The following is a 1,153,433-nucleotide window of genomic DNA, read 5'->3' on the forward strand; positions in this document are numbered from 1 at the left end:
TGGCATATAAGGGAGTCCAAAGGCACAGATAGATTGTGTGAAATCTACTCAGATTCCCCTAGAATTCTCTGCAGGAGTGGACAGTTCTTACATCAAAGCATTAAGAAATACATTATTTGGAGACTGGCATCAACACACTTAGAAATCTCCATGATACCTGTACTTTGGAGACTGTTGATGACAGTGGGGAATGCAGTCATAGAATCCAATTCTTTTCTCAGTGAGAATAATGGGACCCCAAGGTAGGAGAGGCCAGGGAAGTTATAGTCAGTGAGGACACAGTTACCATGGTGAACTTCAGAGATCTAGGCCAAAAAGCAAATTGATCATAAAGTCATAGTAATGGATTATATGAGCAATTTGACATATACAGCTGGAGGGAATATGTCTGGCACAAGGAGGCTTATCTCAAGTCATCGTAAGAGAGATCAACAACCCAAGCCACTTCCCAGATCCAAGGATGTTTCTAGCATTGTTAGGCCCTGATTGAAAGGAAGCCAAGTGCCTCTGAGAAAAAAAAATGATTCTTCAACATAGCCAAAGATTTTTTTAGTATTCCTCCCATCCACCTTCCCCAGAGGGACCAGAGGCCATTTACAGGCAACTTCTGCATTGGTGAAAAGAAATATCAAGGTAGACCGTGAACTAGATAGCAGTTCTGAATATTCCTTGATCCACAGAGACTCAAAATAGCCTCTGGTCCGTGAGACACAGCAGAAGTTTTCTGGAGGTCAAGTGAAAGGTGTATTCTCTAGCTAAAGCCATGTAACAGCTGATCTCATGGATGAGTGAATCCATCCTGTGCTGATTTCTAGAATAAGTACTGAGCTGTCAAAAAAATGTACAAACCCTTACCTCTGTTCTCTAGTAAGTCAGGAAGTTCCCCACCCTCAGACCAAGATAGTAAAACGAAAGAAATACAGTGCCCTGATTAGAATTTTAGAGATAAGTTCCAATCAATGACTTAACATTACAGAGGTGAGGTGAGAGACAAACTGTTATGCTTTGTACTAATTACCAATAAGAGAAAACCACAATTCATGGTGGTCAGTTTCTATTTTGTATGTAACATCTAACATATTGGATCAATTGTTCTGGCCCATTAGCAGGTAATTTCTTAAAGTCACAAGATTTGAGGGGCTCACATTAAGTAAATGCTCCTGAGCAGATTCATGTCACTGTGCAAACCTCCCATGAAAGAATCCAGCACAGCTGAAACCATCCAGAGTGTCTACGGCAGACAGACAATGCAGGGAGATGTTAGTGACCTTCAACAGAAGAATCACAGGGCAGTCTCAGAATGCAGGTGAAGTCCTGGCCTTCTAGTTCTGACTATGAAACTCCACTTTAAAATCTGCTCACAGGGGCTGGCAACGTGGCACAGCAAGGTAAGCTACCACCTGTGATACCAGCATCCCATATCAGAGTGCCACATTGAGTCCCATCTGCACTGCTAATAATCCACCTTTATGCTAATACACCTGGGAAGACAGCAATGAAAGGCCCAAGTGCTTAGGCCCCACCAGCTATGTGGGAGACCCATATGGGAGTTCCTGGCTCCTGGCTTCAGCCTGGCCTGGTTGTCATTTGGAGAGTCAAACAGCAGATGGAAGATTCTCTCTCTCTCTCCACTCCCCCCTCTCCCTCTCCCTCCCTCCCAACACTCTGCCTTTCAAAGAGAGAAAGGAGGGGGAGGGAGAGAGAGAGAGAGAGAAGAAGGAAGGAAGGGAGGGAGGGAAGAAATAGGGAAGGAGAGAGGGAAGAAATAGGGAGGGAGGGAGGGAAAAAACTTTAAAAAAAAAAATAACTGCTCACAGCTGGCACTTGGCCCTGGGAAGCAGGAAAGATCTGACTGGGAAATGAAGTAACCAAACCAACTGAGCTGTGCATCACAAGCCAAGTGCACTCTCTTATCCGCTGAATTTTTACATTGGACACTCACATTACCTCCTGTTCTGAAGTTGTTGCATTTGGGACACTGGGCCTGCACAAGTTGAAGACCCACAATGTGCCCCCATGGTGGCTTTGCCACCTAACCTCCTGGCTGCACATGAATGGGTGTCAAAGGTAAGACACAGCTACTAATGCAAGCCAAGGAGGACAGACTCCTCATGTGGAGTAGAAGGGCAAGTGGACTCTACAACTGGCTTTCTATGGTGTATTCAGACTCAAGATGTGTATATTCATGATCCTTATGACACTTAGGGGCTCCCGGACAAAGTGTGGGAAAAATTCCTACAGAGAGCACTGATGATGACAGCCCAGCACTCCTTGCAAAGCCACATTTACTTTCTTCAATGATGTCTTTGGCCGACACTGGGAAACATTATTTAACAAGCACTGGGCTGTTCATCTGCTGAACCTGGAGTCAGTTCAGAGGGGAGGAAGGACAAGTTTTCATTACCTCTTGATGACAAGAAGGCTAAGGGCATTTCCACCACCTCCTTTACTCAGACGTGAGCTTTCCATCTGAGAAGGAGCAGAACTGGAGAATGAGCTGAATATCTTTCCTCTTCTCCCCTACTTGCTCGCATCTTCCTCTTCCTGATCTGTTCTGGACAATATAAACACTTTCTCTTATCCTCTGGCACCTGACTGGGTCAGCCAATGGAAGGACAGAGTTGGAAATCACAGGAAGAAAAGAAATAAACATTAAGATGATTTCCATGGCATCCTCCCCTGGGAATGATGGAAGCTGGCTCCACCCTCAGCACTTGTCTGGGTTCCTCTCCCCACTATACCCTGCATCTCAAGCTCCTGGGAACTGACCCCTTTCCCGCATTCTCAGAAGGCTACAGGTGTCAACTCTCACAACTCTGGAGGGCTGAAGTACCCATGGTTAAATTCCCTTTTAGCTACCTACTTGAGCTGCCATCTGTTTCCAGAGAGAAAGGCAGTTTCAAAGACTCAGTTAATGCTTGTGATTGTTATTTAAGGTAAAACCCATCACCCCAGTGTAATGATTTACCTCCGCAATATTCAGGTGCTTGGATGCGTGGGCAGAAATGTGGATAACGACTAGTTTGTCGGTAGATTTTTAAATTTAAGAGCAGATATAGAAAGCTACACTAAGAAGGAAATGACATGGAAACTTGGAAAAAGAGGAGGGACTTGTGAATTTGAGGAGTCAGTGAGGAGACGACTTATTTTAGATGACCATCCACAGTAAGTGATTGCAAGCGTCAGAAGGATCAGAGGAAGGCATCTGAAATGAACAAACTGAAAGTGCAGCCACCTGGGATGATGCTCAGGGTGTGATACAAAGGTGGACGTACAAGGCAGGTGGAGGGAATAAATGAGACCAAAGAACTATGCAGCCTTGGTTTGAATGTCAAGAGGCTGAATGTGGGATGAGGCAGAGGGAGAAATGAGTCAGAAGCTAACAGATTTTAAAATGAGAAGGAAGGACTGCGGAACTTGGGAGAGGCAGGAAATGTTGTGATCGAGCTCGGGTATTAAAGGACAGGAGACATTAAAGGAAGAAAAGGCAGACATGAGCTGGAAGAAGCAACTGGACGAAAGGAAGACATGAATGCTGCCTCCAGGCATTCTCAGATGTGGGCAGAAGAGGAAAACAACGCCTTTTAGTGCAAGGGCTCAGGGTCGTAGAGGTATTAGGGAGGCGAGGTAAAGATGAAGAGATGGACTGGTCGGAAGCCTCTTTTCTGCACAGACAGGAGGCTCTTCCCAGCCACAAGAGCAGGTGCACATGGAGATTCATGAGATAGTGCCCAGGATCAGATTTTAAAATACAAATGGAGTTGCAGGTCGCCTTTGCTGTTGAGGAATTCAAAGATGGCTCCTGAATTCAGGTCATAATTTCATAAACTCTCCCAGCTTTTCAGGAAGGAAGCAGGTTGCCACTCTACAAACACAAACTTACCTGTACAGAGGGCACACCCTCCCTGAGGGTGCCAGTGACAAAAAGGGGATGAGAAAAGTCTCTGACATTCCAGTTCTTTGTGCCCCTAGCATATTAAACCTTTTGAAATCAGATTCTACACAAAGATCACTCGGAACACAGACCCCAGCAAACATTTCCTTCTCAAGATATCCTGCATAGACGGTGGAAAACTCCACAAGAGGTTCTTCCTCTGGGGCATAACCACAGCCTCGACGAGGCAGAGCAGACAGGATGTTAACTGAAGCACAGAACTTCCTCTGGCTCTTTGTTCTCAATATTCCGGCTTAATGTGGGGTGCTTGCAAAAGAACTGCATTTAATAAGCATTGACTGCACCACTAGAGTCCTGCCAACAGAGCAGGGCTGAATGGATTGACCACAGTTCTGTGTAATAAATGAAAATAGCATGCATCATGTTCGAAGTGGAAAATTATTACTGTAGGCTGTTAAATGCCATTTAAAGCACACTTATGATCTTCTGTAAATCAAATTATGGACTTCTAATTAATGACTGTAAAACTGCAGAGAAAAATATAAATGAATAAAATGTAATTTAATGTAATGCAAACTATTGAAAAAACAAGGAAACTAATCAATTCCAACAGCTTTACTCAAGGAACAGTTTATTTTTTTAATATATAAAATATTTCCTTACAAATGGTATACTGTTTCCTATTAAGAGTCTATCTTTGTGGGTGGGGGGCATACAGTTTGAATGCTGATTATTTTAACAGAAAAGAGATCACAAGAAGAATAATTGGATACATGTTAGCCTCAGGAAAAGGGACAATTAATGAGAACAAGCCATTTTGAGTGAAATTGTGTCTTGTCTTAACAAGAAAAGCAAGAAGTGTTTTTGATCACATTTTACTGTAAGGGAATCTTCAGCAAGTTATGTTGTATTTCCTATCTTTTGTTCTTGGGAAAAAGTCACATGAGAGGAGGTCGTGATTTGCCAGCATTCACCCGGATGAGCATAAACGCCGAGTCTACTCCACTGTGCAGCATCTCCATGGTAAGCACTTTTTCTTCTCCAGAGAGTGATCTTGGGGAGGTTTTCTGACAGGTGTTGGAGATGGATCAGGTTTCCCTTAGTCTTCAGGTGACGGATACCTATTAATTCCATCCCACCACAACGTGCGCAACGAGGAGATAGCACATCGCGACAGTGCAGGACACAATCATCATCGGGAAACCCAACCTGAAATACAGAGACACATGTGTTATGGCACCTGGTGTCTGGGGAGTATCCTGGGGTACGGACTTAGTAAAATTAGATTCCATTATTCAAAAGAACATGGCTTGAGGATCTTTGTGTATCTGCACAAAGTTCATTACCATTTATTTCTAGAAATCAGAAAGTTCATTTTAGCTTATATTATGCAGGTACATGCATCTGTTAAATGACCAACCATTATGTACAATTTTATTTGAGATCTTATTAAAGTTTTTTTTTCACATTTTTAATGAATCAGAGGCTTAGTATGTCCATCTATTACATCACAGGGTTGGTCCATTATGCCGATCATCAATGTTGTGTACTGGGCCACTATATAAAACTCTGGCTGTGTCATCCCCAACTGTACTTCTCTGGAGATTTCTCAGAGATGGCTTCTTAACACAGACTCCTAAAGTCCCTCACTCTTAAAGTTTGGGGGAGCTTGAGAGCTAGGATTGGAAATCAGGCCATCTCTTTTCTAAGGAAAGTAAGAGGAAAGAATGGGATTTTCTTGTATTTCCAGTGAGGTGTGATTTGTGTAGCTATACACAAATACAGAATAGTTATAAGGGGCAGGCAATTGACACAGTGGTTAGAACACCATCTAGAATGCTCACATCCTGTATTGGGGTACCTAGGTTCAAGTTGTGGCTTCCAAATTCATCTTCTTGCTAATGCACACCCTGGGAGATAGCAGGTATGGCTTAAGTACTTGGGTCCCTGCTGCCTACTTGGGAGCCCAAGACTGAAGTCTATGCTCTTGGCTTAAGCCTGGGCCAGCTATTGCTGCCATTTGAGGAGTGAACCAGTAGACAGAAGACCTTTCTACAACTATCTCTCTCTCTCCCTCCCCCTCTCTATATATGTCTCCTTCTATGCGTGTGTGTCTCCCTTTCAAATAAAATGAAAATAATAAAATCACAGTGATAGAGTGAAAATTTCCCTCACTGTGTGCCTCCCCCAACCTGAATTCTTATCATGACTTGTGAATACTAACATATTCCCCTTGGCATGTGGAATCCATGCTGCATAGCCTTTACTTAGTGTTGCTTTGTCAATAAGAGAAGTCCCTGAAAGGATTGCAGTTCTGGTTCCAAAGGACTTAAAAAATTCAGCAGCAACAGCCTACTGTGTGATAATTATAAGGATTATGGCATTTTTCCTTCCCTGGCCATGGATATGAGAAGTTACACAAAAACAGTCACAGCAAAGTTCTCTCTACAAAGCTATAATTAGATACCAGAACTACATTTATGAATAAAACAGCTCCATAAATTCTAGAACAGACTTAAAAATTTCAAGAAGGTAATATAGGATTCTCTGATTTCTCATCTGAACACATTTCTTGGGGCAAAAAAGAAAAAAAAAAACACAAAATGGTAAATAACAGATTCCAGAAAAACTACTTAAATTTCTTGGCATTTATCATTTTTGAAAATAGCTGAACATGTTTGCAAAATGTCAGTCCTGGTCATTGAATTTTAGAGAAACAAACCATAACGGTGTCTGGTCTACGCGAGGCATCACAGACATTACTGCAAGCCTTCACAGAAATGCAAACCTTTCATTTCACTGTGACACATGCTGTCCACCGAGTCAATGTCAGGGGAAATGCTGAGTATCTCAACACTGCCTCTGCGATACCTGGCCATGTTTCAGATGCAAACCTGCCTTTCCAAGAGCGATTCCACAAAAAACAGACCTTTCTCTGGGGGATCCCAAACCCAGAAGTTCTTTGTGGATGCCACTGCTGTCTCAGGGATACCAACCCCGAAAAGGAGCAAAGCCCAGGTATTGACATGAGCGTTCAGACTCCATCAGAATCACTCTATCACATTACTCACAATATCTGGACACTGAGAAGGTCTCCACACACATGACCCCAACAACCTGTCATACCACTTTCTGAGACGGACATTAGCATACCAACTGTGCAAGCAGGATTTGGAGAAGGAAACAGACTTTCCCAGGTTGTGTGATTAGTTTGCTGTGGTGTGAAAATCCAAATGCCTTAACTCTAACGCTATGATATTAAATTTTTAATTGCTACATATACTGCCTACTTGTGGAAGTTGGTAATGACACAGCATTAATAAATTCATTTATGGGGTGGGCATTTGATGCAGCAGTTAAGTCACTACTTGGGACACATGCATCTCATATTAGAGTGCCTGTTTCAAGTTCCAGCTCCTTTGGAACTTGAATCCAGTTTCTTGCTAGTGCACACCCTGGGAGTCAGAAGATAATTACTCAAGTACTGCCATCCGTTTGAGAAATCCAGGTTGAGTTCCTGGCACCTGGCATCAACCTGGGCCAGCCCAGCTGTTGTGGTCATTTGGAGAGTAAACCTAATGGACACAAGATCTCTCTCCATTTCTCTCTCTCTCTCTTTCTCTCTCTCTTTCTCTCTCTCTTTTTCCATTTCAATGAAAATGATTCAAAAAAACAGCAACTTACTGAACATCTGCTATATACTATGTGCCACATAGATACAGATATGGATGTTATCTATTATTGTCCAAAAACAACAAGGCAGATCATATTATCTCTGTTAAACAGATGAGAAAACTGAAGCTTGTTAAGGAGTCTGACAAAAGTTACCACCTGTAAGATACAGAGATGATGTTTTGGTATATTTTTCTGCCTTCCAAATCCATATGCATTCCCCCAACAGAGCTTCAGAAGAACTGATCAACTCAGGATAATGCCAGTGCTGACTGTAGTTTTCTCACTAAGTAACCTCACAGGATATAAACTCCAACTTACTGGGAAGAGAGAGAGAAGAATAGGGGAAGGGATCATATTAAATGCCAGCTCTAGTGTTTTAGATCCTGTCTTCATCATCTGCTGGTCTGATTATGATAATCCAACAAAGAATTAACACATTCAAAGATATTTGCATATACCATAAGATCCCTGAAAAAGCCCTTAACTCCTTAAGATACAAAGAGTAGGAGTTCCACTAATGGAAAACATGATTTTCCAGTCCAAAGTGTATTAATCCAGGCAAAATTCCCCCTTTCAGTAGACCAGGAGACAGTAAATTACAGTCCCCAGGACAAATCTAGCAGACCACTGTTTTTTGTAGATAAAGTTCTATTGGACTGAAGACACTTCTATTCATTTATTTATGCCTACAGCTGATCTAGAGCAAAGCCTGAAATATTTACTCCCACCCTTTAAGCATCAAATTCTGGGAATATGAAGGAACTTGGCTTCTCATCGGCACTTACACAAAATGTGAGTACCACCCAGCCAGTAGAAATACATTGAAAGCCACTACTACAATACTTCAAACAGGTTTTTTTTAAATTCATGCATAGGTTTTCATAATAAACATTTCATTTTTTCATAAAATTTTTGAAGACTCCTCACATGCATGGGTTTCAAACATTTTTTGCAACAAAATAAGCTAATATTTATTTCTATTTTTCCATGAACATTTGAAATACACTTATATGTAACCTTAAATTTCCAGTACTACATTTTTAAAAATATAATCAGAAACAAGTAAGAAGAAGCTTAATAATATATTTTAACCCAAAGTCATCAACATACTATTTATCACATCATAAATACAAACTTTCAGTGGAATATTTTATATATTTTTAAACTAAATCATGAAAGCCAGCATGGATTTTTTATTCACAGCACACCTTAGTTGGAGCTTTCCACATTTCAAGGCTCAGTAGCCACAGGGGCTGGAAGCTACTACATCGGACAGCAGTGCAGCTCTGGAAGCAATCGTTTTTTGCTAAAGAAAACATTTGAAAAAGCAGGTTTAGGGCTGTGAGTTGTTGCACAAAGAGCTGGCCCTGGTTGGAGTTCAGGGAGGATGCCCTGGTCAGGAAGGGCTCTGAAGAGAAAACGATGAGATACACCAGATGCACACTGGCAGCAGGGACTCAGCCGCCCCAATCCATGTCCACCAGGAAGGGGAGCTCAGTGGGATGGCCTCTCTTTCTATGTTTTGGACATCGAGAGGGGGAAAAGAAATCCATTATTAGTTAGGCTTGACCCAAGTGATAAAGTTGTTTACTGGACTATGTGACAACAGCACTGCTGACAGTGCTGCGCACATCTGAGCATTTCAAGAGTGGAGATGAGGCCAGTGGGGCGCTCTTCCCAGCAGAACTTCAAAGGCTGGCATGTTCTTCCTTGGGCCAAGTCCCCGCTGCTTTCTCCTCTGGGAGAGAAGTAGCTTGATTGGTGTTTCAATGCTTCACTCACTGCCCAGCGGGGAGCCAGCTGCAAGGAGATTTATTCAAGGGGACCAGGTAATGACTTCCTCTCACTGCCAGCAGGACTCCAAATACACCTGACATGGATGCTCCACGTTCACCAGGAGCCTTCCATTCCCCGGAAGATCCATTTGTCTTGCTCCTCCAGCCTCTCAGCGAGCAATACCTTCACCAAAAGGCTTAGCAAAGCGTGTTTGCTCAACATCCAGCATCACGCTAGGCTTTCACTTCCCTCCGGGGTTATTTTCAATCCATTTTGGCTCTAACATCACACTGTGTTACACAAGACAAAAACACCTGAATGTCAAAGCACAAACCAAGATGCAAAACGTCACATGGATGCCCAAACAGACCCTGCATTATACATATTTAGTTTTAAGCTAAAAATATGCCTGTGCTGGCATGCACTTCTCTGAGGAACTGAGCCTGCCAGATTGTTGGGAAATGGGCAGCCCCAGCACCGTGCCTGGAGCATTTCCAACAGAGCTTGGCACATGGAAGAGACTTGATTTTCAACAAGATAGGTTTGCTAATGAAGTCTCCTACTTAAGCTTTAGACTGAAATCATTCTTCCTATTTATTTTTCCTTCTTTCCCAAAAGGCTTTATTACACACCATGACTGCAGCTCTTAATCAAAAAGCCATTTCACTGCTGTCTCGCTGCAAATTTAACTTGTGTTTCTGAGGCCGGTCCAGGTACACACAGCTCAGACAGGTAGCTCTGCTCTCTGTACATTTGCATTCTCCACCCTTCCCCTACCCCAACCTGTCTTTGGGATCCTCTGGGCCTCAGGACAAGGGTCATATTCCCGTCCTCAGTCCCCACTCGCAGGCCTCATCACTTATTTCCTGGTAACAATTAGATAATCCCTGTAACGGAGAAAGACTGGAGAAGCTCCTTGCCCCCAGGAAATCTGGCCCCATCATTGTGCATTCCACAAAGGAGGAAGAAGGGTTCTGGGGAGGGCAGGGCTGAAGTGAACCTGAAGGAGGCCCACAGAGGGCAGAAGGCACATTCTGAACAGGAAGGGGTTTCTTGGGATCTGTCACCATCTGCCCCCGCCATCACTTTGCACTGTTGACCAGCTGCCAGCAGGGAACATTCCAGAATAAGGACCAGGGAAGATGACAGAGAAACAGTTATAGACATGGCAAGTAAAAGTGCATCACTGGCTGGCACCATGGCTCAGTAAGCTAATCCTCTGCCTTGCGGCACCGGCACACTGGGTTCTAGTCCCAGTCGGGGCGCCAGATTCTATCCCCGTTGCCCCTCTTCCAGACCAGCTCTCTGCTGTGACCCGGGAGTGCAGTAGAGGATGGCCCAAGTCCTTGGGCCCTGCACCCCATGGGAGACCAGGAGAAGCACCTGGCTCCTGCCATCGGATCAGCGCGATGCGCCAGCCGCGGCGGCCATTGGAGGGTGAACCAACGGCAAAAGGAAGACCTTTCTCTTTGTCTCTCTCTCTCACTGTCCACTCTGCCTGTCAAAAATAAAAAATAAAATAAAATAAAAGTGCATTACTGTGGAGAGGCAAAGCTTGGAAAGGAAAAGGTGTCAAAGGAGGAAATGCTAATATTTGCTTGTGTCCCATCTGAATACTTTCCTACCTGGGGTGGTTTCTTTTTCATGCATTCAATCTTATTAAATATATATATATATATATATGTATATTTAGACAGTAAAAGAGACAGGTTCCTGGTGCTCGGTATGAACCCAGATTTACCTCTCTCTCTTAAATAAAGCTCTCACTCTCCTATGCATCTTTCACACTAAATAAAACCTTAAGATATACCATGCAGCCTTGTTTCTTTATGCTGGTATTTAGAATTCTTCTCTAAATATTAGGCAAAAACCCTCTCAGGCTTATTAATATTGGGGATTTATTAATAAGCATATGGTGATGTTGTATGGCAACCCAAATTCTGGTAACATGTGCATCATCCCAGATGGCGCTTCTGGGGAACTTTAAGGAGCCACATGTTCGTATAGATTTTAGGGGGTCATCTCCGATATCAGTGGGATCGTGTCTTCAACAAATACATTTGAGGGGAACACAATTTAGTCCGCAGAAATGTCCAACCCCAAGGTCCCCATGTCTACCGGTAACCAGAGGCTATGTTCTGTTAGCCTCTAGGGCCTGACTTTGCTTCCAGCATTAAGTTGAATCTTCTAAGTCATCATTTGGTACTTACCCTTTGCAGTCTGTCAGTCATGAAATCCTAATATTTCTGTTTCTATAAATATTTCAAATCTTTTTCCATTTTTAAATAATCTTCCTAGTCTCTGACTGCAGGGCCCATGGTGTGCTAGGATGGGCAGTCACGTTAACTTCTTAATGGCGTCTTCATTGTCTTCTCCTTGTTTCCTCCCTTCCAAGATTAACCTCCTTTATTCCCACCTCTTTCCCGCCTTCATTCCCTATAATAATTGCTGAGATGTTTCTGTGAGTGTTCATTACCTACCCTACCACTCTATAGCGTTAGAGGCAACCTAGGACGTATCAAAGAAGGTAGACGACACAGTCCCTGCCTCCTCTAATTGGCCATCTCAGTGTTATTCCCCCACTCTGCTTTCACATGACTAAACCACACCAGCTTCCGGGGCTACTCCCTCTCCATGGAAAGCTGAGAGCAGGTGCAGACTAATGGCATCTGTCCTCTGAGAGATGCGTGTAGCTTCCATAGGGACCCCTGTGGCCTCTGCCTCCTGCCTCCCCGGGTTGACTCCTTTGAGGACACCTGCTCAGTTCGTCTCTGGGAGTGAACTCTCAGCCCCACGTACCCCTCCTTCCACTGTGGTCATAGTCCCCAGAGCACAGCTCCAGACCAAGACTATAATTGGCATTCACTTACTTTTTTTCCATAAGACAATTTGGTGCCAGAAAACTCAGGTGCACCCTCGTTGTTTAATCCATTATCACTCCACATACCTCAGGAGCCACTCTATTTTTGGTGGCAACACTGGGGCAGCTTTCTTCACCCAACAGCAGTAGGAACAGCCTCACATAAATGGAAAAGGAGTCAGAGCAGGAATGATAAAAGGGTAGTGAGAACAAAGGGGCCCTTCCTGAAATGTAGATTTTCTTAGCCTAGCTGGGAAACTAGTATGAGCTAGAAAGCAAGTGTGATGATAAGAGACATATAAAGAATTTTGTTGGTTAGTCAGGAGAAAAGCAGGCTCTGGTGCCAAGGTCACCCAGGAGGCCAGGTAGCTAGAATTGCCTGTGACCAGTCTCAGAAGTATAGTAAAGACAAATAGTTCCCTCACAGTCCTGACAGGCCCAACATAGAACTTGTTCTCTGTCCTGTAACAGTCACAACCAAATTGGAGGAATCAGCGATAAGAAGGCACGATGAGCTCACCATACAAGAAATGCTTTTCTTAAAGGACTTTGTACAAACTTTCTAACTGGCACAAAACCCCCAGGTCACTTCCCTTCAATGGCTGTTTCCTTCTGAAGAAGCCCCTCCTGGCTGCTTTTCCCGGAGCTTTCTCTCTGCTCTTTCAACCTCTCTCTGCTCTTTTCAGTAAAAGTCTTTTGCTAAAGATTGCCTTCTAGGTTTGTTCATCTGCCTCATATTTTGTTGTGGATAGAACAAGTTCCCAGGGTTCAAATCAGCTGTAACATCTTGGTGCATTGGCCAGGAATCAAACCCATCTACCAGCAGCTGTAACATGTGTGTGGCAAAGTGGGGGTGCTACTCCCCAAGAGAGCATTTCTCTCCCCCTATCCGTCAGCCTTCTGACTCTCTTCAAAGACAGCTTCATGCATCAGTGCTCAGTCTTCCTTCCTTCCACATACCCTAGAGGCTCCTGGTGGACTGAGGCTCATGGCTGGCATTGGCTCTGTTGTGGTAACTCCTGTGTACACAGCCCTAGCACCTCTCTTCAAAATGTAGTGTTCTTGATTATCACTGACTGGACTAAGCTCAGGATTCAGGAGAGACTCTGGGAAGCCAAGATGTGTCCTGCTTATTATCCTTCAAATACTGAGTATCTGATAAAAAAAGAGCCATGACCATAACAGCTAAGAGTTATAGGAATTATTTCTAAGAGGTAGAGAGAGGTAAAGAGAAACTTTCTTGATTTTGTTCCTATGTCTACATGTTCTGATTTATCATTTTACAGTGGAATACATTCATGCATTGCTTGTGAACTAGAAAAATGCAATTAAAATTAGTTATTTAAAAATCTACATGCTAAAGGCAAAAGGAAAAGGTGGGGGGGCATCAAATGTTGAAGTTTTAAGTCACCTACAATCTCATTATCCTAACAGAAATGCTGTCATGTTTTGCCATATGCACATAATTTTTGTTCATATGTATGCTTCTGCTTCAATGAAATCATAGAGTACATAATATTTTTCAACATCAGGAGCTTATCAGAATGTAGTCAAGAGGTTGGCATCGTGGCATAGCAGGTTATGCCACCTCTTGTAATGCCAGCATTCCACATGGGTGCCAGTTTGAGTCCCAGCTGTTTTACTTTTTTTTTAAATTTATTTGACAGGTAGTGTTACAGACAGTGAGAGGGAGAGACAGAGAGAAAGGTCTTCCTTTCATTGGTTCACCCCTTAAATGGCCGCTATGGCCAGAGCTACATCAATCTGAAGCCAGGAGCCAGATGCTTTTTCCTGTTCTCCCATGCAGGTGCAGGTGCCCGAGCACTTGGGCCATCCTCCACTGCCTTCCCAGGCCACAGCAGAGAGCTGGACTGGAAGAGGAGCAGCCGAGACTAGAACCCAGCGCTCATATGGGATTCTGCACCACAGGTGGAGGATTAGCCAAGTGAGCCATGGCGCCAGCCCCCCAGCTGGTCTACTTTCAACCAAGCTCCCTGCTTATGAGCCTGGGAAAGCATTAGAAAATGATCCAAGTACTTGGGCCCCATGTGGGAGACCCATAAGAAGCTCCTGGCTCCTGGCATCAACCCTGGGGCTGTTGCAGCCATTTGGGGAGTGAATCAGCAGATGGAAGATGTCTCTGTCTTTCCCCATCTCTCTGTAACTCTGCCTCACAAATAAATAAATGAATCTTAAAAAAAAAAAAAAGAATGAAGTCAAGGCTGACATTCTGACCTCACTGCCCTAGAGAACCTTTAAACCATGAACTGGCCTAAGGGTTCCCTCACCTTGCCAAGTTGTTCAGAGGACAGGGGCATGCTTATGGTAGGGGCTGCACCTGTCTGTGGAGGGGCCACTCTCTAGTGGACCACTGGAGCACCTTATTCAATAATAACTTGCTTCTAAGGAGTACAAAACCTAACCCAAAAGCATAAGGATAATCGCAGGGAATTTTGGTGGTGATGCCCATCCAGAGGGCCTTGCAATTTACTTTTCTACTTTTCATTTTCAGGGAAGAGTCCTACAGCCCTAACTGGAAGATACACAGCAGACCCTGTCACTCTTAGGGTAGAGTCCAGAATAATGAAGGCAGAGGAGCTTGCTTTAACAAGTCCATTGTGGATCATATTCGACATTATTTTAGGCCTATTAAACTGGTCTTTCAATGTAGAATATCACATTTCAGGAAGAAAACTTTAGATACAAATAATCCTTATTAAGTTGGCACTATTTCACAAATTCAGATTTGCTTTTTTAAAAAACACAGATATACCATAATTATAGTGGCATTTCAGATACATAATTTCATTAGTTTAACTTTAGTTTCTGGCATCAAATCTTTTGCTGAATCCAAAAGACTAATGTCTGCTGGGCATTTTAAAGTCCAAGTGGATTTTCTTTCCATTTTTATTGCACTACTTTCAGTCCAGTTCTTGTTAGAAACCGTAAGTTTTTTGTGTTCTAAAGAAATGTATGTGCACCAGAAGAATATGACCATTAAAAAAAAGAGGGAGGGAGGCGTATTACAAGATGGTGGAATAGGGAACGTTGTACTGTGCTAGGCTAGCAGTAGGAAGTACACTTTCAGGGGAGAATTAGAGAGAAAACCTCACTGGAAATTCTGCAAAACAAAGAAGAATGCCATGGACCTGTGTGGAAAGTGCAGACGTCCAGAATGAACACAGACACAACACATGACTACAGCAGCCAAAGGCGGGAGCAGACAGCAGCTTAGACACAGAGGGGAGACCAGACTGCAGAAATCCATGATGATACAGCTGGAGGGAGAGTGTGGCATGAGTCTGGACTGGAGGCTAGGGGCTAGTTGCTACTAGGAGCTACCTGCAGACCTAGTAGAAGTGAAAGGGGCATGTTTATCTCACCCCATCCTCCCAACAATGGCACCCACTGCCCGGCTGAGAAAGGGCAGGCACATGGGGCTTGGGCAGTAGCTGCAGAAGCCTTCGTGCAGTGCACAGCAATAGCTAAGACAGGACACCAGCCTCTCGGCTGTACTGGCAGCAGTGGCAGGTAGAGGGCAACACTCAACCAGTGGCTCTTTTATACCCTTGTGATCCAGAGATTCTAGTGAAGAAAAACATCTACAATCCCCACTGACATTGAGCCTGGCTGGGAGGATTGACAGGTGGCTGGGCACCCACGTAGGATTGTGAGGCAGCCCCAGCCTCCTGACGTACCACAGGCTATGGGCTGAAGGCGCTGAGGCAGAGCTGGCTTGGGGAATATCTGCCTCTCTGTTGACCAGAAAGGCTGGCAGGAAGGAGGGAAGTCTCTGCACCCAGTAACTGTGGGAGCTTGTGTGCTGAGACTGTGGGGACTTGGGGGCTACAAGAGAGATTGCAGGGTGTAGCTGGGTCTCTGGGCAATCACTGGTGCATCCCCACATGTTCCAAACACCTTGGTTGCCTGCAGCAAGTCATAGCAGCAGGAACTGTGCTGAGTGAGGACTGCGTAGATCATTTGTGTGGTTCATATGGAGGTGCAGATCAGTGTTGAACCCACTGGGGGCTAAAACCCGGACATAACTCAGCTTGGAGGAGAGGAGCTGAGGGGTGACCATACCAACAGAGGTGACCATTCCCCACTTCTGCTAACAAGAGGAGATCTATTACACCTAACCTGGGTGTTATCCTGGATATTTGCCCACCATGGAGCACTGACCAGAACTCCCTGGCCACACTCAGCACATACCTTTTGGTAGTCACTGAAAGTGAAGACATTCCATTAAGCCTTAGAAGCACAGTGCAAGGCTAAAAGGCATAAGAGGCAAAAACCAACAAGTAACTCCACAAATGACTAAAAATCAATGAAGAAATTCAAGAAACAAGAATAAGGAAAACATCAAGATCCTCCTAAAGGAACACAAAGTATATCAACATCAGAATGTGATGATGAAAGATCGATGAAATGTCAGTAATGGAATTTAAAAGATTAATCATAGGATTACTCAAAAGCAATCAGAAGCAAATCCATGAACTAAAGAAAACTATACATGACATGAATGAAATTTTTCACATGAAATTGAGATTTTAAAGAGAAATCAAAATGAGGCTGGCGCCGCGGCTCACTAGGCTAATCCTCCACCTTGCGGCGCTGGCACACCGGGTTCTAGTCCCAGTCGGGGCACCGGATTCTGTCCCAGTTGCCCCTCTTCCAGGCCAGCTCTCTGCTGTGGACAGGGAGTGCAGTGGAGGATGGCCCAAGTGTTTGGGCCCTGCACCCCATGGGAGACCAGGATAAGCACCTGGCTCCTGCCTTCGGATCAGCGTGGTGCACCGGCCGCAGCGCACCGGCCGCAGCGGCCATTGGAGGGTGAACCAACGGCAAAGGAAGACCTTTCTGTCTGTCTCTCTCTCTCACTGTCCACTCTGCTTGTCAAAAAAAAATAAAAATAAAAAAAAGAGAAATCAAAATGAAATATTAGAAATGAAGAATTCAATAGGTCAAATAAAAATGTGGTAGAAAGTCTTATCAACAGACTTAGTGAGGCAGAAGAAAGAATATCTGAGATAGAAGGTAAATCATTGGCAATCTTTGTCAGACCAGTGAAAAATAAAATTTTTATGAAAGAGATCTCAAGTAATTACACCATAGTAAACAGGTGCTGTAAAAGAAAAAAATGTTCAGGTATAATTATAGACAATGTGGCTTAAAGAAGTTCTCTTAAAGGGATTTAAAAGTTTTATTTAAAAAAAGGGACAGAGAGATACACAGAATGAGAGAGCTCCCATCCTCTGGTTCACACCCCAAATTCTCACAAAGCCTGATGCCAGAGCTGGGAACTGGGAACTCAGTTCAGGACTCTCACACAGGTAGCAGGATCACAATTACTTGAGGTATCATTGCTGACTTTTGGGGAACATTAGCAGGAAGCCTCAGTCAAAAGGAGAGGTGGGTATTAAACTTGGGCACTCCCTGGTATAGTACATGGGCAACCTAACCCCCAGGCCAAATACCTGCCGCTTAAAGAGATCATTTATGTGTATCTGATTTTCACATATCCAGTTATTTTAATGGAAATGTCTTCCCAAAATAACCAGGTCCCCCATGCTCTGGTAAATGGGGTAGGTGACCTCTGTGCCCTGCAAACCTCTTTGCCGACCACCTCCTGTTCCCCAGCCTGGTCTGTCCTGGACAGGTGTGATGCCCAATGTTCCTGCTGTTCTTCTCATCCCTTCCCTAGCCACCTGGGCATCCTCCCATGGATGGGGGAGCCTGGATTTCAACAAGAGTGCTCTGCTGCCCATCAAGACAGTGTGTGCTATCCAAGTGACCTGTGACTGCTTTCTCAGGTACAATTACAAGCAGACACATCAGAAAGACTCCTAGAAACACTGATTTCCTGCCCTGATACTCAACATGCATGAGTATGAGTGTCTGTGGGTGTCTCCAAGTGCTATTCAAATGAATTTCCAAGGTCTAATAAATTTAAGTAATGCTGGCTAAAGAGCAATACAGGTTACTCAAGTAATTAACTACTAGGCTCCATCAGGTCTAATAATCTATGTGCCTGTGGTCCTCCAAGGTTGGATATATTATTCAGTTTCCAAGTTGAATTTGACCTGGAAACCCTCTTTCTTGAATTACTTTAAGCAACTATTCTTTCATATATATGTGAAAGAAGAATGGGAAAAAAAATAAGATTTTAGAACAAAGAGTTGGGAAAATATCAAGAGCCAAAACCTATTTTAGCAATTGAGATGTTTAAAATAAGAAATAGAAGATGTCATAGTTCATTTTGGTGCCTCTATAAAAATACAAGGGGGGAAAAAGTGCTTAGACCCTGATCTAATCAGAATTATTCTGACATTACAGAAAAGTAACTTCTCTGTTTCAGTCTAAGCCAAATGTCTGCCTTCATAACTTCGATCAAGAAATACCAGATCCAGGCCATCACTATCATTTTATCAAGGTTCTCATCTCAAATTGGACATTTCCAGGATTAAAGAGTTTGCTGCCTCATAAGGCTTTTCACTGTAAAATCTGACTTAATCATTCCTCTCTGGGTGGAGTCAAAAGTCCCCATCGGATTCACAGATCCCACCTATGTTTCCACCAGCAAGGTGGAAACAACAAATCTATCTTCAGGTGTTTGAAGGTATCTGCCCAGCTGAGAAGTTTATGCACTGAGAAGAAACACTCAGCAAACTGAAGAGGAAATCAACAGAATGGGAGAAAATATCTGCACACTATGCAAGTGATAAAGGATTATATCCAAAATCTATAAAAAGCATAATAAACTCAAAAACAACAACATAAACAATCTGGTTAAGAAATGGGCAAAGGAATTGAACAGGTATTTTTCAAGAGAGGATATTCAAATGGCCAACAGACACTTGAAAAAATGCTCAGGATCACTAGCCATCAGGGAAATGCAAATAAAAACCAAAGTGAGGTTTCACCTCACCACAGTTAGAATGGTTATGATATAGAAATTGACAAACAACAGACGCTGGTGAGGATGTGGGGGGAAAGGTACCCTGATCCATTGTTGGTGGGAATGTAAACTGGAACAGCCACTCTGGAAGATAGAACGGAGATACCTCAGAAATCTGAATATAGACCTACCAAATGACCCAGACATTCCATTGCTGGAAATTTACCCTAACCAAAAGAAATCAGCATATGATTTATTACGTGTTTATTGCAGCTCAGTTCACAATAGCTAAGTTATAGAATCAACTCAAATGTCCCTTAACTGATGACTAAATAAAGAAATTATGGTATATATACACTATGGTATTCTATACAGTGGTAAAAAAAAATGAAATCCTGTTTTTTGGAAAAAACAAAACAGATGCAACTAGAAGCCATTATAAGCCAGTGAAATAAGCCAGTCCCCAAAAGACAAATATCATGTTTTCCCTGATCTGTAACAGAGTATCTAAAAGGTAATGTTAAATAGTGAAATTGACATTTTGAGCTTCAATGATTTTTTACAGCCCTTGTCTTGACTATTGAGGGAAAGTGTTTTCTTTTTTATACTATTTGTTGAACTCTTTACTTAGTGTAGCATCAATCTTATGATTATAAAGTTAACTGAAAATAGATCTTTGTAAATAACAAGAATGGTAATAGGAGAGGGAGGAGAAAGAAGGTTGGGAGCATGAGCTGTAGGAAGTCTAGGGTAGAAAATATCATGATTTTCCTGAATCTATGTATAAGAAGCATATATGAAATTTGTATGCCTTAAATAAATTTTTTTTAAATAATAAATTTATATTCTATGTTTAAAAATAAATATATAAATATTTTCATCCTTTCTTATATCATATTATAGAGTAAGATTATTTCAAAAACCTTAAATATAATTTACAAATTAACATAAATTTTGTAATTAAAATTCTAGAAGTTTGAAATGAGAAAGAACCTTGGCGATGATCTTATCTAAATCTTTGTTTTAGAGGAAACTAAAGCCTGAGTAGTGAAGTAGTTTGCTGCAATTGATTCCTTTCATTCATCTGTTACAACATCTATCATGTGTTGGCCCTGTTCTATGTGCTAGAGATACTACATATTGCAGTGGAAAAATCATGTAAAATTCTCTATTACTGGGGCTGATTCTCTATTTTTAACTATAACTGGTATTTGAAACCAATTCTTTCTCATGTCCTAATGTTCTCAACCCTTCACTTCTTTTTATATCATAATACTGACTGAGAATCACTTACTCAAAGATCTAAAAATCTGAAATGCTCCAAAACGTGTAACTCTTTTAAATGATGACAAGTGGAAAATTCTACAAGTAGAAAATTCATGTGAAGGAGTTACAGTCAAAGTAAAGAACTGAATAAGTTTCATAATTTAAGGTTATGTGTATCAGGTGTTTATGAGACATAAATGGATTTTGTTTGTATACTTGGTTCCTATTCCCAGATATCTCACTATGTACATGGAAATATTCCAATATCTGAATAAACTCAAATCCAAAACATTTCTGGTCCCAAGCATTTAATATAAGGGATATTCAACATATTGTCCTTTTAAATGTTAAATTTTCATGTATATTTTTCCCAATATGGACAAAAGGACATTCTTATTCAAATTAAAGCTATATTTTACAAATCTGTTCCGGGAGGAACCTAATCCCCTAAGGAGTGACTTCAACGAGATGAAACAGAAGAATAAAAAAGACAGTTTGATCTTCCAGTTTATATGTCTCTGTGACAAAATACAGCTGTCTAAGCAGGGAAAAAAATGTACAGTATTAGAATATCCTGGGGGCATTTTCTAATGAAAATTGAAGAACAGTTTTATCACGTTTCATTGTCAGGGACATCTAGAATTTTACACTTGTTGACAAAATAGAAAAACCACAGCAAAAATACCTGTCAATTCACATAAAAGGTGAAATTTCTAAGAATCATTAATTTCTTGAAGATTAGTTGCTTTCTCTATTGGGTGTCCATCCTTACATCTGAGTCATGAAGAGAGCTCTCCCTCCCAAGTTGATTTCTGTAGAACTGTATACTGTGTGGATCTTGAAAGTCCCCATAGAAAAGGGGACTGGAGAGAAACTGACCCTTGCTGCCCTTAACACACTGAATTCAGTATCTTTCTCTCCTCCAGTTTGTATTTCCAGTCCCTCTCTGCTCCCTTCATTTGGTGCCTCATTTTTGAAGCCTTGATTTTTTTGCTTATTTCATAATATATATTGAAAGCTTGCTATTTACTTAGGGACTGTAAAACAAATAAAGCAATTCTTACCTTCAGTAATTCATGAATTTATACAGGAGACAGATCCATAACAAACTTCAATAACACAATGTAATTTTATATTAATGTGTGATTATTCTTACTGGATTCTTACTAGTCCTTGTTTATTAAGTCATTTATCAGATGTTTATTGTAGTAGACTCTAGGATATATCTACGGAATTCCAGGAAAATGTATCAAGTGTTCTACGTAGTATGAAATAAAGGTTATTATGTTTCTAAATGGGGCCAGTAAGACTGCATACCCCAGTGTGATAATCTATGGCTGTTTCATTAATAGGATATCAAGCAATGATCTGGGTACCAGCACTTAGGGACAAGATGGGAAGACATCCCAGGTGAGAAGCACACGGCAAGCAGAGAACCTGTGTCTAAAGGTGAAAGTCATCCTGGAAAACACCTGTGAAGGTGAAGTACTGAAACACTAGAGAAAGAGAAGAGGATCAGGGCAGTTTGGGGAATTTCTTTCCACACACCAAACATTTTGACTTCATGAATGTCTCATAGAGGCAAACAAATTCCCATGCAGTACTCCTATCTAGAAGAAAGCTGCAAAGATCATCACTTTCAATCTTGGAACAGAATGTTCGGACAGATTACAAATTAAGCTTCGAAGGCCGGCGCCGCGACTCACTAGGCTAATCCTCCGCCTAGCGGCGCCGGCACACCGGGTTCTAGTCCCGGTTGGGGCGCCGGATTCTGTCCTGGTTGCCCCTCTTCCAGGCCAGCTCTCTGCTGTGGCCCGGGAGTGCAGTGGAGGATGGCCCAGGTGCTTGGGCCCTGCACCCCATGGGAGACCAGGAAAAGCACCTGGCTCCTGGCTCCTGCCATCGGATCAGCGCGGTGCGCTGGCCGTAGCACGCCAGCCGCGGCGGCCATTGGAGGGTGAACCAACGGCAAAGGAAGACCTTTCTCTCTGTCTCTCTCTCTCACTGTCCACTCTGCCTGTCAAAAAAAATAAAAAAATTTAAAAAAATTAAAAAAAAAAGACAAATTAAGCTTCTCATGACCTCACCATAGAACTGACATGTTGATACAACAAATGTCCTAAAATCTAAGCAAAGGCAGTCACCTTCACAGAGGAAAAGAGGCGTGTGCACCTGCCTACCTTGTATGTAAAATACTGCCAGGAAGAACCCAGCCAGAAAGCCAAAAAGCCTGCTATGGTTTGGAAATGGTTCTTTCCCCCAGACTTTCAAGTGCTTGAATCTTAGTCTTCAGTGTGGTGATGCTAACAAGCTATGGAACTTTTAAGAGATGAACCCTACTGGAAAGTAATTAGGTCATTGGGGCTGCACCTCAGGAACTGATTAACACTGTCTTGCTGGAGTGGATAAGGTCTAGTAGGAGTGGTTTGGTTTCTGCAGGAGCAGATTGTTATACAAAGAGTAATCTTGGCTCCTTCCCAGTCTCTCACTTTCTTACTCACACATGAAGCCCTTCTGCACACAACTATTTCTTTTTCTGCTTCTCTGCCCTTTGTGATGCAGCCAGGGGAATCCAATACATCAGTGCTATGGTGGTTTTTAGAAACTCCAGCCACCAGAATCATAAGTCAAATAAACCTCTATTTATAAAGTCCTTAGTCTCAGGGATTTTGGTATAGCTACAGAAAATAGACCAAGATATTGGCAAAAGCAGAACGTGAACCAAAAAGGGAATAAAGAACCCTGGAACTTCATATAAAAGAGTAATTCATACTCATTTGTACCATCTTCGCCATGGGCTTAATTGGGTACTCACAGAATAGACTAATCAGAGACTACATTCCTGAGAAGGCATCTTTGTGGTGCAGGCCTGCCAGAGGGGTCAGGATTTGCTCCCAGAGGGTATGACAGGCCCAGATCTTTCTCCACAATATCCCAATGGACCAAAGTCTAAAACTGCAGGGTGATGGGCAGACAGGCAGCAAATATGATGCAACCAGCTCAAAGATGAAAATCCACAGCAGCCAGAGGGAAGGATATGAGCAAAGCCTTAGACAGAAGGGCTGAGTGACTGTACTTAGAGGCACAAATTGGGGGATGGCGAGGGCACTAAAAGCCCACACACGCATGACCCAGGGACAGAAACCTAATGAGAATAATAAATAACACATGCACATGTACCCACCAGGCGAACTAATAGCATCTAAGAATAACTTCAGGGAGAACATAAGAGCAGGAAGAGAAGGTTTCACTGCAAATCATTGCAAAGAAAAGATCTAAAAATTAGAATGGAAAAGACATTGCTAAAAGCCCTCAGACAAACTGGTCCCCACCCTAAATACAAAGTAATAGTAGAGCAATTTAAAGCTTATGGTGCACTAAGGGTAACCATGGCAACAACAAATCACAAACCAAGTCAACCCCTGGTTAGACTGAGTCAAACCCCATCTTTAAAGGCCGAAAAGAAGAGAAACACTATACGTTTGCTGGCATAAATTAGTATTTGCTTTAGTTTTTACATCTTTTCTGCTCTGTTTCCACCTTTCCAACATCAATTGTAGTGTTCCATACCACAGGTGGTGAGTGTAGCTCACAAGAACATAACACACATTTTCTGAAGAAACAGAAGAGAGAAGCTCTTTGGTTCTAACATAAAAACTGCTAATTAACTGGTTTGAAAAGTATGTTAAAAATAAGACAATATCAGATATATAAGTAAGTTGAGGGGGGAACATTCTCAAAACTAATGTAACCAATAAAACTAGGGCTAAGGTGTGGCACCTTCAGATTAGGAATTTTAATAATGGAGATTAATATGTTTTAAGAGCCTAATGGAAAATGTGGACTACATATAAAATCAAATGGGTAACCTGAGCAGAACAATGGAAAATATAAGGAATAATCAAATGAAATGTTAGAAATAAAAATCATGTTAACAAAGTTGAAAAATGCCTTTGACAGGGTTGCTGGTAGATGACAGATTTAATAGAGTAATTAGTGAACTTGAAGAATAGATCAAAATAAATTACTCGGAGTAAAATCTGAAGACAAAAAATGAGAATAAAACAAAACAATAATAACAAAAAAAGATACATCCAGGAAACAGTGATTATGCTACAATACCAAACCATCTAGCATGTACAAGCCTGGAAGTAGGAAAAAAAGAGTAAAGTGGACAGACAAAAGAAGTCCAGAAGCTTCCAAAATGAGTGATACTACATCACACATCCAAATAGCAGAAAAATACCCAGCAAAACTTAATGCAAAAAAGCAAACAAAGCAAAACCAAACCTAAGTATATCATTTTCAATCTTCTGAAAACCAAAAGTAGAAAGTCTTAAAAGTACCCAGAGAAAACAATCAGCTTACAGAGAAACAATGATATGAGTCACAACAGACATCTTGTCAGACAACTCAAACCAGAAGACAATGGGGTGACAGAAAAACACACAACACAAAACTCTATACTTGGTAAAAAGTAACATTTCATAAATAGAGGAGGCACAGCAATTACAAACCTAAGTATGTATACAAAAGAATTGAAAATGGATAGCTACATTCATATACACACATGTTCATAGCAACACAAATCATGACAGCAAAGAGGCATAGACAGCTCAAATATCCAGTAAGGCATGAATAGACAAATAAGATTTAGTGCCTTGGTGCAATACCATGCTATTGGGTCCTTAAAAAGGGAATTGAAGTAGAATAAGATGATGGTCTAGGAAGCTCTCGCCCCCGGTCCTCCCACTGAAACACTAAATAAATAACTGGAAGCTAATTAAAATTGCTTTATAGGAACTCTGGAAATCAGTCACGTATACACAGCAGTAAAGCAAATGATCAAGAAAAAGGTCCACTCAAAGTGATAAGGAAGTTTGTGGTGCTTTTATTCAAATTTGCCCCACAACTTCCCTAGCACGGTACGGTTGGGAGAAGCCACAGCCTGGTCCCTTCCAAGAGCCAGAAAAAAAGACAAGACCAGTTTCTGCAGCACTCTAATCTATGCGGGCACTGCCAGAGGGACTGGTCTCTGTGATGCCTATTGAAGTGCAGACAGCCAAAAGTGACTCGGTTTGGATCTCAGGCAAGGAAAAGCCACAGAAAGCAGTGGGCTCAGCTCACAGAAGTCTCAAAGGGGATTACTGGCCTACAGATGTCTGAGGCAAGTGATCATTGGTAGAGGAATACAATAGAACAGCAGAGGATCTGAAGGAAAAGCGGGCTGAAACTCTGAAGGAAACTGTGGTATTTGAAAGCAGCCATATGTAAGGGAGAATTAGAGAAAGCACAAACGCAGACCCGGAAAAGCCTGGCAAGACCTTAAGCCTTGCTGCTGAACTGATTAGTGAAGGTCTTCCCATGCACAGAGCCAGTCGGCAAAGGCCAAGATATGTGGCTCCTTTTTTCAAATGCCCAACTTTCAATAAAAGGTTACAAAGCATACAATGAAGCAAAGCCCAGAAATAACTCCTCACCTCCATGGCAAAATGATTTTCTCCAAGAACATTCAATAGGGCAAGAACAGTCTTTTAAGCAAATGTTGAATTGAGGAAACCGGATATCTATGAGCAAAAGAATGAAGTTGGACTCTTATTTTGGGATGAAGAAAATACTTGGAACTAGATAGAAGTGATGCTTGGGCAACATCATGAAAGCACTTACTATCTCTGACTTGTATACTTCACAAGGGTTAGTTTAAATGTAACCTCAATTTTAAAATAATTTTATGCTAGAGGTGGACATTTGATACATTTAAGATGTAATTTGCCATACCCATATCTCATATCAAAATGCTTCATTCAAGCTGCAATTACTCTGATTCTGATCCAGCTTACTGATAATGCACACCCTGGGAAGCAGCAGAAGATGGCACAGGTACTTGGGTCCTGTCATCCACATGGGAGAGCCAGACGAGTTCCAGGCTCCTGGCTTTGACCTGGCCCAGCTCCGGCTGTCACAGGCAATTGGAGAGTGAACAAGTAGATGCAAGCTCTCTCACCTTCTTTGTCTCTGTCTTGTGTCTGTCTTTCTCTCTCTGCCTTTTAAATAAAATGGAAATAAATAATTTTATACTTAGATTCACAAGAGATGATGAAGGATAGTAATAATGATAAAGATGTCAATTCAGGAAGATAAAACAATTATAAATACATACAGCATAACATCTCCAATTGAAGGTAGAAAATGAAGGTAATAAAGTAAAAGTAGGAGATTTCAATACTCCACTCTTGATAACAGATAGATCAACAAGAAAGAAGACCAATAAGAAAACAGAAGACTTTAGCAACTTACAGTTCAATCAAACCTAAAAGACATATACAGAGCACTACACGTAACAATGGAGTACATGATAATAACCGAATGAAAGCAGATATCAACACCAAAGGAGAAACTAGGAAATTCACAAATAGATGGAAAATAACACAACCAGTAGGTCAAAGAATAAATACAAGGGAAATTAGAAAATATCTTGAGATAAATGATATTTTTAAAAAATATGATGTACCAAAACCTGTAGAATGCAGCAAAAATGTAGTAAAGATGGTTTTTAACAGTAAAAACAGACTGAGCAGTAATCTCAAATCAACAACCTAACTTTAGACCACAAGTAACCAGACAAAGAACAAGCTGAAACCAAGTTATTAGAAGGAAGATAGCAACCAAGACTAAAGAAAAATTAATGAAATGGAGAAGAAAATACACAGAGAAAAATTCAACAAAACTTAACTTTCTTGAAAATATCAACAAAATTGGCAAACTCTTAATCAGACTAAAAAGAAGACTCAAAAATGGTCATTAGCAATCAGGGAAATGCAAATCAAAACCACAATGAGGTTTCACCTCACCCCGGTTAGAATGGCTCACACGCAGAAATCTACCAACAACAGATGCTGGCGAGGATGTGGGGAAAAAGGGACACTAACCCACTGTTGGTGGGAATGCAAGCTGGTCAAGCCACTATGGAAGTCAGTGTGGAGATTCCTCAGAAACCTGAAGATAACCCTACCGTTCAACCCAGCCATCCCACTCCTTGGAATTTACCCAAAGGAATTTAAATTGGCAAACAAAAAAGCGGTCTGCACCCTAATGTTTATTGCAGCTCAATTCACAATAGCTAAGACCTGGAACCAACCTAAATGCCCATCAACGATAGACTGGATAAAGAAATTATGGGATATGTACTCTTTAGAATACTATACCGCAGTAAGAAACAACGAAATCCAGTCATTTGCAACAAAATGGAGGAATCTGGAACACATCATGCTGAGTGAAATAAGCCAGTCCCAAAGGGACAAATACCATATGTTCTCCCTGATCGGTGACGACTGACTGAACACCAAGAGGGAAACCTGTTGGAGTGAGGTGGACACTATGGGAAATGGTGGCTTGATCAGCATAGCCCTGACTGTTAATGAACAACTTAATACATTATCCCTCTTAGTAGTTTTTTTTATCTGTTCTACTTAATATGACTGGTTTAGATCTGTAATTGATGCACAGTTATTCTTAAGTGTTGAAAATTAACTGAAATGTGATCCCTGTTGAACATGGTGGTGGGAATGGGAGAGGGAAGAGATGTATAATTTGGGACATGCTCAGGCTGACTTGCCCCAAGTGGTGGAGTTGGAAGCATACCAGGGGATTCCAATTCAATCCCATAGAGGTGGCATGTACCAATGCCATCTCACTGTTCCAGGTGATCAGTTTCAGTTCACAGTTGGTCATGGTGAAGGGACTGGGAGTCAAAGGGAACACATAGACAAGTCTAGTACCTGCTAACGCTAACCGATGGAGTAAATAAAGGGGAGAGTGATCCAACATGGGAAGTGAGATACTCAGCAGACTCATAGAATGGCAGATGTCCTAAATAGCACTCTGGCCTCAGAATCAGCCCTAAAGGCATTCGGAGCTGGCTGAAAAGCTCATGAGAGTATTTCAGGCATGGAAAGCCAAGACACTCTGGCAAAAGATCTCTGCGAGTGAGATCCCAGTGGAAAGAACAGGTCATCAAAGAAGGAGGTACCTTTCTCTGAAGGGAGGAGAGAACCTCCACTTTGACTATGACCTTGTCTAAACAAGATAAGAGTCGGAGAACTCAGAGGGCTTCCATAGCCTTGGAAACTCATGACTGGAGCATAGGGAGATTACTGATGCCATAGACAGGAGTGTCAATTGGTAAAGTCAACAACAGGAGTCACTGTGCACTTACTCCTCATGTAGGATCTCTATCCTTAATGTGCTGTACATTGAGATTTAATGCTATAATGAGTACTCAAACAATATATTTCACTTTGTGTTTCTATGGGGGTGCAAACTGTTGAAATCCTTACTTAATGCATACTAAACTGATCCTCTGTAAAAAAAAAAAAAGAAAAGAAAAAAAAAAAAAAGAAATTATCAATTCCCAACTTGACTCTCACTGGGATTAAACATGACAATAGGTCTGCTCTGATTTCATCATCATTTAAAAAAATCATCTATTATTTTTCACTTTATGTTTCTGTGTGGGAGCAAACTGTTGAAATCCATACTTAATGTATACTAAGCTGATCTTCTGTATATTAAGATAATCGAAAATGAATCTTGATGTGAATGGAAGGGGAGAGGGAGTGGGAAAGGGGAGGGTTGTGGGTGGGAGGGACGGTATGGGGGGGAAGCCATTGTAATCCATAAGTCGTACTTTGGAAAATTATATGCATTAAATAAAAGTTTAAAAAAAAAAAAAAAAAGAAATCAGAAAATTCCAAGACCAGATGGCATCACTGGAAAATTCCACCTAACATTTAAACAAGATTCCCAAGCCTTCTCAAGCTCTTCCAAAAATTTGAATAGGAAGAATCTCTTTCAAACTGATATGAGCCCAACATCACGTTGATACCAAAATCAGGCAAAAATTCTACAAGAAAAGATAGACTAATATCCCTGATGAATATTGATGCAAAAATCCTCAAGAAATATTACCAAACGGAGTTGAACAACACATCACAAGGATTATACTCCATGACTAAGGGGGATTTAGTGCTAAGGATGGTTCAACATACAAAAAGTAATCAGTGTTACTATGCCATATAAATAGAAGTAAGGATAATTACAACGTAAGTATCTCAATGGATGCAGGAAAAGGATTTGGTAAAATTCATTATCCTTTCATGATTAAACATACACACACACAAGCACAGACACATGCACAAAGACTTAGAGAAAATCCCCTCAACGTAAAAAAGCCATATAATGGGGCCCGCATCATGGCGCAGCGGGTTAACCCTCTGTCTGCAGCACCAGTAGCCCATATGGATGCCAGTTCTAGTCCTGGCTTCTCCTCTTCCAATCCAGTTCTCTGCTGTGGCCTGCGAAAGCAGTAGAAGATGGCCCAAGTCCTTGGGCTCCTGCACCCACCTGAGAGACTGGGAAGAGGCACCTGGCTCCTGGCTTCGGATCGGCGCAGCTACAGCCATTGTGGCCATTTGGGGAATGAACCAATGAAAGGAAAATCTTTCTCTCTGTCTCTCCTCTCACTGTAACTCTACCTCTCAAATAAATAAATAAATAAAATCTTAAAAAAAGAAAGCCATATATGAAAAACCTCAACAAATGTTATATTCAATGGTAAAGAAACTGAAATTTCCTTCTAAGATAAGAAACAATGCATTGTCAGAGTAATTAGTCAAGAAAAATAAATAAAATTCATCTAGATTGAAAATAATAAAATTATCTCTGTTCACACATGACATGACCTTATATGCAAAATATCTACAGATTCCATATGTAGAAATGGATGCAGAGACAGATATAGATACATATGCACCCACCAAAAATAAAGAAAAAAATGGGGAAAATGTTAGAGCTAATAAATGGATTCAGCAAAATTGAAAGAAAAAACACAAAAAAATCACTTGCATGTTTATATACTAACAGTGAACAATCCCAAAACATGAAGAAAACAATTCTACTCACAATACTATCACAAAGAATTAAAAATTTCACCAAGGAAGTGAAGCTGTGTATACCAAAAACCACAAAATACTGCTGAAAGAAATTAAAGGAGATACAAATAAGTGGAAATACATTCTGTGTTTCTAGATTGGAACAGTTTATATTCTTATTATTGCCAGCACAAATTTGCTGCTAATGGCCTATATTAAAATATTTATTTTGTATCATGCTTTTTTTCAACTGCAAAATTTTCTTTTGATTCATTTTTTTTTTGGCAGGCAGAGTGGACAGTGAGAGAGAGAGACAGAGAGAAAGGTCTTCCTTTGCCGTTGGCTCACCCTCCAATGGCCGCTGCGGCCGGCGCACTGCGGCCGGCACACCGTGCTGATCCGATGGCAGGAGCCAGGTGCTTCTCCTGGTCTCCCATGGGGTGCAGGGCCCAAGCACTTGGGCCATCCTCCACTGCACTCCCTGTCCACAGCAGAGAGCTGGCCTGGAAGAGGGGCAACCGGGACAGAATCCAGTGCCCCGACTGGGACTAGAACCCGGTGTGCCGGTGCCACAAGGCAGAGGATTAGCCTACTGAGCCGCGGTGCTGGCTTGATTCATTTTTATATAGCTTGTATCTTTACTGATATTCTCCATTAGATTACTTACTATTTTCATATTTTCTGCTAGTTATTTAGATATGCTTTTCTTTAATTCTTTGAACATACTAATAAGTATGGTGTCCACTTGGAAATCTTGATGTTCTAAGTCCTACATCATGGTCCCCTTGGTGACTAACTCTATTGTTTACTAATTCTTTCCTGTTTCTTTACATATCTCTTAGTATTTTGTTGAAAATAAAACAATTTAGATAATATATTTTAGAAACTCTGGATTCTGACTGTCCTCTATGCAGCTGTTATTGTTATTTTTGTTTGTTTAGTGACTTGCCTAGACTAATTCTGTGGAGTCTATCTCCCCAACCTGGTTCAGCCACTGGTGTCTCTGCTCATTTTTTTGGTCTTTTACAAATTTATTGTGAAGTCTGACTTACAAAAGCTAACCACAGGATCAGCATAGCTTAGCAGTCAGACAACAATTAGTCAAAGGTTGTGTTAAAGCACCTGGCATTGTGTAAGCCTTCCACTAGTATGTGTGTAGGTTAGAGATTATATTTACAGTCTGGGCGGTTGACACGATTGCTCAATCTTTCATTTTCTGCAGATGTGAGGCTTTTCACATAATCAGCAGTTAGGATCTCTTGGGGATCCATGTCTGCTCTCTGAAGTCTATATTCAAGCTTGTGCAAGGTACTTAGTCTTCTATATTTTCAGATACATGGAAGCTTATCAAAGCCTACTCCAGTAGGTCACATCCACTGGATCCCTTGTTAGCTATCTGGCTAGCCTGCTTTTTCATTCCATTTTTGACAAAAGTATAAAAGCAGTCCATTTTTTAAAATAGCCTTTGGGTTAATGGTGTTATAATGATTAGCTGTCCATATGCAAACAAAAATGATTCTTCACTCATATTTCACACCTTATACAAAATTAAACTCAAATGTATCATAGACATAGAGATAAAATGTAAAATCTATTAAATAAAATCTAAGAAAAAAATCTTTGTGGTCTTGTACTAGGCATTGACTTCTTAGATATAGCACTAAGAGCATGATGTACAAAGGAACAAATTCATAAATCCAACTTCATCAGAATTGAAAATTTTAATCTGAAAAAGATAACTATTACAAAAAAGAACAGAAAAGACATTCAAATAACACACATGACAAAAGACTTGTATTTTGAAATATAAAAACCTCTCAAAACTCAATAATAACAAAATAACTCAAATTAAAAAGTACAAAATGGCTGCAGAGGTACTTAATCAAAGAAATAAACACATAAAAACATGATCAACATCATTAATCATGAGTGAAATGTACATTACCATCATGAGATTCTACTGCACACAAATTAGAATCACTAAAAATCAAATCTGAACAAATCAAGTGCCAATCAAAATGTAGAAAAACTGGAACTCTCATGAATTACCAGTAGAATTCAAAATGATATAGCCACTCCAGAAAGCTGAACATTACAAACTATCTAGCTTCACACTCTCACTGCTAGGCAATTTTGCAAAAAGAAATTAAAACATATACACACAAAGACCTCTGGGAAAACTGTGGAACATCTATGCAATGCAGAACTAAGGACCAGGCTGAAGACAGGAACTACTGGCACATGCTAAAGCATGGCTGGATCTCAACAAAGATTACACTTAAAGAAGCTAGATTCCATTTTTAGGAGATTATGGAGAAAGCAAACATAAAGAAACAAAAATCACAGGGGTTCCTTCTGTCAGCTGGGGAGAAAGGGGATAGCTTATAAAGGGGTACCATAGAACTTTGGGGAGTGATAGAAAGACTGAATGACTCAGTTGAGGTAGTTATTACATGGTTGTATATATTTGACAAAACTCATTGAGCTATGTATTCTAAAAGGGTGTGTGACATTTACTGTGTAGAATTATACCTAAGAACTCTGAATCTTAAAAAAATAAAACAGAGACAAGGTTGGGTTTTTGTTTTTGTTGTTGTTGTTGTTTTCTATATCAACTCCTCAAATTACTAAAGAATAATGAAAACACATACGTTAGTGTTGAGAGCAGGTTTATTCATACATGGATACTTCAAAGACTTCATGGAAAAAGTGGAACTAATGGAAATTTGTTTTGAAGCACAAAGAGTTTGAAATGCATGCACAGCTCTCCCATATATGCATTTCCATGCACTTTTTGAAGACCAAAAATTGCTCAAGATTTGTGAAAGGTGACTTTCAAAAGCTGAACAGATAAATAACATATTGATCAATGGAATAAAGTGATATATGAAGCAACATGGATGAATCTCAAATGATTTTTGTAAGTTAAAGAAGCAGACTAAGAAAAGCTATGATTCCATTTCTGTGACATTCTGGAACAGACAAAACTGTAGGGTGGAGAAAAATCATTAGTTTCCATGAGTCACTGGCAGAGAGGGGCTATCTTCAAAGAAGTGTAACATAATGAATTTTTTTTTTTGGTGAAAGAACTTCTGTTTGATTGTGGTGATAGAGGTGTAGTTATAGATTTTTCATTCATAGAAATGTATACCATATGATTCATTGAATGTATCTTAAAATATAAAATTTTAAATGTTTATTTCTTAATAACATGGCAAAGTAAGGGGTACAGGGAAGATTCAATGATGAGTCAAGAGGTGGCCCCACAGAGGGACTATTGGGCAGGACAGTAGGAGCTCCACATAATTGTTAAAAAAACCACAATAAAGAAAAAGTTAAGGATTCCCTTTTATGTGCATTTTCCCCAAAGGAGGAACCATTTGCAAATGTTCCCTGATGGTTTGGAGTAAACTTCTTAATTGAAAGCTTTTTGAATCCACCCAGTTTCCCTATTGCTCCATTTCTGCACGGTTTAATGGGCTCATGAGGGTGAATGACCTAAGCCCAGGTTTGTCCTCTCCACTTCTCATTGCCTTGTAGCCTGGGGTGAAAAGTACCCATGTTTACTTCATGCATTTACTCAACACACACTGACTATTCTTTATGCCATCCCAGAGCCAGATACTGGTAACAAAAGGAAGTATTATAAATATGCTTCTAAGTGCTTAAAGTTTAGGAGTGACTCGAAGAAATGTTAACAGGGAAATTATTTTTCAATCTCTTAATGGACCAAGTACTGTGACATTTCAACAAAACCCCCAAGACTCACTATCATTTCCTTGCCCAATCCAATTTTCCTTTTCCAACTTCGTCCTTTATACAGTAGTGGAAATCTAACCAGGTTTAACAGCTAAAAATCATCTAGTAGCTTGCCTTTAGGTACAGCTTCTCACCAACAGTGAATCAGAAAAACCTTTCCTGGTCGGCCTGCCCACCACTCAGCCCTATCTCTTATGTGATGCATGTCTCCACTTCCGGAACCATTCATGGGGTCTACGCCTTCCCTCAACAAATGCTCACTTCAGCCACCTCAGCCAAATTAGGATTTTTGATTTTTCCCTCTTCTGTGCACTAGTGATCCATGCACACTTCAATAGCACCACCTAGCACACTGGGTTGTAGACATGGTGTCTGTTTGTCTCTCTTCACCAGTATGTAAACTCCTATATGCCAAGGAAATAGCCTATATAATTTTGAGTCCCAAAACCCAACAAAATTGGTAATTTAGTCCTGTTGACTTGGGATGACAAGAGTTCACAATGAGGACTATTAGTGAGGCTGGAAGGGAGGGAAGAGTAGAAAAATGATGGCTGATGTGGGCCTCCAACTTTTGTCCAGAGGTCCCAGATGGGTCTTGGTCTCAGTGTGCTGGCTTCCAGCACAGTTGCCAGAGGAGGAACAGCCAGGGCACTTGGCTAGCCCAGTGCCTGCAGGTCCAGCAGTTCCCTGGGCTGTTGATAAAACTGGAAAACTCACTTTTACAGTCACTGACAATGCCAATTTATCTTGTTTACCCAACCAGCTTTGAATAAAGCAGAACTGCAATGGAACTAATGGAGTGACTAACATAGCCACAGATCAACAGGGCTCTGCTACTCAAAGCTGGCATCTTACATTTCAGAATTGGACCAGGAATTTATCACACATGCACTTCAGTTGGATTTAAAAAATATAAAACAAGTTAGCTATGTGACATCTTACAAGTGTTTGGTAAACTACTACTAAAATCTGAAAATTACAATGTTATCTACATTCTTCGGGGATATTTAGAATGCCCACCAAGTGAAAATAATGAGCTAGCTCAGCAAAAAGGAGACTGTGTGTCTTTTTCCATTTAAAAAATCATTACTGATGAATTTTAGCTATTTTCTCAAGTCAAGATGTTCAATACTTGTTTTAAAAATAAAATGGTGATTCCTCAGGTACTGAATTTCCTGCTGAAATAACTTCCATGGGATTCTTTTCAATTTTGCGTAGAGTCCTTGGTTAAATTTTCCTGTACATAGAATCAGGATTTGAGAGCAAGAAGCTACATCAAGCTCCGAGTCATTCAGCCTTCCATCAGGCCCACGTGTTTGTGCATTTATTTACTCATTCATTCCACTAGCTTTCACTGTTTAATTCACTGTTCCTCTAGTTATTGATAAGAAAAACCTAGGTGAACAGATTGAGGACCAGGATCAGGGCCAAGTGGGTATATCGAGCATCAAGACAGGCATCTCTGCCTCCACTATGTGGAAGACCCTGCCCACTTCCCCATCTCAATTCTCAGTATGCTGATTGCTGACCACAGCAGAGTCACTCTACAGGAGCCTGACAGCTGGCGTGCATCCAATTCAGCTGAACAACATTCCGACTCCAGGAAAGGAAGATCCTGATTCCCTTCTGAATAGACAGGTATTTCATTGAACTTAGGATGCTGGCTCAATGAGGGTTAAGAACAGAGATAAAAGGAACTGTAGGTTTCTGGGCTATTCTACATGGTGCTTGGGATTGACTGAGAGGTGACCTTGTGCAGATGCCATTCTTGCTGACCTTGCTGAAGGGAGCCTTGTCCTTGGTCACTGTGCTTTCTTATGTGGTGAGAGGCCTGGAGGGTTAACCTCAATGAGCTGCCAGGATAGATGTGCCACCCCACAGACACAGAGATCCTCTGGTGTACTCAGAATAGATAACCCAGGGCCATAACTCCACGGCTATCATATGCTCACTGAGTCCCTTTGCGCACCCTCCACACAGGGTGGGGACTGTGGAATAAACTGGGTACAGGGCTGGTGGCGCAGCAGGGATGAGGCTCACTGGTGACTGTGCAGCTGTGTCCCTTTTCTCTCCCATGCTCTTACAATATGTTCCTTACACAGGATTTTGCTAGGACAGCTTCCTTGAGGGCAGAGGGAGTGGAATCAGCTGAGCTGGACCTCCACTTCTCTTTTTGCCTCTTGCTTGATCTTGTGCAGCTTATCTCACCTTGAATTCTCAGCTTTTTGTCTCCACATGCCACATATGTACTTAGGAGTTTGTGTGGTCCACCCTGCATAACCAGCATCTGAGTTGAATGAGAGGGCTGTTTTCCTTCAAGGTTGTACCTCTGAGATCAGTGGAATATGTGAATCATTCAACCAGAAAGAGAAACAGAAGGCCTGAGTTAAAGTTCTCATAAATATATATAATACTGCACAGCACATATATGTTCCCAAACTCCTTCCAAATACTAAGAGGACAGATTAAAGTATCATCTGATATATGCTTCCCATGTATCATTGAATAATTTCCCAGTGCAACCTGCTGGGTTCGGGTCAGTGAGCTGGGTTGGCACCCCTGGTCCAGGCCCCCCATGTGCCTTCCAACACTTGTTGTTTTCACTGGTTTACTGTGGCTGGAGTCTTCTTATTCAAAGAACTCAGACGTGGCTGTGATAGGAAGTGAGAAGACCTGGGGATTTCACTGAAGCCAAACAAAAGACTGTGTGTATTGGAGTAGATATGAGGTTAGGATTCTGCAGGTTTCCTAGGGAAAATCTTCTCCGAGAGGAAACATCTTTGCTTAGTGAGTGAGATCCCAAAAGAGCCTACATCTAGGAAAAGGAAGAAAAGCTGTGTGCTGAAAGTCAAAAGAAATTTTATGTTCCTGGGTCCAGGAGCTCCATGTAACAGCATCTCTAAAATCACAGGGGGAGCCCAGGACTGCCTCATCTTTTAGGGGCATAGACACCGGGAGTCCTGAGACCCTAGATGGAGTGCAGGTGCCTTAGATGGGTGTGGCTTGTTGTGGATAGCCTCAGGTTGCAGATCATTCCCCCAGAGGAGAGGAAGGCAGTGGTGCACGTGTGATTTGAGAGATGGCAAGTGTGCAGGAGGTGGCTGTGAAACAAATGACACAATTCCAGAAGTAGTTCATGGAGCCGGAAATTTAGAGGCAAAGTTTATACATTGTCTTCCTCACACTGTTTAGGCAATAATTACAAATGGGTTGGAACATATCAATAATTATGGAAACACATTTCTTGGCAGTTAATTACTGCTGTTAGGCTGAAATAAATCTCTGTAGATGCTTAACAATGCAACAGCTACCTGTACAACTCAGTATATTAGATAGAAGGAATTGTGCTTTGAACCAGGAACTTAAAATGAAAAGATACAGGTTGAAATAGACATCCTTACCTCCAAATTACAGTACAGAAAATGTGTTATAATGGTATGCTCTTAAGAGTCCATTCTGGTTGAAATACCTACATCTTTCTTCAATGCCAATTTTTACCTAGAAGTTCCAAGTGGAAGGTCCTATTTTATAAGATCTATGAAAACATCAATTCATTTTTCTTCCTCAGCACAAAGATAAAACCTATTTTTGTAACTTTGTCCTTTTACTCTCTGGCCCCTTTCAGATGATATAGCTGGAAAGCTATTTTCCCCAGTAGTGGAGAAAGAAAGCAGTACAGGCATTTCCATGGCATGGGAAGCAGGTGGGAAATAACACACAGAGGGGTTGACTTTCAATTGTTAATCGCAGAGTTGTCTACTTTCATTTCATTTAGGCGGTGACCACAGTCGAACCTGACTACAAGACTGTCACCTTCCCTTAGACTACTGGTGCCTAGAGGAGAACACATTCACTCCTGGTGACATGAGTTTCAGGAGCACACGCCCAGAACTGCCGACTGCTGTGCTCCGAGCAGTGCTGAGTGCGTATTGCCCTTGAGATTTTACATGATGTACATGGATGCTCTCATTGCTCAAATTTGACTGGGCTTCTTCACCACAATCTTCATGGACAATTCTTGTGTCTTTCTTTCTGGCTAAGTTTTTAATCCATGGAAAATTGTCCCCATCCCACCTCCCTGTCAAATTTTTTGTGCCTCAGTAAATGTCACCGAGTTCCTCACCCTGCAGAGTCTCCTAGAATACTTTCTTCTGTTGCCTCTTTTGCCCAGCCTGCTCATTCCACTGCTCCCCTGTGGACTGCAGGTCAGTGTCTTCTGCACTCTCTCCCTCACTCAGTCTCAGCCATTGTCCATGCCAGACTAGCATCTTCTCTTCAGCACCATCCTTCTGCTTCTCAGTGATATTCAAGATCTCTTGAAAATATGAACCAGATAAAGTTTCCAAGACATGAAAGAAGGGTAGATTGTGGGAGCAAAGCTTGAAGGGGTGGTCCCAACTGGTAGCATTTGAGGAGATAGCAGCCCCTTATCACTACACTCTAAACACGGTTCCAAAGTCTCACCCTCTCACAGCCACCCTTGATGGGACCATCTCCACCCACAACACTGTTCCTGTGAAAGGAGGAACCCTCATGGATTGCAGGACTATATCCTGTGTGAATGTCTCACTCTTAAAATTTGTAACTTAGTAGAAAATACAGATGATCCTTGACTTAACCATGGTTCCAGTGAGTGATTCCTTTCATTTATGATGGTACAAAAGCAACACACATTCAGAAGAAAAATACTGCAGATCTTGAATTTTGATCTTTTCTTGGCCTGGTGATGCATAATACAACACTGCCTTGCAGTTCTGGGCCATAATCACAACTGGAAACAATTGATCATGCTCCACAGTGTGCCATGCTGCTAAGCTAAGATGTTCAGAGGACTAAGAGTCAAAGGGAGCACATAAACAAGTCTAGTATCTGCTAACACTAACCAATAGAATAAATAAAGGGGAGAGTGATCCAACATGGGAAGTGAGATACTCAGCAGACTCATAGAATGGCGGATGTCCTAAATAGCACTGTGGCCTCAGAATCAGCCCTAAAGGCACTCGGATCTGGCTGAAAAGCCCATGAGAGTATTTCAGGCATGGAAAGCCAAGACACTCTGGCAAAAAGATCTCTGTGAGTGAGATCCCAGTGGAAAGAACAGGTCTTCAAAGAGGGAGGTGCCTTTCTCTGAAGGGAGGAGAGAACCTCCACTTTGACTATGACCATGTCTAAACAAGATAAGAGTCGGAGAACTCAGAGGGCTTCCATAGCCTTGGAAACTCATGACTGGTGCATAGGGAGATTACTGATGCCGTAAACAGGAGTGTCAATTTGTAAAGTCAACAACAGGAGTCACTGTGCACTTACTCCTCATGTAGGATCTCTGTCCTTAATGTGCTGTACACTGAGGCTTAATGCTATAACGAGTACTCAAACAGTATATTTCACTTTGTGTTTCTATGGGGGTGCAAACGATTGAAATCTTTACTTAATGTACACTAAACTGATCTTCTTCTGTAAAAAAAAAAAAAAAAAAAAAAAGAAAAGAAAAAAAGAAAAAAAGAAATTATCAATTCCCAACTTGACTCTTGACTCTCACTGGGATTAAACATGACAAGAGGTCTGATCCGATTTCATCATCATTTAAAAAAAATCATCTATTATTTTTCACTTTATGTTTCTGTGTGGGAGCAAACTGTTGAAATCCTTACTTAAGGTATACTAAGCTGATCTTCTGTATATTAAGATAATCGAAAATGAATCTTGATGTGAATGGAAGGGGAGAGGGAGTGGGAAAGGGGAGGGTTGTGGGTGGGAGGGACAGTATGGGGGGGGGGAAGCCATTGTAACCCATGAGTCGTACTTTGGAAATTTATATTCATTAAATAAAAGATAAAAAAAAAAAAAGCTAAGATGTTCAGTAGGATATCCATTGCATTTTAAGCTCATGATGGATTTATCAGAACATAACCCATTATAATTGAGGGCATCTGTGATTAAATCACTTAAACTTACCTATATAATAAAGGATTTTCCTGTCTATTCAATAAATGGTGCTGGGAAAACTGGATTTCCATGTGCAGAAGCATGAAGGAAGACCCCTACCTTATACCTTACACAAAAATCCACTCAACATAGATTAAAGATCTAAATCTACAACCCAACACCATCAAATTATTAGAGAACATTGGAGAAACCCTGAAAAATATAGATAGGCACAGGCAAACACTTCTTGGAAAAGATCCTGGAGGCACAGGCAGTCAAAGCCAAAATTAACATTTGGAATTGCATCAAATTGAGAAGTTTCTGTATGGCAAAAGAAACAGTCAGGAAAGTGAAGAGGCAACCGACAGAATGGGAAAACATATTTGCCTACTATGAAATAGATAAAGGATTAACAACCAGAATCTACAAAGAGATCAAGAAATTCCACAACAAAACAAACAACCCACTTAAGAGATGGGCCAAGGAGCTCAACAGACATTTTTCAAAAGAGGAAATCCAAATGACCAACAGAAACATGAAAAAATGTTCAGGATCACTAGCAATCAGGGAAGTGCATCAAAACCACAATGAGGTTTCACCTCACCCCGGTTAGAATGGCTCACATTCAGAAATCTACCAACAACAGATACTGGCAAGAATGTGGGGAAAAAGGGACACTAACCCACTGTTGGTGGGAATGCAAACTGGTTAAGCTTCTATGGAAGTCAGTCTGGAGATTCCTCAGAAACCTGAATATAGCCCTACCATACAACCCAGACATCCCACTCCTTGGAATTTACCCAAAGGAAACTAAATTGGCAAATAAAAGAGCTGTCTGCACCTCAATGTTTATTGCAGCTCAATTCACAAAAGCTAAGACCTGGAATCAACCCAAATGCCCATCAACAGTAGACTGGATAAAGAAATTATGGGATATGTACTCTTTAGAATACTATACAGCAGTCAAAAACAGTGAAATCCGGTCATTTGCAACAAAATGGAGGAATCTGGAAAACATCATGCTGAGTGAAATAAGCCAGTCCCAAAGGGACAAATATCATATGTTCTCCCTGATTGGTGACAACTAACCAAACACCAAAAAGGAAACCTGTTGAAGTGAAATGGATACTACGAGAAACAGTGACTTGATCAGCCCTTCCCCTGACTGTTGATGAACAACTTAACACTTTATCCCTTTTAGTATTTTTTTTGTTCTACTTAATACCATTGGTTGAACTCTTTAATTAACACACAATTATTCTTAGGTGTTTAAATTTAACTGAAAAATGATCCCTGTTAAATATAGTGTGGGAATAAGAGACAGAGGAGATGTACAGTTTGGGAAATGCTCAGTCGGACTTGCCTCAAATGGTGGAGTCAGAAACATGCCAGGGGATTCCAATTCAATCCCATCAACGTGGCATGTACCAATGCCAACTCACTAGTCAAAGTGATCAATTTCAGTTCACAACTGATCATAATGAAAGGACTAAGAATCAAAGGGATCACAAAAACAAGACTACTGTCTGCTAATACTAACTGAAATAATTAAAAAGGAGAGAACGATTCAACATGGGAAGTGGGAAACAGAAGACTCATAGAATGGCAGATGTCCTAAACAGCACTCTGGCCTCAGAATCAGCCCTTAAGGCATTCGGATTCGGTTGAAGAGCCCATGAGAGTATTTTAGGCATGGAAAGCCAAGACACTCTGGCAAAAAAGACCTAAATGAAAGATCTCTGTGAGTGAGATCCCAGTGGAAAGAATGGGCCATCAAAGAAGGCGGTACCTTTCTCTGAAGGGAGGAGAGAACTTCCACTTTGACTATGACCTTGTCTAAATAAGATTGGAGTTGGCAAACTAAAAGGCTTCCATAGCCTTGGCAGCTCATGACAAGAGCCTCGGGTGATTACTGACGCCATAAACAAGAGTGTCAATTTGTTAAGTCAACAACAGGAGTCACTGTGCACTTACTCCCCATGTAGGATCTCTGTCCTTAATGTGTTGTTCAATGTGAATTTATGCTATAACTATTACTCACACAGTATTTTACACTTTGTGTTTCTATGTAGGTGCAAACTGTTGAAATCTTTACTTAATATATACTAAATTGATCTTCTGTATATAAAGGTATTTGAAATGAATCTTGATGAAGAATGGGATGGGAAAGGGAGCAGTAGATGGGATGGTTGCGGGTGGGAGGGAAGTTATGGGGAGGGGAAGCCACTGTAATCCAAAAGCTGTACTTTGGAAATTTATATGTATTAAATAAAAGTTAAAAAAAGAAAGGATTGTCCTAACATATAGTCTTTTTGTATTTTGAGTGATATCTTCATTGAAGTCTTTACTCTGTAGTGTTTGTCTTTTATCCCTATTCTGATTATGTGCACATAGAATGGACAGTGAAGATGCTTTGACCGTCAACATTCCCAACATGATGATGACAATATTTGCTGAGTCACACATCAGTTCTGTAGGCTCAAGGACAGGCATCACTTGTTGCAATGTTTATTGGGACACACTACCAAGTCGTGAACATTTATTTTCCATTAAGACATGTGCTTCGAAGACATCAATGAGAGAAGGTAGCATGATGGGAAAGGCTTGGGATTGGTGCAGCGAGTGCTGTGAAGGACCCAGCTCTGTCTTTTGTCTCTGGAGTGGCCACGAGCAAATTCCTGCCCACTGTGAGCACCAGTGCCTTCACTTGACAATGGGTCAACATGATATCAAGCAGCCTCATGGGAAATAGCACGTGCTGTGCATTCTGTACAGTGCCAGGTGAAGCAGGTATTCAATCAGGGACAGTTTTCCCAAACATTTGTAATAAGGCTAAAAAGAGAACCCTACCAGCAGCATTATATATCACCGTCCAGAGCGTTTCTCTTCCCAAACACTCAGATGCTCCCTGACCCCACGCTGAAAGTAACACAGTGAATGGCAAATTTTGAAAAAATCTGTTGGGAAATTGCTTCAGCAAGCAAAGGCCAGGCAGAGGTCTACCTCCCATGCTCTTCTTTTCTTATCAAAGTTTTCCCCAAGTCCCTTCTGTTTCTGACTACCTGCCCCAGACCTGACTGATATGGCGCCTTCCTGGGAACCTCCCCATGTAATTGGTTTACCTAGGACGTTACCTGAGGGTGACAGCCTGGCACCAGGACAAAGATGGGTGTGAGAACACAGAGGTGTGTGTAGGCACCAGAGGTATGGGGGTGGACTACAGGGCTACAATGTCATCATTCATTGGACAAGCATTAAAAAGTAAAACATTTGGGGTAAATCAGTGAGAAAATGAGATACCAAAGTCTTAAGATGGAAGAAATGGCTGAAGAGCGTTTTAAGGAAGACAATGGTCAAGCTGCAGCCAGCAGTTCCCTCTCAGCTTACAGTGTGCTACAGTGCAGCTTTGATGAGCTCCATGCTGATGGGTGACGTTTTCTACCGAAAAAACTCTATAGTAGGAGAGAGGTTTATTTTAATGCAATGTAATCTAATACTATTCTCAGGTTTGATTCTTATTTTTAAGTTTTCCGTATAATGACATAAAAAAACTTCACATTGCAGTGGATCATGACCCAGGGAAAAGAATTTCAGAAGATTGAATTGTCCTCAATGAAGGGGGAAAGTACTGTAAAATCACATTTCTGTCCTCCTTCTCTCTCCTTACCTGACTGTTGGGAATTTTCCCAAGTTATAAAAGTCTTTCTGAGCCTGTCTTACTGTTTTAAATAAAACTTTGTCATTAAAATAAACAGCACACAAAAGATTCCAGGCACATTCAAAATGTCCATTCCTTAATTATTACACAAAATAAGATTAAAAATTTACAAATTTTTAAATCTTCGAAACATTTAATAGTTAGGCCAGTGACTACACAGTCCCAGTGTAGCTGTATAATAGCTTGATTAAAAAAGGCTGCAGCATTAAAGAATTCTATTTAGAATATGGTTTCCTTGAGAACAACCCAGATGGGCTTTTAAATGAAGAGAGAGACCAGCTGCACACACTGCTAGATCTGCATCACAATTGGATCTTAAGAAGACCAAACAATGTTTTTCATTAAATGAGAGCACTCTTAATAAGCAGCTCTAAAAAACATGATTATTTCTCATTATTCCACCAAAGAGAAGCCATTTTCTTTGCAGTTTTCAGGCAAACTCTAGGGAGAAGAAGAGGGGTGCCAATGGCTTCTGTTTATGGGAGAAGAACCAGGTTGACCTAAATTTGGAGCAGCCCTCAGGGCCCAGAGGACATCATTCACTCAGTCTAAACACTAACTGCAGGCAGACACCATTCCAGCCCTAAGCACATGGCAATGTTCAGGGGCCTGTTACCACAGCTGGGAGAGAAAGACAACAAATGCAAACAAATGCACACACACTACAATAGTTTCACCTTATCATTGGTTTCATTTCTGAGGTTTCAGTTACCCCTAGTCAACCATAGTCTGAAAATAGTAAAAGGAAAATTTCATAAATAGCTAATTTATAATTTTAAATTGTGCACAGGTCTGAGTAGCATGAACTATGGTGCTGTCCTGCCGATTCCCACTCAGGATGTGCAGTAGCCACTCTGCAATCTTATAAGTCACCCACATGGCATCATCGTGGCTTAATGACCCTGGATCACCTAAAGCAGATGATTCTCCTCGACTTATCATCAGAAGGTCACAGCAGCCTAACACTGTGTTACAGTGCCTGCATCAGTCACCTTCCTTCATTTAATCACAGATGATTGCATTATCTGACATCATCACAAGAAGAAGGTAAATACAGTATAAGAAAACATCTTGAGAGAGATGATTCATATGACAAGCAAAAAACAAAAGAATTCATCACCGCCAGCCTGAATGTGCAAGAAATGCTTAAGGGAGTCCTGCATTAGAAGTGAAATAATAACGATCATTATGGAAACACATAAAAATACAAATCTCAACAGTAAAGCAGACATACAAAAAACAGAGAAGAAATACCTAATGATTCATAGTTTACCTTTTTTTTTCAGATTTAATTTGCTATCTGTTTAGTGAAGAATTTTTTCACCTGTATTAACAAGGACTATGCAATTGTTACAATGGGAGTCACTTTGCAGTTGCTCCCCATGTGTAGGACCTCTGTCCTTAATGAGTTGTACTATGAGAATTAATGGTAAAACTAGTCTTCAAACAGTACTTTATACTTTGTGTGTCTGTGTGGGTATAAACTATTGAAATCTTTACTTAGTATAGAGTTGATCTTCTGTATATAAAGATAATTAAAAATGAATCTTAATGAAGAATGGGATGGGAGAAGGAGTAGTAGGTGGGATGGCTTGGGGATGGGAGGGCAGGTATGGGGGAAGAACCATTAAATCCAAAAGTTGTACTTATGAAATTTATTAAATAAAAGCTTTCTATAAAAATAAATAAAAAAGTTTTACAATGAAAAAATAAATAAATATAAAAAACAAGGACTATAATTTTGTGACTTCTTTCTTGTACTCCTTGGGTTTTGGTACAGGGTTATATTAGTCACTTCTAAGTCAGAAAGTATTTAATGCTTCTCTGTCTTCTGAAAGAACATGCTATTGTGCTATTGATTCTTCATTAAGTGTTTAGTAGAATTCATCAGTAAAACTCTTCAGGACCTTAGTAATTTCCAGGGAAGATTTTCTAAATGAATTACATATCTCAAATACATTTGAAGCTATCCAAAACTGTTTTTCTGTCCATGCCAGTTTTCTGATTTTGTGTATTTGAAGAAACAAGTACATTTCATGTAAGTATGCAAAATTATCATTATATGATTGTTTGTCATTCTTTAAAAAAAATAAAAACAGAGCTACCCTATGATGCAGTAAACCTAATACTAGGTTTATGTCAGAGAAAATGAAATTAGTCTGTCAAAGATAAATCTGCACTCCCACCATTCACAATAGCCAAGACATGGAATCAGCAGATGAATGGATAAAGAATCCATATATTTACACACATTATTACACCATAAAAAGGTTTAAATCCTGTCACTTGTGACAACATGGGTAAAACTAGAGGCTGTTGGCCAGCGCCGCGGCTCACTAGGCTAATCCTCCACCTTGCGGCGCCAGCACACCGGGTTCTAGTCCTGGTTGGGGCAACGGATTCTGTCCCGGTTGCCCCTCTTCCACGCCAGCTCTCTGCTGTGGCCAGGGAGTGCAGTAGAGGATGGCCCAGGTCCTTGGGCCCTGCACCCCTTGGGAGACCAGGAGAAGTACCTGGCTCCTGCCATCGGATCAGCGTGGTGCACCGGCCGCAGTGTGCCAGCTGCGGCGGCCATTGGAGGGTGAACCAATGGCAAAGGAAGACCTTTCTCTCTGTCTTTCTCTCTCACTGTCCACTCTGCCTGTCAAAATAAATAAATAAAAATAAAAAAATTAAAAAAACTAGAGGCTGTTATGTTAGATGAAATAAGCCAGGCATAGAGAGACAAATACCATACGATCTCACTCGGCTGTGGACTCTAAAAGGTTGACTTCAGAAGTTCAGAGTAGGATAGTAGTTCCCAACAGATGGGCAGGGAAGAGGCACTGGAGTAGAGGTTAGCCTACGGACACAAACTCATGTTTAGATACGAGGACTAATTTCTTGTGTTCAATTGCACAGCGGGTGACTACAGTTAACGTAGTTAAGATATTGTATATCTCAAAATAGCTAGGAGAGGATGTTTAATGTTCTCACCACAAAGAAATGACACATATCTAAGGTGATAGATATCCAAATTGTTCTGAGTTGATTATTATCCAATGTATACAAAATATCATGTTGTACTATGAAAATACATATGTATAATTATTTATCAATCAAAAATAAACAACTTAAGATAGAAACTTTTATAAGAATGGCAAATGGTGACCCTCTCCTTCTGTCTACTATAAAGTGTTTTGAAAACTGAACATTGGTATTTTGGTCACTGCTTATGAATTTTAACTCAAACTGCACTTAAGCAACATTTATACACAAAGAAGGCAAAAGATACCACGTTTCAAATATTGGTCTCCTGTACATAAAAGGAAAAAGTTGCCCAGTTTGAGTTTGTGAAGTGGAAAGTCAGAATGGCCCAATTTCATGTGGATGAAAATAGAATCACTCCTTAGGAGTATAAGAAAGGAATTGCCCAAAGCACTTCCACATAGAAATTCTTTTTTATTTTCATTATTTACACTGCAGTTTTATTTCCTAAGGGACTTTGACAAAAATAGAATCATAAAATGCTAGTACCACAAAGGGCTTCAGAAACCATCTGGTTGCTCTTCTTTTTTGGATGAGTAAACCGAAGCCCAGACAAGATGCCTGGGGAAGAGACCACGGAGGAGGCCGGAGAGGGGTGGGGTGGGGGGGCAGCCTCCACTCCTTCCTGCATCCCTGAGCCAAGAAAGACAACAAAGCCTCTCTGCCCTTGAGACCATCAGTGTCATAGAGCTTAATGCTGCAATCAACAGTGCTAGTGTGAGGCCCCTTCCTCGAAAGAGCCATTCTTTCATTCATGCAAGCACGCATCAACCCATTCTTACATAGCACCCTGTGGGCAGAAAGGTCTGTGCTAGGGTCTCCTCCTACCCCGATTGTAAAGCAGAACCTTGCTTGAATTCTAGCAAGATGCAGAGATGTTAAGCGACTAAATGCATGGTTATTTATTTAACTGTCCCTGTTAGCACCACAGAGCCTTTGGAACTTAGATGGGCCACATAACTGCACAGTCACCCTGCCCCAGGAATTGGCCATCAGCTTGGTGATGAAGTGGAAGGGAAAAGAGAACCCATCAAAATCTGGAAGACTGCCTGTGAATGAGGCTGGGCTGGACTGGACCTCTGGGAGATGCCGTAGAGGTATGATGGAGGAGAACCCCCGACACCAGTGCGGAAGTGCTGAGTAAGCAGGAAGGTATAGTTGAGTGCTGGGTCAGAGAGAACTTGCCCCAAGAAAATGCCCTGAGTGGTATCAGCATACGGGTGAGAGTGGGAGCTCAGGAGACCCAGGCAGGGGAAACAACAGGAGAAGCAGCCCAACAAGCCCGCCTATGCAGTCCAAGTTAAAGGTTCACAAGAGAGGAGCGAGTTGCAGAATCAAGAAGATAATAAGATAATGGGGCTCTGTGCTTCTGGCTTCATCTCTCTGTCCCCACATTTCAGGTCAAATGGCTGAGCCTCCCGCCCACAGGATAATTGCAATTGAGGTTTTCTGAGGAAGAAAGGGATGCTTTTAAATGGAGAAACTAGACGTCCAGCTTTGCTTGCTGCTCTGCCACCGTGGCCCAGCTATTCACTGAGGTGAAGGCCATTGCCCACCTTGCTTTCTTTCTGGCCCTGCTCAAGCAGGAAGACAGAGCTGAGAGTTAGTTTTTAGCCTTTGTCTCCAACAGAAGTTTTATACAAACCTACACTTACATTGAAAAATGCTAGAATTTTTGAGAAAAAAAAAAGTGCTCTGTTTAAAATTTTCAAAGTTTAGGGAGTCTGATAAGAGTGTGAAGTTTACGTCATGAGTCAGAGATGTGCACAGTGCACAAGAGGTAAAATGCGGTTTTCCTACCCAAAAGGAAATGAAGTACCGTGGGGTGAGTGGGCAGAGTTCGGGAATAAAATAAGGGAATCTGAAGGTAAATGCAGAGTTGTGTCCTGGCCCCACTTCCTTGGGCTATTTTCCAAGTTAGAGAAGGGCAGGAAAGAGTTGACCTTGGAGTTGGGGAGGTCTGAGAGACTAGAAAGCCAAGGGTGTGCCTCAACAGAATTCCATTCCTTAGGTGGGCACAACCCCACCTCCTGCACTTGGCATGGCTTTCTGTCACCTGCCTGCACATCTGCTGCTGCATCACTGGACTGTCCCATTTGCTAGGGATGCCATGACAATCTGATTTACCTGGATCCACGCAAACTTCTCTGGCGAGAAGGGGTTACCTTGTGGGAAAGGCAGTGTTTTCTGCAGAAAAAAAGAGTTTCCACTTTGCACTGATGCAGACATCAGAGAGGAGTTCTGTCACCTTAGTAACAGCTGACAGATGACAACCAACCAGGTGACATCTGAGTAATCCTGGGCCTGACTGCCCTTGTTAGCAGCTGGCTGTCCCCTTGGCACCTTCACCTACACCTGGAATGACCCAGACAAGACCTGGAATCATCTTGGGCTTCTGACCACCCCTCAGCAATACTAGCAACCTATGTTGCAGGTTGTGCCCAACCTGTACCTCCTCAGTCCAAGCCATCAGTGTTCGTGACCCAGACTACTGGAATCACCTCTGATGGACCTCCAGCCATCACTCACCCACCCACAGAGCAGTCAGAAAGATGTTTTCAGGTGAGAACAGATCACACCCCACCCCACACAAACTCTTCTGATGGCTTCCTGTAAAACCATAAAAGAAAACAAAGTGAAACTTCAAACTACTGACCTAGACTCTATGAGCCTGGCTGGGCCTCCCCGACTTATGCAGTGGGACCTCTTCACCTGGACTTCCTCCACCCTGCCTCACTACCCTGGTATGTGCTGCTACCCACCCTTCTCTAAGACTAAAGAAAGTCACTCCTCAAAAGGAGCCTCAAGCCCCATGGGATCCCCGGGAGGCACTCCATGTTCTTTGAAATGACTTAGGTTCCCTCAGTGTTCATCACTTAGTGGCAATGCAATGAGTGTGTGCACACACACACACACAGACATGAAGTCACAGAGTGATAAGCACCAACAATAGAGATGTAATGGAGAATAAAAAAAAATCAGCAAGGGCTCCTCTCAGGGAGCTGTCAGTTCAGCCTTCTAGGGGCAGTGAGCACTCATCAGTCCAAGGAGAATCATGATTTATGTGTTAATCCCCAGGTTATGTAACCAGATTAAAGAAACATTTGAAAATCTTTGCTCTAGAGAGCCCTTCAGAAAGTTGGATGGCATGAATGATTTTCTGCCCTGAGTATTTCTTCTTTTTTATGGGGGAGAAGATTATTTTTAAAGTCCATTTTCTTCAGGAGAGTGAAAAAGGCCAAGCAATAAATCCACAGCTCTGCCATCTATTTCAATGTAAGTCTTCAATCCATAATTTGTTAGTGCCTCTTCAATCAAAAGAACATGTTAAGACTCTGTCTACCCAGGTAAAAAGAAGTCCAGACTGGGGAGAGGATGGAGGAGCCTCTGCTGGTGGAAGTATACAACAAGAAGGCGAAGGACATTGTCTTCTTTGAATCACTGGATAACTGTGGTTTGCTTTGCTCTGAAGACTGAGAAGCAAGGGACACAGAGACTAAACAGTCATACAGTACTTGGCTGCAGTAGACATCCCATTCTCCTCATTCCATGGGTGAGTAATTCAGTTAGGCTTCATGAGCAGAAGAGATTATAAAACAAAAGATGGTCCCTCTCTGCTCTGGCAAGCCCACATGTAATGGAGGAAATGGAAGAATTCAAGCTTGTGTGTGGATGGGCAAGGGTAAGAATGCTGGGCACAGTCCAAGGGTGCTAGTTGCAGAAGTAAAAGCTCAGGGATGAGGCCCGCACTGTGGCATAGTTGGTAAAGCCACCACTTATGGCACCAGCATCCCATATGGTACCAGTTTGAGTCCTGGATCCAGCTAGCGCACTGGAGAAACAGTGAAAGATGTCCCAAGCCCTTTGGCTCCTGCACCCATGTGGGAGACCCAGAAGAAGCTCCTGGCTCCTGGCTTCAGACGTTGCAGCTAATTGGGGAGTGAACCAGCAGATGGAGGACCTCTCTCTCTCTCTCTCCCTCTCTCCCTCCCTCCCTCTTTCTCTTTGTAACTCTTTCAAATAAGTAAATAAGTCTTAAACAAAAAAGATCAGGGATGAGGAACTGGTCATCAAGAAGCTATAACCTTCTTCCCTTTGAGCTAAAACTACTGAACTAGGACACAGAGAGGAAAAGAGCTAGAAGGGAAGTGAACCACTGGGAGGCAGAGTTCACTTCCTTATCAACAGAAACCATCCAATCATGAAACCGTCTAAAACTTGAATGAGATTTTTTTAAGAGCTGGAAGCCACATGGTAGAAAGTAGCAAACAACACATGGTGGGTGGAGGTTTGGGGAATGATATGCACATCTTATGACAGCGTGGACATACTATGATTCAGAGTCTGAATATTTAGAAACAGAAAAGGTACCTGGATGGACAGAAGGGAAGAGTGTGCCCTAAAGGAAGGGGTGAGGTGACCTGAGAATTTGACACAGTTGGCATCAGAGATCATGGATCTTAGAAAAACAGGTCTAGGGGTCAAGCAGGAAACCGAAGCTAGAATTTGAGAGAGGTAAGGGAGTGCTACAAACCCAGACTGGCCTGTTGGCTCACCACATCCCAGGACAGCAGGTGCACTACTCCTGCCCTGCCTTTTCCAGGCAATCTCCCTATTGGATTAAGGGCCTGGGACTACTGGGGAACACAGCATCATTTACATACCTCTTCACCTCAGAGTCCTTATCTCTGCTATATCTCCCATTGTGATACAGAGGGGAACCAACCAGCACCAGCCAGGACCTTTGCTTGCCCCAGGCTCAGCCCCAGCCCCAGCCCCAGGTATTTCTACCTTTGCAGCTCTTGCCTCTTCACCCTCTTTCCTACCTCAAGTGAACTCCATCTTGCCCCTGTGAGCCCTTCTTCCTATCCTCTTATTACTTAGAATTCTTCACTTTCTGTGGCAAACTACAATTTGGATAATCTTGAATCTTACAATTTGGAGACATGTCATTTACTATAGGAACATTGGATTTATTTTCCCCCTGTTCTTTCAGAACCATTTAAAAAGAACCATTCTAATTTAAAAAGTTATAAACTCCTGAAGCTTAGGAAATGCAGATCTATTGATTTATCTTTAAATTTATAAGTTAATCAAGTAAAGGAAATGGCTCAGTACTATTTCAGAGTAGTAGAAGTGCTATGACAAAAGTTTATCTTTTCTTTCTCTCTGTAGGGAAATGTGATGATTAGTGATGATTTTGTCTTGGGTTGGTTGCATCCAGATCACTTGAGCAACAAGATACTGTGCATTCACCCATCACCTTGTTTGTCATCATGACCAAGTCACAATCATTGGCCTCAGCTTCTTCACCCATAAAGCTAAGCTAAGAATAGTGGATGCTGGAGATTTATGTGACCATGGTAACCAAATAGGAAGGAGCATTGGATGCTACAACCGGTTCCTGCACTCAGGAAGCCTCCCCTGCACTGACCTCATGGCCACAGGATTTAATAGTGCTTAAATAGCTCCAGAATCACTTCATTTTTATTTCAAATTTCTCTTTGGAAATGACTTCAAAGCTTCATTTTGGCACTCTATAAATAATTTCATAAATAATTTTCATAAAAAGATATGTACTAACTGATGTCACAACTATAATGAAGCTGATGACACAATCATAAGAAAAATGTGGGCATGGAGACCCACCATCAGTCAGGTGACTTTTGGTTTGACAGTCTTCATTTATCAAAATCTACCACGACCTGCTGCCAAAATACTAAAAAAAATTTAACAAAATACAGAATGATTTCTCTAGACTTTAATGATTCAATTCTAAACTTGTGATTTTGAAAAAAGAAAAAAAGAGGTTTGAGAGAAAAATGTGCTTTTATTGAATCACCAGCTCAAAGAGGAGAACTCCATCTTTACATCTACACCTACTGTGAATGTGGGAAGATGTGCCTCTTCCCCCAGGAATCTCACTCAAGTTCCCCACACAAGAATACAACAAGGTGGTGGCCCTTTCACCTGGAGATAAGTTTCTGCTAGGTTTTATTGGTAGAAAGAGGAATAATTTTAAATCTTTCACTTAAAAAAAGACTAAGAACAATTATATGATATATTGCATTTCAAACTGAGAAATTCCATGTGTTCCATGGGACTGCTATTTTAGTTTAGTTATTCATTTTGAGTTCATAATATAAAACACTTATCTTGTCTTTCTAAGATCCCCAATAATAACTAATTCATAAAAGAAGAAAAAAATAAATACCCCTTTGCTTAAGAAAGAAACCTATGGTATAGATACTGTCTCCATGTGTACTACCCTGTTAGAAAAAATGTTTTTCTTACCACGATTTGAACCCTGATTGGTAAACTAGAAGTAAAACACTTGCACAAACAGTTTTGCCAAGGCCCTGGTTAGGACATGCTTTCAGGTCACTCTGCCCAGCCTATCTCAGGTGCTCCATGCCTCCAACCTCCCTTCTCTTTCACAAACAAACCCATTTTACCTACCTGCAGTGTCTTGTTGCTGCCCATGATTCAATATCTCTGACCCCACTTACTACAGGAGAGCAGGGTGAGATCCCAGGGGTCTAGAAGGGCCGCTATTATCAACACGACTGTGTCTCTGGACAGGTGAACAAGGAGGAAGGGGCTAATGTGGCAGGTCTCTGGAATTGGCATCTTCACAGGAGTGTGAGGGCAGAGCTCCTGCAGTTGCCAAGCCCCACATCTCCCCATGTCAGGATTGATGGAATATAAAAACAAGGATAGCAAGTAGTACTTCCTCCTGCTCGTCGTCCTCCTGAGCTCAGCAAGATGGGCTGACCCACTCTCACCCCTCCTTTACCATACCCCTGTACTTTCTTCCACAGGTAAATACACCCTAAGAGAAGATGGCCTTGGATAGACTTACAGGACTCAGAAATGCAAGAAAAATATGCCCGGTCTTCTAGGTCCCAATAAACCTTTCTCTTAAAGGCAGGAGGGGGGAAGTGAGACAAAACCATGGGGATATGAAAGGTCATTAAAGCTCATTAGAGGGAACTACTTCATCTTCATTCAAAGCGTCTCACCCAGGAGGAAATAGCTATCACATCACCGAGTTTGTAATTACAATGGTGCCCAGTGGGGCATTGAAATTCCAGATGCAGAAGAAAGAAACTTCTCTCACATATGAGCACTGCATACACAAAAAATTGGAAGCTGCAAACCTAAAACATCTTTAGAAAGCACTGTTCAAAGATTGTAAAGAAGCCTCTTAAAACTACAGTTACAACATGTTACAGCTTCTAAAACCGACACAAAAAAGATAGACAGCAGTAAATGTGGGGTTATTAAAACATAAGAGAGAATATAAGAGATATTTCATAACTAGAAAGAGAAGAATGTGATATTAAATAAGCAAGAAAAATAATGCATAAGATAGTTAACATAAATATATAAAATGTATAGCAACACACAAAAGATAAATAAGATATATTTCAGACATATGATGATGTCTACTGAAAGAAGAGGTGAAGCTTACATGGACCACTTGACATATTTATAATAACAAATCACAAGAATAGTCTTCAGTCATCCATTGAATATTCATGGAAAAGTTGAAGGCCCTGAAAGAAAATGCTAACAATATTTAAGTACTAGGTAACTTTTTTCAATCTGTCTTTGAGATCATTGTATATTTATCCTAAGTACAGGCATGTTCATATTAAAATAAAAATATGAATTTACCTTCATGGGAAAATAAGGAAATGATGTGGTCAACATCAAAGGAGCACCCTTGGCTCAGGGAAAGCTTGTAATAGAGAGGCAGGGGAGACTAAATATCAACTACAATCCAGGAAGGTAACATCAGGTAATAAAATATTCAGGAAGTCATTTTAATTAATTGAATGTGGGGAAACTTCCAATTTTCTCAAGCGTCTCTGTCCAAAATTTTCCCATGGTGACTACTCATTGACATTACAATGAATGGCACCCCCAACCCCTCTTCAAAATCCAGTGGAGGATGACTTCCCTCCCTACAAAAGCCTCATTTTGTCTGCCCATATATAGCCTCACCCATCTCTCACAAAGCCAAACCAAGCCTTCTTACTTTCATCTATTGATTTGAAAAACACACTCTCTTTGTATTTTTAATTTTTTTTTTATTTGACAGGCAGTTAGACAGTGAGAGACAGAGAGAAAGGTCTTCCCTCCATTGGTTCACACCCTAAATGGCCGATCCAAAGCCAGAAGCCAGGTGCTTCTTCCTGGTCTCCCATGCGGGTGCAGGGCCCAAGTACTTGGGCCATCCTCCACTGCCTTCCCGGGCCACAGTAGAGAGCTGGACTGGAAGAGGAGCAACTGGGACTAGAACCCGGTGCTCATATGGGATGCCGGTGCTGCAGGTGGAGGATTAACAAAGTGAGCCACAGCGCCAGCCCCTGTATTATTAATTTTTAATTTATCTTTTAAGGAATATAAATTTCATATGTACAACTTTAGGAATATAGTTATTATTGCCCTCATACCCGTCCTCCCACCCACACTCCCACCCCTCCTCCTCCTCCTCCCTCTCTTCTGTGTCAAAGTTAATTGAAGATTTACTTTATTGGGCCTGTGCTGTAGTGTAGAAGGCTGAACCTCTGCCTGCAGTGCTGGCATCCCATATGGGTGCCAGTTCATTTCCCAGCTGCCCTTCTTCTGATCCAGCTCCTTGCTTATGGCCTGGAGAAGCAGTGGCCCCATACCCATGTGAGAGACCTAGAAGAAGCTCCTGGCTCCTGGCTCCTGGCTCCTGGCTCCTGGCTCCTGGCTCCTGGCTTGGGTTGGCCCAGCTCTGGCCATTGCAGCCATTTGGGGAGTGAACCACAGATGGAAGACCTCTCTCTCTGTAACTCTACCTCTCAAATAAATGAACATAATCTCAAAAAACAATCGAAGATGTACTTTATTTATTTGAAAATGTCTGCAATTGCCAAGGGCTGGGTCAGGCCAAAGCCAGGAGCCAGGAGCCAGGAAATGCATCCAGGTATCCCATGTGAGATGCAGGGACGCAAATACTTGGGTTATCTTCCATGGCTTTCCTAGGAACATTAGCAGGCCGCTGGATAGGAAGTGGAGCAGCCAGGACTCAAACCAGTACTCTGATATGGGATGCAGTGTGATAAGTGCAGCTTAGAAGTTCTTTCTGAGCCATGGCATTGACTGTGTATGCAGTCAATTAATTTCTGTGTGTTGATTTAATATCCTACAACATTATCAAACTCTTTCATGAATTCTAGTAGTCTTTTAGTGGGGTCTTTTGGTTCCCCTCTTTATAGAAACATGTCATCTGTAAACAGGGACAGGGACAACTTGACTTCCTCCTTTTTGATTTGAATCCTTTGATTTCTTTTCCTTACCTAATGGCTCTGGCTAAAACTTTAAGAACTATATTGAATAGCAAGGGTGAAAGTGAATATCCTTGTCTGGTCCCATATCTTAGTGGGAATGCTTCCAACTTTTTCCATTTAATAAGAAGCTAGCAGTGGGTTTGTTGAGGAATGTTCCTTCTATATCTAATTTGGTTAAGGTTTTCATCTGGAAAGGATGTTGCATTTTATCAAATGCTTTCTCTGCATCTATTGAGATAATTATGTGGTTTTTACTCTTCAATTTTTTTATGTGATATATCACATTTATTGATTTCTGTATTTCAGACATTCCTGTATACCACGGATAAATCCCACTTGGTATGGGTGAATAATCTTTCTGGTAAACTGTTGGAATGTATTAGGTAGCATTATGTAGAGAACTTTTTGAATTTAAGACCTAATACCACCAAATTACTAGAGGAGAACAATGGGAAAACTCTGCAAAAACTAGAGAACACTGGGAAACTCTACCAGACAGTGGCATAGACGAAGACTTCTTGGAAAAGAGCCCAGAAGCACAGGCAATCAAAATCAAAATTGACAAATGGGATCACAGCAAGTTAAGAAGCTTCTATACTGCAAAGGAAATACTCAACAAAATGAAGAGGCAACCAACAGAATGGGAGAAAATATTTGCAAACTATGCAACTGATAGCAGGTCCAGAATATATAAAAAGCACAAGAAACTCAAAAATAACAAAACAAACAATCTAGTTAAGAAATGGGCAAAGGACTTGAACAGGAAATATTCAAGAGGAAATTCAAATGGCAGTCAGACATGCTGAAGCTGACTTACCTCAAACGGTAGAGTTAGAAACATGCCAGGGGATTCTAATTCAATCCCATCAAGGTGGCATGTACCAATGCCATCTCACTAGTCCCAGTGATCAATTTCTGCTCACAATTGATCATAATGATAGGACTAAGAACCAAAGGGATCACATAAACAAGAATAGAGTCTGCAAATACTAGCTGATAGAATAAAAAAGGGAGAGAATGATCCAACATGGGAAGTGAGATACACAGCAGACCCATAGAATGGCAGATGTCCTAAACAGTACTCTGGCCTCAGAATCAGCCCTTAAGGCATGTGGATCCGGCTGAAAAGCCCATGAGAGTATTTCAGGCATGGAAAGCCAAGACACTCTGGGAAAAAAAAAAAAAAACCTAAATGAAAAATTTCCGTGAGTGAGATCCCAGTGGAAAGAACGGGTTATCAAAGAAGGAGGTACCTTTCTCTGAAGGGAGGAGAGAACTTTCACTTTGACCATGGCCTTGTCTAAATATGATCAGAGTCGGTGAACTCAGGGGGCTTCCATAGCCTTGGCAGCTCATGACAAGAGCCTAGGGTGATTACTGATGCCATAAACAAAAGTGTCAATTTGTTAAGTCAACAACAGGAGTCACTGCGCACTTACTCCTCATGTAAGATCTCTGTCCTTACTGTGCTGTACATTGTGATTTAATGCTATAACTAGTACTCAAACAGTATTTTTCACTTTATGTTTCTGTGTGGGAGCAAACTGTTGAAATCTTTACTTAATGTATGCTAAACTGATCTTCTGTATATAAAGAGAATCAAAAATGAATCTTGACGTGAATGGAAGGGGAGAGGGAGTGGGAAAGGGGAGGGTTCCGTGTGGAAGGGACATTATGGGGGGGGGGAGCCATTGTAATCCATAAGCTGTACTTTGGAAATTTATATTCATTAAATAAAAGTTAAAATAAAAAAAAAAAGAAAAAAAAACCAAATGGCAGTCAGAAACATAAAAAATGCTCAGGATCACCAGCCATCAGGGAAATGCAAATAAAACTACAATGCAGTTTCACCTCACCCAGTTAGAATGGCTAACATACAGAAATGAATAGATAAATGCTAGAGAGGATAGGGGGAAAAGGTACCCTACTTCAATTTATAATGTTGGGAGGAATGTAAACTAGTACAACCACTATAGAAGACAGTATGGAGATTCATCAGGGATATGAAAATAGACTGATCATATGACCCAGCAATCCCACTCCTGGAATTAACTCAAATGTAATGAAACCAGCACAAGAAAGTGTTATCTGTACTACCATCTTTGTTGCAGCTCAATTCATAAGAGCTAAGATATGGAATCAACTCAGATATCCATCAACCAATGACTTGAAAAGAAAATGTGGTATACATTGCAGTGGGAACTGTGTTCACACTGAAGATTCCACAGATCATTAGTGCAGTACATACAGTGGCATGGAACACACTGGGAGCTAAGAGCCAGGCATTGAGATTTACTATACCCAACTTGGGTGTTACCTGGATGCTTACCCCACCCGGGAGCACTGACCAGAACTCACTGGCCACACTCATCATATACCTCTTGGTATTCACTGAAGGTGTAGACATTCCACTAACCCACAGAGGCATAGCTCAAAGATAAAAGCTATCAGAGGAAAACAATACACTCCAAAAATGCTTAAAGACAAACATAGAAATTCAAGAAACAAGAATACGGAAGACAATATGACTTCTCCCCCAAAGGAACACATTTCACTACTACAATATGAAGATGAATAGATTGAGAAAATGCCAGAAATGGAATTCAAAATGTTAACCATAATATTACTCAAAAGCAATCAGAAGCAAATCCATTAATGAAAGAAAATCATACATGACATGAATGAAAATTTTTCCATGAAATTGAGATTTTAAAGAGAAATCAAAATGAAATATTAGAAATGAAGAATTCAATTGATCAAATAAAAATGTGATGGAAAGTCTTAAAAGCAGACTTGAAATGGCAGAAGAAAGAATACCCAAACTAGAAAACAAATCTTTGGAAATCTTACTGTCAGACCAAAAACAAACAAACAAAAAACCAAAAATCAATCAAGAAGGAAATAAAAAAATTAACAGTGTTAGAGATTTATGGAATACTATCAAACAACCCAACATATGGATCTACAGGTCTTAGGAGTTCTTGAAGGAGTGGAAAAAGAGAATGGACTAGAAGGCCTATTTAGTATAATAATTATAGAAAACTTTCCTAATTTGGAGAAAGAAAGGGCTAATCAAGTACAGGAAGCACACAGAATTCCTGATATAGATGACCAGAAAATATCTTCACCACAACACATTGTAGTCAAACTTTCCACAAAAGAAAAGATTCTAAAATTTGCATGAGAGAAATGCCAGATTACTATCAGAGGATCTCCAATTAGACTCACAGCTGACTTTTCATTAGAAACACAACAGACCAGAAGGGAATAGCAAGACATAGTCTAAGACATAAAAGATAAAAACTGTCAACCAAGAGTATGGTACCCTGAAATTCTCTCATGTATGAATAAAGGTGAAATAAAGTCCTTCCATAACAAGCAGAAATTGAAAGAATTTTTCACCACTCATTCTGCCTTAAAAAAAGGATTAAGGATGTGCTACACACAGAAACACAGAAGGACAGCCATAATTATGAAAGAATTTTAAGGCATAAAAATCTCTTAGTAAAAGTACAAAAGAAATCCAAAGTAAACAACAGGAATATTTATGGAAAAATGGCAGGGCCAAGTTGTTACTTATGAATATTCACCTTATATGTAAATGGACTCAACTCTCTAGTTAGAGGATACATACTACTGAATGGATTAAAAAACAAGAATCATTTATATGCTACCTAAAAGAAACACATCTCACAAACAAATTACAGGCAGACTGATAGTGAAAGGATGGAAAATGATACAGACAGAAAAAAGGGCAAGTATTTCCATCCTAATAACACACAAAATAGACCTCAAAATAAAAAAACTGTTAAAAGAGATGAAGAAGGGAACAATGTAATGATTAAGGGATCAATTCAACAGGAAGATGTGACAATAATGAATGTATACACACCCAATTACAGGGTGCATAGCTACTTAAAAGAAATGTGAATGGATCTAAAGGGAGACATAGATAGACTCCAATACAATAGCTATGGGGGATATCAACACTCTAATTTCATCAATGGACAGATGAACTACACAGTGGCAGAATACACATTCTTCTCATAAGTACATGGAACTTTTTCTACAATAGACCATATGCTAGGCCATAAAGCAAGTCTCAGCAAATTCAAGAAAATCTAAATTATATCATCCACCTTCTTTGACCACAATGAAATGAAGTTGGAAATCAACAACTCAATATCTCTAGAGGGGGAGTCCTCCAAGATGGCGGAATAGTGAGGGTGTGCACTGATAGTCCAGGAAAAGATAGTTTAATAAAAGTGGAGATACTGTAGTTTCAGGGAAAAGTTAGAAAAAAAAAAACTGCAGAAGAAACTCTTCCAGAACTAGTGGGAAATGGTGGACCTATGTGGAGGGCAAGGGTGCCCACAGCTCGGGACTCCAGTCACAGATTCTACACACCAGTGCTGGAAAGGGAGGTGAGGCGAAACCGCAGTAATCCAAGACATCAGCGGGGAAATGGCAGGAAGAGCCTAGATGGAATGAGACTTGAAGCCCCGTTGGGGAAAGTTCACCAGCCTAACTAGAGGAGAGAAAAAATAAATAAATAAAAGGGACCGGTATGAACATGAGTCTCTCTCTCCACTAACCTTATGAAGGCAAACAAGACAAAGAGCATGCACCATTTTGGACATACATAAAAGCTGCACCTGCCATCAGCCAAGCAGAAAAACCTGACTCTGGTGGGGAGACATAACACGAGGTTAGGACCTAGTGAATGTGTGGAGCTAATGAACTGAGACTCTGAAAAACTGAGGGTGTGGGAGAGAACTCACGGAGTACTGGAGATGTGAGTACTCTCGGGAGAGTACACAAACGCAGCAACCTTGGCAACCTCATGGGGGACTGCAGAGGAATTTGAGCTTACACTGAGGTCTGCACAGATCCTTTGTGTGGTCCTTGGGACAGAGCAGACACATATTATACCCACAGGAGCCAGATTTCAGACACTGCCTACATTCAATTCTGCTCAGCTGTGCAGAATTACTTCCCTTCTGTATTAAAGAGAGAGAGAGAGAGAGAGAGAGAGAGAGAGAGAGAGAGAGAATATTTACCACTCCTAACCTGGGTGTTTCACCTTTGGCACACCCTTAACCCTGAAGAACCAAATAGAACTCTCTAGCAACACCCATCACAGCTTCCAAAGATTCACCAAAAGCAAACAGTCCACTTAATCTAGAGTCATAGTTTAATGAGAAAAGCCAGCACAGCGAAGAAACCAAAGATTATCTCCACAATGCCAAGAAACAAATGGAGAAACCGAGGAAACAAGAACAAGGAAGATATTATGATGCCCTCAAATGAACAAGACACATCAATTCAAGATTATGAAGATGATGAGATAGAAGAAGTGCAAGATATGGATCTCAAAAAATTTATAAGAACATTAAGAAGTACTCAAAAACAAATTCTTGAACTACAGAAATCCTTACTGGACAGGACAGAAATTCTCTCTCATGAAAATGAAATATTAAGCAGGAATCAAAATGAAATGAAACAACTAGTAGAACAGGAAACTGTGAGAGTGACAAGAAATCATAACGAAATGAAGAATTCAATAGATAAAATGACAAGTGCATTTGAGAGCCTTAAAAACAGAATGAGTGAAGCAAAAGAGAGAATATCAGACTTAGAAGACAGAGCACGGGAAAGTAGACAGTGAAACCAAAGACAAGAAGAGGAAATTAGAAATCTAAAAAATATTGTCAGGAATCTACAGGATACTATTTAAAAAACCAACATTTGGGTTCTAGGAGTTCCTGAAAGCATGGAGAGAGAGAAAGGATTAGAAGGCCTTTTTAGAGAGATACTAGCAGAAAACTTCCCAGGTTTGGAGAAGGACAGAGACATCCAAGTACAGGAAGCTCATAGAACCCCCAACAAACATAACCAAAAGAGATCCTCACCACGAACGTGGTAATTAAACTTACCACAGTGAAACATAAAGAAAAGATCCTAAAATGTGTAAGAGAGAAACATCAGATTACTCTCAGAGTATCTCCAATTAGACCCACAGCAGACTTATCAGAAACTCTACAGGATAGGAGGGGATGGCGAGATACAGCCCAGGTACTATGAGAAAAAAACTGCCAGTCCAGAATATTATATCCTGCAAAGCTCTCATTTGTGAGTGAAAGTGAAATAAAGACCTTTCATAGCAAACAGAAATTGTAAGAATTTATCACCACTCGTCTAGCCCTGCAAAAGATTCTTAAAGATGCGTTACACACAGAAACACAGAAACACAGCCATCAGTATGAAAGAAGGTAAAGGAAGAAAACCTCCCAGTAAAAGATCATAGGAAGCTCAAAGGATATACAAGAAAATATCTTTGGGAAAATGGCAGGGAAAAGTTAGTACTTATCAATAGCCAAATTGAATGTAAATGGCCTCAACTCTCCACTTAAAAGACACAGATTGGCTGAATGGATTGAAAAACAAAACCCATCTATATTCTGCTTACAAGAAACACATCTTTCAAACAAAGATGCATTAGACTGAAAGTGAAAGGTTGGAAAAAGATATTACAGGTCAACAGAAACCAAAAAAGAGCTGGTGTAAGCCATCTTAATATCAGACAAAATGAACTTTAACACAAAAACTGTTCAGAGAGAAAAAGAGAGGCACTATATAATGATTAAAGGTTCAGTTCAACAGGAAGATGTAACTATTATAAATGTATATGAACCAAATTACAGGGCACTAGTTTAGTTAAAAGATATTTTAAAGGACTTAAAGGGAGACTTAGAATCCAATACTATAGAACTGGGGCACGTCAATACTCCACTCTCAGAAATGGACAGATCAACCGGACAGAAGACCAACAAGGAAACAGCAGATTTAATCGACACTATAGACCAAATGGATCTAACAGATATCTACAGAACTTTCAAACCTACATGTAAAGAATTTACATTCTTCTCAGTAGTACATGGAACCTTCTCTAGGATTGACTACATTCTAGGCCATAAAGCAAGTCTCAGCAAATTCAAAAGAGTTAGAATGATACCATGCAGCTTCTCAGACCACAGTGGAATGAAGGTGGAAATTAGCAACTCAGGAATCCCTAGAGCATATGCAAACACATGGAGACTGAACAACATGCTCCTGAATGAACAGTGAGACCTAGAAGAAATCCAAAGAGAAATCAAAAACGTTCTGGAAGTAAATGAGGATAACAACACAACATACAAAACTTATGGGATACGACAAAAGCAGTGTTGAGAGGAAAGTTTATAGCAATAGGTGCCTACATCAAGAATTTGGAAAGGCACCAAATAGATGAGCTTTCAATTCACCTCAAGGATCTAGAAAATCTACAGCAAACCAGACACAAATCTAGTAGGAGAAGAGAAATAATTAAAATCAGAGAAGAAATCAACAGGATTGAATAAAAAAAAAAAAAACATTATAAAAAATCAGCCAAACGAGGAGCTGGTAATTTGAAAAAATAAACAAAATTGACACCCCATTGGCCCAACTAACTAAAAAAAGAAAAGACCCAAATCAATAAAATCAGAGATGAAAAAGGAAACATAACAACAGACACCACAGAAATAAAAAGAATCATCAGAAATTACTACAAGGACTTGTATGCCAGCAAACAGGGAAACCTATCAGAAATGGATAGATTCATGGACACATACAACATACCTAAATTGAACCATGTAGACATAGGAAACCTAAACAGACCCATAATTGAGAGAAACTGAAACAGTAATAAAGGCCCTCCCAACAAAGAAAAGCCCAGGACAAGATGGATTCACTGCTGAATTCTACCAGACATTTAAAGAAGAACTAACTCCAATTCTTCTCAAACTACTCAGAACAATCAAAAAAGAGGGATTCTTCCAAATTCTTTCTGTGAAGCCAGCATCACCTTAATTCCTAAGCCAGAAAAAGATGCAGCATTGAAATAAAATTACAGACCAATATCCCTGATGAACATAGACACAAAAATCCTCAATAAAATTCTCACCAATAGAATACAATAAGACATCAGAAAAATCATCCACCCAGATGAAATGGGATTTATCCCTGGTATGCAGGGATGGTTCAATTTTTGCAAATCAATCCATTTGATATACCACATTAACAAACTGAAGAAGAAAAACCATAGCATTATCTCAATAGATGCAGACAAAGCATTTAATAAAATACAACACCCTTTCATGATGAAAACTCTAAGCAAATTGGGTATAGAAGGAACATTCCTCAACACATGGCAATTTATGAAAAACCCACGGCCAGCGTCCTATTGAATGGGAAAAGTTAGAAGCATTTCCACTGAGATCTGGTACCAGACAGGGATGCCCACTCTTACCACTGCTATTCAATATAGTTCTGGAAGTTCTAGCCAGAGCCATTAGGCAAGAAAAAGAAATTAAAGGATACATTTTGGGGAGGAAGAAGTCAAACTATCCCTCTTTGCAGATGATACAATTCTTTATTTAGGGGATCAAAAGAACTCTAAGAGACTATTGGAACTCATAGAAGAGCTTGGCAAAGCAGCAGGATATATAATCAATGCACAAAAATCAACAGGCTTTGTATACACAGGAAATTCTCTGGCTGAGAAAGAACTGCTAAGATCAATCCCATTCACGATAGCTACAAAAACAGTCATATGCCTTGGAATAAACTTAAATAAGGATGTTAAAGATCCGTACGATGAGAATTACAAAAGCTTAAAGAAAGAAATAGAAGAGGATACCAAAAAATGGAAAAATCTTCCATGCTCATGGATTGAAAGAATCAACATCATCAAAATGGCCATTCTCTCAAAAGCAATTTATAGATTCAGTGTGATACCAATCAAAATACCAAAGACATTCTTCTCAGATCTGGAAAAAATGATGTTGAAATTCATATGGAGACACAGGAGACCTCGAATAGCTAAAGCAATCTTGTACAACAAAAACAAAGCCAGAAGCATCACAATACCAGATTTCAGGACATACTACAGGGCAGTTGTAATCAAAACAGCATGGTACTGGTACAGAAACAGATGTATAGACCAATGGAACAGAATTGAAACACCAGAAATCAAGCCAAACATCTACGGCCAATGTATATTTGATCAAGGCTCTAAAACCAATTCTTGGAGCAAGGACAGTCTATTCAACAAATGGTGCTGGGAAAACTGGATCTCCACATGCAGAAGCATGAAGCAAGACCCCTACCTTACACCTTTTACAAAAATCCACTCAACGTGGATTAAAGACCTAAATCTATGACCCGACACCATCAAATAATTTGAGAATATTGGAGAAACCCTGCAAGATATTGGAACCGGCAAAGACTTCTTAGAAAAGACCCGGAGTCACAGGCAGTCAAAGCCAAAATTAACATTTGGGATTGCATCAAATTGAGAAGTTTCTGTATGGCAAAAGAAACAGTAAGGAAAGTGAAGAGGCAACCGACAGAATGGGAAAACATATTTGCAAACTATGCAACAGATAAAGGATTAGTAACCAGAATCTACAAAGAGATCAAGAAATTCCACAACAAAACAAACAACCCACTTAAGAGATGGGCCAAGGACCTCAATAGACATTTTTCAAAAGAGGAAATCCAAATGGCCAACAGACACATGAAAAAAGGTTCAAGATTTCTAGTCATCAGGGAAATGCAAATCAAAACCACAATGAGGTTTCACCTCACCCCGGTTAGAATGGCTCACATTCAGAAATCTACCAACAACAGATGTTGGTGAGGATGTGGGGACAAAAGGACATTAACCACTGTTGGTGGGAATGCAAACTGGTTAAGCCACTATGGAAGCCAGTCTGGAGATTCCTCAGAAACCTGAATATAACCCTACCATACAACCCAGCCATCCCACTCCTTGGAATTTACGCAAAGGAAACTAAATTGGCAAACAAAAATGCGGTCTGCACTTAATGTTTATGCAGCTCAATTCACAATAGCTAAGACATGGAATCAACCTAAATACCCATTGACAGTAGACTGGATAAAGAAATTATGAGACATGTACTCTATAGAATACAATACAGCAGTAAAAAAAAATGAAATCCGGTCACTTGCAAAAAAATACCGGAATCTGGAAAACATCATGCTGAGTGAAATAAGCCAGTCCCAAAGGGACAAATATCATATGTCCTCCATAATCAGTGATAACTAAGTGAACACAGAAAAGGAAACCTGTTAAAGTGAAATGGACACTACAAGAAACAGTGACTTGACCAGCCCTTGTCCTGAGTGTCGATGAACAAATTAACACTTTATCCCTTTTAGTATTTTTTGTTTGTTCTACTTAATACTATTGGTTGAACTCTATAATCAATACACAATTTTTCTTAAGTGTTGAAATTTAACTGAAAAGTGATCCCTGTTAAATATAAGAGTGGGAATAAGAGAGAGAGGAGATGTACAATTTAGTACATGCTCATTCAACTTTTCCCAAATGGTAAAGTTAGAAACGTGCCAGGGGCTTCCATTTCAATCCCATCAATGTAGCATGTATCAATGCCAACTCACTAGTCAAAGTGATCAATTTCCATTCACAATTGATCATAATCATAGGACTGAGTCTAAGGGATCACATAAATAAGACTACTGTCTGCTAATACTAATTGAAATAATTAAAAAGGAGAGAACAGTCCTACATGCGAAGCAGGATACACAGCAGACTCATAGAATGACAGATGTCCTAAACAGCACTCTGGCCTCACAATCAGCACTTAAGGCATTCAGATATGGCTGAAGAGCCCGTGAGAGTATTTTAGGCATGGAAAGCCAAGACACTCTAGAAAAAAAAAGACCTAAATGAAAGATCTCTGTGAGTGAGATCCCAGTGGAAAGAATGGGCCATCAAAGAAGGAGAAGGAGGTACCTTTCTCTGAAGGGAGGAGAGAACTTCCACTTTGATTATGACCTTGTCTAAGTAAGATCAGAGTCAGTGAACTCAGGAGGCTTCCATAGCCTTGGAAACTCATGACAAGAGCCTAGGGTGATTACTGAGGCCATAAACAAGAGTGTCAATTTGTTAAGTCAACAACAGGAGTCACTGTGCACTTACTCCTCATGTAGGATCTCTGTACTTAATGTGTTGTACATTGTGAATTAATGTTATAACTAGTACTCAAACAGTATTTTTCACTTTGTGTTTCTGTTTGGGTACAACTGTTGAAATCTTTACTTAATATATGCTAAATTGATCTTCTGTATATAAAGAGAATTGAAAATGAATCTTGATGTGAATGGAAGGGGAGAAGGAAGGTTGTGGGTGGGAGGGAAGTTATGAGGGGGAAAAAACTATTGTAATCCATAAGCTCACTAAATGAAAGTTTAAAAAAAAGATCTCTAGAACATGTGCAAATACATGGAGACTAACTGAAAAACATGGTCCTGAATAAACAGTGGGTCATAGAAGAAATTAAAAGAGAAAAGTTTCTGGAAACAAATGAAGACGACATCAAAATTTAAGGGACATAGAAAAAACAGTGTTAAGAGGGAAGTTTATAGTCTGGCGCCGTGGCTCAATAGGCTAATCTTCCACCTGCAGCGCTAGCACACAGGGTTCTAGTCCTGGTCGGGGCTTCGGATTCTGTCCCAGTTGCTCCTCTTCCAGGCTAGCTCTCTGCTGTGGCCCGGGAGTGCAGTGGAGGATGGCCCACGTACTTGGGCCCTGCACCCACATGGGAGATTAGGAGAAGCACCTGGCTCCTGGCTTCAGATCAGCGTAATGTGCCGGCTGCAGTGCGCCGGCCGCAGCAGCCATTGGAGGGTGAACCAATGGCAAAAGGAACACCTTTCTCTCTGTCTTTGTCTCTCTCTCACTGTCCATTCTGCCTGTCAAAAAATAAAAAAAAATTTTTAAAAAGAGGGACGTTTATAGCAATTGGTGCCTACATGAAGAAATTGGAAAGGTACCAAGTATATGAGTTACCAATGCATCTCAAGCACCTAGAAAAACAATAACAAACCAAACCCTAAATTAGTGGGAGAAAGGAAATAATTAAAATCACAAAAGAAGTAGACAAAATTGAAAACAAAAAAAAATTAAAAAAGATCAGTGAAATTATGAGCTGTTTTTTTTTTCAAAAAATAAACAAAATTGACATATCATTGGCCCAAATAACCAAAAAAGAAGAACAAAATCAATAAAATCACAGAGATCTTTTTGCCAGAGTGTCTTGGCTTTCCATGCCTGAAATACTCTCATGGGCTTTTCAGCCAGATCCGAGTGCCTTTAGGGCTGGTGAGATCCCAGTGGAAAGAACAGGTCTTCAAAGAGGGAGGTGCCTTTCTCTGAAGGGAGGAGAGAACCTCCACTTTGACTATGACCGTGTCTAAACAAGATAAGAGTCGGAGAACTCAAGGGGCTTCCATAGCCTTGGAAACTCATGACTGGTGCATAGGGAGATTACTGATGCCATAAACAGGAGTGTCAATTTGTAAAGTCAACAACAGGAGTCACTGTGCACTTACTCCTCATGTAGGATCTCTGTCCTTAATGTGCTGTACACTGAGGCTTAATGCTATAACGAGTACTCAAACAGTATATTTCACTTTGTGTTTCTATGGGGGTGCAAACGATTGAAATCTTTACTTAATGTACACTAAACTGATCTTCTGTAAAAAAAAAAAAAAAAAAGAAAAGAAAAAAAGAAAAAAAGAAATTATCAATTCCCAACTTGACTCTCACTGGGATTAAACATGACAATAGGTCTGATCTGATTTCATCATCATTTAAAAAAATCATCTATTATTTTTCACTTTATGTTTCTGTGTGGGAACAAACTGTTGAAATCCTTACTTAAGGTATACTAAGCTGATCTTCTGTATATTAAGATAATCGAAAATGAATCTTGATGTGAATGGAAGGGGAGAGGGAGTGGGAAAGGGGAGGGTTGTGGGTGGGAGGGACGGTATGGGGGGGGAAGCCATTGTAACCCATGAGTCGTACTTTGGAAATTTATATTCATTAAATAAAAGATAAAAAAAATCAATAAAATCAGATATAAAAAAAATCTGGGATTATGGTAAAAAGTTGTATGCAAACAAATCAGGAACATAGAAGAAATGGATTCCTAGACACATACAATCTACCAAAATTGAGTCAAGAAGACGTAGAAAACCTAAACATACCAATAACTAAGAGAGAGATTGAATCAGTAATAAAGACCCTCCCAACAAAAAAAGCACAGTCGGTCAGCTACCAGTATTCCACCAGACATTTAAAGAAAAACTAATTCTGATTCCTCTCAAGCTATTCAAAACAATCAAAAAGGAAGGAATCCTCCCAAACTTCTTCTATGAAGCCTGCATCACCTTAATTCCTAAGCCAGAAAAAGATGCAACAGAGAAAGAACTATAGACCAATATCCTTGATGTTATATGTAAAAATCTTCAACAAAATATTAGTGAATCAAATCCAACATCACATCAGAAAGATCATTCATCCAGACCATGTAGGATTTATCCCTAGTATGCAGAGATGGTTCAACATTTGCAAATCAATATACATGATATATCACATTAACAAACTGAAGAATAAAAACCATATGGTTCTCTCAATAGATGCAGAGAAAGCATTTAATAAAATAAAGCAACTTTTCATAATGAAAATGTTCAGCGAATTGGGTATAGGTGGAACATTCTTCAAAACAATTAAGGCAATTTATGACAAACCCTTGGCTAGCATCCTATTGAATGGGGTAAAGCTGGAAGCATTTCCCCTAAGATCCAGAACCAGAAAATTATGCCCAGTCTCATCACTCCTATTTAAAATAGCCCTGGAAGTTTTATCCAGAAGCTATTAGGCAAGAAAAAGAAATCAAAGGAATACAAATTGGAAAGGAAGAAATCAAACTATCCCTATTTGCAGATGACAACATTCTATAAATGGGGATCCAAAAGAGTCCACTGAGAGACTGTTGGAACACATAAAAGAGTTTGTAAATGGCAAGATATTAAATCAACTGCCTTTGTATACACAGACAATGCCGTGGCTGATAAAGAACTTTTATGATCAATACAATTTACAATAGCTCCAAAAAGAATTAAATATTTTGGAATAAATTTAACCAAGTGTGTCATATCTCTATGATGAAAATTACAAAACACTAAAGAAAGAAATAGAATAAGACATTTAAAAATGGTAAAATCTTCCATGTTCATAGATTAGAAGAATCAATATTATCAAAATGTCCATACTACCAAAAACAATTTTACAGATTTAATGTGATCCCAATCAAAATACCAACAATATTCTTGGTAGATCTAGAAAAAATGAGCCAAAAATTCATGTGGAAACACAAGAGACTCTGACTATCTAAAGCAATCTAATACAATAAAAACAAAGCTGGATGATTTTAAGACATGTTACATGACAATTATAATCAAAACAGCCTAGTAATGGCACAAAAACAGACTTGTAGTCCAATAGAACAGAATAGAAACTCCAGAAATCAATCCATGCATCTACAACCAACTTATCTTTGACAAAATAGCTAAAATCAATCCCTGGAGCAAGGACAGTCTCTTTTACAAATGATATGGGAAAAACTGGATCTCCACATGCAAAAGTATGAAACTAGACCCATACCTTTCTCCTTACACAAAAATCCACTCAAAAAGGATCGAAGACCGAAATCTATGACCCAACATCATCAAATTATTAGAGAACACTGGGAAAACTCTGAAGACATTGGCATACATAAAGACATCTTGGAAAAGAAGCCAGAAGCACAGGCAATCAAAGACAAAACTGACAAATGGAATTACATCAAATTGAGAACTTTCTATACTGCAAAAGAAACACTCAACAAAGTGAAGAGGCAACCGACAGAATTGGAGAAATTATTTGCAGACTATGCAACTGATAAAGGGTTAACATCCAGAATGTATAAAGAGCTCAAGATACTCAACAACAACAAAACTGACAATTCAGGTAAGAAATGGGCAAATTACTTGAATAGTCATTTTCAAGAGAGGAAATTCAAATGGCCAACAAACACTTGAGAAAATGCTGAAGATTACTAGCCCTAGAGAAATGCAAATCAAAGCCATGGTGAGGTTTCATCTCACTCTAGTTAGAATGTCTCTCACACAGAATTTAACAAACAGTAAATGCTAGTAAGAATGTGGGGAAAATGGTAGCCTGGTCCACTGTTGGTGGGAATGTAAACTGGTGAAGCCAGTGAGGAAGACGATATAAAGGTAACTCAAAAATCTGAATATAGACTTACCATATGATCCAGCCATGCCACTTCTGGGAATTACCCAAATCAAAAGAAATCAGTATATAAAAGAGTTATCTATACTCCCATGTTCATTGCAGCACAATTTCTAGAGCGAACATGTGGAATCAACCCAGATGGCCATCAACTATTGACTGGATGAAGAAATTATGGTATATATACACTATGGAGTACTACTTATCTGTAAGAAAGAAAAACAAATAAAATCCTGTATTTTCCAACAAGATAGATGCAATTGAAAACCACTGTACTTAGTGAAAAATTAGTCCCAGAAAGACAGATACCATATGTTTTCCCTGATCCAAGATAACTGATTTAGTACCTTAAATGTATTGCAATGGAGTGAAGTAGACATTTTGAGATTTGATTATTATTACAGCCCCTGTCTCATTCATAGAGGAACAGGGTTTTTTTTTCCCCTCTTCATACTGTTTGTAGAACTCTTTTACTTAGTGTAGAGTTAACTATACTATCTTTAAATAATCTGAAAATATATCTTTGTACAAATTATGAGTGGCAATGTAAGAAAAAGGAGGAGGAAGGGTTGGAACATGGGCAGGAGGGAGAGTAGGGGAGGAAGTTTTTATTATGTTTATTTATGTTACTGTACAAATGAAATACATGAAACTTGTATAACAAATAAAATGTTTAAAAATGAAATCAAAAAAGAAATATATATATATATATATTTAAACACACACTATAGAATACTACTTAGCCATAAAAAGAATGAAATCCTCACTTTCACAATAAAATGGATGTATACTTAGTGAAATAAACCATTCCCCAAAAGATAAAAATCATGTTTTCCCTGATCTATGGTATCTAATAGAGTACAAAAAATTCAATGCATATGAGCTAAATTGACATTTTGAGAAATTATTTTGTACAGCCCTTGTGGACAGTGTTTTTTTATTCTTCTTACTATTTGTTGAATTCTTTAATTAGTGGAGGATTAATCTTATGAGTATAAAGTAAACTGAAAGTACATCATTATAAAAATAAAAAGAACAAAGAAGAAAGAAAGGAGGAAGAAGGGTGGAAGCATGGGTCTGAAGAAGGGCAGGGTGAGAAATGTCACTATGCTCACAAATCTGTACATATGAAATACATGAAATTTTTTCACCTTACACAAACTTTTAAAAATACTTAAATAATCTGTGACATTTACCTGGGCATCTATTTGCCTGGAATAAAGATTTTATTTTCATGCCTTCTTGCCTGTGTACATGGAAAAATTAAAGTGTTATCAGTAGCATACCAGAAGTTCCATTAAAACAAATGACATGAAGGACTTGCTACTTGTGACACAACAGGCAGCATGAGCATAAGCCTATCTGAGGCTGCTTTCCCAAGCCTTAATTCCCACACGTGACTCAAAGAGGGTGTGCTGACAGCTGCACATGCAGTGACTGTGTCAGGGGATGAATTCTGAACTTAAGAAATGCAAATCAATCACATAGACTCTTTTTAGAAAGACCTAGGGAGATTATACATATATTATATATATATTACAGAGAGAGATTTATATATATTGATAGACATATATAGACTAATATATGGAAAGATTTATATATACAGATTTTATATATATTATACATAGATCTATATATAATAGAGATATAAGGGAGAGAGAGACCTTCTTTTGTTGTTTCCTTTTCTCTTAATTTTGGATAGTGGACATCTCAGTTGGAGCTGAAGTGGGCATCCTTATTGAAAAAAATTGATGATTTTTGGTGAGAATAATAGAAAAAGATGAATGGAATTAGACCTCTGGAAATTTTCAGCTTTCACATCATACTTGGAAAACCTGTTTGAATTTAAATAAAAGTCCATCTTTTTATTCTTTGTACTACATAAAAAAAAGGAAAAAGAACCACAAAGTGTTTTCTCTCTCTTTCTCTCTAGCAAAGGGTCTGTATAATAAATTTGTATTTCTTAAACAGAATTCTTCTGCTGACACAATCGCTGCATGTGCAGCTGTCAGCACACCCTCTTTGAGTCACCTGTGGGAATTAAGGCTCGGGAAAGCTGCCTCAGATCGGCTTATGATCATGCTGCCTGTGTGTCATGAGTAGCAAGTCCTTCATGTCTGAATGAGGAGTCTGCTGTCTTCTTGCCAGGATCCAGGACTGTGTGCCAGGGTAATCTGTTAGCTCACATAGGCAGAAAAAATCCAGGCCTTTAATAGTTCCAAACAGAGTGCTCATTTCCTTTTAAAAATTCAGTAGGGGGGATGCAGCAGTGCTGTGGCACAGTGGGGAAAAGCCTCAGCATGCAGCGCCAGCATCCAGTGGTTTGAGTCCTGGCTGCTCCACTTCCAATCCAGTTCCCTGCTAATGCGCCTGGGAGGGCAGATTCCGGCTCCTGGCTCCTGGTTCTGGATCCACTCAGCTCCAGCCCTTGTAGCCATTTGGGGAGTGAGCCAGGGGATGGAAGACCTCTCTCTATCTCTGTATGTCAAATAAATAAAATAAATCTTGAACAAAATTCAGTGGGACACTATGCCCCTAAATCTGTATATATAAAATACATGAAAACTGTTCATCTTATATAAATTTTAAAAAAGGCAATGACACTCATTCTTTTTTTCAGCAGTACCATATGGGTAAAAGGATTTATTTTAAAGACTGCTAAGAGGACTAAATAAGAAATGTATGCACAAACTGGCAAAGCCACTATGGAAGTTAGTTTGGAGATTCCTCATAAACCTGAATATAGCCCTACCACATGACCCAGCCATCCTACTCCTTGGAACTTATCCAAAGGAAATTAAATTGGCAAATAAAAGAGCTCTCTTGACTGCACCTCAATGTTTATTGCAGCTCAATTCACCATAGCTACGACCTAGAATCAACCCAAATGTCCATCAACAGTAGACTGGATAAAGAAATTATGGGATATGTACTCTATGGAATACTACACAGCGGTAAAAAAAAATGAAATCCAGTCATTTGCAACAAAATGGAGGAATCTGGAAAACATCATGCTGAGTAAAATAAGCCAGTCCCAAAGGGACAAATATCATATGTTCTCCCTGATCAGAGACAACTAATTGAGCACCTAAAAAGAAACCTGTAGAAGTGAAACTGACACTATGAGAAACAATGACTTGATCAGCCTTTGTCCTGACTGTTGAGGAACAGCTTACTATTTTATTCTTTGTAGTATTTTCTTTTTCTACTTAATACCATTGGTTGAACTCTTTAATTAACACACAATTATTCTTAGGTGTTTAAACCCAACTGAAAATTGATGCCTGTTAAAAAATAAAAGTGGGAATAAGAGAGGGAGGAGATGTACAGTTCGGCATAAGCACCCTCAGACTTACTCTTAAGGTAAAGCTAAAAACTTGCCACGGGACTCCAAATCCCATAAAGTTGGCAGGTACTAATGCCATCTTACTAGTTAAAGTGATCAGTGCAAATTTATAACTGATCATAAAGATAGGATTAATTGCCAAAGGGATCACATAAATAAGACCAGAGTCTGCTAATAATAATTGATAGAATTAAAAAGAAGGGAATGATCCAACATGGGAAGCGGGATACACACAGACTCATAGAATGGAAGATGCCCTAAACAGCACTCTGGCACTCAGATCTGGCTAAAAAGCCCATGAGGGTTTCTCAGGCATGGAAAACCAAGATACTGTGGCAAAAAAATGACCTAAATGACAGATCTCTGTGAGTGAGATCTCGGTGGGAAGAAGGGGCCATAAAAGAAGCAGGTACCTTTTTCTGAAGGGAGGAGAGAACTTCCACTTTTGATTATGGCGTTGTCTAAATAAGGTCGGAGTTTATGAACTCAAAAGGCTTCCATAGCCTTGGCAGCTCATGACAAGAGCCTTGGGTGATCACTGACATCATAAATAAGAGTGTCAATTGTTAAATCAACAACAGGAGTCACTGTGCACTTGCTCCCCATGTAGGATCTCTGTCCTTAATGTGTTGTACTATGAGAATTAATGGTAAAAATAATCTTCAAACAGTACTTTATACTTTGTGTGTCTGTGTGGGTGCAAATTGTTGAAATCTTTACTCAGTATAGAGCTAATCTTCTGTATATAAAGATAATTGAATATAAATCTTGATGAAGAATGGGATGAGAGAGTGTGTAGGAGATGGGATGGTTTGCAGGTGGGAGGGTGGTTATGGCAGGAAGAACCATTAAAATCCAAAAGTTGTACTTTTGAAATTTATATTTATGGGGCCAGTGCTGTGGCATAATGGGTTAAAGCCCTGGCCTGTGGTGCCTGCATCCCATGTGGATGCTGGTTCTAGTCCCAGCTGCTCCTCTTCCTATCCGGCTCTCTGCTGTGGCTGGGATAGCAGTGGAGGATGGCCCAAGTCCTTGGGCCCCTGCGCTCATGTGGGAGACCCAGAAAAAGCTCCTGGCTCCTGGCTTCGGATCAGCACAGCTCTGGCCGTTGCGGCCATCTAGGGAGTGAACCAGCAGATGGAGTACCTCTCTCTGTCTCTGCCTCTCTCTGTAACTCTGTCTTTCAAATAAATAAAATAAATCTTTAAAAATTGTATTTATTAAATAAAAGTAAAAAAGAGAGAGAAATGTATGCACAGAGTCTCTCCAGGAGAATTTGCCCCATTATGATTAACTATTCATGGGGCAAGCACTGTGGCATAGCAGGTAAAGCCATCACCTGTGGCACCAGCATCACACAGGGTGCCAGTTCGAGTTTCAGCTGCTCCAATTCTAATCCAACTCCCTGGTAATATGCCTGGGAAAGTAGAAGAAGATGGCCTAAGTGCCTGTGCCCCCGTGCCTATGTGGGAGACCTGGAAGAAGCTCCTGGCTCCTGGCTTTAGATCAGCATAGCTCCGGTTATTGCAGCCATGTTGACAGTGAACCAGCCACTGAAAATATCTTTCCCTCTTCTTATCCTTCTCCCTCTCCCTTTCCCTCTCTGTGACTCTTCCTTTCAAATAAATATATCTTTTATAAAACATTCTAGCTATTCATTCATTAAATGTGTCAAAGTAGTAGGAATAGAAGTAGAAGGGGGCAGGATGAGCAGTATTTATGGTTAGAATATAGAAAATGTAAGACACACAGAAATGTGAAACAGATATCTAGGCAAATGTAGGAGTCATACATTAAATAAATATATGGTGGATAGAAAGAGTTAGGTTTCTCACTGTTATAGTGGGAGACTGCAGACAAGTAAGAGGTGGATCCTAGAATTATACAGTTGATAATGGAAGAGTTGGAGATATCAGTGTGAATTCATGTTTAGCTTAGTATAAAGACAGATGGTTGCATTAGAAATTTCTATAGTAATGTGTATATATATATATGTGTATATATATTTATATATATATATATATATTTCTGTGCTCTGTCAGCTGAAAGGACCCAGAATCAATGGCAATTAATTCCCAATAGCAATGAGCACACCTATAGCCAAAATCGCTTTCAAATAACATTCTCCAAAGGATATCAGGGCTCCTTGGAGAAATGCTTGAATCTAGGACCAGAGCAGGAAATATACAAGCTGAGCTTGTAGCACAATGCAATGCTAGAAAGTAAGCAAGAGCTCAGATATACAGAATAATATTAGGGGGGTATGCCAACGGAACATGGAGTCAAAGGAAAGAGTTCTCAATAGCCTAAGCTGGAACAACTTGAGTTAAAAATAAAATAACACTGATTAGTACACAAAGCCATATATGATGTACATCCATGAGTCCATACTGATATAAATAAAATATTGAATAAATAAATAGGATAAATAAATCTTTGTAGAAGAATTCCAAATAGATTCTGTAAATGCTCCACCCTTGAGTATTTTGAACATAGTGACTTCCTTTCAGACAGTGCAGCATAAGAAAGTACGCTTGCAGTAGAGAAGCCTGAAAAATGCTACTGCTTCAGCCCAATGATCAAGTTAATGTTAACACTGATTAGTTATGTTGATAGAGAGGACTCAAGATAATCTGATGAAAATGACACCTTAATTCTGAGGTCTCTCACCCTAAACACACAAACCTCAAAGCACAAGAATAATGTCAGACAAATCCCAGTTGAATGACATTCAATAAAATATCTGCTCAATATAATGCAAAATTATCAAGACCATCAAAAACAAGTGCAATCTTAGACATTTCACAGCACAGAAGTGACGTGGGTGATATGATGACTAAATGAAAAATGCATCTTTCCTGGGATCCTGGAACATAAGAGGATCTTAGGGAAAAACTAAATCTAAATTAGGTAGTGGCTTTAATTAACAACAATGACAATAATAATACTAATAATAAGCATTCCTATTTATATTAAAGAATGGCCCTAAGTAAGGCCCATGAATTGAAAAAAATAAATAACTTGGAAGAGTATATCACATGCAAAACAATTTCTTAGTATTCTGGTTATTCTTATGTTATAGACTTTAAATTACAATGTGTTTTTGAGATTAACTACCTCTTAAAACATTTTAAAATGCTATGACATAAATTAACAGAATGATGTGTATGTATGCAGGTTGTCCTGGAATTGATAGTTTTGGCAGTCCAAGAGAAAAACACACTGTTCTCGGAGAGGAATCATGCTCCCTTTCTCTACTAGAAAAGTAAACGATATTTTGAAACAATGTCTCAAGTGATTGGTCTTGATCTACTATAAATGATCATTTTTAAGATGCAAAATTCCTTTCAAAGGCCCTGATTTCCAAATCCCACAACAAAAACAGTTTTCATTTGTTTGTTTTTTATTGGAGAATTTTTGTGCATTCTTGAGATGGTAATTTACTGCATCCAAGATGAACAAGACTGATTAGTTTGTTTCTGGTAATGCTTCTGCTATACTTGAAAAATTAATTCAGGCAAGGAATTGCACAAGATTTAGAAATGAAGCCGATGACATTCAGGTTGGATTATACACACATGTACACATATGCACATTGGCACATACATCCACATATATTCATACACACATGAACATATATACACATGAGCAGGTACACAGAAAAAACGTGATGCATGCATGCAAGCACAATTTTCCTAGTTCAGTTACGCAGGTATACATGTGTGCGTATCAAATAATACACAGAAATTCAATTATGCCCACATAGAGACATGTGAACCATCCACAAGTGTATAAAGATATTCAAGCATATGTACACACATAAACACAGATGCACACAGAGACACTAGCCCACATGCATAAATATACTCACTGGTACATACACACAATAAATATGAGAGTACACTCACACATGCATGCATTTAACCTAATATGCATACCTGCAAATTTGCCTGTATGCATTTATGTATGTTATACATGCATTCACAGGCACACCAAGTATACATATCCAAACATGTGCTCACACACTTTTATTTATTTATTTTTTTATTTGACAGGTAGAGTTGTATACAGTGAGAGAGAGAGAGAAAGAGAGAGAGAGAGAGAGGAAGGTCTTCCTTCTGTTGGTTCACTCCCCAAATGGCTGCTATGGCCAGCACTGCGCCGATCCAAAGCCAGGAACCAAGTGCTTCTTCCTGGTCCCCCATGTGGGTGCAGGGGCCCAAGCACTTGGACCATCCTCCACTGCCCTCCCAGGCTACAACAGAGAGCTGGACTGGAAGAGGAGCAACCGGGACTAGAACCCAGTGCTCATATGGGATGCCAGCGCCACAGGCAGAGGATTAACTAAGTGAGCCATGGTGCTGGCCCCACACACTTTTATTTAATAGTACAATATCTCTTAACACAATCTTTTGGTAGGTTTTGAAGCACTGTGAATGTGGCAACTTAACTCTGTGATACCACAGATAACATAGTTCTGAATGAGCATAGCTGTGCTCCAATAAAACTGTAGTTACAAAACAATAACCATTCTTTGGGAAGCCAATATCTGGATAGAATATAAATATAACATAGCATACATGTATATCAATGGATTACTATAAACTGAGCAAGGATGTCATAAAATTTATATTATCCACACTCAAAATTCCTTCATGATTCCTATAACTCATTACACTCCCCAAGATTCATAGTTACCTTATTTTGCAACGGCTTTGTTAGTGTTTCTCTATTTGTACTCTGTATAACTGAAATCATATCATTTCATATAATATCATATGTATTCCTTTGTGTCTAACTTCTTTTGCTCAAAGTTATGCCCTAGAGAGTCCTATGAATACTGCAGTACATTTTTAATTTTTAATATAGTTGTATTTCTATCAGTGATATCCCTGTGAGTGGGACTGTGATTTCATGGTGTATGTAAATTTCATAATAGATACTGTCAAGCCACTACCAAAGACATGGTAGCAATTTATATTCCCACCAGTAAAGCACTTGCATGCCAGTTACTTCTGACCTTCACCAACATTTGCTACTTTGCATTTTTTAAATTTACTCATTCGGATGGGTGTCCCATAATATGTACTGTGATTTTAATTTGCTCCTCTCTTGTGACTGGAGAAGTTCAGTACTTTTTCATATGATTATTGGCTATTGTATAAGCTCTTCAAGTGAAATATCAATCAACTATTTTGCTCCCTTCTCTATTGAGTTTGTTGTCTGTGTTTTTTTCTTATTGATTTGTGGGAGCTTTTTATGTAGTATTAATACGAATCCTTTGTTGGGTTGTATAGTATAAAAATATTTTCCTCTGTTGTATGTTTTATCTTTGTTCTTTTTAAATTTTCAAATGTTCATTTATTTATTTAAGAGATAGACAGACACAGAAAGAGATAGAGCGCCCATCCAGTTGTTTACTCCCCAAATGTCCACAATGGCTGTACTGGGTCAGAACAAAGCCAGGAGCCAAGAACTAAATTCAGGCTTCTCAATGCATGGCAGAGACCCAACTATTTAAACCATCACCATCACCACTGCTTCCTAGGGTCCACATTAGTAGGAAGCTGAAGTCTGGAGCCAGAACTAGAACTCAAGTATTCCAATATGGAACACAGGTAAGCATCTTAATTACCAGGCAAAATATTTTGTCCTCTTTTTTATTCTCTTAATGGTATCTTTTGATGACCAATAGGTCTTTGATATAGTCTGACATATATTTTTTGTTTTTGTATGGTTAATACTTTAGAGTTAGCTCCTAGTTATACACTTTGTACTACTGAAGTTCACTAGTAAATTTTTGTACGATTTCTTTGAAAAGATTTACTTTTTGGGGCCAGCGCTGTATCTCAACGGGTTATGGGCACAAGTTCCAGTCATGGCTGCTCGACTGATCCAGCTCTGTGCTGATTTGGGATAGCACCTGAGGATGTCCCAGGTATCTGGGGCCCCTGCACCCACATGGGACACCCAGAAGAAGCTCCCGGCTCCTGGCTCCAGCCCATCCAACCACTGGTCAGTTGGAATATCTTTCTTTCTCTTTCTATCTCTCATATCTCTCTGTAATTCTGTCTATCAAATGGAGAAACCTTAAAAATTTGCATTTTATCACATTTGGAGCTCCAAGCAATATAGAAATGACTTTTTGTATGGTATGAAGTAGGATTAAATATCCCATATACCAAGGATATGTCAAAAAGTTCACTAAAAAATGGAATTAAAAGTCCATTTTGGTGCAAAAACTTACTTTTTAATTCCATTATCCCACATTTTCCCATTCTTTTGAGTTTACTCATAAATAGCCAGTTGACAATACCATCTATTAAACATAAAACTCCCTTAATTATTGAATTTCAATGTTACCCTTGTCATAAAACATAGGTTGTGTAAGCTTGGTTCCATTTCTGTGCTCTCCACACTTTTTCATTATAGAGTATTCTATCTTTGCATCAGTATCACACGTCTTAAATATAATAATTCTTGATATCTGATAGTATAAACCTTCAAATACTGTGTAACATATACGCTAATATAAGACAAAGGAATGAAGGAAATGGAAGGGAAGAAAGAAAGAAGGGAAGAAAGGGGGGAAGATCATGGATTTGCTTGAATGAGTAATATATTGATTATTGTGGCTTTTTGTTATTATAATAATAGTTATTTAATTTTCCTCTAAATAATAAATCCTTCAGAGAAAAACTCATTTAAGTCTATGTTTATCTAATGTTAAACAGCACAGGGCAAGCAGAAAATAAGAAAAAATTTTGAATTTTTTACTTTCTTAATCAGTTACTTTAGCATATTCTAAGTACCACCTGTACCATAAGCACATGATTAATAAATAGTACTAAGAAACATATGTATTTAATTTGCAAAATTAGTCCTCATTCTTCCTCCCCTTAAAAATATCTACATTCTCTAACAGTTTACAATACTGTTAATTATCTTTGAAACGTTCAAGGAATTACTTCTATAGCTACAACAACAAAAATAAAATGTAATGTTGACTTATTTCCTAATCAGAATACTCATTTAAGAGGCATTTTGAAGCAATAAAATGGATTACACTGCAATACTAGGGAGATTAACGTATATGATTTGAGTTAGGTAAGTTAATGAATCATGAATGGCTCTCGAGTATAAACAAGAATCTATGCCTTGTTCTTAAACTTTACCAGCTCAAAGGACAACAATGCTGTTCTGGTATCAAAATACACCATGAAGTCATCTTACATGATGGCTTTATTTATTTATCTTTTACTTTAAGGTATGTAAAGTATGCAAGCTTTGATATGATACACGAAATAGAGAAGCTTAAAGGCACTGAATTTAAGGCAGTAAATGAAGAACAGCTGATGTAAAGGGGGCACATATTTAAAATACAGTGGCGCATACCTAAGTGAAATCAAATTGTCAAAATATTTGCTTTCCTCAAATAAAATTTTAATACAAAAGTCAGATTGTCGGGGTCAGTGTAATGGTGTGGCAGGTAAAGCTACCACCTTTGATGCTAGCATTCCACACGGGTGTCGGTTTGTGTCCTAGCTACTCCACTCTAAACCAGCTACCTGCTAATGGCTGAGGAAAGTGGTGGAAAAGAGTCCAAGTGTTTGGGCCACTGCCACCCACGTGAAAGACCCAGGATAAAAACCCTGATTCTTGGCTTTGGCCTAGCCCAGCGCTGGCTATTATGGCCATTTGAGGAGTGAACCAGTCGATGGGACCTCTCTCTCTCTAAGTTTGACTTTAAGATTATAAGAAGTTCAGTTCTTTACAGCTGATGCTTTTAGTTTCAAAAATGGGGCAGTAGAGTATCAAATATCTAGCCAAATATCTCTCTTCGATGCCAGTAAACTGCTTCCTGACCTCAAATCAACCATACTTAGAAGAGTTTAATGTTTAAGGCAAAAGTATCACATTTAATGATACTTTAAAATGTTAGTAAAGCGCACCAATTAAGGCATGGGCATCATGATGCAGCTGATTAAGCTGATGCTTATGACACTTGCATCCCATATTGGAGTGCCATGAGTCATGGCTGCTCTGTTGCAATCCAGCTTCCTGCTAATACATCTCGGGAGAGAGTGGATTAGAGCCTAGTAGTTGGGTTCCAGGCACCCACACAGGAGACCCAGATGGAGTTCTCAGCTCCTGACTTCAACCTGGCCCAGCCTTGGATGTTGTAGGCATTTAGAGAACAAATCAGCAGATGGACTATCTCTCTTTCTCTCTCTCTCTCATGCACATTCACACTTGCTCTCGCACTTTCTCATACTCCCATTCTGCCTGTTCAAAATAGCCAAAACATGGAAGCTACCCAAGTGTTAATTCTTCTTCAAAAAGAAGAAAATTCTGACACATGCTACAGCTTGGATATAACTTGCGGACATTATGCCAAGTAAAATAAGCAAGTCCATAAAAGAACAAATATCATATGATTCCACTCATATGAGATTAAATCTACGATAGTTCAGCTCAAAGAGACAGAAAGTAGAATGGTGGTTGCCAGGAGCCAAGGAAGAAGGGAATGGGACATTTGTGTTTACTGGATACAGAATTTCAATTGAAGATGAAAGGAGTTATGAAGGACAGTGATTATGGTTGCACAATACTGTGAATACACATAATGTCCCTAACCTATATACTTTTAAAATGATTAAAATGGTAAGTTTTATATGATAGTGATGGTTAGACAACACTGTGAATGTACTTAATGGCACTGAATTGTATGCTCTAAAATTATTGAAATTATAAATGATGTGTGTGTATATATATACACACATATATAAATATCTTCCACAGTAAAAAGCAAAAAGAAATTCCAGTAAAAGGCAATCTTTGAAAATACTGCAACACAAATATTTGAGCTCAACTTATATCAAATAACAACATTAATACTACCCCCAGGTGGTCAACCAGAAGAGAGTTCTACTCACAGTTATGATTTATTACAGTGAAAAGTCATAGAGCAAAAGCAGCTAAGGGAAAAGGCATCTGGCTTAAGTCTGGGGGAGACCAAGTGCAAGCTTCCAGAGTTCTGTCCCAGAGAATTCACATAGGACACACACAGGTCCCCTAGCAACTTGGTGTGACCACACATGTAAGTTGATGTTCATCAAGGAAGCTATTGAGAGACTTGATGCTTTACGTTTTCATTGGGGGTGACCACACAGTCACCATCTGTCTGGCACATGCCATGTTCCAAACTCCAAGGAAGGCAGGTTTCAGCACAGACAGACCACATTGTTGTACAAACAGTTCAGGTACAGTGAGCCATACTTAGCAGTGACAGAATGGAGCAGCTCTCCCAAAAGGCAGATTAAGAAGCAATAGCCAAAGGACAGCATATCAGGCCTGTTCTATTGGCTCATCTCTACATGTAGCACACTCACCTAAAAAGCCTCAAAATTCTTCCAAGCCTGCTTCACACAGTCAGGTGTGCAACCACACTTAAGGTCTGCAGATAGGTGGTGCTCACCAGCTCTCTGTGGGAGATGCCCCCCACCGTGGGCTGTCCACACACATTATTTTAGGGCTGCATTATCAGTTCACCTGCATACCCTGTTAGTCATAAGTGACAGAAGCACAAAAAAACTCCATCTGTGAAGATAATGCCTTTTCCCTGCACTCATGAGTGTCCCCACTGGGAATCAATTAAGAATTTAACAGTTTTAATTAAGGCCTGATCTGTGACTTGAATAATCAGCAATCATTACATTATCATTACACGACAAAATCATTACATTAGAAAAAATTTAAAACGTACTCCAGACAATTCTCCTGATTGAGAAGTGATTGCTTGTAACACTGTTCAAGGATGGCCCACCTCCTCCAGCCACATGGCCAGCACCAAGGACAGCAACCTCTGGCAACACAAGCATCCCTGCGCCTCCTTCGCTAGAGCTGCCTCAGTCCAGAGGTCACTGATTGAGTGGGAGAGCACATATGTTAGGTGGCAGGTATAGACATGGTTTCCATCTTGAAGGGCTCCCTACCAGGAAGACAACACTTTTCTACTTTGTGCAGGCGTTACAGCAATGAAGGCACTGTCAGTTTTATAGGGAAAGGACCTGTGCTCTCTTCAAAACTCAGGGACAACACAGTAAGTGGGGAAAGCTGAGGCTGGGAGAGGGCAGCAAGGCTTTCTAGACAGCCAGGTAGCATTAATGATGGGGTCAGGAGCTGCCCCATTGGAGTTGAGGCAAGGGACAGAGCACAAAGTGGATGGACTGCAGGCTGCTGTGGGTATACACTGTGAGCAAACTAGGATGACAGCAAACTAGGCATTTCAGGGAGATGCCCTAGCTTCCACATATGTCACCCTGATCTGGTCTTGATCGCCTGTGGTGCTCTTGACCCTAACCCTGGCCACCAAAGCTCCTCTGGGACATGCCCAGTTCTAGAAGGGATTGCCTCCAGGCTGGTATCAGCCAGCTTTGTCACCCTGGCCTGTGGAAAGCTGTCAGCCAGTACCAGGGCAAATAATAAGAATCTGTTTCTACTTCAGTTTCACAATGTACTAACTGAATTTGTGCAGTAAACTCACCTTCTCATATTTAAGAAAACAAGTGATTTTCATCATCTCAATTTCAGACTACAGATTGGATATGAACACTGCAGAGAAAGCCAGACGGAACTGAATACACAAATCCACAGAATCTACAAAAACCATCATATGCAGCTTCTCTGTATAGGCCTACAAGAACTTATGCTAATGTCCACCAAAAATAGCAAAGGATTACCTGCTTTTACACAACACTGTTTTCTGGGAGACAGCCAACACTGTGCCCCAAAGAAGATAATCTTGTTAGGGAAAGTGCATTATTTTATTATGTAGTTTTCTGAGTATTCTTTCCTAAAAGAGCTCCTGCATCTCACACTTATAGCACCATGATGAGGTAGTTGATTGCAGCTTTATTTTACAAATGAAGAGCCAATGCACAGAGAGGTGGAGGAGCCTCTCCCCCACCCCCACCAACACACACATACACACAGACAATAGTAAACAATAGGATCAGAGTTCAAGCCCAGAAGCAGGATCTCAACCATGACACCACCACAGCCAGTCTAAGTAAAGAAGGGGTATAGGAGCACCACAGACCAGAGACTCAGCTGGAACAGGCTAGAACCCAGGCAGACTGGAACCATCACATCCTCTCCTCTCAACCCTCGCTGCACAACCGACTCTCCCTTTCACTGCACCTCCAACCTCAGGCCCATGTCCTCTGAGACAGGAGCCAGAATGCTCAATTCTATATTCCCAGGAAAGGAACCCAGAATTACATCAGCCCTCACCAGCCTAAGAATATTACCTTAGAATAGCAGCAGCTTAGACAGCTCCCAGCACCAAGGCTAGCAGGCAGAGATGTTCATAAAACGTCTTTGGGAAGTCCACACAGCTCAGTGTTTGCTGGAAGACTCACCAAGCACATTAGTATATTAAACATTTTGTGGTGCTTTGCACCAAGAAAAGTGTTGAGCCTTGCTTAACAGAACATTTCCCAATTGTATTTAAAGACAAAACACTCATTTGAGATTATTCCACTTACACATGCTTCTAACACAGTGCTATAGTCCTGGCATGGAGGAGCCATATCTATGTGGTTCAGCAATCTATACAGAGCCCAATCTAATGCAACATTAAGTGTTCTCTTGACAAACTCCCACTTTAGACTGCGCTCCCACAAAAATCTTAGCAGTACATTAAATTCAGCTTTATTCTCTATTGATATGAAACCTGCAATGAGACAGTAATCCAAGCACACTTGACAATTATACAAACCAATAAATTGAAATTAGTAAGCCATGCAGGAAGCACAGGATGCTATAGGAGCTGAAGAGCCAAGAATTGGGAAATCAACACCTAACTTAATTTTAAAAAATACAAGGTAATGGCAAGCAACTTTAAAATTGATTTGCAATGGTTATTATTAAGTTGAGTTTTGGAAGGAAAGCCCTGATGCATCTGGGTTTAATGCAGTCAAAGCACATTCAGGATATTACTTGCCACAAAATGTTGACAGCTGACGGAGCTGGGGAGCGCAATTAGCATGGCAGCAAAACCCAACATACAAGAAGCTATATTTTGAGTACCTTACTTATTTGTTGTAATTCTCATAAGCCATTTAAGGAAAAAATTACATTTGGTTGAAAAAATATAAATGAAAACATTAAGATACTGTGGATTTGCTCAGAATGTCCAGCTTAATGGAAGGTAGAAACATAACTATTTAAATTCTGAAGAGGAAGGATATTTCATTTTAAACCTAGTGTTTCCACTCATGAAATATTAAGATTGCAAGAGAAAACTGAATAGAGAGATATTTGAAATAAACATGATCACACTGTGCTGTTGTTTTTATTAATACTGTGGTTGCTTTAATCAGGAATAAAGTAAATCATCTGTACAAAATGCAAATTGAAAATGTGCCTAGGGAGGCAGTGGGAAAATGGCCCAAGTACTTGGGTCCCTTCCACCCACATGGGAGAACAGAGAGGAGTTCCTAGTTCTTGGCTTTGGTTTTGGCTTGGCTCAGACTTTATTATTGTGGCCATTTGAGGAATGAAACAGCATATGGATGATTGATCAACCGATCAATTGATATATCTCCCCCTATCTGTCACCTTTCTTTTCAATCAATAAATAAATCTTTCTAAAAGATAGAGATAAATAAAAGATGCTGTGAGCAAATGCAAGGAAAAAGAGCATACACCTAAGGATATGGTAGAAGTCACAACATCTCTCACCCAGAATTTGGAGCTATCCCTTTCAGCTAAAGTAAAGCACATGGGCTAGGCTTTGTCCATTAAACCACTCAACTTTCCAGAACTTTGAGAACTATACACAGAGGCTGGGTACACAGAGACCTCTTCAAGAAGCTGGCTTAAGCATTCGAGCATAAGCAACATGGGGTTTACTACCAAGAGGGAGATTTGAGCTGTGGCTCTGGTCAACCTTGATTTGTCCTTGCACCCAGATGTTCAACATCCCAGTTAAAATCAGGAAGTCAAATTCAGTGGGAGCACTTTTCACCAGCATCCCTGATCTATACATAAAAGGCACTAAAGCATTGCTTATCATATCACCACTTAACTTTCTATTGGGCCTGGTGCAGAAGACAGACAGTTCTTGGAGCAAGTAGACTATAGAATCTTAACTAGATGGTGAATTCAACTGCGGCTACTCTCCTAGATTTGATTTTCTTACTGGAAAAAGAAAGCTGATAATCGCTGGGACTATCACACAGTATTTGAGCTGGAAAATGCGTTTTTGTTTCATAAGCTGTAAAACCACAGCTCTCACAAAATCAAAACCAAAGCAAGTAAGGATCTCAGCCAGGATTTAATCCTCAGACAACTTGAGCAGTGTAACCCAACAAGACTTCCAGATTAAAAAAAAAAAAAAAACTCACAGAGCAGAAAGTGACAGGGAACATACATGCTTTGATAATATAAACATAACACAAAATGATGAAAACATTTTACAAAGGTACAGGAATTAAGTTTCTGTGGATGAAGCAGTGAACAAGGGCATACACCCTGCCAATGGCTAGACTTAGCTTCCTTGCATTCTTAAGAATAAAGTACAGGTGGTATGCCTTTCTGAGTGTTAGAAGAAATGCGCACCACTTTAGGTGAGCTAAGTTTATCTATCTGCCTAGTGACCTGAAAGTCTTTCACCTCTGAGTGAGTAGCAGAGAATTAGAAAAAATTTTTAAACAGTAATATGAGACTATTTGTACAACTGCTTGAAAATACATTTGAAAACCTAGGTTAAAATACAATTTTACAAAATTGACTAAAGAAGAGCCAGAAAGTCTAGAGAAACTAATTTCAAAAAATAGATAGAAAAGGGGCCAGCGCTGTGGTAAAGTGGGTTAAAAACCCAGTGTGTGGTTCTGGCATCCCATATGGGCACCAGTGTCGCTCCCCCTCTTCGTGGAGGAACAACACAGGACCCTGTGCTGTTCTTTTGTCTGCTCGGCCCTTCCCGGGTTTGCTGCTGGTCCTTCCCGGGTTGGCTGCCCACCCTTCCACCTCAGTGGAAGGGCGGTACCCCCTGCCACTTTCCCCACTTCCGCAGGGGAGCGGCACACCGCCGGCCAGCTCTCTTGGGGGCTGCTCAGACATTATCTGGAAGTTCCCCTTAGATGTTCCTGGTGCATGTTGTCTCTCTCCTCCTTTATAGTCCTCTTCCACCAATCCCAGCTCTGCTACCCACACGCCGAGTACGCTGCTCTCCTCCAATCAGGAGCAGGATCAGCTCCTGCAGGTTACTGGTTGAACTGGAGGCAGCTGTGTAAAAGTTGTTTTTACTCCTCTCCCAGCGCCATATTGTGGGAGAGCAGATGCATAGAATAAGTCTTAATTCCAGTAATTTAGTCTAGTCCGAGTTGCTCCCCACAGTTCCCCCTTTCTTTTTATTTTTTGGCGTTGATACGCGCCTGTCTTCGGTGCCCCGCGGCACACACTCTGCTCTGCTTGCTGGAGTTGCCCACAGGTGCTTACAAGCCCTACCAATCAGGCAAACCGAATCCGGGTCCTCTCTTCGCCATGTTGTGAGGAGGTTTTTAGGCGCTGATGTGTGCCTGTGTTCGGTGCCCTGCAGCGCATGCTCTGCTCTGCTAGAACTGCCTGCAGGTGATTACAAGCCCTACCAATCAGGCAAACCGAATCCAAGCCTTCTCACTGCCGTATTGTGGGGAGACTTATTGATGTTGATTCATGCCTATCTTCGGTGACCTGCAGCTCATACTCTGGTCGAGCTGCCTGCTGGTGCTTATCGCCTAATCAGGCAGACCGAATCCAAGCTCTCTCATTGCCATGTTGTGGGGAGGCCTTATTTTTCTCTATTTCTCTATCTCTGGGCATTCCTATTTCTCCTATTTTACTTCTATCTGCCAACATTCCTATTTCTCTCATTTTACTTCTAAACTTCTATTTCTCTTATCCCCGCGGCTTCCCGGCACCCGCCCTGAGGCTGCTTCTCAGCGCCTCGCCCCGCGGCGGCTTCCCGGCTCTGCGCTTCTCTTATCTGCGCGGCTTCCCGGCTTCGCGTGCACTCCGCGGTCTCTGCGCCCTTCGCGCCTGCACCACGGCCCCGCGCCAGCCCCGCGTTCCCTATCTACTCTCGCCCCGTGCGCTCTCCCCGCTCGTGCCTCGCACGCTCTCTCTGCGCACGGCGGCTTCCGCAAATCACACAGCCCAGCTCACGTTTCCACTTCTCGGTTTTCAGTCTAAGTTCCCCGGGCTAACGTGATGAAATGCAACCTAGCTTACGTCTCCGCTCCCGGTTTGGCTTCCCATCTTTTGCTCCCCAGGCTAATCTGACGGATTCCAACATGGCTTACGTCTCCGCCTCTGGTTTTAGTTTTTCACCTTTTGTTCCCTGGGCTGACTTGACGAATCCCAACCTAGCTTACGTCTCCGCCTCAGCCTGCCCCCGCGGCTTCATCCTCCCTAACATATTTTTCTCTACCCAGTATGTTTCCTAACTTTTTTTCAAACAATATTCCCCTCTCATTTCTCCTGGCTTCTCCCCACAGTCCGTATCCAAGTCTGTTTGTTCTAGCTTTCACTTTCACTTTTAATCTCCTAGCTTCCCCGCCATAGTCCGCATCCAAGTCTATGTTTCCTCCAGCTTTCACTTTCTCTTTCAATCCTAACTTCTTCCGGCACTTTTTCCATCCGGCTTTTCCCTAGGCTCTTTGCTAGTCTCTCTCTCCGGTATTTTCCCACTTCTTCCTGCTTCTTCCCTCCTAGGTTTCCTATCCGAGTCACGGCACCATTATGTCGCTCCCCCTCTTCGTGGAGGAACAACACAGGACCCTGCGCTGTTCTTTTGTCTGCTCGGCCCTTCCCGGGTTTGCTGCTGGTCCTTCCCGGGTTGGCTGCCCACCCTTCCACCTCCGTGGAAGGGCGGTTCCCCCTGCCACTTTCCCCACTTCCGCCGGGGAGCGGCACACTGCCAGCCAGCTCTCTGGGGGGCTGCTCAGATGTTCCTACAGATAGATGTTCCTAGTGCATGTTGTCTCTCTCCTCCTTTATAGTCCTCTTCCACCAATCCCAACTCTGCTACCCACACACCGAGTACGCTGCTCTCCTCCAATCAGGAGCGGGGTCAGCTCCTGCAGGTTACTGGTTGAACTGGAGGCAGCTGTGTAAAAGTTGTTTTTACTCCTCTCCCAGCACCATATTGTGGGAGAGCAGATGCATAGAGTAAGTCTTAATTCCAGTAACTTAGTCTAGTCTGAGTTGCTCCCCACACACCAGTTCATGTCCCGCCTACTCCACTTTTGATCCAGTTCTCTGCTATGGCCTGAGAAAGCACTAGAAGATGGCCGAAGTCCTTGGGCCCTTGCACCCATGTGGGAGACCCGGAGGAGGCTCCTGGCTCCTGGCTTTGAATCAGCACAGCTCTAGCCATTGCTGCCATTTGGGGAATGGATAGAAAACCTCTCTGTCTCTCTGTCTCTGCCTCTCTCTGTAACTCTTTCAAATAAATAAAGTAAATCTTTTAAAAATAGATAGGCCAGGGAGTGCAGTGGAGGATGGCCCAAGTGCTTGGGCCCTGCACCCCATGGGAGACCAGAAGTACCTGGCTCCTGCCATCGGATCAGTGCGGTGCGCCGGCTGCAGCGTGCCGGCCACGGTGGCCATTGGATGGTGAACCAACGGCAAAGGAAGACCTTTCTCTCTGTCTCTCTTTCTCACTGTCCACTCTGCCTGTCAAAAAAAAAATAGGTAGTAAAAATAAATTATAGGCCGGTGCTACAGCTCAATAGGCTAATCCTCCGCCTGCGGCGCTGACACCCCGAGTTCTAGTCCCGGTCGAGGTGCCGGATTTTGTCCCGGTCGCTCCTCTTCCTGTCCAGTTCTCTGCTGTGGCCCAGGAGTACAGTGGTCCTGCACCCACATGGGAGACCAAGAGAAGCACCTGGCTCCTAGCTTTGGATCAGCGCAGTGCGCTGGCCACAGCGCTGCAGTCATAGCAGCCATTGGAGGGTGAACCAATGGAAAAAGGAAGACCTTTCTCTCTGTCTCTCTCTCTCACTATCCACTCTGTCTGTCAAAAAATAAATAAATAAATAAATAAATAAATTATAAAAAAGATACCTTTCTCCAAAAATAAAAGTATCAGGTCCAGGTGATTTCATAGGTAAAATTCTACCAAATCTCTGAAAAACAAGTTAGTCCAGTGCAATTCAAATTGTACCAGAGAATTATTAAAGAAAGGAAACTTTAATTTTTTAAGATTTATTTTAATTACAAAACAGAGTTACAGAGAGAAAGAGAGAGAAGGAGAGACAGGGAGAGAAGTCTTACATTTGCTGGTTCACTCCCCAAATGGCCATGATGGCCTGAGCTGGGCCAGGCCAAAACCAGGAGCTAGGAGCTTCAGCCAGGTCTCCCTGGCTCAAGCACTTGGGCCATCCTCCACTGCTTTCACAGGTACATTAGCAGGAAGCTGGATTGGAAGTAGAGCAGCTGAGACTCAAACCAGTGCCCATGTAGGATGCTGGCATTGCACAAGACAGCTTTTACTCACTATGCCACAATGCTAGCTACCCCCAGAAACTTTAATTTTATGATGTATAACATTATGTATTGTACACATTGCAATTTTTTTTACTTTCTGGCTGTGTGAAAAAGATACACAATCGATGGAAACCTTATGTTGAGTTTTGATCTCTTCTTGGACAGGAGATGTGCAATATGATACTCTCTGTAATGCCAGGCAGTGGCAGCAACCACAGCTCCCACTGAACAACCAATGTTCTTTTTTTTTTTTTTTTTTTTTTTTTGGACAGGCAGAGTTAGATAGTGAGAGAGAGAGACAGAGAGAAAGGTCTTCCTTCCATTGGTTCACACCCCAGATGGCCGCCACGGCTGGCATGCTGCGCCAATCCAAAGCCAGGAGCCAGGTATTTATCTTGGTCTCCCATGCGGGTGCAGGGCCCAAGCACTTGGGCCATCCTCCACTGCACTCCCGGGCCACAGCAGAGAGCTGGCCTGGAAGAGGAGCGACCGGGACAGAATCCGGCGCCCCAACCGGGACTAGAACCCGGGGTGCCGGTGCCACAGGCGGAGGATTAGCCTAGTGAGCCACAGCGCTGGCCTGAACAACCAATGTTCTACAGTGAGCTGGGTTACTAAGTTTGGATATTTGGTAGGTTAGGTGTATTCAACATACTTTTGACTTACGCTATTTTTTATTTATCCTAGGTTTATTGGGAGGTAACTGTACAATATCACAAAGCATCTGGATATAAAAAAGCATCATTGTCTCCATAAGAAAAGAAAGTTTTCTTACTATGTGATACTCAGGGAGGCAGCTGGGTCAGAGTAGAGGGTTTTCCCCTGGAACAAGGCAAAGGAACTCCAATAAAGAAACTGCAATTCTCTCATTTCCAGGGAATACAAAGAGCAAAGGCATCATAATATCAGTTCCTGAGGTCTCATTTACTACAGAGCAGATAAAGGTTCCCCAAGTGCCCTCTCAATCCTATGAATGCTATAGATATCAACTGTTTTCATTCTGCCTTTCTCCTGGGAGATATTCTTGTTCTGCATGTTGGACATGTTGTCATGGTGACTGACCTAGGTGACCAGCACTGAAGACTCCCACGGATAGTCTCAGCCTGGCTCTCTAGGTTAAAATGGGTACATAGCCCAACTCAGATCAGCCAGCACTCTTCCAGAGACAGCCTGTCCCATGTCCCAGTTCATCTCTGGAACTGCAGGTTATACTACTGATTGCATGAAGGAAGCCCCATCCTGAACCAGGTAGAGTTGAGAGATGGGAAAGAAAGCAAGGCCAGGCTCTTGCTGCCTCTGTGACCTAGCTAGATACTGCCCATATTGGGCGGAAAAATCTTCTGGTCCACTTCCCTCTTTTGCCAAAGCTAATTAAGTTCTGCCATCCAGAAGCCAGAGTCCTAACAGAGTGCCCTGTATTCTTTCTTCTCTTCCTCCCCACAGTGCTCAGGGCTGATGTGACATGCCCACTCCCAGGCATGCTACGTTTGCATGACTTTGTGCCTTGGGCACTTTCAGCTTCTGTCTCTAACAGAGACTCCTCTGAGTTCCAAACTTGCATGTTCAACTGCTAATCTAACATCTTTCCGTTGGTCTCACCAAGGCTGACATGTAACATATATAAGGGAAAATTCTGTTTTTCTTCTCTCACACTGCTCCTGCACCTGGAAATGCCTTTGATTTCTTCATGTCCAAGTTACCAATAGGCACTACGGATTCTACTTCCAACCATATCTCATCTGCTCCCTTTCCCCACCTACCTTACAAAGACCTAACCATCTCCACCTTTAACTTTTTTTTTTTGACAGGCAGAGTGGACAGTGAGAGAGAGACAGAGAGAAGGGTCTTCCTTTCTTCCGTTGGTTCACCCCCCCATGGCCGCTGCGGCCGGCGCACTGCGCTGATCCGAAGCCAGGAGCCAGGTGCTTCTCCTGCTCTTCCATGCAGGTGCAGAGTCCAAGCACTTGGGCCATCCTCCACTGCCCTTCTGGGCCACAGCAGAGAGCTGGACTGGAAGAGGAGCAACCGGGACAGAATCCGGCGCCCTGACTGGGACTAGAACCCTGTGTACCGGCGCCGCAGGCAGAGGATTAGCCTATTGAACCGCAGCACTTGCCTCCACCTTTAATTTGACCTCCCTATGCCACTCCTAATTCTTCCAATCTGTTCACTTTTTTGCAGTAAAAAATTATCTAGGCCGGCGCCACAGCTCACTAGGCTAATCCTCCGCCTGCAGCTCCAGCACCCCGGGTTCTAGACCCGGTTGGGGCGCTGGATTCTGTTCCCGTTGCTCCTCTTCCAGTCCAGCTCTCTGATGTGGCCCGGGAGTGCAGTGGAGGATGGCCCAAGTGCTTGGGCCCTGCACCCCATGGGAGACCAGGAGGAAGCACCTGGCTCCTCACTTCAGATTGGCACAGCACGCCGGCCGCAACATGCCAGCTGTAGCGGCCGCTTGGGGGGTGAACCAACAGAAAAAGGAAGACCTTTCTCTCTGAGTCTCTCTCTCTCACTGCCTAACTCTGCCTGTCAAAAATTAAAAAAAAAAAATTGTCTAAACGATTACATCACATCACACTGCTTTCTTTCCAAAAGCCCTTCCATATGTTCCCATTGATATAGGCAAAGAGGAGGTGGGTTGCTCAGCCTCTCCCTGCAGTCCTACCTGTGCTGCAGCCCTGCCTGCAGCATCCAAACACCCACCTCCCCCCTGCCACCGTCACCCCTGCCACTTTCTTTGCAGTGAAAAACTTCCATAGTTTTATCACTTAGAACTTACATGGTTGTTGGCCACATTCGATATAATGACACTACCAAGTTCTCCACAAACGGGCAAAGAAATGGCTTGTAATCAATCTTCTCCTCCCAAAGCCCAGCCTCTTTTGATAACATACTAATGAAACCCTGCCTCAGGCACACCACCTACACCTCTACTTTGTAGAAAGGGATGGCCGGCCGGCACCGCGGCTCACTAGGCTAATCCTCTGCCTTGCGCTCCAGCACACCGGGTTCTAGTCCTGGTCGGGGCACCGGATTCTGTCCCAGTTGCCCCTCTTCCAGGCCAGCTCTCTGCTGTGGCCAGGGAGTGCAGTGGAGGATGGCCCAGGTGCTTGGGCCCTGCACCCCATGGGAGACCAGGAGAAGCTCCTGCCTTCAGATCAGCGCGATGCGCCGGCCGCGGCGGCCATTGGAGGGTGAACCAACGGGAAAAGGAAGACCTTTCTCTCTGTCTCTCTCTTTCTCACTGTCCACTCTGCCTGTCAAAAAAAAGGGGGGGGGGGGATGGCCCTGAGCTTTGTTGAGGCTCTTCCTTGAGTATACCCACACTCCTTCTTGAGTGTGTACTTCGTATGCAAATAAATCTTGCTTCTCTGTTAACATTTTATTTTATTTTATTTTATTTTATTTTTATTTGAGAGGTAGAGTTACAGACAGTGAGAGGGAGAGACAGAGAGAATGGTCTTCTGTCCACTGGTTCATTCCCCAAATGGCTGCAATGGCTGGAGTTATAATGAGCTGAAACCTGGAGGCAGGAGCTTCTTCCAGGTCTCCCATGTGGGTACAGGGGCCCAAGGACTTGAGCCACCTTCTACTGCTTTCCCAGGCCATAGCAGAGAGCTGGATCAGAAGTGAAGCAGCAAGGACTCAAACCGGCGTCCATATGGGATGCCAGCACCTGAGGCGGCAGCTTTACCTGCTATGCCACAGCACCGGCCTAAAAGCTATTTCTTATCTTTAACGTGTTTAGCATAGCACCGTATCCTTTGTTCCTGCTGGGGACAGTTTATGTGCTTTACATTCAGTTGCATTTGATGAGTCCTGATGTTCAAGAGGACAATATCTGACTGATGTACCTGTGTCACTTGAGCATAATTACAGTTGTTCACCAAATGCATGAACGTAAATAAACACACATTTTTAGACATTTTTATGCAATGTGTATTTATGAAATATGGTCTAATACCTGATAATTAGTTATCCATAAGTATACCACTTTATAAAGAAGGCAAACTAGTGTCAATGTAAGTGTATAAACTCATTACAACTCATTATAAAAAAATGTTTATTTCTTTTTAAAATAGCACACAGAGGAAAGGTTAGGCCAAGTTCCCATTATTCCAGAAATTTATCCAATAAATGTAGGATCATGAAAGGATACATCCAGAGCTGACCACGTTTCTGCCACCATAGTATTGAACTGCACATTGTTGATATTCTCAGGAAGTGAATAGATGTTCATTTTGTTTATAGAGATTGTTTTAGAAGATGCTTTAAGATGCCTTGTGACTAACTTGACCCTTAATTCACCTGATTCTGCTTTACCAGAGCATTGGCTCTTTAATAATTTTTCAGATTTTTAAATCTCAATAAGGACTTCTAAGTCATTTTGAATTATTTTAATTTATACATTTTTCCTGGGTACTATAATGCTTGCAATTAAGAATTTATGTCATTTAATTAAGAATATCTGGAAAACAAGTTGAACAAAAACAATCATTTAGGTTTCAAGGGCCCCAGTGGGGTTTTATTCCAGTTGTAGGAAATTTGATTAATGCAAAGACATAGGGAAATTGCCCATGAAACAATGCTGTTATTTTAAAACTTCATGTTTTAGCATAAGCACTAACAGCAAATGTCTTCCTCAACAGATTCTTGTCCCTCTTTCAATGGAGAATCTCTACTCAAAACTATACTACCATCTGTGAACACCCAGCTAACCCACCATCAAGTACAGCAGGCACATTAAATACACTTTTATCAATGGTGGCATAATAAAAAGATACTTGGTCTCTGTCCCTAGTTACTGGGATAAAACTATCAAAACCCTTGGAAATTCTTGAGTGATAAGGATGGTAGAAGTCTTGTTCCAATGAAGGAACTCTTCAGAGCCCCTATAGCTTCAGGATGAGGGCCAGTCAACAAAGAGATAAAGGCATGGTTGGAGAGTTGGAACTATCAGCCCTACCACCACCGTCCACCTCCAGGGAGAGGAAAGCAAATGAAGATTAAGTCAATGACAAATGACCAATGATTTGATTAATTGTGCTGGTATAATGAGGCCTTCATAGAATCCTCTAAGTGCTGGGGTCTGGGAGCTACAGGTTGATGAATACATTCACATGGCAAGAGTATAGTGTGCCCAACTGCACAGGGACAGAAGCTCCTGCACTTGGGATCCTTCTGCACCTCACCCTGTGTTCCTCCTCCTTTTACTGTGCATCCATATCTTTATAATAGCCTTGAAGTAAACAGTAAAGGTAAATAAACTGTTTTTTTTTTAAATTGTGTGAGCCACTCTCACAAATTCTTGCACATAAAAGAGGGTTTGTGGGAATCCTGACTTTGTAGCCAAGGTGGGCAGAAGTGTGGGTGTCTTGGCATTTGTGATTGGTATTTGAAGTGAGTGTTGTGTTTTTTTCTATGGAGTCTGACACGAACTCCTGATAAAACCTCCTCATTAAGAACTCGGGCCTTCTAGATGTAATGGGACATAGAAAGTAAGGATCAATTTGTGATCAAACACACTGATTGGGATGAGGCTAGTTACCATGAGTTCTTGAAAAATATCATGAAGTAGTGACACTTTTGGGGCCTTTGTACAAGTGGCAGAAAACCCACCCCCAAATGGTCGAAACAATAAAAGAGGTCTATAATATCATTTGAGAGCCACATCTGAGAATAAGTAAAAATGATGTGGTGGGTTCTAATTTCCAAAATTGGCTGCATTGATACATTCCATCTCACCCACATGTCTTACAGTCTTGACAATTACACTCTTCTATCAAAACGTTTCTGTCCCTGAATCTGGGAGGGCCTATGGCACAGAGTTACATAAAGAGATGGAAGAGGGGCCAGCGCCATGGCTCACTTTGTTAATCCTCTGCCTGCGGCATCCTTATTGGATTCCAGGTTCTCGTCCCAGTTGCCCCTCTTCCAGTCCAGCTCTCTGCTGTGGCCTGGGATAGCAGTAGAGGCTGGCCCAAGTGCTTGGGCCCCTGCACCCACATGCGAGACCAGGAAGAAGCTCCTGGCTCCTGGCTTCGGATCAGCATAGCTCCAGCCATAGTGGCCATTGGGGGGGGGGGGTGAACCAACGAAAGGAAGACCTTTCTCTCTGTCTGTCTGTCTGTCTCTCTCTCTCTCTCTCTCACTGTCTCTCTCTATCTGTCAAATAAAAGAGAGAAAGAGAGAGAGAGAGAGATGGAAGATACCCCGTCATTACAGGCCCCTGCTCTTTGGGTCTCAATAGCCCAGGGATCAGACACATCAGTAAGCTTTGATGATTCTGAGGCTCTAATCTTTGACCAGCCCCGGGTGATTCTAGAAGTACTGACACAAGTCAGCTCTTTCAAATGTTGTGATAATGATGGACTTAAAATTGAAACAGTTGCTATTGCTTGTAACCACTGTATTCTGAGATGACTTACTATGCAGCCACAGCAACTAGGATGTAAAAGAGGTTACCAAGATCCTTCCCTTGGCTCTGCTGGCTCAGGCCCAGGCCCTGTTCCCAGACTCCCAACAGTTGGATACAGCCGTGTCAGGTTTTCGTCATTACCATCATCACTGTAGGGGGCTTCATCCTCCAACATTTCAATAATAATAATATGCTGTGCTAACCATCCTGATTGGGGTTGTATGTCACTCCTCAATTTTTCCTTAGTGGTCTCTTATTCTGAGGTGGTAGGCATTGCTACTTGGAAAGTATACAAGTGGGTAAAGGGAGGTTACCCCCAAACCCAAATAGAGCCATGGTTTCCATAAAAAATAAAGAACAAGATCAATAAATGGTTACTAGAGCCTTAGGTGTACCACCTCCTGGGGCATCCTCCTCAAGGGTATCTAAGGCTGCCAGGGCTGTCTCAAACTGTCAAGAGCTCCTCTGCCTTCCAGCATCTCAAATAGCCCTGCAATGCTCCTGTCTTGCCTAATCCTGCCCTATTAACTGTAATCATTCTCAGGACCAGATCAGAAATACTCAGTACACATAAGTAGCATCATCACAAGCTGAGAAAATTTTTCATACCTAAGTGCAAACCAACAGGTAGCTTCCTTGTGTTTATCTCAAGGTGGGATATTTTAACTATTCCTTCAGAAACAAAGGATCTATCTGCCTGCTCTGAGAAGACTAAGGCTCATCTTTGTTCCAATGGGATGCATGAAAATTGTTCTCCCTTTACTTCTTTTTGTAAGCTAACATAATGTATGGATGAGTCTGACTCTGAAATTTACATTCCGAAAATATTGATCTCATGCCTGTGACTTAACGCTCATGAGGAAAGAAAGTATTTGACTCTGGTTCAGTGAGTTTATAGCACTGTGATCAATACAGAGATTAACCTTTAAGAAAGCATCCAACATTACATTAGCATCTGCTTTGACCTTTGAGAAAATATGAATGTCTAGGTTGATGTCCCTAAAACGAACAATAGCAGGAGGGATTTATAAATCTGCTAAGAGTTTTATATGGATTCAGTGTTAGTCAGTGGTGATCATCTCTTTGGGTCACATGAAACAAAGCAAGGACATTCTCAAATGTTGCTTTTAGGATGGCATTTTCTATTCTTTTTTTTTTTTTTTTTTTTTTTTTTTTTTTACAGGCAGAGTGGACAGTGAGAGAGAGAGACAGAGAGAAAGGTCTTCCTTTGCCGTTGGTTCACCCTCCAATGGCCGCCACGGCTGGCGCGCTGCGGCCGGCCCACTGCGCTGATCCGATGGCAGGAGCCAGGTGCTTCTCCTGGTCTTGGGCCATCCTCCACTGCCTTCCCGGGCCACAGCAGAGAGCTGGCCTGGAAGAGGGGCAACTGGGACAGAATCCGAAGCCCCGACCAGGACTAGAACCCGGTGTGCCGGCGCCGCAAGGCAGAGGATTAGCCTAGTGAGCCGCGGCGCCAGCCTAGGATGGCATTTTCTAAACAGTTTCTTCTCTGGATATGTTTTTTTCACTCTTTTATGTTATTTATCAACTTGTTAATGTTCTTAAAGCTTCACAATAATTAGTTATATTTGAATAAATCTCAAAAGGAAACAAAATGAGGTCTAAAAGCTTATGGAAGCTAAATTCCAGCAGAAAATTCAATATTTAAAGAGATAGCAAAAATCGGCCGGCGCCGCGGCTCACTAGGCTAATCCTCCGCCTAGCGGCGCCGGCACACCGGGTTCTAGTCCCGGTCGGGGCGCCGGATTCTGTCCCGGTTGCCCCTCTTCCAGGCCAGCCCTCTGCTGTGGCCAGGGAGTGCAGTGGAGGATGGCCCAGGTGCTTGGGCCCTGCACCCCATGGGAGACCAGGAAAAGCACCTGGCTCCTGGCTCCTGCCATCGGATCAGCGCGGTGCGCCGGCCACAGCGCGCCGGCCGCGGCAGCCATTGGAGGGTGAACCAACGGCAAAGGAAGACCTTTCTCTCTGTCTCTCTCTCTCACTGTCCACTCTGCCTGTCAAAAAAAAAAAAAAAAAAAAAAGAGATAGCAAAAATCTACCTTATTAGTTGATGAAAGAACCTTTAATTGACTTATGTGTAATATGTGAGTATAACTAACGGTTCTCCCTAAGGAGGGAGTTCCTGCACATTGTATTTCTGCCCAGCAATGGAATCTAGCATTAGGATAATCTCCAGTCCAAAAATAATTCTCCCCAAAGTTAGCAAAATTAAATCCTATCCTCCCCAAAAGTGAGTCAAGGAAAATCTCAAGGGAAAAGCAATGTGGAAGAAAGAACAGAGACACTGAATGTGAGTGGTGACTCCTCTTTCTTCAAAAGGAAGAGCAGGGCCTTCCAGTACCTAATGTAATGACAGCCACAAAATGTACATCTATGCACGTTGCTCACAATAAACTCCATAGTTCAGCAAGAAAACAGATTAAACCCTCACAGACCCCATGCCTTGCAACATAACTGAAGACAAAAAGAAAAAATTTCATATTACTTATGAATATTGACATAAACACCAACTCCCAGCATAGCCATCTCTCTTTCCTCAAGCCTTTGTGGAGAGCCAGTGGAGTCCAGAAAATCTTCATGAAAAACAGAATAAAACAATAAATTTCATAAAATAGAGGAAAATAACAGCCATAAATAGGAAGGCCAACCTAACTGTGAAGCTATTAGAAAACAATCCAGATCAGTTAGCATAGAGACCCAAAGAAAGCATAAACATGCATAGAAAGGTAGGTGACAGTCTAGGTAAGACTTGATAAGAAAATAGCAAAAAAAAAAAAAAAAAAAAAAAAAAAAAAGGCAGGTATTCCTAATGGGGACAGGAATGGAATGTGAAAAGCAGCAGGAGGAAGAAAAATAGACTCATAAGACAAAACGAATCATAAAATGGACAGATGTCTCAAACATGGAACAACAAACATAGAAAGTCCATTACAGAGGCCAGTGCTGTGGTGCAGCAGGTTAACGCTATCTAAGGTTCTGCTAAAAATAAAACCGAGCATGAGAATTTAAATACTGAGGCTGAAAACAATGTCTCCAAAAAGTCAAATATAAACTAAAAAAAAAAAAAAAGTGCACTATAATTCTCTAAACTGAATTACACATCCTCAAATAAGCATGTGGGAATATAAATAAACAACTTAATCAGAAATGCAAACTCTAAGAACCGAAATACACAAAAACATGAAGAAACAAATGAGAAGTCAAAAAGATCAAATGAAAATTAATTTATAAATGTTCTATAAAGTGTATAATTAAATGAAATGTAATAGGAGACATTAAAGAAAGAAAGAAAATAAGAAAATAAAAATAAGTAGTAAAACAAAAACAGAAGACAAAGAAAAAGATTAAATAATTACAGAAATTAAGAATAGATTATAAAATGTCCTAGAAAGAATATAATCAAGTGAAATGTAATGAGGCATTAAAGACACAAATAAAATAAGAGAATAAAAATAAAATAAGTCAGAGAAAAAATGGCTGATACAGAAGACAAACCCTTTAGACTCCAAATTAAAAAAAAAAACTCATAAAACAAGGAAATACAACAAATACATCTGTAATCCAAGAAGCCATTCTGAAATTATAATAATATATAATTCTACATATTAAAATGACCCATGAGTTACCTGGAATATCAATAAAACTGTTATATTTCATAGATAAAATTTAAAATCTTTCATGCATCTTGTAAAATGACCAAATAATTTAGTAAGGTCATCATCAGATGTTCCAAAAAAAATACAATTGAGACAATAATCGGGTTGTATTTTCATGAAATTGAAAGAAGGTATGTGTCAACCCAAGGTTTTCTGGGCATGAAGCCAAGCTCTCTGTCAATGGAAAGGCTATAGAAGCACACCCCTAAATCTGCAAAAACTTAGGGAGTACTGAACTAAGGAGCTGTTCTGGAGCTCTACTTAAAGATTAACCTCATCTTTCAAAAGAGTAGGGACACTTCAGCAAAAGGACTAAAGGTAAGAACTTCATAGACTTAATTATAGATCTAAGGCTAACAGGTATTGAACAGTGGTGGAAGAATAATGTGCACATGTTTTTAAATCAGAAAAAAATCAATTAGTAGGTGAGTAAACAAAGAAGGAAAAAGTAGAATAAATTGCTCAATGCTTGTAAAAGAAGTCTTCAAAAGTTTCATGAAAATATGTAATACAAAAAACATGAATTTCAAAATTTTGACACCAAAATAAACTTACTGAATTCCACAAACGTTTTGAAATACCCTCATAAAGGTAACAAGTAGAGGTCAAGGAAAATCTTGAAAGATAGACAAACTAGATATTACATTAAGAAAACAGATGTGGCCAGCATCGTGTAGTGGGTTCAACTGTCACCTGCAATGATAATATCTCATGTGGGTACCACTTCAACTCCTAGCTATTTGACTTCCAATCCAGCTTCCTACTGATGACCTGGGGAAACCAGTGAAAGATGGCCCAAGTACTTGGGCCTCTGCACCCATGTGGTAGACCCAGAAAGAGCTCCTGGCTCCTGGCTTCAGTTTGGCCCAGGCCTGGCCCTTGCAGCCATTTAGGAAACCAACTAGCCAATGGAAGATCTCTATCTCTCCCTCTCTGTAACTCTAAGGAATAAATAAATAAATGTTAAATGTTAAAAAAAGAGAGATGATGAAAGGTATTTGAAAAGGCATTGTATTCCAACCTTCTAACTCTGTATTTCAAATAAATAACTCCAAAATAATTAGTAAATTGAGAGTTCTTTAACCTGAAGATTGGAAAAAGAAGCCATTAAACATCCAATTCTTGAATGAAAGGCAAAAAATGATACTGAAATTACATAAGTTCTAAAAATAATGGTGAAGGAAGCACTACATTTCAAACTCTATGGACTACATTTGAATCAGTGATCAGTGGGAAAAATTATAGCCCTAAATATTTATGGCAAATAAATAAAGGCATACACAGAAACAAACTTAAAATTCACAAAATACTAGAACAAGAACAATTAGACAAAAAACAAGGAAGGCAATAATAAGGACAAAATAGAATGAAAAATAGAATGAAAAGCTAGGTCTAATTATTTGAAAGGCAGAGTTACAGAGAGACAGAAGGAGAGACAGAGAGAAATCTTCTGGGCCTCCCAAGTGGGTGCAGAGGCACAAGGACTTGGGGCCATCCTCTGCTGCTTTCCCAGAAACTTCAGCAGGGAGCTGGATTGGAAGTGGAGCAGCCGGGACTTGAACCAGTGCTCATATGGGATGCCAGCACTGCAGTTTGTGGCTTAACCCACTACTATACCACAGCACCAGTCCCTACATTTTATTTTTGGAAAAACTGTGGAAAAAATGAAATTACAGACAAGTCATAAACTGTTCATCAAAACTAAATCCACAAAAACAGTAGAAGATGGCCCAAGTGCTTGGACACCTGCACCCACGTGGGAGACCCGAAAGAAGCTCCTGGCTCCTGACTTCAGATCAGCTCAGCTCCAGCCATTGCAGCCATTTAGGTAGTAAACCAGCAGATGGAAGATCTCTCTTGCCGCTGCCTCTCTGTAACTCTGCCTTTCAAATAAATAAATAAATATTTAAAAAATTTAAAAAAAAGAAAACTAAATCCACAGATAAGAAATGACAAAGGGGAAATAACCATAGACAAAATTTAACAATAATTATAACATATTTCTTGTCATTTGTGGACCTCAAAACCAATTTTAAAATCTTAGTCCATGTTTTATAATATTTTTATTCTGATAAAATATTAAATCAGTATGCAGTTTTTTCAATAGTTCTATTAATAATCAAGATAGTGTGGTTCTGGGGAGGAAACACAATATAAATCATTAGAAACATAAATAAGACAGCATACACCAAAAGCAATATAAACCAACAGATCAAAATAGAGAATCCAGTATTAGATACAAAAAAATACACTGAACTTATTTTTGATGAAGTTGGAAAAGCAATTCAATGGAGGTAGCATTGCCTTTTCACTAAATGATGTTACAGTCATATATTTGAACTCCACACCATAATCAAAAATTAACACTAATGGAAAAAGAACTTAAATGGGAAATCCAAAATAATAAAACTTCTAGAAAATACAATAGGAGAAACTCTTTGAGATCTAGGGATAGATAAAGACATCACATGTTGTCATACTTTTCTTACAAAAGCATAATACATAAAAAGAAAATTTGACACTTTAAGTTTCATCAAGATTCAACACTTGCTTTGTAGAAGAACTCGTCAAGTGAAAGAAGAGACAATCGATAGACAGTGACAAAAATCCCATAGGAGCTTTATTCATAACAGCCGAAATGGAAACAACTCAAATGTTCTTCAGCCGGTGAATTCCTAAGCAAACTGCAGTACATACATACCATGGAATGCAACAAAAAGGAATGAAATATTGAAATAAGAAGGAACTTGAATGAATTGCCAGGCTATTATGCTAAGTGAAAGAAAAAGCCAATCCAAAAAGACAAATATTGCATGATTACTTTTATCAAACATCCTTAAAATGATAAATTTCAGACAGGTAGAACAAATTAGTGAAAGTGAAGCAGATACAAATATAACAGGACAGCGTGAAGGGCCCTAGTTGGGATGGAATTCTCTTATACCTTACTTTTATTAATTTCAATAGCTCAATTGTTATGGTTTTTTAAGGTCCTACTACTGAAAGTATCTGGGAAAAGGTTACATGGGGTTTCTGTGTATTATTTCTTATAACTGCATATGAATTCACAATGATCATGAAAGAATAAGTTTAATTTAAAATGTTTAATAGAATCAGAAAATGTCTGTATGAAAATAAAGGTAAAGTTCCATCTGTTTTGACTATAGAATATCTAAAAGCCCTTTTGCAAAATTTAAAATACAAAAATAAACTAGAAAATAGTTGTCACATACATACAGAACCCATTCATTTTCTAAAGATGAAAAGAGAGTTTCCAATAAATATGAAAAATTCCAATTTCTCAAGAGAAAGACATGGGCAAATGATATGAATGAAAGTTTATAAAATAAGTAATTTAAATATTCAATACTTATATGAAAAGTCTAACCTCAGAAGAATTAACAAAAAATAAAATGTGAATTCAGAGTTTGCCTGCTAGATGAGCCACGAGCATTAAAACTGGCAGTAATGGGTTCCAGGAGTGAGCTCCAATAAAACAAGTGGCAGCAACATTGCTGAGTGCCAACTTGTCAATATTTATCTGGATTCTGAAAACATGGTTCATGTTAGCCAGCTACTGCATCTCAGAAAATTTATCATCAAGAACCAGAAAAGAAACAAAGTTTTATGTGCAACGATATTTATCATACCATTGATTATCATAAAAAGAACAGGAATCAACCTCAATTCCCAACAACTGTAAAAGAAACAGGAATACATCAGTATGTTGTAGAGATAAATATATTCTTATTCAAAGAACAATTAATGGCCTGAGTATTATTATATGTACAATATTATATATTATGTATAAAATAAATAATGTAAAATGTAAGGTAGGACACACAGTGATTTTAAAACTGCTAAAAATAAATACATATATTAGGATTGCTAGAAAAAAGTTATGAAAATGCACTAAGTTATTATGATTCATGGTTACACTTGAGTAGCAAAATTACATGTTCCTATTATTTTATCCCTTTACATATTTTCTGTTAAGTATATATTTACATAATTGGAAAATCATTTTTAAAAATAAAGCCAGAAGTCAACATTTTACACTGTGTATCACAGGAAGCTACATTTTATGGAAAGAGATTTTAAAATGAGGTAGATAAAAGTCTAGTTAGTGCATCTGCTATTGCAAATTAAGTATTTCATGCAAAATATTAGATGCAATTCCCAGGGAAAACAACTGATTTCCAGGCAGAAGAACCTGACAAGCAGGATGGTCAGAGCTGGAAGAACTGGAACCCAGTAAAAACAATGCACAGCTCTTGATCACTGACAACAGATATAGTCTTTCTCCATACAACAAAATGGACATAATTTATAAAGCTGGGAGTTAGAAAGATATTGAGGAGACAGCTGACAGTGAGCTTCCCGAGGTCATCAAGTTCCTATAAGTCATCCCAGCCTTTTGTCAGTATAACTGCACATACCCACCCTCCCATACACAAATATTTTTGTTATGTACACTGCATATCAAAAGCAAAGTCTTAACGAAAAGTCCAGTGTACCCAGGCATCATGGTACCATGAGGTGGCGGGGGTGGGGGCACGGATACCAACTTTTAGGGCTACAAATGGCATGACTGTTATTCCAAAGTGATAATGAAGGAATCAGACTGGGGTATATTATACCCTGCTGCAATAACCCTCTATTTTTCCATATTAATACCAGACCTTCTGTGCCTAACTCTGAGACCAACCAGTGTCACAAAACAGCCAACAGATTTCCCTGCTGTCTGGAAGCATAAGAGCCAAATTGTCACATTCTTAGCCAACCAAAGAGAAGCATTTGAGTGACAATCTTCCAAGCTCTGCAAAATTAGGAGGTGGGCACAAATGAGGAAGTATTGGTTTGCTGGGCTTAAGTCTGTATTTCCTACTGCTGCCCCATCTAGAACATTCATCAATGAACTCCTTTCTTGGCTGTGTTGTGAGTCTGGGACTTCCTGTTACAGAGCAAAGAAGAGAAGATGGCAGTGTGAGTGGGCTATCCTGCTGAGGCCACTTCCGTATTTGCTATAATGAATGCTGTTCTCATTAAGATAACCCCTTATCGTACTCAGCAGAGTAAGCAGAATTTAATCAGGAAGAAGCTAGTCCAGCATTAAGTTTTAGACCTTGTCCCTGAGCAGCAGGGTCAGTTATGCCCAGAGCCCCATGGAGAGGTGCACATTCATTGTCCCTGTCACTTGCTCACTAGCACAGTCTCTCCTTCCAACATCCAAGTCTCCCAGGGAGTGTGTCATTCAAATTACTGTCTCAGCAAAATTGCAAGTATTACTAGTTTTTCATGAACTATGGAATTGACCAGTAATGTAAATCTGCATTTACATTAAGTAAATGTAAGTCAGCATTCTATTATATGCAGAGACCACTTTCTGTTGTTAGAATGTGTCTACCAAATTTCATGTGTAGGAAACTTAACCCACAATTCACATGTTAATGGATTTGGGAGGTGATTGTGTCTTAAGGGCTCTGTTTTTATGAATGACTAATTTATTCGTGGGTTAACAGATCATCAAGAGAGTAGCTTTGTTATAAAAGTAAGCTTTCTCTGACATGCTTGCTATCTCACCATGTGATGTATTCCACCATCTTATGATGTAGCAAGACAAAACCCAATTCTGAGCAGATGCCATCACCATACTATTAAACTTCCCAGTTTCCAGAACTGTAAGTCAAATAAACATGTGTTCTTAATAAATCACCCAGTCTCAGCTATTTTGTTATAGCAACAGGAAATGAACTAAGATGCCACTCTTGGGCCTCACCTGGGATTAAGGGCCAGCCAGGGTTCTTTCCCAAGTCTAGTCTCAGGCAAGCATCCCATTGCAGAAGAAAGACTACCCGGGTCATGGATGATTATTCCCATAAGCTTTAGATTCCTCTAACACTCAGCTAAAGCTGAAGCTACCAAGCTTTGCATGAGATTTGTTCTGAGAACCAATGTTGTGCATACATTCAGTAGTAAGTTGACAGTCAACAACCTTCCATAGAAATCCTGCTCAACATCAAATAAATGCAGTTCATTTTGACAGCACCATTTTTCAGTGCCTTCCATTTACATTCTGCCTAATCACCTCACAATGTGCAGTTCTGCCACATAAACATGACCATGCATACAATCAGCACCCCTGAGAGAGCCCAGCTACTTAGAAGCACATTCTCCTATGCTCCCCACATACTCTGGGCCTCATCTCTGTACAGTCCTCCTGAGAGCTGCCCATACATGGAACATCTACGTCCAGAATGCCCTCAGCATGACCATCCTGTCTCAGCCTGCAACATCCCTGGGTCATGGCTGGCTTTTCTGAAATGCAATCCACTAGGGGTAACTCAGACTCTCATTAGACATCATTTTCAAGGACAGTCAAAGCACAAGTCCTCATTGGAATTTTCAAGGAGACAGCAACATGAAATACCTGCAAGCCCACCACCATTTCCTGACCACTTCATTGAACCTGGATCACGCAGAATCCTAGCTAACAATCCTAATCCTACTTATAAATTTTCTATGTGCTTTTTCTCCCAGCTAACTTCACCAACACCAAAGTCTGTCTAATTGCTAAAAACATGCTTATCTTCATGTTTAACGAATGCATTGGTGCTTTTTTTTTTTAGTTAAATAAGCTTAGAACCTAGGTGTTACACAAAGACGGAAAATGTCTTTTAAAGTACCTGAAAAATTCCATGAAAGAGAATCCATATCCGTGCTGTTCGGCAATCCCTGCACAAACAACGTTTGCTGAAGCTCCAATCAGTGTCCCGTTACCTGAAATCAAAATTTAAAAAGCAAAATAAAATCCTAGTTTACCCTGTTAGTAGTTTCTGTTCTATTTTGTTCTGAAATATTTAGATCATCTCACAAGCTTTGATCTGATAACTCCACAGACACTATCAAAGTGATTGCTTCACAAATATCAGGAAACACACACCCTGGCAATCAGAACATAAATCTCACTGCTTGTAAACACAGGGATTCATCTATAGACATGTCTATGTGATGGGAAAGAGGAAGTGCTAAGGAGATGAGCATGTCACTGTAGGATCAGGTTGCACACAGTGGCACATATCTTTTAAAGGAAAATGAAAGCAATCAGAGCCAATAAACATAGGCAGGAATGTGTGTCCTTTGGAGTAGCTGAATGGAAGCTCAGATGAGGACCACCCTCCTCAGGACTCCAGACCCAGACACTTTACCAGGAAACCCTTTTGGATGAACAGGTAGGTGGAAGCAACTGGGCAAAAACACCTTAATCAGCCATGTTCACGGAAGGTCATCTTCTTAACATGAAATACCTCCTTGGGGAAGACTTTGTTGACTGCACATGAGGTAGATAAACTCACACATGAACTTAACGCAGTCTCTATGGCCTGGGTGAGGGTTATAGCTGAGGTCAGCCAATCAGATCATTATATGTAACTCAGGCACATATACCTACACAGAGAGACAGACAGGAAATTGAGCTTCTTCTCTCCCTCTGAGCCATAGAGGTCACTGTCCTGAGACAGGTGCATGACTCAGGTTCAGGAATTTTAGCTCAGTTCTCCATCTGTGCATAAACCATTAAGGATGAGTTCCCCCCACCCACCCACCCCGCCACTTCAAGGATTGGTGACTTGAGAAATAACACTTTGGAACTGTCTACAGAATGCCAGCATGAGAAGACCACTTTTCTGAGACCAGACAACACAAATATAAGCAGCAAGAAGATCAGCGTCCCCTGTGAAGAATTAAAAGCAAGGAAAGGCTGCGTAGTGCACTGCTGTATCAGGATTGTAAAGTGGGAAGCCTGGAAATGGAGCCAAGAGTTCTGACTCTGGAACCAGTCACAGCCGCGCTGGCCCAGACAGCCTCCTCTCAGCATCATCACTCAGATGTGTCCATCCTACCATCCTGCCTTCCAGTTTGCTCATGTCCTAGGCCAGGAGAACAGCCAAATGAGACTGCATACCCATGCCAAGCCACCCTGCCCAGAGATTACTATCCACAGTCAGACAAGTCTCTTCCCACAGGGAGGCCAACATTCTATGGAGATAGTGCCCAGCCTCCATAACTGAAAAAAGCACCTTGGTGCCAGGACAGCATCTGCCCTGCACCCCAAACACTCCAAATCCCAGGACTTAAAAAAGGAGAGCTCCACTTTTGCCCTAAGCAGAACTCAACATGTGATCCAGTTTCAAATGCAGTAACTGATGTGAATCTAAAAGCAAAAGGCAACACTTGTTTTTCTTATTGAAAAATATACTCCCTTTCCAGTCATAGTGAAGATTTTTCAGGCAATTGCTGCCCAGATAAGTATGGCACCATGCCTGCAGTGGGTCTGAATTCCTGATCTGCAATGAACCACAAGCCAGAAACACAGGGTCTTTCCTTTTCCTTTTCTGGGTTGCCAAGGTGAATTGGCTCCATAGAACATTTTGTTCATAAGCCCCTCCAGATTCAGGGGAAGGAGTTGGGGGCATTTTTAAGAATCTGAGGGCAGTGGTAGAAGCTGGGTCTCCTGGCTACAGGACAATTTTGAGTTGGGTGAGTACAATAGTGTAAACTGAGGAGCCCAATGCAAACTGCACTTTCCTTGGAGAGGTAGATACAGTATAGAGATGAGCAAGAGCCAGGCAGGCTTATGTCATGATCCCAGCCTTCCTACATTTGACTTCTATCAACCTCCTCAGGAATGTAGTATGGGTGACATTATAAAGACTGCAATTCCCTGAAAGTTCCCCCTGCATGCCCTTATAACTTGACCTCCATCTTCAAGTTCCCTGTGTTTTCCACCATCACTTTGCATGACGTCATTTGCCTCCTGAATGCTTCCTAACCTGAGAGGTAGAAAGTTAACTTATGGAATCTCATGGAGCCCTGTTTCTTTTTAAGATGCTTGCAGTTACAGACAGCATAAAACCTGACTACAGCAGCTTAAAAACACAAGAAACAAACTAATACCATGGGAAAAGAAGCATGGAAGCAGAGGGCTGGCAAGCCTCAGTCCAATGTGCATGACGTCAAAAGCAGGTTTCCACAACTCCACAATTCTCTTGACTGCTCTCTGGACACAAGATAGTTTCATGGCCATGTCTAAGGCAGGAAACCAAAGAGGAGAACCAACACCAATAAATTTTATCAAAAGGCAAAAGTTATGCCAAAAGGCTCACAAAATTCCATTATGTCTTACTGGTCAACAAAATGAGACAAGCAAAGCAGGTATGCTATCAAAGTGAATGAGCATAGCAGAGGGAAACAACAAAGAGAGTGGAGGCAGTGTTGGCTTCCCCCCACCCCTATTCCTGCACAGATGTATTGGAAACAGAGGACTTCATCCAATAGGATATGAGAATGCTAGATTTGTACTCAGAATCCCTCTGTGGAAGTCAAATTTTCTAAGCTTTGTAACTTGAGAAAATCACTGGTAATTTCTATTCTATTAACTAAAATATGTGGTGTATTAAGGAAAGTAAGATGCAAAATAGGCTGGTATCAGCAACAGGAAGAGTTTTTCTCCTGTGTAACAGGCAGTCAGCAAAGCAGCAAGTCCAGAAGTGTCTGCTTCAGGGCTCCATGGTGCCACTTGAACCAGTTACCTCCATCTATGTGTCCTGCTACCCAGCGATACTTGCAGAATTTGTCCCACACTCAAGATAGAAGCAGTTCTAGGCATCTCCATCACACAACAACATCCAAAGGAAGGAGCAGGACCACTATCTTTCCTGAGATTTATTCTAGGACTGGGGAACTCTACAACTAGCCCCTCTCTCCTCCCAGAAATCATCCTTTCAAGTCTTGATTCCAAATGGCTTTAGCCCACTCACTTCCATGTCAGTCACTGGCCATGGGCAGAAATTCATCTGCCTGTCCTTGACCATCATCAACAGGGGTGTTAGCTACCTCTGTGTTAAATGAGGACAGTTGCCATCTTCCCTAGGTAGCTCATGGGGTAGCTGTGTGGTTCATGTAAGATTACAAATGTGGTCATGCTGTTCAGATGTTAATGGTTCCTGCAGTACAGACGCTCCTTGAGTTATGATGAGGTCGCATCCTTTTAAAATCATTTTAATTTGAAAAATCCTAAATCCAAAAAAATGCACTGTGTACACCTAGCCTAGTGAACAGCCTACCTTAGCAACAGAGTACACCACAGAGTGCAGTTGTTTTCCCTCATGACCTTGGGGCTGACAGGGAGCTACAACTGCTACCACAGCCCAGCATCAGGAGAGAGGATCTACTACATAGTCCTAGTCTGGGAAAAGGTCAAGATCCAAAATCTGAAGTAGGTCCCACTGAATGAATGTCACTCTCACACCACTGCAAAGTCAAAATATACTAAGCCAAACAATCCTAACTTAGGGACCACCTCTAGTTTAATATGATGCTAGCAGGGTTGTAATGGCACAAAACATGGCATGGATTCTTGTAGTGGGGAGACAGAAGTCCTGTGTGTCATGATCTCAGCCCAAGCCTCCTCCCCAGTTTCCATTTACAGAGAACATGAAGGGATTAGAATGTGTGTGTGAACAGCTGATGTCTGTCTTGACACATCTGGGTTATCCTATATGGCACCATGATATATGGATCTAGATACAGAACAAGAGTAGTCCTCAAAAACCATACCCTGCCATGTTTTTTTGCAAAGACTCTCCCTCTATCAGTCAGTACAAGTTGCATTAAAAATGCCATACTCTCAGATAGTTAATAATTTTCCAATTTACAGAAAATATAGAAATCAACTCTAGTGCTAGCATTCCTTTTGGCAAGTTGAAGAGTTGTTTGCCCTTCAAGACATGAATATGACCCATGGAGAACAACAGATTTTAATTCAGCCATCTGTTCCTGGATTGGCCACTCTCTCTACTTTACCATGACATGAATGTGGTTTCCATTTCCATATGTTCCCTGCTCTCAGTTCACTCATTCTCCTTGGTCCTTCTGCCCAAGGATTGTACCCTCCAGTAAAGCCTCAGCATGTAAACTTGCCTCTGCCTCTGCTCTCTAGGAAACCTGGGCTAAGGCAGATTTTTCTTAAGACTAATTTTAATGGTTCTTAGTAGAAAAAACAACCAAAAAGTATTGGTGTTCAAAAGAGGAAATCCAAATGGCCAACAGGCACATGAAAAAATGTTCAGGATCACTAGCAATCAGGGAAATGCAAATCAAAATCACAATGAGCTTTTACCTCACCCCGGTTAGAATGGCTCACATTCAGAAATCTACCAGCAATAGATGCTGGCGAGGATGTGGGGGAAAAGAGACACTAACCCACTGTTGGTGGGAATGCAAACTCGTCAAGCCACTGTGGAAGTCAGTCTGGAGATTCCTCAGAAACCTGAAGATAACCCTACCATTCAACCCAGCCATCCCACTCCTTGGAATTTACCCAAAGGAAATGAAATTGGCAAACAAACAAGCTATCTGCACATTAATGTTTATTGCAGCTCAATTCACAATAGCTAAGACCTGGAACCAACCCAAATGCCCATCAACAGTAGACTGGATAAAGAAATTATGGGACATGTACTCTATAAAATACTATACAGCAGTCAAAAACAATGAAATCCGGTCATTTGCAACAAAATGGAGGAATCTGGAACACATCATGCTGAGTGAATTAAGCCAGTCCCAAAGGGACAAATATCATATGTTCTCCCTGATCGGTGACAACTAACTGAGCACCGAAGGGGAAACCTGTTTAAGTGAAACAGACACTATGAGAAACAGTGACTTGATCACCCCTTCCCCTGACTGTTGATGAACAACTTAATACTTTATCCCTCGTAGTATTTTTTGTTTGTTCTACTTAATACTATTGGTTGAATTCTGCAATTAATACACAGTTATTCTTAAGTGTTGATACTTAACTGAAAAAAATGACCCCTGTTAAATATAAGAGTGGGAATAAGAGAGGGAAGAGATGTACAATTTGGGACATGCTCAAGCTGACTTGCCCCAAACGGTAGAGTTAGAAACATACCAGGGGATTCTAATTCAATCCCATCGAGGTGGCATGTACCAATGCCATCTCACTAGTCCCAGTGATCAATTTCTGTTCACAATTGATCATAATGATAGGACTAAGAGCTAAAGGGATCACATAAACAACACTACTGTCTGAAAATATTAACCTATAGAATAAAAAAAGGGAGAGAACGATCCAACATGGGAAGTGGGATATACAGCAGACTCATAGAATGGCGGATGTCCTAAACAGCACTCTGGCCTCAGAATCAGCCCTTAAGGCATTCAGATCTAGCTGAAAAGCCCATGAGAGTATTTCAGGCATGGAAAGCCAAGACACTATGGGGAAAAAAATGACCTAAATGAAAGATCTCCACGAGTGAGATCCCAGTGGAAAGAACAGGTCATCAAAGAAGGAGGTACCTTTCTCTGAAGGGAGGAGAGAACTTCCACTTTGACCATGGCCTTGTCTAAATATGATCAGAGTCGGTGAACTCAGGGGGCTTCCATAGCCTTGGCAACTCATGACAAGAGCCTAGGGTGATTACTGAGGCCATAAACAGGAGTGTCAATTTGTTAAGTCAACAACAGGAGTCACTGTGCACTTACTCCTCATGTAGGATCTCTGTCCTTAATGTGCTGTACATTGTGATTTAATGCTATAACTAGTACTCAAACAGTATTTGTCACTTTGTGTTTCTATGTGGGTGCAAACTTTTCAAATATTTACTTAATGTATACTAAACTGATATTCTGTATATAAAGAGAATTGAAAATGAATATTGATGTGAATGGAATGGGAGAGGGAGAGGAAAAGGGGAGGGTTGTGGGTGGGAGGGAATTTATGGTGGGGGAAAGCCAATGTAATCCATAAGCTGTACTTTGGAAATTTATATTCATTAAATAAAAGTTTAAAAAAAAGTATTGGTGTTAAGCCAGTGATATTTTTTGCTTCAAACCATTCAGTGAATCCCCTTCCCCAATTTGTATTCCAAATGACTTTTCTAAAACTGACTGAAAATGTCTACTTAAAATCTTCTTCAAAATGCTGGGCCCTTGGGGAGATGGGAGTTACTACCTCACTGGTACAATTTCAGTTGGAGATGAAGAGTCCTGGAGATGGATGGTGGTGATGGTTGCAGAACACTGTAAAAGCAACCAATTCCATTGAGATGCACACTTAAAGATGGTTAAAATGATCAATTTTACGTTATGTGTATTCCACCACAATTAAAAGATAGGAGCCCCTGATAAAGGAGAGTTAACACTGGCACAAGTGGGTATGTGTTGTGCCAGAAACAAGTCTTTCAATCACCAGAACTACAGATTAAAAAGGGCCCAAGACTTAAAACCTGTTTTATTCACTACATTCATATTCCTATTTTCTTTTTTTTTTATTTTTTATTTTTTGACAGGCAGAGTGGACAGTGAGAAAGAGAGACAGAGAGAAAGGTCTTCCTTTGCCGTTGGTTCACCCTCCAATGGCAGCCGCGGCCAGCACGCTGCGGCTGGTGCACCGCGCTGATCCGATGGCAGGAGCCAGGAGCCAGGTGCTTTTCCTGGTCTCCCATGGGGTGCAGGGCCCAAACACCTGGGCCATCCTCCACTGCACTCCCTGGCCACAGCAGAGAGCTGGCCTGGAAGAGGGGCAACCGGGACAGCATCCGGCGCCCCAACCGGGACTAGAACCCGGTGTGCCGGCGCCGCTAGGCAGAGGATTAGCCTAGTGAGCCGCGGCGCCGGCCCCATATTTCTATTTTCAAAATGTGCTCAGTAAGAACGTGCTTAATCGTATTTTAGGTTATTAGCCTATAAATAGCCCATGTTAATGCCTCTTCTTGAGAAATTCCCTCCATACCCATACCACATGTCTTGGGGGAATCAGAACTAGCTAATGTGGCTTCTTACTCTTTAAGACCCTACTCAAAATTTGCCTTTCTAAATAATGTTCTATGGCTTTTCCCTCCAGCCTTTCCTTGGTGTCGCTCCCCCTCTTCGTGGAGGAACGACACAGGACCCTGCGCTGTTCTTTCGTCTGCTCGGCCCTCCCCGGGTTTGCTGCTGGTTCTTCCCGGGTTGGCTACTGACCCTTCCACCTCCGTGGAAGGGCAGTTCCCCCGGCCACATTCCCCACTTCCACAGGGGAGCGGCACACCGCCGGCCGGCTCTCTCGGGGGCTGCACAGGTGTTCCCCTTAGATGTTCCCCTTAGATGTTCCCCTTAGATGTTCCTGGTGCATGCCGTCTCTCTCCTCCTTTATAGTCCTCCTCTGCCAATCCCAACTCGGCTGCCCACACGCCGAGTACGCTGCTCTCCTCCAATCAGGAGCAAGTCCTACAGTTTATTGGTTGAACTGGAGGCAGCTGTGTAAAAGCTGTTTTCTTCTCTCCCAGCGCCATATTGTGGGAGAGCAGATGCATAGAATAAGTCTCAATTCCAGTAACTTAGTCTAGTCCGAATTGCTCCCCACAGATCCCCCTTTCTTTTTATTTTTGGCGTTGATACGCGCCTGTCTTCGGTGTCCCGCGGCACACACTCTGCTCTACTTGCTAGAGTTGCCACAGGTTCTTACAAGTCCTATCAATCAGGCAAACCGAATCCGGGTCCTCTCTTCGCCATGTTGTGAGGAGGTTTTTAGGCGCTGATGCGTGCCTGTGTTCGGTGCCCTGCAGCGCATGCTCTGCTCTGCCTGCAGGGGCTTACAAGCCCTAACAATCAGGCAAACCGAATCCAAGCCTTCTAATTGCTGTATTGTGGGGAGGCCTTACTGATGTTAATTCGTGCCTGTCTTCGGTGACCTGCGGCGCATAAGCTGCTAGCCGCCCGCAGGTGCTCATCGCCTCACTTAATCAGGCAGACCGAATCCAAGCTCTCACATTGCAGTGTTGTGGGGAGGCCTTATTGATGTTAATTCGTGCCTGTCTTCGGTGACCTGCGGCGCATAAGCTGCTAGCCGCCCGCAGGTGCTCACCGCCTCCCTAATCAGGCAGACCAAATCCAAGCCTTCTAATTGCAGTATTGTGGGGAGGCCTTTCTATTTCTCTATTTCTCTATCTCCGGGCATTCTTATTTCTCCCATTTTACTTCTGTCTGCCAACATTCCTATTTCTCTCATTTTACTTCTAAACTTCTGTTTCTCTTATCCCCGCGGCTTCCCGGCGCCTCGCCCTGCTGGCGCCCGCCCCGAAGCTGCTTCTCGGCACCTTTCCGGCTCTGAGCCGCTTCAGCCCGCGCCTCTCTCATCTGCGCGGCTCGGCTTTGCGCGCACACTCCGCGGTCTCGCACTTAGCCCAGCGTTCCCTATCTACTTGAGCCCTGCGCGCTCTGTAGCTGGCGTAGCTTACGTTTCCACCATTAGCATTCAATCCAAGTTCCCCGGGCTAGCCTGGCGAATTCAACCCAGCTCACGTCTCCGCCCCACGATTTGGCTTCCCGTCCTTTGCTCCCCGGGCTAATCAGACGGATCCCAATCTGGCTTACGTTTCTGCTTCTGGTTTCAACTTTTCGCCCCCTATTCCCAGGCTAACTTGAGAATCCCAAAGTGGCTTTCGTCTCCGCCTTGGCCTGCCCCCCATGGCTTCAATTTCCCTAACATTTTTCTCTACCTGGTATGTTTCCCCAAGCTTTCCTCCAACAATACTCCTCCCTCATTTCTCCTGGCCTCTCCCCACAGTCCGCATCCGAGTCTGTTTGTTCTAGCTTTCACTTTCGCTTTCGACCTTAGAGATTTCTCCCAGCTTCCCCCCGTAGTCCGTAGTCCGTATCTGAGTCTATGCCTAGGCTTTCAATAGCTTCTTCCGGCACCTTTTTCGTCCGGCTTTTCCCTAGGCTGTTTGCTAGTCTCTCTCTCCGGTATTTTCCCACTTCTTCCCGTTTCTTCCCTCCTAAGCTTCCTATCCGTCCTAGGTTTCCTATCCGAGTCACGGCACCATTATGTTGCTCCCCCTCTTCATGGAGGAACGACACTGAACCCTGCCTAGGCTTCATATCCGAGTCACGGCACCATTATGTCGCTCCCCCTCTTTGTGGAGGAACGACACAGGACCCTGCGCTGTTCTTTCGTCTGCTCGGCCCTCCCCGGGTTTGCTGCTGGTTCTTCCCGGGTTGGCTACTGACCCTTCCACCTCCGTGGAAGGGCAGTTCCCCCGGCCACATTCCCCACTTCCACAGGGGAGCGGCACACCGCCGGCCGGCTCTCTCGGGGGCTGCACAGGTGTTCCCCTTAGATGTTCCCCTTAGATGTTCCCCTTAGATGTTCCTGGTGCATGCCGTCTCTCTCCTCCTTTATAGTCCTCCTCCGCCAATCCCAACTCGGCTGCCCACACGCCGAGTACGCTGCTCTCCTCCAATCAGGAGCAAGTCCTACAGTTTATTGGTTGAACTGGAGGCAGCTGTGTAAAAGCTGTTTTCTTCTCTCCCAGCGCCATATTGTGGGAGAGCAGATGCATAGAATAAGTCTCAATTCCAGTAACTTAGTCTAGTCCGAATTGCTCCCCACACCTTGGCATTCCCTAGCAGTGAAGATGTGCCTGTTTACATTGCAATCTTATTTTAGTTGACTGCACTACCAACTAAACAGCAAGGAGGATCAGACTGCAGCAGATACTCAGTAAGTTTGAATGAACAAAATCCCACATAGGGGATGCATTTCCAGGTATCTCTGGCTTCTTGCTAATGCTAAATGTAGCTATGAATGGAATTACTTCTTTTCCTTGGAGGCTGGTTGTTACATAGCAACCATCTTAAGAGTTCAGCAGCCTGTTAAGAATGTGAAGCCTCAGTCACTGAATCAGATAAATTCACTGTCTCCAGAAATTATAGAAACTTCATTGGGTGACATTAATCCTTCTTCACAAACAAGAATATAAACTAACAAGAAAACTATTGATTTAGTAGTCATAGATCAATCAAAGAATAAAGAAAGCTGGATTACTTAATTGTGCCTGGCTATAAGGATAAAAATCTAAAATATAGCTGGTGTTCTTATCTCACATTCTTCACAATCCTCCTGTGTTCCCAGAGGTTATTAGGCTTTCTAAAGGTAAGAAGGATTCTAACTTGGAACCCTCCAGGACAACCATATCCAAAGCCCTTTTGTTTGGTCACCAGAGGTCAGTCTCTCTTGACACTGTCTCTAATTCACTTTTCAATTTCTCTAAAGTACAATCCCCTCCATAAAAAAAATAAAACTTTAATATTTCTTCCTATGGGACTGAGTATCTCTGGAATCATTTCCATTAAAGTTGAAGATGTATTTCATTTCAGAAAGTCATTAGGGCTCTCCTTAATGTACTTTCAATTTGATACACACTATCTGCTGTTTTAGACTTGACGCCAGTGTCCATACATGCTGCCTCATGCAGTCAGCACTCCTTACCTCCCAGGCAGGCACCAAGGGCCAGGGCATACATGAGTGGTGGTGCAGGCAGGCTGACCTCAGGGTCTCGGCTCAGGTTCAGAAGCACAGGAATCTGTAGAGGAAAAGGACATTGACATCACACCTCACAGAAGCTCAGAAGAGCTGCCAGATTGTGACCAACACACAAAATCCAAAGGTTTTCAGCAAACTGTAAGAACGATAAGATGTGTGGAAGGAAGCCAAATCAAACAATTTAATCCACAAAAAGTTGAAATGTAACCCTGATGTGTGACTTTGATTCCAGCAGCATGACCAACCAGTTGTCCTTGTCTTCAGCTCCTCCCAGTTGCTGCTGTAGTCTTAAATGGAATAAGTCACATAGGATCTAACACAGTGCCTGGGAGTGTGACAAGCCAACAAGCATTTATGAAACTTTGCATGTAATGTGCTAACACTATGCATGCAACATCTTACTTTATCCTCAAACATCCCATGGTGTGTGTGCTATTCCCTCAACTAACAGATGATGAAAAGAGACATGGAGAGGCATAAGAACATCAGTCTTGCAGGTGGCACCAAGAGCATGAACACAGTTCTATAATTCCAAACCACACACTGGTAAACATGCTAAGCTGTTTCTCACTACTGCTCTTGGTCAGTTCCTGGCACCTGCTGACATTCATTCTTTGAAGGATGAGAGGTAACAAATTCGACAATTATATTTACAAGTTCTAGAATCTGTTATAGGCTGATGGCTTCAAACAGTACAATTAAAAGTTGTTTTGAAATCAAGCCCTCTCTAATTTGCAATCTAGATGAAAACCAGCACCACATACTCTTTCCTGAATTCAAGGATCTTTCTTCAGCTCTTGTGGCCTGCCCTCTAGTACCCACTTTGGTCAGCCACACTCCCCACCATTTTGCCTTAAAACTACATGAATATGGTGGTATCTCAATAGCCTCACACTCATCATTTGCCCCCTTCAGTTCTGCCTTCTATACAACCAGCAGTGACCTGTCTCTCAACTCTGAGTATGTTGCTGGCTCCTCAATTCCATACCGTATAGTCTGAAGCAAACCTTCCTTCAAGAGGATATTCTCTATTTCACTCCATCACTCAACTCTTCATAGGACTGTACCTGAGCTGTGCTCACCACTCCTGTGCCTCTACCCAATGCACTTTCACTCTGGTGCTCACAACCTGTGAGAAGCTTGAACACCACTGCTCTGAGGCGGTTCCCCTGAATCCTTCAATGAGATTGCTTTTTATAATATATTAGGCTCAGAACTCATTTCTATCATCAGATTTTTTAAAGGTTTATTTATTTATTTATTTGGGAGGTAAAGTTACAGAGTTGGAGAGAGAGAGAGAGAGAGGATATCTTCCATCCGCTGATTCACTCCTCAAATGGCCGCAATGGTTGGAGCTGGGCCAGTTCGAAGCCAGCTTCCTCCAGGTCTCCCACATGGGTGCAGAGTCCCAAGCACATGGGCCATCCTCCACTGCTCTCCCAGGCCATAAGCAGAGAGCTGGATTAGAAGAGAAGTACCTGGGACACCAACCAGCACTTATATGGAATGCCAGCACTGCAGGCAGGGACTTAGACTACCATGCCATAGCACCAGCCCACCATCATCATATTTAACTCACTTCTCCTTCCCTCACCATGGTGAGATGATGTCGCCTGTCTATGCTCATTTATTTTTTAATCCACTTGATAGTTATTCAAGAATGGCCTACTTTGTGTTAAGTACTGCTCTAGATACTAAGGATACAACAGTGAATAAAAGAGACAAAAATCCTGACCCTCATTAAGTTTGCATTATGGTGAGCAGAGAGTTTTTTTTAAGTTATGAATAAGAATGGTTATTTGAGTCTGATGCTCCAAGAATCCATCCCTCTACCTGAAGAATTAGTGAAACAATAGAAAAAACATTTGAAGTAACTATCCTAATTTTCTAGGGCTGCCATAACAATATTCCACAAACTGGGTGGCTCAGAACAATAGAAATTTATTGTCTCTCAGTTCTGGAGACTGGAAATCTGAAATCAAGGTGTTGACCAGGGCACCCTCTGTCTGCTGGCTCCAGGGGAGGATCCTTTCCTTGTCCCTTCTACATTCTGTTATTACCAGCAGCACTTGGCTTTCCTTGGCTTGTAACAGCACCATCACAGGCAGGCATATGTCTGCTTCATAGTATTCTCCCTCTGAGCCTGTGTCTGTGTTCGAATTTCCCCTTTTAATAAAGATACCAGTCATACTAGGTCAGGTACCAGTCATGACCTAATTTTAGGCTTATTATCTCTGTAAAGGTGCCGTTTCCAACAAAGGTCATATTTTAGGTATTTGAAGTGGGATTCAACCTATCTTTTGGGGAAGGGGACACAGTTCAATCCAAACAAATAACTAGTTAAAAGTTTGCAGCAGCCAAGCGAGGAACTGATAAAGAAGCTGATGAATTTTGCCTTTCTCACAGGGATGATCAATCCTCATTCTGTACTCCTGTGATAGGCACCCATGAGGTTAGCAGATCACACTTTTTGTTTCAATTGTGAATACCAGAGTGGACCAAAAGACACTATGCTCCAAAACTTGGGGTTATGTGTTTTTATTGAGGATCACTGATTTTCAATTCATAAAGTTGGCCAATTCTTTGACCCCAAAAGGGTGAAGCCCCTCAAGTGGTTTAAAGAGATACTACTTGTTTTTTTTCTCCTCTTTTGGAGAAAATTTAAGAACATATAAGGACAGAGATAGTGGAAGAGAAATTTCAGTGACCATACACAAAAAGGAGAATACACTTTGCAAGAAAAATATGGAAAACTCACAAGTGGACAATTTAATATTCAAATTGTCCAGTTCTCAACCAAAAAATTACAAAATATACCAAGAAATAGAAAAATATTAGCAACTCATAAGAAAGAAAGGATTTTACAGAAATTATCCCTAAGGAAACCTAGACAATATCATTATTACTCAAAAATATTTGTCTTAAATATGTTCAACACTTGTCTTAAATATTTTCAACAGCTAAAAGAAACCATGAACATAAAACAAAATTAAATCAAGAAAATGAAATTTGTACAAAATAAAAATATTAATAAAGAGATAGAAAGCATGAAAAAGGACCCAATTAGTTTTGGAGCTGAAAAAAACAAAATCTGAAATTAAAAACTCACTGGAGTAATATAATGGCAGATTTGAGTAGGCAGAAGAAAGGATTAGCAAGCTTAAAGATAAAACATTTGAAATGATCAGGTTTGAGTAGAAGAAGGTCAAAAGAATAAAGAAAAAAACCTGAAGAATCTTTAAATTTTCCAACATATATACTATATGAGTTCCAGAATTAGAGCAGAAAGGAAGGGAGGCAGAATGGTCTTTAAAACTGTATGAATATACATATGCAAAAAGTAATGAACTTGAAGCAGTATAAACTCAAGGAAATCCACAGTTAAGATAATCCTTCAGGCTAAAATGAAGATGCTTGACAATAAATAAAAGCAATAAAAATTGATAAACACTGGTAAATATCACTACATAGATAAATATAAAAACTAACATTATTATGTGCTTTTGATATGGCTTCTAATGTCTGTGTTTCCTCTGTTACCTAGTAAGTACATAAAATAATAACTATACATCAATGATAACAGAGGTAACAGGCATGAAGACAGAATATGACAATAACAATACAAACGAGGCAAGAAAAACATGTTTCTATTACTGAAACTAAGTAGGTATTATTCACATTAGATTGTTGGAAATTTGAAATGTTAATTTTTTTAATTACAATCCCTAAGATAGCCACTAGGAAAATTACAAATACACATAAAAGTAAAGAAGAAGGAAATCAAAATTGTGCATTATAAAAAATCAACTAAAATTTTTAAAGACAGTAATGGAGAAACTGAGGAACAAAAAAATCCTCTAATGAATGCAAAAAACAACTAGGCAAATGGTAGAGTAACTCCTTTATCAGTAACCACATTAGCCGTAGATGGATTAAATTCTGTTAAGAAAACAAATGTTGGCACATTGAATTTAAAAACTGAATCCAGGGTCCAGTGCTGTAGTGTAGCAGGTAAAGCTGGGGCCTGCAGTGCCAGCATCCAATATGAGCATCAGTCAAGTCTTGGGTGCCCCACTTCTAATCTAGCTCCTTGCTAATGAACCTGGGAAAGCAACGAAAGATGGCCTAAGTGATTGAACCCCAGCACCAATGTGGACGACATAGAAGAAGCTGCTATCTCCTCACTTTGGCCTGGCCCAGCCCCAGTCTTTGCAGCCACTTGGGTGGTAAACCAGCAGATGGAAGATACTTCTCTCTGTCTCTCCCTCTCTCTCTGTAACTCTACCTTTCAAATAAATAAATCTTTTTAAAAAAGTGAACCCATTTTTCCATTTACTATTAATAAGAAACACAGATTAACTACGAAGATACAAAGTGGTTAAATTAAGCATAAAAGTATTAAAAAAAAACCTTATTCCATGTGAGTAGTAACCAAAACAACATATGTGGCTACATTACCATCAGGCAAAGCAGAATTTAAAACAAGGAGTACAAGAGACAAATAAGGACATTATATATTTATATATGGCTCAACACAAAAAGGAGATATAAAAATGTAAATATATATACTTAAAATAGAATCCCAAAATATATGCAACAAAAACTGACATAACTGAAAGAAAAAAAGACATTTCTACAATAATGGAGATTATAATATTCTGCTTCTAATAATTCACTGAACAGAATATCAATATGAAATATAGTACTTTAAAAGTACTGTAAACCAATTAGAACTAACAGATATATAGAGAACATTCTGCCCAACAATAAAAATACAGTCTTCTAAACTACATGAAAGAATATTTCCTAGATCACAAAAAGAATTTCAGTAAAATGTAAAAGATAAAAGAATAAAAACTATTCTTCCTATAAAAATGGAATGGGAGGCAGTGTGGAATCCAACATGGCAGAATAGGAAATGATGTACTAAACTAGGCTAAGGTTAAAGAGTAAAAAAAAAAAAAAGTGTAGGAAGTGCATTCTCAAGAAAGAGAGAGAAAACCCCAGTGGATATTCTGCAGATGGAAGAGGAGTGCTGTGGACCTGTGTGCAAGGTACAGACGCACAGCATGAACGTAACACTCGATTCTAGCAGCTGAGTGCAGGAGAAAGCTCCAGCTTGGAGACAGAGGTGAAAGCAGACTGCAGCAATCCGTAGTGACGTTGCCAGAAGGAGAGCTTGGTGAGTCCATCCTGGAGCCCAAGGGGCTAGAGGGTACCCAAAGACCCAGTGGAAGTAAAAGGAAAACATTTCTCTCACCCCATCCTCCCCACAGTGGAGCCCCGCACCTGGTTGAGAGGGGGCGGGGCAACCTTTGGGGCATAAGCAGCAACTGCAGGAGCCTGTGTGCATGCACAAATCAACTTGCTGAGACAGGACACCATCTTCTCAGCATTATTGGTAGCAACAGCAGGGAGAGGGCAAGATTCCACCAGTGGTTCTTATGTGCATATGTAATCCAGATATTCTAGCAGAAGAAAAATCTGAGCTCCCCCACTGAATTTGAGACTAGCTGAGATGATTGACAGGGGGCTGGGCACCCATATAAGACTGTGTGGCACCACAGCCTTCAAATACATCACAGGGTCCTGGGCTCAAGCTGCTTAGGTGGAGCATCCACCAACAGCTGGCTCGGGGAACATCTGCCTCTCTATGGATCACACAGGCTTGTGGGGTGCAGTGAGTGCTCTTCACCCAGAAACTGTAGGAGCCTTGTGTGCTGAGACTGTGGGGACTCTGTTACTGTACAAGCAGGCACAGGGTGTAGCTGGGTCTTTGGGCCATCACTGCGTGCAGCTGCACACACTCAAATCTCCCTGGTTGCCTCGGGCAGGTCATTGCAGCAGGATCCATGCTCTGAAAGAGGACTGCTCAGATCACTTCTGTGGTTCATATGGTGGTGCAGAAAAGTACTGCACCCACTAGGGGCTAACTCCTGGGCAATGACCACCTTGGAGAAGAGGAGGTGAGGGTGTGATCAGACCAACAGAGGTGACCATACCCCACTTTCTGTTAGCAATAGGATATCTAAAATTCCCACCAAGGGTGTTACCTTGGATACTCGCCCCAAACTGGGACATTGACCACAACTCCCTGGCCACACCCAGAACATACCTCTGGGTATTCACTGAAAGTGCAGTCATTCCAGTAAGCTACAGAGGAATAGTTCAAAGATAAAAGCCATTAGAGGAAAACACCAACAAATGCCAAAAATAAATGAAGAAAATCAAGAAACAAGAAGAAGGAAGACAACAGAACCCCCCAAAGAAACACAAGAGCATTCTAATATTAGAATCTGAAGGTGAAAAGAATAATGAGATGCTGGAAAAGGAATTCAAAAGATTAAAGGGGTTGAGCCACGATGGCAGAATAGGGAGGGAGCCTACTGATAGTCCGGGAGAAGACAGATTAATAAAAGTGAAGATAGTATAGTCTCAGGGAAGAAATAGGGGGAAAATGGCAGAGGAAACTCTTCCATAATTATAGGGACACGGTGGACCTACGTGGAGGGCACGGGTGCCCACAGCTAGAGACCCCAGCTGCCAAGAGCCTCTGCACCAGCACTGGAAAGAGAGGTGAGATGAAACTGCAGTAGCCTGAGACACTGGCAGAAAAGTGGCAGGAAGAGCCTAGAGGTAATGAGGCTTGAAGCCCCGAGGAAGAAAGAACACCAGCGTAACTAGGAAAGAGAAAAAATAAAAGGGACAGTACAGACACCATTCTCAATCTCCAATAACCTTACAAAAGCCTATGAGCTGATATAGCAGGCGCCATTTTGGACATACATAACAGCCGCACCAGCTCAGGGCTGCTCCCAGGAACCAGCAAAACAGAAAAACCTGACTCTGGTGGGGAGTAATAACTAAGACCTGGTGAATGTGTGGAGCTTATGAACTGGGACTGTGAGAAAAAAAAAAAACTGAGGGTGTGTGGGAGAACTCACGGTGTGGCTGAGACATGAGTAGTCTCGGTGAGAAATGCCACAAGCTCGGGCAGCCCTGGCTACACGGTGAGAGACACTGCAAGGGAATCTGAGCTTACACTGAGGACTGCACTTATCCTGTGTGTGGTCCTTGGAACAAAGCATATGTGTATTATACCCACTGGAGATAGCACTCAGGCACTGATTACCATCGAGGAGAGGAGCTCAGCTGAGCACAATTACTTCCCTTCTGATTGAAAAAGAAAGAGAGAGAGAGATTTACCATGCCAAACTTGGGTGTGTCACCTTAGGCACACCCTTAACCCTAAAGAACTGAACAGAGCTCTCTGGCCAGAACCACCACAAGTCTCTAAAGGGTCACTGAAAGCAGACAGTCCAGTTACAAATGCCAAACAACAAACACAACAACCAAAGTACCAAGAACAAATAAGACAACATGACGCTCCCAAAAGAACATGACACTTTAACACAAGATTATGACGATGATGAGACAGAAGAAATGCAAGAATGGAACTCAAAAAATTTATGATAAGAATATTTAGAAGTAATCAAAAACAAATGCACGAACTACTGAAATCAATGCAGGACATGAAAGAAAATCTCTCTCATGAAAATGAAATCTTAAGGAGGAATCAAAATGAAATGAGGAATTTAATAGAACATGAAATTGATATATTGAAGAGAAATCAAAACAAAATGAAGAATTCAATAAAACAAATGAAAAACAGAATTTAGAGCCATAAAAACATAATCAGTGAAGCAGAAGAGAGAATAACAGACTTAGAAGACAGAGCAGAGGAAAGGATATAATCAAACCAAAGAAAAGAAGAGGAAATTAGAAATCTAAAAAATATTTTTGGGAATCTACAGGATACTATTAAAAAAACCAATATTGGGGTTCTAGGAGTTCCTGAAGGCATGGAGAGATAAAGGATTAGAAGGCCTTTTTAGTGAGAAACTAGAAGAAAACTTCCCAGGTTTGGAGAAAGAAAGAGACATCCAAGTACAGGGAGCACACAGAACTCCCAATAAACATGATCAGAAGAGATCCTCACCACTACACATTGTAATCAAACTTACTACAGTGAAATATAAAAAAAGATTCTAAAATGTGTAAGAGAGAAATGCCAGATTACTCTCAGAGGATCTCCAATTAGACTCACAGCAAACTTCTCATCAAAAACCCTAGGAGGGAATGATGAGATATAGCCAAAGTACTAAGCGAAAAAAACTTCCATCCCAGAATATTATATCCTGCAAAGCTCTCATTTGTGAATGAAAGTGAAATAAAGACCTTTCATAGCAAACAGAAATTGAAAGATTTTGTCACCACTTGTCCAGACCTGCAAAAGATGCTTAAGGATATGTTACACACAGAAACACAGACACACGGCCATCAATACAAAAGAAGGTAAAGGAAGAAAATCTCTCAGTAAAAGATAACAGGAAGTTCAAAGCATATATTAGAAATATCTTTGGAAAAAGTGCAGGGAAAAGTTACTACTTATCAATAGTCACATTGAATGTAAATAGCCTCAACTCTCCACTTAAAAGACAGAGACTGGATGAATGAATTAAAAAACAAAACCCATCTATATTCTGCTTACAAGAAACACATCTTTCCAACAAAGGTGCATTAGACTGAAAGTAAAAGGTTGGAAAAAGATATTCCAGGTCAACAGAAACCAAAAAAGAGCTGGCGTAGCCATCTTAATATCAGACAAAATAAACTTTAACACACAAACTGTGAAGTGAGACAAAGAGGGGCACTATATAATGATTAAGAGATCAATTCAACAGGAAGATGTAACTATTATAAATGTATATGCACCTAATTACAGGGCACCAGTTTAGTTAAAGGATATGTTAAGGGACTTAAAGGAAGACTTAGATTCCAATACAATAGTACTGGGGGACTTCAATACTCCACTCTCAGAAATGGACAGATCAACCAGACAGAAGATCAACAAGGAAACAATAGATTTAATCGAAACTATAGCCCACATGGATCTAACAGATATCTACAGAACTTTCAATCCTACACTTGAAAAATACACATTCTTCTCAGCAGTGCATGAAACTCACTCTAGGATTGACGACATACTAGGTCATAAACCAAGTCTCAGCAAATTCAAAAGAATTAGAATCATACCATGCATCTTCACAGACAACAATGGAATAACGGTGGAAATTAGCAACTCAGGAATCTCTAGAACATATACAAACACTTGGAGACTGAACAACATGCTCCTGAATGAACAGTGGGTCATAGAAGAAATCAAAAGAAAAATCAAAAAAGCTTTCTGGAAGCAAATGAGGATAACAACACAACAATCAAAACTTATGGGATACAGCAAAAGCAGTGTTAAGAGGAAAGTTTATAATGTGCACTTACTCCTCATGTAGGCTCTCTGTCCTTAATGTGCTGTACATTGTGATTTAATGCTATAACTAGTACTCAAACAGTATTTGTCAATTTGTGTTTCTATGTGGGTACAAACTGTTCAAATCTTTACTTAATATATGGGATATATACTTAATATATGGGATTGATTCCTGGCATGCAGGGATGGTTCAATGTATGCAAATCAATCAATGTGATACACCACATAAACAAACCATATGATTATCTCAATAGATGCAGAGAAAGCATTTGATAAAACACAACACCCTTTCAAGATGAAAATTCTAAGCAGATTTGTATAGAAGGAACATTTCTTAACACACAGCAATTTATGAAAACCCCACGGCCAACATCCTATTGAATGGGGAAAAGTTGGAAGCATTTCCACTGAGATCGGATACCAGACAGGGATGCCCACTCTTACCACTGCTATTCAACATAGTACTGGAAGATTTAGACAGAGCCATTAGGCAAGAAAAGAAAAAGGATACAAATTGGGAAGGAAGAAGTCAAACTACCCCTCTTTGCAGATGATATGATTCTTTATTTAGGGGACCCAAAGAACGAGATTATTGGAACTCATAGAAGAGTTTGGCAAAGTAGCAGGATATAAAATCAATGCACAAAAATCAAGAGCCTTTGTAAACACAGGCAATTCTCTGGCTGAGAAACAGCTTCTAAGATCAATCCCATTCACAATAGCTACAAAAACAATCAAATACCTTGGAATAAAATTAACCAAGAATGTCAAAGATCTCTACGATGAGATTTACAAAATATTAAAGAAAGAAATAGAAGAGGATACCAAAAAATGGAAAAATATTCCATGCTCATGGATTGGAAAAATCAATATCATCAAAATGTCCATTCTCCCAAAAGCAATTTATAGATTCAATGTGATACCAATCAAAATACCAAAGACATTCTTCTCAGATCTGGAAAAAATGATGTTGAAATTCATATGGAGACACAGGAGACCTCAAATAGCTAAAGCAATCTTGTACAACAACAAAAAAAGCCAGAGGCATCACAATACCATGTTTAAAGACTTACTGCAGGGTAGTTATAGTTAAAACAGCATGATACTGGTACAGAAACAGATGGATAGACCAATGGAACAGAATATAAACACCAGAAATCAATTCAGACATCTACAGCCAACTTATGTTTGATCAAGGATCTAAAACCAATTCCTGGAGCAAGGAAGTCTATTCAACAAATAGTGCAGGGAAAACTGGATTTCCACATTTAGATGCATGGAGCAAGACCCCTACATTGCACCTTACACAAAAATCCACACAATGTAAATTAAAGATCTAAGCCTATGAACCGACACCAACAAATAATTAGAGAATGTCAGAGAAACCCTACAAGATATAGGCAAAGGCAAAGATGTCTTGGAAAAGACCCCAGAGGCACAGGTAGTCGAAACCAAAATTAACAATTGGGATTACATCAAATTGAGAAGTTTCTGTATGGCAAAAGAAACAGTAAGGAAAGTGAAGAGGCAACTGACAGAATTGGAAAAATATTTGCAAATTATGCAACTGATAAAGATTTAATACCAGAATCTACAAAGAGATAAAGAAACTCCACAACAACAAAACAAACAACCACTTAACAGATAGGCCAAAGACCTAAATAGATATTTTCCAAAAGAGGAAATCCAAACAGCCAACAGACACATGAAAACATGTTCAGCATCACTAGCAATCAGGGAAATGCAAATCAAAACCACAATGAGGCTGCACCTCACCCCAGTTAGAATGCCTTCCATACAGATATCATCTAACAACAGATGCTGGTGAGGATTTGGGGGAAACAGCCCACTAATCCACTGTTGGGAATGCAAACTTGTAAAGCCTTACAGAAGACAGTTTGGAGATTCCACAGAAACCTGAATATAGCCCTACCACATGACACAGCCATCCCACTCCTTGGAACTTCTCCAAAGGAAATTAAACTGGCAAATAAAGAGCTGTCTGCACCTAAATGTTTATTGCAGCTCAATTCACAATAGCTAAGACATTGAATCAACCTAACTGCCCTCAACAGTAGACTGGATAAAGAAATGATGGGATATGTACTCTATAGAATACTATACAGTAGTAAAAACAATGAAATCCAGTCATTTGCAACAAAGTGGAGGAATCTGGAAAACATCATGCTGAGCAAAATAAGCCAGTCCCAAAGGGACATATATCATATGTTCTCCCTGATCTGTACAACTAACTGAGCACCTAAAATAAACCTGTAGAAGTGAAACTGACACTATGAGAAACAATGTCTTGATCAGCCCTTGTCCTGACTGTCGAGGAACAACTATTTTATTCCTTTTAGTATTTTTTTTGTTCTACTTAGTACCATTGGTTGAACTCTTTAATTAACACACAATTATTTTTATGTGTTTAAACTTAACTGAAAAGTGATCCCTGTTTAATATAAGAGTGGAAATAAGAGAGGAACCCCATAGCCAAGAGCCTCTGCACCAGCATTGAAGAATGAAGACCAGACTGCAACAGCCCAAGCCACTGGCAATGATGCTGCAGGAAGATCCTAGAGGGAATCCAGCTTGGAACCCCGTGAGGGATAGTGTACCTGCCAACTAGGGGAGAAAAAAGAAGGGGCACATTTCTCTCTCTCTCTCTCATCACCCTTCAGCTGTGTCCTGTAAGAAGCTGATAGAGAATAGGTAACATTTTGTACATATGTAACAGCTGTGCCAGCCTGTGTTTGCATACAGCAACCAGCCAAGTGAAGACTTCTGAGTCTCATGGGGAGAGCTGACGGGGGCTGGGTGCTTATGACTATGGAGAATTGTGTGCAGGGACTGTACAAAAAACTGAGGGTGTATGGGAGGGATCATGGTGTGCCTGGGACTTTAGGCAGTCGCTGTGGGAAGCTCCACATGCTCAGGGCTCCCTGGTTACCTGGTTGGTGGCATTGCTGGGGAATGTGAGCTTACACTGAGAACTGCACAGATCTTTTAGTGATCCTTGGGGCAGAGTGGATGAATATTATACCCACTGGTTCCAGCACTCAGGCACTGGTCTCCTTTGAGGAGAGGAACTCAGCAGAGCATAATAAACCTCCTCTCTGAGGAAAAAAGATTTACCATGCCAAATCTGGGTATATCACCTTAGACACGACCTTGACCCTGGAAAAATGAACAGAGCCTCTAGATGTTCACTGAGAGCAGACACTCTACAAGGTATATTACAAAGATAAAAGACACCACAGTGGGGGCCAGCACTGTGGCGTAGTGGGTAAAGCTGCCACCTGCAGTGCTGGAAGTCCCTATGGGCACTGGTTCAAGACCCAGCTGCTCCACTTCCGATCCAGCTCTCTGCTGTGACCTGGGAAAGAAGTAGAAGATGGCCCAAGTTCTTGGGCCCCTGCACCCATGAAGGAGATTCAGAAGAAGCTCCTGGATCCTGGCTTCAGATTGGTGTAGCTCCGGCCATTGCAACTATCTGGAAAGTGAACCAGCAGAGGCAGGACCTCTATCTCTCTCCTTGTCTCTCCTTCTCTCTGTTTAACTCTGACTTTCAAAATAAGTAAATAAATCATTTTTAAAAAGCTGAGCTGCCACAGTGAAAAAACAAAGAAACAAATAGGTATCTCCACATATGCTGAATAACAAATGTACAAAATTCAACAAACAAGAATAAGGAAGACAACATGATCCCCCACAAGAGAAAACAACATTTCAATATTAGATTGTGAAGATGATGAGATTTAAGAAATGTCAGAAAAGGAATTCAAAATATTGATCAGAAGATTACATAGAAGTTATCAAAAGCAAATGCATGAACTAATTAAATCCATAAATGACATGAAAGAAAATTTCTCCCACAAAATCGAAATCTTAAAGAGAAATCAAAATGAAATCTTAGAAATGAATTATTCAGGGGCCTGCACTGTGGTGTAGCAGGTGAAGTGTTGCCTGCAGTGCCAGCATCCCATATGGATGCCAGTTCAAGACACAGCTGCTCCACGTCCAATATAGTTCTCTTCTGTGGCCTGGGAAAGCAATAGAAGATAGCTCAATCCTTGGGCCCCTGCATCCACGTGGGAGACCTGGAAGAAGCTCTTGGCTCTTGGCTTCAGATTGGCACAGCTTCAGCCATTTCAGCCAATTGGGGAGAGAACCAGCAGATGGAAGACCTCTTTCTCTGCCTCTCCCTCTCTCTGTGTGTAACTCTGACTTTCAAACAAATAAATAAAAAATGAATAATTCAATAGAACAAATAAAAATGCAATGGAAAGCCTTAAAAACAGAATTGGTGAGAAAGAAGAAAGACTATCCAACTCAGAAGACAAAGAACAGGAAATTATACAGACCAAAAACAAGAAGAAATTAGAAAACTAAAAAACACTGTTGGGAATCTACAGGATAGTAACAAATGACCAAATTTATGAGTTCTAGGAGTTCCTGAAAGCAAGAAAAGAGAGAAAGCATTAGAAGGCTTTTTAATGAAATAATAACAGAGAACTTCCCTAATTTGGAGAAAGAAAGTGACATCCAAGTACAGGAAGCATACAGAACTCCTAATAGACATGACCAGAAAGGACATTCACTACAACACATTGTAATCAAACTCTCCACAGTAATGCATTAAGAAAAGATTCTGAAATGTACATGAGAGAAATGCCTGATTACTTACAGAGGATCTCCAATTAGACTCACAGCAGACCTCTCACAGAAATCCTATAGGCTAGAAGAGAATGGCAAGATATATTCCAAGTATTAAGGAAAAGTACTGTCAACCCACAGTACTATACCCCGCAAAGCTCTCATTTATGAATGAAGGTGAAAAAAAGACCTTCCATAACAGAAATTGAAAAAATTTGTCACCACCCAACAAGCTCTGCAAAAGATGCTTAAGGATGTGCAAAACACAGAAACATGGTCATCGTTATGAAAGAAGGTAGAGGAAGAAAATCTCACAGTAAAAGTACAAAGGAAATCCAAAGTAAAAAATAGGAATATTTATGGCTAAATGGTAAGGCAAAATCATCACTTATCAATAGTGACCTTGAATGTAAATAACCTCAACTTTATAGTTAAAAGACACAGACTTGCTGAGTGGATTAAAAAGGAAACCCATCTATGTGTTGCCTATAAGAAACACATCTAACCAACAAATAAGCACGCAGACTAAAAGTGAAAGGATGGACAATGATATTCCATGCTACAGAAACCAAAGAAGAGCTAGTGTAGCCATCCTAATATCAAACAAAATAGAATTTAACACAAAAACTGTTCAAAGAGTCAAAAAAGGGCACTATGTAATGATTAAGGGATCAATTCAACAGGAAGATATAACTATTATAAACATATATGTACTTAATTATATGGCATTTAGCTATTTGAAAGACATGTTAAGGATCTAAGGCAGACATTGACTCAAATAAAATAGTAATTGGGGACTTCAATACCCCAACTCAGCAATAGAAAGATCAACCAGACAGAAATTAACAAGGAAACAGCAGAATTAATCGACACTATAGACCAAATGGACCTAATAGAAATCTATAGAACCTTCTATCCAGTTGCCTAATACACATTCTTCTCACCAGTGCATGTAACTTTCATTAGAACTAACCACAGGCTAGGCCATAAAGCACATCTCAGCAAATTCCAAAAAAAAAATCGAAATCATACCATGCATCTTCACAGACTACAAATGGCATGTAGCTGGAAATTAGCAATCTAGGGATCTCTAGAATATATGGAAACACATTCAGACTAAACAGCATGCTTCTGAATGATAAAGGGTCATAGAGCAAATTAAAAGAGAAATCAAAAAATTTCTGGAAACAAAGAAGATGACAATACAACGTATCAAAACTTATGTGATACAGCAAAAGTAGTGTTTAGAGGAAAGTTTAAAGCAACTGTGCCTACATCAGGAAACTTAAAAGGCACCAAACAAATGAGCTATAAACACATCTCAAGGATCTAGAAAAACCGCCAGCACCATGGCTCAATAGGCTAATCCTCCACCTGCAGTGCCGGCACCCCAGGTTCTAGTCCCGGTAGGGGCGCTGGATTCTGTCCCAGTTGTTCCTCTTCCAGTCCAGCTCTTTTCTGTGGCCCAGGAGTGCAGTGGAGGATGGCCCAAGTCCTTGGGCCCTGCACCCGCATGGGAGACCAGGAGAAACACCTGGCTCCTGGCTTTGGATCAGCGCAGTGTGCCGGCCACAGCACACTGGCCACAGCGGCCATTGGAGGGTGAACCAACAATAAAGGAAGACCTTTCTCTCTGTCTCTCTCCCTCTCTGTCCACTCTGCCTGTAAAAAAAGGGGGGGGGGGTCCTAGAAAAACAACAGGAGGCCAAACTCAAAACTAGCAGGAGAAAAGAAATAATTAAAATTAGAGAAGAAATCCACAAAATTGAAGCAAAAAAAAAAAAATACAAAAGATCACCAAAATGAAAACCTCTTTTTTGAAAAAATAAACAAAATCGACACATCATTGGACCAATTAACCAAAAAAAGGAGAGAGAAAACCCAAATCAATAAAATTTGAGATGAAAAAGCAAATGTAGGCCAGCACCGTGGCTCACTAGGCTAATCCTCCGCCTGTGGCACCAGCACCCCAGGTTCTAGTCCAGGAGGAAGCACCTGGCTCCTGGCTTCGGATCAGCGCGGCATGCCGGCCGTGGGGGGTGAACCAATGGAAAAAGGAAGACCTTTCTCTCTGTCTCTCTCACTGTCTAACTCTGCCTGTCAAAAATAAATAAATAAAAAATAAATAAATAAAGCAAATGTAACAACAGACACCACAGAAATAAAAAGATCATCAGAAATTACTACAAAGAACTGTATGCCAACAAACTGGGAAACCTGGAATAAATGGATAGAATCCTGGACACATACAACCTAACTAATTTGAGCCATGAACACATAGAAAACTTAAACAAACCCCAAACAAAGGCTTTCTGAATTAGTTATAAAGACACTCCCAAAAAAGTAAAGCTGAAAACCAAATGGCTTCACTGCTGAATTCTACCAGATATTTAAGAAGAGCTAACTCTAATTCTTATCAAGCTATTCAAAACAATTGAAAGAGAAGGAATACTCCCAAATTCTTTCTGTAAAGCCTGGATCACCTTAATTCCTAAACCTGAAAAAGATGCAACATAGAAACAGAACTACAAACCAATTTCCCTAATGACCATAAATGCAAAAATCCTTTACAAAATTCTAGCCAACAGAATGCAACAACACATCAGAAAGATCATCCTCCCAGACAGAGTGGGATTTAACCCGGGTATGCAGGGATGATTCAACATTTGAAAGCCAATCAATGTGATACATCACATTACAAACTGAAGAACAAAAATCATAAGATTATCTCAATAGATGCAAAAAGAATTTGATAAAATACAACACCCTTTCATGATGAAAACTCTAAATAAACTGGGTATAGAAGCAACATTCCTTAACACAAGCAAAGCAGTTCATGATAAACCCATAGCCAGTGTCCTATTAATGGGGAAAAGTTGGAATCATTCCCATTGAGATCTGGTACCAAACAAGGATGTCCACTAACATCATTGCTAGTCAATATAGTACTGGAAGTTTTAGCCAGAGCCATTAGGAAAGAAAAGTAATCAAAGGGATAAAAACTGGGAAAGAAGAAGTTAAATTATCCCTATTTGCAGATAACATGATTCTATATATAGAGATCCAAAAAACTCTACCAAGACTATTGGAACTCACAGAAGAGTCTGATAAAGTAGCAGGATATAAAATCAAGACACAAAAATCAACAGCCTCTATATACACAGACAATGCAAGCCTGAGAATGAACTTCTAAAATCAATCCCATTTACAATAGCTACCAAAAAATCAAATAATTTGGAATAGATTTAACCAAATTGTCAAAGACCTCTATGATGAGAATTACAAATCATTAAAGAAAGAAATAGAAGAAGATACCAAAAAAATGTAAATATATTCCATGTTCATGGATTTGAAGAATCAACATCATAAAAAGTCCATTCTTTCAAAAGTAATTTATAGATTCAATGCAATATGATTCAAAAACACCAGACATTTTTCTCACATATAGAAAAAATGTTGCTGAAATTTATATGGAAACACAAGAGATCTCAAACAGCTAACCAATCTTTTAAACAGAAATAAATTGGAGGCATCACAATACCAGATTTCAAGACATACTACAAGGCAGTTATAATCAAAACAGCCTGGTATTGGTACAAAAACAGACTTACTACCAATGAAACAGAATAGAAACTCCAGAAATCCATGCATCTACAGCCAACTTCTCTTTGATACAGGAGCTAAAATCAATCCGCACAGCAGGGACAGTCTCCTTAACAAAAGGTGCTGAAAAAAATTGATCTCCATATGCAGAAGAATGAAATTAGACTCCTACCTTACACCCTACACAAAGATCCACTCAAAGTGGATCAAGACACTAAATCAATGACCTGAAACTATCAAATTATTAGAGAACATGGGGGAAACTTTACAAGACATTAGCCTAGGAAAAGACTTTTTTGAAAAGACCCCAGAAGCAAAGGCAATCAAAGACAAAATTGACAAATGGGATTACAACAAGCTGAGAAGCTTCTGCACTGCAACAGAAACACTTAGCAAAATGAAGAGGCAATCAACAGAATGGTAGAAAATATTTGCAAACTGTGCAAATGATAAAGGGTTAACATCTAGAATATATAAAGAGCTCAAGAAATTCAGCAACAACAAAACAAAAAATCCAGTGAAGAAATGGGCAAAGGACTTGACCAGGAATTTTTTAGAGAGGAAATTTAAATTGTCAATAGACTCTTGCAAAATGCTCAGGATTACTAACCATCAGGTAAATGTAAATCAAAGCCACAACAATCTTTCACCTCACTCCAATTAGAATGGTTTTAATGCAGAAATCAACGAACAACGAATTCTGGTGAGGATGTGGAGGAAAGGGTACCCTAATTCACTGCTAGTGGGAATGTAAACTGGTGCAACCACTGTGGAAGACAGTATGGAGAGATCTCAGAAATCTGAATATACATCTACCATATGATCCAGCCATCCCACTCCTCGGAATTTACCCAAACCAAAAGAAATCAGTATATGAAAGAATTATCTCTACAACCATGTTCATTGTGGCACAATTAATAATAGCTAAGGTATGGAATCAACCCAGATGTCCAACAACTATTGATGGATAAAGCAATTATGCTAAATAAACACTATAGAGTAAAAAAAATGAATTCTGTCTTTTGCAACAAGATGGTCACAACTGGAAAGCGCTATACTTAGTGAAATAAGCCAATCCTACAAAGACAATACCATATGTTTTCCTTAATCTGATGCAACTAATATAATCCTTGAAATGTAATGTATCAGAGCAAAATAGATATTTTGAGAATTGATGATTGTTTAGAGCACTTATCTCTTCCATTGCAGAACAATCTTCTGTATTGTTTTGTTTTCATTTGGTTTGTTTTCCTTCTCTTCATACTATTTGATGAACTCTTTCTTAGAGGAGGATTAACTATATGATCACAAAGTATACTGACAATAGATCATTGCAAAAATTAAGAATAGGAACCCGGGTGGGGCGAAGTTTTGGACTGTGAGCAGGAGGGAGGGAAGTCCCTCCCCTAAATCTGTTCCTAAATCTGTATATATGAAATACATGAAACTTGTATAACTTAAATAAAATTTTTAAAAATGACTTAAGGGATACAGCAAATGCAGTTTTTTTCAAATATTCATTTATTTATTTGAATTACACAGAGAAAGAAGGAGAGGCAGAGAGAGAGAAAGGGAGAGAGGTCTTCCATCTACTGGTTCAGTCTGCAATTGCCTGCAATGGCCAGAGCTGTTCCATCCGAATCCAGGAGCCAGAAGCTTCTTCTGGGTCTCCCACATGGGTGCAGGGGCCCTAGGACTTGAGCCATCTTCCACTGTTTTCTCAGGCCATAGCACAGAGCTGGATTGGAAGTGGAGCAGCCAGGACTTAACTGGCACCCATATGGGATGACAGCACTGCAGGTAGTGGATTTACCCACTACACCACAGCACCAGCCCCCAGATGCAGTGTTGACAGGGAAGTTTATAGCAATTAATACGTACATCAAGAAATTGGAAAAGTACCAAATAAATGAGTTATTAATGCATCTCAAGTATCTAGAAAGACAACAACAAACCAACTCAAAATCAGCAGGAGGAAAGAAATAATTAAAATTAGAGGAGAAAGAAAAATTGAAAACAAAAAAAGAATACAGAAGATCAGTGAAATAAAAGGCTGGTTTCTTAAAAAACTAATTAAAAAAAGAGAAGACCCAAATCAATAAAATCAGAGATGAAAAAGGAAATATAAAAACAGATAACACAGAAATAAAAAGAATCATCAGGAAATACTACAAAGACCTGTATCCTAACAAATTGTGGAAACCCAGAAGAAATGAGAGATTCCTGGACACATGCAATCTACCAAAATTGAATCATGAACACATAGAAAACCTCAACAGAGCATAACCAATATGGAAATTGAATCAGTAATAAAGACCCAGAAAAGCTCAGGACCAGATAGCTTCACTGCTGAATTCCAGACATTTAAAGAACTAATTCCACTTCTTCTCAAACTATTCAAAACAATTGAAATGGAGGGAATCCTCTCAAACTCCTTCTATGAGTTTTTTTTTTTGCCTTAATTCTTAAACCTGAAAAAGAAACAACAGAGAAAGAGAACTACAGTTCAATATCCCTGATGAACATAGATGTGAAAATCCTCAACAAAATATTAGCTAATCAAATACAACAACACACCAGAAAGATCATGACCAAGTAGGATTTATCCCTGGTATGCAGGGATGATTCAACATTCGCAAATCAATGTGATACATCACATTAACAAATAGAAGAAAAACTATATGCTTATATCAATAGATGCAGAGGCAGCATTGGATAAAATACAATGTCCTTTCATGGTGGAAATCTTAAACAAATTGGGTATAGAAGGAACATACCTTAACACAATCAAGATAATTTATGACAGACTCATGGCTAACAACCCATTGACTGAGAGAAAGTTGAAAGCATTCTCCCTAGGATCCAGAACCAGACAAGGATGCCCACTCTCATCTTTGCTGTTTAATATAGTTCTGAAAGTTTTATCTAGAGCCATTAGGCAAGAAAAAGAAATCAAAGGGATACAAATTGGAATGGTGGAAGTCAAACTATCCATATTTGCAGATGACATCATTCTATATAGAAGGGACAATAAGACTTTATCAAGAGACTATTGTAACTACTCCACGAGTTTGGCAAAGTGTCAAATATAAAATAACACAAAAATCTATAGCCTTTGTATATGCAAACAATGGAGTGGCTGAGAAAGAACTTTTAAGATTAGTCCCATTCACAATAGCTACAAAAAAAACTAAATACCTTGGAATAAATTTAACTAAGGAGGTCAAAGATCTCTACAATTAAAATTAAAAAACAAAAAAGAAAGAAATAGAAGAGGATACCAAAAAATGGAAAAATCTTCCATGTTCATGGATTGGAAGAATCAACATCATCAAAATGTCAAGATTACCAAAAGCAATCTACAAATTCAATGTGAACCCAATCAAAATACCAGTGACATTTTTCTCAGATCTAGAAAAAAAACACAAGAAACCTTGAATAGAAAAAGCAATCTTAAACAATAAAAACTAAAATGGAACCATCACAATATAAGTTTCAACACATACTACAAGGCAGTATGATCAAAACAGCCTGGTACTGGCACAAAAACAGACATGTCAACCGATGAAACTGAATAGAAACTCCAGAAATTCATCTACATGTCTACAACCAACTGATATTTGACAAAAGAACTAAAATTAACCCCTGGAGCAAGGACAGTTTCTTCAACAAATGGTTCTAGGAAAACTGGATCTCCACATGCAGAAATATGAAGTTAGGCCCCTACCTTATACCTTATACAAAATTCCACTCAACATGAGTCAAAGACCTACATCTATTAACCAATATCATAAAATTATTAGAGAACATTGGGGAAACTCTGCATTACATGCGAGTAGATGATAACTTTGGAAAAGACCCCAGAAGTACAAGCAATCAAAGCCAACATTCACAAATGGGATTACATGAAGCTGAGAAGTTTCTGCATTGCAAAAAAAAAAAATGCAAAATGAAGAGGTAATCGACAGAATAGAAGAAAATATTTGCAAACCAAACAACAGATAAAGGGTTAATATCCAGAATCTATTAAAGAGCTCAAGAAATTCAACAGCAACAAAACAAACAATCCAGTTAAAAAATGGGCGAATGTCTTGAACAGACATTTTTCAAAAGAGGAAATTCAAATGGCCAAGAGACACATGAGAAAATGCTTGAGATCACTAGCCATCAGGATTATACAACTCAAAATGACAATGAGGTTTCACTTCACTCCAGTTATAGTGGCTCTCATACAGAAATCAATGAATAAGAAATGCTGGTGAGGATGTGGGGAAAAAGGTATCCTGGTCCACTGTTGGTGGGAATGTAACCTGGTCCAGCCACTGTGGAAGACTGTATGGAGATACCTCAGAAATATGAATATAGACATATTATATGACCCAGACATCCCACTGTTTGGATTTTACCCAAATGAAATGTAATCAGCATATGAAACAGTTATCTGTACCACCATGTTTATTGCAGTTCAATTCACAATAGCTAAGATGTGTAATCAACCCAGATGCTCATCAACTGAGTGAGTATATATTCACTCTGGATTACTACTTAGCTGTAAAAAGAAATGAAATCTGTCTTTTACAACAATATGGATGCAACTGGAAACCATTATACTTAGTAAAATAAGCCAGTCCCAAAAGACAGATATCCCATGCTTTCCCTAATCTGGAGTAACTAATAGAAAACCTAAACCATAATGTTTTGCAGTGAAATGGACATTTTGAAATTTGAATATTTTTTACAACCCTTGTCTCTTCTGTTGAGGAACTGTTTTTTTTTTTAATTTCAGACTATGTGTTGAACTCTTTATTTATTGTAGGGTTAACCTTATGAGTATCAAGTAAACTGAAAATAGAAATCTTTGAAAAATTAAGTGTGGGAATAGGAGATGGAGGAGGGAGAAGGGTTGGAGCATGGGCAGGAAGGAGGTTAGGATAGGAAGCATCCTATGGTCCTAAATCTGTATATGTGAAATACTTGAAACTTATATAACTTAAATAAAATTTTAAAATGGAATGAAACTAGAAATCAATACAGACAGAAGCTTCAAAAGTTTACAAATATTAAACCAATGGATCAAAGAATAAATCACAAAAGAAATTAGAAAATATCTTAGACAAATGAAAATGAAAACACAACAACAACAAAAACATGTGTGAAAAAAGTGCTGACGGGAAAACCAATAGCTGTAAATGAAATATGTTTATAAAGAAGATGCTACTTAAAATACCCACATCCCATATTGGAGCACCTGAGTTCAAGTACTGGCACCACTGAAGTGCCCTTCTGAGGCTGGTATCCCCCACCAGAGGGTGCTCTCTCTGAGTGTCCACCCCTCGGGGTAGATTTGCAACCTACATAGCCCATAAGTACCAGGATCAGCACCAGCCTGATTTGGAGAAAACAGCCCCCTTGAGCTACACAAATTTCTGGTTCTGTAGCTCTAGGGCTCCCTTAGCTCTCACAATGGCAGAGCTGCGACTTAAGTCCAGATCTACTTTCTGCAAAATCTGACCTGTTAATTCCTGTAACTGCCCATTCTATTAAACCTAATTACAATCCACTGGACCTAGTTCAACCCTCTACAATATGTTCTTCCTGACCATTTTAGGAAAGTAGGAATTAAAACAAAAATAAGATTAAGAAAAAAGCAAAGGCTAATGTGAAGTGCTGTTTTTCTTGGGGTGGGGGGGTAGTGTTGGTTTTTAACTTTTACTACCTCTAAAAAAGGGCTTCCTATGTCAGGTGCTACCTCCAAAGATGTCCACCTTAATACTTCCAGTGGTAGGGGAAAAGATTGTATAAAAGCACCTAGGGAAAGAAGATGCATGAAAGAGAAAGCATCCTTTTTCGAGGTCAAATGAATATGATAATGATGAGTATCTAAGAAGTCACTTAAAAGATACACCTGAAATTATATGTGTGCAAATTAACCATTCTTTGAATCCAACATCCAGAACAAGAATGACATTTTAATTTGAAAATTGTCTGAAAATTCTTCTTATTCAACTCATAAGGTTGAAAATATCAGGCTTAGATGGAGAAAGATTGCCAAGAAATTCTCAACCATAAGCAACGTACTTTGAGTTTCCCAAGACAGCCTTTAGAGCCAGGTAGCAGAGACCTGGAAACTCCACAGAAGCAGGTCTGGGCTATAGCGCAGCTCAGCTATTAAGGCTCTCACACATGCAACTCACCATTGTAGCAGTGAATGGGATATTGTCAATCAAGGATGATGCCAAGGCTGATACCCATATAACCAGGATGATGGCGGCAGCTAGGCGTTTATCCTCTGGGACCATCTGGAAGGAGCAGATAATAGCAGCAGTGTGTCCACAGCTGTACTGATAAACCACATATACTTAGAATCTAATCTTACAACATGTGAGACTCAGAAGGGATCAAAGGGATGTTACAATTCCAAGACCAAGGAAGGCACTGGTGTACAAACCAGGGCCACACCTACACCAGAAACCTGAGCTAGGTTACCATGAATAACTGAGGAGAGCAATTCCCAGCCAAACTCAGGCCAATTAACCTGGTAGTGAGGGATGCAGAGTAACTCATTCCTCATACAATATTGTGGCTATGCACACTGGTCTCACCAATGGTGTAGCAGAGCTCTGGGGTTAGGACATCTTCAGCATTCAGTTACTAATACTCATGTTGACTGTGCTCCAACTTAGAAAAGTTTTAACTAAAAATTAAAAACAAAATATCAGGCATCTATAATTATATATTCTTTGGAAAAAGACTTCCTTCATCCCTAGTCTGTCCAGGATAAAAGATTCCCTGCTGTGCTTTCTACATAATTAACGTGACCTATTCTTTCCAGACTCTTTTTTTTTTTTACAAAATCAAAGAACAGTGGCTAGAGCAGATTCTATTACAGCATTTAATGTACCTTTATTAGCAAAGCAGTCTGCTCTCCGACATATTCTATTAAATGGAGATGTGCCAGCGCCTAGAAGAAAGGGTGTATGGTGAGAATCAGCTGAAAACTGAAAATATATGCAATGTTCCTTTTTAAAAACCTTGTCTTTAAGATGAAAAGAATTGAACATAAGGTAGGCTCAGACTTTTGCTTCCTGTAAAAGATCTGGCTCAAATAGATAGTCTATAAATAGTTTACTATCATATATACACAATGAAGCTTCATGAAGAAAAAGTACAATAGCACAGGCAGGAATTCCTCATTGATTTGTTTTAATGCCCATGTTAAATCTAAATTCAAATGGAAAGCAATCTCTTTATTTTAAGATCTGTGTATAAGGACATTGTTCAATTGCATATAATGAAATGCCACTCCATATAGAAGGTCTTTCAAGTAAATTGCATTTCCAATTTCTTTTTAAAAGTTAAACCTCACAGTTAGAGCTTTAAAAGAATAAAAAGATAATGCACGGTTTTTATTACCTTCAAAGAAAGGAAGGAAAGGTCTATTGAACTGAAGTGTGTCACTATTTTCACAATACTAGTCAGATGTAGAAAGTTGTATTCAAGGAAATATAAAAAAGAAAATAGAAAACGGAACATGGACATGCATAAGCAATTCTGCTCTCGTTGTTACCTTGGTCCCAGCACAGGAGAGGATGTTCAGGAACCCATGATGGATATGGGAAGGGAAGGAATCAGGAAGGAACCAGACATGGAAGCAGCTTGGCTGCTCCGGACCTCACCACTATGTGGCCTTGCACTGTATTTGATCTTGCATAGCATCTAAAAATACTGAAAGCATCAATGTGGCCATGACTACATATGAGGATATTTTAAATGGAAAAACACCTAACATGAAAAAATTATGCATGGATCTCAAGACATTTTACACTAAAATAAACTTATCTTTTATTTCCAATTTCCATGAACATTTTGAAATATTCTTATATAAGTTTAAAAATTCCACTCAATAAGGTACAGTTGTTAGCTGACCTCCACTTAAAAGCTGCGTAGTCCAAATGATGGGTTTTAAATTCTCAACCACGTTCACTTTTATATCAACTAAATCATAAATATATTTAGGGCAGGGTTTCTCATCCTAAACAGTGAAGACATTTGGAGTCAGGTCATTCTGTGTTGTTGGGGCTGACCTGTGCATCAGAAGATGCTGAGTAGCATCCCTGGCCTGTAGCACCTCTCTCCACCAAGGTTTGTAGACAGAGCCAAGATTTCCTGAGGCCTAAAGTCACTCCCATTAAGAACCAGTAACTTACTGTAATCCAAATTTTATTAAAGCAAACAAAATTATAAACTTGAAAAACTCAAATGTAGCCATACCTTTATCATTATTAAATACCATTGAGAAGTCAGAAATTTAATAAAATTCAATTTTGCACCACATAGAGATAGTTCTTCATACATGAGTATATGTATATGTCCACATATGAAGAGTATATATGCACATCTTCATGTGTGCCTATAGAAACTATATATTAATATATATTTAATGACAATTAATTATCCCAAAAATGCATCTATTAAGTCTGTTCAAAATAACCGGTCTTTTGATTTTAAAAGTCAAAATATGAGGAAAAATATACCTTATTCTCTTTTAAAAATTGGTAAATCAAATGATTATGTAGCACCTTCTCCTATAAAACCTTAGGTTAAAAACATACATTTTTATACTTCAGAAAATTTGGTTTACGTACAGTTGAAGATAATAGCCATTGCTTATTTCTCCATCTACTACTAAGTTATATTTTAAGATTATTGTGCAATATCAATCAAGATATGAGACATCACTAGTCTTTTATTGCAGAAATGCTAAAATGCTGATTCAGCAATAGTCTGATAAAATTGACTCATCCATATAAGCCAATACTATGGTCATTGTCATCACTAGAAGATCCGTGGATTCCTTCTGTAGCCAAGCAAGCATTGGATAAAACACACTTTTTGGCACATTACTGAATTAGCAATATAACTTAGGGTTTTCCAAGGAATCTCTCCATAGGAAAATGTTTTCTTCAGCTGAGTGGGAATTTCAAGACTTTTGTGGCAGACAAAGACAGAGTTGCCTGGAAGCTTGAGGCTGATAATGCTCTTCAATGAGCAGAGCAGATGTGGGCTATGGTGCTCTTTACTAGAGTCCTCTGTGATGAATTTTACAGTGAAAAAATGTTCTTCACTCTTTTACATTGTGTTATATTCTGATTGATCTTCACATTTCTCAAGACAGCTGAGAATATAAAAGCTACATGACTTTCATGTTATACACTCTAGGATTACTTTTTATAAAAGTAAATCAAAAAAGTTAACTTATATGCCAGAAAAAAATAGCCAAGGAGAACTGGGAAGCCATGAAACAGCCTGATTTGTAATTTGGTATGATTTATTAACTACTAACAAGAAAGTATTACATACAACCCATAAATCAGAGCATTTTATTAACATTGTTACAACTTTTCCTATGAAAGCCTTGCTACAGCTAAAGATGTCCCACTGGAAGAGATACAAATAAATCTGGATCCATGGGAAACCTTTCTTTTTTTAAATTTATTTGACAGGTAGAATTATAGACAGTGAGAGAGAGAGAAGACAAGAGAGAAAGGTCTTCCCTCTGTTGGTTCACTCCCCAAATGGCCGCTATGGCCGGTGCTGCACCAATCCAAAGCCAGGAGCCAGGTGTTTCTTCTTGGTCTCCCATGTGGGTGCAGGGACCCAAGAACTTGTGCCATCCTCCACCGCCCTCTGGGGCCACAACAGAGAGCTGGACTGGAAGAGGAGCAACCAGGACTAGAACCCAGCGCCCATATGGGATGCTGGCACCACAGGTGGAGGATTAACCAAGTGAGCCACAGCGCCAGCCCAGGGAAACCTTTCTAAACTTCATAAATGTTTAAGGAAGGAAATGAAGACAAAATAAGAACATGCTATATAAGAGCAAAGAACATGCAAAATAAGAACCAGGAATTCACCAATGCTTCTAACACAACCAAGAGATAATAAAATTAGTTGTTCTCTTTCTTCTCACTTTAAGATTCTGATAAAAATGTCCTCATAAGAAGCCTTCTCAGTCAAACCGATCTGAAAAGCACTCTACATAGCACCAGAGAAAATTGTTCTGAATGACTATTATACCTCTGGATACCTGATTTAACTTATAAACATAAGCACTTCATAACTATTCAATCTTCATAAGCCAACCTCCCATAGTTCTCAGTTCAGTCTTATGCTTTCCTTTATTTGTTTGACAAATAGTTATTGAGTGCTTACAATATGAGGCACTGTTGGAGCACTGAGAATTCAACAATGACCAAGAAAGACAGACAAGAAATAATTTATATTTTCTACATTTGTTATATGTGTGCATGTTTGTATGTGTCTATATATAGAGAGAGACACACACATATATGTATATATATCTATATACATATATAAATATATAGACACACACAAACACGCACTCCCAAAGACACAAAATATATTAATGCATAATAGACAGTTAGTTGTTGAAAGGAAATTAAAGTAGAATAAAGAGATAGTGAATGATGGGAGAGCTTTTTGCACTGTGCTGGGGAAGACCTCCCTGCATATGCATTATTTGAGTATGAACTTAGAGGATTGTACCAGTTGCCAGTGTGCTTGGGAAGAGCACCACAGATATAGGTGACAAATCCAAATGCTCCTGGATATAGATAACAGGTCTAAATGCTCATTCACATATCCAAAAGCCATTATTACTGGGACCCAGTGAGCAAGGGAACCTACAAGTATAGTAGGACATAACGAGTGCAATAGTTTGAATGTAGTTTTTCCTGTGTGTTTCATGTGTTGGAAGCTTGGTACTCAGTGTGGTTGTGTTGAAGTGGTAGGACCTTTAAAAAGTTGATCTAATAGGAAGGAGTTAGGTCACTGGGAGTGCTACCCTCAGAAGGAATTCATGCTGATTTCAGGGAGAGTTATCTTAGGATAAAGTGGTTATGAAATGCAAGACTTGCCTCTCCATGATCTTTGGTTTCCTGCCTAACCATGTGATCTCTCCTTCTCACATGTGCTCACACCGTGATGTCATCTGCCATGAGGTGAAACATCCAGAGTCCTCAAGAGCCAGCATCATGCTGTTTGGAATCTCAGCCTCCAAAACTGAGCTAAATAAATCTTTTCTTTATACATTACCCAGCTTCAGGTGTTTTGTTATATCAATGGAAAATGGACTAATATTCAGTATGAAAGTAGCAGCTGTAACCAGGTCATTCATGGCTGTATAAGTCATGCTTTAAAGCTCTGGATTTTATTCCAAGTGCAATAAGGACAATATGCCATTGTCAAAAGCACTGAAAGCTATTGCTCTTGTCAAAGGTGCTAAAAAATTGAATGATATTTATAGGAGTACAGAAGTTTACCTGCTGTTCAAAATTCTCCAAAGAGATCCAAGTGGCACTTGAGGGCTAACTTTTCAATATCACAGAGCAGAAAAAAAAAAAAAAAAAAAAAAAACAGTGTCTCATTTAAGGGTCTCAAACTAAAAGCCTACTGGAAAATCAATAATTCTGTTTAATCTCTAATAGAACCCCAAGACAGCTGCTGGAAACCCTTGTTTTATTCTTAGGAGTTCTACATAAAGGTAGGTTTAAATATACTTTCATAAATGTTTAAGCTAACAATTAAGAGAATAAAAATATTACCTATAGCTTCAAAACATGGGAAAAGAGATAAAAAACAATTTTAACAACATACATCACTATATGGGAAAATGAAATATACCAATATATCAAACATAAGACATAACAGTGAATAATTTAAAATTAGATTCCATACATCCTTTACCAAAAACAAATGACAGAAAGGTAGCAAATGGGCAATTGCACAGTACGTTCAGTCCAGAAAAATGGCATAAACCCCTTTCTCTCTGTTCATACAACTAAGTACAACTGTAAACCCTGGAAAGATAACAAGAGGCAACCAAGAGGACAAGCGGGACAACACAGTTTTACAGTGCCTTTTGTGCTACAAATCAAGCATTTCCCAGTGACACCCTACAGCAAGAGAAGACAAGTACATGGGCTTGTTCTTCCACTGGATGAAACAATCTCAGGTGATCAAGTTCCCCAGAAAGGAATAATAGGTTCACTGCCAACAAAGACAGCCAAAAAGTAGTCCCCTCCTATGTTGAAAGATACATATGTTGAAAGATGATATAAGATAAGATATAGGAATGACTGAGAGTCCCTTAAGACAATAGATAAAATGTCCAGGATATGGTCAAAAGTCACTTGACATATAAGCAACAAAGAAAACCACAACTTGAACGAGAGAGGATAGTCAACTGATGCCAGAACTCAGGTGAATCAGATGTTGGATTACCTAAAAATTATATAAAAGTACCCACCATAAAAATACTTCAACAATCAATCAAAAAGTATTGTGATACATAAGAAAGCAAAAAACAAAGCAAGGAATAAAGTTATATAAAAAACAAATGGGGGCCAGTGCAGTGGTATAGAAGGTTAAGTCACCACCTGCAGTGCCAGCATCCTCTATGGGCACCAGTTCGAGTCCAGCAGTCAGCAGTCCTGCACTACTCCACTTCTGGTCCAGCTCCCTGCTAATGTGCCTGAGAAAGCAGCAGAAGATGGCCCAAGTACTGGGCCCTTGCACTCACATGGGAGACTTGGATGAAACTCTTGGCTCTTGGCTTCAGCCTGGCCCAGCCCCAGCCATTGCAGTCATTTGGGCAGTGAACCAACACTAACTTAGTGAATTCATTTTCCAGTTGTTGGTTTTTATACCCAGTTCCTTTATCAAGAAATTCAGTTCACTATAAAAAAGGGTATCAGATCAGAAATCACTAGTCTTACCATATGCTCTATTACACAAAAGCAGTTGACATAACAGTAGTTTCCTACTTAAGGTTCAATTGCTCTATCTGCTGCAACAAAAAACTCCACCAAGTTGGAGTGTCATCCTATGGCAAGAAATACACGCTATAAACAAATGACCAACGAATGTCACTATCTCCTAAAAAGCTCATTGGAAAGAGTGGATGTGAGAACCAAGTGGTAGAGATAAGACTGGCCCCCTTACAATTACACTAAATAACCCACTTTAGGATTTGAGTTCCCTGTTTCTGAAAGAAACAGGGAGGTTCCGATTTCTACTCACCAAGAAGCTGACCTACAACTTGGATAGGTAAAAGGAGTGTTTAATCCCATGACTCCTTCCCAGGAAGGCCATAGGTTATCGGGGAAATATCCTCCTATAATCCAGGATGGGGACCCTCACTAGAACTGCAGCTTCACATACCATCTCGCCTCTTCAGGACTAAGAAGCCGTGACCTCTGTTGTTATGTTTTCTGGAGAAATCAGCAAGCCCATTCTTTCCCCAAACTCTGACCTTTGAGCACACAATCTGTTTTTCACTGAGACTCTACCCAGTAAAGACATCAAAAAATAGTCACCCAGGGGCTAGCACTGTGGCAAACTATATGGGCAGTGGAGAGAGTCCCAGTTGCTCCACTTCTGAGCCAGTTACCTACTAATGTACCTGGGAAAGCAGCAGAAGATGGTCCAAGTACTTGAGCCCCTGTACCTACATGGGAGACCAGAGGAAGCTTCTGGCCCCTGGATTCAGATCAGCCTAGCTCTGGCCATTGTTGCAATTTGGAGACTGAACCAGTGGATGGAAGATCTCTCCCCCCACCCCCTCGCTACCTCCCTACCTACCTCCCTCTCTTCCTAACTCTGCCTTTCAAATAAATAAATAAATCTTAAAAAAAGAAAAAAAAATCACTCAATGCTCAAAAACATACTTTAGAGCTGTTCAAGAGGGAAAAGAATAGAAAATAACCTAAGTGTTGTCAGAGAGGAGAAAATGATTATGCCCTATCCATTCAACCTAATACTGCATATATATAATTATTATGTTTAAAACAGTTTCTAGTTATAAAACCATGAGCATAATATGATTCCAATTTTGTTTTAAAAAATGAACATGGCTGGCGCCACGGCTCAATAGGCTAATCCTCTACCTGTGGTGCTGGCACACCAGGTTCTAGTCCCAGTCAGGGCGCCGGATTCTGTCCCGGTTGCCCCTCTTCCAGGACAGCTCTCTGCTGTGGCCAGGGAGCGCAGTGAAGGATGGCCCAAGTGCTTGGGCCCTGCACCCACATAGGAGACCAGGAGAAGCACCTGGCTCCTGGCTTCGGATCAGCGCTGTGCGCTGGCCGCAGCACACCAGCCGCAGTGGCCATTGGAGGGTGAACCAAAGGCAAAAGGAAGACCTTTCTCTCTGTCTCTCTCTCTCTCTCACTGTACAATCTGCCTATCAAAAAAAATGAACACAAATGCTGGTGAGGATGTGGGGAAAAAGGTACCCTAATCCACTTTTCGTGGGAATGTCAACTTGTGCTAACACTATGGAAGACAGTATGGAGATACCTCAGAAATCTGAATATAGACTTACCAAATACCCAGCCATCCTACTCCTGGGAATTTATTCAAATGTATTGAAATCAGCATATGAAAGAGTAATCTGTACCCCTGTGTTCATTGCAGCTCAATTCACAATAGCTAGGATATGAAATCAACCCAGATGTCAATCAACTGAAGACTAGATAAAGAAATTATAGTACACACACACACACACACACACGTCATGAAATACTACTCAGCTGTAAAAAAAGAAATCCTGTGTTTTGCAGCAAAATGGATGCAACTGGAAAACATACTTAGTGAAATAAGCCAGTCACAAAAATACAAATACTCTACATTTTCCCCGATTTGTGGTAACTAATAAACTATCCAAAAAGTAATCTATAAGAATGAAATAAATATTTTTAGATTCAATGTTTTAGCATTTGTCTTGACTGTTGAGAAACTGTATTTTTTCCTTCATACTACTTGTTGAACTCTTCAGTTATTTTAGGGTTAATCTTATGAATATAAAGTTAACTTAAAATAGATCTTTGTAAAAATTGAGAAGCAATGGGAGAGGGAGGAGGAAGTGTAGGGGCATGGGTAGGAGGGAGGGGAGGATAGGAAGTATCACTGTGTTCCTGAATCTGTACATAGGAAATACATGAAATTTGTATACCTTCAATAAAATTTTAAAAATTCTGAAATTTAAAATTTTCCTTTAACTCCCAAGTGTTTTACATACTGAATAAAAACATTTTTAATCAAACCTTTTGTTCTCTTTCTGGAAGACAAGGCCCTGGCCGAGGTGATTCTTAGTTAGAACAAAACACAGCAGGGAAATGAAGTAATCAGAGGTCTGTCTCAGTTTGCTGTGATTGTAAAATGCAACAAGGATTTCAAAAGGCTGCACTCACACAACCGAACCAGGTATAGGGTTTGTTCAACTAGTAGTGTTGTTTTTGAGTTTCATAGTTAAACACATTAAGGACAGAGATCCTACGTGGGGAGCATGAACCCAGTGACTCCTGTTGTTGATTTAACAATTTGCACTCTTATTTATGATGTCAGCAATCACCTGAGACTCTTGCTATGAGCTGTCTAGGCTATGGAAGCCCCTTGAGTTCACCAACTCTGAATTTGTTTAGTCAAGGCCATATCAGTTGATCTTCAGTATATGAAGGTAATTGAAAATGAAACGTGATGAAGGGCGGGATGGGAGAGGGAGTGGGAGAGGGGAGGGCCACGGGAGGGAGGGAGGTTGCGGGGGGAGCCACAACAATACAAAAGTTGCATTTTATATTCTACTTAAAGCTATTGGTTGAACTCTGTAATTAATACACAATTACTCTTAGGTGTTTAATTAATGCTATAACTAGTACTCAAATAGTATTTTACACTTTGTGTTTCTGTGTGGGAGCAAAATGTGGAAATCTTTACTTAATATATGCTAAATTGATCTTCTGTATATAAAGATAATTGAAAATTAATCCTGATGTGAAGGGAAAGGGGAGAGGGAGTGGGAGAGGGGAGCGTTGTGGGTGGGAGGGAAGTTACGGGGCGGGGAGGAAGCTATTGTAATCCATAGGCTGTACTTTGGAAATTTATGCTCATTAAATTTAAAAAATGCAACAGGAATGCCACTTTGCGAGCAATGTATGCAATTGTATATAAATAAATAATGAGACAAAAAGCACACTGAACTGAAAAGCTGAATATCAAAAGAAAATCATGTAATCACTTCATGGGGCTTAAAAAATGTGTTTTTCATTTTTCCATAATGGTAACGGCAATAATCTTAAAATTAAAATGGCTCACTGTCCATTTAAGATCAAATATCTCATAATTTAGTCAGATGCAAAAGAAAAACACAGTAAGATCACAAATTCACAATCTAGGTAGCTTAATTATCTGTCAACAATATACAATACCAGATTTTCGTTACACTTAATTCTATTTGCAAATCCATAGTTAAGAATATACAAAAAGGGGCAGGGCCAAGATGGCAGTATAGCAGAAAATAGATAGTTAATAAGGAAAGGGGATACAGGCTGGTGACAGAGCCATGATTGTTATGCACATAGAAGCCCAGGAGTCCAGCAGAGACTGAGCAGGTCCACACAGAGGGAGCAAAGAGTCACAGAGACATGGCAGAGGTGTGGTGGATAAGCCAAATGGTATGACTGATGTCACGCCCTCTCTCCCCCCTGGAAAGACCAGGTGAGATGCAAGGTTGCGAGTCCATGGAGCTGCAGTTAGCAGTGGGTAGGAGAGCCAGCTGCGTTTGAAGTTCTAAGCAGGAAGAATAGAGGAATAGATGGAGAACTCAGGCATACCCCTGCCCATCTATGTCTCCCCCTCCCCCAATCTGGACCTGCAGCCGCCTGGGAGAAACCATATTGTCTGTTTACATCTCCAAATGTAAGCAGGGTGCTACCACATTTGCCTCCTGTGCACAAGACCATCAATTGTGGGGGCCATTTCACCACACCCTGCTACCCAGGAACGACAATAAAAACATTTCAGAGTAATTTTTCCCCACCAACACACATCTGTACAATGGGGAGAAGTTCTAAACACACACCAGAGCCCAGTCCAGGTAGGTGGGGGTTAGTGCACAAGAGCTCTCTTATCTGCCAACCATCACCACCCAGAAGTGAGCAGGACTTCCAGAGGTGGGGTTGTGTGTTCCCACTTGCAATGCACAGACACATAGCAGCTCATAGCAGAGGGAAATCACCACAAGCACCAAAACACATATTAAAGATAAAAGAAACCAGAAATAACAAAAAAAATGGGAAAAACTTTAATAAGAGTAAGGAAGACAGTAGGATCCCCAGAATGGAACAATATATCTCCTCTTCAATAACAAAATTGGAAGAAGAGATTGAGTATATGCCAGAAATAGAATTCAGAAAATTAATCATCAGCTTATTTAGAAGCAATCAGAAACAAATTCATGATCTAAATGAAAAGTGTTCCCAATAAGTTGAGATATTGAAGAGAAGTCAGAATGAAATTCTAGATATTAAGAATTCAATAGAGCAAATAAAAAATATAGTGGAAAGCCTCAAAAATAGGATAGATGAAACAGAAGAAAGAATATCAGAACTGGAAGACAAATTTATGGAAATAATGCAGTCAGACCAAACATAAGAAGAAATAAGGAAATTAACACGGTTGGAAATCTACAAGATTCTATCAAACAATCCAACACATGGATCTTAGGAATTCCAGAAGGCATCAAAACAGAGAAAGGATTAGAAGGCCTCCTTAATGAAATAATAGCAGAGAATTTCCCCCTACTGGAGAAAGAAAGAGACATCCAAGTTCGGGAAGTACACAGAACTCCCAATAGACATGACCAGAAAAGACCCTTGCAGACTTGAAACATAGTGGCAAAGCTCTTCACAGTAACACATAAAGAAAAGATCCTAAAATGTGCAGGAGAGAAATGACAAATCACATTCAGAGGAAACCTGATTAAACTCACCCAAGACTTCTTATCACTAACCCTATAGGCAAGGAAAGAATGGAGAGACATACTCCAAGTCCTAAGAGAAAAAAAGTCAACTCAAAATATTGTAACCTAAGAAACTCTCATTTATGAATGAAGGAGAAATAAAGATTTTCCACAACAAACAGAAATTGAAAAAGTTTGTAACTACTCACCCAGCCCTACCAGACATTCTCAAAGATGTGCTGCACAAAAAAAAAAAAGAAAAAGAAATAGAATCACTACAAAAGTAGATAATTACCCAGCAAAAGAACAAATGAAATCCAAAGTACATAAACAGACTTATTTAAAGAAACATGGTAGGGCAAAGTCAGTACTTAACAATAGCAACACTGAATGTAAATGGTCTCAACTCCCCAGTTAAAAGACACAGACTGGCTGAATGGATTAAAAAAGAAAACCCATTATTTGCTGCCTGCAAGAAACACATCTTTCCAACAAAGATGCTTGCTAGACTGAAAGTGAAAGGATGGAAAAAGATAATCCATGCTAACAGAAACCAAAAAAGAGCTGTGTGACCATCCTAATATTTGACAAAATAGACTTTAAAACAAAAACCATTAAGAGAGACAAAGAAGGACACTATATAATGATCAAAGGATCAATTCAACAGGAAGATGTGACTATTATAAATGTATATGCACCTAACTACAGAGCACCTGGCTATTTAAAAGAAATGGTAAAGGATGTAAAGAGAGATATAGACCCAAATACAATAGTATTTTCAGCAATGGACAGATCAATGAAACAGAAATTCAGCAAGAAAACAACAGAGTTAATTGACACCACAGACAAGAGACCTAGCAGAAATCTACAGAACCTTCCACCCTACAGCCAAAGAGTACACATTTTCTCTCTGGTATGTGGAATTTACTCTAGGATTGACCACATGCTAGCCCGTAAAGCAAGTCTCAGCAAATTAAAAAAAAAAAGTTAAGTCATACCATGTATCTTCTCAGACCACAATGCAATGAAGCTGGAAATCAACAACTCAAGAATGTCCATATCATATGCAAACATATGGAAAAAGAACAAAATGTTACTGAATGAACAGTGGGTCACTAAAGAAATCAAAAGAGAAATCAAAAAAATTCTGGAAACAAATGGAGATGACAATACAACATATCAAAATTTGTGGGATATAGCAAAAGCAGTGTTAAGAGGAAAGTTTATAGCAACTGGTGACTACATCAAGAAATAAGAAAGGCACCAAATAAATGAACTATCAATATACCTAAGGGATCTAGAAAAAAACGTCAAATCAAACCCAACACCGGGTTACTGGAGGAGGGCTCCAAGATGGCTGAAAGGGAGGATGCTCACTGATAGTCCAGGAAAAGATAGTTTTATTAAAGTGCAGATACTGTAGTCTCAGGGAAGAATTAGGGAAAAAACTTCAGAGGAAACACTTCCAGATTAGAGGGACACAAAAGACCTACGTGGAGGGCATGGGCGCCAACAGCTCAGGACCCCAGCTGCTGAGCCTATGCACCAGCTCTGAAAAGGGAGGTGGGGTGAAACCACAGTAGCTTGAGACACTGGCAGAAAAGAAGAGGGAGAGCCTAGAGGGAATGAGGCTTGAAGCCCCGTGGGGAAAAGTACACCAGCCTAATTAGAGGAGAGAAAAAAAATAAAAAGGACCAGTACAGACACAATTCTCTCTCTCCACTCACCTTACAAAGGTGAGCAAGACAATAGAGAAGGCGCCATTTTGGACATACATAACAGCTAAACCAGCTCGGGGCTGCACTCACCCTCAGCCAAGCAGAAAAGCCTGACTCTGGTGGGGAGAAATAACAGGAGGTTATGTCCTAGTGAATGTGTGGAACTTATGAACCGAGACTGTGAAAAAAAAAAAAACACTGAGGGTGTGTGGGAGAACTCATGGTGTGGCTGAGACGTGAGTAGTCTCAGTGGGAGATGCCACAAATTAGGGCAGCTTTGGCTATGCAGTGAGAGACATTGGAAGGAAACCTGAGCTTACACTGAGGACTGCACAGATCCTTTGTGTGGTTCTTGGGACAGAGCAGATAAATATTATATCCACTGGGGCAAGCACTCAGGCACTGATTGCCATCAAGGAGAAGAGCTCAGCAGAGCAGAATTACTTCCCTTATGAATAAAAAAGAGAGAGAGATTTACCATGCCAAACCTTGGTGTGTCACCATGGCATACCCTTAACCCTGAAGAACTGAACAGGGCTCTCTGGCCACAACCACCACAAGCCTCTAGAGAATTACCAAAAGCAGACAGTCCACTTAATCTAGAGTCATAATATAACAAAAAAAAAAGCCACCACAGCAAGAAAAAGAAAAAGAAGAAACCAAAGAATATCTCCACAATGTGAAACAACAAATGCAAAAACCGAGGAAATAAGAACAAGGAAAACATCATGATGCTCCCAAATGAACATGACATTCCAATACAAGATTATGAAGATGGTGAGATAGAAGAAATGCAAGATACAGATTTCAAAAAATTTATGATAAGAATATTTAGGAATTATCAAAAAATGCATGAACTACAGAAATCCATAAAGGACAGGACTGAAAATCTCTCTCATGAAAATGAAATATTAAGCAGGAATCAAAATGAAATGAGGAATTTAGTAGAACATGAAATTGAAATATTGAAGAGAAATCAAAATGAAATGAAGAATTCAATATAAAAAAATGAAAAACACATTTGAGAGCCTTGGAAACAGAATCAGAGAGGCAGAAGAGAGAGTATCGGACTTAGACAACAGAGCACAAGAAAAGTATACAGTCAAACCAAAGAAAAGAAGAGGAAATTAGAAATCTAAAAAATATTGTCAGGAATTTACAGGATACTACTTAAAAAACCAACATTTGGGTTCTAGGAGTTCCTGAAGGCATGGAGAGAGGGAAAGGATTAGAAGGCCTTTTTAGTGAGATACTAGCAGAGAACTTTCCGGGTTTGGAGAAGGACAGAGACAACCTAGTACAGGAAGCTCATAAAACCCCCAATAAACATGACCAAAAGAGATCTTCACCATGACACGTTATAATCAAACTCACCACAGTGAAACATAAAGAAAAGATTCTAAAATGTGCAAGAGAGAAATGTCAGATTACTCTCAGAGGATCTCCAATTAGACTCACAGCAGACTTCTCATCAGAAACCCTACAGGCTAGGAGGGAATGGAAAGATATAGCCCAAGTGCTAAGAGAAAAAAACTGTCAGCCCAGAATATTACATCCTGCCAAGCTCTCATTTGTGAATGAAGGTGAAATAAAGACCTTTCATAGCAAACAGAAACTGAATTTGTCACCACTCATCCAGCCCCGCAAAACATACTTAAAGATGTGTTACTCACATAAACACAGCCATCAAGACCAAAGAAGATAAAGGAAGAAAATCTCCCAGTAAAAGATCACAGGAAGTTCAAGGTATATATTAGAAATATCTTTGGGAAAATAGCAGGGCAAAGTTACTACTTATCAATAGCCACATTGAATGTAAATGGCCTCAACTCTCCACTTAAAAGACACAGACTGGTTGAATGGACTAAGAAACAAAACCCATCTATATTCTGCTTACAAGAAACACATCTTTCCAACAAAGATGCATTAGACTGAAAGTGAAAGGTTGGAAAAAGATATTCCATGCCAACAGAAACCAAAAAAGAACTGGTGTAGCCATCTTAATATCAGACAAAATAAACTTTAACACAAAAACTGTTAAGAGAGACAAAGAGGGGCACCATATAATGATTAAGGGTTCAATTCAACAGGAAGATGTAACTATTAAAAACATATGTGCACCTAATTAGACGGGTTATTTAAAAAATATGTTAAGGAGCTTAAAGGGAGCTTAGACTTCAATAGAACAGTATTGGGGGACTTCAATACTCTACTTTCAGCAATAGACAGATCAATCAGACAGAAGATCAACAAGGAAACAGTATTTAATTGACACTATAGCCCAAATGGATCTAACAGATATCTATAGAACTTTTAATCCTACACTTAAAGAATACACATTCTTCTCAGAAGTACATGGAACCCACTCAAGGATTGTCCATATACTAGGCCATAAAGCAAGTCTCAGCAAATTCAAAAGAATTGAAATCATACCATGCATCTTCTCAGACCACAGTGGAATAAAGCTGGAAATTAGCAACTCAGGAATCTCTAGAGCATATGCAAATACATGGAGACTGAACAACATGCTCCTGAATAAACAGTGGGTCATAGAAGAAATCAAAAGAAAAATCAAAAACTTTCTCGGCCGGCACTGCGACTCACTAAGCTAATCCTCCACCTGCGGTGCCCACACCCTGGGTTAGGGCGCCAGATTCTGTCCCGGTTGCTCCTCTTCCAGGCCAACTCTCTGCTGTGTCCCGGGAGTACAATGGAGGATGACGCAAGTCCCGGGCCCTGCACCCACATGGGAGACCAGGAGAAGCACCTGGCTCCTGGCTTCGGATCAGCACATTGCGCCTGCCACAGCGCGCTGGCCGCAGCAGCCATTGGGGGGTGAACCAACGGAAAAGGAAGACCTTTCTCTCTGTCTCTCTCTCTCACTATCAACTCTGCCTGTCCATAAAAAAAAAAACTTTATGGATGTAAATGAGGATAACAACATACAATCAAAACTTATGGGATATTGGGGCCAGCACCGTGGCTCACTTGGTTAATCATCCACCTGCAGTGCCGGCATTCCATATGGGCACCAGGTTCTGGCCCAGTTCCTCTTTTTCCAGTTCAGCTCTCTGCTGTGGCCTGGGAAAGCATTGGAGGATGGCTCGAGTGCTTGGACACCTGCACCTGCATGGGATTACAGGGAGAAGCACCTGGCCCTGACTTCAGATCGGTGCAGTGCCAGACGTAGTGGCCATTTGGGGGAAAAACCAACAGAAGGAAGACCTTTTTCTCTGTCTCTGTCTCTCACTGTCTAACTCTGTCAAATAAATTAAAAATATATAGGATACAGCAAAAGCAGTGTTTAGGGAAAGTTTATAGCAATAGGTGCCTGCATCAAGAAATTGGAAAGGCACCAAAAAAATGAGCTATCAATGCATCTCAAGGATCTAGAAAAACTGCAGCAAACCATACCCAAAACTAATAGGAGAAGAGAAGTAATTAAAATTACAGAGGAAATCAACAGAATTGAATCCAAAAAAAGAAAAACATTACAAAAGATCATCAAAAGGAAGAGCTGGTTTTTTGAAAAAATAAACAAAATTGACACCCCATTGGCCCAACTAACTAAAAGAAGAAGAAAAAAGACACAAATCAATAAAATCAGAGATGAAAAAGGAAATGTAACAACAGACACCACAGAAATAAAGAGTCATCAGAAATTACTACAAAGAGTTGTATGCCAGCAAAAAGGGAAATCTATCAGCAATGGATAGAATACTGGACATATACAACCTACCTAAATTGAACCATGATGACATAGGAAACCTAAACACACCCATTACTGAGACAGACACTGAATTCCTAAAAAAGGCCCTCCCAAGAAAGAAAATCCCAGGACCGGATGGATTCACTGCTGAATTCTACCAGACATTTAAAGAAGAACTAACTCTGATTCTCCTAAAACTATTCAGAAAAATGGAGAGAGGAAATCCTCCCAAATCCTTTTTATGGAGCCACCTCAATTCATAAACTTGAAAAGGATGCAGCAGAAAAAGAGAATTACAGACCAATTTCCCTGATGAACATAGATGCAAAAAGCCTCAGTAAAATTCTGGCTAATAGAATGCAACAACACATCAGAAAGATCATCCACCCAGACCAAGTGGGATTTACCCCTGGTATGCAGGGATGGTTCAGTGTTTGCAAATGAATGTGATACACCACATTAACAAACTGCAGAAGAAAAACCATATCATTATCTCAATAGATGCAGAGAAAGCATACAATACAATTCAACACCCTTTCATGATGAAAACTCGAAGCAAACTGGGTATGGAAGGAACATTCCTCAATACAATTAAAGCAATTTATGAAAAACCCATGGCCAGCATCCTATTGAATGGGGAAAAGTTGGAAGCATTTCCACTGAGTTCTGGTACCAGAAGGGATGCCCACTCTTACCACTGCTATTCAACATAGTACTGGAAGATTTAGCCAGAGCCATTAGGCAAGAAAAAGAAATTAAAGGGATACGAATTGGGAAGGAAGAAGTCAAACTATCCCTCTTTGCAGATGATATGATTCTTTATTTAGGGGACCCAAAGAACTTTACAAAGAGACTATTGGAACTCATAGAAGAGTTTGGCAAAGTAGCAGGATATAAAATCAGTGCACAAAAATCAGCAGCATTTGTATAAATAAGCAATTCCTCGGCTGAAAAAGAACTTCTAAGATCAACCCCATTCACAATAGCTACCAAAAAAATCTAATACCTTGGAATAAACTTACCAAGGACATCAGAGATCTCTATGATGATAATTACAAAATCTTAGAGAATGAAAAAGAAGAGGATACCAAAAAAATGGAAAAATCTTCCATGCTCATGGATTGGAAGAATCAATATCATCAAAATGCCCATTGTCCCAAAAGCAATTTATAGATTCAATGTGATACCAATCAAAATACCAAAGACCTTCTTCTCAGATCTGGAAAAAATGATGCTGAAATTCATATGGAGACACAGGAGACCTCGAATAGCTAAAGCAATCTTGTACAACACAAACAAAGCCAGAGACATCACAATACCAGATTTCAGGACATACTACAGGGCAGTTGTTATCAAAACAGCATGGTACTGGTACAGAAACAGATGGATAGACCAATGGAACAGAATTGAAACACCAGAAATCAATCCAAACATCTACAGCCAACTCATATTTGATCAAGGATACAAAACCAATCCCTGGACCCAGGATAGTCTATTCAACAAATGGTGCTGGAAAACTGGATGTCCAGATGCAGAAGCATGAAGGAAGACCCCTACCTTACACCTTACACAAAAATCCACTCAACATGGATTAAAGATCTAAATCTACGACCCAACACCATCAAATTACTAGAGAACATCGAAGAAACCTTGCAAGATATAGACACAGGCAAAGATTTCTTGGAAAAAACTCCAGAGACACAGGTAGTCAAAGCCAAAATTAACAATTGGTATTGCATCAAATTTAGAAGTTTCTGTACTGCAAAAGAAACAATCGGGAAAGTGAAGAGGCAACCAACAGAATGAGAAAAAAATATTTGTCAACTATGCAATAGATAAAGAATTAATAACCAGAATCTACAAAAAGATCAAGAAACTCCACAACAACAAAACAAACAACCCACTTGAGGATGGGCTAAGGGCCTAAATAGACATTTTTCAAAAGAGGAAATCCAAATGGCCAACAGGCACATGAAAAAATGTTCAGGATCACTAGCAATCAGGGAAATGCAAATCAAAACCACAATGAGCTTTCACCTCAATCCAGTTAGAATGGCTCACGTACAGAAATCTACCAACGACAGATGCTGGCGAGGATGTGGGGAAAAAGGTACACTAATCCACTGTTGGTGGGAATGCAAACTAGTAAAGCCACTATGGAAGTCAGTTTGGAGATTCCTCTGAAATCTGAATATAGCCCTACCACATGACCCAGCCATCCCATTCTTTGGAACTTATCCACAGGAAATTAAATAAAAGAGCTGTCTTGTCTGCACCTCAATGTTTATTTCAGCTCAATTCATATTAGCTAAGACATGGAATCAACCTAAATGCCCATCAACAGAAGACTGAATGAAAAATTATAGGATATGTACTCTATAGAAAACTATACAGCAGTAAAAAAAAAATGAAATCCAGTGTTTTGCAACATAATGGAGGAATCTGGAAAACATTATGCTGAGTGAAATAAGCCAGTCCCAAAGGGACAAATATCATATATTCTCCCTGAACGGTGACAACTAACTGAGCACATAAAAGGAAACCTGTTGAAGTGAAATGGACACTATGAGAAATGATGACTTCACCAGCCATTGTCCTGACTGTCGAGGAACAACTTACTACTTTATTACTTTTAGTATTTTTTGTTCTATTTAATACCATTGGTTGAATTCTTTAATTAACATACAGTTATTCTTAGGTGTTTAAATCTAACCGAAAATGATCCCTGTTTAATATAAGAGTGGGAATAAGAGAGGGTGGGGATATACAGTTCAGCACATGCTCACTTGGACTTACCCCTAATGGTAGAGTTAGAAACGTGCCAGGGGATTCCAATTCAATTCCATTAAGGTCGCATGCACCAATGCCATCTCACTAGTCAAAGTGATCATTTCATTTCACAACTGATCATAATGATAGGATTAATTGTCAAAGGGATCACATAAAGAAGACTAATGTCTGCTAATACTAACTGATAGAATTAAAAAGAAGAGAATGATCCAACATGGGAAGCAGGATACACAGTAGACTCATAGAATGGCAGATGTCCTAAACAGCACTCTGGCCTCAGAATCAGCCCTCAGGGCATTTGGATCTGGCTAAAAAGCCCATGAGAGTTCCTCAGACATAGAAAGCCAAGACACTGTGGCAAAAAAAATGACCTCAATGAAAGATCTGTGTGAGTGAGATCCCAGCGGAAAGAATGTGCCATCAAAGAAGGAGGTACCTTTCTCTGAAGGGAGGCGAGAACTTCCACTTTGACTATGACCTTGTCTAAATAAGATCGGGTTCGGCGAACTCTGGAAAACTTAGAGGAAATGGACAGATTCCTGAACACATACAACTTGCTTATACTGAGCCATAAGACACAGAAGCCCTAAGCAAACACATAACCAATACAGAAATTGAATCAATAATAAAAGCCCTCCCAACATAGAAAAGCACAAGACCGGATGAATTCACAGCCGAATTCCACCAGACATTTAAAGAAGAACTAACTCCAATTCTTCTCAAGCTATTCAAAATAACTGAAAGGGAGGGAATCCTCCCAAATTCCTTCTCCAAAGCCAACATCAACTTAATCCCTAAATCCGGAAAAGCTGCAACAGAGAAAAAAACCTACTGACCAATTTCCCTGATGAACATAGATGCCAAAATCCTCAATAAAATTCTGGCCATTCGAATTCAACAACACATCAGGAAGATCATTCAACCTGACCAAGTGGGATTTATCCCTCATATGTAGGGATGGTTCCACATTCACAAAACAACCAACATGATACATCACATTACCAAATTGAAGAACAAAAACCATGCATTATGTCTTTAGATTCGAAAAAAACATGATAAAATACAACACCCTTTCATGATGAAAACTCTAAGCAAAATGAGTCTAGAAGGAACATTCCTCAATATAATCAAGGCAATTTATGACAAACCCTCAGCCAGTTTCCTATTGAATGGGGAAAAGTTGGAAGTATTCCCACTGAGATCCAGAACCAGATTAGGATGCTCACTCTCACCACTGCTATTCAATATAGTCCTGGAAGTTTTAGCCAGAGCCATAAGGCAAAATAAAAAAAAAAAGAAAGAAAGAAATCAAAGAGATTCAGATTCAGAATGGCAAGGATGAAATCAAACTATCCCTCTTTCAGATGATATGATTAAATATATAGGAGACCCTAAAGACTCAAGTAGGAGACTACTGGAACTCATAGAAGAGTTTGGTAAAATAGCAGGATATAAAATGAACAGACAAAAACAACAGCCTTTGTATACACAGACAATGCCATGGCTGAGAAAGAACTACTAAGTTCAATCCCATTCACAACAGCTATGAAAAAATTAATTACCTTGGAATAAATTTAACTAAGGAGGTCAAAGAGCTCTACGTAGAGAATTATAAAACTTTAAAGAAAGAAATAGAAGAGGAAATGAAAAAATGGAAAAAACTTCCATGTTCATGGATTGGAAGAATCAATATCATCAAAATGTTCATTCTTCTGAAAGTAATTTACTGATTCGATGCAATACCAATCAAAATACCAAAGACATTCTCAGATCTAGAAAAAAATGATGCTGAAATTTATTTGGAAACACAAGAGACCTTGGGTAGCTAAAGCAACCTGATATAACAAAAACAAAGCCAGAGCCATAACAATGCCAGATTTCAAGACAGACTACAAGAGAGTTATTTTCAAAACAGCCTGGTACTAGTACAGAAACAGATGGACAGACCAATGGAACAGAATAGAAATGCCAGAAATTAATCCAAGCATCTACAACCAACTTATATTCGACCAAGGAGCAAGGACAGTCTCTTCAACAAATGGTACTGGGAAAACTGGATTTCCACATGCAGAAGTATGAAGCAGGACCCCTACCTTACACCTTACACAAAAATACATTCAAAATGGATCAAAAACCTAAATCTATGACCCAATACAATCAAATTCCTAGAGAGTATTGGAGACATGCTGCAAGACATTGGCATAGGCAAAGAGTTCCTGAAAAAGACCCCAGAGGCACAGGCAACAAAAACCCAAATTAACAAATGGGATTACAGAAAATTGAGAAGCTTCTGTACAGCAAAAGAAACAGTCAGAAAAGTAAAGAAACAACCAACAGTATGGAAGAAATTATTTGCAAACCACGCAACTGATAAAGGATTAATAGCCAGAATATATAAAGTGGTCAAAAAATCAACAACAGCAAAAAAACAACCCATTCAAGAAATGGGCAAAGGACATAAAGAGACATTTCTCAAAAGAGGAAATGCAAATGGCCAAGACACTTGAAAAAATGTTCAGGATTACTAGCCATCAGGGAAATGCAAATCAAAACCACAATGACATTTTGCCTCACTACAATTATAATGGCTTTCATACAGAAATCAACAAACAACAAATGCTGGTGAGTATGTGGGGGAAAAAAGTACCCTAATCCACTGTTGGTTTGAATGCAAACTGGTAAAACCAATATGTAAGACAGTTTGGAGATACCTCAAAAATCTGAATCTAGTCCTACCATATGACACAGCTATCTCACTCCTCAGAATACCCAAAGGAAATGAAATTAGCAATAAAAGATTCATCTGCACCTCCATGTTTATTGTAGTTCAATTCACAATAGCTAAGACATGGAATCAACCTAAATGCCCATCAACAGAAGACTGAATAAAGAAATTATGGGATATGTACTCTAAGGAACACAGCAGTTAAAAAACAAAATTCGGTCATTTGCATCTAAATGGATGAATCTGGAAAACATCATACTTAGTGAAATAAGCCAGTCCCAAAGAGACAAATACCATATGTTCTCCCTGATCTGGGATAACTAACAGAGTACCTAAAAGGTAACCTGTAGAAGTGAAACTGACGCTATGAGAAGCAACCATTTGAACAGCCCTTGTCTTGACTGTCGGGGAACAGTTTATTATTTAATTTAATTTTTTATTTATTTTTTCTACTTAATACCATTGGTTGAACTCTTTACTTAACATAGAATTAATCAGCTTTATTAAGTCAATAGAAAATAGATCGCAATTAAAAAGAAGAGTGGTAATGAGAAAGAGAGGAGCTATACACTTAGGCACACATTCCCAGGGACTTACCCATAAGGGAGAAGCTAAAAACTTGCCATGGGACTCCAAATCCCATTAAACTTGGTACTAAACCCATCTTTGTGATAAAGTGATCATATTAAGTGTATAATTGATCATATAGATAGGATTAAGTGTCAAAGGGATCACATAAATAAGACCAAGTGTCTGGTAATAATAATTTATAGATTTTAAAAGGATAGAAAATTTTTTTTATTTTTATTTTATTTTATTTTATGAACATAAATTTCCAAAGTACAGCCTATGGGTTACAATAGCTTCCCCCCCATAACAACCTCCCACCCACAACACTCCCCTCTCCTCTCCCCTTCCATTCACATCAAGATTAATTTTCAATTCTCTTTATATATACAGAAGATCAATTTAGCATATATTAAGTAAAGATTTCAACAGTTTGCACCCACACAGAAATGCAAAGTGTAAAATACTATTTGAGTACTAGTTATAGCATTAATTAAACACCTAAGAGTAATTGTGTATTAATTACAGAGTTCAACCAATAGTTTTAAGTAGAACATAAAAAATACTAAAAGGGTAAAGTATTAGTTCTTTTTTTGTTTGTTTATTATATAGTTTTTTTATTTAATAAATGTGAATTTACAAAGTGCAACTTTTGTATTGTTGTGGCTTCCCCCCCCAACCTCCCTCCCTCCCGTGGCCCTCCCCTCTCCAACTCCCTCTCCCATCCCACCCTTCATCAAGTTTCATTTTCAATTACCTTCATATACTGAAGATCAACTTAGTATATACTAAGCAAGGATTTCAACAGGCTGCACTCACACACCCGCACAAGGTATAGGGTATTGTTCGACTAGTAGTGTTGTTTTCTAAGTTTCATAGTAGAACACATTAAGGACAGAGATCCTACGTGGGGAGCATGTACCCAGTGACTCCCGTTGTTGATTTAACAATTGGCACTCTTATTTATGACGTCAGCAATCACCTGAGACTCTTGCTATGAGCTGTCTAGGCTATGGAAGCCCCTTGAGTTCACCAACTCTGAACTTGTTTAGTCAAGGCCGTATCACAGTGGAGGTTCCTTCCTCCCTTCAGAGAAAGGCGCCTCTCTCCTTGATGGCCTGTTCCTTCTACTGGGGTCTTGTTCACCAGGATCTTTCATTTAGATTGTTTTTTGCCACCATGTCATGGCTTTCCATGCCTGTGAGACTCTCATGGACCTTTTAGCCAGATCTGAATGTCCCAAGGGTTGATTCTGAGGCAGGAGTGCTGCCATTCTATGAGTCTGCTGTGTGTCCTGTTTCCCCCGCAGGATCATTCTCTCCCTTTTAATTCTAGGATAGAAAGTTTTAACACGGGAAGCAGTTCACACAGCAGATTCAGAATGGCAAACACCATAAACAGCACTATGACCTCAGAATCAGCCCTTAAGTCATTTGGATCTAGCTGAAAATCCCATGAGAGTATTTCAGGAATGTAGAGCTAAGACATAGTGGCAAAACTGTTCTGCATGAAGGATCTCTGTGAGGGAGACCCCAGTGGAAATAAGGGACCATCAAAGAAGGATGTACTTTTCTCTGAAGGGAGGAGGGAACTTCCACTTTGCATATGGCTCTGTCTAAATACCGAAGGAGTTTGTGAACTCAAAAGGCTTCCATAGCCTTGGCAGCTCATGTCAATAGCCTTGGGTGGTCACTGACACCAAAAATGATAGTGTTAACTGTTAAATCAGCAACAGGAGTCAATGTGCACTTACTCTCCATGTTGGACCTCTGTCCTTAATGAGGTGTACCATGAGAATTAACGTTAAAACTTTTCTTCAAACTGTACTTTATATTTGTGTGTGTGTGTGTGTGTGTGTAGGTACAAACAGTTGAAATCTCTACTTAGAATTGTGTTGTTTTGTATATAAAGTCAATTAAAAATGAATCTTCATGAAGAATGGAATGGGAGAGGGAGTAGGAGGTGGGATGAGAGTGGGGCTGGGAGGGCAAGAATGGGGGGAAGAACCACTATATTCCTATAAGCTGTACATATGAAATTTGTAAACATTAAACAAAAACCTTCTTAAAAAAGAATACACAAAAATCATTAGTAGAAAAAATAAAATCAATGTAAGTCTAAGTAATTAAATAAAATCAAAACTCCTGACATTTATTTGGTGAAGAGTCCCTAACAGAATAAGTTTGTAGGATTTTGACCTTCTAAGATAAGTTATTTTCATGGCTTCATCAGAATTTAGAACCAAGCTTTCGTGTCTGGGGCAATGGTAAACCCCTCTACAAGGTCTAAGAGGCTAAGGAGACGTAACATTGACCCCATCTGATGCTGCAAAGAAAGCCTGTTGCCTCAGCACCCATCTTACGAGAGGGACTCAATACTAGCATTTGACAGAAGAGGGCCCACAAGAAACAAGAAAGCAGATGGATGGGTAAGAAGCTCTGTTAACATCACAACTTCCAGACGAGAGAGCAGATCTGATTCAGGGGGTGGGAGGAAGCCACGGAACACTAAGACATGATTCCCCCACTGCAGGATTGGGGCCTCCTGGTTTAGGTAGACTTGGTTTCAGGACCAGTAGAGCCATGCTAGATCAACAGTCCCTAAGGAGAAGCTGTGGATGGTGTTGCAGGTCTCTCCTGAGCAGTCTTATGTAAGTCTCTGAGGGGCAGCTGCACAAAGCTGTTTAATCTACAAAGGTCCCACCTGCCTAGGGTGTCCAAGGCAGTCATATGGGGTGCAGGACACAAGGCTCTCAGCACATGTCTCCCAGTGAGTGGCCGCATGGTCTAGAGCTGTCTCTATTGTCTGGTGCTGTCTCTGCTGGGGTTTAAGGACTGACCCCTGAGTTTCATTCATCAAGTAAAAGTATTCTAGTAAATAACCTCTAACGTTCACTCCGTTGGAATTCTACAGCTATGTGAGACCAAGCACAGTTCCTTGCTGTGCAGGCTGCAGAACTGTGGTAGGGGAAGCATGAGAAACCCCACTGAGTTCTTCTAGGCATACAATATCAGCAAAATTTGAAGCCATGAAAGAAAAACTGTTTTTTTAATTTTTTAACAAAGAGGGACTTCTGAGGAAAATTAAAATATATGAAATGCTTTCTTTTTATGAGGCTTAGATGATTTCATAACTTTAGGATCATTAAAATGTATCAATGATTTGATTTACTCAACAATTTGCCATGCTTGGAACATTATATTTAAATATAACTTATTCAGATGATAATTATCAATTGACTAATTAAATTCATTTTGAGTGCTTTTATTTTACCCAAAATGAAGTTTAAATTACTGAATTTTAGGAAATCTTCTTAGCTGGCTTCAGTAGTTTTAAAAAAGAAATCACAGAGAAGTCTGTGAACAGAAGACATCATCAAGTTTATGGCAAATTTTGTACTGCTCAAATACTTCCTAAGCACACTTGGAGTTCTGGGTTCCAGCACCAGGGCCATCTCCTGGCATTTATCCCTGAGAGGTCACATCTCACACAAACAATAGCTACTGTGAAGTGTTGCCAAGAGAATAGAGGAACCTTGAGTTTGGTGATTTATGAAAGACTCATCTAAAGACTTGGAAGGGTGTCCCATCCGTGGGAAGAGCCAGTATCCCTTGGGTGGAGACTCAGTGAGGCAGTGAAGTATACCAGGACCCCCTGAATGGACACCAAGGAACACAGCTGGAATGTTTCTAGCTTTACTTCTTTCCAACAAGTCGAGCTGATGTACACATGTTTACTTTCTTAAAAAATTCAGGGTTCTCCCTTTGGAAGTTGACTATCCTCCCTATTTATAGGCTGTGAGGCCACCTTCTCTCACTTCAGTGGATGTGTATCCCAGATTGCCTCCCTCCCTGTAGATGGACTGGCATCTATGGGGGTGACCATGGACGTGGCTGTGGTGCTCAGAAAGATTCTTTTATCAGACACAACATCATAGGCTGGATTTCTCCATGCTATCTTTGGAACAGCATGTCTTGGAATAAACCTGAGAGCCCAGGATTTGAAGTAGGGGTGCCACCATCCTGATAACATCCTTTGTACCCTTGACCCAGTTGTACCTGGAATTAACATCTACCCATTGGAATCCCAAGGTTTCTTCCCCTTTTCATCACTTGAGTCTACTCAACATTTGTAATGTTTTCCTAATCCTGAGACATTGTGGCTTCTTTTCAAGAGTGGTTTAATTTATATAACTGTTTTTAGGGGCATTATCAGTACTTCCCACAACCTTCCTATTTTATCTCGTTATTCTTTCTCTTTGTTTCTTCTTGAAGGCAGACGTTCCAGCTGTTGCCATTTGCAAAGGCTTACAGCTTGCTCTTCCTCCGCCTTCAGAAAAGATCACAGCCTCGATGAGGATCTCTGTCTGCAGGTGGCATGTACACATCCTGACACCACCCACAGGGACCAATGCTCTGAATCCACAGAGCCAGCACAGGTGAGATAGCTGCCATGAACCTAAGAGAGTCCTTGGTATGGGGGACAGCCACCAGCAGCAGGTTGCCACTCACCTACTTGTGCCTGGAGGTCCATGACTGGAGGAGATGTACAGAGGGAGCTAGGTGGCTCACTCTCGTGCAGACTCCTATTTAGTGTCTGCTTATCCTCTCTCCCTTGTGTTGAGTAAATATTTAGTGTCCAGCCTTGGTGACAGAGCAGGCAAAGGCAACTGGTTGGGCCACCCACTCACTGTGGTGACCTACAGAACTGATATCATCTACACGGGCCTTGAACCCTTTTGGGAGTACTGAGGAGGAACCCCAGCAGTGGGGGACATTGGATACAGGGGTCTTCAGTGACTTGTTTTTTTAATATTTATTTATTTGGAAGGCAAAGCGTGGGAGGGAGGAGGGGAGGGGAAGAGAGGGGAGGGAAGGGGAGGAGAAGGGAGTAGAGGAGAGGGGAGGGGAGGAGAGTGGAGGGGAGGTGAGGAGAGGGGAAAGGAGGAGAGGAGAGGGGAGGGGAGGGGAGGAGAGGGGAGGGGAGGAGAGGGAAAGGGAGGGGAGGGGAGAAGAGGAGAGGGGAAGGGAGGAGGGGAGAGGGGAGAGGAGGGGAGGAGAGGGGAGGGGAGGAGAGGAGAGGGGAGGGGAGGAGAGGAGAGAGGAAGGGAGTAGAGAACTTCCATTGGGAAAGGATCACTCCATGCTCTTCAGAGTAACTAAAGAGAGCTCTAATGTCTCTCCCTAATTATATCTAATGTCACCAGTGTTCCCTCTATCTCCCTTTCTGTTCAGTTGCTGGGAGCATGAAGAGGGTTGAAGCAAGGCAGGGCTTGGAGCAAAGCACCCTCTTTGTGTTGCCACTATTGTTAATCCCCAAAGCTGGCAGAGGGGACCACATTGCTGTCATCATATACCATACAATCCCACACAGGAGACAGAGGTGCCTTTGTGGTACCAGGTCATCCTCCCTCTCCTGCAGCTGTCAGTCACCTTCATCTACTCCTTGAGTGAAAGACTCCAGGTTCAGGGATTCCTCCTTACTGCTTATATCCTAGTCCTACAGGAGCCCGGCTCAGAATGTATCGACTGGGAGATGGAAATGAGGATTTTCATAATTTCCAATCCTCACTTATTCATTAAGAAACACCTTCTATTACTGAATAGTTTTCCCCAAGAGTATGAAACTTCAAGTCCTAATCTTAAAACTCTGAAATAAACTATTTGCACTTATATTACTCTGACCTACTCTCTAACAATAAAGAATTAATTTTTTAATGTTTGTAGAGTATTTCTAATAGAGAAGAATGTATCTTCACATTCTAGAAGGATTTTTGGGTGAATATATCATGTGACAGTATTTGTAAATCACTTTTTTTTCCCATTAGGATAACTTGTAGCATGGAAAATCTTCTATATGCAAGATGTTGGTCACAACCTTTCACAAAGAGATTTTTTAAAATATAAATGCAGCTTGCTGGCTATTTGGCAAGAAAACATTAAATTTTGCATGATGCATTTGATATGTTTAAACTCTCATCTTTCCCTTAATTCAGCTTCAGTGTGAATCCAAGTTATAGTTCAAGTTCTGATTTTCCTTAGATCCTGGGCATTTGTGGAGCCACCATTCTGCTGCAACACCACCAAGTGATGGTGGCTCATGGAATATTGCATCAGTTCCTGCTTCACCTCTTCAATATTCTCTTGGATCAAACCTCTAAGATGTCCAAGCACAGGAACCAATGCTGCAGATTCACATGGAGAAGGCAGAGACCCTGCCCTCCAGTGGTCTTTCAGGGGAGACACCCAGGATAACAAAGACAAGAACAGGACAGGTGGTTGGAGCCATGGGTGCCGACCATGCCTGGGACATAAAAGCTCAGGAACCTGAAGAGATGTTTCAAATATTCTCTGAAAGATGGGGGAACTGCACAATGTGGAGTTCATGATACAACCCAACCCCCAGATGGGGCAATTTCAGGGAACTCTGCTGCAGAGGTCGCTGGAGGAATGAGTGAACCAAGCTGGGAGGTGCTGAGGCTGCTGCAAACTTCAGTTCTCACAGATGAAGGAGGTGAAGCTCAGTCCACCAGTGGACAACCCAGAGTGTAGGCAGGAGGAGGGCTGGGATGAGGGCCAACTCATGAAGCACTGAGCATCAACATTCAGGAAATGTGGATTTCATATCACGTCTTCTACTACCGATAGACCATCTCTCCCACGCCTGGGGATCATCCAGAACAAACCAGCAAACACTAAGCTGCAAAGTAACAGGACAAGGCCAGGAACTTGAGGCACTGGCCCCATATCCTCTGAGCCCCTATCATACCCTCTTCTCACCAACACTAACCTGCTGGAGGAGGGCTCTGTATTAAATTTCTTGGGCCTAGCTTGTGGCCACTACAACACAGTGTGTGTTACTGAGTTAAGGTAGTTCCCTTTTAGAAACTGACATGGGTAGCTGACAACAACAGTGGCATAACTGCTTCTCTCCCAAAATGGAAGAAAAACAAGAAGGGAATAGTAAAACCTACACAAAACCAGGCTGCTGTGGTTTGAATGTACCTCCCGAAGCTCATGTGCTGACAACTCAATCCCTAAGGCAGCAGTGTTGGAAGATGGGACCCCAGGGGAGTTAAGGGAGTGAGCTTGTTATGGGAGAAACTTCAGCCCATCTTGCCCTCCCTTGCATTCACTCACCACGTGTTGCCTTCTACCAGAATTGGATTCAGACACAAGCCTGCTCCATAAATTGAAGAAAGAGAACATACAGTTGAAAAGAGAAAATGCCATCAAATCCCGGCCTGCCATTGCTCAAGCTACTGTGCCACGCCTCCGGAAATGAAGCTTCAGAGAAAATACAGGCAAACAAACCCAAGGCAAGATGATGGGGTCCAGGAAGTGATCGGCAACAGCCACCAGATATGACCGAAAAGGGACTCCACCGGATACTGAGGCAGGAGCACTGAGTCTCCCTGGGGGCGGGGGAGGGGGGCAAAGAGGAAGGGGATCCCTTCTTTCAGGGACTGCACAATTAAGGGAAAAATCAGTGTCCTACACGTCAAAAGCTAAAAGGACGACACCAACACCGTGCTGACAGAAGAGGGCGCTATTAAATAGCAAGCCTGTAAAATCCCCAAGAGCATTAAAGGAACAAGAGCAAAGAGAAGTGAGAGGCACAGAGCTAGTGCATCAGGGAGGGCAATTGCACGCAAACCAACTGAGGAAATCCTCCCTCCGAAAACAACCGTGAAGCAGGAAAAAGTGCACTCCCAGACTTCAAAATGAATCAGGGCCGGTGCCGCGGCTCAATAGGCTAATCCTCTGCCTTGGGGCGCTGGCACACCGGGGTTCTAGTCCCGGTCGAGGTGCCGGATTCTGTCCTGGTTGCCCCTCTTCCAGGCCAGCTCTCTGCTGTGGCCAGGGAGTGCAGTGGAGGATGGCCCAAGTGCTTGGGCCCTGCACCCCATGGGAGACCAGGAGAAGCACCTGGCTCCTGGCTTCGGATCAGTGCTGTACACTGGCCGCAGCAGCCATTGGAGAGTGAACCAATGGCAAAGGAAGACCTTTCTCTCTGTCTCTCTCTCACTGCCCACTCTGCCTGTCAAAAAATAAATATATAAATAAATAAATAAAATAAAAAATGAATTAGATATGCTCAAGCAAGCATCCGAATAAATGAAAACCACCTCCAAGTCAGAAATTTAAAACCAGAAAACAGAAGTGGACAAACAATAGGGATAAAAAGAAAAGGTTGACGCGCAGATCTCCCCGGGAGTGTGCCCACTGCACTGCACCCCAGGTTCTGTGCTATTTATAGTCTGGGAGAAGGAATCCTCCACTTCCCCATTAAGCCAGAGGTGGGGCTCAACTGGAGCAGGTCTGGTTGAGGATGGCACTGTTTAGGCCAGTCACAAATAGAGAAGCAAGTCGACAACCTATTATGTAACGATGGCTGATACTGGGGATAAAATAGCACGGTTGCAAGTGTCTTAAAATAACTCACAATAGTGCTTTTCCTTTTTAAAAAGGATGGTCAGAGAATCTTGCTCTCTCATGTCAAGGTCCTGTCAGATGGGGGTTAGGCCACCCAGCATAGTTCTGGGAAAGTCAAGCATCTGAACTGGCTTTCTCAAGGCTGCACTTTCTGGAGATTCAGTTATCTTCAACTCCCCGCACTTTAAATCACAAAAATTGAAGAATCACTGAATTTCCTAGAAAACCACAAACATTTGTACAATACTTTAAACAAACTTTAAGGTACAATAATAAGCCCAGCATTCTGGTGATTTGCTAGCCTAATGATATGATATCAAGAAGATGTAGATAACGCTGGGGAGTATATTCTGCCAAGGACTCAAGTCAAAGTATGAGCATGGGAAGGAAGGCAAGGAAGAGGCGTCCCTTTGCCTCATTCAGAAGCCCTTCCTGTTGGCTTCTGCACCAAAGTTGTTTCTTTCAATTAAAACCCAAACCCACATCTCTCTCACAATTTTACTTAATTATTAGAAAGCAGAAACCTTGCTACCTGGCTTTATTGATACTAGTTTCAGGCACAAATGAAATCCCTACTTGCTTTTTCTAGGAAAAAAAACCTATTACATCCCTATAGTTTCCAGAAAATTTTTAAAAATCAACATGATTAAGATTTGCAAAAATATAATGATATTGAGTATATCAATGCTCCACGTATCTGCACTATTGGATACCAGGCCTAAAGGAAGCAAACTGTCCCAATTTAGGGCTTACATGCAGAAACTGCCTGATTGTGATCACTAGGATATTGCAGTATAACAACGAACGTAATGAGAAGAAACTGAGACATAACTGCCTTCCTCAGTATCAAGGTAACTAAATCAATATACCAGGTTGGCTCCCTGAATTGCCTAGATTAGTACAAATATAAGAGGAAAACCATTAAAAAGTAATTAGAGTAAGTGAAATGAGTTATAATGAAGATATACAGGAAAAAATAAGGTATTAACCAGTCCAAATTATCGACAAATAAATTAAATATCTAAGAAGGTAAATCCCATACAGCTCCTCTCAGAGAACTGTTATTACTCTCTCACAGAGAAAATAGAAGTGTGGTCCCAACAGAGCCCATCAGCTCCTGGAATGTGTGCTGAGGGCTCCACCTCCTTGGGAGTGCTCAAGGTGTTGTGATTATCACCGTGGCCTCAAAAAGGAAATACGGCAGTAAAATGAACATTAGGGCGAGTTCCCCAGCTGATGTGTATCAACACCTGCATGCTAGGAGGAAATGTTAGGGATATCATGGCATTTGTGAAGCTCAGCTTTAAAGGCTGTGTTAATTGGTTTTACTTTGCTATGGACCACTTCTTCAGAGTGAGATAAATAAACTTTTAAATACCCCTCCAAGAATACTCAGCTGCTGAGGTAATTCATATTGCTGTAGAATTATTGCTAGCTGTGGAAATAACCAATCATTAACCTCAGAAGGGAAAAATGTAAAGAAACAAATAAAGAGGAATGCAGGAAGATGGTTTTCCACAGGAACTCTGGAGGCCTACTCTATAGCGAAACAAAAATAACTGGTAAAACATCCCTATAAAAAAAATACAAGTCTCTGGAAAGTATCTTAAGGGCATACAGCAAGTAAACTGACATTTATTTAAGAAAATCTATGATATCTTGGTAAGAATAGTGAATATCAGTACCACCAGCACTACAACCCATTCCATCGTCCCTGATCACAGGCTCAGCATGATGGACTACAGTAGTATTTCCAAAATGACAGGGCTTCCCCTTCCTCAACTCACAGGCAGGGATTACAATACTTCCTTGGGACATACAGTCCACCAACATTTGTCTTATCTCTACCCCCATGCTGCACACCCTAATTCCAGGAGAGTTTGACCAAATAATACAAGGATCTCTTCCTCCACCCAGCTACCATCCACAGGACTGAAGTCCAACCTAGGGTACAGTAAGTCAAGAATACTTGTACCCTCACGGCTCTCACCCTGGCTGTCTTATAGAGCGGCAATTCCATGCCAAGAGAAGCAGGTCAAGAAGACTAAGACTACAGCTCCCATACAGTACACTGCTCATAGAGCAGAGGTGTCACACTGAAAGGCAAATCACTGTGGCCCTGCACCTGTTCTACAGCAGCACATTGGAGATTTTTGCTCAAGGGGAGAAGCACTCTTTGTTCCATATCCTATGCAAAATATACAAAGTCTTAAGGTTCAACAAGAAAGCAAGCATTTGATTTAAAAATGCCCCAAAGATCATAACAGACACTTTACTAAAGAAATATAGATGGCCAATTTGCATATGAAGACACTCTATGACATGTGTCATCAAAGAACTGCAAATTAAAACAACAATGAGGGACCAGGGCTGTGGCATAACAGGTAAAGCCTTTGTTTGCAGTGCTGGCATCCCATGTGGACTCCAGTTCAAGTCCCAGCAGCTCCACTTCCAATCCAGCTCTCAGCTATGGCCTGGGAAAGCAGTGGAAGATGGCTCAAGTCTTTGGGCCCTTGCACCCACATGGGAGACCCAGAAGAAGCTCCTGGCTCCTGGCTTGGGATTGGCCCAGCTCCGGCTGTTGCAGCCATTTGGGGACTGAACCAGCAGATGGAAGACCTCTCTGTGTGTGTGTGTCTGTCTGTCTCTCTGTCTCTGCATCTCTGTAACTCTACCTTCCAAATAAAGAAATAAATCTTACCAAAAAAAAAAAAAAACAATGAGACATCACTTCACACCTATTAGGATGGCCAAATTCCATAACACTAACTACATTAAACGTTTTATCATTTTTTAAAGATTTTATTTATTTATTTAACAGGTAGAGTTATAGATGGTGAGAGAGACAGAGAGAAAGATCTTCCTTCTGTTGGTTCACTCTCCAAATGGCCACAACGGCCGGAGCTGTGCCAACCTGAAGCCAGGAGCCAAGAGTTTCTTCCTGGTCTCCCATGTGGGTGCAGGGGCCCAAGCACTTGGGCCATCCTCTACTGCTATCCCAGGCCACAGCAGAGAGCTGGACTGGAAAAGGGGCAACCGGGACTAGAACCTGTGCCATATGGGATGCCGGCACTGCAGGCGGAGGATTAACCTACTGCGCCAAGGCGTCGGCCCCACTACATTAAATGTTTACAGGGATGTGGAACAATAAGAATTCTTATTCTCTGCTAATGGGAATGAAAAATGGTATAGACACTTTGGAAGAAAGTTTGGTGGCTTCCTACAAAACTAAACATACCCTTTACCATATGATGCATCAATCAAATTCCTTCATATTTACCCAAAGGAATTGAAACCTTCTGTCCACACAAAAACTTGCACATGGATGTTTATAACAGTTTTATTTATAACTGTCAAAACTTGGAAGCAATCAAGATGTCCTTCAGTGGGTGAATGGATAAATAAACTGTGGAGCATGCAGACAATGAGACGTTATTGAGTGTTAAAAATAAATGAGCTGTAACACCATGAAAAGACAAGAAGGAAACTGAAGTGCAGATCAGTAAGTGGAAGAAGCCAGTCTAAAATGTGTGCATGCTGTATAATTCTAATGATATGACATTCTGAAATCCTAGACCGGAAAACAAGCCTCAACAAAATTAAAAGCACTGAAATCATGCAAACTATGTCCTATGACAACTAAATTAAATTTAAAAATCAAAATCAGAAAGAAATATGGACAATCATTTAATATTTGAAACCCTAAAAATGTCTTTTTAAATAATGACTGCGTCAAAGACATTTCATACAAAATTAGAAAATTTTTTAACAATGAAAATGAAAGCATAATCCATCATAAATTTAAGATCTGCAAAAGGCAGTGCTTAGCTGGGTTTCTTTGAGGGAGAAAAAAGATCATCAAGGTATTATTGCCCTGAAAATTTGCTGTTACAAGTCATTTTGCTCCAAACTCCAAACTTAGAGAAAATTCTATATTATAGTAAACAAAATCAAGACAAGTTTACAAACCATGAGAATAATTCAAGGAAAAATGACAACCAAATAAACAACAATTTCTTCACAAATATTTAAGTGGCTGAGATAAAAACAATTTAACTTAAAATAGATTTATTACAACCTCCATCGCTTTCTACTTACTGAGCATGTGGGAAGTCTTACAGGCTTAGATTTTCTTTGCTCACTAAGTAAAATATGAGATATAAAAATTAGATAAAAGATCATATTGAAGTAGTTCTAAAGTCTTACCTCCATCAAAACAAAGAGTGATGCAAAGAATAGAAGGGTTGCCCATTCCACTCTGTGTAGAATTATCTCAAAATCATGGATATCAGCTAAAATTAACAACCAGAGGGCACCCAGAATAGCAATCCATCCTGAAAAATAAGTAAATGAATATTTAAATATACTTCGAATTTTAACTCATCCATCAATTAATCTTTATATCTTCTGATTGCCTTTTTCCTTTATTTGGGTTAACTGATCCAGTGCAAAGTATCTATGCTTAAAATGCACAATTTCTGTTTTGAATTATGTATACACTCATGAAACCAACACTATAATCAAGACCATGAACTTATCCATCACCCCAAGGGTTCATTCATACCCATGTCCTTGTACCCTGCTCTAATTTCCCTTGTAACCCTCACCACATTCCCAGTAAGCAATTCATCTCTTTTCTCACTAAGGAGGAATTATATTTTCTATAAATAACACAGTATGTTTTTCCGTATTCCTTTTCAATTTACAAATCAATATTAAGCATAATTATTTTAACTTCTTCAATGTCAGTATGTGGATCAATAATTCTTTTTTTTTCATTTCTTAGTAGTATACCACTGCATGGATATGCCAGGATGTGCACACCATTCACCTGCTGATGGACATTTGGACTAGAGGTTAGCTAGTGCACATGAATACACTATATCACGTATAATTTTTGCTTTCAGTTCCCTTGGGTAAATTCCTAGGAATGGGTTGGTAGGATTATATGATAGGTATTATGAAATTTTGTACAGAATATTTATTTTCAGGAACTGCAGAGCTGTTTTTTAAAATGGCTGTACCATTGTAAAAATCATATCAGCAGTGTGTGATAATTCAATTTTCTCATGTTTTCATAAAGACTTGGTCAGCCTTTTGATTTTAGACATACCAATGGCTGTGAAGATGGAGTTTCCTACAGTGGTTTCAAAGTGTGTTTCCCTAATGACTCATGTTACTGAGTATCTTTTAATGTACACATTTATCATCCATGTATCTTTTTTTTTTTTTTTTTACAGGCAGAGTGGACAGTGAGAGAGAGAGAGACAGAGAGAGAAAGGTCTTCCTTTGCCATTGGATCACCCTCCAATGGCCGCCGCTGCAGCCGGCGCACCGCGCTGATCCGATGGCAGGAGCCAGGATCCAGGTGCTTTTCCTGATCTCCCATGGGGTGCAGGGCCCAAGCACCTGGGCCATCCTCCACTGCACTCCCTGGCCATAGCAGAGAGCTGGCCTGGAAGAGGGGCAACCGGGACAGAATCCGGCGCCCCAACCGGGACTAGAACCCGGTGTGCCGGCGCCGCAAGGTGGAGGATTACATCCATGTATCTTGTTTCATGAAGTTTTTTGTTGAACTAGTCTGCTCAGTTTTCTTCTTATTAAGTAGAGAAAATAAAATCCAAAGTAAGAAAAATAGAAACAATAAAGATTGGAGCAGGAATCAATAAAATGGAAAATAGAAAAATAGTTCAGAAAAGAAATTATACCAAAGCCTAGTTCTTTGAGAATATCAGTAAGATTGATATACTTTTAGCCAATGTGAAGGAGGACAAAAAGTGAGAAGATGAAATTGCTAATATCAAGAATCTGATCTTTGATGACATTATATTCTATAGATTAAAAAGCATACTAGTTTCCATGAAATATTATCACAAACATAGTGACTTAAAATAACACTAGTTATTATACCATAGCTTTCATAAGTCAAAAGTAGGGTCGGCCCACATTAGGTATCTGATTAGAGTTTCATAAAGCAGATTCTGAGGTGTTGACGGGGCTACTGCCCATCCTGGAGGCTTTGGCAGAGAATCTGTTTCCTTGTTCATTCCGGATTCTGAAGTAGTTCAATTGCTATCAGCTGTCATATTGAAGTTCCTGCATCCTTGCTGGCAACCAGTCAAGAGATGCTCTCAGCTTCTAGAGGTTACCCACATCCCGTGGCTCATGACCACTTCCTCCATCTTCAAAGCAGGCAATGGTGACTTGAGTCCCTCTCACACTTCCTATCTCTGCTGCCTCTTCTTAAACACATCCAACAGAATGTTCTTTTTTCCATTTCCATCTTTGAGGGCCCATTTGATTACATTAGACCTACCTGAATAATCCAGGAAAATCTCCCTCTTAAGCTTTATAAACTTAACTCTCTATGCAAGGTCACTTTGCTACATAACAAACACAGGTGTCAACACCAGGAATCAGAATGTGGATACCTTTAGGAGTGGGGCAAAGAGTGTATATCTATATGTATAAGTATTAACACTACAGAATCTTCTGACCTGTGAACATGGTCTGTAACTTCATGCATTTATGCCTTCTTCAATTTTTTATAAGAATGCTTTGTAGAAATCTCAGAAATATTTTGTGTATAAAGTAACAAATTTATTCTCAAAAAATTTATATAAGAATGCAAAGGACCTAGAATAGCCAATACAATGTTGAGAAGAACAAAGTCAAAAAATACATTATCTCACTTTAAGACATTTTTTACAAACCTACAGTCAGCAAAACAGTGTGGTATTGCATTGAGATCATCATACTTATCAAAGTAGAGATGAGAAATAGACCCACACATTCAGGGTCAGTTGATTCAACAAAAGTTGAATGGCAGTTCAGTGAAAAAGAGAGTAGTCTTTTCTACAAATGGTGCTGAAACAACTGGACACACATATATAAAAGAGACTTTTCTTTGATCTGTTTGTTAATCATTAACATAAATGGATCACTGCCTAAAGGAAAAACTTATAACTAAATTTCTAGAATAAAATATAGGGAAAAAAATCTCTGACTTTAGTTTAAGGAAAGTTTTCTTAAAAACATCTATAAAAGCATTATCCATTAAAGGGAAATTGAACGCTAACTGGACTTTATAAAAGGATTAATTCTTGTTTTCTAAAAGGCCCTTTATGTAAAATATCAGCTTATAATTTTTTCCTATAAAAACAATAGAAAAATTATAAAAATGTACTATAATAATTTATTTGTTCACTCTCCTCCCAATCAACATATCTTATTACATTGAATGTACTCTTCTTGTGATGATGTGAGATGATATCATGTCTCTGTGATGAAAGGAAGGGAGGTGAATGATGTGGGCATTGTGATGTAGTATTAGACTGCTATGTAAGGGTTACTTGACCACAAGCACTGTGATACTGACACATTAGTCTGACAACTGAGGCAGTTACTCTGTGACTAATGGATGGGTATCCTATACAGTGTAAATAACACTGAACAAGAGGGTCATTCACATCCCAGGCATGATGGCACAGGATGGCACAGTTTTTATCACTCTACTTGGAATGTCACACAAATTAAAACATGCTTGCTTGTTTTTTGAGCTCTTCATTGATATTTTCAAACCACAATTAACTGCAGGTGAATGAAACCACAGAAAACAAAACCATGGGTAAGAGGTGACTACTATATATGAGTCAGTACTATTTGCAATTTCAGGCAATCACTATGGGTCTTAGAATGTATCCCCATGGATAAGGGAGGACTACCCTAACATAAAAAATAAGAATAAATGTTGATGAGTATGTGTATAAATTGGAGCCCTCATACATTCTGGTAGGAATGTAAAATGGTACAATTACTGTGGAAAATGGTTTTAAAGTTCGTCAAAAAGCTAAACATAAAATTTATCTATGACCCACCAAGGACTTGAAGAGTTACTTGCAAACCATTGTTTATAACTACATTATTTGCAACAACCAAAAGATGTATACAATCCATGTGTCCATCAACAAATGAATGGGTAAACAATATGTAGATATCTAATTAGGAAATTCATAGAATCAGAAGGTAGATTAAAGGTTATCAGGGCCTGGGAAGGAGGGCAGGAAGGGGGAGTTATTGTTCAATGAGTAAAGGGTTTCTGCTTAAGGTGATGAAAAACTTCAGAGACAGAGGTGAAGGTTATACAGGGTCGTGAATATAATGGAACCCACTGACTTGTACACTCAAAAGTTGTTAAAATGACAATTTTATATGATATATAAATTTATCACAATAAAAAAGAAGGAAGGTGTCATATCTGGGAAGTGTGTTGTCATCTAGCATAAAGCCTTTATAGCATGCAAAGAAAGATGCTGGGGCCTCATTCTGGAGTCAGACAGGGAAAGTCACTGAGGTTTTCTAAGCAAAGGAACTGGAGCGGCCTGATTTTGCCATGCATGTTGCTCTGCTGCCTGATCTGACTTTGTTACTTTTCTTTGCTCCAAAGCACCTGCCACGGTACAGAAGACAGGCACTTGCTTACCTGATCCATCACATCCACTCAGCTGATCCCTTGGTAACACCCCTAAAGACACATAATCTCATTTTTTTCTAAATTCTTGCTAAGAAAAAATTGCACCAAATGTACCTTTCCTGGTTAGTGCTTTTCTACAGTCAGAAATGGCATCTCATTGTTTGCTCTAAAATATGACAGTAAGAATGTCTCTCTGGGAGTCAGTAAAAACACAAGATATTTTACATGATCCTCAAAGGAATTTCAGACATGACAGGAAGCTAGACATTCTCAAGGACTCTCTTTATAGTCCTACTCTGTTGTTTCTGGAGACTTGAATTTTTGTGTAGCCAAAGCCCTGCCACAGCAATCATCAGTTTAGCATCAGAACAGCTTCTATATTCACAGGCTTTGTCTTGTCAGAACAGTCCCTGGCGGTAACCTACAACTGAATGAAGATCTACCTTGTTTCAGAAAAGGTGCGATTTCTCCCTCAATTTTAATTACCTTGCCTGCAGAGCTGGCAGCACTAATCACACTGCTGGTGCACAATTCCTGCTGGAAAACGCCTGGCAAGCCCTTCACAGAGGAGTGGAAGTGACATTTCGTAATGCAGCCCCCCCCCCCCAGGTCACTATCAGCAAAGTTCCATTCTGCTATCACTCAGGGCTGGCTCCCAGCTCCTCCATGACAGTGATAAAGGATGAAGTAGTGGGTTCTTTCATAGTGTGTCAGAAGGAACAAACCACTGATGGGAACATCACAAACCCCAGCTTGCCATTCTCCTACAAATTCTAACAATGTGCCATTGAGAAATCATCACTTACCTGAGCTGTCTTTATCCTGTGGAGCATCAAACCATTCCCCACCCTGCCTTGAGTGGGTATTAATCTCTGACGAAGAGCTGCGCCATTCCATAAAGCAGAACCTGTGATAACTGGATCCCAAGCATCAATGCAGAACAAAGAGCTAAATGATCCTCTGACCCCACCCTCCATTCTTAAAGCCTTGGACAATACAATTCAGATGAACATAGGGCAAGGGCTTCTATCAATCACTGAGAAGCCTCCTTGGTACAGGAACTCACCAATCCCCTCTCAGCAACTCAGCCCATGCGGAAACTGAGTTTCCAAAAGATGAACTGGTTTTCCTTATGCTATAGGGCTAACAGAGAGCAAAACCAGATTCAATCCCTAGCCTGAAGGATTTTCATCCATGAAACCAAGTTGGATTCCTATTATGTGCTTACTTTTTAGATGGAATGTTTTCAACTACTTCTGAAATAAATCTGCTTTATTTATCTGAAGTCTCTCCAAAAATGTGCTTTACTTAATATAGTGAGAAATTACCAGAAACTATGAAGCTTTTTTATATTTTTAATTATAATTAATTTTTAACAAATTTAATATGATTTATAGGTACAAGTCTAACATAATGATATTCCCTTCCTCCCTCCCTTACACCCTCCTTTCTTCTACCTTTCTTTCTGTCATTTTGTTATTGAGATAACATATTTTAAATTTACATTGTAGTAAAAATGCTTCATACTTCACCAAATAAGAATTTTAACAAATAAAAAGCAAAAAGACCCTAGTTTAGTGGGAATATAGAGAACAGCTATAAAAATAATTGAATAGTAAAATGACCATTTCATTCATATACATGTTTTTGTGAATTAGTTATTCATAATTTTTAGAAGGCTTTTATTCAATGAATACAAATTTTATATGTACAGCTTCTAGGAACATAGTGGTTCTCCCCCCACTCCCACCATCCCAGCCCCACTCCATCCCACCTCCTACTCCCTCACCCATTCCATTCTTCATTAAGATTCATTTTTAATTAACTTTATATACAGAAAACCAACTCTATACTGAGTAAAGATTTCAACTATTTGGGCACGCACACGTATACACACACACACACACACACACCAGGTATAAAGTACAGATTGAGAGCAAGTTTTACAGTTATTTCTCATAGTACAGCTCATTAAAGGCACAGGTCCTACATGGGGAGTAAGTGCACAGTGACTCCTGTTGTTGATGTAACAACTAACAATCTTATTTTTTGATGTCAGTGACCACCCAAGGCTCTTGATATGAGCTGCAAAGGCTATGGAAGCCTTTTGCATTCACAAACTCCACTGGTAGTTAGACTGGGCCATATGCAAAGTGGAAGTTCTCTACTCCATTTAAAGAAAAGTGCATCCTTCTTTGATCGCCCCTTTTTTCCAGTGGGGACTCAACTGACAGAGATCCTTCATGTAGAACATTTTTTGCAATAGTGTCTTGGCTTTTCATGCTTGAAATGCTCCCCTGGGCTTTTCAGCCAGACCAGGAAGCTGTAAGGACTGATTCTGAGGTCAGAGTGTTACTTAAAGTGATTGCCATTCTATGAGTCTGCTGTGTGGCAGTTCCCCTGTTGGAACTTTCTCTCCTTTTTAGTTACATCTATTGTTATTACCAGACACTTGGTCTTATTTATGTGATCCCTTTGATACTTAATCTTATCTATATGATCAATTTCACACTTAATATGATCACTTTATCACGTAAGATGGAATTAGTACCAAGTTTAATGGGATTTGGAGTCCCATGGCAAGTTTTTAGCTTCACCCTATAGTCTATGGGAATGTGTGCCAAACTGTACAGCTCTCTATCTCTTATTCCCACTCTTCTTTTTAACTGGGATCCATTTTCTATTGACTTAATACACTTATGACTAATTCTATCTTAAGTAAAGAGTTCAACTAATGGTATTAAGAAGAAAAAAATAAATAAATAAAAAATAAAATGAAATAATAAACTGTTCCTCGACAGTTAAAACAGAGCTATTCAAGTAATTGTTTCTTGTAGTGTGTTTCACTTCTACAGGTTTCCTTTTAAGTGCTCTGTTACTTATCACAGATCAGGATGAAGATGGGATTTGTCCCTTTGGGACTGGCTTATTTCACTGAGTATGATGTTTTCCAGATTCATCCATTTCGCTGCAAATGACTATATTTTGTTTTTTTAACCACTGTGTAGTATCCCATAGTGTACATATCACATAGATTCTTTATCCAGTCTTCTGTTGATGGGCATTTAGGTTGATTCCATGTCTTAGCTATTGTGAATTGAGCTACAATAAACGTGGAGGTGCAGATGAATCTTTTTATTTGCTGATTTGATTTCCTTTGGGTAAATTCTGAGACGTGGGATGGCTGGGTCATATAATAGGACTAGATTCAGATTTCTGAGGTTTCTCCAAACTGCCTTTCATAGTTTCCTAGTTTGCATTCCCACCAACAGTAGATTAGCGTAGCTTTTTCCTCACATTCTCACCAGCATTTGTTGCTTGTTGATTTCTGTATAAAAGCCATCTAATTGGAGTGAGGTGAAATGTCATTGTGATTTTGATTCGCATTTCTTTGATGGCTAGTAATCCTGAGCATTTTTTCATGTGTCTGTTGATCATTTGGATCTCCTCTTTTGAGAAATCTCTTTAAGTCAAAATGGAGGTTCACTCTCACTCTCTTATTCTCTATCTCTCTCTGCCTTTCAAATAAAATAAATGTTTTAAAGCACCATATAGAATGAACTCTTTCCTGTTCTTTTTTTCAACATTTGTGAGATTTGGTTATGTGGTAACAGTTGCAGTAATTTATTCATTTTATATCTGTATCACTGTATGATTATCCCACAAATTGTCTGTTTCAATGCTGATGGATATTTGAGTTGTTTACAGTTTGGGGCTATTGTAAATTGTGTAGCTATGAGCATTTTCAGACATGTCTTTGGCATACATATATATATATATATATACACACACACACATATTTCTGTTAGGACATAACTAAGAACAAAATTTGGTGGTAGAAGATATGCATTGTCTTTAGATTCTGCCAAGTCAGTTTCAAAAGTCACAATCCAAATGTACAATTGCAACAACAATGTATGACACTTTCTGTTGTGCTTCATAATCTCAATATGTGGGACCTCCAGTCTTTAATCTCAGTCATTTAGGTAGGTACCTAATAGCATTCCACTGTGATTTAAATTCATTTTTCACTGACAACTTAAGAGGTCAGGCAACTTTTCATATGCTTATTAATATTTTCATAAATTCAATATCTTGTTTTGTGAAGTACCCATTCAGGATTCCTATCCACTTTTTCTATTGAGTATTCTTTCCCTTATTGATATGTAGGTATTCTTTTATATTTTTGATATAATTTTCAAATATAACAATAGATATGTTTTACATATCTTTTTTTCACTCTATGATTCCATTTTCATTCATTTAATAATGTATTGAGAAACACAAGTTCTAATTTGGAGGTAGTTGATGTCATCAACCTAGTCTTTACTCTTAGTACTTTTTAAGTCCTGTGTAAGAAGTTGGAGAGGCATGGCAATGTTTTTAGTGATATAACATGTGATGAAGATACTCAGAAGGATTCCTATTTTATAGAAGAGGTCATTGAATGTGAGAGGAAGTAGGTAAACTAATCTTGAGGAATATATGGAACAATAATGGAGGGGAAGGGGGTACGCACCTGCCTACACAGATAAGGCCACTTAAGTTCTCATGAAGGTTGGAGAAGGTAATCATTAGCCTTCTCATGTAAGAGAGGAGCATCTCTAAACTTCTGCACAGAAGTGGCAGAGTCTAGACTTCAGGCCCATTTCTTGTTAAACCAGGTGACTCCCAGCTTCTCTTCAGTAAAACTAGAAAATTGATTATTTTCCTCTGTAGCAAACCTATCTTATCTCCAGTGACTCTCCCTATGATAAATAGGAAAAACACACACTCAAATTAAGAAGTGAGTGAACAAGTAACTCCTGCACATGCATTAAACAAGGGATGCACATTCTCAGAATGCATACCACTTGAGTTTCCTTAGAGAAGGCAACATTTAAGCCCCAAGACAGGATGTTTGACCTTTTGTTGTTATTGTTGCTATTGGTAGTGGTGGCAGGGTGTGTGTGTGTGTGTGTGTGTGTGTGTTGCTCCAGTAGAGCAGAAACTATTGCCTGGAACCACATGGGTCTCACATGGCATAACCATAGTAAACCACTCCCCTGTGAATGGAGACCCAGGAGTTACGCAACAAATCAACCTCACCCTGTGAAAATCATCCAGCTTCCCCTAGAGAGCACAGCCTTGCCATTGGCACTGCCCCCTCTCATTTTTCAGGTTCCTTGACATCATGTACGTTTTATGGATGCCTTCCAGGCCCACCTACATCCAGTCAGACTGTAGTCACCCTGCACTTGGCCACTGTGTAGTATTCTGCATATAATATGATATGAAGCCCTCAAAATATTTTAGAATGTTCAGGATGTGTTCTATGTAGTGGTTCACTAGCAGATTTTCACATCTTTCACTCTTCTCCCCTACTGGACACCTAGGAAGGTTTCCCAGAACCACAGAGTTAGGTAAATTCACAAGACCAACCTGACCACTGAGTTGCAAGCAAATGAGACACACCTTCCTAGCCTGGCATGTAAGGGCAGCTGTCAGCTCTATTGATTATCTCTTCCCAGCCTAGGTGACCCTGAAAATTGTATTGCTAGAGTGGAAACACAAAATTCTGATTCTTCTACCCAAAGGGGTGCCCATTAAGCAGCACTAGACATAGAGTGTCAGCATAAATAAATAAATAAACAAACAAATAAGCCCTTTGTTGTGTTAATTTCTGAAAGATGCCAGGAAATGTTTTACTCAACATAACCTGTCCTACCATGGTGTATCTGACGTAAGAAAATATCAAATTCACAGGATTGAATAACAATATTATGTGTTTGCAAGTGCTGAAAGGAAAAATAGGTCAGTTATATTTTCAGTTGTTGAGTTTTCTTCTAATTATCTATATCACTCAATTACAATGGAAAGCTTAATTTGACAAATTAGCATTTAGAAACCAGTTCTCTTATGACTAAAAACATCAAAAATGAATGGCCAGAGCATGAATCTCACAGGATCCATGTAAACCTTGTCCATGTTATTGATGAATAGGAATTAAAACGTAACCACCACAGCATGGCTTCAGAAAAGCAGTTGAAAATTTTAATGCACTTTCTCATATTATGAATCCAAAGTTAAAGATCAGAGTCCTGAAGAAATAATGTTTTGGTACTAATACTTCTGACAAACCTGTAGCAATGGGTTCTTCAGATTTGGTTTCCAATAGTAAATGTGAAGACTTCCATTATTACTAATGCCAGAGGAAAATATAATTAATGTATTAAAAATTATCAGTATCTTGAGACAATTTAGAATACCAAGATTAATGACCAATGAGAAAATTCTAAGTAGTAACCATTTGATTTGAAAATTTTAAAATTCATTTCAATGAAATGTGTGCCTAACACGTTACTTTCCCATAAGTAACCCACAAACAGTTTTGTTTAAATAAACCACTGACATTTCCAAAAATCCATGTTTTAAAGGCTGATAAAGTTCTCTCTCAAAATCCTTTACCCACTTAAAAAACCTTTGCAGCCTCACCGCTATGGGAAAATGTGAAAACCAATGTGATTCAAGCCATTTTCAATAAAAATGAAAGGAGGAACAGTTATTAAATCGTTTGTTCTATCCCAAATTCATTGACTTGTGTGTTCAATAGAGGATATCAGCTGCATTACTCAAAATATGCTGGAACTAATAAAAATATTCATGACTGGAAAATAAGAGCAAAAACATCAACTACCTCGCCTCACTAGGTTCCTGTCAAAGTTGTGGTTTTAAACAACTACAGAAGAATGGCCTTCCTCACCTTCATATCGCAATGTCTTCAAGACATTCAAGAAGTATGGCTCAATCAAAATGGTACAGGTAGATGTTCTGGAGTCAGTGGAAAATTACTTTTATCACAAAATAAGGTTATAGTTATTGTAAATCATAGTTAAAATTGCCAAGAGACAAGAAAACAGATCTGTATGCTATTCAGTAAAAAATAAATAAATAAATAAAAATAAATAAATCTTTACAGCAGATCCTTGGAGATCCAACTGTTAAAAAAAGGCACAAGATGATTTTGAAGAAGGAGGAAGATGTGTGTGTGCGTGTGCGTGTGTGTGTGTGTGTGTGCATGTGCGTGCATGTGAGGGGGTCTCACCTGCATCCACTGAGAAGCCACAGAAAGTGCTATGTACTCAGCCCTGGTAAGCACTCTGCCTCTCTAGTCCCCAGCACTCTCCCACAGAAGCCAGCTTCTCTTCTTCACTGAAAGGGAAGATTTGGACTATAAAACCATGCATTCCTTTCTTGAAATTTTCGTCCTCTCTTGGCCATTTTCCTACTAGGTTATCTGGAAGACCAATCTTCACAAGAGCCTCCAAGGAGAGATGTTGCCATGATGCTGTCATCAATGATAAATGCACAAAAATCACGTCTCAGGAAAGAAAGCAGTTTTGCTGATAAACAACAAATTTCTCCAATTACAGTCACTACAAAACTCATCCATGGAATGATGTCAACATGAACAGCAAAGTTTGGAATCAAAAAATCTACTCCTCCATAAAAGCAATGAGAACACTAGCAGAAGTTGTCAAGCTCAACTTTTTTGGAACTCTACACATTAACCAAAATCTTGCCACAGTACAAGAAAATGCAGATGAAATTATTAAGAACAACAAGTTCTAGTCTGAGAAAAAAAAAGAAAGGAAAAAGAATAAAGAAAAATGCCCTCTGAGATATTTAGGGAATCATAAAGTATATTAACATAGACATGAGAAGTCCTAAATGATAAGGAAAGGGCAAGAAGGGAAGAAAGAATATTTAAAAAAATAATAACCAAAAACATTTAAAATGTGATGAAAACATAAATATCAAAATCCAAGAAGCTCAATGTATCCTAACCAGAATAAACTCAAAGAGATCAACACCCAGGCACATCGTAATTAAGCTACCAAAAGACAAAGAGATAATCCTGAAGCAGTGAAAGAAGCAATCCATGGGGCTGGCACTGTGGTGCAGTGGGTTAATGCCCCGGCCTGAAGCACCAACATCCCATATGGGTGCCAGTTCGAGACCTGGCTGCTCCACTTCCTGCCCAGCTCTCTGCTATGGCCTAGGAAAGCAGTAGAAGATGGTCCAAGTCCTTGGGCCCCTGCACCCTCGTGGGAAACCAGGAGGAAGTTCCTGGCTCCTGGCTTCGGATCAGCGCAGCTCTGGCTGTTGCGGCCATCTGAGGAGTGAACCATCAGATGGAAGACCTCTCTCTCTCTCTCTCTCTCGCTCTCTCGCTCTCTCTTTCTCTCTCTCTCTCTCTCGCTCTCTCTGCGTTTCCTCTCTGTGTGACTCTTTCAAATAAATAAATAAATCTTTGAAAAAAAAAAGAAGCAATCCATGATGTATTACAGATCCTCAATAAAATTAACACACAGCTTCTAATCAAAACCATAGCTGCAAGTGGGATGACACACACCAAGTAGAACAAAATAAGACCATCAACCAAAAATTCTACATCCAATAAAACTATCCTCAAGAACAAAGAAAAAATGATATTTCCAAGACAAAAACTAAGAAAATTCACTGCCAACATTCCTTTCATAAAAGAAATACTTAAAGAAGTCTTTGAAGCTGAAATGAACAGACTTTGGACAGTAACTCAAATTTACATGAAGAAATACAGTGCACTGATAAAAGCATTTCTACAATAAAAGAATATAACTGTAATTTTGTTTGTAATATTCATTTGATTTAAAATGACAGCATAAAGTAATAATTACAAAACTGGATTGGTAGAAATAACTGGTATAAAAATTAAATTGTGACAATAATGGCACAAAAAGCAAGGAGAGAACAGAGCTAAGTAACAAGAAGTTCTTTTATATGCTTCAAACTAAGTTGGTATTAATCTGAACTAGGTTGTTACAAAAATAAAATGCTCATTGCAATTCTCAGGACAAGCACTAAGAAAATAACTCAAAAACTACAGCAATAGGGAATCAAAATGCATACAAAAATACCTATTTAATATAAAAAAAGGGATCAGCGGCCAGTGTTGTGGTGCAGTGGTTTAAACCATTGCCTGCAACACTGGCATCCCATATGAGCACTGGTTCAAATCCTGGCTGCTCCATTTCTGACCTAACTCCCTGCTAATGTGCTTGGGAAAGCAGCTCAAGATGGCCCAAATACTTGGGCCCCTACCACCCATGTGGGAGGCCCAGATGAAGTTTCAGGCTCCTGCCTTCAGCTTGGCATAACCCTCAGCCATTGAGGCCATTTGGGAAGGAACCAGAAGATAGAAGACCCCTCTCTGTGTGTGTATGAGTGTCTGTGTGTGTGTGTGTCTATGAAATTCTGACTTTTGAATAAATAAATTTTTAAATAAAAATGAGGGGGATCAGCACTGTGACATAATACGTAGAACTGTCACCTGCAGTACTGGCATCCCATATGGGTGCCAGATAGAGTCCCAGCTGCCCAACTTCCAATCCAGCTCACTGCTAATGTACCTGGGAAAGCAGTAGAAATTGGCCCAAGTACCTGGATAGAGTTCCAGTCTCCTCGGTAATAAAGCCAATGGGTATACATTGCCTCTTTCTCCCACTAAACCCAATAGACAGTTCTCGACAATCCAATGGAATGGAGTAACCAGTGGTCCCTAATAGTGGTCAGCACATGGATGAAGCCTTATTTTGGCTCACTGCCTTTGCTATTCTGCCTTCTAATTTCTTACCTCTCTTCCCTAGGAGAATACTCCCCATTGAATAACTCACACATCAGCTTTTACCTTGGGGTTTCCTTTCTGAAGAACCCAACCTGAGTCAACCACATATGAAATCCTCACAAAAATTAAGCTGGAATCTATAGGAGTCAATGAGAAATGTGTCCATGCATTCTGTAAGCCTATACCTTGTATGTGCAATACGTCAGGTGTCAACACAAGGCACTGAGAAGATGAGAACACACAGAACGCTCTTAAGTGTACTTGGGCATGAAGAGGTCAGGGGACTGAGGAGAAAGGATGAAAATAACATATAAGTTCTTTTTTTTTTTTTTTTTTTTGACAGGCACAGTTAGACAGTGAGAGAGAGAGAGACAGAGAGGACAGAGAGAAAGGTCTTCCTTCCATTGGTTCACCCCCCAAATGGCCACTACGGCCAGTGCGCTGCATCGATCCGAAGCCAGGAGCCAGGTGCTTCCTCCTGGTCTCTCATGCGGGTGCAGGGCCCAAGCACTTGGGCCATCCTCCACTGCCTTCCCGGGCCACAGCAGAGAGCTGGACTGGAAGAGGAGCAGCTGGGACAGAATCCAGCACCCCAACCGGAACTAGAACCCGGGGTACTGGTGCCGCAGGTGGAGGATTAGCCTAGTGAGCCGCGGTGCTGGCTGCAAATAAGTTCTATACTGAAGGTATATACAGGCTCTGTGGGGTGCAGGAGAGTGAGTCTGACTGCGCCAAGTGCTGACAACAATGTGGTGTAGTTGGGCCTCCTGTGCACTGCTGTGGCAATGTGAAGTGACAAAGTCCCTCTGGAAAATGGTGTGACAGTTTCTTTTAAAGTTAAAAATAAACCCACTATATAAGCCAGCAGTTCCTGAACTCACAATCACCAAAACCTGGAAGCAGCCCAAATGTTCTTCAATAGCAAAATGGGTCAAAGCAAACAAACACATCCATGACATGGAACGGTACTTCGCAAAAGAAGGAACAAACTGTTGGTACACACAGCAACCTGGGTGAATCTGGAAGCCATTATGCTATTAGAGAAACCAATCTCAAAAAGTTGCTACAATCATAGATATGATGTTCTCGAAGACAAAATTATGGTGATGGGGAATAACCTGTTCTTGCCAGGACTGGAAGCAGAGGGAGTGATCACAAAGGGAGAGCACAAGGAAGGGATTTTTGGTGCTCTAACTCTGTATTCTGCATTCTGATTGTAGTGGAGGTTACATATACCTACCTATGTGCTAAAATTCATAGAAATTTCATGCAAAAGAAAAGGCAATTTGGGCCCATGTTAATTTTAAAAATAAAGAGAAAAGTCAATTATGTGATTAGGTTATGAATCTTAGGGAATGTGTTAAATGATGACACATTGTGCAATATAATGCACATTTTTAAATAATATCACCTTGTGTTATATAACACTACATTATGTCTTATAATATCACATGTGTTGCATGCTATGCACTGTATTACATGATGTCATGTGATATACTGTGCTATATTATGTAACATGCTACGATATACTTCATTTGGCATGAAGCCCTGTTGTTTTACATGATGTAAATGTTCTATGTTATTACTTTGTATTTTGATATTACGTTTATACAATGTCATTTTGTATTATTTGATGCATAGTATAATATGACATCACCTGTGTCATTGGACATCCTGTTGTGGCATATGTCACACATTACATGATGTAATTTGGTCTTGTAATGTTACCTTGTAGAATCACAATATAGAAACTCATCTTACAAAGTGGGCTACATTCAAAACAGAATTTTACTAAAGACAAATGATCACATTCTCTATTGACTGAAGCCCTGGAAAGATCCTGCATCTATTTTGCTCCTGTTATCAGAAGAGTTACTGTAATTCTAAGGAAACTGTATTCTATTAAAATACATGCTAACCAAATCTCTCCTATTCAATCTAATATCATGAAAAATATGCAAATGCATGGATTATATACTCCAGAATCCCCAGATAAAACCATGGGTACACAAACTCTAACTGGAAACAGAGCAAGATTTAAAAACAGAAAAGATACAATCACAGATGCAACAAACACAAAGAAAGAAATGACACATCTTTATTAAAAGCATAAACTTCAAAGGCTAAAATGAAGCTTCACTGTAATCAAGATTTAAGTCCACATATTTAAAGACTGACATTAGGTTTTAAAATTAGTGTTCTTTATGCAAGGATTACTGCTAAGTGCTAGCAAGATTGTTCATAAAATGTCATATTTTTAGTTTTTAAAATGACTGCTCTGTTCTTTTAAAGTAGAATCTCAAATAAAATTAGAAACAAAATAATCTGTGAACATCCAAAAGAATCCTCTAATGGGACACTTCTTCTCACAAAACATTAGTTTTATTATATTTGTTAAATTACCAGTAGTTGCCATTTAACATTCTTGTGCAGATTAAAGACTTGTAATGCTAAAATTATGTTTTGTCTGAGTATAATTAAAAATAATTACACTGCAACAGCTTCTAGATATAATCCATAAAAAGCAAGGGAAGTGCATGACATTGTTGCCAGTCTAGCTTTGGCATTCTCTATTACTTCATTGAGATTCCATGTGGATCAGCTCTCAGGTGTAGCTAAAAACACCTGTCAGCTCAGAGTCAAGCCTAGGCCACCTGGCAAATTGGATTTGAGATTATTAATGGAAATGAACTCTGAGAGACTGCAAATGTGTGATAGAAAGGTGGACAACCAGTCCAAAACAGGTATATCATGTGCTGTATGTGAGAATTTGGAAATATGGTTTTATTTTATATGACAGAAAATGGAAACTGACTACTAAAGATTTCTAATGAAAGCTAGAAACCCGACAGTGATGTTATGTGAATAACTGACGCTGGCTGCAAATTCATCTGTTTTACAAGGTTCAGAGCCTTTTCTTTCTACAGCAGGTAAATTTTTTGAAAGTCGTCATAAATCAAACATTTATAAAATAAGATATAGATATTAGGAGAGTTCACTTTTGAACAAAACCATGGGTAAAGCTTTGGTTAAAGAAAAGACTTCCTGATACCTCCTCAAATTTATCTTTCTCATTAACCTGTGCTTTCATGAGGGAGGCGTTTGGAAGGGATTTTCTGTCACTTTGTTTTAAATAATGACACTATTGGAGGTAGGAAATTTCTACAGAAGATGAATAATGTTCATGAAAAGTGTGTTAGCAAGCTCAATCTGAAAGGGAGCTATGTTCTCAAGTGGGGAAGGGTCTCCATCCCCAACACAAGTCCAGGGAGAGTGTAGCGGTCTGAGAGCTGGGGTGTGGTTGAAGCCACAGAAGGGACCTATGAGAAGGTGGGAGAACGGGTTTTGCTGCACAGAGAAAATGGCTTCCCAGTCCAGTAAGGAGAGTGGGCCTGCACAGAGCACATGTAACTCTCCGGCCCTTCCAGAGTCTCTCATTTAGTCATCACCTTGAGCTGTGGATCTGCAGGGAAAGCAGAACTGGCTTTGCTAACAAACCTTCCCGTCTCCTCAAGGAACAGTTTAAAGAGATGGCTAACAAGTATAATAGAGATGACAGTCCCTGCTCTGTATCTCTCTAGGGTTAAATGCTGGAGGCACTAAGGACCTGGGCCCCAAGTTGGCAGAAACTGGAACTCTCAATCTATCTCCATTATCAAACGAAGTAGCACAAACAGGCTTTTGCCCACCAGCTGTCTCTGCCCTCTCCAACATCCTTACCTCATTGCTGCTTATAGGTACAGTGAGTGTATGGGCATCTGCTTTGAAGTCTTCCCTCCAGACTAGGATATCAATTGCAAAGCCTAACAACAAAAACTAGCAGCAAATTAGACTCACCTAGATCAAGATGAATGCCAGGGACAAATGAATTGAGGAAGAACGTGAAGATAACAAATCCCAGCACTGTCAGGCATTTGACAAGCAGAATCCGGTCTGATATCCTATGCTGTGAGAGGAAAACACATCTATTTACTCAGTGCACCGTGATTCCTGCATTGTGTTCACAATCCTACATGACTTGAATTGCTGCAGTTTTCTCCTTATAATGAAAGATAGAAGATCTTGAACTTGAAATAAGATAACCAGGTACCGTGTTAGAAAGAAAATTGTAGAGTCAGGATTGTCCCATTCAAAATTGTTTTGAAAAATAAACACAATAGACATAAAAAGCAATGGTTCTTTTATACAACATCGGATTCTCAATTTAACACAGAAAGTGTTAAGCTGTTCCAGCCCTACCCCAGTGTCTGGTGGGAGGGTGACAAATCACCTCCAAGGACCTTGCCATTCAAGCACTGGGGCCAGTGCTGTGGCATAGTGGGTAAGGCTGCTGCCTGCCAGTGCCAGCATACCATATGGGTGCTGGTTCTAGTCCCAGCTGCTCCTCTCCAGATCCAGCTCTCTGTTATGGCCTGGGAAAGCAATAGAAAATAGCCCAAGACTTTGGGCCCTGTACCCATGTAGGAGATCTGGATGAAGCTCCTGGCTCCTGGCTTTGGATCAGATTGGCTGTTGCGGCCATTTGGGGAGTGAACCAGGAGATGAAATACCTATCTCTCTCTGCCTCCGCCTCTCTGTAACTTTTTCAAATATATCTTTAAAAAAAAAAAAAGACACAAGCACTTCAACAGGTGCTTGGGTGGTTACAATCTTCCTGTTCAACTTTCCTATCAAGCAAAGCCTGTGGTCTTGAGGTTAACATGTTCTTGCAAGACCATGACCCCTGATAAGGCTCTCACCATATTCTTTCATTAACATTCATGAGGGCCTCAGAGTATGGGTGATGCCCCCTAACCACTGGGGTGACACCCTTGGGAATCTGCAATGCTTTTATTAACCTTGGAGTCACAGGGCAGGACTAGGTGTTCTTCTCAGTGAGGGTGTACCTGTGGGGCCAGGGCCAGGGAGCACAGACAAGGGCCAGCTTGGCCTACTCTACTGAGTCACCGTATGCAACCAAGCTCCACCATCTGTCCCAACCACTGCACCAGGTATTTTGTTAAATGTGTCATCCCTGGCCAGCACACCTGTCTGTCTAATCCATCTATATTTAAATAGAAATATAGCTGTCCCTCACATTTTCAGAATCACCCACAGATAACAAAATCCACAGATGATCAAGCCCCTTTTCTAAAATGTAGTAGTTGCATATAACATATACGCATTCTCCTATATAATTTAAATCATCCCTAGTTATCTTATAACACCTAAAATTATGTCATTGTTATGTAAATAGTTGCTATTCTCTTAATATGTACATATTCAATACAGACAAATTTTTTCAAATTTTTTCAGTCCCAGTGGTTGAACTGGCAGGTGCAGAACCCGTGGATACAGAGGGCTGACTGTAGACATCTGTGCTTGCTGATGTCTATAGATTTATACAGATGTATATCTAAATATAAACAGAGAGACACAGATATAATAAGTGCAGACATACAAATATATGTATGTAGAGGTAGATCATTTTTCCTCATGAATTTCTGTTCACACAGGCTGCTGCCATCAAAAATATAAGCAGCTTGCCCCCACTCACCTCTCCTTTCCCACGTCCAAGGAAGGCTGACTTTTCAACATGATTTTGTGATGAAGAATTAAGAATAAAGGAACAGAGCAGGGGGAAAAACCTGAAGTTCTCAGAGGAAATCAATATGGACTCCCACTAAGTACACAGGGAATCACGACAAACCTTCCCTAGGTCACATCAACCACAGCAAAGTCAGTATGACCATAGCCAGTTCAAAGAGTGGAGGTGGAGGATCGGGCAAGCCTAAGAAGGAGCCAGTGTCATGCAGCTGGAGCAAGTGGTGTTGCCCTTGGGTGTCTGACTGGGCATCAGATGCTTTTTGGCCATGTAGGCTTATTTCAGAAGGAATTCTTCAATGCAAGAAACAGATATTGCCAAGCCCGTTGCTTCACCTTCTATTTCATCCCAATCCTTGACCACCAGTTCACAGAGAGGTACTCAGTCTCTCTAACTTGTAGCCAAAACAGCACGGTCTAGCAAGGTACGCTGGGTTCCTATAAACTTGGGGCCCAGAATGGTATCATAGCTTCCCCTTCTCACTCAACCCTGACCATCTGCGTGGGACGAAGACTGGGAAGAGAGTTCACAAATCCAAACTCCCAAAACAACACATTGCCTACCAAGACTCCAATGTCTGAATCTCTTTTAGCCAAGAACAAAATGTGCCAAGCATAATGAGACAGTAGGTGGTCAATCTCTCTGTGGAAAAGAAACCACCTGGATTGGAAATTCCATGGAATTTCACATGAATCCTAGCAGATCTGAAGGGGAGTTCTCTGCTGAGGGGTGTGAGGCTTAGATCCCCACAGCTGGGCTGAAAAAGTGTGCAATGGCAGGAAATGAGTAGAGAAATCCAAAATGAGCTCTGAACGTGAACATTGTGGCCCAGAAATTTATATAATTTATATATAACTTAGGACACCCATGTATTATGTCCGAGTGCCTGGCCCAAGTCCCAGCTACTCCACTTCCAGTCTAGCTTTCTGCTGATACACCTGGGAGGCAGCAGATGATGGCCCAAGTATTTGGGTCCCTACCATCCATGTATGAAACTGGAATGGATTTCCTGGTTCTGGCTTTGATCTGACCCAGGCCCAGACATTGCAAGCATTTGGGGAGTAAACCACTATAGGATATGGAAGTGTGCTCTGCATGTGTGTGTGTGTGTGTGTGTGACTCTACCTTTCAAATAAATAAATCTTCAAAAATAACGAATTCTGTCCCAGAACTCAGCCTGTTATGGCATGACTCCATGCATCCTGTGTCTGTCCCTGATGCTATTCTATCACATCTCACCAGTCCCAGCTGTCTCCTCTGCACAACACAGGAACTGGAGACTGCCTTTCAGAGTCAGAAGGCTGGGGAGCCTCAGGCACCAGCACACTGGCTAGGTGGGCCTCTGGGTGTCTCTCCAGAGCACACTTTGGGGGCATCTTAAAGGGCATAAAATACGTTAATGTCTCAATTTTCTGGCAGAATATAGCTACCATGTCATGTTTTCCCCATTAACTCATAGAAACAAATTCTGTCACTTCTATAGCTACAGGAATAAAAAGAGAAATAGCTTCAGGTATTAACTTCAAAGGAGGTAAAGAAAATGAATACATTGTTCTCTTCTTCCAGAGATAAATCCTAGACATCCCAGAGAAAAGAAACCACAATACCTTTTTTTGCAGCTCCTGGATATTGGTCTCCCAATTTTTGTCTTCCTGTGAGATTTGCCTAAAAGAGAACAGGACAGACTCATTATTTCCCCAGTTGTACTGAGCAGTAAGACTGACAGGGCAGCAGTCAACAACACTCTGAGTCTGGCACAGACACATAAGCGGCACAATTGGAGACAGAAGGTGACCAGAGAGTTTGCTTTGTAAATTAGGAAATATGACCAAGCTTTACTTCCAATGAGGATTCTCACAGGAAATGATCCAAATGTTGAATAAGTGTGTGTGAATATGCATGTGTGGGATAGTTAATTCTGGGGGTCCACCTGAGTGGATTAAGGAACACCTGGAATCAAGAGACTAGGGGTGCACCTGTGAGGCTGTTTCCAGGGGACAGCAGCTTGAGACTAAGTGAACCAGAGGGGAAGGTTGACCTGCAGTGTAGATGGCCACTATTCAACTGGCTGAGGCTGGAGGGGACGAAAACACAGAAGGAGTGAATATGTCCATCTCTGAGATATGGATGCATGTTCCTCTCCTCTTCTGAGATACCAGAACTCCAGGATCTCTGGACTCTGGGCTCTGGGACTTACAACAGTAGCCCCTAGGGTTCCCAGGCCTGTGGAATTAGACTGAGTTACACCTCCATTTCCTTTCAGACACAGACTGAGCAAAGCTACCAGCATCCTAAGGTCTCTAGCTTGCAGGCAGTCCATTGTGGATCTTCTCAGTCTCCATAATCACAAGAGGTAATTTCCCTACTAAATGCCTTCGCACCTCTCTCTCTCTCTCTCTGTGCATGTGTGTGTGTGTGCCCTAATGACTCTGTCACTCACAACACTGACTACTCAGCATGACCAGTGTGAGCACAGGGACCAACATGAAGAACATTTCATTCTTTCTTGTGCCAACAGACAAGCAAGAGGAATGGCTGCAAACCACCTGTATTTTCTTCTGTATACTTCCTACTTTCTGAATTTCTTGTTTCCAAAATAAGGACCATGTACCTGTAGCAGAAATGGCTTTTGCCTTAGGAGTTAGTTGTAACCACTGAGGGTCCTAGCACCCTCCCCCGGACCCCACCCCATCCTGTACCACCCTTTTGTCTTTCCTATTCATCTTTGCAACTTAGCCAACCTTTTCTGGTTCATTTTCTCCTACACCAATCAGGGAAAAGCACTGCACAGAGGAAAATGTAGTTTTAGTCACATAGCACAAGATTAAAATCAAGCTGACCACACCATTGGGTCTATGGGAAATCACAGTAGACCCGTTTGAGTGATTCTGAGGAAAGTTTTTAGAAGGAAACCGGAAGCAAGACCTGCAGAACTAGCACTTTCCAGTCGGTGCCACGGCTCAATAGGCTAATCCTCCACCTGTGGTGCCAGCACCCCATGTTCTAGTCCCGGTTGGGGCACTGGATTCTGTCCCGGTTTCCCCTCTTCCAGTCCAGCTCTCTGCTGTGGCCCGGGAGTGCAGTGGAGGCTGGCCCAGGTCCTTGGGCCCTGCACCCGAATGGGAGACCAGGAGAAGCACCTGGCTCCTGGCTATGGATCAGCATGGTGCACCGGCCGCAGCAGCCATTAGGGGGTGAACCACCGGAAAAGGAAGACCTTTCTCTCTGTCTCTCTCTCTCACTGTCTACGCTGCCTGTAAAAAAAAAAACACTAGCACTTTCCTCGATGACCCTCATTGCCATCTGCTCCTCAGTGAATGCATGGCCTCCATGTCTTTATCTGCCACCAGCACAGGATCAGCTGATAGGAACTTGGTTACTCTCCAAGGGCACGTGTTTCTTCACAACTGTGAGCCTGAGATCACCCCGTGCAAGGATGGTTTATTTCTGCATCTTTAATTTATGAAAATTGTCTCTTTCAATATCTATGCTGGTTTTTAAAGTTGGTCAGGCTTGGATTTATGGAACACCCATGTCTCAAATCAGAGTGAATGGGATTGATACTCAATTCCAGCTCCTGACTCCAGTGTCCTGTGAGCACAGACCCTGGGAGGCAGCAGGTGATGGCTCAAATAATTGGGTTTCTGATACCCATGTGAGAATCCTGGGTTGAGTTCCTGACTCCTGGATTTGGCCCAGCCTAGTCCTGGCCATTGTGAACTGTGGGGGAGAGATGGAAGCTAGCTAGTTCTCTCTCTCTCTCTCCCACCCTCCCCCTCTCCCTCCAATAAAAAAATTTACAACAATAAAGTTGGATTCTCTGCCCCCAATCTTCAACTCAGGACCTCCTTTAGCTTGTGGATCATAGGTTCTGCTTCTCCAGCATCACTGGGTGGAGGTGGGTGCTGGGTTGGGGATGAGGCTGGTGCTGCTGAGACAGTACTTCACCCTGAGCTGCATCTCTGCACTCTGGGCTTATCTGAGGGCTTGCCTATGGCGTTTTCTTCTACTAACAGACCAGCCCTCAAGAAGCCATGCAGGCTGAGCCATCATGTGTCAGCTGTTCCCAACGACTTGCATCATGCAAGACCAGCCTCAAGCTCATTCACAAGGATACGTGTTAGACTTCTCATCTCTACCCACCCCCAGCTCAGTTGTAGGAATGCACCAACATCCCTTAGGGGCTGCTGAGTTCCTGCTTTTCCTGCCAGAGCTTCTAGATTGGTGTCAGACTAGAACTCATCACCTTACGGTAATGAGGAGAAACAACTCACCAAACTCGTGGTTACTATCTAAGCCTCAGTTTGGACTAAAAATGAATACCAGGAAATGAATTCAGAGGGTTTAGGTAATATGGTAATATTTGAGATGCCTGAAAATCAACTAGGAGGATAATATGTTGTCACATTTGTTATGTTAATTGTTTTTATTTAAAATGTGGGAGGCCCAGTAGTGTGAGTTCGGTCCCTAGCATCATTACCAAGCTATTTAACCCTGGGAAAGTTGTTCAAACTCTCCAAGTCTCTGTGTTCATGCCTTAAACTACACTAATGCCATGATACAACATGCAGAGTTAAGTGAGAGTTAAATAACCCAATGCACTATGAAAGAATTAGCACATTGTGTGACACCTAAAAACTACATGAGTAGTGTCATGATTTTATAACGCTAGGAAATGCTCTGAAGAATAATCACTGTAGCTCACTTCATTGGTGTGTTGTATAGCATTCAGACACTTTTAAGGTATCCGTGGAATAATAGGCTGTTCATGCGATTCCTTCATTAAACGTAACCACTAAAGATGAGAACCACTGCCGTAAATCAAGTGTGACCCCAGGAGTGTCCCACTTGGTACCTGTTGAAGGTGTGCAGCCTCCGTGCCAGCAAGCGCTCCAGTGCCAGCACCTTCCGCATCAACAGGCCTCGCACCGCTGTCTCCTCCCGGCTGGCTGGGCTGATGCGCTGTGCAGTCAGGCGCCAGACATGAATCTCGTGCTTCAGTTCTGCAGAGACAGGAAGGGGAGGCCTGGGTTTCTCATGGCGTCAGTCATCAGCAACACTCGGCTGCTCACCGTGCACACTGACAATGTGCAAGTAGCCCAAAGTCAACTCAAAGCAGTGATTTCTAAATATATAAATGATTGTAATGGGAACAGGTGATAAAGCTGACATAAAAATCTCCATGGAAGTGAAATAACATGATTTGAAGCCTTGGGTAAAGAACAAATTCCATTCTTGAAGAGTTACATTGTCAATGCTAGCACCAAATAACCTTGCCCTCTTCTTGCAGGAAGCAGGTCAGGTCCTGATTTTAACCCAAATCTAGACATCGCCCAAAGGGTGGGAGGGCTGGTACAGTGGGAAGGATCACTATATTGCTATTTACTAAATGCATGAAGTTTGTATACCTTAAATAAAAGGTTTCTAGGGGAAAAACAGATCTGCTGAAAATAGAAAGCACAAGTGTAATTCTCAGGAGATAATGTTAGGACCCTCCTGTAGGGCATTTAGTAAGAGGCAGGAGGTAGGAGAAGCCCTCACTCCTATCAAGGCAAAAGTCTAAGACATGGGTGAGAGAGGCAGACAATGTCAAACGAAATACTGACATTAAGAGAATGGACTGGATTTTCACCCACCACTGAATTCAGGCACCTTCTTATTTAGAGAAGTAGAGAGAAATGATTTGTCAGGGCATTGTCTCTTAAGATATTAAAATATTTCATGGACGCTTACATTTAACTTCTATTTTACCATTGAAAACACTACAAAAACTTATCAAAATTGTCATTAAAGATAAAAAAAAAGCAGGAACCACTCCGATACAATGTCTTATACTGTATATTGTAAAAATTAAAGATGGAATTAAAAGATCAAAACCCTTCAATCAAGATCGAAAGCAGCTGGCAACCAGCTCGAGGCAGAAGCAAGGCACAGCAATGACCAAAGACCTGCGAGGTAGCATGAACATGATGGTTCAATCAAAAACTAACAATGCCACCTTTTAAGCCCACTGTATTCAGCACATGCTTGCTTATCGCCTGTGATGTGGTAGACCTACTGCATTGCTGAAAAAAAACAACAGTAACAGGCCGAGAGATTCAGACTGCAAAGGAAGCCTGCCAAGATTCAGATTGAGAAGTAACTAGCAGGATGCATGAGCACTGAAACTATTGCAGTTAGCACAGAGTTTTCTAAAGCTGCAGCTTTACAAAGAGGCATTAGCATTGCAGCTTCCTAATAAAACAAACGTGGGAACAATTCAAGGGCCTCTTCAGAGACACAGAACCACAGTTTTCTTTTGAAAAGTCGTCTCACAATTCATTAAACCATCTATGAAGTTATAGTAACATAAACAGAAGACAGAAGAGAGGAAAAAGAACACAGGGAGAGGAAGAGTAGGAGCAGGAAGGGGAGGAGAGGAGTGGAAGACAGGAAGGAAAGATCAGGAGGAGGAGAACCACCAATGAACAGGCCTTCTGAAAGACAACAAAGACGCCCTGTCGGGACAGGAAAGGGGAGATGGAGTGGTAGAACAGCTTCAGTGTGAGTTCAGAGAGGGCCACTGTTTCACCCAGGGCTCTGAACATCACTATGTGAAGGCTTTCCTTGCCTTTCACCCAGAGACTCAGACCAAGTTCCCCACTCCTGGCTTCAGCATGGCCCAGCCTTGGCTGTTATGGGCATTTGGGGTGAGTGAATGTGTGTGTGTTTAAAAACCTAAAAAAATTTTACAGGATATTCGAGGCAGATATTTGGCTGCCAGTTGGGACACCCATGTCCACTATCAGAGGACTTGGGTTCAATACCCACCTCTGGTCCAGGACGTCATGTTCCTGCTAATGCAGACCCTCAAAGGCAGAAGTGACAGCTCACGTAGTGTGGTTCCAGCCACCCACGTAGGAGACCTATATTGAGTTCCTGGCTCCTGGAATTTGGAGAGTGAACTGGTGGATGGAATACATTCTCTCTCTCTCTCTCTCTCTCTCTCTCTCTCTTTCTCTTCCTCCCTCCCCCCCTCCCTCCCTCTGTGTGTGTGTGTGTGTGTGTGTCTAAGGCCCAACCATGAAACACAAGGGGCTTTCTAGCCATTTAAAGCATAATTGTAAGAGCACCTCCTTTTTTCCCAGAAACCTTTTATTTAAGGTTTACAAACTCCATGCATTTCATAAATACAACTTAAGGAACACAGTGCTTCTTCCCACCATCCCTTCCACAGAGCCAGCTTCTGGTCCAGGACGTCATGTCAGTCACTGACACTGAGCAGGGAACATCCCAACGACAGGCCCTTCTTTGATGTTTTGCATTTGATAACAACTCCTGCCTGTTTGTAAGAATTTCCCTGGGGGAAAAAATAACATTACAGCATTGAAATCTGAGGCTGGATGAGGAGGTGTTTACACTCACCAACAATCTCACTAGGTTCCTTGTTATAAAGCTTTTTGTTCCAGTAAAGGAGTCTCAGGAGTGGAATGGAAACCAGGAGAACGAGGCAAATCCCAATGAACATGTGTGCGGTGAATCCTGCGAAGTCCAGGCCCTGAAAAGAGCAAAAGGGAAATGGAATGACCAATAGGACTTTCCTCTGCACAGGCGGCAGTCAGCTCCCATGTCAGGACCAGAGAGGGATAGGTCGGGAGGAAAGGGCCATATCAGGGCTCTGGGGACCTTGGGTCAAGGGTCCTGAGCCCAGCACAAAGCCTTGCATTTGAAAATGTTGAAGTTTATCTTTTTCTCATGTATAAAAGTCAATCCTTACACAAAAGATAAGCCATCTTGAGAAATAACAAAAACAAGTTATCACATCTAATTCTAACCTTGGTTTGATCTGACTTCATCTTTGGACTGACGCATTCAATCCCCTAGGTTTGGTTGAAAACAGACTGGAGAGTACAGCCCTCATTCCACAGGGAATAGCCGCCAAAGCTAAGGCTTCCCAGAGAAGCCACAGGGTCCCTGGGGGAAGCCCTTCCTTCCCTTTCATGCCTTTACCGACTACTGTGTGATTATGTACCATGGTCACCAGCTAGTTTATTTTTTCAGGGAAACTCCAGAAGTATCATTCATTTGCTTTGTTCTTTTATTAATTTGTGCTTCTATACCTTCATCAAATATGTGAAAGCAGCCCTTAACCCCCAGTGTAACAGGCAAGGCCATTGACTCCACGAAAATGTCCATTTGGTGAGAACTTGAGGTCTTTTCTGTAGTATCCATGGACCACTTGTGTCACAAAAAAGGTCAGAGGCATGCCAACAAAGCACAACCATGGGAGGCCCCAGTGTGGGCGTGAGTACAGTAGTGGGGTGGGGTGGCTAAACGGGTCACAGGAAGTCAAGCTCTGCCTTGGGGGCCAACAAATCTACTTACACAGGCAGAAGGATAGCAGATCTCCTGGGACACTAGTGAAGCTCCCAAGACTATACCCAAGTGGAATTAGGAAAACCACCTTACAAATGCCTGGGTTGGAAGCAGTGATTTAAAATATATTAATTATTGCTTATAGAAAAGTGGTTCATTTGTGCCCTCACCTCTAGACAAAGTCATTCACCACTTACAGCATTGCTAAAATACAACACAGCTAGAATCCATTACTAATAAAGTGTGTCAAAGTCTAGAAATTATGATATTCTTAAGTTCTTAATCTTTTGTAGTTATCTGCATATCCAATGGTTGTCTTTGAAAACAGCATTATAAGTGACAGATGGAGCTATATGGGCTCATTTATGGACAGACGGCAGGGAAACCTACAGAGAGGTGAGGCTCATGGAATACTTTGAATGGCTACACAAGAATTCATCACTTTTCTTATAATTCTTCATTGAGGTATTATCTTAAATTTTGTGTTTATTTACAGAATTCATGCTCCAGATACATGACTGGGAAGTGTCCAGAATATTTTAGGAGCTCATGAAATATTTTAATTACCCTTAAAATAAGAAGCAAAAAGTGAACTTTGGGATCAGCAAAAAAATGGTTTAAAAGTAAGATAAATGCATTTGTCTTTAGGTCGAGTCATAAAATGTAATTGTTAATATTTCTCAGAGGAAGTGGCACACAAAGGCAGAAGTATCTGTATCCTGAATAATTATTGGCCCCTATGGAATACAATCACTACAAAGTTTGCCTCGTTAGAAATAGTTGAGCAATTGAATTAAAAAATGATGAGCAGATGAAAGGGAAAAAAAAGAGGAGTAAGGAGGACCTAGGAGCACATCCACTAAAAATAACACAACACCAAGTGGAAGTATTTTGTTGCTCCTCGAGTGGTAATGGATAGATTTATCAAGTAGGAACATTGCAGAACAGAAAAGCACAAGCTGATAATTTTAAGAAACAATATAGGTAGATGCAATGTACAGCGGGATGTCAAAGTATTCACTAAACTCATTAGATGCATGTATCTGGGCCTCCCTGCTGCTGTTACACAACCCTGTAATTTCTTAGAATCCTCTCTAAAATGCTCCCAATAACAAAAACACCCACGACCATACTTGCACCAGCAACAGTGTTTAAGCTCAGTTCTTTCTTCTCTTAAGATGCTGCTTCTACTTTGCTTCTATAAATGTTATTTTGCACTGTTTTATTTGGGGCTCTAGTCAGACATTTTCTTCTAAATTTTCCACATTGCCCTCATTTGTGTTGAAGAATGTAAAACAATCAAGGGAGGACCCTCCCAGAATAAGATTAGAACATTCGGGTTCGGTGCTGTGGCGCAGCAGGTTAATGCCCTGGCCTGAGGCGCCGGCATCCCATGTGGGCGCTTGTTCAAGTCCCAGCTATTCCACTTCCAATCCAGCTCTCTGCTATGGCCTGGGATAGCAGTGGAGGACGGCCCAAATCCTTGGACTCCTGCACCCATGTGGGAGACCTGGAAGAAGCTCCTGACTGCTGGCTTTGGATTGGCGCAGTTCCGGCCATTGCAGCCAACTGGGGAGTGAACCATCGGATGGAAGACCTCTCTCCCTCTCTCTGCCTCTCCTCTCTCTGTGTAACTCTGACTTCCAAGTAAAATAAATAAATCTTTAAAAAAAAAAAAAAAAACGATTAGAACATTCTTGGCTTAGTAAGCTACACACATTTATGGCATAAGTGACTGAGGAAATCCTAGCCCACCAATATCATTTTATAAGAGTGTATGGTTTCATAGGCCCATGAGAGCATTTCAGGCATGGGAAGCCAAGAAACTGCGGCAAAAAAATGTTCTACGTGAAGGATCTCTATGAGAGAGACCCCAGTGGAAAGAAGTAGCCATCAAAGAAGGATATACTTTTCTCTAAAGGGAGGAGAGAACTTCTACTTTGCTTATGGCCTTGTCATCCTCTGCTGCTTTCCCAGGCACACTAGCAGGGAGCTAGATTGGAAGTAGAGCAGCCAGGACTCAAACTGGCACCCAAATGGGATGCCAGCACTGCAAGTAGCAGCTTTACCCATGAAGCCACAGTGCCAGCCCTGGGAGCAAAAAATTCACAATAGAGATTAAGAGGTGGTCAGGGCCAGCACCGCGGCTCACTAGGCTAATCCTCTGCCTGTGGCACCGGCAGCCCAGGTTCTAGTTCCAGTTGGGGCACTGGATTCCGTCCCGGTCGCTCCTCTTCCAGTCCAGCTCTCTGCTGTGGCCCAGGAAGGCAGTGGAGGATGGCCCAAGTCCTTGGGCCCTGCACCCACATGGGAGACCAGGAGGAAGTACCTGCCTCCTGGCTTCAGATCAGCACAGCACACCGGCCGCAATGCACCAGCCTTAGCGGCCACTTGGGGGGTGAACCAAAGGAAAAAGGAATATCTTTCTCTCTGTCTCCTTCTCTCTCACTGTCTAGCTCTGCCTGTCAGAAAAAAAAAAAAAAAAAAAAAAAAGAGGTGGTCAGCAAGGCAGAGCAGGAACAAGTCGAATAACACTGTCAAAGCCATGACTCGGAGAGGAAGAACATGGTGGTAGGGAAGTAGTCAAAGAAATTTCCAGTGTGTGCAGCACACAGCAGGGTAGAAAAGCCAGGCGGAGCATTCAAGTGCGTGTAAATTCCAGAGCAGGACAGGAAAGTTGTGAAGAATGTTCCAGCATGCACAGCATATGGACACAATGGCAAAGCTGTCTTTTTCTTTTTGTTTTGTTTTGTTTTCCCCAGGTATCTTTTCTTTAAGGTACACAAACTTCATGCATTTCATAAATACAAATTTAGGAACAGAGTGATTCTTCCCTCTCTATTTGCAAGATAGCACACACGCTCCCAAAGACAGTTTTCAAGTGGTGTTTAAAAGCTGCTCGTGTAGCTTTTATTGGCACTGATGAGTGTCCCTACAATGGTCATATGGGGCAAATGTCACCATTAAAAGAGGATGGTATCCCGGCTGGCCTGTTGAGAGATGAGAGGACAGCGGTTTGTTGCACGTGGGATTCCATAGTGCTGTGACTCACATTCTTCTCAGGGGGTCTGGCGCAGGTTGGGGGAGAATAGTGGATGTCCATGTGGTGGATCCTGGACACCCCACCAACCCAGTCAGTGCTGGATGTCCCACAACAGAGTCATCACAAAAGACCTTAGAGAAGTGAGCATGGTGAGTTAATGGTAGGTGGAAAGAACGTTCCACATAACTTAGTGTCTTTCCTGCCTAATCCTCAGAAAATGTGAGTGATTTTTTCAGATGTGATTTCTTGACTGTTTCAAAGCTAGTACTTATTTATTATTACATATTAAGTATTAATTTTCCTTGTAAATATTTTAAGTTAATTTCAAAGTTAGATTTTATTTCATAATTGGTCTTCTTCACATTTGAATTCATTGGTAAATAACCAAATAATGCAACATAAATATGATCATCACATTGCAACACACAGCTGTGCTGCTGTTACTGATAATGAGTTTTTCCGAATTAATTCTCCTGAATACACTGTCCTAAGAACTGTGAGTTCACTTGTGTCTCCATATAGAGGTCCCTTATCTCCAAATCATTATAAAATAAATCTTCAATAAAACAAGGACAACCCCAAGGCCATGTCCCCAGAGGATGTTCTGTGCTACAAGGCTGTGTGATGAACCTGGGCTGAGCCTCAGTACGACCAGGGGGTGCTTTGAATATTTCTTCCAAAGCTCACCTGTGTACCCAACCATCAGATTTTAAGCATCTTGAGTATCTGGATAGCATCTGTAGTATGCCATGGAGGAAACTGGGAATGGTCTGACAGATTGTGCCTTGCCTTCAACTTCTATGTGGTAGTGACCCATAGCCTGTATTGGATGATGCCCCACCATTTAAATCAGAGCATTTAGATCTGGGGCTCTAAGGGAAGACTCAAAGTGAAGCACAGTTGATGCAATTTGTATCCAAGAAAGGCATCATGCCTAGGGTTTGACACTAATAGTAATATGATGCTCATTGGCGCAGTTCAACTGTTGCAGCACTCATTAACACATGGGCATAAATAGCAGGGAAAAAAAGAAAAATAGCAGAAATTGAAAGCCAGTCTCTAAAACCATTCTAAGCTAAAAAAAATGTTTAATTAAAATAAAAACGGCCTAAGAAAATAAAGGAGCCACATCCTCACTTGAACTATTTCTATACCATTGTACTCTAATCTATTTTTTCTACTGAAGTTTAGTTTCAGGTTTTAAACTTTTGCCTTTCATTCAGTTTGAATTAAATTTTGTAGATAGCTGGAGTCGTGTAAAACCTAATTTTTTTCTGCAAATCAATACCCATTTGTTCTAGGACTGTTTTGTGGAAAATACTATCCATTGTCTACTAGATTGGCTTAGCATCTTTGTCAAAATCAGTTTTTCATGTATGTGAGGGCCTATATTTTGGCTCCCTACTTTATTCTATATATCTATCCATCTTAATACCAATACCTGTCAGTTAAAGTGCCTTTAAAATAAATCTTGAAATAAGCTAGTACTGATCCTCCTAATTTATTTTAAGCTATTCTAGATACTTTTAATCTCTATCTGTATTTTAGGAACATCTTGTAAATTTCTACCAAAAAATGGTTTTGAGGATCATTGCATGAATCTATAGTCCATTTTGGAGAACAGTTATATATTCATTCCTCAGATCCATGAACAGAATATACCTCTTATATAGGTCTTCTTTACTATGCAATATGATATAGTTTTTAGTATACAGGCTATGTATATGTTTGATCAGATTTACCCAAAAGTATTCTATATATTTATGCTATTGTAGATTACATTTTTATTTCAATTCTAAATTATTTAGTCATAGAATTCAGAAACTTGATTTTTTGTATATTGATCTCATATCCTATAATCTTATAATTATACCAATTATAAGAGCTATTTTGTAGATTGAATCAGATTTTCCACATGGACAACTCTGCCACATGCAAATACAGACTGATTTTTGTTTTTGTTTTTGTTTTTTGACAGATAGAGTAAGACAGTGAGAGAGAGAGAGAGAGAGAGACAGAGAGAAAGGTCTTCCTTCCATTGGTTCATCCCCCAAGTGGCCGCTATGGCTGGAGCTACACCAATCCGAAGCCAGGAGCCAGGTGCCTCCTCCCAGTCTCCCATGCTGGTGCAGGGGCCAAGAACTTGGGTCATCCTCTACTGCCTTCCTGGGCCACAGCAGAGAGCTGGACCAGAAGAGGAGCACCGGGACTAGAACCCGGTGCCCATATGGGATGCTGGGGCTGCAGGCAGACGATTAACCAAGTGAGCCATGGCACTGGCCCCTAAAGACTGACTTAATTCTTTGTTTACAAAATGGATAACTTGTATTTCTTTCCTTGTGTATCCTATAAGCTGCAGCCTCCAACAAAGAATTGAACAAGGGGCATGCAATGTGGTGCAGCAGCTTAATACAGCATCCCATCCTGGACTGCCTGCAATCAAGTGCTTCCTCTGTTTCCAATGTATCTTCCTGCCAATGTGCTTGGGAGGAAAATGATGATAGTCCAAGTATTTGGATCCCTTTCATTCATGTGGAAGACTGATGGAATTCCTGGCTCCTTGCTTTGGCCTGGCCCAGAGCTGGTAGTTGCGGGCATTTATGGAGTGAAATAGTAATGGAAGGTCTCTCTCACTCTCTCCCCAAAACCACACTCATAAGAAGAAATGAAAACAGACATCCTTGTCTTGTTTAGGATCTTACAGGAAAACACTAAATTTTCCACAATTAAGTATGATGTTGCATGTAGGTTTTCCATCAAGGTTTTTAATGTTCTCTTCTTTTTCCAGCTTACTGAGATATTTTATCAGTAATGGATATTGGATTTTGCCAAGTTTTTCTACATCTATTGAGATGATCATGTGATTTTCTCATTTAGTCCGTTAGGGTAGTAAATTACATTGATTGCTATTTAAAGCTTTAAGAATTCATGGCTATTAGGTATTGATGGCTACACTGTAGGCCCACCATGTTCTAGAGAATCTGGGTATAACTTGGATGCTTTGATGAAAATATATACTCCTTGATCACCCTGGGGAACTTCTTGTTGAATTTCTTCCCTGTTATTCTGTAACTGAGGTGTTGTGTACCATTGTTACGAAATTATATTAATAAGGACTTTCAAAGATTTCTAAAAACCTTAATTTTTCTAATCCTTACAAGAAATTTTAAGTTCTTCATCACTGAACTTCTACTACAGTTGAGAAGAATCTCATTTCTGCAGTGACGGAAGACACATCACTTTTTTCTTAATATTAGAAGAAAATTCAGTTCCGATTAATACAACTGATGTATCACAACTAAATAAACCTTGTCATCAAATAGTGTGTTTAAAAATTTATCAGAACAAGCACTGAGACAATTCAGATCAGTTCAGTCTACATTAGAGGATCCCTCACCTAATATCCTACTCTTGAGATGACTAACAGCACCTACTATGAAGAGGTGATCTTCAGAATATGGATTTTCATTAACACTTAGAAAGGATTCTACCACGCTGGGAGAGTGCCAAGGGAGCATGTCCAGGACAATACTTGGTAGTTTGAAGGCAACACTACTCCCCGGTACATACCATCTTCCTCAACTCCTGGTTGGAAACAATAATGACATTGGGTGGGTCCCCAATGGCAGTGGCAGCTCCTCCAATGTTTGTGAAGATCACTTCCGCGATCAGGACTTGTCTCGGATCAAGGTTGAGCACCTCACATAATCTGTCACAAATGGAAGAAAATAAAAGTAGTGCCACTATTCACATCATGGGGGAAAAAAAGAATTGGAGTTAAACTGAACAGAAGTTCTCTTTCCCAAAGAGAACCCCACAGAGTTTTTCCAGGCTAAGCCCTGACTCTGGAGCACCCAGACAGTCCTACAATCCTCCAAGTCTCTGGATTTTCCATATTCCCACTATACACCCCTGTGAGGCCAAGCCAGGGGCTCTCACGCCCGTGTGTATAACCTGCTGAGCCAGCCCAGGTAGAAGATGCTGATAGGGGAGAACAAGAACCTGATGGTCTGGGACAAAGATCCTTCTCTGCGCATTCCCCAATGAAGCATAATCTCCAGGAAAGCAAGAACTGTGTCTTCCAGTGTCCTGCAGGCCATGCTATTGTCACAGTGCTGTCTGAGGAGTGCCCTGAAGTCACACAAAACCAATGCTCTCTGGACTGGAATGCAGTGAGTTGTTCTGCAGGAAAACGGTTGGTGCTGTCTCTGCCTTACCACATTTTCCTGCATGTAAGAACAGAGCCTCAAGCCAGAGCACACAGCTGCCCTGAGACCAGCTGCGATACCCTTGGTGGAAGTACTCTGCAAACCTTATGGTCACAGGAGTGAAGAGGAGCATCGTGGTGACGTTGTCTAAAAAGGCTGAAAGGACGGCAGCAATGAGACACAGCATGATGATCATGGTCCACACTCTTCCCCGGGACAGGCGGTAGGCCTGGGACACACACACATGCAGGAAGGAAAAAGCCAAAATCAGCAGGTTCATAGAAGAGATGCTACTTTTCACTATTGATTCTAAGAAACAGGGATCCACATCAACGTTGTATGATGGGTTAAAAGTTACACCCACAGAGCCCTAAGTCTGCTAAGATAAGATTATGCAGCCGGTGCCGCGGCTCGATAGGCTAATCCTCGACCTGCGGCACCGGCACCCCGGTTCTAGTCCCAGTCAGGACACCGGATTCTGTCCCAGTTGCCCCTCTTCCAGGCCAGCTCTCTGCTGTGGCCCGGGAGGGCAGCAGAGGATGGGCCAAGTGATTGGGCCCTGCACCTGCATGGGAGACCAGGAGGAAGCACATGGCTCCTGGCTTCAGATCAGCACAGCATGCTGGCTGTAGCAGCTATTTGCGGGTGAACCAACGGCAAAGGAAGACCTTTCTCTCTGTCTCTTTCTCTCACTGTCCACTCTGCCTGTCAAAAAAAATTTTTTTTAAAAAAAGATAAGATTATGCTGGTCAAACTAGGGACCACAGTCCCTGGACATTCTAAATCCATTTGGGCCTGCACTCTCTCTCCTTAATTCTTTTTCACAATACCCCCATGACAGGGGATTGTCACAAGGTGAGGAGCCTCAATCCCATTAATGTCATCTAGTATTTTGGTTAGACAACCTGGACTGTGTCATTTGGGCTCCATGAGACCCTAACGGCTGCTTATCTTTTGGAGATGTAAGGGTATTGGGAGGAAGATGGAAGGTATTTACCTGGAATGTGCATGATATTGATCAATGATGGCAAAAAATCATAGCTTGGTTCTATCTTTCAGAGTTTGCAAAGGGCTTTGCTGAGTAAATATTTTTTAAATAACTTTTGGCTTCAAAAAATGTCAAGCATAGAACTAGTCTTTGCACTACTAGTAATGAGATATCACATTACATTTGTTAGAATAGCTTTTTTCCAGTCATTTGCAACAAAATGGAGGAATCTGGAACACATCATGCTGAGTGAAATAAGCCAGTCCCAAAGGGACAAATACCATATGTTCTCCCTGATCGGTGACGACTGACTGAACACCAAGAGGGAAACCTGTTGGAGTGAGGTGGACACTATGGGAAATGGTGGCTTGATCAGCATAGCCCTGACTGTTAATGAACAACTTAATACATTATCCCTCTTAGTAGTTTTTTTATCTGTTCTACTTAATATGACTGGTTTAGATCTGTAATTGATGCACAGTTATTCTTAAGTGTTGAAAATTAACTGAAATGTGATCCCTGTTGAACATGGGAGTGGGAATGGGAGAGGGAAGAGATGTATAATTTGGGACATGCTCAGGCTGACTTGCCCCAAGTGGTGGAGTTGGAAGCATACCAGGGAATTCCAATTCAATCCCATCGAGGTGGCATGTACCAATGCCATCTCACTGTTCCAGGTGATCAGTTTCAGTTCACAGTTGGTCATGGTGAAGGGACTGGGAGTCAAAGGGAGCACATAGACAAGTCTAGTACCTGCTAATGCTAACTGATGGAGTAAATAAAGGGGAGAGTGATCCAACATGGGAAGTGAGATACTCAGCAGACTCATAGAATGGCAGACGTCCTAAATAGCACTCTGGCCTCAGAATCAGCCCTAAAGGCATTCGGAGCTGGCTGAAAAGCTCATGAGAGTATTTCAGGCATGGAAAGCCAAGACACTCTGGCAAAAGATCTCTGCGAGTGAGATCCCAGTGGAAAGAACAGGTCATCAAAGAAGGAGGTACCTTTCTCTGAAGGGAGGAGAGAACCTCCACTTTGACTATGACCTTGTCTAAACAAGATAAGAGTCGGAGAGCTCAGAGGGCTTCCATAGCCTTGGAAACTCATGACTGGAGCATAGGGAGACTACTGATGCCATAGACAGGAGTGTCAATTGGTAAAGTCAACAACAGGAGTCACTGTGCACTTACTCCTCATGTAGGATCTCTATCCTTAATGTGCTGTACATTGAGATTTAATGCTATAACGAGTACTCAAACAATATATTTCACTTTGTGTTTCTATGGGGGTGCAAACTGTTGAAATCCTTACTTAATGCATACTAAACTGATCCTCTGTAAAAAAAAAAAAAAAAGAGAGAAATTATCAATTCCCAACTTGACTCTCACTGGGATTAAACATGACAATAGGTCTGCTCTGATTTCATCATCATTTAAAAAAATCATCTATTATTTTTCACTTTATGTTTCTGTGTGGGAGCAAACTGTTGAAATCCATACTTAATGTATACTAAGCTGATCTTCTGTATATTAAGATAATCGAAAATGAATCTTGATGTGAATGGAAGGGGAGAGGGAGTGGGAAAGGGGAGGGTTGTGGGTGGGAGGGACGGTATGTGGGGGAAGCCATTGTAATCCATAAGTCGTACTTTGGAAAATTATATGCATTAAATAAAAGTTTAAAAAAAAAAAAGAATAGCTTTTTTCAAAACAAGAAAGATAACAAGTATTGGCAATGAGCAGAGGAAAGGGAACTTACACACTGTTGGTAGGAATGTAAATTGATACAGCCATTATGGAAAACAGTATACAGGTTCCTCAAAAAACTAGAACTAGAACTACCGTGTGAATCAGCAATCCCATCTCTCAGTATATATAGAAAGGGAATGAAATTAGCATGTCAAAAGGAAATCTGTACTCCCAAGCTCATGGTAGCACTATTCACAGTAGCCAAGACATGCAGTCAACATAAGTGCCCGTCAGCAAATGAATGGGTAAAGAAAATGTGGTATATACAGTGGAACACTATTCAGCCCTAAAGAGGAAGGAAATTCTTTCAAATGTGATATCGTGAGTAAAGCTGAAGACATTGTGTTCCATGAAATAAGCCAAGCACAGAAAAGCAAATATTGCATGCTTCATTCACTTACGGAAGTTTAACAAGTCAATCTCAGAAGTAAAGAGCAGAACGGCAGCTACCAGGGGCTGGCAGGGTCAGGAGGGAAGAGAATGAGGAGCTGCTCATGAAAGGGCACCAAGTTTCAGACAGAGGGCTAGGTTTTGAGATCCATTGTATAGAAGAGTAACTATGAAAGGTCTTCAAAAGGTTTGTGGAAATAGGGGAGGGTTGTGGGTGGGAGGGACGGTATGGGGGGGAAGCCATTGTAATCCATAAATCGTATGTTGGAAATTTATATTCATTAAATAAAAGTTAAAAAAAAAAAAGAAAAACCTGCACATGGAGTTCAAACCTTGTAAAATCGAAATAAACTTCTTTTTTGATACTACACTCCACAGACTTTGGAGGGCACCTCTGTACAGTTAACAATAATGTATTATATATTTCAAAATTACTAAAAGCACATTTCAAATGCCTTACCATAAAAAAAGAGAGGCAAACAAAATGATGCATACATAAATTAGTTTGATTTAGCCATCCCACATGTGTATATGTGAGGGTGCTTCCAAAATTTCATGGAAAATCCATAAACTTTTTGAAGCCCCTGCATGTGTTTGTGTGTATTCATCTATATTTATAAACATCGTACCATACCCCATACGTGTATATAATTATAATATGTTAATCAAATATAATATTACTAATAAACTTTTAAAATAAGACCTTTAAGGGATTTTTAAAAACAAGTATGCTTTTCTCTAACTTAAAAAAGAATGAGTCTGTGTATGATCAATATTTAGATAGTAATCATTAAAGTTCTTCATCAAAAGACAAAATAATCAGAGGCTAATGCCTTAAAATATTTAAATGCTCTAACATGCAAAATAATGTTTGATGTGTAGCTCTCATCAGCTGATTCAAATAATATTATGCAAATATTCAACCTGACTACTCTTTTCCTTGATAGCCTTCTTCATGTATTAATGCAGAAGCTGAAAGTGTCACTCAGGCCGGCGCCGCGGCTCACTAGGCTAATCCTCCGCCTTGCGGCGCCGGCACACCGGGTTCTAGTCCCGGTCGGGGCGCCGGATTCTGTCCCGGTTGCCCCTCTTCCAGGCCAGCTCTCTGCTGTGGCCAGGGAGTGCAGTAGAGTGCTTGGGCCCTGCACCCCATGGGAGACCAGGAGAAGCACCTGGCTCCTGCCATTGGATCAGCGCGGTGTGCCGGCCGCAGCACGCTGGCTGCGGCGGCCATTGGAGGATGAACCAACAGCAAAGGAAGACCTTTCTCTCTGTCTCTCTCTCTCACTGTCCACTTTGCCTGTCAAAAAAAAAAATAATAAGAATAAAAAAAATAAAAAATTGAAAGTGTCACTCAGAAACATACAACTTAGCACAGCAACTGTAACCAGCATTGCAAAAGCAATTTGGAAAAACAAGATGGAATTTTAAACATTTCTTTAAAGAATAGTTTTGATTCACTACAATTATAAAATCAGAGAAGCAAACACAGCAGCTATTAGTGCACAACAATTAAATGCAACATCACACTTACCTTTACAGCACAATAATCAAAAAATCCAGTTTCTGAAAATATGGCTACAAGGATCATCTATGAAGAAAAGAGGGAAAAAAGACCAGGAACATCTTACAGCAAGTTGACACATCAGAGGCATCAGTCACACGTTTGAACTGTGAGCTCTGGAAGCTCCTCACCCTCTTGGTTAAAAACCACTATTTCTTAGTGTAACCTACCTACTAATTCTTTGAATAGAGGCTCTTGCTAGTGGTTTTGTACCACCTGTTTTGTCCAGGAATTTTCTCCCAAGGTACATTATCATCCTATCTAATCTTCACACTAAATACCAGGTGTTATTACTCTCTGCCTTAACAACCAGGAAAAGAGGATCAAAGAGATGAAGAAGCTTGCTCACAGCCACAGAGCTGGAAGCAGGGAAGGAAATGGGCCAGTATGAGGCTTTCTGCACCTGTCTACACAAGCAATGCTTACATGTTTTAAGAGGGAGTTTAAAACTGGGTTAAATGTTGTTTCTGAAAATAAATTGATTTTTGTCACCAATTTGATTGCACATGAAAATAACAACAGTTTTGTTAGAAAGATTATTCCCTGGATTCTCAATGAAGCCAGAATGCCTACACACTAACTTGTGTTTCTTTCTACTGATGACAATGAGCTGGTGAAAGCAACCAGTCTTAATGCTAATAAAAAGTAATGTCCCATTCATTTCTGAATTTAATCAATCAGAGATTTTTAAGCAGCCTGAATTTCCTGGAAGAGTCTCTATTTCACCTCCTAAAATGGAAATTATCATATGTTAAACTGGTAATGACAAAATACAGTTTCACACTCTGTTTCTGCCACTTAGGAGCAGTTCAGCTTTAAGCAAATATATATATATATATATATTAATTAATCCTTCTTTATTTCCCTCCCCTTACCTTTTAATGTTCTGTACCTTGTAAGACTGTTATGGAAATTTGCCAAAATTCCATAAATTAAAGTAGTTCTTAAATAGTAAGCCCAATATTGGCTTTCAAATAAACTATGCAAAAAATTCCCAATGAAAGTTTTGATTCAGTACAAATACCTTCCTTGTCTAGGGTAACCACCAGTGTCCATCCTGACCAAAAAGGCCCTGTGGGGCTATTTGTAGAACATGTTACCTCACACAGCAATGAAAGGTGCACACGAGCATGAGCAAGCAGCGATGTGAGTGGATATCTGTGTGGTCTTTCCTTTGTTGTCACGGGGGTTCGCTCCACACATTTGCTGACAGAGCCACACAAGAGACACTGGGACTCAGGAACCCAGATACGGAGGAAATGGGGCAGGAACCTGGTTATGGAGACTTTCATTGTACTCCTATAGTTACTGAATCATAGAAATTACATTCTTATTAAACCTGACTTCAGTTGAGGAAAAAGAAACCATGTTTATGGGCCAAATTATGACACACACCGCTCCCCAAAACCTGTATGTTGAAGTCCTAGCTCTCAACACTTCAGCCTGTGACTGCACAGGTCTTTTCTAAGAGAGGTAATGAAGAGATAGGTAAAGACCTAATGAGGTAATAATGTTCAAATGATGTTCTATGATATACCTGACTCCAATAACTCTGGAGTCTTTATAAGAAGAGGTTAGGGCACAAACACAGGTCACATGAAGACACAGGGAGAAGACACTACCTACAAACCCAGGAGACAGGCCTCAGGGAACACTAACACTGCTGACACCTACATCTTGGACTTGTAGCCTCCATACGTGTGAGGAAATAAATTTCCAGAGGCCGGCACTGTGGTGCAGTGGGTAAAGCTGCTGCCGGTAGTGCTGGCATCCCATATGCGTGCCGGTTCGAGTCCCGGCTGTTCTACTTCCTATCCAGCTCTCTGCTATGGCCTGGGAAAGCAGTAGAAGATGGCCTGAGTCCTTGGGCCCCTGCACCCACGTGGGAGACCCAGAAGAGGCTCCTGGCTCCTGGCTTCGGATCAGCACAGCTCTAGCCATTGCAGCCAACTGGGGAGAGAACCAGTGGATGGAAGCCCTCTCTCTCTCTCTCTCTCTCTCTCTCTCTCTTTCTCTCTCTGCCTCTGCTTCTCTCTCTGTGCAACTCTGACTTCCAAATAGATAAATAAAATCTTAAAAAAAAAAAAAAAAAAGAAATTTCCACTGCTTAACTCACACAGACCAAGGTGCTTGCTATAGCAGCCTGACCAAGCTAATACACCATTGTTCACTTAATTTTCTTTCTTATAAATACTTAGACAGCTGACATGTCTCCTTACTTCCATCCAGATGCCCAAACCCTATGTACTTATCTAGACCCAATACAAATTACTTCCTCTGTTAAGCCTGGGTTCAGAGCATTGGCCGCCCCACATGCTACCCATAGAGAGCAACAGCATTACTTTGGGTCACACTAAAGCCTACAGCAGTGCTCTCTTCCTCTCTGTCTCCTGGCTACTCTGTCTCTGTCTCTCTCTCTTATGCTCTCTTTCCTCCTCTTTTCCTTCTTCGCCCCTTCCCTCCAGTCCATTGGGTTCCCCCAGTAAACTCTTTCCCTTACTCTGGTGTTTGGTGTGTTTTTGTGGCAGCCTTACGTTGGTGCTGTGACCCGGATCCAGGCTCCCCTAGTGACTTTGCTCTCCCTTCGGGGCTCTCTGAGCTGCTCTGGGGTCCTGAATTTCTGCCAGTCACAAAACACACCCCTAGAACTCCTTCCACAGCACTGAATGCTCCGTGATCTCCATCCACACACTGGCCTTTCAAATTCTAAGACAAGACACAGAATGGGAAATTCTCACAGCGACTTCTACTTCAGTTGTGGTTCTACTCTTGTCTGCTCATCTAAAAGTCCTAGCTCTTGGTGCCAACCACAACTTCCAAAGGCTTTTAGTCTCTACGGATGCTGTGTCTGGGCAACAGTGGGTGTGGGTGAAGACTCAACCTTCTGTTTCCCATCTACAGGCTAAGCCCTGGGTTCCAGTGGGCACTTGGGTGATGACCCCGCCTTCTGCTCCCATATCCTCTCATTAGTCAGATGGCCAGGATTTCAAGGATACTTGCTATCGACCAATCTGACTCTATAGGTTGCAATGGGAACCTTCTCTTCCTGTGTTCCATCTGATTCTCCTCTTGGTAGCCTCCTCAGTAATATGGTCCCTCCCAAACTGGCTCCAGCCCACAAATGTTGATGCCTCATTTTTCTCTGTAATTGAGCATGGCCCATGTATGACCCTAACAGACAATCAAAGTGGCCCCTCCATGGTATATCTGGCCCTGATAACATTCAAGATCTTTATCACTTCTGCGAGTGTTCAGGAAAATGGAAGGAGATCCCGTATGCTCCAGCTTTTTCTGTCTTCAATCTAAACCTTCTATGTGTACTTCCTGCTCTTTGGCCCAGATCCTGTTGGCATCCAAAGTTTCTACTAGAGCTCAAAGGCCTGAGCCAAAACCTCTGCCTACTACGTTTGCGGCCCCAACTCTTCACTGTCTCGGTTCATTGTACCTCCTCCTCCCACCCAGGAATTCCGACATTATCTTAGAACCAGGCTTGGTCCAAAGTCTACTCTCCCTGTTTTATCAATGACCCTCCAGCAAGTTTGGGAATGGCTGTCTCCACACTTTCACTCTCCAGCCCTTGTCCTCCAACTGGTCTTTGCCCCTCCCTTTCTTGTTCCAGTTCTACCATAAGAATAGCAAGAGAATGGTAATCCCATCCTTTTGAGCTCCCTGCTTATTGAGAAACAAATTAGGTATCCCACCCTTCTGATGGCTCTTTTGTTTTATCATGAGCAAGCCAGAAAGGAAAATCAGGTCTTTTGACCTCCACTTCTTGTCTTGTCTCTGGCCCACCATCACCTTTGGGAACTGTGTTGCAGCTGCCTGAACCTTTTTTTCAGAGGCAGTCCCAAGTGGCTGACTGACTATGATGTCATGGTCCTAAGGTGTTTTTAGTGTAAAAAAAAAAAAAAAAAGCAACTGTAACTAGACACTGAGTTTGAAGAAATTTCTCTCTTCAAATCTAGGAAGATCACTACCTTTAAAAATATTGCTTTGTAACTTGCTGGACTTATTTTGCAATTTATTTTAACAGGTTTCCAGGTAATCAGTACTCAATGAAACAGCAATGAGTAATTAGTATTTGTTTTAGATGAATACAATTTTAATTTTAATTGAATTCAGATAGAGATATAATATCAGCATCTTAAGTCATTTACGTGTAACTGCTAATTTAAATTGAGTAAAGGCAAATGAGATAAATGCATCTAAATGTAAACTTTGGTAAATTCAGCATGTTATATTCTATAGAAAAACTATTTGGGTTTAACAAATATGTTTTCATAAACTGTCCATAAAAATAGTTCAACACTGCTTAAAATAACTCAGGCTGAAATTTGACATGTTACCTTATTTAAATCTATTATGTTTTCTTGACATCTCTGCTAAATTCTAATTGTTTAAAAACAGCTGAGTTTTTTATTAAGAGCTATGGGTTATTTAAATATATGCTTATTATAAAACATTTGAATAATCACCTTGTAACAATGATCAAATTTGGTCTATATTATGTCATGATGTTAAGGGATCTTATTTCAACAAGATATTTTAAGCCTTCTAGGCATCCTGACAGGCATTCAAAAAATAAAAGTTCCAAAGAATTTAGATTTTGAAATTTCCAGTAAATTTGGACTTTGATTTTTCCAGTTTGGATGTATGTCTCTCATCTTGTAGAGACACCAACTAATCGGGCTATTTGGATTATGTTAGAAGTACTGTCAAGATGTAAAGTGGTGCTAAATTTTATATTTTTATAATATAAAATGCTACTGATATAAATGTCTGATCTTGTGTTTCTAGACATGATGGTTATCTTAATGAGAAAACCCTAGAGGCCTAAAAGGGTTAAATGCTTTCTAAAATCCTACAGGTGCTTTCAAAAATACTGTGTGAAGTAAGCAAGTGCCTCTTGTTGGGTAATGAGTTTATAATTTTAAACATGGCTATTTAAAGTCTTTTGTCATCCACAGGTTTGTATAGGTTCCAATGGACTTTTTCCAGCCACATATATTGTATTCAGTGCTTTGGGATAACTCTGTAAACAGATGAAGCCAATAATGCATTACAGGTACCAACTGAGAGAAAATATGGTTAACTGAGGTTACTAAGAGCAGAAAATAATTTGAATCAATTGGTAATTTACAAAAAGGAGTTAAATATTTTTTAAAAAACTATTATTTAAACTGCTTTATTGTTCTATCTTGTGTGTTATATGTGTATATATTGTATGTTTACATGGGAAAATTTATTAAGAGCTTTGTTTTAATTGGTTTCTAGATAAAAGATTGCTCATCAATTTAAATGGCTAAAAGTAATCAAAGAGAACATTTTGATTCATGTGACCTGAATCTCTGTATCAGATGTTTTAAATCTGTTGGTAGAAACTAAAAGCATTTTTATATGCTTGTGCTTGAATTTGCTGGTTAAACAAGCTACACCATGTTAGAAATTCAAGAGATGCTTCCAAAGACATATATTCTTAAAATTTATGGAAGGAATTGAACCTTCTGGTAAATGTTTTCCTAAGTTGTTATTCAATGATTGAAACTGCTTGCCAAGTTTTCACTTGATATTGCTATTGTCAGTGAGCAATCTGGGATTTGCTCCCTCATTTCTCTATTCCCTTTGAGGTAGGAAACTAATTCTATTCTGAAGGACTCTCCAAGATGCACAATTTGATCTTTATATCTTATAAAAGGGATGGCTAACATTTTCTGTAATAGCATAGCTAAAGTGAAAGCTTAAATTATAATTTCACAACTAGACTTACTTTCCCATGGGCACAGTAAACAGGCAAAGCCTCCTTCTCAGACCAAACAAAGGGAGAGAAAGTTTTAAACTGAGCATATAGTTTTCCTCATGGGCATTGTCTACCTCAGAAAAACCACTACCAGAACATGCCTGTGATGACAGACTTCTAATTTAGGCCACCAAAGATTAGATAGGACTTGAGCACCCCCTTGACTTGCATCCTCTGGTCTGCTTTAACAAAACCAGGAGGAAAAGAAAGCTAGGCATCAGAAGCAATGTAAAGTTAGGTGGCAGGCCTATTAAAGACTGCTCTGTACAGCGATCTGCCCTCAAAGAGACCCAACAAGCCAGTCCACTGCATTGGTTTTCGATGTGGAAAGCCAGGACTTCAGCAGAAGTCAGCTTATGAAGAGCCCTGGCAGCCCTGCCAACCAAGAGTTGGATCACTAGAAATGGAACTGCCCTGGAGTCAAAGGACGCCTAGGTCAGAGCCACAGGTCTTGCTGCCTCCAAGCTGAAAAGCTCTTCACTTGGCCCAGCTTCCAAGGTGACCATTGCTGCTGAGGGGATGGCCAAGTAGGGTCAGTGACATTGCAGGCAGAACTACAAATTTCCTATTAGAGATACCACTTGCCCTTACCTGGCCAGCTCACCTCCCAGGCCAGCTAGGTAATGGAATACAACAGGGTATCTTCCCCAAAGAGGTTCACACCTCCCTTATGATGCACCCCATGTGAAGAGATAGATAGGTCCGGGCCTCATAACTGACAAGGCCTTAAAGCCCACCAGATTATTATCAAGCCCCTTCTGTCAGTTTCTATTTGCCTCTCAATCAGAAAACTTAGTTGTGGCTTAGATAGCACCTTTCTTAGGTCTTTTAGTAATGACTCTGTCCTTTGTTCTAGACCCTGTCTAGCCCACTTGGGGCCTCATTCCTTTGTAATCATAGCCTCTACTCTTACATCAATGGCTCTACTCCCAACCTGTGTATATTAATGGTCCTTTCCCCCACTTAATGTTGTATGATTATTCAGAATTTCTCTACAGACAAACCCCTCTACCCACAAAAGTTGAGTGGACCTTTTCCCAGGCTTGGTTGAGATCAGCTTTAAAGCACATCCATCAAACTGTCCTCACAAGGGTCCAGAGAACCCCCCTCATTTCCTCTCCTCTATGAAATCTTCTCATTATCTGGTTAATGCCACTCTTAGGATCATTGGTTGCTATTCTCACCCTGTCTTTTATACTACTGTGTCTGCTTAAGTGTTTACAGGAGTTGATAATGGAATGAACCAAGGCCTTCAGCAACCCAGTGGTCAACCAAATGCTGCTACAGGGATATACTCAGCTCCCCACCCAGGAGACAGTGGCTTGAGACACCACCCCATGCCAGTGAAGGGTATCTCATCGCCTCTTGTCAGCAGGAAGTAGCTCTAAAGATATATCACCATCCCTCTACCCCTCCTGGACCTTTGGGACGAATGTAATCTCATACTACTCCTGCTTTACAAAAAACAAAAGTGGGGAATGTTAGTAAAATGGCACAGTCTTATCTATGGTGTGATCTACACCCTAAGTTCTAGCCCCCGCCGCCATTACTGGAAGCCAGGTAGCCACATGGCCCAACTACCGGTGTCAAGTTCCACCTTTGTACTAATGAAACTCACAGTTCCTACTTCCCTGCCCACCCCCTGGGCAAAGTTTTTAAATAACCTGTTCCTGACCACATGGCTCACTTGCTCTCTCTCTCTCTTCCTCTCTGTCTCTGTCTCTCTCTTACACTCTCCTTCCCCCTTTTCCTTCTTCGCCCCTTCCCTCCTGTCTGTCAAGTTTCCCCCAATAAACTCTTTCCCTTAAAAAAAAAAAAGCCTACAGCAGCAGAGCCTTCCTTCATGGTGGCCAGCCTTGAAGAGGGTGGGCAAAAAACACTAGCAAGAAAAACGATGACATATACATATACATATACATATACATATACATATACATATACATATACATATACACATACACATATGGTGACCTTGTTTTCATAAGGTGGGATCTTCCAGCCCAGGGACGATGAGACCTGCTCACTTGACAATTTTGAGTTCTCTTCAAGAATGCATAAGCCACTCCCACTGCTGTCTAGGGCCTTGCCAAATTCCATTTATTCTTGTTAAATTGGTTTATGACTCATGTCCTATACTAATCCATTTGTGCATTTAAAGTTTCTTTCCAACAAGTTGACTTACTGACATGCCTCATAGCACACAGCACAGAGTGGCCACTTCATAATATGATAAATTAACAAACACCTGAACTACAACTCAGAGGTTATTTCTCCCTTTATATAATTAAAGGTACTTTTCCAATCACTGAAACTTCTATATGGCTCATTTATTTGGAACATTCCATTTTTATTTTAATGGAAGTAACAAATAAAATGCTGACTTTTCCAAGTGGCAATATTATTTAATTGTCAGACCTTAAAATGAAATTCTCCAACTAACTAAACAAGGCTTAAATCATTCTATTCCTCCTCAAGAGGATTTAGATAGACCTACACTAACACTTTCCAATCAAGCCCTAATTGTCAAGAGGCCCGGAATCTTTAATATAATGAAGGGTTATCAGCAGCCAAGGCAAAAAAGAAGAACCCAGGTTACAGCAGACTTACAGCCATGTCCCACTGGGAGGACTATAATTACCATGCCAAACAGCAGGGCCAGGGTCTCAAAATCGATCCACTCCACCACGTGGGTCAGACTGGGTCTCTGCAATCAAAGCACAAATTTGCCAATTAATCCTGTGCATCACCCTCCCAAGGATAAGCTCTAAAAATGTGTTACCTTTTGCAAATCCACTCATTGGACTCATTGGAAACTGCATTCACTTGCCTTTGAAATTAAATCATATCATTGCTGGAAATACTCATGACCCAACGCATCTGCAACGTCAGATCTATGCACTTAGCACTACATTTTTTTTAATTCTATCCCTTGGCAACTCTAGGAAGAACTGTGGTCTGAATTACAAAATTGACCCTTAAGGTTGCATTCTCACTAGACACTACATGTATCTCTTCCTTAGTATAATAATGAAGCCAGGTGACAACTTGGATAAACATCTCTCCTAATTTCCGTGTGCCCACTTACTCCACTCCTAGGCCACAAAGAATGAGGAGTGGAGTGTTTAATGATGGCACAGAGTCTAGCTTCTAGAACAGGGAAGCATGGTGAGTGGCTCATGGGTTTTCTGCAGCATGTTCTTGCCATATTAAGTATTAGACTACTATGGCAGTACTCCTTAATCATTAATAAAAATAACAACAATTTTATATCTAAGTGTTAGGGTTCTGGGACATTTTACCTTTAGGGTTATCATTTGCTTATGCCACTTGTAGACAACAAAATGTTCAAGTTACTGCTACTTCCAAGCTAAGCCAACCTTCAAAGGATAAATCAAAAATAACTAACTCAACATTTTCAACATAACTTTTAAATTAGTTCTTATTCTTTGGCTGATTTAACGGCCTCTACTTTCAGTGTTCAGAACAGTCCTTGAATTCCATAGAGTTGTTTTCAAATCCAGTTCTGTGTGCTGTCAACTTGGATTTAGTTTGATTCCAGCACTGCCCTTCAAACAGCTCTGGGCCTTTATCTTCAGTGGGCACCTAGCCTCTCTTGCTTCCCAACATTTGTCCCCATGTTCCTGCCAGATGGGTTACAAACAGACCACAGTAGGACATCATTCCCTTCATATATACATCTCCAGGGGCCTCAACCCCACAGTCTGCTACCCTTCTGTTTCCCAAAAGCTGACAAGAGTATATCTAGCTCTAATACCACTAACCTACACAGCTCTGGGAAAATGAATAGTCATAATGAGCCTTTCCTATACCAAAATAGGGAACAGAAGCCCTGGGATGTATATGTATGTACATGTGTGTTTGTGTATGTGATAAAAGCAAAAACAAGCCAATCATTGATGCCTCTAGATCACACCTCTAGCATGGTTCTTTTGAAAAACTGTCCAAGGAGCTTGTAACATAGTGAAAAATGTCACTAAACCTAAATCCTCAGGTGTCTTCAAGTCTTACATTCTAGTAAGTGGTAAATCAAGAATTCTCAATGCTTCAACTTACATCACCAATCACAGCCAGTGCTGCCAATGCTGCAAGGGAACCCAACATGGCTGCCAAGGTTCTGTGAACAATCTGGAAAGAAATATAGAAATTACTTCACCCCAGTACACCAGGGATTTACCACACATGAAGTAGAGGCTTGTATTGGGACCAGTATTAAGGCACACAACAGGTTAAGCTGCTGCTGGCAGCTTATATGAGCACCAGTTCAAGTACTGGCTGCTCCACTTCTTATCCAGCTCCCCGCTAATGCACCTGGGAAGGCAGCAGAATATGGTCTTAGGCATGGTCCCTACTACTCACATGAACGACCCAGATGAAACTCTAAATTCCTAGCTTCGGTCTGGCTCAGCCCTGGCCATTTCAGCCATTTGGAGAGTGAACAAACAGATGGAAGGTATATGTGTGTGTGTGTCTGTGTGTGTAACTCTGTCTTTTAAATAAATGTCTTCTTTTAAAAAATCTTGTGTTGACATGAGTACCTGCTGGTGTCTGTCATTGTATAGCCTAACTATTAAAATGACAAACAAGTCACAGGTCTTAATGTTCCAGGGTCTTGTATACCCCATAAACTCATACAACCAACAACAACACATGTACCTTCTAAATAAAGCTATTTTCGTTTCCTGAATAATTAGAAATCCCTAACAAAACAGTAGAAGGCTGAACAAAGCATGTTCTGCAAGAAATCTTGCAGTAAATTGTCATTAATTATTTACTATATACTCCCTAGGCAACTGGACTATTAGTTCAACAACATAAATCAATTCTTCCCAATTACTGAGACTATTATTAAACCAAAGGTACACAGCCAAACAATTAATCTAATTGAGACTTCAGTGTTACCACTGAATCATGAAAGCATCTTTTCTATTTAATTATAGTTCAAATGGAAGTGGAATTTCTAAGATAAAATATGAGGAAAGCCAAAGATGTGGAGTAATTAGAGACACCCATACATTGCTAGTGAGAGTATAAAATAGTGTACACTGTGAGAAACATTTTGGTAGTTTCTTTAAAACTTAGACATAAATTTATCATATGACTCATTAATTCTACAAGGAATCTACCCAAAAAAAGTGAAAACATAAAGCCAGCTGAGACATGAATGTTCATAGCAACATTATTCAAAATAGATGAAAACTAGAAACATTCCCAATGTCCATTCATAGTGAGTGGATAACTAAAATATAATGCATGCTACACCATGGAACTCTGTGATGAAAAATTTTTAAAATGTGCTCATAAGACATCCCAGGTAAAAAATAACTGTATATTGTACTGTCCTGGTTACAAAATCTCTCCGGAAAAAGTAAAGTAAGGGAAACACAGAGATCAGGATCACCTATGGCTGGGAGTAACAACAAGAACTAAGAATGGGTCCTAGGGACCTTTATGGAATGATGGAATGTACTCAAACTGGATTGAGGTGATGGTTGCAAAACTCTTTAAACTTGATAAAAATTACTTAATTGCATACTTCCAAAGAAATTACGATACCTAATTTATACCTAAATAAAATTGTTAAAATATACAAAAAGAACACCACAAGACCAAGTAGAAAATTAAACATCTCTTAATAACCTAAAGTGGTTTTCATTCAATTATTTTATGCCTTCCCTTTCACAGAACACGACTCTCTATTCTAGTAATTACATGAAAGTCTAATTCTGACTAAAATCATTTCATTTCTCATTTTTACCACTGGATTCAAAGTTAGCTTTAGATAATTTTATACCAGTTTCAGATTTAAATTTTTAAGAGTTGATGTATTTGTTTCGAATAAAAATGTTTAAAATCCAATAAGTTACTACCAAATTCTAAGAATGCCTTCCATTTGTATTCTGCTTTTCAGTTTCAGTTTGACACACTTCAATACTTTCTGATTTGATGTTTCCGGTGGAACTAGCAGATAGAAAGGGCAGAAATCTGTTCCCAACATTACAACTTTGGGGACTCAAGCTGGAGTCAGGCCATAGAATGTGAGCTGGGAGCCAGAGTCAGATTTTCTATCGCAACACCCAGGGCTCCAAGTTTCCCCACCCTATACAGAGGAAGGTGAAGACACTTCCAGCTTTCATATATCTAAGTCTTTTGTATGATTTATAGCTGAACATACGGTGACAGCTTTGGAAACATGCTCCACAAGAAAAGAGGAGGTAGAATGATTTGGAAGGGTTGGAAACTTAATCCCCAAATTTGCCTGCTCATAGTATTTGGAAAAGGAGCCTTCAGGAGGTGATTAGGACCAACAAAGATCATGAGGATGGAGCCCCATGATGCTACTGGCGGTATCATCAGAAGAGGAAGAGAGATCTGAGGTAGCGCACTTGTTATACCTGACCATGCGATGTTATCCACCTTGTTACAGGACAGCACAAGACCACTTAGCAGATGAGGAGAGGGTACCAGGCCATGTTCTTGGACCTCCTAGCCCACAGAACCGTGAGCTACATAAACCTCTATCCTTCGTAGATTGCCTGCCTCAGGTATTTCATTATAGCAACAGAAAATGGACGGAGACAGGAGGAAAAGGCACTACAGAGACCGAGCAAACCGTAAATATAATATGTCCATGCGGCCCCTGCAATTTCCATCTGTGCACAATCATTTCTTCCGATTTAACTTTTTGGTTAATTTTGTCTTGACGGAAAAAGGATGTTCTATAAATAGCCAAGAGACCTTACTCCTAGTCGCTAGTCAGTTGTATTAGACAGTGGTAGAAATAATTAACTTTTATTGAACATCAACTGTGTGCCTGGCACTGGATTAAGTGCTTTACATACACATCTCAGGTACTTCTCACAATGACCCCATGAGGAAGAAACTGTGATTACCTCCACTTAACTGAATCTCCACAATACTGAGTTATTTTTCTCCATGTCATAAAGTAAAGCAGTTGCAATCAGATTCAGACAAAGCATTTCCCTCTCTCCTATGGGGCCTTGTCTGCCTGTTTATAAAATAAGAAAACTGCACTATATAACTCAAGCAGCTCTCAGCTCTGGAAAAGATCAGTGCAATCAGGTCTTTGCATATTGATACATACATGAGCAGAAAACCACAACCACAGCATTTACCCACTTACTAATATCAGTGCTCAGGAGAGCTGGAAGGTCAATTGCAGTCCCACTGACACCCCACCCCCACATAACCAAGCTCGCATGATCCACTGCCACCATTAGCTCCTTTCTACCTGTGGAGCCCCACACATCAATGTAAGACAACTCTTTTTTTTTTTTTTTTTTTTTTTTTTTTTTTTTTTGACAAGCAGAGTGGACAGTGAGAGAGAGAGAGAGAAAGGTCTTCCTTTGCCGTTGGTTCACCCTCCAATGGCCGCCACGGCTGGCGCACTGCAGCCAGCGCACCGTGCTGATCTGAAGGCAGGAGCCAGGTGCTTCTCCTGGTCTCCCATGGGGTGCAGGGCCCAAGCACTTGGGCTATCCTTCACTGCCTTCCCGGGCCACAGCAGAGAGCTGGCCTGGAAGAGGGGCAACTGGGAAAGAATCCGGTGCCCCGACTGGGACTAGAACCCGGTGTGCCGGCGCCGCTAGGTGGAGGATTAGCCTATTGAGCCGCGGCGCCAGCAAGACAACTCTTATCATTAAAAAAATGGAAAAAAATGCTGATGATCAGTCTCAGATATGTGGAATAAAATGTTTAAATTAAATGATTCTATAAGACAATGAGTTCATCACTTTATATATAATTGTGGACATTCCTAAATTTCAATGCTGAAAAAAAAAAATAACTTTTTGAATACTAGGAAGAAAGACTTCTGATAAATGGATCAAAATGCTAAGAATGATAGAAACTTATGAGTGGTGCTTCCAAAACTACACAAAGGTCCTCCTCATACATGGAGTCTAGAAAATATAACACACAAGCCACTTCCTGGGCACAGAACACAGCATGGAATGCAGCAATCAGCTCTCCGGGCACATTCTTACAGACATGGCCTGGGCAGCATTGGCAGCCATTCTCCCACACACACTCCTTGTCAGCCAAGCACATACTCTGTGCTCTTATGCTTCTTCCATGACAGTCTGGCTGGTGAGCTCCTGGAGGATGCAAACCATGATGTGCCTCTCTTGTTTTCCTCAGTGCTCCGGAGAGCAAATGATATACATTGAGTAAATGAGAAGAAAACATAATGAACAGGGCCTATAAGCAGAATGAGCAGTGTCAGCACAGCTTCTGATGAGAAGAAAGAAAGTTTTGGGAGAGTCTCCTGGGCTAGTATTCTTTGAAATTTCCTAGAATATCAATCTGCTTGCATTTATCCTCCATAGTCACAGAAGGTTTCACACACAGCCAACAATCTCATAAGTTCCAGATAGGGGGACCTACTGAGGAAACAGAAAAAGGTATTCCATATAAATGGCAACCAAAAGAGAGCACAGTTAATTGAACTTACATAAAAAAAAATAGATTTTAAGTAAAAGGTATCTCTGCATACAAAGGTCATCATGTAATGATAAAAGGGCCAATTAAACAAGATGATAGACGAACAAAATAAATATATACACATCCAACAACAGAGCACCTAAATATATAAAGCAAATATTGAAAGATATAAAGGAACAAATTGACAGCAATGCAATAATAGTAGGGGACTGCAATATTTCATTTACAATAATGAATAGAACACCAAGACAAAAAATTAATTAAGAAACAGCAGACTTGAACAACAGTAGAGATCAAGTGGCCCAAAGAGATAAGTACTTTCCACTTAACAGAACTTTCCACTTAACAGAAGAATACACATTCTTTTTTTAGTATATACAGAATATTCTCCAGGATACATCACGTTAGGTCACAAAATAAGTCTTAACAAATTTTAGAAGATGGAAATCATGTCTAATATCTCTTCCAAACACAGTAATATGAAAAACTAGAAACCAATAACATAAGAAAAATAGAAGTTACAAAAATGGAAAAGTAGCCGGCCCCACGGCTCACTTGGCTAATCCTCCACCTGCGGCACCGGCACCCCGGGTTCTAGTCCTGGTTGGGGCGCCGGATTCTGTCCCAGTTGCTCCTCTTCCAGTCCAGCTCTCTGCTGTGGCCTGGGAAGGCAGTGGAGGATGGCCCAAGTGCTTGGGCCCTGCACCCACATTGGAGACCAGGAGGAAGTACCTGGCTCCTGGCTTCAGATCAGCGCAGTGTGCCAGCCACAGCGCACTGGCCGTGGTGGCCATTTTGGGGGTGAACCAATGGAAGGAAGACCTTTCTCTCTTTCTCTCTCTCTCTCTCTCTCTCTCACTGTCTAACTCTGCCTGTCAAAAAAAAAATGGAAAAGTAAACAACACACTATTGAACAACTCATAGATGAAAAAAATCAAAAACGATCTTACAACAAACAAAAATGAAAACAAGATATACCAAAACTTACAGGATGCAGAAAAGGAGTCTGTGATGTAGGTTTATAGGGGCAAATACCTACATCAAGAAAGAATAAAGAAACCTCAGACTCCAGGCCTATTGTAGCCCAAGTCCACCCCAGCTTTGATGGGCATGCTGATTGTGTATGCCTGCCCAGAGTGCAGCTCCCCTTCCTAGTGGGCTCAGCTTTGGTGATCATCCAAAATTCTAGCCCTGCCATAGTCATAGCCTGCCCTGGCCTTGGCAGGTGGTTAGTCATGCAGACCCACCTGAGCCACATGGCTCCCTTCTGTAGCCCACCTCATATTTGAAGACCACAATGGACTCCAGTGCTGCCACATCCCAAACTTGCCCTCACTATGGAAGATGTAGTTGTTTGCACATACCTTCTTGGACTTCATAGCCCTCTCCTCTAGCCCACCACAGCTCCATTGAATTCCCCAGACATTAGCCCTATCAGAGTCCTGCCCCACTCCAGCTCTGAGGGACGTAATTTGTTGTGCACAGCTTCTATGCTGGGCAACTCCATTATCCATACAGTTCCAACTTTGACAAATGACCCAGACTCCTGCCCTGCTATGACCTGAGCTTTTGAGGGGGAGAGGGGGTAGTGGAGGTAAAACCACACACCTGCCATGGACATGAGTCTAACTCTTTCATGGCCCTGGTCACCAGCACCAATACCCACAAACCCTTGCTGGAACTAAAAGAAACTCCCTGTGCTCCTGATACTGCTTCCATTGTTAAGAGTGAAAGAAGATAGGGGGAGGTGATTCTTCAGTGTCCAAGTAGAAATCAAGCAAAGCAGCCTACCAAACACTTGAAGACACATCCTCAGGAAAAAGCATTCATTCCATGAAAGCCACCCTTTCAAAAGCAATGAAAAGAACTGATCTGTAAGATACACAAATATCAATGTAGAGACACAAGAAGTAAGAGAAATTAAGGCAATATGATGTCACAAAAGAAATCCAATAGCACATTAATATCAGATTCCACAAACATGGAGATTGATGAAAAGCGTGATAAAGAATTCAAAAGAAGGGCAATTCCAAGATGGCTGAATAAACGTGCTGCTTTAGAGAAAGTGCATTCCAAGGGGATAGCTGGAGAGAAGTTTGCAGTGGGAATTCTACAGAAAGAAGATGGACACCATGGAGCAGCACTGAACATGCAGATATATAGCAATGAGGAGAGAAACATCACATGACTCCTGCAGCCAGCAACTGGTGGAGATGCCAGCTTTGGAGAGTAAGAGACTATGGCAGTCCATGACACTGATATTATCTGAGAGAAAGATTCATAGAGCACACTGTCTTTGAGTCCAGCCTGAAGCCCTAACAAGGGGCAAAGAACTTGCCTAATCCAGCAAAAGAAAACCACATTTCTTTTTCCCCATCCCTCCACAAGGGCACCCGGTAACTGGAGGGAAGAAGGCACCATTTTGACACAAGTAGAGACTGTAGTGACCCTTTTGCATATGTGTGGTCAGGGAATTTTACCAGAGGGAATAATCCCCATTCCTCACTGACAATGAGTCTGGCTGGGAGGGATGACAGGGTGCTGGGCACTCATGTAGGACTGTGAGGAGCCCCCATCTCTCAGCATATCACAAGCTCTGGGACTCAAACTGCCAAGGTGGAGAACCCACAGGCAGCTGGCTCTGGGAATGTCTCTGATCTCTCTGTAGATGGGACAGGCTAGTGAGGAAGAGTGGATCTGCTGCATCCCGTGACTGTGGGAACCTTGCACATTGTGACTGTGGGAACTCTGTAACTACAATAGAATGCAAAGTGTAGCTGGTTCTCTGGACAATACTGTACCCTGCAAAGCTCTCATTTATGAATAAAGGTGAAATAAATATATTCCATAACAAACAAAAATAAAAAGAATTTGTCAACACTCATCCAGCTTTACAAAAGATGCTCACAGACATGCTACACGCAGAAAGATAATCATCATTATGAAAGAATGTAAAGCATAAAATCTCTCGGTAAAAGTACAAAGAAAATCCAAGGCAAACAATATGAAGATTTATAGAAAACTGGAAGAGCCAAGTCCTTACTTATCAGTTGTAACCTTGAATGTAAATGGCCTAAATTATCAAATTAAAAGATACAGACTGGCTGAATGGATTAAAAAACAATATCCATCTATTTGTTGCCAATCAGAAACACATCTCACCAACAAACATACACAGAGACTGAGAGTGAAAGTATGGAAAAAGATATCCCACGCTAACAGAAAGCAGAAAAAAAGGCATGAGTAGCCAACCTAATATCAGACAAAATAGACTTTAACAAAAAAACTGTCAAAAGAGACAAAGAAGGGCACTATGATTAAGGGGTCAAGTCAACAGGAAGATGTGACTATGATAAATGTATATGCACCAAATGCCAGAGAATCTTATTATTTAAAAGAATGTTATTTAAAAGAAATGTTTAAAAGAATACAACAACACATCAGGAAGATCATTCACCTAGTCCAAGTGGGATATATCTGTGATAGGCAGGGAGGGTTCAATATTTGCAAATTAATCAATGTGACACATCACATTAACAAACTGAAGAGCAAAAACTATATGATTATTTCAATAGATGCAGAGAAAGCATTTGATAAAATATAACACACTTTCATTATGAAAACCTTAAAAAATGGGTATAGAAGAATATTCCTCAACACAAGTCATTTTATGACAAATACATAGCCAGCATCATACTGAATAGGGAAACTGGGAATTATTTCCACTCAGAGCCAGAAGCAAATTAGGAAGCCCATTTCCACCACTACAATTCAATATACTCCTGTAAGTTTTAGCCAGAGTCATTAGGCAAGAACAAGAAATCAAAGAGATAGAAATTGGAAAGGAAGAATTCAAATTACCTTGTTTGCAGGTGACATGATTCTATGTAGAGAAGAACAAAAAGACTCCACTAAGAGACTATTGGAACTGATAGAAGAGTTTTGTAAAGTGGCAGGATATAAAATTAACATAAAAATCAATAGCCTCTGTACAAACAGACAATGCCACAGCGGAGAAAGAATTTCCAATATCAATCCCATTCACAGTAGCTATAAGAAATTTAAATTCCTTAGAATAAATTTAACCAAGGAGTGAAAGATCTCTAATTAAGATGAAAATTACAAAACATTAAGAAAGAAAAAGAAGACACAAAAAGTGGGAAAAATCTTCCATGTTTGTGGATTAGAAGAATTAATATCAAAATGTCCATAGTACAAAAGGCAATTAACAGATTCAATGCAATCCCAATCAAATTACCAATGACATTCTTCTCGGATATGTAAAAACAATGCTAAAATTGATATGGAAACACAAGAAACCCTAAATAGCTAAAGTAATATTAAACACGAAAAACAAGGCTGGAGGTATCACAATAATAATAATCAAAACAGCTTGGCACTGGCATGGAGGCTTACTTGGTTAATCCTCCACCTGCGGCACCAGTATCCCATATGGGCGCCGGTTCTAGTCCCGGTTGCTTCTCTTCCAGTCCAGCTCTCTGCTGTGGTCCAGGAAGGCAGTGGAGGATGGCCCAAGTGCTTGGGCCCTGCACCCACATGGGAGACCAGGAAGAAGCACCTGGTTCCTGGCTTCAGATCAGCATAGCAACAGCTGTGGTGGCCGTTTTTGGGGTGAACCAATGGAAGGAAGACCTTTCTCTCTCTCTCTCTCTCTCTCTCTCACTGTCTAGCTCTATCTGTCAAATAAATAAAAAATAAAAAAATAAAAAAATAGCCTGGCACTGAAACAAAAACAACATGTAGACCAATGGAACAGAACAGAAACTACAGAAATGGATCTATGCATTTACAACCAACTAATCATTGAGAAAGGAGCTAAAATCAATCCCTAGAGCAAGGACAGACTCTTAAACAAATTGTGCTGGGAAAATTGGATCTCCAAATTGAGAAGCATTAAATAAGATCCCTACCGTACACCTTATATAAAAATCAGCTCAAAATGGATCAAGGATCTAAATCCACAATCTGATACCATCAAAAAACTAGAGGAGAACATTGGAGAAATTCTGCAAGACATTGGCATAGGCAAAGGTTTCTTGGAAAAGACCACAGAAGCATAGGCAATCAAAGCCAAAACTGACAAATGGAATTACATCAAGTTGAAAACCTTTGCAGTACAAAGGAAATACTCAACGAAGTGAAGAGGCCACCAGGAGAAAACAGTTGCAAACTATGCAACTGATAAAGGATTAATATGCAGAATCTATAAAGAGATTAAGCAGTTCGGCTGGCACCGCAGCTCACCAGGCTAATCCTGCACCTGTGGTGCCAGCACCCCAGGTTCTATGCTCAGTCGGGGCATCGGATTCTGTCCCGGTTGCTTCTCTTCCAGTCCAGCTCTCTGCTGTGGTCCAGGAAGGCAGTGGAGGATGACTCAACTGCTTGGGCTCCTGCACCCGCATGGGAGACCAGGAAGAAGCACCTGGTTCCTGGCTTCAGATCAGCACAGCAACAGCTGTGGTGGCCGTTTTTGGGGTGAACCAATGGAAGGAAGACCTTTCTCTCTCTCTCTCTCTCACTGTCTAACTCTGCTTGTCAAAAGAAAAAAAAAGAGATTAAGCAGTTCAACAACAACAAAACAAACAATCTAGTTAAGAAATTGGTAAAAGACTTGAATGCACGTTTTTCAAAAGAGGAAATTCAAATGGCCAACAGACACATGAAAAATGCTTAGGATCACTAGCCATCGGGGAAATACAAATCAAAACCACAATGAGGTTTCACCTCACCCAAGTTAGAATGGCTCTCATACAGAAATCAACAAACAATGAATGCCAGAGACTTTGTGGGGAAAAAAGTACCCTAATCCACTGTTGGTGAGAATATAAGATAGAACTACCATTGTGGAAGACAGTATAGAGATACCTCAGAAAGCTGAAAATAGATATAACATATGACCCAGCCATTCCACTCCTGAGAATTTACCTAAATGAAATGAAATCAGCATATAAAAGAGTTATCTGTACCCCCATGTTCATTGTAGCTCAATTTATAATAGCTAAGATATGGAATCAACCCAGATGTCCATCAACTGACAACTGGATAAAGAAATTGTGGTGTATATATACCATTCAATACTGCTCAGCTGTAGAAAAAGAATGAAATCCTGTCTTTTGCAACAAAATGGATTCAACTGGAAACCATTATACTTTGTGAAATAAGCCAGTCCCAAAAAGCAAATACCATAAATTTTCCCTGATCTGTAATAACTAATAGAGTACCAAAAATGAAATATATAGGAGTGAAATAGACATTTAGAGATCTCTTGTCTGTATTGTTGAGGAACATTGTTTTCTCTATTATTATTTGTTAAACTCTTTACTTAGTGTAGTGTTAATCTTGTGATTATAAAATAAATTAAAAGTAAATCATCTTAAAACTTAAGAGAAGGAGTAAGAGAGGAAGGAGATAGAAGGGTGAAGTGTGGGCAGGTGGGAAGGTAGGATGGGAACTATCACTACGTCCCTAAATCTGTATATATGAAATACATGAAATTTGTTCACCTTAAAATATTTTTTAAAAAATAAAATAAGATAGGGAAAAAAAGAATTCAAAAGAATGACCATAAGGATATTCAAAGAGATACAAGAGAGTACAGATATATAATTAAATTGGAGTCAATACATGATATGAATGAGAAATTTAGTAAAGAAACAGATGTTGAAAAAGAACCAAACATATCTTGAAATAAAGAACCAAGTAAGTCAAAGGAAAAATACAATCTAAAGTGTCAACAGCAGATTACATCACCTGGAAGAAAGAAAATTTTAATTTGAAGGAAGGTTTTAAAGTATCCTAGTCTGATAAAAAAAATAAAAATAAATAGAAAAGAATGAAGACAGATTCCAAGACCATTGGGACACTATTAAATAAATAATAAATTAAATAAATAAATAAATAAAAGCTAATATTCTTTATTTTAAAAAGATTTATTTTACTTATTTGAAAGGCAGAGTTACAAAGAGAGAGAAGCAGAGACAGAGAGAGGTCTCCCATATGCTGGTTCACTCTCCAAATGACCACAATGGCCAAGGCTAAGCCAGGATGAAGCCAGGAGCCAGGAGCTTCTTCCAGATCTCTTATATAGGTGCAGAAGCTCAAGCACTTGGGCTATCTTCTGATGCTTTCCCAGGTACATTATCAGAGAGTTGGATCAGAAGAGGAGCAGCCAGGTTTGGAAACAGCAACCATATGTGATGTTGGCATCACAGCTGGTGGCTTTACCCTCTATGCCATAACGTCAGCTCCCAGGACTAATTCTGTAATCATGTGAATTCCTTAGGGAAAGAAGACAACTAAATACATCAAAAGCCTATTCAGTGAAATAATAGCTGAAAATTTATCCAATATGGATAAAGATACAGACATCTAAAGATAGAAGACTGATAGTATCCCAAATAGACATGACCAGAAAAGATCTTCACCATGCTATATTATAAGCAAATTCTCAAAAATATAGAACAGAGAAATTTTATATCACAATATAAAATCATCAAGTCACTTTTTAAGGGAAATCTTTGAAAAACAGCAGATTTTTCAATAGAAATTTTATAGAACAGGAGGGAATAGAATTATATATTCCAAATACTAAAAGAAAACAATTGCCAACCAAGAATATTTTATTCAGCAAAGCTATCTTTCATAAATGAATGTAAAATAAATGTCGCTCCCCCTCTTCGTGGAGGAGCAACACAGGACCCTGCGCTGTTCTTCTGTCTGCTCGGCCCTCCCCGGGTTTGCTGCTGGTTCTTCCCGGGTTGGCTACTATCCCTTCCACCTCCGTGGAAAGGCAGTTCCCCCTGGCTGCATTCCCCACTTCCGCAGGGGAGCGGCACACCGCCGGCCGGCTCTTCTCGGGGGCTGCACGGGTTCCCTTAGATGTTCCCCATAGATGTTCCCCATAGATGTTCCTGGTGCATGCCGTCTCTCTCCTCCTTTATAGTCCTCCTCCACCAATCCCAACTCTGCTATCCACACGCCGAGCACGCTGCTCTCCTCCAACCAGGAGCAGGTCCTACAGTTCCTTGGTTGAACTGGAGGCAGCAGTGTAGAAGCCTCTTTCTTCTCTCCCAGCGCCATATTGTGGGAGAGCAGATGCATAGAATAAGTCTTAATTCCAGTAACAATATAGTCCGAGTTGCTCCCCACAGTGGGAGAGCAGATGCATAGAATAAGTCTTAATTCCAGTAACAGTATAGTCCGAGTTGCTCCCCACAATAAATACTTTGCAAAACAAGCAAAAATTAAAGTAATTCATCACCACCAGACAAGTCTTACAAAAAATACTTAGGGGATTTGTACCTATGGAAAGAAACAAAAATAACTACCATTATGTAAAACTACAAAAATCACCAGTAAACAAAGAACAAGTGATATTCAAAACAAACAGAAGTCATTTTTTCAATGATAAGATTACTCATCATTATTAAAGGGTTAATTATTATTATTAATCAATAATAAATTTGAATGTAAATTATCTAAATTCCCCCAATAAAAGATATAGACTGAGTTGAAAAAAAGAACACAGCCCAATAATATGCAGCCTATAAGAAGCATACTTCACCAGAAAAGAAAAACAGACACAAAGTGAAAGGATGGAAAAAAATACTCGATGCAAATGGAAACCTAAAGTGAGCAAGTCCTGCTGTACTTACATCAGACAAAATAAACTTTCAGACTGATGTAAAAAAAAAAGACAAAAAGGTGACTACATAATATTCAATGGATCAATTCAGCAAGAAGATATGATGATTTCAAATGCATATGCAACTGAAGCCAGAGCATCCAACTTTATCTTTAAAAATTAATAGACCTAAAGAGAGAGATAAACTCTAGAACAATAATACTAGGGGAATTCAACAAAACACTTTCATGAATAGACAGATCATCCAGACAAAAAATCAGCAAAGAAACATCAGAGTTAAGCCACTTTATAGATCTAATAGGCCTAACAGGCCAGAACACTAACAGCTGCAGAATACACATTCTTTGTATCACCACATGGAACAATCTTTAGCAAAGACCACATATTAGATCATGAGACAAACCTCAACAGATTCTAAGAATCAAAATCATGTTACATATATTTTCTGACCACAATGGAATAAAACAAAAAATAACAAAAGAAACTCTGGACATTATACAAGCACATGGAGACAAACAAAATTCTCCTGAATGAACAATGAGTCACAGAAGAAATTCCAAGAAAAATTGTTTAACCCCTTGAAACAAATGAAAATGAAAATTATATATTCCAGAACTTATGGGCTACAGCAAAAGCTATAGTAAGAGAGAAGTTTATAGCAATTAAGTTCCTATATTCAAAAGAAAAGAAAAGAAAAATATCAAATAAATGACCAAACTATGAATCTCAAAAACCTAGGAGACAAGAACAAACCCAAAGTCAGCAGAAGGAAAGAAATAATAAACATCAGAGCAGAAATAAATGAAACTTAAAAAATATAAAAGAGCAGTAAAATGAAGTGTTGGTTCTTTGAAAACACAAACAAAACCAATAAATTGTTAGCTAGACTAAAAATAGAGTACAGAAGACTCAACTAAAAAATAAAAAAAAAAACAAAATTAGATTTTACAGTTGATAATACAGAAATACAAATGATCATTAAGGATTATTATGAACAACTACCTTGCAACAAAATGGAAAATCTGGAAGAAGTGATTACATTTCTGGATATATGTAACTTGTAATTATGTCAAGATTGAATAATGAAGATATATAAAAACCTGAACAGTTCAACACTGAGTAATGAGATTGAATCAGTAATAAAAAGACCCTCAACAAAGAAAAACCCAGGACCAGATGGCTTCAATGATGAATTCTCTGAAACTGTTAAGGAAGGGCTAACACTGAATTTTCCAAACTATTGCAAGTAATTAAAAGAGGGAATCCTTCTATTTCATTCGATGAGGCCAACATTATTTTGATTCCAAAACATGGAAGGACACACAGGTAGAAGGAAGGAAGGAAGGAAGGAAGGAAGGAAGGAAGGAAGGAAGGAAGGAAGGGAGAGAGGGAGGGAGGGAGGAAGGGAGAGAGGGAGGAAGGGAGGGGGACGGAGGGATGGGAGGGGGAAGGGAGGGGGACGGAGGGATGGGAGGGGGAAGGGAGGAAGGGGGAGGGGAGGGAAGGGGAGGGAAGAAGATAGATCAATATCCCTGATGAACACAGAAAGAGAAATTCCCCCAAAAATACTAGCAAACTAACCCAACAACACATCAAATAGATCATACATCATGATAACTGAGATTTATTCCAGGGATGAAGGGATAGTTCAATATCCAGAAATCATTAACTGTAATTCATCACATCAACAGAATGAAGAATAAAAATCATATGATCACCCCAATAGATGCAAAAAAGCACTCTATAAAATCCAATATTGGTTCATGATTTTTAAATGTTTTGAACAAAATAGGTATACAAGGAACATTCCTCAACAAACCCACCATCAACATCATAGTGAGTAGGAAAAAGCTGAAAGCATTTCCATCGGGATCTGGAACTACATCTTACTCAATATGGTACTGGAACTTTTAGCCAGAGTAATTAAGCAAGAGAACAAACAAAAAGGCGCCCAAATAGTAAAGGAAGACATAAGACTATTCTTGTTTGCAGATGACATGATTCTACGCATAGAAAGACTAAAGTCTCCAAGACACTATTATATCTGATAAGTGAGGTCAGTTAAAGTTATGTGACACAAAATCAACACACAAAATCAGTAGCATTCTTATACACCAATAATGAACCAATTGGGAAAGAAATTATAAGCAATACCATTCAAAAGAGCAAAAACAACAACAACAAAAATCTTGGAATAATTTAATGAAGGATGTGGAAGACCTTGGAAAGGCCTCCCATATTCATGGATTAGAAGAATTAATATTATTAAAATACCCATACTATACAAAGCAATTTACAGATTCAACAAAACCACTATCAAGAACAAGGAAAAAACATCCTAAAATTCAATTAGAGGTACAGAGTCCTCTGAGTAGTAAAATCAATCTTAAACAAAGAGAACAAATCTGGAGGCATCGTACCAGATCAAGACATACTACAGAGGTATTTTAACCAAAACTGGCACAAAAACAAACACATATATAAAACAGAACAGAGATTACAGAAATAAATCTGCATACCTATGGGCGTTTGATCTTTGCAAAGATACCAAACATTAGCACTGAAGAAAGGACATTCTCTTCAATAAATGTTGCTGGGGAAAGTGGATATCCATATGCAGAGGACTGAAACTTGAACTCACCCCCACTTCTCACTCTATACGAAAATCAACTCAAAATGGATCAAAGATACACATGTAAGGCCTGAAACTATTAGAATAAAACAGACCATACAGTGTCTTAAGAACTGCACCAAACTCCCACCACTTTATTTTTGAAAAGCATTATATAGGATATTTTTGCAAATGGTCAAAAGTAATTCTTAATGCACTCGACATTAAATCAGTAAAACATTCATGAAAGAATGCAAAGCATATATATATATAATTTAATGAAATCTGGCCATAAGTCTTAAATCATTAAGTCTTAAATCATTTCAGAAATAGTTTTTACAAGCTGCCATTTTCTCCTATATTTCCTCTGTTGTGTGTAGTATAGTACAGAAACCTATTAACCTCAAAATGCACATTAAAATATCATTTTTCTCAACAGTGCTCATGGAAGTGAATTTTTGGTGGTACTATAACTTTTTCATTTATCTTTACAAATAATGCAGGCAACGTTGTTTCAAAATTTTATAAACCATTTTGGGAAATTCAGGTTTCAGCAACTTTGAACGTGAGGACACCAATCACAGAGCCTCTGTTGACAAGGCAATCACTTTCATTGATGTATTATGAAGCAGATTTCAAGGGTGATAATAAATTTCTCATTAATTACAAAACTTTGTCTAGTCAAAGACTTAAAGAACTATCAGTCATTCTGTTATATAAATGAATGTTATCTATTTGTTGTGACAGGGTAGTATTACAGTAGTGCAAGAAAAAAGGAAAAGGAGAGGGAGAATGGGGAAGAAGAGGAGGAGAAAGGAAATGAACATTATCAAATGGCCCCATAGTAACCCAGGTTTTCTATTTTCTTGAGGATCCATGCTTGGAATCCAAACCTCACCCTCAACTGTGAATGAGTTTTTCTCTGGCCTTTGCCTTACCCCGTTCTCAAACTGGAATGATCACCACGTGTACATCTCCTCCTATGACCTCTGACCCTACACCGTTATTGCCTTGATAGGGATGAAACAATATTCAGCTGTTGCTGTGTAAAGTCTTAGACTACAAGGGGGTGGAAAGAATGCTAAGTAAGTATATTCCGAAGATCCTAAGTTGCTTGGAATGTTGATGATTTTAGTCTAACACAATTGCTCCCATGGCCCAGTAGCCGTGGGAGATTCTGGTTAAGCACAGACATACACATGTGTTTCAGCAGCCTTTCTTAGTGTCTCTGATATATTTACCTGTCTTGGAGTGTCATACATTATAGAGTCTGCAAAACTCTGTTATACGGGATCCCTTTTCAAGATGCATCATACAGGAATAGAGGAAGGAACGCTCACCACCAGAACAAGCTGCTTGAGCTCAGAGCAGTGCTACCCTAGGCGCTATTGGTGCTGGGCATGAATGGGACAAATTCACTGAGGGGATGCCCTGTGGCTGTGAGTAGCCCTAACAAATGCCAAACACAATCAGAGCTGCAGAGCCCCACAGAACCTCCCTGCTTCTCTACATCACTGGCCTCTGTGTGAGAACGACTGGACAAATACAGGCCCTGCTACTAGGTCCCACCACGGACGAAATTCAGAGACGCTGGGGGCTGGCCTGGCCCATAGCCTTCATTCCCCATAACCACAAGAGAGCTGGTTATAAGCCACTGAGAGGTCTGGGTGGGTTACTGAGGTCTCCAACACAGATTAACACAGATACTGGTCTGGAAGCAGGGGGCTAGAGAGGACATGGACATACACACAAATACATACACTCCTACCTGAAATATGTGGCAAGTTTCAGGATTGAGCAGAGGCCCCAAACCAGTCCATGGAAGAGGCAAGGAAGAAAATGGCAACAGGACTTACAAAAAAAAAATTTTAGGAGTGTCACCTGTGATTTCAAGAAAAATAGGAAATTAATAAGATTGGGTCTTTGGAACATATGGTGGTGCATAATGTAACACAGAGGATGTAAGCAAGGTTTTGAAACAGGGAAGATTGTGAGATGTGAGGCAGAACCCAGAACATGAGAAGTGTGAGGTCTGTAGCAGAATAAACTTGTTTTAAGAGGGGTATGCCAGCCGGCGCCGAGGCTCAATAGGCTAATCCTCCGCCTGCGGCGCCAGCACCCTGGGTTGTAGTCCCGGTCAGGGCGCCGGATTCTGTCCCGGTTGCCCCTCTTCCAGGCCAGCTCTCTGCTGTGGCCCGGGAGTGCAGTGGAGGATGGCCCAAGTGCTTGGGCCCTGCACCCCATGGGAGATCAGGAGAAGCACCTGGCTCCTGGCTTCAGATCAGTGCGGTGCGCTGGCCACAGCGGCCATTGGAGGGTGAACCAATGGCAAAAGGAAGACCTTTCTCTCTGTCTCTCTCTCTCACTGTCCACTCTGCCTGTCAAAAAAAAAAAAAAAAAAAAAGAGGGGTATGCCCTCCTCCTGTTAGGGGAGGGGGCAGCCCTGCCACTCCCAACCCCCTCTTGTTCTAAATACGTCCACCTGCTCTGCAAAGGCATCTGTTAGAAAGGAGGATGAGCTGCATTATCCTGAAGCACACCTGTCTGCCCTGTGTGCCCATCCGCACTCTGGGAAGTGCTGGGCAGTAGAGGGAAAGATATGCCAGCTGTCATCCCCAGTGTGAGACAGACACAAACACACTTATGCACACATACACCAACTTGCACACACAGACACATATTCATACACACAGTCTCACAATGCAGTCACACAGTGTTCAGTCACACATTTCAAATGTGGACATAGTCTCACATACGCACCCTCATACTCTGACACACACTCACACACAGTCTCACATACACCAAGCTTTAATATATACTTGCACAGTCTCACTGAAACAAACACAGTGCTATACACAATCGAACCCCGAATTCTGTCACTTGATGCCTTGAGCTCACAGGAGTCAGATCCTTTGATTACAAACAAGGCTCCAACCATCAAACTGGGGAACCAGGATGCAGTACCCAAACCCCACATCAGACTTCCTGGGATTGAATCCTGATTCTACCTCCTGATTCCAGCTTTCCTCCAATGCAGACCCTGGGAAACAGTGGTGAAGACTTGAGTAGATGGGTCCCTGCCACCCATGTGGGAGACCAAGATTGACTTGACTTTCTTGCCCCTGGCTTCAGCCTGGTCTATCACTTACTGTTGTGGGCATTTCAGATGGAAGATCTCTCTCTCTCTCTCACTCCCTCCCTCCCTGTCTGTCTGTAACTCCCCTTTCAAATAAATAAACAAATCTTAAATATTCATGGAAAATTGAATTAAAAGTAAGATTATTTTGATGCAAAAAAATGAAATCCATGTGGAAGAGAGGTCTTCATAATGTTCATGGAAATGCTTATTATTTTTATTTTTTATTTTTTTGTTAATTCATAGTATTTTTATAGAAAGCTTTTATTTAATAAATACAAATTTCCTTAGTACAACTTTTGGATTACAGTGGTCTTCCCCACATACCCACCCTCCTACATGCAAACCATCCCATCTCCTACTCCCTCTCCCATCCCATTCTTCATTAAGATTCATTTTTAATTATCTTTATATATACAGAAGATCAACTACATTGACACGGTTAAATTTACAGGGCCCTTAGTTCATTAAGAATGTATACTAAATAATTCGATGGAGCTTATATTGAAAAATAAAGTTTAAATTTTTAATATTATTTTCACTTTTATTTAATAAATATAAATTTACAAAGTACAGCTTTTGGATTACAGTGGATTCCCCCCATGACTTCCCACCCACCCATAACCTTCCTATCTCCTGCCCCCTCTCCTATTCCATTCTTCATCGAGATTCATTTTCAATTATCCTTATATACAGAAGATCAATTTAGTATACACTAAGCAAAGATTTCAACAGTTTGCACCCACACAGAACACAAAGTGTAAAATACTGTTTGAGTACTAGTTATAGCATTAATTCACATTGAACAACACATTAAGGACAGAGATCCTACATGGGGAGTAAGTGCACAGTGACTCCTGTTGTTGACTTAACAATTGACACTCTTGTTTATGGCGTCAGTGATCACACAAGGCTCTTGTCGTGAGTTGCCAAGGCTATGGAAGCCTTTCGAGTATGCCAACTCTGAGCTTATTTAGACAAGGTCATAGTCAAAGTGGAAGTTCTCTCCTCCCATCAGAGAAAGGTACCTCCTTCTTTTTTTTTTTTTTTTTTTTTTTTTGACAGTCAGAGTGGACAGTGAGAGAGAGAGACAGAGAGAAAGGTCTTCCTTTGCCGTTGGTTCACCCTCCAATGGCCGCCGCGGCCAGCGCGCTGCGGCCGGCGCACCGCGCTGATCCGATGGCAGGAGCCAGGAGCCAGGTGCTTTTCCTGGTCTCCCATGGGGTGCAGGGCCCAAGCACTTGGGCCATCCTCCACTGCACTCCCTGGCCACAGCAGAGAGCTGGCCTGGAAGAGGGGCAACCGGGACAGAATCTGGCGCCCCAACCGGGACTAGAACCCGGTGTGCCGGCGCTGCTAGGCGGAGGATTAGCCTAGTGAGCCGCGGCATCGGCCAGGTACCTCCTTCTTTGATGGCCGGTCTTTCTGATGGGATCTCACAGAGATCTTTCATTTAGGCTTGTTTGTTTTGTTTTTTGGTTTTTTTTGTTTTTTTTTGTTTGTTTGTTTGTTTGTTTGGCAGAATGTCTTGGCTTTCCATGCCTAAAATACTCTCATGGGCTCTTCAGCCATATCCGAATGCCGTAAGGGCTGACTCTGAGGCCAGAGTGCTATTTAGGACATCTGCCATTCTGAGTCTGCTGCGTATGCCGCTTCGCATGTAGGATTGTTCTCTCATTTTTAATTCTATCAATTAGTATTAGCAGACATTAGTCTTGTTTATGTGATTCCTTTGACTCTTAATACTATCAATATGATCAATTGTGAACTGAAACTGATCACTTTGACTAGTAAGAAGGCACCTTGATGGGACTGAATTGGAATCCCCTGGCACATTTCTAACTACCATTTGGGGTAATTCAGCTTGAGCTTGTCCCAAATTGTATATCTCCTCCCTCTCTTATTCCCACTCTTATATTTAACAGGTATCACTTTTCAGTTAAATTTAAACACCCAAGAATAATTGTGTGTTAATTACAGACTTCAACCAATAGTATTAAGTAGAACAACAAAAAATACTAAAAGGGATAAAGTATTAAGTTGTTCATCAACAGTCAAGTCAAGGGCTGATCAAGTCACTGCTTCTCATAGTGTCCATTTCACTACAATAGGTTTCCTTTTTGGTGCTCAGTTAGTTGTCACTGATCAGGGAGAACATATGATATTTGTCCCTTTGGGACTGACTTAATTCACTCAGCATGGTGTTTTCAAGATTGCTCGATTTTGTTGCAAATGACCGGATTTCATTGTTTTTTTACTGCTGCATATTGTTCTATAGTACATGTCCCATAATTTCTTTACCCAGTCTACTGTTGATGGGCATTTAGGTTGATCCCATGTCTTAGCTATTGTGAATTGAGCTGCAATAAACATTAAGGTGCGACAGCTTTTTTATTTGCCAATTTAATTTCCTTTGCTTAAATTCCAAGGAGTGGGATGGCTGGGTTGTATGGTAGGGTTATATTCAGGTTTCTGAGCAATCTCCAAACTGACTACCATAGAGGCTTTACCAGTTTGCATTCCCACCAACAGTGGGTTAGAGTCCCCTTTCCCCACATTCTCTTCAGCATCTGTTGTTGGTAGATTTTTGTATGTGAACCATTCTAACTGGGGTGAGGTAAAACCTCATTTTGGTTTTGATTTGCATTTCCCTGATTGCTAGGGATCCTGAACATTTTTTCATGTGTCTGTTGGCCATTTGGATTTCTTCTTTTGAAAAATATCTATTGAGGTCCTTGGCCCACCTCTTAAGTTGGTTGTTTGTTTTGTTCTTGTGGAGTTTCTTGATCTCTTTGTAGATTCTGGTTATTAATCCTTTGTTGCATAGTTTGCAAATATTTTTTCCCATTCTGTCGGTTGCCTTTTCAATTTCCTGACGTTTCTTTTACCGAGCAGAAACTTCTCAATTTGATGCAATTCCAATTGTTAATTTTGGCTTTGACTGCCTGTGCTTCCAGGGTCTTTTACAAGAAGTTTGCCGGTTCCTATATCTTGCAGGGTTTCTCCAACGTTCTCTAATAATTTGATGGTGTCAGTCGTAGATTTAGATCTTTAATCCATGTCAAGTGGATTTTTCTGTAAGGTGTAAGGTAGGGGTCTTGCTTCGTGCTTCTGCACATGGAAATCCAGTTTTCCCAGCACCATTTGTTGAATAGACTGTCCTTATTCCACGAATTGGTTTTAGATCCTTGATCAAATATAAGTTGGCTGTAGATGTTTGGATTGATTTCTGGTGTTTCTATTCTGTCCCATTGGTCTATCCATCTGTTTCTGTACCAGTACCATGCTGTTTTGATTACAACTGCCCTGTAGTATGTCCTGAAATCTGGTATTGTGATGCCTCTGGCTTTGTTTTGTTGTACAAGATTGCTTTAGCTATTCGAGGTCTCCTGTGCCTCCATATGAATTTCAGCACCATTTTTTCCAGATCTGAGAAGAAGGCTTTTGGTATTTTGATTAGTATTGCATTGAATCTATAAATTGCTTGTGGAAGAACTTGCATTTTGATGATATTGATTCTTCCAATCCATGAGCATGGAAGATTTTTCCATTTTTTGGTATCCTCTTCTATTTCTTTCTTTAAACTTTTGTAATTTTCATCATAGAGATCTTTAATATCCTTGGTAAGTTTATTCCAAGGTATATGATTGTTTTTGTGGCTATTGTGAATGGGATTGATCTTAGAAGTTCTTCCTCAGCCGTGGCATTGCCTGTGTATACAAAGGGTGTTGATTTTTGTGCATTGATTTTATATCCTGCTACTTTGCCAAACTCTTCTATGAGTTCTAATACTCTCTTAGTAGAGTTCTTTGGATGCCCTAAATAAAGAATCATATCATCTGCAAAGAGGGATAGTTTGAGTTCTTCCTTCCCAATTTGTATCCTTTTAATTACTTTTTCTTGCCTAATGGCTCTGGCTAAAACTTCCAGAACTATATTGAATAGCAGTGGTGAGAGTGGGCATCCCTGTCTGGTACTAGAATTCAGTAGAAATGCTTCCAACTTTTCCCCATTCAATAGGATGCTGGCTGTGGGTTTTTCATAAATCTCTTTAATTGTATTGAGGAATGTTCCTTCTATACCCGATTTGCTTAGAGTTTTCATTACAAAAGGGTGTTATATTTTATCTTATGCTTTCTCTGCATCTATTGAGATAATCATATTGCTTTTCTTCTGCAGTTTGTTAAGTGGTATATCACATTGATTGATTTGCAAACATTGAACCACCCCTGCATACCAGGGATAAATCCCACTTGGTCTGGGTGGATGATCTTTCTGATGTGTTGTTGCATTCTATTGGCCAGAATTTTATTGAGGATTTTTGTGTCTATGTTCTTCAGGGATATTGGTCTGTAATTTTCTTTCAATGCTGCATCTTTTTCAGGCTTAGGGATTAAGGTGATACTGGCTTCATAGAAAGAATTTGGGAGGATTCCCTCTTTTTTGATTGTTCTGAGTAGTTTGAGAAGACTTGGAGTTAGTTCTTCTTTAAATTTCTGGTAGAATTCAGCAGTGAATCCATCTGGTCCTGGGTTTTCCTTTATGGGGAGGGCCTTTATTACTGTTTCAATTTCTGTCCCCGTTATGGGTCTATTTAGGTTTTCTGTGTCTTCCTGGTTCAATTTAGGTAGGTTGCATGTGTCCAGGAATCTATCCATTTCTGATAGGTTTCCCTGTTTGCTGGCATACAAGTCCTTGTAGTAATTTCTAATGACTCTTTTTATTTCTGTGGTGTCTGTTGTTATGTTTCCTTTTTCTCTTCTGATTTTATTGATTTGGGTTTTTCCTTTCTTTTTTTAGTTAGTTGGGCCAATGGTGTGTCAATTTTGTTTATTTTTTCAAAAAACCAGCTCTTCGTTTGGCTGATCTTTTGTAATGTTTTTTGGATTCAATCCTGTTGATTTCTTCTCTAATTTTAATTATTTATCTTCTCCTACTAGTTTTGGGTCTTGTTTGCTGCAGTTTTTCTAGATCCTTGAGATGCATTGAAAGCTCATTTATTTGGTGCCTTTCCAGTTTCTTGATGTAGGCACCTATTGCTATAAACTTTCCTCTTAACACTGCTTTTGCATAAGTTTTGATATGTTGTGTTGTTATCCTCATTTACTTCCAGAAAGTTTTTGATTTCTCTTTTGATTTCTTCTATGACCCATTATTCATTCAGGTGCATGTTGTTCAGTCTCCATGTGTTTGCATATGCTCTAGGGATTCCTGAGTTGCTAATTTCCAACTTCATTCCTTTATGGTCTGAGAAGCTGCATGGTATGATTCTAATTCTTTTGAATTTATTGAGAATTAATGCTTATTATTTTTAAAAGTAGTATTTCACAATTGTTTGTACCAGAACAAACCTATCTTTTAACTCATTTTTCCACAACTTTTTGAAGTAACTTTGTAGAATTCTCAGAACAGCGCTAGCCCTCACCCCTATATATTTTCTTCTCCATGTACCCACATTGTCATCACTTTGTTTTAACTCAAAGCCCACAAAAGTCTCAATGTGGCCCTCCTCATGAACTAGTTTCCTTTGCTCCCCAGCAACCCATCCACCAACCCAACTCTTATTTGGTGTGTCTTCAAACAACAGGATGGCCCAGCTCACTGCCTGCATGGTCACTAACAGCAAAGGTCATGGAAAAAATTCTCTATGCCTGCTGGACATGGAAAGATTTCACTTCCTTCAAGAAAAGTCTACAAAACACTTTGTTTTTCTAAGAAAGTATGTGACTGCCCACCCTTAGAAATCTCAAAATGTTGGATTGTGAGCTTGTCAGAAGAAACCATGAGTAGCATGGCCCAGTAGTCAGAAAATCTGGTTCCCATCCTGATTCCCTCAATTGCAAAAGTGTCCTTGCAATTCAGCGTATTTGCTTGAAAAGCTAAGGGGTTGCACTGCATAACTCATCAATTTTTCTAAAGTTCTGAAGAAATTATCTTCAGAGAAGAAAGGGAAATTTCTGTCTAGAACAAGATAATGGAGAAAGTTTGCCAGATTCTCCTGGAAGTAGTATGTTCTATGAATCAGCAGTAAGAGGCACACACCAGAAAGGAACTAGGGGAACAGAAACTTTGGCCACAATTATAATTTAAATGTCAGCCTTACAAAATATACTAATAACTACATGTAGGAAAACCTAAATTGGAGGTTTACACTGAAAAATAGAATTGTGGTAGGTGCACTGCATTCTGAAATGCAGTACCTTCTCTCTGAAAATATGCTTCCCATTTCTTTTTTTTTCTTTTTTTTTTTTTTTTTTTTGGGAGGTAGCATTACAGACAGTGAGAGAGAGAGAGACAGAGAGAAAGGTCTTCCTTCCATTGGTTCACTCCCCAAATGGCCACCACAGCCGGCGCTGCACCAATCGGAAACCAGGAGCCAGGTGCTTCCTCCTGGTCTCCCATGTGGGTGCAGGGACCCAAGCACTTGGGCCATCCTCTACTGCCCTCCAGGGCCACAGCAGAAAGCTGGACTGGAAGAGGAGCTACCAGGACTAGAACCTGGTGCCCATATGGGATGCTGGCACCGCAGGCATAGGATTAACCAAGTGAGCCACGGTGCCAGCCCCTCCCATTTCTGTAAATTATAGTGGAGATTCACTGGAAGACTAAAGGTGCTCTCATTCATTTCTTGTAAATTTAATTTCACAGTTAATTTTTAAACCAAACACTATATGAATTCCTAAATTAAATATGAAAGAACCCAGAGCAATTGAAACATGATCTTACACAAAGGCTGTATCATTTTGCTTCAATTAGATAAATAGGGAGAAAGGAAAGAAAGAACCTTTTGTGTTTCTTGCAGAAAGCAGCCCATGGAAGCAATCCTTCATAAACTGTAATTCCATGGATTGGATGAAGGATACATGAGGAGAAATATTATCTCTTTTATGCTATGAAATGGTTCTCATTAAGACTGTGTCAGAACTGTTGTAATATGAATTTAAACAGTATAAAGGCATGGAAGTCTTAGCTGTGATAATGGGATTTTTAGAATGCTGCCTCAGGAAATCTCCCAAAACCCTGTTATAGCTGCAAAGTACAAGAGTGAAGAGAATTGCCCCACCTTTGCTTATTAGGGCTTTCAACTAAAGCTATTTTATAAGAATAAGAAATATAACCCCAAATTCTTAGGCAAGAAAATATCAACTGGGATTCTCTATAGGATCTGAAGTATAAACAACTCTAGGAATTTCCTGAAATGATATTAATTTCATTAAGCTAAAAAAAAAAAAAAAGGCATGGGAATCCTGGATGATTCTTTGCTCCTTCACAGCCACACATGGGACCATGGGACACAAAGTCAAGAGTAGATGGTGCCTCCCACCCCCCAGCCAGATTAGATAAGACCCCAAGAACTTCAGCTTCCACCTCAAATATCTGAAGATGTACCGAAAACATTTTGTTGAATACTTACTGAGCACTTGATCTATGCCATGGCACTGTGAGTTAACTGTTAACAATTACTTAAGTCAGAGCACTCACAGCAAAGCAGGTGAGGTGACCTGGGAAAGAGGCTGTAGGAACAACAACACATGTTGGGGGACAGTTGGAAGCAGCATATTTAAAGTGTGGGAATGCAGGCCTAGAGGCGACCCTAAGAATCACAGCCCCTGCATGAAATGGGGTATAGATGGAGTAGCACAGCCTCAGAGTATCTGCCTGCAAAGTCTAGAGATTCAGGACAATTTCCAAGTCCTCATCCAAGGCAAATTCTACCCGTAGAGTAGGCGATGACAATGTGGATACATGGAGAAGAAAATATATAGGGGTGAGGGCTAGCGCTGTTCTGAGAATTCTACAAAGTTACTTCAAAAAGTTGTGGAAAAATGAGTTAAAAGATAGGTTTGCTCTGGTACAAACAATTGTGAAATACTACTTTTAAAAATAATAAGCATTAATTCTCAGCAAATTCAAAAGAATTAGAAACATACCATGCAGCTTCTCAGACCACAGTGGAATGAAGGTGGAAATTAGCAACTCAGGAATGTTGCATTGACTCCATTTCTGGAGTGTTCAAAGTGATAATTGCATTCAACAACATACTCCTCACCCCCAAGCTCACAATGTGGACCCTCTCCAGTAGTGGCACCCATAAGGAATTCTGAAAGCACAGAAGTTACAAAAAAGCAAAGACAAATATACTATTCTCCTAATACCTCTGCAACTTTATCCATCTTCTGTATCAAATTAACATACAATGTAAGAACAGTATTGGGGTTTCATAAATGGCCACTTGACCTAATTATAAATAATTTCTATTTGCAAATTACTAATATTATAACCAGCAAAAAAAAATCATATGACTTCAAGCACACAGAGTATACACCAAGATGGATCATAACACGGGCTATTAAACAAAATTAACAAAGTTAAAGAATTGTAAAGTGTTCTTAAAGAGAGTCTAGTGGAAACCAAGATGGCAGAATAGAGAGGGAGCTTACTGCTCTAGTCTAGGGGAAGATAGTTTAAAAAATGTGGAGAGAGTGCAATCTAAAAGAAGCATTAGGGAAAAAACATCAGAGGAAACCCCACACAAATTAGAGGGGTGCTGGAGATCTATGTGGAGGGTGTGGATACACACAGCTCAGGAACCCAGCAGCCAAGAGCCTCAGCACCAGCTCTGGAGAGTGAGGTGAGACCCGACTGCAGCAACCCAAACCATTGGCAATAAAGCTGCGGGAAGAGCCTGTCATGAGTCTGGCCTGGAGCCCTGTTGGGGACAATATAGCTGACAACCTGGAGGGAAAGAAAGGGGAGCATGTTTCTCTTTCCCTAACACCTGACACCAGTATCCAGTAACTAGTTGAGAGGGGCAGGTCCCATTTTTGGACATGCATAACAACTGTGCCAGCTCATGGCTGCATACCCATCAACCAGACAATAGGAGACGCATGAATCGGGCTGGGAGAATTGACAGGAGCCTGGCTGCTTGTGACTGTGGGAGCCCAATGTGTCGCCCCCTCCCACACAGTGAAAACACTGTGGCTGTGTGTCGCTCCCCCTCTTCATGGAGGAACGACACAGGACCCTGCGCTGTTCTTTCGTCTGCTCGGCCTTCCCCGGGTTTGCTGCTGGTTCTTCCCGGGTTGGCTACTATCCCTTCCACCTCCGTGGAAGGGCAGTTCCCCCTGGCCGCATTCCCCACTTCCGCAGGGGAGCGGCACACCGCCGGCCGGCTCTCTCGGGGGCTGCACGGGTTCCCTTAGATGTTCCCCATAGATGTTCCTGGTGCATGCCGTCTCTCTCCTCCTTTATAGTCCTCCTCCGCCAATCCCAACTCGGCTGCCCACACGCCGAGTACGCCGCTCTCCAATCAGGAGCAAGTCCTACAGTTTATTAGTTGAACTGGAGGCAGCTGTGCGGAAGCTGTTTACTTCTCTCCCAGCGCCATATTGTGGGAGAGCAGATGCATAGAATAAGTCCTAATTCGAGTAACTTAGTCTAGTCCGGATTGCTCCCCACAGCTGTGTGTGAAGGTGTAGGGTGTGGCTGGGTCTTTGTGGGCAGCTCCACACACTCAGGGCTCCCTGATTCCCTGGGGAAGGTCATTGCCGTGGAATCCATGCTCACACAAAGGAATGCATGGATCCTTTGTGTGGTTCTTGGCAGCATGAATGAATATTATACCGCCTGGGGATAGCAACCAGGCATTGGCTACCTTGGAGGAGAGGAGGTGAGCATGAAACAACAGAGCAGATTAAACTTCATCTGGATAAAAAAGAGAGAGATAGAGAGAGAGATTTACCATGTTCAATTTGGGTGTCACCCTGGACACTCCTCTCACCCTGGAGTACTGAATAGAGCTCCCTGGCCACATCCAGCACATGCCTCTGCGTATTCACTGAAAGAGCTATACACTACTAAGCTACAGTGTCATAGTCCAAGGATAAAAGCCATCACAGGGGAAAAAAATCAACAAATATCTCCACAAATGCTTAAAAATAAATGCAGCAATTCAAGATAAAAGAATAAGGAAGACAACAAGATGCCTCCAAAGGAACACAAAACTTCACTATTAGGATGTGAAGATGAAGAGAGTGAAGAAAGACTGGAAAACAGAATTCAAAATATTACTTAGAAGTAATCAGAAACAAATCCATGAATTAAAGAAATCCATGCAGGACATGAATGAAAATTTCTCCCCCAAAATTAAGATTTTAAATAGAAATCAAAATGAAATACCAGAAATGGAGAATTCAATAGATCAAATAAAAAATGTGGTAGAAAGCTTTAACAACAGACTCGGTGAGGCAGAAGAAAGAATGCCTAAGTTAAAAGACAAATCACTGGAAATTTTACATTCAGACCAAAAAAAGAAGAAATTAGAAAACTAAAAAACAGCATTGGAGATTTTTAGGATGCTAATAACTCAACATACAGGCCTTAGGAGTTCCTGAAGGTGTGGGAAGAGAGAAAGGATTAGAAGGCATTTTTAGTGAAATAATTACAGAAAACTTCCCTAAATTGGAGAAAGAAAGGAACATCCAAGTACAGGAGACACATAGAACTCCTTACAGACATGACCAGAAAAGATCTTCATCATAACACATTATAGTCAAACTCCACAGTAAAACAAAAAGACTCTAAGATTTGCATGAGAGATGCTAGATGATTTTCAGAGGATCTCCAACTGGACTCACAGCTAACTTCTCATTAGAAACCCTACAGGCTAGGATAGAATGGTGCAATACATTCCAAATGTTAAGAGAATAAATAACTGTCAACCCAGGATATTGTAGCCTGCAAAGTTCTAATTTATGAATGAAGATGAAATAGAGACACTCCATAACAAACAGGAATTGAAAGAATTTGTTATCACTCATCCAGCCTTACAAAAGATGCTTAATGATGTGCTATGCACATAAACATAGAAACTTGGTCTTTAGGAGGGCCAAGATGGCAGTATATCAGAGGGATGTTCTGAGTTGCATGGGGGAAAATGGATAGTTAGTGAGCAGAGAGGATACAAGCCAGCAGCAGAACTGTGAGAAGTTCACAAAAAGTGGCCCAGGAGTCCACCAGAGACTGCTCAGGTCCATGCTGGGAAAGCAAAGAGGAGGGAGAGGTGGCAGACATGCAGCGAAGAAGCAGTGGAGGGACTGGGCGAGATTGGTGCCCCCCTCCCCTCCAGCAAACCAGGTGAGAGGTCACAAGTCCACGGAGCTGCAGGTAGCAATGGGTGGGGAAGCATGGCAAACTGTATTTGAAGCTCCAAGCAGGAAGAAGGAGAAATTGTAGGGGAATGGGTGGAGAGCTTGGGCACACTATGGTCCATCTGTGTCGCCCCCTCCCTTCAACCGGACATACAGCTTGGGTGGAGAAGACATACTGATTGTTTACATTTTTTAGTCTAAGCAGGAGGCCGCTGCATTTGCCTCATATGCACACAGCTATCAATTGCGGGGGCCACCTGACAACACACCCCACCCAGGAACAAGGATCACAACACTTCAGAGTGATTACTTCCCTACCACACAAGCTGTACAGCAAGTAATATATCTAAATAGGGAAAACCCAAGCTCAGTCCACATACCAGTGAAAAGTGAGCCCAACCCCAGTAGAGGGGTTAGTGCACCAAAGCCCTGGTAGCCACTTCCTTCAGATGTAGAAGTAAAAAGGGCTCCAGGAGGTGAGGCTGTGTGCTTCCACTTGAAATGCACAGACATACAGAAGCTCATAGCAGAGAGAAATCGATTTAAAAATAAAATCAACCAGAAATCAATTAGAAATGCCAAAGAACAAAGGAAAAATCCTGAATAAGAATAAGGAAGACTCTGTAAACTCACTCACCAAAGGAGCACTACCAGTCTTCAATAATGGAGGCTGAAGAAGAGAATGAGGATATTCCAGAAAAGGAATTCAAAAAATTAATAGTCAGATTACTTAAAAGCAATCAGAAACAAATTGACGATCTAAATGACAAGCATTCTCGAGAAATTGAGATTTTAAAGAGAAGCCAGAATGAAATACTGGAAAGGAAGAATTCAATACATCAAATAAAAAAATGCAGTGGAAAGTCTAAGCAATAGAATAGATGAGACAGAAGAAAGAATATCAGAACTAGAAGACAAACTTCTAAAAATAATACAGTCAGACCAAATACAAGAAGAAATTAGAAAACTAAAAATCATGGTTGGAGATTTACAAGATTCTATCAAACAACTCAACTTATGGATTCTAGAAATTCCAGAAGGTGTGGAGAGAAGGGATTAGAAGGCCATCTTAATGAAATAATAACAGAAAAAAACCCACAATCTGGAGAAAGAGCCATCCAAGTTCAAGAAATACACAGAACTCCCAATAGAAACAACCAGAAAAGAACTTCAAATGACACATAGTAGAAAAACTCACCTCAGTGAAAGGCAAAGAAAAGATCTTTAAATGAGCACGAAAGAAACGATAAATCACATTCAGAAGAAATCCAACTAGACTCACCCCGGACTTCTCATTACAAAACATACAGGCAAGAGAAAATGGGGAGACATAGTGCAAGTTCTTTTCTTCACGGGGAGCAATATATATATTGTTATTTAGTATATTTATTTTAAAAGATTGTTCTCTCCCTTTTATCAATTATTATTAGCAGACACTGGTCTTATTTATGTGAGCCTTTGACAATTAATCCTATATTTATGATCAATTATGAACCTAAACTGATTCACTTTAACTAGTAAGATGGCATTGGTACCTGCTAACTTAATGGGATTTGGAGTCCCATGGCATGTTTCTAGCTTTACCCTTACATGTAAGTCCAAGTGAGCATATGCTGAAATGTACATCTTCTCCCTCTCTTATTCCCAGTCTTATTCTTAACAGGGATCACTTTTCAGTTAATTTTAAATGAATAAGAATAATTGTGTGTTAATTAAAGAATTCAACCAATAGTATTAAGTAGAAAAAGAAAATACTAAGAATAAAATAGTAAGCTGTTCCTCGACAGTCAGGACAAGGGTTGATCAAGACATTGTCTCTCATAATGTCAGTTTCACTTCTACAGGTTTCCTTTTAGGTGCTCAGTTAGTTGTCACTGATCAGGGAGAAAATATGATATTTGTCCCTCTGGGACTGGCTTATTTCACTCAGCATGATGTTTTCCAGATTCCTCCAGTTTAGCTCTAAGAGAAAAAACTGTCAACCCAGAATACTGTACCCTGCAAAACTCTCATATATGAATGAAGGATAAATAAAGATCTTTCACAATAGGAAGAAATTGAAAGAATTTGTAACTACTCGCCCAACCCTACAAAAGATGCTCACAGATGTGCTACAAGAATATCACTAAAAGAGAAGATGAATGCAGAAAATGACCCAACAAAAGTACAAATGAAATCCAAAATATATAAACAAGTCTATTTAAGGAAACGTGGCAGAGCAAAGATGGTATTTAACAATAATCACACTGAATTTAATTGTCTCAACTCCCCAGTTAAATGACACAGACTGGCTGAATGGATTAAAAAAAAACATCTATTTTCTGCCTATAAGAAACACACCTTAACAACAAAATGCATGCATACTAAAAGTGAAAGAATGGGAAAAGATAACTCATGCAAACAGAAACCAAAAAAGAGCTAATGTAGCCATCCTAATATCAGACAAAATAGACTTTAACACAAAAACTGTTAAAAGAAGGAGACTATGTAATGATTAAAAGATCAATCCAACAGGAATATGTGACTATTATAAATGTAGAACCACCAAATTACAGGGCACCTGGCTATTTAAAATAATTGTTAAGGGATTTAATGGGAGATATAGACTCAAATACAAAAGTAATGGGGGACTTAGTACCCCATTTTCAGCAATGGACAGATCAAACAGACAGAAAATCAGCAAGAAAAATCTTAATCAACACCATAAACCAAAGACCTAGCAGAGATCTACAGAGCCTTACAACCTACAGTCACAGAGTATACAATTTTTCCTCCAGTGCATGGAACATTCTCTAGGATTGACCATATGCTAGGCCATAAAGTGAGTCTCAGCAAATTCAAAAAATCAAAATCATACCATGCATCTTCTCAGAACACAATGCAATGAAGCTGGAAATCAACAACTCAGGAATCTCTACATCATATGCAATCACATGGAGAATTAACAACATATTTCTGAATGAACAGTGGGTCACAGAAGAAATCAAAAGAGAAATCAAAAAATTTCTGGAAACAAATGAAGATGACAACATACCAAAATTTGTGCAATACAGCAAAAGCAATGTTAAGAGGAAAGTTTATAGCAATTGGTGCCTACATCAAGAAACTGGAAAGACACCAAATAAATGAATCATCTATGAACCTCAAGGATCTAGAAAAACAACAGCAAACTAAACTCAAAACTAGTAGAAGAAAATAATTAATTAAAATTAGAGAAGAAATCAATAAAATTGAAACAAAAAAATACAAAAGATCAGCAAAATGAATAGCTGGTTTTTTGAAAAAATAAACAAAACTTATACAACATAGGCCCAACTAGCCAAAAAAAGGAGAGAGAAGACCCAAAACAATAAAATTAGAAGTAAAAAAGGAAATGTAACAACAGACACCACTTACATAATAAGAATTATCAGAAATTACTTAAAAGAGCAGTATGCTAACAAATCAGGAAACCTAGAAGAAATGGATAGATTCCTGGACACATACAACCTACCTAAATTGAGCCATGAAGAAATAGAAAACCTAAACAGACCCATAACCAAATCAGAAATTGAATCAGTAATAAAGACCCTCACAAAAAAGAAAAGTCCTGGACCGGATGGCTTCACTACTGAATTCTATCAGACATTTAAAGAAGAACTAACTCCATTTCTTCTCAAATTATTCAAAGCAATTGAAAGGGAGGCAATCCTTTCAAATTCTTTCTATGAAGCCAGCATCATCTTATTTCCTAAATCTTGAAAAGATGCAACAGAGAAAGAAGGCCACAGACCAATTTCCCTGATGAACAAAGGTGCAAAAATCCTCAACAAAATTCTGGCCAATGGAATCCAAAAACACATCAGAAAGATCATTCACCCAAACCAAGTGGAATTTATCCCTGGAATGTAGGGATGGTTCAACAATTGCAAATCAATCTATGTGATATATTACATTAACAAACTGCTTAACAAAACTATATGATTATTTCAATAGATGCAGAGAAAGCATTTGACAAAAAACAATACATGATGAAAACCCTAAGCAAATTGGGTTTAGAAGGAACATGCCTCAACACAATAAAGGCAATTTATGACAAACCCAAGGCCTGTATCATATTATATGGGGAAAAATTGGAAGCATTCACACTGAGATATAGTACCAGACAGGGGAGCAGGAGATGGGATGGTTGCGGGTGGGAGGGAAGTTAAGGGTCGGGGGGGAGCCATTGTAATCCATAAGCTGTACTTTGGAAATTTGTATTTATTAAATAAAAGTTTAAAAAAAGAAGAAATTGGAAAAACTTCCAAAAAATGTCTTCAAAGTTGGCAGCAATTTTTTCAGGCAGGTTCAGGAGGGCAGACCCTTGCAGTAGAGACTTACAGTAGAGAATTGAAGCAGAGAAAACCAAAACATGAGAGAACAAAATGATCTGGTACTTTGGATAAAGGGTCATGTACCTCAACGGATGGGAATAAGCAGTCAGGATGGAAAAAAAAAGCAAGTCAGTGGAAAAATTTCTAGCAGTTGTATACCAAAAAACACATTACTAAGTATATGTATTGAATAAGAATCCTCAAGAGAAATAATAATGTAGGAAGAACTAAATGAAACTTAAAATACAACATATCAAAATTTGTAGAATACCCCAAAAACAGTGTTGACAAGTGAAATCATAGTAATATATACGCACATTAGAAAAGAAGGTATAACAAAACATTAATGAAAGAAATAGAAGAAGACAAGAAAATGGGAAAATCTTCCATGTTCATGGATTGGAAGAATCAATATCATCAAAAAGTACATACTACCCAGAGCAGTTAACAGATTCAATGCTATATCACTCAAAATATCAAAGACATTCTTTGCAGATCTAGAAAAAAAATATGCTAAAATTAATTTAGAAACACAAGACCCCAAATAGATAAAACAATCTTATACAATAAAAACAAAGCCAGAGATACCACAATACCAGATTTCAGACTACTATAGGGCAGTTATAATCCAAACAACTTGGCACTGCCTTAAAAACAGACATGTAGAAAAATGTAACAGAATTTAAATTTAACTAAAGAGTGACCCCTGTTAAATATAAGAGTGGGATTTGGGACCAGCGCTAAGGCTCACTTGGTTAATCCTCCACCTGCGACACCAGCATCCCATATGAGCACTGGGTTCTAGTCCCAGTTGCTCCTCTTCCAGTCTAGATCTCTGCTGTGGCCCAGGAGGGCAGTAGAGGATGGCCCAAGTGCTTGGGCCCCTACACCCACATGGGAGACCAGGAGGAAACACCTGGCTCCTGGCTTTGGATTGGTGCAGCACCGGCCATGGCAGCCATTTGGGGAGTGAACCAATGGAAGAAAGACCTTTCTCTCTGTCTCTCTCTCTCTCTCTCACTATCTATAACTCTACTTGGCAAATAAATTTATAAAAGAGTGGGAATAATAGATGGAGGAGATCAATAGTTCAGCACATGCTCACTCGGACTTACCTCTAATGGTAGAGCTAGAAATGTGCCAGGGGATTTCAATTCAATCCCATCAAGGTGGCATGTACCAATGCCATCTCACTTTTCAAAGTGATCAGTTTCAGTTCATAATTTATCATAATGATAGGATTAAGTGTCAAAGGGATCACATAAATAAGACTAGTGTCTGCTAAGAATAACTGAGAGAATTACAAAGGAGAGAATGATCCAACATGGGAAGCAGGATACACAGCAGACTCAGAATAGCAGATGTCCTAAACAGTACTCTGGCCTCAGAATCAGCCTTTAAGGCATTCAGATCTGGCTAAAAAGCCCATGAGAGTTTCTCAGGCATGGAAACCCAAGACACTGTGGCAAGAAAAATGACCTAAATGAAAGATCTCTGTGAGTGAGATCCCAGTGGAAAGAACAGGCCATCAAAAAGGAGGTACCTTTTTCTGAAGGGAGGAGAGAACTTCCACTTTGACTATGACCTTGTCTAAATAAGGTCGGAGTTTGTGAACTCAAGAGGCTTCCATAGCCTTCGCAGCTCATGACAAGAGCCTCGGGTGATTACTGACATCATAAATAAGAGTGTCAATTGTTAAATCAACAACGGGAGTCACTGTGCATTTGCTCCCCATGTAGGATCTCTGTCCTTAATGTGTTGTACTATGCAAATTAACAGTAAAACTACTACTCAAACAGTACTTTATACTTTTGTGTCTGTGTGGGTGCAGTCTGTTGAAATCTTTACTTAGTATATACTAAGTTGATCTTCTGTATATAAAGATAATTGAAAGTGAATCTTGATGAAGAATGGGATGGGAGAGGGAGTGAGAGATGGGATGGTTGTGGGTGGGAGGGAGGTTATGGGGGGAAAAGCTGCTGTAATCCAAAAGTTATGCTTTGGAAATTTACATTTATTAAATAAAAGTTGAAAAAACAGAAAAATGTAACAGAATAGAATCTTCAGAAATCAATCCATGAATTTATAACCATCTTATATTTGACAAAGGAGCTAAAATCAATCCCTTGATCAAGGACAGTCTCTTCAACAAATGGTGCTGTATCTCCAAATGCAGAAGTATGAAGAAACACCCCTTACAACTTGTACCAAAAAAATCTAATCCAAATAGATCAAAGACATAAATCTACAACTTAATACCACCAAATTACTAAGGAACATTATGGAAACCCTGCAAGATGTTGGCATAGGCCAAGACTTCTTGGAAAAGGCACCAGAAGCACAGATAATCAAAGCCAAAATTCACAAATGGGATTACAACAAGATGAGAAGCTTCTGCATTGCAAAAAGAAACACTCAGCAAAGTAAACATCAACCAACAGAATGGGAAAAAGATTTTCAAACTATGCAACTGATAAAGAGCTCTATAAAAGCACTATAAGGAGCACAATAAATTCAACAACAAAACAAACAATCCAATAATAAACGGGCAGAAGACTGAATAGGCATTTCTTAAGAGAGGAAATTCAAATGGCCAACAGACACTTAAAAAATGCTTAGGACTAGATATCAGGGAAATGTAAATCAAAACCACAACCAGGTTTCACCTCATACCAGTTAAATGGATTTCACACAGAAAGCAACAAACAATAAATGCTGGCAAGGATGTAGGGGGAAAGGCACCATAACCCACTGTTGGTGGGAATGTAAACTGATGCAGTCACCATGGAAGGCACTATGGTGATACCTCAGAAACCTGAATATATACCTATCATATGACCCAGCAATCCCACTACTCAGAATTTATCCAAACCAAAGGAAATCACCATATTAAAGAGTTATCTATACCACCATGTTTACAGCAGCTCAATTCAAAATACTTAAGATATGGAATCAACCCAGATGTTTATCAACTGATGACTAGATAAAGAAATTATAGTATATATACACTATGGAGTTCTACTCAGCAGTTAAAAAAAAGCGGAAATGCTTTCATAACAAAATTTATTCAACTGGAAACTGTTATACTTAGTGAAATAAGCTAGTCCCAAAAAGACAGAAATCATGTTTCCCTGATCTTGCGTAACTAATAGAGTACCTAAAATGTAATGCATTGGAGTGAAATGGACATTTTGTGATTCAATGATTATTACAACCTTTGTCTCTACTGTTGAGGAACAGTGGTTTTTTTTCCTCATATTATTTCTTGAACTCTTTACTTAGTGAAGCATTACCTTATGAGTATAAAGTAAACTGAAAATAAATCTTTGCAAAAATTAAGAGTAGGAATAGGAGAAGGCAGAGGAAGAAGAGTTCGAGCATGAGAGGGAGGGAGGATAAGGTAGGAAGTATCACTGTGTTCCTAAATCTGTATATATGAAATACATGACCTTGTATAAACTTAAATAAAATTTTTAAAAAAGGTATAAAAGTCTGTTATAATCTTTTTACTTTTTTAACCTAGAAACATTTTATTTAAAGTACACAAACTTCATGCATTTCATAATTACAACTTTAGGAAAACTGTGACTCATCCCACCCTCCCACCCTCCTGCCAGCACTCCCACCCTTCTTCCTCCTCTCTCTCCTATTCCCATCCTTTTTTTTACTAAGATCTATTTTCAATTAACTTTATACCAATAGGATTAAATCTATACTAAGTAAAGAGTTCAACAGATACTATGAAAAAAAACTGTTCCTCAACAGCTGAGACAAGGGCTGTTTAAAGTCACCAAATTTCAAAGTGTCTATTTCATTTCTATAAGTTACCTTTTGAGTGTTCTATTAGCTACCACAGATCAGTCCTTTGGAGACTGGCTTATTTCACTAAGTATAATGTTTTCCAGTTACATCTATTTTGTTGCAAATGGCATAATTTCTTTTTATTTTACTGCTGTGTAGTATTCTATGGTATACATATCCCATAATTTCTTTATCCAGTTCAATTAGTAGACAACTTGGTTGATTCCACATCTCAGCTATCCTGAATTGAGCTGCAATAAACATAGTAGTACAGATAACTCTTTCATATTGCTGATTTCATTTCATTTGAGTAAAATCCCAAGAGTGGGATGGCTGGTCATATGGTAGGTCTATATTCAGATTTCTGAGATATCTCCATAGTGTCTTCCACAGTGGTTGGACCAGTTTACGTTCCCAAGGTTGGATTAGGGTGCCTTTTTCCCCACATCCTTAACAGCATTTGTTCTCTGTTTCTTTCTGTATGAAAGCCATTCTAATTGGGTGAGGTGAAACATCACTGTGGTTTTGATTTGGAATTCCCTGATGGCTAGTGATCCTGAGCATTTTTTCATATATCTATAGCCCATTTGGATTTCCTCTTTGAAAAATGCCTGTTTGAGTCTTTTGCTCATTTCTTACCTTGATTGTTTGTTTTGTTGCTATTGAGTCTACTGAGCTCTTTATAGATTCTGGATATTAATCCTTTATCAGTTTCATAGTTTGAAAATATTTTCTCTCACTGTCAGTTGCCTCTTCACTTAGCTTAGTGTTTCTTTTGCAGTGAGAAGCTTCCCAATTTTGTGTAATCCCATTTGTCAATTCTGGCTTTGATTCCTTGTGCTTCTGGGGTCTTTTCCAAGAACTCTTTGCCTGTGCCTGTGTCTTGCAGGGTTTCCCCAGTGTTCTCTAATAATTTGATGATATGGAGTTGTATACTTATGTCTTTGCACCATTATGAGTGGATTTTATGTAGCATGTAAGATATGGGTCTTGCTTCATATTTCTGCACTTGGAGATCCAGTTTTCCCAGCACCATTTGTCCTTGCTCCAGGGACTGACTTTAGCTTCTTTGTCAAAGATAAGTTGGTTGTATATGCATGGATTGATTTCTGTTTCTTTGGTTTACCTATCTGTTCTCACCAGTACCAAGATGTTTTGATTATAACTGCCCTGTAGTAAGTCTTGAAATCTGGTATTGTGATCCCTCTGGCTTTGTTTTTGTTGTATAAAAAAGCTTTATCTATTCTGGGTCTTCTGTGTTTCCATATGAATTTTAGCATAATTTTTTCTAAATCTGAGAAGAATGTCTTTGGTATTTTGGTTGGTATTGCATTGAATCTGAAAATCATTTTTGGTAGTATGCACATTTTGATGATATTGATTCTTCCAATCCATGAATATAGAAGATTTTTCCTTTTTTGTTTTTTCATCTATTTTAATGTTTTGTAATTTGCATCATGGAGATCTTTGGTGTCCTTGGTTAAATTTATTCCAAAGTATTTGATACTTTTTGTAGCTATTGCAAATGGAATTGATCTTAGAAGTTTTTTCTCAGCCATGGCATTGTCTGTATATAAGAAGATTATTGATTTTTGTGTGTTGATTTTATATCTTGCCAATTTACCAAACTCTTCTTTGAGTTCCAGTAGTTTCTTTTTTTTATTTTTTTATTTTTGACAGCCAGAGTGAACAATGAGAGAGAGAAACAGAGATAAAGGTTCACCCTCCAATAGCCATTGGTTCACCCTCCAATGGCCACCATGGCCAGTGCACTGCGCTGATCCAAAGGCAGGAGCCGGGTGCTTCTCCTGGTCTCCCCTGGGGTGCAGGGCCCAAGGACCTGGGCCATCCTCCACTGCACTCCTGGGACACAGCAGAGAGCTGGCCTGGAAGAGGGGCAAGTGGGACAGAATCCGGTGCCCCAACCAGGACTAGAACCCGGTGTGCTGGCACTGCAAGGCGGAGGATTAGCCTATTGAGCCTCAGCACCGGCCCCAGTAGTTTCATAGTGGAGTCTTTTGGATACCCTATATATAGAATCATGTCTTCTGCAATAGGAATAGTTTGACTTCCTCTTTCCCAATTTGTATCCTTTGGTTTCTCTTTCTTTCCTAATAGCTCTGGCCAAAACTTCCAGGAGTATATTGAATAGCAATGGTGAAGTGGACATCTTCTCAGGTTCCAGATCTTAACGTGAATTCTTCCAACTTTTCTCCATTCAATAAGATGCTGGCCATGGGATTGTCATAAATTGCCCTGATTGCATTGAGGATTTTTTCATCTATACACAATTTGCTTAAGTTCTTCATTATGAAAGGATGCTGTATATTGTCAAATGCTTCCTCTGCATCTATTGAGATAATTGTATAGCTTTTTCTTCAGTATGTCAATGTGATATGTCACATTTATTGATTTGATGATGTTGAAGCAACCTTGCATACCAGGGATATATCCCACATGGTCCAGTGAATGATCTTCCTGATGCTTTGTTGTATTTGATTGGCTAGCATTTTGTTGAGAATTTTTGTGTCTATGTTCATAAGAGAAACTGGTCTATAGTTCTCTTTCTCTGTTGTATTATTTTTTCTGCTTTAGTAATTAAGGTGTTACAGGCTTCTTAGAAGGAGTTTGAGAGGATTCTCTCCCTTTCAATTATTTTGCACAGCTTGAGAAGAATTAGAGTTAGTTCTTTAAATGTCTGATAGAATTCAGCAGTGAAGCCATCCAGTCGTGTTTATTGGAAAGATGAGTAGTGTCAAATTCTTTCAATTTCTGTTTATCATGGAAGGTCTCTATTTCATCTTCATTCATAAATGAGAGCTTTGCAGGGTACAATATTGACAGTTTATTTCTCTTAAGGCTTGGAATTTATCTCACCATTCTCTTCTAACCTATAGGGTTTCTGATGAAAGGTTAGCTGTGAGTCCAACTAGAGATCCTCTGAAAGTAATCTGGCGTTTCTCTTGTGCACATTTTAGAATCTTTTCTTTATGTTTTACTGTGGAGTTTAACTACAGTGTGTCATGGTGAAGATCTTTTCTGGTAATGTCTGTTAGGAGTTCTATGTGCCTCCTGTACTTGGATGTCCCTTTCTTACTCCAAGTCAGGGAAGTTTTCTGTAATTATTTCACTAAAAAAGCCTTCTAATCCATTTTCTTTTTTCACACCTTCAGGAACTCCTAAGACCTATATGTTGGGTCATTTAATACTATCCCATATACCTCCAACACTGTTTTTTTCTAATTTCTTATTTTTCTCCTTTTTTTTTGGTTTGATTTTAAAATTTTAAGAGATTTGTCTTCTAACTCGAATATTCTTTCTTCTGCCTCACTGAGTCTATTGTTCAGCCATCCACCACATTTTTTATTTGATCTATTGAATTCTTCATTTCCAATATTTCATTTTGATTTTCTTTAAAATCTCAGTACCATGGAAAATGTTTCATTCATGTCCTGTATGGATTTCTTTAATTCATGAATTTGCTTCTGGTTACTTCTGAGTTACCCCACAAGTAATATTTTGAATTCTGTTTCTAGAATTTCATCAATATCTTCAAATTCACATTCTAATATTGAAGTGTTATCGCATTCCTTTGGATGTGTCATGTTATCTTCCTTACTCTTGATTTTTTGCATGTTGTCTTCCTTACTCTTGATTTTTTTGCATTTATTTTCAGACATCTGTGGAGATACTTGTTGGGTGTTTTTTCCCTGTGATGGTTTTTATCTTTGGACCATGCCCCTGTGGCTTAGTGGAGTGTCAGCTCTTTCAGTAAATAACCAGATGTGTGCTGGGTGTGTACTGGGTGTAGCCAGGGAGCCCTGCTCAGTGTTCCAGGGTTAGGGGAGTGTCCAAGGTGACACCCAAGTTGGGTATGGTAATTCTCCTATTTTTTTTTATCAGAGGGGTGTCTTGATCATCTCTGTTGGTGTAGATTCTCACTTACCTCCTCTCCTCATGGCGTCCAATGTCAGGGTGCTAGCCACAGTGGGTGCAATATTTATCTGCATTGTTACAAGAAACCACACAAAGGATCCATGCAGTCCTGAGTGTGAGCATGGATCCTGCAGCAATGACCTCCACAGGCAATCAGGGATCCCTGAGCCTACTGAGCCACCCACAATGACTGCCCAGATCTATAAAGAACACAGAATCTAAACAACAACAAAGCAAACAATTCAGTTAAGTAATGAACAAAGGACTTAAACAGGCATTTTTCAAAAGATGAAACACAAATGGCCAACAGATAAATGAAAAAATGCTCAAGATCACTAACCATCAAGGAAACGCAAATCAAAACCACAACCAGGTTTCACCTCACCCCAAGTAGAATGGCTCTCATACAGAAATCAACAAAAAAATAAATGCTGGAGAGGATGTGGAGAAACAGTATCCTATTCCACTGGTGGTGGAAATGGGACTAGTATAGTCATTATGGAATGGAATATATAGATACCTCAGAAAGCCGAAAGATCTACCATATAACCCAGCATCCCACTCCTGGGAATTTACCCAAAGGAAATGAAATCCGCATATGAAAGAGTTATCTGCATTCCCATATTTATTGTAGCTTAATTCACAGTAAGATATGGAATCAATCCAGATGGCCATCAGCTGATGGCTGGATTAAAAAAAAAAGTGGTATACATATACTATGGAATACTACTCAGCCATAAAAAAGAATAAATCTCATAATTACAACACAATAAATTCAACTGGAGACCATTATGCTTAGTGAAATAAGCCAGTCCCAAAAAGATAAATATCATATTTTCTCTGATATTTGGTAGTTAATATAGAATTCCAAAAAATTAATTAGAATGAAATGGACATCTTGTAATGTGATTGCTGTTTTTAGCCCTTGTTTATATTCCTGTGAAACTGCCATCTTTCTACGTTTTACTTGTTAAATATATGGTTTGTGGTACATTAGCTTATAGTCATAGAGTGGATTGAAATTGTTTTTGTAAAAAATCAAGAAAGAAGAAAGGAAGAAGGAGAGGGATTAAGAGAGAAAGAAATGGAGGGAGGGAAGTATGGTTATATTCTTAGAATTGTACCTGTGAAATACATGAAGTCAGTTCTCTTAAAATTAATAAAAATTTTTAAAAATCAAAGAAGACTAAAAATAAATGAAGAGACAGACCATATTCAGGATCTGTAAAGCCATTCTAAAATGTATATGTGAATAGATCAAATAATAGCCAAACAATTTTAGAAAAACTAAGAGGAATTACTCTTCCCAGTATCAAGACTTACAATATACTTGCAGTGATCAAGATAGGGCAGTCTTGAAAGAGGGCTAGACACATAAGCAATGAAACAGAATAGAGAACCTCAAATATATCCCACAAAAATGCTCAATTATAACAAAGGAATGAAAGCAATTCAATGAAGGCAAGGCAGCCTTTCAGTAAGTGGCACTGCAACAATTGAACATCGGCAAGTTTAAAAATGAGCCTGCATCTAAACCCCACACAACTAAAAAACTAGCTCAAACTAAACTTGGACTTCAATATAAGAAGCAAAAGTATGTGATTTTTGGAAAAAAGTCTTTAGTACGTAGAACTAAGCAATCACTTCTTAGACTTGATACCCATAACATGATCTATAAAAAGAAAAACTTATAAACTAAACTGAGAGAAAATACTTGGAAACCACATATCCAACAAAGCCTTTAGATCTGGACTATACAAAGAACACTCAAAACTCAACAGCACAAAACCAAACAATTCAATTAGAAATAAGCAAACATCCAGTACAGACATCTCACTAATGGTAAATAAATAATTTAAAATATGTCCACATTATCATCAGTAGAAAAATATAAATTGACATCACTATGAGAATATACTGCACACCAGTAAAATGGCTGAACATCTGTCTCATGGATGTGGCAGTTTTGACAGCAGGGCCTTGGGTGACTAATGCACAGTACAGAGCACAGTCTGAGAAAAGCTGGAGAGGAAGGATTTCCAGGAACTGGATGAGCTGCCTGGGAAAGCAGCCCTGGGAGGTCTCTGGCTGCCAAGTTTCACACAGCAGGGCCTGCCCCAACCAAGGCTGCATGCCAGTCAAGGCCTGCCCTGGGATCTGCAACCTTCTGTGTGTAGTTCATTTTGTTTTATTCTGCCATTTTGTTTCTTGTTTCTACAATAGAAGCTGTCCATGTAGGAAATCCTTACAGATTTTAAAATCTGGGGTGGCTCTTGGGAGAGAGCGACAGATTTTCTTTTCTGAATGGCTATTAAGAATGGCTACTAATTAATGAAAGATTTATAAATCTGTATAAACTTTGTAACTTTCATAGGTTATATATTTATATGAATGAGGTAAACCAACCCTAGAATAACAGAGAAGCCTTTTCAAAAATAAATTGGAATTTAATAAGTTTATGAAACAAATATTCAATATCACTAGTCATCAGGAAATGCAAATCCAAACCATAATGCAATATCTCATTCCATTTTAAATGGTTATCATCAAAAAAGCAGAAAAAAAAATGTTGGGAAGGATATAGGGAAAAGAAAACCCTTACAAACTGTTGGTAGGAATGTAATTTATTATAGATATTATAGTAAATAGTGTGGATATTCCTCAAAACAAAAATAAAATAAAAATATGTCTTGGGGCCAGCACTGTGGTGTAGCAGGTAAAGCCACCAACTGTGGTACCAGCTTCCCAAATGGGTGCCAGTTTGTATCCCGGCCACTACTCTTCAACTCAGCTTTCTGCAGTGGCCTGGGAAAGCAGTTGAAAATGGCCCAAGGATTTGGGCCCCTACGCTCACATGGGAGACCCGGAAGAAGCTCCTGGTTCCTGGCTTCGGATCAGCCCAGCTCTGGCCATTGCAGCCATTTTGGGGAGTGAATCAGCAGATTGAAGACCTCTCTGTCTCTCCCTTTTTCTGTCTATAAATTTTAAATATAAATATAAATATACCATATGACCCAGCCATCCCACTTCTGGATTTATAGCCAAAGGAAATGAAATCAGATTATCAATGATATACCTGCATTTCCATATTTATTACAACATGATTCACAATAGCCAGAAAGAGGAACCAATAGAAGAGTCTGTCAGCAGCAAATGAATGGGTAAAGACAATGTGGCATACATATATACACACAAAGAACTCTGGGCAGCCATTAAAAAAATGAAATCTTGTCATTTGTACTAAAATGAATGTGAATGGAGAGCATTATGTTGAGTGAACTAAGCTAGACACTGCAAAAAAACAATTACTACATGTTCTCACTCATGTGTGCAAGTTTAAAAAGTTGACCTGAAAGAACAAGAGAGTAGAACAGTAACTACCGGAGGCTAGGAAGGGTCGTGGGGAACAGAAATAGAGGGAAGGTGAAATAAGTTTCCAAAATTTATTTTTTCACACAAACTTTGTTATCCATCAGATGATACAACAAGTTGCTGAAGAGTTCATGCAAATGTGTATGATGAAAAACCTGCAGTTGGATTTCCAAAGTTTTTTGCACTAAAATAGACTTATCTTTTAATGCCACTTTTCCACAAACTTTTTGAAGGACCATTGTGCAGTAAGATGGGAGGAATAAGTTCTAGTATTCTACAACACAATAGGATAACTACAGTTTACAACAATCACTTATGCATTTTATGAAGAACTAAAGACAGGAGAGTTTGAAAGCCCACAAAATAAATGTTAAGGATCTATAAATACTAACTACTCTGATATGATCACTACACATTATATACATGTACTGAATTATCACATTGTGCATCACAAATGTATATAATTTCTATGTATCAATTCAAAAGAAAAATATTTTAAAAGTTGGCATGGCATTATATTTTTAACTAGAAAATATGCAATTGGTTAAAGTGGATTATAATAAATCCTTAATTTCAACATGATATTCAGGGGAAAAAAATGAAAGAGAAAATAAATAAAATAAGTAGACATCACTGAAAGTTGATAAGGCAACAACTGCCAACCATAAAATTGATAATTAAAGAAAAATAACTTTCATCATAAACAGTTTCACATTAACAAAATTAGATGGGAGAAAGTTCTTCAATACAGAATAACTCATTTACAAACACAGAAGGAATGAGTTCACTGTAAATGCTAATGAAATAAGGAGTTAAGTGACGGTTCCTGGTGGATATCAAAACCTTTAGGAGAAAAGTGACAGAGAGCTTGACAACAAACAAACTGATGGTCACCTCCTCAACTCACCGAGCATCCCCAGCAACACTAAAGTAGATGTGACGTCCAGACACATGCCCCTCGTCCTTGATGTGAGCCACACCCCTGTACACCTGCAAAGTATGTAAGCCCAAAATTGAACCTGAAGGTTTCAGATTGTAGCCTGAAGGGGATAGAGTAATAAATTATTCCCATGAAGAACCCCTTCAGGCTGTAGGATGAATACTCCACAGAACAACAGAGCAGTGGTTTTCAACTAGCTGGTGGTGCAAGGAAAAAGAAGAGAATGCCATCTTTGGAAGGGCCTGCCCTGGAAATGGCCTTTGGTTGACTTCTGGGTACTCAGCTTTAAGGATGTAACAACTGATAAGGTTGTTTTGTTGGACTGGGCCAGAGTATTCTGCTGTACTAGCAACGCCTACACTGTAAAATGTGATTTACAGAAATACCTGCTTTCTTTCTGAGAGTCTTATGACAAGCCCTAACAAAATCTCTGAGTCTCAAGAAGGAACCCCTGGGAAGAAACCCTGCACACACGTCACATCCTTTGTTGCTGGAAGGAGGGGTGTGTCCTGTATGAGACAGGAGCCCTTTCAGAAACCTGCTCCTAGATTCCTAAAGAGTCAGCAGATCTCCACTGTTGTTCACAGTAATAGTGCATAGCCCAGAGTCAGCTGTCTGTGAGTCTGAGTCTTGCTAGCTAATCACAGAGTGTCTAGGTGGTCTTGGAAGCCCAAGAATAATGATAATATTGATTAAAAAGAAATTAGATAGTGAACATAGAGAATAAAGCTGTTCTAGAATAAAAATAAACATTAACAATACAACAGCCAAACTTGTTAGATAAGTGGGGCCTGAACTTACTGGAACTAAGCACCAAGCAGACTGGACAACCACAACCAAGGTTATGGAATTTTCCTGGCCATTCCTACTGCCAGCTATTTCCTTGATAACTCCAAGTTATTTTTCATGCCTAGACCAACCTCAGTAAGAAGCACCTCTTCAGAGTCATATCCTTTCCTGACCTCCCAGGCTCAAAGTACAGAGCCAACCCTTCTGCCAACATGCTGCTGTATACTTTGGTTTCACCATTCAGTTAACAGTGGCCCTGCCTGGCCTGGGAAGTGTTTGCACTTTGCTCCACACTACTGAAGGTACATCCACACTTAAAATTTCCCAACAAGTTGACAAGGCATAAAACCATTTGTGGAAATTCTCATCAGCCAGTTGATAAATGCAAGTCGGTTCTTTCCCACTGATAGCCCAAGGGCTTCTGTGTCCCTTTCACATGCATCCTAAGAAGCGGGAAGGGAGTTATTAACATTCCCATGATAGAGAAGAAGACCTTGAGTCTCAGAGGAGTTCAAAGCTCATCTCCTTGTTGCCATCCCTGAAAGTCACACTTGGGGTGAGCAGTGGCAATAGGGTAGAAAATCACATGCCTGTTCCACTTTCTCAGGTTCAGTTTGACTGGTCTGCCCAAAACTCCTCACTGCATATGCCAACAGCCAAGATTCAGTAAAAATCCAGTACACTTCTATTTTCAGCATATAGTGATGGACCTGCCAACGTTTATTCTCAATTAAGTGGTGGACTGGACTGATCCAGAGCATCTAACAAGTTAAAATACCTTGACGATGAGCACAGATGAAAGGAAGCAGGCACGAACGTTACCTCAAATATAATCAGGCCATAGACCCCCGCGAGGATGGCTGCAGCGATGGTCACTTGTGCTTCCACGCTTGCACGGAGGTACTGATGAGCCAGCAAAAGAGGGACCACCTGGGTCTGCTGCAGGGCGGCCCGAATGTGGATGGAAACCGTCTCCCTGCAGAATGAAGCAAAGACCTTACAGCTGGCAAAGGAAACAAATCCTCGATCAACAGTTAGCGTCCCTTCTGCTCTGTCCTTTCTAGCACAAGTCAGACATGGCCATAACCCGAGTCCAGATGAATCTGTTCATTTGTTCATCAGTGCCTGATGTCATCGACAAAAGAGCACTGAGCACAGGTCAGTGGTATGGGATGCAGAATGCAGCCTGCTTGTGTCTAAGCCTGGTCCTGCAGGTGCCACTCCAATAATTAACAAAGAGCACAGTTGATTGTACCCTTTAGTCTCCTCACTTCCTCCTTACCAACATACCAGATGGCTTTACCTGCAAAGCCAACTCTTTAAACTTCAGTCCCTGATGTTGGAGAAACCATCATAAACAAGAAGCCTGAAAATCAAGAGTCTGATGCATGTTGAAACAGAAGCGCTTTATTTAAGAGATTTATTTATTTATTTTGAAAGTCAAAATCACATAGAGAGAGAGAGCTCCTCCATCCACTGATTCACTCCCCAAATTGCCACAATGGCTTGGATTAGGCCAGGTCGAAGCCAGGAGCCAGGAGCCAGAAGCCAGGGGTTTCATCTTGGTCTTCCACATGAGTGGCAGGGGCACAAATACTTCTGCCATCCTCCACTGCTTTCCCAGTCACATTAGCAAGAAGCTGGATTGGAAGGAGAGCAGCCAGGACATGAACCAGCACCCATATGGGATGCAGGTGCTGCAAGCAGTGGCTTACCCCACTACGCCACAATGCCAGCCCTGGAAGCACTTTTTTGAAAGGTCACTTCACAGTTTTCACAGACTGAATTGTGTCATCCCCCTTAACTGAAAAAAAAATTATATGTTGAAGTCCTAACCCCTAATACCTCAGAATGTGAGTACATTTGAGGTAGGGTCTTAAAGAGGTAATAAAGATTAAATGAGATCACTAGGGTGACTCCTACTCAATCCAATAGACTGACATTCTTATAAGAGATTAAGTCACAGACATACTCGAAGGAGACCAGAAGTCACAAGGAAGAGGTGGCCATCTGGAGAAACCAACACTGCCAATGCTTTGGTCGTAGACTCCCAAGTTCCAGAACTATGATAAAATGCATGTCTGATGTTTAGGTCATCCAGGTTGAGACACTTTGTTATGACAGCCTGGGATAAAATGGTAACCATGAGAACAGACTGAATATGTAAAAGTCATTAGTCTACGAAAAAGGGGTGAGAGTGTCATTGTGGTACAGAGTGTTAAGCCACTGCCTATGACACTGGTGTCCCATATGAGTGCCAGTTCGAGTCCCCACTGCTCCACTTCCCATCCAGCTCCCTGCTAATGCTATTGGGAAAGCATCAGAAAGATGGCCCAAGTACCTGAGGCCCTGTCACCTACATGAGAGACCTGAATGAAGCTCCTGGCTTTGGGCTAAACCAGCCCCAGCTCTGTTTCTCTCTCTCTCTCTCCCTCTCCCTCTCCCTCTCCCTCTCCCTCTCTCCCTCCTTCCCTCCTTCCCTCCTTCCCTCCTTCCCTCCTTCCCTCCTTCCCTCCTTCCCTCCTTCCTTCCTTCCCTGCCTCCCTGCCTCCCTCCCTCCCTCCCTCCTTCCTTCTCTCCCTCTCCCACTCTCTGTAACTCTGCCTTTCAAATAAATAATAAATCTTTTAAAAGAGGGGAGGGGAATCCTAAACTTCCTAGAATTCCCTATTGTATCATATTGTTTTGTAGTATTAAGAAAATTAGAGCATCAGCTAAAATATATCATGGGCTTCCAGCTGGATTCTGAAACAATCCTTTTCTGTCTTGGCACAGACGACCCTGCTATCCTCCCACAGGCCTTGTTTCCTCTGTCTACACAACATGAGGTTTTTGTTGTTGTTGTTTTCTTTCTTTTTTTCTTTTTTGTTTTTTGTTTTTGGTCAAGCCACATAACTGACCTGGGACTATTTGTGACAAGCTTGGTGTCCCATGAGTTAAAACGTTTTTAGGTGACTTCTAGTGTTTGAATATATCCCACAAATTTCCTGTGTTGGAAACAAGCTCCCAAATCATATAGTTAATAGTATTTGTAGGTAAAGCATTTGAAAGGGACTTAGGATTCGGTGAAATCACAAGTCTTGGTCCCCATGCTGGCATTAGTGGCTTTATAAGAAGAGAAAGGAGGCCGGTGCTGCGGCTCAATAGACTGATCCTCCGCCTGCAGCGCCGGCACACCGGGTTCTAGTCCCCGTCGGGGCGCCGGATTCTGTCCTGGTTGCCCCTCTTCCAGGCCAGCTCTCTGCTGTGGCCAGGGAAGGCAGTGGAGGATGGCCCAAGTGCTTGGGCCCTGCACCCCATGGGAGACCAGGAGAAGCACTTGGCTCCTGGATTCGGACCAGCACGGTGTGCCGGCCGCAGCGTGCCAGCCATGGCGGCCATTGGAGGGTGAACCAACGGCAAAGGAAGACCTTTCTCTCTCACTGTCCACTCTGCCTGTCAAAAATAAAAAATAAAAATAAAAAAAAAGAAGAGAAGGGAGACTTAGGCTAGCGGGCTTGCTGTCTCGCCACTTGGTGCCCCCTGCCACACTCCAGTGTAACAAGAGGGCCTTCAGAAGGCAAGCAGATGTCAGCATCACTTTTGGATTTTCCAGCCTCCAGAACAGTGATCCAAAATAAACTCAGTTCCTTATAAATCACCTAGCCTCAGGTATTCTGTTACAGCAACAGAAAACAGACTTGGACAGTGGGTTTGTCCAGAGAATCTGCCCCAGACCTAATCTGCCTGAGAACCCACCTGCTCAAAATCTCAAAGGTCTTGCTCACCACGGAGTGTTCACTTCCTGGATTTAAAAATACTGTCCAATTGTGAATGACCTGTAAAAGACAAAGTATAAAGTCAGACTTTTTGCTTGAAAAGTCAGCTGGGAGTTGTTGTCACTCAGTTTAGGTATTTTATAGAATGGACAAAGAGAAAGAGATGAACAGTGAACTTTGATATGGACATGCACAACCCCAGTATTAGGAGCAAGTACAGGTGGTATGGAACTGGAAACTTCCAAAGAGCTTTTTTTAAGTGGGGAAAAAAGAATACAAAAGTATGAATATAAAATTAGTATATAAAGTTATGAAAAGATAGAAGAAAATACAGATAAGTAGTAAATACAGATAGAAGTAAATACTCTTGGAATCTACCAGGATTGATTCCAGACCCTCCTTGTATAACAAAACCTGCAGACATGCATTCCTTATATAAAATGATGTATTAGTGAGCAGACATTTACCCTAGTTGTTAAGATTCACACATCCCACATTAGGGTTCCTGGGTTCACTTCCCAGCTGCAGTTCCTGATTCTAGCTCAGCTTCTGGCTAACGCAGACCCCGGGGAGCAAATTACTAATGGCTCGAGTAACTGGGTTCCTGTCACCCACATGTAAGACCTGGATTATGATGCTGGCTCAAGGCTCTGGCCCCAGTCCAGCCCCAGATATTGCAGGGATTCAGGAACTGAACCAGTGGGAGAGAATTCACTCTTTCTCTCTCAAATAAATATATAAATAATCTTTAAATGGCATAATATTTGCATATAGCCTATATATATCTTCCCATTTACTTTGAATCATTATTTGTAATACTTAATACAATGTAAATTCTATGTAAATCATTATTATACTGTATTGTTTAGGGAATAATAAGGAAAATGTCTATACATGCTCTGTAATTTTTTAATAATTTCTATCTGTGGCTGGTTGAATTTGTGGATGTAAAACCCATGGATACCAAAGGCCAACTGTATTGATTATGTGAAAAAAAATCAATCACTACATATTACTGGGGACTTAAAATAGCCTTCTGAGCCCACTAAGGCAACTTACAAGAAATGTTTTCTTAGAACTGCTTCCTACTTGCAATCTGGGGGAAAACAAAAGCACTCCAAGAAAATTCTCCACATCCTTGGGTCACAGAAGCTTCTTCAAGGGAGGGCCCCCAAGATGGAGCCTCATCTTCTCCTCACGTTCTTATCCCCAAGCCAGCGCAATGGAGAAGAACCAGTTGAGAGGAGCTGGAGTGAGTACAGCAGGAGTGGGAGAGGGTGACATGAGCAGAGAGCAAGCCTGGCAGACAGGAGGAGGGCACAAAGGAAATTGGAAATAAGAACCCTGAAATAGGTTGAAGCAGAGGAGGAAGACACGCATGAGAGAACAGTTCTCTTGAAACACTTCAGCGTTTCTAAAGAGTATATTCAAAACATCATTTAGTAAGGATCTCTTGTGTGCTTTGTGTTTCCGGAGATGGATTCGTATGTGGGCATTTTAGGTGTGTCGACACATTACAAAGGGCCTTCCCATCAGAGTAGAGAAGCTCGGGCCAGCTCATTTATCTGAGGTTATAAATGTATGTGCTGAGAAGGCAACTAGACAGGAGGAATGAGTTCTAGTGTCCCATAGTGAAATAGGTGGGCTATAACCAACAATTTATTATATATTTCAAAATAACTAGAAGAATCTAAGCTTCTCAACATGTAGAAATGATAAATGATTAAGGAAATGGAAATGCTAATTACTCTAATTTGCTCATTACAGGTATCTAATTAATCATACTGTACCACATAAATATGGACAATTAAAAATTTCTTTAATTATAAAATAAAGATTGAAGATTTTGTTAAGTTCCCTCCTTCTTCCACACAAGATTCACAGACACAAAGCAGACAGAAGTGTGCCCTCCTTGTTCATTACCAACTTGTCAGTGTGCTGTGCACATCACACAGAGGCACCAAGTTTACAAGCTAAGACTGTGCCAGAGCAACCAGTTTAGGACCCTGGTGTTGCATGGGCCATCGCCAAGTAAACCGCATCCTCTTTCATCATGAGACCTCTGCTCTGTGGACCATTCTCTACACAACAGGAAAATGAGCAAGATGTGTTAATTCATCAGATGCTCTACTTTAGATGACACAGCCACACACATAAGCAGGGTTTTCTTCTATTGGTTATCACTGGGAAAACCCACAGACTAGACATATAATGTCCATGTAGAAGTCACCATTATAATCTACTGGAGTCACCAAGGCCCGGATTCAGGGGATAGTTAAGCTTCATGGAGAAGGGCCACGCCTTCCCCTCTAGGCTCCAGGCTATCATGGCAATCACTGCTGGCTCTCCTTGCAGTGTGCAGGCTGCCTTCACAGGCTGTGAGCTGAGGGTTCTGGATCTCAGAGACAAGACTAAGTACAGGAGCCCACGAGCCCATCAGTATAGATGCAGAAGCTCAGGGAACCTAAGCACAGGCTTATCAAGCACCCACAAAGGGAACTGTGCTGGTGGTGTGTCTTCTATTCAATGGGGAAAGCCCAGATTTATTTTTATATATATATATATATATATATATATATATATATATAGTTTACTTATTTATTTTGAAAGCCAGAGTTACATTGAGACAGAGAGACACATAGAGAAAGAGACAGATCTTTCATCCCCTGGTTCACTCCCCAGATGGCCACAATGGCCAGCAATGGCCAGCACTGGACCAGGAAGAAGCCAGGAGCCAGGAGCTTCATCAGGGTCTCCCACATGGGTTGCAGGGCCCCAAACAATTGGGCCATCTTCCACTGCTTTCCACAGGCACATTAGCAAGGAGCTGAATCAGAAGATTCATCAAGAAAAGGACATGAACTCGTACCCCTGTGAGATGCCGGTGCTGCAGGAGGCTGCTTTACCCACTGTGCCACAACATTGGCTCCAAGGCCCAGACTTAATTGTGCCTTTTTTTTTTTTTTTTTTTTTTTACAGGCAGAGTTAGACAGTGAGAGAGAGAGAGACAGAGAGACAGATCTTCCTTTGCCGTTGGTTCACCCTCCAATGGCCGCTGCGGCCCACGCGCTGCGGCCGGCGCACCGCGCCAATCCGAAGGCAGAAGCCAGGTGCTTATCCTGGTCTCCCATGGGGTGCAGGGCCCAAGCACTTGGGCCATCCTCCACTGCACTCCCGGGCCACAGCAGAGAGCTGGCCTGGAAGAGGGGCAACCAGGACAGAATCCAGAGCCCCGACCGGGACTAGAACCCTGGGGTGCCAGCGTAGCTAGGCGGAGGATTAGCCTATTGAGCCGCGGCACGGGCTTTAATTGTGCTTTATCAGCAAAGAACAACTACTTTCAAATATATAAAGTTTACCTCAATGGCCCAGCAAAATGGTTCTGAATAAAGAATCAACAACCCTATTTCTACTGAGATATTGAGAGTTTTATAAATGACTTAGAGAAAAGGGAATAAGAAAATTTCAAAGACAAAGCAAAAGATAAGCGTCAATGGCTTGACTAATAATGGTGTCACTGCCTGATGGCTTCCCATCAAATCCATTCAAGAGGAAACTCAGTTTATAATAGATGAAATGAAATTTTACAATTCCTTTCAAATAACTTATAAGCGTAACCTGCTGTGGCCGCCGCCTCCTGGAACCTGAAGCATCCGTCTGGGTCACCTCTACCACGACATGCTCTTCTCTCCCGGGACGACTTGGCCCGCCAGCTGTCAGGGACCCTGCCAGGTCCACCTGGAGTAACGTGGAATCAGCACGGCTGCTGAGGTTCAGAGCTGGGGGTGTGTCAAGGTGAAGCACAAAGCAAAGAGCAGAATCCCAATGTCCGCCTGCCACTCACCAGATGCAGACACTCCTTGGACAACATACAAAGAAATGCACATTTGGGAATTTCTTCCAATTGCCCCAAGACCCTGACCACTTCTTATCTCTTCAACCTCTTACTCCTACACATGCAGTTGGTTTTGTGTCATTTGAATATGCTTAGCATTCTCTAGTTGAAGGTCTAACTGGTGTCTCCCCAGTCCTATTATCGTTTCTAATTCCATTTTTTTTGCACCCATCATGAAAATCCTACGCAAGTTCCTGGATCCAGGGTGAGCTGTAGGCAGTATGCTTGCATGAATGAACTGATCCACATCCCAATCCTAAGGTAGTGATGCCCTGTTTGTAAGATGAAAATATACACATCAAAGAAATTCAAAATATGAGCTCTGAAATTGGCAAAATCAGTGACATCCACCGTAGTTAAAGGGTAGCAATTCCTTCAAAGTGTGTGAAAGATTCTTGTTCAGGAAAGATCTATCAAGAAAAGAGGCTCCTCCTACGGCAGAATGCCCTTCCATGGCACTTATGCCCCTATGGCAGCTCATGCCCCTTGTCTCCTACATCCCAACATATGCATGCTGTACAAATGTAGAAGCCCAGGCTCTCTGCTCTGGGATGGCTCTCATAGCCTCCCACCTCTGCTACCAGGTCCTGGGGACAATAGTGACATGGACTCTACACAATAGCTAGGCCATTCACTTTGATCCAGAAGACAAAAGTGTTGTAAATGGAAAAATAAATGTCACAACCGTTTGTGCTTTATATCAGGTCTCAACAGTCTGCTAGCAGCAGCTCACGGGTTTGAGGATGATTCCATAACCAATTCCTTTATCTTTCCTTAAATCCCTAAAAGCAGATGGTTCATGGAGCAGACTTAGGAAGGAGATAAAACCTCACCATTGCTAGTGTTCCTAAGGGATTTTCATTGTGTGTTGGGGAGGGGTCCAAGAGTGGTTAACTCTTTTCATTGCTCTGTTCTTCCCACAAAAAAGTACAAAAACATTCTGATAAAGTGTGTGATCAGAATGTTGTCTCTCTGAGAACCCAGAATGGGCAGCCTTCCCTAGCACTCAGTCGATTAGCCCCTCCACACATCTGTGCTGCTACTCAGCCTCCAAAAAACAACAAATGGAAAATGGAAGTCACACGTGAGGCAAAACGTACTAAGAAAGGGCCCAAAGAGCCCTTATTGCTTCTGAAACACCTGCAATTATTCCTGTCCTAGTCTTTCCCCAAATCAGACTGGAGAAAAAATTTTAAACAGCTTGAGCTCCAAAGACCTTGCAGACCGGCAGGAGATAGAGCATCGCCACCTAGAGGCTACCATCAGAACAGCAGGCTTCTCCTTCCAGATCATTGGTTTCCAGACCATCTATTGCATAAACATAATGAAATATATAGAATAAGGTGTTTATTCTCAGGGGGAGACAGCCAGGTAACAATTAAAACCTCAGTGACTCACCATTCAAACAGAGTGCACCAAAAATCCAAGAGACACAGCCTGCACACACAGCCACCCTTCCTTTTTTTCTCACCATTGCAGGTACTAATTGCATGCTTAGAGTACAAAGCAGGCCCTGATATTCTGGCGTTAGAAGTGACTTCCAGACCCCAGCAAATAGGAGCCCCACTCTCTCATCCATCTTTGATACTTTCTGGTTACACTAAACTATTCACTAGGTTCCTAGCACATTTCAATACCTTCTTCTAAAATGGTGCCTGTCCCTCAAGTGCTCTTCCCCACACCTGGAGAAGCCCTCTTCTCTTCTAATATCTCATTCACACTATCCTATCCCTATGTCTTTCCTTGTCACCTGCATCTCCACTCCAGCAGACTCTATTCCATCTTCCTGTGTTCTGATGACTGTGCATATTCTCATTAAAGTGTTTACTCTCCCCAGGCTGTACTTTCGTTTAGATTTTCCTCCTCAACTGATCTAGCTCCTCAGAGAAAGGAACTATGTCATACTAATTTTCCAACTTATCACCACTGTAGACCACCTCCTCTGTTCCGCTGCAGGCTGCCCTAGTGCAGGAAGCCATCTGGGAGGCCCCATGCATGCTGAGGGGAAAGATACACCAGTGGAATAATGACCAGCAGAGAGAGTGCTGCTGCCAGGAATGGAACAAGTCTGGGAGAACCTGGGAAGGCACTTTCATTCACACCGAAGCTGTAGAGTCCTCAAACGCTTGTCCTTCAAGATGCTACAGAAACCTCAAAGACTGAGCTCAGTTAACCCCTGGCAAGGATTCCCTCATTAGAAAAACTTTTTGGAGCCCTCTTCTGTACTAGACCTTGATCTTGGTTTTATTCTTGATCTCTGAGTCAAATTTCAGCAATAAATCCCCCCATCCTTGAGAGTCATTCAAGTTCCTCTTCACCTCCTATGATAGCTAATGTTTGTGTTGATTTGACTGGACTACAGGATGCCCAGATATTTGGTGAAACATTAATTCTAAGTAAGTCTGGGAAGGTGTTTCCAAAAGAGATTAACATTTGAATTTGCAGACTGAGCACAAAAGATCTTCCTTCCCCAGCGCAGGTGATCATCATCTGATCCATGAGGGCCCAGATAGAATAAAAGGTAGAATGAAGAAGAATGTGCACTCACTCACATTCATATTCATTCTCTCTCTCTCCACTTCCCTCCACTACTGAGCTGAGGCACCCATCTCTTGCCCTAGAGATTCCTAGTTCTCAGGTCTTTGTATTTGGATGGAAATCTACACTACTGACTCTCTGACGCTCACATCTTCAAGATATGCCACTGGCTTTCCTGGATCTCCAGTTTGTAAAGAACATATTACAGACTTCTAGGCCTCTGTAATCATATGAACCAATATCTTATAATAAATCTTTCTTTTTTTTATTTGACAGATAGAGTTAGACAGTGAGAGAGAAAGACAGATAGAAAGGTCTTCCTTCCGTTGGTTCATTCCCCAAATGGCCGCTACGGCCGGAGTTATGCCAATCTGAAGCCAGGAGCCAGGTGCTTCTTCCTGGTCTCCCATGCGGGTGCAGGCGCCCAAGCACTTGGACCATCCTCCACTGCCTTCCCGGGCCACAGCAGAGAGCTGGACTGGAAGAGGAGCAACTGGGACTAGAACCCGGTGCCCGTATGGGATGTGGGCACCGCAGGCAGAGTATTAACCAAGCGAGCCATGGTGCCGGCCCCAGTAAATCTCTTTCTGTACATGTGAAGATACTTCAAACAGTTCATGGGAAACTGGAATTAAAAGTTAAGTTTGGGAACAGGCATTTGGCCTAGGAACTGAGATACAAGTTAGGACACCATAACTGACATCAGAGTACCTGGGTTCAATTCCGGGCTCTGGCTCCTCCAGTTTTCTGCTAATACAGACTCTAGGATGCAGCAGCGATGGCTCAAGTAACTGGGTTCCTTCTGCCCACAAGGGAAACCTGCACTGAGTTCCCAGCTCCTGGTTTCAGCGTGGCACAGCCCCAGCCACTGTTGACATTTCAGGAATGAACCAGGGGATGAGATTCTTCTCTGTGTGTGTGTCTAGATCTCTGTCTCTCAGATAAATACATTTTTAAAAAAAAATTTTAAAGATAAGTCTATTTGGTACAAAAACTTTTAAAGCCATATATAACTTTTTTCTTAATAGGCACTTCCATGAATTTCCTAAATACCCTGCATATGCATGGATTTCAAAAACTTTTACACCAAAATAAATACAGATTTAAATTCATTTTTCCACAAACTCTTCAAAGTACATTTATTTATATATCCTATTGGTTGTCATTCTTTGGAGAACTCTGACTAATAAGCCCTCCCCTCTGTACCTCTACATAGTTTTCCAAACCCTCCATCAATCTTTGGTGGCTATAAATCCCTACTCATCACATTGTATTCAGAGTTGGGTTCGTGCTTTCTCTTCCACGCAATAGTCTTGAGTAAAATCTTCCTTACCTGTCTGCACAGTGCAATTTTTGGCACACCCTTTGCTTGATTGAACACAGGTAAAAAAAGTGGGAGCCCATCAAATCTGTCTTCATCATAAAAGTGGGAACAACATTCTATGATGAAGTATGAAAGATAAAAAATTGATCAATTCATTAAAAATAAATCTATCTGGTACAAACATATTTTCCTCCAGCAATTAGTTCCAAATGGGCAGTCTCCCTTAATTTCTATAGCTGTGATTTCCAACAGAACAATCTGTGGTGATACAAATGTCCGATATCTTCACTATCTCATATAGTAGCCACTAATCACACATGGCTACTCAGCACTTGAAATGTGGCTGGTGTGAATGAGGAAGTAAAATTTTAGTTTTATCTACTTCATTAATGTATTTTAAATTTAAAGAACCACAGGTATCCAATAGCTACTATAGTGTACAACAAAGTTTTGGAATAATCTAAGGAGCTTAAGGTATAATTGAAGAAGAATGGGAAAGGAGAGAAACCCACCACTGCTGACAAGATTTAAAAGACGCTCCCTTAAACATGGCACCTTGCCTAGTGAATATTTTAATTTGAGGAATGGCAGGCACAGGAAGGAGCATGACTCTTCCTCCCTCCCTCCCTCCCCTGAAGTAGGTCATAAGACCCTTGTGTGAGAGATGCACTCCTGTATCTGGAAAAAGGATGCATCATTATCTTTGAAAATGGAGGGACACCAGGAAGAATCTGAGTGAGCAGGCCTTGCCAAGTTTCCCCCAATTTACTACCCTTAGCTCATAACCCTGCCTATACCCTTTTGTACCATCACATTGCTCTGTGACCCCACTCTTCATCAAACCTAGTCTGAAAACATTCAGACTTAATTATTTCCTTAGATCTTCAATTCCTTATGATGTCTCCTGGGTCAGATTAAGCTTAAATTAAATAAATTGGTGTGTTTTTCTCTTGTTAATTTGTCTTGTGTTAGTCTAATTTACAGGGTCCCAGTTGGAGAATCTAGGCAGATGGGGTAAAGACTGCCTGCATTCACTACACTAAGCATAGTGTTTCCTTTACATTCTCTGATAGCCCAGGCTGCTATCAGGGTATGATGGGAAATCAACCACATAAGAAGGAGGGAGGGAAGAAGAAAGAGAATGAAGGAGGGGAAAGAGGAAGAAAGGCTGAGCCTTAGATTCTGGTAAAGTTTTGCTGGCCTCTATTCATTTGCCTAATGACTTAGGAGCCTTTGACAGCTGCCCCATTACCACCACCACTATCACCAACAGACAAGAATACAGAGACAAAGAACTTCAGGTGCCTGCAGTTACAGGCTTCTAAAATTAACCCTGCAATTAATGAGCTAACACAGCACAACCGTTACAAGGAGATGCAGAAGTTCACAAGGGAGAGGTAGCTTCTTCCTTCCCCAGCTAAAGAGTGGTGCTTTCTGCAAAAGCCCTTCCTGTCTCAACAGGCATCTCCGGTGTCCCTCATGCAGACCCCATGCAGGGGCCCAGTCAAAGGTCAAGAAGGGAAGGCACAGGGCTCCTCAGTCAGATGACACCATGAAGACCAGCCCTGAATCTCCTTCCGCCACAGGCCTTCACTTATGGGCTGTCCCTGAGAATCATCTTCAAAGGTCTGAGCCATCTCTCTGCAGCACTTTGCTCCTGGGGCATCCAGAACTGTCCTCTGCTGCACCTTCACCCCAGGCTGGCCCAAGGCTGGCAGCTTTCACAAACCCCCCGCAGCAGGTTCTTAGCCCAGGGTCTTGGGAGAGGGTCCGTGAGCTTCCAGAGATCTGTGGGATATCCATGGGAACATTGGGCAACCTTCTGAGGGTCATGTGGGAAATCAGAATCAGCCCCCAAAGAGGATGAGGCTCCATAGACCTTATGGACCACTCTGCAGTGTCCCTGCCTGCTTGCCTGACTCTTTCCATCTCTCCCATCCAAACAGGCAGGCATTCGGGGAGCAGGACAGAGAGCTCCCTGGTCAGTCCTGCTGCTACGAAAGTGAGGCCAGCCAGCAGCCTGCTGGGATGTACTCAGGCCATTCAGTCCTAGGCAGGGCCTAGCACACTCACTGCTTGGGCAGGAACTTCACCAAATGCTTTCGACTAAAAATGACTCAGTGCAGTCTTCAGTGGGGTGGCAGAAGAGTTTCTGTGTGCTCTCGGGTGGACTTAGTGCCTGGCCCTGCCAGGCTTACTGGGCTTCCTGCTGATGGACAAGGCTGTTAGTGTTGCTCTTGGCCCAGGCTGCTCCATGAAGAGCTCTAAATGTGTCTGATCACCAGACTTACCCAGCACCTCCCCAACTCAGCCAAGTCTCATTGAAAATAATTTCTGAACAGGACCCAATCTGTCCCCTTGAGTTCTGCAATAGGTTATAAGCACCTGCCGGGAAATCAACCAAAGGGTGACTAGTGTCCATGTCCTGGGGCCACGATGAAGCCAGTGCTTGGAGAAGACCTCAGGGAGAGTTGGGTAAAAAGAGGAGGAAGAAGTCATAATTTTTCTAACCTGCGGAGAAGATACAGAGGTAGAGGCACAACAAGGAGAAACCATGAGTGTTAAAATCAGAGATCTGTGCAGTCTTCTTACAGGGAGACACCTCTTCAACCAAAGCTCAGAGACAGTTTTAGGGTGGTGCAGAAAACACAAAGACGTGGGCATGTACTCAAGTGGATATCAGAGCTACCCTGGCTCAAGGGTGGGTCTGATGGGCACTTCCACTCACTGAGACGGGAGGATGCACATGGGCTGCAATCAGCGTTCCTCACAGGCTTCCCCTGAAGGCCTTGAGACCAGAACCTTCTGGAAAGCCCACAGTGCCCTTTCTCTTGGAGATGACTCGGCTCAGGGAAAGACTGCTCTGGAAAGTCACAGAGAGACTCAGGAAAACAAGACCAGGCAACAACAGACTGAAACAGGTGATCATAAGGAAAGCCACATAAGTTCCTAAAATCTCAGTTCACCGAGACCATGAATCAAAGATACTAAAGAAAAAAATTTCCCATTTAGTTCGCTAAAAGAATGAATTCTCTTTTTAAAGACAACAAAGTAGTTGGTCCCTTCCTCCTTGAATGCTAAGGATACATTCCAAGCCTTCCGGTGGACACCTAAACCACAGACAAGACCAAATCCTCTATTATGCATTGAGAATTTTTACCTTTTAACTTGAAGGAAGCACTTTACAGCTTTGCTTGCTTTTCTGAATTGCCAGCATCCTTACTTAAGATCCCTAGAGCCATTATTTAGTAAAACTAATGACTATTTGAACATAAACACTGTGATCCTGTGACGACTTGACAGTAGATCTGATATCTGAGAAGGCTACCAAGTGACCACTGGACAGGTAATATATACAGCACGAGTAACTGTTGCTCAGATATGTTAATCTACATGTCCATATTCAGAAAGACTTAGGCTCCCAGTCTCAGCCAGGATACGCTGAAATCTTTCCACCAGAAAAGGCTAGACAAGCATTAACTAATACCTCACTCCTTATAACAGAAGGAGGTGGCTGGGAAAAATAATGAGAGCTAGAACAACAAAGCTGACTACAGGGGGAAATGGGGTCTGCTTTGCTGCCTCTCTGCTTCCACAGAAGCAGGCAAGACTAAATCACAAAGTTTTAAAACTACTCAAGGTCAAATGTGGGCTAGCATGAGAAGCCGCTGAAAGTCACAGCTACGGAAGTTCACATCTTCTTACACGCTTTTCCTCTTGGAGGCCTGGCAGGCACTCACAGGGAAGAAAAGACTGAAGAGAATTCTGAGAAAGTGCCCCCACGATGCCAGCTGGGGAGGCGGCAGCAGCCATCGCCAGACTCTACCCACACCCACCTCCTTTAACTCCTTTCCTAAGGAGCAAAAGCTGTAATTTGCCTGGGAAGTACATCAAATCCAGTAGCCTGAGGGTGCAGTGGAAATCTTGCAGCTGGGGGAGGAGAGATGGGTTGGAAGAGAGCAAGGCCTAGCAGACAGCTGGCAGGAGGCCCAGCAATTCAGAGTGTCTGGTGTACCAGAGGTTACCATGGCAACCACAAGGCTCAAGACAGCCAACTTCTGACAAGATTTTCATAAATCCCCCAACTAGCGCCTACGGAAGTTAAGATTTGCTCATCTCCAAGTTTCAAAACTACTGACCTCAGTATCTTCTATATTACACAATGTATCTGGCTTTAAATCCAAGGTATACAAATAAGCAAGAGAAAGCAGAATGAAGAAGAAAAGCAATTATCAGGAAAGAACCAGTGACTATGAGGCAGGGTCAATAGGAAACACCCAAGAGGAAATGCACAAGACAGTGGTGGGGAAAAAGGCACAGAACAGACTGTACTTTGGAGATAAGGGAAAGCCTTTTCCTAGCTAGAATGTGCCACTCTGCATGTTACCTTCCATGGGTGCTTTATTACCAACCACTCAATCGCACAATCTTCACAGAGCTCCCCTCTCCTTCTGTTTCAGAGCCCTGTATCTATCCAAACGTCCTGGAGACACAGGACAACAGGAATGGTGATGGCCTAGGCTTCAACCTTCAGCAAAGTGGTAATAGTTGTTGAGCGTCCCTTTGCTTTGCAAATCTCAACCATGGGTGGCTGACCATCTCCATGTGTATTTTGGATACAGTAGCTTTCCAGTGGTGACACAGCCAACAACTGCCAGAACTTCCCTTGATCTGGATACAGGCTGAATAAAATCTGTAACAATCAGAAACATTTAATGATATATTTGTGGTATGAGAGCAATAGGACTTAAATAATTTTTACTACAGTTAAACAGAGATGTGATGTATGATTTATGTACCCCAAACTCACCAGCTTATTCTGAATACCTTTTATTAAAATATTCTGATGCTACATTCAGCTCTAATAGGCCTTGGTTATTGATATTTGCCAATTTTAAAGATTAAATGCCTGGCCACAAAGTTAGATTGTCAAAGGTAAATCAACATGATTTTCCATATTGGAAAATAGAAGAATACAACCTCTGTTGTGGTTGTAGTATTTGTTTGCAAAAAGCTTTACACATCATCGGAAAGTAAAGTGCAGATGGATGCATCATAGATGTTCAAAGCAAACTCTTCAAACTCCATTTGGGATGTATCCACAAATTACCAAGACTCCATCTCCCATATGAAGGCTGAACACAGACATCAAGCTCAAGTCAGCTCCTGAAATCAGAGGAGGCTTGGCCCACTCTGACCTCTCCCTCAAATTTTCCAGTGCACACCCAGGCCCTACTGAGCAGTGGGGCAGGGGAGAGGGACTCAAAACCACACGCTCATGTGAGGAGGAAGTAGAAAGGATATTGGAAAATTTTGAAGTTTTCAGAGTTCAGTATACAGTCAGTCCCCTGTATCTGCAAGTTCCACACCCAAAGATTCAACCAACCATGGATTGAAAGCATAGTTAGGCCTACAAAAGTTGTCTTACTGAACATGTACAGATTTTTTATCATTAATCACTAAACAATACAGCACAACTACTATTTATATGGCATGTACGCTGTATTGGGTATTATCAATAGTCTAGAAATGATTTAAAGTGTACAAAAGGATATGCATAAGTGATATGCAAATACTACACCACTTGATAAGGACTTGAGCATCCATTAATTCTGGTATCTGGGTGGAATCTCTATGGATACCAAGGGAAGACTGTAACGGTTCTTGTTTCATGAATAGATTATGTCTCTGAACCATTGCTCTCCTCCCTCTTGGGATATTAGGAGTTGACTGTACTTGATTCAGTTCAGTCGGCACTGATGTCATACATCACCCTTGCTGTCTTCATGTCACAGCTGAGGAGAACAGACACTTGGACACACACAATCCACACACGCACATGCACAGCCCCAGTCCCTGTGACTAACGGCAGGCGTCCCTGATACCCTCCTCCAGCCGACCCCCTCCATGCCCTCAGCATCTTCATCAAAGAAAGGTCAAACAATCAGGGGAAGTGGGCCAAACAGTGGGTCTCACAGCTCAGATCCTGATGTCATCCAGCCCAACACACCCAGAGGACTGTGCCCACCCACAGAAGCCCCCAGGATATCCCCTGACCCAGCAGCAGCACTGGGGGCAGCCCTGGTACTCACAGAGCACAACACCACAAAGACGAACAAGCCTGTGATTTTCAGCCACCGCATGCAGCACCTGCAAGAGAGAAAGCAGGCCCCAAGGGGCACAGGCAGTGGTCCTGTTTGCACATGCCCAGACTGACCAAACCCAGGTACCTCTCTAAAGCCTGGAGTAATCTCCACTCCAAAGCATGTGTGTTGAATTCTTTCTTTATTAAGGGGGCACATTGCTGGCCAGTAAATCTACTTCCTTATCTAAAGAAGCTTGTGAATGTTATGGAGGGAAATAAAGTTAACCCCCAATGACTACAGATGTCTTCTTGCCATGGAAGCCAATATTCAAGATTTGGGGCTCTTTAGAGCCTTTTTAAAGGGCTCCAGTTTCCTTGAAATAAGTAAGTTGAATGCCTTATCTTGGCTTTCCAATTCATGTTTATCAATTATCTTCCACTAAGCTTTCTGGAAGGTGGGAATGTAGACTTATCATCAAATATAAAACCAAATACTGCAAGAAAGAAACTTCAATATTGTGACTAGCTGTCCTAGAATAGTCTTTGAAGAATTCCATAGGAGATGACAGATAATCAACCACACACTCAGCCTGCACTGACAACTTCTGAAGCCTCTCCAGCCCAGTCATTATTACTTTTCTTAACTATGGCCCCCAAGGTCTATGTGAACCTGGGCCTGGCCTGCCCTCTGTGGTCCCTCCAGTTACATCAGCCTCCTCCTTGCTCCCCAACTGGGCCACGGGGCCTTTGACCCACTGAGATGCTCCCAACTGCAGTCTTCCATCACACCCTTCTCCCCTCTCTCAGAAGCCAGATCCCATTGAGGTAGGGCATGCTCTCCTACTGGCTGCTCTGAGAGGGAAAGCACTGGGGTGTTTTTCTCTGTCCTCACACACAAAAGGGTGTTGGTACATCGGCCATACTAGATGCACATTTGTAGAATCAAGCAAGAAAGTCTATGTTGGCACATGTTAAGTTCTATTTAACTTGGTTAATAGAACTTCGTTAAGTTCTATTCATCTCTGAAAACCTTCTTTCTGGTCCTTTTTAAAATAGTAAAATCTTGTTTGCATTCTCTTAGATTTAATGAATTTGATGAATAATCATTTCATGCTTCCAAATTATGATTCAACAGCACCTACTTAAATAAGAATCAAAATGACATTTCTTTTTAAAGCATGAAGCATTAATTGAGATGTTCTAAATACAGATTTCTTTCTACATAACTGCCTTATACAGCAGAGATGACAACCCAAATTAAAATATTCCTTACAAGTTTCTTCACCGATCATGCATGGTACTTTCTAGATATAAAGAATGACACTGAAGTCCTTTTTAGTTCAGTGGCATGGTCAAGGCAAATATTTGATGAATAATAGAAGACAAATCACTGAATGTATAGTTTCTAAGGCACTTGATTCTATTTTCCCATATTGCAAGATAACTGGGGACATGGCATCTTCTGGGGCCGTTAACCACACACTTAGGGAAAGGCATGAGCAGTGTCGGGATTAATCACCTTGAAGACCCATGGGACTGATCTCCAGTCACATAATTTCACATAATTCCATGGAGATTCATTAGCCGATTCATCCACCCCTATGAGAGGGGCAGAGACCAGTCATGCTGAAGAAGCTACAGGTGGTAGGAAAAGGCATCTCCATGGTCAAGCAGCAATGGGGGAAACTGGGGGCAAGTTGCTGGCCCTTGGCTTAGTTCAAAAGCTGTGTATCCTTGAGCAAAATCCTATTCTCCTTAAGGTACCCCCTATCTAACTCCCAGGACAGTTAGGAGAGCAATAGGTAACTGGGTGATAGTCCCAGTACATAGCATGGCTTTGAAAGTGCATCTCTGAGCACAGGTGGATGTAGTTCCAATCAACTCTTTAGAAAAGACTGGTCCCCTAACACACTGACACAACAACACTAATCCCTCACAGGTGCACTGTGCTTTTCACCTATCTAGGGCTTTCACACATATCATGTTAACCTAAACCCATGGAAGGCCATGGATAGGAGGGCATCAGGCCACTGGAGATAGTCACATAGCCAGGCCTGGTCCTGCCAGAGTCCCTCCATTACTTCAGGGAAGATCCAGAATGGAGTCCCACTGGTCCTCTCTCCCAGGTTTGTTTTGTCCTTGGAGGCACTGCTTTCAAACATGTTGCTCCAAAAGAACCCCTCCTTTACATAAATGTGCATATGAAAGTTATCCCAGCAGGTAAAGCAAGAGCACGGGGACCACCACAATAAAGCAAAGCTCCCTGGGCCCCCTCATGCATGCTTGCCCTCTGGAGCTCATGCAGCCTACACGTTAGCCTTTGTTCCATGAATGCACAGCCTTAAACTCCAGGCTTCCACAGTGCGGGAAACCCAGGCATCCCTCAGGCTGGGCCATGCACTAAATCCAACCCTTATAGCTGCAAAGATAATTTCAAACTCTAAAATGTCACAGAGACTCCTGAAGCAAACAGATTCTATGAGTACTTGCAAATCTAATGACCGTGAAGATTCCAAGGACACACCCAGGAAGAAGAGTGTAGGTGTAAGTTTTTAGGTTTATGATCCAACTTCCTCATAGCCTCACAGGCTCCACGCCGATTTGCTGAGCCACCTTAAATGTCTTTCAAGCCTCAGGAAAAGACAGATAACCTTGAAGGAAATGTGCAACCTGGCCATATGTGAAAAACCTTCATCCTCATCTTCACTGTCATTTAAGTGTGGGTGAGACCCCGCCTCGGCCAATCCCAGGACAAGTGGAAAGCCAGGTGTGGCCATCACCACCACCACCAGCGCTGGCACTCCTGGTCCTCCTACCTCAGTCTTGAGAGGTGGAATCCAACCAGAGCGCCCTCTGGAAGCTCCCCCTTCTCCGAGGAGGCAGACGTAGACAAGCCCTCCACCTCTCTGCTCAGCAGGCATCGGCGCTCCCACTCAGCAGAGCTGCTTTCCCAGGATTCTGCAGCCGTGATGAACTCTGGATGGTAAAGGGGCCTGCAAAGCAAGAGCTTTGTGCTTATTTTTCCTGCAACAGCTTCTCCGAAATAAGATTTCCTCTCCAAGGCGACTAGTGAAGTGGCGTGGAATCAATATGGTCTTTAAAAGTATCGCTTTCCACTAGGCTAATCCTCCGCCTTGCGGCGCCGGCACACCAGGTTCTAGTCCCGGTCGGGGCGCCGGATTCTGTCCCGGTTGCCCCTCTTCCAGGCCAGCCCTCTGCTGTGGCCAGGGAGTGCAGTGGAGGATGGCCCAGGTGCTTGGGCCCTGCACCCCATGGGAGACCAGGAAAAGCACCTGGCTCCTGGCTCCTGCCATCAGATCAGCGCCGTGCGCCAGCCGCAGCGCGCCGGCCACGGCGGCCATTGGAGGGTGAACCAACAGCAAAAGCAAGACCTTTCTCTCTGTCTCTCTCTCTCACTGTCCACTCTGCCTGTCAAAAAAAAAAAAAAAAAAAAAAGTATCGCTCTTTCACACTGGCGGGAAGGGATCTTTCCTGGCAGCATAGAACAATGTGATCAAAGAAGAACTGCTGGGATCACTCACGTTTTCAAAATCAGTTGTGAACATTCAAGAAACGTCAATCTTTTCTGACTTTGGGACTTTTCAGTAAAGCCATTTCTGGCTCAGTCAAGATCCCCACTCATTTCAGTACTTGCTTTCTCTCTAAATGTGGCAGAGCCGTCAGGACACAGGGCTGTGACACTCGTCCTGGAGCGGAGTGAGTGGTGTAAGCTTTTCCTCATCTGCATAAATAGATTTCTGTAGTGGAACTCTAAGGAAGGTTCCTCGTCTGGCTTTCCTAGACAACATCCAGTGAGAATGGAGAGCATCAGTGCCTCAAGAACAGATTCTAGGTGTAGGAAATGAATCCAGGTGAATCATAAATTTTTATCAGGATTACATATGGACATACTCATGTACATTTTTCAATCCCCTGGGCGTCACAGCAATTTCTTCAGCAGAGTTGCACTTGGCTCTAGAAAGGTGGTACCAAAAGCCAGGATGTTCACGTAGTGTGTGAAATACTCACGGAATCACAATCCTGACATTAACAACAGCTGTGATCTGTGGTTGGTGCCTCGTGAACCCAGCTAGCTCAACAAGACATTATGAGACACTTTAACATTTATCACTACTTTAGAATGGTTCACCACAAAGAAAAAATAATAATCTTACTCAGAAGTAGAAGCCCAGAGACACAAACTGGGCTTCATGAAACCAATATGTAACAAGAAAACAACTGGCTTTCAAAATAGTAAATAATTTTTCTATGAATTTTGTGACTTGAAAAAGCTCAGATATATGAGAAATAATATTACTCCCCTTATAATTACTGAAAAGGCACAACTGTACAAAAATTTGAACTAAGGAAACTGCTTTCTCCCAGTAGAAAGAGGAAAGCAAGTTAATGTCATGGCTTTTTGGAGCAGACCTGTATAGAACTTTCTGTGGCCATGGAAGTGTTCTCTGCCTTGTCCACTACAGCAGCCACATGTACTGCTGACCACTTGGAATCCGGATAATGCAGCTCAAGAATGGAATTACTGAATTTCATTTTATTTTAATTTAAATTTGAATAACTGTGTGATGAAGGACCACTCTGTTCTCACAGCAGATGTAAGACATGTTCTTTTTTTTTTTTTTTTTTTTGACAGGCAGAGTGGACAGTGAGGGAGACAGAGAGAAAGGTCTTCCTTTTGCCGTTGGTTCACCTTCCAATGGCCACCACAGCCGGCGCACCGTGCTGATCTGATGGCAGGAGCCAGGTGCTTCTCCTGGTCTCCCATGCGGGTGCAGGGCCCAAGTACTTGGGCCATCCTCCACTGCACTCCCGGGCCACAGCAGAGAGCTGGCCTGGAAGAGGGGCAACCGGGACAGAATCCGGCGCCCCGACTGGGACTAGAACCCGGTGTGCCAGCACCGCAGGCGGAGGATTAGCCTATTGAGCCGCAGCGCCAGCCCAGATATGTTCTAACCCTCATACCTCATACCATTCACTCTCTTTTTTCTTTTTTTTTTTTTTCCTTTTTGACAGGCAGAGTGGACAGTGAGAGAGAGAGAGATAGAGAGAAAGGTCTTTCTTTTCCATTGGTCCACGCCCCAATGGCTGCTGCAGCTGGCGCACCACGCTGATCTGAAGCCAGGAGCCAGGTGCTTTTCCTGGTCTCCCATGCGGGTGCAGGAGCCCAAGCAATGGGCCATCCTCCACTGCACTCCCAGGGCCACAGCAGAGAGCTGGACTGGAAGAAAAGCAACCGGGACAGAATCCGTAGCCCCGACCGGGACTAGAACCCGGGGTGCCAGTGCCGCAGGCGGAGGATTAGCCTAGTGAGCTGCAGCGCCAGCCACCATTCACTTCAAAAAGCAAGTAAATCAATGGATGATACCCTAATAAGTCATTTGATCAGATTAAAACTGCATCAAAGTGGGGCAGGCATTGTGGTGCAGTGGGTTAAGCCACTGCTTGGAATTCCCATATCCTATATCCGAGTACTGGTTAGAGTTCCAGGCACTCCACACTTCTGATCCAGCTTCCTACTAAGGAGCCTCAGAGGCAGCAGATGATTGCTCAAGTGCATGGGACACTGACACATGGGAAACTAAAATGGCTTTGGCTTGGCCTAGACTTAACTGTTGCAGGCATTTGCGGAGTGAACCAGTGGGTGGAAGATTCCTCTCTCTCTCCCCTCTTCCTCCTCTCCTCCCTCATTGTCACTCTGCCTTTGAAATAAAAAAAAAATCTGGTGCCACGTTCTGCTCCTCTGAAAGGATGTTTGTGACGTAAGACCCATTTCCGCCTGCTAGGGATGTCTCTATGTCCCAATGGCTGGGACAAATGCTTATACATTATTGGTTTTACAATGAGCTTCAAGTTCTAAAGTGTCTCAGGCCTTAATATGTTACCGAGTAGTTCAACAAAAAGCATTAAGGGAATAGATGTATTAGGTGCTTATTTTCAAAGTTATTCTTTAGGAGATATAGCTAAGAACTAAGTTATCCCCACATACAGAATATTTAAGTAATGGGTTCTCAGGAGTGCTTCGGCTTGCACCCATCCCCCATCAAGTCACTGAAGGACCAGTGGCGGGTTCTATGCTTGGCATAGGACTATAGGATGAAGAAGTACAGAGCTGTAGGCATAACCATGCTTAGCACAAGACATGTTCAGAAATAAGGGCACGCCTACAATGTTTGAAAGCACAGGAAAAGCACTGACTCTTGGTGGGAGTGGAGGTTAGGATATCTAAGCTTCACAAAGAAAGTAACATTGGAGCACCCTTGAACATGAATGGGACTTCCCTGGAGATCCAGAGAGGGACACAAGTTCCTCTTCTCACAGTGCTCAGTGGAAACCTTTGTAGGGGCACAGAACTTGTTAACAGAAATCTCCCGGAGAGATCCAGAAGATCATCCCTTCAATGGAAGATGAAAAATCCAGATACCCACACCCCATTCAAATCTGGAAATCCAAGTCTTCAGAAAGCGAGACCAGGAGCCTACACAGCACACAGCAAGCGTGAAGCTCCACCTTCTGCCTCCAGCTGCAGACAGGGCCGGAAGGAGCTCTGGTGGGCAGCTCCTCGGAGGCTAAGTCAGCTGAAAGAGACACAGCAGCCTGTCTGTCAATACAGGTACCCAGGGTCAGCGGGCAGGAAAGGGAGACTCAGGACAATGTCCCAACACTTGCAGTGTGTGAAGAGCGTGCAGATACTGAGCAGGTAGCCCAGACTTCCGGATTTGCAGAAAGTAGCATAAGTGAGCTTGAAGGCCCGAGCCAAACCTTTCATTCCAGAAATGTCTGTAAATCAACTTCCACATCATCTCTGCTCAGGCAATTCCAGAACCATCAAAATTTGTCCCAAAGAAGCTTTCAGTCTTACAGAAAACAGAATTATCTTGTGGATCATATCTCAACCTGATCACTGTTAACGTCTATAATAGATAAAATTTTATGGTGGGAACTGTCCTGTACATTGCAGAGTATTGAGGAGCATCCCTGCCCTCTACCCTTAGATGCCAGTAAGCCCAGTTCAGTAACCCCAGCCCCTAGTATGACAACCAAAACTGTCTCCAAACATTTCTCAGCTCCAAGTGAAAAATCTCATTCTTTTTTCAAAAAAGATTTATTTATTTATTTATTTGCAAGTCAGAGTTAGAGAGAGAGAGGAGAGGCAGAGAGAGACAGAGAGGTCTTCTATCCGCTGGTTCACTCTCCAATTGACCGCAATGGCTTCAGCTGTGCCAATCAGAAGCCAGAAGCTAGGAGCTTCTTCCAGGTTTCCTACGTGGGTGCAGGGGCCCAAGGACTTGAGCCATCTTCTACTGCTTTCCCAGGCCATAGCAGAGAGCTGGATTGGAAGTAGAGCAGCCGAGACTCAAACCAGTGCCCATATGGGATGCCAGCACTCTAAGCCAGGGCATTAACCCACTGCGCCACAGCACTGGCCCCTTTTGTTAATAAAAAGATTTATTTAAGTGAGAAATCCCATTCTAATGAGACAGCCTGTCAGAGCTATGTACATGTATGGATGTGTATGTGTGCTATATAATCAATGTGGGGCTCTACTCAAGGCCATGTGAAATTCATAAGCCATACAACACAACCACTAGAATCTTAAATATCTACTACAATGAATTGTCAAGGATCTGACAAGGACCAACATGTCAGATAAAAATGTATCTCAGGAAGGAATTCTTTAGCATAAATGTCAAGGGTAATGCTCAGAAATGTCTTAATTTCTTAAGAGAAAAAGTCTCACCCTTTCTCTGATGAGGAATGCCTCAGCAAAGGAGTGTTTTCTGTAGAGCAGGGGTCTTTAGATCTGGAGCTGAAGAGCTGGGACAACGGAGTATGAGACCTGAAAAAGACATGAAAGGGAATGGAATCACCAACACAAAAGTAATGGGTTCCAGTAGTGCGATGCTACTTTCGAGAAGGTGCCCCAAATTCAGTGATATTTTTTCCATGGACTTTGTAAACAGCTGGAGATTTAGGAGAGATGGCTCAATACAGCTCTCTTCCCTAGTTTAAGCCAGATTGAACATGCAAAACAAAAACTCACATAGGAGACCAGAGGCAGCAGGACCCATACTTTTAGGTTCACTGTAGCATTAACAGTGAGAATCAGCATTAACAGTAGATTCTAGCCACTTTGACTATCCCATGCAGAGCTCCCATCAAGTATACATCAGTCTGATGGGGTCTTTTTATAAGGGGACTTCAAAATGCTTGTTGAGAAAGATAAGTTTATTTTGATGCAAGTTTTTGAAACCCATGCATAGTTTTTCATTTACACAATTTCCATGATTACTTTGAAAACCCTTCACATTCAAATCAGGAGCTTTCGAGAGGGAAATACTTGCACAGGCACAACAAGGTCTACACCATACCTTTATGCTCACCCTCATTAAAGGATATATGTTGTCTAAAAATAGTTTTTTTAAGAGGAATGGCAATAAAAGGCAATCTATTTGGAGTGAAACTGATACTTTGAGATGTAATGATTTTGAATAGTCCTTGTTTCAAATGATGAGGTACAGTGCTTTTTCTTCATACTATTTGTTGAACTCTTTACTTAATGTAGAGTTTATATTATGAATATAAAGTTAACTGAAAATCGATCTTTGTGAAAAATAAGAATGAGAATAGGGAGGGAGGAGGAAGAAGGGTGGAAGTGTGGGTGGGAGGAAGGGTAGGGTGGGAAGAATTACTATGTTCCTAAATTTTTATATATGAAATTTGTATTCCTTAAACAAATTTTTTAAATCAAAAAAGAGACACAACCAAAAAAAAGGAATGGCAAATTGCAGAAATAATTTCCGTTCCTACTTATCAGGAATATAGCATTTTATATGCTGGGATAAATAAGCCCAGGCCATGTTGTGATATTTCAGATGTCAACGTAGATCATAAAACACAACAAAGACAGAAAACACAACAAAGAAGAAATTTTATGAAAAATATGTCCATTTGCTTTCCCTTCCTTACGCAAGTATTCACCTGTAACATAAACAATGAGACTGTGGCCTGTGGAGGAACTAGGGCCTTGATCTGCATCTAACTACTACATGACTCAGGGAAGTCAGAAGAGAAGTTAGGGACCAGCAACTGTCCATTGGGTGCTGTCTCTAGGCAGCCTTGGGCCACTTTCTACAGAGAACACGTATGACTCAGGGGCTTTAACAGCCAGGAGAGGATAACGTGGTGTGAGCAGAGGTGTAGGGCAGATACCTTGACTTGGACAGGTGAAGGTGAGGATACAGAAGATGACTGTGTCTAGGGAATTTAATAATTAGTATGCTTTTAGTTGTTCAAACTGGCTTAAATAACTCAGCATTTTGTCCCCCATTCTCTTACAGCTGTAAATCCAGAGGGGTTTACATTTGATAAAGGTCTCAGTGAAAAACGAACATCCATGCATTTTCTGCTCCTCAGGGCAGTTTGTTATGTAGTATTGCCACTATGAGCTCCAGTTTTCTCAGCCTTGTAATATAGATGAAAAGAAAATTATACACCAAAAAAAAAAAAAAACCCTCAGTTCCATTGTGTTAAACAAGGATATCTAAGTGGAAGGCATAAAGACAGAGTCAATTATTTTCATCAGACTCTGAGTTTCTTATGAATGGCTGTCATATTGTTTTGCTTTGTTTTATGATACCATAAATGGTACCCAGTTTAATACAGGTTCTTTTTTATTTTATTTTATTTTTTTTTGACATGCAGAGTTAGTGAGAGAGAGAGAAAGACAGAGAGAAAGGTCTTCCTTTGCCATTGGTTCACCCCACAAGTGGCCGCTACAGCTGGAGCACTGCGCTGACTCGAAGCCAGGAGCCAGGTGCTTCCTCCTGGTCTCCCATGAGGGTGCAGGGCCTAAGCACTTGGGCCATCCTCCACTGCCTTCCAGGGCTACAGCAGAGAGCTGGACTGGAAGAGGAGCAACCGGGACAGAATCTGGTGCCCAACCGGGACTAGAACCCGGGGTGCCGGCGCCACAGGCGGAGGATTAGCCAAGTAAGCCGCGGCGCCGGCCAATACAGGTTCTTAATAAATACTTAATAATGAACAGTTTAAGCCCAATAATCATAACTTATTTGTATGACACTGTCTTCTTGACTCAACAGATTTCTAAATGATTATAATGTTCCATAAGAATCATCACAGGCCGGCGCCGCGGCTCATTAGGCTAATTCTCCGCCTTGCGGCGCCGGCACACAGGGTTCTAGTTCCAGTTGGGGTGCCGATTCTGTCCCAGTTGCCCCTCTTCCAGGCCAGCTCTCTGCTGTGGCCCAGGAGTGCAGTGGAGGATGGCCCAAGTCCTTGGGCTCTGCACCCCATGGGAGACCAGGAGAAGTACCTGGCTCCTGCCATCGGATCAGCGTGGTGCGCCAGCCACAGCGCACCGGCTGCGGTGATCATTGGAGGGTGAACCAACGGCAAAGGAAGACCTTTCTCTCTGTCTCTCTCTCTCTCACTGTCCACTCTGCCTATCCAAAAAAAAAAAAAATCATCATCACAGACCACCTGAATAGTGAGTCATGCTGAAAGGAATAGAGGTGCTATTGCTCCTTAGAAAGATCAAGCTACAGCCCCTCAGGACGGCTTACAGCAGCATCACAGCGCCCAGCATGGGGGTTCACCTTCTTGCCACTAAAGACCAAAATCAGAAGTGGGGAGAAGTCAGAAGTCCACGTTACCTTCTCTGTGATTGCCATATCTGGCTGATTTTGTTATTCTTTAGCATTTCAGTTGTGCTTTGTGAACATAAAATAGTTTATGGTTGTAGTTAACCATGCGGGAAATGGTTTCGAAGTTTTTAACATATTTATATTTCTAAAGTGCTGAAATTAAAATAAGTTTCACAGGGAAATTTCCCAAAGAAACTTCAGATCATTCCAAATTTCAAGTTAATTTTATACCATCCAGATACTGTTTCACATTGTTCAAACCCATTCTTCTCTGCAAAGGGAAAAGCAGAGAAGCCCTTTGGACCATGCTACTTCGCAGGATCCCTGGCCTGTGTCCTGGAAAACTCATAAACCACATGGAGAAAAGATACAAGATCACCCAGAAAACACATATGCCAGAGCCCAGAAAGGAAATGGCAGCCCATAGACCTGAGAGCCTAGCACTGAAAACTGTATCCAGTAAAGTATTTCTTAAACAGCGAGAGAAATTAAACACATTCTCAGACAAAAGCCAACAGATTTCATTATCAACAAAACTGACCTACAAAAATGCCAAATAGGGGGCCAACACTGTGCCATAGAAAGTCAAGCCACCACCTGCAGTGCTGGCACCCCATATGGGCACCAATTCAAGTCTCAGCTGCTCTACTTCCAATCCAGCTCCCTGCTACTGTACATAGGAAAGCAGCTGGAGATGGCCCAAGTGCTTGGGCTCCTGCACCCAACTGGGAGACCTGGAAGAAGCTCCTGGCTCCTGGCTTCGGCCTGGCCTAGGTCAGGCAATTGCAACTACTTGGGGAATGAACCAGCAGATGGAAGATTCTCTCTCTCTCTCTCTCTCTCTCTCTCTCTCTCTTTCTCTCTTCCTCTCGGTCTTTGTAATTGTGCCTTTCAAATAAATAAAATAAGCCTTTTTAAACAATTAAAATTAAAAATTAAAAAAATGCTAATGGGAGTCCATCATGTCTTTTTTGAAACAAAAAGACACTAGATAGGGGCCAGCACTGTGGCATAGCAGTGCCAGAATCCCATTTGAGCACAGGCATCAAGTCCCGGCTGCTCTTCTTCCAACCTAGCTCCCTGCTAATGCACCTGGGAAAGCAGTGGAAGATGGCCCAAGCCCTTGGGCCCCTGGACCCACATGGGAAACCCAGATGAAGTTCCTGGCTTCAGCTTGGCCCAGCCCTGACCCTTGAAGCCAAATTGAGGAGTGAGCCAATGGATGGAAAACCTCTCTGTCTCTCTCTCTTTCTACCTCTGCTTCTCCCTCTCTGTAACTCTTTCTAATAAAATGAATAAATCTAAAAAAAAGACACTAGATAGCAATTCAGAGATACATGAAGATATAAATATCTCTAATAAAGGTAAATTCATGGACAAGTATGAAAACTAGCATTATTATAATTTTGGTTTGTAACAGCACTTTTTACCTTCTGCAGAATATAAAAGATGAAGGCATAAAAGTAATTATAAATCTATGTTAATTGGTACACAGTGTACAAAATTGTGATTTGTGGCATCAATAGGATAAACAGCAGTACAGTAGTTTTTGTATGCATTGAAAGTTAACTTGGTCACAATTCAAATTGCATTGTTATAACTTTAAGAAGTTATATGTAGGGGCTGGCACCGTGGCACAGCCACCTGTGGTGCCAGCATCCCATATGGGCACTGGTTCTAGTCCCAGCTGCCCCTCTTCCAATCCAGCTCTCTGCTATGGCCTGGGAAAGCAGTAGAAGATGGCCCAAGTCCTTGGACAACAAGAAAATAAAATATATCAAAACTCACAGAATTCAGTGTAAGCGGTACTAAAAGGGAAACTTACAGCTGCAAATACTGACTTTAAAAAAAAAATTTCAAGGGCCGGCACCGCGGCTCACTAGGCTAATCCTCCGCCTAGCGGCGCCGGCACACCGGGTTCTAGTCCCTGTCGGGGCGCCGGATTCTGTCCCGGTTGCCCCTCTTCCAGGCCAGCTCTCTGCTGTGGCCAGGGAGTGCAGTGGAGGATGGCCCAGGTGCTTGGGCCCTGCACCCCATGGGAGACCAGGAAAAGCACCTGGCTCCTGGCTCCTGCCATCGGATCAGCGCGGTGCACCAGCCGCAGCGCGCCGGCCGCGGCGGCCATTGGAGGGTGAACCAACAGCAAAAGGAAGACTTTTCTCTCTGTCTCTCTCTCTCACTGTCCACTCTGCCTGTCAAAAAAAAAAAAAAAAAAATTTCAAGTCAACAACCTAATAGTAACCTTAAGGAATTAGGAACAAATAAACAAACAAAAGATAAGAATATCTAGTTTACCATTTCTATTTAACCTACTACGGTTCTAGCCATAACTGGTAGGCAATAAAGGGATATAAATGGCATCCAAACTGGAAAAACAGAAGTAAAATAATCTCTATTTGAAGATGATACAATCTTTTATTTTTTTACAGAAAAATATTTTTTAGATTTCTCTTTCTTACTGATTTTATTCATTCATTTGGAAGGCAGAGATGGGGGGGGCAGAGAGAGAGAGAAACTCTTACATCCATTGGTTCACTCCACAGTGGCCAGAGCTGGGCTGGTCCAAAGCCAGGAGCCAGGAGCTTCTTCTGGGTTACGTGGGTGGCAGGGGCTCAAACACTTGAGTCATCTTGCGCTGCTTTTCCAGGTGCAGTAACAGGAAGTTGGATTGGAAGTGAAACAGTCAGGACTCAAGACAGTGCCCATATGTGATGCTGACACTGCAGGAGGTAGCTTGACCCACTGCACCACAGCACCAGCCTCAGGAACACAATCTTATAAGAAGAAAACTCTAAAGACTCTATTTTGAAAACCACTGGATTTGATAAATAAATTCACCAAGCTAAAGGATACAAAATCAGCAAAAAATGGTATATTCACACAATAGAAATTTGAAATGGAGGAACTACCACTAAAAAAAGCAATAGAAATATAATTAGAAATACAATGTTGAGTGATGACAGAAATTAATACTCACATGATGTAATTTTTACAAAGCTCAAAACCAAACGCCATTGAAGAAGGGAGGAAGAAAGAGAAAATGAAAGAAAATCAATGGATGGTTAGAAAACTAGATAAAACAGACAGACAGACATATATACACACACACACACACACACAGGATTTATAAACAGAAAATTCCATAAATAATTCCCTATTTGGGGAAACAAAGAAATGGCATAAAAGGGAAGCCAATTGGTTGGAGAGCACACAGTTGTTGAAAAACAGACTCCACTAGCCAGCGCCATGGCTCACTAGGCTAATCCTCCACCTGCGGTGCCGGCACCCCAGGTTTTAGTCCCAGTTGGGGTGCCGGTCCTGTCCTGGTTGCTCCTCTTCCAGTTCAGCTCTCTGCTGTGGTCCGGGAGTACAGTAGAGGATGGCCCAGGTCCTTGGGCCCTGCACCCACAAGGGAGACCAGGAGGAAGCACCTGGCTCCTGGCTTCGGATCAGTGCAGCACGCCAGTCGCAACACGCCGGCCGTGGTGGCCACTTGGGGGGTGAACCAACGGAAAAAGGAAGACCTTTCTCTCTGTCTCTCTCTCTTACTGTCTAACTCTTCCTGTTAAAAAAAAAGAAAAAAGAAAAACAGACTTCATAATTTTTTCATATGTCACATACATTATTTTCTCCAGATCAAGTATTATACTGTTTTTGAAAGGGAACATGAACTGAACTTGAACAAAAGGGAAATTTTCACAGTAAAGAAATGCTATAGAGATAATTAGTCAGAAAATGGAAATACAAGAAATAATGAGATGGAAGACTATCCTAAAATATAGAGTAAAAATTAATTATTTATTTTTTCATTTCTAGTTAGCCTAGAAAGTGAAAAAACTTCTACTTTTAAAAAGGAATTATTGTGGGACCAGTGCTGTGGCCTAGCAGATAAAGCTACCACTTGCAGTGCTGGCATCCCATATGGGTGCCAGTTCCAGTCCCAGCTGCTCCACTTCTGATCCAGCTCTCTGCTATGGCCTAGGAAAGCAGAAGAAGATGGCCCACGTCTTTGGGTTCCTGCATCCACATGGGAGACCTGGAAGAGACCACATGGGAGACCTCCTGGCTCCTGGCTTTGGATCAGTGCAGCTCCAGCCACTGCAGCCAACTGGGAAGTGAACCAGCAGATGGAAGACCTCTCTCTTTCTCTGCCTCTCCTCTCTCTGTATAACTCTAACTTTCAAATAAATAAATAAATCTTTTTTAAAAAAGGAATTATTGTTATGTTCTTAGATTTGTTATCTATTAAATATATATCAACTCTTTTTATATTAATAATAAAAAATTTTAAGATGCTTCTTGTGAAAAAATAAATAAAAAGCTAAAAAGCTTCCTAAAAATTTAATACTCAGAATGGAAGACTCAAATAAATCTCCAAATCGATTGCCTGCTTATTACATTGAAGCAAAAAAATAAAAGTAAAGAAACATGAGTGTATTTTTTACCATGGAAAAGTCCTTTTACTGCCTCTGTTTGCCAACATAACAAAATCTCACTCATTTACATTCCACTAGTCTTGCAAGTTTTCTTAACTGAAAGATACATTGAGGTTGTTGTTAATCTTTGCTTAAACAACTAATTTTTTATGGATGATGCAAATTAATATGTTTAAAAGAATGTCTAGAGACTGTTTAGAAAGTTCCCCAGAGGATGTATAAAGCTAGTAACAAAAAATTATTAAATATGAATGGATATTACTAATTTTTAAAAGTATAATCATGTACCCCAAAACCTAGGAAGGCCTTTTCTGAGAAATAATTACAGGAACAATCTTAGGATTTACTTGACTATAAAAATATTAAGCTTTAAGCTTTAATTTTTTGTAAAGATTTATTTATTTAATGAAAGTCAGAGTTACACAGCAGGAGGAGAGGCAGAGAGAGAGGTTCTCCATCCAATGGTTCACTCCCCAATCCGCTGCAATGGCCGGAGCTGTGCCAATCCAAAGCCAGGAGCCAGGAGCTTCTTCCAGGTCTTCCACATGGGTGCAGGGGCCCAAGCACTTTTGCCATCCTCCACCACTTTCCCAGGCCACAGCAGAGAGCTGGATGGGAAGTGGAGCAGCTGGGTTTCAAACTGGCGGCCATATGAGACTCCGGAACTTCAAGCCAAGGCGTTAACCTGCTGCGCCACAGTGCTGGCCCCTAAGCTTTAATTTTAAGCTTTAAATTAAATAGTTTTTTTTCCTAAGAAAAACAGTGTAAATAGTTGATGACTTGGTAGTAGGATTTTTTTTTGAAGTTCATAATTCAGTAAAGAGAGGAAAAGATGGGTTTGGGGCAGTAGGGTACTGAGTGAGCCCAGTGGGACACAGAAGTAGACACATCAGCAATGAAGCCAAACACGTATGGTTATTCTTTTTATTTTTTTTATATTAAATTGTTTTTTTTTAATGAATATAAATTTCCAAAGTACAGCTTATGGATTACAATGGTTTCCCCCTCATAATATCCCTCCCACCCGCAACCCTCCCCTTTCCCACTCCCTCTCCCCTTCCATTCATATCAAGATTCATTTTCAATTCTCTATATACAGATCAGTTTAGCATACATTAAGTAAAGATTTCAACAGTTTGCTCCCACACAGAAACATAAAGTGAAAAATACTGTTTGAGTACTAGTTATAGCATTAAATCTCAATGTACAGCACACTAAGGACAAAGATCCTACATGAGGAGTAAGTGCACAGTGACTCCTGTTGTTGACTTAACAAATTGACACTCTTGTTTATGGCGTCAGTAATCACCCTAGGCTCTTGTCATGAGCTGCCAAGGCTATGGAAGCCCCCTGAGTTCACCGACTCTGATCATATTTAGACAAGGCCATGGTCAAAGTGGAAGTTCTCTCCTCCCTTCAGAGAAAGGTACCTCCTTCTTTGATGACCCATTCTTTCCACTGGGATCTCACTCGCAGAGATCTTTCATTTAGGTTTTTTTTCCCCCAGAGTGTCTTGGCTTTCAATGCCTGAAATATTCTCATGGGCTTTTCAGCCGGATCCGCATGCCTTAAGGGCTGATTCTGAGGCCAGAGTACTGTTTAGGACATCTGCCATTCTATGGGTCTGCTGTGTATCTCACTTCCCATGTTGGATCATTCTCTCCCTTTTTTATTCTATCAGCTAGTATTTGCAGACACTATTCTTGTTTCTGTGATCCCTTTGGTTCTTAGTCCTATCATTATGATCAATTGTGAACAGAAATTGATCACTGGGACTAGTGAGATGGCATTGGTACATGCCACCTTGATGGGATTGAATTGGAATCCCCTGGTATGTTTCTAACTCTACCGTTTGAGGTAAGTCAGCTTGAGCATGTCCCGAATTGCACATCTCTTCCCTCTCTTATTCCCACTCTTACATTTAACAGCGATCACTTTTCAGTTAAGTTTCAGAACTTAAGAAGAATTGTGTATTGATTACAGTATTCAACCAAAAGTATTAAGTAGAACAAACAAAAAATACTAAGAGGGATAACATATCAAGTTGCTCATCAACAGTCAGGGTGAGGGCGGATCAAGTCACCGTTTCTCATAGTGTTCATTTCACTTGAACAGGTTTCCTTTTTGGTGCTCAGTTAGTTGTCACCTATCAAGGAGAACAAGTGGTATTTGTCCCTTTGGGATCGGCTTATTACACTCAACATAATGTTTTCCAAATTCCTAATGGGGATCACTTTTCAGTTAAAATTTAAACACCTAAGAATAATTGTGTGTTAATTACAGAGTTCAACCAATGGTACTAGAACAAAAAAAATACTAAAATGGATAAAGTATTACATTGTACATCAACCGTCAGGACAAGAGCTGATCAAGTCACTGTTTCTCATAGTGTCCATTTCATTTCAACAAGTTTCCCCCTTGGTGCTCAGTTAGTAGTCGACGTATGGCTATTCTTAACCAGTTTGCTGCCGGAGCTGGTGATGGCACAGTAAATGTCAAAAATTCACAATAAAAAAAAAGATTTGCGACCATTTTCTCCCAGGCTTACCCACATGTAGTAAGATGGAACAGTCAGTCCTTAAGCTTAAGTAAACCCTCAGACATAAAAGATGCAACCCTTCCTTCGCCAAGCTGATGGAGAGAACAGATCACTGCCGTGTACTAAGCAAGTTTTCAAACTGCAACCAAATGAGCAATGCATTCAGCACCATAAGGTTGTTTTCAATCAGAAAAACACCTGAGGGAAAAAATCGGACCACCATTCACTCCAGTTAGCTGGAAAGTCCAAAAAAACAATCCTTAACCTTGAATGGGCTTGTGACCAGGCTGGTTATTGAAGGGATAAGTCATTTTTATTGTGCAAAAAAAAACAAAAGTATACTCCTCCCCAAAGAAACCTGATGAGCTATGTGTTTTCAAGGAACATAAGACTCTCCAAGTTCATGAAAGGTATGCAGACTTTGAATAAAAAGCTGTATCTTTTCCTGCTAGCCACGAAATCAGGAACACAATGAATACTGGAGTCCCAGGAGGGGAAGTCGTCAGCACTGTCAATAGGAAAACACAAGGGAGTGAAAGTGCCTCAATGTGCTACTGCATGAAACCTGAGATGGATGTATTTTGCACTTCACAGTCGTCATTAACAGTTTTCATACCACACAAGGAGTCTTCAAAAAGTTCTTAGAAAGTGTGTGTCATGGAAAAACTATGCACAGATCTCAAATATCCCAAACTTTTTGCACCAAAGTAAATTTATCTTTCAATTCCATTTTCCATGAACTTTTTGAATTCCTGTGTGTGAGTGTGTGTGTGTGTGTGAGTGTGTATGCTGCTTGCTCAGCAGCGACAATCCCATATAAGAAAAAGGGGGAAGGGAAGTATATTTTTCAAAAACTTATTCGAACCAATCATTAACCTGAAATTAATAAAACATTCAAGGGCATTCTCTGAAAGAGAATGACAGGTGACAAAGCATACATGAAGATAATGATAAATGTAGTCTCTATTTCATGCTCCTAAGTAGACTGTACCAGAAACACACTTTAGTCTTTATACTAAGCCTTTTTTTTTTTTTTTTGGACACTACAAACTTACCTAGAGAGAGAAGATATTTGTCTCAGTGGGCTGATGAGGACCTGACCACACTTGGACTGGGGACTTACCACAGAGAATAATGGACAGCACTAAATTTCTCTGCAGATCACAATTCTCTCTACCATGTGGTACATGCACCGGACCAAGTCAACTTAAAGGATTTTCTATCTACTTCTTCTATTAATGAAACATGGCATTGAAATCTCCAACTATAATCTCTTATGTTCTATCAGTTTTTGCTTTGTGAATTTTGAAGCCTCATAAACATTAAGAATTGCATACTTTTGATAAACTTACCCATTTATCTTTATGATATGGCCTTCTTTACCCTTAGTAATATTCTTTGTTCAAATCTACTTTTTCTGATATCAATATAAGCACTTCACTTTTCTATGTGTCAGTTTTAGCATTATATATCTTTTTTATCTTTTTACTTTTAACCAATCTATTCTATTATATTTAGTGAATTCCTGAATCATTAGCATATACTTTTTCATAAATTTTTACTTATAAAAAAGGAACAAATTTCATGTATTTCATATACACAGTTTTAACAGCATAATGATACTTCCACCCTACTGTCCCTTCCCCCCTTACCCCTTATTCACTCCCACCCTCTCTCCTTCCTTATTTTTCTTTTAGTTTTTTAAATGACATACATTCAGTTTTCATTATAATCACAAGCTTAACCTTCCACTAAATAAAAATTCAACAAGAACTAGGTTAAAAAAAAAAACAGTATTCCTCAACAGTAAAGACAAGGGCTATAAACAATAATCAAACCTCAAAAAGCCAATTTTGCTCATATATGTTGTAAATTTTAAATCGTGGTTTTTTTACCTTTCTCTGTTTCTCTGTAACTCTACCTCTCAAATAAATAGATAAACTCTTTTTTTTTTTTTTTTTTTTTTTTTTTTGGACAGGCAGAGTGGACAGTGAGAGAGAGAGACAGAGAGAAAGGTCTTCCTTTTGCTGTTGGTTCACCCTCCAATGGCCGCCGTGGCCAGTGCGCTGTGGCCGGCACACCACGCTGATCCGATAGCAGGAGCCAGGTGCTTCTCCTGGTCTCCCATGGGGTGCAGGGCCCAAGTACTTGGGCTATCCTCCACTGCACTCCCTGGCCACAGCAGAGAGCTGGCCTGGAAGAGGGGCAACCGGGACAGAATCCTGCGCCCCGACCGGGACTAGAACGCGGTGTGCCGGCGCCGCAAGGTGGAGGATTAGCCTAGTGAGCCGCGGCGCCGGCCTAGATAAACTCTTTTTAAAAAGAAAAAGGCAACACTGTGGCATAGTGGACTAAGCTTCTGCCTGCAGCACCAGCATCTCATATGGGTGCTGCTTCCTGTCCTGGCTGTTCCTCTTCCAATACAGCTTTCTGCTAATGACCTGGAAAAGCATTGGAAGATGACCCAAGTGCTTGGGCCCCTGCACCTGCTTGGGAGACCCAGAAGAAGCTCCTGGCTCCAGGCTTCAGATGGGCTTAACTCTAGCTATTGCAGCCATTCGGGGAGTGAACCAGTGGATAGAAGACCTTTCTCTCTGTCTTTCACTCCCTCTGTCTGTAACTCTACCTCTCAAGTTAATAAATAAAATCTTTAAATCTTCAGATTTTTTGTCTACTATGACAACATTTGCTTTTTAACTAGGGTATTGAGTTCACTCACATATAATATGAGTACTGATATATTTAGGTTTAAATCTGCTGTCTTGTTACTTATTTTCTATTTGTCTATCTGTTCTTTCTTCCATTTTCCTCTTTTTCTACCTTATTTTACATTAATTATTTTGTTCAATTTGATTTTATCTTTTTGTTGGCTTATTAGCTATAGTTCTTTGGGTTTTCTAATTGTTGTTTAAGGGATTACAAATCATTAACTTCTCATAGTCCAACTTAAAATATAATACCCAAGCCTATATAGTATATAATGATAAAATATACATATATATGCACACATTAATGAACAGGCAAATAGATCAATGGAATAGAACTGAGAGCTAGAAATAGAAATCATAACAATTTATTCCATATCAGAGGAACAAAGACCATTCATTGAGAGAATAAATGCTCTCTTCAAGAAAGTCATGCAACAGATTCTTAAATATGACACCAAAACCACAAGCAAAAACAGATGAAAATCGATAAACTTGACTTTACCAAAATTCAAATTCTTTGTGAACCAGACAACATTATTAAGAAAAATATATCACACAGAATGCACTAAGTTGCTTGAAAATAATACAGCTAGTAAGAATCTAATAAGCAGACTATATAAAGAACTTCTACAACTCATAAACAAAGGACAACCCAATTTTAAAATGGACAGAGGACTTAAACAGGCATCTTTCCAAAGAAAATATGCAAGTGATCAATAAGTATAGGAAAGATGTTAAAAATTATTAGTCATTAGAAAATATAAATCAAAAATACTATAAGATATCATATAATACCCAATAGGAAGACCCAATAGTAAAAGTGAAAAGGTGTTGGCAAGTATATGGAGAAATTAGAAAACTCATATATTGCTAGTGGTAATATAAAGTATACCAAACTCCGTGAAAAATAGTTTTGCAGATCCTCGAAACATTCAATACAGAATTAACCATACGACCCAGAAATTCCACTACTAAACATATACAAAAATATTTGAAAGCAAGAATTCAAAAAGGTATCTGTACACCAACATTAATTGTAACATTTTCACAAAAGCCAAACAACTCATGTATCCTTCAATAGATGAATGGATAAACAAAACGTGGCAGATACATATAAGTTATTTACCCATAAAAAGGAATGAAGTGATGATACATGATATCACATCATGAACCTTCAAAACATGCTGAGCAAATAAGCTAAAAGCAAAAGAACATGGGGCCAGCGCTATGACATAGCAGGTAAAGCCACCACCTGCAGTGCCATAATGCCATATGGGTAACGGTTCAAATTTCAGCTGCTCCACTTCCGATCCAGCTCTCTGCTATGGCCTGCGAAAGCAATAGAAGATGTCCCAAATCCTTGGGCCCCGGCATCCCTGTAGGAAGACTCAGAAGATGCTCCTGGCTCCTGGCTTCAGATCTGCACAGCTCCCGCCATTGCAGCCACTTGGGGAGTGAACTAGAAGATGGAAGACCTCTCTCTCTCTCTGTCTCTCCTTCTCTCTCTGTGTAACTCTGACTTTCAAATAAATAAACAAATCTTAAAAAAAAATAAGTACTACATGACTTCATTTATATGACACACCTATCATTGGCACATTAATAGACAGAAAACAGATTAGCGGTTCCCAGAGGTTGGGAGGAGGGGTAAGCAAGAGGGAGCTCTTGCCTTCAATCAAAAAAAAAAAATCATCCTCCAGAAGTGATAGAACAAGAGACCCTCCAGATGCACAAAAACCTATGTAGAAACATGTACAAGGAAGGCAATATGACTCCCCAAAAAGGAATGCAACAATACATTAATATTGGATTGTGAAGAAGAAGAGAATGATGAAATGCCAGAAAAAGAATTCAGATGAATAATAGAGTAATCAAAAACGCAGAGAAACAGTCAGATGACATTAAGAAATCAGGACATGACATGCACAAGAAATTCTGCAAAGGGAGATATTAAAAAAGAACAAAGCAGAAATATTAAAAATGAAGTATTCAATAAAAATACAATGTATCCAAATAAAAGTATTCAAATAAAAATTACAATGAAACAACAGACTTGATGAGGCAGAAGAAAGAATGTCTGACCTAGAAGACAGGTATTCTGAAATAGTCAGACCAAAAAATGAAAAACAAGAATAACTAAAAAGAATAAAAACAGTGATCAGGAGCTATAGAGTATCATCAAGCAACCAAATAAATAAGTCTTAGGAGTTTCTAAAAGAAGAGAAAAAAATGGCTTTTAATACCTATACATGGGGCCAGTGCTATGGTATAGCAGGTAAATCTGCCACCTTCAGTGCTGAAATCCCATATGAGTGCCAGTTCAAGTCCCAGCTGCTCCATTTCCAATCCAGCTCTCTGCTATGGCCTGGGAAAGCAGTAGAATATGGCTCAAGTGCTTGGGCCCCTGTACCCTCATGGGAGACACAGAAGAAGCTCCTGGCTCCTGGCTTCAGATAGGCCCAGCTCCTGCTGTTGCAGCCATTTGGGGAGTGAGCCAGCAGATGGAAAACTCTCACTCTCTCTCTCTCTCTCTCTAACTCTGTCTTTCAAATAAATAACAAATAGATATTTTTAAAAAGAGATAAAAAAGAATACCTATACATGTATTTGAAAGTCAGAGTTATATATAGAGAGGTTGATACATAGAGAGGGAAATTCCACCTACTGGTTCACTGCCCAGATGGCCATAATACCCAGGACTTGGCCAGGACAGAGCCAGGAGCTTCACTTGGGTCTCCCATATGAGTTGCAGAGGCCTAGACACTCGGGACATATTCTTACGCTTTTCCTAGGCCAATAGCATGGAGCTGGATTAGAAGTTGGAAGAGCAGCCAGGACTCAAACTAACACCCAAATGTTGGCATTGCTGGTGGTAGTTTACCTACTATGCCACAATATCAGCCCCTTAAGCTGTCAACAAATTGGAAAGTCTAGAGGAGATGGACAGATTTCTGGACACATACAATCTATCAAAATTGACTCATGAAAACAGAACACAAAATAGACCAATAACAAAAGATGGAGATTGAATCAGTTATAAAGATCTCAAAAAGAAAAGCCCAGGATCAGATGGCTTCACTGCTGAATTCTACCAGACAATTAAAGAAGAACTAATTCCCATTCTTCTAAAACTATTCAAAACAATTGAAAAGGAAGGAATCTCCCCAAACTCCTTCTGTGAGGCCAGCATCACCTTAATTCTAAAACCAGAAAAAGATACTACAAATACCAATATCCCTGATGAACACACATGCAAAAAATCCTCATGAAAATTCTAGCTAATAAAATCCAGCAACATATCAGAAAGAGTATTCACCTGGACCAAGTGGGATTTATCCCTGGGATGTGGGGATGGTACAACATATGCAAATTGACGTATATGATACATCACATAAAGGCAATATATGAAAAACAGGCCGGCGCCGGGGCTCACTAGGCTAATCCTCTGCCTTGCGGCGCCGGCACACTGGGTTCTAGTCCTGGTCGGGGCACCGGATTCTGTCCCAGTTGCCCCTCTTCCAGGCCAGTTCTCTGCTGTGGCCAGGAAGTGCAGTGGAGGATGGCCCAAGTGCTTGGGCCCTGCACCCCATGGGAGACCAGGAGAAGCACCTGGCTCCTGCCATCAGATCAGCGCGGTGTGCTGGCCATGGCGGCCATTGGAGGGTGAACTAACGGCAAAGGAAGACCTTTCTCTCTGTCTCTCTCTCTCTCACTGTCCACTCTGCCTGTCAAAAAAAATAAATAAATAAAGGCAATATATGAAAAACAAACAAACAACAAGCATAATATTGAATGGGGGAAAAGCTGGAAGCACTTTCACTAAGATCCAGAACCAGACAAGGATGCCCACTTTCAAGTTCTGAAAGTTTTAGCCAGAGCCATTAGGCAAGAAAAAGAAATCAAAGGGATATAAATTGGAAGGAGCAAGTCAAATTATCCCTGTTTGCAGGTGATATGATGATATATATAGGGAAACCAGGAGACTCCATAAAGAGATTATTGGACTTCATAAGAGTTTGGCAAAGTTGCAAGATATAAAATCAACACACAAAAATCAATAGCCTGGGGCCTCTGCCTGCAGCATCAGCATCTCATATGGGTGTCAGTTCATGTCCCAGATGCTCCTCTTCTGATCCTGCTCTCTGCTATGGCCTGGGAAAGCAGTGGAGGATGGCCCAAGTCCTTGGGCCCCTGCACCCATGTGGGAGACCTGGAGGAAGCTCCTGGCTCCTGGCTCAAGAACAGCGCAGCTCTGGCTGTTGCAGCCAACTGGGGAGTGAACTAGCAGATGGAGGACCTTTCTCTCTCTCTCTGCCTCTCCTTCTCTCTCTGACTTTCAAATAAACAAATAAATCTTTTTTTAAAAAAAATCAATAGCCTTTGTACACACAGACAATACCCTGGCTGATAAAGAACTTATAAAATCAGTACCACTCATAATAGCTACCAAAAAAAAGTAAATACCCTTGGATAAATTTAACCAAGCATGTGAAAGATCTCTACAATAAAAATTACAAATATTAAAGAAATAGAATACATTAAAAATTTAAAAATATTCCATGTTCATAAGCTGTAAGAATATCGTCAAAGTATCCATACTATCCAAAGCAATTTTCAAATTCAATGAGATTCCAATCAAAGTACCAAGGACATTCTTCTAAATCTGGAAGAAATGACCCTAAAATCCATATGGAATCACAGGAGACCCCAAATAGCTAAAGCAATCATAAACAATAAAAATAAAGCTGGATTTCGCCGGCGCCATGGCTCACTAGGCTAATCCTCTGCCTTGCGGCACTGGCACACCGGGTTCTAGTCCCAGTCAGGGCACCGGATTCTGTCCCGGTTGCCCCTCTTCTAGGCCAGCTCTCTGCTGTGGCCAGGGAGTGCAGTGGAGGATGGCCCAAGTTCTTGGGCCCTGCACCCCATGGGAGACCAGGATAAGTACCTGGCTCCTGCCATCGGATCAGCGTGGTGCGCCAGCCACAGCGCGCCGGCCGCGGCGGCCGTTGGAGGGTGAACCAACGGCAAAGGAAGACCTTTCTCTCTGTCTCTCTCTCTCACTGTCCACTCTGCCTGTCAAAAAATAAAAAAATTAAAAATTAAAAAGATTAGTATTCAGATTATGTAATAAGCTCAAGAAACTCATCAACAACAAAACAAACAATCCAGTTAAAAATGGGCAAATGATCCGAATAGGCATTTTTCAAAGGGTGAAAGACAAATGACCAACAGATACATGAAAAAATGTTTAGAATCACTAGCCATCAGGGAAATGAAAATAAAAACCACAATGAGGTATCCCTTCACTCCCATGACAATGGTTATTATCCAAAAATTTTTTTTTTTATTTTTTATTTTTTTTTAACTTTTATTTAATGCATATAAATTTCCAAAGTACGACTTATGGATTACAATGGCTTTCCCCCCATACCGTCCCTCCTACCCACAACCCTCCCCTTTCCCACTCCCTCTCCCCTTCCATTCACATCAAGATTCATTTTCGATTATCTTAATATACAGAAGATCAGCTTAGTATACATTAAGTATGGATTTGAACAGTTTGCTCCCACACAGAAACATAAAGTGAAAAATAATAGATGATTTTTTTAAATGATGATGAAATCAGAGCAGACCTATTGTCATGTTTAATCCCAGTGAGAGTCAAGTTGGGAGTTGATAATTTCTTTCTTTTTTTTACAGAGGATCAGTTTAGTATGCATTAAGTAAGGATTTCAACAGTTTGCACCCCCATAGAAACACAAGGTGAAATATATTGTTTGAGTACTCGTTATAGCATTAAATCTCAATGTACAGCACATTAAGGACAGAGATCCTACATGAGGAGTAAGTGCACAGTGACTCCTGTTGTTGACTTTACCAATTGACACTCCTGTCTATGGCATCAGTAATCTCCCTATGCTCCAGTCATGAGTTTCCAAGGCTATGGAAGCCCTCTGAGTTCTCCAACTCTTATCTTGTTTAGACAAGGTCATAGTCAAAGTGGAGGTTCTCTCCTCCCTTCAGAGAAAGGTACCTCCTTCTTTGAAGACCTGTTCTTTCCACTGGGATCTCACTCGCAGAGATCTTTTGCCAGAGTGTCTTGGCTTTCCATGCCTGAAATACTCTCATGAGCTTTTCAGCCAGCTCCGAATGCCTTTAGGGCTGATTCTGAGGCCAGAGTGCTATTTAGGACATCTGCCATTCTATGAGTCTGCTGAGTATCTCACTTCCCATGTTGGATCACTCTCCCCTTTATTTACTCCATCAGTTAGCGTTAGCAGGTACTAGACTTGTCTATGTGCTCCCTTTGACTCCCAGTCCCTTCACCATGACCAACTGTGAACTGAAACTGATCACCTGGAACAGTGAGATGGCATTGGTACATGCCACCTCGATGGGATTGAATTGGAATCCCCTGGTATGCTTCCAACTCCACCACTTGGGGCAAGTCAGCCTGAGCATGTCCCAAATTATACATCTCTTCCCTCTCCCATTCCCACCACCATGTTCAACAGGGATCACATTTCAGTTAATTTTCAACACTTAAGAATAACTGTGCATCAATTACAGATCTAAACCAGTCATATTAAGTAGAACAGATAAAAAAACTACTAAGAGGGATAATGTATTTAGTTGTTCATTAACAGTCAGGGCTATGCTGATCAAGCCACCATTTCCCATAGTGTCCACCTCACTCCAACAGATTTCCCTCTTGGTGTTCAGTCAGTCGTCACCGATCAGGGAGAACATATGGTATTTGTCCCTTTGGGACTGGCTTATTTCACTCAGCATGATGTGTTCCAGATTCCTCCATTTTGTTGCAAATGACTGGATTTCGTTGTTTCTTACTGCGGTATAGTATTCTAAAGAGTACATATCCCATAATTTCTTTATCCAGTCTATCGTTGATGGGCATTTAGGTTGGTTCCAGGTCTTAGCTATTGTGAATTGAGCTGCAATAAACATTAGGCTGCAGACCTCTTTTTTGTTTGCCAATTTAAATTCCTTTGGGTAAATTCCAAGGAGTGCGATGGCTGGGTCGAACGGTAGGGTTATCTTCAGGTTTCTGAGGAATCTCCAGACTGACTTCCATAGTGGCTTGACCAGTTTGCATTCCCACCAACAGTGGGTTAGTGTCCCTTTTTCCCCACATCCTCGCCAGCATCTGTTGTTGGTAGATTTCTGCATGTGAGCCATTCTAACCGGGGTGAGGTGAAACCTCATTGTGGTTTTGATTTGCATTTCCCTGATTGCCAATGACCTTGAACATTTTTTCATGTGCCTGTTGGCCATTTGGATTTCCTCTTTTGAAAAATGTCTATTGAGGTCCTTGGCCCATCTCTTAAGTGGGTTGTTGGTTTTGTTTTTGTGGAGTTTCTTGATCTGTTTGTAGATTCTGGTTATTAACCCTTTGTCTGTTGCATAGTTTGCAAATATTTTTTCCCATTCTGTCGGTTGTCTTTTCACTCTCCTGACTGTTTCTTTTGCAGTACAGAAACTTCTCAATTTGATGCAATCCCAATAGTTGATTTTGGCTTTGACTGCCTGTGCCTCCCGGGTCTTTTCCAGAAATTCTTTGCCTGTGCCAATATCTTGAAGGGTTTCTCCAATGTTCTCTAGTAACTTGATGGTGTCAGGTCGTAGATTTAGGTCTTTAATCCATGTTGAGTGGATTTTTGTGTAAGGTGTAAGGTAGGGGTCTTGCTTCATGATTCTGCACGTGGAAATCCAATTTTCCCAGCACCATTTATTGAATAGACTGTCCTTGCTCCAGGAATTAGTTTTAGATCCTTGATCAAATATAAGTTGGCTGTAGATGTTTGGGTTGATTTCTGGTGTTTCAATTCTGTTCCATTGGTCTATCCATCTGTTTCTGTACCAGTACCATGCTGTTTTAATTACAACTGCCCTGTAGTATGTCCTGAAATCTGGTATTGTGATGCCTCCGGCTTTGTTTTTGTTGTACAAGATTGCTTTAGCTATTCGAGGTCTTTTGTGCCTCCATATAAATTTCAGCACCATTTTTTCCAGATCTGAGAAGAAGGTCTTCGGTATCTTGATTGGTATTGCATTGAATCTGTAAATTGTTTTTGGGAGAATGGACATTTTGATGATATTGATTCTTCCAATCCATGAACATGGAAGATTTTTCCATTTCTTGGTATCCTCTTCTATTTCTTTCTTTAAGGTTTTGTAATTTTCATCGTAGAGATCTTTAACGTCTTTGGTTAAGTTTATTCCAAGGTATTTGATTGTTTTTGTAGCTATTGTGAATGGGATTGATCTTAGAAGTTCTTCCTCAGCCATGGCATTGTCTGTGTATACAAAGGCTGTTGATTTTTGTGCATTGATTTTATACCCTGCTACTTTGCCAAACTCTTCTATGAGTTCCAATAGTCTCTTAGTAGAGTTCTTTGGGTCCCCTAAATACAGAATCATGTCATCTGCAAAGAGGGATAGTTTGAGTTCTTCCTTCCCAATTTGTATCCCTTTAATTTCTTTTTCTTGCCTAATAGCTCTGGCTAGAACCTCCAGAACTATATTGAATAGCAGTGGTGAGAGTGGGCATCCCTGTCTGGTTCCAGATCTCAGTGGAAATGCTTCCAACTTTTCCCCATTCAATAGGATGTTGGCTGTGGGTTTTTCATAGATTGCTTTGATTGTATTGAGGAATGTTCCTTCCATACCCAGTTTGCTTAGAGTTTTCATCATGAACGGGTGTTGTATTTTATCAAATGCTTTCTCGGCATCTATTGAGATAATCATATGGTTTTTCTTCTGCAGTCTGTTAATGTGGTGTATCACATTGATTGTCTTGCGCACATTAAACCATCCCTGCATACCAGGGATAAATCCCACTTGGTCTGGGTGGATGATCTTTCTGATGTGTTGTTGCATTCTATTGGCGAGAATTTTATTGAGGATTTTTGCATCTATGTTCATCAGGGATATTGGTCTGTAATTCTCTTTCAGTGCTGCATCTTTTTCCGGCTTAGGAATTAAGGTGATGCTGGCTTCATAGAAAGAATTTGGGAGGACTCCCTCTTCTTCGATTGTTCTGAATAGTTTGAGAAGAATTGGAGTTAGTTCTTCTTTAAACGTCTGGTAGAATTCAGCAGTGAATCCATCTGGTCCTGGGCTTTTCTTTGTTGGGAGGGCCTTTATTACTGTTTCAATTTCTGTCTCAGTTATGGGTCTGTTTAGGTTTTCGATGTCTTCCTGGTTCAATTTAGGTAGGTTGCATGTGTCCAGGAATCTATCCATTTCTGATAGGTTTCCCTGTTTGCTGGCATACAAGTCCTTGTAGTAATTTCTGATGATTCTTTTTATTTCTGTGGTGTCTGTTGTTACATTTCCTTTTTCATCTCTGATTTTATTGATTTGGGTCTTTTCTCTTCTTTTTTTAGTTAGTTGGGCCAATGGGGTGTCAATTTTGTTTATTTTTTCAAAAAACCAGCTCTTCGTTTGGCTGATTTTTTGTAATGTTTTTCTTGATTCAATCCTGTTGATTTCTTCTCTGAGTTTAATTAATTCTCTTCTCCTACTAGATTTGGGTCTGATTTGCTGTAGGTTTTCTAGATCCTTGAGGTGAATTGAAAGCTCATCTATTTGGTGTCTTTCCAATTTCTTGATGTAGGCACCTATTGATATAAACTTTCCTCTTAACACTGCTTTTGCTGTGTCCCATAAGTTTTGGTATGTTGTGCTGTTATCCTCATTTACTTCCAGAAAGTTTTTGATTTCTCTTTTGATTTCTTCTATGACCCATTGTTCATTCAGGAGCATGTTGTTCAATCTCCATGTGTTTGCGTATGCTCTAGGGATTCCTGAGTTGGTAATTTCCAACTTCATTCCTTTATGGTCTGAGAAGCTGCATGGTATGATTCTAATTCTTTTGAATTTGCTGAGGCTTGCTTTATGGCCTAGTATGTGGTCAATCCTAGAGAAGCTTCCATGTACTGCTGAGAAGAATGTAAAATCTTTAGCTGTAGGATTGAAAGTTCTGTATATATCTGTTAGATACATTTGGGCTATAGTGTCGTTTAAATCTACTGTATCCTTGTTGATCTTCTGACCGGATGATCTGTCTATTTCTGAGAGTAGAGTATTGAAGTCCCCCAGTACTACTGTATTGGGGTCTAAGTCTCCCTTTAAGTCCGTTAATAAATCTTTTAGATAAACTGGTGCCCTGTAGTTAGGTGCATATACATTGATAATTGTTATATCTTCCTGTTGAATTGATCCCTTAATCATGATATAGTGTCCCTCTTTGTCTCTCTTAACAGTTTTTGTGGTAAAGTTTATGTTGTCCGATATTAAGATGGCTACGCCCGCTCTTTTTTCATTTCTGTTGGCATGGTATATCTTTTTCCAGCCTTTCACTTTCAGTCTGTATGGATCTTTGTTGGAAAGATGAGTTTCTTGTAAGCAGCAAATAGATGGGTTTTGTTCCTTAACCCAATCAGCCAATCGGTGTCTTTTAACTGGACAGTTCAGGCCATTCACGTTCAAAGTGACTAATGATAAGTGGTAACTTTGCCCTGCCATTTGCCAAAGATAAGTTCTAATATATGCTTTGAATTCCCTGTGATCTTTTGCTGTGAGGTTTCCTTCCTTGGTTTCCTTCCTTTACCTTCTTTCATACTGATGACCGTGTTTCTGTGTTTCTGTGTGTAACACATCTTTAAGCATCTTTTGCAGGGCTGGACGAGTGGCAACAAATTCTTTCAATTTCTGTTTGCAATGAAAAGTCTTTATTTCACCTTCATTCACAAATGATAGCTTTGCAGGATATAATATTCTGGGCTGGCAGTTGTTCTCTCTTAGTACCTGGGCTATATCTTGCCATTCCCTCCTAGCTTTTAGAGTTTCTGATGAGAAGTCAGCTGTGAGTCTGATTGGAGATCCTCTGAGAGTAATCTGACGTTTCTCTCTTGCACATTTTAGGATCTTTTCTTTATGTTTCACTGTGGAGAGTTTAATTACAATGTGTCATGGTGAGGATCTCTTTTGGTCGTGTTTATTAGGGGTTCTGTGGGCTTCCTGTACTAGGATTTCTCTGTCCTTCTCCAAACCTGGGAAATTTTCTGCTAATATCTCACTAAAAAGGCCTTCTAATCCTTTCTCCCTCTCCATGCCTTCAGGAACTCCTAGAACCCGAATGTTGGGTTTTTTAATAGTATCCTGAAGATTCCCGACAATATGTTTCAGATTTCTAATTTCCTCTTCTTTTCTTTGGTCTGACTGTATCCTTTCCTGTTCTCTGTCTTCTAAGTCCGATATTCTCTCTTCTGCTTCACCCATTCTGTTTGTAAGGCTCTCTATTGTGTTTTTCATTTGATCTATTGAATTCTTCACTTCAGTCACTATCACAGTTTCCTGTTGTACTAGTTGTTTCGTTTCATTTTGATTCCTCCTTAATATTTCATTTTCACGAGAGAGATTTTCTATCTTGTCCAGTAAGGATTTGTGTAGTTCCAGAATTTGTTTTTGAGAACTTCTTAATGTTCTTATCAATTTTTTGAGATCTGCTTCTTGCATTTCTTCTATGTCATCATCTTCATAATCTTGAATTGGGGTGTCTTTTTCATTTGAGGCCGTCATGGTGACTTCCTTGTTTTTATTACCTCGGTTTTTGCGTTTGTTATTTGGCATATTGGAGATATTTGGTTTCTTCACTGTGGTGCTTTTTCTTGTTATACTATGACTCTAGATTAAGTGGACTATCTGTTTTTGATGGAGCCTTAGGGCTTGAGATGGGTGTGGCCTGAGAGCTCTGTTTGGTGTGCCAAAGGTGACACTCCCAGGTTAGGCGTGGTAAATCTCTCTCTCTCTCTCTCTTTTTTTTTTTTTTTTTTGATTCAAAAGGGAAGTAATTCCGCACAGCTGAACGAAGTTGGAGGTAGTTAGCAGGCAAATGATATACCCACAGGAGCCAGAGATCGGAAGCTCTTTCCCAAGATCCCCACAGGGAATCTGTTCGGCCCTCAGAGTGGGCTCGAATTCTCCTTCAGCCTCCCACTGGGTTGCCAAAGTTACAGAATTGTAGCGTCTCTGGAGAGTGCTCACGTGAATTCCGTGAGTTCTCTCCCCCACCGTCTCTTTTTTCACAGTCTCAGTTCAGTAGCACCACAAATTTACTAGCTCCTAATCTCCTGTTAATTCGCCCCGCCCAGAGTCAGGTTTTTCTGCTAGGCTCAGGGCCGGTGCAGACCTGAGGTCGCTCTGCTTATGATGTATGTCCAAGATGGCGCCTGCTCTTTGTCTTGCTCGCCCTTGAGAGGTGAGCGGAGAGAGAGAAACCCGTGTCCGTACTAGTCACCCTTTTTTCTCTCTCTCTCTCTCTTCCAGTTAGCCTTGTGAACTTCCCCCCCTGGGGTCGTTCCCTCTAGTCTCCTCTCTCCGCTTGCCTGCCGGTGTCTCGGGCTATTGAGGTTCGGCTCACCTCGCGTTCCAGCGCTGGTGTGTTGAGTCTGCCGCTGATGTCCCGAACTGTGGGCTCCCACGCTCTCCACGCAGGTCCGCTGTGAGTCACGCGTTCCGGAAGAGTTTCTTCTGCTGTTTCCTCCCCTACTCTTCCTTGAACCTGCAGTATCTCCACTTTTATTAAACTATCTCTCCCCAGACTATCAGTGTGCTCCCTTCCTATTCCGCCATCTTGCCGGACCCCTATTATCCAAAAATTTTTAAAAATGCTGGCAAGATTGTGGAGAAAAAGGTACCCAAATACGCTATTGGTAGAAATGCAAATTGGTTCATTCATTATTTAAAACAGTATGAAGATTCCTCAGAAATTGAAAATTAGATCAACCCTATGACCCAGCTATCCCACTAGGGCAAATATAGCCAAAGAAAATGAAATCAGTATATGAAAGAGATATTTGCACTTTCATGTTTATAGCAACTCAACTCACATTAGCAAAGACATGGAATCAAATAGATGTCTATCAACATGATTAGAGACAGAATGTCTGGTATATAAAAATGATGGAATATTACTAAGCCATAAAAAAGATGAAATTCTGACATTTATAACCAAATGGATGTAACTGGAGATCATTATGCTAAATGAAATAACCCAGACCCAGAAAGATAACTATCATGTTTTATTTGTGGTAGTTAATACAGAGAGAGAGAGAGTATAAAAATTGTGTGGATGTATTATCATGTGTTAGTGATAAATATTGCTTCACTGAATCACACCATGGAAAGGACAATATATTCATATTTTCCCCCACATGAAAGAATGGGGAGGAGGAATAGTGAGGACTCTTGATATAATAATAAATTTTTGTTCTATATTCGGGTTTGGTAGGAATACTGTATTTCAATAAAACATTTAATGATATGGAGAGGATGAGAAAGCTGATCAGAGGTCCCAGAGGCAGAGGGGATAATTTGGAGCTTTGCTTAATGGATACAGTTTCTTTTTGCAGTGATGAAAGGTCTTGGAATTATTGATTGTGGCTGCACAGCCTTATGAATGTAATAATTCCTCTGAATTTTACACTTAAAAAATCACTAAAGTGAAAAAATCTTACTTTACATATATTTTATATATAATGTATAGTTTATGTATGTATCCACAATAAAAACAACTGAGAAAGTAATTTCAACTTTACAACAAAAGAGCTGCCATTTTTTTTAAGATTTATTTTATTTATTTGAAAGAGTTACAGAGAGAGGTACAGAGAGAGAGGTCTTCCATCCGCTGGTTCACTCCCCAGATGGCTGCGATGACTGGAGCTGCGCCAATCCAAAGCCAGGAGCCAGGAGCCTCCTCTGGGTCTCCCACGTGGGTGCAGGGGCCCAAGGAATTGGGCCATCTTCCTCTGCTATCCCAGGCCATAGCAGAGAGCTGGATCAGAGAAGGAGCAGCTGGGACTAGAACCGGCACCCATATGGGATGCTGGCGCTTCAGGCCAGGGCATTAACTCACTGTGCCACAGCTCTGGCCCCAAGAGCTGCCATTTTTATACCCATCTCATATTTGAGCAGAGGACAGAGAGGTTGTCACTTTGGAAAGATGGAAGAGCTAAACAGGAGTGAGGCTGGAAAATAAAGCAGGGTGGCATTTCTCAGCTGAGGTCTAAGATCCACACCTACCCCACAGGTATGCCAAACACGGGTCCAGCACAAGGCCTAGGCAGCGTTCTGTCAGCAGCAGGCCACAGGCAGCGTGCGCTCTTCTTGCTGGGCTGACTCCCTCCTGCCTGAACCCGGGCTAAGAACTGGGCTCTGCCCACCTCAGGCCGCTTGGAAGCAGACCGTGCATAGAGGCAGGCGGCATCCAGGCAGGTGTCTCTACCCCAGCACGGGTAGAGAAAGCCGTGGCACCTGCACTGGGAGACTGAGGTCGACAGGGTTCCAGCCACTATGCAGATGGTGACAGCAGCTGATCTCAGAAGGGCATCCCACCCACCGGTCTCCAGCCACATCTGACCAGTGTGCTCCACTTCCTGGGCAAGAAATGAGTGCAGTTTAAAATCTGCACACATTTGCCATATTTAAAATTTTTTCCAATGACTGATAATTAAGTCTCCACTTGGGCTCTGCTTTACTTCCGACCGAGTGAATGCGATCCAGATCTTCCCTGGAGGAAGGAAATCCAAGTCCGGCAGGAGCCCCTGAAGGAGCCAGAAGCTGGGCCTCTCCGGCCTCTGTCCACCTGGACCAGCTCCGGTGAGGGTGGGCTCGGATCGTGCCGTGACCTGGAGTTCGCTGATGTCTCCCATAGCCCTGTGCACAGGCGCGCGCACCCTAGTCGGCTGAAAGATAGGGCCGGCACGCATTCTAAGAGGAAAGCCCCATTGGGTAGCTGGGCCGTCCAAACCCAGTTCTGCCTCACTAAGCTGCAAAGGATCCCATGACCTGATCCGAGGCTGGCCGGTTGTCAACGGCTTCCTCCCAGGCCACATTTCCTGCAAAGCAGCGCCCAGCTCACCCCAGCTTCACTCTCCCTGTCTTTTCAGTAAACTCCTTTGCGCTCAAGAGCCCAAGTTTGCAACAGGCTTATAAAACCTCAGATATCAGAGATACTGTGAATTTTACACCAGATGGACCCAATTAACTCTCTGACTAACGTGATTGGGAAATGAAATAGCTCATTAGAAACGTGTAAACTAGCAACTCTCACAGCTGCGTTCTAATTACAGTACAAGCACAGATAAAAAGTCATTAGGCCTGGCTGAGGGGCGGTACCTGACCCTTCCAAACCTAGAATCACACAGCGCTCAACTTCATTCTAACTGAGCACTGTTGGCCCCAGGTCTGTCCAACCAAATGTAAACCTACAAGTTAAAGGGGAAAATTAGTTAAGAGTTGATTGGGAAGGTTGCAAGTCAACCCATAAACCCCAGAAAATGATCCCACCCCATGAGACACCCTATAAACTGAATAGATGCAAAGTAAAGAGCATTGTCATAATACTGTACTCATTTAATACACAGTATCGTATTTCTGGATTTTTCACAGCTGTCTAGTACCCCATAGTTTAATGGCATAGTCAAAACTCCAAGCTGAGAAATGTTGAATTTTGCAATTCTATATTTCATAAAAGCACTTTGCCTATTGTTCCTACATGAGCATTAACTCAAGTGCTGTTCTAGAAAGGCAATAAAGTTGGCTGGCCCATTCCCTTAATCAGGCAGATAAAATGCCAGCCCAACAAGAACTGTTAACACGAAGTTAACATTTAAGAAGCAGATGGGCCGGCAATGCGGCTCACTAGGCTGATCCTCTGCCTGCGGCGCTGGCACCCTGGGTTCTAGTCCCAGTTGGGGCACCAGATTCTGTCCCGGTTGCTCCTCTTCCAGTCCAGCTCTCTGCTGTGGCCCGGGAAGGCAGTGGAGGATGGCCCAAGTGCTTGGGTCCTGCACCTGCATGGGAGACCAGGAGGAAGCACCTGGCTCCTGGCTTCAGATCGGCACAGCTTGGGGGGTGAACCAATGGAAAAAGGAAGACCTTTCTCTCTCTCTCTCTCTCTCTCTCTCTCTCTCTCACTGTCTAACTCTGCCTATCAAAAAAAAAAAAAAAAAGCAGATGATGGGCAGGGATGGCTCACCAGAACTGCTAGAGGAGGTGTCACAGAGGGAATTGGAGGTGGACCTTCAAGATACGGTAGAATTTTAATATATAGATAGAAATGAGAATATCAAATGGGATTCTACTTTTTAAAACGAAACCCAAAGATAATTTTGATGTAGCTTAAGTCCACATGTGCATGGAAGTCTGTTGACATCATAGTAGCACCAGGATTGTTGATGTGATAGGCTGGTAGCTACAGCTGCTGCTTTTATTTTTTTAATATTCATTTATGTTATTTATATAAGGCAGAGTTAGAGAGAGGGAGAGATGGCTGCTTCTTGCAGTGACTCCCCCTTAATATCATCAGCACCATTCCTCGCACACATGTTGGGTGTCTGTCTTGGGTAAAGAGGTATCACATGGGTGAACCACAGGGCGCACACCTCCCAGGTGATGGGGGGTGGGAGACTAAGTGCAAGAAACACATGCTGACTTCCTTGGCCTGACCAGGAGGAAAGAAGTCTTCCTTCATGACAAAGGAGATGACACAACCTTCTCCCAGCCGGAGTGCGAGCAATTAGGCCCTCAAGGTGCCCATGGATATTTCCCAGTGTCTCTCAAGGTCTCACCCACACTGCCTGAGAGACAGCATGTGGCTGTGCACATCTGCTCTGTCCGTTACTGCCATGGGCGCCTCCCAGCAAGCTCCTTAGCCAAGTCTGAGCTCTCGCTGGTTAGAACTCCGGAGTCAAGACATGCTGTCCCCAGCCCACAAGCTTCTCCCCAAGGAAAGCCCACCTCAGGGGTCAGAGGTCAGGGGTCAGGGTTCCCTCTCTGGACAAGCTCACACTCATAGTTCTCACAACTCACTAAACCTGTTCTTAGCACTGTACACATCTGCATGTATCAGGAGGTTCAGGGACTGTTGTTACATCCACCTTAAAATAAAGCAACGGAGGCTGTCTGAAATCGTAGTCCATTGTTTGAGCTGGATCACCAGGCATTGATGTCTGCTTTCAGCTGCTGCTGCTCAGGTAAGCAGATGGCCAGCCCTGGAGCGCCCACTTGGGCTTGCCCTCTTACGAACTCTTGATGGCTTACCAGAGCAATCACTATGTATGTGCACACGGAAACACATGTATGTTTATGAATATGAGAGAATACTTCCAAAAGTTGCTGGGAAGTGGAATTAAAAGATTATTTTAATGCAGAAGAATTTTGAAATACATGCATATGAGGGGTCTTCCAAAAATTCATGAAAACTGTGCATTATGGGGCCAGGGTTGTGGTGCAGTGGGTTAAGCAGCCACTTGCAATGCTAGGTACCCATATTAGAGTGTCAGTTTAAGTCCCAGATGCTCCACTTAAAATCCAGATTCCTGGGAAAGCGGTGGAAGATGGCCCACGTACCTGGATTTCAGGCATCCATGTGGGAGACCAGGATGAAGTTCCTGGCTCATGGCTTCATCCTGGCCCAGGCATGGCTGTTGCAGTGATTTGGAGAGTGAACCAAAGGATGTAAGATATCTCCTTTCTCTCTCTCTCTCTCTCATTTTCCCTCTGTCTCTCCACCCTCCCTTAAGTTCAGATAAATCAATCTTAGAAAGAAAGAAAGTGATGGCCGGCACCGTGGCCTACGGTGCCAGCACCCCGGGTTCTAGTCCCAGTCGGGGCGCTGGGTACTAGTCCTAGTTGCTCCTCTTCCAGGCCAGCTTTCTGCTGTGGCCTGGGAGGGCAGCGGAGGATGGTCCAAGTGCTTGGGTCCCTGAACCCGCATGGGAGACCGGGAGGAAGTAACCTGCTCCTGGCTTCAGATCGGCGCAGCGCTGGCCATAGCGGCCATTAGGGGAGTGAACCAATGGAAGGAAGACCTTTCTCTCTGTCTCTCTCTCTCTGTCTATCTCTCTCTCTCTCTCTCTGTCTCTCTCTCACTGTCTAACTCTGCCTGGCAAAAAATAAAATAAATAAATAGAAAGAAAGGGAGAAGAGGAGGGAGGAAGGAAAGGAAAAAATGTGCTTAATGACAAACTATGTGCAGGTTCCAAAATTTTTTGCACAAGGGGCTGCTGATGCTGTTGCTGAGTGCTGGTTTGAGTCCCAGCTGCTCCACTTCAATCCAGCTTCCTACTAATGCACCTTGGAAACAGCTGCAGGTGATCCAAGTTCTTGGGCCCCTGCCACCCATGTGAGAGGCCAGGATGGAGTTTCAGGCTCCTGACTTTAGCCTGGCCCAGACCTGGCTGTTGTCAGCCATTTGAGGAGTGAGCCAGTAGACAGCAGGTGTGTGTGTGTGTGTGTGTGTGTGTCCCTCTCTCACTCTTTCAAATATATAAATACATTTCTAAAAGCTTTTATTTTTTCTTTTTTGATTTTAAAGATAACTTTTAATTTACTTATTTGAAATAATTAGAGAGAAGGGCAGAGAGAGAAATCTTCATCCACTGGTTCACTCTCCAGATGGCCACAATGCCAGCCCAAAGAGCCAGAAGCTTCATCTGGGTCTCCCACAGGTGTCTCAGAGGCCCAAGCACTTGAGCCATCTTCCACTGCTTTTCCCCAGGCTATTAGAAGGAAACAGGATTGGAGGTGGAGCAGCTGGGACTCAAATTGGCACTAATATGGTATGCTGGTGTCATAGGCAGTGACTTTACCTGCTACATCACAATGCCAGCCCCAACTTATATTTTTATATCTTTTTTTTCCAAATTATATCTTTTAACTTCAGTTTTTCATGAACTGTTTGAAATACCTTTATATGTGTATGTATATGTATGTGGATATATGTATATGTGTATACACAGGTACTAGTTCAAATGTGTGTGTATGAGTACAAATCTTTGTGTGTATGCATGTATATGCATATAAATATGCATATGTCTGTGAATGTGCATTTATAACTGTATATGTGTATATGAATATGCGTGTGTGTACGTCCAAGTGTGTGTATAGGAATATACAGGTGTACATAGATATGAACATATGTGTGCTGGCCCTCCAAATGGCTGCTACAGCACAGGACCATGTCTGGTCTGTTTTCTTATTCCCTAATAGCACCTTCCACTCCTGTCTTGACTGGCCAGGCCCCTCAGGACAGTGCTGAGGGCATGTGCCGACCCTCAGGGGAGACTCCTGCCCATGTCCTGTTGTTCACACTGACAGCTTCTCATCCTGCCACACAAGCTGCCCAGAGCCTCAGAGGAGCCACCAGCCCTGCCTCTGACCCCAGGGCTGCCCAGACAGCTGGGGGTGGGGGAGGTGCCAAGCATTAGTGAGGCATCCCCGGGAACCCCAGCCCTGCACACTGCAGGGTTAACCTGGAGTTAGCCAGCCCTGCACACTGCAGGGTTAACCTGGAGTTAGCCAGAGTCACTTTACACACGCAGCCATGCTTGGTGGAAGATGAATTGGTCCAGCTTACACAGTTGTCACTCAGCGCAGCATCTTCCTACGAAGACAGCTTCAGCCACAACGTGCCGGTCCTGTTGTGAAAGCATCTTTTGCCAGACCCGATGTGACACCTGAGCAGAGCTAGGTGTAGAGTGGCCTTGGGCATGTTGGAGAGGGGGCAGTCACATCACTCCTACTCAGGATCCCTGGGCACTGTCCCCAGGTGAAAACACTGAGGAGTGACACAGGGCTGAAGCCCACCCGCACTGCACTCTCTGCTTGCTGGTGCCTCACAGACTGTCTCGTGCCCCAGTTCTGCAGGAGCCTGCAGACCTCTAGCTCCCAGATAAAAATAAGTAGATACTGAGGGCAAAGGGAGTGTGGCCTGCCTCAGCCAGACTGCCTGTCCCATGTGCAAGAGGGATACCTCCATATCATCCCAATTCTTGGCTCCTCACTTTGCCAAATAGAACCTGAGACCAAGCTGAGCTCATGCATCCCTTCCCTTGAGAAAATGACTAACAGAAAGGCAGATCTGTCTCCCAGGACCCTCATGGGGTCTGAGACAACTGGAAGCCCAGGCAGGACCTTAGGCCTGGGACTGCTGCTCAGCAGACACTGACAAGCAAGACAAGGGCTGTATTTGCCACTCCTGGGACTGTACCTTCGAAGACTGGCTTCCTGGCCATCTGCGGATTACTAAACAGCTCCCATCAGCTGGGAGGAGTCCCTACCCCAGGGAGCAGCTCTCAACTTGGAGGACCAAGGTCACAGTAGCCCTCCCAGGCACCTTCCACACTTGTCCAGGACATGCACCCTAACTATCCCATGGAAGGGCCCTGGGAAGAACACCTGCCCAACTTGGTCACAACTCATCATTCTGCCTTGCTATAGAGACACTGCCCTCATCCCCAGCTGCAGAGGAGAGAGGTGAGGCTCACAAAATGAGTTGTGAGAGTGAGCAAGGCAGGAACAATCATAAGTGCCTATGTTCCCAGCCACCCCTTCATCCAGGGACCCTGAGTTTTCCCCATCATCAGCCCCAACCCCATACCCTCCAAACCTTACATCCACAGGGAGGTGACAGCACAGAATCTCATCAGGAAACAGCACAGAAGTTCATCAGGCACAGCAGAGAGAAGAATTTCTAACCTTGAGAACAAGACTTTTGAAATAATCCAATCAAATACGAAAAGAATTTAAAACCTAAAGAAAGTCTATATGAAATATGAGATACCATTAACTGGCCAAATATTCATATTATGGGTAATTCTGAAGGAAAAGAGAAGGGAAAAGGTATTAAGAACCTTGTCAATGAAAGAAGAGTTGAAAATTTTCCAGGAAAGAGACATGGGCATCTAGATACAGGAAACTTAAAGGACCCTATGCAGCATCAACTGAAAAAAAAATCTTCTGCAACTCATATTGTAGTCAAATTGTTAAAAAGTAAGGACAAGGAGAAAATCCTAAAGATGGTAAGAGAAACTCTTCACGTTACATATAAAGGGAAACCAATTAGACTAAAAACAGACTTCTTGGCAGAAACCCGACAAGCCAGAAGAGAGTGGGTTGATATATTCAAGGTCATAAAAGAAAAAAATCGCAACCAAGACTATTATATCCACCAAGCTATCCTTTACAAGTAAAGTAGAAGTAAGTTATTTTCCAGAAAAACAAAAACTGAGAGAATTCACTACTATCAGACCAGCCATACAATAAGTTCTGAAGTGAGTCCCATACTAGAAGTAAACGTAGGGGCCAGCACTGTGGCACAGCAGGTTAACACCCTGGCCTGAAGCGCCAGCATCCCATATGAGCGCCGGTTCGAGTCCCGGCTGCTCCACTTCTGATCCAGCTCTCTGTTATGGCCTGGGAAAGCAGTAGACGATGGCCCAAGTCCTTGGGCCCCTGCACCCATGTGGGAGACCCAAAGAAGCTCCTAGCTTCTGGCTTCTGATTGGCACAGCACCAGCCGCTACGGTCAATTGGAGAGTGAACCAGCGGATGGAAGACCTCTCTCTCTCTGCCTCTCCTTCTTTCTGTGTGTAACTCTTTCAAATAAATAAATAAATCTTAAAAAAAAAAAAAAAGGAAGTAGACATCATGAAAACACATGACACCAGGGGCTGTTGCTGTGGTGTAGTAGGTTAAGCCTCTGCCTGTGGTGCCAGCATCCCAATGGGCACCAGTTGGAGTCCCAGCTGCTCCATTTCCAACCCAGTACCATGATAATGACTGGGAAAAGCAGTGGAAGATGATCCAAGTCTTTAGTCCCCTGCACCTATGTGGGAGACCCAGAAGAAGCTCCTGGCTCTGGCTTCAGATCGGCCCAACTCCAGCCATTGCATCCATGTGGGGAGTAAAACAGCGGATAGAAGACATTTTTCACTGTCTCTCCCCCTCCCTGTCTGTAACTCTACCTCTTAAATAAATAAATCTTTCAAAAATTATTTATTTAAAAAAAGGAAAACACATGACACCAACAAATTCTCTTACAAAGCAGGTATAATCAATATCCAGTCAACAAAATGACAAATGTTGATTTTTATCAATACTAACCTTGCATTAACCGCTCTAATCAAAAGACTTAAGTTGGCTGAATAGATAAAAACTAAGACTCCACTATATGTAGCCTACAAGAAACTCACTTCACAAGCAAAGATACACAAACAAACTGAATATTAAGGGCCGGAAAAAGATATACCAGGCAAATGGAAACCAAAACTGAGCAGGAATAATTATTCTCATATCAGATAAAACAGCCTTTACATCAAAAACTGTAAAAAGAGACAAAGAAGGACATTGTATTTTGATAAAAGGCTCAATTCAGGAAGGAGACATAATATTCAAAAATATAAATGTACCCAACACAAGAACACCCAGATATATATAGCAAATGCTATTGACTTAAAGGGAAAAAATAGACCCAATACAATAATAGTGGATGACTTCAACAACCCACTCTCATAAATGGACAGATCATTCAGACATAAAATCAACAAAAATACATCAAAGTTGAGCCATACTATTGAGCAACTGGATCTAATAGACATATACAGGATATTTTACTCAAAAGCTACAGAACACACATTCCTCTCATCAGCACATGAAACATTTTCTAGGATAGGCCATATATTAGACCACCAATAAAATATCAATAAATTTTAAAAGACTGAAATCATATCAGATATGATCTCAGACCACAAAGGAATAAAACTATAAACCAAAAACAAGAACATAAGAACATTTATAAATACATGGAAATTAAATCACATGATATTGAATGATCAATGGGTCACTGAAGAAATTAAAAAGGAAATAAAAAACTTCTTGGGATAAATTATAATAAAAGCACAACATATCAAAAGCTGTGGGATACAGAAAACAACAGTATTAAGAGGGAAGTATATAGCATTAAGAGCTTATATTAAAAAAAAGTCTCAAATAAAATCAAATAAAAGACCTAATGATGTATTTCAAAGATGTAGAAAAACAAAAACAAACCAAATCCAAAATCAACAGGAGGCAAAAAATAATAAGCACCAGAGCAGAAATAAATGAACTGAAACAAAAAAATACAAAATATCAACAAAACAAAAACCAGTTTTTGATAAGATAAACAAAATATACAAACCTCTAGCCAGACTAACAAAGGGGAAAAAAAGAAAAAACTCAGATAGATAAAATTGTACATGAAAAAGGAGATATTATGAACAACACCATGGAAATACAAAGGATCATAAGAAACGACTATGAAAAACTATATGTTAATAAACTGGAAAATTTCAAAGAAGTGGATAAATCCCTGGAGACACATAACCTACCAAGATTAAATCAAGAAGATACATACAATCTAAACAGACTCGTAATAAGCAATGAGATTTGAAGCAGGAATCAAAAGCCTTCCATCAAGGAAAAGCCCAGGACCTGTTGGCTTTACTTTTGAATTCTACAAAACATTTAAAGAGCAACTACAATACTTTTCAAATTTTTCCATAATATTGAACAGGATAGAATTCTGACAAACTCTTTCTGAGGCCAGCATCACTCTGATACCAAACCAAACCAAGATAAAACACAAAAAGAAAACCACAGACCTGTATCTTTGATGAACATAGAAGCAAAGATTCTCAATGAAATATCAGCAAACCATATCAAAAGATCATACATCACGATCAAGTGGATTTATCCCAGAAATGCAAGGGTAGTTCAACATTGGCAAACCAATAAATGTCACACTAGAGGAATGTGAAATAAGCCAGATACAGAAAGACAAATACCATATGTTCTCCCTTATATGCAGAAGATAAAATTTAAAAAGAGAGGAAGAAAAAACCTATGTGCATCTGCATTGCTATAAGTATAGTTTTTTCAATCTCTGTTTTATGCCTTTGCCAAACCAAGGTTAAAAATATTATATTACTATAGTTTTAATAATATGATTACTTTAAAATTTACTATATATAAGTGAAATGGTCATTTTTCAATTCAATTATTGTTTACAGCCCCTGCCTATATTCCCACTAACATAGGGTCCCTTTTGCTTTCTACATGTTAAACATTTTATACAAGTCATTGACTGTAATGTAAATTAAAAATATGTCATCTTAAGAAATAAAAGGTGGGGCCAGCACTGTGGTGAAGCAGGTTAACATCCTGGCCTCAAGTGCCAGCATCCCATATGGGCACTGGTTCAAGACCTGGCTGCTCCACCTCTGATCCAGCTCTCTGCTATGGCCTGGAAAAGCAGTAAAAGATGGCCCAAGTCTTTAGGCCCCTGTACCTGCATGAGAGACCCAGAAGAAGTTCCTGGCTCCTGGCTTTGGATTGGTGCAGCTCCAGCCAATTGGAATGGAAGACCTCCCTCTCTCTCTCTCTCTCTCTCTCTCTCTCTCTCTCTCTCTCTGCCTCTCCTCTCTCTCTGTGTAACTCTGACTTTAAAGTAAATAAATAGGCCAGCACCATGGCTCAATAGGTTAATCCTCCGTCTTGCGGCGCCGCCGGCACACCGGGTTCTAGTTCCGGTCGGGGCGCCGGATTCTGTCCCGGTTGCCCCTCTTCCAGTCCAGCTCTGTGCTGTGGCCCGGGAGTGTAGTGGAGGATGGCCCAAGTCCTTAGACCCTGCACCCACATGGGAGACCAGGAGAAGCACCTGGCTCCCAGCTTCAGATCAGCGCGGTGCACCAGCCGCAGCGGCCATTGGAGGGTGAACCAACGGTAAAGGAAGACCTTTCTCTTTGTCTCTCTCTCTCTCTCTCATTGTTCATTCTGCCTGTCAAAATAAATAAATCAATAAAATAAAGTAAATAAATAAATCTTTTCAAGAAAGGAAGAAAGGAAGGAAGGGAGGGAGGGAGGGAGGGAAAGAAAAGGTAAATAAATCGGAAAGGTGAAAGTCAAATTTTATCCCTGTTTGCAAAGGACATGATAATATACAGAGAGAAACCAAAAGACTTCACTAAGAGACTACTGAAACTCATAAGAGCATTTGGTAAAGTTGCAGGATATAAAATCAACACACAAAAATCAATAGCCTTTGTATATACAGATAATGCCATAGCTGAGAAAGAACTTGTAAGATCAGTACCACTCAGAGTGGCTACAAAATAATTTAAATACTTTGGAATAAATTTAGCCAAGGATGTGAAGGAGCTCTACAATGAAAATTACGGAACATTAAAGAAAGAAATAGAAGAAGACAAAAAAAGGAAAAATCTTCCATGTTCATGGATTGGATAAGTCAATATCATCAAAATGCCCTTACTACCAAAAGCAATTTACAGATTCAGCACAATCCCAATCAAAATATCAAGAACAAAGTAGGGTTTTCAAGGTGGCAGAATAGCAACAAGATGGTCTGAATCACACAGCGTGAAATTAATGTTTAAAAGGGTTGAAACTACACACCTGAGATAAAGTCATGGGGAATTCACAGCGGAAAACCCAGCAAGAGTGGCAGAGACGGCCCAAGTCCACGCCAAAAAAGCGAATAAAGAAAAAAAGGGAGAAAAAAAATGGTGGAGACTCCAACCTAGAGAAAACACAGGCCCCATGGACCAGGTGAGGGAGGGAGGAGAATTCACAGATTCATGGAGCTGCAGATAGCAGCAAGAGAGAGTGCTTCTGACATTTCCTGCAGGGAACGAACAAATGAACAGATAGAGAGGCGGTGCACCTCCCTCCCCCTCCCCCATGCTGCAGGGACCAGCAGCTCCCGGAAGAAGCCTTTCTGCCTCTGTTTTGTTTTTTCCTCTAATTTTGGACCAAGCAGGTAGTAGCTGCTCCTGCCTCCCATGTACGTACCCAGCAATAGCAGAGTCGCTTCACCCTCCACCCAAACAGCAAGGAACACAATAATTCAGAAGAATACCTTCCCCCAACAAGCAAGCAGGGGTACAGCAAGGGGAAGCTTGTGCCCGCCCACCATGATTGAGAACTGAGCCCAGTAGGTGGGGGTTCTGTGCACACTCCTGCGACTCACAGACTTATAGGCACTCACAACAGAGGGAACAGTGCTCACAGGAAAATCATCTCAGAACAAAAGCGCAGTTCATTAAGCAGCCCCAACGAGTGCTGAAAACACCAGGGACTAACCCAAGGCATCCTGCAGCTGTGAGAAGGGTTGGTCACACCAACAGAGGTGAACACCCTTCTCTACAGACAATCAGAGGAGAGCTACCAGGCCCCACAGGGGCCTTACTTTGGATACTTGCTACACCCTGGAATACTGAATAGAGCTACAGGCCACACCCACCACACACCTCCTGGTACTCACTGAAAGTATGAACATCCCACTAAGCCACAAAGATGCTTAAAAACAAAGGAAAAAAACTTAAATAAGAATAAGGAGGACACTATGAGCCCCTCCAAAAGAACTCTGCAACACTTCAATAGTAGAAGGTGAAGATGAAGAGATTAAGTATATGCCAGAAATGGAATTCAGAAAATTAATCATCAAACTAGTTAGAAGCAACCAAAAGCAAATTCATGAACTAAATAGAAATTTTTCCCAGGAAATTGAGATACTAAAGAGAAATCAGAATGAAATACTAGACATGAAGAACTCTATTGATCAAATAAAAAATGCAGTGAAAAGCCTCAGCAACAGAGTAGGTGAGATAGAAGAAAGAGTATCAGAAATAGAAGATAAATTTCAGGAAATTTTACATCAGCCAAAAAAAAAAAAAAAGCAGTAGTTAGAAAAATGAAAAACACTGTTGGAAATCTACAAAATACTATCAAATGACCCAACATATGGGTGCTAGGAGTTCCTGAAAGAATGGAAAGAGAAAAAGGATTAGAAGGCCTTCTTAATGAAATATAATAGAAAACTTCCCCAATTTGGAGAAAGAAAGGAACATCTAAGTATAAGAAGTACACAAAACTCCGATTAGACACTACCAGAAAAGATTTTCACCATGACACACTGTAGTCAAACTCTCCACAGTAAAACATAAAGAAAAGATTCTAAAATGTGCACAAAAGAAAGGCCAGATCACATTGAGAGGACTCAATTAGACTCACAGCTAACTTCTCATCAGAAACACTACAGGTGAGAAGAGAATAGTGAGATATATTCCAAGTTCTTAGAGAAAAAAACTGTCAACTCAGAATACTATACCCTGCAAAGCTCTCACTTATGAATAAAGGGGAAATAAAGATCTTCCATAACAAACAGAAATTGAAAGAATTTCTAACTACTCACCCAGCCCTACAAAAAATGCTCAAGTATGTGCTACACACAGAAACACAGAAACATAGTCATCACTACAAAAGAAGGTAAAGGCAGAAAATCACCCAGTAAAAATAAAAAGGTAACCTAAAGTAAAAAATGGGACTATTAATGGAAATATGGCAGGGCAAAGTTGTTACTTAATAATAGTCACCCTGCATGTAAATGGTCTCAAGCACCAGTTAAAAATCACAGATTGGCCGAATGTATTTAAAAAGAAGACCTATCTATTGCTATCTACAAGGAACACATCTTGCGGCTGGCACTGTGGCGCTGCGGGTTAAAGCCCTGGCCTGAAGTGCTGGCATCCCATATGAGCGCCGGTTCTAGTCCCAGCTGCTCCTCTTCCAATCTAGCTCTCTGCTATGGCCTGGGATAGCAGTGGAAAATGGCCCAAGTTCTTGGGCCCCTGAACCAACGTGGGAGACCTGGAAGCTACTGGCTTCAGATTGGCACAGCTCCAACCGTTGTGGACATCTGGGGAGTGAACCAGCAGAAAAAAGACCTCTCTCTGTCTCTACCTCTCTCTGTAATTCTGTAATTCTGTAACTTTCTAATAAATCTTTTAAAAAAAGAAAAGAAACACATCTCACCAACAAAGATTTATGCAGACTGAAAGTGGAAAAAGATAATCCATTCTAACAGACACCAAAAAAGAGCTGGTATGGCCATCCTAATATCAGACAAAACAGACTTTAGCATAAAAACTATTAACTATTAAAAGAGACAAAGAAGGGCATGACATAATGATTAAGGGATCAATTCAATAGGAAGAGGTGACTATTATAAATGTATATGTACCTAATTACAGGGCCCCTGGCTATGTAAAAGAAATGTTAATGGATTTAAAGGGAGACATAGAATCAAATACAATAGTAATGGGGGACTTCAATATCCCACTTTCAGCAACGGGCAGATCAACCAGATACAAATCAGCAAGGAAACAGCAGATTTAATTGACAAGATCAAATGGACCTAACAGACATTTACAGAGCTTTCCACCCTACAGCCAAAGAATACACATTCCTCTCACCATTGCATGGAACTTTTTCTAGGATTGATCACATGCTAGGCTATAAAGAAGGTCTCAGCAAATTCAAAAAAATCAAAATCATACCATGTATATTCTCTGACCACAATGGAATAAAGTTGATAATCAACAACTCAGGAATCCCCAGAACATATGCAAGCATATGTAGACTGAACAACATGCTCCTGAATGAACAGTCGATCATAGAACAAAAGAGAAATCAAAACAATTCTGAAAACAAATGAAAATGACAATGCAACATATCAAAACTTATGGGATCAGCAAAAGCAGTGTTAAGAGGAAATTTTATAGCAATTGGAGCCTACATAACGAAACTGGAAAGATACCAAATACATGAGCTATCAATGCATCTCAAGGACCTAGAAAAAATGCAGCAAGCCAGACCCAAAACTAGTAGGAGAAGAGAAATAATTAAAATTAGAGAAGAAATCAACAGAATTGAATCCAAAAAAAATTACGAAATATCAGCAAAACAAAGTGCTGTTTTTTTGAAAAAATAAACAAAATTAACATACCATTGTCCCAAATAACCAAAAAAAAAGGGATAGAAAAGAACCAAGTTAATAAAATCAGAGATGAAAAAGGGAATGTAACAACAACCCCAGAGAAATAAAAAGAATCATAAGAAATTACTACACAGAGCTGCTCACCTACAAAATGGGAAACCTAGAAGAAATGGATAGATTTCTGAGCACATATGACCTACCTAAATTGACTCATGAAGACACAGAAAATCTAAACAGACCAACAACCAAGACAGAACTTGAATCAGTAATAAAGACCCTCACAACAAAGAATAGCCCAAGACAAGATGGATTTACTGCTGAATTCTACCAAATATATAAAGAAGAACTAACACCTATTCTTCTCAAGCTATTCAAAACAATCAAAAGGGAAGGAATCCTCCCAAATTCTTTCTATGAAGCCAGCATCACCTTAATTCCTAAACCTGAAAAAGATACAACCAAGAAAGAGAATTACAGACCAATTTCCCTGATGAACATAGATGCAAAAATCCCCCCAAAATTCTAGCCAATCAAATCCAACAACACATCAGAAAAGATCATGCACCCGGACCAAGTGGGATTTATCCCGGGTATGCAGGAATGGTTCAACATTCATAGAACAATCAATGTGATACATCATATTAACAAATTGAAGAATAAAAACAATATGATTATCTCAATAGATGCAGAGAAAGCATTTGACAAACAACACCCTTTCCTGATGAAAACTTCAAGCAAACTGGGAATAGAAAGAATATTCCTCAACACAATCAAGGCAATTAATTACAAACCCATGGCCAGTGTTCTATTGAATGGGGAAAAGTTGGAAGCATTCCCACTGAGATCTGGAACTGGACATTGATGCCCACTCTCACCATTGCTATTCAATATACTACTGGAAGTTCTAACCAGAACCATTAGACAAGAAAAAGAAATCAAAGGGGTACAAAGCAGGAAGAGGAAGTCAAACTATTCCTATTTGCATATGACATGATCCTATACATAGAGGATCCAAAAGACTCCACTTAGAGACTATTGGAACTCATAGAAGAGTTTGGAAAGGTAGCAGGATATGAAATCAACATAGAAAAATCAACAGCCTTTGTATAAGCAAACAATGCCACAGCTGAGAAAAAACTTCTAAGATCAATCCCATTCACAGCTACAAAAAAAAATCAAATACCTTGGAATAAATTTAGCCAAGGAAGTTAAAGATCTCTACAATGAGAATTACAAAACATTAAAGACAGAAATAGAGGAAGATATAAGAAAAATGGAAAAAATCTTCTATGTTCATGGATTGGAAGAATCAATATCATCAAAATGTCCATACTACCAAAAGCAAATTACAGATTCAATGCAATACCAATCAAAATACCAATGATATTCTTCTCAGGTATAGAAAAAATGATGTTGAAATTCATATGGAAACACAGGAGAGACCCGGAATAGGTAAAACAATCTTATACAACAAAAACAAAGCCAAAGGCATCACAATACCAGATTTCAAGATATACTACAGGGCAGTTGAAATCAAAATAACCTAGTATTGGTAGAAAAACAGATGGATACACCAATGGAAAAGAAAAGAAACCCCTGAAATCAATCCAAGCACCTACAACCAATTTATTTTTTGAAAAAGGAGCTAAAATCAATCTCTAGAGCAAGGACAATCTCTTCAACAAATGTACTGAGAAAACTGGATTTCCACATGCAGAAGCATGAAGCAAGACCCCTAACTTATACCTTACACCTTACACCAAAATCTACTGAAAATGGACTAAAGACCTAAATCTATGATCCAACACCATCAAATTATTAGAGAACATTGGGGAAACCCTGCAAGACATTGGCATAGACAAAGAGTTCTTGAAAAAGATCGCAGAGGCACAGGCAATCAAAGCCAAAATCGACAATTGGGATTACATCAAACTGAGAAGCTTCTGTGCTGCAAAAGAAACAATCAGCAAAGTGAAGGAACAACTGATAGAATGGGAAAAAATATTGAAAACTATACAACTGGTAAAGTTTTAACAACTAGAATATACAAGAGACCAAGAAACTCAATAACAACAAAACAATCTGGTTAAGAAATGGGCAAAGGACTTAAAAAACACTTTTCAAAAGAGAAAATCCAATGGCCAACAGACACTTGAAAAAATGTTCAGGATCACTAGCCATCAGAGAAATGCAGATCAAAACCCCAATGAGATCTCACCTCACCCCAGTTAGAATGGCTTTCCATGCAGAAATCAACAAACTACAAATGCTGGCAAGGTTGTGGAGAACAAGACACCTTAATCCACTGTTGGTGGGAATGTTAACTGGTAAAGCCATCATGGAAGACAGTGTGGAGATACCTCAGTAGTTTGAATATAGACCTTCTACATATCTCAGCCATCCCACTCCTGTTCAAATAAATAAATAAATCTTTTAAAAAAAAAGCAAAAGACAGAGTAACAAATGCTGACAAGAATGTGGAGAAAGAGCAACATTTGTACACTGTTAGTGGGAATGTAAATTAGTGCAGCCACTGTGAAAACAGTATGGAAATTTCTTTAAAAGGTAGAAATAATATGACTCAGCAATCATACTTCTGGGTTTATACCCTAAAAACATGAACACATTGTATCAAAGAGATAACTGCACCACTTTGTTCATAGCAGCACTGTTCACAAAAGCCAAAAGACTGAATCAACCAAGATGTCCATAAATGGATGAATGGTCAAAGAAAATGTGAAAATGCACACAAACACACACACACACACACGGAATATTACTCAGCTATAAAAAAGAATGAAATTCTACTATGTGCATCAAAATGAATGCAACTGGAGGACACAATGTTGAGTGAAATAAGTTGGACATAGAAAGACAAATACCACATGTTAGCCCTTATATGTGAGAATTAAAATTTAAAAAGAAAAAAAATTAAAAAACAGAAACAAAGAAAGAAATACCTGTGTGTATCAATACTTCTGTAAATATAATTTTGCCAAATTTTGATTTATATCTTTGTCAAACCAATGGTTAAGTACAATATACTACTACAGTATATAATGATCTGTGATTATTAATTTACTGTATGTGAATGAAGTGAACATCTTTAAATTTGATTATTGCTTATAGCCCTTGCCTATATTCCTACTGAACTATGATCTTTTGACTTTTTTCTTGTTGAACTCCTTATTTAGTGGAGCATTCAGCCTCTGGTTATAATGTAAATTAAAATATGTTATCTCAAAAACAAGGAAGGAAGAAAGGAAGGAGGGAAGGAGCAAGGGAGAGAAGGAAAGAGGGAGAAATACTGGAAGTAAAGTTCTCTTAGAATTGCATAGTCCTTATCTGTACCCCCATGTTTACTGAAGCTCAATTCACAATAGCTAAGATATAGAATCAACCCAAATGTCCATCAACTGAAGACTGGATAAAGAAATTATGGGATATGTACACCATGGAATACTATACAGCAGTAAAAAAATGAAATCCTGTCATTTGCAACAAAATAGATGAATCTGGAAAACATCATACTTATTGAAATAAGCCATTTCCAAAAGGACAAATACCACATGTTCTCCCTGATCTGCAGTCTATAGATATAAAATTGACACTTTGATATATGATGACTTTGAACAGTCTTTGTCTCAACTATTGTGGAACAGGGTTTTTTTTTTTAATAAGATTTTTTGAATTCTTTAATTAGTATAGAGTTAATTGTATGTGCATAAAATTAATTGAAAATAGATCTTGGTGAAAAATAATAATGAAATAGGAGAGGGAGGAGGAAGAAGGGTGGGAGTGCAGGTTGGAGGGCAGGTGTTGTCAAAAATCACAATGTTCCTAAAATTGTATTTATGAAATGCATGAAGTTTGTATACCTTAAATAAAAGATTTCTTGGGGGAAAAAAGAATTGCATAGTCTTAGAATTGTATCTATGAAATAAATGGAATATATTCTTTTTGTGTTAATATCACATTAACATGAGAAATGGTGAGAACTGTGTTGTAGTAATCATCATGCATTTGCTGTGACTCTGTGAATGTAATATATTAATAAATTCCTCCAAAAAAGGAGCAGAGATTTGATCTCATCATAGCCTCAGAGATGTGGACCTGGTGGGAGGTCTGTAGGTCACTGGGGACCTGCCTTCAGAAGGTAGTTCTAATGAGAGGGTTGGTTATGTCAGCTGAGTTTGGCCTAGCTTCTCGGCTTCCTAGCTCACAATGTGATGGTTCCTGTGCACCTGCTCCACCTCCACAGAGCCGCCTCCACCAGATGCCAGAATAACATGGCCACCGGATCCCAAACATGGTGATTCCAGGATCTCCACAAGGTGGCCACCAGAGTAGAAGTTACTTCAGACAAGAAATATCAATAGATGCTAAAACTAATGGATAAAACTGTGGAAGGGATGAGACTGACATAATCACAAAGCATGAATTACAAAGCAAAAGAGTCACTTCCAAGAGGAAAAGTCTGGTTGCTGCTCCCTAAACCAAGTGGCTGAAGCGGACACCATTAGCAATGGTATAAACTGAAATCATACATGAGCTAACAGGGGGTATCGAGCAGAGAACAGCATCATTTCTCTGACATTGCTGCCAAAGACACAGAGGCTGAATCCAATCAGGAGGACATCTCAGGCAAACTGAAATTGAGGACCTTCTGTAAAATACCTGGACTCTCATCTTCAAAGAGTTTCAGATCATGAAAGTTAAGAGGAAATTGGGCAAAAAAAGTTTCAAGCTAAAGGAAAGAGAAGCAGCATCACAACGAAATGCAGCAAGTGGTTCTGACACAGATTCTTTGCTGCAAAGACAAAGCATTATTGGAAGATCTGAAAATGTGTGACTGGTTTTCTAAATGAAGGGTCTATGGTTGTTCTTCATACTATTTTGACAACTTTTCTGTAAGTTTAAAATTATTTCAAAATAAGAAAAAATTATGCCTGGAAATAAGCCTAAAATTGGTAAAATAATAAGCTAAAAATACTGATAAATCTAAATAACACATGAGATTAAATAAATGATTTGCTACATAAAAACTATGTGGGAGGATAATTTTGAAAGCCTTCTCAATGTCTTTTGCTCCCCAGCAATAAAACCTTTTGCAGATTTTTCATTGTATTGACCCAAGGAAAGGAAGGACAAATATCCTCTTAGAAGGAGGCATGTCTGGGCAGAGTTTGAGCACCCACCATGCCAGTGTGTATGTGAGCCGTTAACTCTAGTTTTCATAATTGTCCCCTAGTGCCTGGATGAATGGAAGATGATTGTGAAGCCATTGGGAGTTACTCAGTCCCCTCATATTTAAAACCACCTCTTTTTTGCATGTGTTCAATTTTATATTCAATTCAAAGTCTAAGCCCAATCAGGACAAGTTCTCCCTTCCCAAGCAACGACACACAATTTCCCCATAAACAGGAAAGGTTATGGCAGAGAAGCACATACCCACCTGCCCCTCACTGTATGGTACTGCTTCCACCAGCCACTGGGTCTACTGTGCAAGCCTCCTCCACCTCCACCCCACATGTTGGTGCCTTATCTCTGTAACAAAGCCTCCCATTTCACCTTCCTGGTGCCTGTCAAGCACTTCAAGGAGTGCTGACCCCTGAAAACAAAACAGGTGGGAGGTGGAGGTCCCCAGCATACCTGCCCCAATAGGGGACCACCCACCTGGACACCTGCTCTCCCTAGGCGGGACAGAGCTACTGGCAATGCACCCAGTCAGCCAGCCCTGCAAAGCTACCATCCTGCAGTTACATGTCTTCTTTAAATACTACCTGAAAATAGAAAAATGAGCAGTGACTTGTATGTTCTAAGCAAAACCCAATGTTGCTGTATCCTAATGGGAGTAGAAAAACACTATCACTTAATATCTCAGAATTATTATCTTTATGCGATTTTCCTTCAAAAACAAGAGGAGGTGACAGCAGGATGGCAGGATAAGGACCTACGCAATTCTCTCCTCCACAAAAGCAACAAAAACACTGACGACAATAGTCAAAACCAGTATTTCCAGAACTTCTGGAGTCAGCCGCAAACTGTATCAATCCAAGGAGCACTTATTCAAGAGAGAGGGTTAAACCTCAGGAAGAACATTTTCAAGTGCCCTGTGTCTATATCCCTTTGCCCTGGTCTGTGGCAGACTTGAAAACCAATAGCCTTGCAATGATGGGGAAAGCCAGCAGCCTCACAGCCATTAGGGGGAGCAGAAGTAGGCTGGCAGGAGCTCTTCCAAATCTCCAGTGCCAGGAAATTGTCACTGTTTGAGCTGTCTGGCAGCTCCTTAGAAAACCCTGTATTTCAGGCATGGAAAGCCAAGACACTCTGGCAAAAAGATCTCTGTGAGTGAGATCCCAGTGGAAAGAACAGGTCTTCAAAGAGGGAGGTGCCTTTCTCTGAAGGGAGGAGAGAACCTCCACTTTGACTATGACCTTGTCTAAACAAGATAAGAGTCGGAGAACTCAAGGGGCTTCCATAGCCTTGGAAACTCATGACTGGTGCATAGGGAGATTACTGATGCCATAAACAGGAGTGTCAATTTGTAAAGTCAACAACAGGAGTCACTGTGCACTTACTCCTCATGTAGGATCTCTGTCCTTAATGTGCTGTACACTGAGGCTTAATGCTATAACGAGTACTCAAACAGTATATTTCACTTTGTGTTTCTATGGGGGTGCAAACTGTTGAAATCTTTACTTAATGTATACTAAACTGATCTTCTGTTAAAAAAAAAAAAAAAAAAAAAAGAAACTATCAATTCCCAACTTGACTCTCACTGGGATTAAACATGACAATAGGTCTGATCTGATTTCATCATCATTTAAAAAAAAATCATCTATTATTTTTCACTTTATGTTTCTGTGTGGGAACAAACTGTTGAAATCCTTACTTAAGGTATACTAAGCTGATCTTCTGTATACTAAGATAATCGAAAATGAATCTTGATGTGAATGGAAGGGGAGAGGGAGTGGGAAAGGGGAGGGTGGTGGGTGGGAGGGACGGTATGGGGGGGAAAGCCATTGTAACCCATGAGACGTACTTTGGAAATTTATATTCATTAAATAAAAGATAAAAAAAAAAATAAAAGATAATCTAATAACAAAAAAAAAAAAAAAAAAAAAAAAAAAAACAGAAAACCCTGTAATGCCTGTTGTCTGCTGTTGACCTGACTCAGAGCTCCTGCAGTGAATACTTTCTCCCTGGTGGCATTTTTCACAATCTGCAGTGATTGTTTAATATCACAGATTCCTGAGGCAGCAATATCAGTTGGGACTAACTAGAAACTGACCAAAAATAATCAATAAATTGAAAGGCTGAGGAATGAGATGTCCATCAGCAACTTGGGAAAGTTCTAACATGTTCCTAGAAATCGAGCTTGTTACAGCTGTGCATGTACCCAAAAAGGGCTGAGCAGACCCTAAGCTGTCATTTCTGGGTGACCTTGAGACTCTGCACAAGCAAAAAATGGAGAATAAAACAAGATGCCTGGCTCAGTGTCAAAGCTCCTAATCTCCACAGGTACACTCAGCCCACCTGGCAAAAGCGGAGACTTACTGGTCCCAGCCATTTAAGAATACTTCTGTCCTGTCAATAAGCCAACTGAACAGAGAATTCAGTGGCCACACAAAACAAAGAATATAGACTTTGTTGACTTGCCTGAACTAATTTTGTTAACAAACAGAAACAATGACAACAAAACTCTGGGAAGGAGGAAGAATCTGATTTCTAGAGTTCCCACATTATATTATTTTACATAGCAATCTTGACAAATGCATAGGAGACATGAAAAAAGGTGCATGGGAACCACCTCTCAGGAAAGCCAGACATTGGGCTCCCTAGACACAGCCCTTAAATCAACACTTTTAGATACATTCAAAGAACAAACAAAAACCATTCCAAAGAATTAAATGGAAATATGACAATGATGTCTCACCAAACAGAGAATAGAAAGTATTTTCAAATAACAAATAACAAATTATAGAGGTTGATTACTGATGCCATAAACAAGAGTGTCGATTTGTTAAGTCAACAACAGGAGTCACTGTGCACTTACTCCTCATGTAGGATCTTTGTTCTTAGTGTGCTGTACATTGAGATTTAATGCTATAACTAGTACTCAAACAGTATTTTTCACTTTATGTTTCTGTGTGGGAGCAAACTGTTGAAATCTTTACTTAATGTATGCTAAACTGATCTTCTGTATATAAAGAGAATCGAAAATGAATCTTGATGTGAATGGAAGGGGAGAGGGAGTGGGAAAGGGGAGGGTTGCGGGTGGGAGGGACGTTATGGGGGAGAAGCCATTGTAATCCATAAGCTGTACTTTGGAAATTTATATTCATTAAATAAAAGTTTTTTTAAAAAAAAAAAGGAAAGAAAATCTGTCAACTGAGAATTCCACAGCTAGCAAAAAGGTATTTTAGAAAGAATGGAGGGAGAAAGCAGTAACAAGGAAGTCTTCAAGCTCTAATTTGCCTAAAGAAAAAAAATCAACCAGCAGCAGTTGTCTTAACCAACTGTGTAGGAGCCCTGGAAAACAGTCAAAGGTTTACAGCAATTAAGGGAAAGTCCATACAAGAAAAAATATAGTAAGAAAGTGTTGGGCTCTTTTAGTTGGCCTTACCTTACCTCTTTCCTGGAGAAGAGGCAGACTTGACCTTGAACAGGTGATATCTCAGTTCCCAGGTCCAGAAAGAGCAGAGCAGACCTTATTTTAAAGTGATTGTGTATGTGTGTCTTGAGTTGTCTGGGGGAAGCTTTGAAGAACAGATGCATGGTGAAAAGTATTCATCTCTGGTTCACATTCCTTGGAATGAAGCCAGAAAAAGAAGTTCATAAAAGCCACAAGGGGCACTACAATCTCACTGACACAAGAAGCAAGAGATGACAGATGGAGACACACAACAGACTACCTAGGGCCAGAGTAATTGAGATGAGAGTCTTTAGGAAATGAGCTATGTACACACAGTATTTTAAAAGTCACATACAAGCCCATGAAAGACACTTGTTCAAAAAGTCCTAAGACTAATTTAAACTTATACCTTAGGCTGATTCCTAGACTCCTGGGGGGAAATCTAATTAGGTGGTAAAGTAATACCCCAACACAGAGCCAGTCCTTAAAGGTTAGCAGAGGTGGCTGTTCTCTTTTGCTCCTTGTTTTTGGTGTTTTACTTATTTGCTTCAGTTCCCAACAGTCAAAGAATCTCTCAAAATTTTAGCCAAACATCAGTTAAGGGAACAGAGACTCAGTCATCACACATAGGGAATAGTATTTCCAAAAGTAGTTTGGAAAAACTATTGTAACAATTTTTTTAAGATTCACTTATTTATTTGAAAGTGAGAGTTACAGAGAGAAGAGAGAAGACACTGAGAGAGAAACATCTTCCATCTGCTGCTTCACTGCCCAGATGACTGCAATGCCCAGGACAATTAGCCAGGCCAAAAACAGGCACCAGGAGCTTTATCTGGATCTCCCACATGGATGGCAGAGGCCCAAACACTTGGGCCATCTTCTGCTGCTTCTCTAGGCCATTATCAGGGAGCTGGATCAGAAGTGGAGCAGCCAGGACCAGAACCAGAGCCCATATGGGATGCCAGGTCACAGGCAGCAACTTTACCAGCTATGTCAACAATACCGGCCCTGCATTCAACAATTTTTAAACAATGACAAAAAATAAATAAATAAATAAATAAATAAATAACAAATGCCAGCAAACTCTGAGGAAGCAGGAGAATCTGATATCCAAAGTTACCACATTATAATGGTCAAAAGCCAAATTTTAACCAAAAAATAAATAAATAAACACATATACATACACAGACACAGACACACACACAAAGCATACAAAAGAACAGAAAAGTATGGCCAATTCAAATAATCAAAGGAACAAAATAAATTTAGCAAGTGTACCATTGAGGAAGCCCAGACATCAAGTAAATTAGACAAAGACATAACAACTATTAAATAGACTCAAACAGTTATAGAGAACATGGACAAAGAACAAAGGAGATAAGGAAAATGGATTACAAACAAAACAAGAATATCAGGGGATATAACTTATGAGATGTACAATTTGGGACATGCTCAATCTGACTTGACCCAAATGGTGGAGTTAGAAATGTGCCAGGGAATTTCAATACAATCCCGTCAAGGTGGCATGTACCAATGCCATCTCACTAGTCCAAGTGATCAATTTTAGGTCACAATTGATCACACTGATAGGTCTAAGAGTCAAAGGGATCACACAAACAAGAAAGGGAGAGAACGATCCATCATAGGAAGCAGGATATACAGCAGACTCATAGAATGGCAGATGTCCTAAATAGCATTCTGGCCTCAGAATCAGCCCTTAAGGCATTTGGATATGGCTGAAGAGCCCATGAGAGTATTTTAGGCATGGAAAGCTGTCACTCCCCCTCTTCGTGGAGGAACGACACAGGACCCTGCATTGTTCTTTTATCTGCTCGGCCCTCCCTGGGTTTGCTGCTGGTTCTTCCCAGGTTGGCTACCGTCCCTTCCACCTCCGTGGAAGGGCGGTTCCCCCTGTCACTTTCCCCACTTCCGCGGGGGAGCGGCACACCGCTGGCTGGCTCTCTCGGGTGTTCCTTCAGATAGATGTTCCTGGTGCATGTTGTCTCTCTCCTCCTTTATAGTCCTCTTCCACCAATCCCAACTCTGCTACCCACATGCCGAGTACGCTGCTCTCCTGCAATCAGGAGCAGGTCCTGCTGTTTATTGGTTGAACTGGAGGCAGCTGTGTAGAAGCTGTTTCCTCCTCTCCCAGCACCATATTGTGGGAGAGCAGATGCATAAAATAAGTCTTAATTCCAGTAACTTAGTGTAGTCCGAGTTGCTCCCCACAGAAAGCCAAGACACTCTGGAAGGAAGAAGAAGAAGAAGAAGAAGAAGAAGAAGAAGAAGAAGAAGAAGAAGAAGAAGAAGGAGAAGGAGAAGGAGAAGGAGAAGGAGAAGGAGAAGGAGAAGGAGAAGGAGAAGAAGAAGGAGAAGAAGAAGAGGAAGAAGAGGAAGAAGAGGAAGAAGAGGAAGAAGAGGAGGAAGAGGAAGAAGAGGAGGAAGAGGAAGAGGAAGAAGAAGAGGAAGAAGAAGAGGAAGAAGAGGAAGAAGAAGAGGAAGAAGAAGAGGAAGAAGAAGAGGAAGAAGAAGAGGAAGAAGAAGAGGAAGAAGAAGAGGAAGAAGAGGAAGAAGAAGAGGAAGAAGAAGAGGAAGAAGAAGAGGAAGAAGAAGAAGAAGAGGAAGAAGAAGAGGAAGAAGAAGGAGAAGAGGAAGAAGAAGAGGAAGAAGAAGAGGAAGAAGAAGAAGAAGAAGAAGAAGAAGAAGAGGAAGAGGAGGAAGAGGAGGAAGAGGAGGAAGAGGAGCAAGAGGAGGAAGAGGAAGAAGAAGAGGAAGAAGAGGAGGAAGAGGAGGAGGAAGAAGAAGAGGAAGAAGAAGAGGAAGAAGAAGAGGAAGAAGAAGAAGACCTAAATGAAAGATCTCTGCAAGTGAGATCCCAGTGGAAAGAACGGGGCCATCAAAGAAGGAGGTACCTTTCTCTGAAGGGAGGAGAGAACTTCCACTTTGACTATGACCCTGTCGGAATAAGATCAAAGTCAGCAAACTCAAAAGGCTTCCATAGCCTTGGCAACTCATGACTAGAGCCTAGGGAGATTACTGACGCCATAAACAAGAGTGTCAATTTGTTAAGTCAACAACAGGAGTCACTGTGTACTTACTTCTCATGTGGGATCTGTCCTTAGTGTGTTGTCCAATGTGAAGTAATGCTAAAACTAGTACTGAAACAGTATTTTATACTTTGTGTTCCTGTGTGGGTGCAAACTGATGAAATCTTTACTTAATATATACTAAATCAATCTTCTGTATATAAAGATAATTGAAAATGAGTCTTGATGTGAATGGAATGGGAGAAGGAGAGGGAGATGGGAGGGGTGCGAGTGGGAGGGAAATTATTGGGGGGGGGAAGCCATTGTAAATCCATAAACTGTACTTTGGAAATTTATATTTACTAAATTAAAAAAATCTGTTATTCCAAAAAAATTATGAAAATGAAACAAAAAATCACAGAGTTAAAAAGTGGAAGAACAGAATGAAACAATGGTATAAGTAAAAATGGCATGGTTTATACCATTTCAAATTAAATTGTTATCACTTTGTAACCCCAAATTCTCTGTGACACCTGCTGTAGGTTAGACACTGCTAGTGTTCCATTTCTTACCATTTCTTATTGGAACTTTTTTTTTTTTAGATTTCAGGCTTTGGTACAGCTTATACAGTTAAAAATTTCCCATTTCTAGGCATTTACCTAAGGAGATTTGAACTTGTATTCACACAAAAACCTGTATGCAAATATATATAGTGGTTTTATTCATAACAGCCAAAACTTGAAAACTGAAGTATCCTTCAACAGGAGAATGGATGATATATCCAAGTGTGATATACTCATACAACTCCAATCTGCAAGTAAAAAGAACATACAACTGGCATGCTAAGTGGAGCAAAACTCAACTGTTCCATTGATGCAACATGCTTGAATAGGCAAAGAATAAGAACAGAATATAGATCAGTTTTCAGCTGATGGTGGGGAATGGCGGAGACTGAAAGAAATTGTGCAGGGTTGTTTCACATGTTCTACATCTTTGCTGTACTGACAACTGCATGATTTTAGGCATTTTTCAAAACTGATAGATCTATACATCATGTTTGCTAAAATTATGCCTGAATTAAAAGTATATAAAATAATAGCTTTCAGCAATATTCAACAACATTAACAACATTGATGGAATTGTTAACCACACATTGCTACTCAAAAGAACCACAAAATAAAATTATATATTATGATCACAGCTAGATAAAAACATATATTGCATATGGAAAAAAAGAGAAAGGAATATGAATCAACACAATTAGTAATAATTGTGAATTAGTAATAATTGTGTTAGGATCATTTTTCCCATAAATTTCCAAATTTTCAGCAATATATTTATTTTCGTGTGGTAATAACAAAATACAGAAACCAATTCATGACAGATGTAAGAGCTGTCTTATAATAATTTATCTTAATTACTTTCAATATATTCTCTCAAGTGTGCTTTCCCATCCAACCCACAATCAAATATATTATTGCTAAATGAAAAACTGAAAGGTAATTAGCTAATTTTGAAATGGAAAATATTAAAGTCAGTTAATTCCTGATTTGTGGAAACAACAGAAAATAAATTTCATTTTCCACTGATGAGAAAGAAATCTTCCTACCTACACAATATTTACTAAGGGAAAAAAATGTGATTTGAGTTTGTCAATCTGACACCCAAATGTATTTAAATATATCTATTAGTTCTTGTACATAATTTTAAGATAAGAAAGTGACATTAATTCAAACTTTTCTGAGACTTCAGATTCAAAATCATATGGTATTTAATTAGGGAAAGAGAATGAGAGAGCGAGCAGAGAACCAGGAAGACTTTGTGCCATAACAAAATACTTTAGATAACAGGAAAAGAACAGAAATGAGTCTCTTCCAGTCCCAGAGCCTGAGACCTCCAGGACCAAGGCACTAGCACCTGGTACCTGGGAAGGGCTTCTCACTGTGCCTTCACATGGCAGAAGGTACAAACACTGGGTCTTACACAGTGGAAAGCTGAAGGGCAAAAAGACGCCTCGCTAGCTCCTCCAGCCGTTTTATAAGGTTGCTGATACCATTCATGAAGGCTTCATCCTCATGGCTTAATCACTCCCTGAGGCACCATCCCATAACAATATCTCATTGGAATTTAAACTCCAGCATGAATGTGAAAATGTCACAAACTATCCAAGCACAGCTCCTATTTTCAGTTCTTTGAGGGATACATCCAGAAGTGAAATTGCAGAATCAAAAGGCATAATAGTCCTCCCCTTATCCACAGTTTCACTTTCTACAATTTCAGTTACTTTAGTCAACAATAGTCCAGAAATATTAAATGGAAAATTCCTGAAATAAAGAATTCATAAGGTTTTTTGAAAGATTTATTTTGTTTGTTTGAAAGACGAGTTACAGAGAGAAGTAGAGCCAGAGAGAAAGAGAGAGGTCTTCCATCCATTGGTTCACTCCTCAAATGACCACAATGGCCAGAGCTGAGCTGACCCGAAGCCAGGAGCCAGGAGCTTCTTCAGGTCTCCCACGCAGGTGCAGGGGCCCAAGCACTTCGCCCATCTTCTATTGCATTCCCAGGCCATGGCAGGGAGCTGGATAAGAAGTGGAGCAGCCAGGACACAAATCGGCACCCATATGGGATGCCGGCTGTGCAGGCCAGAGCTTTAACCCACTGGGCCACAGCGCTGGCCCCCATAAGTTTTTTATAAATTTTTTTTTTTATAAATTTTTTTTTTGACAGGCAGAGTGGACAGTGAGAGAAAGAGACAGAGAGAGAAAGGTCTTCCTTTGCCGTTGGTTCACCCTCCAATGGCCGCCGCTGCAGCCGGCGCACCGCGCTGATCCGAAGGCAGGAGCCAGGAATCAGGTGCTTTTCCTGGTCTCCCATGGGGTGCAGGGCCCAAGCACCTGGGCCATCCTCCACTGCACTCCCTGGCCATAGCAGAGAGCTGGCCTGGAAGAGGGGCAACCAGGACAGAATCCGGCGCCCTGACCGGGACTAGAACCCGGTGTGCCGGCGCCGCAAGGTGGAGGATTAGCCTATTGAGCCACGGCGCCGGCCCATAAGTTTTAAATAACATATATTGTTATAGTTTCTCCATTGTTAGTTATTCATCACTTCCTGTGTCTAATTTATAAATTAAATTTTATCATAGGTATATATGTGTAGTGAATACATAGGGTTCAGTACTATCTGCAGTTTCAGGTATCCAGTGGTGGGATATTGGGGATTACTGCAATTCTATTTTCAGTTTCTTAGAAGATCTATTTACTTATTTGAAAGGCAGTTACAGAGAGACAAAGATGTCTTCTATCCACTGGTTCACTCCTCAAATGGCCACAACAGCCAGGGCTGGGCCATTCAGGTCTCCCACATGGATGGCAGGGGCCCAAGTACTTGAGCTATCTTCTGCAGTTCTCCTAGGCACATCAGCAGGGAGCTGGACCGGAAGTGAAGCAGCCAGGATGCTCCTAAATGGGATGCCAACATCGCAGGCAGCAGCTTAACCCATGACACCACAATGCCAGCTCCTATTCTCAATTTTCTGAGGAACCACTATCCTGTTTTCCACAGTGGCTACACCCTTTTACATTCCCAACAACAGTTGGTTTGCAGAGGTTAGAATTCCCCCACATTCTCACCAATGCTTGTTATATTTTCTTTTGTGATTGGTAGCCCTCCTAATGAGTGTGATACTACAAGTGACTTAGTGTAAGTACTTTCCCTGAAACATTCATTGTCTATCTGAAATTCAAATTTACCTGGGTGTCCTATATTCTATCTGGTGATTCTAACAGAGCACAGATGACCTTGGGGTCAGCTAATGGCATGTTAAAGACATGAGGTGACAGAGGCTTAGACAAGCTTGTGCCCTGGGCTTCCATTTTTTGGCAACAGTTGGGTCCTCCTGGCCTGGTTGGAGTAAGGATAAGAGGCAAGTGGATTGAGCAGAGCCATACAAAGCGACTCCTGCATCAGCCAGCAATTGTCCCAGCTTCACCCAGGCATGCATAGTCTAGCCAGGACAAGTGGAACACCCAGCCTACTACCCTCGTGGAGGGCATTGAGGTTTGTGATTGAGGTCCAGGCTCCTGGTTTCACCTTGGCATCTGGGGAGTGAACCAGTGGATGGAAGGATAGAAGATTGATTTCTCTCTCTCTCTCTCCTCTCCCCACCCCCACCACCTTTCAAATAAATAAAAAATTAAAATAAATATATTTTCAAAGTTCATGGGATAATGGAATGAAAATATAAGCCATTTTTGAAAGAGAGAGAGAGAGAAAGAAAGAGAAAGAAAGAAAGAAAGAAAGAAAGAAAGAAAGAAAGAAAGAAAGAAAGAAAGAAAGAAAGAAAGAAAGAAAGGAAGGAAGGAAGGAAGGAAGGAAGGAAGGAAGGAAGGAAGGAAGAAAGAAAGAAGGAAAGGAAGGAAGGAAGGAAGGAAGGAAGGAAGGAAGGAAGAAAGAAAGAAAGAAAGAAAGAAAGAAAGAAAGAAAGAAAGAAAGAAAGAAAGAAAGAAAGAAAGAAAGAAAGAAAGAAAGAAAGAAACTATAGACATCATCATAGAGAAATCTCCAAAACATCTTGGGCAAAAAGAGCAATCCAAAGTTTCACTGTCTGCATAAAGTGATACAGTAATGTGAACTAAGCCTGAGCACATTCTTGGGTAACCCCTCCCTGGGAGATGGTAGTGTATAGGTCCCAGCAAGGGAAGGACCTATGCTACACCGGCATGCATTCTGTGATGCTTTTTTTTTTTTTTTTTTGAATGATAGAGAGACATTCAATGCTGCATGGATCAGGATTCTGATACCCTCAGCAGAAAGTATCACCTGTACAGATGAGAGTACCCAGATCTTCGGAGTAAGCAACGTGTCCCAACACAGGCATAGACAATCCTTCAGAGGATGCTTTGTCATTACAATGACGTGTATGAACTGCAAATGGTGAATTTTGTTTGTGGGCACTGACATAAAATATATCTATTGTCATTACATCAGCAAATATTTAAAGGTTTATCAAAATATTTTATATAAATCCAGATTTTTCTGACTTGAAAACCAATATTCATTTACTTGTTGTATTTATAGAAATTAAATATGTTCTAAAAATATATGCTTTCCAAGACCACACAATACTTTGAATATCTTAAATAGTATATTTAATGCCAAGTCTTCATGCCATAAACTCCTTTTTCTTCTTTACTTTTTTATATCTTTTGAAGCTAATTTCAACATATTTTTGGAGAATCATTCTTTCAAAATAGGTTAAGAAAGTGATCAAATGCTAAAAAGATTTTAGCGAAATTTTTGGAAATACTTCACACAAAAAAATGTGGGAGAACTGTGCTCACAGGAACCCAGCATTTGTGAATTCCACATTTCTAACATAAAACTACTCTAAACTCACCTCTCCTCCATGAGGAATGAGCCAAAATCCCGGTGTGTGGGAGACCAACCGTCCTGCCCAGCAGCCCGACTGGGGTAGGAGCTGGAAGGGTCCAGCCTGCTGACCCCCTGCAGAGGTCTGTGGTTGCTGTGGGCGAGTCCTGCGGGTGCCAGCCCTGTAGGGCCTGCATAAGCCGGAGCAGATTTCTGATGCAGCTCCACCTCGAGCATGCTGGAGGCCAGCTGGCCATCTTTGTTCTCTAGATGCATAGTCCACTGCCAGTCTTCTCTCGAGGGTTAGCCAGAAATCTGGAAACCTCTGTTGACAAAAAGCACACCTTCAGCATTCAGATCCATGAGCTTGATAAACCTCGTCACTTTATAAAACACCCAGTCTCGGGTATTTGATTACAGTAATGGCAAACAGCCTAATACACCTCACTGGCAGGGGCTTGCCCTGATCCACATTAGCCAAACACTCTGTGTCCGCACTCCCTTCTTTCCTGGCTGAGATGCTGTGGTCCAGCAAACACCCTCCTCTTACTTGCCCTGACTCATTCTGCCAAACTTATCTGATCTATGAGTTTTCTGTTGTTGTATAACTGCATAACAAATTACTACAAAATGTGCGGCTTAAAGACAACACTTATTTATAGTCTCAGAGGTTCCGTGGGTCTGGGTCAGGCTCAGCTGAACCATCTCAAGGACTCATTGAGCTGTGTGTTCATTGGAGACTCAATTGGGAAAGAATCTGCTTCCAAGAACCCTAGAGTAGGCAGAGCTCACTTCCTGGTTGCCAAAGGACTGAGGGTCACAGCTTCTCACTGGCCAGCAGCTAGGGGCCACCCTGAGCTCTCAGAGGCCATCTTCAGCTCCAACAGGCTTCCTGGAGCTACTTGCCATGTGGGCTTCCCCAACACATTGGCTCACTTTATGAAGCAACAAGAATTCCTGGGCAAGTGCGCTAGCAAGGCAACATGTTCTTTAATGCAAGATGACTTGGGGAGAGAAAGCCATTGCCTTTGCCACATTCTCCTGGCTGAAAGCCATTAAGGAGTCCTGCTCACACTCGAGTGGGGTGGATCACACCAAGGAGTGGAGGTCATAGGTGCTCCCTAGAGTCTGTTTACCACCCCTGGCAAAGCCCCAACCCTGCTTTCCCACTCTGTGCCAACTCCTAAGCACCTGAACACATCCACAGAAAACCCTGTGTTCTGCAGGTAGGTGAACTTGACACCATGTGCAAGATTCCCAGGTGGGCCCGCAGAGTCCAGCCCCTGCTCTCCTCCACCTCCCCTTTCGGATCCCCATTCACTCGTCCTGCTTTTTTGTCTCAGCTGCTGACATGGCCGCCTCAACTTTTCACTGATTGAATCAGCCAGCATTCAAGAAGGAGACAGAAGCTACTTTGAATACTTCATTACAGAAAGTGGCTACATGGGAAGTGGAGGTGCTGAGATGCTAACCAGAAACTAGAGATTAGCAGCAGCAGGAAACCTCCACCACCGCGTGGCTGAGGAGCAGAGAAAGATGATACGGAAATTATAGCGGGCCTTTCCAGAAGGGGCTAGAGCCCCAAAAGGGATGCCTCGTGCAGAGTGGAATGGAGAGTATGACGGGCTTTCCCTCTTGTTCCTCCTCCAATCTCCCAGCGGATTCTCCTCCTGTTTGTCTGAACCCAGCAACAAGCCCCCGACCTGGAAGCCTGAGCTGGAGTCAGACACAAAGATTCAGAGCAGAGCAGGAGTGAGGAATGTGTGGGAGAGCAAGAAGCCCCAGGACTGACATGCTGATAAAACTAGAGGGGATGTGAACACAATACCAGCATCTCAAGGACACGCCCGCTGCAGCACTGACAGCTGCATAGCAGCTCACCTGCTCTCACCTGCTCAGATTGCATCACTGCGATTCTCCTCTCCCTCCTGAATCATTCACGCCACCAGGACAACATACTGTAATACTTGCCAGCACTCAGAAACACATCTCAGCGCTTCTGCTCCCTGGAAGATAGGACAGACCCACTTTGTCCTATTCCTCCTGCAAGGGACAACTGAAAGCCTGACATTTCATATAAAACAACACAAGACTCTGAAAGGTAGAGCGAAAGCAGGTTAATTAGGGATCCAAAGGAGCACACAGCAGTGCATTCCCTGTGTTTTCCTTCTGCTTTATATAAAGCCAGACAGGGAGCTAAAGAAGCCAGCAATCTGCAAACACCAACAGGTACAGACAAAGCCCTAAGGAAGCCTGTTTTCTAGCCAAATGACCAGGAAGGGGCAGCTGCAAGACAGAAAATGTGTGGACGATAACTATTTGACTGCAGCCAAACACTGCAGACCCACATCCACCCAGGACAGTATAGGCTGACTGAGCATAATCTAAAGCTGTAATGAGGTGCTCCAGGCCTCTGCTCCCCACTGGGGTGGCATCAGAGAAGGGAACTTAAACATTCCTCTCTGCTGGGTGCTGGAGAGTCCCACCTCTTTCCTACACATCCTGCCCCTACCATGTGTCAGTAGAGACAAACACACGGGGAGCCTGGGCTTTATTTCCATCCTGCAGCAAAAGGCACCACTCCCCTTTGTGATGTGGTTATCAGAGAAGGCCAAGTGAAAGGCCAGGGCTGCACAGATGCTCAGTGGTAATGAAGCCACGCCCTCTAATGGTGACACAGGAGTCTACACGAGGTGCCCAGCCCCATCTCAGCCAAAAATTCATCTTATGTAAATGGTCTGAGTGCACCAACTAAAAGAGTATGGCAGAGTAGTTTTTAAAATTACCCAGTTACGAGGAAGCTACAAGCAATTCACTTCAGCAATAACAATACAGATAGGCTGAAAGTAAAAAGTAGAGAAAAGATATACCATCCAAGCATTAATCCAAAGAAAGTAGAAGGGGTTATATTGATATAAGGTATAGCAGAAGTCAGAGCAAAGTAGATCAGTGAAAAAGAGAGAGAGACTATATAATGAGAAAAGGGTCAATCTACCAAAAAGACATAGAAATTCTAAATGTGTATGTACCAAACAGAGCTTCAAAATACATGATGCAAAAACTAATGAAAATAAAAGGAAAAAGAGACATTTATAGTTTTATAGTTGAAAATGTAAATATTTTTCTCTCAGTAATTTATAAAACAACTAGACAAATAAGTCATACAGAATATGTTATGTAAACACAATGGAATACTATTAGAAATCAATAACAGAAAGACCCAAGGAAATTAAAAACACTTTCTAAATAATCTAGGAGTCAAAGGGGAAATCTCAGAGGACATCAAAAATCACATTGAATGGAAATGGAAATACAACACATCAAAATTTGAAGAGCACTGCTAAAGCAGTTATGTGGGGAGCATTTACAGCACTAAGTGTTCATTTTATAAAGGAGGAAAAGTCTCAAAACAATAATCTCAGCATCCATCTCAAGAATTTAGAAAAAGAAGAGCAAAATAAAAAGTAAACAGAGGTAATAAAATAAGAGTAAAAATCAATGAAATGGAAAAATTGAGAAACAAAGAACTGGTTCTTTGAAAATACCAATAAAATTGACAAACCTCTAGCAATACTGACAAAGAAAACAAAGAGAATACAACTTATGAGCATCAGAAATGATGCAAGGAATATCACTACAGACCCTGAAGATATCAAAAGGATAATAGGGATATATTACAAATAACTTTGCACTTGAGTGGCCCTTCTCCTGGTCTTGGTTGGAATCATCTTTAAACCATGTCCATCAAACAGCCCTCACAAGGGTCCAGAGTCTCCCCCTCATTTCCTCTCCTTTATGAAGTCCTCTCATTACCTGGTTAATACCACTCTTAGGAGTGGTTGCTATTGGTTGCTATTCTCACCCTGTCTTTTATACTACAGTGTCTATATAAGTGTTTACAGCAGGTGATAATGAAACGAACCAAGGCCTTCAGCAACCAGGCGGTCAACCAAATGCAGCTACAGGGATACACTCGGCTCCCCACCCGGGAGACAGTGGCTTGAGACATCACCCCATGCCAGTGAAGAGTACCTCATCGCCCCTTGTTAGCAGGAAGTAGCTCTAAAGATATATCTTCATCCTTCTACCCGTCCTGGACTTTGGGGACTAATTTAATCCCATACAACTCCTGCTTTATAAAAAACAAAAGGGGGGAATGTTAGGAAAATGGCTCAGTTTTATCTACACCCTGACACCATCCTAAGCCCTAGCCACCTCTCCCCCATCGCCGTTGCTGGAAGCCAGGTGGCCACATGGCCCAACCACCAGTGTCAAACTCCACACCCATCCTAATGGGATTTGCTGCTCCTACTTCCCTGACTGCCCTCTGGCAAAGTTTTTAAAGGACCTGTTCCTGAACACATGGCTCTCTCTCTGCTCTCTCGTTCATCTCTGGTTCTCTCTCTTTTCTCCTCGCTAGCTCCTCTCCTTTCTCTCTTCTCTCTTCTCTCTGCTCTCTCTCCTCTCTCTTGGCTCCTCTCTCCTCTCTCTCTCTTCTCTCCTCTCTATCTCTTCTCTCCTCTCTCTTATTCTCTTTTTCCTTCCTCGCCATTAAAAAAAAGGGACCAATTCCTTAAAACACAAAAACTAGTACAACTCACCCACTGTAAAATAATTTGAATACCCCTATAACTTAATTAAATTGAATTTTTTTATTTTTTAAAAATAAACCTCCAGGCCCAGATGTTTCACTGGAGAATTCTACCAAACATTTAAAGAATAATTAACATAGATTCTATTCAATCTCTTCCAGTAATCAGAAAATGAAGTCTATACTTCCCAATTAATCTTATAAATCCATTACCCTAACACCAAAATTAGACAAAAACAGTACAGGATAAAAAAGCTACAAGTCAATATCTCACATGAATGGGATGCAAAAATTGTTGACACTACAGTGACAAAAAAAATTCAGGAATATGCAGAAGGTACTTCAAAAACTTAAGAAAATTGAATTAAAAGATAAGTCTATTTTGGTGCAAAAACTTTTTGAAATCCATGCATAGTTTTTTAATAATATGTATTTTCATGAACTTTTTGAAGACTCCTCTTATGCATGTATTTCAAAAAATGTTTGGACCAAAACCAACTCATCTTTTAAATCCATTTCCCATGAATTTTTTGAAGTGGCTTTATACAGAAAGAATTATACATTAAGATCAAGCAGGGCTTTTTCCAGGGATACCAGTCTGGTTCAGTAGTTACAAATCAAGCAATGTTAAAATAGTTACCATACACCCTAGTAATTTCACTTCTAAGTGAATACCCAAGAAATACTAAGACAAATATCCATACAAAAACATATGCATATATTAATAGAAGGATTTTTGTAACACCTCAATAGTAGAAACAACTCAAATGTCCATTATTAATGGGTAAATAAAATGTTGAATACCCAATGTAATTTTATTCAACAATAAGAGCGAATGGTGCAGATACATACTACAACAAGAATGAACTTCAAAAACATACTAAGTGAAAGAAGCCAGTCACACTAGGCTATGTATTTCCTGACTCAATTTATATATGAAAGCTTTAGAACAAGCAAATCTATAGAGACAGAAAGTAGATTAGCTGTTGCCTTGGGGTTGGGTAAGGGTCAGCTTTGGAAAGAAATGAGGAATGACTGCTAAAGTGTATGGGGTTTCATTGAGTATTTCAAAATTTCTAATACTGATTGTGGTGATGATCTCATAACTCAATGACCAAAATAAAACCACTGATGTGCGCACTTTAAATGGACAAATTTTATGGCATGCTAATCTCAGCAAAGCTGCTATAAACATCAGTGTAACATATCATATTAATTAACAGCTTAAACAAGAAAAATCTCACAGTCACACAGTTCAAGCACAAAAAGCATCTGACAAAATTCAACACTCATGCTTGATTTTTTTTGGAAACTCTCAGAAAAATAGAATAGAGTGGAATTTCCTCAACTTAATAAAGAACATCTTCAAAAACCCTACAGCCAAGATCATATGTAATGCTGAGAAATTTTAAGGTTTCCTCCTAAGATCAGGAACAAGGCAAGGATGTACTCCTCTCACCACTCCTACTCAGCATAGTACAAAAAGTTCTAGTCACTGTAATAAAAAGAAATAAAGGCACATAGGTCAGAAAGGAAATAATAAAGCTGTTCCAATTTGCAGATGGTATTATTTTCTACACAAAACAATCCAAGGATTCTAAAGAGAAAAAAAAGAACGAATATGTGAGTTCAGAAAGGTCACAGGGTATAAGATAAATATTTAAAATTTTATGTTTCTATATACGAGCAATGAACACATCAACATAAAAGTTTTAAATACAATTCAGCTTACAGTTTCCCCAAAATAATTAAATATTTGGGTGAACATCTAATAAAACATGTACATGACACATATACTGAAAGCTAACAACATTGATGAAAGACATCAAAGAATATCTGAATAAATAGAGAGAAACATTGTACTCACAGATTAGAATATTCAGTAAAGATATCAATTCTTCTAACTACAATGTAAATTAAAGATATGTTATTTTGGGGCTGGCGCTGTGGCACAGCGGGTTAACACCCTGGCCTGAAATGCCGACATCCCATATGGGCACTGGTTCAAGGCCCAGCTGCTCCACTTCCAACCCACCTCTCTGCTGTGGCCTGGAAAGGCAGTGGAGGATGGCCCAAGTCCTTGGGCCACTGCACCCGCGTCTCTCTCTCTCTCTCTCTCTCTCTCTGCCTCTCCTCTTTCTGTGTAACTCTGATTTTAAAATAAATAAATAACTCTTTAAAATAAAAGATGTGATCTCAAAAAATAAATACGTAAAAGATATCAGTTCTTCCCAACTTGAAATATAGACATAATGCAGTTGCTCTCAATATTCCAGCAAGATTTTTACAGATACAAACAAGACTATTCTAAAATGTACATGGAAAAGCAAAAGACCTAGAATAATCAAAACAATTTGAGAAAAGAATAAAATGGGATGAACCAGTCCACCAACGGCAAGACTTACTCCGGCAGTGGGTGAGGTCTCTCACTTGTGTGAGAGTGACCATAAACCAAGCGAGCCACTCACTAGGACAGTCCTGACAAAAGGGAGAATTAGGATTGGGTGTGGCGGTCAGGTGACACACACTAAGAAAGTGAAACCAAAATGTATGAAAACACAAGAAATGTATCCCACAAGCATTCAGGGCACCAACAAGAGACTGACAAGAAGTCCCAAAGCATCAGGGAACTCAACCAACAAGGGGAAAATGCCTGTGGGACTGCACCTTTATTAAGAAACATGTTATCCCTTAGGCTTTCCCGAGGGGGTGTGGATTCGCTAGTTTAAAGAGAACTGGGTTTGGGGATGAAGAACAGCAGACTCTATGTCACAAACAACCACACATGGAGAAATTTTAACTAGGTCCCAGGTGACAGAATACAAGCAGATTTTACACAACTTACGATGGGCCTAAAAATGAATACTGGTATAGAAACTATATTAAATAAATTTATGATGGTATAGATCAATGAAACAGAATAAAAGGCTCACAAACAGCACCCCCCCCCATATGCCCAGTAGATTTTGACAAAAGTACAAAAGCAATGAAGACAAGAAAGATAATCTGTTCAACAGATGACACTGGAGGAACCAGACATTCATAGCCAAAGAATAAAAAACAAAACCACCATCTTATACAACAGATCAAAATGGATCACAGACCTAGACATAAAACTATAAAACCTTAAAAAAGTAAACATAGGAAAAAAATTTCAGGACCCAGGTTTTACAGAGTCTTAAACTTACACTCAAAGCACAATCCATAGGAAAATTTACTAAGTATACTTCACCAAAATTAAGTTTTTGCTTTGCGAAAGATCTTGTTGGGAAGACAGTTTACAGGTTGGGAGAAAATATTTGCCAATCACATATCTAGCAAGGGACAAATATTCCAAATAGATTAAGAACTCTTAAAAGTCAATAGGGGGGCCAGAGCTCTGGCATAGTAGTCTAAGTCTCTGCTATAGTGCCGGCACCCCATATGGGTGCCGGTTCAAGTACTGGCTTCTCTTCTTCCAATCCAGCTCCCTGCTAATGGCTTGGGAAAGAAGCAGCAGATGACCCAGGTGTTTGGGCCCCTGCACCTGCGTGGGAGATCTGGAGGAAGCTCCTGGCTCCTGGCTTCAGATCAGCCCAGCTCCGGCCATTGTGGCTACTTGGGGAGTGAACCAGCAGAAGGAAGACCTTTCTTTCTGTCTTTAATCCTACTTCTCAAATAAATAAATAAATAAATAATATTTTTAAAAAATCATTTTAAAAAAGATCATCTACTTAGAAAAAAGTCAACAGGAAGGAAGGGAGGGAGGAGGGAGGGAAAGAGGAAATGAAAAGAGAAAAAGGCAAGAAGGGGGAGGGGAAGAGATAAAGAGGGAGAGAGAAACTGTCATAAAATGAGCAAAGAGGAGTTACTTCACTGAAGAGCATATATAGATGGTAAATAAGTACATGTGAAGATGTTTGACATCACAAACCATTAGGAACACAAAAATGAAAATGACAATAAGAAATCATTGAGCACCTATGACAATGACTGATTAAAAACAAAGACAGCACAAAATGCTGGCAAGGATGCAGACAGACTGGATCAGTCACACATGGCAGATGGGAATGCAAAATGGAACAGTCACTCTGGAAAGCAGTTTAATAGTTTCTTACAAACTAAAATTGCAACTAACAAACAACCCAGCAATTGCACTCTAGGACATTGATGAAACTTCCATCCACATGAAAATATATACATGAATGTTCATAGCCCCTCTATCCAAAACTGAAAGACACCCATCATCCCAGTCCATGGCTGTGCTTCCTTTGGACCCACAGTCTCAGCCTGGCTTTGCCCCCATTGAGGCAAAGTACTAAGACAGTGTAGCAGCCCCCACACCACCTCTCCCTGCTGCTGCCCAATTGTACCCATGTCCCTCCTTTTGAGCAAGGCGACTCACATCAAAATAGCCAAGTAGTTGACAAATTTTAGAAAAAAAAATAGATGGAGGGTTTTTTTTTTTTTTTTAAGAAAGCAATAGATGGTTCAGACTCAGTGAGATCTTCTCATCTTCCCATGAGACGCTAAGTCATCCATGTTAGCCGCTCCGCTACCCACCCTGTTCCAGCTCTGCTTTCTTCCCCACCAGCCTTGTAGCAGTGCCTCACCTCCTGTGGCTCCTGCTGTCACTCTATCTTTCCTGACACCCACTGATGCACAGCCATCGCCTGGTCTGGGTGTGTGACTGGTGTTCAGAAACCCTGTACCAGGCCATCTAGTCAACCCAGATGCTCCTTCCACAGACTCGCCCGGGGTGCATTGGAGGGGCTTTGGGGGACAGCCTGGGTGCGAGGGTAGCCAGAGGCCAAGGCACAGTGCACCAGGATACTGAGCATGGCCCTGACACTGCCCCTGCGGGGGAGCAGAGAGATTCTGACTGGGCCCTTTTCCCACTTGGTCCAGCACCAGGGTGGCTACTCTGACCCAAGGGAGCAACAATCAGGTATGGAAAGGGGGGGTCAAGGATCCCTGAGAAGTGTGCTCCCAGATGCTTAAGCCAGGCCTGGACACCCAAGTCCTTCCCAGGGATTAGACATCTCACATCTTCCCTAGGGCCTAGGTGCCCCAGCTTGTCCTGACAGCTCTGACACATCCAGAGACTTGCCTGCACATCCAGAGACTTGCCTGGGGTTTTCTGGGCACGGTGGGGTTTCCTGGTATCTTTGGATACCAGAACACAGGTTCAGTGCCAATGAACAGGGGTGCATGAAGAACGAGAAGCAGGAGACAGGTGAAGGGTTCTGAGATCCTGTCCTCCATGCCTCCGGTCCAGCAAGACCTCACCAATACGATCTTCCCCCTGGTGCCCCACATGTTTGCCCCGATGTCCTACTGCCCTGGGGATTTGGAGCCTTCCAGCCCCACCCCCGCACACAAATGCCAAAAACACAGACTGAATCATGGAATACAGCGCCAGCGTGTTGGTTTTACAGTAGCAACAGCACACATCATGTGGAAATAGTTCCTTCATACTTTTTTTTTTTGGAGAGGCAGAGTGGACAGTGAGAGAGAGAGAGAGAGAAAGGTCTTCCTTTGCCGTTGGTTTACCCTCCAATGGCCGCCGCGGCCAGCGCGCTGCAGCCAGCGCACCGCGCTGATCCGAAGCCAGGAGCCAGGTACTTATCCTGGTCTCCCATGGGGTGCAGGGCCCAAGCACCTGGGCCATCCTCCACTGCACTCCCTGGCCACAGCAGAGAGCTGGCCTGGAAGAGGGGCAACCGGGACAGAATCCGGCGCCCCAACCGGGACTAGAACCCGGTGTGCCGGCGCCGCAAGGCGGAGGATTAGCCTAGTGAGCCGCGGCACCGGCCGTCCTTCATACATCTTAAGAACACTTTGCTTCAAGTTCTTTAAATCATTTGACATAAAAATGAAAACTTTGTTGTTGGAAATCCCTCTGCAGTCCTCTCCCCCTGGAGACAAACGTCTAAAGTCCTAAGAAAACACCCCAGTTGTGGAATGTTGCTCTCCACGTACAGCACTGATCAGTCCCAAAGCTTCCCCCCTGGGGTGCAGAACTGGAGGCTGTGTCTCCATTGGCTGTGCCCAGAGGGGCGTGGCTGTCTCCGTGGGTGGGTGGAGTCTGCCAGGGCTGTCTCCATAGGTGGGTGACGTCCGCAGGGTTGCGGCTGTGTCCGCTGCTTCTGAAGCACTCTCTCTAGTTCAGAAATAGATGTGTCCCTCCCAGGGCAGCACAGCACGGGACGTACTCTCGGCGCACTGCAGTCCAGGACGCGGGTCATGGATCTAACCGCTTCGTTCTCCAGATGGATGCTGTAACTTGTGAACTTGATTTAAAGCTTCCAGGTCATTCAACCAAACAGCGTGGCTTTTAATCCCTTTCTTGTTCTTGTTTGGAAGAGTAAGCCTCCCTCGCTCCCAGAAGGAGCTGCTGGCGGCCCCTCCGGGCCTCCGGAGGTCACCCGGTAGGGGGCTTGGCTCAGGGAGCAGCCCCGGCACAGCGCCCTGGACCTGGAGGCAGTAGCCGCGCCCACCAGCGCGCAGCCAGGAGCGCAGCCCGCCGGGTTGCTCCTCCGCCCTGGGGACCGAGCCGTGCCTCTCCGCCAAGCGCCAGCCGTGATCCCCCACGCACAGAACTGGTCTCTGATGCCCGACTTTTGGGCCCTTTTGCTCGCTGCGCTGTGGCCGTGCTATCGGCTTTCCTTCTCTCATCCTGCAGTCCAGCAAGGAAACTTGCAGCTAAGTTCTTGCTCCCGGCTGCCCCACGGAATGCGCCTCCTCCCTGTGGTCCATCTGCAGCCAGGTGGCCAGGCTGAGACCGCAGTCCTGCACGCTGACTCGCACCGACTGGACGACTGACCAGACAGCCCCGCGGAATCGGGCCCCACAGAGCGCTTCGCAGGAGCCGCTGTTGCCGCCCATGTACCCGGCTCATGGGCCATGGTATGGGCCAAGCCGGCTGAAGCCGCGAGCCCTGCTAAGCAGGACAGTTGGCAGCAATGACAAAATCCGAAATCAAAGCTGGGGAAAACATAACCACCGGCAGGCGCTGTGGTGCAACCAGTCTGCGGAAGGAGGAAAGGAGATCCGGTCTGTGGCGGATAGGTCTCCTTTTCTTTCCAATATGAGTGTGTTGAATACACAGGGCATGGTCTCCTGCCCCAGCAGCCCCCTCCGCCTCCAGCTTCTAGGTTTTCCACCCACCTTTTGGATTATCTCATCTCTGTCACAGGCCACCTTCCTCTCCTGACACTAAAAGATCCTTCTCTCCCCTTCCCAAGAGGACACCTCCTCACCTGTGCACAGGTAACCTCTTGTCTCGTTGGACTCAGAGGTGCTCAAATGGCCCCAGAGTCCTAAAACCATTCTTGGCCTTTCCCTCATTCCCCTGGGACTGATCCCACCATGCACCCACCGTACACTCATCACCAGCAAGGACTGCCCCCACTCCGTACTCACCCTCGCCCTGCAGATCACCTGGCCAGGCAGCCACCCCTCCCTGAGCAGGGGCTCTCTTGCCAAAGCACACATCTGACACAGGTCCTCCAGCTTAAAACCCTTCCCCTGCCACCTGCCAATTCAGCATAGAAATGGAGACCCAGGGGGCCAACGTTGTGACACAGTGGGTTAAGCTGCCACTTGTGATGTCCACATTCCATACTGGAGTGCCAGTTTGAGTCCTGGCTCCTCTGCTTCCAATCCAGCTTCCTGATAATGCATTTGGGAAGGCAGCAGAAGATGGTCCAAGTACTTGGGACCCTGCAACCCATGTGGGAAACCAGGATGGAGTTCCTGGCTCCTGGCTTCAGCCATTTGAGAGTAAACCAGCAAATGGAAGATGTCTTACCCCACCCTACACCCTCAACTTGCTCAAATAAATAAATCTTTAAAAACAAAAATAAAAGAAGGGCCAGCACTGTGCCATAGTGGGCTAAGCCTCCACCTGCATCACCAGCATCCCATATGGGTGCTGGTTCCTGTCCCAGCTGCTCCATTTCCAATTCAGCTCTGGGCCATGGCCTTGGAAAGCAGTAGAAGATGGCCCAAGCGCTTGAGCCCCTGCACCGGCATGGGAAACCCAGAAGTCCCTGGCTCCTGGATTTGGATCATCCCAGCTCTGGCCGTTGCAGCCATTTAGGGAGTGAAGCAGCATATGGAAGACCTTTCTGTCTCTCCCTCTCTCTGTCACTCTACCTCTCAAATAAATAAATAAAATCATTTTAAAATTTTAAAAAAATAAAAGAAGAAAAAGAAATGGAGACCCAGGGTCTTCAGGGCCAGCCAGGACCTCCCTCTCCCCCAATTCCCAATGTTCTTAGACTTCAGCTAACTCCGTGGGGGCCGTGGCCTTTTCCAAGAACAAAGACAGCACTGGGCTTTGCTTTCCATCAATGTAGTAAAAATTTAGGAATGTCAGCTCCTAAACCGCTTCCACTTTATACCTTATGGGAACAACTGCACTCGAGTGTTTATAATGAAATTTGTAGTAACAGGCAGTTTCTGCACAATCCTTCACATCCCACCGGGCCCTCACCTCTGTTTTCAGGTGGAAGCCACATTAGCTCTTCTGTGAAAGTTAGTGTCACCAGATGCATTCAAGCTCCCAGGCTCTGCAGCCCTGGCAAGCAGACTCCACGCCTGTCTGCACAGCTTAAGCCACCCAGCAAGTGGCACTTCCTAGGTGGCTGAGGGAGACGGCAGTTGCCCACAACCACACGCAGCCTCCTGTTTCCTTTCTCCCAGAATCACCCTAGATCCACGCACTGTAGAACTGTCGCACGGGTCTGTCAGTGCTTCCCAGAGTGCACTGCATGCTAGACTCACCTGGCAGCTCACAAGCGAGAAGGCGCCAGCCCCAGGGGTCCAGTTCTCCTGGTGCATGGGAAGACCAGGCACTTGTCCTGAGCCCCTGGCCTTGGCCTGGCTCTGTACACACATGCACAGTGGCCACACATGTGGACACCTGTGCTTCACACCCATGCCTTGGGAAAGAGCTGGCTGCATGAAAGCCCATTTGTTTCTCTGTGTGTGACCAGGGTAAAGGAAAGCCGCTTTGAAGGATTTAATGTTTTCACTCCAGTGCATTCCATTCCAAAGGAACGCCTGACTGCCGCTCACACAGTCCTCGAGTTCAAGAAGAAGGTTCACCGTCTGACCGCTTCCACGTTCCCCTCCTCATCCCGTCCCTACCTCCCTGCTTCGCGGTCTCACAGGATTCGCACATTTTCCCGGGAGGGGCTTGCTTTGCTTCATACAGCAGCGGCCGGACCCAGGCTTGTTCAAAACCCCGCCTGCTCCCCAGAAGCCACCCGAAGAGGCTGGCTCATCACCGCCTCCCTCCCGACTCGCAAAACACTTTTCATTTTACCTGGAGATTCGTTGCTCTTTCTCCGTGAGTGAAGTTTGCGGTCCCAACCGACAGCTCTCAACGCTGAATGGAGCACGAGCCAGGGGCAGAACCCTTGCCTGGGCTTCCAGCCCTGAGGGGCGAGGCGGGCTGGCGGCGCCCTCCTCCCACCTGCCTGGCCACGCCCACAGGCGTCACCCCGGGCTAAGTGCCCTTAGCCGCCTGGCGTGGACCGGCAGGATTGGGGCGGGGTGGGGCGGGGGCGGGGCGGGGGCTTGCCCTCCCCGAGAGCTGCTGGCGAACCACCGGGGCGTGGGGGAGGCCGGCTGCAGAAAACTGGCTCTAGCAAAAGGCCAGTGCGCCTCAGCGCTTCCTGCGGGCTGGCCCCGACTCGGCACCGCTAGCAGGTTCTACCGGAGGTGGCCAAGGACGTGGAACAGGATTTTTCCGTAAGAACAAGAACTGGGGAAATCTAAACTGGCTGAATATTCTGCATTTTCGGAGTTCTGCACCAGAGTGGGTAAACTTGATCAGAGGTCTTTATTTTACTACCCTCCCGCTTCTCCCAGGACAGTAGCCAAGGTTAAGCTGGTGGAAAGTTCTCTCGTACATGCACACACCCCTACACAGAGCCCTACCAGCTGTACACACACAAACACACAGAAGCACACACATACCACAAGCCGACACCACACACAGAGACACGAATTACACACAACATACAGACACACAGAAACACATAAGCTACACACAAGGAACACAAACGGACACACACAGACTACAAGCAGACACCACATACACAGACGCGAACTACACACTGTGCACAAACACACACAGAAATAGAAATAGGCACACACAGAGACATAGGAGCTACACACAGACACGTAAATCACACAGGCACTGCTCAGGGATTGCAAGCAGTAGAAGCTCTTGGCTCTGTCCACAGTGTAACAGCAGAACCCCAAACAGTGTCCTTATCAGAGATGCCTCCATAAATCTCCCCAGGACACTCGCTTATTCAGGGAGCAACTGCCACCAGGTATTTGGAAGCCACGTCCTTGTAACAAGCACATTACAGAGCAACATGACACATCCTACCCAAAGTGGCCCAGGTCTGCCCAGCAATCGGGGACCAAGGGTACCTGCAGCACCGGGGGCACAGGGACACCACAGTCCCCGGCCATGGATCCAACCTCTGAGATTACATCCAGCACTGCATTTGCCATCTCAGTCTCTCTCAGACTGCCATGCGCATCAGGTGTGGCCACAGCTCACAAGCACATCCGGTGACCCCCTCCTTGTAGGGCAAGAGGGGCACAAGGAGCCTGCAACCACGAAGCACCAGCTCCCACCCGAGATGTCAGCTTGTCCTCACTCATCCTCTTCCAACACCTTGAGAGACTTTCACAGGGCAGATGGTGGCAAAAGGGCCATGTGGAAGCAGCCTGAGCAGACGGCATGCACCAGAGGAGAGCCTGGGTGTGCAGGTGGGTCTGTCAACAGAAGGACCGCAAAGCACCAGCAGGGCAGACATGGCCAAGCATGCTCTGTGTATAGCTGCTAAATGTTTGGAGTCCAGGCCTGGGCCCGGCATGGCCTTAATTATGGAGGAAACCCCACTTGTCTGCCAGGAACAGGCTCAAGTGAGCAGACCAGCATGTCCCAAACCCAAGAGTTGGGACCCTGGGGAGGGCACTGTGGGGCAGGACTCAGTTGCTGAGACAAAGTCCCCACCCCTCCCTTCCGTTGTCTCTAGGATTCTTAGTTGCCATCAGTCAGTCTGCTTGGTGGTTGAAGCCACATCTATATGGGGTTTCCCTTGCAGGCAACTGCGCATGAGCACTGAACGGCAACAGCATCGTCAGAAGTCTTCAGTAGCATAACTTGAACGATCTGAGTGCCTTGAGGGGCACTTCTGTGATCAGAAGTGACTGGAGTCAGTCCAGGAAAGATGTGGCTTCTCCTGAGCTGGGAAGATTTGGCTCCAAAACAAGATCTGACCACAGATTTACACCTTTCTTGGAAGATCAGGAAATTCTCAGGGGAAACTTCCAAATAAAGCCTCCCTAACACTTATTAGCCAGCAGTAGCATCACTGGAATCAGACCCAGAGGTCAGCTGTGGCTTTTTTGAAGTACGGAGCGTGGAGTGCACAAACACTGGCATATATCTGCGATAGATTTTGTTTGAGTCATATGAGTGGTGGGTGTTTGTGACAATGTGAGTGCCTATTTTGTGTGTTTGTAGGTGATCCAGTGAGGGTGCCCCTGGCCTCTCATCCTCAACAGACAGGTGTGACTCAGAGGAAGAGGGGTCCAGGAAGGGTAAGAGGGTCTCAGAGATGGGCAGGCCTGAGCAGACTCCCCGGGGAAGAGCTGCCTGCCTGACCACAGCAAGCCAGGACAAAGAAAGAGATTCCCATCCCAGCTGCCCAGCCCCCACTTTGTGGCTGCAACTTCCCTTTAGGAAGCCTTCACCCCAAGGGTCCCTGGGGCCACACACTTTGCCTGCTCAGCCCAGCCTCACCCTGATTCCCAGAGATAAGGGAGAAGAGTGCTGGGCAGGAGACAGGGATGCTACCCTCTGCCTCTGGGCCCAGGTTAAAGAGTAAACTGAGAGTTTTCCTGAGAAACAGGCAACATCAAATGCCAACTCTCATGGTTTCCCTTGTTTTATAGCTGTGTAACAAGGATACTCTAAGTTTAGTGACCAGACTGGCAAGTATTTGATCACGCTCCTAGATTCTGCAGGTCTGGAATTCAGAAAGGTACAGGGGAATGGCTCATCTGTGCCCCACAATAGCTGGGACAGTGCGAAGGCAGGAAGGGACTTTTGGAACAGTGGAACTATTTTGTATGATTCTATAGTGATAGATAGATGTCACTACACATTTTATACAGACCCATAGATTGTGCAATACCAAAAGTGAACCTTGTGGACCCTGGGTGGTGGTGATTTGTCATTGTGGGCTCATCGGCTGCACGTGTACCAGTCTGGCAGGGATGTGTGTAGTCAGGGAGGTGTGTAACTGGGGGGTGGATGTACATAGGAAATCTCTGTGTCTTCTGATCAATTTTGCTGCAAATTTGAAAGTGCTCTATTCAATAACATCTTTTTGTTATTGTTCATTAGCAACTCGAATATTCCATGTGTGTAGAGAGGAAGGAAGGGTATAGAGAGGTAGGAGGCAGTTCCAGGGAAGACCCAGGAGTCAAGACTCATAAACATCCCCCTAGGGCCAGCTCAAGTCCTAGAGGGTGCAAAGCTGAAGGTTCTACAGGGGAGGGGACAGGCCAAGGAGTCCTGAGAGCTGATGACCTCCCAGGGGAGCCCCACACAGGAACTTCTCACAGGAGTGCTCAAAGCAGCTGCTCTCAGCTAAGCAACCTAATGCCCATGCGTTGTCTCCTCACACGATACAGAAAAGTTCCCCCAAGGCCTTCCTGGGGCCAGTTGTGGCACATACAGGGAGAAGGGTGGAACTAGTGCTAGATGACTGGGAACCAGAGGCTGGGGACAAGGGCAGTGATGGTCACCTTTGCCCAGGACCCTAGTGGGTTCCTTTCCTTCCCACACTGGCTGTCCGGTGGTTGGTCTGTGTGTCTGTGTGTTTATATTTCTGGTTCAGAGCCCCTAAGAAGTGGGCTGGGCAGCAGATGGTGGAGGCCCTCTTGGAGACATGACCATCACCTCTCAGTCTTCCTCTGCTGGGGATAGTCGTCAGAACCTCATGTAGGATGAAACCCTGGGACCTGTGAAGCTGGCTGCCAGACTGCATGGAATCCTCCGCCTATAAAAAGGCAAATAGGCACAGGTTTTGGCGCAGTGTTTAAGATGCTGCTTGGTACACCCACATCCCATATCTCGGGGTGTGGTCTCCAGTCCCAGCTCCTCACCCAATTCCAGCTTTCTGCTAGTGTGCATCCTGGGAGGCAGCAAGGGAGGGCTCAAGTACTTGGGCCCTTGCCACGCACTTGGAACACCTGGGGCCTGGACTGAGTTCCCGCCTCCTGGCTTCACGCTGGATCAGCACTTGCAGTTGCAGGCATTTGGGGAGTGAACCAACAGACAGGAGACCTCTCCTTCCCTTCCCTTGCCTCCCCTCAGAAAAATAATGTTTTTTAAAAAGGAGACATGGTGAATGAGTACAGTCTGGGCAATTTCTGGGACCTCGGATCAGCTTGGACTCACTGGCCAGATGGCTGCAAGCAGACCTGGCCTGTTGGGACCGCAAGGCAGTGACCTGGGGCCCACACCTCCTGGTGTCTGGCAGGGTCCCAGTCCAGCCTTCGGGACCTTGCTGGCTCCTCTCAAGGCCCAGTGTCCTCCCGCTGCCCTGCCCACCTGCCCCAACTCCCTGCACCATGTGGTGCCCCAACTCCCTGCACCATGTGGTGCCCCACACACCCCTCCACCCTGCTGGTGATTGAGAAGGGGCCATCTCCACATCCCACATCTGCACCTGCACGCGCACCTCTGCTAGGACCTGCGTGTCAGCCACAGGTTTCTGAGCACCTGCACTGAGACCAAGGTGTCACTTCCCGGGGTACCATTGTCACTCCAAGGAGCTCAACTGCGGCAGGCGTGAGAAGAGGGGACCCCGGCACTGGAGCACACAACCAGCTTGGGGCCACAGCGGTGCCACATGAGGGAAGTTTCCTAGGGACTGTGCCAAATACCTGTGGCCACGGTGGCCAGCCAGCAAGAGGGAACACAGAAGGCTGTGGACAGCTCTGACCCTGGTGGCAGAGCTTACAGCGCTTGGCGCCCACAGCGGAACCCAGCCATTCGCAGCAAAGGGCTTTGGGGCCCGGCTCCGCAAAGGGCCAGAGCCGAGGGCCCGCCTGTGGTCCCTGGGACCAGCCCGCGCGCCTGGACCGCAGCCTCGCGCACCGTAGACAGGGAGAGCGCGCGCGCGCGCGCCGGGGTGGCCCGGTGACTCCCCCAGGCCGCTGGCCCTCGGCGCTCTCCTGACCCCCGCTCCGGCGGGCCGGGGTGGACCTGCGGCGCCCGGGACCCTTGGTGGTCGGCCCGCCGCACGGCTGTCGCAGCACCGGAGCCCACACAGCGCCCGCGCAGCCCCGGACCCTTGCCCTCCTTCGCGCCGGAACCACCTGACGCCGCATCCTGTGACAGAGCCGCCCCGGCGGAGATCCTTGCCAGGGTGCCTTTCCCCTGCACAAGCCAGTGATTAATCAGGCTTAGGTTGACGCCCAGAGCAGGACTGGAAGCATCACAAGACCCCAAGCCGCGCGGGGCGGATTGAAACCCCGAGGAATCTCACACTCACGTGCTGCCTGGGCGGCTCCACTGCCTTAATCTAACCGGCCGCGGGGCTGGCCCCTGTAGATGGCGGTGTGTGAGGCGGGCCCGTGAGGATGGCGAGGTGTGTGAGGCGGGCCGTGTGGACGGCGTGGAATGGGAGGCGGGCCCCTGTGGACGGCGAGGTGTGGGAGGCGGGTCCGTGTGAACGGCAAGGTGTGGGAGGCGGGCCCGTGTGGACGGCGAGGTGTGGGAGGCGGGCCCGTGTGGACGGCGAGGTGTGGGAGGCGGGGCCTTGCGAACTGCATGGTGTGCGAGGCGAGGCCGTGTGGACGGCGTGGAGTAAGAGGTGAGGTCACATGGACAGCGTGGTGTGAGAGGTGGGTCCCGTGTGGATGGGGTGGTGTGGGAGCTGGGTCCCTGTGGACAGCGTGGTGTGGACAGGGTGATGTGCAAGGTGGGGCCTTGTGAACGGCGAGGTGTGGAAGGCGGGGCCATATGCACGGCATGGTGTGGGAGGCAGGCCCGTGTGGATGGCGTGGAGTGGGAGGCAGCCTCATTGCTCGTTTGAATGGCGTGTAAGGAGGCTCCATTGCTGTGTGGAGGGCGTGGTGTGGGAGGCTGGCCCCTCTGCTCCGTGTCATGTGTGAGGCGCGGCCTGTGTGTGGACAGCACATGGAACCGGGGTCCAGCGAATTGCTGAGGTCAAGACGCCCTGGGGCTCAGGCAGCCCATCCGCTCCACTAACTTAATTCAGAGCTACTCAAAGGGGATTTCACAATGAACTTGGACATTTCAAAAAGGAATGTGGCACCTCACACTTCTCCCTGCTCTCCCAGAAAGGGGGTTGTCTGGGGCAAGTCAGGACAGCTGACAGCACAAAGATGCAGACAGCTCTCTCCAGTATTCCCAGATTCTAGTTAACACTGGAGGGTGGACACTGAGAAGACTGGCAGCCAGTGGTGCCCACAAGCCTGGGCAGCACTCCTTGCTGATGAAAATGAAAACCACCAGGCAGTACTATGTCTGGGTGAACTCACTGGTCAGGGGCCGCTGCCATCCTGTCACTCAAACAGCCCCTTAGGCAGGTACAGCCGGTGGTTTGTGGATGTCAAGGCGGCTTCCGGAAGTGGGCCTGCCAGATGGGCCCAGCCACAGCCACTTCTGAGGTTCCAGGATCAAACCCCAGAGCAAGGGACAGCCCACTCCCATTTCACTCCTCCACGTCGCGGGCAGCCCACACTGGCCTGGTTCCAGGGCTGGGACACACACAAACGAACCTGTGCTCATGGAGCTTGGGTTGGCCTCAGAGGAGATAAACAGCAAAGCAAACCATGGAGCCAGGAAGGGGCCACATGGGCCGTGAACAAAGATGGGAGGGGAGGCAATCTCCATGGGGACCATGGGGAGAAAACCAGAAAACAGATTCAGAGGGTAAACACAGGGTTTGGTTGGCACCATCAGCTCTTGCAACTCTAAGCTGGCTGCAGTTTCATACACACTGTTAAGTGCACTTCCACTGCTTTTATCATTAGAAAAATTAGAAAAGCAATTGCGATGATCAAACCTCACCAAGCCACAGTTCAGGGCAGGCGGAAACTGCCACATTGTTCAGGAATCTGGTGGTGTGACACGAGCTCCACTCTGAGCACAGGTGGGTTTGTCTTTCCTCCCCGCTTACCATTAGTAGGTTCTGGGGCACAAAGGTTGGTCTGCCAAAGTGACTCTAGCTTGAGGCCCAACACACTGAATCAGAGTATAAACTGATGTCAACATGTAACTGTTCCAGGGGGTCCTCTTGGGCAAAATGAAGAAACTGATATTATGAAAATCAAAACCCCTTCTTGCCCCCTCTTTTCCAGTGCAAACAGTGGTATAAGGGAAGGAAGGAAACAATACTCCAGTATTCTCAAAGCTAAAAACAGAAAGAAAAAAAAAAAAAACCTCAGAAGTTTGTCTCTGAGTTTGCTTTTTTTTTTTTTTTTTAAGATTTATTTATTTGAAAGAGTTACAGAGCGAGGTAGAGACAGAGAGAGAGCTCTTCCATCCGCTGGTTCACTCCCCAGATGACCGCAATGGGCCAAAGCCAGGAGCCAGGAGCCTCCTCCGGGTCTCCACGTAGGTGCAGGGGCCCAAAGACTTGGACCATCTTCTAGTGCTTTCCCAGGCCATAGCAGAGAGCTGGATCGGAAGAGGAGAAGCCAGGACCAGAACCGGCGCCCATATGGCAATTGCTTCTAACAGCGCCAAAAGACAGATATGCGGGTGGCATGGCAGAGGCCTAGTTATTCCGACACTCAGTGCTGCAGGCCCTCACCCCTGCTGTGGCTTTGTGTGTCCCTTCTGTGGAGCAGCAGTTTTACTCAGGACCCTTTTGTACTTCTGAAAGTTGTCTTGGGGCCGGCGCTGTGGCATAGCAGGTAAAGCTGCCGTCTGCAGTGCTAGCATCCCATATGTGTGCCGGTACAAAACCCGCTGCTCCACTTAGGATCCAGCTCTCTAGCCGGCGCCCTGACTCACTAGGCTAATCCTCCGCCTTGCGGCGCCGGCACACCAGGTTCTAGTCCCAGTCGGGGCGCCGGATTTTGTCCCGGTTGCCCCTCTTCCAGGCCAGCTCTCTGCTGTCCTGCACCCACATGAGAGATCAGGAAAAGCACCTGGCTCCTGGCTTCGGATCAGCGCGGTGCACCGGCCGCGGCGGCCATTGGAGGGTGAACCAACGGCAAAAGGAAGACCTTTCTCTCTCTCTCTCTCTCTCTCACTGTCCACTCTGCCTGTCAAAAAAAAAAAAAAAAAAAAAAAGGATCGAGCTCTCTGCTGTGGCCTGGGAAAGCAGAAGAAGATGGCCCAAGTCCTTGGGCCCCTGCACCTGCATGGGAGACCCGGAAGAAGCTCCTGGCTCCTGGTTTCAGATCAGCACAGCTACAGCCATTGCAGCCATTTGGGAGTGAACCAGTGGATGGAAGACCTCTCTCTCTCCTCTGCCTTTCTGTAACTCTGCCTTTCAAATCAATCAATCTTTAAAAAAAAAAAAAAAAGCTCCTGGTATCCTCAGTAATTCTTATCTGGGTTATTTCTGTCAATTGTTATCACATGGTAAATTAAAACAAAACAACTTTAATACATTTAAAAATAAAAACCCATTATTCATTAACATAAGTACTACTCTGAAAAATTATTTTCAAAAACAAAAATAAAATTCGATGAAAATGGCAACAGTTTTATTAGCCTTTTTTTTTTTTTGACAGGCAGAGTTAGACAGTGAGAGAGACAGAGAGAAAGGTCTTCCTTCTGTTGGTTCACCCCCCAAATGGCTGCTATGGCTGGTGCGCTGCACCAATCCGAAGCCAAGAGCCAGGTGCTTCTCCTGGTCTCCCATGCGGGTGCAGGGCCCAAGCACTTGGGCCATCCTCCACTGCACTCCCCGGGCCACAGCACAGAGCTGGACTGGAAGAGGAGCAACCAGGACAGAATCCGGCGCCCCGACCGGGACTAGAACCCGGGGTGCCGCGCTGCAGGCGGAGGATTAACCTAGTGAGCCACAGCGCCGGCCTAGTCTCTTTTTTAAAAAAAACTTATTTAACAGATAGAGTTAGAGAGAGAGACAGAGAGAAAGGTCTTCCTTCCATTGGTTCACCCCCCAAAATGGCCACTACAGCCGGAGCTACACAGATCCGAAGCCAGGGGCCAGATTCTGCTTCTTGGTCTCCCATGTGGGTGCAGGCACCCAAGCACTTGGGCCATCCTCCACTGCCTTCCTGGGCCACAGCAGAGAGCTGGACTGGAAGAGGAGCAACTGGGACTAGAACCTGGCATCCATATGGGATGCTAGTGCTGTAGGCGGAGAGGATCAACCAAGTGAGCCATGGCGCCGGCCGTTATTAGTCTCTTTACTATCTGGCTTAGCAGAAGACAGCTGGATTCTCATTTCTGCTTCTGCATTCCACACACTGTGTTGAAGAAAATCTGGTCTCATACAGAGTTGAAGAACTTGTGGACACCCTGAAGGACTTGGGAACCAGAGGGGTTCTCAGGACCTTGAGAACTGCTGCTCTAGAGGCAGAATGCATCTGCCATCCCAACTGATTTTTAGGGTTGGCCACATTCTGTTTTGGCTAACAGAATGAGGGGGGCGATGATGGTGCAGTCTAAGCCCTGTTGCACCTGTCTTGTCACCATGATGAGACACATCCAGGTCCTGAAGACAGGTGTGGGGCAGAGCTCTACCTAATCTATATTCCAGAACCATCCGCCCAATGTCACCTAAGCCAGGTGCCTGAGTGAGAAATAAATGTTGTTGCTTGTTCCTCACTGACTCTGAGGGAAATTTTGTTATGTATCAAAAGCTGATAACAAAAGGATTGATAACTTTAAAAAAAAGCACAGCTTATAAAAATTTTGAGCCACAATAAAAATAGGACTAGTTCTGGCATTCATCCATTTGGCCATGGACAAAAACCTTTCCTTTGGATCTTCTCTGCCAGTGATAAACAATCTGTCCCTGAATGAAGACACTGCCTCTCAACATGAAATACATTCCTTTGTCTCACTGTGGCACTGCTGACCTCAGGTGAGTGCACCAGCCTTGTCAGCTATGAAGAAGTCAGAGGGTACTCCAACAGCTCCTTGGCTCCCCCAGCACCAACTGTTCTCCTTGGAACTTCCCACCTTTCTAATGATCACTCCTTTATCAATGGTGTTTGGTTTTTTAGTAACCAAAAAAATCCAAGCTGGACTGGAATAGCTTAAGTACCAATGCATCAAAAACTAACTGGGGGCGGGGCGGGGGGGTGGGGTGGGTAGCACATCTACCAGTGCTAGTTTAACTGGTTAAGAAAGTTCAGCCTACAACTTTGTGACAGACATTTTATTTATAGGGAATCAAAATTTAGGCATATACATGACACAAACATTATATATAGTACACTTTCCATGATAGAAGTTATAATGCTGTTCACAGAAGGCCTCAGTTCCAATTACATGTTGCATACATTAAAATGGTACACCTGCAGAGAAGGGGCAGGACCAAATGGCCTCTTCTGGTTTTCAATTTGGTTTAAATAATCTCTGACTGCATTCAAGTAATACTGATCATTTAATGTTCAAAAAGCTTTTAATAAACAAATTCAAGGTAAAATTAATTAATTGAAATATTTATAATACGAGTTAATCGTTACACAGTATTTCCAATATACAATCAAGACGCTACACAACACTTAAAAGGAGGAAAAAGGGGAAAATATCTATTGCACCCACGAGTAAAAAGGCTTCTTTATTCATTTTTGGGATGCTGCAATTCAGTATTTATATAAACATTTACACACTTTAGTAAACACAGAGTCTTACATGTAATGCAGCATTATGGGGTAAGAAGACCCTTGTTAAGTCTCAAAAATAAACATCAAGTGTCCACATAGTGTTGCACGTGCACAGGCTGATTCCTGTCACTATTCCGACCACTGTTCCAATCGCGAGCAGTCTCCCCTCCATCTCCAGGCCTGACATCGCTCATCAGACACCAGGAGCTCTGCAGTCACGGCAGTGGCACTCTGCTTGCTCAGTCTTCCTGTTTCCCCGCGGTTTTTCCCCACTTAGTGTCCTGTTAAATAATCTTGCGTAGAATCTGAAGCAAATGAATCCACATCCTCATTATCTGAGTCATCACTGCTGTCATCGGCAGCTGGTTCTCCTGTGAGGGCTATGCGAGCGTAATCATCTGTGTCTATGGATTTGCAAAAGTGGATGGCGTACTTCAGCTTCTCCTCCAGCACCTGCTTACAGGAGTATCTGGGCAACTTCAGCAGGAAGAAACAAGTGTAGGACTCAGGAAGGAAGTGGTCAGGAGGGTTGTATTTATCCAATACCTGTTGATGAAAAACATTAAATAGTCAGATATTATGTTCAAATACGGATAAAACCAAAAACCTGTGATCCACAGACTCCTGACTCTCGTAAAAAATCACCACACTTTGTGTTAAAAACAAACTAGAAAATAGAGAATCAAGTTAACTTTAGAAATAAAAAGGAGCAAATCATTCCAAGGGTTTATATAAAAATAACATTTAGTTATCACGATGATTCCTTTTTACTACTCAATACTGGCAAGAGGATGCAATGGTTCCACACATCCCTTGTTGACACAGGTGGGAACCCCCAGCTGGCTGCTGCATGGCCCAGAGTGGAGCTGTGGGCTCAGGAAGATTCTCGTCCATATGAGGAAACTCTGTGTGAAACCATCAGCCCACTTCTGGCCACAAGATTAAGATCCTAGGAAGCAGCACAGAATTGTGGAAAGACTACAAACTACCTGACCTCAGAAGAAAAATTTATATGTGCTCTCAACAATCCCTGTGAAAGACCCTGGCCAGAACTGAGAGTCAGACTACACTTGGTAAAGAGGCATCTCTGAATTCTCCCAAGCATGTTGGGAGAGTGGCCTTCCACCTGCTGTAGTCCTCCAGGGTGGTCACTATTACTGTCTCTGGACAAAGAGGGAGCGTGAGGTCTTTTCACCTCGGTGACTTGGGCAGGTGAATCAAGCTTATGAGGTTTCATTTTTCTGAATAAGTAGCATATTAGTATTTCAGCCAATTCAACCAGAGAATTAAACAAATGCTTTTTATAACATGTGTTAAAAACCCAGAATATGCTGATATAACAGTAGCATGTTCTGATGATGGCCAGACCATTGGTTGAACTCTTTAATTAACATAGAATTATTCTTAAGTGTTTAAATCCAACTGAAAATTGATCCCTGTTAAAGTAAGAGTGAGAATAAGAGAGGGAGGAGATGTACAGTTCGGCACATGCTCCCTCGCACTTACCCCTAAGGTAAAGCTAAAAACTTGCCATGGGACTCCAAATCCCATTAAGTTGGCAGGTACCAATGCCATCTTACTAGTTAAAATGATCAGTTTAAGTTCATAACTGATCATAAAGATATGATTAAGTGTCAAAGGGATTACCTAAATAAGACCAGTATCTGCTAATAATAATTTATATAATTAAAAAGGAGAGAACGATCCAACATGGGAAGCGGGATACACAGCAGACTCATAGAATCTGGCCTCATAATCTGCCCATAAGGCATTCAGATCTGGCTAAAAAGCCCATGAGAGCATTTCAGGCATGGAAAGCCAAAAAATGTGGTCAAAAAATGACCTAAATGAAAGACCTCTGTGAGGGAGATCCTGGTGGAAAGAACCAGCCATCAAAAAGGAGGTACCTTTCTCTGAAGGGAGGAGAGAACTTCCACTTTGACTATGGCCTTGTCTAAATAAGGTCAGAGTTTGTGAACTCAAGAGGCTTCCATAGTCTTGGTAGCTCATGACAAGAGCCTTGGATGATTACTGACGTCATAAATAAGAGTGTCAATTGTTAAATCAACAACAGGAGTCACTGTGCACTTGCTCCCCATGTAGGACTTCTGTGTTGTACTATGAGAATTAATGGTAGAACTAATCTTCAAACAGTACTTTATACTTTGTGTGTCTGTGTGGGTGCAAACTGTTGAAATTTTTACTCAGTATAGAGTTGATCTTCTGTATATAAAGATAATTAAAAATGAATCCTAATGAAGAATGGGATGGGAGCAGGAGTAGGAGATGGGATGGATTGCGGGTGGGAGGGTGGTTATGGGGGGAAGAACTGCTATAATCTAAAAGTTGTACTTTTGAAATTTATATTTATTAAATAAAAGTTTTCTATTAAAAAATAGGTATTAGCATCCAAGACAATAATCACAAAATTTTGAGCTTTCACGTCAGAGAACTTGGATGTTTTCTGGTTTTGTTTCATGAAGACAAAGGAGATCCATTTTTCAACCTGCTATAGGATTCCATTTGAGGGACATTTCATCACCAGCCCAGCACCCCTACTAGCAAGGGGCTTACCTGGATGACGAAGTCTCTCCCTCGGAAGTCAGCAATGGTCCTGGGCAGCCTGGTTCGGCCCCACACAAAGCGAAGGAAGAGGGAACGCTCTGTGTTGGAGAAAGACTCCATCACCTCCCAGAACCACTGGATCAGGGATGCAGATGGTTCGATTCCTTTATATGTTGCCACTGACTTCAAAAGGTGCAGTGGGATGTCGGGGCTGCCACAAACCTGTTGGAGGGACACTCTTGTCAGGGGTGGGTTGACACTTTCAAGAATCTGTTACTCTAACAAGGACTGTGTGAAGTCAGGAAAGTTCCCAGGGGCCGCAGGAAGATAGGCATGCAACCCTGAGCCTCACCCTTGTGTGGGAGCAGGTGGCAGGAACACACACATATAATGTATTTTCACTTCATTCAACACCATAGACAGAACTTCCAGAGGCAAGGTTTTAACTAGTGACATTGATTTCACTAGGTTTCCAGATGCAAGAAATTAACTAGTGACACTGATGAACAGGTCACAAAGCTGTTCCAGACTGACACCACTGCAAGTCACATACCATTGTCTCCAGTTCGTATCCAGTGAACAGAGAAAGCAGGGGGACGGGCACAACTCGGGCCATCCCTTCCCGAACAGCGGCTACCTGCTCATCAAATTCATGGAGTCTGAAAGAAAAAGTTCACTTTAACACTTCTATCTTTGGTGAAATTAAATTTGCTCTGCTCACAGCAAGCCTTACCAAAGCACCGCACTGTGGCCACACACTTCCCAGCTGGGAAAGACCAAGAGCAGTGATGGCAGGTATAGTTGCCCACGCTGTGCACACCTGGGCCCACAGACTCCTCATCACTGAGCTCATCTAGACTGGCGGACAGGGGACACCCTAAATACTGTCTGCTGCCACTCACACTCCACAACATGTGCCTCAGCACCCACCAGATGGACACCCAGGAAAGTGCCAGAATAAGACTGTTCAACATCAAAGAGGGAGAACAGCTTGCCTGTCTGCCCCAGGCCTGAGGACCCTCAAGATCCTGGGACAGACACATATTCACGGTTCTTAGGAATACAGTCGAGGCCCTGAGGCAGACAAGACACTGCCAGACCATGCTAACTGAAGCCCACCCACTATGTTGGGCTTTATCCATGTTTCTTTTTTTCTTTTTTTTTTTTTTTTAATTTGACAGAGTTATAGACAGTGAGAGAGACAGACAGAAAGGTCTTCCTTCCATTGGTTCACTCCCCAAATGGCCGCTACGGCTGGCGCTGCACCGATCTGAAGCCAGGAGCCAGATGCTTCTTCCTGGTCTCCCATGCGGGTGCAGGGCCAAGCACTTGGGCCATCCTCCACTGCCCTCCCGGGCCATAGCAGAGAGCTGGACTGGAAGAGGAGCAACCGGGACTAGAACCGGCACCCATATGGGACACTGGCACTGCAGGCGGAGGATTAACCTAGTGAGCCACGGTGCTGGCCCCGGCCTTTATCCAGACACCTCACAGTTGGCAAATGGCAAAGTTAAGCAGTGACATTGTGGGATGTAAGTGACAGGCCACACCTCCCCTAAGCAATGGTGGCTCAAGGTCTGCATGTGGGGACCCACTGGTCATTTCTCTAACAGCACCAGACAGAGCCCTGTCCCAAGAGAGCTGACAAAGCAAGCAGAGGTGCACACACATATCTAGGATCTCTGTGGGGCTATCCTCCAAAAAAGTGGGTTTTATTTATAGTTAGAGCCAGGAACTTCAGACTAGAATAATAAATTCTCTGATCCTGATCGTAAAATAGGCTTCGTGACTGTAGATCAGCAGTAGACTGGAGCCAAACCCATTAACAATTTATTGTCCATGACATTTCTGGAAAAATGCAGACATCCAAGCAAGCATTTTCTGCTACTTTTGCTATTTATTACATCAAAGCAACTGAGATGAGATGGTAACAAACCTATAGTTTATTGCCAGTCGGACGTACTCCGCACGGTTGTCCAGGGTGATGTGTGTGTACTTGGAGCTCAGCTGAATGTCCTGGCCACTGGCGCTTGGCACCGTGAAGGGCAGGCTCATGGCCTCAAACTCCTCAGAGGTGGCTTCGTTGTCACGGATGTACATGAGCCCAGGAATAAAGTCTTTATCAACCTTACAAGAAGAAAAAGAGTCACGAGTTCAATCAGGTCTGTTCCCCACATGTGAGGGCCTTGGTCTGATGGGCGTTTCTCGAGGCTGCAAACACACTGCATGTACTGAGACAGAAAAGAAAACAGCAACAAGAAAGTACTTCACTCAAGAAGCTAAAGAAGAAAATCATAATTCAGTGGAATTCTTAACATTAAATGTGGAGAAAGCAATTGAAACTGGTGGCTCTCTCCCTAAAGCTGTGGCAGGAAGGGCTGGGCGGCCATGGGGAGAGGCTTCCTCCCAGTGAGCCTGACAAGACTGTATAGGTTGCAAAGTGTCACAAAACAGTCTAGAGTCTAGGAGCAAACCAGCCTAGTTGGTAGTCAGTAGCCAGCAGCCTCAGCTGGGAACATGCATCAGGCCAAACCCCCGAGCCTGCATGGACCCCCAGAACAGACTGCGCCCCTCACAAGACCCTGAAGCCCCCCACGGTGCTGCAGCTGAGTTACCTCACTGAGGTCTGCGATGGTGAGGCTCATTCCAGCCAGCTGCTTCCACACAGGCTCGGCGAGGTTGAGGCTCAGAGGACTCCCTGTTCGGATGGCGATGCCCAGTAACACGCCTGCTCATTCAAACACAAGTGACACCTTGACATTGGGGACCAAATGGTCTCTATTTCACTCAAACATACCATGCACTATACCGAGGCCTCAGTGCCTCCTAAATCAATAATGCCCAAAATCATAAAACTCTCCTACTCTAAATTCATGATTTCTTTTTGTTTTTTTCCTTATAAAACAAGTTGCTAACTCTTCATATGCTTTCCACATATAGCTTTAAGTCATACAAGGCCAAGTCTTGTTCCTCTGACAGCAAAGAAAGAGTGGAGGCTTTTAGAAGCAGCCAGGGAGCAGCAGCCCCACTTTGGGCTCTGTAGGCAGTGGTGAGACACCACCACCAGGCGTGCTTTGCACAGACTCTTAACGGAACAGGGGAGAGAGACTGTCCAACTGCCCAGGACCCTGCTCCACCCTTGCCTCCAGGTCCAGATCTGTTCCGGGTTTCAGATGCATTTAAATTGTAGGAGTACAGTATTTCAGATCCTCCAAGAGCCAAAAACATTGTCCAGACCTCAGCACACAGCCACAGACTGTAGTTGTGCAGATCAGCCATATACAATTTTCCGCAGCTCACCACTGCCAAGCCTGGAATGCTAGGCACAGAAGTCCACAACAGCACCTTGTTCACTTCCACAATGTTGGTGAAGCACAATAAATGCTAGACATCATTTACACTGGTAAGAGTCTCAAAGCTAAAAGCAGGCGTCTAAAATATTGACCGTCACTCCCACGACAGAGATCCAACAATTAACTTTAGGTGGCACAAACCACACCAACGCAGTGTACACGAGCAACCAAGAAAGCCCACCCAGGAAGCGGAACATGCTGCTGTGCACAGGCGCCCTGGCAGCTGGGTTGAACAGGTAGCAGTCTCGGTTGGCTCCAGACTCGTCCCTCCCATTGGGTGTCACAATCAGCAGGGGGGTGAGTCCATTCTGCAGCTCTTCACAGATCTCGGCTATGGATTCGCTGTAGCCACCCCCACAGTCATCCACAGATTCGCCTGGAGGAAAATGAGAATCAGCAACTCAGAGCCCCCGCCACCAGCTGCATGCCAGGCACCCACACAGGCTTCACTGGCTCCCTGCACCCCACACCTGTGCTCTGTCTGCTCCCTGCAGGCTCACAGTCCACCCCTTCCTGAGTCTCAGGTGCTCCCTCGCACAACCCGTTCTCACCCACGAACTTGACTTTCCAGACGCGGTGAGGGAGGAGGAGGCTGTCGGGACTGAATGAGCTCATCTTAGCACACATCTGCCCAAAGACAGACTTGGTGCCATCAGGGCCTGCTAATCCACCTTTACTCCTTGAACGTTTGACCTGGAAAGGAGAAAGAAGCATGAGCAGCGGGCGCAGCAGAGGCACACAGCCCAGGTCCTGCCTGTCCAGAAAGCCAGCCCTCCAGCCTCTCCCCGTCTTATACCCTTCCTCCCCTGCATTGTTCCCTGGGGGTGAGAATCGCTCTTGCTGAGCCTGAAATGTGCCCCACACCCACAGGTACTGTGCCTTGTTCTGTGTCTAGCCAATGCGGCTACCTCCTTCCTGAAGAGCTGGCATGAGCAGCACTCACCCCTCATGGCCACTGGGACGCTCAGTGCAAAGCAAAAGCAACACCCAGTGAAGTCCTCATGGAAACAGAAAGGGCTCTGAGGATGCACCCTGAACCTCACTCCTAAGTCCTCACCACACTGTCAGCATTGATTCATTTCCCTCAGAGGCCCTCACCCCTGCCTTCCCTGGGAGTGCACATGAGAAGGCAGCACACATGGCCTCTGCTCAGAGAGAGAGATGCCCACCACTGACAGGGCACAGACCTCTGAACACTGAGGCCACTGCCCCCATCATCCTCACTCAGTAGGGTCATCGCTGACCTGCACAGCAGCCCCCAGGATGGGTGGGGTGTGAACAAACACACCTTCAGAAATGACATGAACTACCACCTCTCAGGGCAGGGGGCAGTCGGGCTGTCAGTAACTGCGACCTGGCAACACCGCACCTACTTAGGTTATCCTTGAGTTTTACAACCTCAACAGCTGCTGACACCAGGACCTTCAGGGAACAAGATTCCAGAACTCCCAAGGCAGCCTGGCTAGCACACTAGGAGATCCCTGGGAGCACTCAAGGATTCCCATCAAGTGGCTCTGAGGACCTAAGTCAGACACACTGCACCTGGGCCAGACCATGCCCTCCCCCGCACTCTCAACTGCATCCACCCCACATCCAGCCCTCAAAATCACTGAGTCTTCTCTACACATTCAGTCACTTTCCATGCCCACAGTTCTCACCCTAAGCTAAGTTTTGCGAGGATCAGATCAAGGACTCACAAGGCCCTGACATCAGTGCGGACTTGGCTCATCCTATAATTATACCCCAGGCTGTGCTTCAGAATCATCTGGAAAGCTCAGTCTGAGATGATGGCAAAGTGAAAGTTAAAGAAAAAATAGTCACAAGAATGCATGCTTTTTTCGACTACCCCAGAGAAACCCTCATCATCTTTAACTCACTTGAGTGTGTTTGATGTTGAGCAAATTAGCCTTATAACACAAATGACCACAATCAAGATTAAAAATACAAGAATGATACAAAAATAATAATTTCCTAAGGAAATTTTTCCATGTGCCACATACCTGGTTCAACATCCACAAATGTTACTTCCCTTCACCCCCATGGCAACTCATTAAGGGATCCATTGCTCTAGAGACAGAGCCACAGAAAGAAAATGGGACGTATTCACAGTGTCGCAGCCTTCACATGAGAGGGAAGACGCAGACCCAGCTCCCCGCTGACCCACTGTGCTGCCTCTACCCACACACAGCACCAAGAAGTACAGCCTCTTTGTCCTCACTTTCTGCACAGAATCACGGCTGTGTGAGCCTGGTTTTAACTAGGAAATATACTAGGGACAGAGCATATTTTCTTGCCCAGTAGGAGCAGAGACGATTTGAATCATCTAGTCTGAATCTGCTAAATTGTCAGGAGCATCGATTCTGTAAAAAATTTATAAGTAATTAAAATGTACACTGATCTTCGAATCATGTAATAAAATCAAATCAACTTTACAACAAACAAAAAGCATCCAGGAAGCTTACTCTGAGACGGACTCTGGAACACTTTCCACTCAGAGTCCCAGCCCACTTAGGCTGTGCTGAGCAGCACTGGAGCCATGGACTGCCAAGGCAGGGGTGCCCATGCAGCCTTGCTGGCTCAGTGTGTACGCTGGATTCTTGCTTCCCTAGTCTATTTCTGGTCAGAGAAGCACTTCTATTTCCACTCTTCTGGAGAACTTCCTAGTCTTCGGGACTGGGAGGCGGGACACAATGTTCTCAAATGCAGAGCACCTGCTCTAGTGCCAGAGCAGCCCCAGATACCAGTCTACTTAGAACACTGAGCTTTAGAAAGGCCTAATGGAATTCTGTCTACCATCTGCACAGTTCACTCTTCCCAACACGGATGGAATGTTTCTGTAACACAGGGTCGGCGATACAAAGACAAGTAAAAAAGAGATATCAAGCACACAATAACTTCATGAATATTTGAGAGAAAGAAGTAAATGTGAAGCTTCACTGACATCCAAAGTGCCCATGGAGCTTGTGCAAGGTTCTGAGCACTGTATGATCAGAACTGCTCACTCATTTGTGCAGTGACGTGCGAGCCATCAGCTGTCCTCACAAACTATAGTATGCAAGACCCAACAATGCAGAGCAAACCAAAATGATTACCTAAGGTGGAGAAACAAAAGGTTTTTTTATGAACATAATTGAACAACCCATTTATTTGTGGAACTGGCTGACCTATAGCCTAGCATTAACCACTGACGTCAGTTAAGAGAACAGTTCCATCAATGTGGTCACATGTGTTGTCCAACAAAGGACAAGAGTTTGATGTCTTAATTCAAAATGCCCCCAAGTACAACTCTGAAAAAATATTCCAGTCATGTAATCAACATCAGGGTAAAAATCATGTGTTAATACAAAGGTACAGGGACAAAGAATGAGTTCTTCGTGGTTCTCTGTTTCAGATCCAAGAGGCGAGGCCAATTTCACTTGCGTATTAAATGTCAAGTGCCGCATGCTATCACATCAATGGCCAGGGTTACTTTTTTTTCCTTTTTTAACTGTAAGTTTATATATACTTGGCAGCAATGTAAATTCAGAATAGTCTCTTTCATTTCTTTGCTTACTACAGTGAGACAGTTTTAGTAATTCCAGCCCATTAAACTGGCCAAGAAAACTCCCAGTTCTAGGGAGGGTATGAGGCTGGTAGGATTATGAATTACAACCCGGACACACTGAGGATTTGACCCATTCCACTCCTCAGACCGGCACCTAGGGGGCCAGCTGAAGACAGACTGGAAACAGACCTGCCTGCATCTAAGAAAAGTAGGCACAGCCTTCTAGTCGCCACCAGAGAAACCTGACAGAGTAACTAGATAGATCCTACAGGAGAACAGTAGTAGGCAGCCACTAAACACAAGCAGGCCCACAGAACCCATGGCACAAGAGGAGCTTATGATGCATTAGGTGGAAAAAAGAACAAGTTACAAGACACTGATCCTCTTAACATACACACAAATGGAACAGCAATAATTACCACTATGTGGTGGAGATATGGCTCATTTTATTTTTCCCTTTGTTTATCTGTATTTGGGTTATCTTTTTAAAAGATTTATTCTAATTAAATTAATTATTATTATTTAAAAAAGACAGAATAAGGAAGAGAGGGATGGAGGTATGTTGAGGGGAGACAGAACAAGACACACACACCCACACACACACACACAGAGAGAGAGAGATTGATTGATTGATTGATTTTCTATCTTCTGGTTTACTCTGCAACTGCCGGGTCTGGGCCAGGCAGAAGCTACGAGGTAGGAACTCCATCCAGGCCTCCAACACGAGTGGCATGGACCCAAGTACTTGGGCCATCTCCTGCTGCCTTCTCAGGTCCATAGGCAGAAAGCCAGATCAGAAGTGGAGCAGCCAGGACCCGAACTAGCACTCTGAAATGAGATGCTTCATAAGTGGCTCTTTAATAGCCTGTTGTGCCACACGCCAATCCCATGTATTTGGATTATCAGAAATAAATCTTTCTTACTTCTATAAAAAGGAAAACATTTATACTGCTACCTAGAAACCTTAGCATCTCAAAATATCACACAGAAGAGGCACCAAGGAGGATGGCAGCACCTGCTCTTTAAAGCAGAGGCCCAGGGAAAGTCAGCTAAGAGCATTCTCTTCTGCCCTTGGGCTGGAGGACACCTCTGGCACCCATGAAAGTGTCACTACCAAGACTATCAGACTCAGAGAACAACTTCCACGTGTTACCTGGATTCGGTTCAGTTCCACCACGGGGCCATGCTGACGATCTCGCACCATAGTTGCTTGCACCACTTTTCGGAAAGCTGCCTCCTAAAATGTGCCAAACAGACAAATTCAGAATCTGATCAAGAAAGCATCATCCACAGAGAAATCATGTCACAGTTTTGTTTAAAATCTGTTCCTGAAAATAAAAATAGAAAGTGGCTACCTTTCTTGAGTTGTGAGGTCACAGGGGAGGGCCTGACACTGGGCTGGATGGCAGGCCAAGTGGTGCCGACAACTATACAGAGGAAGGGTGTCCCCCAGGAAGCAGCCACAGCCTGATAGCACCTCTGCCCAGCTGGAAGCGTTCAGCACACTCTGGACACAGAGCAATGGCTGAGGTGTGGTGGGCATCTGCTCTGACTCAGATCTCAAAGGCCAAGGTTTTCCTGGCAAACCACAAGCTCACCAGTGATGGGGACAGATGTTAAACCACAACTGTGCCACAGAGCAGCAGCAGGACAGGGAGTCCTGCAAAGCAAGCCAGACCTGGGGTGGGGAATGGGGCATTCAGACCCAAACAAAAACACAAGGTTCTAGCTGTCAGCCTGTATTGAAAGCAAGCTGGAACACCAAGGACAAAGACAGATGATACAGGGCAAAGGGCATGGACTGAGCATGCATACAAAGGTGAAGCCCTCACCCAGGAGCAAAGCAGGCTGTCAATGCCCACGTGGACAGGGCACAGGGAGCAGCAACAGGAGGGAAGGGGATTCAAAAGACACTCAAAGAAGACAGGGTCATCAGGGGTCCCAACTCTCTTTGCCAAGTGGACAATGATGTCCTCAGCAGGCTTGTGAGAGCACGTGGGGGCCCTCTGCAGAGGGTGAGTCCCTCTCCCAGGTCACAGCCAGAGAACATCAACCTCTCTAGGCAGAAGGCAAGGGCCATCAGCCGCCCAAAGGACGTGGCCTGAGGCAGAAGGAGATGAAGAGAGGGTCAGGAAGGCCTGCATCATCCCTGCATGGCCCCATCTCCACCTGCCCTCCTGAGTGCCCTGGCCAGACCGAAGGACAGCTGCTCCTCCACAGGATGGTCCCCTCCTCTGGATCACTGCCCACCAAGTTCTCCTATCCCTTCTCACTGCTCTGACTCGGAGGCAGTTTCACCTCCTCCCTCTCCCCTGTCACCCAACACCCAATCCCACAACCTCCTCAGCAGAGGCCAATCCTTTCCCACGCCCAGGACAAGAACCAAGGTCACGGCATATTCCCTGCTGCTGAGTGCCTTTCAACCATCCTCAGCACTCCCCTTTCCACTGCAGCCACTGCCACATGCTCCAGCCTTAGCCAGAGGCCCCCTCCGGGGCTCTCCACTCACGCACCCCTCTACTCAGCCCTCTACTCTACAGCTCACTCACGTGGGCCCATTGGGTGTGCCCTGGCTCCCACTTCTGTCTCCTTAGGAGGAAAAACCCTTTTGCCCCTCACTGTCTGCAGTCACCTCAGTTTTGAGGGATAAGAAAGGAAGGTAAAAGTAGTCATTTGCTATTTTTTATGATTGAAAAATCACTGAAGTTGTTTGATATCAATTTTACCTGCCCACAATTTCTTCCTGCTCTCCTCATCAGAGATGATCTTACCTATAAACACAACCCTTATCACTTAGCACTTCAGCTACATATGAAAGTAAAATCCATGCACTTGAACTGTTCAGAAATTGTTCTAGAGAAGTGGAAACAAAGCCAATCCTTAAAAAAGTAACCTGCTTATACTGGACTCTTAATTACCTCATTAAGAATGGCTCATGCGGTTGAGGAACACTTCTCTGAGTTTTTTTATTCCATTCTTTTTTTCTTCCTTTCTGTTTCTTTTTCTTTCTTGGACCAAACAGGAGAGGGAGGAGGAAGATAGGGGGTAATGGGTGGGATGGTGGGTAGAGTGGGAAGAATTACTATGTTCCTAAAGTTGTATTTATGAGATATATTAAAAAATAGGTCATGACCTTTGATGGCAAAATATGTCATAGAATCATACTCTTCAGGATTACAGGGCCTCTCAACCCGACTTCTATGCTACTTTCCCTATGTAGGTTCTCCTACCACATGAAAAGGAATCCTTTCTGGATCATCTTGTCAAGCTGCTTGCTAGAAATCTGACCACTTCCAGTAGTGGGAACTCCCAGCAGGCATTCCATTTTGAGAAAGGTCTAATTACTAAACTAGATATACTCATTCTCAATTCCATTCACCACCTATTAAGTCACCACTGGACAAAGAATTGATACCTTAGAATTCCTGGCATAGAACTTCTATCTAAACTATCTAACTCCTGACACCCTCTGCTGGACATCCTTGGAAGAAGAAATACCTAGTTTTCTGTCGTGTGTGTGTGTGTGTGTGTGTGTGCGCGCGCGCGCGCGTGTGTTGGGGGGAGGGACAGGATTCTGCCATGTCTAGAGGCCAGGTAATCAAAGAAACATCCCATGAACAAAGGATCAGTTTTGGGAATGTCTCCCTAATCTTTCTGGGGAGGTGGGAGGCAGATTATGGGGGGGGGGGGGGGGAGCAGCACCATACCATTAATTTTTAATATAATTTCTAAAGGTGATGAGATTTTTACCTGTTATTTTCATTGATATATCTAAGTACCCTGAATAGAACAAGACACAGTGGACACTCAACAATCACTGAGTGAGCTGCAGTCTATGTTGTTTACTCCCAGTATTAAGAATTTTTATTTGGGCTGGTGCCGCGGCTCACTAGGCTAATCCTCCGCCTTGCGGCGCCAGCACACCGGGTTCTAGTCCCAGTCAGGGCGCCAGATTCTGTCCCGGTTGCCCCTCTTCCAGGCCAGCTCTTTGCTGTGGCCAGGGAGTGCAGCGAAGGATGGCCCAAGTACCTGGGCCCTGCACCCCATGGGAGACCAGGATAAGTACCTGGCTCCTGCCTTCGGATCAGCACGGTGCGCCGGCCGTGGCGGCCATTGGAGGGTGAACCAACGGCAAAGGAAGACTTTTCTTTCTGTCTCTCTCTCACTGTCCACTCTGCCTGTCCAAAAAAAAAAAAATTTTTATTTGGGGCTGGTGTGGTGGCATGAGTAAAGCCACAGGGGTGCCGATTTGTGTCCTGGCTGCTCCACTTCCAATCCAACTCCCTGCTAATGGTCTGGGAAAAGCAATGGAAGATGGCCCAAGTGTTTGGGCCCCTATCACCCACATGGGAGACCCAGATGAAGCTCCTGGCTTCAGCTTGCCCATCCCTGGCTGTTGTGGCCATCTGTGCAGTAAAACAGTGGATGGAAGATCTCTCTCACTTAATCTTTCCCCCTCTGTCTGTAACTCTTTCAAACAAATAAATAAACCTTTAAAAAATATAATTTTTATTGGATCAAAGGTACTAGTTTCGCCTACAGCACAGATTGTTACTAGAGTACCTTTCCCTGAGATATCAGAATTCCTCGTAGCGTGTCAAAGCCAACAGAAGGCCCGAGTCCAGTTTCATCAAGAGAGCCCTCCAGGTCAAACATGGGGATGCATGGGCAGAAGAGCTCTGAGATGTGGTGCAGCAGCAGCAGTCGGTTCCTCAATGCAATTATAGGGATTTCTTGCAGGTGATTGTACTCCATGGGGACCTGAAACGTTGAAACTACATTAGGTCTACTTAGCTGTCAAATGCACAGAGAAGCCACAGTTTATAAATGGATTCTGAACATTTTTTTTTTTTTTCAAAAACAGAGAAACATGATTTCTGAATCTGGTTTGTAAAGCCATACCATGTTACTTTGAGAATAATATCCTAGCAAGTTGGACTCAGTCAAGTAAAGTGAATCAAAGAGAATGCAAAAAAAATTAGTCTGAAGAAATTATTTACTAAGAAACTTATCAGGCACATACTGTCAGAATAGGCTTATGTTGTTATAAGGTGGAGAAGAAAAGAAGGCAGCACACTGAAAAACAACAAATTTCGGTAACCAGGAATATTAAGATTCCTAAAAGCACTGTTTTATAACAAGAATCTGAATCATTTTTCAGTGAGATAGCTCTGTAAATACGTAAGGAAATCAAGAAGTATGTGCATAGATATATATGCAGATTCAATACACAGGAAATGCTTTGGTCACAACTTGCTCATCCCCTCACCCACCCAGCCCAGCCAGCACTGACCTGTGCAGGGAGCTTGCCAGCACTGGCGGGCTTGCTGGTGGACCAGGCGAGTGTATGTGCTGAGCCGCAGGCCACACGATTGACCTTCTTACCCTGAAGGGCAGCTACCAACCGTGGCCTCTGGATGGCGTTCGTTGTTCCATCTCCTAGCTGGCCCTCATCATTATCACCCCATGTATAAACTTCACCTAAATGAAGTAAATTCAGAATAAGAACTTGTGTACAAGACCAATGAATGTACAACAGCCACTGTCTTCTCATCAAACAACGTCCACCTCCACCACCCTCCAGCTGGGGGCTGACGATCACCTCCTGACTATCAACTGCACGTGTGGTCTGGATGTGAATTCACGCTACCACGCACCCTCGAGGCAGCGCACCCTCCACAGTCCCTGCTGGCTGCATGCCTTTTCTAGTGAGAGATACAAAACTCCAGGATCAGCAATTCAACAGTGTCATTCACAGGACTACACTCCTAACTGCAGCATTCTCAATCTGAACAAATAATATTAAAATGGACGGTAATGTCCCAGGTAGCCCAAACGGCTCTTGTATGTTAAACAGGAAAATGAACTCAGTTTTTGAATCATATAAAATCTGTATTTTTAACAACTTGCATTTATTCAAATCCTAAGCTTAACACTCCTCGTTTGTGATAATCACTATACATTTCAGTATATCACAAAGAAACCCATTATAAAATACCACCATAAAAATATTCTAAGAGGAAGATCACTCTGGTCACAAGGATGGAAATGAATTCCATGTTTTCTGGAGACCCCAGCAGTCTTGTCAAATCCAGGAAGATGTCTCAGGGTGCCGGGCAGACAGCAGGGACCCTTTGTAAAGGGAGATGCCTGCATGATGGAGGGCAGCGTGCTCGCACCTGCTTTCTCCTGCTCCTGGCAGCGCAGCCCGACAGGCCAGCATGGGTGTCAGCGCACGGGGAAGGTGAGGAGGATGCTGTGCAACAGCACGGCCAACGTGGGGAGTCAGCCCAGTGGGGGCCAATCTAGTGTGTCCACGTGTTGGGCAGCCCAGTATGAAGGCATGGCCCATGCAGGGGAGAGGGCAGACCATGATGGGACACTGGTTACACACAGAAGAGGCAGCCAACTTATTTGAGAAAAGGGGATCCAGCTTTATCACCAAGAAAACAAGTCATACGTAGGGCAAGAGAAAACTAGAAAGAATCTTCAGGACTGAAGTAAAACTGGAGGTACTGTTGTGAACTAACAGTTCCTTACATATAGGTACAGTTGGAGAAGAAAGATAAAACACAAATTTGTATAGAGTTTACATACATCTTCCCTGACTCCGTCTGCTGAGTAGTTCTGGGGAGCAGCTAAACCCCTATAGCAATGAGCACACCTGCCACGTGGGTCTTGTCTTTAATACTACTTTCCTTTAAAGACACCTGAGCTCCTTGGGAAAATGGCCAAGGCAGAGCACCAGATAAGGCTGGATTGCCTTGTGTGGGAACAAGAAAGTACTCAAGAATGACAGGGACACATCAGAAGGACCTAAAGCCACCAAAAGGGGCACATTTAGGCATCAAAGTAACTAGTAAAAGTTATTGGTTATAAATAACCAATTAGATAAATTAGGAAACTGTGAGTCCCACAGAAATATTACAAGAGAATAAAACACTGGATGAGAGAAGAAACACTTAAATAGATTCAGAATGCCCTTCCCATTTACTTATTTGTTACAAAGAATGTTCACATTGGAAAAGCTTGGCACCAACTTATTCAAATGATTAATGACATCATCAGCTATGGGATAAAGAAAAACTGCAGGTAACCTTAAAGGATGACGTTTAGCTTAAGAAAAGCCAAGATATGTAACCTAAATCTACTGAGGAAGCATAAGAAAAATACCTGAGAGACATCCTACAGAGTAACTGGCCTTCCAAAGCATCAAGCTTGACAAGGCCCTGGATGACCAAGGAAGTACTGCAGAACACCGGTGCTGAGAGCGTGAGAGCAACCTGTAATCCACATGGTGCTCGTGACTGTGAGCGAGCACCAGGAAAGGAAAGGACAGGTGTAAAGTCCCTGGCTGTACAGCAGTGTCGTGATCACACAGCCAGCCTCGTTTTGTTTTATAGGAAATACATACTCAAATGTAGAGGAAGAGGCACGGGGACAGCATCCAACTCTCACATTGATAAGGACTGAAGAAGCTCTTTGTACTGTGTTTCTAACTCTTCTCACTTGTGATTTGGTTCAAAATTTTAAAAAAATTAAAATTAAGTAAAACATGTACTGCAAGTTCCTGATCAAGAACCACGTCATTCTACCACAGGCCATAAAAGTTGCTTATTCATATGTATGAAATGTTTCCATCAATGAAATTATGAAAGGTTAGAGTTTTACAGCCATTAATAGATTTATATAGTTAAGCAGATTTAAATTATCCTTATATCCTTTGAAAGAGAGCAAAATTTGAGAGAGTGGCTGTTTTAATGCAAGATGGTACACTAGCTTTTGACTGCTGCCATTTCAAATCACAACTTTACTGCCTTAAATAACACATATGTACTGGGGCCAGTACCGTGACGCAGTAGGTTAATCCTCCACCTGCAGCGCTGGCAACCCATATGGGCGCCAGTTCTAGTCCCGGCTGCTCCTCTTCTGATCCAGCTCTCTGCTGTGGCCTAGGAAAGCAGTAAAAGATGGCCCAAGTGCTTGGACCCCTGCACCCGCATGGGAGACCATGAGGAAGCACCTAGCTCCTGGCTTTGGGTCGGCGCAGCTCCGGTCATTGCGGCCATTTGGGGAGTGAACCAATGGAAGGAAGACCTTTCTCTCTGTCTCTCCCTCTGTCTGTAACTCTACCTCTCAAATAAATAAAATCTTTTAAAAAAATAAATACACATGTATTCTCTTAGCTCTGTAGGTGAGAAGGGTAAAATGATTCTCATTGATTGTAGGCTCTAAAGAAAAGTTTCCTTCCTCTTCAGCCTGTGAGCAGAGTCCAGTTCCTTGCAGGCTGAGGTCCAGTTTCCTTGCTGACTATCAGCTGACAGTTGTTCCAGCTTCCAGAGGCCAGCATGTTCTCTGCACCCTTTCTCTGTCTTGAAAGCCAGCAGCAGTCTCTTTGCAATCTCTCCTGCTGCCTCTTTGGGCCTATCTCTTGATTCTTCTGCTTCCTTTTCTGATCTGCAGGATCTGTGTAATTATACCCACTAATCCAGAATAATTTCTGTTTCAAAATGTAGGCTAGTTAGTAGCCTTAATTCCATGTAAAGTCTCTGACCATTGTGCTAGGGTTCCCAGGCCATTGTGATTTACCAGGAGGATTAAAAAAACTCAGCAGTCATACTTAGAGCTACTGATGACAGTGAAAGGTCACAGAGCAAAATCAGCCAAGAGACTGGTCTCTCTCAGAGACCAGGTGCAAGCTTCCAGAGTCCCTTCCCAAAGAAGTCACACAGGACACACTCAGTTCCCCCTGCACCGTGGTGTGATGACACATGTGACATGCTTTCTACCAGGGAAGCTGCTCAGAGACTCAACATCCATGGTTTTTGTTGGGGCAGATCACAAAATCATCAAGTTCCAGATCCCAGAGGAAGGCAGGTTTCATCACAGACCACACTGTTGGACAAACAGCTCATGCACAGTGAGCCACATGGGAAGAATGGAAGAGACTCCTTGAAATCCAGGTTTCCAGGGCAACATCTTGGGCATGCTCTGAGCCTGTCTCTGCATGGCCATGTGCTATCATAACACATTCATAGGCAAAATAGCAGGGTTTAAAGATCTTGGGGCCGGCCAGTGCCGCAGCTCAATAGGCTAATCCTCCGCCTGCGGCGCCGGCACACCGGGTTCTAGTCCCGGTCGGTATGCCAGATTCTGTCCCGGTTGCCCCTCTTCCAGGCCAGCTCTCTGCTGTGGCCCAGGAGTGCAGTGGAGGATGGCCCAGATCCTTGGGCCCTGCACCTGCATGGGAGACCAGGAGAGGCAGCTGGCTCCTGGCTTCAGATCGGCGCAGTGCGCCGGCCACAGCAGCCATTGGAGGGTGAACCAATGGTAAAGGAAGACCTTTCTCTCTCTCTCTCTCACTGTCCATTCTGCCTGTCCAAAAAAAAAAAAAAAAAGATGATGGGGCCAAAACCCTATCACAGACAGACTCTAAAGACACAGTGAAGTCACTGGTGCCCCTCCCCTCTTTTACTTACATGTGTTATCCCTGAGCAACCCTCCTAGAATTACAGGCCTTGTTTCCACAACATAGGCTCTGCCACCTACCATCCTCAGTGCAGCACACACAATGCAGGGAGCCAGTAGCAATGGCAATGACTTTCTTCCCTTGCAGCCCTTGGACCTGCCGAGGTCTTCGAACATGGTCATCGGATCCATGGCCCAGCCTATGATAATCACCTTTGCCCCTGCACACAAAAGAAGCCAAGGGCTCAGCAGAGAAAGGTCATCTCATTACTCTTCTCCCCATCCTCCCCTGAAGTTCTGTACTTCAGGATGCAAATCACAACCTGCTATAGAGGTTATGTTCTGGGGCTGGTGTTGTGGTATAACAGGTTAAGCTGCCACCTACAATACCAGCATCCCATACAGGCAGCAGTTCACATCCCAGTTGCACTACTTCCAATCAGTTCCCTGCTAATGCACCTGGGAAAGCAGTGGAAGATGACTCAAGTGCTTGGGCCCCTGCACCCATACGGGAGACCTGGATGGAATTCCAGGCTCCTGGCTTTGGCAGGGTCCAGGCCCCAGCCACTAAGCCCACTGGAGAGTAAACCAGTGCACAGAAAATTTCTCTGTCTCTGTCACTCTGCCTTTCAAATAAATAAATCAACCTTTAAAAGGAAAAGAGAAAAAGTCACATACTCATCTACAAAAGGACGGTTAATACAACTGCAGTTAAAAATCTGGTTGTGGGGGGCTGGCATTGTGGCACAGCCGGTAAAGCTGCTACCTACGATGTGGATATCCCATATGGGCACTCGTTCATGTTCTGGCTGCTCCACTTCCAATCCAACTCACTGCTAATGGTATGGAAAAAGCAGCAGAAGATGGCCCAGGTGTTTGGGCCCCTGTCACCCATGTAGGAGACTCAGATGAAATTGCTGGCTCCTGGCTTCAGCCTGAATCAATGCTGGCTATTGTGGCCATTTGGGGAGTGAACTAGCAGATGGAAGATTTCTCTCTCTCCCTCTCTCTAACTCTGCCTTTCAAATAAATAAATATTTTTTTTTTTTTTAAATCTGGTTTCAGGAGTAAACAAACAGAATCTTACATACCAAGTATATACGGCTCCAGACTTGGTAAGGGCAACCGAAAACTGGGATCCACATTCCACTTTAACCACTCCAAGTCCTGTGAGAGAATCAATCTAGAAGGAGAAAAGGTTCAGTTACACTACATCAGGGTCATGCCAACTGCTACAACAATGAGACTTTACCAAACCAGGGAAGAATTCTGAAAATGCATACTCATATTTAGTACAATTTCAAATCATATTCTACTTAACTAAGGCACTGCCTGACACATGTGCCGATATGCTATGCATGTCACCAGAAATGGGACATTTCACAGATGTGGTCTACAGTTTTTCCGAGTTCCAACTGCACATTCTCTGGGACGGCACCACTCTCTAGCAATCCCCACACTTCTTCTCACTGGCCCCCAGTCCTCTCTCAGACCCTGAGGCTTGGAGGGAAGGAACAGCAGGCAGCAGGACAGGGATGGCCAGGGACACCCAAGTCATATGCAACTGCCCCACTGGTCTAACTGAGATGCCCTTGGTCACACAGCCCTACGACCTGCCTCCACCCGTGAACGCCCAGGGTCAGACTTCCCACATCCTGCACAGGGGCCTTGCTGGGCCTCACCTGATCATCACTTTTCCTTACCAGCAAGCTCTGCTCCTTACTACCTCTGTGAGTGTTGTCTTAATCGTGATTTTGGTTAACTGAACTTAATCCTTCCTCTTAGATGCTCTTTCCTCCTCCCATCCCTGTCACAACAGCATTAGTAGTGGCCTACTCCAGTCCCTCCCAAGGGCCCTAGTTTCCCAGCACAGCTGGCCAAGGAAGGCGACTGCAAAGGGCTGACTTGGCCTGGCTGGGGCTGTAGGGGACAAGGAGACACAGTGAGGTCTCTGGATGATGGTTTCCCCACCAGGCTTTAGCTCTTGGCAGCACTGCCAAACCACAGTAAATGTGCTACATCTGCACGGCCCAAGATGGAATCCCCCAGCCACATAGCTAATGAACACGTGAAGTGGGACCAATGTGATTGAGGGAGTCAATTTTAATTTTACTTAATCTTTTTATTTAAGTGCATAATCTTTTAATGTCTTCAAAAACTTGTTGGATCTACCTTTGTACATTTGCTATGAAAGTAAGGAAGAAAAGTCCATCTAGATTATTTCATTAGTTGATATTCCTAATGGAGATATTCCTATGTTTGCCTTAGAATAGAATCCACATTTGTAGTAATATTATAATGATAAAAAAATTCTACATATATTAAAGGTTATTCCATTTACGTTCATTAGCTTATTTTACACAACCATGTAATAAGATTATAAAGGCAATATTTGAGTGGCAAGATATTTAGTTTGATTAATATTTGGCTTTCTAAGTTCTCAAATAATTGATTAAAAGAATAACTATTCATCAATTCGTTATTCAAAAGGAACCAAAGTATCTTGAAAAAAACTTTGGTTCCATCTTGAAAATTTTACTTAATCTTAACTAATTCAAAATTAAACTTAAAATAGTTGCTTGTGGCCAACAGTTACTGTAGTGGGCAGTACAGCTCCAGGAAAAAAAGCTACACGGTTGGGCCCAGACTCTTCCCCTATCTGAGGGGCCACTGGTCAGAGTCAGCTTCACAGGCACCTGCAGTCCCAGAGGTCAGAAAAGGAGCATTCTGAGCAGAGACAAGCTAGAGTTTCCTATCACAGCAACTGCACTCCCAAGCCCACTGCACAGACTTTGCTACCTAGCACTCCAGAATTCACACGCTGCAGGCCACTGATCAATAAGTATGTGAACTATTCTAGCAACCACCTGTTTACAAGGGTAAAAATAGCATCTGACCAAGCTAAGAAACAGCCCTGAGTTATACTCAGCTGGGCTGGCGTGGCCTGTGGACTCAGGTGCTGTCTAGCTTTCTGTCTGGCTCCCTACAGGATGCCCATCTGAGGCAGCCTCTAGCTAACTCAGACATAATCCTCTGAGCAAGCTCTAGGACACCCCGCCAACACACCACTATAAACTGCAGAGTAGGAGCAATATGCTTTCCTACTCTTCAAATAGGTCTCTACACTATGGAAAACCTTGGGCTCTGGGGGCTCCACTGGATTACACCCATTCCCCAAAAGGGCACAAACAGCACTTAAATATCTTAATGTCTTTGGGCTTTTTTATCCAATTATCCAACACATTTTCTCAAAGAAAGTAGAGGAGAGGTTGAAGCACACCTGAGAAGCACACGGAGGGGCAGTAAGGAGGTACAGCAACAGGAAATACCTTCATGGGCACTTTGCAGCCGTCACTGCCCCCTCTGCCAAGCTTGCCATAATCGCCGTCCCCCCAGGACCACACGGTGTCATCATCGGTGAGGCAGAGGGTCTGGGCGTCGCCACTGCCACAGGCAATGTCTACCACACGGTGGCCCTGCAACGCTTCCACCTTCAGAGAAAAGGGATCAACACAAAAAGGTGTACCACTTCTTAACACAGGTGCCCATTTTAAGCCTTTACAAACAATAGGTAATTTTAATAATCTTGTAAGACAAAACAGAAAACCTTTCCTCTGCTTTAACTGTAGGGGGCAGATAGCAGTGTCCTGATGAGCCAATCCTGCACTACTGTGGAAACTCTTCATTCACTCCTTTGTATTACCTAATAGAGTGAACCTTCTAGAAGACAAACTTTTTAGGTAGATGCCAAATACTATTGAGCATTACAAAGAAAAGCATATTTCAAACTATCATGTTTAAATGGCTCCAGGAAGGAATACATACCAAGATCATTTTTAGTTTCAACAAAAAGAAAACCCACTGGTAATCAAGGAACTTATAATCATCAACTCTAAAAAACTAAAAAGAATCTAGAATGGGAGATACTTTTGACTTTTTAAAATTAATTTGCAGAGCAAACCACCCATCCATCCTGCTTCAGCATGTGCTGCCTTCTCACCAGCTTGGGCTTTAGTTGGTCCTCACTGTCGCTGTGCCCCAGGCGGCCATACCGGCCTTTGCCCCACGTGTACAGGTCCCCAGCTGCCGTGACACAAGCACTGTGGGCTCCACCAGCAGCAACATCAACCACTTCGATTCCTCTCAGAGACTCAATGACACGAGGACGGTCACAAGGACTGCAAAAAAAAAAAAAAAAGAAAGAAACAATGACAACTCTATTTTTATTCTAAAATATTTTTAAACTAATTGAATACTATTAATTTTTTTTTGCTGCTCATTTATTCAATGTACATCTCCCCAATCAAGAAATTGTTAAACTGCTCCACCGGCCTAGGGTTCTTTAAGTTACTTAAATCTGCGGATTTATAGCTTTCATCAGATGAGGAAGTTTTCCAGCTTTCATTTCTTCAAAACTCTTATCTTCATCTTCCCCTTCTCTGATGATTCCAATTATGCACATATTAGGCCACTTCAGGTTGTCCCATAACCCAATGGTGTTCTGTTCATTTGTATATTTTTTTTTCTGTGTTTCATTCTGTATAGTATGTCTTCCAATTTACTGATGTTTTCTTCTAATATCTAATCTGCTATGAATTCCAACCAATGTATTTTTTCATCTCTAACACTGTGAACTTTGATGTGGAAATTTAAGTCTATTTCAGGTTCTATCTAACATGTTCCACGTTTTCTTCTAGTTTCTTGAAAATGTAATATGATCAGCTTTTAATAAAATTCTTACCTAGGCAGGCACCGCGGCTCACTAGGCTAATCCTCCGCCTTGCGGCGCCGGCACACCCGGTTCTAGTCCCGATCGGGGCGTCGGATTCTGTCCTGGTTGCCCCTCTTCCAGGCCAGCTCTCTGCTGTGGCCAGGGAGTGCAGTGGAGGATGGCCCAAGTCCTTGGGCCCTGCACCCCATGGGAGACCAGGAGAAGCACCTGGCTCCTGTCTTCGGATCAGCGCAGTGCGCCGGCCGCAACACGCTGGCTGCGGTGGCCATTGGAGGGTGAACCAATGGCAAAGGAAGACCTTTCTCTCTGTCTCTCTCTCACTGTCCACTCTGCCTGTCAAAAAACAAAATTTTTATCTAGTAATTCTAATATTTGTATTATTTCTGTGTCAATTTCAACTGATTTCTTTCCTCATACAGGTTGTATTTTTCTGCTCTTTCGTTGTCTGATAATTTTTGACTGGATGGATGCAGGACATTTTGCTATCTATCTTGTTGGATGCTTGTATGTTTAGATTCATAAAAATATTCTCTGTGAATATGTCAAATTACTTATACACAGGCTAGTCCAGTCAGATCTTATTTTAAGCTTTGCTGGCGGGATCACAGCAACAACTAACTATGGCTATTTTTTCTCCATTATTCTTAGTACTCTAACCAATGATGAGGTTTTGAGGGAGCAGGTTCTATCCCTTGCCCTAGGAACAATTCCTTCTAATACTTTTGAGTAATTTGTTCTTTGGCCTCACAAGCATGACTGTCATAGTAATCTCTGCAGGCCTCTGGAGTTCTCTCTGTGTGCATCTCTCTCTTCTCTGGTACTCTGCATACTCTAGACATCTTAGCTTCCCCTGGACTTCTAGTTCTATCACCTGTACACTAAGAGAGACTGTCAGGATCTGTGTGGGTTTCTTCTCTCTAAGCCACAGCCTGAAAACTTTCTACAGGCAGAAATTTTTAAAACTCACCTTGCTTGTATCCTGTTTCTCAGAGAATACTCTACTTTGCTACCTAACATCTGATGTCTCTATGACTGTTGTTTCATTTTGTCTGGTGTTTTTAGTTATTTCTAGGATAAGGAATGCCCCTGTTATTCCAATTTGGATAGCAATCCCCATTAGTGGATTGGGTCCCTTTATTGAAAAACTGGTGTTATTTGTGTGTCCTTTCATCTTCATTCCTGCTATGTCCTCTGTATTTCCAGTTTTAGTATTGTGTGTGCTACAGAAAATGCCAAATAAAATTTAGTGAGTGACTTTGGGAAGAAGAACAAAAGGAAGTTTAGTATTTATAAATCAAAAACTCAGTATTGCCTTTTCCCTCCTAATTCATCACAACTTAGCACCTAAACCTACTTTGGCTAAATAAGAACTTAACATTATTTAATTTGGCCGACTTTTGTAAACATTATTCTGAAAAACAAAGTGCCAATACTCTTTAGCAAAAACAAAAAGCAAAAACAAAACATTGAACACGATGTTTTCACATAATACCTTCTGTTTCCATGCCCTAACTTCCCATCTTCTGCTTCACCCCAAGAGTACACTTCTCCTTCTGAAGAGAGGGCAAGGCAGTGTTTTCCTCCTGAGTTCACAGCTACTTTCTTAATAAACACGTGCTGAATGGATTCAAGTAACGTTGGAGTAGACACCGACTCTGTCCCTCCAATTCCTAGTCGGCCACCTGCACCATAACCAGTGGCATACAGCTAAGACAAGAAAAACACCAACATCAGGTTTAATGATTATCCCTATAGTTAGTAGTTAGTAAACTTAATCAGCATGCTAGACATTTTTGTCACACAGAAATGATACTTCATTTCAAATAATATTAAAAATCAAAGGAATGTTACTGTATGTCATTATACATACTCTATCAAAGCTCTACAAATGAAAGAAATTCACAAATATATTTTGAAAATAAGATCTCCCTAGAAGTTTTTCCGCTTTTGTCCAGAATAACAACTGCAATTAATACCAAGGAGAGAACTTCCCCTGAGAATTCATAATCACCAATGTTGACTCTCAAGTTGGTTTTCAGACTGAATTTAGATCACCTATGGACTGAAATTCACAGGGATAGAATTTAATTTATAATGGCTTAGCTGATATCTCAAGTTTATAAATTCTCTTTGGGTGAGTGATTTCAAACTAATTCTCAAAGAATTTCTACACAAAATTTTCCAAGGAAAATGGCCAGCTCACAGTTTTAAAAGTTCACATAATACAAAAAGAAAGAGGGTACCTGGAGTGAGAGTCAGCAGAATAGTCTAATATGATTAAACAAATAAAGTTTTGCATATTCTCAAAGAATAAGAGGGTACAAAAGAACTAAAAGCAGAACTTTCAGAGATTAGAGAAATAACTGAAATTTAAAACTCGGACATATTAAGTGGCAGATTACACAGATGAAGAGATACTAGAAAACTGGAAGATCCATCTAAAGAAATTATCTAGCATATGGCAGAGAAAGACAAATGGAAGAGGAAATAGGAAAGAAAGGTTAAATTATGTCAAGGAAGACTTTCTCATTCAACATCAACCAGATTTTCAGGTAGAGATCATACAGAGAATTCAGAAGAAGTAAGATATGAAAGAAAAAAAATAGTGTCTAGGGATTTAACAGAATTGTTGAAAGACCAATTCTCAGAGCCAGGAACATAATCTCACCGCCCCAACTCTAATCCCATCAATCTCTCACCTCCTGGCAAAAAAAAAAAAAAAACTAAAAAGCAAAAATGAATAAAAATGGGTGGCAGAAAAATAAAGAGAAATTGATATTTAAGTATATAATTAAACCATTGATTCCTAAAACAGATCTTGAAAGCAGTCACAGATGAAAGATGAACTTCCCACTTCCAGTTCATGTAAAAACCATGTAATCCCCTCTCCTTGAAGGTGGGTTTCTTGCTTCTAATGAGCAGAATATGGCAAGTGACCATCACTTCTAGGATTCAGTTACACAAGGCCATGACTTCCATCCTGCTATCACTCTTTCTCTTGCTGGTACTCTCTCCCTTGCTTGCACTGATACACCAGCGGCCATGCCATGAGAACATGGCAAAGAACTGAGTGAGGGAAGCCTTCACTAACAGTTCCTGAAGGACTTGGGCCTCAGCCTGACAAGTCTACAGGGAGCTGAACCCTTCCTTTCATAGCCTCAAGACTGTAGCCTGGTGAGAGATTCTGATGGTAGACTGAGCTATGCCATCTCAAGTCCTGACTCAGAGAAACTGAGATGATACATGTGTATTATTCTAAGTTACACAGATAACTAATTCAATACCAAAGGCAAAGAGTGTGTGAGACAGGAACACTGCATGATGGTGTCTCACTTATGATCATGGCTCTCCCAAAACTCTCAAACTAAACATTCATAAACACAAACCAAAAATACTTAGATTCTGACCAAGTTAGGTATATGCAAAGAATACAAGCTTGTTTAGCATGAGAAAACCAATTAATCCAATCCATTATTATTAATCCACTAAAGGAGAAAATATCTGTAGAAAGACATTTCCAAAAAATGCAGAAGGGTATACAACTTGAGAAAATCAATATGCACTTATGAGAAGAATCAGATGGAAACTGCCTTAATCTGATAAAGGGCTTCTATATTAAACAGACGTGTGTGAAACATCCCATCACACTGCTTTCTGCACAGTTTAGGTCAAGATAAGAACACAGCCATGACCACCACTAATCAATATTACACTGCAACTCCTAACCACCACAATTTACTCCCTTTCTCACTATCAAAAGGAAAAAAAATAATAGGAAGGCAAACTGTAACCTAGGAAACAAAAATTCATTTACAGATTATAACTCTCTGTAAGGATACAAAAATCTTGCGACACTTTAGAAAGAAAATAATGGAATAAGGTCACCAGCTACAAAGTCAAAACATAGACAATGTATTTCTACACATTAGCAATCAATTTTTTAAAGATAAAATTTATAATAAACAGGAAAAGAATATATCTAACAAAAATTGCAAACAAATACATTTTATACTTCAAAATAAAAATTTAAAGCTTTAGAACACATCTAGAGATTATACAGAAATATTTCAGAACTATAAATGCTTTTAGCATATACCAGAAGCACTATTAATCTTGAGACAGTATTTTGGTATACAAAGCATCTAACCATAAATGTCTCAGTTTTAAGGACAGCATGACACAGAAAATGCACCCTTACCTTCCCATCAGCTGTCACAGCAAAGAGTGTCTGTTCTCCTCCAATTAACTGCACTGGTCTAAGAGTTGCAAGGGCTTCACATGGAGTGGGGACTTTGACTTTTGCACCTTCAATGCCCCCAAGCTGCCCTCTATGATTATGTCCCCATCCATAAATGGTTCCACTGCCGCCAGCAGAAAGGGTCCAGTCGTCTGGTCGCCTACAGCAAACATGAAAAGAGCATTTGACATGAGAAGAACTGCACACGTAAGCTTGCTTTCACACGGAACGGCATTTCTTGTTTCTGACATAATAACCTGTTCATCCACTGCACGAGCTGCTCATCCTGCTCTCTTTTGAAAACGTCATGGCTCTCATGCAGAACATCCATGTGTTCGCTGTCCGCCATTAACTCACGGATTTTCTTAGCCACCTAGACAACATTATGATGAGACCATGAATCAAACACTCATCTCAAGAATAAAACAAATACGTATGAAGACAAGACAGGAGGAGTCCTTGCCTGGGAATATGAGGAAATGCTAATCATCAGCACTGTGATTTTATGGTTAATAAGTAAAAGCAACACGATCACATCAAGTCTAAGGGATTAAAATGTCTACACAGCATCGCTGCATCTTTCACACGAGCTTCACTGGAATTCAGCGTGCCTTCTTTCATTTTCACCTATGTGGGGTTTTCTTTCTAATATTTCTTGACAAGATAAGCTTTTGTGTCTCATAATACTGGTGTCATTTTTCTAAACTTTAAAAATGCTTTTGCATTACAATAATGATACTTAAGTAATATGCAATACCTCATCAAGAAACAGACGGGGCAATGGTGTTCTCTTGTCCAGGGCCACAGCAACACGAGAGGCCATGCAGTACCGTCGAAACCAAGCCCACTTGTGTGTCTCAGCACAGCAAGGGAGAGTATCTAGTTCCAGGTCACAGGCAAGAGCTACTAGCACCTGCAGCCACCAAAAGTTAAAAACACAGGAACACACAGAAATGCAGTTAACATTACACTTTGACAACACTATGGCTAGTGATGAGCAGACTGTCACAGGCCACCATCCCAAGGTTCCCATTCAAGATCTCCTTACTTCCATCAGCAGGGATGTGGTTATTTCTAATAGTTCCTATAGATGCGCCTCCTACACAGGATCTCAGATCCAACAACTGCTATAATATTTGTTGCCTATATCAACTAATAAGATCTGTGTATTTCAGTGAGCTGGCTCTTAGGCATGGGAGCTTAGCTCACACAATCATTTCTTCAGATTTTCACAGATTTTTCAATTTCAGCAATGCCTAGAACTGCCCTCAAAGAGGCCCAAAACACATCACATTGTATGTGACAGGTCCTGGTGACTCTCCCAAATATTTCTGGTGTCAGTTAAAGATAAATCAAATATTACCTTAAAGAATGGGCTGTGGAGCAGCTGTTTGCCCCCTCTCACAATAGGGTCTTCATATTCAAACTGCCTTTGCAAAGCTTCCGGAAGGCCTTTCACCAAAGCAGCAAGAGCACTGCCTGAAAAACTCTTAACAACAAAAGAATATTCTATTACAGGAATCCAAAATGCAGAGGGCTCCACAATTTGTTTCATTTCTGTAAGCCAAATGTTTCATTACGTAGTTACTATTTCCCTTTAAAAAGTGCTTACTGATACTCTCAAGTAGGGAAAAAGGCTTAAAGGACACGAACACTGAAACAGAAAACAGACGGTCTGAACACTCATCTCAGAATGCTCGGCCGACAGCTCAGCACAGCTCCTCCTGCGGAACCCATCCCTCTCCGGCCCACAGACCCTCCCTGACCTGGTGAGGTGAGAGCCAACCAGAACTACCTCATCAGCAAACAGAGGGCTCTGGGAATCACTGTAAAGTCCAACAGGCACCATCCCATACTCACAGCCATCGACACAGACTTTTTTTTTTTTTTTTTTTTTTTTTGATAGGCCGAGTGGACAGTGAGAGAGAGAGAGACGGAGAGAAAGGTCTTCCTTTGCCATTGGTTCACCCTCCAATGGCCACCGCAGCCGGTGCGCTGCGGCCGGTGCACCGCGCTGAGCCGATGGCAGGAGCCAGGTACTTATCCTGGTCTCCCATGGGGTGCAGGGCCCAGGGACTTGGGCCATCCTCCACTGCACTCCCTGGCCACAGCAGAGAGCTGGCCTGGAAGAGGGGCAACCGGGACAGAATCCGGCACCCCGACTGGGACTAGAACCCGGTGTGCCGGCGCCGCTAGGCGGAGGATTAGCCTAATGAGCCGCAGCGCCGGCCGACACAGACTTTTTTTAAAGAAAAATCCAAAATCCAGTTTGAACTCAAGTATATGTAGCAATATAAGGCAAAAATCAAGATGTGACAAAGCCCTCCTTATGCTCTGGTGAAATTCCACAATGCTTCTCGATGATTTAGAGGTTTAAAGGATTACAGTAGTATTTTATCCCCAAAAGGCCACAGGTCTACAAATTGTACCATAATGTTACGTACCAAAGCTCTTGTTTCCCCGTCATTTTCTCCTAGCAGTCTATTTATGTTAATCGACTGCCCAAATTCAGTTGTAAGCAGCTTCCTCAATCTTTGAAGGGCCCACATTCTGTGACTGGCAGCTGAAACAGACAGACAGAAAATATGAGAAGCTTGACCCATTTTCCAACTATAAGACAGGTGTGATTATAATGGCATCATTACCTAAGGCACTCAACTGTGCACATGCCGCCAGAGAGGCTGCAAGGCGCGGGACGATGCTTCTGTTGGAGGTGAGATTGAGTCGGAAGTCCAACAGACATGTCACCAAGTCCATGGATGGGCAGGAGAGGACGCAGCGATCGGAAAGGAGGTCCTTTGGGCCTGCGAATGAACACACGGTGCATGTGCCTGTGTCTGAGGGGAGCTGCCGTTATCAGTTGAGGAGGGGAGGGCAGTTGCTGGAGTGAGTTTCGTGGGTTCTTTTCCTCAGGTCAGTACAGAGATAAAAAGCCAGAAAACAATTTGCAAAAAAGCAGAAACTTTTATTTGATTGACAAGTGAAAGAAAAGTGTCTAGTCCAAGAGGAAACTGGACAGGACACTGGCTTTCAGGAAGCGCCCAAAGTTTTAAGGCATTACTATCTTTTCATTGGGTTATTTTATGGAGGTGCCACACTATATGTTGATTGGATTGGGGCACACGGAGATAGTAGGGGTCTCTTGGAGACAGCCAGATTCTGGTTAGGGGAGTGGACCCCTCTTTTGTTAGCTCTGGGTGGAATACTGCAACTAACTTGAATTTGTGATTTACACCCACAAGGTCACACATGCAGCATAAGAAGCCACAGTGAGGGAGATGTCGGCAGGTCTGGAAACAAGCTTTGCAGCTGCATCTGGCAGCTGCTTGTGAAGGACATTCTTCCTGTGTCTGAGGGGCCCACAGAACCCCAGCTCCACTGGATGGCCTCAGCTGCCCCACAGCAAGACACAATTGCAACTATCAAGGGTGGCCCCAGCCACCTGTAACTCAGCAGTCAAGGGTGTGCCTGTGGCGTAACACTAAATCATATGAGCCATGCTCTTTTTTGTTTGTTTTTTATTATTTTTTTGACAGGCAGAGTGGACAGTGAGAGAGAGAGAGACAGAGAGAAAGGTCTTCCTTTTGCCGTTGGTTCACCCTCCAATGGCCGCCACGGCTGGCGCACCACGCTGATCCGAAGGCAGGAGCCAGGTGCTTCTCCTGGTCTCCCATGGGGTGCAGGGCCCAAGCACTTGGGCCATCCTCCACTGCACTCCCAGGCCACAGCAGAGAGCTGGCCTGGAAGAGGGGCAACAGGGACAGAATCCGGCGCCCCGACTGGGACTAGAACCCAGTGTGCCAGCGCCACAAGGCGGAGGATTAGTTTAGTGAGCTGCGGCACCAGCCCATGAGCCATGCTCTTAACATTAACATTTTCACTGTAAAGCTAAAGCCTTAGGAACTGTGACCAGCAACACACTCATCTTCCACATCAGGAGAAGAGGGAGTGCTAGCACTCTGACAGCCACAAGCCTCAGTGGGGCCTGTGGCAGCACTCACTCCCAACACAGCAGAGGGCAGACCATGAATTACTGTTAACAGTCCCATCAGTGCCTCCATTACCTGCAGCTGGCATGATGGGGTAGACAGTGAAGCGCCAGCCCCACCCATTCACAGAACCATCACTGATGAATTTCCACTTTAACTCATCCCCCGGGATGCGGAGCTCACTGGACCAGTCAGACCACTCACGGCCTGGAGAGAAAGCACACCCTGGGGTTAGGTTCACTCCATCACTGATCAACTCACACTTCTTTAGATACAAAGCAAAATCATTCACACTGTGTCAGAAGACCACGGAGCCCTTCCAACCCATACATTCCCCAGTTCAAGTTCACAGAGACACAACACTCTCGGTGAATAGCATTTTAATACACACCCCATTCAGCAGACTCACTCAGCCCCTGTAGTAAGTACTAAGGACGCTGCATCGGAGAGACCACCACCTAACAGGGATACAACCACAGTCACAGCTAGGGTGCAGTGACAGAGGTCTGCAAGGCTGGCCCATGTCATGGCTGCAGGGATGGGAGCCAAGCAACAGGAAGAGACCTCGCTTTTCCCAAGATCTCAGTGTGCAGCTTAGCTTGGCCAAGAAAAGGACACCTTCCAGGAAGGAATGGAATCGCCTGACCAGAGCCAGGGGCCGGGGTGCTGTGGAGAGAAGCTGCAGTGTGTTATCTCATCTCAGAGGAGATGGAGATCCCTTCCACAACTAACAACACTACTAAAAGCCACATTGACAGACATCTGACAAAGTGCCCGGAAAACCTATGCTCATCAGCGTGACCACAACGCTCCACCCAAAGCTCTAGTTCAGGGAGTTAAATAAGCACACAGTGTAAGATTTACTGGGACACAGACACGCCCACTCATTGACATGTGGTATGTGAGCAGTTATGACAGAGACAAGATGTGGCCCACCAAGCCTGAAATGTTCACCACAGGGCCCTTTACAGGAAGAGTTTGCTGTCCCGTGCTTGAGATAAAGAAGAAAGAGCTATGAAAATACAACCCCCCGCCCCCATGCAACTGAAAATTCTAAAACCCCAGTAAAACAGCACTTAACAAACTCCTGGGATGCAGTAATATACACCTGCTTGACCTCATGAGTACATCAGCAGAGCAAAGCCAGGTCCAGACACAATGGCTGCTAGCTCCTCAGTGTTTTATCCACCATACATTCAGAACATTTGTTCCATGTAGCCAAGTCCCCATAGCTGGCAGTGAAAAACAAATTCTTTGAAAATGCTCTGTCCTATGCCAACCTTTACCTCCACATGCCTGGCACTTTCACCCATCTTTGCACCTTGTCTACCTGGGTGAAGCTGGGTGTGTCCTGACAAGGATCCACACTTGCTCATCACTCAGTACCCCTGCCCATCAAGTGGTATGATGTATACACCATACAGATAATTACTCATTTCAAGTGGGAAGTGGCAAATAAACCCTACTGTACCTCACGGCTAAATGGCTTCTTGTCCCTTTCTTAAAGCTGCCATAAGAATGAGGCAGCAGCGTCGGTCCCGCCATGTACACAGTTCTGTTTACAGAGGCAAGCAGACTGTCCTGCTTAACCACCCTTCCTCACCTGACCGCACAGAGACGATCCTGTTGACGCCGTCCATGACTGTGAGAGGGTCATGGCGCCTCTCTGTGGAGCACTGCCGGTCAAACTCCACCCTGAGTCCTTCTGCTCCTTGAGGACAAGCAAGCACAACACAGAGTGAGAACTTCAAAACCACTTAAACTAACCGTCTACCAAGCAGAAACAGTGGGGCCTCCAAAACGAGAAAGACCACCCTATTTCCCGTCTACCTCCCCCACCAGACCGTGACCGTCGCCTGAAAGATCAGAAAGCACTTCTGCTTGGCCAGATTGCCGTGTGCTCTCACTCTGGACAAACTTGCATGGTGCGAGCCCGATATAGCCCATTACTGAACAGGAGGGCCTTGTGGAAACCCCCAATCTAGAGTCAAGTCAGGTAGAGTTGTGAGTAACCCAGGGACCCGCACCTCAGCGACTGGCATCTGGAGTGGAGAGTCTTAGGGGACTGAGTCCTGAACAAGTGTGGCCTGTCTGGGTAGGCAGGATCAGAACTAAATTCTAAGACACCCAGTTGGTGTCCACAGAGAATAGAATTGCTTGGTATGAAAAATCCAGATTTGGTGTCAGATGTGCTGTGAGTAAAGGAGTAAGTTAGGTTGAAACATTTTCAAGGATGAGCAGAGGACAACACTGGGGTCCAGGAGTGAGGCGCAGGAGGAAGGGAGGGAAGAATGATGTCACACCCAGGGTTGTGCTGGTGGGTTTCACACAGAGGACCAGCAGGCTCTAACTGGTTTGAAGAGAATGTCTCTGGACTTTGTGTAGAAGCTGATCCTGTGAGGACCCGAGAGGTGGGAAGGGAAGCAGGAAGAGTCACCCAGTCAGAAAGGACGTTAGTGTAAAAACCAGGTGAGACCCAATGGTGGGCCATCTGAATTGTCTGGAATGCATGGGAAATGGCTGAAATTGCAATATACTGCAATAAAACACACAAGACAGGATTGGCTAGTGGAGTGAATATAAAATGAGAAATAGAAAAGAGGTGGTCATAGATTTTTGTCTCTTGCAATTGTTGAACAGAAATACCTTTCGGTTTTGCCATTTCCATCCTGAAAGAGTTATAGCTGAAAGGTAAAACAAAAAACAAACAAGAAAAAAAAAAAAGAAAAGAAAGAAACAACAACAAAACAACTTTTTTGAACTCCACATCTTTCTAAAAATTTAAGAAAACTAATTTCACTGAAAATGAACAAAATAGGGGCTGGTGTTATGGTGGGTTAATGTCACTGCCTGCAACGCCAGCATCCCATATGGGTGCCAGTTCACGTCCTGGCTGCTTTGCTTCCAACACAGCTCCCTAATGACCTGGGAAAGCAGTGGAAGATGGCCCAAGTGCTTGGGAGCCTGTTCACCACATGGGAGATCGGATGAAACTCCTGGCTCCTGGTTTACCGAAACCAGCCCTGGCTGTTGTAGCTATCTGGGAAGGGAATGGAAGATGTGATGTCTTGTCTCGTCTCGTCTCGTCTCCTCTTCTCTTCTTTACCCTCCCCTCCCCTCCCCTCTCCTCCCCACCCTTTTCTCTCTCCTACACCTCTCCCTCTGTAAATCTTTCAAATAAATAAATCTTTAAAAAAAAAAAATGAACTAAATAGAGGCAGAAAGGCCAAATCTAATACAAAGTTGTTGTCAGAAAAGAGAATAAAGAACAGAGTTACAGCCCTACTGACAACAAAAGCAGGCCAGAAATGTGCACAATATCCAGAAAACTCTCCTTTATCCTTTCAAAACAAGTGAGAAACACAATAAGGAAATGATATAATGTACAAAAGAATAACAAATTCAAGAACAGGAAAACCAAAAAAACTAAATGGTAAAACTAAGGGAAGAATTACAATTTAAAAAAAGAATTCCAAAATAAAGATTAAACTAGAAGAGGCATAAGCTCAAATAAACATAATACCAAAAGTCTTACAGCAAAAGAAAAAATCTTTTAAAATAAAGAATAGAAAAGTATTTGAGGAGTAGCCAACATTACATCTGTAAGACATCCAACACATAAAAAATTGACCAGTGTTCCAAGAAAGGAGAACTAAACAAGGCTGCAGAATGAACACCACACCCTTTATCTGAGAGTAACCTAGAATGGTCAACATTAGCACAGTTTAGTAAAACAATAGAAAAATCACATGATTCAAAAGGAGGGAAAATGCATTATCACCGTCACAGTGTACAAAGAATAAATGATCTAAGGATTTTTTTTTTTTTTTTTTTTTTTTGACAGGCAGAGTGGACAGTGAGAGAGAGAGACAGAGAGAAAGGTCTTCCTTTGCCGTTGGTTCACCCTCCAATGGCCGCCGCGGCCGGCGCGCTGCGGCCAGCGCACCGCGCTGATCCGATGGCAGGAGCCAGGAGCCAGGTGCTTTTCCTGGTCTCCCATGGGGTGCAGGGCCCAAGCACCTGGGCCATCCTCCACTGCACTCCCTGGCCACAGCAGAGGGCTGGCCTGGAAGAGGGGCAACCGGGACAGAATCCGGCGCCCCGACCGGGACTAGAACCCGGTGTGCCGGCGCCGCTAGGCGGAGGATTAGCCTAGTGAGCCGCGGCGCCGGCCCTAAGGATTTAATATTGATGTTGGGGACTGTAGAGGAATCTACTAGAATGCCCTAAAACATCACAATGACTAAACAGACAAAACGACAAACAGAAAACATTAAAATGTATTAAAACCAAGACTAAAGTTTGAAAGGAAAAAGATATAGTACATAATAACGGTGGCTTGATCAGCATAGCCCTGACTGTTAATGAACAACTTAATACATTATCCCTCTTAGTAGTTTTTTTTATCTGTTCTACTTAATATGACTAGTTTAATTCTGTAATTATCACACAGTTATTCTTAAGTGTTGAAAATTAACTGAAATGTGATCCCTGTTGAACATGGGAGTGGGAATGGGAGAGGGAAGGGATGTATAATTTGGGACATGCTCAGGCTGACTTGCCCCAAGTGGTGGAGTTGGAAGCATACCAGGGGATTCCAATTCAATCCCATCGAGGTGGCATGTACCAATGCCATCTCACTGTTCCAGGTGATCAGTTTCAGTTCACAGTTGGTCATGGTGGAGGGACTGGGAGTCAAAGGGAGCACATAGACAAGTCTAGTACCTGCTAACGCTAACCAATGGAGTAAATAAAGGGGAGAGTGATCCAACATGGGAAGTGAGATACTCAGCAGACTCATAGAATGGCAGATGTCCTAAATAGCACTCTGGCCTCAGAATCAGCCCTAAAGGCATTCGGAGCTGATGAAAAGCTCATGAGAGTATTTCAGGCATGGAAAGCCAAGACACTCTGGCAAAAGATCTCTGCGAGTGAGATCCCAGTGGAAAGAACAGGTCATCAAAGAAGGAGGTATCTTTCTCTGAAGGGAGGAGAGAACCTCCACTTTGACTATGACCTTGTCTAAACAAGATAAGAGTCGGAGAACTCAGAGGGCTTCCATAGCCTTGGAAACTCATGACTGGAGCATAGGGAGATTACTGATGCCATAGACAGGAGTGTCAATTGGTAAAGTCAACAACAGGAGTCACTGTGCACTTACTCCTCATGTAGGATCTCTATCCTTAATGTGCTGTACATTGAGATTTAATGCTATAACGAGTACTCAAACAATATATTTCACTTTGTGTTTCTATGGGGGTGCAAACTGTTGAAATCTTGAATTAATGCATACTAAACTGATCCTCTGTAAAAAAAAAAAAAAAAAAGAAATTATCAATTCCCAACTTGACTCTCATTGGGATTAAACATGACAATAGGTCTGATCTGATTTCATCATCATTAAAAAAAAAAATCATCTATTATTTTTCACTTTATGTTTCTGTGTGGGAGCAAACTGTTGAAATCCACACTTGATGTATACTAAGCTGATCTTCTGTATATTAAGATAATCGAAAATGAATCTTGATGTGAATGGAAGGGGAGAGGGAGTGGGAAAGGGGAGGGTTGTGGGTGGGAAGGACGGTATGGGGGGAAGCCATTGTAATCCATAAGTCGTACTTTGGAAATTTATATTCATTAAATAAAAGTTTAAAAAAAAATAACATTATGCTCTGGAAGATACAGTATTATTTTAAGAATTTGCAAGAATAAAGAGAGCATATGACAAAATCTTTTCAATGTTTTTCAGTAACTGTAGTGACAATGACAGTATTAGAATTATATCCTGAATCTGCTGTGTATGTAATGTGAGATAAGCAAATGAAAAATTAGATAGTATAATTATATAAATTATATTTATATAAATTATAGATAGTATAGATAGTATAGTACTCTATCAGCCTCTGTCCTGTAACTTGAATTTGGTATGGAAGAAAACAGACACTGACATAACAGAAGAAGGTTAAGCAGAAACTTTATACTTTTGAATTTGACTCAAGAATAAGCATGAACTCAAAATAAATTAGTCTGTCAGCCCAATCCATCATATTCCTGCCCAGTGAAAAGATATAGAAGCAATGATAGCCCAGTAGCAGTGAGTATCCACCCCAGCATCCAGGTTGAGAGAGAGAGAGAACATGCACTGGTTCACTCCCCAAAAGCCTGAAATGGCTGGGGCTGGTCCAGACCAGAGCGAGGAGCCTGGAACCTAACCAAATATCCCATCTGGGTGGCAGGGGCTCAAGTACTTGATGCTTCCCAGGTCTACATTAGCAGGAAGCCAGAATGCAAAATGGAGTCAGGACTCAAATCCAGGCACTCCAACATAGTTGGAGACATAATACTCTAACCAGTGTCTCAACTGCTAAGCCAGATGTCCACCCCAGGTTGTGATCTTGAAATACCATCTTCACTGAAAGAAACCACAAAAGATCCCAGGTGGAGAAGGGGCCCTACAGGATGAGCTTAGAATACCTGTCACACCATACTACGGGAAAGCTTATCAACGGATCACCAGAATCATTTCAGAGGCCAACTGAAGCAGCTACCACTCTTAGGAGCTTCAATGAGGAAAAAAATCACAGTGGATTAAAACCTCTCATGTAAGTTTCAGCCCATGAGTTCATAAGGACACAAAATATAAAAACACTAACTAAGCACCCTCAAGGATGATAGGGAACTAATTCTTTCTCTTGAAAAAACTGGTAAATAGAAAGAATCAAGCTTTTATATAATATATTTTTTTATGCAAACAGTACCCCTAGGTAACCAATGAAAGGAAAAGTGAAAATGTCTATTTATAAAAGTGTTCCAGTTAATAAATACCAAATAAATGATTCAATTAGAATAACATTTTGTAGTCCTCACGGGATCTACTAGGTATTAGGTGAGGCTGGGTCACAGGAGCTAGGTGCTTCCTGAGGCTGCGTCACAGCCACCAAAGGGACTGCCAAAGGGCTGAATTCATTGGGCCTCTGAATCAGGTGGAATTTGCAGAGAGACATGACTCAGACACAGGCTGTACTACAGCAGCAGTGACCCTGCCCTGAGGAGGTCCAGGCCCCTGGGAAGGTCATGAGTTAAAGGCCTGAGTGCCTCAACAGGTGAACGGTCAAAAGGAAAGGGAGAAAGAAGGAAAGGGGGATGGAGAAAGAGAAGGGGAAAGCTAACTGTCTGTTCTGTAAAGTTAACTTTCTCAGAAAATGCAGTAAAGGAATTCTAAAGCAATTCTGTAGCTTCTTCTCTATAGAACAGAGATGGTTGCTCCTACTGAACTAATCACAGAATGAAGTCACTGTAAAGGCAAAGATCCATGCAGCTCCTCCCCAGGGGATGGACTGAGTACCTGGAATTTTCACTGTGCCACTCGTAGAAGTGTCATCAGTATAGGGATGGCTACTCTCCACCACCACAGGCTGAGAGGAAAGACGTCCACTTTGCGAGTCCGTGGCGACATCCTCCAACTCGGTGACACAGAGTTCCAACAACATATCTGCCACCTGGGGAGGAAACAGGGACACAAATGAGGAGGTCAAGTGGTTCCATACCTGTCTCTCTGTTCACTACCACTACTCATCCTGCTCTGGGTCCTTTGAAGGGACAAGGTGGTAGAGTGCAGGACCCAAAGTTTGAGAAATGTAGATGAAATCATGGCTCAGTATACTCACCTATAAACCAAGACAGCACCAAGCTAGCAAAAAGGTCTTGAGGCTTAGAGATAGCCTACACGAAAGCAGCCAGAAGGCACCTCACAAGCACAACACAGTCAATACACGGCAACTGGCCACACCAAACACCTGTGAGGACCCACAGACACCAAGGCAGGACGACCTCCTGACCTCCTGAGAAGGAGAGGCTGCCTCAGGAAGCAAAATATCAAAAGAAGGAGACAAACATTCAGAAAGATGATCAGGTCCTAGAGAGCCACGGCACTCAAGTAGGAGGGCGCAGGAATCAACAACAATCACGCCTCAGGTCCAACAGCGGCACAGAGTATCTGCAATGAGGGGGACTACAAATATGAACACGCTTGGGGATTTCCTGATCAAGACACAATAATCCAAAATGTTCTTATTTTAAAAATGTAGTAGCCATCTATGTGGTTAATGCTGATGATTATAACTTGGATCTTTTCAAAACCAAATGAGAATGCATTATGATAGCAATAATATATTCACCTCAAAACTTTAATTCAGAAACAAATAATAAAATTATTTTTATGCTACAAATGCTGTTCTATACTTTCATGAATATTCTTCTCAGTTTTTTCCTTATAATTGTATGTCAAACAGTTTAGCTTAGAAAAATTATATTTAATAAAAAACTAATATCATTGTTCTATGGGCATGATTATTATAAATTTATGTGTGTTTAAGAGTTCCAAATGGTAGGGCAGAGCAGGATATGAGGATACCCATCTTGCCAAACTGGCAAGCGTGGTTCAAAGTCAACCTTATCCTTATTTCTGTCTCTGCTGGAGCCTGAACAGCAGACGCCAGCAACACGAAATGCCTATGGGCAGAGTCCACAAGGGTGCTCTGGCCTCCCAGATCTTCCTCTGCAAAACCTGTCACTCACCACCAAGAAGAGGGCATGGAGCTTCTCAGGAGGGGTGAGAGTGGTCAGATATGGCTCTGACATTAGGGCCTGGGGCTTCCAAACCCAACCCTCCTCTACCAGCAAAGTGAATCTCCTTGAGCCAGTAACAATGTCTCAGTTACCCCAACTGTCATAGGAAGGCAACCTCTTCCCTCGGATCTGAGGAATGCACCAGAAGTTGGCTGGCCTGGATGTGGATGGCAGATGTTAGGAGTTACCTTGAATCAAAGTTCTCTGGGGCTGGCATTGTGGCACAGTGGATTAAGTCGTTGCCTTCAATGCCAACATCCCATACGGGAGCCAGTTTAAATCCCAGCTGCTCCACCCCTGGCCCAGCACCTTGCTAATGTATCTGGGGAAGCAGCAGAAGATGGCTCAAGTGGTTAGGCCCCTGCCACTCATGTGGCAGACCCAGATGATTCCAGACTCCTGGCTTCAGCCTGGCCCAGCCCCAACAGTTGTGGCCATCTCTCTCTCTCTCTCTCTGGTCTCTCTCTCTCTTTCAAATAAATAATTTTTTCTAAAAAAAAATGTTCTCATCACATCCTTTTCTCTCATAAATGCAATAAGCATGGAAGAAAATTTTTTCCTTGTGTCAAATCACTTTGATTTAATCTCTTAGTTACAAGTAACTTGTCTTAAAAACTAGAGAAGGGGCCGGCACCATGGCTCACTTGGCTAATCCTCCACCTGTGGCGCAGGCACCCCAGGTTCTAGTCCCGGATGGGGCGCCGGTTCTGTCCCGGTTGCTCCTCTTCCAGTTCAGCTCTCTGCTGTGGCCCGGGAAGGCAGTGGAGGATGGCCCAAGTGCTTGGGCCCTGCACCCACATGGGAGACCAGGCGGAAGCGCCTGGCTCCTGGCTTCGGATCAGTGCTGCGCTGGCAGCAGCAGCCATTTAAGGGGTGAACCAACGGAAGGAAGACCTTTCTCTCTGTCTGTCTCTCTCTCACTGTCTAACTCTGCCTGTCAAAACAAAAAAATAAATAAGTAAATAAATAAAAAACACCAACAACAACTAGAGAAGGAAACCTGAAACTTTTTAGTTTTTCCTAAATAACAGATTGAGAAATATCAAGCTCCTAAATAGCCATTACTGTGTTTTCATGACCACTCAGCCACACTAAAGTACTTTATAATTTTGATGGCTGGTATAAACACAGAATAGGTTACCTGTAACCAGCATCACTGTATCAAGCTCCCTGGCATGGCCAGTCTTGAAAAGGCAGAGCAAAGCTGATAATAAACAAGCATCCTCCAGGAAGCCCCAGGACCTCAGGACTGACCTCCCTGTGTCTATCACACAGCTTAGACTCTAGATCTACAGCCCAGACCATCTGATTGGCTGCTAGCTACATGTGCCTGCATGAATTTAAATTAATCCAAGTAAATACAAACTTCAGTTTTGTATCAGGTGCACTAGCCATATTTCAAGTTCTTAAGAGCCATGCGTGGCTGGTGACTACAGCCCTGGATGGATCAAGTGCGGAACATGTCCACATGACAGAAAGTCCTATAGGAAAGAGTGTTACCAAATACTGAAACATATTTAAAATATCATGGTATTGCTGCATAAAGAGTTATATCAATGGGACAAGAGTTATATCAATGGGACAGAAAAGAGTCTGTAAATACCCCACAATACATATAAGAATTTAGAATACAATAAAAGTGATTTTCAAATCATTAGGGAAAAGATGGATTATTCAATAAATTTTGTTAAGACAAATGGTTTGCCATCTAGGAAAAATAAAGTTGGATTCCTACTTTATTTCTTATATAAAGATAACCCAAAGGGCTCAAAAATGTAAACAAAATAAACTAAAATCATAAAGATGATTAGAAGAAAGCTTGGAAGAATTTCTTTAAAACAATATCATGAAAATAAACACTTCTTTGCAGCATAAAAAACCCAGAAGGTGCAAATGAAAAAAAAAAAAAAAAAAAAAGCAGATCTTACTGAAGAAAAAATTTCTACAAAGCAAAAAATAACAAAGTAATATCAAAGGCAAATGGAGGTGGCAGGGGGACTGCAATATATTAGTTAGCAATGGAATTCAAAGAACTCTAACAATCAATTAAAAACAGAAGAACGCCAAAACCAGTTCTAAAAAGGAGAAAGGATGCTGCTGTGGAAAATAATTCACTGATTTTTTTATGGATATTTATTTATATATTTACTTATTTACTTGAGAGAAAAAGGGTTTGGGTTGGGGGTGGGAGAGTAGTGGAAGTGAAACTCCATCCACTGGTTCACTCTCAATGTACCTGAACCAGTACAGGCAGAAGCCAAGAGCCCAGAACTCCATCCAGGTCTCCCACACGGCAGGCAGGGGCTGGAGTTCCTGGGCCATCTCCCACTGCTTTCGCAGAAAGCGGAGCAGTTCAGACCCTGACACAGGATATTGGTGTCACAAGTGGTGGCCCACCCCACCACCAGCCCCCAGTGTTTTGTCTGAAAAGAGTGCTTCTAAATAGCTCTAGGCTAGGACCAAATGCAGCAGAAGGGACTGTGTGACCATCAGCAGTGTCTTCCTTCAGGCAGAGGTTAGCTCAGCATGGAAAAGAAAGATGGGGTACGCAGCCCTTAGCCCCCCGACCAACTCACCTGTGGGTAGGCAGTGCCCATGCCAGACAGCACTGCCGAGAGCACGTCCCTGCCCCTGTCCCCTGCGCGGCTGCACACTGACAGTTTAAGCAGGTCCACCACCACACGGGTATCATCTGCAATCAGCAGGCTGGTGAACTCATCCAAGGACTGAGGCTCCGGGCCTGATGCTTTATTTTGGCTTTCAACATCCTACATTAAATGACGTAAGAGATAAAGGGTTATCAGTTTACCCACAACTCAAAGAACATGTCACCACAATGAGTAAAGCCTTTGGGGTATTTAAGGCCATGAAAAACCAAATTAATGAAGAAATGGGAGTCCCCTAAAATCTCAACCAAACACTGTACTATGTTTTCAAGGCCAATTAGTTGTTTTACAAATTACCAATAGCATCCGTCAAAAAGGAATGCCTTAAACTACATAGAAATGACAATTCACTGTTATGACCACATTTGTATCATAGGTAGACATTATAGCAGAAGACCTAAAAGTCAAGTCATACCATACAAAATCTACCCCTTATCCATAAGATATATTTGGGCATTTTCTATCAAATTTGTATACTGTCACTTTGCATATTTTGTCTAGATCTTCTCCATAATTCTTTCCTAGAATTTCATTTAAAGAAACTCATTGACATGTAACACATTATTCATAATCTCTTGCTCCTTGGATTCTTCATAAAAAAATAACCTATGAAATAAAGTCTTATTATTATTACTCTCTTAGTTCCGTATCCACCATGTGAACTAGGATATATGTATCTTTGATGATTAAGCTTTCTCCTTTTTCAGTAGAGGAAATGGCTGTCAGCCATCTCCCTAGCATCACTGCTCCAAAACCCCTACCCCATGAGGGCATCCTACCCAAGACAGATGCCCCACTAGGTTTGTCTAACATACAGGAGCCCCTAGGAGATTGGCGCTGGGGCTGTTTCTGGCAAAGGAACAAGACAGCCACCAGAGCCGAGGAATCCCAGTTCCTGACCCTCAAGTAGGGATCACTGTGACCCTGTGTGAAACAGGGATGGGCCCAAGATCCCCAGGCAGAGTCTGGCTCCCGCAAGGGTGAGCAGGGCCAGAGAAGCGCTTCCTCTTTTCTCTCTAGACTTCAGAACTTTAGCAAATGCAGTGAGACACTTTCCAGAAACAGCAAAAGGTTTGGGGAAGCACAATTCATCCAGGAACCTTAAGGAGAATGTGACTCCTGTACACTAGACCTCTCTGAGACAGGAAAAGGTTCTCCTATGCTCCTGTCTGCAGGGAGGCCCCGGATGTTGCTAAGTGCAAGTCACCAGGACCGACATTCCAGAGGATGCACACTGAGGACAGCAAAAGCATTCAGTTAAATATATTGATTACATTTAATACTCTGATATTGAAACTGAAAGAACCTAACTTGTTTTTGGTGAGGGTGTTAAACATACATACACACACACAGACACAGACGCACATGCACACACACAAACAACATGTCTAGGTGAATTGCTAAAAATCACTAGCAGTCTATCTTTAAAGAAGAAAATTACTTTGCCATAATTTAAAAGTCAAACCAAAATTGAAATGGCAGAATTCAGGTGTATAACTTGGATGATGCCTGTTGTATGAATAAATTGCTAGAAAAGAAATCATACTATCCTTCTTCTACCTAAAAGCAAAAATCTTGCCACCTTCAGAATAATTTCTGCATTATACCCTCATTTCAGGAGAGTAACAAAAATCAGAACTTGATTCTAGACTCCTGTTTATAAACAGCAATCTTCTTATTACCCCAATTGGTTACAAATAATTTCCACAGGACATAATTTCTGTCTGAGTAACAGTACAATAAAACAAAGACTCCAAATGCAGTTTTGCAAGTCTGTCCTCAACAGGATAGGCTGTCAAAGGAGAGTGTGAGGGAGGGAGAGGTGGCCTGGTGTGAGGCGTGCCTCAGAAGGCTGGGAAAGGTGGCCACACCTGGGGTGCCTAGTGTGGCAGGGCCAATCCAACAAGGAGCCAGCCTAAAGGGGCTGGGAGGGCCACAGGTAAAGCAGGATGTGCACTTACAGTCTGATAGACTTAAAGTCTATCAGGAAAGATAGACTTTTAGTGCAGAGGTTGTGTAGAAGAAAAAGAGCATTCACAATAGGGTGAGTGGTAGCCAAACTGGGAGGTTCATCATTCATGGGGACTGACAGTAAGTAAACAGCCTGTCAGTGACAGGACCCCGGTTTCTTATTTTCAGAGAAGAGAATTAAAAATATGGAAAGAGTGGAAACTAGAATCAATCCTAGATGGGTTAGAATCAACTGTATTGATATGAACTAATGGTTTTCAATATATGTAGATATATAACCACATAAATCTGAGGCACATACCAATAGCATATATACACACAGTCATTTATTCCCTAGCTTTGTCATCTCGATAGCAAAGACTACATGAAGGGCGATATCTTGGCTTCTAAATACTGTTCTCCACTAAAAAAAAGAACCAAGAATTCTTGGACAAACAGTTGATTCTTCTGCTGGAGCATAAAACATTTTGTTGAGCCTAGAATTTTGTGTTATATCATAAAGAAAGGAAATGCTCAAAGAATGATGGAAGCATGTCAGTATCTGGATACTTAAAGAAGAATTAACATCAACCCTTTACAAATACTTCTAAAGAAAAGAGAAAGGAATGCTCCCCAACTCAATCTATGAAGTCCAAACAAAAACATCACAAGAAAAACTAGATCTGTCTCCCTTATGAACTAAAGATGCAAAAATTCCTAACAAAATAGTAACAAGCCAAACCCAGCAACATAGAAAAGGATTATGCACCAAAAATATGGAAAAGTAGAAGGTAAGAACAACTTTTGTGGTGTTGGACTGATGAGAAGAAAAGACTGTCGTACAGGAGAATGCCAATGATTATACTCTAAAAGATATGATAAGGTTTGAAAAATGAATACCACAGTAACAATGGATTCATCTAGAAGTATTAATGGTAGGTAAAAGTATAATGAGATACAGGGTATTTACACAGTCCCAAAGTATCTTCCCAAGAGTGTTTATGAGCATTAACACACTAACTGTCTTCTACTGGAGAAAACTGGTAGGCACCTTAACTCAACAATAAGAGTTACATCACCAGTAAGGCCATTAATAATATTTCTTGTGGTAGTCTGTCAAAGTTAAAGACTGAAGAATTGTTCCATACTGAAGAATAAAGAGACAACATACAATCCTAGGTCCAGTGCTAGACCTATAAGCATACCATTGGCATAATGGACAAAATTTAAATAGGTCAATGGATTAGAAGGAAATAAATCTTAGATCAGCGTTGACATCTGATGCACAAGAAATACACACTGAAGCATTATGGAGTGACAGGGCTTGTGTCCTCTTGCAGCTTATCTAAATAGTTCAAAAATGCTAACTGGATAATCTAGGTGAATGGTATATGGAGTATACTATATTCTATTCCTAAATACTATTTCTACAACTTTCATGTATATTTAAGATTATTTATAAAAGGTTATTTAAACAAAAAGCTAAGAAGAATGCTTCTTGACCTCTTTGGTTTTGGTCATTGTTTCTGCAATGATGCTGGCAGCCCCTGGGTCGTCCGTCACGGGGATAAATGGCCGAGAGGAGGCTGTGGGAGCAGATGGGGTCACTGCAGAGGGAGTCATCGCATCCTCAGAAGAGACAACCTAATTGGAGGCACACGGGGGGAGGATTTTAAGTGGGAAAACTCAGCAATGAGGCATGCTTCCTACCCAAGTTCCAAATGTCTTATCTGAGGCCAACTGGGGCTGTTCACAATGTTATGCATTTTTTTAACTTTTATTTAATAAATATAAATTTACAAAGTACAGTTTATGGATTACAATGGCTTCCCCCCCCCCCCATAACTTCCCTCCCACCCGCAACCATCCCATCTCCTGCTCCCTCTCCCATTTCATTCGCATCAAGATTCATTTTCAATTATCTTTATATACAGAAGATCAATTTAGTATATATTAAGTAAAGATTTCAACAGTTTGCACCCACACAGAAACATAAAGTGTAAAATACTGTTTGAGTACTAGTTATAGCATTAATTCACATTGAACTACACATTAAGGACAGAGATCCTACATGAGGAGTAAGTGCACAGTGACTCCTGTTGTTGACTTAACAAATTGACACTCTTGTTTATGGCGTCAGCAATCTCCCTAGGCTCTTGTCATAAGATGTGAAGGCTGTGGAATATCGATTTTTCAGAGGCAACACAGTGCTTACACGAGGTATCAGCTACCAGCCTGCACCGTCAAGTGCATGCACATTTCCAGGGAAAGCTCTCACTGTTCAGCGGGTCACAAGCACCACCCCAAAACAACCTCACATCTCTTCTACTTGGGTGTTTCCCCCAAACAAGTTTCAAAGACATTTTACTTTCAGAGCATTACAGTTTCAGAATTGCAGATAAAGGATTGTGAACTTGTATTTAATGGTTTTTGAAAGAATAAATCTATTTCAATTTAAACATTTTTAAAAAAATAAGCTCCTTTAAATAGAATATTTTTCTAATTCAAGCCAAAAATCAAAGTAGTAAACACAAAAACAGCCTCAAGTAAGTAACAGAGTAACTGAAACCTTCCTAGGTACTACTTTACCTTTCTAACCTAACATGGCTTTACAAGTTCCTTTTACCTCTCTTTTTTCTTGCCATGGGTTTGGACTCAGTCTGTCTTCCATATCAATAGCCAGCAAGCATTCCTCTCCATTCACGGGACTGGTCATGGCAGGCGTATCTGAGGTGGGTGCTGAGGAGGAGAATGAGGGGCACTCCACGGGTGCAATCATGCCAGCTGGCATCAGGGCCCCAACCACCGCATCTCTGTGAGAACAGAAAGCCAGGCTTCGTGAGCTACCACGGCATGACAAGAGGCAGCAAGGACAGACAAGGGCTCACTGAAGCCTTTCCTAATTCTTGTAGGACAGATGGAAAAGAGCTTTGAAAAACCACTGAACATGATGAGTATTACCAGGGATCCACCTGCTCAATGCTCGCAGGTCTTCTTTACAGTAATGTGCTGTATCACAATGCTTTTGCAATGATGGATCACACATATGACAGTGGTTGTGTAAGATTACATGGCCTAGTGCCAAGGGAGCTATCTTAGTGTCTGTAAGTAAGTACATTCTATGATGTTTGCACAACCACAAAAACAACTAACAACTCATTTCTCAGAACATGTCCTCATCATTACCTGACACATGACTATATCTGAGTAACTACAGTAATAACAAGTGAAAGACGGCCACATATGAAAACCAGACCAAAACAAGTCTCTAGCTCTTCCTGAGAAAACTTCTTGGATGGTAATTACAGCCTAAGGGACAGATAATTGAACAATTCTGTGTTCACTGAAAGCCTGTCACATCTTGGCTGCAAGGACTAAATGTCCTCTCAATAACTGATCCAAGTTTTCTTCTGAAACTACGATCCTATGTAAGTATTTTCAACAGGTCCACACCTAAGATAATAAATAGGCAGCTCATTTAGGCTATGGGAAAACAACAGTAAAATATTGCAAACAACAGCACTATCCAAACTGCCTTACTAAGTACGTGAAGGAGATAAGCATCCTGAAAATCACTGTAAATTTGTATCAACTAATTCTGCCTCTCTTTCCCCAAATATTAATGCTCAGCATTTACTGACCAAAAATAATAATGTTCTTTAACTTAATTTTCTGATTCATATTTCAATATTCATTAAAGTAAGCATAAAGATACCATCAAAGTATATGTGGCTTACAACTCACAGCAGCACTAAACGCAATAACACAACCCTCTTGGAGACATTTGACCAATCAAAATAATTATAAAAATCCAAAGCTTATGTAACTGCATGATTTCACAAATCAGTGCACAAGCCTACCTGGCATACATGATTTGCAGTGCTGTAAGGATATGTGATAAGGCCTGCTGTTTGGCCAGATTTCCATCCAGTGACAGAAGAATCTTGGCAAGGGAAGGGCGATTTGGCTTAGAATTATTCGCACCACTTATTTTATTACTGGCAGCAGAAGAATCGGCATCTGAAGGCACGCCTGAAAAAAGGAAAATAAAATCTGGATTCTGTTTTTAAGATCACAATTTGCTCTATTCTATAGAGTTTGACCTTTTTGGTTAGTCCCAAATTACACTGCAATCCATTTCACAGAGTACACATTAGGTTCACTAACAGTCTTTCAGAGTGAAAAAGAAACGTTTTAGCTTATCTATACTTCAACAGAGAAGCTATTTTAGCAAAGATTCACTAAAATTGCAGAAATACATGGACACTTAACTAAGTGCACTTACAACAATTATACACACATCAATTATGAAAAGGCTACCTGAACATTTATTCACTCTTGCAGTACAAGACAAGAAAAAGCCCAACAGAATGAGAGAAAACACTGACCAATAAACAGTCTTATCAGAGAGCTCTCCCTGCGTGGAGAAGGTGAAGCGGAAGGTCAAGGAGGACAGCAGGACCACAAGTCAGGACCAGAGAAAACTCAGAAGGCCAAAGGACCCTCAGAAATGCGCAGACGCCCTTCCTCACTCCAGCCAGGATCCAGCAGAAACTGATGGGTCCATATGAGAACAGAGACTGCCGGAAGCCAAAGAAAGGGCACCTAACACATGTATCATAGCCATAGTCTCCATGTTCAAACAGATAACTAGAGACATGAAAGATGTATAAATGCCAAACTCAGACTTCTAGAGAAAAAACTACAACGTCTGAGATGAAAAAGAATTTGGTGACATTAACGGTGCATTAAAAACTGAAGAAAAGACTAATGAAACTAAGAAAGCTATGGTAATGAAACAATTCAAACTGAAACACAGAAAAGCCTGACTCAGGAGCAGAGCATCAGTTACCTACTAGACAATTTCAGACCTAATATACGTAAAATTGGAGTTCTTAAGATACAAGAAAAAAATACTTAAAGAAATAGTGACTAAAAGTTGTTCAAATTTGTTATAAATTACAAACCAAAAGATCAAGAAGCACAACAAACACAGACACAGGAACCACAAAGTCACCAAAGCACATCATAATCAACTGCTCAAAATCAGAGACAAAGAGAAAATCTTAAAAGCATTCAGAGAAATAAGAGACACTATGCATGGAAGAACAAAGAATGACAGCAAATTATCAATGAAAATAAAGCAACTGAGAAGACAATGGAGTCTTTAAAGTACTGAGAAACTCTCAACTTGAAATTGTATACCAAGCAAAGACATCTTACAAAAACAGAACAAAATAAACAAAGTCACTAGTGCATCTAAACTACTGGATACAAACAAAAAGGAAGTACTTCAAGAAGGGAAATGAAGCCAGACAAAGAAATGAAAAACACTATGGCAATACATGAATAAACATAAAGCCATTTTCTTGTTATTTGAGAAATTATTATTTATCCAAATCTTTATTTGCAGAAATTGGACAATCAGGTCAAAAGCAAAACAAGATAAAACACTAAGGAATCATACTTTATATGAAATTAATCAGAATATATCTTAACTTATGCATAAAACCCAAAAGTGTAGATCTTTAATTTTTGAAAAAAAATTTAGTGGGTCAGTATTGTGGCCTACCTCCTGCAATGCTGATATCCTGTGTGAATGCCATTTCAAGTTCCAGCTACTCTACTTCCAATCCACCTCCCTGCTAAAGAGCCTGGGAAAGCAGCAGAAGATGACCCAAGTACATGGTCCCCTGCCACCCACATGGGAGACCTGGATGGAATTCAGGAATAGCCCTGGCTATTGCAGCTATTTGCAGAGTGAACCTGCAAATGGAAGATTGATCTTTGTCTCTCTCATCCTCTCTGTGTCTCTCCCTCTCCTCAACACTGCCTTTCAAATATTTAAAGTACTTGAAAAAAAAAATTTGTACTGAACATATATAGACCTTTTCTGTTTGTCATTACTTCCTAAACAACACAGTATAATAGCTATTTATATAGCATTTACATAGCATTAGTTATTACAAGAAATCTAGAGATGGTTTTAAAGTCTATAGAGAGGATACCCAAGACAGTAGTATAGCAACAGGATGATCTGAGCCACGTGGAGCAAAATAAATAGCTGAAAGGGAACAAAGATACATGCCAGAGATGGAGCTGTGGGAAATTCATAACGAGAAGCCCAGGAGGCCAACAAAGACTGGGCAGGTCCACGCTGAGAGAGCAAATAAGAAGGAAAGGCAGTGGAGACACAGCGGAGGCAAGGATGGGGACAGCTGGGGCCAGCCCCCAGTGAACCAGGTTAGGCAGGAAAGTGGGGGTCCATGGAGCTGTGAGTAGCAGCAGGAGGCGGACACTGGTGAACTGCTTTTGAAGTTCCTCACCGGAAAAAAAGAGAAGGTACAGAAAAGCAAACAAAGGTTGGGCACTCCCCAGTCCATCTTCCTCCGCGCACACCCATCTGGACCTGCAGTCAGCCAAGAGAAGCCATCTTGAATGTTTACACTTTTGAACATGGACCTTGGCCTCCAGAGCACACACCCATCAACTGTGGGGGCCACCCCACAAAACCACCACCCAGAGTGAGGTACACATCATTTCAGAGGAATTTCTTCTCCATCATACAAGCTGTGCAACAAGGAAAAGTCCTGAATACGGAAAACTCGAGCCCATCCCATGCACCATTTAGAAGCAAGCCGGGTCTCAGTAGGTGAGTCTAAATGCACCAGAGCTCATACCACCCCACCACAACTGACAAGTGAGCAGGGCTCCAGTAGATGGTGCTCTGAGCTTCCACGTGAAACACACACACACAGCAGCTCAGAGAAACTCCTCAGACATATGCATGTATATACTGTGTATATATACACACACAAATGCCGAACAACAAAGCAAAAACCCTAAATAAGAATAAGGAAAGGCCGACGCCGTGGCTCAACAAGCTAATCCTCCGCCTTGCGGTGCCAGCACACCGGGTTCTAGTCCCGGTCGGGGCGCCGGATTCTGTCCCGGTTGCCCCTCTTCCAGGCCAGCTCTCTGCTGTGGCCAGGGAGTGTAGTGGAGGATGGCCCAAGTGCTTGGGCCCTGCACCCCATGGGAGACCAGGAGAAGCACCTGGCTCCTGCCTTCGGATCAGCACGGTGCACCAGCCGCGGTGGCCATTGGAGGGTGAACCAATGGCAAAAAGGAAGACCTTTCTCTCTGTCTCCCTCTCTCTCACTGTCCACTCTGCCTGTCAAAATAAATAAATAAATAAATAAATAAGGAGGATACTATGAGCCTCCCAAAGGAACACTGCAATTCTTCAATAATAGAAGGTGAAGTTGAAGAGATCGAGGATGTGCCAGAAACAAAATTCAGAAAATTATTGTTAGATTACTTGGAAGCAATCAGAAGAAAATTCACAATCTAAATGAAGGGTGCTCCCAAGTAACTGAGATATTAAGGAGAAGTCAGAATAAAATACTAGAAATAAAGAATTCAATAGATCAAATAAAAACGCTGTGGAAAACCTTAACAACAGAATAGGGGAAACAGAAGAAAGGATATCAGAACTAGAAGACAAATTTCTGGAAATATTACAATCAGACCATAAAAAAAAAGTTAGAAACTAAAAGACACGGTTGGAGATCTACAAGATACTATCAAGTGACCCAACAAACAGATACTAGGAGTTCTAGAAGGCGCAGAAAGAAAAGATTAGAAGGCTTTCTTAATGAAATAACAACAGAAAGTTTCACTAATCTGGAGAAAGAAAGCAACATCCAAGTGCAGGAGGTACACAGAACTCCCAATAGACACAACCAGAAAAGATCTTTACCATGACACATTGTAGCGAAACTACCCACAGTAAAACATAAAGATCTTGAAGCGTGCACCAGAGAAATGCCAAATCACATTCAGAGGAAACCCAGACTCACTCTAGATTTCTCATCAGAAACCCTACAAGCAAGGAGAGAATAGTGAGATACATTCCAAGTCTTAAGAGGAAAAAAACTGTCCATCCAGAATACTGTGCCCTGCAAAGGTCTCATTTATGAATGAAGGAGAAATAAAGATCTTCTACAACAAACAGAAACTGAAAGAATTCCTAACTACTTGCCCAGCCCTGCAAAACGTGCTCAAGGATTTGGTAGACACAGAAACGCAGAAACGGACGCATCACAATGAAAGAAGATGAACGTAGAAAATGACCCAGTAAAAGCACAAAGGAAAACCAAAATGCGAAATTATAACTATTCACAGAAACATGGCAGCACAAAGTTGGTACTTAACAATAATCACCCTGAATGTAAATGGTCTCAAATCCCCCGTTAAAAGACACAGCCTGCTGAATGGATTAAAAAACAAAACCCATCTATCTGCTGCCTATAAGAAACACATCTTATCAACAAAGATGCACGCAGACTGAAAGTGAAAGGATGGAAAAAGAATCTCAATACAAACATCATACCATATATAAAATGTAATTCCAGATTAAGCATAGACCTAAATGTCTAAAACTATAAAGTTTCTATGAGAAGACAGGAAAAGAATCTTGACTTTGAATCAGGGAAAGGTTTTTTAGATACAATACCAAAAGCATGAGCTATCAAAAAAAAAATATCTGGACTTCATCTAAATTTTTTTTTTTTGACAGGTAGAGTGGACAGTGAGAGAGAGAGAGAGACAGAGAGAAAGGTCTTCCTTTGCCGTTGGTTCACCCTCCAATGGCCGCCGCGGCCGGCGTGCTGCAGCCAGCGCACCGCGCTGATCCGATGGCAGGAGCCAGGTGCTTCTCCTGGTCTCCCATGGGGTGCAGGGCCCAAGCACTTGGGCCATCCTCCACTGTACTCCCTGGCTACAGCAGAGAGCTGGCCTGGAAGAGGGGCAACCAGTTCAGAATCCGGCACCCCGACCAGGACTAGAACCCGGTGTGCCGGCGCCGCAAGGCAGAGAATTAGCCTTGTGAGCTGCGGCGCCGGCCACTTCATCTAAATTAAAATGTTCTGCTCTTTAAAATTAATCTAAGGGGGAGGGACTGGCACTGTGGTGTAGTGCATTAAGCCACCACCTTGTGCCAACATCCCATGTGGCCACAAGCGCAGGTCCCAAGTGCTCCACTTCCAATCCAGCTCCCTGTTAATGCACCTGAGAAGGAAGTAGAGAGCGCAAAAGTCCGTGGGCCTCTGCACCCATGTGAGAGACCCAGATAAAGCTCCTAGGTCCTAGTTTCTGCTTTGCCCAGCCCCAGCCATTGCAGCCATATGGGGAGTGAACCAGCAGATGGAAGATCAATCTCAGTCAATCAATATCTGTCTCTGTCTCTGTCTCTTTCTCTCTCTCTGTCTCTCTCTCTCTCTCTCTCACTCTGTCTTTCAAATAAATAAAATAAATCTTTTTTTTTTTTAATTAACCTGTGAAGAGAATGAAAAGATCAACACTGAGAGAAAATATCTGTAAATTATATACTGCCAAAGATTTGTATCTGGAATCTACAAGGAACTTTCAAACTCAGTAAGAAAATAATCAGCCTAATTTTAAATACAAGCAAAAGAATTTAACAGACCTTCACCAAAAAAGGTATCTGGATGGTAAGCAAGGTGCTGGACATTAGTCACTAAATGGAAATTAAAACCCCAAAAGATACCACTATATATCTATCAGAATAACTAAATCTAAAGGCTAAACATATCATGTGTTGGCAAAAAGTGTGTAAGAGTAAAATAATCACTTTGCAAAACACTGTGTAGGTATCTAAAGAAGCTAAACATAACACCGATTATATGATCTAACCATTCCTCTCCTAAGAATTTACCCAAAACAAATGTAACCAATTTTTATTTGTAAAGTCAAAATAACACAAATGTTCATCAACACATGAAGGATGAACAAACTACAGCCTATTCATAAGTGAGGTAATATTCAACAAAAAAAAGAATGAACTTTTGATAGATGCAACACAGATGAGTCTCAATGCTGAGAAAGGTAAGATAAAAAATATACTCCTAAATTTGTATATTTGAAATATATAAAATCTCTTCACCTTATGTAAATAAAAAATTATTTAAAAAGGAATATAGACTGTATAATTCCATTTCTATAAAATTCTAAAACATGCAGAACGGTCAGGGAGAGAAAGCAAGTCAGTGGTTATGGGAGGCCAGGGAAGGGGAGTTAAGAGCAGAAGGGAGGGGCTGAGAAGTGCAGAAGGAAACCTCGAGTGGTGGATGTGCTCATTCTCTTCATTGTGGTGATGCTTTCACAGCTGTGCATATACTTCAAAGTTGATCAAACTGTACACTTCAAATAGGTACAGTCTGTTTTATGCCTATTATATCAAAATAAATCTGCTAAAAAATACAAAGCTCTGCACTAGCCTATAATAAGAAACTTCTCTGCACACAGAGGCAACACTACCAGAATTAATCCAGTCATGAATGAGGGAATCTTCATTATACTTTCTTGAAAGATCTCCATTTTAGCATGTATAAGTTGCGTTGAGAGTGTACCATAATTCTACTATTCAGTGTTGTAAGCACAGCATTACACCTTCCAATCTGTTGGCATAACTAAACAAACCTAGAATGTTACAGTAACCTACAGAAAGATCTGAGAAGACACAAATCTATCTATGTTACCCAAATAGGAAGCACCCAAAGGGTCTCGTGCAGTCTGGAAGAGGACAGGCTCATGAACAGACGGCGTGGCCACATCTACCGTTGTCCATGCCACACTATGCGATGACCCACACGCCACCCGTGTGATCTTCTGGCCTTCTAAGCCTTGCACGAGTGTGGGCTTTCTATTCACTGTGGTCGTGCCGTTGCCCTGCTGACCATGGTCATTATCACCCCAAGCATACACCTGTTCAGGAAAAAAAAGAATCAACAACGATTTCAACATTTCATATCATTTTCTTTAAATTTATCCGAAAACACTTAAAGTATGTGCCATGTGGGGTGGGAATTTGGCACGGTGGCTAAGACACTGGTTAAGATGCCCACACCCCATATCGGAGTGCCTGGGTTCAAGTCCTAGCTTCCTGCTAATGCAGATGCTGGGAGGCAGCACTGCTCAGGTGGGAGCTGCCAGCTGTGTGGAAGACCTAGGCGGAGTTCACCATTCCCAGTTCCCGGCTTTGACCTGGTCTGGCCCAACCATTACAGGCATTTGGAGAATGAATCAGCAGATGAGAGAACTCTGTTTCTCTCTCTGAAATTTTATGTGTGTATATGTGTGTTTGTGTGTGTGTGTGTGTGTCAGAGAGAGAGAGAGCAAGCACATGAAAGAATCGAGCTCTTAAAAGTAGAAACAAACTATTTTACACAGTGACTACAATTCCAAGAAAAATTTAAGCAGGACAATGCTTGCCAGTGACTAATTAATGAGTGTTTACTTAATCCAATAATTCACCTATTTGGTTTTGTTATACAAGTAGGGAGGGTCTCCTCTTCAAGAGCAACAATATTTTTCCTTTATTTTGCAAATAAAAAAAACAATTTTAAAAAACCAATTTACTCATTTTACTTCTTGGCCTTATAGAATTACAGAACATACTTTATTTTTAATTCAGTTTTATTTAAAAAAAAGTTTGTAAGTTGTTTTCATAAATGAATTTTAAAATATGAGCCAGTCATTATATACACATCTCAAATCAGTAGATTGAGTAATACTTTTAAGTATTAACTTTCTGAAATGAAGTATGGAGGCAGACATTTAGGCTAGTGGTTAAGAGAGCAGTTAAGAAGTCCACATCCCACATCAGAGTAGCCAGGTTTGACACCCAGGTCCGACTTCCGATTCCTGGTTCCGGCTAATGCAGCACCTGGGAGGCAGTGGTGACGGCTCGAGTTATTGGGTCCCTGACAACCACGTGGGAGACCTGCATTGAGTTCCTGGCTCCCACAGCCATTATGGATATAAGGAAAGTGGATCACTGGAAGGGAGTTTTTCTCTCTCTTGCTCACTCTTTCTCTTTCTGCCTCAAAGATAAGAAATTCTCTCCAAAAATAAGTATGTATCTCTCCTACTAGCTATCAATTCTCTACAGTAAAATATTGCTAAAACCTTAACAGTAGGAGCACCTCCAATGACAATCTTTTCACATGGACTTTAGAGTAAGAATGACCCTTTCCCAAATGCCTCCCCTAACCTGTGCATAAGAGAGAAGATATTCCAATTAAACAAAATGGATACTGTCCCACCCCGATGGTATTTCAAATACTATGACTCATCTTATTTCATCAAGAATTACTATTTCAAGGAGACACTGTTTGGTGCGTCTGTTAAACCACCATTTGAGATGCCCAGTCCCATATAGAAATGCTGCGTTCAGGTACTGACTCTACCTCCAATTCTAGCTTCCTGCTAACAGGTACCACGGGTGGAGGCAGGTGAGAGCCCAAGCACCTAGGTCCCTGCCACCCATACGGGAGACCCAGCCTGAGTTAGGGCTCCTGGCTTTGGCCCAGCTGTTGCAGGTATTTAGGAAGTGAACAGATGACAGGAGATGTCTATATCTGTAAGTCTTTCTCTGTCTTTCAAAAAAATAAAGTATTTTTTAAATGAAGTTTCTACAAGACAAGGGCCATATCATGACCACCCTGTTAGGATACAGCTGCTGCGAGGCCACTTGCAGCCTTACCTGCCCCGAGTCCGTGACTGCCAGACAGTGCAGGGCACCAACAGCCACGTGCACAATCTTCTTCCCCCTCAGTCCTTCCACCACCTGTGGTTTCCGCACATGCACATCAGAGCCATGGCCCAGTCTGAAGTAGTCCCCTTTCCCCCTGAGAAAAGCACAACAGTGCAAGTATTACTGTAAGTTATGGTCTGGCTATGCCACAAAAAAAAAAAAAAAAAAAAAAAAAAATTCATTGCCTCACATCTTCTAGAGCCAGCTCAGTGATAACATCACACACAGCACCCAAGGTCTTGGAACTTACATTGTAAAATCATTCACCACTAATTCAGTAATGCTGCTAGCAAGCGCTTTAATTCTATAATATGTCCTTTATATTTCAGTTACTATATATGTTTTCATATAGCTACTGAAAACAAGACATACAACTACAAATGCCGCTCCAAAGTCTACCTGGTCTAGGTCCTTCACAAGCTGCCTCTGGTCAGACCGCTGGCAACGAGGCCCAACACAGCATCTAAGGTAGGTCTAGGTGCCCACGCCTTTGCACTTTAATAACAAAAGCATTCACAAGACATACACGTGAACTTTTTAAGGATCAAAGGATTCAGAAGTCTGTTTTGCTCCCATGTTCTCATTAAATTTCAGGTATGATAACAAAGTGGAAGAAACCCTTTACATAAACCTCACCCAATGTACAAGAAAAGTAAATGGACTAAAATTTCTCTAGTGTTCATTTCCAAATAAACCAGTTACAAAGGGAAACATCTTCCTGTAATACTCTCATTAAACCCAATAAATAAAAGGACAAAGATGCCTGGGTGAGTAAGAACATAACAGCTCACAATCACCCCAGGCTACGTGCAGGGTGAGCTGGGGCTTCCTGAACACCTCCGGCAAGCTGGACATCCTGGTGATAGGTGGAGGTTACGTACCATGTCCAAACCACTCCTGACTTGGTAAGAGCCAAAGAGAACTGAGCTCCACACTCAATCTGGCACACGCCTTGTCCATTTAGTCTCTCAATGTTCTGGGGAATGTTACAGCCTTCACTTCCTCCCCGGCCCAGTTTTCCAAAGTCACCATCACCCCAAGAAAATACCAAACCTAGATTTAGAAAAACATACTTTAGGCCAGCGCCTCATAACATCCCTACCCAACCCAAAACTTATCATCAGCACAGCGCCTACCTTCATCGGTCAGAGCCAGCGTCTGTGCATCTCTGCTTCCACAGGCCACCTGGATTACTCTGTGACCGAGAAGGACTTTCACCTGTTCAATTACAAATTTAAAAACAAAATCAAGCACAGGCACTGAGAAAGCAACGGAAATTTTTCCACAGACAGAAAGCCAAGAATGCACATGTCTCTATGTATTTTCCTAGCCTCAAAGCTTATCTTCTCTCGAAATCAGCGGAGAGTAAGCAACAAAAATGTGTATAATCACCATCTTGGGCTTTAGCTGTGTTGTATTATCCCCATGTCCCAATCGGCCATACTCTCCAAGGCCCCAGGTATACAGTTCTCCGCTGGATGTGAGGGCCGCGCTGTGTGAACTCCCACAGGCAATGTCCCGGATCCGCTTGGTTTTCAGGGCCTCTATCAGCCTTGGCTTGTCACAGTTCCTAAAATAAGATTAAATCCTTTTAAGAAAGGAAAAAAAATCTACATTGACCTACCTTTGGTCAACAAAAAGTCTGCAGATCAATTTATCTTTCAAACCTTAGAATACGTAAGGAAAAATTACATTCATCCATATAAAATATATACATTTTAAATTTCTTAAAAGCCCATTTCCATAAATAACCCATGCTATTTTAATTTCCTGCAAAATAACTACCAAAAAGCATTCATCATTATCATCAGTAACAGATGCTTACTGAAGAAAATATTCTTACATTCTGCTGAAGTGGCCGAGTTTTCCATCATCTCCTTCACCCCAGGAAAACACTTTCCCATCAACAGTTAAAGCTGTAGCGTGCCGGCCACCTGAAACATTCAGAAATGCATGGGTTGGCAAAGGGCACTGCACAAAAAGTTCACAGCCCATTTTGCCTGGCATGCAGCATGTACTCAAATAATATGTGTCAAATGAGTAAATGAGATCAACATTGAAGTTAAGCTTTCTGGATGACATACATGAAAAATAACTGAACTTTAAAAAAAATAAATGAACTTTAATTAAACTACAAATTTCAACTTGAGAATTCTACTTGCAAAGAACAGGGACAATAATACTCATGAGTAACAGGCTCCTATTGTGTCAAATGTGTAAAAGATCAAAATCTAGATAGACAAAGTAAAAATAAGTGCAATTGTGATCAGAAACAGTCAAATACAACAGCAATTTAAGCTTTTGAGAAAAGCACCCCAACAGTGGAACTACTAAGTACCATGATTTGCAAATAAGGCGTTAAACTCACACTTCCCAAAACAGATCAGCTGAGGTTCTTTCCCCAACATGGGATCTTCTCCCACTCTACATACCTCATGTAGGATCAAATACATGACTTCTTATACATCAGAGCCCCTGCCAGCTCCTGGGCTCTGAGATCAGTGTGGCAGACAGGGTTCTTAGTTCCCGACATTCATTCTCCCCTCTTCTGAGAAGTCACAGAAAGAAGGTTTTCGGGGGCTGGCAATGTAGTGCAGCAGACTAAGCTGCCACCTGCAATGCTAGCGCTAGCATCCCATGCGGATACCAGTTAGAGGGGCTATTCCACTTTCAATTCAGCATCCTGATAACGTGCCTCGGAAAGCAGCAGAAGACTGCCTAAGTCCTTGCCCCTGCACCCCCGTGGGAGACCATGATGGAGTTCCAGACTCCTGACCTCAGACTGGCCCAACCCCAGCCATTGCAACAATTTGGAGAGTGAACCAGCAGATGAAAGATCTCTTTCTCTCTCTCTCTCTCTCTGACTCTCACTCTGTAACTCTTTCAAATAAATAAATAAATGAAGAGGAGGGAGGAGGGAAGAGGAGAATAAATGATCAGGCTTCTGGTCTCACGATGAGCTGCATGGGTTGGAGGACAGGCTGTGTAGAGCTGCCCTCTTCCTCTTGCCCTAGGCCTTGAACTTTTCCCACAAAGATGGACAGAAAGAACCAGCAATCCTCATGGACACAGAGCTCCACATGGGCCCAGACCTCACCTCCAGAAGAGCAAATAAAACTTTATCTTGTCTGACCTAACCCTATGCAGTACAAGCATGAACTGAGTTTTATATACCTAATTCAGTTCCATTCCTCAGAGGCCTAGCACACAGCTTCAAAATAATACTCAATTAAGGTCCTCTAAATTGAAGAGTGTAGACATTTTTAAGGATATTTCTCATCGCTGGGGTTCAAAGAAACTTTTGGGAATCTGATGGAAGTTACCAACTCTTTTTCCAGAAAAATGTCACCTATTTAAATGTAGAACTTTATGACTTCATGGATGCTGTGGACCTGAGAGCCTGGTTACAAACCACAAACCCCATCCTTGAGGGTACATTCCCATGCCTGAAATGCCAACAACTTCTGGGCTCCAGAAAAATCTCATTTAGTAGCAATAATTAAGTTCTAGACCACCCAGAGTTGCACATTATCTAATTTTTATTCCTATTAAGTAAAAACCTGAAAAACAATGCATAAACACTTCAGAAAGTTATTTAAGGGTCTTAGTTATTTGTAGAGTAGAAACAACATGCTTACTACACACGAGTGTTGACACTGAACTTGTTTGTACCTGAGTGAACAGCCACCTTCTTGACAACATAGCTGCTAAGGGCTGTGATCTGCCTTGGGATAGGCACCGTCCCACTGGAAATGCCAAGCCCCAGCCGGCCATTGGTGGCTTCTCCACAGGCATAGACCTTCCCCTCCACAGTCACTGCAAAGAACAAGAGCCAGGAGAGGTCTCACTTTTAACAACATAAAGACTAATTTTTACGTGCCAAGAATAATTAAAAATTATTTTAATAATAGACTTATCATACCTGCAAATAAACTTTTAGAACCACCAGCCACCTGCACCACGTTCAGAGCAGACAGAGTCTCAGAGAATGACGGTACTTTGATCTAGAATAGGGTTTTTTTAAAAAGCAGAGAAAGAAAAAAGATCATCTTTATAGTTTTAAAATCTCAAGCAACCTTACTAGATGACACAAGGAATCTTTGGTTATATTAAACAAAGAACTTCTTATCTCTTAGAGGCACACATTGAAGTATTTTATGGATAAAACGACACATTGAAATTTTAAAATAAATCAAATTTAGGGGAGGGGTAGGTAATAAACTCACACTCAGCTGCTAGTAACTTTTTAAGCTGGTACCAGAGACATGAGTGCCCATACCTTATTTTTCTATTTGGAAATATTTAACATTTAACATTTTCTTAATGAAAAAAGAAAAAAAAAACATACACAACATAAAGATAAAAGCAAACATCTGGTAAATTATTATTCCAAATCATGTCCTGTTCTTTTGCTCTTTTTTTTTTTTTTTTTCAATTTGAGAGCTAGAGTTAGACAGAAAGAAGGAGAGACAGAGAGATCTTCCATCCTCTGGTTCACTTCCCATATGGCCACAACAGCCGGTGCTAGGCTGACTGGAAGCCAGGAGCCAGGAGCTTCTTCTGGTTCTCCCACATGGATACAGGGCCCAAGCACTTGGGCCATCTTCTACTGCTTTCCCACACCACAAGCAGAGAGCTGGATCAGAAGAGAAGCGGCTGGTACATGAACCTGCGCCCATATGGGATGCTGGCACCGCAGGTAGAGGCTTAACCACCATGCCACAGAGCTGGCCCCGTTCTGTTCATTTTATCTGATTCTGAGTCAAACATCTCTAAGAAATTAAATGCTTAAATTTCCCATCAGGTAGATGAGTGTGATTTAATTTAAAATCCTTGAGGGTGGCATTATGGCATAATGGGCTAAGCCACAGCCTGAGATGCCAGTGTCCATATAAACACTGGTTCAAGTCCTGGTTGCTTCACTTCCAATCCAGCTAATGTGCCTGAGAAAGCACTGGAAGACGGCCCAAGCATTTGAGCCCCTTTCTCCCAAAGGAGAGACCTGGATGAAATTCTGGGATCTTGACTTCATCTTGTCCCAGCCCCAGCCATCACAGCCATTTGAGGAGTGAACCAGCTAATGGAAGATATTTCTCTCTCTCTCTCTCTCTCTCTCTCTCTCTGTGTGTGTGTGTCTATTCCTCTCTCTCTAACACTGCCTTTCAAATAAAATAAAATAAATCTTTAAAAAAAATCCTTAGAACCTTTGTCTAAGAAACTTTCATGATTCTGTGTATAAGAAATTATTATATTGGCACTACTACAATGAAGAAAGGAATTTCATCACAGCTGTGCAGACTGGCACTGTCCCTTGGGAAGACTCCAAGTGTGACAGCAGGCAGGGTCCCAGCTTCCAACACAGCCAGCGCCTCAGCGCTACTGCCCTTGCCCACTCCCAAAATGGAGGTCAGAAGCCTTCAAACACAATGTAACTCAAGGTTGCTCAAATACAGACAAAAATTAGCTGTACTTTGACAGAAAAAAGTTCAAATAAATGAGCTCTAACTTTATTTCTCATTTATCAACAGTGCAGGTAAGTAGGGAACTTATGATGGAGAATACTAAAGGGAGGTAAACATGCTCATCTGAAAAGAGAAACTGTCTGCGGGTACTGAAATGTGAAAGAATCTGTCGTGGCTCCTCAGACTAGAAACACTGAGTAATGTAGGTGGCACTGAATTCAGCTCCAGATCAAATGCATCATTTGTTATAGAGACTCTTTTTAAAAATCTGATCTTTTTCTTCTACACAACTTCAAATTCTTTACAAATTAACCTTTTATCCAATTACCTATAGGATTAAGTATGTCAACAGTAGAGAAGCTATGACACAGCTTCCCATGGTTTCATGACTTATTAACATGTTAAATGAGAACATGAAGGGCTGTACCTATAACAAGTTCCTCAAAGATTATGACAAGTGTAGGCCCATGCATCTGTGTGATTTGTTTGGTTCTCTGTGCTCAAAAGGCATTCTCTCTATAGAGATTATTTCACACCAGAGTAATCTGGGGTCAGAAATCACATCTAGCTCATCTTCATACCTTTATGGCCTTTTTACACATCATTTTGTACAAAGCAAGTAAAAATTTTCACTGTATTAAAGGCAAAATAAATACAGTCTACAATTTTCACCAATGCACTTGTCACATCTTTTCAAAAGTTGATTTTTTGGGGCCGGTGCTATAGTAGTAGGCTAAGCACCTGCCTGCTGTGCCAGCATCCCATATAGGTACGGGATGGAAGTCCCAGCTGCTCCGCTTCTGATCCAGCTCCCTGCTCATGGTCTGGGTAAGCAGTAGAAGATGGTCCAAGTGCTTGGGCCCCTATACCTACGTGGGAGACTCTGAATAAGTCTGTCTCTCTGTAACTCTGCCTTTCTCTCTTAAAAAAAAAATGTTATTTTCTACCTTATAAAACAATAATATAACTTTACCTAAACACGCTATTTTTCCAAGGATAGAAAGGTTTGTTTTGTTCTGTTTTGTTTGGAGATTTATTTATTTGAAAGGCAGAGTTAGAGGCAGAGGCAGAGGCAGAGGCAGAGAGCGATCTTCCATCCACTGGTCACTCCCCAAATGGCCACAACGGCCGGAGCTGGGCCTATCAGAAGCCGGGGGCCAGGCACTTCTTCTGGGTCTCCCAGGCAGGTACAGGGACCCAAACACGTGGGCCATCTTCCGCTGCTTTCCCAGGTTATAGCAGAGTTGGATCAGAAGAAAAGCAAGTAGAACTTGAACTGGCACCCATACAGGGTGCTGACATTACAGACGGCAGCTTTACCCATTGTGACACAGTGCTGGCCCCTGGATGAAAACTTTTAAGAAATTGAATTTGATAATGTCTGTTAGTTCACATAAAGAATTATTTCATTACATCTCAAAGTTTTTTTGCCTTTTTTCATACTACCTGTTGAACTGTTAGAACAGAGCTAATAGTATGTGTATAAAATTAACTGAAAATAGATCTCAATAAAAAATAGGAATAGGAGAGGGAGGAGAAAAAGGGGTGTGAATATAAGTGGGAGGGTGGGTACAGTAGTGAGAAGAATCACTATGTTCCTAAAGTTTGAATTCCTCAAAAAAAAGATTTCTCACAAAAAAAAGTAGAAAAAAATTACTTTCAAAAGTTAATTTAAAATTCAGCATAGCAGAGGCTCAGCTCAGTCCGCGGAACTGTAGCCACCCTTTGTGCCATCCTTGCTCTTCCGGCTGACAACATGTTCCACGTCCTGCTTGGATTTAACTTTTGGCACTGTGGTTGGAATTATCTGGCTCAGCACTGTGACATACCAAAGTTAGCTAAAAAGCTTGAAGAAATTAACAAGCACTTGGATGCTAGAAAGAAATCCCCCAGTTCATGAGACTGACGCCAGCATTGCCTTCTGGATACAGTGATTCTATCTTTATCTCTCCAACTTCAGCGACTTTCTTATTTGCCTGGACCCTGTGTTGCCTCAGAAAAAATGAGGTCAGAAGTTAAGAACTACCCTTACATTTATAGCATCCTTGCGCTTTCTCTTGTCCTCCTTCCAGCTGTTTGGGAGGTCCTAAGGCTGAAATTATGGTGCTAAATTAGTAAAAATGACCTTTAATTAGTAGTCTCCCCCTTATTCTTTAGAACTTCTACTACCTTTGGTCAAAAGAAAAATTGATGACTTTTGTATAGCTGATAAGATAGATACAAATAATACTCATTTTACAGCTTAGCAGTTACAATGGGTCCTTTATAAATATCTATTGCTACACTTTGTTGTTTTGAAGTAATTAATATCTAGAAGCCACTTTTTGATGAATTATCCATTTACTTTATACTATAAGGAAGCTCCATACTTGATAATTTAGCCAGTAAATTAATTTATTATTCATTAACTGAGGAATTATATTCTAAGAATCCTGTCAGGAATATTCAAAATAATGGTCTTTGTCTCAGAGTTCAGTCTGTTTAGTACGTAAGTTTTCCCTAGTGATGTATTTGATCTCACATGTCTCTCAAAAGAATGACGGTCGGGAATACAGGTGCATTTGATATTACATGATAGATAAGTGAAAAGCTGTCTAAAGAAAATTTTATGCCTTTTCATATTAAAAAAGTATAAGTACTTTCTAATTTTATAGTATTATAACAAAAATGGGGGTCCAAATACATCATAGAATCAGCTTCTCAAGAAGAATTTCTGTTTCTCCCTACAATTTCTGGTTTATTCTGAAATCAGAAATTGCTCTGGTGATTTGTCGAATATCAAGTTATCAGTCTATTTTTTTAATTAAACAAATTTGAATAGTTGACTTTCCCCATAGGTCAAGATACGAAAGTTGTTTTGTGCAAACAGCCTCTCCCACTCCTGTTTCCTGGCTCCTCTTCCTCAGGAAGACACTGGAAGCAGTTTCCCATGTGCTTCTGAGAAACAGTCTGTGCCTAAACAGGTGGGAACAACCATAAATAAAATCTGATCCTTGCCTTTTTATTTTTTTAATGGAGATCATTCCATGTCAGTATGTAAGGAACAAGGAGTCCTTTGTTGGCTGCATTAGAGTCTGTTGAATGGATATACCACAAGTTGTTTAACATGCTCTTGGTGAATGTTTCAGCTGTTCTTTTGCTCTTACAATGACAACCTTAAACTTACAGTTAGTATACATATCAATGCAAGAGTATACCTACAAGATAAAATCCCATGCTTGTATTGAATGTAAATACCCATTTCATCGGGGCTTTGTTTCAGAGGGCTTACTGGGCAGCTTCACTGATATTTGCCATTTCTAATGTAGCGACAAGCTCGAACAATTATATAGAAACACCTGTTTTTCAGTGATGGCACTTATGCTGTATGTAATTATAAAATAAAGATTTTGCTTCTCTTTGAAAACATGGATCTTTCATACATGAAGATAAATTTTATCTTTGTCATGGCTGTCTTTGTTTGTGTGACAGATTAGGATGACATTAAAGTTTGGCTTCTTACTAACAGTGTGATAATAGTCAAGTGGCTTATTCTTTCTGAAACTATTGCATTATCTCTAAGATGTAGACATAATACCTACATACCTTATAGAGGTTGTCATGAGAAATGATTAAGGTAATATATGTGATATGTTGCTTTGCATATTATCCAATAAATAATAGATACTCATCTGAAAAGAAAATTCAACATAGGGTGTCTCCGAAAAGTTAATGGAAATGCATATTATGAAAAAAATTATGCCTGAATTACAATATTTTTGCACCAAAGTGAACTTATGTTTTAATTCCATTTTTCCATGAACTTTTTGAAGTCCCCTTGTATAGAAGATAAAATTATTACAAAACTTCAAAAGAGGTTTGGCTGCTGCTGAGCCCCTGGCAGACAAAGGCACCAGGGAACTCTTCTTCAGTCACATCGAGACAGGTGATGCAGGAACTTCAGCCTGGAGGGGAGATACCTTAGAGCCTTTCAGGCCGCCCAGCTGGTCCTTGTCATTCAGTCCCCACACAAACACTTTGGTTCTTATTGTAGCTGCTGACTCCAGCCCTCCAGCCTTCTTTCTAATAAGGCTAACCAACAGGAAAAAAAAAAAAGAGAGAGAGAGAAATAGAGATTATTTGGCATAAAATACTTTGAAACTAAAGAAGAAAGCAACCTTAAGCATTCAAACCTTGCTGGTTACTATAAGAAAGTGACTTTTATTTTCATGCAATAACCTTCCAAGTATGTACAGGAGTAAGTGGTCCAGAAGGTCAAAATTTCTAGACACCAACATGCCACCCAAGGATTTAATTTTAGCTTTTCATTTTTTGACAGATTTTTCTATGATACACTATGTATCTTCTTTTTCTTAAAAAAAAAATTTTATTTGAGAGGCAGAAAGACAAAAGAGCTACCATCTTGGATCACTCCTGAAATGCCTGAAATGACCAAGGCTGAGGTAGGCCAAAGCCAGGAGCAGGGAAGACAATGCAAGTCACCCACGTGGGGGGCACAGGCCTAACTGACTGAGCCATCACCTGGTGCCTCCCAGAGTGCACAGAGCAGGAAACTGAAATAGGGAGTAGAGATGGGACTCAAAATCAGGCATTGCATATAAGTTGTGAGCATCTTACCCAGCACTTTAACTGCGACGCCTAATTCTGCCCCCTTTCTTTTAAAACACCAAGTGGAATATAATTAGTTCAGTGATCAGAGAGATTCCCATTCATTGCCACAATGAACTAATATTCCCAAGAGTAACCATTGTGAATGGCCTTGTGGCAGTGACCCTAAACCTGGACAACCATTTGGTTCATTTTTCTCCACAGAAACAATAACACAGATGTGGCCATATGACCTTAGAGGTAGTCTAACACAGATACTTTTCCGAAGGCAAAATGCTACTTTCCTCCTTTAGTCCCTTTGACCACAACACTGGCTAAATGCCTAACTGCTGGCCAGCTAGGCTGGAGGGTCTCACCTTCTCTTTCTTTCCCAGGTAACTTGTTCTTTCCACCTCGATAGCCCCATCTGCTTACCTACCCTCAAAGGTTTAGAAGATTAACCACCAATAGTCAAAACACTCCAATTCTTGAACTCGATGAAACCATGAAGTACATGGGATGTTAGATCTTTTTTTTTTTTTTTGGTTGGTAGTATGATGCCTGGTGCTTTTGTGTTTGGGGTTCTCACCATTTTGTTTACTTTTGTTCTATCTTTATACAACAAGATGAATGACTGACAGCTCTGGATATTAGGTTCTATATAAATAAGACTGGCTTTTTTTTTAACCATGTTATATACCAATAAATATTTATCTAAGACTTTTTAAAACATGTTATAGACTTAAAGTGACCAAATTTTATGGTTTGAAAATAAAAATGTGGAAGATTCTCATCTGATACCACAAACCAGCAATTAAGCATATATATCAGATAATGAAATATCTTATAACACATTTTCAGTCAAAACTATGTGTGGGAAACCAAGAATGATATTCAAGATATTTAACAATGGGTGCCATGGAAGCATTGACCAGTTAGAACAAAGGTTAGTTTCACTGATCAATGTGAGCACATCCCACTTGGAACCAGCCCTTTGAGAGACTTCCTGGATCAGTGTTCATTAGCTGAAGTCAGTATCTAATTAATAATACAGGGAAACCAATTACATTCAAATATTAGATGGTTCTTGAATAACGTATTCAACCAAGCATTGATGACTGATAAGTTAACTTTAAAACTATTTAGGTTATTTCATATATACAGCATATGTATTGACTGTATATGCCCAATTCATTTTAGTAGCTATTGGTAAGAAAATGTTCATCTATAACCCTTTTTCTTAAAAGTCCCAATGATTTGCTAATCCAAGTGAACTTGTATTTTAGTTATCTAAGCTATTCTATGTAGGTACAATCAGTTTGAACTGTATCATTTAGCATAACATATATTCTAGAAACGGTTGCATCATACATATACTTTTTCTTTCCAAGGTTCTGAAATAAAACAGCGCAGTATCTAAACACAAGATCACAGAACCCTAGGATAATCTGTCCACTCATGGCTAAGAGATGTGCTTAACAGCAGTGCCAGCGAGCTCCTCTGTCTCCATAAGTCACTGCTCAGCAAGCACCTACAGCAAAGGCCATTTGGTCAACAACATCAGCAGACACTCGTGATTTGCTTCTTGTGCCTGTCTGCAGGGCCCTGGCCACACTAGCAACCTAACAGAGCTTTGTTTTGGGAATGCTGAAAGCAAATAGATTTATTTTATACATCCTGTGACTTAGTTGTTTTACCTGCAGTAATTTATCTAGGAAAATACAACTTAAATAAACACAGTGACTGTCTACAGTCTGCTGTTGGGACAGTTAACAGGGCTTAGAACAACAGCCCTGACACACAAGTGCCTGGAGACATATATTAGAATAAACCATGGTATTCCCACAAGAGCAGAGAACAGGGACTGGCCCACAGTGCATTTTCAACAGATATGAGGGTACTTCATAAGTCGCATGGCGGGGAGATAGTGTTGTGGCACAGCAGGTTAACCAGCTGCTGGCAATGCTGGCATCTTGTATCAGAGCATCAGTTCAAGTTGGCTGCTCCATTTCCTATCCAGCTTCCTGTTGATGTGCCAAGTGCTTGGGCCCTGCCACCCACGTGGGAGACCAGGATGGAGCTCCAGGCTCCTGGTTTGGCCTTGCCCAGCCCTGGCTGTTACAGCAATTTAGGTGAACCAGCAGATGAAACATTTCTTTCTCTCCCTCTCTCTGTAGTTCTTTGAAGTAAATATGGGATCAGTGTTGTAGAGCAGCAGGTTAAGCTGCTACTAGCAATGCCAACATCCCATGTGAGCACCAGTTAAAGTCCTGGCTGCTCCACTTCTGATCCAGTTCCCTGCTAATAAAACTGGGAAGGCAGAAGATGGTCCAAGTGGTCAGGCCACTGCACCCACATGGGAGACTCAGATGGAGTCCCAGGCTCCTGGCTTCAGCCATTTGCAGCCATTTCGGGAGTGAATAGCAGATGGAAGTTCTCTGTGTGTGTGTGTCTTTCCCTCTGTCTCTGTAACTCCGCCTGTCAAACAAATAATCTTTAAAAAAAAAAAAATTAAGTGTATAGAAAAATAGAATTAAAAGTGAGCTTATTTTTCTCAGAATATGTGGAAAACGTGTATCTGATAAGCCATGCATGAAGTTCAAAAAGTTTCACACCAAAATAAAGTCATACTTTTAATTCCATTTCTCCATAAACTTTTTAAAGTACCTTATATATGTGTCTAATGAATAAATATGGCTATGGTCACAACCATAGTGTTCATACAAAATAAGGAATTCAGGGGCCAGCGCTGTGGCATAGGGGGCAAAGCGTTTCCTGCAGTGCTGCCATCCCATAAGGGTGCTGGCTAGAGACCTGGCTGCACCACTCTCTATCCAGTTCTCTGCTATGGCCTGGGAAAGTGGCAGAGGACGGTGCAAATCCTTGGGCCCCTGCACCCACGTGGGAGACTAGGAAGAAGTTCCCGGCTCCTGGCTTCAGATCGGCACAGCTCCAGCCGTTGCAGCCATCTGGGAAGTGAACCAGCAGATGGAAGACCTCTCTGTCTCTCTGCTTCTCCTTCTCTCTCTGTGTAACTCTGACTTTCAAATAAATAAATAAATCTTTTAAAAAAATTAGGAATTCAGTCATAAGAACACAATCATAAGGCAAAATACCACACAAAAACCGTCACTACAGAAGACTAATGATGAGTGTGGGGAGCAACTCAGACTAGACTAAGTTACTGGAATTAAGACTTATTCTATGCATCTGCTCTCCCACAATATGGCGCTGGGAGAGGAGTAAACAACTTCTACACAGCTGCCTCTCGCCAATTTGACTGATGAGCTGCAGAAGCTGATCTTGCTCCTGATTGGAGGAGAGCAGCGTGCTCGGCATGTGGGTAGCAGAGTTGGGATTGGTGGAAGAGGACTATAAAGGAGGAGAGAGACAACATGCACCAGGAACATCCGGATAACATCTGAGCAGCCCCCGAAAGAGCCGGCCGCCAGTGTGCCACTCCCCCGCGGAAGTGGGGAAAGTGGCAGGGGGAGCCGCCCCTCCATGGAGGTGGAAGGGACGGCAGCCAACCCGGGAAGGACCAGCAGCAAACCCGGGGAGGGCCGAGCAGACAAAAGAACAACGCAGGGTCCTGTGTCGTTCCCCCACGAAGAGGGGAGCGACAATGAGGATATTCTGAAGATGGATGGAATGTGAATGTTCTTAATGCCACTGAACTGTATGCTTCAAAGTTGCTAAAATAATAAATTAAAGCTTATATATTTTATCATAACAAAAAAATTAAGTTTTCAAAGTTAACAAACACTTGGTTAAAAAAAAAAAGCTATGCATACAATTTCCTTAGGAAAATGCATTTAAATACAGAAAGAAAAAAGAAAGTAAAACTACAAGGGTATATTCCAAAACAGTAACTAATATTTCAGTTTGAAAAATTAAATATTTTTATTTCTTCTAAATGTATTTATCAACATTAAACATTTTCTTAAAAACAAGCTAAATCATAATTCTCTCATATTCAACAACTATTTTTTAAGATTTATTTATTTGTTCATTTATTTATTTGAAAGGCAGAGTTACAGGGCGAGAAGCAGGGAGAAAAGAGATCCTCCATCTGCTGGTTTGCTCTCCAAATGGCCACAATGGCCAGAACTGGGTCAGTCCAAAGCCAGGAGCTTCCTCCAGCTCTCCCACAGCAATGCAGGGGTCCAAGCACTTGGGCTATCCTCCAAGGAGCATTAGCAGGGATCTGGATTGGAAGTGGTACAGCCAGGACTCGAACTGCCCACACATATGGGATGCTGATGTCACAGGGGGTGGCTTTACCCATTACACCAGAACACCATCCCCTCAACTATAATTTACCAAACAGTCTTATGGGAACAAAACTACCCACATTAGGCAATGAACACTAATTAAATATTTACTTTTGAAAGCGAGGATTTGAGAATGAAGCAGAAAAAGATAAGTGAGGACTAATAAAAAATGGCTCTCACCTTCCACTGCTGGCTTTATCATCTTCTTCCTCCTCGTTGTCTGAAGCTAAGAAAGGAACCGCAGCCAAATCTTCTTCCTCAGCACGGATCCGTCCCAGCAGGATGAGACCATGGATTTTACAATCAATTCCTGAGCTCCTGCACTGCTTGATGGCAATTTCGATATACCTGTGATACTAGATGTACAAACAATGAGCTAAAAACTTTTCAGAGTCAAACACATTAGATCCTTTAACTGAAGAGTAGAATATTCAAAAATGGAATGTGTGGACAACTAGAAGCCCCTTTACTTTAGTTCCAGAAATATCAAGTAAGTGAGTCAAATTTACCAGTGTCACACTTAAGCAAAGCTTGTTTTAAAAGGAGTTAATATAACATTGAATGTATCCACTTGGGGCCTGGGACTCTCACAGGTTTTCTTGATGAAATTAAATAGGATGAGGGGCGGTGCCGTGGCTCACTTGGTTAATCCTCGCCTGCGGCACCAGCATCCCATATGGGCATCAGGTTCTAGTCCCGGTTGCTCCTCTTCCAGTCCAGCTCTCTGCTGTGGCCCAGGAAGGCAGTGGAGGATGGCCCAAGTGCTTGGGCCCTGCACCCACATGGGAGACCAGGAAGAAGCACCTGGCTCCTGGCTTCGGATCAGCACAGCGCCGACCGTAGCGGCCATTTGGGGAGTGAACCAATGGAAGGAAGACCTTTCTTTCTTTCTCTCTCTCTCTCTCTCTCTCTCACTGTCTACAACTCTACCTGTCAAATAAATATAAAAGAAAGAAAGAAATTAAATAGGATGAAAGTCTCACTGAATAAGCAGAAACTTTATGTTTTAGAGTTTTTTGGTTTTTTTTTTTTTACATTTATTTATTTTGAAAGAGCTACAGGGACAGTCAGAGGTATCTTCCATCTGCTGGCTCACTCAACAGATGGCCAGCAGCAAAGACTGAGCCAGGATAAAGCCAGGAACTTCATTCAGGACTCCTATGGGTGGCAGGGTCCCAAACACTTGAACCATCCTCCACTGCTTTTCCCAGGCCACCAGCAGGGAGCTGGATCAGAAATGGAGCAGCCAGGACACAAACCAGCACCCATATGGGATGTCAGCATGGCAGGCAGCTGCTTTACTCACTATGCCACAACACCGATCCCCAAGTTTTAGAGTTTTTTTGAACCAAGACATATTAAGTATAAAAGAGATTATATGCCAGGCAGCAGTGGAGCCTTCCTAACTTTTTAAAACATAATAAAAAATATTTGAAATGACACACTAGACAGAACAGTACAACAAGTTCACTAGCGCCACCACCTAGCTCAACGATTTCCAATACATGAATCTTGTTCACACATGCATTACGGCAAGAAAACTCCAGGTACTGTGCTGTTCAAAACTTTACTATGCGTCACTAAATTAAGGAGATTTTATTAAAATATCCACATGACTATCATCATGGCTCAAACAATATCATCTAATATGGTACAGCAATCAAACTTTTCTGATTGTCTCACAAATATCATTTTATTGCTGGCTTGCTCAAATTGAGACAGAAACAACCCAAGCTCTCTCTGTTAGCCTTTGTCATTCATTTGTTCAAGGTGTTTATTTTTCCCACAAATACCCCATTCTCTCTGTATTTGGTAGACTGTATTCCTATCATGGAACAGACACTATTCCTCCATTCCTATATTTTCCCTCTACAAAGAGTGAGGTAGTGGGAAACACACAATACAAAATATTACTTTTTACTGCCTAAACTGGATCTGACCAAATCTCAAGATCTACTATTTCATAGGTAACAAAGGTTGAACACCACTATAGGATGTGAAAGCCAAGTTGATATCAAGACTGCTAAAGAAAAAAAAAATGAATCAGTTTCTTTTTTTCTGTAGTAAGGAAAAACCAAGAGAATCAAGAAAAAATGCAGTACAAAGTGCAGACACCATTCACACAACCCAACAGCAAAAAGGCATTTATCAGATAATTAGTAAATGTGAACACTGGATACTATCTGATAGTTGTTATAATGGTATTTTTAAGTCCTTGTTAGAGAATAATATTGAAAGAATTTATTGAAACAAGTGCTTTTAAAACAATTTCATGCTTAGGAGCTGCTGCAAATGACAATGAGGTAGGAGGGGGAGAGGGCTGAAGCTGGGTGGTGAGGTAGTAGGAGTTTCAACATACTTCCTGTTTTTGGTTTCATGGTGAAAATTTCCATAACCAGTCATCTGTATAAAGCAGGAATGGGGCAACTTTCTGCCAAGAGTAACTTGTATATGTATAACATCATTCAAGCGCCAAACAAAATCATAAACTTAAAAATCAGCCTGCTACAGATTTTTTTTTTATTTGACAGGCAGAGTGGACAGTGAGAGAGAGAGACAGAGAGAAAGGTCTTCCTTTGCCGTTGGTTCACCCTCCAATGGCCGCCGCGGCCAGCGCGCTGCGGCCAGTGCACTGTGCTGATCTGAAAGCAGGAGCCAGGTGCTTTTCCTGGTCTCCCATGGGGTGCAGGGCCCAAGCACTTGGGCCATCCTCCACTGCACTCCCTGGCCACAGCAGAGAGCTGGCCTGGAAGAGGGGCAACTGGGACAGAATCCGGCGTCCCGACTGGGAAGAGAACCTGGGGTGCCGGTGCCGCAGGTGGAGGGTTAGCCTACTGAGCCGCAGCGCCAGCCAACCTGCTGTAGATTTACTGAATTTCGAGTCCTGCCTGCAGTTGCCTTGGCAAGGCCTCACCAAATGATTCCATGGGCCGGATGTTCCCCATCCCCGGAAAGGAAAGGCCATTCATAAGGAATCAAGTAGCTCCACAGGAATGGCAGAGGAGATACAGGGTGAGTCCTGAGTTCTCTCTTCATACTGACATTGCTTCAAATTTCTTATATATGTAACACACACTATTTTGTAGCTATCAATTATTACAAATTGTTTTGAATTGGAAACTTGTTGGGTTAAGGTAAATACACCTATATGAATGAAAATCTCAGTTGATTTAACTTACTCCATAGTTGCTGATTTAGTTAAAATGTAAAATTATGCAGTGCTACAATTAATATATTCTGCAAGCTGCATTAAGTTACCTAGCAATAAATTAACAGTAAAATACACTAAAATTCACAATATTATCTTACTGAAGAAAAATTCAATATTATCTTTCATTCTTATAATTTGCTAAATTACACATTTAGTAACATCACTGGTACTGATTATTAATCATTATATCACTAAGAATGAATGGTGGTAACAGTGACCATATTCCACATATTAAAATAGTGCTGACAGCCTTGTGGAAAGATTTACTGGTAGATCTGAGAGACTGACTGATCTGAAGTGTATGGGTACTATTCAAACAATCCTCCCTGATTTACTCAAAATTTCCAAGAGACACTGGAATAAGGTGTTATTACCAGTGAAAAGAGTATCACTTGATGTGAATGGGTGACATACTAAAAAAAAGCACTTTCAGTGTCTCTTAAATGGTCAGAAAAAACACCACAAAATCAAAGACATTTAATGAAAACCAAAACGGGCACTGTGAACAGTGACCTCAAATGCCAAACAGCGATTTTTGTTGGGAGCACTTACCCATGCTTATTATCAAAAATATTAAGAATGAAGTTTGTTTCCCTGTCATGCTGAACAGATGAACAGCAGATTCAAGTTTGTAAAATAAGCTTTTTGTTTAAAAATGTCAAGTTTTAAAACAACTATAATTATTTAACGAAGGAAGGAAAAAATGGGCTCAGGGCTCAATGCTAGCACAGAAATGGCCATTTCTGTGTTCATTTGTGAACACCCAAAAGGAATACAACCACGGCTACCTACCTCTGTGCAGTCATTCAGAAGGGGCACTGTGGTGTCATTTGAGTTAATATTGATTGTCTTCAGTTCAATCAGGTTATTTAGGGAATTTCCACCTAGAAAAAAGATTTAGGGAAAAAAAAAGGAGTCAAATAAAGGAGTTTTTATTACATGATAAAGAAACTTCTTTTTGAATAAACTAATTCAATTACCTGATACTACAACCAGGGAAGGCATATAGCTACTGTCAGCAGGATCTACTATCATCTTTAGTCTATGAACAAGAACATCTGGGAATATCTCCAAGCGAATCCAATGCTTTAAAAAAAAAAACAAGGAAAATATCATATTCTCAGTTAACAAAATTCAGTTGTATTTTAACTAATACATCATCACTGAAGCTTGAAGCTTTTTTAAAACACAAAACATGGCATGAAGGGATCTTCCTCTTCCCTGGGAGAAGGAGGAGTATCCTACCCTGTTACTTGTACACTAGAAGAGAGTGTCACTCTAAGCCCCAGAAACAAGGTATTACAGACTCATGACTAGCATGATACTTGCACACACATCAAGCAATGGCAGACAGAAACCACTAGAGTCAATGTGGAGAAAAGGCCCCCACTTTCCAAATCTGATCAATGCCCATACAAGCACACACCCACCTCACACACCAGTGCAATCTGGAACATATTTGTTAGGCTATACAGAGCACAATCAGAATTCACCCATTTTACGTAGGAAAGGGAAAAAAATCCCTGCTATGCACTCAATCAGTTGGTTGACTAGATAAAATCTGTTACCCATATAATTTAAAATCTCTGACACTAAAAACGGGATGGCAAATTACTCTATAACTTTAAGATAATTTATGAGCTAAAGAAAGTGAGTACAGACTGGTACCATTAATAAAACTTCAAGATAATTTATGAGCTAAACTACAAAGTGAGACCAGACCGATTTTTCACAGTTTATTCTGAAAAGCTAAACTGCAAAGCCACCTGAATAACAGTATTTCCAGATGTGCCCTTCTCACATCCTACCTTTCCTTGTGACCCAGATGACTGCCAGCAGGGCTCGCTACCATCAATCAGACGGGAAGCCTGGTTCACTGAGGATGATACATTCAGGCTCTTCACCATGCGGGACCAGCTGTCCAGCAGCATTCCTGGCTGGCTGCTGTGACAGCGCTTCAGCTGTTTTCCAGAACGGCCACAAAATACTGCAGACTGTCCTGTTTCATGTGGTCAAAGAGAAAGTTAACACTGTTGAACAGTAACAGAACCTGCATGTCCAAGAAATCAAGACTACTGCATAGTGAGGAGATTCGTACTTGAAGAAAAACAGAAAAATTCCAAATTAAAAAGAGCTAATAGGGGCCAGCGCTGTGGTGCAGCGGTTAAAGCCCTGGCCTGAAGCTCCAACATCCCATGTGCGTGCCGGTTCTAGTCCCGGCTGCTCCTCTTCCAATCCAGCTCTCTGCGATGGCCTGGGAAGGCAGTGGAAGATGGCCCAAGTCCTTGGGCCCCTGTACCCACATGGGAGACCTGGAAGAAGCTCCTGGCTCCTGGCTTCAGACTGGTGCAGCTCTAGCCATTGTGGCCAACTGGGGAGTGAACCATTGGATGGAGGACCTCTCTCTCTCTCTTTCTCTCTCTGCCTCTCTTCTCTCTGTGTGGCTTTCTGACTTTTGAATAAATAAATAAAATCTTTAAAAAAAATAAAATAAAATAAAATAAAAGGAGCTAATAAATACCAAAAGTCACTTTCAAAGAATTAGTCAAGATATTTCAGGGGCCATCGTTGTGGTGCAGCAGGATAAACTGCAGCATACAATGCCAGCATCCCATATTGTAGCACTGATTTGAGTCCTGGCTGCTCCGCTTCCAATCAGATCCCTACTAACGCTCTTAGGAAAGCAGCAAAAGATACAGCACCCATTTGGATGGAGTTTCAGGCACATGGCTTCAACTTGGCCCAGGCATGGAACTGTGGTTATTTGGGGAATGAACCAGGTGATAGAAGGTTCCTTTTTCTGTCTCTTCCTCCCTCTCCCTTCCCTCCTTTTCTCTGTCACTCTACCCTTCAGATGGATAAAGTAAATCTTTGTTAAAAAAAAAAAAAAAAGATATTTCACATCAATTTATGAGATGAAGTCCATGTAATGCTGTGATTTATCTGCCTTAAGTTTCTCAGGTAACACAGAGTAATATATTTCTAAACAAAGAGAATACAATAAGTTGTGGAACAAGTTCAGTGCTCATAGAAAACACTTATTAAAAATTCTTTCACAAATGCAAAGGTAAAAATAAATTTGCAAAGTGTTTCTGCTTCTATTAATGGCAGATCTAGAAGCTCAACAAGCCTTTCCCATTGAGGACAACTAGAAGAGTCAGATAAAACATTCAAGAACAAACATATAATCCTGAATGCATTCTAAAGAATATCCAGGGGCTGGTGTTGTGTTTAGCCACTGTGTGCAATACCAGCATCCCATACAGCCACCAGTTCGAGTTCTGGCTATTCAACTTCCAATCCAGCTCCCTGCTAATGCACTTGGAAACACTTATTATGAACAAACTATAATTGGATTTAAAAATTTTCTGTACCAAAATAAACATTTTTTCATTCCATTTTTCCATGAATTTTTTTAAGTCCCCTGGTATAGGTACCTAAGTTGGAAAGAAAGATGGAAAATTGTCTGTATGTAGATGACATGGTCTTATATGTAGAAAACCCTAAATAATCCACACAAAAAACTATTAAATCTATTAAAGTCAACAAAGTTGCTGGATAAAAATTCAACAAACAAAAATCAGTTTATTTCTATATTTTAGCAATGAACATCCCCAAAAAAATCAATTAAGAAAACAATTTCATCAAAAATAGTATTAAAAGAAATACTTAGGAAAATTGCAAAAATAATGCCGAAAGATATTAAAGGAGACTTAAGTAAATGTGAAGATATCCTGTATACATAGACAGAAAAACTGACGGGGCTGGCGCTGTGGCATAGTAGGCTAAGCTTCTACCTGTGGTGCTGGCATCTCATATGAGCGCTGACTCATGTCCCAGCTGCCCCCTTCCAATCCAGCTCTCTGCTTATGGCCTAGGAATGCAGCGGGAGATGGCCCAAGATCTTGGGCCCTTGCACCCACATGGGAGACCAGGAAGAAGCTCCTGGATCCTGGCTGCAGATTGGCCCAGCTCCAGCCACTGTGGCTATTTGGAGAATGAACCAGTGGATGTAAGACCTTTCTCTCTATTTCTCCCTCTGTAACTCTGCCTCATAAATAAATAAAAATTTTTAAAAGATAAAAACTTACTATTGTTAAAATAATTTTATCCAAAGAAACATAAAAATACAATTTCTATGAAAATCCCAATGGTCAATAGGCTAATCCTCCACCTTGCGGCGCCGGCACACCGGGTTCTAGTCCCGGTTGGGGCGCCGGATTCTGTCCCGGTTGCCCCTCTTCCAGGCCAGCTCTCTGCTATGGCCAGGGAGTGCAGTGGAGGATGGCCCAGGTGCTTGGGCCCTGCACCCCATGGGAGACCAGGAAAAGCACCTGGCTCCTGGCTCCTGCCATCGGATCAGCGCGGTGCGCCGGCTGCAGCGGCGGCCATTGGAGGGTGAACCAATGGCAAAGGAAGACCTTTCTCTCTCTGTCTCTCTCTCACTGTCCACTCTGCCTGTCAAAAAAAAAAAAAAAAAAAAAAAAAAAAAAAAAAATCCCAATGGTAAATTTTTTTAGAAGTTGAAAAATCCACCCCAAAATGTATATAGAATTTCAAGATAAACCAAATAGCCAAAATAATCCTGTCAGAAGATATTTGGAGGACTTACTCTCCTCAATTTTTAAATTAATTAGAAAACTATTATAACCTCAACATCACAGTAATATGGTACCTGACGTAAGGACAAACAATGAGACCAACTGAGCAGAATTGAGAATCTAGAATTTTCAACAAGGTCACAGAGACCATTCAGAGGGTAAAAAGTCTTTTCAATAAATGATGCCATGAAAACTGGAAGCACATGTAAAAGAATGAAGTTAGATCCTAAAGTAATACCAATTGAAAAATTAACTCAAAGTAGATTAAAGAGTGTTTTACTGTTTTCACTGTAAAGAAATGTCAAATTGTGAAGGGATAAATCTAGATTGCACATTGCATACATGTAACAAAACATCACAAAATATCCCATAAGTATGTGTAATTTATATATATATATATTTGTCACAATTTAAAAAAATACAAATAAAATACTATTTACCTAATCAATTCCACATTGTACAATAAACACCAGTGTCTTGAGATTTTCTTTACTTTCTTTATAGAAATACAAGAAAACAACCCTAGCTATTCTAATTTCTACCCTTTTCTTAAAAAATAAAAAGCGATAAGCAGCCATCAATGAGTAAGACCATCCCTTCTGTCTCCCTGTGCTCACATGTGCTATCCAGTGTTCACTAAATATGGACCTTAAAGAGCAAGCCCTAATACTTTGGGGTCCACAATAACTATCTCACTAGTGGTATTTGGTGAAAAACAGGACCATTTTGCCATACCTGGTTCATTTATTCTGCCAAATGTATGCCGAGTGTTGTGTTTTTTTGTCTTGAAACATGTTTCACAAAAGTCAAAGTCACCACAGTTTCTACATTTGAATCTGGATCCATTGATAGGAAACATCTGACAACCATCACACCTGTTTTTAAAATAGCCATTGAGTTAATAAGAAAAAAGATGGCCATTTATTAAGCTTAATTCAAAAGAAATACTTTCCTCCTAAGACAAAGCTAGCGATCATAAAAACAAAAACTCACGTAACCCCAGGATGAACACTAGGCACCAATTCCATTTCGGATAACAACCCAGTCCAGTGAGACTGCTGAGGAAAGTCGACAATGATATCTTTCCCATTGGCACTGAAAGCTAGGACAGAACAGAAATCATGTAAAATATCCTCATTATCACCAATAAAGACCTAAGAACAAAATTAAACATACCTAGCCACATGATATTACACTGCAGTCAACTGTGTTTCACAAAGAGTACATATCTTCTAGAGGGACGCATAAGGTGCTTATAAATCAGGCACCGATGTCAGGGCCCAGCCTCAGAGTAACTGAGGGCGTGATCAGCACCGTGGTGTCGCAGGCAGAGTCACTGCCTGGGACACAGCATCCCACGAGGGGTGCCAGTGTGCCCCATCTGCTCCACTTCCCATCCAGCTCCCTGCTAAGGCTGAGGGCAAGCCGACCATGACCGGCACCCATGGATGGATGTCCTGGCTCCTGGTTTTGGTCTGGCCCAGTGCTGGTCATTGCAGCCATGTGCAGAATGAAGCAGTAGGTGGAAGATCTCTGTCTCATCCTCCCTCTCTCTCGCTCTCTCTAGCTCTTTCAGACAAATAAACAGATCCTTAAAAAACAAATGGTTGAAGGAGGCGACCATGGGAAACAATTCTGGCTCTAAGTTGACAACTGCTGAAGCCAGGTAATAGGCACACAGAGGTTCATAATACTACATTCCCTACTTTTGTATATGTTTAAAATGTGGCACAGGAAGTGGGCATTTGGCATAGCAGTTAAAGTGCAGTTTGGGATGACCACATCATATATTAGAGTGCCTGGGTATGGTGGAATGAGAAGGTCATGCCAAGATGGCCACTGGCAAGCGAGCATCAGTTACTCAGGAATGGCTTAGGAACCCACCTGGCAAAGGAGCCTGCCTGGCAACAGGCAGTGATTGGTTAGGGCATAAACTACCCCTTGACCAGATTGGCTGCCCCGGCTATGTAAGCTGCTATACCAACTGAAATAAACGAGTCTGTAAGCTGCTCACCTCTAGCCCGCTTTCACCCGACTCCCGACTCCCAGTGTCTGTGTCATGACTCCGCGCCTCTTGCCCTCACTGTGCTTCTCCTCTCAGAAGGAATCCAAGCAACACCTGGGTTCCTGTCTCAGTTCTGCTTCTGATTCCAGCTTCTAACTAATAGACATTCTGGGAGGCAGAAGGTGATGGCTCGGGTACTTGAATCTCTGCTGCCACATGGAAGACCTAGGCTGTTTCCGGATCCTGTTTATGGCCTAGCCCCTTCCCCAGCTGTTGTGGGCATCTGGGGAATGTACATGTTTACAGAACACGAAATCAGACAAAGTTGATCTCTGATCACTGATATATCAGCACAGAAACAAAATCCCTCCTCAGTCATGTATGATCAAATCTAAACCAAAATATAAAAACTACCACACAGCCCCCATCCTGTCTAATCTGAATGACTGCTTCCTTACCAATCATCACTGCAGTTTGGCTATACTCTTTCCACCTTCCAGATAAGATTTATTAAGATACCCAGCCTTAGAATTACCCTAGCTTCTTTAAACCTTCCACCAAATAACCAACACAAGCCCCATGAGTCCTTGTACATAGTTCCTCTAGGGTGTGTCCGCTCCAACTGCAATGAGTTAGTCAACCTGACTTTGTTCATCTGCAGGTATCTTCTTTTGTAGCCTTTGGCTAGAGGGCAATGACAAGCAAAACAACACTATAATCACAGGCTTTCTTCATACTTGTTTTCTCTTGCCTCAAATAATAAAAATTATTGAGTTTACATTACTTAATGAAAAGTTAACATTTGGAATTTTGTTGCCTAGATAATATTACCTTTCACAACTCCCACGCTTTGATGAGTTACAGATCCCCACTTATATTTTGGTGTTGTAACGGAGGCCTTGACTCGCACTTTGTCACCAATCTTGATGTGGGAAGAAGAACTTGGTGGAGGATACCCTAGAGATTTCAGTAAGAGATGCATTTCAATCAGCTTTCACTTCTGGGAATTCTGTGTCTAAGAAAATGCAGAATAAAGAATGCACTCACCTATAAGTTCTACGTGAATATACCTCACCCAGTAAGTGCCTCCTTTCTGCTGCCAATCACACTGTACATTGAGGTCATGCAATCCATCTCTATCCAGTTTGATGACTTTGCCTACATCACCTTCGCAAACCTCTTCATATGTTCGACAGCATCTGACCATCATTCCCACCTAAAGTTAAAATAAAAGTACAGTCTGTATAACCCAGAAGAGCCCCTGCCCCTATTCTATTCTTTTTTTTTTTTTCCTATTCTATTCTTAAGATAGGGTTTTACCTAATGCTCTGAGTATTATTTTACACTAAATGAAACAAGGGCTCTTCATAAATTAGTTGGCTCTGTGTCTGGGACAAGAAATATACAAGGTGAACCTGGATCAACCTGTGCTGTAAAGCAGACAGTTACAAAAAATAACTGCGAGAGAACGATCCAACATGGGAAGCAGGATACACAGCAGACTCATAGAACGGCAGATGTCCTAAACAGCACTCTGGCCTCAGAATCAGCCCTTAAGGCATTCAGATCTAGCTGAAGAGCCCATGAGAGTATTTCAGGCATGGAAAGCCAAGAAACTCTGGCAAAAAAAAAAAAAAAAAAAAAAAAAAGTCCTAAATGAAAGATCTCTGCAAGTGAGATCCCAGTAGAAAGAACGGGCCTTCAAAGAAGGAGGTACCGTTCTCTGAAGGGAGGAGAGAACTTCCACTTTGACTATGACCTTGTATAAATAAGATTGAAGTCGGCGAACTCAAAAGGCTTCCATAGCCTTGGCAACTCATGACAAGAGCCTAGGGAGATTACTGACGCCATAAGCAAGAGTGTTAAATTGTTAAGTCAACAACAGGAGTCACTGTGCACTTACTCCTCATGTAGGATCTCTGTCCTTAATGTGTTGTTCAATGTGAATTAATGCTATAACTAGTACTCAAACAGTATTTTACACTTTATGTTCTATATGGGTGCAAACTCTTAAAATCTTTACTTAATGTATACTAAATTGATCTTCTGTATATAAAGATTATTGAAAATGAATCTTGCCAGCGCCGCGGCTCACTAGGCTAATCCTCCGCCTTGCGGCACCGGCACACCGGGTTTTAGTCCTGGTCAGGGCACCGGATTCTGTCCCGGCTGCCCCTCTTCCAGGCCAGCTCTCTGCTGCGGCCAGGGAGTGCAGTGGAGGATGGCCCAAGTACTTGGGCCCTGCACCCCATGGGAGACCAGGATAAGTACCTGGCTCCTGCCATCAGATCAGCACGGTGCGCCGGCTGCAGCGCACCGGCAATGGCGGCCATTGGAGGGTGAACCAACGGCAAAGGAAGACCTTTCTCTCTGTCTCTCTCTCTCACTGTCCACTCTGCCTGTTAAAAAAAAATGAGTCTTGATACGAATGGAATGGGAGAGGGAGCAGGAGATGGGAGGGTTGTGGGTGGAAGGGAAGTTATGGGGGGGAAAAGCCACTGTAATCCATAAGCTGTACTTTGGAAATTTATATTTATTAAATAAAAGTTAAAAAAAATTACTGCGGACACTCAAAGGATACTCTCATCATCAGCAAAAGGAATGAAAGCTGAAATACACCAAATCCTAAAGATCAATGAACAGATCATCATGAAAGTAAGAAAAACAAAACTTCTTGGTCACTGTTGTAAGAACCAGAGCAACAATGTATCATTCTGAAAATCTGATAAAGCCACATTCCTATAGAAACTATATTTTATAATAAGTAACCAGAATTGAGGACAAAATTGTTTTTGCTCCACAAACAAAAACTGCAGCTAACAAATTTAAAAGAGATGGCAAAGTTAGAATATCACTACCATGTAGGCCCTAATGATGGGCTAGTTTCGTATAGCTGATGATACTAATGGCTATTATGAGATGAACAATTAAAGAACTTCCTCACAGAAAGAGCAGGCTAGCAAGATTTAGCCCATGTGACCCTGCACATCAGTTGACATAAGGCAGGAGAGCATGAGCTGCCACTCCTTAGGCTTCCTGCCTAAGACTTACTCAGCCTGAGCCCAATCACCAACCAACCCTAACTCCTACTTTCTTGGAGAAACTAGGGCAGAGGAAGGTGTTAGCTGAGACCACAAAGCAGTCACCACCAAATCCAGAATATAAGATATTTGTAGGACATAGATTCAACCACAAATAAATGGCAAACTCATGTGTTTAAGCCCTAACCCCTAATGTGGCTGTATTAGGAGATAAGGCTTCTAAGGAAGATAATAAGCTTAAATGAAGTCATAAGAGTGGGGTCCTAACCCAACAGGGTGAGTGTCTTTATAAGTAGAGACACCAGAGCTCCCTTGCTTACTCTAGTTCTCCATCTCTCCATTTGTGGACATACACAGAAGAGTGCCCTCAACAGAAACCAGTCAAGCTAGCACCTTGTTTTTGGAATTCCAGCCTCCAGAACTGTGAAAAATAAATGTTTATCACGTAATCCACCATCCCACCTGTGGTATTTGTCATAGCAGCCCAAGCTAAGACAGGAGGGAACCAGAAACACGTCACCCAATGGGGAGATTTATGATCTCGTGGGTATCCAAATTCAAAAAATTATGAAAGCCATTTCTGAGAAAATGGCAAACTTGACCAAGTGTTGAGTGAGATGATATTAAAGATATTATCTATTCTCCCAGGTAATGTTGGGTAACAGTAATGCCGCTATGTTAAAATAACCACATTTCTCCATTAAGGGTGCATACTGACATATTTACAGGTAAAATGTGAAGATTTCCTCCGAAATATACTAAAGAGAATTAGAACAAGAAAATATTTATGTTGGATAAAGGAATACATAAAATGTAACTAGATTTTAAAAGTCAGATGGCAGTGAGAATGATATGAAAAAAGAAATATACAAAAAGTGTCACAAATGGCAAAAGTGGAGAAACACCACCTCTGTGCCACATCCACTGCAGACAGGCCACTTCTGACCGTCAGCTCTGGCCTCTCCCATCTCCTGCTCCTCTGTGCTCTGGTAACTCTGATGCAGCTACCGTGGCCAGATGCCTGCCTCTCCAGGAGGCTGCTGAGCCCCACAGCCTCTCCCACATCACACCTTCCTCACGCACCTCCCCACCACAATCCCAACAATGTAACATGAACTCACTTCCATCCCTCACTCCATTCTGCTCTTTCTCCTGTGCATGGTGTGTGTTACCTTCAAGGAGTTTATTGGTTAAATATGATTGTCTTCCACTACAAGGTGCAGGCTCCCTGAGAGCAGGGCCTCTGTCCACTGATGTGTGGCATACAGAAGATGCTAAAGTATTTGGTGACTGAAACAATGAGCTAGGCTCTAGTCTAAGACAATAACTCACCTGAATATTCTCTCTCACATATACAGCATAATCATCATTACTCAAGAAATCAGCTCGTTTTTTGTAAGTCTGGCTCTCCGTCACAACAGCACCAGAGGACTACAAAAAATAAATAACATTTTTTAAAAATGAGAGATAAATCTATTGTCTGAGAAATCTATGAGATTAAAAAAAGTGAAACACTATATTTTCCCCCATAACCTTCATCTAAAAAGACTAACAGTACTAGCATAATAGGCAGAAATAAATCTGAAAAGGTACAAATCTGGAAAACTTCAGAGGCATCTCCAAATTACTCCTATGAGACAATTTCCTCAGGTCACAAGTCAATGTGTCATATAACACACAATTTTTAAATAAAGTATCTTCTAATGGCTACCCAACATCACTAGATATGTGAACAGGTTGTATTTTAAAATAGAAAGTAATTATAACATAGGAAACCCAAAAAGCACGTTAGTAGCAAGACAGCTTTATTCTGTGCCCTGCAGAACTGTAGGTATGTCTCACGGAATCATCCACAGTAGATACACTTAGTTTCTTCAGAAAATAGAGAAAACAAAAGATATTCAGAGCCTAAGATAGAAGGCAAAGTGCAGGCAAGTCAAGTAGAAGGCACTGACCACAGGGTAGGCTGTATCATCCACATCTTCCACCACCTCCTCATCTGAATACTCATCAGATACTGTGTCTGCGTCCGAGAGTTCTGTCACCTGGACGTCTGAGTGGTCCAGCAGCCACCCAACCAAGGCCTCCACACCTAAGGGCAAGCACACAGTGTACTGTAGGCCACTGCTAAGTCAGCAACAGCATTAAAATGTGAACCTCAAAACAAATGAGCACTGACAAGAAGAAACACAGTACCAGGCAAGCCAGATGCATTCCCGGAAGCACCGGTGAGCGACTTCAGGGCAAACTCTATGTTCCTTCGAGGAAAGCCCATCTCCATGAGCTGCACCACAATGGGCAGCGCAGGCACAGGTGACGGCTTGCGCTTCTTCACTCTGGCAGGGCGGATGTGCTGCACGGAGACAGGCGTCGTAGCCTCACTGGAGCTGCAGTCTTCAAACCCCGGGCTCAAAGGGTGAGTGGACTCCACAGCCAAACATTGACACACAGCCAAAGCAGCAGCCTAGGCAAATGAGAGGGTTCTGGAAGGTTTATAAAAGTGTCCTTCCCTAACTTAAACAAGCTAAGAAAATAACAATGACCAACATCTACTAAGAACTGCAGTACAGAAAAGCTGAATTCACATGTATTTAAAAATAAAAGAGGTTTAAAAAATGACAAAGCCAAGTTTTACAGATGAACGATCTGGTTCTCAAATAACTTTCCTGACCACTCAGCACACAGAGAATCCAACAGATGTCCAGTAAGGAAAACTCCCAGCAGTCTCGAGCTCTGACGGGTGAGAGCACAGGAAGGGGCCCACTCCCTGCTGCAAGGGCACTGTGTTGCCAGCTGCAGGCACCTGCTCTTCCCTCTGTAACTGACAGCAAAAACGACATGCAACTCTCGTGGATCACCCAAACCAATCTTAACTCATCAAGAGAAACAAACACTCTGGAGGTTAAACACGGAACTTGAAATTAATGGAAACAGAGAATATTAGTGTGAAACACATTGCAATGAGTCGGTGAACATCTATACCACTGGTATCTGCAGCTGGGAACCCCCTGCAAGCAGGATCAGAAACCCTGATCAGCTGGCAACCTGTGTTCCTCACCCCCAGCTCCTCTAAGAACTGCAACTCACTACTTTGTTGAACTGAGCATGTGAGGAGGGAATTAAAAGAAACAGAACAGTGTGGAGCCTTCCAGGATTAGGTAGTGCTCTTCAAAAGCCTAGGTTTTGCAGTGAAGTCAGAGTAACATGGAAATGACAGGTTTCATCTAGAAGGCTTACAATTCAGAACCAGGCTGAGCTAGGAGGTCAGCATGTATTAACAAGGAGTTAGGATTTTCTATACTAATCCTCTACTACTTATAATCATGAATTCTGAACCAAACACTTTTAAACACTGCTGGAGGACACCAGAGAACAGCCAAAGCAGCCAAAACTGGAGCAAGTACAACCTTGACACAAGGGAAGGCAATAAACAAGATGCACATTTAACCGGAGGCAATGACAGATCAGAGAGCAGGAGAAGCTGGAATCCAGGCATGACAGGGAACTAGAAAGTGAGGGAGAAGACTCCCTGCAGAAGAACCATAGAGGGAAACGTCATACATGAGTAGGCAAATACCTCAAATTTTTTGCTGATTCCAAAACAGAGTACATATGAGACAATAAAGAGCCCAGGCTCTGCAAAGGGACTGATGGAAGGCTGGAGGGACTTCTAGAGCTGTCCAAGACCAACAGTATTTGAGGCTCAAGTCTAATCGAGTGTGGGGCTGGTGGTGGGAGGCTTCCCAAGATGTTGAGGCTTTCACTAAAACTCCAAAAGAGTCAAAATTCCTTAGAATAAGGATCAGAAACCACAACTAAAGGTCAAACCAAAATAAACCATCAGAAGGAAGCCTCTCAACAAGTCTCCTCAGGATTGGAGTGAGCTGCCAGGTACTGTGCTGCCCCTAAGAAGAAAATTCCCCCTTTCAGAGAAAGCTAACCACACCCAGAGCCAACACACTGTGGCACCCAAAGCAACTGGAACATAATCCAAAATAATTAGATACTTGAAGAACAACAGCCAATAACAGTATAATTAACAGAAAATAAAACACCAAGAGTAGCAGAAAAACAGGTGGCCAAGATGTTAGAATTAGCAAACAAGAAATCTAACATAACTACTGGAAATGGTTTTAAAAGATAAATATTTTATAAATGTTTACATTGTGAGATGTGAAAAATGGATATGAGGTGAGGATATGAGAGCTAATAGGAGAGATACAAAACTGTAAAAATGAAAACCAAATGTAAATATGGTATGTGGAACATTCAAAATAAAATACTTATTGGATGGGGGCCGATGCTGTGGCACAGCAGGTTAATGCCCTGGCCTGAAGCGCTGGCATTCCATATGGGTATTAGTTCAAGAGCTGCTTGCTCTACTTCTGATCCAGCTCTCTGCTGTGGCCTGGGAAAGCAGAAGATGGTCCAAGTCCTCAGGCCCCTGCACCCACATGGGAGCTCCTGGCTCCTGCCTCCAGATCGGCACAGCTCCAGCCATTGCAGCCAATTGGGGAATGAACCATCGGATGGAAGACCTTTCCCTCTCTCTCTTTCTCTCTCTCTCTCTCTCTGTGTGTGTAACTCTGACTTTCAAATAAATAAATAAACCTTAAAAAAGTACTTATTGGATGGACTAAACATCAAATTAGACTCCACAAAGCAGGGCATCCTAACCTTGAGAACAGATCAGTATAAATTAATCTGATTAACAAAGACAAAAAAAAAAGATCTTTAAAATAACAAATAGAAACTCACTAACATGTACAATAGTGGTCCTCAAAAAAACAAACGGAGAGGACAGGTGAAAAAAATGTTAAATAAATAAATAAGGGCCGGCACTGTGGTGCAGCAGGTTAAAAAGCCCTGGCCTGAAGCGCTGGCATCCCATTGGACGCCGGTTCTAATCCCGGCTGCTCTACTTCTGGTCCAGCTCTCTGCTATGGCCTGGGAAAGCAGTGCAGGGTGGCCCAAGTCCTTGGGCCCCTGCACCCACATGGGAGACCCAGAAGAAGCTCCTGGCTCCTGGCTTCAGATCGGCGCAGCTCTGGCTATTGTGGCCATCTGGGGAGTGAACCAGCGGATGAGAGAACTCTTTCTCTGTCTCTACCTCTCTCTGTAACTCTTTCAAATGAATAAAATACTCTTTAAAATAAATAAATAAATAAATAAAATTTTTTTAAAGAGAAATAACCAAATTTTTAAAACAATCACACCAGAAAGACAAGTAACTCAGCAAACCCAAGGACCAAACAAAACAAAACAAAACTACACTCACACACACACATAAGTACACCTTAGTCAATTGCAGAAAACTACACAAAATATTAAAAGTAGCCAAGATACAACACATTTCACATAGAAGAACAAAGGCTGGCTTTCCATCAGAATTAACAGAGACAAAACAATAGAAAATCTCTCTTTAGTACAACAGCCCTTCCCAGTTCGTAAAGGACAACTACACTTGCTTTTATGGCCTAACCCTTGGCATTCTCCTAGCATGAGTCCTACTGTGCTCCACCTGACAAGCTCTGAAACTGCTCAGTGTCCTCTTTCTATCCTTCTGGCGCAGAGCAAAAACACAGCCACTGCAGCCACTTTACAGTCAACATCCATCTCCGATTTTTCAAACCTAACAGGCAGCTGGAATTGCGGACGTTCAGAGAAGACAATGCCCCCCTCCCACTCCCTGTCGCCATATTGGCCTGTTTTCTCACTTTCTGCCTGTGAAATCCTAGTCCTTTCTAGGACAGCCTGAGGCAGCCGCTGCCTCACTCTGGATCCTTGCTCCCCAGAGGGCCAGGATCTCTGAGGACTTCTATTGGGGTCATTTCTGCCAGCCAAACATACTACAAAAGGTTTTTTTTTTTTAAACTCTCTCTTTGATAATTTACTCAGAATTTTTAATATATTATGCCACAAGAAGGATTTGTTAAAGTATCTACTCTCTGTTGCTAGCCATGAAAGTTTCCACCCCTCTTAGACCCAGATCCATGTTACCTTTCCACGGGAACATCCTACAGCCGGCCCTGCACAGCCTTACCAGCCTCCTCACAGGCTCCACGGAGCACCGCGTAGCCAACAGAGGCTTTTGCAAGAAGAAAACAAACAAATGCACCAGCCCTAGGCCTAATATGTCTCTTCCAATAACAGTTCCTGGAAAAAGATCCCACCATGAATATATGAGCGTTTAACCAACACTGCATTTAGTTAATTGTTTCAAGCAACCTACATAAATCTAAAAGAAGATTAAACTTCACCCCTCGCATTCTTTAGCTATTGTTATAATGTTCTGCAGACAATATAAAACATGATCAAAGCCTTAATTAGGCACAGAATTTAGGGGGTCTCAAGAAAATGTACATCTAGTAAAAGAAGCTGTTCACAATTGAGTACATTCTACTGAAAACTGTCAAAACTGCAAGTCTGTACCTCCAGTTCCTGTTTATCAAATATGGCCTTCACCGGCGATGGCTGGGTGGCGGAGGCCAGCAACTGCTGCAACAGGATCATTGGGGGCTGCGGCCCTTCAGGAGACATGTCCCCAAGGTCAGGGGATGCGGCTGCTCCATCATCTGCATTCAAAAACAAAACGTGTATAACATTCTAGTCTCAGCCACAGACATCTCTTTATTATTACTGAGAATACGCTGAACACGCTAAACTGCATATGATTTCTACCTCAATAAGCAACAGACAATCTAAATCTTCAAAGCTCAGATATCAAACAAAAAATATGCAACAAGGAATTTTCTCCTCCTCACCCCCTGGATTCTGTCCTCTTTTGTTCATCTGTCTCCCAAAGCCAACAACGGTTACTTCTCAGATTTCTGTTGCTGGTCCAAGTCTTCTTTTTTTTTTTTTTTTTAATATTTATTTATTTATTTGAAAGTCAGAGTTATACAGAAAGAGACAGAGAGAGAGAGAGAGAGAGAATGGTCTTCCATCTGATGGTTTACTCCCCAGTTGGTCGCAAAGGCCGGAGCTGTGCCACTTCGAAGCCAGGAGCCAGCAGCTTCTTCCAAGTCTCCCATGCAGTTGAAGGGGCCCAAGGACTTGCACCATCCTCCACTGCTTTCCCAGGCCACAGCAGAGAGCTGGATCAGAAGTAGAGCAAGCAGCTCTTGTACCAATACCCATATGGGATGCCAGCGCTTCAGGCCAGGGTGTTAACCCACTGTGCCACAGCACTGGCCCCTGGTCCAAGTCTTCTACCTTCTCTTTCGTCTTTACTCGCTATTTTACTATCCCTACCATGTACACATCCAGGTTTGTATTTCTAGCCTGATGTTTTCTTTTAAACCCTATTTAGATCATTAAAAGAAACCAATTCCCAATGTGTCATGAGATTAGGTGATGTCTTCCTGTCTGTTCTGGGGGGGTTGAAGTAAGGCCTTTAGGATTCTGTTGGCCACAACCTCATTGAATTCCAATGCCACAAGACCTGCTTCACACAATCCGTACACCAAAGGCCTCACAGCATTTATGTCTGCTGGTTTTGCTTTCAGCTAATCATCTAGAACACAGACTGGAAATCTTTCTCTTAAAAGGTAAGACAGTAAATAGTTCAGGCTTATGGGCCACATAGTCTCTGTCACAACTACTCAACTCTGCCACTACACAGCAAAAGCAGCCAGAATGATGTACAAACAAACAGATGCAACTGTGTTCCCATAAAACTTTAATTACAAAAATAGGTGTAACAGTCACTGCCCTACACAGCTCCAGCTGGAGCTCCCACTCTGTTCAAAGCAGTCACCCTAATTCAACCCTGACACATCAGCTCACTGGGGTCCAACCCAATTCCTAAGCTCCAGTTTCCTAATCTCAAAAACAGTGAGTTATCCTGAAGGTTCTTGCCAACCTTAATACTGAAAAAATCTGCATGTTTGATCAACTTTTCTCAAACTCATTCGATTTAAAATTAATTTCATAATATCAAACAGCCCAAATACTTCCATTAAATTTTTTATCCTCAGTAATTCAAACTTGAAATACCAGCCATTTTTCATTTTTTGCTGATTTCCTAAAAGGTCATCATCTCTACAAGACAACCCATCATAGTGGTACCAGACCTTTTTCCACTTCTCATATCTTCCTCTAGAAGATGCACTAGATACAAAAGCAATTCTCCATCTCTATGATTTCCAGGTTCGATACTCCTAGACCAAGGGCTGGGGCTGCGATGCAATGGGTTAAGCCACTGTCTGCAGTGCCAGCATCCCATATGAGCACTGGTTTGAGTCCTGGCTGCTCCACTTCCGATCCAGCTCCCTGCTAATGCACCTGGGAGAGCAGCAGAAGATGGTCCAAGTGCCTGGGTCTCTACATCCCAAGTGAGAGACAAAGAAGAAGCTCCTGGCTTCAGTCTGGCTCAACCCTGGCCATTGCTGCCATTTGGGGAGTGAACCAGCAGATGGAAGATCTCTGTCTCTCCCTCTCTCTGTAACTTTTTCAAATGAATAAATAAATCTTAATTTTAAAAAATACTCCTAAACCTCATGAGATTAATCACCCTGAGTATCAATCCTCATTACGAGGTCTCCTGTCCCAGGTTCCCAATCAGCCTCAAGCTTCAGCCTGCTGCTGCGGCACGGTATGACAGGACTCAGCAGAGCTCTCTGGCTTTTAGCCCCACAATTCATCATTAAACCATGAGCTGCAAGCAAAGCAGGTTACTTTCATTTGTGCTCCTACTGTCTCCCCCACCAGCATGGAGATTCTTTTTCACCTGCGCCTCTCTGCCAAACCCTTCAAGAACCCTCACCCGAGCTCTCCACTGCGCTGTCTCTAGGACACCTGTGGAAACTGCTTACAGGTCTCAGGGCACACTGGCCCCACACAATGGACAGAGACATACATCTGTGTCCCTCCTGTCTCCCGATCTCAAGTCTAAAGAGTTACGATCACCAACAAAGTCTTTTACCCCATAATATTTAGCACAAGGTCTTTCAATAGTAATCTAATAATCATAGTTTTTATTAAAATATAGTCAGGCTAAAACAGCTATCAATATTAAAACAGTGACCAAATAATATCTCATAGCTTTCTACTAAAAGTGATACAAGTTCAGGCCAGTGCTGCGGCATAGCAGGTAAAGCTACCGCCTGCAGTGCCGGCATCCAATATGGTGCCGGCAGGCAGTTCAAGTCCCAGCTGCTCCACCTCCAATACAGTGCCTTGCTAATGAGCCTGGGAAAGTAACAGATTTTGGTCCAAGTCCTTGGGCACCTGCACCCACGTAGGAGACCTGGAAGAAGCTCCTGGCTCCTGGCTTCAGATTGGCCCAGCTCTGGCCACTGTGGCCATTTGGGAAATGAATCAGTGGATGGAAAACTGATTCATCCCCTCTCCTCTCCTCCCCTTTTCTCTCCTCTCCTCCCCTCTTCTCTCCTCTCCTCCCCTCACCACCCCTCGTCTCCCCTCTCCTCCTCTCTCTCTCTCTCTCTCTCTCTGCCACTGCCTCTAACTCTGCCTTTCAAATAAAACATAAAACTTTTTTTTAAAACAAGTGATAGAAGTTAATTCTAGGAGACTGATTTAACACAGTGAAGTATAAAGACAATCAGCAAAAATCCCACCAGATTACTGCCACTAGTTGGCTAAACAAATGAAACTATGGCACATCTACAGACACACAGTAATATGCTTTTTGGTTTACTTATCACTTTCATGTTTTTTTTTATTCTTAGTGTCTTTTCCATTTTTATTAATATAAAGAGAACAGATATCATTTATTTCATAGATACAAGTCTAAGAAGGTAAGCATACTTCCCACCTTCCCTCAATTCCCACTCCTTTTTTTGCCCTTTAATTTTTGCAATAACATTTTTATCTACTTCATAATCACAGGCTTAATGCACCACTAACCATAATGTTCAACAAGTAAAAAGTAGAAATAGCACTGTTCCACAGGAATATAGACAAGGGTTATAAAGAATAATCCAATCATAAATTGTCAGTTTCATTGTTATACATTGTTTTTCATTTATACTCTGCAATAACTACCACATTTCAGAGAAAACGTATGATATTTGTCTTTTGGGGACTGGATTAATGGCCTCCAGTTACATCCATTTTATGGCTGAGTAGTATTCCATAGTGTATTTATACCACATTTTCCTTACCCAGTCATTAGTTGATGGGACATATGGGTTGATTCCATATCTTAGCTATTGTGATTTGAGCTGCTATAAACATGGGGGTACAAGTAATTCTTTCACATGCTGTTAATTTCTTTTTGGTAAATTTCCAGGAGTGCAATGCCTGAGTCATATAGTAGATTTATTTTGAGATTTCTGAGGAATCTCCATACTGTCTTCCAAAATGGTTGCAGTAGTTAACATTTCCACCAACAGTGTATTGGGTAGGGTATCTTTCTCTCCACATCCTCACCAGTATTTATTATTTTTTTGATTTTTGGATAATAATCATTCTAACTGTAGTGAAGTGAAACCTCATTGTGTTTTTGATTTGCAGTTCCCTGACGGCTAGGGATCCTAAGCATTTTTCATGTGCTTTTGGCCATTTGTATTTCATCCTTTAAAAAATACCTGTTCATGTCCTTTGCCCTTGACTCATTGTGATCTTTGTATAAGGTATAAGGTTCAAGTCTTGTTTCGTAATTCTGCATGTAGAGATCCAATTTTCCAAACACCATTTATTGAAGAGACTGTCCTTTCACCAGGGAGTGATTTCAGTTCATTTGTCAAAGATTAGTTAGGTACAGAAGTTGTGGATTAATTTCTGGGTTTCTATAACATTCCACTGATTTACATGTCTATTTTTGTACCATACTGGGCTATTTTGATTATAACAGCTCTGTAGAATATCTTAAAGTCTTCTGAGAAGAATGCCCTTGGTATTTTGACTGGGATCACATTGAACCTGTAAACTGCTTTGGGTAATATGAACATTTTGATGATATTAATTCTTCCAATCCATGAACACAGAAGATTTTTTCCATTTTTTTTGTGTGTGTCTGTTTCTATTTCTTTCCTTTTAATGTTTTGTAATTTTCATCGAGATCTTGCATATTCTCATTTAAACTTATTCTAAGCTATTTAACTTTTTGGAGCTATTGTGAATGGGAACAGTCTCACAAGTTCTTTCTTAGACATGGCATTGTTTGTAAAGACTATTGATATTTTGTGTGTTGATTTTATAACCTGCAACTCTGCCAAATTCTCTTATGAGTTAATATCCTTTTGGTTCCCCTATACATAGGATGGTGTCATCTGCAAATACGGATAATCTGATTTCCTCCTTTCCAATCTGTATCCCTTTGACTTCTTTTTCTTGTCTAATGGCTCTGGCTAAACTTCTAGAACTACATAGAATAGTAATGGTGAAAGTAGGCATTCTTGCTTGGCTCAGGATCTGAGCAGAAATGCTTCCAACTTTTCATCATTCGACAGGATACTGGTTGTGGGTTTTTCACATATTGCCTTGATTGTAACTGAGGAATGTTCCTTTTATACCCAATTTGCTAAGGTTTTTATCATGAAAGGATGTTGCATTTTATCAAATGCTTTCTCTGCATCTACTGAGATAATCGTGTAGTTTTATTGTCAATTTGTTCATGTAATATATCAGGTTTATAATGATTTGCATATGTTGAGCCATCCCTGCATCTCTGGGATAAATCCGACTTGGTCTGGATGGATGATCTTTTTGATGTGTCGTTGGATTTGATTAGCTAGTATGTTGTTAAAGATTTTTCCATCAATGCTCATCAGGAATCTTGGTCTATGGTTCTCTTTCTTTTTTGTGTCACTTTCTGGTTTTGGAATTCAGGTGATGCTGGCCTCACAGAAGTTTGGGAGGATTCCCTCCCTTTCAATTGTTTTAAATAGTTTAAGAAGAATTGAGATTAGTTCTTCTTTAAAAGTCTGGTGGATAGCGGCCAGTGCTGTGGCATAGTGGGTAAAGCCACTACCTGCAGTGCTGGCATCCCACATACACTGCTCCACTTCCGATCCAGCTCACTGCTATGGTCTGGGAAGGCAGTACAAGATGGCCCAAGTCTTTGAACCCTTGCACCCACATGGGAGACCTGGAGGAAACTCCTGGCTCCGAATCAGCGCAGCTCTGGCCATTACAGCCAATTGGGGAGTGAGCCAGTGGTTGGAAGACCCCACCCCCACCCCTGTATTTTCTTCTCTTTCTGTGTGACTCTGACTTTCAAATAAATAAATAAATATTTTTTAAAAATAAAAAGAAATAAAAGTCTGGTAAGTTCAGCAGTGAAGCCATCTGGTCCCCAGTTTTCTTTTGTTGGGAGGGTCTATATCTTGGTTATTGGTCTATTTAAGTTTTCTATGTATTTGTGCCTCAATTTGTAAGTTGTATGTGTCCAGAAATCTATTCATTTCTTCTAAATTTTCCAATTGTTGGCATATAGCTTTTTATAATAATTTCTGATGATTTTTTTAATTTCAGTGGCATCAGCAGTTAACATCTCTTATTTTATTAACTTGGGTCTTCTCACCCTGCCTTTTTATTTATTTATTTATTTTGATTGAGCAAATGGTTTACCAATTTTGTTTATTTTTATGGCAATAAACATATAGATAACATCACTTTGAATGGTACCACAGTATGAATGGTAAATTATAGATTCACCACATAATAAAGGACATTCTAGTATCTCCGGGTCTTCAACATTAAAACAGTAACAACAACAAAGTCACAATAGGAGGCTGGCATTGTGGTACAGCGAGTTAGTCACCAGCACCTGCAACACCAACATCTGATATGAACACCAGTTTAAGTCCTGGCTACTCTGCTTCCAACCCAGCTTCCTGCTAGTATAACCAGGAAAGCAGGAGAAGATGCCTGAGTACCTGGGCCCCTGACACCCATGTGGGACATCTGAGGGAGTTCCAGGCTCCTGGCTTCAGCCTGGCCCACCCTGGCCATTGAGGACTTTTGGGGAGTGAACCAGGGGATAGAAGATCTCTTTCCCATCCTCTCTGTAAGCTGCTTTTACATAAATAAAGAAATAAATCTTTAAAAAAAAATAGTCACTATAGGCATCAGCAAACTTATTCTTCATGTCTTTTATATGATATATTCCCAGAAAATGACTTACTGAGTGAAAATATATAAATATAAATAGATATTCAGAATTAAAGCCTGCAATGTTTCCTCAAAGGCCCAGGAGATATTGTACCAACTTAAATGCCTAACTAGCAACATGAGAAAGGAATGTTGTGCATGCAAAGAACCTTCTCAGAGTGTTCCTGTGTCACAGCTTCAGATCTCCTGGGTCTGGGCGCAGCATTTCCAACAACTTTCTATGTGCCGCTGATGCTGCTGGCCCAGGGCTCACACCTGAAGGAGCAGGCGTGAGAACACTTGTCTCCCTCTCCAGAAAACCACTTCCTCCATAGCTCACAGATCCCTCTTGTACGTGTAGAAGCTACCTCTATTCCCTTTCATAAAATGCTTGCTCCCATCCTTTGCCTATCTGTCTGTTGGAGTATCTATCTTTCTTACAAGCCTGGAAGAATTTTCTTTACCTGTAGGAACAGTTCCAGTCTCCTGAACAGCTGGCTGAGACAAGATCTGCCTCAGTTTATCTTGGTGGGAAAGCAGCGCTCGCCCTGCCTTCAGTATGTACAGCTTCAGCTGCTGGCTCCGCAGCAGATCCAGGTCCACTTGGCCTGCAAAAAAAAGAACTCAGTAAGACCCACTTTCCCTGGTCTCTCTTCATCACCAGTAGGGCCATCTCAGCAATACACAGGCCCTGTGCCCTTTGAGACCTAACTGACCATACATACACACTGTTAATAACCAAAGCCAGAAGAGCACTCTTAACTGTCCAGGAATGACTCCTGCCCTGCTCTCTAGGAACCTACCTCAAAGGGCTGCAGTGAGGGTTAGACCATGATCATTAGTAACAATATCATCAAATGTTTCCCAGACTGCTAAAATTCCAACCAGATACCTAGGTCACAAACAAATTACTTTCACCTTTCTTACAAGACTCTTCTGAGAAACTTTGACCAGACACAGCTCGTCTTTAACTGATGAGGATCATGGCAATTTCCCAGAGTCCTGCCTAATCCAGAGATAGGCAGACTGAGGGCTTCCTCATGCCGCAGGCTCAGTGGTAACACAGGTCTGCACCACAGCGTGGCAATAGCATTCCAAGGCAGAACATGGCTGGAGGGCTCAGAAGCAGCATAGGGAACGTATGAGGGACAGAGGAGCACAGGTGCCTCTCCAGCTCTGAGACTGACCAATTGGCAGCCAGGTTTATTAACCATGAAGGGAAATGAGGGCTACTGGAGAAGACTGACAGCGTTTTGGACCACGCACAGGACCGCCAATGAGAGATGCAACCTGGAGATTCAGAGTTGTAAGTGTAACCATCATAAATGCTGCAGCAGCAAATACAGGGATGGAGGGTGGGGAGTAGATAAGACAACTCTAGAAAAGTAGGCAGAATGAACCATAAGTCACAGGCAAAATACAAAGAAAGACATGAAAGCAGAATCATAGACTCAAAAGTTTTAAGCAAGAGTAGCTACAGTTTTAGCCCAGTATGCACAGAGCTGAAACAAGGCAGGTTCAAATACAAAGACTCCTAGAGAAGACACTTAAGATGCCTTGAGTAAAGTTCCAAAAGGGACTAGGCTGGAGGGTTAATGGGGAGGAAGAGAACACAGACTCCTCTTCAAAAAGCTTTCTCAGAATAAATGCTGGCACTAACAAGAGGGAGGTGAGCCAATCAGGTATGGTCCTGAACACTGTACTGAAGGCTGACTCAAAAAACATTCTCATCACCATGCACACAGTTACATTCCTGACCATAACTCAACAAACAGTACATGAATGTGAACCCCAAAATTTCAGCCATCTTAGGAACTCACTCTGATAAAAGAACAAACAGGGGCAGGCATCTGAAACAGCGGTTAAGATGTTGCCTGGGACACCTGCATCCCATATAGCAGCATCACATTTGAAGCCTGCCTCTACTCCCAACTCCAGCTTCCTACTGATGTTCACTCTGGGAGGGACTAGGTGATGACTCAAGTCACTGGGTCCCTGCTACCTACATGGAAGACCCAGAAGGAGTTTCTGATTGCTAGCTTCAAAGAGGACCAATCCCCAGCTGTTGCAGGCATCTGAGGTATGAACCAGTGAATAAAAGATCTCTATACATCTGTCTATCTATATATACCTGTCAAATAAGTTAAATAAATACATTTTAAAAGGATAAACACTGTCCAAACAACACTAGCTAAGACTGTGGCCATACCATCAAGAGGTACCTTGTACTGACCTGCAAAGTTCTGTTTAGGTGATTTCTTTATTTTGTGCTTTTCCAATTTGCTTCCAGCAAGGTTCACTAACTGAGCCCAGACAGAGAGCATTGGCTCCGTGAAGGGTAGGTTGGTCACGCTAAACGCCATGGCAGGGAGCTAAAGAGAAGGTACAGAAATCTTCAGAGTGCAGCCAATGAGATTAATAAATGAAATACTCTTAAGTTATTATGGCCATGAGACTTAATTTGAAAATACCATACATATACCTAATTCTTTTTAAATCTGAGAATAATTTTTAAAAGATAACATTAAGGACAAGATAAAGACTTATACAAGAGGACTTTAAAAAGTTTGTGAAAAAGTCTAATTTTAAAAACTGAATGTTCCATAAACTTTTTTTTTTTTTTTTTTTTTTTTTTTTTTGGACAGGCAGAGTGGACAGTGAGAGAGAGAGACAGAGAGAAAGGTCTTCCTTTTTGCCGTTGGTTCACCCTCCAATGGCCGCCGCGGCCGGCGCGCTGCGGCCGGTGCACCGCGCTGATCCGATGGCAGGAGCCAGGAGCCAGGTGCTTTTTCCTGGTCTCCCATGGGGTGCAGGGCCCAAGCACCTGGGCCATCCTCCACTGCACTCCCGGGCCACAGCAGAGAGCTGGCCTGGAAGAGGGGCAACCGGGACAGAATCCGGCGCCCCGACCGGGACTAGAACCCGGTGTGCCGGCGCCGCTAGGCGGAGGATTAGCCTATTGAGCCGCGGCGCCGGCCTTGTTCCATAAACTTTTTAAGTCCCCTCATATATGTAATAAATACAATCTATATTAATTTTTTCTTTAACAACTTGTCAACAGCATACATTGGAATGGTTATTTTTATCTTACATATTTTCTACATATTTCAAATTTCCTACAATATATATATATATACATTCCTGCACTGAAAAACAGTATTTTGTGGAGAAGTACAGTCAAAATGCACTTGAGTTATATCAAAACAATGTAAATCACTCACCTTCCCTAAGAATCCCTAATTCATAAGGCTAAGATGACAGTAGCTGCTATGTAAGTCATTGTCACTTAACAAAATTAACAAGCATTTTCTACACAATGGAGTTATTTTTGAAGAAATCATTTTTAAACTTTTTAAAAGCTGAACTGCTAAAATGAAATTTATAAATTCATATTTTAAAATAAATAAAATTATCTTTTTTTTTTTTTTTTTTTTTTGACAGGCAGAGTGGACAGTGAGAGAGAGAGACAGAGAGAAAGGTCTTCCTTTGCCATTGGTTCACCCTCCAATGGCAGCCGCGGCCGGCGCACCACGCTGATCCAATGGCAGGAGCCAGGAGCCAGGTGCTTTTCCTGGTCTCCCATGGGGTGCAGGGCCCAAGCACCTGGGCCATCCTCCACTGCACTCCCTGGCCACAGCAGAGAGCTGGCCTGGAAGAGGGGCAACCGGGACAGAATCCGGTGCCCCAACCGGGACTAGAACCCGGTGTGCCGGCGCCGCAAGGCGGAGGATTAGCCAATAAAATTATCTTATAGCTGCCCAGTGTCTTTTAGGTTGCTAATGCCCTTTTTCATTTCATTTCTCTGAGGTCTATGGACCCACATTTGCCTTATTACAAGGTAACAGAACATAAGTTCACCTACTGGTTTCAGCTGATTCAATGGGCAAACACGACACATCCGCATGTCAGAGAACTGCACAGTGATCTTGCCCTTGGGGGTGATGCGCGTTACAGTGCCTTCTCCAAATTCATCGTGCATGACTTGGCCTCCCAGGCGTAGGCGACCATCAATCCCTCCAATCACAGCCAGGACAGCCATGAGACCCCCTACTTCAGGGTTCTCAGAGTCAGGGAAGAAATCATCTAACACGGCCTATGGTGGAGAACAGACGGCAAACTCGAGGAGGTCCAGGAGAGCAGTCCATTCTAACAAATTTACAACTAAACTGAATTAATTTTTGTATGGATAGTACCTTGTTCAATAATTATTTCCATTTAAAAATACTTTTAAATATATGTTTGAACAAAATACATAACATTTAAGAAGATAATTTTGTTTAAATGCTAAATTAACATTCCACAAAGAGAAAAACAAGCTTATTTGAAAACAAGGAACTCACTGCTTCTGACGACTTCCCTGTGCAGCTGTGGGTGACGGAGCGGAGCTGGGAGTTGATGTACTTGTTGATGAGCCCATTCCACTGACTTAGGGAGTGCAGTGTGCGGAGCAGTGCCACCACCTCTTCTGCCAGGGTGCTGCTGTGAGTGGCAGTGAGGGAGGCCTGTGGGCGGGCCCTCCGCCTCCTCAGGGTGGATTCTGAGGAAGAAGCAGAGAGAGCTGCTGCACTGTGCACTGCTCCCTAAGAAGGACACAGGAGGGGAAGAGCCACCCACCTCTCAGTAATGGGATGTCCGACGAACATGTGGTGAGCAGACTACCCAAGAAGCCAAACAGTTTCTCCACAAGGCACTTCATGTCCCTCGCCCTTTCAGTCTTATCCCACGATGGAAGGACTGCTTGCAGCAAATGCACGGCTAAGATCTGATGAAAGACATTTAAAATGATAAGCTTTAAAGAAAGTCATTATCTGGCAGATCAGATTAAGAGTTTAAAAATGTTTATTTTTTACTTTTGTTTCTGTAACTTAATTTATCATGTGAAAATCTTGATAGTCATTGTTTCACAACTAGATAATTAAATACAGTTGAGGGGTCAGTGTGGTACAATGGGTTAAGCCACCACCTGTGATGCCAGCATCCCACATGAGCACAGGTTCAAGTCTTGGCTCCTGCTTCCAATCCAGCTCCTAGACATTGCATCTGGGAAGGCAGCAGAAGATGGCCTAAGTGCAAGGGCTCCTGCTACCCATCTGAGACCTGGATGGAGTTCCAGGTTCCTGCCTTCAGCCTGGCCCAGGATCAGCCACTAGCCATTTGGGGAGTGAACCAGCAGATGAAAGATCTCTTTCTCTGTGTCTCCCTCTCTCTGTAACTCTGCCTCTCAAATGAATAAATAAATTTTAAAAAATAATCCAGATTTATTAATGCTAAATATTAACAGGAATTCAAAACAATAAGCTATGTCACAGATGTATGTATCTGTTCATTTAATTAAAAACTAATTATTTGGGGCCAGTGCTATGGCATAGCGGGTAAAGCCACCGCTTGCAAGTGCCAGCATCCCATTTGGGTGCCGGTTCTAGTCCCGGCTGCTCCACTTCCAATCCAGCTCTCTGCTAATGGCCTGGGAAAGCCATGGAAGATGGTCCAAGTCTTCAGGCCCCTACATCCGCGTGGGAGACCCAGAAGAGGCTCCTGGCTCCTGGCTTCAAATCGGCCCAGCTCCGGCCATTGTGGCCATCTGGGGAGTAAACCAGCAGATGGAAGACCTTTCTTTCTCCCTCTCTCTCTGCCTCTGCCTCTTTGTAACTCTGCCCTTCAAATAAAATAACTAAATATTTTTTTTTAAAAACTAATTCTTTTTAGTTTAATTCTTAAGACAATTTCATTACAGCTCCTGGGAGGCAGATGAGAGCAACTGCAGGGTTTACCACTTAAAGAGAAAAGCAAGTAAACTAAAGTTCAGCAACTTACCCAATGCAATAGCCCCATGGCTCTGGAAGATCTACCTTGTGTCACTTCTAGTTCTTTTCTGCACTCATTACTCAATCAAGGCACCTAATCTCAGGGAGCGGCAGGCTGGCATGTGGATACCTCCTAGCAGGCCGGGTTTTGCCTGGCAGCACATTACCTGCCTCTGCAGGGAGGCGGCGGTGAAAGGTGCATGCCCTTCCATGACCTTCATGAGCAGAGTGATCCACTGTGGTGAGCTGAGGGCGCCACACACTTGTGGCGTGAGTGCAATGCTCCGCACGAACCCAAGCGTGCACCAGCTCCGGTGCTGCTCCCTGCACACCAGCCTGTTTGGAGAAGCTGCCAAGAAGGAAAACAAACTTATTTGGTGCCAAATCTCTAAAGACAAACCGTAAGTACAATCCTTATTTTTGGTTAACCTGCTATTCTCATGTTTGACAATAAGCTACTTTACAAATTTACAAATACAATTTGAGTAATTAAACATGATAGGAGTGGGAGAAAGCTTTTAAGTAACCTCAAAGAATATTTCACAGCATTAAAAAAATTTTTATTTGAGAGGCAGAGACAGAGAGAAAATGAAAGAGAGAGTGGAACTATCTCCCCTACTGGCTCATGCCCCAAATGCCTACTTCAATGCAGGTCTACCATGTGCAGAAGGAACCCAAATACTAAAGTCATCGCTGTTGCCTCCCAGGGTGTGCATTAGCAGGAAGCCAGAGTCAGAAGCCAAATCCAGTCACTGAACCCAGGCACACCAACACTGGACACAGGCATCCTAACTACTAAGGATAAACACCTGCCACTCACAGCAATTTTTTAAATCTTTAAAGTAGGGGTAATAACTCAGACTGATAGATTTTATCTACTTGTTGCTTCTAGGCAACAGGAAAATGACCCATAATTCCAATAGCAGCAGTTTGTGACTACGCATCTATTTTTTAAAATCTCTTATGTTTTAAATATCCCCCATGATCTTGCTTATATTCAACCTGCACCATAAATTCCCAATTCAAGTTTAAGACATCTGTACGAACAGAATGAGAACAAAAGGCTTTGTCTGTGTTTACAAATTTGATTCTGGCATCATATCTACTCCTCTTACCATCTTGGTTTCCACTCAGGTTTCTACTCTGTCCATTCTCAGAGGAGCTGAAGTGTGCAATCAGACTGTATTACTCACAGGGCCCTGCTTGGAGCCTCCTAGCCACCTTGGCCCCTGCAGCACCAGCTCCTTTTCCCCAAGTTCATAGAAAATATTATTAAAAGTTAAGTTCATTTTGATGCAAAAATAGTTTTAAGTCCATGCATATAAGGGGTCTTCACAAAGATCAGGAAAAATTTTATTAAAAAGCTATGCATCGGGGTGGCACTGTGGCATAGCGAGTAAAGCTGAAGCCTGCAGTGCCAGGATCCCATATAGGCACCAGTTCAAGTCTTGGCTGCTCCACTTCCAATCTAGCTCTCTGCTATGGCCTGAGAAAGCAGTACAAGATGGCCCAAGCCCTTGGGCCCCTGCACCAGCATGGAGACCCAGAAAAAGCTCCTGGTTCCTGGCTTTGGATTGGCACAACTCCAGCTTTTGCAACCATCTGAGAAGTGAACCAGTGGATGGAAGACACCCCTCTCTCTTTCCCTTCCTCTCTCTCACTCTCCCTCTTTCTCTCTCTCTCTGCCTCTGTTCTCTGTAACTCTGCCTTTCAAATAAATAAATAAATCTTTAAGCAAAAAAAAAAAAAAGCTATGCATGAGGGGCATAATGGTGTACTGGGTTAATCCACTGCCCCTGGAATGCTCGCAGCCCATATGGCCATCAGTTCAAGACCCAGCTGCTCTACTTCCAATCCAGAACCCTGTTAATGTGTCTGGGAGAACAGCAGAAGATGGTCCAATTGCTTGGGCCCCTGTACTCATGTAAGATACCCAAAAGATCCTGGCTCCTGCCTTCAGACCAGCCAGTCTTTCAAATTTAAAAAAAAAAAAACTATATATGAGTTTCAAAAACTTTTGCACCAAAATAAATTTATTTTTAAATTCTATATCCCATAAACTTTATGAAGTACCTTCTAGACACACACACACTCACATACACTCTTGCTTGCACTCACAAACTCATTTCCACACCAACATGACAAATTCACATCCCCCAGTACTGACTCTCTGGACCCACAACTATTCATTCCATACATGTCTTGTCCGTCGTTCCACTTTCCACTAACATTCGCAGCAGTCCACACAAAGTCTTGGTGGCTTCACCCTGCATGATTTCAGCATGAACTCCAACAGAGAGGCAGAGAGTCTGCAGTAAGTTGATGGTGCTTGTGAGCATCACTGCAGTGGGGTGCATGTTCTTTTCAATCTGTTCCGTTTCTGGAAAAAAAATCAAAGTAAGAAACTATCCTCCCAAATAAGGCTGGAAGGCAGCCCTACATATAATTGAGGGGCTTTACCATCGTATTCTTCTTCTTTTTCTATTTCTGAAGATTTTAATTTTAAGACAGTTTTAGATTCACAGAAAAAATAAGAGGAAGGTACAAAGATTCTGCTTTCTTTTTTATTTTGGAAAGGGAAGATCTTTAGAAAAGATGGGACTGAAGATACACTAAATGTAGGCATTCCAAGAAGTGTCTTAACTGATGCACCAAACATATCTCAACAGTTAATTTTTCTTAAACAAATTCAGGAAGAACTCAGAAGCACTGAAATGACTCCAGAGTTTCCTTTCTCTAGAAAGACAGCTAACCAAATGTCAAAAGCTGGTTACTGACAAGCCGATTCCAAGCTGGTTAAGGACAAAGCACCTGCTCCTACATCCAGGCTGGCTGCCGGACAAGGAAGCACAAGGAAGCAGAGGCCACCAGGCTCCACCTCCCCTGCAAGAAAATCTCCCCGGGACAGCCAGGTAGGGTTCCTATCTGGGAAGCTGGGTGGAAGGATTGGGCAGCACCTGGTGTGGAGCCACAGGTTACAGGTCAGATGCACTGACAACAACCAGCCACTCTCTGAAGGTCTCTTAACCAGATGTGAGAAGCTTCATCCATACATCCCACTCTTGGATACTCCTCAACAATGCCATGAAGCCCTACTCCCACAACCTTGGATTTCCTTGGACAGAACCTGCCTTTCTGGTACCACCCTCAAATTTCTCCTCTGCTTTCCTGGAAGCAATTAAGTACTGAACGCAGCATGTGAAGTATCCTCAACCATCACCTAGGTGAAGAAGGAGGCAGATCAGTCTGCGCTTTGTAGAACTCATGGCTGGTAGAGAAGGCAAATGGTCTGAGTAGTGGGGTTAGGGAGAACACTTAATCCACCAAGCCCAACCCACTCCCTAAGACTCAAGCTTGGTAGCAACCACACAAGACCCATCTGAGGTGAGGCTACAGCTTGCCTTCCCATCACAGTCTCAAAGGGGCAGCTGGGGGGATAGGGGGTGGGGATATGTGAGAAGGCAGTTCCACCTGGGCACCAGGTTCCCAGAGCTACTTTCAGCACCTGCATCAGAATCACTTGAGGCTTCAAAGAGCAAAATCAAACCCACAGAGTCCTGACTGCAGATAAGCTCTGACCCACCACTTTAACTTCCCCGAGAAATGGCAGCCAGCCAACACTAGGACAACTGGCTAGGCCGCCTTGAACTAAATGCCTGCAGAGTCACCCACCGGAGTCATCCTCTGTGTCCGAGTCCTCTGCCGAGGGCTGTGCAGAGACCGGCAGCTCTGCCAGCTTGAGGTCGTACTTTCCTTCTTTCCCCATTCTGTATGAATTGGTGCTGCCCGTGTCCCACTGGACTCTGATCCACCCATCTTCTCCCAGCTCACCAATCACGCGGCCTAGGCCTGGGGGAGGCCCATCCTGAGAAAGTCAAAATAAACACCAGTTAAGAGGACACCAGCTCTGCTCAGGTCCCTCCACCATTCTCCCGAGGGACCTGACACACACACTTCTACCTGCCACCCTGGCTGTGAAGAGAGCTATGTCACTACACTTCATGCCAGCAGACTGCTCCCAAACCTACCTGCACAATGTAGATCTCAAATTATTTTCAATTAAATGCCATGAAATAATGTGTTTATGCTCCTTTACCAAAGAAACAGTAGGGAAAACATCAAGGAGAATGGTCCTGGTGGGCTTTTCCTTGGCCAACTCAATCCCTCAGGGAGCTTCACAGACGCAGAAACCTAAAATAACTCAAGCTCCTCCACATTCCCTCTCTTCCGCTCTGTCTCCCATTTCCATGGGAGAAAGCTGATTACAGGAGACGGCTACCTTTCCCCAGATGACTGTGACAAAGCCATCCCTAACAGTGCAGCTGAGAACACCCAGATATGACTACAGAAAGCTGAGCACTATCCCAGCTTATGACATTCGTCTGGGGCACCTGATGGAGATCTGGGAGCAATGTGCTAGAAGGAGAAATGCAACGATGGCCACCCACTTACAGCACACCCAAAATTGCTAGAATCAGGGCTTCGTGGTCACACGGCCAACAGCGCTCACAGGCAGCACCCAGGCTTCCTGCCTCAGAGCTTTCGCGCTATCAACTCTCTGCTCACTCTCAGTCTTGTTCCAGGTAATTAACAAATTGAGCACACGGCAGTGAATTTTCTGAAATCAGCTGTCACTCTTCTCAAACTCCTGCTTGAGGTGCACCGAGAGCAGGTCGCTGCTATTCTCAACTAGCTTTGACTCTGTTGAGCAGCTCAGGAACCAATAACTTTGCCATCTATCAATCTTGCACATGTCCTGAGGTAAGGCAGCTGTCTATTCTGATTGTAATATTCTATACATCAGGATGTTAAGAAGGTGGCTAATGTAGTAAATCATATCTCTGAGTACCTGATCGCCCCATTTCCAATCCACACCTCTCATGACCCTGGTTCCAATCTTCATCATGGCAGCCAGTTCTGGCCCTGAAACAGGGAGCTGCACAGGAGCCATTTCCTTCCTTGTTTCTTCAAGGACCGTGGCAGACGCTCCTCGGGCAGAAGCATTCATGTCATCCTCAACGTTATCACAACTCGGACCTGGCAAAACACCAACAGCAACAGCTGAGTGATAAACAGCTCCACTGTCCTATTCTTAGTATACATAATAATCAGTAAGCACTGATAAAGGTAATAAGTTTTAAAGACTTCATACTGTACTTTTTATTAATATAATGAATACTGTGGAAATTTTGCTGATTAGATCTAGGGTATGAAGATAAAGGGAAAAACAAATACATAAATATGCTCCAAAAATATAAAAGATACGCTAATGCTCAGCAAAGCTATTTATTCTACTTTTAGAAACTAACCCTGCCCCTTCACACATGGCCACAACTCAGTGCTGGGGGACTTAAGCTTGCTCTGTGTGACTACACTTAGAAGCTTGCAACTGGTTTCCTCTGGACTTTGAACAGGTACAATTAATTTCCTTTTAATTTTGCTCTGTATCCACTCACTGTACTGTAATAAGCCCTGAATGTGACTACATGCTGGGTCTTGTGAATACCTCTGGCAAATCATCAGACTTGGGGTGATCTTGGAGCTCTCTGAACACAGAAGTGGCAGCAGACAACCCCAACTCCTCCTGAAACGTTGTACAAGCCTTGCTTGATGAAAGGAAGAACGGAGGAGTAGCACAGAACAATTAATTTGTGCCTTGCTACACAGTCATCCATAATATGAAGCAGAAGCTGAGCTGCTGTCAACTGAAAGAAGTAAAATTTACCAGTGGATTTGAAAATAACAGATCTGCCCCAAGAAAATGGGTTTGCTTTTGACCTTGCTGCTAAATAGAATGGGGTAAACTACAGTGCTAGTAACTCCTCTGGGTTTTGTTCTTTCCTCCAGATGGGAGGAAAAAGGATTCAAACAGGCAGGCTTAGGTGGGACAAAAATGTAAGAAGTTTTTGGTCTCGTCTCTTCCACAAAGAACCAGTTTAACCAATTCCCAGAGCTGGAACAAAGTTCTATATTAACTAGGAGTGGCAACAGCCTTTTCTTCAGCTTAGCTGCTGCCTTGGCCAAGGGCCCTCAGGAGGGCACCGTGTCACCTTCCAGCGAGAACCCTCAGGAGGGCCCCTTGTCACCTTCCAGCGAGAACCCCCAGGAGGGCACAGTGTCACCTTCCAGCGAGAACCCCCAGAGGGCACAGTGTCACCTTCCAGCGAGAACCCCCTGAGGGCACAGTGTCACCTTCCAGCGAGAACCCCCAGGAGGGCACAGTGTCACCAGTGTCACCTTCCAGCAAGATCTCCCTGGGCAGCCTTACTGTTAACTATGTGAAAGTTGAAATTACTGCTAGGAGCCTGAATAAATTTTCAACATGAAAAAGGAAGATTTTTTTTTCAGATGTTTTATATTTTGTGGCTACAGGGTCTGGATATTTAAAGTTAATATAAAATATTATATGCTTATAATTTATTAAATGATGGAGAGTTCATTCTGACCAGGGAAAGCTGCAAATACGAGACACAATTCCTTTGCTTTGCTCTTTGCAGCCAATGAGGTCAGCAGGAATTCAAACTCATAGGTAGTGTTAATACAAGTCCCCATAGCTAGCAATTTGTGCTGGAATTTTTGCTGATTGGAAAAATATAGACAACATTTAAAAAAAAAAAAAAAGTAATTTTTAGAGCAATTTCCAATTACTCTGAGGCCCTGAGGAATCAAATGTATGACTATTAGCATAAGGCATATTTCTGAATGGATCAATGTGAACTCTAAGATTGATCAGACAAAAAGAACTTAGAAGAAATTCACTTCACTTGGACCTCTGTCCCTGCAGAATCTCAAGATTTTCAGCCAACAAACAACTATAAACCAATTAGATGTAACAGACACAATCACAACACTCTACTCCAAAACAGCAGAATACAAATTCTTCTTAAGTATACACAGAAAATTCTCCAAAATAAACCATTAGGTCACAAAACAAGCCTTAAATTTAAGACTAAGACCATACAAAGTGCCTTCTCCAACCAAAATACAATGGCTAGAAATTAATAACAGAAGAAAAACCAGAAAATCCAACAAGTATATGAAAATTAAATAACACACACTTAACGAATAGCTCAAAAAAAAATCACAGGGAAATCAGAAAATACACTGAGATGAATGAAACATCATATAACACTGTGTGGTAGAGCAAAAGCAGTGCTCACAGGGACATTATACCCAGAAAACCATGCACTTAAAACAAGGTTTCAGACCAGTAACTTAACTCTATACCTGAAGGTATTAGAAAAATAAGAGCACAACAAATGCTAGTTAGCAGACAGAAGGAAATAAGAAAGAGCAAAGCAGAGAGAAATGAAAGAGAGAACAGATTGGAAATTAAAATAGAACAAAATAAATGCATAGACATCCCAAGTTCATGGAAAGGAAGTTAACATTATTAAGATGGCAATATTCTCCCAAAACAATCTACAGAATCAACGTAATCTCTAGCAAAATCCCAATGGCCTTTTTTTGCAGATATGGAAAAGTCAGTCCCAAAACAAATGTGGAAATGCAAAGGAGGTAAAATAATGAAAATAATCTTGAGAAAGAAAACAAAGTTGGAAGACTCACACTTCTCAATTCAAATCCTACTACAAAGCTATAATGTTCAAAACATGGTAGTTACTAGCATAATGACAGACATATAGAACAGTGGGATAGAACTGAAATAGGGGCCAGTGCTGTGGCTTAAAAGGCTAATAAGCCTCTGCCTCCAGTACCAGCATCTCATATGGGTGCTGGTTTGAGTCTTGGCTGCTCCACTCTCAACCCAGCTCCCTGCTAATGCACCTGGGAAACCAGTGGAAGATGGTCCAAGTGCTTGGGCTCTAGCACCCACGTGGGAGACCCAAAAGAAGCTCTAGACTACTAGCTCCAGGGTTTGGCCTGGCCCAGCCCAGGCCATTGTGGCCACTTGGGGAGTGAACCAACAGATGGAAGATCTCTTTGTATCTCCTTCTCTCTCTCTCTCTCTCTGCTTTTCAAATACATAAATAAATCTTTAAAAAAAAAAAACTGAAATAAACCTAAATATCAATGGACAACTAATAACAAGAGTGCCAAGACCTTGAGGAAAAAGATTAGTCTTTTTAACGGATGTAACAGGGAACTGGACAACAAAAAGAAACAAGTTGAACACTTAACCTCATCCTGTATAAAAAATGTGCCAAAAGGGGCCGACTCTGTGGCACAGGAGGTTAAAGCCCTGGCCTGAAGCACCAGCATCCCATATGGGCACCGGTTCTAGTCCTGGCTGCTCTTCTTCCCATCCAGCTCTCTGCTATGGCCTGGGAAAGCAGTAGAAGATGGCCCAAGTCCTTGGGCCCCTGCACCCATGTAGGAGACCTGAAGAAGGCTCCTGGCTCCTGGCTTCAGACTGGCTCAGCTCCGGCCATTGTGGCCATTTGGTGAGAGAACCAGAGATGAAAGATTTCTCTCTCTTCTCTACCTCTCTCTGTAGCTCTTTCAAATAAATAAAATAAATCCTTTAAAAAAAATGTGCCTACAAATGGGCCAAAGAGCCAAAGTAAAAACCACATAAACTTAAGAGAAGAAAACATGGAATGATTTTCATTTACCTTGGATTTGGCAATGTTTCTTGGATATGACACTGAAAAAACAAATACAAAAAACTGGATTTCAACAAAATTTAAAACATTTTAAATTTGAAAGGTACAATGACAGAAAAGAGAGAGATCCTCTATCTATTGCCTCACTCTCAAAATGCCTACAACATCCAGGGCTAGGCTAGGCCAAAGCCAAGATTCAGGATCTCCACATGGGTCTCTCAACTGAGTGGCAGGAATCCCAGCACCTGCACCATTACCTACTGCCCCTCAGGTGCACTCCCAGTAAGCCAGAACACATGCAGTGGCAATACTCAATCCCAGGTAATCCAATACAGGATGCAGGCATCCCAGGCAGCAGTGCAAACCACTGTATCACAATGCCCACTCCCAGTTAAAAATTTCTACATCTCAAATCATAAATCTGATAAAGATCAATAAATCTGTGAAGATCTAATATACAGGATATTTGTGAGTTTGAGGATTGGTGTTAATTCTTCTTTGAATGGTTGATACATTTACATGGTACATGTATTGGTGCTCATACGACTCAACAACAAATAGAAGTTAAACAACTCAATCTAAAAATGGACAAAGGACTTGATTAGATACACAAATAGCAAACAAGCACAAAGAGACTCAATGTCATTCATCATCAGTGAAATGCAACTCAGAACCACAGTGAGATACCACTTCATACTCACTAGAATGGCCCTAATCAAAATACCAAATAAAAACAAAACAAAACAAAAAGCTATAGGGTTGGAGAGGACACAGCGAAACCGGAACCCTTGTCCACTGATGATGAGAAAGTAAAACAGTGCAGCACTTGGTAGGAAAGCTTGGTAATTTCTCAGCCAAGTTAAACAGAATGGATTACCACACGTACAATCAAAAGAACTGGAGGTAAGTGCTCAAACAAAAATTTGTATACAAACATTCCTAGCAGCACTACTCACAAAAGCCGAAAGGTAAAAACAAGCCAACTATCTATCAACAAAGAGAGCAAATATATAATTAAAGTGAAATCTTTTTCAGTCATGGAAAGGAGTGAAATGCTGACATATACTAAATAAATAAGCCAGACAAAAAAGGCCACAAATTATATGATTCCATTTATATGAAATACCCAGAGTATGCCAATTCAAAGAGAGAGAGGGAGAGCAAGCGAGCAAAATCTGTGTTTGCCAAGGACTAAAGAGTGGGGAGAATCAGGAGTGACTGCTAAATTGGTACGAGGTTTGCATTTGAGCTGATGAAAAAGTCCCAGATCTGGACAGTAGTAATAGTTGCCCAAAACTGTGAATATCCTTAATTATAAACATAAAATGGCAAATTTTATATTATTTTTATCTTACAATAATTAAAAATTTTATTTTTAAGAGGGATATCAAGGCAAAATCTTGACATTTTCATGAGAGACTCAAAACTGGTGCCAACCTACCAATGAGCCGCAGTGCTGTCTGCGTGAGGGCGAGTGTCCCGGAGTTGAGCAGGAGGTCAAGGTTGTTTGCACCGTGCTGTAACGTGAGCATGCTGAACATCACCAGGAGAAAGCGAGCTTGAGGGATCGTGCCCAGGCTTGGTCCTGAGGGGTTCTCGTTGGTAATGGTTTGCAGAGGAACTGGCTGGATACCTAATGAGTATCGGCATTCACTTAAATTTAGTGTGTATGTATACAAGAAAATATATGACACAGAGAAAAATCATCAGAGCTTTTTAAAATTTTTATTTCTCAGGGGGTTTCCAAAGAGTGTACAAATCAGGCAGGCCAGTAATGTGCTGCAATGGTCCTACAACTTTTGTCAGTGAGACATAGCGTGCTCCTCTCTAAATATCCCTAGTGCCTCCTTTCATTTTAATGTAATAGCTGTATAGCTATATTTCACTTTTCTGCCATAATACCAATCAATCTTGGTATTTCTCTGTAGATATTCCAACCATCCAGAAAATAAGCATTAATACAGTACATAGACATTTTAGGGTTTATGGTGTACTATAAACAAAAATTTGAAAAATGTAAAAGCTTTCTATTAGAGTACTTCAAGATTGTATCTTTTGTCAAATTTTGAAAGTTTCATTTAGAATCAGAGAAAGCTGAATGTAGCTTATATTATAAATCTAAAGCACAAAGTTAATTAAGTTATCTCAAAAGCAAAATTTGGCATTTGCAAGTTTCCATAACATAAAATTAAGGCAAAACTAGAAATGATGCTGATGCGACCATTGACATTGCTGCAGTGTCACGTTTAATACAGTCTTTTAGGCATCAGGCTTGTTCACTCACCAAGCTCTTTAAATCTGGCACTTGCATCCATCAAAACATTTCGAATATTCTGAACAGCCCAAGCATATAGCTTGCCAAAAGTTACTTCCAGCAGCATCCGATTAAAAGGTGGGATCAAATCAACATCCTTTAAACAATCTGTAAGAGGTTCCCTTTCAAACAAAGATAAAAGTCTTAGCAATGTCTTAAGTAAATTTCTTTAAGTTTAATAGAGCAATGTTTTCTTGCCACAATTTTCCTTAAAAAAATTATAAAGTTTTACCCTATATCAATTCCCTCAGGAATAAGTCGTTGCCATCCACAAAACATAGCATACTGCACAGATGGAAGTAAGAAATTTTTGGCTGACAGTCTTAAAATTGTATCTATCCCTTCCAGGCGAACCTCGGCTCTCTCCAACTGCAAAATATCAATGCACACAATTAAATGTTGTGTATATGACTCAAGGCAGAAAAGCATGTTCATATAAAATTTTACCTGTTTCAAAAGGCACTTTCTCATTTTTTCTACATCCACTGGTTCTTCTTTCAGGGCAAATTCAGCAATTGTACTGAGGAGTGCAGACTGAGGATACAGACCTTGGACATTCTGCTTCAACCATTTGTATCTGTGAACACCTGTGACTGTACTCAAAAGTGGCTGCCACTTATCCTACCAAATGAAAACAATTTTCACCATTAGTTTAACCAAGATATTCAAATTATAAATAAATATTTTTAAAAGTAAATCAAATATAAGTGTGACATATAAATAAATATAAACATATTTTAATATAAGTAAAATAAAGATTAATAATGCTAAAATCTCAAACTGGTAAAATAATTTATCTACTAATATATAGTAAAAATTAAACTGCTATAAATAAGCTTATAAATGAATTAAAAATTTTATATACTTTGAAATAGGCTAACTTGGCATGCAAAAAGTCACATTATCTTTTATATTAATAGCTTCAGGGACAAGTATAATTTCTGGTAAAAAAGATATATTCAGGGACCGGCACTGTGGCATAGAGTAAACTGCCGTCTGTGACTCCAGCATCCCATAAGAGGGACAGTTCATGTGCTGGCTACTCTGCTTCCAATCCACTCCCTGCGTATGCCTTGGGAAAAGCAGTGGAAGATGGCCCAAGTGTTTGGGCCCTCCCGAGACCTGGATGAAGCTTCTGGCTCCTGACTTCAGCCTGGCCCAGCACTAGCTATTGTGGCCATCCAGGAAGTGAACCAGAGGATGGAAGATCTCTTGCTCTCTCTAACTCTTCCAAATAAATAAATCTTCAAGAAAACAACAACAAAGGATATGTTCAGTGACTGAGTAGTGAATGACAATAATACAACCCAGTACCAAAAATAAAAGGAAACACTTTTCCAACTACAGCTCTGACCCCAGCACCTTAAGCTCTTTAAGCAGCTCTGGACCACACCTTTGATGACAACCAACTATACTAACTGCCCTACAATTTGTCAAGTACAAAGGTACGACAGCTGTGGATTCCTTTGCTATGTGCCGTGCTGGGACTCGGCCAAGCCCAGAATCATAGAAAATACTTCACCTTGGGTGATTTAATTGTAATAGGTCTTTTGTCCACATTTATCGGACTATGAGGCAAAATGCAAGCTTCTTCTAAATCACTCTCTTCATTTCCAATTTTTTCTTCATCATCAGTAGACTCTGGCTTCTTAGGAACTATGTTTAAAAACATCATTCATTATAAAAATCATTTACTTAAGCTTTAAATTAAGAAATAGTTAAATGTACATGAAAGATGTTTTACTCAAGTAAACATGTAAACAGCCTTGTAAACTGCATTGCTCAAAATATCAAACAATCACAGTTAGTCCCAATGATATCCAGTAATAGCACTGTGCCACACCACGTCAGGGACCGAAGCACACAGAGTTAGAGTACCAGGGCGAGGAGTAGCCCTGAAGAAGGCAGAGCCCAGGGCTCAGCAAGCTTTTTCTTAAAGTGACAAACAGTGAATATGAGAGTCTCTGCAGGCCACTTGGTCCGTCACAAATACTCTATTCTTTTAGCATAAAAAGCAGCTACAGACAATACAAAAATCATTAGGTGTGCTGTGTCACAATAAAGCATTACTTATGAATACTACAATTTAAACGCCTCGTTATTTCCAAGTGTCAAAAACACTATTCTTTTTAATTCATTTTTCTTTTAACAATTTAAAACTGCAAAACACCAGTCTTGGTTCATAGGCAATACAAACCAATTAACAGACCAGATTTGGCCCATAGTCCCTGGCTTCTCCACACTGGTCTAGTATAGCAGATTCTTGCCACCAATGTGTTTCTAAATCAAATGGATGACTTTTCTGTTAAGTCTCTTTAATTAGGGAAATTTCCATTGAATTAGCGTTGTGATATGTGGTGTTTCTTCCCTGTTTCTTTTATCACTTTTAAGGTTTAAGTGACAAGATAATATATGTGTGCGGGGAAGGGCTAACTCAGGAGACCTGGTGGCCCAAACCCTGCACATTCCCAGGAAGACTGTGTCCTTTCTATACTGGCCCTTAGTTCTCAGACCTAAGCCTAAGCCCTTGGAATACCCTGCTTGTTAAGGGTGCTTTCTGGGGCCAGCACTGTGGTGCAGCAGGTTAATGCCCTGGCCTGAAGCGCGGGCATCCCATATTGGCGCCAGTTTGAGACCCAGCTGCTCTATTCCGATCCAGCTCTCTGCTATGGCCTGGGAAAGCAGTAGAAGATGGCCCAAGTCTTTGGGCCTCTGCATCTGCATGGGAGACCTGGAAGAAGCTCCTAGCTTCAGATCAGCCCAGCTCACGGATAGGACATGAAACATCTGAGGAGTGAACCATCGGATGGAAGACTTCTCTTTCTCTCTGCCTCTCCTCTGTGTAACTCTTTCAAATAAAATAAATAAATCTTTTTTTTTTTTTTTTAAATGAAAAAGGGTGTGCTTTCTATACCTGAGCCTGAGGCCTGAGGTCTTATGGCACCAGAATGCCAGGACAGTTTATGCTGGCCATGTGACTAAGGGAGATAATCTGTTTCTGCTAACTGAGGTCAGGCAGGTGGGCACTGTAACAGGATAAAAATAAAAACCCTAGACAACAAGGCTTGGCCGACTTTCCCTGATAGGCATCCCTTCACACATGTCACACATCACTGCTGACACAATTCAACACTCTTATGTGACTACAGTAAGAAGAGAAGGGGGAACGTAGGGAAAGAACAGGGCAGAGGGAGGAAAGTCAGCTTCACTCATCACGTAATGAATCTATAAACCCAAGACATGAAACTCTACAAGGTGACAATGTTGGCTCAGAACCCACGGGCAGGACATGAGACAGCGGGGTGATGGAGGGAGCTCATGCTGGCTCACACTGAGCCTGGCCTGCCTCCTGGGCCTGTGACTCAATCACCTGAGTTCAAGGACTATCAGAGGTACTTTTGCTGTGGCTTTGAAACCAAAGGATTTCTAAGACTCTGAGGGTTTAACCAAGACAATCAATTTAGGATAGTCTCCAAAACACATAAGTCTTTCACGATATTATTGTTCAAAATATCCATTAAAACTCAGTAATTAGTATTGCTGAATAAGCTGGTCTATGGACATATCAGTATAATCCATTAATAACATAATCAGAAATTTCTGTAGCTTATTTCTAATCACAAACAGATCAAATTCTAAAGTATTTTATTTACTCTACTCAAATTTTGACTATATAATGCAAAAAGTCTTTTCTGAACCCTTAACAGTTGCTTCCTTTAAATATCAGGGCAGACACTTGGCACAGTGGTTCAGATGCCACTTGGGACACATGCATCCCACATCACAGCACTTGGGTTCAAGTCTTGGCTCCACTTCTGATTCCAGCTTTCTGCTCATGAGCAGATGATGGCTGAAATACTTGAATCACTGCCACCCTTGTGGGAGACCTGGATTGAGTTCTAGGCTCCTAGCTTCAGCTTGGGCCAGCTTCAGCCATTGCAGGCATTTGGGCAGTGACCCAGGAGATGGAAGATCTCTCTGTTTGTCTCTGTCTCTTGCTCTTGCTCTCTCTGCCTTTCAAATAAATAAATAAAAATTTTAAACACATATATATCTCAACAAAATTTCTTTATAAGAATAACATGATTAAATTGTAAGATTAAACAATTCCATATATCTCATTGACAGACTAATTAAAAGAAGTTCTCCAGAGCCAGCGTTATGGTGAAAGGGATTAAGCTGCCGCCTGCAACACCAGCATCCTATATGGGGACCAGTTTGAGTCTCAGCTGCTCCATTTCCCATCCAGGTCCCTGGATGTCCTGGGAAAAGCAGCTGAAGATGGTCCAAGTACTTGGCCCTTGCTACCCACGTGGGAGACCCAGATGAAGTTCCTGGCTCCAGGCCTCAGCCAGGCTCAGTCCTCGTCATTGCATCTGGAACTCACCTAGGACTCAACCTGGCACCCATATGGGATGCCAGCACCACAGGTGGAGGCTTAACAACCTTCTATGCCACAGCACTGGCCCCAATAAATAAATCTTTAAAAAAGTGATTTAGTGGTCATCTTTTTCAGCGTTAGGTTAATAGATAATAAATCATAACACATTTAATTCTAAAATCATATCATTATCTGACCTTTTGGAAAAATATGCAAGATTTCTGTATGTAACTATAAATACATATAAATATATGCAGAAATGCCACATGGAATGAACAGCAGCAAACAGCTTTTAACTCTGAAATCACAGACTTAATTACGGGAAGGAAAGAACATATGTCACGAGCATGAGGGAACTTCAGAAAATTTATGGAAAGCAGAATTAAAAGATAAGTTTATTTTGGAGCAAAAAAAAAAAAACTTTGAAACACACAAAGTGGTCTTCAGAGAGTTCATAGAAAAAAATATGTGCTGAAAACTATGAATTTCAAAAACTTTTTGCACCAAAATGAAGTTAGCTTTAATTCTAATTTCCCACAAACTTTCTGAAGTACCCTCATATTTTCTGATCTTTTACATTCTTACTTCTCTTTTTTCTTCGTTCTCTAATTATCTTCTGAGCTATCCTCCTCCACCGGGGCAAAGAACTTAACAGTTTAAATTTAGACATTATAGACAGGTCATTGCAAACAGCAGGTCTCAATTCATTAAAGAGGAATCTCAAACGTTCGATGACAGGAGCGCAGACCTCCTTGTAAGACCGTCCCTGTTCTTGATGAGTCTGCAAAGTTAAATAGAAAAGAAAATTTAACAACAAATATTTCAGCAACTGTGCACAGCACAGAAGTGAAATAATTAAAATCTATTCACCTTAATGAGTGAGCATTTTGCTTGATACACAACTCTACAAACATCCACCACTGATTTAGGCAATGTTCTGTGCTTTACTTGCTCAATACCAAGGGTACCTGCGTGAACTAAAGATAGCGCCACATGTCCTGCAAAAAACATTTAAAAGGCAAGGTAGGAACAAATTTGTATTGCATGTCAGCCAAAAGATATATAATAGCATAGTTAAAATACCTAGAGCTGCATACCTAAATCTTCATGTTTCAGGAGGCAACACAGCAGCAAGCGGCCAACCTCTTCCACAGGATGCTCAGGAGGAAACGTGATGGGTGTGGTCAAGTGGCACTGCCTACAGTATCTTTCAATTTGACACAGAAAGTCCTGCAACAGAAACAGCTGGAGATAACTTCAGAGCCACCCTGGGAGTCTTCACAAACCCTAACAGGCCACAACTTCTGATGCACTTGCCATCAATAACGACACAGAGGTGTTGAACAGAACCAGCTTCTCAACTCAAAACCAATACTCTAAACAACACGCAAAACAAACTCTGTGCTCTGCTAACCAAAGAACATGAAATTATTCCTCAGATAAACAGAAAACAAGTCAGCAGTAGAGGGAAGGTCTGGTTCACCTTCACATTGTGATCCTGGATGTTATTGTCAGCAATGGCTTGCAGGAATGCCTGGGAATGGTCACCCAGGGCCCGTCTGTGGGAGCAGAGTCGTGATTTGCTGGCAGGTGTGCCCCCGGGAGAGCTGCAATGGTCCTCATCTTTCTCCTCATTGTAGCTATAGTGGATCTGGCTGGTCTGCAAGCCTCCAGAGAAGATGGACGACTGAAGCCACTCTAGAAAATGCATAAGCAAACAAAGAGAAACTCAAGTGTACTATTCAAAAATAAATATGACCACCACCACTATACTGAGGGTCAGTAAAGGACTTGTCATGTAAGTGACAACTGAGCTAAGATTGGGAATGAGACCAAGATGCTGAGCGGGCAGGCCAGGGAACAACATCTCAAAGAAAGAGGACACTCAACTGAGAAGGTGAAATTAGGTATTATATCTAAGTTACATCTAATACATTTACACAGAGTGGCTTATAATCCTTCTTTCTATGAGAACACAGGTAATATTTCCTGATTACTGAACAAACTTTAAGCCAATATCAGAATATAGTTCCAGGCCAACAAGCACTGGATGCCTGTGCCCTGCACGGAGCTGCCTGATTCCAGAGATGCTGAGTGCTATCATTTAGCTAAGGTTTGAGTATGTCCCCAAGCGTTCATGTGTGAGGAGCTTATTTCCCAGTAGGTGATGCTGGGAGGTGGCAGACCTTTTACCTGTGCGGTCTAGCTGGAGGTCTTTAGGAGTCCTGCCTTGGGAAGGAACCGCTCTAGATCTCGTAGGACCCTTGTTGTTTCTCTGGGAACAAGTTGTTTTAAGAGCTTGAGTCTGACCCGTGAGTCACCCTTTGCTGCCTTCTTGATGTGTAACCTCTTGGTCTCTCTCGCACATACTCCTACCCTGATGCCATCCACTACAATGTGATGCAGCCACAGGGGTTGTCATCAGAGCTGGCACTATGCTGTTTGAACTTTCAGCCTCCAGAACTGTAAGCTACATGAATCTCTTTTCATAATAAGTTACCCAACTTTCATTATTCTGTTATATTTACAGAAAGCAAACTAGAGGCCGACATTGCAGCGTAGCAGGTAAAGCCACCACCTGCAATGCCGGCATTCCATATGGGTGACAGTTTATGTCTTGGCTGCTCTACTTCCGATCCAGCTCCCTGCTAATGGCCTGAGAAAGCAGTAGAAGATGGCCCAAGTGCTTTAGCCCCTGCTACCCATGTGGGAGACTTGGAAGAATGTCCTGGATCCTGGCTTCAGCCTGGTTCAGTCCTGGACAGTTGCAGGCATCTGGGGAATAATCCAGCAGATGGAAGATCTCTTTCTCTCTTTCCCTCTCACCCACCCTGACTTTCAAATAAATAAAGAAATCTATCTTTTTCAAAAAGGAAGAAAGAAAACTAATATATCATACAAAGACTAAGATTCACATTCGAAGGCACCACTTCCATAACTACTCACTCAGTTTTGATTATGAGACTGTAAGCAGCAGAGGACTATAAGGGATACACAGAAAGACCACCACCCCTATGCTAAGGGTCAGTAAAGGAGTTGTCATGTAAGTGACAAGTGAGCTAAGATCGGGAATGAGAGCGGCAGGCTGAGCAGGCAGGCCAGGAGCAGCATGCCTGAAAGGTTTGTGCAAAGAACAAGCTTAGGGATGTTCTTAGAGCATTCTTTGGGCACATGCTCAGGGCACTACATATTACACATTCTTAGAGCACTTACGAAGTAACAAGAACGAGGGAATATGTAACAAGCAACACCAGTCTAACAAATGATAGAACCCTAGAGATGTAAGATGTAACAGACTGGAAAGGAAGTAGGTACATGGTGTCGGGACTAACAAGAGAATCCCATTCATCAGGGCAAACAGGAATGTCTTATAGCTGCTTATGATAACTGAAGGGAAATGCCCCAATCAGTGTGTACAACACTACAAATTTTTTTGACACACGGGTTTTGGAGCAATCAAATCTTAGATACACTCTGTGGCTTTACTGGACATTTAGATTCAGAGCACTCAAGAGCAGCCCCATTAGTTAATCTAAAACACAAACCTGATCCTGACCCAGCCTGATTTGCCCCATTTAGAACACAGAAGAGCTCCTCCTTATCTCCCAAAGATAAGTCTCTGATCCCTCAGTGGATCAGGCCCCACCCACTAGGCCCAAGGCACCTTCTGTTCCCTCAGCCTTGGGGCTTCCGGGTCTCTCCCTGCTACCCTGCTAAGTCATGGAGAAGACGGCTGGCAGCAGAGCACGCAGCACAGACACACAGATGTGCTCCACGGGGGCCCAGGCAGGCCCTTGCCCACTATCCTTCTCTTGATTCTCACTCTCAGGGAAAGCTGGAGATAGTTTATTTCCACAGTGTCCCCAAACTCCCAGTCATTGCCCAGCATTCCCCATACAACTGGCAGATTGCATGGCTCTGAAGCCTCTCCTCCCCAGAATGCTTCTGAACGTCTCTTTCATCAGTTACCATGCAGTCTCCTGATCTGCTTGGAAAGCTGGCTCATCCCCAAACAAGCAGCAGCGGAAAGCAGAGGCACATCCTACCCATCCCTGCGTCATGAACACCCAGCCGGGTAACCTGCACAAGCAATTGTTCAGTACGTGCTTGTTGGGTGGAGACAAACGAGAAATTTACAACTACAGGAAGAAAATTTAAATCCAACATATGAGATATGGATAAACTTCATTATTTTAGGTGGTTACAAATACTGAAATCCAAAAATTCATCTGACCTGAGTCTACAAAAAACAAAATCCTTAAACAGAATGCTATTCCCCACCTGAACAATGATATGTATTCTATAATTTCAGGGCACACAGGGAAACAACAGCCATGGTGGACCCATCTCTCAGAGGACACATTAAGTGAGACTACTCACAAGACATACCATCCGCATGCTAGTTAGGCTCCTTTGTGACCGGGGACCATGGAGCATATGAAGCCACCCACAACACTCTAACTGGCTGACTCTCACTATTCTTTGTGTTGACTAGTCTTCCTCTTCCACCCTTAACGGTACTTATGGTGCAACTAAAATAGTCGGCTAACTGGTTAGTAGGAAACAGTGTTTTTCTTACTGGCACATTCAACCTCAACAGGAGACAGCGGTGTGCTCATTGCAAGATAGGAAGCGTGTAATCCAAGAAGCAGGCCCAGATTCCTCTCTGTGTCTATCAGAGGTGAAGAGAGACTTCCCAGATCTGGTATGGTAACAACTTCCTGGTCAGGCTGGAAAAAATAATTTCACCATCAGTTTGAGAAAACAGGGTTAATTAACAACAAAAAACAAAAACAAAACAGTTTACACCCTTAAGATATTCAGCCAAGGGGAGGATAAAAGGGTGCTCTGGGCAGGCACCCTATTCTTCCCGTATCAATGTATTTATGCTGCTCTGCCCAAGAAACAGTAGATACCAGATAAACCCCACGTATCCTGGAAAGCAGGCAGCAGTTACACAGGTCTACTGGTAGAAAACCAAAACACAGAGAAAAGACTTAGCTAGGATATTCCTTAGTAAATCAAATCATGTTTCCAAAATGACTACATACAATGTTTCAGAAAAAAGAATAGATTGTTACATGCATAAAGAGCCCAATGACATATGATGTGACAAGTATTGCTACAGGTTAGTAAACCGTGACCACACATGCAGAAAAAATGTTTATCCTAACAAACGCAAGCTCATTAAAAAGGAAAACAAGAGTTCAAATGAAAACAATTTTAATTCTTTTAGTCACATCAGATCATTTGTAAGCAACGTTAATTTTCCTTCATAAAATATCTTAAGCCTTGCCCTTATGACATTTAATAAATTTTGCTACCTCTAGATATCTGGATATCTGGAAAGTGAATCCCAATATATACATGCTAATCCAATACTAATGAATATGTAGAGAACATGTTTCTAAAGAATTGTGTTTCTATATAGTTCTTCATAAAAAATAATATTTCAGGAGAGTTTGAAATTACAAATTACTATATAAGCTTATAATAAAACTGTAAGACCAAAGTTTAGCATCTTTATTTGTGGAACAGTATCTATATTTCATACAAATTAATCATATTTTAAAAAATTTTTGAAGACCAGCATATCACAAATAAATGGGAATTTATTTATGAAAAATCTTCCAAAGGATCTTTACATCATATAATGCACCACAGAAGGCCCAGATGTCAATACTTTGGGATATAAATCATCCTATCAAACCAGAAAGGGCCTCCCCAGTGTTCCCATGTTATTCACAGCAAGAAGCCTCACCTCCAAATACTGGCCAACACAGAACGCATGCATTGATTCCCGTGTGTCTTCAAACTGCAAAGCAGCTTCCAAGGCCACCACTGGATCTTCCCCTGCAAACTGAGCTGAAACAATAAGGAAAACAGAACATGACATCAAGGCGATTTGCCCAGAGAGCTACAGTAGAAATAGCAGGTAGGAAGGAAGTAGGCAGTGACTCAAAAGTGAGAATCACTCAGTACAATGAAGCTCACCTTTCCCAGGCTTTCTAGGCCAATTCAGGCCTCAGAACAAATCCTAACAAGTACTAGAACAAAAAATGCATGTCAATGATAAGTTCTTCAAATATGTCTGAATTTCTCGATAAGACAGACAAACACCTAAAAGGGTAGGAGTACAGGTGGAAGGGCAGGCAGGATGGGAAGAATTACTATGTTCCTAAAGTTGTATTTATGAAATACATGAAGTTTGCATACCTTAAATAAAAGATTTCGGGGAACAGGAGGGGAAACAGACATGTAAGCCACAGATACATTAAAATGTGTGGGGAATAGAACAAAACTAAAAGATCATTTACAAGTCAAATGTTTAGTTTAAAATGACTCACACTACAACTTGTAACCAATGAAGTAAAAAATACAGCCTCACCAAGAATACTATTTCCTGTGAGTGACTGCGTCTGGAAGTCCTTTATATCATACACTTTCCCATCAATCACAGTCCAGAAGCCTCCATCTTTATTGTGATTCTCCAAATCAGCTTTGCGTATTAGCGTCACTTCTTCATTATTTCTACAGTTTTGAGCTGTAAAAAATGATTCTGTATATACAAAAACCAAAAATCAGTCAATAAATCAATAGATAAAATGAAAAGAACAAATTATATGAAAGAACTACAAGGATAAACAGACAAACCCACAGGCACAATGAGGGAATAATACACTTCTAACTAATACCACAAACAATAGGCCAAAGAAAATCCTATCAAACACAGCATGAATTTAAAAAATACAGTGTGATTTAAAAAGTTCCAAGAAAAAGTGACTATGAGAATTAGAAAAAACATTGAAATAAAAATAGCACAGATCAAAACTTTTGGCATATAGCGAAATGTATAACTGAGGGCACTTTTATTTTTAAATGTATATACAAGGAACACATAAAGGCTAAAAAAATAGGTGAGATGATAAACATCACATTGATGAAATTCTAATGTAGTACTCAAAGGAAACTTTTTTCATAGTATGTGCAAGAAAATGAAAACTCTACACAAGAATTTCAAAAACTGCTTGGCATCAACATAAACTCATACTTTTAATTTCATTTTTCCACAATTTTAATTACCTTCATATTCTACCATAATTACAAAAAACGTCTGGGTCCTAATCCACCTCACTGTTGTTCAACAGATTCCTCACAAAGAAAACTACAAGCCAAGATGATTATAGGGCAAATTCTGCCATTCTCAAGAAGAGGAAAGAACATTTCTCCAGCTCATTCTATAATACTGACAGAACCTCAGTTACCAAAGCCTGAAGGTCCACGGTGTTTTCCTATACAATCCAATAATCGGTTTCTCCCCTGACTATTTACCAGCTCCAGGTAGGTAAACTGCAAATAGAAACTAGCAGGGGTTGCCTGAAGCTTCTCTCACCCTGAATTCAGTGAAGGGATTATGGTCATCAAGAACTTGTGAGACTAGCCGGCGCCGCGGCTCACTAGGCTAATCCTCCGCCTAGCGGCGCCGGCACACCGGGTTCTAGTCCCGGTCGGGGCGCCGGATTCTGTCCCGGTTGCCCCTCTTCCAGGCCAGCCCTCTGCTGTGGCCAGGGAGTGCAGTGGAGGATGGCCCAGGTGCTTGGGCCCTGCACCCCATGGGAGACCAGGAAAAGCACCTGGCTCCTGGCTCCTGCCATCGGATCAGCGCGGTGCGCCGGCCGCAGCGCGCTGGCCGCGGCGGCCATTGGAGGGTGAACCAACGGCAAAAGGAAGACCTTTCTCTCTGTCTCTCTCTCTCACTGTCCACTCTGCCTGTCAAAAAAAAAAAAAAAAAAAAATTAAAAAAAAAAAAAAAGAACTTGTGAGACTACACACAATGAAAATTACATGCCATAGAAAAAACTACAAGGAAAATGACAAATATAAATACAAAAAAGTTCAGGAAAATTACAAATATAGATTAAAAACAATTTTAACAAAAACAAATCAAGACCAGCAACAGGCATTAACATGACCAAAATATAATAATCAAGACGGCGTCAGGGCTGGTGTTGTAGCCTGGCAGGTAGGGCTATCGCCTGCCACACCAACAACCCATATGTGCACTGGTTTGAGTCCCAGAGGCTCCACTTCTGATTCAGCTCCCTGATGCCATGCCTAGGAAGGCAGCGGAGGATGGCCCAAGTACCTGGGCCCCTGCATCCACATGGAAGATCAGAAGGAAGCTCCTAGCTCCTGCATTTGGACTGACCCAGCAGATGGAAGATCTCTCTCTCTCTTGCCATCTCTCCCTCTCTCTCTCTAACTCTGCCTTTCAAATTAAAAAAAAAAAAATCTTTTTTTAAAAAAAGAGATAGCTTCATTGTAGAAACAGAAGGTTTTAACATTTGAAATGTCAACAACTTAAATATTAGAAAAATTATATGATCATCAAGAAAAGGAGAAAAAGCATTGTGATGAGATTTAACATTCAATCATAATTAAAAGCTCAGCACAAAGCAGAAACAGAAAGAATCTTTAATATTCAAAAATATCTACAAAGAGAAACTCACAACAAGCATCATACTTCATTTGTAAAATTTGGAAAGCTCTTTCCTCTGCTACCAGGAAATCAGCCAAGGATGCACACTGTCACCCTCTCTACTCAGCAATGCACTGGAGATCCTAACAAGTACACCAAGAAAAAAAGGGGACACGAGTTCTAAGATCACCAGCAAACACAGTCAACCTGAGTTAGACAAAGGCGATACTTTAGAAGAGTGACCATAGATGATCCTTTCATGCTAAGGTGCCGGCACAATGACCCAAAGCAAAAAATGACTATGGAAAATGCATGACTCCTACTTTGTAATATACACAATCAATTCTTTTTTTGTTGTATTTTTAAGATTTTACTTATTTATTTGAGAGGTAGAGTTACACACAGTGAGAGGGAAAAACAGAGAGAAAGGTCTTCCATCCACTGGTTCACTCTCCAAATGGCCAAAGCCAGGAACCAGGAGTTTCTTCCAGATCTCCCATATGGGCGCAGGGGCCCAACTGCCCAGGCCATCCTCTGCTGCTTTCCCAGGCCATAGCAGAGAGCTGGATCAGAAGAGGAGCAGCCAGGACCAGAACCAGCGCCTATATGGGATGCCAGCACTGCAAGTGGAGGATTAACCCACTGCGCCACAGCACCAGTCACCACAATCAATTCTAAGTGTACTGTAGCTCTAAATGTAAAATTCAGAGGGCCAGCACTATAGGCTTTTTCTTCTCCTATCTAATAAACACATTTTAAAAAATGTATTCATTTATATGAAAAGGAGAATGACACAGAGAGAAGGAGATACAGAGGGAGAGGAGAAAAGGGAGGGAGGAGAAGGGATAGAAAGAAGAGAGAGTGAGTTATTCCATTGCTGATTATCTCCCTGAATGGCTGCAACAGTCAGGTCTGAACCAGACCTAAGCCAGGGAGCTGGGAACTCCATCTGGGTCTTCCACATAGTTGGGAGAGGCTCAAGTCCTTGGGCCATCATCTGCTGCCTTCCCAGGCTCATTAGCAGGAAACGCCATCAGAAGCTTAGTTGCTGGAACTCAAACCAGCACTCTGATATGGAATGCTAGTGTTGCAAGAGGCAGCTTAACCCACTGTGCCACAAACCTAACCCTGTCTCCCATGTTAGACCATCATTGTTGTAACCCAGAATCTCTATAAACAAGAGGCAGCAACTGTCCAATGACAATAGCCTTAGGATATTAAATTTAGTTTTAATCCAGTTCATACATTCAGCAATGTTTTTCTGGTTTTACTTAGGAGTAAACTTAAATGGTCATTTGTTATTTTTCTCTCTATACCAGATATAACTGAGGGCATTTAATCTGATCAGCAATTACCTAATTACAGGGCACCAGTTTATTTAAAAGGTTTGTTAAGGGACTTAAAGGGAGACTTAGACCCCAATACAATAGTACTGGGGGACTTCAATACTCCACTCTCAGAAACAGATCAACAGGACAGAAGATCAACAAGGAGACAGTAGATTTAAATGACACTATAGCCCAAATGGATCTAACAGATATCTTCAGAACTTATCATCCTACACATAAAGCATTTACATTCTTCTCAGCAGTACATGGAACCTTCTCTAGGATTGACCACATACTAGGCCATAAAGCAAGTCTCAGCAAATTCAAAAGAATTAGAATCATACCATGCAGCTTCTCAGACCATAAAGGAATGAAGTTGGAAATTAGAAACTCAGGAATCCCTAGAACATATGCAAACACATGGAGATTGAACAACATGCTCCTGAATGAACAATGGGTCATAGAAGAAATCAAAAGAGAAACCAAAAACTTTCTGGAAGTAAATGAGGATAACAGCACAACATACCAAAACTTATGGGATACAGCAAAAGCAGTGTTAAGAGGAAAGTTCATATCAATAGGTGCCTACATCAAGAAATTGGAAAGGCACCAAATAGATGAGTTTTCAATTCATCTCAAGGATCTAGAAAATCTGCAGCAAACCAGACCCAAATCTAGTAGGAGAAGAGAAATAATTAAAATCAGAGAAGAAATCAACAGGATTGAATCCAAAAAAAAGCATTACAAAAAATCAGCCAAACGAAGAACTGGTTTTCTGAAAAAATAAGCAAAATTGACACCCCATTGGCCCAACTAACTAAAAAAGAAGAGAAAAGACCCAAATCAATAAAATCAGAGACGAAAAAGGAAACGTAACAACAGACACCACAGAAATAAAAAGAATCATCAGAAATTACTACAAGGACTTGTATGCCAGCAAACAGGGAAACCTATCAGAAATGGATAGATTCCAAGACACATGCAACCTACCCAAATTGAACCAGGAAGACATAGAAAACCTAAACAGACCCATAACTGAGACAGAAATTGAAACAGTAATAAAGGCCCTCCCAACAAAGAAACGCCCAGGACCAGATGGATTCACTGCTGAATTCTACCAGACATTTAAAGAAGAACTGACTCCAATTCTTCTCAAACTATTCAGAACAATCGAAAAAGAGGGAATCCTCCCAAATCCTTTCTATGAAGCCAGCATCACCTTAATTCCTAAGCCAGAAAAAGATGCAGCATTGAAAGAGAATTACAGACCAATATCCCTGATGAACATAGATGCAAAAATCCTCAATAAAATTCTGGCCAATAGAATGCAACAACACATCAGAAAGATCATCCACCCAGACCAAGTGGGATTTATCCCTGGTATGCAGGGGTGGTTCAATGTGTGCAAAACAATCAACGTGATACACCACATTAACAGACTGCAAAAGAAAAACCATATGATTACCTCAATAGACGCAGAGAAAGCATTTGATAAAATACAACACCCTTTCATGATGAAAACTCTAAGCAAACTGGGTATAGAAGGAACATTCCTCAATACAATCAAAGCAATTTATGAAAAACCCACAGCCAGCATCCTATTGAATGAGGAAAAGTTGGAAGCATTTCCACTGAGATCTGGTACCAGACAGGGATGCCCACTCCCACCACTGCTATTCAATATAGCTCTCAAAGTTTTAGCCAGAGCTATTAGGCAATAAAAATAAATTAAAGGGATACAAATTGGGAAGGAAGAACTCAAACTATCCCTCTTTGCAGATGATATGATTCTTTATTTAGGGGATCCAAAGAACTCTACTAAGAGACTATTGGAACTCATAGAAGAGTTTGGCAAAGTATCAGGATAGAAAATCAATGCAGAAAAATCAACAGCCTTTGTATACACAGGCAATGCCATGGCTGAGGAAGAACTTCTAAGATCAATCCCATTCACAATAGCTACAAAAACAATCAAATACCTTGGAATAAACTTAACCAAGGATGTTAAAGATCTCTACGATGAGAATTACAGAATCTTAAAGAAAGAAATAGAAGACGATACCAAAAAATGGAAAAATCTTCCATGCTCATGGATTGGAAGAATCAATATCATCAAAATGCAAATTCTCCCAAAAGCAATTTATAGATTCAATGCAATACCAATCAAAATACCGAAGACATTCTTCTCAGATCTGGAAAACATGATGCTGAAATTCATATGGAGACACAAGAGACCTCGAATAGCTAAAGCAATCTTGTACAACAAAAACAAAGCCAGAGGCATCACAATACCAGATTTCAGGACATACTACAGGGCAGTTGTAATCAAAACAGCATGGTACTGGTACAGAAACAGATGGATAGACCAATGGAACAGAATTGAAACACCAGAAATCAATCCAAACATCTACAGCCAACTTATATTTGATCAAGGATCTAAAATCAATCCCTGGAGTAAGGACAGTCTATTCAATAAATGGTGCTGGGAAAATTGGATTTCCACGTGCAGAATCATGAAGCAAGACCCCTACCTTTCACCTTACACAAAGGTTCACTCATCATGGATTAAAGACTTAAATCTATGACCCGACACCATCAAATTATTAGAGAGCACTGGAGAAACCCTACAAGATATAGGTACTGGCAAAGACTTCTTGGAAAAGACCCCAGAAGCACAGGCAGTCAAAGCCAAAATTAACATTTGGGATTGCATCAAATTGAGAAGTTTCTGTACTTCAAAAGATACAGTCAGGAAAGTGAAGAGGCAACCGACAGAATGGGAAAAAAAATATTTGCAAACTACGCAACAGATAAAGGGTTGATAACCAGAATCTACAAAGAAATCAAGAAACTCCACAACATCAAAGCAAACAACCCACTAAAGAGATGGGCCAAGGACCTCAATAGACATTTTTCAAAAGAGGAAATCCAAATGGCCAACAGACACATGAAAAAATGTTCAAGATCACTAGCAATCAGGGAAATTCAAATTAAAACCACAATGAGGTTTCACCTCACCCCGGTTAAAATGGCTCACATTCAGAAATCTACCAACAATAGATGCTGGAGAGGATGTGGGGAAAAGGGACACTAACCCACTGTTGGTGGGAATGCAAACTGGTTAAGCCACTATGGAAGTCAGTCTGGAGATTGCTCAGAAACCTGAATGCAACCCTACCATAACAACCCAGCCATCCCACTCCTTGGAATTTACCCAAAGGAAATTAAATTGGCAAACAAAAAAGCTGTCTGCACCTTAATGTTTATTGCAGCTCAATTCACAATAGCTAAGACCTGGAACCAACCCAAATGCCCATCAACAGTAGACTGGATAAAGAAATTATGGGACATGTACTATAGAACAATATGCAGCAGTCAAAAACAATGAAACCCAGTCATTTGCAACAAGATGGAGGAATCTGGAAAACATTATGCTGAGGGAATTAAGCCAGTCCCAAAGGGACAAATATCATATGTTCTCCCTGATCGGCGACAACTAACTGAGCACCAAAGGGGAAACCTGTTGAAGTGAAATGGACGCTGTGAGAAACAGTGACTTGATCAGCTCTTGTGCTGACGGTTGATATACAATGTATTACTTTATCCATTTTAGTATTTTTTTGTTTTGTTCTAGTACTATTGGTTGAACTCTGTAATTAACACACAATTATTTTTAGGTGTTTAAATTTTAACTGAAAAGTGATCCCTGTTAAATATAACAGTGGGAATAAGAGAGGGAGGAGATGTACAATTTGGGATATGCTCAATCAGACTTGCCCCAAATAGTGGAGTTAGAAACGTGCCAGGGGATTCCAATACAATCCCATCAAGCTGGCATGTACCAATGCCATCTCACTAGTCCAAGTGATCAAGTTCAGTTCACAATTGATCACACTGATAGGTCTAAGAGTCAAAGGGATCACACAAACAAGACTAGCGTCTGCTAATACTAACTGATAGACTCAAAAAGGGAGAGAACGATCCATCATGGGAAGCAGGGTACACAGCAGACTCATAGAATGGCAGATGTCCTAAATAGCACTCTGGCCTCAGAATCAGCCCTTAAGGCCTTCGGATATGGCTAAAAAGCCCATGAGAGCATTTTAGGCATGGAAAGCCAAGACACTCTGAAAAAAAAAAAAAAAAAAGAAAAGAAGACCTAAATGAAAGATCTCTGCGAGTGAGATCCCAGTGGAAAGAACGGGGCCATCAAAGAAGGAGGTACCTTTCTCTGAAGGGAGGAGAGAACTTCCACTTCGACTATGACCCTGTCGGAATAAGATCGAAGTCAGTGAACTCAAAAGGCTTCCATAGCCTTGGCAACTCATGACTAGAGCCTAGGGAGATTACTGATGCCATAAACAAGAGTGTCAAATTGTTAAGTCAACAACAGGAGTCACTGTGTACTTACTTCTCATGTGGGATCTGTCCTTAATGTGTTGTCCAATGTGAATTAATGCTATAACTAGTACTGAAACAGTATTTTACACTTTGTGTTTCTGTGTGGGTGCAAACTGATGAAATCTTTACTTAATATATACTAAATCGATCTTCTGTATATAAAGATAATTGAAAATGAATCTTGATGTGAATGGAATGGGAGGGGGAGTGGGAGATGCGAGGGGTGTGAGTGGGAGGGAAATTATGGGGGGGAAGCCATTGTAATTCATAAACTGTACTTTGGAAATTTATATTTACTAAATAAAAATAAATAAATAAATAATTTGATCAGCAATTTACTCATTTTAACATCCTTTTTTGTTGTAAAATATAACACACATACAAGATGCTCTGTGACTGATCAGAGAAAACTGTGTCACATCCATCCGGCTGGGAAGAGCCATCCAAACACTGCCTTGTCTACCTGGAAGGAGCAATATAACTGTCACCCCTTACTTCTCCTGATGATTTTATCGACTAAGTGTGTGTCCTTAAGCAACATGCTTTTAATTTTGTCTGTTCTTGGACTTTGTATTAGTGGAATTAATGCCTGACTTCTCTCCTTCAGCTGTGGGGAGCAATCCGGACTAGACTGAGTTACTGGAATTAAGACTTATTCTATGCATCTGCTCTCCCACAATATGGCGCTGGGAGAGAAGTAAACAGCTTCTGCACAGCTGCCTCCAGTTCAACCAATAAACTGTAGGACTTGCTCCTGATTGGAGGAGAGCAGCGTACTCGGGCGTGTGGGCAGCCGAGTTGGGATTGGCAGAGGAGGACTATAAAGAAGGAGAGAGACGGCATGCACCAGGAACATCTAAGGGGAACATCTGAGGGAACGCCTGTGCAGCCCCCGAGAAAGCCGGCCGGCGGTGTGCCGCTCCCCTGCGGAAGTGGGGAATGTGGCCAGGGGGAACTGCCCTTCCACGGAGGTGGAAGGGATAGTAGCCAACCCGGGAAGAACCAGCAGCAAACCCGGGGAGGGCCGAGCAGACGAAAGAACAGCGCAGGGTCCTGTGTCGTTCCTCCACGAAGAGGGGGAGCGACATTCAGCATTAGTTTTCTAAGATTCATCCTGTTTTTTTTTTAATGTAGTTTTTAACAGATTTACTTATTTTTATTTCTTTTTTTTATTTTTTTTATTTTTTAAAGGTCTTCCCTCCATTGGCTGACTCCCCAGATGACCGCTAAGGCCGGTGCTGCGCTGATCTGAAGCAAGAGTCAGGCGCTTCCTCCTGGTCTCCCACACAGGCGCAGGGGCCCAAGCACCTGGGCCATCCTCCACTGCCCTCCTGGGTCACAGCAGAGAGCTGGACTGGAAAAGGAGCAACTGGGACTAGAACCTGGCACCCATATGGGATGCCGGTGCTGCAGGCGTAGGATTAACCAAGTGAGCCACAGCACTGGCTCCGATTCATCCTGTTTTTTAATTCATTCCTTTTTATTGCTATTCATTATGTACCATTGTTTGAAAATGCTACTGTTTCCTCATTCCATTGTTGATGGAAACACAAGTTGTTTCCATGTTTAGGTTATTGTAAGTGAAGTTGGCCTAAACATTCTTAGGTCATTTCTTGGTAGAGTTACTACAGAGGATGCTTTAATACAGAGTGGTCATTTCCCACAGTTGTGCCAACAGGCAGAGTGGGAATTCAGTGTTCCACCTTCACTCTAACACTGGCCTTGTCAGTGCTTCATGGTTTATCCATTCTTCTCGCTGTGTCATTCTCCTTTTCAAATAAATGAATACATATTTTTAATGTGTTTATTAGATAGGAGAAGAAAAAGCCCACCTAGCAAGAATTTTCACATAAAGTGAAAGTATTACCACAATTTTGAGTCTGAGAGATCAGAATCATACAGTGAATGGTGACTTAAAAAAACACCAAACTCTCAAAACTTTGAGAAGACAAGTTTCATTTCAGTCTGGTATGGACTAAGACAGTGTCAAGAGGGATGTACTCAGCTAACTCCAAGAATTCCCTGTCTCACTGATATCAAATACCACACAGGGCGCTGGAAAGGCAGCCCACATCAGTTTCTACCCACCGGCCAGACCATGTCCAGGCACCTCAACTGTTACCTTCTGAAGACATCTCCCATCTTTAAAAAGTCTTCAGACTTTTTAAACAAGTTTAAAACAAGTTAAATAAACACATTTAAATAATTTCAGGATTTAGCAACAATTACTAACAGAACAACCTTCCTTAAATATAACTCAAATGTCTTCTGATTTAGATGATCTTCATTTTCCACTTAGTGAAAATAATGGCAAATAATTTGTCTTCCTTTAAAAGGTGTTCTTGGGGCTGGCACTGTGGTGTAGTTGGTCAAGCTGCTACCTACAGTCTGGCATCCCATATGGGTGCTGGTTCAAATCCTGGCGTTCCACTTCCGATGCAGCTCTCCACTATGGCCTGGAAAAGCAGTAGAGGATGGCCCAAGTCCTTGGGCCCCTGTACCTGTATGGGAGACCTGGAAGAAGCTCCTGGTTCCCGGCTTCAGATCAGCCCAGCCCTGGCCACTGTGGCCAATTGGAGAGTGAACCAGCAGATAAAGATTCTTTTTCTCTCTCTTTCTTACCCCCTCCAGCCCCCGCTTCTGCCTTTCCAATAAAGAAATAAATCTTTAAAAAAAAAAAAAGAAAGAAAAAGAAAAGAAAAAAGGCAGTGGAAAGGCAAAAACAAGTGAGACAGAGCACAACTCTCCTCACAGAAAGCCCATCAAGTTAAGATGCCATACCCATGATGCCAGGCCAGGCTAGCTCTTCGTGGTCATCCCGCTCCTTTCCCGGGGCCAGGTGGTTGAACCGATCCAGATGTTCTAATAAGCCACCCAGCAGGGGAACAGCTCCAGCCTCTTGCATAAGACCAGCATTTTTACTGAGTAGAAGCACTATAGAAACAACCAGTTCTGGAAGGAGAACACCTATATTTAAAATGGAGGAAAAAAAAAGAATTAAGATGTAATAAAAGTGTTTATCCTATAAAAGTACTTTGTAGCCTTGTTCTGTTTAAATTGTAAGTCAAAAGAATGTTTTCACTTTAGTATACTTTCACAATTTGTTTTATCTTTTATGTTAGAGAGACAGGAACAGCAATCAAAAGAGAACACTCTTCAATGCACAATCATTCTTAGGTGTTTAAAATTAACAGAAAAGTGATCTCTGTTAAACATAGGAGTGGGAATAAGAGAGGGAGTAGATATATAGGTTGGCACATGCTCACTCGGACTTACCTCCAATGGTGGAACTAGAAATGTGCCAGGGGATTTCAACTCAATCTTACCAAGGAGGCAGGTACCAATGCCAACGCACTTGGTAAAGTGATAAGTATAAATACACAACCGATCAAAAAGATAGGGTATATGTCGATGAGATTTCACAAATAAGACCAGTGTAAGCAACTAATGAAGGATAGAATTAAAAGGGAGAGAATGATCCTGCGGGGGAAACAGGACACACAGCAGACTCATAGAATGGCAGCACTCCTGCCTCAGAATCAACCCACGAGAGTCTCACAGGCATGGAAAGCCATGACACGGTGGCAAAAAACAATCTAAATGAAAGATCCTGGTGAACAAGACCCCAGTAGAAGGAACAGGCCATCAAGGAGAGAGGCACCTTTCTCTGAAGGGAGGAAGGAACCTCCACTGTGATACGGCGTTGACTAAACAAGTTCAGAGTCGGTGAACTCAAGGGGCTTCCATAGCCTAGACAGCTCATAGCAAGAGTCTCGGGTGATTGCTGACGTCATAAATAAGAGTGCCAATTGTTAAATCAACAACGGGAGTCACTGGGTACATGCTCCCCACGTAGGATCTCTGTCCTTAATGTGTTCTACTATGAAACTTAAAAACAACACTACTAGTCGAACAATACCCTATACCTTGTGCGGTTGTGTGAGTGCAGCCTGTTGAAATCCTTGCTTAGTATATACTAAGTTGATCTTCAGTATATAAAGGTAATTGAAAATGAAACTCGATGAAGGGCGGGATGGGAGAGGGAGTGGGAGAGGGGAGGGCCACTGGAGGGAGGGAGGTTGGGGGGGCCACAACAATACAAAAGTTGCACTTTGTAAATTCACATTTATTAAATAAAAAAAATAACTATATAACAAACAAAAAAAAAGAACTTAATACTTTACCCTTTTAGTATTTTTTATGTTCTACTTAAAACTATTGGTTGAACTCTGTAATTAATACACAATTACTCTTAGGTGTTTAATTAATGCTATCACTAGTACTCAAAAAGTATTTTACACTTTGTGTTTCTGTGCGGGTGCAAACTGTTGAAATCTTTACTTAATACATGCTAAATTGATCTTCTGTATATAAAGATAATTGAAAATTAATCTTGAATGGAAGGGGAGAGGGAGTGGGAGAGGGGAGTGTTGTGGGGGGGAGGGAAGTTATGGGGGGGAGGGAGCTATTGTAATCCATAAGCTGTACTTTGGAAATTTATGTTCATTAAATAAAACAAAATATAAAAAAAGAGAGAGAGAGAGAGAGAACACTCTGAGTTTACAAAATATTTTAAACAAAACTTTTTTAAACAGAAAAATTGGGGTCGGTGCTGTGGCGCAGGAGGTTAAAGCCCTGGCCTGAAGCACTGGCATCTCATATGGGCACTGGTTCTAGTCCCGGCTGCTCCTTTTCTGATCCAGCTCTCTGCTATGGCCTGGGAAAGCAGTAGAAGATGGCCCAAGTCCTTGGGCCCCTGTACCCGTGTGGGAGAAGAAGCACCTGGCTCCTGGCTTCGGATCAGCGCAGCTCTGGCCACTGTGGCCATCTGGAGAGTGAACCAGCAGATGGAAGACCTCTCTCTTTGTCTCTACCTCTCTCAGTAACTCTTTCAAATATATGAGCTAAATCTTGAGAAAAAAAATTTTTAAATAAACAGAAAAATCAATGTTTATCACTAAGTTTACCATCAGAAAAAAAATACTTAAAAACAGTGTCTTGTAGCAGTTGTTTGGTATGTTAAAACAACACTTGAGAGGCCGGTGTGGTAGCATAGAGGGTTAAGCTGCTGCCTACAGTGCCAGCATCCCATATAGGTACTGGTTCAGGTCCCAGCTGCTCCACTTCCAATCCAGCTCTCTGCTGGTACACCTGGGAAAGCAGTGAAAGATGGCCCAAATGTTTGGGCCCCTGCACCAATGTAGGAGACACAGAGGAAGCTCCTAGCTCCTGGCTCCTGAATTCAGTCTGGCCCAGCTCCAGCTGTTAGAGCCATCTGGAGAGTGAACCAGAAGAAGGAAGATCTATGTGTATGTGTGCATGCGTGCGTGTGTGTGAGTGTGTGATTCTGCCTTTCAAATAAAATAAATCTTTAAAAAAAAAAAAAAAAGACAGCACTTTGGGATGCTGGCATCACATATCAATCTGCCCAAGTTCGAATTCTGCTTTCTATTCCACTTCCTGCAAATGCACACACTGGGAAGAAGCAGGTGATGATTCGATTAGTTGGGTTCCTGCCACCCACGCAGGAGACTTAAATTACATTCCAGCTGCTGGATTTGGCTTGGCCTGGCCTGGCCTTGGCTATTGTAGGCTTTTAGAGAGTGAACCAGCATATGGGAGCTCCCTCTGTCTCTAAAACAAATAAACCAATTAAACTTTTAAATAATAATGCTATAACCTTACAAAATTAACTGTAAAAATACTAGGTAATATTGGAACCTATTAAGGCAACGAAAGGGGCAACTAATCTTTATTCTGTTGAAATAATCAAGCTGACCTCATTACGGAAGTGTTAACAGTGGTGGCATAAATCCAAACCATCAATTATATGTACTGTGATAGGACACCCACATCAGGTCGCTTACCAACAAAATTGCCAGCTACTAAAAAAGATAAAAGGGAAAAGACTAGAAAACTTAAATTGTAGAAATTTCTAGCAGGAAAGAATACACCTGAGTTTTCATCAATCTCCTAGCATAAACATGTATCCACAGACAAGAAGTAAGAATGGTACCGGTGAAGTCCCCTTCCACAATGCAGGCCACCTCTGCAAAGTGCCGCCAGCTGGTAGAAGCGATGCTAGCTGCCACAGGCAGTATATCTCCAATGTGTGTACACAGAAGGGCTGTGTACTTTTTCAGCAAGGAACCAACACCCATCAGCTCAGGACCTTGAAGAAAGATTTAGAAAATTTTGTTTTCACTATTAAAAATTTACCCTGTAAACATCCTGACTCCCCTATTAGTCCACTCTCATGTGCACATCTTTTACCTACCATAAAGTTCTCAAACAGGAAGCTGTCAACACTTAGTGCTTGGCACTTTCTATAACATGTAACCTGAGGGACATGAATTTGATTACATCAAAGGTATACTTTGCACTAGACAGTACCTTTCTCAGATTATCGATTCTCCAATTTGAATGTGAATGTTTCCATCATCAACAAGTGCCCAACTTTCTTCACAAAATAACTAAGTTATCTTAGCAAACGCTAGCTAAAAAATACTCACAGAATCAACAGACCTTTACATCCTTGGCAGAGAAAGCACAACTAAAGAGAGCCAGCCATTCCTTGGTGCTTGTACAGAGGCACCACTCTTTCCATATCATGTACAGCGCTGAACACTCACATATCACCCTACAGCAATCCTCCAGGCACCCTCAGGGATTATTCCAATGCTGCTGATGGGAAACCATTCACACCAGGAGATTTAGCCCCATAACTAACAGTTAGTAGCCACAGCTGTCACTGAAACTCAGTCTCATCCAATGACGTCTCCTCCCTCTATATCCAACTGGTTCCTGATGGGACACAGGAACAGTCTGTCCCTGTGAGTCCCCGCACTGTGTCAGGTTCCGATGTTCCATAACCAGCATGTGGAACAAATGTGACAAATCTCATGGAAAACTACAGTGAACATAAACAATGCCATGTTTGTTATATAGAGAATGTAAATGTTAGGACAAAGAAACTAAAAATAGTGAGGAGTCCAATGCAGAAATATTTGACATAAAAGGTTGCTGCCACATGAAGCCCCTCAAATCAGAACAGTTAATAGTGTACAAACCACACACCTGAACATGAAGAACAGGCACACCACAAAGCCTAAATATAAAGGCCCAAAATACCTATGAGACACTTTCCTATATTAAGTAACTTACTAGAAATATCTGAGGTCTGACCAATATTTTCTCCCGGATAAAGTTTACTAATAAGTAAACGCTGAAAACGCAGTAACAAATCCAGCGAAGCAGATCTTTCACGAGTGTGCTGCTCAAAGTCCAGACATGATGAAATCCGACGGGCAACATCTTTCAATCTGGCTACAGTCTGAGCAGCAATGTTCCTAGGCAAGGGAAAAGAGGATTGCAAATTAAACCAGTTATTTCTGCTAAAGAGGAAAAACAAGGAGGACAATCATGACAAAGTTACTAACAGAAGCAGATTCTTCATGCAGGTGACCCGCAGCTGACTTATCTCCCCAAATATACGTCAGGTGTGCGGACAATAACCAGAACCTCAGTCAAGACTGAGCACTGAGCAAAGGAGCTCCAAAGACTCAAGATAGAACGTCCTTCTGCTTTACAAATGTGCTCTTATTCAGCCCCATGAAATGGTCGAAAATCACAGATCTTGCCTTAAAAGAAATATTTCCGTAAAAACTCTTGAAAGGGAAAATAACTGGGTGACTATTTTTTATCCCAAGCTACATTTTAAATGTATACATGATACTATTCTTAAAGAGGAGACTGTCTGCAGTGCTTCACCTACCTTACAATATGCCTTCAATTACTATTCAAGGGAAGCACCAGGGTGGGCCATGTAGGGGGTACCCAGGGTTCAGAAAGTAAAGGAAGCCCAAAGCAGGTACAAACAGCCCTGGATAGGAATCAGGTCCTGAAAGAACAGGACAGCAAAGAATGAAGCAGTGGCTCCAGTCTCAGCTATATGATCTGACCTGAGCAATGAGCCATCAGCAGATGAGGAGAAATGAGAGGAAATGAGACCTACTGGAAGGTACAACTGGAATAGTGAATGTGTCTGGTTCATGAGCAAAATGTAAAGGAGTGCAGGGAAGACAAGACCAAGAAGCAGGGAGGGAACACTGGACAGAACGGACTGCCAGGCTTCCATAATGCTGAGATGAAATAACAGAGGGCACAGGGAACATGTGACAAGACCCTGCCCTTAGGAGCAGTCCCAGCCCCAGGTGAATCAGGCCTGCTCACTGGCACTGAGAACAGAAAAGAACTGAGTGTTACTGGATACAGAATCTCAGCAAGTGGGAGAAGAGCTGAGAGAACCAGCACGTGGTTCCAGAGCTACTGTCAAACCAGATCCATCCCACTGCCCCATCCTAACCAGGAATGCACAGCCAGGTGCGGAATCCTGGCACCAACGCCAAAAGGTCAACCTGCGGATCTCTGCACAATATCAAGGCCAAGGACACGCTTTTGACTGCATTTCCTTAAGTTTTAATGTCATAGCAGAGTTGCTGAGAAAAAAAATGTTATCACACCTGCTCCATGGTTCACACCAAGAAATTCCAACAGCAGGAATGAGGACAGGAGCAGGCGAGGCTGGGAGAACCACAGCAACTCAACTCGTGCCCACACACACTAAGGAGGAACAGCATGCCCTGGCACACACAACGCAGACAAGCACGCTCTATGCTCTCCACAGCCATTCAACCTCTCCTTTCAGGGGAACTACCTGACAACCTGCCCTAACAATGGGCCTAGCACCTGGCATTGATGCTACGCTGAAGAAGCAAAGACAGTAATAAAATACAATTACATTTTTAAATAATTCCCTTACTATAGAACTCAAAACTACAAAATGTATAATATGGATGGAGTTCACAGACTACAAAAAGGTTATAGTTCTTTTTTTTTCAAATATAAATGGTACTGTGGTTCCTCACCAACATAAAACCAAAGAATTACTCTCAAATCTGTTTTGCAGTTATTTTTAGAATCAACAATTTTTACAATCCAAGTTTCCCAAGGAATAAAGCACATGAAATGTCTCCAAAATCCTATTTTTGAACAACTACAGCAGCCAAGTCAACAACTCAAGTATCCTTCTACCACCAACACTTAATGTAAAAAAATAGAATGCTTAACAGAATGCCCATTTGTGCAAGCAAAGGGGGCATTTTACCTATGCTTATGGAAAGAGTCTGGATGCCAGAAAGCCTGGAAGTGATAATTGAATGAACCTTTTTCTATTTTCCAAAAATTTTTAAGGTGATATGTATTTCAATCCTGAAGTTTTTGTTTTGTTATTTTTATTTTTATTTTTTAATTTATTTATTTTTTAACAGGCAGAGTGGACAGTGAGAGAGAGAGACAGAGAGAAAGGTCTTCCTTTGCCGTTGGTTCACCCTCCAATGGCCGCTGCGGCCAGAGCACCGCGCTGATCCAATGGCAGGAGCCAGGAGCCAGGTGCTTTTCCTGGTCTCCCATGGGGTGCAGGGCCCAAGCACCTGGGCCATCCTCCACTGCACTCCCTGGCCACAGCAGAGAGCTGGCCTGGAAGAGGGGCAACCGGGACAGAATCCGGCGCCCCAACCGGGACTAGAACCCGGTGTGCCGGCGCCGCAAGGCGGAGGATTAGCCTAGTGAGCCGCGGCGCCGGCTGTTTTGTTATTTTTAAAATATGTACAACTTCATTGCAAATCTGCTGTGGAACCAATGTGCTATACGAGACTCATGGACCACACAGACCAAAGACTCTCAGTAAAGATAAAGACAGAGAAAACAACCTATGAGTTTGTCATAGAGCAGGGCTGTCCAACAGAAACATAAAATTAGTGGAGCCACAGTACTACTTTCATTTTGATCTGCTGATCTGCACTTAGAATCATAAAATGTACAGTTGAAAAAGTAGATTCAGGTGGTCAAGTTATTCCAAAAATACCTAAAAGCTTTCTAATAACTGATTTGGTATATAAGTATTTAATTAATAAAAATTAAACAGTAGGGGCAGGCATTCAGTTCAGTGATTAAGTTGCCACTTGGGACACCTGCGTCCTTATAGCTGAGTGCTCAATTCAAGTCCCAGCTACTACACTTTTATTTATTTATTTATTTATTGACAGGCAGAGTAGACACTGCGAGAGAGAGACAGAGAGAAAGGTCTTCCTTTTGCCCTCGGTTCACCCTCCAATGGCTGCCACGGCCGGCGCGCTGTGGCCAGCGCACCGCGCTGACCCGAAGGCAGGAGCCAGGTACTTATCCTGGTCTCCCATGGGGTGCAGGGCCCAAGCACTTGGGCCATCCTCCACTGCACTCCCAGGCCATAGCAGAGAGCTAGCCTGGAAGAGGGGCAACCGGGACAGAATCCGGCGCCCCGACCGGGACTAGAACCCGGTGTGCCGGCACCACAAGACGGAGGATTAGCCTGTTGAGCCGCGGCGCCGGCCTACTCCACTTTCAATCTAGCTTTCTGCTAACATCCATCCTGGGAGGCAGCAGATGCTGACTAGTAATTAGGTCCCTCTCATCCACATGGGAGACCCAAATGGAGTTCCAGGCTCCTGGCTTCTTAGCGTGGCCCAGCCCTATTATAGACATCTGGGGAGTGAACCAATGGATAGAAGATCTCTCTGTCTGCCTTGCTGTTTCTCTTTCCCCTCTCTCTGTCTTACATATAAAATTAAAACAAGTTAATTTTAAAAATTAAATAAAAAAATTCAGTGTGTCAGCTACACTGGACACATTTCAAGTTGTAATCAGCAAACCATGACAAGTGACACCCAGACCAGACACTGCAGGTCTGGACAGGCAAAGCTGGTCTCCCCAGGCCCAGCCAGAGTCTGAATACAGGTTTCTCCAAGAAGTGGCCTATGGTAGAAACTCAACACTCATTCTCTGGAAAATATTTGCTTTAAAATTTTATATAGGGGGCCGGCGCCGTGGCTCACTTGGCTAATCCTCCGCCTGCGGTGCCGTCACCCCATATGGGTGCCGGGTTCTAGTCCTGGTTGTTCCTCTTCTAGTCCAGCTCTCTGCTGTGGCCCGAGAAGCAGTGGAGGATGTCCCAAGTGCTTGGGCCCCTGCACCCGCATGGGAGACTAGGAAGAAGCACCTGGCTCCTGGCTTCGGATCGGTACAGTGCTGGCCATGATGGCCATTTGGGGAGTGAACCAACAGAAGGAAGACCTTTCTCTCTGTCTCTCTCTCTCACACTGTCTAAAACTATATCTGCCAAAAAAAAAAAAAAAAAAAAAACTTTATATAGAACTTTACTTTTCTTTAAGATTGATTTATTTATTTGAAAGGCACAGAGAGAAGGAGAGGGAGTTCTTTCATCTGCTGGTTCATTCCACAAATGGCCACAATGGCTGGAGCTGAGCTGATCCAAAGCCAGGAGCTAGGAGCTTCTTACATGGGTACAGGGACCCAAAGACTTGAGTCATCTTGTACTGCATTCCCAGGCCATAGCAGAGAGCTTGATCAAAAGTGGAGCAGCTGAGACTTGAACCTGCATCCATATGGGATCGCAAACTGTAGGCAGTGGCTTTACCCGCTATGCCACAGCGCCAGCCCCAGAACTTTATATTTTATCTGTAAATCAGTTAATGTCAATTTTCTCCTTTGATCCTTGATTAACTCTGTGAAACTAAACGTATGTCTTACTCTGACTTCCATACTCCAATGAGCAGTTCACCTGACAAATTAATACAAGTAGTCACAACCGAAATTGTTGAAGAATAAATCCCAAGCTCAATCCACTACAACTATACTGATTTCAAACTGGTAAATAAAAGGTCAGAATGCATAAAATATTAAATGAGGGCAATAACCATCAGATTAGACAAACAAAACAAAAATGAGAAAAACATTTTTCAAAAGTGTTTACCAAAATTGATAACAACTAGCTCTAAAACTTCCACATTCAAAATTTTACTGAGCACCCACTAAATTTGGACATTCTTGCTGTGGAGATTGGGCCACTGTCACCAGGCCCACTCAGCACTCCTCCACAGACAGGGCGGTAGAGCGCCTGGTCTCCTGTTCAGTTCTTACTGCCTGAGCCAGCCCACTAGGCCTTTACTTTCTCTGCATGTACAGGATATAACAAACCAGGAGCCCACACTCACATAAAGCAGTTTTGTTAAACATCAGTGCAAATGTTTCTCATTTTCTAACTTATCTCATTCACAAATCACCTTACAAACTTTTTCACCTTTTTGAAAAATCTTATTTGAGAAGCAAAAGAGAAACACGAAGTCAGTGTTCCTGACTACTGGTTCACTCCCCAAATGCCTCATCTCTCTCTAACTCTGCCCTTCAAATAAATAAAATAAATCTTAAAAAAACCTTTTTGCATATTTATTTCATTTTCCAATTTCCCTTCCAGGAAAATCTTTAAAATCTCCTCATATATTCCCAACCTCTCCTATAATATTTAAAAATCTATCTGCTCTTTACTTTAAAATCTATGCTAGGTAACTTTCTGAGTTTTTCTTCAACAGCCAAATACATTTTTGAGACATTCCCACTAGATTTCACTATGTTAATATGAAAAACAATAACTACCTATTGAAATATAATACAGCTGATATTATTTACCTAAGAAGCTGTTGTATGAGCTGAACCAGAGGCAAACACTGTTTACCAGAAGATTCATAGATTCCCGTATTAATGAGGTCTTTATCCAATGGAGTCCTACTTCTGTGAAACGTTGAAGCATTCACTTCTTGTTCATCAATTTCTTTTTCCTTCTGTGCTTCTTTTTTGGCTTCAATATCCTATAAATCATAAAACAGAAACTGGTGAGCACCAACCTCATCCCAGTCACGAAAGCATATTCGGCCACTGCCCGCTGTCCTGTTCTGCACATACCTGATAACACTGGCCCACATGCCCCCAGCTAGAAACTCCATCATTCAGAGGGTCGGTCCAGGCTGCCACTACTGGTGGTCTCCAGACTTCTGTGAAGCCCCCAAAATCTGTACCCTTGCTTCTTGGTTCTCACAAAACACCCAGTGTGACCTGCCTCAGCCATACAGTCTATCCACTCTCTAAGAACAGGCAAGAGCTGGATTCTCACACTCACTGCCCAAATATGAATGGCAAAGCTACTTTGGGAAACCAAAAACATGTATGTTCCCTAGGGCCCAGCAAATTCTACTCCAAAGCATTTATCTTAGGCAATTATCTATACGATGAACAGGGTGTCTGTCGAATTCTCTGAAACACATATTTAAATGTGTTTATTTTATTTTTATCACAGTCCAATAACATTTCAATAATGCTTCTTTAATCAGTAAGGCAGAAGAGTTTTCAATTAAAGAAAATACTTGGATGCCACTAAGTTTCAGGTTTTAGCTTCCTCAATAATTGTTGAAATAGGTCATCATTTCTTCGTAAGTGAGTACAGTGCTTTCAATCTCAGCTCACTGCCAAGTGACATGGCTCTCTCAGCTCCTTGTACTCCCAGTTGTGTACCTGGATTTCTGCAGTAATGGCTGCATTCAAGGCCGACTCTAGCCCTCCATCAGCCATCAGGCTGCCGACCAGAAGATCAATCATGAATCGACGACCTGGGCTTATGTTTACTTCATTGCCTGAAACTGGAAAGGAAGTGTTTTTTTGCCAAACTGAGTGAAGCACCATCCTCTCCTGGCACCCCACCTTCAGCCTACCCAGCTCCTCACCCAAGCCTACCTGCACAGGGCAAGAGAGCCGAGAGCGCGCGGGCCCGCTCCTCGGCAGTAGGCAGCAGCACGGACCAGCCGCTCTGCAGCACGGCCTGGGCAGCCGACTGCACGGTGCTCAGCACGCCCGCGCTGCTGGCCAGGGTTACCACAGTCTGCTTGAGGCTGTTCAGGAGGCCACTGCCCAGACCTAAACCAAGGAATTCCGGGTCAACCTGGTGACTAATGGCAGCATGCAACTGAAAAGAGAAAAACAATTTTCACTTAGAACCCCTAAAAGCAAATGGATTTCAAAATCTTATTAAAGACTGAATGAAACGCAATTTGAAGTGTTGTTTAAATAAACAAAATAACTTCTAAGCATATGCAGTTTTTACTTGACTTAAAAAGTCTAACCTACATTAGTTGAGATTATATCCTAAGGTATTTTATAAGAGAAATGTTTTAACTCAGCCATGAATATGTATATGGAAAAGCTCAAGACCAACAGCAGGGACTAAACAATGTAGAAGCAGCAACTTCCACCCCCTTTCCAGCAATCTGTACTAAACACAAAGGAATAATAGATATGATAAAACCAAAAAGCTGTTAAAAATTAAGATAGCCAAGCTGAGAGTATGCAAGAGAATCCTCAGTAACAAAATCAGAACTGATGTAGAGAACACAGCAGGAGCCACGAGGTCCCGAGCTCTGAAAGCAGTGCCAACTGGCTTCAGAACAGCCTTCGACCTGCAGTCTCCTAACTGCCCACACAACCCACTGAACCTGTGCTCCCTGCAGGAGGCTGTGGGCAATCAGGATCACCTGCCTGACAGCCAACCACAGCCAGAGGGTGATACACTGCCTGTACCAGTCTTTAGGTAGAAAAACCCCAGAAGACATCAGAGACCCAGCCTGCGCCAGTAATAGATGTGAAATCGAATACACCCCTGACCTGGGTACAGTTATGACAAGTCAGGGAATGAAAATCAGGACTGATCTAGAGCCTGCATGAAAACCCACAGAACCCCAGAGAGGCAAACACACCTGTCCTCTGGGTGTAATTCCACAGCCAAGGGTGAAGGGACACTAAAATGACCTCACAGTGAAAAGGAGCAAGACACACTCTGTCAAAAGCCACAGAGCAAGAAGAAACATAAAAGCACCAAGAAATGGTGGCAATTAAAAGCAACTGGAATGAATCCATGAAATAAGTACATGGAGAAGCAGACATTGAGCATAGCAGTTAAGATGCCTTCATTCCACAACAGAGTACTTGGTCTTGGTTCCCAGCCTCAGCTCCTAACTCCAGCTTCCAGTCAATGCACATCCTGGGAGGTAGCAGTGACGGCTCCAGTAACTGGGTTCCTTCCACTCACGTGGGAGACCCGGATTACACTCCTAGCTCCTGGTGTTGGCCCAACTCTAGCCCTGCCCCAGCCATTGCCAACATTTAGGAAGTAAATAAGTTGATGGGAGTTACTTCTCTCTCTCTCTCTCTCTCTCCAATAATATTTTTAAAAAAAACATATTCTAAAACTTTAATGCTGATCAAGGAAGGAACAGAAACCAGAACATGAGAATAAAATGAGTACAATAAAAGCCTCATGCGAAACTACATTCTAGTTATAAGAAAAACAAGAGGACAAAGCCCTCAAGATGGAGATGTGCACACCGGCCCAGGTCTCACTCCTGAGCCTCCGTGCACCCAGCAAAAGCCAGGCACGTGACTCAGCCTCTGTGTCTCCCTGTTTGGGCAACACAGATCAGGCTCCCATCTCCCAGAGCTGTTTCCTGGATTTACTTCGCCAATAGTTGTAAAGAATTCCCAGTGGTGCCTATCATTTCAGTATTTGTAAAGTAAACTCACATCTCAATCCCAGGCTACAGCAAGCTAAAGGAAGGGCTTGTGACTTGAGAGAATCAAACATAAGGAAGAACAGAAAGATAAAGATTTTTTAAAATATCAAAACTGTGATGCATGGGATGATGAAATGAGAAAATGCAACATATATCTAGTAGGCCTTCTTCAGGAGGAAAAGTAAATGAAAATGAGAAAGCAATGTCAATAGTAAATAGTGAAAATTTTTCAAAACTTAATGAAAATCTCAAAGCTCAAACTGAATGAGAATTACAACCTGAAAATATAAATAAAAAAAATCCTCATCTAGACATTAGATTGTGGCCCATTAAAATTACAAAACAAATAAAAATCTGAAAGGCAACCAAAAAGAAAAGACAAATTAGCGACAAAGAAACAATGACACTAATGAGAGATGCTGGTAATTCACATCAACTATTTAAGTGGGAAGACAGAACATCTTCTAAGAACTGATAAAATAACAAGTAACCTAAAAAGCTAAGTTCTGTCAAATTATATTAACAAAGGAGAAAGTAAAACAGCCTTTACTTTTCACAGACTCTGATGAAAAACTGAACTGAAGGAAGAACCTCAGCCAGAAAGAAACAAGCTGAACCCAGGAGGGAGGGAACATAAACAAAACTGAAGACTACTTCTCTGAGTAAACATGGTCTCTTACAAATGATTATGTTAATTAATTGGAAGGAAGTTAAAGAACCAATTCAATATCTCACCAATCCTGAGGGCCAGCGTTGTGACACAGTGGGTTAACCCACCACTTGTGATGCTGGAATCCCATATTGGAGCACCAGTTGGAGTCCCAGCTGCTCTGCTTCCAATCCAGCTTCCTGCTCATGTGCCTGGGAAAGCAGCAGAAGATGGCCCAAGTACTTAGGCCCCTGCCACCCATGTGGGAGACCCAGATGGAGTACTGGGCTCCTGGCTTCAGCCTGTCCAACCCCTAGCTACTGTGGCCATTGGCGAGAAAACCAGCAGATGGAAGATATGTCTGTCTATCCCTCTCTCTCTCTCTCACTTTGCCTTTCAAATAAATAAAATGAATCTTAAAAAAAAATTCAGCAATCCTATTGTTTTCATGTCTTAACCTCAAAAATCAAAATACATCTTACAAACTGCAAATGTGGAAAGTTCTTTCAGAGGCAAAACAGCAGTGTGCCTTAGATCCAGTGCTACATGATATACCTGACAATCACAACTCTGAAGGTGGAAGGGTGAATTTAGATGTAATGTATGCTATCAACCTTAATATTTTTCAGGAAAAGCAATATTGATTTACATAGAATTTCATGGAATTCACAATTTTTTAATTTTTTTAACAAAATTAGACAGTAAAAGTTCAGATACTGAATTCAAAATCTTGTGGCCAATTAAGGAATCTGAAAAGAAAAATTTTAAGACTTGACTCATAAAGAAGTAATAAAGAACAAAAAAATTACAACAGAAGATTAAATTCAAATACATTAGTAATCATAATTGTAAAAGAATTCATCTATTGAATAAAGACTCCCAGACAGGATTTATTTTAAGAATCAGGCTTTATAGGCCAATGGGAAAAAAAGACTAAAATAGAACCTAGAGAAACAGAATAAAGCAATGAAAGAACATATGGCAGGCACCAGACAAATATGAACCAAAAGGAATCAAGCCTGAGACACACACAAAGTCATTCTCCATCACATTATCCAGAACTGCAACATTACCACAAACCCTGAGAAGCAAACTACTGGGTAGATCCCTGGAAAGAGTACAACAAACACACTGCTAAAGAAGACTGCCCGAGGAAAGTAGGTTCCAAATTGCTACTAATTTGATGACTGCAACCAAACATGACATTCAGTTCTGTGCTTTCTAGAAACCAAGGCAAGAGGGAGAGCCATGAGGGGGTACACAGAAGTCAATGGGTAATAAAGAGAAAAATAACTTTGTCAAGAAAAATGCTGCATCTGTCATTAAGTTATAAGATTTCCTACAAAGATAAAGAAAAATATGGTAAAGACTTCAGCTATAGGTTTCCAAGGGAGGGAAGGAGGTGGGGAAGATCTTTTTACCTTACATTTGGATGCTCAACGGGAACCTTCCTGAGAGCAAGTGAGGGTACTGCTATGGGAACCAAGCTTACTGAGCAGAGCTTTCTCAGCCCAGAGGAAAGGCAGCACTGGTCTAGCAGCTGAGCTCTGCTTCCCTCTCAATCACCGAGTCACTTCTCCACATTCAACAACAGTAAATCCAGGCCTGCCTCCCCTGATGAACACCAACCAGCTGATTTTAGCAGAAAGAGCATGATCCATACACATGTTTATCTGCATGCAGAGAACGAGTCCCAGGATATATACAACATAAATGGACCAAGTTTTCTAAGCCTCTCATACATTACCCCATCATAATCTTACTTTAAAATATTCGTTAGCGGTTCACCTAACAAAAACCCCACCCTTCAATATTGGTAAACATTCTTAAAGAATTCTAAAGGTACTCATAAATAGAACAAGCAGGAAGAAGGAAATCAGTAACACCTGAAGTCGTAGAAGATTGAGCGTTGCCACAGCCATGCACTCCTTCTCCTGAGGTGGGGGCCAGTCCGCAGTGCCATCCATTCCCTCGCTCACCTGCCGCAGCAGGAGGTCCAGCTGCTCGAAAGTCATTGAGCAGATGTCCACCACAAAAGGGACACGGAGGCCAATGGACCACTCAGAACAAGACGACCAGGCAAAGCTCTGTGCAAGAAACACAAAAACCTAAATAAAACCTACCAGTTCAGCTGTTCATCTGTTCCACAGGAGTAATCCACTATGAATGACAGAGATGCTCAGGTTATTTCGCATTTATGACTCTAACCGCCCAAATGCATGCATACGTACATTCATGGTTGTCTAGCTCAGGTACTGCCAGCTTCCAATTCCTTTCCCATTTCATTAGCCCCAATTCATTTTGTCACATACAAAAATAATAAAAAATGTATTTTAAAATATTTTCCGTCTCAAAATCATTAATGCACAGCTGTAACAATCTCAATCCACTTGAAGTAGAATAGTAACTCTACATAGACAATGAAATGCTAGCTATATACACACTACCCTAGTAAGAGCAAAGTAAGTAAACAGCAAAAATCTAGAAGAAAGGAAGTATGCCAGCAATGAACCAGAGTTAACTGGCATTTATAGAACACTTCACTCCCAAAATACTAAAAATGCATGCTTTTTTGAGGCACACATAAAATGTTCACTAAAATAAAACAAATCCTGAACATAAAACAAATGTTAATACATTTAAAATAACTGAAATGATACAGAGTTTGTTCTCCAGCCACAATAGAATTAAACTATTAATCATTAACAGAAAAATCTGCAAACACTTCAAAAGTAAACAATACACTTAATAATCCATGAGTCAGAGGCAAGCACGTGGTGCACCTGATTAAGCCACCATTTGGGACACTGGCAGTCCACATTTAAGTGCTGGCTGAAGTCCTGGCTATTACCTTTCTGACCCAGCATCATGCTAATGCTAATGTGCCTGGGAAGGCAGTGGGTAATGATCCAAGTTCCTGGGTTCCTGCCACCCACGTGGGAGACCTGGATGGAGTTCCTGACTCCTAGCTTCAGCCAGACAGAGCCGCCTGGTTATCGCTGCAGGCATCTGGGGAGTGAAGCAGCAGATGGGTGATTTCTCTCTCTCTCTCTCTCTCTTTGCCTCTCGGTAACTCTTTCAAATAAATAAATAAACAAATGAACAAAAATGAAAACATATCAAAATTTGTAGGTGTAGTTAAAGCACTAATTAAAGGGACATTTTCAGCATCAAATACTTATATAATTCAAAAGATCTAAAATCAACACTGTAAACTTCGAACTTAAGAAACCAGAAAAAGAATAAAGTAACCCAAAAAAAGCTAAAGAGAAAAACAGTAATGAAGATTAGAGCCCAAATCAATGAAACTGAAGGTTAAAAAAAAAAGGAAATTAATGAAACTAAAAGATAGTTTTTTGAAAAGATAGACAAGGGGCTGGTGCTACAGAATACTGGGTAAAGCCCACAGCTGCAGTGCTGGCATTTCATATGGTAGCCAACTTCAAGTCCCAGCTGTTCTACTTCTGATCCAGCTCCCTGCTAATGCACCTGGGAAAGCAGCAGAAGATGGTCCAAGTTCTTGGGTACCTGCACCCACAAGGTAGACTGGGAAGAGGTTCCTGGCTCCTGGCTTCAGATGGACCCAGCTCTGGCTTTTGTAGCCATTTGAGGAGCGAATCAGCTGATGGAAGATCTGTCTCTCTCATTGTTTTTTTTTTTTTTTTTTTTTTTTTTTTGACAGGCAGAGTGGACAGTGAGAGAGAGAGACAGAGAGAGAAAGGTCTTCCTTTGCCGTTGGTTCACCCTCCAATGGCCGCCGCTGCAGCCGGCGCACCGTGCTGATCCGATGGCAGGAGCCAGGATCCAAGTGCTTTTCCTGGTCTCCCATGGGGTGCAGGGCCCAAGCACCTGGGCCATCCTCCACTGCACTCCCTGGCCATAGCAGAGAGCTGGCCTGGAAGAGGGGCAACCGGGACAGAATCCGGCACCCCGACCGGGACTAGAACCCGGTGTGCCGGCGCCGCAAGGTGGAGGATTAGCCTATTGAGCCACGGCGCCGGCTAGATCTGTCTCTCTCTGTCTCTGCCTCTCTGTAATTCTGCCTTTCAAATAAATAAATTAATTTAAAAAAATAGACAAAATTGACAAACTTGAGGTATGCACTGTGGTACAACAGGTTAAGTTACCACCTGAGGCGCCAGCATTGCATATGGGTGCCATTTGAGTCCTGACTGCTCTACTTTTTTTTTTTTTTTTAAGATTTTATTTATTTATTTGGGAGATAGAGTTACAGACAGTGAGAGGGAGAGACAGAAAGAAAAGGCTTCCTTCCGTTGGTTCACTCCCCAAATGGCTGCAATGGCCAGAGCTGCGCCGATCCGAAGCCAGGAGCCAGGTGCTTCTTTCTGGTCTCCCATGCGGGTGCAGGGGCCCAAACACTTGGGCCATCTTCTACTGCTTTCCCAGGCCACAGCGGAGAGCTGGATTGGAAGAGGAGCAGCCAGGACTAGAACCGGTGCCCATATAGGATGCCAGCACTGCAGGCGGAGGATTAACCTACTGTGCCACGGCGCCAGCCCCTGCTCCACATCTGACCAGCTCCCTGCTAAAGCCCCTGGGAAAGCAATGGAAGATGGTGCTTGGGCCCCTGCACCCATGTCGGTGTCCAGAAGAAGTTCCTGGTTGCTGGCTTTGGTCAGCCCAGCTGTGGCCATTGCAGCCATTTGGGGAGTAAACCAGCAGCAGATAGAAGATCTCTCTCTCTAACTCTAACTCTAACTCTAACTCTAACTCTAACTCTAACTCTAACTCTGTCTTTCAAATAAATAAATCTTTTTAAAAATCGATAAACTTGTAGGAAAACTGACAAAGAAAAAAGATACACATTTAATCAGTATCAGGAAGAAAAGCAGACCTTTCAGATTTAAAAAGGTTAGAAACAGAATACTAAGGAAAACTTCAGACACCAAAATTGGACAATTTAGACAAAATTCTTCAGGTGTCACAAACTAGGAAAACCTATGCATAAGAAGAAAGAAAATCAGAATAGTTCTTTACCTATTTCTGAAACTGAATTGTAGTTAAAAACCTTTTAAGAAATCTCCAAGTTCAGAAAGACTCACAAATACTTACAGAAGAAATAACACTAATTCCACAGACTCCATTCTAGAAGAAACAAAACACTTAACTAAAACTTTTTATGAGGTCAACTTTATGCTGATATTAAGTCACACAAAAAGTACAAAGAAAGAAAACCACAAACCAACATCTCTGATGAACAATGACACAAAAATTCTCAACTAATTATTAACAAATCAAATCCAGCAATATACAAAAATAATAATATACTATGACCCAGTGAGGTTTATCTCAGTAATCCATTTCTTGGTCAATATCAGTCAATGTATTCCACTATACTAACAGACTAAAGAAGGAAATTACTCTATGATATCATTTGAGAAAGCATTTGACAAATTTCAACAACCATTCAGGATTTTAAAAAAAAAAAGGTAGGAATTAAAAGAAACTGCCTTTTTCTGAAAAATAGCATAGCTAAAACAGCATAGCTAACAGTGAAAGACTGAATGCTTTCCTCCTATGTCAGAACAAGGCAAGGACACCCACTTTCACTTCTATTCAATATCACACTGGAAGTTCAGCCTGGGCTACGAGGGAAGAAGACACAGAAGGTATACAGATTGGAAAGGAAGAAATAGAACTGTCCCTATCTATGTACACACAGCCCAACTATCTAAGAAAAAAACCTCAAAGAAACTACAATGAAGCTCATAGCACCCTATATTGAGTTTAGTACAACTGCAAGACATAAGGAAAACACACAAAAATCAATGGTATTTCTATGTACTAGCAATGAATAACTGGAAACCAAAACTTCATAAAATAGCAAACCATACTACATACACAGTACCTGGGCAGGCCCACAAGCAATTCCAACGATGTGTTTTGTGTCCAGCCCTGGCAGTGCAGCAGGTTCTGGCTTGGTCACACGTAAGGTGTCAAAATGCTGGCACTGGTCATTGCTCCCCCAGCTGTGGACCTCGCTGTCCTCGGTCAGGGCCAGGCAGTGGGTAGAGCCTGCGGCCACATCAATCACCTTCTTTCCTATGAGAAAAGAAGGGTGTAGGTATAATGTAAAGCCTATGACTTCTGTTGCAAAAGAGATTTACACCAGGTCACTCGGGTCAGAAGATACATTATTAACTTCTTCAGGACAATTTACTTCAACATCAAACACAGTCAGCATGGCTTTGATGGCCCCTGGTGCCTGTAGATGAACATTACTCATGAGAGTGCCCAAAAGCACTCTTCTTAATGTTCCCATTCTCTCTGCCCACACTGGTGGCCATACTACAAAGACACCTGCACTCACACTTACATGCCTTTTCTTCCACCTAAGATGCAAGCTGGGCACCTCTGTAATAAGTCAAGCAGGATTCACCCACCAAGGATAAGTTCAAATCAGACCACACCAGCTGAACCCAATCCCACCTCCCACTTGTCCCTACAGCAATGCACATCTATGGTCTCAGCAGTGTCTGTAGTGGAAGGGCACGTGACCTCACCAAGCAGAAGCCGCCCACACTGAGTCCAGCTTGCTGAGTGATGGACTGATGCCTACCACAGAAAGAACTCTCCAACATCAGAAAAACTGAATAGGTTTCAAATTCAAGTTGGTGAGGATAATCCTAGGCCACTTTTTAATATTGACAAATCACTTTCCAACTGTTATCTATACCCATCAAAACATCAGCAAAAGTTTCTAGTAATGGTCCATTCATAGTCTATGTGAGAGACCTGGATTGGAGTTCCAGGCTCCTGGCTAAGACCTGGCCCAGCCTCAAGCATTATGGCCATTTGGGGAGTAAACCAGCAGATAGAAGATGTCTCTCACTCGCTCACTCTCACTCTCTAACTCCACCTTTCAAATAAACAAATCTTTAAAACTAAACAAGAAAAAAAGTAATGTCAGGTTAGAAAAACAAAAATCTGCAAACTTTAAAGATTACTGAAGTAACTACCCAAAAGGGTTCTGAAAGTTTACATCTGCACTCACCTTGTAAGCCTTCCAAGAGTTTGGGGTAACGAACATGTTCTTCTGTTCCATGTCCAAGTCTCTGATTGTCACCTTTTCCCCAAGAATAAACTTGGCCATCTTTCGTCAAAGCAATAGAAAACTGACTTCCACAGCGGACTTTGACAACATCCAAATCTTGAAGCTTTTCTATCAGCTTTGGTGTTTTGCAGCCATCGCTACCACCTCTACCCAATTTTCCATAGTCACCATCTCCCCATGACCACACTTGCCCTAAAAAAATGCAGATGTATTTATGTAAAAATAATTGTACATTTTAAAGGAAATTTTAAAGGGCTGAAAAACAACATAACCAATAATGTACACAAATATAGACCACCAATGTACACAGTTAACACCACATAAACCAAAGGAAATCTAATTTATACTTCAGGTTGCTATGGAAGCAATTAAGAAAGGGAAAGCTGAATTTTCCTTTTGTTTTAGTTCAATGAAAATACAAAGTCCTGACTCACTAGTTTGGGATCAATGGGATTGCTTCAACTAAATAATGAACATAGAGCAAAACCTCTTAAAACACTATCAGGCTGGCGCTGCGGCTCACTAGACTAATCCTCCACCTTGCGGCGCCGGCACACCGGGTTCTAGTCCCGGTCAGGGTGCCAGATTCTGTCCCGGTTGCTCCTCTTCCAGGCCAGCTCTCTGCTGTGGCCATGGAGTGCAGTGGAGGATGGCGCAAGTACTTGGGCCCTGCACCCCATGGGAGACCAGGATAAGTACCTGGCTCCTGCCATCGGATCAGCGTGGTGCGCCGGCCACAGCGCACCGGCAGTGGCGGCCATTGGAGGTTGAACCAACGGCAAAGGAAGACCTTTCTCTCTGTCTCTCTCTCTCACTGTCCACTCTGCCTGTAAAAAAAAAAAAAAAAAAAAAACACACACACACCACTATCAACCTACTGCATACTGCTGCAGCTCGCTAACCACTCTATTGTCTACCTGCAGGTTTCTCTTCCTACCATGGTGACCACAGGTCAACTGCACCACTGTATTTTTTCCCAAGTGTATCACTATAGTTATTTGATTACATAATACATAAAGGAACAAAACACAACTGCAAAAATAAATACACTTTTTTTATAACTCTGGAAACTAAGAATACTTTAGTAAACTAATAAAAAATATTGTTAAATGAGGTATATATGAATACCATAAAAGACAAAAAGCAATCAAAAGCAGGAAATCAGAAAGAAAAATCAAAAGCAAGTATTTTTAGCCTTTCTAGGCAATATATTCTCTCTCACAACTACCCAACTGTGTCACTGTCACACAAGCAGCCACACACTGAGTGAATTAACTGGCAAGGCTGCATTCTAACACATGCTACTCGCAAAAGAAGGTCAATTTTTTTCTATCCTAGAAATTGTCAGACGATACATTACTAGGTGGTCAATGAAAGGAACTCAGCAGCACCATACACAAAGATCAGAGTGTGCGTGTAGTCGTATATACTTTGGCTACAACTCTGTTATTCTTATGGCTCACTTGGTGGTTCCTCACTTCACCAATGTTTTAGTAACCCTATCACCCTAGGCCAGACTGCACAGGTTAGGATGCTTCATCTTCCAAGTACCTTTAACTCTTCTTTTTAGTTAAAAGCAAAATACCCACACAGGACATGTAGCTGCTACCAGCAGCCTGGAAAGCAAACCCAAGTCCTGTAACCTCTGGGCTGTACTCATCGAGGCCACTGAGATCGACCTCCACTTAAAGGTGGATGACACAGTGAGCAGCCTTGTGAGCTTCTGTCTACTCCAAATCACACCCATTCCAGGTAAGCAACCATCAGCATCCTCAAGAGTCTGCCAAGAGCTCTACCTACCGTTCTCAGTCACAGCCAGGGTCTGAGCATCCCCACTCCCACACGCCACATCAATGACCTTCAGTCCTTTAAGCCCAGCTACCAGCATGGGAATGGCTTCGTCTTCACTGGAGCCTTCAAACAGAAACGAGTGTCATCCATTACTCAAGACCTCCCAGAGGAGACAACCCCCTACTGCCTGCACGTACTAGTCCTTGTGCAGGGCAAACCTACCATGGCCCAGCCGACCATAGTTCCCACGGCCCCAGGTATACAGCTCCCCCTCAGCTGTGATGGCTGCGCTGTACGTGCTCCCGCACGCAATGTGCACCACGTGCTTCCCAGCCTGCTTTCCTGAGAAAGCGGAGATCACCTTAGGCTCCTCCAGGGGCCTGTGGCAAGGAAGAAAACAGATGTTAATACCCTTCTAAGCATTTATTATTAGCTTAGCACAGGAAATTCACTATCAAGTCATTTTACCTTCTGAGGTATCTTACATGATAATTAAGTAAGAGAGGCTTCAAATACCTAACATCACCATTCCAATTTGTTAAATTGGAACCCAATGCCAAGAATGGTATCCAGTAGGAATATCAAAACAGTGTCAGTAAAATACTTGTATGCTAATGTCCATCAGCAATAGAAAGAAAGAAACTACTGTGGTACATCAATGACATGGCAGGATCTCAAAACATATGCTAAGTATAAAAAGGCCAGAAACACAGTCATATATGCTATATGATTTAATTTGTATTAAATTCTTGGAAAGGCAAAATACACCAATAGCGGACAGATCAGAGGATGTCAGGAGCTGACAGAAAAGAGCACAGACCAACTGCAAAGGGCAGAGAGTGTCGCAGGAGCTGCAGAGACAGCCTGTGTCTTGCTCGTGATGCTTACCCAACTGCATGCATTAGCCAAAACCCATCCAGCTCTACACTCAAGCTAGCTGAAGTTTATAGATATTTGTCAAATAAATGTGAACAGAATAAAGCCAGTTGAGTTTACTAATGCACAACTATAATCTATGCTTCACAAATAAAAATATGAGGCAGTACAATTAAAGCAGGAACATCTTACTAAATGAGAAGTTTTGGAAATGGCAAAATATCCTATGCTTATAACCTACACTGTTTCCTATGATTGACAACATTTTCTTGGGAACAAATGCAAGCCCACTTTGCCCTCCCCAAAGACATGGTTTACCCACTTTGTGGCCTACGAGTCCACAAAATAAATACATACACACAGAGGCACAGTGGTGCACAGGCTGATCCAAGCCAAACCACTCCATTTTGCTTCAACTGCTCTCTTCTTGCTACTCCTTAAAAAGTTTCTCTCCATCTCCTGCCGAATGCACTGACCTCTTTTCCTTCCCTGAACTCCGATAGCAAGGGACAAGTTTCTTGTCCAGTACTTAATCTCAGCTAAGAATTATTTTATGGTATAATATTTTATACATAGTAAATGGTAAATAACATAAAGGTAGTAAATACTAACAGACTCACTGCCCCATCCTGTACTTCAATGCCTTTTTTTTTTTTGATGCCTTTTGAGAGCCATGTGCTCTATACCAACACCAACCCCTTCCAGTCTGAAAGTAAAAGCAATTCTAAATTCTGTGGTTATAATTCCTTTGTTTTTCACCATGTTTTACCCCACATGGCTGAATCCCTTATAACACTGTCAAGTTTGAGATGTTTCTGAACACTATATAAAAGTGCCACACAATAATGTATGCATCTCTCTGCTTTCCTTATGGTTGGATTCTTCCCCACAGATGTTGTGGGTGGTGCTATGAATGAGCCACACACCCTCCAGTCTCCTTTCGATAGATTCATGGGCAGTCGCGGATGTGGTCATTTCCAACCCTTCGTAAGTCCATTCCCACATGAAGTGAGATGGTTGGATCAGCACATTTGTGCACTTTCAATTTCAATCTAATACCATCCACCAGGCTTCACATACAATAACAAAGTATAAAAGGGCTCCTACCACTCTGAGAGCTGTCAGACCTCTCAATTTTTACAAGCTGGCACTTAAACAACAACGACTTTCTGTTTCATTTATGTTTTCTTATAATAAACAAAAGCTTCCAGCAAATGAGAAAATATTTTAAAACTCTTGATTTTTGTACTTGTGAAAATAAGATAGTGATTTAGAGAAAAGAAGATCTTTTATGCTAGAAACAAAGCTTAGTGTTTGTAAATGAAAAGACACTGAAGTAGCATGGAGTTGCTGGTCACTGCAACAGGTAGGGGAGAAGAGGAGGAAGATGATTCATAACACGTTCACTCTTGGACAAGCTCCCAAGTTGCCAACAGGGGACACATCATGGTATTCCCCCTCCACCCACCAAGCCCTATGTGTATGAACACCTGAAAAACATCCACACTCCTGTTTTTCCATCCTCTTGTGGGTAAGGTCAGATAGAAGAACGCATCATTGACAGATTGACAGGAAGGAGTGGTACATACACAGTGTCCCCATGGCCCAGCCGTCCGCCATCCCCACAGCCCCAGGAATACACTTCTCCAGTAGCTGCCAAGGCCAGGTAGTGGTGACCATCAGAATGGGCAGCAATTTTTACAATGTTTCTGGAAGCAAGGCCCTGGACCAGTTGTGGAGCCTAAAAGGGTAAAAATGAGGAAATGAGAAAACCAATCTTCAGTCCGCAGATAAGAGAGACAACACACTCTCACCAGTTGTTTACTACTGCTGAAAACTCCACTCTAACTGAAACAGCGTGAGCTGCTGGTGACTGCTAGACCCCTGCTGCAGCCTGCCCCACCCTGCACCAAATACACTGGGCAGGTAGCCTCCAAATAATCTGCAACAGGACCAGTGCCACACTGGGCAGCGCAGACCATCTCTGTGCAATGAGACACCCACCTCAGGGTGAAAACTGCCTTCCTCTAAGGCATATGTGTCCCACTGTGCCATCATGCACACAAACCCCAAATCCCTGTTACCTGCCTGGTGCTCAAGTCAAGTGAGTTTACACACAAAAAGTCAGTTTACAAATAGGAAACATCATTAGCAATGGGATTCACCGTAGAGTTCATGATTTTAGGGGCCGGAGCTGTGGCGTAGTGGGATAAGCCTCCACCTGTGACACCAAGCACCCCATATGGGCACTAGTTCTAGTACTGGCGGCTTCTCTTCTGATACAGCTCCCTGCTATGTCCTGGGAAAGCAGTAGAAGATGCACCAAGTGCTTGGGCCTCTGCCCCCACGTGGAAGATCCAGAAAAAGCTCCTGGCTTCTGGTTTCCAATCGGCCCAGCTCCAGCTGTTGTGCCCATTTAGGGAGTGAACCAGTGATGGACGAGCTTTCTCTCCGTCTCTTCTCTCTCTGTCTGTAACGCTATCTCTCAAATAAAATAAACAATAAATTAAAGAGTTCCTGGGGCCAGCACTGTGGCGTAGCAGGTAAAGCTGCCACCTGCAGTGCCAGCATCCCATATGGACACTGGTTCGAGTCCCAGTTGCTCCACTTCTGATCCAGCTCTCAGCTATGGCCTGGAAAAGTAGCAGAAGATGGCCCAAGTTCTTGGGCCCCTGCACCTGCACAGGAGACCCAGAAGAAGCTTCTGGCTTTGGATCAGTGCAGCTCCAGCCATTGAGGCCAATCAGGGAGTGAACCAGCAGATGGAAGACCTCTCTCCCTCCCTCCCTTCCTCCCTCTCTATCTCTTTCTCTCTCTCTCTGCCTCTTCTTCTCTGTCTGTGTAACTCTAACTTGCAAAAACATAAATAAATAAATCTTAAAAAGAAAAGAGTTCATGATTTTAACATCCCAAAGTCTTCACAAAATGACCCTGATTGAGATTATAGAGAGATATATAATCAATGAATAGATGTTTGGCAGTCTTCAGAAATCAAATGATTTAAAAACCAGGTCTTGTAGTAGAGACCACACCCACTGGGGAAGCATGAAGCCACGGCGCCCAGAACACCTACCAGCGTATCACTGTTGTAGGCCTGCGTGTACACACGGCCATTACGTGACAGGATCAGGAAGCGTTTCTCTGCACAGGCAATCTGTGTGACCCCCAGGTTGGCAAGGCCCTCACACTGGATAGGACCAATCACATTGGCATAGTATTTCCATCCTATTAACCCCCAACCTATGACCTCTTGCAATGATCCCTGTTAAGATAGGAAAAAAAGTAAACATTTTCTTTGTAGTAACTAGAAAATGTGAAGGAGTACCACTAAGATATTACAGGCTAAAAATAAAGCAAGTGAAGAGAAGAAAGTAGGTGATTCAAAACATCAAAATAACTCATAACTTTAGTTAACAGGAAAGATGAAGCAACAGGTTATTTTTCCATAGCATTTCATTTTAATACGAGTCCATTAAAAATAAATACAAATGGTTCTTACAAATATTTTTTAATGTTTCAACTATACCAGGCTACTATTCTGTGCCCTAACAGGCAAAAGTCTAAAGCCCAAGCACAAGGCCAGAGGACCAGTCTGTGCAGGTAAGAGCAACCTGCTGATAACCAGCCCACTCTGGATGGTCCTCTTGTGGACACTCAGGCACAGCAGCACCATTTACAAAGCAAAATTTTGGCAATAACCCACATGTATCCACCAATACGGGACCCATTCATAAAAATAATACATCCACACATGCAACACTAAGATGCTTTTAGGAAAAAAAGGAAGAAGCTCTGTGTATTGATACAGAAAGCTCTTCAGTATACACATTTATTTAAAAAGAAAAAAAAAAAACAGCTACAGAAGTAACACGTGACTACTGATCCTACAAATATATTCATTCACCAGAGCACAAAGCTTACAGAGCAGACTGCAAAAGTAAAAACAAGCAGGTCGTGAAACCGGATAGAAAAGTCAAAGTGAGGAACTATCTTTGCATTTAATTTTTATTTTTGAACCATGTGACTATGTTTTTAAAACATGGCTTTAAAACAAAATAAATACTCTTCATATTCAGAAGAAAAAGTTAGAGAAACCTGGATTCATCACTCTGTGTGACTCTTGCCAAGCTCACTCCCATTTCCAACCATAGTTTTCTCATGGATACAACGGGGAAATGCTGTGATCATGAGATACAACCCTATGTATGAAGCCTCTGGTGGGCCTGCCCTGCACAGACTCCACACAGAAATCACTGCTAGTAACATGCCTATTACATATCACATGTATTACTCATTACACAGAGAAAGTTATAAATATATAACTACACTAACACTATCAGTACAACCAGCACTATATATTGAGACTGCCTGTGTTCAGAGTATATAAAAAAAGCTCCAAAACTTCCCTGCAGATTGTGGTTTGGATAAAGATGAGCTCTCCTGTCTTCAGCCACACCACCCTGAACACGCCCAGTCTTGTCTGATCTCAGAAGCTAAGCAGAGTCAGGCCTGGTTAGTTCTTGAATGGAAGATGAGCTTTCTGGGATGGGGCCTCCAGGAACCTGGGAACCTGGTTTGGGTCCCCAGGCCCAGTGAGCGTTAGTTTGCTCATCACTTGCTTTGACAACCAGCAACACCTTAAACTGTAAACATGTATATAAACTATAAGCCAGTTCTGGCTGCTAATACCAGAGAAAAAGCCCGACACAGGCACAGAATGAGAATCTAGGAGTGGCCACTCACTATAAAACATTTGAAGAGGACTGCTGTAGCACATACCTTATGAGACGTTGGAGAGCTGCACAGAGGAGGCATACAGGGTGTAGCTAGGCGGTCTAAATGAGCCATGACAACTACCGCTGTCTGTCGTAAGTCAATGGCAAGCTCATTGTCTTGTGGAAGAGTTAGGTACCTCAGGAAACTCTCATTGGGGCTCAGAGGGCCAGATAAAAGCTGGATAAGAAGAGTAAACAAACATGTTCAGAAACGGTGGCAAAAATTAATCCAATTAGCCTTTAATCATTCCTTACAATTTGGTGTTCACAGTTATGCATTAGCTATAAATCTGCTCATTTTGACCACCAAATGACAATGTTGATGCTAGTAATACTATATAGCTATACAATTATACACTATGCATAAATGTACAGGACACTGACTAAACATATATGCATTTAGTAAGCCATATGTAACATGAATCCTATGTGTAGACTTCATGTTTTACTAATACAGCACACTGCCACTGGGAGTCCTGGAGGAGTTCAGAGCAAGCTCCCTACGGACACAGCACAGTGCCTCAAACTGCCTTTGAAAACGAAAAACAGAAACCCTTTGTTTTAATTTAAATATTGCCCGCTCTGAAAAAACTTAATTTTATTTGAAAATTAAGTCAGTTCTATTTCTTCCAGAGGCGGAATAGACTAATAATTAAAGACTGCTAAATAACAGATCAATCAGGCTAAAGCATGGTAACAGAATGGTTCTTTCCCAGAAAATATTTGCGAAATCCAAGATGTACTTGTAAAGAGCAGCAGTACTGGGACTCGGGCCCAGACCCTGGCCCAGCACCCCAGCCCTCCCCATCTCAGCAGCCCCGCCTATAAAGGATGCAGTCGGTACTAGATACAGGGACAGGTCAGGTGACCTGCCTCACCTAGCGCTCAGCCTACAGGAAGGGCCAAACAGTAAGTCAGTATTCCATTGCTCTTTTCTGGTGTTTATCTACAAGCATGTGCTTCAAACTTGGTTCTGTGCTAACGATGAAGCTGTTGCTCACTGATCAAGGTCTTCTCCATGAACAGCACAATGGAGGAGACAGAATGGACACTTACCTGGTCTTCCTAGGCAGAAGCCAACACGAACAATGAATGACTGCATGCATGGATTCTTTCAGGGTGGCCACAGTGAGAGTTTCTGTTAGACTACCATCTCTGAACGAGACCCATGGCTCCAACCTATAGTGCCTTGAGCCTCAGCCTTCAGCACCACCACTCAAGTGCCAATAAGGCCTGATTCTCACGCTCTACCCTTAAATATTGTCAGGAACTGAACCCTCTGTCTTACTCTACTGACTCACCCATTCATGGAGGTGAACATGCTTCTTTCACATCTTCCACCACACCTAACATTCATACACCTTCATGGCCAAGCACGGCACAGCACTGCTGGGAACATGAGCGCACTAAGCCACATGCATGACAGGCTCAGCAAGTCTAGCTCAGCAGAAAGAAAGCTGCATGGTCAACATGGAAATGACAGGTATCTGACAGGACAACAATCATGTCAAGACATGGGCCAGCAATGCAGCACAGGGGTTAAGCTGTCACTTGCAATGCTGGCATCTCCTATCAGAGTGCCAGTTCAAGCCTTGACTGCTCTGCTTCCAATCCATCTCATTGATAACGCACCTGAGAAAGCAGGAAGAGCAGTGGAAGATCAAGTACTTGAGCCCCTGCCACCCACATGGGAGACTCAGAGGGATTTCAGGGCTCCTGGCTTCAGCCAGGACCAACCCAATTTGGGGAGTAATCCAGAGAATGTAAGATCTCCTCCACTCTCTCCCTCTCATTCTCTGTCACCCTGCCTTTCAAATAAATAAATAAATCCTTTTATTAAAGGCATGAATTCCTCCTACTAAATACACAAAGCCCAAAGACTAGAAATCAGAGCTGGCTTTGGCCTCTCTCTCTGTCACATGGATGAAGGCTAATGGGTTCGTACGGTATTCTGCTGCACTGACATTATTTATTCTGTGACCCCTCACACCTGCCCCATCTGACTCACTACTGTTACCACAAATCCCCACACACCCAGGAAGCAACCATAACCATGCACATGGCTTGGTTATAAAGGGCCACTTCTAAAGTAACTGCACAGAGAGTTGTGTGTGACACTTACGTGTATGTCCCCCTCTGCGTGGGGCATGTCCTTGCTGCAGATGATGCTCTGGAACCTCTGCAACAGAGGCAGGAGGGGGGCACTGGTGCCCTGGGCAGAGCGCTCGTTGTCAGTCTCCTGCGCCCCACTGTCCCACAGCTGAAGCAGCAACAGGATGGCAGATAACATTTGGCTGAAAGAGAAAAGACATTTATTTCCTAGTAAAAGCAGATTACCATTTTTGCCACGGTCCATCAAAAACAAAAGCAAATAACTAATACAAAAAAAGTAAGACAATAAATACTTCATTTGTGAAAGCAAACTAAAGTAATGCCATGGAAATGATTCTTGGAAATAAAATCACTGAATCAATGCCAAGATTTTAACACAATCATAAAACCACTTAAGACATTCAAATAGTACTTTTTACAAAATTTCTAGGACCCTAAATTAATGGAATAAAAATTATGATTCAGAGTAGAAGTCTGGCACAGTGGCTGAGTTATTGCTTTGGGCACTGGCATCCCATATCAGAGTGCTTGGTTCAAGTCCCAGCTACCCTGCTTCTAATCCATCTTCCTGCACACTCTGGGAAGCAGCAGGTAATGGCTCAAGTGGCTGGGTCCCTGCCACTTACATGGGAGGCCTAGACTGATTCCAGACTCCTGGCTCAAATTGACTCAGCCCCCAGCTATTGCAAGCATTTGGGGAGTAAACCAGTAGATGGAAGATTGAATTCTCTCTTTATGTATATGTGTTTGTATCTGTCTTTCAAATAAAATAAAAATAAATACAATTTTTAAGTGATGATTTAAGGAAAACTAAGGGGAAAAGAAAAAAGACCAATTCCTAGATGACTAGAAAACTGAGCACCAGAAAAGGAAGTGAAAAGAATGCAACTAGACCAAGCCTGAGAAGAAAGGCCCCAGGACAACCCTGACTGCAGAACACCATTCATTTTGCACAGTCACAGAAGATTGAGTGAAATGCCACAAAATGCAGCAGATGTGCAGAGACAGCGGCATCTCCACCAGTGTCTCCTGGGCACTGCTCACCTCAGCGTGCCTCTCTGCACAGCCAGCTCCAGCAAGATGGCCAGGGCCAAGTGCTGGTCCTGCAGAGGGACACCTCCTGGCCCTTTGGTCCCTGGCGTCCCATGAACATCCCTGCAACGACAGCAGTGGAGACAGGCACCAAGCATTGTCAGAGTAAGCAGCACACTGAAAACCATGCCTACACGTAACCTGCATTCTCTAACCCATGGAATGATACAATTTTAGTATTTCTGAAAATTGGTTCTCAAAATTATTCAGATATTTTCAAGTATAAAATTTAGCTTTTAAAGATATGTTTTACTAAAAGTATTACTTTAGAGACTAAATCATATTTGAGGATTCCAAGTTCCTAAAGCAAAAATAATTTATATCATTATTCAAAGTATGAAAAAAAGTTTACATATTTTTCCAGTTTCAATGAAATACAAGGCTGTAAGAAGATTAACAGTTCCTTATAAAACTACAGAACCAACCTTTAAAACTATTTGAGGATCCATATGCAAAATGTCTATATTTACTTTTATCTGACCAAATCAGTATTTTTAACCTTTCTTTGTTACCCAGTAATAAAAAATAAAAATTTTTAACTAAAGATTAGAATGAGAAAATCTTGTGACATCAACATTTCCCCTGAATTTCTAAAATTAGTCCCAGGCCTATTTTTTAGGGCTCTTACTTTTAAAACATTGTGGCCATGCCTTCATCAGCACTCCCCACAGGTGCAGATACCACAAACGCCCCTGTGGGCCAAGGAAGGCACAGTGGTGACCTCTGGCAAGGAGACTGAAAAGGGGCCTCACTTTTCCTCTATATCTTTCTTGCTGAATTCTGTACTAAGCACATACACTTCCCTTAAATTTAAAAATAAGGGCCAGCATTGTGGCTCAGCGGTTAAGCTGCCACCTGTGATGCTGGCATCCCATATTAGAGCATCAGTTTAAGTCTCAGCTGCTCCACTTCCAATCCAGCTCCCTGCTAATGTGCCTGTGAGAGCAGCAGAAGATGGTCCAGTCCTTGGCCCCTGCTACCCTACCCACATGGGAGACCCAGATGGGGCTCCTTGCTCCTGGCTTCAGCCTGGTCCAGCCCAGGCTGTTTCAGCGTTCTGGAGAGTGAATCAACAGATGCGCTCTCTCTCCCTCTCTCCCTCTCTCCCTCTCTCACTCTCTCCCTTCTTCCCTCCGCCCCTCCTTCTCCCTCTCCCTCTTTCTGTCACTATGCTTTCAAATAAAATAAATAAATGTTTAAACCAGAGTTCATGCTTTTTCCTAGCAAATACACATTCAAGTTTTGTTTTCTTGGGTTTTTTGTTTGTTTGTTCTTTACATCGAAAAGAGTAGCTACAGGTTTAGGGAATAGCTGTTTATTCCCATGTTATTTATCAAGATCTAAAAGTGAGCACCATACATCACTCAGATCTGTGGTTCCTCTTAACACCAAGTGGTAAATACAATAAAAGCTTAAGCACTGCAAATAATTCATCACCAAATCTTAAAATATCTAAACATATATAAATTACAAAAGCACCTTTCATTTTCTATCCCACTCAATATGACAGCTTCCGGGTCAAACCAGGTCTTGAGAACCAAGACGTGGAGTCATGAAACTGAGGCAGTGCTGAAACCCAGACGGGAAGCCAGCCTGCTAAGTCCCTTAGCTCTCAAGGGAGGAAGGTAAGGGCGCGCAAGCACACGAGAACCATTCTCACAAGAACTCACCCCGTCACGACGGATCTGAGGAACCGGGTTGCTCTCTCCACCACCTCCAGCCACACAGAGGACACCGTGCTCTCGTCAAAGAGTGAGGCCTCGGGAAGAGCCCGTAGGGCGTCCAGAGACTCCTGCAACAGCTCACTGCAGAGGTCCGCGTCCTCCCCTGGGCGCACACAAGTACATCAGAGGAAGCCCCCGACCCACTGGTGCGAGAAGATGCCACTGTCAACTTCTCACTCCCTCACTCAACACCAAAGGCCATCAGTTGTCTCACAGTCAGTTCTCACAGCTCTGACCTGAGCAATATTGATTTCCAGAAACAAGTCAGTGCTGAGGCATTCCACAGGAGTGGTTTCCCTGAAGGGTGTGCACATACACTCTCTGCCTGCTTGGTTGGTTGGTCAAAAACAAACAAAACCAAACAGACTCTGTAGCCCTTCATTTTATAAATAAGGAAACAGCTGGGCCGGGGTTGTAGCACAGCAGGTTGAATCACACTTGTGATGCCCACATCCCATACTGGAGTATGTCAGTTTGAGTCCTGGCTACTCAGTTACTAATCCAGATTCCTACTGATGCGCCTGGGAAAGTGGCAGAAGATGGTCCCTACCATCCATGTGGCAGACCCAGATGGAGTTCTAAACTCCTCACTTCAGCCTGTCCCATCCCTGGGTCCTATGCCATTTGGAGAAAGAACCAGCAGATGGAAGATCTCTCTTACTTTGTCTGTGTCTCCCTGTTTTCTTTGTCACTCTGCCTATCAAATAAGTCAATAATTAACTAAGAAAAACGGAGGGACAGAGAGCATGTGAGATCAGCCAAATGGCATATGGGGGCAGACCTCTGCAAAACTCAACTCTCTCCAAGTTAGGAAAATAGAGTGCATGCTGGGCACACATACCTGACCTCCAGGCCCGGCGTAAAAACGCAAAGGCAAAAGATAGTGCTGCGCGGGATCCGACTCTGGCAAGTCCTTCCACGCCTCTGCCTGTGGGCCGAGAACTGCAGACACACACAGAGGGGCGGGAGTGGTCAGTCAGAGGAACATGCAATCACTAAACAAAATCAGGTCACAGCAAAGGATGTGGATCACAATGGGACTGGGGGTTTTCTTTAGATGACAGTGTTAGTTCCATTTTTTAAAACTATTATGAAATGTCCTTTGAAAGGAAAGTTTTCTCTTTAAAGTAAAAAAAGATAGTAACAAAGAAGTTTAAATGACGTGGAAAAATGCTCATGAATTGACCTGTGGGAGAGGGGAAGGAGACAATAAATAAACAAAAATACATAAATGGGATGGTTGAGGGGAAGGAGATGATAAATAAACAAAAATACATCAATGGGATGGGGAACAAATCTCACGTAGGAAACACAGGCGAGGAGGGAAGAGCATTCCAAGAACAACGCTCTGGCTGCACTGCCCCACGGCTGCTCCGCATCCTTCCTGCCTGAGACCTGCATTTGCAGTTCAGATCTACATCCTGGACCCACGTGCTCATCCCATTACTTTTCACCCCATGCTGCTGAGTTACCCTCTCCAGAATGCATTGCTTATTATCTTCATGTGTCTATTAAGCTTTGTACCACTATAATTATACAAGTTAATTTAACAAATCACGGTTTTACTCTGCATGTTGTAAAAAGCTACACCAATGTTGTAACATAAAAATCATCATGTAGGGATCAGTATAGTGTACAGCCAGTCAAGCTGCCACCTACGATGCCACCATCCCATATGGGTACTGGTTCAAGTCCCAGCTGCTCCACTTCCAATTCAGCTCCCTGCTAATGAGCCGGGGAATGCAGCAGAACATGGTCCAAGTGCTTGGGGCCCTGCCACCCACATGGGAAACCCAGATGGAGTTCCAGGCTCCTGGCTTTGGCTTGGCCCAGTCCTGGCCTTGCAGATATTTCTCTCTCTCTGCCTCTCCCTCTCTTTCTGTAACTCTGCCTTTCAAATAAACAAATCTTTTTTTAAAAAGTCATGTTATAGAAATACTAGAATACAAAAATGTATGTATAATACAAACTCAATCATGCTAGCAAGTAATTTTATTTTTGCTCTATGCTACATGGTATTTCTACTATTATCTATTTTTATATATATTTATATATAAATATATAATACTATATTTATGTATTAATATAATTAATTATAAATTAATTTTATTGATTATTTATTAATATCATTAATATAATTATTTATTAATGTGTTGTATGAAATATAGAATATTTGTATATAAATGTATATTTTATATATATTTATATATAAAACTGCACAAGTACAGTGTACTCACAGTATTTCAACTATACACCATAGTCTCCAAATTTACTATAATACGTTTTCACACTCAGAGGAAATACTATTAAAATCATGATGACCGGCCGGCGCCGCGGCTCACTAGGCTAATCCTCCGCCTTGCAGCGCCAGCACACCGGGTTCTTGTCCCAGTCAGGGCGCCAGATTCTGTCCCGGTTGCCCCTCTTCCAGGCCAGCTCTCTGCTGTGGCCAGGGAGTGCAGTAGAGGATGGCCCAAGTGCTTGGGCCCTGCACCCCACGGGAGACCAGGATAAGTACCTGGCTCCTGCCATCGGATCAGCGCGGTGCGCCAGCCGCAGCGCACTGGCTGTGGCGGCCATTGGAGGGTGAACCAACGGCAAAGGAAGACCTTTCTCTCTGTCTCTCTCTGTCTCTCTCTCTCACTGACTGACCACTCTGCCTGTCAAAAAACAAACAAACAAACAAAAAAAAAACATGATGACATGGAATGATCTCCCACAATACAGTGTCCAGTTATAAGTGAAAAATGTGTGAATGCTAATCTGTAAGTGCTTGAATTATACACATAGAGTTCTGAAGACACTAGAAATTGTAGTGACTGGCTGCCTCTGAGGCCGGCTCTGGGGACCCAGGAGACAGCATCTTTGTTTCTAAAGGAGAAACATGAATGGACACATAACAGGACACATAGTCCTTAAAACAGGTAAGGCCTAAAATGGCAAAGCAACTCTGGAATAAACCTAACACAATTTCCTACATTAGTGTTCTTTACAATTAATATGTAAACCTAAAGTAAGATTCCACTTAGCCATTTAGCCTAGATAAATAAAACCTCCATTCACACAAAAATCTATACATCAACACACATGGAAGTTGTGTTTGTAATACATAAAACAGGAAACAACGGAGACAAACTACACATACATACCATGGGCTACTGTGGAGCAATAATAATAATAATAGTAATAATAATAATAATAATATAATAAATTGGGAGAATCTCAAGGGGATTATGCTGAGTAAAAAAATAATTTAGAAATTAAGTGGTTTCCAGTTGTTAAGGTGGTGGGAGGGAAAACAGATGAGAGTGGAAGTAAAAAGAGCCCATTGACCATGCACCTTGACTTTAGCAGTGACATCACACAAATCTACACTTGGGATAACACTGCAAAAAAATCCACAAACAAAACTGAATGTATGTAAAACCAGGAAAACCCAAACAAAATGAGTAAATTATATCAAAGTCAATATTCTGATTATAATCACTGGGTTATCATTGTCCAAGGATCACCATTAGGGAAATAGGGTGTAGAGCACAAACAATCTCTGTGATTCCTTACAATGGCATATAAATCCACAAATATCGCAAATAAATTTGTTTTTTAATTCTAAGAATTCCTCTATTGACCAAAAGATTCATTCCAATGAATCCATCAACTTTTAAATCATCACAAAGGATAGAGCATACAGAAAAATCAGCTGGGCCTTGGCCACATTTGCATTTTGGGGAATTTACTTTGGTCCAACGAACATACCTGAGAGCCCAGAGAACCTCAGCACCTAATACCCACCTACGCAGAGCCCCTCTGATAGGTCAACAGCCACCACAGCCACTGCTCACCCTCACCAAGAAGCAAAGCAGGGACTGTGCCACTATCATCAAACAGGCAGGAACCCAGCCCGTCACCTGTCTTAATTTACGCTAAAACTATGACATGTAATGTGACTTCAGGTAGATTTAAAATAAAACAAACACCAAGGAAATATGCTACCATTGACATTCTTGCCACTGGATGGCAAGATGGCCATAGGGGAAGCCCCCAATTCTCTCTGCTTCCTGAACATCCCATGTGCTCTCCAGGGAGGAAAAGTCACTACCACAACCAAATAATGCAGACTAACTACATAAAATATGCAGCCCTCTGAGGACACAAGTTTGGCAAACAGCTACAGTCTGGAAATTTATACAGGTCTTAGGCATTCTCATGGCTGCTAATGAATACCACAGAGGAAATCTGCAGATGAACCAGTAGACATCATCCAACTAAAAACCCTATGTTTGAAAGCATCTCATAATAAAAGAATATCACATGAGAAAGAAAAAAAGGAATTATGTAAACTAATTCAAGGCACAAACATTATCATCTAACTGTTCCCTACTTAGTAGCAAAACAAAACAAAAAGAATGTACGTTCAGATCCCATTTTTAAATCTAGACCTGAAATGATCTAGACTCTGGCTGGCTTCTACAGTTACTGGCAGAAAAGGTCTTTAAAATACTGATGCAGACTATGCAGCATGGCCTGTTGTGCATGAGCAAATCTCAAGTCCTGTCTGCAGATTATATGAAACATACAAGGGAAAGCAATAATAAAATTCCACAAGGAGAAGAACAAACCTTTATTGCCTAAGACAAACAGCCTAAATTTTATTTTTAGCTGACAATAGAGTTTTTTTCATTTTATTATTACCTTTTTTTGTCCACAGGAGGCAGAGAAATGCTGCTGCTTTTCCACTTAACTTTGACATTCTCCTGAAAGACAGTTCTGTTCAAGGCAATGAAGTAGCGTTCCAAGATCACCAGCCTCTGCCTGAGCCTCAGGGCCGACAGGGTGGTGGTGGCTGACTGAATGGCCAGAGCCTGCTGCTCTTTCACCAGCACAGAAAGACATTCCTTCAGTTCATTCACATCTAGAAAACGAGACATGAGAACGCCCAACCTGTCAGTGCCTTGGCATGGTTTGTTATAAGCTGAGATAATGGTTTATGACAACAGCTAATACTCAAGTGTACAGCATGTGCCAAAAACACTCTTAAACACTTCTCATGTACTAGCTCAGGCAATCCTCACACCCGCTGCCACAAAGTGGCACTGTACATCCATTTTAAGGATGTGGAAACAGAGGCACAGAACAGTTTATGTAATTTGCCCAAGGTTACAGGGAAGAGTACCGCATATGACACAGACCGCTCTTAGCCATCATGATAATGCTGTCTCTCAGTATACATAGTATTACCGTTAACACAAAATCAGTACTTATCAGCACATTTCCTAGACAGAGAAAAACTTTAGCCATCATTTTCATATTATGAAACTAAATTCAAATTTCTTAAAGTTTCAATAAAATTACCCAGCATGCAAGACACATGTAAGGTAACACAATTATAGGAATATTTTAGAAGCTAAAGTAATGAGTTAGAATGTGCTATGAGGGGCAGGCATATGGCCTAGTCAGAAAGATGCTGGCTGGATGCCTGCTTCTAATATCAGACGGTCAGATTCAAGTCCCAGCTTTGCTCCGGATTCCAGCTGCCTGCTAATGTGTACCCTGGGAGGCAACAGATGATGGCTCAAGGACGTGGGTCTTTGCCACCCACACTGGAGACCTGGACTGGGTTCCCAGATCCCATCTTCAGCTTGGCCCAGCTCTGGCAATTGCAGGCATTTGGGGAGTTAAACAGCAGATGGGTGCAGATGCTCGTGTTCCTCTCTTACTAATAAATAAAAATTATTTTTAATAAAAGAAGAACATTGAGGGACAGTGTTATGTTCTTTTTTTTTTTTTTTAAGATTTATTGATTTATTTGAAAGAGTTACAGAGAGAGAAGAGAGAGAGAGTCTTCCATCCGATGGTTCACTCCCCAATTGGCCGCAATGGCAGGAGCTGCGCCGATCCAAAGCCAAGAACCAGGAGTTTCTTCTGGGTCTCCCACACGGATGAAGGGGCCTAAGGACTTGGGCCATCTTCTACTGCTTTCCCAGGCCATAGCAGAGAGCTGGATCGGAAGTAGAGCAGCTGGGTCTCAAACCGATGCCCATATGGGATGACAGTGCTTCAGGCCATGGCGTTAACCTGCCGCATCACAGCACTGGCCCCATGTTTTGTTCTTATTACTATTTGTTGAACTCTTTGCTTAGTGTAGGGTTAATCTTATGAGTATAAAGTAAACTGAAGGTAGAGAGGGAAAAAGAGAGGAAGGAGGAGGAAGGGTGGGGGCGTGGGGAGGAGGAAGGGTAGGATGGGAGGTATTACTATGTTCCTAAATCTGTATACATGAAATACATGAAACTTGTTTACCTTAAAAAATTTAAAGATAAGTTAATTTTTTTTTTAAAAAAAGACCATGTGGTAAGTGGTATTTATACTACCTCTCTATTTCTGTATGTTTGAAATTTTCCATATTAAGGAAATGTTTCTTAAGGAGCTAAAAGACAATCATATAAATAAGAACAACTGAAAGAATTCTTCAAGCCTAAATTTGCCTAAAAGTAGAAATAATTATAGTTGAATTATAAATTGTTATCTCCTATCATTCCCCTACACCAGCACTGGGGGTGGGGGTAGGGGCAACAGCAGAGCTCTCCTGAGCTTTTTCTGTCTCTGACATTTCTTTCTTTCTTTCTTTATTTTTAAAGATTTATTTATTTATTTAAAAGGCAGAGTTAGTTTAAGACAGAGAAGCAGAGACACCAAGAAAGAGATCTTCCATCTGTTGGTTCAATCCCCAAATGGCTATAACAACCTGGCTGGGCCAGGCTGAAGCCAGGAGCCAGAAACTTCTGAGTCTCCCACGCAGGTGGCAGGGGTCCAGAGGCTTGGGCCACCTTCCACTGCTTTCCCAGGCCATCAGCAGGGAGCTGGATCAGAAGTGGAGCAGCCAGGACTCTAACTGGTACACATACAGGATGCCAGTGTTGCAGGAAACAGGTTTACCAGCTGTGCCACAGCACCAGCCCGTGTCTCTGACATTTATTAGCCATAAGGCAGATAGTAATCAGTCTTGCAGCCTCGGATCCTTACACTTAACAGCAACACTCCATAGACTTCCCTTGGATAGAAGGCACCAGTTTTCTGACTATCCATCACCTGAATATGCTTCCATAGGAAGTGACAGATCCCAGAAGGCATTAGAGGGACACACCTCACTGCTCTCTGGGGCCCAGGGTGCAGCATCCCCAACCGCACAGATGCTATGGCACAGCTCATCTAGCACCAGTGGTAAAATGGGAGCCCTGGAGCTTTGGTCACAGAAACTCCAGCAGCTCAGAGCTGAGAGTTAGGGAAAACAATTTAAATTCCACTCTGAGTTTACAGATAAAATAGCAGCCCTGCCCTCACCCAAGGCATCCTGCCAAGCAGCTCTTAAGGCAAACAGCTGGCCCAGGACCATGTGAGCACCTTCATGGAGAAAGCCCTATCAAGGACATATTCTTGAGAGAACCTTCTTCCATAAATCAGTTTTAAGAAGTAAGAGCTTGATGCTTCCTGAAGACTCATTAAATTCCACCTTTAAATAATATTTTCAGGGCCAGTGCCATGGCGCAGTAGGTTAATCTTCCACCTGCAAAACCAGCATCCCATATGGGTGCTGGTTCTAGTCTTGGTTGCTCATCTTCTGATCCAGCTCTCTGCTATGGCCTAGGAAAGTAGAAAGTGGCCCAAGTCCTTGGGTCCCTGCACCCCCAAGGGAGACCAGGAAGCAGCACCTGGCTGCTGGCTTCAGATTGGCTCAGCTCCAGGCATTGTGGCCATTTGGGGAGTGAACCAGCAGATGGAAGACCTTTCTGTCTCTCTGTCTGAAACTCTGCCTCTCAAGTAAATAAATCAATAAAATATTTAAATAATAATAATAGGTTTCCCTCTGCTTGACTGCAAATCCCAGAAACCAGTCCAAAGCTTAGAGGATAGCCACCTCCTTGAGAATCCACATGCTCTTCCTGCCTTCTTTCTCCTGCTTATCCAGGCCCAGTCCTGACTGCTTAGCCCATCAATCACTGACACAGACAACTCCAATTTGAAACATCACAGAAAGCCAATTTATCAGAGGTTTAAGTACGACCATGAAAATATCCACATTTCAACACAAAGTTACTCATCACACCAAGAACTAAAAAAATCTAAAACTGAATTGTAAAAGGTAATCAGCTGATAGAAATTCCAAAATAAGAGCTATCAGAATAATCTAACAAGGATTTTAAAGTGCCCATGAATTAAAAATGCTTTTTTAAAAATAATGAACAACTATGAACATATGTGAAATAACTTGAGGGAGGGATAGGCGGCTTAAAAAGGGAAAAGAACCAATAAGAAATTATAGACTTGAAAAACGTAATAACCAAAGAAAAAGGCTCAGTAAAAGCACTCAACAGCAGAATGGAGGGGGAAAAGCAAAGAAACAGTATGCTGGAAAATAGAAGTTACCCAATTTGAGAAACAGAAAATACATCAGGGGAGGGGACAGTCCCAGGGACTGTGGAACTATAAAAAAAATCTAACATTGCCAATGAACTCCTCAAGGGAGAATAAAGAAAACAAAGTTGAAAATATATTCTAATAAATAATAGTTTCTAATAAATAATAGCTTAAATTTAGACATAAATCTACAGATCCGAAAAGGTAAGCTAATCCCAAATAGAAAGAATTCAAAGAAACCCAACTAAAACACATAATACTTCAACTGTGGAAAACCAAAGACATCTTGTCAGCAGCCCAGGAAAACAACACTTAACTATCGTGAAACATAATTCAAATGACAATGAATTTTTCATCAGAAACCATGGAAGCCAGATGAAAGTGCAAGATATTCTTCAAGAAATGAAAGAAAAAGACCATTAACCTAGAATGCTATGTCTAGCAAAAAATGTTCTCAGAATAACGAAAAAAATCAAAAACTCTCAGATAAAGGAAAATTAAAAGGATTTATTGCCAGGAGACTCACACTCAAAGAAAATAAAAGGAAGTTGTCCAAACAGAATGGAAATGATAAGGAATCTTAGACTTCAGGAATACCCTGATAAGCACACATATGGATAAATACAACAGACTTTTCTTTACCTCTTGTCTTCCCTCATTTACATTTACATTTACATAATCAAAAATTATAATGCTGTCAGATATGATTACAAATGTATACAAAGGAAATACTCAAGGTAAGTATAGTAACAACAAGAAAGCTTAAAGAGACCTAAAGGGAGGTAAAGTTTCTATACATAACTGGTAAAAACAATACCAGGAAATTATAGCCAACACTTTAGATACACCAAAATTAAACCTTAAAAATGGTCAAGTGGGGCCAGGGCTGTGACATAGCAGGTAAAGCCACCACCTGCAGTGCCAGCATCCCGTAAGGGAGCTGGTTTGAGTCTCAGCTGCTCCACTTCTGATCCAGCTCTCTGCTATTGTGCCTGGGAAAGCAGGGAAAGATGGACCAAGTCCTTGGGCCTCTGCACTCAGGTAAGAGACCCAGAAGAAACTCCTGGCTCCTGGCTTCAGATCAGCCCAGCTCCAACAATTGTGGCCATTTGAGGAGTGAACCAACAGATGGAAGGTCTCTCTCTCTCTGTCTCTCCTTCTCTCTCTCTGTAAATCTGTCTTTCAAAGAAATAAATAAATCTTTAAAAAATAAAAAAAAAATGGTCAAGTAAACCATGGGGAGGCAGGAAAAATAAAACAAAACAGAGAAATGAGAAACAGAACAAATGGAAAATGAAAAATAAAAAAGATCATGCAAACACTAATCAGAGGAAAGCAGATGTGGCTATATTAATGTGAAACATCAGGGCAAAGATGATTACCAGGAACATAGAGCAAAATCACAAAGTCCTAAAATGCATGCACCAAACAACAGAACTGTAAAATATGTGAACCAAATACTTTTACAATTGGAGACTTCAAATTCTCCTTTTCACAATAACTAATAGAACCAGACAGAAAATTAACAAGACAAAGGAGAATTCAACAACACAATCAACAGCATCCAATCAAAATTTATGGACACTCTAGTCAACAATAGAACATACAATTTTTTCAAATATCCAAACAACAAATACTGAAATATCATATCCTGAACCATAAAACAAACCTCAACAAATGTAAAAGAACTAAAATCATACAAAGTATGTTCTCCAGAACAATGAGAACAAACTGAAAATCACAGTAATAGGACAATAACATGAAAATCTCCAACCTCTTGAAAACTAAACAACATATCCCTAATACTCCATGCATCAAAGAAGAAGTCTCAAGGGGAATTTTTTTAAGACCCATTCATTTATTTGTTTTTTTTTGTTTGTTTGTTTTTATTTTTAACTTTTATTTAATGAATAATGAATATAAATTTCCAAAGTACATTCATTTATTTGAAAGTCAGAGAGAGAGGGGGAGAGACACAGAGACCTTCCATCCACTAAAAGAAACAAATGAGATGGAACACAAAACAAGCAGAAAGGAATAATAAAGATTAAAGCAGAAATCAATGAAAAAGAAACCAGAAAAAAATGAAATCAAAACTAGGTCTTTGGAAAAAGTCAACTAAATTGTTAACTTCTAGCAAGATCAAAATAAAAAGAGAGGAAATACAAGACACACTTCAGGGGCTGGTGCTGTGGCAAGTACATTAAGCCACACCTGCAGCGCTGGTGTTGCTGGGTGTCCCTCCAAGTCCTGGCTGCTCCACATCTGATCCAGCTCCCTGCTAATGCCCCTGGGAAAGCAGCAGAAGACGGCCTAAGTACTTGGGCCCCTGTAGTGATGCTGGAGACCTGGATGAAGCTCCTGGCTCCTAGCTTTGGTATGAGCTGGTCCTGGTCATTGCAGCCAGATGCAAGATCTCTCTCTCTGCCTCTGCCTCTCCCTCTCTCCCTCTCTGTAACTCTGCCTTTCAAATAAATAAATAAATACACCTTAAAAACAAAAAAGATACATTTCAGCAAATTTCTAGCTAAGCTAGTATTTAATGGTTACAAAGTTTCAGCTGAAGAAAATGAAAAAGTTCCAGAGCTAAATGGTGGTGATGATTGCACAACAATGTGAAAGCATTTAATACCAGTGAACTACATATTTAAAAATAAGTTTTAGGTTTTATATCCATATACTTTAGCATATTTAATTTATTAATTAAAAAGTCTATCTACAATACTTAGAAAAGGAGTGTAAAGGTTTTCAAAGTACCAAACCTGAGAAGATTATAATACCTGGTTGCTTGCCCCATACCCAGCTCTCCAGGATTGATTTGGCCCTATATGCAGGTGCAGGAATTTCTTCCTCATCTTTTTTCTCTTTGTCATTCAGATCTTCTTTCTTTGTTCCACTTGAAGTATCAACACCATCATCTGGAGAATTTTAAAAAAGAGTTAATTTTAAATCTATAACCGCTTTTCAAAATACAACAGGTACTGGTCAGTCTATATGCAAATTTCTCTTCCAGAAATAGAAGTTATAACGTACATCATTAACAGAGTATCTGACGATTTAACAAAAAAAAAAAACAAGAATCATAATTGTAATTTAGTAATGAATGACTGTGTTTTGAACGACTCTTTTATAAAGAAACCAGTATGTCTTTCAAATTCTTTAAAGCACATGTCTTCTAAAACTATCCTATCAATTTCCTACCAGACTTCACAGTTAAGAAATTTAGTATTTGATATTTACCTACCTAAATTTCACACTAATTATTTTCATCCAATGATTCCCAACTGCTTACCCATGGGAGAATATAGTACAGAATGAAAGTATGATTCAAAAACCATTTTTTTTAAAGTCTATACAATGCTCTACTCCACTGCCAACTGAAAACCACTAATACACAGGGCCACTATCACTGACAAGAGTATTAATTCAGGAGTGCTGGGACACAGACAAGAAAGTTGACAATAATGATGTTAGGCCTTTGACAATTTAAACTTCAATCAAGGACAACTGCCGGGCTGGCGTTGTGGCATAGTGGGCTAAGCCTCCGTCTGCGGTGCTAGCATCCCACAGGAGCACTGGTTCATGTCCTGACTGGTCCTCTTCTGATACAGCTCTCTGCTATGGCCTGGGAATGTAGTAGAAGATGGCCCAGGTGCTTGGGCCCCTGCACCCACATGGGAGACCCAGAGGAGACTACTGGTTCCTGGCTTTGGATTGGTTCAGCTACAGCCATTGCGGACATCTGAGAAATGAATCAGCAGATGGAAGACCTTTCTGTCTCTGTCCGTAACCCTACTTCTCAAGTAAATAAATAAATCTTAAAAAATAAAAATAAAACTTACATGAACCTCCTCACATAGCAAGGAAAGCTAACCCTAACCTTACAGTATGAACAGTATTACTACAGAAGGCTGTTACTAAGTAATTCTCCAAATGATATAAGTGTAAATATATAATTAACCTGTTAAAGAGATTATATGCACTCTGATTACAAACAATGGAGGATCTAAACATCCCTAAGGAAACTGTTCCTTTGCTCCTAAGACTTCTGACACCAAACCTGGATTTTCACACTATACAGCTCTCTAAATCTCCCTGACACCAGTATGAACTCAACAATTCAACTGAATTCTGACACCAACTACCTGGAATTAGCAGGTAGTAAGTAGGAAGGCTCAGTATCACAGGACTGTTCTACTTCAAAAGCAGTTGCTAGGAGTAGGTCCCCAGGTTACCAACAACTGTCCAACTTTGGCTACAAACAGGAGGTTCAATAATTTGCTTCAATGCTTCACAGAATTCGGGGAAACACTGTACTTACTACTATTAGCTTATCATAATGGATATTGTAGGGGCTGGCTTTTTTGGCATTGCAGGTTAAGCCACCACTTGTGACACCAGCATCCAATAATGAAGTATTCCAGTTACTCTGCTTCTGATCCCACTCCCTGCTAATATGCCTAGGAAAGCAGTAGCAGATACTCCAAGTACTTGGGCCCTGGTCACCCAAATGGAAGGCCAGGATGGAGTTCCTGGCTCCTGGTTTCAGCCTGGCCCAGACCCAGCTATTGCAGCCATTGGGGATAAACTATCTTTCTTTCTTTCTCTCTCTCTCTCCACCACTCCCACCCTTGGTCGTTCTCCCTTTCAATTAAGTAAACCAACCTTGGTGGGGAGTTGGGGAAGATATTGTAAAGGATACAAAGGAACAGCCAGATAAAGAGGTTATACAGGACAAGGCTCAGGAAAGTCCCAAGTGCAGAAGACAACAGTGATGTTTCAGAGGGACTCATGATTGGACCTCGGCGACAAGCCTGTGCTAGCAGTGGCCCTGCCCAGAGTTGGCGTGAGGCTTTGGTGGGCGCCACAGGACCACAGGGATTACTTCCCTCAGCTGAGTCCCAGCAGGTGCACCCAGAGTGCCACTGCAGCCATCAGATGCCTTCCCTCCCACCCCTCTTATGCTGAATCCCAAACAACTCACTGAACTGTCTCAAAGGAGAACAAGTTTTACCAAAATGAATCCTGCCTCAGTTAACTGATCAAAAGGAAGAATCCTGACCCTCACAGACGGTCTTCCCCAGTGAAGAGTGGGGATCTGGTCCGAGTGCTAACCGTTGGAGCCACTGCAGCACCCTACCCTAAAGGCAAGAGAAGAAAGGAGCCGGTTTGATTCCTGAGTCACAGCCTGGCATCTGCCGTGGGAGGCCACCCTGCTAGGAGAGAGATGGACATGGGGAACTGAAGGACAGGCTAGGGGGCCTGGGATGTGGCAGCCCAGTCTTCCAGGAGAATGAAGAGAAAGGGATTGGGGTGGGGGGGGAGTTGGTGCTAGAGTAGGGAGATTTGCAAACGCTAACACATTTCCTGTGCAAGGCCCATTACCACTTGTCAGTTATTGTGAATATGTATATTTTAAGCAATAAGATTTGTCGCTCCCCGTCTTCGTGGGGGAACGACACAGGACCCTGCGCTGTTCCTTCGTCTGCTCGGCCCTCCCCGGGTTTGCTGCTGGTTCTTCCCGGGTTGGCTACTATCCCTTCCACCTCCGTGGAAGGGCAGCTCCCCCTGGCCGCATTCCCCACCTCCGCAGGGGAGCGGCACACCGCCGGCCGGCTTTCTCGGGGGCTGCACGGGTTCCCTTAGATGTTCCCCATAGATGTTCCTGGTGCATGCCGTCTCTCTCCTCCTTTATAGTCCTCCTCCGCCAATCCCAACTCGGCTGCCCACACGCCGAGTACGCTGCTCTCCAATCAGGAGCAAGTCCTACAGTTAATTGGTTGAACTGGAGGCAGCTGTGCGGAAGCTGTTTACTTCTCTCCCAGCGCCATATTGTGGGAGAGCAGATGCATAGAATAAGTCTTAATTCCAGCAACAGTCTAGTCCGGTTTGCTCCCCACAAGATTCAGCTGGCCAAACGTTTCTGGACTGACTCAATGACACATTTCCTGTGGTGTAATTGTTCTGAGGACAAAATGGCTCTAATCCCTGTGATAAGCCCAAATAAAAATCAATCTTCCCACACCCAAAAAAAAGAGTCCCAAGTGCAGAAGTGTCTCTCCCCATGGAGATGTGGTGCACCACCCTCCCAGCACGTGCCTGCATTCACCACCCTGGAAGCTCTCCAAAGCCATGTAGAGCTTCTGTAGAGGCCTCAATATACAAGCATGATTGATTAGATCACTGGTCGCTGGTGAGTAACTCAAGCCTCTTTCGCCTCATCCACCCTGAGGTTCGGAATGGGGCTTTAAAGTCCCAACTCTAATTACCTTTTGGTCTTTTGGGGGATCAGCACCCCTACTACATTCCTGAAGCTACCTAAAACTCCAGACACTAGTCATTTCATTAGCATACAAAAGACACCCATCCAAAGGTTTTAGAATCTCTTGCGTCAAGAAAAAGGACACAATCAAATATAAGAAGCTCCTACCATTGCACTACTCAGGAAATTACAAGAGTTTCAGCAGCAATGTTTCATGAATTAGGGCCAAAGACAAATCATATATTTAGTATCTGACAATATCTACAACCAGCAAGAGATAACAAAACTCCTGTATCCCAACAGAAAAATAGTAGCCATCCAATAGAACACAGGGAAATTCACTCACTAGAAAAGAATCCCAAATGGCTACTGCTATGAAGACATATGCAAAAACATATTTAGACAGATATAAAACACTGAAATATTACCATACATTTACCAAACTGGCAAATACTAGAAACCTAGAATATAAGCTTCAAGACAGAATTTTTTATTTTCACTTTTTCTTCTGGTTTTGTTCAGATATATCCCAAGTGCCTAGAACAGTATGTGCCACATACTAGCACACAGTAATCTGCTCTATAACTAAATTATACCAAATGTTGGTAGAAATGTGGAGCTGGAGGCACGGACCTCAAGGCACTGCTGAGGGAGGGCAGGTGCAGAAGCCAGAGCAATCAAGTGCAACCAATAAAGGGAAGGTTTGCCAGTCCCTTCCAGGGTCCGCCCCCTAACCTGCACAGAGCTGTTGCACAGGCCCAGGAGGCACCCACGCAGGGCAGTCTACGGTTAAGAGGAGGATGTGGAGGACAGAAATCATGCACCAGTCTAAGGAACCACATATAACACCTAGAGCTGCAGTGCTGTATGGTAAAGGGAATGAACTCATGCTAAAGAACTGCGCATTCCAATGACATAAAGTCTCTGAACACTGGTATGTTATATAGTGGCATAAAAACAAAAAGATACACAAAAGCATTACAAAGGAAAGCATTTTGGGGCCAGCGCTGTGGCGCAGCGGGTTAATGCCCTGGCTTGAAGCGCCAGCATCCCATATGGGTGCCAGTTCGAGACCCAGCTGCTCCACTTCTAATCCAGCTCTCTGCTATGGCCTGGGAATGCAGTAGAGGATGGCCTAAGTCGTTGGGCTCCTGCACCCGCATGGAAGAAGAAGCTCCTGGCTCCTGGCTTCGGATTCACATAGCTCCAGCCATTGCAGCCAATTGGGGAGTGAACCATCAGATGGAAGACCTTTCTCTCTCTCTCTGTCCCTCCTCTCTCTGTGTAACTCTGACTTTCAAATAAATAAATAAATCTTTAAAAAAAAAAAAAAGGAAAGGAAAGCATCTTAAATGATGGACCTTGAAAATAATGACAGGATCTGAAGAACATAAATAACCTGAATCCTATCACCTGAACATGTCACACTACTTTCCACCTCTTGCCACGGCCACTCTTTTTTTTTTTTTTTTTTTTTTACAGAAGATCAGTTTAGTATGCATTAATTCAAGATTTCAACAGTTTGCACCCCCATAGAAACACAAAGTAAAAAATACTGTTTGAGTACTCGTTATAGCATTAAATATCAATGTACAGCACATTAAGGACAGAGATCCTACATGAGGAGTAAGTGCAGAGTGACTCCTGTTGTTGACTTTACCAATTGACACTCCTGTCTATGGCATCAGTAATCTCCCTATGCTCCAGTCATGAGTTTCCAAGGCTATGGAAGCCCTCTGAGTTCTCCGACTCTTATCTTGTTTAGACAAGGTCATAGTCAAAGTGGAGGTTCTCTCCTCCCTTCAGAGAAAGGTACCTCCTTCTTTGAAGACCTGTTCTTTCCACTGGGATCTCACTCACAGAGATCTTTTTGCCAGAGTGTCTTGGCTTTGCATGCCTGAAATACTCTCATGGGCTTTTCAGCCAGATCAGAATGCCTTTAGGGCTGATTCTGAGGCCAGAGTGCTGTTTAGGACATCCACCATTCTATGAGTCTGCTGAGTATCTCGCTTCCCATGTTGGATCACTCTCCCTTTTATTCTATCAGTTAGTAGTAGCAGGTACTAGACTTGTTTATGTGCTTCCTTTGACTCTTAGTCCTTTCATTATGATCAACTGTGAACTGAAATTGATCACTTGGACTGGTGAGATGGCATTGGTACATGCCACCTTGATGGGATTAAATTGGAGTCCCCTGGTATGTTTCTAACTCTACCATTTGGGGCAAGTCAGCTTGAGCATGTCCCAAATTGTACATCTTTTCCCGCTCTTATTCCTACTCTTATGTTTAACAGGGATCACATTTCAGTTAAATTTCAACACTTAAGAATAACGCCACAGCTACTCTTAACAGTTCCTCTCTTGTTTACAGAAATATGCAATAAGCTCCTGGGCCTTAAGTATGTTTTTTATAATGTGTAAATTTGTGTGTATTATGAATGTAAAATCAGATGCATCTTTAAATTAAATATTACAAACTTGCTAAAGTTATAGAAATATCAGGATTCTATTTATTTTTTTATTTGAAACAGAGAAAGAGAAAGATATACTCCATCCACTGGTTCACTCCCCAAACAGCCACAACAGCTGAGGCTGGACCAGGCCAAAGCCAGAAGCCTAGCTTCTCTCATGGGTGGCAGGGGCCCAAGCACTTAGGCCATTTTCCACTACCTTCCCAGGCACATTAGCAAGGAGCTGGATCAGAAGCACAGCAGGCAGGACTCAAACCAGTGCTCTGATACAGGATGCCAGCATCACAAACAGCAGCTTAACACGTACCACAACGCTAGACCCTAAATCAGGTTCTCAACCCTCACTGCATATCAGAAATGGGGTTGGGAGAAGCATGTATGCATGCACATATATACATACAGATTTTCAATGCCAAGACTAAGTTCTAGGCCTGAGTTTCTGATTCAGTGATCTAAGGTGTGTCTTGGCACTTGCAGGTTTAAATTCCCAGATGATTCTATCACTCAATCAAGATTAAGGGTCACTGGCCTGGAAAATAAAACATTACTAAAACAATGCAAATACAAATGACCAAACCAAAATGCTAGTTTTACATATCATAGCCATTCTTGATAATAAAGCCATGAAAAACAAAGTTTAAAAAAAATTAAGACAAGAAGATACCAATTCTCTCCAAAGTGATCTAAAGATTCAACAAAATCCTAATCAAAATTCCCAATGAGCATTTAATAGAAATTGGTAAGCTTACTCTACAGTTAAAGTCATGTCTCCACAGAAGGGAATAAATTAAACCTACACTAAGTATTGCTTTGAACATCAAAAAAAAAAAAAAAAAAAAGCAAGAACTTAGTTTCAAATTATTTTCAAGTAACTTAACTTCAACCTAAGAAAAACATTTAAGAATATTTAAGGAATACAAAATATGCAGCATCCAAACAGGCAAAATTCACACCGCTGGTAACCTACTAAGACTGCCAAGTGATCAAAAGGCAAGACAATACGACCCAAAATGAATATTATCAATCAGGAGAAGCCCACCCAGAATTAATAAAGTTGTTTCTTAAGAGGAAGGTTACTCTCAACAATGCAGTTTAAAAACAGAGCCCTATAATAATTGCTTCAATTAAACATAATCATTTAACACCTACCATGTGCCAGATACTTATTCCTAAAACCAAGATCTCAAATCTAAGTAAGATGTGGTCCTGCCTTCAATGAATTCCTTATTACAAGAGCTAAATGGTTGTATTTTGCATCTACCAAAAGAGCTAAATAGAGTGTAACAAACACAACAATGTTGGAATACTCAAAATTGCTTGAGATGGTTGTTAAAAGAAGAAAAGAAAGGATATTTAAATTTAGAGAGGCAGACACCAGGCACAGAGTGCACCAGTTTTCACTGGCACTCCATTGCTACTTGCCACACTTCCACCATCAGATCAGGGGCTCACCAATGAATGTATCATTCTATAAATTCTCCCCCTCATATTATCTGCATCTCCAAAATCTTGGAGGTTAGCTACATTTTTGGATTTACTAACTTAATTTGACTTCACCAATAACCCTGAATACTTTCTTGCCCCCCAGTATGGTAAATTCCCCCTCTGTTACTACCAAAAAGCAATATGACTACCACAGGTTGCAAACACGCATATAGTCTTGAGATGTAAGTGAATATATTAAATAAATAACTATTCCTAAACCCTGTATTTGCCAGCAGTGAGCTGCTGTAAATCCATTGCTAAGGCCTAGATGTCCAAGTGTTGTTGGATCAGTATAATTCCACTATGAAATGGATAAAGTTAGTCTATCACAGTTTAGTTTCATGTAAAACTCTCAATTCACAACCATAGTTCAAAGTATCAGTATTTAAACAATACTCTATTGATGTACCTTTTAAGCAATATAAACTTACCAAGAATAAAGAAAAATATTAAGGAAAATATGCATTTTACTCGAGATAAGAGAAGAAAATTTTTATCTTCTAAAATATGTGCTAATTTGGTTTTCAAAGAAAAAATTAGGAACATTAATAGCTAATATCTAAAAATTAAACATCAAAAATGGTTTCAGGACTAACGTTTGTTTTAGTGGTTAAAATACCAGTTAACAGACTCATATACTAGAGTATCTGTGTTCAATACCCAGCTCCTGACTCCAGCTTCTTAATGCAGATTCTAGGAGAGCAATGATGGCTCAAGTAATTGGATTCCTATCACCCAAATGGGGGACCTGGACTGAGTCCCAGCCTCAGTGCCCAGTCCAGCCATGGACCACTGCATACATCTGGGGAGTGAACTAGTAGAGAGAAGTTCATTCATTTCTTATATCTCCTCCACCCCCAACCTCTGGAATAAGTAAATAAATAATGGTTTCCAGGTGGTGGTTTCAGGTGCAATAAAGTAAGGCCATACCCCCCCTATCTGTCCCACTGAAAGCAACTATAAAATCTAGACAAAATAATATATGGATCAACTATGTGAGGGCATTAAAAGGAAGCAGCAGCCGATGTAGCTGGGAGGACCACAAAACCAGACATACTTACTGATTCTCCCTCGGATATATCCCAGCATGAATTTAATGCAGCCAGAAATCCAGATATGCGTACTGTGGGCAGAAGGGCACCAGGGAAAACTCCCTAATTTGTCTCCAATAGTGGGAAAAGGATCTCCTAGGAGACAGAAGGAGTGTGGAAATCTGCCTTGTCACTTCTCCATTCTCTTTCCCACACCCCGGGAAATTCTGTAATGGCAGGAGGCAGTGGAGGCCAGGGAATTGGTTTCTCCACTCAGGGAGGTGGGAGTCCTTCGTTACGGGTTTTGTCTTCCTCTGTACCCTCACCACTTGGGCCCACACATAATTGCTGCAAAAGATGGTTTCTGGCCAGAGAACCAAAAGCAGGAGACCCAAAGAACCAGGGTACTAGAGCCAAAGCCAGGGGGATTGCTGTGAGGACCTCAGGAACGTGACCTCATCAAGTTGTTTGTCAACCACCGGATTCTCTCCAGTGAAGACAAGCTTGGAGGAAGTCCTGATCAGTACACCAAAGAAGCCGAGGGTTGAGCTGACAGCCAGCCCCCTCTCCTGGTCAACACTAAGTGCCCTCTAGGGACCTGAGAACGGAGCTGACATCTGAGCTTCAGCCCACAGATGCTGGGTTGGAACTTGTAACATAAATATAACCAAGTCAATCACTGCTGTAGAAATCCAACAAGAGGTGGTCTCAGAATGTAAAATTTAAAATATCTAGGCCACAACAGAAAATCATCCAAATAGGAGAACAACAGAAACCTCAAATGGCAAGGTAAAGACAACAGATACAAATGAGGTAACATCAATGCTGGAATTTTCTGACAAACATTTTAAACTACCTATTATAAAATTGCTCAAATGAAAACATTCTTGAAATAAACAGAAAAGCAGAAAGTCACAACAAAGAAATAAAAGATATAAAGAGCCAAATGGAAACTTTTAGAATAGGAAAAAATAACAAATGTTTAAATAATGACTGACGGATTCTTTTTCTTTTTCTTTTCTTTTTTTTTTTTTTTTTTTTTTTTTTTTTTTTTTTTTGACAGGCAGAGTGGACAGTGAGAGAGAGAGAGACAGAGAGAAAGGTTTTCCTTTTGCCGTTGGTTCACCCTCCAATAGCCGCCACGGCTGGCGTGCCGCGCTGATCAGAAGCCAGGAGCCAGGTGCTTCTCCTGGTCTCCCATGCGGGTGCAGGGCCCAAGGAGCTGGGCCATCCTCCACTGCACTCCCTGGCCACAGCAGAGAGCTGGCCTGGAAGGGGGGCAACCGGGACAGAATCCGGCGCCCCGACCAGGACTAGAACCCGGTATGCTGGCGCCGCAAGGCAGAGGATTAGCCTATTGAGCTGCGGTGCCGGCCGACTAATGGATTCTTAACAGAGTGGAGATAACAGAGAAAAGAGCCAATGAACTGAAGAACAAAGATAAAGAGATTAAAAACTGGAAATAATCTATGGCACTGTGAAAATATAACAAAAAAAAAAAAAACCCACCTAATACTGATGTCATCAGAGTCACAGAGCACAGGAAATGTACAAGTGTGAAAAAGTGTCTGAAACAAAAAGCTCCATAAAGTTGGCAGAAGACAAAAATCTACAGATTGAAGAATCTGAGCAAATTCCAAACAAGACAAAGCCAAAGGAAGCCTGCTAAACACTACACAGAGAAAAATGTGAAAAGTGCCAGAGAAAAAATAATCATTATCTATAAGACAATGTGGTGGGTGGACTGAAATGAAGACCCAATGTTATATGTGCTTGACATCAGGCAAAATCCTGAGGGCCTGGAATGGCCTCTCCACAAGGTCTTTTCCCTGGCTTATATAAGGTTTTGAATAAGCCAAACAACCCTCCTTCTCATTGAGACCAGGCATGGACCTACCTTTCCCTGAGTGGTAAACTTCATTCCCTAATAGCCCACATGTACTCAAATAAGCCTGTCAAACACTTTTAGTTCACACGGGAACTAAGGTCACCTCAACCTCCTGCTACTACAAAGTCTGCCTCCTACAGCCCCTGGTGATTCACTCTGTTTCCAAGTGCAATGTCTACATGGTTCTGTGTGGCATGCCATGCCCCTCACCCCTCAGGTTGTAACTACCCCCTAGTATGGCTAATAAACTACTATCTCACCTGCCTGGTATCAAGGGTCACATATCCCACCACCCTCACATAACCCTAGTAAGGAATCCCCTACAGCTATGGACAGACCAAAGCTTTAACCACTTTCTCCTCGGCTATTTAACTGGTTCCATGATACAGCTTTCTCTGTGAAAATATTTGAAAAGAAACAAAATTAGCTTGGCAAACAAGCACATGAAAAGATGCTCAATGGGGCCAGCACTGCAGCATGGAGGGTTAAGCCTCTGCCATATAGGGATCCTATATGGGCCCAGTTCGTGTCCCAGCTGCTCCACTTCCGATTCAGCTCCCTGCTAACAATGCACCTGGAAGATGACCCAAGTGCCTGAGCCCCTGTGCCCACATTGACTCCCGGCTGCAGGTCAGCTCAGCTCCAGCCACTGCAACCAATTGGGGAGTAAATCAGCAGATGGAGACTGATTGATTGCTTGCTCTCTAGCTCTCTCGCTCGCTCGTGCTCTCGCTCTCTCTCTCTCTCTCTGCCCCCCCTCCTGTAACTCTGCCTATCAAATAAACAAATCTTAAAAAAAAAAAAAAGAAAGAAAGAAAGAAAAGATGCTCAACATAATTAGCCACTAAAGAAATACAAACTAAAATCACAGCAAGACATTAGAAAGGTGAAAATATAAGATATTGATACAAGCAGGCCCTTAGGTATCAGGGGTCAAGAAGCCACTTGGGATCCCTACATCCCATTTCTTTGTTAAGAGCCCCAGCTCCAGTTCCCATTCTAGCTCTCTGCTAATGTGCACCCAGAAGGCAGCAGTTAATGGCTCAAGTACTTTGGTTCCTGCCACTCACAAGGAGACCAGGACTCCATCCTGGGCTCCTGGTTTCAGCCTGAATCTGCCCCAGGTATTACAGGCGTTTGGGGAGTGTACCAGCAGACAGAAGCTCGTTCACTTGCTCTCTGCTATTCAAATAAACAAAAATAAATTTTAAAAATGCTTTATTCTAAAACAAAAAAACTTACTGATAATACTAATAATAATAATATTGACAGAATGGAAGAAAGAGAAACTGACACACCCTGTTCTTGGGAATACAAAATAATAAAGCCTCTTTAGGAAAGAGTTTAACAGTATTTTATAAAATGAAACAGACTTTTCACAAGATCCAACAGCCACACTAGTAGCTGTTTATTCTAGAGAGTGAACACTATATTTACATAAAATCTGTACAGGAACTTTTACAGTAACATTATTATAATTGCCAAAAAACTGACACCACCACAATGTCCTTCAGTAGATGAATGCGTGAGTGTACTGTGGTACATGCAAATGATGAATATTATTCATCCACAAAAATAACTATTAATACATAGAACAACATGAATGAATCTCAAAGATATAACTGATGAGTAAATTAGGCCAGTTTCAAAATGTTACATAATGTAGAATTCCAGTCACATGACATGGTCTAAAACATAAAACTACCCTGATGGACATGAGATCAGTAGTTGCCAATACTTAAAGTTCACAGAATGTGGGATACAAGAAAGTCTCACAAAGGAGTTTTGGAAATGATAAAATTATCCTGTATCATGATTATCGGGGCAATTACACAAATTCATACATGTGTTAAAATTTATTGAATTGGGGACCAGCATTGTGACATTGTGGCACAAGGGGTAAAGCTGCCACCTGCAGTGCCGGCATCCCATATGGGCGCTGGTTGGAGTCGGCTATTCCACTTACAATCCAGCTCTCTGCTATGGTCTGGGAAGGCAGTGGAGAATGGCCCAAGTCCTTGGGCCCCTGCAAACTGAGTGGGAAACACAGAAGAAGCTCCTGGCTCCTGGCTCCTGGCTCTGGATCTACCCAGCTACAGTCATTGTGGCCATTTGGGAAGTGAACCACCAAATGAAAGAACTTGCTCTCACTCTCTCTCTCTGCCTCTGCCTCTCTGTAACTGTGCCTTTCAAATAAATAAATAAATTTTAAAAAAACAAAGTCACAGAAAATGGAATAAAAGAGTAAGATTATTTTGGTGCAAAATATTTCTGCATACAAGAGGTCTTCCAAAAAAGCCCATGAAAGATGTATTATGAAAAAAAAACATCCATATCATAGTGAGATAACGTTCCAAATTAATGCAGAAGATGCATGTATTTGTGCATGAAAAGAAAGGACTAGATACATAAAAACACACATACAAATGATCTTCAAAAAGTTTGTGAAAAAATGTGTTTTATGTTCCTGTATATAGGAAAAATACATCAAATCTGTACATCTTAAATAAAACTTTCAAAAAAGTCAAAAATAAAAAATAAAATAAATGTATTAAAATGTATTTTATGAAAAGACTACTGGGGTAGACATTGTGGCCCAGGGTAGAATCACCGCTTGAGATACCTGCATCCCATATTAAAGTGCCAGTTTGGGTCCCATCTACCACACTTCTGAAGCAGCTTCCTGCTCATGCACCTGGGAAGGCAGCAGACGATGACTCAAATACTTGAGGAACTGACAGCCATATGGGAGATCCAGGAGATCCTGGCTCCCAGCTCATGGCTCCTGGTTTCAGCCTGGCCCTACCCCAACTATTGTGGCCATCTTGGAAAGTGACCTAGCCTCTCTCTGTAACTCTGACTTTCAATAAATAACTAAATCTTTTAAAAGGGGGGGGGCAGCACCATGGCTCATTTGGTTAGTCCTCTGCCTGCAGCACCAGCAACCCACATGGGTGCTGGTTCTAGTCCCGGCTGCTCCTCTTCCGTTCCAGCTCTCTGCTATGGCCTGGGATAGCAGTAGAAGATAGCCCAAGTCCCTGGGCCCCTGCAACCCACATGGGAGACCAGGAAGAAACACCTGGCTCCTGGCGTGGCTCCGGCTGTGCCGGCCATTTGGGGGGTGAGCCAACAGAAGGAAGACCTTTCTCTGTCTCTCTCTCTCACTAACTCTGTCAAATAAATTAAAAAAAAAAAAATAGAATGGGGTAGGCATTTGGCCTAGCAGTTAAGATGCCAACACTCCAGGTTCTCACTCCAGCTGCCTGTTCATGAAGACCCTGGGAGGCAGCAGGTGCTGACTCAAATGGTTGGGTGCCTCCCATCCACATGGGAGACTTGATTGAGCTGCCAGCTCAGAGCTTTGCCCATGCTCAGTCACTGTTGTTGTAGGCCTCTGGAAAATGAAACAATAGATGACAGTTTCTCTCTCTCTCAAATAAATATTTTTTAAAGAATGAAAAATTCTTAATTTTAATCTCAGTCTGCGCAGAACACAAGTTGTACCATCTCTTCTTCAAGATGAAAAGCTTTGACAGTCACCAGGAAACAGATAAGAAGCATCACCAAGTACACTTCAAGATTACTCTCAGGAGCATAAATTAGAATACTTTGCAATAGCAAAGGAGTATGAAGCCCCGGGGGTCAGGAAAACTACCAACAATAATTAGCTCCTCCAGCTCAAAGACAGCATCACCCGCATTAGCCTGAGTATTTGCCTACTCTCCTTTTCACCAGGGTACAGCTCAATGTTTACAGAGAAAAAACACAAGGATTAAGTGTGACATGACCACAGCTGTTTTGGCTGTAATTGCCATCTTGCCCTTTAGTTAACACAGTCATCCCTAACCTTATGGGACAAACAAAATAACTAAGATAACCGGCTGGGCTGGGCTTGCCTTGCCTTATGAAATAAGCCTATCTAATGCCTGGAACATTAATGTTGCAAGAAAGTACAAGTGCACTTAGGTTAGCCATGGACCACCTTTGTCTAGCTGAATATAAAATCCCTATTAGTTTGCTTTTTGTCACTATAACTGAAATACCTGAGAGAAGCTTTTAGGAAGGAAAGTTTATTTGGTCTCACAGTTCTGGAAGTTCACAATCCAAAACGTGGTGGCCCCATTAGTGTGGCATCTGCTGAGGGCACTGGATGGAATTACACATGCTGAGAAAGGATCACCAGGCAAGCTAGGCAGAAGGAAACAGGCACACACCCCTCTGTGCACTCTCCCCTTATAAAGTCATCATGATTTGATAGAGGGACCTGATAACCTTAACCAATCTAATCACCTTCAAACACCATAAGCTCGGTTAAGTTCCATTCTTAATCCATTAGCATAAGACTCTGGGGATCAAGCCCTTGACACACGGGTCTTTGGGAGATACCCAATTTATAATCCAAACCATAACAACCCCTTGCTACTGACTAGGCATTCAGGGATTTATTATCTCATGGCCACAAGAAGCCAAGATCCTGTCCCTAGGTTTCCCAATAAACTACATTTTGTGTAATCCTGCATGTATCAATCTCCTTCTTCATTCTTCACAACTGTAGCCTCTGGCAGCTGATTCATTTATATCAGGGTTTTCCTGAAACCAAAAACAGAACATACATTGCCCAAACACATGGCAAATTGTAGAATGCTGTGGAGAAGGAAAAGCCAAGATGGCTAACCTTGGAAGGCCCCAGGCAATAGCCTTAGGGACCACTGAGGATGGGAACAGGCGAGCAAATTCCAGGTACTCTAATACTCATCTTTGAAGATGGAACTAAACCTGTCCAGCTAGGATGAGCAACTTGTACAAATCAACCAAGGAAAATTCTGTTGAAAGCACTATGTCCAGGACATAGTTACCAAGGAGAGAAGCTCGAGGTGCCAGGTTAGCTGCAGCCTAGCGAGGTAGGGCCAGGAGCTCTGTGCAAGCCCCAGGGAGGTAGGCAAAGAGGCACATGAGGAGGAGCATTGCTCCACACTCATCAGAGAGACCTGCATTCCGTTGTTCAAGAAGGTCTGCCCACTCGTGTTTTTCTTTTTACTTTAATACCTTTAAAAAGATTGTGGGAGCCAACATTGTGGCACAGCAGGTTAAGCCGCTGCTGCAACACCAGCATCCCAAATCAGAGTGTAAGCTGGGAGTCCTGGCTGCCCCGCTTCCAACACAGCTTCCAGCTAATGAGGCTGGGAAGGCAGCTGATGTGGGCCCAAAGTGCTTGGGCTTCTGCCACCCAAGTGGGAGACCCAGATGGAGTTTCTGGCTCCTAGCTTCAGCCTGGCCTAGCGCTGGCTGTTGTGATCATTTGCAGTCATTTGTGGTCACTAGCAGATGGAAGATCTTAATCTGTCTCTCCCCCTCTCCCTGCTGCTCTATATTTCAAATAAATAAATATTTAAAAAATAGATTATGGGAAAACCTATGGATAACAAAGTGTATTACAGTACCCCAGAGGAACAGAACCAATAGAAATGTAAGGGGGTGGCAGGGGGAAGGGGAGGAAGCAGCGGGAATGGAAGTAGGGAAGGGGAAAGGAGTGAGAGTAGGGTGGTGAGAATGGAGGGAACAGAGAGATTAATTATGTTAATACAAGTCTAAAATCTGCAGGATAGACTCTGAGGCTGGAGCCGCAGGGAAGAATGGTTATTGTGGCATAAGTCTGAAGGTAGTCTACAGGCACAATTCTTTCTTGTTCAGGGGAATGTGTGTTTCTGTTCTAGTCAAGCCCTCAACCAGGCCTACCACATTAGGGATTTAAATGTCAACTTTATCTTAAAAGACACTTTCAGAACAATATTGGACCAAATATTTGGGAAACAAGGACAAATAAATAAAATGAACTATCATGTTAAGGTCCCAATTTATCAAATACTAGTTAAAGGGGGACATCACACAACGTATTTTTTTTATGACACTGAAAACCTTTTTTCTATTTACAAAGAACTACAAGTACAAATTTGAGACATTAGTTGTGGAAATTTAATGGTACAAAACCACAGACACAGCATTCAAATTTCCCTTGACTATTGAAATATAAAGCTGCAGTACAATACTGATTACCTACAGTTCATTTTATCAGAGGTAACACTGATAATGTAACAATATCACAAACAACACAAGAACTGCGCAGATTAAGATGTGCCTTAATGGAAAATGCACTTAATACAAAATATTGAATTCTCAAATTGAAAAAAATCCATCAAACCAATAATGGAATTCTTAAAAGATGGAGAAAATTAAGGATGAATACTTAGTAGGGAGGAATAAGAGAGCAAAGAAGTTCAAACCAATCTGAGTGACATATAAAGGGTATTCACCTTCAGTGTCTCAGGGTCCTCTGGAAATCTACAGCCCTGGTCTGGCTGGAGGCCACAGGTCAGGAGATCGGCTCACTTACTCATGCCACTAATATTCACTGTATCCCTATTGTGTGCCGAGTACTCTGCCTGTTGCTGGAGCTCTTAGGATGAAAACAATGGAGCCTGCTCCTAGGTCACAGCTAAGTACAACAACTGTCTCAACCCAGTGTGAGGGATGTACGGTAAAATTATGGGGCCCTGGCCACCTACCTATTGGAACCTACCCTGGTAGTTTCTTGCATCATCCCGTTATGTTTTTTTTATATCACTGACGCACTATCCCCAGTTAGAATGTAAACTCCCTGGGGCCAGCACTGTGGCAAAACAGGTTAAGCCAGTGCCTCAACACCAGCATTCCATATGAGTGCTGGTTCAAGTACAGGTTGCTCCACTTCTAATCCAGCTCCCTACAGATGCACCTGAGAAAGTAGCAGATCATGACCCAAGTACTTGGGCCTCTGCACCCACATGGGACACCGGGATGGAGTTTCAGGCTTTTGGCTTCAGTCTGGCCTAGCCATCATGGCCATTTGGGGAGGGAACCAGCAGACAGAAGATCTGTGTGTGTGTCTTTCTCTGTCTCTCCTTTTCTTCATGTAATTCTGCCTTTCATATAAATAATAAATCTTAAAAGAAGAATGTGAATTCCATGAAAGCAGAGACCATGCCTGGCTCGTTTGTTACCATATGCTAGTGCCTCCAGCTATCCTCACCCAGAGATGCACCCAACTCATCAAATAAGTCAGTGATCAATGAGGGAATGAGTCAACGACCCACACACCCTGCAGCATGCTGAGCATCTCATGGGTGAATACATCAGAGCAGCTCACTGGGCCCATGGTGTGGAGGAAAATATGCTATAGAGGAAGCTGTACATGGGACCACGGCCCAGGACCCAGTAGACTGTCCATAGTCTGGGATGTGCTTCTCCCCACTCACTGATCTCTTCTCCATCCATGGAACGGTCTCAGGCAGGGTAAATTCACTGATTTCAAAGAAAAAAATGAAGTCACACCAGAAACTGAGAGTTCAACCCCAAATGTTATATTACTACACTTTTTGTACAACTCTCCTAACCTTGGTTAATCCATATTTTTAAAAAATTATGTTTCTTACATGCATTTATACACTCATACATTATCTCTGAAATATATCAAAACTAATAACAAAACATCTAAGGAGAAAAAAAGGCAAGTATCTGAAGAACAGGACTAGAAAGGAATTGACTGCTGAAAACTCTAAACTTCTGGATGTCATAACCTGGGCATGAAATATAAGGTTATAAAAGAAGTTAAAATATTAAAAATGTTCTAACATGAAACTTAAAATAGGTATGTGGTATAAAAGATTTGGAGGGGTCAGCGTTGTGGCATAGTGGGTAAAGGTGCCATATGCAACACCAGCATACGATATGGGCACCAGTTCAAGTCCCAGCTACTCCACTTCCTATTCCAGCTCCCTGCTAATGACCCAAGAAATGCAGCAGAAGATAGCCCAAGTGTTTGGGCCCCAACCACCCATGTGGCAAACCCAGAAGAAGCTCCTGGCTCCTGGTTTCGGCCTGGCCTGGCCCAAGCCACTGCAGCCATCTGGGGAGTGAACCAAAGGATGGAAGATATCTCTCTCTCATTCTCTCTCTCTAAAATTATATTAAGTCTAAAATCTCTCTCTCTCTCTGTAACTCTTTCAAATAAAAAATAAAAATAAAAACAAAAACAAAAACAAAATTCCTGCTCCAAGTTCTCTAATAGGAAACAGGACTTCAGTCTCTCTGAAAGGTAAATACCTCACGGCCCAGGTGCAGTCCTAACATGGCCATCATTCCACAGAAGCACTGAGCACCTCCTAAGTGCCAGGCACTGTGCTCAGCACAGGTGACTCACAGAGACAAGAGAACTTACAAACGAGCAGACACTAACACTCTCCTGTCTGCAGCTAAAAAGCCACTCTGACAACCACAAACCTGAGAGCAATAATGAAAGCTAGACACCGTGCCAGGCCCATCACACACTTTCATCAGCTCATTCGTCAGTCCAAAAACCGTCGGAAGTAGGTGTGTTTCATCAATCCCAATATTCACCGTTGGCCAAGTTCAGCAAATCAAAGTGTTGCATCCACCAACAGCTTGTCAGATTCATGGGCAGTGTGTTCTCTCTTTGTGATAAATGACAGTGCACCTTAACACGAGGCATCTTAGGCATTAAACATGCTGTTACCACCCCTATTCCAGGACAGCCAGCCACTGCCGGCCCCAGGGAACACATCTCACCATGGCATAGCCAGCTGCAAGGCCAGGCACCAAATTACTTTTCAGGAGTTTCACAACACTGAAACATCGGATAAGTAAAAATAATTCAGAATCATTAAACAGAAAACTCATGTAGCAAGGAAAGCTTCCTTTGCAACACAAGTAAAACCGGAAATACCTTTCACTGCATCTTTATAAAATATTTTCCTACCTCTAGAAGGAATTATCAATTATTATTAACTAATTATGGAGTCTAGGCTATTTGGTAACACACCTATTCCAATTGGCTTAAAAGACTAAGGCTTATGTGATCTAATCAATTGGAAATCAAGAATTCCCAGAAAAACAAAGAAATTTCTGATTCTTTAAATAATGGTCAGCCTTTTATGAGGGAAATTTAAAAAAGAAGTCTCTCAGAAACTGCTAATTCAGAAATATATGTAATATATAATATTTATATATATATATATATATAAATAAAAAATCCAAATTCACAGAATCCAGGTGACTCTTTAGAGAAACAGACAGACTAAATTATTCTGGTTACAGATGCCTTTGTCTTCATGCACTGATGTGCTAACAGCATAGCATTTAACACAACAACATACATGTTTTGTAAGCCTGGGGTTTGTTTTCCAAGGAAGGCCTAGTTAATCCAAATTTTCTGAACTTTCTGCACAGGCTGTACTTACCAGGCAGAGAGACATGAATTTCACCCAGCAATTTAAGATTATGAAAATGGGGCCAGCCATCTGACACATCAGGTTAAGCCACCACTTGCAATGCTGGCCTCCCATGTGAGAAAGACAGTTCAAATCCTATCTGTTCTGCTTCAGATCCAGCTTCCTACTAATGTGCCTGGGAAGGCAGCAGAAGACGTCCCATCTACTTGGGCCCCTGCCAACCATGTGGGAGATCCAGATGGAGTTCCTGGTCCTGGTTTCAACCTGGCCCAGACCTGTGGTAGCCATTTAGGGAGAGAACTTCAGAGTGGAAGATTTCTCTCTCTCTCTCTGTCTCTCCTGCTCTGTCACTCTGCCTTTGAAATAAATAAATAAATTTTTAAGAAAAGTGTGAAAATGCTAACATTATAGACTTATTCTAGTGGAATAAAATTCTGACAAATGTTTTTATGTCACCAGAAACCAGGCTGTTCTATGGAGTATCAGCTTACAAGCAATGTTCAAATCTGTCTTTAACCTAAAGACATTAGCCCAATATTAAATTAAGGGAGTTGGGGTCAGGGTTATGGGACAGCAGAAGCACCAGTATGAGTCCCAACTGCTCCATTTCCAATACAGCTCTCTCATGATGCACCTGGGAGAGCAGAGGAGGATGGCCCAAGTGCTTGAGTTCTGGCCATCCACCTTGGAGACTCAGATGGAGTTCCTGGCTCCTGGCATTAGCCTTGCCCAGCCCCGGCCACTGTGGTCATTTGAGGAGAGAATCAGCAGATGGAAGATCAATATCTCTCACTCTCTCTGTCTCTCCCTCTCTCTCTCTGTAACTCTGCCTTTCAAAAAAATATGTTAAAAACAACTTTTTAAAAAATTAAGTAACTGAATTGATAGTCAATCTGTGAACAGATCCTTGAACTCTTGAACAAATCCTAAAAGAGAATAAAGAAATCATCAATCACCAACCACAGGTTAGTAAATACATGAAACATGCTTTTATCTCTTATTGCTACCAAGCAACAGGACTCACTCTTTGCACCTGTTAATGAGCACGCTTTTCTTGCTCATTAAACATGTAAAATGAAGCACTTACAGTGTGAACTCGAGCTCTCCTAAAATGCTCAAATCCATACTTCCTGTTTTTTAACCATGGTAAATACAAATATAAATGTGGTCTTTGTCCCAGGTTCCTGATACAGAGCTCCTAAAGCCTCATATATTCGGATCTATATAGCTCCTGGTCAGGGCCGGTCACCAGAAAGACCAAACATGACATGAGAGGGTGGGAACTTTTTGCCACATACCAGGGGAAGGGGGCAGCTGGAGATTGGGTTATAAAAACTTGAACACTTGGAGCTGGTGAGCTGCTGGAAGGGTAGGATGTCAGAAGAGGGGATGGCGGTTGCGACCCCTCCCACTTCCCTATTCCTTGCCGTATGCATGTCTTCCATTGGCTATTCCTGAATTGCATCCTTTAGAATAAAGCAATAAACTTATTTTCCTGCATTGTGTGAGTCATCCTAGGGAGGTCACAGGAAGCCCCAAATCTCTAGTAAACCAGCAGAAATATGAGTAGCTTTAGAATCCCATTTAGAACCCAGCTAGTGTCTAAAGTGGGACAGTCTTGAGAGACTGAGCCTTCATCCTTTTGGGTCATGCTAACACTTGCTGTGTCCAAAATGAACTGAACTGCTGGATGTCCAGTTGGTGCTGGAAAATTGTAGAACTGGTATGGAAACCACTTTCTATTTAGTATCTATCAGGAGAAAAAGCACTATATGAATTAGAAGTTACTTAATTTGGATAAAAGTTATAATCAATATGAATAGCTAAGATTAAACCAGAAAGAATGGTGGCACAAAAATGTAACATGTATGCAAGATAATGGAAGAAATACAGTAAATTTTGCCTTAGAAAAAAAAGTCTGATTAAGCCAGAACATGAAAGGTAGTAAAAGACTAGCAAGCAGATACAGTAAATTAAAGGTTTGAGGGAAAGTAAACTTCATCTGCCTTGGCTACAATACCTGCAAAAAGGAATTAGAAATGACAAAGGTGATCAATTAAAAATAAGAGTGAGCCCTCTTTACTACCAGACTGGGCATCCTCTCTGCGACCAGGGCAAGCCAGCCCCAGAGCAGTCACAGCACAGCCTCACCCCTGAGGCCCAGGTCAGCCTCCCCTGGGAGCTTTTGGATACTATCTTCCTGCAGGTGTTCTTATACCACAACGTCACAACAGTCTTACGCACTCCCAAGGTACATGGGATAACAAACGACGGCTCCCACATCACCGAACTCATGACTCCATACTCACAAGCAGGAGGAAAGATAAAAATAAAAATAATTGATTTGGGGATGCACCTTATTTCTAATAAGCTATCATTATGGTTAGAGCTGCCCAGCACTTGAGGCCCACAATGTGAGAAAAACCATCAAATGAAAAACAAGAAAATTAACCCTCCCTAGACAAACTTCGTACCACTAGGACGCTATGGAAATAAGCACACTGCAGTTCCAAGGACAAGGGTCAAGGCCTCACTGCTTCATCGAGCTCTAAACCCCAGGTGGGCACTGAACACATCTTCATAACTGCTGAAATTCCTACCCTGCTCAGATTTCATCTTGTCCATTCCAATACTGTCAGTAACTACAAACAACTAGCCAGAACCTTCAGTCTTATCAGCTGCTTCTTTACTACACTCACCCAAGAGCCTCTGGACCAAGCAAAAGTCAAAACAAACAAGGACAATTTCAGACCCTCAGAGAATTACTGATCCTGTAGGGGAGAGACTCACAGACAAGAGCAAAGATCTCAGCAAAAACCAACATCACTGCTTCCAGGTCACAACACCAACTACATCTCAGACATAATACGGGTGGGTAAGCTAACCTTTCCAGAAAGGACTCAAGAACTTGAACAATAAGAAGCAATTATTGAGGACAACTAATTATGGTTGATTTGGAATACAGTCTCTTTTTTAATGTTCAATTTTCCAGTGAATGCACAAGGAAACTCTTTTCCTTTCTTTTTGGTCTCAAAAACCCACTACAATAGACTAGGTCTGTGCAACTGAAATGACTCACTGTGAAAAGAAAATATCACCAGCATGAACTGAACATGTGCCAGAAAGGCCAACTCCAAGGACTCCCCCAAATCTACTGAATCAGAGCCTCTGGGAGTGGAGCCAGCCACAGTGTCTGGACAAGCCCTCCAGAAAATCCTGATGTGACCTGGATTTGAGAACCGTTAGGCTACAGATTAGAAAAACTTCATTCTTAGAGCTCCTACTGCTAGGGTAAGGAGGCCTGACCACATCTGCTAACATCAACGTCCCTCTGCAGCAGTGATTTTTAAACTTCAATGTACAGAATGGTGTGTGAACACTGTATCAGCATGCACCTGTCCCAGGATGCAGAACAGGCACACTCCCAGGAGCACACTCCCTCCAGCCTGGCACAAGCCCCTTCTAAGGCCCCCTACTCATGGCTACCTGCCCTGTCTGCTCTGCAACCACGGCTGGCTCTTTTCCATTATCCTCCACCTGAAGGTCCTGTGCCCACCTCTCCCTCTCACACCACCACCCTCTGAGGACAGACCCAGGCTGAGCCCCTCGCAGGAAACAGTCCTCCCTCAAACCCGTCTGATCTTACTTGTGCAGCACCACAGGGGCTGTGCTATCCTCTTGCACACCTCTGCGGAGTTTTTTAATTTTGTCCTAATAATTGTTTTAGGGGAAAGGCCAGATTTTAAGTGCCTTTTATTTTAGAAAAAAAATATAAAATCAGCAGGAAAGTTATTAATCAGCACAAGATATAATCAAACCATTAATACTCACCAAAAAAAGTTCAAAAACATAAAAACCAAAAAAAGATTCATTGAACTACAGGCAGTCAGTCATGATGTCACTGAAGGAGACTTGAAGAGTAACGGAAGTAACAAGGAAGTTTTTTAAGGACTGCCTTCAATTCCTAGCTCTGCCCCTTATCATGTACATCCTATTTCTTCCTTTACTCTCCCCTCAAGACAATCAACACAAAGAGCCCGACCAGGATGTTAGTAAGAAACAACTTGAAAAGGGGAAGACTACAGTCCAGCCCAGGCGGAGGCTTATCCCTTGCGGTGCCTGACCTGAAAGCTTACTGCCTGGGAGGGAATTTTCTTTCCTTATCTGCAGGCCCAGGAAATCCTAACTGTGATTACAAAAGAAAGTAAGGAAAGTTTATCCCAGGGGAAAGTATAAATCATTAGAAGCCACTACTTTTCAGACAAAAACTATGAAAGATTCAAGCCTCACAACACTAAGAACCCACTCAACCATGGTTGTGTGAGAAAGAAAATAATCGACCCTTTTGGGGAAAAACACTCAGCAAGCTGAAAGAAAGATATAAAGAAATTAAAACTCTGCATTTAAGGAACTTCTACTGTAATCTGTCTCAAAATTAGCTACATTACAAACAACACAAAATATACAGTCTTAAAAATGAAACGTGATATGTATAAATCTATCTATAAAATATTTTCTAATAACATAAAGCACACATCATACTAGACTAAAAATAGAAAATTATGGGGCTGATACTGTGGCTCAGCCATTTAAGCAGCCGCCTACAACGCTGGCATCCTACAGGAGCACCAGTTTGAGTCCCCAGTTGCTCTGCTTTCAATCCAGCTCCCTGCTAATGTGCCTGGGAAAGCAAGGGAAGAAGACCCAAGTGCTTGGGCCCCTGCACCCACGTGGGAGACCCAGGAGAAGCTCCAGCTACTGTGGCCATTTGGGGAGTGAACCAACGGATGGAGGACATTCTCTCTCTCATCTATCTATCTCTCTCTCTCTATCTCTCTTTCTCTCTCTCTTTCTGTTTCTGCCTCTCTGTAACTCTGCTTTCAAATAAACAAATCTTAAAAAAAAAAAAGATGTCCATGTCAGGGTGAACACTGTGGTACTATAAGATAAAGCACCACTAGGATGCCCACTTCCCACACTGGAGTTCAAGTCCCAGCTATATCCTCCAGCTCCCTGCTAAGGCGCCTGGGAAACAGCAGACAACAGCTCAACTACTTGAGTTCCTGCCATCCACATGGAGACCCAGATGGAGTTCCTTCTCCTGGCTTGAGCTGACCCAGCCCCAGCTGCTATAACCATTTGGAAAGTGAACAAGACTGCACAGCTCACTCACACGCACACGTGCTCTCTCTCTCTCTCTCTGACACTCTGCCTTTCAAGTAAATAATAAACCTTTAAAAAAAAAAAAAAAAGACATCCGAGTCCCGCATTCGGGTACCTGAGTTCAATACCCACACCCAGCTCCTGACTCCATCTTACTGCCAATGAATATCACGCAAGGCCAACAGTGATAGCTCAAGTATCTGGGCTCCTGCCATGCACACAGGAGACCTGGAATGAGTTCCCAACTCATTGGCCAGCCCAGTGTCAGCCACTGAAGGTATCTGGGAAGTAAACCAGAACATGTGAGTGCTCTCTCACCCATTTTCTCTCTCTCTGCCTCTCAAATAAGTTAATTAATAGAAACTACTATATACACATATTTACACTCTAAGTTTTTCCATGTAATTAGCTTTTCTTAAAACACCTCATAGAACTAATATTTAATGCAAAACACCTTGGAAAAGGTTTTAATTCATTAATAAATACTGCAGGGCTAGGAAGAAGTATAAAACATTTTTAAATGTACAAAATGAACTGCTGTTACATGGAAAGAAAAAAAGAGTGAAACTCAAAAACATTACGCAGAGTGAAAGATGACGACACAAAAGAGCACATGTACTACATTATTTCATCAGCATAGTGCTCTATAGCAGGCAAAATCGATACTAAAGAAGGATCGGACTAGTTCTGCCTCTAGAGAGTGAGGACAGCATTGTACCAGGAGGGTCGTGAGGGAATCTGCTGAGCTAGAGTAATGCTATAGAGCTTACATTTGCCAAAAGTTGTGGAATGGTAAACTTAAAATCTACACATTTCATTTTATATATATATATATATATATATACACATATATGTGTGTGTGTGTGTGTGTATATATATATATATTACCTGAAGACAAAAACTGAAACAAACTCAATTTAATGATATGCATCAAGTGTCCAAGGGAGCCAGGTGAAAAATATTGATAGATGAACAGAAGGCTATTGAGCCAGGAGCCCTGCAATAGACAAGTGGCACTAAACACTGGTGACAGTGTCTCGAAGATTGGTTCATAGCCACTCACTATATACATCTTTCAGTCATTGTGTGTGTACACGGAAATTTCAAATAAATGTCAGAAAAAATAGAATTTTGCTAATGTTGTAACTGAGAAGATCTACTAGTACTTTTGCCCATGTATTTTCAAGTGGACACTATTCCAATTTATTCCACAGAGAGAAACAGAAATACTTTATTTAAACAGTAAATATTAACAACCACCTACAGGCCGCAAACTAGATACCCAAGGAGACCACCACAAATGCAGGAAGGTGATTTTGCAACAAAAATGTCTTCAGTTCCCATAAAAAAAGGAAAAAGAAATCCAGGCAGCTTGTAATACTAACTATAATTTTAGACAATAATCACCAAATTAAAAACTCAGATATACATTGTGGAGTTTCTATAAAATACAATTTATAATGGTCATAGTTAAAGGCTCTTACCTTTTCTAGGAGGGAGCTCTCCATTCTGAGTTAACTCTGTTCCAGTATATACAATTTCTCCATCTTTAACCATTTCATTCCACAGACCACAGAGCCCATCTCTCGTGAACGCAAGCTGGCAATGATAAACAAGACAAACTTAGAGTGCTCCTACTCACTCTGCAATTCTTAAATATTGATATGGGAAGGAGGCATCTCAATCACCCCTATTTATTTTTTTTAAAGATTTATTTATTTACTTGAAAGTCAGAGTTACACAAAGAGAGAAGGAGAGGCAGAGAGAGAAAGAGAGAGGAAGGGAGAGAGAGAGGGAGGTCAGTCAGTCGGTCTTCCATCCACTGGTTCACTCCCCAGATGGCTGCGACAGCTGGAGCTGTGCCAATCCAAAGCCAGGAGCCTCTTTCAGGTCTCCAATGTGGGTACAGGGGCCCAAGGACCTGGGCCATCCTCCATTGCCCTCCCAGGCCATAGCAGAGAGCTGGATCAGAAGTGGAGCAGCCAAGACTCGAACTGGCGCCCATATGGGGTGCCGGCACTGCAGGCAGCAGCTCTACCAGCTATGCCACAGTGCTGGCCCCACAATCACCCTTATTTATTCAACTGTGAAGAATAAATCAACTTTAGTCAATACTTTATTCAAAAATAAGTAACATTTAATGAAAATCACCTAAGAAATATAGTTAAATGAAAAAGGCATGGGACCTATTAGTGTATATACTATGCTAACTTTTGTGTAAGATACAAAAAAAGAAAAAAAAATACATCTGCATGTAATAAGATGACAAACCAAAACTGATCACCTGTGGGGAGACAGGGAAGCAACATGGGTGAAGGCAGCAAGAGACTGGTGAAAGCATGATTGTGAGTACATCACATAGATCTTTACTTTGAAAACACAGACATGGTTTTTATCTTCAAAAATGAAAACTAAATCATAGAAACAAGCAAAATAACTAACATGTAGCAGAAAGAAAAGGATTTCAAGAAACCTTTGAATAGTATGCATCAATAGTGGAATATAAGAAAAAATCTTGACTCATTGGTCTTGTTGACAGTTACAATATTGATATTATAATTTAAAGTTATTTCATGTATGTTAAATGACAAAGCAATAGCAACATCAACTTTATGATAATATTCATGTTATTAGAAAATAAAGTTTTAAATGTAAAGGATAAAATTAAAGATATTTTTAAAGCAATCTGAGAGGCCAGCACTGTGCCGCAACCCATATGGGCAACGGTTTGTGCCCCAGCTGCTCCACTTCCGATCCAGCTCCCTGCTAATGACCTGGGAAAAGCAGCAGATGATGGCCCAAGTGTTTGGGCACCTGCCACCCACATGGGAGACCCTGATGAAGCTACTGGCTCTTGGCTTCAGCCTGACCCAGCCCAGGTTGTTGCAGCCTTCTGCAGAGTGAACAAGCAGACAGACTATCTCTCTGTCTCTCCCTCTCTCAGCAAAATGAAGAGCTGGGTTTTTTTAAAAAAATAAACAAAACTGACACACCATTGGCCCAACTAGCCAAAAAAAAAAAAAAAAAAAGACCCAAATCATTAAAATTAGAACTGAAAAAGGAAATGCAACAACAGATACCACTGAAATAAAATCGGAAATTACAACAAAGAGCTGTATGCCAACAAATCAGGAAATCTAGAAGAAATGGATAGATCCCTGGACACATACAACCTACCTAAATTAAGCCATGAAGACATAGAAAACCTAAACAGACCAATCACCAAGATGGAAAGTCAATCAGTAACAAAGAACCTCCAGCAAAAAAAAGCCCAGGACCAAGGGCTTCACTGTTGAATTCTACCAGACATTTAAAGAAGAACAAACTCCAATTCTTCTCAAGCTATTCAAAACAATTGAAGGGAAGGAATATTCCCAAACTCCTATATGAAGCCAGCATCACCTTAATTTCTAAACTTGCAAAAGAAACAACAAAGAGAACTACAGATCAATTACCCTGATGAACATAGACACAAAAAATCTCAATCAAATACTAGCCAACAATACATCAGACAGATCATTCACCTGGACCAAGTGGGATTTATCCCTGGTATACAGGGATGGTTGAACAATTGATTCGCAAATCAATGAATGTGACAGACAGAGCACATTAATAAACTGAAGAACAAAAAATGTTTGATTATCTCAATAGATCCAGAGAAAGAATTTCATAAAATACAATATCCTTTCATGATGAAAACTTTAAGCAAACTGGTATAGAGGAAACATTGCTCAACACAATCAAGGCAATTTATGACAAAGCCACAGCCAGCATCATACTGAATGGAGAAAAGTTGGAAGCATACCCACTGAGATGCAGAACCAGACAAGAATGCCCACTCTTACCACTGCTGTTCAATACAGTCCTGGAAGTTTTAGCCAAAGTCATTAGGCAAGAAAAGTAATCAAAGGTATACAAATTGGGAAGGAGGAAGTCAAAGTATCCCTAATTGCAGATGACATGATTCTATATATAGGGGATCCAAAAGAGTTGCTAAGAGGCAATCAGAATTCATAAAAAAGTTTGGTAAAGTGGCAGGATATAAAAATCAACACACAAAAATCAATAGTTTTTATATACACAGACAATGCCACTGCTGAGAAAGAACTTCTAAGAACAATTCCATTCACAATAGCTATAAAAACAATTAAATACCTTGGAATAAGTTTTACCAAGGACATCAAGGATCTCTATGATAAAAATTACAAAACACTAAAGAAAGAAATAGAAGGCGACACCAAAAAAATGGAAAAATCTTCCAAGTTCATGTATTGGAAGATTGAATATCATCAAAATGTCCTTTCTACTGAAAGCAATTTACAAATTCAATGCAATACTAATCAAAATACCAAGGACATTCTTCACAGATATAGGAAAAAAACAATGCTGAAACTCATATGGAAACACAGGAGACCTCGAATAGCTAAAGCAATCTTACACAACAAAACAAAGCCAGAGGCATCACAATTCCAGATTCCAAAACATACTACAGGGCAGTTATAATCAAAATAGCCTGGTACAAAAACAGATGGGTAGACCAATAGAACAGAATAGAAACACCAGAAATCAACCCACACATCTACAACCAACTTATCTTTGATAAAGGAGCTAAAATCAATCCCTAAAGCAAGGACAGTCTCTTTAACAAATGGTACTGGGAAAATTGGATCTCCACATGCAGACGTATGAAGCAAGACCCCTACTTCCACCTTACACAAAAATCTACTCAAAATGGATCACAGACCTAAATCTATAGCCCACTACCATCAAAATATTAGAAAAAAAATGGGTGAAACCCTGAAAGACATTGGCATAGGTAAAGAGTTTTTGGAAAAGACCACAGAGGCATAGGCAATCAAAGCCAGAATTGACAAATGGGATTACATCAAATTGAGAAGTTTATGCACTGCAAAAGAAACATTCAGCAAAGTGAATAGGCAACCGTCAGAATGGGAAAAATTATTTGCAAACTATGCAACTGGATTAATGATCAAGAAACTCAACAACAACAAAGCAAACAACTCAGTTAAGAAATGGGCAAAGGACTTAAGCAGACATTTTTCAGAAGAGGAAATCCAAATGCCCAACAAGCACATGAAAAAATGTTCAGAATCACTAGCCATCAGGGAAATGCAAATCAAAACCACAATAAGGTTTCACCTCACCCCTATTATAATAATGAACGGCTTTCATGCAGAAATCAACAAACTACAAATGCTGGAGAGGATGTGGGGAAAACGGTATCCTAATCCACTGTTGGTGGGACTGTAAATTGGTACAGACACTTTAGAAGACAGTATGTAGACATCTTAGAAATCTGAATATATATCTACCATATGACCCAGCCATCCTATTCCTGGGAATTTACCCAAGAGAAATGACATCAGCATCTGAAAGTTATCTGTACCCCCATGTTTATTGCAGCTCAATGCACAACAGCTAAGATATGGATCAACCCAAATGTCTCACAATTGAAGACTGGATAAAGATATTTTGGGATATGCACACCATGGAATACTACACGCAGTAAAACAAAAATGAAATACTATCATTTGCAACAAAATGGATGTTACTGAAAAACATTATACTCAGTGGAATAAGCCAGTCCCAAAAGAATAAATACCATATGTTCTCCTTGATCTGTGGTAACTAATAGAGTACCTAAAAGGTAATCTACAGAAGTGAAATTGACACTTTAAGATGTGATGATTTTGAACAGCCCTTGTCTCAACTTTTGAGGAACATTTTTTTTCCATACTATCTGTTGAACGCTTTACTTAGTATAGAGTTAATCTTATGTGTATAAAGTCAATTGAAAATAGATCTTAGTAAAAAAACAAGAATGGGAATAGGAGAGGGAGGAAGAAGAAGGGTGGGAGGGCAGGAAGGATGGGAAGAATCACTATGTTCTTAAAGTTGTATTTATGAAATGCATGAAGTTTGTATACCTTAAATAAAAGGTGTCAGGGGTGGGAGGGAGAACTTCCAGGAAGACAAAAAAAAAAGTAATTTATTTCATTTATTTGAAAGGCAGAATTACAGAGATCAAGGGAGGGACAGAGAGAGAGGTCTTCCATCCACTGGTTCTCTCCCGACATGACTGCAACAGCCAGGGCTGGGCCAGGCCAAAGCCAGGAGCCTGGTGTTTGCGCATCTTGTAATGGAAGACTGCTAATTCATCCTGCCATCAGTCTGGGAGACAACATCCTCATGAAGCATCTCCAACCTCAGTTTCTTTAAAACAGCAAGAACTGAAGGACACTATGCAGGCACTCAGTACAGAAGTCTTCCAGATTTTTAAGACCTTTTCTTTAACACTTACAATACTTTCCCACCTAATCTGAACAAGTTAAACTTTAGCTTCTTTCATTTACCCAAACTAAGTAGTAGGCAGAACTCACCAAAAGTCCCCAATATTCTGGCCCCTGGTATACATACACATCCTCTATAATCTCTTCATCCTGATGGGCTGTCATACTTCCCACTACAGTTTTTCTGTTCTGTGACAAAGGTGAAAGGATTCTGCATCTGTAATTAAGGTTCTAAACTGAGCCGGCGCCGTGGCTCAATAGGCTAATCCTCCACCTTGCGGCGCCGGCACACCGGGTTCTAGTCCCGGTCGGGGCGCCGGATTCTGTCCCGGTTGCCCCTCTTCCAGGCCAGCTCTCTGCTATGGCCAGGGAGTGCAGTGGAGGATGGCCCAGGTGCTTGGGCCCTGCACCCCATGGGAGACCAGGAAAAGCACCTGGATCCTGGCTCCTGCCATCGGATCAGCGCGGTGCGCCGGCTGCAGCGGCGGCCATTGGAGGGTGAACCAACGGCAAAGGAAGACCTTTCTCTCTCTGTCTCTCTCTCACTGTCCACTCTGCCTGTAAAAAAAAAAAAAAAAAAAAAAAAAAAAAAAAAAAAAAAAATTAAGGTTCTAAACAGAAAATTATCTGCATGGGCCTATGTGATGGGGTGAAGGGAAGTTCTTTAAAAACAGACTGAGCCATCCTGAACAGAAGCCCTTGCTGAGTCTTGAAGAAGCAAGCAGCCAGGTTTCCTATGAACTGTCGAAGAAAACAGGCAGCATGTAAGAGCCCAAGGCTTTAGTCCCACAACTGAAACGAACCTGGCTCTGCCAATAAGCTCCAGATGAGAGCACAGCACAGCTGACACCCTGGCTGCCACCTTGTGAGACAAGAAACAGAGGACCGAGCGAAACTGTGGCCAGACTCCTAACTCACAACACTATTAGAGCGCATATGTGTGTTATTTTAAATTGCTAAATTTGGGATAGGGACTTGTCACACAGCAACAGAAAACCAAGTCAGCACCCAATTTAGTTTTCAGAGAAAGCACAGCTTTCTTTCAGTACCATCTTATCTGTTCACATCACTAACAAGGTACCTGCCATAAACATACACGGAATCAAAACATACGAATCTCGGTAGGAGTATCAAATCAAAGGGAGAAATAAGTTCTTTCCTAAAACCCCAAGCCCTTGAGGCTTAATGAGTGAATGCAAAGGCTCTGTTCATCTGTTTATTCAGTAAAAGGAAGGTAGCTAAGATCTGCCTGTAGGGTTCATATCCAGTCCCTACCGCAGAGCACAGAAGGCCGAGAAGCAAACAAGGGCCCAACTTCACAGCCCCATGTGTGCCATGCTCCAAGAATTACTAACTACTTCTAGGCACCCAAGGAAATAAATGAACCTATGCCTTAAAGTATTATTCAGTACCAGTGCATTGGCTACAAAGAAGGAAGAAAACTAGAAACTCAAATAGACCATTACCAAGAGCTCAAAAAAAAAAAAAAAAAGAAAGAAAGAAAGAAAGAAAGCCTAAGCCAAGACAAGGCAAGTATTTATGATTATTTCACATCAAATGAGTCAGATCAGATGTCAAAGGAGAAAACACGAGACAGGGAACAGAACAGGGTTGAGAAATAGCTTAGTAACCACTGAGACTTGTACTAACCACTGACAATGAACTCAAGGGTCCACCTCCCACCTTGGCACACATGCATATGCATGCTTGTGTGCGCGCACACACACAGAGAAAATATACATTGAGATCTCAGGAGTGTTCAAGACTAGAAACTCAAATTTAGGATCCAGCAAAAAGTATATAAAGGATGGCCTCGTGAAGATTCCAACCTCCGAGGAAAGACTGTAGGCTACCATCCCCAGCTCAGACTGCATGCACTCAGGAACTTTCCCAGATTGGCTGGGCTCGCTACATATATCAGTATATAGAATGCAGTCTAGGTTGAGAAACACCAGTGTCTAGAGTCATTTTAAAAAAGAAAAAATAAAAGGGACCGGCGCGGTGACGTAGCAGGTAAGCCGCCACCTGCAGTGCCAGCATCCCATATGGGCGCCAGTTCGAGTCCCGGCTACTCTACTTCTGATCCAGCTCTCTGCTATGGCCTGGGAAAGCAGTAGAAGATGCCCCAAGTTCTTGGGCCCCTGCATCCACATGCAAGACCAGAAGAAGCTCCTGGATCCTGGCTTTGGATCGGCGCAGCTCCAGTTGTTACAGCCATCTGGGGAGTGAACCAGCAGATGGAAGACCTCTCTCTCTCTCTCTGCCTCTCCTCTCTGTGTAACTCTTTCAAGTAAATAAATCTTAAAAAAAAAAAAAAAAAAAAAGACACAGCTGTTAGGATGCCACTTGAGCCATCTACATCCCATACTGGAGAATGTGAATTCAAGACCTAGCACTACTTCTGACTGCAGCTTCCCAATAATGTGTACCCTGGGAGGCAGCAGATGATGGCTCAAGTATTTGATCTCTGCCACCCAAGTGAGAGCCTTAGATTGAGTTCCTGGGGCTGCTGGCTTCAGACTGGCCCCTAGCTGTTGTAGATTTTGGGGGAGTAAACCAAAAGTCAGAAGATCCCTGCATGTCTGTCTCTGTCTCTCTGCCTTTCAAATAAATAAAAGTAACTTTTGTAAAATGCCAAGAGATGAAATATTTAAAGACTAAACCCAAGAGGAAGTCCAGTGTACATGGAAGTAAGAATGACTACTCAGCCTACTCTTTCACCACATGGGTAGCATCGGAAGGGAAGAGGGTAAGACAGAAACTGTATAGGTGATTGGGAATCCTTTGCTTGGAAGGTGGAGACTATACATCTGGAGGAATACACAAGGCAACCTAGGAATCAAAGATCAAAAGACTGAAAAGAGGAAAGGACTCAAGTAAGAATCATCCAAGTAGAGCAGCTGGGGCATCTTAAAGGACTGCAAGGATACGGGAACGTGAGTAGGACAATAAAGCAAGCTTCACTGGAGGAAGCCAAGAATGAGCCAGACTGCAGACAGAAATGAAGCCCTGGAGGCATGTTCCAGGAGGACAGAAGGGCAGCACAAGATCCCAAGGAGAAAGAACAAATGTAAAATAATCATGGCACATAGCAAGTAAAGCTGTAGCCTACACTGCCCACATCCCATATGGCCTCCAGTTCGACACCCAGCTGCTCCACTTGTGATCCAGCTCTCTGTTGTGGACTGGGAAAGCAACACAGGATGGCCCACGTCCTTGGGCTCCTGAATCCACGTAGGAGACTCAGAAGAAGCTTCTGGCTCCTGGCTTTGGATCTGCCCAGCCCCGACCATTGCAGCCACTGGGGGTGTGAACCAGCAGATGGAAGATATCTCTGTCTGTCTGTCTGTCTCTCTCTCTCTCTCTGTAACTCTGCCTTTCAAAATAAATAAATAAATCTTTAAAAACTAATAATAATAATCATGCCGCTGGTGAGAACAGAGACTGGAGAGGAAATACAGATCGCTTAGATCTGCAAACTGAGTTCATTTTACAACTGTCTCTAACTGACTTGTCTTCATTAGTAACTAATTTACATCAAAGTGCTCAAGAGATGATAATATAGCTTTTGAAATTTTAAGGTTTTTTGTATGCAACACAGATGCTTTTAATCAGTAGTGTTTTGTCTTAGTATCCTTTTCCAACGTGCTCTCACATCTATAAAACGATATTGCAAGTAAAGAAATGTCCATCATAAAGGAACTTCAGAAGGATAGTAATAGACTCATTGTTTCTAAGTCAGGGAATTAAAGCTCAGAGGTTCAATTACTTCACCAAAGATCACACAACACCAGGTCTGCCAGAGATGAGCTTTGGGAAAAGGCCCAACTCTAAAGCTTGCCCTTTTCCCCACAACACTACAACATACAACATCTGCAGCAGGGCATACGAAAGGAAAGTCTCTGACGAGAGTGGCAGCGATGTTTAAACATTAAACAGGATTGGGCAAGCAGACTCTTAAGGCATTCACTAAAAATTAGCACTTCAGGAGCCGGCATTGTGGCACAACATGTTAAGCCACCACCTTTGACACTGGCATCCCATATAACCGCAAGTTTCAGTCCTGGCTGCTCCATTTCCAATCCAGCTCCCTCCCTGGGAAAGTAGAAGATGGTCCAAATAGTTGGGCCTCTGCCACCCACCCAGGAGCCCCAGATGGAGTCCCAAGCTCTTAGCTTAAGCCTGGCCCACCCCTAGCCATTGCAGCCATTTAGGGAGCAAACTGGTGTATGAAATCTCTCTCTATATATCCCCCTCTATCTCTGTGAGTGTGTGTGTGCCCCTCTGTCTATAGCTCTGTCTTTCAAATAAAGAAATAAATAAGTCTTTTTTAAAAACAATTCTGTGGGGGCTAACACTGCAGTGCAGCAGGTAAAGCTGCTGCCTGCAACACCAGCATCCCATATGGGCGCCTGTTGGAGACCCAGCTACTCTACTTCCAATCCAGCTCTCTGCTAATGCACCTGAGAAAAGCAACAGATGATGGCCCAAGTGCTTGGGCCCCTGCACTAATGTGGGAGATCCAAAAGACGCTCTGGACTGCTGGCTTCAGCCTGACCCAGCCCCAGCCACTGCAGCCACTGGGGAGTGAACCAGAAGATGGAAGATCTCTCTGCCTCTGTCTCTGTCTCTGTATCTCTCTCTCTCTCTCTCTGTGTGTGTAACCCTGCCTTTCAAATAAGTAAATGTCTTTTTTTTTAAAAAATTCTATTAAAAAATTATCTCTTTAGAATTTAATACATGATATCCTAATTAATTTATAGAAGATATTCTTTTTTATATATTTAAATATGTCTAAAATGTAATCTGTGCAAATATTTGCATTTGACTAAAGTTATATGGCTTTTTATCTCAGTCCTGAAGAAAAATACTAATCATCTATTGAAGACAGGAAAACATGTCAATTCCAAAAAATTTAAAGAACAGGTTTCTAGAACAATTGGAAAGGCTAAGCAAAAACATAAAGTACATAGATTTGAAGACATCAAAGAAGCACCACAGGAGTGAAGAACAAGTCCAAGACACAAGAGAAGAAGAAAGCTCAGAGAACCTAAGCAAGCAAGGCTGAGACCAAGCACTGAGCAGAGCTTCTGAGAGACTTCTAGAACTGAGACATAAGCCAGGAATTTTAGGGTCTGGGGTCCAGGGCTTTTATGCAGGAAAAAGCCTGGCAAACACTCCAAGCTGGAAGCTCAAAGAGCCACACAGCAGAAGCACAGGAGGAGTGAGGTAGACCAGCCTTCACAGGGAACCATCTTAATTCCCAAGTGAACCACAGCAACCTAGGACTGCTAGTACCTCTAGTCTAGAACACCCTCTCTGGAGGAAGATATTACCCAAAGCCTCAGATTATTACCACAAAATGTCATATACCTGTAAGGTAAACAAGACCATATGATTGACAAATGGAGGAAAAAAGAAAAACAGAAGGCAACAGAAACAAAGAGTACATCCTGAAAACAGAAAATCCTGTATAGATGTAGACTTTGTTCTGGAAAGAAGGGCCTAAAGGGTGAACTGAAGCGATAACACGTTACTTGGCAGATGCCAGCTCTGGGCAGTGAAAATAAGGGAAGGGGGGAGTAGGATCAGGAGCCACATGAACCAACAACAGAATGCAGTACTCATGTGTTACAAAAAGTAACTCATATATCACTATATGTGAAGCAATAGTACATAGTCCTCATGCTTATCATAAGTAACTCATGTGATTACCTATGGACCAACAGTAGACAGCACTCATGTGTTAACAACCAAGGTCAGCTACAATAGTTACTACATTTTCAAGGCTGAAAAATAACCATGAAAATTATATGATATTCTAATTTCATTTAGTTTTATTGTAACACAACCACACTAACTCATTTTGTGTCTCCCTAAACATGGCAATGGCCAAAATGAGTAGCTGGAAAACAGAATGTATGGCCCACAAAAAACATATGCTATCTGATACTATACAGAAAAAGGCTGCCGGGCCGGCGCTTTGGCGCAGCAGGTAAAGCCCTGGCCTGCAGTGCCAGCATCCCATATGGTCACCGGTTCTAGTCCCGGCTACTCCTCTTCCAATCCAGCTTTCTGCTATGGCCTGGGAAAACGGTAGAAGATGGCCCAAGTCCTTAGGCCCCTGCACTCACGTGGGAGACCCAGAAGAAGCTCCTGGCTCCTGGCTTCAAATCGGTGCAGCTCCAGCCATTGCGGCTATCTGGGAAGTGAACCAATGGATGGAAGACCTCTGTCTCTCTCTCTCTCTCTGTCTCTCTGTACTCTTTCAAATAAATAAATCTTTTAAAAAAAAAAAGTTGCCAACACATGATTAGTGCCTTGGCCACCACTTCCCAGTGAGCTGCAGACAGAACAGATAGTTCTGCACGCACATTCACTGGACACAGGGGGCTTTTTCAGAAAGAAGAAATGACATCATAGAACAGCCCAAGAAGAGAAGAAAAAGAAAGGAATTAAAATACTAGTTCTCTTAACTGTCCTTGCCAAGTGACTATTCACACCTGGGGAGCTAGCATCCACTCTGCCCATAGCTTGAGGCAGTGTCACTGGCTCTTTTTTAAGAGCCAGAAAGCCATTCCCCAACCCTGTCATGTGACATTACAGCCAAGACTGGGAGCCTAAGAGCAGCCCACAGGCACACTGGGGTGTCAACTGAGAGAGAAGACATGAAGTTGAGGAATCTAACAGTTGTGCAAGGTGTGTAAACACTTTTTTTTAAGTAACTATGTCTAGTAGTATAGTATATTTAAGCAATTAAAACATCACACTGTTGTCATTCCTCAGTATTCACAGGGAATTGTTTCTAAGACCAAAATCTGTGGATCCTCAAGTCTCTCATATAAAATGGCATAATGTTTGCATATAACCTATGAATACTGTAAATCATTTATAGGTGACTTACAATACCCAGTAAGTTGTAGACACTACATAAGTAGCTGTGATACTATATTGGCTAGGGAATGACAAGAAAAAATCTGTACATGTTCAGAACACAATTTTTTATTTCCAAATATTTTTGATCAGCAGTTTGTTGAATTCACAGAAATAGAACCTATGACTAAGGAGAGCAAACTCTATCAGCAATTTTAACAAATGCAAACTACTAAAAAGTGCCTAAATAGCAGCCAAACTGTCAGGACACTTCAAAGTAAACATTTTAGGTAGATGTTTTAATAAACACAATTATACCTCAATAAAGTTGTTTTTAAAAATACAAATCCTGAAAAATACAGTAGCTAAAATTAAGAAGTCAGTAAATTAAAAGCAGATTGAGAAGCCCTGTGCTTTCACCTGCTAAGGATGAACTCTTTAGGAATTACCTTCCTGCTATAATCAACCAGATAAACCAGACACAACTTACATAACAGGTGTCGCCAAACTTTGGACAAACAGCACAGAACTGTGATCCCTGAGAAAACAGAAATAAAGGAAGACTGCCCCAGCTTAGTGCCCAGAAGTAGCTTCCATGCTGCAGCACAGGCAAGGGAAACCCAAATAGAGCCCAGAGGTCTTGAGAGTTAAACTGTCACATATGCTAAGCTCTGGAGATGGGCAGAGGTAACATGGGAGTCTTTGGCTGAATACTGAAACGGGCATGGGTTGAGGAAAAATCATCTAAGGTTGTTGGGGAAGGAAGTATGAGTAGGAGCAATCCCCATGATTCACACAGTATGGGAAAAGCTTGTGTTCCCACAAATTAGAATGGAAAGACCTCCCAAGACACCAAGCTTAAGATAAGACATAAGTAGAATATTGCCTTAGTGGTGTGGATAAATTTGCCCAAGAGTAAAGGCTGTGTGGATCAACCTTAAGAAACCATAGCATCAAGCTTTGAAAAATTGGTCCCAAGTAGCTTACATGCTAACAAAACTAATATTCTTTAAAGAAATAAAACAAAATCTAGCACAGAACACAATATTCATAACATCCAGAATTCAATCAAAAATCAGCAAGCATGTAAATATGCCCATAACCAGATCAATCAACAGAATCAATCAATAGAAATGCAAAACATGCTGCCTACGCTCAGCAACAGAGTAAAATAATCTGGTAAGGAATGAAACAAAATATATGAAAAGGGCTTAAAAAGAACCTCTAAAAATAAGAATGTTAAAAGTGAAAATGCTGATGAATTTCAAAATCTGTAAAACCCTGACAAGATTAGTCCAAAATATGGAAATACAAATAATCAAAGTTATGAATAAACAAGTAAGCAACGCTACCTACCCTACAAACATAAAAATCATCACAAGATGTGATTCCAAACTATTTTACCTTAATTTGAAAACTTAGAGGTATTTGCTATACAGGCATTCTTGAATTAAGTCTTGGAAAAGTTGAAGGGGGACTCTAAATATGGAGTGTGTAAAGAGCTAATGGCAAAGCACAGAAGAAACAAAACTCCAGGAGAGAAGGGGTGGCATCATCCTCTGGACATCCCAGTATTTTGCACAGATAGAGTACCCATCTTCAGTCATTATGTTTATGTAATATCATTCTTGTCCTCTACTAACCCATGAACTAGCACCCTCTCCAGGGCAAAAGCCATTTCCTGTTCATCTCTGTAGTTCAGTCACATTCCATCTGGACTGAGGGCAAGGTATTGTTCTTCAGTTACAATTAAGATGAGAAATAGCATCAGTCATTGCAGAACTAAGGGCTCACAGTAAATAACATGCACCACCATTACATCATCCCTGCTTATCTCTCTTCAAAACTGGACTAGGAGCACCTTCTGGGAAGGATCTGTTTTTCTTTTTTTTATAAGATTATATTTATTTATTTGACAGAGTTACAGACAGTGAGAGAGAGAGACAAAGGTCTTCTTCCGTTGGTTCACTCCACAGTTGGCCAAAATGGCTGGAGCTGTGCCGATCCAAAGCCAGGTGCTTCTTCTTGGTCTCCCATGCGAGTGCAGGGCCCAAGCACTTGGGCTTCCTCCACTGCCTTCCCGGGCTACAGCAGAGAGCTGGACTGGAAGAGGGGCAGCCGGGACTAGAACCAGCACCCATGTGGGATGCCAGTGCCGCAGGCAGAGGATTAACCTACTGCGCCACAGCACCGGCCCCTGTTTTTCATTCTCATCTCGCTGGTGCTTAATAGTTTGAAGAATAAACTAATAATTTTTAAATGGTATCAGTCATAAACTCCTTTTTAAACTTCCATGTAGATGTTGTTTTCTAAAAGTCCTGACACGTAACCATGGTTAGCTATAACCATGCTAACATGAGATGGCAGGTGTGACAATTACAATTAACACCCTACCAAAAAAAAAATCTATTTAGTCCCAACTGAAGAAATGAAAACAAGGAATATGTATACATACTCACATGAAAATACCTAAAATAATCAAAGCACATATGAAGTTTTATAGGAAAAGTAGAGTTTTTAGAAAAATCATCTAGTTAGAGGACTATCAGTTATTTTGCTGTAAAACTACTAAAGTTTTACCAAAGTTGGAATCAATGTTTTACAGTAAAGTCTGCTATGGTATTTTAATAGCACTGTGATGAAATTTATACAAAACTACACATTGCTTTTCTTTCACTCCTATTCAATTTCTCCACCAAAGCAAAATCTAGCGCCGAAAATGGCTTTGGTCGAATAGACATAATAATTCCTGAAGAAAAGCATAATGAGGCATTGTGTGTTTGGGGGTACTTTTACTTAGACTGAAACAGTAAAGTTTTCAGATTTTTTAATAACAGCACAGGGACATTTAAGTTAACTATGCTGCATAATGCTTTGAATTAACCTGACAAAATGCCATCTACAAAATTACCAAATCTTTTATATTGTAGAAATTTATTTTAAAATTTATTTATTTGAAAAGTAGAATATGAGAGAGAGAGAAAACAAGATTTTCCATCCACTGATTCACACCCCAAATGTTCCCAATGGTTGGGGCTGGGCCAGGCAGAAGTTGGGAGCCTGGAACTCTACCTGGGTCTCCCACATGGATGGCAAGGGCCCAGGTACTTGGGCCATCTTCTGCTGCTTTTCCAGTTGCATTAGCAGGGAGCTAGATCCAAAGTGGAACAGCTGGGACTGAAATGGAATGGCAGCCTCCCAAGCCACAGCTTAACTTGCTGTGCCACAATGCTGGCCCTTTAGCAAGGAATTTGGTAAACAAAAATGCTTCTATTGAGGCAGCTATACTTAGATATTAGAGGTAAAGAACACCTTTTAGAATCTACTCCATGCAAAAAATGTCTGTGTGTATCACTATTGCTGCAAATACAGTTTTGTAAAACTTTTATACTTCTGCCAAACTAATGGTTAAGAATGTTATACTACTATAGTTTTAATCTGTGATTACTTTAAAATTTACTGTACATGAGTGAAACAGTCATTTTTATTTGTGTTTTAAAATTTATTTATTTACTTTTGAGAGAGATCTTTCATCTGCTGGTTCACTTGCCAAACAGCAGCAACAGCCAGATCCGGGCTGATCTGAAGCCAGGAGCTTCTTCTGAGTCTCCTACATAGGTGCATTGGACCATTTGCCACTATGTTCTTCAGCCATTAGCAGGGAGCTGGATCAGAAGTGGAGCAGCTGGGACTTGAATAGGTGCCCATATGGGATGCTGGCAGCACAGGCAAAAATGGCCATTTTTCCATTCAATTATTGTTTATAGCTGTTGTCTTTATTCCCACTAAACTGGGGTCCTTTTGCTTTTTACTCATTAAGCGTCTTATTTGGTGAAGTATTAAGCCTATTTATAGTAATATAAATTTAAAATGTTATCTCAAAAATTAAAAAAAAAAAAGACAAGGAGAAAGGAGGCTGGGAGGGAGAGAGGGAAAGAGTAGAGGGCAGAGGGAGGGAGAGAGGATGAGAATATTATAGTCTTAGAATTGTATCTACACATCATGTTGAACCTGGTAAAAACTAAATTTAAAATTTTAAAAATATGTAAAACAATAAACGAACAAAAAACAATCTACCCCTACAGGACCAACATCATGGTGTAGTGGGTTAAACCGCCATCTGCAGTGGCAATATCCCATGTGGGTGCCAGTTTGAGTCCCAGATGCTCCACTTTCAATCCAGCTTCCTTCTAATGTGCCTGGGAAAGCAGTGGAGGAGAGCCCAAGTGCTTGAGCCCCTGCAATCACGTGGGAGGCCTGGAAAAAGTTCCTGGCTCCTGGCTTCTGCTTGGCCCAGCCCCAGTCATCTTGGTCATTTGAGGAGAGAACCAGCAAATAGAAGATCTCTCTCAGTCTCTCCTCTCTAACTCTGCCTTTCAAGTGAATAAATCTTCAAAAAGAATAAAAAAATCAGCTACTAAAAACATCAATTAAGTTACCTATATCCACAAAATTCTTACAAATATCATTTGTCATCTGGATAATGAGAAAACTTGAGAATTTACCAAAACATCCAGTTTATGCTTTTTCATCATCTGCTATTTCTTTTTTTCTTTTCTTTTTTTTTTTTTTTTTCAGGAGCCAGGTGCTTCTCCTGGTCTCCCATGGGGTGCAGGGCCCAAGCACTTGGGCCATCCTCTACTGCACTCCCTGGCCACAGCAGAGAGCTGGCCTGGAAGAGGGGCAACCGGGACAGATTCCGGCACCCGACCAGGACTAGAACCCGGTGTGCCAGCGCCACAAGGCGGAGGATTAGCCTAGTGAGCCACGGCGCCGGCCCATCATCTGCTATTTCTAAGCATAAAGTGAAACATTACATTCAGTATGTTTAAATGTAATTTTAAAAGCTTACTTTTGTGCTTCATTATTTTAAATGGACATTTAGAGGAAGAGACTAATAAATGATCCTGACTTTACTGATGCTCAACAATGCTGATAGACTTAAAAGGCTGGGACAAAAGAAGCCAATCTCAAAAGGCCACCAACCATTTGATAATCTTGATAGAGGCAGAGAACTGTTCACTGGTTGCCAGGGGTTAGAGATGGTGACAAACGAGAATCAGTGACTAACAAGGGTAGCAGAGGGAGATCTTTCAGTCCTGTAACTGTGGTAGTGGTCACATGGTTAGGCACATGTGAGAGAATGACACAGAACTCTCTCTCCTGCTGTTCAAATGTCTATTACCTGGTTTCCTATTGTGCGGTTACAGAAGATGCAATCAATCACTGGGAGAGTCTGCGAAAGGGCACACAGTGTCCTCTCCACTTTGCAACTTCCTGTGAGTCTATTATTATTTCAAAATTAAAAGTTTAAAAAAATTGTTTGATGCGTATCTAATTTCATGTGCTACTTCAAAGAACCCAAAATAGAAACTGTAGGAAATTCATCTGAGTGCAGCTTATGCAAGAAAGAGCAAAGTAACTCCTATTCTGGACACAGGCTCGAAGGCACAACCTGAGTCTCACACCAAGATTAGCAAATAAACACACATGTCTCAGAATAACATGTTTTTAAGAGATCATGTTCTGTTTTTTATGGCCCCTTTGCTTAAAGGGACTTTTTTGGTTCACTCAAAAGATAGCAGAACTTTTACAGAACAAATACAATAGTGATACGCCGAACACCTCTTTGCTCTGTATTGTATTGCCTCATCAAGAAAACGGTGACGGCCGGACGGCCGGCGCCGCAGCTCACTAGGCTAATCCTCCGGCTTGCGGCGCCAGCACACAGGGTTCTAGTCCCGGTCGGGGCGCCGGATTCTGTCCCGGTTGCCCCTCTTCCAGGCCAGCTCTCTGCTGTGGCCAGGGAGTGCAGTAGAGGATGGCCCAAGTGCTTGGGCCCTGCACCCCATGGGAGACCAGGAGAAGTACTGGCTCCTGCCATCAGCGCAGTGTGCCGGCTGCAGCGCGCTGGCCGCGGCGGCCATTGGAGGGTGAACCAACGGCAAAGGAAGACCTTTCTCTCTGTCTCTCTCTCTCTCACTGTCCACTCTCCCTGTCAAAAAAAAAAAAAAAAAAAAAGAGAGAGAGAGAGAGAACGGTGAAGAAAACACAGTGATCCAAGTGATCAAGTGATTCCACACAATTATCAGAAATCCATATCAAAAAAAAAGTGTTAATGTATTAAGTGGAGGATATTCTTATGTCCCATAAGTTATAGTTATATCTAAGTAAAAGATGTATCACTCTTGGGTGCTTCTTTAAAGTTAATTAAATTTCTAAAAAAAAAAAAAAAAAAAAAAAAGTGAAATTAACTACAAGATGGAATAACTGAACAGCCCTTGTCTGGACTGTTGAGAAACAGTTTGTTTATTTTGTGTGTGTGTGTGTGTGTGCAAATTGTTGAACTCTTAGTTACTGAGTTGGTTTTCTTGTATAAAGTTAATGGAAAAATGGATCTTAGTGGAGAATGGGACTGGAAATGGGAGAGAGAGGAGGAGGCGTGGTGGAGAGTCGGTACAGTGGGAAGAATCACTATATTCCTAAAGTTGTACTTATGAAATGCAAGAAGTTTGTATTCCTTAAATAAAAGGTTTCTTAGGGAAAAAAATAAAACATAAATTAAAAAACGAGAGTGCAATTTATGTACAAATCAGATGGATGCCTAGCAGGTAACAGGCACTCTGTTAGAAGCTGCTAATGCAGGGTCCTAGGCGTAATACTCAAAGTCTGTGAACAAAAAATTGAGTCTCAGAGTTCTGTCCAATAGAAGTATTCACACTCCAGAACTCTTCCTTCTGAAGTTACTGAAAATGTCAAGAGCACTTCAAGCAGAAAATAGATTTGCTAAATCCTATGGCTAAGAAATATCTTCAACATATATATGTCTTTCACACATATTATTCATTAATCAGGTGTCAATTCTGTTTCCAAAACTAATGCTCAAAGGAAGGAATGAGGCACAGCACAAAGCTTGCATCTGAGGCATGTCTGCAGGGCGGACCCCAAGAAGTGATACTATGTCTAGCGGATCCCAAGAAGTGATACTATGTCTAATTCCTCAGGTCTGAACAACATTCATTCCTCACCACTAATAAACAATGCTGAAGAAACTAGATACAACAAGGGTCAGCAACCACTTTTTTATGCTACTTAAATAGTTGCAAGACTCATGATTCTTTTTTTCTCTTGTGCACTATCTAAAACCTAGTCTTTACACTTACTCCTGGAAGTCTGGAAGAATGTTGAGTAATGGCTGAAATGTCTAAGGGTCAACTTCTGTGTACTACAGAATAAATCGGAAGTGAAAATAACAAGTGCTCCACAACACACCTCAGGCTTCATTCTGTGTACACCTGCCTGACTCACCACAGGGACTCAAGTCAGCTCTAACTGGCTTTAGATTAAGACACTAAAATTCATATTCAATACTTATTCAACTATGATTATGAAGAGAAAAAAAATTCACTAAGTCAGGTTCTTTTCTTCCAAGTGTTTCAAAATACATAAAACACTAATATAAAAGCAATTACTCAAACAGGTGTACCTGAATCTCAAGAATTCAGAAATAAACTCAGCCAACCACAGTGGTGGCAGGGCCTAGCTGCCACAAAGAAGACATGTTTCAGACAATGTTCATGTGTATGGTCAAAAAAACTCCAAGACTGTATCTGTGACTAACTGCATAATAGGTCATTTTAATTTCTGTTCTGTGGAAAGCATAAGCATTCCAACAAAGGCTTTTAAAGTGTTTTTTTCTTTTTCTGCACCTTTGCTGTTGATTGCTGAATGTAATAGTCTGATCATGACACTGAATAAATGTGCCTTCAAAAAAAAAAAACCTCAGAAACAAGAAATTATTCATCTCTCAACTCTCCCATCCACTTAAATAAAAGAAAAGAAAAAAAAAAGTAATAGCTGAAGGGCTGGCACTGTGGCATAGCAGATAGAGCTGCCACCTGCAGTGCCAGCAACCCATATGGGTGCCAGTTCAATTCCTGGCTGCTCCACTTCCGGCCCAGCTCTCTGCTATGGCCTGGGAAAGCAGCGGAAGATGGCCCAAGTGCTTGGGCCCCTGCACCTGGGTGGGAGATCTGGAGGAATCTCCAAGCTCCTGGCTTCGGATAGGCGCAGCTCCAGCTGTTGTGGCCATCTGAGGAGTAAACCAGCAGATGGAAGACCGACCTCTCTCTCTCTCTCAGCCTTTCTGTAACTCTGCCCTTCAAATAAATAAATAAATTCAGGGGCCGGCGCTGTGGCACAGTGCGTAAACACCCTGGCCTGAAGCGCCAGCATCCCATATGGGTGCTGATTTGAGACCCAGCTGCTCCACTTCCGATCCAGCTCTCTGCTGTAGCCTGGGAAAGCAATAGAAGACGGCCCACGTCCTTGGGCTCCTGCACCTGCATGGGAGACCCAGAAAAAGCTCCTGGCTCCTGGCTTCAGATTGGCGCAGTTCCAGCCGCTGCGGCCTACTGGGAGTGAACCATCGATGGAGGACCTCTCTCTCTATCTCTCTCTCTGTGCAACTCTGACTTTCAAAATAAGTAAGTAAATCTTTAAAAAAATAAATAAATCTTTTTAAAAAGTAATAGCTGAATAAAAGAAAATATTTCAACAAAAACAAGAGTAGTTACTACATCAATTCTTGACCCAATTCATTGTGCTCTGTCTCATCTAACATTATACCATTAATAAAAATCTTTCATCCACAACATAGTGGACATATGCCTAGCTATCATATCTACTGGTACTCAACACCTGTTTAAAAAGATGGGGGAGAAAAGGGAGCAGGCATTATGGCAAAGTGGCTAAGTCATCACTTTTGATGCCCGCATCCCATACTGGATGCTGGCTAGAGTTGTGGCTACTTGTACTTCCAATCCAGCTTCCCGCTAATGCATCCTGGGAGGCAGCAGGTTATAGCTCCGGTGCCTAGGCCCAGCTACCCACAAAGGACACCAGATGGAGTTCAGGCTCCTAGCTAATGCAGACATTTGAGCAGTGAACCAGCAGATGAAAAGTGTCTCTTTCTGACTATGTTGTTTGGCCTTTCAAGTGGATGAAAAGAAACACTGTATAAAATTAAAAAGAGGCAACAATACTTCTTTACAACTATGATCAGCTACTGCTTAGGAGACACTACATGATTTCCTCATGACCAGCATTGTCCTATGTTAAGATGTTATTATAGTGGCTGGCACTGTGGTGTAGCAGGTAAAGCTGCCACCTGCAATGCCGGCATCCCATATGGGTGCTTGTTCGAGTCCCGGCTGCTCCACTTCCAATCCAGCTCTCTGCTGTGGTCTTGGAAAGCAGTGGAGAATGGCCCAAGTCCTTGGGCCCCTGCACCCATGTGGGAGACTTGGAAGAGGCCCCTGGCTCCTGGCTTTGGATTGGGTGCAGCTATAGACATTGTGGCCATTTGGGGAGTGAACCAACAGATGGAAGACCTTTCTCTCTCTTTTTCTGCCTCAACCTCTCGGTTACTCTGCCTTTCAAATACATAAATAAATCTTCTTAAAAAATGTTATTATAGGGGCCGGTGCTGTGGTGCAGTGGATTAAAGCCCTGGCCCAAAGCACCAGCATCCCATATGGGCACCAGTTCTAGTCCTGGCTGCTCCTCTTCCGATCCAGCTCTCTCTGCTGTGGCCTGGGAAAGCAGTGGAGGATGGCCCAACTCCTTGGGCCCCTGCACCCACGTGGGAGATCTGGTAGAAGCTCCTGGCTCCTGGCTTTGGATCGGCACAGCTCCAGCCATTGTGGCCATCTGGGGAGTGAACCAGCAGATGGAAGACCTCTCTCTCTGTCTCTACCTCCCTCTGTAACTCTGTCTTTCAAATAAATAAAATAAATCTTTTTAAAAGATAAAATAAAATAATTATAAAAGATTACTTGGAAAATACTTGACAATGGTTAACTTCATGGAGGAAGAAAAAAACACATACACACACCACAAAATATTTCAGATACTACTTTTTTGCTTGCGTTCCAAAAGCAGTTTCTCCAAACTGACTGCAAACAAAACTACCTTGGTGCTAAGAATTAGCCACAATTGGGTCGGCACTGCAGAGCAGTAGGTTAAGCTGCTGCCTGCAGTGCCAGCATCCCATGAGGACATAGATTTAAGTCCAGGCTGCTCCACTTCCAATCCAACTCCTTGCTAATGCACCGGGAAAGCAGCAGCAGATGACCCAAGTACCCTGGCCCCTGCCACCCATATGAGATACAGATGGAATTCCAGGCTTCTAGCTTTGTCCTGGACCAGCCCTGGCCTCTGGGGGAGTGAATCATCAGATGGAACATACACCTCTGTTTCTCTAACTCTGCAGTTCAAATAAATAAATCAGAAAAAAGAGAATCACCCACAGAAATATTACAGTTATTATTTACTTAGTAATTTCCTGACAAGCTTGCAAGTATGTTATTAAACCAAAACACTAAAGTCTAAAGCCAATGATCTGTTTCTTCATGCTCCTAATGTGAAAATCTGAGTGTTTTTCTGAATAAGATCTGCCACAGTATAAACAGAACAGTTCAGGGTCCAGCACTGTGGCGTCATGGGAAAACCGCCACCTGCAGTGCCAGCATCCCACATAGGCGCCAATTCAAGTCCCGCTGCTCCAATTCCCATCCAGCTCCCTGCTAATGTGCCTGGGAAAGCAGTAGAAGATGGTCCAAGTCCTTGGGCCCCTGCACCCATGTGGGAGACCCAGAAGAAGCTCCTTGGCTTCAGATTGGCCCAACTCTGCTGTTGCAGCCATTTGGGGAGTGAACCTGTGGATGGAAGACCTCCCTCTCTCTCTCTCTCTCTCTGTAACTCTGCCTTTCAAATAAATCTTTTTAAAAATTCACTTAAAAAACAGTTCAAAGAACTCTTATCTTTTCAGAAACACAAATAAAGATCCCTAAAATGAGTAAGATGTTGGGACAGGCCTTTTGGTGCAGTAGGTTAAGCCCCTGGCTGGGCCACCAGCAGCCTATATTGGAGTACCTGGTTCAAATTCTGGCTACTCCATGCTTCAAATCCAACGTCCTGCTAACAAGCATGGGAGGAGTAGACAACAGTCCAAGTATTTGGGTTCCCGTCACTAACATGAGAGAACCAGATGGAATTCTGGGCTCCTAACTCCTGCTTGGTCTACCCCTATCCCTGAAACAGAGTATGGAAGAGTTCTCTATTTCTCTGTCACTCTGCCTTTCAAACAAATAAATCAACCTTTAAAAACAAAAGAGTGAGTTTCTGCAAGCCATAATAAATTACTATATGTCAGTTCCCCAATTTTCCCTTCTAGTTAACTGAGCAACCCAAAAACTGTCCATAACAAACAAACAACAGCTTCCAAGTTATTGTTCAGCATGACACAGGCTTCTTAGAACAATAAAAATAAAAAGGGGAAAATGCTGCATAACTAGATCTCAAGTTTCTTGCACTTATAAATAACTGCTTACAATGCAGCCACCTGCGATCTACAAGAACAGCCATAAAAACTGTTACATTTTAATTATAGGACATAAGCCTGTTTCTGTAATCTGGAAAAATCCAACTGACAACCCTTTACATATCCTTTAAACACAGCCTTAACCGGCAATGTAAATATGGAGGCACGAGCATAACCCAGAGAAAGGCAAGTGAAACCCCACCTGTATGTCTGTTTTCAACCATTTGGAGTCGAGGCGAGCCTGGGCAGCCAAACAGAAAGACTCGGAGGGCATCTTTCCTGCAGCGTGCTCCCAGCTGGCAGGCCTGCAAGTCAGAACAGAAATGCTGAAGCCCTAAAACCTTTTTCAGCGTCTACAAGGACCCTCCCGCAAGGTCTGCTGCGGCGAAGAGAGAAAAAGCGGAGCGAGAAGAGGTGGGGGAGGGGGACTAGGGGCGGGGAGAGGGAAAGATGGCAAGGGAAGCAGGCGAAGCCCACTTCCACCTCGGGCAGGGCTCGCCCCGTTTCGGTCCTACGCAGGCAAGACCTTGAGAACGGAGGGTCACAGGAGACCAGATCTCAATGTCATGCCCCTTCCCTTCAATTCCGAAGGCAGACACACAAACCGGCGACAAGAAGCCCATGACTTCAACGAGAAATGACACCAGCGTGCATCTGCCGCTTGACCCCAGACCCGTGCGTGGTGCACGAAACACGTTAATCAAAAGTCACGTCTGCAGAGAAATCCACAACCATAATCACTCAGAAAGGGAAAGACAGGAGGAGAAGCGCGCCGCGGGCGGTCCCCGCAGGCCCAGGTCCGGCCTCCGCGCCAACGCCCTCCGACCCAGCCCCCCGTCCGCCGGCAACAGGGCCGCACCGCCCCAGCCTCCCGCACGCCCCAGGCACCGGGACCTGACGCACAGCGGCCCGGCGCCTCGCCCCACCGGTGCGCGGACACAGCCTCCAGCCGCCGCTAGCTCCGGCCGGCGCTCGCGATCCCAGCGCCTCTCGCGGCCGGAGGGGCGGACCGACGTGGGGGCTACCGCCCCTGGCGCCCAGCCAATCGCAGAGAGGCTACTGCGCGGGCACAGCCAATGGGGAAGAGGAACCCCTTCGCCGCTCCTCCCTACTCCCCTGCTTTCTTCGATCTCTCATATCTTCCTCTTTGGATCTCCGCCGCTACAGCCAGGGCCAACCGCAGGCGCCGGGGGGGCGGGACTTCCGCCGTACGCACCGGCCCGCGCACGCGCTCATGGCCGAGATTTCGCAGGGTTCTTGAGTCCAGCCTTTGATGGTCACGTACCGTGGAGGGCTCAAGGGCTGTGTGGGTCAGGCGACTGGGTCAGCAACACAGGATGAGGACACAACTCGAGAGGCCAGCGGGGCCTGCAAGAGCTTGGAGCTGTCTGTGCCACAGAATGCAACAAAAATCTTGAGGACTCCGAAAAGTAAATGGAAACAGGAATGGAAGAAAATCAGACCTCAGGGTACCCCTGAAACAACGGTGGTCCAAAAATAAAATGGAAACGTAAAACAATGGGAACCATACAGAGTGTGTTTCCTGATCATAATGGAATTAAACTGCAAATCAACGAATAATAGGACAATCTCTGAACATTTGGAGATTAACATACTTCTTAATAACCCAGGAATCAAATAAAAATAATCCATAGGCCAAAGGACTCTCAAAGGAATTAGAATGTATTTTTAATTGTATATAAATTTAGTACAACACATCAAAGTTTGTGAGATGCAACTGCAGTGAAGATTAGAGCAAGATATTTTGTATTAGCTGGTTATATTAGAAAAGAAGAAAAAGAAAACCAAGTCTAAGCTTCCATTTTAAGAAACTGGGAAGGGGGGAATGAAAATACACCCAAAGTAAGCAAAAGAAAGAAATAATGGAGTGCAAATGAGATGAAAAACACCAATGAAACTAAAGCTGGTTCTTTAAAAGATCAAAAATGTTCATCTCTAGCAAGACTGACAAAAAAGAGAAGGAATAACTTACTAGTATTAGAAATGCAAGAAGATATAACTAAAGATCACACAGACTTTAAAATTAAAGGACTGGTAGAAACAATGGTATACACATAAATTTCACAATTTATACGAACTGGACTAATTCCTTGGGAGCTACATACCACTAAAACTCAATAAGAAATAGATAATGCTGAACAGACCCCATGACTATTAAAGAATGAATTTGCTGATTAAAACCTTCCCACAAAAAATCTTAAGGCCCAAACTACTCAATGGTAGATTCTGGTTCTACTAATTATTTAACAAAGAAACAGCACCAATTGTACCAAAACTCTCCCAAACAATTAAAGTGGAGCAAAGATTTCCATTCTATAAGTTTAACATGACCCTGATAACAAAGCTAGAAAAGGGCGTTACAAGAAAATTTCAGGCCAATATCCCTCCTGAATTTACTTTGAATACAACAAGCCTACATACAGCACAAGGTCTTGGTGCCTAGGATGTATGTACTCATCTTTGACACATGAGCTGTTTTAAAGCCCTGAAAAGTAGGTCTACATTCTAGGAATTGTTTAATTCTCTCTTTTTTAAAGATTTATGTATTTTATTTGAAAGGCAGAGTTAGAGAGAGAGATCTTCCATAAAAAGATTCACTCCTCAGTAAACAGCGGAAGATGGGCCAAGTTCTTGGGCCCCTGCACCCATGTGGGAGACCCAGCTCCTGACTCCTAGCTTTGGCCAACCCAGCCCTGGCCACTGCTGCCATCTGGGGAGTAAATGGAAGATATTCTCTCTCTCTCTCTCTCTCTCTCTCTATATATATATATATATATATATATATCCCTCTCTGTAACTTTGCCTTTCAAATAAATAAATAAATCTTTATTAAAAAATTAAAATTTTTGAGAGAGAGGCAGAGAAAGGAAGAATTCCCCTCTTCTGGCTCACTCCTCAATGCTCACAAGTTGAGTCTGAGCCAGGGATGAAGCCAGGGGCTTGGAATGCAATCCATGACTTCCATATGGGTGGCTGGAACCCAATTACTTGAACCATCACTCCTACCTCCTAAAATCTGCTTTGGCAGGAAGCTGGAGTCAGGAGCCAGAGCCAGGAATCAAACCCATGAACCCCCTGTGGGATGTGGGCATCTTAATTGCCAGGCTAAAAACCCACTCCTCCATGAAATTTCTGAAGTGTCCTCATACAAATGTCTTTGCTGACCTAGGAGCGGTTTCCCATACTCAAAACCTGATGTGGGATCTAATAAGCAGAGTAGACAAGGAAAAATGGGTCATACTTAGCATCCATGAAGTTGAGGAAAAAAAGCCTTAACCTTGAAATAAGTTGTCATCCCTTGAAACCAGAGTTATGGCCCCAACAATCACGAGAAACAATCTTTTAGTATGCTGGGGTGAGATATAGTTCCCCAACGTGAATCCCATCATCTTAGCATCTAACAAAGAGGATGCATGGCCTCAAAACCCTACAAATGATGCACACACTCAGAACCTAGAGATTTGTAGGGTAACAAGCAGAAGGTGCAAGGCTTAACTGTGCTGTGAGCCATTGGCCATACTGAGAACCTAGAAATCTGGAATGTAAAGAGTAGAGTGGTCAAGGCCGTGTTGCCCTAGGAGTGTTCCATTTATTCACATCCTGGAGACCTTGAGCAGTGAAGCAATGAGGAAAAAGCTAGAGTAACCAGAAGAAGTTGTCCATTCTCAAAATATAGATATATTTGGTTTCCATCAAACAGAGTACTTAATGTCTGATATTTAGGGTGCTCACCTTCAGAACTGGGACATTGTAGATCTACCACAAAGAGACATGAGCTTTCTTGCTTGAGGAACGCTTGCCCCACATAGGATCCTAGACACCAGAGATCCGCAAGCAGAACAAAAGAGGCATTGGTATTATCACCCATATTTATAACCAAAGGAACTTGGATCCGAGAAGCAAAGGAAACAAAGGCCATGGTGCTGTGGTGTAGCGGCTCTTCCTCAGAACCTAGAAACCTGGGTCAAATGAAAATAGGAGACAGGGACTTGTTGTCCAGGGAACATTTGCCCATGGTTGGAATCAGTACATCAAAGCAATGCAGATAATATTTAGTTCTCTGGAAACAGCTACTTCAACTCTGAATCTCTAACATGGTCCTGGGAGTAACTGCCCTTACTTGAAACCTGGAGAATTGAAATAGCACAAGCAGAGGAAAAACGGTTTTCTTGCCCAGACAATAATTATCCATATTCTGAACCTAGAGATGTTTATACCAACAAACAGAGTAATTAAGGCCCTCTTGCTCCATAGTAATTGCCACTACTCAGAACTGAGAGACCTGGGGTCCAAAAAGTAGAAGAGACAGGGTTAAAGTCCCCTGAGGCCAGTTGCTCTTGGAACCTAGAAAATAGGAATCCAACAGATGAGGTCTTTAATCCCTGGGAGTAACTGCTCACGCTTGCAACCTAGAAACCTAGATGTAACAAGCTAAGGAGAAAGAGGATTGGGGCCTGTATGAAGTAAACAAGTATAATTTAGACAACCCTCTTCATTTACAAAAAGAATTTTTGCTAGGATATGAGAACATATAGATAATAAAATTCTGCCTACTGCATAAAAGTAGCAAGCAAATTATTTTAGCATTTAATAAAAACACATTTAAAATCTTCTTTTAAAATTTTTAAACGTAGAACTATATATTTTCAGGAGTCTGAAATTTACACAACTGTCATGGCCTAGAAATCTGAAAGGCAAATACATACCCTACATCAGCAGTATCTTGAGGACCCTGGTAGAACCAAACCCAGGGGCCAGCCCTGTGGCGTAGAGGGTTAAACTGCTGCCTGCAGTGCTGGCATCCCGTATGGGTGCCGGTTTGAGTCCTGGGTACTCCAACTCTGATTCAGCTCTCTGCTATGACCTGGGAAAGCAGTGGAGAATGACCCAAGTGGTTGGGCCCGTGTACCTGTATAGGAGACCTGAAAGAAGTTCCTGGCTCCTGGCTTCAGATTGGCACAGCTTTGGTCATTGCAGCCCTCTGGGGAGTGAACCAAACCTAAATCTTCTTTGGAGAAATCCATATTCTTAATTAATTATCCTCAGTATTCCCACAGGTCAAATCAGCCAATCATGCATGACTTTGTTATAAATTACAAAACACACAAAGAAACAATCTACCACACATGACTATCAATAGTCTGCTGATTCTGTCCAGCAAATACTTCAGATATTAAATTGATAAAAATGCGAAAGAAAAAGGTTTAATATATTTATTTTCAAATTATTTGAGAAAGAGAGAGAGACTGTCTATTCACTGGTTCACATTGTGAATGTTTGTAATAGCCATAGCTGGGCCAGGCAGAAGCCAGGAACCAGGACCCAAATCTGAGTGTTCCTATTGGATGTCAGAGACTCAACTACTTGAGACTTCACCCGCTGCTTTCTCCGGGTGCACACTGCCAGGAAGGTGGGTCAGAAGCAGAGTTGGGACTCAAACCACACACTGCAATAAGGAAAGCAGGCACAAAGAAGTTATCTTAACCACTTTTCTTTTCTTTCTTTTTTTTTTTTTTTTTTGACAGAGTTAGACAGTGAGAGAGAGAGACAGAGAGAAAGGTCTTCCTTTTTGCCGTTGGTTCACCCTCCAATGACTGCCATGGCTGGTGCGCTGCGGCCAGTGCATCGTGCTGATCCGAAGGCAGGAGCCAGATGCTTCTCCTGGTCTCCCATGGGGTGCAGGGCCCAAGCACTTGGGCCATCCTCCACTGCACTCCCTGGTCACAGCAGAGAGCTGGCCTGGAAGAGGGGCAACCGGGACAGAATCCGGCGCCCCGACCGGGACTAGAACCTGGTGTGCCGGCGCCGCAAGGCAGAGGATTAGCCTAGTGAGCCACGGTGCCGGCCTCTCTCACTAACTCTGCCTGTCAAAAAAAAATCAGGTTCATCTTGATGCAGAAAATGCATGGGATAAAATTCAGTACTGATTCATGATAAAATATTTGAACAATTTCTCAACATTATAATATATAATATAATATAATATAATATAATATAATATATAATAAAAAGTCTACATGTGACAAACCCAAAGCCAATATTCTACTGAAATGGCAAAAGCTGAAAAGTATTTCTGCTAGGATCTGAACCAGACAAGGATATCTACTCTCACCACTCTTGTTCAATATAGTTCTGGATGCTTTGGCCACAAACATTTGGCAAAAGAAAGAAATAAAAGGCATACAAATAGGAAATAATTATGTCAACTATCCCTGTTTGCAGATGACACAGTTCTGTATGTACACAAACCTATAGACTCCATAAAATGATTATTAGAACTGATTTTTAAAATTTGGTGAGGTTTCCGAATGCACAATCAATATGAAAAAATCAGTAGGATTTATATACACCAATAATGAACTTGCTGAGAAAGAAATTGTAAGACCAATTCCATTCACAAGAGCTACCAAAAATACCTTGGAGTAAATTTAACCAAGGATGTGAAAAAATTCTATGCTGACAATTTAAAAAGCATGAATGAAACACATTAAAAGAAGACACAAAAAATGGAAAGATCTCTCATGTTCATGGGCTGAAGAATTAATATTTTTTAAAGATTTACTTATTTGAAAGGTAGAGTTACAGAGAGAGGGGGAGAGACAGAGAGAAAGAGAGAGAGAGAGTCATATTCCATCTGCTAATTTAGTCTTCAAATTGCTACATTGACCAAGGCTGGGTCAGGCCAAAGTCAGAAGCCAGGCCCTCCACTGGGGTCTCCCATGTGGGTGACAGAACCTGAGCACTTAGGCCAATTTCTGCTGCTTTCCTAGACACATTGTCAGGGAGCTGGATCAGAAGCAGAGCAGCTGGTCGTGAACAGTTTATATAGGATGCCAGCCCCAACAGGCAGCAGCTTAATCTGATGTATCCCAATGCTGGCCCCAAGAATTAATATTATTAAAACGTCCATACTGCCCTAAATTAGTTACATATTCAATTCAGTCCTTGTGGGGAGCAACTCGGACTAGACTGTTACTGGAATTAAGACTTATTCTATGCATCTGCTCTCCCACAATATGGCGCTGAGAAGGGAGTAAACAACTTCTATGCAGCTGCCTCTCGTCAACTTGAGTGATGACCTGCAGGAGCTGATCCTGCTCCTGATTGGAGGAGAGCAGCATACTCGGCGTGTGGGTAGCAGAGTTGGGATTGGTGGAAGAGGACTATAAAGGAGGAGAGAGACAACATGCACCAGGAACATCTAAGGGGAACATCTGGATAACATCTGAGCAGCCCCCGAGAGAGCAGGCCGGCGGTGTGCCACTCCCCCGCGGAAGTGGGGAAAGTGGCAGGGGGAGCCGCCCTTCCACGGAGGTGGGAGGGACGGCAGCCAAGCCGGGAAGGACCAGCAGCAAACCCGGGGAGGGCCGAGCAGACAAAAGAACAGCACAGGGTCCTGTGTCGTTCCTCCATGAAGAGGGGGAGCGACAAGTCCTCATAAAAATACCAATGACATTATTAATAGAACTAGAAAAAAAAAATCTAAAATTCATGTGAAAACACTCACACACACAAAACAACCAAAACAACAAAGTTGGAGACATCAAAATACCTGATTTCAAGACATACTATCATGTTGATACTGCACCTATTGTAATCAAAACAGCTTGATACTCACATAAAAACAGACACATACACCAATGAAACAGAATAGAGATCCCAGGAAGGAGTCCACACATCTAGAGTCAATTGATTCTTTTTTTTTTTAAAGATTAGTTAATTTACTTGAAAGAGTTACAAAGAGAAGGAGAGGCAGAGAGAGAGAGAGAAGGAGAGAGGGAGAGAGACAGAGGTCTTATTTTTTTTAAAGATTTATTTTTATTTATTTGAAAGACAAGAGTTACAAGCTGGCGCTGTGGCTCACTAGGCTAATCCCCTGCCTGAAGCACCAGCACCCCGGGTTCTAGTCCTGGTTGGGGCGCCGGTTCTGTCCCAGTTGCTTCTCTTCCAGGCCAGCTCTCTGCTGTGGCCTGGGAAGGCAGTGGAGGATGGCCCAAGCGCTTGGGCCCTGCACCCACATGAGAGACCAGGAGGAAGCACCTGGCTGCTGGCTCAGATCTGCGCAGCACGCTGGCCATAGCAGCCATTTGTGGGGTGAGCCAATGGAAGGAAGACCTTTCTCTCTGTCTCTCTCTCTCACTGTCTAACTCTATCTGTCAAAAAAAAGAAAAGAAAAGAAAAGAAAAGAAAAAGAAAAAGAAAGACAAGAGTTACAGAGAGAGGTAGAGACAGAGAGGTTTTTCATTCAATGGTTCACTCCCCAGATGGCTGCAATGGTTGGAGCTGCACCAATCCAAAGCCAGGAGCCAGGAGCTTCTTCTGGGTCTCCCACATGGGTACAGGGACCCAAGGAGTTGGGCCATCCTCCACTGCTTTCCCAGGCCATAGCAGAGAGGTGGATCAGAAGAGGAGCAGCTAGAACTAGAACTGGTGCCCATATGGGATGCTGGCACTTCAGGCCAGGACTTTAACCTGCTGCGCCATAGCGCCGGCCCCAAGAGAGGTCTTCTAACCGCTGGTTCACTCCTCAGTTGGCCAAAATGGCTGGAGCTGCGCCAATCCGAAGCCAGGAGCCAGGAGCTTCTTCTGGGTTTACCACACGGGCACAGGAGCCCAAGAAATTGGGCCATCTTCTACTGCTTTCCCTGGCCAAGGCAGCAAGCTGGATCAGAAGTAGAGTGGCCACGACTCAAACTGGCACCCATATGGTATGCCGGTGCTCAGGCCAGGGTATTAATTGGCTGTGCCACAGCATAGGCCCTGAGTCAACTGATTCTTAACAAAATCACCAAAAACATACATGGGCAAAGTCTCTTCAACAAGTAATGCTAGGAAGATAGAAATTTTACTCCTAACTCTCACCCCTTACAAAAATCAACTCAAATGGATTAAAGATCCAAATGTAAGGCTGGAAAATATGAAATTATTGGAAGAAAACAGAAGAAACACCTCAAGATATTGGCATGAGAGGTGGCGTTTTTGAATAGGAATCCTATGGGAAGCTTTGGTCTCGAGCCTGGCACCCTCCTGGTCTTCCAGTTTCTGTGCCTTGAGGCAGTGTCTGCTCAGCTATTTGGTGTCCTGTGGCTCATGACAGTCAATGATTCTGAGATTTATTTAATAGGACTTTGTTTGAAAGCTGTATAATAGTCTTTCTGAGGCTACTGTCTCTGTGAGATAAATAGCTTATTATTCTGATTTTCTTTAATGTCTTTTATACAGGTGAATTACCACTTATCATTTTTGCTTCTGAAAAAATAAAAATATAACTTATAAAAAAATAAGAACCCAAAAGCATAGACATCAAAAGCAAAAATTAGACAATTGGGATTATATCAGACGAAGAAGCTTCTGCGCAGCAAAGAAAACAATCAACAGAGTGAAGATAACCACAGAATGGGAGAAAAATCTGATATTAAAATCTATGCATCTGGCAGGCACCGCAGCTCACTAGGCTAATCCTCCGCCTGTGGTGCCGGCACCCCAGGTTCTAGTCCCGGTTGGGGCGCCAGATTCTGTCCCGGTTGCCCCTCTTCCAGTCCAGCTCTCTGCTGTGGCCCAGGAGGGCAGTGGAGGATGGCCCAAGTGCTTGGGCCCTGCACCCGCATGGGAGACCAGGAGGAAGCACCTGGCTCCTGGCTTCAGATTGGCACAGTGCGCCAGCTGCAACACACCAGCCATAGCGGCCATTTGGGGGGTGAACCAACTGTCTAACTCTGCCTCTCAAAAAAAAAATCTATGCATCTGACAAAGTAGTAATATCTAAATCTATAAGGAACTAAAACAAAAATCTCAACAAGAGCAAAAACAAGAAATCAAGAAAAAGGATCTGAATAGACATTTCTCAAAAGAAGAAATTCAAATGACCACTAAATACATGAAAAAATGCTCAATATCACTCACTAGTAAGGAAATGCAAAACAAAACCACAGTGAGGTATCCTCTCACTGAAGATAGAATGGCAATCATCAGAAACACAGAAAGGAACATATGCTGATGAGGATGTAGAGAAAAGGGAAACCTTATATGCTATTCATATGAATGCAAACCAGTTTAGCCATTATGAAGGAAAATATGGAGATTCCTTAAAAATTAAAAATAGAACAACCATATAGTCTAGCTAGCCCACCTCTGAGTATATATTTGAAGAAAATGAAACTGGCATTTGAATGATATGCCTGCCCTGCCATGTTTATGATAGTGACCTAGGTTTCATGTTTTTGGAACCTAGGTGTCCATGGATAAAGAAAATGTGGACTATATACACAATAGAGTATTATTCAGCCACAAAAAGAGCAAAGTCCTAACACTTGCATCAAAGAGGATGGAACTAGAGGTTATGATATTAAGTGAAATAAGCCAGACACAGAAAGACAAATATTGTATTTCTCTCTCATATGTGGAAAGAAAAAAAAAGTTTTCTGAACTTTGAATAGTGATTGTTAGAGGCTAGGGACTATAGCAGGGGAGGGGAACAGAGAGATGTGTAACAGGCACCAAAATGCAGTAAGATCAAAGAAATAAGTTCTAGCTTTCTATAGGACAGTGGGTTGACTATAGTTCAAAATAAAGTGTTATATATTGTATAAGGAACTGGAGGAAAGGAGCTGGGTGCTGGATAAAACAGCAAAGACATTAACTCAAAAAAAGGCTTGTATTTTTAAAGGCAGAAGCAAGAGGGCCAGTGCTGTGGCACACAGGTAAGGCCAATGCCTGTGATGCGGGCATTCCATATGGGCACCAATGTGAGTCCTGGCTGATCCACTTCCAATCCAGCTCCCAGAGGATGCCTCAAGTACTCGGGTGCCTGCTCCCCAGTGGGAGAACTGGAAGAAGCTCTGGGCTCCTGGCTTTGGCCTGGCCCAGCCCCAGCCATTGCAGCCACCTGGGAAGTGAACCAACAGATGGAAGATATTCTCTCTCTCTCTCTCTCTCTTTCTCTCTCTTTCTCTCTCTTTCTCTCTCTCTCTCCACTCACCCCCTCTGTGTAACTCTGCCTTTCAAATAAGAAAATAAATCTTAAAATGAAGGAGGAAGAGGAGGTGGAAGGGAAAGAGGAAGAGGAGAAGGAGGGGCCAATATTTTGGCATAGTGGGTTAAACAGCCACCTGTGATGCTAAAATCCCGTGTGGGCACAGTTCAAGTCCCAGCTGCTCCACTGCCAATCCAGCTTCATACTAATGGCCTGGGAAAACAAGCTGGGGATAGGCCAAGTCCTTGGGCTCTTGCACACAGGTGGGAAACCCAGATGAAGCTCCTGGCTTTGGCCTGGCCCAGCCCTGGTCATTTTGAAGTCATTTGGGGAGTGAACCAGCAGATGGACGATCTCAGGTAGGAAGGGGAGGAAGGAGAGGAAGGAGAGGAAGAGGAAGGGGAAGGGCCGGAACTGTGGTATACTGGGCTAAGCCTCTGCATGTGGCACCAGCATCCTATATGGGCACCAGTTCTATTGCTCCTCTTCCGATCCAGCTCTCTGCTATGACCTGGGAAAGCACTAGAAGATGGACCAAGTGCTTGGACCCCTGCACCCATGTGAGAGAACTGGAAGAAGCTCCTGGCTTCAGATCTGCCCAGCTCTGCTGTTGCAGCCATTTAGGGAGTAAACCTGTGAATAGAAGACCTTTCTCTCTCTCTCCCTCTCTCTGTAACTCTCTCAAATAAATAAATAAAAAATCTTAAAAAGAAACATATCAAGTAAATAATCTAATTTTAAGAAACTAGAAAATGAATAGTCTAGGGGCCGGGGCTGTGGCTCACTTGGTTAATCCTCCACCTGCGGTACCAGCATGCCATATGGGTGCTGAATTCTAGTCCCGGTTACTCCTTTTCCAGGCCAGCTCTCTGCTGTGGCCAGGGAGGGCAGTGGAGGATGGCCCAAGTGCTTGGGCCCTGAACACGCATGGGAGACCAGGAGAAAGCACCTGGCTCCTGGCTTCGGATCAGTGCAGTTTCAGCCATAGCAGCCATTTGGGGGGTGAACCAACGGAAGGAAGACCTTTCTCTCTCTCTCTCTCTCTCTCTCATTGTCTAACTCTATCAGTCAAATAAAAAAATAAAAAAGAACAGTTTAAATCCAAATTAAATTAAAAATAAGTTGAAAGATGAATAATAATTAGAATGGAAATAAATAAAATAGAAAATCAACAGGAAAATCCAATGAAATCAAAAGCTGGGTCTTTGAAAAGACTGACAAAATTGATAGTCTTCAACAAGACTGACAACAGAAAAGAAAGAGAACTCAACTTATGAAAACCAGGAATGAAAGTGGGAACATTAGTACAAACCTTACAAAAAAGGGAGAGGGACTACAAAGAATTACTATTAACAACTATCTCAACAAATTAAGGTAAACTAAATGGGGTGGAGAAATTCCTAGAAAGGCCCAAAATGCTATTGACTCGAGAAGAAATTGAAAATCTGAATAGATTAATAAATAGTTTGCAGGTAGATTTAATCAGAAAACTTCCCCTGGGAGATCAGGATCAGATGGGTACTCTGGTGAATTCCAATTAAAACACCAGTGAACACCAATTCTTCACAAACTCTTCCAAAAGTTAGAAGTAGGAGGAAATTTTCTCAAATCATTCTGAGTCCAATATTACATTGATATCAATGTAGTCATACTCTATGACAGCCCAATGTCCCTTACAAATACAGGCACAAAAATTCTTAATGAAATTTTTTAAAGATTTATTTATTTATTTAAAAGGCAGAGTTACACAGAGAGACGAGAGAGAGAGAGGTCTTTCATCTACTGTTTCACTCCTCAATTGGCTGCAATAGCCAGTGCTGTGCTGATCCGAAGCCAGGAGTCAGGAGCTTCTTGGGGTCTCCCATGCGGGTGCAGGAGCCCAATCTCTTGGGCTGTCTTCCACTGCTTTCCCAGGCCGTAACAGAGAGCTGGATTGGAAGTGGAGCAGCAGAGACTTGAACCGCTGCCCATATGGGATGCTGAAACTGCAGGCGGTGGCTTTTACCTGCACGCCACAGCGCCGTTCTCCTCAACGAAATATTAACAAGTTTCATTTAGCTTCATTGAAAGAGGATTATGCACCCTGATCAGCGTGATTTATTTCAGCTATCAAAGTTGCTTTAATATACAAAATGTCATACACCATATTTGTAGCAAAAAGGAAAGAAACACATGATTACCTCAATAGATGCAGGACAAGACTTTGACAAACTAGTAGAAGGAAATTTCCCCAAGCTGATGAAATGCATCTACAAATATCTCTCACCCAACACCGTCATCAGTGCTGAAACACTGAAAGCTCACCCCAAAGATCAGGAACAAAACAAGGATACCTTGCTACTCCAATTCCACATACTCATCCTGAGGTCCTAGCCAGGGCAGTAAAAAAAAGAAGACATAAAACGGCAACTTGATTGGGCCGGCACTTCTGCATAGTTAGACTAAGCCTCTGCCTGTGACACCTGCATCCCATATATGGGCTGTTTCGTGTCCCAGCTGCTCCTCTTCCAATCCAGCTCTCTGCTATGGCCTGGAAAAGCAGTGGAAAATGGCCCAACTCCCTGGGCCCCTGCACCCAAGTGGGAGACCCAGAAGAAGCTCCTGGCTCCTGGCTTCAGATCGGCTCAGCTCCAGCTATTGTAGTCATTTGGGGAAGTGAACCAGTGAATTGAAGATCTCTCTCTCTCTCTCTCTCTCTCTCTCTCTTTCTCTCTCTCTCTGCCTCTCTGTAACTCTGCCTTTCAAATAAATAAATAAAATACTTTTAAAAATCCAACTCGATTGGAAAGGAAGAAATAAAGCTCTTTTGATCTGCAGATAACATTAGCTTTACATAGGAAACTTTAAGGAGTCTGCTAAAAGTTTATTAGAACTAATATGCTCAAATAAGTTTCAGTATACAGGATCAACATTAAAACTCAATTGTAGGGGCTGGCACTCTGGTGCAGGGGTTAAAGTCACAGCCTTCAGCGCTGGAATCCCAGTCTACTTCCTGGCTGTTCCACTTCCGGATCCAGCTCCTTGCTAATGTGCCTGGGAAAGCAGTAGAATATGGCCAAAGTGCTTGACAAACTCTGCACCCACAAGGGAGACCTGGAAGAAACTCCTGATTCCTGGCTTCCTATTGGCTCAGCTTCAGCCATTGCAGCCATTTGGGGAGTGAACCAGCAGATGGAAGACCTCTCTGTCTCTAGCTCTCTCTATAACTCTTTCAAATAAATAAAATAAATCTTTTAAAAAGAAAAAATGTATTTCTGATCACTAGATATCTACGATTCAAAAATGAAACTGAAAGCAAATTCTATTTATAATACCATTACTGAGCTACACAAAGGAACTCTCTGGGTAGGGTTTTCCTACACATCTGAGAGAAGTCCCCAGAGAAGTGAGCTTCCCTGATCTGGAGTGACCAGTTCTCTCAGCAGCTGGGAAGCACATGCTACACCAGGGGGCAGCAAACTCCCATTTGAGAATTACAATCACACAGGACACCAGGGGGCAGCAAATGTTTTCTGAAAAGGGTCAGATCAGATTATACTTCAGGTTCAGCAGAAGGACCAGTTGATGTAGCAACTACTCCACTCTGTAGCATTCAAGTTGCCACAGATAGTACATAAAGAAGAAAGTGTGAGGATATTAAAATGTTATTTTTGAAAAGGCTGGGTGCCAGAGTAGGTCCACAGGCTGTAATTTGCAGCCCCCTGTGCTACATTTTGGCTATAAAACTCTAAGGATAAATGGGGATGGCTGGCACCACGGCTCAATAGGCTAATCCTCCACCTAGCGGCGCCGCCACACCGGGTTCTAGTCCCTGTCAGGGCGCCGGATTCTGTCCCGGTTGCCCCTCTTCCAGGCCAGCTCTCTGCTGTGGCCCGGGAGTGCAGTGGAGGATGGCCCAAGTGCTTGGGCCCTGCACCCCATGGGAGACCAGGAGAAGCACCTGGCTCCTGGCTTCGGATCAGCGTGGTGCGCCGGCCGCAGCGCGCCAGCCGTGGCCGCCACTGGAGGGTGAACCAACGGCAAAGGAAGACCTTTCTCTCTGTCTCTCTCTCTCACTGTCCACTCTGCCTGTCAAAAAAAAAAAAAAAAAAAAAAAAAAAAAAAAAAGGTAAATGAGGAAATAATTTTTTCTAAACGATGGGAGGAGGAAGGAGTGGGCAGGTGCGGGAGCTGCCAACACTACTTTTTGGCCTGGAATGTCATTTCCTGGGAACTGACTTTGTATCAATTTCTTACCCTGTGAATTTGTTTTAGGTACTCTTCCATGTGTGTCACATTTCACGATAAACCAAATTTGAAAACAAACAAAAAAAAAGCCCTAAGTTTTGCAAAATCAAAAGCATTTAAATTTCACTCCCACAAAGGAATTTTTCTTTTCTTTTTTTTTTTTAAGATTTATTTATTCAAAAAGCAGAGAGTTGCAGAGAGAGAGAAAAAGGTCTTTCATCCGCTGATTCATTCCCCAAATGGCTGCAATAGCAGAGCTGGGCTGATCCGAAGCCAGGAGCCAAGAGTTCTTCTGGGTCTCCCTCGCAGGTGTTGGGGCCCAAGGAGATGGGCCATCTTCTACTGCATTCCCAGGCCATAGCAGAGAGCTGGATCTGAAGTGGAGCTGCCGGGTCTTGAACTGGCACCCATATGGGATGCCGGCACCGCAGGTGGTGGCTTTACCTGCTGCACTGCTGTGCCACAGCGCCGGCCCCAGATATTGTTTCTAGATAGTTCCCTCTGCAGCAATACTGGGAGATTTTTGGATGGAGGGAGGTTGCCGCCTCTCACAACCCCACAAAAACATTTAATGGATTTAGTTCTTTCCTGATCCTAAAACATTAAGGTCCACCCCCAGGGACCCTCAACAGCACTTAATGAGACCGGATCCCCTTGCTGTGGCTTCTAAGCACAGTGCCTCCAGGAAGAATTAAATGTGCATATTGACTTAGGCCATCCAGTGTACCTCCCAGGCATGTTAGCAGGAAACTGGATTGAAAATGAGGTGTAATCCAGACTCAAACCGGGTTCGCTGACATGGGATGTGGGCACCAAATCTGCTCCACAATGACTCCCCCAGTTTCATCTTTTTAGACAGCACATGTGCCTTCCTGTAGTGAGAGTCTTGGACAGAGAAGTGGGATACCATGGCCTTCAGCATGAAGTAGATTTTATTCACTATAGTGACAGATCCAGGGATTTCTATCCAGAGCCCGAGCCCCAAACAAAACACAGTGTTGTCTTATACATCCTGGCCCAAAAAAACTGTGTTTCCCTTTAACTGTTTGTTTGTGGGGAGCAACTCGGACTGGACTAAGTTACTGGAATTAAGACTTATTCTATGCATCTGCTCTCCCACAATATGGCGCTGAGAAGGGAGAAACAGCTTCTACACAGCTGCCTCCAGTTCAACCAATAAACAGCAGGACCTACTCCTGATTGGAGGAGAGCAGCATACTCGGCGTGTGGGTAGCAGAGTTGGGATTGGTGGAAGAGGACTATAAAGGAGGAGAGAGACAACATGCACCAGGAACATCTAAGGGGAACATCTATCTGAAGGAACACCTGAGCAGCCCCCGAGAGAGCCGGCCGGCGGTGTGCCGCTCCCCCGCGGAAGTGGGGAATGTGGCAGGGGGAACCACCCTTCCACGGAGGTGGAAGGGTTGGTAGCCAACCCGGGAAGAACCAGCAGCAAACCCAGGAAGGGCCGAGCAGACAAAAGAACAGCGCAGGGTCCTGTGTCGTTCCTCCACGAAGAGGGGGAGCTGTGGGGAGCAACCCGGACTGGACTGAGTTACTGGAATTAAGACTTATTCTATGCATCTGCTCTCCCACAATATGGCGCTGGGAGAGGAGAAAACAGCTTCTACGCAGCTGCCTCTTGCCAACTTGAGTGATGACCTCCAGGAGCTGATCCTGCTCCTGATTGGAGGAGAGCAGCGTACTCGGCGTGTGGGCAGCCGAGTTGGGATTGGCGGAAGAGGACTATAAAGGAGGAGAGAGACAACATGCACCAGGAACATCTAAGGGGAACATCTATCTGAAGGAACACCTGTGCAGCCCCCAAGAGAGCCTGCCGGCGGAGTGCCGCTCCCCTGCGGAAATGGGGAAAGTGGCCAGGGGGAACCGCCCTTCCACGGAGGTGGAAGGGTCGGTAGCCAACCTGGGAAGAACCAGCAGCAAACCCAGGGAGGGCCGAGCAGACAAAAGAACAGCGCAGGGTCCTGTGTCGTTCCTCCACGAAGAGGGGGAGCGACAGGGAGCGACATTTGTTTATATATATTTTGATTGGATATTTAGAGCTAAAGCACTACTTACATAATTGATACATTGCTACACAAGTGTGTACTAAAATTGTTTAGGTTGTGGTGACATGGCTTTTCTTGGAAAGTTCTCTTTGCCCCCTCATTTTTGGAAAGTCCCTACTATATCTACCCCAGCCAGTTTCTCTTTAAAGCTTAATTTTTCATTTTTTTTCACTTTGGGAGGGTCCCTGTCACATTTCCATTTGGCTAAATATGTCTGTCTATCCTTTTCACCATACATTGCCATGGAAAAATATCTGGAGTGGATTTCTTAATGGTAATAATTGTAATAATTGTAATTTTGAGGTGATGAAATTTGACATTTACTAAATTTATTTTTTGTTGGACAAGTATCCTTTAGCCAAAAGCACTGAAGTCATTTTTCTATGTTGGCAGCATTTCTAAATTAAATAGTTTTGATTATGTTGGCACCACTGTTGCTGCTGCTTTCATTTGCTTGCTTCTGCTGAGATTAACAATAAAAGTTATTGCTTATTTTAGAAAACATCATCATTTATGTTGAAAAATATATCTATAGGGCCTGCATTGTGGCGTAATGGGTTAAGCTGCCACCTTCGATGCGGGCATTCCATATGGGCACCAGTTCAGGTCTCAGCTGCTCCACTTCCAATTCAGCTCCCTGCTAAGGTGCCTGGGAAAACAGCACAGGATGGTCCAATTTTCTGGGCCTCTGTACCCATGTGGGAGACCTGGAAGAAGTTCCTGGCTCCTGGTTCCTGGCTCCAGCCTGGCCCAGCCTTGGCCATTGCAGCTGTTTGGGGGAGTGAACCAACAAATGGAAGATTTCTCTCTCTGTATATCCCCTTTCTATAACTCTGCCTTTCAACTAAATTAAAAAAAATTTCATGGAAAATGAAATTAAAAGATAAATTTATTTGGGTGCAAATTTTAAAAAGAGCATAGAAATGATATTGAATTATATGTTTAAAAAAAGTATGTCTACAAAGAATAAGCAAACACTTTATACCGACAAGGATGGTTATTAAAAAAGCAAGACAACTAGAAAATAGCATGTGTCAGTGCTAGTCAAAACATGGAGAAATTGGAACTCTCACCATTGCTGGTGGGGATGTAAAATGATGCAGCTGCTGTGGAAGTTTGGCACTTCCTCAAAAAGCTAAACATGGAATTATCATATGATTCAGCAATTCCACTTCTATGTATATACCTCAAAGAATTTAAATCAGGACTCAAATGGATACTTTCTCACCAATATTCATTACATTATTCACAGTAGCCAAAAGCTGTAAACAACTCAAGTGTCCATTAACAAATGAATGAATAAACAAAAATGTTGCATGCACAAGTGGTGGAATGTTACTCAACCATAAAAAGGAATGAAGTTTTGGCTAGCGCTGCGGCGGCCGCGGCTCACTTGGCTAGTCCTCCGCCTGTGGCGCCGGCACCCCGGGGTTCTAGTCCTGGTTGGGGCTCTGGATTCTGTCCCGGTTGCTCCTCTTCCAGTCCAGCTCTCTGCTGTGGCCCAGGAAGGCAGTGGAGGATGGCCCAAGTGCTTGGGCCCTGCACCCACATGGGAGACCAGGAGGAAGCGCCTGGCTCCTGGCTTCGGATCAGCACAGCGCACCGGCCATAGCAGCCATTTGGGGGGTGAACCAATGGAAAAGGAAGACCTTTCTCTCTGTCTCTCTCTCACTGTCTAACTCCACCTGTCAAAAAAAAAAAAAAAAAAAAATGAAGTTCTGAGACATTCCATCGCATGGAGGACCTATGCAAATATTTTGCTAAGTGAAACACACTAGTTACAGAAGATTGATTATTGTATGATTCACTTATATGTAATATCTAGAATAGGCAAATTATACAGAGAGAAAGTAGATTCTACTGCCTCTTAGGGGGAGGGGGAAATGAAGAGTGGTCAATGACTACAGATGTTCTGTTCAGGGAATGGCAAAGTTTTGCAACTAGATAGCCATTGACTTTTGTAGGTCATTGTGAATGTAACTGTAACCACTGAATCGCATGTTTGAAAAAGTTAAGCGGCAACTTTTATGTCATATATATGTTGCCATAAAAAAGCAGTACATGCATTCAGCATGAATCTTTCTTACAGAAATATTATATGATTTTTTACATTGCTTCACAAAATAATGCTGTATATATATATTGCAAAAAATACTCTTTAGTATTTTCAACACTTACAAGATGTACATTGTAACACCACTGTTGTAGCAAGAAAGTGGTAGCAACCTAACAACCAACAATAGCTGCATGGCCAAATTATGGTAATTACACTGTCACTAAAATAATCATAATTATGTAGCAACGTGGAAGCTGACTGTGATAAGTAAAAAGGAAACGTTGTGTATCGTATTTGGAAACATGTGAAAGTTAAGTATGCTTGTGGGAAAATACCCCAGACAACAATTAGGTGAGGTGGGACTGACCTCAAGATCATTGTTTTGTATTTTTTGGGCTTTCTATAATTTTGGTACAGTTGTTTAAAAATTAAAACGTGGAAACGAGACGGTGCGGTCGCCAGCTCACTGCCCCACAGACGGAAGAAGGGCGCGGGAGGGAATTCACCGCGCTCGCGGTTCCCCCGCCGACTCGGTTTAAATTTCGGGGTCCCCGTCCGCCTCCGGCTCGCGGCAGCTTCTGCAGCACCTGATCCCGGCCAGGGCTGCGTCCCGCTGCGTGCGCTCTCCCAGCTCGTAGCCACTGTTTATTTGAGATGCCAAACTTAACGGGGCATCCTGGATTTTTATTTGCTAAATCTGGAGCCCTACCTCCCCACCCACCTACCGCCCTCCTCCCTAAGCACTCGCCTCGTCCTACCCGGAGCCCCAGGCTCCATTGCTCCGCGGTCCGCTCCAGGAGCCCCCGTCCCCGTCTCCCGCCTGACCTTCGCCTTGCCCCCGGAGCAGCCCGGACCCTGCGGCGCCCGGAGCTGCCCCGCCGCATCTCACGCCACCTCGGCCCGCAGTGCGCCCGGCTGCCCAGCCCCGGGGGCCGCACCCGACCCTGCCCGCAGACGCCCCCGGCCGTCCCCCGAGGTCGCGCCTCGCCCCGCCACCCCTGCGGGCCTGGCGTCCCCCTCCCCCGCCCCGTCGGGCGCGGCGCGCAGGCGCAGGCACGGAGGGCGGGCGCGGGCGGAATGGGGACTGCAGCGGCGGCAGCGGCGGCGGCCGGGGAGGGGGCGCGCAGCCCGAGCCCCGCCGCCGTGTCGCTCGGCCTGGGCGTGGCCGTGGTGTCGAGCCTGGTGAACGGGTCCACGTTCGTGCTGCAGAAGAAGGGCATCGTACGGGCCAAGCGGCGAGGTAGGGGCTGGCCGCGGGCCGCGCTCGGGGTCGCGGGGTGTGCCGCCCGGCGCGGGTGTCTGGGAGCGGCCGCGGACTCGGGGGGCGCGTGGGTCACGGCTCGCAGCCGGGCACCGGCTCGGGGCGCACCTCGGAGGGGCGGGCTCGCGGGCCGGAGGCCGGGCGCCCACCTGACGCGCTGGTACCTGCGGGGCCCAGCACACGCCCAAGGCGCCGCGGAGCCGGCTCCGCAGCTGCAGCCGCGGCCCCGGCATCCCGGTGCGTCTAGAGCGTTCGTAGCGTGGCCGGCGCCGCCGCTTTCCCCCCTTCCCAACGGCAGAAGAGGCCTTGTTCAGTTTTTCAGTGCTTTTCCAGCCGACTTATCTGCTCATTCGCTCTCTGCAGTCCAGCGACCTGTGCTCGGGGCGGGGCCCGCGCTGGCCGGCTGCTGGGGTACCTGCCAGTTTTCAGTGTGTCGGAAGCGGTCGGGGACGGGGGCCTCCTGCTTTTACCGGGGCCCGCGGCCCTGGGTTGCGCTTGGGAGAGACAGACCTGCTGCTTGCGAGCTCCCTGCAGTGGCCAGGCAGGTGCAGCGGTGGGAACCATGCGGCGGGCCTGGGAGGCGCTGCCTCTTGGCTTGGAGCGCAGGTCTGTGCTTTGCCTTGGCTTCAGCTTTCGGGGTCCTTGATTGAGCCACCTGAACACAGTGACCCTCAATGTGCAGGACACACAAGGGAAATGAAAACCAAACCCTAAATGGAGCCCACCGAGTATTCCCGAGTGGATAGGCCACCGAACACCACTCCTTGGATGCAGTGCCAAGCTAGGGGACCTTCTTTGCTGGTGTCTGAGCTGTGCTGGGGGTCTTGGGGCAGTTTGCCCAGCTGCAGGAAACAGCACGCCTTGAAATGGGAAATAAGCGTGGCTATCGGAGGGGCCGAGAAAGTATGGGACTGGTCTTAGGAGCCCTCTGGAGAGGACCTGACCGGTAGGTAGGTCAGGGAGCCTGAGAGGAAGGAAGCTTATGGACTAGTTCAGACTCCATTGTGCAGGTAAAACTTTGAGTGCTCGGATTAGGAGTCAACACCCAATTTCACCTGAGCTGGTTCCTTCAGCTATGGCATAGCGGGCAAAGCCGCCAGCCTGCAGTGCCGGCATCCCATGTGGACAACGGTTCAAATCCCGGATGCTCCACTTCCAATCTTTCTCTCTGCCTCTCTGTAACTCTGCCTTTCAAGTAAAATATTTTTTTTTAAAAAAAGAATTCAGCCTCGAGGCAACACAGCACTGCTCTCTTCACAAAAAGTCTAAATGTAACCAGGTATGATTTCCCAAGGATGCAGAGGTGTGCATCCCTTAGCTAACAAACACTGATCTAGCAGCTACACTGTCTTCAGAAAATGCTGCTCGGTGTGACGGGCCTCAGAGATGGGAGAGGGCTTTGCTGTTACTCAGAAGTAGATGTGTGTGCCCTGGATAGGACAGTGTGACCTCTGTGGGCATCCTCCCAAATCCCACAATGCCTGGGTAACCACAAGAGAAACTTCATTCAAGCTGAATTCAGGGACATCTGAAGAACTACCTGACCGCTCTTCTGATCAAGGCCATGAAATCAAAGAAACTCATGGCAGCCAGGAGCTTAAGGACACAGGACCACCAAATGTAAGATGTCAGGGGAAAGCAAAGGAGATCTGAGTATAGGTCTTAATTAAACTAAACTAAACTAAACCTAAATGTGTTATTTCAACTCTGTCTGTGTGGATGAATGAGAAATAACAGATATCTCTCTCTTTTTTTTTTTTTTTTTTTTTTTTTTTTTGACAGGCAGAGTGGACAGTGAGAGAGAGAGACAGAGAGAGAAAGGTCTTCCTTTTGCCGTTGGTTCACCCTCCAATGGCCGCCGCTGCAGCCGGCGCACCGCGCTGATCCTGGCAGGAGCCAGGAGCCAGGTGCTTTTCCTGGTCTCCCATGGGGTGCAGGGCCCAAGCACCTGGGCCATCCTCCACTGCACTCCCTGGCCACAGCAGAGGGCTGGCCTGGAAGAGGGGCAACCGGGACAGAATCCGGCGCCCCAACCGGGACTAGAACCCGGTGTGCCGGCGCCGCAAGGTGGAGGATTAGCCTATTGAGCCACGGCGCCGGCCGTCTCTTTTTTTTTTTTTTGAACTTTATTTAAGGTATACAAATTCCATGTATTTCCTATATACAGATAGTAATACTTCCTACTCTACCCTCCCTCCCACCCATGCTCCCTCCCTTCCTCCTCCCTTTCCAATTCATTTTTTTAAAGTTTTTCTTAAAGATTTATTTATTTATTTGAAAGGCAAAGTTACAGAGAGGCAGAGGCAGAGAGAGGTCTTGCATCTGCTGGTTCACTCCCCCAAATGGCTGCAATGGCCAGAGCTGAGCCAATCTAAAGCCAAGAGCTTCTTCCAGGTCTTGCACGTGGGTGCAGGGACCCAAAGATTTGGGCCATCTTCTACTGTTTTCCCAGGCCATAGCAGAGAGCTAGATTGGAAGTGGATCAGCCAGGACTTCAACCGCTGCCCATACGTATTGCCAGCACTGCAGGTGGCAGCTTTACCCTGCTATTCCACCCATTCTTAATTTTTACACAAAGATCTATTTTAACTGTATACCCATGAGACTAATCCTATACTAAGTAAAGAGTTCAACAAATAGCATGAAGAAAAAAAGAACTGTTCCTCAACAGTTGAGACAGGGGCTGTAAACAGTCATCAAATCTCAAAATGTCAATTTCACTCCTGTAGATTACACTTTAGGTACTCTGTTAGTTACCAGAGATCAGGGGAAGCATATGGTATCTGTCTTTTTGGGATTGGCATATTTCAGTAAGTATAATGGTTTCCAGTTGCAGATCCAACTTTAAACAAACAAACATAATGGGTGCTGTTATTTATGTCTTTGCATTAATTTCATATTTTCGCAGTCCCAACCCACTGTTGCTGATTCAGCTGTGATGGGTTACTCAAGGGTAGTCTTGTTTCAAAAAGGCTACTTTTGACTTATTGAATGGATATTTATGTGACTCCTATGTCAGGCATCATTGCAGGTGTTGGGGACACAGTGACTTTAGGACCTACTCGCCTTAGAACCTTCTTCCATGCATGCTAATAAGCAGCAGAGTTGGCACCATGTAATGACTGAAAGGGAGGAGGGAAGAGAAAGGAGGTAGATAAAAACCGGAGAGTCAAGTTCTTGTGTGAAGGGAGACCTGATCCGGCTGTTTCCAGTGCTCTCACAAGCTGTGTCTTACTGAAAGTTTCAACAGTAAAAACATTGACAGGGGCAGCATTCCTAGAGCACCTCTGCGCAGGGCAGCCACATTCTGGTGAGAGTCCTCCTGTTGGGAAGTTTGGGGCATGACTTTCTCTGTGGCCAGCTTTCACTCTTCCCTTAAAGTACCTTCCCGAGGAGTCAGCAAGTGCAGCTCCTGGTAGCCCAGGAACTTCTCTGTACAACACAGTCCCAGAATGGCACTGCCTGGATTCCTCACTGTGCCTTCACATGACATGTGAGGGGAACTGGGCAAGGAGCCAGCTGGGTCCAGGTCATTCTCAGTCAGCCACCCTCCATGTCTGGGGGAAGTGGGTTCCAGGACATTCACCTGTTGAGTGCTTAAGTCCTTTATGTGAAATGACACAGTGTTTGCATAGAATCTGCACACATCCTTCGTTATGGTGTACATCATCTCGAGATGACTCCTAATACCCAATAAATGCTGTGTAAATAGCTGTTATGTCTCATATAATTTAGGGGATAATGATAAGAAAAGTACTTATATTTTCAGTACAAACACAATTTCTTTCTGAATATTTTCCATCTAAAGTTGATTGAATCGGCAGGTGCAGAGCCCAGATGTACCTCAGACTGCACTGTGTGTGTGGTGTAAAAGCTCCGTTGAAGCAGGGGTTAGAGAAGAGAAACAAGTAATCGCTGAGTGTGAAGGCATTTGTGGACAGCCAGTTAGACTAGTATTCCTGAGCCTTGGCTCCAGTGGTGCACTGGTGAGATAGGTGAGGAGTCAGGCTTCACTGGTCTAGGGGGCAGGGTGACTCTCTGGGTTAGACTTCCTGGAAACAGGATTAAGAAAGTTCTGTGGGAGGGCCGGCACTGTGGGTTAAAGCCCCAGCCTGCAGTGCTTCCATCCCATATGGGCGCAGGTTCAAGTCCCAGCTTGCCCCTGCACCTGCATGGGAGACCTGGAAGAAGCTCCTGGTGCCTGGCTTTGGATCAGCTCCGCTCTGGCCATTGTGGTCATTTGGGGAGTGAACCAGCAGAATGGAAGACCTCTCTCTCTGACTCTGTCTCTGTCTCTGTCTTTCCTTCTCTCTCTGTGTAACTCTGACTTTCAAATAAATAAAATAATTCTTTTTTTTAAAGAAAGTTCTGTGGGGGGCCATCGTGATGGCACTGGCAGGATAAGCTGCTGATTGTGATGCCAACATCCCATATCTGAGTGCCAGTGGCAGGTATGACTTCCCAGCAAGCTCTGTGCTTAGGTACCTGGGAAGGCAATGCATAATGGCCCTGGGTGTGTGGGTCCCTGTCACCATGTGGAAGACCAGGATGGAGTTCCTAGTTCTTGGCTTCGGCCAGATCCAGATTTGGCTTTTCAGTCATTTGGAGAGTAAAGCAGCATATAGAAGATATCTCTCTCTCTCTCTCTCTCTCTCTGCCTCTCTGTTCCTCTGCCTTACAAATAAATAAATAAATAACATAGATCTTTAAAAAAGGAAAGTTTTATGCTTAAGAATTTACCAGCGGTGTTTAAGAATTAGGTATTAACTTCATGTAGGATTCCCTCAATCAGGATAAACAGCTGATCTTTTTAAAAAATACTTTCATCAAAGGCACAATGAAATACCACCTCACCCTGATTAGGATGACTGTTACAAAACATGAACAAAACAGCAAGTGTTGGCTGGGATGTGGGGAAATTGGAACCCTTGTGCAGTGCTGGTGCAGCTGCTATGTAAAACAGCATGGTGGAGGGGGAGGGCTGGCATTGTGGCATAGCAGGTTAAGTCACTGCTTGTGATGCAAGCATCCAATATGGGCTCTGGTTTGAGTCTCAGCTGCTCCACTTCGATCCAGTTCCTTGTTAATGTGCCTGGGAAAGGCAGCGAAGGATGACTCAGGCCCTTGAGCCCCTGCACCCATGTGGGAGGCCCAGAGGAAGGTCCTGGCTCCTGGGTTCAGCTTGGCCCAGCCCAGGCCATCATGGTGATTTAGGTAATGAACCAGCAGATGGAAGATCTATCTCTTTCTCTCTCTCTCTGACTCTCTTTCACTCTCACTTTCCTCCTCTCTTCTTTTCTCTGTGTAACTCTGACCTTAATAATAAATAAAATAATTCCCTTTTGGAATTACTCAAGGGAAGTGAAAGCAGGGAACTGGAAGATATATACACACACACACACACACACACACACACACACACACATAGCAGTACTGCAGTAGCCAAACTATGGAAATGACCCAAATATCTATCAACTGAAGGATGGATAAGCGAATATAGTCATATGATGGAATTTTTTTTTATCTTTAAAATAAGAAGGAAATCCTGGAATGTGCTATAGCATAGGTGACCCTTGAGGACATAATACTAAGTGAAATAAGACTATCACATAAGGACAGCTGTTTGATTTTATTTTACTTATGCCAGGTAGCTAGAGTGGTCAAATTCATGGAGACAGAATTTTATAGTGGTGGTTGCCTGGAGCTGGGAGGAGCAGGAGTAGGGAGTTTATGTTTAAAGGGTACAGAATTTCAGTTTGGAATGATGACAGAGTTCTAGAATTTTATGTTTGTGATGGCTACACACCAGTGCAAATGAACATACTTCCACTGAATTGTCCTCTTAAAAATAATTTAAATGGGGGCTGGCATTGCACAGCAGGTTAAGCTGCCTCCTACAATGCTAGCATCCTCTATGGCAGCTCCAGTTGAAGTCCCAACTGCTCTGCCTCCAAGCCAGCTCCCTGATAATGTGCCTGGGAAAGCAGCAGATGATGGCCCATGTGATTGGGCCTCTGCTACCCTTGTGGGAGACCTGGATGAGTTCTGGATTCCTTGCTTTGGCCTGGCCCAGCCCTGGCTGTTGGGACCACTTGGGAAGTGAATCAGTGAATGATAGTTTCCTCCTCTCTCTCTCCCTCCCTCTCTCTCTCTCTACACACACACACACACACCCCTCTACTCCCTCTCAGCCATTATGCCTGTCAAATAAATAAATAAATAAAAATACTTAAAATAACTTGTGTGTTACATGTATTTTACCAAAATAAGAAGTCCTCTTTTTGATTTCTGTTTTTAAAACATGGTTATATAATTGCATAAAGTAAGCTTCATGGATCTTAAAGGTACATTTTGTTGTTTTTTGACAAAACATTTCTGTGTAATTAACACTCCAGTGAATAAGTTGATTATAACCGTAACCCTAGAAAGTTCTCTCATGCCTGTTTTCATTCCATCCTCCACATAGGTGCCCAACTCTTATGATATCCATCTGCATAGATTGAGTCTGTTTTGCCTGTTCTTGAACTTCACAGAAATGGAGTCATGGAGTGTATTCTATATATGTATTCTCTTCCAATTTTTTTTGTAAAGCTTGGTTTATATATCTGGAAGGCAGAGTTACAGAAAGAGGAGGAGAAACAGAGAATAGAGAGATTTTTCTCTTTCTGTCTCTCTTTTTGCAGCCAGAGTGGAGGGCTTTTTTAGCTTAGGGCCAACAGGGTCTTTGTTCTGACCCAGGAGTACTTCAACCCCTAGGGCAGTTCCGTTTCCAGTGGCCTGGCTCTTGGCAGAGCTGACGGCTGCTTGCCCAATGCCCTGACTCCTCATATGGAAAACAGGTGCCATTTGGGGGTGGACTGGCCTTGTTGGGTCTCCTTGGTGGCAGATCATCATGTAAAGCAGCCATTATCCCTACACTGCTCCTGCTGTCTCACTCTTTCTCCTGGTCTCTGTTAAAGTAGAACACAGAGGAAGGCTTTAGGAAGTCAGCCAAGGGGACGCTCAATTCCATCCCTAATCTTGGTGGCCTGAGCTAGAAATCTGTGGTCACAGGCATGACCATATTCTTCTTGTGAGATAAGATGATACCTATGAGGAAAGCTGTGTCTTTTTATGTAAGATCAAACATTAAGACCACCTTATCCAAACTGTCTTAGATAAGGTCTAAAGATCAAACTATATCCTGATGGAAAGTCGGACAGAATAGAATCAGTTCTCCATCTTGAAAAGAATAGAGGAGAGATGAGGAAACAAGTCAGGCTTCCCAGATGCCTTACTGTCAATAACTTAATATCAAGTGAAAACTTAGTAAATAATTTTAGCTGTCAAATAACTTATGAAAACATTTACCAAAAGGTCCAATGTCTCCCAATTATTTTTAAAGATTTTTTTTTTATTTGAAAGAGTTATAGAGAGAGGTAGAGACAGAGAGCGAGGTCTTCCATCTGCCTGTTCACTCTCCAAACGGATGCAACAGCTTCCCATAAATTTTTAAGAGTCAATGTAGGGGGCCGGCGCTGTGGGTTAACTCCCTGGCCTGAACCACTGGTATCCCATATGAGTGCTGGTTCTAGTCCCAGCTGCTCCACTTCCAATCCAGCTCTCTGCTATGGCCTGGGAAAGCAGTAGAAGATGGCCCAAGTCCTTGGGTCCCTGCACCTACATAGGAGACCCGGAAGAAGCTCCTGGCTCCTGGCTTCAGATCAGCACAGCTCTGGCTGTTGTAGCCAATTGGGGAGTGAACCAATGAATGGAAGACCTCTCCCTCTCTCTGCCTCTCCTCTCTCTCTGTGTAACTCTTTCAAATAAATAAATAAATCTTAAAAAAAAAAAAGTCAATGTAGTTGGAAATATTTCTTGAATATCTAACACAAGTGATAGCCATATGTATAATATATTACAGGAGAGAACAAAAAGACTCTCTCAGTTATTAGCAAAGAGATCTTGGCTGCCACTACAGAAGACAAGGGGAAAGATAGAAGGCGGCTAGTCATGGAGCACTCTTTGCAGCAAAGTGGCTCAGGACTTACCATTGTTCTGGAGTTTCTCTTTGCTAGCCCTGCCAAATATATTACTAGAGATGATTAGAACAGAGTTTTCATCCTTGTGCAAGATGTGGCTTGATTATGTTAGGTTTTAGGATTTTAGTGTTCTAGAAGAAGAGATTGTGGTTAAAGAAGACTTTATTTTAAGGAAGACAGAATGGGGGGGGATAAAGGAAGAGTGGGGGCTGAGTACCCTTCCCCCTCCCCCCACAGAGGGCAGGGCTGGGGATGGGGGTGTTGAAGTCAGGCTTCATTGCATTTGAGCAGCAGGCAGAGTCCTTTCTGGAGCTGCTTGTTGGGGGAGGTGCAGAGCACTTGCATGGACCCTGATAAAGTGGGCAGGAAGTTGTGAAAAAGGCTCTTAGTGAAGTTTACAGTGCATTGTCTTAGGAGTTTGGAATGTCCCAGGTGTGGGGCTTTCCAGATCAGTAAATATTCTGCTAGCCTTTACACTGTCTTTCTGCACCCAGGAGGAACGAGTGGCAGCACAGAGGAGGGGGAGGGGTCGGGAAGAGGAGAGAGGCGATTTTGGCTGCCAGCGAGGGGGAGTGGGGAAGAGCCAGACGTGGCAGGCAGGGTGAGTACAGGCTCCTGTTTCTGAGACGGCAGCACCCCTGAGGAAAGAGCGAGAGTGGAAGAAGGGAAAATCAGGGTTCAACAGGGGGCACCAAGCCTTTCTGCTGCGGGGGGGGGGGCTTGGGATGAGGAAAGTTGACCTTGGAAGAGGACGAAGGCTTAGATATAGGGGAGTTGGGTGGGTCTGCCAGAGAGGAGTCACCAGATGGAGGCTTGGGAGGGTCAGTGTCAGAGAGAGTGGGATGAGGGAGAGGACAGAGGGTGGAGGGCCTACAGGGAGGTTATTCTTCCTTGGGGAGAACAGGATAAAGAGAGTTTCAGGGGAGGAGAGGATGGGGGTGGCAACTGCCCATGCTGGGGAGTGAACCAGCGGATAGAAGACCTCTCTCTCTGTTTATCTCTCTTTGTAACTTTTTCAAATAAAACAAATCTTTAAAAAAAAAATAAGCCCAAGTGGGTTCTTGCCTAATATTTAGAAAAGAATTCTGAATACCGGCATAAATGAACAAGGCAGCATGGTACATTTTAAGCTTCTATTCAGTGCGAATGATGCGTAGGAGAGAGCTTTATCTATAGGAGAGAGGTAGATCTAGGTTCATACCGAGTACCAGGAACCAGCATCTAGGCCAGGAGTCATAGGGCTGGTTGGCCTGAAGGCCATGCGCCCTGAAGGCACAGGGCTTCGCATGGCCTTAACCAGCCCCCTGCTGAGAAAAGGCCAGGGCGAAGAGAAAGGAGAAAAAGGGCCGGACACACTGAGTCCCAGGCTTGTAATCCACTTTCAAAGGGAGTGGTTAATTAACCTGATTGGCCAGTGGGTGCACAGGTGTGGCCAGGTAGGGGCCTGAGGCCACACAGAGGCGTAGTGAAGGCATGGTCTTCCAGCTCACAAACCTAATCAATTTCAACCTGTATGCCTACTTCACACCCACATGGGAGACCTGGAAGAAGCTCCTGGCTCCTGGCTTCAGCCCAGCTCTGGCTGTTGTGTCCATTTGGGGAATGAACCAGCAGATGGAAGACCTCTCTCTCTCCCTCTCTGTCTCTGACTGTCTGTTACTCTGCCTTTCAAATAAATCATCTTAAACAAACAAACGAAAAATTTAAGGGAAGGTTCCAGACTTTCCTCCATGAGAACTTGGGGTGTGGAAAGTTGACCCTGGAGGAGAAAAAAGTCTTGGAATAGGGGACCTCTGGCCATTTGCCATTTCTCTGTAAAGTTATTAAAATCTTAGAGAATTTTGAGTTGAAACAGAATCATTGTCTGACTAATATCAAGGCCCAATTTTAATGTGGAAATGGATGAATCGTTTCCGCTTTGCTTCTGCATTACCTGTCTACAGGCCCAGCTTGCACGAGTCTTCTAAGAGGCAGGCCAGAGGGAAGTCGAAATTTGGAACCTATGGATTAAGCAAAATATGGTTTGAAGGAAGAGTCCTTTCACGGGGCGTCCCCCTGGGGAAAGAAAAACCCCAATGGAGAACCTAAGTTCTGAGACCTCTAAGAGGAGAGGGTGAGAATTCCCATGCTTAGACCAGTGCCCCAGTTCTAAGCTGTGGCGGATGCACGTTTCCTCCAAGTGAGGGAAACCTACTGAATACCCCAGGCCCTATGAGGTGGGGATAAACTGGCCTGACCCAGCACCCCAGGCCCTACAAGGGGGCACGAACCAGTCACAAACATTGCCCCAGCTTGCTTGAGGTGAGGAGATCTCTCTTACCACTCTGATAGGCTGAGAATTAGGTCCGATGTGGGCATGTGATGGTGAGATCTGGCAAAGGCTCTGACTGTGAATTTTTGGGGAAATGAGAAGTGCAAGTGGGAGTGAGAAAGTGTCCTGGAGAGGTGTTTCTCAGGGCCTTCTGGGTCAGAAGGGAAGAAAGAGATTGTAGGAAAGAGAAGGTAGGGGTGAGCAGAGACAGTAAAAAGTCTGGAAGGAGTTCAGAAAGAAGAAAGTTCAGAGGAAGGGTGGGGGATCACAGCTAATACCCAGAGACCAGGTCCTCCGCTCCGCTCCCCACATAGGGCCCCAAAATGTAAGGAAAAAGAACTCAGAAAAGAGAAAGGAGAGAGAATATGAACTCACAGCCAGACCAAATGTATTCAGAGAAAATACACTCGCAGAAGTCAACCAACTGCCGGTGTGTACATGGACAGAACACGCGTTAGCAGGTGGAGAGATCTTTCATCTGCTGCCCACTTCCCAAACAGCCACAATGCCCAGGGCTGGGCCAGACTGAAACCAGGAGCTGGGAGCTTCTTCCAGGTTTCCCATATGGGTGAAAGACCCCAAGCACTTGGACCATTTTTCCACTGCTTTCCCAGGCACATTAGCAGGGAGCTGGATAGGAAATGGAGCAGTCGGGACTTGAACTGGCACCTATATAGGATGACCATATTGCAGGTGGCAACTTAATCTGCTGTGCCACAACATTGGCCCTGAATTTTTGTTGTTGAACATGGTGAAAAATCATCATAATGTGTGTATTAGGTATCAGTAGGATGTTCATTTTTATTGCTGACTAGTGTTTCACTTTTTGAGCATCATACCTCTGTTCACTTATCTGTTCTCTTCTTGATGAACATTTGATTGTTCCCAAATGTTTGCTTTTAACAAAACTGAAATTAAAATTTTTATGAGGGGCCTTCAAAGAGTTTGTGAAGAAAATGAAAAGATAAAAATAGAAAATGAAAACTTTCTCAAGTTCCATCAAGTTCAAGACACTTTTGTAAGCAGTGAGACTAGCCCACCCCTAAAGAACTGAAGGTCCCAGGAATTTAACCATGTCAGCATAGTCTTTTTTACATTATTGGTTGAGCCAAAAAAGTGTGCTCTCTAAGGATTTTTTTAAGATTAGAAAACAAGAGGCCGGCGCTTAGGCGTAGCGCGTAAAGCCGCCGCCTTCAGAGCCGGGATCCCATATGGGTTCCAGATTGAGTCCCGGCTGCTCCACTTCCAGGCCAGCTCTCTGTTGTGGCCTGGGAAAGCAGTAGAAGATGGCCCAAGTCCTGGGGCCCCTACACCCGTGTGGGAGACCCGGAAGCTCCTGGCTCCTAGTTTCAGATCGGCATAGCTCCGGCTGCTGCGGCCATCTGGGGAGTGACCCAGTAGATGGAAAAACTCTCTCTCTCTGCCTCTCCTTCTCTGTGTAATTGTGAGTCTGAAGTAAAATAAATAAATCTTTAAAAAAAGATTATAAAATGAAGTCAGAAGGAGCCAGATCAAGACTGTAAGGCGGATGCCTCTCAATTTCCCATCAAAACACAACAGTGCGCTTTGATGAGAGAAATGAGCAGGAGTGTTGTGGTGGTGGAGAGGGGCTTTCTACTGAAGCTGTCCTAGCCACGGTCCTGCTAAAGCTTTGGTTAACTTTCTGAAAATGTTCTCCTAAGACTCAGATGCTGTCATTCTTTAGCACTTGAGAAGGTCAACAAGCAAAATGACGTCTGCTGGCGACCACTCCACTTTTGCGTTGACTGGACCACTTCTACCTCCTGGTAGCCATTGCTTTGATTGTGCTTTGTCTGCTAGGTCACACTGGTAAACTACATTTCATCTCCTGTTTGGAGTTTTCAAAGAAATGCTTCTAGATCTTGATTCCACTTGCTGAAAATGTCCATTGAAGGCTCTGCTCTTCTTGTCTGCCACTGGTCTGGGTACAGAAGTTTTGGCATCCAGCAAGCAGAAAGTTTTCTCCATTTGAATTTTTTGGTTAGAATTGTGTGAGCTGAACCAATTGAGATGTCTTTGGTGTTGGCTGTTCTTTCTGCTAATTGTAGGTCCTCTTCAGGTTGGACATAGATTAAATATTCCTCACAAATATGTGGATGCTCTGCTACTGTGGGCCTCATCTTCAGTCTCCTCTCATTCCTTTTTAAACAAGTGAACCATTTTTTTTTTAAAAAAAGGTTTTATTTATTTATTTGAGAGGGAGAGTTACAGACAGAGAGAGGGAGAGAGAGAAAGGTCTTCCATCCACAGGTTCACTCCCCAATGGCTGCAACAGACAAAGCTGGGCCAATCAGAAGCCAGGAGCCAAAAGCTTCTTCTGGGTCTCCCATGCAGGTGCAGGGGCCCAAGGACTTGGGCCATCTTCTACTGCTTTCCCAGGCCATAGCAGAGAGCTGGATCAGAAGACGAGCAGCTGGGACTTGAACCGGCACCCATATGGGATGGTGGCGCCTCAGGCAGAGGCTTAGCCCACTATGCCACAGCACCAGCCCCCAAGTGAACCATTTGTAAACTAATGATTTCTTTAGGGCTTTGTCCTCTAAAGTTTTACATAAAGCATCAATGATTTCACAATTCTTTCACACAAGCATCATCATCAATTTAATGTTTATTCTTGCTTCAGTTTTAGCAGAATTCATGTGGTTCAGATAGGGGCTGTTTTCAAATTGTTGTCTTACCTTCTAAGTAACTCAGACTACATCCTGTATAGACATATTAACAATTTATTTTGTGCAAGAAAAATTTGAAATCTATGTATGTTGAGGCCAGCATTGTGGCATAATGGGTTAAGCCACCACTTGTGATGCCAGCATGTCTTAGAGGCACCAGATTGAGTCCCAGCTGCTCCACTTCCAATCCAGCTCCAAGCTAATGTGCCTGGCAAGGCAGCAGAGTACAGCCTATGTGTTTGAGACCTTGTACCCATGTTGGTGACCCAGATGAGGCTCCTAGCTCTTGACTTCAACCTGGCCCAGCCCCACCTGTTGTGGCCATTTGGGGAGCGAACCAGTGAATGGAAGATCTCTCTGGGTAACTTTGACTTTCAAATAAATAGAAATAAATCTTTTAAAAGGCTATATTTTGTTTTTATAAAATGTATATGAATTTTCATGAACTTTTTAAAAATCCCTCCTCTATATTTATTTTTGGACTTCATAAATATTTTCATTTCTCTCAGGTAAATGCATTGGAGTAGCAGAGCTGGATCATGGAGTGGATGTATAATTAAATGGTTAGAAAGTGCTGACATTTTACCACTAGAGTTTTACACTCCCATGTGCAGTGTGCTTCCTATGATTCGCAGTCCCTTTTAAAGAATTCTGTACAAGCCATGTAGTGTCCTTTTTTGTAATCTGAAGTCAAGACACTCATTTACAAGGGACATAGTGATCCTCTTTTGCTTTGCTGTTAGCAGCAATTTCTACTGTTGCCGCTGGGAGCATGCATTGAGTGGGAACAGGTTTTCCATGGTTTGACCAGAAGGCAAATAAATTAGATGCCCATTTGTATTTCTATGCCAGAAAGTTATATTTTGAGGACATTTCTGATTTACATTGATAACTAAATGGAAGGTCTTAGCAGCCATAAGTCCCCTGTTAGATGACATCGCTGCCATTTGAGATTATCATCCTGACAAGTCCTTCTTGTATTTGCACAAACACTTCTTTGTTTTATAATTCAGCTGTTCTAAACAACTACGTGCTGTCAGTTAGGGTCCAAGGTTTTAATGTGAGGGCAGAAAGAAAAAAAAACAACAACCCAGACCTTAGCCACTATTAGCTCTGTAGTCCACGCCTAGGAGTTGGGGGAAGAGGCATGACTGTGGTAAAACAAGCAGAAAATCTTCAACATTCTTCAGTCCTGTGGCGCACTGTGCTTGCAGAGGCCAGAGGACCTGAAGAGGATGAGAGGATAGGCACCAGCTGGGGAGAGGAGGAGTGTGGGCAGAGGCTTGAACAGGTGCCTGCTGGGAGTGCTGGCTGAGTAACATTAGGATCCTTAGGGACATTGACATTTGGAGGTGAAACTGTGAAGAGAACTTGTGGTTTTAGGACATAACAAGAAAATATCTGTGACAGAGGCTAGGGCTCACAGAGGCTAGGCTCCCAGCAGCTCCTGGCTGAAGAAGTGGGGAGGAATCTGGGGCAGCTGGCTCAGTGAGGTAGCTGGGCACAGGTAGATGGGCACTCAGGCAGAGCTACGCACTTCCTGCAGGGCAGACCAAGGACATGTTCCTGGTCTGCAGCCCTTGGAGATCATATGCAGGAGCTTCACTTTAATCTACAGCTAAGGCTTTGGGGTAGGTGTTGGGGGATGGAAGAGGCATCCAGATAGAACTCTGACTTGCTTAGCAACCATGGAAGCAAAAGATTTTGCATAATGGTTTAAAAGGTGAGGATGATTTAAACCCAATTGGGTTTCAGCAAATGCAAGCCCCTGCTGGGGAGTAGGGAAGGGAAGGCTCGAAATACTTGGAACTGAACCAAACCCCTTGTTAGAGGGAGAACAAAAGCCTGTCACTTCCTCATTCCTAGGTACCTGGTATCCCAAGTTCCTCCCCATTTTGGTAATGTGGTCAGTTTCAAACCACCAATAAAGGTGCTGTATGATGGTCATCAGTGTTGGCAAAACCATGCAGTGGAAGGGAAGGACCCATGGGCCCAACTGCATTGGCCACTGACATCTTTGAACAAGCTTCACTGTAGAAGGGCTCAGTCCAGCTTCTGCTGTAGCAGTAATTCTGGAACTTCACAAGAACTCATAACCAAACTATGTTCATCAATAAAAGGAAACAACCTTTTTTTTTTTCTCTTCTCTGCCTTTGCCAGAGACTAAGAGGAAAAGTTGTGATCACTTCCATAATTCTTGGTCCCTACAATCTTTATTGTATTGTATATAGAATTTGAAAGTACATTGTGTAAATTACTATATAAATCTTCCCTGAAAATGAGTTTGGGACGTTATGGAATGAAATGTGTTGGTGGTCATTTGAAATAACAAATATCCTGTTTTAAACAAATGAAAGCTGGGGTGGCAAAGAACATTTAAAACAATAAATTGGTTTGTCCATCAGAACAGCATAGCAATTTAAAATACATATGCACCTAACAGTAGAGCCCCAGAATAATGAGAAGCATAAACTGACATCATAAGGATAGAGAAAACTCAACAATCATAGTTGGGAACTTTGATGTCCTACCTTTTTTTTTTTTTTTCTTTTTTTTTGACAGGCAGAGTGGTCAGTCAGTGAGAGAGAGAGACAGAGAGAGACAGAGAGAAAGGTCTTCCTTTGCCGTTGGTTCACCCTCCAATGGCCGCTGCAGCTGGTGTGCTGTGGCCAGCGCACCGCGCTGATCCCAAGGCAGGAGCCAGGTGCTTATCCTGGTCGCCCTGGGGTGCAGGGCCCAAGCACTTGGGCCATCCTCCACTGCACTCCCTGGCCACAGCAGAGAGCTGGCCTGGAAGAGGGGCAACCGGGACAGAATCCGGTGCCCCGACCGGGACTAGAACCTGGTGTGCCAGCGCCGCTAGGTGGAGGATTAGCCTAGTGAGCCGCGGCGCCGGCCCTGATATCCTACTTTCAATAAAGGATTGAAAGAACTAGGCAGATCAGCAAAGAAATTTGAAGTCTAGAACGGAAATATAAACCAACCAGATGTAAAAGGCATCTGTAAAACTACTCCAAAGCAGCAGAATGTCCTCAAGTGCTGTGAAACATTCTCTGGGATAGATCAGGGAGTAGGTCACTATACAGGCATCAGTTAATTGAATTGAAACTATACAAAGCGTATACTCCAACCACAATTGAAAGGAATTGGAAATCAGTAGCAGAGGGAAATTTACAAAATTACTAAATAAATAAGTTAACACACTTCTAAATAAACAATGAGTCGGGGGCCAGCGTTGTGACCAGTAGGTTAATCCTCCACCTGTGGTGCCAGCATACCATATGGGCACCGGTCCTGGCTGCTCCTCTTCCTATCCAGCTCTCTGCTGTGACCTGGGAAAGCAGTAGGAGATGGCCCAAGTGCTTGGGCCCCTGCAACCGCATAGGAGACCCGGAAGAAGCTCCTGGCTTCCTGGCTTCCTGGCTTTGGATCAACCCAGCTCCAGCTGTTGCAGCTGTTTGGGGAGTGAACCAGCAGATGAAAGACCTTTCTCTCTGTCTCTCCCTCTCTCTTTCTGTAATCTACCTCTCAAATAAATAAATAAATAGTTTTTTAAAAAATGAGTCAAAGAAGAAGTCATAAGAGCTATTACAAAATACTTAGAGATGAATGAAAGCAAAACATAAAATAGCAGAATGATGGGATACAGCTAACATAGCACATGATGGAAAGTTTGTAGCTGCGGGGGCAGGTGTTTAGTCCAGTGATCAAGATGCCACATACCACATTGGAGTATCTGGGTTTGATTCTGGCTTAGGTTCCTGATTCTTGCTTCCTGCTACTACAGATCCTACCCACTTGGGAGATTTGTATTGAGTTTCTAGCTCCTGGCTCCCGTTCTGGTCCAGCCCTTGCAATTGTGGGCATTTGAGGAGTGAACCACCAGATGGGAGCTTTTTCTCTCTAACTGCTTCTTTCTTTCAAATAAATAAACTTTTTAAAATTTAAAGAATTTTATAGCTGCAAATGCCTATATATAAAAAAGAAAAGGAGTGGGCAGTTAAAATGTCACTTGGGACACTACATCCCTCATTGGAGTACCTGAGTTTGAGTCTAGCTCTGCTCCCAATTCCAGCTTCCTGCTAATGTGTACCCTGGAAGCCACAGGTAATTTGACTCAAGTAGTTGGGTTCCTGTTAGCCAAGTGGAAGACCTGAGTTGGTTTCTCAGATCCTGACTGTTGCAGGCATTTGGGGAGTGAACTGGTAGATGGGAATCGTTCTCTCTGTGTTTCATATAAACAAAGAAACAAATGAAAACTTTAAAAAGAGAAGATTTGAAATCAGCAGCCTGATTTTCCACCTTAAGACACTAGGATAAAAAGAGCAAATTAAACCCAGAGAAAAGAGTACACTCTAATGTGTAAAATAAATGAGACAGAAAATGGAAAAACAGTAAAATCAGCAAAACCAAAAGTTGGTTCTTTGCAAAGAATAATGAAACCTTTAGCTAGACTGACTAAGCAAAAAAGAATTAAAGCAATCAAATTACAAAAATGAAGAATGAAAAAGGGGATATTTACTCTATGTCCTAAAGATAATTTACAGAGACTTTAATTTTTTAATACTTTAATTAATTATGGTAGCTTTGCTAAGCAGCTGGTCCATGGGGCTTCTCACACCAGTGTCTAGCCACAGACATCGTAACCTTTCACCATTAAATATTCAGCAAGCATTTTGCAGGATGCAGCAACATTTTCTTAAACAGCCTTTGTGTGATGAGCAACATTCAGGAAATTTAACACTGAGTATTTTAATAACTAGTATTTCTGCAGTATCTGCTATTAGACATAATTGGGCCTCCCTAAACTTTCCAACTTGTAGGACACTAGGCCACGTTTGTATGGCATGCATTCAGAAGGACACAAGACAGAGCCCCAGTGATGTCAGGGCCTAGAGACAGAGCTGTACAGCTTCTCTGCGAGGAAGCCCTGTGCCTGGGCAGTGCTGCAGTCACAGGCAGAGCTCCGGACCCCGTAAGGAGGCCTATGTCTCCCCAGAGGCATCGCACTCAGAGAGCCCAAACCAGGGGCTCGCGTGTCCTTTCACAGGCCTGCAGTTCAGGTGTCATTTGCCCATCAGAGGGCTTTTTATTTTTATAACCATTAGTGCTGTTGCCTGGCAGCCTGGCTGTCAGCGCTCTAGAGCCAGAAAGTGAACTATAAATCAAGTTCTTGGGCAAAAAAAGAATTTTGTTACTTTTGTCTACAGTAGTCCATATTCAAATTTTGCCAGTTACCCCACTACTTCCCTGAATAGCAACTTTTTTTTTTTTTTTTTTTTTTTTTTTGCTTAGCATTGTGTGTCCTGGTACCACGTCTCCTCTGTTTAGTTTCCTTTCATCTGCAGCAGTTCTTTGGTCTTCTGTGACTTTGTTGTTTTTGAAGAGTCAGGCCAGCTAATGCAGAGATTGTTTCGCAGTTTGGCTTTGTCTGCTGTTTCTCTATGATTAGCCTCAAGCTGTGCGTTTGGCAGGAACATCACAGAGGTTGTGTGATGTCCTTCTCAGTACATCCCTTCAGGAGTCACATGATGCCATCTGTCCCACTGCTGGTAATCTGCACTTTGACCACCCAGTGAAGCTGATGTCTGCCAGGTTCTCGACTGTGAAGAGAACTTTTTCTCGTGTAATTAGTGAAGCACACACACCCCACAAACTGGTAGGGGTGATTCCCAGGGCCTGTGTAACAATCCTGTTCCCCAGCAAACTTCTATCCACTTCACTTGTTCTTGTTTCTTTTTTTTTTGGACTGCAGCATTCCATCCACACTTATTTTCTTTTTAAATATTTATTTGAAAGGCAGAGTTACAGAGACAAAGGCAGAGAGAGAGAAGTCTTCCATTCACTGGTTCACTCCCCAGATGGTCGCAATGGCCGGAGCTGCACTGATCTGAAGCCAGGAGCCAGGAGATTCTTTCGGGTTTCCCACATGGGTGCAAGGGCCTAAGGACTTGAGCCATCTTCCACTGCTTTCCCAGGCCATAACAGAGAGCTGGATTAGAAGTGGAGCAGCTAGGCCGGCGCCGCGACTCAATAGGCTAATCCTCTGCCTTGCGGCGCCGGCATACCCAGTTCTAGTCCCGGTCAGGGCGCTGGATTCTGTCCCGGTTGCCCCTCTTCCAGGCCAGCTCTCTGCTGTGGCCCGGGAGTGCAGTGGAGGATGGCCCAAGTGCTTGGGCCCTGCACCCCATGGGAGACCAGGAGAAGCACCTGGCTCCTGGCTTCGGATCAGCGCGGTGCGCTGGCCATGGCGGCCATTGGAGAGTGAACCAATGGTAAAAAGGAAGACCTTTCTCTCTCTCTCTCTCACTCACTCACTGTCCACTCTGCCTGTCAAAAAAAAAAAAAAAAAAAAAAGAAGAAGAAGAAGAAGTGGAGCAGCTGAGACTCGAACTGGCACCCATATGGGATGCTGGCACTGCAGGCAGCGGCCTCACCTGCTACACCACAGTGCCAGCCCCCATCCACTTGTTTCAGTACCTATGATTCGTGCCTAAATTAGTTTCTGTTGTGATGTTGTGAGATGGTCATTTTTAACTTTATCATTCCACTTGTTCTGTCATTACATATTGGCCCCATTTCATTTTGTAAACAACTATTATGATACCTGTAGTTCTGCTTCCTTCATTAAGCAGTGTGGCCTCCTATATTCCTTATACCAAAATACTGTGGTTTTATTACTGAGAATTAAAGCATCCAATGTGGGCAGGCACTGTGGCACAGCAGGTTAAGTTGAGGCCTGCAGAGCCAGCATCCCATATGGGTGCCAGTTCAATTCTTGGCTGCTCTACTTCTGATTCAGCTCCTTACTAATGCTCTTGGGAAAGCAATGCAGGATGGTCCAAATGCTTGGGCCCTGAATCTACATGGAAGACCCAGAAGAAGCTTCTGGCCCCTGGCTTCAGCCTGGCACAGCCCTAGTTATTGCAGCCATCTGGGGAGTGATCTAGAGGATGGAAGATCTCTCTCTCTCTGTCTCTCCTTCTCTGTGTAATCCTGTCTTTCAAAGAAATAAATAAATCTTTTAAAAAAACCAATTTGAATTAGATACTTTTATCTGCAAGGGGAGAAAGTCAGCCTAGAAGCATTTTGACAAAGCTAAAGGACAGCTGTGTCTCACAAGATGCAAAACCTGTTTGTAAGCACCTGTCCCATGGGGCACGTGGAAAGACCAATGTGTGGGGAGGACAGGTAGTTCCTCCGATTCTGCCTGTCCTGCAGGGAAATATGTAAAGGATAGCAAGAGAATACAAGGGAAGTGCCATGTAAAACATTAAAACTTGGGCACATGTGTTGTGGCTTAGAGGATAAAGCTGCCACCTGCAGTGCCAGCTTCCTATATGGGCATTGGTTCATGTCCTGGCTGCTCCACTTCCAGTCCAGCTCTGTGATAATGACTTGGAAAAAGCAGCAGAAGATGGCCCAAGTGTTTCAGTGCCTGCACCCATGAGAGTCCCACATAAATCTCCTGGCTTTGGCTTCGGTCAGCCCTGACTGTCAGAGCCATCTGGGGAGTGGACCAGTTGGTGGATCTCTCTCTATTCTGTGACTCTGACTTCCAAATAAATATATAAATCTTTAAGAAAAATGTTAAAGCTTGTGTGACTGTAGGGATTTAGTGCTCAACTGGTTAAAAAAGGAGTCATTTCAGCCTTCTAAATTAAGAAAATTGAGTAACCTGTTTAAGCAGAAGCCATTGAACCATAGGATAGTAAAATTATCATATAAATGGCTTATAGTAAATGCATGAGAGAGTTGTACTTTAATGACTCATTCTCATTTGAGATCAACATAAAATTCCATTCCAAAGAAAATTTGCCGTATGTGTAGTGGTTTATTGGGCCAAAGAAAACCAATTTACAAAGCTTGCATTTGTTAAGTTCTGTCAGCCTGCATTGATTGCAGACATATCCACTCTGACACTTTAGTGGTTTCTCATGCTCTTTATGGACTAAGGTTTATATGGTGAGTAAATTGCATGACATTCCTTATTTTTTTCAATTTTCCTTTTCATGTAAAAATTTAAGTGCTTAGCTTATCAACCTGACATTTTTACTCATTCTTTTATAGGTACCTCCTACTTAACGGACATTGTGTGGTGGGCTGGCACAATTGCAAGTAAGTAGCCCATGAGATAGAGTCTGGTCCTTTCCTTTGTTTCCAGAGAGTGGTCGTTCCTCTGGGCAGGGCTGGAGGGGGTGGGGTGAGCTTGACTCCGTTCTTGGAAAGGTAGCCACAGAAAGTGTCAGTTGGGTACCTTGCTTCCCTCTGCAGTCAGTCTCCTCCTTCCAGCTGTCCTCTCCATTCCTGGAAGGGAAAGGATGGGAGAGTGTGGAATGATGACCGGACGAGAGATGGCAGAGGCTCCTGCTGCCCATGATTAGTGCTGAATTTTTCCAGGACAAAGTGTCCTGGACCTCAAGAAACTGAAACACCTCCTGCTTGCTCACGGGTAGTTGGTTGTTGACATTTGGTGAAATTCCATGTGTTACACTGCCTGGTTTTGCTCTGTGCAATTGATTGAATGGAGAGTTTCTTGACTCACTTAAGACCGTATCAGAGATCATGTGCCATCACATAAATACAAGTACAAATACAATATAAGAGTTCAGAACTATAAATACATACAGCACAATTGAAGTAGAAATATCACATGGTGTTTTTGTCTCATCTTTAGGCAAGTGCTGATTGTTTTCATCCGAGAGCTTCTCTCAAGCTCTGTCTGGGAAGAGTCTATGGTGTGGGCTGGTGCAGGGTGCCGTGTTTTTGTTACTGATGAAAGGGCGGCAGAGAAAAGATGACCTTGCTTCTTTGTCTCACATGGAAGAAGAATTTCCAAGAGGACAAGGCAAAGAGAAAAGCAAGATTTATTGAAAAGCAAGATTTATTTAAGTCAGAGACCTCTTGACAGAGTGGCCAGGAGGGGGGCTCCAGGAGAGGCAAAACCTGAAGGGGCTGGTGGTCCTGGGGTTTTTAAGCACAATTTTAGGGAAGAAAAAACTTGACAGTCAGGTTGATGTTCAGTTACAAGGCAAGGGCAAAGCCCACCAAAAGACCTGATCTGTAATCTTACTTGCCGAGTGGTGGGATTGGTAACTTGTTTTTACAGTAACTGTGTGCTCAGGAGGATGGAATCACTACTCCCTAGCTATTCTAGTGGTAACACTGGAAGCTCCCAAGGAGTGGGGCAGGCACTTTTGACCTTGCAAAGATAACTTTTGAAGCAGTGGGAGCAAGCATTTTGCACCCTCAGTTTCTACTAGGACCAACCTGACTGCCTGTTAACCAGTCTGACTCCTCACATTCCCTCCCCCAGAAGAATGGACCCTAACTTCTATTAGGGGTTATGGGACGGCAACTGCTCTGGTTCAGTCAAGCTGAGTAGGGGCAGAGTAGGGACTGACAGTCAATTCAGGGTTCCAGCAGGAGGTGGCCTCTCAAAGAAGACACAGTGCCAGCTTCCAGAAACTGCTTCCTTCTGAGGTTTCATGTGCATGGCCATCTAGAATTTCACTGTTTCGAGTCTGGAGAAAACGCATCTAACAAGCAGATTAAATACACAGGGTCTAAAACAAAAGACAGTCATTACTAGAGGAACTAAGAAAGGTACTGTCCAAACCATGAGAAAATTTTCCCACTGAGAGGCAAATAGACAAGAGGAATCTGATAATAATCAGGTGGGCATTAGGGCCTGGTCAGGTATGAGGCCCAGTCCTATCTATCTTTTCATATGGGGTACTGGCAGAGACATCATAAGGGAGGTGTGAACCTCCTTAGAGAAGGCACCCTGTTGACTTCCATTACCTAACCGGCCTGGGAGATCTAGCCCAAAGAGAAGGCAGGTGACCTCTCTAAAGGAAATTTACAGTTCTGCCTGCAGTGTTGTGGACCCCGCCTGGCTGTCCCCTCAACAGTGGTGGTTACTTTGGAAGCTGGGCCGAGTAAAGGGCTTTCTTCAACTTAGAGCCAACTGGGTCTGGCTTTGACCCAGGAGTCCTTTAACCTCTAGGGCAGTTCTGTTTCCAATGACCCAGTTCTTGGCTGACAGAGCTGCCAGGGTTCTTCGTACGCTGACTTCTGTGTCCATCTGAAGCCCTGGATTTCCATATTGCAAACCAATGCCATTTGTGGTGGGCTGGCCGGTTGGGTCTCCTGGATGGCAGATCACTGTGTAGAGCAGCCATTAATTGGCCTGCCACCTGTTTTTATATTGCTCCTGCTGCCTGGCTTGCTGTTCTTCCTCCTGCTATCTGTTAAAGCAGGCCACCGAGGCAGCCTTTAAGAGGGTGCAAGTCAAGGGGGTGCTCAGTCTCATCTCTGTTCTTTGGTGGTCTAAGGCAGAGATCTATAGTCACAGGCATGTTCTCATAGTGGTTTTTCTGTGAGGTAGACAGTGCCCATGAGGAAAGCTATGTCCTTATTTTAAGATCAAATATTGGCCGGCGCCATGGCTCAATAGGCTAATCCTCCGCCTGCGGTGCCAGCACACCGGGTTCTAGTCCCAGTCGGGGCACCGGATTCTGTCCCGGTTGCCCCTCTTCCAGGCCAGCTCTCTGCTGTGGCTCGGGAGTGCAGTGGAGGATGGCCCAAGTGCTTGGGCCCTGCACCCCATGGGAGACCAGGAGGAAGCACCTGGCTCCTGGCTTTGGATTGGCGCAGTGCACCGGCTGTAGCTGCCATCTCGGGGGTGAACCAGCGGAAGGAAGACCTTCCTCTCTGTCTCTCTCCCTCACTGTCTAACTCTGCCTGTCAAATAAAAAAAAAAAAAAAAGATTTACATTTTACTTGAAAATCACAGAAAGAGAGAGAGAGAGAGAGAGGTCTTCCATCTGCTGGTTCACTCCCCAGATGGCTGCAATGGCTGGAGCTGTGCCAGTCTGAAGCCAGGAGCCAGGAGCCTCCTCTGGGTCTCTCACATGGATGCAGGGGCCCAAGGACTTGGGCCATCTTCCACTGCTCTCCCAGGCCATAGCAGAGACCTGGATCAGAAGTGGAGCAGTTAGTTCTTGAACCGGCAACAATATGGGATGCTGGCACCGCAGACAGCACCTTTACTTGCTATGCCACAGTGCCGTCCCCTTCGTTTGGTTTGAAAAGTGACGTTTTGTCTGTTTACTGTGCCCATGACAAAGTAAATCTAGCTGTGAAATCTTAATGTCTTCTATATGTAGCCGGGCTATTATTACAGAAAATTGTTAGCCATTCCTTTTATAAGGTCTAAAGATCAAACTGTATATCCTGGAGAGCCCTTCAGAATAGAGTCAGTTTCCCATCTTGAAGAGCATAGAGAAATAAGGGAACAAGTCAGCCTTCCCAGATCGCTTTGTTAATAACTTAATATCAAATGAAAACTTAGCAAGCAATTCTCTCAAATAACAAATTATGAAAACATTTACCAGAAGGTCCAATGCCTTCTATAAATTTCAAGACAAGAGTACATATGTTTGGAAACATCACTTAAATATCTAACACAAGTGTAACTTGTTTGACCAGCAAACCCAAAAGTATAAACATGTCAATAACTTAAACATTTTTAGTTTCTACTAACAGATTTAAATATCTGTTACAGAGATTTATTTAGGTCACATGAACCAAAAAGGTATCATTGATTAACTTACTAGTTTAAATTTGAGCAATCTTTTACCTATAAGCCAATTAAAGCAGTCAATAAATTTTCCCATGTAGACATACAATTTGTACATGCGTATAATGTAACATACAAAGTAGAACAATAAAGCAGTTTCAGTAATAGCTTCTTAAAATTTTTACCTGTTTTTTTAACTTACCATCAATTGACTAGAATTACTTCCTGCTCTTAGTAACCTGAATTAACCGTATTTTTTCTCAGTTGGAACCTGTACTACATTATTGGCTTTGTCTGCTTACAGCACTGTCTATCTATTTTTCTAACAATAGAGGTCAGAGAAAAAAGAATTCTTTTGGAACCTATAAGAGGACATATTTAAACACAGAAGGAACAATGTTTTAACTTCCATGAGCAGTAAATCTGACTTTTAGTGTTTGGAGAACACAAAACTGTAGATGACAAAAGACTTTAAATAGTCATGATTAAAATTGTAAACCCATCAACCAATGAAAAGAGGCACTTGCTTCCTCCACACATTATTTTTGAAAGCACCTATAGGATATTACAGAACATTTATCCCTTTTAGACCTCTGGCCTTTTTCATTAAGATAACCATCATGTCTGATAACAATACAACATCATTAGGCCAGCACCATGGCTCACTTGGCTAATCATCTGCCTGCGGTGCCGGCACCCCGGGTTCTAGTCCTAGTCAGGGCGCCGGATTCTGTCCCAGTTGTTCCTCTTCCAGTCCAGCTCTCTGCTGTGGCCCGGGAAGGCAGTGGAGGATGGCCCAAGTGCTTGGGCCCTGCACCCGCAAGGGAGACCAGGAAGAAGCACCTGGCTCCTGGCTTTGGATCGGCACAGTGCTCCCAGCCGCAGCGCACCAGCCGTAGTGGCCATTTGGGGGGTGAACCAACGGAAAGGAAGACCTTTCTCTCTGTCTCTCTCTCTCACTGTCTAACTCTGCCTGTCAAAAAAAAAAAAAATCATTTAACTTTTGTAACTTTTGGACATTTGTATGATAGTAGCATTTTATATTATGATAACTTAAAATTTAGCACCACTTCACATCTTGACAGTATCTTTAATGTAATCCAAATAGTCTTATTAGTTGGCATCTCTACAAGATGAGAGATATATCCTTTGACATTGCCCAGGGCCCAACTGGAAATATCAAAATCCAAAGAATTTGGAACTTGGATTTTTTGAATGCCTGTCAAAGTTGCCAAGAAGGCTTAAAATATCTAGTAGAAACAGGATCCCTTAACTTCATGACATAATATAGACAAGATTTGATTATTGTTAGAAAGTGATCACCAAAATGTTTAGAATAACGATAATTAAACAAACCATAACTCTTAAAACTCAGCTGTTTTTAACTATTCAGAACTTAACAGAAATATTAAGAGAACACAATAGATTACTTCAACAAAACACAAAATCTGGGCCAGCGCCGCGGCTCACTAGGCTAATCCTCCACCTAGCGGCGCCGGCACACCAGGTTCTAGTCCCGGTCGGGGCGCCGGATTCTGTCCCGGTTGCCCCTCTTCCAGACCAGCCCTCTGCTGTGGCCCGGGAGTGCAGTGGAGGATGGCCCAAGTGCTTGGGCCCTGCACCCCATGGGAGACCAGGAAAAGCACCTGGCTCCTGGCTCCTGCCATCGGATCAGCGTGGTGCACCGGCCGCAGCGCGCCAGCCGCGGCGGCCATTGGAGGGTGAACCAACGGCAAAGGAAGACCTTTCTCTCTGTCTCTCTCTCTCACTGTCCACTCTGCCTGTAAAAAAAAAATAAATAAAATAAAAATAAATAAATAAATAAATAAATAAACAAACACAAAATCTGCATCTCTTTGGTCATCCCAAAAATCGGAAATAAAAACTTAAATATAGGAGTTAGCATATGGAATCATCCCATAACTTGGAACAATTTTAACAGAGTCAGAACGAAGAAAGAGAAAATAGCTTACTGGGGCTGGCTAGAAAACTGACAGAGTCCCCGATTAAACACAAACTATTACAAGGAGATGCTGCAGTTTCTAAACACATTTTTAAGACTACTTCAAAATATTTACTAACATACGTGTATTGCAGAAACCTCATTGTTTTAACAGAGGATCAAATTCTAATTATATGTCAAAGAAAAATAGATTAATAGCTTTTGTATCCAAAAATTTCTTTCTTTCATACCCTTCTGTGACTTCCTCACACCTTCAGCAACTTACTTAAACATTTCTATCTATTCCATTTCAGTCTAAAGTGAACTAGCCATCAGAATAAAGTCATTCTTACAAACCATGTCCTTTCAAAAAAAAAAAAGTCTTTCCTTCTTAACCTTCCTTGCCAAGAACACGTTAAGAACATGTTTTATTTGTAAGCTTTTTCCATCTGCTGATTTCCTTGATTTACATTTTGAAATAACCATTTAAAATCTGCAACTTAAGACAACATTTTCTTAATAAGATAATACATCAGATTTCAACTTTAGTTACTTTCAAACACTGTTAAACTATTTTTGATATAGACAGTTTATGAAAACATATGGTAACAAACCCAAATAGTTTTTCCATAGGGTGCTAAGAGTACCAGAGTTTACATTTAGACACAATTAGCTCATTTGCCTTTACCCAATTTACATTTAGCAATTACACCTAGATGACTTAAGATGCTAATATTATATCACACATTTATCTGAATTAAAGTCAAAATTACATTAACATGGCATTCTAGTCCATTTTATAAAATTCTAGCTATGAGTCAGTGATATTAAACCAGAGATTGGAAAAATCCACCTTAGGAGGCTATAATAAGTGCTGATTACCCACTGCTATTTCATCAGAAACTTGTTATTTTTTTAAAGGCAATGATCTTTCTAGATTCAGAAGAGAAAAATTCTTTTAAACCCAATGTCCAGTTACAGCTGAACCAAATTTTCATGTATGAGTTTGTTATTTACCAAAGACATCTTTTTAGATTCTAATTGAATTTGAGTCTATTTTCTTTTTACCCAATAAAACACCTTGGGCCAATGATACCTATTCAACAGTCTGCTACTTGGGACTGGCTATGAAATCAGGCAGCTGCAAGACAGATCCCAAGGGTGACTGTGGGTGAGGGGCTCATGTGCCAAGGATGCGATTAGAGATTGTTCACTGTTGTGTTAGGTTTGATGGGAGAGGGCATCCATCAGAGCAGATGGGCACCCCTCCAGAGAGATTCCTGAGGAGGAGAATCAGATAAGGGACAGAATAAAGGGCAGTGACCTGCAAGGAGGCTCCTGTAAGAGCCTGCAAAGAGCCAGAGTAGAGGGAGAGAATCTGGAGGCCCTACAAAGAGACAATAACCTTATACCCCAGACAGAAAGATAATACTAGAAGTGTCTAGTCATGCAGCTGTCAGTCAGATCAGCCCCAGGCATGAGGAGTCAGGTCGGGAGGTAACTCAAGAAGTCCAAGACTTCATCATCTGAGGCTGCTGGGCCTGGATTCTTGCCTAGAAACCCCCTGGGTAAAATTACAACAATGGGTGCAATGGTTGCTTGATAAAAACTCTCCTTAACAGTAGTCAAACAGAGGGACCCTGGTGGCTCACTAGACAGACCTAAGGACCCTGGGAATTTGTTGCATATTGGAGCACATGCGGAATAATAGAGGCAAGAGACAAGTTAGGAGACAGAGTTCTGAGATAGGGAGTCGGAGTAGAGGGGCTGGCATGTCTCAGAACTCACTTAGGCTAACTTCTCCATCCTTTCACTTGTAACCAGGCCAGGTAGTGGTACACAAAAAGATGAGGCATTTTTCTTTAAGCTCAGAAGTCAAGAAGTCTCAAAGTAGATGGTTTGCCTCCTGTCTGGAGTGAGAGGATAATAACAGAAGCGTACCTCATTTCTCATCTCTCCTGAGTTTGAGACGTCTCTTAAAGCTGTGATGTCCAGAAGTGCACTGAAGCCCACAGGGAAGGGAGGAAGGTGCACATATTCCCCACTCTTGATCAGCCTTCCCGCCTGTAGCCTAGGGTATGTATTTGTTAGAAATGAACACGCAGGGAGTGATCAGTTCCCTTACTGGTGTTGTCTTAGACTGGGCCTCTGCCTGGTCAAATATATACCTTTGCTTTGTGTGTGTGGGTTTTTTTTTTTTTTTTTTTTTTTTTTTTTTTTTTTTACAGGCAGAGTTAAACAGTGAGAGAGAGACAGAGAGAAAGGTCTTCCTTTTTCCGTTGGTTCACCTCCTCCAAGTGGCCACTATGGCCAGCATGTTGCGGCCTGCAAGCTGCGCTGATCCGAAGCCAGGAGCCAGGTGCTTCCTCCTGGTCTCCTATGTGGGTGCAGGGTCCAAGGACCTGGGCCATCCTCCACTGCCCTTCTGGGCCACAGCAGAGAGCTGGACAGGAAGAGGAGCAACTGGGACAGAATCGGGTGCCTCAACTGGGACTAGAACCTGGGGTGCCGCCGCCACAGGCAGAGGATTAGCCTAGTGAGCCACGGCGCTGGCCATGCTTTGTTCTTATACATAAGGAAAATAGTTGTTCTACTGCTCGTAACCTTGAGTCTTATCTAATATTGAGCCTGATTTCAACAATGAGCCTTCATGGCAAGAGTCTTAGCCAAGGTGTTTTTAAGCCAGGGTTTGGTGAGAGAGTGCCTGCCTGTTTACCACCCAGGCTGATGACTAGGCAGGTGGAGGAACAAAGAAGCAGAGTAGGGGAATAAAATCCTCCCCAGTAAACCTCCTCTGAGGTATGGGCTACATAGGAAGGACCTGACAGAGGGGACCCAGAAGAGGGGACTTCAGAAGGAAGGTGTGGGATACCAGAGACATGCTGATACTTGCCTACAGAAGTTCAGCTCATGTGGGGACTTAATGAGAGTCTAGGTAAAAAAAACTGCCTGTCTGAAAAAGGAATAATTAAACTTGAACCCAGAGCTAATGAACGAAACATATCTAGGAAATACCCACTAATGGGACCAGGAAATCAAATTGGTAGGAATTGAGGAGACCTGGTGAGGTACAGAAAACATTTAGAGGAGCAGAGAGAGACTGAAATTTTGTCAGGATCTGGGGTAAAGGAAAAACTCATTGAAGCATGGAGCCTAGAGCCCGTGGCCTCGCTCCAAGCTGTGCCCAGTCTCACCGACAAATTGATCTCCAAGGAAGGAAGAACAGGATGCAGTTTTCAGCCCGACACCCTAATGGGCTGTCAGAGTCTGCTTTCTGCTCAAGGAGTCCTTGACAAAAACCAGAGAGTGGCCCTGGCCTGAATTTCAAGATTACTCCAAGTCCATCTCCCAGTTTCGCATGTTGGGCCAGTCCCCCAGGAAAGGAAGCTGAGTTGGACCGGACCAACGTTCCCGAAGCTGAGATGAGAAGTGTGAAGGGTGGAGCATCTGGCTTTGTGGCTTGTGAGGACTTCAAAAGAGCAGGGGCCTCATTCCCTGCAGGAAAATGCATTTCCTGACCCAGTACCATTTCGGCTGTCGGGGTCTGGTGCCCAGCCGGGAGTGTAGCCCCAGCCAGAATCCATAAGTTGTCTCAAAGCCTTCTCCCTATCCCATGCCAAGGGCTGATCCACGCAAGAGGGAGGGGAGGTATTCTACAGCCCAACGACACACGGGCTTGTCTAGGTGTGGGGTCCAGCCAAGAGATTTTCAGAACACACTGGGGAGTGCCCCAGCCCCTTCAATCCTCTCAGTGCCTTTTCCCAGTTTCTTTATGAAGGGCCGATCCACACTGGAGAAGAGAGGGGTTAGAATGGAATCTCCACTCTAGGGGGTTACTCTAACCTAATCAGCTAGCCTAGCCCCTGAGTCTTAGGGCTGGCAGCCATGCTGACCACCTTTAACTGGCTGACAGGGACCCTGTGTTTTTGAGAAAATGAGAGAGTTTCAATGGAGGGAGAGGAAAACTCTCAAAAAAAAAAAAAAAAAAAAACCAGAAGCAAGGGCAGTCCTCCTGCTTGCCTGTCCGGCGAGATAATCCAATACTGGCTGGAACTGAAGTCCAACGGAATCTGAGTCACGTTGGAGTTGCTATCTGAGCAGCAGGGAAAAGATTGCCTTGCTTCTTTGTCTCACATAGAGGAAGAATTTCCAAGAGGACAAGGCAAAGAGAAAAGCAGGATGTGTTGAAAGCAAGATTCAGTTAAGTCAGAGACCTCCTGGCAGAGTGGCCAGCAGAGGGGCTCCAGGAGAGGCAAAACCTGGAGGGGTTGGTGGTCCTGGTTTTTCTTTTCTTTTTTTCTTTTTTTCTTTTTTTTTTTTTTTTGACTGGCAGAGTGGACAGTGAGAGAGAGAGACAGAGAGAAAGGTCTTCCTTTGCTGTTGGTTCACCCTCCAATGGCCACCGCGGCCGGTGCGCTGCGGCCGGCGCACCACGCTGATCTGATGGCAGGAGACAGGTGCTTCTCCTCGTCTCGGTCCTGGGGTTTTTAAGCACACTTTTGGGGAAGAGGCTGTCAGTCAGTATAAGGAGGGGACAAACTCATCAAAAGACCTGATTTATAATCTTTTCACCCTGTCTTGCTCGTGAGAAAACAAAAGAGCCATTAGAAGGGTGGCTAATTTGTTTTACAGTGAACTGGGAGCTCAGGAGGCATTACCACTCTGCCACTGTTCTCATGGTAAGATTGGAAATTCCCATGGAATGGGGTAGGCACTTTTAATCTTGCTAAAGGTAACTTCAGGTGAAAGCAAGCATTCCACACCCTCGGTTTCCACCAGGACCAACCTGACTGCCAGTTAACCAGTCTGACTTCTCCCATTCTCACTGGATGTGCCAGCAGCCTGTCGCTGTGGCCAGCTCCAGACAGCTGAGTAGTAGGTCGCAGGCCACTTGACAGTTCACAAGAAGCTCTGCTCCATTCACCTTAGGACAAAGATACGTGAAGAGAGTGGAAATATACTCAGCGTCGTGCCCACTGTCGATAACCGTCGGAAAGATTGAGCATTTCCATAGGAGGCTCAAACTCCTTTCCCAGCTAAGACCACCATGAACCTCCAGTAGAAATGGAACCCCAGATTTGATTCCTCACAAGGGAAAGAAGTAGTCCTTTCAGAGCCGAGCCTTGATCTGTACTAAAAGAGAGCTTTGTAATCACACTGGTGTCCTTGTGATTGTCTTGACAGTGGCTGTTGGCCAAATTGGAAACTTTCTGGCTTACACGGCAGTCCCCACAGTCCTCGTGACTCCCCTGGGTGCCCTCGGAGTGCCATTCGGGTAAGCGCTAAGGTTATGTGTTTTGGTCTTCAATGCATAGTTTAGATGTGAAGAAATTTTCATTTAAAATGTTTCTGTTAAAATAATAACAGTAAAATTATGCCTGAAGATAGATATTCAGTATTTTACTCTATGTCATTTAATTTTAACCCTTCAGGTGTAGTTTTGTGTGTTACTAATACTTCTCCTAGAAATTTGCCTTACTGTGTTTCGAGTTGTAAGTTATTCGTGGAAATCAATGTCCGATGCTGCCACTCCCCTGGGGTTTGCCCTGGAAAATTTCTTAGAGACTACGACTTTTCCCAAGAAGCAAAATGAGTTTATTGGTGTTTTATTTGGGTGCTTAGCATCCCTTGCTGAATACTGGACAGTCTCTAACTCACCCCTGGAATTACGTAATTTAGGACAAATGACACGTGAGTACCAATGGACATGAAATAAAATCCAAGGTTCTAATTCATGGAATCATTGATTTTTTTTTGCTATATTCCAGACCCTGAAATCCTTGCAAAGAAGTGTGTTTGTGATGGATGTATTTGGGTTTGCACCTTAAAGTTTCTTAAACTTTATGGTACTGTGGGCTAAAAATCACAAATACGAGGTGGGACTTTGGCACAGTTGTTAAGCTATGGCTTGGGGAAGTCTACATCCCAAGTCACAGTGCCTGGGTTAAAGTCCAGGCTCCACCTTCATTCAGTTTCTTGTGCACCCTCAGCACGGCCGCATCCTGGCTGTTGCAAGCATTTGGAGAGTGAACCAGAAGATGGTATGGGAGCACTTCCTGTTTGTGTCTCCAATAAATAAATTAATTAAATTGAAACGCATAATGTTATCACATTTTTATTTTTTTAAAAAAGATTTATTTATTTATTTAAATGAATTATAGAGAGACAGGGAGAAAATCTTCTATTAACTGGCTCATTCCCCAGATGGCCACAACAGCCAGGGCTGGGCCAGGTAGAAACCAGGAGCCAGGAGCTTCTCCTACATCTCCCACATGGGTTGAAAGGGCCCAAGCACTTGGGCCACCTTTCACTGTTTTTCCTAGGCCATTAACAGGGAGCTAGATTGGAAGTAGAGCAGCCAGGACACGACTTGGTGCCCATATGGGATGCTAGTGTTGCAGGCAGTGGCTTTGCCCACTATGCCACAATCCAAGCCCCTGATATCACATTTTTAAAGTGTCAAGTATTAGAGAAGAATAATCACCTGTTGTACTAACATACTGCATTTACTATTAGCACTTTTATTTTTTCTTCTGTTTGTGCATTTTTCACTTTTTTTTCTACAAGTTTATTTATTTATTTGTAAGGCATAGTTACAGGTGGCCAACTCTGTGGCGTAGTAGGTAAAGCCACCACTTGCAGTGCCGGCATCCCATATGGACACTGGTTCAAATCCCGGCTGCTCCACTTCTGATCCAGCTCTCTGCCATGGCCTGGGAAAGCAATAGAAGATGGCCCAAGCCCTAGGGCCCCTGCACCCATGTGGGAGACCTGGAAAGAAGCTCCTGGCTCCTGGCTTTGGATCAGCGCAGCTCCAGCCATTGTGGCCATCTGGGGAGTGAACCAGCAGATGGAAGACCTCTTTGTCTCTGTCTGTCTGTCTGTCTCTCTCTCTCTCTCTCTCTGCCTCTCCTCTCTCTGTGTAACTCTGACTTTCAAGTAAAATAAATAAATCTTTTTTTTTTTTAAAGGTAGAGTTACAGAGAGACTGAGGCAGAGAGAGAGAGAGGTCTTCTATCTGATGGTTCACCCTCCAAATGTCCATAACAGCTGGAGCTGGGCCAATCTGAAGCCAGGAGCCAGGAGCTTCTTCTGGGTCTCCCACTCTAGATGCAGGGGTCCAAAGACTTGGGCAATCTTCTTCTGCCTTCCCAGGCCATAGCAGAGAGCTGGATCAGAAGTGGAGCAGCCAGGAATCTAACTGGCACTCATGTGGGATGCAGGCAGTGGCTTTACTCACTACACCACAGCGTGGGCCCCTTCACTTATTTATTTATTTATTTATTTTGACAGGCAGAGTTAGACAGTGAGCGAGAGAGACAGAGAGAAAGGTCTTCCTTTTCTGTTGGTTCACCCCCCAAATAGCCACTACGGCTGGCGTGCTGCACCGATCCGAAGCCAGGAGCCAGGCGCTTCCTCCTGGTCTCCCATGCGGTGCAGGGCCCAAGCACTTGGCCCATCCTCCACTGCACTCCTGGGCCACAGCAGAGAGCTGGACTGGAAGAGGAGCAACTGGAACAGAACCAGCGCCCCAACCGGGACTAGAACCCGGGACTAGAACCTGAGATGACAGCGCCGCAGGCAGACGATTAGCCAAGTGAGCCGTGGCACTGGCCTTCACTTATTTTTTTAAACTTAAAGTATTTTACAAATTTTATTTGAAAGGCAGAGAGAGAGCTCCCAAAGCTGGGGGTTGGCCAGAGCCAAACCTCGGAAATGGAAACACAATCGAAGTCTCCCACCCAGGGGTAGGAATCCTATCACTTGAGCCATCACTGGTGCCTCCCAGGATCTGCATTAACAGGAAGCTGGAGTCAAGAGCTGGCACTGGAATTGAGCCCAAGTACTCTGATATGGGGTGTGGGTGTCTTAACTCCTAGGCTGAACACCTGCCCCAACTTACCATGTTTTTAAATCATGCATTACTTGTAGTTATTTTGACAGTTTTTGTTTTTTACTTTCTTACTTAGCATAGTTGTTTTGATGATTTGTTTTATAAATACAGATGCAATACTTTTATTTTTGGTCAACAGAAAATGTGTTTTTCTATTGTGATATATTTCATATCTACTGAGAAAATAATATAAAGTGTCATGAGTTAAGAATGCTGCAAACAATGTACTAGCTTTGCATGGAATTCATATGAAAATATCATTTGTATAAAAATAAATTTCAATAATTATTAATCATTTTTCTTCTTAAAAATTAAAAAATGAAAAATAAGGTATGGCTATAAAGAGAATGTGGCTTTTCTAGAGAAAGTGTATTCATTTGGTAGACACAGATCAGGTAGTTCGGTTTACATTTTAATGATTTCTTTTTTTGGTCACTGAAGGTCCATTTTAGCTTCTTACCTTCTGAAGGAAAAGCTCAACATCTTGGGCAAGTTGGGGTGTCTGCTGAGCTGTGCAGGTTCCGTGGTCCTGATTATCCACTCCCCGAAATCTGAGAGCGTGACGACGCAGGCCGAGCTGGAGGAGAAGCTGACCAATCCAGGTAACTCTTCGCTAGCAACACTGCCACGAATTCTTGTCCCGGCTCCATATCACGCCCTCTGGTGGTACGAGTGAACCGTGTGTCCACCCTGGCCTGCCTCTCAGGTCTGCCTTCTGCATGCCCACGTGTCAGTTGGCTGTGAGCTACCTGGGGACCCCCAGCTTGGTGGTGTTGGAGTCCTGTGCATTTATCCTTCCACTCTCCTGCCCATAGGGGCTTCCACCCACTGCCTTGGGTGCTCTGAACCCTGAGTGGATCCTCACGGTCACTGTCACCTCTCCCTCATCTCCATCACACTCCTCCTGACTCTCCTACTCTCAGAACTTAGCACTGCATGCACTGGTTCCCTCTGGGACCTTGTGCATCAGCGCCTTCCCTTTCCATCCCCTGTGCTCCGTGCTACCACCTCTGACCACTGCACCTACCGGGCTGCCTCCTGACCTCTGACTGCTGCCCTCTCCCCTTACCATCCTCCCTGCTGTCCCTGCTGTGGGCCATGTCCTGTGGGGTCTGTCCCTCCTCCTACCTAGAGCTCTCTGAGAGCAGAGACTAGGTTTATTTATTTTTTCTGACATAGAGCTTCTTTTATTGACAAATTCAATTAGAAACACTATGTACGTAATTATACCAGCCTTACAATACAGATTTTTTTTTCTAGATTGCTTCCAGCAGGCCATTCTGCATTGCTTGCAATGATTTTAGGCAGGTGCCAGCATGAAGCAACCTTCACACCGATGTTCAAATGCAGAGCATCTTTAGGTTGCAGAGTGACTCTTCCTTTGCAGCTCTCAATTTGCAATGGTGGGCATAGCAACAGAAACGTCTACACATCTTGAAAAGGGGTTTATAGTGTAATTAGCCGAGACTGTCTCCTTATCATGTTGTATCCCAAATGTTTAGCATTGTGATATTTATTTCTGCCCATAAATGCCCATATATTTCCAACACTGCAAGAAATGAGAATACAAAGACTTTAAAAAAAAAAAAAGACCTAAGAACTAGAGAATAGTGTCCTGATTATTTTATGGTAATTTTGTAAAAATATTTTATATATTTATTTGAGAGGTAGAGTTACAGAGAAAGGGAGAGACATAGAGAAAGATCTTCCATCCATTGGTTCATTTCTCAAATGGCCACAGTGACAAGCTGGGTCAGGCAGAAGCCAGGAGCCAAGAGCTTCTTCCAGGTTTCCCATGTGGGTGCAGAAGCCCAAGCACTGGGGCCACCTTTTACTGCTTTCCCAGGCCATAGCAGAGATGTGGATTGGAAGAGGAGCAGCCAGAACTAGATCTGGTGTCAATCCAGCCACAGGTGGAGGCTTAGCCTACTATGCCACACTGCTGACCTCTATTTTATAGTAATTTCAGGAGGGACATCTCCAAACGCTGCTTATCCATTGATAAATGTGGATGATACCAGTATATCTAGCTCCTCAGTTTTTTTACCAAACATGTTTAATTTGAATATCTCTATAAAAATTTGGTATGAAGATGTGATAGTAGCAGAAAAAATTTTCTTTCCTTTTTAAAAAAAGTTTTGGGACCTGGTGCTGTGGAGCAGTAGGGTGAGCTACTGCCTACAGTGCTGGCATCCTGAATGAGCACCAGTTCAAGTACCACCTGCCCCACTTCAGATCCAGCCCTCTGCAAATTAAAACAAAACAAAACAAAACAAAACAAACAAACAACAAATTCTATTTATTATTTTCTTGAAAGTGAGAGAGAAAGAGATACTGATCTTCTGTCAGCTAGCTTACTCCCCAGTTGCCTGCAAAGTCAGAGCTTGGCCAGGGCAGAGCCAGAAACTAGGGACTCAATCCCAGTCTCCCATGTAAGCGGCAGGAACCCATCACCACTGCCTCCTAGGTTATGTAGTAACAGGAAGCTAGATCAGAAGCAGAGGTGAGACTTGAATGCAGATACTCCAGGATGGGATGTGGGCATCCCAAGTCATTGCATGAACCAGAAATTTTCTTTTAGACATGAAAAACTTGTTTTTTCTTAAATTATTATTACTACTTTTAAATATTTATTTATGTATTTGAAAGAGTTGCAGAGAGAGAGAGAATCTTCCATCCACTGGTTCACTCTCCAAATGGTCTTGGTGGCTGGGGCTGGGCCAGGCCAAACCCAGGAGCCTCGAGCTTCATCTGGGTCTCCCATATGGGTGGCAGGGTCCCAAGCACTCTGGCCATCTTCCAGTGCTTTCCCAGGTGCATTAGTGGGAGCTGGATCAGAAGTGGAGCAGGGAGGACTCAAACCTGCAAAAATATGGGATGATGGCTCTGCAGGCTACATCATACCACTGGCCCCTAAAGGCTTGTTTTTCAACTGAAATATAAAATGGTACTATTCTGATTGCTCAATATACTAAATATTTTTCTAATTTTTTTGCTGAAGATTTAAAACACCAGAATTAATTTTTTGCCAAATAATTGCCCCAGATAAAACTTAAGTGAGTACTTGTTTATATTTTTGAAATCCCTGATATGTGATCTCTGATATTCAGAGGTGAAAGAATAGAAACACCTGGAAAATTCTCTCAAGAGAGAATGCCAGGGGCTGGCACTGTGGCACAGCAGGTAAAGCCACCGCCCACAGTGCTGGCATCCCATATGAGTGCCAGTTCAAGTCCTGGCTGCTCCACTTCTGATCCAGCTCTCTGCTACGCCCTGGGAAAGCATAGAAGATGGCCCAAGTCTGTGGGCCACTGCACCTGCCGGGGAGACTCAGAAGAAGCTCCTGGCTCCTGGCTTCGAATTGGCCCAGCTCCGGCTGTTTCAGCCATTTGGGGAGTGATGAAAGAGGTTTTCCCAGTTTTGGAGCCTGCAGGTCCAAAGGCCCCATGGCAGATGCCAGAGCGCATGCAGAGACAGGATCACATGGTGAAGGAGGAAGCAGGGGGAGAGTGGTGGAGACAGACTCAGGTTCTCATAACCACCCGCAGTGACCTACGGATCTTCCACAAGGCCCCACCCCCTAAAGGATCCAACCTTTCCTGATAGCACCACCCTGCAAACCAACCCTTTAACTCAGGCTTCGGGAGCCAATCACTGGGTCTGACCCTGCGAACCACTGGCAGGACTCAAAATTCAGTAAACCTTAAGCAGGCTAAATTTTAAAAAAGATTTATTTATCTGAGAGGCAGAGTTACAGACAGAGGGAGAAACAGGGAGAGAGGTCTTTCATCTGCTGGTTCAGTCCCCAAATGGCAACAGCTGGAAGTGGATTGATCCAAAGCCAGGAGCCAGGAGCTTTTTCTGGGTCTTCCACACAGGTGCAGGGGCCCATGTACCTGGACCATCTTCCCCTGCTTTCCCAGGCCATTAGCAGGGAGCTGGATCAGAAGTGGAGCAGCCAGGATACAAACTGGCACCTGGATGGTATGCTGGCGCCGCAGGTCAAGGCTTAACCTTGTACACCACAGTGCCAGCCCCTGGCAGGCTGATTTTTAAGTTGGTAATTTTGTATGGCTCTTGCAGAAAAATACTTCCTCAGCCCTACACGCAAGAGCCTTTGCTGGGTGTTTAACATCCAAACCACAGAAACCATAAAGCATGCATTCTCAGTGGGGTGATAGTCACCCTGGAGAGCAGAAACTAGTCCTTAGAAGCAGAAAAATATATTCTTTTAATGTATAAACATAGATATACATACAATGTAGAAACAGCTGTACAATGTGGCAGAATTAAAATTTCATGGGAGTGAGCAGTTGGGGAAAAGCTGTCTCATGTTTCCTTAGAGGGCTGATAAGACAAAAAGAACTGAGACACACTGGATGTGTTGAGAAACACTTTACATAAATAATCATAAAGCTAGGGAGATAAAAATAAGTCATGGTCAGTCACTTGGAAACAGGTTTCCTCTGATGTGGGTTTTTCTGTCTGAGTTTCTCAGTTCTCAAGGCTGACACTTGTGCACCGTGCCCCCTTACTAGCAGTGCCCACTCCTGTCTCTCTACCCGGTTGACCACTTCCCACCTTTACTTCCTGCCCTTCTTCACTGCCTGCCCTAGGACACAATCTCTCATGGCCCCAGCCCTCTCCCCTTAGGTATCTTGATGCTGAGGACCCTTCTGAAATATAGTCTGATTATGTCCCTTCCCAGTGCCAAAGCCTTTTGCAGCTCCCTTCCTGTGAGAGAAAGCCCAGACTCCTTCATGGTCTCACCCTGCTGCTTTGGTGAGCATGCACCTGCACAGCTGCATCCAAGCCACAGGTTGGCCATGTTTTGTGTTCCCATGTGCCAAGCTCTCCTCCTTCTGCTGCCACTTCCTGTGGGTCAGGCTCCCAGGCAGCTTTCAACTGCCCTGCTAGTATCCTTTCCCTAGTGGGGAACCATTTTTCTGCCAAGGACCATTTGGATATTTATAACATCATTCAAGGGCCATACAAAATTATCAGCCTAAAAAATTAGCCTCCTCTAGATTCATTGAATCTCAGATTCCTCCTCCAGTTGCCCTGGCAGGACCAGACGCAGACCCAGTGATTTCGCAGGCCTTATATGGGCTATAGGCTGGACGTTCCTCATCCCTGCTGTAGAGGCTTCCTGAGTCCTCCCCCAGAGCAGGAGGACTCCACAGTTCCTTTTTCTAACCATTGCCTGACTGCTGGTTTGCATGTTCACACTTGCTGGTTTACGTGTCTATGCTGGCTTGTTTGCATGTCTAGATGGTTCCCACCCCTGTCAGGTCCAGTGTCCCATTTATAATCTGGGAACAAAGTTCATACACTATAAGGGGACACCAAAAAGTTTCATGGAAATGAATGAAAAGATAAGCTTGGGAGCATTGTAGAGCAACAGGTTAAGCTGCACCTTGGGACACCCACATCTCAGATTGGAATGCCTAGGATCTCATCCTACCTCCTCTTCCAACCCAGCTTCCTATCAATGTGCACCCTGGGTGGTGGCAGATAATGGCTCAAGTACTTGGGTCCCTGCCACCCATGTGGGAGATTCTGATGGAGTTCCTGTCTCCTGGCTTTGGCTGGGACCAGCCCTAGCTCTTGTGTGCATTTAGAGAATAGCTAGCAGATGGAAAATTGATATTTCTCTCTTTCTTTCTCCCTCTCTCTTTTGGTGTAACTCTGCCTTTCAAATAAATAAACATAAATAAACTTTAAAGAAAAAAAGCTCATTTGGGTACAAAACAAACTTGAAATCCATGCATAATTTTTTCATAAAGCACGTTTCTCATAAACCTTTGCAGACTCTTTTATAACTTCTTCGTGCATGCAACTTCAGCACAACCAATATAATGCCCTTGCTGTAATCCAGGAGGACTAGCAGGATGTTTCTTTATAAATGGAAGTGCTCAGGTGCAACCACAGGAGAAGGGTGTTGAAGCTGGCAGGCCCATACCATGTATGGGGTCCCTGAGAATCTGGCAGCTGCAGACTGATGAGGAGGTGTCTGCAGCTGACAACACCAGGCGGTCTTGCCATCAGCAATATGATCCTTCGAAATGAGAAAGACCCTTGACCAACTTCCAATCAAAGAAAGAATAATCCTTCCTCAATTTACATGGAAGTTGCATTTCTGAAAAATTCGGTGGAAATGAGACCCATTCAAACCTTACTTTGTTTTACGCATAAAATAGGTTTGGGGTTTGATTCTGATAATCATATTTGTCACTTGCAAGTCCAAAGAAGTTGTGAGGTGAATGGATAAAGTTTAATTGCACATCCCTCTCTGCCTGCTCGTGCAGCCCCTGACTGCTGGGCCAGGCACAGGTAGACTCACCGTGTATGACTCCACGTTGCCTCCTCACACCTCCAGCACTGTCTGCCTGTGACACGCATTCACTAAGGGTTTTTGTTGAGTTGACTCCAAGAGAATGCATTTCGTGAGTGGTTTTTTTGGTTTAAGTTCAGATCATGTACGTTGATTTTACCATAACAAAAATGCTACTAAAGAGAGAGGATCATGTAATCATTCAGAAGCTATGAATGGTTTTTAAAGATTACTTATTTATTTTAAAGGTGAGAGTCACAGAGAGAGAGGGAAAGACAGAGATTTTCCATCTGCTGCTTCACTCCCCAAATGGCCGCAACAGCACACGCTGGGCCAGACACAAGCCAGGAGCTAGGAGCCCCAACCAGGTCCCCCACTTGCGTGCAAGGTCCCAGACACTTGGGCCATCTGCCTCTGCTTTTCCCCAGGCTATTAGCAGGGGACTGAATCAGAAGTGGAGTAGCCGGGACATGATTTGGCGTCCATGTGAGATGCCAGCATTGCAGGCAGTGGCTTTACCCACTGTGTCATAACACTGGCCCCACTATGAATGTTTTAATGGTGAAAATCATGAGAATACTTCTTCTGTGGTGGATCTGGTAAACTCAGAGCTCCACTCTGCCCCTCCGGGTGGTGGGCTGGCTGGGGGGCTGCATGGGTCACCATGTCCTCCTGTCTTGCAGTGTTTGTGGGCTACCTGTGCATCGTGCTGCTCATGCTGCTGCTGCTCATCTTCTGGATTGCACCGGCCCACGGGCCCACCAACATCATGGTCTACATCAGCATCTGCTCCTTGCTGGGCAGTTTCACCGTGCCTTCCACCAAGGGCATTGGGCTGGCAGCCCAAGACATCTTGCACAACAACCCGTCCAGTCAGAGAGCCCTGTGTCTGTGCCTGGTGCTCTTGGCTGTGCTGGGCTGCAGCATCATCATCCAGTTCAGGTACATCAACAAGGCGCTGGAGTGCTTCGACTCCTCTGTGTTCGGGGCCATCTACTACGTGGTGTTCACCACCCTGGTCCTGCTGGCCTCGGCCATCCTCTTTCGGGAGTGGAGCAACGTAGGTCTGGTGGACTTCCTGGGCATGGCCTGTGGATTCACGACCGTCTCTGTGGGGATTGTCCTTATACAGGTGTTCAAAGAGTTCAATTTCAACCTTGGGGAGATGAACAAATCCAATATGAAAACAGACTAGGATGCAGCGGGGTTGAGGGGCTCAAGAACAGGCCTTGGAGGTGGTTCCTGCTCCTGATTGGATGTGAAGTAGAAGAGACCCTCAATCCCTGGAGTTAGACTTGCCTGTGTACTAACGGGTGGCCTGCTGGACAGTGGGGAGCCTGGCTCTGCACCAGAGTGGGGGCCCAGCCCGAAGCTCCCCGACACTTGCCTGGGCATCATCTCTCTCTGATGAGACGAATTGCATTTTCATTTCCATTAACCTGGAAGCTTTCATGACTACTCTTCCCCTCTAAAACATTTTAACATTATTTAAACAGAAACTAAACATGGGCTCTTTCTGGTTAGTCTCTGTAAGAGAGCAGATATGCTTATGTAGAAGGTTACTTTGGAAATGGGAGAAATTGTCTTGATATCTGCCTCTGTATAGTAAGTATGCCTGTAGTTGTGTTGGTTTGCATTAAGCATGTATCACATTCAGGTACCTCATCCAAATAAGTATGTACATTGAATTGTTTTTATTCCTTTAACAAGGTGACTCTCTCCTCCCACACACCCCCAGACATTTTAATAGCAAAAAGAGAGAGAAGAGGTAGGGCATTGATGATGCAGTGTTCCATCGGCAGGATGACTTCACAATAGCTCAAATCAATTTCAGTGCCTTTATCACTTGGATTATCCACTTAATTTGACTATTACTCTGTATATTCTTTTAGATTAGAATGATGCAACTTCTTTGGTTATACCTTACTATTTCAATATTCAAATTATAAATATGTAAAGCAATTAGAAATAATAGTACATTCGTTGGAAGGTAGTCAAGACTAAAGACCCATTAGAGCAAATTGACCTGTTTAGCATGTAGTTATTGTTCTCTTAAAGACAATTGGCTAAGTAGCATGAAGTATTTTTATTTGCATTCGATCTATGTATTTGAGATCCAGTGTCAAATATGTACACCTTTCTTTTAGCAAGCATTTGTGGCCATACAGAAGAAATAAATTATTTAGCTTGAAATAAGGCTGTTTAAGTGAGAGAGTTAACAGCTCAACAGCACATATATTGAGTGCCCTGTGATATGGGAGCATGTTAAGGGACAGTTGGCTAGCTTCTACAAATTGAAACGCACAGAATTTTCCAAAGAATTTCCAGCAAAAATGAAAACATTGTTGTTTGAGAGGGCAAAGCATCCTAGAGTTCCTCACCCAGCCTCTCATTACGCTTTCCAAATGCAAAGTAGCCATTGATTATTTCAGGGTTTGCATCAAAAAAGCTCATTCTTCTGTCCATGGTAACCTTCCATATGTCTTTATGGAAGCAAAGCATGAAGTGATAAATAGTTCATTGCGATATATACTTCATGTCTAATGCTCTAATCTATGTAGGAAGTTATGCCAAATTGAAAAATGAGATTGAGTAGAGTAGGTGAAGTAGAATATGCCATTTAATAATATCCATTTAAAGTTACTCATTAAGAAAAAAGATGTTTTTTTTCCTGGCAAAAGTAACATTTCTTTTTATTATTATAATTTTTAAAAATTATTTCTAAAGTAAAGATCCAAGGAATAGTTGCCTAAAGTGTTTAATAAGAAAGGTATATAAAATAAGACTACTGCGATGTAACATAGACTATAAAACACCTCTTTGAATTAAAAGTACCATATTATGATGCTAGGTTGTAGCGATTTGTGAATTAAGAGCAGCAAGAAAATTTTTTTAAGAAAATTTTAAAACATTCTTCGTTAACTTATAGTTAATATATACTCAAAAAGTTGATTAATCTTTTTATCAGCTCTTGATGTTTTTTTTTTCATCACCAGTGTTTTTAGAAATACAGACCTTAACTTATTGAACTGAACTTTCTGATGATGTAATGTAGCAGAATCAGTATACTTGTAGGCATAAAATGGTTTTCCTGCTTAAGGAGTTTAAGGTGGTCAAAGAACCTATGTTGCTATAAAGGTATAATGAGGAAATTCATGTGTCAAATGGAAAAATCATGATTATTTTGCTACAGCTTCCATGTAACACTTAAATGCACCTATTGCTGTATTTTATTATATTTTAGTTCACAATTATACTATGGATACTCAGAGGTGATATTGTTTTTTGGGCAATACTCCCTGTGATTTTTAAACTGAAACAGAATTTCAAAGTATTATTGGCTCTTCTCCTCTTTATGACAGGCCCTAGAACAGGTAGAATTTCCAAGGTTTAGATCCATTCAGCAGATGGCTCCGGTAGGATACACAGCCTTTGTTCCAAAGGGAACGGTGCATAGCACTCATTGTTTTTCAGCTAGCCTCCAGGTGGTTGACATGATAGCTATTTAGCTGTCCAATTTTTAAGTTTAACATAGAACTTTTAAATTCTGACTTAATAGTCTTTGTTTTACAGTTCATATTTTCATAATTCATTTGGAAATGCCAAGAATATAGAATCCCCAAAGTGAGAGCTTTGGGGAAGGGCCTGGAATAGGGATACATCTCTTATTGGCCTTTCAGAAAGTAAATGCATGCAAAACATTTTCACCATGACATGATTCTTTGGGTATCATCTCTGATAAAGTGAAGAAAAAAAATACCTACTGTATACTTGTTTTCCAGCTCCTTTAAAATTGAAGGCTTTTAATCACAATTTGCAGATTTATTCTTGGTAGATATTTAAATAGGCCCTTTCTCATTTGAGTCTTTGTATCTTAAAAGACTGCCACTTGTTCTGTTTATGGATCTAGTGTAGGACTGATTCAGGATTCTGACCCAAACCCTGGACAAAGTAAGTGTTCTGCTGGTCCGCATGACCCCTGTGTCTCTGGAGAGAAAGGACAGCCTGCTCCTTGTCACATGTGGAGAAGGCCTGCCCTGGCTGGGACCTTTGGAAAGAATCTGGTTTCCTGGTGGCCTTGCTCATCGCTCAGACTGTCACTACAGTTTTGTCACATTAGGATGTTGGTGATAGATGTTGCTGCTCTCTGTTCAGCAATAAGAAATATTCTTTCTGTCCTACTTTCAAAGCCATTTTGTTACACTCAATTATATTTCCTCAGATCTACCCCAGCAGTAATGTGTGGGTTTTGTTCTTCCTTGGGTTTCATGTCTGCCATGCGATACAAGAAAGCACTATTCTAATATGTACTTGCTGCTCATCTTCCTCTGCAGCTCAGCTCACGGTAAATACTGTGCCTGACTTCTAAAGGCCAGTTCCTAGACTGCTGACGAGCACTGAGATGCAGTGTCTCCCAGATGTGGGTGCATGCTCAGCCCACAGCAAGTGCTGATGCACACAGTCCACTGCCCTGCTGCACAGTTCTTGTCGGGAGGATACCTCTTTTCCAAGCTGCTCCACTAGTCTAGAAGAGCGGAGAGAATGCTCAGATAGTTCACAGAGCCCCATCCCTCACTCCTCCCAGATGCTACTAGATCCCGTTTAGGCTTCCTGTGACTGTGTAGGAACTTAGGAAGAGTAAGGTCAGTGTAGTCACGACAGTATGCATTAGCTTCCATGGTCTGAAGGAGCTGTCCGTCTCAGTGCATCTGTTCACCCGTCGTCGAGCAGGACTGGAAGTGATCTTGGTGTTCTGTCTTCTCAGGGACCAAAAATGTATCATTTAGTCCTTAGCATTGACCTTCCTCCCAAGGACATGGCCCATGTTCGTTTTTTGTATCTTACTTGTACTCATAGGTAGATACTTCTGTTAACTTGAGTTGAAAAGAGAAGAGACCAATTTGCGCACCAGTTATTCCACAGGACAGTTTATCATATAAAATACCTCAATTTTTTGTATTTCTCATTTCCACCTCACAGTTGTACTAGTGATGAAACTTTAAAGATCTGTCCTTTACCTGATAGGCGAATTTTCACATCTGGCCATATTCTTATATCTCCACCGTATACTTGAAAAGATTCAGAATTATAGGATCAGGAATGAGAATTTGGCCAAATACCACTACTTGTTTATTTTCATAAACATTTCTCACATGCTATTAAATGTAACAAAAGAATTATATTTTAAGAAAATGTAACTTTGTACGTTAAAAATGTTGTCTAGTAAAAAGTTGATATTCAGTAGAACAGTGATCATGTAAATATCTATTTCAAATAGACCCAAAGTGATTTAAAAAAAGAAAAAAAAGAGTCTAGGGCCCAGAGCATGAGCCAAGGAGGATTGATTTCTTCTTTTTTTCTAGTTTTCCCTGAATTGTACAAATATAGGTGAGTCACTTACCTTTCTGTGCCTCAGTTTTTCTACCTCTGAAGGAGTGAGGTGGTTCTCCAATTGGGTTGTTTCTAAACCTCTAGCACATTTAGCAGTGTTCTGGTGGCCTCAGAAGAGAGCACCATGTGCAGACTGTTGGCGAAGTGACACGTGGAAACATGGACTGCACTGACTGTGGCGTCTGCTCAGGATCCTGCTGCAGAACACACAGCTTTGGGCACCACAGAAGCCGTGGAAGCACTGAATGTAAAGTGTGCATGAATCCATGAAGCTTTAATTTTCCTTTTTTTTTTAAGGAAGGGTTTTATATATTCTATTGTAAAATATGGCAATTAAACAGACTTTATAAAAGCAGCACTAACGGATCACATTTTGATGGCGTGATGAGCTCCTCCGAGGTTCTGTTTGCTCTGTGATCTGCAGGCTTAATGACCTACGTAACAAATTGATTCTGTTCCACTGAATTTCTAATGAATGTTGCTGAACTTCCTGCTTCCAAGCACAGCTCAACCTTGACTATGAACTCTGACAACAGGTGAATGTGAGGAGCTCCCAAACCACTAGTGCCAAAGGGGCCATTGAAAAATTCAGAAGTTATTTTATTTGTCAGAACCTAATAATTTTCCCCATCCTTTCATTGTTTTTGCGCCTTATGAAAACTTAAGTGTGTTGTTTTTCAGTAGCATTCCTGAGTGTGTTTGCCTTTTTAAAGGATAACTATTTTTATCTTGTAAAATGGGATATAATCATGAAAGAGAGGAAGTCTAGATCAAAACTGTCTAATGTTGATGGGTTGCATAAAAGTTTTTCATATAAATGTATCAGGGGAGCTTCCAATTAGCATACATATATACATTTATCAATGGCTAAGATGCTTATAATTTGCTTTCTAGAAGTAGTCATAGCATGTTGTTATTGCCTTATGTAAATAAAAAGGCTATTTATTAAGTTTTCCAATATTTATTAATCTGTATGTGTTTTAAAATAAAATAACTTATTTCTAGCTGAACACTTGTTGATTTTGTTCCCTTTGCTCGAAGTTTTTGTGTAGTATTAGGTCCCAGAGCATCCCAATTCTTAAGATTTTTCCTATTTCTCTGTAGAAATGAATAGCCTAGGTGTCTATAATGTTGAAAACATTTGCTTGCACATCTCCCTGAGGGAGCAGATCCTTGATGTGTAAAGGAATTCACCATCCAGGGACTACTTCCTGATCCAGTGAAATGATGGTATCACAGAAAACCAGTTTTTACTTTAATATGTCCATAACTTTGACATGTTTTTTAGTTGTATAGCATACCATTTTAGATTTTAAGCCTATAGAAAATTAGAGAATCATAACACACTTTAATCCATCAAACATCATTAGATGTCTTGTCATTAAATCTTCTTTGGTGTAATATAAGTCATCAAGTGAGGAAAATATTTTATATGAGTAAAAGATTTTCTTCTAGGCTCTGTCCAAAAGGATTCATTCATTCACAATTTGATCAAAACACATGCATACAGAAATCAGGAACAAGAAACCACCAAATGTTTATATGGCTAGCCCCTTCCAGACTGTGTTTGGAGTCTATGAAATGTATAAATGCTGGATTCTTCACCTTGGTTGGTTACTACTGTGGATCTATGAGTTCTAGCTCCTAGCCACAATGGTTGTTGAATGTGAGCTGTTCTGTCCGCCCCTCTAAGGACCTTAGGCTAGAGTTCCTCTGTTAGTTTGGTATATCCTGTCTGATGACCTGTACCGTGAAAATATCAGTATACTTGTGTTTTTTTTTTTTTTTTTTTTTTTTTTTTTTGACAGGCAGAGTTAGCGAGAGAGAGACAGAGAGAAAGGTCTTCCTTTTTCCATTGGTTCACCCCCAAATGGCCACTACAGCCAGTGTGTTGCAGCCAGCGCGCTGTGCTGATCCGAAGCCAGGAGCCAGGTGCTTCCTCCTGGTCTCCCATGCGGGTGCAGGGCCCAAGCACTTGGGCCATCCTCCACTGCCCTCCCGGGCCACAGCAGAGAGCTGGACTGCAAGAAGAGCAACCAGGACAGAATCCGGCACCCCAACCGGGACTAGAACCTGGGGTGCCGGCACCGCAGGTGGAGGATTAGCCTATTGAGCCGCGGCGCCAGCCCAATGTCAGTATACTTGTAATGTTAGTCTTACTTACACAGTTACTTTGAATCTCACATGGTAGTTTCAAAAAAGATTTTTTGTTGGACAAGTGAGGAATAGTCAACACAGATATACAATACCTAGGTATCTTTATCAACATTGTGGAGAAGAGAGAAGAATTCCAGACAAGGACATAACAAAGAGTTGGATGTGGAACTGGACAGTGGTGGGCGGGACGGGAGCAATGGCAATCAAGTAACAAACATAGTTCACATAAAATTAACTGAGATGGGAGTGGGCGCTTAGCCTAGCAGTTATGTTGCCTGTGTCCCACTTCAGAGTGTCTGAATTTGCACCCTGGCTCTGGCTCGTGACTCCATTTTCCTGCCAATGCAGACCCTCAAAGGCAGTGGTGATGGCTCAAGTAATGTGGGTCCTGCCACCCACGTGGGAGAAATGGATTGAGTTCCCAGGTTCTGGCTCCTGGCTAGGCTGGTGTTTGTGGAGTGAATCAGTAGGTGGCAGCTTTCTCTGACAAATAAAAAAAATAAAATCCCCCACAAAATAACAGATAATAGACAAGAGATAAAGGAAAGGTCAAATTAGGCTACACATTTATAAAACTGCATCTTTATTTCTGGTAAAGACATCAGGGGGGGGAATCTCAATATCTTCTTCTCTTGAACTTGGCACACTTCCTATAGTAGTTATGTACTACTGATTGTTAAGTTACCCCAAACTTTGTGGTTTACAACACACACTTATCACCTTACAGTTCTGTAGGTTGGAAGAACACAGCATTTTACTGGCTATGATCAAGGTGTCAGCAGCATTCTTCTGGAGGCTCAGGGGGAGAACTTAGTCCTTGCTTTTTAGTTTCTAGAGGTTGTTCTCATTCTTGACGCAAGGTTCCTTTCTCCATCTGCAGTGTCAACAATGTCACATCTCCCTGACCATTCTGCCGTCATCATACTCATTCTGTCACTCCTGCCTCCGTCTTGCAAAAGCCTTGGTGATTTTTGGGGGCTTGCTTAGATGATTCAGGATCATCTCCCCATCTCAAGATCCTTAACTTGATCATATCTGCATAATCCCCGTTGCCATGTAAAATAACATAGTCCTGGGGTCCATAGATTAAGACATCTTTGGGCATTACCATTCCTACCACATGCATTTAACATGAGGCAATCGTTAAAAGCTAACTCTTGGCTTTTAATGTATATCTTGGTATTCTACCTAAATTCTCTTTGAGTTACTCCTCTTACTGCAGAGTTCCCCTGCCGCCTCCAGTTTTTTGCAAATTGCCTTATTACATTCTCAGTCTTCTATGGCCTTGAGTAAACTAAATACAATTAACTGAAATACTAATGTTTTGAAATGCCAAATAATGTCACTATTCACTTTAGAAGGAAAAAGGGCAAATTTAACCAAAAACAGGCTTAAGAAAAAATTATCGTCTGCTATACTTTTCCCATGCTTCTGTGGTTAACAAAACCAAACTATATGAGAGTAATTAGGGAACAGTCTGTACATATAAGCAAACCTATTTGATTATCTAATATATGATTTTTTCAAAATGCTGTTTTAAAAGTCTTGCCTGTGCTTCTGAAAACAGTGACAGATTTTAACAGGTTTACTGAGGTCCAGTTGACATACAATAAACTGCACATATATGAAAGGTACAATTTGGTAAGTTTTGACATGTCATATAATGAAAAGAGTTGTAAATGAACATTTACATGTTCATATAATGCAAGCCTCACCACGGGTGAAACAGCAGATCTGTTTCACTGCTCTCTAACATTGTCATGTATTAAATATATATGCCAGTTTGTTTATCCACTCACCTGATATTTCAGTTGTTTACAGCTTTTTTTTTTTTAGATATATTTATTTATTTATTTGAAAGAGATACACAGAGAGAGAAGGAGAGACAGAGAGAGAGGTCTTCCATCTGCTGGTTCACTCCCCAATTGGCCGCAACGGCCAGAGCTTCGCCAATCCGAAGCCAGGAGCCAGGAGCTTCTTTCGGGTCTCCCATGTGGGTGCAGGGGCCCAAGGACTTGGGCCATCTCCCACTGCTCTCCTAGGCCATAGCAGAGAGCTGGATTGGAAGTGGAGCAGCTGGGACTTGAACCAGCGCCCATATGGGATGCCGGTGCTCAGGCCAGGGTGTTAACCCACTGTGCCACAGCGCTGGCCCCTGCTTCCAGCTTTTGATCTGTTACAAACAAAGCTGCTATGGAATGTTCATTTACAACTCTTTTCATGGATACATGTTTCCACTCTTGAGTAAATACTGAGGATTAGAACTGCTGGGTCATATTATTGTGTATGTTTAATGTTTTAAGAAACTGTTGACCTGTTTTCCGAGGGAGTTGTATCATTTTACAATTCTACCAGCAACATATGAGAAGGAATTAGAGCTTTAACATTTTTAAAATATCTCGTGATCATGGCTTGAACACTCAGAGTATACGAGATGTGCAAGATCATGGGCAAGGGAAATGATCTGGGCATTTAAGGAGCCTGCATCTTATTAGCAAAATGTATGAAGGTACTTCAAAGAGCTCACAGAAAAATGAAATTAAATGATACTTATTTTGGTGCAAAATGTTTTGAAATCCATGCATCATTTTTCATAATATACGTTTTCTGTGAAATTTTAGAAGACTACCTTGAATGCATGGATTTCAAATTTTTTTGCTCCAAAATAAACATGTTTTAATTCCACTTTCCACAAACTGTTTGGAGTTCTCTGTACACATACTTCAAGAGCAGTGCACTGTACAGTGTGGCAGTGTCAAGTAGGAGGTCCAGATAATTAATTTGGGAGTAATCTCTGAACTGTCATGATGAAAAATGATTAGATGAGCAGGACTCTAGCTGAGATTATACAGAAAAGAGCCATAAGTACATTCATTCATTAGGTTAAAGTAACATACCATCCTGTAAGTATTCCTCTTCATGTGGCTATCAATACAGCCATCTACCTTCTAGAGGTATCTGTAGGTATCTTTATTAGTTGGTTATTGCTATGTATAAATCCATCCCCAAATGAGTGGCTTAACACAACAATCATTTATTCTTTCTCTTACGTCTGTGGGTCAGTGGGGGCAGTTTTGTGGACTTGGCTGAAACCCTGGTCTCAATTATGGGGCAGCTACTCCATGCTTCTTTTCACCATGATATAGGCTGGGGACTGCCACATTTTCTTGGACAAAGTCATCTCAAGGTCAATGCAGATACACAGGGTATGGAGTTGCAAAGTCACTGCTGTCGCTCCCCGTCTTCGTGGAGGAGCAACACAGGACCCTGCGCTGTTCTTTCGTCTGCTCGGCCCTCCCCGGGTTTGCTGCTGGTTCTTCCCGGGTTGGCTACTATCCCTTCCACCTCCGTGGAAGGGCAGTTCCCCCTGGCCACATTCCCCACTTCCGCAGGGGAGCGGCACACCGCCGGCCGGCTTTCTCGGGGGCTGCACGGGTGTTCCTTCAGCTAGATGTTCCCCATAGATGTTCCCGGTGCATGCCGTTTCTCTCCTCCTTTATAGTCCTCCTCCGCCAATCCCAACTCGGCTGAGTACGCTGCTCTCCAATCAGGAGCAAGTCCTACAGTTAATTGGTTGAACTGGAGGCAGCTGTGCGGAAGCTGTTTACTTCTCTCCCAGCGCCATATTGTGGGAGAGCAGATGCATAGAATAAGTCCTAATTCGAGCAACTCAGTCTAGTCCGGATTGCTCCCCACAGATCCCCCTTTCTTTTTATTTTTTGGCGTTGATACGCGCCTGTCTTCGGTGTCCCGCAGCACACACTCTGCTGTACTTGCTAGAGTTGCCACAGGCTCTTACAAGTCCTATCAATCAGGAAAACCGAATCCGGGTCCTCTCTTCGCCATTGTGAGGAGGTTTTTAGGCGCTGATGCGTGCCTGTGTTCGGTGCCCTGCAGCGCATGCTCTACTCTGCTAGAACTGCCTGCAGGTGTTTAAAAAACCTATCAGGCAAACCGAATCCAAGCCTTCTCATTGCCGTATTGTGGGGGAGACTTATTAGTGTTGGTTCGTGCCTATCTTCGGTGACCTGCAGCTCATACTCTGGTCGAGCTTTGCTGGCGCTTACCGCCTTAAATCAGGCAGACCGAATTCAAGCCTTCTAATTGGCATGTTGAGGGGAGGCCTTATTTTTCTCTATTTCTCTATCTCCGGGCATTCCTACCTCTCCCATTTCACTTCTATCTTCCAGCATTCCCATTTCTCTTTTACTTCTAAAACTTCTGTTTCTCTTATCCCCGCAGCTTCCCGGCACCTCGCCCCGCCGGCGGGTTCCCGGCTCTGCGCGCACGCTCCGCGGTCTCCACGCACTTCGCGCCCGCACCACGGCCTCGCGCCAACGCCCCGTGCTCTCTCTGCACGCGGCGGCTTCCGCGAATGTTTCCGCCACCACCGGCATTCAGTCCAAGTTCCCCGGACTAACCTGGCGAATTCTGGCGGCCCACGTCTCTGCCTCTGGTTCCAGATCTTCGCCTCTTGCTCCCCAGGGTGACTTGAAGAATTCCAAGATGGCTTGGCCTGCACTCGCGGCTTCATCCTCCCTAACATTTTTCTCTACCCGGTGTGTTTCCCTAAGTTTTCTTCCAACAATATTCCTCCCTCATTTCTCCTGGCCTCTCCCCACAGTCCGTATCCAAGTCTAAGTTTCTTATAGGTTTCACTTTCACTTTCAACCTGCAGTCCGTATCTGAGTCTAAGTTTCTTCTTGCTTTCACTTTAAATCCTAACTTCTTTCCCACAGTCCGTATCCGAGTCCAAGCCTCCTCTAGGTTTCACTTTCGCTTTCAGTCTCCTAGCTTCCCCGCCATAGTCCGCATCCGAGTCTACGAAAGCTTTCACTTTCGCTTTCAAATCCTAACTTCTTTCCCACAATCCATATCCGAGTCTATGCCTAGGCTTTCAATAGCTTCTTCCGGCACCTAGGCTCTTTGCTAGTCTCTCTCTCCAGTATTTTCCTGCTTCTTCCCGTTTCTTCCCTCCTAAGTTTCATATCCGTCCTAAGTTTCCTATCCGAGTCACGGCACCATTATGTCGCTCCCCGTCTTCGTGGAGGAGCAACACAGGACCCTGCGCTGTTCTTTCGTCTGCTCGGCCCTCCCCGGGTTTGCTGCTGGTTCTTCCCGGGTTGGCTACTATCCCTTCCACCTCCGTGGAAGGGCAGTTCCCCCTGGCCGCATTCCCCACTTCCGCAGGGGAGCGGCACACCGCCGGCCGGCTTTCTTCGGGGGCTGCACGGGTTCCCTTAGATGTTCCCCATAGATGTTCCTGGTGCATGCCGTCTCTCTCCTCCTTTATAGTCCTTCTCTGCCAATCCCAACTCGGCTGAGTACGCTGCTCTCCAATCAGGAGCAAGTCCTACAGTTAATTGGTTGAACTGGAGGCAGCTGTGCGGAAGCTGTTTACTTCTCTCCCAGCGCCATATTGTGGGAGAGCAGATGCATAGAATAAGTCCTAATTCGAGCAACTTAGTCTAGTCCGGATTGCTCCCCACAACTGCAAAATGAGTGGGCATATGGACTGGTGGACAATCAGCCATTTGTCATCTGCCTACCATATCATTAAAGACTTCTCTGCAATACTCATAGTTCCTCAATGTCATCTACCTAGAACGTGGCTGATTCCAAACAAGTAAACAGAACAGGTTCTCCGAACCAGTTCTGAGTCACGCTTGCCATGTTCACAGTGGTTTAAAAGGCTTTTAAATTAGAAGCTGCACAGTGAGCCCTACCACACGGCAGCTGTGGGCAGAAAACAAGTCCAGCAGGCCTCCCTCTCTCATCAAGCTAGGTGCTGTCTCTCACGTTGGTCTTGTTTCCAGAAAACCATGATGGCGAGTCCTGGAGAATTTTTCCATTACACGACAGTTAGCCTCAGCGCGTCTCCTATTAGTGGGTCTCCTATGGATCGCGTGAAAATTAAATGTCTGCTCCAAGCATCCAAGCAGGCTTTTCAGCAAATCACAAACTCGCAGGCAAACTTTACCAAGCCACAACGGCATTCGGTCGGTTAGCGCCTGGGAGGACAGCGCCGCGCGGTTTCTCCGGCCCCCGGCATCTCGGTCTTCGCCCCTCGCAGCACCATGGCTGCCCCCTGGGAACTCGTGGCTTACACCAGCACCGCACGGGACTTCGTTCTGGCGACGCGACGGGCAAAGGCCACCTGGAAGGATACCGCCTATAAACCTGCCCGCTGAGCCCACGACCGGCGCCCGGCTCGCCACTTCACAGACAAGGGATTCGTCGTGAAACCGGAACCCAGCGGGAGGAGGGGCCGGGGGGGCGGGGCCTGCACGGCGCGTTCCTGCGCGTGCGCGGCCGCTGGCGTCACTCGGCCGCGCCCAGCGTTTTCTCGGCGGCGGCCGTCGGTCCCTGCAGCTGCGGGGCCGTAGGTCGTCCGGGGCAGGAACTCGTCGGCGCTCCCCATGGAGGAGGCAGCGCGCACGGCTGCAGTCCCGGATGCTCGCACTTCCCCCTGGACGGCGACGAAGGTGGTGGCCGCGCGAGCGCAGGAGGGCGAGGCCGGTGCGGCCTGTGTGGGTGTGTGAACCGCGGTGTCAGGGGCCAGGTCACCGAGGGGACCCGCGCGGCCAGCCAGGCGCCTGGTGCGAGGTCGCCACTCGTTCCTTTCAGGCGAGCGCGAAGGGGTTGGCTTGTGGGCGAGCCCGCCCTGCTTGGGTCGGGGACGAGCCTTTCGGGGGTGACTTTCCGCGCGTTCTGTGGAAGCGGTTTTCCTGGTGACGGGCAGGGCAGGCAGGAACCCGCGGTGGACCCGTCCCGCGGACACCTGGCGCGTTGGCCCTGTCGGGAGCGCGTTCGTTAAGCTCGTTCACATAGTTTCGTCTCGGTGAGTTGGAGAGGGTGGCTTATCTACCGCAGGAATGATAACTGACAGCTGGAGAAGCCGTAGAACTACTGAGGCGCCGTGAACATGGCCGTTTTCTATTCCTCTAACTTTAAAAAATCAAACTGCCATCTCCCCCCGCAAACCATTGCGCAAAACCTAGAGTACGCTTAGTCCTGTGCTTGGGCTGCTTAATTTGTCAGCGTTGTAAACTCGTTGAACACGGGCTACATTTTAAGCACTCTTTCTAGAAATCCTGTCTATACCACGTGCCCAGCTAGTTACTTTGAAAAACCATGTAATAAGCGGAAATAGAAACTGGAGATCTTTCACTTCTGTGAGCTGTTTGTCGAAGCAGTATGTCATACTCTGCATAGAGTGTGTTTTGTTTGAGTTGGTAAGTAAGATGAGTACCGAGGCTAGTAGCCATATTTTTAAAAGTACTTAGTAACCTTACTCAGTCCTTTTGTCTACTTCTGTATTTTCTTCTTTCTAGGCTGGAGCCACTCTGCCAGGGCTTAAAACTTTAAATGGGAATAAAGGGTAGCATTTACGAGGAAATGAGAGTGCATAAATCATCTCTTAACCCCTTCCAGCCCTTTTTTCATAAGAGAGAACATATTAAGCTTACGTGTAAGTTAAAAATTTTAATTTATAACTCATGTACTGCATTAGGATTGGAGACTAGGTTCTGTAGTATTTTTAAGTGGTGCTTTTAAAAAAAAAGTGAAGCAAAAGGTTGGACAGTATCAAAGCTAACAAGGTAGCACTGAAAATCCGTAAGAGGTAAAGACTAAGAATTCTAAAGTTTGAATATGTTGTGGGCAAAGTGTAGAAGCAAAGTCCACTAACTTTCTCTGTGTTCCTCTGCATGTGACTTTCCCTTTGTGAGGTGTGTTTCTGTAGCTGAAAAGTGGATATGATGATGCCTTTTGTAGACGAGAGATGATGCATGTAAATCAACTGAAAAGGTGCTCCATGAGTGGTAGCTGTTACTGAGGAATAATGAAAACAATTTCATTTGTTTTCAGGATATTTCTATTGTATAAATATTATTCACTCATTAAAACATGAATTTTTAAGTATTGTTAAAGATACAATAAGCTTCAGCAAAATCTAATATATTTGATGGGTATATTTTGTGCTGTTGAACAGAAAGATGGGTTTCTCTGTAGAGAATAAAACGTGGTTAACAGCAGGTAAGAGAGGGGGAGAAATGGAAGATACAGGTCACAGGATACAAAGTGGATATGTAGAATGAACAAGTCTAGGGTTTCTAATGTACAACATGAGTATTATAGTTAACCAAATTATATTAGGGATTTTTATTAAATTTTAGCTGCTCTTGTCACCAAAAAAATTGAGATGGTAAATATGTTAATTTGCTTCACTATAGTTATCATTTTACTATCTATCTCATAACATATTGTTAAACCTCAAATATACTCAGTAAAATTTACTTGAAAAATTTCAGGGCAGGAGTTTGGAGTGATAGTTAAGATGCTGCTTGGGATGCCCATGTTCTGTATCAGTGTTCCAGTCTGGGCTCTACCTCTGATCCAGCTTCCTGCTAATGCACATCCTGGGGAAGCAGCAGATGATGGCTCAAGTACTTGGTTCCCTACCACCCATGTGGCAGACCCAGTTTGAGTTCCTGGCCTGTGGCTTTGGTCTGGCCTGCACTGGCTGTTGCAGACATTTGGGTAGTGAACTGGCAAATGGAATATCTCTCTCTCCACCTCTTCCACTTCCTCCTTCTTTTAAATAAAATGAAAGTAAATTTTAAAAAGTCCCTATTTGACAAGCTAAAAGAAATAAAATAGAAAAGGGGGGAGATGTCTTGTGTTGTAGAACTCAGGCTAGAACAGGCTCAGCGTTAAATAACTTTAAACGTTTCTTCAAATCTTTTTTTTTTCCCCTTCAAGAAACCTTTTATTTAAGGAATACAAACTTCATGCATTTCATAATTACAACTTTAGGAACATGGTGATTCTTCCCACCGTACCCACCCTCCCACCCACTCTCCCATCCCTCTTCCTCCTCCCTCTCCTATTCCCACTTTTATTTTTTACTAGGATCTATTTTTTAATTAACTTTATACACATTTGATTAACTTGAATCTGTTATGTAAACAAACTTGAAATAGAACAACTATACAAGATGAAAGCAAATTATGATCTGGCAAAATAAATGAATTGCAAGTCTGTTTCATGTCTTTTGGATGTGTGTATAGCCCTTAGGGCCTCCATGTGATCTGACACTCCCCTTAATCTGTTACCCACGATGTCCCACCTACTTTCACTCAGGGTCAACCATTTTGTCTCTCTGCCTGGAAAACAGCGTACCTGCTCGTACTACAGAGCCTCTGTACTTCTCTCTCTGCTGTATCTTCTCATCTTTTTCAAGCTTTTGCTCAAGTTAGTTCCTAACTCAACTCCCAGTCCTCATGATGTGCTTTGTTTTTTACCTTAGCATTTACCACTTTCCAATATAATGTCATTTATTTTTTTGCCCTCCCTCCAACATAAGGTAAACTCCATGAGGGGAGTGTTTTGATCTGTTGTATTCCATGCTGTACCCCAGTTCCTAGAATATAGTGAGGACTCAGTACATCTTTCTTGAGTGAGTAAATGAGATAAGCATGCCAACTGTTCACAGGAAGCCAAGGTGAAGGTGATAAGAATCATGATATAGGTAAACATAGGCTAGAAAGTAAGTGTCCAGAGGTGCAGGTTAAAGGCTAGGGAATTCAGAAATGATTGTGATCACTATGGATTATGGAATTCATGCAGGGCTTCCTTGCTAGAGTGCTTTTGGAACAGCACATTGCAATGTGAAAGGCGTAGTATAAACAAAGATAGGAGGAAATGTTGGGGTTGATTAGAATGGCAGCACCGTGCTGACCCTGAATAGAAAACAATGTGTGTGAAGTATAGTACTACTAGGAAATAATATTTCAAAAGTAGGTTTGGGACAAATGGAAAGTCTTAGTGGGTTACAACATTTGAACTTTTTATTGTAAACAGTGGGTGGTAACTAAGTTTTTAGGCAGAATGAGATGGCAGAGAAGTGTTTGATAGAGCACTATGATAGCAAGGTGTTTTTTAAGCTGAGTAGCATTGGGAGAGACATGGAGAGACTCAGAGCAGATGGCAAAGCCATATTTCAAAGGTAGAATCCATCTTTCGTGTTGGTTCTGAGATCCACTTTGGGTGATAAAGGTGGTGATGCCATTGTCACAAGCAAAAGGAGAAGCAGTTTGGGCAGAGAAGACAATGACCTACACTGAAGGTCTGTCGAATTTGAACTGCTTCTTGTTTATATTCTACTTCTGGGACTAGAAAGGGACTCCAGTGGGAAAAACAAAAGACTAAGGATTAGGAGACCTGAGTTGTAGTTCCTGTTCTGGTACTCACAAGCTCTGTATCAATCAAGTTACTTAACTTTTTTTTTTTCATAATAAATTTTCCATTTATTTATATACTATATATATACACACATTTAAATTTGAGGGTTTCCCCCCCAAAAGAAACCTTTTATTGAAGGAATACAAACTTCATGCATTTCATAAATACAACATTAGGAATACAGTGATGCTTCCCACCATACCTGCCCTCCCACCCACACTCCCATCCCATCTCCTCCTCTCTCTCCCATTCCCAGTCCCAATCTCCACTAAGATCCATTTTCAGTTATCTTTATACAAAGAAGCCCAACTCTGTACTAAGTAAAGAGTTCAACAATTTGCAGTGGAAAAAACAACTGTTCCTCAACAGTCAAGACAAGGGCTGTTCAAAGTCATTGCATCTTGAAGTTAATTTCACTTCTGTCTCTCTCTTTTTTTAGAAACTTAATTAACTTTAAAAAGGCATCCAAGAATGACACATCTTTTGTGAGCACAACTCTTTGAGGACAGAGGTCCTGGATGGGAAGTTAGTGCAGTGACTCCTTTTTTTTTTTTTTTTTTTTTTTAAAGATTTGTTTACTTATTTGAAAGAGTTACACAGAGAGAGGAGAGGCAGAGAGAGAGAAGAGAGAGAGGTCTTCCATCCACTGGTTCACTCTCCAGTTGGCCACAACGGCTGGAGCTGTGCTGATCCGAAGCCAGGAGCTTCTTTCAGGTCTCCCACACAGATTCAGGGGCCCAAGGACTTGGGCCATCTTCCACTGCTTTCCCAGGCCACAGCAGAAAGCTGGATTGGAAGTGGAGCAGCTGGGACTCAAACCGGTGCTCATTATGGGTTATTGGCACCGCAGGCAGCTGCTTACCAGCCATGCCACAGTGCCGGCCCCAACTGACTCTTGTTAACAATTAACACTCTTATGTGTGATGCCAGTGATTACCCAAGGCTCTTGACATGAGCTGCCTAGGCAATGGAAGCCTTTTGAATTTACAAACTCCATCAGTATTTAGATAAGACCATAAACAAAGTGAAAGTTCCTGTTCTCTTCAGAGAAAAGTACATCCTTCTTTGATGACCACTTCTTTCCACTTAGGTCCCACCCACTGAGGTCCTTAATGTGGGACATTTTTTACCACAGTGTCTTGGCATTCCATGCCTGAAGTGCTCTCATGGGCTTTTCAGCCATAACAGAATGTCTTAAGGGTGGATTCTGAGGTTAGAGTGCTACTTAAAGCTATTGCATCCTGAGTTGGCTGTGTAGACTGCTTCCCATGTTGGAGCATTCCCTCCTTTTTAATTCTATTTATTATTTCCAGATACTTAATCCATATGATCAGTTTGATACTTAAGGTGGTATTTTTAACACCCAGCTTAAGGGGATTTGGGGCCCCTTGGCAAGTTTTTAAACTGTGCCCTTGCCGGCACCACGGCTCAATAGGCTAATCCTCTGCCTGTGGCGCCAGCACCCCAGGTTCTAGTGCCGGTCTGGGCGCCGGATTCTGTCCAGGTTGCTCCTCTTCTTGTCCAGTTCTCTGCTGTGGCCCGGGAGTGCAGTGGAGGATGGCCCAAGTCCTTGGGCCCTGCACCCGCATGGGAGAGCAGGAGAAGCACCTGGCTCCTGGCTTCGGATCAGCACGGTGTGCTGGCCGCAGCGGCCATTGAGGGGTGAACCAACAGAAAAGGGAGACCTTTCTCTCTGTCTCTCTCTCACTGTCCACTCTGCCTGTCAAAAAAAAAACAAAAACAAAAACAAAAAAAAACAAAAACAAACAAAAAAAAAAAACAAAAAACTGTGCTCTTAAAAGTAACTCTGTAGAGAGTGTATGCAGAACTATACAGCTTTATGGTTACCAACTTCATACACTTCATTTTTACAACTTTAGGAACATGGTGATTCTTCCTACCTTGCCCTCCCTCCCACTCATCCTCCCATCCCCTTCCTCCTCCCTCTCTTATTCCCACTTTTATTTTTTACTGAGATCTGTTTTCAGTTGACTTTATACACATATGAATAACTGTCAGTAGAGAGTTCAACATAGTGAAAAACAAAACAAAACTGTTCCTCAACAGTCAGGACAAGAGCTGTTCAAGTCATTGCTTGTCCAAGTGTCAATTTCACTTCTACAGATTACCTTTTAGGTATTCTATTAGTTATCACAGGTCAGGGAGAACATATGATATTTGTCCTGTGGGACTAGCTTATTTCACTAAGTATGATGTTTTCCATATTTATCATTTTGTTGCAAGTGACCAGATTTCTTTTTTTTTTTTTTTACCACTGTGTAATATTCCATGGTGTACATTTCCCATAATTTCTTTATCTAGTCTTCAGTTAAAACAGGCATTTAGGTTAATTCCATGTCTTAGCCATTGTGAATTGAGCTGCAATAAACTTGGGGGTGCAGATAACTCTTTCATAGGCTAATTTCATTTCCCCTGGGTAAATTCCCAGGAGTGGGATGGCTGGGTCATATGGTAGGTTTATATTCAGATATTTGAGGTATCTCCATACTGTCTTCCATAGTAACTTTACCAGTTTACATTCCCACCAATAGTGGATTAGGATACCTTTTTCCCCACATCCTCATCAGCATTTGTTTGTTGATTTCTGTATGAAAGCTATTCTAACCAGGGGTTAGGTGAAACCTCATTGTGGTTTTGATTTGCATTTCCCTGATGTCAAGTGATCCTGAACATTTTTTTTTTTTTTTATTTGACAGAGTTAGACAGTGAGAGAGAGAGACAGAAAGGTCTTCCTTCCGTTGGTTCACCCCCCAATGGCCACCATGGCTGGATTTCCTCTTCTGAAAAATGTCTAAATCGTTTGCCCATTTCTTAACTGGGTTGTTTGTTTTGTCGTTGAGTTTCTTGATCTCTTTATATATTCTGGTTATTAATCCTTTATCAGTTCTATAGTTTGCAAATAATTTCTCCCATTCCATTGGTTGCCTCTTCACTTTCCTGAGTGTTTATTTTGAAGTACAGAAGCTTCTCAATGTGATGTGATCCCATTTATCAATTTTGGCTTTGATTGCTTGTGCCTCTGGAGTCTTTTCCAAGAACTCTGCCTGTGCAAATGTCTTGCAGGGTTTCCCCAATGTTCTCTAATAATTTAATAGTATGAGGTCATAGATTTAATAAGTCTTTAATCCATTTTGAGTAGATTTTTGTGTAAGGTGTAAGGTAGAGGTTCTGCTAAATACTTCTGCATGTGGAAATCATGTTTTCCCAGCACCTTTGTTGACGAAAATGTGCTCCAAGGATTGGTTTTAGCTGCTTTGTCAAATATAAGTTGGTTGTAGATGCTTAGATTGATTTCTGGCGTTTCTTTTCTGTTCCATTGGTTTATCTATCTGTTTTTGTACCAGTACCAGGCTGTTTTTATTATAACTGTCATGTAGTATGTCTTGAAATCTGGTATTGCAATGCCTCCGTTTTGTTGTATAAGATTGCTTTAGCTATTTGGGGTCTCCTTTGTTTCCATATGAATTTCAGCATCATTTTTTCTTTATCTGAGAAAATGTCTCGGTATTTTGATTGGTATTACATTTAATCTGTAAATTGCTTTCAGAAATATGGACATTTTCATGATACTCATTTTTCCAATGCATGAACGTGAAAGATTTTACCTTTTTTTTTGTATCTTCTATTTCTTTAATGTTTTTTAATTTTCATCATAGAGAGTCTTAGTTAAATTTATTCCAAGGTATTTGTGTTTTTTTTTTTTTTTTTGTAGCAATTGTGAATAGGATTGATCTTAGAAGTTCTTTCTCAGCTGTGACATTGTGTATACAAAGGGTGTTGATTTTTTGTGTATTTATTTTATATCCTACTACTTTACCAAACTCTTCTATGAGTTCCAGTAGTCTCTTAGTGGAGTCTTGTGGATCCCCTATATTTAGAATCATGTCATCTGCAAATAAGGATAGCTTGACTTACTCCTTCTGAATCATTATCCCTTTGATTTCTTTTTCTTGCCTAATGGCTCTGGCTAAAACTTCCAGGACTGTATCGGATAGCAGTGGTGAGAGTGGGCATCCTTGTTTGGTTCCAGATCTCAGTGAGAATGCTTCTAGCTTTTCTCCATTCAATAGGACACTGGCCAAGGGTTGGTCATAAATTACCTTGATTGTGTTAAGGATTACTCCTTCTATACTCAATTTGCATAGAGTTTTTGTCATGAAAGGGTGTTGTATTTTATCAAATGCTTCCTCTGCATATGAGATAATCATATGGTTTTTGTTCTTCAGTTTGTTAATATGGTGTATCACACTGATTTGCAAATGCTGAACCATCCCTGCATACCAGGGATAAATCCCACTTGGTTGGGGTGAATGATCTTTCTGATGTGTAATTGGATTTGATTGGCAAGAATTTTATTTGAAGACTTTTGCATCTATGTTTATCAGGGAAATTGGTCTGTAGTTCTCTTTCTCTGTTGTATCTTTTTCAGGTTTAGGAATTATGGTGATACTGGCGTCAAAAAAGAATTTCCTTTCAGTTGAATAGCTTGAGAAGAATTGGAGTTAGTTCTTTAAATGTCTGGTAGGATTCAGCAGTTAAGCCATCTGGTCCTCGGCTTCTCTTTTTTGGGAATGTCTTTATTACTGCTTCAGTTTCCATCTTGGTAATGGGACTGTTTAGGTTTTCTGTGTCTTCATGGCTCAATTTAGGTAGGTTGTATCTGTTCAGGAATCTATCCATTTCTTCTAGGTTTCCTGATTTGTTGGCATACAGCTCTTTGATGATTCTTTTTATTTCTGTGGTGTCTGTTACATTTCCTTTTTCATTTCTAATTTTAGTAATTTGGGTCTTTTTTTTTTTTTTTTTTTGGTTAGTTGAGCCGATGGTGTATCAATTTTATTTATTTTTTCCAAAAAGCTCTTTGTTTTGCATGTCTTTTTTATTCTTTTTTTTTTCTTTTGACAGAGTTAGACAGTGAGAGAGAGAAAGGTCTTCCTTTTGCCGTTGGTTCACCCTCCAATGGCCCCCATGGCTGGTGCACTGCAGCCGGCGCACCACGCTGATCCTAAGCCAGGAGCCAGGTGCTTCTCCTGGTCTCCCATGTGGGTGCAGGGCCCAAGCACTTGGGCCATCCTCCACTGCCCTCCTGGGCCACAGCAGAGAGCTGGCCTGGAAGAGGGGCAACCGGGACAGAATCCGGTGCCCCAACCGGGACTAGAACCTGGGGTGATGGCGCCACAGGCAGAGGATTAGCCTATTGAGCCACGGCGCCGGCCTTTTTTATTGTTCTTTTGGTTTCAATTTTGTTTATTTATTTCTTTTCTCCTACTAGTTTTGGGTTTGGTTTGCTGCTGTTTTTCTAGATCCTTGAGATGCATTGATAACTCATTTATTTGGTGCCTTTCCAATATCTTGACTTAGGCACCAGTTGCTATAAACTTTCCTGTTAATACTGCTTTTGCTTTATCCCATAAGTTTTGATATATTGTATTATATTCATTTGTTTCCAGATTTTTTTTTTTTATTTCTCTTTTGATTTCTTCATTGACCCACTGTTCATTCAGGAGCATGTTATTCAGTCTCCATGTGTTTGCATATGTTCTAGAGATTCCTGAGTTGCTGATTTCCAGCTTCATTTCATTGTGGTCTGAGAAAATGCATGGTATGATTTCAAATTTTTTGAATTTGCTGAGACTTGCTTTATGGCCTAGCATGTGGTCAATCTTAGAGAAAGTTTCATGTACTGGTGAAAAGAATGTGTATTCTGTGGCTGTAGGATGAAAAATTCTGTATATATTTGTTAGATCTGTTTGGTCTATAGTGTCGATTATCTCAGTTGTTTCCTTGCTAATTTTCTGTCTGGTTGATCTGTCCATTGCTGACAGGTATTGAAGTCCCCCATACTATTGTATGTCTCCTAAAAGTGTGTGTCTCCTTTTAGATCCCTTAACAATTCTTTTAAATAGCCAGGTGACTAGAATTAGGTGCATATACATTTATAATAGTTACATTGAATTGATCCCTTAATCATTACATAGTATCTTTCTTTGGCCCTTTTAACAGTTTTTGTGTTAAAAATCTGTTCCATCAGAGATTAGGATGGCTATACCAACTCTTTTTTTAGTGTGTCTGTTAGCCTGGAATATCTTTTTCCATCATTTCACTTTTGGTATGCATGCTTCTTTGTTGGTGAGATGTGTTACTTGTAGGCAGTGGATAGACAGGTTTTGTTTTTTAATCCATTCAGTCAGTCTGTGTCTTTTAACTGGAGAGTTGAGACCATTTGCATTCAAGGTGACTGTTGATAAGTGATGACTTTGCCCTGCATTTTTCTAAAAATATTCCTATTTTTACTTTGGATTTCCTTTGTACTTCTACTGGGCGATTTTCTTCCTTTACCTTTTGTAGTGATGACCGTGTTTCTGTGTACAAGCACATCCTTAAGCATCTTTTGCAAGGCTGGGCTAGTGGTGACAGATTCTTTACATACATTTCTGTTTGATATGGAAGGTCTTTTTTCACCTTCATTCGTAAATGAGAGCTTTGCAGGGTACAGTATTCTTGGTTAACAGTAGACTTAAAATATATCTCGCCATTCTCTCCTAGCCTGTAGGGTTTCTGATGAGAAGTCCCCTGTGAGTCTAATTGGAGATCTTCTGAAAGTAATCTGGCATTTCTCTTGTGCACATTTATGTTTTACTCTGGTGAGTTTCACTACAATGTGTTATGGTGAAGATCTTTTCTGGTCATGTCTGTTAGGAGTTCTGTGTGCTTCATATACTTGGATGTCTCTTTCTCCAAATTAGGGAAGTTTTCTGTTGTTATTTCACTAAAAGGCCTTCTAATCCTTTCTGTCTTCCACGTCTTCAGGAATTCCTAGAACCTGAATGTTGTGTCATTGATAGTATCCTGTAGATTCCCAGCAGTGTTTTTTAGTTACCTAATTTCTTCTTGTATTTGGCCTGACTGTATAAATGCTTTGTCTTCTAAGTCAGATATTCTTTCTTCTGTTTCACTGGTTCTGTTGTTAAGGCTTTCCACCACAGTTTTTATTCTATTGAATTCTTCATTTCCAAGATTTCATGTCCAAAATGGTGCCTGCTCTCTATCGGCTTGTTGCAGGACACCGTTGCAGGGTATTTGGGGAGAGAAAAATGTGCCCCCTCCTTTTTTTTCTCCTGTAGCTTGGCATGCACACTATCCCCTATAGAGCTCCAAGCTGGATTCCCTCCAGGCTCTTCCTGCAGCTTTATCTCCAGTGGTTTGGGCTACTGAAGTCTGGTCTCACGTCACCCTCCAAAGCTGGTGCAGAGGCTTTCGGCTGGTGGGGTTCTGAGTTGTCTGCATGCACACCCTCCACGTAGGTCCACTGTGTCCCTCTAATTTGCTTGGAGTTTCCTCTGCCGTTTTCTCCTTCAATCTTCCCTGAGACTGCACTCTATCCACTTTTTTAAAACTATCTTCTCCTAGACGAGAAAAGTAAGCTCCCTCCCTACTACGCCTTCTTAATCCAATCTACTTAACATTTCTGCTTGTTTCCTTGTCATAGGCCCTTGCCAAGTATCATTTCAAGCCTTTGTGAAATGGAGATATCAAAAGTATTGTAACAGGTTTAAAGCTGTATATGTACTTTATTTTATATGAATTTTTTAAGTTTCATATCTGGCGATTATGTTACCTACTGTTCTGTTGGCAAAACAAGTATTAATAATAGACTTTCCACATAGATGTTGGAATACTTGTCCTTTTCTCCCTGTTCTTTAAATTCTGTGCTTTCTACATTACAGAAGAGGGTAGACCAAGTTCATAATGTTACTTTCTTTGAGGTGTATTTCATTTAGGACATGCTTGCATTAAATGAAAATTTACATTGTAAGTATAAATCCATATTGGAAAAATCAGTTGTGGAAATTTTAAGTTGTTTTAAATTTAGATAAAATAAGCTGGAAATTTTAAGAATCTTTAAAGGTGTGCTTAACATTTGAGTAGGTTATTTTTAGATTGTTTGTTAGTTGTGGAGTACTAGAGGACAAGGATCTTTGATCATCTTTATCTCTCTCAATGCCTAGCATGTAATAACTGCTTGGTATGTTCATTGAAGAAATGATCACATGTAAGTAACAGCAACAAGGGCTACTTTTTTTTTCCTTTTTTTAAAAGATTTATGTATTTATTTGAAAGTCAGAGTTACAGAGACAAGAGGGAGAGACAGAGAGAGAGAGAGAGAGAGAGAGAGAGATCTTCTGTCTGCTGGTTCATTCCCCAAGTGTTGCAACAGACAGGGCTGGGACAGACCAAAACCAGGAGTCAGGAGCTTCTTCCAGGTCTCCCACAAGGATGCAGGGGCCCAAGGACTTGGGCCATCCTCTGCTACTTCCCCAGGTTTATTAGCAGGGAGCTGGATCAGAAATAGAGCAGCCAGGACTCAAACTGGCACCCAGATGGGATGGTGGCACTGCAGACGGTGTCTTAACCTGCTGTGCCACAGTGCTGTCTCCTGGGGTTACTTTTTATTAGTCACCGAGAAGTGGAGTGGGCAGGTTACCAATTGGGGCTTATCATTTCTGGTTTGGGAACTGGTTGAAGTGAAATTTAGCACATTTTCTTGTTAAACTGTCTTTATGCCTGGCCTTGCCTCATAGCTAATCCTTATGAATAAAAAACATCTCCTTAGCAGGCTCTCCTGGCTGTGATTGACCTTCAGTTACAGAGATTGGGAGCAGAGTGTTAACAGGTGTGAGGATAGCAAAGCCGCGCAATCCTTTCAGGCCATTCCTACTGATGTCTTCTTTTCAAACTGTAAGTCAAAATGAGATAAATTTATTTCCTTAGCTTAGTGGCTGAAAGCTTGTAAATTTTGTTTCCCTTCTTTCCCCCTCCCACCACATATGTACGGTGGAAAAATTCCATACGTGAGTAGGCAAAACAAATCACCTGAATTCTAGGAGACTTTATAAATCAAGTTTGCCTTTTGTGGTGAAACCAACACAAAGAACTAAAGTAATTATCTTTAAGGAACTTAATAAGTTTATCTTGCAAGATAGAAAAGTAATTGATGAGGCTGGCACTGTGGCCTAGTGGGTAAAAGCCACTGCCTGCAGTGCCAGCATCCCACATGGGCGCTGGTTCAAGTCCTGGCTGCTCCACTTCCAATCCAGCTCTCTGCTATGGCCTAGGAAAGCAGTGGAAGATGGCCCAAGTCCTCAGGTCCCTGCACCAGCGTGGGAGACCTAGAAGAAACTCCTGGCTGCTGGCTTCAAATCAGCCCAATTCCAGCCATCGCGGCCATGTGGGGGAGTGAACCAGCGAAAGACTCTTTTTTCCCTCCCCCCCCCCCCCGCCTCTCTGTAACTCTTTCAAATAAAATAAATAAATCTTAAAAGAAAAAAAAGTAATTGGGAGTAAAATTTGATGAGCTTGACTATATATAAAATAAATGAAAAGGAAAGAAAATCCCTGTGGTCTGGAGTTGTTGTGGAAGTCTGTATACCTCAGCTTCTAGTGTGGCCAGGGTTTCAGTGACAGAGAGAAGAGGGGAACAACAACCTGTCACAGGAATGGAGGAGAGGGCCATGGTGTATGTGGACAGTGATGATTCCTGCTTGATGGGCATTGAGATTCTTTGTTGGGAAATGAAGTGGACAGGAGAGGGGTGGCCCGGCTATTGGGATTCTCAAGCCATACACACATGATTGACCCAACAAGTCAGGAAGGAATTCTTTCTACTTTGAGTATGTTTGAAATTTTTTATGATAAATGGAAGGAGAAAATAGATTTTATATAGCATCATGAAACTTAACTGTAGAGAAAATTCATATTATGAGTCATGGAAAAGTTAGGAACAACTAACTATTTTTTTTATTAAAGGTTTTTATTCATTTATTTGAAAGGCAGAGTTATAGAGGGAGAGGGAAAGTGGGAGAGAGATCTTCCATCCTCTGGTTCACTCCCCTGTGGCTGCAACAGCCAGGGGTAGGCCAGGCCAAAGCCAGGAGCCTGGAACTCCAACCAGGTCTCCCACATGAGTGCAGGGGCCCAAGGACATGGGTCATCCTTCTCTGATTTACCAGGCACATTAGCAGGGAGCTGAATTGGAAGTGGAGTAGCCAGGACTCAAACCTGCACTCATATGGGGTGCTGGTGCCACCAGCTGAAGCTTTATCCACTATACCACAGCACTGGTCCCTAGAATTTCTTTATGGTCAGTTCCTAGATAGAAAGGTGAAAGAAAATTAGTGTTTTTCTGACCCACCTTGGGCAAGAGAAGCTCTAGTTTCTTTGGGTTGCCTTGAGGAATGAGTTAGGAGCCAAGAGTTGTAGATTAAAACCAAAATAAAATATCACACCTGCCAAGAGGGCTGAGTGTTTGGATAGCTGGATTGTTTTACTCCTGTTTTCCCAGACCTACCACCATTATCCTTGCATTTTTACTTCATCTGGTACTACTAATTTCCTAGTGTATTTTGATCATTTTTGAGTTTTCATGTTCAGAAAGTAAAACATTGGTTACATTTTAGGATACTGACCTAAATGATGAGGTAGTTTTATGGTTTAATGGCTACTTAAGAATAGGTACCTTTATTTTTTAGGGCCAGTTATGAAGCATTTCATTCATCTATAAACATGTAACATCTAAATATATATTTAAACATGTTTTGAAAGTGTCATATCTAGGCGTACAAGCTAAAGAGGTAAGTATTGTTCAGGAGCCCAGGAATTTATAGTCCGATGAGTAAGACTGGTTCATAAACACAGATGGACTTGTCATACAGGGAGTGGTAGGAACAATGTAGACATTTTTATTTGTTTTAACTTCTAATGTGTAGAAATAATGATTGTCCCTAACCATCTTCTTCCCAAATTTTCTTACCTCTTTTGTTCCTGCTTGTGTTTTCATCTCTGTAACTGGTTGTTACAGTCAAGAAGACTCTTCTTGTCTAGAATTTTTCCAGAAGCATGCTAGAGTTTGAGACTTGAGATGACTATAAAGAAGGCAGTACTTTAGATTGATTAGCTTCTTTTCTTATATGTATCTGTTAAAGTTGTGACTCATCTAACACCTAGCTAGAGGCAGGATGGCCAAACTCCTCACCTAGAAGTGTTCTGTTTTGTTTTTTTAAAGATTTATTTATTTATTTGAAAGGCTGAGTTAGAAGGAGAGAGAGAGATGTCCCGTCCACTGGTTCACTCTTCAAATGGCGGCAATGGCCAGGGCTGGTCCATGCTGAAGCCAGGAGCTTCATCTGGGTCTCCCACATGGATGAAGGGGTCCAAGGACTCTTTCCCATCCTTCGCCTTCCCAGGTGCATTAGCAAGGAGCTGGATGGGAAATGGAGCAACCAGGACTTGAATCAACAGCCATATGGGATGCTAGCTTCTCAGGCAGCCACTTAACCTACTGTACTGTTGCAGTTGATTTCTCAACAATGTTGCAGTGGGTTAAGAGGCCCGGAGTCACCACACTGACCCCGGGAGTCAGGTGAAAGCAGGCTTGAGGCAAGCGGCCTGCAGACTCATTTGTTTCAGTTAGTACAACAGCTTACATAGCCAAGACCAGCTAATCCGGTCAAGGGGCGGTCTATGCCCCAACCAATCACAGCCTGTTGCCAGGCAGGCTCCTTTTACCATGTGGGTTTTTTTTGTTTGTTTGTTTGTTTGTTTGTTTTTTTGACAGGCAGAGTGGACAGTGAGAGAGAGAGACAGAGAGAAAGGTCTTCCTTTGCCGTTGGTTCACCCTCCAATGGCCGCTGCGGCCAGCGCACCGCGCTGATCCGATGGCAGGAGCCAGGTACTTATCCTGGTCTCCCATGGGGTGCAGGGCCCAAGTGCTTGGGCCATCCTCCACTGCACTCCCTGGCCACAGTAGAGAGCTGGCCTGGAAGAGGGGCAACCGGGACTAGAACCCGGTGTGCCCGTGCCGCAAGGCGGAGGATTAGCCTAGTGAGCCGCGGCGCCGGCCGCCATGTGGGTTTCAAAGCCATCCAATCACAGCCTGTTGCCAGGCAGGCTCCGCTGCCAGGTGGGTTTCAAAGCCATTCCTGAGTAACTGACGTTCGCTTGCCAGTGGCCATCTTGGGATGGCCTTCTTATTCCACCACACTGTACCACAGCACCGGACCCCCCAGAAGTTTTCTCGCTGGGATTATCTTCCCTAAAGAGGGACACAGGGAGGACTAAAGATACATTTTCCATATTACTTATGAGAGAGGTCAGTTCTAGAAAGGTTTCAAGTAGACGTACCACCACATTTTATATGACTGAAACTTAGAAAACTCAGCACTGGGGTTGGCATTGTGGTACAGTGGGATAAGCTGCTGCTTGCAATGCTGGCATCCCACCTTATTGGCAAGCTGGATCAAGTCCCAGCTGCTCTGCTTCTGACCCAGCTCCTTGCTAATGTGCCTGGGAAAGCAGCGGAGGATGGCCCAAGTGTTTGGGCCCTGTGACCTCCATGGGAGACCTAGATGGAGCTAAAGAGGTGTGGCTTTGGCCTTCACCAGCTCTAGCCAGTTGGGGAGGAATTTGTGGATAGAAGATATCTCTCTCCCTCTCTGTCACTCTTGCTTTGAAATAAATACATCTTTAAAAAAAGAAAACTCAGCCGGCGCCATGGTTCACTTGGTTAATCCTCTGCCTGCGGCGCCAGCATCTCATATGGGTGCCGGTTCTAGTTCCGGTTGCTCCTTTTCCAGTCCAGCTCTCTGCTATGGCCCGGGAAGGCAGTGGAGGATGGCCCAAGTGCTTGGGCCCTGCACCCGCATGGGAGACCAGGAAGAAGCTCCTGGCTCCTGGCTTCAGATCAACGCAGCACCGGCTGTGGCCGCCATTGAGGGGGTGAACCAACGGAAGGAAGACCTTTCTCTTTGTCTCTCTCTCTCTCTCTTGCTGTCTCTCTACCTGTCAAATAATAATAATAAAAAAGAGTAAATAAATAAAAAAAGAAAACTCGGTACCTTTCTGATTTGAGTATCTGATCTTTTATCCAAGTTTCAGTATTTTGCCCTAGATTGTAGGGTGACCTTTATTTTGGGAATTTGATAATGGTTTATGTATTGGCATCCCTGCATCTCTTAAGCACTGAAGTATGTGTTATAGAACCTTAATATGGAAATGTTCAGACATGCACAGAAGTAGCAAGAATAATACAGTGAACCCCTCTGTGCTCATCACCCAGCTTTAACTGTGATTCCTATTTTCTACAGTTTTTCCCCAAAAATTTTGATGGAAATTTTTATTACTATAGTAAGCCTTTTGATGTGTATAAGTTAGCGATTTCAGTGTCATATAGGAATAAGCATTTATGATCATGCTCACCAGTTTGTGGAACAGTAGGGATAATTCTGTTCTGTGTCTTTCTCCATATTGTGATCAGTGAGCTACCCAGGGCATTCGGGGACAAAGGGACTAGAGAATACAAGGTGCCTCTTAGGTCTAGACTCAGAACTGGCCCTCTTTCCTAGCACCCCAACTCCCACTGGCCAGAGCCAGCTTGATGGCCAAATCTAAATCAGTGGAATAGAAAATCTTCTCATTGAAGTGTATAGGAATCATAATGTACCTCAATAGGCAGTTCAAAACATTGGTGTTTTGTGTGGAGTAATAGTAATACTATTTACTATTATTATAGTACTTTGTTACTTCTTATTTACCTGTTTCTTATTTGTCACACTAATGAAGACTAAAAGCTATCACCATTTTATTCAGAGTGCTTAGCATATGCTTACTATATGCAGAATGTATCAGACAAATACCTTTGTTAGTAAACACATTAAACTAATAAGGGGGCTAGGTAGATAGAAAGTTGTTTCTTTGGTTAAAGGCCAAAGAATGAAAAACTTGGCTACTTAATGAGGATATTGAGTGAACTGAATTGCAGGTTATTTCTAGAACTCAGTAGTTAAATTGTGGGACTAATAATTCTGAGACATACTAGAATGTTGGGCTGGCAGTTAGTTGTAACCAGTTGTATACCTTGTTGCTAAATACTGTTTGTTTTTTCCTCCTTTGATTTCTGTATTTACCTTTAGTTCAGTTATCAGCAGAATTTAGGAGTTGGACATTTGAAAAAATATTTTGTAGTCTTTGGTAAGCTTCTATTATCCATCTTTTCTTGTGGACTGAGTCCTCTAGGTGCCATGGTCCTCATGTTCTCTAAAGTCTACTGTACTGTACCCTGACAGACATTTTCCTCCTAGGATTGTCCTCCTCTGCTAACAAAATAACATGAAATCTGCCATCTCTCAACCCATCACTAAATAGGCTAAATAAATCCCCATATATTTCTGTCCAGATGTATTTATTTATGTATATATATTTAAAAAGATTTATTTTATTTGAAAGAGTTCACTCCATGAATGGACACAGTAGGCCAGGCCTAACCCAAGAGCCAAGAACTCCATCTGGGTCTCCCATGTGGGTGCAGGGGCCCAGGGACTTGGGGGCCATCTTCCATTGCTTTCCCAAACACATCAGCAGGGAGCTGGATCAGAAGTGTACCAGCCAGGACTTGAACCTGCACCAATCTGGGATGCCATTTTTGCAGGCACTGGTTTATCCCACTACATCACAATGCTGGCCCCCATATTTATTTTTAAGAAGAAAACCTGTGGGAAAATTTTGAGTTTTATAAATTATTCAAAAAAGACATATTTATAAAACTTAAATATATTTGTTAGAGGGGCTGGTGCTGTGGGGCAGTGGATGAAAGCTCCAGCTTGTAGCACTGGCATCCCATATGGGCACCAGTTCAGGTCCTGGCTGCTCCACTTCCAATCCAGCTCCCTGCTGTGGCTTAGGAAAGCAATGGAAGATGGCCCAAGTCCTTGGGTCCCTGCACCAACATTGGAGACCTGGAAGAAGCTCCTGGCTCCTGGCTTTTGATTGGCTCAACTCCAGCCGTTTTGGCCATTTAGGGAGTGAACCAGCAGATAGAAGATCTCTTTCTGTCTCTACCTCTGTAACTCTTTCAAATAAATATATATTTCTAAAAATTATTTGTTGGATATATTTTCATATCAGTTAAGTTTTTGTCCTTTGATGTATTGGCTCAGATTGGATTTTTTTTAATTTAAACCAGAATTAATTACATTTATTTAAACGGTTTTAGATCATGATCCCTTCTCTTAAAAAGAAATATTAGGTTGGTGTTAAATTTCAGTTATAATAGATACATTGCTAATAAGCAGTAATAAAATATTTTTCCTGCAAATACAAACCTTAATGAGGTTTCACCTCACCCCAATTAGAATGACTATAATCCACAAATCCAAAAACAATAAATGCTGGTGAGGAGCATTTTTTTGTTTGTTTTTAAAGATTTATTTATTTGACAGGGCCGGTTATGTGGCGAAGTGGGTAAAGCCGCCGCCTGCAGTGCTGACATTCCATATGGGTGCCACTTTGGGTCCTGGCTTGCTCCACTTTCGATCCAGCTCTCTGCTATGGCCTGGGAAAGCAGTAGAAGATGGCCCAAATCTTTGGGCCCCTGTACCTGCGTGGGAGGACCTGGAGGAAGCTCCTGGCTCCTGACTTCGGGTCGGTGCAGCTTGGGCCATTGTGGCAGCCAATTGGGGAATGAACCAGCAGATAGAAGACCTCTATCCCTCTATGTTTCCTTCTTTCTCTGTGTAATATTTGAAAGGCAGAGTTACGGAGCAGCAAAGAGAGAGAGAGAGAGAGAGAGAGAGAGATGTCTTCCATCTATTGGTGCACTCTCTAAATGGGCATTACGGCCAGAGCTGAACTGATCTGAAGCTGGTTCACTCCCCAAAATGGCCACAGCAGTCAGAGCTGGGCTGATGCAAAGTCAGAAGCCGGGAACTTCTTTCAGATCTTCCATGCAGGTGTAGGGGCCCAAGGACTTGGGCCATCTTCTTCTGCCAGGCCATAGCAGAGAGCTGGATCAAAAGTGGAACAGTTGGGACTCAAACCGGTACCCATATGGGATGCTGGCACCTCAGGTGGCAGCTCTATCCGTTATGCCACAGCACTGACTCCCTAATCCTTGGTAGGCATGTAAACTAGTATAACCATTATAGAAGACACTATGGAGACTCTTCAGAGATATGAAAATAGATCTACCATGTGACTGAGCCACTGTACTCCTGGGAATTTATTCACAGGAAATGAAATCAGCATATGAAAGTGTTATTTGTACCCCCATGTTTATTGCAGCTCAATTCACAATAGCTGAGATAAAGAATCAACCCAGATGTCTATCAGCTGACGACCAGATAAAGAAAATGTAGCATAAATACACAATGGAATACTACTCAGCCATGAAAAAGAATGAAATACTGTCTATTAGAATAAAATGGATGCAACTGGAAACCAGTATACTTCATGAAATAAGCCAGTCTCAGATACCATGTTTTCTGTGATATGAGATGGTCAATAGGGAATACCAAAAAAAAAAAAAAAATACAGGGATGAAATGTTCACTTTGGCATATGATTATCATTTTTAGCCCTTGTTTATACTTCTGTGGAAGAATTGTGGTCTTCCTACTTTTTACTTGTTGAATATTATGATTAGTGGCAAATTAAGCCTGTTAATATAGGGTGGATTAAAATTATGTGTTTGCAAAAACTGATGAAGAGAGGGAACAGGAAGGGGTTTGGGAAGGGAGCTGGAGGGTGAAGGAAATGTCTTCTTGGAACTGTACTTAAGGAATGCATAAAATCTGTTCTCTTTATATTAATAAAAATTTCAAAAATATTTTTCCTTTTTGAGAATAGAAATGAAGTAAAGTTTTGAATCGTATGAGTGATTATAATCATTTCATGAAAATCTCAATTCCTTTTTTTTTTTTTTTTTTTGTTTAGATTTGAAAACTGCATCATCCTGCCTCCAGCACCAGCAGTTTCTCCCTTCTGTGATCAATGTAATTCACAGGAATTTCTTAAGTAACAAACGAAATGAGCCCAGGGCGTGGAAAATATGACTTTTATATTGGTCTGGGATTGGCTATGAGCTCCAGTATTTTCATTGGAGGGAGTTTCATTTTGAAAAAAAAAGGACTTCTGCGACTTGCCAGAAAAGGTTCCATGAGAGCAGGTGGGTTGTGTCCTGTGAGACTTTGAAATGATATCAGGGTGTACTTACTTACTTATGTTCTTGTGCCATAGAAGGTCATGCCTTTATTCCTACTGAGTATATCAAATCTGTGAACTGTTCAGTAGTTCTAAATGTGGATAGAGAATCAAGTATCAATTTTGTAATAAGGAAAAAAAAAAAAGTGAAGTGTCTAAATTAGTTAACTGCCCATCCTGCAGTTATTTTCAGAGTTGTAGCAAGAACTGATGCCAAATTTGCATCCAGGAGCTGGTGCTGTGGCGCAGTGGGTTGATCCTCCACCTGGGGTGCCAGCATCCCATATGGGCGCTGGTTCTAGTCCTGGCTGCTCTTCCCATCCAGCTCTCTGCTATGGCCTGGGAATGCGGTGGAAGGTGGCCTAAGTCCTTGGGCCCCTGCACCCGCGTGGAAGACCTTTCTTTCTGTCTCTCCCTTTTATTGTCTGTAACTCTGCCTCTCAAATAAATAAAAACTCTTTAAGAAAAATTTGCATCCAGCCTTTTTTTTTTTTAAAGGTTTATTTTATTTGTTTGAAAGAGTTATATAGAGAAAGGTATAGACACAAAGAGAGAGGTCTTTTGTCTGCTGGTTCACTCCCCAAATGGCTGTAACAGCTGGAACTGAGCCTGTCTGAAGCCAGGAACTTCTTCCAGGTCTCCCATGTGAATACAAGGGTCCACATACCCTGGCCATCCTCTGCTGCCTTCCTAAGATCATTAGCAGAGAGCTGGATTGGAAGTGGAGCAGCCAGGCTCATATGCCGATGCTACAGGCTAGAGCTTTAACCCGTTGTGCCACAGCATTAGCCCCTCAGCCTTTACTTTACATTTCTATATATCTCCAGAGAAGAAAATAAAGATTCATGAATCAGAATCTTACTGAAGACTGAGGTCCTTTGTCAATGATAGTGCAAGTTTTGACTTTTACCATAGACATTTTTTCTAATGTCAAATTGGCAAGAAAGAAAGGAGGGCTTCTGTGGCTTGAAGAATACTCATTTTAAATAAATTTCTAATGCAGGTTTCCTTGAAAACTGCCAACAGGTCACAAAATCTGGGGGATCCTTTGTGTGATTGAACCCCATTTTGAGATTTATTTATTTGAAAGAGTTACAGACAGACAGGTCTTCCATCTTTGGGCTAATAGATGACTGCAAAGGCTGGAGCTGAGCCAATCTGAAGCCAGGAGCCTGGACTCCTCTCTGGGTCTCCCATGAGTGTGCAGGAGCCCAGGTATTTGGGCCATCTTCCACTGTTTTCCCAGGTACTAGCAGGGAGCTGGATTGGAAGTGGAGCAGTTGGGACTTGTACTGGCACCCATATGAGATGCTGGTGCCACACATAGAGGCTTAACCTACTATACCATAGTGCTACCCCCTGAACTTCACCTTGACGCCTCAATCTGAGGATGTTAATGATAGCTTCCAGCATTATTGGTCCCATGTCATATTCGTATCTTTCTATCTTTGCTGCAGTTCTAGACTTGAATTGGACCTCAAGTAGACCTGCTTTGGCAATAAAAAAAAAATCACCTCTATCTTTCTTGTGCCAACTTTATAGCCAAACCTAATCAACAATCTTCAAAACATAAAACAATAGCCTCTATTGGGATTTAATGGACAAAGAAGAAAGTGCTGAATCTCCTGTTTGCTATCAGTCCCTTATCCTTGGTCCTAAGGCAGATAATGTTGTTACTTGTGATGGACACAGTTGTAAAGGATTCATTCACTTCAGCTTTTTCTTTTGGGCGGTGGTTAAGTACTGATTGTTTCCTGACCTTGGTTAAGTACTGACCAGTGGTTAAGTACTGATTGTTTCCTGACCTTGTTAGTTTATCCAAAGGAAAGCCAAGGCAAAAGGGTTTGTGTTCTGGCAGTGCTGGTCAGCATAGTGTCTGGTCAGAATAGGACCGCAATCTCCACAGTTACTATACCATAAGTGGGGTCATTCACACCTAAATGGCCTATCCAGTTTCCGATTAGTTCATTTAAGCTGAGTCCACAAAACTAAAGAAGGAAGTATGAGTTGAATATAAGGATTGATTTAGTTCCTCAATCAGGAGTATAGGATAGACATGAACATTTTTTTAACATTCTCATGGTCTTAACATCCCCTTTTCTAAGGTAATCATAAAAATATTATCTCAACATTCCCATTTATAATTATCCAGAAACCTTTATTTAAACCTTTATTAAAAGTACTTTGGCCTGGCACAATCCTAGCTATTGTAGAGTGAATAAAACAGATGGATATCTCTCTTTTTCTCTCTTTCTGACTGTGCCTTTCCAATAAATGTATTTTTTAAAAAATGTTGGGGCCGGTGCTGTGGCATAGCAAGTAAAGTCGCTTCCTGCAGTGCCAGCATCCCATATGGGTGCTGGTTTGAGTCCTAGCTGCTGCATTTTTGATCCAGCTCTCTGCTATGGCCTGGGAAAGCAGTAGAAGATGGCGGCCCAAGTCCTTGGATCGCTGCACCCACATGGGAGGCAGGGAAGAGGCTCCTGGCTTCGGATCAGCGCAGCTCAGGCCATTGTGTCCAATTGGGGAGTGATCCAGTGGATGGAAGACCTCTCTGCCTCTGCCTCTGCCTCTCCTTCTCTCTTTGTGTAACTCTGACTTTCAAATAAATAAATAAATCTTTTTTTTTAAAGCAGTAGTAATTAGATATTTTTAAGTCTGCTATTACTAATAGTGTTCATACTAGTGTTTAAACAAAAGCATGGTAATATTTCAAATAAATAAGCATTTTTTTATTCACAGGTCAAGGTGGCCATGCATATCTTAAAGAATGGTTGTGGTGGGCTGGACTGCTGTCAAGTATGTATAGAAAACATTTTAAGAAAATATTACAAATACAAAAATACTTGCATATACTATTACTCATATTACTTGGAAATTTTAAAACTTTGAATCTTGTTTTTTAAAGATCAAAATTCAAAATATATAATAGCCTATATAACTCATTTTGCAATTTAATAGCTTATTTTATTTGAATGATAAGATTTTTTTACCCATCTGATTAAAACATGTTTGGTTTACCTGTGTATTGTTAAAAATTCTGAATTTTAGAAAGTAATTTTGAAAGTGAAAGTTCATAAGAAATGCTGTTTGTAGTTTTCCCCTTCCATTGGTTGTCATTCCAAATTGAAAAGAAGGTATGTACTTTGTAAGACTACTGCCCACGCTTATTTAATTGGTTTTCTTTAACAAAATACATGAAAAATATTATCCTTAAGATATTGATTCTTGACTGTTCATTCAACAAGTATTTGTTGATCTCTTTCATATGCTAGGCATCATTCTAGGTGCTGGAGACACTAGATTGAGGAAAATATGAAAAATTTCTACCCACATGAAGCTTATATTCTTGATGGGAGACAAACAATAAACAAGATAAATGTGTGTGTGAGTAGTACCAAATGCTAAGAAGGAGGAGTAAAAATGAGAAGGGAAATGTAAAATTGGAAGAGATTGGTTTAAAATTTTAGAATGGGGGCCAGGGCAAGCCTCACTGAAAAGAATATTTGAGTACGAGATGTGAGGAAGGCAGTCATCTGAGTGTGTCACCTCGGATTGGAGTCCTCCAGCTCCAGTCCAGCTTTCCCATACCTGCAGCCTCAACTGAAATCTTGACTGCTGTCTTAAAAGATCCTGAATGAAAAGTACTTGCTGACTCCTAAAGTCTTGACTAACAGGACCAAGAGAAACCATGAGAGTAAACAGTTACTGTTCTTTTAAACTGCCAATTTTGGGGTGCTTTGTTAATAGCACTAGGTTATTGAAATCCCAAGCATTAAAAACAAATATAGCAGTAAGGGAATGAAGATGGGGAAGAAGTATCAGGCAGCAAGTTCAGAGAAATAATATTGAAACTTATAAAACTTGAATATCAGAAAGTAATATTGGGGATCATTATAATGGTAGATGAGGTGATTGAATCGACATTCTTACTGAAAACAAGTTAAAAATCTGTACAAGGAGTGGGTGTTTGGCTCAGCAGTTAATATACTGCTTGAGATGTATGCATCCCACATTGAGTTCCTGGTTTGAGTCCTGCTCCAGTTCTGATCCAGCTTCCTGATACTGTGCATCTTGGGAGAATGCACAATATCAGGTGCCTCCCAAGTGGGATAGACATACTGAGTTCTTGCTCCTGGCTTTAACCTGGCCCAGTCCTGGTAAAAGCAGCTATTTGGGGATTGAATCAACAGATGGAAGAGCTCTTTCCGTCTTTCCAAAAAAACAAAAAAAAGTATGTAAACTTTACTTTTTTTTTTTTTTTTGACAGGCAGAGTGGACAGAGAGAAAAGTCTTCCTTTGCCGTTGGTTCACCCTCCAATGGCCGCCGCGGCGGCGCATCGTGCTGATCCGCAGCCAGGAGCCAGGTGCTTCTCCTGGTCTCCCATGGGGTGCAGGGCCCAAGCACTTGGGCCATCTTCCACTGCACTCCCTGGCCACAGCAGAGACCTGGCCTGGAAGAGGGGCAACTGGGACAGAATCTGGCGCCCTGACCGGGACTAGAAACTGGTGTGCCGGCGCCGCAAGGCGGAGGATTAGCCTAGTGAGCCTCGGCACCGGCCAAACTTTACTATTTTTTAACAGTTTATTTATCTGAAAGAGTGACAGAGCCGGAGAAACAGAATGAGAGATCTTCTCTCCGATAGTTCACTATCCAAATGACTGTGATGGTTAAGGCTGAGCCAAGAACTCTGTCCAGGTCTCACGTGAGTGGCAGGAGTGCAAGTATTTTTGCCATCTCCTACTGCCTTCCCAGTTGCATTAGCTGGATTAGATATGGGGGCAGATAGGACTCAAAGCAGCACTCAGATATGGAGTGCTGCAGTTGTAGGCAGTGGCTTAACCTGCTGTACCACAACACCAGCCTCCAAAACATAAATTTTTAAAAACTGAACAAGGAATTGGCATTGTGGCATAGCAGGCAAAGCCACAGCCTGCAACACTGGCATCCCATATGGGTCCTGGGTTGTCTTGTCCAGCTCCCTGTGAATGGCCTGGGAAAAGCAGTGGCAGATGGCCCAAGTGCTTAGGCCCCTGCCACTCAGGTGTGCGACTCTGCTGAAGCCCCTGGCTTCAGTCTGGCCCAGTAGTTGCTATTGCATCTGGGGCGTGAACCAGTGGCTGGAAGGCCTTTTCTTTATCTCTGTAACTCTGGCTTTCAAAATAAATTTTTTAAATTCATAAATTAAAAAACTGAACAAAATTTAGAAATCATCCTCTTAAAGCATCAAAGAGCTAACATGACCATGAAGAATTACCTGGTCAAGATGAGGGATGCTGGAGTTACTTCTGCCCTAGTGGTAATTGCAGATGCTAGAGTAGGCGGTGGGAAGATAGTGAACCTTTGGTTTAACAAGGGTCAAAGTCTGATGCTGCCAAGAATCAGAAATACCATCTGCTCTGAGGACTCTGGAAAGGCTGTACTTTGGAGTGAGTTAGGGACCATGACTAACTGGTCATTTGTATGCACTGGGTAACCTCTAGCCTTGGTCCTATGCTGCTAATGCTCTCTGGCACCTTGCAGACCAAAGTAAAAATTATGTCAATAAGTAATTTTTAAAATTCCCCCCAAAAAGGAGGTATATGAGATAAAGGGAATTTAGCAAAAACAAAACACAGAAACCTGAAGATTCTCTAGATACTGGAAGTATCATGACCATTGAACAACTGTGCTTACTAAAAAGAATTGTGGTTATTGCAATCTGCTGTACTCTAGTGATATTTCAGATTTATAAAAGAATTAGGAAGAAATTATAGAATTTTAAAAATGCAATAATGAAAAGTAAATTAATTGCTTAACAGTAGGTTGTGTGTGGTTGAAGAGAAACTTAGTGAACTGGATATAGTTTGGAAGAAATTATTTAAAATTAAGCAATCAAATATAAAAGGATAGATATGGATTAGAAGGTTATGGAACTTAGGCTGGCACTGCAGCTCACTTGGCTAATCTTCCGCCTGCGGCACCGGCACCCTGAATTCTAGTCCCAGTTGGGGCGCCAGATTCTGTCCCAGTTGCTCCTCTTCCAGTCCAGCTCTCTGCTGTGGCCTGGGAAGGCAGTGGAGTATGGTCCAAGTGCTTGGGCCCTGCACCCGCATGGGAGACCAGGAGGAAGCCCCTGGCTCCTGGCTTTGGATTGGCAGCGTGCTGTCTGCAGCGCGCCAGCCATAGTGGCCATTTGAGGGGAGAACCAACAGAAAAGGAAGACCTTTCTCTCTGTCTCTCTCTCTCACTGTCTAACTCTGCCTGTCAAAAAAAAAAAAAAAAAAAAAGTTATGGAACTTAAAGAATTCAGTGAATAATTGGAGTCTGAGAATATAGGACAAAGAATGGAGAAGAAATGTTTGAAGAGAAAATGGCTGAGAATTGTCCCATGATCAAAGTTATCAAGACTTACATTCAAGAAGCCCAACAAGACCTATACAAAATCTGAAAACTGGACCTAAACACATCATAGTAAAACTTAGGAAAACCAGGGGCTGGCATTGTGGTGTAGCAGGTTAATCTGCTACCTGCAACACTGGCATCCCTTATGGACCCCGGTTTGTGCTCCACTTCTGGTCCAACTCCTTGCTAATGGCCTGGGAAAAGCAACAAAAGATGACCAAGTCTTTGGACCTCTGACACCCACATCAGAAATCTGGTAGAAGCTCCTTGCTTCAGCCTGGCCATTGAAGAGAAAATGGCTGAGAATTTTCCCATGATATGGCCATTGTGGCCATATGGGGAATGAACCAATGGATGGAAAATCATTCTCTGACTCTGACTTTCAAATAAATAAATATTAAACAAAAAACTTAAGAAAACCGAAAGACAGAGTATCTGTTTTATATTTTATTTTATTAAAGATTTATTTATTTGAAAGGCAGAGTTACAGACAGCCAGAGGCAGAGAGAGGTCTTCCATCGGCTGGTTCACTCTCCCAGTGGGTGCAATGGCTGGAACTGAGCTGATCTGAAGCCGGGAGCTTCCTCTGGGACTCCCACATGGATGCAGGGGCCCAAGTACTTGGGCCATCTCCCACTGCCTTCCCAGACCACAGCAGAGAGCCGAATTGGAAGTGGAGCAGCCGGGGCTCAAACCAGCTTCCATATGGATGCTGTTACTGCAGGTGGAGGCTTAACCTTCTACACCAGAGCACTGGCCCCTATTTATTCTTTTTTTTTTTTTTAAGATTTTATAAATTTGTTTGAAAGGCCGAGGTAGAAGGAGAGAAAGATCAATCTTGCATCTGCTGGTTCACTCCCTAAATGGCCTGAAGAGCTGGGGCTGGGCTAGGCCGAAGCCAGGAGCCAGAAGCTGCTTCCAGGTCTGCTACCTGGGTGCAGGGGCCCAAGCACTTGGGCCATCATCTGCTGCTTTTCTAGGTGTATTAACAGGAAGCTGGATTGGAAATGGAGTAGCTGGGACTCGAACCAGCACCCATATGGGATGCTGGCACTGCAGGTGGAGACTTAACCTTTGCCACAGCACCAGCTCCAATAGTGTTATCTTGAAAACGGTCATAGAAAAAGGAGTAGGCATTTGGCATAGCAGTTAAGATACACTTGGGACACCCTCACCCCAATATTGGGGTGCCAGGGTTCGAGTTCTGGCTCTGCTCCTGGCTCTAGCTTCTTACTGATTTGTACCCTGTGAGGCAGCAAGTGATGGCTCAAGTAATCTGATCCCTGCCAACCATGTGAGAACCACTGAGTTCCCAACTCCTGAATTTGGCCTGGCCCAGTCCCAGCTGTTGCAGGCTTTTGGGATGTGAATCAGTGGCTGGGAGTATTATCTGTCTCTGTTTCTTTCTGCCTCTCAAATTAAATTTTTTGTGAAACAGTACTTCAGAAGGTAGCAAATTGACAGCTTGAGTTTTTCGACAACATTGGAAGTAGAAAAGAGTTGGAAATAGAGCTTCAAAGTATTGGAAAAGTAACTGCCGTAGAGTTTTCTACTCAATGAAAATATGCAGTAAGAATAAAATTAAATCAACATGTTTGGACAATTTAAAACTGATAATTACTATACTTTGCAAAGCAGAAAGAGATTAGTCTACATGGAAGTTCAGAGGTAGAGGACGTGAGAGTGGTGAGTATACAAATGCATCTGAGTAGATGCCAGCCAATAAAAATACTAAAAATAGCTCATGGACTCAGAGTATCCATACATATAAGTGAAAATACACAACAGTAACATAAATTGGAAGGGGGAAATGGGTTAAAGGGTTCTAAGGTTCTGAGATTGTCTGGAAGAGTAAAGGTAAACATTAATCTTAAACTTGACAAGGAAGCGTAATTTCTAGAGCGTTCAGAAAACTGTGTAACTTCCTAATTAATTGAGCAAAGAATAACAGATTTTTTAAGATGGGAAGAACCTAACATAGATTGCACAGATTATACATAAGAAAATAGAAGTCATCAGATAAAGTCCAGACATTTGAGAATTTCTTCAAGCCTTTTTTGCCTCCTTTTTGTTCAGTTTGTATTATGGATAAATAGGAATGGTAGATTATCCTAGATAAGGAGGAATTGGAGACACTGCAGCCTAATTCCTTAATTTTGTTAAAAAAATTATTTGAAAGAAAGACTTCCATCTGCTGATTCTCTCCCCAGGTGCCAGCTACGGCCTGGGAATGGAATGTGGTGGGTTTGGGGGTTGTCTATGCTAGGAGCCAGTAATTCAATCTAGGTTTCATATGAGTGGCAAGAACCCAACCACTTGAACCTCACTGCTGCCTCCCAGGGTCAGGATTGGCAGATGGCAAATTCCTTGATTGAATTCTAGTTGGAACAAAACATCCAGAGAAGACATTTTAGGAATTAAAGAAGGGTTCTGAATATGAATTATTAAATGATATTAGAGATTTATTGGCATTTTTGTTAGATGTGATGTAGTTTTGTGGTTAAGTAAGAGTATTCTTATTTCAAGTCTGCATATTTTTACAAATAGGAGTCAGATGTCATATGCTTGAAATTTCATAAAAATAATTAGCAGAAATCACATTTAAAAGAAAATCAAAAAACAGGAGAAAATGTTAAGTCTGGGAAGTAGATATACTTCCTGTAACAATCCACAGGAAAGAATAAAATCAATTCCTACTTCATTTCGTAAATAAATGTCAACTTAAGGTCATTAGGCCTAAATGGGAAAGGCAAAACACTAAAGAATTTAGAAGATAAAGAGCTTAAAAGATTTCTCAAATAAGTTTTGAAGCAGTAATTATAAAGGAAAATACTTCATTTGACATTTAAATTAAGAATTTACTTTGATGAAAAGAGGTTATTAAGAGAATGAAAGGACAATGCAGAGTGTGAAAAAAAATAATTGGAATGGGCTTAATCAAAATCTCATGCCCAAGATATATGGAGAATTGCCTTAATAAGAGAAAAAGCTTATATATAGGAGTTAAACTTGAGTAGCTCCTCCCCCGAAAGATTTCACTTAGCCAGTAAACAAATAAAAATATGAATGCAAATTTAAAGCATAGTAGGATGACCTAACAGATGAGTAGATTTTTAAGTCTGGTGATACCAGGTATCATAAAGAATGAGACCAGGGGCACCGTTGTATACTGCTAAGTGAAATCTGGTATAACTATTTTGAAAATACAGTGGCCCAGATGGATCCTTCTATGAGATCATGCCCTTCCCTCTGCATGGGATTCCCCAGTGGTTTTTCAACTCAGATAAAACCCCTAGTGAGATTCACCAGGGCCTTCTGTGATGTGGCCCTGGCTTCTTCCAACTCACTGACCACCCTCCCCTTGTTACCTTGCTGGAACCACACTGGCTTTGGTTGTCAGACATGCCAAACATTTTCTTCAGTCAGGGGTTTTTATACTTGCTGTTCCCTTGTTTGGAATGTGTTATCCTCTGATAGAGATGTGATATAAACTTTATTTCAGACTGTTCAAAGTTTCTCTTATCAGAGAGCCACAACACAACAGAAAGTAAAACTCCATTTTTCCCTAGCTGTTTTCTTCATAGAAAAATGAGCCATTTGACACATGTATTGTTTGTCTCTCACTAAAATGTAAGTTTTATGGAGCAAGATCTTTGTTTTGCTCCTTGCTATACAAGGAGTCTTCCAAAAGTTCATAGAAAATATGTATTATGAAATATCTGCAAGGATTTCAAAAATTATTGCATCACAATTTTTATTTTTCCACAAACTTTTTGAATTATTCTCATATTTCCTGATCCTAGCTTCAGATTTAGTATACTGTATGAATTGGATTTTTAAAAAGAGGAGTCAGTGACAGAGGCTTAGGAGAAATACCTTTATATCAGTATTGGCTGCTTTTAATTGATTTATGCTTGTTGTAGGATACAAATATTTAAAGTTTGTATTGAAACATTTTTATGTAATGAACTAGAATTCTTCCATTAAAATTATAGATTTGTTTCTAATTTAATTGGACTCTATTCTAATGTTGGTAATTTACAGAACAATAACATTAATAGGTGGGAGAAAATATGAAAGTTACGGGATACAGTTGAAGTAATAAATAGATGTTGCATATTTATGTTATACCATTATTTATATCATGGTAAAATACAGACATTTCCAAATTGAGTACATATATTCCTATCTGAGTTTTTCTTTTGTTCATCTCTTTTAAGTGGGAGCTGGGGAGGTGGCCAACTTTGCTGCTTATGCATTTGCACCAGCCACGCTAGTGACTCCGCTAGGAGCTCTCAGCGTCCTCGTAAGGTAAGGACACTGCATTTTACATGCAGAACCAGTAGTCAGTGTTTTAGTCTGTAAAATACTCAGTGATATCTAATTACATGAGTTTGGCATACCTATAGTGGCAACCTTAAGGAATTTTTTTTTAAGATTTATTTATTTATTTATTTATTTGAAAGCCAAAGTTACACAGAGAAGGAGAGGCAGAGAGCGAGAGAAGTCTTCCATGTGCTGGTTCACTCTTCAACTGGCCGCAATAGCGGGAGCTGTGCCAATCCGAAGCCAGGAGCTTCTTCTGAGTCTCCCACGTGGGTGCAGGGGCCCAAGGACTTGGGCCATCTTGTACTGCTTTCCCAGGCCATAGCAGAGAGCTGGATTGTAAGAGGAGCAGCCAGGACTCAAACTGGCACCCATATGGGATGCCAGCACTGCAGGCAGTGGCTTTACCCACTACACCACAGTGCTGGACCCTTCAGGACATTTTTTATACTTTGTAGTGGTTCTAAAAAGGTGATTTGTGGAATAAAGTTAATTTTATACTTTATCTTGCTATTCAGGGATGCGCTGGTTCTACTTTGATTTCAGTGTTTTAAATTTCCAGTTGTATTTGTCCCAGCATATACCTTTTAACACATGTATACTTTGATAGGTCATGGTAAAGATGAGTAAGTTTCTATGTCTGCTACAGGAAGTCATCAACTGAATCAGGACTATATGCTTCTGAAGACTGGCCTAAGGATCTTGTTTTACATGAGCAGTCTAAAACGGGGATTTCTCTTATTTTAATGATTAGCCTAAACAACTAAGTCCATGTTGAATCTCGGTTTTGGGTTCTATTCCCAGAGTTGATTAAATAATATGTGTTTTTATCTTTTTTTTCCAAGAAGTTTTTTTTTTTTTTTAAAGATTTATTTATTTGAAAGGCAGAGTTACAGAGAGGGAGAGAGAAAGAGAGATCTTCTATCTGCTGGTTCACTCCTCAAATGGCTATAATAGCTGGAGCTGGGCCAGTGCAAAGCCAGGAACTTCTTCCAGGTCTCCCATGTTGGTGCAGGGACCCAAGCACTTGGACCATCTTCTGCTGCCTTCCCAGATGCATTAGTGGGGAGCTGGGTCAGAAGCAAAGCAGCCAGGTCTTGAACCAGTGTCCATATTAGATGCTATCACTGCAGCAGCAGCTCTACCCACTATACCACAGCACCGGCCCCAGTTTGTTTGTTTGTTTATTTATTTATTTATTTGACAGGCAGAGTTAGTGAGAGAGACACACAGAGAAAGTTCTTCTTTTCCGTTGGTTCTCTCCCCAAATGGCTGCTACGGCTGGCACGCTGCACAGATCCAAAGCCAGGAGTCAGGTGTTTATTCCTGGTCTCCCATGCGGGTGCAGGGCCCAAGCACTTGGGCCATCCTCCACTGCCTTCCCGGGCCACAGCAGAGAGCTGGACTGGAAGAGGAGCAACCAGGACAGAACCCGGCGCCTCAACCAGGGCTAGAACCCGGTGTGCCAGCGCCGCAGGCGGAGGATTAGCCTAGTGAGCCAAAGTGCCAGCCAAGTTTTTTTTTTATATTATACCATTATTTATACTAGCTTTTCTTTTTAGGTTTTAATAAACTATCCATACATTATTAAAACCTGATTATTTAATTGGCAAACTCATATAATTTTGAACATTTAAGAGGGATAGATTAATCAGTAGGAATACATTAAATCTGAGCAAACTTTAAACATCATTTTGAATATAGTTTTTATTTTTTTTTTTTATTAATTTGAGTGGCAGAGAAAAAGCACATTAGCTTTTTCTCTGCCCATTGGTTTACTTCCCAAATGCCTACAGTGGTGGGGCTGGGTCTAGGCCAAAGCTAAGAACTAGGAATTCAGTGCAGGCCTTGGTGGCAGCAGCCCAAATAAGCCATCACTGCTGCCTCCCAGGAGCTGGAGCTGGGAATCAACCCTGTTCTCTGATGTGGGATGCAAGCCTCTTAATTGTTGTGTATTTTTTGCTGAGCTAAATGCCCACATCTATGCATATGATTAATTAGGATATAAATTTGTACACACTATAGCTTTTTTCCATTGTAAATTTAGGTTTAGTAAATGAGTGAAGCAGGTAATTTTTTTAAGATTGAATGTTACTTTTTTTTACTTTGGTCGAAAATCAGAATTCTCATAAGCTCACAGTGTAAGTTCAATAATGTAAATTGTGAGTTTTGATATTTAAAAATAAGAAAAATAGCTGGTTATTTTAAAGTTCCCAACCTTGTTTCTTCCCATTTTAGTGCCATTCTTTCTTCATACTTTCTAAATGAAAGACTTAATCTTCATGGGAAAATTGGATGTTTGCTAAGTATTCTAGGATCTACAGTTATGGTCATTCATGCTCCAAAAGAGGAGGAGATTGAGACTTTAAATGAAATGTCTCACAAACTAGGTGATCCAGGTAAGAATAAAAAAGCGTTATTGGTATTAACTGTATTTTACTTTTTATTTTTATGTTTAATCAAAATTTTGATTAAATTTTTCTACATAGCTTATGATGAGCACATGTTCCTCATCCCCCAACCTCTAGCTCTGTATTTCTAAATAACATGCTTGCATTGCTAACTACTTCAGGTACTGTCTACCTTTGGAGCCTGAAATTTCCCAGTGACATGTCTAGATAAGAGTCGATTTTTATCTATTGTGCTAGGTATTGGTGAGTCTTTTTAAGTTGTGTATTCATGTCTTTTTTCAGGGGAACTGAATTGAATTACTCCTTTGATATTCTTTCCCTTATTCTTTGTGAAATTCTTACACATTGTTGATTGCACCTCTTGAGGTAGATCATTGATTTTTCTGGATTTTTTTTTCCTTTTTGCTCTGCCTTCTGGTTTTCCTAAGGTGTATCTTGCATTTTTTTCTCTTAAAAGGATTTTTTTATTTGAAAGGCAAAGCGACAGAGTGAGGGAAAGAGAAAAAGATCTTCCATATGCTGGTTCACTCCCCAAACAGCTGGCACTTCCGGGTCTCCCACATGGGTGGCAGGGACTCAAGTACTTGGCCTGTCTTCTGCTGCTTTCCCAGGTATAGTAGCATAGTGCTGGATCAGAAGCAGAGCAGCAGGGCTTTAAACCATTGCTGTGACAGGGGATGCTGATGTAAATTGCAGCTTCACCCACTACACCACGATGCTGGCTTTTTGAGTTTCTATTTCTGCTATTGTACTTTTAATTTCTAAGCATTTGCTTTTGTTCTTTGATTTTTTTTTTTAAAAGACTTATTTGAGAGGCAGAGTTAGAGAGAGGTCTTCCATCTGCTGGTTAACTCTCCAAATGGCCACAACAGCCAGAGCTGTGCCTATCTAAAGCCAGAATCCAGAAGTTTCTTTCAGGTCTCCCACATGGGTGCTGGATCAGAAGTGGAACAGCCGGGATTCAAACTGGCATCTATATGGGGTGTCAGCGCTGCAGGCAGAGGCTTAACCTACTACACCACAGCACTGGTCCCTGTTCTTTGGTTTTTGTTAAAGTCTTTGCTAGCTTCAATATAAGATAAGATTATTTGAAGACCTGTTTTTGTGGTCTTGTTCTTTTTGGTTTTGGGGCATTTAGTTTTTTGTCCTTTAATGTTTTTTGAATGCTGAACATAGGATATTGAGAGAGAAATTTCTTCTGGCAGGCAAACAAGTGCAGCAGATCTCTTTCAGCTGTAGGTGTGAATTAAAGTTTTGCTGAGTCTGGTTTCTTTCCAATTAGCTATTATTCATACCTCTGTGGCTGCCAGCTGGTAGCTGGGGATGTTGATGTGGGTCCCTCTACCTGGGGGAGCTGTGAACTTGGTTACTAAGTACCACAGGTCCACTGAAGTTCCTGCAAAGCCCACAGCCCTCTGGGCAGTCTTTCCATTTGGTTCCTCTAACATGGGCTGAATAGCTTAAGGGCCCACAAGTGCCATCAAGGGAACAGGACACAGAAACTGGGACCCTCTGTTCTGTAGTTCTCTCATTTCTGGATCTTACTCCATTAAGTCCTAGCTCCTTAAGTAACCCCAAATTCTAAGATGCCATCACATTTCCACAGTTTTCACTGGCTTTTACATCCACAGTCACCTTGGCGTTGTCAGTTACCTTGGAAAATGCAAATGAGTGTTGGGCAGTTTTCCCCTTTTCTCACAATTTTGGTCCCTTTCCTCTCAATTTTGGCTGTTCTTTCATGCCCTCAAGTAAATGTTTGCTGTTTGTCTTGGGTTTTGTTTTATGTTCACCTGTTATTTACAATTGTTGTGGGCATCAAGTTAGAATGATGTTTCATGACATGTTTCTGAGGCTATTAGTGGCAGTTTTTCTTATTCTTTTAGGGGATAGTTTTTGGAAGTTTTTTCTGTGTGGAGGAAGCAAAGGCTTTATTTTTTTGTTTGCTTTAGTCGTTCTCCTGGTGATCTTTTGCTGCTTGCTTTTCTTTAAAAGGCTGGTCACATCCCCAGCAAAGCTGGTACTTTCCTGGGAGTTAAGAGGAGAGGAGGTTTTAATGTCTGGATCCACACCTTTACCGCATTCCCTATTTTAGTGTGGCACGCACATGCTCAGCTGGCCTGGGACCCTTTAGTGCAAAGGGAAGACAGTTGGAAGGGATTTGGTGCTTCGTGAATGCACTTTCAGCCAGGCCTTGCTTTCAGTCTTGTCTGCCCCCCTACTGCAGAGAGACTTTGTACCTTTTGAGCATCTTGTGCTGTGAACTAAGTTGCTATCTTGTCTGATCATTGCTGTAGCATTCAGCTCTCTTGGATCTGCTGTATCAGTAATGAGTTGTCCTCTGCTTTCTGATTTACAAAATATTGTTGCTGTCATCCCCTTACTGTATTTGCTTTTTGTGTATTTACTTTTTTAAAAAATAACTATTACTGTTTATTAGTGAAGTTTGAGGAAATAATAGTAAATTTTTGTCACTTCTCTGTGCCTGTTTCTTTTTTTTTATTTTTAAAGGCACAGTGATAGATGGGAGACAGAGAGCTTCCATCTGCCGGTTTACTCCCCAGATGGCTGCAACACCTGGTTTTGGGCCAGGCTGAGTGAAACTATGAGCTAAGAACTCCCTCTGGGTCCCCCAAATGGGTATCAGAGGTCCAAGTACTTGGGGGCCGTCTTCTGCCATCCCAGGCACATCAAGAAGCAGCTGGATCAGAAGCAGAATAACTGGAACTCAAATCAGTGTTCTAATATGGGATGCTGGCATCACAGGCAGCCCTTTTCCTCATCTCAAAATGCAGATGGTAGTATCTATATAGTAGTTGAGTACAAATTACTGAGAAAAGTGCCTGGCACACAGTGCTACACATATCTTAGCTGTTGTCATGCTTGTTTCAATTTTCCATATTCATTCAGAACCCTGACAGTACATTTCATGTTCTTAATTGATTTGCTGTTTATTCTAGCCATTTTCTCTAAATATTAAAATTTTCTTCTCTGAGGGAAAATGCGATTTGAAACCCCTCTGTTCATTTTGGCATCTGTATATTTGTTGAACAAATTCAAGGGCAGCTTGATTTTTCCTTTACTACTTTCTATCACTTCTGATCATACTTACTCTCTTTTCCTTATGACATAAAGCACTTAAGTAGGTCTGAGATGCTAGTTGAAAGATGTTAGTGGTCTAACATTTTGTGAAAAAGGTCTAGTTTAGTCTTCTACTGTGTTCATTCTAAGTATTTGTGGATGTGCTTTTGCTGGGTTAGCAAAAGACCAACTTCTATTTTCAGCCCCTAACTTTTCTCCCTCCTGTTTAGTATATTTTACTGTGGATTCTGTGTTTAAAGAGGACATTGACTAAATGTAAATTTTCTTTGCCTTTTCCAGGTTTTGTGGTGTTTGCAACACTTGTGGTCATTGTGTCCTTGATATTCATCTTTGTGGTAGGACCTCGCCATGGACAGACAAACATTCTCGTGTATATAACAATCTGTTCCGTCATTGGAGCATTTTCAGTGTCCTGTGTGAAGGGCCTGGGCATTGCTATCAAAGAGCTGTTTGCAGGAAAGCCCGTGCTGCGGCATCCTCTGGCCTGGATCCTTCTGCTGAGCCTGGTTGTCTGTGTGAGCACACAGATTAATTACCTGAACAGGGCCCTGGACATATTCAACACTTCCATCGTGACTCCAATATATTATGTATTCTTTACAACCTCCGTCTTAACGTGTTCAGCTATTCTTTTTAAGGAGTGGCAAGATATGCCTGTTGATGATGTCATTGGTACTCTGAGTGGCTTCTTTACAATCATTGTGGGGATCTTCCTTTTGCATGCCTTTAAAGATGTCAGCTTTAGTCTATCAAGTTTGCCCGTGTCTTTTCGGAAAGATGAAAAAGCAGTAAATGGCAATCTCTCTAGTATGTATGAAGTTCTTAATAGTAATGAAGAAAGCGTAACCTGTGGAATTGAACAACACACTGGTGAAAATATCTCCCGAAGAAATGGAAACCTGACAGCATTTTAAGATGTAATTAAAAGGCTAATCTATAATTCTGTTGTAAAGTGAATTTGAACATCAGAATGTGTCTTGAAAACGCATTGTCCTCAAGTAAGGTTATCTAAAGACAATCTTTTTTAAGGTTTCACTAATTTGGACCAAGAAATCACTTTTCTTAAGTGATGGTAGCTCACTATAATGACCTCAGAACATGACCGATTTATATTAACATTGTATTATTGTAGAAATATTTTACCTTTTGATTCCTTCTCCAAAATCTAAATGCACTAATGACAGTTTTAAGTGTATAAAATGCTTTATTTTTTCATTGGTGATGAAAATCTGAGTACATTTGTCATCTAAACCCATCAATCCCTAACCATATACATCTTCTTGATTTTTAAAAAGAACAAAATTATCCCAGTACATTATCTTGTGACATGTTACCTGTACAAATGACTCCTGTTTGATGAGTTATTTTAATTATGAAATGTGTTATAGTTTCAGGAATCCTAACTTTCTACATGAAGAAGCTCATTTATAAAACAAAATAAAGGTAGTAAACTGCCCCCAAAGAAATAATTCTTAGACTGTGACATTTAACTATGAATCCAACTTCCTGTGTGCATTTGGTGGCCTTAGTCCCTGGTTAAACCAGGGCATTTCCCATCTATGCGGCGGGTAAGCTCTACTTTGCAGACTGGCTGGGTTTACTCTTCAGTTTTTCTAATCCCATGATACCTAAAACCTTAACTATCATTTTATGTCAGCTCCTGTACTTTTCAATATACTTTTAAAATGAGTTATGTTGTTACAGAGACTTTTCAACAAACAACTCTGGGGAAACAGAAAATAAGCTATTTCTTAAATTTAGCTCATGTTATAATAAAAAAGTAAGCTGAAACAAAGTTCTAAGTCTGAATGCTTAGAAAAAAAGTTTGTAAAAATGGTCTCTTTGTACCAAGTATTTTACTTTCTTAAGAGTTCATTTGGTTCACTGTATAGTTTTAGAAATAATGGAAGTGTGAAAAAGGTAGAACAGTATAATTAACCCCATCCAGCTTCAAAACCTAGCTACTCATGGCCACTGATTGGCCTTTTTAAAGTTTTGAGTTTTCCCTTGGTGCTGAGAGTGTGAATGTGGGCCTGCCCCGATGTGCTCCTCCCATCTGAGGTTTGGGACAAGTCTATTCTGAGCCACACTGAGCACCATGAGAGCCTCATGTAATGGTGCTGACAGCTCTCTACTGTCCTCAAGTTTTAGGAAATAATTTGCCCTTTCAACAACCTTGTTTTAGGAGCATTTTGAGAAATTTTTGCCTAACTGCATCTCCCCATTTAATTCCACAGATATGCTGTATATTTGTGTTTTGTACCTAAGAGAACAATGTTTTACCCACTTGGGAGTGACAGTTCATTCATTGAGAATGAGTTAATTATTGCTAATTCTTACTTAAAATCTTATTACACTTGAAATTATATATAAGTATTACTACATGTTATTTGGTTTAAGCCTTATAAAACTTAGTAATATAAGACATTTAGTGATTAATTTCTCATTGTATTTTATAGGGTGAGCACAAACATCACCTCTTAATCTGTAGCAGAATCCTGGCCCCAGGCTATTAATTCACATTACCAAAGGCAACATTTTCAGGTAACTTTTAATAGTTTTGTTAAACTTTGCTTAGCTCCAGATTTCCCAAGACTTGTGGAAGTATTCCTACTTTTTTGTGTGAAAATGTCAAACATAAGAAATCTTTGTTTGTGACACTCCAACTGTGAAATAACTGCCACGTTAAGATAGAATTTGGCGTTTTGTACTGTGCACTTAATGATAGGTACAAATATTTTTTCCATTCCGTCAGCATTTCCAACAACATGTTGCCCTAATACTTTAAAATTTTGTGTTTCTCAATTTTTGTGCATGTCCATGGCATCACTCCTGATGACAGATTATAGGGACCGACTCCAGCTACATGAAAGGAGGTTGAGGGCTATTAGGGACAGGACCCACGTTTTTCTCAGTCCCTTATGTGCAGCACCTGCTATCACCAGGCCAATTTCCTTTTCCCAAACTGCTGCCCTCTTCCAGGTCATAGAAACACACAGCAAGAGGCACTTACATGTCTGTCCCTTCTCTATATACAGAAGGGAGCTGCCAAGACACAGCCATTGTCTTGCTTCTCTGGCTAGCCTGGTTTGTATTTCACCCCTGTGGAAAACTAAATAGAAAGTTCAACATGTGTGCTGGTGAGAAGGGTTGCATTCTGAATAGTTTGAGTATTTTGTCCCACTTCGTAATCCTGGAAGTGATGCAGGCTCTGACTTGGGCCCAGTCCTTTCATTCAGATAATTAGAGGACTCTGTCTAAGCCAACTAACACAGGGTTGTAGAAAATGAAAGAACACAAATAGGTTTCATTAGTTTTATTTCTATAACCTTTAAATCATATCCCCACAAATTGGATTTTGTCACAATGAGATTTGAATTGAAGTACACTGGCGCAAGACAGGAAAGGGAACAGTGACTTAAAAAAAAAAAGATCATCAGAAAAAAATCCCTCAACAAAGCTAAACTGTTAATCATTAAGTTTAATGGTAAGGGATTTTAATACAGTTAGCTGGCATTAAGTAACTTAAGGGATAAATGAATGAACTCAGCAACATTTTGACATAGCTAGCTGCTGGAACATTCCATAGAAAAACTGGAAATATCTTGTAAGAATATGATGGGAACCTTCAGCAGCCAATATTCTCAGACTTCATAATTACCAAAAGCATATACAATTTTAGTCTAGAAAAATAAGTCAATTTTATAAAATTAAGCCTTTAGATCAAAAAGCACCCTCTTTAACAAGAACAGATACTGAAAAATAGTCCCTAAAAATCTCACTAAATAGTTTATGGAAAGAAAAACATGCCTTAGAGTTATTAATTGCTGTGGGCAGCAGAGCCTAGTGTGCCCTCAGCTGCTGGCTAGAGACTGGTGGATGGGCGGCTGGAAGCAGCGCACATGCTCCACGGGCGTGCTCTCTCCATCACCAGACTTCAAGTACTTGTCCAGGATAGTGATGATCTCATCATTAAGAATCTGGAACTTGCGAATTCTTTCCACCATCTTCTTCAAAGGCTACAACAATGAGGATGTTTTACTGTTACCACTTGTAAATTTATTATGTTTCAAAGTGTTAGGATTTTCATATTTTCTCATAAAAATTGTAGCAAACCGTATTGACATAGTTTCATCTTTAATGCAACTACTGGAACAACTAGAAGATAGTCCAGTGCCCATTTGCATAATTTAAAGACCTATTCATTCAACAGCTATTAAGAACTTATTGTGTGCTAGAAGATGAAGATGGTATAATCAGTGGGGAAAGACTAGTAAACTAATAAAATGCACTATTGGGGGCAGGCTCCTTTAGTAGATCCTCCTGTTAAAATAGACACACAAGAAACTCTAAAAGCACTGCTGCTGTGGGAGGTAAAGTCAGGGGCAGATGCCAATAGCAGCAGGAAGTGACAGCCTGGGCCATAAGCAAGCTGGATTCCCCCAGGAAGTTACGCCATAGTAGTCCCAAAGAGTAACACTGTGGTGCTGAGCAGAAGCAAATGCAAACCTTGGGAGGAAAGCTATATAAATCAGTTTAATAAAATAGAAGCTCGTAAATAAATAACTTGTTTCCTTATGTACTGGTATTTTTAAGCTTCCTAAGGCCTTCAGAATTAAATTTGACAGATGTCTTTTTTGTCAAATTTATCACCAAAATTTGAACAAAAATCATTTTTAAAAGTAAAAACTAACCAGACTTGGCACAGCTTAAGTGAGTTAACTACAGACATATCTGAAGAAAGTACTAGAGATGTAGCCCAGACAGTCAAGGAAATGAAGGCATGGGCACTATAACAGTCTCTCCAAGACCTGGTACCTGTGAGTATATTACCTTTCATGGTGAAAAAGACTTGGCAGATATGGCTAAGGTTGGAAACTCTTAAGACACAGGACTAGACTGGTTCTACCTAGAGATGTGACAGAAGGGTATGTCAGAAGATTAGAAGAGAGCTCAACCCAGTGTTGGAAGTGGGGGAGCAAGTGACAAGAATGAAGAGAAATGTGAGCTAACAGCCTGCAAGAAATGACTGCAGGGAACTGACTACAGCCAACTACCTGAATGAGCCTGAAAGCAGATGCATCCCCAGAGCCTCCTGAAGGAACACAGCACCACTGACACAGGGATTTTGGCTTTGTGAGACTGTAAGCAGAGGAGTCAGCTAAGCCATGCAATACCCAGACTCCTGATCAGAAGAACTGTTGCTAAGCCTGTGGTGATTTGTTTGTTTGCAATGGAAAAGGGTCATGGAAAATAGAATACACAGGTCTAACAAAAGTCTTTAGAAAAGGGCTAAAATATTTGAGAAGATAATGGCTGGGTTTTCTAGAATTCAAGGAATTCTTAACACAGAAAAGAGCTTAAAAACAGCTGGAAAAGCACTTTGATTTCTGGGAAGCCAGAAGACTGGTATAATATGCCAATAAATTGAAAATGTGGATTCTGCAAGGTAAGAAATGAAGTAGATCTAAGTACCTTGAAAAGAGAAGGAATTTGAAACAGTTTGTATTTTATCTGCTGTACTGCTTTACATTTTAATTCATTTGGGGAAAGAAAGGTTCAGCTAGTGGTACTTTACTAGGATGCAGAACTTTCCCAGAAAAAGTTTTCTTAAGTAGGAAGTACGTTTCTGCAAAACATCCAAATGACAGAAGATTTTCATTCACATACCACGTTTTTGATGATCTCATCTTTGCCATCATGTTTCTGGACTTTAAGTAGATGATAGCAAAAATCCAGCACAGCAAAGCGCCGCTGTTGCCCGAGAAGTACAATGATCATACAACCAGCCCAGTGGAGTCCATCACCAAAACACTGCCTGGGAGAAGCAATAAACAGTGGGAAAGACTTCATAAATTTTTTATCTGAGTCTGTTTCCACACATCCATGACCAAACCACCAGAATCATCAAGAGCATGGGGTGATTTTCCATTTCTGGTAAACACCTCTTCTGGGTTCCTCTGGCATGCTGTAGTTTCCCTACAAACTGTTCCATTCCAGAGCATCAGATGTTAACACATACTTACTCAACAGTAAACTCATGCGTCCCCACTGGAATGCAGTAGACAAACTGCATGGCACTCCACAGCCTGTGAAACTCCACACACTCATCCACGTGCATGACTCCATTGCTAGGCAAAGGCCCACGCCAGATAGGGTCATCTAGAAAGGTTCGAATCCGTGTCAGGATGACCTCAAACATAGACAGGCCGCAGCAGAGCCGTTCCTTGGTCAGCAGGTCACCCTCTCTTGCGATTGCAATTTGCTGCAGAAAGCAAAAGCAGAGGGATATTATTGGGCCCTCAACAGAATGTTAGTGCTGAGACCAAACTACTATAGTTTTGTTCATGGAATCTTAGCTTAGAGAGAGGATTTTTAGGAACAAAAGTCAAATACATCAGCAATTACCTATCTGGCTTATGATATACTACTACACAAAGGGAATGATGCACAGCTGTTCTGATTAGAACATCTGGCAATGTCCAGAGACATGTTTTGGCTGTCAGAATGTGGGCTGGGTTTACTGACACCCAGCAGGTGGGGGACACAGCTAAATATTCTACAGTGCATAGGACTGCCCCCACTACAAAGAGGTCTGAAATGGCAGCAGTGGCAGGCTTGAGTATTCCTGATCCTGGTGTAAATTGATACAGAACTTTACCCTGATACCCTGCTTCCTGTCCTAATTTATTGTTCTTAAAAACCTATGAAAAAGCTTCATTGTCCATCATGAAGGATGGATAATGGCCAACAACTAGTGAAATTTACTGAGCATGTCTTAGGTCCAAATGCTGTACTAAATCTTTTCTATCATTAGCTCATTTAAACTCCACACCCACTCTGAGACATAGAGGCCCAAGTGGCTGAGTATCAGCCCCAATCCCATCACGTGGCCTAGTATGGACACCCAGCCTGCAATCCCCGGCAGCCACAGCACATTACCTGAGGAGTCCCTAGCCTTTCAATCAGTGGGACAAGATGCAGTGGGGCATACTTGGATTCCAGTCTTTTCATCTTGGCATCAAGTCTCTCCCCCTCTGCAGTAGAAAAAAAAAAATTAGTTATATTCTCCTTTGTTAAGAAAATGAAAGATTTTTAAGTTAACAAGTATAGAGATTCTTTTTAAAAATTCTTTCATAGAACTAATCTGATGCTTTAAATCAAATGGAGAAAACTGATCTTCTGTTCAGTATTCATTATTCAAAAAACTTACTGAAAATTCGAACTATACAGGGAACCTCTTTACCCATAATCTACTAAGACAGTGCCTCCTGGTCACTTCTGCTCCCATGCTGTTGTAAAGATTACATATAATTTCAGCCATAAATACCTGAGCTATAGAGCATCCATTTAATTTGGCTGTGAGTACTCTTCGGTTATTCCCAGTTGTGACTATCCAGGCATCAAGCTCAGTCCAGCACTGGCCTTTAGTTCTTGGTTGCACAGAGCAATACCACACTGCAATAGGCATTCTGAACTCCTGGTCCACACTGGACACACAGCTTACCTTTCACATGGACACGTGGTAAGATGTTCTGGAAAGGGGCTGCATGTAACAGGTCACATACTTCTTCTAAAGACTAGGGTAGAGAAAGAAGGTCATGTCAGCGTGTGTCTCACAGCAAGATGGACAGAGAAACCTGTTTCTGGAAACAAGGCATGTCTGCCAGTGAGGCCAAGCCCTCCAAGTGGTGTGGCAACAGAACTCTGGGATGATGGAAATGTTGTCTGTCTGTGCTGTCCATGCCATGGCTACCCCACCACATGTGGCTACTGAGTGCTGGGAATGTAGTTGTTGTACCCAAAGAACTGAATTTTCAATTATTTTTAATTCATTAAAAAAATGTACATATGAGTATGTATTGGGACTGAGTGTGGTAGTCTGCTGTCCAGGATTCACTGGTTTGGCAACCCTTCCCCCACCCCTACTAGCCTCAACCACACTTTATAGCGAGACCTCACTGTACACCCAGGCAGAAGGAAGGATGCTTCCCCAGTGAATAAGGCAGGAGAAGCAGAAGGAACCAGGAACATAACTGTGGAATCCAGCTCATTCACAAAGCCTGGAACAAAGTTCTGCACTATTAACTCTGGGCTGTTGTGAGACCACAAACTCCTTTCCAGTGGCAAGAAGCCTACACAAGGAACATTCTTCAGAATTCACACATTGAGAAAAAGTGTACCTCCAGTATTACAGAGCTTTCAGAACCTCTAAAAACCCACCATGAACCTAAACATGGCAAGAATAGGACAACCAGGTTCTTAGACCATGGGAAAGGGTCCTTGCAGATGGAAGTGATTCTTCTCCACAGGGCAAGTGGAAGATGTAAGAGGGCCTCCTACTCATACCTTTCCTGCACTGTTAGCATCCATCAAGACAGAATAAAAGATTAAACAAAGAATCAGCCATCACAAAGTCAAGACAACTGATTTTACCTCCTGAGGACCTCCCCAAAAATGGTGATAGTACAACTAAGACCAGAAGAAGATGAGAAGACTAGTCTATAATCATCAAGCCAGTCAAACCTAGTGCCAGCAGCCAGAAGGCTACTGTGTGCTCCCCTGGGGACACTAAAGAAGCCTGACAACTTCAGACCCCACTTTCTACTCCTAAGGCAGGCAAAGGAGCGGCAATCTTAAGTGCTTCATTAGATATACAGAATAGCAGCTAACTCAGGACCAGTGTCCACAGTGGAGCCTGCTGCCATGGGGCTTGTATTCTAGAAATGGAAGCACACAGTAGGAGAGAGGAACAAGCGAAAACAAAAAGGGAAAAGGCCAGAGGTGAATGTACATTGCGCAAATGCACATCAGTAGTGATGTCGGGTGTGCCATGCAGCTACAAAGACGACCATCACCACATCCTAGGGTGATGTCATCTCACAAGACACATGCTTACTGTCAAGTGCAAAAAGCAAAGCAGAGAGGGCAGTGGGCCCATCTGGACTAACAGGATAGGATGGTGATTGGCCTTACCAGATGAGGAAGCTGAATGACCCCTGGATGGTCAATGGGACTACAGGTGGAAGAGTCCCAGCAGGAGGGCATGAATGGACTCTGTAGGCCATGCAGGGGCCCCACTGGGCAGTCTGTGCTTCTTAGGTATCACTGCCAATGAGCTTAAATTTTTGCTCCCAAACCAAACTAGAAAAAGATGAGAATTGGTATAAAAACCAGCATTAATAAAAACAAAGGAAGGGCATGCATTTGGCCTGTAGTTAAGACATCCATTAAGATGTTTGCATTCCACATCAGCATTGATTCCAGGCTTTCAGCTTGTTAATGTAGATGCTAGGAGGTAGCAGTGATAGTTCAAGTTGTTGAGTCCTTGCGACCAACATGACAGACCTGGATTGAATTCCTGGCTCCCAGTTTCAGTCCCAGTCTCTGTTGGGGACATTTGGAAAGTGAACCAATGGATAGGCGTACACACTCTCTCTGCCTCTCAAAAAACAGACTTAAAAAAAAAATCTTTATTTCTAAAACAGCTTAACACAACCACAGCTAAATAACTATATTACAAGAATTTTTAGGTTGGGTTTCTGGAGCAGGATTTAAAAAACAAAAATGCTACTTTCCAAAAGCTGTAAGATGAATCTGTTCAACACACAGATTTGGAGTAAGATTAACAATTTTGGTTCTACAATAAAATCCTGGTGGCAGCCCTGGCCACTACAGCATGGTCTCAGTGTCAGATAACTACAAGGGATGTGCTTGTCTCAAGACACAACAGCTATGTTTTAAGGATCTGAGCAGAGTTCTCTTACCCTTAAGCATCACACTCCTTCCAGAAGTCAACAGCTATCCAGTCAGTGCCATGACAATGGGTGGAGATTGTTCCTTTGAATAGTCTAAGTTTTCCTTCAAATTCATGCGGTTCTGTAATTATGTCCATGCAAGCACTCCTTGACATCTTCTATTTTGCAGGTAAAGCAAAACCTTTGAGTTTATTTCCTAAAAAGGCAGCTGGACAGAAGAGATAGCAGCCTTTCATGGGCTTCCTGCTACCACCTGACCCAATTCCTCAGGCTGTCCCCTCAGGAAGTCTCACTGCCTTACTGGAGGCCAGTGGGAGAAAACACCATGGATAGGACCACTGAGGAGAAGTCTGTGTGTTCAGGAAAAGCTGCCCATGAAGGTACTTTTCCTGTAGTATAGAATTTTCCTGGGGCCGGCACTGTGACGCAGTGGGTTAACGCCCTGGCCTGAAGCGCTGGCATCCCCTATGGGCAAGGGTTCTAGTCCCGGCTGCTCCACTTCCTATCCATCTCCCTGCTTATGCACCTGGGAAAGCAGTAGAAGATGGCCCAAGTCCTTGGGCTCCTGCACTCATGTGGGAGACCTGGAAGAAGCTCCTGGCTCCTGGCTTTGGATCGGTATAGCTCCAGCCGTTGTGGCCATCTGGGGAGTGAACCAGCAAAATGGAGGTCCTCTCTCTCTGCCTCTACTCTCTGTGTAACTCTGACTTTCAAATAAATAAATAAATTTTGCTATATTAAAATTCATGATGAGAGATTACTTTAAATTTAAAGGAATTTGTTGTAACTTACCTGGTTTTCTAAAATTCACATTTATTTGGTGAACACTAATTTCTTAGAGTAAGGCTGCCCTAGACATGGGCTACCTGCTGGCCAAGACTGGCAGGTTCTCCGTCTCATGCGCAACACTCTTAGTATGGAAGGTTCCCTGGCAGGGATTGCTCAAAAATGTCCCCACTGAGCTCACATGTAGTGGGGACAATGAGGTCTTAGGGCTGCTGCAGTCCCTCTGCCTTGGAGTGCAGGAATAGGAGAAGCTGAAAGACACAGGTCTTCACAAAGGCTGTTGGCCTTTGGATGTGTCCACACCTGACCCTGGACCAACAGACGTGAGCCAACTCATATGTTACTGTAAGGTGGCCAGTGCTAGAGCTCAGTCCCTGGGGGCCTGGTAGTCTACCACACCCTGACCTTTGACTCCTTTTCTGAAAAGCCACTATGTACGTACAAGAAAGCTTTGAAAAGCAACCTAGCTGCGTCCAGCATTGTGGCATAGCAGGTAAAGCTGCTGCCTGCAATGCCAGCACCCCATGTAGGCGCCAGTTTGTGTCCCAGCTGTTTCACTTCTGATCTACCTCCCTGTTAAAGGCCTGGGAAAAGCAGAAGATGGTCCAAGTGTTTGGGCCCCTGCCACCCCCTTGGGAGACCTCCTGGCTTCAGCCTGGTCGTTGCAGCCATCCAGGAGTGAACCAGCAGATGCAAGATCTCTCTCTCTCTCCCTGTCTAACTCTGATATTCAAAATAAACATTAAAAAAAAAGTGACAAAAAATCCCTAGAGCTTTAATGCAATACCTATCTACATGCCAAAATGGTTTTTTAATACATTTGGCAAGCTAGTTCTAAAACTTATAGGGCAGAGCAAATATCCCCAAAGACGACATACTTGTGCAAGAGAACAAGGTAAAGGAAAGTACTATCATGTAATAAGAATGATGAGAGCTGTAATGAGCATGACTTGTTATGCCTGGGACAGACACATGGACCAAGGGAATATGTCAAAAGCCAGTGTGTCGAAAGATATGTCAAAAGACCAGTGCACCCAGAAAGCGGACAGGTGACAGGGAAGGACATCACTGATCAGCCAGGGAAGGAGGAACAACTGGTCAGCCCATGAAGATAAGAAACTTCATCTACACTACACTCCAAACTAACTCCAGAAGTGTTGCAAACTTCAGTGCAAAAAGCAAAACCTAAACCCATTAGATGATGATATGAATGTCTTGATAACTCCTATGTAAGAAAAAACTTTAAAAGGTTACAAAAGTGACAATCCTTAAAAAAATGACTATGTTGAAATTAAGATCATTTGATCAAAAGTCACCATTATCAGCATGAAAAGATGAGGTACAAGAGAAATATTTGTGATTTGTATAATGCACACAAAGAATTCCTTCCCCTACATCATCTGTACAGAAATACACAAAGGAACCAAATGGTGCCAATTGACAGAAAACGAGAGCTAATGACCAAATGTCTTCCTTGTTAGTCATGAGGTAAAGGCAAACTAGAGTTGCATAGGGCTCTAACAGTCACTTGGTTTGCAGTTCAAGAAGTTGTAAACTGTTAGTTGATGAGATGTACAGGGGACAGAGCATCAGGTTAAAAGACTAGGAGGAGGCAGTCAAGAAAGTAAGGTATCCCACTGTGATTAAGTGTGCCTGTACTCTTAGGTATTCATATTATACTGTTGTCTTCAGTAGCTAGGGGGGAAATACAGCTATTGAAATTCAATGAATCAGTTTCTCTGTGACATTGAGCCACACTTCAGGTGCTCAGCAGCCTCAGAGAAATTCCCTCACTGCAGAGACTTCTGGGCAGTAATCCCATCTGCATATCTTACAGGCACATCAAATATGTAATTTAGCTGTTGGAAATACCACAGGACATTTTCACAATGTTCACAAAACAAAATATTCTCAAAATAAATCTATATCACATTTTTTTCAGTTGTAAGTAATCATTCAAAAATCAAAGTCTAAGTTGCCATGAAAAAAAGAATGGTGCTTTACAACACGCCCATACTCCCTACTAAATAAGGCTGCTTGTACTACTGGCAGAGTGTGACCTGGGCATGCTTGGGGCAGGCTGGGTCAAGCACTCACCAGGCTCTGTTCAATGAGCAGGCAGAAGAGGACAGCATTGCCCACCTCCCGCAGATTCTGGAAGCACACAGTCTTCAGTTCTGCGTACTCCACAATGTCCTTCAGCTGGTGGTGGAAAAACTCCAGGATGCCTGTGAAAGCAAGCAGCAGTGTTAGGAGAGGCTGCAGAAGCAGAGTCCTAGCAGCCAGGAGCACCTGCTACTCTAACCTTGCCAGCATGCCCTGTTATGGGAATGGCCTCGATGTCCTGTCCCCAACATCTTCCCTCAATGGTGGATGTCCACCATCTGGGAACATCCTCTCTAGACCACATGAACCTGTTTTCAGTCAACCCTGTATCTTCAGAGAAGGCTACAATAGGAAATGTCACCACATCCCAAGAAAAAAGAAGGACCTTACTGCCATCTCCAGTGGTGACAAAGTATGTGATAAAACCCAACGTCCCTTCACACGATGGAAAGGAATGTAACCTGATAATCTACAAAACCAGACAGCTACAATGGGGAAAGCTGCACCCTTACTGCCTCCCGGGAGTTTCAGAGCAAGCCATGCATTCTCACCCAGGTCCTGTACAAGGGAACAGGTCCACAGACATGGAAAACATAAAGATCTGAAAGAAAATCAGTATTCCCTAATTTGATCTATAGATAAAATGCTAATCCAGTCAAGAATCAAGAAGTGGATTCCCACGTTCATGGTCATGCAGAAGACAGAATGGCCAAAACTACCCAGGGGAGGACAGAGCTAGACACTCTACAGACTTGAACCACCTATCCCAGTGGGTCACACCAGAGTACCACCTCCAGGATTCACATGCCTGCCTCCCTGCAAGCCCCTTCCTCAGTGCAGCCCATGCCCCCAGGGTCCCTACCACTGCCATCTCACAGTTCCTGGCTTCACTGTCTAATCCCCTGTGGAACCTCCTGGTGGAGAGAATGCTCCTGCACCTGTGTCATCCCGACACACTCCCACCAGGGAAGCTCTATAAGCCACTAATGTATACATGGTGGTACCCATACTGAGCTTGGTCTAAAAGGTTCCCTCTTCAGCATTTAAAATTCCTTCTCAGGCCAGTGCTGTGGTGTAGCAGGTAAAGCCACTGGCAGCGATGACAGACCCCATATGGACGCTGGTTTGAGTCCCAACTGCCCCACTTCTGACCCAGCTCCCTGTTCATGGCCTGGGAAAAGCAGTGGAAGATGGACCAAGCTGTTTGGGTCCCTGCCACCCTGGCCCCTGGCTTTGGCCTGGCTCTGCCCTGGCTGTTGTGGTCATCTGTGGGGTGAACCAGGGGATGGCAGATTCTTTCTCTGTAACTCAGCCTTTCAAATAAATTTTTTTTAACTTTTATTTAGTAAATATAAATTTCCAAAGTACAGTTTATGGATTACAATGGCTTCCCCCCCCCATAACTTCCCTCCCACCTGCAACCCTCCCATCTCCTGCTCCCTCTCCCATTCCATTCACATCAAGATTCATTTTTGATTATCTTTATATACAGAAGATAAATTTAGTATATATTAAGTAAAGATTTCATTAGTTTGCCCCCACACAGAACACAAAATGCCAAATACTGTTTGAGCACTAGTCATATCATTAATTCACATTGAACTACACATTAAGAACAGAGATCCTACATGGGGAGTAAGTGCACAGTGACTCCTGTTGTTGACTTAACAAACTGACACTCTTGTTTAAGGTGTCAGCAATCTCCCCAGGTTCTAGTCATGAGTTGCCAAGGCCGTGGAAGCCCCCTGAGCTCGCTGACTTTGATCTTATTTCGACAAGGCCATGTCAAAGTGGAAGTTCTCTCCTCCCTTCAGAGAAAGGTACCTCCTTCTTTGATGGCCCGTTCTTTCCACTGGGATCTCACTCGCAGAGATCCTTTCCTTCCCCTTCCCCTTCCCTTCCCCTTCCCTTTCCTTCTTTCTTTCCTCCTTCCTTCCTTTCTTCCTTCCTTCCTTCCTTCCTTTCTTTCTTTTCTTTCTTTCTTTCTTTCTTTCTTTCTTTCTTTCTTTCTTTCTCTCTCTCTCTCTCTCTCTCTCTCTCTCTCTCTTTCTCTCTCTCTCTCTCTTTCTCTCTCTCTTTCTCTCTCTCTTTCTCTCTTTCTTTCTTTCTTTCTTTCTTTCTTTCTTTTTTTTTTTTTTTTTTTTCGCCAGAGTGTCTTGGCTTTCCATACCTGAAATACTCTCCTGGGCTCTTCAGCCAGATCTGAATGCCTTAAGGGCTGATTCCGAGGCCACAGTGCTGTTTAGGACAACTGCCATTCTATGAGTCTGCTGTGTATCCTGCTTCCCATGTTGGATTGTTCTCTCCCTTTTTTATTCTATCAGTTAGTATTAGCAGACACTAGTCTTGTTTATGTGATCCCTTTGAATCTTTTTTAAAAAATTAATATTTCCTTCTCTAGTCAGAATACATGCTTTGTATTATCCCAACATAGAAAATGAATGTATCTATTTATGACAATGAATCGAACTTAAGATTCTCCTTTTGAAATTAGCAGAGCTATTTATTTGGACAGCCTCAGATCGACTGTCTACAAGTCACACGGGCCTACAGAGCATATCTGTGGTAGGCTCCACAGCCTGGGAGCAGGACAGGCTTGAGGCAGAGGGGATGTCTCCTAAACAGAGGGGACTACAGGGAGGGACAGGAGGTGAGGACCAGTGTCCCCCTTCCATGGAGCTGTCCCTGGGGCTTATTAACTCCCGAAGCCCAGCAGGGCAGCAGGACCCAGTAGTGGAGCTCCTTGCCCACCCTAGTGGGCCTTTTCTTTTTTCTTTTTGGTGGGGGATCTGGGGCAGTGCACAGGATTCAGGGCCCACCACTTCTCAGTGCCTGATACTTTCTAACTGACTTCAGAGGGCCCTTCGGCTTTTACAGTGGCAAATAGGGACTCCACACATCTGCTTCCTGGTTGTAAGATTCAGTTGTTTCTTCTACCAGAAACAATCAGGATCTGGTTTGGGCGTCCTTACCTTCTTCCACTGGGGGGAGGCAAATCAGTACTTCTCAAGAAGTTCTCCTTGATTTCCTTCACTAAAAGCTGACCTTTCCCTCTTCTCCATGGACATCAGATGCTCCCTGTGTCGCAGAGGAACACATTCATGACTGTCCTGCAAAGTCCCTGCACTTACCAGGAGAGCCGTATTCATGCCGGGGCAGGCGGCAGATCTTGGGCATCACCTCCATCAGTGTCTTCACGTACTGCAGGATCGTGCCTTGAAGCTGCAGGAGACACACGCTGCATCAGCCACCAGTCTGCCCTCTCCCTGAGGGCTGTGGCTGGCACACGTTCTGAAGATGAGTCTTTGAGCCAACTGCACAGAAATGACCAGGACTGCACAACTGCTTTGGCCGGGGAGTGAAAGCCCACTCATGGAAGGAGAAAGCAACCCTCATCAGGTGTCATCACACCATGGATGACGTTTACAGGCTAAAACACAACTCTCCTCTCAGGACCCAAGTGGCCTTGAGGTGAACAGGGAGACAGACGGGAGACCCTGGACCACCACGTGACTCCCACGAAGAAGCACCACCAACATGAGGAGCGCTGGCAGCTCCAGGGAATGGCAGTTCTCCCAGGATGACTTCCCTGTTCTCTGCTGGGTCTCGTGCAGCTCCCAGGCTGGACTGTGTTGCCATCATACTCGGCCATGATGAGGCCAGGAATCCTAACCAAGTTACCAAGTGTCTGGGGGCAGAGCCCTTAGTTGGGGTTCCTCGCAGGGCCTGCGTGGGTCATAGGGTCATGTCTTTACCAAATAGTGAGAGTGGTCTAAGTTCTAATTTTTTATTTTTGACCTACATGGTTGTAGATTTATCAACTTGAAAAGCCTTTGCTTTGCGTTAAGTTCATGACCATCTTCTTGATGAACTGCTGCTGTACCCAGGGGACCATAAATTCTATTTTGAGTTTTCTCTTGCCGAGTGTGAGAATCATGGAAGACAAGAAAATCAATACTTGACCATAAAGAAAGTCATAATGGGCTCAGTCACAGAAAGATTGTTGAGATGAGAAGAGATTAAAGATTTTCTTTAAAAACTTCTCTCTCAATGAGTGACAGGAATAAATTACGGATGACAAACGACATCATCCTCTCCATCTTTCCCTTTGGAAGGACCTGAGGATGATCAAGCTTCTGCACACAGTGGCATGTGCACACCTCCTGACGCCAGTCTGCAGTCAGGACACATGTGCATCTGAGTCCTTACTTGTTACAAAACCCCTGGCATCCAGGAAAGCGGGCCCGTGCAAATCATCTGCACCAAGCTCACTCTGAAGCAACAAGAACCTTCTCATAGCAGCAGCCCACAGAGGCACTTAGGGACCACGACCACACTGTTGAGCCTCCCCTGGTCACTGCAGCCCCTGCGGTCCATGAACACATCGGAGCTCCACAGGCCGATACTTTACTTCATTTCTACGGCCACAGATCTTTTAAGAAAATTCATATTTCACAAATGAATAGGAGTCCTTCCAGAATTGCCCATACTCAGGCACATGCCAACCCAAACACAAAGAACTGGGAGAAGGCTGAGGCAAGCATCTCTATTTTGACCTCCTGCCTTGTTTTGTCTTCCACCTCCACAGCAGTTTCCCCACGTGGGGCTTGGGCAACAGTGGTGATTCCTTCCATGGGGCCAGGGGGAGTGCACAGTCTACTTCTGCATACAAAGAGCAGTACTCCCTTATAAGGTGGGCAGTATGTGGGTGATTAAAACACCTTCTCTAGGTCAGTTAGTACAATACAGATCCATTCTCTTGAATTAGGAAAGAGGGGATAAATCAAGGTACATACGGTTAAAAGCTACATCAAGCTACATATGATCTGAAGCTAAACTGAATCCATTCATGTGTTACAGAATCACAGGCCGGACAACAGAGAGAAGAGCTCCTTGCTTGTTGGGCCCTGATGCCTTCAGGCCCCGTGAAGGAGGCTCATCCAGTGGAAACTCACCAGGCTCTTGACAACCTTCAGCAGCTCCTCCATGACCACAGCGATGCCTTGGTAGCCGAGCAGCCGGCAGATGACCTGAAAGTGTGGAGGCCCCACGAAGTTCCTGTAGCTGCCATAAATGCTGGAGTAGGCCAGGTTCAAAGCCTAGGAACAGGGGATGGAGTGTTTCAACACACATGCGGGTGACGAAGTCTGCTGGCGGATGGAGTCAATACACACAACACCCTTGGGTGAAGGGGCCCAGTGAATTCACTTGTGAAATACAAGGATACTTCAAAAAGTTCATGGAAACTGGAAGCAAAAAGTGATGTAATTTTTTTTTTTTGAAATCTAGGCATGTGAGGAGTCTTCAAAAAGTGTGTGGAAAATGAATATTATGAAACAGTTCTTCATGGATTTTAGTAAGGATATACTGCCCTTACTGGAATATAGGTCTTCAATCTGTTATGAAAAGCAAACTTGTTAAAATGGAAAAAAGGAAACAAAACCATTTGGTGTTCCAGCATTTACCGAGCTGCCAATTTGACAGAAGCTGTTATGAGATCGAGAATGAGAAGTAATTACATCTTAAGCCTCATGCCTGCCTCCACAGAGCGGCTCCCACAGCCTTCCAGGAGAAATGTTCGAGGACACACAGTTGGAGAACACAGGGTTCCCAGGAGGCGATGAGGGCAGTGCCCCTAAGGCAGGAGGGTGGGAAAGGCGGTCAGCTCATTTCCTGTAGGGGAGACCTCGCTAAGACTGCCGAAGAACACGGCACAGACGGCAGGGAGGGCCCTTCACACAAGCAATTCACCCAGGGCTGTCAGTTTCCCTCTCAGTACTTCTAGTGCATCTCCCCAAATTTTCTTACATTTGCAATTTCATTCAACTCAATGTATTTTTAAAAATTTTCCTTGAGACTTTCTCTTTGATCCATGGGTTATGTTATGTTAAATTCCAAGTATCTGAAGATGTTATGTTACATTCCAAGTATTTGAAGATGTTATGTTACATTCCAAGTATTTGAAGATGCTCTTATCTTTTCATTACTGATTTCTAGTTGGCGTTTACTGTGGTCCACTCTGTATGATTTCAACTCTTTTAATTCTGTTGAGCTTTTAGAGCCCAAGATAAGGCCTATCTTGGTGAATCCTTCATGGGCACTAACATATCATGTGTCATTATATTAAAGATAAGTGGTTAAAAACAGTTAAAAGAGCAATTGGCAGAATGGATCAAAAATAGGACTTATTTATATGCTACAAGAAACTCAACTTCATATTGATGATAAAGGTAAGTCAAAAATAAAAGAATGGAAAAATAATCATATAAACATTAATCAGAAGAAAACCAGAATGGCTATATTAAGATAAAGTAGACTTCAGAGCACAAAGAGGGACTGTATCACATAATGATAAAAAGAGCAGACTATCAAAATGTTTATGCACTGAACAGTATCTTCAAAATATTTGATGCAAAACAGATAGGAGAGATGAACCAATCCACAGTTATAGCTGGAGACTTCAACTTCTCTCTCAAATCAGTAGCTGACAGAATAGACAGAAAGTCAGTAACAACAGAGAGCGAACAACGCCATCAACAAACAGAATTTGATGGGCATGTATAGAATACTCTGCCCCACAGTAAGAGAACACTCTCGTTTCTTTCAAGTGCTGTGAAACAAGGCATGCTGGGGGTGGGCTCAGATGTGATGCTGCCTCACAGCCTTATGCTGGAATAAACTGCAGCCATGAGTATCACGGTCCTGTGAGTCCTTCTGAGCCAACCACCAGATGTGTGGGTGGTCATGGGAGTCCACATCTGACCTGACTGTAAATACCACATTAGCCAAGTCATAGCCGACGTGCCTATCCTGTGACCAACCCCTGAAACCACTCTCATGCTTGAAAGAACCGTATTTGATCATGAGCTCAGACACACACCTCTCCTCCCATACCCTCCTCAAAGCCCTGCCACTGTGCTTTAAATGCTGGAATTCTGTGTAAGGTCTTTGCTTGACAGGAGGTTCACATGCTTGAAATGGAAACCAACAAAGAACTCTAATGACCTCATTTAACAAGAGGAAACACGCCCAGAGTACCCTGTTAGAGAAGTCACTGCTCAAGACACATTTGGTCCCCAGCCTCCTCCCCCTACCCAGTGTCTGGCTTCCCTGTGGGCACATTCCAGAGAACCCAAGAAGAGTCAAACAGCAGACAGGACTGCAGTGCTGCGGTGGGGGGCACTACTTGTAAGGGCAGCAAACTTCCAAACACTGTATTATCCAATATTTAGAGGAGGGCAGCCGGTGCCATCCAGCCTCAGCTCGGTTCCAGGAAGACTCACAGCCCCTGGCTGATGCAGACTCCAGCCTCCCCCAACAAGCAGAGGTGGGTGCCCCCTCATAGCACCTTGACCTTGTGACTTGGGTTCTTCTCACATTCAGGACACTCTCTCTTCATCTGTGAACCAAGCGCAATCTTACCAGTAATGTGCTCAAGAGAGTGTGTTTTACTCAGAACACGCATATTTCCTAAGTGGCAACATTACCAAGAGCCAACATGCGATCATAAATGGATCACTCACCTAAGTCAATTTTATTCTAAGAATATATTAGTCCTAGTTCATTCATAAAAAAAGAACATCGAAGGCCGGCGCCGCGGCTCACTAGGCTAATCCTCCGCCTAGCGGCGCCGGCACACCGGGTTCTAGTCCCGGTCGGGGCGCCGGATTCTGTCCCGGTTGCCCCTCTTCCAGGCCAGCCCTCTGCTGTGGCCAGGGAGTGCAGTGGAGGATGGCCCAGGTGCTTGGGCCCTGCACCCCATGGGAGACCAGGAAAAGCACCTGGCTCCTGGCTCCTGCCATCGGATCAGCGCGGTGCGCCGGCCGCAGTGCGCCTGCCGCGGCGGCCATTGGAGGGTGAACCAACGGCAAAAGGAAGACCTTTCTCTCTCTCTCTCTCTCACTGTCCACTCTGCCTGTCACAAAAAAAAAAAAAAAAAAAAAGAACATCGAGTTTTTGAATTAGATTCTTCTATATTTCCTAATTGCATAGATAAAAGCACTATAATTTATACTGCAACAAAATCAAGTGCATCTGACACACACAAGAGTTCTCAAGTAAAAAAGGCTGTCGTGGGGCCAGCATTGTGGCACAGTCGGTAAAGCTGCTGCCTGCAATGCCAGGATCCCATATGGGCACTGGTTTGTGTCCTGGATGCTCTACCTCCAATCCAGCTCCCTGCTAATAGCCTAGGAAAAGCAATGGAGGATGGCCCGAGTGTTTAGGTCCCTGCCACCCATGTAGGAGACCCAGATGAAGTTACAGACCCTCTCTGTAACTCTTTCAAATATATAAATTAATTTTAAAAATAGGCTGTTTTTGAGCATGCTTATTCCACTCTGACATCATGTTTTGGCATTTAGCCACCGTTGGGGTGGGGGTCCCCAAGAAAGCCTTGTACGATATGTATAGGATGAGCAGTCAGCATCAACATCACTTGCATGAGTTCAAGCAATCCAGCCAAAAAAACCCCTGACTTAGGTTGTAAGAATAAAAACTGCACAAATATTAACTTCTCAAACTGAGGGCTGAAACCTGTTTCCGTGAGGTTCAAGTTCAGTTCCCTGAAGGGGTGCTCTCTGATGAGGTGAGGCCCCTCACACCTTACTGGGAACAGACACACTCCTGCTACCCTGTGCTCCTGGAGGAAAATCCTGGAGAATCAAAATGCTTCTCTTGAGCCTTTCACACCACAAAGAAGGCACAGATGCGTTTGGGCTGCCAGGATGGACACAGCCCTGTAGTCTTGGGATCTTCTTACAAACCATGTCCGCAAGCCTTCTCCCTAGGGATGCTCCACCCGGAACCACAGGCCACCCATATGTGATGCTGACCATGCAGCTGGCCTCAGAGGCCCAGCTTCCCTGCCTTCTACACTTGGCCCCGGCACCCTTGGGCTTGAGGAGGAAGTGCAGCATGGACCAGGGAAGAACAGACTTACCACACTGGTCCCTCTCACAAACAGCAACTTATGTTGCGGGCATGCCTAAGAGGATGAAACATTTCAGAGTCAAGCTGTGATACCCGATGTTGGATTCCATCCAGGCTTCCTGGTTTGAACTCCCTCTCCAAGTTGGGTCATCTTGCCCTGCCTTTAGCTGTGCACAAAGAAAGTCTGAATGGCCTTTGTCCAGCTGTCAGAAGAGCTTCCCCACTCCAAAGGGGCCAAGAAGGATCTGAACACATGGCCTTGCTGGGTTTCCCCAGTCTATTCGCATCTGATCACACCTTCTCTGTCCAACCACACTTCTACAAAATTGTTCATCTGAATCATGTTTATACAATGAAGTCTCCATAAAAACCCAAAAGACAGGGTTCAGAGAGTCTCCTGTCTCTTCTCCCATACCTCGCCCTCCAGCCAGTGTAATAAACCTACTAAGTCAATTAAGTGAGCTGCTGTAGCAAATTAATTGAACCGGAGGTGGGAGTAGTGGGAATCCTGACTTACACAGCTGACTGTCCGGAAGCACAGATACAACCACCTGGGGCTTGGGACTGGGCTCTAACGTGATGGGGTGGGGGCGGATCTGGGGGCTGAGCCCCCGGCTGCTGGGATCCGACTCCATCTGCCAAAGACAATGCCAGAACTGGACTGTAAACTAGAGGAGCCCCAACAGGGGCTCGCTTGCGGGTGGAGAGAAATCCCCCTGCATTTCGAGGTCAGGGAAATGTGTGTTTGCTATGGTATGAGAGCAGACGGGAAAACGGCGTGCTTCCCCAACAGACAAACCGAGTGCAGAGGAAGTCTATCAGTTCTGAGATACAAGAATTTTAAAAATCTAACTCATCAGGTGTTCTGTCTTCTAAAATAACACAAAACTTCATTTGGTTCTAAGGAGTTAAAACACTACAGGTTAATTTCAGAAAGTGGGCATCTGAGTATTTATTCTAATCCCTTCTTAAAGATATCCTTTAAGTACATAACTGATTATTGCATAAAAGTCTTTTTTAAACCCTCCTGGGGGAGAGCACTTGAGTTAACTCAACCACCACAGCTTCAGAAGAGAGGAGTAGCCTCCAGACCTCGCCCCCTGCCCAGGCACACGTGCTCTGAGCTGCCCCCTGGAGGACGCGCCTGGTCACTGCATTCCTGGCACCTGGCTACTTGTCCACTTCCTGGGGGTGCTGAAGATGCCTTAAGCCCAGAACCTCCCCAGGGTGACCCCAGGCCCTTTATGAAGACCTGTGTCTCCACTCACAGCTCCATGGCCACTGGGTGGTGCTAAGGACAGCAACAGAACACAGGGTTGTTTCAGACATTGTACCCACAGCCAGTGCCCCCCACTCCCCGTGTGTCAGCAAGGCTCCTAGCAAGGTCACTTTTTTGTCCCACTTCCTGCTGTGAGAGGCAAAATCCCTCCCTAGCTTTTAACCACATCAGCATCTGTTATGAAATTGCCAAACTGTATTATTCTATGAACTATCAGAGTTGCTAAAAATTAAACTATCCTCTAAAAACCAGAAAGATCATTGTTTTTGGGGGTCACATTCTTTACAGCATCACCCCATTTTCAGAAGAGGATTCTCACACCCCCTTCATCACACCCCTGCCTCTCAGGGACACCCCTGTTGTGATGGAAAGCCCACTGTTCTCAGAGGGGTGGAGAAGACAATAATGCGTGCTGATGGACTTGCTGTCCGGAAAACAAAAGCCCATTCCACGGGGCAAATCGGCCTCCAACGTCAAGGTCACGTCGCTGACGAGGAGAAGAATGAAGGCAACCAAGAGGGCCAAAATGAGAGGACCCTGCACTAAAGAACAGGGTACAAAGCAATGGTTACAACCATCCTTTCTGCTTCTTGAGACCCGGCTGCCCAGGTGCAGGCCGTGTGGTGTGGCCGTCCCAGGGCCCTGGGCAGCAGGCCGCGTGGTGTGGCCATCCCAGGGCCCTGGTCAGCAGGCTGCGTGGTGTGGCCGTCCCAGGGCCCAGGTGCAGGCCGCGTGGTGTGGCCGTCCCAGGGCCCTCGCTGTCTGTGGGATTCTAGCTTGCTGGTCCTGGCCTCCACACCGCCACCATCACCAGCTGGGCTCAGGTCTATCCCTGCAGGCAGCTTCACTCCACCAGTGCAAAAGAGTACAAGCCATGGCCTCTACAGGGGTCCACGGAGACAGGCTGGGGTCCACTCAAGATGGCCGGGAGGGCCTCCACTACCAGGGCGTCTCCGGAGCAGCCACAGGCGCTTCCCTTTCTCCTGGCTCTTCTCTGAGACCCTGCAAGTGAGAAGTCAGAGGCTGACTGCCCCTCAACCCCAAGGGCATGAGGGAGGAAGGGCGGGGGCAGGGGCTTGAATTCCCGGTCTCCTGGGAACACCGCCCACCCCTGCGTCTGACCAGCCTTCCTGTTGGGCCCTCCCTGCCACTCTGGCCACCCTGGCCTGCTGACCAAACCTACAGCCCTCTCAGGTGTGGGGCCCAAGTGGCTGCTCTGGGGAACCTGAGTCTTCCCAAGAACTCTGCTGCTGGATGGAGACCAAGGACACTGAGGGACACAGCAGACGCTCAACAGATGCAGGCTGAATGCGCCAGCAAACTGACTACAGACTGACAATCTGTACAAAATTACAACCAGCCTCACTGAATGTTTACCAAAATAGACAGAGAGACTCGGGTTAGGAACAACACGCAGGGCAAGGTCTGCCCTCTTCAACCCTGGCTGTCATCTGAGGCTTAAAGCAGCTGCCCAAACCCCAACAGATGGCTGCCACTCAGCCTCCAGTCCTGCCCCACTGCAGCCTCGGCCCTGATGCCCACGGGGGCGGGAGCCTGGGGCAGGGCAGTGGGCCAGCCTCACACCTGCACAGCTCATGACGCTCCATGCCATCTGCTCACGTCCGAACACACGCGGACGGGACCGTGACAACCCTGAGATGCCCAGCTCCCGACAACCAGCACACGGGACAGACAGTGTCCTCGGATCACTCCCGTGAGACCTCATTTTGTATTTCTTGTTGATTTCCTTGAGGACTTGGCTTCTCACAAGGGAGAATGCTTAAACATTCATGAATGCAGGCCGTGTGCCCCAGCGGCAGAGCCCAGGGACACCCCTGCCAGCAGCATGGGAGACAACAGCACCCTTCACAGAAGGAGCTGAGGCCTTTAACCTTTCCCCATCTCGTGGGCAAAATCCCTACCGCTGGCCTATCTCTGCAGTCACTGGTATGGCTGGACGCCTGCTTCTATTGTATTTATTATTATTTCTGGAGAGTCTGCTCCTCTCATGCTCTGTCTCTCTCTTTACTGTCGAGTATTACTCTTTTTCTTATGAATCAAGAGTGTTTTAAATGCAGTCATCCCTTGGTATCCACGAAGGATTGGTTCCAGGACTCCTTCGAATACCAAAATGTGCAGATTCTCAAGTCCCTTATGTAAAACGGCAGAGTTTGTGTATGATCATGCACATCCTAAATACTTTCATCATCTCCAGCTGCCTTACAATACCCAACACTGTCTACGTGATGTGTGAACAGTAGTTACGGTGGGTTGCTGAGAGAAAAATGACGAGAAAAAGGCCTGCACCTGTTCAGTGAACACAACTGCTTTTTTCCTGAATATTTCTGATCCACAATTAGTTGAACCCACAGATGCAAAACCAACAGACGGGAGGGGCTGAGCTGAGACCACCGCCCGTTCCCACACACCGCTGTACGCCGGTGCCTGTGCACGGGCTGTGCCTTCTCTCACGAGATGAGGGTGTTCGGGGTTTCCTCCAGCTCGCCACACGCAGGCTGCCTTGGCTGCTTCTGGAAGTCAGGCCCGTTCCACGCCCACCTTCCCACCTCACCTCCGCCTCTGCATGGCAGCCCCGGCCCCCGCCTCTTGCACAAGCTGTCCTAGCTCCACGTTTTCAAACCTTGAAGTGTCCCAGCAATCTCACTACTTTAGTCCAGGAGCGAAGCCAGACACACCCTGACGCCCACGTGTCATATTAATCCCAAGTCAGAGGATTTGGGGGGTTAGTTGGTTAGCTCCTGTTAACCAATAACAGTAACAAATGTTGCTATTTTTCAAGAAGCTAATGGAATGGAAGGAAAAAACATTTTATACATGACATGATAAATTTAAGTCATTGCAACTCAAGAGATCTAAATTAAGCTTAAAAATGTGTTTGGTTAGAAACTGAAAAATCCCACACAAGAGCCTACCTTGGACCCATGCAAATACTGGGGTTGTGCATTTGGCTGTTTGTCTCTTTGAAACTCCTGAGAAAATGGTAATACTGTCCGAACAAACCTAGACAAGAAAGATTAAGAAAAAAAGAAAAGAACCAAATTTAATGATAGTTCTTTAAAATTCAGAACTTTTGTATTAACAGTCTATTCAGTCTTCCTCCCAGTTAACTGACATGAGTATCAAACAGGAAAAATCTAGGCAATGAAAAATTACAGAATGAATTAGATGCAAAGATTCTGAAGTACAATAAATACATAGGAAGTTCAGGAGCCAAGGTGACACATCCAGTATCCTTTTACCTGTAAACACAGCTTCCAAACTGGGACAGAGTTTGGTCCACCTGGGAACAGAATCCTCCTAACCCTAACCCAATCCTCTGATGCCAGGGAGTGAAGGAGCTCACAGCTCCGCGTACTCGTCTGCTGTACACACAGCAGCGACAGCAGCTCGGAGCACAGCAGTGATGCCGCGTGCTCAGATCACCCGTTACGGGTCTACAAGGGACGAACATGCAAACTCAGGCATTCATGGCCATACTCAGTGACAGGACTGTGTCCTGAAGACAGGTCAGGGGCCGTTTACAATCAGATAATTAAATTCTCAAGCAGCTACAGCAACCCTGGCTAATGCCTTCAAATCAGAAGGCATTAACTTTTACGAAAGTGTAATAAAGATATATGGATTAATATTCTAAGAACTAGATGGATTCATATTATACTTCAGTAAATAAAACATGATGTGACTGCCGCAGCACCAATGGGTCACAAAGTGTGTGCGCCTGGGGGAGAGGCCAGCAGTCTGCAGGGTTGAGTGTGAGTGGATCCCTGCAGATGGGGTGCAGGGGGTGGGAGAGCAGCCGCCAGGCCAGCTTCCCACCAACTGCAGTCGGATCCTGACAACCACAGGCCTACAAATCACCTAAATTCACACCAGGAGAAAACCACACATTTTCCCTTTTGAGTGTTTTTTCAAGGATCTTGGGTTACTGTGCTGTCAGTATGTCAACGTCCCAGGTGTATCACAACACTCCACACTGTATGTGTGTCTGTGTCTATGCATCTGTGTTTCTGTTTGCCAGTCATCCATCTGCTTACCTGTGTCTGCACACTGTGTGCATATCTGTGTACAGGGTTGTGTGATCTGTGTCTGCGTGTGTATGGCTGTGTGTGCATGTCTGCATGTCCATGTGCTGTGTCCCTACACCTGTTCCAGGCAGAACACTCCGTCAGGAGGCACCAATGCTAGAGTAATGTTTGGAGGAGGGAACCCTGTTCCCCAGAGAGTCTAGGTCCTGCTCACACTGGGGATGGCTACCTGCTGGCATCACACCTGTAATGCTGCTGCACATGCCATCAGCCTCCGGCACCTCTGATGGGGACAGGAGAGGACAGCAGAGAGAAAATCATAGCACAAATCACCCGAAGGGAGCTAAACCCCAAAATGAGACGTGGTACTGAGGTTGCAGAAGCCTTGTCTGTGTCTGCCTAACTCCCTGTGATGCTAGTGTCCTTAACCCAATTTGACTCTTGTCTTTACAAGAACAGAAGAGACACAGAGACACAAGGAGGAAGTCATGTGATAGAGACAGAGATGAGAGTGACAGAGTTGTACGCCCAGGCAACCAGGGAATGACAGTTATGACCACAGGCCAGGAAAAGCTAAATCCAGACGCTCTGCAGAGTCTCAGAGGGAACTGGGCTCCGCTGACACCTTGGGTTCTGACTTCCGGCCTCTACAACTGTGAGGGGAATAGATTTCTGTTGTTTGAAGCCACCCAGTGCGTGACACTTCGTTACAGCAGCCATAGGAAGCTAACATGGTGCACGTGCAAGTATTTCCTAGCTTGGACCACCACTAGGGTCTAGAAACAGGGGCATCCTGGGAGCGAGGAGCATACATGGCACCCACAGGCTGTCCCACCATTACCCTTCTGCACTGCAATGACAGCCTCCAAGAGCTGCGTGGGAAAAGTGTAGGTGTGGCCTGGAACATGTCACGTGCAGAAAATCAGGCGGGACTTGAAGAATGACAGAGACACAGACACCAGCCACAGGCACCCAGTGCTCCGAACGGGGCCAGTCTGAGCCACAAAACTCAACTAATGGAAACCACAAAGTATACCCCTGGGCTGGAATCCCGAGTCCCCACAGAAAACAAACATGAGCAGCAGAACGCCAGCCAACACCTGGAGGTGGAATGCAGGAGTCAGACTCACAGCTGCTCCACCATGGTGAAAATAACGGGTCAAAATTCATCAACAGATACTCAAGCTACCTCCCACAATGATGCACTTAAACAGGAAAGTGGTAAGGGGCCAGGGAGAGCCTGGCAGCCAGCACCTGCCCTGGGGAAGGGAGCTCACGGGCCCAGGCATGGGCTGGTGTTGCCCCAGACCCATCACTCTGACAACACTCCCTCTGGTGGGTGGTCTCCTGGCCACAAGCCCGACTCTGGTCCTCAGCAAAGTCTGCTGGCCTCTTTCCAAGAGCTGTCACCTGCTACGCTTCTCAGCTGCACAGGTTAAATTCCAGGCAGGGTGCCCACCCTGAGCCATCTCCCAGAGCCACCGGGCATAACCCTTTAACTGGAAATAAGGGCCAAGCAACAAGAAAAGTTCCTTCCTGCCCGACTCCTCAGGGATGGTACTGAGAGTCCAGGCAGCAGGGTTTTGTGTCTCCTCTGGTTTTAGTGAACAGAGCCCTGGTTTAAAACGCCTGTTATAGGAAGGAAATGGGAAACTTCAATGATCTCACTGGGAATATGTTTTTTTCTCCTCTACTTTTTTAAAAAAAATATTTGACAGGTAGAGCTACAGAGAGAAAGGTCTTCCTTTCGTTGGTTCACCCCTCAAATGGTCGCTATGGCCAGCATTGCGCTGATCTGAAGCCAGGAGCCAGGTGCTTCCTCCTGGTCTCCCATGCGGGTGCAGGGCCCAAGCACTTGGGCCATCCTCCACTGCCTTCCCAGGCCACAGCAGAGAGCTGGACTGGAAGAGAAGCAACTGGGAGTAGAACCTGGTGCCCATATGGGATGCTAGCGCTACAGGTGGAGGATTAACCAAGTGAGCCAGGGCGCCAAGCCCTGGGAACTTGTTTAAAAAAAAAACAGGGGTAATGGAGGTGGAGGTGGGCTCAGGTGAAGCAGAGCTGCTCTGGGGAGGGGACTGCCCCTGTGACGAGCAAGGGTTCCCTGGGAATTGTGTCTCAGGTGTCCTTGGGCTCCGGGCTCCCAGGAGCCTCAGGGCACCGCATGCTGCCTCCTGCCCAACAGGTATGTCCTGAGACATCAACACTTGGATCTCACAGAGAAAGTAGGTGACACACGTCAAACCGGGCTCCGGGTCAGAGCAAACCTGCTTGCCTGTGGGGAGCACCCAATGTGTCCAGGGGCCCAGGCCGGGCAGGAGGCTCAGTGTGTGGCACTGATCTGCCAGCAGGAATGACCAACACCACAAGGGGTCACGGAGGGTTGAGGCAGAAATGTGTGGTCAAATAAAAGCACCCAGCCACCCCTTCCTGCTGCTGTCAGCTCTGTGCAGACTCGGAGGGTGGGCACAGGACCTGGCCAGCCCATGTACTGAGCACAGTGAGCAGCAGGAGGGGCAGCCGTGGGCTCGGGCAGAGCGGCCCAGCTGGGAGGACAGGGCAGCAGCCTCCACCACGCCTCAGCGCACCATGCTCCCTCACTAGCCTGGGCTAGACTCCTAACCTGGGGCGGCCCTGGTGCTGTGTGGAGGCAGTCTGGCTGATAACGGGGGATGGGGACCCTGGGGGAGGCCATGACTGCTGCTCAGTCCTGGGACCCAGGGGGCAGCCCCCACCAGGAACAGCCCAGCCCCACAGCTGGGCAGTAGTACAAGGACTGAGGGGAGGGAGGTGGTGAACACCACTCAGTGCAGGTACGTCTGAACCCGACAGGCAGCTTAGTCTCCAGGAATGCCCGCAGTCACACACTGGGCCACCCGCACACCATCCGCGGGAAACAGGAGTCACAGCACGCGAGGCTGTGCTTCTGCCGTGGGGATGCAGGCAGGTCCCAGCCCCCAGATTAGGACCGGACACAGCTCCCGGCACCAGGCCAGCTGGACGTCCTCACTGCCACGCGGTGCTCAGGCAGCAGGACGCAGCATAGCAGCAAACATGACTGCATGGGGATGGGATGGGGGCAGGGCCGTCTCACAGTCACAAGGTGGGCACCCCCACTCCTGCACACGTGTGAGTGTTGCTGCAGGGAGAGGCACGTGTAGCACTGACACGGACGGGCTGGACTCTGTCCCCCACTACATGGTAACTGACACTACATAACAGCACTACATGATAACCTGACAACCCCAGGAACACCTGGAGAGTGGGACCCACGCAGCAGCCACCAACCCACGAAGTGGCCCCCAGTAACACTCCATGTGACCGTGGACTCCCTGATGACCCATGGGAGCGGTCCCAGGAAGCTCAGGGAAGGGCACCGCTGGGGAAAGGCCTTTGGACTGCAGAGAGAGAATGAAGAACGTCTGAGCACTCTCCTGGGAGGATCACTGACGTCAGGACGTCACGCAGGTGCGGCTGAGCCCACGGCGGGGGTGGGGGACAACCACAGCCACCCACCACGACAGAGGAGGCGCTGCGAGCCCCAGCCGGGACACAAACGAGTTTTCAGAGCAGCAAGTTGCTGCATCGTCACCATCGCGAAGAGCATGCTGGAGGACAGACACGCTCTACAGGAAACCTCCGGGGATCGATTTCATTCCCCTTCCCTAACACATCTATGGTTTCTGAGTCTTCTACAATTACGATGTATTATTTAACACGAGTATTTTTTCCATCAACTTTTACAAAATACATTTAGGAAGTATCTTAAAAGTGAGTTAGGAGTGGGTGTTTAGCTTAGCAGTAAAGACACCTGCACCCCACATAGGAGTCCCTGGGTTCAGCTCCTGGCTCTGGTTCCTGACTCCAGCTTCCTGAAATGCAGACCCTGGGAGGCAGTGCTAATGGCTTAAGTAATTGGGTTCCTGCCTCCTATATAGGAGACCTGGATTGAATTATCAGCTTCTGACTCCAGCTTAGCTTGGGCCATTGTGGGCACAGTGGATGGGAGTCCTCTCGCTCTGGTTCTACCTCTATGCCTGTTAAACAAATAAAAATCATTTTAAAAATTTTAACTGAGTTAAAAAGAAGTGAGTAGTCTTTAAGTCTTTAAAGACTGGTTTCTGTGGAGCACACCCAGCCAGGCCTACAAGGCCTCCTGTGGGTCTGGAGCCACTGGCTCTGGCTGAGACTGGGTGTCAGCTGTGGGGATACTCAGAAGGGCTGCATGGCATAAAAAACTTCAAGACAGGAGCTGCTAGGTGCCAAACACTTAGAAAAAAAATAAGGAAACGGAAAAGCTGGTTGCCTGATTTGATCACTTTATGCTGTATATATGTGTTGAAATATTACATTGTTCCCTATAAAAATGCCTAGTTATTAACTTTTCTTAAAGATGTATTTTATTTATTTGAAAGGCAGAGTTACAGAGAGAGAGAGAGAGAGAGATGGAAGAGGCAGAGAGAGAACTTCCATCTGCTGGCTCACTCCCCAAATGGCTGCAACGGCCAGGGCTGCGCCAGGCTGAAGCCCAGAGCCCAGAGCTGCTTCTGGGTCTCCTACATGGGTACAGGGGCCCAGAAACTTGGGCCACCCTCTGCTGCTTTCCCAGGAACATTAGCAGGGAGCTGGATCAGAAGTGGAGCAGCCGGGTCTCAAACTGGAACTCATACAGGGTGCTGGAGTCGCAGGTGGCAGCTCAATTGGCTACGCCACAACACCAGCCCCAAGTATTATGTGCTAATAAAAATTTTTAAATAACAGTTAAAAAAAAGAAGTTGCCTGGCAAATGCATCTAGGGCCCAAGCTGTACCCGCAACCCTGACACGCAGGTGTCCTGAAGTGACAGCAGCTGCAGCAGGCACGACTAGACCATAGGACGACCCCTCCCTGCTCAGCCACGGAGCTCAGCCCCCTCGTCTCTTAAGGCAGAAAACCCTCAGTCGAAACATCGGTAGCAATCCAGCCAATACTCTGGGGGGATGTTAAGATTCAGCAGCATGGTAAGGCACTTACTCTTCCAAGTGCTCATTGCACACGTGTGCATGCACACTCATGCACACACAAATGCAGACACAGACTTTTGGAGTGGGGCCAGGTATCTTACGTGGTGCTCCCATTTTCCCATTGCCTCCTGGACTGTTGGTATCTGTGGTGAAGGCTGGTATGTAACACACATACACATACACACACACACACACACACACACACGTCATAGCACACACACAGACACAGTAGAGCCAGGCCCAGCCCCACAGACCTTTGCACAGTGCATGGAGGCCAGGCCAGAGCCATCCCAGGCCTCAGGCCATATTATGAGACTAAGCCTCATGGTACACCACTGGTATCAACTCTGCCACCCACCAAGCTGGCCACTCAATGTTGTTCAACAGAGCAGTAAAATGGTGGGTGGGTAGGAGGGTGTGTAACTGACCAATCATTCAAACAGCCCGACATTCCAGGGCAGAAACATCAGAGTCACTCGCCACATTCCAACATCAGGCAGACTGAGAACAGGTGCATGCAGCCCTAGCAGCCACTCCCCACGTGCACGGACACTGCACTCTGGGCCACAAGCAAGAGCCCTGGATGGATTGACCTCCAGGCTGTGGCCCTGTCATTCAGTCTCCAGTTTCTACATGCACAACCATGACGACCTGCCCAAGGCTAGCCCAGGGCTATGTACTTGCAAATAAATGGAAGAGACCAGGAGGGCTGGAGGGTCCTGGACATGAGAAATGCAGGGGTCAGAGAGAGATGGGGGAGGGTTCCCCAGATCATCCTTTGCAAGGGCTCTTTGGGGGCGGTGCCGAGACGGCTGTAGGGCTGCTCACCGGTTGGTGGAGCCGTTGTAGCAGTAGTTGGGCAGGAAGTCGTAGTTGAGTTCCCAGAAGACGTGGAGGGTGATTCTCCCATAGGGAGCAGACACGTTGTGGTTGGCCTCCCGGAACATAGCGTCAAAACTGTCCAGTGTCAGGTACCTGCTCAGCAGCTTGTGGGTCATGCGGTTGATTTCCAAGAGGCCATCCAACTCCTAGAGGATCAGAGACAGTGGTGTGAGGACAGAACCGGGACGCGCAGGAAGAGTCACCCACGCCGCTAGGGCCTCCACTCCCCACGCAGGCCTGGGCGTCCCCGGGGGGACCACTGCACAGCGGGGAATTAGACAGCGAGAGACCTGCCAGGTGGCTGCCAGCACGCATAAGCCAAGAACTCGTTATATCGGGCAGCAGCGTCTGGAAGGCGTGAGCCTGCTTCTCAGGACGCCCTCTACGGCCCTCTGTAGCGGCCCCCACACTGCCCACTGCTGCCCTCCAGTCACCCCACAGGCAGTCCACGTGGCGGCGCCACCTCGTCCTACCACCCCTCCCTGCCACGCAGCACCGCCCCAGCCCCGTCCCCACCCCTGCGACACCACAGAGCTGGCAGCTGCTTTTCCGCGGGTGTCTGACTCCGCTTTTTTTCCAAGGCCTGGAGCTACTCAAGAGCAAGCAGGTCACACGTGGCCTCGCACACGCTCATGGTTTTTGCTCAGGAAACTCGCCTAGGTTCACCCAGCGTGGCTCCCAGGGCTAGAACGCGGCTGGGCCCAACTGAGAGGCGCACCAGCTTCCAAAGTCTCCATAGGAAGAACAGCAACACCCATCTCAGTAATGCTGCCTTGTGGCTCGCATGTCAGATAATTTGGGAATATAATCGGGTCACATAAAAGGTCTTTTTTTTCTCTCTCTCTCTCTTTTTTTTTTTTTTTTTGACAGGCAGAGTGGACAGTGAGAGAGACAGACAGAGAGAAAGGTCTTCCTTTGCCGTTGGTTCACCCTCCAATGGCCGCCGCAGCCGGTGCGCTGCGGCCGGTGCACCGCACTGATCCGATGGCAGGAGCCAGGTACTTCTGCTGGTCTCCCATGGGGTGCAAGGCCCAAGCACCTGGGCCATCCTCCACTGCGTTCCCTGGCCACAGCAGAGAGCTGGCCTGGAAGAGGGGCAACCGGGACAGAATCCGGTGCCCCGACCCAGGACTAGAACCCGGTGTGCCGGCGCCGCAAGGCGGAGGATTAGCCTAGTGAGTCGCGGTGCCAGCCGAAAATGTCTTATTGAAATAATTTTTACTTTCCTAGTGTTATTAGTGAATTTAAAATTGCATATTTAAAACATGCTCCTTTGCTCTGCCTTTTAAAATAAACAAATCAGTCTTTAAAAAATAAAATTCTTTTTTATATAAATGATTTATGTATTTTTTTTGAGAGAGAGAGAGGCAGTTACAGAGAGGGAAGGTGAGGGTGGGGTGGGGGGGTGGAGACCTTCTGTCCACTGGTTCACTCCTCAAATGGCCACAACAGCCTACACTGCAACAGACCCAAGCCAGGAGCTGGAACTCCATTCCACATGGGCTCCCAGGTGGGTGGCAGGGCCTAAGTACAGAGACACAGAGAGAACTTCCATCTGCTGTTTACGCCCCAAATGGCCCTAATGGTCAGGGCTGGGCCAGGCCAAAGCCAGGAAGCCAGGAGCTTCATCTGGATCTCCCACCCGGGTGGCAGGGCCCGAGTATTTAGGTCTTTTCTGTTGCTTGGCCAGGTGCAATAAAAGGGAGGTGGATCGGAAATGGAGCAGCCGGGACTTGAACCCGTGCGTACTATGCCACAATGCTGATCCTAAGATCAAATTCTTAAAAAAAATTTTAAAATGTCTATATGTCTATTAGACAGCTCCGGCCTGAGTCAAAAGCCTTGATCAAAATCATTGCTCATCAGTGACAATGTAAGTATCAGGGCCCTGCACCAGTGTCTGCTTTGAAGAAAGGTGGCCACAGTCTCAGCCTGTTTGACCCTGGAGAAGAACACAGAAATGCCTACATGGGCACGGGCTGTGCCCGACGGTGCCGAAAGGCCACCTGCTGAGGCCTCCCCTGCTCCCCAGGCTGAAGCCTGTTCCCCAGCCCCGCGCCATCCTCCTGGAGTCCCTGCTGTGTGCTACCATCTGTCTGCGCCTGTGCTCTGGGAAGAGCAATCTGGCCGGGTACAAAATCCTTGCTTCACACCCTCTACAGGCTGCTGGCCAGCACTGAAGACAGTCGGATTTCTCTCCCTGACTGCTCCATTTAGACAGGCCAAGGCTTTTTCCTTCCTTCAAGTCCATCACTTCAACTGCATCACTTCGCAGTGTGGGCCACTGTGGGGCAGTTTTCTCAGGGATGCAATGCTGCTGTTAATATACACAGACGCTCCTCCACTTACGATCCATTTACATCCCAATAACCTTGTCACGAGCTGAAAATACTCTACGCATAAATACATTGAATACACCTAACCTAACACCCATCACGGCTTAGCCTAGCTGTCCTTAAATGTGCTCAGAACACTTCTATCAGCCCACAGTTGGGCAAAGTCATCCCACACGCAGCCTATTTCATAACAACATGTGGAGTTCCTTTTGTACTTCTCTGAACAGTGAGAAACAGAATGGGGTATGGACATGCTCTCGCACCACCGGAAAGTCAGAAAATTGTTGTGGGTCCACCGTAGGTTGGGGACCACCTGTACTTTCGTGTTGTCTTCTATTTTATGAACGTTTTCTTAAAATACAAGTTTTGACCTTTGTTCCACTCGGTTGCTTTGGTTTTCTTTTCCAGGGACCTCTATGATATGTTATGTTCGCTCTTCCTTGTTTGTCTTCTACATCACTTTCTCTCAAATCCTTTTTGATATTTCTTTTTCCTGTGAAATGTTTTTTATTTATTTGAAAAGCAGAGAGACCAAAAAAGAGATTTTCCATCTGCTGGTTCACTCCCCAAATGCCCACAACAGCTACGGTTGGACTAGGCTAAAGCTAGGAACCAAGAACTCAGGTCAGTGGCAGGGACCCAGGTACCTAAGCCATCATCTGTTGCTTCCCAGAGTATACACTAGCAGTAATCTGGCTCTGAAGAGGAGTAGCCAGGACTCAAACCAGACACTCTGTTGTGGGATGTGGGTGCCCCAAGCAGCAACTGTGCCACAAAGCCCACCCTCTGCTTTTTTTTATTTTTCTAAAGTCATCCATTACCTTCCCATGTTGACTTCACCTATGAAATTATGTTTTTAATTTTTTCATGAGTTTCAGCATCTGTCTTTTTAAAATTATCTTTTCTCCAATGACTATATTTTTAGGTTTTAAAAACTTCCGACTTATGCTTTTCTTTCTTCGCAACCACTGCTTTCGCTCCTTGTTTGACCTTGTGATCATGTTATGGCTTCCTGGGTTTCATGGGCTCCTTTCTGACCTGCTTTTGCTGTCTGCAGGGGTGCCGTTGTTGCACTTACATTCTTTTTTTATTATAACGCAGTTAAACAGGATTGAACCATGACCTTTACGGGTGTCTCAACCATTTAATGAAAGGAGCTCTTCCATGCTTCTGAGGCCAAGGCAGCTATTTCCACCTCTGTGACTCAGGTCGTCACGTCTTGTGCTTTGTGCGATGCCTCCTGGGCTCTCCTCCCCTAATCCGGTCTGGACTTTCCTTCAGCCCATCCTCCCCAACCGTATCAGGTGTTCCTGTGTGGTGTTCCCAGCGGTGCCTCCGGTGCACTTCCTTGTCTTGGAAGGGAATTTTGATTTTTTGGATTCCGGATTTGCAGGGCTGACAGTTCCAGCACCAGGAAGCCGTCCCTCACCTCCAGAAGTGACTCTCTGTGGGCTACGAACAACAACTGGGATCGACACCACCAGACCAGGCTCCCTGAATCCAATGGGGCCAAGGAGGGCGCAGCAAAGTGTCTCCCCAAATGGTTTGACCCAGAGAGATGGGTGTTGGCTCACGGATCCTGGTGCCCATGCAGCCAGAATGGACAGTCAGCTTTCAAAAGTCTTAACCGATCTTCACCAGTAGGAAGGCTCTAGGTCCTCCAGACGAAGTCTGGCCAGAATCAGGAAACACTGCTGTTCCCATCAAGGACCCAGAGCTCCTTGACGGGAGGGGAGGCAGAACCATGTGACATTAAGAAAGCACACAATGTAAATCCTTCACCCAGGCTGCCCTGCTCTGACGGGCACAAGGCCATCTATCGCAGTGAGAACCAGGGAGACAACCAGACCACTCTGGATTGCTGGACGCTGGCTCTGAACTGACGTTAACGCTTGAAGATCTAAAGCTACCAAGGTGCGATACTCAGGTGGCTGACGGGGCTCTGGCTGGTCCACCTTACAGAGCCCGCGCTGGGGCGACATCCCTAGTTCCAGAATCTACAGCTGCCAACATTCTTGCATGGCAGGCAGGCATCTTCTACGCGCACTGAAGCGTCTCTGTCATTGTATCTTCAGACAAGGCCTCTGTGGCACCTTCTCTCTCGTCTCCTGTAACTCCCATCCCACGTCAGATCTTCTTACTGTTTTCCACGTTCCTTATGCTGGTTCTGTATCATCCATTCTTAATTTTCTCTGTTCCCTAGTTTAGACATTTTTCCAATGTCCTGTTTTTCTGTTCCTGAATCCTGTCCTCTCCATAATTTAAATTCCCATAAACTCATCAAGAACATGACGTTCTTTAATTCTAGAATATCTAAATGATTCTGTTACAGTTTCTGATTCTCTGCAGAAACTCTCCTCCTCTTCATCTCTTTTTGCCACCTGTTCCTCCAACTTCCGTAAGTACCAACCTCACTGGGGGTGAAGCATCTGTTTCCAGAGAGAGCACCCCTGCTTTCTCCTACGAGAAACATAACTGGAGCCTGAGCCCAGCAGGTGTCTGACCCTCAGCACAAAGAGATAGTGGGAAATTCTGCTCGGCTTTTGGAGGTTTTACTGCCTAGATGCCAGAATCCAGTAGATTCCCCCAAGGGGACCCAGCCATGTGTTGCGGTCCTATCCAGTTTGTAGCCTCACCATTAGAGGCCTCACAACTGCCTAAGCTCTGTTCTCATTCTGTTCCCCGAGTAGCTTCTGATGCCTGAGCCGAGGTCAGATTCCCACCAGCTGGCCCACGCCAAGAGTCGGCAGACACCCCATGGAAAAGCAGCTTTAAACCCTGCACTCTTGGCTGGGAGGTCTGCCCTCTCTGGAACTGTAGTTTCTGAATCCTCGTGGACTGATGTGGGCGAGTGTTCCCACTGTATTACTGTTCGTTATTCAGCCTGTCTGGTTGACTTCAACAGGACTGCTGGCCTGCTGGGGGCCACTGTACCCTTTCCTGAGTCAGTCTGTAAAGTCCCACGGGGGCACCTTCCGCCCTTCTTCTCCGTAACGAAGTTCACCTCAACAGCAAGATTACTTTCCCTTCTTCTCCAGTTTAAACATGCTCGTCTCTTCTGTTCCCATGGACTTTCCTCTTTTTATTTTTCTCTTTCTTGCTTTTGAAAAAATCCCACGCAGTTCTGTTTAGTACTGACCTGGAGCACTTTTGGCATCCTGACAGGGTTAGTCCTCCCTCAGTACCTTTCCAAAATCAGAGTGGCACTTGATCATCTTGACAGGTTATTAAGAAGAAAAACTTTAGGATTATTTTACCAAATTCTATATATAGTACATAGAATCTAGCAGAAACTGCATCAGCTCTACAGACCAGTTGGGAACCTAATCTTTACTACTAGTCCTTCCAGCCAAGAAAATGCTTTTTTTCAATGTATTCAAACTATCCTGTATTGGAGCCTGTGAATTTCACTGTATAAATTCTATCACATAAGGCTCACTTCCAAAAATATACATCTTTTTTGTGATTATCATCATAGTTAAATTTTTTTTCCCTTTTAGCTCATGACTACTAAAATATGAGAATGTTATTGAATTAAGCAGTATGCTACTTTAGGTATCATTTTTAGGTATAATTTAGTCAAGGACTTCCTTGAAGTCCATTTAGAATTGTGATTACTCAGAGAAGATACTTGGAAATATGCCAAGCACAATCAGTACTTATGTTTTACAGTCTACACAAGAGCCGGACATACTGATATTTTTCAGTAAGGACAACAGTGTATCAGCGCCAGCACTTACAACTATTGATGTTAAGTCTTCACTTTCAAATCGCCCAATTGCCAGCTCCAGAGACTTATACATGGCTGCTGAGACTCGCTGAGTAATCAGACGATTGAGGTCTATGGACCGGCCCAGGAGCTGGGGGAGAGAAGGAGACGGGCATCAGGACCAGTAAACATGAAAACCTTAGGAGCAGCAAACAGCAAACAAACAAGCAGAAAAGAAAAAAATCTCCCTGCAACTATTTCAAACAATAAGCAAAGTTTACTCATAGAAGGCTATGGTAGAAATTTTAACATTTTAGCCAAAATTAAAAATTTAAGTACCAAGAGCAAACGTATGAACTTTCCTGGAGTGAAACTTAAAAAGTTTTATTTATTATTTGAAAGGCAGGGGAGGGAGTGAGGGAGAGGGAAGGAGAAAGAACTCTTCCATCTATTCATTCACTCCCCACAGCCAGTGCTCGGCCAGGCCGAAGGCAGAATCCGGGAACTCCATCCAGGTCTCCCATGTGGGTGGCAGGAAGCCAAGTATCTGAACCATCATTGCTGCATTCCAGGGGTGTGCATTAGCAGGAAGCAGGGTAAGAAGTGGAGTGAGACTTAAACTACACACGGTGATAGGGATATGGGCGTCCCAGGAAGTGGCTTAACTGCTGTACCGTGTGATGTCTGCCCTTGCAGGTGAAACTCCTACAGGTCTTTGCTTGCACCTTTTGCATTGAATTGACTCCTAAATCACGGGCAGAAACCCCTAGTCTCACCAGAGACCCTGGAGAACCCGGAGACCCTGGAGAACCCGGATCTGCCTGCTGACACCGCTCATGATGGAGTTCATGAGCATCTCTCGTCACACGGCGCGGCCTGCGTATGTCTGACTTTTTACAGGTGTCACAGTGACAAATAAGAGAAACTCACTTCACCTTTATTTCAGAGTCCCAAGAACTTACCTGCTCCTCAATAACATCAACATGTGGCAAAGCGTCAGGGAGATATGTCCCAAAATGTAACGGAGGTGATCTGTAGATAGACTAGAATTTCCCTGTATTTTCCACATTTTCTTTCTGGTATATGTGTGTAGAATGTGTAAATTTGAAAAAAAAAAAAAAAAAAAACAACAAAAATTTGGGGTTGGTGCTGTGGCATAGAGGGTAAAGCCCCCACCTGAAGCACTGGCATCCTATATGGGCACCAGTTCGAGCCCCGGCTGATCCATTTCTGATCCAGCTCCCTGCTAATGTACCTGGGAAAGCAGTGAAAGATGGTTCAAATATGTGGGCCCCTGCACCCATGTGGGAGACCCGTAAGAAGCTATAGGCTCCTGGATTTGGATTGGCTCAGCTCCAGCCATTGTGGCCATTTGGGGAGTGAACTAGCAGATAGAAGACCTCTCTCTCTCTCTCTCTCTCTAACTCTATGTTTCAAATAAAATAAATAAATCTTTAAAAAATTTATCTATTTCTTATTATTGAAAAAATTTTAAAATTAGAGGGGCAGAGACAGAGATAGAGAGAGTTTCCATCTGCTGGTTCACACCCAAGTGCCTGTAACAGCCAGGGGACCGACGCTGGAGCCAGGAACTTAATCCAGGTCTCCCACGTGGGTGGTAGGAACTCAATTACTTGAGCCATCAACACTGCCTTCCAGGATCTGCATTAGCAGGAAGCTCGAATCAGGAATCAGAGCTGGGAACGGAACCCAGGCATTCTGATGTGGAATACTGGCATCTTAACACTAAGCTAAATGCCCGCCTCAGCACTACGGGTCCTCAGATTCTTCCTACCGATCACGAGGAAGCTTCTCAGTGACATTCTAACCTGATAGGCGTGTCTCACCTTCATTCTCTCAGAGCTCTGGCTTGGACTCCCACAGAGGGCCTGACCTCTCTGGGCCACACCTGCCCCTGGGAACCAGCGTGGCGACAGGTTGTAGAGAGCTGCAAGTCTTCCCTTGTTTGAGGTTATCCAACAGAAATTGCCTTTGGAAGCTTTTCACCGTGTAGAAGTGTTCACACAAATAACATACTGATACCCACTGCAGGCAGTCGTCACAGAGAGCCCCACTGTTCCCCACGCACGCCGGAGGTTTCCACAGAGGCTGCTGCCTCACCTGCACATGCCTCTGTTTCAGCAGTGTCTCATAGCGGTTGGATGGCGGGAGGTGGATCGTGGCACCCTGGTTCTTGCATTCCGATCGTAATCGTTTATCGAGAAGTAAACTAGAAGACAGGCCATTTCCACTCATTGTAAAATTCAATAGAAATGTCAGATCAAACGATCCAAGATTTCGTATCAGAATCACAAACCAGATACTCACCTTCCTGCCATAACCTTATAATATGCAAATATCTGGTCAGCCAGCTTGTAAACAAATTGGTCAAAACATAGATTCACCTGAAGAAAAAAAAGTATGCATTAGATTTCAATTCCCTAAACCAAGATCAAATAATGCAATTTTAAAAAATGCAGTTTTTGAAAATTTTAATTAATTTAATTTTTTATTTGAAAGACAGAGACAAACGGAGCTAGATCTTCTATCCACTGGTTCTCTCCAAATGCCTGCACCAGGCTAAAGCCAGGAGTCTGGAACTCAGTCTGGGTCTCCCACATGGGTGGCAGGGACCCAAGTACTTGAGTCAGCATCTGATGCTTCCCAGGGGAGTGGATCAGAAGCAGAGTAGCTGGGACTTGAACGGGCACTCGGAGATGGGCTGTGCTTAACCCTGCTGCGCCAAATACTCACCCCCACCCCAACAAAAGTCTCCTAGGTAATAAACTGAGGCTCTTCTTAAAAATAAACTAGAAATAACCTCACTGTCCAACAAGAGCTCCTTAATTCAGTTACGGTGTGATCACCACACAGCCACTGAAAATTACATCAGGGCCGTTCTTACTGAGAAAAACAAACTCCCCTAAATGCACAAGAGTATGGAAAAGTCTCTCCTTCACCACACGCTCTCACGGGTTCATGTGCATCTGGGATCCCCAGACGGGCAGCTCCTGCCTGCAGCCATGCTTCCTGGGAGCCACGGCCTGAGGGAGGGAGCTGGGTGACACTGGGTGTGACCTTGGTCAGGAGATATCCCCAGACCTGAACTCTCAAGTGCAGATGAGCCTGGCTCCACCCACTGAACCACCCTGAAAATGTGCTCAGAGGCAAGGAGACCGGGAAGCAGGGGGCCCATGCGCAGAGCCTGGAGGGACATGCCTGCCCTTTGTCCGCCCCCACCTCCAGGGCACTGGGCCACGTTCCCGAGGAAGTACTTCTAGGTTTTCATGAGGACGCGGAGCAGTCCTAGTTGCACTCAGCAATTTTTTTGAGGTTTAAATTCTCTTGTATCTTAAACCAGAGAATACGGCTCATCTCTGCAGCTGTGTGGATGCTGACCAGGCAATTTCCACCACTTGTGGGAATTTGTCCTCAACAATTCAGCGCAAATCAAAAATTACGTTCCTAGAATTTTGTCAAAGTACTATTAGGGAACCAAAAAAGCAAAGACATAAAATCGGGGTTGGTTCAGCGCAAAGATCACGTTCCTCAGAAAGCAGGGGACCCAGAAACTGCCAAGTGTCCAGTGGGGACGCACATCCTACCTTCACCACGTGTGCAGACAGAGGAACTCGCACAAAACGCCTGTTCCACTGTTGAAACTGCTTTGTGGTTGTGGGTGTTCAGTTACTAAGCTTGCATCCCACACCACACTGCCTGGGTTCGATTCCCGGCTCCAGCTCCCGACTCCCCTGGCAGGTAGCAGTGAGGGCTCAAGTCACTGAGTTCCTACTGTCCACAGGAGAGACCTGGACTGAGTTCCTAGTTCCCTGTCCTTTAGTAGGAATCTGGGGAGTCAATCAGAGGTTGGGAGCCCTCTGTCTTGTCTCTTTCTCAAATAAATAAAAAACAAATTTTTTTAAAAAAAAACTGCTTTCTGTTTTAAAGTTTAACTCCATTAAAACTCAGAGAAAGCCGGCGCCGCGGCTCATTTAGCTAATCCTCCACCTGCGGCGCCGGCACACTGGGTTCTAGTCCCAGTCAGGGCGCCGGATTCTGTCCCGGTTGCCCCTCTTCCAGGCCAGCTCTCTGCTGTGGCCAGGGAGTGCAGTGGAGGATGGCCCAAGTGCTTGGGCCCTGCACCCCATGGGAGACCAGGAGAAGCACCTGGCTCCTGCCTTCGGATCAGCGTGGTGCGCCGGCCGCAACACGCTGGCCACGGCGGCCATTGGAGGGTGAACCATCGGCAAAGAAAGACCTTTCTCCCTGTCTCTCTCTCACTGTCCACTCTGCCTGTCAAAAAAAAAAAAACAAAAAAAACTCAGAGAAAAAGGAAATTTAATTAAAGGAAGTTAACAGGATTGGCAGTGTCTGGGCTTTTACCTCTGCCTCGATTTCGTCGTAGAGAAACTGCTTGTTGAACCTGGTGAGCGCGTAGTGGGCACTGTCGTTGTACAGGTCCAGGGAGTAGAGGACGTACCTGCGGAGGGTGGTGGGTGGCGGTCACTCCCCAGCTACCCCCCGATGGACACGGAGCCCTCAGCCTCCTACTCCACAGGAAATGTCACTGGCGTTTTCTCCCTCCCACGAGAGAAACACAAGTTTTGGCTCCAGACACCAAAGCGTGTTCCTGCTAGGAGTCCCTGGGGGCCGCACCTGCAGAGACCAGCACATCCACCTAGGCCTGGGAACGCAGGAGGAGGGCCTGGCCGCCGTGCCCGAGGGAGGGGCACGCTCACTAAGGCCACGCCCACACAAGGCATCGCTAGTCACGCTTCAAACTTCTCACCACAGCCTTCACGTTTCTCTTCAATGACGAAATCAAGTTTTCTTATTTTAAGAATGAACTATATGACTTAAGAGCAAAGACAAAGGAGGATCCCACATCTCCCGCTGACCACAAGTACAGCACTGGGCCTGTGGCCAGAAGAAGGCTCACCTCCCAGGAGCGGCCGGAGGCCTTGGGTGGCCGCCAGTGCAGGGAGAAGCCGTGTGGGCAGGTGAGTCCAGGCGGTAAAGAGGCCCCAGCCTTGGGGAAGGCCCTGCCCTGCAGTTCTGGCTCCTTGTGCTGCCCCTAACACTGGAACAAGCTGCTGGCCAGTCTGCGCACACAGAAGCTGTGGCCACCCCACTGTGGAAGGCGACTATTCTGTGACTGTCACCCAGGCACTAGGAGGGACTTGTGACGGGGACACACAAGTGTCCCTGGGCTGGTCCCCACTGTTCACCACAAGGCACTTCCCGTTTGATGGCTTTCCCTCCCTTGGACGTCACACTTCATCCTGGCCCACAGTCCCCCGAAACAGCTCTTCAACCTGCACCTCCTCTGCCAGTTTACTGTGGGTCAGAGGCTGTGGCCTCTGGCTGTGGTGGAAGGGCGAGACTAAGCCAGGATGCCCACCCTGCAGCCCTCGGTGCGCCTGGCATGGCCACACACCAACGGCCCATGTGCAAGGCCCAGGCCCATCTTATCTCCCTGATCCGGGCTGTGTGCCCAGGATCTTGCCCGGCACTCAGGTGAGACAGCAACTCAACCTGTTCTGCCTGAGCTTGAGATTCCAGTCTGAAGCCAGGAAACCGGCTACCTGTGTTACCAGGAAACACGACTGCAGATGACATGTGAGAAAGCAGTCCAGCGTCCCTCATCTACTTCCCGGGTCCCAACTGCCTCGCAGGACCCCCAGGGACCACGAACAAACGCCCAAGACAGGCCCCGCGGGAATGCTCACTCCATCATGGACGCCTCCTTGGTCTCCAGGATGTGGTCGGTGAGGATCCAAGGCATGGACATCTCAATGGGGAACTGGATCCTCCTGCCCATGGTCAGCTCCAGGAAGAACTCTCGGAACCACAGCTGTGAGAGGTCACAGCACTGCTGCAGTGTTTCTTGAGGGGTTCAAAGGACACCACGTCATCTTCCACACACAGGCAGAGATTTAGCAGAGAACACATGGGGAGGGCTCTGAGCCGGGCGACGGCTCTGCTGCGCTCAGCCTGGAGCCATGCAGCATGGACAGGAGCGGGGAGGGGACGCCGAGTACCTCCCAGCAGGGACAGGACCAGCACGCGTGTGGCCGCAGGGGCCGCCACATGGACCCTGTGCGATCTGAGCAGTCAGTGTCCACCCACCAGCAGGGACCTCACCAAACCTGTAAGGCCCCTGGCGGGATCAGGGGAAAACATCCTTTTTAAAAGGAGAAATGAAAACAAGCTGACAGGTTGAGCATTCCTTATCCGAAACTCTGAAATCCTGAATGCCCCCCAACTGAAACTTTTCTGAGTGTCGTTGACCCTACTCCTCAGGTGGAAAATTCCACACCTGATCTCACGTGACGGGTTGAAGTAAAAATGCAGGGCACTGAAAATATGGAAAATTCTGAGAAATGCATTGCTAGGCAACCCTGTCACAGTGCAAAAAAATCGAAGTGTGCACTTACTCAGACGGACAGGCACAGTGTCACGAGGTGACAGAGTTGTCTGGGACCACTGTTCTATACGTGGTCAGCCACGGCCTGCAGCACCACATGGCACATGTCTGGACAGAGTCACCCTTCGGCTCTCTGTACGAGGTATACGTGATACATAAGTGAATTTTGTACTTAGACTTGGGCCTCATTCCCAAGCTATCTCATTATGCCTATGCAAATATTCCAAAGTCCAAAGTGGGGGAAAAAACCTGAAACACTTCCGGGCCCAAGCATTTGGATAAGGGATACTCAACCTGTACTTCATTTTCACTTGGAATAAAACCAATGGCTGGGCAGCTGGGATATAGCACTACATGCACACTCTGAGGGGGTCCGGCTAATGCAAAAACAGAGGCACATTTGCAAAAAAAAAAAAATTCCACCCTTTCATAGAGTTAACAGCCAAAGCATTACTGTTTACCCAATACTGCAGCACCCCCAGCCAAGACGGACAGGCCTCCTGCTCTGAGCAAGAGGCGGTGGCAAGGGAGTGGACATGGACGTCTCGATGAGGACATAGGCAGACACACGGAGGGTGGGGGGCACAGCCACTAGTGCCTGGTTAAGGTGGCTGGGCATCGCCTGCAGGGGACACCTGTCACCTTTCCAAACATCAATGCCCACAGAAGCCATTTCTGACAGGTATCAATGCCTGGGTTGTGATCAAGAGGTTGGATTCCATTTACCTGTTTTTCTGACCCCCAGGTAGCAAAAAGACTTTGTGTTCATCTTGCAAGGCCAGTCACGGCCGTGAGCTCTCACCCGTCTAAAGGCCACACCTCATGGAGGCCAAGGTCAAGGCCAGGGCTGGTGAGGGAGTAGGGGGGAGCCTCAGGACACAGGGCCATCGCCACGAATGTTAGGACGCGTCACCACCTGGGGGCACGACAGGACCGGAGCAGGGAGCGGTCAGGCAGGCGGAAGCATTCTAGGGTGTTAGCGGTGTTAGAACATGCCAGGCCGGACGCCGCTCGGCAGTGTCTCTTACCACTGAAATTTATCAAGTGAGTGTAGAAGAAGGACTCGCGATGAAATTTTTCTATGTCCAATATGGTGGGCCCCTCAAGGCTACTTCTCAGGGTTTTCTTGGAACCACTTTTGTCTGCAATGAGGGACTCTAGCATGGTTCTCACCATGTAAAGCTGCATTATCCAAGGAAACGTTTGTAGGGGAGAAAATACACACGGTACATTAGTGATGCCCAACGCGGAGAACCCGCCAGAGAAGCCTGCTCCGCCGCGCGCCAGCAGGAGCCGGGCCCTGAGCCGCACACCCGAGCCGGGCCCCGGCTCCTCCGAGGGGGTCTGGGTGCCCATCTACGCGGCTGAGTTGCTGCTGCTTTGGGGGAAAGAACCACTTGGAGTGGAGCAGTCCAGCTCCGAGCCACAAACATCAACGAGAAAAACAAACGTTGTCTTACCACCAAAGGTTAAGAGAGGCGGATAGGTGTACGACTGCCTCAGAAACGCGTTTACCACATGCAAGAGCCTTTCCATGCCCAGAGACTTGAGCTGCCTGAGCAGCTCGGCAGAGCTCAAGGACTCGGCCATGGTGCGCACCAGGTAGAGCTAGACACGGACAGACAAGGAGGGAGAGGCGGAGAGAGCCGTTAGTCACACGACACACAGGCCCCGGGCAGGGGACACGCGGACAGACGCGCAGGACGCGGGCCAGGAGGCTTCCTACGGCGCCAGCAACATGCTTAGCTGGTCACTTTCTAAAGGACGGAGGACGGGAGATTTAAAAGCCTCCAAGGCAGAGGCCGGGGAGAAGTACCAGGCCCCGGCACGGGAGGAGAGAAGCAGAGAGCAAATTAGAGCAGGTGGGAGAGGAGGGAGAGGTGCATCAGGGCCCGCCCATGTCAGGGGCAGCCTGCACACACCGGGCTAGAAGGCAGGGCTTAGGATTTCCCAGCATCTCTGATCCTTGGGAGTGCTCATTTGTCGACTCAATGCAAAAATTACTGTCACACAGACACCCAGGAAGAAAGACAGAGTAAGTGGGTACACATAGATGACCCCAGTATTTTGGGGACAACGGCTGAAGTGGAGTCAGATTTGCTCCTGAGTGCAAAGGAACACATCAGAATGGCAGAGCTGTCTCAGGCAATGTTCAGGTCCACGTGGAGGGGGACAGAGGAGTGGCAGACAAGACACACGCAGGACTGGATTCGCCCCAGCAGAAGATGGCAATGCCCTTGTCGTTTTACCCCTGGCTCTGTCTGCCCTGTCCACCCCCAGCTCAGGACAGCCCGCCCCTAACCCCCGCGCCCGGCACAGGGGACAAGAACCTGCGTGCTGGAGGGTCCCACGGCGCGCCGTGGCACTTTGATGTCAAAGCCACTCTTGGGGTCCTTCTCGCCCCGCAGAGCCGGGTCGTTGAAGGGCTCATGCCCTGTCTCCCAGTCACACACCGTCTTCCTGATGGCCTGCAGGACACTGAACAGCCCTGGCCAGTTACCACCAAAGCACCAAGTGCTGAGACCCCTGAGGACAATCACAGCCTCTCCTCCCCTCACAAACAGGCTCTGGGAACAGTCAACGCAGACACAAATCCCCTGCGGCAGGTAAGAGTAGAGCGGAGCACGAAATTTTAAACAGAGATTATTTCTTGGGACTGCTGCTATTCCCAGAAGTCTCAGTTTAGCTCAGCTTGCAGCCATTAGCCCAAAAGCGATGTTTGATTTCACTGCAGCAAGGCGCCCGAGTCACGCCCAGGGAGAGGAAAGGAAACGACACATGGGCCGCTCCCTCAAAGCTCAAAGATGAGTTCACCCTCCCGACAGGTGGACACTGTGCCTGAGTCCCCATCGCCAACAAGGCTCCAATGTGCGGAGACACAGGGAGCCCACAGGCACCGTGAGCAGGCCCTGGTCACCTTGTGGGGAAAGTTCTGGCTAAAACCCGAGTTCCTACGAAAGCTTTGCAATTCGGGTCCTTTCCTTGTCAAATGCTGGCCACTATGGCCGGGGCTGGGCTGGGCCGGAGCCGGGAGCCGGGAGCCGGGAGCCGGGAGCCAGGAGCCAGGAGCAGGGAACTACATCCCTGTCTCCCACATGGTGAGCAGGGTAGGAAGGAAAGCAGCAAGCACTTGGGCCATCTTCCGTTGCTTTCCCATGTGTATTAACAGGGACTGCGATCAGTATCGCAGGTGGCAGCTTATCCTGGCCCCAAGCACTTCCTGTTATCTTGTGCACTTCTTTTATTTTTATTTATTTATTTTTTGACAGGCAGAGTGGACAGTGAGAGAGAGAGACAGAGAGAAAGGTCTTCCTTTGCCGTTGGTTCACCCTCCAATGGCCGCCGCGGCCAGCGCGCTGTGGCCGGCGCACCGCGCTGATCCGATGGCAGGAGCCAGGTACTTACCCTGGTCTCCCATGGGGTGCAGGGCCCAAGTACTTGGGCCATCCTACACTGCATTTCCCTGGCCACAGCAGAGAGCTGGCCTGGAAGAGGGGCAACCAGGACAGAATCCGGCACCCCGACCGGGACTAGAACCCAGTGTGCCGGCGCCGCAAGGCAGAGGATTAGCCTAGTGAGCCGCGGTGCCGGCTTATCTTGTGCACTTCTAATAACTGGAAAGAGTTAGGCAAGGCCTGCAGGGACACGTGTCTGAACATGGTTCCGAACACACAGTGGGCCTCCCATCAGCACAGGCACGTGCAGGCAGTAGGCCGCACTGCAGACCGAGCCCTCAGGGCATGGAAAACAAACCTTCTCCAAAACACCTGGGATCAGAAGTGCTTCAGATTTCTGATTTATTTAGCATTTTAGAATAGCTGCATATATGCAGGTACTTCAAAAAGTTTTGGAAAAACGGAATTAATAGAGATATTTGGTCCCATGTGTTTTTAAAGCCATGTATTTTCCACCAATTTTTTGAAGACTCCTAGTACATAAAGAGAAATCTTAGGGGTGGGATGCAAGTCTAAACATCAAATCTATTTCACATACACCTTATACACATGAAGGAAAGTTTATACTATACCTATTAAATTTTATTTATTTGAAAGGTAGAGAGATAGAGAGACAGAGATCTCCCATTTGCTGATTCATGCCCCAAATGCCTAAAATGGCTGGGGTGGGGCTGGGCAAGGCCAAAGCCAGGAGCTAGAAATTCTTATTTTTTCTTTTTAATAAAGATCTACTCATTTATTTGAAGGCAGAGTTACAGAGAGGCAAAGGCAGAGAGAGGTCTTCCATCTGCTGGTTCATTCCCCAAATGGCCGCAACAGCCAGAGCTGGGCCCATTTGAAGCCAGGAGCCAATAGCTTCTTCCAGGTCTCCAATGCAGGTGCAGGGGCCCAAGGAATTGGGTCATCTTCCACTGTTTTCCCAGGCCATAGAAGTGCTGGATCAGAAGTGAGCAGCCGGGGCTAGAACCAGTGCCCATATGGGATGCCAGCACCAAAGGCGGCGGCTTTACACACTATGCCACAGCATCAGCCCCAGGGACTAGGAATTCAATCCAAGTCACCCAAGTGGGTGGCCGAGACTCAAGTATCGGAGCCATCATCTGCTGCCTCCCAAGGTCTGCATGGGTAGGAAGCTGGAATCAGAAGCAGAGCTGAGACTTGAGCCCAGGCACTGGACATGGGATGCAATTGTCCCAAAGGCATCTTCTTTTTTTATTTAGGATTTCATTATTCATTCAAAAGGCAGAGTTAGAGAGACAGATAGACCTCAGGGATCGTGCATCTGCTGGTTCACTTCCTAAATGGCTGTAAGGGTTAGGGCTGGACCAGGCCAAAGCCAGGAGCCGAGAACTCCATCTGGGTCTCCCACATGGGTGGCAGGGGCCCAAGCACTTAGGCCATCTTCTGCTGCTTTCCCAGGTGCATTAGCAAAGAACTAGATTAGAAGTGGAGCAGCTGGGACTTAAACCAGCGCCCATATGGGATGCAGGTGTTGCAGGTGATGGCTTTACCTGCTATGCCATAATGCTGGCCCTCCAAGGGTATCTTAACCACTGTGCCAAATGCCTGCCTTAATATTCTTAAAAATTTTGTATAGGAAATAAGGTTTCCTGGTGTAAAATGTTCCACTTATTTGCATTCAAAATACTTTGGATTTTGGAGTATTATAGATTTTTGGAGTATAAAAGAATTTTTGGATTAGGGATTCTCAAGCTACACAAAATTTTATTTATGCTATAAATCACAGCATGCCAAGTTATAAACGTATCCACAATAAACAAGAAAATGAGTCCCGAAATTTCGTGAACCCCTACAAGCCAAATTTTACAGAGATGCCCACTGAGAGTCTGCTTTACCTACAAGGCTCACATTAGAGAGAAAATAAGCCTGGACCTGGCGCTGGGGTGCAGCAGCCTAAGCCTCTGCCTGTGATGCGGCATCCCATGCAGGATCAGTTCATGCTCCAAATGATCCATTTCCAATCTGGCTCCCTGTTAATGAGCCGGAGAAAGCAATGGAAGATGGCTCAGGAGCTCAGGCCCCTGCCACCCACATGGGAGAGCTTGAAGAAGCTCCTGCTTCCTGGCTTCAGCCTGGCCCAGCCCTGGCCATTCAGGTCATCTGTGGAGTGAACCGATGAATGGAAGATCTGTCTCTCCATCTCTCCTTTTTCTGACTCCATCTTTCAAATAAATAAATAATTTAAAAAAGGGGGGGGGGGGCAGGTGTGCTGTGCCACAGTCCCATATGCGCACCGGTTTGGGTCCTGGCTGCTCCACTTCTGATCCAGTTCCCTGATAATGCGCCTAGGAAGGCAGCAGAAGATGGCCCAAGTCTTTGGGCCCCTGCATCCACGTGGGACACCCAGAAGAAGATCCTGGCTCTTGGTTTCAGATCAGCTCAGCTCTGGCCGTTGCCACCATTTGGAGAGTGAACCATCAGATGGAAAAACCTCTCTGTCTATGTGTCTTTCAAATAAATACGACAAATCTTTAAAAAAGAGAGAGAGAGAGAGAACAAGCTCCACATCATGACTAGATTTCCATGCGAGTTTTGGCAGATGTATAAGACAGGCCAGGGAAAACACACGCAAGATTACTAAAGATGACACACTTGGCAAGGGGGACAGAGTTGTGTGGGGCCATGGGTCCCCACCAGCCTTGGGGTCCTTGTCGCTGGACTCCTAGACGCTCTGCAGTGGACCTGTAGCTCAGATTAGTGTCTGATCCCACTGAATTAGGCTTAGAGACGCTTTGAGGAAAGTGTATCTGGAGATCTGGGGCTCAATGAAAACTCCCCTCCCATTTGCAGCGAAGCTCCTCCTGCAGTGGGGTGGGGTGGGGGGCTGACCTCTGGATGACATTCTTCTTCTTCTTGATGGCCTGCCGCAGCGGCTCCCGCAGTGTCACCTGGGAGAAGTCCTGCAGCGCTGCGTAGACTGTGTGCCGGATGGCATGGTTGAACACGCTCTCCATCCTGCCCATCAGCACCTGCAGGCCCTTGATCATGGCGATCACCTGCGGATGACAGGGCCAGCAGCTGCCTCCCCTCAGCCACCCCGGAGTGGCTGTGTCCCGCCACTGACCACTCGACACTGTCTGCACCCACTGCCCATTTGGGCACCATGAAGGCAGAGATGCACTGGACTCAAAACACATCCCTTTCACTTTTGAAAGGGAAGACAGCGTGAGGCCAGAGCCCTACGAGGAAGAGACAGTGGAGAGACGTCCTCACCTCCACCAGGGCAAACTTTTCCTCGCTGGTGTAGTTGTAGCGCGTGGCACGCTCATACTCCTCAGCGTTGTCTGGACAGTCCTTGTTGGAGTACTTGTCGGTTGGGTGCACAAGTTTCCACGAGTACTGGTGTGGTCAGCGAGAGAGGAGAGACATTCCGTGCTGAATGCAAGACGCTGGACTTTCAGCCTGAGTCGTATGACCACGGCCAAACCACCAAGAGATCAGCCCTCTGATGGCTGCTGCGTTCTGAGAGTCACATGTGCACACACAAACACACGTTCCCTCTCCACAACAAGGCAAAACACTCTGGCCACGTTACTTCAAGTTCAGAAACATACCAGGCAAAATGACCTGGATGTTCTGTGTTAAGTATTTAAAATGCCAGGCTTTTTCATCACCATTTAAAAGAATTTGCCTTTCAAAGGATCATGTACGCTTTCAAACTGGTTATTTTTAGCTGCTCAAAATAAATCTCCAAAGCAAAAATCTTTTCCGACGTACGGGTATCCAAATCTCTGTATGGCACCAGAAACAACTTTAATTTGTATATATTTGAGAAGCAGACACACACACACACACACACAAAGAGATAAAGAGCAAGAGCTTCCATGTGCTGTTTAGTTTCCCCCAGAATGGCTGCAATGGCTCAGCTGGAACCAAGGTCAGGAGCGAGGGTCTTAATCCAGGTGGTTGGGAACCCAATTACCTGAGCCATCACTGCTGCCTCCCAGGGTCTGCATTAGCAGGAAGCTGGAGTCAGGAGCCAGAGCTGGGTATCAAACCCAGTCACTCCCATGTGGGATGTGGGTGTCTTTAACTGTTAAGCCAAACACCCCCCCCCCAAAGACAACTTTACTTAAGTTCAACAGAAGATGCATCTAAAGCTCCCAAAAGAAAAAGTTGTTTAAAAAATGAGAATTAAAGGCCATGATAATGGTACAAATTTAATTCTATAACACACATACATGAAATACACTTTGAGCCACCTTAGAAGCATTGCTATTTCTAGGGCTAAAGATAAAAAGCCAATTCATCCTTGACCCAAAAAACCAAAGTGAATGCAGAAAAAAATATTAGTTACTGTCTCAATGAGCTCAGGAAGAAAAGCACTTCTGACTAACCAGAGGGTGGCTATGCTTTCAGCTCCTTGAATTTCCAAACGCACGCGAGAGCCGCACCTACCACTTCCATCACGTGTGCACTCCACTGCGACAGCAGCTGCAGGCCTTGCAGAGCCAGGTCGAAGAGCTTCCGGTACTCGGCGTCTGTCTTCTGGGCCTCCTGACGGCCTGACCCTGTGACTACCTAGGGCACGGCAAGCAGGGGCGGCAAGAGAAAAACCATAGGCACATTTACCCTCTGACCGTCATCCTCGCTCTGGGAGTCAGTGCATCCCGAAGCCACACACGGTAAATACAAAAAGATGTGGGCACAAGAACCCTCCACCACCACCAAAGGTGGCAACCATGGAGCCCAAACAATAGGCACCCCCACCCCCGGGCTAGACAGGTGCCGACTGCCTGCTGGGATCTCCAGGACACGGACAAGGCGAGCCATGTGCACAGGACGCTCCCACTTAACTAACAGAGGAGAACTCACATAGCATGTCCACGTGCTTACATCAAATAATGAGGACTAAAATTTAAAAATGGCTACCTGTATGGGAGAAAGGGATGGGGAGAAGGGAAACCAAACGTCTGCATACAGTTCTTTTTGCAGTTATGACATTGGAACATCAATATCAATCATGACACATGATTAAATTAGAAGGAAAAGAGCAATCTCTTTAACACAAAAGAGAAATCAAGCAATAATGGAGCAGTGTTTGGAGCTGTTATCATGACCACTCAGATGGAAAGCACTCAGGCAACTTTGAAACAGCACGATCTGATGTAGCATCCCTAAAGGAGACACTCCAGAGAGAAAACTGCCTGCTAAGGAAATCGTAAAACAATTCTTAGCCACCACAATTAGCTGTGCGGGTATTGCTTTTTAAAGACAAACTCGACACAAATGAAATCGGATTACGCTGCAGTCTAAGAGCCAGGGCTTTCAGCATGGGAGGAAAAAGAATCACAGCAAACCAGACGTGGACTGACTTCAGAATAGTATTTAAACACTTCATACGTTAGATGATGCTGGGAAACCTGATATTTGATAAACTGACAGATAAAGTAGAGAAGACCAAGATATTCCATTTCTTCCATGGGAATCATTGTTGAGGGCAAGGCACCACTGCTGTCAGTTAGGAAGGACGGAGCTGGAATGCAATCATCTGGCAACCTATTGAGTTCATGAGTTAGGCATTGGACACTGCCATCGGTTTGTGTCTTGCAAGACACGGTCCTTATGGGGCCAGCATTGCGGTGGAGTAAGTTAAACGTCTGGCTGTGGTGCAGGCATCCCATATGGGTGCCAGTTCAAATCCCAGCAACTCCACTTCCAATACAGCTCCCTGCTAATGGCCTGGGAAAGTAGTAGAAGATGGCCCAAGTGCTTGGGCCCCTGCACCCATGTGGGAGACCTGGGAAAAGCTGCTGGCTCCCTGCTCCGGCTGCTGTAGCCATCTGGGGAGTGAACCAGCAGAAGGACGACCCCTCTATCTCTCCTTCTGTCTGTAACTCTGTCTCTCAAATAAATAAATAAATCTTTTTTTTTTTTTTAATTTTTTGACAGGCAGAGTGGACAGTGAGAGAGAGAGAGACAGAGAGAAAGGTCTTCCTTTGCCGTTGGTTCACCCTCCAATGGCCGCTGCGGCCGGTGCACTGCGGCCAGCGCACCGCGCTGATCTGATGGCAGGAGCCAGACTTATCCTGGTCTCCCACGGGGTGCAGGGCCCAAGTACTTGGGCCATCCTCCACTGCACTCCCTGGCCACAGCAGAGAGCTGGCCTGGAAAAGGGGCAACCGGGACAGAATCCAGTGCCCCGACTTGGACTAGAACCCGGTGTGCCGGCGCCGCAAGGCAGAGGATTAGCCTAGTGAGCCACAGCGCCGGCCAAAAATAAATAAATCTTAAAAAAAAAAAAAAAAAAAAAAGGTACAGTGTCTTTCTCTTTCTCTCGGTAAGGATTTAATTTGGATCCTGGGGCAAATGTGTAAAAATAAACCAAATGAGCTGAATGGGGAAATTTAAGCAATGGCCAGCTATCCAATATTATGGTACACCTGTTGACATTTTTAGGTGTCACAATCATATTATGATTTAGTTTTTAAAAAGCCATACAGAGAAGCATAGGAGATGTTTCCAGAGGGAATGTGTTGCTGCCTGAGATTTTTTTCAAATTAATCGAGATGGAGGCACAGTGCTGGGGGCAGTCCCTGAAAGGGCCCAGGCCAAGAAGCCCCGGTGCTGGGACCTGATATTTACCAGGCCACAACCGTCCCCTCTCCCCTTCTATGAGTGAATACTTACATAATGGGAAGCTGAAAACAAAAAAACTTCCCAGAGCATGGTACTCGCCACTGTCAGGAAGTGACCAGATCTGATGTGTTTGGGGACGCTTAGTGACCCATGCGCACTGTACCACTGACACCCAGTGCACGACTCAGAGCTGGCCCAGCCCCAGCTCAACACAGAACCCCACCTCCTCGTCAAAAAACTGAGCAACTCTCCTGAAAGCGAGGTTAATAGCTCCATTTATAACAGCATCAAGAAGAATAAAATGCTTCAGAGCAAATTTAACGAAAGAAGCATAAAACTTGTCTTCTTAAAAATGCTAAAACACTGCTATAAGAAATTAAAGAAGGTTTAAATAAATGGAAAGATATCCTATGTTCAAGGATTAGGACATTTATTATTAAGATGACAATACTTCCCAGACTGATCTACAGACTCAACTCAATCCCTATCAAGATTCTAGCTGCCTTTTTTGGTAGAAATTTAACAACCTGATCCTAAAATCAATATGAAAATTCAGCACATCAACAGTGTTGGCAAATGTTGGAATTCTCAAACTTTCCAATTTCAGTCTTACCCTAAAGTTAAGACAACATAGTGATCAGCATAGGATTTACATTCTGATAAATAGAAACAGAAATGAGTCCAGAAACAGATCCATATTATTACAATTGATTTCTAATGAGAGTGTTTTTTATGAGGAAAAGAAGTCTTTTCAACCACAGTGCTGTAAAAACTTACTATCCCCATACAAAATCATGACACTAAACCCCTGTCTCATATCATATGCAAAACTTAACTCAAAACGTGTTATAGACATAAATCTAAGAGCCAAAAATGGCAAAACTATTACAGAAAAATGAGGGGTAAATCTTCTTCAATATGACACCAAATGCATAAGTGACTGAAGAAAAATATATAAAATTGGACACCAAAAATTAAAAACTGTGCTTCAAAGGACAGCATCATGAAAGTGAAAAGACAGCTCACAGAATGGGGAAATAAGTGAAAATAATCTACCAGGTAAAGGACCGACATCTAGAATACATAAGGAACTCATACACTCGATAGCAAAAACGGCAAATAACCCAACTGAAAATGGACAAAAGATCTGAACAGACATTCTGCAAATGAAAAAGTATTCAACATCATTAGTCATTAGAGAAACACAAACCTCCCACCAGATACTATTTCACATTCACCAGAATAGCCAAGATCAAAAATTCAGACAATGCAAAATGTCCGTTGACTGATAAATGGATAAGCAAAATGTAGTATATCCATATAACAGAATATTCTTCAGAGATGAAAGAACATGAAGTATTGACACACACTACCACACAGATGAACCCTGAAAACATACTAAGTAAAAGAAGATAGTCTCAAGAGGATCATAGACTGTATGATTCCATTAGTATGAAATGTCCAGAATAGGCAAATGTATACATTGCTGGGAGTGGGGGAGAAGGAGCTAGTGGGACAGAGTTTCTTTTAGGAGTAATTAAAACGCTCCAAGATGAATTGTGGCCATGTCTGCCCAACTCAGTGAATACATCAAAAATCTTCCAGTTGTACAGTTTCAATATGCGAATTCTTTAGTATGTGAATTATTTCTTTATAAATCTGCTAAAAATTCATTAAGCAAAGTATTCAATGTTACAGTTTTTCCTCATCAAAACCATCATCTCAGAAGACAGAAAATGCACGCTGTAAAACAGACTTATTTGGAAGAGCACAGAAGTCAGTGTTTCCTGATTGAAGGGCTTCCCATCAAGCTGGTTTATAGTCACACCCTGATGGTACTGATTTCTACCCTGCAGGCTGTGGCAGCCCCTGCAGTGAGATGGCGCCTCCTACTGGGAAGCTGGCCAACGGCAGGCACACCCAGCCCCTCACCAGGGGTCTGCACAGGGGTGGTAGATGCGGAGGCACTGGGACTGCCAGGCCCTCCTCCAGGCTATCTGGTTCCACAGTGACTAGCGTGGTTGATAGGTGGGGCACAGGGAAGCTCATAGTCCTGCACCGGGTAGGGCCAACGTCCACCACATTGTTCTCCCCGGAAGCCAGGGACCTGAGAATCTTGAGGAATCAGCCAGTCCCCAACACCAGATCTGCGTCCCCCTGAACTACTCAGGGCACACAAACCAGGCTGTCACTGCCCTTGGCCCTGACCTCACTGCCTGGCCCACTAAGATGTGACAAGTGACATGCTGCTGCCCCTCCGGTTAGATGGCCTGGCGGCTCTCGCCTCACTTCTGGCACCTCACATACCAGGCAGTCAGGCTGCAGGCATGGACAGAGGTGCACGGCCAAGATGGGGCACAGCAAAGCTGGAGGGAAGTAAAAGCAAACCCTGCCTCCTGGACCCCTGGACTCGCTGCCCGACGGTGCCCCTTGCTGCGGCCCCAGAACCTCTGGCTCAGCTCTGGCCTTGGCACTTCCTTCCCCTTTAGACACGAAAGGGGTCGGGGGTCAGAACTACTACTTCCTTCTTCATCCCTCTTCTAGCTGCTAAGAATTAGGGTACTACCATAGACTAGGAAGTGCCTTTAACGCTCTCTGCTCAGTCTTGCCTTTTGGCATTTCCATTTACTTTCTCTGATAAAAAGATGCTTTTCACACAGCTGTACAGACACTGGTAATAGTAATTTTGCCACCTTCTCAACTGTAAGGGTGCTTTTTAAGTGTTCGACACTAAACGTTTTTCAAAGCCACTAAAGCTATTATTTGGGTGCAAAAGGAACACAAAGGACAGGCAGGTGCACACATGGCCCTCGGGTGCCCCGTGGGTGGCGTGGGGGTGCACGCACCTCGCTGTTGCTGTAGCGCGCCAGCTCCGAGATGAAGCGCATGTGGTCCTCGCGGATCTGGATCATCTGCTCGCAGATGTTGTACTGCGGGCTGCTGCTGGAAGACGTGCAGGTCCACCTGGCGGGGGAGGGAAGGCCCTGCGTCACCAGAAGAGGCCGCGGCACGGCACTGATGCAACAGCTGGGGCCCCTCTGTGTGGCGCCAGACCCGTTCTTAAAAGGTCATTGAACAAACAAAACAAAGACGATGCGGCAGAGACCCCTGTGTCCCACAGAGCCTCGGTCATGGCCGTGGGACCTTGGCAGAAAAATCCGCTGAGCCCTGAGCCTGAGATGCAGCTTTCACTGGTCTAAGTCACGGCTGAATGGGGACCACAGGTCGGCTGCGGGCGCCAGCACTCAGCAGAGGTCAGTTCCAATGTCCCAGGAGAGTCAACTGGCTGTGTGGGATCTGTGAGGAAGGGGACCGTGCGTCGTCATCGGTCATCATGCGCTGAAGACCAGTTACAGCAGAGGCCAGAAAACTGTCTCTGCACAGAGCCAACAGTAAACATTGCGGATGTTTCTGGCCACACTGTCCATCACACAGTCATCCTGTTCTTCTAACACAACCTTTCAAGAACAAGGACCTTACAAAAATGGGCCTGGCTTGGTTTGGCCCCGGTGATAGTTCTCCTGTAGCCTCTGTAACACACATGTGAGCCTCCTGCCCCCCACAGGAGCTGGTTGCTAAGCATCCACTAGCACATCACTGGAGTGAGAAGGCTTTTACACCCTTGTGTTCCCCACCAGCTCCGTGCAACCAAAATCCTCGGCACAATGAAATGTTCCACATCTACTTGGTCCAATGCAGTAGGCTATGAACATTTCAAATGTGGCTGTGCTTCTAAGGAAATGAAATTAATTGTATTTTTCAATGAACTTGAATGTAAATGGCCACACGAGGCAAGGGCTGCCCGTCGGACCTTCAGGGCCAGGCTGTGAGAACGTCAAGTGCTCTTTCTAGGTATTTAACAGGGGGCCGCAGAACCGGGCAGCTCTGCTCTCCTCCTACCGGGATTTGTTCTCCTCATAGTGGGCGCTGGTCTTGATGTATCTTGCCAGTTCTATCTGCATATCCCCGAACAGCGGAACCACCTGGAGCTGCTGTACTCAAAGGACAAAAACCAGGGCCATTATGTATGTTTAGTCACCAAATACATAAGCTCCCGGAAAATGACTGAGGCTAATAATTACTGTGGGTTGAATGCTGCCTCTGCAAGTCACTTATTACCATAAAATAAATAATTACCATAAAAGAAATAAATACTTTGCAGTAAATAACCTGCAAATTCACTTTGAAAAGAACAAAACAATTTTAAGTACCAATTTAAGTAGCAAAGTATGATTTTAAGTATCAATTTAAGTACCAATCTACATTTAAAAACTATGCCGATGTTTAAATTAACCTATCTTGTTGCTGGATCTACAGTCATTTTAAAAAGCTATATTTCCATATATTATCAATAGAATAAAAATTTAATGAGAAATACATAAAAAATTTAAAAATAAGCATAAAAAACGAAAAGATGTGTAAGACCCCCTAAATAAAAATACTGTCCCCACATTTGAGTATCAGGAGGCTTGGCATTTTTCTTAATTTTCATTTTAGCTGAAAGGCAGAGTCAGAGAGAGCTATTCTACCCACTGGTTCACTCCTCAAATGCCTACCACAGCCACAGCTGGGCCACGCTGCAGCCAGGAACCTGGAACTCACTCTGGGTCTCCGTGTGGGCGGCAGGGACCGAGGTACTAAAGCCTGCATCTGCTGCCTCCCTGGGCAAGCACGAGCAGGAAGCTGTGTTTAATATGGTAGCAGGGACTCAAACCAGGCACTCTGACATAGGACTTAACTGCTGGGCCAAAAAGCCCATCGGGCTTGACATTTTTTAAATGTCCATTCTTCCTAAGCTACTCTACATATTCAATGGAATCTCAATCAATATTCCAGGATGGAAAACGGCTTTATTTGGAAATTGTGGATGTACATCAGCAAATCAATTCTAAAAAGTATTTCAAAAGAAGGAAGGATGATATCCAAGGCAATCTTAAAACACAAAACTGTAAGCCTTGTACTTCAAGATAATTCAGGCATCATGGCCATGGAGCAGGGATAGACAACTTAGAGCAGGAAAAAAAACCAAAAACCAAGAATGCAAATTCCTACCTCACACCATACACTGAAGTTAGTTCCTGGATGACTGCTGTAGATCAAGACAAAAAAAGGAAGCAATGCTTCTAGAAACTAACACAGGGGACTGGCATTGTGGTGTAATGGGTTAAACTGTCACCTGCAATGCCGACATGCTATACAGGCACTGGTTTCAGTCCCGGCTGCTCCCCTTCCTATCCAGCACCTTGCTAACGCAGCTGGGAGGGCAGGCAGTCCAAGTACTTGGACCCCTGCACCCATGGAGGAGACCCCGATGAAGGTACTACATCCTGGCTTTTGCCTGGCCCAGCCCCTGCCATTGCAGCCATTTGGGGGAGTAAACCAGTGGATGGGAAGATCTCTCCCTCCCTCCTTCTCTCTCTCAACTCTGCCTTTCAAATAAATAAAATAAACCTTAAAAAAAAAAAAAGATAAGCCTCGAAGGTCCTTAGGCTACTGACACTGAAAAGACATGTGCCCCAGGACCCCTGTCACTTCTCCTCAGTATGTATCCAATGGCAGCCACACCAAATCAGCTGCATTGTCTGCACCAGGAGGAACCAAGAAACAGAGTGGACAAGTAAGCTCGTTTGATGGTGAAGTAGAAGACCACGGCACACTGAACACGTAACAGCCACAGCCTCAGACTCCCACAACTGTTTCTGTCTCACCAACAAAAGTTGGGGGAAATGCAGGGAGAGGCAATAAGATGACAAACAGCCTGACTCCATTTGTACAAGTTCAATCCAGGTAAAAACAATGCAGGAAGAAGCCTTTGCAGACTGGAGGAGAAACGCCAAGACGCCCTCCCTGCCTCCTCAATATTCTGTGATCTGGATCATGGTCGCACAGGGATTCATTCTGCAAAAGTTTAAACTGTACAATATGTCAATAAAAACATTTATATTAAAAAAAAAAAAAAACCTTACCTTGAAGTACTTGTCAATTTTGGACAAGTTAATTCTTTTCTTGGCATCTAGTTTATAGATGTTACTGACACTTCCATCCATCAAGTACAGACCAAATCCCATGACCTGAAAAGCCACAAATGGTGCAAAAACACTCAGACCGAAAATGTAATTACCCATACGATGTATATCACAATTCACTCTCGCTTTTCCTAAAAGCTCCTAGGAAATGAATAGCTCTCCCCTCACACGAAGCTATCACTTTATGTGGACCCTTTCTGGTTATTTCAGCTTCCTCCCAAGGCACACATCCCAGAGCCAACCCTCTTCAAGCTCAGGGCAGTGCTAGACTTGGACAGTTTAAGCTGACATTTATGAGACAGCTCGCAACTACTGTCATCATTTGTGGTCTTTCAATAGTAATTTCACTCCCACTATGAGTGTGTTAATAAGCAGTGGCAGGTGCACAGGTTAGAACACTGGACAAGCACCATGTCTCAACATCACTCAGTGCTAACTCGGCTCACACTGAAGGTGGAACAGGGGTGTGTGTGGCGGGGGGGAGAGGGAGGGAGGGAGGGAGGGAGGGGAGAGAGGGAGACCGACCGCACTGAATATTCTATATCCTCAGACAGTTCCCCAAAGCAGTCTCACAAAGATGTATTTTTAGGCTGCTTCTCTGGTGCTTCGAATGCATTGCCCCTCCATGATTTCATGTTACAAACATTTGTTGAGGTTCCAAGCCAGCTGCTAAAAGCTGAAAAAGCAAATCCTCTACTAGACTAACCTGTACAGCAGGATATTCTAGAACTATCGGGTCCAAAAGGTGGCTACATGTAAGTAAGTTTCAATGCATAGGTATGGAAAATGGTTAATGTGGCACCAGCCAATGCCCATCTCAGTTGCTCCTTAGGGGCTCATGGCTAGGGCTCCTGCATCAGCTGGCACAGATACAACACCTCTGCCATCCCTGCGAACTCCAATGGGTGGCGCTGTTGCAGCCCTGACCACTTCCCGGGGCTTCCTGCACCAGGAAAAGGTGGGAGGCTGGATGGGTGGGACTCGCAGCAGCAGGTTTCCCAGGGTCATCCTGTGCAGAGGGACAGCTTGGAGCAGAGGAAACAGCAGAGCAGACTTCTCATTTTTCCAATGAGAAATGCAACTGAAAACCCCAATTTGAAACGTAACAAAAGTAAATAGGGTGAACCAGGCAAAGTCCACTGTAATTAAGGTGAAACAATATACAGCTAGCTAGCTAGGGCCACAGCGTCTACATCCAAGAATTCAACCAACCATGGCTTAAAAATATTAAAAAACAAATGAATCTCTGCTAAACAGCTACACGCCTTCTTTTCTTGTCATTTTTCCCTGAAGAACACAGTATAGTAACTATTCACACTGTATTTAAAGTATATGGGAGGCTGGTGCTGTGGCACAGCGGTTGAAGCCACCACCTACAGAGCCAGCATTCCACGTGGACACTGATTCAAGTCCCAGCTGCTACACTTCTGCTCCAGCCTCCTGCTAATGTTGCCTGGGAAGGCAGCAGAGGACGACCCTGCATCCATGTGGGAGACCCTGATGAAGCTCCTGGCTTCAGCCTGGCTCAGCTCTGGCTTTTGTGGCCATTTGGGGAGTGAACCAGCAGATTATCTTCCTCTCTCTTTGTAACTCTGCTGTTCACATAAATAAATAAATCTTTAAAATAAAATAAAGTATATGGGAGGATGTATATAGGTTCTTGGAAAATACTATGTCATTTTATATAAGGGACTTGTGGCCCACGAATTTTGTTATCAATGGTGAGAAGATGCGGAAACTTCAGGGTGGAGGCTCCTAGAACCAATCCCTCGAGGACACCAAGGCACAAGTAGAAGAACCTGTGACCCAGGACCGCCTGGCCCGTGACAACCCTTTCCTAATGTCAGCGTGTAGTTCATTGGGACACGCTCACGGGACGTGCCAAGAGCCTGCAGGGGGACCAGGATGCTGCCCGTGTCCACAACAGCATGAGAAAGGACTCCGGAGGAAGCGTAGTCTTTGTGGAAGCTGGTGCCTCGGCGCTGCTGGGGGCTGCCAGCCCCACACACGTACTTTGAGAAGCATGTGTTTCTCGCTGGGCGTCAAGTACATCCTGTTCTCGTAGTAATCCACGCACAGATTCACGATGTCTGCCAAGAGCTCTTCGTAGCCAGAAATGACTTCGAGCTGCTGCTGCAGAGACTGAAACACAGAGCGGGAGAGCCGTGCCATCAGCTGCTCCCAGCCCTGCCGGGGACAGCTCACGCGCAGTGCGGTGGGAAGGCAGGCCTTACTTGCGTGATCTTGTTGTGGTTTGCCAGGAACATGGACAGATTCTGAGACTCCTGGATGGACTGTGGATCTGCCATTTTACGTAAAAACTGAGCAGCCCTTTGAAAATAAGAAAGAATTAATCCCAACGTGCACCGATGTACTGATTTTCCAAAATGCCTGGGAAAATGAGGATTCCTGCCCTCCCCGCCCCTTGCAGTTATCTGCAGAAATGTGGATCTTGCAAGCTGGTTATGAGTTCACCTCCTTAAGCAACTCCTGACCTGGACTCTAGGTCACTCTTTTGCCAACACAGATGCGATATATACAACTCTGGAGGACTTACCACCCTGCTGTCCACAGCTGAGGGACCTCCCCACCAGGCCCCTGCACTTTCTCCCTGTGGCTGCCCGAAGCCCAAAGGGCTGCTCTGCTCAGTGATGTCCCAAAGCCATGCAACGAGGCCACAGGGCACCCTGGGGTTCTTTGCTGGGAAAACTCTGGGCCACCATGCCTCCCGACAAGAACACCTGTCTCTGGCGTGTCACCCTAGGGACCAGTGAGGCCCCAAGTCACCAGTCGTGGCTCTGCTACCAATCTGCAGTAATCTACCCTGACACCCACCCAAGGACCCTACAGTGAGGTCCAAGAATACCGCAAGGCATATGCTGAGTCTGTGAGGTCCCCGCAGGATAGAGTGAGGGTTCTGCACACCCAGGGCTGTCTCCCAAGGAAGGGTACAGGAAACTGCCCCATAAAGATATGACCGCACAGCCTCGAGGCCTGGTGTATTAACTGAAGCAGAGTGCCCACGGCCAGGTCTGATAACCTACCCAACGCTCACTTCACCCCCTTCCTCCTTAGCAACAAGTCCCGAATTCCTGTAGAGCAACAACACACCTCATCTCCCGTGCAGCATAAGCTGCGACCACATGACCAGCGGCAGGCCCAGGAGATACAATGCAAAACCCTGAAAAGCACTTTAAAATGTACTTATAAGGAAGAGCAGGGGCTGGCTTCACTCCTTCTTCCCTGGTGACTGGAGTGCAGAAGTAACAGCTGGAGCTCAAACACTCGTCTTGGACCACGAAGCGGGGCAGGATGACAGTAAAGCAGCAGGAGTCCTGGGTCCCGCCCCCCATGGCCCCATCGTGAGCTGCAGATGATCTAACTGGGGACTTTTCAGGGAAGGGAAACACAAACCGCACCTTCTCCAAACCACTGTCCTTCCCGTGAGCTCTTAAAAATTACATGTAGTTATACCTAATAGTAACTGATATAGTGACACTCGTTGCCTCTTTAAACACGTTCAGTTTACTGACTGAAGTCGCTGCTGGGGCAGGCAGTAAGTCGAAGGAAGAGATCCACAATGCCATTTTCTCTTCCCTCACCGTCATCAAATGGCTTACCTGGCATCCATGCCCAGAAGCCATGGTACTGGTAGCTCCTAGCTGGGTGCCAAAGGGAGAGATGCACTTGCGGGTGTGGGGGCAAGGGAGGAGTGGGGGTTGCTGTCTGGGCAAGTGACCGTCAGAGGCCACAGGAAGAAGTAGCTGGAAGGTGGCTGGTGCCGCAGCTCAACAGGCTAATCCTCCACCTGCAGCGCTGGCACCCTGGGTTCTAGTCCCATTGGGGCGCCAGATTCTGTCCCGGTTGCCCCTCTTTCAGGCCAGCTCTCTGTTGTGGCCCGGGAGGGCAGTGGAGGATGGCCCAAGTGCTTGGGCCCTGCACCCGCATGGGAGACCAGGAGAAGCACCTGGCTCCTGGCTGCGGATCAGTGTGATGCACCGGCCGCAACAGCCATTGGGGGGTGAACCAACGGCAAAGGAAGACCTTTCTCTCTGTCTCTCTCTCTCTCACTGTCCACTCTGCCTACCCAAAAATAAATAAATAAATAAAAAGAAGTAGCTGGAAGGGCCACGGAGGTGCCCAGGCCCACTCTGCTGGGCTCAGGGGAGTCTGGGGTGGTGAAGGCACCACGGAGCTGATGCAGGAAACAACCCCTTCTCCCAGCATTCCACAGAGCAGCCGCATCCTAAATCTGCTTTACAGACTGGACTTTAGAACAAAGGTGCTGCTGCTAAGAGAGAGAAAGTAAATATCAAAAACCACGGATGCCATCCACGTCCCCCACTTCCTCAACAAAGCCCAAGAGAAAGTTGTGCAAAATCACTTAGCGAGTGACTCGCGCTGCGGGGAGCAGGAGCTGCTCTCCAGGGCTGGGTTGCTTCTGCCCCAAGAATTTCACCTTGCTCCAACCAGCGAGTCACACGTTTAGCATCCCACAAACTCTGTCACCAAACAGGGACAGCTCCAGAATGTCCCACCCGACAGGGGCTGACAGGGCAACCCCAGATCTCTCCCTACTTCTGACAGTCTAGGCTTCCGTGCACGGCTGACCGCACAGAATGGGACACTGTGCAATCTCCCAGAGAAAGGCCGAGAACTGCAGGTGATTCTGCCTGCTCCCCCTCCCGCCTCGTCCTCACATCCCAGTGGGTGCCCGGTTCCTAGTCAGTTTTATGATGAAGACACAGCAATAGTTGTACGATCTAAGACACAACATAAGTACAGCACATTCTGACACGAAGGAAAGTTTCTTCCAATTTAATTTTGGAACTAAGATTTCCTCCACTATTGCTTAGAAACAGAAGCTAGCATCTCACGCCAGCCAAACGCGTCTTCGACAGCACTTAGCCCAGACGTGCTGAACAAAGTCCATGAGAAGACAGCACGCTGTGTCCGCCCGCTTGTGCCTGCTGCCCCCGCCCCAGCCTTCCAGAAACACAAGCCAAGACACTTACCCAACTTCTCAGAAGTTTGCTACGTTTAAAAAAAAAAAATCTCCAAGCATGAGAGGTGTCTGGAGGACCTGGAAGCCCTATGTGGCCCCAAGACATCCCAGGGCAAGACACAAGCCATGTCTGCCTACCACTGCAGTGGGGCAAAGGCGGTAGCATCTGATGCCCGAGTCCCCCCTCGCGCTGCAGAGCCCACCTGGCCCCTGGTCAAGACACTCGCGTAGCCAAATGCCCGTGTTCCAGGAGCAGGAACTGCATCCTGTGCCTGTCTCCCCGAGGGCCCCAAGCACCGAGAGGTCAGCCTTGGACAATGGAGCATGACCAGGACATCCAGGGCCCATTCCAGCCGTAACTCAAGCCCATGACATCGCAGCACGTGGCACCGTGGCCCTGCATCGGCCAGCAACCCCTGCACCCAGCTGGAGACTGGAAAGCAGTCGCCGCCACCCCGGAGGCAGGTGCGCGGCGCACAGGGGATGCACGCGAGCTCACCTCTTGTAGGCCGAGTGGTCGTTCTTCACGCTGCACTTCATGTTCTTCAGCTCGTCCAGCACGGCGAACATGTTGATGAACTTGCCCAGCGTGATCAGGTAGGCTTCGGACACGAAGTCCTTCCTCCTCTCGGCGTGGCACAGGCGCCGCACCTCCCCGCAGAAACGCTCGATGGCGTTTCTCTGAGAGGAGCAAGGGAAGGCAAAGGAGCCGCAGTCAGCGGTGCGTGGATGCCACGTCCCAGCTTCCTGCACAGCCGCGGCACTCGCTGTCACTTGCTGGCAAAATCCCCAGCCCCTGAGGCTGCAGTCTCTCCAACTCAGCAAAGCAATCCCCACCCGCCTTTGCTCTGTCACAGTGGCTACTCCTTTTGCACTTTACCAACTACGTCCCCAAAGTAAAAGAACAGCAAATGTTCCATCAAAACATCTATAACACAGAGGTAACTTTCAGAGGTCAAGGGGGCAGGGGTGGGGTTTTTTCCTCTTGGCAGCTTTATTATAAAACGAAAAGTGATCTCCTAGTCAGTTCCATCTCCTCCCTCTGCCAAACGCATCTGCAATTTAAATATCTTTTCAGGGCCCACAAGTGCCACAGTGGGCTAAGCCATCGTCTGCAACACCAGCCTCCCCAAAGAGGACCAGGTGCCAGACCTGGCTGCTCCACTTCTGACATGGCTACCTGCTAACGTGCCTGGGAAAGCAGCAGAAGACGGCCCACGTGTGCAGGCCCCTGCAGCCACATGGGAGACCCAGTGGAGTTCCAGGCTTCTGACTTTGGCCTGGCCCAGCCCCCAGCCTCCAGCTGCTATAGGCATTTGGGGAGTGAACTGGCAGATGGAAGCTTGCGCGCGCGCGCTCTCTCTCCCTCTCTATTAACTCTGACTTTCAAATAAACAGATAAATATTTTAAAAACTTTTTCCAAAAGGACTACTTTAAACAGCCAGAGGTCCCTGCAGCCACTTTCTGCCTAAGGGCGGGAAGGGGACCAGGCCAGGGCTGGGATCCCCAGGGACTGGTGTCAGGGTGAGGCTGAAAGATGGAAAACCCGGCTCGACTGCAAGTACAAACTGGCAGAAAGTTAAAAAAAAAAAAAAAGAAATAGAACTGGAACCGACAGCAAGGAGGCCTCATGAAGGAAACACATGCACTCTGAGGCAGAGGGAAGTGAAACAGGACGGGAACCCTGGCGCTGGGCAGGGCCCTGCTTCCCCTGTCTTGGAGACCGCGCGCTGCTCTCCCCCCGGGGCCCGTGTGCGCCAGGCTCTGCATCAGGCTCCTGCTAGCACCTGGCCGCCTTACCTGGAAGTACATGAAATTCATCAGTTTCGTGACCTCAGGCTCCAGGACCTCCACGGTTTTCTCATAGATTTCCACTCTGTTAGGCTGCTCATTACATTTCACCTGGAAATGAAGAAACCAGTGTGACCCACAGGGCCTTCCACCAGCCGAGGGCCTGCCACAGGTGGCCTCCCTGCCCCTACCCCTGCCCTTACCCCTGGCCCTGCTCTGCAGGACCAGGGTGGAGGTTGGGGAGTGGCTTGGCAGGGACTGGGGTGGAACCTGGCAGGGATGGGCGAGGCCAGGGAAGGGTGGGGCAGGGCCGGCAGGGCCTGATGGGGCAGGGCTGGGCAAGGACAGCAGGGGGATGGGACAGGGCCCTGCAGGAGGGTGTGGCCAGCAGAGACGGGGCGGGGCCTGGAGAAACTCGAGGGTGTGGATGGGGAAGGCAGTGGGGCACCTGGGGGATGGCCCGGGAGCAGCTTCTCCAGGTGTACAGCATGACGGCGTACTCTTGGCCTTCCTCCAGCATCTCATTCTGCAAGGGCACACGGAACAAGCATGAGAAGAAGAGACGCGGTGCCAGGAACTGTTCTGACTCTCCCTTGCACAGACTGCTGAGCTGCTGCTGAGGCTCTGTCAGGTACCACCACACTCCCACGGCTTCTCCGGGCTGGAGAGGGTGTGAACGACCAGCAGGTGCCTCCAAACAGGGACAGCCCAGCCCGGAGAGGCCGCAACAGGCGCTACAACTCCGCTGCACTCCATCCTGAACGACCTGCTGGCAATGCAGACCTGAAGCTGGGGACATCAGGGGAAGGACTGCTGGCAGGGACCGGCCCCCAGAGAGGCGTCCTCACAACTCCCCTCCCCGGCTCACACCAGCCCCCTGGTTCAGAGAGGACCCAGAGCCAGGGCTCCCTGCCCTGGGCGTGCGAGGGACAGGCTGAAGTGTTCCCACAGCACTTACAATCTAGGCAGAGTGTCCATGGAAAGGGGGGTTCTACTTTATGTTTTAAGTCTTTGCAATCTGACAATGTATCTAAGATGCTTCAAAATGGTCATGATCTTTGACCCTGTAACTTCACTTCTACAAATTCAGCCAATTCTTGGAAAGACGCTCATCACAGACAAAAGCGGAAACTAAGGAATGGTGCAAAAATGTTAAAATTGTGTACATTTACAAGATGAATCACACATTAAAGGTTACTATCCCTGGCACATTTTCATGACATATAAGAATGTTCATGAAATTATTCACATGCATAATGCTAATGACAAACCCATCTAACTCCCCTGTGAGTGCACTCCTGGGATGGGTGAGCGCACAGAGGGAGAATGGGCACTAACGGGAAGAGGTGACCTCAAAACACTGACAAAGGTGGGTTTTTTTTTTTTTTTTGGCCTACAGATGCTATATTTTCACAAAGAACATGTGCTGTTTTTGTAATAAGAAAAAGCAATGACTATTTAAAATATACGGCATGGGGCCAGCATTGTGATGCAGGAGGTTAAGCTACTGCCTGTGATGCCAGCATCCTGTACGGGCGCTGGTTCCAGTCCTGGCTGCTCCACTTCCAATGCAGTTCCCTGCTAATGTGCCTGCGGGCTGGGAAGGCAGCAGAAGACGGCCCAAGTACTTGGGCACCTGCCATCCATGCGGGAGACCTGGATGGAGTTCCAGGCTCCTGGCTTCGGCCAGGCCCAGCCTCAGCTGTTACGGTCATTTAGGGCAGATGGAAGATCCATCAATCTCTGTTAACTCTGCCTTTCAAATAAATGAATCATTAAAAAAATATATAAGGCATTTCATTCATTCTCTTTTCCCTCACTAAATAGCCTATGGTGAAAAAACCAGAAATGTGCATTTTCCACTCTGTGTGCCGTCCCCCGGAAACAAAGACACGCAGCCAGCATTACCATGCTAGAGTGGACAGTGGCTTGTTCAATGTATCTTGCGATGCCGGTGACAAAGGCATTCCTGTCTTCAAAGTTAGTGTTGAAATTCGGCTGCAAGGAAGAGAGAAGACATCGTGTTGACACCGGAGCCACCAGCCAGCGGGCCCACAGCTCCTCAGGCACCCACCTGGTAGAGCAGTGAGGATGGCGGGGGCTCGATGCAGGGCTGCTGGTCGGGCAGAGGCAGCTCCTCCAGGAGGTCCACATTGGACAGCGCATCCTCCAGCGTCACCTGGGCCGCCATCCTGCGCTGGAACCAAACACAAAGCCACCTGTTCTGTGAGGATGGGGCACCCGGCATGGGCACTGACCCCCTTCTCTCTCTCCTGAGGGCACTGGGGGTGGCTGACAAGGTCACAGCTGGTGCCCCCGAGTCGGGTGTCTCTCTGAGGACAGTGCAACTCTCCCTCCTCCATGCTCACTGGGGCAGGCTCTCCTGGCCTTCTGTCATGGTGCAGCGGACACAGGGAGTCACACGGGCCATCATGTCCTGCCACCCTTCCCACGCTGGGGACACTTCCCTAGCTGCCAGTGCTGAGGGCTCCCTGGGAGGATCACAGAGGAGGGGCAGCACCTCTCCAACACCACGCACGCCCAGCACGGCACTGGAGAGGCACAGCAATGCTTTCCTGAACGCAGACCTGTCTGGTTGCACAGGCAGGCTAGGGGTGCAGGAACTACAGCATCACAGAGGGAGCCTGGAGAGGCTCGGCAAACCAAGGCGGTAGTCATTAGGAGGGGACGGAGCACGGACTCGGTGGCTAGTGGAGAGAGGCACCAAAGGAAGGGGGCGTCTTCTAAACACCTCTCCACACCTACTCCCCAGGTGGAGTCAGCAAGGTGCGGCCAGCTTTCAGCTGAGTCTGCTCCTGCCCTCATGGGACCTGGGAGGCAGCTCAGGCCCTGGATGGGACACGGGGGCAGCTCTGAGGTTCTGCGAGGAAAGAGCAGTAGGCGGGCTGGACAAGATGCAGAATACAAGGAGCCTTGGATTTGCTACTCCCAGCACGGGGCGCCAGACGCAAGCTCATGTGACCAGGTGACTGGAGAACCGAAACGGAAAGCCCCAAGGACACAGAAAGTCCCAGGGCCGTGTGGCAAGCAGGAAACTCAGAAGAGTGAGCTCACAAAGCCTCTCACGAGCTCCCAGGCCATCCTCAAGTGGCAGAGGCCTGGATCTGATCCTCTCCACACCCCAAGCCCTGAGACCACAGCTGTGGGTGGCACACAGGGGACAATGGCACTGCAGAGGCTGTGAAAATGGAATTGGGGCTGGCATTGTGGTGTAGCGTGTAAAGCTGCCGCCCACAACGCCGGGATCCCATATGGGCAATGGTTTGTGTCCTGGCTGCTCCCGAAAAGCAGTGGAAGATGACCCAAGTGTTTGGGTCCCTGCATCCACGTGGGAGACCTGGAAGAAGCTCCTGGCTTTGGCCTGGCCCAGTCCTGGCCATTGGGACCATCTAGGGAGTGAACCAGTGGACAGAAGATCTCTTTGTCTTTCTGTCTCTCCCTATCTCTCTGTAACTCTGACTTTCAAAGAGATAAATAAATCTGAAAAGAAAGAAAAGAGAGAAAGTGAGGAAGGGAGGAAGGGAGGAAATGGAATTGACACTGAGCTACAACTTGTGAAAGGCAAATCAGTCCTAAATCTAACCATGTGGCTAAAATGAAAATACTAACGTCCTCTTAGTATTTAAACAAGTCCCAGAGTGTCATATCACAATATCCAAATATGCAGCTGCAATCCAAATTACTCAGCACAGTAAGAATGAAGAATAATTCCACTCCTGTGGGAAGACAATCCTCAGACAGCAAGGGCGAAGCAACGTGAACTGCAATGATCTGCTGGCCCTGAGAGCACTGGCTGTGAAAACGCTGACCGTCACGACACCCCCAAATTTAGTGATGAACTCGAAAATCAGGAGAGCAAACCAAGCAAGACGTAAAGAGGAACCTCATGGCAATTTTGAACTAGAACATACAACACTGAAAATGTTAAAGCTCCCTACATGAGCCTCAGAGCAGAGGAAAAGATCCCATGAGCTTAAAGATGCAGCAATTCAAATCATTCCCTCTAAATACCAGAGAGGAAGAAAGACTGAAAATAAATAGAGAGAGCCTCAGGCACCTCTGAACAGGAGAAAAGGTCAATGCCAGTGGCGTCCGAGTGCAAGGAGAGGAAAAAGCCAGCACTGCTGAAAAACAGCTGAAAAAAATGACCACAAACTTCCCACACTGGAGACTTCAGCCCGCAGTCAAGAAGCTTTGCGGGGACAGGCATCTGGCACAGGGGTTAAGACGCCTACAGCCCACATCAGGGTGCCGGCTTCGCGTCCCAGCTCCCTTTCCAATTCCAGCTTCCTGCTAACGCACATCCTGGAAGGCAGCAGGTAATGGCTCAAGAACTTGGGTCCCTGCCACCACATGAGACCAAGATTGAGCTCCTGGCTCCTGGCTTTGGCCTTGCACAGTTCTGGCTGTTGCAGTTATTTGGGGAGTGGACTTGTAGATGGAAGATCTCTGTCTCTCCAAAAAAAAAAAAAAAAAACAAAAAAAAAAAAAAAAAAAAAAACACCAAACTCTGGACCCCAAACAAAATTACCTAAAGAAATCCGTACTAGACACATCATAGTCAAACTACTGAAAACTAAAGACAAAGAAAAAATATCTTTCAATAGGCCAGAGAAAGCGAGGGATATGCCTGTGGCCTCCACCTCTGGAGGTAGCCTGCACGCCGAGGCAGACTTGTTAAGCTGCACAGAGAAGAATCATCAGCCCAGAGTCCCACAGCAAAGTATGGACTCATTTCTCAGGAGTGAGAGTGAGGGTAAAACGAGGACATTCTCAGATGGAGGAAATCAGAATTTTTTTTTTTTTTTTTGACAGGCAGAGTGGACAGTGAGAGAGAGAGAAACAGAAAGGTCTTCCTTTGCCGTTGGTTCACCCTCCAATGGCCAGCGCACCGCGCTGATCCGATGGCAGGAGCCAGGTACTTCTCCTGGTCTCCCATGCGGGTGCAGGGCCCAAGCACTTGGGCCATCCTCTACTGCACTCCCGGGCCACAGCAGAGAGCTGGCCTGGAAGAGGAGCAACCGGGACAGAATCCAGCACCCCGACCGGGACTAGAACCCGGTGTGCCGGCGCCGCAAGGCGAAGGATTAGCCTAGTGAGCCACAGCGCCGGCCTAGGAAATCAGAATTCTCAGACCACAGCCTACATGAAGGGAAGTGATCCAGAAGGAAGGCTCGGACAAGTGACAGAAAGGAGAGACGGCTGAGAAACAGGACAGATCTTTTCCTCTACAACTCCTTAAAGATGTTTGGTGACTTCCTTGTAGTATGCTGATTAGATCACCACTTGTCACGCCAGCATCCAAGATCGGAGTGCTGGTTTGAATCCTAGCTGCTCTGCCTCTGATCCAGATCCCTGCTAATGCACCTGGGAAGACAGTGAAAGATGGTCCAAGTCCTTGGATTCCTGTCACCCACGTGGAAACCAGGAGGGAGCTCCTGACTCCTGGCTTCGGCCTGGCCCAGCCCTGGCTGCTGTGGCCATTTCGAGAGTGAATCAACAGACAAAAGATCGGCCAATTCTTTCTCTTCTGTCTTATTGCCTTTCAAATAAATTATTTTATTTTTTAAAAAAGGTGTTTGGTATAGGGCTGGCGCTGTGGCATAGCAGGTTAAAGCTCTGGCCTGAAGCACCAGTATCCCATATGGGCACCGGTTCTAGTCCGGGCTGCTCCACTTCCAATCCACCTCTCTGCTGTGGCCTGGGAAAGCAGTAGAAGATGGCCCAAGTCCTTGGGCCCCTGCACCCACGTGGGAGACCCGGAAGAAGCTCCTGGCTCCTGGCTTTGGATTGGCGCAGCTCCGGCCGTTGAGGCCATCTGGGGAGTGAACCAGAGGATGGAAGACCTCTCTGTTTCGACCTCTCTCTGTAATTCTGTCTTTCAAATAAATAAAATAAATCTTGAAAAAAAAAATGTTTGGTGGTCAAAAACAATAATTAAAACATTATCTGGGGGCCAGCACTGTGTTACAGTGGGTTAAAGCCCTGGCCTGCAGCATTGGCATACCATATAAGCCCCAGTTCAAGTCTCAGCTGCTCTACTTCCAATCCAGCACCCTGCTAATGCACCTGGGAAAGCAGTAGAAGATGGCCCAATAGCTTGGGTCCCTGCACCTGGGAGACCTGGAAGAAACTCCTGGCTCTGGATCAGCTCAGCTCTGGCCGTTGTGGTCATTTGGGGAGTGAACCAGCGGGTGGAAGACCTCCCTTTCTCTCTCTGGCTCTACCTCTCTCTACAACTCTCTTTCAAATAAATAAAATAGATCTTTTTAAAAAAGTAAAAAATTATCTGATGCGGTTTTCTGTGTACATAAATGTAAAATATATTCATAAGTATAAACTATATACATATATAATTATGAGATAAACAAAAGGCAACTCCAACACCGAGCTGTGGGATCCGATGCCGTCCTGGCAGGCAGCGTCAGGACTGAGCTGAACTGGAGGACCCCGGCTGGGTCTGCGGCAGACCTGGCGGCCTGCTTGCTGCAGGGGAGAAATCCCAGTGCCTTTGAGGTTACAGAAGTGTTCTGTGCTGGGCGTGACTGTGCAGCAGGAGGAAGTGAGTCTAAGCATGAGTTCATTTTTCCCAACACTCAGAGGGAGGTTACCTAAGGAGAACAAGCGTCAATTCCCCAAGAAGACAGAACAAATCGAAGGCAGTATGCACTTGCAGGAAGAGCTTCAAGCTACACCGAGCAAAGACGGACAGCACTGGCAGGAGGAACGGGGGACTCCAGCCTGCACGTGAGACTTCGACATCCCCCTCAGTGACTGACAGGAAAGCAGCAGAACGCAGGGCGCCTCAGCACCACCCACTGGGTCTCCCCGAGAGTCCTAGACAGGCCCCCACCCCACCACAGCAGAGGATCTGTTCTGCTGGTTTCCAACTTCAAATTTAAAACCTACAGAAACTTCTACAACGAGGCAGAGGCCTTTCTCCCTCTCTCATCACTGCATCCTATGCCACGCAGTCAAGAAAGCTGCAGGACAGCACAAAGCAGCTCTGGCTGGGTGCTGGTGTTAGGGGAACTGCTGGGGTTCTTTTTGTTTTGTTTTGTATTAAAAAAAAAAAAAAGATGAATAGATTGATCAATGTATAAGACACAGAGACAGAGATCTTCCATCTGCTGGCTCATTCCCCAAATGCCCACAGCAAAGCCGAGGGCCAGGAAGTCAATCCGGGTCTCCCACGTGGGAGGCAGGGACCCAGCCACTGCTTCCCCGATGCACCAGTAGGAAGCTGGATGGGAAGAGGTGGGGGTGGACTCGACCCAAGTACTCTGGGAGGGGATGCAGGCATCAAACCCGTGGCACCCACCCCGGAGCACTGCCTGCTCCGGAACTGCCGTTTCAACAAGCCATCGGTTCACTTACTTTGCAAACTGAAGGACTTTTAAAAAGAAAGATTTCAAAAGAAGACCAATCCTTGCTGTTCTTGCACGTCCCCAGGTGGATCACAGAGTCTCCAGAGCAGCCGTAACCATCGGTCAGTGAGAGAGCAGCCAGCAGTCTGAGCGTGGTGAGTGATTCCCACCACGGTGCACACCTCACTTGGCCACTCGATCCTGGGACCCCACGTGGGGTCAGGGGCTGCCAGTGGGATCATGGTAGCCCGGGTGGACTTCAGAGGAGCCAGGATGCATCAGGGGGCCACAGGCAGACACCAGGAGACTGCAGGTGGGCTTCAGCTAATGCCAGGTAGGCATCAAGGGAAGCCAGTGGGCTCATGGGACCCCAGGTGGATTTCAGAGGACGCCAGGAGAGCATCTGGGGATGCGAGGTGGGAATGTCAGGTAAGCATCAGGGGGTGGAGATTAACCTCAGGGGGCTGCAGGTAGGCATTAGGGGACCCCAGGTGAGCATCAAGGAATGACAGGTAGGCTCATGGGACCCCAGGGAGTACGGAGATCCTAGGCGGGCAGGAGGCCAAGGTTTAACACACTCCCTCATGCACACTCACGGGCTCAGCTGTGTGCATCGCCCTTCACTGCCACCGGGGGAACCCCTACCACCCAGAGGGGCCCTTCACCCCATTTTCCTGCACAGTGAGGATCCAAAGAAAGGGTAAGATGGCTTCTGTAAAACCTGTCACCACATGCTTCAAAACAAAGAATAATGAATAATAGAACTCTTTAAAAATAATAAATAGGATTTGATCATTTTCACTGCCCCCAGGCAGCGTGGGGGCAGGTGGGTGGGAAGAACGAGAAGTCTCTTGTGTCCTGCTGTTCCGTCAGGAGGGAGGAACAGGAACAGGGGCGCAGCGGTTCAGACGCCTGCGTCTCACATTAGAGTACCAACGTTCAATTCCCGCCTGCAGCTCCTGCGATGTAGCAGGTGATAGCCCCAGTAACTGGATTCCCGACACCCACACAGGAGACCCAGATTGAGTTCCTGGCTCCTGGCTTCAACCTAGCCCTTGCTGGGGCAAGTATGTGGGCAGTGAACCAGCAGGCGGAAGTTCTCTCTGTCTGCCTTTCAAATAAAATAAAATTAAAAAATAATTAAAAAAAAAAAAAAAGCAGTAACAGACCATTGGTCCTTGGGTAGCTCAACCAGGTCTCATAGACGAGAATGCAGGCTGCAAAAGCAACCTGCAGAACATAGAGCCGTGAGACTGACCTTCAACCTGGCAGTGAGGGCAGTGGCAGTAAATTAAAATGGAAAGGGGGAAAATGCAAGAGAGGAGAGTGTAAGGTGAGTGTGCGTGTGTGAGCGTACATGTGTTTCATAAGCCAGCGTCCCTGGGAGGACGGAGGCTTTCTCATCAGAGAACCAGCCACAGTCGTACAACAAAACAAAGGGGCAAAAGGAGGCAGGTGTCTGCAGCAAGGGGCGTCCCAGATGAGACTCAACGGAGGCTCAAGGGCAGGTTGCTGGGGAGGGGGCACCCATAGTCCACACCACCCAGATGGCCCCACACAGTCCCATGTCAGAGCAGTGTGGACACATCCACTCCCACTGGGCCTGCACATGATTTAGAATCTGAGGCATCTCTATCTCTCTCTTTCAAGTAAATAAAATAAATCTTAAAAAAAGTAAGTAAAAGAATAGGGCCAGTGCTATAGTGCAGCAGGTTAAGCTATGCCTGCGATGCCTCCATCAGATCAGAGGACCTGTTTGAGTCCTGGCTGCTCTGCTTCCAATCCAGCTGCTTGCTAGTGCATTTTGGAAAGCAATAAAAGATGGGCCAAGTACTTGGGCCCCTGCCACCCATGTGGGAGACCCAGATGGTGTTCCTGGCTCCTGGCTTTGGCCTGACCCAACCCAGGCCATTGCAGCCATTTGGGAAGTGAACCAGTAGATGGAAAACCTCTCTCAATCCCTCTGTTGTTCCCTCTCTCTGTCACTCTGCCTTTCCAATAAATCTTTAAAAATAGAAAAAGCAACTGAAGGCAGCCAGGGACTACAGGCCCCTGTGATGTCAGGCCCACAAAGCATGATGGGTGGTGTCCCGGAGCTGCTGCTGATGGGAGACACACAGGGCCACCTCCTCGCCACGACAGCCTCAGCCTGCACTGTCCACTAAGGCCACCCATAGGAGGATGCAGGCCACAGAGGGCCTTGTGCTTACAAGATTAAAGGAAAAATATCTTAACATGTATCTATTTTCTATCACCTTTTCTCTAGTCCTGGAAACAAACACAATCTAAGAACTTTCTGTTGGAGTAATTTCCCTGTAACTGGAGTAAGGACATTCGTCTACCACTAAGGATCACAAGTGAAGAGCAAGAGGAAGTGAGTACTAATTAAGGTCGGAACCCAGGACTGCACCAGCTGCAGGAGGGAGATCCACGTGGAGGCCCAGGTGTGAAAATCCAAAGTGGAACAGCTCAGAACAGGGACACTTTCTGGTTACTTCTGATTCCACAGCAGCCTCTAACTTTAAACCTTTTAATGTATCAAACATCTAAACCCATTGGTCTCATCCACCCATAACTATGAGCTCAGCACACAGTTTCAGACTCTATCGTCTGTACCAAGTTAAGGTCTTAACAAATCACTGTCCATGAAAACAGAAGTCAGATGGTTTTAACAGTCACGTGCTGCTCAACGGTGTTTCAGCCAACAACAGACTGTGTTTACAACAGAGGTCCCGGGGGCTTGTGCTGTGGCACAGTGGGTTAACGCCCTGGCCCAAAGTGCTGGCATCCCATATGGGCGCTGGTTCAAGTCCCAGCTGCTCCATTTCCCATCCAGCTCTCTGCTGTGGCCTGGGAAAGCAGAATATGGCCCAAGTCCTTGGGCCCCTGCACCCGCATGGGGGACCCATCGGAAGGTCCTGGCTCCTGGCTTCGGATCGGCCCAATTCCAGCCATTGCGGCCATGTGGGGAGTGAACCATCGGGTGGAAGACCGACCGACAGACAGACCTCCCTCCCTCCCTCCCTCCCCCCTCCATGTAATTCTGACTTTCGAATAAATAAATAAATCTTTATTAAAAAAAAAAAAACACAGAGGTCCCATAAGGAGGTTATGATAGAGCTGAAAGACCCCTATGGCAGGTGACGTCACAACTGTCGTAATGCCACAGCCCACTGCTTACATGTCTGCAGAGCTGCAGGCGTAAACAAGCCTACTGCACTGCCAGTCATGTCAAAGTGTAGCCCTGGCAATTACTTACAGTATACAATACTCGAGTAATAACCAATGACCACACTTTAATCCTCATTGTAGAATGTACCCCTACTTATCAAAAAAAAAAAAAAAGTTCACTGTGAAACAGTGTGCTGAGTGACAGCAGCAGCCTCAGACATGTTTATCACACCTCTTGATGGCCTCAAGAGGCCACGCTGAGTGACGGACTTCTGCCAGCCAGCTCTGGGAAGGACGTGCTATGACAGTCCCACGATGAAAACACGGCCCAACAGTGCATTTCTCAGAACACAGCCTCCATCATTAGGTGAAGCTTGGCTGTAGTATCACGCCGGGTGCACGCCTGTTAATAAATAATAAGCTTCCAAGGGCCAAGAACCAAACACAAGACAAAAGATGTGAGCGAGAAGGGGTGGCAGCCAACTCAGCTCATAAATGCGACCACAGCCCTGGCGGGGCAGGCGAGTACACGCAGCAGCAGCTGGCCTGCATCAAGAGGCTCCCTGGGCTCAGCAGCCCCTGCTCTGAGGAAGGCTGAGGTGTGGGAACACCACTCAAGCAAAGAGAACGGACAGGGTGACGCAGCTGGGGACTCAGGGGCCTGCTGGCCCAGCCCACACTGACCAGACGCAGGAGGCAGCACCACCATGCCTGCCCTGCACTGCCCAGGTAGCGGCGATGTCTGGAAACACAAACCAAGTGAGGGTCTTGTCTTTCCACAGGGACTAAAAGGAGTCATCTTTGCATCTGATAAACTAGAAACTGGCAGGCACTCAACATCAAAGTTAGCAAATGTGGCGAACCCACAATCCAGAAAATGCAGAACTGAGGGTGTCTCGCGCAGTTCCGACGCCCGTGCCAGCGGCGCACACGGCTGGCCTGGATGTCGGAAGCCAACCTGCATACCAAAATGGCCCGCACCATGAGGGGTGTTTGGCGAGAAACAGGGTCTTCCAAGCACGCCCACGCTGGTCATTTTTAAATTTTATACCTTGAACGTATTTTTTCTTGGTTGGTTACACAGCATAACAAAGACAAACTATGAAATGTTCCTGTTAATGATTGTTGAGACATGAGCTGATTTTCTTCGACTTCTACACGCAAATCATGGCACTTCCCAGAAAAGTGGAAACTTCCAATATTTTGTGCAATCTGTTCCCATGTAAGTTAAGTCATCTGAGGAAGAAGAGCATATTTTATTGAATTGTTCCTTCCCCTCCCACATGCTAAAAGACTGTGTTCTCCTGTATGGCCAAGCACCAAGCAGCGCCAGCATGGACTCCAGCTGGCTCCCCCGGATTAGGCAGGCGCTGATGGCTCCCACGTGGCAACAAGCCGCTGGGACCAGCCAGGCAGAGAGTCCACCGTTAAGACCCAAATCGCTGGGGCTGCTGTTGCGGTACAGCAAGTCAAGCCGCTGGTCGGGATGCCCACCTCCACTATTCAGAGCGCCTGGTTTAGTCCTGGCTCCTCTGCTTCTGGGCCAACTTCCTGCTGATGCACCTGGGAGGCAGCAGATGATGACCCAGGTACCTGGATTCCTGCCACTCACATGGGAGACACAAAGTTCCTGTTGCCTGCCTCTGGCCGGATCTGGCCCTGGCTATTGTAGGCTTTTGTAGAATGAACCAGCAGACAGAAGCTATCCCACTCTCTGCCTCTCTCTCTCTCCTTTGTCTCTCTGCTTTTTGAATAAATCCATAGATATTAGGAAAGAAGTCACCATCTTCAAGTCCAGCTTTACTACTGCGAAATTGTTTCTAATGCACAGAAGTTTCCAATTCTATTACTAAAAGCAGTAAGTCAAGACCAGCTCCAAAGACTGCCTCACAAAGAAACAAACGTCAGCTTAGCTTGAAAATCACAATAGCGAGAAGCTCAAGTCTGAAACGGAGTGCGTCAAGCAATCCTGAGTCTCTGAGAAGGAACTGCCTGGTCCCCATCTCAGTCTGCGGCTCCTATGGCCAGGCCAGGCTGCCTATGGTTCAGCTTCTCAAGACACAGCGGTCTCTCTACCTCCTGCAAGTCCCCTGCCTGGGCTTCCTGTCGCTGACCCCATGCAGCCTGACTGTCCCTGTCCAACCTGGATCTCTCCAAACCTTCCTTTTAATTCTTTATATATTTAAAATTTTATTTGAGAGATTACTCACAACAGCCAAGGCTGGATCAAGCTAAAACCAGAAGCTGGGAACGTGTCTAGGTTTCCCATGCAGGTGGCAGGATCCCAACCACTTGAGTCATCACCTGCAGCCTCCAAGTGTCTGCATGAACAGTAAACTGGAGTCTGGAGTGGAACCGGGACTCGAACCCAGGGACTCCGATACAGGACACAGGCATCTTAGGCAGCCCCTTAACCACTGGGCCAAACGCCGGCCCAACTGCACAAAGCACAACTCTGATCATCTCTGCTCCTGCTTACATTTCACTGACTTCCTCTACCTGCACCTATGGTTTCCAAACTAAGTCCTGTGGAAGCCAGGGTACCTCACGACGGCAAGGCAAAGCGGCTCTGCCTTTATTTTATACACTGAGATGCTCCCAAGGATTTGCGTGAAAAAGCTATTCTGATGCTAAAAAAAAAAAAAAAAAAAAGGCGACAATGAAGAAAAGGCAGAGAAAGGTCCAGCATTCCACAGGATAAAATCTCAATCACTCATTTAATAGCTAAGGGCCTTTCTAGCCCACCTCCGGCCACCCTCTTTCAACCGCTCTCCGCCTTCACACTCCCCCCACCACAACAAGCCCAGTGCTCTCACTGCCCCAGGCGGGGTCCTCTTTCAGGAAAATAAAAATTCGAAACATCTCCCACGGCCAAGCTCCTGGACCAGGTAAGACTCTTGCTGGTGCGAGGGGTTATTTTGCTCTGTGGTCTATGCAAAGAAACAACACGATTTTCTAATTCCAGAAGGCTTCCGGTGGTGCTGGCATTCTTTCATCTTTCACACAGAGTCCAATGCCTGATTAAGAGACACAAAGGGAAGACAACGGTATTTGCAGCTCAGCTAATTTTTTTCTGCTAGAACAGACCCTACTACAGTCTTGGGGGCCTGGGAGAGTGGTTACACCATAGAGGGGGGTGCTACAAGCTCCAGACTAGACAAGGGATCCCCATTCACAGACAGGGCAGCTGACTGTGGAGGGGCCCAAGGGGTCTGCCATGTGCGGCCACCCTGAGCCAGCATGGGCTGGTGCCCACCTGGGTGAGCCAATAGCGCCAGTGCTCTGCTCAGGCGGCCAAGCATGCAGTGGTGTGCCAGGCACCACCCCGGGCCCTGGCAAAGTAACTCGACTGTTGGTCCTTGTGGCTGGGATTCTCAGCCTTCTCTGATCCCTGACGCTGGAAAGGGAGGCAGCTGCCTGTCACCCACCTGAGCATGTCTCGGCGTCTTGACAGACCACGGATCTGCTGGATTTTAGCTAGAGGGTGAGAAACGAGTCTTGCAGACGATCAAGCACCTTCATGGGCACCAAGGGTCCTGCTGTCAGGCTGCTTAGGCCAGAAACAGCACCAGCCTCCGTGTCTTCCTCCCCGTGGGCCAAGGAATCCAATGGCTGCCACAGAGTCAGGCAGCCCAGGCCCTCAGGCACCCCACCTTGGCTGGCCCATGCCTGCAGCGTCCCTGGCACCTCTCAGAAGAGCATCCCTGGGCTGTGCAGCAGGCCGGAGGGACTTAGAGGAGAAGTGCTTCCCAAGTGAGCTAGAATCCCGCTTCCCGCATCCCACCGCATCGCTAGTTCTTGAGAACCGCGGGACAGGGTGTCAGGTCGCTAAGCCGTCCTTTCACTGAGCCCACGCAAACATTCCTCGTTAGAGTAACGCCTGTGCAGTCGGAGCCACTGAAGAAGGAAGCAAAACCAGAGAGGCCCACGCATGACAACAGCCCGACGTCACCATTCCTGGGCAGCACAGGTCAGTGCAGGTCTTCAGGTGATGTTATCCTGCTGGCGCATCCCAAGCGGGGTTCTCAGGTTGTACTACTGTCTTTAAAGCTGCAGGTGGATCCAGGCCATGTGCCCTCCCCACGGGGTCCCACTGACACGCAAGGGTCTTTCCCCAGCACCACGCCTCACCACAGTCTCCAGGCATCACTCTCATGTTCACAGCGTAGTGAGCGAAAGAGGACCTAAATGTTCACTGAATTTGCAGTCCTTTTATTGTCACGGAGGTTAAATGCTTTTCGCACAGTAGCCAGCTCATGTTGCTTCCTGGGTAACTTGGCAGCTCAGGTAGTCTGCCTGTTAAATCCTTCGGAATCCTGGAATCTTCTTCATCCATTTACGAGGCACTTGCTACAGCTATGATGCTGCGGAACGTTTCCCAGGTCAAGTTCCTGGTTTTCATGTTGCTCAGTGTTTCTCTCCTGGAAACCTAGGCTTTGGCTTTACTATATACGACACTTTTCAGCCTTTTATTGGAATTTCCTCTTTCACTTCTAAATTTACCAAGTAGGAAGAGCTCTGGCTGCCCAGGCCCAGGGAAGGAAGCTGTTTCTAATCAAAGCCCCAGTCTCAGCGAACTGCTGTCTCCACCATCAGAAAGCAAGCAATCGCCTATGCGATAAATAGCTAAGGCAACGGGCCCTCTCGGAGAACTACTTTCAAAGTAATACGGGGGCCGGCACTGCGGCGTAGCCTGCTGTGCCAGCATCCCATGTGGGCACAGGTTTGAGTCCCGGCTGCTCTACTTCCGATCCAGCTCTCTGCTATGGCCTGGGAAAGCAGTGGAAGATGGTCCAAGTGCTTGGGCCCCTGCACCTGCGCAGGAGACCTGGAAGAAGCTTCTGGCTCTTGGCTTTGGATCAGCGCAGCTCCAGCTGCTGCAGCCATCTAGAGAGTGAACCAGTAGATGGAAGACCTCTCCCTCTCTCTCTGCCTCTGCCTCTCTGTAACTATGGCTTTCAAATAAATATATCTTAAAAAATGATAATACTTGAGATTCATAAAAAGGTCATGAACTCAGTGGTATACCTTTTACGAGATCTCAGATATATAATAACTCTTACACCTCATTCACTCTCAACTTAAAGAATTGTATTTAATAATACTAAAGACATGAGAATCATATGACAACTACATTTTCTTTGGGACTAACAGCCAAAAGAAATGCAAGTTGCATACAAAAGAGATACCTGCACTCGCACAATGGTTGCAGCATTATTCACAACAGTCAATACAGGAAATCAACCCAGGTTCCCATCAACAGACAAATGGATAAAGAAGATGTGGTATATATACACAAGGGACTATTATTCAGCCATAAAAAAGAATGAAATCCTAACACTTACATCATGTTGAACGGAACTGAAGATCATTACAGTAAGTGAAATATGTGAGCTACAGGACAAATACTGCATGACCTCTTACAAGTGGAAGTTACAAAAATACATTTGGGACCGCCATTGTGGTACAGCCAGTAAAGCCGTCACCCGCAATGCCGGCATCCCATAAGGGTGCTGGTTCTTGTCCGAGCTGCTCCGCTTCTGATCCAGCTCCCTGCTTGTGGCCTGGGAAAAGCAGTGGACAATGGCCCAAATGTCTAGACCTCTGCCACTCGTGTGAGAGACATGGATGAAGCTCCTGTCTCCTGGCTTCAGCCTGGCCCAGCACCAGCCAATGCAATCTGGAGATTGAACTAGCAGAAGGAAGATCTCTCCTCTGTCTCTCCAAACTTTCAAAATAAATAAATAAATCTTTTAAAAATATACATTTACTTGATCTGTATCTATATGTTCAGTCTGAATTTAAATTAGGGGTTACTAGAAGCTTGTAAATGTGAGGTTTGGGAGGATGCAAGAGGTTGGATAGTGGGTTCCAAAACACAGTGCAGGGCCGGCGCTGCGGCTCACTAGGCTAATCCTCCGCCTAGCGGCGCCGGCACACCGGGTTCTAGTCCCGGTTGGGGCGCCGGATTCTGTCCTGGTTGCCCCTCTTCCAGGCCAGCCCTCTGCTGTGACCAGGGAGTGCAGTGGAGGATGGCCCAGGTGCTTGGGCCCTGCACCCCATGGGAGACCAGGAGAAGTACCTGGCTCCTGCCATCGGATCAGCGCGGTGCGCCGGCCGCGGCGGCCATTGGAGGGTGAACCAACGGCAAAAGGAAGACCTTTCTCTCTGTCTCTCTCACTGTCCACTCTGCCTGTCAAAAAACAAACAAACAAAAAAAAAAAAAAACAAAAACAAAAAAAACCACAGTGTAGTGAATGTCACAGGCTCTGGGTTTTGTAGCAGTGTGACAACTACAGTACAGTGTTATATTCTAGATAAAGAAATAGGATGAGCAGAGGAGCTGGTAGGCTTCAAACACAATGAAAACACAAGGGAATGGAAAGGCTAGTTACCTGGAGTGATAGGTTTATGCAGTGTATTTGTGTTGAAATACTGTATTGTGCTCCTGAAAAAATGTACAAGTATTGGGACCAGCACTGTGGTGCAGAGGGTTAAACCACCAGCAGTGCTGGCATCCCATATGAATAGCAGTTCAAGTCCCAGCTGCTCCACTTCTGACCCAGCTCTCTGCTAATGTGTCTGGGAAAGCAATGGAAGATGGCCCAAGCATTTGGGCCCCTGCCACCCACGTGTAAGACCCAGATGGAGTTCCAGGTTCCTGGCTTTGGCTTCTCTCAGGCATGAGCTTGCAGCCATCTGGGGAGTGCACCAGTGGGTGGAAGATCAATCAATCAATCTCTCTCTCTCTCTCTTTATACATAACTCTGCCTTTCAAATAAAATAAATCATTTAAAAAATAAGCATTAAGAAAATTAAAAAAAAAAAAAAAGAGAACCCACTATTGCCATGACATGGCTGAATCCTGCTTGTGATCCACCGCATGCCTCACACCCAGCCCTGTCCCCTTTGGGCATCGATACCCTGCTTTCTTTATACAGGCTGTATCTCATCTATACAGATTCTTTAAAGCCTAGGATTTATAAAAGGGGCATTGTGGTATAGTAAACATAGTCATCTGACTTGTTCACTGCTCTTTTACTGCTAATACGCATCTATACTGTCCCAAGGTGCTCCACAAGTGCCGTTTTGATGGGTGTCCACTATTCCACTGAACACACAGGCCTCAGTCTACAGGCCCAGTCCCTGTCAATCAGCAGTCACTGAGGCTACTGACAGAGACTTGGCTAGCACGAGCTGTGTGGGACCTTCTTGTACTTTCATACATATGCAATACATTCTCTAGGCAGCGGTCAGAAAGCTTTTTCTATAAAGGGCCATAGGCAGTAACTGTATGGCGGGTATACTGAGTATCTCTTATCTGAAATGCTTGAGATCACAAGCGTTTCATATTTTGGATTTTCTTCAAATTCTCAAATATCTGCATTTACATAATTTGGGGATGGGACCCAAGTCTCATTTATGTTTCATATTGTGTATACTTCCAAAAGTTCATAGAAAGCAAAACTAAAAGATGAGTATTTTGCTGCAAAGAAAATTTTTAAAATAATTTATTAATACATTAGATTCTCATTGTCAGAACAAATGTATGAAAATTACAACACAATTTTTATCAAATCTCATGTCAGTGTGATATTAACACAAAGAGAACAGAGCCAATGTAGTTCATAGATACAATTCTAAGAACATAATGATACTTCCTTTTTCTCTTTTATTAAAAAAATCTTCTCTATAGATATTAACTATCACAAAAAAGAGAAAATGTCTTTTTGTGTCTGGCTTATCCTATTTGGCATAATGATCTCAAATTTCATCTATCTTGTTGGTACAAATTTTAAAATCCATCTTTTCATAAGTCAAATTTTCTATAAACCTTTTTAAACGTTTTAATTATTAAGAACTGAGAGACAGAGACACATGAATAGAGATTTTCTATCTGCTGGTTCACTACCCCACAGCTTACAACAGCCAGGGTTGGGCCTGACTGAAACAGGATCCCTGAACCCAATCTGGGTCTCTTAATTGGTGGCAGGGACCCAGGTGCATAAGCTACCACCTGCTGCTCTCCAGGGTGCACATCCGCAGGCAGCTGCAGCCCGAGGCAGAGCTAGGACTTGAACCCTGGCACTCTGGTATAGGATGCAGGCATCATAATCACTGTGCCAAACCTTTTGAAGACCCTTCCATACACCTTTTACCACAGCTTGAAGGTAATTTTATACAGTATTTTTTTTTAGTGTGCTTGAGTTTTGACTTCAGTCCACCACATGAGGTCAGTCACGATTGCTGCTCAAAATAATTTCAATTTTCGAATATTTCAGACATTCAGATTAGAGATGCTCAACTTGTATGGAAAAAACATCCTTATTCTTAGGAAACATACATGGAAATGTTTAGGGATAAAGGGTTTCAAACTGATGAAGGGAAGTTGTGTTTTTTGTATTATTTCTATTTTTGCAATGGTTTATAAGTTTGAAATTATTTCAAAAGAGAAGAAATGAAAAATCCTTTTGAAACTTTTTGTGGCCATAGGAAAAAAGGAATTTAAAATGTTCAAAACAGACTAGCAAACCTCCTTGAAGTGTGTTTTAATTGTTCTTCATTACTACAAAACATGGTTAAATCAGACACCGGCATCCACTGCAGTGAAACACATCTTTCCAACCAGAGCCCTGGAAATGTACGTATCTGCCCAGAGGAAGGCTTTGCCTAGAGTCCCACACACTACAGTTTATGAGTTAGAAGTGCGGTCCTCACTGTGGGGATATAAAGGGGTGGTAGAACCTTGAAGAGGAGGGGCTACAGAGGGATAATTAGGGAGCTTTACCCTTGGAAGCAATGATCAGTTCTCATGGGACCCTGGTTAGGTTCCCTGAGAGCAGATTGTTCTAAAGGCCCCAGCAGGGCCCCCTCCCGCTCTTCGGTTTCCTGTCTCACCACGGTGCCATCATCATGAGGTCCTTATCAGTGCCAAGCAGCAGCTGGCGCTCCAGGACTGTGAGCTAATCAATCTCTTTTCTGTACAAATTACCTAGCCTAAGAATGCTTCTAACAGATGTCAGTGATAATGACGGGGCCAAGTTCCACCTAACAAACTGTTACCGCGGCATCGTGTCCCCTTCCCACCAAGTTCACGTGTGGAAGCCAAACCCCCAGCTTCTCAGAATGCATGGTATCTGGGGACAGGGTTTTTACAGAGGTGACTGTTAAAATGAGGCTGTTAGGGTAGGCCTAGATATGACGTAAGAAGAAAAATCCGGACACAGCATGCAGAGAAACCCGCCCTGCCCAGACCCTGTTCCCGGACTTCCAGCCTCCAGCGGTGTGAGAAAACAAATGTCACTTGCTAAGCCACCCAGTCTCTGCCTGGGAATGGCTGCCCTAGCAAACCAATATGCAAACCATTAGGAAAGTTTGTTCCTATGGGGACCGAAGAGGAAACAGGTATGGAGACAGCCCAGCCGACCACAGGGAAGACGACGCCACGCTGAGGGTTCTGAGCTAACAACCCGCACCCACTGCACTCATCAGGAACGGCCCTGCAGGAGACAGACACCCTAGGGACGGGGCACACAGTCAGAAATGACCCGGATATGAAAACTTTCCCCCAAATCACTTCCGCTTCTTCCCCTCTCCATTGGGGGGTGAGGGAGCAAACAGCAACAAATCTGATAAAAGGTTAAAGGAGAACTACGAGTAATTATGCATAATTCAGACTTTTCCAAGCAATCTGAAACCTGGGGGAAAAACCCGGCTCTGACACGCAGCTCAGGGACAGCGCTGGGCACAGAGCACTGTGGCCCCTTCCCAGGAGCGGCCGGACTGCAATCAGCGGGTCACCACCTGTGCCTAAAGCTTGGCGAGTCCTGCCTGAGAGTAAGGACGGCTTGGAGAGACCCCGGCTGCGCCCTGCTGGCCGAGGAGCTTAGGATGGGTGTCTTGGTTCGAGTCTGTGGCTCCCGCAGCTCAGGCATGGGTGACAGGAGTAGCGCTGTCCCGCCAGCAGCCAGCTCCGATCTTCCTAAAGGAAGTCACGAAGCGCACAGAGTGGGATATGCACTCTTGGCTCACTTTGGAGTAATACACCTGCTACGGGTACAAAGCTAGAATACATGGGCACCTAAGCCATTCACGCCAAAGCGAATGGAAAGCCGGGCACCAGGCTACACGCTGCTGAGACCTGCTGAGGCCCTCAGGCCTGCCCACCACCCCTGGCTGTGCGTGCCAAGCTGAACCACAGCCAACAGGTGACCGACCACACACGTCTGCCTTCCTACCTGAACCTGGGCAGAAGGAGGCAATTCAGAGTGTCAGAGGCTTGACATTGTTCATAGGACCAATTGCACACACTCAGGAGGTAAGCCCAAAACAGGTGACTAAAGTCCAAAGTGACAGACGGCAGACGCTCCCGGCATAACCATCTGCCAGGGAGGCACAGAAGTACAGGGTAGAAAGTCCTGTCTCTGGCCGGCGCTGCGGCTCACTAGGCTAATCCTCCGCCTTGCGGCACCGGCACACCGGGTTCTAGTCCCGGTCAGGGCGCCGGATTCTGTCCGGGTTGCCCCTCTTCCAGGCCAGCTCTCTGCTGTGGCCCGGGAGGGCAGTGGAGGATGGCCCAAGTGCTTGGGCTCTGCACCCCATGGGAGACCAGGAGAAGCACCTGGCTCCTGGCTTCGGATCAGCACGATGCGCCAGCTGCAGCGCGCCGGCTGCGGCGGCCATTGGAGGGTGAACCAACGGCAAAGGAAGACCTTTCTCTCTGTCTCTCTGACTGTCCACTCTGCCTGTCAAAAAATAAAAAAAAAATAAAAAATAAAAAAAAAGTCTGTACCCCACACAGTAAGCACAGGAGGCAGTACTCTAAAGTACAAATTGCTAAGAGAGAAAACAACAATTAATTACCCCTTGTGATGGCTACTTTTACATGTCAATTTGACTAAGCTGTGGTACCCAGTTTTGGGTCAAACTCCAGTCCAGATGTTGCTGTGAAGGAATTTTTCAGATAAGCTTAAAGTTTAAGTCTGTAGACTCTAAGTATAGCAGATACTATACCCAGCATAATATCTAATTGAAGGCCTTAAGAATAAAAACAGGGCTGGATGTGGCACAACAGGTTAAGCCACTGCCTGTGATGCTGGCATCCCATATGAGTACCAGTTCAAGTCCTGGCTGCTCCACTTCTGATCCAGCTCCCTGCTAATGGGCCTGGGAAAACACTGGAAGATGGCCCAAGTGCTTAGACCCCTGCTACCCATGTAGGAGACCTGGATGGAGCTCTGGCCACTTAGGGAATGAACTAGCAGTTAGAAGACCTCCATAGCTCTCTCTCCCTCTCTATAACTTTGCCTTTCAAATACATACATACATACATACATAGAACCAGCTTGAGCAAGTCAAGGTTTGGACAAGGATTCAAACACAAAGTTGATCCTCACACCACTTGTCAGTTGGATCTGTATGGTTCTTCAGAGCAAAGCGTGCCCCTTCCTGTGACTATCTTAAAGGACAACACTCATTCCCACTGTCCCGGTCAGGACAACATGAGCAGAAGAAGCAATCTCAAAGACTCTGCACTTAAAATTCTGGCTACAAAATCAAGTTCCAAGATAGAACCCACTGTTTTCGCATTGGTTTTTTTCTCCTGTAGACCAAAGTATCTCCATGTGTTGAGGAGACAGCAAGGAACAGGGCATGGCCTTTGCTATTTAAGTACCTAAGACATAAATAAAAATCACAGGGACCAGTGTTGTGCAGGTAAAGCCACCGCCTACAACACACGAGTACCAGCTCAAGTCCCTGCTCCTCCACTTCTGATCCAGCTTCCTGCTAATGTGCCTGGGAAAGCAGCAGCAGATGGTCCAAGTGCTTGGGCCCCGGTCCCCATATGGGAGACCAGGATGGAGTTAGACTCCTGGCTTTGGCCTGGCCCAGCTCTAGCCATTGCAGCCATTTGGGGAGTGAATCAGTAGATGGAAGATTTCTTTCTTTCTGTATTTCCCTTTCTCTCTGTAAATCTGTCTTTCAAATGAATAAGTCTTTTAAAAAAATAAAATAAAAATCACCAATATGCTGGTTTCAAGGTCACAGTAGCTATCACTATAAATCTGTCTCATCTACAATTGAAAAATCTGGTGAAGTTCAAGGCCCATCATTTCTGTACCCCACAGCCATGCATACAAGACAGCAGTCATGAAGAAGTTGGATAGGAGAACAAGGTAAATGAATGCTCAATGAACTTCTACTGAACACAAATGCACACCAGGCTTAAAACCAATAAAGACAAAATAAGAACATGTTCCGAGAGGCCTTAAATGCAAAAAATTCATGCAAATGCAAATCTTCTACCTGGAATTCTCCTATTAGGTAACTTGAAGTCAGGCCAGAGCTGCCATGTTTAAGCCCCTACTTGTAGCCATAAGATCTACAGATACAAGAGAACAAATGTAAAAACAGTAGGTTTAAATCCTACCATATAAAATTGCATTAAATGTAAATAGACACAAATCAGAAGGCAGAGATGGGTAAAAAAATGAACCAACTACAAGTCATCTGAGAATCAAATAGGAAGACACTAAAAGAATAGAAAAAGATAAAGCATGCAGAGAAACCAAGAGAGAGCAGGCAGAAGTGGCTATACAAGTAAGACAAAATTAGACATGAAGACATAATGAATTCTAGAAACATTATGATAAAACGATCAATCCATCAATAAGGCAACAATTTTTTTTTAACTTTTATTTAATGAATATAAATTTCCAAAGTACAACTTATGGATTACAATGGCTTCCCCCCCATACCGTCCCTCCCACCCACAACCCTCCCCTTTCCCACTCCCTCTCCCCTTCCATTCACATCAGGATTCATTTTCGATTATCTTAATATACAGAAGATCAGCTTAGTATACATTAAGTAAGGATTTCAACAGTTTGCTCCCACACAGAAACATAAAGTGAAAAATAATAGATGATTTTTTTTAAATGATGATGAAATCAGATCAGACCTATTGTCATGTTTAATCCCAGTGAGAGTCAAGTTGGGAATTGATAATTTTTTTTTTTTTTTTACAGAAGATCAGTTTAGTATACATTAAGATTTCAACAGTTTGCACCCCCATAGAAACACAAAGTGAAATATATTGTTTGAGTACTCATTATAGCATTAAATCTCAATGCACAGCACATTAAGGACAGAGATCCTACATGAGGAGTAAGTGCACAGTGACTCCTGTTGTTGACTTTACCAATTGACACTCCTGTCTATGGCATCAGTAATCTCCCTATGCTCCAGTCATGAGTTTCCAAGGCTATGGAAGCCCCTTGAGTTCTCCGACTCTTATCTTGTTTAGACAAGGTCATAGTCAAAGTGGAGGTTCTCTCCTCCCTTCAGAGAAAGGTACCTCCTTCTTTGAAGACCTGTTCTTTCCACTGGGATCTCACTCACAGAGATCTTTTTGCCAGAGTGTCTTGGCTTTCCATGCCTGAAATACTCTCATGGGCTTTTCAGCCAGATCTGAATGCCTTTAGGGCTGATTCTGAGGCCAGAGTGCTATTTAGGACATCTGCCATTCTATGAGTCTGCTGAGTATCTCACTTCCCATGTTGGATCACTCTCCCCTTTATTTATTCTATCGGTTAGTGTTAGCAGGTACTAGACTTGTTTATGTGCTCCCTTTGACTCTTAGTCCTTTCATTATGATCAATTGTGAACTGAAATTGATCACTTGGAATAGTGAGATGGCATTGGCACATGCCACCTTGATGGGATTGAATTGGAGTCCCCTGGTATGTTTCTAACTCTACCATTTGGGGAAAGTCAGCTTGAGCATGTCCCAAATTATACATCTCTTCCCTCTCTTATTCCCACTCTTATGTTTAACAGGGATCACATTTCAGTTAATTTTCAACACTTAAGAATAACTGTGTGATAATTACAGAATTAAACCAGTCATATTAAGTAGAACAGACAAAAAAATTACTAAGAGGGATAATGTATTAAGTTGTTCATTAACAGTCAGGGCTATGCTGATCAAGTCACCGTTTCTCATAGTGTCCATTTCACTTCAGGAGGTTTCCTTTTTGGTGTTCAGTTGTCACCGATCAGGGAGAACATATGGTATTTGTCCCTTTGGGACTGGCTTACTTCACTCAGCATGATGTGTTCCAGATTCCTCCATTTTGTTGCAAATGACTGGATTTCGTTGTTTCTTACTGCGGTATAGTATTCTAAAGAATACATATCCCATAATTTCTTTATCCAGTCTACTGTTGATGGGCATTTAGGTTGGTTCCAGGTCTTGGCTATTGTGAATTGTGCTGCGATAAACATCAGGATGCAGACCGCTTTTTTGTTTGCCAATTTAAATTCCTTTGGGTAAATTCCAAGGAGTGGGATGACTGGGTCGAACGGTAGGGTTATATTCAGGTTTCTGAGGAATCTCCAGACTGACTTCCATAGTGGCTTGACCAGTTTGCATTCCCACCAACAGTGGGTTAGTGTCCCTTTTTCCCCACATCCTCGCCAGCATCTGTTGTTGGTAGATTTCTGTATGTGAGCCATTCTAACCGGGGTGAGGTGAAAACTCATTGTGGTTTTGATTTGCATTTCCCTGATTGCTAGTGACCTTGAACATTTTTTCATGTGCCTGGTGGCCATTTGGATTTCCTCTTTTGAAAAATGTCTATTGAGGTCCTTGGCCCATCTCTTAAGTGGGTTGTTGGTTTTGTTTTTGTGGAGTTTCTTGATCTCTTTGTAGATTCTGGTTATTAACCCTTTATCTGTTGCATAGTTTGCAAATATTTTTTCCCATTCTGTTGGTTGTCTCTTCACTCTCCTGACAGAAACTTCTCAATTTGATGCAATGTCGCTCCCCCTCTTCGTGGAGGAGCAACACTGAACCCTGCGCTGTTCTTTTTGTCTGCTCGGCCCTCCCCGGGTTTGCTGCTGGTTCTTCCCGGGTTGGCTACTATCCCTTCCACCTCCGTGGAAGGGCAGTTCCCCCTGGCCACATTCCCCACTTCCGCAGGGGAGCGGCACACCGCCGACCGGCTCTTCTCGGGGGCTGCACAGGTGTTCCTTCAGCTAGATGTTCCCCATAGATGTTCCTGGTGCATGCCGTCTCTCTCCTCCTTTATAGTCCTCCTCCGCCAATCCTAACTCGGCTGCCCACACGCCGAGCACGCTGCTCTCCTCCAATCAGGAGCAAGTCCTACAGTTTATTAGCTGAACTCGAGGCAGCTGTGCGGAAGCTGTTCACCTCTCTCCCATCGCCATATTGTGGGAGAGCAGATGCATAGAATAAGTCTTAATTCCAGTAACTCAGTCTAGTCCGGTTTGCTCCCCACAATGCAATCCCAATAGTTGATTTTGGCTTTGACTGCCTGTGCCTCCCGGGTCTTTTCCAGAAATTCTTTGCCTGTGCCAATATCTTGAAGGGTTTCTCCAATGTTCTCTAATAACTTGATGGTGTCAGGATGTAGATTTAGGTCTTTAATCCACGTTGAGTGGATTTTTGTGTAAGGTGTAAGGTAGGGGTCTTGCTTCATGCTTCTGCACCAGTTTTCCCAGCACCATTTATTGAATAGACTGTCCTTGCTCCAGGAATTGGTTTTAGATCCTTGGTCAAATATAAGATGGCTGTAGATGTTTGGGTTGATTTCTGGTGTTTCAATTCTGTTCCATTGGTCTATCCATCTGTTTCTGTACCAGTACCATGCTGTTTTGATTACAACTGCCCTGTAGTATGTCCTGAAATCTGGTATTGTGATGCCTCCGGCTTTGTTTTTGTTGTACAAGATTGCTTTAGCTATTCGAGGTCTCTTGTGCCTCCATATGAATTTCAGCATCATTTTTTCTAGATCTGAGAAGAATGTCTTTGGTATCTTGATTGGCATTGCATTGAATGTATAAATTGCTTTTGGGAGAATGGACATTTTGATGATGTTGATTCTTCCAATCCATGAGCATGGAAGATTTTTCCATTTTTTGGTATCCTCTTCTATTTCTTTCTTTAAGATTTTGTAATTCTCATCGTAGAGATCTTTAACATCCTTGGTTAAGTTTATTCCAAGGTATTTGATTGTTTTTGTAGCTATTGTGAATGGGATTGATCTTAGCACTTCTTTCTCAGTCATGGCATTGCTTGTGTATACAAAGGCTGTTGATTTTTGTGCATTGATTTTATATCCTGCCACTTTGAATAAGGCAACAATTATAGACATATTTGACTAACCACACAGCCTCACAGTATGAAATTGCAGATGACAATGATCTTCTATACAGAAAATGTTAATAATTCCACAAAAACACTTGTTAGAGGTAATAAATGAATTTAATAAAGTTGCAGGATAGAAAAGCAACACATAAAAATCAGCTGCATTTCTATACTTTAGCAAAAACCCACCAAAAAGAAAATAAACTATTTCATTTATGATAGCATCAAAATAGCCTATTTTAATAATAAAATTAGGGGCAGACATTGAAGTGTTGTGGGTTAAGCCAGCACCTGCAATGCCAGCATCCCATATGAGCACTGGTTGAAGTCCTAACTGCTCCACTTCTGATCCAGCTCCCTGCTGATGCACCTGGGAACGCATGGAGGCTGGTCCAAGTGCTTAGGCCCCCTGCCACTCACATGGGAGACCCAGATGGAGTTCCAAGCTCCTGGCTTCAGCCCGGCACAACCCTCTGGCCCAGCCCTGGACACTGCTGCCATCTAGTAAGTGAACCAGTGGTTGGAAGATCTCTCTGTGTTTCTGCCTCTAACTCTGTAATTCTGCCTTTCAGGTAAATACACAAACCTTAAAAAAAAAAAAAAAAGAGTAAGTTTAACCAAAGAAGTGAAAGATTTGTATATTAAAATTATAAAACAGACACAAATAAAATGCTATCTTATGTTCATGGATTGGAAGACATGATATTGTTAAGATGACAATACAACCCTCTATAGTCAATGCACTCCTTTTCAAAATTCTAATGGCATTTTTTTTTTTTTGCACAAATGGAAAAATCTATCCCAAAACTTGTATTCAAATCTCAAGGGACCTGCAACAGGGGGGGGAAAAAAAAACTGAAAAGGAGTAAAATGTTGGAGGTCCTATAATTCCTGACTTCAAATCTTTCTATAAACCACAGTAATCAAAACAGTACAGTACTGACATAAAACCAAACATGCTGACTGATAAAATAAAGAGTCCAGAATTAAACATCACACAGTAAAATAAACCCTCACATACACAGTCAAATGATTTCCAACAAGGATGTCAAAACAATTCAATGGAGAAAGAACAGTCTTTTCAACAAATAGTATTGGGAAAACTGAGTGACAACACACAAGAGAATTAAGTTAGACCCATTACCTTGTAACATACGAAAGTCAACTCAGAAAAGATACAAAGCCTAAATATAAGAGCTAATGCTGTAAAATTCTTAGAAAAGCTTCATGATTTTGTATTGGCAATGATTTCTTGACTACCCCAAGCTTAATGGCAACAGAAGAGAAAAATACATATGTCTGACTGTATTAAAAAAAAAAAAGTGTGTATATTCAAGGACTCTTATCAACAGGGAATAGATAACCTATAAAATAGAAAAAAATTTGTATATCATCCATCAGATAAAGGACTGACATCCAGAACATAAACTAAAAAATAAAGAAAATAAACAACTAAACAACAAAAATAAACTAAACAACCTGGTGGAAGCGCCTGACTCCTGACTTCAGATTGGCGCAGCTCTGCTGTTGTGACCAGTTGGGGAGTGAACCAGTGGATGGAAGATCAACCTCCCTCCCTCTCTCCCTCTCTCCCTCTCTCCCTCTCGCCCTCTCGCCCTCTTGCTCTCTCTCTGCCTCTCCTTCTCTCTCTGTGTAACTCTTTCAAATAAATCAATAAATCTTTAGGGAAAAAAAAAAAGATCAGTTTGGAGAGGACAGCTTTCCTATGTTGACTGTTTCAGACTATGACTGTGGAATCCCCGTTTCTTTAAGTGATCTTTCATTTCATCTTTTTCAGATACAGATCTTGTTTTATTCAATTTATACCTAAGTATTTTATTTTTTCTGAAGTTACTGAAATGGCATCTTTTTGAAGTACGAATGTTCTTTAAAGATTTATTTGAACAGCAGAGTGGCATGGATTTTTTTCATTTGCTGGTATACTTCCCAAATGTCTGTAATGGCTATAGCAGCTCTAAGTTAAAGCCAGGAGCTCAATACTCCCTCTGGGTGGCAAGGGCCCAGACACTTGGGCCGTCCATCGCTGCTTTCCCAGGCACACTAGCAAGGAGCTGGATCCAAAGCCGAGCAGCCAGGACTCGAACTGGTGCTTGGATGTGAGATGCTGGCATCATAGGTGGCCCAAGCTACTGCACCACAAATGCCAGCCCCTGAAAAAATATTTAAAAATTTTTTTACTTCTGAAAATGCTGCTATGGAGATTCTTACGCAAGCCTTTATGTGGGCATGTTTTATCTAGAAAAATCTACATAAGTGTTATTTCTGGGTCATAAGGTAAACTTAATTTTTTGTTGAAGAAATCTCAGTAGGGTAGAATCTAGAAGTGTTATTTCTGGGTCATAAGATAAACATCTTAAGTCCTTTACCCATTTTTTAAGCTAGGACTTAGGCTATCTTCTACTGCTTTCCCAGGCCATAGCAGAGAACTCGATCAGCGGAGCAGCCAGGACTCGAGCTGGCGCCCATATGGGATGCTGGCACTGTAGGTGGCAGCTTTACCTACTACGCCACAGCACCAGCCCCTCCAAATTGATCTGTCGAGCTAACACAATCTCAATGGAAAATCTCAGCAGGATTTGAAAACAAAAATTTCAAGCAACTTTATTGAGTTACAATGTACCTGCTTTACAACATCCACCTACTTTAAGTGCACAGTGACTTTTCGTCATAACCCCAGTAAGATGCCTCCTGACCATGAACAGTTAGTTAACCCCCATTCCTAAGCCCTGTCCCAGGTAATCATAATTTACTTTGTCTCCGCTTACAGAGCTGCCTTATCTGTATATTTAACATCAACCAAAATATACAAGTATGTGATTTTTTTGTGTGGCTTCTTCCACTTTTTAAAAGGTCATTGGTGTTGCAGCCTAGATCAGGGCTTCATTCCTTTTTGTGCTGAGTTATATTACACTGTGTGGATACATCACATTTGTTGGTCTACTCACCAGTTTTTTAAAAAAGGATTTATTTATTTGAGGGGACCCACGTCGTGGTGCGAGGAGTAAAGTCTCAGCCTGCCATGTTGACATCCCATATGATCAGCTGGTCCCAGTTGATCCAGCTCCCTGATAATGTGCCTGGGAGGGCAGAGGAGGAAGGCCCAGGGACTTGGGGCCGCTGCTTTCCTCTCCATATAGGAAACCAGGATGAAGCTCCTGGCTCCTAGCTACTGGCTTTGGCCTGGTCCTGTCCTGGCCGTTGAGGCCATTTGAGGAGTGAGCCAGTGGATGGAGGGTCTGTCTCACCCTCTCTCTAACTCTGCCTTGCAAATAAATAAATATTTTTTCTAGAAAAAGATAAAGAGAATCTGAGACAGAGAGAGAGAGAGAGAGCGATCCCACTAGTTCACTCCCCAAATGCCCACGGCAGCCAGAGTTAGGCCAAGCCAAAATCAGGAGCCAGAAACTCCTTCTAGGACTCAAGTTCTTGAGCCATCACCCGCCTCCTACCGGGGTGTACACTGGCAGGAAGCTGGATCAGAAGTGCAGGCAGAACTCCATCCCAGGCCCTCTGCTATGGGGTGCGGGCATCCCAAGCAGTAGCTTAACCCACTGCACCACAATCCCTGCCCCAGAGCTGGCTAAATTTTGGAGGCAAAAGCAGCAAGTGTAACTGTAACATGTTAGTTAAAACCTCCCACTATAAAATACACTTTTCAAATAGAAAAGCTTTAGAAAACAGTACAAATAGTAACCATCCCTTACTGTGGGTTTCCTGTATTATCTCCTTTGACATTCATCACAATCTCCTAAATTTTATATTACTCAAGGAAAATGGGCTGTGGCAGGCCAAGCAGTGCACCCACCCGGGCTTGGGAGCAGACACCAACAACGTCAAAGCAGCCGACTTGCCGGGGAAGTCTCTGTCCTCCCTCCCACCGGCCAGCTGGGAGGCCCCAGGCACTGACTGAGCTGACCTTTCTACCAGCTGGTGCTGGTGCAACACAGATCCAGACCCGGCATCCAGACGGGCTCGGTGAGAACAGAGAACACCCGGGCAGTGGTGAAGGTGCTGTGGGGCGGTCGCTGAGCAAGGCCACTCTCCCAGCAGCAGCACCAGCGGGTGATTCAGTGGGCACCTGAGGGTTACCTTACAGGTTCTGACACTGGGGGACGAGGGAGGGAGGTCTCTGGCAGCTTCCTTCTAATTTTTAAACCTGTGCAAGTTTGAAATCTGCGAGTGTGCTAGTCGGATGGTTGAATTCAGAGTCTGAACTCCGTAACTTACAAGACTTGTAACCTAAGACCAGTACTTCTCTCCTTGTCAGTTTTCCTCATCCATAAAATGGGAATATTTGCACCTACCTTTGAGGGTAGTTATATAACTACATAGAATGAGACCCCGAATGACGGCCTACTGCCTCTTTTCAGTAACTAAGTTTTTTTTTTTTTGTTTTTGTTTTTGTTTTTTGACAGGCAGAGTGGACAGTGAGAGAGAGAGACAGAAAGGTCTTCCTTTGCCGTTGGTTCACCCTCCAATGGCCGCCGCGGCCGGCGCACTGCGCTGATCCGATGGCAGGAGCCAGGTGCTTCTCCTGGTCTCCCATGGGGTGCAGGGCCCAAGCACTTGGGCCATCCTCCACTGCACTCCCGGGCCACAGCAGAGAGCTGGCCTAGAAGGGGGGCAACTGGGACAGAATCCGGCACCCCGACCTGGACTAGAACCCGGTGTGCCGGCGCCGCAAGGTGGAAGATTAGCCTAGTGAGCCGCGGTGCCGGCCAGTAACTAAGTTTTGATGGCACAAAGCCATATCCATTCATCACCTATTGTGCTGCTCTGGTGCTACACAGAGAATCCAAATGTCCCACTGGGCAGGCATTCAACCTAGCACTTAAAACACCAGTTAAGGGGCCAGCGTCGTGGCGTAGTGGGTAAAGCCACTGCCTTCAATGCCGGCATCCCATACGGGCTCTGGTTCAAGTGCCTGCTACTCCACTTCTGATCCAGCTCCCTGCTAATGCACCTGGGAAAGCATGGAGGATGGCCCAGGTGCTCGGCCCCTGCACCCATGTGGGAGACCTGGAGGAAGCTCCTGGCTCCAGTCTGGCCCAGCCCTGGCTGTTTGAGGTCATTTGAAGAGTGAACCAGCAGATGGGTCTCTCTGTCTCTCTTCCTCTCTCTACTTCTGCCTCTCCTTCTCTGTAATATATATCTCATCTAGCTTAAAAAACACAAACAAACAAAAAAAGAACACTAGTTAAGATGTCTATATTCCACATCTAGCCTGCCTGGGTTTGATGCCTGGCTTGGCTCCCAATTCCAACTTCTCATTAATGCAAACACTGGAAGACAGTGGTGCAGGCCCAAGTAATTAGGTCCTTGCCACCCATATGAGAGACCTTGATTGAGTTCCCAGCTCCTGGCCTCAGCCCCAGCCAAGCCCTGGTCATTGTGGGCATTTAGGGAAAACAAACAAACAAATACAGAAAATGAGAGCTCTGTCTTAATCTCTCTCATTGCCTCTCCGATAAATAATTTTTAAGTGTCCCACAAAGCCTTAAAACAGCCACTACCTGGACCTTTATAGGAAAAGTAGACCTGGTTTAGAATGATGCCCACAACATCAACACCTAAGAAATGTTAGCTGTTGTTTAAACCCCAAATTTGCCTTCAGTATGACAAATTTAGTATTACACAAAAATAGATACAAAGCATAGACTGTGGTGATGAATAATGCCAATAGCAGCTGATTCAATAAAATATGATCCTATGGAATACTTTAGCCATAAAAAAATGGGGAAAATTTGTGTACACCAAGATATGAAGATTTACAAGATCTTAGAAAAAAACAGGAAAAAGATTTCCAAGATCTTCAAGTAATTTAACATCGTTAAGTGAAAATGTATGACAACACACACAATACAATCTCAGCATGTTACAAAAGAAAAAAAACCCCGAACACACAGAGAAATTCTAAGGGAATTTCACTTTCAGTATACATAGTTCTGTGTGGTTTTAATCTTTTTAATGAGTTAGAGTTTTGTAAGTTTTCTCACCACTTCAAAAATGCAATTCTAGTCTCTTTCACATTGTATCCCAGACAGAGCTCCACTCTCCAACCTCCCTTCTTCAGTCCTCAGGGACAAAGTTTTAGCTGCTAACTATGTGAAACAAGCCAGACCCCTGGACCACATACAACACTCTGGGAAGAGTGGAGAACGACAGGGAGCAAGGCGCACTGCCCGGGCAGCATGGGGGATCCTGCAGCTGGCCCATTTCCTAACTGCGGTTGCCCTCACACGATTCTATATCAGCCGGTCAAAGGGAACTGCACAGCAAAACCCAAGTTTGACAGCATGCAAATTTTAAAATAAATTTAAATACAGAGAGAGAGAGAGACACGTAGGGGCTCTATTCTCTATGAGCAGCCTATCGGCACACAAACACATGTAGGACACAGGAAATGTTCTCGGCCACAACACTGCGCATTTTGCCTCCGTCCCAGTGAGGAAGCTGCTGGAGGAAGAGGCAGCAACGAACCCCACATCATCAGCTGGATTCCTACACCTGCACACCTGGCGCGGCCCACGTGGATTCAGCACGGGATTGCTCCTTTCAGGCTCCGCGTCTGCAGGTGTAGGCTGTGCATAGAAAACCATCAGCGATGTGCAGGGCTCGGGACCCGCACGGGTCCAGGCACCAGCGCAGGCAGCGGTAGCGGCCGCGTCCCAGGCACCTGACTGATCCGAGCACAGCGACCTGACACCAGCGCCAGGTATCACTGCCGCTTCACTCACGGCGGCCAGGAACCACCACTGGGCTCACGAAGCCGCAGAGGAGGTCCGACGGGGCGCACGGCTCCCGAAGTCGCAGTGGCCCCCGGGGGCGGACGCGGGCGTGGACAGCAATGGCTATCCGGGCCGTTCAGACTCAGCGGCGCAGCTGACACTCTCCAGACGCCTCCCTAGCTCCAACAGCGCTCCTCCAACCCCATTTCCAAACACTCGCACCTTCTTCTCACACCCACCATGTGCTGCAAATGAAGCATCTGAGGCTTAAAATACACAATCCAGAACGGCTGTGCCGAGCGGCGCTACCCACGTAGCCATCCCGTCTCCCGAACAAAGCCCAAAACTCCTCTCCCCACTAAGCCGCAGAGCGGTTTCGCCCGACCACAAAAGCGGGGTCAGGTCTCGTCGCACGACCCTAGCGCAAGATGAACACGCTGCTCTCCTCACTTCCCAACAATGCCACGCCAAGGGCCGGTGTGTCCCTTCCTCACGGGGGCTCCGCCACGTGCCGGGGGGCGCCGGTACCGGACCCGGGGAGCGCCGGGCCGGAGGTTCCGGGACGGAGGGGTCTGGGGGCCGCAGTTCCGGGAGCGCAGGAGCCGGCGGGCAGGGGCCCCGGGTGCAGGAGAGAGGGATCTGCGGGCTGGGGCTGGGGCTGGGGGTGTGGGAGTGCGGGATCCGGCGCACCGAGGCCAAGGGTTCGGGCGATCCCGGGAAGGCCTCGCCACCGGGGAGGCCGCGCCACTGAGGGCAAGTCCCGGCCGCCTGCGGGGCCCCGGCCCAGCCCCGCCGCCGCCCTGGCCGGCTCGGGTCCCCAGGGCAGCCCCGAACCCCACGGGAGGCTGCAGGGCGGGCGCGGGAGTGGGAGCGGCGACGCTCGTTACCTGCGTCCGCGGCGGCGGCTCGGGGGTCCCGGGCGGGCGCTGGGAGTTTCCTGCCTCAGTGAGTCACTCGGGCGGGCCGGGAATGCGCCAGGAAACACCCGGCCTCCTCCCCTTCCTCCCGGGGCGGGTGTTCTCCCGGCTCGGCCCCTTCCTCCTGGCGCTCCTCCCTCCGCGCTCGGGCCGCGCGGCCCAGTCCGCTCCCTCCTGCCGGCCGGGCGTCCCCCCTGCCCCGCCGGCCCCCGAAGGCGCTCTCGCCCCCGCGGCCGGCTGAGATCGGGCGTGGGGCCGCCCGCTCAAGAATCAAAGGGAGCAGGGCTCCTCAGACCCCAGGGTCTGCGCGGCGGGCGGGATGAGCTACCGAAGGGCCTTGGGTTGGGGGGGACCCCTGGGGCGCCCCACCGCCGGGGAGGAGGCCCGCGGAGCGTGAGCCCTCAGCTTTCCACACGCATCGCAGCCCCACCACCCTCCGAGTCCGTGCGCAGACTTGTTGGGAATGGCTGGCCGGAGGAACCCCCGCTGGAACTATCCCCCCCACGCACACACACCCCCAAATCCTGGAGGCAGGTTGAGCACATCCCGTGGAGCTGCTGACGGTGCGAGCTTGTCACGAGAACGGGCCCCGAGCTCCCTGCTCCCCCTCACCCAGGCGTCAAGTGTTCTAGCCCGGCCGCTGGGTTTTGAAAACCACCAGAGGGTGGGTGACCCACGGGTTGTGCTCTGGATCAGGCAAAACGTAACAGCGAATGAATTCTGGCCGGAGAATCTCTCAGTTGCCTCGATCTGCAGAGACTGCTGCTGCCGGCGGCTCCGGAGGTCCCTCAGGCTCCTGGAACACAGGGCCTTTGAGTAGCACTGAGGTTCCTAACCCACGCATTTTCAATGAACAGATGGCTACTTTTCTCTCTGCCCCAGGGCCGAATGTCAAAGTTAGATTCCAAAGGGTTATGACACTGTAGGTGAAATGACAGGACATAAATCGATCACTTAAAAATATAATTCCTAGAGCAATTAATAAAAGAAGAAGAGGTACAGCTAATAGGCAGATAAAGTGCAAACCCAATCAAAAGCAGATAGAAGGGCCCCAATGCGACACAGTGGGTAAAGCCGCTGCCTGCCATCCGGCATCCCATAAGAGCACTGTTGGGTGTTCCAGCTGCTCTACTTCTGATCCAGCTCCCTGCTAAATGCACCTGGGAAGGCAATGGAAGACTACCCAGGAGCTCGGGCCCTGCACCCACGTGGGTGAAGACCCAGGTGAAGCTCCTGGCTTCAGCCAGGATTGCCAGCATGTTGGTAGTAAATCAGCAGATGGAAGATTTTCTCTCTCTGTAAATGGACTAAACACTATGAGTAGAAGACAAAAACTGTCCCAATGGATAGAAATAAGATCCAAATATACATGTTAAAAGAGATGTAATTTGAGAAAATTAAAGAGGCTGAAATTCCAAAGACATATAAGGGTATATACCACGTGCATACTAAGAATAAGAAAGTGTTTCTATCAATATCAAAGTAAACTTCAAGTCAAGGAGCACCACAGAGATAAAAAAAAAAAAGACAAAGACATTTGGTAAAAATAAATGAGTTGAATCATTAAGAAAAATCACTGCAGGGCCTACGTTGTGGTGCCTGTGTCCCACGTGGGAGTGCCAATTCTAGTCCTGGCTCCTCTATTTCCAATCCAACTCCCTGCTATTGGACTTGGAAAGGCAGTGGAAGCTGGCCTAAGTACTTGGGCCCGTGCCACCTATGAGGGAGACCAGCAAGGAGTTCCTGGCTCCTGGCTTTGGACTGGCCCAGACCTAGCTGTTTTGGCTATTTGGAGAATGAGTGAATCAGTAGATGGAAGATCTCACTCTTTTTGTCTCTCCCTCTCTCTCCATTACTCTGTTTCAAATAAGAAAAAAAAATCTCTTAGTATAATGTACACCACATAAGGTGTTTTTTTTTTTTTTTTTTTTTTTTTTGGACAGGCAGAGTTAGAGAGACAGAAAGAAAGGTCTTCCTTCCGTTGGTTCACCCCCAAAATGGCTGCTACGGCCAGCACGCTGCGCTGATCCGAAGCCAGGAGCCAGGTGCTTCCTCCTGGTTTCCCATGCGGGTGCAGGGCCCAAGCACTTGGGCCATCCTCCACTGCACTCCCGGGCCACAGCAGAGAGCTGGACTGGAAGAGGAGCTACCAGGACAGAATCTGGCACCCCAACCAGGACTAGCACCCAGGGTGCCAGCACTGCAGGCAGAGGATTAGCCTAGTGAGCTGCAGCGCCGGCCTACCACATAAGTTTTTAAATGCTTGATAGAATCAAAGGAAGAAGGGGATGGGTGTTACGGTGCAGTGAGTTAAGCTGCCACTTAAGACAGCCACAATCCCATATGGCAGTACCTGGGATCAAGTCTCACCTCTGCTTCCAATGCAGCTTCCTGCTAATATTCCTGGGATGCAACAGATGATGCCCAAGTACTCGGGTTCTTCCCACCCACGTGGGGGACCCAGATGGAGTTCTGGACTCCTGGCTTTTGCAAGCATTTGGAGAATAAATCAGGAGATGGAAGAGTCTCTCTCTCTCTCTCTCTGTGTCTCTCTTTCTCTTTCTTATGTGTATATAGATGTCTCCTCCTCTCTGTGTCACTTTGACTTTCAAAAAAAACCAAAAAAAATATAAATAAATAAATACAACTACACCTCCATAATTAGAGATTTTTAACACCTCTCTATTAGTAATTGACAGGCAAACACAAAAATAAAAAACACATAAAAATTTTAAAAGCAAATAGCCTATTTGACCTAAACAGTACCCTACAAAATATAACACAGAATAGATTAGATGTATTGGAAACTGTTCAAATCCTTTATCCTGAAGTCCTCAAGCAATTATTGAGAAGAACTAAAGTTTACAAATATGCGTGTAACGTCTACAAAATATCCCATATTGAAGTAAAACAAGTTTCAATAGATTTCAGAGATTGAATGTGTTCTATTTACAGAATCTTCTCATTGCCACAAAATTAAGCCAGAAAGCAGTAACATAAAATGATAATTTTGGGGGGCAGATGTTTGGGTTGCACTTGAGTCACCATTTGGGAAGTCCACATGCCATGTGCCTGGTTCAAGTCCTGGCTCCTCCACATCTGATCAAGCTTCCTATTAACAGGCATCCTTGGCGGCATCAGGCGTATCTTAGGGCCACCATGTGGGAGACCTGGATTGAGTTGCAGGCTCCTGGCTTCAGGCTGACCCCACTCTGGCTGTTGTAGGCATATAGGGAGTGAATCAGCAGATGGAAGATAGTGAGATAGCGTGTGCTCTCTCTCTCTTTCTACTTTTCAAATAAAATGAAAACAAATATTTTAAAATAAATTAAATGTCCAAATATTTGAGAATTAAACAATACACTTCTAAATATTCCCTCATCAAAAAAGAAACCACAATGGAAGCTGAAAAATACATTGGACAACACAATGAGTTGGCCATTGTCCTAGCAATTAAGGGCCCAGTTTGGACATTCTCATCCACTTTGGAGTACCTGGTTGGTAAACCCAGCTCTGCCTCCTGAATCCCTCTTCTTGCCAATGCTCACCCTGCAAAGCAGTGGTGATTGTGGGGAGCAACTCGGACTAGACTAAGTTACTCGAATTAAGACTTATTCTATGCATCTGCTCTCCCACAATATGGCGCTGGGAGAGGAGAAAACAGCTTCTACACAGCTGCCTCCAGTTCAACCAATAAACTGTAGGACCTGCTCCTGATTGGAGGAGAGCAGCGTACTCGGCGTGTGGGTAGCAGAGTTGGGATTGGTGGAAGAGGACTATAAAGGAGGAGAGAGACAACATGCACCAGGAACATCTAAGGGGAACATCTAAGGAACACCTGTGCAGCCCCCGAGAGAGCCGGCCGGCGGTGTGCCGCTCCCCTGCGGAAGTGGGGAATGTGGCAGGGGGAACCGCCCTTCCACGGAGGTGGAAGGGACAGTAGCCAACCCGGGAAGAACCAGCAGCAAACCCGGGGAGGGCCGAGCAGACGAAAGAACAGCGCAGGGTCCTGTGTCGTTCCTCCACGAAGACGGGGAGCGACATAATGGTGCCGTGACTCGGATATGAAGCCTAGGCAGGGTTTAGTGTCGCTCCTCCACGAAGAAGGGGAGCGACAGGTGATGGCTCAAGTAGTTGAGCTCCTGCCACCCACATAGGACACTTGTATTGAGCTCCAGCTTCTGCCTCCCAGCCACAGCTGGCACATGAAGACCCATTATCTATCATCTTTCAATCTATCTATCATTTATCTACCTATACCTGCCTCTCAAATAGATAAATAAGGAAGGATAAGCATAAATACTTATTTTTAAACAATGAAAAGCACAATACTCAAATTATGAGTGCAGCTAAGGAATTCTCAGGGGAAAAATTTTAAATAGGAAATGCACATATTAGAAAATAAGAAAGATTTAAAATAAATTGTCTGAACTTTTACTTCAAAAAGTTAGGAAAACAAGAACAAATGAAATCCAAAGAGAATAGAAGTGAATAAATAATAAAGGTAAAGGCCGGCGCTGCGGCTCACTAGGCTAATCCTCCGCCTTGCGGCGCCGGCACACCCGGTTCTAGTCCTGGTCGGGGCGCCGGATTCTGTCCCGGTTGCCCCTCTTCCAGGCCAGCTCTCTGCTGTGGCCAGGGAGTGCAGTGGAGGATGGCCCAAGTGCTCGGGCCCTGCACCTGCATGTGAGACCATGAGAAGCACCTGGCTCCTGCCATCGGATAAGTGCAGTGCGCCGGCCGCAGCGCACCAGCCGTGGCGGCCATTGGAGGGTGAACCAACGCCAAAAGGAAGACCTTTCTCTCTGTCTCTCTCTCACACTATCCACTCTGCCTGTCAAAAAAAAAAAAAAAAAAAAAAGAACGTAGGTCAATGAAATAGAGTCAATGAAATAGAAAACAGATAATCAAACTGAAAAAAAATCCCCAAATGCTGGCTTTTTAAAAAGTAATAAAATTGTTATACCCTAGCAAAACTGGCTTTTAAAAAATTAATAACATCAGGCAAAAAACAGAGAAAATAAAATAGATTGATTTACAAAATAAAGCAAGATTAAAGAAATTTTATGGAAAAAATTATGGCAATAAATCCAATGATTTAGAGGAAATAAATTTGTCAAAAAAAATGACGCCCCAAAGCTGACACTTGAAAAATCTGAACAGTCTCATATTGGTAAGAGGAAGAAAAAATTGAGGTCGGCACTGCGGTGTAGCAGGCTGAGCCTCAGTGTGCAGCACCAGCATCCCACATGGCTGCCGGTTCGAGGCCCAGCAGTTTTGCTTTTGATTGAGCAGCAGCAGAAGATGGCCCAAGTGCTTGGGCCCCAGCACCCACATGGGAGACCCAGACAAAGCTCCTAAGTCCTGGCTTTGGCCTGGCCATTGTGGCCATTTGGGGAGTGAACCACAGATGAAAGATATTCTCCTCTCTCCCTCCCTCCCTCCCTCTCTAGCTCTGTAATTCTGACTTGCAAATAAATAAATCTAAAACAATTTTTTTTAAAAAAATCAGAAAAAAAATTTAAAGAGAAAAAAAAATTGAATCTGTAGTGAAAAATCTCCCTACAAATAAAAACTGCAGACCTGTATAATTTCTTATTTTTTTTTTAAGGGAAAGGGTTTATTGGGGAAAACCCATCAGACCAGGAGGGAAGGGACGAAGAAGGAAAGAGAGACGCAGAGTGTAAAAGAGAGAGAGAGAGAGACAGCGAGGAGAGGAGCTAACGAGGAGAGAAGAGAGAGAGCAGAGAGAAGAGGGAGCGAGAAGGAGATAGAAGAGAAAGGAGCAGAGACAAGAGAGGAGAGAGAGACCAGAGGAAGAGGCTCCATACCTGTATAATTTCATTGGTAAATTCTAGCAAGCACTTAAGGAAGAAGCAAGAGCAATTTTACAAAGCCATATTGATTAAAATAGGTGGCCTTGGCAGGGGAATACACAACTAGATCAATGGGACAGAAGTGAGAAATAAGTACACACTGTTTGTCAGTTGAATTTCAACAAGGAAGTCAACAGAATTCCTGAAAGAAGGTAAAGTCTCTGTGTGTGTTAACAGCACTGGAATAGCTGCACAACCATGGGAAAAAGTGAACCTCAACTCCCTCCCTCACACCGTAAACCAAAATCAACTTGATATTGATCATAGACCTAAAGGTAAACACTAAGGTACAAAGCATCTAGAAGAAAATATGAGAAAATAATTTCACAATCTTGTAGTAGAAGTAGGCAAAGATTTCTTAGAACAGGAAAAGTAAATAGAAAAAAAAAAACACAACTTGATCAAATTTTAAAACTTCCATAAAGGGGCCGGCACTGTGGCATTGTGGGTGCCGGCATCCCATGTGGGCACCAGTTAGAGTCCTGGCAGCTCTATTTCCAAACCAACTCTCTGCGAATGCAGTTGTGGCCATTTGGGGTGTGAACCAGTGGATGGAAGATCTCGCTCTATTTCTCTCTGTCTCTTCCTGTAACTCTGCCTTTCAAATAAACAAATAAAACTTAAAAAAAAAAATAAAAAACTTCCATCAAAAGAAAGTGCTGGAGTGGGTGTTTGGGGTAGCTGTTAAGACACAGGCAAGGCTTCCACGTTCCACATCCCAGGTTTGGCTTCCAGCTCCAGGGTGTCTGAGTCTACCTTTCTGCTAACCCAGCCTTGGGATGCAGCAGTGACGGCTGGAGTTACTGGGTTCCCTCCGCCCACGCAGAGACCTGGGTTGAGTGCCTGGCTCCTAGCTCCAGCCATGTGGCATCGGAGGAGAGAACAAGTGAATAGCATCTTTTGTCTTCTCTCTCTATTAAACATTACAAAAACAAAACTAAACAAAAAAACAACACAGGCAATGGGGCTGGCGTTGCGGTGTGATGGATTAAGCCACCGTTTATACCCCAGCATCCCATATGGGTTGTAGTTCGAGTTCTGGCTGCTTCACTTCCTTTTTTTTTTTTTTGACAGGCAGAGTGGACAGTGAGCGAGAGAGAAACAGACAGAGAAAGGTCTTCTTTCTGTTGGTTCACTCCCCAAGTGGCTGCCACAGCCAGTGCTTCGCCGATCCGAAGCCAGGAGCCAGGTGCTTCTCCTGGTCTCCCATGCGGGTGCAGGGCCCAAGCACCTGGGCCATCTTCCACTGTCCTCCCGGGCCACAGCAGAGAGCTGGCCTGGAAGAGGAGCAACCGGGACAGAATCCGGCGCCCTGACCAGACTAGAAACCGATGGGCCAGCGCCGCAGGCAGAGGATTAGCCTAGTGAGCCGCGGCGCCGGCCCTGGCTGCTTCACTTCCAATCCAACTCCCTGCTAATGCACCTGGGAAAGTGGAGGAAGATGGCCCAAATGCTTGTGCCCCTGCCCTCACACAGGAGACTTGAAAGAACTGCTGGCTCCTGGCTTCAGCCTGGCTACTCCCCATTGTGGCCATTTGGGGGATTAACCAGGGGATGGAAGACCTCTCTCCCCCTCTCTAACTCTGCCTTTCAAATAAATAAAATAAATCTTTGTTTTTGAAGGCAATGTTATGGGAGTGAAAAGTCAAGCCACAAACAAAATTACAAGACAATATAACAATACATAGAGCTGACAAAGAGGTTGTATCCAGAATAAAGAACCCCAACAAATCAACAATAAGTCAATAAAAATAAGGCAAAAAGCTAACCAGCACTTCAGAAAGAAATTCCTGGGTCTCTTCTAAGTTAAACATACATACAATACAGTAATTCCATCCCTAGGTATTTACCCATTAGAAATGAAAATTAACCTCTGTACAAAGACTTGCAGTGAACATTCTTATTACTTCACTCATAATAACAAAAAATCCACAAATTTATGTTACAGTTCAGAAGGTCAATGTGAGTCTCACTGGGCTAAAATCGACATGTCAGCAGGACTGCATTCCCTCCCAGAGGCTCCCAGACAGCATCTGCTTCCCCAGCTTCCTGACGGTGTTCACATTCTTCCACATCTGCCCTCTTTCTCTGTCTCCAAGGCCAGCAGTATAACTTCTCCCTCTTGTTGCATCTGTCATCAGATATTCTCTCCAACTCCAATTTCTGCCTTCCCTTCCACCTTTTGCAACCCTTGTGACAATACCCCCTCTTGCAGATAATCCAGGGTAACCCCTTAGTCCTCTTTGCGCTGCTAAAACAGAATGCCCAAGACTGGGTAATTCATAAAAAAACAGAGATTGGGTTTATTTTTAATTATTTTATATTTATTTTCATCTTAATTGTAGGGTAAACAGAGAGAAAGACAGACAGACAGACAGACAGACACACACACACACAGATCTTCCATCTGCTAGTTCACTCCACATGCCTCTGACAGCCAAGGCTGGACTAGGCTGAAGCCAGGAGCCTCGAACTCCATCTGTTTCCCACATGCCTGGCAGGAACTTATGTACTTGAGCTTTCATCTGCTGCCTGCCAGGATGTGCAAAAGCAGGAAGCTGGTTGGAAGCAGAGCAGCCAGGACTTGAACCAGGTACACCGAAATGGGATACAGGTGTCCCAAGAGGCAATTGCCTGCCCTTAGAACTTGCAGTTCTGGAGGCCGGGAAGTCCAAGGTCAAGGGGTCTACCCTTGCTTCCTTCCCTTGCTTCCTTATCCCATGGGGGAAGGCAGAAGAGCAAGAGAGTGTGATAAGGGGAGAAGGAAAGGGGGCCATATCCTCTGCTTAGGGGCCCACCCCCAAGACAGAGTCCTCGTGATCTATTCGTCTCTTACAGGTCCCACCTGTCAACACTGTCGCACTGGGGGTTGAGTGTCTAACACAAGACATCTGGGAACACATTCAAACCACAGCCCCTATCTAGCTTATTTTTTTCTAAATGCTTATTTATTTGTTTTATTAGCAATGTAGAGCAACAGTAGGGAGAGTGGGGTGGAGAGAAAAAGAGAGAGAAAGAGAGATCTTCTATCTGCTCTTTCACTTCCCAAATACCCACAAGAACCAGGACTGGGTCAGACCAAAGCCAGGAGCCTACGACTCCATCTGGGTCTCCTACACAGGTGGCAGGGGCCCAAGAACTTCAGCCACCATCTGCTGCCTCCAAGCATGCAGTAGCAGGAAGCTGAATTAGAAATAGAAGAGCGGGGCCGGCACTGTGGCATAGTGGGTAAAGCTGCCGCCCGCAGTGCAGGCATCCCATATGGGTGCTGGTTTGAGTCCCAGCTGCTCCACTTCTGATCCAGCTCCTTGCTATGGTCTGGGAGAGCAGTACGAGATGGCCCAAGTCCTTGGGCCCTTGCACCCATGTGGGAGACACAGAAGAAGCTCCTGGCTTCTGGCTTCTGAACGGCACAGCTCCGGCTGTTGTGGGCCAGTTGGGCAGTGAACCAGCAGATGGAAGACTCTCTCTGCCTCTCCTTCTCTCTCTGTGTAACTCTGCCTTTCAAATAAATAAATAAATCTTAAAAAAGAGACAGGACTCGAACCAGGCACTCTAACACAGGTTTTGGGCATCCCAAGCAGTAGGTTAACCTGCTGCTCCACAAAGTGCTTGCTCCTCTAGTTTAGAGTCAGCTGATTAGCAACTTAATTCCATCTGCAATTTCAATCCTCTTGCCATGTAACCTAATGCAGTCACATAGTGCAGGGATTAGGAAGTGGGCGTCTTTGGGGTCCTTATTCTACTCACCACATGCCTTCAGGTGGAATTTCTTCTTCTCTCAGGAGCCTGAGTCCTACTTTTAAGGCTCTTCGCCTGTTTGGGTCAAGCCCACCAGATTATCTAGGATCATCACCCTTACTTAAAGTCAACCAATTATAGCCGCATCCACAAAACACCTGCACAGCTACACAAGCTGTGTTTTTGATAGAATCACCAGGTCAATAGTCTCACCACATTGATACATCCAAAAGACCACTACGATACACTCTTTCTCCACTTGACACTCACACACTTCTTCTTAAATCACACTTAATCCCCACATAAAGACAATAACAAAGTCATCCCCCCGCTTAACATGACATAACAAAACCATGCACAACCATAGACAATGGATACTTTTCCCCAGCAGAGGAGGCAAAGTGTTTGAGGTTTATTCTCCTCTCATCTCCTGTAACTCAAACACAGTGATATAAAGCTATTGTCAACATATTTTGTGCTAGATGATGAGGAGATAATAAAGAAAAAAAATTACTAGCAAATATTCAGGAGTGACATCAGCAAAGATGGCAGAGGGCCTTTTCCTCCAGAGAAATGCTCCCCCAAAATGAGCAAAAATTGTTGGAGCCAACTTTTCTGGAACTCCAGAAACTAGCCCAAGGCTTACAGTGTCAAAGTGAACACTGAACCAAGAAAAGCCGAACTGAAAACACTGGAAGAGATCAGGACTTCCCCTACGGCAGTGTGAGGTGCTCTGCAGATCAGTTCCCTGGCGGCACTGGTAAAACTTAGGGGAAAAGAAACCAACCATGTAAGGACTCTGGAAATGAGTCTAAGGGCATACAGCCAAAGACGAAACATCTTTTTAGGAAAATCTAAAACTGATGCAAGAAAGGTAAGGAAGAGTCCATGATGTCTGAACCAACATCATTCCCTCCCCACTCTCGGCTCAGGGGCAAACGCCTCTGCACAGTGCTGCAGTCTTTCGGCTCAGGCCGCAGTCTGAGGGTGTTCTTTCCTGCAGGAGTAGAACTTCATCCCGCCTCCATGACCCTTGCCAAGGCCCAGGCAAGTCAGGTGGGCTCCCTTCTTGCACCCGGACTCCACACACGGAGTGGAGGCTGAGCCCGGATTGTTTCACCCCAGCTCTTGGGAGAATGGCTCACATCTTAGAAAATGTCAGGCTGACAGCCACCTCCTTGGGGCGCTCACCAGTGAGAGCGGGGACCTCTGCCTCGGCCCTGCGAGATACTGCAACTGAGTCTTCCCAAGGTCGTTCCACTGCTGCATGGTGGTGGGGAACGGGGTACGACCGGGGGGTTTCAGGAACAGGAGCCCACTGCCACACTTCTGCTGTGAAGTGAGTTCCCTGATTGGGAGAAGAGCTGTGTGCGGACTGCGGTGGAGGACAAGGCATTCTGTTGCATCCACAGAGGGTGGTTTCCGCAGAAGCGCTGCATGCAGGGAAGGCAAGCATGTGTCCAGAGTATCTGTTCCAGTAAGAGCCAAACACTGACTGTTCCACAGTGGAAGCAGCCCAGAGTAATCAATCTACCACCATGTAGCTGGATGATCGTCTCAAGGAACGGCTTTTATAAAAGGATTTATTTATTTGAAAGGCTGAGCAGCAGGGAGAAAAAGAGATAGAGAGGTATCTTCCAAATCTGTTGGTTCACTCCCCAAATGGCTGCAACAGCGAGGCCAGGGCCAGGAACTCCATCCAGGTCTCTTACTCGGTGGCAGGGGCCCAAGCACTTGGGTCATCCTCTGCTGTCTTCCCAGGCACATCAGCAGGAAGCTGGATCGGAAGCAGAGCATGCAGGACTCAAACTGGCACTCTGATATGGGATGGGGCATTGCAAGTGGCAGCTCAACCCACTGCGTCACGATGCCTGGCCCTCGAGGAATGCTTGCTTGCCAGTGGCTCATTTCTTATCAGTAGCTCCTCAGAGCATTACACTACAATCGGTGCAGTTCTCTGATGCTGGCAGATTGGGTACTCGGCCCTAAGTCCAGGGTGGCCTTTGTGAGTGGAAGTCCATGTTGCTGCACTCATACGTGACCTCCATCCCTGCCATCATGGCCGCTGTGTTCCTGAGCCCGTTGGATGATGACTAAGGTAGTTGGGAGAAGAAGTTAATTATATCCACAGACCAGGTCCCTCTGTGTACTTGATTATTAACATCCTTTTCTGATGAGGTCACACTCCAGTGAACACTGACACGGAGATGTATGACTTTGCTCAAGCAACAAAACCATACCTGGTACAGCTGCTGGAGATGAAGCCAAGCGTACAGCAATCCACTGTTGTTCTCCATCTGTCCTCTACACAAACAGGAGAATCGAAGGGGGTGCGGTGGAGTCACCATCCCTGTAACTTTCAAGTCCTTGGTGGTGGTGCTCAGCTCTGCACTCCCTTCAAGAATGTGGTACTGCTTTTGGTTAAATATTTTTGAGGGTAGAAGCAGCTCTAGTGGCTTCCACTTGTCCATTCCCACCATAATCTCTCATTGCACTGTTCATTTTGTGAGCTGCTAAGTTTGTCTGTGCCAATTATACATCCTGGAACTGGGGAAATAGTACAAGGTAATTTACGGGAACCCACTGGGCCCCCTGGGAATGGGACCTGAGCTACGTTTCCTCCAGAAACAGGCAGAACCTCTGGGCTGGCCTCCACCAGCGAGTGGCATGGCTTCTTCAGCATGACTGCCACCAACCCCGAGGCTATGAGCAAGCAGGGCCACGAGCAGCACCGCGTGGTGAGCGGGCGGGAGTGCGCCCACCCTCAGGGCTTCCCCAACGCCTTCCAGCTGTTAGGCAACATCCTCAACAAGCACTGGCAGGTGGAAATGCTGTGCTGCCTCCCCCGGCCAAAGCCGTCGGCTTGGAGATCAAGCAGTGTGCGCTGGCAAAGCGGGACAGACTGCCTCAGCTGAAACAGAGGAGGGAGACAAGGCTGCCAGGACTAGTTTTCCTGCCTGACCCCCTTGTTGTAGGCACCAGCAACCTCCAGCATGCACTGATGTCCTTGTATGTTCAACATGTTGAAATCTGTCAGGTCGGGGCCAGCGCTGTGGAGTAGCGGGTAAAGCTGCCGCCTGCAGTGCCAGCATCCCATAGGGGCACTGGTTCAAGTCCCTTCTGCTCCACTTCTGATCCAGCTCTCTGTTATGGCCTGGGGAAGCAGTGGAAGATGGCCCAAGTCCTTGGGCTCCTGCACCTGTGTGGGAGACCCAGAAGAAGCTCCTGGCTCCTGGCTTTCGATCAGCACAGCTCTGGCTATTGCTGCCACTCGGGGAGTGAATCAGTGGATGGAAGATCTCTCTCTCTCTCTCTCTCTGCCTGCCTCTCTGTAACTCTGCCTTTCAAATAAATAAATCAATCTTTAAAAAAAGGAAAAAAAAAAGGAAGAAATCTGTCAGGTCAAATGTACTGTCCACAGTGTCTGTGGCCCTGGCTGACGTGGCGCTCTTGTGTGAGGTTTGCTTATCAACTAATGACTTAATGGCCACACTGTGTAGTCCTTTGTGCATTCTGGATTTTAGAAGTGTTTTATTGTAACTGTATCAAATTACAAGTGGAAATTTAAGACTTTATATAGTTTTTATATGTTGTAATATTTCTTTAAATAAATAAATCTCTCCTATAAATTAGAGAAGCTCAGGTTGATCACCTGAACTCCATAAGCCCCTACTCTGGAAGCCACAGTCTATATCCTGGGTCTCTGGCAGTTAGTTCCAGCTCCAAGTTCGCTTTCTTACCTTCTAGTCACTCCTCCATCATGGACTTCTGCTCTGCCCACTCATCCACTGCAATTCCTTATGGAATTCCAATTCCAATGGCAGAGTCAGCAGGGGTCTCCTCACCAACAGGGCAGCCAGGCTGGTGAGGCTGAGACCATCTCCCTTGTCCTAGTGCACACTCACTCTGGTGAAGAGAACCTGGCATCCTGGAGTGATGAATTCTTCCTCTTTGCTAGGCTGTAACTTAAATCCTCAAAGTACTCAGATATGAAGTTAATTGTTGGTAATGCATCATAAGAAAACAAATAGCAAAATGGTGGACATAAATCCTTCTCAGTGATTATACAATAATAAATGTAATTATATTACTTGTGATGGGTTGAACTCACCAGTTGATAGGTGTGGATTCACATGATTTTCAGATTAGATTTGAAAAAATCCAGCAATCTGCTCTCTACAAGAGACAAATTCCACATTTAAAGACATATTGAAACAAAAAGGATGGAAAAAGCTATTCCACATAAAGAGACTACAAAGGAAAGCAGGAGTGGCTATACTATTATTAGACAAAACAAAGACAAATATTGTTACTAGAAACAAAGAAGGCCATGCTGTGATAACAAAATCACCAATCCATCAACAAGGTATAACAATCGTAAACAAATATGTACCTAACACACAGCCCAAATACATGAAACACACTGACAAATTAAAGGGAGAAACAGATAATTTGGTAAGTAGTCAATAGTTGGAGACTTAAATATGACAATTTCAGAAATAGATAGAACTAGAAGAAAAGACTTGAATGACTCCTCAAGCCAACCAGATGTAACATAAATCTACACACAACAGAACACACATTCTTCTCACATACAATAGAGCATCCTCTTGGACAGAGCATATTCTGATAAGCCAAAGATATCACAATACTATTGTGAAACAATATACCTGATTGTTATAGGTGCAAAAGTCATCGATGAAATGCTAGCAGGCTGATTCCAACAGCACATAAAATAGATTATACAGCATAACCTGCTTGAGTGTATTCCAGGATTGCAAGGTTGGTTCAACAAATAAAAGCCAGTTAATGTAATAAGCCACAGTAATAAAATGAAGGGAGAAAAACCCACGTGGTCTTCTGTAGAATTGCTGCATAAGTGCTTCTCGGGGGCACAACCCCCTGAAATTAAAGGCACAGCCATAGTTTCTGCTCACGCTAAAACAGGCCTGCGATGGGCACACTTGCCCCAAAAAGAATGTAGCAGCTGGAGCAGCAGGGGGCTAATGGACATGAATATGTACCTACAGTATTTTCAGGAATTTGTATATTTGCATGAACATCTAAATGGGCCTGTCTCTGAAGATTTACAACACAGCTCTAATCCCTATCTTAGCCCACCAGACCGAATTCCTTCTCCCAAATCCTTAGGTTGATGTATAACCTTGCCTACATGCCTGCTGGCTTGTAGACTTGATGGTACCCTCTAAATAAAAGTGGGAGCGCATAGCTATCCCGCGGCATGCTCATAGAATGGACACTCCCATGTCCTGTCTCCTCAGTAGATGCACAAAAATACTTCACAAAATCAACAATTTTGTGATAAAAATACTCAAATATATAGAAGTAGAAAAGAGCTTCCTCAAATCAGTAAAAACATTTATAGCTAATACTGTAAAGTTGAGAGTGAAAGCTTTCCCATTAGGTCAAGAACACAAGGACGTTCTCTCTTTAGTTTCACTCACCGATGTACTAGAGTATCCGGCTAGGCAAGAAAATAAAATCAGTCATTAAGATTAAAGAAGTAAAATCTTCTCTATTTGTAGATGACATTATTTTATATACATAAAATTCTGTTTTTAATATTTATTTATATATTTGAAAGAGTTATGGGAGGGAGACTACACACACACACACATTTTCCATCCACTGGTTCATTCCTCAGATAGCCACAATAGCCAGAGCTGAGCCGAAGCCAGGAGCCAGGAGCTTTAGTTGGGTCTTCCACATGGGTGGCAGGGGCCCAAGCACTTTGGCCATCCTCTGCTGCTTTTCCCAGGCCATTAAGCAGGGAGCTGAATAGGAAGTGGAGCAGCAGGGACACCAACTGGCACCCATTTGGGATGCCGAAATTGTAGGCACAGTTTTACCCATTATGCAATAATGCTGGCCCCTCTGTATGTAAAATTCTGAGCAACACATACATACACATTAGGGCTAATAAGTTCAGCAAAAATCATACAAGATCAACATATAAGTCAGTAACATTTCTATGTACTAGCAATTACCAGTGTGAAAATAAAATGAAGAAAACAAATCCATTATAATAGCATCATATATAATAAAATACTTAGGGATAAATTCAACAAAAGTACAAGATTTATGCTCTGAAAAGACGTTGTTGAAAAAAATTACAGACCTAAATAAAGAACAAAGACATCTCATAAATATTGTAAAGATGGCAATACTCTCCAAATTGCTCTACAGTCACTATCAAAATTCCAATTGCCATTTTCAGCTAGACAAATTAATCCTAAAATTCATATGGAAATGCAAAAGAATCAGAATAGCCAAAATAATCTTGAATCATGAATGCAGTTAGAGGACTCATATGTCTTGATTTCAAAACTTACCACAAAACCATAATCAAGACTATGTGGTAGTGGCATATGTATAGACACACAGATTAATAGAATAGAACTGACAGGGTAGAAATAAGCCCACACATATATAATCAATTGATTTTTAACAAGGATGCCAAAATAATTCAACAGGGGTAAGAACAGTCATTTCAACAAATCATGCTGGGATAACAAGACGTCTACATGCAAGTGAACGGTGTCAGACCCTACTTCACACTTCTACCATAAGGACTAAAATTGTTTTTCATGTGCTTCCTGAACATCTGTGTTTCCCAGGGACCTAGAAATATCTGTTGAGTTCCCTTGCTCTCCCCACACATCCCTTTATCCCACAACCTGGCTGGTTCCCCGATCTGCCAGAACAGCTGTGCCGTACCTGGTCCTCAGTCTAATGGGTTTCACACTTCTACCAGCCACAAAATTATCTAAGCCAACCACATCCTCTCTCCTGCCTGATCTAAGACTCACCCTACCTTCTAGTTACTATGCCTGCTTCCTACAGCCCTTGCTTGTTCATTCTCTGCATTGCGGTCTGACAGCAGACTGCACAGTTTCTACTTTTAAAAATTTAAGGTGTGTTTGATGGCCAAAAATTGTGGTTTAGTGAACAGAAAGTTTTGTGTAAGCAGGTGGTGCACTCTACTGCTGTTGGGTGAGTGTCATCAATGACAGTAAGCAGCAATGTGATCCAGCTGACTCTGATGCTCAGTACTACCCTGTCCTTGCCGAGTTTCCAGCTCTGCGTCTATTATCCATGGGCTGTTGCATGGTATCCCAGTTTTTCCATTAGAACTCAGCATTTCTGTCAAGTTCTCATACATTCCCAGTCTGATGAACCAAACATTTCTACCACACCTGAGTTGGGTTCTGATTCCTGCGCTGTCTCATCAAACTGTTGTCATCCAGAATGCTGTGTAAATTTCTATTGAAAGTCAGACGTGATGCACTGGGCAAATGGAGCTGAGGTATAGGCCATTAGTGTGGGTTTCTGTTTTATCTGGCCAGGAGATAGACTGTCATTTGCTGTAGCTGTGTCAAAGGTTAAAATTTCCTCTGGTGTTCTTGCTTTTGTCTCCTTAAGTAAGTTTTTAGCCTGCATTGTTTTCAGTTATAATCCCAAGATTTTACAGGAGCCCCGTTGATGGAGATAGAGGAAGTACTCTGTTGGCCCAGGTTTAGGTTGTGGTTGTTCTATGGGCCAGTGTTCCTGGGCGCTTCTGTTCTCACTCCACATGCCCCTGCAGAGGTGAGGTAAGGCAGCGGGTGGGGGCTGGAGTTTAGAACTCCCCCTACCTCAGGTGGGATTAAACTCCAACCCACTGAGCACTGGCAGATGTGCCTTGACCCAGGCCTTGTTTTTTTTTTTTTTTTTTTTTTTTTTTTTTTTTTTTTTTTATAGGCAGAGTGGACAGTGAGAGAGAGAGACAGAGAGAGAAAGGTCTTCCTTTTGCCGCTGGTTCACCCTCCAATGGCCGCCGCTGCAGCCGGCGCACCGCGCTGATCCTGGCAGGAGCCAGGAGCCAGGTGCTTTTCCTGGTCTCCCATGGGGTGCAGGGCCCAAGCACCTGGGCCATCCTCCACTGCACTCCCTGGCCATAGCAGAGAGCTGGCCTGGAAGAGGGGCAACCGGGACAGAATCCGGCGCCCCGACCGGGACTAGAACCCGGTGTGCCGGCGCCGCAAGGTGGAGGATTAGCCTATTGAGCCACGGCGCCGGCTTAACCCAGGCCTTGTTAAGAACAGACTTCTCTGAGCACATTGTAGAGTGGTCACTTTTCCCTTCCACCTGCTGGAAACACGAAGATTTTTTCTGATCTTTCCCATGAAAACCTGGTAGGCCTTCTGGAAGTAAAACTCACCAAAGTCCCCAAGACTGGGCCCCGTGGAGTTTTTGACTCTCAAGCTTGTCCACACTGAGCCTCCAGCAATTTGTTACCCATGGCTTAAGTCCCCTGGTTTCGTATTTCCTCCTAGGGGTTTCTGCTCCTGCTTGGGTATGATGTGACTCTGCCTCTCTGTGATCTACCTCTCCCACTGCTTCTGTTTATCTGAAGAATGCTAATATATGTGCCAAGAAGCATACAAAGGAATGTGGAAAACTGAATAAAAAGCATAATTTTATTTAAGATGTAACTGGCAAGCTCATAAGAATTGCTCAGGAATGCCAAACAAGTACATGTATCAACAGTTGGCTCAAAGTGAGGTTGGTTTTTTACACTTATTATATTGATTTGAAGCTATTTTCCATTTTTGAACTTCCTAGGCACATGAAAATATACATATTTCCTCATCAGACAAATCTAAGACAATTGTTAGGTAAGATGACATGTGAAACTATATAAAAAACTTCTGTGACCAAGTGAAAGAACAATTAAATAATTTAAAGTGCTTTAACTTACTTTTAATATCAATAATTACATGTTCAAAAAAGATTATATAATTTATATTTAAGCATATCAATACCATAAAACTTCAGCTTACAGTAGGAAATACAAGAGTAAACAGCCTATATATATATATATATATATGTATATATATACATTATTTACACAGTTTTTAAAAAAGATTTACTTTATTTGAAAGGCACAGTTACAGAGAGAAAGATCATCCACAGGTTCACTCTCCAATGGCCACAATAGCCAGGGGGCTGGGCCAGACTGGAGCCAGGAGCATCTTCCCGGTCTCCTGTGAGGGTGCAGGGGCCCAAGGACTTGGGCCATCCTACACTGCTTTCTCAAGAGCATTAGTGGGGAGCTCAATCAGTAGTGGAGCAGCCAGAACATGAACTAATGCCTATAAGGGACGCCAGCGTCTCAGGTGGTGGCTTTACTAGCTATACCACAATGCCAGCCGCTTAAGATTTATTCATGTATTTACCTGAAAGGAGAGATGGAGAGAGATCGTCCACCCATTGGTTCACTCCCAAAATGGCCACAACAGCTGGGGCTGGGCCAGGCTGAAGTCCGGAGCAAGGAGTCTCATCCAGATCTCTCACATGGGGTCAAGGCCCAAGGACTTGGGCCATCTACCTCTGCCTTCCCAGGATCATTATCAGGGAGCTGGATGGGAAATGGAGCACCCAGAACTCGAACTGGTGTCCATATGGGATACTGACATTGCAGGTGGGCAGTTTAACTCATTAAGCCACAATGCTGGCCCTATTTACACAATTTTATGTACATGACTATACATTATCTAACAATCTCCAGAGAAAACACCTACAATCCAGGTGAACACACTGTGGACAGCAGTTTTCTAAAAGAGTCCCCCTTTTCAGCTGCACGTGGTAGAAATGTACAGGCTATGAAGGTGAAGTCCGAGGTGTTCATCGCACTGAAGGTATTTAACTTTGCTCCATGCCTGCCATGAGGGAAAGCGCTAGAGACTCCACTGTGGGAAGGACAAAAACAAGGTTAAGAACAACAAGTTTTAAATGTTTTTAAATGTTCAAAGCTTTAATGAATTAAAAATGGGAAGGTATGCAAAGATGTTTTCTATTTTTAATTAAAACACTGATTAATTTTAATGTATAGCAAAGATGTTTATCTTCATTTATTACATGCAAATGGAAAAAACCACTATGCTATATTTCTATTTTAGATAATTTAAAATTTGAAAAAAAATAACAAGCAGGTCTTTTCACTACACATGTGTCCCATATGTCATAACATCTGGAGTCTGTTCACAACACAGTGCTAACCTATGGATGAAATCTACTTGCGTAACATTCACTCAATGTAAAAATAGATAAATTCATCAATATTTGCTCCAACAGTATATTTTTTTAATGTTTAGCTACTCTTAAAAAGTATACCACAATTTGAAAACACCATAATTAGAAATGGGGATGAGATTAACCTTATATACATTCTTCAGAGGTACTGCTGTTTCTACAGGTTAAACTGTTTTCTCCTCCCCCTCATACCTCTGTCTAGTTCCCAGCCTGCGTTCTGAACTGCCAAGTCCATATTTCCTTGTGATAAGAGGCAGAACTGGGAATTTAAAAGTTGCTAAAAGAATCCTAGTCCATGTTTTGAAAAGGAATAGTTACAAAGGCTACACGTAGTGGTAAAATGCAATAGAAATCTATTCTGCCACCTGCCTTGTTTTATAATAAATGATGATTTAGAAAGCAACATAAGCAAGAGCTTTAATCTTTGTGCTTCACATTTGATATTCACTCACTCTGAAACGACCCAAAGCATGGGACAACTGCTACAGGACTGCTCAGCTTTGAAAAGGGCGAGGAATTCCAGTTCTTCAAGTGATCAAAATAAAACAATGACATAAGACTTAGATATAATCTGAAAATATTACATGATATACTCACAATGGGGAAAAGATCCTCTACAGACGGCTTTGTTTAAAATGGTTACAAGAAACATGTGGCAATTTTTAAAATCAGACTCCATTTTCTCTATAGATTCCATTCTAGGAAAGAGTAAATTTCAATTCAAGTAAGTACAGAGAGGACTAACAGGTAGGCTATGAAATATCTTTTGAGTAATTTTAAATGCACTGTAATTCTTTGACATTCCAATTCTAAAGAGTACAAAATAAAATGTCCTTTCTTAAAATAAAAATTTTCCAAGTATTGTAGAGAAAGATCATTAGACTATAAAACTGTGTAATTTTGGACAGTATTTAGTTCTGGAGCTAGGATAAGGGGATACCCCTTTTCCTGCATATGGTTCTGTATTTTTATTTTTGTAAGCATATTCTCTTTGAGAAAATACATTAAAGATACCACACCCTAAGAAATGAAATGATTTTTGAAGTCATCTTCCTACTGGAAATACCAAATATGCACAGGAGAACTGCACAATGGGCTTAATGTGCTCCCCCCAGCCTCAGCAGGCGTCCCCCCAGGCAGCCCTGCTTACACCATGAGCCCCACAACAGATCTGGGAGCAAATGTGAGACATCACATTTCAGCTGTAAATGTTTTATAAAGATAACCATATACTTTAACAGCAAACATTACTTTCTTTTTTTTTTATTTGACAGGTAGAGTTATAGACAGTGAGAGGTGCACCAACAGGGAGTTGAATAGCAAGAGGAGCAGTTGGGACTAGAACCGGTGCCCATATGTGCTGCAGCGTAGGCCCCATTAAATGTCTTTAAGCAGATGGTATTGTGGCTGTTGAAAGTCATGCTTGCGGCGGCGCCGTGGCTCACTTGGTTAATCCTCCGCCTGCAGCACCGGCATCCCATATGGGCACCAGATTCTGTCCCGGTTGCTCCTCTTCCAGTCCAGCTCTCTGCTGTGGCCCAGGAGGGCGGTGGAGGATGGCCCAAGTGCTTGGACCCCTGCACCCACGTGGGAGACCAGGAAGAAGCACCTGGCTCCTGGCTTAGGATCAGCACAGCGCCGGCCGTAGCGGCCATTTGGGGGGTGAACCAACGGAAGGAAGACCTTTCTCTGTGTCTCTCCCTCTCACTGCCTGTAACTCTACCTCTCAAATAAAATAAATAAAATCTTTAAGAAAAAAAAAGACATTTAATGATGCTTTAATATAATGTCAGTGGTCAAGCAAGTTTCAAATAGCTTCCACAATTTTTCCCATGTTTTTGCTTTAAACTTCAATCAGTGTCAGTGAACTCCCATGAACCATGATGACTGATAATGCTTCTTCAGTCTTCCTCACTCTGCTTTTCTCTTACAATTTGTCTGTTGAAGAAACGGAAACAGCTCCGTTTCAGCAAAGTGCAGGCAGCAGTGCTAGTTCCCCCTCCACTGCCATTTAAAATCTGCCTTGCACACTTGGAGACAGCAATAGGAACAAATACGTTTTGCACTTTGAGACAGAATCTGCATCTACTGTCTTAGTCTCTTCATTCAGACTACAGTACAGGTTAAGGCTCGTTCCACTGCTCACTGGACTCTCCTCACGTTGCGTGGGTGGGGCACAACAATCCAGTCTCCCAGGCAAGTGCTTTCGTTCCAGGGAAGCAGCAGAGGGTCAGCACACGGAGCTGCACATCCCGGCTGGCAACAGGATGGCACTGCCAGTAAGGAAGGGGTTCCCAGTCCTCGAGGGCGCCCCGACTTCAGGGCATTTGCTACTGTCTGTGACACATGTGAGTAACACACACGCAAAGGAAAATACACGCTATCTCTGAGAGCTCATCTGAAATGCAACTTTGGGCCAGAATCTGCCATGATGTCCAGAATTTGCTTTAAAATAACTCAGGAAGTGCAAGTGGAAGGTAGGAGGCAGACACGACACAGAACTGGTCCACAGTGGTAACTGCGGAAGTGGGGTCATGGGTATATAGGTTTATTATGCTGTCTTCTCTACTTTGTATATATCTGAAAATATCCATAATAAGAATTTAACAAGACATGTTTGTAATCTAAGAATGCTTACTTGTCCTAATTAAGACTTTTCTTGTTCTACCTTTCAGTAAAAAAAAAAAGAAAAGAAAACTGCACCATTTGTGACACTGCCTAGTTTGGGAGAACAAATTCAACTCCTTGACTGTAAAATACAGTGGTGTGCAGTGTGTTGCCAAGATGAAGAAAGGCTTCCTGGACAAAGCCTGTTAGCAGGGAAGCGGAAATGGTCACGACACTGCCTCACGAGGCACATACTTACTGCCAAGCCCCCAGGCCCGCCTGCCAACCTTCTGCAAACATGAGAGCCAAGTTCAATACCTTCATGATGGCTTCTTTCACAAAGCTGACCTGGAGACCAAAGTCGGGCAGAAGAAAATGGGCTCTGTAACTCGGTTTCAACATTGACACCAACACTCTCATCCAGTTTAGATGTCCCAGGAAAAGCTCAGCAGTCCGGCAACTGCCTTCTATGTGTAAGGTGGGCACCAGGCCTGGAATCAAGGCCACCTATGATCAGCCCATCCACTTACTGAGTGCACAATGCAGATACTATTAGCACTGAAGTTGAACCAACAGAACAGGTTCCCACTTCCTGGGATGACCAGTTAAATCCGACAATGAAAACAGGCAAGCAATTCCAATGGCTGTAATACTATTCAAATATGCGTTCACACTAAGCTGCATGCACTAAGACTCCAGTTTTCCAACTGAATCCAAGTGTAGTGTGGCACTTACTCTTGTTTCTCTTAGATAGAATTTCCAGTAGTAGGGCACACATACCTAACCTCATGTGACCTGGTCCTTCCTTAAAGGACTTGCTGCGGGACAGAAGCATCGCAATGGTAGAATTCCAAGGCAGACATACAGACAGACAGACAGACATGCATACAGACAGACATACATGCAGACATACAGACAAGCAGACATACAGATAGACATACAGACATGCGGACAGACATACAGACATACAGACAGACATGCACTTGCTCAGCTTCCCTCTGTGGCAGTGGCCATGCTTGCAGGGACAACTCACGTACCTTTTCTCTCAGCAGACATCGATCGTGGATAGTTGACAGATATCTATAGTGAATTTTAATCAACTGATCTAAATCCTTGGCTTCCTCAACTTGATGTTGAAACTCCAGCCCTGTGCTATGAAGAATCTTGGAAGAGAAAAGATGAAAAGGTTAATCAGCAAACTTCTTCAAAGACTTGTGTGATATACACCAACTTTTATTTTTTTTTTCTTTTTAAGATTTATTTCAAAGGCAGAGTTAGAGAGAGAGAGAGACAGAGAAAGAGACAGATCTTCCATTTGCTGGGCTGGTTAACTCCCCAAATAGCCACAACAGCCAACACTGGGCCAGGCCTAAGCCAGGAACTTCTTCCAGATCACCCACATGGGAGCAGAGACCCATGCACATGGGCCATCCTGTGCTCTTTCCCAGGCAGATTAGCAGGGAGCTGGCTTCAAAGTAGGGCAGCCAAGTCTTGAACCGGCACCCATATGGGATGCTGGCATTGCAGGCGGTAGCTTTACCTGGTACACAATGCTAGCCCCTTTACCAGTCTTCGTCACTCTTCTCAAATTCCTCCTTCAGTAATACCACACCTAAGGTGGGTGTTGTGGTATACTGGGTTCAGCCACCACTTGGGACACCTGCATCACATATTGGAGTGCCCGGTTTGAGTTCCAGCTACTCTGCACTTTTTTTTTTTTTTTTTTTTTAAGATTTTCATTTTATTTACTTGGAAGGCAGTTACAGAGAGAAATCTTCCACCTTCTGGTTCATTCCCCAAATGGCTGAAATGACCAGGGCTTGGTCAGATCAAAGCCACGAGCCAGCAGCTTCATCCAGATCTCCCATGCGGGTGCAGGGGCACAAGGACTTGGGCCATCTTCTGCTGCTAAGGGAAACCGGCAGGGCGTTTGATAGGAAGTGGAGCAGCTGGGACTTGAACTGGCACTAATATACGGTATACAGGCGGTAGCTTACCTCACTATGCCTAGGCCGCAACGGTGTCCCTATTTTGCACTTGTGACCCAGTTTCTGGCTAGTGTACCTGGGAGCCAGCAGACGATGGCCCAAGTACTTGGGTTCCCATCACCTACATGGGAGAGCCAGACTGAGTTTCTGGCTCCTGGATTTGGCCTGATGTAGACTTGGCTGTTGTAGGCATTTGGGGAATGAACCGGCAGATGGATGATACCTCTCTCTCTCTCTCTTTCAAATAAATAAATAAAACCTAAAAAAAAAAAAAGCATCGTATTTGTAAAGTTTCATAAAGTACCCTTCTTTAAAGGCTGATTGGACACCTTGGCATTTTGATGCTAAGACAATGACAGGTAAGTCTTGTGGGTAACCCCTTCCACAGTGAATAAACATCAAACTTTTGACTAACAGACTTCCTGGCAGCAGGGGCAAGTTCGTCAAACTTCACAGAAAACGTACTGCTCTAAAGAATCATCAGGCAGACTTGTATCTGCACCAGCATCCTATCTGGGAGTGCTGAATCGAGCCCCAGCTGCTGCTTTCAATCCAGCTTCCTGCTAATGCACCTAGGAAGACAGTGGAGGATGGCTCAAGAACTTGGACCCCTGCCACCCACACGGGAGACCAGGATGAAGTTCCTGGCCCCTGGCTTCAGCCTGGCTCAGACACGGTTGTTGCAGCCATCTAGGAAGTGAACTTGTAGATGGACGATCTCTGTCTCTCTTTCAAATAAATAAATAAATCTTTTTTTTTAAGTTCATGGAAAAAAAATATCAGGTAAATTTGTTGTAAATGGAAATGTTACTTTTATAATGAATTTATATGTTGTAGTAAACTCCACTTTTACACAGAATATTGGTCTTTAAGAGCATAGATATACTTCACATTGAAAATAAACTAGGAAAAAAGTTAAACTCCCACCATTTACTTTTAATAATTAGGGGCGTAAGGCCAGCCCCCAGAAGCCAGCAACGTAATTACTGAGAGCACACAATCCCTTTCCCACATCCCTCACAGCCACACCACGGCTCCCAAGGGTCACTTCATTTTAACGATAGGATTTAAAATTTAAAGCTCTGGGGCCGGCGCTGCGTTGCTGCTGGTTAACACATCTCATATGGGCGCTGGTTCTAGTCCCGGCTGCTCCACTTCCTATCCAGCTCTCTGCCACAGCCTGGGAAAACAGTACAAGATGACCCAAGTCCTTGGGCCCCTGCTCCTGTGTGGGAGACCTGGAAGAAGCCCCTGGTTCCTGGTTTCAGACTGGTGCAGCTCTGACCATTGCGGCCAATTAGGGAGCGAACCAGCAGATGGAAGACTCACTCTCTCTCTGTGTAACTCCTTCAAATAAATAAATAAAGCTTTAAAAAATAATTTAAAGCCAGAATGGGGTTGTATCTATGAAATAATGAAATCTATTCTCTTAATAAAAATTTAAAAATAAATAAATAAAACCAGAATGGGAATAGATGAAGTTTTTTAAAAGTAATTTTAAAGCCAAATGAGAGCTTTCCTGTAACAGCACTTCTGTTTTTCCTCCCCGAGAACTTCCTCTGGAAACGGTTGTTAAGATGTGTAAGACCAGCAGTTTCATTTACTTCACAGTAAGTTACTTCTTGTTTTTTAAGGGAAAAAAAAAAAAAGGACACATCTGGCTGCATCTTCCTCCTTACACACCCACTAGCCTGAGGGTTTTGGCTGTGACTAAACACGGAGGCCATTTTCCAGGGACAGCAGGCTCTAGGAGGAAATTGAGGATCATGGATGTTTCAAAAGAGAGCTCAGGGTGTGCCTGTCCCAGTGGGTTGTGGACAGCAGGGACCCCAGGTTCTGAACACACATGCTCTGGGATGTTGAAGACATTTCTCAGAGTGGGTGTCGTGGCATCTGCATCCCGTATCAGAATGCTGGTTCAAGTCTTAGCACCTCGGCTTTAATCCAGCTTCCTGCTAATGCATCCTGGGAGGCAGCGGATAACGGCCTATGCTCTCAAGTCCCTGCCACTCACGTGTAGACCCAGATGGAAGGCCTGGCTTCTGGTTTCAGCCTGGCCCAGGCCTGGCTGTTGCAGGCATTTGGAGAACGAACCAGTGCACAGAAGCTCTTTCTCCTTTTCCCCCTTGGCCTGTTGCTCTGCCTTTCAATCATTTCTCCCCCTGATAGAATGTTTTATGATTAAAAAAACAAACAACAAAAAACTTTTAAACATTCTCATCTTGGGGCCAGCATTGTGGCACAGTGGGTAAAGGCACTGCCTGCAATGCAGGCATTCCTTACGGGCACCAATTTGTGTCCTGGCTACTCTACTTCCAATCTAACTTCCCTTTTTTTTTTTTATTTTTTTTTTATTTTTGACAGGCAGAGTGGACAGTGAGAGAGAGAGACAGAGAGAGAAAGGTCTTCCTTTGCCGTTGGTTCACCCTCCAATGGCCGCCGCTGCAGCCGGCGCACCGCGCTGATCCGATGGCAGGAGCCAGGATCCAGGTGCTTTTCCTGGTCTCCCATGGGGTGCAGGGCCCAAGCACCTGGGCCATCCTCCACTGCACTCCCTGGCCATAGCAGAGAGCTGGCCTGGAAGAGGGGCAACCGGGACAGAATCCGGCGCCCCGACCGGGACTAGAACCCGGTGTGCCGGCGCCGCAAGGTGGAGATTAGCCTATTGAGCCACGGCGCTGGCTTAACTTCCCTTTTATGGCCTGAGAAAGCAGCAGAAGATAACCCAAGTACTTGGGCCCCTGTGGCCATATGGGGAGTAAACCACTGTTACTATTTCAAATAAATACACAAATCTTAAAAAAAAAAAAAAGTTCTCATCTTGAGCATTCTTTTTTTTTTTTAAAAAAGATTTTATTTATTTATTTGAGAGGTAGAATTATAAACAGTGAGAGGGAGAGACAGAGAGAAAGGTCTTCCCTCTGTTGGTTTACTCCCCAGATGGTTGCAACAGCCAGAGCTGAGCCAATCTGAAGCCAGGAGCCAGGTGCTTCCTCCAGGTCTCCCATGCAGGTGCAGGGGCCCAAGGACTTGGGCCATCCTCTACTGTCTTCCCAGGCCATAGCAGAGAGCTGGATCAGAAGAGGGGCAACCGGGACTAGAACCTGCGCCCAAATGGGATGCTGGCGCCACAAGTGGAGGATTAACCTACTGTGCCATGGCGCTAGCCCCTTGAGCATTCTTGTTAAAAAACCATATGTATATATTTGGAAGGCAGCCGAGAGACAGAGAGAGAGAAAAAGACAAAACACAGAAAGATCTTCCTTTTGCTGGTTCACCCCCAAGTGCCTGTACTTGCTGGAGTCAGGCAGGCCACAGTCAAGAGCATGGGGCTCAATGCGGGTCTCCCACACTGAGGGCAGAGACTCAAGCACTCGAGTCATTACCTGCTGGCTCCCTGGAACACACGTGTTAGCAGGAAGCTGGAACTGGGAGTGGAGTCGGACTCAAATCCAGGCACTCTGATATGGGATGAGGGCATCCCAAGTAGCGTCTTAATCTCTGTGCCAAATACCAGATCTTCTACGTCCCATCTCCACCATCTACATGAATCTGTGGGTTCCTGTGCACTTTTTTTTTTTTTCTTTTTTTCTTTTTCTTTTTTGACAGGCAGAGTGGACAGTGAGAGAGAGAGACAGAGAGAAAGGTCTTCCTTTGCCGTTGGTTCACCCTCCAATGGCTGCCACGGCCGGCGCACCACGCTAATTCGATGGCAGGAGCAAAGTGCTTCTCCTGTCTCCCATGGGGTGCAGGGCCCAAGGACTTGGGCCATCCTCCACTGCACTCCCTGGCCACAGCAGAGAGCTGGCCTGGAAGAGGGGCAACCGGGACAGAATCCGGCGCCCCGACCGGGACTAGAACCCGGTGTGCCAGTGCCGCAAGGCAGAGGATTAGCCTAGTGAGCCACGGCGCCAGCCCCTGTGCACTTCTATAAATGCAAAAAGTACTTTGCTATGAACAACTGTTGGATACAGAACTGAGGTAGAGGCAGACACAAACCCTGGTCATGATGTAGTTGTGTAAGCTGTTCACAAAATGCATAAGCTTCACTCTCAGGAGGAACATGCGGTGGATCTGCTGCCTCACTGGCGGCTCCTTCTGCGGTCCAAACGGCGCAGCTGTGTCTTGTTCACCCAGAAGGCCTTCCTGGAGCGGCGGTTTTTGAGCAGCACTAGCCAACTCTGTAGGAGATTGAAAAGAGAAAAGTGGTAGAGAGAGCACGGCCTCGAGCCCGGCTGCCTGCTGCACGTGGTGGGAATTCCGGGGGCCAGGCTTTGGCACTACGTCAAGGACTGACCTCAGCGCCTTGGGAAAAGGGAGCATGAAGGACCCATGTCACATTTGGAATCACTCTCGTGAAAAATATGAGTCAGGAGTTCTATACACTTACTATATTTTTTGAATAAACTAAGTGTTTATTCTGGCTGAATTCTCACTCAAAGCACTGTATTTCAGATTATCCATAAAACATTCCAATATTCCATTCAGATATCAGATGTTTGCTATAAATTTTGGTATTTGTGTACACATAAAAAATGGTCAAAGACCACCAATCTCTTTTTTTCAGGGCTAAGATTAAATTGCAATTTATCTGTTGAAAACAAATCTTACCACCAAATAGTAAAACATCCAGACTATATTTTGCCCACTTTATTTGCAATAGGAGCAGGAACACCTGATTATAAATTTTTTGACATTCCAAACTTATAACAATGTCCACAGGCCAAGGAACCTATGAAAACAAAACCAGAAAATTAGAAGAGAAAGTAATCTACCATTGTCTGCTTTAGAATAGAAAACAGCATCTGTAAAAGAATTTCAGCACACACCTTGTAGCTCAGGGTCAAACCATCTAAGATATGAACAGGGAGCTTCTTCTTCGTGGTGTCAATGTTTTCAAAAGATATAGACAGACTAAATAAAGAAATTTCAATTTTAGTTTATGATGGCACTATGCTTATATAAAACAGCCTTTTAAAAACAATTAGCTTTTTAACATTTATTTACATAATATTCCAAAAGTATTCTGGATTTCAAAGAATGCTAATTTGTTAACTAAGGTTATGTTTTCTAGCATCTATTTCAGAACAGACATTTGACTTTCAAAATAAGGAAAAATGGCAAAAATTTTAGACAATGGGTTTAGCTATAGAAGACATACTAACAAAGGCAATTCTTAATTAAAAAAAAAAAGGCAAAGACAGAGAAGAAATAGCAGTAATAGGCTGGGAGCTTAATTCTGATAAAATCAAAGAGGCTCAGCAGACAGAGCCTTCTGCTCGCGTTTGAGGAGGCAGGAGGGAGCCATGCATGTGGTATGTGCAGCAGCTGCCAGAGTCTGACCAAGGTGAGAACAGGGTGTGTGTGTGGGGTGCCGCATCTGTGGCACAAGTGGCACACTTTGCTTTCCCCCATGCATTCCTGAAGCAAGTCTGAATATGATTCTCAAAAGGAGAGTACCTAACACAGCACATGGGGTGTCCATGCACCAGGCACTACTGAGGCACTACTCACGTAATCCTCAAAGAAGCCTCATGGGTGTTAACAAGGGGATTGACTCCCATGGTCATAGAGGTATTAAGAGATGGTGCTGGGGAGCATTCTCTAGGGAGACTTAGCACCAAAGATGTGTGGGAGCTGAGAGAGAAGCACAGACTCCAAGCACACGGTGGGTCCTATAGACCCCAAGAGGCTGGGTGGTTCCATCTGATGGTCTTTTGTTTTGTAGGTGAGGCGCTTGGGTACTCATTGTCTCAACTTTCTAATATATAAAATAATATTAGCAGACCTCAGAGGGCTATTGTGTAGGTTAAGAAGGATAATAAATGTAAAGATTCAGATATTTCCTGGCACATGGTTAATTTTATACTGTTTTAATAAAAAGGCATCTCCTTAATTTTACCGTGAACTATCTTCAGGATAACGTTGTCCTACTGCTTCCTGGAGCTGAACATTAAGAAAAGACACGTTCTGCCAGGTTTCCTTTTCTCGTATTTTATCAAAAATCGACGTGTAAAAGTCATACATGGTATCTCCACCTTCCATTAAGAAAAAATTTCTCATAGCCTGTAGGTATTCCACCAGCCTGGATGGAGAGAAGTGACAAAGATGTTTTCAATTCATAAGGCAGGATTCTGCATCAACACCAGGTTTTGTACACTGTCAGTTTTAGTGAAACAAGTGTCTATTCTATATTTATTTATTTATTTTTGACAGGCCGAGTTAGACAGTGAGACAGAGAGAAAGGTCTTCCTTTTCCATTGGTTCACCCCCCAGATGGCTGCCACGGCCGGCATGCTGCGCCGATCCAAAGCCAGGAGCCAGGTGCTTCTGCCTGGTCTCCCACGCGGGTGCAGGGCCCAAGCAATTGGGCCATCCTCCACTGCCTTCCCGGGCCACAGCAGAGAGCTGAACTGGAAGAGGAGCAACCAGGACAGAATCCGGTGCCCCAACCAGACTAGAACCCGGGGTGCTGGAGCCACAGGTGGAGGATTAGCCAAGTGAGCCGTGGCACCGGCCATATATTTATTAAAATTAGAAATACTAACATCTCTTAAAGATCTCTTTAAATAATAATATGCTATTCTTTAATAAACACAAATGTTATCTTTCCAAAATATAAAAATTTGACCAAGTCACAAAAACATAACAAAAAAATCAATTCAAATCTCACCATCCACAGTGGATTTCAATTATTAAATATCTGAGTGGCCGGCGCTGTGGTGCAGTGGGCTAAAGCCCTGGCCTGAAGCGCCAGCATCCCACATGGGCACTGTTCTAGTCCTGGCTGCTCCACTTCTGATCCAGCTCTCTGCTATGGCCTGGGAATGCAGAAGATGGCCTAAGTGTTTGGGCCCCTGCAGCCACATGGGAGACCCGAAGAAGCTCCTGGCTCCTGGCTTTGGATCGGCTCAGCTCCAGCTGTTGTGGCCATGTGGGGAGTGAACCAGGGGATGGAGGACCTCTCTCTGTGACTCTTTCAAATAAATAAAAATAAATCTTTAAAAACATTTTTTTGAGTTTTTCTTTTCCAGAATATTTTTCTAGGTATGTAAAAAAATCCATTTCTTATCACATATTATATCCTACCTAAGTTTTAAGGACTTTTTTTAAGGACTTAAAATTCTATACAAACATAATTTTTGTGAATTTTATAAAGCTCCTGCATAGCATACATATGCCATCCTGTAAAGAACGAGTCTCTTAGTAACTGCAAAGTTTTCAGTCTCACAGCAAACTCTGTGATGGATTTCTCTCTTTTTTTTTTTAAGATTTATTTATTTATTTGAAAGAGTTACACAGAGAGAAGGAGAGGCAGAGAGAAAGAGAGAGAGAGAGAGAAAGTCTTCCATCTGTTGGTTCATTCCCCAGTTGGCTGCTTCTTCTGGGTCTCCCACGTGGGTGCAGGAGCCCAAGCACTTGGGCCATCTTCTACTGCTTTCCCAGGTCATAGCAGAGAGCTGGATCAGAAGTGAAGCAGCCTAGACTTGAACCGGAGCCCATATGCGATGCCAGCACTGCAGGCGGTGGCTTTACTCGCTACGCCACAGCAACAGCCCCAGTGGATTTCTTTTTAAAAGAATTATTTATTTATTTGAAAGGCAGAGTTACACAAAGAGACAGAAAGAAAGATTTTTCCATCTGCTGGTTCTCTTCTTAAATAGCTGCAACAGCTAGGGCTAGGCCAGACTGAAGCCAGGGGCCAGGAGCTTCTTGCAGGTCTCACACATGGCTGGCAGGGGCCCAAACACCTGGGCCATCTTCCACTGCTTTTGCAGGCAATTAGCAGTAAGCTAGATGAGAAGTGGAACAGCTGGGACAGGAACTGTTGCCTATATGGGATGCCAGTGTCACAGGAGGTAGCTTAAACCACTATGCCACAACACCAGTCCTAAAACTAAACAAATAATTACATTTTTAAACACACCTAAGATATTGGTGGGGCCAGTGTTGTGGTGTAGTGAGTAAAGCTGCTGCCTGCAACACCAGCATCCCAGGAGTGACGGTCCCTGTCTGGCTGCTCCACTTCCAATCCAGCTCCCTGCAAGTGGCCTGGGAAAAGCAGCAGAGAATGGCCCATGTACTTGGGGCCCTGCCATCCTCATGGGAGACCCAGATGAAGTTCCTGGCTTTGGCCTGGACTACCCAGCTATTGTAGCCATCTCAGGGAGTGAACCAGATCTCTCTCTCTCTCTCTCTTTCTGTAACTCTGACATTCAAATAAACAAATAAATCTTGAAAAAAAAAAAAAAAAAAAAAAAGACAATATTGGTGGTTAATTAATCCTTCTGAAAGAACACTGTTGAGGCCAGCATTGTGGCGTAATTGCTTAAGCCACCCGCCTGCAAAGCGGACATCCCAAATGGGTGTTGGCTCAAGTCCTGGCTTCTCCACTCCTGGTGCACATTCCTGCTAATGGCCTGGGAAGGCATCAGAAGAAGCAGCTGCTTTAAAATAAATAAAATAAATCTTAAAAAAAATTGTTTACTTTAGATCTGTTTCTGACTAATAAAAATTAACTTGAAACATAGTTTTTAAAATAATTTCAACTGGCCGGCACCGCAGCTCAACAGGCTAATCCTCCACCTAGCGGCGCCAGCACACCGGGTTCTAGTCCCGGTCGGGGCGCTGGATTCTGTCCCGGTTGCCCCTCTTCCAGGCCAGCTCTCTGCTGTGGCCCAGGAGCGCAGTGGAGGATGGCCCAAGTGCTTGGGCCCTGCACCCCATGGGAGACCAGGATAAGCACCTGGCTCCTGCCTTTGGATCAGCGCGGTGCACCGGCCACAGCGCACCGGCCGCAGCAGCCATTGGAGGGTGAACCAACGGCAAAGGAAGACCTCTTTCTCTCTCTCTCTCACTGTTCACTCTGCCTGTCAAAAAAAAAAAAAAAAAAAAAAATCAACTGTTCTTTAAGTATAATCAACGATGAGTACTTCTAAGACTCAGTTACTTCTTTTCACCTGTAATCTTTTTTAAGAGTTTGCATGAGAGTCCCACAGCAGTCCAGATACTGCTTATCAATGTGAGGATAGAGGCACGATCTCAGTGTCAACTCGAAGGTCTGGCAGGTCACAGATTCCGATGATCTATCGACACATACGTCACCACCAGAAAACTTCTCATGAAAGTCGCTCTGCTCCAAATACAACCTTCAAGATAAAAATGTGAGTTATTTTTGATGAGCTGTTATCAACGGAATTCTCTTAAAACATCAGCATTCCATTTTTCCAATTAATTTTAAAATGAACAATTTAAAGAGAAAATCTTCCTCTCCAAAACAGCCTATCAGAGAACCGCTCTCAGAGTTGCTGATGCCTTTAGGATCTGCTAGCTGTTAGGGTGGTCTGCACATCGTGAATGCTGGCTGCGGGATATTACGGCACTGCATGGGCAGTAACAGCTTATCACTGGGCTAAGTGCAGGAAACCTCCCAAGCCCATGTCCCGACTCTTGGATGTCTGATGCCTGCCCATGACCCAGACTTCAGGATTTCTGGGTGAGCCTGGGGGCACAGAGATGACAGCAGAGCCAAGTTTGAGGACTACTACAGATAATCAGGAGGCCAAATTATGCATCCGAAATAAGTGAGCACAACTTGTATTCAATTCATTAGAAATTACAGCCACAATTTTTTTTTGAGATTTTTTTAAGGTTGGGCAGCCCTACCTGGCAGAAATTAACAGTTACCAGACAGTGCACAGATTCTGCCATTTCAATCACTGAAAATCTTGCAGGTGATCACCTTGCAAAGTTAATGGCCAGGAGTGGATCATGAGCATCGTCCAGTTCAAGATGCCTTTCCGCAATGGACTGCATCTTAATGAGGTTCTCTTTGGTGGCCTGTTGCTCAGTGAGCACCTGTGCAGTGGAATCTTCTCCGTGCCGAAGGCGTGACTGCACTGACTCCAGGAAGAGGGTGTACAAGCTTTTCCTTTCTGCATCTGGACATAAAGAAACATGTAAGGTGAATGACGCTCAGTGAATACTACCAGGGCATAGTAAGTAATGCTATCTGAATACAGCCTGGTATTTTATTTTTGGTCTATGAAGGTCTATTCCTGTTTCTTTAGTTTTTACCTTATGTTACAGCAAAATTCAACCTTTTTATATCCTCTATTAGACAATTGCAAAGTTCCTGTTAAAAATCACAACGCATAAGCTAATTTTTGTCTAAATAGAGTTAACACCTCAAGCAGAACACCTGAAGTTACCACCTCACTACAGAACACTACGTTAGCACTACTCAGAGCCACATTTTACTAGAAACAGCATTTTAGCACTGAAGATGCTGGGCTCATTACAGTTCATAATTCAGTCAAAAAAGAACTATTCCACAGAATGAGAATATTTAAAGCAGATGTAATAATATGGAACAATTACTACCTATAGCCAAGCAAATAAGGTCACATCTACAGCATTTAGGGGTTTTGAGTTAATGAAACTTTAAATATATTACTTAAATTACATAAAAAAGAAATTACACTAAGATTTTCCCAGAATCTGTGATCAAGTCTGAACTGCATGTAGGCAAATTCCTGTCCGCCAGAGTTCATGGTCAAGAGCCAGACTCCGCACGCAGTAAGAATGGCAGAGAACGTTTCTATAAAGGAGCAGTCCGAAGGGATCAAAGTGAGGAACATGCATGTGGGGCTCCCTGCCACTGCCTTTCCAAACAGGACAGTAAGTGTCAAATGAAACAGGCTTCTTGTCCCAGCCAGAAGCAACGTGATCACTAATTCAATCATGGTAACAATTTTCATTAAAACAAAAGCTTGATGATTTTCCAATTACAGAATAATTAGGTTTCATGGGTTGACAGAAGTGAATTGGAAGCAGCTAGTCCCACTCTAAAGGAGACACAAGAAGGGACTGGTGGGATGAGCACCTGGACTACTGGTGAAGCTGCCGGTTCTGGTGTCAGTTAAAACACTCACATCCCACAGTGGAGTATACAGGTTCAATTCCCCACTCTGGCTCCAGTAACTGGCATTCTGCCACCCACACGGGACACTTCGATTTGGAGACCCTGACTAGTTCACAGCTCCTGGCTTCAGCCTGGCCAGCCCAGTTGTTATGATCACCTGGGTAGCGAACCAGCAGAGGGGAGCCCTGTCTGTCTCTGTCTCTGAAACAATAAGATAAATATACAAACGCAATGTTTAGGGAAGGAAGGAACGGGCTACCTCTGGCCGCTGCCTGGCCTGGGGTGCTCTGCACGCACCTCAGGTTCTTCAGCAGCTGCATGGACTTGCCGGCCATTATGATCTGCTTCAGCACGGGCTTGAGGAAGGACACCATGGTGTGCTGCCTGCTGGACGGCCCCTGATCGCTGCCGGAACTGGCACTGGCATTGTCACTCATTTTCTCTTCATTTTCTGTCTTTTCCGACACGCTATATAGCGTGTACGTTGCATACCAGAAGTCTCTGTGATTTACTGGAACGTTTTTGTTTCTGTAGATTCAGAAGAATTTTAAACTTTCAACTTGTCTTTCTAAAATAACAATATAATCTTATAGCTTGTGCATGTTGACTATACATCCCAAAACACAGTAATAGCACCTTTTAGTAAAATGAAACAATCTTTAGGCAGAGTCCAGCAGGTTTCATCTGACCCCAGTTTAACGAAGTGAAGCAGGGGCCGGTGCTGTGGTATAGCAGGTAGAGCCGCCACTGGCAGTGCTGGCATCCCATATGCACCATATGCACTGGTTCGAGTCCCAGCTGCTCCACTTCTGATCCAGCTCTCTGCTTTGGCCTGGGAAAGCTGTAGAAGATGGCCCAAGTCATTGGGCCGCTGCACCTCCGTGGGAGACCTAGAGGAGGCTCCTGGCTCCTGGTTTCAGATTGGTGCAGCTCTGGCTGTTGCAGTCAACTGGGGAGTAAACCAGTAGATGGAAGACCTCTCTCTCTCTCTGCCTCTCTGTAACTATGCATTTCAAATAAATAAATAAATCTTTAAAAAAAAAAGTGAAGCAAATGAACACTCTGAAAGGTATAGGTAAAATTAAGTAGATATAGCTTCCTGAATTGGAATTAAACAAAATATGATGAATTTGGTCCTTTGAATGAATTAAATGAATTAAAATTAAAGTTTGTCCATTTTATCATTTCCTGTGAAAGTAATTTCGTGACTTTTCTACCCCAACACAAGTTCTTGACTGCTTTTTTTTTTGAAGATTTTATTTATTTATTTGAGAGGTAGAGTTACAGACAATGAGAGAGAGAGAGACAAAGAGAAAGGTCTTCTGTCTGCTAGTTCACTCCCCAAATGGCCGCAATGACTGAAGCTGCACCCATCCGAAGCCAGGAGCCAGGAGCTTCTTCTGGTCTCCCACGCGGATGCAGGGGCCCAAGGACTTGAGCCATCTTCCATTGCTTTCCCAGGCCATAGCAGAGAGCTGGATTGGAAGTGAAGCGGCCGGGACTCGAACCATTGCCCATATGGGATACAGGTGCCACAGGTGGAGGATTAACCTTCTGTGCCACAGCGCTGGCCCCAGTTGGACTGCTTTTAATGGTGAGGTGACGGTCATTCATTGCCCTAGAACAGGTGTGGGGAAGGTCAGGCCTATGGGCTGACGAAACCGTTTGGTCTGGCCCTGCCAAGGCCACCACAGGTGGGATTTAAAATCTGATGAATCTAGAGCAGACTAATTTTTAAGCAGATAAATTTATACTGCCTGCAAATGGTGTGGTAAATATCCAAATGGCCCTTAGCAGAAAAAAGTTCCCCACCCTTGCCCTAGAACAGTCGGAGCACCCTTCTCACACGAGACGAATGAAGCAGGCCCGAGAGAAGGATGTGAGCACTGGGTAAAGAGCAGGACCTTTCCTGTGCCCTGGGGATTAAGGTCTGCTTCCTCAAGAGCTCAGTGGGTTGCTAGCAACAGAAACCACACAGCTGAACGGACTGCATAACTTAGCACTGGGTTAGAACTGGACTAGTCGTTGTACTTCGCAGTTTATGATCCTGCTCAGAGAAATCCATTAATGGAAAGGGAATGATCATAAATGGATCAATGTTTTTCTTAGTTGTTTTATTAAATATTATACTGAAAGTAGACAATCAGTAGCTTATTCTGAGAAATACGTGTTTTAGAGGATTTTCTGTAATACTTTCATACCTTTTACTTTATTGATAAATTATAATGGGAATGGGTGAAACAGTTTGATATCACCTAAATTCATTTATGGGAACAGTGTACATTTAACATGCTAGTTACTCATAAACACACTACCATTCAAAAAACACAGTTTATTAACAAAAGCTGTGAACTGACATGAAATTCAGATATTTTTAATAGGCTACAGTTTCTGACATTTTCTATGGAAATGCAGTAGCCCACGCTATAGCAGCAGAACAGCTCTGCCACTGAAACTGCACTCTCTTAGTAATGCCTGGAGCTAATGCATGCATCTGAATTCTCACGTGCAAGCAAAACAGTGAAGCCAGCACTCAGTGTCCATCATGCCCGAGCCACAGCCTCACCTCTGGATGATGAATTCTCTGGCGCCATCCCACAGGTGCCCGTGAACGATCCACTCATCTACCGTCTGTAGGTAGGGCCTCACAGTTTCCACCCAGAGAGAGAACAAGAGTGAGACCTAAGAATGAGAAGGTGTAGTTAGTGCTCATAGCTCATGGTAGAATGAAGCTCAAATACTGCCAAAAAGTGGTAGGATTTCTATGCTTTTCTGAAACAATGTAAGATTAAAAACACAAAATATACACTACAAAATCTTTATGAAAAACTTACCTAAATATGGGATGATCCTATCGTTTTTCATCTGCACCAGGACCTTCCCGAGAGTGAAAATTAGGCAGGTGTAACCTGGGACAGCCCAGACAAAAGGGTACGAGTGCCCTAGTGAAACAGCACTACCAACATGTCTACTAAGAATGACCACACTGATTTCATTCTCCTACGGTATCCAGTAGGAAAAAAAACTGTATGGCTAAAAGAAACCAACAACCTTTATACTGAATTGCATTACCAAAATGGTGCAAAACAGAAAGCTACCCCAACAAATGGTAGCACACATAAAATATGCACCTAGACAAACCTTTACAGATTATTTAATATTATTCTTATATTTTTTAAAAAACTGTAGTAAAAAAATATATATAACATAAGGTTTACCATTTTAACCATTTTAAAAGTTTAAAATTGTGACAGATTTCCAGAACTTTCCATCATGTAAAACCAAAACTTTATACCCATTAAAGAACTTCTCATTTCTTTTCTCTCCAGCTCCTGGTAATTATCATTCTACCTTCTGTTTCTATAAATGTGACTTATTTATTTGCAAGACAGGGACAGAGAGAGAGCTCCCATCCACTGGCTAACTCCCCGAATGTTCACAATGGCACCCAGTCCTGACACTGAGAGCCTGGAATTCAATCCAGTTTCCTCAAGTGGGTGGCAGAAACCCAATTTCTTGAACCATTACTGCTGCATTAACAGAAAAGTGGAATAAAGAGCTAGAGTCAGGAATTGAACCCAGGTATTTTGATGTGGGATGTGAGCATTCTAACCACTAGGCTAAACATTCACCTCAATTTAAGCATCATTTAGCGTGGAACTATGACAGGCTATCCACCACTCCTTTGCTGTGTAGAATGGAGACACATACATTAGATTAGGCAGAGGTCCCACATACCGTTTGCTCAGAAGCTTCTCCAACGTTGTCATATTCAAGAATGGCCTTGTACAGCGTGTTGAGCAGGTGAGATGCCCGGACAACATTTCGAGTGTCAGGTGGAACTTCAGCTACTCCAGTGCTAAACACTTTGTGTAGAACCTTGAGTTGAGCCAATCGAGGTGACAACTTGTCCACCACTATTGCAAGAGTTATTGTAGTGTCTGTAAGTATCGACAAACCAAATTCAACATCAGGGGGAAACATCTACATCCAAAATGTACTATAAATGCTAGGCCACTTATCTGGCTAATAGAAAGGCATGGCAAAATGGAGGGTGGTGGGTTTTAATCTCACAACACAAGGAACTAATTTCCCCAAGGAAGAAAGAACTTCTACAAGTCAACGAGAGAAACATAACACATAAAGGAAATGACAGTTCACAGGCAAGGAAAGAGAAGAGATTTTTATACAGATAAAGACACACTCAGCCTGACTTATAAAAAGAAACAATGTAAAGTAAAACTACACCAGGTAAAACAAAATTTCCCCACAATGGGCCACCAGTTTAGTGAGCGGTGGCGGAGGCTGTGACTACAAAGGGGTGACACAAGCAAGTTACTGTGTGGTGACAGTACAGTTTGGGTCAGAACCACTCACAAAGATGTATGTGCCCCTCATTCCAGCCGTGAAGCCCGTGTGCGGTCTGCAGACTGCCTCTGTGCTCTGTCAGTGTCAGCCTCCCAGTTTTGAACATGCACTACTTTTATGTAAAGTTTCAATACTGGGGGTAGCAGGGTGATGGAGATCTCTCTGTACTACTGTTTACAATGGTTTAAAATAAAAGTTAAAGGCAGGGGCAAACTACATTTGCTTCCAATTTCACATCTGTCATACTGGCAAAGCCTGAAAAGCTTGACAATGCAGCACTGGCAAGAACGTGAGGAAACGTGTATTCATAGACCTGCAGGCCAGAGTGTACATTTACTTATCTTTACCTCCTAGAGACAAATCTAGGGAAACCACACATGCCATCACATACCCTTGACCCAGTAATTCCATTTTTAAGAAACTACTCTACAGATAACCTGCTTCATGTGTATGATTATGGACACGGTTAAGTGGTTATAACTACTAGCAAAAACTCAGGACTATAGCAAAAAATCAGGGGACTAGGCTATGACACAGCCAAATACAAAACAGTTTATAAAAAGGCAAGAGGAGGCTCTCATCTACTCATGTGGCATAATTCTCAAAATTTACATGAGAAAGCATGGGAGAGAGCAGTGCAATGACTCACAGGTGTGTGTGCCTGGTGTACACACTGTTTCTGTATGTCTAAGTTGTATCTGGAAGAATACACAAGAAGCTGAGTTCCTCTGCTCTCAAACTGGTGCCTCTGGGGAGAGGAACTCACTGGCTGGGGAAGTAAAGTAGCTGGCTGAATTTTCATTGTACATCATCTGTACTTTTTGAATTTTTAAATATATGAATCGATTAAAAATATAAACTTAAGATAATTTAAAATGTGAGTGTTTTCACGAGAATTACTTATTTGCCATCTAACCTTCAAAATGTATCAATGAATAACTTCAGTGGCATTCAAAATGAGTTATCTGTCTTATGAATAAAAGCAAAAAGCATTTAAATACCATTGTTGATGATGCACTTCTCAATTTCTGCAAGTTCCTCTTTGAAGCTAATGAAGTATTTATATAGTGCCCACATGAACGCCTGGTAGGTTCTAAAGGGTGCCTCCGTCGACTTCTTAGGAATGGACCCATTCCCAGGTAAGATGCTCTCGGAACTGTGTCCCATGACTTCATCGATGAACTCTTGGAGTCGAAACACAACCTGGCCGTATGCTGCTATTTGCTCCAGTACAGATCGTAAACAGCTCTAAGACACAGGCAAACCACAATCACTTAATTTCAGTCTTCAGTAAACATTCAAAGTCATTTCATTCTCACTGTAAAGTATTTCTTTTGTGACAGTTTTAAACACTATGTTCAGTAGAAGACAAAGTAATAAGGAAGGAATAGCTTTATATTCCAAGAAAACACAGTAAGCATTAATTTCTACAGAGTGTAGAATTGTGGTTTATATTTTTAACAATTATCTATTTTCATTTTATTTGAAAGGCAGAGATAGACACAGAAAGAGAGAGATTTTCCACTTGCTGGTTTACTCCCCAAATGCCTGCAACAGCTAGGGCTGCGCCAGGCCAAGGCTAGAGCCTGGAACTCAGCCTGGTTCTCCCACATGAGTGGCAAGGACCCATTTACTTGAGCCATCAACTGCTGTCTCTCAGGGTGTGCATTAGCAGGAAGCTAGAACTGAAGTGGAGCCAGGACTTGAATACAGGCCTCCTGGTATGGGATGAAATGGAGCAAGGACCTGAATACAGGCCCTCTGATATGGGATGTGGGCATCTTAAGCAGTGTCTTAATTGCTGCATCGAATGTTCACCCCATGGCTTATATGATTTAAAAATAAATATTAAGTAAAAAAAAATTCATAGTATATAATTTCTCAATACAGAAACAGAAATGAAAAGCAGAAAGTACAAATCAAAATTAAATAAGTTGCAAATATAATTTAAGAATTACTGAGGGGCCGGCGCTGTGGTGTAGCAAGTAAAGCCACTGCCTGCAGTGCTGGCATCCCATATGGGCATCGGTTCGAGTCCTGGCTGCTGCTCCACCTTCTATCCAGCTCTCTGCTATGGCCTGGGAAAGCAGCAGAGGATGGCCCAAGTCCTTGGGCTCCTGCAACCACGTGGGAGACCCGGAAGGGGTTCCTGGCTTCAGATCAGCACAGCTCCGGCCATTGTAGCCAATTGGGGAGTGAACCAGTGGATGGAGGACCTCTCTCTCTCTCTCTCCCTCTCTCTGCCTCTCCTTCTTTCTCTGTGTATCTCTGCCTTTCAAATAAATAAATAAATCTTTAAAAAAAAAAAAAAAGAATTACTGAAACAACTTACTTTTGCTGTTTGGATCTTAAATATGTTTAACAAGCTTAATTTTAATATCATAAAATGTTCTAAAGTTGAATTACCACAGATTACACAGAACTCATTATTTAAGTTAAATCTTAAATTACAGTAAATACAAATAACTTACTTGTGTCAAATGAGTTACTATAATATTGTTTCTCACAGTTACTTTTCCATCTATCAACTGAAATATAAAGAGCTTTTTAACCCCTGAAAGTAACCTGAAATAAAATAAAAAAGATGAATGTATTTTAAGCCTAGAAAAATATCCAACACATTACTGCCTAATTTTTTTTTATTAAAAGTTAAGAATTAGGGGAGCGAATAAGGTCAGATAATAAGAAAAGGGAACATCTTTTAATGTGATTACCTTAAGACTCAAGATTTTTCAACACTGTCTTAGAGGAAAATCTAAACCAGTGTTGTCAAAGCATCTCCCCTACGTACTTGATGAACTGGAGAGACCATCCAATGCTAAGACTGTCAGAATGTCAGAACCACACTTCATGGTGAGAGCACAGGGGCCTGCAGGTGCAGCAGGAACAATTCTACCTGCTGCCTCAGACCCTGGCCTCCAGGGGCACACACAGGCAACTGTCACTGATGTTCTCTTCTCTGCCTGGTCAGAGCTTTGAATGCAGATGCTAAAAAAGTGAAAGTCTAATCCCTAAAACCATATACTAAATTATTTCAAATGGGAAATACATCAAAATCTCTCAATCCTCATGGTCAAATCTCAAGTCTGAACTACCCAACAGGCTGTTTCTAATTTGCATTTGAAAAAATCCTGAATTCATCCCTTTAAAAACATAGTTTCTCATCTTACTGATAACGTCTTTCAAATGATTAATTTGGTTAACAGATCTTACCATAGGGTTTCTCGAATAACTTGTGTCTCTGTAACAAAAACCCTGTCATCTGGAATATACAATGGATCACTGCTATACAAGTGCTGGTCCCTGTAAGACAGCAAATATCAAATGTCAACAGAAAAGCTTCTAAGTGTAACTATTTGTCTAAAAGAATATATGCAATTTAATTCTAACTTTTTTTCTTTTTTAATTTATTTGACAGATAGAATTAGATAGTGAGAGAGAGAGAGAGACAAAGGTCTTCCTTCCATTGGTTCACCCCCCAAATGGCCACTACGGCCGGAGCCACGCTGATCTAAAGACAGGAGCCAGGTGTTTTTCCTGGTCTCCCATGTGGGTGTAGGCACTCAAGCACTTGGGCCATCCTCCACTGCCTTCCCGGGCCACAGCAGAGAGCTGGACTGGAAAAGGAGCAACCGGGACTAGAACCGGTGCCCATATGGGATGCCGGCGCCGCAGGTGGAGGATTAACCAAGTGAGCCATGGCGCTGGCCCCAATTTAATGCTAACTTAACACATAATCAATCAAAAATCAGTGTAATAAAAGCCTGAAATGCCCTCCATATTCATGTTCACACTTAAATCAAAATATCCTCAGGGAAACATTTTCACAGAAATTCCAATTGCTATGTTATTACTGATTTCTTTCTTTAAAAAAATATTTATTTATTTGAAAGTCAGAGTTACACAGAGAGGAGGAGAGGCAGAGAGAGAGAGAGAAAATCTTCCATCCATTGGTTCACTCCCCAATTGGCCGCAATGGCCGGAGCTGCACCGATCCGAAGCCAGGAGCCAGGAGCCAGGAGCCAGGAGCTTCTTCCTCGGTCTCCCACCTTGGGCCATCTTCTACTGCTTTCCCAGGCCATAGCAGAGAGCTGGATCAGAAGTAGAGCAGCCAGGACTCAAACCAGCGCCCCTAGGGGTGCTGACATTGCAGGTGCCACAGTGCCGACTCCACTGATTTCAGCAAATGTTTAAAGTTATGCAATGTTATTTTTTGAAAAACAGTAGGGGCCAGTGCTATGGCGTGGTGGGTAAAGCTGCTGCCTACAGGGCCGGCATCCCATATGGGCACTGGCTTGTGTCCAGGCTGCTCTGCTTCCAATCCAGCTCTCTGCTATGGCCTGGTAAAGCAGTAGAATATGGCCAAAGTCCTTGGGCCCCTGCACCCACATGGGAGACCTGGAGGAAGCTCCTGGCTTCGGATCAGCACAGCTCTGGCCATTGCAGCCATCTAGGGAATGAACCAGCAAATGGAAGACCTCTCTCTCTCTTTCTATGCCTCTCTGTAACTCTGCCTTCAAATAAATAAATAAATTTAAAAACAGAAAACCAAAAAGAGTAACTGGAGGCTGGCACTGTGGCACAGCAAGTAAGGCCGCTGCCTGCAATGCTGGTGTCCTATATAGGAGCGGGTTTGAGTCCTGGCTGTTCCACTTCTGATCCAGCTCCCTGCTAATGCGCCTGAGAAAGCAGCACAAGGTGGCCCAAGTGCCTGGGCCCTGGCATCAATGTGGGAGACCTGGAAGAAGCTCCTGGTTCCCGGCTTTGGCCTGGCCCTGCCTCCACTGTTACAGCCATTTGGGGGAGTGAACCAGTGAATGAACAATCTCTCTGTATAACTCTGAGTTTCAAATAAATAATAAATTAAAAAAGAAGTGTATTTTTGTAATAAATGCGCTAAAACAGAAATTACATAATAAAGTAATATATACCAATTCATTCACATTGAAATAACAAAAGTTAAACAGTTCAATTAAATTTCATTATTTAAAAAAAAAAAACTAAAAGTTGTTCAGTTAGAATTATAAAGAAAAAGATTAAAGGCTGGCACTGTGGCACAGTAGGCTAAGCCTCTGCCTGCAGTGCCGGCACTCCATAGGGATGCCGGTTCAAGTCTTGGCTGCTCCATTTCCTATCTAGCTCCTTCTTAATGGCCTGGGGAAGCAGTAGAAGACAGCCCAAGAGCTTGGGTCCCTGCATCCACATGGGAGACCTAGAAGAAGCCTCTGGCTCCTGGCTTCAGATTGGCCCAGCTCCGGCTGTTGCAACCATTTGGGGGGTGAACCAGAGGATGAAAGACATCTGTCTCTCTTTGCAACTCCGCCTCTCAAATAAATAAATCTTTAAAAAACAAAAAACAAAAAAGGCTAACAAAGTTTAAATTTCAAGGAAGTACTTGATTTAAACCAGAAATTAAAGTCAAATATTTGAACATCAGAGTTTCTGCTATGATTTAAATAAAAAGTTTGGCTTCTTTACCAGACAGCAGCTAAATTGGAGTGTAAATGCAGACTATGAGGAAACCGTGAAGGCCTGGCTGTCCAGTACTGATGGACCACATGCTGCTCCAGCCAGCTTCGGCCATCTGGTTCATCTTCTGGAAGAAGATGTAATAAATTTGAGTTAAAATAGTTAATTAAGAAAAATCCTGGCCACAGTATCTGGACTTATGACTTCATACAAATACATATACATACCCGACAGTGCTCTTTCACAGTTACCAGACAACAAACATACAGCTGAGTATGTGTGTGTGTGAATACATATGCATATAATCATATATTTTAAATTACAGATGCACACTCAAAATTTAATTGTCATTGAATGGAATAAAATTTTAAATACTCAAATTTAAAATGACCTCGTGAATGAAAAGATACAGACAGTATATTGAATAATCCAACAAACACTAAAGATATTGAAATAAAAGACCTCCCACCCATCCCCAAAGCCTCAGGACTGGGAATGTCGAAGAGTTAGATACTGCCTTTTTATACAGGATGTTTCAGAAAACAGGAAAAGAGAAAGCTGTCTTTCATTTTTACAAGACTAACATAACCACGATGCTAAAATCAAACCAGACAAAGACATGATAAGAAAAGTTATTCATCAAAGATCAAAGATGAAAAGTACTATAGTAAAAAATAGTGGAATTAATCTAATAATGTACAAAAAATAGAATGATCAAGGAAATTTAACTCAGAAATTCAAGAATGATTTAACATCAGAAAATTTATCAATACAGTAATAAAACAGGCAATATTTGCAACAAAAAATGATAACATATATAGAAATTAATGAACAAATACCTTTACAAATTAAATGAATATCTCTAAAAATAAAATTTTCAAATTTCTAAAGTGTTTATAGATTAAAGGCTCACAAACAGCTACACCAAGTTTGAAGAGGAGCAGAGGAGACTTACCTATATGTTTAAAATACAGTATTAAAAAGTCTGTCTGGTGCTGGCACTGTGGCTTAGTGGGCTAAGTGCCAGCATCCCAAATGGGCACTGGTTCTAATCCTAGTTGCCCCTCTTCCGATCCAGCTCTCTGCTATGGCCTGGGAAAGCAGTAGAAGATGGTTCAAGTGCTTGGGCTCCTGAATTCATGTGGGAGACATGAAAGAAGCTCCTGGCTCTTGGCTTCGGAATGACACAGTTCTGGCCATTGTGGCCGTTTCGGAGTGAACTAGTGAATGAAGATCTCTCTCTGTCTTTCCCTTTCTGTCTATAACTCTACCTCTCGAATAAATAAATAAATCTTAAAAAAAAAAAAAAATTCTGCTCCTGGGCCAGACTCATATTAAAGGGACAGAATAGAACAGGAAGTCTAGAATAAATACAGCATCAACAGGGGAATCTGATGCATGATAAAGGTGAAATCACAGAGCAATGTGGAAAGAATAAATTGTTTCCTTGAATACTGCTGGGAAATTTGGTTCATGACATGGGAGAACAGTAAGCTGGACTCTTTAACTTCACTTCTTGTACAACAGCATATCTAATGTCACTAAAGACCCAAACACAACTGATAAAAAAGCATGCAGAATAAAAGTACAGAGGAATTAAAAAAATTTTTAAATATATATTTGAAATGCAGAAGAACAGAGAAAGATAAAATGCATATATGCACTCCCATCTGCTGATGCACTGCCCCAAATGCCAGGCTAGGGGCTGAAGCCAGTAGCCAGGAACTCAGTCCAGATCTCCCAAATGGGTGGCAGGAATCCACCCACTTGCTGCCGCCCAGGATCTCCATTAGCAGGAAATGGAGAATGGAGAGCTGGAGCTGGGATTACAATCCAGGTACTCCGATATAGGACCTGGACATTTTTTTTTAAAACAGGCAGAGTTAGACAGTGAGAGAGAGAGACAGAGAGAAAGATCTTCCTTCCGTTGGTTCACTCCCCAAATGGCCGCCATTGCGCCAATCTGAAGCCGGGAGCCAGGTGCTTCCTCCTGGTCTCCCATGCAGGTGCAGGGCCCAAGCACTTGGGCCATCCTCCACTGCACTCCCAGGCCGCAGAAGAGAGCTGGACTGGAAGAGGAGCAACCGGGACAGAACCAGCGCCCCAACCGGGACTAGAACCTGGGGTGCCGGCACCGCAAGTGGAGGATTAGCCAAGTGAGCCGCGGTGCCGGCCCCTCTACTTTTTAAAATTTATTTATTTGACAGGTAGAGCTACAGACAGAGAGAGAGACCCAAAGAATAACAACATGAAAAAATCAGAGGTTTGAATAGTTCTTTACCCAAATGCTGCAACAGCTAGGGTTGGTCCAGGCCAAACCCAGGAGCCCAAAATTCAATTTATATATATAAACACTCAAAGATTTTACTTGAAGGATATCAGACAAAAATGTTAACAGTCATGTGACTGACTAGAATATGTTTCCAGATCTGTAAAGATCTCTCAGGGGTAAGAGTGGGTAGGAATGATATGAAACACAAAAGGAAATGGTATCAGCAGGCAAGCAATTCACAGAAGGGGTAATTCTGAGAGACCAACAAGTACATGAAGAAACCCCTAAACCATTTGTTGTCAGACAAATGCAATGGAAACAGTGGTGCCAATCAAAAGGGAGGATCTTATCAAGCACTGATGAGACGGTAGGGGCAGGAATTTGCATTGCAGTAAAATTCTCCCACAGGTCCACAGTGGGCAGAGTTGTAGCGGTGGCAGAGAGGGTAAGGGCAACTCAGGCGACAGAGAATAGGTTATGGAAAAATGTTGGCTGCAAACTGCAGAATCCTACACAGCAGTTAGGAACAAAGGAAGCAATGTCCACATGGCAGCAGAGACACATTGCAAAATAAAGCTGAGGGCAAATAGCAACAAGAAAATTTACACACAGTATAATATCAGTTACTTACTTTAAAAAATGAAACACACCAACAAACACAATGTTGTTTTATAAGAATTCAGGACACATAAGAATACAGCAATGAAAGCACTTCAGAAAGTCCAGGGAAAAATGGAATTTAAAGTATGAGTTTATTCTGGTACAAAAACATGTTTTGAAATCCATGTAGTTTTTCATAATATCCATTGTGCATATTATAAAAATTTTTTGCACCAAAATGAAGCCGTATTTTAACTTCCATTTTCCCATGAGCGTTTAAAAGATTCATGGTATATCAGAACAGTTGCCTATGACACAGCTGGCAGAAAAAAGGAAACAGGAGTAGCAAACAGAAATAGCACAAGGGAAGAAATAAATTAAGAGGCTTAGACAGAGATGATGATGTACTTGAACTGAGTTGCACAGGTAACACAATTTACCCTGGAGGTTCAACTCAAGAATGAAGAAAGGAAAGAAAAAGAAAACCAGAAAATCATCAGGATGTTAAGTCACAGCTACAGTCTGAATACAATATGGCCCCTTACTCATACAGGAGTTTAAACTCCAAAGTTGGGACTGGCACTTGGCATAGCAGGAAGCCTGGACTGGAGTCCTGGCTCCACTCCCAATTCCAACTTCTTATATGTGCACACTGGAAGGCAGGAGGTAACGCCTCAAATGCTGGGTCCCTGCACCTATGATAGAGACCTGAATTGACTTTGGGGCTCCTGGGTTTGGCCTGGACCAACGCTAGCTGTTGTAGGCATTTGGGAAAAGAACTAGCATCTGAAGACTCTCCCTGTTTCTGACTCTCTGACATTTGTGTGCTCCTGCCACTGTCTAGTGTGGTCAAGCAGAATGCTCATCAAAGCTACCACGCACTCTTTGGACTTCGAATCTCCAGAACTGTGAGCCAAAGTAAGGCATTCGTCTCTATGAGTTAGCTGCCATTGTTACAGTAATGAAGAGGTGATCAATAGAGTCAGCTGTAACTACTATGTGTCCATCTGGCAAAGCTACTTCTTAGATGCATGAATGGTTTAAAAAGATCTGCTTTACAAAGACAGCTCAGCTTAGCACTATCCGGATCACAAGGAACCATCTTAAAGCCTGCCCTTCCTCCCAGAGAATTCCTGCTAGAAAGCACCAGCATTTGACAACACATACTACACTACCTTTCCAGCTGACACGAGACCCCAGTTTCCTGTTTTGATCTTGTTCTTCTAACGGTGTCCTGTCCACCTGAATCCCAGAGTCCTCTCTGCTTAAGGGCTGTTGGTCATCTTCATCTTCACTATCTTCAGACCAATTCTGATGTAAAAAGGAAACAGACCGCACCCTTAGGGAGTATTACCACCAGAGCTATTTAGGTTAAAAGATGAAGAAAATTTTGTAAGAAAAGTAAAAACTCTCAACATGGACATAAAAGCAAAAACAAATTTTTTTAATAAATATCTTAAAATTGTCAATTACAGGAATGAAATTATTTGGAGCAGCAAAAATCCCAGGGTCACAGCCCCTTAACTGTGAGTTGTATTCACTCAGTCACCTTTCCTGTACTAATAATTTACAAGCTCTAAGGAACTCCTCCATAACAAGCTATTCTGGCTCTGTGAAGAGTGTTCCCATTTTAGCTAAGTTGCTCTATGGCAGGTAGATCCACTAAACTCATCTATATCACTTGGCAAGTGTAACAGGACTATGGCCACTTACTGGTGTATCCTCGTTCGGACCAAGGTCAATTTCTTCACCTTCCATTAAGTATTTTCCCCAGTCAAAATCATCTTTCTTTTCTAAAATGTAACAAGAACCTCATCAGCTTTATCATAAATGTTTCTAAAACAAACTCCAAAACTAAATGAAAAAAGTCTAACAAAACTCAAGACACACTCGGGTAATGAAAAGTTCCAAAATAAAGAAATACAATAAATTGATGTTTTAATACATTTGCACAGTTTAATTAACTCACATTCAAATGTATTTTCTCATTCTTATAATTGAAGGTAGTTTAACTTACAAAGTCAGAACTCAAATTTTAAATGAAATTTTGCAATTGCAATCACATTCAAAGAAACATACATTTTACTTTTGTACAGTTTTACAACTTTTAATAAAACCTCAATGTCTACTAATTAAGTAATAAAATCAATTTCTTGAATATTTCTTATATGATAAACTATCTGGTAACATACCCACTTCTTTATCTCTTGGTGTTTCCACATAATTGCTGTTTGAAGGAGAATCAGACAGACACAGAAGGAGTGAGAGAAGGGAATAATGCGCATCTGTCTTTAAAAGAAAAGATGAAGATGATGAGTCACTCAGGGGAGTGCTTTCTGAACCAGAGCCAAGAAAACCCCATGACAGTCATCTCCCAATTTTTCCCTGGTTTGAGATAACATGAATTATACCTAATTAAATCCTAATCTCTAAACTCTTTTCATAGCTCAAATGTGAACACCTAAGGAAGCGCAAAGTCGTCAGAAATTTCAGTTCTCTGTTTCTAACAAGCGTAAAACATCTGGGTGATGAGAGTGTTTATTTCTAGAACAAGTGAAATGCTTTTAGGGTACTGATTATTCTCTCACGGCAATATGCAAGATGAAGCTTAAACATGTCCAACAGTTTAACACAGATGTACCATTTTTTTATTTAACCATTCCCCTGTTAGTAAAATTGAAACTTTTCCCCAATCATTTCTTTAAGACTTTTAAAATTTGTTTATTTGATAGGCAGAGTTGGAGAGAGGTCTTTCTTCCACTGGTTTACTCTCCAAATAGCTGCAATGGCCAGAGCTGGGCTGATCCAAAGCCAGGAGCCAGGAACTTCTTCTGTGTTTCCCACATGGTTGCAGGGGCCCAGGCATTTTGGTCATCTTCTACCACTTTCCTAGGCCATTAGCAGGGAGCTGGATTGGAAGTGGAGCAGCTGGGACTCGAACTGGTGCCCATATGGGATGCTGACATTACAGGCAAAGGCTTAACTTACTACGCCACAGCATGGCTCCTCCCTCAATCTTTTGTAATCACAAACTTACTGCTTCATAATTATAAGAGTTCACCTATATAATAAATTCCTAAAATGTGAAAAGCTAAGTCAAATAATATTTACATTTGGAATTTCAAGAAATAATGTCAAAATACCCTCCATAAAAATTATACTATACACACACACAGACATGTATACGTAGCTACAAACAGTATGGTGGTAAGGATAGGCATAGAACAATGAAACAATACAGACTCCAGAAATCTATCCTTACATTTACTAAGATAGATTTGTTTTTGGCAAAGCTGCCAAGATAATCTAACAGGTAAAGGACAGCCTTTCTCAGTAAGTGGTATTAGGACAATAGGATATTCCTGTGTAAAATAAATTAAGCTCTTTCCTCACAGCACATGCAACAACGGAGCACAGACATAGACATGAGTGCTATTACTATAAAAAGACTCACAATGCAATTATGTCTCAATAAACCCATTGTTAAGTTGAAAATGCTTTTAATACACCAAACCTAACCAACATCAGAGCCTAGCCAAGCCTAGATTAAATGTGCTCAAAAGCACTTACATTAGCCCAGAGCTGGCTAAACCATCTAATTTGTTTTAAATATGTTGAATACACAGTACAACTTGTTAAATAAGAGGGATCTCCAAAAAGTTCATGGAAAATACATATTATGAAAAACTATGCATGGATTTCAATTTTTTTTTTTTTGCATCAGAATAAACTTATACTAATATGTTTCAACTTGTCTGAATGGATCTAGTTCGAGGCAAAGGGTAGGCTAAGAAGTCAATTTGAAAAGAGCCCCCAGTCAGAGCAATATGAATTCTACTAAAATTGAAGTAAGAACAAACATTACATCTGTGGTGAAGCTTGGGTGGAAGAATGTTGAGATTTTTCCATCTGCTTGTTCATTCCCCAGATCGCTGCAAAAGCCAGGGCTGGGCCAACCTGGATCCAGGAGCTTCATCTGGGTCTCCCACATGGGTGCAAGGGGTCAAATATTTGGGCCATCTTCCACTGCTTTTCCCAGGCCATTAGCAGGGAGCTGGACTGGAAATGGAGCAGTCGGGACATGATTCGGCGCACATATAGGACGCCAACATTACAGGTGGCAGCTTTACCAGCTATGTCACAATGCCAGCCCCAAAAGCCAAATTTTAAGTGGAAATTTTATTTTACTTTTCAATGGTGATTTGCTTTTTATTTTTTCTTTTTTTTAAAACTTCTGAAGCAATTTCAATTTTTTTAAAACAAAGTTTGACAAAAATAAGTTTGCAGCAATACTGATACACACAGACATTTCTTTTATATTTTTGTTTTTTGATATAAGGGAGAACATGCAATATGTCTTTCTGTGTCCAGCTTATTTCACTCAACACGATGTTCTCCAGTTGCAACCATTTTGATGCAAATGGAATTTCAGTCTTCTTTATAGCTGAATAATATTTGTGTATACATAAGAAACACATTTTCTTTGTCCATTCATGTGGTAACGACACGTTGGTTGATTGCATGGTGGTTCAAAAATCTCTTTGATAGTCTCTTTGATATAATGTGGTCACATCTTTGGGGCATATACCCACTACTGGGATTGCTGGATCATATGGCAAATCTATTTCAAGTTTTTTAAGAAACCGTGTTGTGGTGCCGTGCGTTAAAGCCCTAGCCTGAAGCACTGGCATCCCAATGGGCACTGGTTCTAGTCCCGGCTGCACCTCTTCCGATCCAGCTCTCTGCTATGGCCTGGGAAAGCAGTAGAAGATGGCCAAAGTCCTTGAGCCCCTGCACCCACGTGGGAGACCTGGAAGAAGCTCCTGGCTCCTGACTTTGGATCGGTGCAGCTCCAGCCACTGCGGCCATCTGGGGAGTGAACAAGCGAAGTGAATCTCTCTCTCTGTCACTACCTCTCTCTGTAATTCTGTCTTTCAAATAAAATAAATCTTAAAAAAAAAAAAAAAAAAAAAAAGAAACCATGTTGCTTTTTCCGGTAGCTATGCTAATTTACATTCCCATTCTGTGTATTAGTGTTCCCCTTTTAAGTTGAAAAATTTTTTTTAAAGATTTATTTTGTTTATTTGAAAGACAGAGTTACAGAGAGGTAGAGACAGAAGTCTTTCATCCGCTGGTTCACTCCCCAGATGGCTGTAACAGCTGGAACTGTGCCAATCTGAAGCCAATCATAGCAGAGAGCTGGATCGGAAGAGGAACAGCTGGGACTAGAAATGGCGCCCACATGGGATGCCAGTGCTTCAGGCCAGGGCTTTAATCCGCTGCGCCACAACGCCGACCCCGTAAGTGGAAATTTTAAATAAGTGGCATCAAGATCCTGAAGCCTTTCTTTGAAGAATTACAGCAGGAGTTGAAACATGGTGTTACCAGTGTGATCCTGAAGACAAAGCACAATCAAGACAATGGCTACCAAGAGGCAAAAGTCATGGCAACAGGCTTTCGGGATGACAAAGGATTTTGCTTGTTGACTTTCTAAAAGGCCAAAGAATGATAACATCTGTTTAGCATGAGAGGTTCTGAGAAAGTTAGCCCAGAACTTTAGGAGAAAAACACCTGGAAAAAATTCACCAGGATCCTTCTCCACCGAGACGATGCTCCTGTTCATTCCTCCTGTCAAACAAGGGCAGTTCTGTGAGTTTTGATGGGAAGTCACTAGGCACCTATTTTACAGAACTAGTTTGACACCTTCTGGCTTCCTTTGGCTTCTTAAAAAAATTCTGTTAAAAAGTACCCATTTTTTTCTTCAGTTAATAATGTAAAAAAGGACTGTGTTGATGTGGATAAATTCCCAGGACACTTAGTTCTTCAGGCATGGACAAAATGACTGGTGGCATCATTTATCAAAGTGTCATGGGGGCCAGCACTGTGGCATGTTAGGCTAAGTCTCCACCTGCAGTGCCAGCATCCTATATGGGTACCAGTTCAAGTCCTGGCTGCTCCTCTTCTGATCCAGCTCCCTGCTGATGTCCTGGGAAAGCAGTGGAAAATGGCCCAAGCACTCACACCCTTGTGGGAGACCGGGAACAAGTTCCTGGCTACTGACTTTTCAGCAGCTCAGCTCCAGCCACTGTGGCCATTTTGGAAGTGACCAGTGGAAGGAAGACCTTTCTGTGTCTCCCTCTCTTTCTCTGTATCTTTACCTCTCAAATAAATAAGTCTTAAAAACAAAACAAAACAAAACAAACAAACAAAAAAAACACAGTGTTATTAACTTGGTGAAGTGTATGCTGAAAAACAAGCGGGCCGGCGCCGTGGCTCACTAGGCTAATCCTCCGCCTGCAGCGCTGGTACTCCGGGTTCTAGTCCCAGTTGCTCCTCTTCCAGTCCAGCTCTCTGCTGTGGCCCGGGAAGGCAGTGGAGGATGGCCCAAGTGCTTGGGCCCTGCACCCGCATGGGAGACCAGGAGGAAGTGCCTGGCTCCTGGCTCGCCGGCCGTGGTGGCCATTTGTGGGGTGAACCAACAGATGGAGGACCTTTCTCTCTGTCTCTCTCAACAAAAGAAAGAAAGAAAAAAAAGTGTATATATTTTATCTTTTAATTCCATTTTCCATGGACTTCTTCCAGTCCCCTTATACAGTATACTGTAGAGTATCAGTTGTGTACGTTCATGATTGTGAGTCTGATAGGGGCCTGTTGCTCACTGATGCTGCCCAGCATCACAGACTATTGTGTCATAACACATGTACTAGGTGCAGAAAAGATAAAATTGAAGTAGGGCTTCTACTGAATGCATATTGCTTTTGCATTATTTCAAAGTTGAAAAACGGCTAAGTGAAATTTTTTTTTTTTTTTTTTTTTTTGACAGGCAGAGTTAGACAGTGAGAGAGAGAGACAGAGAGAAAGGTCTTCCTTTTCTGCTGGTTCACCCTCCAATGGCCACTGCTACCGGCGTACCGCGCTGATCCGAAGGCAGGAGCCAGGTGCTTCTCCTGGTTTCCCATGCGGGTGCAGGGCCCAAGCACTTGGGCCATCCTCCACTGCACTCCTGGGACACAGCAGAGAGCTGGACTGGAAGAGGAGCAACCGGGGCAGAATCCGGTGCCCTGACCAGGACTAGAACCCAGGGTGCCAGCCACAGGTGGAGGATTAGCCTATTGAGCCGTGGCGCCGGCCAAGCAAAATAATTATATCTTGGGGATCTCAAAAGAAAACAGAGACTACAGTCCATCTCTTTGCTATGTCTTGGGAAAGCAGTGGAAGATGGCCTAAGTGCTTGGGCCCCTGCACTAGCATGGGAGACCTGGAAGAAGCTTCTGGCTCCTGGCTTCAGATCGGTGCAGTTCCAGCCGTTGCAGCTAACTGGGGAGTGAAGCAGTGGATGGAAGACCTCTCTCTGTCTCTCCTCTCTCTGTGTAACTCTGACTTTCAAATAAATAAATAAATCTTAAACAAAAATCACTTTTCTGATAAGGAAACTGGTAACTCAGTAAGATAAGCCAATTTAAAAATGAGTAAACGACTTGAGTGGATACTAAGAAAACAAACGAATGGCCAAAAACATATACATGAAAAGAGGCTCTCGTTTTGGTTTAGTGGGTAAAAGCTGCCACCTGTGATACTGGCATCCCATATGGGCACTGGTTCACATCCTGGCTGCTATAGTTCTGATCTAGCTCCCTCTTAATGGCCTGGGAAATGCAGAAGAAGATGGCCAAAGTGGCTCCACGAGGGAGACTGAGATGAAACCAGGCTCTTGCATTAGTGCTGGCCATTGCGGCTATCTGAGGCACGAGCCAGCAAATGAAGATCTTTGTCTGTTTTTCTCTCTCTGTAACTCTTTCAAAATAAATGAAGTAAATCTTCAAAAAAAAAAAAAAAAAAAATAGATGAAGAGGTGCTCAATATCATGAGGTGTTAGAGAAAAGTAAACTCTAACACAGTGAAATATTACTGCATACCCTTTACGATGTCTTCAATCAAAAGGACAGACAATAATAAGAGCTGACCAGGATATGGAGAGAGTAGAACCCTTATACTTTGCTAGTAGAAATATAAGCCTCTTTGGGAAACAATTTAGCAGCTTCTTAAAAGGCTAAGTGAAATACACAGTACCCACTAAGACAGTACTTGAGTTTAACAAAGGGTGAGAGTCCCCAGTCAGGAGAAAGAAGAGCAGCAAGGCAGGTAAGGTACAGGATGTGTCACAGCAGAGGAGGGGACATGGTCCCATTGTGTCCAGGGTGCCCATAGTGGAGAGAACACAGAAAAATGGTTGGAGATGCTAATGAAAGGCCAAAATGGGAATTAGAGGTAGGCTCTGCCTGCCTATGTGGCTGATCCTCTGCCCCCCCAAAAACCTCTGGGTACCAATTTTCAAATCCTGTCACACACTATTACAAGAGAATTAAGTGCACTCCTTTTGTGTCTCCCCACGGCGAGGGACATCGGAAGCTCCTGCCCGGTTTCTCCCAGCCTTTGCTCCGTGCACCTTTGCCCACGTGGATCACATCTGCACCCTTCCACTGTAACAAGCACTAACAGTGAAGATGACAGCTTAAGTCTGTGAATCCTTCTAGTGAGTCACTGTGCCCACGGGTGGTTTTGGTGACGCATGACCTCGTATGAAAGTGCACCTGATACGTAACAAGCACAGGCAGTTATCACCACGTGCTCGGACTGTAACAAGTGTAGGCAGTTATTGTTACCAAGTGCTGGGAAGTCATTTGGAAGTTTTAAGGTATCCAGCCTGTGCTACTATTTGAGCCAATCTCTGGCGTCTAGTTCCATAGCAGGTTTGGGGTTAGGCAATGGAGATGAGAACATGCTCTTCCTTTCATCCCAAGCTGAGGCACACCTGGTTGATGGCAATGTTAAAGTCAGTTTTCAGGAGATCCTGTTTTAGCCACTTGACAATACTAAAATTGAATAAACATAACACGTATCCTTATTATGTTATATTAATTAATATATACCCTTATTATATTAGCAGAAACAAGCTGACAATAATCAGATTGGAAATAGTAAAATACCCAACAGAGATCTTGTAAGTGAACCATACCTTTGTTTCATTTACGTTGGGAAGTGATGAATTTAGAAATTCCTCAGTTAATCTCTTCCAGCTAGCAGCCTTGCTGAGATCAGAATGAATTATGAATTTCTCATGAATTCTGAAATATTTAAAACATCAACTGTTATAGAGCTATATTAACAGAAAGGTCCATAAAAATACATATATTTCTGAATGTGCACATATTTACATGAAAACCCAACTTACCCTTCTATTGTCTTTTCTATTTTGTGGCTATTGACATCCAAAAAACGATGAAACCTAACAAAAATAAAATGCAATGTTTTGGTCAGTTCTGTCACCTGGCTAAGTAGCCCTGCCTCACAGCTCTGAATATCCCTCCATAGACTCTATACTTAAACATTTCCAGGGTGCACCTCTCCCCCTTACCTCCACCATCAGACAGGCAAACAGCCCCTGTGTTCTGAGAAAGCATCCCTGCCCTGTCTGCTAGCTCCTGTGTCTTCCAACAAAGCCCTAAGTTCAGCACAGCCTATCTATATCAGGTGCTCCTAATCTTTGTTACAATTGAAGGGCCCCTGAATGATGCTTTGAAATGCAAAAATAAAGAAAATGGAAATAAAGCCGTCAAGTAATTTTAAATATTGGTGATGGAGTTAAGAGATACATTTCTTTATTAAACATTTAAATATAGCATCTAGCAGTGGGCCTAAGGATATGGACTGCCATTAAAGTCAGAGTAAACAATGTTCAGTAATACCTGCACAACAACTCTAATATGACATGTGGTTTTTACTGCTGACAAATCATAGGTAGGCTAACATTGCTGTGGTTTGTTGCTTTCATTCATAATTGATGAAAATGCTACTTTTCAGTTAGTGGATGGTGTAAAAATTTTTTCTCAACCAAATTCACAAGCCCCTGAATGCCAGCTTTGGACCCTCAGGTTAGAACCCTATTCTGCATCTTCCTGCAACTGACTTTGGTGTTCCTCCTTCTTAAGAACAGAGGACAGCTCTTACTTGTCTTCGAATTTTCAAGGCCTAAAATGTGGCCACAATTTTCAAAAATGTAACCATGAATCATTCATTTTTCTGATGAATTAAAGTATAACTTTATAGCATAGCTCTCTCAACTTTTCCAGCTTTTTTATTTTTTATACTTATTTATTTATTTTTTTGACAGGCAGAGTTAGACAGTGAGAGAGAGAGAGAGGGACAGAGAGAAAGGTCTTCCTTTTCCGATGGCTCACCCCCCAAATGGCCACTACGGCTGGTGCACTGCGCTGATCCGAAGCCAGGAGCCAGGTGCTTCCTCCTGGTCTCCCATGCGGGTGCAGGGCCCAAGCACTTGGGCCATCCTCCCGGGACACAGCAGAGAGCTGCACTGGAAGAGGAGCAACCGGGACAGAATCCGGCGCCCCAACCGGGACTAGCACTCGGGGTGCCAGCACTGCAGGCAGAGGATTAGCCTAGAGAGCCGCGGCCCCAGCCTTCCAGCTTTTTTATTAACAACCCCACCAATGTGTGCTATAAAGAAACAAATTACACTGTTTAGTAACACATTTAATTCTACCCTAGTAAATGGCTGCCTGGAACACCATTTTACCTATCACAATTTAGTCTCTCAATTTTCATAAGGAAACAATTTCAACTGTTCTTTCCACATCTAAAATAATGATCATCTACCTACTGCCAATAAGAAATACTAACAGAAAAATTAATTGGGATATACCACTTAAGTTTCTGTGTCATATGAGCTATTTCAGGCATTTATTTTTGTTTATTATTATTATTTTTAAAGATTTATTTATTTGAAAGGTAGAGTTACAGCGAAGGAGAGGCAGAGACAGAGCCTGAAATCTCCCGACTGCTGGTTCACTCCTGAAACGGCCACAATGGTCAGGGCTGCACCAGGTAAAAGCCGGAGCCAGGAGCTTCATCCAGGTCTCCCATGTGGGTGCAGGGGTCCAATGACTCGGCCCACCTTCTGCTGCTTTTCCTGGTGCATTGGCAGGGAGCTGGATCAGGAGTGGAGCAAATGGAGGCTGGTGCTGTGGTGTAGCAGGGAAAAGCAGCATCCCACATGGGCACTGGTTCAAGTCCTGGCTGCTGCACTTCTGAGCCAGCCCTCTGCTATGGCCTGGGGAAGCAGTAGAAGATGGCCCAAATTCATGGGGCCCTGCACCCACACGGGAGACCTGGAAGAAACTCCTGGCTTTGGATCAGCTCAGCTTTGGCTAATGTGGCCATCTGGGGAGTGAACTAGCAGGTGGAAGATTTCTCTCACTCCCCTCCCCCAGCTTCTTCTCTGTAACTCTGCCTTTCAAATAAATAAATCTTAAAAAGAAGGAAGTGGAGCAAATGGAACTAGAATGGGTGTGCATATGGGATGCTGGCACTGCAGGAGGTGGCTTTACCTGCTACCCCACAGAGCCGGCCCACAGACACTGTTATTTTTATAAATTACATTTAAGAATGGAGTTGAAGGGATGGGCACTTGGCACAGAGGTTGAGACACCATTTGGGACACCCACATTCCACATCAGAGTGCCTTGGTTCAAGTTCTTGCTCAGCTTCCACTCCAGCTTCCTGCTAATGCAGGTGATGGTTTTAGGCCTGGTCCCTGCCATTGGTGTGGGAGGCGGGGACTGAGTTCTGGACTCACGGCTTTGGCCTAACCCAGCCCTGGTGGCTGTGGGCATCTGGGGAATGAACCAGCAGTTGGACGATCTGTCTCATGCTGTCTATCTCTTGGGTTCTCTCTCTGTCTCCTGCTGTGCCTTTCAAACAAAAATAAGCAAAAAAAGTGGGTTTCCTAAAAAAGGAACTGTTTATTATTTCAGAAATCTGGCACACTTTCACTGAATGTGAAAGACCTCTATTCTTATAAACCAAGTAGGCAGATTATATCCATGATCACTAAGCAATCAAGATTAAAAGATCCTGAAAAACTTCATTATTCAAGATTTGTATGGAACTTAGAATATTAACAATGAACGACACTCTTTCAGTGATAATTCCATTATGGGTAATACTCATAAAAGTACTGTCTAATTTACATTTCCCAGAAACAAAAAATCGATCATCTGACTCCAGCCAAATACCTGGCCCAGCTCTTCCAAAATTAATCACCCGAGAAAGTGCATGAGAACCGGGCGAGGAGCCTTAGCGTACTCTGTGCCAGCAGCCCTTCCAGGCGCTGGGGTGCGGCGGTCGGGGCGACCGCAGTCACTTTCCTACACTCCCCAGTGCGTCGAAGTAAGAATGGAAGGGGGCCTGGAACACAGTTCCAGAGGGTGTCGGTGTGCGCCGCACACGACTCCCGATGGGCAGCGAGTTCAGCAGGACACACAAGCAGAGAAGGCTAGGTGGGAGGCCGGCGCCCCACGGTGCACAGCCCCCGGGGGCACCGCGCGGCGGCTCACCGGGGCACCGCGCAGCTCACCGGGGCACCAGCTCATCGGGGGCACCGCACAACTCACCAGGGCACCGCGCGGCTCACCGGGGGCACCAGGCAGCAGCTCACCGGGGCACCGCGCGCCTCACCGGGGGCACCGCACAACTCACCGGGGCACCGCGCGGCTCACCGTGGGCACCAGCTCACCGGGGCACCGAGCGGCTCACCGTGGGCACCAGCTCACCGGGGCACCAGGGAGCGGCTCACCGTGGGCACCAGGCAGCGGCTCACCGGGGCACCGCGCGGCTTACCGTGGGCACCAGCTCACCGGGGCACCGAGCGGCTCACCGTGGGCACCAGCTCACCGGGGCACCAGGGAGCGGCTCACCGGGGCACCAGGCAGCGGCTCACCGGGCGCACCGAGCGGCTCACCGGGGCACCGCGCAGCTCACCGGGGCACCAGCTCACCGGGGGCACCGCGCAGCTCACCGGGGCACCAGGCAGCGGCTCACCGGGGCACCGCGCAGCTCACCGGGGCACCAGGCAGCGGCTCACCGGGGCACCAGGCAGCGGCTCACCGCGGCACCACGTAGCTCACCGGGGCACCGCGCGGCTCACCGGGGCACCAGGCAGCAGCTCACGGGGCACCAAGCAGCAGCTCACCGGAGCACCACGCAGCTCACCGGGGCACCACGTAGCTCACCGGGGCACCGCGGCCTGCGCGCCCGCCCCAGCCTCCCCGGCTCCCCGCTCCCCACGGACCTGAAGTTGGACCAGGCGAAGTTCAGCGCGAGCTGGAAGTTGGGGTCCGCCTCGTCCTGCAGGCCGGTGACATGTCGCACGAGTTCGCGCACGTCGCGCTCCTGCTGCCGCTCCTGCCGGCTCCAGGACGGCCCCGGCCGGGCCATAGCTCCGCGCTCCGCCGCGCCGCCTCTCCGTGATCATGCAGCCGTTCTCGCGAGAGTTCTGGCTCCCGCGGCGCAGCGCCTTCTGTTCTCGCGAGAGTTCCTACTGGTCTGGGTGGCTTTGGCGGCAATCTGAATGTGTTTTGTAGTCGCGCGCGGTGTCTTCAGAGCGAACTGTTATTATCATTAATCAGATTAATAAGCGTCCGGCCAGCGTTGGTGGGTGGTTTAAGTTAGGATGGCTTTAGGATGACAGCGCCGCCAGTGAGTTCTCCAGGACGTTGATTGCCCCAGCATTCCCACGTACCACGGTGTGGTTGGTTGGTTATTCTTCAAGCTTTAGCTTCTCAAATCCTTGGCCTGGCAGTCTTTCTTGCTCCAGCTTCAAGCATCATGCTTGTAACTCTCAAATCTGGATGCACAGCCCACATATTCTTGGCACCCCAAACGCATTGTTTAGTTGCTGATTATCTCCCAAATAAAAATGTGTGTATAAATGGGTGTATAGAGTATATTCATTTCCTCATTGTGTTTTACCCGCTAAATGTCAACTGCATGCGAGTTCTGCTCACAACTAACCACTAGCACTTAGAATAAGGATACCTGGACCATCCTGAGACTCATTAAAGAAGGAAACAATGCTTCCCTGGAAGGCTCAAACACCACTCAGCTAAATGCACTCTCTCCCTTCCCGATCAGCCTGTGTTCTCATTTGAGATATGAACCAGTACCAGCGTTCCCCACTGCACCTAGCCAGAGGCTCCCTGCCTATGCCGGTCTCTTTCTTCTCAGTAATGCAGAACAATTAGTTGATTTCTGAATTCTCTCTGAAGTCTGCTTTTCTTCCCCGTTGCCTCAGGCTAGACCCCAGACTCCTGGAAGGTCCCCTCACTCATCTCTGACTCTGATCCCATCACAGATCTGATAACCCCACTCCCCACGGTCTGCAGCAGGATTTCTAGACCTCAGCTTTAGAGGACAATTCTTTCTTGTGGAGAGTTGTCTTGCACACTGAACTTGAAGCAGTTTCCTTGGCTTCTCCTCACTAGATTCCAATAGTAACTCTCCTCACTCCTGCTGTGACAACCAAAAGGTCTCCAAACGTTGCAAATGCATTCTGGGGGCAAAATCACCCCTCGGTAGGAACTGCTGGCCTACAGGATAAACTCCGAACTTCTGAGCAATAGGACTCAGGGGTTTTTCTAACCTTGGCTTATCTGACCTGCTTCATCCGCCTCTATTATGGAGAGGTCATTTCCACGGGCAGGAAGAATGAATATTGTAAAAGATGGCAGCTGTCGTTAATCAATCCGGGCAGTTTCCTTCGACCTGCAGAACAGGCCCTGTATGATCCAGCTCTTTAGCTGCGTGTCCTGCTGTGTTCTAGCTCAGGCAGAGAGTCAGAGCAACTCTGCAAGGAGAAAGAAATGCCTGGAAAAAGAACAGTGTCGCTGGGACAAGCTGTGGCCTGAGTCCTTGCTCCCAAGGTCACCCATCCAGACTGCTGCTGAGTGCCCAGTGTCGGATGAAAGCCAGGGAAGGGGACAACTCCCCGGAGCCTCTGAATCTGGCTGTGAAGGAGGTTGCTGGAAGAAGCAGGGCGTGTGGTTATGTCAGCTTCTAAATGGCCACACAGTGACGAAATTTCAACCCACTTCCATCTTGTTTAGAATTATTTATTTGAAAGACAGTTACAGAGGAGGTAAAGCCAGAGAGAAAGAGAGGTCTTCCATTCCACTGGTTCACTCCCCAAATGACCACAATGGCAAGAGCTGAGCTGATCCGAAGCCAGAAGCTTCTTCTGGGTCTCCCACGCGGGTGCAGGGGCCCAAGGACTTGGGCCATCTTCCACTGCTTTCCCAGGCCATAACAGAGAGCTGGATTGGAAGAGGAGCAGCTCGAACTGGTGCCCATATGGGATGCTGACGCTGCAGGATGCGGCTTTAACCCGCTGTGCCACAGTGCCAGCCACATTCATTCCCATCTTCTTATGGCTTTCAGCATATATATTCCTGAGCTTTAATTCGTCACATACATCATCAGTATGCTCTTAGACTGTTTGAATTTTTCTTTTATATTTTAGGAGATGTGTGTCTGTGTATCTCTGTGTGCTTAAACACACTCCAGGCACAAATTATTTGCCAATTATATACAGTATGAATAGCATCACCCGTCTCTGATTTATTTTTAAACTACTTATGGTATTTTCATTATCCCAGAGTTTTAATTTCCATTGTATAAAACTGTTAAATCCTTAAAAATGGATAATCAAAATTCTGAGGGATAGAAAAAGTATATCCAGGGCTGGCACTGTGACGTAGCAGGTAAAAGCCAGCATATGGGTGCCAGTTCGAGTCCCAGCTGCTCCTCTTCTGATCCAGCTTCCTGCCATGGTTTGGGAAAGCAGTAGAAGATGGCCCAAGTTCTTGGGTGCCTAAACTCATGTGGGAGACCCGGAAGACACTCCTGGCCCCTGGCTTCAGTGCAGCTCTGGCCGTTCTGGCCATTTGGAGAGTGAACCAGCAGATGGAAGACCTCTCCCTCTCTCTCTTTCTCCCCTGCCTCTCTGTAACTCTGCCTTTCAAATAATAAATAAATAAATCTTTTTAAAAAATATATCCATTAAATAGGAAGAGATGTCTATATCATAGTATTGGAAGTTATGGCTGAAACCTGTCTGAAGCAGGCCAGAAAAAAAAATAGTGAGAAAACATGAGAAAAGCAGATAACATGAACAATCCAGAAGATCCAGAAATAGAAATCAGAGGAAACCATCTAAGAAACAGAGCAAGAACTCCCAAGGATGAACACCTGTTCCCAGATTTTTTTTTTTAAAGCAACCTCCCCAGGCCTCATAGCTTTCCCCAGAATGGGACCTAAAGCAATTGATGGAAGGTGCATCCTAAATCCTGTCCCCAGGTGGGAATGCAAGCAGGTGTGGCCTTCCCTGCCCTCCCCTCTGGGTCTGGCCTCTGCCGGGCCCTGCAGGTGGACTTTGAAACTTTCTGTATGGGGTCTGGGGAAGTTCAGAAAGTCTGTAGAAAACAGAATGAAAAAATAAGTTCATGCATATTTTCATAATGCATATGTTCCATAAAGCTTTCGGAGACCCCTTATACGCGTGGATTTCCAATTTTTCCTTTTTGCACCAAAACAAACTTAGTTTTTTGTTTTCTCCTAGCGCCTCCGATGCCAGGACCCTACCCAGAACAGCAGCTGGCCAACCATCCTCCCACGATGTTTCTAGATAGTGGGGCCGGTGCTGCTCTGACAGGGTGGAAGTTCGTGGACCAGCCGGGGGGTGACGTAGGATCCTACTGCCTCCTCCCTGGTCCTTCGTGGTCAGCCGGCTCCCCTAAGTAAGGAGAAAAGTTGGGGGGTGGAATGCGCCTCGGGCAATTGGGTGCCTGGTTGACCACATCTGAGTCAAGGCACCTGTGGCGCCTTCTATCACCTGCCCACCAGTGCCACATCTCCCGGAGAGGGGCGGGAACGTTCCAGTGGGTGTCTCCTACCACCCTCCTCCAGCCCCCGCCTCTGGGGAGAGACTCAAAAATCTTTCAGGGATAACTCCCCAAATGACTGAGCGCCCCCAGGGCACCCTCCATGCCCTCTGTGGCTGTTTTGGGGTGGTGTTCCCTTCCTGGGAGTTGTAAAATTTTTTCCAGCGGTGTCGCCAATATGTGAAGTGCATTCAAGCCACCACTGGCCCCCAGACATCCTCTGTGGGTCTCCATGGCTGGCTCTAGCCGCTCATCCTCTCTGTAGGGTGTACACACTTTTTTTGGAATTGCATAGGGAGACTGAGCCAGGTGTGCTCCATGCTAGGCATCCTTCCCTGGCCTGGGCCAGTGCAGTCTTCCAGGCATGCAAAGACTGGGCCCTGTGCAAGGCTGCCTCCCCAGGCAGCCAGTCCTGCTGCTCAGCTAGGAGGGCCTCTGAGAGATGTATCACACACAGGACTGTGGCCAGCTTGGGGCTGCCTGCTATAGACCCACATGTCTGCCTAAGTCTGTCCTGGCTTTGGAAGGGGACTTGCAAAAATATTTGGGAGTTGCAATGTCCTTGTGCTCCCCCACAGCTGAGCTTTGCTGATGCCCACCTCAGTAGGGGCAGACAGGAGATTGGAAATGTTTTTTGGGAGAAGCAACCAATGAGCAGTACTTTCATGGAATTACAGCCAGCTCACAATGCCCTCCCCTAGGTTTGTCTGTACTAGCAGGGCTGGCTTTGGAGGGGGCTTAGAATCTTTTCAGGAAGAACAGCAAATCATGTGTAGGATAGAGAGCCATCCTAGCCTCCTCTCCAGGCCTCCTTGGCCTGCCTGGCCTTTCCATGCTAGAAGACACTGAGAAATCTCCAACAGGCTGCAGAAGAACCATAGCCAGAGCCAAGGTGCCATTCCCAGAGCCCCAGATGGCTGCCATCTTTGGAGGGAAACTTAAGATAGTTTCCTTGTGTGGATTCCTCGTCTCTGCTTCCAGCGTTCTGAGGCTGGAATTGCTGTCTCTCGATTCTCCCTGATGATAAATAATGGATCAGTAATGCACTTCCAAGTAGAATGGCAACAAAATGGTTCTGGGTGCCCTGGGAGAGCCCTAGACCCACCAAGGTTTCTTGTGGGGCTGGTTCCTGCACATGGACCTAGAAAACTTAAAAGCGTCGCTCTGGCAGAAGGTGCCTTCTCTGGCTGGGACTCTGAAGAGGGGCATTTAAAAACTGTTCAAGTTGCTCATCCATACCCAGGCCCAGGCAGTTCCTGCCCTCCAGAGAATACTTGGAAAGTGTTTTCAGGAGGTGCTACGATGACCAGGCCCCAGAAGGCATTGCATCTAGCAGGCTAAGTTAGCCCATGCTGGTCCTACCCACAGTGGTGGCAGGAATGTGTTAGGGAGCATGGCCAAGGGCACCTCCAAGTCAGTGCCCAGCCTGGCAGTCACAGCCCTCATCTGACCCTGCTATGGAGGGTGGGGATGGGAGGAGGTGCCTGTTGCATAGCTGGTTTCTCTATTTCTATACGTTGTACATACACTCTGTGCCACTTGGTGATAACACCTCACTCTTACGTTATGCATTATCTTTCCAATGAAGTTTTTTATTGAGAGGAGGGGGAGAGTTGGAGAGCTGGAGGGAGAAAGAGAAGGAGATATTCATCCACAGGCTCATCCCCTAAATGTCCACCAGGGGCCAGGCTAAAACCAGGAGCCAGAACTACCTCCGGGTCTTCCACATGAGTGTCAGAACTCAGCACATGAGCCATCAGCTGCTGCCTCCCAGGTGCGTTAGCAGGAAGCTGGATCAGAAGCGGATCTGGAGATGGGAGTGGTGATCCCAGGCCCTCCACTGTGGGATGCAAGTGGCAGCTTAACCCACAATGCCACAACACCGTCCCCATAACTTCATTTTATTAGAGTCGATAACTAGCCCAAATAAGGAAAAACAAATTTGAATTCTTAGTACAAGCAAAAACCACCTGTCCACATAATAAAGGGTATTCTTAATGCAATAAGGGCATAATACTCTCCACAGCCTGGCATTTTATTGTACTTCTCTGTAGTTCTTCCTTCCACTTAGAAACTGACAACCATCTTTTAATTAAGTTGCTATTTCTTCCTCTTTCCCCAGCTTGGGGATAGGCTGCACAAGTCTTACTTTATACAAATTAAGACATTAAATTTTCATTTATATATTTTAAGTGTTTATGAAGCATTCAAAAACCTCCAACACTGTCGCTCCCCCTCTTCGTGGAGGAACGACACTAAACCCTGCCTAGGCTTCATATCCGAGTCACGGCACCATTATGTCGCTCCCCCTCTTCGTGGAGGAACGACACAGGACCCTGCGTTGTTCTTTTGTCTGCTCGGCCCTCCCCGGGTTTGCTGCTGGTTCTTCCCGGGTTGGCTACCGACCCTTCCACCTCCGTGGAAGGGCGGTTCCCCCTGCCACATTCCCCACTTCCGCGGGGGAGCGGCACACCGCCGGCTGGCTCTCTCGGGGGCTGCACAGGTGTTCCCCTTAGATGTTCCTGGTGCATGCCGTCTCTCTCCTCCTTTATAGTCCTCCTCTGCCAATCCCAACTCGGCTGCCCACACGCCGAGTACGCTGCTTTCCTCCAATCAGGAGCAAGTCCTACAGTTTATTGGCTGAACTGGAGGCAGCTGTGTAGAAGCTGTTTTCTCCTCTCCCAGCGCCATATTGTGGGAGAGCAGATGCATAGAATAAGTCTTAATTCCAGTAACTTAGTCTAGTCCGGGTTGCTCCCCACAGATCCCCCTTTCTTTTTATTTTTTGGCGTTGATACGCGCCTGTCTTCGGTGTCCCGCGGCACACACTCTGCTCTGCTTGCTAGAGTTGCCCGCACGTTCTTACAAGTCCTATCAATCAGGCAAACCGAATCCGGGTCCTCTCTTCGCCATGTTGTGAGGAGGTTTCTAGGCGCTGATGCGTGCCTGTGTTCGGTGCCCTGCAGTGCATGCTCTGCTCTGCCTGCAGGTGCTTACAAGCCCTATTAGGCAAACCGAATCCAAGCCTTCTCATTGCCATATTGTGGGGAGGCTTATTGGTGTTGATTCGTGCCTATCTTCGGTGACCTGCAGCTCATACTCTGGTCGAGCCGCCTATTGGTGCTTACCGCCTTACTAATCAGGCAGACCGAATCCAAGCCTTCTCATTGCGGTATTGTGGGGAGGCCTTATTGATGTTAATTCGTGCCTGTCTTCGGTGACCTGCGGTGCATAAACTGCTAGCCGCCCGCAGGTGCTCATCGCCTCACTAATCAGGCAGACCGAATCCAAGCTTTCTCATTGCCATGTTGTGGGGAGGCCTTTCTATTTCTCTATTTCTCTATCTCCGGGCATTCCTATTTCTCCCATTTTACTTCTGTCTGCCAACATTCCTATTTCTCTCATTTTACTTCTAAACTTCTGTTTCTCTTATCCTTGCGGCTTCCCGGCGCCCGCCCCGAGGCTGCGTCTCGGCGGCTTCCCGGCTCTGAGCCGCTTCAGCCCGCACTTCTCCGATCTGTGCGGCTTCCCGGCTTTGCGCGGCTTGGCTTCGCGCGTGCACTCCGCGGTCTCGCACTAGCCCAGCGTTCCCTATCTACTTGTGCCCTGCACGCTCTCTCTGCGCGCGGCAGCCTCCGCGAGTCACACAGCGTAGCTTACGTCTCCGCCACTAGCATTCAATCCAAGTTCCCCGGACTAACCTGACGAATTCCAACCTGGCGGCCCACATCTCTGCGTCTGGTTCCAGATCTTCGCCTCTTGCTCCCCGGGGTGACTTGAAGAATTCCAAGGTGGCTTACGTCTCCGCCTCGGCCTGCACTCGCGGCTTCATCCTCCCTAACATTTTTCTCTACCCGGTATGTTTCCCTAAGTTTTCTTCCAACAATATTCCTCCCTCATTTCTCCTGGCCTCTCCCCACAGTCCGTATCCAAGTCTAAGTTTCTTATAGGTTTCACTTTCACTTTCAACCTGCAGTCCGTATCTGAGTCTAAGTTTCTTCTTGCTTTCACTTTAAATCCTAACTTCTTTCCCACAGTCCGTATCCAAGTCTATGCCTAGGCTTTCGATAGCTTCCTCCGGCACCTTTTCCGTCCGGCTTTCCCCTAGGCTCTTTGCTAGTCTCTCTCTCCGGTAATTTCCACTTCTTCCCGTTTCTTCCCTCCTAAGTTTCGTATCCGTCCTAGGTTTCCTATCCGAGTCACGGCACCATTATGTCGCTCCCCCTCTTCGTGGAGGAACGACAGAGGACCCTGCCTAGGCTTCATATCCGAGTCACGGCACTATTATGTCGCTCCCCCTCTTCGTGGAGGAATGACACAGGACCCTGCCTAGGCTTCATATCAGAGTCACGGCACTATTATGTCGCTCCCCCTCTTCGTGGAGGAACGACACAGGACCCTGCCTAGGCTTCATATCCGAGTCACGGCACTATTATGTCGCTCCCCCTCTTCGTGGAGGAATGACACAGGACCCTGCCTAGGCTTCATATCAGAGTCACGGCACTATTATGTCGCTCCCCCTCTTCGTGGAGGAACGACACTAAACCCTGCCTAGGCTTCATATCCGAGTCACGGCACCATTATGTCGCTCCCCCTCTTCGTGGAGGAACGACACAGGACCCTGCGTTGTTCTTTTGTCTGCTCGGCCCTCCCCGGGTTTGCTGCTGGTTCTTCCCGGGTTGGCTACCGACCCTTCCACCTCCGTGGAAGGGCGGTTCCCCCTGCCACATTCCCCACTTCCGCGGGGGAGCGGCACACCGCCGGCCGCCTCTCTCGGGGGCTGCACAGGTGTTCCCCTTAGATGTTCCTGGTGCATGCCGTCTCTCTCCTCCTTTATAGTCCTCCTCTGCCAATCCCAACTCGGCTGCCCACATGCCGAGTACGCTGCTCTCCTCCAATCAGGAGCAAGTCCTACAGTTTATTGGCTGAACTGGAGGCAGCTGTGTAGAAGCTGTTTTCTCCTCTCCCAGCGCCATATTGTGGGAGAGCAGATGCATAGAATAAGTCTTAATTCCAGTAACTTAGTCTAGTCCGGGTTGCTCCCCACACAACACAGTTTTTCTGTCCTGAAAAGCATAGTGCATACATTCATATGAACAAAACAATCTTTGTGCTTGGGAAATTTACTATGCAAATAAAGTTAAAAAAAAAAACTAGCAATATTTCCAACATTAAGGTGACTGGGTGCCACCTAGTGTTCAACTTCTGAAACTACTAAATTTACAAATTAATAAAATTGCTATTGAAACTCAGGTTCTTGGACAAAGGATTCATATTCAGATAATAAATATTATTTTTTAAAAGATTTAGTTATTTGAAAGACAGAGTTACAGACAAAGAAGGAGAAACACTCCTCACTCCCCAAATGACTGCAACGTCCAAGGCTGTGCCAGGCAGAGGCCAGGAGCCAGGAGTTTCATCTGGGTCTCCCACATAGGTGCAGGGGCCCAAGGACATGGACCATCTTCCACTGCTTTCCCGGGTGCATTATCAGGGAGCTGGATTGGAAATGGAACAACTGGGACTTGATATGGCACCATATGAGATGCTGGCATTACAGGTGGCAGCTTAACCCATTATACCACAGTGCCGGCCACATTAACTCTTTTTTTTTTATTTAATAATTTTGATAGGTGGAGGCGCAGACACAGACACACACAAATAAACACACAAACACATAAATATGGAGAAAAGGGGGGCACTATTTGTTAGTTCACTCCCCAAATGATGCCTGGGCTTAAAGTCAGAGCCAGGAGTCAGTAACTTCCAAGTGGCAGGAACCCAATTACCTGAGCCATCATCTGCTGCCTCCCAGGATCTTCACTGGCAGGAAGCTGGAGCCAGGCATCAAACCAGGAACTCAGATATGGGATGTGGATGTCTTAACTGGCGTCTTAACCGCTGGGTCCATGCCGCTGCCCAACATCGCTCAGCATCACTTCCCACCTCCACTCCCTTGCCCTATCCCATACACCTTTAGATAATCAAAATCTGTTTGTTTGTTTGTGTCTATGAAGGTTTGACTTCTGGGAACTCTGGATATTTCTTTTTTTTAATTTTTTAAAATTTTTATTATTTTTTGTGACAGGCAGAGTGGACAGTGTGAGAGAGAGAGACAGAGAGAAAGGTCTTCCTTTGCCGTTGGTTCACCCTCCAATGGCCGCCGTGGCTGGCGCGCTGCAGCTGGCAGGAGCCAGGTACTTCTCCTGGTCTCCCATGGGGTGCAGGGCCCAAGCACTTGGGCCATCCTCCACTGCACTTCCTGGCCATGGCAGAGGGGCAACGGGACAGAATCCGGCGCCCCGACGGGGACTAGAACCCGGTGTGCCGGCGCCGCAAGGTGGAGGATTAGCCTAGTGAGCTGCAGCGCCAGCCTTGGATATTTCTTTTAATTAAGTAATTTACTTTTCATCTTTTATGTCTGGATTATGTAACCTTGACATTCATCTATGTTGTAGCTTGTATCAGTATTTCATTTCTTTTTGGTACAAAAACAGTTTGAAATACATACACAGGAAGATTCTTCAAAAAGTTTGTGGAAAGTGTATAGTATGAAAAGTATGCATGGATTTCAAAAATTATTTTGCACCAAAGCGAACTTTTATTTTTTAAAAGATTTATTTATTTATTTGAAAGGCAGAGTTACAGAGAGGCAGAGGCAGAGGCAGAGAGAGAGAAAGAGAGAGCACGCGCACGAGAGAGACAGGACTTCCATCTGCTGGTTCACTCCCCAAATGGCTTTAATGGCCAGAGCTGTGCCGATCCAAAACCAGGACCCAGGAGCTTCTTCTGGATCTCCTACATGGATTCAGGGGCTGAAGCACTTGGGCCATCCTCTACTGCTTTCTTAGGCCATAGCGGAGAGATGGATCAGAAGTGGAGCAGCTTGGTCTTGAACCAGTGCCCATGTGGGGTGCCCTCCAATAAATGGCTAACTTATACATGAAAAGGTGCTAAACATCAATAATTATTAGGGATGTGCAAATTGAATTCACAATGAGATAACACTTCACTCTAATTAACATGATTATCATTGAAATGCAAAAAATAACAAATGTTGGTGAAGATGTGGAGAATTTGCAACCCTTGTGCACTGCTAAAAGGGATTTAAAATGGTGCAGCTGCTATGGAAAACAGTATGGCAGTTCCTCAGAAAATGAAACAGAGTTGCTGGCCGGCGCCGCGGCTCAATAGGCTAATCCTCAGCCTGCGGTGCCAGCATCCCAGGTTCTAGTCCCGGTCGGGGCGCCGGATTCTGTCCTGGTTGCCCCTCTTCCAGTCCAGCTCTCTGCTGTGTCCCGGGAGTGCAGTGGAGGATGGCCCAAATCTTTGGGCTCTGTATCCGCAGAAAGGCACCTGGCTCCTGGCTTCAGATCAGCACGGTTCACCGGCTGTGGTGGCCATTGGAGGGTGAACCAGCAGTAAAAAGGAAGACCTTTTTCTCTCTCTCTCTCACTGTCCACTCTGCCTGTCAAAACAAACAAACAAACAAACAAACAAAAGAAACACAGAGTTGCCATAAGTTGTGACAATTATGCTTAGGGGTGTGTACACCAAAAGAACTGAAAACAGGGACATGAGCAGTTCTCAGTACACCAATATTCATTACAGCACTGTTCAAAATAATCAGAAGGTAGAAAACAGCCTAAGTGATATTCATGGTTGACGTGGTAAACAGAATATTTCATATAAAGTTGGTGAACACATACTACAACATGGATGAAACTGGAGGATGTCATGCTAAGTGAAATACGCTAATCGTGAATACTGTGTGGTTATTAACTTCATAGAGACAGAAGGTGTGGGGGGACTGAGGAGTGGAGAAGGGTAATTGATGGGTACAGAGTTTCAGTGTCTGGAGGAAGGATTGCAGAACAGTGGGAATGTATCCAATGCCAGTGACCTGTACATCAAGAAAGTGGTTAAAATGGGGAAATTTATATCACACATATTTTACCACAACAAAAAAGGGAATTATCAGTGGGTGCTAAAATTATTAAGTAGAACTTGAGAAGTAACAGAGTATGTGTCCTTTACCCCCTCATGAACTACAGACTCATTACAAAATAGAAGAGAACATTAGAACGGAGAAGCCTGCAGATGTCATCTTTCGTCCCCTTGTATTTCCAAAAGCTTAAATGAACAAATCGTAGACGAATGCAGACTCCACCCTAATTACACATCAAGTTACCATCAGTAATAGAGCACTCACACATCACGATACCACTGACCTGATACGAGCATGGAAGAACATAGCACCCTTTTGGTGGTTTTCCTGCCAGACATACAATCCTAAAGGCAACTATGAAGAAGCATCAGACAAAGCCACACTAAGGCACATTCTTCCCAGTATCCGATCCTGTCAGTCAGGGAAAGACCAAGGTAAAATACAATGGGAGATGGTGACCCAGATCCTTCCATTGTACGGCACGTATCAGGGACAGCTGGTGAAATTCAAAGGAGCCTGCAGACTCAGCGCAGTGATGCGTTGGTGCTGGGTTTTTAGCTTTGATGACTGAATAATGCAAGAGGGAGACACACTAGCGTGTTTTGAGACTGTGGGGCACCAGTTTGGTACTCCACACTTTGCGATCTGCACCCTGGCACCTCCCCTTAACCTGTGGTCTTGTAGCACACACCAATCCAGTGGGAGGTCTGTAAGGTAGAGAAGGGCTGCAAAGACCCTCGCTGTCAACCTGAGCCCAGGCAGGAAATCAGACTATCACAAAGACCCCACCTCCAATGCTCCCCAAGTTCCCAGTGTGGGTTCCAATCCCTGGTCTGATCCTGCTGGCCCTGGCACCCATTTCTCAGAGGCTGCTGCACCCACCAGTCTCCTGCCCATTTAGGGGGTTGGTGCTTGATTTGAGCAGTGGGCACACGTTTCTCCAAAGCTCGCTTTTAGGACAGTTCTGATTCTGCAGTGACCAACCACTCCCCGGAGCCCCCAGGTGTTCCGTGCCAGCCCTAGCCTCCCACTGTTCTAGACCCCTGGCCAGGCCAGAGCCAAAGCAGGAGCAGTGGAGATGTTCCCTCACTAGGGCCCTGAGGTGGAGGCAGAGCCCATTGTATAGGCTCCAGGCACCTCGGCCAGTGGCAAGGATGAGCCGCAGGTCCATAGTCCTGGGCAGGATGCTGGGGTCCATAGTCTTGGGCAGGATGCTTTCTCCTGGCAACGCAGAGTGGGGACATGGCAGCCTTGGGGTGAGAGACAGCAGCCTATGGCTGCTTAGCCAACGGGCACTCTGGCTGATGGGAAACCGTGGGTGGCTGTTACTTAGAAATGGACATCTGATTGACGCACAACTGAGATGGAGCTGTTCAGAACAAGATGTTTTCTGTACACCAGATGTTCACGGTTTGTCTTTCAAATCCCACCAGGTTTTCATTATAGTGCATACTCTGCCGCAGGTACCCCCATCAGACATCAGGATCCCGACCAACAGGTGCCCATGTCAAGCCTTATCATGGCAGGGGATGATGGGGAGCCCCTTGCGCTCAGGATACGCTCCAAGAACTTCATGCTCTGTTCGTTTATTTCTCCTTTACTTCTAATCTTTTTTTTAACTTCTACTTTTAGGACAAGGGGGCTTCAAAAAGTTTGTGGAAAATGGAATTGCAACATAAGATTACTTGGCTGCCAAAAGTTCTGAAATTCTGGCATGGTTTCTGCACCAGCGTATTGGAAACCCCTCGTCATTTTCCTAGGAATGACTGCCCCGTTCTCATGGAGTAGAACTTAGAAGTTGGGCCGTGGGCTCTGTAACAGGGAGGTGAGTGGTGCTGTGATTGCGATGTGGTTTTGAGTGTGCTCCCCAGAGGTCCATGTGCTTGGACACCTGGTGCCCAGTGGTGCTGGGAGGTGCTGGAACTTTTAAGAGGTAGAGCCCAGTGGAAGTGGACAGGTCCTTGGGGACCCCACAATTGGGAGGGATTATTGATTCTAGTTTCTGCCAGAGAGAGTTATAAAAAGAGCAATGCTGGCTCCCGGATCTCTCTGGCATCCTGTCTTGCCCTGTGATGTCTTCTGCGTGCCTAGCCACCCCGTGATTCCATTTGCCACGAGGCACTTATCAGGCCTTTATCAAAGTGCAGGTGTCTTTCTGGTTATCTTGCCTGGATAATTGATATATATATATATCAAAAGTTCATTGAAAAATGGAGTTAAAAAGGTAAGCATTTGGCCTAGCAGTTAGATGCCTGCGTCCCATATTGAAGTGTCCCAGCTCCACTCCTGATTCCACCTTCCTGCTAATCTGTACCCTGGGATGCAGCAGGTATTGGCTCAGGTATTTGAAGTCCCTGCCATCCACATGAGAGATCTGGATGGAGTTCCTGGCTTCTGACTTCTACCCCACCCAGCCCCAGTCATTTTGAGTACTTAGGGGATGAATTAGAGGATGAGAACTCTATCAGTCTCTGTCTCTTTGCTTCTCAAATAAATATTTTATAATGGAATTAAAATATAACTATTTTGGTGCAAAGTTTTTTGAAATTATATATACAAGTATATATATGAGAATGCTTTATAATGTTCATGGAAAATTCTTACTTTCAACTAAAAATTATTGATTTGAGAGAGAGACAGCTTCCTTCCACTGGTTCACTTCCCAGATGCATGCATCAGCTGGGACTGGACTGAGTGAAGCAGGAAGCTGGGACTCAATCAGGTTTCTCACATGGGTGGCAAGAAAGAACCCAATTACCTGCGCCATCACCACTGCCCTTCAGGGTCTGCATTAGCTGGAAACTGGAATCAGGAGCCAGAACTGGGATTCAAATTCAGATACGCTGGTGTGGATGCTGGGCATCTTAACTATTAAATGCTATCCCTGGGAGGCGCTGCGGCTCACTAGGCTAATCCTCCGCCTGTGGCACCGGCACCCTGGGTTCTAGTCCCGGTTGGGGTGCTGGATTCTTTTCTGGTTGCTCCTCTTCCAGTCCAGCTCTCTGCTGTGGCCCGGGAGTGCAGTGGAGGATGGCCCAAGTGCTTGGGCCCTGCAGCTGCATGGGAGACCAGGAGGAAGCACCTGGCTCCTGGCTTTGGATTGGCCCGGCCCGCCGGCCACAGCGCAACAGCCATAGAGGCCATTTGGGGGGTGAACCAACAGAAAGAAGACCTTTCTCTCTGTTTCTCTCTCTCTCTCTCATTGCCTAACTCTGCCTGTCAAAAAAAAAAAAAAAATGCCTATCCCTGAATTAGATGTGTGTGTGTGTTTGTGTATTTGTTTGTTTAATTGAAAGACAGACTTACAGAAAGAGATGGATCTTCCATCCACGTGTTCACTCCCTATGTGGCTGCAACAGCTGGAATTGGGCTGGGCCAAGCCAGAGCCGCAAGCTACTTCCAGGCCTCCCACATGTGTAGCAAGGACCCAAGCACCTGGGCCAGCCTCTGCTGCTTTCCCAGGTGAATTAGGAGGGAGCAAGATCATAAGTGGAGCAGCTGGGACTTGAACTGGGGCCCATATGGGACAACAGCATCACAGGTGCTGGTTTAACCCGCTATCCCACAGTGCTGGACCCACCCTGCATTACATTTTTAAAATTTTTTTTTTGACAGGCAGAGTGGACAGTGAGAGAGAGAGACAGAGAGAAAGGTCTTCCTTTGCCGTTGGTTCACCCTCCTATGGCCGCCGTGGCTGGCACGCTGTGGCCGACGCACCGCGCTGATCTGATGGCAGGAGCCAGGTGCTTCTCCTGGTCTCCCATGGGGTGCAGGGCTCAAGCACTTGGGCCATCCTCCACTGCACTCCCTGGCCACAGCAGAGAGCTGGCCTGGAAGAGGGGCAACCGGGACAGAATCCGGCGCCCTAACCGGGACTAGAACCCGGTGTGCCAGTGCCGTGGAGGATTAGCCTAGTGAGCCGCGGCGCCGGCCCCTGTATTACATTTTTAAAGAATTGAAGTATTTATTTTGAGAGATAGAAGTGGGGGGGAGGGGAGGAGAGGGAGGAAGCAAGAGTGTCTATCTGCTGGCTCACTTCTTGAGTGTCTGCCAATGGCTGGAGCAGGAACTCGTGGGTAAGAACCCAATTACTTGAGTCATCTAGGGTCTGTATTCACAGGGAGCTGGAATCAAGATTTGGAGCTGGAACTCGAACCCAGGTACTCTGATATGGGCTGCAGACATCTTAACCAGCATCTAACCACTAGACTAAACACCCCCCCCCCCTGCAATATCTTTTATTTACACTTTTCCATAAACTTTTGAAGTCCCCTCATATAAATGAATCATACATTTTAATCTACAAAGCTAATTCTGTATTCTCATTTTTTTCTTTTATTTGACAAGCAGAGTTAGACAGTGAGAGAGAGAGAGAGACAGAGAGAAAGGTCTTTCTTCCATTGGTTCACCCCCCAAATGGCCGCCACGGCTGGCGTGCTGCACCAATCTGAAGCCAGGAGCCAGGTGCTTCCTCTTGGTCTCCCATGCGGGTGCAGGGCCCAAGCACCTGGGCCATCCTCCACTGCCCTCCCTGGCCACAGCAGAGAGCTGGACTGGAAGAGGAGCAACTGGGACTAGAACCGGTGCCCATATGGAATGCCGGTGCCACAGGTGGAAGATTAACCAAGTGAGCCATGGCACCGGCCCCCTGTATTCTCAGTTTTTAAATGCAATTTCAAAAAGCATGTGTTGAAAGCGTCAGTGAGGATCAACAACAGTTAAGTTGGAAGTGTTGGCTTAGTATTCAAGGTGTTCCAGAGCCAGGATCCCTTGACAGTTGTGTGTATAAAGGGCATGGAGAGGCATCCAGCAATAAGAACACCAATCAAATCACAGAGGATAGAGGGTATTAGAAGAAACCCAGCCACAGGGCAGGAATCAGGTTTGGACAGTTTGAGAGAGAGAGGTCTGGGTCATTCCCTGTAGGGTCACGCCTTCCCTTGTCTGTCCTGGTGTCTGACCATGCCTCTCCTCTACCCAGGAACAGGTGCCACTCTCCTTCCACCTCTCTCATTCTCATACATCCACTGTTGCCCCTTCCTGCCACATCAACCAGCTCTATCCCAAAAACTTTTTCAGTGTCAGCTCTATAGGGCTTAGTGCTGGGAAGAGTTGAGCCCCCATCCCTGGCAGATGCTAGTTTGGAGAAGTTAGTGGAGTAGTAAGGCTGAGCAGACTCCACATTCACATACCACAAGAGCTACCCTACCCTAGCACATTTGAGAACATTACAAACATGGGGTAAAAATCATAGGAAACAGGTTTCTAACATGAAAAACATTTGTGTGAAATATTCATGAACCTGGAAAAGTTCTTCGGTTTAGAAGAAAATAACTTTGGCCCTTGTCTGAAATGTTCTTCCCTTGGGAAAGCAGCCCAAATCTCCTGAACAGGAGCAATCAAGTTGATCCACTCACCAACTCAAGACCCTTTTAAAGCAGCCATGCCAAGCCCCTGAGAAGCATATGGGCAGATTTGTCTACCCAACCTCAACTCCAGTGAGCAATTGGGTAGCCTACCCAGTGGAGGCACCTGCACATTAGAGTGCTCATTGCTATAACTTTCACCAAACCCCAAGGCAGCAGCTCTCAGCTAGTGTGTTCATCAAACAGAAAAAGGAAAAGCAAGGACAGAGAGATGAAGGGAGGGAAGAAAGGAGGGAATGAGAGAGAGACGGAGAGAGGGAGAGAGGAAGAGGGAGAGAGGGAAGGAGGGAAGGAGGGAGAGAGGGAAGGAGGGAAGGAGAAAGAGAGAGAGAGAGAGAGGGAGAAAGTAAGTAAGTAAGTGAGCAAGCGAGCATTCCAAGTGTTGAGTTCCTTCCCGGTGCTGGGCAGAAGTCAGAGCTGAACTCACAAGAGACCATTACTACAAATGGGGCCCTGGAGCCCTTCAGAGGACTTCAGAGGACTGTCAATGCCAGGGAAGTACCCACATGATACCACCTGCCTTTAGGGGACTTCCTTCTTTTCCAGAGGTACCCTCTCCATCAGGAGATCTCCACTTTTGCCTCCTTGCAGTGGTGGGCAGAAGGTGGGATGAGGTGTGCACCCAGGGGTGGTGTCCTGGTCAGGATAGGTGATGTAGAGTTTTCTGGGAAGGGTGGCAGGTCTTAGCTGGTGCCTCCTGAGTTGCTGATGGGTGTGGAAAGGTGTGGTCTTGCTGAGGGCCAGGGGGGACCTGAGTGGGGCTGCCGCCAGAACAAGGAGATACCAGAGACCACCAAGACCCCATGGTACTTGAGGCGTTTTACTGCAGAGGGAGAGCATGGAAGTGATAGGGCTGATTTAACTCTGGCCTTCCCAGAGCTGTGCCACCTGCAGGCTGGCACTGCCAACAGAAGGCAATGGGAGATAGTGGAAAGATGTGAGGCAGAAGAAAGGCACCACCATGGGGCTCTTGGGTGGAGTATGTACTCACCCCATTCCATGGAGTGGCTTAAGACAGGACAGCATTGGCATGGGGCAGCAGCGGTGGCACTTGGAGCCAGGACTAGCAGAGCCATTCAGCAGGCTCTTGGGACCCCAACCTCACTTCCATGCTTCTGTCAACACTTCCTTGAGCATTTTAAATCTCATTTGTTCTCAGAAGCTAAGCAGGTAGGGTCGGTTTTAGATCTGAGATGGAATGGCTACTGAGTGTAAAACATCTTCAGATGAGATCAGCCTGTAAATTGGCACTTCTACTACTTGGATGGGAGACCACCTTTGAAGAGTGGATGCTGTGGCTGTTTGCCCATCACTGTCTACCTCTCCTTTACAGCAGCAAAGAAAGCCTAGAAACAGTTTTCCCTCTCTTGCCCCTTTGCCCTTCCCTCCATTCACAGCCATTCCTACCTTTAAATTTACCATCTTCCAGTGGCCATCTCCACTCCACCATGGACACAGAAGCATTCTAGCCATTCAATCCCTGGGTATGGCCCCATCCATGCCCAGGCCCAACCTGCTGCACATGGCATCACAGGCAGGCTGCATTTAGAGACATGGTGGTCTACATTGCCATAGGTGCAGTTACAGCTGGTAGTTTGGATTTTTGGCATTCACTAGTGAATGTTGGACTCTCACAGTGCCTGCCAAAGGTTGAGGACATTCGGAACTTTTTTCTTTTCCTTTGGGAGGGAGACAAAACAAGACTTGGGGTCCAGCCTCCTTGGGCCATTCTGGAATATATGCACGATTCACTAGAACTCACAGTTGGGATACTGCTGCCTATCTCAGTAATGCCAGGTACCTAGCCACTGAAGGTGACATGGACAGTGGTATGCAATGGTGAGGTAGAGGGTGTTTGGAAGGGGTTCTGGCTGTTGATGAGAGGAGAGAGAAGTACCTTGCTGTCTTTGGATGGGTAGGTGGGAGTGGCAAAACCTATGAGACCTTATATTTTCAGGTGGGTCCATTTAATTTCTATTTGGTCTATACCTGCCTGAGCTCTGCAGAATGGAGGAGATGAAGCTCTTCTATATGGATGTGGCCACAGATATCCACATTCCTGCAATTTACAGATTCAACATAAACCTAATCAAAATACCAAGAACATTCTTCTCAGATCTAGAAAAAGCAATTGTAAAATTCATATGGAAACATAAAAACCCACAAATAGCTAAAGCAATCATAAACAACACAAGCAAAGCTAGAAGTATCACAACACCAGATTTTAATACATACCATACGGCAGTTAAAATCAAAACGGCTTATACTGGTACAAAAATAGACATGTAGATTAATGGAACAAAATAGAAATCTCAGAAATTAATCCACACATCTACAACTAGCCTTTGACAAATGAACTAAAATCAATTCCTAGAGAAAGGACAGTCTCTTCAACAAATGGTGTTGGGAAAATTGGATCTACACATGCAGAAGTATGAAACAAGACTCCTACCTTATACCCTTTATAAAAATCAACTCACAATGGATCAAAGATCATTTACAATATGATACCATCAAATCGCTAGAGAAAAACATCAAGGAAACTCTGCAGGACACTGGCATAGGCAAAGAATTCTTGGAAAAAAATCCCCAGAAGTACAGGTGCTAAAAGGAAGGGGAACACTTATACACTGTTGGTGGGAATGTAAATTAGTGTTGCCACTGTGGAAAACAGTATGGAGATTTCTTAAAAAACTAGAAATAGACTTGCCATATGATCCAGCAATCCACTACTGGGTAGATACCACAACGACATGAACACTTGTATCAAAGAGGTATTTACACCGTTATGTTTATAGCAATGCTTTTTTTTTTTTTTTTTTGACAGACAGAGTGGACAGTGAGAGAGAGACAGAGAGAAAGGTCTTCCTTTGCTGTTGGTTCACCCTCCAATGGCCACTGTGGCCGGCGAACCGCGCTGATCCGATGGCAGGAGCCAGGTGCTTATCCTGGTCTTCCTGGGGTGCAGGGCCCAAGCACTTGGGCCATCCTCCACTGCACTCCCTGGCCACAGCAGAGAGCTGGCCTGGAAGAGGGGCAACCGGGACAGAATCTGGCGCCCCAACTGGGACTAGAACCCGGTGTGCTGGCGCCACAGGTGGAGGATTAGCCTATTGAGCCGCAGCGCCGGCCTGTTTATAGCAATATTATTTACAATAGCCAAATTTTGGGATCAAGCAAGGTGTCTATCATCAGATAAATGGATAAAGAAAATGTGGTGTATATATACACAATGAAGTATTATTCAACTATGAAACGAATGAAATTCAACCATATGCATCAAAATGGATAGAACTAGAGGACATCATGTTGCATGAAATAAGCAAGACACAGAAAGATAAATACTGCATTGTCTCCCTTTTATGTGACAGCTAAAACAAAAAAAAAATCACAAAACAAAAGACAAACAACAAAGAAGAAAGAAATGCCTGTGAGTATATTAGTATTTTTGTAAATACAGTTTTATGAGACTTTGTTTTATATCTTTGACAAACCGACAGTGAAGAATGTATACTACTATAGTTTTAATGGTCTGTGATTATTTTAAAATTTACTGTATATTGGTGAAATGGTCATTTTTCCATTCAATTATTTTGTATGGCTGTTGCCTATATTCTTTCAGCTTTTTAGTTGTTAAAATCTTATTTGGTGAAGTAGTAAGCCTTTGTACCATAATGTAAATTTAAAATGTGTTATCTAAAAAACTAAAGAAAGAAAGAAAGAAATAAGGGGGGAGGAAGGGAATATCATTATATTATCAGAATTGTATTCGTGAATTATATTAATCTGTTAAAACTAATTAAAAATTAAATAGATGAAGGATAATTTTTTTTTTAAAAAAGTAGATAAAAGAATCAGGCTTCCTCAACCTGTCCTGGGCTTCCTTCTTGACCCTACTTTACCCCTGTGAAACCTGAGAGCGAAGGTCAATGACACAAATGTGCCGACGATGCTCATACTGTTGCCGACGATGCTCATACTGTTGGCTACACTGTGTCAGCATAACAAAGTTCATTCTCTGACCCAGGAATCTCACATCTTTTGCCAGCATTCCTAAAGCTGATGGATGGCCAACTCATTAGATTTCAAGTAGAGTAAAACTGCAGACCCTTCACAGATCTTGACACTATTTTTATTTATTTATTTATTTTTTTTTTTGCTTTAGCTTCGATCCTCTGGTGAAATTTACAATGACAGCTGAAGAAGTAGGTGACTTGACTAAGGTTACAGAGCTGGGTCTGGAATCCTGGACTCATGCTTTCAGCACTTTGTGCTTTTTTTAGGCATTTGCTAAACATCCCAGGCCAGGAATATGCACAATAATGTGATTTTTTATAAGGAGAATTAGATATTCTATGAAGGAAAAAGAATGTTCACTACTAACCCACTGGGAGTTGAACAAAGTCATCCTTAGGCTAATTCCTTTGCTAGCTTTTCCATTAAGCAACTGATGGAGTGTGATCCTTCAGTGGTACTGCAAATTTACTAATTGTAAATTTATTATTTTATTTTAAATCAAAATACTTTTAGAGAAAACTTTTAAAATTTATGTTATTTGAGCACTATTGAGAGAGACAGAGACAGAGATAGAGATAGAGAAACCTTCCATCTGTGGGTTCACTTTCCAAACGCCCAGAAACCTACAGGTCAGTCTGGTCTCCCACGTGGGTGACAAGGAATCAACTACTTGAGCCAACGCCTGATGCCTCCTGCAGTGCACATTAGCAGGAAACTGGAATCGGGAGCAGGGCCAGACGTGAATCCAGGCACTCCGGCAGGGGACGTGGATGCCCCAAGTGTTGTCTTAACTGCTATGCCAAATGCCTGCCCCTTTGGTTCTCTCAGAAAACTCAATTTGGTATCTTCTCCAGTGATATTTAGTATCAAAAATGTATGTTAGGAAGTATCGCTTCTCGGCCTTTTGGCCAAGATCAAGTGTAGAAAGTAAAAACCACAGTACCAACAAGGCTTAGGGTTATGAGTGTGCTGAGATAGCACGTAAGAAATGAATTCTGGGATAGATTTGAAGCTAAGGTGATAAAATGCACAGATACTAACGGATGGGCTGTGTGAGAGAGGCTAGGTTACATTTGTGGTAGATGGTGGCAAAGGTGTACAATGGGGAGATAAATATAAAAAATAATTCTAACCAAAATGCAATTTCCTTATAAGCCACTCAGTACATTTAGGGCAGTGAAATAAAAGCTAAAATCTTGGAAGTGATGGTTGCTGGAGGTGAGGGGTCAGGGGATGGGGAAAGGTGGAAAGGGGAAAGGTTGATTAACGAGCACTGGGTTATGGTTGTATAGGAGTAAGGTGTTCTGGGGATATCCTGCATGGTAGGATCCCTATTGATAAGGTTAATATATTGTACCATTCTCAATTAAGAACACAAGAAGAGAGGATTCTGAATGCTTTCTCTACAAAGAATTGTCAAATGTTTGAGGAGATAGACGCATTTACCCTGGCTGGACATTATACAATGTATACATTTGCAGAAACATCACATGGTACCCCATAAATATACATAAGTTTTTATCGATAGCTTTTTTTTTTTTCAAAAAAAGGTTTACTTGTTTATTTTTTTATATTTGTTTATTTGAAAGATAGAGTGATAGAGAGTAATGGGCACACACACACACACACTGGGGGCAGGGAGAGAGAGGAGAGAGGAGAGAGAGAGAGAGAAAGAGAGAGGTCTTCCATTTGTTGATTCATTTCTCCCAAATGCCTGCAATAGCCAGGGCTGGGCCAGGCCAAAGACAGGGGCCAGGAACTTCATCCAGACCTCCCATGTGGGTGGCAGAGACCCAAGCACTTGGGCCATCATTTGCTGCCTCCCAGGTGTGAAAGCTGGATCAAAATCAGATGGCTTCCCAGGCATTCTGATACAGAATGTCAGAATCTCAAGTGATGGCTTAACTTCTTGTACCACAATGCTCACCCCAAATGTGTAAAATTTTTATATACCTGTTAAGGAGTTTTTTTTAAAAATAAAAAATCTTGGCCGGCACCGTAGCTCACTAGGCTAATCCTCCGCCTTGCGGCGCCGGCACACCGGGTTCTAGTCCCGGTTGGGGCGCGGATTCTGTCCCGGTTGCCCCTCTTCCAGGCCAGCTCTCTGCTATGGCTCGGGAGTGCAGTGGAGGATGGCCCAAGTACTTGGGCCCTGCACCTCATGGGAGACCAGGATAAGTACCTGGCTCCTGCCATCGGATCAGCGCGGTGTGCCGGCCGCAGCGCGCTGGCGGCGCAGGCCATTGGAGGGTGAACCAACGGCAAAGGAAGACCTTCCTCTCTGTCTCTCTCTCTCACTGTCCACTCTGCCTGTCAAAAAAAATAAATAAATAAAAAATCTTGGAAGCAAAAATAGCGGGAGAGAAGACAATCACCAGGGGTTAGCAGATCAAGGCAGTGAGAGATTGTGAGAGTCTTGAGAGCAGAGAATGCTTGATTTAAGGTCCTGTCAGGAAAGTTTATTTATGTCTCAGAGTTGCAGTCAATAAAATACATGCATATTCTTCCTTTAGCTAGCGTGTATTTTATTGCCAGTAATGAGACAGGACAAGGATAGTACCTCTTTACTTGAAAATAATTAGTGCATTGGGCAGCCATAGGAACAAGCTTGAGCAGACACGGAGAGTACAACAGGTGCAAAGTGTTTGTGCACTTTACAGTCCAGTAGGAGAAACAGATACATAAGGAAATAATTACAGCAAAGTGAGATAAGTGCAGTAATATGTATAAGGTGCACAAGTAGATCATAAGGTGCATTAATTCCACCTTGAGGTAGAGTGTAAAGAGAACTTCCCAGAAGAGGTGACATCTGTGTAGGTTTTAGAGTTGTCCCCTTGTACAGGAGTCACTATAGGGGCCAGTGCTGTGGCATAGTAGGTAAAGCCACCACCTGCACTGCTGGCATTCCATGTGGGAGCCGGTGCAAATACCAGCTACTCCACTCATGATCCAGCTCTCTGCTATGGCCTGGGAAAGCAGTAGAGGATGGCCCAAGTACTTCGGCCCCTGCACCCATGTAGTAGATCTGGAAGAAGCTCCTGGCTCCTGGCTTCTGATCAGCTCAGCTCCTGCCACTGTGGCCATTTAGAGAGTGAACCAGCGGATGCAAGACTCTCTCTGCCTCTGCCTCTCTGTAACTCCGCCTTTCAAATAAAAATAAATAAATCTTAAAAAAAACTGTAGATCCTTTGGTTCATTTTTAAAAAAGACATTTATTTATTTGAAAGTCAGAGTTACACAGAGAGAGGAGAGGCAGAGAGAGAGCGAGAGAGAAAAGTCTTCCATCCGATGGTTCACTCCCCAATTGGCTGCAGCAGCTGGAGCTGGGCTGATCCAAAGCCAGGAGCAGGAGCTTCTTCCAGGTCTCCCACGTGGGTGCAGGGGCCTAAGAACTTGGGCCACCTTCTACTGCTTTCCCAATCCACCAACATAGAGCTGGATCAGAAGTGGAGCAGCTGGGACTGAAACTGCTGCCCATATGGGATACCAGCATCAAAGGTGGTGGCTTAAGCTGCTATGCTGCAATGCTGACCCCACTCTGCATTATATATTTAAGAATTTTCTATTTGAAGTGTTTATTTTTAGAAACAGAAAAACAGTGGCATGGTAATCATTATTCTGTAGTATGCCTTAAAATCAAGTTTTGTGATGCTACCAGATTTGTTTTTTATTTCCTGGAATACTTGGGTATTCAGGGTCTTTTATGCTTCCATATGTTTTTTTTTTTTTTGGACAGGCAGAGTTAGTGAAAGAGAGAGAGACAGAGAGAAAGGTCTTCCTTTTCCATTGGTTCACCCCACAATGGCCGCTGCAGCTGGTGCACCGCGCCGATCCAAAACCAGGAGCCAGGTGTTTCCTCCTGTCTCCCATGTGGGTGCAGGGCCCAAGCACTTGGGCCATCCTCCACTGCACTGCCGGGCCACAGCAGGGAGCTGGACTGGAAGAAGAGCAATCGGGACAGAATCCGGTGCTCCGACCAGGACTAGAACCCCGGGGTGCCAGCGCCGCAGTGGAGGATTAGCCTAGTGAGCCGCGATGCCGGCCTCCATATGAATTTTAAGACTTTTTTTTTTCTAGTTCTGTGAAGAATGCCATTGGTATTTTGTTGGGAATTTTATTGGATCTGTAAATTATTTTTGGTAGTCTGAACATTTTAATAATATTAATCCTTCCAATCTGTAAACATGGGAAGGCCTTTTATTTTTCCAATTTCTTTAATTAGTAGCTTGTTATTTTCATTGTAGAGGTTGTGAGGTTGTTAACATCCTTGGTTAAACTTATGTCAAGGTTTTTAAGCTATTATGAATGGGATTGTTCTTATAATTTATTTCTCAATGAGTTCCTTATCAGTGTATTAAAATATAACTGATTTCTGTGTGTTGATTTGTACCCTTAATTTATTGAATTTATCAATTCTAGTCTTTTTATGAAGCCTTACTTCTCTATATAAAGAATTGTGTCATCTGCAAATAATTTTGCTTGTTTATTTCAGATTATTCCTTTAATGGCTCTGGCTAAAACTTCCATTACTATATTGAATAAGAGAGGTGAGAGCAATCTTTTCTGGTTCCAGATCATAGAGGAAATGCTTCCTTTATTTCCCCATTCAATATGATGCTGGGTGTGAGCTTGTCATGCTTTTGTAAAGTTGAAATATGTTTCTTCTATTCCTAGTTTGTTCAGGGTTTTTACCTTGAATAGATGTTAAATTTTATTTCAAGGGCCTTTTCCTGGATCTATTGAAATGATCATATGATTTTTTAAAACCTTCATTCCTTTGATATGATGTATTATGTTTCACAATACCATACTTCAATATTCATTACAAAGTGATATAACCAAAACAATATGATATTGGCATAAAAACAGACACACAGACCAATGGAACAGAACAGAGAGCCTAGAAATAAATCCATGCATCTATAACCAACTGATTTTGACAAAGACAGCAAGTACATATATCAGAGAAAGCAAAGTCTTTTCAATGAAATATGCTGGAAAAATGGGATATTCATACATAGAGGAATAAAATTAGACCCTTATCTCTCACCACATTAAAAAAAAAAAAACTCCAAGCATATCAAAGACTTAAATTTAGAGTTCAACCTGTGGAACTACTAGAAGAAAACATAGGAGAAATGCTTCAGGACATTGGTCTGGGAAAAAATTTGTCTGATATTACCCTACAAGCAGAGGCAACAATAGCAAAACTTGACCAATGGCATTACATCAAACTGAAAAGCTTCTGCCCAGTAATGGGAAAAAACCATGAAGAGACTACACACAGAATGGGAGAAAAGATCTTCAAACTCCTTATTTGTCAAAGAATTAATATCCAGAATGGATAAGAAACTCAAACAACTAACAACAACAACAATAAAAAAACCCAAGAGAAATAATCAGATTTTAAATGGGTAAATTACTTATATAGATATTTTTCAAAATATGATATAAGTATATGAATAAATATAATAAGTATATGAATAAATGCTCTACATCTCTATCCACTGGGAAAGTGCAAATTAAAACCATAATGAAGTATCATCTTACCCCAGTTATAATAGCTATTACAAAAAGACAAAAAATAACACTGCTGACAAGGATGTAAAGAAACCTCATACATTGTTGGTGGGAATGTAAATTAGTATAGTCATTATGGAAAACAGTATAGAAGTCCCTCAAGAAGCTAGAAATAGAAGTGCTATATGATCCAGTAAGCCCACTAATATGCATATATCCAAAGGAATTGAAATTAGTATATTGAAGCTTCTGCACACACATGTTTATTGTAGTTCATTCATGATATCCAATATATGGAATCAAGGGAGTAATACACTTATGTATATTTAACACAGGTGTCTATCAACAGATTAACAGGTGAATAAAATATGGTATAATGATGGAATATCATTCACCCAAAGAATATGAAATTCTGTCATTTGTAGCTACATGGTTAGAATTGTAGGACATTTTGCTAAATGAAATAAACCAGACCCAGAAAGATGAATAGTCCATGTTCTCATGTATATGTGGCAACTAAAATGACAATCTCTTGGAAGTAGGGAGTAGAGGTGGCTTCCAGAGCTTGGTATGGGTATGGCGGTGATGGAGAGTGGATCGCTGATGGGTATAGGGTGCAATTGGACAGGAGAAATAATTTTTAATGTTCTACAGTAAAGTGGGATAAGGATAATTGATGATAATTAATTGTATATTTCAAAATAGTAGAGATAATATTTGGATCTCCCAATAAAAGGAAATGATAAATGCTTGAAGTGATGGATATACCAAGTACCCTAATCTGATCATTCCATGCTAAATACATGTATTGAAATGTTATATTATGTCAATTAAAAATAAAGGATATATTTTTAAAAAGGAATAAAGAGGTTAGAAAAATGCTTTTGGCAATTTACAAGTTTAATGCAATACCAATCAAAACACCAAAGTCATTCTTCAAAGACCTAGAAAAAACGATGCTGAAATTCATATGGAGAAAGAGGAAACAGAGAATAGCTAAAGCAATGCTTTATAATAAAAACAAAGCAGGAGACATCACAATTCCAGACTTCAAGACATACTACAGGGCAGTTATAATCAAAACAGCCTGGTACTGGTACAAAAACAGATGGATAGACCAATGGAACAGAATAGAAACACCGGAGATCAATCCAAGCATCTATAACCAACTCATATTCGACAAAGGACCTAAAACCAACCCCTGGAACAAGGACAGCCTCTTCAACAAATGGTGCTGGGAAAACTGGATGTCCACATGTCGAAGTATGAAGCAAGACCCCTACCTTACACCTTATACAAAAATCCACTCAACATGGATCAAAGAACTAGAGATGAGCCACGACACCATAAAACTAATTGAGAGCATAGGGAAAACCCCCCAAGATATTGGAATAGGTGAAGAATTCCTGGAGAAGACCCCAGAGGCATGGATAATCAAGGATAAAATAAACAAATGGGATTATCTCAAATTGAAAAGTTTCCTTACAGCAAAGGAAACAGTCAGGAAAGTGAAGAGGCAACCAACTGAATGGGAGACGTTATTTGCAAACTACACAACAGATAAAGGATTAACAACTAAAATCTATAAAATGATCAAGAAACACCACAGAATCAAAACAAACAACCCAATAAAAAGATGGGCTAAGGACCTTAACAAACATTTTTCAAAAGAGGAAATCCAAATGGTCAACAGACACATGATAAAATGCTCAGGATCTCTAGCCATCAGGGAAATGCAGATCAAAACCACAATGAGGTTTCTCCTCACTCTGGTTAGAGTGGCTCACCTATAGAAATCAACCAACAACAGACGCTGGCGAGGATGTGGGGAAAAAGGGACACTAATCCACTGTTGGTGGGAATGCAAACTGGTAAAGCCACTATGGAAAACAGTTTGGAGAGTCCTCAGAAACCTGAATATAATCCTACCATACAACCCAGCCATCCCACTCCTTGGAATTTACCCAAATGGAATTAAAGGGGAGAAAAAAAGAGCCATTTGCACCTCAATATTTGTTGTTCAATTCACAATAGCTAAGACATGGAAGCAACCTAAATGTCCATCAACGGATGACTGGATAAAGAAACTATGGGATATGTACTCTATGGAACATTATAAAGCAGTAAAAAACAATGAAATCCGGGCATTTACAACAAAATGGAGGAAGCTGGAAAATATCATGCTGAGTGAAATAAGCCAGTCCAAAAGGGACAAATATCATATGTTCTCCCTGATCGATGGCAACTAAACGAGCATCTAAAGTGATACCCATTGAGGTGAAATGGACACTATCAGAGACAATGATATGATCAGCCCTTGTCTAGACTGTTGAGGAACAACTTACTATTTTATTCCTTTTAGTATTTTGTTGTTGTTGTTGTTGCTGTTGTTCGGTTTGTTCTACTTAATACCACAATCATTCTTAGACATTTAAAAATTAACAGAAGAGTGATCTCTGTTAAACATAGGAGTAGGAATAAGAGAGGGAGGAGATACATAGCTCGGCACAGGCTCACTCGGACTTACCTCCAATGGTGGAACTAGAAATGTGCCAGGGGATTTCAACTCAATCTTATCAAGGAGACATGTACCAATGTCAGCGCACTTGGTAAAGTGATAAGTATAAGTACACAACTGATCAAAAAAGATAGGGTAAGTGTCAAAGAGATTTTACAAATAAGACCAGTGTAAGCAAATAATGAAGGATAGAATTAAAAGGGAGAGAATGATCCTGCGGGGGAGGCAGGACACACAGCAGACTCATAGAATGGCAAATGCTCAAAACAGCACTCCGACCTCAGAATCAACCCTTGGGGCATTCGGATCTGGCTAAAAGGCCCATGAGAGTCTCACAGGCATGGAAAGCCATGACACAGTGGCAAAAACAATCTAAATGAAAGATCCTGGTGATCCAGCAGAAGGAACAGGCCATCAAGGAGGGAGATGCTTTTCTCTGAAGGGAGGAAGGAACCTCCACTGTGATATGGCCTTGACTAAACAAGTTCAGAGTTGATGAACTCAAGGGGCTTCCATAGTCTCAACAGCCCATGGCAAGAGTCTCGGGTGATTGCTGACGTCATAAATAAGAGTGCCAATTGTTAAATCAACAACGGGAGTCACTAGGTACAGGCTCCCCACGTAGGATCTCTGTTCTTAATGTGTTTTACTATGAAACTTAAAGACAACACTACTAGTCAAACAATACCCTATACCTTGTGCGGTTGGGTGAGTGCAGCCTGTTGAAATCCTTGCTTAGTGTATACTAAGTTGATCTTCAGTATATAAAGGTAATTGAAAATGAAACTTGATGAAGGGCGGGATGGGAGAGGGAGAGGGAGAGGGGAGGGCCGCGGGAGGGAGGGAGGTTGGGGGGGAAAGCCACAACAATACAAAAGTTGCACTTTGTAAATTCATATTTATTAAATAATAAAAAGGAAAAAAAAAGAAAAATGCTTTTGGGATTTTAATAGGTATTACATTAATCCATTTATCATTTTGAGTATTATTGACTCTTAACAATTTTAAAGCTCCCAAGCCTTGAATATAAGATATATTTCCATTATTTGTGTCACCTTTAATTTCTTTCAACAATGTTTTATAGTTTCCAGTGTATAATCCATCTTTATTATTTTGTCATTTCAAGAATGCTACATAATGGAATCATATAATATATGTCCTTTGAGATTGACCTTTTCCTTTTTATAAATAATTTATTTTGAAAAGGAGAGAAAGAGAAAGAAAGAGAGAGATCGAATATCTTTCATTTGCTGGTTTATTCCCCAAATGCCTACAACAGGAGTCAGGGACTCATTCAAGGTTTTCCAAGTGGGTTTCAGGGATGAAAGTACTTTTGCCATTACCTGCTGCCTCCCAGAGTGTACATTAATGGGAATCTGAAGTCAGGTATGGAGCCAATAATACTCAAGCCAAGGGACCCCATAATGGGATGTGGGTGTCCCAAGTGGCAGCTTAACCGCCATGACAGACATACTCCCTGAGACTGGCTTTTTTCATGCAGCATAATTCTATTGAGGTTTATCCAAGTTATGTTTATTGGTAATATATTTGTTTTTATTACTTAGTAGTATTCCATGGTATTAGAAAATGTGGTATATACCACAGTTTAACCATTCACTTGCTGGAAGCATTTGTCTTTTTTTTCTGGTGTTTGGCTATTGCAAAGCTACTGTGAATATGCTTGTACAGGTTTGGTGTGGACATAAATTTTAATTTCTCTGGGAGAAATGCCCAAGAATGCAATTATTATTATTATTATTATTATTTGACAGGCAGAGTGGATAGTGAGAGAGAGAGACAGAGAGAAAGGTCTTCCTTTGCCGTTGGTTCACTCCCCAATGGCCGCAGCAGCTGGCGCACTGTGGCCGGCGCACCACACTGATCCGAAGGCAGGAGCCAGGTGCTCTCCTGGTCTCCCATGGGGTGCAGGGCCCAAGCACTTGGGCCATCCTCCACTGCACTCCCTGGTCACAGCAGAGAGCTGGCCTGGAAGAGGGGCAACTGGGACAGAATCCGGTGCCCCGACCAGGACTAGAACCCGGTGTGCTGGTGCCGCAGGCGGAGGATTAGCCTATTGAGCCGCGGTGCTGGCCCCAAGAATGCAATCATTAAATCATATGGGAAGCATGTGTTAGTCTGGTAAGGAACTGATTTATCACAAATTTATGTGACAACAATATTTTGCTTAATCTTGCTAGTATTTATGTTCTACAGAAGTAGAACAATGCTGTCTATAATATTCTGTAATTTGTTTTTCATTTAATAGTCATTCAACATTATATTCCCAATTTGTTGCATGTAGCTGCAATTCATTCATTTTCATTGTTGTATAAATATTACACTTTGTGATTAGATTATACCACAGTATCTAGTCAATGGTAGATCAAGTCATACCATTTTTTGAACAAAGTGCATTAATTTATGAATTAGGTGTTTATGTTCAAAAGTTTTTTTTAAGGAATATTCCTAGGAATGAGGTTGTTGAGGTTAAGGAATTTGAGTGTTTAATTTCCAGATGATAGAGGTGTACTAACTTCCTAGGACTGCTTCAACAAATGATCTCAAACTCAGTTGCTAAAAGGAACAGGAGTTTACCCTCTCACCATTCGGAGACCAAAGTTTGAAAGGTTGAATTCTTCTGGGGTGGGGTCTCTGAGGTAGAAATCTATTCCTTGCCTTTCTCCTTGCTTTTGATAGTTGCCAGAAATCACTCTAGTCTTTGCTTGCCTGTTTACATGGCATTCTCCTGTGTGTGTGTTGGAAATTCTTTACAGAGTTGGTTGAAGGGATAGGATCCAGAAACAGGTAAGTAGGGGTAGAGGTGGACACTGTATACAGCATGGTGGTTCATAAAATGCTCAAATATGATCATATCAAATGGCCCTCAAATAAACCCTGTAAATGGACATTATCTTTATCCCTATGTTTAGAAACTGAAAAATTTCCAGAACTGGGATTAGAACCAAGGTTTTCAGAATCCAGATCTAAGCTTTTTCAAGGATTCAAGTTAATAAGTTCCATGTACACAAAGCTAGATTTGCCTTGGTGGATTGCCATCTAGATATTTTCTTCTGTGAAATATCTGGTAACATTAACTATTTAAAATAGACTTTGCCCATATGCTGCCCGTGGGTTAAACATATAATACTGCTATGGTTATGTCTTCTGATAATTCTGAAAACAGTCACACTATACTGACTTTAAATTGAAAATGGCAGGAACTTGAGATTAAGACCATACCAAGTATAGCAAAGAGCTTTTGAAAGCTGGGCTTTCTGGTTAGAAGGCCTTGCTTTCCCCAGACCTTTTCATGGATGGCATTTCTAAATTTCCTCACCAAGAACTTGATTTATTTCATAGTTGTTGCCAAATGTGTGATCCATCTTTGCTTTCTGAAGTCAATCACAGATAGGTAAGGAGAAAATGCAATTACAACCTTGAAGAATTTCTTATTTTCTCCAAAACAGTACCAGTCATAAAGTTGCATTGGTTCACTTAATTTCTGTCACAATTACTTAAAACATATTTATTTTTAAAGCATTTTTTCACAAAAAATACTAAGATTACAGCACTTAATTTCGAATGAAGTTACCAAAAATCTTTGAACACTTCTGAAGGTTTCCATAGGAAATACCTCTGGTTTCTTCTACTTTAGAGATGGGCAATAATTTATTGTGATGGTACTTCTCAGAGAAGCAGGAAGAGGAAGAATGTTCTAGAAAGAAGGAAATGGCAAGGAAGTCACATATTTGTAGAATAGGAAGAGGACAAATGAGGCTGGATTATCATTATTATTTTTTTTTTGACAGGCAGAGTGGACAGTGAGAGAGAGAGACAGAGAGAAAGGTCTTCCTTTGCCGTTGGTTCACCCTCCAATGGCCGACACGGCCGGCGCGCTGCGGCCGGCGCACCGCGCTGATCCGATGGCAGGAGCCAGGAGCCAGGTGCTTTTCCTGGTCTCCCATGGGGTGCAGGGCCCAAGCACCTGGGCCATCCTCCACTGCACTCCCTGGCCACAGCAGAGAGCTGGCCTGGAAGAGGGGCAACCAGGACAGAATCCGGCGCCCCGACCGGGACTAGAACCCCGTGTGCCAGCGCCGCAAGGCGGAGGATTAGCCTAGTGAGCCGCGGCGCCGGCCGAGGCTGGATTATTAACTCGAGATGGATATGGAAAAGTTATGAGGGATTAGATTATACAGGGATTTGCTGCCTTTTTTTAGGGAAAAGGGAATTTGAATAATTAGATTTGTTAGGGTCTAATGAAAGGACAGAGATCATTAGGATTTGGGGAACATCCTAGAGGAATGATTGAAATGAAGGACCCTGGGAGGTGAGGTGTGTGTGTTCCCAGATGGCAACAGGACAATCCGAGTCATGTGGGGTAAAATAGATAGTTCAACAAGAGAAAAGATATATGCCAGAGATAGAGCCATGGGAAATTCGCAACAGGAAGCCCAGGAGACCAACAGAGACTGGGCAGGTCCATGCTGAAAGAAAAAATAAGACACGGAAACGGCAGAGGCATGGACTGGGGAGGCTGGTGCCAGCCCCCAGAGGACCAGGTTAAACAGGAAATTGTGGATCCATGGAGCTGCAAATAATAGCAGGGGGAGGAGCTTGGTGAAACACTTTTGAAGTTCCACGTGGGGAAAAAAGAGAAGCTAAAGAAAAGCAAACAGAGAGGTTGGGCACCCCCTGCCCATCTCCATCCTCTCCCTCCCTCCCCACCTGTACCTGCATCCAGCTGAGAGAAGCCATCTTGTTTGTTTACATTTTCAAACGTAAGCAGGGGACTGCTGCCTTTGCCTCCTGCACACACGCCTATCAATTGTGGAGGCCACCTCACCACATCTCCACACAGGAATGAGGACCACAACATTTCAGAAGAATTTCTTCCCCACCAAGCCAGCTGTACGATAAGGAAAAGACCTGAGACTAACTCGAGCCCTCTCCATCCACCATTGAGAAGTGAGCTAGGCTCCAGTAGGCCAGGTTCCAGACACTGGAACTCATACCCACCTCCACCATGAATTAGAAGTGAACTGGGCTCCAGTCAGCTGGGCTCCATGCTTCCACTTGTAACACACAGACACACAGCAGCTCATAACAGAGGAAAACCTCACCTCAAGAAAATCTCCGCAGATTAGAGGTGCAATTCAGTAAGAAGGGCGATATAACCCTGAACACACCAGAGACTAACCCCAGGGCATCTCACAACTGTGAGGAAAAGGGGGGGGGGGTCCTACCAACAGAAGGGAACAACCTCCTTTCACCAAAAAACCAGAGGAATGCTACAAAGCTCCATGCGGGCCTTACATTGGAGATCCCCTCCACCCTGTTTGTTTACTGTTTGGAAACACAGGAGACCTCAAATAGCTAAAGCAGTCTTATACAACAAAAACAAAGCCAGAAGCATCACAATACCAGATTTCAGGACACATTACAGGCAGTTATAATAAAAACAGCCTGGTACTGGTACAAAAACAGATAGACCAATGGAACAGAACAGAAACACCAGAAATCAATCCAAACATCTACAGCCAACTTATATTTGACCAAGGAGCTAAAACCAATCCTTGGAGCAAAGACAGTCTCTTCAACAAATGGTGCTTGGAAAACTGAATTTCCATATGCAGAAGTATGAAGCAGGACCCCTACTTTATACCTTACACAAAAATCCATTCAAAATGGATTAAAGACCTAAATCTATGACCTGATACCCTCAAATTATCAGTGAACATCAGAGAAACCCTGCAAGACATTGGCACAGGCAAAGAGTTTCTGGAAAAGACCCCAGAGGCATAGGCAGCCAAAGCCAAAATTAACAAATGGGATTGCATCAAATTGAGAAGCTTCTGTACTGCAAAAGAAACACTCAGGAAAGTGAAGAGGCAATCAACAGAATGGGAAAAGTTATTTGCAAACTATGAAACTGATAATGGATTAATAATCAAAGTCTACAAAGAGATCAAGAAACTCCACAACAAGAAATCAAGCAACCCAATTAAGAGTTGGGCCAAGGACTTAAACAGACATTTTTCATAAGAGGAAATCCAAATGGCCAACAGACACACTAGCCATCAGGGAAATGCAAATAAAAATCGCAATGATGTTTCACCTCACCAGTTAGAATGGCTTTCATACAGAAATCAACAAACAACAAATGCTGGTGAGGATGTAGGGGAAAAGGAATCCTAGTCCACTGTTTGTGGGAATGTAAACTTGTAAAACCACTATGGAAGATAGTTTGGAGATACCTCAGGAGTCTGAATATAGTCCAACCATATGACCCAGGCATCTAACTCTTAGGAATTTATACAAAGGAAATTAAATCAGTAAATAAAAGAGTTATCTGCATCCCCCCATGTTTTTTGTAGCTCAATTCACAATGGCTAAGACATGGAATCAACCTAAATACTCCATCAATGTAAGACTGGATAAAGAAATTATGGGATATGTACACTATGGAATACTATACAGTGGTAAAAAATGAAATCTGGTCATTTGCAACAAAAGGGATGAATCTGGAAAACATCACACTTAGTGAAATAAGCCAGCCAGTCTCAAAGGGACAGATACCATATGTTCTTCCTGATCTGTGATAAATAACAGAGCACCTAAAAGGAAACTGTAGCAGTTAAATTGAAACTTTGAGAAGCAATGACTTGAACAGCCCTTGTCTTGACTGTTGAGGAACAGTTTTTTTTTTTTCCTTCTTGATACCATTGGTTGAACTCTTTACCTAACATACAATTAATCATATGTGTATAAAATAATTTTAAAACAAATCCCAGTAAAAAATAAGAGTGGGAATAAGAGAGGGAGGAGGAAGTGTGTAACTGTAAAGCTCTTTGGTTCTACATACAGGCCTAAGGACTTACTTCTAAGAGTACAGCTAAAAACTTGCCATGCGACTCCAAATACCATTAAGCTGGGTGGTTATAATGCCATCTTAAGTGTTAAAGTGATCATATTAAGTATTAAATTGATCATACAGATAGGATTAAGTGTTAAAGGGATCATATAAATAAGATCAAGTGTCTGGTAATAACCATAGATAGAATTAAAAAGGAGAGAATGTTCCAACATGGGAAGTAGTTCACAGAGCAGACTCCTAGAATGACAATCATTCCAAATAGCATTCTATCCTCAGAATCATCCCTTAAGGTATTCTCATCTGGCTGAAAAGCCCATGAGAGCATTTCAGGCATGGAAAGCCAAGACACTGTGGTAAAAAAAATATGTCCTATATGAAGGATCTCTGTGAGTGAGACCCCATTGGAAAGAAGGGGTCATCAAAGAAGGATGTACTTTTCTCTGAAGGGAGGAGAGAATTTCCACTTTGCTTATGCCCTTGTCTAAATACTGACAGAGACTGTGGACTTAAAAGGCTTCCATGGCTTAGGCAGCTCATGTCAAGAACTTGGGTGAACAGTGACATACATAAGAGTGTTAATTGTTAAATTAACGGCAGAAGTCACTGTGCACTTACTCCCCATGCAGGACCTCTGTCCTCAATGAGTTGCACTATTAGAATTAACTACAAAATTTTTTCTAAAACAGGTTTTTTGTGTATATGTGTGTGTGTGCAAATTGTTGAAATCTGTACTTAGTATAGGGTTGGTCTTCTGGGCATAAATTTAATTGCAAATGAATGTTAATGCAGAATGGGACTGGGAATGGGAGCGGGAGGAGGAAGTGGGGTGGGAATGGGGGTATAGAAACATTATATTCCTAAAGTTGTACTTATGAAATTTGTACTCATTAAATAAAAGATTTCTAAAAAAATAAAGAAACGAAGGACCCCAGAATCTAAGCTTGACAAGGAGAAAGTAAAAGCAGGGTATGGTGAAATATGAGGAGAAAATAGAGTCAATATGTATATATCTCAATGTGGGTGAAAAATAGCTGCAGTGCTAGTGATGTAGTTAGCAATTAGGAAGATATAAATAGGGAGATATAAAATGATCCAAATTAATGACTTTTTTTTCCAAGAGAGAAGTTTCAGCCATTGGCAATATTCTGTGCCTGACTCTTACAGGGTTAGGCCCAAGCAAGGGAGATGAGGAAAGTCAGAACTGAGAGACCTGATGACTAAAGGGCATCTGATTGATAGAAATATTTCCAGTGCTTTCGACCATGGCTGTGGGGAGCAACTCGGACTAGACTAAGTTACTGGAATTAAGACTTATTCTATGCATCTGCTCTCCCACAATATGGCGCTGAGAAGGGAGTAACAGCTTCTACGCAGCTGCCTCCAGTTCAACCAAGAAACTGTAGGACCTGCTCCTGATTGGAGGAGAGCAGTGTACTCGGCGTGTGGGTAGCAGAGTTGGGATTGGTGGAAGAGGACTATAAAGGAGGAGAGAGACAACATGCACCGGGGAACATCTATCTGAAGGAACACCTGTACAGCCCCCGAGAGAGCCGGCCGGCGGTGTGCCGCTCCCCTGCGGAAGTGGGGAAAGTGGCAGGGGGAGCCGCCCTTCCACGGAGGTGGAAGGGACGGTAGCCAACCCGGGAAGAACCAGCAGCAAACCCGGGGAGGGCCGAGCAGACGAAAGAACAGCGCAGGGTCCTGTGTTGTTCCTCCACGAGGACGGGGAGCGACACATGGCTAGCTCTGAATGACATTCACAGTAAAGGAAAGATCACTGAATCCAAATTCCAGCGATCCAAGCATTAGTCGCCTCCCGGTCACTATCTGCTATGCTTTGGGTAAGTAGCAATGCCACCATTTGTTCCCGGGACATGAGGGAACTGTTCAGCTAAGATGCCTTCCAGGTATAAAGATGCTATGATTCCATGACTTCCTTATACCAGCTGTCAGGGTTTGAGGGAATCACACTCTTCTCTCCTGAAGTTCTGGGTAGATTGACACATAGACATAGGCATGTGAAAGCAAAGCAACAGCTTTATCACTGGTACAGCTCGACTAGAAAATGTAGCTTGGACCAGGGTCCAAAAGATCCTTCTGAGTATTTGCACCCTGAATTGCGTTTACCAATCCTGTGTTGGCAAAGCAGTTGGAGAAACATGGGCTTTTATGCAGTAGGGGCAGGCCCTTCCATAGCAGGTTCACAGTATGGAGAAGAGCTAGGCACAGGCAGCCATGGGTAGGCTATTTCTTTATAAAGAGGAGGCCAGAGAAAAGGAGACCGGACCTGGGCAGCACTTGCTGACACATTGACTGAGGGAGAGCAGTTCTGCTCATTAGTTTTGGTTACTTTTTCTCCCCAGGCAGAATGAAAGAAGAGTTGAAAACTTCTTTCCTCTGCTACTAATTTAATGGAGTGACTCTTTTTAATTTCTGATTCAGGAACTTTGGGAAAAGAAAAAGTATTTCCTCCTTTATCATACACAAACCAACAACCAAAAATAAATAGTTTAAAATTATATTGAGGCAATACTGCATACATGGGAGAGATGTGCAGAGTTAACATAGAGAAAAGTTCCCCAATTGATGATGCAGTTCCAAGAACATTTTTCCATACTTTTCAAAATGTTCCATTTATTGCTTGGATTCAAGTCAGATATAGCAGGTTTCTAAGCAACACAACCAGAGACAGTAAATAGGGCTTGAGTCATTTTTAAAATAAAATAAACAGATCCCTCATCACCCTACCTCCGCCCAGGTCTGTGGATCACATTTCTGGTGAGCACATCAGAGCCGTGAACACCAGCTGCAGCAATCCGGGTAAAAGCCAGGCAGTGAGAAATGTGTAATGTGAGTGTTTAGTCGTCACATCTTGTCTGCCACCTTTCTTACAAAACATCCTGTTGAGCTATGCTACTCCTGGTTCTGAGACCTTACCAGGGGGACACTGGAAAGCAATTAGCCAAATGGAGCATACGTTTGAGAACAATGGCAGTGATACCTGGATATTGGGGAAGGCTGCACAGACCCTGCCTTGCTCGTAGAAGTAGGAAACACCTTCATGGTGAGCACTGAGAGCTGTCAGGAAAGTTCTCATTTCTCTTGAAACTTCTTCCCTATTCATATTTCTGTAAGTCCATCATCAGCTCCCTATATGGTAAGAGTTGAAGAGAAGCCAAAATGCCATTTAACTTTGAATTTGTTACATGGGAAAATTTTTATATTAAGTTGTTAAAAATATCTGAAACCTTAGAATGAATTTGCTTTAGGAAACCACATTCCATTGGATAACTAGATGAGGGCAGGCTCCTATAGTAAAAAAAAAAAAAAAAAAAAAAAGTAGGACAACATGGCAGGGGTGTGGGAATGGCTAAGGGATGGGGAAGCAAGGTTTAGGATGGTCACTCTGAGGGAGGAAGCACCATGGAGAGACCAGGATATGGGGTGCCAACTGGATGAGGGAACAGGGACAGAAGGACATCCATAGTCACCTCCACTCTGCCCCTGCTGCTGTGTTAAATTTGACTTTGCTGCTCCCAAACATCCCAATACATCATGTGCTCATGTCTGCCCATGTCAGCCTGAGAGCTGGCAACCCCATCTTGCAGCAGAAGCCTCCAACCCCTCCTTCAGTGCTCCCCTCGGGACTGTTGAAGATGCTCATCGCTCTCTTTCTTTCTCTGACACACACACACACATCACACCCCGATAACCATGAGAACATAGAACAGAGATAATGATGATCCCAATTTAAATCTTATTATAGCGCCCTAGAATGCCAAGTGGTAAATACACAGACATACGGTAATTGATTCTAGAATCAGAGTAGTCTGGATAATTCTCCTTTACTAAAATGTATGCATGCGGCTGGCGCCGCGGCTCACTAGGCTGATCCTCCGCCTAGCGGCGCCGGCACACCGGGTTCTAGTCCCGGTCGGGGCGCCGGATTCTGTCCCGGTTGCCCCTCTTCCAGGCCAGCTCTCTGCTGTGGCCAGGGAGTGCAGTGGAGGATGGCCCAGGTGCTTGGGCCCTGCACCCCATGGGAGACCAGGAAAAAGCACCTGGCTCCTGGCTCCTGCCATCGGATCAGCGCGGTGCGCCGGCTGCAGCGCGCGGGCCGCGGCGGCCATTGGAGAGTGAACCAATGGCAAAGGAAGACCTTTCTCTCTGTCTCTCTCTCTCACTGTCCACTCTGCCTGTCAAAAAAAAAAAAATGTATGCATGCTCCCTTCCTGGTCCTACTCCCTTCTGGGTACAAATTTGGGGACGCTGTCCCTTTATTCTGGTTCTACACTATGTTATCATGTACGGAGACTAGAGAGACCTGGAAAACTGCAAAACCCCAATTAACTGCAGCCCAAATGATTAGAGTTCTTACTTAAATGGGAAATATCTCATAGTTTTTGAAAAACTACCGAAGAACCACTGGTACACGGATTTAAGGATTAAGAAAACATTTTCAGAATAAGTAAAGAAGTTTTTTTTTTTTTTTCCAGGCAGAGTTAGACAGAGAGAGAGAGAGAGAGAGAGAGAGAGAGTTATAGACAGTGAGAGAGAGAGAGACAGAAAGATCTTTCTTCCGTTGTTTCACTCCCCTAATGGCAGCTAAGGCCGGCGCTGCGCTGATCCGAAGCCAGGAGCCAGGTGCTTCCTCCTAGTCTCCCATGCGGTGCAGGGCCCAATCACTTGGGCCATCCTCCACTGCCTTCCTGGGCCACAGCAGAGAGCTGGACTGGAAGAAGAGCAACCAGGAGAGAACCCGGCGCCCCAACCAGGACTAGAACCCAGGTGCCGGTGCCGCAGGTGGAGGATTAGCCAAGTGAGCCACGGCGCCGGCAAGTAAAGAAGTTTGGATGTGAAGTGATAGATTATTGTATGACACCATCTCTGTGCTGGAGTTGGGAGACCAGGATCCTCTCTATCAACACTGCTCTGCAGAGAACATTCTGGGCTCTGCTGATGCTGAGTGGAAGCATGACAGCTGTTATCAGTTCCTTGAGTCTTTAAGCAAAACCGAGAGACAGTGTAAGATTCAGCATAACCAATTTTAAGAAGGAAAATAATTCTATTCACCATTCTCAGCTTACTGAAGCAGGAAAGTTGGCTCATGGAATCTAACCCACTTGATACAGCATCCTCTCTTCTCCCAATGCTTCAGCTAATTATGACTTCACTGTATAAGTACAAATCAAACAATATATCTTTTCTTCGAGGTAGCACTGTTGCAGAACATGCAGAATTTATTCATTTCTATGACATGAGAAATCTCAAGATTTAACAGCTGACTGCAGAGAGAAAAATCAGTGGTGTTGAGTTTGTTGAGTTTTGATGTCATTTAATTTTCCAAATTGTTTAAGTTTATCTCTCAAATAGGCAAATCATCACATTTTTTTTTTTGACAGGCAGAGTGGACAGTGAGAGAGAGAGACAGAGAGAAAGGTCTTCCTTTGCCATTGGTTCACCCTCCAATGGCCGCCATGGCGGGCACGCTGTGGCCGGCGCACCGCACTGATCCGATGGCAGGAGCCAGGTACTTATCCTGGTCTCCCATGGGGTTCAGGGCCCAAGCACCTGGGCCATCCTCCACTGCACTCCCTGGCCACAGCAGAGAGCTGGCCTGGAAGAGGGGCAACCAGGACAGAATCCGGTGCCCCGACGGGGACTAGAACCCGGTGTGCCGGCGCCGCAAAGCGGAGGATTAGCCTAGTGAGCCGCGGCGCCGGCTAATCATCACATTCTTTAAATGAGGCAGCCAGGAAATCAAATCTCTTTGCTTCAGTTCAGTTTACATTTTCCCCAACTTAATTATCTTAGTCGTATGTAGTTCTACTCCCAGAGGAGCCCCTGCTGCAGTATCTAATTAACAACATCATTGGTGAGAAAGGACCCAACTGTGCTGCAGCATTTCCTGTTGGATTCCAAGTTCCCCTGAGGACACAGACTGGGTTTGAGTCCAGCATTCTGGGTTGCTTTCTAGCGTTTTTCATTCTGACAAATTTTCATTATGGGGATACTACAAAAAGCTCATGGAAAATGAAGTTAAAAGATAAGTCTCTGCTGGTGCAAAAAATTTTGAAGTCCACGCAACTGAGAGGTCTTTAAAAATTCATAAAAAGTGGCCGGCGCCGCGGCTCAATAGGCTAATCCTCTGCCTGCGGTGCTGGCTCACCAGGTACTAGTCCTGGTCGGGCACCGGGTTCTAGTCCCAGTTGCTCCTCTTCCTGTCCAGCTCTCTGCTGTGGCCCGGGAGGGTAGTGGAGGATGGCCCAGGTCGTTGGGCCCTGCACCCGCATGGAGGACCAGGAGGAAGCACCTGGCTTCTGGCTTCTGATCAGCGCGGTGCGCCGGCCGCAGCGTGCAGGCCGCAGCGGCCATTGGGGGGTGAACCAACGGCAAAGGAAGACCTTTCTCTCTGTCTCTCTCTCTCACTGTCCACTCTGCCTGTCAAAAAAATTCATAAAAAGTATACTATAAAAAACAGTATAAATTTCATTTTTTTGCACCAAAGTAAACTCATCCTTAATTCCATGTCCTCATGAACTGTTCGATGTGCCTTGTATTTAGTTATGTCTAAAGTGTTTTGGAAAAGAAGACAAAGGTCCTCTAGAAAGTAGCAGAAATTGAGGAAGCTTGATTTATTGAAATATTTATTTACATTTTCTTCCTGAATTTCCTTCTTTTCTTGATTTGCTAAGATCATCTGGCTCCACAGGTTGTCCGCTATAGGACTGTTTGTAGTGAGGAAAGCATAAGTATCAGAAGCTTTTCTTACCTTTCAGAAAAACTCAAACCCATTAGCAAGATGATGCTGTGTGTCCAGGGCAGGAGGAAGAGGAAGCAGAGGAAGAGGAGGACAGAGGTTCTGGAGAGTAGGAGGAAAGACAGGAGACATTTCTGAGGACTAAGGGGGTGGAGGGTGCAGAGTGTTGCACATTTCTCTCTGTCCTACCTGTGGAGGATGGAATTGCAGGGGAATGGTCCCTGGCTTTCAAGAAGTGGGTAGGGCAGCAGCCTCAAGTGAGGATGGCTGCATGGTGCATGGAGAGAGGCAGAGCTCCAGGGGGTGGACCAGTAATTAAATACCCTATACTGTCAATGCAGGTTGTGGAGAAGATACACAGAGAGGGGGAACTTCATTCAGGTTACCTGGCCCTGGCCCTGGTAGGGAGCCCAGTCTCTTATCCTCAACCCCATTACCATTGTGTGGAGAGTCTTCCACTTTCTGAAATCTTGACCTTCTTTAACTGCAAGTTCAAGTCTTTTTTTTTTTTTTGATAGGCAGAGTTAGACAGTGAGAGAGAGAGAGAGACAGAGAGAAAGGTCTTCCTTCCATTGGTTCACTCCCCAAATGGCCGCTACGGCCAGCACGCTGCAGCTGGCACGTTGCGCCAATCCGAAGGCAGGAGCCAGGTGCTTCTTCCTGGTCTCCCATGCGGGTGCAGGGCCCAAGCACTTGGGTCATCCTCCACTGCCTTCCTGGGCCATAGGAGAGAGCTGGACTGGAAGAGGAGCAACTGGGACTAGAACCCGGGGTGTCAGAGCCGCAAGCAGAGGATTAGCCTAGTGAGCCATGGTGCCGGCCCAAGTTCAAGTCTTATCTTCTCTGTTAAGTCTGTTCCATTCACTCCAGTCCACTTACTCTATTCAGTCTCAGATCTCCTTCCACACTTACATATCGCCCCACACAGAGAAGCATTTTATGATCGGCTGTCCTAAAGTCTTCTCTCATTTGTTCATTCAACAGGTATTTGCTGGTCTCCTGCTATGTATGCCAGCCTAAGTTCTAGGTCTGGGCAGAATCCGGCGCACACGTGGATAAGGACATCAATTACATGGTGTTCATCTGGCGGGGGCATGGGGACAGACAGCGTTATTGTACTTGTTCTTTAACGTGTGCCAGACTTTTGTCCCAATCTAATATTAGGTCACAAGAAGAGAAGAGTTCCAGAATACTTCAGTAAGCACAGGTCTCGAGCATTCCTCCAGAAGACTTGGTACGTCACAACAGGATCCTCAGAACATAATGGGACATCTGGGCATGCTAGGCGAGGGAGGGTGGTGCACAGACGTCAGGCAGGATCCCATTCTGCCCCATTTTCAGGCCCAGTGCGATCTCAGATTTTTCTCTATTTTAGAGTTTATATTTTGTTATTATTGCTAAGACCCATGAATGTGAATATTGACTTTTGGTGTACTTATTTAGATTTTAGAAGAATTGAAGTTAGAATCCTCCTAGAGCTGGATAAAAAGCCTGCTGGTTTCCAATAGGAGTGTCTTTCCTACTACAGCTTGAAGTTGTCCAGTTAGAGCAACAAAAACACCTGGCAGTGAGAGTTGGCTGGTCCATTATGGCTAAATAACTTTTATCTTTCTAGGCAAAAATTAGATGTTGGTTTGAAGATCTGGCTCCATTGCCAGTAGAAAGATGAAACATGAAAAAAAGAAAATAAGAGTGAGTGATTTTTCTTTGAATTATTAGGATTTTAGATTTTTTTTCCTCCACAATACTGAAAGCCCAATACTTCCCTGGAGAGAGGAGTCTTGGACCTACATGGAGCAGTAAAGATAGAATAATAGAGGTCTATTTCTACGAGCAAATACCTTACAGTTGGTGTCAGAGTTACATGGTTCAGACTATTACTAATACCCATTCTTCTTGTTAATTGTAATCTGGTGAGGCAGAGATTCCAACCATGGAATTAGGAATTGTCTAATTTTTCTTACAATGATGTGTCAAAAATAAAAGAAGAAAACTCTAGAAGAAGCAAGTAGTAAGGAAGAGATATTTACAATCATTAACACGGTAAAGAAGTAATTGTGGATCTCAAAACAGACCCTCAAGGGTTATCAGACATCACTAGCAATTGAGAGGAAGCCTGACTGGATATGTATGTAAAATAGGATCTGTCCTTGCCAAGGCCATGCTTGGAAAATGGGGTTTCAAAGAGGAAAATTGGGGCTTTCAAAGCTTTGCTTGCAAGTTGGCATGTAGTATTTTGCTATAAAAAAAGGAAAGAGAGATATAGGATCAAAAGACTCTCTTTCGTGCCTGCATTTTATATTACAGAAAGTTTTCTACTAAGGATATAAAGGTAGGATTGATTTCCTGTCAAAAAGAAAAAGGAATCAGAATCAGCTGTCTGTGGTATGTGCATAAAAATGAGATTTTGTCCTTTCTTGGAAAGCTGAGCCAGGATAAAGTGCACCCTTCAGTCACACATCAGATGAAAGATTCCTGTTATGCTAGAAGAATGACAAAGATAATTGTCCTCTGTCAATCTCACGCTAACCTTTAATAAGTGATGCTTTGTGTGGTCCTTAAGGTTCCTTTGGCTGTATGCAAATGAAGTCACATAAGAAGGAATTTAAGGAACCTCTACTTTTCTAGAATCTCATCCTCCTACCAGGTGTTTTTAATTCTTCTCCATGAAGTGATTGAACATTTGATCTGAAGGGGTACACTTTTCAGAGTTTTCTCAAGTTATTTGTAGACTTGAAATTTGTCCTTTAATGGGGACAAAAATGGATGGAAGTTGTCCTTTATGTAGGATGAATGGCAGAACTGAAACAGTAAATGCAGCATAGCCAAGGAGATGCCAGACATCCAGGAAGGTGCCATTCCTGCCCCAGCATAATGATGCTAGGATTTCTTGGGGTGTCTTGTTACTCTTCTATTTCTGCAGAGTGGCAGGAGGATTGCATCAGCTTTTTAGATTTCCCACAGCTGCTGCTCCTGTTGCAGCCAAAAACCATCATTTGTTTCCTGTGCTAATGACTGAGAACTAATTTCCAAAATTTAAACTAGACAACAATGAAAATAAGAAGAGAACAGATGATGTCAGCTAAAAGCAATGTGAGTCACAGAGTACGGAGATAAATTAAATTTTGTGAATGACATTTGGAGACCTAAAATACAAAACATACTTCATTTGCTTGGGAAAAAAGAGGGAAAATTTCACACTGGTGTAATTCTTTGTTACTATGAAAACTTAGCATGCCACAAATAAGACTGTCAGGAAAATCTGGTTAGGAGAAGCACCTGCTGCCTCCAAAACATATTATAAAAGATTTATTTCTATATACTGCCCAAAGCAGATTCACAGCAGTATAGGGCTTAGCTAATTAAATAACCAGCTGGAGAAATGATCAAATATGTATGTGTGACATAGCATTTTAGGGACTGGTATGGTTAGTTGATGTCCCATCTGCCTGGCATTGCTTGCTAATAAGTCATACAAACCCATATTATATTTTCATGGTTTGAGTTGGATTTTTAAAAGATTTATTGATTTGAGAGGTAGAGCTACAGACACAGAGAGGGAGAGACAGAAAGATCTCCTATCCACTGGTTCACTCCCCAAATGGCTGCAATGGCCAGAGCTGGGCTGATCTGTAGCCAGGAGCCAGGAGCTTCATCTGAATCTCCCACGAGGGTACAGGGGCCCAAGCACTTGGGCCATCTTCTGCTTCTTTCACAGGCACATTATCAGGGATCTGGATCCAAATTGGAGCAGCTGGGATACGACCCGGTGTCCATATGGTGTGCTGGCATTACAGGTGATGGCTTTACCCACTGTATGACAATGCTGGCCCCTGAAACTTTCAAATGATTCTTCCTGCTTCTATCATTTAGGAAATCTCTTTATATGAAGTCCTGCTGTGACTTAGAGATTTCAAGGACAGAGCGGTTATATAAACCTGGTTATGCTTTTTGTTGTATAGTGCAGGAAGGACTACAAAGCTTGCCACAAGTAGATAAGTGAAGGCATGAATGAATGATAACACCCAAACCAGTGGGCTGGGCCTTAACTTAGAGGTCTAAGTTAAGGTCTAAGTTAAGAATTTTACTACCTGTACATCTGGTGCGCAGGTAGTGTTCTGAGCAGTTGGTAGCGGGTAGAAAAGTATGGCAAGAGGAGAGGTGAGTAGGAGGCTGTATCTGGTGGAAACCTTGCTCAGTGCATGCAGCCATCCTGTGGGAATCTGAGAAGCCATCCCTTTGTTTGAGAGCATGTCATACCATCTCCTGCATTGCATAACCACCTCACACATTTCTTTCTGCTTTGCCATTAAAAACACTTGATGTGTTTTAACTGGGTCTGTTGGAATGTTTCTCTTAATCAGTCCTTCATCCAGTTATGGCAACTATGTTTTGATAGAGAACACACATTTCAATCTCATGGACTCAGCTTCTCTGTTCTTCATGTCTTATACAAATATTTAATATTTTTGAGAATTGAGGAGATGATGGCTTCAAAATTCTGTAACATTCTCAGAAAGACTATGCAAACTAAAGACTACCTCTTTCTATGATAGCACACAAGGCAAATTCCCAGGTCATTACTGTTTGTAAGAGACAATTTACTTAATGTGTATATTAGCCTATGCTTCCATATGTTGTGGTTTATCCTTACATTCTAAAGTATAACTGAAATGACTTATAATAGTATATGTCTGGCCGGCACCATGGCTCACTTGGCTAATCCTCTGCCTGCGGCACCGGCACACTGGGTTCTAGTCCCAGTCGGGGCGCCAGATTCTGTCCTGGTTGCTCCTCTTCCAGTCTAGCTCTCTGCTGTGGCCTGGGAAGGCAGTGGAGGATGGCCCAGGTGCTTGGGCCCTGCACCCACCTGGGAGACCAGGAGGAGGCATCTGACTCCTGGCTTCGGATCCGTGTGGTGCACCAGCCGCAGTGTGCTGGCTGTGGCGGCCATTTGGGGGGGCGGTGAACCAACAGGAGGAAGACCTCTCTCTCTCTCTCACTGTCTAACTCTGCCTGTTTTTAAAAAAAAGTATATGTAAACAAATACAGGCCTTGTGGTCCATTATAAATTTTGACACAAGATCTTAAGGCACCCGATATGATGTCTATGAGTTTTTGCAGGATTAGAACACTATTCTTGAACAGGAATGAATGAATCCAGGCCCAGAAGACCTTGCTGCATTAGCATTTCTTTCCAGAAGTATGTAACTAGACAGGCAACCCCCAAAATTATTTGGCACTTTGTAAATACTATGCTGCCTTTCAGGGTAACCTATCTCTAAGTCAAGCTCACTCTAAGTGAAAAGAGATATATTTATTTCAATATTCCTTTGTGTTCTATATACAGGTACTATAGACTGACTTACTCATTCCAATGGGACAGGATATAAGTATTACCAAGTACTCAAAGCAAGAGAGGCCTTGCCAGTTAACACATAGAAAGTACTCCATGAAATGCAGTTTAGCTAAACTGGGTACAATGGTGTGCAAAGGAAATATGTATGAGGTAGGCTACATCTCCAGCTTCAGTTACACAAACAGAACACACTGAAGTTTAAAGATTGTTTTTTTTTAAGTTAAATTGCCTGGGCATTTTTCAAAAGAGGAAATTCAAATGGCTAACAGGTTGCTCAAGATCACTAGCCACCAGGGAAATACAAATCAAAACCATAGTGAGGTTTCACCTCACCCCAATTAGAATGGCTTTCATATAGAAATCAACAAACAACAAATGCTGGTGAGGGTGTGAAGAAAAGGGTACCCTAATCCAGTGTTGATGGGAATGTAAACTGGTGCAGCCACTGTGGAAGACAGTGTGGAGATACCTCAGAAATCTCAATATAGACCTACCATATGACTCAGACATCCCACTCCTCTAAATTTATCCAAATGAAAAGAAATCAGCATATCTAAGAGTGATCTGCACTCCCATGTTTACTGCAGCTCAGTTCACAATAGCTAAGATATGGAATCAACCCAGATGTCCATCAGCTAAAGACTGGATAAAGAAATTATGGAATATGTATACTTACATAATAGTACACAGCAGTAAAAAGAAAAAATGAAATCCTGTCATTTGCAACAAAATGGATGTAACTGGAAACCATTATACTTAGTGTAATAAGCCAGTCCCCCAAAGAAACATATCATATGTTCTCCCTGATCTGTGGTAACTAATAAGAGTACCTAAAAGATAATCTATAGAAGTGAAATGACACTTTGAGACCGATGATTTTGAACAGCCCTTGTCTTTGACTGTCGAGGAACAGTGTTTTTTTTTTTTTTTTACACTATTTGTTGAACTCTCAGTATATCGTTAAGTTATGAGTATAAAGTTAATTGAAAACAGATTTTTGTAAAAAATAAGAAGGGGAATGCAAGAAGGAGGAAGAAGAAAGGTGGGAGTGTGGGTGGAAGGGAGGGTAGGGTGGGAAGAATCACTATGTTCCTAAATTTGTATATATGAAATGCATGAAGTTTTTTTAACTTACATAAAAGGCTTCTAGGTTAAAAAAAAGAAACAATAGAAAAAATTGCCTGGGACTGCTGCAGTACACAATGGGTGCTTTAATGATCAGCCTCAGTTCTTTTCTTAGTGAACCAGACTTCAGTTTGGTACAAACTTGTGGCTTTTATAAGCTTTGGGGTTCTCTGAGAGGATTTGGCTTGGGACCAAGGATGAATGAAGTTTTAGGGGAAGAAACCCTACCTCATTTGATCCAAAGTAGCTTTTTTAATATGAAAACATTTTAATGGACACATAGTACTTGTACATAAATGTGGGGTACAGTGTGACATTTCAACACATGTCTATAATGCATTGTGATTAGGTCAGGCTAATTGGCATATCGAGCACCCCAAACATTTATCATTTCTTTGTGTTGGGGATATTCTAATTCCTCTCTAATAGCCATTTTGAAATATGCGATTAAATTCTGTCAATCAGAGTTAACACACTGTGCTACAGAACATTAGAAGTTATTCCTTCCATGCAGCTGCACCCTGTAACTGGTGACTATCCGGTCTCCATCCCTCCCCCTCAACAAGAGAAGCTTTGATGGTTTTCAGTGTTGGAGTTAATGTAAGAATTTTCCTGTGGTGAGAAAAAGACTTTTTATGGCTTAAAAATGTAACTGGAAATAGCTTATACAGAGCATTGTGCTAAAACTTAAACAGAGACTACATGGTTAAAGTACCTAAAATTAATTCTCAAAATGTGAGCTAATACTTTTTTAAGATCCATGCAGATGAGCCAAAGTTAGTGATGTGTAAAACCAAGAGGAATAAGGTTGGTAGGACTGAATGACAAAGGCAGCAATAGTGTTTGGGAAAGCAGTTTACAGGTGGCATGAAACATCATATATGTATATATATATACACACACATATACATATATTATATATTCTACATTACGCGTGCGCGCGCACACACACACACACACAGCTGGTCTCTGCTCTGTGTACTTGGCACAGAACTCTCTAATCTCATCTAATGTTCCCAGTGGTAAGTTTACTATGTTCGTCTTTTGTTCAATATTTGCTTTTTGACCCTAGTTCCTGACAAAGAGCTCCTAATTCCTTGAAATTTTTTGGCAATGGGAAAGTCTTTGGTTCTGATAAGGTGATCCTTGGCAGGTTCCTGGAGGGAGGTTGGTTACTAGAAAGTCTGATCATGGTTAGGAACCAGAACTTTCAGGCCTATCCCCTCATGCAATTCTTCGGAAAGGAGAGAGGGGTTGGAATTTGAGTTGACAATTGACCTTGCCTATGGTGATAAGGCTTCAATAAAAAGTGGTTCACTTGGTTAATTCTCTGCCTGTGGCATTGGCATCCCATATGGGTGCCAGGTTCTAGGCCTGGTTGCTCCTCTTCCAGTCTAGCTCTCTGCTGTAGCCCAGGAGGGCAGTGGAGGATGGCCCAAGTGCTTGGGCCCTGCACCCGCATGGGAGACCAGGAGGAAGCACCTGGCTCCTGGCTTTGGATCGGCACAGCGTGCCGGCCATGGCGGCCATTTTGGGGGTGAACCAACAGAAGAAAGACCTTTCTCTCTGTCTTTCTCTCACTGTCTATAACTCTACCTGTCAAATAAAAAAAAAATCCCTTTAGCTCTGGGTTCAGAGAACTGGATTGCTGAACACAGGCATGATGGAGTGCTTGGAGAGGGTATGGAAACTCTGTGTTCCTTCTCACCTGTCTTGTCCTATGCCCCTCTTCATCCAGTTATAATAAATCAGCAAATGTAAGTAAGAATTCCTTGAATTCTGTGAGTCTGAGGAGGAGGTCCTGGGAACCTCCATTCTGTAGCCAAGTCATAGAAAAGTTGTGGGTAACTTGGAGACTCACCTCTTGCAGTTGGTATCTGAGGTAGGGCACTCCTGTGGATGCACCCTTAACCTGTGGGACAAAGTGTTATAGTAAGGTTGAATTATAGGAGATCTTGCTAGTGAATTGGCCTTTGTGGGAGAAAGCTTATGTAGCTGGCATTAAAATAAAATGTTGAGAGTGGCAGAAAGGAAAGGCAGTTTGGTTTTCCCCATTTTACTTGGGGAAAATTCTACTTATCATGCTTTGAAAGTCTACATGGGAGTCTTGGTCACACTCCAGATCACATCTGAACAGAGAACTGGCAGTGATGTTAAGCCTTAATGTCATTTCTAATGAGCTACTGCTTTGGAGAACATTTCATTGAAATCAGCTAACGTGATGTTGGACCCAACATGTTCTTCGGAGTTAAGTCCACCCATTAGTTTTATGCCAGAATCCAATTTATTTGATCTGTAGATTACAACTAAAGATCATTGCTGTTTAGGAGAATTTTGTCTGAAAGAAAGAAAAGATCAATTTGTGTGTTTTATGTTCAGATTTAAAAGGAGCACATATGGGGCAGAGAAAAAGATGCCTTAAAATGAATTTCTAGTTAAAAAATAAAAAAAATGGATTTCTATGGTTAATTGTTTTTCAATAGGTACAAAATTTCTGTTTTGAAAAATGAACAAGATCTGGAGATCTGACTTTCAGCATTGTGCCTGTGGTTAGTAACAGGGTGTTATACACTGTTAAGATCTCATGGTAAGAGCTCTTAACAAATGAACCTCCAAAAATCCCAACCAACAAAGAAAACAAATGAAAACCCTCTAACCCTCTATGCAAGAACACAAAAACAACTGTGGAGGTGATAGTATCAGGGGTATATGCATATGACCAATCTCATGAAGATTGGTATATTAAATATGTGTAATTTTCCTATATCTATCACAAGTATAACACAGTAAAACTACAAAAAGAATTTCTAGCTATTATCACTTACCCCAGGAAAACTTATAGGTCATTAATTAAAAACAAAATGAAAACTAAAGCAAATCCTTGTTCACAAATGACAGAAAGATACATTCCTCTGTGAGCTGTTCCACAAAGGAGAATGTTAAATGTTTTGCAAATAGACTTGCCCAATAAATTCCTTCATGGGAACATATCCCCCAAAATATTTAGAGATGAAAGAAAAATATTTATATACAAAGAACATTTTGGCATTTTTATAATAAGGAAAAATAGAAAATGATTTAATTATCAAGCAAAAAGAATTCCTTTAAATAAATTATGGCACATTCATCTTTTTGAAGACAAATAGTGCTAGAAAATTAGCATAAATGTCTCACCACCATATGCAGGGTAAATTATCAACTCAATTTAGTGTAAATGTTCAGTAAATGTACACACTTGAATTGAATTTATTCACTATATATTTAAAACATATAGATATGTCAAAAAGGCAGTAAGAAAATTTCTGTTTGTATTGCAATTAATAATAATATAAAATTTTCACCCTCTGGACTTCCCTTTACTGATACATTCCTCATTAAGAAAATACATTATTGGCCAACAGACACATGAAAAAATGCTAAGGATCAGGGAAGTACAAATCAAAAACACAATGAGGTTTCACCTCAGCCCAGTAAGAATGGCTTTCACACAGAAATCAATAAACAACCAATGCTGGTGAGGATGCGGGGAAAAATGTACCCTAATGCACTGTTGGTGGGAATGTAAACTGGTGCAGTCACTGTGGAAGACAGTGTGGAGATATCTCATAAATCTAAATATAGATCTACCATATGACCCAGCCATTCCACTCCTGCAAATTTACCAAAATGAAAAGAAACCAGCGTATGCAAGAGTGATCTGTACCCCCATGTTTACTGCAGCTCAATTCACAATAACTAAGATATGGAATCAACCCAAATGTCTATCAACTGATGACTGGATAAAGAGATTATAGTATGTATACACTATGCTATTCTACACAGCAGTAAAAAGAAAAAAAAATGAAATCCTGTCATTTGCAACAAATGGATGCAACTGGAAACCATTATACTTAGTGTAATAAGCCATTCCCCAACAGAAAAATATCATATGTTCTCCCTGATCTGTGGTAACTAATAGAGTCTCTAAAAGGTAATCTATAGAAGTGAAATTGACACTTTGAGATGCAGTGATTTTGAACAGCCCTTTTCTTGACTGTTGAGGAACAGTATTTTTTATTTATTTTTTCATACTATTTATTGAACTCTCAGTATATCGTTAAGTTATGAGTATAAAGTTAATTGAAAACAGATTTTTGTAAAAAATAAGAAGGGGAATGCAAGAAGGAGGAAGAAGAAAGGTGGGAGTGTGGGTGGAAGGGAGGGTAGGGTGGGAAGAATCACTATGTTCCTAAATTTGTATATATCAAATGCATGAAGTTTGTATACCTTTAATAATATTAAAAAAGAAAGAAAACATACTTGATTGGCTAAAGGGGCAATCTATGGACAAGACTTCTTATTAGTTATCCCCACTACCTAAGCACCCTGGAGATGGTGAAACAGTAAGATAGGAGTGGGCATCCCTGAAGGACCTCATGGGACAGATCTCCTACACCAGCATTGTGCTATTTACTTAGGGACTGGGGTCCAAGAAAGAAGTAAAATTTTTACTAATTTAGTAAAAACATGGTTATTTTAAACCCTTGTTACATACAGCTGAATATATATTTCCATTTACATATGTGAGATTATATCTTAAAACATTTTAGCATGCTATCTTTAAATGCATAGAAACGAAGTTATTTTTGGCATATTTATGTTGAGGAAAAAAATTATCATATCAAACAGTTTATAATAACAGCTTAGATGAACTGATTAGGAATTTATCTCAATATTGAGAAATATGATTTTTTAGTTGTTCATAAAAACATCTATACATATTCTTTCAAACAGAATTTTGAAGAAAATGTTTATTTTTACTCTTTTATAAATGGAAGCTTTATGTTCTAAAGTATTTAAATTGATTGCTTAGAAGGTATTTTTCTAAACGCAAACAATTTTTGAAGCATGTTAACCTTTGATTGAAGACCCAAATGCTTTACATGAAATCTATAAATTCAGAGTTCCTTTAGAAATCTCAATGACTTGTTTTAAAAACAAACAATATTAATATATACATATTAAATACAAACTGCTAAAGATGATAGCTCATGAATCTAGAAAAGACTTGAAACTTTTCTCTGTTGATTTTGCAGCTTCAAAACCATTTCTGTCACATTTTGAATAAAAAGATATCAGTCCATATATATACATATATAAAGCATCTGTTTGGCATCAGTAATTTTTTTCCTAAAAATTTTGGCTCGTCCTTTAGAGTTAATTGAGAGTCTCCGAAACTTCTCAGTTGAGATTTTTTTCAAGGACTTCTTTTAATCATACAGTGAAAATAAGGCATCTTTCTTTGACTATAAAGTTGACTCCTAACAATGAGCAATCAAAATGATCATCGGCTCATCCATGTTTGTTTTCAAGGATCTAAACCTTTTCAGGCACAGCAAAAACATTGTGAACTACAGATGGATACTTTCTTATTCCTTATTTCCCTATTCACAAAGAAGTAGAAAAACATAACTCATGTGATTCAAACACAGGATTGCTTGGCCCCGGGTGAGAGGAGAGGGCAATGGGAGAGAGTCAGCAATTAAAATATAGAAAGAAGACAAAAAATGAAGCTTTGTCTCAAGGATACCACTGGGTATAGACTAAATCACATCCTAAGGTATCATTTCTAGTTACCTAGGTTCACTTGAGAAGGTGAGTTAGGACTGACAGGTTCACAACTGTGCAGAATTCAGACATTCAGCAACAATTATTGTGGAAATGTGATCCTCTTTCCTAGCCAGCTTCACGGAACAGAAATGGCTACCTCTCATTTCCTATGGTAAGATACACCCAGTGATTTTCATTTACATTCAATCTCAAGTACCATATTGATCTTTTCGTAAATTTGATTGTGTCTAGCAGATGTGCTTGCAAGGACAGAGTGGCACGACCTCAGAACTGAGTTAGATGACAGGAAGCCTACATTAAGATTTTAAAGGGCTTCTTACTGTGGATATTAGTGTCAGGAGATACAGCAATGAGAATTCTGCCTTGCTATCATTCTGTTAGACACACTTATTTTGAGTCAGTACCAAAGTATGCCAGCATATATTTACTGACGCTTTAAAACACAAATATAAACATAAAATCAGCATAGTTTTTTAAAGAAATGTTTATTTGAGAGGGAGGGAGGGGATAAAGAGAAGGAGAGAGAGCAGGTAAACAAGCTCCCACCTGCAGGTTCACTTTCCAAATGCCTGCAAACTGGGAGCCAGGAACTCAATTCAGGTTTCCCACATTCGAGACCAATTATCTGAGCCATCATTGTTGCCTCAAAGGGCTTGAAAGCTGGAGTCAGGGAACAGATTCAGATGGGGCACAGTACAACTCCAGGGGTTGCCATTCATACCAGAAATGTGGTAAGTGAGGGCTCTGGAGTTAGCACATGTACAACCTTCCATGCTGTGTATGACGGCCCTGGCTACAGAGCTCCACTCGCTCCTGGGAGGAACACCACTCCCATAGCTCCTGGGGCAGATCTCTACTTTCATCACTGTAACAGTTTTCATTTGATTCTTCTGAGGTTTTTAATAGATTAGTCCCAAGAACAACACTATAATTAAATTGATTATTCATTTCCCCTAAGGCTAAGAAAGACCAAGAAGTTAAGAGACTAAGAAAGTATCAGGACAAATTTTAGTATTCATTGGTTCTTCAAATCCCTGGTCTTCAACTCTGCAAGAAGCTCAATGCTTTGAGTTTCTTATCTTCAACCTCCTTCAACCCTCATCTAGTGGAAATACTTGTTAAGACATAATTATAAGGCCGGCACCGTGACTCAATAGGCTAATCCTCTGCCTGTGGCGCCTGCACACCGGGTTCTAGTCCCGGTCGGGGCGCCGGATTCTGTCCCACTTGCTCCTCTTCTAGGCCAGCTCTCTGCTGTGGCCTGGGAGTGCAGTGGAGGATGGCCCAAGTGCTTGGGCCCTGCACCCCATGGGAGACCAGGAGAAGCACCTGGCTCCTGGCTTCGGATCAGCGCAGTGCGCCTGCCGCAGCACGCCGGCTGCGGCGGCCATTGGGGGGTGAACCAATGGCAAAGGAAGACTTTTCTCTCTGTCTCTCTCTCTCACTGTCCACTCTGTCAAAAAAAAAAAAAAAAAAAAGACATAATTATAACACCAGCCAGAGGCAATACCAGGTGGGGTAGATGTGGTTCAAATGTTGGGACAAGGCTAGGAAGCTGAATGTGAAGAATTTTATTTGGGAAATGAACCCAGGAAATACTGGTAAGGGAGAAGAGAATGAGAAATGAAGGAAAAAATGGATGTATTTTCCAGCATGTTAGTACTATGGGGAACTGGCAGCCAATCTCATTGAGGAACTTGCAAAGACAGTGAAGGCCATACTGTAGAATTAGGCCCTTTGTATGGCACAGGAGCTGGAGAAGTTAGTCTCCCAATCAGTGATTTATGGCAGCCCTCCTGGGGTTAATTCTGACACTCCTGCCTTGTTCTGCTTGGTGTCTGTACCTGCTTCCAAATCCTGACTAGGACACTCAGACAGATGTAAATTTCTGAGAAAATATCAACAGCGTCTGCTCCAGAAGTCATCTGTATCTACTATTTTTTTCTGACAGGCAGAGTTAGACGGTGAGAGAGAGAGAGACAGAGAAAGGTCTTCCTTCCGTTGGTTCACCCCCCAAATGGCTGCTACGGCCGGTGCGCTCTGCCAATCCAAAGCCAGGAACTAGGTGCTTCCTCCTGGTCTCCGATGTGAGTGCAGGGCCCAAGCACTTGGGCCATCCTCCACTGCACTCCTGGGCCACAGCAGAGAGCTGGACTGGAAGAGGAACAAATGGGACAGAACTGGTGACCCAACTGGGACTAGAACCCAGAGTGCTGGCACTGCAGGTGGAGGATTATCCTAGAGAGCTGTGGTGCTGGCCTGTATCTACTATTTTTAAATAAATGAATTGGAAGATACTTCAAAAAGTTCATAGGAATTTGAGTTAAATGTATGATTTTATTTTGGTGCAAGAAGTTTTTTAGCACAAGGAAAAAAATTTTCATATTATTTGGAAAATAGATGTTGTGAGAACACTATGCATAGATTTCAAAAATTTTTTTGCTCTAAATAAACTTATACTTTTAATTCCATCTTCCAAGAACTTTTTGAAGTACTATCATATATAGAGAGCTGACATACATGAGAAGTCTTGGAAAAAGTACACAGAAAATGTTTATTATGGAAAAGCTATACATGGATTTCAAATATGTGTCAACACATCTTTTCATATATTTTTTCTTCAAAATTTTTAATGTATCCTCATTTTATATACCTATATATAATAGATATGGTGATACTTAATCACTAACACTGTAATGTTATTGTGAGAAATATCAAGATGAATAAGATGCATAAAATTACATACATAATAATTACTATGATTAACAATAGCTACCACTTATTAATAGTTATGGATTGAATTGTGTGACCATCACTATATATTGGTTCTTGTGCTGGTAATTTACATGGTATTAAAAAGTTAGAGAGGATTCAAGATGATGGAATAGGGAGGGAGCTCACTGATAGTCCAGGAAAAGATAGTTCAATAAAAGTAAAGATAGTGTAGTCTCAGGGAAGAGTTAGGGAAAAAACTGCAGAGGAAACTCTTCCGGAATTAGTGGGACATGGTGGACCTACGTGGAGGGCACAGGCTCCCATGGCTCGGGACCCCAGCTGCAGACCAATTTCCCTGATAAACATAGATGCAAAAATCCTCAAAAATCCTGGTCAATAGAATGCAACAACACATCAGAAAGATCATCCACCCAGACCAAGTGGGATTTATCCCTGGTATGCAGGGATGGTTCAACATTCGCAAATCAATCAATGTGATACACCACATTAACAGACTGCAGAAGAAAAACCATATGATTATCTCAATAGACGCAGAGAAAGCATTTGATAAAACACAACACCCTTTCATGATGAAAACTCTCAGCAAACTGGGTTTGGAAGGAACATTCCTCAACACAATCAAAGCAATTTATGAAAAACCCACGGCCAGCATGCTATTGAATGGGGAAAAGTTGGAAGCATTTCCACTGAGATCTGGTACCAGACAGGGATGCCCACTCTCACCACTGCTATTCAATATAGTTCTCAAAGTTTTAGCCAATGCTATTAGGCAAGAAAAAAAATTAAAGGGATACAAATTGGGAAGGAAGAAGTCAAACTATCCCTCTTTGCAGATGATATGATTCTTTATTTAGGGGACCCAAAGAACTCTACTAAGAGACTATTGGAACTCATAGAAGAGTTTGGAAAGCAGCAGGATATAAAATCAATGACAAAAATCAACAGCCTTTGTATACACAGGCAATGCCACGGCTGAGGAAGAATTGCTAGGATCAATCCCATTCACAATAGCTACAAAAACAATCAAATACCTTGGAATAAACTTAACCAAGGATTTTAAAGATCTCTACAATGGGCCAGCGCCGCGGCTCAATAGGCTAATCCTCCACCTAGTGGCGCCGGCACACCGGGTTCTAGTCCCGGTCGGGGTGCCAGATTCTGTCCCGGTTGCCCCTCTTCCAGGCCAGCTCTCTGCTGTGGCCAGGGAGTGCAGTGGAGGATGGCCCAAGTGCTTGGGCCCTGCACCCCATGGGAGACCAGGAGAAGCACCTGGCTCATGCCTTTGGATCAGTGCGGTGCGCCGGCCGCAGCGTGCCAGCTGTGGAGGCCATTGGAGGGTGAACCAACGGCAAAAGGAAGAGCTTTCTCTCTGTCTCTCTCTCTCACTATCCACTCTGCCTGTCAAAAAAAAAAAAGATCTCTATGATGAAAATTACAAAACCTTAAAGAAAGAAATAGAAGAGGATACCAAAAAATGGAAAAATCTTCCATGTTCATGGATTGGAAGAATCAATATCATCAAAATGTCCATTCTCCCAAAAGCAATTTATACATTCAATGCAATGCCAATCAAGATACCAAAGACCTTCTTCTCAGATCTGGAAAAAATGATGTTGAAATTCATATGGAGACACAGGAGACCTTGAATAGCTAAAGCAATCTTGTACAACAAAAGCAAAGTCGGAGGCATCACAATACCAGATTTCAGGACATGCTACAGGGCAGTTGTTATCAAAACAGCATGGTATTGGTACAGAAACAGATGGATAGACCAATGGAACAGAATTGAAACACCAGAAATCAACCCAAACATCTACAGCCAACTTATATTTGATCAAGGATCCAAAACCAATCCCTGGAGTAAGGACAGTCTATTCAATAAATGGTTCTGGGAAAATTGGATTTCCATGTGAAGAATCATGAGGCAAGACCCCTACCTTTCACTTTACACAAAATTCACTCAACATGGATTAAAGACTTAAATGTATGACCCGACACCATCAAATTATTAGAGAGCATTGGAGAAACCCTGCAAGATATAGGTACTGGAAAAGACTTCTTGGAAAAGACCCCAGAAGCACAGGCAGTCAAAGCCAAAATTAACATTTGGGATTGCATCAAATTGAGAAGTTTCTGTACTTCAAAAGATACAATCAGGAAAGTGAAGAGGCAACCAACAGAATGGGAAAAAATATTTGCAAACTATGCAACAGATAAAGGGTTGATAACCAGAATCTACAAAGAGATCAAGAAACTCCACAACAACAAAACAAACAACCCACTTAAGAGATGGGTCACGGACCTCAATAGTCATTTTTCAATAGAGGATATCCAAAGGACCAACAGGCACATGAAAAAATGTTCAGGATCACTAGCAATCAGGGAAATGCAAATCAAAACCACAATGCGTTTTCTCCTTACCCCAGTTAAAATGGCTCACATTCAGAAATCTACCAACAATAGATGCTGGAGAGGATGTGGGGAAAAAGGGACATTAACCCACTGTTGGTGGGAATGCAAACTGCTTAAGCCACTATGGATGTTGGTCTGGAGATTCCTCAGAAACCTGAATATAACCCTACCATACAACCCAGCCATCCCACTCCTTGGAATTTACCCAAAGGAAATTAAATTGGCAAACAAACAAGCTGTCTGCACCTTAATGTTTATTGCAGCTCAATTCACAATAGCTAAGACCTGGAACCAACCCAAATGCCCATCAACAGTAGACTGGATAAAGAAATTATGGGATATGTACTCTATAGAATACTATACAGCAGTCAAAAACAATGAAATCAGGTCATTTGCAACAAGATGGAGGAATCTGGAAAACATTCTGCTGAGTGAATTAAACCAGTCCCAAAGGGACAAATATCATATGTTCTCCCTGATCGGCGACAACTAACTGAGCACCAAAGGGGAAACCTGTTGAAGTAAATGGACACTAAGAGAAACAGTGATTTGATCAGCTCTTGTGCTGACTGCTGATGTACAATGCAATACTTTATCCATTTTAGTATTTTTTTTGTTCTTGTGCTATTGGTTGAGCTCTGTAATTAACACACAATTATTCTTAGGTGTTTAAATTTTAACTGAAAAGTGATCCCTGTTAGACATAAGAGTGTGAATAAGAGAGGGAGGAGATGTACAATTTGGGACATGCTCAATCAGACTTTCCCCAAATGGTGGAGTTAGAAACGTGCCAGGGGATTCCAATGCAATCCCATCAAGGTGGCATGTCCCAATGCCATCTCACTAGTCCAAGTGATCAACTTCAGTTCACAATTTGGTCACACTGATAGGTCTAAGAGTCAAAGGGATCACACAAACAAGACCAGTGTGTGCTAATACTAACTGATAGAATAAAAAAGGGAGAGAACTATCCAACATGGGAAGCGGGATACACAGCAGACTCATAGAATGGCAGATGTCCTAAATAGCACTCTGGCCTCAGAATCAGCCCTTAAGGCATTTGGATATGGCTGAAGAGCCCATGAGAGTATTTCAGGCATGGAAAGCCAAGACACTCTCGGGGGAAAAAAAAAAGAAGACCTAAATGAAAGATCTCTGTGGGTGAGATCCCAGTGGAAAGAACGGGGCCATCAAAGAAGGAGGTACCTTTCTCTGAAGGGAGGAGAGAACTTCCACTTTGACTATGACCCTGTTAGGATTAGATTGAAGTCGGCGAACCCAAAAGGCTTCCATAGCCTTGGCAACTCATGACTAGAGCCTAGGGAGATTACTGATGCCATAAACAAGAGTGTCAAATTGTTAAGTCAACAACAGGAGTCACTGTGTACTTACTTCTCATGTGGGATATGTCCTTCATGTGTTGTCCAATGTGAATTAATGCTATAACTAGTACTCAAACAGTATTTTTACACTTTGTGTTTCTGTGTGGGTGCAAACTGATGAAATCTTTACTTAATGCATGCTAAACTGATCTTCTGTATATAAAGATAATCAAAAATGAATCTTGATGTGAATGGAATGGGAGAGGGAGTGGGAGATGGTAGGGATGCGAGTGGGAGGGAAATTATGGGGGAGAAAGCCAATGTAATCCATAAACTGTACTTTGGAAATTTATATTTACTAAATAAAAAAGTAATATTAGAAAAATAAAGAAGAACCATTTCAAATTCTTCTCAAACTATTCAGAACACTTTAAAGGGAGGGCTTCCTCCTAAACTTCTTCTATGAGGCCAGCTTCACCTTAATTTCAAAACTAGAAAAAGATACAACAAAGAAAGAGAAGTCTCTAGCAATATGTCTGATGAACATAGATGCAAAAAGCCTCAAAGAAAATACTACCTAATCAAATCCAATAACACATCAGAAACGTCATTCACCTGGACCAAATGGGATTTATCACTGGTATGCAAGGGGGGGTGGTTTCAACATATGCAAATAAATAAATATGATATATCACATTAAGAAATAGAAGAATAAAAACCATTTGATTGGGGCCAGTGCTGTGGCACAGTGGGTTAAAGCCTCAGCCTGCAGTGCCGGCATCCCATATGGGTGCTGGTTCAAATCCCAGCTGCTCCACTTCCAATCCAGCTGTCTGCTATGGACTGGGAAAGCAGTGGAAGATGGCCCAAGTCCTTGGGCCCCTGCACCTACATGGGAGACCTGGAAGAAGCTCCTGGCTTCTGCTTTTGGATCAGCTTAGCTCTGGCTGTTGCAGCCATTTGGGGAGTGAACCAGTTGATAGAAGACCTTTCTCTCTCGCTCTCGCTCTACCTCTCTCTGTAACTCTGTCTTTCAAATAAATAAAATAAGTCTTAAATAAAAACCATATGATTACCTCAATATATGTAGAGGAAGAATTTGATAAAACACAATATTCTTTCATGATAAAAACCTTAAGCAAATTGGATATACAAGGAATATTCTTCAACACAATCAAGGCAATATATGATAAACCCACAACCAGCATCATATTGTATGAAGAAAATTTGGAAGCATTTCCACTAAGATCTGGATTCAGACAAGGATGTCCTCTCTCATGATTACTATTCAATATAGTCCTGGAAGTTTTAGTCAGATCCATTAGGTAAGAAAAAGAAATCAAAGGGATACAAATAGGAAAGGAGGAAGTCAAATTATCCCTATTTGCAGATGACATGATTTTATCTACAGGGGATCCAAAAGACTCCACTAAGAGACTATTGGAACTCATAAACTCATAAAAGACTTCGGTAGAGTGGTAGGATATAAAATTAACAAAAATCAGTAGCCTTCACAGACAATGACAAGGCTGAGAAAGAATTTCTAAAATCAATCCCATTCACAATAGCTACAAAAACAATTAAATACCTTGGAATAAATTTAACTAAGAATGTCAAAAATCTCTGTGATGAAAATCTCATAATATTAAAGAAAGAAGTAGAAGACACACAAAAATGAAATATCTTACATGTTCATGGATAGAAAAAATTAATATCATCAAGATATCTATATTACTTAAAACAAGGTACACATTCAATGTGATCCCAATGAAAATACCAATGACATTCTTTTCAGATTAGAAAAAACAATGCTAAAATTCATATGGAAACACAAGAGACCCTGCATAACTAAAGCAATCTTATACAAGAAAAACAAAATTGGAGGCATCACAATACCTCCCTGGTAGTGGTACAATAATAGACATGTAGACCAATGGAACAGAATAGAAACTCCAGAAATTAATGCATGCATCTACAAGCAACTATGCTTTGACAAAGTAGCTAAAATCAATCTCTGGAGAAAGAACAGTCTCTTCAACAAGTGGTGCTGTGAAAATTGGATCTTGGGGCTGGCGCTGTGGTGTAGTGGGTAAAGCCGCTCCCTGCAGTGCGGCCATTCCCATGTAGGTGCTGGTTCAAGACCTGGCTGCTCCACTTCTGATCCAGCTCTCTGCTATTGCATGGTAAAGCAGAAGATGGCCCAAGCCCTTGGGCCCCTCACCTGCATGGGAGACCTGAAGGAAGCTCCTGGCTCCTGGCTTCGAATGGGTGCAACTCAAGCCATTGCAGCCAATTGGGGAGTGAACCAGTGAATGGAAGACTTTCTCTCTCTCTCTCTCTCTCTCTCTCTCTCTCTCTCTCCCTCGCTCCCTCCCTCCCTCCCTTCCTCCCTCCCTCCCTCCCTGCCTTCCTGCCTCACCTCTCTCTGTGTAACTCTGACTTTAAAATAAATAATTAAAAAAAGAAAATTAGATCTCTATGTGCAAAAGCATGAAACAAGACCCCTACTTTATACCTTATACAAAAATCAACTCAAAATGTATCAAGCATCTGAATCTATGATCATGATCTGATACCATCAAGTTACTAGAGGAGAACATTGGGGAAATTCTGCAAGACATTGGCATAGGCAAAAACTTCCTGGAGAAGACCCCAGACACACAAGCAATCAAAGCCAAAACAGACAAATGGGATTACGTCAAGCCGAGAAGCTTCTGCACTGCAAAAGAAACAGCAAAGTGAAAAGGCAACCTACAGAATGGGAGAAAATATTTAAAAATTATGAAACTGATAAAGGACTAATGTCTAGAATCTATAAAGAGCTCAATCAAGAAATTCAACAACAGCAAAACAATGCAGTCAAGACATGGGCAAAGGACTTGAATAGGCATTTTTCAAAAGAAGAAATTCAAATGACCAACAGATATATAAAAAAAAATTGTCAGGATCACTAGCCATAAAGGAAATGCAAATCAAAACCACAATGAGGTTTCACTTCACCCCAGTTTGAATGGCTCTCATACAGAAATCAATAAATAATAAATGCTGATGGGGATGTGGGGAAGATGTATACTAATCCCCTGTTGGTGGGAATGTAAACTAGTACAGCCATTGTGGAAGACAATATAGAGATACCTCAGAAAGCTGAAAATAGATATACCAGATGGCCAGCAATCCCACTCCTGGGAATTTACCCAAAGGAAACAAAATCAGTATGTGAAAGAGTTATCTGTACCACCATGTTTATTGCAGATCAATTCACAATAGCTATGATATGGAATCAATCCATATATCTATCAACTGATGACTGGATACAGAAATATATATATATAGATACTACTCAGCCATAAAAGAATGAAATCCTGTCTTTTGCAACAAAATGGATGCAACTGGAAACCATTACACATAGTGAAATGAACCAGTCCATAAAGACAAATATCATATGTTCTTTCTGATATGTAGTAGTTAATATAGAATACCAAAAAATGTATAGGAATAAAATGGACATCTTGTGATATGAGTGTTTTTTAATCCTTGTTTATACTCCTGTGGAGCAGTGGTCTTTATATTTCTTGCTTGTTGAGTTATGGTTAGTGCTGTATTAAGTCTATGATTATATAGTGGATTGAAATTATGTTTTCACAAAAATTAAAAAGAAAGGAAGGAAGGAGGATGAATTGAGGGAGGAATAGGAGTAGGAAGGGAGGGAGAGCAGTATGGTTATCTTCTTAGAATTGTATCTATGAAATACATGAAATCTATTCTTTATTATTAACAAAAACTTTAAAAAATTAAAAAATAAAGAAAAAAGGCCTTTTCTTTTCAAAGTGACCTACAGATCCAATGGGATCAAAACCAAAATACAACAGCCTTTTTCATGAAAGTTTACAAGTTTGTTGCTGTGGATTCATTCTGAGAGGAGGAACATGGTGGGGGCAAGAGGTGCGGAGTCACCACACAGACCCTGGGAGTCAGGTGAAAGCAGGCCAGAGGCGAGAAGCCAGCAGACTCATTTATTTCAGTTGGTACAGCAGCTTAAATAACCAAGGCAGCCAATCCGGTCAAGGGGTGCTTTATGCCCTAACCAATCACAGCCTATTGCCAGGCAGGCTCCGTTGCCAGGGGGTTTTCCAGGGGGTTTTTGAAGCCACTCCTGAGTAACTGATGCTCACTTGCAAGTGGGCATCTTGGCATGGCCTTCTCATTCCACCACACAAGTTGAGTCTAAATTTTTGCAGAAATACAGAGAATAATGAAGACGATGTCAAAGCACAACAAGGTTGAGATTCTTGCATTACCAGATTTCAAGACCAGGTCTACACCAACAGTAATTAAGACAGTGTGTATTGGCCTAAGGATAGACAAAAAGATTTATGGGACAGAATATAGAGTCTTGAAATAGATCCACACACTGTAGCCACTTGATATTTTTATAACTTTGGCAATGAAATTTATTAGGATAAAGAAATTTCCTTTACATAATTATTGGAACAACCAGAATTTTGTTTGGAAAATAATGAACATTGAGGCTAGTTTATTAATACACACCTTGTAGGCCTAAATGAGGAAATGGAAACTACAGCAATATAAAAATTAATCACACTAAAATTTGGGATTTTACAGAAGAAAAGATTTATTAAACAGGACCAAATTATATAATCCATTAAGGACAGAAATGGATATTTGGTTTCACTAAAATGGTTTTCTTTATCAAATAACACTATTAAGAAGGTGAAGATAAGCATAGGTAGGTAGAAAATACTTGCAACACTAATCAATAAAAAAGGAAGAAAGCCAATCAAAATGAGCAAAAATATGAATTCATGTAAAGAAGATAACCAAATGGCTAATTAACATATGGAACAGCTCATTGGTTAAAGAAATTAAAATTAAAGCTATAGTGAAATCTGCTACATATACATTAAAATGGCTAAAATTTAAAATAGTGATAATGCAGATGACCGAAATATATGAGGCTCATGGAATTCTCATCATGGCAGAAGTATAACCTGAGATAATTCACTTTAGAAAATAGTTAGGAAATATCTACTGGAGCTAAACATACATCTACCTTATGATCAAGCTATTCTTCTCTTAAGTATACATCCAAGCATATGTCCATGAAGAGACTTGTGTAAGAATATTCCTAGGGGCTGGCACTGTGGCATAGTAGGCTAAGCATCCAGATTGTGACTGGCACCCATACTATGAAAGCCAAATTTCTGTTGTTTATATGCCACCTAGTAGGTGGTATTTTTTCACAATAGCCAGAACTGACTCAGACAGAAGCAGAAATCAGAGATCAAGTAGAAAAATTGGGAGAAGGGGCTGGCGTTGTGGTGTAGCAGGTAAAGCTGCTGCCTGCAATGCTGGCATCCCATATAGGCACAGGTTCATGCCCCGGCTGCTCCTCTCCTGATCCAGCTCTCTGCCGAAAGTGGAAGCAGAAAGCAGAAGATGGCCCAAGTGCTTGGGCCCCTGCACCTATGTGGGAGACTGGGAAGAAGCTCCTGGCTCCTGGCTTCAGACAGGCCCAGCTCTGGCTGTTGGCAGCCATTGGGGGAGTGAACCAGCAGATGGATGACCTTTCTCTGTCTCTCCCTCTCTCTGTCTGTAACTGTGCCTCTCAAATAAATAAATACATTTTTTTAAAAAAAGAATATTCATAACAACTTTGTTTATAATAGCCCTAAATTGAAAAAGCGAGACATTTGTCAATTTAATGAACAAATCATGTCATATTAATACTATAGAAAACTACATAGCAGAACTAGCATTGTGGCATAGTGGGTTAAGCGACTGTGTTATGCCTGTGATCCCATGTGGGCACAGGTTTGTGTCCTGGCTGCTCTGCTTTCTATCTAGCTCCTTGCTAATGGCCTGGGAAAAGCAGCAGAGGATGGCTCCAGTGTTTGCACCCCTGCCATCTCTTTCATGGCCTTAAATGTTCATAAGCTAATAACTTCCAAATTTGTATCTCCAGATGAAGCCTTTTTCATTAAGTACATAATATATGAGGGTACTTGAAAAGTGCATGGAAAATGGATTTTAAAAATAAGTTTATTTTGGTGCAAAATTTTGAAATCCATGCATATGGGGAGTCTTCAAAAATTCATGAAAAATGCGTATTATCAAAATGCACACTCAATATTTTTGCATCAAAATGTCTTTTAATTTCATTTCCACAGACTTTTTCAAGTGTCCTAGTATATCTACCTGCCCATTCAAAATCTCCACTTGGCTGTGTGCACAGACATCTCAGAATCATCACTCACACACTGAATGTTGCTTAGTTCTTTTAGAAGGAAATTCTCTCCCTCCCTTGCAACCACCATAGCCTTCCCTACTTCAGTTGGTGGTATCTCCATTCTCTTAGTTGCTCAGTGAAAAATCTAGGGGTCATCCTTACCGCTTTCTCTTGACCTACTTTTAATCCCCCAGGAAACCCTTTTAAGTAGCTATCCAAAACCACCAGATGGATCAGAATCTGACTGCTTCTTACGCTCCTCACTGCTTCTGCTTGGTCTCCCTGAGCCACTCTACCAGGTATGTTCTGAACCTTCTGGAGTCCTGTAATATTCTCCCAACAGATACCCTGGCTTCAACCTTACACCAGTATTCACTTCTAATTACAGGAGCCAAAGCAATCCTATGGTATGTAAGTCACCTTCTCTGCTCAAAATCTTCCACTGATCCTCATTTCATTTGTATTTGAAAGCTAAAGCTCTTGTGGATCTGGTATTTCTCACCTGCTGTTTCTCTTATTTCCTCTTTTATTACTCTGACCTCAACTTTGTTCTGTACACATTGTTTGGTGTTTCTTGAATCTTCCAGGTTTAATCTTAAGACTGTTGGTTGTTTTCACTCTTCTTGGAATGCTCCTTATCCGAACACATGCTTGTCTAATGTTCTTACTTCCTTCAATTCTTATTCTTATCTTTCCAAGAAGCCTTTGCCTAACTATCTCTTTCACCAGCATCCACTTGAAAAATGTTTAAAATTTCCTTGAGATGGAGAGAGAAAGTGAGAGTGAGAGTGAGAAAGTGAGAGAGAGGGATCTCATCCACTGGTTCACTCCCCAAACGCCTGCAACAGCTGGGGCTGAGCTGGGCCAAAGCCAGAGGCCAGGAATCAATCCAGGTTTCTCATATGGGTGGCAAAAAGCCAATTATTGGAACCATCACTTCTGTCTCCCAGAGTCTGCATAGTAGGAAGCTGGAATCTGGAGCTAGAGCCAAGGATTGAACCCAGGTACTACCTCATGGGATGCAGGCACCTTAAGTGCTAGGCTAAATGCCCACTCTCATGCTTATGTTTATTTCCCCCTGCTAGATTATAATTTCCATAAGGCAGAGATACGTGTTTTGTTCACTGATATCCTGTGGATATTTACTGAATGAATGAATGTACAGCTGATAAGCTACCATCAATGATAACATACCAAGTTACTGACTGTAATTTATCATTATTCTATTTCTATACAAACCCCTTAACCCAAAAGAGATAATAGGTAATATTTTTTTTAGAGTACTGCCTTAAGGGGCGGTACTTATACACTTAATCACGTCTATGCTTGCTTCTTTTTGTTATCATTCATAGAGGTCTTTTCTGTACACAATGGAATAATCCCTTTAAATGAAAGTCAGTTTAGTTGATGTATTAAAAACTCCTTTATATTTGTGGCATCCACATTAACTACAGTAGGTAAGTGAGATGTTTTGTTCTAATTTAAATTTAGTTAAGTTTTTGAAAGTTTAGGATGCCAATAATGTAAATTTTTCTGTAACATAAAACTTGCCTACATAAGCCATAATGTGTGCATCTTGCAAATTCACATCTTGCTTTTATTTTTAAGATGATATCAGATTCCTCCTTATTTTACATTTTTGATCACTTGTCTCTTCCATAACAAATTGTATGTGCCTTTTCTCTTAATGAGTGGTATTGGCAGTGTGGTTTCCACCAAGTTTCCCAACTTTCTGGAGGTAAGTGGAAAAGCCAATCAGATTTCCCAGGATCCCTGACAGAATTAAAATGTCTACCAGTTTTGCTGGAATTCAGCAGAACTTGCCTTAAGAATTCTGTGATTTTGACAGAAAGTTACCATAGGTTTTTGCTAAGCCTTAGATTATTCTGAGATATTTTATGGGCAATTAAGAGTCACTGGTGTTTAAAAAAAAGAAGTAGAGCTTAAGGCAGTGGTTATGGAAGACCCACGTTCCTGGGAAAGACTGCCAGAGACGCCCGACATTGCCAAAGAATGTTCCTTCTCCTGGGAGTAGGGGAAGTTAACGAGGGATGACTGCTATTCTCAAGTTTGACACACTCAGATCTATTTTGAAAAATATTTATTTATTTATTTGAAAGGCAGAGTTACAGAGAGAAAGAGAGAGGGACAGGAAGAGAGAGAACTCAATCTTCCAGTCACTGATTGACCCTCCAGATGGCCACAACAGTTGGGGGCTGGGTCAGGCCAAAGCCAGGACCCAGGAGCTTCATCTGGGTCTCCCATGTGAGTGGCAGGAGTCCAAGTACTTGAGCCATTTTCTGCTGCTTTTCCCAGGCCATTAGCAGGGAGCTGCATGGGAAATGGAGCAGCTGGGACATGAACTGGTGTCCACATGGGATGCTTGTGTTGCAGGCGGCAGCTTTACCCACTATACCACAACACCGGCCCCTCAAATCTATTTTCAATTACTAAATATAGGCAGCAAACGTTCAGTTATAAAGAAGGATGTGATATGTACAAATTCCTAGCAAAATGACCCTGTGACCCTATATGCTTTGAAACTATGCTTGTAATACATTGATAAAAGAACTGAGAGAACCTTGTATTTGAGGTATTCACATGAGGTGAGAGACTTGGATTAGTTGTCATCATGACCCATGATTTCCACTCTGAGAGAAGCAATCAGAGATGCATGAATCAGGTCTCCCTTGTGCATACATGGAGACCCGGCTGAATGGTGGGCATGCCTTTTGTCACCTGCTCCCCGTGTCCCATGAGTCACTCCAGCTCTGGGTCTAAGAAGTTGAAGGCTACTAGGTTCAGACAGTTAGTCAGCATTCAATGGCCCTGTTTAATTGGTAGCTAGTGGATGTGGTGCAACCATTTGGCCACTCTCTATATTTGATGTTCTGCAATTTTATCTTGTTGAGATGAATTAAAGTACCAGCAGCCTGGATAATAGAGACAGCCCCTTTTTTGCAGTCTTACAGGCTTCAAGGCTATTTTAAAAATTCTTCTTTATTTTTCTATTTTTTAAAAAGATTTATTTATGTATTATTTGAAAGGCTGAGTTACAGAGAGGCAGAGGCAGAGGCAGAAGCAGAGGCAGAGAGAGGTCTTCCATCCAGTGGTTCAATCCCCAAATGGCCGCAATGGCCAGAGCTGGGCCTATCTGAAGCCAGGAGTCTGGAGATTCTTCCAGGTCTCTCATACAGGTGCAGGGACCCAAGGACTCGGGCCATCTTCTACTGCTTTCCCAGGCCATAGCAGAGAGCTGCAACAGAAATGGAACAGCTGGGACTTGATCCAGCACTCATATGGGAAGCTGGCACTGCAGGCAGAGACTTTACCCGCTTATAGCACAGTGCCAGCCCCTATTTTTTAAATTCTTAAAACAAATTCTTTTCTCTTAACCAAATGTGAGTTAAGGCAAATGTGAATATGAGTTAAGGCAAACTGTGAATTTATATAAGTTTAGACATGACGTCAATTGGGCATGAACACTTCATTAGTTACAATGGCTTTAGCTTGCCAGGCAGTTTAAAATACAACCACAGGTAGCCAAGGGAATTTCTATGTAAACCCCTGAAAAAATTGTCAAAATTTGATAGAGCATTCATTTCTTTTGGTGATGTAGTGTTTTTTTTCCTTTTAATATAATTGAAAATAAAAAATTGAACATAAGAGTATATAACATACGAACATAAGAGGATACAAGCGACAAACTTATGGAGCCAGTGTTGTGGCAAAGTGGGTAAAACCTGTGACACGGGTACCCCATATGGCACTTGCTTGTGTCCCAGCTGCTCCACTTCCATCTAACTCCCTACTAATGGCCTGGGAAAAGCAGTGGAAGATGGCTCAGGTGCTTCGGCCCCTGCACCCACGTGGGAGAATCAGTTGAAGCTCCTGGGTCCTGGCTGCAGTCTGGCCCAGCCCCAGCCACTGAGGCTTTTTGTGTTGAACCAGTGTATGGAAGATCTCTCTCTCTCTGTGTCTCTCTTTCTGTAATTCTGACTTTTAAATAAATAATATTTTTTAAAAAAGATATAAATTTGTTTAGTTGTTAATAATGTGTATAGTATGTTTTCACAAAACAACCCCAAAACCACAGTTTAGAGAAATGAGATTTCATTAACATTTGTGCTCTACCTAAAATAGTAAATAACAATATGCATGAATTAAAAGTAGATTTACTACTAAGGATTGGCTCTCCCAACAGTCATGGAAAAGATTATTCAAGCTTGTTATATGCTAAATGAGATATTTCTATTTTTGTTTTTTAGCGATAAGTAAGTATTAACATAGCTACAGCAAAATCTACAAAAAAGCCTTAATGCAGCAATACATGATGATTAGTTTATCATATCATTGAATGTGCTTTCCTGTATAATTCTGGAAGACTACACAGTATTCATGATGCCATTTTACTCAGCGAATCTCTCGCAATAGCAGACGTGTATGTTGGCTCCGATTTTCCACTCATCAGTAATGCTTCCACAATACTCTTGCGTGTTTTTCACTTTTCTTCATTTTCTTAGGGGAAATTCCTGGGTGAAAAATGGCTGGATCATAGATTTAATCTTAAATACTGTAATCCTAATATTACAGTAAAATTCAGTTTCACAGCCATTTTGTTTCATGTTCTAGACTACTCAATGAAGTAAGTATAGAGAAACTGTATATCTAGACTTTTTTCCCCTGGGAGAAATTTTTTTTAACTTTTATTTAACAAATATAAATTTCCAAAGTACAGCTTATGGATTACAATGGCTTTTTCCTCCTCATAACTTCCCTCTCACCTGCAACCCTCCCATCTCCGGCTCCCTCTCCCATTCCATTTGCATCAAGATTCATTTTCAATTGTCTTTATATACAGGAGATCAATTTAGCATTTATTAAGTAAAGATTTCAATAGTTTGCACCCACAGAGAAACACAAAGTGTAAAATACTGTTTGAGTACTAGTTATAGCATTAATTCACATAGTACAGCACATGAAGGACAGATATCCTACATGAGGAGTAAGTGCACAGTGACTCCTGCTGTTGACTTAACAATTGACACTCTTGTTTATGGCATCAGTAATCACCCGAGGCTCTTGTCATGAGTTGCCAAGGCTATGGAAGCCTTTTGAGTTTGCTGACTTCGATCTTCTTTAGACAAGGACATAGTAAAGTGAAAGTTCTCTCCTCCCTTCAGAGAAAGGTACCTCCTTCTTTGATGGCCCATTCTTTCCACTGGGATCTCACCTGCAGAGATCTTTCATTTAGGTTCTCTCTCTCTCTCTCTTTTTTTTTTTGCTAGAGTGTCTTGGCTTTCCATGCCTAAAATACTCTTATGTGCTCTTCAGCCAGATCTGAATGCCTAAAGGGCTGATTCTGAGGCCAGAGTGCTGTTTAGGACATCTGCCACTCTATGAGTCTGCTATGTATCCCACTTTCCTGGGAGAAAATTATAACTTGAAATCAATTCTTCTGATCTTAGATTCTGAGCTCTTTTATCTTACAAAACCTATGATGACATCGCTAAGGGAAAGAACTTATTTGAAGCTATAAATTATGGAAATATTCTTCAGATATATGATTAGAAGATTCTGTCTGGAAAACTGTTAGGCAAATATATATTGAATTGGGAGCAAAATGAGCCAAAGAGATGATATTACAGGTATCCTAGAAAAGAGAGTGTAGACAAGGCCAGGCAAATATTTGCTCTTATTACCATTTCATTTTGTCTCAGCGTATTCTTGTGAAGCAAGCTCCCTTTAGCAATGACTCCTTGTGCCTAAATGATTCCAGCAAAGTAGATGATGGAGGCAGGACACATTCCTTTCCCTTCCCTTCTGAACTCACGCTGACTTGAGAGTGATAGTTAAAGGTGAGCTTGCTCTCAGACCTGGTCTAAGTAAGATGCTGTAGGACTTCTCACTTAAGACAGTGCTGGGTCAGAGCAGTCTCTGGCTGACATTACTTCCCCAGTGTCAAGGAAGTGGAGTTCATACAAAGAAACTCCTAAGAGAATATGTGATCACTTATTGGCCAACCAATATTATTGACTTTAACTTATTCCTTCTGGTCATCCTCTATTAGAAGTGCATTCTGCGGCTGGCACTGCGGCTCACTTGGCTAATCCTCTGCCTGCGGCTCCGGCACCCCGGGTTCTAGTCCCAATTGGGGCGCCGGTTCTGTCCTGGTTGCTCCTCTTCCAGTCCAGCTCTCTGCTGTAGCCCAAGTGCTTGGGCCCTGCACCCGCATGGGAGACCGGGAGGAAGCACCTGGCTCCTGGCTTCAGTTCGGCGCAGTGTGCTGGCCATAGTGGCCATTTGGGGGTGAACCAACGGAAAAGGAAGACCTTTCTCTCTGTCTCTCTCTCTCTCTCACTGTCTAACTCTGCCTATCAAAAAAAAAAAAAAAGTGCATTCTGGCAGGGGCAGAAAGAAAGGCAAGAGCACGGAGCATTCCTTAGGGCCTAAACATCTCTGTAAAATGGTTCAACCAGAGGACACGTTCTCTTTCAAGGAAGATCAGACAGAATCTCAAAAGATGTTGCAGTTTTTTCCCCTGGGAGCATGTCACCAGCACTTGGAATTATGTCTGGAATTCAAAGATCCAGCTATTTTAGAAACTCAAGAGCTCTTGAATGTTGACTTTTACAGCCTACGTGAAGCCATGGTTGTACATATTATTAAATGCTTTGTAGTTATGTTATGCTATATCTAAATAAATTCATCAGACAAGGTCATTCAAGTGATCTAGATAATGCCATGACCCAGATAAAATGTTAGGGATGTAGAGAGCTCTGAGTTGGTAATAACCATGTGAAGTTATAAATAAAGAAGCTGTTAACAGTTGCTCCCATAGAAAATAAAAACTAAGTTTTCCTCTTCCTTCTCCTTCCTTCTCTCCCTCTACCTCTTCCTCTCCCTTTCTCTTTATTTCCCTCCCTCATTTTAATATTTTTCTTCTCTTTTTAAGAGGCAAATTATAATTCATATGCTCCGATTTTTCTTGGTAACTGAGCTCCTCAGGTTTATCCTTCTACCATTATTAATTTTCAGGCATACCACAGTGCTGGACTTAGAAGGAGAGATTATATATTGCATTTATCCCCTTACAGTACTATTGGGTTTGATGCCTCTGTAATAGGTAAGTCAATTAATAATATAATTACATTAGCATTTATAACCATAGAATCAATGGGATTTTAAATAAAAGTATAACTAGAAATACAACAATTATCTACTGGAATAGTATGGAGGCCAAAAACTATTTTAATATTCAATCACCTGACAACCCATGAAAAAACATAAAATGATAATAAATTATAACTATAAACTTACCAATATAACCTTATATTCTCATTGAATATGATATTTGTTTCAGAAGTGCTGCCTCATAATTTCCAGCTGATTTTAATAGTTAGTGATTCTACTGTAAGTGTAACTATTTTGATGGATCTAACAGATTAGTGTGGGGAAGAGTAGGAGCTAGGAGTGGAAAAGTGCCTGTCAGAGTGGAGAAACACATCTTAATCAAGGTCCCTCCCCCACAATGAGGAGGGCTTGGTGGAGTCCTGTGACTCATTAGAGTCTTCTATTAAAGGCACTTAGGCTAGAAATGAGATAGGAGAATGAGCATGGCTGGTCTGGTGGGGTTGAGTGGGAGTAGGGGGCTGAGGCCGCTCCTGCCGGAGACTGCAGGGCATTGGCTATGCACCATGGCCACGCCTCCTCTGTGAGGAGGGCAACTTCCCTCTGTGGGGCCTGCCAGGCAAAATCTTGAAATTGCCAGTGGTCATGCCTGAGCATCACATACAGAATTTGGGCTTGGAGCTGGACTCCTCAGCTCATGTTGATGTGACAGTCTCAGTTGTCCTCTGCCTGTCCCTGTGGCCTGCAGCCTCTTCCTGCACTGGCCCCATGGTAAACGCAATCTAGTTCTGCGACAGAGGCTCATTCTTCTTGTAAACTCATTCAGCATGACTTCCTCATGTCCACTGGTTCCATAGTGTAATAGAAAACGATGGTTTTAATGAAATCCGGTCATTTGCAACAAAATGGAGGAATCTGGAAAATATCAGGCTGAGTGAAATAAGCCAGTCCCAAAGGGACAAATATCATATGTTCTCCCTGATTGATGACAACTAACTGAGCACCTAAAAGGAAACCCGTAGAGGTGAAATGGTCACTATGAGAAACGATGACTTGATCAGCCCTTGTCTTGACTGTTGAGGAACAACTTACTATTTTATTCCTTTTAGTATTTTTTTGTTCTACTTAATACCATTGGTTGAACTCTGTAATTAATACACAATTATTCTTAGGTGTTTAAAATTAACAGAAAAGTGATCTCTGTTAAATATAGGAGTGGGAATAAGAGAAGGAGGAGATATACAGGTTGGCACATACTCACTAGGACTTACCTCCAATGGTAGAGCTAGAAATGTGCCAGGGGATTCCAATTCAATCTTATCAAAGAGGCATGTACCAATGCCATCTCACTTGTTAAAGTGATAAGTTTAAGTACATAATTGATTAAAAAGATAGGGTAAGTGTCGAAGAGATTTCACAAATAAGACCAGTGTAAGCAAATAATGAAGGATAGAATTAAAAGGGAGAGAATGAGCCTGTGGGGGAAGCAGGACACACAGCAGACTCATAGAATAGCAAATGCCCAAAACAGCACTCTGGCCTCAGAATCAACTCTTGGGGCATTCGGATCTGGCTAAAAGTCCCTTGAGAGTCTCACAGGCATGGAAAACCAAGACACTGTGGCAAAAACGACCTGAATGAAAGATCTTGGTGAACAAGATCCCAGCAGAAAGAAAAGGCCATCAAAGAAGGAGGCACCTTTCTCTGAAGGGAGGAAGGAACCTCCACTGTGATATGGCCTTGACTAAATAAGTTCAGAGCTGGTGAACTCAAGGGGCTTCCATAGCCTCAACAGCTTATGGCAAGAGCCTCGGGTGATTGCTGACGTCATAAATAAGAGTGCCAATTGTTAAATCAACAATAGGAGTCACTGCACAGCCTCCCCACACAGGATCTCTGTCCTTAATGTGTTTTACTATGAGAGTTAACAGTGGGAGATGGGATGGCTGCGGGTGGGAGGTAGGTTATGGGGGAAAAAGCTACAACAATGCAAAAGTTGCACTTTGTAAATTTACATTTATTAAATAAAAAAAAGAAAACGATGGTTTTTTAGTTTACTTCCATTATTTTTGTTATTACTGCAGGCAAAGAACTGTCATATAACAAAAAAAAAAGTGTTTAGTTCCTCATTTGCATTGTGTCCTAGACAGTCCCTGCGAGTCCCTGCAGTTCCACCTGTCACCGTTCCTCCCCTGCACCTGCACATTGAACGTGATGGACTGCACTGATAGGCTGTCCTGCCCTTTTTCTTTCATTTTGGTTTGGCGAATAGGAATCGCTGGCAGTAGAATGGAAAGGAAAGGAAAGTGTTTAATCCCTCAGCCTTACCACTGCTGAGTCACTAAGGACCTGCTACATTCTTCCTCGAATCACCCACCTGTCAGCAGTCTGCTCCCACATCTACAGTTACTTTCTCTGGGTCCAGGTGTCTACTCTCTCCTTTGCCTTTTTGAGACCAGCATGATAACGACTGCCTTGCTTTTCCAGCATTGGGGTACTTGCCTGTCTTTTGTAAATAGTCTATTAAATAATCTTCAATTATCCCATTTTAGTGTACTGTTTCCAATTGTGATTCTGATATATTTATTCATCACAAGCACACTCATGAGCTAAGTGTAATTACTATTTTCATTTTTCTGAGGGGAGCACAGCAATTTACTGATGTGGGAATAGGGCAAATAATTGTCCAAGGTCGCCTAATTAGTAAGTGACAGGTTGCAGCTTAAATTTAGGTCTACTTAACATAAGGAATAGCATCCTTAGCCAGATCACTCTAGCTGTAGTGTGGAAGGCACATGTGCGGGGGGTGTGCTTTGGAGTCATGAAGATGATTACGGTTGTCTAGATGAAAAAAAAAAAAAACCTTAACTGAGCCAGCGGCACCAGGGAAGGAGATCATGGAATGATTTGGATGCTTTTATAAAGAAGAATAAGAATTAGATACATATTCTTCACACACACACACATACACACAGAGGGGACTTCAAAAATTCATGGAAAATAGAATTAAAACACAAGTTTAGTCTGGTGCAAAATTTTTGAAATCCATGCATAGTTCCTGCATAGTATGCAGATTCCATAAACCTTTTGAAGATCTCTTGGGTATATGGTATTGGCGAGGGAGGCTGGGTGGGTATGTGTGAAGGAATGAAACGAACCGTAGGTGAATCATCTTGAAGAAACCGAGGGTTTTCAGGTTGGATAACTTCTACCACCAAATGACACTTGATATTCATGTAATAGTGATCATGGCAGATTATGTTGCCCAGGAGAGGAGACATCATGAGGGTTTAGGTTCACAGAAGCAGCCTAGAGTACAATAATGAGAAGCAGACAATCCTAGTCCTAACATATTTCCCTTTTTCTCCCAGACTGGTAGACAGATACCTGAACTTGCCAAACTGCTATCATCAACAGATTGAGTTGATGAGTTTTTAACAGTAGCAAACATGGGTGGAGTGTTGGGGTATGAAGTGTAGGAGGCGCCCCCATCATGTCTGATCTCTGGGCGTATGTGTAAGAACAAGGGGAGAGAAAACCCTGTGCCTACTGACAGTGAGTGGCCACTCCTACAATGACTTCTGAGAGAAAAATCTACCAACTTTCCCCTTTGAGACAGCTATTGTCATCACCTTCATGTAACAAAAAAGTTCCCATTTCTATAAAAGTTCCCATTTCTATAAAAAGAATGCCCTCATTATCGGGATTATTTAATCACTGAGAGTTACAGAAGTAGGCTACGTCCCTTTAGTCAAGTCCAGGAAACACACTCGCCAAACTGCACTGAGTGAAGTTCATTAACCAGCTGAGTTACCTTAAATTATTCTCCTCATTTTACTGATGTGGAAATTGAGGGCAAATGAGCAAAATATCTTCTAATTTCTTAGACATTATCCTCCATTATGTTTTTAGTTTCTGAGGTGGCTTGACGTACCGACAAAGTCCTGTAAACCTTTAGAAGAACCACTTCCTAGAAGAGAGGGCTGAGTCTGGGAGGAGGGAACATAAAGCACAGATCAACACTTTCTTGTCTTTTTTTTTTTTTTTTTTGACAGGCAGAGTGGACAGTGAGAGAGAGAGACAGAGAGAAAGGTCTTCCTTTGCCGTTGGTTCACCCTCCAATGGCCGCGCTACGGCCGGCGCACCGCGCTGATCCAATGGCAGGAGCCAGGAGCCAGGTGCTTTTCCTGGTCTCCCATGGGGTGCAGGGCCCAAGCACCTGGGCCATCCTCCACTGCACTCCCGGGCCACAGCAGAGGGCTGGCTTGGAAGAGGGGCAACCGGGACAGGATCCGGCGCCCCGACCGGGACTAGAACTTGGTGTGCCGGCGCCGCTAGGCGGAGGATTAGCCTAGTGAGCCGCGGCGCCGGCCTAACACTTTCTTGTCTAACTATCCGAGTTTACTTGTGGAGTTACACAGCTGTGCCTGTTGGGTATTTAAAGGGCCAAAAGACACTTAGGGCCTTTCCATCTTTGGAGGCTTAGTTTATTGGAAAAATTTAAAAGTACCAAAATACAGTTGCAATACTTGAAATGTAGAGTCTGTATACATTTAACAGGTTGATATTTTTAGTGCCAGATTTTACTGCAACTTAATGATGCTATTTAAAAGATAATTATAACAGGCACAAACGTCATTATTCATAAAACATGATGAAGCCAGACAGTTGAGCTTAAACATTTGCAGCAAAAATAAAAATTCAAGACAAACCTCAAGAAATTCTTCTGGATATTTTTAAATGTTTCAGATGTTTCACCCCTTTTAAAGAGTGTTGGAGGCACAAGTGACTCACAATCCATGAAATGCACAAGAGCCCTCATGTAGTGCTGAAATGTGGCCTCAAGATGTCAGTATGCACTCAACTGACTGGGACAGCTTCTGTCTGAAATAGAGAGGCTGAGGCTCCTCTACCACGTGCATTAAATAATATTGCAACAGCACAATCATTCTTTGATTTTCAAAAGATAATAAATGCATTAACTTCTCTGGATTTTGAAGACACTGTGCTGTAAAGCTGCAACAAGTAAGTGTACAGCAATCTAGAAGTTCCAGTTCAACAAAGTTGGACACCTTTTCACAAGTGAAATTATGGAAAGTGTTAACTTTAACAATTGCTCTTGGAATAAAATTATTATTTATATGATTATTATATTTATTTTGTGATTCATCAAACATTATTCAAGGGAACCAGAAGCTACATCTGATTTATATTCTATAGTAGTACCATGCATATTTGGAGCCATTTCCATTTGAAAGTAGTTTAAAAAATATTTCCATGCCTATGAGAACCATATAAAAGTAAACTGCTCTAGAGAGTGGCCCAATTTGATTACGGGCATTGCTACAGAAACTTCATTTTATTCATTCAAAAATGTTATTCATTCAAAAAAGATTCATTGAGCACCTACTGTGTTTTAAGCAGATTTTAGGTGTCGGGAATGTAGCGGTGAACAAACGAGACAAAAATCCCTATCCTCATGGGGCTTACAGTTCAGGAAAGAGAGATTGTAAACCTGGAAGAAAAAAAAAGGAAGGAGAAAAGAATGAAGGAAAAGAAGGAAAGAGCAGAGTCAGTCATTAGCGGGTAAGGAAATCCTTCAACATACAGTGGTTAACGAGGGCCAGATTCAAAAGGTGACGTTTAAGCAAAGACTTCAAGCAAGTGAGGAAGCAAGGCAGAGGTTGTATCTGGGGGAAGAGCACACCAGAGGGAGGGGCCAGCCAAAGCAGTGGCTCAAGGGACAGACAGCAAGGAGGCTGGTGCGGCTGGAACAGAGCAGCATGGACTCCTTCCAGGATTTGGGGTGCATTTTTGACATGATTTAACTGTTGTGTTAATAACCTCTCTCTGGTTGCTCTGCCGAGAGTAGATGGAAAGCGTGGAGCAGGGTCCATCAGGAAACCCAGTCAGGAGGCTGCCGCAAAACGCTAAGTAGGAGGCTGTAGGGGTGTAGAGGAAGATTTCAGCTAGAGCATCGGAAGGTGGAGATGTCTGCAGGCTGGTGCTGCCTGGAAGGATCTCGTAGTAGGGGGGAAGCTGTTGTAAAGTCCTCTCGCGAAACAAACAACCCCACTTTTCCACTAACGAATCACTGCTAACTTCTGCTAATGAATTATAATCTTGGGAGAAGATTACAGATGTTAATCAAAAGCAAATATTTTATTTAATTCTTTTTTATAATCCAAGAATAAGAAACATAAAAATGTCTATGTGAAAAAAACATATGTAGCTCAAAATTATTATGGGAGACAAAATGCAAGATTTCTTCTCACCCTGGCAAAAAATATTGAGATGGAGCTTTCCATTTTCTCTGGAATCCTAGGTGGTGGTGGTTGTTATTTTTGTACAACGAAATTATCTCAGAAACAACAATTGTTTTTGAAAAAATAATAGACTATTTTTAAAAATGTGGTTTTAGGTTTATAGAAAAATGAATAGAAGCACAGCATTTTCCTATATCCTTCTCATCTCTCCTCCTCTCCCCAATTTCCTCTATTGTTAACATCTTGCATTGATGTGGTAAAATGTACCATCTTGCAATACTTGTGGTGCCTTTTACATTAATACAGTATTTTAATTTTCCCTTAATGGCAGCACTGGGATTTATTAGGCTATGCCTTAATAAAAGGCACTGGGGCTTGCCCATTGTGCTCTTGGTATGGACTTGACCCTATCAGCTTTGGCCACTGTGTTTTTGTTGTGAGTCAGTATGGAAGGGAAGTTGTCAGTCTTGTGCAGTCCTGGGCCCAGGATTGCTGAGATCTGCTTGATCAGAGACTCTGAATCCCCAGACGCATCATCTTTCTTGGCCAGCTTTTTGTTTTTTCAGCCTCTTCATGTCCACGTGGACAGCCTTGGTCTGGTTGCAGTGCCTGGTTTCCCAGGACACACATGATGAACTTGGGAAGGTGGGGTGCAGGCTTCAGCCTGAGCGTAACAAGAGCTATGGATCATATTCCTTCAAGCTGATGCACAGCTCCACCGTTTCCACAACCTTTCTGTGCTTGGGCTGGTTCCAGTGGAGCATTGCCCACACTACCTTGCTCAGTGTGTCACTAAAGACTTTAACGCTCATGGTGCCTCAGGTCATTGCAACCAGAAAAGAAAATAGTGCAAGATTTTAATAACCACTATTGATGCACTGCATTAATTAGAGTCTATAGTTTACATGAGGGCTTACTGTTAATGTTGCACGGTTCTGTGAGTCATGTATCCACCATTACAGTATTACAGAATGGTTTCACCTCTCTAAACATTCTTGTATTTCGCCTAATCATCCTTCCCTTTCTTCCACAGAACCCTTGAAAACCACTGGTCTTTACTGCTGCTATAGTCTTGCCTTTTCTAGAATGTCATAAGAGAATGTTGTATAGTTTTCAGTGTATAGCTTTCTCAGGCTTCCATTTCCAACTCACCAATATGCATTTAGGCCTCTTCTAAATTTGTGTTGGTTGATAGCTCATTTCTTTTCGTTGATGAATAATATCCTGTGTCTATTTCATTCCATAAAAGCACAGCAAGTAATTTGTCTAAAATAAACTAACTACGATGAATAAGCATTTTGGTTTCTTCTTGCTCAATAATATGGATGTCAGAAAGAGAATTCATAAATTGGTAAGAGTTGGTTGAAAAACAAATATCAAATGATCTTCTGCTTAAAAGTACTGAACTATGGAAACTGCTTTCTCTGTGTTCCTGCAGTCCATATCCTACCATATGTACAACTGAAATCACATATTTTAGTTGACTAACATGTCAATTTAATAATTGTTTAATAACAAATGGGGCTGGATTTAGGCTGGTCATTAAGCCACTGGTTAAGATGCATGAATACCATATTTTTAAAAAGTTTTGTTATTATTTACTGAAAAGGCAGAGTGATACAGAGAGATGAAAAGATAGAAAGAAAAAGGTCTTCCATCCACTGGTTAACTCTTCAAATAAGCACAACTTCTATGACTGTGCCATGGTGAAGCCAGGAACTCCGTCCAGGTCTTCATGTTGGTTGGAGGGGCCCAAGCATTTGGGCCATCTTCAACTACTTTCACAGGCACATTGGCAGGGAGCTAGATCAGAAGTGGAGCAGCTGGGAGTTGAACCAGCATTCCCGTATAGGATGATGGCATCACAAGCTGTAGTTTAATGCACTGGGACACAATGCTGGCCCCTGCATCCCATATTGAACCCATACCTGGGTTCAACATCTAGCTCCAGCTTCTGACTCCAGTTTTCTGCTAATGCAGACCTTGGGAAGAAGCAATGATGGCTGAAATAACTGAGTTCCTGCTACCTGTGTAGGAGACCTGGATTGAGTTCCAGCTCCTGGCTTTGGTCCAAACCAGTTGGGAACCAATCAGAAAATGGGAACTAACTAATAACTCTCTCCCTCACTCTCTCTCTAACAAATGAAAATAACAGAAAAGCTTGTGCCTTTAAAAGCTAAAAAGCAGAACATGCTTGTTAAATTAGATTTTCTTGTTGTTTCTAGTGAAAGTTTGTGTATGTCAAGATTTTCATTCTTAGCTCTACCAGGCCAAGGTAGCAGAGCAAAATGTTCCTCTGTGTTAAGCATGAACTGCTCACAATGACCCATTAGAAGGTGGGTTGGGTGGGAGAAGGATTTCAATTACAGGAAGCCACACAGATGATGAAACCATAAGATGATGTCCATTAGGTTCATCATATACAGGCTGGCACTTTTTCTTGGTCTAGAAGGGAATGTGACTGAAAAGGCTAGAGTACCACAACCAGAGTAGTCACACCTTTCCTAGACCCTCTTATTCCATGTAGAAGGGTTTTTGTGTCCCTCCCTTTGTACTTGCACAAAGAAATAGTTCATCTGGCATTGTTATTGTTGTATGTAGAACTATTCAATTCTATACTTCATTATGCATTCTCCCCACATGCCAGACATTGTTGATTTTGGTGACAAATGATACCCTCCATAAGATGGAATATGTCTGTGGCAAAGCATTCCAAAAACTGAGACCAAAACATATCCATGCAAAGACCTTCCAATATCATGAGCACCCAACCCAGATCACCTCTGAGTTGGGTCCCGTTTTTTTTTTTTAAACTTTTATTTAATGAATATAAATTTCCAAAGTACAGCTTTTGGATTACAGTGGCTTCCCCCACCCCCATAACTTCCCTCCCACCCACAACCCTTCCATCTCCCGCTCCCTCTCCCATTCCATTCACATCAAGATTCATTTTCAATTCTCTTTATATACAGAAGATCAACTTGGTATATACTAAATAAAGATTTCAACAGTTTGCACCCACACAGAAACACAAAGTATAGAGTGCTGTTTGATTGCTAGTTATACCATTGATTCACATAGTACAACAAATTAAGGACAGAGATCCTACATGCGGAGTAAGTGCACAGTGACTCCTGTTGTTGATTTAACAATTGACACTCTTGTTTATGGTGTCAGTAATCACCCTAGGCTCTTGTCATGAGTTGCCAAGGCTATGGAAGCTTTTTGAGTTCGCCAACTCTGATCTTATTTAGACAAGGACATAGTCAAAGTGCAAGTTCTCTCCTCCCTTCAGAGAAAGGTACCTCCTTCTTTGATGGCCCCGTTCTTTCCACTGGGATCTCACTTACAGAGATCTTTCATTTAGTTTTTTTTTTTTTCCCAGAGTGTCTTGGCTTTCCATCCCTGAAATACTCTCATGTTTTTTCTAGCTGGATCCAACTGCCTAAAGGGCTGATTCTGAGGCTAGAGTGCTGTTTATGACATCTGCCATTCTATGAGTTTGCTGTGTATCCCACTTCCCATGTTGGATCACTCTCTCCTTTTTAATTCTATCAGTTAGTATTAGCAGACACTAGTCTTGTTTATGTGATCCCTTTGACTCTTAGTCCTATCATTATGATGAATTATGAACTGAAATTGATCACTTGGACTAGTGAGATGGCATTGGTACATGCCACCTCCTGGGATTGAATTGGAATCCCCTGGCACATTTTTAACTACCGTTTGGGGCAAGTCCTATTGAGCATGTGCCAGACTGTACATCTTCTCCCTCTCTTATTCCCACTCTTATATTTAACAGGGATCACTTTTCAGTTAAATTTAAACAGCTAGGAATAATTGTGTGTTAATTAAAGAGTTCAACCAATAGTATTAAGTAGAACAAAAAATACTAAAAGGGATAAAGTATTAAGTTGTTTTGACTTTTTTTTTAGGGTAAGGGTTTATTGAGGGGAACTCACAGACTGGAGGGAAGGGGTGAAGAAGGAAAAAGAGAGATGGAGAGCATAAAAGAGATCAAGAGACAAAGACAGAGATGGAGAGAAAAGAGACAGAGAAAGAGAGAGACAGAGAGAGAGGAAGAGATCAGGAGACAGAGAGAAACAGAGCCATGTGTTCAGGAAGAGGTCCTTTTAAAACATTGCCAGGGGGCTGGTAGGGAAGTAGGAGCAGTGAATTCCATTAGGATGGGGTGGAGCTGACACCGCTGGTTGGGCCATGTGGCCACCTGGCTTCCAGCAATGGTGGCAGGGGCTAGAGCCTAGGGTGGTGTCAGGGTGTAGATCGCGCCATAGATAAGACTGCCCCATTTTACTAACATTCCCCCCTTTGATTTTTTATAAAGCAGGAGTTGTATGGGATTACATTAGCCCAAAAGTCCAGGAGGGGTAGAGGTAAGATGATCTGTCTTTAGAGCTACTTCCTGCTGACATGGGCAATGAGATCCTATGACCTACTTTTGAAATTTCTCATTTGCTGTACTTCAGGAAAAAAAGAATCCAGATGTTTTCTGCACTCTACCTCCATCCTGTGTCAAAGTGAGTACATCAACACCATGTTAGAATAGTAAAATAATAGCAATGAATACCTTGTTTGTCACCAGGATTACGTAATAGTCCTCGTTAGAAAAGATTTTTTGAGTTATTTAGATTCAAAAAGCTTTCAGATACTGAATTATTTATGGGTGAAATGAGATGATATTTGGGACTATATCTGAATACTTTTGCAAAAACATATGTGGGTGGAGGGAGAGGGAGATAAAATATGATTGAGAAAGTGGCGGAACCACTGGAGTTGAATGGTAGGCACAATGGGGACAGTTCATTATTCTCTTTTCTTGAGTTTGAACATTTTTCTACTAAAAAGTTTTTTAAAAGAAAGAAAACTTTTTAGCAGAAACTTTCAGAGTGATAACAGTTAATGATTATTAGCATGCAAAACTTTTTTCTCCTTTGTCAAGAAGGATGTGCATTTGGGAAGAATCCAGGAAAATTAAGGCAGGGGTGACATAAGCCTAGTTTGAAATGGAAACTAAAGAGGAAATTAATAAACAGTAGCTTGACTTTGCTAGTGACTGAAAGCATTGCAAGACAGTCTCATCAGAACTGAGGAAAACAGTAAAAGAAGCAATGATAAGAAAAGAGGTAATACTGGGCTGGCGCTGTGGCTCATTTGGTTAATCCTCCGCCTGCAGCGCTGGCATCACATATGGGCGCCGGGTTCTAGACCTGGTTACTCTTCTTCCATTCCAGCTCTCTGCTGTGGCTCGGGAGGGCAGTGGAGGATGGCCCAAGTGCTTGGGCCCTGCACCTGCAGGGGAGACCAGGAGGAAGCACCTAGCTCCTGGCTTCGGATCAGCGCAGTGCACCAGCTGCAGTGGCCATTTGGGGAGTAAACCAATGGAAGGAAGACCTTTCTCTCTGTCTCTCTCTCTCTCTCTCTCACTAACTCTGTCAAATAATTAAAAAAAAGAGGTATGTGTCAGGTACTGTGGTAAATACTTTGTATACTTATTTAATATGAATTCTTTCAATACTGGCTCTTTTTTTATTTCGTATATGAGCCAACAGTGACCTGAAGAGGGTGAATAGCTTGCCGAAGGTCCCCTCCCTCCCTGATGGAGCCATATTTGTAGCCAAGGGGATCATTTCAAGAATCTAAATTAATCATTATACTATGTATTGTCCTAAAAGAAAGGTGAGCTTGATTATGGGAATTGGAAATAGCTGTGAAAATCTGATCTGTGACTCTCATGTAGTTAAAGTCAAGCACACGATTGGATTAATATGGTGGAATAGGGAGGGAGCCTGCTGCTCGAGTCTAGAAGATAGTTTTAAAAAAGTGGAGAGTGCAGTCTCTGGGAAGAGTTATGGAGAAAACATCAGAGGAAATTGGAAGAACACAGTGGACATACGTGGAGGACGAAGAAGTGCACAACTTAGTACTCCACTGGCCAAGAGCCTCCACACCAGTGTTGGAGAGGAAGGTGAGACCAGACCTCAGCAGCCCAAGTCACTGGCTAAAAAGTTGCAGGAAAGCCTAGAAGAAATCTGGCTTCGAGCCCCGTGGGGACGGTGTGCCTGCCAAACTAGAAGAGAAAAAAAACAAAAGGGGAGACACATTTTCTCTCTCCCCAATCATCATACTAAGGCATCTATAACAAGTGGACAGAGAGCAGGCACCATTTTGGACATTTGTAACAGCTGTGCCAACTTGTGTCCACACCCAACAATCAGCCAAGAGCAGACTCCTAAGTCTGATGGGAGAATGGACTGGAGGCTGGATGCTCATGACTGTGGGAGGCTTGTATGCCGGGACTGTGAAAACATTGAGGCTGTGTGGGAGGACTCAGGGTGTGGTTGGGACATGGGGAAGTCACTGCGGGAGGCTCCACACCATCAGGGCTCCCTGGTTACCTGGTGAGGGACATTGCTGGGGAATCTGAGCTCATACTGAGGACTGCACAGATCCTTTGTGTGGTCCTTGTGGCAGAGTGAACAAATAATATATTCCCTGGGGCTAGTGCCCAGGCCCTGGTCCTCTTCAAGGAGAGGAGCTCAGCTGAGTCTATGCCAATAGACAAGAAGAAACCTTTTCCACACCAAACCTGGGTGTGTCACCTCAGACATGAAGGTGAAGGCACTCTGGAACACTGAACAGAGCTCCCTGGCCACTCCTACCACACGCCTCTAGGTATTCTCTGAAAGAAGACACTCCACTAATCCAGTTAGACAGTCCAAATATAAAAGCTGTCACAGTGAAAAACCAAAGAAACCAATGAGTATCCCCACAAATACACCAATCTGAGAAACAAAAACAAGGAAGACAACATGACACCCCCCAAAAACACAACACCTTAATATTAGATTGTGAAGATGAAATGGAAGCAATGCCAGAAATTACTTAGAAGTGGTCAGAAGCAAATGCATGAACTAATAAAATCCACACATGATATGAAAGAAAATTTCTTCCATGAAAGTGTGATCTTAAAGAGAAATGAAAATGAAATCTTGGAAATGAATAATGCAATAGAACAAATAAAAAGTACAGTGGAGAGCCTTAAGAACAAAATTGTTGAAGCAGAAGAAGTATCTGACTTACAAGACAAAGCATAGGAAATTATAGAGTCAGACCAAACACAAGAAGAAGAAATGGGAACATTAAAAACGCTGTTGGGAATCTACAGGATTTTATCAAATGACCCAACATATGGGTTCTAGGAGCTCCTAAAGGTGTGGAAAGAGAGAAAGGATTAGAAGGCCTTTTTAGTGAAATAATTACAGAAAATTTCCCTAATTTGGAGAAAGAAAGGGACATCCAAGTACAGGAAGCACATAGAACTCCTAATAAACATGACAGAAAAGACCCTCACCATGACACATTTTAATCAAACTCACCACAGTGAAACATAAAGAAAAGATTCTAAAATGTACAAGAAGAGAAACACCAGATTACTTTCAGAGGATCTCCAATTAGACTCACAGCTGACTTCTCATCAGAAACCCTACATGCTAGGAGAGAATAGTGAGATACATTCCAAATCTTCAGAGAAAAAACTGCCCGCCCAGAATCCTATACCCTACAAAGCTCTCATTTATGAATGAAGGTGAAATAGAGGTCTTCCATGACAAGCAGAAATTGAAAGAATTCGTCACTACCTGTCCAGCCCTGCAGAAGAGCTTAAGGATGTGCTTCTCACAGAACCACAGAAACATGATCCTCACTACAGAAGAATGTAAAGGAAGAAAAGCTCCCAATAAAAGTACAAAGGAAATCCAAAGGAAAAAAAAGGAATATTTATGGAAAAATGGCAGGGCAAAGTCATTACTTACCAATAGTCACCTTGAATATAAATGGCCTTAACTCTCCAGTTAAAAGACACAGACTAGCTGAATAGATTAAAAAACAAAACCTATCTATTTGCTGCCTACAAGAATCACATCTCACTAAAAAAATGCAAAGTAAAAGATGAAAGTGAAAGGTTGGAAAAAGATATTTCATGTGAACAGGAACAAAAAAAGAGCTGGCATAGCCATCCTAATACCAGACAAAATAAACTTTAACAAAAAACTGTTAAAAGAGACAAAGAGGACACTACGTAATTATTAAGGGATCAATTCAACAGGAAGATGTGACTATTATAAATGTATATGCACCTAATTACATGGCACATGGATAATTAAAAGAAATGTTCAGGGACCTAAAGGGAGACATAGACTCTAATACAATAGTAATGGGGGATTTCAATACTTCACTTTCAGCAATGGACAGATCAACCAGACAGAAAATTGGCAAGGAAACAGCAGAGTTAATTGACACTATAGACCAAATGGACCCAACAGGTACCTACAGAACTTTTCCTCAATGGACCAAGGACTTAGACATTTTTCAAAAGAGGAAATCCAACTGACCAAGACACATGAAAAAATGCTCGGGATCACTAGCTGTCAGGAAAATGCAAATCCAAACCACAATGAGGTTTCACCTCACCCCAGTTAGAATGGCTTACATACAGAAATCAACAAACAACAAAGGCTGGCAAGGATGTGGGAAAAAAGATACCCTATTCCACTGTTAGTGGGAATGTAAACTGGTAAAACCACTATGGAAGACACTGTGGAGATACCTCAGAGGTCTGAATATACAGCTACCATATGACTTAGCCATCCCACTCCTGGAAATTTACCCGGGGGAGATGGAATCAGCAATTTAAAGAGTTATCTGCACCCCGATCTTTGTTGCAGCTCAATTCACAAAAGCTAAGACAAGGAATCAACCTAAGTACCTGTCAACTGAAGGCTGGATAAAGAAATTATGTACTGTTTGGAATACTACACAGAGGTAAAAAATGAAATCAAGTCATTTGCAACAAACTGGATGAATTTGGAAAACTTCATACTTAGTGAAATAAGCCAGTCCCAAAAGGACAAATACCATATGTTCTCTGTGATAACTAATAGAGCACCTAAAAGGAAATCTGTAGAAGTGAAATTGACACTTTGAGAAGCAATGACTTGATCAGCCCTTGTCTTGACTGTCGAGGAACAGTTTTTTTTTCTTAATGGAGAATGGGACTGGGAATGGTAGAGGGAGGAGGCAGTGGGGTGGGATTAGGAGTGGGAGGATGGGTAAGATGGGAAGAATCAATATACTCCTAAAGTTGTACTTATGAAATTCATACTCACTAAGTAAATGATTTCTTTGGGGAAAAATAAACATTTATAAAACAGCAAAAAAAAAAAAAAAAGAAAAGAAGTGGGCTGGGATCAAAGAAGGAGGTACTTTCTGAAGGGAGGAGAGAACTTCCACTTTGACTATGACCTTGTCTAAATAAGATCAGAGTTTGTGAACTCAAGAGGCTTCCATAGGCTTGGCAGCTCATGACAAGAGCTTCGAGTGATTACTGACATCAAAAACAAGAGTGTCAATTGTTAAATCAACAACAGGAGTCACTGTGCACTTACTCCCCATGTAGGATCTCTGTCCTTGAAGTGTTGCACTATGTGAATTAATGCTATAATTAGTACTCAAACAGTACTTTACACTTTGTGTTTCTGTGTGGGTGCAAATTGTTGAAATCTTTACTTAATATATACTAAATTGATCTTCTGTATATAAAGATAATTGAAAATGAATCTTGATGTAAATGGAATGGGAGATGGGATGGTTGCAGGTGGGAGAGTGGTTATGGGGGGAAAATTGCTATAATCCAAAAGAAATACCTTTGAAATTTATATTCATTAAATAAAAATTTTCTTAAAAAGAAAAAAAATAAAGTAGGCTGGGGGCCAGTGCCATGGCTTAGTAGGCTAAGCCTCTGCCTGCAGCACTGCCATCCCATATGGGTGCCGGTTCATGTCCTGGCTGCTTCTCTTCAATCCATCTGTCTGCTATGGCCTGGGAAAGCAGTGAAGATGGCCCAAGTGCTTGGATCCCTGCACCCATGGGGGAGACTTGGAAGAAGCTCCTGGTTCCTGGCCACGGATCTGCCCTGCTGTTGTGGCCACCTGGGGAATGAACCAGCAAATGGAAGACCTTTCTCTCTGTCTCTCCCTCTGTGACTCTACCACTCAAATAAATAAAATCTTTAAAAAAAGAAAATGGGCTGGGACAAGGATGAGAGGAATGAGACAGTTGCCTTGGGTGCAAAATTTAAAAGTTCATGGATCGAATAATCCAGCAATCAAGATGTCCAATATTTTAATGCAATACCTACATAATTAATGCAAATAATTATTATAAATTAAATATAAAAATTTAAAATACAGGATTAGTAATAGTGACATTCCAGGCCATTCTGAAGTCTGAAGCATTGGGAAAAAATTAATGCTGACCCTGTCTTTATTTAAATATTTTGATATTTTGTTTAATCATAGATTTTTTTGCATAGCTTTTCCAATTTGTAAGAATTTCTCACCAAACCATGATGTCCCTTGATTACTAGGGGTGCTGTTGCTTTAAATTTTGTGCCAGGGGCTGGCGCTGTGGCACAGTGGGTTAACATCCTGGCCTGCAGTGCCAGCATCCCCTATGGGCGCCGGTTTGAGACCCGGCTGCTCCATTTCCAATCCAGCTCTCTGCTATGGCCTGAGAAAGCAGTGAAACATGGCCCAAATCCTTGGGTTCCTGCATCTATGTGGGAGATTTGGAAGAAGCACCTGGCTGCTGGCTTTGGATTGGCACAGTTCTAGACGTTGTGGCCAATTGGGGAGTGAACCAGTAGATGGAATGCCTCTCTCTTTCTCTTTCTTTCTCTCTCTCTCTCTCTCTCCCTTACCCTCTCCCCCCGCCTTTGCCTCTCCTCTCTCTGTGTAACTCTTTCGAATAAATAAATAAATATTTTTTTAAAAAATTTGTGCCAGACACATAAGTCAATAGTCCTAGCCTGTAAGATTTTACAACTTCCACGAGCACTTTTCCTCTCAGGGCTTCCTCCTGTTTCTACTGCCACATTATTCCAAAGAATCCAGGATTTGAAGTCTTGCTTTCAAATATGTTTCAAGAAGCCAACTAACTGGAAAATCTGGTCAGTACACAAGGGAGTCCCTTTTTGGTAGATGTCACTTCTGTTGCAGCATTAACATTGTTGAAATTCACATCCAAAGTTGCTTGCTGCTGCAACGAATAAGAAAATACTCAACTGCTGATGTGCATCCAAATCTCCTGGGAATCTTGATAAAATTCAGTTTCTGATTGAGCAAATCTAGAATCTGCCTGAGACTGTAATTCCGCTCCCCCCGTCCGCCCCCGCAAGTCCCCAGCTGCTAATGTGAAGCCAATGCTGCTGATGTGAAGACCACACAAGGTTCCCCGTGAGGTTTGCTACACATCTGGATTCCTGGGAACTAATTGCTGAAGATTTGGGTAGAGTGGGTCTAGTTTAGGCTCCAGAAATCTACATTTTTAAAGGAAACCACTGATAAATTTGTTGCAGGTGCCCTGTAGACCATTTTAGCTCTCTGGACCTCTCTAGCTCTGTCCATTCTGCTGAGCTGGGGTCCATGACTCTCTTGGAACCTCCCTAACTCTGTCTCTAGGGCTCACACTGACTGTTAGAGCTGGTGGAGTGAACTTCTGCTCATCTGCTGTGAAGGCAAGGATCACAGGGGCAGAGAAGAGAGTGGAGAAGAAGGGATGGAAGGAAGGTGGAGCTTCCTGCCTACAACGAGACTGTGGATCCACAATGAGTCCCATTCCTGCCCCAGAGCCTGCTCTTGTACCCTGTATCTGTGGGTTCTGGGTCTTGAGTGCACGACCACTTAGGAGTTCATGAACATTTGGTGTTTGCTAAAGACACTTGTTCTTGATGTTCAGACTAGACTGAAGTCAGTTCATGGTGATTAACTGTGGGATGGCTCATCCTTCAAGCAGAAAAATGCCACAGAGCTGAAAAGAGTTGGAAAATTTAACAAGCAGGTCAGAACCTCAATAAGTGTTTGCAAAGTTTTACGCGAGAGTTTACACAAGGAAGCCCCGTTGATTTCACAATAAGACTGTTTCTCACATGACAGCCTCAGAATGGGGAAGAAGGTGTGACCTGGCTTCTCGGCTTCCAGCCTGATGCTCTACCGTCTCCTAGAAGGTTTTCTTATTCACAAGGTTGACCACGGTTCACAATGCAAAGGCAGGGATATCTAATTGTCTCCCCGACAGCTTAGTTCATCTATCAGTGGGGTTGAGCATGAGAAAAGAGAGAGAAGTACACAAATACATAAATACAAGACTGGAACAAAGCAGGAGCTAAAACACTAAAGGAGTGAATAAATAAATACTTATGGTGTTCATACCACTGCCAATAGTCAACAAGTAGGACTCATTTGTACATACATAAATAGGACTCACACACACACACACACACAGAGAAGCAGGAAATGAAAATTTATGAGACCCAGGATTAAAATTTATTGTTCAAAAACTTCTTTCAAGCATGCAGGTTAAGAATCATTTCTAATTGCACAGGGAAGAGAAATTGAAACCGGATCTCTGAATCCTCTGTGTGTCTCTTCTTAGTTATATATTCATACATGTCTCAAATGATATACAATTACTAAAACTTTAAAGAAGCTCAAAAGAAGGGGTTAGGTTGATCCACTGTGTTGAGAGCCCCCAGCTAAACTGGGGTTCCGAAATTGGAGCAGCAGCAATCTAGCCTTAACAGGAAATTAAGGGGAGGCAGATGTGGGGGTTTGCAGTGTATCTTTTATGGGATATTGGGAATGAGAGAAGAAGGGAGGGAGAGAGAGAGAGAGAGAGAGAGAACAAACACACTAGCAGTGTCTGTAAATATATAAGGGAATAGGCTGTGGGTCACTTTAGGTTCTTGGGCAAACATCTGAATGGTCTGTTTAAAGGAAGAGGGGTATGGATGCCCAGTCTGTGAAGTGGGAGAGTTGCCTCTATGTTTTTATGTCTAGCTACTGGTTTGAACCATTTAAATGTGGTATAGAACTGCGTGAAGGGAGCTTGGGCCTGGTTTTTGGTGTGAGAAAGTTGAAACTGTATTCAATATGGATACTGAAGCAACATAAAACTCTAAGAATCACTACATTCACTCAGTACCAGTGGCCACCACTGAAACAGAATTGATTTAGGAAACAGACAAGTTGTTAAATAATTCAATTTATTATTGTATTTGAAAGTATGAAATGAGATTAAGCAAGAATAGTTATTTGAAATATTTACAATAAAAAGGATAGCATTATTAAATACTTAATAGACATAATGAATACTGGAATGGATACTACTGAAATAATGCAGATCAGAAGAGTATCTATAAGAATCCATCCATAATTAAGAGACTAAATAGAAACATGAAATTAAAATGGAAAATATAAAGAAGATAGGTTAAAGAAGAAAAAAATCTGCATAGTCATTTTAAAATATGATTCCCTCAAATACCATCTGCTAAAATTTGTCATCCTTTTCTGAGAAAATGTTACGTAAGCTTGAAAGAGATGGAAAATTCCTTTGCTTGATAGAGAATACATTCCAGAAAAATTTAGAACCAGGGATAGTCCCATGTATTAGGAAAAAGCTAATTTGCTTTTAATTACCACTTAAACATTATTCAGAAGTTATTTGGTGTAATTTAGATAAAGAAAAAAGGTTCTCGGTTCTAGAGAGGATAAGTGAAAATATTAGAAGTTATGTAGAAAATTAAAAAAACAACAACTAAATGCAACCCAATATTTCATCAAGCAGGAAGCAGCCATAAGGGGGCCATGTTGGGATAGAAATTCATGTACACAGTCTGGTATATTTCTAAATCATTTTAAGCTAACATAGCATAAATGGCAGACTTACAGCATATTGTCCTCTCTCTTTCCCAATGCTTAATTCAGGGAAACCAGATCAATTAAATGGGAGGGAGGCCTTCAGCAGACAGGAGATTCCAGTACATTTTCCTAAGACAGGAGGACAATGAAGGCCTGATACTTGATGGGGTAGTGCCGAGGAAGCCAGAGCCTCATACACGTGGATAGTCATGGAGTCAGCCTCAAAGAGACTGAAGGCTTCGAAACTGCTGTGGGAGAATTAGATGTGGAGCTGCAAACTCGAGAATTAATTCACAATCTCTGTACAGAAGAGTTAACATCCCCATGCCTGCTCTAATCCAATACCTCATAGCCAGGAACTTCCCAGGCTCCAAACTGGAGAACACTTCCTCAAATACATTTGGCATCCCAGAAGCAAAGACCCCCAACCTTCTGGCTTTAGAGACTTCTTAAATGTGAGGTCCACTTCTGGCCCCCTTAAAGCAAAAACTAATCAGTTGCTAAGGCTTTATTCATGTGCATTCTCAAAAACTAAAGACCATCTTAAGACTATAGAACTTTTGAGGGTAGTATCCAAAATGAGAGATCAAGACAAAAAAAAAAAAAACAGAAAAAAAGGGTCTGAAGGAAGTGGAGGTGGCAGACAGAACAGAAGAGAATCTGATTAGCATCCTGGGAGGTCTTTACAAAATTATTTCATCCTGTAAACAAGAACTGGATGACTGCAGAAACAATCAGCACATCAACAGAGAAGGTTTTGGATATGGCAAGTATCATCTCCAAACAAAAAATAATAGAAGGGTTACAAGATAAAGCCAAGAAAACATTTCCCAAGACAAAGACTCATATTTCTTGAGAGAAAAGTTTCATCCTAGTATTGGGAATTTTGATATCAAAAATAATATAGCAGAGTTTCCCAGAGATATCAGGTTTCATATTGGTTCACCTAAATCATGGCACAAAGGAATAAATAAAAGTTCCATGGGTTGGTTTGTTAGAATGAAATTTAAAGGCATAAAATAAAGATAAGAAAATCTGAAAACTAGAGACAGAGACAAAAATGTCTGATTAAACAACAAGAATTGCACTGGCACCTGATTTCTTGTGATCAATATCGGACGGTAGAAGTATATGGAACAACAGCATCAAAGCTTTGAGGGTAAAAACATCTTCAATATTATTCCCCAAATTCAAATACTGATCATCTGTAGCCCATCTAGTGACAGCACAGAGCCCCGAGCAGACCTACGGGTCTTTACAATAGTAGAGGTAGCCGCCTTCGACCGCCAGAGAACACAATGACCCCGGCAGTGTTGCAAGCAAAGCCAGGGTTCTAAACTCCGTGGGCTTCAGGGTGCTCTTCCTTCCTAGGTTAAAAGGATGGGCAATGGCAGCGGGGGTGGAGGGGGGAGCCCTGAGAGTACCATGAACAACTGCTTTAGGAATAGTCCTTGTTAAGGCCAGCCCTTAAAATAGATATACTGTCTAAAATGGACATTTGAAATTGACATCTTTTCATTTGATTATTATTTTTTAAAGATTTATTTTATTTACTTGAAAGACAGAGTTACAGAGAGAGGTAGTGACAGAGAGAGAGCTCTTCCAACCAATGGTTCACTCCCCAGATGGCTGCAATGGCTGGAACTGCGCTGATCTGAAGCCAGGAGCCAGGAGCTTCTTCTGTGTCTCCCACATGGGTGCAGGGGCCCAAGGACTTGGGCCATCTTCTACTGCTTTCCCAGGCCATAGCAGAGAGCTGGACTGGAAGAGGAGCAGCCGGGACTAGAACCAGCACCCATATGGGATGCCGGCGCTTCAGACCAGGGCTTTAACCTGCTATGCCACAGTGCCGGCCCCTCATTTGATTATTACTAATTGTACTTGCCTATATTCCTACTGAACTCTGGTCTTTTTATTTTTTATCTGTTGAATTCTATTTAGTAGAGCACTAAGTCTTTGACTATAATGCACATTAAAAGTGTTATCTCAAAAAAATTTTAAAATTAAAATGGAGACTAGACTTCTTATGGGATATTATTTAGGCATCTGTCTTTAGGTGAACAAATGATCCTTCTTTAAGTATTGACTTTGTGGAGTAACCAGCTAGGATGTCCCTGGGTATGAAAAAGGAAAGCCCAGATTTACACATGATTCAATTAATTATACATTCTTTTAATAAAATAACTTTTTTTAAAAAAAAACATAGCAAGCACAAAACTTACATATGCTCAAACATCCTGCTTGAAAAGGAATTGGATATTGGTTTTATATATCTTCTGGGGCCAGGAAGAAAAGGCAGCTGAACAATGTCTGGAGGGGATCGTTAGGGCCTGAAAGTTTGTGATCTGCCTGCCTGGAAGCCCTTGAAAGCCTGCAGTGAAGGGCTGCCTTGGGCACGCCGTGAAACAGCAAGTCTGCGCAGCTTCAGTCACCGACACACTCAAAGGCACCCATTTGTTCCTGTGCAGGGCAGTCAGCCCAGCATCTGCACTTTGTCCGTTGTTTATGTTTTAGCTTATGCTTTTAGCTAAAGTTGTTGCATAATTTTATTTGCTCATTTGAAAGAGCATATTATTTAATGTCTTTTTTTTTTTTTTACTAATGTAGCCTCCACTTCTTAATATACTTGTTACTTTGTATTTCTCTCCTTGTTTCATTTTATTTCTCTTATTGTTATTGTGTTTATTATTAGTTTTATTTATGCATTTTGTGGTTTTTATTATATTCATTGGACATTTTAAATTCAAGTATGTTCTCTTAACTACTTTAATCTTTAGCTCATAGCTTGTATGTCCTATTTAAATAGTGTACTTTCCCATTGAAAGTCCAATATTTACATACATTTTACCTGTACAATTTGTGTGAGTACAATTTTGTCAATATTCCAAACTGTTGGAGGCACTCAATAGTGGTTAAAATGGATCCCTTTGTTCCTTCTAGATACAATCCCAGAAATCTTTGCAAAGCATTTCTTGTCTCAAAGACTAATTCTGCTTCTTCCTTATCAACCCTGGATCTAGAACTGAGACATTTCCTGGTAAGGCTATAGGGCAACTCACCTACTCCCAAAGGCTGGTTCATTGAACTTATACCAAAGCTACAATCAAGGAAACTTTTGCCACTTTTCAAGCATCTTAGTGCAGTTGTTTTCAAAGAAACACCCAGGTTGAGTGCCTTCTCTGTTCAGTGCTGTGGATGGGTGCTTGTGTGGATTCCTGCCTAAGCTGCATGAGAAATTCAGTGTTTGAAGAACAAACCCCACAGCCTTCAACTCTTCACACTCAGGACTATGGAATGGTCTGTGGTGCACTGGCCTGGGCTGCAGTAAACACTTCTTCATATCCACTTACTCAGATTATCACTCTCAGGAAGATATTAGAACAAGATCCTCTGTGTGGTGGAAAACATTAAGGACAGAGTATTACAGGTTCTGGGTGATTTCCAATGTTTTCTTATCTCTGCACCTGCTGTGGATCTTCTATCCCTCAGCAATGCTGTGGGTCAAAACCTGCTATTTACATTAAGCTTTTTCTGTCTCTGACCCACAAAGTTACTCATAGATGACCAGAAAATGTTAACCCAAGCTCATCAAATCTCCCACTCAACACCTACGTTCCAGGGAGAGAAGGCTCTCCGTAGGCAGCCTCAAGTTCACTATAGGTATTTTACTTTTGCTTCAGATTCCCATGAAAGCCCTCATTGCTTTTGTGCATCCAATTCAAGAGTGGGACAGGCAGGTATTCACCCACTGGGTTAGTCACTAGAAATGTATTTTATGGTAAGTGATCTAACAATAGCGGTTTCCCTATCAATGTCCTCTGTCCTCCATTCTTTTTTTTCAGATTTTTCTATTTTACTTTTTATTTATATAAAGGGAACAAATTTCATATATACAAATTTCATATCTACAGTTTTAAGAGCACAATGATTTTTCCCACTCTACCCTCTTTCTGTCCCATCCCCATTCCTCCTTTTATTTTTCTTTTAATTTTTGCAATGACATACTTTAATTTTCTTTATAAACACATGCTTAACTCTCCACTAAATAAAGCATTCAATAAGTAGTAAGCAGAAAAATCACTGTTTTTTCAACAGTATAGCAAGGGCTATAAATAATAATCAAGTCTCAAAACATCAATTTCATTCATATACATTACTTTTTTGTACTCTGTATATTAGTTAACACAAATCAGGGAAAACATAAGATATTTGTCTTTTAATGACTGGCTTAACTCACTAAGCATAATGGTCTCGAGTTGTATCCATTTTGTTGTGAAAGACAGGATTTCATTTTTTATGGCTGAGTAGTATTCCATCATATGTGTATACCACAGTTTATTTATCCAGTAATCAGTTGTGGACATCTGCGTTGATTCTACATCTTAGCTATTGTGATTTGAGTTGCTATAAACATGGGGGTTTACATAACACTTCCATGTGCTGATTTCATTTCCTTTGGATAAATTCACAGGTGTGGAATGGCTGGGTCATATGGTAGATTTTTTAGATAAGATTTTTGAGGAATCTCGATACTGTCTCCCTAGTGGTTATACTGGCTTACATTCCCACCAACAGTGTATTAGAGTACCTTTTCCCCCACATGCTTGCCAGCATTTGTTATTTTTTGTTTTTCAGATGATATTCATTCTCACTGGGGTGAGATGAAACCTCATTGTGGTTTTTATTTGCATTTCCCTGATGGTTAGTGACTCAAGCATCTTTTCATGCGTCTGTTGGCCATTTGTATTCTATCCTTTGAAAAATGCCTTTTCAAAACCAAAACAAAAAAAAGGAAAAATGCCTTTTCATATTCTTAGCCCATTTCTTAACTAGATTGCTTGTTTTGCTGTTGAGCTCCATTTTTGTATTTGTATGCATTTCATAAATAGAACTTTAAGAACATAGTAATTCTTCCTACTGTACCTGCCCTCCCACCTACATTCCTACTCCTCTTCCTCTTCCCTTTCCTGATCCCAGTCTTGTTTTTTACTAAGATCTATTTTAATTTAACTTTATACACAGAAGATTAACTCTATTCTAGGTAAAGAGTTCAACACCTTGTGTAAGAGAGAAAAAGAAAAAGAGAGAAATGAAAAAGAAAAAAACATAAAAAAAAAACCACCAAAAACTGTTCCACAACAGTCCAGACAAGGGCTGTTCAAAGTCATTGCTTCTCAAAGGTAATTTCACTTTTTTTTAGAAACTTAATTATATTTAAAGAAAAACTCAAGAATGATACATCTTTTTGTGAGCACTTAGACATAACTTATGAGACATAAGACTATCCTCCACTTAATACACTAAAATGAAGTAATTCTTTGAGAACAAATTTTACTATTAAGTCTTATAATACAACTTTTTGAGGACAGAGGTCCTGCATGGAGAGCTAGCACACAGTGACTCCTGTTGTTTATTTAACAATTAAACACTCTTATGTATGACACCAGTGATCACTTGAGGCTCTTGACATGAGCTGCTTAGGCTATGGAAGCCTTTTGGATCCACAGGCTCCTTCAGTATTTTGGCAAGGCCATAGGTAAAGTGGAAGCTCTCTCCTTCCTTCAGGGGAAAGTACATCCTTCTTTGGTAGTCACTTCTTTCCCCTGGGGTCTCACCTACAGAGGTCCTTCATGCTCCCCTGAGCTTTTCAGCCAGACCAGAATGCCTTAAGGGCTGATTCTGAGGTAAGAGTGCTAGTTTAGGTGGTTGTCATTCTGAGTCTGCTGTATGGACTGCTTCCCATGAGCTCCAAGAATTATGAGAGGTCTTTAAAAGCATTCATGGAAAATGAGCACTATGTGAAAACCTATGTGTAGGTTTAAACATATTTTCACATCAAAATTAGCTTGTGTTGGCCGGCGCCGTGGCTCAATAGACTAATCCTCCACCTTGCGGCGCCGGCACACCGGGTTCTAGTCCCAGTCGGGGCGCCAGAATCTGTCCCGGTTGCCCCTCTTCCAGGCCAGCTCTCTGCTGTGGCCTGGGAGTGCAGTGAAGGATGGCCCAAGTGCTTGGGCCCTGCACCCACATGGGAGACCAGGAGAAGCACCTGGCTCCTGGCTTTGGATCAGTGCAGTGCGCCGGCCACAGCATGCTGGCCGCAGTGGCCACTGGAGGGTGAACCAACGGCAAAGGAAAACCTTTCTCTCTGTCTCTCTCTCTCACTGTCCGCTCTGCCTGTCAAAAAAAAAAAAAATTAGCTTGTGCTAACTTGTTATAGCATGACTGAACAGAATTTAGTTTGAAGCATTAAGAAAGCTAAGAAATCAGTTTGAAAAGAGCCTCCTGGGATTGGCATCGTGGCATAGCATGCTTTTTTATTTTTGATTTATTTATTTATTTGAAAGGCACATTTACAGAGAGGCAAAGGCAGAGAGAGAGAGGTTTTCCATCTGCTGGTTCACTCCCCAAATGGCCACAATGGCCAGAGCTGCACCGATCCAAAGCCAGGAGCCAGAAGCTTTTTCTAGGTATCTCACATGAGTGCAGGGGCCCAAGGACTTGGGCCATCTTCCACTGCTTTCCTAGGCCATAGCAGAGAGCTGGATTGGAAGTGGAGCAGCCGGGACTTGAACTAGCATCCACATGGGATGCTGACACTGCAGGTGGCAGATTTACCCACTGTTCCACAGAGCCGGCCTAAGTGGCATAGCATGTTAAGCAACTGCTTGTGATGTCACCATCAGTTTAGGTCCCAGATGCTCCACTTCCAACCCAGCTCCCTGCTAATGCACCTGAGACAGCAGCAGCAGATGGCCTAAGTGCTTAGGGCCCTGAGTTATGTGGGAAATCAAGATGAACCTCCTGGCTCCTGGTTTCAGTCTGGCCCAGCCCTGACTGTTGTGGTCCTCTGGGGAGTGAATCCACAGATTGAAGATCTTTCTCTCTCTCTCTCTGTTTGCTACAATTTGAGGAAATGTAATAGGAGATGAAATACGGCTTTATCAGGTGATCCTGAAGACACAGCACAATCAAAGCAATGGCTATCAAGAGATAGAGGTAGACTAGTCAAAGTCACAGGTGAAGGTCATGGCAACAGTTTTTTTGAGAAGTTCAAGACATTTTGCTTGTTGAATTTCTGGAGGGCCATTAACTAACTATAACAATGGCCAACATTTTAGTAAAAAAGTGCTTATTTCTCCACCACAACAATATTCCTGCTTATTCTCCCCTCTCATCAAATAAGGGCAATTTGGTGAGTTTTGATGGGAAATCATTACAGTAATGATTTGATTCCTTCAGACTTCTTGTTTTACAATCTTATAAGCTGAACTCTTAGTATAGGTTTAATCTTATGATTATAAAGTAAACTGAAAGTAGGTCATTGTAAAATTAAAAGAGGGAATAAGAGGAAAAAGGGTGAGAGAGTGGGTGGGAAGGAGGGTAAGATGGGAAGTATCACTATGTTCCTAAATCTGCATATATGGATTACTGGAAATTTGTTTACCTTAAATAAGAAGAAAGTCCACATATTGGGAAAGATCTTTAGTATTTTTTTCTTCAATTAATAAGGTAAACAAGACTATATTGACATGGTTCCATTCCTAGGACCCCCAGTTCTTTAGGGATGAGAAGGACTAAATGGTATCTTCACTTACAAAAATGTTTTTTTTTTTTTAAAGATTTATTTTATTTATTTGAAAGACAGAGTTACAAAGAGAGGTAGAGACAGACAGAGAGGTCTTCCATCTACTGGTTCACTCCCCAGATGGGTGCAACAGCGAAGCCAGGGTCCAGGAGCCTCTGCCAGGTCTCCCTTGTGGGTTCAGGGACACAAGCACTTGGGCCGTCTTCCACTGCTTTCCCAGGCCAAAGCAGAGAGCTGGATAGGAAGGGAAGCAGCCAGGACTAGAAGCAGCACCCATATGGTATGCTGGCGCTTCAGGCCAGGGCTTTAACCTGCTGCGCCACAGCGCCAGACCCACAAAAATGTTTTAAACTCAATGGAGCTTATGTTGAGAAATAAAACTGATGCATTTTATTTTTACCCTTTAATTACATATTACATGAACATTTTGAAGTCCCTTTATATAATATTTTTTCCTCTTTAATCAGGCCTAGCCTGTCCCAATATTATGTAGGGATTAACTCTAGGATTTAACTGCCAGCTAGGGGAGGAGGAGGAGGGTGTATCTTCTGAGCAGAGTATCTGTTGCTTTGTTGGAGAGGAGGGGGCTTTTTCAGGTTCTAGCATAGCACTTGTGCATAGTGTTCTGGAGGAAAAGTGAGCCACCCTTGCAAGCCCAGAGGGTCCATGAGTGGAAGATGCACAGTCAGCATCTTTAGGAGTACTCATCCATATTTCTTCATACCATATTTTAAGATGTTCATGAGGGCCCTGCTGTTTGGAATAAGGACCTGCCTTGGCCAAACATTTAAACATTTATGGAGCATTATAACTCTAAGAAATGGGTTAACAGCCTCTTCTTTTTTTTTTAACTTTTATTTAGTAAATATAAATTTCCAAAGTACAGTTTATGGATTACAATGGCTTCCCCCCATAACTTCCCTCCCACTTGCACCCCTCCCATCTCCTGCTCCCTCTCCCATTCCATTCACATCAAGATTAATTTTCAATTATCTTTATATACAGAAGATCGATTTAGTATATATTAAGTAAAGATTTCATCAGTTTGCACCCACACAGAAACACAAAGTGTAAAATACTGTTTGAGTACTAGTTATAGCATTAATTCACATTGGACAACACATGAAGGACGGAGATCCCACATGAGGAGTAAGTACACAGTGACTCCTGTTCTTGACTTAACAAATTGACACTCTTGTTTATGGCATCAGTAATCTCCCTAGGCTCTAGTCATGAGTTTCCAAGGCTATGGAAGCCCTTTGAGTTCACTGACTTTGATCCTATTCAGACAGGGTCATAGTCAAAATGGAAGTTCTCTCCTCCCTTCAGAGAAAGGTACCTCCTTCTTTGATGGCCCTGTTCTTTCCACTGGGATCTCACTTGCAGAGATCTTTCATTTAGGTTTTTAAAATTTATTTATTTATTTATTTATTTTGACAGGCAGAGTGGACAGTGAGAGAGAGAGACAGAGAGAAAGGTCTTCCTTTGCTGTTGGTTCACCCTCCAATGGCCGCTGCGGCTGGCGTGCTGCGGCCGGCACACCGCACTGATCCGAAGGCAGGAGCCAGGTACTTATCCTGGTCTCCCATGGGGTGCAGGGCCCAAGCACTTGGGCCATCCTCCACTGCACTCCCTGGCCACAGCAGAGAGCTGGCCTGGAAGAGGGGCAACCGGGAAAGAATCCGGCGCCCTGACCGGGACTAGAACCCGGTGTGCTGGTGCCGCAAGGCGGAGGATTAGCCTAGTGAGCCGCGGCGCCGGCTTTCCATGCCTAAAATACACTCATGGGCTCTTCAGCCAGATCTGAATGCCTTAAGGGCTGATTCTGAGGCCAGAGTGCTGTTTAGGGCATCTGTCATTCTATGAGTCTGCTGTGTATCCCACTTCCCATGTTGGATCATTCTCTCCTTTTTAATTCTATCAGTTAGTATTAGCAGACACTAGTCTTGTTTATGTGATCCCTTTGACACTTAATCTTATCATTATGATCAATTATGAACTGAAACGGATCACTTTGACTAGTAAGATGGCATTGGTACATGCCACTTTGATGGAATTGAATTGGAATCCCCTAGCATGTTTCTAGCTCTACCATTAGGGGTAAGTCTGATTGAGCATGTGCTGAACTGTACATCTCCTCCCTCTCTTATTCCCACTCTTACATTTAATAGGGATAACTTTTCAGTTAAATGTCAACACCTAAGAATAATTATGTGTTAATTAAAGAGTTCAACCAATGTTATTAAGTAGAACAAAAAATGCCAAAATAAGTAAAATAGTAAGTTGTTCCTCGGCAGTCAAGACAAGGGCTGGTCAACTCATTGTTTCTGATAGTGTCCATTTCACTTCAACAGGTTTCCTTTTAGGTGCTCAGTTAGTTGTCACTGATCAGGGAGAACATATGATATTTGTCCCTTTGGGACTGGCTTATTTCACTCTGCATGATGTTTTCCAGATTCCTCCATTTTGTTGCAAATGACCGGATTTCATTGTTTTTTATTGCTGTATAGTATTCTATAGAGTACATATCCCATAATTTCTTTTATCCAGTCTACTGTTGATGGGCATTCAGGTTGATTCCATGTCTTAGCTACTCTGAATTGAGCTGCAATAAACTTTAAATATATTCTTTAAAGATCACACTGAACAGTGTTAAAGGCTCATTTCCCAGAGAAGGTTGCAGCTTTGATGCAAAAGTCAAACCTTGTGAATCTGAATTATTTTTGAGCTAATATACTTTTTGATAGCATTGAGGATGCATAAAATTTTAAGAAACATTGGATTCATAATTTGAAGTAATATGTATAAGAAACAGATCCCTCCAAAATTGTACCACAGATTTGTGCATGTGTGCTCCATAGGTAAAAATGTAAACACACCCTCAGAATAGGTTTATATTGTGGACAAATGCCACAGTGCAACCAAATATGGGGTAAGGTTGATGTCAGAGAACCTGATTAATATAGTTGAGATTTGCATTATATTAAATAAAGCTTCAACAAAGGCAAATATATTTAGGTGTGGAAATATATCAACAAAAGAGGTTTCTGGAGAAGAACTTGATTGTTTTTCTCTCCCTCCTTTCTGTTCTGACACTTCCGCAAGGCCCCGGGGAAACCTCAGCAGCTCTTTGAATCACTGTTATTACATGTGTTACTGCCCAAGGTCTGACACTTATTTCACCTCCAGCTTCTAAACCAGAGGTGTGCTTACTTTGTTTCCCTTTGTTGCTTAAATCCAATTATCAAATGAGCAGGAGCACAATCCAGGCACGACCATGGAATATCCAAATTGATGTAAGATTGAGTGAGTGATATGGTGATTCTGTTTTATATGATTTGAAACTAAAAAACCAGGAGCAAGCATGTCTCAATTTTTCCATTAATTACTATCTATGCCTCTTTTGGAACCTTATCCTACAACTAGAAAAGAAAATAAAACATAATTAAAATTATCAGTGCTGTCAAGGGAAGAAAATAAATTGCAAACATTTAGATTATTTTTATTTCTTTAGAGCATATGTGGAGGTTGAAAAATTTTCTTTGGAGAATTATTCTTTGGAACAATATAATAAGTATAGTATTTTACATGACAGCATTTATTTATCATCACTTTTGCTAGGGAATCATTAAAATGAGGAAAAGATAAATATATAATAGAAAATAATTTTAAAAGAACATTATAAGCTACCAATGTAAAATATTTATTCATATGAAGAATCTGCAATAAAAATTTAAATAAAGAAAAAAGACTCTGATTTTTCTAATAAAAATACAGCCCACTTCATTATGCCACTTTATCCATTTCTGAGTTTAAAATTCTTTAATGTCATTACTCTTGTGATTAAAAATTTGGCAGAACTCTTTGAAGGAGAAAAAAAGTCGCTCGTGGGGGCCGGTGCTGTGGTGTAGCGGGTAAAGCCGCCACCTGCAGCGCTGGCATCCCATATGGGCACTGGTTAGAGTCCCGGCTGCTCTTATTCCAATCCAGCTCTCTGCAATGGCCTGGAAAGCAGTAGAGGATGGCCCAAGTCCTTGAGCCTCTGTACCCATGTGGAGCACCCAGAGGAAGCTCCTGGCTCCTGGTTCAGATTGGCCCAGCTCCGGCCATTGTGGCCATTTGGGGAGTGAACCAGCGGATGGAAGACTCTCTTTGTCTCTGCCTCTCTGTAACTCTGACTTTCTAATCAATCAATCTTTAAAAGAAAAAGTCACTCCTGTTTCAACCATTCTAAACATAGCAACATTTATGAGTTGCAATTACTAGTGAAGAGTGTTAGTCCTCAATTCTCATCATTTTTCATGATTACAATTTACAGGGTTGAGGTTTAGGTGTAACTAAAACAACATAGACTTTGACATCAAAGAGAAGTGGCCAAAGGCAAATAATATAATAAACACATTGTAACATCATATGATTTAATTTTGATGTTTACTAGAGTATTAAATAAAGAAAATAAATTATCAGAATCAAATTATTCAATGTTTATCTGCAGACCCACCTGGGACAAGAAACTGAAGGCAGAGGATTATTATGGAACTTACAAGGTTGTGTAAGAAGTAGGGATGCAATTTATAGGAAAATTAAAACATTTGAAAGTAACCCTATATAAGGGGGTAGGGAAGATAAGAAAAAGGCATACCCACAGGCCCTGGAAGACACATGCCCAAAAATGGCCATAGAAGAATTTTTAAATTTAAGTTTACTTCATGCTGAGCTGAAGTTTCTGCATAGAAACAGGGCACAAAGATTGAGGGAAATGGACTGTGTTTTCAAATGCCCAAATATCAGCAAAAGAAAAAAGACATACAAAGAAACAGGAAAACACAGTCAATTGAATGGAACAAAATAAATCTCCTGAAATCAATTTGCTTGACAAAAATCTTAAAACAACTGTCTTAAATGTGCTCAATGAACTAAAAAGAGAATACAAAGAACAAAGAAAATGATGTTTAAAATATGAGAATGTTATAAAATGATAGAAATTATAAAAAAGAATCAAATTCTAGAGCTCAAAATGCAATAAGTAAATTAAAAATTCATTAGGGTGTTTCAATTTCAGACTCAAACAACAAGAAGAAACCATCAGCAAATTTGAAAACAGATAATTCAAAATTACTGAATCTGAGGAACAAAAAAAAGGGGGGGAAGGAAAAAATAAACAGAGACTAAGGAAACCATGGGATACCACCTAGCAGGCCAGTATATGTATTGGGGGAGTTCAAGAAAGAGACGAGAGAAATTGTAAGAAAACTTAATTTAAAAAAACAATGGCTAAAAACGTGCAAAATGGAGAAAGCAAGTGGACATACAAATTCAAGAAGTGCAACACACTCCAACTAAAAAAAATCCAAAGAGACTTATATCAAGATACATTATAATCAAATTGCTGAAAGCTACAGAAAAAAGAAAATTTTGAAAGCAAATGTAAAGCAACTTGTCACATACCAGGGGTCCTTAATAAGATTAGCAATGGATTTCTTAGCAGAAACATTGCAAGCCATATGGCAGTGAATGATATAGTTATAATTCTGAAAGAAAAATACTGTCAGTTGAGAGTTTCATACCAGAAAACTATCCTTCAAAAATAAGGAAGAAATTAAAATATTCCCAGATGAACACAAGTTGAGAGGGTCATTAGACCTTCCCTGCAAGAAATCTTAACAGAAGTCATTCAAATAGAAATGAAAGGATGTTAGACAGTAAAGTTATATGAAATATTAAGGGTTCTGGTAAAACTGGAAACAAGCCATTAGTGGATTTTCATTTTTAGCCTCACTTTTTGTTCTTCTACAGGATTTAAAAGACTGAAGCATAAAATGAAATCAACATACAAAAAGAGTTATTTGTATCTCTGTGTTTATAGTGGTTGGATTCACAATAGCTAAGATACGGAATCAAGCTAGATGTCCATGAACTGATGACCGGATAAAGAAAATATGGAATATTTACATGATGGAATACTACTCAGTCATAAAGAAGAATGAAATCCTTTATTTTGTTTTAAAATAGGTACAACTGGAGACCATTATGCTTAGTGAAATAAGCCAGTCCCCAAAAGACAAATATCATATTTTCTTTTTCTTTTTCTTTTCTTTCTTTCTTTCTTTTTTTTTTTTTTTTTACAGGCAGAGTTAGACAGTGAGAGAGAGACAGAGAGAAAGGTCTTCCTTCCGTTGGTTCACCCTCCAAATGGCCACTACGGCTGGCGCGCTGCGCCAATCTGAAGCCAGGAGCCAGGTGCTTCCTCCTGGTCTCCCATGCGGGTGCAGGGCCCAAGCACTTGGGCCATCCTCCACTGCCCTCCCAGGCCATAGCAGAGAGCTGGACTGGAAAAGGAGCAACCGGGATAGAACCGGCGCCCCAACCAGGACTAGAACCCGGGGTGCTGGTGCCGCAGATGGAGGATTAGCCAAGTGAGCCACAGCGCCTGCTAAATATCATATTTTCTATGATATGTGGGAGCTAATATAGAATACAAAAAACACAACATATAAGAATGAAGCTGACACCTTGTGATTTGCTAGTTGTTTGTAACCCATCTATATTCCTGTGGAACAACGGCCTTTCTATTTTACTTGTTGAACATTATGGTTAGTTGTGCTTTAAGTCTGTCATTATAAAGTAAACAAAGTATGTTAATCCAAAAATTAAAAGAAAAGAAAGGAAGGAAGGAAGGAGGAAGGATTGAGGGAGGGAAGGAAGTATGGTTATCTTCGTATTTGTGAAATGTAAGAAATTTGTTCTCTATAATAAAAAATTAAAAAGTCCTCTTTTCAAAAACAATAGTACCATATTTTAAAGAGATTCATGTTATTTACTTATAAGTCAGAATTTCAGAGAGAGAGAGAGAGAAAGTGAGAGAGAGAGAGAAATCTTTTATCTGCTAGTTCACTCCCCAAATGGCCGCAAGGGCCAGGACTGGGCCAGGCTGAAGCTAGGAATGAGGAATTTCTTCCAGGTCTCCCGCACAGGTGGCAGGGGCCCAAGCACTTGGGCCATCTTCTGCTGCCTTTTCCAGGACATTAGCAAGGAGCTGGATCACAAGTGGAGCAGCAGGAACTTGGACTAGTACCCAAATTGGATGCCAGGTCACAGGTGGTGGCTTTCCCACTATGCACAACTCTGCCCCCCAGGAAGTTCTTTCTTATAAGTAATTAACTTAAATGTGTATGAATTAAATTTACCCAAAGTCCTAGATTGCCATAATGAATACAAAAAGATCCAACATATGATTTTTACAAGAGACTCACTTTACATCTAATGATATACTTAAAAATGAGACAATTGAAAAAGGCATTCCATGCAAACAGTAACTGAAAGAGAGGTGGTTATATTACTATTGGACCAAAGAGACTTTAAGCCAAAAATTATTAGAAGAGATGTTGAAGGATGTCATATAAATATTAATTCACTAGAAGATATATCAATTATAAATATATATGTTTCAAACATACAAACTCCTAAATATATGAAGCAAAATTGATTGAATTGAAGGAGGAAACAGACATTTCTATAACAGCGGTAGACATCAATATCCAACTTTCAATGATGAATTGCAGAACAGGAGAAAATAATGAAATTGAAAAGCACTATAGATATAATTAGACATGACAGACATCTATGGAACATTTTACTCAACAAGAGAATACATATTTTTTTCTCTTATACACATAAAACATTCTTTAGAATTGATTGTATGTTTCACAAAAAAGTCAATAAATTAAAAAATACTGAAATCATGCCAAGTTTCTTTTCCAACCACAGTGGAACTAAAGTAGAAACCAAAAGCAGAGGGAGAGTGGAAAATCCAAAAGTATGTTGAAACTAATAAACACAATCTTAAACAACCTATAGGGCAAAGAAAAAAATGACAAAGGAAATTGAAAATATCTTGAGAGAAATGAAAATATAAATAGAGCAGACTAAAACTAATGTGATATAGTTAAAGCAGAACTAAATGTAAACCTATAAATGTATTATATAAGAAGATCTCAATCAGCAAATTAGATATATCTTAAAGAGAAGAACAAACTGAATTCAAAAGTAGCAGAAAAGGAAATAATGAAGATGAAGGTAGAGGCAAAGACAGAACAGAATAGAAAAATAATAGAGATTCAAAATTTCTATTTATTAAATAAAAGTTAAAAAAAGAAAAATAATAGAGAAAAACAACAAAGCTAAAAATTGGCTCTTCAAAAACATCAGCAAAATTGACAGATTTAGCTAGATTGACAGAAAGAATTAGAATATTCAAATAACTAAAATCAGAAATGAAAGGGGGACATTGTAACCAACTTTATAGAAGTAAAAAGATTATAAAAATTACTATGAACAATGGTTTTCCAACAATTTAGATGATTTGATGAAACATTCTGAGAAACACATAACCAATCAATAAAAAATCATAAACAAATAGAAAATATGAACATGTCTATAACTGGTTGGAGATTAAATTATTAATTAAAAATCCCTCTAAATAATGAAAAATCTAGGGCTGGAGACTTCACTAGCGAACTCTATCAATCATTTAAATCAGATGAAGTACCAATTCTCCTCAAACCCTTCCAAGAATTTGAAGAGGAGGGTGTGTTTCCAAATTCATTCCCCAAGGCCAGCATTACCCTGATGCCAAATACAGACACCTAAAGAAAAGAAAACTGCAGATGGATACCCCTGCACATTGCTTGTTGGGAAAGTTAGTCATGCAGGCTTCTTACCCTCTGCACAGTACCCTTTGAGTGGCTTTGATCCAGGAGCATTTCCTTACAGGGAGATAAGGAGCTTCCACAATTTGTGTTGGGCTGGGCTTGGCAATGTCTTTCCATCCTTCAGGCTTGATGTAAGCTCCTGTGCTCTTAAACATGTGGGAAGCACAGCCTCCACTTGCTGTACTTCAGATCCCATGGAAGAGGGTCTGAGGTTCTTTGCTTACAACTGGAGGAGTGCTGAAGACCGTCTCCTTGCATCATCTGTGGGTCCAAATCTATTGGCCATGAGGAAACCTGACTCATTAATGGAGCTGATCCTTTGCTATCTCTTTTGTATGTTAGCAAAGTATTGTTATTTTTTAAAAATCTACTTGAAAGTCAGAGTTACAGAAAACAAAGCAGGGGGAGAGAGGGAGGGAGGGAGGGGAGGAGGGAGACAGAGAGAGAAGAGAGAGAGAGAAACAGGGAGAAACTTCCATCCTCTGGTTCACTTCCCAGGTGGCTGGAATGGTCCAAGCTGGGCCAGGCTGAAGCCAAGAGCCAGGACCTTCATCTAGGCCTCCCATATGGATTCAGGGGTCCAAATACTTGGGCCATTTTCCACTGCTTTCCAGGACATTAGCAGGGAACTGGATGGGAAGTAGAGCAGCTGTGACATGAACTGGTGCCCATATGGGATGCTGGTGTTGCAGGCGGTGGATTTACCTGCTATACCACAATGTTAGCCCCTGGTAAAGTGTTGCTGTATCCAATCCAATCACTCAGGGGGCTGATATCCTGGGACTTCCACTCCTGATAGGAAAAAGGTGTCACTTGCTCCACAATATTGATGCAAAAATTCTCAACAAAATACTAGCCAGCACACTACACACTAAAAGCACAACAGCACACTAAAAAGGACTATTGACCAATTGTGTTTATTCCTGAAATGCAAGGATGGTTCAACACATGAAAATCAGTGTTAATACATCATATTAACAGAATGAAAGGGGAGGAAACTCGTGATTTTCCTGATGGTTGCGGAACAAGCCATTTGACTAGATGCCAGTGGCAACCTCCTCTTGAGTTGCAACAACCAAAAAATACCTTTGGATATTGCTACCTGTTCCCAAGAAACCAAAAATGACCCCTATTAATTCTGATCTGATCCACTATTCTCAACTTTGTTGTATGCTGGAATTACTTGGGTAGCTTTAAAAAGCTATTGAGAGGGGCCTGTGCTGTGGTGTAGCTAACTAAGCCACCAACTGCAGTGCCAGCATCACATATAAGCACCAGTTTGAGTCCCAACTGCTTCACTTCCAACAAAACTCCCTGCTAATGTGCCTGGGATAGCAGCAGAAGCTGGCCCAAGTGCTTGGGCCCCTAGGAAGGTTCCTGGCTGTGACTTTGGATTGGCCCAGTTCCAGTTGTTGCTGCCATTTTGGAGGGGGGGACCAGCAGGTGGAAGATCTCTCACTCTTTCTCGGTATCTTTGCCTTTCAAGTAAATAATAAAATAAATCTTTTTTTTTCAAAGTTATTGAGAGTTGTACCACCACATTGTCCAACGTGAATAGTCTGGAGTGGAGCCTAGTCATGAAGATTTTTAAAAGCAACTCCAGGTGAGTCTAATGTGCCAACAAGTCTGGGGACCACCAGTCTGAATTTTAAGAAAGCAAAGTAGATCCAACAGTGTCTGTAGACTTCCAAAAGAACACAAAGCAATAAAGTTGCACCTCCATATTCTGAGGGGTTCAGAATTTGATTACATCAACAATTAATGAGAGTCGCCCCTCACTCACTTGTTCTTCTCCAGCACTCTGAGGAGAAACCCTGTCTTTAAATTCCTTTATAGGAAATAAGCTTCTTGAAAAATATCTACAATTCAATTAAGTAACATACTTGCAGTCACTTTAATAAAGGTATGTATTTCTAATTTTAAAAATCTTTTATAAAATTTTGAGAGACAGGGAAACACAGACAGATATATAGATAGACAGATCAAGGTTAGGGCTGAAGCTGGAAGCTAAAAACTGCAAGCTGCAAGCCAGGAACTCAATCCAAGTCTCCCACATAGGTGGCAGAGACCCAACTCCTTGAGCCATCACTCTTAATCATAATGCTATCCTGAGGGAGGCTATGATTTGCTTCTCTCAAATTAGAATCATGCTTTTTTTGAATTAATTTGACACATGTAAATGTTAGCACCAAACTCTTCTTTTTACAATATAATACTAAAATTATAAAAGTCTTTATACAAGTTCTGGCTAACGGATTCTACAGGATCCTGTGAGTCACTGTGTTATTTTCTTTGGACCCCGAACAACCTGATTGGCTCAACCTTTTTCCAATTGTTACTGTTGTGCTAGAAGACTTGGAGGGAGTATCAAAAACCCAAATAGCCTTTCAATTAGACAAGATACATAGACCACAGGTAAGCAAAAATGTAGTTCGATATTTAGGAGGGATGAGATGTAAGAATGAGATTATAATATTTTATGATGGAGAACAAGTAAATTACAAACAAAGGCAGTAGTACTACGCACTTATTAGAATAGCCAAAATCCAGAACACTGACAACACCAAATGCTGACAAGGATGTAGATCATTATTACTGATGGGAATGCAAAATTACTTCTATTTTATAAGTTACTTTGACAATTTCTTATAAACACATTCCTACCATACAATCCAGCCAACTGCATTCCTTGGTATTCACTCAACTTAGGTGAAAATTAGATTCATCCCAAACCTGTACACAGATGCTTATAACAGCTTTGTTTCTAATTTCCAAAACTTAGAAGTGACCAAGGTGTCATTCAGTATATGAATGAATAAATGAACTGTGGTGCATTCAGACAATGCAACGGTGTCCAGTGCTAAAAATTAATGAGCTATCAAGTCATGAAAAACACAGTATTTATAGTTTCTATAAGGTAATAGACAGTATATAAACAGTACCTCATACAAAATTATTTTATTTAATGTTATAAGTGGAAAAATACACTTACCTATTGTGGATAGGATAACTATAGAAATTATAAAGTAATTTCTGACATTCTGTGAGAGCACTCATTTTCTGTGGGAGGTATTTCTGCTAATATAAGAGAAGTCATCACCTAGAAATTAAAATAAGGAAGCCGGCGCCGCGGCTCACTAGGCTAATCCTCCGCCTAGTGGCGCCGGCACACCAGGTTCTAGTCCCGGTCGGGGCGCCAGATTCTGTCCCGGTTGCCCCTCTTCCAGGCCAGCTCTCTGCTGTGGCCCGGGAGTACAGTGGAGGATGGCCCAGGTGCTTGGGCCCTGCACCCCATGGAAGACCAGGAAAAGCACCTGGCTCCTGGCTCCTGCCATTGGATCAGCACGATGCGCCGGCCGCGGCGGCCATTGGAGAGTGAACCAACGGCAAAGGAAGACCTTTCTCTCTCTGTCTCTCTCTCTCTCTCACTGTCTAACTCTGCCTGTCAAAAAAAAAAAAAAAAAAAAAAGAAATTAAAATAAGGAAAACAACAAAAAAATTGTGATTGTGTACTTTATATAGAACTATAGTTTCATTTAGTTGGGTTAAAACAAGAACTCATATTTAATTGGGTCCAACTATAAAGTTGCCACAGAATCAAGTGGAGTTGGAACACTGGTGACAATGAATGGTAATGGAAAGCCTTGTTTGTTTTAGTGTTACTAACAGTTCTGTAGTTTGTAAATGGGTTGGATTTCTTACTTCAGCAGTATTTTTTTTTAGGAAATGATATTTTTGATGACAATGATATGTATATAATTAGCATATGATTAAAATTTTAATAAAATTCAAAAGTGTTTTCAGATCATTAACAAATTCAGGACAAAGATAGCTGTCAGGAGACTTTCAGTTTATGCAAACATGCCAATGTTGGGAAAGATCGTACCAACTCTAAAGGAGAAGTGTAATATGAATGATTACATTAGAATTGAATTTTCTGTATTACAAAAAGATACCTCAAAAAAGTTCAAGACAGAGTGTTCAGAACTTAGAGCAGGACAAGCTGTAAAATAAATAGCAATGGAAATAAGCCATACTTCCTGCCAAATGCTCCTCTTCCTTTCCAAAACCCTTCCTGAATTTCATGTGGAATATAGAAAAGAAAGAAGTTAATAGATGTTGAGAAAGAGGAGAAGGAGCTGAATATTGGAGAAGGAACAAACTACTAGCTAACCCCCAGATGACTATTAAAAATTAAAAACGTTCTAATTGAAGTGAGCCTCATGCAATGATTCAGATTCAGAGTAGTGCAACTGAAAATGAGCATTTTTCAACCTCAAGGACCTACCACCATTTACAGCCCTATCTGGGACCTTGGAGATGAGCAGTTCCACACATAACCCACCTGCCCTTCATGAACACGTGCCTCTGGTGGACCGTCACCTAGTTCTTCCAATGCTGTGATTCACAATCATTCTGCACCCAGATCTTTCTAAATGGCTACACTCTGGCTGTGATCTTATTTAACTCAACCTTCCTGTTCTATTAGTTCCACTGGTCCTGTTCTTGGTGAAGAAGTAGCTGCCCTCCCATAGTCAGTGAATTTCTACTTGTCCCTAGGATTGCTCGCTCATATCCAGTATAGTCTCAATTATCTGTGCCTTAGTTAGGTTCTTCTTGTTTTCTCCACTTGCTGAAACACTCTTCGTCCTCCCAGATGTGGACATCTGACATCACCTGGGATGCTTTATCTGACCCTCTCTATTCAGAATAAGTTTTCCTGTATGAACTCAATTAAAGAATCTATTTGTACTGCATTCAAGCACAATCTCGCAGAGAAGGCATAGGTTGACTTTATCTTTTTTTTTTTTGCAGTTCCTTCAAATACTTACAAGTGTTTCACATTATCAATAAATGTTTCTGGATGCAATTGAAAGGTTTCTAGTTTGACACACTTTTATGTTTTCCCCTCTAGATTAAGATGTTCAATGGCGGCCGGCGCCGTGGCTCACTAGGCTAATCCTCCGCCTAGCGGCGCCGGCACACCGGGTTCTAGTCCCGGTCGGGGCGCCGGATTCTGTCCCGGTTGCCCCCCTTCCAGGCCAGCCCTCTGCTGTGGCCAGGGAGTGCAGTGGAGGATGGCCCAGGTGCTTGGGCCCTGCACCCCATGGGAGACCAGGAAAAGCACCTGGCTCCTGGCTCCTGCCATCGGATCAGCGCGGTGCGCCGGCCGCAGCGGCCATTGGAGGGTGAACCAACGGCAAAGGAAGACCTTTCTCTCTGTCTCTCTCTCTCACTGTCCACTCTGCCTGTCAAAAAAAAAAAAAAAAAAAAAAAAAAAAAAAAAAAGATGTTCAATGGCAACATAAAATATTGAAAAAACAGTGGACTTCAGAGTTTTGCAGCAGTGAGTTTGAGTCCTGGATCCATACTATGTAGTTTGTGACCTTGGATGGACAACTTTTTTTCTTTAGGATTTATTTTTATTGGTTTGAAAGTCAGAGTTACAGAATGGGGGAAGGGAGAGAGAGAGAAAGAGAAAGAGAGAGAGAGAGAGAGAGAGAGATCTTTCATCTGATAATTCACTCCCCAAATGGCTGCAGTGGTTAGGGCTTGTCCAGGCCAAAGCAGGAGCCAGAGCTTTTTGCAAGTCTGTCACATGGGTGCAAGGATCCAAGCACTTGGGTCGTCCTCTACTGCTTTTCCAGGCTCATTAGCAGGGAGTTGGATTGGAAGTGGAGCAGCCAGGAATTGAACCAGGGCCTATATAGGATACTGACACTATAGGTGGCAGCTTAACCTGCTATGCCACAAAACTGGCCCTGGGATGGACAGATAAACTTCAGTTTTCTTATCTTTAATGCAGACTTCTTTATTATTTCTCCCCATGTACATTGTTATCATTTTGGATTTCAGTTCCTTGTAGAAAGACTGACACAAGATACTTTCTCAACAAACAGCTTTTATGACTTTTTCAGCTTGTAATTATGTCTTTAGGCAGAAAGAATTTTCTTGGTGCATTTTATGGTGACTTCCTCTTAGTGTTTATTTTTTTTTAAACATTGAGTGAATAATAAAAAATGTGGTAATGAACAAGCTCGGAGCTTGAGTCTTGACCAGAAGAAGTTCCTGGGAATTAGTCTGTGAGAAACATGGATGGGTCATTTCCTTTTCTTTTGAATCCCAAGGAACCAAATGAATTATATCCTCTGTTAATTTATCTTTGCTGCTAGGAAAAGAAATGAGACCGCTATTTCCAATTTTCCAAAGTATGATCCACGAGTATGGTCCCCAAACACGAGTATGGTTCCCAAACTCAGGGAAAACTTAGAGCTGATACAGGTTCTAAGTTTTGTGAACATGAATGAATCTAAACTCAGACCGATCCTTATGGCTGTCCCAAGCTTTGTAGAAGGAGGCAGAGGCATACCTATCTTCAAACAACTGCCCAGCTGCCGAATCACCCTGACAGGATAAAGCGGCAGAGCACTTTTTGAATTGGCAGTGCAATCTACATTGTCATGCTAGGATATCCTGAAGGGTGTCGAGAGAGAAAGAGAGAAAGAGACATCTTTCATCTGCTGATTTACTCCCCAAATGGCTGCAATGGCTAGGACTCTTCCAGGCCACAGCCAGGAGCTGGAGTTTTTTTGCAAGTCTCTCACATGGGTGCAAGGCCCCAAGCACTTGGGCCATCCTCTGCTGTGTTCCCAGGCTCATTAGCAGGGAGCTGGATTGGAAGTGAAGCAGCCAGGACTTGAACCAGGGCCCGTACGGTAATTGGGAATTCCCTAGATGGGCATTCCCAGATACTTTGTGTGCGAAGCTGTAAGTTGGAGCTCTAAGGAAGAAAGACAGCAAAGCACCGCTTTCTGTCTCACAGTAGTAACAACTACAAGAATGTGTTGTGCTATGGGAATTAACAGTAAAACTACTACCCAAACAGTGCTCCATACTTTGTGTGTCTGTGTGGGTGCAGCCTGTTGAAATCTTTACTTAGTACATACTCAGTTGGTCTTCTGTATTTAAAGATAATTGAAAATGAATTGTGAAGATGAATGGGATGGGAGAGGGAGTGGGAGATGGGATGGTTGCGGGTGGGAGGGAGGTTATGGAGGGGAAAAGCTGCTATAATTCAAAAGTTGTACTTTGGAAATTTATATTTATTAAATAAAAGTAAAAAAAACTTAAAAAAAGAAAAGAAAAAGAGGAAGCTTGTGAGTGCTTGCTATAATGTCGCATCGTGCTGTAAACACTTTTCATGATGCAGCCTCCTGAATCCTCACATCGCCTGACTTGGTCCGTTCTGTGCTGCTGTAACAGAGCACTGGCGGCTGGGTGATTTACAATAAACACAAATCAGAACGTTCTGGAGGCTGGGTCAAGGGGCTGGCCTCCGGCAAAGGCCTTACTGCTGCATCAGTGGAAGGGGACGAGAACCCACCTGTGAGAGACGGGGCCCAAGCTGATCCTTTTATAAGGACCCTGTTCCAGTGGCGGTGGCAGTAATCTATGCATGTGGGCAGAGCCTACAGGCCGTAATCACCTCTTGCACGTCCCACCTCTCAACACTTCCCACTGGGACCTTTGCACTTAACTACTAAATTTCCACCACATGAACTTTGGAGGACACATTCAGAGCACAGCACCCTTATGAAGTGACTACTTTTAATACCCCTGTTATACAGATGAAGAAATGGAAGTCTAGACATATAAAGACTTTTTTTCCAAGCTCATGGACCTATTTTGACCTTCGTAAAATTGAGACTCAAACTAATGTCTAATTAGCCTCCCACCTGTGTGTGTGCCCTTCACTGCTATGCACTATTAAATAAATATTAGATATTAAATAAATATCTATTAAATACCTGCAGAGTACCTATTTATTATATGCTAATAACTGTTTTGCTCCAAGAACATAGCAGTACACAAAACAGACAAAAATACCAGCCCACACAGAGCTTACTTTTTATTCAAGGGTTTCAAATATTAAGCTAATGACTGGGAAATATGAATAAAATGGCAGATAATGAAGAATGCCCTGGGGTGGAGGACAGCCAAGAAGGGACAGGTGATTAGGGAACAACAGGCTGGCAAGATGATAGCTGAGCAAAGATATAAAGGATTAAAGGAGGGAGCTATGGGAATCCATGGATAAGCTTTAGTTCAATGCAAAGGTCTTGAGCTAGAGTATTTTTAACTTTACCTACGTAAAACAAGGAAGCTGGAGTAGATACAGCAGAGTCCGTAGAGGAAGAATGGGTACTCCTAAAACTAAGGGTGTGGTTGCCAAGGACAGCAGGCATGGATGCTGTGAGATCAAAACATTACGCAACACATGGGGGACCTGTGGAGGAAGTTCATTGGCAAAGTTTCTTCACAAAGGGTATCTGTGGTTTGCCTTCAAGAAATTGAACTGGGAGTAGGAGGAATGGAGAGGACTCAGCGTACACTTTCCACTTAATATACCCTGTCTCCATAATTTTTACACCACGCACATCTTTCAGTTTTAAAGTCTAATTAAACACAGGAATGAGTGTTCATATAACTGTGGAGAAACATGCACAGGGATATTTATTGCTTCGGAGATTACAGTAAAATACAGAAACTGCTCTTTTAAAACAAACTATTCATATAAGCACATACAAAGATGATGATAAAGTGCATCAACATATTGACATATGTTTGTGATCTAGGACTCAAAACATTGTAGTTTTACATTTATTTTATAGATATAATAGAACAAATATGCTAATTTACTTATGCACCAATGTGCAAAGTTCCTCAAAAAGTTGTTTGTACAATAATAGCAAGTCACAATAGAAACTATCTGCTCAGAATTATGGAATTGGATAGCAAGTTTATGAAGCATTCAAATGCTGACCTACTAAATGTTCATTTAAATTACTGCATAGTTCTAGATTTGCCACAAAACGCATGAAATTCATGTTTTGAATTTGTTAGAAGCAGGTTTTAGTATTGTACATATATAATTATTTCATTTTTATAAAAGATCTGGAAAGTAAGCTCCATGAAAGGGGTGGGAGCTTTTTCTGCTCATTTTTAGAGCTATCTCCCTTACAACTATGTTAGGACCTGGCACAATGAACCTCTATTGAGCATTTAAACCATACGTGCACACAAAATGCACGCACACAGAATAGACCGAAATACCAAACCACACGGACCTATCCTAATGCATTAACAAAATGCTTTTTGTTTTTTATTTGTACGGATTGTATTTCCTAAGTTTTAAAATGAGCATGTATCTTGTGATAAAAATATACTACTTTTACTTACTGTTTGCTTAAAGATTGCAAGTCTCAGGCTAAGAGTTCAGAAAACATCCATTTATCAGGAACAACGATAATCACCATTAGCCAGCTAGGAGCCGGGGTCGAGGGTGCATTTAGCAGGACCATCAGCTTTTATGGGGGTAGAAATGACAGCTTTACCAAGTAAATACCAGTTAAAACCCAAGCAGAGTTTCCACGCCTATGTAGTTTGCAGGCTGCTGTCTGAGCCTAGAGGGACCACAGGAAGAAGACAATCACAGTCACTTGGGAATGTGGCACGTATCATTGTTCTGGATTTATTTTTAGGTGCTGCGCTTGCATCTGTCCTTTGTGGATGAAACAGTTGATTTCCCAAAGTGCGGGCGTGATTTGCACATGGTTTGGTCAATTATGCATTCTCTGCTGAAGAATTATGCCTTTATTAAAACAGCAAGAAGCAAATGTGGACTTGCGCGGCTGCCTGAGCAGGAAGAAGGCAGGGACTTGGCATTTCCCCTGGGGCCAGGAAGGAAGGAGACCTAGAGGCAGACTGAAGTTGGCAGATATTTCCAGACAGTTAAAAACATCAAAGTCTGGATATACCCGCCTTCAGCAAGAGGCTGTACACCCTTTGTTAAATTTCAGAGCGTAAGTAGGAATTTAAGATGCCTGCTGATCTTCTGTAACTACCACAACCCAAAGGGCTGTAAACGCAAGGAATATAAAACAAAAGGTCTCCAGGGCTGTTTCTTACATTTTTAAAATTGTTTTTAATCATGCAATTCGTTGAATTTATCTTATCAATATATTTCATCACTTTCAGTCTTCAACTATTTCCTTTCAGCTAAATAACTTCTTGTTCATGGATACATTTCCTAATACTGATGTGGGCAAGGGAGTATTGAGTTTTTCACTCCAGACACTTGTCATACACAAACATGCTAAGTGCTGATATGAGGAAGGTGAGAAAAATCTATTTAAAGGGTGAGAAAGTGAGGGGTGGCACTGTAGGTTAAGCCTCTGGCTGTGGCACTGAAATCCTGTATGTGTGTGCCAGTTCTAGTCCTGGCTACTCCACTTCCGATCCAGCTCCCTGCTAATGGCCTGGGAAAACAGCAGAAGATGGCCCAAGTGCTTGGGCCCCTGCATCCACTTGGGAGACCTGAAAGACTCTCCTGGCTTCTGGCTTTGGACTGGCCCAGCTCCGTTGCGGCAATTTTGGGAAGTAAACCAGTGGATGGAACATCTTTCTGCCTGTCTCTCCCTTTCTGTCTGTAACTCTTCATCTCAAATAATATTTTTTTTTAAAAAAAGGTAAGAAAGTGAACACAACACACACACACATACACATGAGCATGGACTGCCCCACACGGAGAAATATCCATCATGAGTGGGTAGTGGGCCAGAAGATTTGCCCACAAAGCAGAAGGAGTGATGGAGGGGATATAGAGAGAGTACCTGGCAGCCCCTCGAGCCGTGGTCTGTGGGAAGAGAGCTCAGTCCTAATCCTGACCTCCACCCTTTGCTATTTTCAGCCAGGGTGTTCCATATCAAATCTGGCCAGGGCTCCCAGTTTACAACTTTTGAATATACAGCTGCTTCATTAGAAGGTTCAAGTTCTATGTGCTATGTCACCCAGAACAACTTGTGCACTGTGTGTTGTCTGCACAAAATTCACTCCCCTTTCTCTACTCTCTTCTTGGTAATAAATCCTGCAGTGTATGGCTTATCTTGAGAATTGCAGAAAATGGTTTTCTTCACAGTAAGAAGGAATGCACTGGGGTGTGTTGGGGGGGGGTCGTCCATGTATTCTGCGATCGTATCTACATGTGTTGCTGGAATGACTGCAGCAAGACAAGGAGGGGAGATATTGATAACATGCTAAGGATGGTGGGAAAAAAAGACCAGAAAGTAGCTGGGGTGATCACTGCACATTGTGGAACCAAACATGGAACTACTTTTCCCCTGGAGTTCCTATGCAAGGTAAAACATATATTTATTACTTAAACCTACTTTAGCTGGACATTGGGCCACTCAGTCAAAAGCATCCTAATGGAGAGTACTCTTCTCAAGGGAAGGTCCACGACTCCAGGGCGTCTCCTGCTGACCCTAACTCTCCACCATCACAATTTATTTAACAGATCTCAATGGCACTTCACTGATGTAGTTAAAGCACCACGGTTCTCCCCTACGGGTTTCAGTAACTATGACTCACTGATGGGAGTCTGATTCTTATTCCTTACCTCCCACCAAGAACTTGGGTTCTTTACACAAATTTTCCCACAAATTCCTAAGCAACTCTCAAGTTCATCAAATCAAATTTTCTTATGAAATGAAAATATAAAGTTCTTTTTTACCATGCACCTGCTACACAAAATATGTTCATACAAAGAACTAGGGAAAAGAAGAAAATTTCAATTTACCATCAAGAAATAAGTTTTGTTAACGTTTCTTTTTTTAAAGATTTACTTATTGTGAGTCAAAGTTCCGGAGAGAGAAGCAGAGAGACAGAGAGAGAACAAGAGAGATCTCCCATCCACTGGTTCACTCCCCAAAATGGCTGCAATGATCTGAGCTGGGCAAGGCTGAAGCCAGGAGCCAGTGCCATATGGGACGCTGGTGCTGGTGCTGTGGCTTTAACCCACTGCTCCACAGCACTGGCCCCTGCTTGGTATTTGAGTGTGAATCTTTTGAATCTTATACAACTGAGATCATATTGCATATACTATTTTGCATCTTAGCTTATTCACTTAACATTATATTATTTTCCTCTTGCATTCAAAATCATACTTAATTCTGGAAAATATCCTTTGATGAGGCTATGCCAAAATGTATTTAATAATTGCATTAAATAACAAAAAGAAACAAAACATAAATTTTAATGTTATAGGTTTAGGAGTTAAAAGTCCCAGCTTGGGGCTCACGTTGTTGTACAGTGGGTTACATCACTGCTTGTGAGGCCAACATTCCATATGGGCACTGGTTCAAGTCCTGGCAGCTTAATTTCTGACCCAGCTCCCTGATAATGTACCTGGGAAAGCAGCAAAAGGTGGCTCAAGAACTTGGGCCTTTGCCACCCACATGGGAGACCTGGATAGAGATTCAGCCTCCTGGTTTTGGCCTGGCCCAGCCATGGCTGTTGTGGGCATTTGGGGAGTTAATTGGCAGATGAAAGGTCTCTCTCTCTCTCTCTCTCTCTCTCTCTCTCTCCCTCCTCCCTTCTTCCCTCTCCCCATTCCCTCTCCCTGTAACTCTGCTGTTCAAATAAAAATAAAACAAATCTTTAAAAGAGACCCAGCTCCATTTTTTAATAAATGTGCTATCTTGGGTAAGTTGATTAACCTCTTGGAGCACTGGTTACCCAATCTATAAAATGAGCATTATAATAACGCCTGCCTCCTACGCTTGCTGTGAGACACAAATAATACAGGAGGGCTTAAAACAGGGTCTGGCACAAAGTCAATGTTCAATAAAATCTTATAATTATTTTTGGGAAAGTTCTAAGTGATTTTTCATTTTTTCATTTCCTCAAATATAAACACACATCTGTGCCAAAAAACACCTACACCATAAGTCATTTCTTGCATATTTGATGATTTGGCGGAATTATTTCCTAGAAAGGAAATTCCTGGTTAATATCTATTTTTTTTTAATTCAGAGAGAGAAAGGTCTCCCATCTGGTTCATTTGTCCACAGCAGCTAGGACCAGGCCAGGCAGAAGCCAGGAGCTGGGAACTCAACCCAAATCTCCCATGTGGGTGGCCTGGACTCAAATACTTGAGCCATTGCCTGCACACCTCCTCAGGGTGTGCATTAGCAGGAAGCTGGAATCGGAAGCCAAGCCAGCATGAACCCAGACACTTTGATGTGGGGTGTGGGTCACCAAAGCAGCATCTTGATTTTGTACCAAATACCTGCCCCTGTTTTTGACAAATTATCTGAATTTATAAAGAGAATTTAAAAAATTAAGCCTCTAGAGATAATGGGGAGAAAAATATTTCTTCCAGTACCCAGCATTTTAGAACAGATTCATCCTTTCCTCCAAAGTTGAACTTTCTATCTTTAAGTTGAGGTAGAAGCCCATAGGCAGGTCAAAATTAGCTCCCAATATAACAACATGGCTGCTGTGGGCCCTCTCAGATGGCTTCTGAAACCACACAGTATTTTCTTTTATAGTTTCTCTCTTTCCTTTTTCTTAGAAGCTTATAGTTTTTTTTTTTTTTTTGTCTGAGAGACAAAGAAATAACTCCCACCTATTGGTTCACTTTATACATCCATACAACAGCCAGGACTGGGACATGCTGAAGCTAGGAGCCAGGAACTCAGTCTGGCTCTGCACTGTGGGTTTTAGGAACTCAACCACTTGAGTCATCACCAGCTGCCTCCAAGGGTCCTCTTTAACAGGAGGCTGGACTCATGAGCCAGAGCCAGGAATCAAACCCAGGCCCTCCAATATGAGATGCAGGAATCCTGATCATGAGACCAATGCTCACCCCTCACTTTCCTTTTTGAAGCAAAAATTCTATGCTCTTTCCATGATACAATTACTGAAAATCATGGGGTTGCAAGAAGTGGGTAAGAGGGTCCTCTCTGAAGGGGTCTTCATTCTTTTTGCATTGAAAATAAATGTTACTTTGGATTCGATTGCATGCAAGTCATTAAGAAATATGCCACTGACCCCCAGCAGCGGCAGGTCTGGATTCGGGGGCAGATTTGCAGCTTCACAAACTTAGCTTCCTTTGAGGGGCCATCAGGAATTGACAGCGGCGAAGCTTGCGTTTGCTGCCCTCCCCTGGCTTCTCTGGGTCCCAACAACCTGTGCAGTCCTTTGTCCAGCATCCGGTCTCGCCCTCCGTCATCTGCTTTCTCTGCCAGGTGGTCTCCGGTGACATCTGCAAGAACTCATCCCCTCGGTGACTCATCTAGATTCACGGCCCCAGTGGGAGCCCAGGGGCGGAGAGTGAGTCAATGCTCACTTCTTCGTTCAGGGTAGGTGTCCGTTCTTAGTGGTGGTGCTTCAGTTAAGTGGTTACTTGTAGAGATGACATTAATTCTCGTTTGTACTATGCTACTTCATCAGCCGAAGAACTGGGGGGAGGGGGTGCATCTGTTAGCCAAGCTTGGCTCACTCCCTGCCTGTTTTATGGGCTTTTCCAGGGGGCCGATTCTCAGGAGCTTTTTTGCTATGTTTTTCACTTTTTTTTTTTTTTTGTCAGCCTTTTCCTGGTTCAGAGAATCTTGTAAAGATTTTATGTCCAATCTAGGGAAGACTTCTAACTCAGAGACATTTTTTTTGCCAAAATGAAATGCCTCATTCACTTTAAGGGAACTTGATCATTTAATTTTTCCTGGCACTTTCTCAAGTTTTTGGAAATGGTTTTGTCTCCTCTACCCATGGAAACCTTATCTTAAAATTTCAAAATATTTATGAGAGATGACACCAGACTCACTGAAAGATAAAATCAACATTAACAATGGTGAGTAAATAAAGTGCTACCGGAAACTAAGGTTAAAAACAAGCTACCAAGGCCGGCGCCGTGGCTCAATAGGCTAATCCTCCACCTTGCGGCGCCGGCACACCGGGTTCTAGTCCCGGTCGGGGCGCCGGATTCTGTCCCGGTTGCCCCTCTTCCAGGCCAGCTCTCTGCTATGGCCAGGGAGTGCAGTGGAGGATGGCCAGGTGCTTGGGCCCTACACCCCATGGGAGACCAGGAAAAGCACCTGGATCCTGGCTCCTGCCATCGGATCAGCGCGGTGCGCCGGCTGCAGCGGTGGCCATTGGAGGGTGAACCAACGGCAAAGGAAGACCTTTCTCTCTGTCTCTCTCTCTCACTGTCCACTCTGCCTGTCAAAAAAAAAAAAAAAAAAAAAAAAAAAAAAAAAGCTACCGAGTTTTTGTCTTTTAACTAAACACACCAGTAATTTTTTAAAAATATGTGGCATGGCAGGCTAAGCCTCCACCTGTGGTACCAGCATCCCATATGGGTGGTGGTTCTAGAACTGGCTGTTCTACTTGCAATCCAGCTCCCTGCTAATGCACCTAGGCAAGCAGCAGCAGGTGGTTCAAATGCTTGGACCCCTGTACTCATTTTGGAGACCCAGAAGAAGCTTCTGGCTCCAGGCTGAAGCCTGGCCCAGCTCCGACATTGCTGCAATTTTGGGAGTGAACCAGCTGATGGAAGATCTCTATCTGTTTCTCCTCCTCTCTCTGTAACTCTGCCTTTCAAATAAATAAAAAATAAATATTTAAAAAAGGTTGGGGCTGGCGCTGTGGTGCAGCGAGTTAATGCCCTGGCCTGAAGTGCCAGCATCCCATATGGGCACCAGGTAGAGACCCGGCTGCTCCACTTCTGATCCAGCTCTCTGCTATGGCCTGGGAAAGTAGTCCTTGGTCCCCTGCACCCACGTGGGAGACCCGGAAGAAGCTCCTGGCTTCAGATCGGTGTAGCTCTGGCCCTTGTGGTCAGTGAACCATCGGATGAAAGACCTCTCTCTCTCTCTCTCTCTGCCTCTCCTCTCTCTGTGTAACTCTGACTTTTGAATAAATAAATAAATCTTTAAAAATATGCAGGTAAAAAATTCCAGGTACTTGAGTATATTCATGTTTTTTCTATGAGAAGAGTACTGAGCTGTGATCAGGTCATTAAACCCCAGAGTCTCAACTTATCTTCAAAATGTAGATACATGCTCGGAAGTATTATTATCACAATCTGATGCAATATTTTTACACACTGTAAATCAGAATACTGGCCAGCGCCGCGGCTCACTAATCCTATGCCTGTGGCGCCGGCACACCGGGTTCTAGTCCCGGTCGGGGCGCTGGATTCTGTCCCAGTTGCTCCTCTTCCAGTCCAGCTCTCTGCTGTGGCCCAGGAAGGCAGTGGAGGATGGCCCAAGTGCTTGGGCCCTGCACCCGCATGGGAGACCAGGAGAAGCACCTGGCTCCTGGCTTCGGATCAGTGCGGCACGCCAGCCGCAGCGGCCAATGAGGGGTGAACCAACGGAAAAGGAAGACCTTTCTCTCTGTCTCTCTCACTGTCCACTCTGCCTGTCAAAAAAAAAAAAAAAAATCAGAATACAAATACAAAGTATTGAAGAATGAAATTAAAAGGAAATTACACCAAAGCAGCAAATCAAAAAATATGCTTCTTCCCTATGAAGCTTAAACAACTAGTGTGAACAGAATGTTCATAAAAATGATTTTCATTCTTAAGACAGTTTTCCCTACTTGCCTGTCTGAAATATGAGAACATTTGTGGTGTATACAATTTACAGTTTCTTCTGTCAAGGCAAAAATCTCCAAGCACACACAGACTTTAGATTGTAATTCATAAAGCAATGAACTTGCATTTTGCATTGAAACGGGACAATCCCAAGCCTGGCTGTATATCATCACGAATAACTGGTCAGTTCCTGAGATCAGCTGATTTTAAGGCAAGAGACTGATCTGAAAAAGCTCAGAGTGATCTCCTTAGTAAACATGGCAGAAAATGCATGAGCCACGTGAATTCAAATGTACACTGAGAGAAGGCTGTGCCCACTGAGGCATTGCTTTCTGGAGGCTGTTTCTGCTCCCTTCTGCTCGGGGCCACCTGGTTTTGTTAGCCTTCATTCGGTACAACTGCCAGCCTCTCCTCACTCCCTTGCGTCTGTGGAAGCCTTAACTGTCATTTTAAGAGTCAGACTCTGTAATGGTTTAATTTAAACACTGCCGTTCTTTCTGTCACCATAGCCTATGCCAGAATATGTTTAAAAAGAAGCAGAGCCCTCTTTAAAGTCAAACCCCATGGGGAACTCCAATTTATAAAAGCGAGGGCAGGGGAGCTGCTGCAGCTGAAGTGTCTGGATCTCTCTGAGAGCCCCTTTTCAGCCCTGCCGCCCAGCCTTTGGCCCAGGAACCGCCAAGCCACTTCCAAGGATCTTTAAGACAATTGGAAATAAAGCTGAACAAGTTGGTCTTTGTCACTCTGCTCCTTGATTTATTCTATTTGGGAGGGTGGAGGGTGGAAGAGAGTGCAAGTGAGCCAGTGCCCTCATTGGCTAGTTCTCTACCCCAAATGCCAGTATTAACTGAGGTAGGGCCTAACCAGGGGCCAGGAGCTGGACTCAACATGGGACTTCCACATGGGTAGCAGTAATGCAATTACTTGAGCCATCTCTGCTGCCTCCCACGGTCTGCATGAGTAGGAAGCTGAAATCAAGAGCCAGAATTGGGAATTGAACACAGGCACTTCTATGTAGGGTGCAGGATTCTTAATTACTAAGTCTGCTTCCCGGTAACTGATTTTCTAAATCAGAAACTGGGACAGAGCCCTCAGTTAACTGAAGGATTAGCTAATAATGAGAGAGACCAGATCAGTCCCTGGAGAGCTGAATGCTTGACGAGGGGATCCAGGGAACTTTCTAGAGTGACAGTAGTGTTCCACGGCTTGACAGGACATCAGTTACATAGGTATAAGCATTGCTGAAAACCAAGCAGTATACCCGGGATTCATGATCTCGTCAGATATGCCTCAATAACTGAAGGCTAGAGCCAGTCTGAATCTGGTTAATTTCCACATAGATATTGACTCGTATTTACTTAATCAAAACGGGCCCTCTTAGTTCAACGCGTTTCTTCCATAAAGATGAAGCACACGTTTACAGAGCCCCACTGATTTTGGCTGTAATTCCAAATCAAGTAACAAGTAAATGGTCCAGTGGTATCAGCTCAATGGTTGCAATGTATCATTGTTGAATCTCTTGTTCCAATTTGATAAAGAAGATTGCCACTGCCCTTGTTAAATTGACTCAGACTTTGTATAACAATTGAGAAAACTAATATTCTAGAACTGTGGAGGCCATTCCCAGAACAATGATCCCACAAAAATAACAACATTCCAGTCCAAAGTAAAGTGTTAATTCTCAAGTGATACTAAGAGTTAAAGTTCTTATTCCAAAACACTGGCTTATATAGTTTTTGTTTCTTACACACCTTTGTGAAACTGATAAAATGGAAACCTTTTCTCTTTGATATGTGTGTACATATGCACACACAAACACACCCCAAGTGGTGCATGCATTTATGGAAGCTAATGTTTCTAAAGCCTCCCCATGAATTCCCAGTAAGAATCTACACTCAAAATAGTTTCTCAGCTACAGAAAATCTCATTTGAGAACAATCACTATCGCATGATAGAATAATGGAAAAGTTGTCCAGGGGCAATGATTTAATGATATATTCCCATTTTTTTATTTTTGAGAAATTTATTTTCTCCAAATTGGCTCATGTCTATTCAAAGAGTATCTAAGAGATGTGCAGCACTGTTTGCAGCAGTGGCCCTGCGCACCATATGACTTACCTCGGGGCCTTCTCATAATAGACATCTATGGAATTAAATGTTCCATTTCTAAGGCCCTTCCAGCAATTCTAGAAGGTTTCAATGTCTTTTGTGGATAGGAAAACTCAAGCACAGAGATACCACAGCAAGTCGACTACTCAGCATCAGACAGAGGAAAGTTTCCGAATCCGTGCTCTGGCACCAGCCTCAGTTCTTTGGCTATGTGACCAAGTAAACGCTTTAAATAAATATATAGCAGCAACGACGATATTATTTATCTTTTGTCGAGCAGTTCCAGGCATCGAGCTAAGAAATGCTCAAACATATTCACTCTGAATCATGAATTTGGAATCAGAATTTTGAATATGAGTTGGCACTGAAAGAAATCTTAAAAAACAGTGTGAGCATATCCTTCATCATTTAGTGACTGTCTTAGACTAAGGTTGCTACTTCATTTTCAAGTTTGCATTTATGCCTACCATTTTGTTCACACTGTGTGAAAGCAAGATATTCCAAAGCATCTCAGAAAAAAAGAAAGGTTTCTGACTGTTCAAATAGGGAATAGAATAAGAGACCTACGTCCATAGAGCACTTAGTACTTTGAGAACTGTGCTCAAAAAATGCTTGTGTTGACTAAATACATAGTTTCAAAACTAATATTTAAGTTTTTATGCCAGAATACAAGTCTGCCAGGAAATGTTATAATAAAGTCTGTTTCCACTTCCAGAAAGGAATGGATTAAATCCTCATGTAATGCAGATTTTAATTCCCTGAAAACATGAGGGGGCTTCAAAAAGTTCATGGAAACTTAAATGATGGAAAAACTATGTATGGATTTAGAAATTTTTTTTGTACCCAAATAAACATATTTTAAAGAATTTTTATAATGATAAGTCCTGACTAACTTGAACTATCAAACAACTCCTTGAAGTTTTAGATTTAACTTTGTACAGTATAATCTATGTAAGTCTTTTTTTCTTTAAAAACAGAAATCAAAATACTGAAAGATATAGAATCTGACATGATACCTCACCATTTTTATATTAAAATCAGGATCAATGATTTAGTGTCAGCAAACAATATATGTTGGTCATGTTAAATTAATATTATTAACTTAAACTGTGTTTGTATTTGAGTCATGTACTTGTTTTCACTCAAACGTCTTTATTATAGGATGACTTGCAAGTAAAAAGAGCTTATTTCTAATTTTAAATTTACATGCTTTAATAATATTATATTAAAAATATAAATCAAGTTTGAGGAGGTTTAAGAGAATATTTTCCCTTTGGAGGGGGTCCACATGTTACTCTAGTTTGTTCAGATTAGCATTGGTTAGTTATCAGTACTCTTAAGATACATTTTTTTGTCATCAAATTATCAAGTTTCTCAATTTTATCCACAAGGAGAAGACAGCAAATTATTTTTTGCAATTGCCTTAATGAAATAAAAATATTTTTGGTGCATATGGCATCCAGATGGGCTATTTGCTTATTGATGCTATCAACTTTGGCATGAATTTTGGAGGGATCATTTTATCTATCCAGAGATGGAGTAAAAACCCTATTTATCCTATCTGATCAACTCTGAAGCTCTTTCTTATCTACAGACAAGATGGAAGCTGAAAGGGGACTTAAGTGGCCTCAGTATCATGTGATAAGCTTTGGGACTTTAACAGTGCTTCACTACATACACTTTGGACAAGAAAGGGCTAAAGGGGACAGAGAAGATCTCAACACTGGGGCCAGCATTGTGGCGTAGTAGGCTAAGCCCCACCTGAGACGCCACGTGAGTCCATATGCTTCGCTTCTGGTCCAGCTCTCTGCTAATGTGCCTGGGAGAGCAACAGAGGATAGCCTAGGTGCTTGGACCCCTGCACTCACGTGGGAGACCTCGAAGAAGCTCTGGGCTTCTGGCTTCTGGGCCCAGCCCAGGTCGTTGTGGACATTTGGGGAGTGAAACAATGGATGGAAGATTCTCTCTCGGTCTCTCTCTGTCTCTCTTTGTCTCTGTCTCTTCTCCTCTTTCTGTAACTGTCTTTCAAGTAAATAAAAAATAAATCTTTAGAAAAAGAGATCTCAACATCGAGGATTTGTCTGTCTCTCTCTCAGTAGAAGGAGGAGTGTTGTCTGTGATTAGCCCGAGATCAACTCTACGGTGTCCTGTGTCCTTCTGGAAGGTGGTCCTGTCTGCCCACTCAAGGACTAGACAGAGGCTTCTACTGCAGGTCCAGATTCCAATCCCTTCTAGTCTCAGGATGTTGTCCACATGGAATCTGACCTCGTTTTCTTGTCTTCTCTGAAGCTAAAGACCTCATCTAAGCAGTCACTCACAGCTGCACATTCTCCTTTTATGCATTTTTTAAGGGATACAAATTTCATAAAATATATTTATTCTTTTCACCATATCACACCATATCAGCTCTCCGACCCCTCTCCCTCCTCCCTCTCCCCTTCCCAATCCCATTCTCCATTAAGATTCATTTTCAATTAACTTTGTACAAAGAAAACCAACTCTATACTAAGTAAAGATTTCAACAATTTGCACGCACACATGCAGAGACCAAAAAAAAAAAAAAAAAAAAAAAAAAAAAAAGCCCAAACCAAAAAAACCAAAACTGTCCCTCGACAGTCAAGAAAAGGGCAGTTCAAGTCATCCCTTCTTGAAATTCAAATTCGCTTCCACAGCTTTTGTTTTAGGTGCTGTATTAGCTCTCACAGATTAGGGAGAACATATGGTATTTGTCCTTTTGGGACTGGCTTATTTCACAAAGTATGATGTTTTGCAGATATGTACCCTCTGGAATACTCCACAGTGGTCAAAAAAAAAAAATGAAATTCGGTCATTTGCAACAAAATGGATGACTACGGCTGCATATTCTAACCTATCCATGATCCAGCTCCTATCCCAACCCCGTAGCTGCCCTAAATTCTTGTACCTACAGAACTCTCATACAATTTTGTATGTAGTGTCTGTGAAATTTGTGAAGGTAGGATTTTTATTTCTTTTGTTTGCCTTATTATTTGAGAATATAAAATATAGTTGGCTTTAATAAATATGTATTAAGCAAAAGGATATGAGTAATGGAATCAAAACCTTGAAAGATGCCCTAATCTAGCAATTAAATGGACACTTTTTAGCTTTAGGGGACAATTTTAAAAAAACAAGTTTACTTAATTCATTCTAGAGTCTAGGTTCTTTTCTTTCAGTCATTCTAATTTATAAGCAACACAAACAAAAGGTCTGTCTCACATCCCTCTCAATCAAGAGAGCACGCTAAAATCCCAGGGACTGGAAGTCAGCACCCATTCTCTCTCAGGAGATTAAAAAGCGAATTCCAGGTGTTCAAATGGAGAGCTGAGACCTCTGCTTACTGCCCAGAACTGGAGGGCCTTTCTCCTTCCTCTGTTCAGAAGCCCAGTGTGAACACAAATAGGCTAAGAGATCGGTTTCCAGGAAGACGTCTGTGGTTACCGTAACTGCACTGCTTGCTCTCACTCTCTAACGGAAGAAACTTGCTTTACACCAAAACGGAGCCTTCGTTAGTCTAATATTTTTTATTTGCTTGAGAAGGTATCAATAATATGTCTCATTTTAATTATCATTTTAAATTTTACAGATGAGAGGCTATGATTATGATCTAACAAATGCCTACTATAAATTCAGATTATAATCCAGGAATCGTGGGGTCCTTCTCATATCAGAAAGAGCTTATTTGTTGCTACGAATGATCATATCATCATTAAGCAATGGTGTATTTGAAGAGATAACTTAATTGTAAATAGGATGATAAATGAGGCCGGCACCATGGCTCACTAGGCTAATCCTCCACCTGCTGTGCCGGCACACTGGGTTCTAGTCCCGGTCAGGGCGCTGGATTCTGTCCCGGTTGCCTCTCTTCCAGTCCAGCTCTCTGCTGTGGCCAGGGAGTGCAGTGGAGGATGGCCCAACCTTGGGCCCTGCACCCCATGGGAGACCAGGATAAGCACCTGGCTCCTGCCATCGGATCAGCGAGGTGTGCCGGCTGATAAATGAAACCTAGCCATCATTCTTAAACTAACAATTATGTCAAACATATTCACTATCTCATTATATGCCAGTATGACAAATTTTCATTTCTTTTTAAAAAATATTTATTCATTTATTTTGAAAGAGTTACAGGGAGAGGGAGAGAAAAAGGGAGAGAGAGATCTTGCATCTGTTGGTTCACTGCCCAGATGGCCACAAGGACGAGCACTGGACCAGGTTGAAGCCAGGAGCCAGGATCTTCACCTGGGGCTCCCACATAGGTTTCCAGGGCCCAAAACTTGGGCCATCCTGCATTGTATTTCCCAGGCCATTAACAAGGAGCTGGATTGGAGTGGAGCAGCTGTCATACGAACCAGTGCCCATATGGGACACGGGCGTTGCAGATGGTGGCTTTACTCACTATGCCACAAAGCCAGCCCTGTCAATTGTGTTTTCAGAAAACGCCACAGCAATATCTCTAGTCTCACACGTTACTCCTTAATCAATAGTGGAGTCTATTTACCCTCCCCTTGAAGTTGCACTGACCTTTGTATCTGTCTTTCTAAATGAGTAGAATGTAGTGGAAGCAGCACTGCATACTTCCAAGCCAAGGTCATAGAGTTCCTTCTGGTTCTCAGGAGATGTTCATCCCGTACCCCAGGAATGATGCTGTGAGGAAGCTCAGGTCCTGTGTAGGTATTCCAGTCTTCCCCAGCTGAAGTTTTCCCTGGCTGCCACCATCGGTACCAGGTCCAGGAGCTGTCAAGTGATTCTAGCTCCTGGTACCCAAGCCACTGCAGTTGAATGTGAGTGGAGTAGAAATGAGATGTTCCTACCATACTCTGACTAAGCTGAAGCTTTGTGAGCAAAACAAATATTGTAGCTGCTGCGGACTATTAGGTTCTGGATTGTTATGCAAGAAAAGGCATCCAGAATAACCGAATGCTATTCTCTCATTCAGTGCTCATTAGCATTGAGAAGTAAGTATTATTAGTTATTTTTCTTTATCAGTGTATTCTTTTTTTTTTTTTTTTGGACAGGCAGAGTTAGACAGTGAGAGAGAGAGACAGAGAGAAAGGTCTTCCTTCCGTTGGTTCACCTCCCAAATGGCCGCTACAGCCGGTGCGCTGCGCCGATCTGAAGCTAGGAGCCAGGTGCTTCCTCCTGGTCTCCCATGCAGGTGCAGGGCCCAAGGACTTGGGCCATCCTCCACTGCCTTCTGGGGCCACAGCAGAGAGCTGGACTGGAAGGGGGGCAACCGGGACAGAACCGGTGCCCCAACCGGGACTAGAACCCGGTGTGCTGGTGCCGCAGATGGAGGATTAGCCTAGTGAGCCACGGCGCTGGCCAGTTAATTTTCTTTATCAGTGTATTCTTGCACATCAACAATGATCTGGCTGAGAAAGAAATTATAAGAAAATCCCATTCACAACAACTACAAACATTTAAATGCCTTGGGATAAATATAACCAAGGATGTGAAAGATCTCTACAATGAAAATGATACAACATTAATGAAAGAAATAAAATACACAAAATAAAATACATAAAAATGGAAAAATCCTCCACGTTCATGGGTTGGAAGAATTTTGTTCATACTACCGAAAGGAATTTACAGATTTAATGCACTCTGCATCAGATGCAAGCCTCATCAAACTTTCAAGGACATACTTTCACAGAACTAATCCTAAAACACATATGGAAGCAAAAGACCCCAAATAGCCAAAGAAATCTTAATAAAAACAATACAATGGAGGTATTACAATGCAAGATTTCAAGACATACTACAGGATTATTATGACCAAAACAGCAAGGAACAGCGTGTAAACAGAAATGTTGACCGGTGGAACAGAATAGAAACTCCAGAAATGAATCCATGCATCTACAACCAATTAGACTTTAACAGACATGCCAGAAACATTCCCTAGAGAAATTTTGGTCTGTTTGACAAATAATGTTGGAAAAATTGGACTTCTAATGGAAGAAACTTGAATTATGGGCTTCTTCCACATAGCCCCTAGCGACAAGCTTCCAATGCAATATGACTTTAGTCAGTGTGAAGCTTAAAGTTACAGAGACTTAGATGATGAATTCAATTAACACATTTCCCCCTTTCAAAGTAACTATGATAGCTCAGGTTCCAAGGATGAACCTTCATTAGCACCAAGACATTTTTCTGCTCATGTCTGCTCCATGATCCTGAACAAAAATTAAAAGTATCTGTACCAAATCTAGAAAATTATTTAGATTTCAGTTAAACTTGTGTTTCTGATCCTGACCCTAAACCCAATAGCTTTACAAGATGTAAAATGGATTTTCCCACTTAGCAGACTTCAGAAATTGGTCTTTATCACCTACTTTATTAAGTATTCACAAGGGTAGGGGTTTCTACAGGCTGTGTTGATGAGGAAATCAATCCCAAAAAGAGCTTCCCCAGGCACTGGCAGTCTTCAAGATTGTCCTGTTCGTTTGAGTTGCCCTCTAGCTGCTGGCAATGAATAGCACTTCTCTGTTACATAAACTTATCTTGCTCTGCAGAAATCCAGGCAAGTTTGCACCTCCAACTCTGGAGCCTTTCTTTCCTTGTATGGAATCACTATCATCTGAAGGAATCAGTCCATACCCCCTGTTTACAAGCTATCTTACCAAGCCTGCCTGCCTGCCTTCTTTCTTTCTTTCTTTTTAGAAAACTGTTATTTAATAAACAAAAATTTCCAAAGTACAACTTTTGGATTATAGCGGCTTTTCCCCCCATAACCACCCTCCCACCCACAAACCATCCCATCTCCCACTCCCTCTCTCATCCCATTCTTCTTTAAGATTCATTTTTAATCATCTTTATATACAGAAGATCAACTTAGTATATACTAAGTAAAGATTTCAACAGTATGCACCCACACAGAAACACAAAGTATAAAGTACTGTTTGAGTACTAGTTTTACTGTTAATTCTCATAGTACAACACATTAAGGACAGAGATCCTACATGGGGAGTAAGTGCACAGTGACTCCTGTTGTTGATTTAACAATTGACACTCTTATTTATGATGTCAGTAATCACCCAAGACATCTTTCTCAATTTCTTTTCCTTGGTTCTGATAATTTTTGAACAAACACTGAACTTGACTCAGTGGACATCCAAAGGAGTAGCAAGATGTCCCCTAGTTCCTGAAGACAACCACAAATTCTGAGTGTTGTTTCTACCTCTCATTTCCACCTCCACTTTCAGTAGGAGAAATCAGCTAAACCTTCCCTGCCAACATTTCAATGGCATACTTGGAGGTAGATCAGAAGTCTCAGGTTAAGAAATGGCTCCTGTTTTAACTCAGCCGTCATAAATTTAATGGTCCTTGTCTTCACTGAAATGCCCATAGTCTTCAGTAATATCCAGAGCAGAAGACCTCAATGAGCACCTCGCACCATCCTGTACCAGGTGAATAAGCACAAATGCAGAATGCCCCCAGATTGCCCAAGTAGCAAACTATACCCTACTGCTAATCCGATGCTCACCTTTGCCTGGACTTGAGTTGCATAATCTCACGATGATCTGAAACTTAAACTTAGACATTGGTTTCACATTAACTTGCTACTAGCATAATTCCCTGTGAGCTCCTGAAACTATCTCACTATGATTTCTGGTATTTAATATAAGCGACAAGAAATAAGACCAATTTTTCCTCCCTTTTGCCTCCACCACTGACTTTTTTGCCCCATGTATAGTGATCAAACTGACCCAAACTAAAGCCAGCAACTCTCTATGGGGGAGAACTTCTTGCAGTAAAATTTTTCTTCAATTCAGGGAATCCCAAATCATCTGAATTAAGTATTACAGTCAAGGAAAGATATAAATTTCTCAGAAGCTCACCCGGAAGCTACACTCTACACTTTGTTGCAGTTGATAACCTCAGGCTCAAACAGCAGGACAGCAAGTTCATGCCCTCATCATCAAGTCAAAGCTGTAATAAAGCCAGGAATACATTCCATCCTGCACTACTCAGTTGCATGTCTGATCAGGCAGTGGGGTCATCAATTGGACTTACCCCTAATGGTAAAGCTAGAAAGGTGCCAGGGGATTCCAATTCAATCCCATCAAGGTGGCATGTACCAATGCCATCTCACTAGTCCAAGTGATCAGTTTCAGTTCATAATTGATCATAATGATAGGATTAGGTGTCAAAGGGATCACATGAACAAGACTAGTGTCTGCTAATACTAAAAAGGAGGGAACAATCCAACATGGGAAGTGGGATACACAGCAGACTCACAGAATGGCAGATGTCCTAAACAGCACTCTGGCCTCAGAATCAGCCCTTTAGGCATTCAGATCTGGCTAAAAAGCCCATGAGAGATTAGCAGGCATGGAAAGCCAAGACACTCTGGCAAAAAAAAAAAGACCTAAATACAAGATTTCTGTGAGTGAGATCCCAGCAGCAAGAACAGGCCATCAAAGAAGGAGGTACCTTTCTCTGAAGGGAGGCGAGAACTTCCACTTTCACTATGGCCTTTTCTAAATAAGGTCAGAGTTTGTGAACTCAAGAGGCTCCTATAGCCTTGGCAGCTCATGACAAGGGCCTCGGGTGATTACTGACATCAAAAATAAGTGTCAATTGTTAAATCAACAACAGGAGTCACTGTGCACTTACTCCTCATGTAGGATCTCTGTCTTTCTTTTGTTGTACTATGTGAATTAATGGCATAACTAGTACTCAAACAGTACTTTATACTTTGTGTTTCTGTGTGGGTGCCAACTGTTGAAATCTTAGTATATACTAAGTTGATCTTCTGTATATAAAGATAATTGAAAATGAATCTTTTTTTTTAACTTTTATTTAATGAATATAAATTTCCAAAGTACGATTTATGGATTACAATGGCTTCCCCCACATACCGTCCCTCCCACCCACTACCCTCCCCTTTCCCACTCCCTCTCCCCTCCATTCACATCAAGATTCATTTTCGATTATCTTAATATACAGAAGATCAGCTTAGTATACATTAAGTAAGGATTTCAACAGTTTGTTCTCACACAGAAACATAAAGTGAAAAATAATAGATGATTTTTTTTAAGTGATGATGAAATCAGATCAGACCTATTGTCATGTTTAATCCCAGTGAGAGTCAAGTTGGGAGTTGATAATTTCTTTTTTTTTTTTTTTTTTACAGAGGATCAGTTTAGTATACATTAAGTAAAGATTTCAACAGTTTGCACCCCCCATGAAAACACAAAGTGAAATATATTGTTTGAGTACTCGTTATAGCATTAAATCTCAATACACAGCACATTAAGGACAGAGATCCTACATGAGGAGTAAGTGCACAGTGACTCCTGTTGTTGACTTTACCAATTGACACTCCTGTCTATGGCATCAGTAGTCTCCCTATGCTCCGGTCCTGAGTTTCCAAGGCTATGGAAGCCCTCTGAGTTCTCCGATTCTTATCTTGTTTAGACAAGGTCATAGTCAAAGTGGAGGTTCTCTCCTCCCTTCAGAGAAAGGTACCTCCTTCTTTGAAGACCTGTTCTTTCCACTGGGATCTCACTCGCAGAGATCTTTTGCCAGAGTGTCTTGGCTTTCCATGCCTGAAATACTCTCATGGGCTTGAAAATGAATCTTGATGTGAATGGGATGGGAGAGGGAATGGGAGATGGGATGGTTGCAGGTGGGAGTGAGGTTATGGAGGGGAAAAGCCACTGTAATCCAAAAGCTGTACTTTGGAAATTTATATTTATTAAATAAAAGTTTTATAAAAAGAAAACTTTCCCCTACTCCTGCTGCCTTGTCTGCAGATGTGTGTTGTTGCACTTCATGCATTGTACAACACCTCCTTTAAGCTGTCACAGTCACAGCACACCAGACTTCACATTGGACCAAGTCCTCATGTAAACCTGATTAACATACTTGTTCCTAAACCAGCTGCCTCAGCTAATACCCTCCATCCTCCCCTCTTGTGCTGGGATAGGCATTTTCTGCAGGGGCCATGCTGCTGATTTCTCCATCTCACCTCTCAGGTCTAATGCACATACTCCAAATGCCTTGGTATGGTCTTGGCTCTACCCACTGCCTATTGCCAAGCACAGTAACCAACTCTGCTAATGGCCCTACCAGATTTACCTGCTCTTCTCAAAAACATCCTAGCCCTGCAGGGATAACCCGAGCATCCAATTCCCTCAGCCAACTTGGAACACTCAGGGAAAGGACAAAATAAAGTGACACAGATTAATTGATTGCAGAACATTGTGGAGGGCACAATGCACTACACTTGTATAATTTCTTGTATTTGAAGCTCATTCACATTGGTCCTGAAAATGAAGTGATGGAAGCTTAAAACTGGTGAGGATAACATCAGCCTGTCTTTGAAACACATCATTTTTCCTGAGAGGGCTCTTTTAAAATATTTGTAATATTCCTTTTCTTTATAAAGATAAGGTCATTCACTTAACCAGGTGCATTATTAATGTTTTAGGACTCCTCAACTTTTTGGCTCACATGTATTCATGTATATTTTCAACTTCCATATAACCAGGGTCATTAACACATTGGCTGTTAACTCTGCAGTCCAGGCTATGGGAGTTGTACTTCTCCCATTAGCAACAGCACAGAATCTTTAACTGCAGCCACTGAATCTTAGTTTTAGATGACTGTGGCAATCTGGGTTTCATTATTAAAGAGAGATAAGATGACAGATTGGGCTGGTTTCCATTATCTTAGAATTGATGCCTCAAATATTTGGAAATTGTGAGCACACACATATTTAGGGATTTAAAGAGTGCAGGTTATTGACTATGTGGAAGAGAAAGAGCAGAAGATTATCGCCAAACAGTTTTGATATTGGGCTTTATCTTTCCACTACAAGCAGACCCTAGGGTTGGCTGAGTTGGCTGCCATTTGCTGTGAGACTGTGGAATTACTGCTATCTCTAGCATTTATTGCTTGCTTGAAGATTCATGTTTAGTGAGTAACAAGTGGAATCCAGGTGCCAACATGGTTTTAGCAAATGCTCTCCAGAGCTGCCAGTGATTTTAGCTGCTCGTGACTGTGTTGAGATACAAAATGGGAAAAGTGATGAGGAAGAAACATGTTTTCAAAAAGTGAGTGTCCAAAAGGGTTTCATAGGTTAGAATTCAACTTTAACTATGAATTTTAATTTATGTAACTTTTATCTCTTACAGTATTAATGCATCAAAAAACATTTTGGAAAGGAAATCATTTTGGACCATTTTTCAATGTTGGGGGAATATTTTACTTGATTTTCCTTAATTGACAAAAATTATATATATATATTTATTATGTACACTACAATGTTTTGAACTATGTATACATTACAGAATGTCTCAATTGAGCTAATTAATACATGTATTGCCTCACATATTTATCACTTTGTGATGAAAATACTTAACACTTAAAAATATACAGATGATTTTCAAAATACAATACTTTGCTATTAACTATAATCATCATAATATAAAATGTAGAAATACTCTTAAAATTATTTCTCTTATATGATATTTTGTATACTTTGTTCAATATCTCCAAACTTCCTATTCCCTGACATCCACCCTTCCACCCCATCCCAGGTCCTTGGCAATCTCCATTTACCCTTTAACTCTGTGAGTTCAACTTTTGAATCCACATATAAATGAAATCATGTTTGATATCTTTCTAAGCCTGGCTTATTTCACTCAGCACAATGTTCTCTGTGTTTACCCATGCTCTCCAAATAACAATATTTATTTATTTTATTTTTTTATTATTTTTAAAATTTATTTTTAAGGAATATAAATTTCAAAAGCACAACTTTAGGAATATAGTTATTCTTCCCACCATACCCTCCCCCCCCCAACACTCTCACTCCTTCTCTTCCTCCCTCTCCCCTTCCCAGTCCCATTTTTAATTAAGATTCATTTTCAATTAACTTTGTACACAGAAGATCAATTCTATACTAAGTAAAGATTTCAACAGTTTACACACACACACACAAACTGTTTGAGAACTAGTTTTACAGTTAACTTCATAATACAACTCATTGAGGACAGAGGTCCTGCATGGTGATTTAGTGCACTGTGACTCTAGTTGTAAATTTAATAATTAACATTCTTATGCATGACATCAGTCACCACCCGAGGCTCTTGACATGAGCAGCCGAGGCTATGGAAGCCTTTTGAGGCTGCAAACTCCATCAATATTTGGACAAGGCCATAAGCAAAGTGGAAGTTCTCTCTTCCCTTTAGAGAAAAATACATCCTTCTTTGATGGTCACTTCTTTTTGCTGGGATCTCACAAAAGATCCTTCGTGTATAACTTTTTGCCACAGTGTCTTGGCTTTCCATGCCTGAAATGCTCTCACAGGCTTTTTAGCCAGATCAAGAAGCTTTAAGGGCTGATCCTGAGGTCAGAGTGTTACTTATGTTACTATGAGTCTGCTGTGTGGACTGCTTTCCATGTCGGAACATTCTCTTCTTTTTAACTCTATTATTATCACCAAGCACTTGATGTTATTTATATGATCACTTTAATGCTTAATCCTATCTATGTGTTCACTACATTTAATATGATCACTTCAACAATTAAGATGGCAATTTTACAATGAAGCTTAAAGGGATTTAGAGTCCCATGACAGGTTTTTAAACTTTACCCTTAGAAGTAAGTCTGTAGGAATGTATGCAGAACTATACAGCTTTACAGTTACAAACTACCTCCTCCCTCTCTTACTTCCACTCTTATTTTTTACTGAAATCTATTTTCAATGGACTTTATACATATATTATTAACTCTATGTTATGAGTTCAACAAATAGTATGAAGGGAAAAAAAGAAAAAAACAAAAAACATGAAATGGTTCCTCGATAGTCAAGACAAGGGCAGCTCAAGTCATCCCTTCTCAAAATGTCAATTACACTTCTACAGATTTCGTTTTAGGTGCTCTATTAGTTCTCATAAGTCAGGGAGAACATATGGTATTAGTCCCTTTGGGATTGGTTTATTTCACTAAGTATTATGTTTTCCAGATTCATCCATTTTGTTGCAAATGATTTTTTTACCTCTGTGTACTGTTCCATAGTGTACATATCTCATAATTTCTTTATCTAGTTTTTGGTTGACAGGCATTCAGGTTGATTCCACATCTTAGCTATTGTGAATTTAGCTGTAATAAACATGTAGTTGCATATAACTCTTTTGTTTACTGATTTCATTTCCCTTGGGAAATGAGTTTGGGTGGCTGGTTCATATAGTAGGTCTGTATTCAGATTTTTGGTATCCCCATATTATTTTCCATAGTGGCTTTACTAGTTTACACTCCCACCAGTAGTGGATTAGGGTACCTTTTTCCTCACATCCTCGCCAGCATTTCTTGTTTGTTGATTTCTGTATGAAAGAATTTCTAACAGGGTGAGGTGAAACTTCATTGTGGTTTTGATTTGCATTTCTCTGACAGCTAGTGATCCTGACATTTTTTCATGTGTCTGTTGACCACTTGGATTTCCTTTTTTGAAAAATATCAGTTTAAGTCCTTTGCCCATCTCTTAACTGGGTTGCTTGTTTTGTTTTGGTGGGGTTTCTTCATATCTTTGTATATTCTAGTTATTAATCCTTTATCAGTTTCATAGTTTGCAAATAATTTCTCCCATTCTGTCAGTTGCCTCTTCACTTTCCAGAGTGTTTATTTTGCCATACAGAAACTACTTAATTTGATATAATCCCATTTGTTAATTTTGGCCTTGACTGTCTATGCCTCTGGGGTCTTTTCCAAGAACTCTTTACCTATGCCAATGTCTTGCAGGGTTTCCCCCAAATTTTCTAATAATTCGATGGTGTCAGGTTGTACATTTAGATCTTTAATTCATTTTGAGTGAATTTTTCTGTAAGGTGTAAAGTAGGGGTCTTGCTTCATACTTCTGCATGTGGAAATCCAGTTTTCCCAGCACCATTTGTTGAATAGGCTGTCCTTGCTCCAGGAATTGGTTTTAGCTCCTTGGTCAAATATAAGTTGGCTGTAGAGGTTTGGATTGATTTCAGGTATTTCTATTCTGTTTCATTGGTCTATCCATCTGTTTCTGTACCAGTACCAGGCTGTTTATGATAACTGTCTTGTAGTGTGTCTTGAAATCTGGTATTGTGTTGCCTCCAGCTTTGTTTTTGGTGTATCAGACTACTTCAGCCCTTTGAGATCTCCTGTGCCTCTATATGAATTTCATCATCATTTTTTCCAGATCTGAGAAGAATGTCTTTGGTATTTTGATTGGTGTCACATTGAATCTATAAATTACTTTTGGAAGAATGAACATTTTGATGATATTGATTTTTCCAATCCATGAACATGAAGATTTTTCCAATTTTTTGTATCTTCTTCTATTTTTCTTTTCTTTTTGTTTTTGGACAGGCAGAGTGGACAGTGAGAGAGAGAGAGACAGAGAGAAAGGTCTTCCTTTGCCGTTGGTTCACCCTCCAATGGCCGCCGCGGCTGGTGCGCTGCAGCCGGCGCACTGCGCTGATCCGATGGCAGGAGCCAGGTACTTATGCTGGTCTCCCATGGGGTGCAGGGCCCAAGTACTTAGGCCATCCTCCACTGCACTCCCTGGCCACAGCAGAGAGCTGGCCTGGAAGAGGGGCAACCGGGACAGAATCTGGCGCCCCGACCAGGACTGGAACCCGGTGTGCAGGTGCCGCAAGGTGGAGGATTAGCCTAGAGAGCCGCGGCACCGGCCCCCCTTTTCTTTTCTTTAATGTTTTGTAATTCTCATTGTAGAGATCTTTGAAATCATTGTTTAAATTTATTCCAAGGAATTTGATATTTTTTGTAGCTATTGTGAATGGAATTGATCTTAGAAGCTCAATCTCAGACTTGGCATTGCCTGTGTATACAAAGGCTGTTGATTTTTGTGCATTGATTTTATATCCTGCTACTTTACCAAACTTTTCTATGAGTTCCAATAGTCTCTTGGTGGGGTCTTTTGGATCCCCTATATATAGAATCATGTCATCTTCAAATAGGGATAGTTAGACTTCCTTTTTCCAAATCTGTATCCCTTTGATTTCTTTTTCTTGCCTAATGGCTCTGGCTAAAACTTCTAGGACTATATTGAATAGCAATGGTGAAAGAGGGCTTCCTTGTCTGGTACCAGCTCTCAGTTAGAATACTTCCAACGTTTCCCCATTCAATATTATGCTGGCCGTGGGTTTGTCATAAATCACCTTGATTGTGTTGAGGAGTATTGCTTGTATACCCAATTTGCTTACAGTTTTCATCATGAGAGGGTGTTGTATTTTATCAAATGCTTTCTCTGCATCTATTGAGATAATCATATGGGTTTTCTTCTTCAGTTTGTTAATGTGGTGTATCACAATGATTGATTTGCAAATGTTGAACCATCTTGCATACCAGGGAAAATTTCAGTTGATCTGGGTGGATGATCTTTCTGATGTGTTGTAGATTCTGTTGGCTAGAATTTTGTTGAGGATTTTTGCATCTATGTTCATCAGGGAAAATTGGTCTGTAATTCTCTTTCTCTCTTGCATCTTTTTCAGATTTAGGGATTAAGGTGATGCTGGCTTCATTGAAAGAATTTGGAAGGATTCCATCCCTTTCAATTGTTTTGAATAACTTGAGAAACATTGGAATTAGTTCTTCTTTAAATGTCTCGTAGAATTCAGCAGTGATTCCATCCAGTCCTGGGCTTTTATTTTGAGAGGACCTTTATTAATGATTCAATTTCCACCTTTGTTATGGGTCTGTTTAGGTTTTCTACATATTCATGACTGTTTAGGTAGGTTGTATGTGTCCAGGAATCTATCTATTTCTTCTGGGTTTCCCAGTTTGTTGGCATACAGCTCTTTTTCGTAATTTCTGATGATTCTTTTTATTTCTGTGGTATATATTCTTACATTTCCTTTTTCATCTCTAATTTGATTGATTTGGGTCTTCTGTCTTCTTTTTTTGATTAGTTGGTACAATGGTGTGTCAATTTTGTTTATTTTTTTCAAAAACCAGCACTTCATTTTGCTATTTTGTATTTTTTAAATTCAATTTTGTTAATTTCTTCTCTAATTTTAATGATTTCTTTTCTCCTGCTAGTTTTGGGTTTGGTTTGCCATTTTTTTTCTAGGTCTTTGAGATGCATTGATAGCTCATTTATTTGATGACTTTCCAATTTCTTGATGTAGGCACCAGTTGCTATAAACTTTCCTCTTAACACTGCTTTTGCTGTATCCCATATTATTTAATATTTTATATTGTCATCTTCATTTATTTCCAGAAATTTTTTGATTTCTCTTTTGATTTTTTCTATGACTCATTGTTCATTCAGGAGCATGCTGTTCAGTGTCCACAAATTTGCATATGTTCTAGAGATTCCTGAGTTGCTGATTTCCAGCTTCATGGTCTGAGAAGATGCATGGTATAATTTTGATTCTTTTGGATTTGCTGAGACTTGCTTTATGGCCCATTTTGTAGTGAATCCTAGAGAAAGTTGCATGCAGTAGTGATAAGAATGTGTATTCTGCAGCTGCAGGATGAAAAGTTCTGTAGATATGGTAGGTCCATTTGGTCTATAGTGTCAATTAACTCTGCTGTTTCCTTGTTGATTTTCTGTCTTGGTGATCTATCCATTGCTGAAAGTGGAGTATTGATGTCCCCCATTACTATTGTATTGTAGTCTATGTCTCCCTTTAGATCCTTTAACATTTCTTTTAGATAGCCATGCACCCTGTAATTAGGTGCATATACATTTACAATAGTTACATCTTCCTATTGAATTGCTCCCTTAATCATTATATAGTGCCCTTCTTTGTCTCTTTCAACTGTTTTTGTGTTAAAGTCTATTTTGTCTGATATCATGATGGGTATACCTGCTCTTTTTTGTTTTCTGTTCACTGGAATACCTTTTTCCAACCTTTGTCTTTTAGCCTGCATGCATCTTTGTTGAGGAGATGTATTTCTTGTAGGCAGCAAATAGATGGGTGCTGTTTTTTAATCCATTCAATCAGTCTATGTCTTTTAACTGGAGAGTTGAGACCATTTGCATTCAAGGTGACTATGATAAATAATGACTTTGCCCTGCCATTTTCCCAAAAACATTCTTTTTACTTTGACTGAGAGAATTTCTTCCTTTATCCTCTTTCATATTGATGACCATGTTTTTGTGTTTCTGTGTGTGGTACATCCTTAAGCATCTTTTGTAGGGCTGGACAGATGATGACAAAGTCTTTCAACTTCTGTTTGTTACAGAAGGTCTTTATTTCACCTTCACTCATAAATGAGAGCTTTGTAGGGTATAGTGTTCTGGTTTGACAGTTTCTGTCTCTTAAGACTTGGAATATATCTCGCCATTCTCTCCTAGCCTATAGGGTTTCTGATGAGACATCCACTATGAGTCAAATTTGAGCTCCTCTTTTAAGTAATCTAGTGCTGTGATTTGTCTTCTAAGTCTGATATTCTTTCTTCTGCTTCACCAATTCTGTTGTTAAGGCTTTCCACTGCATTTTTTATTTCTGCTATTGAATTCTTCATTTCATTTTGATTTCTCTTTAAGATCTCAATTTCATGGAAGAAATTTTCTTTCATGTCCTGTATGAATTTCAATAGTTCTGCATTTGCTTCTAATTACTTCTATGTAATCTTATGATCACTTTTTTGAATTCCTTTTCTTGCATTTCTTCCATCTCATCATCTTCACAATCTAGTATTAAAGTGTTGTGTTCTTAGCGAGCATCATTTTATCTTCCTTATTCTTGTTTCTTTAATTGGTGCATTTGTTGTTCAGCATTTGCGCATTTGTGGAGATACTGTTGGTTTCTTTTTCTTTTTTTGCTGTTGTGGCTTTTATGTTTGTACTATTCCTCTGTAGATAAGTTGAGTTTCTACTTTCAGTGAATATCTAAAGGCTTGTAGAGGGTGCAGCCAGGGAGGTCTGTTCAGTTCTCCAGGATGAAGGATGTCTGCACCAAGGTGTGGCATGGTAAATCGCCTATGTTTTTTTTAATCAGAAGGGAAGTTTATTCTGCTCAGCTGAGCTCCTCTCCTCAAAGGATACCAGTGCCTGAGCTCAAGCCCCAGTGGGTATAATATTCATCTGCTTTGCCCCAAGGACCACACAAAGGATCTGTTCAGTCCTCAGTGTAGGTTTATATTCCCCAGCAATATCCCTCACCGGGTAAGCATGTGGAGTCTCCCATAGTGACTACAGAGTCCCAACCACACTGTGAGTCCTCCCATACAGCCTCAGTTTTTTTCAAAATTCTGGCACACAAGCTTCCCTCAGTCATGAGTTCTCAGTCCCCACCAGAGTCAGAAATGTCCTCTCAGCTGGTTGTTGGGCATGGATCCAAGCTGGTGCAGCTGTTACGAATGTCCAAAATGTTACCTGTTTTATCAGCTTGTTACAGGACACTGATGTAAAGTGATCAGTGAGAGAGAAACATGTCCCTCCTTTGTTTTTCTCCTCATTTGGCTGTTACACTATTGCCCATGGGGCTTCAAATCGGGTTCCCTCTAGGCTTTTCCTGTGGCTTTATCGTCAGTAGCTTGGGATGCTGCAGTCTGGTCTCAGCTCACTTTCCAATGCTGCATTGTAGGTTCTCGGCTGCTGGAGTCCTGAGTTGTGGATGTCCACACCCTCCACGTAGGTCCACTGTGTCCCTCTAATTTGCATAGATTTTCCTCTGCTGTTTTTTCCCTAACTCTTCCCTGAGACTATACTCTCTCCACTTTTAAAACTTATCTTCTCCTAGACTAGAGCAGTAAACTCCCTCCCTACTCCACCATCCTGGAACTCACCAGATTTCTAAAAAGACTGAATAGTGCTGCATTATATGTGTGTATACACACACACACACACACACACACACTTTTCCTTTGTCCATTCATCTGTTGATGGATACTTAGGTTTATTCCATTTCTTGGCTATGATGAATAATGCTGTAATGAACACAGGAATGCAGGCTATTTTTTTTTAACACATTGATTTTATTTCTTTTGGATATATGCCCAGTGGCAGAATTGCTGGATCAGATGGTAGTTCTATTTTTAATTTTTTCAGAAAGTTCCATACTGTTCATCATAATGGGTCTACTAATTTACATTTCCACCTACAGTGTACAAGGTGTCCCTTTTCTTCACAGCCTCAAAAACGTTTATCATCTGCCATTTTGTTTATAGTTACCCTAACAGAAAAATGTTACATATCATTCTGCTTTAAATTTGCATTTTCCAGATGATTAGTGATGCACCTTTTTATACACTTGTTGGCCTTTATATGTCCCGTTGTGAGAAATATCCATTTAGATCTTTTTGCCCTTTGAAAAATCACCCTGCTTATTTTCTCGCTATAGAGTTGTATAAGTTCTTTACATATTTTGGATATTAACCCTTTATCCAATATATTATTGGCAAATATTTTCCCTTATTCCATAAATTGCCTTTTCACTCCATTTATTGTGTATGGTTTCACAGAAGCAATCCCATTTTTGTATTTTCATTCCTCCTACCCTGTGTTTTCATGTCATTATCCTGTGCTTTTGTGTCATATAACAAAAATTGTCCATAGCAACATCATGGAACTCCTCCTCTATATGTTCTTCTAGTAGTTTCATACTTTTAAGACCTATATTTAATTTTTAAGTCAATTTTGAGTTGAATTTTCTATATGGTAAAAGACTCTAATTTAATCATTTGCATGTGGATATTCAGTTTTTCCAAATGCTTTACCGAAGACATTGTTCTCTCTCCATTGTGTGTTCTTGTATCTTTGTTAAAAATCAGTTGTCCATAAACTCATGGGTTTATTTTCAGTCTTACTATTCTTTTCCACTGAACTATGTGTCTGCTTTATGCCAGGGCCATGTTGCTTTGTTTATTATAGCTTTGTAATTGATTTTGAAATCAGATAGTGTAATCCCTCTAGCTTTTTTTGCTCAAGATTGTGAAAGCTATGGGGGGTCTTGATAAGTCTCATGTGAATTTTAGAGATTTTTTTCCTGTTTATGTGGAAAATGTCACTGGCATTTTGATAGGGATTATTAGAATTTACTGATTTCACTTTAAGTGATACTCTGACTGCAGAATCAGCTCTTAAGGCATTCTGGTCTGGCTGAAAAGCCCATGAGGGCATTTCAAGCATGGAAAGCCAAGACACTGTGGCAAAAATGTCCTACATGAAGGATCTCTGTGAGTGAGACCCCAGTGGAAAGAAGGGGCCATCAAAGAAGGAGGTACCTTTCTCTGAAGGGAGGAGAGAACTTCCACTTTGACTATGGCCTTGTCTAAATAAGATCAGAGTTGGCGAACTCAAGAGGTTTCCATAGCCTTGGCAACTCATGACAAGAGCCTCGGGTGACTACTGACATCAAAAATAAGTGTCAATTGTTAAATCAACAACAGGAGTCACTGTGCACTTACTCCTCATGTAGAATCTCTGTCCTTAATGAGTTGTACTATGAGAATTAACTGCAAAAGTTGTTCTCAAAAAGTACTTTTTGCATTGTGTGTGTGTATGTGTGCAAACTGTTGAAATCTTTACTTAGTATAGAGTTAGTCTTCCGTATATAAAGATAATAGAAAATGTATCTTGATGAAGAATGGGATGGGAGAGGGAGTAGGAGATGGAATAGGAGTAGGTGAGGAAGGGTGGGTGTGGGGAGGAAACCACTATGTTCCTAAAGTTTTACCTAGGAAAATTGTAATCATTAAATAAAAGCTTTAAAAAAAGAATTTATTGATCATTTTGGGTAATATGGACATTTTAATAATATTAATTCTTCCAACCTATGATCATGAAATGTTTTTCTATTTATTTGTGTCATCTTCTACTTCTTTTATCAATAATTTTTTAGTTTTAAGCTCTGTAGTTAAGCGTATTCTGAAGTATTTTATTGTTTCGCTGTTTATTCTATTGTTAATGGGATTATTTCCTGTCCTTTCTTGACAGTTTTGACAGTTTGCTGTTAATATATTGAAATGTTAGTTATTTTTGTTTATTTTTATATCCTGAAACTTTACTTTCTCCATTTTTCAGTTATAAAAGTTTTTTGATGGACTGTTTAGGGTATTCAATATATAAGACCAGGTTGTCTACAAACGGGGACAATTTAATTTCTTCCTTTGTAGTTACTGGATTAGAGTTGTTCCAGTTATTGCTGATCAAGTCCATGGGTTGGGCTTGAGTCTGTCTTTGGAGGGGGTGTCCTGAAGTCTGAGTCCACTGGGCTGACCTGGTACTGGGGTGAGACTTAAGTATGAATCTACAGGGACTGATCAGGTAGTGGGAAAGGCCTGGTGTCTGGGGACACTGCGATGGGCATGAAGCTTAAGTCCATGGAGGCTGGCTTGGCACAGGAGTAGGCACAAGGAATGAGCTGTGGAAGCAAGCCTGGATCTGAGGTAGACAGTGGTAACTGCATGACACTGGGATCTGTTGTACTGAGCATGAACTCCTGGACCATGGAGTTGCAGGGGATGGCCTGGAGGGGGGAGGCACAGCAGTCAGCCTGGAACTGAGTAGGTCTGGAGTCCTTGTCTATCTGTGGGTGCTGACCTGGTGCCCGAGTCTAGGGGAGCAGACTTTGTGCTGGGGCCACAGGAGCTGCTCTGTATGGAAGAATATTATTAATAGGACATGGAGTTCATATCTTACCATATTAATTTCTAAAGCCAAAATTCTACTTTCAGTTTCTAAACACTGCTCTGTTCCTAGGAGACAGTTTTTCCTCAATAGTGAATCGAGGTCATACACACCAGATCTATGTGTAGCCAGGATGCTACACCCAGGAACAGTCCTCAGGAAGCCTGGATAAGCTGAGTTTCTCAGGCTAGGGTTTCCTGGACAATTAAATCTGCATTACTGGGTGCAGAAACTTTTGCTGGACATATTCATTCTGGCCATCCCTCAAATGAAATTCTGCATTTCAATCAGACCACCTAAATGGAATAGAAATGTGACCAGCAGTCATCAGCTTAGTAGAAAACATAAAGCCAAAATTGAATGGCCCAAGAGATAGTCATTGTTTATATTATCAGCTTTCTCATGGTGTTACAAGTGCATAAACATGCTCTGGTAAAAGAAGAAGGCCAGAATGAACATCTGGAAAATGAACGACAAATCTACAGCCCATTCCCCTTCCAATGTCATTCAGATCTGTGCAGCAACCAAGACCAGCTCTTCAGCACTCCCCAGGCTGACGGAAGGCCGTCATTGCCTTGCCATGCAGCAGTCTCGTCGAGTGAGATTACGTAAGTTACAAAATTCGAACAAAAATAAGTCAACCCAAAGAGTAACTTTTTGCTTGCTAAATTTAAAATATTCTGAAATGATTTCTTTCAACATGCTGGTTAAGATGCCCAAGGTTTACCTCAGAATGCCTGGGTTCAATACCCTGCTCTGCTCCTGACTCCAGCTCCTTGGGGAGGCAGCCCCTGAGGGGTGGTGATGACGGATCGAGTGATTGGGCCCCTGCCACCCACATGGACCACCTAGATTGAGTTCCTAGTTTCTGGCTTCTTCCCAGCCCCATCCTAACCCTTGTGGGGTTTTGGGAATGAGCTAGTGAATGAGAGAGCATGCACGCTCTCTCTCTCTCCTTCATATAAATAAAAAAATTTAAAAAATAAATAAAATGTGAAACACAAATAAAGATGGCAAATCCAATATTTTACCTGAATGAGTATTTTAATATCACTGAGAACCAAAGAGCTCTCTTCCTGTCTCCTTTTATTACCCATGACCATCAAGGAAGACTTGGAAATTCTGTTGTAATTATAGCTTATATTCTATCATTTCTTGGTACTCTGGAGTATATAGAAAATGAAAAGATAATGTTATACCTTGAAAGACTGAAATGGAAAAACCTGTTCATGGGATCTCTCTGGAATGTAGTGACTTGTGCAATTGTAATCACAGAGCCAGCTAAAATAGCATATGAATTCTCCAGTGTCTTCCTTCTGTCAAAAGGAACATTTCTACGAAACTACCTTTATGGCTTAGAATAGCTGTCTGCTATCCAAAAAGAACTCTAAACTGCTATTAAGTAAGCAGTTACTTTGCCTAAATTTAGAGCAATTAGAACCATTTTCAAAGTTTTGAAAGATTGTTCTAACCTCCTCCTTTCCTTTGCCAAGATCAGATGAAATCAAGAAAATGAGCAGTTTGGAGATGAATGAGAGTGGAGTAATAGGTGGAAGTCTCCTTAGAGACATAAATGAGTCAGGACTATGTTTGAAAGTGAAATGCATCTGTACCTTCAGAACAATTTTTGAGTTTTTAAATATTATAATTAACTCGGGGAAATGGGATACTATAATCACAGAATCTCTCCCCTAAAGATAAACTGGACTCTCAGGTATGGAGTTGAACTAGGTACATTTGTCTGTGTGGGAAGCACCATCATTGTGTATCCATGCAAGGCCCATCATTTTAATGATTTTCCTCTTCTGCATCCCTTATCCCTACTTCCACTTTTTATACCATATATATATATATATATACACACACAGACACACATATATTGATCCACACACACACACACATATATATATAGTTGCCTCCCCAAATGTATTTGACACATGTCCTTACATATGAGTAGACACTTATAAGGTACACATTTTGTGTGTTTTTACTTACATAATGGCACTGTGATACAGATTTTTCTTTGTTTCTGACTTTTGGGATAACCTTATACTTTTAAGATCTACTCAGGTTGCTCTATGTTCATCATATGTGTAGCTTCTGACTGCTGCATAGCAATCCATGGAGTACATCCATAATTTTACCTTTATCATTCCCCGGGGTCACTTGGTTGACCTCCAATCTCCTGCTACAACAAGCCATACTATGATAAACTTTCTTATACATTCTTTTGTTGGATGTGTAAGAGAGTTTCTGTAGGATGTGGAACCAGGAGCGGAATTTTTTTTGCAGTCACAAATGTGCTCTTAATTGTGCCAAGTATTTTCACACCTGTCTTGCTTTCCAGAACAGTAAGTGCAGTTTGGTCTTCTGCCAACAATATATGACACTTGCTGTTTCCCTGAGCTTCTTATTCATATTCGATAGCATCTAATATTTTTATAATTTAGTAGGCACAGTACCTTTCTCTGAAGGGAGGAGAGAACTTCCACTTTGACTATGACCTTCTCCAAATAAGATAAGAGTCGGAGAACTCAAAAGGCTTCCATAGCCTTGGAAACTCATGACTGGAGCATAGGGAGATTACTGATGCCACAAACAGGAGTGTCAATTTGTTAAGTCAACAACAGGAGTCACTGTGCACTCACTCCTTATGTAGGATCTCTGTCCTTAATGTGCTGTACATTGAGATTTAATGCTATAACGAGTATTCAAACAGTATTTTTCACTTTGTGTTTCTATGTGGGTGCAAACTGTTGAAATCTTTACTTAATGTATACTAAACTGATCTTCTGTATATATAGAAAATTGAAAATGAATCTTGATATGAATGGAAGGGGAGAGAGAGCGGGAAAGGGGAGGGTTGTGGGTGGGAGGGAAGTCATCGGGGAGGGGGGAAGCCAATGTAGTCCATAAGCTGTACTTTGGAAATCTATATTCATTAAATAAAAGTTAAAAAAATAATTTAGTAGGCACAAAGTTGTGTCCTGCTGTTTTAACAATGTTGAGATTTTGGCTTATTCTTTTGCAGGAAGGTTGAATACATTCTTGTTCATATGATAACAGTTCAGTTACATTAATTTAGAAAGGAGCCTGCTGTTGCTTCAAAGTTTGAGAATGGGGGAGAGAACATGTGTGGATGCTGATTCAATCTCTATCTTGGTTATTGGTCTGTTTAGGCTTTCTTTGTCTTCATGATTCAATTTTGTTAGATTGTATGTGTCCAGGAATTTATCCATTTCTTCTAGATTTCACAATTTGCTGGCATATAGCTGTTTAGAGTAATTTCTGATAATGCTTTTAATTTTTGTGGTATCTTTTGTTAAGTCTCCTTTTTCATCTCTGATTTTATCAATTTGGGCCTTCTCCCTGCTGCTGACAATAGAGATCTACCATGCTCAACTTGGGTGTCACCCCAGATTCTCATCCCACCCTTGAGCACTGACCAGAGCTCTCTGGCCATACCCAGAACACATCTCTGGATATTCACTGAAGGAACAGACACTCCACTAAGCCACAGAGGAATAGTGCAAAGATAAAATTCATCAATGGAGAAAAACAAGTGTTTCCACAAATGCCTAAAAATAAATGCAGCAATACAAGAAATATTTCAAAGAAGACAACATGACTCCTGCCAAAAGAACACAACACTTCAATGTTATAAAGTGAAGATGAAGAGATAGATGAAATTCCTGAAAGGAATTTGAAGAATGATCATCAGATTACACAGAAGCAATGAGAAGTAAATTCATGAGCTAAAAAAATTGATATATGACATGGTTGAAAAATGCTCCTGTGAGATAGGGATTTTGAAGAGAATTCAAACTGGAATAATAGAAATGAAGAATTAAATATGTCAAATAAAGAATACAATAGAGGGGCCAGTGCGTGGCTCACTTGGTTAACCCTCCACCTGCAGCACTGGCATCCCTTATGGGCACTGTGTTCTAGTCCCAGTTGCTCCTCTTCCGATCCAGCTCTCTGCTGTGGCCCGGGAGGGCAGTGGAGGATGGCCCAAGTGCTTGGGCACCTGCACCCTCATTGGAGACCAGGAAGAAGCACCTGGCTCCTGGCTTTGGATCGGCACAGCGCCGGCCGTGGTGGCCATTAGGGGAGTGAACCAATGGAAGGAAGACCTTTCTCTCTGTCTCTCTCTGAGTGTCTATAACTCTGTCAAATAAAAAAAAAGAATACAATAGAATGCTTAAACAACAGACTTGGTGAGGCAGAAGAAAGAATATCCAATTTAGAAGACAACTCTTTGGGACTAGGCAGGCCAACAAAAGAAAAAGAAACAGCATTCACGATCTATGGGATACTGTCAAATGACCCAACATACAAGTCTTAAGAGTTCCTGAAGATGTGGAAAGAGAGAATGAATTAGAAAGCCTATTCAGTGAAATAATAATAGAAAACTTTGCTGATTTGGAAAAGAAAGGAGCATCCACCATGGGAAGCACAAATGCCTAATAGAAATGACCAGAAAAGATCTTCACTGTGACATATTGTAGTCAAACTTTCAACCATAAAACCTAAAGAAAAGATTCTAAAATGTACATGAGAGTAACACCAGGTTACTTTCAGAGGATCTCCAGTTAGACTCACAGCTGATTTCTCATCAGAAACCACACATGCTAGATGAGAATGGAGAAGACATAGTACAAGCCTTGAAAGAAAAAAAACTGTCAACCCAGAATACTGTACCATGCAAAGCTCTCATTTATGAATAAAGGTAAAATAGAAATTGAAAGAATTTGTCACCACTCATCCAGCCTTACAAATGATGTTTAACAATATGTTACACAGAGAAACACAAAAATATAGTCATCACTATGAACAAATGTGATAGGGTTGACTGGCTATTTAAAACAAATGCTAGGGGCTGGCACTGTGGCACGGCAGGTTAAAGCTCCAGCCTGCAATGCTGGCATCCCATATGGACACTGGTTCATGTCTCGGCTGCTCCTCTTCTGATCCAGCTCTCTGCTAAGGCAGCTGGGAAAGCAGTGAAGGATGGTCCAAATGCTTGGGTCCCCGCACCCATGTGGGAGACCAAGAGGAGGCTCCTGGCACCTCTGGCTGTTTTGGCCATTTGGGGAGTGAACCAGCAGATGGAAGAGCCCTCTCTCTCTCTGCATCTCCTCTCTGTAACTCTATCTTTCAAATAAATAAATAAATCTTTAAAAAAAAAGCCCACAAATGCTAATGGATCAAAAGAGAGACATAGACTCTAATACAATAGTAATGGGGTATTTCACCCCCTCCCCTTTCAGCAATGGAGAGATCAACTAGACAGAAAATCAACAAAGAAACAACAGTTAATCGACACTATGTATCAAAGGAACCTAACAAATATCTACAGAACATTTTATCCCACAGTTGAAAAATACACATTCTTTTCATTAGAGCATGGAACTTTCTCTAGGATAGACCATATGCTAGGCCATAAAGTGAATCTCAGCAAATTCAAAAAAATTGAAATCATACCATGTATCTTTTCACAGTAGAGTGAAGCTGGAAATTAACAACCTAGGAAACTCTAGAAAGTATGCAAGCACATGGAGACTGAACAACAAGCTCCTGAACGAACAGTGGTCATAGAGGAAATCAAGAGGGAAAAAAATCCTGGAAACAAATGAAGACGACAATACAACATTTCTCTTTAATCTTCAGTCTCTCATTTATTGCTGTATCTTATTAGCTGGGACTCCAACACTATATTGTCAGGTTCTGTGGTTGAGAAGGTCCATTATTGTCCACCGTCTTAAAGGGAGTAAATAAAAGGAATGCCTAATGACATTATGAATTATTATTATTATTACTTTTTATTTATTTGACAGATAGAATCAGACAGTGATAGAGACAGAGAGAAAGGTCTTCCTTCTGTTGGTTCACCCCCAAAATGGCCGCTACGGCCGGTGCTGGCCAATCTGAAGCCAGGAGCCAGGTGTTTCTTCCTGGTCTCCCATGCAGGTGCAGGGTCCAAGCACTTGGGCCATCCTCCACTGCCTTCCTGGGCCACAGCAGAGAGCTGGACTGGAAGAGGAGCCACTGGGACTAGAATCCAGGCTCATATGGGATGCTGGTGCTGCAGGCGGAGGATTAACCAAGTGAGCTACAGCACTGGCCCGACATTATGAATTATTAAAGACTCTTCAATCTGACTTCCTCATTTGCTGCCAATCACCTCCCTGAAACCTGCTCATCTCTGCACTCAAGCACTCTTTCGAGTTACTACTGCTGTTGCAATTACTTGTCTTTGTACTGTGGGGTCAGGGAGGAGGAGGGAAATTGGGGAGTCAGGGCTTACTCAACTGTATGTACTTGGGGAGTCCAGGGACTATCCAATTGCGTGCACTTAGTTATTTTATTTTAATTAATTAATTTGAAAGGTAGAGTTTCAGAGAGGGAGATACGGAGGCAAAGAGAGAAGTCTTCCATCCATAGTTAATTCCCATAAGGCTAAAATGGCCAAGGCTATGCCAGGCTGAAACTAGGAGCCAGGAGCTTCATCCAGGTCTCCTCCAAGGATGCAGGGGCCCAAGTACTTGAGCCATCTTCCCCTGATTTCTCAGGTACGTTAGCAGGGAGCTGAATCTGAAGTTCAGCAGCTGGGACTTGAACCGGTGCACATATGAGGTGCCAGTGCTGCAGGTGGGAGCTTAACCTGCTATGCCACAACACTAGATCAGACTCTTAAAACGGCCAAATGAAGCTCAGCTCCCATCCCTCCCATGAATTTCTCTTTGGAAGTGGAAAAGTTACTAAATATAGCCTATGAAAAGATAAAAAATTATATGTATGTAATTGTATGAATTTGAAGGCCACAAGGAGACTCGTATATCTATAAACAGATAGGTATTTTTAGTAGCACTTAGTATCCTTTTTTAAAAATAGTGAAATAATTCCCACTAAATTAGTGCCACAATCTTGAAAAGTACACCCTAATCCTTTGCTTAGAGAGAATGGTACGAGAGGCAGTTGTGGAGGAAAAGAGCTTATGTATTTTCATCTACTTCAAGGGCAGACAGAGAGAGGGAGAGAGGAGAGAGAGAGAGACCTTCCATCTTCTAGTTCACTCCCCAAATGCCCTCCACAGCCAGGGCTGGGCCAGGCCAAACCTAGAGCCTGGAATCCCGTCCTGGTCTCTCACATGGACAGCAGGGGCCCACGCACACTTGGGCCATGAGATGCTGCCTCCCAGGATGCATTAGCAGGAAGGTGGATCAGAAGTGCAGGGGTGAGGCCCAAACCAACACTCTGATCTTGGGCGTGGGTGTCCCAAGCAGCTGCTTGACTTGCTGTGCCACAGGGTCCACCCTGCATTTTAACCATTTTAAATGTACAGTTCAGTGGCATTAGGTACACTGTAGTACCTTGTTGTGCAACCATTACTCCTGCTCGTCTACAGAACTTTTTCATCTTTCCAAACAGAAACTCTGTACCCATTAAATGACCACTCTCCACTTCTCTCTTCCTGCATCTGCTAGCAACCACTATTCTATTTATTTCCATGAATTTGACTATTCTAAGTACCTCACGTAAGAGGAAGTATTTAGCCTTCTTAATATCAAATAAGTCGTGTTTTATAGGAGCCCATTAACCTTTACTTTGCACACTTAACATCCTTTGTATGCTCCAAGCAGATTGATTTATTTAAAGTCATAACTGGTTGGATGGAACAATCTTGCATATTTTTCTGCCACCAATGAGCTCTTTCAACTTTAACTGTACTAATATTAGTAGAAAATTTATTCTCTATGGAGAAAGTAAGACAGCAGAAATACATGCGGAGAAAAAGATCACAGAACAAACCAACATGCAGAATTCAGTAGCTCCTTTACAGACTTATGTAGATTTTAATTCAATAAATCAGTGTACCAGGTAGCTTGGAACCACAGGGTTGAAGATAGCTTCCTGGACTGGAAGACAGGGCAAGGCATCTGGCTGTGGTCCCCAACATAAGTGCATCCATAGTTCAGAAAAATAAATTATAATCAGGCATTTGTTCTGATTCTTGGTTAGGAAACTTAAGAAATACAACAGCATTTCTAAGTTTAAAAATTAATTTGCAGCCTTTAATAACGGATAAAACTTCACATTAATGCCCCAAGATGGCCTTTTGTAATCAAACATTGTTTAGATTAAAATTCTAAAAGATGTTATTTACTAATCATCAATTATGTTATCACTCCCTGTCATTTCTCAGGGGCCATACTGAGCACTAAGGTAAAAAATACTACATTCAAATGGTTCATGAAAGGGTGTATATTGAGACAGGGAGTGGAGAGAGACACAGAGAGAATATGAAAAATAGTGACAAAACGTTAACAATTGAGGAAGCTGAGTAAAGAATAAGCAGGAATTCTTTGTACTATTTTTGCAATTTTTCTGTAAGTTCAAAATTATTTTTAAGATGCTGTAAGATAATGAGAAAATGAAATATGTGATCATAAGCAGTTCATTTAGAAATTCATGTTATGAGACTTCTGACCATGTTTTTTAGAAGGAGGATCCTAATCATGTTCATGGGATTTTAAAGGAAAAAGATATTCTAAGGCCAAATAAGTTTGTAAATTATAAATATTACACACCTCCCGCAGTCCATTATACATTTCAAGAAAAGCCACGGATCTGAGAAGTCCCTCTGAGAAGCAGTTGGAAAGCAACTAATTAGATCTGAGAAGCAGTTGGAAAGACTGCCAACTATTTTATTCTGTTTCACTCTGATATCTCAACATATTTGATCACGGAACTCAGAAATGCCATTGTAAGATAGAGGATGTGGTCTTGACTCATATGCCTTCAATTCTCTTGCAGGTAGCTGTGTACACACAACACTGTCTACGGCACAGCAGTGAGGACTGGGCTGTGGGCTCTCTAGGGACTGCAAAATCATTTGGTCTGGTTGCACTAAGGCAACCACAGGCAGAACTCAAAGTTCCATAAATGTATAGCAGGCTAATTTTAAGTTGGTAATTTCATACGGCCTGTGAATGATATCAATGTCCAAATGGCTCTTGGCAGAAAAAAGGTTCCCTACTCTTGAGCCCAACACAGTTCCAATTGATTCTCAGACCCCTTTGTGTGCAGGTATAGACATGGGCCCCCCTTTTAATTAGAAACTCCTATTTCCTTAATGTGCTACTTATTGAATTTCATGCTGAGATAAATTGTTTTTGTTTATGCAATTTCCCAGGACTAATTGCTCAGTTTGTAGAACAGCCTTTCACTAAGCTTTAATGAGTACAATTAAATGAACCGCTAAGATAAAACAAATGATCAAGTCAGCCACCCAAGATGAATGAGCTGGTCTTGAAGTATCTGCCACAAACACAACATCACTGGCCTTTTGCCCAGGAGCACACACAGGTATCTCTCCTTGCTTCTCTTCGGCCTTTCCTCCAGTTTCCCCAAGAGGAGAAGGTGACTTCACGGACAACACCAGTGATGAGATCCCTGTGACATTAAGTCTCACTAAATGTTTCTCGATGAGTAAAACTTCACATCTGAATACTTTGACAAGTTCTGTAAAGTAGTTAGAGACATTTTTTTTTACATAAAAAGATATTTCCAACAAAAATGATAATAATGCTACTTATTTTTCATGTCTCATTTTTACTTAGAGTTTCTAAGACCTTCTTAAAATTTCTGATCTTGGGGACCAGTGCTGTGGTGCAGAAGGCTAAACCTCCACCTGCTGTGTGGATATCACATATGGGCGCCGGTTCGAGTCCCGGCTGCTCCTCTTCCAATCATGCTCTCTGCCATGGCCTGGGAAAGCAGTGGAAAACAGCCCAACTGTGCCCCTACATCCTCGTGGGAGACCCAGAAAAAGCTCCTGGTTCCTGGATTTGGATCGGCTGAGCTCCAGCCATTGCGGTCATTTGGGGAGTGAACTAGCTGATGGAAGACCTCTCTCTGTGTCTCTCCCTCTCTCTGTAACTCTACCTCTCAAAGAAATAAATAAATCTTTAAAAAATTTTTAAAAACTTCTGATTTTTTCCTCAAATTATTAAAAATGGTTTATGATTGGTCGGCGCCGTGGCTCACTAGGCTAATCCTCCACCTTGTGGCGCCAGCACACTGGGTTCTAGTCCCTGTCGGGGCGCCAGATTCTGTCCCAGTTGCCCCTCTTCCAGGACAGCTCTCTGCTGTGGCCAGGGAGTGCAGTGGAGGATGGCCCAGGTGCTTGGGCCCTGCACCCCATGGGAGACCAGGAGAAGCACCTGGCTCCTGCCTTCGGATCAGCGCAGTGCGCTGGCCGCAGCGCGCCGGCTGCGGCGGCCATTGGAGGGTGAACCAACGGCAAAGGAAGACCTTTCTCTCTGTCTCTCTCTCTCACTGTCCACTCTGCCTGTCAAAAAATAAAAAAAAAAAATAAAATAAAAATGGTTTATGATTAACATGTGATACTTGTATATTTTATGGTTTATATGCAATACTTTAACACATTTTAACACAGCATAAGGCAATCAAACCAGGCACTTAGCTTTTCCATGTCATTTTCTTTTATTTGTGTTTGGAGTCCACTGGCTCCACTCTTCCAGTACTTTATACAGTATACAGTGTCATAGAGTGAACTATAATTGTCCCCCCTGTGCTGTGGAACACTTCAACTTGTTACTTCTATCTGACGTGTTTTTGTATCTGCTATCCAACCTTTCCATTCTCCCTCTCTTACCCATCCCACCCTCTAGTAATCAATGTTCTAAGTTTGGATCAACTTTATTTTTAACTTCCACATATGAGAGGAAATATATGGTACTTTTCTTTCTGCATCTTGTCGCTCCCCCTCTTCGTGGAGGAGCAACACAGGACCCTGCGCTGTTCTTTCGTCTGCTCGGCCCTCCCCGGGTTTGCTGCTGGTTCTTCCCGGGTTGGCTACTATCCCTTCCACCTCCGTGGAAGGGCAGTTCCCCCTGGCCACATTCCCCACTTCTGCAGGGGAGCGGCACACCGCCGGCCGGCTCTCTCGGGGGCTGCACGGGTTCCCTTAGATGTTCCCCATAGATGTTCCCCGGTGCATGCCGTCTCTCTCCTCCTTTATAGTCCTCCTCCGCCAATCCTAACTCGGCTGCCCACACGCCGAGTACGCTGCTCTCCTCCAATCAGGAGCAAGTCCTACAGTTTATTAGTTGAACTGGAGGCAGCTGTGCGGAAGCTGTTTACTTCTCTCCCAGCGCCATATTGTGGGAGAGCAGATGCATAGAATAAGTCTTAATTCCAGTAACTCAGTTTAGTCCGGTTTGCTCCCCACACATCTGGCTTATTTCACTTAACATAATGATCTCTAGTTTCACGCATTTGATGCAAATGTCAGGATTTAATTTTTTTTTTAATTTATTTGAGAGGTAGAGGTATAGACAGAGAGAAAAGTCTTCCATCCTCTGGTTCACCTCCCAAATGGTCACAACACCCAGAGCTGGACTGATCTGAATCCAGGCACCAGGAGCTTCTTCCAGGTCTCCCACGCAGGTGCAGGGGCCCCAGCACTTAGGCCATCTTCACTGCTTTCCCAGGCCATACGCAAGGGGCTGAATGGAAGAAGTGCAGCTGGGACACAGACTGGTGCCCAAATAGGATGCCGGCACTGCAGGCAGAACTTAATCCAATACACCACAGCAATGGCTGCTCATTCTTTGTTTTTAACGGTTGAACAACATTCCATTGTGCATATACACCACATTTTCTTTATTCATTCATCTACTGATGGATACCTAGGTTGATTCATTTCTTAGCCACTGTAAATAGTGCTGCAATGAACACGGCAGTGCAAGTATCTCTTCCAAGTGCTGACTTCATTTCTTTTGGGTATAAACTAGAACTGGAATAGCTGGGTCACATGCTAGATTTATGTTTTAGTTTTTGCCTTCACGCTATTCTCTATAATGGTTGTACTAATTTGCATTCTCAACATCATATAAGGTTTCCTTTTCTCCACATCCATGCCAGCATTTACTAATTTTTGTCTCCATTCTAATTGGAGTGAGTTGGTGCTCCATGGTGATTTTGATGTGTTGACCACTTGTATTTCTTCTTTAGAGAATTGTCTATTCAGCTCCTTTACCCATTTATTAACTGGATTATTTCTTTTGTTGAAGTTTTTGAGTTCCTTATATATTCTACATATTAATTCTTTGCCAAATGCAGAGTGTTCAAATATTTTCTCTCATTCTGTGAGTTTCTTTATTGATTGCTTCTTGCACTATACAGAAACTGCTTAGTTTGATGTAGCCCCATTTGTCTATTGTTGCTTCTGTTGCCTGTGTTTTTTGGATCTTATCCAAAAATGTTGCTATGCCAATGTCTTGTAATGGTTCTCATATGTTTCCCTTTAGTAGTTTCATAGTTTAATAACTTACATAAAGATATTTTATTCATTTTAGGATTATTTTTGTATAGGGTGAGAAGTAGGAGCAAAGTTTCAATCTTCTGCACACAGATATCTACTTTTCCCAGCACCATTTATTGAAGAGACTGTTGTTTCTCTAGTATATGTTTTTTGGCACCTTTGTCAAAAGGTTGGCGGCTGTAGATGCATGGATTCATTCTTGGGACCTCTATTCTGTTCCATTGGTCTATGTGTCTGTTTCACTGCCAGTCCCATGCTGTTTTGGTTGCAATTATTCTGTCTTGAAACAGGTTTCAATTTTTTAAATTATTGTGATGCCATCAGAATTGCTCTTTTTGTTTGAGATTGCTTTGGCTATTTGGTGACTTTTGAGCTTCTGTATGAATTTTATACATTTTTAAAAATTCTCTGAGGAATTCCATTGATATTTTGGTGAGTATCGTGTTGCATCTGTAAATTGGTTTGGGTAGTGTGGATTTTTTGTATTAATTCTTGCAATCCATGAACACAGGAAGTCTTTCTGCATTTCTGTGTCTTTAATTTCTTTCATCAGTGTTTTTAAGTTTTTATTGTACAAGTCATTTATATTCTGGGCTGAATTTATTCCAAGACATTTTATTTTTTTCGTAGTTATCATGAATAGGATTGCTTGATTCTCAGCAAGTTTGTTATGGACATACAAAAAAGTGTGTTTTTGTGGGTGTGTGTTTGTTTTATCCTGTAACCTTACTTTATTTGTTTATCAGTTCAAATTGTTTCTTGGTGGAATTTCTCTTTAAATAGAATCATGTGTTCTGCAAACAGATAATTTGACTTCTTTCTTTCCTATTTGTATAGCTTTCATTTCTTCCTCTTGCCTAATAGCTCTGGCTAAATATTTTGGTGCTATATTGAATAAGAGTGGTAAAATCAGACATCTTTGTCTGGTTCTTTTTTTTTTTTTGTAGTTAGCATACATTTTTTAAATTTTTATTTAATAAATATAAATTTCCAAAGTACAGCTTATGAATTACAATGGCTTTCCCCACCCCCGATAACTTCCCTCCCACCTGCACCCCTCCCATTTCCCGCTCCCTCTCCCATTCCATTCACATCAAGATTCATTTTCAATTATCTTTATATACAGAAGATCAATTTAGCATATATCAAGTAAAGATTTCAACAGTTTGCACCCACACAGGAACATAAAGTGTAAAATACTGTTTGAGTACTAGTTATAGCATTAATTCACATTGAACAACACATTAAGGACAAAGATCCTACATGAGGAGTAAGTGCACAGTGACTCCTGTTGTTGACTTAACAAATTGACACTCTCGTTTATGGCGTCAGTAATCTCCCTAGGCTCTTCTCATGAGTTGCCAAGGCCATGGAAGCCTTTTGAGTTCGCCGACTTCGATCTTATTTAGACAAGGTCATAGTCAAAGTGGAAGCTCTCTCCTCCCTTCAGAGAAAGGTACCTCCTTCTTTGATGGCCCATTCTTTCCACTGGGATCTCACTCGCAGAGATCTTTCATTTAGGTTTTTTTTTTTTTTTTCCCCCTCAGGGTGTCTTGGCTTTCCATGCCTGAAATACTCTCATGGGCTCTCCAGCCAGATCCGAATGCCTTAAGGGCTGATTCTGAGGCCAGAGCGCTGTTTAGGACATCTGCCATTCTACGAGTCTGCTGTGTATCCAGCTTCCCATGATGGATTACTCTCTCCCTTTGTAATTCTATCAGTTAGTGTTAGCAGACGCTAGTCTTGTTTATGTGACCCCTTTGACTCTTAGACCTATCAGTATGATCAGTTGTGAACTGAAATTGATCACTGGGACTAGTGAGATGGCATTGGTATTTCTGTACATGCCACCTTGATGGGATTAAATTGGAATCCCCTGGCACGTTTCTAACTCTACCATTTGGGGCAAGTCAGCTCTAGCTTGTCCCAAATTGTACATCTTCTCCCTCTCTTATTCCCACTCTTATATTTAACAGAGATCACTTTTCAGTTAAATTTAAACACCTAAGAATAATTGTGTGTTAATTACAGAGTTTAACCAATGTTATTAAGTGGAACAAAAAAAATACTAAAAGGGATAAAGTATTAAGTTGTTCAGCAACAGTCAGGACAAGGGCTGATCAAGTCACTGTTTCTCATAGTGTCCATTTCACTTCAACAGGTTTCCTTTTTGGTACTCAGTTAGTTGTCACTGATCAGGGAGAACATATGATATTTGTCCCTTTGGGACTGGCTTATTTCACTCAGCATGATGTTTTTCAGATTCCTCCATTTTGTTGCAAATGACCGGATTTCATTGTTTTTTATTGCTGTATAGTATTCTATAGAGTACATGTCCCATAACTTATTTATCCAGTCTACTGTTGATGGGTATTTAGGTTGATTCCAGGTCTTAGCTATTGTGAATTGAGCTGCAATAAACATTAAGGTGCAGACCGACCGCGTTTTTGTTTGCCAATTTAAATTCCTTTGGGTAAATTCCAAGGAGTGGGATGGCTGGGTTGAACGGTAGGGTTATATTCAGGTTTCTGAGGAATCTCCAAACTGACTTTCATAGTGGCTTGACCAGTTTGCATTCCTACCAACAGTGGATTAGTGTCCCTTTCCCCCCACATCCTTGCCAGCATCTGTTGTTGGTAGATTTCTGAATGTGAGCCATTCTAACTGGGGTGAGGTGAAACCTCATTGTGGTTTTGATTTGCATTTCCCTGATGGCTAGTGATCCTGAACATTTTTACATGTGTCTTAGCCATTTGGATTTCCTCTTTGAAAAATGTCTATTGAAGTCCTTGGCCCATCTCTTATGGTTCTAGATATTAGGGAAAATGCTTGCAGCTTTTCCCCATTCAATGTGTTATCTGTGGTTTTTCATAGATGCCTTTGTTTTGTTAAGGTATATTCCTTCTGTACTTGTTCAAGGCTATAATCATGAATCTATGTTGAACTTTATCAAACACTTTCTCTGAAACTACAAAGATGATCACAAGACTTCTACCCTTCATTCTGTTGATGTGATGTACTATGTTCATTGATTTGTGGATGTTGAACCATCCCTACACACTTGGAGTAAATCCCACTTAATCATGATAAATGATTTTTTTAGATCTTGTTAAATTCATTTTTGCTAGTATTTTGTTGAGAATTTTTTTTAGATTAAATATCTTTTTTTTTAACTTTTATTTAATGAATATAAATTTCAAAGTACGACTTATGGATTACAATGGCTTCCCCCCCATACCGTCCCTCCCACCCACAACCCTCCCCTTTCCCTCTCCCTCTCCCCTTCCATTCACATCAAGATTCATTTTCGATTATCTTAATATACAGAACATCAGCTTAGCATACATTAAATAAGGATTTCAACAGTTTGCTCCCACACAGAAACATAAAGTGAAAAATAATAGATGATTTTTTTTTAAATGATGATGAAATCAGATCAGACCTATTGTCATGTTTAATCCCAGTGAGAGTCAAGTTAGGAATTGATAATTTCTTTCTTTTTTTTTTTTTTACAGAAGATCAGTTTAGTATGCATTAAGTAAAGATTTCAACAGTTTGCACCCCCATAGAAACACAAAGTGAAATATATTGTTTGAGTACTCGTTATAGCATTAAATCTCAATGCACAGCACATTAAGGACAGAGATCCTACATGAGGAGTAAGTGCACAGTGACTCCTGTTGTTGACTTTACCAATTGACACTCTTGTCTATGGCATCAGTAATCTCCCTATGCTCCAGTCGTGAGTTTCCAAGGCTATGGAAGCCCTCTGAGTTCTCCGACTCTTATCTTGTTTAGACAAGGTCATAGTCAAAGTGGAGGTTCTCTCCTCCCTTCAGAGAAAGGTACCTCCTTCTTTGATGGCCCATTCTTTCCACTGGGATCTCACTCACAGAGATCTTTTGCCAGAGTGTCTTGGCTTTCCATGCCTGAAATACTCTCATGGGCTTTTCAGCCAGATCCGAATGCCTTTAGGGCTGATTCTGAGGCCAGAGTGCTATTTAGGACATCTGCCATTCTATGAGTCTGCTGAGTTTCTCACTTCCCATGTTGGATCACTCTCCCCTTTATTTATTCTATCGGTTAGTGTTAGCAGGTACTAGACTTGTTTATGTGCTCCCTTTGACTCTTAGTCCTTTCATTATGATCAGTTGTGAACTGAAATTGATCCCTTGGACTAGTGAGATGGCATTGGTACATGCCACCTTGATGGGATTGAATTGGAATCCCCTGGTATGTTTCTAACTCTACCATTTGGGACAAGTCAGCTTGAGCATGTCCCAAATTATACATCTCTTCCCTCTCTTATTCCCACTCTTATGTTTAACAGGGATCACATTTCAGTTAATTTTCAACACTTAAGAATAACTGTGTATTAATTACAGAATTAAACCAGATCTTCTCAGATCTGGAAAAAATGGTGCTGAAATTCATATGGAGGCACAAGAGACCAAAGCCGGAGGCATCACAATACCAGATTTCAGGACATACTACAGGGCAGTTGTAATCAAAACAGCATGGTACTGGTACAGAAACAGATGGATAGACCAATGGAACAGAATTGAAACACCAGAAATCAACCCAAACATCTACAGCCAACTTATATTTGATCAAGGATCTAAAACTAATTCCTGGAGCAAGGACAGTCTATTCAATAAATGGTGCTGGGAAAATTGGATTTCCACGTGCAGAATCATGAAGCAAGACCCCTACCTTTCACCTTACACAAAAATCCACTCAACATGGATTAAAGACCTAAATCTACGACCTGACACCATCAAGTTACTGGAGAACATTGGAGAAACCCTTCAAGATATTGGCACAGGCAAAGAATTTCTGGAAAAGACCCGGGAGGCACAGGCAGTCAAAGCCAAAATCAACTATTGGGATTGCATCAAATCGAGAAGTTTCTGTACTGCAAAAGAAACAGTCAGGAGAGTGAAGAGACAATCGACAGAATGGGAAAAAATATTTGCAAACTATGCAACAGATAAAGGGTTAATAACCAGAATCTACAAAGAGATCAAGAAACTCCACAAAAACAAAACCAACAACCCACTTAAGAGATGGGCCAAGGACCTCAATAGACATTTTTCTAAAGAGGAAATCCAAATGGCCAACAGGCACATGAAAAAATGTTCAAGGTCATTAGCAATCAGGGAAATGCAAATCAAAACCACAATGAGGTTTCACCTCACCCCGGTTAGAATGGCTCACATGCAGAAATCTACCAACAACAGATGCTGGCGAGGATGTGGGGAAAAAGGGACACTAACCCACTGTTGGTGGGAATGCAAACTGGTCAAGCCACTATGGAAGTCAGTCTGGAGATTCCTCAGAAACCTGAAGATAACCCTACCGTTCGACCCAGCCATCCCACTCCTTGGAATTTACCCAAAGGAATTTAAATTGGCAAACAAAAAAGCGGTCTGCACCCTAATGTTTATTGCAGCTCAATTCACAATAGCTAAGTCCTGGAACCAACCTAAATGCCCATCAACGGTAGACTGGATAAAGAAATTATGGGATATGTACTCTTTAGAATACTATACCGCAGTAAGAAACAAAGAAATCCAGTCATTTGCAACAAAATGGAGGAATCTGGAACACATCATGCTGAGTGAAATAAGCCAGTCCCAAAGGGACAAATACCATATGTTCTCCCTGATTGGTGACAACTGACTGAACACCAAAAAGGAAACCTGTTGAAGTGAAATGGACACTATGGGAAACGGTGACTTGATCAGCATAACCCTGACTGTTAATGAACAACTTAATACATTATCCCTCTTAGTAGTTTTTTGTCTGTTCTACTTAATATGACTGGTTTAATTCTGTAATTTTGTTGAGAATTTTTGCATCTATGATATTTGGGCTGTCTGTGTGTGTGTGTGTGTGTGTGTCCTTGTCTGGCTTTAGAATCAAGGAAATGCTTGTTTCATAGAATTAGAATGGAAGGCTTTTTTTCTTTCAATTTTTTGGAGTAGTTTGAGAAAATCGATACAGTAGTATGAGAAAATCTGTTTGCTGATGACATGATTTTATATAAAGAGAAATTCCACCAAGAAACCATTAGAACTGATAAACAAATTCAGTAAGGTTGCAGGATAAAAAACCCGACACACAAAAATTAAATTCTTTCTCAAGTTTGGCAGAATTTAGCTGTGAAGCCATGTGACCCTGGAATTTTCATTGTTGGGAAATTTTGATTACCGATTTAACCTTCTCACTCCTTATTCAGGTCTTTTGGTTCAATTTTGGTAAGTTAAATATATCCAAAAATGTATTCTTTTCTTTCAGATTTTCCAATTTGTTGGCATATAATTATTCATAATGATCTCTAACGACCCTCTGTATTTGTGTAATATCAGTTGTAAGATCTCCTTTTTCATGTGATTTTATTTACTTGAGTCTTCTCTTTATTTCTTATTTCATCTAACTAAAGGCTTATCGATTTTATTTTTTGTAAAAACCAACTTTTGATTTAATTGATCTTTAATATTTTTAAAAATTTTATAAAATTTATTTCTGCTCTGATCTTCACTGTTTCTTCCTTTCTATTAACTTTGGGTTTGGTTTGTTCTTGTCCTTCTAGGCCACTAAGATGCATTGTTAAGTTGTTTATTTCATATCTTTCTAATTTCTGATGCAAGCACTTATTGCTATATGCTTTCCTCTTGGCATTGCTTTTGTTGTATCTTAAGTTCTGATATGTTTGTTGTGTTTCCATTTTCATTTGTAAAAGGAATTTTCACAAATGAAATTTCATTTTTAAGTTTCCCTTTTGATTTTCTCAATGAACCATTGTTCATTCAGTATGTTCAGTCTCCCTGCATTTGCACAATTTCTTCTTTCTTTTGTTGATTTCTGGTTTTAGTCCATTGTGGTCACAAGGACATCTTACTTTTTAAGAGACAAAAACACTGCTTGGATATAAAAATCAGAGGATACTGAAGTCCATTAATTAAATGTATCTCTATATACAAATATCTTCAGATGTTTCTGAGGAACTACAATATTATGCTTCCTTTTGTATGTGCCTTTAGGGCAAATGAGCAATGTCAGATCAAAAGTAGAAATAGTGATCTACTTTTATAAATGACATAATACATTGTCTCTCCAATTTTATGCAACTTCTAGTAATTATAAAAATATTTTAAACTAGAAACTCATAATTAATTCCATTAATTTATAGAATAGAACACAAAGAGAAGGTATCATCTGATAATTCATCAATTCTTATTTCAGTACTACATTCTTAAAGAATAAATACATTAATATAAAACATGGTGTTCAGTACTTAAAAGAGAAAAGTATAGTGACAAATTTACCAAGCTTCAAAATATTAAAGCTTCATTTAAAAATGGCGTATCCTAATTTACAGATTCAACATGATATCAATCAAAATACCAAAGACATTCTTCTCAGATATAGAGAAAATTATGCTGAAATTCATATGGAACCATAGGAAACCCCGAATAGCTAAAGCAATCTTGTACAACAAAACAAAGCCAGAGGCATCACAATCCCAGATTTCACGACATACTACAGTGAAGTTGTAATCAAAACAGCCTGATACTGGTACAAAAACAGATGGTTCAACCAATGGAACAGAATAGAAACACCAGAAATCAATCTAAGTATCTACAATCAACTAATCTTTGACAAAGGAGCTAAAACCAACCCTGGAACAAGGACAGTCTCTTCAACTAATGTTGCTGGGAAAACTGGATGTCCACACGAAGAAGCATGATTCTTTCACTGAAATGCACTCAAAATGGACTAAAGACCTAAATCTATGGCTCAACACCATCAAATTTTTAGAGAACATTTTGGAAACTCTACAAGACATTGGCGTAGACAAAGAGTTCCTGGAAAAGATTCCAGAGGCACAGGCAATCAAAGCCAAAATAGACAATTGGGATTACATCAAATTGAGAAGCTTCTGCACTGCAAAAGAAACAATCAACAGAGTGAAGAGACAACTGACAGAATGGGAGTAAATATTTACAAACTATACAACTGATAAAAGATTAATAACCAGAATATATAAAGAGATCAAGAAACTCAACAATAGCAAAAAACAATCTGGTTAAGAAATGGGTAAAGGAATTAAACAGACATTTCTCAAAAGAGGAAATCCAGATGGCCAACAGACACTTGAAAAAATTGTTCAGGATCACTAGTCGTCAGAGAAATGCAGATCAAAACCACAATGAGGTTCCAGTTCACTCTGGTTTGAATGGCTTTCATGCAGTAATCAAAAAACGACAAAGGCTGGAGAGGATATGGAGAAAAAAGTACTCGAATCCACTGTTGGTGGGAATGTAAATTGGTAAAGCCACTCTGGAAGACACTGTGGAGGTCTGACACTCAGAGGTCTGAATATAGACCTACCACATGACTCAGCTATCCCACTCCTGGGAATCTACCCCAGGGAAATGAAATCAGCATATGAAAGAACTACCTGAACTTCCATGTACATGTACCTCCATATTTATCGCAGATCAATTCACAATAGTAAAGACATGGAATCAACCCAAATGCCTGTCAACCGAAGACTGGATAAAGAAATTATGGGATATGTACACAATGGAATACTACACACCAGTAAAAATAAAACATACAAAAAACAAAGTCTGGTCATTTGCAACAAAATGGACAAAACTGAAAAACATTACACTTAGTGAAATAAGCCAATCTCAAAGGGACAAATTCTATATATTCCCCTGGCCAGTGATAACTTACAGAGCACCTAAAAGACAACATGTAGAAATGAAATTGACCCTGTGAGAAGGAATGATTTTGAATAGCCCTTCTCTTGACTGTTGAGGAACAACTTTTTATTCTCTATTTTTGGTTATCATTTCCTTTCTTTTCTTTTATAATATTTTCCTTATCTTTTTCATACAAATCACTGAACTCTATACTGTTAAACATAGACTTAATCATATATGCATAAAGGTAATTGATAACAAAAAATGAAATATCTCTTTATAATTCTTTACTGCCATCCTCAGCACACTAGGTGACTTGATCTTGAACCACGTCAATTATCTTGATTTCTGTGGGTAATCTTGTGCCTTAAAGTGTGAAATCATGAAAAGAAAAGATGAGGAAAAACTGAAAGGAGACAAGGAGGAACCCAACATCCTCTGTGGACTAAGTGACAGTTCCTGTTTGTATTAAAATCTAAAATGACATTTTTATTTCTGATGGTGAATTGCTATATGGAAGATGCTAACAACTTCTTTTTTCTTGGTTAAACCAAAGGTAGAGGAAAATGGATTTTAATTATTTATCAAAGAACTACAAGTCATAGTTTAGTTCAACTCATTGAAACATTTTGTACTCACTTATCACTTTCCTTCATTCATTTAATCCAGAGATTTGTTTATTTATTTATTTATTTTTATTTTTTTATTTATTTTTTATTTTTTTTGACAGGCAGAGTGGACAGTGAGACAGAGAGAAAGGTCTTCCTTTTGCCGTTGGTTCACCCTCCAATGGCCGCCGCGGCCGGCGCGCTGCGGCCGGCGCACCGCGCTGATCCGATGGCAGGAGCCAGGAGCCAGGTGCTTTTCCTGGTCTCCCATGGGGTGCAGGGCCCAAGCACCTGGGCCATCCTCCACTGCACTCCCTGGCCACAGCAGAGAGCTGGCCTGGAAGAGGGGCAACCAGGACAGAATCCGGCGCCCCAACCGGGACTAGAACCCGGTGTGCCAGCGCCGCAAGGCGGAGGATTAGCCTAGTGAGCAGCGGCGCCGGCCTAATCCAGAGATTTGTAAATTATAGCTCATGGGCCAGCCACTGGCCTTTGTAAATAACATTTTACTGGAATAAAGCAACACTTACTTGTTTACCTATTTTCTATGGCTGCTTTGGCACTTCAATAACAAAGTGAATAGTTGTAATAGAAATTTTATGGTCTAGAAAGCCTAAAATATTTACTACTGGGCCACTGAAGAAAAAGTTTGTAGGCTTCTGATCTAATTTGTCACTCAACCACGCAACAAGTGTTTTTTCTGAGTCTGAAAGGTTTTGGTCTCAGTGCTAAGAATACAGGAATGAACATAACGTTGTAGTCTATGTCCCCAGGGAATGGATGCTCTGGTAAAGGAGACAACTGAAAAGGAATGGCATCAACAGGACAGTCACATCTGGAACAGGGAAAACAGCTGATTACAGAAGCATTGATCACGATGATCCTGGCAGGAAGTTATACCTAAACTGAGCTATGAAGGGTCAGTAGGAGTCAGCGGGAAGGAAGAGCGGGGAGCAGGAGAGAAGCTGGCGGTGAGCTGTGAGTGTTGCCAGGGGAAGGAACACAGGCTGAGGCCTGGGAACACAAGTAAGCATGACATGAATGGTGTTCAGTCTTGCCAGAGCAAAGACCTCTTAGGGGAAAGCAGTACAAAGAAAGTTAGCAAAGCAAGCAGGGTCCAGGATATGCTAGGTCCTATAAGGAGTTTGCTCTAAGGAAAAATGGAAAGCCATTGACAGATATAAGTTATTGAGAGATACAACTAGATCTGTACTTTAGAATGATCACTTAGATGTCACTATGGAGTTTGGAGAGAAGGCTGGAATCAGAAATAATAATTAAAAAGCTGTTGTAGTACTCTCGGCTATGGCCAAGTGAGGGGCTTGGCAACTCCTCCCCCTAAAAGGCAACTATAATGATGGGAAAAAATGGAAAAAATAATTAACTCAGCAGTCCAGAAATGAACAAAAGCACGGACAATCTGAGCAGCATTTACGGTTGGAAACACTTCTCTGGGTAGGAACACGGCGAGTCTGTTGTGCTCTGGACACGGGCTGCTTCCTTGTCTCCATCTCAGACAGCCAGAAAATTGTCAAGGGCAAGAGGACGTGTGCCTGGTGATGGATTCACTCAATATGGTGAGGTGGCAAAACCCCACACCCATCAGTGTTGCAGAAGTGAAAATTACACACAGTGGTGAACTCGGGGAGGCTCGCAGTCCCACTAGCCTGAGCTTGTCACTGTGGTGGAGGAAGACCTAGTCCTTGCTTAATTGCGTATGTATGCAGAAGCTCATCTGAGAAAGCTCCAGCAGGCTACACATGCCTAGCCAACATATGTGCATGGGGTCACAAAAGCCCAGAACAGAGTAAAAGCTTAGACATATCTGAAAATGGATTGAACTTAAAGAATTGTGTTTTTTTTTAGGATTTATTTATTTATACAAAAGCCAGAGTTACAGAGAAGGAGAGAGAAAGGGAGAGGGAGAGGGAGAGGGAAAGGGAGAGGGAGAGGGAGAGAGGGAGAGAGGGAGAGAGGGAGAGGGAGGCAGGGAGGCAGGGAGGCACGGAGAGAGAGAGCGAGAGTGAGAGAAACTTCCATCAGCTGGTTCACTCCCCAAATGGCTGCAATGGTGCAATGGCCAGGGCGGCACTGGACCAAAGCCAGGAGCCAGGAGCTTCATCTGGGAGTCAGAAGCAGGAGCCAAGTATTGAACTCAGGCACCCTGATATGAGATGTTGGCATCTTAACCTCGGGGCACAATGCCCACCCCACAAATAGCATGAACTTTGGATGCTCCTCCCATTTCCTACTGACAAATTTTTCAGACACTAGAATCTGGCAGGTGTGACTATTCTCGGGGTTCAATCCTGCAATGTTGTGGGTGTGTAAGTGGATTGGTTAGACACCCTCCCATCTACCTACCATTTTATTGCTATGCTGAACGCCATGAAGTGGGCAGTTTGGTGGGTGGAGCAGTTGATGTCAGAGTAGCATGTGGTTTATCACCATAAGATAGTCTGAGTCTTGGAGTATATCTGTCTTGTTCTTTTTGCAATGGTCTGTCTGAGGTTCTCTCTGTGCTGAGCTTGGCTGCTGCCATGTCAGCATGTGCCAGAGCTGTGTGTGTGTGTGTATTGCATACCAGGCCTTCCCACAGACACCAGCAGCTTAGGAGGCAATGGAAGCACCAAGTAAGGGGTCTGTTTTCATTCAAAAAGGTGTGTGATTGCATTTGTGTATGTATATGTGTATGTGATACGAGTACTTTTAAAAATAAGTGGTGGGGTTGGGTGTTTGGCCTAGTAGTTAAAACTCTGGCTGGACTTCTATCTTCTATATTCGTATTGAAGTACCTATATTCATGTTGAAGTACCTATATTTGAGTACTGGTTCGGGTCCAAATTTTAGCTCCCTGTTAATGCAGACCCTGGGAGGGAACAGATGATGGTTCAGGTACTTGGGTCCATTCCTCCCACTTGGGAAACCTGGATTGAGCTCAAGTACTCAGGTCCCTCCCACTCACTTGGAAAACTGAATTGAGTTATGGGTCTCAGCTTCAGTATGGCTCAACCCTAGTCATTTCAGGCATTTGGGATGTGAACCTGTGATGGGAGCCCATTCTCTCCTTCTATCCTTACCTCCTTCCTTCCTTATTCTCAATTGAATAAATTTAAAAAATAGGCAAGTGTTATGAATAGACATTTCTAAAAAGGAGAAATACAAATGGCTAAGAAATATTTGAAAAAATGTTCAATATCATTAGCCATCAGGGAAATGCAAGTCAAAATCACAATGAGATACCCCGTCTTCCCAGTTATAATGGTTATTATCAAAAAGAAAATAACAATTGTTGGCAAGGATGTAGAAAAGAGGGAACTTCAAATTTTATTTTTTAACCCACAAAAGGGGAACTTTTATACATTATTGGTGGGAATGTGAATTAGCACAGCCACTGTGGAAAACAGTTTGGAGATTCCTTAAAAAACTAGAGTAGAACTGTCATATGTTCTACTTATCCGACTTCTGGATTTACCTCCAATAGAAATGAAATAATTATCTCAAACAGATATCTTCACCCCCATGACTACTGCAGTGCTAGTCACAATAGTCAAGATATGTAATCAACCCAAGAGTTCATCAACAAATGACATTGGGGTCAGCACTGTAGCATAGTAGGCTAAGCCTCTGCCTGTGGCACTGGCATCCCATATATGTACCAGTTCATGTCCTAGCTGCTTCTCTTCTGATCGAGCTCCTTGCTATGGCTGGGAAACAGCAGAAGATGGCCCAAGTGCTTGGGCCCCTTCACCCACATGGGAGACCCAAAATAAGCTCCTGGCTCCTGGCTTTGGATAGGCTTGGCTCTGACCATTGCAGTTATTTGGGGAATGAACCAGTGGATGGAAAACCTTTGTCTCTCCCTCTCTCTGTAGATCTACCTCTCAAATAAATAAATATTAAAAAAACACAAATGACATGATAAATAAAATGTGGTAGATACACTATGAAATATTACTCAACCATAAAAAATGAAGGGGTGGGCATTCAGCATAGTAGTTGAGACATCACTAGGGATGCTTATATCCTGTACCAGAGTGCTTAGGATTAAGTGTTGGCTCCACTTCCAATTCCAGCTTCCTGCTGATGTGTGACCAGATGATGGTTTGAGAAGTTGTTTCCCTGACACCTATGTGTCACTATGAGGACTCTTATTGGTCACTATGAGGACTCCACTATTAGCCTCCTGGCTTTGGCTGACCCAGCCCCAGGTATTGTGGTATTTGGCAGGGAGTGGTGAAACAGCAGATGGAAGATATCTTTCTCTCTGCCTTCAAATTAAAAAAAAAACATAAAAATGAAATTTTGTCATGTACAGCAAAATGGATGGAACTGGGAGACTTAATGTTACATGAAGTAACGTGAAGTAACACACAGGAAGACAAATACTGCATGTCCATCCTCATGTGGAAGCTAAAATAACTCACTCTGACCATAGGCTAGATTACCCAGAGGCTGGGAACATTTTTTTTCATTGTTTGGAGGCCATTTGTATTTCTTTCTTTGAAAAGTGCCTGTTCATATCCATTGCCCATTTCTTAATTGGATTGTTTGCTTTGTTATTGAGTTTCTTGAACTCCTTATACATTCTGAATATGTATCCTTCATCAGATGCATGGTTTGCAACTATTTTTTCTTATTCTGTCAATTATCTCTCCATTTTTGTTAATTGTTTCCTTTACTGTGCAGAAGCTTCTTAGCTTACAATAGTCCCCTTTGTGTATTTTTGCTTTTACTGCCTATGCCAATATCTTGCTGTGTTTTCTCTGTTTTCCTCTAGTAGTTTGATAGTTCCAGGTATTACGTGTAGATTCTTGATCCATTTTGAGTTGATTTTTTTGTAGAGTGTAAGGAAGAGGTCTTGCTTCAAACTTCTGTATATGAAAATGCGATTTCCCCAACATCATTTATTGAAAAGTTGTCCTTTCTCCAGGGAATGTTTTTTAGCACATTATTTTTAAAAAAAAAGTTGGTTACAGACATGTGGATCTATTTTTGGGGTTTCTATCCTATTTGGTCTGTGGGTCTACTTCTGTGCCTTTTGTTTTGAATTCCTACTCCTATTTAAATATTGCATCTCCTTTAGTGATCTTACCATTACCTCTGCCTGTGGTAACATCCACTGGGCATCTTTGCCTGCTATGGTCTGAATGCTCATGTCTCTCCCCACCCCTAAATTCATATGTTGAACCCTAACCTTCAGTGTGATGGTATTTGGAGTTAGGAGCTGTGGGAGGTGATTAGGTCATGAGGGTGGCACCTTTACAAATAGCAATTAGTGTCCCTATGAAAGAGGCCCCTTATAAAAGAAGCTGCCTTGCTTCTTTCAACATGGGAGGACACAGCAAGATGGTATCATCCATTAACCAGAAAGAGGGTCTCACCAAACATGCAACCAACTAGCAGCTGGGTCTTTACACTCGATTTTAGCCAAAAGACCAAGAAGCAATAACAGCGGGGTCTTTGACTTCCCAGCCTGTAGAAATAAATTTTGGTTATTTATAACTGCTCCACTATAGTATTCTGTTATGGCAGCCTGACTGGACTAAAACAATGCTCCAAACATAAGAAAAATCTCTAGTTCATTTACCAAAGTAGCAATATCACAAAATATTAAAGATTTGGTAATAAATGTGGAGATTCCTGGAGAGACAAAGAACCTGATGTTCAATTTTAGACACACCGAATCTGAATCCCACAGGTCCTTCTCTGACACAGGAATCTCCTTCTAGGATTTCTGCCCTCCCTGCCTCACCATGAGAGCTTTCTCCTCTCTATTTCTTGCCTCAATCTCAGTTCTAAAGATTTCCCTTCTTCTGGGTTGTTGGGAAGGTAAAAAATATCAATATTCTTTTTATATTACAACATTTGATTTGTGGACAATTTTTCCATTTTTTAGAATCACAACTGCTATCTAGGATAAGGATGTGGGGTCTATTTGGCTTAACTAAAACAGGTTAATGAAAATGTTTACATTAAATATTATAGTGAGCCCTGGATTTCTGGCACTTTTTAATATCTTAGTTTGGGCCACTTTTGAATGTGAGTTTCATTGTTAACAAGTTACTAAAAACTCAATCTCAGATTAATTAAACTTATGGACACATGAAAACAGATAGACAGGAATCATGGATTTTTTTTCAATTCCTTATCTCAAGTTCATTTCCCAAGTTATTGGTATTTTCATCTTTGAAAGTGGGTAGCATTTAATACTGGCAAATGTACATAAAAAAGATTTCATATCAATATATGAACAGAAGTAGGGATGGAGCCAGCATGAACAAAAGGAAAAACGTTTCAGGGTAGTTAATTCTTTGATGTGTGAGTTCTTTTATAAGAATTTTTCTTTATCTCCCCCATAATAAAAAAAAAAGAAAGAAGCTAGTTCAAAGTACAATCAGTCTTTCATGGTAAGGACAATGGATGGAAGCAATTGAAGTGAATGTCCTTTGATTAAATAGATCATGACTTCACTTCTCAGTAAATACGCAGCATCAAAATAAGTCTAGATTTTTTCAAGTTCAGATAGGTATGGCCTATTTTAGCAGAATTAATATCGTCTATGCATTTTGAATTTTGTAGCTTAACTACTTTTAGAAGACTATTTAGAAATAATTTTAAAATAACCTAGCTTCATTCATGCACCAAAGCGTGGAAAATTGAAAGCAAATCACGATTCCCCAGAATACACATTTGCCTTTCAGCATCACCTTGTACCTGTAGCTTTGATTCTGAAATTGCCCTTGCAAATGTTTGTTTTGAAACCACTATTGACAGGGGCAGGCTTGTGCTGCAGTATCCTGATAAGCAGGAAATGAACCGTGGAAGAAAAAAAATCTATTAGTTCCAAAACTCAAAAGGTAAAGGCCACGGCACTACGCATTTGTCCCTTTTGCAATTTAAAATTTCCTCTCTTCTGAAGGGCTCCATACACCTGCCCAATTTGGAACCAGTGTGTCCTGCACTTGTACTAGCTTATTGCTACAGAGAGTTTTATTTTCTTACTTACATTTTTTTTAAGAGAATGCTGATTTTTGCAAGTGTTCTCTGGAGGGATGCCCCAGCAATGGCAGCTCTGATCACACAGCAGATCTGAATTAGCACAGAAGCTGGGGTCAGGAGCCAGAGCCAGGTATTGAACCCAGGTACTCAGACAGGAGACACACGCTTCTTAAGTGGCATCTTAACTACTAGATCAAACATCCATCCCCATCTATCTCCTAATTATGTAGCTTTCTGGGAAATCATTAGTAGAAAACAAAGAACCTTGTTGTAGAAGATCTGCTTGCAATCCTACTTATCCTTGGCTTATGGAAAAGGAGAGAGATTTCTTAAATGGTTAAAATTATTAAATTAACATGAAACTGTTAACTAACATTAGTTTATCAGTGTTTTAAATTTTTAAGAATTATGGGGTTGGTGCTGTGGTGTAGAGGGTAAGGCTGCCACCTTGATGCCAGATTCCATATGGGCACCAGTTCATGTCCTGGTTGCTCCACTTCCGATCCAGCTCCCTACTAATGGCCTGGGAAAGCAGCAGAAGATGGCCCAAGTCTTTGGGCCCCTGCTCCCATGTAGGAGACCCAGATGAAACTCCTGGCTCCTGGCTTTGGGCTGGCCCAGTCCTGGCTGTTGCAGCCATTTGGGAAAGTGAACCAACAGATGGAAGATTGATTCATTTTCTTTCTCTCCCCTCCTCTTCTCTCCCTCTCTCTCTGTAACTCTTTCAAATGAATAAATAAATATTCAAAAATTAAATTCAGAATTGCAGAGGATAAAAATGCAAGGCCCTTTGTTTCCTCTTGCATAGTAAAAGTAGTTTTCCCAGTAGTACTTAAGGCAGTTAGCGGACTGTACATTCTAAGTGTCTCTGCAGATGTAATTAAGGTAAGAATCTAGAGAGGATATCATGCCGGATTCAGGGTGGCCCTAATCCAAGGTCAAGTGCTTTATAAGAGAGGGAAATGAAGGCACAGAGTTGTAGATGACAGGAGAGACCATGTTTACACAGGAGCAGAGATGGGACATTTTGCAAGTGTTCTCTGGAGGGATGCCCCAGCAATGGCAGCTCTGATCACACAGCAGATCTGAATTCGCAGGGAAGCTGGGGTCAGGAGCCAGAGCCAGGTATTGAACCCAGGTACTCAGACAGGAGGCACACGCTTCTTAACTGGTATCTTAACTACTAGATCAAACATCCATCCTCAGCCACGTCCTAATTGTGCAGTTTTCTGAGAAGACATTAGTAAAACAAAGACCACGGGCATAATAAGCCAAACAACACCAAGGATTGTCTGTAGCCATCAGAACCTAGAAAAGGGGCACTTAGATTCCTTGCTACAGCCTCCAGAGGGAATCAACCCTGCCCAAAACTCGATTCTGGACTTCTGGCCTCCAGACCTGTGAGAGAATGCACTTCCACAGGTTTGTTTTTTTGTTTTGTTTTGAAGAAACTTGCTTAGTTATATCAGAGGCAAATAGAGCAGGAATGAGAGTGAGGTCCCATCCACTAACTCACTCCCTAAATGCCTGCAACTCCTGGGGCTGGGCCAGGGCTGGAGCCAGGAGCTGGAAATACAACCCAGGTCTCCCACAGGGTGACAGGAACCCTTGCGCTACACTGCCCCCCTGTTTCTGGATTGGCGGGAAGCTGGAATCAGGAACCAGAGCTGGCAACCAAACCCAGATACTCTGATGTGAAACACGGGCATCTTAACCCACAGGCTAAGGCCTGTTCGCAGTTTCTACTGTTTTAAATCACTGAGTTTGTGGTAACTTGTTATGGCAACCCTAGGAAACTAATATATTCAACACAGGAAACTAATACAATTAATACATAATTGCTTGTTTTTATGGTTTGTTTTATAAAAATGGCATATATATTATTATCTTCCTAAACCAACCATTTGTTCTCAAGGGAAGCCCCATACAAAACTACATCAACATGGTTTTGGTTTCAAAAGATTGGAAGATGGGGCCGGTGCCATGGCACAATAGGTTAATCCTCTGCCTTCAGCGCTGGCATCCCATATGGGCGCTGGTTCTAGTTCCAGCTGCTCCACTTCCAGTCCAGCTCTCTGCTCTGGCCTGGGAAAGCAGTGGAAGACGGCCTAAGTCCTTGGGCCACTGCACCCGTGTGGGAGACCTAGAAGAAGCTTCTGGCTCCTGGCTTTGGATCGGCGCAGCTCCGACCATTGCGGCCATTTGGGGGGTGAACCAGTGGAAGGAAGACCTTTCTCTCTGTCTCTCCCTCTCACTGTCTGTAACTCTACTTCTCAATCAATCAATAAATAAAATATTTTTTGAAAAAGATTGGAAGATGCCACCAGCATTTAGTGTACAAGATTCATACTAGTACCATGCAATAGGAAATTGTCCACCCTCTTTCTACATGACTTCTTTTTATCTCACCAGACATTTATGTGGCTGAAAAAAACACCTATCATTATTTGAGGCAAGGATCTTACATTGTTATACAAGGAAACATAAACTATTTTTGTATAGTTTTAATATATGCTTCCCAAATTTTGCACAACACAATGACTATAAAGTGAGGAGCGTTTGATTTTCTTTTGTTTGACATCCTACCAGTGTGACCATATCAGCCTGTATTTGTAGATGTTGCTTCATAGTATCAGACAGCATTGCTTTATCTACTAATTTAATTGTGCTTGATCATCTAAATAATAAAATAGATATTGTATTAGGATTTTCAGGGAAAATTGAATTAGGATTTTTCAGAACCACTGGAACCTATGTGTACAGTCATATATCACTCAATCATGGGAGTAAATTCTGAGAAACAGGTCATTAGGCACTTTTGTCATCATGCAAACTTCGTAGAATGTACACAAACCTAGAAGATACAGCTGATTACTTACACATCTAGGCTATACGGTATAGCTTCCTAGGTTGTAAATCTTTTTTTCTTAAGATTTATTTTATTTATTTGAAAGGCAGAGTTATGGAGAGAGGGAGAGGGAGGGAGGGAGAGAGAGAGAATGAGAGAGAGAGAGAATCTTCCATCTGCTGGTTCACTGCCCAAATGGCTGCAATGGCTAGGGATGGGCGAGACTGAAGCAGGAGCTTCTTCTGGGTCTCCCATGTGGTTGCAGGGGCCTAAGCACTTGGGCAATCTTCTGTTGCTTTCCCAGGCACATTAGTGGGAGCTGGTCTCAAACCAGCGCCCATATGGGATGCTGGCACCACAGGCAAAGGCATTACCTGTTAGGCCACAGTGCTGGCCCCTGGTAAGACTGAATAGCATGTAACTGTACTGGATACTTAGGCAACTGTAATACAAGGGTAAGTGTTTATGTAGCCAAACATATCTAGACAGAAAAGGCACAGTAAAAGCACTATGTGACAGGAATTTTTCAGATCTAGTATCTTATAGAATGATCTCCATATACATGACCTGTTATGTAGCACATGACTACGTGTGTGTGTGCGTGCATGTGTGCATGTACATGAGAGAGAGACACACACAGGGAGATTTATTGCAGGGAGTTGTATTACACAGTTCTGGATGCTGACAAGTCCCAAGGTCTTGAAGGAGACCCAGGAGAGCTGATGGTGTGGTTCCAGTCTGAAGACTGGCAGGCTTGGAGTTTAGGAAGAGAGGATGCTTCACACAGGGTTTGAAAGCAGGAAATAAAACCCACATCCCAATTTGAAGAAAGTCAGGCATTCCTTCTTATTTGGGATGGGATCTTTTTGTGCCATTCAGGCCTCCAACTGGATAGAGCACTGACACTAGGGGGTGCAGTCTGCTTCATCAGTGTATTGCTTCCAGCGTTCCTCTCGTCCAGACACACCCAGAATGAGGCACCCTGTGGTCCAGTCAGGCTGATACATAAAATTGACCATCAAAGATATATTGCTATATAGTTTTTCCTCTATTTCTCTCCAATTTGCAGTGAACGCATTATATTGATTTTTAAAAAACCAACTGCATAAGGTTATATTATCCACGAATTTCATGTTCCAATCGTCAATAAGGTACTACAAAATGTTTGTTATAAGGAGGAATCACTGGCAATTAGAGTGTTGCGAACCACTAGTCGACATGTGCTGCATTTACTGCAAGAGTTTAAGAGTCTCCCATACTCATACATGGCCATACAATGACCTATTTAATAAACTAACTTTTGGTTGATTTTCTGATGCTTGTTTTCCTTTAACTATTACCAAAAATGTCATGGAGAGCATCCTATTACATATACATTTGGCAGTGTTCCTGTATAATAGATCTCTCAAAATAGAATTTCTCAAGAATATGTACGTTTAAAATTCTGAAAGCCATTGTGGCATTGTCAACACGAAAACTTTTCCTTCCATTTAAGACTATAAATATATAAGTGGGGCTGCTTTTGAAACAGGAATGGAAATCCAAGAGCCCTACCCATTCCTCTCTCAGCCAAGGCAATTCTTCAGCATCTCCACAGAATCCCTCAGGCTTCAGGGCAAACCGCTGGCTTGAGATTCACGCCAAATACCTGCTCTCAGCTGCTGCGGCTTTGTAAGTCTAGTTCTGTGAGACTCAATACCTTCACCACACGTTACCTAACAACCAGTCAGTTATCAGGTTAAGGGGCCATCGGTTGTATAGGTTAACTAGCTAAGACACCCATGCCACCTTTATTTTTATTTTTAGTTACTTTAAAATGTTTTAAATGCATATAAGCAGCACAACTGCAATGGTCTTGCTCAAGTTGTAGGGTCTACCATCCTAAGTCATAGGATGGATGGAGATGTCATAGGACACGTAGAGATGGAGAGTGAGAGGAGGGAGGAAGTGAGGGGGGTGGGGAGAGAGAGAGGGGGAGGGAGGGAAGAGGATGGGGGAAAGAGGCAGAGAGAGGGAGAGAGGGTGAGGGGGGGACGGAGGGGGGGGCAGAGAGGCAGAGAGAGAGAGAGAGAAAGGGAAGAGATCTTCCGTCTACCAGTTCACTCTCCAAATGCAATAGTGTGGGCAAGGCCAAAGCCAGGAGCCCGGAATTCCACCCGGGTCTCCCACATGGGTGGCAAGGACCCAAGTACTTGAGTCATCAACTGCCTCTTCCCAGGAGGCATTAGCAGAAAGCTGGATCAGAAGCGGAGTAGCTGGGACTCAAAGAGCACTCCAGCTCTTAACCTGCTGTACCACAACACCCGCTCTGAGAAACTGTTTTTTTAAAACCACAAATGATCTTTGAAATATACCTTTTAACCTTTTTTTATTTTTAAAATAAAGTAGGGGATAAGCTCATTTTGTTAATAATATGGGGAACACAACTCTCTGTCAATTTTGTACATTTGGAAGGTTTAGGGAAACATAGAAGTGCCCGGAAAATTCCAGCCGACTGCTCCTATCAGAGGGATCAGGGCAGCTTCTTCAGCAGTGGAATTTCACTCTCTAGAAGACTTTTCGTCTATAAATGAAGGCCTTGTTTGCGAACTGGCTTGGGTGCTTCTGATTTTATTGGAACTATAGTAAGAAGCCGGTTTGCTGTGAATTCCTGCCTTGTGGCTAAAGGTGTGCAAAGGCAATGCAACGCCTGAGCTGCTGGGAGGGCTCGAGCCACCCAAGTCCCAGGTGGAATTAAATGTCCTCAAGGAGGCGGCTCTGAAATTCTAGTTGGTAAAGCGTGCTTTTCAGAGCTGCACAGCACAGACAGCTGTGTGTGTGCTCACTGCACTTTCCGTGGCCTGCACATAAAGGCTGTATTGAACATGTATGGGAGTTCGCCTCAGAGAAACGACAGATCATAATAGAAACTATGTTTTTGCATTCTTACCAAAACCTCAGACTCCAAAAGACTGAGGGCTTAAGGAGCCAAGAAATAAAAAGAGAGGGAACTGGTTGCCACAACATAGGGTTTTCCTGGCACAACTCAGTCTGCTTCACTCCCTTAGGCCTTGGGGCAAAGAAACAAAAGAGCCGGAGCAGTGCTGGGACCCTTTGTCCACACCTGCCCAGGCTCCTGCCTTTGTTCCCCAATGAGGACGAGAGGGACGGAACCAGGTGGGAAAGCCCCGGGAGTCCCTGTCAAAGAGCGTAGAGGGGAATGCTGGGAAAAACATTCCATTTTTGCAGTCACATATCTGGGCCATTTCCCTTGACGTTTAAATTTGAAAGCTGTTGTAAATGATCCAAGCAGCAAAGGTCTAATTATGAATGACCTCCAAATGTTTATACTAAGTAAGTTGACACACTTCCAAGGTAATCCAGTAATTACTGTTCACTGCATTTGTTGTCTGAAAAGCATTTACGTGTGCTTCATTTTCTCCCCATTTGTCTACTTGTAAGTCAAGGCCCAACAAAGAAACTACTTTCTCTATTGTTTTAAGGAGAAATCAATGCAGGGAATTAGTTGCACGGGTGGTAGAAAGATGGAAGCCAGCCTGGCAATGGGAGGTAACCCAGGGCTTAACACCAGCAGAGGCAAAGGCAGGAGGCGATGCTGAGAGCCTGGATTCCAGGTCCCCTGACAGGAGCTGGTACAGCAGAAACCCGTGTAGATGTGACACCTGCAGCCTTGAGGACGTTGGAGAACACTGGGTTCTAAAGACTGCACCTCTCAGTCTAGCTAGCTCAGTGCCACTCCCCCACGGTATCATCCGTCCCTGGGGTTCTCGGCAGGAGCAGCTCTGGGCGATGCAGCCCGCTGCACATCCACCCATGGATCGCTTGCCCTTTTCTTGCCTTTCTTGACGTCATCTCAGTATTTTCTGCTTCTGGCAGAGGAGCTACTAGGCAGCATTTTTATGAGCTGTCACAAGGAGAAATGGTTGTGGGATGAGTGCATAGCTGATGGTACGTTTGCCTTGTGTGTTCCACAGCTTAGAGGTACAGGGAGTGAAACGCAGAGAAAATGGATATGTGATTAAGTGGTGAATGATAACTCCTGTCCCCCTGGGGAAGTAACTAGAGTACAAAACACCTTTCCCTTTCTTTCTCCTTTTTAAGGAGGAAAAAAAATCTCTGCTATCTAAGGGTGGGAAACAAGGGCAGCTCAGCAGAAAGCAGCTGGAGTGTGTCTGCAATAGGAGTGGACACAGACGCTCTTTCTGGCCGTCAGTGCAGGGTTGTTGTGAGCAAGCCGAAATAGCAACCTCTTTATCACCACAACGTTCTCCCTGAGGCCAGTTCCAGTTTTACACGCACACCCAGGACACTTCCCAGCTGCTTGGCGGGGCTGAGCTCCTCTCCACCGACCACAGCCTCACCATGGAAGCTGCCGTGTCCAAGTGGACTGTCGCGTCTCATGCAATGGAAGGAAGCAGCCGTTCTGGGCAAGTTCACAGGAAACAAGAGCCGCAGTGGTCGAGGTGATACAGATAGGAAGCTATCGTCCTAATAAAAGGACATAACTGGCATCTGTTCCATGCTTGCTGCAGGCCAGGCTCTCTGTTAATTTTTCTCTTTATAACAGTCCTATGTGGTTACCATTCTTCACTTCCCCGTTTCCTACGTGAGAATCCTGGGACTTTGAGGTTGGGTTATTGGTCCAGAGCTACAAAGCTATTAGAAGTGGCAGATTTAAAATCCAAACTAGGTCTATCTCTCCCTACACCCAGACCTTTTCATCACTATGCTGTCTGTATGTCAGCTCTAAGGGAAATGCCATGGCCAACAGCCACACAATCATGTTATTTATGGAAGAGATGGCAAAACGAAATCTCGTTTGGTTTGTGTAATATTTGAGTCAAATGATAAAGTGAACTCTGGCCGTCCATTAAGTCCTAACAATCAAATCATTTAATATCTGCTGATGTTTGTGGAGCATCTATGTTATGATTCTTTCCAGCTACCCAAACCCTGGGGGATAGATGCTTCCTTTCTCCAACTGTTCCCAGACCTTCCCAGCTGGGATCACCAAATCTTGGAATCTGTAGGCTCAGATCCTGTCCAGTTTAGGAGTAATTCCAAACTTATTTTCAGATAATGTCATTAATCTTTCTACTTTTATGCCCAGGACCTAGCCTATCTGTGATGTGCACTAGAAGGTATTTTGAAGGTTTGTGGCAAAGTAGAATTAAAAGATAAGTTTATTTGGGTGCAAAAATTTTTGAAATCCATGCATAGGTTTTTTTGTTTGTTTGTTTGTTTTTGTTTGTTTGTTTTTGACAGGCAGAGTGGACGGTGAGAGAGAGAGAGACAGAGAGAAAGGTCTTCCTTTTCCGTTGGTTCACCCCCCAATGGCTGCTGTGGCTGGTGCACTGATCTGAAGGCAGGAGCCAGGTGCTTCTCCTGGTCTCCCATGTGGGTGCAGGGCCCAAAGACTTGGGCCATCCTCCACTGCACTCCCTGGCCACAGCAGATAGCTGGCCTGGAAGAGGGGCAACAGGGACAGAATCCGGCGCCCTGACCGGGACTAGAACCCGGTGTGCCAGCGCCGCAAGGCGGAGGATTAGCCTATTGAGTCGAGGCACCGGCCACCTTAGGATTCTTGCTGCTCATGGTGACGTGCTGCAACTTCTAGGTTGGAGTGTTTACTACACAGGGTTACAGATGAGTTCTGTAGTTTTTTAAAAAAAGGAAGGCAATGTTCCTGCTCACAAACATAATCTAGTTACGGAGAAGAGACAACACATAATTCTCTTCCATAAACGATTTCCCTGGATGGGCGAAAAGACCTAGTACCCATTTGCAAGACAAGTGAGGTCCAAATTTAAATTTTCTGTTGAGTTGTAAGGAAGTCTTGGATTCAGATATTGAAATTGGATTCATTACTTACATGAAAATGATGCAAAATAGAAAATAAGTACCAAAAGGAGATAACTATGCTTTAAAAGCAGAGAAAAGGAAGAGAATAATTCTGTTTAGAGATATCTGTCTTATTGAAGTTTTTTTTTTCAAATAGTTGCTATTGTGTTAAAAACTTGCAAAGAGGTACAAAGAAGAAAACAAGAAAAAAAAAAAAACACAATTCCAACACCCAGATCACTACTTCTGAAATTTAAAAATAATGAAAAAAAAGCAGAATGTAGGTATATGATCAGAAGGTTCAAACCCTTCAGAAAGATAAAGTAAGAAATAAAAATGTGTTTCATCCTCCCAGTATTATCCCCTGAAGCTTCACTGTTGGTGTTTTCTTGTGCACTCTTCCAGGAAAAACCACACAAATGTATCCGCCTGAATGTGTTCTGGACCTTGATTTCTTCCCCCCTACTTAGTAGTATATCTTGGCAATTTTCCCACTGCAGCACACACAAATCTCTATTCTTTCATAAAATGCAAAATATTCCTTCACATCAGTGATCATTTCTTCAACCAACCCCTTGTATGTTTGTGCTACTATAAGCAAAGCTGTGGTGTAGAATGAATCTCGCTTTATCTCACAGACTTACTGGAGCTAAAAATAAGAATATGCTGCAGGTGTTTTTGCTTTATCTCCAGGGTTCCTTCATTCATCATCTCCTGTTGTCCATTCCCTCCAGCCCCTGCTCACTCCTAGTTCCCCGCAGCCTTCCTCCCCTGGTGTTTGGCAGGCCACTTTATTTCCCCAGGTTTGCCTAAGCCCCCTTGATGAATGAACTTCATTTGAACTTTCTGTCCTGGCCTTAACTTCTGCATCCTCTGCCCGGGATCCCCCTGTCAACATCTGCTCTGTGTCTCCATGACCCTCCGCCGTGATGGAGAAGCACCTTCCTCGCACACTTGGACCAAGTGCTTCTCCCTATTGAGGGAAGGGGAACTTGACAGGAACACTTCGCAGAGTGAGCTTTTAGGTGGCCCTCAAGGGACAGGGTGGATTTTGAAAGGCAGGGCAGAGTTCTCTGGGGAAGACTAAATGACTTATCCAGATCCTTTGCAATGCCTGACTTTCTATAAGGCAGTTATTCTGTAAAGAGTCAAGCAGTCTAGCAAGATTCCTCTAAGCGTCACATTAGTACCTGGAGGCCAGTTTAATGTGAATTAAATTGCAATGAATATTCTCAAACCAGACGAACTGTCTGCACGATTATTGAGGGCCCACTGAGTGCCTCAAAGACCCAGAAGCAGAGGCCCAGGGGCACTGCTAAGAGCTTGTGTAGAGCTTGTCCCTGGGGAATATTCCGATGCAGGGTTAAAGACTTTACGAAGAATTATGATTCCTGGTGATGAATGAAGAAAGCTAGCGCAAAGCCACCCTGCCAGAATTGAGGGTGTCTTAAGACCTAACAATGGCAATTCTGCCTGCCGACGCTGTAGCACAATTTATGAGCCATGCTGCAATTCAAGGTGATTTAGCAACTATTACTGCATGATGAATGCATACTTGGAAATGTTACTATTTCTGCTATAACACATGGTATTAGATGAACTGATTCTAGTTTTTTCTTAAAAAAAAAAAGTGAGGAGACAAATCAGTTAAACAGTCATAGGCCCAACCCCTCCTTGTCAAAATCCTCAATGCTCTATGAAGACTTTCTATGTAAGAACCTCTTATCTTGGGAAAAATATAGAATCAACAAGGTCAGGGATGCATTGGTTCGGTGTTGATATTGACCTATTGTGTTAGGCAAAATAAAGGTCCCAAAAGTCCAGATCTCATCCTCGGACGTGTGAATGTTACATGGCAAAAAGATGAGATTAAGTCAAACCCCCGGAGAGGACGGTCAGAGGTGGGGTGAGCAAGGGAGGACCCTGGATCATCTGGGTGTGCCCCGCGTTCTCACAAGCTCTTCCAAGGCGAAAGAGGGAAATGAAAGAGAAGCAGAGCTGATGATAACCGAGCAGGGGTTGGCGTGATACGAGGAAGGGGCTGTGAGCCAAGGCCTGCAGATGGTTTCTAGAAGTTGGGAAAGGCAGGAAAGAGGATTCTTCCCTAGAGAGAATCTGTGAGAAAATAAATGTCTGTTGTCTAAGCTGCCGAGTCTGCAGTATTGGGTTCCAGCAGCCAGAGAAGACGAAAGCCAATCCCCTCCTAGGATGTCCGAGGTTTTCCATCCCACAGAGCCCCTTCTCTACTTCCTGTTGCTCCTCCAGACCCAGATACAGTAGCTGTTTTTTATTAATTACCAACTTTTTGATCATGTAGGCTCTATTTTTACCCTTTCAGTTCTTTAATAGCTAGTTAGTGCCACATGTTATTTTTTTTCCCCTTTTCTGTTCAAATAAGTGCCTGTGGTTGCTGCCTCGTGCCTGGACCCTGACACAATCCCCATAGCTCTGGCACCCTCCCAGCCGTGACTACTCGGACTTTAATAAAAGTGCCAGTAGCAACTTTCCCCACCTCCATCCCTGCCCCCGCACATGTCTCCCCCAAATTCCACCTGACAATTCACACCTTACTCAGTCCTAATCCATATTTTTTGCCTCCCAAGTGGCCCTGTATCTGGATTCTTCCTCTTTGTTTGCCTTACCCCATCACTTTCATGCTGCAGCTTGCATGCTATGTGAGGGTTTTGTTGTGCTTCCTTCATGAATGCACGTTCTCAGGTCCTTGCCTTCGACTAGGGCTGCGCCACTTCCCTAAGTTTGGGCCTTACATTCCATGCTTTTCTGGGTGGGGATAATGGACACAATCTAAAATTGCACACTCAAACCAACTCCCTTAACTAAGCAGTTCTTGTTTATTCAGAAGTTTATAACTTTCCACTTTTGCAGCCTACAAATTCCCGAAATAGCTCCAATTTATTATTCCGATGGCAGCCCAGGGAATTCCATGGAATAGGTGGGGGAACTTATGTAAGAAAATGAATTTGTTAATAAGTCAGGCATTCTAAGTTCAAGGCAGCCTGAAATAACTATGCACTTACCCGTGTATTGAAAGAATAATTGACAGACCATATATCATCTTCACACATTTTCAGGTTACTTTTGCTTGTGCAAAATTTGTTCTTGTGCACCTTTTATAATGGTATAGTTTGTTTTTTGGAAGCATTGAAACCATAAGAACTTTCTGGAAAGTTATCTTCATTCAACAGTGCTTCTTTCTTATTTTCTCTGTCTTTTCTGAGGCTACTTGGTTAGTTCAACAGGCTTTTTTTTGTTTAACCTATCACATAAATCTCACAGTCACTGACACATGTAAGTGCTTTCTCACTGTGTTCTGTTATCACGTTAACTTGTACAAGATAATAACCTTGCTTAGCCCTATCCATGTCAGGAATCTCCTTTGCCTGCAGAATGCTCCTTTGTAAACACGTTTTTACAGCTTTTGGCATAGGTGAGGAGGTGGGCTGGAGAACCATTCACTGATGTAAATTCCCGATGCTTTCCCGTGGCTGAAGAGAACAGAAGTCCTCATCTATGGTCTAACATGAGGAATTAACTGAGCTGCAATAAGCAGATGTTTTCAAAAATCCTAGAATGCCTCAGGAGTAGCAATGATCACAATGACTCCATACAATGATTATTGTAGCCTCTATGCCCATTTCTATTTATCTGTTCTTCTCAGGGTCCCCAGTACTCACACCAATAGAGACTGTATTTTTTAAAGCCAAGGACAAAGTACCCTGTCGAGTTGGTATAAGCTTCCTTAGGTATACATCTAAGGGCAACAGGAAAATATTATTTGGCAGGAATGATCCAGGAACTTGTAATGCAGCTGCTATATCCATACCAGATGTGCAAGAGCAGGCAAACCAACAGTGGCTCAAGGAAGCGCCATCTTACTTTCAAGGCATGGGGTTCAGCAAACCTGTCACGTACTAGAGAGCAAATATCTCAGGCCACGAGGGCCACAGTGTGTGTTCTGCAGGCACGCACTCGGCTACTACAGCATAAAAACAGCAGCCAGGGACAATGTAAATGGAGACGCTTGACTACGCTCAGTGACATACAAATAGGGAGATCATTTTGGCCCCTAAGTCGTAGTTTTCCAACCCCTATTGCAGGATATCCTAGAATACTCCTATATATAAAACAAATGTGTGACTAAAACCCCATATTGTGCATTCCTGGTATTCTGCATAGTAACCTGTACAGGTATGGAAACATACACAAAGTGTTGTCTCTTTTCATTCAGATGTCTAAATCAAGGCAATGTATTTTTATGCCTAAAGAGAAAGGCAGTTAGCAACATTTTGTCATTTCTTATTTGCTAGGGTTGTATATCAAGGCAAGACATTGTAACTAGCAGAATCATTTTGGGGCCAAGCCGGGGTTCTAACTTAACCTCTTGTAAAAGGGTAAGTGTAAGAGCATTCCAGGCCATTGCAAACCAAACAGTTCATGTAGAACAGGTGAAGCCTAATGCTTCTGCTGCTACTCAGGAAGATCAATCAGCTAAGACAAACAGAGGTGGCTGTCAATGCTGTGTTGACCAACTGGTGGGTGGTTTACACAAAGACAAGCAAGTGGGTGAGGGGAATACTTGGATAAGCAGTAGAGGATGAAATTCTTCCTATACCCTTGAGGCAAAGATTCAAGTTCAGTGTAGGGATTAATGAAATTTGAGAATGGCCTTCTTTTACCAATAGTCTAATTCTTACGGGAAGTTGCTTTTAGTTTGTTTGTACATATCACCAAGTTTTAAAAACCCAACCTTAAATTGCTCATACTTGAAGTCCTCAGTGTTGGAAAAAATAAAATTAGCTAACTTTGAAGTGTTTCTTGAGTCCTAGTTTTATATGGTAACTTACTTAGTATTCATTGCCATTATAATCAATTTATAGGTGGTAAAAAGGACCAGAATGCTTAAGTAATTTTCTCAAGAACACACAGATATTACAAAGTAGGGCCAGGATTTAGAAGCTTGTACTCTCCATCACTGCACTATATTGTTGTTATCAAGGATTTTAAAAGCTTTTCTTTTTAAATAGGGGGTAAACTAAGTTTTAACTCCTATTCCAAAGACAATCAAGATCAAATTCTTCAACAACTGAGTAGCTTAAGTCCTGTTACTGTGAGGTCTAGATCTTAAATTTGGAAACTTTATCCAGGGTCAGAAATAGAAAGGAAATATTAAAAAATGGGCAAAAGACTTAAACAGTCATTTTTCAAAAGAGGAAATCCAAATGGCCAACAGACACATGAAAAAATGAGGTGTCACCTCACCCCTGTTAGGATGGCTTTCATACAGAAATCAGCGAACAACAAATGCTGGCAAGGATTTGGGGGGAAAGGTGTGGGGAGCAACTGAGACTAGACTAAATTACTGGAACTAAGACTAATTCTATGCATCTGATCTCCCACCATATGGCACTGAGACAGCAAGCAACTTCTACACAGCTGCCTCACCAATTCAACTAACAAGCTGCAGGAGCTGATCCTGCTCCTGATTGGAGGAGAGCAGCATGCTCAGCATGTGGGTAGCAGAGCATGGATTGGTGCAAGAGGACTATAAAGGAGGAGAGAGACAACACGCACCGGGAAACATCTGAGCAGCCCCTGAGAGAGCTGGCCGGCAGTGTTCCACTCCTCCGTGGAAGCGGGGAAAGTGGCGGGGGTGCCGCCCCTCCACGGAGGTGGGGGGGGGCGGCAGCAAACCCGGGAAGGGCCAGGGAAAAAGAACAGCGCAGGGTCCAGTGTTGTTCCTCCGCAAATGGGGGAGCGACAGAAAGGTATCCTAATCTACTGTTGGTAGAAATGTAAACTGGGCCGGCACCGCGGCTCACTAGGCTAATCCTCCGCCTAGCGGCGCCGGCACACCGGGTTCTAGTCCCGGTCGGGGCGCCGGATTCTGTCCCGGTTGCCCCTCTTCCAGGCCAGCTCTCTGCTGTGGCCAGGGAGTGCAGTGGAGGATGGCCCAAGTGCTTGGGCCCTGCACCCCATGGGAGACCAGGAAAAGCACCTGGCTCCTGGCTCCTGCCATCGGATCAGCGCGGTGTGCCGGCCGCAGCGGCCATTGGAGGGTGAACCAACGGCAAAGGAAGACCTTTCTCTCTGTCTCTCTCTCTCATTGTATAACTCTGCCTGTCAAAAAATATTGATAATTTGAGATGTGATGACTTGGAATAGCCCTTGTCTCAACTGTTGAGGAACAGTTATTTTTTTTTCCATGAATTTGTTGAATTATTTCCTTAATATAGAGTTAATCATATGTGGATAAAATTAATTTAAAATATATATCAGTAAAAAATAAGAATGAGAACAGGAGAGGGAGGAGGAAGAAGAGTAGGAGAAGTGGGGGTGGGAGGCTGGGAAGAATCACTATGTTCCTAAAGTTGTATTTATGAAATGCATTTGTATTCCTTAAATAAAAGGTTACTGGGGAAAAAAATTACTAAATAAAACAAAAGAAAGGGATAATTGTGGGGGTGGAGCCAAGATGGCGGAATAGTGAGGGCGCGCACCGATAGTCCGGGAAAATTTAGTTTAATAAAAGGGGAGTTACGGTAGCCTCAGAAAAAAGAACCAGGAAAATATTGCAGAGGAAACCCTTCTGGATTGAGTGGTCGTGAATCGGAGGACCTACTGGGAGAACAAGGTCGCCCACCACGCGGAAGCCGAGCCGCGGGACCGAGCTGCGCAAGCTGAGCCGTGGGACCGAGCCGCTGGAACACAAGGTGAGCCCGAGACACCGGCAGGCAAGCGGAGAGAGGAGACTAGAGGGAACGACCCCCGGCGGGGGGGGACTTCACCAGGCTAACTGGAAGAGAGAGAGAGGAAAAAAAAAAAAAAGGTGACTGGTACGGACACGGGTTTCTCTCTCTCCGCTCACCTCTCAAGGGCGAGCAAGACAAAGAGCAGGCGCCATCTTGGACATACGTCATAAGCAGAGCGACCTCAGGTCTGCACCGGCCCTGAGCCTAGCAGAAAAACCTGACTCTGGGCGGGGCGAATTAACAGGAGATTAGGACCTAGTAAATTTGTGGTGCTACTGAACTGAGACTGTGAAAAAAGAGACGGTGGGGGAGAGAACTCACGGAATTCATGTGAGCACTCTCCAGAGACGCTACAATTCCGTAACTTTGGCAACCCAGTGGGAGACTGAAGGAGAATTTGAGCCCACTCTAAGGGCCGAACAGATTCCCTGTGTGGTCCTTGGGAAAGAGCTTCTGATCTCTGGCTCCTGTGGGTATATCATTTGCCTGCTAACTACCTCCAACTTCGTTCAGCTGTGCAGAATAACTTCCCTGTTGAATCAAAAAAAAAAAAAAGAAAGAGAGAGAGAGAGGTTTACCACGCCTAACCTGGGAGTGTCACCTTTGGCACACCAAACAGAGCTCTCAGGCCACACCCATCTCAAGCCCTAAGGCTCCATCAAAAACAGATAGTCCACTTAATCTAGAGTCATAGTATAACAAGAAAAAGCACCACAGTGAAGAAACCAAATATCTCCAATATGACAAATAACAAACGCAAAAACCGAGGTAATAAAAACAAGGAAGTCACCATGAAGCCCTCAAATGAAAAAGACACCCCAATTCAAGATTATGAGGATGATGATATAGAAGAAATGCAAGAAGCAGATCTCAAAAAATTGATAAGAACATTAAGAAGTTCTCAAAAACAAATTCTTGAACTACAGAAATCCTTAATGGACAAGATAGAAAATCTCTCTCGTGAAAATGAAATATTAAGGAGGAATCAAAATGAAACGAAACAACTAGTACAACAGGAAACTGGGATAGTGACTGAAGTGAAGAGTTCAATAGATCAAATGAAAAACACAATAGAGAGCCTTACAAACAGAATGGGTGAAGCAGAAGAGAGAATATCGGACTTAGAAGACAGAGAACAGGAAAGGATACAGTCAGACCAAAGAAAAGAAGAGGAAATTAGGAATCTAAAACATATTGTTGGGAATCTTCAGGATACTATTAGAAAACCCAACATTCGGGTTCTAGGAGTTCCTGAAGGCATGGAGAGGGAGAAAGGATTAGAAGGCCTTTTTAGTGAGATATTAGCAGAAAATTTCCCAGGTTTGGAGAAGGACAGAGAAATCCTAGTACAGGAAGCTCACAGAACCCCTAATAAACATGACCAAAAGAGATCCTCACCACGACACATTGTAATTAAACTCTCCACAGTGAAACATAAAGAAAAGATCCTAAAATGTGCAAGAGAGAAACGTCAGATTACTCTCAGAGGATCTCCAATCAGACTCACAGCTGACTTCTCATCAGAAACTCTACAAGCTAGGAGGGAATGGTGAGATATAGCCCAGGTACTAAGAAAAACTGCCAGCCCAGAATATTATATCCTGCAAAGCTATCATTTGTGAATGAAGGTGAAATAAAGACTTTTCATAGCAAACAGAAATTGAAAGAATTTGTTGCCACTCGTCCAGCCCTGCAAAAGATGCTTAAAGATGTGTTACACACAGAAACAAAGAAACACGGTCATCAATATGAAAGAAGGTAAAGGAAGGAAACCAAGGAAGGAAAGCTCACAGCAAAAGATCACAGGGAATTCAAAGCATATATTAGAACTTATCTTTGGCAAATGGCAGGGCAAAGTTACCACTTATCATTAGTCACATTGAACGTGAATGGCCTGAACTGTCCAGTTAAAAGACACTGATTGGCTGATTGGGTTAAGGAACAAAACCCATCTATTTGCTGCTTACAAGAAACTCATCTTTCCAACAAAGATCCATACAGACTGAAAGTGAAAGGCTGGAAAAAGATATACCATGCCAACAGAAATGAAAAAAGAGCAGGCGTAGCCATCTTAATTTCAGACAACATAAACTTTACCACAAAAACCGTTAAGAGAGACAAAGAGGGACACTACATAATGATTAAGGGATCAATTCAACAGGAAGATATAACAATTATCAATGTATATGCACCTAACTACAGGGCACCGGTTTATCTAAAAGATTTGTTAACGGACTTAAAGGGAGACTTAGACCCCAATACAATAGTACTGGGGGACTTCAATACTCCACTCTCAGAAATAGACAGATCAATAGGACAGAAGATCAACAAGGATACAGTAGATTTAAACGACACTATAGCCCAAATGGATCTAACAGATATATACAGAACTTTCAATCCTACAGCTAAAGATTTTACATTCTTCTCAGCAGTATATGGAACCTTCTCTAGGATTGACCACATACTAGGCCATAAAGCAAGTCTCAGCAAATTCAAAAGAATTAGAATCATACCATGCAGCTTCTCAGACCATAAAGGAATGAAGTTGGAAATTAGCAACTCAGGAATCCCTAGAGCATATGCAAACACATGGAGATTGAACAACATGCTCCTGAATGAACAATGGGTCATAGAAGAAATCAAAAGAGAGATCAAAAACTTTCTGGAAGTAAATGAGGATAACACCACAACATACCAAAACTTATGGGACGCAGCAAAAGCAGTGTTAAGAGGAAAGTTTATATCAATAGGTGCCTACATCAAGAAATTGGAAAGGCACCAAATAGATGAGCTTTCAATTCACCTCAAGGATCTAGAAAACCTACAGCAAACCAGACCCAAATCTAGTAGGAGAAGAGAAATAATTAAAATCAGAGAAGAAATCAACAGGATTGAATCAAGAAAAACATTACAAAAAATCAGCCAAATGAGGAGCTGGTTTTTTGAAAAAATAAACAAAATTGACACCCCATTGGCCCAACTAACTAAAAAAAGAAGAGAAAAGACCCAAATCAATAAAATCAGAGATGAAAAAGGAAACGCAACAACAGACACCACAGAAATAAAAAGAATCATCAGAAATTACTACAAGGACTTGTATGCCAGCAAACAGGGAAATCTATCAGAAATGGATAGATTCCTGGACACATGCAACCTACCTAAATTGATCCAGGAAGACATCGAAAACCTAAACAGACCCATAACTGAGACAGAAATTGAAACAGTAATAAAGGCCCTCCCAACAAAGAAAAGCCCAGGACCAGATGGATTCACTGCTGAATTCTACCAGACATTTAAAGAAGAACTAACTCCAATTCTTCTCAAACTATTCAGAACAATCGAAGAAGAGGGAATCCTCCCAAATTCTTTCTATGAAGCCAGCATCACCTTAATTCCTAAGCCGGAAAAAGATGCAGCACTGAAAGAGAATTACAGACCAATATCCCTGATGAACATAGATGCAAAAATCCTCAATAAAATTCTCGCCAACAGAATGCAACAACACATCAGAAAGATCATCCACCCAGACCAAGTGGGATTTATCCCTGGTATGCAGGGATGGTTTAATGTGCGCAAGACAATCAATGTGATACACCACATTAACAGACTGCAGAAGAAAAACCATATGATTCTCTCAATAGATGCCGAGAAAGCATTTGATAAAATACAACACCCGTTCATGATGAAAACTCTAAGCAAACTGGGTTTGGAAGGAACATTCCTCAATACAATCAAAGCAATCTATGAAAAACCCACAGCCAACATCCTATTGAATGGGGAAAAGTTGGAAGCATTTCCACTGAGATCTGGTACCAGACAGGGATGTCCACTCTCACCACTGCTATTCAATATAGTTCTGGAGGTTCTAGCCAGAGCTATTAGGCAAGAAAAAGAAATTAAAGGGATACAAATTGGGAAGGAAGAACTCAAACTATCCCTCTTTGCAGATGACATGATTCTTTATTTAGGGGACCCAAAGAACTCTACTAAGAGACTATTGGAACTCATAGAAGAGTTTGGCAAAGTAGCAGGGTATAAAATCAATGCACAAAAATCAACAGCCTTTGTATACACAGACAATGCCATGGCTGAGGAAGAACTTCTAAGATCAATCCCATTCACAATAGCTACAAAAACAATGAAATACCTTGGAATAAACTTAACCAAAGACGTTAAAGATCTCTACGATGAAAATTACAAAACCTTAAAGGAAGAAATAGAAGAGGATACCAAGAAATGGAAAAATCTTCCATGCTCATGGATTGGAAGAATCAATATCATCAAAATGTCCATTCTCCCGAAAGCAATTTATAAATTCAATGCAAAACCAATCAAGATACCGAAGACCTTCTTCTCAGATCTGGAAAAATTGGTGCTGAAATTTATATGGAGGCACAAGAGACCTCGAATAGCTAAAGCAATCTTGTACAACAAAAACAAAGCTGGAGGCATCACAATACCAGATTTCAGGACATACTACAGGGCAGTTGTAATCAAAACAGCATGGTACTGGTACAGAAACAGATGGATAGACCAATGGAACAGAATTGAAACACCAGAAATCAACCCAAACATCTACAGCCAACTTATATTTGATCAAGGATCTAAAACTAATTCCTGGAGCAAGGACAGTCTATTCAATAAATGGTGCTGGGAAAACTGGATTTCCACGTGCAGAAGCATGAAGCAAGACCCCTACCTTTCACCTTACACAAAAATCCACTCAACATGGATTAAAGACCTAAATCTACGACCTGATACCATCAAGCTACTAGAGAACATTGGAGAAACCCTTGAAGATATTGGCACAGGCAAAGAGTTTCTGGAAAAGACCCGGGAGGCACAGGCAGTCAAAGCCAAAATTAACTATTGGGATTGCATCAAATTGAGAAGTTTCTGTACTGCAAAAGAAACAGTCAGGAGAGTGAAGAGACAACCGACAGAATGGGAAAAAATATTTGCAAACTATGCAACAGATAAAGGGTTAATAACCAGAATCTATAAAGAGATCAAGAAACTCCACAAAAACAAAACCAACAACCCACTTAAGAGATGGGCCAAGGACCTCAATAGACATTTTTCAAAAGAGGAAATCCAAATGGCCAACAGGCACATGAAAAAATGTTCAAGGTCATTAGCCATCAGGGAAATGCAAATCAAAACCACAATGAGGTTTCACCTCACCCCAGTTAGAATGGCTCACATGCAGAAATCTACCAACAACAGATGCTGGCGAGGATGTGGGGAAAAAGGGACACTAACCCACTGTTGGTGGGAATGCAAACTGGTCAAGCCACTATGGAAGTCAGTCTGGAGATTCCTCAGAAACCTGAAAATAACCCTACCGTTCGACCCAGCCATCCCACTCCTTGGAATTTACCCAAAGGAATTTAAATTGGCAAACAAAAAAGCGGTCTGCACCCTAATGTTTATTGCAGCTCAATTCACAATAGCTAAGACCTGGAACCAACCTAAATGCCCATCAACGATAGACTGGATAAAGAAACTATGGGATATGTACTCTTTAGAATACTATACCGCAGTAAGAAGCAACGAAATCCAGTCATTTGCAACAAAATGGAGGAATCTGGAACACATCATGCTGAGTGAAATAAGCCAGTCCCAAAGGGACAAATACCATATGTTCTCCCTGATCGGTGACAACTGACTGAACACCAAAAAGGAAACCTCCTGAAGTGAAACGGACACTATGGGAAACGGTGACTTGATCAGCATAGCCCTGACTGTTAATGAACAACTTAATACATTATCCCTCTTAGTAGTTTTTTTGTCTGTTCTACTTAATATGACTGGTTTAATTCTGTAATTAATACACAGTTATTCTTAAGTGTTAAAAATTAACTGAAATGTGATCCCTGTTAAACATAAGAGTGGGAATAAGAGAGGGAAGAGATGTATAATTTGGGACATGCTCAAGCTGACTTGCCCCAAATGGTAGAGTTAAAAACATACCAGGGGACTCCAATTCAATCCCATCAAGGTGGCATGTACCAATGCCATCTCACTATTCCAAGTGATCAATTTCAGTTCACAATTGATCATAATGAAAGGACTAAGAGTCAAAGGGAGCACATAAACAAGTCTAGTACCTGCTAACACTAACCGATGGAATAAATAAAGGGGAGAGTGATCCAACATGGGAAGTGAGATACTCAGCAGACTCATAGAATGGCAGATGTCCTAAATAGTACTCTGGCCTCAGAATCAGCCCTAAAGGCATTCGGATCTGGCTGAAAATCCCATGAGAGTATTTCAGGCATGGAAAGCCAAGACACTCTGGCAAAAGATCTCTGTGAGTGAGATCCCAGTGGAAAGAACAGGTCTTCAAAGAAGGAGGTACCTTTCTCTGAAGGGAGGAGAGAACCTCCACTTTGACTATGACCTTGTCTAAACAAGATAAGAGTCAGAGAACTCAGAGGGCTTCCATAGTCTTGGAAACTCATGACCGGAGCATAGGGAGACTACTGATGCCATAGACAGGAGTGTCAATTGGTAATGTCAACAACAGGAGTCACTGTGCACTTACTCCTCATGTAGGATCTCTGTCCTTAATGTGCTGTGTATTGAGATTTAATGCTATAACGAGTACTCAAACAATATATTTCACTTTGTGTTTCTATGGGGGTGCAAACTGTTGAAATCTTTACTTAATGTATACTAAACTGATCCTCTGTAAAAAAAAAAAAAAAAAAAAAAAAGAAAAGAAAAGAAAAGAAACTATCAACTCCCAACTTGACTCTCACTGGGATTAAACATGACAATAGGTCTGATCTGATTTCATCAACATTTAAAAAAAATCATCTATTATCTTTCACTTTATGTTTCTGTGTGAGAGCAAAATGTTGAAATCCTTACTTAATGTATACTAAGCTGATCTTCTGTATATTAAGATAATCGAAAATGAATCTTGATGTGAATGGAAGGGGAGAGGGAGTGGGAAAGGGGAGGGTAGTGGGTGGGAGGGACGGTATGTGGGGGAAGCCATTGTAATCCATAAATCGTACTTTGGAAATTTATATTCATTAAATAAAAGTTAAAAAAAAGAAAATAAAATATTTAGGAATAAATATAACCAAAGAAGTGAAAGGTCTCTACAAGGAAAATTATCAAACATTGATGAAAGAATTCATCAAGGAGACAGAAAAATGGAAAGGTATTTCTTGCTCATGAATTGGAAGAATCAATATCATTCAAATATCTATACTACCTAAAATCTACAGATTCAATGCAATCTCTATCAAAAAACGAGTGGCATTTTTCACAGAGCTAGAAAAACAGTCCTAAAATTCATATGGATTTACAAACGATCCTGAATAGCCAAAGCAATCCTGAGCCAGAAAAACCAAGCTGGATGCATCATAATATCTGACTTCATAGCATACTACAAAGCTATAGTAATTAAAACAGCATGGAAATAAAGTTGTCTGTTATCATCTTATTGTGAAGTAAAGCATTATTTTAAGACTATTAGAGAGATATAATCACAAAATATTCTGTGTCAAATCTGTGCTCATGTTTACACTTCTAGAAAATCTAAATCCAAATAATTACTTTTGGTTTTTCAAACATTTTATGAAATAAATCTCTGCATTGATTAAAAAAAACAAAAGAAAGGGAATGAAAATGATGACAAAAGGAGAATTTATTAAGTTTAATATAAGTTAATTATATTAAATATTTATTTTTAAATTTTATTTTATTTATTTAATTTTTTGACAGGCAGAGTTAGACAGTGAGAGAGAGAGAGAAAGGTCTTCCTTCCATGTGTTCACCCCCCAAATGGCTCCTACGGCCGGCGCGCTGCACTGATCTGCAGCCAGGAGCCAGGTGTTTCCTCCTGGTCTCCCATGCGGGTGCAGGGCCCAAGCACTTGGGCCATCCTCCACTCACTCCCGGGCCACATCAGAGAGCTGGACTGGAAGAGAAACGACCAGGACAGAATCCAGTGCCCCAAACGGGACTAGAACCCAGTGCCCATATGGAATGCCGGCACCGCAGGTGGAGGATTAACCAAGTGAGCCACGGCGCCAGGCCCTTAAATATTTAATTTAGTTAAATGCAACAGTGAAGATACTTTGGGCAAAGTATCTTAGCACATTGACAACATAAACTAGAAAATGCCAGTTTATTTAAGATGTATGGTAGGGGCTGGTGCTGTGGCATAGTGGGTAAAACTGCCACCTGCAGTGCCGATATCCCATATGGGCGCCAGTGAGTCCTGGCTGCTCCACTTTCAGTCCAGCTCTCTGCAGAAGATGGCCAAAGCACTTTGGCCCCTGCATCCATGTGGGAGACCCAGAAGAAGCTCCTGGCTCCTGGCTCCGAATTGGCCCAGCTCCGGCCGTTGCAGACAATTGGGGAGTGAACCAGCAGATGGAAAACCTCTCTCTTTCTGCGTCTCCTCTCTTTGTGTAATTCTCTTTCAAATAAATAAATAAATCTTAAAAAAAAAAGATGCATATGGGGCCGGTGCTGTGGGGTATGGTAAAGCCGCTGCCTACAGTGCCAGCATTTCACATGGGTGCCGGTTCAAGACTGGCTGCTCCACTTCCGAGCCAGCTCTCTGCTATCGCCTGGAAAAGCAGTAGAAGGGGGCCCAAGGACTTGGGCCCCTGTACCCACATGGGAGAAGCAGAAGAAGCTCCTGGCTCCTGGCTTCAGATAGGCCCATCTCCGGCTGTTGGAGCCAATTGGGGAGTGAACCAGTAGATGAAAGACCTCTTTTTCTCTCTTTCTCTGCCTCTCCTTCTCTCTCTGTGTAACTCTTTCAAATAAATAAATAAATCTTTAAAAAAAGATACATAGGCCGGCGCTGCAGATCAATAGGCTAATCCTCCGCCTTGCAGCGCCGGCACACCGGGTTCTAGTCCCGGTCGGGGTGCTGGATTCTGTCCCGGTTGCCCCTCTTCCAGGCAAGCTCTCTGCTGTGGCCAGGGAGTGCAGTGGAGGATGGCCCAAGTGCTTGGGCCCTGCACCCCATGGGAGACCAGGATAAGCACCTGGCTCCTGCCTTCGGATCAGTGCGGTGCGCCGGCTGTGGCAGCCATTGGGGGGTGAACCAATGGCAAAAGGAAGACCTTTCTCCTCTCTCTTTCTCTCACTGTCCACTCTGCCTGTCCAAAAAAAAAAAAAAAAAAGATACATAATAGTAGAGAGGAAATCTTGGTCAATGAAAACCTTAGAAAAAGAATGTATAGCTATAATTTTTAAATTATCATTTTATACCAAGCTAGTCTCGAAAGAGTGTTAGTCTTCTTAATCAGGCATTATTTCTTCTTTCATGTATCTAATGCATGTTACAACCTTGCAAATTTAAGAGATTCTATCATGAACATAGGCGTTGTATCACTTTTTTCTTTGAGATGATTCTGGTTATCTTTACAGATGTCTATCACTTTTTATGATGGAATTCAACATGTTCACGTAACGCTGAACTGTCTGTCCAGTGTGTTTGTCCTACTTTGGTCTCTATAATCATGCTAGGAAAGCCATCCTCTCTGCCCATTGCCTGACCTCCTTCTCATTGGATGATGTTGCGGAACCAGGGAGCAGAAATGGAGCGAGCCTTAGGAAGACGGTTTCTTCAGTGCTAGTGAAAACCTGTAGGGTCTGTAATTTTTATTTTATTTTATTTTTTGGCTGAAGGATGTTAAAGAAAGGAAGTCCAAGGGAAAACAGCCCCCCCGCCCCCCCGGGGACCTTGGCTTCAGCTGCGTCTCCTTGTTTTAATGAGATCATTTTTGATTCTGAGGTTCTGTTTCCAGAAAACCATCCAGAATTTGAGTTGCTTTTGAAATATTAGGCATATCCCAGGACCTAAAACCCCGAGGAGTTCAACTGTCTGCGATCATTTAGACCACCCACCTGCAGCAGATTCGGGGCCTGTCCAAAGCTTACAGAAATACGAAGCTCTCCTCTCACCATCTCTCCCAGTGGCGCCCAGGAGGCTGAGTTGCTGAGCAAGACAAGAATCTTACCCCTTTGGCCCAGTGTCACTTGCAGGTGGGAAGGGAAGGGAAATTAAGACACAAATTCCGCTGTTAGGGAATGAATGTTGAACCCAAGAGACCAGTCTATTCAAAACCAGGAAAGGGAATTTGGGGCTTCACATTCTTATGCTTCCATTCAAATATTTGTTTGTTTTTTTCCAAAACACTGGTTCCCATGAAAAATTCTCACTTTGCAGAAGTATAATCAAATGTGAAATGAGAATACTTCCATGTTGAAATTACCTTCAGATTTTGTTTATGGGTCCTGCAAGCAAAAGACTCATATTGCTTTATATTCAAATTCATTTTTAAAAATTTTATCCACAAAATGACTTTTTGCTGTCTCCAAAAGATCAGATCTACTCTGAAAAATTTGTTAACTACTGGTGACTGTTAAAAACATGAAGGCTGGCCAGCATCACGGCTCACTAGGCTAATCCTCCACCTGCGGTGCTGGCACCCCGGGTTCTAGTCCCAGCTGGGGTGCCGGATTCTGTCCCGGTCGCTCCTCTTCCAGTCCAGCTCTCTGCTGTGGCCCGGGAAGGCAGTGGAGGATGGCCCAAGTGCTTGGGCCCTGCACCCGCATGGGAGACCAGGAGGAAACACCTGGCTCCTGGCTGCAGATCGGCGCAGCACGCTGGCAGCAACACACCAGCCGTAGTGGCCATTGTGGGGGGTGAACCAATGGAAAAAAAGGAAGACCTTTCTCTCTGTCTCTCTCTCTCCCCCATGTCTAACTCTGCCTGTCAAAAATAAATAAAGAAAAATAAAAAACAAAACAAAACATGAAGGCTATGAAAGTATGGTAGCAGAATTCTAAGAATGACCCCTAAATATCCTTACCCTTGTAAAATTCCCTTCCCTGTGAATATGATGCGGCCTTAATCTTACCATCAGGTCATAGCATATGGCTTCTTAGTCCATCCAGGCTGCTCTAACAAATAGCATAGACATGGTAGTTTATAAAGACAGCAACTTATTTCTCACAGTTCTGGAGGCTAGAAGTCCAAGATCGTGTTACTTACAGATGGGTGTCAGATGAGGGCCTTCTTTCATGGTTCAGCTGCCTTCTCATTCTATCTTCACATGGCCAAAGGAACAAGGAAATGGTCTGGAGCCTTTTCTGTAAGGCACTAATCCCACTCATGAACAAATCTGGGTCTCCCAAGTGGGTGGCAGGGGCTCAAATACTTGTGCCATCTTCTGCTGCTTTTCCTAGGCCATTAGCAGGGAGCTGGATCAGAAGAGGAGCAGCCGGGACATGAACCTGTGCCTATATGGGATGCCAGCATTGCAGGCAGCAGCTTTACCTGCTACGCCACAACGCCAGCCCCTTCTCCCACTTTCTCCACTTGATCTCTGGTTTCTTCGTCTGTCTGAGTCAGTTCTGGCTGATGTGAAACAGTACCACCTACTAGGTGGCATACAAACAACAGAAATTTGTCTTTCACGGTACGGGTGCCAGTCATGATCTGGGTGTGAGCACGGCTGGGTTCATCAGACTGCTGACTTCTCATTACACCCTTCCGGGGGGAGAGAGAGCGAGCCAGATCTCCGGCCTGTTATAATCCCACTGACCAGGGTACCATCTTCATGACCTAATTACCTCCTAAATGCTCTGCCTCCAACTAGCCCCATATGAGAGATCAGATTTCAACGTATGAATCTTGGGGGACACACATAGTTCATAATTCCTTCTCTTTTTGAGATCCTCTGCTTCCATTCACCTTTAAATTGATGTTCCCCAATCATTCATCCTTGACTAGCTTCTCACGCTTTCCGTTTACCCTGAGAGATTTCATTCATGCCCATGGCTTCGAGTCATCACCCATATATACTGATGATTTCTACCTCGCTATCCCCAGCCCATCTGCATTTCTTGAGACCTACAAATGCACATACAACAACTTCCCGGCCATTGGATGTCCTGATGGTGCCTCAAATTCCACTTGTGTTTCTCAGATCATGTTCCTCCTCTTGGCCCTCTGGATTAATGATGTCCATGTTGACCATGAATCTACCTACTGTGGATGTTGGATTCTCATTCTCCTACCCTAACACTTTATGTTAAGTAAGCAGCAGTAAGTAGCTACGTACTGTTAATAGTTTTATGTTAACAGTAAGTAGCTACTGTTTAATGAGGAACAGTCAAGCCATTATTCACTGCTCCAAGCAAAAGACTCTGCCAGAGAAGGAAAGACCAGTGTCAGAATATCAGTAACTTATAGGGACATAGGCGGACAGTTTTCTTGATCAAATCTATGTGCCAACAGCAGCAGGGCTGTCACCAGGAAAACTGTTTTAGACAAAGTAATGATAGGATGGTAATGATAGGATAATTTCTTCGAAAAATTCCCCCACTCTAGTCATAGGAGCTCATACTTCTCTCTATACTACCAAAGCTTAGTCCTTGGGTGATTCAAAGCCAAGATCCTGCTGATTTTCTTACCTGGTCAAGCATACTACAGTTTCAGCTTCCAAGAAAGGAACTAATATTTGATGGAACAAATAGCATGGGGACAGGCTTTCCTCCACTGTACCAGGCCCACCTTTGTTGGTTGCTACCATTCACACAAGCCAGGAATGTAATTTACACATACCTCTTGTCACTATTCCATTTAATTATAATATAATCCTACATATGCAAACATGAAAACAGCAATCATGTTTTATTCCAATTTCTAATTGCATGTAGCAATCATGTGCTTTCACTAAATTAATTCCATCAAGCATACATAGTACTGTGTTTTCCAGCATGCCAAAAGGCCCACCTGCAGCTCCCCACCCCCACTAGCAAAGCCAATCTGAGTCTCACTTGCTCTGCAATTTTGTATGGAGTTCTCCCTTGTAAATACACACATACACATCCACACACACACATCCACACACTCACAGATCTCCACAGTTTTTGTGAGTCCAGCTACCCTGTCTGGCCTTTTTTCCCCACCAGCACTTCAGGTTCTGAGATGTTGAGTGAGTACCTAACTCTACCCTTCTTTCTTTAGTGCCTCAGAGTATTCTCCTCTGGACTTAAGCATTTCCCATTCCTCACAGATAAGATCTCTTATCTTCCAAATAACACATTAAATCAGTGTTAAATTACTCCAGAGCCAGGACACCCTTCTGCCCTTGGATATCAGAACACCAGCGTATTAGTCAGCTTTTCATTACCACAATGAAGCACCTAAGACAAGCTACTTAGAAAGGAAGGAGTTTCATTCCAGCTCATGGTGTTGCGGGCTCATAATTCAGGAGTTGGTGGCTTCCCTGGTTTGGCATCTGGTGATGACATTCTTGTAGGTAGAATCCCAAAACAGTCCAGAGCAGGAGAGAGCTTGTTTCTTTTTTTTTTTTAACTTTTATTTAATGAATATAGATTTCCAAAGTACAGCTTATGGACTACATTGGCTCCCCCCACCCCATGACTTCCCTCCCACCCGCAACCCTCCCCTTTCCCTCGAGAGAGCATGTTTCAAACAGTCTCTCCTTATAAAACAACCATGATTCTATCATGGGGGCTATGTCCAACAACTCAACCCAATGTAATCACCTGCTGAAAGTCACACCTCGAAACACCATGACTAGATTAAGCTTTTAGTACCAGTAACATAAGGCTTGGGGACCAAGTCCGTAACCCCTGGGCCTTTAGGAGACACACAAACTAATATCCAAACCATAGCGGCCACATTTTGTGGCCTTGGATTCCAGGACTTCCACCAGCTGCTGCCCAGGCTCTCAAGCACTTGGACGATGAACCACACCGTCAGTTTCCATGGTTCTCCAGCTTGCAGCCAGCCTATTAGAGTACTTCTCAGCCTCCACAACTGAGTAAGCCAAATCCCAGGGCAAATCCCTTCTCAACTCTGTCCCTCGCTGTCCTACTGATTCTCTCGGAAGGACCCCGAGTAAAACCTACCATCAACCAGCAGTCCACCTTTCTTGTCTTGACGTAAGAACAAGAAGAAGAAGAAGCCAGGATAAAAAGGGGGAAGAGAAGGATATCCTTTCCCCTAGTCCATTCTGAAACATTTCTCATGCTAGGACTCCTGCATTCCTTGCCCCATTCTCTCCCAGCCCTTTTCGTATGCTGCGTCATTGGAAACAGGCCTAGAAATTAGTTAAGTCATGTATATAAAAATGAAAACTAGGGAAAGAAACCACAAGGTTGTGAGGTAGCAAATTTCTAAGCACCAGGGTCAGCAAATGTCTGAATTTTTGCTTCTGCTCTTCGAAGTTTTGTGCTGTTGGGTGCATTCCAAACGAGGCCTCAGGCCACTACCAAGTGGGTCATCTCAGTAGGTTTTTCTCTGACTTTTTTCCAGTGATGTTATCAATCATGCTTTCCCAAAGGCTCATGGGCTATTTGGAAAGCAAAGGGGAGCCTCAGTGTCTGTAGGCAGGATTACCATGTGCTGCAGGAAGCAGGAATGAAACCAGGGAGGATCCGGCCTTGCACTGCTTTGTGTTTGAATAAACGCCCCAGAGGGCTCTGAAGACTTGAAAACAACCAGCGCAAGACGTGGCCATTTAAGGGGCAATCCTGGAGCAGCATTCCAGAAATGCTGAGACAAGCTTAGCACTGTGCAATGAAAGGAGGAAACCCTTCTGGGACCATTTTGTGGAATTAGGAGAAATGACTTTTAAGAAGCGACTGTCTGAGTGAGAACAATCGTAGACTTTCTCCTTTTTCCCAGGGCTGAACTCAATGCTCACTAGTCTAAAATGCAAAGGTTGAGTATAAAAGGATACAGAAAAAGTGAAACATATTTTCTAACTGTTTTCTTGTGGCCAGCTGCCAATCTGCATAGATTGTTAATTATCACACTAAAGTGATCAGAGAGCAGAGTGGGCTGTCATTTTGCTTTAAAAATTTTCTTAAATTTATTTTCATTTTATTTGAAAGGCAGACATAGCTGTTTAAGTTCATCTACTTGAAAGGCTGAGTGGAACAGAGAGTGAGAAAGACAGAGACAAAGACAGACACAGAGACATTTTCCATTTACTGGTTCACTCCCCAAATGCCTGCAACAGCTAGGGATGGACCAGGCTGTAGGCGAGAGCCAAACTTGGTTTGGGTCTCCCATATGGGTAGGTAGCAGGGACCCAAGTACTTAACCCATCATCTGCTGGCTCCCAGGATGTGTGTTAACAGAAGCTGAATTAGTAGCACAGCTAGGATTTGAACTCAGGTACTCTGGTACAGGATGTGGACACCTCAGCTGGTGTCTTAACTGCTGAAACAAACACACCCACCCCATGTCCTTGCTTTTAGATAGAGAATTCAGGCTTCAGACAAATAAACAACTTTATAATGTGTTCAGTTGTGGTATATGCTTTGAAGAAGAATAAAGCAGGTAAGGGAATAAGATGGATCATCTGGGGTTGGCGCTGTGGCATAGTGACTTAAAGCCCTGGCCTGCAGTGCTGGCATCCCATATGGGTGCTGGTTCAAGTCCTGGCTGCTCTGCTTCCAATCCAACTCTCTGTTGTGGCCTGGGAAAGCAGTAGAAGATGGCCCAAGTGCTTGGGCCCCTGCACCCGCATGGGAGACCCAGAAGAAGCCCCTGGTTCCTGGATTTGGGTCAGCTCAGTACTGGCTGTTGCAGCCATTTGGGAAGTGAACTAGTGGATGGAAGACCTTTCTCTCTGTCTCTTCCTCTCTTTGTAACTCTTTCAAATAAATAAAAAATAAATCTTAAAAAAAATGATGGATCATCCAGAGGGCAAACTTTATAGAGGGTGGCCTGGGAAGGCCTTTCTGAGTAGATAACATCCTAACAGAGACTTGCAGATAGTGGAGGGTATGACTGCACATATCTGCAGCTGCTGTATTCCAGAGGTGGCAACACAGCCCTGTCTTGTTGTTCCAAGGGCAATCAGTGTGCCTGGAGCAGAGGGATGAATGTAATAAAACAGTCTTTCGATTTAATTCTATTTAATTCGATTTTCCAGATGAAAAGACTAGCCAGTTTTGGGTGAGGAGTCTTTCTGATTGATAAGGCCCACAGGCAGTGCTGTGTAGATGGCAGATTGAAGAGGGGGCTTTGCTGGAAGCAGTGTGGCTTTGGGGGTTACAGCAGTGATCTAGATAAGAAAAAATAGCACTTTGAGTGGGGTGGTAGCAGTGGCAGTGGGGAGAAGGGCATTATTCCAGATAGATACTGAAGGTTGACTCTACGAGCTCTCTAGAGAGATTGGATGTAGGGTTGAGGCTGGGGGAGAGGAATGCATGATGGTTCACCATTTTAGCCTGAACAATTGGGACAGAGATAGGGAGCCTGGGATGGAGAAAGGTAGAGGCAGGATGAGGAGATTGGTTTTCAACATATTTGTTAGTCTTGAGATACCTATTAGAAATCTAAGGGGAAATGCTGAATATGCTAGTATATATTGACTCAGAAATTCCAGGGAAAATATAAAGGGTTGAGATATAAATATCATCATATATTTTATTTATTTATCATCAACATTCTATTTTCAGTGTCTGGTAGAGTACAGACATTCAATAAAGATTTGTTTAATGTACAAATGAATGAGAATCAAATAAAGTAGTGGGTAGGACAGTGCTTTTTTTCAAACTATAAATCCCTCCACAAATAAAATGCTATATACAGTATTCTATTATGATTATCTTATAAAAAGAAAATATTTGAACAATAGTTAGAAAGAAAACAATCAATATAATTAAAAATTGACTGTAAGAACAGTTTTTTATAGGAAGCTTTTATTTAATAAATACAAATTTCATGAGTATAACTTTTGGATTATAGTGGTTCTTCCTCCCATACCTGCTCTCCTACCCCCAAACCATCCCATCTCCTACTCCCTCTCCCATCCCATTCTTCATTAAGATTCATTGTTAATTATCTTTATATACAGAAGATCAACTCTACACTGAGTAAAGATTTCAACAGTTTGCACCCACGCAGACACACAAAGTATAAAGTACTGTTTGAAGACTCATTTTACCATTAATTCTCATAGTACAACACATTAAGGACAGAGGTCCTACATGGGGAGCAAGTGCACAGTGACTTCTGTTGTTGATTTAACAATTCATACTCTTATTTACGATGTCAGTGATCACCTGAGGCTCTTTGCATGAGCTGTCAAGGCTATGGAAGCCTCTTGAGTCCACAAACTCTGACCTTATTTAGACAAGGCCATAATCAAAGCAGAAGTTCTCTGCTCCCTTCAGAGAAAGGTACGTCCTTCTTTGATGGCCCCTTCTTTCCACCAGGATCTCCTCACAGAGATCTTTCATGGAAGTCATTTGTTGCCACAGTATCTTGGCTTTCTATGCCTGAAATGCTCTCACGGGCGTTTTAGCCAAATCTGAATGTCTTAAGGGCTGATTCTGAGGCCAGAGTGCTGTTTAGGGCACTTGTCAGAGAATGGTTTTGTCAAACTTTGTTTTAGATCTTTTCCAAACAAATTGTTAAAAATGATTTACTACTATGGTTCTAGTGATCTGTGATGATTTTAAAATTTGTTGTGAGTGAAACTGATGTCTTTGCAATTACTCATTGTTTATAGCTCTTGCATATATCCTTGTTGACCTGTGGTCTTTTCAATTTTTACTTGTTAAACTGTTTATTTAGTGGAGCATTAAGCCTTTGAGTATAATATAAATTAAAAATGTTATCTCAAAAAAGTTAAATAAAATTGAGCTCCTGCCCTCATGTAGAAGACCCAGAAGTTTTATGAAATTCTGTTAAACAATAACCACCCATTCCCTTAATCTCCTTCCCTTAGCTGCTACCATTCTGCTTTCTGTCTTCATGATTTTGAAATTTGTAAGTACCTAATAAAAGAGTTTCTTTTGTTTCATTTAGCATACTGTGCTCAAATTCTGGTTGTGTTGTAGTGCACATCAGAATTTTCTTCCTTTTTAAGGTGAAATAATGGTCCATTATATATCAATCCAAAGTGAGTCTCTTGTAGACAGTGTATAATTGAATCATTCCTTTATTCATTCTGCCAAGCTTTGCTTTTTTGACTGAGGAGTTAAATCTATTTATATTTAAACTAATTGCTGATAAGGAAGGATTTACTTTCATCACTTTGATATTCACTTGCTATATGTCATACAGTTTTGTTGACTCTCACTTCATGGATAACTAACTTCTTTTGTATTTAGTTGATTTTATTTGTAATGAGATGTTTAAATCCCTTTTCTTTTATGTATATTTATAGCTACTTTGTTTTTTAACTTTGTTTCTTGATTTTTTAAAAAAATTATTTATTTACTTGAAAAAGTGTTAGAGACAGAGAGAGATCTTCCATCACCTGGTTCACTCCTCAGATTGTTGCAACAGCTAGGGCTGGGCCAGGCTAACGTCAGAAGCTAGCAGCTTCATCTAGGTTTCTAATGTGGGTAGCCATCTTCTGCTGCTTTCCCAGGTGCATTAACAGTGAACTAGTTCAGAAATAGAGCAGCCCATATGGGATTCTGGCATTGCTGGCAACAGCTTAACCTGCTATGACACAATTCTGGCCCATTTCTAAATTATTTTTACAAAATTTTAATTTATTTAAGGAACATGCATGTGCACACACACACACACACACACACATAGAGTGTTCTACTCACTGGTTCATTCCCCACATGTCCGTAGTGACTGGAACTGGGGCATAGTTAGGAGCTGGGAATGCAATCCAGGTCTTCCACAGGCATAGCAGGAATCATCACCATTGTCTCCGAGGGCCAGATTTTCAGAAATCTGCAGTCAGGAGCCATATCTAGGAGTCAAATGCAGGTGCTCTGATGTGGGACATGGCCATCTGAAGGTGCTAGGTTAGCTGTTCACTCCTACGGCTATGTTCTTATGGTTACCATGGGTATTGCATTTCATATCCTAAAGTTGTAATGCTGTAATTTGAATTTATACCAGCTCAGGTTTAGAATGTACAAAAACTATACTCCTTTACAGCTTTATCCTTACTTCTTTCAGCTTGTTGATACCACAAAATTACAGTTTTGCATATTGTGCACCCCAAACCATAAATAAATGAACACATTAATCTCTGTGTTTTAACTCTAACTTTTGTCTTCTACATAATTTAGAAGTTTTAATAATAATAAAATTATACATATATTAATGTGTATTGAGACCTTTATTTCTTCATGTAGCTTCAAAGTTACTGTTTACTGTCTTTTCATTTTACCCTACGGGAGTCCTTTGAAAAATTCTTGCAGGGTAAATATTTCCCTTAGTCTTAGTTTGTCTGAGAATATCTTGATTTCTACATCAATTTTGAGGATAGTTCCACTGGATATAGAATTCTTGGCTGACTACTGTTTTCTTTTAGAATTTTAGTATTTTGTATACATCAGGCCACTGTCTTCTGGCCCCCAAATTTCTGATGAGAAATCCGTGGATTATTTTATTGAGGAGACTTTGTAACAAATGGCTTCTCTCTTGCTGCTTTCAAGATTCTCTGTCCCTCAAAAAGTTTTATTATAATGTGTCTCAGTGCAGGTCTCTTTATCTTCTGGAGTTCATTGAGCTTCTTAGGTGTTTATGTTCACGTCTTTCATCAACTTTGAGATTTTCAGCCAACATTCCTTCAAATGTTCTCTCTTCCCTTTCCTCCTCCTCTACCTTCCTCCCTCACTCCTTTTCCTTCTTCTTTTGGGACTCCTACAATATCTACGTCGTTGGTCAACTTAGCAGTTCCCATATGTTCCTTAGACACTGTTCACTTTTCTTTGATCCCTTCCTACCTATTCTTCAGACTCAATAATGTCATTGTGCTGTCTTCAAGCTTGCTGATTCTTTCACCCGACTGCTCAAATCTCCCATTGAATACATTCAGTGAATTTTTCATTTCAGTTGTTGCACTTTCTAGTTCCAGAATTACTTTTAGCTTTGCATTTTCTCCTTTTTTTATATATGTACAGTCTGTTCATTTGTCATTTTCTTGACTTACTAAGTATTTTCCTTCAGTTCTGTGAGGATGTTTAAGGAAATCATTTTAAAGTCTTTGTCTAGTAGACTTAGCACCAGACCTTTTGTAGGGACAGCTTCTATTATTTAATTTTCTTTCTTTTGAATGGGTTATAATTTCCTGATTCTTTTTTGCCTGGTGATTTTTAAAACTTGAAAACCAGATATTTGAACAGAGAGTGTAGTAACTCTGGAAATCTGATTCTCCTGAGTTTACTGCTTTTTATTATTATTTTTGTTTTCTTGACTATTATAGGCTGTCTCTCTGTCAAGTATCAGCCTGAGGCATAAACTTAAGACCTTCTCAGGTATTTCCTAGGGCTACACCTTTTCCTGGGTTTGCAGGGTTATTTTACGTTTCTCCTTATATGTAGTTGTTTTTGAATGTCCTAGTTTTTAATGTATGACTCCCAAAAAGGGAAAAAGAGAAGAATGAAGAAGACGGTGGGGGCACTGGCCGGTTAGATTTCCTGGAAGTCACTTCCCTCAGAGGACTTGCAACAATGTAGGAAGCTCAGCAACAGTGCCCCACTCACGCCACCTCTCCTGCACACCTGTGATCAGACCAGTAATCAGTGATTGGAACACAAGTCCCCAGTGCTCTGAGGACAGGGTCCTTTTGCTCACCCTGGCCCTCACAAGCTGCATGCAAGCAAGGTCAAAATACATACACAGCTATTTACCACAGGCAGGTGTGGAAGATGGGTAACTGCTACCAAGAGTTCAAAATCAACCTTACTTTACTGAATACGTCTTTCCCTGGATGTTGTGAGTCTTCAGTAGAACCCAGAGTTCCAAAGTATTGCATCAGACACATTCTACCAGTGCAGTTGTGGTCTAGGTGGAACACAGATTCCTGGTACTTCCTACTGTTTCATATTCCTAGCATCCTCTCCTAAATATTTTATCAAATCAAAATAAGTCTAGAAAGGAGGAATAAATAAAAACCAGAAGAAATAAATAGATGTACACCCAGTCATATTATATTAAATGTAAATAAACAGTCTGAAACAGAGCTTTCTCACTGGACAAAACAAAATTATGTTGTTAACAAACAACCTTTACAATGAAAAAAAAGAAAGAAACTATAAATTGCTGATATTGCAATGGGCAGAGGGATGTCTTTAGAGATCCTGCTGATGTTAAAAGAACCACATCTGTTATATTCATATTGAAGGCTTATAATCTATCAAGGTATCCCAACGGGCTTATATTCATCCAGGATATTTACTAGTAGTAACCATAACCAAGGATAATGCCCAACAATTCAGGTACACCTTTTTATTTAGTGTTCTACAACCCTGTTGTGTAGATGCTATTTGGTTCATATTTTATAAGTGGGGAAATTGAGACTTATTGAAGAGAACCAATTGTCCAAGGTCACACAGATTGTTAGTAGTAAAACCAGTTCCTTCTTGCGCTCACATCCTGGGACTATTCCTGTCTTCACGACTGTCTTATCAGAATGGATCTAAATGCACATATTATTTTTTAAACACAGAATAGGTTTTCTCTGAAGCAATTTTTCATCCTGAAAATCTTAAAGGAAGAAAAGAAAAGCTACTCAGTGAATTGCTGCCACCGTTGCCATGGAAACCTGAAAAGAGATTACATGCACATCAGTTTTTTACAACTCCATCGTTTAAAAAGGTGCAGAACATAACCACAGGCTGCTGACTCCTCCCAGAAAAATTCATCTAATCAAACATCTCTTCAGCTTTTCTGATACAAAAATCCCAATTCCCGGAGTAAGCTGAACTCTGCCAGATGGGTGGATAATGCGTCTCTTCCTGAGCTGCTGCCCCTCCCCCGCCTGTGGAGAAGTGAACCAGGATTTAAAAAAAAGTATTCCAAATGATTCTGAAAAGCAAGACTAGGAAGCCACAGTGTATGGGTGCATTTGTCATCAGAGTTAGCTCAAGCAGACACTGGCGAGGGACCTGTGGGCGCTGATTTAAAGAGGTAGTAAATACAGAAAAATAGGTGAATGCAAATTGGTCCCAGCCCTGGCAATCAAGGCCACATTCTCCGCTCGGAGCAAAATAAAACATTCTTTGGGCAGTGCAGACCTAGCCCTGTTGAGTGTTTGTGTGATACTGAAGTACAGGCTCTGTCAACTGAAGGTTGGCTGTCACAGTAAGGTGGAATTCTGCGACAGAATTGGGTAAGTCTGACTGCGAGGGGAGAATGATATCCTTGCTTATCTCAATGTAGGGCCGCTCCGAAAGCTGGTTTGAAGTCACAAAAATGAAACAACAATAGTAAGAAAGAAAAAGAGTAAGACATGGTTTGCCATTTTTTCATGACTTCTCATTTTTATTCATCCTGCAAAAATGGTTTAGAAGATAAATTAATTGGGATTTGGGGGAGGGGCATTGTGACACTGTAATCCTCCGCTTGGGATGCCTGCATTCTGTATCAGAGTGTTTGCATTGAGTTCACTTCTGATTGTGATCCAACTTCCTGCTAGTGTGTACCCTGGGAAGCCGTGGATGATGGCTCCCTGCCAACCATGTGGGGAATCTGCCTGGACTTCCTGGCTCCTGGCTTGGGCCTGGCCCAGCTCTGGCTATTATGGGCATCTAGGGGAATGAACCTGCATATGGAGATCTCTCTCTCCCTCTCCCTCTCTTTGCTGTTCTGCCTTTCAAATAAATAAAAATAAGTAAACTTAAAAACTTAGGAATAGATTTGGTTGCAAATGACAGCAATCTCAAGATAGCAAGGATTTCAACAACAAACAATTTTATTTCTTTCTCATTTAAATGTCTGTATTGGTCATGTAGGGCAGACACAGTCATGTAGGTCAGCTCCACCTTCAACAGAGATTCAGGCCCCCCCAACTTGCGTTTCTACCACTCTTAGCATGTGGCTGCCAACTCATGCCCCAAGAAGGTCATTTGAGCTGCAAGCCACACATTCATGGTAGAGTCAGCAGAAAGGAGAAACGGAACCAAGAAACACACCGCCTCGGAGAAGCTTCCTACACTTTTACTCATTTTCCATCGGCCACAACCCCCGTGACCTGATCGACCCATGTGTACCAGACAAGAAAGTCTTTACCTGTTGTAGGAAAACCACCAGAGAAGAAGGGGACAGTTGGTCTCTGCATAATCCAGAGGCCCACAGGACCCAGGTTTGATTAATTTATTCATTTGTTCACATTTACATTGAAAATACAGTTATTAATTGTGTGGTATGTGCCAGACTTTATGTGAGATTCTGGAAACAAGAAAGACAATAGCGAAATGTAAGTGAAAAAAAGAATTTCAACATAAAGCAAAGGCAGTTTCCCAGGCACTTTGTTGAGCTGCAAGGGAAGGCATTCAGGAAACTTCTCACAAAGAAGCTGTCATGTAAGCTAAGTGTTTTTAAAAATATGCCCTTGCCAACCATGCTGGAGGAGAAGCATTGAGGGTGATGGAAGGAGGAGGCAAGAATTGCTGGGGACTATTGGAAACCAGAGGCTCCGTTCCAGGCAGAAGGGTGAACAGATGCAAACATGACAAAATGTGGGAAAGTATGGCTTGTCAGGGAATGAATGGCAGTTCTGTAGGGCTTGGAACGGGGATGAGAGATGTAGGAAGGGAGCCAGGGAGAACTGGTGGATGAACTGAAATGGAGCCAGGGGCCCTGTGCCGAAGGGCTGTGCGGATCCGTTGGAGACCTTGCACCTCATTTTGCCCTCCGTGGGAACCACTGGGGAGGTCTAGAGACGGGAGGAGGATGACAGTGAGGCTGCGTGTTGAGAGGCGAATCTGCAAGGCAAATGGAAATGGGAAAGGCCGATGGGAGATGGACATGACTGAGAGCAGAAGAACGTCATTGATCCTGCATTTGCTAAGCAGCAGCTCCGTGCCAGGCATCCTGCTCCGTGCTGAAGACGTCCAACTGCAGGCACTAGACATAGGGAGGCTCCAGGACCCGCAGACGAGGGAGAGATGTGAGCCAGTGTTAACCGTGCTCTGTAACGTGTGTGAACAGTGGCAGCTGGAGGACAAGCTGTGAAAGCAAAGAGAGCACCGAACTATGGGACGGGACTGGGAAATGCAGAGAAAAGCGAACTTTAGTTTGGGGAAGTAGCAGAGAGGTTTGGCAGTCCAGGGCTGCAAAAAGCATCTGTGGCAGAGCACACAGGACCTACAAACACAGAGAGACATGAACGGGGTCAGTGCTGCGCCTGTGGGGCCGGCGATGTGGCGTAGCGGGTAAAGCCGCTGCCTGCAGTGCCGGCATCCCATATAGATGCCGGTTCAAGTCCTGGCTGCTCCACTTCCAATCCAGCTCTCTGCTATGGCCCAGGAAAGCAGTAGAAGATGGCCCAAGTCCCTTCACCGCCCCCCCCCCCCCCCCGGTGGGAGATCCAGAAGAAGCTTCTGGCTCCTGGCTTCGGATAGGCACAGCTGGCTGTTGCAGCCAACTGGAGAGTGAACCAGCAGATGGAAGACCTCTCTCTCTCTCTCTTTGCCTCTCCTTCTCTATCTGTGTAACTCTGACTTTTAAATAAATAAATACATCTTAAAGGAAAAAAAAAACTGCATTTGTGACACAGGCATCCCCAGTTCAAGCCCTGACTACTCCACTTCCAATCCAGCTCCCTGCTAATGCACCCCTGCACCTGTGTGGGAGATCTAAGAAAAGTTCCAGGCTCCTGGTTTCAGACCAGCCCAGCTCTGGCCATTGCAGTCATTTCATCTGGGGAATGAACCAGCAGATGACAGATCCCCCCACAGCCCCCACCTCTTTCTCTGTAACCCTGCCTTTCAAATAAGAGAGAGAGACAAGGAAAAAAACTGGAGATGGTTCAGTGTATCTGGGGTTTCATGTGAAAATATGTGGGTGGTAGAAAGTCAGTCCCAGATGAGGAGTCACATGATCAAACAAGGTAAGGATACCTGCCAACGTCTGGGCAGAAGGGGACGAGAGGCCAAGTGAGAGTGAAAGTGGGCACAAAAGGCAATCAGTGAGCTGAGACCTTCACTAGCTCCTTCTGACCCACGCCATGTTCTTTTCCCCTCTTTTTATCACACAAGAGGCTGGGTGGCCATGGATTGCAGCAGTAGGTTCTCTTGTCCTCTGGCTTTCAAGCGGATTCACCCAATGAGGAACAACAGAAGAAAACGTGAGGGAGTGAGGTGGGCATGGCATGGTGCTTACTCTGCTGGCTCCTATCCTCTGGCCCTACCATGCAAGGCTTCAGGCCCCTGTGCAGTGGTCCTGGCCCCACAGAGCTCTCACACTTTCTCTCTCTCCTGTGCTCTCACTTTCTTGTGTTCTGGCTTCCAGAGCTGCGCTACACCCTTTGCCATTCAGGCACAGATGTGGTAACAGGAACCCACTAGCTACAGGGTATTACACTATCCCTGTGGTTTGCCTACACCATGCTTTTTATAAATAGCCCCTTTATTAAAATTTCAAATTATGCAGTAAGTGTGCCAACTGTTTCCTGCCAGGTTGACTAATATCATCACTAGATGCCACCCTCACTTAAACCCCATTTCTTCACAACTCTTGCAACTCTTTATGTAGAAACTGGAGTCATTGGTTTTCCAAAACGAATGATAAAATCTTCAGGATGGCTCATAGCTCTCACAACTCTTGTTTAAAATGCCAAAGATAACAATCTGGTGGGTTCAGGTGAATTCAGATGAGTAAAACTAAATTATTGCTACTGATAATTTCATGTGTTAGTAAGAGAGATAAACTTGTACACATATAGTTAGCAGTAAAAGCCACCAGACTAATCTTTGGCAGTATATACTTGGCACAGCATAATTTAAGCAAATAGTCCAGGACTAAATACAATTCATCATTTCCAATTCCACATTCCAAAGAGAGAGAATCTGACTGGAGTTCAGCTCTACTCCAGTTGGGTGAGTGACGGTACAAACATAGCTCTTGGGATTCACTATCAGGAGAATTTTCCAGAGAAAATACTGGTATAGATTGAGCAGAAATCTTTATAAGCATTAATCACAGTGGATCAGTCTTTCTTTAATTGAATAACTTCATACAGCAGGTTGTGGTGTGCCAAGAAAGGCTAATTTGAAGTCTCTCTTGCCGAATGCTGCTTTCTTTTTTCTTTTTTTAAGAGAGGGAACAATAGGCATATTTACAACTCAATTATATTTCTATTATTCTAGTTCTAGTTAAATTAAGCATTCATAAGTCCCACAGCAGGGTTTTTTTTTTTTTATTTTTTAAGGCAAAGGGTATTACTGTACCTGCCACACAGCTATGCCCAAGGGCTACCTGCATGCTCCCAGCATGCTCTAGGGTTAGTTTCCATGCCAACCAGTCTAGGAGTAGTTCCATTCTATCTACCTGATCAGGGGCAGATACTAATGGGATATGAGGAAGAGGAAAAGGAGACTTGAGTTTATGTAATTATTTTTATAGCACATCATGTCCCTAATTATTTCTTATGCTAGTCCACTTTATAACACAAGATAATAGGAGACCGATTATAGTCTTTCCTGCTTAGTGTTCAGAGTTCTTTCAAATATGCTATCGCATTATCCTCATAGCATCCCCAAGAAATAAGAAAGACCTTGTTTTTCAGGTTGGCAAACTAAGGCACAGAAATGTGCAATGATCTTCTTTCCACACACAGGACGTGTGAGACATATGAGGATGGGATTCAGGAACTCTGTCTTTGAAAGTCTGCATTTTCAATATACTTTTCTGTTTTCCTGTCTCCCACCATTTTAAGCTGCCAAACAAATTAATTGAATACCATTTTGATTAAAAATGCTCCTCATTTTACATTGGCATTCATTGTAGAAACAGAAAGCATGGTGGGGAAAGTTACTGGGGAGGAAAATTGGGTAAATTATTAAAGAAAAGGGCAGCTGAATCCAAAGATTAAGAAACATAATGAAATAAAATATTTCACCTTAATTTTCTTTCAAGTGAAAGAAGTATCATTCCGTTTTGGAATAACAGAAGTTTTAGATCATTGGCATAAGAACTGTGGCTGGAGGAAGTAATACGACGTCAAATGAGGCCACGATTAACAAAAGGCACTGAGACCGTGACAGGGAAACTCAGCAAGATAGGCCCAAGAGGAAAATGGCTAAAACATCAGCCCACTTTTTTGCCTTTTCTGGAGATTCTGTCTTAGGTTTCAGCCACCTTAGGAAGAGAAAACCATGCGTGTTCCCAGGAAGGGACACCAATCCTCTGTGAGATGCAGGTTGAGACACATTTAGCCTATCAGAGTGCTGACCGCGTTCACAGACCATGATGCCTCGTTAGCACACATGAAAAGCTACAGCCCAAAAGTGACACTCCAGCCAGTAATTGTAGAAACACCAGTGTATCAGCTTTTTAGTCACTATGACAAAACATCTGAGAGAAGCTGCTTATGAGGGCAGGAGGTCTGTATTCAGAGCTTGGGGTTTTGGACAGGCCATCTGGTGAGGCTGGAAGGTAGAGGAAGCAGAGTGATTGGGCCAACTTGGCTTTTACAACCAAGCCTCTTAGGAGAAGCACTTCCCAAGGGTATACCCTCAATGATCTATGGACCTCCCCCTAGGACCACCTCCTAACACCATCATTTACTTAAATTTCTACCTTCTGGGTACCACTAACTTACAACTTTGAGTGTAAGCACCTGCATGAATCAGAAGCCAAGTCTTGTTCCAACCATGGCAGACAGGATAACACTTTATGTTCCTGATGTTTGTCCAAAGCAATACCCAATCACTTCACAAGCGTTCCAACAGCCGCATGGGGGTGTTCAGGTGCTTTCTGAACCCAGGGTTTTGGGTACACAGATTGTTTAATCTGGACGTGAGGTATTGGTGAGTGCTGATCTCTCTCAAATAACCTCTCAGTTGCAGGATATGGCAATAGGCACACCACTACATCCTATGTCCAGAATGATCGGAAGCTAAGAGTGGAAGATCAGCCCAGGACTAGGGAACCTATGTCCCTCTCTTGAGGACCATCCCAATGTGTCATGCTCATAGAGAGTGCATCAACTGAAGGGCAAGGGAAAGTTGACACCAGAAAATGGTGAGGACATGAAAGTGCTTACTCAGGAGAAGTCAATTAAAAGCCCACAAGTAGCACGCAAGAAGGGCCCCTCCGGACAGAAACAAGGACTGTGTGTACAAAACAGTTAAATGGGCACACAGTGTATGCATATAGGGAAAAATCTCAGAAGGGATGCAGACATATTAAGTATATTTATAAAAGTAGACTTTGGAAAGTATCCTTAAATTAAATAAAATGAAAGTTTGCATTGAAAACCAGTGTTTTCCCAAGCTCATTAGACTGGCAAACCAATTATCCCTTAACAGACTTAAGAGTATTGCTTTTATATGATGGGACAATTATGAGACGGCAACAATTCAAAACACCAGCGGTAAATCTATGCCATGTGCAGACCTCAAGCAGAGCTAACTCACTTTAGATGATGAAAAGTAGATTCTACAGGAGAATTCAAGAAACAAAAGCAATATGCTTAGTGTATTCCAAATGTTTTGCAAAGACAGATTTATTCTTTACTGCTCTCAGTATATTGCTTGGAGCAAGAGTAATCTCTCTGTTGCGTCCTGGTTCACACTGCTTTCCCTTTTTAACGCGCTGCTCTTCATTTGCCACACAAAGATGTTTCAGATCTGCCATAAACACAGATACTCCCCATGCACTATAATGATAAACTAGCTGCTACAAAGAGCTTAGGAACCAGACAGAGTGTTCCTACATATCCAACCCAAGTTATTTTCTGTGGCTTAACATATTTTCAATAACAGTTCAACCACATGCTTAACTCCAACATAGAAATCCTTTCACCAGCTATGGAAAAAAAAATAATCAAAGAAACTATTGCTTCTGTGGAAGCTCTTGTCCGTGACTGCAGGCAGGGGAATTATCCTTCCCCCATTCCAGCATGCTTCAGGAGGTTGCCCCAACCTGGCTGCACGAAAGCCCTGAATGTATGATTCTGTGTGTACCGCAGTTGTCGGAGTTGGAAGGGTCCCAAGAGTCTGTGAAAGACAAGAAAGAATGCTTTAAAGCGCTGAGAGCATTAATTATGCTGGCAGAACACCTAAACAAGGGATGCATTTCCCCTTTGCACTGGCATTATCCTCGTCCATTTCAAAGCACCGTTTCCAAACACTGCCAGCCTCCGTCCTGGGGACTCCCTGTGTCCTCCTGCCCTTCCACCTGGGTCATGGAGCCTCTGACCAAGGAGGCGGGATGGCGAGATGCCAGCCAGGCCTCCGCGCAGGAACAGCCTGCATTCGCTTCTGGTTTAGCCTACTGCTGCCTCACGGGGCAGTTAAAAGTTTGGGTTGAAAGTAGAATAAACTGAGTTTGAATACCAGCTCCGTCACTTACTCACCGTAAACTCAACCTTTTTGAACCTCAGTTCCTCAGTTGAGGATAATATCCCACCTCTTGGAGTCTGGAGAAACTTGAATGCGATGATTTACATTAAGAATTCAATAATCACAGTTGGCAGCTGGTAAAAACAGCTGTTTTCATCGACGATAACCTTTGGAGAGGCAGCCTGACCTTCCCACTCCTGAAGGGGACTCACTAAGTGGTTGTCGGTCCCTGTCAATATTATCAAGAAACCATCCTCAGGGCTCCCTCAGCTACTTGTGCAAAAGCTAATGCAGATGTTTACATTTGAGGAAACTGTGCACAAACACCAAAATCTGCAAAAACTAGTCCGAATGAGAAAATCACCTCTTTCCAATCCTGGATTATTTATTTCACTAAGAATTATTACACCGGGATATTGGGATCATCCCATGAACACCCAAAAGAAAAAAATAAAAAACAAGTAAGCCAATCAGTGATTTATACACAAAGGTACACCAATTACATTAAAATCTCTGACTTTACTAGTGATCATATTAATTGAAATGAGCCCAATAAGAACTGTACCTATCCCCCAAATAAGCATATCTAAACAGTTATTTTATTTGAAAGGTAGAGGTACACAGAGAAAGGGAGTTCTCCTATCCACTTTTTTTTTTTCTCCAAATGCTCGTAACAGCTGGGGCTGGGCCAGGCCAGGTCTCCCACATAGGTAGGGACCCAACTACTTGGGCCATCACCGGCTGCCTCCCAGAGTGTACATTAGCAAAAAACTGGAACTGAACCCAGAACTCTGATAGGATACAGTATCCCAGGCAGCATCTTAACTGTTAGCACCTGTCCTCCAAAAAGTAAATATTTTTAAATGATAACATTCAATGGCATCAAAACAGCATGAAGGAGATATGCTAATGAGAATTTGAATTTCTGGAGAGTATTTTATTTATCTGAGAAAACCCTCTGGAGTCAAATCAGCAAGATGACCAACTAGAAACTCCTGGCATTTTCACCCTTACCTAAAAAAACAAAGCCACAAATAAACAACTATATATTGGCCAGAATAACAAAAAGAGAGCACTGGAGAAAGAAGCTGTAGAAATCCTATAAGTCACAGAAAGCCAGGATGGCCACATAGGGGAGGGAAGGAAACATCTCGCCTCTATCAGCTCAGAATCAGAAGGGCTTCTCCCTGCCAGGAAAGGGTAAGCAAGAGGATCCCTGAAGCCGCATAGACAGCAGCTGTCTTTGCTACTAGAAACTCCTGAAATCCTCCCAGTTTCTGAGCTCAGCTGAGGGATCTCCCCCAAGTTCACATGCAATACTGCCTGTGCATATCTCTACCTTGAAAGCTAAGAGTTATAGCAGTCAAGAAAAGCTATACATTTTTAAGGAATATAGAACATGAAGAGATATAAATTGTGACATCAGAAACACACATTGTTGGAAGGAATGGAAACATCTAGAGTTTCTGTAAAATGGAATTTAAGCATAATCAGGTCAAAATTGTAGACAATAAATATAAATTTTTATGTAAGCTGCAGGATAAACACAAAATGAAACAACTATAGCAGATATTTAAATGATAAGGAGAAAGCAATCACAACATAGCACCACAGAAAACTATCAAATCGTAAAGGAAGAAAACAAGAGGAATAAAGGAATAAAAGAGCTACAAAGCAACCAGAAAAGAAATAACAACAAAATAGCAGTGATAAGTCCTTAATCATCAATAATAACCTGGTATGTAATGAATTAAATTCTCCAATCAGAAGACATAGCATGACTGAATGGATGAAACAAAACTAAATCCAATTCTATGGGGTTCACAAGTCACTCTATTCAACTTTAAGGACACACACAGGCTGAAAGTGGAGAGAGAGAAATAGATACTCTATGCAAATGGTAACTACACCTAACTGGTAAAATAGAGCAAGTGAAAAACAATCACAAAAGACAAAGAAGGCATATTTAATGATAAAGGATTTTATTCATCAAGAGGATATACTAATTATAACTATATATACACACAACACTGTGGCTCTTAAATATGTAAATCAAATATTAGTGGACACGGGGGGAATCATATTGTATAATAGTAGGGAAATTCAATACACCCTTTCAACAGTGGATAGATCAATATAAGACAGAAAATTAAAAAAGAAAATACTGGGCTGGGATTGCACTTTTGACCAAACAGACCTTGCAGACAAGTAGGAGTACAAAACTTTCCACACAACAGCAGCTTAGTACCCGCTTTTCTCCAGTACATGGAACATTTTCCAGGGTAGACCATATGTTAGGTCATAACAAACTTACGAAGCATGAAATAATATCTAGTAGTATTTCAGGCCACAGTAATATGAAACTAGAAATAAAGAAAGAATGTGGAATCTCAGAAAATTCATACAAACATTACATTAAAAAACACACATGTTCCTGAACAACCAATGGGTCTAAGAAATGAAAAGAGAAATTTTAAAAATATCTTGAGACAAATGGCATTGAAAACACAATATGCCAAAACCCAAGGAATGCAGCAAAAGCATTCTTAAGAGGGAAGTTCATAGCAGTAAATGCCTACATTAAAAAAAAAAAAAAAGATGGGGCTGACACAGTGGCATAGTAGGTTAAGCTTCTGCCTGTGGTGCTAGCATCCCCTACTGGCACCAGTTTGAGTCCTGGCTGTTGCATTTCTATTCCAGCTCCCTCCTGATGGCCTGGGAAAGCAGTGGAAGATGACCCAAGTGCTTGGACCCCTGCACCTAGTGGGAGACCTCCAAGCTCCTGGCTCCAGATTGGCCCAGCTCCGGCCATTGTGGCCATTTAGGGAATGAACCAGAGGATGGAAGACCTCTCTCTCTCTGTTTCCAACCCTGCCTCTCAAATTAATAAATAAAAAATTTTTTAAAAAAGGTAACAAGTGAATGTCTAACATTATACCCAATGGAAACAGAAAAAGAATAAACTCAAATTTATCAAAAGGAAGGGAAAATAAAGAACAGAAGTAAGTCAAATAGTGATAGAAAAGCCACAAAAATAATCAATAAAACTAAGTTGGTTTGGTGAAAGCAAACAAAATTAGCAAACCCTTAGGCAGTCCAAAAAAAGGGAAAACTCTAAAAACAAACTCAAAAAATAAAAGTGAAGAAATTACAACAGATACATCAGAAATAAAAGGGATCATAAAGGACTATTAATTATATTACAAAAAACTTAGATAGCCTACAGCAAATGCATAAATTCCTAGAAAAATACAGCCTACCAAGAATCAGGAAGAAATATAAAGCCTGAACAGATCCATAGCAAATAAAAGATTAGGGTTGGTGTCGTGGTGTAGCCATATATAAGTGCTAATCTGAGTCCTGGCTGCTCTACTTCCAATCCAGTTTCTTGCTAATGCACCTGGGAAAGCAGAAGATGGCCCAAGGACTTGGGCCTCTGCCACAGCCATGAGAGACTAGGATGTGTGTGTGTGTGTGTGTGTGTGTCCCTCTCTTTCTGTAATTCTGCCTTTTAAACAAATTAATTAAAAAAATAAAAGACTGAAGAAGTAATCAAAAACCACCCAATAAAGAAATGCCCACAATCAGATGACTTCATGACTGAATTCTAACATTCAAAGAAGAATTAATACCAATGCTTCTTAAATTCTTCCAAAAACCAAAAAATAGTGCTGGAGGGAATCCATTCAAGTGTATTTTGTGAGAACAGCATCGTGATACCTATGCCACATAAAGACATCATAAGAAAACAAAACTACAGACCAATCTCTCTGATGAACATTCATGCAAAAACACTCATAAAACATTAGCAAGCCAAATGTAACAACCCATCAAAAAATTATATATCACGACCAAGTGCAACTTATCCTGATGTGCAAGACCAGTCCATGTATGCAAATCTATCAATATGATACATTACATTAACAGAATAAAAGATAAAAACTACATGTCAACTCAAGAAGGAAAAACATTTGATAAAATCCAACATCCTTTCTTGATGAAAAGAGAAATTGAGCAATTTAGGTACAGAAGGAATGTTCCTCACCTATAAAGGCCTCAGCTCACATCATAATCAAGGAGAAAGAAACTGAAAGCTTTTCCACAAAATATTAGGCAAGGATGCCTACTCCCACTACTTCTATTCAACACAGTAGTACTAACACAAGCAATTAGACAAAAAAGGAAAGAAAGAAAGGAAAGCCGAGAAAGAGCAAGCAAGCAAGAAAAGGCATTCAAATCAGAATGGAAGAAATAAGTTCTCTCTGTTTTGATGACATGATCCCATACACAAAAAAACTAAAGAGTCTACAAAACACACGTTAGAGTTAGCAAATGAATTCAGTAAGGTTTTAGGATACAAAATAATCATGCAAAAACCAGTAACATTTTTATCCACAAATAATGGCTTAGTTAAGAAGGAAATCAAGAAACCAATCCCTTTTATGATAGTATCAGCAGAAACTACCTAGTTACAAGATCTATAAAATATTGACGGAAAATTAAGAAGACACATATAAAGAAGATGTGTAAAATAAATAGAAAGATAACCCATATTTGGGAATCAGAAGACAATTGTTTAAATGTGCATTCAGTCCCAAATTAAACATATTAAATTTAATACCTATAAAATCTCAATGATATTCTCCACATGAATAGAAAAAACAATCATAAAATTCATATGGAGCCATGAAAGAATCACAATAAGTTAGAAGCATTGTGCTGCCTTAGAACTATATTACAAAGCTATCATAATCAAAACAGTATGGTACTGGCATAAAAACAGATGCATAGACCAGTGGAATGGAAAAGAGAGTTTAATAATAAATCCAAACAGATAAAGTCAACTAATTTCTTACAAGGTCACCAGGAAGATGAAATGGGGAAAAGGATTGTCTCTTCAATAAATGATGTTGGGAAATTGTATTTTCACATGCAAAAGAATAAAATTGGACTCTTACCTCACACCATACACCATGCACAAAAACAGCTCCAAAAGGATAAAATACACAACTAGAAGACTAGAAACTATAAAACTCCTAGAAGTAAACATAGGAGAAAACCTCCTACACACTGGCATTACCGATGGTTTTCTTGGCTATCATCCCAAAACCTCAGACCACAAAAGCAGAAATGAATAGTATTGCATCAAACTGTTTGCACACCACATTTTGATAAGCAGTTAATATCCAAAATTTATAAAGAACTCACGTAACTCAAAGGTGAGAAAATAGTCTGAGTCATGGGCAAGGAACTTAAAAACATTTCTCAAAAGCAGACATAAAAAACACCAGGACTCAAGTGATGCTAAAAATCATTCATCTTCAGGAAGATGCAAGAAAAAATCACTATGAGACCCAAGTTCAACTAGCAATCTCTCTTCTGTGCACACGGCTAAGGGAACGGAAATGCCCACTGCGTAATGACACTGCACTTCCATGTTCATTGCAGCATTTCTCACAATAACCAACCTAAGTGTTCATCCATGGAAGGATGGAGGAGAAACTTGCAACATGTATTCTGTGGAATGTTAGTTGGCCTTTAAGGAGGAATGAATGTTGCCATTTACCATAACACAGGTGAGTCTGGAGGACATTATACTAACTGAAATAAACCAGACACAAAAAGAGAAATATTACATCATCTCACGTGGATGACGGTATTTCAAAAAGTTCTTTGACTGTGCTATGAAAAAATTATGCATGGATTTCAAAATTTTGCACCAAAATAAACTTAACATAAATTTGAATACTTGGTGAACGTTTTAAAAAGGTTTATTTACTTATCTGAAAGGCAGAGTTACAGAGAGAGAAGGAGACACCGAGAAAGAGATCATCCATCCGCTAGTTCAGTCCCTAAACAGTTGCAGCGGCCAGGGCTGGGCCAGGCCCAAGCCAGGAGTCAGGAGCTTTATTGAGGTCTCCCATATGGGTGCTGGAGCCCGAGCACTTGGGCCATCTTCTGCTTTCCCAGGCACATTAGCAGGGAGCTGGATCGGAAGTGGGGCAGCTGGGACTGAACTGGCACCATATAGGATGCTAATGTAACAGGCAGTGACTTAACCTGCTATACCACAATCTAACCCCTAAAATTTATCTATTTGAAAGTCAGAGTTAACACAGAGAGAGGGCGAGACACAGAGAGAGATCTTCTATCTGTTGGCTCATTCCTCAGATGGCTCTAATCGCTGGGACTGGGCAAGGCCAAGGCCAAAGTCAGGAGCCAGGAGCTTCATCTGGGTCTCCCTTGTGGGTGGCGGGAACCCAAACCTTTGGGCCATCTCCTGCTGCTTTCCCAGGCCATTAGTAAGGAGCTGGATGAGAAGTGGAGCAGCTGGGACACAAACCAGCATCCATACGGAATGCTAGCATTGTGGGTGGTGGCTTCACCTGCTATGCCACAATGCTGGGCTCCTAAAATTTATTTGAAAATAAGGAAGCCCTCAAAAAAGTTTCTTTTGAACCACTAATTCAGTTCCTGGAAAATTATCTTAAGAAAATACTCAGAAGTATAAACAAATATTTTTACATGTAAATATATTATACATATGTATGTATATATTATATATGTAATGTTCAAGGTAACACTGCTTTAACAGTGAACAAAATTGGAAAACAGTATAAATAAACAATAAGGAATTGCTTAAATTATAACTAAATTTAATGAAATATTGTACACCTAGTAAAAATCATTTTTTCAAAGACCATTAAATTACAAAGGAACACTTCTGCAATATAATGGTATTTTTAAAAAATTGGGCGTAAACTTATATAGAGAAAATTATTAAAATATGGTAAGATGTGATAAAGGAAGGAGAATTATGTTTGTTTTCTTTTGCATAAGTTTTGTACCCCAAATGGTCGGTAATAAGCATGCAGGCATTTAATGATACAATGTTTTTAAAAAGTGTGTGTCCCAGTTTCTCAGAGACTTGCTTTCTGTAAATTTGAATTTACACTTGAATTTAGCCATCTAAAAAGAATATTCTTAGCTCCACAGAGTAACCTTAATAGCGGAACCCTCGCTACTCTGGCAGGTGGAAGAGGCACTTGGGGGCTAAGCTGTTCTTCACCCTCTCTGCTCGAGTGCACGCTGGATCACTGACAGGAAAGTAACAGAGAAGCAGGGACCGGCTAAGCAGGCGCAGTCCCCCGCAGCAGAGACCAGGTTCTGCTCAAGAGGGTGTCACGGGCTCAGCTGGGACACAATGACTTAGTCCTGTGTAATCAGTGGGCTGGAGCTGCGGCAGTCCATCCATGTTTGCTGTGAAGACAGAGACGGCCAGAGACTGAGACTTCAAATCAGCCCTGCCCAAGGCTGGCTCAGTCTCAGAGAAGGCAAGGCAGAAAAGGCATGGTGCTCCCAAGCCATCCTGACTCAAGTTGCCAAGGACAACAGCACTTGCTTATCGGTCTCAGCAAATTCCACCAACTTTGTGAGATGGTAGTCCTGCTAATTGCTGTCCTTTAGCACTCACAGAGTATCCTATTATGCTGGGGCATCTTGCCAGCGATAATTAGTAATTTTTCACATCAGTCTGAAAAAGAAGGTCAATGTTAGTAGCATCATTATCTCCTGAAACACATGAGAACATTATGAAAGCTGATGTCATAGCAGTCACTTACAAAGCCAAAGACAAAATTATTTCCTGGTTCCTTAATTAAAAGTTTCATAGAACCATAGAATTTTTGTACGGGAAAGCAAAAGATGTAATATTGATATGTAGGATAATTAAATTGGCAATGATTTGCTTTGATTAGGTAATACGATTACACTGTCTTGGGCACAATGGGCTCCAGTGGAAAAAGAACTATACTGTGGTGTAGTGGGCAAAGCCACTGCCTGCAGTGCCAGCATCCCATATGGGCGCCAGTTCAAGTCCCAGCTGTTCCACTTCCAATCCAGCATATCTGCTATGGCCTAGAAAACCAATAGAAGATGGCCCAAGTCCTTGGGCCCCTGCACCCACATGGGAGATCCAGAAGAAGCTCCTGGCTCCTGGTTTTGGACTGGTGCAGCTGTGGCCATTGCAGCCAATTGGGGAGTGAATCAGTGGGTGGAAGACCTCTCTCTCTCTCTCTGCCTCTCCTTCTCTCTCTGTGTAACTCTGACTTTCAAATAAATAAATAAATAAAAGAACTACACTGAATCAGGAAGAAAAAGCTCTAGATCAAAGTTATCACAAAGAAAATCAATAGTTTTTTTTTTGTATCTCACTCTCACTATAGGCAGCTAAAAATATATACCCCAAAACTTCACAAAAAATGGGGCTCTGATACACATGAGAGGTTCTCTAAAAAGGAAAACAGTAATGAAAGTACAGTGACACATTCGAATCAGTTTGGTAGAGTAACAAGTAAATATAATAAGCACATAGAATTTAACTGCATAGCGATGTGACTTTAAAATGCATTTGCTGCCATAATCACCACGATAATCAATCACGCATCATTTCTGTAACCTCAGAACCTTGCCTCTTGCCCTCTCAGAGTCAGTCCTCAGCTCCTCCATGCCCCCGCTGACCTGATCGCCAGCCATCAATCAAGTGCTCTATCGTGTCTGGCTTTGTCCAATCGACCTACTGTTTGAGGGACCCGTTAATGTCGTTACGACATAGTCACAACAGATTCCTTTCTAATGAAACCCAGTTTTCTCCACTGTTCAGATGGTAGTCACACACCACCATTTGTTCAGCCAGTCTGAGTCCATGGTTCTTTCCAGGTTGGGTGATGTGCTATTGCTTCTGCTACATTCTTTGGGTTACCATTCCCAGCACAGTGGGGGAGGGAACCACACAAAGGCATAAGCATAAGGCAGCTGGGGTCGCTGGGGGCCATCTTGGAGCCTGGCAGCCACAGTGCTTAAAGAAATGATCTGGGAATCATTTCCTCGTGTAGAAAAAGGGCACACGAGACAGGAGCAGCTTCTCAGCTTTGTTGTATGAAAGCCAAGAGAGCTGGCCGAGTGTGGTCCCTGCCAATAGTGAAGCTTTGTATTTCCACATGGCACCTGCGCTGGGCCAGGCTGTCTTTAGGACGTTATTCCCCAGCCCCATGTACCCTTGCACTTGATTTGGCTTAAGAAAGTCCTTCTTGCTTTTTATAGAATGCAGATGTTAAGAAATGCTTTCCTTTTCTTTTAAGATGTATGTGTTTGTTTATTTGAAAGGCAGAGATACAGAGAAACAAGGAGAGACCTTCCATCTGCTGGTTCACTCCCTAAACGGTTGCAACGGCCAGGGCTAAGCTAGGACGTAGTCAGGAGCTGGGAACTCCATCTGGGTCTCCCACAGGGATGGCACGGACTTAAATATTTGGGCCACCTTCAGCTACTTTCCCAGGCACATTCGCAGGGAGCTGGATTGGAAGTGGAGTAGCCGGGACTTGAACTGGTGCTTGAACCGGATGCTGACGTCTCAGGCAGTGATTTAACTTGCTGCGCCACAAAACTAGCACGATCTCCTGTTTTTATTTTTTTTTTTAATTTATTTTTCAAGGTTGTAAGCAGTAAGGGAAAGTTGGGAATAGGTGCCTCATTTAATTTTTAAAACACGAATGCAAGGGCCTGTCAATAAACAGAGGAAGGCATTTTGAAGCCAGACAGCTGGAGACTTCGAAGGTTGTCCTCTAGCTCCCAGCTCCTTTGTGCTGCACCCCCAGAGGTAAGCAAACACGTGACCTGAATTGAGGCAGCAGTTCCCAGGTGTGGAACTAACGGCGAGGTCCTTGGAGAGGTTACGAGGCTGGAGTGTAATCAGAGGCATCTATTTGTTGCCGGCTGCAGCGACTGTTTCTGCTTAAGTCTTGAGCAAGGTCATTATTCACAGCCTGTGATGCCGGAGAGCTCAGCAGCGCTGGCAGGCTGCTCATTAGTATTCTGCACATTCCAGCGGCTAAATTTGCCGTTTCATTTAGAATGCTTCTGATTGCATATTTTTTATATTCTCAGCCTCCTTAGAGAAATGGATGCCACTGTCGGTGATCTGACAGGCAGCAAGCACACACGGATGCATTTGCCATTAAACTAAAGGGGAAAGTTATTAAAACACTTGGCTGTCAACCGTGAATTTGGTTAGGATCGTTTAAGTTATAAAAGTGCTTTTAAATGAAGGAGCCGAAAATAAATAAATAAATCAAGGAAGACTTGTGGGGAGAGAGAAAAATACATTTTAGTAAGTGAGAATTTACTCAAACAAATCCTTTCCTTTCTAATCATGTCCATATAAAATCAAATGAATGCAGATATTTTAAGGGTAGAAAATTACTCCTTCAGCCACTGAAATTGACTCCTGTTCAAGGCACATTATCACATTCTTTTTTGCAAAACTGAGAAATTATGCCTTTTAAAGTATGTACATTTTAAAAGATAATTAATATTCTACTTAATTATACTTTCTCCATGTTTCTTAGACACACCAGACCAGGTGACATATGAATTGCTATCTCACAAGAGAAATCAATGAGAAGCATTGTTTCCTGGGCTGTGAAAGAGATGCCCAATTTGTACTCCTATCGGTAGAGCTACTAAAAAATGGAAATTTATGATTTTTGCCCCCCAGAAAAACCTCATTAAGCTCCTTGAAGAAATGGAAACCTCATGAGCAGTAATCAAGCATGTGAGCCTCCCGAGTAGTTAACAAAGCCCACTTCATCAGACGATTCCACTGGGGATCAAGTTTGCCCAAGGACATGCTCCTTACCGAATGCATTATGAGCAGAGATTCGCCTGCAGAGAGGCAGAGGGGGAAGGCCTGGACGGGAGGGTGTGTCCATGAGACTCTTTCCTGGGAACGTCCCAGCCTCTTCATTGTCATGTCCTCAGAAACCAAAAGCGAAGAGGCACAGTGATGTGCCCATTTGGGGCAAACCCACAGACAGCACCATGCAGACTGAGGGGCACTGTTGGGCTGACTGGCAGCACATGGACAGCCTTCCACACAAGTCCAGGTGATTCAGGACCACAGTCTCTCCATGCACCAGCTCGTGGTAAGCATGTCTTCCCTGTTTGCACTCAGAGAAATGGCTCACACACCAGCCTACAAGTCATTAGCTGGAGAAAGAACATACCAAAGTATTCTGATTTTTAGAGCATCCCGTGGGCCACGTCTTAACTTCCTAGGGCTGATGCAACACATTGCCACAAACCAAATGGCTTAAAACAACAAGAATGTCTTGCCTCACCACTCTGGAGGCTGTAAGTCTGAAATCGAGGTGTTGGCAGGACCATCCTCCCTCTGACATCTGCAGGGAAGACTCCTCCCTCTCCTCTCCCTCTTCTAAGTCTGGGCTCTCCCAGCAGATCTTGGTTCCTTAGCTTGCAGATGCATCACTTCCAGTGCTGTTTCCATCATCACGTGGCTGTGCTGTCCCTGTGTGCCTTCACGTGATGCTTTCCTTTTCTTATAAGGCCACTAGACAGATTGGACTAGGGCTCACCTCCATGATCCCATTTAACTACGTCTGCTAAGATCCACCTCCCAAGTGAAGTCACATTCACAGGCACCAAGGATTAGGGGACACTGTTCAACACACAACAGGCCATTTTAGTGGAAGGAAGCTGAAGGAACACAAGTAGATGAACAGGATTCAGACCGAAGACAGAACTGGTTGCTGAGGACAAAGGAAGAGATTGTTAGCAGAAGGGTATGGATGGATTATACCAATTATACCTGAGGTCAGTTAAAAACAGGGTGCACTCAGAGTTAACAACCAGAAGGTGGCCAGCGCCATGGCTCAGTAGGTTAATCCTCCCAGCGCCGGCACATCGGGTTCTAGTCCCAGTCGGGGCACCGGATTCTGTCCCAGTTGCCCTTCTTCCAGGCCAGCTCTCTGCTGTGGCCAGGGAGTGCAGTGGAGGATGGCCCAAGTGCTTGGGCCCTGCACCCCATGGGAGACCAGGAGAAGCCCCTGGCTCCTGGCTTCGGATCAGCGCGGTGCGCCAGCCACATCATGCCGGCCGCGGCGGCCATTGGAGGGTGAACCAACGGCAAAGGAAGACCTTTCTCTGTCTCTCTCTCACTGTCCACTCTGCCTGTCAAAAAAAAAAAAAAAAAAAACCAGGAAGGTGATTGGTTACCTTCAGGAAAACCACTTCTATCAGGGGATGAGGGCTAAGCCATACTCATCATAGTGAGTAAGAGACTGAGCAGCTAAGGTGGAAGTGAAGACTGCACGTGTAGACAAGCGTCTCAGGACATTGCACTGTGCAGAGATAAGAGACAGACACAAGCAATCGGAGTGACTATCGTGATTCCAACTTGGAAGCGCCACACGTACAGTGGTACTTCTCCCTACTGAGCGGCCACTGGGTCACTCATGACTGCCGTACATGAGAACCCTGAATGCCAGCATCTCCAAATTGGTAGCAAAGATTGTATCTGACAGCCTATCACTCCTGTTTCTCAACTTGTTGCTCCGTCCTTAAGATGGGATAGGCAAGTGCATGAAGAGAAGTTTTGAATTAAAAGGAGCTTATTCAACATGCTACAATGAGGAGGGTATTTCTCCATAGATACTATCCTCAGACTTAACTCCTGCTTGCATCAAGGGCTCAGTGAACTCTCTCAGGATTTGCAAGTCTCCTGACTTCCATCTTCCCTTTCACAACCTGTATCTGTGGATTAATCAGACTTTGCCAGAGAAACATTGCCAATTTGAAGGAATTGGCTCACACATGGGGGTGCTAGCAAGTCCAAGTTTGTAATGCAGGCAGGAAACTCAGGCAAGAGTTGATTGTACAGTCTTTTTTTTTTTTTTTTTTTTTGGACAGGTAGAGTTATAGACAGAGAGAGACACAGAGAAAGGTCTTCCTTCCGTTGGTTCACTTCCCAAATGGCTGCTACAGCCGGCGCTGTGCCTATCTGAAGCCAGGAGCCAGGTGCTTCCTCTTGGTCTCCCATGCGGGTGCAGGGGCCCAAGCACCTGGGCCATCCTCCACTGCCTTTCCGGGCCACAGCTGAGAGCTGGACTGGAAGAGGAGCAGCAGGGACTAGAACTGGCGCCCATATGGGATGCTGGTGCCGCAGGTGGAGGATTAACCAAGTGAGCCACGGCGCCGGCCCCACTGGTACAGTCTTGAGACAGAAATTCTTCTCTGGGAAGCCTCAGGTTTTGCTCAGAAGCCTTCAGCTGGATGGATGAGGCCTCATCTGTATTCTTGAAGGGCATCTGCTGTGTTTGAAATCAGCTGACGACAGAGCTCCCCACATCTACAAAGACAGCACAGCAGCCCCTGGATGAGTGTTAGATTAAGTAACTGGGGGAACGTGGCCTTTGCAGATGCCGCATGGAACTAACCATCACGCTGCTCTTACCCCAAACACCTCTGAAGGCCACGGCCCCTGAGAAGGAATAGCAGTTCTGTTGTCAGCAAGCAGGTAAATGTCTACAAATAGAGACATGGGTGTGTGCATTTATAGAACAAAATTTTTATAGCAAATTACAGATGGTAAATGGAGTTAATAGGCACAAACAAAAGTATTCAAGACAATTGTCTCCTAGAATTGCAGATGCTGTGCATTGTTCATAGTATAAAAATAAAATGGTATTTTATATTCATGATATAAAGATACCTGGCCCAGCCTGTAGCAATTAGCTCATTATCTTATAGTAACACTACCTATTACTATCTGAGGTGTCATTAACCTCCTTTCTCCTTGGAGGAAAATTTAATACAAGGCAGATCTTTCTCTCTCACCATTCAATAGAGCATTTAATTATCAAAGGATCAAAAGCATACTGTTATCATGTGGTTGTGCAGCACAGACATCCAAGAATTATGAAAGATGGCTTAAGTGTCATTTCCTGAAAGAAAAGGCAGTCAACAAAAACTTAGACCACAGAAGCTGACAGCTTCAGAATCAACATGCCTATTTCCATATTCTCATTGCAGAAAGCTCAATTGAGATAGCTTACAATAGGAAAAATCAGGCAAACAAAGCAAGCGTGTTTTTCATATGGATACACTGAGTATTTGGAGGTGTCACTTAAAGTGCTCATTCAGAAACATCAAACACTATGCGTAGCCATTAAGGTTTCAGTTCAGGTCATGTGTCAAAGCCTGTAGAAGACTATAACACACACACACACACACACAGCCTTTCAACTCCCACAATTAAATGAGGTTTATGCTCCTGGATTCCCTTAACTACATGCTTTCCAGTCAGAGATGATTTTAGTTTGGCTTCTGTAAAGCAGATTTTTGTTGAAATTGAAATGACATAATATGCCAGTGGGAAGATAGGAAGCTCACACCGAATAGACAATCATTTCATTTACAACGTGTCCTTCCGATAGGAAGCTTGTCTTCACAGAAAATCGTGGCGGGTTTGCTCAGTGGCTCAAACAATCCAGACAGCCGCTGAAACAGGATGAACAGGAGCCACAGAAAAGAAATCCTGGAGCTGCCTTCCCTGTGTACATTCCCCAGTGCTGACCTGCAGATATGATTAAAAGATGTCACTCAATTACATTTCAATTTTTCTTCCAGCTGCACTCATTACAAAATCTCAGCGATGTTCTGGGGAGGAGAATTGATTGAATAGATGTTGAATTTGCCATTAGAAATTGAGAAGGATCCGGCAGCAGATGCCATTCTTGCTTGGAGATCATTTTCTTCAAGATATTGTGCTTTTGATAAGTGGATTGTGTTTGGGTCTTTACACATACCAAATAGAAGACAGTAATCCCTTCGTACAGTGATTCAAATGCTTTTATTACTAGGTCTTACCAAAGAAAAATGTGTGGGCTAATGAAAGAGATTATTTTTTATTACATAAATATTTTATGATACCTATTTTCCATATCTTTTCCTGACACTTTATTACCACCGACTCTTATTAATTCTGTGCTTGATATAAATTAAGTGTAAGATTTTGATGTGCATGAATTGCCAAGGCCTTGGGGGTATAGAATTGCTTCTCTAAGATTACAATTGCTTAATTTCTCCTAGAATTAATTTTCTTGACCACAGTCCCTGAGCGCTCTGGGAAAGGGGGGATTTGAAAACAGCAGCAGGCATCAGAGGTGGTAACTCATAACCTCCTGTCTTTGCAGTTTGTCGCAATTCGAATGACACAGTTCACCTGGAGATACCGCATAAGGGCCTTCTGCAATTGAACACAGTCAAACTCTCCAGTGTGTGAAGCTGATGCCCTCATCTGGGGACTTCATTACTTGTCGGCGCCTCTGTCTGAGCCCAGGTGGGGAAACTCACACACCTTGGTTACCACTTGTTAGCGACTTTCCGGAAACGGGGACCTGGTGCTGAAACCAGCGGCGCCTGCCTTGGGACTCACACAGACTCTTTCCGACTCGGTTATCATTGCAAAATTGATCAGACTATTGGTATTTTTCCAGGTTCCTCCCACAAGGAAAAGGATCAACAAAGGAAGAAATGCTTAAGTGAACAGGATACTATTAAGGACAATGAGAATGATGGAGGGGCAGAGTAGAGACGAACTGAAGAGGCTGGAGCAGATCTCAAAATGACGTAAGGCACTAGATAACATGGATGTTTTCTTATGTGGTTTACAAACCCTGTTCTAAAGGAAAACATTTATTCCTGACTCCCTGATACATACGGATATGCAAGTGTATATGCGCACACATACGTGCACAAATGTGGGTACTTCAAAAAGTTCATAGAACCTGGATGTTTATTTTGGTGCAAGAAATGTCAAAGTCTGTGCAAATGAAGGGTCTCCAAATAGTCACACAATTAAGACACCGGTTAAGATGCCTGTGTCCCATATCCAAGGGCCTGGGTTTGCTACCTGGCTCTGGCTCCTGACTCCAGCTTCCTGATAAGGACAATTCTGGGAGGCAAGGGTGATGGCTCAGTTTATTGGATTCCTGTCACCACCATGGAGACCTGGATTGAGTTCCTGGACCCCAGCTTTGGCCAGGCCTAGTCCTGGCCATTGTGGGAATTTGGGGAGTGAAGCAATGGCTAGGAGCACTATGTCTCTGCCTCTAGAATACATTTCAAAATGGAAAATTTGCACCATGAAAATGCTACACATAGATTTAAACATTGTTTGTATCAAAAAAATTCCAAATAATATTTTTATTGTATTAAATGTTTTACTAAAATGAAGACACCAGTCAATATGGGAAAGTATTACAAAGAACGAAGGTGCTGATTGTACTGTTGTTCATGTTTGCAGTTTAGTTAGGCACTCCAGCCCTGCAACAAGTCACAGAGCAACTAAATTCACCCCAGATTTCTCTCTATCAGAGCACCTGACCTGAAAACCTCCCCTCAAACAGTTTGCCGTCACAGCCTCTGGCCTTCGTGTGGATCAAACTCATCATTACAAATTAAGTCCAGCTCTCTGCCTCTCCTCTAACTCTCAAATAAATAAATAAATCTTTCTTAAAAAAAAGACACATGCTTATTTTAAAAAATGAAATGCATGATGGAAACTAAATGCATAACACATACACACAGCAACTTGCTATCTGAAGAAAAATTTGGAGAAGCCAGGAGAGCTGAAGGCAGGAAGCAGCTAATCCGATTTCTCGTACCTAAGACTTTCACGCCTGCCTCCCCAAACAAGGGAAGCTCATCACAAACAGATACCTGGCTGTATGATGCAAGCCTGCAAGTCAGAAAAAAATTACTGGACAGAGTTAAAAGGCATGAGTTCCAACTGCAGCTTTGCCACTTTCTAGCTGGGTAACTACGCAGAAACCACAATCTGAGCTGGCAAGAACCCCAGAAGAGTGCCTACCACACAAGGTGCTGAGGGTCCAAGAGAAGGTGCAACACAGGAGCACAGTCTTAAATTCAGTTCTACTTTACAGGCATCTGATATACCTAGGGAGGAACTTGGTAATGTATAGAGTGCTATAAAAATATGTTATCGTTTGGAAGCTGATAAAAGCTCCCCCCTTCTTTTCCTAGATCCTGGGCAATAATAAATAATAATAAAGGAATAGAATGCAAAGCTTCTTATGAAACCGAGGGCTGAGCAGAGTCTGACTCTCTTTGGGTGTAATCAGTCACAGAATCTCAGCTAGGAAAGAATTAACTTTGTAAGGGATTTGATTTTCCTGTGGTCTCCACTTTCCTAAAGGCCCAGCACTACCTTAGTCCCTGAGATCGCTTTTAGCCCTGTCAAGCCCCATAACAGAGAACGTTCATCGGGGCCAGAGGCTGTGCAGAGGAAGTTGAAGGAACTTCGAAGGAAGAGAACGGGTCACAAGGCTACAGGACTAAGCCGAGGTGACCGACAAGGAACGAGGGAAAGGATTAGAGGGGGAGGGAATCTCCTACTGTGGACAGCAGTCCCGCCCTGCGGATAACATACAGACAAAGCAGGGGTGCAGGGGCTCTCAGCACTGGTCGGAGTGCTGTTGGAATCTTAGGCAGGAATAGGCATTTAGCCAAGTGGTTAAGATGCCTGTATTGAACATCAGAGTGCCTGGGGGCAATCCCTGGCTCTACTTGACTCCAGCCCCTTGCCAGTGCAGACCGTGGGAGGCTGTGGTTCCTGCCAGCCTGTGGAGGTCCAGACCTAGACTGAGGCTCCGGCTCCCTGATTCTGCACCAGTCCAACCATGGCCTTTGTGGGCGTCTGGGGAATGAGCCAGTGAATGGGAGTGCCCTTTGTCTGTCTGTCTCTACCTCTCAAATAAATAAATAAATAAAAGGATCTCAGGCAACAAACAGAATGTGCGTTCTTTGGGTGCCTGTGTATGCATTTACTCATCTGAGTGAAGGCCTGGCCGATCCCCTTACACCCCAGCAGTTACCCGGATTCTGACAGTAGGAAAAGACCAGGAAGCAAATAAGCCATGTGGGACCCGTCACTGACTGACCAGTAAGGCATTCCCTTGGCCTTCCCACTCTGCTCCACTGAGATAAGGAGCGCCGTGTCCGTCTTCTACCCCTCTGCTGGAATGTGGCAGATTCTCCTCTACAATGTAGGACCATTCCACCTTGACCCAGGCAAGTACTGAAGGGCATCCTATTGGCAGCAGGTCTTAGAATAGCATGCTGATTTGTTGTGTCTGATTGCTTTATCTCCAATATTTTGATTCGTGACTTTTCTGAAGTTTTCTGAGACTTTTAAACTAGAAGTAAGATGTGGGTTGTTGGCTGCTGAGTCTTGTTCAGGGCAGTATGAAGAGGAACTGTGGTTAAGCTCCTCGTCTTCCAGCTCACAGAGGGCAATTCAGTCTCACACAAGGGAACATTGTGAACTGAAAGTAAGTCAGTTTCAGCAAATATTTCAAGGTGGATTTGAAATCTGCCATGTTAGGGAACAAAACACTGGAGGATTTTGAGCTGCAATCGGAAGTCCTAATATTTATCGAAAATCAGATGTCACCTTACCCTTTCAGTCCAAAAGGTCACAGGATGTTAAGCTTGAGCAAGAAGGAATGTTTAATACCACAAATGAGACACCCGAAAAGGACAATGCTTTGCAAGAGATTTAAAATGTATTTTAAAGTATTATTATATGCCATTATTCGCTTGCAATCTTGTGACTATCTCTCATTCTTAGATAGGAATTTCTTCTTTGCCAAACCCCTCCAGACACTTACCCAAATTGTCAGAGTCCCAGCTTCTTACTCCAAAACCCAAAAGAACAAAGCTGCTGATTTCTGTCTGCAATGGCCCAGGAGAACCTATGATTTTATGAATGCTTGACACCCTCTGAGTTGCATAACTGGCAAATAGTTATTACCCCTTGTCCAAAAGAGAAAATTGAATTCAGAGACACTGAGTATGTTGCCAAAAATAACTGAGCAGTTTGTGAATGAGGTGTGAGCAGATCGAGTTGTTACTGTTCCCAGACTGGTATTTTATCTACTGGGCTAACATCCTCCAGCATGGAATCGCATTTAGGAAATCAGATGCTACTGTGGCAAGTGGAGGTTTTGTTTTTCTAAGAGTTATTAATCTTCATGTTGGAATATTTTCAATAAATAAAATAGATTTTGGATCCTGAAAGAAATATAAAAATGTAACTGAATCGAACTAATTTAACTAGTGTGGGGTTATTGATCAAATAATATGGCTGTCATTTAACGTGTGGGCATTTTTTATTTCATCCTGTTATTTCCTTTGAAAAAAATTATTGCTGTAACTTCAAAATTTTTATAAATCAAGTTGTATTTTAAATATCTGAGGGAAACTCACTATTTCAGGAAATATTTCTTTTGAAAAAGTGTATCCTTTTTGATACCATGAATAATCATTCTCTCATTTGGGAGCTTTATATTCTCAGATGCAGTACATTCGTGTTTCCTTGGAGATGGGCATGCCCTAAGTTTGAATCAATGGGAAAGTAATATTTTGCAACAGTTTACTTTTGTCATGACAAGCAGAATATATTCATGAGAGGCTTTTATTTCTACTGTAGGTGATGGTATGATGGTGGCAATAGTTACTAAGGCAATAGTCTTTATTCCGCTAAATAAAATCTCTCAAATGTATTTTTAGACCATGTCAATTTGCCCCTATGGCCCTAAATTGTGAGGCATGCTTTGTGTGCACACGTTGGCTTTCTGAGACTTATCTTTTCACAGCTATCTGTCTAATTGGCAGCAGCTGTTAATCAAGCACATTGTTATCAATCCTGAGTATAGTATTCAACCTACAGGTCTGTGATTTTTGTTACATTTTGAAGGGAAGCCATATGCCTCAGGCAGCGTGGAATGGAGCCGATTTCTAGTGATTATACTGACTCGGTGTAATTTGGCCTGAAATATAGGATTTAAATGTTTATGTTGATCCAGCTCCCTGAGAAACTGTCAGACTCTATCAGTGTTTTGTGCTGTTCACACATAATCCAGGAGGAAATGTCCTGCTAGCTCTCTGGTTCTGTGTACCAGGAGGATTGGAAGGTGGCACGCTGTAAGTGAAATCTCTGGCTTTAGCAGATGGGGGCTTGATTCCATGTTCTACCGCTTATTCTTTGAGTTACTCAACCTCCTTGAAGGGCTTGCACACACTTAACACTGTGCTAGGTGCTAGATACCGAGGTGAGTGAGGCACAGGCGTGGCTTCCAAAGCTCCCCTACATTAGAAGATGCTGCACTCACCCAAGCACATCAGACCAGGCTGATGCTCCAAGACCACAGGATACTACGTTCTCCAGGCCTGCACCCTAAAACCTCTGGGGCCAGGTTGAAACTACTCAAGCTCATGGAGCTGAGATACCCACATTTTTAAGTCCAATGCCAACCTTCCAACAGGAGATAATTAAAACCAGACCCATGCATGCCTTTCATCCTGTTCTTATCACCCAATTTGCAGAGTATCAATCACCTGGCCCTTTAATATATTCTCCAGGAATCATTGTCACCATAATACCCCGTTCTTCTACGTCCCCAAATCGATAACTTAGCCTTTCCCTCCTTTGAGCACCCAAGTCCCCTGTTCTATCATTAGACGGCTCCTTACATGCTCTCTATTCCCTTGCAATGGAGGGTCCCCTGCATTTCCTTACACTGACAGCTGGCTCCCCCTAGGAGGTGACACATCATCCTCCCAAACCGAGGCTCTTTATTCTCTCCCACACGAGACAGCTATGTTGGAGTGCTTCTTGCTCCCCAGTGTCAGGTGTCACCTTAATCCTAGTGGCAGGTCACATTTTGCAAAACTGGCTGCAGCAATATCCCCCACACCTATGCTCTCCTACAGGTAGCCTTGCCTTATAGACAGGGGTATCTTTTTTTTTTTTTTTTTTGACAGGCAGAGTGGACAGTGAGAGAGAGAGACAGAGAGAAAGGTCTTCCTTTTTCCTTTTGCCGTTGGTTCACCCTCCAATGGCCGCCGCGGCCGGCACGCTGCGGCCGGCGCACTGCGCTGATCCGATGGCAGGAGCCAGGTACTTAGCCTGGTCTCCCATGGGGTGCAGGGCCCAAGCACTTGGGCCATCCTCCACTGCACTCCCTGGCCACAGCAGAGAGCTGGCCTGGAAGAGGGGCAACCGGGACAGAATCCGGCGCCCCGACCAGGAATAGAACCCGGTGTGCCGGTGCCGCGAGGCAGAGGATTAGCCTAGTGAGCCGCGGTGCCAGCCAGGGGTATCTTTGTCCTCAGCAAACGTGCCCACCTCTGCCTTATCTTTCTTCTTGAAGAAGGTAGCATCCTTTCTGTCTAAGGATCATACTCTCCAGCCTCCTTTCAAAGCCATTGCTCTGGCCTGAGTCTGTCCCCTAAAGCTCATGTGTTGAGAGGTAAACTCCAAGGCAACAGTGTTGCGAGGTGGGACTTTTAGGAGGTGATCAGGGTGTGAGAGCTCTGCCCTCAGGGAAGGATTACTGTCACTATCTCAGGAGTGGGTTTCTAATAGCAGGCCCCATTTTGAATCCTCCCCTGCCCCTCTCTCTCCTGATTATAAGACAACTGATGGTCACAAGTTCTCTCTCACTCCTGCTCCTTTGTCCTTCCACCTTCTGCCGTGGGATGACACAGCAAGAATGACTGCGCCAGGTATGGACCTCCTGACCTAGGACTTCCTAGCCACCAGAACTGTAAATTAAAAACAGCTCTGTTCTTTACCAAGGCTCAGTCTCAGGCATTCTGTTACAGCAGCACGAATCAGACCAAGATAGCCTTGTTTGTCCAGAACGGTTTTCCCTGCCTGTTTCTGCCTGCTTACCTCCTTCCTGCTCCCTAGCTCTGTCTCACCCCTGAACCAAAATAGCACTTTCTGAGGTTGACATAGAGCTCACTGTGCCAGGTTTAGTTGATTTCCACTATTTGGTTTCAAATGGTGCCAGAGCTAGAAGACAGTTTTAGGAGTGAAAGATGAGAATAAAGATCATGCAGAGAGAATCTTGAATCTTCACTATCAGCCAAACAAGGGATAAAGGAGTATGGAAAAAAAAAAGAGAACTCTGAGAAAAGAATCTCGGAAAATTCTAATGCATGATGAGTGACAAGAGACAGATTGAGAAGACATGGCTACGAGATAAGAGAACCAGCACAGAGCAATAATTATGGAAGCCAAGAACTCCAGGTGGCCAGATTTGCCATGTGTTGCATAAAGTTTCTGGAAGACTGAGATTGGGTTTAGGACCTGGGAGTTGACGTCAGCCAAAGCTCTGTAGAATAGTTGGGTAAAAGCCTGATTAAAGAGGGTAGGGAAAGGGGGCAGACATTCTCTTAAGAAGTTTACCTGTGAAACAAAGAGATCGGGCAGCAATTAGAAAGGGCTGAGAGGAAGTTTCTTTTAGAAAGCAGAGATTAGGAATCAAGGTTGAGAGTCAAACGGACCTAAACTTGAACCCTGGTTTATCTACTTAACAAGCCATGTAAGACTGGGAAAAGTACATTTTCTCTTTTTGCCTGTTTCTAATTCTGCTCATTGGAGATGGCAATTGCCACCAAGCAGGTTGTTATCAGGACTAAGTTAGATGAGGGGTAGGTGTATGGCATGTGGCATATGCTCTATAAATGATAGTCATTATTATTAAAGGATGACCATGAGAAATTAAATGCATTTCTAAGCTGGCAGGAAGGAACTAATGGGAAGGGTTGAAGATAATGGATATAAGAGAAAAATAGTAAAGAAAGGTCTGTGACCAGAATAAATGAGATGAATTAGTTAGGTGGAGAGGCTGACCTTGATCAGGAAGGAAGAATGATGGTGGCAGTGACAAGCAGTGATATAAATGCTTCCCTCTGGAGAGAGAACTTTGAAATCAATGGAGTCTGTGATTGATAATCTCTTTTCACTAGAGAGGGGTGAGGTGAGATCATTTTGATAGTAAACAAGATGCCTTGTGGCTGGTAAAGAAAAAAAGAAGATAAGGGGCACGAGTGGCATAGAATAGTTGCAAAAGGAACAAGAGACAATGTAGACCAAAGGTGATTTAAGAAGATGAGCACCCTGCAGACCTCACTGAGACTGGAGACCACGTGAGCGGCACTGGTATCTGCCTGGCTCTGTGCTTGACCTTGGCAGCTTGCATAGCACTGGGCTGACCATGCACTGTCTCCATCACCAAAGTGTAAGCTCCCTAGGAATGGGAAGCGTGTCACTCTTGCTCACCACTACATCTAATAATCAGTGCAGTCTGGATACTCACTAAATTGTATTAAAAGAACCAATAAATGTATTGGTAGGCAAAGGAATATTGTAAAAGTTGTGTGAGTTGTGAATGCATAGAATGACAGAATATTCAGGGTGGGAGAGACGTGAAGGAGTGTATCTGAACACTGAAGGAATTGCAGAAATGAATCAGACTGGATTGGGAAGGAAGGGAAGCCGCAGGAAAGCTGAACTGAGACAGAGCGGCAGTGCTTCCCAAGGCCACAAGACCTCACGAGTCAAAAAGACGACTCTGTAGAATAAGAGTGCGAGAGCTTCAGTTGGCTTTTAAAATGTCAACGATGGAACTATTACTGGGGCTAGGATGTATCCAAGGGATTGTGAAATTAAAAAATAAGGGAGACAAAAGTCGCTGAAGCTGAGATCAAGGAACTGTGAGAGCAGAGTAAAGTTTTAATTATTTTTCTAGTTTTAGGACCATGAAGCAAGCTGATAAGAAACTGAACTGTATCTCTCTCCTCTCAGGGTTATTTGTGCACCTCCTATCTCCCCGAAGGGTAGAGACTGTGCCATACTCACACACGGAACTTTGTTGAAGTGAATGAAAGATAAAGGAGAATTTCCGAGTCCCCCTCCCCCCATCACTTATACCCGCCATTAAGCCAGTACTGTCAATCAAAAGCAATACTATGAAAATCTGTCCAATTCATGTTCCAAGTGGGGCTAGCCAAATGTGAAAAAAAATAGGAGACTAGTGATTAACTTTAGCAGTACAAATGATGGCAAAAACAGACTGTCTTGAATTCAGTTAAATAATTTTTCCCTTCCAATAACTCTTTGTTAAACATGAGATTCTAAGAGGATTTCAAAATTGAAAGTTTTACAAAGATCTGATCAAGAAAGTAAATCCAGGCTAAATTTTCTGTCATTAAAGTGCCAAGCTAATTGGTCACCAGGGCTCATTCTGTTTCTGTGGCTCAGTCTTCTCACTTGCGATATCTTCCTCCAGAGTATGTGGGTGATTACATGAGAAGCTGTTTGTGAAGACCATAGCACAGGGCCTGGTGCCTAGTAAAGACTCAAGAAATGGGAACTATCGCTGTGGTTATCCATGAGAATGGAGCAAACCCCAGGCCTCCTAGCCTTTCTACACATAGTCTTCCACAGGGATTGCTACAGACAAAATTAAATTTCTATATACTGAAAACTAACCTACGCTGTGATGATATTTGGAGGTGAGACATTTAGGAGGTGATTAGGTCATGAGTGTGGAGCCCTCATGAATGAGATTAGTAACGTTATAGAAGAAGCCCCAGAGAGCTCCTTCACCCTTCTGCCTTGTGAGGACATGAACAAAGATGGCTTGTGGATGGCTGTCTCCTCCCTGTATCTTCCCATGGCCTTCAGTCTAGGCATGTCTATGTCCTAATCTCATCTTCTTTTAGGACACCTGTCATTTTAAGTTACAGTCCAGTCTAATGACCTGATTTAACCTTAATTACCTGTGTAATGACTATATCTTCAAATACAGTCACATTATAGGAGTTAGAACTTCAACATATAATTGGGGGAGGGGACACGGTTCAGCTCATAAAAGAAAGCATGAAATAAAGTAAGAAAAGATAGATATATATTTTTAGAAAACAAAGGACAATTGGAAACTCTCTGATGAATAATCCAGAGTGGAGAGAGAGACACGTTAGAGAGGGTGAGGAGAGGGCCATGTTCCAGACATGATCTCCAAGGAGCTCTGCATTCTAAGTCAGCTATAAAAAGTGTGACTGGGGAGAAGGCCAGAGATAGATGATAGTCTAAAGATCGAAGTAAAGAAAGGCTAACTGGTTTTCATCATGTCCTGTTTGTACAGGATGTTAGCATCTGAAGTTTAAAGTACTAAGCAGGAATGGAGCTGACATATCTGGTGAGGGGATGGTATCCCAGGAGGACCCTCCTTACCTGGGCACTGGGGGCTCCAATCCCTGACCTTGCTTAGCCATGCAGTCAAAACTGATGGCTTCATGGACACCCATTTCATCCACACACACAGAGCTCACACTCAGGCTTCACATTCACTACAGTGATCCACCCGTGCTGACAGATCTCTACAAAGATGAAAGGAATCGATACCAACTCCCTATCTTAACCAATCTAATCGTTCACTTCAACTATGAATAAACAAGAAAAGATCAGCAGGAATCTGAGGAAAATGAAGAGTTCAAGGGGAGCCAAGATGGCGGAATAGTGAGGGTGCACACCGATAGTCCAGGAAAAGATAGTTTAATAAAAGTGGAGTTACTGTAGTCTCAGGAAAAGGCTTGGGAAAAAATTACAGAGGAAACTCTTCCGGATCTAGTGGATGTGACACGGAGGACCTATGGGGAGAGCAAGGATGCCCACGCCATGGAAGCCGAGGTGTGGGAGCCAAGCCGCGGAGTCTGCGTGCCAGCGCTGGAAGGGGAGGTGAGACAAAAACCTCGGTAACCTGAGTCATTGGCGGGGAAAGGCAGAAAGAGCCTAGAGGGAACGAGGCTTGAAGCCCCACTGGGGAAAGTTCACCAGGCTGACTGGAGGAGAGAAAAAAAAAAAAGCGAATAAATAAGGGGAACCGGCATGGACACTAGCCTCTCTCCACGCACCTTACAAAGCCGAGCAAGACAAAGAACAGGCGCCATTTTGGACATACTTAAGCGGCGCCTGCCATCAGCCAAGCAGAAAAACCTGACTCTGGTGGGGAGAAATAACAGGAGGTTAACACCTAATGAAAGTGTGGAGCTAACAAACTGAGACTGTGAAAATCTGAGGGGGGGGCGAGAAAACTCACCGAGTACACAAACTCGGTAACTTGGCAACCCGGTGAAAGACTGCGGAGAAATTTGAGACCACACTGAGGGCTGCATAAACTCTTTGTGTGGTCCCAGGGGTAGAGCAGACGAATACCCACAGGGGCCAGATTTCATACATCAACTACCCTCAATTCCACTCAGCTGTGCAGAATTACTTCCCAACTGAGTCAAAAAAAAAAAAGAGAGAGAGAGAGCAAGCGAGTGAGCGAGAGAATCTGGGTGAGTCACCTTTGGCACACCCTTAACCCTGAAGAACCAAACAGAGCTCTCTGGCCACACCCATCACAGTCTCTAAGGATCCATCAAAAGCAGACAGTCCACTTAATCTAGAGTCATAATATAATGAGAAAAAGCACCACAGTGAAGAAACCAAAGAATATCTCCAAAATGTCAAACAAACGCAGAAACTAAGGTAACAAGAACAAGGAAGACACTATGATGCCCCCAAATGAAAAAGAAACCCCAATTCAAGATTATGAAGATGATGAGATAGAAGAAATGCAAGAAGCAGATCTCAAAAAATTGATAAGAACACTAAAAGTTCTCAAAAACAAATTCTTGAACTACAGAAATCCTTACTGGACAGGATAGAAAATCTCTCTCACGAAAATGAAATATTAAGGAGGAAACAAAATGAAATGAAACAACTAGTAGAACATGAAACTGTGATAGTGACGAGAAATCATAATGAAATGAGGAATTCAACAGATCAAATGACAAACACATTAGAGAGCCTTAAAAACAGAATGAGTGAAGCAGAAGAGAGAATATCAGACTTAGAAGACAGAGAACAGGAAGGATACAGTCAAACCAAAGAAAAGAAGAGGAAATTAGAAATCTAAAAAATATTGTCGGGAATCTACAGGATACTGTTAAAAAACCCAACATTCGGGTTCTAGGAGTTCCTGAAGGCAAAGAGAGGGAGAAAGGATCAGAAGGCCTTTTCAGTAAGATACTAGCAGAAAATTTCCCAGGTTTGGAGAAGGACAGAGACATCCTCGTACAGGAAGCTCATAGAACCCCTAATAAACATGACCAAAAGAGATCCTCACCATGACACGTTGTAATTAAACTCACCACAGTGAAACATAAAGAAAAGATCCTAAAATGTGCAAGAGAGAAACATCAGATTACTCTCAGAGGATCTCCAATTAGACTCACAGCAGACTTCTCATCAGAAACCCTACAAACTAGGAGGGAATGGTGAGATATATCCCAGGTACTAAGAGAGAAAAACTGCCAGCCCAGAATATTATATCCTGCAAAGCTCTCATTTGTGAACAAAGGTGAAATAAAGACCTTTCATAGCAAACAGAAATTGAAAGAATTTGTCGCCACTCATCCAGCCCTGCAAAAAATGCTTAAAGATGTGCTACACACAGAAACACAGAAACACGGCCATCAATATGAAAGAAGGTAAAGGAAGAAAACCTACCAGTAAAAGATCATAGGAAGCTTAAAGCATATACTAGAAAATATCTTTGGGAAAATGGCAGGGCAAAGTCACTATTTATCAATAGTCACATTGAACGTTAATGGCCTGAACTGTCCAGTTAAAAGACACCGATTGGCTGATTGGGTTAAGGAAAAAAACCCATCTATTTGCTGCTTACAGGAAACACATCTGTCCAACAAAGATGCATGCAGACTGAAAGTGAAAGGCTGGAAAAAGATATTCCAAGCCAACAGAAATGAAAAAAGCAGGTGTAGCCATATTAATATCAGACAAAATAAACTTTAACACAAAAACTGTTAAGAGAGACAAAGAGGGACACTATATAATGATTAAGGGTTCAATTCAACAGGAAGATGAAACTATTATAAATGTATATGCACCTAATTACAGGGCACCGGTTTATTTAAAAGATTTGTTAAGGGACTTAAAGGGAGACTTAGACTACAATACAATAGTACTGGGGGACTTCAATACTCCACTCTCAGAAATAGATCAACTGGGCAGAAGATCAACAAGGAAACAGCAGATTTAATCGACACTATAGCCCAAATGGATCTAACAGATATCTACAGAACTTTCAATTGCCCAAATGGATCTAACAGATATCTACAGAACTTTCAATCCTACATTTAAAGATTTTACATTCTTCTCAGCAGTACATGGAACCTTCTCTAGGACTGACCACATACTAGGCCATAAAGCAAGTCTCAGAAAATTTAAAAGAATTAGAATCATACCATGTAGCTTCTCAGACCACAGTGGAATAAAGGTGGAAATTAGCAACTCAGGAATCACTAGAGAGTATGCAAACACGTGGAGACTGAACAACATGCTCTTGAATGAACAATGGGTCATAGAAGAAATCAAAAGAGAAATTAAAAATTTTCTGGAAGTAAATGAGGATAACACCACAACATACCAAAACTTATGGGATACGGCAAAAGCAGTGTTGAGAGGAAAGTTTATATCAATAGGTGCCTACATCAAGAAATTGGAAAGGCACCAAATAAATGAGCTTTCAAAGCATCTCAAGGATCTAGAAAAACTGCAGCAAACCAGACCCAAATCTAGTAGGAGAAGAGAAATAATTAAAATCAGAGAAGAAATCAACAGGATTGAATCCAAAAAAACATTACAAAAAATCAGCCAAGAGAAGAGTTGGTTTTTTGAAAAAATGAATACAATTGACACACCATTGGCTCAACTAACTAAAAAAAGAAAAGACCCAAATCAATAAAATCAGAGATGAAAAAAGAAATGTAACAACAGACACCACAGAAATAAAAAGAATCATCAGAAATTACTACAAGGACTTGTATGCCACCAAACAGGGAAATCTATCAGAAATGGATAGATTCCTGGACATATGCAACCTACCTAAATTGATCCAGGAAGACATAGAAAACCTAAATAGACCCATAACTGAGACAGAAATTGAAACAGTAATAAAGGCCCTCCCAACAAAGAAAAGCCCAGGACCAGATGCATTCACTACTGAATTCTACCAAACATTTAAAGAAGAACTAACTCCATTTCTTCTCAAACTATTCAGAACAATTGAAAAAGATGGAATCCTCCCAAGTTCTTTCTATGAAGCCAGCATCACCTTAATCCCTAAGCCAGAAAAAGATGCAGCATTGAAAGAAAATAACAGACCAATATTCCTGATGAACATAGACGCAAAAATCCTCAATAAAATTCTGGCCAATAGAATGCAACAACACATCAGAAAGATCATCCACCCAGACCAAGTGGGATTTATCCCTGGTATGCAGGGATGGTTCAATGTGCGCAAAAACAATCAATGTGATACACCACATTAACAGACTGCAGAAGAAAAACCACATGATTATCTCAATAGATGCCAAGAAAGCATTTGATAAAATACAACACCCGTTCATGATGAAAACTCTAAGCAAATTGGGTTTGGAAGGAACATTCCTCAATATAATCAAAGCAATTTATGAAAAACCCATGGCCAGCCTCCTATTGAATGGGGAAAAGTTGGAAGCATTTCCACTGAGATCTGGTACCAGACAGGGATGCCCACTCTCACCACTGCTATTCATTATAGTTCTGGAAGTCTAAGCCAGAGCATTTAGGCAAGAAAAAGAAATTAAAGGGATAGAAATTGGGAAGGAAGAAGTCAAACTGTCCCTCTTTGCAGAGGATACGATTCTTTATTTAGAGGATCCAAAGAACTCTACTAAGAGACTATTGGAACTCATAGAAGATTTTGGCAAAGTAGCAGGATATAAAATCAATGCACAAAAATCAACAGCCTTTGTATACACAGGTAGTGCCACAGCTGAGAAAGAACTGCTAAGATCAATCCCATTCACAATAGCTACAAAAACAATCAAATACCTTGGAATAAACTTAACCAAGGATGTTAAAGATCTCTATGATGAGAATTACAGAATCTTAAAGAAAGAAATAGAAGACGATACCAAAAAATGGAAAAATCTTCCATGCTCATGGATTGGAAGAATCAACATCATCAAAATGTCCATTCTCCCAAAAGCAACTTATAGATTCAATGCAATCCCAATCAAGATACCAAAGACATTCTTCTCAGATCTGGAAAAAATGATGCTGAAATTCATATGGAGACACAGAAGACCTCGAATAGCTAAAGCAATTGTACAACAAAAACAAAGCCGGAGGCATCACAATACCAGATTTCAGGACATACTACAGGGCAGTTGTAATCAAAACAGCATGGTACTGGTACAGAAACAGATGGATAGTCCAATGGAACAGAATAGAAACACCAGAAATCAACCCAAACATCTACAGCCAACTTATATTTGATCAAGGATCCAAAACCAATTCCTGGAGCAAGGACAGTCTATTCAATAAATTTTGCTGGGAAAACTGGATTTCCACATGCAGAAGCATGAAGCAAGACCCCTACCTTTCACCTTACACAAAAATCCACTCAGCATGGATTAAAGACCTAAATCTACAACCCGACATCACCCAATTATTAAAGAACATTGGAGAAACCCTGCAAGATATTGGCACCGGAAAAGACTTCTTGGGAAAGACCCCAGAAGCACAGGCAGTCAAAGCCAAAATTAACATTTGGGATTGCATCAAATTGAGAAGTTTCTGTACTGCAAAAGAAACAGATAGTGAAGAGGCAACCAACAGAATGGAAAAAAAAATATTTGCAAACCATGCTATAGATAAAGGATTAATAACCAGAATCTACACAGAGATCAAGGAACTCCACAACAGCAAAACTAACAACCCACTTAAGAGATGGGCCAAGGACCTCAACAGACATTTTTCAAAAGAGGAAATCCAAAGGGCCAACAGACACATGAAAAAATGTTCAAGTTCACTAGCAATCAGGGAAGTGCAAATCAAAACCACAATGAGGTTTCACCTCATCCCAGTTAGAATGGCTCACATTCAGAAATCTACCAACAACAGATGCTGGCGAGGATGAGGAAAAAGAGACACTAATCCACTGTTGGTGGGAATGTAAACTGGTCAAGCCACTATGGAAGTTAGTCTGGAGATTCCTCAGAAGCCTGAATACAACCCTACCATTCAACCCAGCCATCCCACTCCTTAGAATTTACCCAAAGGAAATTAAATTGGCAAACAAAAAAGTGGTCTGCAGCTTAATGTTTATTGCAGCTCAATTCATAATAGCTAAGACCTGGAATCAACCTAAATGCCCATCAACAGTAGACTGGATAAAGAAATTATGGGATATGTACTCTACAGAATACTATACAGCAGTCAAAAACAATGAAATCCGGTAATTTGCAACAAAATGGAGGAATCTGGAAAACACCATGCTGAGTGAAATAAGCCAGTCCCAAAGGTACAAATATCATGTTCTCCCTGATTGGTGACAACTAACCAAGAGCAAAAAACGAAAACTGTTGAAGTGAAAGGGACACTATGAGAAACGGTGACTTGATCAGCCCTTGCCCTGACTGTTGATGAATAACTTAATACTTTATCCCTTTTAGTATTTCGTTTGTTTTACTTAATACTATTGGTTGAACTCTGTAATTAATACACAGTTATTCTTAAGCGTTGATAGTTAACTGAAAAAATGATCCCTGTTAAACATAAGAGTGGGAATAAGAGAGGGAAGAGATATACAATTTGGGACATGCTCAAGCTGACTTGCCCCAAATGGTAGAGTTAGAAACATACCAGGGGATTCCAATTCAATCCCATCACGGTGGCATGTACCAATGCCATCTCACTAGTCCCAGTGATCAATTTCTGTTCACAATTGATCATAATGATAGGACTAAGAGTCAAAGGGAGCACATAAACAAGACTAGTGTCTGAAAATACTAACCTATAGAATAAAAATGGGAGAAAACGATCCAACATGGGAAGTGAGATACACAGCAGACTCATAGAATGGCGGATGTCCTAAACAGCACTCTGGCCTCAGAATCAGCCCTTAAGGCATTCGGATCTGGCTGAAAAGCCCATGAGAGTATTTCAGGCATGGAAAGCTGAGACACTCTGGCAAAAAAAATGACCTAAATGAAAGATCTCTGTGGGTGAGTTCCCAGTGGAAAGAACAGGTCATCAAAGAAGGAGGTACCTTTCTCTGAAGGAAGGAGAGAACTTCCGCTTTGACTATGACCTTGTCTAAATATGATCAGAGTCGGTGAACTCAAAAGGCTTCCATAACCTTGGCAGCTCATGACAAGAGCCTAGGGTAATTACTGATGCCATAAACAAGAGTGTCAATTTGTTAAGTCAACCACAGGAGTCACTGTGCACTTACTCCTCATGTAGGATCTCTGTCCTTACTGTGCTGTACATTGTGATTTAATGCTATAACTAGTACTCAAACAGAATTTTTCTCTTTGTGTTTCTATGTGGGTGCAAACTGTTGAAATCTTTACTTAATATATACTAAACTGATCTTCTGTATATAAAGAGAATTGAAAATGTATCTTGATGTGAATAGAAGGGGAGAGAGTGGGAAAGGGGAGGGTTGCGGGTGGGAGGGAAGTTATGGGGGAGAAAGCCATTCTAATTCATAAGCTGTACTTTGGAAATTTATATTCATTAAATAAAAGTTTAAAAAAAAAAGAGTTCAAGGGAAAAAAAGAAGAGGGTGTAACAGAAAACCTAACTCCAAGGGGTTGAAGAGAATTCAGAGGACTAGAAGAGGACCAGATTTGAAGTGAAAGAAAGGTGAAAGTCAAGGATAAAATGTATTAAAGAAAGAAAAAAGGAAGGAAGAAACTGGCATTATCACAGAAGTTCCTGGAGAAAGGAAAAAAATGGAAAAAATTATCAGAGAAATAACAAAAGAAAACATCTTCCTAAAGACCAGTCTTCCATAAAGAGGTCACAGGCACTGCACAGAACACAAGAAGGAAGACTCACAAAACTCCAAAACATCAAGAGTAAAGAAAAGAGCCTCAAAGTCCTGAAAAAGAAATCCTAGATCACCTACAGAGGAGAGAGTCACATTGGTGTGCTTAGCTGCAACCTTCGATTTTAGAAAAAGAGGGTCCCAGGCCTCCAACATTCAGAAAGGACGATGCTGAATCTAGAATTCTACACACAGAGAAATTCTAATTGACTGTAAAGTTAAAGCACAGAGTCATACAAGGAAATACTTGAGAATTTCTCTCCCACGGAACTTTGCTTTTAGAGAAATTTTTGAAACATGATGATGCAGTGGGGCAAAAGAAGCTAAAGAATAGACAGCAGAGGTGGAGGACAGAGCCCTGCGGGAACACACATTTCCATTTTGAAGAGCTGGGTTGATGTAATAAATCAAAACATGGCTGTTTATAACATTTGAAATTACGAAATTTACCAATGGAATATCTGAAAATAAAAATAAAATGGGGGGAGGTAGGATCACTCTTAATGAACTAAGTTCTTCAATTCAAAACAGGCAGAGAATAAAGTAAGTGTGTCTTTTTTGGCATTGTATATCTAACTACCGAAAGAAAAAGACAAAAAAAAAAATCAGAAAAGGTTCTTCGAACTTGGAAGTGGGGTGGGTAGTACTGCAGCAGGGCAAGACTTATTATAACCTTTGCCCTACTTGAATTTTGATCTCCACATCAATGTATTATTTTTATAATAATTTACAATAAAACTCTCCCCCAAAGATTCCTACAGTACAAACACTGTACTTTAGAATCATAGTGAAATCCACCTTCCATTGGGCTTAGGGGTGATTCTCCAAGCAACCACCTGGAAGAGACGTCAACAGCCACAAGAAGGGACACCTGTGTTTTCAGCAGTCTATCTAACACAGAACGGCTTCCCCTAGTGAATGTTCCACGGAATGCTGGGTGTCATTTCATTATCCACTCTCTGCCCCTCCTTTTTTATTCACACCTTTCCTTTCTTTTCTCTGGCCACATTGCTATGAATTCACAGCTTCTGTGCAATCTAATTATGGAATTTTTTTTTCTCACAGTGAAAAATCATTAGCACCATTAACTTGAAAAATACATCAAATCTGTATCTTGCTAATAACCAGGTTAACAAATGTGATAGTATTATTAAAAACTGCTTTATTTCACAGGTATGTATACTTAAACCCATGATGCAACATAGCTACAGTTCCTGTGTAAGGCTAAGTGAGAATCAGACAGATGGGGACAACACTTTAATTCAAGGCTTTAAATCGAATTACTTCTTGACCACAGTCAAATCATTTTCCTTTGTTTATAGTAGAGGGTAAAAGCTGAGCTTTCACAGATCCCTTGGCTCATACTGTGCTGGTTCCTTTTGGTCATCTTGCTCAAAAAAGTTATTTTTTCATCTCTCAGTAAACTTCAGACCTACATCTTCATTTCTAAGGTTCTGAACAATCAACAAGTGAGCTTTCCCCAGTACTGTTCATGCTAGTTCCTTAAGCTTTCTGGAAACATATGTAAGCATCATGTAAGATTTTTGCAATGTTTACTTATTGTATTAGTTTCCTATTATTGTTAGCACAAACTACCACAAACCTGGTGGCTTAAACATGGCACATTATCTTATTTGTGTAGATCAGAAGTTGGATATGGGTCTCACTCAACTAAAACCAAAGTGTTGACAGGGTTACATTGCTTTCTGGACACAATGGGAAAACCCATTTTCCTGCCTTTTCTAACTTCTAGAGGCTGCCCACACTTCTTAGTTTATGGCACCTTCCCTCACATAATCATCTCTGGTTCTTTGAGAACTTTTCTAGTCTTTTAAGCCCTCTTGCACCCCTACCTGTATAATTCAGATTGATTTCTCCTGGAAATCCTAAATCTTAATCCTATTTTTCCATGTGAGGCAACATAAGCACAGGGTCTGGGGTTCTGGCATCGACATCTTAGGGGGCCATTATTCTATCTAACACACTTACCCACTATCACCCTTTGATTCCCTGATAGGTGATGCCTATGAATGAGGATAAAAGCATGACCTTGTTTTGAGGACCAATCATTGAATTACTTCAAAGTTTCTTATTGAAATTACATACTGATAACTAGGGCTCTCAGTGAATTAACCTGCAATTCTAAATGGCATAATACAGTCACATCACAAACCTTTTAGTTTACACCAAAATCACTTCATAAAGTTTGTGCATAACTTTGAATATGTGGTTCTCTGTTAAAGTAGAGAAGAAATAAGTCAGGCATATGACAAGGGCTCAATACATTAAAGAGGAGATTGGCATTAGGATGAGAAAGGCTAGGTTTTATACAATTTTTGTTATTTAAAAACGACTGTTTTACTAATTATGAAATGAATGTATGCTCCCTATGGAAAATGTGGGAAACACAGAAAGACTTTTTTTCCAAAAAGAAAGTGGTCTTTTGTTCACTTATACATTCTAATTTATATTCAGATTCAATAGACAACAAATAGTTGCTAGTAACTACCACTGTAAAAGCATCACCATAACATTCTCAGATACCAAATCCTTTCTATAGAGGTTAAAAGTTATCTTCAGTTGATCTCCTCTTCCAAAGTCTATCCCCAAATGTGGACTACCTGAAAACCTAACTTGTGTATTACTTCAACACCCAGAATTGATGTGTTTAGAAAATGTGCCGTTGGTGGGAATTATCAAATGTGAACATATTGAGGAATTGGCAACAGCAACAATAATGAACACACATTGAGTGTTTCTAATGTTCCAGGCATTGACCTACATTTATTAACTCCTGAAATCTTCCTAACCAACCACTGGATGCAGGGCTCAGAACACAATGTTCCAAAGTATGACATCTTCATGTGCTGAGTATTTTGAACTGAAAGAGATTGGGAGGGTCTCAGAAGCCTCTGCCACCCTCATGTCTCCTGGCCCTCCTTCTGACCCAGAACAGTTCAAACACACCAGAATTCCTCTCCTTCTGTGTGATCATGGAAACTAGCACTCCTCTTCCCAAAGCAAGCAATACAGCCTGAAACATTTTTGACCTTCCCCTTTCTTCCTTAAAGATCTTCACGTGACAGCAGTGGCCTGCTCTATACCCAGGCGGAAAGAATCCCATTGAGAGTCTAAGAAGAATCTGAACAGACAGACCTTGCTGGGGTCCCCGCCCCCCAACCGTGGTCTATTACCATTGGGTCATTGGGTAACGTTCTTTTCCCAGTCACATGTTTACAAGTCTGTCCATTCTTCCCCGAATCTGTGTAAAGACAGACAATTTCCCTTGGGTCTTCATTTCTGAAGTCTCCTGTGTCACAGTAAACTTTCATTAAGTAAATGTGCTATGCTTTTTCTCTTGTGAACCCAACTGTTGTTGTAGAATGTTGCATGTGGAAGGGTAAAACATCTTTCTGCTCCTATAGGGATCTGTGCTACTATCACACATATTTACAATGAGGACATCTAGACACAGAGAGGAAGTGCCTTGGGCGGTCACTTGGTTAGGAAGCAGCCATTCCAGAGCTTCAGATCCCCTGCTCTCAACCTCTGCTTTTTTCTCCAGCATCCGTGCAGCTCCAGATCACTTTGCATTTTTTTTCTCCTAACAACAGAGTAGGGGACAGAGAAGATGCTTACTATAGCAATTGCATCTAGATGAATTTGTAAAAAGTTCTTTTCTGGTATTAAAATACCATTGCAGCTAACATTTTATGAGGCCTCATTACAGGCCAGACACCGTGCCAGACACCTTATCTCATTTAATCTACACAACCACTTCACGAGGAACCATTTTACAGCCAAGGGAATTGAAGCTTAGAAAGATTAAGTAAGCCGGCCACGGTCACACGAGGGGCGGAGCCAGAGTGCCACTCCAGGTCTGTCACATTCCTGAGGCTCTCCTCTCAGCCAATGCTTGTTACTGGGTTCTGTGCTTAGATCAGTTCTGCTCTGCAATTCCAGAGAGATGAGTAAAGAAGTAAAAGGGACAACAACCAATAAAACTGGAACCTGACAAACCAGACTGAGGCACACACACAGGAAGAAAGAATAGAGGCGAGGTCACATCACACACCTGGGTCCTCAGATAAGCTCACAGGAAGAGGTCTACAGGAAGAAAAGCTGGAACTGTCAAGTCATCCTGAGTCACAGTTGAAGCATGGCTGCAGGGGCGAGGTAACTGGGATGCAATGCCTGAGATTTGATGGTCTGGTAAGATAATAAAGCACCCCCAAAAATCCGGCTGAAAAATCTAGAATACCGATCAAATGAGAGCGTCTAGGGAAATGGAGAATGTAGCCTATGAGGGAACAAAGCAAGTAAGAAAACAAGCAGGGGGGGACAAAAGGGCAGCTTTTAAATAATTTGGAGGACCAGCTACTGTATGTAGATGGAATTAGCTCCAGGGTGACTTGGGGTCAACAAAAATATTTTAAGGAGACTTATCAGGGCAATTGGTGGAGCAGAGGGAAGACTCGGTAACAAAGTTGTAGCTGTGTTTCCTTCTCACTTGGTGGGGTGACACACAAGCCCCATGACCACCTGTGAGAAATTACACAGGGAGCAGGCATGCGGTACAGTGGTTGAGACACTGCTTGGCTTCCCACATCCCATGTGATTGCCTAGGTTTGAGTCCTGGCTCTGCATTCAATTCCACTTCCTGCAAATGCACACACCCTGGGAGGTAGCCCATGATGATGCAAGTGGCTGGGCCCCTGTCACCCATGTGAGAGACCCAGATGGAGTTCTGGCTTCTGGCTTCATTCTGATGCAGCCCCGGCTGTTGTGGGCATTTGGGGGAGTGAATGGAAGATCTGTGCCTCCTTCTCTTTTAGATAAGTAAGTAAATAAATAAATATTTTAAAAAATGGCATAGAAAGGACAGGTGATTGTGTGAATTGGGTAGGGAATTAAAAAAAGAGGATCATTTTCTCTCAGCTTGTTTCAAACAATGTTTCCATGAAATGGGCACCAGAAACTGGAGCTTGGAGGTGAGGAAAGGAGGTAGGATATCAGAAATGGAAGTATGTAAGAAAGATAATATGAGAGGGGCCAGCGCTGTGGCTCACTTGGTTAATCCTTTGCCTGCAGTGGTGGCATCCCATATGGGCACCGGGTTCTAGCCCCAGCTGCTCCTCTTCCAGTCCAGCTCTCTGCTGTGGCCCAGGAAGGCAGTGGAGGATGGCCCAAGTGCTTGGGCCCCTGCACCCACATGGGAGACCAGGAGGAAGCACCTGGCTGCTGGCTTCAGATTGGCACAGCGCCGGCCGTAGCGGCCATTTGAGGGGTGAACCAATGGAAGGAAGACCTGTCTCTCTGTCTCTCTTTCTCTCACTGTCTAACTCTGCCTGTCCAATATAAAAAAAGAGATAATATGAGAAGGAAAGATAAAATTGGGGAGTTTCATTTCTATCAGCTCTGGACTACAAGCCCCTGCTGGTTTGAGCAGAGTTTTGGGTGCTGGTATTTAACCAACAAAAGGAGGAGTTCAGTGTTGCTTTCCCTTTTGAAGGAATTGCATCTCTACCTAAAAAATCACCAACATGATTATTAGGTTTCAAATACTCTTAAGTTTCGACTTGTGTTGGGAACTAAAGGTGCATTCTGAAGGATGTCACTAACGAATGGAATATACAGGTCCCCGAACAGCTCCAAGTTGCTGTGAAGAATGGAATCTCAGAAAAGATGCGTCGCCACTGAAGATACGGAAAGGAATAAAACCTTCAGAATCCCTGGGATCTGGCCTTTGGATGGTTGTCAAACTATGCCTTTGAGATACAAAGATTGTATCAGGGATTAAGTTTGTGTTCACTTTTAGTCACTAAGACAACAACAAAAAATAAGATAACGCATTTCTTCATTGGAAGGTTAGAATTTGCATTTCATTCCTCGTTTTTATGCTGCATTGAAAGTGAAGCCTCTTGTGTAAATGTGGATGTGTACACACCAAGACCATCTTCTACATTAGGAACATATGTGGCCGTGTTCTGCCTGCTAAGTGACTACACATTTCTAGGATTTGTCTGGTTGGCAGCTCAGTCTCTATGCCTTGGTGAGTACATATTTCCTTTGTTCTAAATGTGCTACATATTTCTGATTATAGCATCGAACTTGGGCTACAAAACAAAACAAAAAACCCTGCAAACGTTTACACCATATGACCCGAGGCTACACTGATGCATATTTTTATTAGCATTTCTCTGGCCTTTTTCTTTTGTGGTTTTGCCATCGCAGCTTGCCACTAAGTAATTAGCTCAGAAGTTTTATTGTAGTCAGTCCTCCTCCTTTGTCTGGGTCAGGGGAAATGAATTATGCCAAGTATGGTTCTAATTCTAGGCAACTTTTGTGTCAGAAAGTCCTTGCTGTGATCTTACTCCATGATAAATGGCAAGCAAGAGGATGGCATTAAAATTGGTGCTCAGATTTGACGGTAACATCAATATTTCTACTCAGTTTATTGGCTGTGAAATAAACAAGTACATAAA

The 1,153,433-nt window shown here is 42.7% G+C and overlaps 6 protein-coding genes and 2 long non-coding RNA genes across 65 annotated transcripts; 4 read left to right on the top strand and 4 right to left on the bottom strand.

Moving 5' to 3' along the window:
• Nucleotides 1–4,499: 4,499 nt before the first annotated feature.
• OCA2 (OCA2 melanosomal transmembrane protein) lies at nucleotides 4,500–373,801 on the bottom strand. Its single transcript, XM_008269748.5, has 24 exons — nucleotides 373,617–373,801; nucleotides 359,741–360,037; nucleotides 301,368–301,466; nucleotides 296,425–296,601; nucleotides 293,616–293,673; nucleotides 292,144–292,216; nucleotides 283,385–283,545; nucleotides 279,747–279,826; nucleotides 276,831–276,984; nucleotides 228,844–228,915; nucleotides 227,408–227,473; nucleotides 218,943–218,999; nucleotides 214,387–214,511; nucleotides 213,645–213,783; nucleotides 206,081–206,213; nucleotides 203,532–203,679; nucleotides 200,284–200,341; nucleotides 196,930–197,038; nucleotides 179,180–179,307; nucleotides 144,116–144,175; nucleotides 143,409–143,513; nucleotides 119,574–119,667; nucleotides 108,925–109,018; nucleotides 4,500–5,104 (listed from the first exon to the last, which is right to left on the bottom strand). Exons 2-24 carry the CDS (start codon nucleotides 359,986–359,988, stop codon nucleotides 5,020–5,022), a joined length of 2,523 nt encoding a protein of 840 aa, XP_008267970.2. The 5' UTR covers nucleotides 359,989–360,037; nucleotides 373,617–373,801; the 3' UTR covers nucleotides 4,500–5,019.
• Nucleotides 373,802–373,953: 152 nt separating this feature from the next.
• Nucleotides 373,954–375,672, top strand: LOC149122956 (uncharacterized). Its single transcript, XR_016218505.1, has 2 exons — nucleotides 373,954–375,082; nucleotides 375,421–375,672. It is a non-coding gene; the product is annotated as an uncharacterized LOC149122956 (long non-coding RNA).
• Nucleotides 375,673–383,709: 8,037 nt separating this feature from the next.
• HERC2 (HECT and RLD domain containing E3 ubiquitin protein ligase 2) lies at nucleotides 383,710–614,784 on the bottom strand. Of its 2 annotated transcripts, none has more exons than XM_051822208.3 (93): nucleotides 614,513–614,784; nucleotides 613,812–613,914; nucleotides 590,527–590,641; nucleotides 564,239–564,376; nucleotides 557,736–557,955; nucleotides 553,885–553,985; nucleotides 552,990–553,146; nucleotides 551,272–551,382; nucleotides 550,238–550,409; nucleotides 548,120–548,293; nucleotides 546,414–546,602; nucleotides 544,930–545,081; nucleotides 542,687–542,844; nucleotides 542,474–542,587; nucleotides 540,614–540,865; nucleotides 539,468–539,661; nucleotides 535,485–535,685; nucleotides 531,121–531,349; nucleotides 530,902–531,026; nucleotides 530,023–530,201; nucleotides 524,605–524,789; nucleotides 523,457–523,612; nucleotides 520,222–520,407; nucleotides 509,621–509,791; nucleotides 508,994–509,097; nucleotides 507,812–507,962; nucleotides 504,716–504,930; nucleotides 504,330–504,462; nucleotides 504,103–504,230; nucleotides 503,818–504,013; nucleotides 500,374–500,507; nucleotides 499,299–499,472; nucleotides 499,084–499,220; nucleotides 498,822–498,973; nucleotides 497,979–498,170; nucleotides 492,820–493,007; nucleotides 491,643–491,835; nucleotides 490,168–490,350; nucleotides 488,138–488,319; nucleotides 486,781–486,928; nucleotides 486,507–486,703; nucleotides 486,029–486,259; nucleotides 484,400–484,538; nucleotides 482,631–482,774; nucleotides 475,540–475,682; nucleotides 471,304–471,571; nucleotides 471,063–471,199; nucleotides 470,440–470,538; nucleotides 467,114–467,282; nucleotides 466,898–467,023; nucleotides 465,055–465,163; nucleotides 464,797–464,936; nucleotides 461,269–461,459; nucleotides 460,441–460,546; nucleotides 460,253–460,344; nucleotides 456,430–456,605; nucleotides 451,348–451,459; nucleotides 445,849–445,930; nucleotides 445,599–445,742; nucleotides 443,770–443,860; nucleotides 443,319–443,496; nucleotides 443,063–443,144; nucleotides 442,808–442,979; nucleotides 441,876–442,020; nucleotides 439,870–440,095; nucleotides 433,168–433,339; nucleotides 431,934–432,120; nucleotides 430,811–430,951; nucleotides 427,268–427,459; nucleotides 423,409–423,562; nucleotides 417,667–417,774; nucleotides 416,139–416,270; nucleotides 414,720–414,878; nucleotides 414,519–414,637; nucleotides 413,438–413,563; nucleotides 412,832–412,987; nucleotides 412,332–412,447; nucleotides 412,036–412,234; nucleotides 409,330–409,544; nucleotides 407,106–407,283; nucleotides 406,435–406,596; nucleotides 404,197–404,288; nucleotides 403,187–403,326; nucleotides 398,931–399,118; nucleotides 398,201–398,398; nucleotides 394,791–394,874; nucleotides 390,645–390,786; nucleotides 390,275–390,469; nucleotides 389,356–389,468; nucleotides 388,677–388,867; nucleotides 387,294–387,399; nucleotides 386,750–386,962; nucleotides 383,710–384,721 (listed from the first exon to the last, which is right to left on the bottom strand). In XM_051822208.3, exons 2-93 carry the CDS (start codon nucleotides 613,881–613,883, stop codon nucleotides 384,449–384,451), a joined length of 14,511 nt encoding a protein of 4,836 aa, XP_051678168.3. In that variant the 5' UTR covers nucleotides 613,884–613,914; nucleotides 614,513–614,784; the 3' UTR covers nucleotides 383,710–384,448. The 2 variants fall into 2 exon arrangements, with proteins under 2 accessions (XP_051678168.3, XP_051678169.3); XM_051822209.3 differs by having other exon boundaries at nucleotides 614,504–614,635.
• A 19,194-nt stretch (nucleotides 614,785–633,978) lies between these two features.
• NIPA1 (NIPA magnesium transporter 1) lies at nucleotides 633,979–681,392 on the top strand. The gene is made up of 5 exons (XM_008269747.5): nucleotides 633,979–634,194; nucleotides 655,308–655,355; nucleotides 665,948–666,038; nucleotides 669,099–669,259; nucleotides 675,675–681,392. Exons 1-5 carry the CDS (start codon nucleotides 634,032–634,034, stop codon nucleotides 676,184–676,186), a joined length of 975 nt encoding a protein of 324 aa, XP_008267969.4. The 5' UTR covers nucleotides 633,979–634,031; the 3' UTR covers nucleotides 676,187–681,392.
• Nucleotides 681,393–688,879: 7,487 nt separating this feature from the next.
• On the top strand, nucleotides 688,880–745,398 carry NIPA2 (NIPA magnesium transporter 2). Of its 50 annotated transcripts, none has more exons than XR_016217740.1 (10): nucleotides 688,880–689,073; nucleotides 689,874–690,010; nucleotides 701,420–701,544; nucleotides 709,569–709,800; nucleotides 712,578–712,634; nucleotides 720,441–720,531; nucleotides 722,785–722,945; nucleotides 726,336–726,973; nucleotides 728,516–728,600; nucleotides 743,567–745,398. XR_016217740.1 is itself a non-coding variant. In XM_070053584.2 (8 exons), exons 3-7 carry the CDS (start codon nucleotides 709,662–709,664, stop codon nucleotides 726,968–726,970), a joined length of 1,083 nt encoding a protein of 360 aa, XP_069909685.1. In that variant the 5' UTR covers nucleotides 688,880–689,058; nucleotides 689,874–690,010; nucleotides 709,569–709,661; the 3' UTR covers nucleotides 726,971–726,973; nucleotides 728,516–733,911. The 50 variants fall into 50 exon arrangements, 43 of the variants coding, with proteins under 43 accessions (XP_069909685.1, XP_069909676.1, XP_089165739.1 ...); XR_016217742.1 differs by having other exon boundaries at nucleotides 688,880–689,024; nucleotides 701,423–701,544; XR_011380686.2 differs by lacking the exon at nucleotides 701,420–701,544 and having other exon boundaries at nucleotides 688,880–689,145.
• On the bottom strand, nucleotides 729,358–828,731 carry CYFIP1 (cytoplasmic FMR1 interacting protein 1). Of its 5 annotated transcripts, none has more exons than XM_051822213.3 (31): nucleotides 828,564–828,731; nucleotides 796,272–796,394; nucleotides 796,106–796,195; nucleotides 794,646–794,723; nucleotides 794,207–794,308; nucleotides 792,905–793,086; nucleotides 789,635–789,731; nucleotides 789,414–789,542; nucleotides 787,341–787,445; nucleotides 785,275–785,366; nucleotides 784,221–784,338; nucleotides 779,194–779,316; nucleotides 778,009–778,134; nucleotides 777,625–777,791; nucleotides 773,650–773,797; nucleotides 772,348–772,501; nucleotides 770,622–770,778; nucleotides 769,276–769,372; nucleotides 767,221–767,297; nucleotides 767,014–767,122; nucleotides 764,924–765,043; nucleotides 758,794–758,993; nucleotides 751,850–751,937; nucleotides 743,662–743,805; nucleotides 741,838–741,928; nucleotides 738,698–738,828; nucleotides 733,564–733,636; nucleotides 732,999–733,093; nucleotides 732,083–732,321; nucleotides 731,727–731,874; nucleotides 729,358–730,075 (listed from the first exon to the last, which is right to left on the bottom strand). In XM_051822213.3, exons 2-31 carry the CDS (start codon nucleotides 796,386–796,388, stop codon nucleotides 729,911–729,913), a joined length of 3,762 nt encoding a protein of 1,253 aa, XP_051678173.1. In that variant the 5' UTR covers nucleotides 796,389–796,394; nucleotides 828,564–828,731; the 3' UTR covers nucleotides 729,358–729,910. The 5 variants fall into 5 exon arrangements, 4 of the variants coding, with proteins under 4 accessions (XP_051678173.1, XP_051678174.1, XP_089165733.1 ...); XM_051822214.3 differs by lacking the exon at nucleotides 772,348–772,501 and adding an exon at nucleotides 772,780–772,927; XM_089309607.1 differs by having other exon boundaries at nucleotides 796,272–796,389; nucleotides 828,564–828,707.
• Nucleotides 828,732–846,662: 17,931 nt separating this feature from the next.
• Nucleotides 846,663–889,954, bottom strand: TUBGCP5 (tubulin gamma complex component 5). 4 transcript variants are annotated; one of them, XR_016217743.1, is made up of 23 exons: nucleotides 889,681–889,954; nucleotides 885,766–885,819; nucleotides 885,550–885,658; nucleotides 878,726–878,822; nucleotides 878,247–878,326; nucleotides 877,709–877,844; nucleotides 873,671–873,788; nucleotides 871,406–871,495; nucleotides 870,664–870,757; nucleotides 869,194–869,440; nucleotides 867,563–867,765; nucleotides 866,391–866,506; nucleotides 864,122–864,352; nucleotides 862,643–862,841; nucleotides 861,861–862,049; nucleotides 858,803–858,985; nucleotides 857,730–857,814; nucleotides 857,512–857,632; nucleotides 856,900–857,081; nucleotides 851,950–852,075; nucleotides 851,172–851,260; nucleotides 848,903–849,003; nucleotides 846,663–847,962 (listed from the first exon to the last, which is right to left on the bottom strand). XR_016217743.1 is itself a non-coding variant. In XM_008269727.5 (23 exons), exons 1-23 carry the CDS (start codon nucleotides 889,824–889,826, stop codon nucleotides 847,916–847,918), a joined length of 3,081 nt encoding a protein of 1,026 aa, XP_008267949.3. In that variant the 5' UTR covers nucleotides 889,827–889,953; the 3' UTR covers nucleotides 846,663–847,915. The 4 variants fall into 4 exon arrangements, 3 of the variants coding, with proteins under 3 accessions (XP_008267949.3, XP_089165768.1, XP_069909661.2); XM_008269727.5 differs by having other exon boundaries at nucleotides 864,084–864,352; nucleotides 889,681–889,953; XM_089309642.1 differs by having other exon boundaries at nucleotides 864,084–864,352; nucleotides 878,726–878,818; nucleotides 889,681–889,866.
• Nucleotides 889,955–1,127,138: 237,184 nt separating this feature from the next.
• On the top strand, nucleotides 1,127,139–1,130,648 carry LOC149122957 (uncharacterized). The gene is made up of 4 exons (XR_016217744.1): nucleotides 1,127,139–1,127,636; nucleotides 1,129,315–1,129,460; nucleotides 1,129,618–1,129,750; nucleotides 1,130,498–1,130,648. It is a non-coding gene; the product is annotated as an uncharacterized LOC149122957 (long non-coding RNA).
• Nucleotides 1,130,649–1,153,433: the final 22,785 nt, after the last annotated feature.

The sequence above is a fragment of the Oryctolagus cuniculus genome, chromosome 12 (assembly GCF_051225735.1).
Source record: "Oryctolagus cuniculus isolate XC-2025 breed Fujian yellow rabbit chromosome 12, ASM5122573v1, whole genome shotgun sequence".
Classification (NCBI taxonomy): domain Eukaryota; kingdom Metazoa; phylum Chordata; class Mammalia; order Lagomorpha; family Leporidae; genus Oryctolagus; species Oryctolagus cuniculus.

What these genes read in the sequence shown, in the direction of transcription:
- HERC2 (XM_051822208.3), bottom strand. Translation starts at nt 613,883, where the DNA reads ATGCCCTCCGAGTCTTTCTGTTTGGCTGCCCAGGCTCGCCTCGACTCC. An exon ending in ATTGGAAATGGGGCGATCAG is followed by an intron (nt 491,836 to 492,819) that starts GTACTCAGAGAT and finishes TGACTTTCTCAG; the next exon opens with GATGGGCCTCCCCCAGGCCT. An exon ending in GACTGGAACTGTTCCTACAG is followed by an intron (nt 475,683 to 482,630) that starts GTAAAGAAAATT and finishes TTTTGAATGCAG; the next exon opens with ATGATGGAGCAGCCGCATCC.
- NIPA2 (XM_070053577.2), top strand. Translation starts at nt 709,662, where the DNA reads ATGAGCCCAGGGCGTGGAAAATATGACTTTTATATTGGTCTGGGATTG. An exon ending in AAAAGGTTCCATGAGAGCAG is followed by an intron (nt 709,801 to 712,577) that starts GTGGGTTGTGTC and finishes TTTTATTCACAG; the next exon opens with GTCAAGGTGGCCATGCATAT. An exon ending in GTGGGCTGGACTGCTGTCAA is followed by an intron (nt 712,635 to 720,440) that starts GTATGTATAGAA and finishes ATCTCTTTTAAG; the next exon opens with TGGGAGCTGGGGAGGTGGCC.
- TUBGCP5 (XM_008269727.5), bottom strand. Translation starts at nt 889,826, where the DNA reads ATGGCCCGGCCGGGGCCGTCCTGGAGCCGGCAGGAGCGGCAGCAGGAG. An exon ending in CCAACGTAAATGAAACAAAG is followed by an intron (nt 878,823 to 885,549) that starts GTATGGTTCACT and finishes TTTCTTTTAAAG; the next exon opens with ACAGATGCGCATTATTCCCT. An exon ending in ACTCTTAAAAAAGATTACAG is followed by an intron (nt 858,986 to 861,860) that starts GTGAAAAGAAGT and finishes CTCTCCATCCAG; the next exon opens with GCTGGTGGAATACCTACAGG.
- OCA2 (XM_008269748.5), bottom strand. Translation starts at nt 359,988, where the DNA reads ATGCATCTAGAGAACAAAGATGGCCAGCTGGCCTCCAGCATGCTCGAG. An exon ending in TTCCACCTCTCAAGACTGAG is followed by an intron (nt 293,674 to 296,424) that starts GTAGGAGGACCA and finishes TCTCTCTTGCAG; the next exon opens with GTGCTGCATGCGGTGGCTGA. An exon ending in TGGCATTCATCTTGATCTAG is followed by an intron (nt 179,308 to 196,929) that starts GTGAGTCTAATT and finishes CTTATTTTTCAG; the next exon opens with GATGGATTGCTATTCTGGGT.
- NIPA1 (XM_008269747.5), top strand. Translation starts at nt 634,032, where the DNA reads ATGGGGACTGCAGCGGCGGCAGCGGCGGCGGCCGGGGAGGGGGCGCGC. An exon ending in GTGGGCTGGCACAATTGCAA is followed by an intron (nt 655,356 to 665,947) that starts GTAAGTAGCCCA and finishes TTGTCTTGACAG; the next exon opens with TGGCTGTTGGCCAAATTGGA. An exon ending in GGAGAAGCTGACCAATCCAG is followed by an intron (nt 669,260 to 675,674) that starts GTAACTCTTCGC and finishes CCTGTCTTGCAG; the next exon opens with TGTTTGTGGGCTACCTGTGC.
- CYFIP1 (XM_051822213.3), bottom strand. Translation starts at nt 796,388, where the DNA reads ATGGCGGCCCAGGTGACGCTGGAGGATGCGCTGTCCAATGTGGACCTC. An exon ending in GCATGAATACGGCTCTCCTG is followed by an intron (nt 738,829 to 741,837) that starts GTAAGTGCAGGG and finishes TTGCTTTCACAG; the next exon opens with GCATCCTGGAGTTTTTCCAC. An exon ending in ACCACGTGTCCATGTGAAAG is followed by an intron (nt 733,094 to 733,563) that starts GTAAGCTGTGTG and finishes TTTCTACTGCAG; the next exon opens with AGGGGGAGAGACTTGATGCC.